The following is a 1,018,446-nucleotide window of genomic DNA, read 5'->3' as shown; positions in this document are numbered from 1 at the left end:
GGCAAACTGAGTACACTCAACAGTTTGTATTTCAGTTTTATGTAAGTAGTTCAGGGTCATGAAATCAGTTTTACAGAAACAAGATAAAAAGAATTTATTTTTAAAAGCACTTTCTTGCCTATGTGAATGACATTAAGTTAGTAATTTAAATAATAATTTTAAAGATTGTATTTAATTATCACCATTTTTGCTGTATGTTTACCTTTTGCCTTTCACTCACCTCTGATAATGACACTAGACCGGCTAGCGAGTATGCCCTAACAGAATATTGTTGTGTCCGTGTTCTGAGCTTTGTAGAGGAATTAAAAACAAAACAAAACAGAAATCTTGATCTACACCTCTACCTGGATATAACGCGACCTGATATAACACGAATTCGGACATGACATGGTAAAGCAAAGCTCCGGGGGGAGGGGCTGCGCACTCTGATGGATCAAAGCAAGTTCGATATAATGCGGTTTCACCTATAACGCGGTAAGATTTTTTGGCTCCCGAGGACAGTGTTATATCGAGGTAGAGGTGTATTTTCAGTGATAAAGCAAAAAAACCCTCTCATTTTCTATTCAGTGTGGGCTTTGATAAAAACAGCAACAATCTATTTTGTTTTAAACCAAAACTTACAGGCCCAATCCTGCTTCATTTAAGTTAATAAAGAATTCTGTCATTGATATCCATAGCCTAACTTTGAGGCTTCCTCTACTTGAGAATGGTCATCAGTTCAAACCTTCAAAGAACATTCAATGGAAACAAGTCAATGGAAAAGCCCCTACTGAGTTGAATAAGAGCTGGATCAGGCACTGAATGTAGGGTGACTAGATGTCCAGATTTTATAGGGACAGTCCCAATATTTGAGGCTTTTTCTTATATAGAAGCCTATTACCTCCCACCCCCGTCCCGATTTTTCACACCTGCTGTCTGGTCACCCTAACTGAATGGCAAAAGCCTGCATTATTGTTATATTTATCACTTATATAGCACCGCAGATATTCATGGTACTTTGAAACAGGCAAAGACAAATTCCCTGCTCTGAAGAGCTTTAAAGACCGATTCATAAGATTATGCAAGTTTCAAATAATCACAACAATAAAGAAGAGTTAAGACACATACAAAACAAGCAGCAAATGCCAATTTTTGCATAGCAGTGACATTTTGAAAGGGCAGAGTTTCTCTAGCTGCTCCTCTCTCACTCAATAATATAGTCATTATTTCTCCTCTGGACTAGTTACAATGTTTCTGCTGCAGTCAAAAGCCAATACATGCCTAACGATGTTTGTATCATTTGAGTCGCCATTAAAAAAATGTCATACTGTAGAACCACTCCTTTCAGTGTTTCTGTATCAAACCAGTGTACACTAGCATATATGATTTGTCAGCCTGATTTGCCTGTGTGCTACTCCAGTTTTCTATTGATTTGAATGGAGTTACAATGATGTAAAACAGAAGTAATACAGTAGTGAGCCAGGCCCCAGGTGTCAAACAGTAACTGTGGCTCGTGGGAACAGTCTTAGCAATAGCTCAGTCTGAGATGTATGCATTCTTAGGGGTTGTTTTGTTTTCTGTATTTCTTGCTTAATCCATACTTTGCTGTGTATTGTTTAGCATTGGGGCGGCTCCAGGCACCAGCACGCCAAAGGCATGCCTGGGACAGCAAGCCACGGGGGGCGCTCTGCTGGTTGCCGCGAGGGCGGCAGGCAGGTTGCCTTCGGCGGCATGCCTGCGGAGGGTCCGATGGTCCTGCGGCTTCGGTGGACCTCCCACAGGCATGCCGCCGAATCCGTGGGACCGGGGACCTCCCGCTGGCAAGTTGCCAATGGCAGCCTGCCTGCCGTGCTTGGGGCGGCAAAATACCTAGAGCCGTCCCTCTTTAGCATCTACTAGCAATTTGCTGTCTCTCAGAGTGAATCACTCTGTATCACACATCTTAAGTTGTTCAAGTTCTGGTTTGTCTGGTGACAACCTCCTTGTTTACAGGAAAGTTGTTAGCATTGCCAGAGTGAAAACTTACTCAAATTGCCTCCAAAACAGGGTCCAATTTAACTACCATTTAAGTCACTGGGAGTCTTTCCATTGTTTTTAATGGGAGCTACATGGGGCTATTGGATACCCGTTCAATAAGAAGCATCAAAGTATCAGCAAATGATTTAAACATTTTAAACTTTTCTTTCTTGAATATATTTCTGTACAATTTCATTAAAAATGGCTGGTATTTAGGCTTTTCCATATTCCAAAATTTGTCATAGAGCTTATACCCTGGAAATATGTTATGAGCCTAATTCTTTTAATTGGATAATAATCCTCTGAACTATCAGAGGAAAACCCAGAGGACTCCCCTAGGTAAAGCAATTAAAATTTGGCCTTGAGGGTCTTAAAATCAATTTTAAAACATTCCATAGAAATGTACAAAATTCAAAAGGTATGAGTTATCCAAATACCAGTAACACACACACACACACACACACACACACACACACACACACACACACACACACACACACACACACACGTTAAAAATGGTTAAGCTTGTGTTACAAATCAACAGAAGACATTTTGAATGCATTATTGTTCTTTTTACCTTGCTTCTAGGCATCCACTTTTCAACTTCTGCAATTTTTATGCAAAGATAGCTAAGTAGCCAAAGATCTGAGATTCCTTAGCACAAATTTGAATCACTGACTGATGTATGAATATTGTAATGCTGTAAATCATGATGATTAGTATGCATTGGCCTAACCCTTCTACATAGCTCTATACAATATCAATGCATGCCTTTTGCAGAGTAGTAGATATGATGCTTCTTGACAGGATATATCATAAGGTGTTCTAATCACGCCTGTAATTGTGCCATTGCATAGAATCATTTTATCAAAGCCTGAATCACTGGCCAGCCACATACATTCTAAAGAATATTTAGAAGCAACTGCAATGTATTTAATCAATGATATTAAGATATGAATGTACTCTTAAAAAAAACCTACAACCCACTGCATGTGAAGCCATTACAAGGGTAATAAGCAGAATTAGGAGGTCTTTCTATAAACATATTATGGAGATGCTAAATCCCATGAAAGTTCAACTCAAGATCGATATCTATTTCATAATAAAATCATTGTTACACACATACAGTAACATCATAGTTTTATTCAGGTGTTTGTTTCTACTGATTTCTCTCCCTGTCTAATCAAGCTTCCTGGGGGATGAAGAATTATTTCTGGTACTGTTGACTTCACATCACCCTCCTTTGCTGCTTGCCCGCTACCATCTCGATCATCTCCCTCTTCCACAATCAGGATTTCATTTGGATCAGGTGTCTCTTCTGTAGCAATAATCTCTTCTACATGTGGCTTAACAAAATCTGATTTAGGAGAAGCAATACAGATTCTCACATATTTACTCTGCTTGACATAACAGAAAGGCATGTAGAGTGTTGATTTGTTTTAACTTTGTTTATGACCTTTTGCTCTTCCTTTCCCTCTTCCAACACCTATTTAAGGAGGTTCTGCACTAGAACTCATGTTGTAATTTTATATAGAGAGCCTAAAGTGAGCTTGTCCTTTTACAGACATGTAAGTAAACAGATCCATGCCTAAAGAGTTTGTATACTAAGGGACAGAACCTGAAAACATTTACTCACAGAAGAAAATTGGCCAAGATTTTCTAAAGTGACTCGTCATTTTGGGTGCTTAACTTGAGACACCAAAAGGGGCCTGATTTTCTGAAAGTGGGGAGCACCCAGCCCTCTGAAAACCAGGCATCTCAAGTTAGGGATGCTAAACACTTGTCACTTTTGAAAATCTTGCCCATTATATGTGGTTTAAGAACTCACATCTAGGAAGTAATGATCTGCATAGACTTCTAAGAGCAGAATGTCAGACTTATTTTTCTTCTTGGAGCTGCACCCGTATAAATGAAGGAGCTCTTACCTTCTTTTTCCCCTTCATTGTGATAATTATTTGTGGCAGTTGCTTTTTTCCTTTTAGCTATAGTCATTGTATTTAGATTAGGTCCCTGCACATCACCATCATGCATAACCATGCCAATCTGTGCCATCGCAGGAGTCACAATCACCTATACCAAAGCAAGAACAAAGAATGCACAAGCAAGAAATGCAGACACATCAGAAATTACCTTTTAAACAGCAGTGACAGAACCCTTATAATCAGTATATTCAGAAATGGGTATCAGCCTAAATTCTTCATCCAGATATACATATACAATGTCTGTTGAAGTGAAGAGACACAGACTTTGGCCCTTATTTAGTAGATGATCAGTGTATCTAATTAATGCTCTCCATTACACCATTCATAATGGGAATATTCCCCTGTAGCTCTGTCAAATATATGGAAGAGTGATGGGGACAGATTTCTAGAGAGAAAACAAAATTCTGCAAGAAAAATTAAACTATTAAAAATATACTTGCAAGAAATAAGAGATTAGTTCATCTACTACTCCAATGAGAAATGGCCAAACTATGCTCTCAGCCTCACCTCTGAAATCCTATTGATTTCACTGATCATGCAAAAGTGTAACTTGAAGCACGTTTAGTCAATTGTGCTTTATAATTCTAGTGTAAGTTCTGGGCCCCAAATGGAATGATGTAATTATCAGCTTTCAATTGGCTTCATGTCATACTAAGTGAAAGTATCAAATTCATTGGCAACATTTGTATTTAAAAAGGTTATTCATGGCATGTTAAACAATGAGGCTACTTTTCCCTGCTTTCATTTTGAAAATAAAAAGTAAGGAGCACATTTACTTAGTTTACTATATAGAAATTCTGTGTAAACAAAGTTCCAGTTGATCTTTTTAATTCCTTAAGCCTTCATCCAAAGTATTTACACATCTGCTTAAACTTTAAGCTTGTTAGTTGTTCCATTGAAACCAGGGGACTACTTGTGCTTAAAGTTAAGAACATACTTAAATGCTTTGGTGGACCAGACCTACCAGACAAATCCTGCTTGCCTTACTTATATAAGTGTTGCAATTGAAGTCAGTTACTGCATAAACATAGACAGGTTTTGCTTTGGATGGATAAATTCAAAATCTTCAACCTTTCTCAGAAATTAGTCAAAATGTTACTAATCCAGTGCAAAAATGACCTACATCAATGTTGATAAATGCATTAAAATTTGTCCTGTTACCTGAGCCATACAGAATTTAGTAATTTCAGTTCACAAAGGTTTGCACAATCCCTTCTCTTCAGTTTTGATCTACAGGGGATTTGTGCCACTTGAGTGTCACTTTTCTGTTGATTTCTTAGCAATCTATTAGAAACTGCAAGTTCTTCAGGATTTCAAACAGAAGTCAGCCTAGGTTAATTCAAAATGTCTGTCTGTCAAGGTCATGAATCTTTTGGAGAGAACCTGAGGTCAGCTTCAGATTTATAACAAAAAACCCCAAACTGGGCAAATGTTGCATGGTTTTGTGTTTCATGCTGAATGTTTTATAATCTTCTTAGCTTTAAAATTTGAGATTTCTTTTTCTAAAAGTATCAGAATTACCCTGTTACTCTTTCATACACTAGACTTCAGAGGTCAATCCTGCATCCAATGAAATCCTCACATGAATAAGGGCTACACACTAAACCACAAATGGCAAGGATTTAATTACCATCAGCACTTACCTGTTTGATCCTCACAGAGCTGCCATTACTACAGCAAGGGAAACTGCAGGATTTGTGGGTTCACAATAGTTGAGATGTTATAGGGGATAAAAGTGTGTGAAAAGGTGAGCATATATCATGCTTAAATAAAATGCTGTAAATATGTTAGTTCTACAGATTTTGTTGTGACAAATCATGCTGCTGTGAGATCTATTCTGCAAAAAAATACATAACATGGTGTATTCCACCTATTAAGATAAGTTTGCTCTCAAATTAGAGACTGAGTTGATAATGACTTAAGATACTGGAAATACATATGAATTCCATTGTTCCAGCTCATTTAATAATGAGCAAAGGCACTTTTGTAAATTACTGACTAATATACGGTATTACCACTGCCACCACAGAAGGCAGTTGTTGCAAAGGATCAAAGATTTGGATTACTGATTATATAAAGCTTTCAGCTAAAAAATAGTTTTTCTAGGATTTGATGAATACCTACTTTGTAACCTTCGTAAGAACAATGGGGAAAAAACTACAGAGACTATGAATTAAGAAAAGTAGAGTTAATCTGTTATTGCTCATGTCTGTGAAGGCTGAGGCATTCAGTGTAACTAGCTGAATTTTAAGAAGTGAACTGACTTTATTGGAGCTTCATATTCTACAGCTTCTATTCTTTGTCTACTTTATTATAAGCAAAAGCTGTAGGTAACAATAAATTTCAAAGAATACATTACCAATTCATTCCTGGTTTTCACCCACAATGGCCAGTAAAAGACAGGGTACAAAGTTCTTGGGAGCAGAAAGACTGCTGGAGGAAGATTGTTGTTGAGCTAGGCTGCCACAATCTCCCTTCTACCAGAGGCCCATAGGAACCATCAGAGCATCTCACACAGGTGGAATGGGGGTTTAAATGTGTGGTTCAGCAGAGCTGGGTGATGTGCTGAGGTGATCTGGCATACCCACACTGCAGTGTCCACTGGCAAGCTTCTGATCCTGACCCCAACAGAAGCTTATGCTGATCTCTCCTAGGGCAAACCTCAGGAAGGGCAGTGAGGGAAAGAATACATGCCTTTCTCCATGGGTGAATCCCCTCCTGAAATGGAGCAGGCCTTGCTGTCACAGTGTGTCACAGAGCTATGCCTCTCTGTACCTGATAGGGTGTATCTGCCAGTGGCCTCTCTTCAGAAGTCATTAAGTTCTCTGCAGCAACAACAGGGCTTGGCACTTATATAACATTTCATGTTCAAACAAAAATTATTAATAGTCATAATGTCCCTGTTGGTTAAGTAAATAATACTGTCATAATTTTATATAGGGGAAAACAAAACAACAGAGAATTTAAGAGACTTGGTTAAGTCCACTTCATTGGAGGCACAATAGGGTTAAATCTGGCCAACGAATCAATGGTAGAACTGAGATTAAGAATTTAGGAGTTTCTGGGTCCTATCACTATGCTTAGTTCACCAGACGATGCTGCTTCTACTCTACATGGTGTAACTGAGAAAAATTTCAGTCACCACAGCTTATATCCCTTGGAAATAAATGTATAAAAAGACAATATTGAATGTACAATTTATCAGCTTACATTACTTCTAATACTCATTGCTAGTTTTCTGTGGTGCTAATGTCCAATAACAGATGTTAATATGCTGAACTTTAAGAAAGGGATTTTCTATGGCCTCAATTAAGCAAAATACTTATGCACATGCTTAACTTTAAGTACATGAGTAGGACTGTCAAAATCAATGGAACTACTCATGTGCTTTAACTTGTGAATGTGCTTACGTACCTTGTTGAACTAGGGTATTTTGGGGTATTTTTCTTATATAGGCTCCTATAACCCTCCATCCCCATCCCAATTTTTCACACTTGCTGTCTGGTCACCCTAGTCTGAAGTTGGTGAAGATCAGAATTGAAACATGTGGAGGTTTCAGTGATTTCAGTCTGTGATTTATAGTAAAGACCAAAGTGAAGATTACCACAGTCAAAAGGGCCACTACAGGAAGTTGCAATGGTGAAGAAGTTGTTAGCTGGAAGGTGTGGTGAACAACTACCAGACCAGTGACCAACAAGACAAGACAGTGAAACAAGGCGGAAGTAGAGATGAAAGAAATGTGTTCCGTTTATTTGTAACCATTGAGGAGGAATCATACACTGTTGTTGACATGAGTGTACATTAATATTATAGCAAAACATAGGACATATTTGTTGATTTAGCATCCTGGGGCTCATTCTCATTTATACTACAGCCCCTTACACTACTCAGACAGTATAAACAAGCCTTAAAGTGGTTATAAATTACATTTACTCCCATTTCTTTATACTGCCAAAACTGTGTCAAAGGGCCTTCGTGTAAATAAGAATCAGGCCCTCTGTTTCTAATAGCTATAGTACACTCCAGATACACTACTTTACCAAAGTCTGACCAAATCTAAATTGTTGCTCAGAAAACCATCTCCTTTAAGCCTTGATCATTCTTAATCCTTTCAGCCACCTCATTAATTGCCTCCCTTGAAACTCTCCCTCACTATTCTTGTTTGTGTTGTATGGAGGAAGAGGGTTAAATCTTGGACCTGATGTTGCATTCAGTAGGAATTTAAGATTTGCAGGGTTAGGCTCTGTGTGGTTAGCTATAAGAGAATGGTGTTTAAATATGTATTAGTAAAGGCACTATTTTACTTGGTGTAAATAAGTGTAGTAAAAACACAAGTGAAGTGAGTGGAAGGATCCAAGGCTATTTGCTATGCATAAAACAATTTACACACATGAATTATGCCAGTATATTCAATCTCTCCCCCGAACTTCTGTTTCCTAGTCTCAAATTCACACTTTCTTTTTATCTCCTTTACTGGGCTCAGGCTGAGATACTTCATCTTCTCCCTCAGGTATGAACACACTTACAGTGAAATCACTTGTTTCTGTGCCGTATTTGTTTTTCACCAAAATGCTGTATCTCCCAGAGTCGATTGTGTTGACCCCAGTCATAGTGAAGCTGGCGCTTTTTCCAGATTCGTATTTCAGGATGCAGTGGGCATCTGCTGTCAACGGTTTCTCATTCTTCAGCCATGTGACCTCTGGGACAGGATCTCCCCAGACATTGCAAGTAAGATTAAGCGCCTACAAAAATGTACAAATGGGTTACAAATAACAATTGTTAATTGATTTTTTTGCATCCATTTGGATGAATAATTCCCTCAAAGTCCCCTCTTAGCTTTCTGCTATTAGACAATGGATACCCATAAGCATCCAAGATCAATAATTTCTGATGTAGTCTGATCCATCAGGAAGGAAGAGAATGAACACAACTAATTAAAAAGCTCCATTAAAAACCTCTTCCCTCATGACCATTACCGCAACCCCTCTGCATTGTTTAATGCAAAAATTAGACATTAGCAGCACCTGAATGTTAGGCCTTAAATGAAAATTTGAAGAACCATCTTCAAATTGGATGGATTTGTTCAGGTTAATTCTATAAGTATTCCACAAAAATAAAGGCAAATCTCCCTAAATATAATCAATGCTTAATCATTAAATGATCATGAATTAATCTCAAATTTAAGAATGCCCTAAATTATATCCTGACAATTTCACAAACAGATCGAGTTGTTTTACAGACTCCCATAAAACTGCATAACATCTAACTGCTACTATTTTTATCTGAAATCAATACAGTTTTCAGGGCCAATTTCTGCCCTTGGATGCTCACACACATATTTCTCTTTGAACTTAATCGGAGCTAAGTCTGCATGAGTGCTGAATTTGGTCCTAACATTAAGGCAGTATCTTCATTAGCAGAGGGCCAGTTGTTAGAAAGATCACCTTGACAGTTCAATAACTGCTGCAGGTTTGCAAATCTCTCTCATGCACCGGTAGTCAGAGCTCCTTTAATTTTTCTCTCTCAATGCCAACCCAGAAATACCCACAGGGAAGATATTCAGACATGTAAATGTGTAGCATGCCATTCACTTCAATACAAAGGATGAAACTGGTCCTTAATTATTAAAGAAAGTACTAAGTTAAAATAAAATTAGGATACAATCACTAAAGAATGAAGGCTCTCACAGCTGGGGCATATCCTGTCCCTTCCCTTTAGGGACATATAGGATCTCCAGGAATGGAACCTTATTTGTCTCAGAATGTTGCATTAAGTAAGAGCAGTTGCCTGGAAAGGAGGCTTAATGTGTCCTAAAAATGTCATCCTGCTTAAGTTAGCTGATACTTCTCCCAAGAGATTCAAAACCCTGGTGGCTTTTTCAAGCCCTACTCCTATTTGTAAGTTTCACTCTTCCAATCACAATGCCATATGACTTATGTGACTGACTGCGACTACTAAATACAGCAATAAATATTCACAGCAGATTGTCGGGAATCAATTCATAGTAAAAAAAACACTCAGAAAATTATCTCTCATTGAGGGTTTGGCTACACTTGCAGCTGTACAGCGCTGGGAGTTAAAGCTGTCTTCATACAGCTGTGTAGGGAAAGCGCTGCAGTGTGGCCACACTGACAGCTACCAGTGCTGCAGTGTGGCCACATTTGCAGCATTTGCAGCGGTGTTGGGAGTGGTGCATTATGGGCAGTAAATTCAAATAACGAGTACCTTTGCTGACCAACATTCCACAAGCAAAAAGAAAGGCTACATAAGTCAAATCAATTATTCTGTGTGAATTAATGACTTCTCTCTCTACATCCCTGGTCCCCCCAGTCAGACACAGGTGAGTATGCTGGGGTCTAGGATTCAGAACGTATCTAATTTTTTCTTTTTTGCTTAGGTTTTCCACTGTGTGCAAATATTGCCCCTTCTCTTGAGTCAACGTATTGAATTCAGCTCACTAAAATGTTGTGAAAAGTAGTTAACTGGTGCTTGTGTTCAAGATAGTCACTTCAAAAGCTAACATCTCAAGCTGAAGTGTTAGCTTTAATTCTGAATACCCTGGATGTGTGTGTTGAGCTGGGAGTCAAGCAGTGGGTAATGTCTGTTTCCTGGGGTTAACATTTCCTCCTCTCCTTTACCCCATTTTTTAAAATAATTAGCTTGTAAACAATTACAGTACAAATTCTTTCAAAGACAGTATGCGGGAATCAATAATAGGTCACATATAAGAAAATATAAAAATAAGGTCCATCAAATCTTATTTGAAAAGTCCATAGAAATGAACACTTCAGAGACAGTCAAGTGTAGAGATGTATCGTTTAAGTGGAACTTGAATGGTGTGCGGGTCTTAGGCTGGCACTCTGCACTGAGGGGAATTTCATCTCTATGATGCTGAGCCCTCCAGGCAGAGCTTCAGCCCTAACATTCTGAACAGAAAAATCGATCATAATATCAGTCTCACTGTTTCTTTTCCTACATCTGTAATATATTGCTTGCAATGTAAAATATTATTTAAAACAGTCCATTTCAAATGTAGTTTGAAGGGTTTTATTCCAGAGAAAATCATCTCTTGTGAGACGATAGGAGTGGAATGTAGTGAAAAACCAGAATCAGCTTTCTGTTCCAACTTCCTCTAATTCAGTGGCTCTCAACCTTTTCAGACTACTGTACCTGTTTCAGGAGTCTGATTTGTCTTGAGTACCCCCAAGTTTCACCTCACTTAAAATCTACTTGTTTACTAAATCAGGCAAAAAAAATACAGAAATGTCACAGGACCCTATTACTGAAGAATTGCTTACTTTCTCATTTTTACCATATAATTATAAAACAAATCAATTGGAATATAAATATTGTACTTACATTTCAGTGTTTATTATATAGAGCAGTATAAACAAGTCATTGTCTGTATAAAATTTTAGTTTGTACTTATTTTGCTGGTTCTTTTTATGTAACAAGTTGTAAAACTAGGCAAATTCTAGATGAGTTGATGTACCCCTGGAAGACCTTTGCATACCTCTGGCTGAGAACCACATCTCTAAATTACCTGCTCCTAATGCAGATTCATCTAAAGGTGACTGTGGAAGGGACTTAAAATATTCCTACCCCTGTTGTTAGCCCCAGTTAGAGTCATGGAAAGATCAATGGTAAAAAATATCCAATAGACTTCCCTCTTTCCCTTCCTGCCTCGGGAATAATGATGAAAGGTGAAAGAGATCCACCCATAAAATCAAGAAAAGGGGGAGATAGAAAAAAATATCTCCTCAAACGTAAAGTACTTCTTCATGGTGGGCCTCACTGCAGCAGATCCCCAGAAACAATAAACAAAACTCCAAGAGATTAAAAAGGGAATAAGAGGGAAAAAAAATATCCCTCCTCCTCCAAAAAATATGTAACTTGGTGAGAACAGAAAAAAGGTAGACTCTGGGTGCCAGGAGGTCAAAGCCTGCTGAAATGGAGACCCTATCTGGTCTCCAGCAGCAGCGATGGTTGGAGAGTAAGTGGGGCTCTTAAACCTGTTTTCTTGGAGTCCTGTGGCATTAAATAAACATGTTTTTGATTGCAGAGATGCTTAAAAAGCTGAAGGAAAAAGGGAAAAACTCCCAAATTATTCCTGGCTATTCATGGTCTCTGAATATGGACAGCTCAGCCACACCTGGACTCTGCAGCTAGTGAAGAGTCTATTGTTTCATTCTCTATTCAGTACTTCTATATCAGGGGTTCTCAAATGGGGGCTTGTGTCCCCTCAGCTGGTCACAAGGTGGTTACACGGGGGTCATGAGCTGTTAGTTCCCTGGGGCTGACAGCCAGGGCCAGTGCAAGGAAGTTTTGCGCTGTCATAAACAGATAGTTAAGGGTCAATAGAACAGGAGTACTTCATGTCTCTTTTGACTGTAAAGGGTTAACAAATTCAGTGAGCCTGGCTGTCACCTGACCAGAGGACCAACCAGGGGACAGGATACTTTCAAATCTTGAGGGAGGGAAGTTTGTGTGTGTGCTGTTAGTTTTTGGTTGTTGTTCACTCTGGGGGCTCAGAGGGACCAGACGTGCAACCAGGTTTCTCTCCAATCTCTCTGATACAGTCTCTTATAAGTTCAGAATAGTAAGTACTAGGTAGATAAGGCAAGTTAGGCTTATGTTTGTTTTCTTTATTTGCAAATGTGTATTTGGCTGGAAGGAGTTCAAATGTGTATTTGGCTGGAAGGATTTTAATTTGTACTTGTATACTTAGGCTGGGAGGGTATTCCCAGTGTCTATAGCTGAAAGACCCTGTACCTATTCCATCTTAAATTTACAAAGATAATTTTTACTGTTTTTTCTTTCTTTAATTAAAAGCTTTTCTTGTTTAAGAACTTGATTGTTTTTTTATTCTGGTGAGACCCCAGGGGATGGGGTCTGGATTCACCAGGGAATTGGTGGGGAGAAAGGTTAATTTTCTCTCTGTGTTAGGATTACTTTCTCTCTCAGGGAGAATCTGGGAGGGGGAGAGAGAAGGAGGGGGGAAGGTGAATTTTTCTCTCTGTTTTAAGATTCAAGGAGTTTGAATCACAGTGATCTTCCAGGGTAACCCAGGGAGGGGAACTCTGGGAGAGGCAACGGTGAGGGAAAGGGTTTACTTTCCTTGTGTTAAGATCCAGAGGGACTGGGTCTTGGGGGTCCCCGGGCAAGGTTTTGGGGGGGGACCGGAGTGTACCAGGCACTGGAATTCCTGGTTGGTGGCAGCGCTACAAGTACTAAGCTGGTAATTGAGCTTAGAGGAATTCATGCTGGTACCCCATCTTTTGGACGCTAAGGTTCAGAGTGGGGAATTATACCATGACACGCGCCCTAGACGAAACTTCCACCTTGAGCCCCTCTCCCCAGCCCTGCGGCAGCTCCCAGCACCCCCCTCTGCCCTGAGGCGCCCTTCCCCCCGTGGCAGCGCCCCCCCCGGGGGAGCTCCTGCCACCTCCCCACCCCAGCTTACCTCTGCTCCGCCTCCTCTCCAAGCATGCTGCCCCCACTCTAATTCTCCTCCCCTCCAAGGCTTGCTGTGCCAAACAGCTGGTTGGCACTGCAAGCCTGGGAGGCAGGAGAAGTGGAACAGCGACAGCGCACTCGGGGAGGAACGCTGTAAAAAAAATTTGGGGCCACTGCTTTTTAGTGCTCCCAAATCTTGGCGCCCTAGACAACCGCCTAGTTCACCCTAATGGTAGCACCGACCCTGCTGACAGTCCCAAGCCCCCATTACATTAAATCCCCCCATTTTTAATTTATAAGGTGGGGGGGGTCACACAGAGGCTTGCTGTGTGAAAGGGGTCACCAATACAAAAAGTTTGAAAACCACTGTTCCATATTGTGTCCGCATTCTTTGACACATAAGGGATCAGTATTGAATTGTCCTTATTGTCACTGCAAGGTCCTAATGAGTTACTGTCAGTGACGCAGAGAGCTGTATTGGATGCATCACTCAAACCCTAACGGTCTATAGTTGTGCCAGTTTTTCCCTAACTGAGAGAAACGGCAGCACCAATAACACTTTTCTCCTTCAAATTGTTTCTTAAAATAACTTCCCCTTTTGCTTAGCCTTACGTCAGTGATCTGATCACCGGTGCTGTTTATTCCCACTCTGATGCACCCACTTTATTGTTTGTGTTCTGCCTATTTATGTGGAAAGATAATTCTTATATTTCAGTATGAAGATAGTAAGCTCCCTGGTCATTTTAAAATCTTATGGGTGGGAGTTTCATTACAGTGGGCCTGCTACCAAGGCCTGATCCTTTGTACCTAGCATTGCATCTATCTGTTTTAGACATTTTTACCCTTGGGACAGAGACCTTATCAACATATGTGTTGGTAAAACACTATGCAGGCCTATGGCATTATAGAAATCATTGATTATAAAACAGGTCAAATCCTGAGGTCTTTCTTCTAGTACCAGCTGCAAAACATTCTGTCCTGCTCCTGTTGGGAAGGGCAGCTTCCCCCTGCAAGGATCATTCCCTTTCTTCAGGGGAACTCTCCATCACTCGTGCTTGGCGCAATGAGGGGGAAGGAGGAAAGGACTAGAAACCCCCTCTGGATAGCTGGCAGGAGATTTTTCACACCCTCAAGGAGACCAGGTGACCTATATTCCAAATTAGCAGAGCTCCTAACAGAAACTCAGATTACAAAACAGGATAAAAACTTCTGTTTTTAAAAAGTCACTTCTTACTCAGTTAACACACCAATGAAAATCACTGGAAGTTTTGCCCGAGTAAAAACAGAATGAGAATTTCAAAATTACAGTAGTATCCACTGACAACTCAAATCCTCACCTGACATGCTGTGATTTGAGATTTAGGCTTTTTAGATTACATAACAAGACTGAAACCATTTATGTATATCAGTGCAAACATCTTTGTCCATCTGGAACATTATCATATGCTGTTAAAACAAACATCAATTCATATATTCCACTACACACAATTCAATACAAAAATGCATGTAAATAACATTATGGTTATGTTTTTAAATTAAAGGGCCAAATCTGCATACTACTGGAAATTCAAAGTCAAGGATGAAAAATCTGCTCCCCTCAGTTTATATGATTGCACTAGATGTAGCAGCTGTTATGTATACTGTGATAAAAGAACATCATAAGGCTCCTTGTAACTGCCACACCCTGCATTACCTCACTCTACATTTTAAAATGTCATTGAGGATTATAAGAGTTGCATGAATTACACACCAGGTGTAAACAGATGCTACAATCTCTCCAGAATACAAACACACACTGGGGACACATGGGCCACTCCCACCCCTACAAGTACTATTTGTTCAGTAGACAATTCTATCAATGTGGAAGTAAGCAGTTACTGTAACTTCACTGTATATGGTAGACTAGAATGCCTTCAATGTATACAATTTTATTTTGGTGGGTTTTATTTTATTTTTCTTTTTGAAAACTTCCTGGCTCATGTTATAGGATGGTGACTAGCAAAATTATATTTTTAACCAAGTCTTTATTTCAGTTATATAATTACAATTATACATCAAGTGTTAGTAAAAGGCTATTTTTTAAACAAGCTTCATTTCAAAATGGTCAGAACATTGTGTATTTGTATAATTGTGTTTTCTTAAGAAGAATAGATCCCTGTCTGTGATCTTGAATACCAAGATTCAACCTGGAATGAATTTTTATTACCCATTCATACAATATTGAGACTATTGTTCCATTACGTATGTGCTGGGACACACTGAATTATATGGGCAAGATCATGAGCCTACAGGGCTAGATTATGGCTACTCTGTATGAGGAGGCTGAAGTGAGAGAATGACATGAGCCTCCCCTATTCTGTCCTATTGCAGAGGTCAGAATCAATCCTAGTCTGTGTATTCATGGCTCACAAGCACCAGGAAACTCTAGCAGCTATAATATTAGTAGATACTGTGTAGAGATGGGCTGAGAGCAGGACTATGTTATCAACTGCCAGCACTGATCTAACACAGGGGGAAGAATATCTTGCACTACAGCAGTGTCAAACAAATGGGCCATGGGATGGATCCAGACCTCATGACACACTCCGATTGTACAGAAACTAAGTTTTCTATTTTAAAAAAAAGAGTAAATTTCTAGCCCTTGTGACTGAAGAGATAACCTTCCAAATGTGAACTAAACATAAACCAATGGCATGTCTGCCTGAGTCTAAAGAGAACCTGAAACAATGAGTTATCAGGATAACTCCTCTGTCCCCTATTAATGGTTTATGTGTCAGATTTAAAGCCCAGCAATGACATCTATCAGTCAATGCTGACATTTATTGTAGTGGATGGAACAGGATAAAGGGTAAGAGTAAAGCTCTTAAGAGTTGGCAGTTGCTGCAGAATAGGAAATACAGGAATAAATAAAAGTTTAGTTACTACATAAAATCTGGATTGTTCCCTTGATCTCTGGGTGAACCTCCCACTGCCCTGCTCTAACATCAATTCCTTCCTTCACTGACAGAGCACAGAGGCTCCAGTTCATGACCAGCAAGCTTTCTGTGTTCCCTGTGTAGATCTCATGCAGGTGTATAGGGTGAAGTGATGAAGCAGGGCAGGTGTCTGAACTCAGCAAATGATAAACACAGCTACCTAGGCAAGAGAAGGTGAGAGTTTTCTGAGGAGGCAAAGTACGACACCCATTTGCTAGAGGGCTGTAGCCCAAACGGAGATTTTTCTGAGCCTTTGTTTTATGTCAAAACTTTTGAACAAGACTTGAGCAGAGACTTTTCTCTTGTTTCTTGACCCAGTCCACCAACTTAGATGACTATACACAAATCCAGTACTATATTAATTGTAAAAGACTTTATAACTCTGTCTACATTTCTCGTGAATAAAACAAGGTCTCTTAACATCCTATTGAATCCATAGTTGTTGGTCAAAAGATACTCATCCTGAGTGCTCTGAGTTTTTAGTAACATCCAGCCTTCCTCTATTCACAACATCTCAAATATCCTTGTGGTTTTGAGTAATGAATGTGGAAGCCTTTACAGCTCACTTTGCATAATTCCAACCAATATCTCTATATATATCACTGCATTTTGCTTCTGAAAGCTCATACTTATCTGTATTGTTTTATTTCAAATCTTCTCTGGCAGAGAATTCTCAACTGCTATAATCACCCAGGTTTTCCCACCGCAATCGCATATCAGACTCATCTCTTAGCAAAAGCACCTATTTCAGCTGAAAATTGGCAAATTCACTCACTTTCCTCCTGCCTTCTTCCCCACTCTGTTGCAGTTGCAAGAATTCTCTGTGAGAATATCTAATTACTATAGCATTCCCTTCAACTACTAATCAACACCACATACAATATTTGTACCAGTTCCACCTATGATGTCTCTGGCAGACAGTGGGAATTAAATGGCCTGATTTGGTTCCAAACACTGAGTGCTTGAGAGCTGCAACATCACAGGCATCAAAGCTTTTTTAGTGAGAGTGTTGCTGAGATGGTGCAGTCATGTGGTCAGTATGTCTGACAATAAGATACAAAGGCTGACTGTTATGGAGAATCGGACTGGAACTCTTTGTAACGTTCTCTTGATCTGCCCTTAAAATGACATTCTCAAAGCCAACATCCAATCTTGCAATGTTGACCTCAACACCTGGGAGCTCTTAGCCCATGACAAGATCCATGGCAGCAGCTCTGCCACCTTGGACTGAAAGACTTTGAGAGCTCATGGATTGCTGCAATCAAGGAGAGATGTGCAAGGCATAAAGCTAAAAGCAGTGCACATTCATCTACACTTGTCTTCACCTATGGCACCTGCAGACAGGGTTGCAGGTCTGAAATTGGTCTTTGGTCTCATCTAAGGACTCACAATAAGTGACTGTAGCTCATCTGTCAAACTCAACAGTAGATTTATCATCATCATCATCATCACTATAAATCCAGAGTAATTAGATTGACTTCATTTGTTTTATCTCAGATTTACCCTAGTATAACAGATAATGTCTCCTTTGTCTCTTAGGATGGTGAGGTAGGAGGTTGTGTAGGTTTCTACCACACTTTACTCCCCAACTCTTCAAATCTGACTGGTGCCATGCTTTGAGGGACTACCATCATCCATACAGATTGATTGGCTGTCTTGGGTGTAAGGAATTCAGCATTACTCAATATCCCATAGAAAAAGGCAACTGTGAAGTCTCTGTGCATAATGTAAATTTTTAAAGATATGGTTGCATCTGAATTTCCTAAGAAGTACACTGTTCACATTTTAGTCCTGACTGGCATTGTCATCTCACTTTTATCTTATGCTTAAATGAAACTGCCCCAAATACATAAACTTATCTGTCCAAGAAATTCAAATTATGTACAGATGATAGAGAATGAATAAATAATGCAACATGTTTTTTAAATGGAACCTTTGAAATAATTCTTGTTTTCCCCTTTTTTGCAAGATATAGAAGCTGCTCAGCTACAGTATAAAGCTATAGTTCATTTACTGTACCTTGCCTTCCTGGATGGTGACAACATCGGGCAAACCTCCAAGTATCCGGGCACGATCTGAAAATACATGAATGAAGTTTCCTTTAATGTCTGCAAAAATAACTCTGTCCCAGATTTCATCTCCCCTCTAGCGCTGTTCTTTTATCTTATTTTTGTACAAGTCTCTGTATATGCAAATGAAGAGAGTTATTCAGTATTCCTAGCACACCATTTATACATGTAAAATCATGTCACTGTGCTGCAAAAAGCAGACATCTTAATATCTTACTGTCAGTCACCTCCTCACTGAAATTAAAGTATGGGCCTTATCCTTACCTCCACTGAATTCAGTTTGAGTTTTGAGTGCACAAAGAATATAGAATCAGGCCCAATGTTTCTAAGTTTCCAAGGTAAAAGTCTGACAATTCAGAGTTTATGAAAAGAGATGAGTTGCAGCCAACAGAAGAGACTCTCAGAAACCAGTGAAGTTTAGGGTTCAGATCTAAATAAAAAGACAAATTCTGATCTCAATTCCACCAGTGTAAATCTGCAATAATTCCATTGACTTCAGTGGTATTCCTCTGGATTTATCCTGGTGTAAACAAAATCAGAATCTAGCCATTTGCTTTTAGTTTCAAAACCCTACTGCAATCCGATATAAATAAAGTGACCCTAGCATGCACATTCTCTGCTGCAGCTATTCAGAAAGTGAAATTCAACCTTTGTTAGTAGTGAGGGAGCTATAAAGAGGCAGAAAGTGGCTACATGGAATGCTCCCCTTCAACATAGGTGCTCTTCCCCCTCTGTAAAATAGAGACCTTGTGGAGAAATGTGTTGAAGCCAGAGGTGGAAGGAGCAGGAGCAGGAGTGGGGAGCTAACCTATACCCAGGGGCGTGCCTTCTCCCCACTATCCATGACCACCCAAAGTCAGAGTCAAAGTACAGCTGAGGAACAACATCTAGGGGCAGCACGTTTACTAGTCCTGTCATACTGGTTTAGGTGTGCATGATGGTGAGGGCTGCAGCAGAGTTTGAAGAAGCTGGCCAGGATCTTTAGGGTTAGGGACTCAGAATGCTGTATACCAATTCCTCTCCGCTGCCTTTTCAGACTCCATCTTTGCCTACACTATCTCTATGCTGGTCCCAAACACATAGAGAGAGGGGAGACTTTGCTGAGATGTTGCATTAATCTGTCCCACCTCATGCACTTTTAAATAGAAGGGAAAGTGTGTAGAGCTTAAGCTTTGTAGTTAATTTATAGTGGCTTTGTTAATTAAACTAATGATTAAATAATTTTTTTCTCTTTTTAAATTACTCTGTATTTTGTTTCAGAGTAGCAGCCGTGTTAGTCTGTATCCGCAAAAAGAACAGGAGTACTTGTGGCACCTTAGAGACTAACAAATTTATTTCAGCATAAGCTTTTGTGGGCTACAGCTCACTTCTTCGGATACAATTTTGTGTCTTCAGAATAATGCTGTGATTGAGATTTTGAAATGCACAGATGTCAGGAAGCTCAAACTTCTGGTTCCCAGAGCACCTGTGACTTGGCCCAGTTATCCATATGTAAAATTTTTCATCGGCGCTTGTGATGTGAAGCCATTTACCATGTAGGATAATTCAAAAACAACTAAATAATTTTCTTCAGACTTTCAAAAATAAAGTCATTTTTGTGTTGAAAGCAGGTATGAGAAATTTCAGCTCCAAAAAAAGGTAATTTTTAGGGAAAGTTATTTGGCTGTGAAAACAGAAGCTAAGACTGGAAAAAGTTAACACCATAATTATATGGTCACTAGCTGATTGTTATAATATTAGCTATCAAACAGGTCACTTTTCCTGTTTCTCCTTGGATTCAGGATAAACTAGTTTTATCAAACGCACATAACCATAGCCAGGAGAATAAAAGAAACTTCATAACCGGTTTATGGAGAACATTGTAAAAGAAAGCTCACTTACTTCTTTCTGCAACAGCAGCTTGTCTGTAGTTGAGGGAAACAAAAAGAAAATTAAATTTTAGTTGTGATTAGTTTAGGATGACTAACAAATGGCTAATCTTTGAGACTGCTTTAAATCACTAAGGATAATCTTTCTGCACACTACATCACTTGATAGTACTTTTTCCTTATAAACAAAGACTCAGATCCTCATCCAATAGAAGTCAATGGCAAATCTCTTACTGACTTCAGTGGGACCAGGATTTGGCTCAAAGGATTTTTTTTAGTGTTAAACAAAGTGAACATGAGTACGATTTCTTGCTTTATTAGCAGCATATTGTATTCAAAATAATACTTTACTTACTTTAATCTTTGGAATTCAGCACAGGCTTCATCAAAAGCTTTTAAAAGAGAAAAACTGATGTTAAAGGTAGTTTTCACAGACTAGTCATCACAAGAAGGTAATTTATATTTTAAGATGCAGATTAAAATGTAATCAATGTAAGAAAAATTAACATTTGCAGTCTTTGCTTTGATACAAGACTTAAAATGACTAAAGGTTTAATTAAATGAAGTGATCTATAGGTAACTGAGGGCTGAATGTGATGATGATAATAATAAAAAATCATCAGTCTTTAATACACAAAGAGATGCTAAGATTATCTCACTAAAGATACCTCAGGAACAAAACTGCAGTGTTCCAAATTAATTATAGCTTTCAGGATTTAAAAAAAATCTATTTTTGACAAATATTCTCATGCCCACTGCAAAGTTTCACTTTGATGCTCAGGTAACCAATTGAACAGCAAGATTTATTCCTGTTGTAGCTTCTCCGTATGCTGTTTGATGTAACCTTTTCTCCCCTTGAGTGAGAAGAAGGGACAAAATTTTTGCCAGAAACTGGGCAAAGAGCACAGAATGGAAAACAATTATTTCACTAAATGACAGTGCCGGGTTTACAATGGCACTAGTGGCGCCATGGAGCTGGCCCATGCTCAGAAGGGGCCCCGGCCTGCTCTGCTTGCCCTGAGACCCCGCCAGTCACTTGCTTCTCTCGGCCTGCTCACCCACCGGCCAAGGGCTCCTCTCCACCCCCTGCTCCCACCCGCCGGTTTCTCTCTTGACTCCCAGCCAGACCCCAGTGCACCTCTGGCTCCGGGCAGTCTCTGCTTCCCACTACCTGGGAGCATCTGTCTCCCTGGAGCTGAGCTGCCTGGGACTGATGCAGAAGCCTGGCCAATCTCAGCCAGGTGGCGGGGGCTTGGCTGGGCCCCTCCAGACAAGTGGGTCCTAAGGGAGCCTGGGCAGAGCAGGCCCTGGCTTGGCTGATCGTGCCACTCCTGAGGAACCGGAGCAATTCCCCGCCGTGCAACCAGCCCTGGCTGCACTGCTTGCTGAGCCCGGCAGACACAGTTGCCTCCCAGCAGGACCAGTGAGTGTGGCAAGGAGGCAGGGCATGGAGGAGTGGGTCTCTGGAGGGTCTTGGGGGGTGCTGGGTGGGGGCGGGGAAAATCTCTATGTGTTGGGGCACTAGGGAGTGGGGGTTCTGTGTGGGGTGCTGGGCAGTTGTGGTGGGGTTATGTGCAGGGGGTGCTGGGCAGGGGTGGTTTTGTGCAGGGCACTGTGCATTTGTGGCAGGGTCTAGGGGGGCACGCTGGACATAGCGGATCCAGGGGTTGGCTCTGGCCATTGGGAATGGGGGGGGATGTTCTGGTGTTGGGGGGATGTGTGGCATGGCATGGGCCTCCTCCCAAGGGGAAGGGGTATGCTGGAAGCACAGGGCCAGGTGGGCCACTGTGCGTCTGGCAACTGCCAGTTTGTAAACAGTGCCCTCTCACTGGGCTGGGCAGAGTGGGGCTGCCCTCTCCATGTCATGCCCCATTGACCCTGGCTGGCCCCTTGCTCCGGGGATTGACACCAACCCACCTGTGCCATGTTCCAATGCCCCGATGGGGCCCTATAAATCTGTTTGGAGCCAGGCCGACAAAAGGTTAATCTGTCCCTGCTAAATTATTCCCCCATCACCTAGAGCCCACAAACACAATGTGGGTAGAAATGGCTGTGGACGGAAAGGTTGGACCTTGGGTGCAGCCTGTTTCTAGCACATGTTCTCCTTAGGACTCAAGAGCCTTCAGGGTGGAAATCTATCCCAGAATTAATCCAAGCACCATTAGCTTTCCCTCTACACCTTTAACCCCTGTTCTGAATGCTGGTGAAAGATATCAGCACTGACAACTCTGAAGAATTAGGTATTTATAGTGTGACTCCTTTACCTTGTCCAGAGAGATCCAGCTTCCTCGTATGTGTAGTTTTACCATCAAAGAGCTCCATTATATATTTGCCCTTGTCCTGTGGAGTTGGCTCACTGATCTGTAACCAGATCTGCTCCCCAGTAACACCAGTCTTAACTCTGTCTGTATACTTAATCTTGGCATCACTGAAAAATAAAAAGCAACATCATCCCTTCCTTTTTATCATATTATAAATGTGAATGACCTTTGTGGTCTCACTGGCCAAGTCTGCACTAGAGAATTTTTGCAAATGGTTCCTGTGGTGCTATGCTATGAATTCAAAATTTCAAACTTTTTAGATCAAATTCTGGCTGGAGACTGTGTAATACTAGGAAAGCTGAGGACCAAAGTGGGGCACAAGAGGGAATTTTTCTGTTCCAATTCTAGCTGTCCTCACAGCCCACCAAGAGGCTGTGACATATGCCCTCCATGACCAGAGCTGCAGAACTCAAGACTCAAGGATCGGTGGGAGAGGTCCATGCGTTCCAGAATGTAACCCAAGAATGCATCCCACATTCATATCTCTATCTCATCACATGTTGCTTCTGAATGAGGTGAAAAGGGGGTATGTACAAGGGGCTATGAATGGCAAGGACATGAATAGACAACAAAGCTGCTTTTGTAGCAACAGTATATTTCCATTTAGGGGGCAATTTGGCACAGTGCCAGAAATTGGTTCTTTAGGTAAATACATGCATACATTAGTATATCTCTTTCCACAAAAGTATCCATTTCCCAGCTTTCTAATTGAAGCATTAATTACCCTAGACAAGGGAGGAAGCTCTTTGTCAAGTCAGTCGCTCAATTTCTTTTTATCCTTAAACTAATGCTCTGGAATGTAACAGAGGGCCAGGGAGAAATTTACTAACCCTTGGTGAATTAATGTGATCATTCTAACATAAAATTAGTTTCTAAAAAATAAAACATGAGAGTGAGAGCAAGCAACAAATCTGCAGCATTTGATATTAGCTTCCAGTTTTCAAATGTGTAGGGACTCCTGGCAATGCAAAGCTGAAAGTAAAGATGGTACTAAGCAGATATAAAATAATCCTAATCAGCCAGTTCTTTGGATTTCCCAGTGCACCCTGTCTACTCTGGCTGAGATTTCAAAGCTGTCCAAGGGATTCTGATGCCCAAGTGCCATTAATTTAAATGCAGCAAAGAATCCTGTGGCACCTTATAGACTAACAGACGTTTTGGAGCATGAGCTTTCGTGGGTGAATACCCACTTCCTTACATGCATCTGAGGAAGTGGGTATTCACCCACGAAAGCTCATGCTCCAAAACGTCTGTTAGTCTATAAGGTGCCACAGGATTCTTTGCTGCTTTTACAGATCCAGACTAACACGGCTACCCTCTGATACTTGACATTAATTTAAATGAGGTTTGAAAAATCTCATTTTCTGTCTTGTTTTGATTGTAAGCTCTCCAAGGTAGAGACTGTCTGTGTTTTGTGGGTTGTTTTCTTTTTACTGCCTCAGGCACATGTTGGAGTTCAATAGATAAGGGGTCTTATAAGGATGAAACCAGAGATATATATTGCACCTGTTAGTTCTGTAACTGTACTGCACCTGCAATTTTGTAAAAAGGTGCAGTTCAGGGAGACAGACTGGCTGACCTCGAGCTAAACATTTCTGAACTCCAAATGTTCTTCAGTTTCATGGACCTTCTGGTCATAAATACTTTACTCATGTTCTTCCTCCAGACTGCTAAAAATTAATGGGTCCAATTCCCCTCTGACAGACTTATATAATTCCATGGACTTCAATGGAGCTACGCATGATTACTTGTGAGTAAATGAAAGGAGAACAGGGCCCAGGATTTTAACATATCACTTCCTGTTGAATGTGTAAAACCAAAGAATTTTGAGACTGCTAGTAAGCTTTCATACACTTACTTGTGTAACCAGCTCACTCGCAGATCTTCCAAGTAATAATTAACAAAAGAGAATAATCTGATACCCTCTGCCGTGCTCTTGATTTTCAGTTCTGTTGCAGATACAGCTGAAAGAAGAGCACATGTTTTATGCAACCCTACTGCCACTCATGAAGAAGCATGAGTCATTTGTCTGACAGGGGAATTAAATAAATACTTACCAATCTTTCTGCACACTTCATTCATCAGATCTGCAAAAGCTGTTGAAACAAAATCCATAGGCTGAGACTCAGTGACCACAGCTCAAACATACTCACTAATAGGTTGAAAATTTGGCATGCAGTGTTATGACTCTAACACGGGGGTTGGTAACCTTTCAGAAGTGATGTGCTGAGTCTTCATTTATTCACTGTAATTTAAGGTTTTGCGTGCCGGTAATACATTTTAATGTTTTTAGAAGGTCTCTTTCTATAAGTCTATAATATATAACTAAACTTTTGTTGTAGGTAAAGTTAATAAGGTTTCAAAATGTTTACGAAGCTTCATTTAAAATTAAATTAAAATGCAGAGCCCCCAGACTGGTAGCCAGGACCCCGGCAGTGTAAGTGCCACTGAAAATCAGCTCGCGTGCCACCTTCGGCACCTGTGCCATAGGTTACTTACCCCTGCTCTAATGCATTCCCTCTAAAGAGTTCCTAACAGAAATCTGATTTGCATTTTAAAATGTATCAGACCCTTATATTCCTCAGTTTCAAGCACAACAAAGTTAAGGAGTGTTTTCAGGGAGCTTGCCTGTCTAGTCCATGGTTTCAGCACCATGTTTAAATCCTTCACTACTGAACAGGGCAACATTCTTTTTTCTAAAGGTGACAGTATTCAACTGGAATTTTGGCCCTTCCATATCAATATATTAGATACCGAGTATGAATTTTGCTCCATGTACTGGGCATAGTAAGTAGCATGAAATCTTTAAAATATACAGAGTTCTATGACTAGAAGTACCCTTAAATAAATTACTGGCAAAACAGATTAATTAAAGAAGTCTGAAAGTGCATCCCCATAGGAACCTAAAATATATCATATTCATAAAATGGCCTAGATCCACAACATTCTTCTACATTAATGGAATTGCTTTTAGTATAGTGAGCACCCAATTTGAAAACTGTTATAATTGTGAATACCCTCAACTAGGATTGTCAAGGTCTCCTTCCCACTTTGAACTTTAGCATCCAGAAAGTGGGGACCTGCATGTACCCCTCTAAACTTAATTACTAACTTAGATCTGATAATGCTGCCATCAACCAAAATATAGTGTTTCGTACACTTTCTGTCCCCCCAAAACCATCCCTGGGGAACCCTGAGATATACACTGATCCAAACTCCTTGGATCCTAAAACAGAGAGGAACTAACATTTTCCCCTTTTCTCTCCCCCTCCCAGACTTTCCTTGAGAGAGACACTGATCCAAACTCCTTGGATCCTAAAACAGAGAGGAATTAACCTTTCCCTCCCCCTACCCACTCCCAGACTTTCCCTGAGAGAGACACTGATCCAAACTCCTTGGATCCTAAAACAGAGAGGAATTAACCTTTTCCTCCCTCTTCCCTCTCCCAGACTTTCCCTGGTGAGTTCAGACCCACTCCCCTTGGGTCTTACACAAGAATAAAAAAAATCAATCAGGTTCTTAAAAAGAAAAGCTTTTAATTAAAGAAAGAAAAAATAAAAATTATCTCTGTAAAATCAAGATGGAAAAATGTTTACAGGGTCTCAGCTTTACATAGACCAGAGGGACTCCCTCCCCCCTAGCCTAAATATAAGTTACAGCAAACAGAGGTAAAATATCCTTCCAGGAAAATACACATTTACAAATTAAGAAAACAAATATAAAGACCAATTCGCCTTCTATCTAGTACTTACTAGTTAGAACATGAGAGACTGTTTCAGAAAGATTGGAGAAACCTAGTTGCATGTCTGGCTCCTCTTAATCCCAAGAGAGAACAAAGAACAACCCAAAAAGCACAAACAAAGACTTCCCTCCACCAAGATTTGAAAGTATCTTGTCCCCCGATTTGTCCTTTGGTCAGGTGTCAGCCAGGTTCACTGAGCTTGTTAACCCTTTACAGGTAAAAGAGACATTAACCCTTAACTATCTGTTTATGACAGGGGTATCCTGAGGAAATATTACAAATAATCTAATTAACAAAAGTACATTGGAATGCTCTGTTACTGAAAAGTCACCATCAGGATGGTCTCATGGCATCTGTGATAACTTTTGGTTTAGGAAACTGTTTAATATGCAGGAGAAGCAAAAACCACTTGAAAAAGATACTGAAATTTGCTTATGCAAAACTCTTGTGCAGACAAAGAAACACTGTCACTTCAGGTACTTATGACCCAGTATGGGATAAATCATTCAGAATGTTCTCCTGACCTGCTTCCACAAGCTTCAGTTTGCTTTTGTCCTTTCCTCTGTCATCCTTCAGTATTACTTCATAAATACCAGCATCTTTCTTGGAAAACTGTAAAGTAATAACAACAAACAGTAGCATTCAAAACTGGTGATTTATGTGGCTGGCAAAAAAATATATGGACATCAAATTTAACCTTCTATCTATATACTCATCCTCACTAGGTATAAAATTAACGTTGTTCCTTTTACAGTTTGGGAACTGAGGCACAGAGACACTAAGTGACTTGTTCTAGAGCACACATGAAACCTGCAGCAGATCTAGGAACTGAACCAATATCTTATTAATTTTAGGGTAGTGCCTTAAGCACAAGACCAAGGTTCCTCTCGCCAATTGATAGGAGCACACTTGAGTGTTTAACCCTTTTCTAATTAGGGTGACCAGACAGCAAATGTGAAAAATCAGGATGGGGGTGGGAGTGGGGGTAATAGGAGCCTATATAAAAAAATACCCAAAAATCGGGACTGTCCCTATAAAATCAGGACATCTGGTCAGTCTATTTCTAATGTATAATCAGCACTGCAGTCTGATGTAATCCTCCAGCTCTTTAAACTGATATAACAGGAAAAAGTGAAGCTCTTTAGCTCTTTCTCAGAGTTTCCTGAAAATCTGAATTCACAAGGATTTAAAGAGAAATTTGCTGTAGCCAAAAAATAAATGCAAGGTAAGCCTTTTCTTTATAAACTGTATCCCAGTTCCCACCTATAATGGATACGTTGGAATATAAGATTAGATCATATCTATGAACTGAACTGACTACAGTGGATCTGTACATCAAAAAACCAAGAGTCACTCACCTCTGATATCAGCAGAGTACATACGCCATCCTTAAAGTCATGCTCCTCATCCACCATTATCTCTCTCCCATCTTTGTACCAAACAATGTGTGTTTCCTTCTTAATATTAGCCACCTAAAATGTATGAAAAGCACATCAGTATTATCCTATTATTTTAATATAGTGAATTGAGTGCTAGGTGTATCAGCCTATGTAAATTCTGGGATCATCCACCAGAACAGTGGAAGACGCAACCCCCTCAGATGAGAAAGGGGACACAGAATCCAGAATTTAACTGATTACAGGTGTAAGCAGAGTCAGAATGGGCTATTCCCTGACATCTTGTGGTGAGCTGTGGAAAGGGACTTCAGGGGCTGATCTTATTTGCATAGGCACACCCATTCTGCCTAGCATGATAGGACTGCTTGCCCAAATGGTCACTTTGGCTGCTGTGGGATCCCCAGTCTCTTTGTTATTGGGGCAGGAGTAATAAAGAGTTGTTATCCTCATTATGTAAAACAAGGACAGTAGAACTGTTCTTAACATTTTATGATGGAGGGACTTGCCCTCAGCTTAGTAGCACTTGCTAGGCAAGGGACATGGGTCCTAACGCCCAGTTAATTGAGAAATGCTGGAAATATGTATGTGTATCCAGGAGTGTGAGCCCTTTCCAAGAGCCTGAAAGACTGCTCTTATTCTTCCTTTCTCCACTGTACAATAACAGAGCAAATTTTGATTTTATTAGGAGTTTTGTTATATACAGAGTTGAAATCATTAATACCTGGGCTAAAGCATTTGATCTACTTTGGGCTAGTGGTACATCAGCACTGAGGCTCCCTTGCTGCCAGCTAAAATCACAGAGAGCTGTGTTAAGTGTGGGGAGGTGGGGCAGAAGACAAGTTGGCAAGCAGCTAGCAGAGTGGAGAGTGGTGAGTGGTGCAGCTGGCAGTGAATACTGCAGCAGAACCCCATGGAGAGGCGTGGCAATCGGCAGTCAACCCAAGTAGCAGAGCATGTAAGATCCCCCTATACCTCCCCCACTTCCACCCAGGCTGGGAGATAAACTCTGCAGATGAACTTCTGATCTCTGGGATGGGGCTGCACAGACCAAAGACAGAAACTGAGGGAGGGATGACTGTTGGGTTGCTGGACTCAAGAACCAATCTGCAGCTGCACCGACCAAGGTCTGAAACTGTGGGTGGGGTGACTGTTGTGTTGCTGGACTTAAGACCCTGAGGGGAAAAGGACACTGCCAAACTTACTTGGGGGTGGGTCTTTTGCTCATGGTTTGTGTTATGAATCCTGTTTGTGGTGTTTCCTCAACATAATGCCACATTGTTTCCCTCCTTTATGAAAAGGCTTTTGCTATACTCAGACTCCGTGCTTGCGAGGGGGTAAGTATTGCCTCTCAGAGGCACCCAGGGCGGGTGGTATGTAATTGTCCCAGGTCACTGGGTGGGGGCTCGAGCCAGTTTTGCATTGTGTTATTGAAACAGAACCCTTAGATACTGAACCTAACCCTTGTTCCTGCCAACTCTGATGGGCAGAAGGGTTACAAGGGACAAAAAGTGAAAAACAGGGCAAGTGCTGCAGGTCCAAGGGTCAAATGAGAGATCCAGGGGAAACACAGAGCAGGGAACCCTGAACAATCTCCACTGCTCTGAGAAGGAGTCAGCAGACACCACCCAGAGGAACTCTGCCCAAATCAGAGCAAAGAATAGGAACCAAAAAAAGGCTTCAGAGCATTCTGAGAGAGATACCCCCACACACACATCTTGCTTGCTCCTCCTGGACTGAAGGATGGTTGACAGTGCTGGAGAACAAAGCCTTTTTATCCACACCTGGATTGAGGAATGGGTTGTTCAGTCTCCTTGTTCATTATATACTTGGCCTTTCTTCTGAGACAGCACACAAGAGCATACTGTTTTTGTGGCATATACATATATGCACTAGGGATTGGACTGATATCACCGATGCATTTCAGAAAGGACACAAGAAAGCTGCCAAATTATAACATTATGACCTAGAGATGAAATGCTTGGTATCCCTTTAGAACATAGTCTCCTTCCTCTCTCTCACCCCTGCTCCCTGGTTCTCCTTACTATTTAATGTTTATAGCACAATAAGACCAAGAGGCCTCCAGTGAGGTTCAGGGTATCATTGTGCTAAGCCCTGTACAAACTTCAATGAAAGCAGAGTCCCTGCCCTGAGGAGCTAATTCTCCCTCCTGATTGCTTTCTCTCCCATACTCAAAGACTAAGACTTTACTGTTAGCTTGAGAAGCTATTCCTGCTAAAAGAAACAGTGGTTTGACCATATCAGTTATAGTGATAGCGCCTGCTAGGCACATCCCTGAGGAAAGGGAGGTATGGAGTTAAAACATCCCAGTGGGAGCCTATGGAGCCCAAAACAGAAGGAGGGGAGTACAGTGACGAAGTCAACCTTAAATTCCAAATCACCCAAGTCCAACGGTCAGAGGCTCAGTTCCTCATGGCACGATCCAATACGCAGATGAAGCATGCCTGTTTGTGACACCCCTTAATGGCATGTAGTATGTGTTCCCTTCTTCTGACCTGCTCTGCTTAGAAGGGCCTTGCCTCTTCCCCACAGATCACCCTTTGGGAGCATTAAGAAGAAAGCAGTTTGTGCTCAAGACAGCACAGAATCTTTGATTGTGTCCAGATGTCATTGGGGGAATACAAAGGGAAAGAAAACCTCTTTGCATTCTTCCCCACCTTGCATGCTTGTGCAGTGACTGGCCACAATCTGGTCCAGTATATCTCTTGCTTTTATAACTATCTGAACAGTGTTGAAAACCAACCAACTCTTACCTTGCATTTCAACAACACATTGCAATCAGCGGTAACTTCCCATCCCAGATACTCAATAAAATGAGGACCTGTTTAAAATGAGTTTTTACAAATCATATGAGCAATAATCACAATACAAAAGACAAGTCAAATAAACTTTTCTTGCTAGATATACTGTTATTTTTATAGTGTCAGAAATATAGGCTTTTATTCTTTATTCTTTATGTAAAAAATGAGGTAAGGAATTAATTAGAATTGACTAGGCATTTGTATTTCAAAATACCACATTTAAACCTGCTCCTACATTTAATCAGCCAAAAAATGCCTGAACTTTCATTTGCATATGATTATACTGTTCATTACCTTGTTTCCTGAACCACTCTTGCCTCTGAAAGTCTGCTTCGTTCTGTAGCTTCTTGAACACTAGGGATCAAAAACAGTCAGGAAAACAAATATGAGCCTTCTAGATAGTGGCCTGGTCTACACTACGAGTTTAAACCGATTTTAGTAGCGTTAAACCGATTTAACCCTGCACCTGTCCACACAATGAGGCCCTTTATATCAATATAAAGAGATCTTAAAACCAGTTTCTGTACTCCACCCCAACGAGAGGAGTAGCGCTGAAATTGGTACTGCCATGTCGGATAAGGATTAGTGTGGCCGCAAATCTACCGTATTGGCCTCTGGGCAGTATCCCAGAGTGCACCACTGTGACCGCTCTGGAAAGCAATCTGAACTCAGATGCACTGGCCAGGTAGACAGGAAAAGCCCCATGAACTTTTGAATTGCATTTCATGTTTGCCCAGCTTGGAGCTCTGATCAGCACGGGTGGCAATGCACTCCCAAATCCAAAAAGAGCTCCAGCATGGACCGTACGGGAGATACTGGATCTGATCGCTGTATGGGGAGACAAATCTGTTCTATCAGAGCTCCGTTACAGAAGACAAAATGCCAAAGCATTTGAAAAAAATCTCCAGGCTATGATACAGAGTCCACAGCACAGTGCTGTGTGACAAGCATAACGGAAAGCCAAAGAATCAAATGGACGCTCAAGGAGGAAGGGGGGGGGTACTGAGGACTCCAGCTATCCCACAGTCCCCGAAAAGTATTTGCATCCTTGGCTGATCTCCCAATGCCTGTAGGATCAAACACACTGTCCGGGATGTTTCAGGGTATATCTCAATTTACTCCCCCTCCCCCCGTGAAATAAAAGGGAAAAAAATAGTTTCTTGACTTTTTTCAATGTCACCCTATGTCTACTGCATGCTGCTGGTATATGGGGTGCTGCGGCACTGAACAGCAGCATCCTTTCCCCTCCCATCCCTGGTGGCAGACGGTACAGTGCAGAAGGATTGGTAGCCGTCCTTGTTATCATCCCATGAGTGCTCCTCGCTGGCCTCAGATGAGGTCAGCCGGGGGCACCTAGGTAAAAATAGGAATGACTCCCTGTTCTTCCCAGCAGATGGTGCAGAATGGCTGGTAACCGTCCTCATCATAGCAACTGGGGGCTGAGCTCCATCAGCTCCCACACCTTTCATGTCTAAAGAAAAGATTCTGTACTGCCTGGACTATCATAGCAGTGGGATGCTGGGCTCTTCTCCCCACCACCGTTTAATGTCCTGCCTAGACTATCATAGCAGCTGGAGGCTGCCTCCCCATCATTTTATCTCACTAAAAAGGCAGTGTTTCTTATTCCTGCATTCTTTATTACTTCATCACACAAATGGGGGACCCTGCAACTGTAGCCCAGGAGGGTTGGGGGAGGAGGGAAGCAATGGGTGGGGTTGTTGCAGGGGCACCCCCTAGAATGGCATGCAGCTCATCATTTCTGCAGGATCTGACATGGAGCAGCTGTGCTCTCTGGTACTCTGGTTCTCTAGTACACTTGCCCCATATTGTAGGCAGGACTGACTCTATTTTTAGATACAGCATAAAGGAGGGAATGACCTGGGGAGTCATTCCCATTTTTGTCTTTGCACACCCGGCCGACCTGAGCGAAGGTCAGCCAGGAGCACCCATGACAGCAGCAGATGGTACAGAATGACTGATAACCATCATCTCATCGCCAATTTACAATGGCAAGGCAGACGGTACAGCATGACTGGTAACTGTCTCTGCTACCTTGCAAAGGCAAATGAATGCTGTTGTGTAGCACTGCAGTACTGCCTCTGTCAGCAGCATCCAGTACACATACGGTGACAGCGACAAAAGGCAAAACAGGCTCCAGGGTTGCCATGCTATGGCGTCTGCCAGGGCAATCCAGAAATCGATTCTAGCCTTGGTACATGGACACACACCACTAAATTATTGTGCTTTGTGTGGCCGCGTGCACTCGACTTTATACAATCTGTTTTACAAAACCGGTTTATGTAAAATCGGTATAATCCTGTAGCGTAGACGTACCCAGAGTATCTCCTTAGTTGGGAATGGGATATTGCTGTATTGCAGGGGTGAAATCCTGTCCCTGCTGAAATCAATGGGAGTTTTGCTATTAACTTCAATGGGGCCAGCTTTTCACACCAGGTCGCTGATAGTAAATACTTCATGTGTTGAGTATTTCAGCTGTCACAATGTTATTACAGCTGACCCACGCTCTCCTAGCCACCCACAGACATTAAACCTTTTACATGTATCCAACTCTTTTGAGGAAATGTGTGTTATCGATGGTGATTCATTCAGCACTTGAGGACCCTCAAACTCATTTGTTATAGTAAATGTCAATGTAATGCTACAATGAATAATATTTAATTCATGTAACATAAAAGATCAAAGAGAAAAGTATGACTTGTAAATATATCTGAATATATGCTACCAAAAGGAGAAGACATTTAATGTCACTCATCTAATCACATTTGATCCTCTGAGGAAAGAAAACAAGAATGGCAGCACAATCATCAAGCAGTTGGAATGTAGGCAGCTGTAGGTATATCTGAATATCTAACTTGAAATAGGAGAGCACTCCCAAGCATCTGCAACATTTGCATCACATTAGCATTGTGGGACATTTTCATTGTAGATATAGGAAAGCTAGCTAGACAGATGCAAGAGAGACATTTTAGATAGTATATGGTACCTGCTATCTTCCAAGCACGCTGCTTAATTAATTATTCCACACAATGACCCTGTGAGGCATGTAAGTAATAGAGATGGTTGGAAAATGTGAACATTTTTCCTAAAGATTATAATGGAAAAATTTCCTTTTTTCCCATTTAAAAAAAAATCTGAAACTTGACCAGATTTAGTAGGTGTTATTATCCCCATTCTACAGATAGGTAAACTGAAGCAGAGATGTTAAGTGACTTGCTCAAGGACATGATCGATATTAAGAAATTAGTGTAAGAGCACAGATCAAGACTCAGGAGTCACTGGCTCCTTAGTTCATCACACTGCACTAGTTGTAAAAGTGAAGTTCTAGATGAGCTTACCATCACCAATAAGGACAAGACTGGATTGGTTCGTTGCTTTTCCATCCTGAAGTTGGAAGGTATAAGTCCCTTCATCACTGTCCTCAATTTTATCCATGATCATTTCAATAAGGCCAGTATTATGGTCCACCTTCATCTTATATTTCTTCAGGAACAAAAAGAAAAGTGAGAGTAATGGTCTTCTTCAGAATCAGAAAAGACTCATCTATCTGGCCACATGCTATAGTACACTTAATAAAATTCTTTATTTTCTTTATTCAGATTTGTTCATTGTCTCTGTCCTGGGCTGTATGCACATAACCAAACATATACATAAAATGTGTTACTCAAATATAATATAAGCATATTTATTATTATCATAATTCTTTATATCTGTTCTGTACTGAGCATCATGTTCTGTTCCATTAGAAAGGATTTTTTTAAATATATGAAAACTATTGCCCAACTCTTCAAAGCAATATTTTCCCTGAGATGATGCTTTTATATCTTACTTCTATAGAATGCCCTGTCCATGCCTGCTAACCAGTGTAGTGGAATGCTAGAGATTTCATATGTTTTGGGGTTAAAAAAGTTCTCTGCCTATTGCTTATGGGAACTTGCACATAACATAGGCCCTGATTTTGGGTTACATGCAGAACTTTGGTTAGTGATGTAGTCAGAATTCTGGGGGTGGGCACATGGATGAGGAAATGTGAGGATGTGGTTTGAATGCACTGCACTCTGTGAATTTTGGTCTCCTGGAATAGAGGGATATGGATGGTAGCTACATTACAGGACTGCCTTGGTCTGAGGATTGGAATGGTCCCTAGCTGCTTAGAGAATCTGGATGCCCACGAAGGTGGCCAGAGGTGATTGCGGTGAGGGGACATGTAGGGTCACAGGCCTCACCAGGTTTCTCAGGCCACCTCTCGCCAGGATGCCCAACAGCAGCTCCCCCTGGTGGTGGCACTCACCATGTGTCTGTACAGCATGCAGGGGGAGGGAGGAAGCAGCAGGGCACTGAGCTGGCTGTGAGCTGAGCTCCCTGGGGCTGCTGCTGCTTCGCTGCTGCTGGAGTCCCAATGCTTCCTGCTTCACAGACTGCTCACTGATGTAAGTGAGAGGGACGTCTTCGAGATCGGGAAGAGGAACTGTGACATGGTGCCTAGCACTAGGCAACTCAGGTGGAGTCCCATCCAGCCCAAGAGCCCTGGAGGTGAGTGAGGAGAGGAAGTTGGGGGGCAGAGTGGGAAAGTGGGGTGGACTATGCTGTTGCTGCTGCTTGCTGCTCCAATGCACTTCCAGCAGCAGCAGCCTTCAATGTGCCTATCAAGGTGAAGGCAATTTGGGGGTATCACATTCCTCCCTCCAAAGTGACTGATAATTCTTCAACTTGTTCACTGAGACGATCCAGTCCCCAAGCACCATCCCACCCTGGTGCCACCAATCCTGATGGAGTGTGGGGGATTGTGCCTCCCAACTGTGTTGCTCCTTTTGTTGGTCTTGTTTTGAACACTGGCTAAATTGACTGAGGAGCGTTCAGGCAGGGAGGGATGCCTGCAAGCTCTGCAGGGGGCTGGGCACTCACAGGACAGAGAGCAGGAGGAGGAGGAGGTAGTTGCTAGTGTATGTTGTCTACATACATACCAAATTTCCGGGAGTGGTGGCTGAGGCAACACATGGGGCGGTCAAGTGCCCCCACAGAACTGTTTAATTGTGCCCTCCCGCACTATCCACAGTTACGTATTGCCTCTGCAGGTGGCAGAAAGCCACACTGAGTGCACCCTCTGGAACTGCATCCAGCAATGCTCACCCACAGCTCAGAATGTGGGCACAATCTTTATACTAATGTTTTCATGTTCTGTTTTCCATGTAAATGCATTAGAGCAGTGGGGCCTGATTATATTCGAAGTGCTTAGCTGGAACAGTGATACTCATTGCTTATAAAAGTAAGAAAACCATAAGCAATAAAAGTCGTACCTCTCCATTAACAATTTCCTTGTCATTAAATACAAAGTTGACTTTTGCATTGCCAGACAGCTTTTCAGCCTGCAACCAGAATCGCACTTGTCCCTTCTCCAGAAGTTCAGCTGCCAGCTCAGACTTAAGTGGGACAGCTACGAAAAGGAAAGAAAAGACTGAAGAGAATCTTTCCTGTGTTTCACAACTGTTCTTTTCTATCGTCAAAAAGCCAATTCTCCCATTGATAGGTGTAGAATTTATGGAAGTGTGTTGTCTGCCCCCACCCTCTGTGTAGTTGTTCTGTTGTTCTGGGTCACTAGGGCTGTGTAGAGCTAGAAATATTCAGCATTTGAGTTATGTTTGATGCTGCTCCATTCTAACTCAAAGAAAAATCTGTCTTGAAGGTAAACTGAAAATATCTCTGCAACATGATGTGAGTGTGTATGGCCCAGAAAGAACCATGCTTTATGACTCACTCTGTAATGTTATAATAAAATGTCAAAATGACTCAGCAGAAAAAAATAGCCTGCAAAGTCCTGCTTTCAAGGGTAATCAGAAAGTAAACAGCTGCACCCCACGCTGGTCCTTCATTCCTAGAATTGATCATGTGTGTCATATCATGCCAAAAATGTCAGCAGTACACTCCGTTTTCAAAGAGATAACCAGAAACACTGACAATACGAGCCACATTCATTATTGATGTAAGCAGGGTCAACTCCACTGAATGGCATTGTGGCTATTTATGTCACAGTACAAACATTTAGCCATGGTTTTAGTTTTCCCATTATTGACAAGTTCAAGTCTTCATCTTATTTTCATTCTAACTTTTCCTTAGGCTTTAGCTTAGTTGGAAAACACAAGCAATTAGACCTAGTGATATAAGGGCTGATTTTTGAAAGGCGTTGAACATCTAAATAGCTCTCATTGATTTTTCCCTAGATTCAAAGAGCCATGCAAACAGTACATTAACACTTCTCTACTCTCTTATAGGTATAAAGCATATACAAGCAAAGTATATGTGGAGCTCCCAAAATATAATAAGGACATGTCCAATCTGTAGTCTGAATTAGTGAGTCATTGTTTTTCATCTGTGAGAATACTGTAAAGTGTATGCATGGAAGGGTGTGACATTGTTCCAGAGCTACTGAGATGGATCTACAAACATCTTTGTGAGACAATCAGGGGGAGAATTTTTTCATTTGTTTATATAGCCTGGTAGTGGCTGTAGAACTAAATGTGAAACTCTCCTATCATATAGATATTGGTAGAGGTCTGTTTCTTTAAATTTGACATATATAAAGGACTCAACAACAGTAAAGTGGAGCTATGCACGCTATACTGTAAAACAGAATACCCAGAGTATGAACAGCACAACTCTGGGTTGTGAAACTGTTTCAGATACAAGGCTGTACTGCAGGGCATATTAGCCTGTTTTATAGCAGAGCTAGTCGCATTTTTCCTTCATCATCTCCATTGCTCAGCTCCACTTACCAGCAGCAGGGAGTGAAACAGACAAATCTTTTCTTCCTACTTCTCACTCATGGAAATGGCTCCTTTAAAGATTTTCACCTCTTCACTTGCTTGCTCCTCCCAGAGCCCTAGCGCACCTTCTGGAACAGGCAACATGCATGAAAGCAGCTGCCTCCCAGTCTGCTCTGAATCAGGCTGTAAAGCGCAGGTGGAAGCTTCACTCTGCATGTGAGACTCTCTCTCTCACACACGTGTCCACATGTCCTTGTCCTGAGTAGCAGGGAACCCTCTTCCTTTCTCCCCCACCTGAAGACATCTGATAGGTAGGGAAATGGGGAAATAGCCAAAAGGTGAAGGAGGATGGGGAGTAGCTAGCAGGAAAAGGGGAAGGTGGCAAATAGAGTCATCAGGGGATTGGCGATGGCAACTGGGACGCAAGCAGAGCACCACCACCACTTTCTCCTCATTTTGAGTCCTGTATGTTAGTGCAATGGTGCTGTAAAATGCTTCCTCATTTCCTATGAGGAATGAGAGCCTTGGATCTTAATCTCTAAAAACAAAAAGAGAGAAATGCCAGATGCACCAGTGTTTGCAACAGGAAGTGGGTGTAAATGAAGAAATTAGGCTGTGCTGCTTTTGTTTTACTGTCAGGTTTGTGGCAATTTTAAACTCTTAACTTGATTTGTGTGTAATTAACTATGAATATCTTAGCCTAAAATGGAAAGAAAAATACTAAGCTTCCCAGAGGCTGTTCTACAAAGGACTAAAATAAGCTAAAGATATGTTCTTTTGTGAAAAGAAGTCACTCCCCAGTCCACAAGACTAACAAGACCAAGTCCAACAAAAGCGTTCATTTAAAAATGTGTCGGTATTATGAAGCACTAACTGGCAGCTGCATTGGAAACATCTAACAATCCTGCTTCTGAGTTTTACTTCCTATTCTGTTTAGTGTCTCAACTTATCACAAGCACCTGATTAAACCTCCTTTAGCAGTTACCAAGTTGAAGAGCAGCTATACAGAGGACTTTCCCATCCTTCTTGGCCCTGTGCAGCTACTACACTCATGCATTGTCTATGTTCAGTAAACGTATGTCCACACAGCAAAGAAAAACCCGTGGCTGGCCTGTGCCAACCACTCAGGCTCGTGGGCCTGCAGCTGAGGGGCTGTTTCGCTGCTTCCCAAGCTCTGGGACCTCCCTCCCTGCAGGGTCCTAAAAGCCAGGCTTCAGCTCAAGCCCAGAAATCTACACAGCAATGAAACAGCCTTGCAGCCTGAGCCATGTGAGCCTGAGTCTGTTGGTATGGACCAGCCATGGGTTTTTCTTTGCTGCATAGATATACATTTTGTGTGGAGTACTCAAGCAGCCCACTTACCAATAAGCTTGCCAGCTGTAGTTGTTTCTGAACACAAGTTAGATGTGTTAAAGTAAGCACTGAACAGTTTAAATGAATTAACATGCAAGTGTTTAAGTTGAACATGCAAGTTCTAGTGATTAATTTTCACATACACTACTAATTTTGTTAGTGCTTGTAAAAATAGTTTATCCAGAGATGAGACTGAAGCTACTCATATACCAAGGGGGTCTCATTACTATTTTCTCTTCTCTTAGGCATTTGCGGATACAACTCATCTTATTGTTACTTAATACTTTACAGTGCCTAGATATATGGTGGGTCCCTGACAATACAAAGGCAAAGACGTGATCTCTGCCCTGAAGAACTCACACTCTTATATAGAACATGACAGAGTCGGGGGAACAATCAACAGAGAAGGAATGGGGTGAAGAAGGGCAAAGGGTGATGGAATACTACTTTGTGGTTACTAACTTTGGGTATGGAGGTGCAATTAGGAAATTATTTTTGTTGCTGATTTTACTATAAATTAATAATATTGTTGACTTGCTTTTGGTGACATCACAGAAGAAGTAAGTCTTAAAAAGAGATTTGAATGATGAGGAGGTAGCAGATTGTGGGGTTTGGGAGGTCATTCCACATGCAGGGAATAGCATAGAAAAAGTCATGGAGTTGTTGAGGAAGAAGCAAACAAGTGGGACATCAAGGTTGTTATCACTGGATCAGAAAAGGCCAGTCAGTGTGTGACACAATAAGAGACCATGTCGGATATGTAGACCAGAGTAGAATTGTGTAGGGCCTTGAAGTGGTATAGAAAAGGGAGGAAGTGGAGGGATTCAGAATGAGAGATGTTGTAGTCAGACTGATAGGCAAGGAAGACCATTTTAGCAGTCACAGTTTGGATGGACTGGAGGGGTGGGGGTTTCAGTAGCTGAGATAAAGCTAGGAGGTAATGGACAAGAACTTTAGCTACTGGGATTGAGAGGACTAGTCAGAGTTTAGACATATAGTGGAGGAAGATATGGCAAGATTTAGACCATTAGACACCATTGTGTTACTCCGGTTATATGCTATTGTTTAAAACAGTGGTATTGCACGAGCTTAAAACTGGGGTAGCACAGTGATAAATAAAACCTGTAGCTAGAAGCAGAGGGAATCATTAAATATAGTCCCCAAGGTACAGACCTGTGTAACAAGAAGAATGGTCAGGTTGTCTACAGTAACAGAAAAAGAAGAAGGTGGGGCAGTTCAGAAGGAAAACTCCTGTGCAGATGGCGCATTCTAGCTGGACTTGCTGTGATGTTTTATTTTGTTAACCTCGAATTTGGTCTTAACTTACATGGCACTAATGTTGCCAGCTAAAATTAAAGGGGCAGAAAATTATAAACTCTCACACTGGCTTGGCAACTCATAGAGACCTGAGTAAATATAAAATTTGGTGCTCCAGAAAAAACAAATCCATTGGGATGATTACTACACATCCAATATATGGACTATACTGTATAGCTAGAGAGCAGCATCTAAATAAGCAGAAAAGGCATCAATTAATACATTAATGTACTGGGAAGAATTGAAAGACTGTCTAGTAGAAATCATGACCCAGGGGGTGGCTCCAGGCCCCAGCACGCCAAGCACGTGCTTGGGATGGCATGCTGCAGGGGGCACTCTGCCGGTCGCCGGGAGGGCGGCAGGCAGGGTGCCTTCAGCAGCATGCCTGCGGAGGGTCCGCTGGTCCTGCGGCTTCAGTGGACCTCCCGCAGGCGTCCACCGAAGCCGCGGGACTGGCGAGCGGCAGAGCCCCCCGCGGCATGATGCTGTGCTTGGGGCGGCGAAATGTCTAGAGCCGCCCCTGCACGAGCTCAGCTTCACACACCGCATGCTTTTCTCATGAGCCAGCGGAGCAGCTCCCCTAGCTGTTGCTGGCAGGGACTCTGTAATATACATCCCAGAACTCTTCACACCGCATATCTCTTCTATGAGCATGCTCATTTCACTTACTTGGGAATTTGTGCTCATGGCTGAGAGCAAGGAGGCGTTTCATCTCTACAAAAATTTTAAAAAGAAATGTTACGTATGCATTTCTGTTTTACCAGTTATAATGATCACAGATTCTCTTACTTTTTCATGTAGTGCAGAAGAAGTGAGATGTGAAAGATAAAGCAGGCATTGTAAGAAATAGGTTTTTTCCTTACCTTCCTCGTCTATTGTGTAGCTTGATGAAACTCCATCAGTGTCTGTGACAGCACAAGAATAAATGCCCAAATCATCTTCCCCAAGATCTTTAAAAGCAGCTTTTGACCTTCAGACAAAAACATTTTGATTAAAAGCCTTAACCAAACCCTGAATCAGAACACCTCCCTTTCCCCCTACTAATGGGTGCTGCATCTGCTGTGGCTTTGGCTGAGCAGGAGAGTATGGGGCATAACCAGTGAAAAAAGGTGGGTATATCCATGGTGTTTACATGTTGAACCCCATAGTCTGTATCTGGTACAAGAAAGATCTGAATAAATCCAGCTTAGTCCTGCAGGATAGAGCGTATGAGAGATGCCAGAAAGGGTTCACACGGGTTCATATTGCTGGGAGTATGGTAAATACAGGCTGGTTCTAGGAAACATCCCTCTGGACTTCGTTTTCATGTGAGATGTCAGGGATGTGTTAGGGATGGCTATAAACAGGGAGGGGAATGTCACATGGTTTCTCAGGTGCTATGATTGGCAGGGCTTATACATCTATTTCTTCTTCCGTATATGTTACTTTTGCACCTGTATATTTGCATCTCCTTCCTCTCTAGAAAAAGCCTGGGGAAACAAGTGATCCAGACCATGCTGAAAGTCACCAAATCTGGGATCTGATGAACAAAAATGTTCCAATATTCGCTGAGAATGCCCCACCACCAGCTCCCTCCTGATCAAACCAGAGTGTTGTTTGCTCCAGCACCTCAAAGGACTGCAACTAGTGCAGTATAATATGGGAAAGTTTTTGAAGCAGTCAAGACCAAAACAATTTAGGTTAAATATGTTTAAAAATACTAAATTGCACCTGCAAATCTGGTAGCCAGTGCAGGTCAGAGAGCACAAGTGTAGTGCGCTCTTTATGTGAAGCACTGCTTAAACAAGTGGGATGCATCATTGTGTGTGTGTAATTTCTGCATAGTCTACATAGGAGACCACCTTCAGATAACACTGTAATAATCTAACCTTCCACTGACAAGGGCATGAATAATCTTGGTGAGGTCACCTCCAAAGGGATGGATTTCTGAAATTCCTAGGATTTCTAAATACAACAGAGTTCTATAAGTAAGGCTCCTTACTTTCCGCCTTTGGCGTCAAAGGCTAATCGAGATTCATCCTCAATTGGTTCATAATTCTTGGACCAGACAAACTTAGAGTCTGGAGACATCTGGTCACATTCAAAGTTCAGGGAAATGACTCCATTATCATCCACATCTACTTCCATTTCTTTAGTTCCTGGAAGATCAAAGCAAAGCACGTCTACTTTTTAATAAAAAGCAGCATAAATTATTTGCTTACACATCATTCACAGGATAAATTAAGCAGAGCCCTTTCCTTCCTTCTGCACATACATAAGCTGCTGCAACAGGCTACTGTCCTTGATCCTTTACTCATGAGAAGAGTCTTTATCTAGGTGCGTAATTCCATGGAAGTAATGAACAAATTAAAAAGGGTACATAGGTCAATGAGATTATTTGCACATGATTAAGGACTATGCATACATGAAGGTTGCAACATTGGGCCCTGGGCTGAAAGAAGCCTTAACTCAGGCTTAAAAATAAAATTAAATGCGCTGGAAAAACGGAACAGGAACAAATGCAGTCCATTAAAATCCATTAAATGTTGAAATGTTGAAAATATTGTAAAAGCAACAACTTCCACAGTAAGGGCTATTCATTGTATTCCTAATATAGGGAAAACTTCTAATTTTCTAGTAAAATACAAGTTTATGCCACGTACACAAGAGTATACTTGGGAAAGGTGGAGGGGTGAATAGGAAATTAACAGTTCATGTTAATTTCACAAATGAATCATCACAGTAGCACTCACTTGTGCAACTAATAGTGTTACACACAGCAACTCATTCACACGTACAGATGTTGGATTAATCAAGTCTGACATATTGCCCTGAAATGGCCTATGGAACGCATCCTGTGCACCCCAGTAGGGAGTGTATCTCTGACTGGCAGCTAAGTGCAACACCTTGGTTCAGATCAAGAGATGGTTTTGAATACTGCTTGCTACTCCAGTGCCTGCAGGCCTTGGTAAGGGCAGGACCATCCAGTGTGCACTGGTAGGGCACTGAATGGGAAATAAGTCCAGGGCCAGAATATACCTAGGATCTGCCTTTCATGCATACCTGTGCAGCCAAGAGAACTGCATGTCTTGAACTGCCTAAAATGTCAATGACATACTTTTCCTCTAAAATGTTATATCTTAAAGAAAAGGACCTCATTCACAAAAAGCCATCAGAATATCCAGAAATTAGTAATAAATGCTTTATTTCCAGTACATTTCTTGAGTCTTGTTCCCATAATCCTAATACCATACATGGCTTCTCCAATACTGTGAGCAGCAGCACATTCCTTGGTAATGAAATAGTTTGTGAACATGTAACTGACTGTCTTATTGCTTATAGCTTGCCATAAATGTTTAATAAAAGGAGAGATCAATATTTGTTGCTATACCAGTATTATCATTTATCAGCCCTTTCCGAAATGCAATATGCAGTTCAGAAATACATGTAAAGTACCTATGAATGATAAATGAAGTCTGAGGTCTACATATCTCTTACTGGGCAGTAACATGTTTGTAAATTTACCAGTGTAATCCATTATATGGAAATTCACCATTTGACCTGTCATTAAGTGTTTGTTTCACTGCAGATTGTTAGTGTATCAATCTGTTGATGACAGTGTAGGTAATGTGCAAAAACTCTGCTATAAGAGCGATTCAAAAGGCAATATGCTTGACACTTCATTAGCTTGCATTCACTATATATATTACTACCACCAGTCAGCACTTATATCTGGCAGTGGTGTTGTTTATACAACTCAGGGTGCATTTTTATAAGTTCATTTTTTCTCATTTTGCTTTACCTCTACCATAAATGCTGAAATAGGTCACTAAGAAACTAAAGCATGTTTCTAGATCAGGGATTGGCAACCTTTGGCACACAGCCCATCAGGGAAATCCACTGTCGGGGCAAGAAGGTTTGTTCACCTGCAGCATCTGCAGGTTTGGCTGATCGCAGCTCCCACTGGCTGCAGTTCGCTGTTCCAGGCCAATGAGGGCTGCAGGAAGTGGCACGGGCCGAGGGATGTGCTAGCTGTTGCTTCCCGCAGCCCCCATTGGCCTCAAATGGTGAACCGTGGCCAGTGGAAGCTGCAATCGATCGAACCTGCAGATATTGCAGGTAAACAAACCGTCCTGGCCCTCTAGCGGATTTCCCTGATGGGCTGCTGATCCCTGTTCTAGCAGCTGAAGATTGCCAGAGCACAGCAGCACGCTAGACAGGACCTCATCTAAAAGCCACTCTTCCAATATGCCCCTGTGTTGGCTCTAAGGAGAATCCTCAGCCGGAGACATAGGTGAGGTTTAAGGCCCTGATCCTGCAATCTGATACCTGTGGGTAGACCCTTATGTCTGGGCAGAGTCCTACTATAGTTAATGGTGCTTCATGCAGGTGCAATGGTCTGCTCACACAGATGATTTTGCAGAATCAGGACCTAATTCTACTTTGCAGTGAGCAGTATCAGAGCTGGGGGCTGGCACAATGGGATTTGAAAAAGGATTAAAGCATACTCCTCAGAGCCCTGGGATTTTCTGTGGAAAACATACACAATGAAATCACTTTGATGAAATTAAGACTAAGTTATAGCTAAAGATATAGGTTTGTTTGAGGGTTTGCTGTTTGTTTGGGCCAATTGTTTTATTTTATTTTACCTTTTAAAACATTATAAGAAAAAAGTTACATAGTTGGCAAATTAGAAACAAAAAAATACAAAATATTTGACCATATTACCCGCACATGCTGGAAATAGGAGATTGCCTCCAGTCCTACTGACAGAAATAATTCTTTCAGTATATTTATTTAAGTTTCCATTCCTCTTGGGTTAGAGATCTTGCTCTCCTGCTGATATTTATGACTTATTCGCCAAAAGTAACATTGCAATTCTATTTTCAAAATGCAGGAATTCTCCATCTGACCAAAATAATATTTTGCATCTATCCAAGATCTTAATAATGCCAACATTAGTTGGGAAACTACGTTTCCAGAAGATTTGAGACCAGATTTTAAAATCATGATTGTGCCTGAGATTTGTACGGTTTGAGTGAAAAAGCATTTTTAACCAGATTTTTGCCTTTCTGAGAGATTTGTTTTGTCTTTTCTTAATGCTTCATGAGAAGTGTAGTTTGGCAGAGACTATATTTACAGATCTGAGCTAAAAGTATATGACAACAAAGTCACTACAAGATTAATTAGCCCTGAGCTTCCCGGAGAACTTTGTTGGGCCAAATCTTGACTCTCTTGCTTTGGGGACTTGGAATCCGATCCCAGCTCTGTGCCCCTGAGCAGTAACAAAATCCTGAGACAAGAGTCCCATATGGGTAGCAGCCAGGGTGCAGCTCTGCAGCCCTGCCCCCAGCGTTAAGGGTTGTGGGCATTCTCTGCTGAACTTGGCCCTATTACTTTAGGCACACACCTTACTGCAGCTATCCTAGATCTCAATGGAAATTACGTGGCTAAATCTCCTTGCAGGTGGTAAAGTATCTCCAGCTCTGAATGACTGCTTCAATTCTCAGTCTGTTGGAACTGAAATTAGATGTGAAGTTCCTTATTTGATATGTGTGTGGGCTGCTATTGCATGACAAGCTTGTGTTATCAGTCTGAAGGCTAAGCATTAATCCTCAAAGGGAAGCAGAAACTTTGGGGCAAATGTTCATCCAATTCTTATTTCATGAATAAGATGTTTCCATTGTGCATAACTCAATGTCAGAACAATAGGACTCTATGGGTAGGTCTACACTTCATTGAAACACCTGCAGCATGACCATGTCAACTGACTTGGGATCACAGGGCTCAGGCTGTGGGGCTGTAAAAATGCAGAATAGACATCAGGTACTAGTGGAGCCTGGGCTCTGGAATCCTCCCCTGCCCCATGGGATCCCAAAATCAGGGCTCCAAGTGTGAGCCCAAATGTCTACACTGCCATTTTATTAACCCCATAGCCTGAGCCCCACAAGCCTGAGTCAACTGACATGGCATGTTTTATTGAAGTGTAGACATATCTCAAGGGCCCTGTCCTGCTCTCATTGGCTACTGCCAAAAGTCCCAATGGCTAAAGGAGCTCCTAAAACTAGTCTGCAGCCTTAAATATGTTTATCTTATACTAAATTATGTATTTTAAGGAGATTTTGGGGTACATTTTTCATCACGGAATATCAGGTTTAGAAGGGACCTCAGGCAGTCATCTCATCTCATCCAACCCCCTGCTCAAAGCAGGACCAATCCCCTACTATATTTTTTGCCCCAGATCGCTACATGGCCCTCTCAAGGATTAAACTCACAATCCTGGGTTTAAGCAGACTAATGCTCAAAGCACTGAGCTATCCCTCCCCCCTCTTGCAGTGTGTGTTTACAGCACAAAAAACTATACCTGCATGAACCTCAGAGTCTTAGATGTTTTACTTTTGTGTTTGTTTTTATTAATTTCATGTATTGTGTGTCAGTTCTAACAACAGTACTATCTCTTATGAGTAGGTTAAAAATCTATGGGCCCAACAGCCTCTTCCTATGGAAATACCAATGGAAAGGATCTGGAGACTCAGAGTTTCCTCCATGTTTTTTCTGTTTTATTAAGGTCTATGTCCTCTGTGGAAATAGCAGGGGTCCAGAGCCCAAAACCACAGATACTCAGATACCGGTATGAAACTCATGGATCCACTGGAGTTCTGGATCTAGCTGGGTGGGGATTCTGTGCCTCCACAGTGATTCTCGGGGTCCCTGCTTCTCTCCACACCTTTCTAGCACTGTGGATTCATTGTAGCCATGTTGCAAGCATCTCTCCAATCAGCAGCTGCCCTGGGCTCTCCTTGTAAAGGTAGTCTCCACAGCAAGGAGGATGTCTGTGTCAACTTGTGAAAGGATTTACTGTTGGTGCCAAAGCAGAAAAAGAACATTCTCCTTGGCCCATTCACAGCCTGTCCCCTCCCCAAGAACTCTCTGTGAGTCAAGAGACAGAAGGGATATGAGCTGCAGTGGCAGCAGCAGCTGATCTCCCTTCTGTCTGGGGAAGAGTAAAACTTAAGTGTGGAAGTTACACTCCATGCCCTGATCTAGGGGAACAACTGGACCCTCTATTTATGTATTTATCTGCAATTGCACACAAATATTATTTTACCATGCTTTACCCAGGGGGGAGGGATAGCTCAGTGGTTTGAGCTTGGCCTGCTAAACCCAGGGTTGTGAGCTCAATCCTTGAGGGGACCATTTGTGGAAAAAATCTGTCTGGGGATTGGTCCTGCTTTGAGCAGGGGGTTGTACTAGATGATCTCCTGAGATCCCTGATATTCTATGATTCTATTTGTGTGTATATATAGTATGGGCACCCAAGTGTATTCAGAAAACTTATTTTATAAAGGAGGTAAACAGTCACACTCAGCTGGTATCCTTTATAGGAAAAGGTCTTGGTGCATTGGTAATACATCAAAGGACAGATGGGTTCAGTTCCTTTGTGTGTATTCTCTGGTTATGAGCATGTCTGATAAATATGAACCTGTATTAATGCAAATGCAAAACAAGAGTGTAAACGAACCTGGTCGTGTTTGTGCTATGACAGGGTCAGTGGTATCAGAAGGTTTCCCGACACCAGCCTGATTTGTTGCTCGCACCCGGAATAGATAGCTGACACCTTCCTTTAGGCCACTGACCTAGAACAAGCAAGTAGAGAAGCACAGTACACTACTGAGCACTTCATTTTACTCTTCCATATCTATAATACTAGTTTGGGGGCTTGACAATAATATATCTTCCTCCTTTTTTTTTCCCCTCTTTTTTCCCTTGGAAACTTCCACTTTTCTCATGTCCCTCCCATCTGGGCTAACATGACTGTAACTTATTTTTGTTTGCTACTTGAGTTTAGGCAGCATTTTTGATGATGTTATCAATGATGTTAGCCCATTTCTGGGAACAGGATGTTTTTAACTCTTATGTTTGTGCAGTCCATCTGCTTCTGCAGCAGCAGAACAAAAATACTGCAGATCAATTCTGGCTTTTAAAAACAGTTGTAGTCAGAGTCAATAATTCAAACCATAGATATTTAGAATCTGGATGTCATTCTCTATTGGCTTATAATGATTTTAACATCCAGTTTGAGGCTACACTACATTCCAATGTCCCTTTAAAAATACACAAGCAAAGATCACATTTTAAAATGAGGTGGTTTTTAAAATGACCTTTGAAATGTACAAATTTCATATGTATGTATACATTTGTACACTCTTGGAAGAATGTTTAGACTGAAGATACAGTTGGAAGAATGTTTAGACTGAAGATACAGTTAATCTTATATTTAGAAATTGCTCCATGAAATTATGTACCATAATAGCCTAGCCATCTAAATTACAAACTCAAAAAAATGAGATGACAGGGTATATTATGTTAAAACCAGTCATCCTGTCATATTTTCACAGCACACACCTCAGAGATTTGCCATTTGTGTTCACCTTTGAGTCAGGAAATAGAGAGGATACATCTGTGTTATAACCTATTTTAGGAATGCCATACTTTAGTAATGCGTTCTTTTATTTTTAGATTTATTGGGCCAAAGTCTTTTCCAAGTTAAACCCCTATGTGACTCTGCTAGAATTACATGGATGTAACTGAGGGCACAACATAGCTTGGTAAGTCTAAAACTACAAGGAAGCACTACCAAAATAGAATGGAATACCTAGAACTGACTTCACAGAAGTTGCACTGGTGTAATTGAATTTGGTTCCAAAACTGATTACCTTTAAGAATTTATTTGCAATTGGCTTCTCATTGACACTCCTCCAATGTTCGTCTGTTGCTTCTGTTTCCTTCACATCAACATAGTAACCAGTTACAGGATTACGGCCAATATAAACTGGTGGTTTCCACAGTAAAATCAGAGAGTCTTTTCTAACTTCAGTGCACAAGAGATCATGGGGCGGTCCTAAAGGATAAAAAAAAAGTTGTAATCTTGTGATGCAGGCCATTGCATAAAACAAATGAAAAAAGACCGTGCATAAAACCATCGAAAAAAGACCATGGGTTAAATTCAGAGTGGGTGTAAGTAGATACAATTCCATTGTATCTGTGAACTTACACAGTCCTAACCATGTTCAAAATGAACTAGCTCCCAAAATGATCCAATTTCCATTTTTTCTAACCTACAATATCTCAATCAAACATAAATGACCAGCCTCATCAAATAACAGGGAGAGAAGTTAATTATTAAACTCATTCATTGTTGAGAGCCTGATCTAATGCCCACTGATGTCAGTGGGAGTCTTCTCATTAACTTCAGTGGGTATTGGATCTGGCCCTGAACTGACATGCCTAGGACAGGGTCAAAATTCAAAATGATCTGGACAAATTGGAGAAATGGTCTGAGGTAAACAGGATGAAGTTCAATACAGATAAATGCAAAGTGCTCCACCTAGGAAGGAACAATCAGTTTCACACATACAGAATGGGAAGAGACTGTCTAGGAAGGAGTATGGCAGAAAGAGATCTAGGGGTCATAGTGGACCACAAGCTTAATATGAGTCAACAGTGTGATACTGTTGCAAAAAAAGCAAACGTGATTCTGGGATGCATTAACAGATGTGTTGTAAACAAGACACAAGAAGTCATTCTTCCGCTTTACTCTGCGCTGGTTAGGCCTCAACTGGAGTATTGTGTCCAGTTCTGGGCACCGCATTTCAAGAAAGATGTGGAGAAATTGGAGAGGGTCCAGAGAAGAGCAACAAGAATGATTAAAGTTGAGAACATGACCTCTGAAGGAAGGCTGAAAGAATTGGGTTTGTTTAGTTTGGAAAAGAGAAGACTGAGAGGGGACATGATAGCAGTTTTCAGTTATCTAAAAGGGTGTCATCAGGAGGAAGGAGAAAACTTGTTCACCTTAGCCTCCAATGATAGAACAAGAAGCAGTGGGCTTAAACTGCAGCAAGGGAGATTTAGATTGGACATTAGGAAAAAGTTCCTAACTGTCAGGGTAGTTAAACACTGGAATAGATTGCCTAGGGAAGTTGTGGAATCTCCATCGCTGGAGATATTTAAGAGTAGGTTAGATAAATGTCTATCAGGGATGGTCTAGACAGTATTTGGTCCTGCCATGAGGGCAGGGGACTGGACTCGATGACCTCTTGAGGTCCCTTCCAGTCCTAGAGTCTATGAGTTTCTTCACTGCCTTGCACCTTGTGTAGACATCTACACCAGGCATAGATGTAGTATAGGAATCTAAATAGAAAAGAAATAAACAATTAGCTGCAAAGTGGGTATTAAATGCTACCAAATCAAATGAGCAATGTTTAACACCCACTTTGCACAGGTGTAAATGACTCTGCAAAGCAGTGAAGAGCCTTATGTGCAGAGCAACTTTACTTCCATTGACTTCTATTGGAAGTGGAACTGAGAGCACACAGCAGGTGTAGCAGCAAACCCATAGCAGACCTCAGGATGCAGCCTGCTGAGAATAAGAACAGAACACCGTTCTAGCCAGCAGCATTCCTCTTTCATTTTGTGTAGAGTGTAGGTTTGGTATGCTCCACTGAATGATGCTGAGCTTTGATGTTTGTTTAGATTTTTACCTGGAACAGCAATGGTCCATTCTTCACATTTGAAGGATCGAGTAGGTGGGGAGGGTGTGCCAACCCCAGCTAGGTTAGCAGCAGCCACTTGGAATTGGTACACCATGTTTTCCTTCAAATTGTGAATCTGCAGGATTAATAAAAACAATACTCATTATCCTTGCTTTAAAGTTGTAGAAGGAGGTTATACTGATGACTGTCACATATGTAAACTCTAGGATACAAATCCTCTTTATAAAGCCTGTACAATGAACAGGTGAAAGCAATATTAAAAATCAGTTATGTATACTTTCATTTCTTTTCAATTTTTTAAGAATGAAAAGGCACCACAAAAGCTACCTTTGTGCACTGACACCTGGGCAATACCTTCTACTGGCAGCCACTTCTGAGCAAACTGAGGAATGCTTGAGACTATGGGCTTGTCTTCGTGTACAGCACTACAGTGGTGCAGTTGCACTGTTCTAGTTCTTTAGTGAAGACACTACTACACCTGACAGCAGAGCTTCTCCCATCATCGTAGTTAATCAACCCCCAGAGGGGGAAGCTATGTTGGGGGAAACTATGTCAGGGGAGAAGCTCTCCCATCGACATAGCACTGTCTACACAGGGGGTTAGGTTGGTATAACTACATCGCTCAGAGGTATGGATTTTTCACACTGCTCAGTGACATATTTATACCAATATAGGTCTGTAGTATAGACCTAGCCTATGAATGTTCTAAATGTGCATAAACTGTAAAAAAACAAACAAGACTGTTAGACATTGTGCTAGGTAGGTAGGGAGCAGAGTGTCACCAGCCATGCGTTAATTACATAATTCAGCCTGCTGACGTGGAAGCTGTCCCTGCAGTGGGGTGTACGCTGGCACTCACCTAGTAAGGAGGGCTTTAAACTAGGTTCGACGGGGACAGGTGAGCAAAGCCCACAGGTAAGTGGGGAACAAGACCTGGGAGATGGGTTGGAAACAGGAGGGAGCACGGGCTATAATGGCAGAGAGGAAGGAGGGTCAGGGCAAAGCTGGGAGGCAAGATCAAATCAGTATCTTAGATGTCTTTATACAAATGCAAGAAGTATGGGTAATAAGCAGGAAGAACTGAAAGTGCTAATAAATAAATACAACTATGACATTATTGGCATTACTGAAACTTGGTGGGATAATACACACGACTGGAATGTTGGTGTGGATGGGTATAGTTTGCTCAGGAAGGATAGACAGGGGAAAAAGGGAGGAGGTGTTGCCTTATATATTAAAAATGTACACACTTGGACTGAGGTGGAGATGGACATAGGAGACGGAAGGGTGGAGAGTCTCTGGGTTAGGCTAAAAGGGGTAAAAAACACAGGTGATGTCGTGCTGGGAGTCTACTACAGGCCACCTAATCAGGCGGAAGAGGCGGATGAGGCTTTTTTCAAACAACTAACAAAATCATCCAAAGCCCAAGATTTGGTGGTGATGGGGGACTTCAACTATCCAGATATATATTGGGAAAATAACACCGCGGGGCACAGACTATCCAAAAAGTTCCTGGACTGCATTGCAGACAACTTTTTATTTCAGAAAGTTGAAAAAGCTACTAGGGGGGAAGCTGTTCTAGACTTGATTTTAACCAATAGGGAGGAACTCGTTGAGAATTTAAAAGTAGAAGGAAGCTTGGGTGAAAGTGATCATGAAATCATAGAATTTGCAATTCTAAGGAAGGGTAGAAAGGAGTACAGCAGAATAGAGACAATGGATTTCAGGAAGGCTGATTTTGGTAAGCTCAGAGAGCTGATAGGCAAGGTCCCATGGGAATTAAGACTGAGGGGAAAAACAACTGAGGAAAGTTGGCAGTTTTTCAAAGGGACGCTATTAAAGGCCCAAAAGCAAGTTATTCCGATGGTTAGGAAAGATAGAAAATGTGGCAAAAGACCACCTTGGCTTACCCTTGAGATCTTGCGTGACCTACAAAATAAAAAGGCGGCATATAAAAAATGGAAACTAGGTCAGATCACGAAGGATGAATATAGGCAAATAACACAGGAATGCAGAGGCAAGATTAGAAAAGCAAAGGCACAAAATGAACTCAAACTAGCTATGGGAATAAAGGGAAACAAGAAGACTTTTTATCAATACATTAGAAGCAAGAGGAAGACTAAGGACAGGGTAGGCCCACTGCTCAATGAGGAGGGGGTAACAGTAACGGGAGACTTGGAAATGGCAGAGATGCTTAATGACTTCTTTGTTTCGGTCTTCACTGAGAAGTCTGAAGGAATGTCTAGTATAGTGAATGCTTACGGGAAGAGGGTAGGTTTAGAAGAGAAAATAAGGAAAGAGCAAGTAAAAAATCACTTAGAAAAGTTAGATGCCTGCAAATCACCAGGGCCTGATGAAATGCATCCTAGAATACTCAAGGAGTTAATAGAGGAGGTCTCTGAGCCTCTAGCTATTATCTTTGGGAAATCATGGGAGACGGGGGAGATTCCAGAAGACTGGAAGGGGGCAAATATAGTGCCCATCTATAAAAAGGGAAATAAAAACAACCCAGGAAACTACAGACCAGTTAGTTTAACTTCTGTGCCAGGGAAGATAATGGAGCAGGTAATCAAAGAAATCATCTGCAAACACTTGGAAGGTGGTAAGGTGATAGGGAATAGCCAGCATGGATTTGTAAAGAACAAATCGTGTCAAACTAATCTGATAGCGTTCTTTGATAGGATAACGAGCCTTGTGGATAAGGGAGAAGCGGTGGATGTGATATACCTAGACTTTAGTAAGGCATTTGATACGGTTTCGCATGATATTCTTATAGATAAGCTAGGAAAGTACAATTTAGATGGGGCTACTATAAGGTGGGTGCATAACTGGCTGGATAACCGTACTCAGAGAGTAGTTGTTAATGGCTCCCAATCCTGCTGGAAAGGTATAACAAGTGGGGTTCCGCAGGGGTCTGTTTTGGGACCGGTTCTGTTCAATATCTTCATCAACGATTTAGATGTTGGCATAGAAAGTACGCTTATTAAGTTTGCGGACGATACCAAACTGGGAGGGATTGCAACTGCTCTGGAGGACAGGGTCAAAATTCAAAATGATCTGGACAAATTGGAGAAATGGTCTGAGGTAAACAGGATGAAGTTCAATAAAGATAAATGCAAAGTGCTCCACTTAGGAAGGAACAATCAGTTTCACACATACAGAATGGGAAGAGACTGTCTAGGAAGGAGTATGGCAGAAAGAGATCTAGGGGTCATAGTGGACCACAAGCTTAATATGAGTGAACAGTGTGATACTGTTGCAAAAAAAGCAAACATGATTCTGGGATGCATTAACAGGTGTGTTGTAAACAAGACACGAGAAGTCATTCTTCCGCTTTACTCTGCGCTGGTTAGGCCTCAACTGGAGTATTGTGTCCAGTTCTGGGCACCGCATTTCAAGAAAGATGTGGAGAAATTGGAGAGGGTCCAGAGAAGAGCAACAAGAATGATTAAAGGTCTTGAGAACATGACCTATGAAGGAAGGCTGAAGGAATTGGGTTTGTTTAGTTTGGAAAAGAGAAGACTGAGAGGGGACCTGATAGCAGTTTTCAGGTATCTAAAAGGGTGTCATCAGGAGGAGGGAGAAAACTTGTTCACCTTGGCCTCCAATGGTAGAACAAGAAGCAATGGACTTAAACTGCAGCAAGGGAGATTTAGGTTGGACATTAGGAAAAAGTTCCTAACTGTCAGGGTAGTTAAACACTGGAATAGATTGCCTAGGGAAGTTGTGGAATCTCCATCGCTGGAGATATTTAAGAGTAGGTTAGATAAATGTCTATCAGGGATGGTCTAGACAGTATTTGGTCCTGCCATGAGGGCAGGGGACTGGACTCGATGACCTCTCGAGGTCCCTTCCAGTCCTAGAGTCTATGATTCTATGATAAAGCAGCTGTATTCACCTCTGGCAATTATGTGCTGCAGTTGGTAGAATACTTGCAAGCTGGATCAGGATCTAGCTCCAAACCATGACTTCTTTAGGCCACAGCCAGTCAGCACAGGAGTGGCTCAACCCCCTCATACTCTATTAAGTGCTAATGGCTTCATTTTCAAAGACGCTGGGCATGTGCAGCTTCTATTGGTGACATGAGTTCTTAGATACTATGGTGATGGTGCCAGACTGAAAGATAGTTTGTAGCTCGTTCAATAGATAAGTTTGTAGATTGATGAGTACATTCAGGGTATGTCTACACTGCCCATGTTACAGCATGGCTGTGGCATAACGTGGGCAGTGTAGTCATGCTTTATCGCCATGGGAGAGCTCTCCTGGCAATAAAAAAACAGCAAGGGGTGGCAGCTTTATCACCGGGAGCACTGTCTATACTGGCGCTTTTCAGTGCTAAAACTTTTATCGCTCAGCGGGGTGTTTTTTCACACCCCTGAATGACTAAAGTTTTATCACTGAAAGTGGCACTATAGACACAGCCTTCCTGAATGCAGATAATTTGTACTCACACATTTAGGATACGTCTACACTACACTGGCAATTGAATGACAAAACTTTTGTCTTTCACAGATGTTAACTCCTCTCTCCTGAAAGACCAAAGTTTTGCTGCGACAAGCACCAGTATGAACAGCACATTGTCAGCAGGAGCGCTCTCCTGCCAATAGGGTGACGAGATAGCAAGTGTAAAAAAATCAGGACAGAGGGTGGGGGGTAATAGGTGCCTATATAAGAAAAAGCCCCCAAAATTGGGACTGTCCCTATAAAATCGGGATATCTGGTCACTCTACCTGCTGACAATGCATATGCCACTTATTGGGAGTGCAAAAGCAGCAAAGAATCCTGTGGCACCTTATAAACTAACAGACGTTTTGGAGCATGAGCTTTCATGGGTGAAGCGATGCACCCATGGGAAGGAGACTCTGGAAAAATTCCACCACGATTTCAACAGCTTCCACACCACCATCAACCTCAGCCTGGACCAATCTACATGGGAGGTACACTTTCTTGACACCACGGTGCAAATAAGTGATGGTCACATTACTACCACCCTATATCGAAAACCTACCGACTGCTATGCCTACCTTCATGCCTCCAGCTTCCATCCCGGACACATCACACGATCCATTGTCTACAGCCAAGCACTGAGGTACAACCGCATCTGCTCTAACCCCTCAGACAGAGACCAACACCTACAAAATCTCCACCAAACATTCTCAAAACTACAATACCCGCACGAGGAAATAAGGAAACAGATCAACAGAGCCAGACGTGTATCCAGAAGCCTCCTACTGCAAGACAAACCCAAGAAAGAAACCAACAGGACTCCACTGGCCATCACATACAGCCCCCAGCTAAAACTCCTCCAACGCATCATCAAGGATCTACAACCCATCCTGGACAATGATCCCACACTTTCACAGGCCTTGGGTGGCAGGCCAGTCCTTGCCCACAGACAACCTGCCAACCTGAAACATATTCTCACCAGTAACTGCACACCGCACCATAATAACTCTAGCTCAGGAACCAATCCATGCAACAAACCTCGATGCCAACTCTGCCCACATATCTACACCAGCGACACCATCATAGGACCTAACCAGATCAGCCACACCATCACTGGTTCATTCACCTGCACATCCACCAATGTAATATACGCCATCATATGCCAGCAATGCCCCTCTGCTATGTACATTGGCCAAACTGGACAGTCTCTACGGAAAAGGATAAATGGACACAAATCAGACATTAGGAATGGCAATATACAAAAACCTGTAGGAGAGCACTTCAACCTCCCTGGCCACACTATAGCAGACCTTAAGGTGGCCATCCTGCAGCAAAAAAACTTCAGGATCAGACTTCAAAGAGAAACTGCTGAGCTTCAGTTCATCTGCAAATTTGACACCATCAGCTCAGGATTGAACAAAGACTGTGAATGGCTTGCCAACTACAGAACCAGTTTCTCCTCTCTTGGTTTTCACACCTTAACTGCTAGAACAGGGCCTCATCCTCCCTGATTGAACTGACCTCGTTATCTCTAGCTTGCTTGCTAGCATATATATACCTGCCCCTGGAAATTTCCACTACATGCATCTGAGGAAGTGGGTATTCACCCACGAAAGCTCATGCTCCAAAACGTCTGTTAGTCTACAAGGTGCCACAGGATTCTTTGCTGCTTTTACAGATCCAGACTAACACGGCTACCCCTCTGATTATTGGGAGTGGAAGTTTTTTGTTGGCAGGAGAGCCGACAAACAGTGGCAACATGGTGCGAGTTTTAGCAGCATGGCTGTAGTGACACAGCCATGTCACTAAAAGCTGTGTAGTGTAGACCTAGCCATAGGAAAAAGCTTATCCTACTCTACTCCCACCCACAAAACAGAGGACAGAGTATGGCACTAAATATTTATATACAAACCCTCTGCATCCGAGAAGTGTTAACTGGTGACTTTTATCATGCTTTAGAAAAAACACTGACAAGAAGCAAAGGACTAGAAGAATAAGTTGTTTTACTTTTCATCCTAATACATACCTGATGTAGCATCACAAATCATTGCGGGCAATGTATTAACCATCTAGGACATGACACAGCTGAATACCTTCTATTAAATTGTAGACCAGGTTTCTGAGTCACATTTAATAGAGTAATAATACTTTTTCACTTATATAGCACCATTCTATCAAGGAACCCAAAATACTTCAAAAAAAAAAAAGGACAGCATAGCTCTTATTATATCTGTGGCATTAAAGAATGAGCAAACCAAGCAAATATTAGACTGTTTGCTAAGGAGTATCTCTGACATAAACATCTCAATCCACTGGAAACAATGAATTAGAAGCTGTTTTTCCTAATCTGTTTTGTTACATATATACTTCTGATGCATGATCAGCAATATGAAAATTAACCTCTTACCCTGTACGCCCTTTCACTAACTGGTTTAATGTTGGCCTCATTCCATTTTCCAGGAACTCCATCAATCACTTCACGATAGTTCACATAGTAGCCAGTAATTTCAGCTCCGCCAATGATTTTGGGCTGTTTCCATCCCAGCACCATTGAGTCACGAACGCTTTCAAGTACAGTGATGTCATAAGGTGGAGATGGGGCAGCTGTGTCAACATGAACATCATATGAATAGGCAGTAATCATTCTACTAGTCAAATGAGCATTTGTCTGGCTTTCTCAACTTGTCAGGAAAAACTTCATTTATAGTCAATGGAAATTTTGCTGGTATAAGAAATGCAGGATTAAGGCCTCCATAAGCCCAATAAAAAACTAAGCTACATAAGCATTAGTTATACAGCAGTGTTTGATATTTGAGAAACGAGCTGATACACAGTGAAAGTGTGTGTCGCAACTGCAGCTCTCATACAAGTGAGCAGGTTTCATTTTCAATACAGTGAAAGATCAGAAACTAAAACTAACCATAGCAGATTTGCAAAATTTTGGAGATGCAATGATTTGTTTTCTTTTGCTGAAACCAAACTTTTTCCCACACTCAATTTTTTCTTTAGTTCCTTTTTTACCCCCCAGTCCCATGATGAGAAAAGAGGTCATGCAACACCCCCTACTTCCTCATTTTTGGTCTCTTAATGTTACAATGATATCATTGCACCCTTTGGGTACACTTACCTTACTGAAGGAAAGCACAGTCACAGCCACAGCTGTCTGATCAGAAATGGAAGAGGCCTGTTTCTGGAGCTTACTTCAAAAATATCTGGAGCACAATTCTTTTTTTTTTTTTAAACCAACACAGAAAGCATGAAACTTCAGTCCTGCAACTGCACCCACCTTCTTACAATATATCCTACATACATGTCAGTGGAATATTTGTACATAGAGTATTTACCACTGGTCAGCTGTTGGCAATACTTAGGAACTCCTTGTCTCACTTTGGATGAAGCTCAGATAGAATTTTGAATGACCTCATTTGCTGAATGTTCTTCCAGAATAACTCATCATCCAGTCAGTAAAAACTTTTTTTAATTAGTAAAGGAAACCCGCAGAAAAAACCCTATTGCCTTTGAAATCAAGGATAACTCTATCAATAATTAACTACATTTAATTGAATATATTGTGCAGAAAACTATTGCTGAAGTGTACTCAACTGTAGGTAGGTATACCTTTAGACAGGTGCTCAGATATCACAATGATGGGCATCTATTGTGGATGATGTATAAGAAAAGTCTAATTGTGTATTTATTACAGTAATTCCCCCTGATTTCTTATTGTCCTGTTTAACAGACTATATCAGCTGGTGTCAGCATAGCTCTACTGAATAACCAGTTTATACCAGCTGAAGATCTAGCCCAGTGTCCTTAAGTATGGTGAATGCTAAAGTGTTGATTGCATATAACTGCTGTATGTGCACTTACAAACTTGATGAGTTTTCTCCATTAAAGTATTACTGTCAACTAACAAATACAATATATACCATTCACTAGCACTATACCTTAAAGTATAAGAAGAAGTCTAAGCATAAATCCACAAAGGAACTCAAAATATCCGATAACAGCAGAGGTGTTTCTGCTCACTATCATGTAACAATTAATTCACAAGATTTTATTTCCTTTGTATATAACAGAGTCTGAATACCAAAACTCCTTATAGAGAATGAATTGCTGGCAAGTGTTAAAAATCCCTCTGACTATGCAATACAAGCTTTGCTGCTATCCTCAGAAATACCACCAAAGTGATTTAGAAGTCATGATATTTTTGGATACATAGCTGTAATATATAAAGTAAAGTAAAGCAAGCTATTAAATTAGTAAATGATTTTAAACGTTTTGCTGTCAACAGACACACTGTATGGGAAATGGTTCCCCATACCATTCCATGCATAATAACCCTTAATGAGAAGCTGAGCATGTAAATGGATTTGATGGAAGATGCATCATTGGTGAGAATGTCCACTGTGACTTGGATGATAAGAGATGAAAATTGTCTGAGATTAATGTGCTGAAATGGTGAAATCTATTTATTAGCTCTCACCTATATCTTTCTTCTCTTTCATTTTCTCCAATGCCAAAGGGTCACCAGGTTGAGTCTTACTTGCCTGCTTAGCAGCTCCCTTCTGTGGTGAAGGTGTAGGAACATTCTTAACCATTTCTCTTACTTCACTGACTCCTGTACTCCCCAGCTTATCAGCGCTACTGGGTAGCACGTGTCTGTTAAATTTAGCATTGCATTTTAGCAAAGCATCTGTGTCAAAGATAGGCTGGGAGGACTCATGCATGCCTTCCCAGCAGGTAGTGTAGTCTGTTAGTCCACCAGCTTTACCACTCAGTTCAGGACACACACCATGAAGCAATCCTCCCCCTGCAATTGCCAGAAAATAACAGACATTTTGAATTAGACATCATTCCTTTTTCTTCATTTATTCAACAGAATGAAGAAATGACCACAAAGAACAACACAGGCAGGACATGAATAAACATGATTTTTGCTGACATTATGATATGTTTCGACTCACAAGAAAGTGAAAAGCATATAGTATCTCCCAACCTTCTCACTACAAGTAACTTTTTTTTAATGGTGTATATTTTACAGCACAGATGTGACAGTCCATAATCTGGAAAGCTAATAGAAGTAAAATGATTGTCACTTGCCACACTTCTTTTAAGATTAGATCCTTTTACCCATATCTGTGATCATTTCAGCTCATCTTTAGAAGTGCCTCTTTCTTCTGCCACACTTGTCTTCTGAGGTTGGGAGGTATGTCAGTTTGATACAAATAGAGTTAGAATGTTGAAAACATACAATTTATTCTGGTTCAGTGAGTTCATTAGTCTCCTTATGTTAGTTCAGGCAAAACAGAAATAGCTCATCAACAGTATGGAGGATGCACAGGGCTTTAGGAGGTTTACAGAAGAGAACGACAGCATTATTAGTAGGTTCAGGTATGAAAATAAATCAAGCCCTTAGATTTAGGAACTGACTTCATGCAGGATGTTGTGTATTAGAGGTGATTTATATCACAATATGAAATTAGATTGGCATTCCATTTTTCAGCGTAACTATGACGTGAACTTAACAGAGTTTTCATACAGTGGTTCATGAATAACATCTGAGGAAGCCTGGATGGTGAAGATGAACAATCTACAAGTGCGCAGTGACTGAGTGACTGTAAAAGTATGGCTGTGAAGCATTATACATGATGTGACCAATGGGAAAATCATTATCTGTGAACAATACTGTAAAACAATATAATTAGTTACAAATTACTGAAAAAAAATTTCTGGAATCATTCAATTTTTTGTTTACTATTGATCATGGCAATGGAACATAGCTTACCAATGGCTGCTTTGATTTCAATAGCCTCTGATTCCTGTGAATATTCACTGAGTCCAGCTGCATTAACAGCTCTGACTCGGAAAATGTAGTTCTCACCAGTGAGGAGTCCATGGCAAATGAATCTAAAGCAAAACAGTAAAGGAACACTTAGAAAACCCTTACCGCGCTGTAGTGAATGGAAGTTTTCTACTGACCAGGATTTCACCCCTTTAGTAGCTATACTGCAGTGAGACAACATACAAAGGAGACTTGGATATCAGCAAGAAGGCTAATATGAAATTTTATCTCAAGGAAGCAAGTAGGTTTGTTTCAGTAATAATGTCTGGAAATGACTGTCAAACCGATTTGTACGTGAGCAGTTCTTATGCTAATTTAAGGATTCTGTCTCATAAAAGTGAGGCTTATGGAAGTGTGCAAACAGAGGTGAAATATGGAAAAATAAAATGAGCATGTTACTTTTTGTGAAGAAGTTAATGATCATTGCTCCTTTTAAAAATGAAATATTCATTTAATTGCCATATTAACCCCCTATGGGATTGATCTTGCACAGCCCAAGTATGGATAGTGGCAGGGCATGGATAAGTACAAGTTATAATGTGATGGGCAGGATAAGGAGCACTTCTCAGTAAGCAATCAATTACTTCTGCCTAGTAGGAGGAGAAAGGTCAAAGAATGGAGGGCACAGCTAAGCACCCTATTTGCATAACAAGGATCGAACTCATGTCTCCTGAGACATGCCCATTCTCTAATACCTACCACTTTTTTCCCTGAGCTTATGAGAGTATGGAAGTTGCTGTGTCAGGGGGTAGCTTCCTTCTGCTCAGTGCAGAGGAGTACACAGACTTAACTGCACCCACATGTAGCCTCTGCTCACGCTTGTACTTTTCAACGGGTATATCACAAAGACTTGCAAGATCTAGACCTGTCTGCTTCAGTGCCATGCTTATAATGCTAGGTGTAAAGTTATGTGGTTAGTATGAGTTTCTGCTAGAATTTGTCTTCAACCATACTAGAAAAATTACAATAACAATGAAAGTTACAGTAACTATAGGGAATAAGAGCAGAAAAAAAAGATTCAGAATTTCAGCTTCAATTTCTTGCTTCTAAACATCACACAGTAACCTCCTTAACATTTAAATAGAGGAGTCAATAGTGGACTGAAGGTTGATGTACATTTTTGTCCAGGCAACATCTTCATTACACTATCGCATAATAAATAGTAATGGTTGTAAGCGTTTCATGGCGGGGACCATCTTTTACTCTGTGTTTGTAAAGTCTTCAATACAACGAAAGCCCCTCAATGCTGACTGGAACCCAAGCATGCTAGTTATACAAATAAATAATAATTCTCTATCATGGTGGCTAATAATTGTAATGTTAACAATATTAATCAGTTATTATAATAGGTTATAATAACCAGAGCTGGCTTTCAATTACAACATAAATATTCAATAACTCCCTTGAATTCAATGGAATTTCTCTGGATTTACAGCAGTGTAACCAGGATCAGCTCAGAAATTGCTAATTTAAGAGCCTGATTCTTAGATTCTTACTCAGGCAAAATTCCTGTTAGGACAAATTTTGGTTTAATTTATGAAGGTGTAAATCTGGAGTAACTTCATTGACTGACAGAATGAATTTAGTATGAATAAAGGATGTGAGTTCTGTATGCAAGGAATTAGTACATTTGCAATGTAGCATGGAGTTTTCTAATGTGCTCATGAGTCTCTTTGATGATGAAAGTGAAATAGCAGTGACAGGAAGGGCAGTTGGAGGGAAAGCAGGCACATTTGCTGGTGTCATATTAGTTATACAGTTCTAGAAATATTTATCATTGCCCTTCAAAATTGAGAGCTTTGCTCCCAAACACCATGCAATCTAGTTTTCTAAGTTTGCAAGCTCACTCATTCTTCATCTTACTATTTTGTATTATTGTACAATAGCTAACCTATTTATTACTCTGGTTCTTCCCTTGCTTGCTGCCACTTCCCTTTTTTGTTTGTTTGTTACACTTATTTGTTGCCTCTGAATTCAAATTAGCTTGTAGGTTTTTTGGGGTCAGAGACCATGATTTAATATAAGTTTGTATAACACCTAGTGAAATGTGGCCCCAGTCTTGATTCAGACCTTAGTTTGCTACCACAATACTAGTTATACTATTATTGTTATAGCCATAAAGTAGGTAAAGCAGCAAACAAACTTGCCATGCTTGGGGACCAGCAAACCTGCTTTCCATGTTTTTATGTCCACTACCTTGTGCCTTTCACTGGATTGTTATTGCTTGGTTCCCAACGGCCAGATCCAGCTATGCTTGCTTCTACGTAGTACCCAACTAACTCCTTGGCATCTTTAGATTCTGTCCAAGTGACAACCACTGAGGTATCTGTATTCCTGGTTGGTATAATACGGCCTGGGGCTTTGGGAATATCTAGAGGGACAAATAAAAATAAATTAGTGACCAATAAGGGTAAAATTTACCAACATCAAAATAAGAATCACATTCTGCTCTTGATTATGAACGTGTGAATCCAAGCAACTCCAATGACTTCATCTGAGTTTCTATATTCCAAATTTGCACTAGTACAACTCTGAGTAGAAGTCAGCCCTCAACTTTTAAAGCTTCTAAAGTAGCCAGTGTTACTCTATTGTGGCTACTATCTTGGATTTTCCTCCACAAGAAGTCCCTGTATCAACTTTAGAAGTATAAGATTTAGTTTTGGTTTAGACTGCATAATTTGACAAAATAAAAACAATTAGAGTTGGTCAAATCTGGAAATTCTTTTCTGTGAAAAATTTCAAATGAAATAAAACATTTTTTATCCAAAAAAATTACCAATTTTTTATTATTATTTGTGGTCTTTGCAGTTATTTGCATGATTATTTGAAGCCTTTGATGCCCTTGGTTAGCATCTGCCACCTCAATATATACTAAAGGATCCCCATTTCAAGTCACAATGAACAATGAAATAAAGAACAAATCACGGTCTACCATTCACAGTTGTATCAATTATGGAGCATCCATGTGTCTGCTTCAAGCAAAATAGCTACCCGATGCTCTTAAAGGGTAGCCACAGACATAGGATAATACGTCTGATTATACACTTACCAAGTTTGTCACCCACCACAGTAGCTTCAGTTGCTTCTGAGGGCTCACCAATGCCAGCTGAATTACAACAGCGAACACGGAAACGGTAAGATTTCCCTTCAGCCAGGTCAAAAACAGCAAAGCGAGGAGACTTTACAGGGATCTCAGTGTTCACTCTCTGCCAGTTCTCTGTGCCTGCAGTACACTACATTCAAAACAAGAAACAGCCATTAGGACAGATTTATTCAATGCACAGAACTTAGTAGACAATCTAGACTGCCAAGAAGTTCCATCTGACTACCAACCCCACAGCTATTATGGAAGATGGAGAGCCACATTCTTCTTCTTGGCCAGGCCTCAGAATGTGTAAATAGACTTCCCACCTCATGAGTTCTCCAAGTGATCACCCATTCCTAAAGGCTTCCTGTTTTCACTATGTCATAGCTGATACATCCTAGAATCCTTTTTGCGTAGGAAGCACTGCCACTGCTAGGACTAATTCTGCATCATATCCTGGGATCAGTGCTCCAGTCCTTGCTTTGGCTGTAGAATTTTCAGGAAGGGAAAAGAAGCAACTTTTCCAGTACCATCAGAGGGGCAAAATAGTAACATCACTACAGTGCTTCTTGGAGCTCTCTGGCCACTCCAGAACATCCTTTTAGGGTGGTCTGCAGCACAGAATGCACTAGCAATGTGCAGTCCCTGCTCTCTTCTAAATCCAAAGAATGTGATTGTTGGAGGCTGCTGTGAAGGGCTTCAAAGTAGAGGTGGTTCCTTGCACTTTCTCCCTTCCCTTATGTACTAGGTCATGATCAGCCACAATATGGCCTTGATTTTTCAGGGGCTGGGGAGGGAAAAGCAAGTGCATTGAATTTGTGGCTGATGCTTATTCCAGGTGGCCAGAAGTATTGCATATGATGAACACTTCTGCTACCGATATTATTGAGAAAATAAAGAATATGTTCATTCCATGTGGGTTACCTAAATAGTCCTCAATTTGTTTGAGGAATTTCAAATATTCCTCTGGAAAACGTTAGTAGCACACACCACATCTGCGGTCTGTCACTCAGCATTCAATGGGCTAGCAAACATTTACTTGTGCAGACGCTTAAAAGGGCATGAAGGTAAAAAATTGAGGGAGAACCCTGTCATGCTGTGTTGCAGATTTTCTTCTGTCATGTATACCACAGTCCGCTGCACAGAAAATTCATCATTCTTTAAATGTACTTTGCTAATTAGATTTGATTTACCAGATTCACAAAGTAGAGAACCCACAAAGTATGTCTCTCATGATTTTACGCCTAGACCAGTAGGGAACAAAGAGGGGGAAAAAACAAGCATTGTCAGGAGGATTTGGGGAGCAGTAACAGAGCTGGAAGAGCTGAAAGGGGAGAAAATTAAGAATTACATTGGCCAGCAGGTACAACATAAAGATTCAGAAAAGAGAGGGCACTAAAATTAAGACTGATGATTGTGTATGACTGGAAAAGAAATGTGTTGTTCTTGTTATCAGCCAATGAAAATATTACTATAGAGGATGAATGTGAGAATACAGATGAAGAAGGAAAAGAAGAGTTGATGCCAAATGGCCCTCCTGAGGAACAACTCCAGCCACAGTGTGAACCCAGACCTCCCACAAGACTAGCCTTATTTACACAGGTCAGAATCCTACACGTACCTCCTTTCCCTGTACTGCACCCTTATGTAGAAAGTCTATCTGTTAAGAGGTGGGCCCATGATGTAGTTCAAGTGAGAGGCACACTCTGCTTTCACTTTCGTGGAGATTTTATCTTTGTTCTTTTTTTCTCTGTGGTTTTCCTCAATCAACAGTAAAAATCATCTAGACTGAGTGCACGTTATGCTCTTCGAATATGGAAAAGACAATAGTCCGAAGGTCTCAGTAAAAAGGGTACAGTAGCTTGGGAAGATTAGACAAGATGGCAGAGCAAACTTTTAAGACGATGACACTTCACTTTACTTTGATGCCGCGATTTTACCTTTTCCACAAAGTACATGACACCCTCATGACCCCGTTCTCCAGGGGGTTTCCAGCTGAGCACAACATAGTTCTTGGTGGCTTCAATAACATGGAGGTCTGAAGGTGGGCCAGGAACAACACCCTCTGTAGAACAGGACAGAAGAGAAGGAAGTTTATGTTTGAATCAGGTAGCTAGGTTAGCCGAGTCCCTAGCCCTGCCCCAGGCGCTCCTGAGAAAACATCAATAGACTTATTTCTGTCAAGTCAGATAATTTCAAAGCTAAGTGATTTTATATTTCCTCAAAATGTGCAATGACTTATTTGCATTTTTGAATCATTATCCTGATGAAAGCATAAATCAAGTATCTCATGCGGATCTCACTGTTTTGGGGTTTGATTTCTTTAAAAAATAGCAGAGTTAAAAATAACTAAATACTGTTTTGGAATCTGCATACATTGTTTTCATGTTTATTTATTTGGACCTAAATAACATAAGCCATGACAGCTAACTTCAGAGGTATTTTAGGCTACAAAGATTTTAACTGTAAAGAACTTTGGGTCCGATCCAAAGCCCATTGAAGTCAGTAGACTTCAATCAGCATTGACTTCAATCAGCGTTAGGTCAGACCTTTTTAAGAGAAGATATGTGTTTACCTGCAGGTTCTTCCTCAGTGACAATAATCTGTCCTGTCCAGGGAGCGGAAGGATGACCTGAAATAGAGAGTAGAGTTATCATAGGAGTGAAACAGTAATGAAAAAGTAACTCATTTACTATTCAAAGCAAATGGTTGGAATGACATGAGATTTATGTAATCTCCATCTAAGATACTGAATGTTCTGGACAAATGTTTTAAAAAATGATTTTAGAGTTATTATTCAAATGTCAGTTAAAAACAACAACAACAAAAACTATACACACAGTATTTAAGAAATCCTGGACACATTGGGTAGTGCACTGCAGCCTATTAGCCGCACTGTAAGCCTCCTTTATTTGTACCAAGAAAACTAGCCTGTGCCAATGGGGTTTCAATAATGAAAATGGACTACATTAACAGAAGGCCAGATTGAAAGCTTGAGTCCATTATCCAACAGATGGACTGGCTGGAAGACATTTTATTCTAAGTGGCATAAATCCTGCAATGGTTATTAGATTGACCCAGGAACTGGGAAAGCCTCCCAGATTTTCTCTCTTCCAGTCCAGTGCGTTGTTCTGCCTATTAGACTATTAACCTGTTCAATGCACCTTCACCTTGGAGTAGCAGATCTCCTCACAGATGAAAGTCAGATCTGCTGAGTTACTTTTCTGAATTGCTGCAGGGCCATGAAAGGTAGAAAGGAGAGAAGAAAAGAAGGGGATTGAAGAGAGGATCATCCAGGAGTAAGATAGACTAAGTGAGGGGCAGCATGGAGGTGAGGAAGGGGAGAGACAACAAAGAGGAGGAGAGTATGCTATGTAGATCAGGCTTCCTTCTCATGGACAAGCTCCTCACTCACTCCAAGTCTTGTCTTTCCACTCTCCCCAACAAGAAAACAATAGAACAATGCCTCCCAAGTCCCAGGTTGCACAACTCCTCTCTGAGCAAGGTGGCAATTAACTTTCCTGGGCCTTTAGAGCCAGAGCCTTTCCTTAACATTTCCTTTTTTTTCATTTCAAGTGGGGTATTTTGGTCATCTGACTACAGCGCTGGCTGGCGACCCCTGTGGCATCACTCCTGTGGCTCCGCATGCCATTTGAACAACTGAGGACAGGGTTCAGTATAGTATTTCCCTCACCCTAACTTGTTTTAATGACAAAAACTTCAGAAAGGAGTAGGAAGATCTGGACTTTAGGCTTGTGTTTCGGCATGGGATGGATACTTGGAAGTAAAAATAAACATTTAAATAAAAATCTACCATCAGCGCTTGGAAGATCTTTTTGTCATTGAAAGAACAAAACTGGCAGTCCACAGGATAAGGAGTGTGACTCACAAAACATTAAATTTCAAGTAAAGAGTTTGAGCTTGATTCTCCACTGGCCTACTCCAGTTTTATGCCAGTGTTACTCCATGGCTTGACTGAATTAGGCTCCCTTACCTGCTACACAGCAAGAGACTATTCATGGAATCTGCAAATAAAACAAAAGCAGCACTCTCCAAGAAACTGCTCTGCTCCTTTTTTTTAATTTTCTGTAAGTACACAGCTTTGTATTTCAGATAACAAAAGACAAGCTTTGGCGAGAAGGTTCAGCCTTCAAGTTTGGGGGTTTTTTCTTGGCAAATCCAAGTTTACAAAAGATTATATTTTGTTTTTGCATTACTCCCTCTTGTGGAAACTTTGAGGACTTACAAAACAAATGTGCATATATTCTTGCAGAAGTAAAATTTCCTAAGCCTCTTAGGGCAGTGGGTCTCAACTTTCCAGACTAATGTATCCTTTTTAGGAGTCTGATTTGTCTTGCATACCCCAAGTTTCACCTCACTTAAAAACTACTTGCTTACAAAATCAGACAAAAATTTGAAAGTGTCACAGTGCACTTTTACTGAGAAATTGCTTACTTTCTTGTTTTTATCATTCGGAATATAAATATTGTCCTTGCATTTCAATGTACAGTATATAGAGCAATATAAACAAGTAATCGTCTATATGAAATTTTAATTTGTATTGACTTTGCTAGTGCTTTTTATGTAGCCTGTTGTAAAACTAGGCAGATATCTAGATGAGTTGTACCCCATGGAAGACCTCTGCGAACCCCCAGTGGTATGTGTACCCCTAGTTGAGAACAACTGTCTTAGGGAATATATTGAAAAACTCTTACTTCTAAGCCTAGCTCTGTCAGCAGGATCCAGAGCTGCCACAGGCTCAGAAACCCGGGATGGTATGCTTATTCCAGCTTTATTCACAGCCCGGACTCGGAATATATAGGAGCGACCTTCTATCAAACCCGTGACAGGGAAACGAGCAAACTTCACTGGAGTCTCATTGCATTGGGACCAGTGAGTGGTGCCAACCTCACATCTGAAAAAACAAACATTTCAAGTAGTACTGAAGATGGAAAGAGAAAGAGAACTCCGAGCACACACCCCTAATACTCCAAACAGCTGTTCATGTACATTGTTGATCCTACCAGCCTGCCGAACAGCTTCACATATTGCCAACATAAAAACAGCCTCATAAAGCGCTCAGGGCTCAAATACCTTATGTGAATGCTGGCACTAAATCCCCTGCAGCTGCATTGCTTCTTTCCTGAGGTAGTGAAAAAGAAATTTAACACTATTCACTGATTAAACGCTTTAAAGTGTGCCTCAGAATGTTCAATGGGAGTTTCGAATTCAGCATGGGAAATGAAACACACAACTCTCCTTCCTGTTTATAGGAGACAAACTCCTCTGCCTTTGCACTGAAAATTTACATCCTCTGCTGAACATCCAGCATATATAATTGGCTTCATAGGACATAAAAACATATGCTGTGTGTTCTGTGAGAAGGTGGATAGACCCCACACAGCACCTAGATGGGATAGGGTAAAAAAAACCTCTAGCATATAGTCAGACATCACAGCACATTGAATGCTGCCACGATTATCAAGGGAGGCAGTGACTGCAAGCAGTGCATCAGCAAGGCTTAGTTGTCCAGCAGTAGTTCCATGGCAAAATGCTGGTGAGCCTACCAGGCAGCAATAACCTGAGTCTCTGGGGAAGAGAAATGTAACTCATAGCAGGGAAGGTGTTCAGGAGAGGCTGAAGTTTTTAGGAGACCAGGCTGGTGGTCTAATTAATTTGTTTCTTCGTATGCACAATAAAGCTGAAAGTAACTCTGCACTTCTCTCATGCTTGAACTATGGGCTGAAGGAAGCTTTTTTCCTTGTGGGGAATCGGTTATGGAAAAGCCAATTTATCTTATTAGAAACCCAGCACGGCAGGTTCATTTTGTCTTATCTGTCACTGCTCTAGCCAGCCCATCTGCACTCATGATATATAACAAGATAAAGATCTATCTTCACTGGCCTCCCAGTTTCTAGGAACATGATAAATAAGAAGATAAACTAGCAGCTGCATTAACATTTTTGATGCCTCTGAAATAACTGTTTGGGTAGATATTACTCTGCCTAAATAGTTCTCGGAACCCATAAGAAAGCCTTTGCTTTTTGACAGCTATTATTGTTTGTATTACAGTAGCACCCAAAGGTCCCAATCAGGATTGCAGCATGATAGTCTTGTGGCCAAGGTGTTGGGCTGGGTCTCAGGAAATGTGAGTTTAATTCCTGGCTCTACTACCGCCTCTGTAATCTTGGGCAAGTCACTTAGGGGCTAGGCACCAAGTGGGCTTATCAAAAGTCAGTATCTTCAGGCACTTAAATACCTTTGAAAATTTGTCCCCTGTTGCTTCTGTTCCCTACCTGTAAAACAGGGACAATCTATCTGCCCTAGGTATTTAGTTGTATCACATCCTGTAGTAGATGAGCACCTCACTCTCTTTAATGTATTTATCATCAGAACAATCTCTGAAGAAAGGAAGTACGATCATCCCCTTTTACAACTAAGGCAGAGGGAGAGTGACTTGCCCAAGGTCACACAGGAAGTCTGGGGTGGTGCAGGGACTTGAACCAGCCTCTCCTGAGTCCCAACTGCCCTAACCACTGGACCCTTTCCCACCCTTTATCTGTCTTGTGTATTTTATATTGTAAGTTCTTTGGGGGCAGTGACTGTCTCTTGTTCTATGTTCATATAGTGAATGGGCTCTGATCCTGTTGATGTAATAGGTACTATTACAATATAAAGAATTAAAAACAGATGTACTCAGCACTGCACAGACAAATAAAGAGAGCAAGTCCCTACCCCAAAGACTTCACAGTCTAATTTACGACAAGATGTAACAAATGAGTATGGAAGGGAGGGTGAAGGTAACAATAATGGGAACAGGTGGTTACATACACAATAAACAGGTTTTGAGTCAATTTATTAAAATGATATAAACAAACAAAAGAAGTAGTGATCTCAGTAAGCCCTACTGACCACATGCCTGGCCATTATCTGTTGACAATTTACTATAGGCACCAAGGCAGAAATAAGTCTTGAGGAGGGATTTAAGAATAGTGATGAATATTTGCATTTGTAAGATCTAAACATAAGTACAGAATATTAACATCCTCTATGGATTGACAAACCAGAGGGTAATAAGAGACATCCTGTGGCTGAGCTAGCAGTTACCTGAATTGTTGACTAACATTGTTTGATATTAGTTCAGTTTCAAAATTAATTATTTTTCAGTGTCTTGTTCTGTTGTTTTTTAATTTCTGGGGGGGTCAGGGGGGGAATGGAATTTAGACCAAGCTCATTTCAGTTAGGACACTATGGGACACTGTAAAATGATCAAACAAAAGAAAATGTGCTTGAATTGAACACTGATCTACTTAGACCTGCCCCACGGTCTAGGTCTCTCATTATAAATCCTTATGCACACTTCCGAATAAACAGATTAGAGTTGCCAACTCATGATTTTATCAGGAGTCTTACAATATTTGGTGTATTCCATAAAGCCCCAGCTCCTGGAATTCTGTGATTACATGTCAGAATAGCTGCCTGGCTGGCTGAGGCAGAAGCAGACACAGGTTGAAGCTTGGACTGGCTCGTGTGGAAACAGGGATGAGCTAGAGCAGGAGCACAGGCAAGCTGTCATGTCAGAACTACCAAGCAATGAGAATGCTCCTAGTCAAGTAATAATGTTGAAGAGAGTGGAGAGACTGCTTTGCTTAGGCGCTTATGTACCTGCTTTGGGATCAGGTGAGTGGGTCCTCACCAGTGGTTTGGCTGAACCCTGGTTAAATGGCACAGGCCTTATCACAAGACCTGCAGCAAATTGCCTCTGATGACTCATCACACTTTCTGGCTCAGGGATGACTTATCAGGTTTAAACAGGCTCAGGGGTAACTCAGAGCTGACTCATCACATTATGTGAGTATCTCAGCTCTCATTTTTTTAAAAAGTAATTTGCAGAGAAAAGCTTGGCAATATGATTTGAGCGTACCCCAAAGGTTCAGAAACCTAAAGGCAAATATAAAGAACTCAGCATATATTATCTGATAACCAATACCATGATTTTTTGGTGCCTGACATGATTTCTGAATACTTGGGGTTGGCAATACTGCAGAAGGAATCCCAGGCTGACTCATTAAGGGTCTGATTCTGCGAATTACTGAACACTGTCTGTATGGTACTGAGGACTCAACTCCAACTGAAGTCAAAGGGAGTGCAGGGTAAGGAGCAACTCACAAGATTATTTCCTAAATAATTAAGGGCCCAAACCAAATCCCACTAAACTTAATGGAAATAAAATTAGGCCCTAGGAGTCTGAATCAGAAAAAGAAAAGCAGTATTTTTAGCTATTAAGAAGAGCTACAAATGACAATATAGCATTTTATGCCACTAAATTATGATGAGGCTGTTGAATAACAATCATCAGCAATACATTAGTAGGTATAGTTTGACATAAATACTGACTTATCAATAAAGTATCCAAGGATGGGGCTTCCTCCATCAACAGCAGGTTGTTTCCAGGAGATGATGACATAATCTTTGTTAGCATCCAAGCACTCCACATCCAGTGGCGAAGCCGGGGCTCCTGGCATTTCAGCATCTGCATCTATGAAGATGGAGATTTACATTTTTAAATCTGAGTCACAGTTTTTTCAAAGTTACTCTTTAAGAGCCAAACTCTGCTCCCATTGAAACCAATGAAAGTTTTACCACTCACTTCAGTGGGACCAGGATTGGGTCCTACATCTTCCATATTACTATAGATTTCTTTTTCTTTTATCAATATTTACTAACATCCAGTATGTTGCAGCTTATTGTAATCATTGATCGAGGCCCTCTAAAACAAACCAAATCAGAAATCTTGCATCTTGATTAAGATACTACCATACTTCAAGTGAAATCTCTTGGATGATTAAATATCATCCTGTTGCTTTATTGAAGTAAAATATCAAACTCTATTCTCTTAGCACTGGACTGTAGCTCAGGCAATGTTGTTTGGATCTAGAGTGTTGTAGTTTTCAAGGACAAAGAGTGATATGGTACACTTTTGTGAGCTCACTGACATGTTTTATAATGAAATTACAAGTTGATGAAATGTTATTCAGTTTCAGACTCCCCGCCCCCAACCCCAGCAACAGCTGGGTAGACAGAGTGTCCCTCTTAAAAGGTATAGTTTTAACCAGGCTGCCCCGGAAACAATCATCTTCATGAAATGATTGTTTGCTAGACTCCTCAACTTTGCAGGTGGGGGAGAAGATGTATTTTTTAAGGAGATACAACTCTATTTTAGATGGATGAACTGTGGTGGGTGATTTGGGAAGGATAACAGAAACATTGATGAATTCCATAAAAAGGTTGGATAAAATAAATAACCAGAAACCAATCCCAAACTCAGTCCAAGCCATTCTTTGAAATCTGAAAAATTCTGAATATATTTTTTGTTCAAAATGTGAATATAAATGGAAATTTCTTATTTCCTTTCTCATTTTCACCCCCTTCCCCCCCCCCCACCCTCCCTTCCTTGCTGTTCTGGCTGGGCTTGGAAGAAAAGCTATTCTTGTAGGATATTCAGTCCACTAGGAGGCAGGAATCACTGGGGCTGGCACAAGAAAATGTATTCTCTTGAGCTTTCAAGCCCAGTTTTTTAGACTGAAGGCAGGGCCAGATAAATCTTTTGTGGGCCCAGTGTCAAACATATTTGTGGGCCCCCATGGCGGCAATGAGGCATGGCGCAGGGAGACAGGAGGGGTCAGTCCCCGGAGTGAAGGGCGGTTGGGGACAATTGGGCCCAGCCCAGCATGAGGGCACCATTTACAAACTGGCAGCCACCAGACTCACACTGGCCCACCCAACCCTGTGCTGCCAGTGCACCCCTTTCCTCCTCGGGGGCAGCTTGTGCCACATACAACACCACCTCCTCTCTGCCCCCTATGCCCAGTGCCCCCCTACCCAAAGACCCCCTCAACAAGCTCCTATGTCCAACACCCCCCTGCCCAGAGACCCCTCCTGACAGACCACCCCACAACAACTGCACAGCACCTTGCAAACCACCACCATCCTGCCCAGTGTCCCCCCATCCACAGACCCCCCCCATTGCCCCACCCACAGCCCCACAACTGCACAGCACCCCACATAGACTCCCCCACAGCCAAGTGTCACATCACACACAGACCTCTCCCACCTCCCACAGCCCAGCACCTCACCACAAAGCCCCCTATGCCCAGCACCCCAAAACATACAAACCTTCCCCACTGCCCATGCCTCCCTCACAGACTCCCCACTGCCTAGTGTCCCAAAAGTCACAAACCTCCTGCACCCAGCCGCTGCCCAGTGCCCCTGCCCCCTCACTGCCCAGCACCCTGCCACAGGCCCCCAGAGACCCACTCCCCTTTGCTCTGCCCCCTGGCCACACTCACCAGCCCTGCTGGGATGTGACAGTGTCTGCGGGGCTGAATCAGCAGTGCAGCCGGGGCCAGTCCCACGGCAGGGATTGTTCCGGCCCCTTGGGAGCAGCACGATCAGCCAGATCGGAACAGGAATGGGACCTGTCCAGGCCAGGCTACCTCAGGACCCATTTGCCTGGCACAGCCCAGCCAATCTCCCCACACTACTCCCCCCACTGGCAGAGACTGCACCAACCTCTGCATTGGTCCGAGGCAGTTCAGCCCCCAGGAAGACGGGCAGTGCCCCACAGGTGGTGGATAGCGGAGATCTCTCGGAGCTGGAGCTCACTCGACCTGGCCGCACCCACCAGCCAGCAGTCCTGCCCAGCCCACATGGCAGAGCCCAGGTGCTGGGCAGCAAGCCCCCTAACAGGCGAGTGGGACTTGCTGGCTGGGAGCCGCTCAGACAGTAAGACCTGGACGCTGGACTGCCATAGGCAAGGGGCCAGACCCAGCCATGTGGATGGGTTAGACAGTTCTGTAATGGGTCCCTTCCCAGCGTGGACCTGGTGCCCCGGTGCCTTTGGTGCCATTGTAAACCGGAAACTGACTGAAGGGGTTTGATTCTGGTCTCACTTCCATTAGTGTGAATCAGGAGTAAATACACTGAAGTCAACAGTGCAAATCCAGAATAAATGAGAAGACATTTAGGCACAAGGAATTCTGATAAGCAAGGATGCTTATAAGAAAGACCCTTTGAGGTCTATCTATTACTACTTTAGACAGACTCATTTTGGAAAATAAACTGAAGAAGGGTATATATGTACTTCCTGTCAAATGTTTGTTACAAGTCTGGGCCTATGTGTCAGAGGAGCCCGGATTTTGATTCTCTGGAGTCTGTTTTTAGGTAAAACTTATCAAAAACTTAAAATGCCGAAGTGCAGTGCTAGATATAGGGGACTGAAAATGTTTATGCAACTGTATCCTCATTTGTGGGACATGACTTGTTTGTGTAGCTGTATGTTTATTAGCATATTTGTGGCGAAAATAAACATTTTGTAACCTTTCCAAGAAGACCGTGTGACAAGTTTTTATACAAGAAGCATTGTTTCTTTCTGGATCAACATCAGTTTGTCCAATTACTCCTGGCATTTTCCCAGTCCTGTTGTGAGCTACTTCACAGGACAGGGGCATGGGTTAGGTCTAGACAAAAAGGAGCCCCACGCTTGAAGGAAAACAGTACATCTCTGATAAGTAAACATTTTTACAGTCTCTCTAGAATCAAAAGTTTTAAAACTGCTGGATCCCAGGGTATTATAACATTATAACATTATTTATTATAAAGATCTTATTTACAATGTTTCCAACCCTTATTCTTTCTAGCTCCAAAATAACAACCTGAAAAGATCATTCAGCACTCTAATTTAAAGCTTTGGAAAAGACCATATTACACTGTTTTTCCTTGCAGGTATTGCAGTGTAATTTGGGAGATTTTGGAGCTATGCCAATGTTACTGAGCCTGGCTTCTATATGACTTTTTTCCTGTTCTATCACAGCATTGGTGTTATCTTTAAAAACTACTATTTACACAATAGATAATCCATTAAATATAACTCAGTAATAAGCATTATTAATAGCAATGTACGTCTAGTGGTCAACATTTAAAGGCCTTTACTTGCCAATATTTACACATAGGGCCCTGCCAAATTCACAGCCATGAAAAACGTGTCACAGACCATGAAATCTGGTCTTCCCCGTGAAATCTGGACTTTTGTGTACTTTTACCCTACCCTTCAGAGCTGGGCAGCTGGAGAGCAGCAGCTGCTGGCCAGGCGCCCAGCTCTGAAGGCAGCACGACCACCAACAGCAGCGCAGAAATAAGGATGGCAATACTGCTGCCACCATACCATGCCACCCTTATTTCTGTGCTGCTGCTGGCGGGGGCACAGCCTTCAGAGCTAGGCTCCCAGCCAGCAGCCACCACTCTCTGCCACCGAGCTCTGAAGGCAATGCACAGGGGCGGCTCTAAGCATTTTGCTTCCCCAAGCATAGCAGGAAGGCTGCCTTCGGCGGCTTGCCTGTGGAGGGTCCGCTGGTCCCGCGGCTTTGGCGAACCTCCCGCAGGCGTGCCTGCGGGAGGTCCTCCGAAGCCACGGGACCAGTGGATCCTTCACAGGCATGCCTGCAGGAGGTCCGCCAAAGCCGCGGGACCAGCGGACCCTCCGCAGGCAAGCCACTGAAGGCGGTGACTGGCAGAGCGCCCCCAGTGGCTTGCCGCCCCAACCACGCGCTTGGCGTGCTGGGGCCTGGAGCTGCCCCTGGCAGTGCAGAAGAAAGGGTGCCAATACCACTACCCCCCACAATAGCTTTCCACCCCTCTTTTTGGTCAGGACCCTCAGTTTGAGAACAGTTGAGTCTTAAGGGCTTTATAATTTGCTGTTTTAAAAATACATATTCCGGGTTGTTACAACACTGTGAAATTTAAGATTTAAATATCTGAAATCATGAAATTCAAGACTTTTTAAATGCTATGATGATGAAATTTTCAAAAATGGACCTTGAATTGGGTAGGGCCCTACACATAGTGGTATCTGAGTACTACACTTCCTCTCCAATAGTTAGATTAGGAAATAACTGTGGTAAAACTCCCACTGATTTCAATAGGGTCAGGATTTCATCCCTACTGGTGACCAGTGTACAGCAGTACAGGAGGCTCACAAAACAATTTAGAAACTTTACTAATGCACTTAAAATAGGGGCCTGATCCTGCGCAGTGCTCTGCACTTCACAAGTTGGAGACCTATAGATGGGAATTTCTATAAGGGTAACCACTTCATAGTAAATATGGCAGCTGATGAACTGTATGTAGCATCATTACACAACTGTTTAGGACAGGAAGTGAAGTATGTATTATCCAATTGAAACTGTAGGAGGAATTTAAATAAGCAAGACTGTAAGTCACCTAATTTGAATTTGCCAGGATACCAAAGCTACATCCATACTCTTGCAAAAAGTGTTGTGTGACCTTTAATGGTCACAATTAGTTAAGACCTCAATCCTCTGTCTCATCCCAGAGATGTAATACACCACTACCCCAACATAACGTGGTCGTGGGGAGCCAAAAATCCCTACCGCTATATAGGTGACACACTGTTATATCGGGGTAGCAGCAGCAGGGCTCCAGCGGTGACTTAAAGAGCTCCGGGCTCCGGCCGTGGGGAGCCCTGGGCCCTTTAAATCACCAGCCCAGCCCTGCTGCCACAGCCCCATAGGTAGCAGCGATAGGTCTCCGGCGGTGATTTAAAGAGCTCCATGCTCTGGCCACTGCAGGGAACCCAGGCCCTTTAAATCATCAGCCCAGCCCCGCTGCTGCAGCCCCGGGGTAGTGGCAGCAGGGCTCCAGCAGTGATTTAAAGGGCCCTGGGCTCCCCGCAGCAGCTGGAGCCCTGGACCCTTTAAAGCACCGCCAGAGCCTGGCTGCTACCGTGCTATATGTGAACTCTTGTTATATCGGGTGGCGTTATAGAGGGATAGCGGTATACTAACAAAAATGATAATTTACGTATATACCAACACAACTTTTGATATGTCTGTTTTCCCATCTTTCTATTTTGTTGTGAGGTCACAAACAGACCTTTTGATAGGTTCTTTCTACAAATTGTGAGCCTTACTGCTTTAGTCATGATCTCCAGGCAGGCTGTAATCTGCATATCACCAGGTTCTGCTATATTTGGCAAAGTGGCGCCATTCTGGGCATGTTTACAGAGCCAAGAATTTCAAGGGCCTTTAGGATTAGCATTACACACTTCAGCTGCCTTCAGCAGCTGAGACAGATTTAGAAGCAGTGCATGGACCAGTGAAATTTGATAATCAAGGCTCTTTTTAAAGGGACATTCTCTCCAAGAGAAAATCTAGGAAGTTTATCAATGTACAAGAATATAAAACCAAGATAGACAGAAAACTAATCTTTTAGTGCGTTCTGAATTTTAAATAACTTCTACACTTTACTTGCCTCAAAAACTTCCTAATGTACTTTAACTTATTACACTGTGTGTTAAAGAGAGCCAAATAGTTATTGCACAGTATCTTGGTCAAAACAATGGGCTGTAGTTAGCAACAAAATGGCCAGAATAATATATTCATAATTTGTTACATGGGTTTCTCCGCTTTATCATTAGTGCTCATCACTGTCCACAGGCTATTTGTTCATCTGAATAATGGTGGTATCAGTAGGGTCCAAAGACCCTCAAGAACATGGCGGTGCCACCCAGGTATGAGGTATCTTATCAAGTTTTCCATATGACAATAATGGGAAATTATAATGCTAAACAACTGACATTTCTTCAATGTCACAGCATTTTGTCCATCTTTATTAACAAGCTCTTTAAAAGTATCCCACAATTTTCAATAATTACACTGTTTTCATTTGAAAAAAAGCTGAAATTAATGGGATTGATTTCTCCTCACTTTGTTTAGTTATCCTGCTTTCTTCTTAGGGTAACATTACCAGATCTTACCTCGAACAAAGACATAAGCACTGTACTGTTCATAGTAGTCCCCCATGACCACACGAAGAGTGTAAAGACCTTCATCCTCTTTGTTAGCATGAGCAAGGGTTAACGTAGCCCGCTCCCCACTCCAATGCATCTGGACCCACTTGGATGGTGTAATAAGAACACCTAGAAATTAGAGAGTTCTATAATGAGAGATGACTGAATTGAACCTATTCCTAAATACAATGAAACCTGTACAAGAGATCATCTGTATTAGACAACTTCCTGTCCTAAAAGAGAATCACAAAAGTATCTCTAATTCTTCTTTCATACCTACTTTACACTGACTTCAGTGATCTAACTCCATTAGGCAACTGATTTTTCTCAGTCTCTGGAGTGATCAGTTAAGAGAGGTTTCAACATATCAATGAATAACAAATGTCACAAGCACTGAATGGCTATATAGATACTAAAGCTGGTTGAAATGTTTGAGATTTAAAAATATTGAAAAGAAAAGGGAAAAATTCAGATATTTTCCCAAACTTTTCCTCTAATTTTTGACCAACTATAGAGCTAATTGAAATTTTTTGCATTTCAAAATTTTGCCATTTTTAATTAAAAAGGGGAAAATTTTGAAAAAAAAAATTCATTAACATTTCCCTCTTGTTTTTATACTATATCTTACAGCTATAATATACTCTTATGTTTCCTCTTTTCATTCTTCAATTGGATATGAAAGGGAAAGAAGCTCTGTGTCAGACAAGTTTAAAATTCATTTTGTAATATGTGCTTACCATTCCTGTACCACTGGATCTCTGGGTGGAAGCGCTTAATGTCGGGATGAATGATAACTGTACAACCCAGACTCATTGTCTCGCCTTCTCTTCCAAAGGATACCTCAAACTTGTCAACAAAGTGGATTTCAAACTTGGAGGCATAGCCATGGGGGGTAACACCAACTGTGTAAAGAAAATTGTCTGATTATTTGATTTTTTATCTTTTTGTAATGATAAATGACAAAAACCAGCAAAAGCTACTGTATATAAATGGAACCTTCTATATTTTGATAGCACATCCCTCACATTATTACTACATTGTCACAATAATAATAATAATAATAATAAAAATAATAAAAACACCCCAAATCTTTCAGTCTTTCAAATCTTCCAAATACAGAGCTCCCAGTGCCTTGCAAAAGCAAGTCCAATATACATTATTTAGGTGAGCAGCATTGCTACAACTCCTCAAATTTCAATGTACTTATGTAAAACTTTAAAGTAATTCCAAATGTAAGGCCAGATCCTCAGCTGGTGTAAATCAGCATATCCCCATTGGTTTTGGCAGAGCTACTTGGATACCAGCTGAGGATCTGGTCCACTGATTACTTATACCTAGAATACTTAACTTCAGGTTCTGACTATTTGATCTCTATTACTTGTCCTCATGAAATCATGAAATCACAGAAGTTAGAGATGAACAAGAGCTATCAAGTCATCCAGTCTCTCCCATGAAGCCAATGCAAGACTGTCCTCTAATGTTTTATCCAGTCTAGTCTTACAGGTTTCAAGGGATGAGGCTTCCACCTCTTTCTTTGATCATTTATATTCCAGAGCTAAGTACAATGCCAAAGGTACAAACACAAAGCATGTATCAGTGTCTATCTCACTATTCCATCAGATAAGTACAGTAGACAGTTGTAAAATAAACAAAAATTGCTGTGGACACCAAGAGATAACATCAGTTTATATCATACAAGGTCTGACTTTCAGAGGTGCTGAGCATCTGCTGCTCTCAATAACTTCAGCTGAAGTTGCGGCTGTTCAGAGCTTCTGTAAATCAGACCCATTTTGTTTCTCAACAATGCCACCAAATAATCTGCTTGGTTGTTTTGTCACAGTGGCACAATTTTTAAAGGATTAGGTCAGGCAAACACATTTTTTGAACTTACAGCTGAGAGGCATGGTAACAGTTCCAGCATGAAAATAACTTTCATCAAACTCTCCCTTATATCCTATAAAAAAGAGAACAACTCTAGTTACTAATCATCTAGAAATAATCAGCACTTTGAGCCATGTAAACAGAATTTTTAATGTGCCCCCTCAAAGAAAAATCAAAGCAAATATGTCCTGCAAACCTACTCTTTACCACAAGGGAAGCATAAGCTGAAAGTTCTCCTTTAACATTCATGGCAGAAGCTCGATACTGAGCGGTGTCTTCAAAATCACATCTGAAATGATGCAAATGATTAGGCAGGGCACCTAGTACTCTTTGACATTTCTAGGATCTATGCCTGACATCAAAACATCATTTTATAAACATTATTTTCACAAGGTAATGTAGCAAATGGTTACTAAGTGTTAATTTAAATGCTTCTCTCTCTCATTCAATTAACAAGGGGCCTAAACCTTACTCAGGTAAAACTCCCATTGAAGTCAATATAAATTACACCTGATTAAACTTAGACTGTCATTGATTTAAATGGATTTTGAAGCAGGCCATGAGTGAGGAGTGCTGGACTGGGCATTATGAGATTATTGAAAGCACAAGCCTCCTTTAGTCATTAACTAGAAGAAGTGAATTGGTCTTAAAAGTAGAATTTGCTTGAACCTTTATCCATTCTCCATAATGACTTGAACTTGAACGTTCATTATGCTTGGATTCGCTTGTATGACTTGCTTATCTCCCACCTTTATTCTCTTCAGCAACCAGCATGGCTGTGCTTTCTTACCTATAACTAAGGCTACGTTTTTGTGTATTTTTAGTAAAAGTAATGGAGATGTCCTGGGCAGTAAACTAAAATTCACGGCCCATGACCTGACCATGATTTTTACTATATGCCTCTGACTAAAATTTGGGGAGGGGGCAGTTTGGGGGGCACCTCAGGTGCTGGGGAGGGTGGACCAGGGGGTGCAATGGGTGCTGGTGTTGGTGGAGCTGGGGAAGGCTCCTTACTTAGTTCCTGGAAGCAGCGACCTCCAGCTCCTAGCTCCATGTGCTGCCTCTGCTCCACCCCAAGTCCCAGTTCTGCTGCTCCCATTGGCTGGGAACTGCGGCCAATGGGAGCTGTGGGGACGGTGCCTGCGGGTGGAGGCAGCACGTGGAGCTAGGAGTTGAAGAAGCAAAGTTCCTGTTGCTCTTATGGGGAGCTCCCATCCCCTCGGGTAAACACCACCCCACACCCAACCCCCAGCTCTGAGCGTCCCCCCCACCCAACTCCTACTGCTAGGATGGGGGAGCCTGAGACTGCCCCTGCAGCAGCCAGTGCAACTGGCCATGGGGCTGCCCCACCTGCTCAGGCGGCTCCCAGGCCATCCACATGGGCCACTGCAGAAGTCACAGAGAGTCACGGATTCCGTGACCTCTGCGACAAACACGGAGCCTTACCTATAACCTCTCATTAGATCCCCATTCCTCTTTCCCTTCTTCCAACCCTTTAGTACGCCCTATTCCTTCCATGCAAACATCCAATTCATTCCCCAATTCACCCTTCACACAACTCTACTGATCATGTCCAAACACCTATCATATTCCATTTGTTTAGCCCTTGTCCGTGCTGAATTCAAATGTCAAACTCTCTGGAGCACTTAGTTCCAGAGGGCAGAATTCAGTAGAGGCCAGAGGCCAGCAGAAACTCTTCCAGAGCTATTGGAAAGCAGCAGGGAGCTGAAAAGGATTCAGGGAATTAACTGACTGGTAGGAACAGGGAAGGGAGTGAGTGGTTATTGAAGGGTCTGAGGCAGTGAAAGAGAGAAAAGTGGTCTTTATAGAGTTTCTTTGTTTCTTAATTCTTTAAACCTTTCCTCAGGCTCCTAATTACATTTCCTAACTAAAATTGTACGTTGCTGACTATTTTTCTTCACAATACAACTTTACTACATGTAAGCACAGTTTTGTTTTGCCAGTCAAAGCATTTCAGTAAAGACTCTACTAAACTGTACTCTGAAAAGTTTTGGGATGCAATCCTCACTCAGCTACTTATTCCCCCTCCTCTCCATTTTTACTTAGTCCATACTCATGAACTCCCACTGACTTCAATGGAAATAAGATCAGGCCCTAGATTGTTGTACAGAAGGGGCTTGAGTCTCCCCTCACTAGTCTTTACATCAATACAACACCATTTAACTAAACTGATTCACTCCTGATATAATAAGAGAAGAATCAGATCCAATATTCCTTACAAATGGTTTGATACTGTGAAGTGCTGAATACTTTCAGCTTTCATCGGGAGGAGCTCAGCATCTTCTCAGATGTTGTACAGATGCCAAGGGAAGGTTCATTTTTATTCATTTGAACAAATTCTCTGAATTTCACCTGGTACGATGTGCAAGGAGTATGTGCGTGTTTCTTTATTTAATTAATAACATACTAATACTTTTCTCCATTATGTGGATATGGAAGAGTAAAGACAAACAAATAAAAAACCTTGCATAGATGTTCAAATAATTGTTTCAGATTCAAATAAGCTAGCTCAAGAAATAAGAAATAAAGCTGAATTAAATACATGAACAAGTTAAAACTGTTGGGAACATAATGTTGAAGAGATAAGTATTTCTAACTGGTATTGTTAGTAAATATTAAGTTTCTCCAGGACTCAAATCCAATCTACCGAAGGAATAATTATTTTAAAATGTCTCTTTGAAGTTCAGGATGAGAATCAATGAATAGAAGAAGTAGGAAAAAAATGTACTGATTATTATCCTTGGGATGTAGTCCATGTTATTATATCCCACAGAAAGGTCTAATGTGGGACCTATAGGAACTGTTTGGTGAACTCTGCAATGTAAGAATCTTACTATGATGTCACAATTTCACATTTGTATGCTCCAATCAGCACTTAGGCATGCTAAGTGGGGGGAGGGATAGCTCAGTGGTTTGAGCATTCACCTGCTAAACCCAGGGTTGTGAGTTCAATCCTTCAGGGGGCCACTTAGGAATCTGGGGCAAAAATTGGTCCTGCTAGTGAAGGCAGGGGGCTGGACTCAATGACATTTCAAGGTCCCTTCCAGTTCTAGGAGATACGTATATCTCCAATTATTATTTTATTATTTTTAATATAAAGTAGGCACTTGAATGCTGAAGGCAGAACTGATCACTCAAGGAGCCTCACATTACAAAGAGGTCTCCATGTTTCAATATTTCTTGAATACAGGCAACTGCAAAAATTTCCCAATTTGGATGAGGAATATTGCTAAAACCCTTCTTGTGTCTGTATGGGTGGCACCCAATACTGTTCTTTTCTGTAAGACTAACACCCAAAATTTGTATTTGAAAATAGAGCTAAATAAATCATCAAATATTGTTCTTGTCACAACTGTAAGCCTGGACAATATTATTTATCATGTTTCTACTATAAATGGGAGGAGAAGAAGGTGGCAGATGTATCAAAAGTAGCCCAAGTATTTGTGACTCAATTATAAATTGAACTACAATCCAGCTATAACTCATGTAGGAAGACTGCTTATCCTTGATAGATGAGAACCAGAGCTTCTTACATTTTTAGGAGACACTATTCTGCTCAAATGTACCAATTTTGTAGCTCTTATCCCTCAACTCCCAAGAGACACACACACACACACACACACACACACACACACACACACACACACACACACACACACACACACACACACACTAGGCAGTTGTAAATCAACAGTAACATTTTTACTGAAATCATTTAATTATCTGGTACTCCCTTACTTGTTAATCTCCAGTGAGTGCATCCCATATCGACTTTCAATGATATACTTGCCAGGGTGAGTATGCACATTGATGGGCACATTGTTTTTGTACCTATGGAACAACAAAAACAAGATATAGTAATCTGAACTGTAAATCATTTACAATGAAAGGGCAAATGCTTGGTGTTTGGGTTACAATCAATATCATATTATTAAAGAGTAGCAGAGCCACAAGTGAGATATTTCAGACCTCTATATATCAATGACAATAATAACTCTGTGGCTCCCTATACCACCATATATTCAATCTAATGCCTGGATGACACTTAAAACTTACGTTACCAATCTATGCTGGTATAACCCCCGGGTAGTCTCAGTTATACCCACAGAAAAGCCCTTTTTCCAGTATAGTTTATTTTTTTTGGGAAACCAGTATAACAGTGTTCACTTTTGAAACAGATCAAGCCAAAGCTATCGCTGCTAATCAATCCTTACACTGAAAGCTGCCTTTCAAGTCTTCCTACTGTTGGGAATAACAGACATTACTCACACCAGCAAATTTATGGCCACAGGGCTAAGTGTGGAGTTTTCAAAAATGCTTAAGTGAGTTAACATCACAAGTCCCATTAACTTTCAGTCTGATCATCCTCTCAATGCAAAGTCTAAAGAAATGGGTTTGGTGCAAGGTTATTCCACAGGGATGGGGGGTGAAGAAATCCTATCCCTCAGATTGTGCACAACACCAGAGTTGTTTGATAGGCACTATTGCCTTGCTATTCTGGTATCCTGTCTTACAGAGAACAATGGTCAGAAGATCTACATAACAGTGGAGCCAACTGCCACCACTTCTTCCCTGGACTAGTCAGTGGTGCTCCCCAGCAGCATTGCGTGGGGATGTGCAGGGAGTCTATGCAGAACTTATCTCTGATCACATGCACTGGCTCCCTCGACAGTAACACACAAAACAAGGGACTTGATCCAGCAAGCTATCAAACACTGTGACAGGGTTCTGAGCACCCACTGAAGTTTGTAGGAATTGAGGTCATTCAGTGCTCAGCACTGTGCAGGATCAAACCCTAAATGAATTATATCAATTTTTAGAATCCTTGCACTCCTTTTCTTTTCATGATCATGTTAATGAAAAATAAATGATTACATTGAATTTATGGCAGGTTTATATTCATCTGCCTCACACTTTTGAAGGACCGCTTGTTATTTCTGGAAAGTCAAATAAATTCCAGAACAGCCACATCGTTAGCAAATGTTGAATTGCAACCAGCCCACTATCTTTATGCGCTAATAACTTTTACTTTCTACTGCAAGTCCCAAATATCCTTGGTTTTTCATATCTTCTTTCCAATGGAGCCAATAAAACTGCACCAGTTAATGAACCTGGATCACATTGTAAGGATTTCTAGAATGAAAGCCCCTGAAGCTTTTGAATTTGTCACCCACGGCATTCAAAATTCTTCATTGTTCACATAATGAACAACGGCTTGGAATATATGAATGACATTTGGTTAACAAATGTTGAATTAATGTTATCAGATACAGTTCAGTGCTCTTCTTATGTCTGAGCAAAACCCCCTGCTGTAAGGGCTCTGAATTCATTCTTTCCATTGGTAACCAAGCGCAGAGTACAGACTCTTTGAAGTAAAATAATGTACTGAATTCCACCACCCAAATTTAATTCAAGAGCCAGTTTGTCCTTGCATGCATGTTGGAGACTCTCATTGACTTCAATAAGAGGCAAGGGCAGATATCTGAAAGCTTCATTTAGCCCGAAATGAATATATCAATCTTTTGGAATAATTTAAAGATGGATCTGAGCTGAAGTTAAAAAGGGTTCAAATCTGATGTTTTGGTTTGGATCCATCTTTTAGGGCTGGGCTCCAGCTACGAATTTTAATCCAAAACTGGATGTTTTCCTATGTTCGAAATGAGTCAGATCTGAAATACCAGTTTTAGATTATCTTTTGAATAAATGCAACTAAAATATTAAATTTGTACACAACTGAAACAATTTGTCCGCAGAACACTTGATCTGAATTCAGACTTCCATTAACTTCAGTGGGTTTTGGATCAGGCCCCTAGGTAAATTTTTGGTAGTGAGCTATTTGTCTAAGAGCACAATGCTAAGGAAATATAGATAGTAAATAAAATGGCAATTACAGCAGAGTTCCTGTAGGATACTAAATAATTCAGGCAGCAGAGCCAAATATTTGTTTAATATTTAAAGTACTGATATGAGAGCAGGTTTCAGAGTGGTAGTCGTGTTAGTCTTTATCAGTTTTTCTAATGCCTCCACAAATGCAGTTTCAGTTCTAGTTTATAGATACTTTAATGCTTAGTACTGAACATAAATTAATTTTCTGTCAGCTCTTAGTTGTAAATATTTATGGCTTGATAGACACAATCTCAAAGTATTGTATAAGATAAAAACAAGTATCAAATTCCATTTAAAGTCTGAAAAAACACCAGTACGTCCCCATCTAATTGTCTCAACAACTTGATTGTAATTCTGTATAGCCCAGGCCAGATATAAAAAAAGAGATAGAAAGGCTCCACAGCTCAGCACTAATTGAACGTAAATTAAATTCCAGTCAGGAAAGACACTAATCCAAGAGACTTAGACTTTCATCTATGCTCCACACATCCGTAAAAGAATATTTTGGGACCTCGTAGGGCAAGTCTGCACTACGGGGTTAAGCTGACCTGAGTTATGCAACTCCAGATACATGAATAATGTAGCTGTAGTCAACGTACCTTAGGTCGACTTATTGCGGTGTCTACACCACAGTAGGTCAACGGGAGAAACTCTTCTTTCAACTTACCTTATGCTTCTTGTTCCGGTGGAGTACTGGAGTTGATGGGAGAGCGAGCAGCAGTTGATTTAGCGGGTCTTCACTAAACCTGCTAAATGAACCCCTGGTGGATCGATCGCTGCAGCATTGATCCACAGTAAGTGGAGACAAGCCCTTAGACTAAAGCCTTGATCCAAAGCCCACTGAAGTGAAAGGAAAGATTCCCACTGGGTTTAATAGACTTTGCATCAGGCCCTAAATCTATCTATGGCATATAACTTAAATAATTATGATGTGACCTCCAGGAACATGCTCATAGACTCATAGACTTTAGGATCAGAAGGGACCAATGTGATCATCTAGTCTGACCTCCTGCACAAAGCAGGCCACAGAACCCTACCCATCCACTTCTATAACAAACCCCTAACCTATGTCCGAGTTACTGAAGTCTTCAAATTGTGGTTTGAAGACCTCAAGCTGCAGAGAATCCACCAGCAAGTGACCCATGCCCCATGCTGCAGAGGAAGGCAAAAAACCTCCAGGGCCTCTGCCAATCTGCCCTGGAGGAAAATTCCTTCCCGACCCCAAATATGGCAATCAGCTGAACCCTGAGCATGTGGGCAAGACTCACCAGCCAGCACTCAGGAAAGAATTCTCTGCATCCTCGCATGGAGAGAAACTAACTGAATCAGCAGCTAAGCAGCTGCTCTTAACCACAGTAGCCTTTAATGCTCCAGAGACAATAAAGACTCTCTGATGCCTCAAAGAAAAACATTCCCTTTGAGATGGCCCTGATAATATATTTTATTTCCATTTTTTTCTTCTTGGTTTTCTTTTTTTCTTTTTTCTTTTTTTTTTTTGTTAGTTGGGACATTTTTATTAAAAACAGCAGTTTTGCACCTTAAAGATGATGACCTGCAAAGGATTTGTTTTTTAAATTGAGCTTGTTTGTAACCTTTATGTTTCTTTCTCTGAAAGGTGGTCTGAAAAGTGTTTTTTAAAAAGGGAAGGGGGTCTGGGAGGATGGCCTCTGCTTGTTTTTTATCTTAGAAATATAAAAAATGTCAAATCTGGTCTTCCTTTTGTTTTGTTGGAGGACTTCTGGGGAGTCTCAGAGTATGTTCATTAGAGCTCTCTCAGCTTAATTTAAAGTATTGAAGTATGGAGTAAGGAGCTACTCATTGTGAATAAGGGTGTGTGGCATTCTTTCCTGCTTCTCATGAACGCCTTTGCTTTTTTCATCACTGCTTTGAATTGATCACATATCTACACTGCGCTTTCTTCAGTGTCACACACATAGATTTCCTGAGAATTTACAAATTCAGAATGCATATTCGCAATCAAGAACAGTATTGCTGATGAAGATACAAGCCTACCATGTAAGACGGGGTTCTGGCCAGCCAGTCACAGTACAATGTAATTTGACATTCTGTTTCTCCCAGACAGTATGGGAACGAGGCTTGATAACAAACTCAGGAGCGTGTAAAAGTTTATCTTCATTCAGCTTTCTGTGAAATTCCTCAGTCTCTTCTAACTAAAACAGAAATATTTCATCATAAAACTCACCACTTACATATACTACTGTTCCACACCCCAAGAAGTTTTAGGGCTTTTTCTAGGGGAATATGCAGAATGCTATTTTTATTTTAAAATCCAGATTATATTTAATATATCCTTCTTACTTAGACAGACAGACAATATTCTTCAGCTTCCAGATGGTCTTCTAAAATTACTAGTGATGCCATCTCCAAGGCACACAGAAATCAGCCATCTGTGGGTGGGGCCAGGTGCCAAGGGAGGCAGGTCTGGTCTGTGGACAGAGCCAGGTTGCAAGGCTGGGGGATGCTGGTCTGTGGGCAGGGCCAGGTCCCAGGGCTGGGGGATGCTGGTCTGTAGGCAGGGCCAGGTCCCAGGGCTGAGGGGAACCTTAGTGAAAGGCTCAACTGTTGAAAAGTTGCATAAGAGTTGGAAGGATTTAGGGGCAGGACTAAGAGGCTGCTTCCCCATTGACTGTTGTCTGCCCCTGGCATGATGTAAGCATGCAGAGTGGGAGCTGGGTGCTGGCTAGACAGCTATGATATGCCACATTGTGCCAGACACTATACAAACAAAAGTAAAAAAAAAACCAATCCCAGGCCCAAAGTTCTTACACTCGATGGATTCATTTGTGTCTTATTACCGTTTTCTTCAGCGCCAGACGTTCAGCTGACTCTCGTATTGCTACTTTCCTTGACTTCTTTTCATGCTGCTCTTCTGTAGAGGACGAAGTGGCCACTCTAGTTGCACTAATTCCTTCGCCTGTAGCAAAGAGGTTCCTTCTGGCAATGTATGCAGCACTTTCCTTAATTCTTTCTTGTTCTGTATCTGTAATCCCACTGACATACACCTGACTGAAGGAATTAAAAAAGCACAATTACACCGGAAAGTCGTAAGAAAACATTTCATTTTTAACACTTCATTTTAGCTTGGCCCTCTCGATTGAATAACGGGCCTTAGACTCTTCAGAATGCATTTCTACTTTAAGGATCATTACCTAGGAAACAATTTCATATTATATTAATAACAGCTACACAGAAGGGTACAGCTCACTGACTGAGTATATCATGCTATCTAAGGTAATTATCATTTTCAGAGCATTTCTCTATGACAAGTGTGTCATGCAGGTTTTCATTTTAATACATTTCCTGTTGTGCTTTCACATTTCCACGACTATAAAGAACAGTGTAGGACGTACCCATAGAGCTATCACAATAACACTTCAAATAGTGATTTGAAGCAGTGGCACTTATAACACCACCACAAACTGGAGATTACAGCAGCAGTATAACAAAGTTCTCACTTCTGATTTATATGAAAAAGAACAATCCCAGGCACTACAAAAAGCTCTCTGCAATCAAACGAGCACTTTATTCTTTAATGTCCGTGAAGTCATTTGTTCTTTAAAATATTTTTAAAAGATTATTAGTGTTTCATGAACACTTTTATTCTCTTTTCTGCATCCCCCTAAGGCATTCAACAATGGAGGATACCATCAACATCAGCTTTAATAATATTGTCACATTCAGGTGTGCAATCCAGATTAGTGAAGTATTGTGTTACCTCTTACCCTGTAACCCCAAGTGCCTCACAATACCTTGCCCCAGCTCACTTCCTGGGATGCCCATAGTCAGCAACAAGCATGCACTCTGTCTGTGTACTGGGCAGCCCTGCTCCAATGCTTTTTGGATCCTGGCACCTGCCTGCAATACCACAGATTTCCAACAGCTGTGGTTAACAACTGGTATGGTGATTCCACACCCTCCCCAGCCCTGAATTTTCCCAGCAATGTGTGTTCTGAAATATCCTGCCCTGTCCTGGAAAAATCAGAGGCATATTATGGTTTGTTGCCCCTCTAAGGAGGTAATATTCTACAGTTTGCTACTTTAATTGGAGTTATCAACCAGTTCAGTTTAAACACAGCACTGGATTGGTTTAGATTAAAAATAAAATGGGTTTATTAACAAAAGAAGATAGGATTTAAGTGAATTCGAGTATAAGAGTTAATCTTGCAAAGTTTGGTTCAAGGCATTGTTCAAGATGGCCTTTCTTTTCCACAGTATACTAGCAAGATGGTGAATGCCCTTCTTCTCGATCAGGATCTCGCGCAGAGGCCCAAAGGTGCTGGTGCCTTTGTCTTCTGAGGTCAAAGAGACAACTTAGGGTTCTCTGACCCTTTATTTTATAGTCCAGTAAATCTATGAAGTGGATTCTTCTGAAGGTTACCCCTCAAATTAAAGTTTATTTAAGCAGTGAAGAAGGTGACATGGAATCCAGTGACAAAGAAAGCTCCATACTCATTTTTTCCCCACTTGTGTTTGCTGAAATGCAAATTGTTCTGTTCCCGGCCATCCTCTCCCCTTGCTGTCTTGATGACCCTGTTTATTACTTATATGTAAATTAAGGTAAAGACACATTCCTTTGTTTAGGATGGACCTTGTTAACAACTTTTTGCCTAGGCAGGGCTGGTTTTGAACAAGTAACACTATTGAGGGGGAAATCATAACTTTACATATAAACAGGGCTGTCCCCATCCATATGCAAAGTATGCAGCTATGTAGGACACCAGGAAATTTGGGGCACCAAATTTCCTGATGCCCTGCACAGCTACGTGCTGCTCCAGCCCCTGCCCTGCCTCTTCCCCATGGTCCCCACCCCAGCTCTGCCCCAGCCTCTTCTCTTCCCACCCCTGCTCTGCCCCAGCCTTGCCCCCATGCCCCTGAGGACCGCAACAGGGTTGGGTCTTCACTCCCCAGCATTGGGAAGTGCTTCAACCTAGCCTCAGCCGGCCACCAGTGAGTGCAGGGGTGATGGTTACTCCCAGACCCCCAAGCCAATCCCCTCCGCCGCAGAGGCCTGGGGCCCCCCACACACCCCAACGAGGGGGCTGCGTAGGGCCCCAGAATACCTATGAATGGCCCTGCATATGATGTTGCTATATACATTTCACCATTATATTATTGATCAGAGAGTTATTAGTTTTCAAATATTGCCTCACAAGGCATATTTTGTACAAAGATTTAATAGAACAATGTGTAGGGTGTGAATACAGGGTGCTTTTGGTCACAAATATCACCATGTCTAATTCTGCCTTCAGAATCACATGTGGGAACAGTATTGCAGCCTTTTTGCTTTAGAAGTGTCAGAGTTTCAGAGCTGTTTCAGTGTGCAGTGTGGGTTCCCTGATGTGAGGGGTGCATTACTGTGTTTCTGGTGAATACAGCTACTGCACAACATTTGGTTTAGCAAAATAAATGGCTTTACTTTAAAATTGCTAAGTGCTTTACTGCAGATTCTGTAGTACCCATTAATTTTAGGTAAAGCTGACAACTTTTTCAGTCTCACACTATATGTATCATTATATATTCATGACACTAAGAAAAGGACCCAATCTTATGTTTGGATACAGGGCTAGAGCTTCCTTTCACTTATTATAACTGAAAGAGATTGTGGGGAGAAATTCCTTTTTTTCTAAATTTGCTAATGTTGTGCATTAGACGGCACTTTTGTAATGTCATTTTCACCTGTATGCTCTGTTACAGAATCAGTTGTCCCTGTTTATGTGGGCCTTCCACGCAGCAACAGGTTAGAGGAAAACATTTTTTTTTTTAATTTAAATGTAAACCAGTAACAACTGTCAGGGATAACCAGGGACAGAGAAGTAATTGAAACTACTTTTAACTCTCTCTTTTTTTAAAACAACTAGATTTCCAGTTGACAGTATCCATTTAACTATAAGACATCTAAAGAGGAATTCTGACTGAAACACCCAAAGTTCAGGGAGTTTGGATCTGGGGAATTACTTGAGGCCACCTCTAAAGAAAAACATAAATAACTGCCGAAGCTGCCACCTTTACAATTTGGTGTCAATGTCAATAAAGAGAAGCAATGCAACTCAGCATTGGAATGAACTGTTAAATTAACCACACATATAAAATCCTGAAAGTACTGAGGCAACTTATATGACAGCATTGACTGTCTCCTGTCTTTCTCATATATTCAAATTCTGAAGTCAGCTGTTAGTGTTTTGAGCTACTTTGGCAGACAGGACTTCCTGGGAAGTACCAGTAAAATGGTTTCTCTTCCTCAGTGTTGGCAACAACATTCACAATCACCACATGAAACTACAAAAACAGTGATGGTGATTTCTAAAAATTGTTTTAAAAACTCATTTCTCAGGCCAGGTCTACACTACGAACTTACATTGGTATAATTATGTTGCTCAGGATGTGAAAAATCCATGCCCCTGAGCAACACAATTACTCCAATCTAACCTCCAGTGCAGACAGTGCTGTGTCGATGGGTGGTCTTCTCCAGTCAGCATAGCTACTTCCTCTCTCAGAGGTGGATTAACTACTCTGACAGGGGAAGCTCTCCCATCAGCACAGTAACGTCTGAAGCGATGCAGCAGTGCAGCTGCACCAATGCAGATTTTTAAATGTAGATCTGCCCTAATTCAATAAATATAAATGTAGCTATCTAAATTCACTTTGGCTGAATCAATGACATTTTTATTTTAAAGGCAACCTGACCTTGTTTTCTTTTTCATTACAAATGGTTAGTGCCCTACCAATTTCACTGCCATGAAAAATGTGTCATGGACAGTGAAATAAGCCCATCCCCATGAAATATGATCTCCTCTTACTGGTGGCAGTGCCCCAGCCAAGAGGCTTCTAGCTGCAAGTCTCTGCTGGGCTGGGGAGGGAGAGGACTTATCCTTTCCTTGCATGGCAGCTGGGGGGTGTGGAGATTAGACCTATGTCCAAGGGCCTCCCCCTGCTGCAGGAAGCTCCCTGCCCACCACTGGAGGTTCCTGCAGTTGGAAGAGATTGGTGGAGGGGAGTCCGATCTCCCCCTCCTGCTCAGAGTGCCCCAGCCAGGGGGCTCCTAACTGCTTGTCTCTGCTGGGCTGGGGAGGGACAGAACTTGTCCTTCCCTTGCATGACAGCTCTGGGAGGGGCAAGATCAGACCAATTTCTGGGTACCTTTTGGGTTGGGATGCCCATGGTTACAACACTATGAAATTTCAGATGTAAACAGATGAAAATGTGAAATTGACCAATTTTAAAACCCTCTGGCCATGAAAGTGATCAAAATGGACCATGAATTTGGTAGCATTTGATACCACAACGTTAATGGAACTTGGATTTGATCCTTAAGCTGCTGAGCAGCTTCTGTGAGTTAATAAGCATCCCCAGCTCCAAACACGGGCTTAGCACCTTGCAGGAGTGGTCCTCAAGTGTGTAGATCTACAGCTTATAAATAATTTAATTTTAAAACAAAAGAGAAACTAATTTCTTCCTTTCCTTATCTGCCAAGGCCAAAGATCAGGATTCAGTGTTCCCTGAAAGGGTGAATCACAGCAAAAACAACAGAGCATTTAGGGCCTGATTCCGCATTCCTTATAAAGTCAAAACTCTCACTGACATAAGTGGGAACTTTACCTGGGTATAGACTGCAGGTTCAAGCCTAAAATTATATATTTAAAATACTTTCTTCAAGAAAACAGTTCTCAGTATATGGCACCCACAAGTTTACAGCTTACATGTGTTGTTGGGTGCAGAGTTCCAGTCTATGAGCCAGATTCTGTTTCAATTAACTTTAGTGGAAATGTTCTCATTGGCTTCAGTGGTAGTTGGATTGGGCACTCGGTGCTTGATATGCTAGAACAGCAACACGTTTTCCCTAATTTTATCCTCCATGGACCAAATTCTGCATTGACTTATACCCTGCAATCCTACAGAAGCTGATGTTGACTCTGTGTGTGTAAGAACAAATAATAATGAGTTGAGTCTTTGTATTCCATGTGAGTGAATTTTTACAGCAGATTTTGAAACCCCTGAAAACAGAGGGAACAGTGGAAATATTATTGAAACAGTACCACAGCCAATATAATAGCACTGTAGAATGGCTAGAATGCTGACCTTTTTAAGTACCTACTCCTTGTACAAACTATCTGTGCATGGGAAACTGTGGATTGGTTTCACAGGAGAATTTAGGTCTGATTTATAACATGCACATGGTTCAATGAGTCTGGGCTATTACCCTTCAATAAGAATAAATACTTGATGCTATTGCAACCTATCACTTCCACAATCCTGGCACACAAACATCAATATGATGCCAACAAATTCACAAAAACAAAAACACGTGATAAAATGCCTACTTGGACACTTAATGACCATCATGTGCCTTTTAAAACTCTTAAACTGATTCAAAATCACAGTGCTGGCCAACAAAATGGCCCCAAAGCATTCACAACATTCTGAGTTGCCATGTGCAGGAAATAGGGTCGACAATAGGTAGTAGTATAAGGCATAATAATTGTACTGATGATAATATTTTAAAATTCTATAGCACCTTTTATTTTAGGATTTCCAGGTGCTGTACAGACAGAAATTAATTAAGCTTCAGAACTCCTTTCTGAGTTAGGAACTATTATACTAATTTTACAAACAAGTAAAATGAATTACAGAGTGGTCATGACATGCCCCAAATCACATAACCCGGTAGTAAAGCAACACAAAGTAAAGCAAATCAGGATTAATGTCATCCAGTTGCTGGACAACACTTCCTTCCAAAAGGAGGAATAAATCCTGTATTTGTAAAGGTTAGGCACACCTAAAAGGAGACATGTTTGTCTTGGAGAGATGGGGTAGCAGCTAATGGAACATACCAAAAGGCAACACTCTTTAAAACAGCCCAGTTAGCTGAGCACAGGTTTACACTACTACTGAAGTCGATCTAACTTGCATCGCTCAGGGGTATGAAAAAGGCATCGCCTCAGTGGCACAAGTTACAGCAACTTAAGCGCTGTCCACATTGGCGCTATGTTGGCAGGAGAGTGTCTCCCACCTACATAACTTCCACCTCTTGTGGAGGTGGAGTAATTATGCCAATGGGTGAGCACTCTCCCAGCAGCTTTGAGTGGCTTCACCAGACATGCTACAGCGGTGCAACTTCTAGTGTAGACCTGCCCTAAATCACATAGTGCCATAAATTGTAAGTAGCCTTAAAGTAGATTTATTGCAAATTGTGCATGACATTTTAAATTTATCTATTTCCATCATGAGAGACATACTTAAAACTCCAAAATAGTGCTTTGTAGAGGGCATATATCTTTGTATCTTAGTTGAATTAAAGAGTAGTGAATCTCTGGCCTGGAGGAGTAGGAAAAGTAAAAGAAAAATGGCTCTTGGATTTAGAGATAATGGGAGGGAATAGAACAAGAAAGAAAACCTCTGGGCTAGAGATGCCTTATCTCAAAAACAGGGTATTAAAAAGGCAAAAGCAAATGTGTCCCACTAACGAGATGAAAATCTGAATTCCACACAAAAGCATGAGGTTACAAACACAGTAGAAGTGCTACAATTTACAAATGTAAATTCAGCAGTAGCCCACTGAATTCCACACCTTCTCCCATTGGGGAACACTTTTCACATAGCAACCACTCCACATCTGACCTCTCAATCCTCATCCTGAAAGGAAACGTGCAGAACACCTTCAACAGATGAGCCTGGGAACCTAAATTCATAACTCCACCGGACAGTAACAGAGATTTAACAGCGATATTGGTTTTATGGCCCTTTGCAACAACTTACAACACATGCTGCCCACTGACCCTCCATTGTCCTACAATGATACAAGTATGAATTACTTCATTTTATGTGGCCTCCTACAATATTTGTGAACCCTTTATGACTAATCTGTCCAACCTTGTATTTAGCTTGGACATTCTAGTTTCCTTCTCCAAACCTGAAGAAGAGCTTGTGAAACTCAAAAGCTTGTCCCTTCCACCAACAGAAGTTCGTCCAATAAAAGATATTACTTCATCTACCTTGTCTCTCACACTTCATAAATGTCATGTGAAAAGCACAGCTTTGCAGGAGACATAAAAGCTAAACAGAGGTGTGTATTTGACAACAAATGGGCTTTTCTCCTAATCTCCAATCACAAGTTAGTTTTCCATGACCTGTCCTGGTATGAATAAACCTGAACAAATGACTATGCTTGGACTGTCATTATCTCATAATAAATCATTACACCATATCCCAGGAAAGTCTCCATGTTTGCCTTGGTTTTGGCTACTATGTATAGTTCACATTCAGATTTACTTAGGACATTGCTGCAGCAGAAATTTATCACATCAACAGCAGATATGATATAAATACCACCAGTACCTGGGAGAATTAGAGTTGATTATGTTGAACTTAAGATCTTAATTAGTTTTATCATTAACATTTTTTCCTCTACCAGGGCAAAACATGACCACGTTTTTCAATTTTGCCATATTTAACACTGACTTGATAAGAGACATTTAAATTATAGAGAAAATCTTTAAACTAGAAAAGCCAACAAAATTGTGTGTACAAACTTGTTTCTCAGATTTCGAGGAACATGACCCTTCAAATTCACCACAGATTCACAGATGTGAAAAGCCAGAAAAGCCATTATGATGATCTAATCTGACGTATGGCATAGAATTTTACTCAGTAATTCCTGCATCAAGCCCAGTTTTCATGGTTAAATGTCCATAACTCTCTTTCCTTCTCATAGGAAATATGGTGTGCACAATCCAGATAACAAGGGCACAAAACTAAATCAGAATACCTGAGTTTCCTTCCTGGCTTTGTCATTGATACATTCAGTGACCGGGGGCAAGACACTTAACTTCTGTGTGTTTCCTATATGTAAAGTAGAGAAAACTAACCCATCTTTTTAAAAGCATTTTGATGTTGATAGATAAAAAAAAGAGATGGATTATTAATTATTATCATAAGGAATATTTTATAAATTAACAAGTACACCAAGAAAAAGGGAAAGGAAAACAAACATACCGTCCTGTGAACACTGGTACTACATAGTCAATGGCTTTATTTTCTTTTTCCTCAGAGAATAAACTCTGTTTTGCCCTCTTTGCTTTGGGACTCAACTTATAGGATCGATCTTCTATCATTATATTGGAATCTTTTAGTCTGAAATAAAAGCCACATTATTAGACTCACAAAGAAAATTGAGAAGCTGTTGAAAAAAACATTCAGAAAACTAGAAGAAATACTAGACATTTTATAATAATTTAAGCTCTTGTAAGCTTTCTTAGCAAACAGTTATGATGTTTCAGTTACCAACTTTTCAAAATGCATTTTATCTCACTGTTCATTAAAGGTGCCAAAGCGATGGGCCTTGAAATTAAATCCCTCTATGTACGGAGAATGTCCAGCATACCTAGTAGCAATGCACATTTCACCACTCCTGTAAGCTGGGCCTGTCATAAACAGATAGCTAAGAGTTAATGTCTCTTTCACCTATAAAGGGTTAACAAACAGTGACCTGCAAACACCTGACCAGAGGACCAATCAGGAGACAAGATACTTTCAAATCTCGTGGATGGAAGCCTTTGTTTGTGGGTTTTGGGTTTGGCTTTGTTCTCTCTGGGTCCTGGACGGGACTAGAGGTGCAACCAGGTTTCTGCCAATCTCCCTGCTAGTCTCTTATCTATTCAGAATTGTGAGTAAGAAAAAAGGTGGTTATAGTCTTTTAATTTGTTTCTTATTTGCATATGTGTACTTGCTGGAAGTAGCTTAAATTGTGTTTCTGCTGGAGAAAGTTTCTTTCTATTGTTTATAAGTTGAAAGACCCTGTTATTGTTTACCATCTAAAGTGCAGAGATAAACCTTTTACTTTTTTCTTTCTTTTTTATTAAAAGTTTTGCTTTTAAGACCTATTGATTTTTCTCTCCTAATTAAGGCTCAAAGAAATTGAGTCTGTATATACCAGGGAATTGGTGGGAAGCAAGGAGGGAAAGGTAAATTTGTATTGCCTCTGGGTGAGGGGGAGAGAGAAACTTGATCTCTTTGTGTTGTGTTTCAAGGAATTGATTCACGGTATCTCCTAGTGTTCCCAGGGCGGGAAGGAGCTGGGAGGAAGAAGGGAGGGGGAAGGGAATGGTTTATTTCCCTTTGTTGTGAGACTCAAGGAATTTGGGTCTTGGGGCCCCCTGGGAAGTTTTTGAGGAGACCAGAGTCTATCTGGCACTCTACTCTAAGTCCTGATTGGTGGCAGCCTATCAGATCTAAGCTGGTAATTAAGCTTAGGGGAATTCATGCTAGTACCCATATCCTGGATGCTAAGGTTCAGATTTGGGAATTATACTTGACAGGGCCTTCTAGAGTTTCTATACCCCTGTCCATGGCTAGTCAGCAGAGCCTGTCAATCAAGACAGGCAGGTTCCAATTCATGTAAATTGTAATGAGATTTTTTGTGATGTGGATACCTATCTACTAGATCCTAGACTAGGACTACCTCACCTGCTACCAGGGGCCATTGAACATCTAACAATTCCTAAAGAATTCTAATCCTCTGGAATCGATTTAAACTAGTGAACTATAAGTGAAAAGCTCTGTATTCTGCAACCAGCCATGAAGTTATCTAGTTCCCCTAGCTGGAATAATTTTTGATAAGCAAAACACTTCAGTGTGCTAATGTTTTTTAAACTATATGTATGCAAACTATATGGCAACATGAATTTCAGTGACTGATGAGACCCTGTACTACTACTATACCATGCTACCCCACTACCAAATAAAGAAATAAAGCAAGCACAATGAATTAATATGTCATTTAATGAAGGAAAAGTAGAGAAGGGGAGAAACAGAGGAAAAGGGAATGCCACAATTGCCGAATCCATAGATTCCCCTCAACCTTGGACAAGTTTCTGAATACAATCAGAATACATTTAAGGCATGCGTAGTTGTACTGTATTTTGGTTTATTTTTAAAAGTGTCATAATTTAGTTTAAAAATGGAATACCAAATGCCTTCCTCTTTCCAAAAGCATAGGTCCTCCTTACTGATATTTTCAGTATTACACAATACAACAATGTATTACAAATGAACAATAACTTATTATTAGCCATTTTTTCCTCATATTCATAATATGCTCCAAAGGTATAAGTCCCAAATAAGCATCAGCCTTTTCTAAATCCTTGGCTTGTCTACCCACTTGCAAATAGAACATGCCACAAGAAATCCAAGGATATCCGGTTTTCAGACTGTATGTCGCCAAGATCCATGTTAACATCAGCTATAAATGGCAGCCTGAAAGGACTTGACCTTAGTTATCAGTCACATCTTAAATCCAGGTATTTGGTATTGGAACCTTTGGATGAAAATGCAAGATGATCTCCAAATCTATACTGTTAGTGTTAATACATGAAATATTCAGGCATCTATGGGTTTCTGTAGTCTGTAGGCTGAAATCTGAGTCTAGAAGGTAACATACTTTAGAGAGACCAGTCAGGGCTGGTGCAACCATTTAGGGGACCTAGGCGGTCGCCTAGGGTGCTGGGATTTGAGGGGCGCCATTTTCTTCAGCAGTGACCGCAGCGGCTGGATCTTTGGCTGCCCCAGTTGCTGCTGGCATTTAGGTGGAGGGAGCTGGGGCAGGGGAGCGCTGGGAGAGCCGCCTGCAGCAAGGAAGGGAGGGGTGGCACGCAGAGGAACTCCCCGCCTCAGCTCACCCCTGCCCCACCTACTCCCCGAGCACACCATGGCTGTTTCACTTCTCCTGCCTCCCAGGCTCATGGCACCTAAGCTGATTGGTGCTGCAAGCCTGGGAGGCGGGAGAAGTGAAGCAGCAACGGCGTGCTCGGGGTGCTCGTGCGCGGAGCAGGGGTGAGCTGGGGCGGAGGGGTGCCTCAGGGCGGAGGGTGGAGAGCTGCTGCGAGGGGGGCGCCTTAGGGCAGAGTGAGAGAGCTGCCGCGGGGGCGTCACTTCAGGATGGGGGAGCGGGGGGAGGGCGCAAGGTGGAAGTTTCGCCTAGGGCGCAAAACATCCTTGCACCAGCCCTGATGCCAGTACCATAATTTGTATTCCAAGAAGGAACTTCCTGATATTCCAAAATATGTGCTAAATCCCACCCTCACTTGCAATAGTAATTAAGGAAGAAAAAAATTACGGGCTCCCACAAACTTGGAACAAGCAGCATTGTTCCAGGTTTGGTTGTCAGGCAGAATCTCTCCAAAGTGCTCAAGAAAGTGCAAGCAGAGATGTACATCTTCAGGGCAAAGACTAGCATGTCCGCTGCTACAAACTGCACACATTGACCAACAAATGGTGGTCATGTCAATTGTTTCTGCTTGGAGTTCTAGCAAATGGTATCTCACAATACATTGCTCCTGGCCACTCTGTGAAATCTTAGAAAGGATGATACCTATATGATAAACTATGAATTACTCCTCATATCTACAGTTGTGTCTAAATGGATAGATATATACCACACAAAAATCTATTAAAAGAACATTATTAAGGTTGCAAAGGCAAGCACTCAAAAGTTAGAAAATGCCAGAATTAAGATTGTCGCTCTGAAACATTGATTTGCTCCCTTGCGTGTCTCCATTATAAGACAGTCTTTAATTACATAATCACATGTTTGGGCAACCTGAATAATAGGCAGTGCTATGAGCTCTGCCTATAATGTAGCAGATATCCATATGCAAAATAGAACTGGCTGCATCTTTGACCATTGCATTTATACTCCATTCACTACTGCACTATGTCTGGACTTCTCCTAATGTTTCTCCCATATTCATACACACAAAACGGATTTATTGGATGAAATCACCCTCTGCAGCAGAAAAGCCCAAAGAAGAGGGCTACGAGTGGGGAGGAAAATTCCGTTCATAGAATTTTCCCAATACCTCTCAGATCAGAGACATTTAGGGGATGGTTTCTGCTCCACTAGCCCCCATGCCCTGTGGCAATATGGCTCCTTCAGGAGCTGTAGTGGCATTGGCTGGATTTGCTTGCACTGTTCAGCTGCAGCCACAGAGCAAATCCATTAGAAACTCCAAGCTTTATAACCTTCTGCACCAAAATCCAGGCATAAACAGAGAGCCTGACCAACAATCTAGACAAAGCAACACAGAGCATGAGAGATAGTGAAACAAGATATGCAGTAGTATAATGTTAGATAATGTACTCATCTTTAGGATTTGTGGATGATTAATATGAGCATTGCAGCCAACCACAAATGCACTGTGACAAGTCATCAAACAAGTGGTAAAAATATTACATCAAACCCAAAGCATGTTAGTTACTGTTCATAAATGAGCTCTACTCAAAAGGAAAACTACGTTTTTTACCCACCAAAAAGTCTTATTCATGTATTATTTTAAAATGGTACAAAACTAGCATCTTGAATTTGAACCCCTTCAAATTTCCTAGGGTTCAGATTTGAAAACCTGCACCTGAACCTGCCTTTTGATTCCTGGTTGTTTCCAAATCTAGAGAGACCAATTTTGAATTCTCATTTAGATTTAACTGAAACATAAGGGAACATCTGTTTTCTTTAGATGTCAGGCCCAAAGTGATGGAAATCTAAGTTCACTCAATTTTTCAGCACCATTAAATCCAACTCAGGCCTTTTCCACCCTTGATTCTTCCTGAAGCACAAACCCAGAACTGTAGTGTGATGGGGAGTCGGCCCAACACTGGCCTGTAAGGGGTTAATAGAGTCCTAGGGAGGCTTTGCAGGAGGCAGCCAGTTAGAGAGGGGCTGAAAGGAACAGCCATTCAGGGCCTGGTAGACTCATATAAGAAGAGCTGCAGGGCAGGGCCGTCACTTACTCCCTGGAGCTTAAGGACGGAGGACTGGGTGTCTGGCAGGCAGAAAGAAGCTAGCACCCTGGACAGAGCAGTGCTGCTAGCAGGAACTGGGCGAGCTAGAGAGAGCTCCTGGCTGGCTGCTGGGATTTGCAGGCTGAGTCCCTGAGGTAAGGGCAAAGAGGGTGCTGGAGTAACAGGGAAGTGGCCAGACCAGTGGCTGCAGTTGCCACTGGGGAAATGGTGGGACGGTTGGACTGCAGCACTTACCCTTGGAATGGGGGAGCACACATTGTGACATGGCCGGAGTGCTGTGTCATGAAGAGGATACCGCAGTCTTTGGAGTGACGTGGGTCCAGGACCAGGTGACAGCAGGCAATGCACCATCTGGAGAGGGCATACTAGCCTGCAGAGCTAATCCCCAAGATGGACAGCAGGAGGCACCGGCATGGTGAGTGGAGCCCTGTCACACCTAACCTAAACCTAACCTTGATTCAGAACTGAACCTCACTTCCTTGGCTCATATCTAGTTCTAGTCAATTCTTTTCTCAAACCAGGCTGTGCACCAGACTAGAAGCCAGACTCTATACTCACACAAGGAATTTGGGAAGGGGAGCATAAAGAACCCCCTCACTTCCCTGTGCAGGTTATTCACATCACATGTCACAATGCTGTTGGGAGAACAAGCACCAAGGGGCTGTTACTCCTCTTCCCATAAAGTGGGTGGGAATGGCCCTTGGTGGAGCCTTGGTGTGGAAGGGAAAGTAAAGTAACACAAATATAGGTATAAAAAGGCTCACAGAAGGCTTTAGAGCTATAGTAAAAATACAGGGCCCATTAATCTATGGTTCAAAGCACTTTGCCGAATGGAGTACAGTGATTGTCAGATAGGCAGAAAAGAAAACAACAAATGAAGAATGAATACAATCAAATTATATTTAAAAAGGGTAAAAATTACCTGTATTTGAGACTACCACTGTCCTTCCCTTTGCTTTACCTGTGATTTCTTTTTCCAAGTATCTTTCCAAGCGTGCCTTTAAATATTTGCAGCTGAATATCCCCTCTTTTATTTTCTCTACAACTGGTATTACTGAAAAGGTCAGTTCCATTCCTGCAGGTCCCTCAGGTACTGCAGATTCATGTTGGGAATTCCATTACAATGTGCAGTCCTGGCCAGCAGGAATGGACCTGAGATTTTCATTGAGAGCCATTGCACATGATAAAAATATCACACATACCCCTGCCCTGCCTTAAATTTCCCACTCACTGCCTTTAACTAAATCGACTGAGCTGAATCTCTCGTGACAGCTACCTCCTACAGTCTCTTTTGCGACAGCATTCAGTATAGTGGTAGCTGTGCCAGTCCCAAGATATTAGACACAAGATGGGTGAGGAATATCTTTCACCGGTTAGTCCAATATCTCACCCATCTTGTCTCCCTTTTGCGACAGAAAGCTGTGATTATTCCCTGTATCCTTTTGACCAGACTATGGTCTGCCCCTGTGAGAGTAAGAAAAGTGCTGGAGCTGTCACCTTTCTTGTGCCCGCTGTCTAAGGGCCAGCTACAGTTGCAGCCCCTGTGCTCTCCAGAGTGCAGAAACTGCCCCCTGATGAAGTGTTTCTTGTGGCAGATAAGAGACACCACTCTATTATAGAGCATACCAATGGGATTCCTTAGTCCAGCTACTGGACCCACACTGACCCTATAATTCTTCCTGGCTTTTGTTATTCACAGACTAACTACTTTAACAATCTGCACTTCCTAAACCCTGCCCTGGAGTAAACAGTCAGAGAAAGACTGAGGCTATGTCTTCACTACCGGCCGTATCGGTGGGTAGCAATCGATTTCTCAGGGACTGATATATCACGTCTCATCTAGAGACTCATGGACTCCCCCTGAGGGTCGAAATGACAGTCTGGACCTATACATTGAATGCTTCCGCCAACGTGCACAGGCAGAAATTGTGGAAAAACAACATCGCTTGCCTCATAACCTAAGTCATGCAGAACGCAATGCCATCCACAGCCTCAGAAACCACCCTGACATTATCATCAAAGAGGCTGATAAAGGAGGCGCTGTTGTCATCATGAACAGGTTTGACTACCAAAAGGAGGCTGCCAGACAACTCTCCAACACCAAATTCTACAGGCCACTTCCCTCAGATCCCACTGAGGAATATACTAAGAAACTGCAACATCTACTCAGGACACTCCCTACACTAACACTGGAACAAATCAACATACCCTTAGAGCCCTGACCAGGGTTATTCTGTCTACTACCCAAGATCCATAAACCTGGAAATCCTGGATGTCCCATCATCTCGGGCATTGGCACTTTCACTGAAGGACTGTCTGGATATGTGGACTCTCTACTCAGACCCTATGCCATCAGCACTCCCAGCTATCTCCGTGACACCACTGATTTCCTGAGGAAACTACAATGCATTGGTGACCTTCCAGAAAACACCATCCTAGCCGCTATGGACGTAGAGGCTCTCTACACGAACATCCCACACACAGATGGAATACAAGCTGTCAGGAACAGTATCCCTGATGATGCCACAGCACAACTGGCTGCTGAGCTCTGTGCCTTTATCCTCACACACAAATATTTCAAATTTGATGACAATTCATATCTCCAGATCAGTGGCACTGCTATGGGCACCCGCATGGCCCCACAATATGCCAATATTTTTATGGGCGACCTGGAACAACGCTTCCTCAGCTCTCGTCCACTCACGCCCCTTCTCTACCTACACTATATTGATGACATCTTCATCATCTGGACCCATGGGAAGGAGACTCTGGAAAATTCCACCATGATTTCAACAGCTTCCACCCCACCATCAACCTCAGCCTGGACCAATCTACACGGGAGGTCCACTTCCTGGACACCACGGTGCAAATAAGTGATGGTCACATTAACACCACCTTATACCGAAAACCTACCGACCGCTATGCCTACCTTCATGCCTCCAGCTTCCATCCCGGGCACATCACACGATCCATTGTCTACAGCCAAGCACTGAGGTACAATCGCATCTGTTCTAACCCCTCAGACAGAGACCAACACCTACAAAATCTCCACCAAACATTCTCAAAACTACAATACCCACACAAGGAAATAAGGAAACAGATCAACAGAGCCAGACGTGTACCCAGAAGAAAGACAAACCCAAGAAAGAAACCAACAGGACTCCACTGGCCATCACATACAGTCCCCAGCTAAAACCCCTCCAACGCATCATCAGGGATCTACAACCCATCCTGGACAACGATCCCACACTTTCACAGGCCTTGGGTGGCAGGCCAGTCCTCGCCCACAGGCAACATGCCAACCTGAAACATATTCTCACCAGTAACTGCACACCGCACCATAGTAACTCTAGCTCAGGAACCAATCCATGCAACAAACCTCGATGCCAACTCTGCCCACATATCTACACCAGCGACACCATCACAGGACCTAACCAGATCAGCCATACCATCACCGGTTCATTCACCTGCACCTCCACCAATGTAATATATGCCATCATATGCCAGCAATGCCCCTCTGCTATGTACATCGGCCAAACTGGACAGTCGCTACGGAAAAGGATAAATGGACACAAATCAGATATTAGGAATGGCAATATACAAAAACCTGTGGGAGGACACTTCAACCTCCCTGGCCACACTATAGCAGACCTTAAGGTGGCCATCCTGCAGCAAAAAAAACTTCAGGACCAGACTTCAAAGAGAAACTGCTGAGCTTCAATTCATCTGCAAATTTGACACCATCAGCTCAGGATTAAACAAAGAATGTGAATGGCTTGCCAACTACAAAACCAGTTTCTCCTCCCTTGGTTTTCCTCACACCTCAACTGCTAGAACAGGGCCTCATCCTCCCTGATTGAACTTACCTCATTATCTCTAGCTTGCCTACATACATATATCTGCCCCTGGACATTTCCACTACATGCATCTGACGAAGTGGGTATTCACCCACGAAAGCTCATGCTCCAAAACATCTGTTAGTCTATAAGGTGCCACAGGATTCTTTGCTGATTTTACAGATCCAGACTAACATGGCTACCCCTCTGATACTTAATGCATATTAGCTACTCAACTCTGCACTGATCCTAGTTTCATTACTTTGCTCTTGACGTTTATTTGTTGTTGACAGAAGCATTAATTGCACATACTGAAGAAAATACCCTGTTTTTCTCTTTGTTTGGTTTGTCTCAGTCATGTCCCCATGATCATTATTTTTCTGCAAATAAGTGAATGCGTTTCAAGCTCAAGCCTTGCCAAATATTTTGTATTTTCTCTTTACGGAAACCTCTGACCCATGCTGTGGTGAATAACAAGTCTACAGCACAACTTCCTTGGCACTGGATTATTAGCTGCTGTCAGTGAACAATATGGTGTCATCCATGAAAAATACACTGAAAAACCACTGAAATCTTGCACACAAATTTGAACGATTAAGCCTTCAATGTAAGAAAATAATTGGAATTAGTCTAGCTCTGCCATTGTACAGACATGAGGGGCAGAGCTGGTGGCGATGCCTATCGGTAAAGTTGCCTAACACTTTCCATTCTAAACCTTGGATTTAGTTGTTTATAATTTGGACAAACTGTAACCATTAAGGCTGAAATTCTCCATGGTTGGTCTCTGCCTGAGGCTGAATATCTTTGAATAGTTTCACTGAAAATGATTCAACCATTTCCAAAAACAATGCTAGCAAACAACAGGCAGTTTTGCCACTGTTAATTTTTTCCTCTTCGTTTCTTCAAAGAGCTCTAGCACATCCATGCTTTGGATCAGGGAAACGTAATCTGGTGGTGTTTGAAGCCTCTCCAGGGTGTCAGAAAGATGACTTTTTTTTGGTCCCCCTGAAAATCTACCCAGATTTGACTGAGTTAAAAGTGTAACAGATTGTGCTGTATGTGGTCAGGCGTAGGGGCGGAGACAAGAGTTCAGCTAACCAGTTACAGCTAGATCCAGGGTGGGCAGAGTATAGGAAATGAAGGTCAGCATTGGAGGGACAGAAGCCAAATGCCAGTGCTGAAGGGTAAACCAGAGTCATAAGCCAGAGGCGGAGCCAGTGATCAGTATTGGAAACAGAAGCCAAATGCCAAAACCAAAAGGAAACCAGAGTCATAAATCAAAGGCAGAGCCAGGGATCAAAGCTGTAAGTCTGAAGGGAGCAGGAACTGGAAGCAGGCTGGAGCAGGGACTGAAAACAAGGGCAAGCACAGCTGTGGGCATGGTACTTAGAGAGCAGCCACTGAGCCACTGTGGGGTGAGGATCGGGGCAGGCTTATAAGCAGGACTACCAGTCCTACAGTCAGTCAGGTACTGTGACCATTCTGTCAGTTCCAAGGCATTAGACCAGTGATCCCCAACCTTTTCATCTGGCGGGCGCCAGAAGAAGGACCGTGGCGGTGGTGGAGCACCTGCCAAAATGCTGCTAAATTTCAGCGGCGTTTCGGTGGCGATGCCTCTCGATGATGTCACTTACTACCGACAAGTGACGTCATAGAGAGGTGTCGCTGCTGAATTTCTGCTGTGTTTCGGTGGCGACGCCTTGACGTCACTTACCGCTGACAAGTGACATCATTGAGAGGCGTCGCCACCGAAACACTGCAGAAATTCAGCGGCATTTCGGCGGATGCTCCATCACTGGCCAGGATGCAGGCGAATTTAGATGCCCCTGCGGGCACCATCGCACCCACAGGCACTGCGTTGGGGACCCCTGCATTAGAACATATAATGGCTTCAGAGGTCCCAAGTTCACCGACAACCAGGGTCTGTCAGCATTACAAGTAGGGGCTTGGAGCTATTGCATGAGGCTCTACTGCATGACCTAAAAGCCACATGACTCTTAGCCAAGGCTGTAGTTGATATCCTGGGTGGGCCTAGTCAAAATACATGGATTCTGGAACAGGTGCATTGTTGAGGGTGGGAAGGCCTGGGTTTTGTCAGGGCTCACGGGGTTGGGCCATATTCATGGTGCTGCTCAGAAAGGCAGTTGTCAGTTCTGATACATAGGTTGATCAGGTTGTGAGACAGGATGGCAGCTCAGCCCACATCAGTGCATCCTTTGTATCATCGTTTGGCCCAATCTGAAATGGATGACTCTGTGAACACCACTAATGAGACTGTGCAGCAAGGTGATGGAATTTGGCAGCGTATTGGTGGCTGATTGACACCCTTGTTGTAGTGCTTGTGGCACAGCTTCAGCAGTTTGGTGTGGTGAGGGTCACTGAAGAGAACCAACATGGCCTGAATTAACTGCTTCAACTGACCCATGAGGGGTATATACCGTTTCAAGTTGGGAGGCCCAGACCAAGGTTTCCCCAGTGAGCAGACTAATAATGAGCCCTACTCAGGCCTGCTTTGTGCGGAACAACTGAGGGTGTAACAAGAAGAGGAACCTGAATTGATTTAAGAAACCTCAGAATTGATTTAAGAAACCTCAGAACTGACTACAATTACCACTAAACTTGTCTGGGAGTGGGGCCTTTGGCTCCTGGTGGGCGAGAGCCAAGGTTGATAGTGAAGTCTCCTGGGCTTGTAGGGCCTCATTCTGCACCTGCAAGTTCTGTACGGGCTCCCACCAGTTCCGCCAGGGAAAAACTGGCCTGAGTGGGATCCATGCCGGCAATGTGGGTCCTTAGCCTTTGTATTGGGGCTGCTCAAACTATAGCTGACTGGGCCATGGCTGGTCAGGCTTAGTGGTGGAAGCAAGAGTTCAGCCTACCAGTTAGAGCTGGGTTCAGGATGGGCAGAGTCCAGGAAACAGGCCAAGAGTCAGTACTGAAGGGACAGAAGCCAAATGCCCAACCTGGGTAACTCAGAGTTGGAGCCAGCATTCAGTACTGGAGAGGTAGAAGCCAAATGTTAGAACTGGAGGTTCAACCAGAGTGGTAAGTCATGCAGAGCTGGGGATTGAAGCCAGAAGTCTGAAGCCAGAAGGGAGCAGGGACTAGAACAAGGGCAAGCACAGCTGCAGGCATGATATGCATTAAACAGCTGCTGATCTGCTGTCAGGGCCAGGATTATAAGCAGGGCTTTTAAACCAGCAGCCAGTCAGGGGCTGTGGCCACTCTGTCAGTTCCCAGGCAGTGTGGATTGGCTCATGGCTCTCTAGCACTGAAGTTAGTCAGGGAGCAGGCCAGCAGTTGGTCCTAGCTGATCTGGTCTCTGACAATAAGCCTCCAAAAATTGTCATTTCTCCATACTCAGCAAAGCTTGGTAGAAGCATGCTGCTAAAACTGACAAGCATTCCATTTACACTGAGCATGATACAGCCCTACAAAACTCTCTACAGTATATGCCAAATGCACGGAGAATGCTTTCTGCACCACTGAGCCTCCTACACTAGTTTTCAGCCTGTGGTCAGTGGACCTCTGGGGGTCTGCAGTCTAGGTCTAAGATTTCCAAAGGGGTCCACATCTCCATTTGAAATTTGTTAGGGGTCAGCAAATGAAAAAAGGTTGAAAACCACTGTCCTACACGACAGGCATCTGGGGATCAAGTCAAATGCTGTGCAATCCACTCTGCATCTCAGCATGCCTTTCCTGACATATCTCCCACACAAAGTGAGGGATGCAGTAGCATAGACTGTCTCTCAAGGAATCCTTAGCTGCCCCTGTAGTAATGCTTTCTGAACATGAGAACATAATGGCCATCCGGGGTCAGACCAGTGGTCTATGTGGCCCAGGATCTTTGTCTTTCAATAATGGCCAGTGCCAGGTGCTTCAGAGGGAATGAACAGACCAGGGCAATTATCAAGTGATCCATCCCCTGTCATCCAGTCCCAGCTTCTGGCAGTCAGAGATTTAGGGACCCTCCCAGCGCCTTGGTTGCATTCTTGATCATCTTTTCTAAGGGCCATTGATGAACCTATCCTCCATGAACATATCTAATTCTTTTTAACCGAGTTATACTTTTGGCCTTCACAACCTCCCCTGGCAATGAGTTCCAGAAGTTGACAGTGTGCTGTGTGAAGAAGTACTTCCTTATATTTGTTTTAAACCTGCTGCCCATTAATTTCATTGGGTGACCCTTGGTTCTTGTGTTATGCGAAGGGGTAAATAACACTTCACTTACTCACCTTCTTGACACCATTCATGATTTTCCAGACCTCTCTCATAGTCCTATGTTAGTCATCTCTTTTCTAAGATGAACAATCCTAATCTTTTTAATTTCTCCTTACGTGGAAGCTGTTTCATAACCCTAATCATTTTCATTGCCCTTCTCTGTACCTTTTCCAATATGGCTACTTTGTGCCACTGAGGCAGTGTAAGGAAGCCACAGGAGGGGTGAGAATCTGGTCCTATGAGTATGGCCAGCAGTGCAAGTACACTGGTACACTCGAGTACACCATACCAGCAAGTTATTTATACCCAGTACAGCGGGAAAGACACAGGAGGAGTTGGCAGCCCCACGTGGCTATACTACCCCCAGCCCCACCCCCCAGCCCTGTCCTCCCCTGGGGCTGCTGCTGTACTGATGGAGCTGGAGGAGAGGCAGTTCTGTGAAAGGGCAGGAGAGAGCTGCTGACATTCTGCTCCTTTTCCCTGCTTCCTCTCTCTGCGGGGAAATGAGCAGAACCCCCAGCCCTGACCCCTCTGCCCTGTCCTCCAGTGAGGCCGCTGCTGTACAGAGGAAGATGCAGCTCTGTGGAAAGACAGGGGTGAGGCTGCGGGTTCTGCTCTTTTCCCAGCAGGGAGGGGCAGCAAGGAAAAGGAGCAGGATGCCGGCAGCTCCTCCGACAGCTGTACCGCACCCAGCCCTATCATCTGGCTGGACTGCTGCTGTAGTACGAGGATGGAGATCCAGCTCCATGGAAGGGCAGGGCGTGGGGCTGAGGGTTATGCTCATAGACTCATAGACTCTAGGATTGGAAGGGACCTCGAGAGGTCATCGAGTCCAGTCCCCTGCCCTCATGGCAGGACCAAATACTGTCTAGACCATCCCTAATAGATATTTATCTAACCTACTCTTAAATATCTCCAGAGATGGAGATTCCACAACTTCCCTAGGCAATCTATTCCAGTGTTTAACTACTCTGACAGTTAGGAACTTTTTTCTAATGTCCAACCTAAATCTCCCTTGCTGTAGTTTAAGTCCATTGCTTCTTGTTCTTTCATTGGAGGTTAAGGTGAACAAGTTTTCTCCCTCCTCCTGATGACACCCTTTTAGATACCTGAAAACTGCTATCATGTCCCCTCTCAGTCTTCTCTTTTCCAAACTAAACAAACCCAATTCTTTCAGCCTTCCTTCATAGGTCATGTTCTCAAGACCTTTAATCATTCTTGTTGCTCTTCTCTGGACCCTCTCCAATTTCTCCACATCTTTCTTGAAATGCGGTGCCCAGAACTGGACACAATACTCCAGTTGAGATCTAACCAGTGCAGAGTAAAGTGGAAGAATGACTTCTCGTGTCTTGTTTACAACACACCTGTTAATGCATCCCAGAATCACGTTTGCTTTTTTTGCAACAGTATCACACTGTTGACTCATATTAAGCTTGTGGTCTACTATGACCCCTAGATCTCTTTCTGCCATACTCCTTCCTAGACAGTCTCTTCCCATTCTGTATGTGTGAAACTGATTGTTCCTTCCTAAGTGGATCACTTTGCATTTATCTTTATTGAACTTCATCCTGTTTACCTCAGACCATTTCTCCAATTTGTCCTTTCCCTGCTGTGGTTCCTGGGAGAGCCCAAAAGGAGCAGGGCACCAGCAACTCCTCTCTGGCACAGCTGTACGCTTCCAGCCCTGCCCCCCGGCAGGGCTGCTGTACAGACGGAGGAGCTGCAGCTGTGTGGAAGGGGAGGGACTGAGGGTGGTACAGCCATGCTGGAGGAGCTGCCAGCATGGGGCTGCCCAGTGGCCCCATGTTCTGCTCCTTTTCCAAAGTCTCTGGTGCAGCAGGAGGAAGACAGACCCCCCCCCCCACTCTCCCATAGGTAAGGTGGGATGGATCATGGAGAGAGGATGGGGATAGCCTGGGGGCTCCAGGCTGGGGTTGGGGTGGGGAGGAGTCACATGGATGGTCACATGGGTAGGTCACACGCCTCCCCTTAGCTAGTGCCCCGAGCTGTACCAGCAAGAAATGGATTTTACTTGCACCCTGAGTATGACAGAGCCTAAAGGATCCAGTTTGGATAAAATAAGAACTGATGTGAGCATAATTTCATAAGAACATAAGAATGGCCACACTGAGTCAGACAGATGGTCCATCTAACCCAATATCCTTTCTTCTGACAGTGGCAAGTGTTGGACGCTTCAGAGGGAATGAACAGAACAGGGCAATTATCCGCTGTCAGCCAGTCCCCACTTCTGGCAGTGAGAGTCTTAAGGACATGGGGTTGTGTCCCTGACCATCTTGGCTAATAGTCATTGATGGACCTATCCTCCATAAATTTAGCTCAAAATTCAAATGGCATATTTTTTCCCAAGATAGGCTTAAGCTAGACAATTAAAATCTAGATTTGTATTTAGAATCCAGTGTCATGCATCATCCCGTTATAAGAACGGGGGTTATTTAAAAATTTCTGATCTAGATCTATATTTGGGTTTGGATTTGAGGGTTAGACTAGCTTTTAAAAGCTGTTGGCAAATGGTTTAAAATAGAGCAGCTTGGAAGCCATCATAATATATATGACTTAAAATAAAAATGAAATCTATTTACTCATATGAAAAATTAATAACTGGAAACGTATTAAGGTTATGTTTCGGTAAGAAAATTGTTTAATGCATTAGGCCAAATTCATTATCTCTGGTGTAACTCTATTGACCTGAGTGTAGAATTCACCACTGATATCAGAAGAGTTTCACCAAGCATGAATTTGGCCTAACAGATCAAATTCTCCTATCAAGTACACTGGTGACTTTAATGAGTTTACGCTGATGTAATTGAGAATAGATGTTTTCTGCTATGACTTGATGATCATTTCTTTTATTGCTAACTGCAGTACCAATCTTGCTTTAATACTACCCTAGCTGCTTTTATTATCACTGAGATTCCTGAGGCCAGGAAATATAGCACATTCCACTAATCTAATTGTTTAGACAATGTTTTATTATATTATTTCAGTGTCAATTATGATATGCTCTTCTTGCACCTGACAAAAACTTAATGTTGTTTCTGCTTTGAAAATACCAAGCTTTTCAACCAATTTACAGTGTGACAATTTGAACATTAATACGAACTGTGCATATAATGAAAAACACAGTCATTGCATCTAAGAAGAGCTATTTAGTTGTCTATGTTCTTCTTATAGAGGGGCCATCACCACAGTACTTCCAACAAGTGGACTAAATTTCTCCCACCTCCCCAGACCTAACTGAAAGCAGTAAGTATGGAAAATATATTAACATTACTGATTACAGTGCCTGCTCCTGTTGACGTCAATAGGAGTGTTGACACTGATCTAAGGGGGGCAGGTTCAGCAAACAAGTTTTCCCCATCATTGCCCCAAAAATATGACTGTGTTTTGTCCTACCCATGACTGTAGGCTTCAGATCCAAGACTGTAGGCAGCAGACCTCTTACTGAGGGATTCTGATCCAAGACTGTAGGCAGCAGACCTCCTACTGTGAGCTGCAGATTCATGATCATAGGCTGAAGACATCTTACTAAGGGATTCTGATCCAAGACTGTGGGCAGCAGACCTCCTACTGTGAGCTGCAGATTCATGATCATAGGCTGCAGATCCATGATTGTAGGCTGCTGCAGACTCATGACTGTAGGCTGCTGCAGACCCATGGCGGTAGGCGGCAGATCCACGAGTGTAGGCTGTAGACCCATGACTGTAGACAGCTGATTTACGCTTCTCCTCCTTTTGGTACTGGCTCAGAGTGGATTGCAGCTCTTTGTGGCGGTATGCACGGTCATAGTGTTCGTGATGTTTCTGGTAGAAAGGTAAAGCCATCATGGTGCCTCCTAACTCACTGTCCACTGCACTTTTCTGCCTGGAAATGCTAAGGTGTGCACCGTCTGAAAAATAGATTAAACTGATGAAAACTCAAATCCGGGAAACCTCTGAATTAACAAATAACATAAAACCTAAAACTTTTCCTTATGTCAAATCAATCCACTTAGGACAATCTTCATACAATTTTCATAGAGTTCAGGAAACTCACATTTCATTCATAGGGTTCAGAAATCCTGTTCTGATCTGGAGTCAACCAAGCAATCCCCAGGACTAAATCAAATTATGAAAAAAGGATAAAGTTTTAATGTTCCTATGCCCACTGATACAACTTAGCCAAAGTCTCACAGCTACATTGTCCTGATAACAAAACTGATAATTTCAGTGGCAAAGTCAACAGCATTGTATTCTTTCAAAAGTTCTCAACTGTCACTAAATATCTGGGTGAAAACCTGTCCCACTGAGGTCAATAACAGTGTTGCTATTGACTTCACTGGGGCCAGAATTTCACCTCCATTTTTATTTTTACTTTCAAAATGTGGCACTGGGGAGACACCTGCCTAGTGTCCTCTTTGATGAAAACTGATGCAAACAAATCACTTAGTTTCTCTCCAATTTCCTTATTTTTCTTGACTGCTCTTTTTATCTCTGGAAATCTAGTGATCCCACTAACTCTTGTGCAGGATCCCCATTTCTAATATACCTTAAAAGTTTTTTCATTCATTTTTATGTCTTTGGCAATTTGCTCTTTATAGTTCCTCTTAACCTTCCTAATTTCATCATACATTTTTCCAGTTATAGTTTATCTTCTGTTATGGGTCTCTGAGGTATCAAAAGAAGAGGTGTTAGAACCAAAATGATCATTTAAATTGCAAGTATATAGCAGCATTGTGGAATATTCATTCAAGAGTTTTTAACTATCATTAAAAAAATAAACTGCTATAATCAAAGGGCTGGAGGGTAGCCAATATTGTACTTATCTTTTAAAAAGATGCAACTTGTGATCCTGTAAATGATAGACCAAAGAGCTGGCCAGTACAAGGTAAACAGGTAACCAAAAAATGAAGGACAGAGTTATTAAATAGCTAGATGAGCATGATAGGATAGGGACAAACCAGATGGTTTCTGTAAAGGAAAATCACACCTCTCTAATCTGTTAGAATTTCATGAAGGACCCAATGAGTTATGGTAGTGCATAAAAGAAAACCAGAAGGTATATTTTATTTGGACTTTCAAAAAATATTTGAAGTCTCTCATAAGAGGCAATTAAATAATTAGTTATGGGGTGGGAGATTAACTTCTATCTTGAAGTTGGAACTTGTTATAAGAAAAAAAATAAAGACTAGGAATAAACTCATTTTCAACAAGAAGTAGGTTTATATGTGCAAACCAGGGGTTCTGACAACAAAAATTACTGCACAGCTCCTGGAGGGGGTATCAAAGCCTGAACTCACCTGAGCCCCATCGTCTTGGAGGCGGGGAGGGAGCCCACAAAGCCCAAGCCCCACTGGCCCAGGCTGGCGAGGCCAAAGCCCAAGACCAAGGGCTTCAATCCTAGGCAACAAGGCCTGTAACTTGAGCCCCATAACCTGAGCTGAAGCCCTTGGGTTCAGACTCTGGCTCCAGGTGGTTGGGCTCTGGTTTTGGCTTTGGCCCCAGGCCTCAGCAAGTCTAATGCCAACCCTGGTGACCCCATTAAAATGGGGTCACGACCCACTTTGAGAACTGCTGGTGTAAACTATATGTCATCTTATTCATATAGCACTAATCACTGTAGTCTAAGTCTTATTCTTTTCTTCTGCTACATCTTCATCACCTTCATTCCCCCACAAAAAGATAGGGATATGGCTTGCCAGCCAGAGTGAATCCATGTCCAGAGAAGACAGGCTAGTGCAAAGAGATGAGTCTTGCTCTATACATTAAAAGGAAGCAAGACACTCTGATTTCTTGTCGTAGAGAATGCTACAGCTGATCCCCATTCATCTTCACCAGCTTTGTCTCCAGCACCAGCAAGCTTCACTCTGGACACTAGCAGTTGCATTGTTCCTGTTACTTATGCTATGCCCTCATCTTGAATATTTCAGCATTGAGTTCTCATCAACCAATCTCAAAAAGAATATGAAATAAACAGAAAAGGTCCAGAGCAAGGCAATTAAAATGATTAGAGGACTAGACAGACTTCCTTAGGAGGAGAGATTAAAAAGAATAGAACTGATTAATTTAGAGAACAAGACAAAGTAAGAGGAGGCATGATGGAAGAGTATAAAATACTGCATAAAATGCACAGTAGAGAGAAGTTAAATCAGGCATTCCTATGTACATTTTTAGAAGATAAAAACAAGAGAACAGTCTGTGAATTTAAAGTCAGCATATTTAACATTTTTAAAAGGAAATAATGTTTTCTGCAATACTTAATTAACTTATGAACCTCATTGCCACAAGAAATCACTGTAGCAAAGAGTTCAGTACGATTCTTAGAAAGATTATACATTTATACAGCTACGAATATGCACTAACTAGTTACACTAACTAGGATACAAACTAACATGAGATATCAAACCTCATGGTGCAGGACATAAGCCAACTGCTAACTGCCTGATATTAGCTAGAAACTAATGTTAGGCATGTTATTGCATAATTGTCCATTAGAAAGGTTTTACACTTTCCTCTGAGACTCTGGTAATGACCACTGGTAGGAACAGGTTACCGTACAAGAGGAACCATTAATCTGATCTGATATGGCAATTCCTATGTTCCTTTGAAAACCCACAAGAAAATCTGGGACCCTTGTAAGGAATTTATCACTGCATCCTGTCCCCATTGAAATCAATGGGAGTGTTGTCTTTGGCTTCAGTGGAGTAGGATTGAGTCCTATGTCTTTATTCTTATAACATGCTCAGTACATCCTGACAGTACCCAGCTATGTGTGAGGGTAGCATTTCCCCTTGGAATTTGTATATGCTTTTGTGACTGCAGAGCCTAGCCTAGACATGGGTGGCCAATGGTCTATATCATAGGTACCCACAAGTACAGCTTTTGGGTCCATATATTCTGTACTTATTTGTACAATATAAACATACTATAGAAATATTTTATTTGTAACCTATCCATTGAGCTAGTAGCAAGTATGACTAGTTTATGCTTTTAAAATCTACTCAAAATCCCTTTAAAAATATATTGCAATAGAAAAACAAAAATGTTGAGAGAGGAAAAAATATCAGATTTTCCTCTGAGCTTAGTCAGTGTCACTTCATCTGCTTCAGAATTCACCATAAATCCCATACAATTAGAAAATATTTAGAAAATTATTTACACTTTCTTTCATTCAAGATGAATTTATACAACAAAAGTCACCTGTACTTCTGATAACTCATGCATTGTTTGAAAAGTCCCACAGCTATCTGTTCAGATAGCTGAGCTGGTAATAACTGAGCCCCTGTACTGATTGGTTTTGTCTCTGTAGCTACGCTTTCAGATTTCTCCAACCTGTTACCACAACTCCCTCAACTAACTACTGAGCTCAAAAGATTAAAGCGAGCTACTATCAATCCAGTGTACAGATTCAAAATAAAGAGAGCTTACAAGTTAGAAATATTTCCTGTCTAAATGGAACACTTACCAGTTGCCAAATGAACAATAACGAATATAAAAGTCCTGAAGTGGATGAATGATAGAGACCAAAATCCAGCAAAACTGAATCCAGCAAAGAGGTGTCAGGACCGGGGCTAAGAACTGGACTCCGAGGTCCAGAACAAAAATAATGCCTGTAGTCAGTGGAATGTCAGAGCCACAGTTCAGACCTTTTATGGCCAGGAAGGCTGATAAATATAGCAGCAAAGAGGGAGAGAGATAGAGACAGATACAGGGAGCTATCTCTATGCAAACACATGATGACTGTAGCTTCAAGCTACGAGTTCTCTCTTTTAAGTATCCTCGCTAAATTCAACACAAAATCTGTATCTCAGTTCAGAATCATTTCTATATATTTTTGTCACTGAAAAGCAATCAGATTTAGAAAAAGGAAGAGAATGTTCTGCAGCATGATTTAAAAGTAGAAAAGAGAAGTCTCCATACTTGCAGAAGCCTGTAACCTGAATTTTATATGGACTCCTTGGATTTTTTTTATGTCCAAATTACACTACAGGATTTTATCAACATAACATGTATAGCTGTGTACAGAACAGCTTCCAGCTAAATGAAAGAGACTTCAGAGAAGTAATTAATGGCTAATGTCCGTAAGGTGAAGCAGTGAGGTTCAGTTAAATAGAAAACATGATTTTACTGGTCTGTTGACAAGCTGTCACATTTTTTGTATTCATATTTAAGATAAGATTCTAAATTAAGGACATAACCTCATGCCAGGCATTTAACTAGATATAAACACCACAGTTCTAAGAGCCAACATTTTTTTCTAAATTAATAAAAGTATTCTCTACTAAGCTATAGTTAGGAAAAGCTTCCTTTAGCTTTAGCCCAGAGATAATTAAATGGGTTTTTTTTTTCCTTCATTTAAGTCACAGAAACTTGACACAGACATTATATGCAATTAATATGGCTGAATATAACAGAGGAATCTCTGTGACTGGAAATATCCGTGTATAATATGTGGCATGTATTGTGACTTTACAACAAACAAGTATTTTCTCCAGCAGTGTGCATTTTATTTAAGATACAAGCTATTAGGTTGTATAAATCTACATGCACAAAATAAAATAAATACAGGCCTAAATACTCACAGGTCCATTATGATTGTTTTGCATCATCCAAGCCGTGCAAACCAGTTGAAAAGTCTGCTGAAAACACCCTCCATAGGAGACCTCTTTCCTAGGTGGAATCCCTGGGTGGGGTAGATTAGATCCATCATAGTAGCTTTGAGTCACTTGCTCCCCAGCAAAGAGGGCATGGCCAGTAAAAAGGAGCACAGCTGAGTCATCCCTTTGCCTTAGCTGTATTTGGCCACTGGAATCACTCCTTGGAGCTGTTAGCAGCTGGGCTTCAGGGGTTGGTCAGACCCTCTTTTGGCCCCAGGACTCGGGAAATGCAAAGTTGACACTGTAAAGTCACCTTTTCTCACGATCCGCAGTCCTATGCCTCTCCAGCTGCAGCTAGGCCAGAAAATCTGGGCCATAATATGTTAATTTAGATAAGGTAGGAAATTGAGTTTCAGGATTTCTGAGGTCTGCTATTGATTCCCAAATTTGGTTCCTCAGTTCAACCATCTGTAAAATAGATACAATAATACATAGAAATATTTTATGAGGCTTTGTTAGGGCTTGCCAACACATGAAGTTATTCCCATTTAATTGCACGTGTGGACATACTTATTCCAGAGTAAGAGTGACTTGTTCGCATTATCCAAAAGCACTTTCAAAGCTAGATGGGAACAAAATAAGAGTGTCCACACATGGAACTATTCAGGAACAGCCATTGCACTTTAAATTTCACACCCTTTCTTAATTAGAAACACTTTTAAATGCAGACTGGATCTTATGTGCAAAGCACATTGGAATCTTTCAATGAAAGACAGTAAAAAAGTGCAAAATATTAATAGTATGTATTAATTTACTTTTATTATACCATAAATTGCCTACATGACAGATCAGATATTAAAATCTGCAAAAGATTATATTACTATTATTTATTATGATCAAATGCCACTACCATGCATGGTGCTTTATAGATATATAAGGAAACAGGATCCCTGTCCTGAATGGCTTACATTGTAAATAAGATACATATAGGGTATTAAAAGTAAATTCCTCTGGGTTCCTTCATTAAACCTGGCAGTTAAATTTAGACCTTTCAGGGGTATATAATCTGTTTCAGGCTATAAGAAGGGATGCAATTCAGGTGCTAATTTCAAACCATTTAACTTCTATCTAAATAAACAGTGCAAATCACAGAGCATTTAATGTCTAAAAACTCCTGTGACATGGTGTGTCAACATATGTTTAGTTACCTAGACATTGGGAGATCATAATCATTGGAATTTTAACTCAGCCTCCTGCTATTTAGAATTACAAAGTGACAGACACCCAACACAATTTTCTGAATGGGAAAACTGGAAACCACATTTAAAGTGTGATTTGGCAGAAAAAGCTTCCCAGGCTACTAGCCCATAACCGTTCCACAGGCCTTCTACTCTCTGCAGTTATGGGTCCTAATTTTTGTGGAGCAGTGGATTTCAACGTTTTTTCATTTGCAGACCCCTAAAAAATTTTGAATGGAGGTGTGGACCTCTGTGGAAACCACAGGTTGAAAATTGCTGTTGTAGAGGCAATCGTCTCTTCTTTTGCTGGATGTGGAATGCCTCATAAGGTATTCTGCATTCCCATTTCCCTAGGTAGAGTCCCAGATTCCACTCATGACAATTACCATATAATGCCAGGCTCTTGAGAGTGTTGTCAGGGAGCTCACTGAACAAGATCAAGTGGTCCCTACATAGCCAAATGCAGGGGCAGGTTTGACCTCATAACCACACAGCGGGAAAATAAAGGGATTACTGCCCAAATTTGCTATTGGTCTTTTGCCAGCCATTTGCCTTTATATCAACTATTGTGAGGAAGGTAATGACAAATTACATAATAGTTCTTCTCGTTGATCTCATCAAAAGACCTATCATTCAGAGAAGAGCAGTAGCGAGCTTATGCAGTGACCAAGGCAATAGTCTGGTGGCTTTTAACTGATTTTTTCAATCAGACAGCAGTCCAAGGACATTTTGCCCAACAATTTCTGGTCACAGTACGTGGCTTAACCTGCCACATATATTGCTTCTGATTTCTTGTTGTGCCAGGTTTGTCACGCATACTCAAAACACCGAGGTCATTAAAACTTTCAGGTGTTGTTACTTCACACACAAAAGTAGCAGTCTCACTGCCCTCCTAAGACATAGAAGCTGTGGACCTGATTCCCCATTGCCTTACACCTTATGACATTTGCCCTCGTGTAAAGCCATGACAAAGTGGGTTTAACGACACCTCATTTTACATCAACTGCACACCCTTTTTGCACAGGTGTGAATGACTACATAGAATGGAAGGCAGCTGAGAAGCAGCCCCTCTTATCTTTGTGCAGGTTTAACCAGGCTCAGCCAAGATTCCAAATGCATGAGATACATGACAAGCTGCTACAAGTGGTTACCACTAAACAGCACTTCAGATGTTGTGCATTACTGCTGAGTGTATTAGTCACTGTATAGGGCCTGTGGCCCACCCTTCCCCTTGGTTGAAAGGTTGGATCTTTAATTTTGGGCAGGCTTAGACCCACCTATCCCAGTATATGCATAAGGTACAGATGAGTATATACACATTAGATCTGTGTTGTAAAGGAATATTTTCTTAACAGTCTTGATGACATACTTCTGCCTCATTTTCCTCTCCAGAATTATTCCTGCATTTCAAAAGTGGAATTGTTATCCAAAAATATCAACATGTCCATATTTTCAGGTGATGTGTATGCTTGGTAACCAAGGAGCCAATAGGAGTAAAAATTACTTCTATTTAACCACCAATGGTTGGTTATGAAAGATATTTGCAGTTAACTTATGCCACCCCAGGCCACATCTTTTATCATATTAATAGCTTAATGGGGCTTCTCTTACTGCTCCCTTTAAACAGCTGTCTACCAGTAGCAGCAGCAACAGACTTTCTCCCTGGATCCGAAGTTTCTGAAGTATCATTAATCATTCCAAAAACCTTGTTCTGTGCGGTCAGCAACCTCTTGTCAAGTGACTGCTGTAGAATCAGCCAACTTCTCAGATTGAGATAGCTCAAAGCCAGAGACCAAACAATAGGTCTGATGAAAAAGGCTGGAACCTGAAATATTGCCACACTGAGGAAATTAATGTACCCTCTCTGTTTCATAGTCTTTGGAAGCAGCTGAGCTACTCTGAAGCCTGAATCAAGCAATTTGGCCTGGATATTATCCAGGGGCAGCTCTAGACATTTCGCCGCCCCAAGCACAGCGTCATTCCCCGAGCACGCCTGCAGGAGGTCCACCGAAGCCGCGGGACCAGCGGACCCTCCGCAGGCAAACCGCCAAAGGCTACCTGCCTGCCGCCCTTCCGGCAACCGGCAGAGCGCCCCCCGCGGCTTGACACCCCAAGCACACACTTGGTGTGCTGAGGCCTGGAGCCACCCCCGATATTATCCCATGATATTCCTCTTTGGTCAAATCTTTCATCATTGTACAATTTAGCTATCTTTGCCTCAGGAACTGATACTGCTCTCGGCTTACCTCTCCAATTCTTGTTGCCAAAAATATTCTTGACGGCACTCTTTCATGATACAAAAATCAGACCATAGATATTATCTGGCACCGATTCAAGGCACTGCTACATAGTAAAACAGATATGACTGCCTGATACAATTTCATTACACAGCATGTAATAACAACTTACATTTATACTGCACTTTCATTCGAAAAGATCTCAAATCATTTTATGGATCACTTTTGTAGCACCAAACCGCAGCCACTTTTGGAGTGGAGTGGAATGGAATGGTAGCCCCTTACTAGTTCCAACACTACATAATATTTTAGGACAGAAATTAAAAAAGAATAAATTATTAATTTTTACCACAGCACCTGCTATGACATGGTTCCTGGTATAATTATTCATTCGTTACTCACTATTACTCCAGAATATACTAAGCATGTAAAACAAAGTTCTACTGTCCCCCACTCCATCTTCCATTTAATGAAATATATAATTAATTGTTTGTTCTTATCACAGGATGCTTGGCAGTCAAAAACAAGTGAATTATGCAATTATATACAAAAGTAGTTATGTAGAGCAGTAGGAAGGGGATATGAAGACAACACTGCAAGGCCGGCCCACAACATTTTGGCACCTGAGACAGGAAGCTCAAATGATGCCCTCATAGCCCCTTGCTCGGGCCAAAACTTTAAAAATGTCTCAATTCTGTCTTTTTCCTGTTCTACCTAAAGGTCCACAGTCTGGGCCAGCTCACCGCTATTGAGATGGTTGCAAGGCCAAACAGCCTCTCCTGTGTCATTGCGGAGCATAGATGTGTTTTTATTAACTTCAGCTTGGAGAAGCTGTGTTCTCCACTGGCAACTGTTACAGGAAGTGTTAAAAGTATGCTCAGAGCAACAAAAGCATTTGGAAAGAGGGAGTCATCTTATTTGTGCACATATACTCCAGAACAGCCTTTGGAGTTGATCCTTCTGAAATGTATCTTGAAAGGGCTTTCATTTCATCACCTAAAATCACATGCATCAATATCGCGCATGTCATCATGTGTCAACACCATCTCTAGTGCCCTGCATTGCTGGTGTAGGTCTTCTTCAGGTATAGTGAGGGAGTTTTGGAACATCATACAAAACACCCCAAATATACTCCTGTGTTCCTTGAGCTGCATGAAACGTTCTTCAACTGACTGTATTGCACAATCTAGCACCTGGTTAAATAATTCAACTTTGAATAGTTGATTGGGGTTTCTTCTGGGATTATCCCATGCCTCATAATCAAAATGTCGTCTTTTTCAGTGACGCTTGTATTCTTGAATGAGTAGGAAAATTGCTTCAGTGTGAAGTTCCTCTGCCAACTTCTGTGCAGTCTACAGAACATTTTGAAATTCCCCATTTGACTAGTAAGACTGTATGTATGACTTTGCTTTGTCCAGTTGTTCCATTGCTCCAGAGATATCAAGGTCAACACTTTGGAGTCTCTTGCTTACAACATTTATTTCAAACAGTATGTCATGCCACAACACTAAGCCACACAGAAATGTGAAGTTATGTATGTTTCTGATGATTCCATTTCCCTCTTCCACTGTTCTCCCATGAACAGTTCCTGTCATAGCTAGGGGTGAAAGTAATTTACAGGACTTACCAGTACTGCTGGAGTCCTGAGGGGGCGTGGCCTCATCCGTAAGAGGCGTGTCCTCTCAAGATTTAAAGGCCCTGAGGCACCAGCTGTGGCTGGGAGACCCAGGGCCTTAAAATCAACCAGGGGCTCCCAGCTGAAGAGGTGGCTGGGAGCCCCTGGGGCTCAGGGCAAATTAAAGGGCCCGGGGCTCCGGCTGCCAGGGGGAACCCCGAGCTTTGCGGGGCTGGGGCAGGGATTTAAAGGGCCCAGAGCTCCTGCCGCTGAGGGGAGCCCCGAGCCCTTTAAATCCTGGCCCCAGCCCGGCACAAGAGCCATGGCCAGGAGTCAAAGGGCTCTGGGCTGCCCGCAGCCCCCAGGAGCTATGAGCCCTTTAAATCTCGCCCCCAGCCTGGCTGCCAGAGCCGCAGCCGAGATTTAAAGGGCTCTGGGCTGCCCACAGCCGCGGACAGCCCAGAGCCCTTTCAAATCCCCACCGTGGAAGTCGGTGCAGTCCAGCATGGTGTACAGGCTCTTGCCGGTACACCGGACCAGACCGGCTTACTTTCACCTCTGGTCATAGCATTATCCTCCATAATGGCAACTATGGCATCATCTATCTTCCCAATCTGGTGTTTGATAGGCTTTATTGCCTCCACTCGACTTTCCCATCGTGTGGCACTCAGTGGTTTCAGTGTCAGAGAGGATGGTCCCAGATGTTGCTTCAAAATTTGCCATCAATGAGTTGACGCAGAGAAAAATACATAGATGCTTTGAATTACATTAAAAAATTCAGCAGCCTCACTAGAAGCTGATGCTGCATCACTGACCACCAAGTTCAATGAATGAGAACTGCATGGGACAAAAAAAGCTTGAGGGTTTAACTCTCGGATCTGTGTCTGCACTCCTCTGTTATTTCCTCTCATGTTGGCACCATTATTGTAGCCCTAAACAATAATGTCAGCTATCACAATTCCCGTATCTTCCAGAGTTTTATGACACACATTTGTCATACCAGCTCCTGTAGTATCATCAATGTCAATAAATTCTAGAAAATGCTCTTTGACAGTCCCCAGTTGCAGGGACATTTTCACTAGGTTCTGTTATTGTTACAAAATGCATCAATAAAGTCATTTGTTCCGTATGGCTGATGTCAGGTGTGCAGTCCAGAATAACAGAGTAATATCTTGCTGACTTCAGCTCTGCCACAGTCTTCTGTTTGACTCTTGTTGCCAGCAACTCTATGATCTCATTTTGAATTGTTTTTACAAGGTAGTGGTGTGTGGACATTTCTTGTGTGGTGACTCTTCATAGATGCTCCTGGAGTACAGCATCAAACTCAGACATCAGCTCCACAATTCTAAGGAAGTTTCCATTGTTTGGCACATACAACTGATCTGAAGTGCCACACAGTGCTAGGTTTTGGGTAGCAAGCATTCTCACAATGGCAATGAGCCTTTTCAGAACATTTTGCCAGTAAGAGACTCTGATGCAATCTTCTCTTGATGCTTTAGTGGCCTTTAACCTTAGTCTCATCTCAAACTCTTTCCACCTATGGAATGCTCTCTGGTGATTTGCTGCCTTCTTATGGCATGTGAGATTTATAGCCAGATTTTTCCAGTCATTTGTTCCTGTAGAACCCAATGTGGCTGAAACATTAGGCTGGAAGAGTCTGCAACAAAAACAGTATGCAGCATTCTGAGTTTTTGAGTACATAAGCCATGGGCTCTCCACTTTGTCATCATTGGGGATTTCAGGCCAGTAATGTGTTGGATGGAAACTTCTATTTTCATTGTCTTTGGGGAACATGACATTTTTCACTTGCTGTGGCCCATGCGGTACAAGGAAGTCCTCAGGCTACTGCTCAAGTGAGTTCACAGTCCTGGATCATCTAGACTTAAGGAACTAAACTCAGCAGCAGCTGTTTCTTGCGCCTCCACCACGCTCTTCTCTGTTCTACACTGTTCTTCAGGAATATGTGTGGCTACATCCATTTGAGATGGAGATATGGATGCTGCAGTAGTTGCCAGGTCACCTGCACTCTGACTAACTGGAAGATCAGGCATCTCCTCACCACTCTCATCCTCACTGGGGCCGGAAGGCTCACCGTGAACATTTGTGTCTATGTATCTCAGGAGAGCTCCTTCCTGCTTAGATAGAAAAGCTTTCTTTGCTTGCTTTCTTTTTCTGAATGCTGCCCCAGAGGAGCATTTTCTTCTTTCACTCATGGCTGCTGTTCTGTGCCAGCTAAAGTGGCTCTCAACACTCAGTTGAAGGGGACAAATAAGCAGGCTGGTGGCAGGGCCTGAGTGAGGGAAGATATCAGCGTCTTAAGGGCCTAACTGGCTCCTACTAGTTCAGTTGACGGCCTGTTCTCCTCAAGTGGGTTCAGGGAAGCAGCAGGAAACAGGAAGCTCCCTGAGAAGCTGGTGTTAATCAGTCCAGGCTGCTGAGGATGCTAGAGAAGTACATTAGAGGCTCCTCCTCCTCCTCTCTCCCTGCAGCTCCTGCTGCTTTCTGTTATTCCCTCTCACCTTTTCTCCTGCCTGCCTGTTATGTCTCTTGTGCCCTCCTTCCTCCAGCCCAGCACTCCACCATCTCTGTACATCTTGAGCAGAGAGAATACATATGCACCAGCAGCAGACACAATTTTCTGTACTCTGGGTCCTAGTGGCGCTGCCCCCTTCTCTGGCACCAGAGGTGTGCACCTCAGTTCACCTCATGGTAAGACCAGCCCTGCAACACTGAAAAAAGCTTCAGAGAAACTGAGCCAGGGAAACCTGGAAATCTTTGAATTGTTTTACTGAAGATGGCCAAAAAGGGTTTTGATTAGAGATTTGAAATGTCAGGGAGTCAACTAAATACAGAGACTGTTTCAGAAGGTAAGGACACTTTGGAAGAAGGCTCTATCACTCACTGAGGAAAGAGAGGGAATGCACTGAAATCTGGTATTTGAAGAGCAAAAGGAATTCTCTTGAGAATAGGGAGGAATAAGATTGGAGAGATACAAAGGAGGGAGCACAAGTCCACAGGGGATTCTGATGACTAGGAGGAAGGATTTGTATTAAATTCTGAAATGGATAGGAAGCCACTGGGAATTTTAGGTGATGATAGTTTTGTGTTCCCACTTGTCAGTACAGATAGCGAAACAAATCTTTACTTTTTGAAGCAATTTAAGGGACAACAAAAAAACAACAACAACAACAACAACAACAACAACAAAAAACCCTATATCAGTTAAGATGAAAGGAGGCAAAGGCTTACAAGACAAATACAGGAGAAGAGGAGATAGGAACATAGGAATTGCCATACTGGATCAGTCCAGTGTCCTGATTGACTGTGGACAGTACCTTAAGAGAAAGGTGCAAGAAACCTCCCAGTGGACAATTATGGAATAACCTGCCCATAGAGAAATCTGCCCTAACATCTGTCATTCTTCTTTCATATGGAAACTTGAAAAGCAACACGAAAGATTGATATCCAAGTTTGCCATCCACTCTATGGCTTCTGGACATAGCTGCCCCTTTTGGGCAACAGTTCACTAGATGTTCCGGGGTTTATATGCCTTCTCCACAATCACATATTGGGCTGGTTTAAGACTTGAAGCATAAGGCTTTATAGTTTATGCATAGTATAAAAAGAGTAGTACTGACCTATACTGAAATTGCCTACCACTTTCCTTTCTAAAAAATATTTTTTTACAAGCTCTGTGATCCCATGATTTACAGTAAGACTTTAAAATTTGGCATGGTGATAGTTCTGAGCTCAAGTAGGTGCCTTTTGTTTGTCCCCTTGAAAATCCACTTGAATATGACTAAATTACATATTATCAAGAATCACCATTTACATCTGTTTTTTCTCACTGTAGCTTGTTCCTGGCTTGCTACCAAAAACTGTTGATGTTCTATTAACAGTGCACATGTACCACATTCAGGAAGCTCCACAGCACTAACCTTCTGGATGGGATACGAAAAAATAGCTCCACCTTTTTGCCAAATTGGGGAAGGAGCACAGGGCTAAGAGACTATGAATTCTAGACTCAGTCCTTCTCATGACTAGTGTTCAGAATTCTACTGATGGACTAGTTTTTTTTCCAGGCTAACTGCAGAGGAATGCTTCAAAAATATGGGAAGATGTTGTTTTGGAGAAATTAATACACCAATTACATACCCAGAAAAATTGGCTGAGGACAAAAATTAATTGATATTTGGTCACCTTTTACTCAGACAACATACATTCACATGCAAAAAGCCCAGTGCACCTCTCCAATTTCTTTAAATATTAACACGAGAGACTTGCCTGTTCTGTTCAATATGTGTAATCAGAGATTCCACTCAATTTAATAAAATCACTAGAAACAACATGTCATAAGCGTTGTAGTTATGTCCACTCTGTAATATGGTAACACTGTTAAATAGAGAGATCTGATGACTGTATTACTGTATAAAGTCTCTTTAAACAAAAGCTCATGGTTGTAATTATGATAGTTTTGTTTCTGATATTTACAATGCAAACATTTGTAAACCTGTTAATACTTCCTAAATAAACAAACAATAAGAAGAGAGAATTCTGTACTCTTCACAATCTTTATTATTGAGTAAGGCCTTATACCTCACTGAGGAGTTATACATGATGGGAAAGGAACCCGAACCTTTAATATGGCAAACCCAACCCTCAGCCATTTAACCACACTAGTTCTAAAAACAACTCTACCAAATTTTGTACTTGGGTATGCAGTCTGTAAAATGTCACTAATCCTGCAAATGTAACCTGCTGTCTCAGTTTGCTACAACTCATATGTCCTACATGAGAGGCTCGTTTGCATAAGATAACAGCCTTCTCCTACTATCAGCTAAATTACTCTCAGCTCAAGTGATGAGACCTAGGATTCTGTGCTGAAGGCACCACTTTAAAACTGTGATGATGATGTGTGACGAGGGATTGTTGCAATTGTACATCATAGGGTTTGTTTGCCTTTTTAAAAATAAATAAATAAATAGGAAATTACATTTAAATTAAGTTAAAAGAATGTTAAGTTTGCCAAGTCAAGCACCTAAAAATTAGGAAATGCCTTTAGAAAATGCCAGAATTAGGCCGGGTTGCTTATTCAACCTTAATTCTGACCCTTGCACTATGATACAGTCTTTAATTAGATGACCACATAATATTTTTTTCAATGCACAGAAAAGGTTTTTGCTAGGGTGGCCAAATTGTTCACCATCTCCTCTTAGGGCTCGTCCAGACTAGGGGGGAGGAAATCGATCTTAGATACGCAACTTCAGCTACGTGAATAACGTAGCTGAAGTCGAATATCTAAGATCGAATTACTCACCCGTCCAGATGGCACGGGATCGATGTCCACGGCTCTCCGTGTCGATTCCGGAACTCCGTTGGGGTTGATGGAGTTCCGGAATCAATATAAGCGCGCTCGGGGATCGATATATCGCGTCTAGATTAGACACGATATATAGATCCCCGAGCAATCGATTTTAACCCGCCGATACGGTGGCGTAGTCTGGACGTACGCTTGGTTTGTACTTTGCTGTGCAATTCTTAGAATATATATCCTTGTTTACTTTTCATCTTCTATTTTCCATTTGCAATCACCATTCTGTATGCTGATGTTGCTGGACAAGATTTGGCATAAGAACTTGCATCATGAAATTTGGCATGCAAAATCTGGCATAAAGAATGAAGCACTAAAGCAGAAGTATCTTTTGCCTCATACATCAGGTTACCAATCTACATGCTGTCAGACAAGCAAACCCTATTCCTGGGGCTCACCAGTCTCTACCAAGGTCTTAAATGGCTAGGATATATAATAATTTGGCAGGTTGTTGCATGCATCAACAACTGATATATTGCCATTTTTGCTGAGTGCACAATTTAGGCCCTATTCTGTGGGCTGAGTTTCTCACCTGCCTCATTTCTCATTTAGCACTTCAGTTATTTTTAGGGGCAGTGGGGAGGGCAGATGTAGTAGTCCACTGGCACTAAAAATCATTCTTTAAAAATCTATGTGCTCTGTTACACTAACTATTCTGCTTCTCTTTGACTCAGACATCGCTACTGAATCTCCACAACTGAGAATTCTGTGGAGGTTTTTATTTGCCTGAAATTTGACAGGAATATTTGGTACAAATTTATGGGAACATGGAAGCTGGAAAACAGAAATATTCTAACATTCCCCTAATTTTTTTCCCTAGATCATGGCTACTACTGTCTAGTCATAAATCAAAGCTAAATATGAAGGAGAGGAAGAGATTATAAAGACTTTCCTTAACAGAAATAGCAAATATCCTGAGTAGAATCAGTAGTCATTGGAAGTCTAAATGCTACTGTGCATTTACAAGAAGTACCATTTTATATAGTACTGTCTCTCCCATCTGCCACTTTGTTTTGTATTTAGTTGGTTATTTTATTCAGTTTTTTATTTCTTGTTGGCTTTTGTTTTTTGCTCTGTTCTCATTTACCCTATCTCATAGACTCTACCTAGACCTTTTTCTGGGCTATCTATCCCTGATCTAGCTTGGCCTTCTCTGGGCATATTTGATTTCCATTTGTGTTTGATGTTATATCCCTTTTCATTTGGAATGTCAGTTCAGGAGTTTCACTGATTATCACTCACTTTTATTTTTGCCATTTTATGACTGTGTAGTTGAAAAACTAGAAAGATTGAACTATTAACAATTATTTTCTTATCATATTGGAAACTAGCCAGGAAGATTAAAATACTTTTGTGAGCATAAATTAAAATATAAGTACTCTTTTAAGCAAATGTTTTTTGTTAATTTTTAATGAAAGAGATCAGCCTGGTAGTGAAAGAAAATAAAGATTTGATTGGGAGTCTGGACGAAAGCTCAGTGACTGACTTCCAGCATCATGTAAAAAGAGAGCTTGCAGGAGGAAAAACTGTCTCTGTCATGACTGACATGCTCCCAAAGGCACTGCAGATTCTAAGGCACCAAATAAACATGATTTAGAGGAACTATGCTAGTATCTACAGATGATAATCAGTTGTCCACTGTTACTGTTATATCAATACAAAAATATTTTCCTCACTAGAAAAAAATGTAATCACATTTTCTAGGTTCATATCCAGTTTTTGTTTGTTTCTATGAAAGCAAATTCACCTAATTTCTGCTGGCAAAACAGTAAACACCACTATTTAATTGGCAAAATGATTCTGTTCAGCACAGCTCTCACTATCAAAGTGAGAGAATTTGGGCAGTTTGCCCAGTCTATCCTTATGTTATTCCAATGTATTAATTTGTTGCCATAGACAGGACTCTGGTTCATATTTCTTTTACAAAGATTTTAATCTATTATTCTCTGCTTTTTAGGGGTGGAGTGGGAGGTCAGGTGTAATAGTCCACTCTTTCTCTCTTTCATATTTTGCTGTTCACAGTATCAAAACAGTACTTGATTGCTTGGAGCGCTTTCTAAATTTTCTATACCCTACAGGGAATTACTATTTCGAATGATGCACCACTAGCAAAATATCTGAATCCAATGCCACTTCACTTGTGGTTTTCAATCAAGCTTATCCCTTATGAAGCAGAAGAGTATACAGCAGTATAACCCAATTATTTTGAGCTACCATAATTACCCATACCCTGCAGGTCTGAACTGAAATAAAAAATGGTTACCTGTGCTGGATTTTATTTGTACATTTCAAGAAATAGGAAGTTTAGAGTAATACTTCAATTATAAAGAAAGTTATCACAGACTGAAAATATAGGAAAATAAATATCTTGCACGAAGAAAGACTGGATCTGAATGCTCTGTGCAAGATTTATCAATTGCTATTTCAAAAGTTCCTTTTTGTTGAATCTTCATTTAGTCAATATAGGTCAAATCTTCCATTATTTATTAAGGCAAAACTCCCTCTGAAATCAATGGGAATTTTGCTTGAATAAGGACTGAAGAAATTGGCACTAGGTGTTGAGGATGATGGGATGCCAATGCTAGACAACCAGAAGACAAAGATGCTTGTTAATCTTCCTAGCCTTATATTTGCTTTAATATGCATATTATTTTCCAAACCTTAAAGAACCAAAAGCATATTTTAAATTCATTATGCAGTAACTAAAAATTGTTCTTATTGCTAAAATGCAATGATATATACATTTGTAGAGCAACCTTAATATACAGTTTCACGATATGCTTTCCATATAGGCAATATTGCTACCCCATAATGTTCAAAAATCATAAGGCTGGCCTAAAAATTATTAGGTTTGTCTAAAAGAGTGGTTTTCAACTTTTTCTCATTTGCAGGCCCCTAAAATATTTTGAAGGGAGGTATGGACCTTCTGGAAATTTTAGACACAGTCTGGGTACCCCAAGGGATCCGCAGACCACAGGTTGAAAATCACTGGTCTAAAATAAATATCATGTTTTCTGGTCTGTCTTGTTTTTCAAATTCCCCCCTAGTCCAGCCCAGTATTGTTGGGCCAATTACAGTGTTTACTTTCCCAAATGCATAGAGTAAAGTGACTCTGGCTGCCACTGCAGGAACTCTTGCTGTCTGCCTGATGGCATAGAGCTTTTAGCTTCTTCCCAAGTCTCTAAATACTAATTAATTAACTAGGCCTGTGCCTATATTCCCCCACCTCTCACATCAGTTCTGCCCTGGAGCACCCATATTGCCCCTTACCCTTCAGTGTACCTCCTGCACTCAGCGAGTGCTTCAATATCCTCCCAGGTCTGGAGGTGCAGCTGCAGGAGGGTCCCCTTCTCAGGCCTGTTGGGGAGGGGCAGTTATCCCCCCTTCCTTCTCATATCTGGCGTTGCAGGGAGGGAGAGAGAAGGGGGGAGCAGACTGATCCATTTTTCACAAAGGGCAGCATAGAGACTGCTCCTTCCTTCCCAGTTCCCTCCTATGAAAATGGCATTGTCAGGGAGGTGGGGAAGGCAGCCAATCAGACTGCAAATGTTTATAACACTGCAAATGTTTAAACAGAGCACATATTATAGAATTGCCACCTCTGAAATGCAGAATAAACACCAAATGGTCACTTACATTCCCAGCAACAAAAAGAGTCTTAGTGCTGCTGGCTATGGCTAATTATTACTAAAACATTTTAAAGAACTATTTTATGCCACCCTACACACACACACACTCTCTGTGTATTTTTTTATTTTATCATTTTTCTTTACTTATCTTATCCTAACAGTCTGCAGTCTGGATTATTGGGGTGTGAATTGTTGGGCATTCTACCATATCCCAAGTGAAAAAAACTCAGCCACGTGGCAATCTTACCATAAGTATGGATTCACAGTGACAGACTGATCCTTAGCCCAGCACCCAGCCTGAGTAATTGAACATGAAAGGAAGAAAGGACTCTTCCCCCAGCCTATGGAGCAGCTGCTCTGCTGCCCCACAGCAGCCAATGCAGCTCTGAGGACTCAAAAATTTCCAAAGAGGAAGGGTAAAGTCACTAGATTCAACTGCTGCCAGGGAGGATTCAGCAGAGATGGTATGGTTGATAATGATCCAAGCAGTGCAGACCAACGTATGTTCATTTTCATCATCTGAGTCAGATGTCACCAGCAAAAGGTTGATTTTCCTTTATGGTGGTTCAGGTTCTGTAGTTTCTGCATCAGAGTTTTGCTATTTTAAGACTTTTGAAAGCGTGCTCCATACATTGTCCCTCTCAGATTTTGGAAGGCACTTCAGATTCTTAAATCTTGGGTCGAGTGCTGTAGCTATCTTTAGAAATCTCACATTGGTACCTTCTTTGCATTTTGTCAAACCTGCAGTGAAAGTGTTCTTAAAATGAACAACATGTGCTGGGTCATCTGAGACTGCTGTATCATGAAATATATGGCAGAATGTGGGTAAAACAGCAGGAAACATACAATTCTCCCCAAAGGAGTTCAATCATAAATTTAATTGATGGAATTTTTTTAACGAGCGTCATCAGCATGGAAGCATGTCCTCTGGAATGGTGGTCGAAGCATGAAGAGGCATACGAATGTTTAGTGTATCTGGCATGTAAACACCTTGCAGTGACAACAGTGCCATGTAAATGCCTGTTCTCACTTTCAGATGACATTGTAAATAAGAAGCAGGCAGCAGTATCTCCGTAAATGTAAACAAAAACATATTTCTCTTAGCAATTGGCTGAACAAGAAGTAGGACTGAGTGGACTTACAGGCTCTGAACTTACAAAATGTAGATTTTTTTTGTTACATAACTGCACTCAAAAATTTGGGCCAGCCTCGCGCACGGAGGAGAAAGGGGGACCTCAGGCCAGCCCTGCAGGCAGGAGGTAGAGACGGCTGGGGAATGGGGGCGGTGTGTGACTTCGGTGGTGGGGGTCCTCGGGCCAGCCCCGTGTGGTGTCTCGTTTTCCCTTTGAGAAAATATGGCCATCCTAGCGAGGTCAGGTTTTAGTGTTTCTTTTTTTTAAATCAAATGAAAATAAAACATAACACCAGCCAAAAATAACTAACGCAAAACAATCTGTCAGTACTTACAGTCTCTGAACCAAAATGGGTTTCTTAACACTTAGCCACTTCTTGTTCTCAGAACAATTCCTTCTGCAGTGTCCACAACTGGAGTCAGTATTTTCTTCTGCTAGTTTTTTTCATTTACCCTGAGTGAGTGGGCATGTGTTACTTCAGCTGGCTACTTCATTCTAGATGTCCACAACAAGCAAAGAGCCAGTATCCTCCTTGGTTTGTTTAGATGTCTTCCGTTCCTCCTTTAGGATTGATCTTCGGAGATTATGATGATGTATGACCTTAGTGCAACTGGTAGAGCTGTTACACTAACAGCGAGTCAACCACTTGTAGTGGGGATAACAATTTGTCATTCTTCTCACAGAATTCCTTCTGCTCTAGTTTCCTTGCATACACATCTTTGTGACTATTTAGGGTTAGCTGTCTTTGGTTCAAGAAGTATGTTGGATACTGGCACCAAGATTTTTGTCCTTCAGCCCATGAGTCTCTGAATCAGCAGTTTTGATAAAGCATTGGTTACATGCATTTCTCCATGTAACAAAGGATCATTTCCACCTCTTGAAATAATTCTCGGTGGTGTTGGTGAAGATTTTGGCAACTGGATGGACAGGTCTCTTCTTGCTGGTTATTAGACATTTATCAGAAGATGTCAGCAAACATTAATTTCACTGTATACACGCAAACTGACAAAAATGTATCACTAAAAATCTAAATATATAGGTAGACAAAGTAAGAAAAATGCAGCTTTAGAACTTACTAATGTCAAAATCCAGTGATTTAGACTTTGGAATTAGGCTGGTTACAAATGGACTAGTGAATGAATAGTAAGAACAGGTCTAATTTTTTATTTTAAGGATATTTACTTTGTATATTTTGACATGTGATGTTGATAATTTGTGTTAGTGGTTTGTAAGGCTTCAACTTTTTGAATCTCAGTACTATTGTAATTAAATCACTTGACTCCCATAATTTCCCATAACTGTGAAAATGTAAATTGATAAAAACTGAAAAAATGCTTAAAATTCATAATTTCATGCAACTGTGAACATTCAAATTGATACAAATCCAAAAAAGTGCTTACAAATAAAATATTATCGGTCAAAAATATTTAAAAAATTGAATTCTGCCAAAACTAGTTGTTTCCCACTTTTGTACTGTTTATTCTATCAGTTCCTCAAAACCTTGCACGCTACACATGAAAAAGAGCTGCACAAGTAATTTAGTTCCAGAGAAATCTATTCTGCATTGGTAGGCATGCATAGACACAATCCCAGAATACCTAACTGCATAACAAGAACACAGTCTCTTTATCACAAAAGATATTCATGTTACATGACTCACTACATTTTAAACCTGACACAATTAATGACATTAACAATGAGAAGATGTTTTCCAGCTTTATTGTCTGTAACTAGACACACTTTTTAGAGTAGTTCAATTGAAAGAACTCTTGTAGTTAACAGTATAATTTTTCACATAGAGTAATTAGATCAGTGACTAGGACAGGTAGCACTTTGTAAGTTATAGAACAAAGTTTAAAAAATGTGGAACCTGCTTTTGTTATATTAAGAATGATATTGAGTTTAAAGTTAACAATCCAAGAAAGAAATATATGCAGCAGACATGAGAAACATGGCATGTGAAGCTTCTTCACTATTTATAGTCACAGGCAAAAAATGGAGAGGAAAAATTTGATCATCCGATATATGTTTTATTTTCTATTAGATGGCTCAAATTTGAACCCATCTGTCCACCATTTGTCACCTAATGGCAGCTCTTTGAAGCTTAGCCATTGTTACTGTATTTGTACTTGCAATGAGATTCCCTTAGCTAAAGCATCACTTTAGCTCTGGTCAGATGCCAAAATAACAAAAGTTAACCACAAAGCAGAGACTGAAATGAATTGTTCACAAGCTTATTTTCACATTCTGTGGTTTCCTTAAGTAAAGTTTCATGTTGGCTAATTTCTTGGAGAGGTTAAAATTCCTGAATAACGTTCCAGCTTTAGCTGGATTTCTGTGGAAGGTCATTACAGCTGGTCTATATTAGGCAAGATTGCCAAGATTTTGGGACCAAAGACATATATTATTCCTTAAGATTTATGCCACTGTTTTCTTTATAATTATCAATGTTTTGTGTAATGAAACATGAGCTGTCACCAAACCTAGGACAGAAAAACTGGAAATTACTTTTTGTATATCTACTTTTGCAGATTTTCAAAATCCATTAAAATAAATGAAAATTTTCCAGTTTAGATCAAATTTCACTAATTTTGCCTGTGGAAAAAATAGCACAATTATTAATTCTACTACAATATTTTTACATTGTATAGAGGTTTGAAAATGTCTCTTAAGATCATGAATGAAATTTGTTTGTGGCTTCATTATGAAAGGTTGCACAGGTCTAACAATGATCATGAAAGGCTGAATCCTCAGCTGCACCCAATAACCAAAGAGCTGTTTGTGGTTTCCAATACTGGGGCTGATTCTCTGCCATCCTATACACCCACTCTAAGCTACTCTAGTTTGCAATGGCCGTCTTGGGTCTCGTCTACACTCAGGAGCTTTGCTTGCATTGAGATGATGTGCACTAGTTGGGGCATAATACATAAGTTGCACTAATAGCATGCAAACAGGGCACCTGTGCCTTCTATCATTCTGTATAATTGTGTACACATGGCAAGGCCTTGGTGCACACTATGCATATGGCATATCAGCTGGGTATCGCATGATCCTTTGCTTTACTGTTGAGCTGTATGCATTCTGGGACTTTTCTTGCTGTGCATTGTGGGATGCACAGTAGAAGCCAGGTGGAAGTCAGTGGAATTCTGGGACTTAGTGGTCAAACTCCAGAAATCCTATGATTCCACTCTCTCCACCTCATGCTTTCTTTCTTTCTCGGTGGACAAGCATCACTTTTGAATTGCTGTTGACAGGCATGGATGCAAGAAAGCTCTGCACCGCAATGCTAGCAGGTGTGAACAAGTAGAAGTTCTTTGCACTTTACATGTGCTTTGGGCAAATTTGGTTTTGGAAGCCAACTGACCCACCACTGAGCAAATGATGTGACTACCACAGAGACTCATACAACAGAAAGGGGGAGGATTTCTCTTTCTTGCTCCAATGCCTGGTTGACTACGATGGCAAGTGTGGGAAAGTTCTGTCCTTGACTCCTTGTGTCCTGCGTTTCCTGGCAGATTTTGCTAGCCTCAGAGGCTCACTGTGACCCTCCATGTAGCCCTTCTCTCTCTCTAGAGGTAAGGGTCACAGCTTACTGAGCCATTTTCATCATAAGCCAACAAGGGAGGTGAGGAGAAGCAACCCTCCCTCGCACAGTCTCTGTTGTCTCCCAGTCTCAGTGATTAATCAGGGAGGGAAGGGAGAAGTCCAAGCCCACCCTCTACTCTAGGCTCCAGCCCAGGGTCCCTAAAATTAGCAGCTATGGTAGCTGACTTTTTGGAAATAGGATGTGTACAATTCCCTGGGCCACTTCCCCACAGCAGCCCCCACTCAATATCTCCTTCACTGTTACCTCAGGGCCTCCTTCCTTGCACCTGATATGGATTTGTACTGCTTCATTCTTATAGCAGATCATCTCCCTTCTGTAATTCCTAACACCCACACCTCACTGACTAACTGGGAGGCTTTTAACTAGTTCCAGATAGGCCTTGATTGTCTTCAGGTGTCCCAATTAATCTAGCTACCTCTGCTGCCTTCTAGAAGGATCTTAATTGGCCCCAGGTGTCTTGATTAACCTGGAGCAACTGCCATTTGGTTACCATGGTACCAGGGATTTGTTTAGCCTGGGGCTAACATACCTGTTCCTCACTGCTTTACTGTAGCCAGCTAGCCTTGCCCCATCACACAGGTTTATAAACAAACATGTAGGGAGGTCTGGAAAGGCCCACAATGCTAGGATCTTTCAGAACACACACTTGTTTATCTCAGTGAATAATGGAAAGCTTGCCCTCAGGATCACCTAGCTAATTCTAGGAGACCTAGATTCCCTGGCTAATGAATTTACAGGTCAATTGGACAGAAGAAATTAAATGTTTAGCTATCGCCTCAATAGTTTCAGAATCAGCCGTGGAGTGGTGCTGGAATGCTCTAGAATGGAGCTCTTTTTGAGAGCTGGAATGGTGTTCTGGAATTTCTGACGGGGCGCAATGAATAGGAGGGGTAAGGGGCACAGGCCTCCCTCATTGGCTGGCTCTGAGTGGAGACCCAGCAGTCACCATCTCCCCTCCCGCCCATGCACAAGACAACAGTGTGGATCTGCCCTGTGGACAGGAACCCACCACCTATGCAGGAAATGATGGGCTGAGCTGCCCACAGCCCCACCCAGCAGGGGAGCCCCTGCTGGCTTTCCAGTACTGCAGGCATCAGGGGGAGGCCCTGGCACTTCCTCAAACTCCCTGCCCTGGATGAGGCAGCAGCAAGGAAGGGATTGCAGCCCAGATGCTGGGGCTTTCCACAGGGGTGCAGGGGGCCCACAGGGCTGCATGGTACCTCTCCCTGCATTCTCCGGGTTGCATCCTGTCCTAGCACTAGGGTGAGCAGATGTCCCGATTTTATAGGGACAGTCCCAATTTTTGGGTCTTTTTCTTCTATAGGCTCCTATTACCCCCCACCCCATCCCCATTTTTCACACTTGATGTCTGGTCACCCTACCTGGCACCAGGGGCCCAGATGTGGCACATCTCAGAACTCCTTTGGCTCAGCATGTCCCTTTCTCTTCTTTTCCTGCCTTACCTATGGTCAGTGCTGTAGGCGCCCTCGTCTTCCCTCAAAATGGGGAAGAGCTTTTACTGCTACACAGGCCAAAGGATCCTGGCAGGAGTAGAGTGGCCCCCCCTCCTCCCTTTTGCTGCCTGTGATCAAGTCAACCCAGGCATCCAACTGAGAAGTGAGTTCTAGCACTTCTATTTTTAGGACTCAGGCACCATGCAGAATGATAGTTGAATGTGCATTTGGCCATCTCAAAGATAGAAGGCACTGTCTTATGACTAGGTTAGAAGCTGCAGAACAAAACTTGCTTATGATAAAAGCTGCATTTGTATTTTGCATTATATTTGTGAGAGGAAGAGAGAAGTTCTTAACAATAGGTGGGAGGCTGAGGTGCAGAGACTTGCTCAGTGGCATCCAGGTATCCACTAGAAAGCGTAAACTTTCAGGGCAATGCTATCAGGGATGCCTTTTGTTCTTACTTTGAGTCTGGGGCCTGAAAATGTGCAGCTGTATTTGTATAGGCTAATAATACATTGCAAAATAGAAGATACATGTTTACATGTCCCCTCAATCAGATTCATAAGATCTTGCTCCTGTGCTGTGGCCTGAGTCTGTGGCTCTGAATCAGGATTGCTGCCTCCAAGGTCACCCTCTGGGTTCTAGATTCCAAAGAGATCTGAGCTGTTCGGGGAGATCACTTCACTGTCTTCCTCGTTGTCCTTCTCCCACAATGAGTCTTGCTGCTGCTCTTGCTTGTCCTGCACAGCTCACGTCTCCCCAATGGTGATGGGCTCTGTAGTGGCTATAAATCCTGCCCAGCTCCTCAAAAATGGGACCGGTCAAATGTCCAGCACCAGATTTTCTTCTGTCATCCCTGGGGTCTTTGTACATTTGCCTGAGCTGTTCAGTTTTATAAGGCATTGAAAAGCATCCCAGGTGAGACCCTTTTAGCAATTGGCCTCCACAAACTGTTTCTGATTTTGGTGGCTGACTTCAAGAGCTGCCTGCACTGTTACTTCTCCCCAGCTAGTGAGGAGATCAAGAACCTTACCACAGCTCCAGGCCTGTTGTCAGGCTTCTGGAGTGATATCGCAGTAATGCTGATACATTCAAATCTAGAAGTAGAAGACCCAATCCTGGCCTCGTGCTAGTTTTTAAAGGCAGGAGGGGAAAGACATTCAGTCAGCTAGACCCCAGAACAGTGGAGGGCACACGGGTGAACACACAGGTCAGCCACAGACACCCACAAAAGCAGTGTGGAGTAGCAGTTGGAGCACATGAACAATAGGCCAAACTAACTCAATATACATCAAACGTAGTATACTTTGGCTGGGCCTACACTATGCGTTTATACCGAATTTAGCAGAGTTAAACCGATTTAACTCCGCATCCATCCACACAACGAAGCCCTTTATATTGATATAGAGGGCTCTTAAAACCGATTTCTGTACTCCTTCCCAACGAGAGGAGTAGCGCTGAAATTGGTATTGCCATGTCGGATTAGGGTTAGTGTGGCTGCAATTAGATGGTATTGGCCTCCGGGCAGTATCCCACAATGCACCATTGTGACCGCTCTGGAAAGCCATCTCAACTCGGATGCACTGGCCAGGTAGACAGGAAAAGGCCCGCGAACTTTTGAATTTCATTTCCTGTTTGGCCAGTGTGGAGAGCTCACCATAGGTGACCAGGCAGAGCTCATCAGCACAGGTAACAATGCAGTCTCCTGAGAATCGAAAAAGAGCTCCAGCATGGACTGCACGGGAGGTACTGGATCCGATCGCTATATCGGGAGAGGATTGTGTGCTAACAGAACTCCATTCCAAAAGACGAAATGAAAAAAACATTTGAAAAAATTTCCAAGGCCATGATGCAGAGAGGCCACACCAGGGAATCAGTACAGTGCCATGTGAAAGTTAAGGAGCTCAGACAAGCCTACCAGAAAACCAAAGAAGCAAAGAGAAGGTCCGGGGCAGGGCTGAAAACATGCCGCTTCTACGCTGATCTGCATGCAATTCTAGGGGGGGACCTCCACCACTACCCCACCCCATCCGTGGATTCTGAGGTGGGGGTGGTAATCTCAGCCATGGCTGAGGATTCTGCGGACAGGGAAGATGAGGAGGAGGAGGAAGAGGAGGACGAGCTTGCAGAGAGCACACAGCACTCCGTTCTCCCCAACAGCCAGAAGCTTTTTCTCACCCTGACAGAATTACCCTCACAGCCCTCCCAAGCCACTACCCCACACAATGAAGCCATGGAAGGGACCTTTGGTGAGTGTACCTTTGTAAATATAAAACATGGTTTAAAAGCAATCGTTTTTTAATGATTAATTGGCCCTGAGGACTTGGGATGCATTCGCAGCCAGTACAGTTACTGGAAAAGTCTGTTAACATGTCTGGGGATGGAGTGGAAATGCTCCAAGGACATCTCCATGAAGCTTTCCTGGAGGTATTCCAAAAGCCTTTGCTGAAGGTTTCTGGGCAGGGCAGCCTTATTCCATCCTCCATGGTAGGACACTTGACCACACCATGTATGTAGCAAGTAATCTGGTATCATTGCATGACAAAGCCTAGCTGCGTATGGTCCCGGTGTTTGCTGGCATTCAAGCAACATCCGTTCTTTATCTCGCTGTGTTATCCTCAGGAGAGTGCTATTGTTCATGGTAACCTGGTTGAAATTCAGGAATTTAATTAAGAGGACAGACATGGCCATTCCTACTGGGCTGTTTGCTGTTGCTTAAAAGAAATCCTTCCTTGCAAGTAGCCAAGCAGGGGGAAGGGGCGGGGGGTGACTGGCGCTGATCTTTTTCGCGTTTGGCTAGCATGCATCTTCCCTGCTACCAGCCATGCGGTGTGGGGGGAAGGGAGTGTTTAGCAGTGATCTTCAATGATACCAGCCATGCGGTCGGGGAAGAGGTCAAGGAATCATCCCAGAGAATTGGATGCGGGGGTGGTTTCTGCTGCTGCATGTTAACTGGAAAGAAGTAGTACTGAACGGGCTTTGCTTGCTATTTGGTAAAGGAGGGCACTGGATATATGAAGGCTGCAGAAGCCCAAAGACAATGGCTTACCATGGCCTCATGCAAGCCGAATTCTGCTGCCCGGACTTGCGTCTGTAAGACCTCTAACACCAGAGCCGCAGGCACTCAATATTAAGATGCAAAATGGGACCCTGTAGTGAAATCACATGTGCTATGTAAGGTGAATAGTGTTGTTCACTGTGAAAGAGTATAAGCATTGTTCTGTAAAATGTATCTTTTTAAATACTTCTCTCCCTTTTTCCCCCTTCCTCATGCAGCTGCAAATTTTTCAAGCCTCCCTACTCCATCCCGAAGGCTATCTCTGATAAGGCGGCGAAAAAAAAAAGACGTGAGATGAAATGTTCTCGGAAATCATGGAAGTGACCTGCAATGAAAGAACTCATCTGAATGAGTGGAAGGACATAGTATCAAATTACAGGAAAGATGCCAGTGAACGTGAGGACAGGAGGGACGCTCTAGATGAGTGGTGGCGGCAGGAAGATCAGAGGTGTAGGCAGGAAGATCAGCGGTGGCGGGATGCAACTCTGGGTCTGCTGTGTGATCAAACTGACATGCTCTAGTGTCTGGTGGAGCTTCAGGAACAGCAGCAGGATCACAGAGTGCCACTGCAGCCCCTGTATAACCACCCTCACCATGTTCCACATCCTCCTCACCCAGACGTGTAAGAACGCATGGGGGGAGGCTCAGTGCACCTGCCCACTCCACCCCCGCCGACAGCCCAACCAAAAGGCTGTCATTATTTTGAAATTTTTTTAGTCGCATTTTCCTTCCCTCCTATCCTCCTCCCAAACCACATCCGGGCTATCTTGTCAGTTCTCTCCCTCGTTTTATAATGAATTAATAATGAATACATGATTTTTAAATGATAGTGACTTTATTTCCTTAAGCAAGCTGTAATCGAAGGGGGAGGGTGGGTTGCTTACAGGGAATGAGTCACTCAAGGGGCAGGGGTTTATCAAGGGGAAACAAACACAGCAGTCACACGGTACCCTGGCCCATGATGAAACTCATTTTCAAAGCTTCTCTGATGCGCACCGCTTCCTGGTGTGTTCTTCTAAATCGCCCTGGTGTCTGGCTATGTGTAATCAGCGGCCAGTTGATTTGCCTCAACCTCCCATCCCACCCCACCATAAAGGTCTCCCCCTTACTCTCCCAGAAATTGTGGAGCACACAGCAAGCAGCAATAACAAAGGGGACATTGGTTTGGCTCAGGTCTGAGCAAGTCAGTAATGTGCGCCAGTGCACCTTTAAATGGCCAAATGCACATTCTACCACCATTCTGCACTTGCTCAGCCTGTAGTTGAACTACTCTTGACTACTGTCCAGGCTGCCTGTGTATGGCTTCATGAGCCATGGCATCAAGGGGTAGGCTGGGTCCCCCAGGATAACTACAGGCATTTCAACATCCCCAACTGTTATTTTCTGGTCTGGGAAGTAATTCCCTTGCTGCAGCCATTTAAACAGAGTAGTGTTCCTGAAGACGCGAGCGTCATGAACCCTTCCTAGCCATCCCACGTGGATGTTGGTGAAACATCCCTTGTGATCCACCAGTGCTTGCAGCACCATGGAAAAGTACCCCTTGCGGTTTACGTATGGGTGCCCTGGTGCTCCGGTGCTAAGATAGGGAGATGGGTTCCATCTATCGCCCCCCACAGTTAGGGAATCCCATTGCAGCAAAGCCATCCACTATGATCTGCACATTTCCCAGAGTCACAACCTTTCGTAGCAGCAGCTTAATGATTGCTTTGGCTACTTGCATCACAGCAGCCCCCACAATAAATTTTCCCACTCTAAATTGATTCTTGATTGACTGGTAGCTGTCTGGCATTGCAAGCTTCCAGAGGGCTATTGCCACTTGCTTCTCAACTGTGAGGGCTGCTTTCATCTTGGTATCCTGGCATTTCAGGGTAGGGGAAAGCAAGTCACAAAGTTCCATGAAAATGACCTTACGCATGCGAAAGTTTCGCAGCCACTGGGAATCGTCCCAAACCTGCAAAACTATGCGGTCCCACCAGTCTGTGCTTGTTTCCCGGGCCCAAAATCGGCGTTCAATGGCTAGAACCTGCCCCATTACCAGCAGGATCTCCAAAGCAGAGGGGCCCGCAGTTTGAGATAATTCTGTGTCCATGTCCTCATCACTTCTCGCCTGGTTTTGCAGGTCCTAGTTCAGCATAGACTGCACGATAATGCGCAAGGTGTTTACAACGTCCATGGTTGCTGTCTTGAGCTCAGCAGGGTCCATGCTTGCTGTGCTATGGCGTTTGCGCAGTTCATCCAGGAAAAAAGGCGCGAAACGGTTGTCTGCTGCTTTCACAGAGGGAGGGGTGAGGCTGTACCCAGAACCACCCACAACAATGTTTTTTGCCCCATCAGGCACTGGGATCTCAACCCAGAATTCCAAGGGGCGGAGGGAGACTGTGGGAACTATGGGATAGCTACCCACAGTGCAACGCTCTGGAAATTGACACCAGCCTCGGTACATGGACGCACACCGCCGAATTAATGTGCTTAGTGTGCCTGCGTGCACTCGACTTTATACAATCTGTTTTAAAAACGGTTTCTGTAAAATCAGTATAATCCTGTAGTGTAGACATACCCTTTGAAACAGGATTCCAGAATTTGCACGGAATTGGGAGCTAGCACACTTTAAGGGTTAGTGTCATAGGTACACAGGCTTTTTCAAGTTTTAAGCTTTGTTAAGTATCACACAGCTGTGTTGATAACTAAGGCTGCTAAAAAGCAACAAAGAGTCCTGTGGCACCTTAAAGACTAACAGATGTACTGGAGCATAGGTTTTTGTGGGTCAGGTCATTCTTGGCCGGGGGGCTCATCTGGGCCCCTGGCAAGGAGGTTCTGAGAGATCCCAGCCCAGGCAGGCCCTTCTGCTCCCACTCTGATCCCCCACCAACCCCAGCTGTGACGCTGGCTCAGCCCAGGCAAGGCAAATAGCCCCTGCCCAGCAGGCTGGTGAGTGTGGCTGGGGGGGGACAGGCAGGGTGTGGGGAGTGGGTTTCTGGGGGGTGGCTCTGGGCAGTGGGGGGTCTGTGTGGGGCACTCCTGGGACCCAGGGGGAATGAAAACAGCCCAGGTCCCTCTCCTGCAGCATTCTTTGCTTCCCTGTAGAAAGTGAAGGAGAAACGGGTGTGTGATTGGGAATGTTCATGGCATAGTTTGGGGGCATTGCCTCCCCATAGAGGCAAGGGGTGTGGGCCACATGGGGTGCAAAGTCACATGCCACTCCCCCCGCCCCCGTTTCTGTGAAAGCAGAGTTGCTGCGCAGCCCCACTGACAAAAGGAGGTGCTGCTCAACTCCCTGGACTTTGCTGCTGGACACCACCTTCTGGGTCCTAGTGCTGGTTGAGCTCCCTTCTTCGTGCTGGGAGCCATCCTTCATTTTGTACAACAGTGAGTAGTGGGGCAGAGCAGGGGGAAAGAAGGGGTGGGATAAGGAGGAGGTGGAGCACTGGGAAAGAGGCATGGGATTGGGAAGAGAAGAGGATGGGGAAGAGAAGAGGATGGGGAAAGAAGCAGTTTGGGAAGGAAGGGGGTGCGATGGGGAGGAAATGGAGTGGTGGGGAAGGGAAAGGGGAATGGGATGGGAAAGAAAAGGGGATAGGGGAAGTGGGAGCCCAGTATGCAGATCCCCTTGGCAGCAGCTGGGGCTCCCCTGTTAAGCAGGTCCATCAAACCCTCACTCTGACAAGCCCCACCTCCCCTGCATCTGTACCACCCCAATGAGCCCCCCGTACACCTTCCCCACTGACCCCCAACCACCTACACCTAGACTCTCACCCAAATGAATCCCACCTTCCCTGCACCCAGTCCCCCCTCTCCCACTGAATTCCAACCACTTTCACATGGTCCCCCCTGCAGACTCCCATTGCCCCTGCACCTGGAATCTCCCTGTACATCCAGATCCTCCACTGAGCTGCCTGCCCCCAGACTGCCCCACACAGAACCCTCTTACTCCCGCCCGCCTGGACCCCCCCCAACCAATCGCTGCCTCCACAGCACTACACTTGACCTTTGTTAACTTACGTCAGTCATAGAGCTCTTCCACCGCTGCGCTCCTGCTTGGTTGGCGCTCTCTGTGCCCACTACATAAGGGCCGGGCTGGGGGGGGTGGATATGGGCCAGAGGATCTCAAGGGCAGTCAGGGAACAGGAAATGGGGGTGTTGGATAAGGCATGGGAGTCCCAGGGGGCCTGTCAGGGGCGGGGGTGTGGCTAGGGGTTGGTGCAGTCAGGGGGGTTGGATAGTTGGTGGGGTCCTGGGTGTGATTAGGGGGCAGAGGGGTCTCTGGAGGGGGTGGTCAGGGGACAAGGAGCAGGTGGGGTTGGATAGGTCACGGGTTTGGGGGGGCCTGTCGGGGCGGGGGTAAGGAGAGGGGTCAGGGCAGGCAGGGTGAGGGCAGGCAGGGAGCAGGGGGAGTTGGATGGGTCAGGAGTTCTGGGAGGTCCTGTCAGGGAACGGGAAGCAGTTGAATAGGCGTGGGAGTCCCAGGAGTCTGTCCGGGGGTGGGGGCGTGGATAAGGATTGGGGTAGTCAGGAGACAGGTAGGGGGTAGGGTCCTAGGGAGGCAGTTACAGTGGGGGGGGGTCTCAGAAGGGGGCCGTCATGGGGCAAGGAGCTGGGGTGGGTTGGGAGTTCTGAAGGGGGCAGTCAGGGGGCAGGAAGTGGGAGGGAGTGGATGGAGGAGGGGTGGGGCAAGGGCAGGGCTCCCTGAATGCGCAGCCTAATGCGGGGGTCGACAACCTTTCAGAAATGGTGTGCCAAGTCTTCATTTATTCACTCTAATTTAAGGTTTTGCATGCCAGTAATATATTTTAATGTTTTTAGAAAGTCTCTTTCTATAAGTCTATAATATGTAACTAAACTATTGTTGTCTGTAAAGTAACTAAGGTTTTTAAACGTTTAAGAAACTTCACTTAAAATTAAATTAAAATGCAGACCAGTGGCCAGGACCTGGGTAGTGAGAGTGCCACTGAAAATCAGCTCGCGTGCTATCTTCGGCATGCGTGCCGTAGGTTTCCTACCCTTGCCCTAATGAAATGTGCTGCACACGCCTATGGCTGGGACACTCTCAGGCCACCACACCCCCCCATGTGGAAGGGGACACAGGGCTGCGGATTGGGGCATGGGAGCAGGTGAGGGCTCTGAGTGGCTCTTACCTCGGGGGGCTCCCCGGAAGTGGTGACACGTCCCTTCCTCAGCTACTAGGCAGAGGCACAGCCAGATGGCTTTGTGCACTGCTTCTGCCCATAGACAGCACCCCCACAGCTCCAAATGGCCGTGGCTCCTGGCCAATTGGAGCTGTAGAGCCAGCAGTTGGGGCGGAGACAGTGCGCAGAGCTGCCTGGCTGTGCCTTCACCTAGAAGCTGAGGGAGGGTCATGCTGCCGCTTCCAGGGAGCCTCCCAGCCCCATCATCCCCAGCAGAACCAGCAGGCTCCCAGGCTGCATACCAGGGCCGTCCTTAGGCATAGGCAACATAGGCAGCTGCGTAGGGCACCTGAAAATTTGGGGCACCACTGGGTCTTAGTGTCCACCCTCTTGTTTTCCTATCCCTGTTCTGACCCTTCCTGCAGGCTCTCACAGATGGCTGCTCTAGCCTGGTGAGTCTTCCTTGGGAGGGAATCTAGTAGTTAAAAGTGAAAAAACCTCCAGCCTGCCAGACCTATTAGCACAACATTGAAACTGTTAAAGAGACATTCAAGGGGTAATAAAGCCATTTAACGGGCATTTGCCAACTCCAAGGTATATACTGACAGGTTTCAGAGTGGTAGTTCTGTTAGTCTGTATCAGCAAAAACAAGGACGAGTCCTTGTGTCACCTCAAAAACTAACAAATTATTTGGGCATAAGCTTTTGTGGACTAGAACCCATTTCATCAGATGTCCACGAAAGCTTATGCCCAAATAAATTTTTATACTGTCAGTTTCTGACTTTACTGACAAAAACAGTTGTGCATTAATGTAATATTTACACAGAACATGTCAGTCTACAGGACCTTAGTTTAAAATTTGCTTTAAAAATATTTCATTAGTGAGCTGGTGAACATTATAAAATCACATTTCTAAAAAATGCTTGCATAGAGTTTTAGATGCACAATCATCTTTAGCCTTAAATGTGTGGATCTTCAGACATAGTTTTTTAAATAAATCCTTCAAAAGACCTCCCTTATCTAAAATACACATTTTAATTACTATAGTTAAAAAAAAAGTGCTTCCAAGTCTTCCTGTGTCCTTTCTGTCCATCCCTTCACCACCTCTCCCCCCACTCCCCACTGAAGAGAGCCCTTAAAGGGACAACAGTCCTTCCCTTCCAGATAGCTGAACAAAGAGTTCCCTTTCTTTACTTCTGACTATCCGACAAACTAGTTTTAAAAGAACCCTCCAGCAAAATCAGTACCTTAGTAAGACAAAATCCTTGTTATACCCAAAATTTTTGGAAACATATTTTTTTAAAGTTGGTGAAATTTCATAACCATGTCTCTTGTTATGGAGATCACACAAAGTAAATTACTGTTCCCTTTTTCTAAAAGCAATGAACATTGTTATGAACACACTAAACCTCTCTGATTAATTTAAAAGAATGTCTTTGTTTCAGTGAGTTAAATATGTAGTAATCTGGAATGCTGGTTTAAGATTTGAGTACATTTAAAATATAAATTCAACTTAGAAATACTGAAGAAAATGTAAAACAGAAGAGCTGCATCATGAAGATGAAGAAAATGTAAAACAGAAGATGAAGAAAATGTAAAACAGAAGAGCTGCATCATGTATTCCATTATATGTAATGTTGTATTCAGCAGGACAGCTGACTCACCCTTACTATGAAGTTTTTGCAAATAAATCTCTGACAAACTTCAGGGCATATCAAAAAACCTGTGACTGACATTTTTTATTCCCAAATTTTAGTGCTTTTAATTAGGTACTTTCTTCATGTCCATTCTGCATGAGAGAGAGTGCATGGAAGTCTCTGCGGGGAACTGTGACTCTCCGCCACCATGAGGCAGGCAGGGCATCTCATTATCCTTTGCTGTCAAGTCCCTCCTCCCCCTCCCCCACCAGGCTGTGAGCTTGGGCTGCCATCCGGCATAGGGGCACCAGTTTAATAATACTGCGTAGGGCCCCATAAATCCTAAGGAGGGCCCTGCTGCACACTGCCACCCATTCTCCCTCCCCAGCATCAGTGGGGATCCTGGGCTGCTCCCCACAGAGCACCCATGGCATACACACCCAGACCAACCCCCTCCAAGCACCCGCAGCATCCCAGGCCACTCAAAGATTTAGTCAGGGTTATATAGTACAAGTCATGGACAGGTCATGGGCCGTGAAGTGTTTTTTTTTTTTACTTTTACTAAAAGCACTCATGACTAAAATGTAGGCTTAGTGATAACCATTGAAACAGAATTCTCAGACAACTCTCTGCCACAATTAGAGATAGTAAAACTGCTTGTCTCAAATTTCTGGGACCAGAAGGTAGGGAACTATCAACACTGAAGAAGAGTGAAGGCGGCTGTTTTAGTAAGATGGACATTACACTGTCTGAAAATTCTCCAACAGTTACTGTTTGATAGACATATAAACATAATGACAAATAACTGTTTTTATAGCAATAATGTACTTAATCTCCTGAAGAGTCCAGGTTTGTTCTATATCCCATCCCTCAAACCCATCTTAACCTGTTGGACTTCTATAGAACATATCCTTGCTATCCTTTCCTTTACAGACCAAAGCAGGATTTAGCCCAATATGGAGTTTAGGTTTAATCAAACAACGTCAATTCTGCCAATTCCTATACCTAGATACATAATCTCTCTTGTCTTTTTTAAACCAAAGTGAAGAGCTCCCCCTGCTGGTTATGACTGATATAAATTATATAGAACTACTGGAAAACTATTTGCTAACCGTTAACAATGGTAGGATAAATTATGCGCTGGGCTCTGTGTCTGTCAGGGAGGTCGTGGAAGTCATGGATTCTAAGACTTTCCGTGACCTCCATGACTTCTTCAGGGGCCAGTGTAGCTGACCCCAGGGCTGCCCAAGCAGCTGGCTCCAGGGCCAGCTGCACAGGTAGCTCCCAAGATAGCCATACCAGCCACTGCTGGAGTGGCCCTTGGGACAGCCACACCAGCTGCTGCTCTTGTGGCCCCAGGCAGCAGTCCCAGGGCAGCCTGAGCAGTTGCGATCCACCAGCAGTGGTCCCTGGGCAGCCAGCCAGAGCAGCCACGATCCACTGGGAGTCTGGCTGGAGCAGCCACAGTCTGCTGGCCCTAACAGTGATCCCCAGCTGGGAAGCTGGAGCAGCTGCAGTCTGCAGCCCAGGCAGTGGTCCAGACAGAGCAGCCATGGCCCCAGGGAGTGGTCCCTGGCCAGCCAGCCGGAGCACCTGTGGTCTGCTGGCCCCAGGCAGTGGTCACCGGCCAGCTGAAGCAGCCACAGTCTACTGGCCCGGGGCAGTGGTCCCCAGGCAGAGCAGCCATGGTCTGCTGGCCCCAGCAGTGGGATCTGGCCAGAGTAGCTGCACTCTGCGGCCCCCAGCAGCTGGTGCCACTGGCCCCAGGTATCACTCCCCAGCAGCACCTCCCTCAGTTTCCCCCATCAGTGCTCCCCCGCAACCTTCCTCCAGCAGTGTCTCCCCCCCGCACCCAAGATTTAATCACAGGTATTTTTAGTATAAGTCATGGACAGGTCAGGGGCCATGAATTTTTGTTTATTGCCCCTGACCTATCCATGATTTTTACTAAAAATACCCATGACTAAATTGAAGCCTTAATTACCTGTGCAGAGCTCATTTCCTTTAGAACTTTACACATTTTCTGTGCCTCTTATAATGATCTGCATGAACCTCAACCAGATGAAAAAACATGCCTAACAATGCATTTAGGTCATAACTCAAGGCCTGAAACATGCTAAAATTAAAATTCTGATCCATCCCTTCTAGCTCTTCCAGCAACCCTGACAGTAGTAGAACTGATGGGCTAAGGCAATGGGGAGTAAAATGTTAGCACATAAGAACGGCTGTACCGGATCAGACCAAAGGTCCATCTAGCCCAGTATCTGTCTACCGACAGTGGCCAATGCCAGGTGCCCCAGAGGGAGTGAACCTAATAAGCAATGATCAAGTGATCTCTCTCCTGCCATCCATCTCCATCCTCTGACACACAGAGGCTAGGGACACCATTTCTTACCCAATAGCCATTAATGGACTTAACCACTATGCATTTATCCAGTTCTCTTTTAAATGCTGTTATAGTCCTAGCCTTCACAACCTCCTCAGGTAAAGAGTTCCACAAGTTGACTGTGCACCGAGTGAAGAAGAACTTCCTTTTATTTGTTTTAAACCTGCTGCCTATTAATTTCATTTGGTGACCCCTAGTTCTTGTATTATGGGAATAAGTAAACAACTTTTCCTTATCCACTTTCTCCACATCACTCATGATTTTATATACCTCTATCATATCCCCCCTTAGTTTCCTCTTTTCCAAGCTGAAGAGTCTTAGCCTCTTTAATCTCTCCTTCTTGTATATTATTGCTCATATTACATTTTCAGCAAACTAAAATAGAGTAATCAGATTCCAAAATAAAAGTTAAATAATTAAAAACACATCCTAGCAATACATGAAATGAATGCAAAAATAAAATAATTACATTGAATTAAATTAATTTGATGCTAATAAATCATAGATAAAAGGATTCAGATTCCATGTTTCTTTTAATAACTAATTTGGTTTCCCATTTCATTCATGTGCTTTGTTATATTGCCATTTGGCCCCCTTTGTTCATTTTATAACTTTTTTTGGTAGTTCAGGATTTGCCCGCTTCACTGGGATAATAGAGGACAGTGTCTCACCTAGTCCAAAGTTTGGTCTGAATGGGGTCTTATTCTTTCAAAAACAAACTGAACACTTTCTTCTCCAGCATCTGAGTAGAGAAAAACTAAGACAAGCTGGGAAAGCCTGGACAGCAATGAGAAATTGAGAAGACCACATTTAAAAAAGTCTTGACTGCTACCAGGACAATGAAGGGCCATGAATTTGTCCAGTGTGGTTTAAATTTTGAATTGTATTTTGCAGAACCTTCAAACTTTCAATCAAGTCATGCTCGTTTTTTGGGCAAACTCACACACACACACACATCTCACACATAGCCTCCTCTCTCCTCTCCCAGGGTATTGAACAAGGGCCTGTAGTCTCCATGGTTACCACAGTATACAAGCTGGGAAAGTGGCTTTCCAATCTCTATGCCCCAGTTCTGAGGCCCCAGTCGTATTTTTGTCTCTTTCAGCGCCTGACTAAAAATATTTTAAATCTTTATATATTTACTCAGTATGAGTGATATAAGTTTAGGAATGCGTGTGAGAGTGACACAGCATACTAATGAGCGAGCATCACACCCAATGAGTGGGACTTGACATGTATGGACCTATGGTAGCAGTTATAAGCTACAATTCTCTTAGAGAGGACATGTTCATGATAGGATGTGAAATGCTGGCCATTGACTTGAATAGGGCCAGGATTTCACCCTAAAGACACATGCCAGCAACAGATTTTCTCTGTAAATTTGGATGATTGACTTAACGCTATTGTTGGGCCACACTGTAATAGCTTTGCTCATACTGAGTAGCATCTTACTCTACATCAGTGGTTTTCAACATCAGCACACGGCTTGCAGCCCATGTGACATCCTCAGGCCATACAGGTAGTGAATAAATTGTGTGGATGCGGCCTACATAACACAATGGTAAATAGGTTGAGAACCACCGCTCTATGTAATGTGCCATTTACTTCAGTGGAACTACTGATGAAGTAAAACAACACTCAATTTGAGAAAACGTATTGCAGTGTGGCCCAAGACCACAAAGAAAGTAATGGTAACCTGGTGAAGATAACTTTATAATCAAGAATGCGGAAACCTTGTTGAGAATATATTGCACAATAAATACTCTTGATTGTGTAAGGCCAGGAAGCCAGATTGTTTCCCCAAACAAACCAACGCATAAGGGACTTCCATTCAAATTGCCCTCATCCTACACGAAGTAGTTGAGTCAGCTGCTTCAGCAATACTGTCTCTGCATCAATGGGGCTACTCAGATGTGTAAAGTTAAACACATGCAGATCTCTATGCAGGATCAGGATCAGGACCCTGCTGCAGGCTGATATGTATTCAACAATGGTTTACAAAGTCTTGAACAAACTTTTTCAGGTATCATACTGCTGTGGTCTAGTTGATAGAACATTAGATCTGACTCAGGACACCTGGCTCTGCCACTAGCCTGCTGGGTAAGGTGACCAGATGTCCCATTTTTAAAGGGACAGTCATGTTTTTGAGGACTTTTTCTTATATAGGCATCTATTACCCCCACCCCCATCCCATTTTTTCCACAGTTGCTATCTGGTCACCCTACGGCTGGGTTATTTTGGCAAATCATTTGAGGCTAGATTTTCAAAGGTGTTTAGGTGCCTTAAGGTGCAGATAGGTGCCAAATGGGATTTTCAAAAATGCCTAAGCCAGTTAAACACATAACTCCCATTGAAAGCAATAGGAGTTAGGCACCTAATTTGCTTATGTGCTTTTGCCTCAGTTTCCGTATCTGTGACATGGGAACAATGATTCTTACCTACTTCATAAAGTACCTGGAAATCTACTGATGAAGAAATGATATAAGAACTAGGTATTATTATTTATTATGGAACAGAAGGGTAGGATTTGTGCATCTATCCTACTGCCTTCTGCATTTCCTAAAGAAACCTGGGATCAAATGGGTTTTTAGACTTCCTCCCCTCTTCTCAATATATAAAGTTATACATCTCTTCCTTTGAGGAATTTGATGCAAAAAAAAAAAACCCTCCCAAAAACAAACAAACTGCAGGTAAAGACTCTTTTGTACCTTTTCTCTCCTTGGGAGATGTATCTCTTTTTTCCCCTTTCATGCATAAAGTCTTAAGGTCCTTTTAAATGACACTACATAAAATAAATTTCCTTTTCTTCCCACAAAATATTTTTTTTAATATCTGAAATCACATAGTTAATATGAATCATTTTTACCAAAAGGTAATTGGTAATGAGGCAAACTTCTCTGCACTAAAGTCAAGTATAGTTCAAGGAATGTGAGGCAAGGTAAGGGCTCAAGTTTCTGAGTTCTGGGGCACTAGGAAGCCCTCCTGCACTTCATGGTGTCAGTCTCTAACCTTTCAGTCTCATCTCTTTAGTTTCGGATTCAGTATTTATCTGACTTGCGCCTCTTTGTCCACTAGATTTTATACCTTTCCATATTACATATTCATTAGCTTTCCACCAATCAACATTTAATATTGCAGATACCCAGTTATCCATGTACCCAACTTTCATATTTTTTTTCCATTCTCCATTCTGTCTTTATAAATCATTAACATATCAGCATTAAACTAATATATATTCCTTATTTTCTACCATTCAGCAATTTCCCTCATATTTTAGTAGATTAATCATTTATATAACCTTTACATTTTTATTTAATAGGAACATTATGGGGGATACCATGCCCTTAATCTCAGCATGGTATTATCCTCTTCAAACATAGCTTTTCAGGAGAATTTTTTTCAAAGCTCATCATCACCCCATTAGGTTTGTAAATTATTAAAAGGCCTACTCAGTGATTTTACCCATAGCATTTTTGATGGGTACTTTTTATGTTAGAGCCTTAATAATCAAGTGTTCCTTAACAGTAGGCTAACATCTTCTGTAGTTGATTTAACTAGAATTACTAATGTTAAAAATAAAGGTGGACATTTTGTACACAGATTACAGCATTACTAATATGACTTTCCATATACACTTTATTACCATTTTATCTTTAAAGTATTCCTCCTAATTATAAAATGTTAAAAAAATATAATTGTGGAGAAGTTAACAAATTAAAGATTTTAGGAGTGGTCATAGAAGTAGAGACATACTTAAAACACCACTGAATTCAGTTTGACAGAATATTTTTGTGAGGATAGAACTTAGAATATGGTTATTTATTTTTAATTATTATTTTATTGATCAATAAAAGATACTGTGTTCCTCTAAATATTCCAACATTCAATTTTTGTATGACACATAGCCATTTCTCTCATGCAGTACAAAGAGAAAAGTGCCAATCCTGCTTCCAGTAAAGTTAACAGTAGTTTTGCAAGTGACTTTAATAGAAGTATTGGGCTCAAGAAGTGAAGATGAAGAAAAAAGTCTAAAACAAGCACAAATGTTTTGGATGGTGTCACTGTGCCTCAGTGGGTCACAGCTGAGGATGCTAGATTCAGGACAAACTGCTGAGAAATAGGGCAGACTCATGTCAAATTGATGGTTATTCTATTGTTAGATATACCAAACCAGAAACAAAAGTAAGCTTCTGTGTCATCACACTGGTTGAAATCCAGAATACAGGCATCACAGACCTTGTTTCAACCTTCCAGACACTAAACTATTATAATGAATGGTTATTGAAAAACAGTTTCATCAAACAAAGGGTTCTTCTGATCTCAAAAGATCAGCCATATTCCCAAGTCAATATATAATTCAGATCTTACTCAGTAATCATGCTGTTGCCAATCCTTTAGTATCTAATATCTAAAGGTTTATTTATAAGAGAAAAAAAAGAGTTAAAATGGTTAAGGAAATTATACACACACACACAGTCATTGCAAAGTTCTTCTATCAAGTTTGAAGCAGTGATGAAATAAACTGCTAGTTTGAAAAAGTCTGCTCTGGAAATTACCAAACACCTTGGGGGCCATCAGTCCTTGTTTAGCACTTCCTTCCTCATTAGAAGTCCAGCAAAATGAAGCAGGAAATAAAGATGTTTCCAGGGTCTTTTATATCCTCTCCCATCTGGATGAAATTTTACTGTCCCAAACAAAGCCCCCAGAACAGTTTATGGAAAAATACAGGCACAAGAGGCTAAGGCATTGGCAGGAAGAACCCTTTGGCCAGAATGAGTTTTTTCTGTGGCCCATTGCGAGAGTTAATTGCCTTAGATGGGTTATCAACACATAGCTGTCTGGCTTCTGTGTAGATTTGACCAAGTCGGTGTTACCCTAGGATCAAACACATTTGAAATATTGGTTCATAGTCAGTATTCATAACTTTAGATACAAAAATGATACATGCATACAAATAGGATAATCATATTTGATAGATTGTAACTTTTACATTGATACTTTACATGACATACTTTGTATAAGATTTGTTGCAATTGTATAAGTGGTATATTTCAACCATACAACATCACAGATGGCATGAGGAAGGGGTGGGTTTCTAGGTTCACAACAAGGCGGCTAGTTACAAAATATGACAATTGGAATAGAGATTTCAAAATCAGAGAGAAATATCTTTCTCAAGTCTTACTGTAACACACAACAGAATGCTTCGTCATAGGACAGCTCCCTTTAAAAGTCTCCTTACAATTACTCCAGAATGAAGTATCTTTCCAATGTGTGAGACGTGGCAGGTCTAAAGAAATCCTCAAACGCTCCCTCTGGAATACACAAAAAGGACTTATGAGAGCTATTATCAGGTTTCACCAATACAATAAATAATCTTGTCAACAGCACTGCTAGTGACATGGTGTATGTAAGTTTTTATGTATAAATACAATCATGTATTTAAAAACTATGGAGTCAGAACATTTAACAAACATTGAATAATTAAGCTTATGAACAGTCTTTTGAGGTATAAAAATGTATTAGATAGATATGGGTCTGCTTCATTCACAACTGCAACCCAGCAGCTGTTTAATGATAAAATAGTTCAGGACCGAAAATGAAGAATATTGTATTAAAATTGAATTGTAAAGGTAAATGGACTTTTACATCTGCCTGGAGTGTGTCACAATTCCGAAGGTTTCATGATAGCTGAGAAGGTATTTGTTGTTCCTTGACAGTTGGGAATGACAGCTGACATTCCATGACACTTGCAAGACAGTTGCAGCTCTGTAACAGATGAAGATGACATTTGGAAATAACAATTGTGGCTCTGTTGGCAGTTGGGAATTAGAGTTTCATGACAACTGTGGTTTTATGGGAGATGGAAAAGATAGTTGTTCTCTGTTTCAGCGGGAAATGACATTTAGGTGCTCATGAAATTTCACAAGTGTTTAAGCATGACAAATGTGAATTGTTAAGTAAACGGAAACTCAACAGCCAATTAATTCAGTCTCTTTCTGCATGTGGAATTTCTGTGAGTTGATCAGAATTTCCTTGACTATGTTTATTACTTTTTGGGTACTGTTGTTAGGTAATAAAGCAAGTCCTCACTCACCTCTCCAACACCCAAGTTCGTGCGGAGTTGGTATTTGGGCACACAATTCTGTCAGAGACCAGACACCAATGCGTTGATCAACGGGCTCACACTAACCCAAAAGCTTTAGAATAAGTGTGGCCCCTTTATTAGGGGTGAGCATCAATATTTATACACAGAAGTAAACAAAGTGATTAATAAAAGATAATGGTCATGCATAATCAATCAAGATTTTACAGGAAAAGCAAGTTTAACAAGTAAATGCATAGAGATAAAGGCTAATGGCTACTTAATAAAGGGGGTGTCATGAGTAGTTTGCAGGTCAGTGCTTTGTTCAATAAAGGGTTCAGAAAGGATTATGCAGAGACGGCCAGTCTGGGTGTGTTTTGGCTCCAAAGTTCACCAAAAGTTTAGACCCAACATTCCTCCATTTGTAGCTTTGAGATAACTATTAATCAAAAAGCTACACCCTATTTCAAGATCTCAAGGGCCGCTTGGCAATTTCAGCCTGGGCCAATTCGAAGAGAGTAAGGCTTTTAGCTGAAGTGGGAGAAGAATAAACTGACTTACATGAGTTTATGAGGGAGGGGACACACTGAATACAGCAACACAGTATTATAAGGACTACTATGGCCCCAACAACACCCACCAAGAGGTTTTTAACCCACCCAAATCCGGGCAGCCAATTCCATAAGGCTCCCCACCAATCATAAGGTGGCTGGCCAGAGGAGTAGTTTTTAGCCATTTCCCTTAGGTGTTTGGTACGTTGAAAAGTGTCAGAGTAGGTGTCATTTACAAAAACACAGCATTCTTCATTTATGAGGGCGCAAGTTCCTCCCTGGGCTGCTAACATCATATCTAAAGCCATTCTGTTTTGCAAAGCTAACTGGCGCAGCTGGGACATTTCCCCGGCCTGATTCTCAAATAGGGTTTCAGTTTCATTGGTCAAAGACTCTAATAGTCCCTGTAGACGGATGATAGCACCCTTCAAGCTAGTGTGACCAGCCCACCGCTGCCAGGACAAACCATCACGGAGATTAATATCTCTGTCAGTTTCACGAATGTTACGAACGTGGGGAAAATGAGGGGGAGTGACGGAGATCCGAGAAGGCGGTGCTAGCCATGCCAAATAACATGACCCTGCCCAATCAGGGGAGAGAAAATAATAAGCCTTGGGCCCGCACACCCAGTATGTTCCATATAATGCATTTTGGGTATTCCATTTCTCAAAGTAGGAGGTAACCCACCACCCGTTGTACCACTGTTCCCCTGGTAACGCAGAGGGGTCGTTGTGTGAACTGCAGAGGCACAATTTGGTAGTGTTGTCCTCAAAGGGCAGTGTAGTACTGCTTGAGCAGTTGTAGAAGGCAATTGTGTATTCTTTAACAATTAGTTGGACACCCTCGAGATCTGAGCAGGGCTTTTTAAAAACTGACTCTGAAAACCTGCCCCTCCATGAAAAAGTTGAAAAGGTTGGATCGGGGTGAGGGATCCACATATGGGATAAGTGGGATGCGCAAGGCTTGAAGCCAAGATTTTTACTAAAGGCAGTGCCATTAAAATATATGTTGCATTTACTTGTTCCCACAAAAGTTGACCCTTTTTCTTTAACAAAACACAGTGATCCTGTTTGATTGGTTACCCTGAGATATTTGTTAATTGGCACTTCTGTTTTGTCCCATGTAAGATTGGGTTGGACTGGATCTTTTATTCTAGTCGGTGGCATCCAAGTCATATTAGCAGTGGTTAGGGGAATGGGTGTGAAGGGGAGTCCCTGTGCTGCATTTACTGGAAATTGAGTACATACCCAGCAATCACTTCTATTTCCTAAAATACGAGTTTTAACCTCGTGGGAATATCTAATAAAAGCATTATCTTCATAAGCAGAAAATAAACTAAAAAAGCATAAAAAACATACAGTTGTCAGAATAAAGGGTCCTCTCATTTTTTCCGAGTTAATTTAAGTCTAATGTCTGAGAGAGGTAAGCTGGTCCACTGGTCGAAGGCAGTGTCCTCAGTGGTGACAAGAGCTGCTGGTCCGTCACTGTGGTCCACTACGGCTGGCTTGACGTGGGAGTGGTGGATCCAAGATTTGCGTCCTTCCAGGAACACTGCAGTCTGGGTTGTCAAAAGAACCTGGTGGGGTCCAGTAAACCTTGGCTGGAGGGTGTCGTCACGAACGAACTTTTTGGCCCAGACGAAGTCCCCTGGTTGGAACGGGTGGATTTGTTCCTCCAGCGGCACGGTCTGGGAAAACTGCGAGGCTTTTCAAAGGGTACGGAGGCGAGCCTGTAGGGAGAGAAACTGACACGCGGTCATATGATCCCCTCCCAATAGTGAAACATCAGCACATGGTAGCGCCCCGCCTTTGAAAGGGGGGTATCCATAGAGCAGTTCAAAGGGGGATAATCCCAATGCGCGGGTTGGGCGAGTACGAAGGTGAAACAGGATCAAGGGAAGTACCTGAGGCCACTTTAATCCTGTTTCCTGACAGTATTTAGCCAATGTAAACTTAAGTTCCCTATTCATACGCTCAACTTTCCCGCTAGACTGGGGGTGGTAGGGTGTATGAAAGGAGTGTGAAATGCCCAGTCCTTGTTCTAAACGGCCAAGGACATGACCAGTAAAGTGAGGTCCGCGATCTGAGTCGAGCACAAGAGGGATGCCAAAACGGGGTACAATATCTCTAAGGAGAATCTTCGCCACTGTGGCAGCAGTACAATTAGCAGTAGGAAAAGCTTCGACCCAGGAAGTCAGAGGGCAAACCAAAACAAGGAGGTGCTTTTTCCCAAAAGCCTTTGGCATATCTGCAAAGTCAATTTGGAGATGTTGAAATGGAGCAGCGGGCGGAGGTCTTCCACCCTTAATTTTGTTAAGAGGCGGAGCAGGTCCATTACGCTGACATGTGCTGCATGCTTTCACTATTGATAGGCAATAGGGTTGAATGCCTGGAGCATACCAAAAGCGAGCGATAGTGTCCACGAGGGCGTGCGTGCCGTAGTGACCCCCTTTATTATGGTGCCAGCGAACTGCCACGGGGTATGTGGAGCGAGGGAGGCAGGCTCGGCCATCTGGCATAAGCCAGGTCCCTTTGACCAGAGTGGCCCCGAGGCTTTTCCATGATTTTAGTTCAGCAGCGGGTACTGGTACGGGGTGCGGTGGAGTAAAGGAGGAGGTTGCAATAGCCAATGTGGGCATGGCTAAAGGTAAGGTGGCAGCCTTCTTGGCGGAGGCGTCAGCCAGGGCATTCCCACGGGTAACGGGGCTGCTATCTTTAGTATGGGCCCGGCAGTGAACTACAGCCAGGACAGAGGGTTTTTGGAGGGCGTCCAAAAGCTTGTGGATGAGGGGGAGGTGCTGAATGGGTTTACCGGCAGCTGTCTGGAAACCTCGAAACTTCCAGAGGTGGATATGACAATGCACAACTCCAAAAGCATATTTGCTATCAGTAAAAATGGTAACGGTCTTACCAGCGGCCAACTGGCAAGCTCGGGCCAGGGCATAGAGTTCAGCGGCTTGGGCTCCCCAGTTGCCTGGCAGTGAGGTGGCCTCTTGAATGTCCCATTCAGAGGTGACAGCATAACCAGTGAAACGCTTGCCATCAACATAGAAGGAGCTTCCGTCCGAGAAGAGGATGCAATCGGGATTGTCCAGTGGCACGTCAAACAGGTTGTCCCTTATCTGTAAGATGCTGGAAACTACTTCCACACAGTCGTGCTGATCCTGGAGGACTGGCAGGTCAGGAAGCAAGGTAGCTGGATTAAGGGGTCCACACCTTTCAAAAATTAGGTTAGTGTCTTTTAAGAGTTCGGCCTCTAGCTGTTGCTGACGATGGGCCGAAAAGACTTGGGTTGTGCCCCTACGCAGAAGGGCTGACAAGGCATGAGAGGTCCAAACCGTGGTAAAATGACCCAGGGTTAGGCTCTTTGCCTTTGTGATCAGCAGGGCAGCTGCTGCCAGAGTCCGGGTGCAGGATGGGGTTCCCTGAGCGACAGGGTCGATTTGCTGAGAGTAAAAAGCAAGCGGGAAATGGTGGGGCCCGCTCAGCTGGGTAAGGACACCACTAGCAATTCCGCCCCTCTCGTGGACAAAAAGGTGAAAGGGTTTGCTGTAATTGGGGGGGCGGAGAGACATGGAGGAGGCCACACTGTCCTTGAGTAACTGAAAGGCTTGAATAGTGTCCGGGGACCACTGCAAAGGGTCAGGAGCAAGGTTAGCAGTGAGTCGGTGGAGCGGTTTGCTTAACTCCCCGCAGGACGGCAACCAGGGGCGACAGAAGCCAATTAATCCTAAGAAACCTCGAAGTTGTTTCTTGGTGTTCGGTAGAGGGCAGTTTTGAATAGTCTTTATGCGGGCTGGGTCCATCTGTCTTCCCTCTGGGGTTAACAGGAAGCCCAGATATCGGACCTTCTGTGAGACCCACTGAATCTTTTTAGGGTCTACCTTGTGGCCTCTGGTGTGTAGGTATAATAAAAGTGCCTTACCATCGATGCGGAGGGCAGCTTCTTCGCGATTACCTAATAGGATGTCATCTACGTATAGGACCAATGTGGATCCCTGCGGACTGGTGAAACCTTCCAAGTCGTGGCGGAGGCACTGGCTGAAAATCGTGGGGCTGTCTCTGTAGCCTTGAGGAAGTCGTTGCCAGACATAACTTTGTCCCTCCCAGGTGAAACCAAAGAGATACTGAGAGTCTGGGTGCACAGGAATGCTGAAAAAAGCTGATTTTAAGTTAATAACAGTGAACCACTCAGCATCCCAGGGAATTTGGCTGATGATAGTAGCTGGGTCAGGGACTACTGCATGAAGAGGGACCACATACTGATTAACAACTCGTAGATCCTGTACAAAGCGCCAACGAACAGGGTCTCCGTCCTTTTTAGGAGGCTTTTTGACAGGCAGTATAGGGGTGTTACAGGGAGTGCGCTGAGGGCGGACTAGCTTTTGTGCAATGAATCCCTTGATAATGGGGCGGATGCCCTCCCGGGCTTCCAGCGACAGGGGGTATTGAGGGACTGACGGGGGGGTTAAGGAAGGCTTTACCTGAATCCTTACGGGCTCTGCCGAAAGGAGCAGGCCAACATCAGTGTCAGAAATTTCCCAGAGGGTTGAAGGCAAGTCAGTGAGGTCAGGGGAGAGAGAGAGGGGTGTTTCCCAATTACCCTGAGTAGGGGCCGAATCTCCTAACACTGTCATCAATAATCCTACCCCTTCAGGAGTGCAGGTTAAAGTAGCCTCAAGCTTACAGAGTAAATCCCGGCCCATCAAAGGGATCGGACAAGCTGGGGAAAAAAGAAAACGGTGAGGAAAACATTTATCAGCATAAACAACATTCAAAGGCAAAGTGAGTTCCAGAGACTGTGGGTTGCCCTCCACCCCAGTCGCAGTTTTAACCTCAGAGGATAGCCAGGGAGAGGGGGCATGATTTAAAAGAGAGAAAGTAGCCCCAGTATCAATGAGGAAAGAGACAGGCAGTCCCTGGACTGAAAGGGTTAAACGAGGCTCTTTGCTGGGAGGGGAGAAAGTGAGAAAGGAGCCGGCTAAAGACATTAAGGAAATAAGACCATCACATTGTTTGCCTTCGCCCCCGGGGTACCGTCATTGAGGAGGCTGAGTTTGCTGCAGCTGCTGCTGTTTCCCGTAGTTGATCCAGGCCTGGGGAATTGGCTGAGCTGGTGGTGCAGGGGTGTATTCCTCACTTGTGTAAGCATCTGCGGATGCAACCAGACCCTCTGGGCGTCCCCAGGGGCATTCACGTTTAAAGTGACCAGGCTGTCCGCACTGAAAACAATTTCCTGATGGCTGGGGTCGCCAGGACCCTCTTTCTCGGGCACCCTGGAATCCCCTGCCACGGCCACGGCCTTTGCCTCGAACACCACCGTGAAAAGCTAAAGCCATCAGCTTATATTCTTCCTTTTTCTCTTTCTTTTTACTACTTTCCCTTTCTTTCTCCCAGGCAAAATCAGCTACGTCCAACACTGAAGTGACTGACTCACCTCCCCAACCAGGGCGAAACTTTAAGAAGTAATCCCTTACAGGGGGCACCGACTGATTCACAAAAAATGAAATAAGAGTAGGGTGGTCTGCTTCTCTCTCAGGATCCATCTGAGTGAACATTCGGGCCCCCTCCAATAGCCTCGACCAGAACTTTCTGGGCGGCTCATCAGATTCCTGCCGAATCTGCATGAACTTAGCCTGATTAGGCGAGCGGCGAGCCATTTCCTTGAGTCTCTCTAACAATCGCTCTCGATCTGTTCGCAGCTGAGTCAGCCTTAGCTGAGTCCAGTCTAGGGGATTCCAGCCAGCGGCCAGATCCCGCCTATCCATCCAAGTAAGATTAACTGCATTGCTATCTCCCCATGTCCTTTCTGCCATCCACAATTTACTACGTTCCTCTCCGGTCAAAACTCTACTTAACAACTGATCCACATCCGTATAAGTAGGATTATAACTTAAAAACAATCTTTCTAGAAGTTCTATGATCTTTCGGGGATTTTCCCCAAAAGACCCTGACAACTGTCCCCACTCTTTCAAATCCCATTCTAGCCATCCTTTATATTCCACAATACTAGCATGTTGCAATCGTCCATCATTGCCCATATAAGGTTGATCGTGCACCTGTAAAGGCATCTCTCTAACTATACTTTCCTCAGGGGGGGGGCATGCACCCTGCCGTACCTGCTTAGACATAAGCCTAGTAACTACTCCTCCCGAGGTTTGCCCCTCCATTTCCTCCTCATCCTTCTGCACAAATTCCAATCTGGTATCCTGCAGATTCCCCTCTGCTACAAGGAGAGAGTCCCCCTGCGGAGGAATAGGGGCAGGTGCAGAGGGGACCAGCTGACGAGTCAAAACACGCCATGGTCTACACCCTTCATCGAAATAACCTGGAGGGGGTTCACTCTCGGGAGAGTACCTGACTGCCATAATTTTTAAAGATTTCCACAGCTCTGCTGCTGTGTCCCAATAAAACCAGTAACATAACTGTCCCGGATGGTCTTTTTCGATCTGGCTCTTTACTCCTCTTAAGGCAGCCTGTTCGAAAGAGCCATACGAAGGCCACCTCATCTCCGGGTCGGCCAATACCGCGGTATACCCAGTCCAATTCCTTACACATAGTGTGTACAATTTCTTCCTAGACATTCCTGTCTGTACTGGGAGTTTCCCTTCGTTCCATAACTTATTTACAATCCCCAACGGACTCTCAAGAGGCACGCTAGTCCCTTGACCCATGGTGTCTGACAGGAGCCCTCCAACTGGCGTTTACCCTGCTGTCCAATACACGACCCCTCAATATTGAATTGGCTGGGAGAAATCTCCTCTGGCGCCTTGCCAATTCATATATGAGTGGTCTGACCACTGGACAGAGGTACCGCACCAGAAGGAATCCCGGACGAGCCCCCAAATTGTTAGGTAATAAAGCAAGTCCTCACTCACCTCTCCAACACCCAAGTTCGTGCGGAGTTGGTATTTGGGCACACAATTCTGTCAGAGACCAGACACCAATGCGTTGATCAACGGGCTCACACTAACCCAAAAGCTTTAGAATAAGTGTGGCCCCTTTATTAGGGGTGAGCATCAATATTTATACACAGAAGTAAACAAAGTGATTAATAAAAGATAATGGTCATGCATAATCAATCAAGATTTTACAGGAAAAGCAAGTTTAACAAGTAAATGCATAGAGATAAAGGCTAATGGCTACTTAATAAAGGGGGTGTCATGAGTAGTTTGCAGGTCAGTGCTTTGTTCGATAAAGGGTTCAGAAAGGATTATGCAGAGACGGCCAGTCTGGGTGTGTTTTGGCTCCAAAGTTCACCAAAAGTTTAGACCCAACATTAGTTTGCAGGTCAGTGCTTTGTTCGATAAAGGGTTCAGAAAGGATTATGCAGAGACGTCCAGTCTGGGTGTGTTTTGGCTCCAAAGTTCACCAAAAGTTTAGACCCAACACTGTCAAGGTTTCTTTCCCCACTCTGAACTTTAGGATACAGATGTGGGGACCTGCACGGACACTTCTAAGCCTAATTACTAGCTTAGCTCTGGTATACCGCCACCACCCAGAATTCCAGTGTCTGGGGCACTCTCTGTTCCCCCAAATTTCATCCCCTCCCTGGGGTGCCTTGAGGGACTTCACCAATTCCCTGGTGAACACAGATCCAAACCCCGTGGATCTTAAAACAAGGAGAAATTTACCACTTCCCCTCCTTTCCCCCCACCAGTCCCTGGTGATTCAAGATCTAATCCCCTTGGATCTTAAACAAGGAAAAATCAATCAGGTTCTTAAAAAGAAAGCTTTTAATTAAAGAAAGAAAAAGTAAAAATTATCTCTGTAAAATCAGGATGGAAAAGGCTTTACGGGGTAATCAGATTCCTATAGACCAGAGGGACTCCCCCTAGTCTTAGGTTCAAAGTTACAGCAAACAGAGGTAAAATCCTTCCAGCAAAAAGAAACATTTACAAGTTGAGGAAACAAAAATAAGACTAACACGCCTGGCCTGGCTAATTACTTACAAGTTTGAAACATGAGAGACTGATTCAGAAAGATTTGGAGAGCCGGGATGTACCTCTGGTCCCTCTTAGTCCCAAGAGTGAACAACAAACAAACAAAGAGCCCAAACAAAGACTTCCCTCCACCATGATTTGAAAGTATCTTGTCCGCCTATTGGTCCTCTGGTCAGGTGTCAGCCAGGTTTACTGATCTTCTTAACCCTTTTACAGGTAAAAGAGACATTAACCCTTAACTATCTGTTTATGACAGATACAATTCCCAGCTCTACCACAAAATTTCTGCATGACCATGGGCAGGTCACTTAATATCCTCCAGCTGCAGTTCTCTGTTGCTAAAATGCGAATAATATTTCCTTCTTTCATCCTTTGTCTCAGGGCTTAAATTCCCAATATTTGTTTCCTGGCACCTCCCCACCCCATTTGGGGTTTAGGGCTTTAGCCCACAAGGGGGGGAGATGCCAGGGCTCAGGATTTCAGTCCCCACGGCTCTCACCAGGGCTGTAGCACTGAGCCTTGATGCCTCCCACGAGGCTGAAGCCACAAGGCCCAGGCCCAGGCCACAGTGCTGAAGCCCTGAGCCCTAGTTTTCTTCTATGGGCTTGAAAATATTTACTCTGGCTTTGGTTGAATTTAAACCCTGCTTTGTCTGTGTTGTCTGTTTAGACTGTAAGCTCTCGGAGGAAGGCACTAATAGGACTTGTCTACATGAGAAGTTATACTAGTATATTTATATCTGTATAGTTAAACTGCTGTAGGTATAATCCTCCATATGGACACTCATAGGGTACATCTACACTATCTAGCGGGTAGTGATCAATCTATTGGGGATCGATTTATCGCATCTAGTGTAGACATGATAATTGATCCCCGATTGTTCTGCCGTTGACTACGGAACTCTATCACGGCGAGAGGTGGAAGTGGAGTCGCCGGGGAAGTGGCAGCGTTGGACTCACCGCCGTCCTCACACCAGATAAATAGTCCTAAGATACGCTGACTTCAGCTAAGTTGTGTATCTTAGGTTGACACACACACACCCTTTGTAGACCTAGCCATAGTCTAGAACAGGGGTCAGCAACCTTTCAGAAGTGGTGTGCCAAGTCTTCATTTATTCACTCTAATTTAAGGTTTTGTGTGCCAATAATACATTTTAACATTTTTAGAAGGTCTCTTTCTATAAGTCTATCATATATAACTAAACTATTCTTGTATGTAAAGTACATAAGGTTTTTTAAATGTTTAAGAAGCTTTATTTAAAATTAAATTAAAATGCAGAGCCCCCTGGACTGGTGGCCAGGACCTGAGCAGTGTAAGTGCCACTGAAAATCAGCTCGAGTGCCGCCTTTGGCACATGTACCTTAGGTTGCCTACCCCTGGTCTAGTATAAGTGGCTTTTTCTGGTTTATCTTAATTTGTTTTCAAAGCCACCTAACCTAAATCAGTAAAAGGCACTCATATCAGAATAACATGCCCACACAGAGAGCTACACTAGCATAACTACTGGTTTAAATTCACACTTTACTGTCTGTATACTCCTATAACTACCCATGTAGACAAGCCCTTTACTGCAAGCATGAACAATGCCTAATCCAATGGGGCCTCAAGCTGGACTGGTGCATCCAGGCACTACTGTGATGTACGTAATCAGAAATGAAAAATTTCAACTTGGTGAAATGGTTTTCACTCTGTGGATTGACACTCAATCACTATTGATTAGTTTGAGTGATCAGGCAAGTCACGTGGTGTTGAGTCTGCTCCAGACACTTCTGGTGTGAATACTTTGTGCATGAAAATGTTAAATTCCATGGACACACTCTATGAAATTAATTTCCTACCAGTGTATATGCTCGTAAGAATGCCTTGGTGACACATTCGCAGAAAGAACCCCAGAATAAGGTGGAGAAGCAGCGTGAGTGAAACAAATTAATGAAACTATGAGCGAGACTCCAAGAAAATACTGAGCTGTGCATGACAGTTGTGTCCCTCAGCCAGTTACCAACGGCAGATGGGGATCAGTGCAGTTTGGGGGTCTCAGGCAGTTGGGATCATGGGACACTGAGCAGTTGGGTGACAGCCAGGGGAGTCCCTGGCACCTGGGATACTGGGACACTCTGTGGTTGGGTGACAGGTGTGGGGAGGTTCCATGGTAGCTGGGATTCCGGGACACTGTGTGGTTGGTGACAGTTGGGAGAGTGGGCCCTCGTAGCTAGGATCCGGGGACACTGCGGTTCGGTGCCACTTGCGACTCGGGCGGCTTAGAAACGGGAGTTCGGGCTCGCGCATTGCGTGGCCACGACAATTCCGCGAAGAGCCGCAGGAGGAGCCACCTCCCTGGATGGCCGCATATTGCGCGAGCGCCCCGGCCCGTTGTATGTTTCTCTAGCGGGCGGGGCGGGCCTCAGCGCCTCTCTCCAACTCGGGCTGCGGACGCTTCCGCCTAACCCGGGACTCGAACCAAGCCTGTGTTGTAACAGCGACAAACAGGAAACGCCCTGCGATTCCCTTACAAGGGCATCAGAAGCTCCCTCTCCCCTGCCCCGCCCGCACGGTGGAATGCGGTGAACGCACAGGACTCCACCATCACATCATGGGGGGGAGGTGCCGACCGAACCAACTCTCTCGGGCGGGGGTCGTGAGCACCAGGCTCAATGCGGAGCAACCGCACTCTCCTCCCTGGCATATGCGCTGCGGCAGCGCCCTGGGCCTGACTGACGCGTTCTCCCCGCCAGTGGTGTAGCCCGTGTCCCCTCTCCCCCCCCGCTGGCCGGGCGGTGGTTCGGTCTTGATCGCGCTCTCCGGAAGTGTCGAGGCAGCTGGAGCAGCCGCCGCTTTCTACCAGTCCCGTCCCGGCTGGAGTCTCCGCTGCAGCCGCCAGGTGAGGCCACGTCTTGCGGGCCGGGGTCTCCTGGGTCCAGCGTTCAGAGCTCGCGCTGGGCGGGCGGGAGGCCGGCCCCTGTCCGGCCGCCTCTGTGGGCGCTGGCCGGCAGCGGGTTGTGAGCGAGGGGCAGGGCTGGGTCCGGCTGCCGCGCGGTGGGGTAGCGGGGAGGGGGCAGAGTCGCTGCCCCGTGCCAGGTGGGGGCTGCTGGGTGGGTCGCCGCCGGGCTCAGCGGCCCCTGTTGGGTGAGGAGGAGGCTGCCGGGGCCGCCCCGCCCGCTGGGCGTGGATGGGAAGGGCCGCGCCACTGACGGGCCGGTGCGATCTGTCCCGGGCGGTTCTGAGCTGGGGCAGGTTTCACGAGAGCCTTTCCAGCGGCACCTTGGGCTGGGACTGCGCCTGGGGCTCTCGGCGCGGCTCAGGGTCGCTGCCTTTGGCCGAGCTGGCGCGCTGGGGGGAAGCGGAGCCCCGGTAGGAGTCTGAGCTGGGCAGCGCCCAGAGAAAGGCACTGGCAGGAAACGGCTGCAGAAAGCCATGGCAGGGAGCCACCCCCAGCTGGTGTAATGCTGAACTCTCCAGTCGCTCGCACTGTGTTTGGTGGCTGAGAAATTATAAACTTGTGCTCCGCAGCCTCTGCGAACAGGTTAGATTTTACCTTGTCCCTGGTATCACGTGACCCCGGCTACCTTTGGACTTCTCAGTATAAGAAATTTATACAGTTTGGAAACTCATGAAATAGCTCGGGTGGAGAGAGGTGCAGACAGCTAAACGTTACTACATAAGCTGCCTTAATACATCAACCTTCCAAAACTTGTTTGGGGTGAGTCTTATTCTCTTTTTGTTTTCTTTTCCAAAAACTTAGTAAAGTAGTTTTTCTCACTTCAGTTATCATGGGACTCAGTGAGTGAATAGACTTTGTGCCTGGATGATGATTCTCCTATGATATTGAAAGGCTGACATTCTGTGTTTTTCATAAATGGAAAATGTATAAAGGTAGCCAGAGTAGTTGACAAAATAGCTAATGGTGAAAATGAGGGATGTGTGCTCAGATTAAGAGCACATACATTAATTTATTCTTCTGTAGGTCATATTTTAGCAGTGCATCCTTTGGTTGTGATTCATGTTAAAGAAAAGTTCCAGTATAATGATATAATTGTGACTTCCATTTTCTAGCATGTGTACAGCCACATTGTCAATCAGAAGAGCTAAATAAGTTTAGAAGAGGAGTGATGTTATGTTTCTGAATAGGTAACACACAAAGGGTCTAGGTATTAGCTTGAGCTGAGGCATTTATATGGCCCCCATCTGTGCTTCACAATCTTTAATCTATTTATCCTCACAGCACTGCTGTGAGGCAGAAAGTTACTGTTATCTATTTACTATTACCATCCAAACCGGGCACTGAGTCACTGAGAGGCTAAATCACTTGGTTCTGCTCTAAAATATTTTAACTGGTTTCTTAATTTTTAGACCAATGTATGCTCAGATAATCAATCTGTGACCCTCTATGTTGATCTAGGAAATTGAGTCAGATCCTATTCCCATTCACTCCACATTTTTAATGAGCCATTCTTAAACATACTGGAGGCTATACAAAATAAATAAAATGTGACAAACATCCTCTTTAAATTTTTGAAGTAAAATAAACTGAGATCATTGTGAATACCCACATGAGTAAGAGTTCAGCGAACAAGGCCACAACAACAGGGCTGTTTTGGAAGTTGATCACTGAGAAAGTAATAGAAGAGGATAATATCTTAATTTAGTAGTGTTCCCAAATACTAGGGTGATGAACATATTAAAACATAGCATTCAGTCCTTGACCTTCATGTGGAGACTGCTATCCATGTTTCCAGTTGTGACTGGTAAGTTTCCTTGTGATGGGAATGCATATCACCAAAATGTTTTTTTAGCACCTCCCATGTTGTCAGATAGCTAACAGAAGGCAGTAACTTTTGGTCACTACCCAATCATTGGTTACTCCTTGATTCATAGCAGTACTATAGAAATGAAAAGCTTATTACCAGTCTCCTAAACTATTTAGTCACTAGGTTTTACGTTTTTTCCCCTCTGATGTGGAGGAGTAAGAAGTTTTACTGTCCTCCTCTAATTATTTATATTCTAGTAGTTGAAAGCCTATGTTGTTTCACAGGTCTGGCAGCTGGGCCAAGTAAATCCCATCTGTGCACTCTCCCTTGTACAACTAATTAAGTTATTGCATGCAAATTAGCTGAAAAGTAATGGTGGTGATTGGCTGTTACCTCTGATATCACAATCTGGACTGATGGACACCTCCCCTACTGCATCTGTACACCACACAGTCAAAATGGCAGAGAACTTAAAAATTGGTAACACCATGAATCCCAGTGATGATTTAACCTGGTGAGCTCTCAACCATGCTTGTAGCTGTTTCCATCCCTTCACACTGACTCAGCAGACATTGTAGACTTCAGAGTGACATACAGACAGACAATTGACAACCCTGGAATATCACTATATAGATGATTTTTATAGTTTTTTTTCTATTAACCACATAGTATGGTTAAATGATCACCATAGCTTTAGTACAATTGCTGCACTTGCTATCTTTTAGATTTATCTGCACCAGCTTTCAGAATTTTTTGCAAAAGTCTACCTAAATAAATGTCATCTTGTGTGAAGGCCAAGAAACTCTCAGAGAAATTACTACTATAGGTTAAGTGAGGCCTGCACAACTCGTAAAGCAGTGAGGGCAATATTACTCCAAAGAAGACAGCTGAGGGCCAAAACCCAGTGCCCCCTGCCCTGCGGAAACAAACCCTCCTTCCCCAGTGCTGCCCTGCTGAAACAGTGGTATTGAACCTTGGTAATATGTCATAGCAGGCCCCTAAGGTAGTATAATTAAGGTAAAAGAAAAATGACTTTTTGCTAGAAGTAGAATAAGTTCTCTTCTTCCCCCCCCCCCCCTTTGTAAACAATTGCCCTGTTGAGTGAATGAGGAAGGTGTGGAAGGCAGGCACCTCCAGACAGCTGCAACCCTTGGAGAGGGAATGGGAGCCAGACCAGATCAGGCCCAGTGCTGCTACAGAGATGCTCACCCAGATGTAATGGGCCAGTGGTAGCCACTCCATAGTTCAGACTGATCCTAACTTACAACTAAGATCCATTTTTAACTTCCATGTAACTTTTTTCCAAAAAATTACCAGATCCCCTGAGCTCTCCTAGGCCAGGTAGGATTTGTCTGGGAGGTTTGGTAATTCAGGTATTTCAGAAATATCCATCATTCCCTTTCTGAACATTTTCTTAACTTCCTATCCTCAAAATGGCTTGGCCCCAAACACCAGGTGTCTGGCTGAGTTGGATGGGGGCCTCTGGGTGTTGCTGGGGGATCACAAAGACCTGTGTTATATTGATAACATTGACTCTGTAAATTATTTAAACTGCCCTTCTGCTGAGTCTTGGCTCTGTGGCAAGGGCTGCTCTGCAGAGGAAGAGGTAGGGGCCTGGATAGGGTGGGATGTGGCTAGGATTCTTGGGGGCAGGGCAGGCGAGATGGTGAAGAACAGGGAAGAATGATATAGCTGTGGGGTTGGATCCCTGAACTGTTCGTTTCTAGACTGTCCTGCCTGTGGGTTTTTAGGGAAGCTGTTGAGTATTTGTAAATGAGATTTGTTGATGGGCTTTTAACTGGGCTCCTCTAAAATTTACAGCTTAACTCTTCAGCTAACGAAGTGGTTTGGATTTATGTGCAATATGTCATAGTTCTCTCTTCTCTAACGTGTGGATGGACATTTGGTTTAATCCTGTCCTCACTTTGCCTTTGCACTGCTGGGGACAGACTTGGCTGCACAGGTTCCCAAAGTGTGGTGGGATTGAGTCCATAGAGCTGGGTGTGTGCACGTGGGGCCAGCTTCTTCTGACTGCAAGATAAAGAAGCTAAATATACGTTTAAATGTCCTCCTAAGGTGGCTTTTCCACGGAAGCAGTTGCTGCAGTGACGACAGGCACATGAACCCATGAGGCAGTCCCTGTCTTGACCAGTTTTCCACACTATGAAAAAGTTGAAGAACCCCTGATCCAAACACAGCAGCCTGTCTGGTCCTGGGATTAGCAGTGATTTTCCACCCCCCAGAGACTGTCAAGCCTTAATGACCCAGTTTTCTTTACCACCCTGGGACAGTTACTTGAACATTTGGTACTGTTGGGGGCATTCTGCCATTTTCCTCTCTCAGTTGCCTCCCACTGCCCACCCGCTCGTCTCCTCTGGCCCTCCTCCCCTGCTGCTGGCTCACTTGCCCCCTGCCACTGCCCACCAGCTCACCTCAGCCCCCTGCCACTGCCTGCCTGCTCGCCTCCTCAGCCTCCCTCCCCCGCTGCCACTGCTCGTCCGCTCGCCTCCTCAGCCCCTCTCCCCTGCCACCAGCTCACTTGCCTGGCTTCTTACCTTCTGCTACTCACCCCGCCTCCTGCCGCTGGCTCACCCTTACTCTCCAGCCTGCCACTGGCCGCTTCACCAGCCTGCCGGTCAGCCAGATGGCCATTAGCTTGCCTACTCACCCCTCTGTGGGCTGCACAGTGAGCCCATGCGGGCTGTATGTTGTGCAGGCTTGGGTTAAGTCCTTCTAAAAAGTTCCTAAATGGTTCCCAAAATAAACAAGATCTAGACCATTCAGAGCTTCATGTTTAGGAACAGGCTAAATCCAGTTTAGTTTTATGGCAATACTGCATTTATTTTTGCACTTACATATTTTCCTTCCCTTTGGAAATAGTAAAATCAAAACCAGGATATAGTTATGAATCTAAGGAGGGTGGCTTTTGTAAGATCTGATGAAAATATTGGATTGTGAGATCTTCAGGGCTGGGACAGTCATCTTTTTCTATTTCTATAGTCCCCAGCACAATGGGGCTTGGGCTTTTAGGAGCTACTGCAGTACAGAAATTTATGATATTGTATAGCAACTAGAATTCTTTTGATACTCTTAAAGCATCATTTCTTGGTCACAACTCTTACATAATCTCACTCCAAGTAATAAAATCTTTTGGGACTTCTCTGTTTTAAACAATAGATAATCACAAATGACCAGTTTGGGAATTTAGTAGATGAGCATTTAGGCTGGTATTTACAGTCTACCAGCGATCAAGAATATTGGGTGGAAATGATTCTTGCCCTACAATAACATTGCATATCTCTTCAGGACAAGTGAGGGCTTGAGAGGCAATGGACAAAGTAAGTGTGCACTGGGGAAGGCAACTGTTGATGCTCTTGCTCTAATCAGTTTAGAAACTTACCTAGGTGAAAAATTTACTAAATGTTTCTAATCTATGTTCTGCCAAAGATTCTTTTTGTTATATTTTGTTCTGTTCAGCGTCCAGTATTCCAACTTGTTTGTAGAAGCCCTCCCTCATTTTCAACCTAAACTTAACCTATTTTAGTTACTAAGTGTACTTCCCTCTATGAAACTGAATCTGAAGACCTGACCCCGTTGAAGTCAGTGGGTGTCTTGCCATTGAGTTCAGTGGAATTGGGATTTCACCCATCCTGTGTCCTCTTTGCTGACCCTGAGCCACTCTGAAACCTGAGCTATACTTGTCTAACACTTCAGACTCTCATAAATTAATCCCTCCAGCCTCCTAAAACACTTTTTTTTGTTACTTTTCCCTGAATATCCTCCAGTGTGTTGATATCTTTCTAGTAAAGCGGTGCCTAGAACTGAACACTATTCTAGACATGGCTACACCAGAATTGTATAGATGGGCTATTACCTTGTGAAACTTAATATTTCTCTCTATGCAGTCCAAATTGCTCCTGCCTTTTTAATACCATATGTCAGCAGTTCTCAAATTGTGGTCCGCGAGCTCTGTTCAGGTGGTCTGCGGATAGTTTCCTGTAAGGTGCCGCCTGGGCAGCAGCACGCAAGAGAATGAAGGGCCACCCACCTAATTAGCGGAGCCACGCTTGCATGGCTCCACTAGTTAGGTGCCTGTACCCTGGAGAAGATGCATGTAAGCTGAGGTAGTGGCCTTGGGGAGAATAGGGAGTAGGTGGGAGGGGGCAGTGGGCTGAGAAGGGGGGGGGGGAAATTGGGGATGTGCAGGGCTGCCTCAGACAGAGAAAGAGGTGACTTTCCCCAGCTTCAGGGCGGCGGCTGCTGGGGAAAGACCCCCGCCCCTCCTTCCCAGCCCCAACTCACGAGCTGCTGCAGCAGGGGAGAAAGGGGACATCCATTGAATTAGAAAGGTGATACTGTGATACTAAAATATGAATTGTGTGCTTTTATTTGTAGAACAAAGTGTTTTTTATATAGCATTTTTATCCAAAGCACTTTTCAGTAGTTAGCTAACAGTATAAACAACATTTAGAAAGATCTTTAAGTGATCTGCTGAGACCCTCAGCAATTTTCAAGTGATCTGCGGGGAAAAAGAAAACTTTGAGAACCACTGCCATATGTGACTGCAAATTCATGTTGAATGCACTGTCCACTATCACCTCTAAATCTCCTGTAGCAAATTTCCTGGTGCCTCACTCTCGCTGAATCTGCTCCTCTCCCTCTACCCCTTAACATATAGAAGATTGCGAAGTAAAATGTTTCCAAATTGAACTATATTTATGGGTGGTGGTTTTTTTTCCTCCATGGATTTACATCTAATCTCTGCAGTAATCTGTTTTTTCTACATGCACAAAATAATAGACTTGTAAGAGAGAAATTGGCAAGGAGTCACTTCTGTATGTTTGATTTGCATGGCCCTTTTCCTTACCGTATAGTCTCAATTATCAGAGCATATTGAAGAACTTCAGATAATTAAGGGGATTGTCATTCTAACCAGTTTTGAGGGCAGCATGACCTTGTTCTGGGTAGCAGTGAATCAAGAGTAGAGATTCAGGTAGCAAGCCAATAACATCCTTATAATCTGAAGTGTATCCAATTTAAAATTTTAAGTCTTTCTCTTGTGTCTCAAAAGCAGATTGTTAGCTTATTAGCTTAATGGTTTGTAGTGAACTGTTACTTCAGAAATAAAATGGATTTCCTGACATTCAATCTAAAATTTTGTTTTTATTGTACTCTGAACACTTGTTTTAGGGAGATTGTTTTGTGACTGTATAATGAAGAGCGTTGCTGGGTGACTTGCAGTTGAGTTTTGTTGGTTATTTTTAGTTCAGGGCATAGCGGTTTGTTTTTTGTATGTCAGAAGAATGTTGTATATGGAACGCAAGTTTTAAAAGTGGAGAATTAATCAGCAGATGAAATCAGTAATGCTATTTGTAGATATACTGGGAAGATTATAACCTATGCAGTGGCCTCTCTTTTCCATCTGGAGGCTTGGTAAAGCACTCACTCGCTCTCTTGGCTATAAAGCAAGGTAAAATACTTACTTGACAAAGTTATAATCTTTTAGATTTAACTTGGTGGTTAATTACGTACTTTAATTCTGAATGCTTGCCAATGGCAGTTACTTAGTTGTATTTAGTTAACTTCAGTTCACTTTTAAAATGAACTAAAATTGTGCCCTTCCTTTAATTGCCTTTTATTTTGGATAGACTGACTTCTCCAAGGTCACTTTACAAGCAATCTATTTAAGGAGTCACTGAGAGACTATTTTTTTCTGTGACTCATTGATCAGCTCTTTTCAGAGGTGCAATTAACTTTTAGAAGTAGCTTGTTTTAAAGATCAACATTTGATGATAATGTAAATTAGCCAAACCGGGATGTTGCAAGTAAACATAGGCTGGTGGTAATGGCTTTTTGGACACTTAACTTTAGGTGTTCAGGCTGAAGCTCATAATCAAAGAGCAAAGAAATTTATGGCATATAACAAAACCCAGTCTGGGTATGATGCAGTATTCTGTGGGACACTAAGTTGGCACCTTGTAGTTCACTTTTGAGATAGAATTATTAAATCCAAATCTGGGTTGATATGGACAGTAATATAGATTAATGGGACACGATCAGCTTGAAATTTTTTTTACATGAGTGGAGTTAAAAATAGTTTTAGGGTACATCTACTCAAGAGTAGAGCTGCCAATTTTTGTGGCTTTACAGTGGTTTTGTTGCCAAAACGTTTCTCTACCGTATTGCTATGTGAAGGATGAAACTAACTACATCGGGGTAAATAGGGAAATAGCTAGCACTCTTTTTATAGTCAGTCCGATGCCCAAAGTAAATAATCTGGAAAAGCATTGTTACTCTGTTATAGAGTTAGGTGTAATAACTAAGTGTAATTTTTTTTTAATTTGACAAATGTCTCTTTAAATATTTAATCTTCTCTGCCAACAATTCTTATATTTTAACTAAACAGTAAGGCCCTGATTCTTCAGACAGAGCTGCATGAGCAGGCCTGAAATCAACAGGATATACCCTATGGGCTCAAAGGTCCATCCATGCAGATCCAGTTGTAGAACTGAGGCCTTAGTATTTCAAGCTAGTGGATCAGTTCCAGTATTATCATTAAACTGGCTTAAAAAGTAAATATTTAAATAATCACAATTGAATGGATACCATAAACTTGAAAGCTTCACTTCTGTCTGAATTATTTTACTTAGTGTTAGTTTACTTGCACATTTGAAAATACTTTGTGTAGTCAATTTCACTGTCTCTCCCCCCCCCAAATTTTATCAGTTTCCCATTTCATACTTGCAATATTGTTGACTTCCTTTTTTTAAAAAAAAAGAAAAAGCGTATTGTAAAACCACATAGGCTTAGGTAGTTTCAGGTACTACACTACTTCATTAAAGGGACACAATCTCTAGTGCATATTGAAAAGCAATTTCATAGTTTAGAATGCACCTATTGATATGCTGTATTAGTTCAGGCTTCTTGGTTACCTAACAAAACTGCAGTGCATTGTTTGTTTTGTAACTAAGCCCAGACTCTCCCCCTACACTCAACATACACCAGACCAGGGGGCAGCAACCTTTCAGAAGTGGTGTGCCGAGTCTTCATTTATTCACTCTAATTTAAGGTTTTGTGTGCCAGTAATACATTTTAAAGTTTTTAGAAGGTCTCTTTCTATAAGTCTATAATATATAACTAAACTATTCTTGTATGTAAAGTAAATAAGGTTTTTAAAATATTTAAGAAGCTTCATTTAAAATTAAATTAAAATGCAGAGCCCCCCGGAGTGGTGGCCAGGACCCGGGCAGTGTGAGTGCCACTGAAAATCAGCTCGTGTGCCGCCTTCGGCACGCATATAATAGGTTGCCTACCCCTGCACCAGACCCTCTGCTTAATGATGCAGAAAGGACTTTAACACACACACAACTTGCCTAGGATGCTGTGTTTTTGTTCTCAGCTGCCTAAACCGAACAAAAACGTAAGACTCTATCTCTGGTGTCAGATTGCATAGGAGCCTTTTATGTTCTTCGACTAATATAACAAAAATGAGAATCACCTTTTCCAGATATTTGGGCTTACTTGTGAGCTCCTTGGCCCCACTCAGGCAAAGTAAGCAGACTATTATTCTAACTGTCAGGTTAGCAAGGCCCCCCACCTGCCAAATATACCAATCTGTTTAACCCCTCAAGGCTTGAATAATATGCTGAACTACCGGGACATAGATACTGGGGCTTCTTTTCAAGGACCAGCTTGATGCAGTCTACTGTCAGCCCAGAAGGGTTTTCCTCTGAACCCCCAAGGGCCAGTACATATCATCGCAGTTAAGCTTCTAATAAAAGAAAATACAACAAAAGGTGGATGGTAAATTTGTGGATCTATGTACCTTTGCACATTATTCAGAATTCAAACTTTTTTCAATGAACAGTGATGTATTTTAATACACAACTCTAATTCTTAGACATCTGTTGTTTAAATTTAATTTCCTACACTTTAGTCACTGTTTTTCTCCCCTAGAATCCAACAGCCATCATGTCTAGCAAAAGGGCAAAGACCAAGACCACTAAGAAGCGCCCTCAGCGCGCAACCTCCAATGTGTTTGCAATGTTCGATCAGTCACAGATTCAAGAATTCAAAGAGGCCTTTAACATGATTGATCAGAACAGAGATGGCTTCATTGACAAAGAAGACCTGCATGATATGCTCGCTTCTCTTGGTAATGTTTATTTCTCCAGCTATCTATTTATCTGATACTTGTGGCCCCATCATTATATTAAGTGAGCATTATAAAATGGCTATATGTGCCTATTGCAATCATCATAATAGCATAGCTGTTAACTTTTTATACATTTTTGAGCTGCTTTATGAAAGGTGTTTTATTCTGTTTAAAATTGACAAATAAAATTGGGTGGATGAATAAACACATTATGATGACTATCGAAAATATGAATACTTTAATTGTAGGAAAGAATCCAACTGATGAATACCTGGATGCTATGATGAATGAAGCTCCAGGCCCCATAAACTTCACTATGTTCCTTACAATGTTCGGAGAAAAACTAAATGGCACAGATCCAGAAGATGTAATCAGAAATGCTTTTGCTTGCTTTGATGAAGAAGCAACAGGTAAGTAAGTGAAATATCAATGCTGGGTTATCTGCTTTTGAATCTTCATTAAAAGGATTTCTTTTATTCAGCCATGACTGTAAATATATAATGAATTTAAGTAGATCATTTGAGGTTATTATGGGCTTCTAAAAACTTGTCTACATGGTGCCTTAGTGCATGTCTGCGGGCATGTAAATCCCAATGCACACCCCTTTGTGCATTAACTGTCCCATGTGAACTCTACTGGTGTGCAGTAAAGCTCCATTTGTGCACATTTAATGTAGTACTGCTGGACTTCACGTTAATGTGCACTAAAAGTTCCCTAGTGCACATCAGCAGATCCATTATGAACCAGTTCGTGCTTCAGTGTGTTGTGCACTCTAGAATTTACACCCTTCAAGTCATGAATATACCCAGTATACAATTTACTGATGATCATTACTTATTTTTTTATTTTGCAAGATTAAACATTTAATGTAATTTTTCATCTCTGCATCAGAAATGGTGAAATATTGGGCTTAGACTGTTAAACCTATACAGTTGCTTAAAATTCATCTATCAGAACCCAAAATATTGAAAGATATCTTAAATTTCCTATAACTTTAAAAAGCTTAGAACAGTAGTTTTTAATGGGTTAATGGAACACCAGTTGCCTGCAAAAGACTTGCTGGTGGTCGGTAGAGTTGACTCCAAACACTTGCTGGCTCCTCCTTTCCTCGTGTTAAACTGTATTTAAAAGAAAACTAAAATGTGTAAAATATCTAATTTATGTAAGAAAAAGTTGTTGCCATAGCAATGTTTGATCACCAATAGGAGTGGGAGAGATGGCTCACGTGTTATGGGAGGCTGCTCAAACACAAGCTTTATGATGCTGTATTTCCATGCTGTGTCAGTTTGGGAACCTCTGGCTTAGAATTTGGCATTGAATTGATACTAACATACAACTATATCTGAAATATTCAGATTTCTTCATCATTGGCCTTGACATTTAAGTTAGGCTAGATTCAGCTAATATGAGTGGGATCGTATGCTCAACAGTTTTAAGTAGAAAATGTTTAAGACAAGTGAATACAATCAGTTAAAACAAACATCCATCTAGAAATGTGTTTTTTCTTAAGACTGTCTTAAATCTGTTTGTTTCAACCAAAATATAAACTTGCGTCTTTCCAGACAAACTGTTTTGATGCAACTTGAGTTCACTTCTTGCCATTGAAGTTCTGGGAGTATTATGTGTGGGGGGGAAAAAGCTGAGGTTGTCATGCAGAACATACCAAATCAGGCCATTCATCCAAGTCTTATGGTGGCCATTACCTTAAGTGTCACGGGGAGTTGGAAGGTGTAGAGGCTGTCATAATCCTGTTGTAGCGCTCCAGCTTGACTCTGAAGTATGAGACTTGGATATAATCTTAGCTTGCATAATTAAACATGCTATTTTTTCTGCAATTAAAATAATCCAGCCCTGTTGTTAAATGCAGCTACAGTATTTAACATTGGCCTCCTGCAGTCTTACATTCACAATTGTCTTCCTTCTCCCTGGAGTTAATGCTTAAATGGGCTTGTAAATATTTATTCTGTCTCTCTCTTAAGCAATACGTGTGTGGTGCTTTATTTATATAATGTGATTACTTAACTCCAAACTAGAAATTCTTTCTATTTGAAGATCCAGTAAGAAAACTTTTTTGGTTTATCCTGATTCACTGTGCACATTATATTCCAGGGTTCATTCAAGAAGATTATCTGAGAGAGCTGCTGACAACAATGGGAGACAGATTTACAGATGAAGAAGTAGATGAGCTGTACAGAGAGGCACCAATTGACAAAAAGGGAAATTTCAATTACATTGAATTCACACGCATTCTTAAACACGGAGCAAAAGACAAGGATGATTGAGCAAAGTTTCAGACACCTGCAGCTAGCTCTAGTTTTCACTTGTTTATTTTTGAGGGTTTTTTCCTGATAGAACCTGTTGCATGCATCTAGCTTTTACGGCTTTTGCCTTTCTCAGTATATTTATCTATTCCAGGCCATTCTGGCACACTTGCACCTGTGTAATCAAGCTGGATGAGGGGGATACTGTAGTGAAAAGAATCTGGGGACAAAGATCAATGAATTTGAAGGCCCAGGAAAAAAGTCTCAATGTTTCTGGTTTAGCTGGATTTTTACATTTTTGTAATAAAAATGTCCTTTTGAAATAAAGATTGCTATATAAATAAAATACCTCAAACTGTTTTGTGAAGTGACATTTTCTTGTTACTAAATGTCTTCATTTTTAAAAGCATCTGTACCTACTCTTGATACCTGGATAAGACTCAAGATGTTACAGTAAGTTTATAAAATGTTTGCATCAAGTACTGTTTCTTTATCCTTAAGTGAGGCAGTGATACTCAATTTTATAATATTGTGAAAAGTACTGGTACCTACATTTTAACACTCACAACTAATAACTTGAGTCTCTGAAGGGCAGTCTGGCTAGTGTTTAATGTAGGCATAAACAGAATGAGTGGAGACGACTTGCAGTTGAACAGCAACCACTTTTCCTCCCTGAATTGTGCTGCGGATGTAAACCGCTTTCATGATTTTTGTGTGTGCATGCTGATTAGCCCTTATTTATTTTTCTTTACTTGAAGAGTGAGAGCATTTGGAAAATTGTAACTTGGAGAACAGGAATACAGTAGATAAGACAAGTATGATGCTGATGTTTCAAGTAAGAGGAGACATGTTTATATTTCCATTGTGCCTACTTATGTCCCCTCCCCACCAATAACTTGTTCTAGACTGAGGTGTCTGCACTACCACTACTGAATGACTGCATTTTAAAAATGATATATTGTTGCTATACAGGCCCCTTGATTTCATGTGCAACTGCAGCATGAGCAGAACTCACTTTTTCTTAAACAATCGTGCTGATGTTAATAAGGGTCTTCCTTGTGTGATAACTTTATCAGTTAAGTACATGTGCTGCTGTCATGTTCTAAAAAGTAGGGTGCAAATAGATGATGAACTATCATTTCTTGCGTGTGCACAGCCCCCACCTCCTTGCAGTTCTTGTAGGTCATCTTTCCTTAACTACTAGTTTGAATGGATTACAATCTGCTGTCAGTCCTACATTAACCTAGTCCCAGGACTGTTTGTGGAACCCCATTGCACTCCCCTCGTATGAGGGTTGGGGAGAGGGGGTTGACTCCTTGATGTCAGACATTAGGAACCCCAGCACCCTTCCTCAGTTCCTATAGGAAATGTGGTCGTTCTCCTAATCCACTTCTAATTCTGATTTATCTGGGAATCGGACTCCCTATTGAATGATTACATGCACTGGTCACCTGCCAAGTTGTAATAAAATATTTTTACAACCCAATCTATCCACTGGCTCATGGGACAGCTCTAGTGAAGCTGAAAAAGGCCACCTACCTGGCGCAGAGGGAAAAATTCCTTTCCATTCCCTAAAAAGGGATACACATGATACTCACAGCAAGGCCTAAAAAATCTGCTTCTACTCTTAATTCCCAGAAGAGAAGATTTTTCTTTCCAGTGCAGACTAGTGTCTCTTCTCTTTACCACTCCACTCCTTGTGTGCATGGGAGCCAATACAGCTTCTGCACCTTTCTGCCTGCCTACCTCAAGCCTGTAATGGGTGAAATCCTTAAAGCGTCAATAGGTTTTCTTTCCACTTCTGGCCCCCTCATATCTGAGGCAGGGTGGGGTACTTGTGAAGTGTCAAAGTATAGTACTGCCCTCTTTCTACTTGTAGAAGCTCTGGGCAGAAGTACTTGAGGGCTTGTCTACATCAGAAAGTTGCAGCGCTGGTGAGGGAGTTACAGCGCTGCAACTTTGAAGGTGTACACATCTGCAGGGCATCACCAGCGCTGCAACTCCCTGTTTGCAGCGCTGGCCGTACTCCCGTTTTGTCTCGGGTGTAGAGGATCCAGCGCTGGTGAACCAGCGCTGGTAATCCAATGTAAACACTTACCAGCGCTTTTCTTGACCTCCGTGGAAGGAGGAAGCCTCTGGTAATCAAGCTGATTTCCTTTCCCGGTTTGCTCTCTCGTTCCCGGAGCCACCCTGCAAACCGCAGGGAAGGAGACCTGCTTGCTCGGGGTTCCGGGAACGAGAGAGCAAACCGCGGCGAAGCTGGTCTCCTTTCCCGGTTTGCTCTCTCGTTCCCCGAACCGCCGAGCAAGCGGTTCTCCTTACCTGCTTGCTCGGGGTTCCGGGAACGAGAGAGCAAACCGGGAAAGGAGACCAGCTTTGCCGCGGTTTGCTCTCTCGTTCCCGGAGCCACCCTGCAAACCGCAGGGAAGGAGAACCGCTTGCTCGGCGGTTCGGGGAACGAGAGAGCAAACCGGGAAAGGAGACCAGCTTCGCCGCGGTTTGCTCTCCCGTTCCCCGAGCAAGCAGGTCTCCTTCCCTGCGGTTTGCAGGGGGTTCGGGAACGCGAGAGCAAACCGCGGCGAAGCGGGTCTCCTTTCCCGGTTTGCTCTCTAGTTCCCGGAGCCCCGAGCAAGCAGGTCTCCTTCCCTGCGGTTTGCTGGGTGGCTCCGGGAACGCGAGAGCAAACCGGGAAAGGAGACCAGCTTCGCCGTGGTTTGCTCTCCCGTTCCCCGAGCAAGCAGGTCTCCTTCCCTGCGGTTTGCTGGGTGGCTCCGGGAACGCGAGAGCAAACCGCGGGGAAGCTGGTCTCCTTTCCCGGTTTGCTCTCTCGTTCCCCGAACCCCAAGCAAGCTGGTCTCCTTCCCTGCGGTTTGCAGGGGGGTTCGGGGAACGCGAGAGCAAACCGCGGCGAAGCTGGTCTCCTTTCCCGGTTTGCTCTCCCGTTCCCCGAACCCCCCCTTGAAGCCGCCCAACAGCGCTGCAGTGTGGCCACATCTAACACCACTTGCAGCGCTGGTTGCTGTAAGTGTGGCCACTCTGCAGCGCTGGCCCTATACAGCTGTACTAATACAGCTGTAACTACCAGCGCTGCAAAATTTTAGATGTAGACATGGCCTTAACCTTTTGGTATTACACTCCTCTAAGGCCTTATTCTTGCTAAGGGTTCTTAAGTGGGAAAGGGGGAATGTTTTAAGATGAGCCTGGCACTGTGAAATAATATATGAAACAGCAGCTGTGGACATACCATATAGAGATTCCTTTCTCTAATATTGCTGGTGTTTCTAGCATGATAATTCCTGGAGATGATCTGTTTCTTCTTTGTAAAATATGTAGTTTAAAATAACATTCAGTAGATTTGCCTCAAATTTTTGTAGGGTGGTCTTTTCCCCCTCTATGCTTTAATTAAAACCAGTTATTTCTACATTTCCTAGTGTATTTTTATCCAAGTTGTAACTGGCCGTTTGCCCGTATTCATTGCTTTTCTTGATCATTTTGGGTTTGGTTTGGTTGTTCCTACCTACTTGGATAGTCTTTGTTCTTTAACAACGTTGCCATTACAGACTACCCAGCTCTCTCTTCCTCCCCAGTAGCTGTTTTCCAATTGTCACAGTGCTCTTCAGTGTGATTGCTATAGTACACCCTGCTGGAATATCAGTAAGACCTCAGTAGCACCACATTTTTGAAAAGCCATTTTCCAAATATGCAATAAATTCTTTCCTACAACACCCTGACAGAGATGTTGCAGTTAGGAAAAACAATCACCCAGACCTTAAAGAAACAACAGCAGAAAACGCATTTAAAAATAACTTGGTAACATTAAAACTAAATAATAAAACAACAACCTGGGCTAGGGCATCATCCTTTCACATTTAAGCAACTCTGTGTAAATAAATATATAGAGCATATAACTTCACAAAATATAGACTTCATTATGCTTTCTGTTGTTTGTAGATGTGGAGGCTTTACCCTGAGTGAGTTGAGATCCAGATATGTTTTCTTCTATGTGACTTTTCTCTGCCACATATAATAATGGGTGTTTTTCTTAACAGTGGGTCTCAAAACTTGTCATATAATGGACCTCACACCTTATGTTTGAATTAATAATATTATAAATTATTAATATGGGAGATCACCCCACACTAATTTAACCATGAATTCCTTGACGTCCAAAGGCTAAACAGTATTTTACACAATTGTGCTAAACATGCTCACAACATAAAAACAAGCAGTCACTATACCCAATACAGTAACAAAATATTCATGAGCATGTGATCAGTATACTTACAAATAGGCCAGACTTGGGGAAACGGGCGGCTCCAGGCACCAGCACACCAAGCACATGCAGATTGCCTTTGGCAGCATGCCTGCGGAGGGTCCGCTGGTCCCACGGCTTTAGCGGACCTCCTACAGGCATGCTGCCGAATCAGCGGGACCGGGGACATCTTGCAGGCAAGCTGCCAAAGGCAGCCTGCCTGCCATGTTTGGGGCGGCAAAATATCTAGAGCCGCCCCTGTGAGGAAAACCATCTCATTTTGGTGTACTCCAACATAATCAGGTTGGCTCACAAAGAACATTCAGAGTCATGGCTCTATACCCTTTGCTAACCTGCAAGCTTTAGCAGAAACCCAGTCCCAAACAACTTATCCTTGCTACTTTCCTTTCTCCAAGGCCTTCCTTTCTTATCTCTTTTCCTTCTTGGTGACCAACACCTTTTTCATTGCGTTTGCGTTCATTTAGGCTTTACTTTTAAGATAACATGGGTGGGAAGATCCATTGTGGCTCCTTTTAAGGCAGAGGTTCTTTTCTTATTTAAAAGCAGTTGCAGTCACTGCTAGCAGTCAGAGGCCTTTTTAAAATTTCCTTAGCTCATTCATTATCCTTTGAACCAGACATCCTCCCTACTCCATTCCTTCTGGCCTTATAACATATTTTCAAGGCCTTCCATCTACTTGCTACCCGTAGCCTTTCTTTACAACACATATATTTCCTTAACCAAACTTCAGCTAACTCTAATTCTTTAATTTTGTATTTATTCTACACCTTAGCTCCTGATATGTTCCATTTGGCAACAAGTAGGTAAGGAACCTGTGGATGTCTCTCGTTCAATTAACCAAGATTTTGAAAACCACTGCCTTAGAATTAATATTTGTCAAGGTTCTTTATATCAAACTGAAAAGCACACCAACTACCACCTAGTATGTTTGCCCACTTCATAAAGTGCACAACTTATGCTATAAGTTCTCTTGTGCTATGATGAATATTCCTGTGATGCCATTCCCTATCATGGGTTTTCTTATTATAAAGTCCTGGTTGCCAATATTCTCATACAACCTGCATTTTGACAAACTGCTGCTCTGAATTTTCTGGAGCCCATTGCAAAACAATGGTTTTGTTGCTCATGCCTTTTATGCCTCCCTTTCTTACAGTGTGCATAAAATTTTGTATGTACAAACTGTAAGCATCTCATCAGGAAGACATTTGTCTCTAAGGAGGAACTTCCAGAGATGTCGCTGTACTACTCATGCTGTCCTTCTGAGTTAAAGTTTGCCTGGTACCCATGCTGTAATGAAAGAGACTGACCAGCTTGCAAGAGGGCACAATACCATCCCAAGTCAAGGTTATCAGCATAGGCAGTGAAGAGACCATATAAGACCATCAGATGCTTTTGTAACAAGCTAGCCAGGAATGTCTACACAGCTGAAGTTGGATGCCTGGGGTCATGAGGATGTCATTACTAATCCACTTCCAAAAATAAAAAATAACTTGTTCCATCACTGAAGCAGAGTTTGAAACACTGACAATTTTGGTTTAGCGTTGTGTATGGAGTTAAAAAACTTGGAAGACGTAACACCAGCTTAACCTACTCTGAATTCTCCCATAGTGCTCCTATATAATGGTCTACATATTCCGCAGAAAACTATGTTTCTGGTGAAAGGTGGTTTGGGTCTTTTGCAAGCTGACACACACATTTTATTTAGTAGAGGTTTAAATCTGCACTGACATATTAGTGCTCCATGAAGTCCCATTGAAAAGTGCAATGATTTATTTTATATGACAAATTTACCCTGAGTCTTTACATCTATGAAGGTCAATGTATTCAAAAAGACAGTGAAGCTTCATGGAAAAATCTGAAAAGCATTCTGTTTAGAAATAATGCTGGTGATAAATATTTCCTGTTTTTCTTTCTCCCTGATTATTACTGGGACTATGTACATGAACAAAACGTCTTTGTTCCTTAAGGCTACATCTGCTCCTCCTGCTAATTCTGAACTTGAGTTAATATATTCATACATATCATGCTTACAACATTAAAATATTTGACAAACATTAAATCCATCGTAATACACTATAACAAGTTACCATGTCATAGAAATGATAGCATTATTTTGAGGTAGTTGTGTTTTGTATGTGGTGAAGGAGGAGGAAATCTGTTTTACTGCAGATCTGAGGACTAGTTCTAGGTTGCTTTCAGATGGCTGGGTTCAGCACCATAAATTAAAAGGAGAAAATGTGACTAACAGGCCAGATTCTCAACATGGAAATCAATGGTGCTATTCTTGTTTACACCTGACTCAGTGTGCCATTTTGGGAGGCTGAAAATGGCCAGCAGCATTTTCTTTTAGTGTTGCCAGAAACCTAATGTGAGGTAAATCCAGAAAGGAACACTTAATCAGACACGACACCGTTATCCATTTTTATCTTACAACTTTTGCTTTCTCTAATGGTAAAAATGGAGCAGTTAAGTGGGAAAGAAAGACAAATATACTACATAAAAATACAAAAGCAAATTAATTGTTAGGTAAACAAACAGCAAGTGTAAGAAATGTCTTCCAGTTTGTGAGCTGATAATTCATGAAGTATATGTGTTGTAATGTCAACACTATATCACCCCACAAGTGGTGTAATGATTTTGAAATGGCCCCACCAACCAACAAAGCTTCAGGGGCACCATTTCACAATAAATTTTGAACAAAATAGTCTAATCTTTATCCTGAAAATCTAATTGAATACACTACAGTATTTTTTTACTTTTTATTGTTTAAACAAAAAAAAAATTCAGTCCTATTGGCTCCAACCAAATTTTTGTTTTCTTAACTATTGTTTGGATATATACTATCAAATATGTATGAACACTTATTCCAGACACAAGGATAGGCCCTAATCCTGCAAACATTTGGGCATGTGCTTAACTTTTAGTTCATAGTAGAAAAGTTAAGCATGTGCATAAGTGTTTGCAGGATTAGGGCCTAAATCTCTTCTTTTAAGCTATGTCTGTCCTTATCAATTTACACTTGTTTACTTCTGTAAAATTATAAGATTTTTAAAACCACAGATTTTATCTATATTTCCCTTTAAATACTGGTATGAAAAAGGTGTAATAGGCAAAAAAAAAGATTTGATTGCAAAAAACTGAGGCAGAAAAACAATAAATGGAGTCACTGCTCAACTGGCACTATAATAAATTATACAAAATAGAAACATCAAAGGATAGAAATTATGGGGAAGTCAACTTAAAAGTCACATTTCAATCTGATGCTTTTTAACTTACTATTCCTATACATAACACTGAAGATTAATATAACTGAAACGCAGTAGAAAAAATAATTAATTATTCTATATTTTTTCAGGTTTTTTATTTAATGTATTTGACAGGATTTAGAGTCATTTTTATTGTTTTGTTGATGATCAGTTACACTTTTCTGTTCCAAGTACTAGCACATTCCTGTCATTGCCATTTGCTGCTCTGGTTGAGCTCATGTTCCCATTTTCCCCCAGGCCTTGCAAAGTGGTGTTTGCTAGCAACACAGCAGGCAGATATACTTCGTTTGGGACCAGAATAGTGTCTGTCTTTCTCTCTGGACCCAGGGCTGGCCTTACCATGAGGCGAACTGAGGCGGCTGCCTCAGGTGCCAGACTGGGGGGGGGGGGGGGGGGGGGCGCGGCGCCACTAGGACCCAAAGTGTAGAAAATTGTGTCTGCTGGTGGTGCATATCTATTCTCTCTGCTCTAGCTGCACAGAGATGGTGGAGTGCTGGGCTGGAGGAAGGAGGGCACAAGAGACGTAACAGGCAGGCAAAAGAAAAGGTGAGAGGGAATAACAGAAAGCAGCAGGAGCTGCAGGGAGAAAGAGGAGGAGGAGCCTCTTATGTCCCTCTCTAGCAACCCCAGGAGCCTGGACTGATTAACACCAGCTTCTCAGGGAGCTTCCTGTTTCCTGCTGCTTTCCTGAACCCACCTGAGGAGAACAGTCAGTCAACTGAACTAGTAGGAGCCAGTTAGGCCCTTAAGACACTGATATTTTCCCTCACTCAGGCCCTGCCACCAGCCTGCTTATTAGTCCCCTTCAACTGAATGTTCAGAGTCACTATAGCTGGCACAGAACAGCAGTTATGAATGCAAGAAGAAAACACCCGTCTGGGGCAGCATTCAGAAAAAAGAAAGCAAGCAAAGGAAGCTTTTCTATCTAAGCAGGAAGGAGCTCTCCTGAGCTACATAGAGACAAAGGTTCACAGTGAGCCTTCCAGCCCCAGTGAGGATGTGAGTGGTGAGGAGATGCCTGATCTTCCACTTAGTCAGAGTGCAGATGACCTGGCAGCTACTGCAGCATCCATATCTCCATCTCAAATGGATGTAACCACGCACATTCCTGAAGAACAGTGTAGATCAGAGAAGAGCGTGGTGGAGGCGCAAGAAACAGCTGCTGCTGAGTTTAGTTCCTTAAGTCTAGATGATCCAGGACTGTGAACTCACTTGAGCAGTAGCCTGAGGACATCCTTGTACTGCATGGGCCACAGCAAGTGAAAAATGTCATGTTCCCCAAAGACAATGAAAATAGAAGTTTCCATCCAACACATAACTGGCGTGAAATCCCCAATGATGACAAAGTGGAGAGCCCATGGCTTATGTACTCAAAAACTCAGAATGCTGCATACTGTTTTTGTTGCAAACTCTTCCAGTTTAATGTTCCAGCCACATTGGGTTCTACAGGAACAAAGAACTGGAAAAATCTGGCTAGAAAACTGACATGCCATGAGAAGGCAGCAAATCACCAGAAAGCATTCCATAGGTGGAAAGAGTTTGAGATGAGACTAAGGTTAAAGGCCACTAAAGCATCAAGAGAAGATTGCATGAGTCTCTTTAATGGCAAAATGTTCTGAAAAAGCTCATTGCCATTGTGAGAATGCTTGCTACCCAAAACCTAGCACTGTGTGGCACTTCAGATCAGCTGTATGTGCCAAACAATGGAAACTTCCTTAGAATTGTGGAGCTGATGTCTGAGTTTGATGCTGTACTCCAGGAGCATCTACGAAGAGTCACCACCCAAGAAATGTCCACACACCACTACCTTGTAAAAACAATTCAAAATGAGATCATAGAGTTACTGGCAACAAAAGTCAAACAGAAGCTGTGACAGAGCTGAAGTCAGCAAGATATTACTCTGTTATTCTGGACTGCACACCTGACATCAGCCATATGGAACAAATGACTTTAATGATGTGTTTTGTAACAATAACAGAACCCAGTGAAAATGTCCCTGCAATGGTGACTGTCAAAGAGCATTTTCTAGAATTTATTGACATTGATGATACTACAGGAGCTGGTATGACAAATGTGCTTCTTAAAAAGCTAGAAGAGATGGGAATTGCAATAGCTGATACAAGAGGTCAGGGCTACAATAATGGTGCCAACATGAGAGGAAAGAACAGAGGAGTGCAGACACGATCCGAGAGTTAAACCCTTGAGTGTTTTTTGTCCCGTGCAGTTCTCATGCATTGAACTTGGTGGTCAGTGATGCAGCATCAGCTTCTAGTGAGGCTGCTGAATATTTTAATGTAATTCAAAGCATCTATGTATTTTTCTCTGCATCAACTTATCGATAACAAATTTTGAAGCAACATCTGGGACCATCCTCTCTGACACTGAAACCATTGAGTGCCACAGGATGGGAAAGTCGAGTGGAGGCGATAAAGCCTATCAAACACCAAATTGGGAAGATAGATGATGCCATAGTTGCCATTATGGAGGATAATGCTATGACATGAACTGTTCTTGGGAGAATAGTGGCAGAGGGAAATGGAATCACCAGAAACATACATAACTTCAAATTTCTGTGTGGCTTAGTGTTGTGGCATGACATACTGTTTGAAATAAATGTTGTAAGCAAGAGACTCCAAGGTGTTGACCTTGATATCTCTGGAGCAATGGAACAACTGGACAAAGCAAAGTCATACATACAGTCTTACCGGTCAGATGGGGGATTTCAAAATGTTCTGTGGACTGCACAGAAATTGGCAGAGGAACTTCACACTGAAGCTATTTTCCCACCTATTCAAGAATACAAGAGTCACCGAAGAAGAAGACATTTGATTACGAGGCATGGGATAATCCCATACGAAACCCTAAACAACAATTCAAAGTTGAATTATTTAACCAGGTGCTAGATTGTGCAATACAGTCAGTTGAAGAACATTTCATGCAGCTCAAGGAACACAGCAGTATATTTGGGATGTTGTATGATAATCCAAAACTCCCTACTATACCTGAAGAAAACCTGCACCAGCAATGCAGGGCACTAGAGACAGTGTTGACACATGATGACATGCGCGACATTGATGTGAGTGATTTAGGTGATGAACTGAAAGCCCTTTCAAGATACATTTCAACAGGATCAATTCCAAAGGCTGTTCTGGAGTATATGTGCAGAAATAAGATAACCACCCTCTTTCCAAATGCTTTTATTGCTCTGTGCATACTTCTAACACTTCCTGTAACAGTTGCCAGTGGAGAACGCAGCTTCTCCAAGCTGAAGTTAATAAAAACACATCTACGCTCCACAATGACACAGGAGAGGCTGTTCGGCCTTGCAACCATCACAATAGAGCATGAGCTGGCCCAGACTGTGGACCTTCAGGTAGAACAGGAAGAAGGCAGAACTGAGACCTTTCAAAGTTTTGGCCCAAGCAAGAGGGCATGGGGACATCATTTGAGCTCCCCACCTCAGTTGCCAAAATGTTATGGGCCAGCCCTGTCTGGACCGCTGTTGCACAGCCCTTTTCACTCCTCAGGCCTCAGCGCATTGCCTGAGAATCTTTGGGAGCCCATTTCAGCTTGGATCCCTTACACAGAAATAGGGAGGACCTGGAGCATAGAGGAGTCCAGGGGAGCTTTCTTTATTCCCCAGATCCTTGCATGGAAATAGGAAGCATCTGCTAGCAGCAGCAGCATAAGCATCCTTACACAGGGCCCCTCTGTGGAGTCCCAGAGGAGACATCCATTAGAATCACTCTTCTCACTCATAACTTTCAATTTTTTTCTTTCGGACTGAAATATTTCACACTGCAGCACTACTGGACATAAACAAGGCTCCTTGACACATAACCCCTACACCCCTATTTAATATCATGGGTACAATGAGACATCTGTGATGTTGTACAATAATGCACTCTGGGATATCTTAATTGAACCAAAAGAATCCTGATAAATTTCATAAATAGGGTATGATGGAGGGTTAAAATATAGCTAGAACATTTTTTGTTCAATGTCCATCCAGATGGTATTCTAATAAAAAATAATAAATTTTCATTGTATTATCATTACTGTAAATATCTGATTATCATTTATTATTATTTAGTAAGCATTGACAAAGCACTCTGCAAAGTTAAATAAAATCCTATATATTTGATATATTCTTCAGTGCAACTCAACCTGTCACTGCTTTTTTAACCACTGATTTCATGTGAAAAGTTTTTAAATATTCCCTATCAACTACCCCGGCATTTCTTTTTATAATTTTGCTTCTGTTTCTTATGTGTATCATCGCCATTATTATTTCCATTATGTAGTTTTTTAGCAAGTATACAAATCAATCGTCTCTCCCTGCTTCAAATCTAAACTCACAATGCATAAGTGGTCATTGTAGGTGGAATATTTTCATAAACTCTTCGAGGTTCACTGCTCCAGGCCAACGGGGGTGGCAGGAAGCGGTGCGGGACGAGGGATGTGCTAGCTGCAGCTTCCCGCCGCCCCCATTGACCTGGAGCAGCGAACCACGGCCAGTGGAAGCCACGATCGGCCAGACCTGCGGACGCGGCAGGTAAACAAACTGGCCCAGCCTGCCAGGGTACTTACCTTTGTGAGCTGTGTGCCAGAAATTGCTGACCCCTGCACTAGGGGATGATAATGCATGTTACAAGTTGTGGGGGCCCATGAACTACCCTTCAAGGTTGGAAATTCCTCTATTAGGGCCATGGTTGTGCAGGTTTGCAAGCAATTAACATTGTGATTTCCCCACAGGTGGTTTCCATAAGCAAAGTTCCAGAAATAATAGCTAGATTTCAGAAGATGGGTTTTCTGAACTGCATCAATGGCACCCACATCCCTATACTTTGTGGACAAAAAGGGATGAATCACTATGTGAACCAAAAAGATTCCTGTTGACTTGTTCTGCAAAGATTAATGGACCACAGAGCAGGTATTCATGAATAACAACATAGGAAAAAATGGAAAGGTTTATGATGCTGGGGTGCTGAAATTAAGATTATACCTGAAGGGGAAAGAAGGGAGCTTATTCCCCAGAAACTATATGGTGCTCTACAGTGTGTGAGTACCAATATTTTCAATATGTAGACTTGCTACAATTTAAATAATTTTTACCTAATCAGCGATGTAAATGGACATTTCAGCAATAATCCATTCAGTTTACATTTTTTTCTTTTCTCTAAAAGAGAAGTACAGTAACTCCTCACTTAATGTTGTAGTTATGTTCCTGACAAATGTGACTTTAAGCGAAACAATGTTATGTAAATCCAATTTCTCCATAAGAATTAATGTAAATAGGGCGGGTTAGGTTCCAGGGAATTTTTTTTCACCAGACAAAAGACTATATATATATACCTACACACACACAGTATAAGTTTTAAACAAACAATTTAATACTGTATACAGCGACGATGATTGTGAAGCTTGGTTGAGGTGGTGGCATCAGAGGGTGGGATATTTCCCAGGGAATGCCTTACTGCTAAATGATGAACTAGCACTCGGCTGAGCCCTCAAGGGTTAGCGCATTGTTATTAATGTAACTTCACACTCTACAAGGCAGCACAAATGGAGGGAGGGGAGACAGCATGGCAAACAGAGACAAACACCGTGTGTGTGTGTGTGAGAGAGAGAGAGATATGCTGCATTGCTCTTTTATGTACGCTGACCCCACATTAAGTACACTGCCTTTTTAAGTAGATCAGCAAGTTGAGATGGCAGCTGCTGCTAGGAAGCTCCCTCCATCCTGAGCCCTATCGTGTTTCCCCCCTGCTCTATGGAAGATAGGGTAAGCGGGGTGCATGAGCAGGGGGAGGGGGACACCCTGACATTAGCTCCCCTCTTCCCAAACCCCCACCCCCTGCCCAGCAAGCAGGAGACTCTGGGGAGCAGCTCCAAGGCAGAGGACAGAAGCAGCACATGGTAGTGAAGGAAGGGACAGCTGAATTGCCGGCAATTAATAGTCTGCTGGGCAGCTTCTGCACAGGGAACTTAAGGGAGGAGCTGATGGGGAGCTGCCAGTCAACCCTGGTTCCAAGCCCCCACCAGCTAGCTGCAACAGGCTGCTCTTCCTGCAAGCAGTGGACAAAGCAGGTGGCTACCAAACGACCTTAGAAGGGAGCATTACACAACTTTAAGCATGTTCTCTAATTGATCAGCAATGTGACAAGAAACAACGTAAACCAGGAGGACTCTAAGTGAGGAGTTACTATATTGTATATCAAGACACTGATTTATTAAAAGAATCTTTATCAATCGCTCATGGATCATCTTCTCCTGTTTATTCATACAATTAAGTCTGGCTTCCTTTTTCTGCCATTACAGCTATCACTTTAATAGGCTGTCATATATAGTCATGAGAAAAGTTTAATGATGCAACGGATGAAAATGAAAGAAGATGCAGGAAATGAGATATGATAACAAGGTACGTTACTGGCAATGTATTTTTCTAAAATAACAATAATTCAGAATTCATTTTTTTATTATTCCTATTTTCAACATTGTAAACCATTTACAACTTCCTCACACCCACACTCCTAACACTCTGGCACTTGAGTATGTAAAATGTAAATTAATCCAGCCCTTGAGCACATTAGAAAAATTCCAAAAATGCAGAAGCATTTGGATCCCAGACTAACAACTTTCCCTGAACACATTTCAGTCCTCAGCTTCAGGAGAGTACTTACATTTGAACCAGTCCTACCACTTCTTCAAGGGGCTGCATTAATGGGATCATGGACTCCTTAAAGGCGATTGCAGAGGGGGGAAATGAGTTTGTGCCTTTTTTGTTAGTTACTTTTATGATGTAAGGGGGTTTCTGCTTATTTTTTACTTTAGAAATATTAGGAACATCATCTTGTTTATGCTGGGGATCACTGTTGGGAGACCCAGAGATGTGAACTGGGATCTTCATCAGCACTTAAATTGAGGGGAGGGAGGAAAGGTTGACTCTTTATCAAAGACTTTAACAAAGAGGTCTTATCTTCCATACCAACAAAACAAACAAACAAAAACAAACAAACAAAAAACCCTAATAATAATAAAAATCACTTGTCCTCTCAGCTAATGAGGTTTCATTATTCTAGTGTCTGTGATGTCATAAACCTGCTAGTTCTCTCATCAGCCAGGAAAAACAGGGTAGATAAGACCTGAATTTTTAACATAAAACAAAAAAGCAGAAAAACATAAATTTTTGGAGGAAACCTTTATTCAAACAACATAAAACCAAAAAAAAGTTATAGCCCCACTTTTTCACTTCTCCAGGTCAATTTTAAACCATGCTGAACTTCAGTTTTGGCTTCCAACCACTAAAATCTGGCTCCCTTCGTTTTCTATAAGGTTTTCATTTGGTATCACGGGTGGGTGGTCGTTTGGCCGTGCACGTCACAGCTTGTGCCCCTGTGAATCACGTGGCTCAAGCTGCTGTGCGGAGAGTGTGCGGCTAAGAGCAAGTCTAGGTAGGGTTCCCAGGCATCCAGTATCTAGATCGGAACCCACAGTCAAAAAGGGACCCTGGTGACTCCGTTAAAAGTCTGGGTCGTTAAAAGTCTGGTTGACTGCCCACAGCGGGGCTATGGCAAGCTCCCTATCTGCCCTACTTCTATGCAGCTCCTGGGAAGCTGCCAGTGTCTCCCTCCAGCTCCTAGGCATAGGGGTGGCCACAAGGGCTCTGCACGCTGCCCCTGCCCAGCCTGCTGGCTCCACAGCTCCCATTGGCCAGGAACTGCAACCAATGGGAGCTGCAGAGGTGGCACCTGTGGCTGGGGACAGTGTGTAGAGCCACTTGGCCACGCCTCCACCCAGGAGCTGGAGAGAGATACTGGCAGCTTCCTGGGAACTGCTTGAGGTCAGAGCCACCTGGAGTCTGTACGCTGCACTGCCTCTCATGCCCCAACCTCTTACCCCAGCCCTGATCCCCCCCCCCACACCCAAATTCCCTCCTGTAGCCTGCATCCCTCCCACATCCCAACCCCCTGCCCCAGCCCTGAGCCCCCTCCTGCACCTCAAACCCTCATCCCTGGCCTCACCACAGAGCCTGCAGCCCCAGATGGAGCCCTCACTCCCTCCCATACCCCAGCCCGGAGCCCCCTCCAGCACCCTGAACCCATCATTTCTGGCCCCAGTCTGAAGTCTGCATCCCCAGCCCAGAGCCCATACCGCCTCCCACACCCTAACCCTCTGCCTCAGTCTGGAGCTCCCTCCCATACTCCAAACCCCATGGCTCCAGCCTCCAGCCTGGAGCCCCCTCCTGGACCCCAACTCCCCCCATCTCCAGCCTCACTCCAGGACCCTTACCTGCTCTTGCACCCCAACCCCTTGCCCCAACCCAGTGAAAATGAATGAGTGAGCGAGGGTGGGGGAGAGCAAGCGATGGAGGTATGGAGCGAGTGGGAGTGGGGCCTAAGGGAAGGGGCAAGGCGAAAGGCAAGAGTGCTCAGTTTTCTGCAGATAGAAAGTTGGCAACCCTAGGAAGGGCACTGGTGCAAGCCCCTAGCATAGCAAGGCAGCTGTGGCATGCTGCACTCCAGGGTGGCTGAAGAGTGGTAGGGTTCTGTGGTCAGCCCCCAGTATAGCCTGTAAGGCCTGGCTGTGTTCAGGGTCTGCCCTGGTGTCACCAAGGCCCCTGGGGTGAATGGGGAAGCTACAGGGTTGGAAACTACCCCATGTGAGAGCCAACCCAGCCCTCATGCGGCCAACTCTAGTGGGTGTGTTCCTGGGTAGCCAAACGGCTCCACTACTTTACTTACAGAATCAGTTGCTGCCCTCACAGTTAGAGAGCTGAGTTTGAAAATGTGACCTGAGTGCAGCTCATGGGCTCCACATGGGCAAACAAGAGATCCCCACCATTCCCTTTATTAAAAAAAAAAAAAAACCTCATGATTTTAAGCCAGTCACCTGATTTGGCAGGGAAGGCTGACTCATAACAGCCTTCATGCATGTAAAAGGTTGCTATAAAGAGGAGTGTGATAAATTGTTCTCCTTAGCCACTGAGAACAGGACAAGAATATTATGGGCGCGAATTGCAGCAAGGGAGATTTACATTAGATATTAGGAAAAAACTTCCTAACTGGAACAAATTACCTAGGGGCAAGTTGTTGAACCTCTGTCACTGGAGGTTTTTAAGAACAGGTTAGACAAACACCTCTCAGGAGTAATCTTAATACTTAATCCTGCCCCAGTGCAGGGGACGGACTAGATGATTTATCCAGTCCCCTTCTGGGTTTACATTTCTATGATTCTGAGTTTTAAACAGGCGAGATTGGAATAACACCCGCTCCCCAACTGCAGGGGGCGCCAGAGCAAGCGGGGAACCCTCGATCGCCCCCGTGAGGCCGCTACCGCGCCCGTCAGGAAAGGGCAGCACCGCCCCGCCCCTTTCCTGCGCTAACTATACGAATTGTGCGCGAGTGTGCTGCAGGGCAGGGTTACCTATGTACAAATCCTCGCTAGCCCCGCCCCATGGAACGCAGTGAGCTCACCAGACTGCACTATCACAGCGGCGAGGGAGGGGGGGTTACGGCGCGAACCATCTCTGCCGGGTCGTGAGCAGCACAGTTACTGCGGAGCAGCCGCGCTCCTCTCCCCGCAGTGTGCGGCGCCACCCCCTCTCCTTGTTGATGGTTTAGCCCCTGTGTCCCCCGTCCCTCCCCCTCTGGCCGGGCGGTGGTTCGCTCCGGGACCGCGCTCTCCGGAAGTGTTGGGGCAGCTCGCAGCACGGCTGGTTCCTGCCAGTTCCGACTGGACCCGAGTCTCTACAGCAGCCGCCAGGTGAGGCCGCGCCGCGGGGGCCGGGGAGCCGAGCCGAGCCCGGTGACAGCGCTGGGCCGGGCCTGGCCTGGGCGGGGCGAGGGGCCCCTTCCCCAAGGCTCTGGCGGGCCCCGCCCGGGAGCTGAGGGCAGCGCAGGGCCGGTCTCCGCGCCGCACCCCCGGGCAGGACCGGACCGGACCCCGCCTCTCCTCGCCCAGGGGCGACACCAGGGTCCCTGCGCCTGGGGATCAGGCCCTGGCTCGCGCTGCTGCGCCGACTGACGCGGGGCCCTGCGCTAACATGCCAGGCGAACCCGGCCTGACCGCCCATGCCCTGGGGGCCCGGACAACCCGGAGCTGGGGCCGACTCCACCCCGGCCAGTTGCCCCTCCAGCCGTGACACCGCCGGGAGGGGGCGGAGGGAAACCGCTTGTAGCCTCGTTTGTGTCTGTGTGCGGAGAGACGGGTCTGAGCCGGGCAGCGCCCGGGGCCTGGGAGCCCCGGTCTGTGCGTGTGGGGAAAGGGACTGGTAGGAAACGGCTGCAGAAAGCCATGGCAGGGCCTGGGAGCCGAGCCACCCCACCCCAGCAGGGGTGATGCTGAGCTCGGCAGTCGCTCGCACTGCGCCTCGGTTATGTAGCATTTTTTAGTCCGGAAGGAGCCGAAAACGCTGTATAAATTGTATCTACATACCCAGGAATTGGCTACAGTCATCATCAGTGCAGCGAAGCTGTAGGGAACGTGGTCTGACAAGAGTGAGAGAGCAGTGATGGAAGGGAACTAATGGAATAAAAGAGAGCAGAAAATAGGAGAGGTAAGATAAGGAAAGGAAAAACAAGTATCCCATTCAAAGTGGTGGGTCTAGTAATTGAACTGAAGCACTGATTTCAGAAGAAGATAATTCAAGCATTAGGAAGTTGTACCACAGGGTGAGATTACTCAGAGATAAGAGCCATGTAAGTGCCCCATATTCTGTCCTTTATGTTCTTTCCAATTAGTGGGACATTGGCATACTTTGACCTGCTTCTGAAATGGAACTGTCCTTTTTATTATAGGGTTGAGGGTGACACTTTATTGATGTAAATACAGCGACCAAACTGAGTGTTATTTTTTTTAGTCTGACTGTTTTTAAACTTAAGTAACGTATTCATATAGCACCACAAACTACTATTTGCTGTGGAACTGTGGAGTTCAGCTGCTGAGCATTTTAAGAGGCAGACTGCTGATCAGTGCTCTGTTTGTTCCACCTAGTCTCAGATAGTGAGTAAAATGCAGACCACAGACCCACTCCTCATTCAGACTGTGCAAGCGCATGGACCTAGCTGTCTTCAGAGCCTCTGGGTTTTATAGAGCCATGTGAAAATCCAAGCCAACCGTACATGATGGGGAAGAAGAAAAGGGTGCAGCCCCAGAGACTTACTATTTTTAACTGCTTCTCCTTGTGCCTTTTTGTGCTATCTTTCATGTTAGAAATAGCCCCTAATTAGACAGTGGGAAATAGTCAAACTCTGAGGAAAGCTCCTCAGTTTGCCACACAGGTGGGAAAACTTGTAAACTTTAAATCCATGATATAGCGACTTCCTTGTTAACCTTGGGTTTAATTTTTTCCATTTACAGTTTCACTTAGAATGTAGTGAGGTGTTGCAGTTATATCAAAGAACCAGGTTGCAGATATAACTGTAGTCTTGAGAAATTAGGGCAAAACACAGTAACTCCTCACTTAAAGTCATCCTGGTTAACATTGTCACGTTGCTGATCAGTTAGGGAACATGCTCGTTTAAAGTTGTGTAATGCTCCCTTCTAAGGTCGTTTGGCAGTCATCTGCTTTGTCTACTGCTTGCAGGAAGAGCAGCCCCTTGCAGCTAGCTGGTGGGGGCTTGGAATGAGGGAGGGCCAGCAGCCCCCATTAGCTCCCCGCTCCCCTAAGTTCCCTGTGCAGCAGCTGCCTGCAGTTCAGCTATGTCCCTTCCCCCACTGCCATGTGCTGCTCCTGCCCTCTGCCTTGGAACTGCTCCCCGAGATGCCTGCTTGCTGCGCGTGGGGAGGAGGGAAGGAAGACAGGAGCTAATGTCAGGCTATCCCCCTGCTCTTGCACCCCACTTACCCCATCTTCCATAGAGCAGGGGGGACAGGCCAGGACTCAAGATGGAGGGAGCTTGCAGCAGCTGCCTATCAACAAGCTGATCTAATTAACAAGGCAGTGTACTTAAGGGAAATGGGCATATCTCCCTCCATTCCTGCTGCCTTGTGTAGAGAGAGAGTTAACCCTTGAGGGTTCAGCCAATTGCTAATTCATCATTTAGCAGTAAAGGAAATATCCCACTCTCTGACTCCTCCACCTCACAATCATCATCACTGTGTACCAATATTAAATTGTTTGTTTAAAACTTAGAGTGTATGTATTGAAAAAAAATTTCCCTGGAACCACATTAAATTGTTTGTTTAAAACTTAGAGTGTGTGTATTGAAAAAAAATTTCCCTGGAACCTAAACCCCTGCATTTACATGAATTCTTATGGGGAAATTGGATTCGCTTAACACTGTTTTGCTTAAAGTTGCATTTTTCAGGAACATAACTACAATGTTAAGTGAGGAGTTACTGTATTCAGGGGCGGCTCCAGGCCAAGCGCATGCCTGGGGCTGCAAGCATGGGGGGCGCTCTGCCAGCTGCCGCAAAGGCAGCAGGCAGGTTGCCTTTGGTGGCATGGCTGCAGAGGGTCTGCTAATCCCGTGGCTTCGGCGGACCTCCTGCAGGTGTGCTGCCGAATCCGCGAGACTGGGGACCTCTTGCAGGCAAGCCGCTGAAGGCAGCCTGCCTGCTATGCTTCGGGCTGCAAAATACCTAGAGCTGCCCCTGACTGTATTTGGGCTTCTAAATAAGTGATCTGTTTTTCTTTTTAAGCAATGAGCATCCGGCAGCTTAGGGTGAAGTTCATTTAGGCTATATCTTCACTGCATAATTAACCTGGCTCTTAATTAATAGTTTACCATAATTCCCCTCCCATGCACAAGCAGAAAAAGCTATAGTCTTCGGGGTTTTTTTGGTGCTTTCAGCCTGAGCTAGCTGCATTCACTCCAGCTGGTAACTTGCATACTTTACTGTGAGGACACTGACTAAACCACTTGAGTGATGATAGCCTTCCAGTGCCTTCCCAAAATGCCTTGCCAGAATTCTCTCCCCGACATGCCCAGAAGGCTAGACAAATTCTTCCACAATTCATTAGGAAACAATCATAGATCACTTCAGCTTAGTGCAGCCCCAAAAACATGGAATTGCCTCCAGAAGTTGTCTGAACATGTGGGAGTGCAGCACTGCTGAGAACAAAGTAATTCGGATAAGGCTTTGCAGGAAGGCTACTCACATTTGGGCTAATGAAGCTAACCTGGCTTCTCAGAGATGTTAATCACTTGAGTCAACTCTGTTGTGAAGACAGAGTACTGTTTTGAACATTTGATTAGTAAACGTGCTCTAAAGAGGACTTTTCTCCTAGTTCATAGATGAGTGAGCGGTTTATATATTATTTAAATGTTCACTTTTAATGACAGGCACATCTTGTGTATTAGAATGACCACAAGTTTTAAAAGAATAATTTTTAAACAATAGCAGTCATGCTATTCAAAGATACATTAGCAAGAATATAACTTGTGGGGCCTTGCTGGCTGGAGGTCTGGTAAAATAATAGGGGAGAGGAAAAGGAGGCAACTCCTATCCAAGTCAAACACTTAACAGGTGCAAAACTTAGGTCCTTCAAAGTTTTCAGGTGGATGAGTTTTCTCTCCGCTAACTATCTACATTTCCAGTGCAGATATAATCTTCCTTCCCATGCAAGCTGTCCTCCTGTGGACTTGGTCAAGTATTTAGGAGCAGAGCTTGGGGGCTAGTCTACACCGACAAGCCACGGCAGCGCTTTAACGTGGCTTGTGAAGTCACGGCAGAGCTCTCCTAGTGCTGTTAAAAAACCATCTCACACCCCTGAGCAAGAAAGTTGCAGCGCTCAAAAGTGCCAATGTAGACAAGCCCTCACTTTGATGGGCCTCAAGGTCTGTAGGAGCAGAGCTTCCTTTCTGCAGATCTATGTAGTACCCCAGTTAAATTTTGGAACACATCTTAAGGCCATGCGTGGAATGGAAAATTCTAAACAAAAATGGTTACGCTTAAGCTTGAAAGTGTTTTAGTGGAATTCAGTTTACACTTACCCCTCCTTCCCAAAAATGTGCTTTTCAATAATAATGCAGCTTCAAAAAAGTTTCCAAATGTTAGATCTGGAACTTATCAGTTAATGGATCCAGCCAATTCCTTTTTTATCCTTAATCTCACCCACCTTTACTTACCATGCTTATTTGACTTCAACTTTGCCCTTAAAGTTTTCAGAGTTTACAAGCTCTAGTTGCTCTAAAACAGGTTTTTTTAACATCAAACCAATTATTTTAATTTGTAACTATATTCTTCTATTCCACCAACCTTCCATCATATTAGAAGCCATAGAGCTCCATTATAACTGATGCACCTTGGAAATATATTCCTTCAATACTGTCATTCTACATTTAATAAACTTCGATAGGATACATTCTACGGCATATTTTTATTTCAGAACAAAACAAGAGAACAGAGTTAAGGTTGGGTTTGTGTTGCGAACATATTGATGTGATAGTGACTTGTGAATGATTATATGACATTGGTAAACCACTTAAATGTCTTAGCACATCATTTCCAGACTGTACAACTTAAACAAAAAAACTCCAAAATGTTGACTCCTCTCATAAAGCAAGCATGATATTTTTTCATTTTCAAACTGAAGTCTTTTAATTACTTTTTTGTTTCATTTGTTTTCTTGTATTTTTCTCTTCTTTCTCTCCCCTCTTTCCTGAGGAAGAAAAGGGGTTCTGGTGATGAGTTGGGGAGTAGGGGAATGGTAAACCTTTATTTCATCTGCTAGCAGTAAACTTTAACTGTAAATCATCATTACAGCTGTTATGTAAGTTCTAAGTTTGTATTTCAGTGAATGTATTTACTTCCCCCTCCAGAATCCAATAATCAACATGTCTAGCAAAAGGGCAAAGACAAAGATCGCCAAGAAGCGCCCTCAGCGTGCAACCTCCAATGTGTTTGCAATGTTTGATCAGTCACAGATTCAAGAATTCAAAGAGGCCTTTAACATGATTGATCAGAACAGAGATGGGTTCATTGACAAAGAAGACCTGCATGATATGCTCGCTTCCCTTGGTAATGTTCTCCAGTTACAAAATTGTTACTTTCTGGTTAACAGTTGTCTCGGATAAGTCCAGTAGTTTGAATTTGTTAAAACTTCAATATGTGAGAACTGTGTTATGAAAGATGAGTAACTTCTAAATGTATAACAGTGCTCTTCAATTTTAAGAAGTGACTTATTTACTTGTAGGAAAGGATCCCACTGATGCGTACCTAGATGCCATGATGAATGAGGCTCCAGGCCCCATTAACTTCACTATGTTCCTTACAATGTTTGGTGAAAAGTTAAATGGCACAGATCCAGAAGATGTAATCCGAAATGCTTTTGCTTGTTTTGATGAAGAGGCAACAGGTAAGTGGATGAAACACCTCTCTTGGGATTTCTGGTTTTTCTAGTATTGTTCAAGCCTAACAATATAATCTAAATTTGATACATAGGTGAGGATCTGTTTTGCTAACGGGCTCATCTTGATAAAATGTGATATGGCACAGGGATAGTTGTCCTAACTTTCATGTCCTATCAAATTATAAGAAACTGATATATCACACTTGGAGTGAAGATGAAGATTGTCCTCTTTCTGTGTGAGCATTTGCATACCAGTATTTGTCGCCTACGATGGGACTTCAAGGAAGAACATGTAACTAGGCAATATGCAAACTCCCCAAAATGGAGCGTGAGATGTAACTGCCTGAGGAGGAATTCACCGAAGTAGAAGGCTAAGTGGGCAAACATCAATTTCTGTGGCTTTTAAAATGTAACTGAGATGGGAGGCCTTTAGTTTGAAGGTAATTGACTTGGACCGCTCTCCAGACCCATACATCCACGCAGTATCCAAAGCTCTTGTTCAGGACCTGTTGTTGCATCTTAACTACTGTAATCTCCTCTTATCTAGTCTTGATGCCAACCACATTGTCCCCTCCTTAAGTCCACAAAATGCCACTTTTCCTGGTTTGCCACTCTGACTACATCACCCTGACTGTGAATTCCCTGGTGTCTTGGAAAAAGGTCATTTCCATTGTCGCAGAATCACAAATCCATGGGGCCCAGGTTGAAAGAAATGAAGAGGTCATGCCTGTCAGCTACTGTTTCAAGATTTCTGCTGATTCAGGCAGATATTGCATTGGTTTGCAGTCTTTTCATGGTTCAAAGTTATCTTTGAAACTGCAAGTCTAGAAACTTTTATTTTTTTTAATGACAGTTGAGATTCTGGAGCAAAATCCAGCAGAAAGGGGTGAATTCCAAAGTATTCACTATACTTGGCAAATATAGTCCTATAAGCCCTGTGGAAACTGGGGTCAAGCCTTTTAGCTTGTTTTGAAATTACATCAGTTTCATACTACAGGTGTCATTACACATTACCTTATCTCACAATTGTCTCCTGTAGCATTTTTAATCTCATCTGTGGATATGCCATCTGAGCCTATCAAAGTGTATTGTCCAATTTCAAACAGCTATTTTGAACCTATATTTTTAGCACCTTTTGCCTTTTCAAGGGATATCCCCTTCCTGCTGGAGCTTAGGTAAACAGCCCTTCTTTGGTAAGGTCTTTTCAGATGTTAATTGACTTTCTCCCTTCCTGAGGAAATGTCTCAATCTTCTTCTAAAAGAGGAAGTCTGTTCGTAGAGGAATTATTTTCTCTCCACAGGTAGTCTTTCTTATTCACTATACCGACAGTTTAGTCTGTATGTCAAAAAAGAGAGCATATCAGTAAGAACAGATAGAATTGTTAATGTCTTCATTCATTCTTTCTTTAATCATCAATTGGCTTGAAAGGTGCCTCTGGTTCAGCCCCCCTCCCACCTACTGACAAGGTTGACTTCATTATCTGTAAAACATCCCTGATCAGTTTTAATCCCGTCTTGAATTGATTCCCCAATCTCCTTTAGCATCTTGCTCCATTGCCTAATTGTATACTTTATTTTTCTTGACATTTAACACATCTTTCCTCCTGATAGTTGTGCCCTTTTTGTCTTCATTGACTAATAAATATAAATGTTCTTTATAATATCAGTTCATACATTTTTGACCACTATGTTGTTGCCTCTGACTTGTTTTATTTCCTGAGATCTGTACTTTGAACAATGTGTTATTAAGAAACTTAGTTACCTTGAACAATTTTCAGCATTTATCAGTTGTCTCCATCTGCATGCATATGTATATATTCTGGGTTGACTAACTACTGTTACCTCAGTTCTACATACATGTAACTCTGTGTGATGAATAATGCCAAGAAAGTATACAAAGGAATGGAGTTTTTAATGGTGTGAAACTAGAGTAATGCAGTTGTGACCCAGGCTGACTTGATATAGCACATCATCTTCCCCATTTGTTTTTCTCCCTCCTTCTGCAAAACATGTCATAGCCTTCTATACTGTAGTTGTATATACTACTCCTCCATATCTCTCCAAATAGCACCAGGAACCAATCTAATTGTACTGGTAAAAGTTTGTTCCTTTACTCTTAGTTCCCCCAATATCTGCTTTGTCTCTGATGGTGTGCCCCAAGATCAATTCTAAATTAGTTGGTTTTATTCTTTTATTCCACCTGCCTTAGCGAGGCTACTTTGTGGTATTCTGTCAGTATCCTGTTGAATCTCGTTACCTTTGCAAACTTTTCCTAGTTTGGTAGCACTGTTCAGAGCTTTAATCTGTTACAGAACTATTCAGATGGAAGAATTCAGTTCCATGTAGATGAACCCCACCACCAAAAAGTCCTGCACTCTTATGACCAATAATCCCTACGCCGTCTCCTGACACTCATTTACCTCTAAATATTCTACCAGTTCTGGGATGCTAATCTGTGTAGTCATCTCCTTCGGTTGTTGTTCCAGGTCTGTGAAGTGCTATGATCCCATCCTGTGAGCATCTGGCCCTGTTAATTTGGATGTGGATAATTGAAAGCTTCTCTCCTGCTGTTTTTTTAATGTAGAATATTGGTTTAAACTCTTTAACATTGCAACACCATACAAAGACATGTCCATCACTCACTGGTTGCTTTTGGTCCATTCTGCTTGTCTGGCTTTCTGTCCTCCGATCTTCTCTGATCTCTGCTCACTGAGGTTCTCTAGTCCCTTTCTAAAGCATCGTTCTCTGCAGAACCTGTTTCTTCACATGCTGGTTGTTTACTCCTTAATCATTGTGGTGTACAGCTGTCTTGCACAGTCTAATAGTCCTTCTTGTAGCAGTCTGTCAGCTAGTTCATTTGACTGGTTTGTCTCCAGCTAGAGCTCAGTAACTTATCCTTGCATTTGAGGCAATGTAGGTCTCTTATCTTGACATCAGGATGTGGCCCATCCTCTGCCTTCAGCTGCTTCTGCCATTTTTTTCCCCACCCTCCACTTTTTTGTACTTTCTAAACGTCTCTGGGATTATTTGCAACCAATGGCTCTAGTAATATCCATTGATAAGTTAACCTAACTTGATTTTTTGTATCCAAGTCATCTTAGTCATTTTATCCCTGTATTAATAATTTCCTTGTGTTTTGCTAATCTCAATTTATCATAAGATAAGTAGCTTCAGTTATCTCCTTCTCTGGCCCATTTCCCTTCTTCCAGTTCCTCATAGAAATATTTCCTGCCTCTGATTTAACTTGCTCAGGCTTTCCGCAGGTCTCCTCAGTTATAAACCCTCCTCCTGGACTTGTGCCACATACTTTCTGTATCCAAATGAAACCCCCTTTAGCAACAGAACTTGACAGCAATGAAAAAGCCAAACTGCTGCTATTTAGTCATTAGAGGAAACTACTGGGTGTATTTGTGCATCTGCTGTAAGGTAAAGTTAAGAAGAATACAATCCCTTAAAAATGCAAATTGCACAGTAAAGCAACAGGGACCTTATTTATTCCTGCCTCAGTTAGCAACGTCTTGGTGTTCTTCCATTTTAAAAATCGGTTTCAAGTGCCTGTATTTCCATGAACTATATCTTTGTAAAACAGTCCCTCTTTTCATGAATCCTTGTAAATTGTATCAAAGCAACTGCTTCTCTGGAATTTGAGAAGATTAGTTTATGGAAGTTTTTAATCGTGTCATGAAGAGCCATTCTGGTCTCTTGGGGCAAGTACACTCATTTATTGTATGCTATAAAAGGCAGATACATATCTATTGCTGTTGGCATGACTGTTTATCCTATTGTTGACACATCTTTGCATTTGAGGAAGTACAAAATATTCTCTATCCTGATTCCTTGTATATATTGCATTCTAGGGGTCATTCAAGAAGATTATCTGAGAGAGTTGCTGACAACAATGGGAGACAGGTTTACAGATGAAGAAGTAGATGAGCTATACAGAGAGGCACCAATTGACAAAAAGGGCAATTTCAATTACATTGAATTCACACGCATCCTTAAACACGGAGCAAAAGACAAAGATGATTGAACAAAACTGCAGACACTTGCAGATAACTTCGTGTTTTCATTCATGTTTATTTCTCAGGGTTTTTGTGTTTGCTGGTAGAACCTGTTGCATGCAGTTTAGCTTCACAGCTTTTGCCTTTCCATGAATTTATGGATTTCAGACCATTATGGCACACTTGCACCTCTGTAATCAGACTGGAAATGGGGGATTTTATTGTAGTGAAAAGGATTTGGGGATAAAGATCAATGAATGTGAAGGCCAAGGGAAAAAGACCTATTTCTGGATTTTTACATTTTTATAATATCATTTTGAAATAAAGATTGTTATATAAATAAAATACCTCATTAAACCTTTTCTTGTGAAGAGGCTTTTCTAACAATAGGTGGAAGCATTTTCCCAAGTTGACAGTTATATCCACTTTTGACATTTTAGTTCAGAATTAAAATGCTAAGCAGTGGGTTTACAACTTGTAACATATAAGTCTTCATTTAGGCGTTACCATTCTTGCACTTAAGTTGGGCAGTGATATTACGTTTTGTGTAACATGGTGAGGAACCTCCTTTATTTAAAACTCTGGTTCAGAGCAAAAGAATGGTTCCAATCTTGGAAGTCAATTTGCTTGGTGTTATGAAAAAATCCTGGAGTTGTGCCCAGTGTTAACTGTACAGTATTTAATCTGGTAACTTTAGCTTTTTGTAGAATATGCTAGGCTTTTCCAAAGGGAAAATATTATGTGAATGGAAGATTTTGGCTAGATGTGACCAGAACACCTGTTTCATGCTCCTTACAACATCTGCAGGAGTGAGCCTTCTGGCAAATCTCAGATCTATGGTGGTACTAGGTTTCTTTTTAGTTGATGAAAAATATTTTCTCCTTTTCCTCTCTTCTTGTCATCCTCTCTCAAAATTGTCTTTTGGCTTTGGGGATGGACAGAAAGTGTGAACTTAACTAATGTTTCTCTCTCTGCTTTTACAGTGTTATTTCTGCCTCTTTGGGGCAACTGGGAACATATACATTTGCTTTCAGAATGAAAGTTTATATTGGAAAAAAGCTTCTGCCCACTTGCCAGTTGGGAGACTTTAAAAAAAAAATAAAAGGCAAAATTATGGAAAAATATGACATGGGATTGGATTTATTCATAGCTTTGTGTTTGATCCTAGGCCTTCTGTAAATTTTAAGTTTGAAGGGTAAATTTTCTACCCGCAAAGATTCTATTAAAAGTTCCTATAATTTCAGTAGACAGTTCTGGTAAACTTGATTCTTTCATCTTTTTCTTTATTAAAAAAAAAAGTGTGTGTGTGGGGGAGTATTTATAACAATTTTTTTATCCAAAACAACTTAAATAATTGGTATACCTTGGTGCTAATGTTTTTGTTCATTCTTGTGCCACAGCGTAGGGCATATATCATTTTATCCATTATTCTGCACACTTAGCGGTCACAACTTGTGTATTAGACTGTGTTGCCTTGGGATTTAGCTGCTTGTTGGCTTTAGTTTGTCACTACAGCCTGGTTTTTGTGTAGAAGGTTGGATTGTAGCATTCCAATGTTACTATGTTAGGACAAACCAAGTGCTCTTTAATATAGTAGCTTCCTAGCAAACATAACTCTTTTGCTCATGAGCTTTGTACCTTAAAATTAGGAGGGATGCCCTTAGGGGAAGCCTTGCAACTGGATCCCTCCGAATGTGGGGGAAATTCAGTATCTGAATCGACGATGCATAGTGCTGCCCTGCCTGACTGGACCAAACTACTGAACTGAACACTTCTCAACTTTTGAGGGAAGGTCTAGGTATGAATTTTGCAACATGTACACAAGTTATTTTTAGAGTGTATCTCTTTTTGTTGTAATATGCATAACAGTAATAGCAGATTCAATAAAATATCCCCACCCATCTCTTCGAGATTTCTTGAGGTTCAGTTTTACAGTCTAGGATAGCTATGAGAATGGAGGCCCTGCTTTATTTACCACATTTCCACTTGTTTTTACAGTTATTGGTTATACTTTTGGAAGTGAGGTTACAGAACTGACCAGTTGACATTGGCTGAGACTGTTTTGCTGGTTCTAGAAAGGTTGCTGCTGTGAACTGAATTTTGGGAGAAGATCCATAACTAGTTTTGTTTAGAGGTAAGTTTTTGTGGCATTCTAACTGAACTGTCTTAGGTTTCAAAGCTCAGTGAAAATTTATGATGCAAATGAACTCATTTTGAGCTTGGTGTTAGTTTGCATTTGACACGTTAGTATATTGAGATGGAGTAGTAGAGAAACTGCCTACAGTGAGTAGTCTTAAGAAATTTCTACTTGTTTTACAGTTATTGGTTCTGTTGATGTTTCATATAGGAAGCATCTCTTAAACTTTCTACTGGTTTGAAAGCTGACCAGTTTATAGTGCAACTGCTGTCCAGTGTTTGCCAAAAAAGGCACAGTGCTAGAATGTTAACAGGGAGTCTGGTGGCACCTTAAAGACTAACAGATTTATTTGGGCATAAGCTTTTGTGGGTAAAATGGAGATGCATCTGAAGTGAGGGTTTTGTGCTGCCGCCTCCCCCCTCCCCCCCCGAAAGCTTATGCCCAAATAAATCTGTTAGTCTTTAAGGTGCCACCAGATTCCTTGTTGTTTTTGTGGATACAGACTAACACGGCTACCCCTCTGATGCTAGAACGTTGTGAACTTACTCTGGTGGAAAATGCTATATTTAAAGGTCTTGTCTTTGAGGGGTTTTTGACATATTCCCCCAGCTGATTCTAGCCTGTGTGTAGGATTCAAGTATGGCCACTGATGTAGACTGGCTGCTGTGGGGTGTGTGTGTGTGTGTTTTTTGTTTTGTTTTTTACTAGCAGGTCTAGTTCAACTAGACTAGGGTTAGATACTACACTAACACTCCCTCTCACTCATGGTAATTGATAGCACCAGCAGAGCTGCAACAGAAGGATAATGTCTCAAACTACAGTGGGCACTTGTGATTTTAAAGATGTCTAGGCAGCATGATCATGACCTAGGTGTGGGGATTTTTCATTCCTAGTGTAAAGAAAAAATTAAACCAAAATATGAATAAATCTCACATGCATGAAATTCATATAACACAATTAGTGATTTCACATGAGAAGTTGTCTGTAGCATCATTGACCCAGCCAACATTTTTCTTGATGGTTTCATTTATTAATCCCATTATATGAACGATAGATAAGCCTGTGAAGAAATAATGTTGAATGTTTTATTGTATTAGGAAATAAATGCTGTTTTGAGTACATTCTAGCAGGATGAAAAACTCCTCACTGGCTTTTTAATGTAATTTCAATAGCCAGTGAAATGTCCCAGAGCTCTGCCCTTCTTTTGGAGTTTGACCGCTGCATGGTCATTTGGTTGGTTATCCTTTTGAAAAAAAAAATATTATCACCTGTATATGGAAGTAATGCAGGACAGCTGCTCCTGCTCCAGCAGGCAAGAGGGGAGATGGAACAGGAGAAATAAAGGTAGAAAAAAACCTGCAACATAATGTCTCAAAGAAAGTGGAGAAGAAAGTGAAGTAATAGAAAAAGGCTAACGGAAGCAGTGAATGAGAGACATACTAATGCACAGAAGGAAGCCTAGAAAATAAGGAGAAAATGGAAAGGATAAAAAGTTCAGGTTTAATTCTTTCATAAAAATCTATGGAATTTGGCTGTTTTAATGGTAGTGTGGAATCTGAATCTTACCATCTGATTCCTTACAGAAAGTTTATACTACATACCCTCTACAGTTTAAATGTTTTAGCACCCTCATTTTCATTTAAAATAAGTATTATTTTTGACTTTGAACAACATTTAAAACTATCACTAGGTGGCACTACCATTCCTAGTACTAACTTAGCTGTACAATATAGTCATTACCTCAGTACCCTGACATTACTTGGTGCTGGACAACACACAGAGAAAGATATGGTCTCTGCCCCAAGGAATTTCCAATTACAGCAGAACTAATATCAGGATTTCTTCCATGTACTGAAAGTTCACTCTCAGTTTAGTCTTTAGGGGAGAAGAAAGTGTTAATAGAATCACAGAATGTCAGGGCTGGAAGGGACCTCAGGAGGTCATCTAGTCCAACCCTCTGCTCAAAGTAGGACTAATCCCCAGTCAGATTTTTGCCCCAGATCTCTAAATGGCCCCCTCAAGGATTGAATTCTCAATCTTGGGTTTAGCAGGCCAATGCTATGTTACTTAAAGTAATGACACACTGGCATTTAATTTCAAAAAGGAGAACTATGCAAAAATGAGGGGATTAGTTAAACAGAAATTAAAAGGTACAGTGACTAAAGTGAAATCCCTGCAAGCTGCATGGACGCTTTTTAAAGATACCATAACAAAGGCACAACTTAAATGTATGCCCCAAATTAAGAAACACAGTAAAAGAACTAAAAAAGAGCCACCGTGGCTTAACAACCATGTAAAAGAAGCAGAGAGAGATAAAAAAGGCATCTTTTAAAAAGTGGAAGTCAAATCCTAGTGAGCAGAAAGGAGCATAAACATTGCCAAATTAAGTGTAAAAATGTAATAAGAAAAGCCAAAGAGGAGTTTGAAGAACAGCTAGCCAAAAACTCAAAAGGTAATAACGAAATGTTTTTAAGTACATCAGAAGCAGGAAGCCTGCTAAACAACCAGTGGAGCCCCTGGATAATGGAGATACAAAAAGAGCACTTAAAGACGATGAAGTCATTGCGGAGAAACTAAATGGATTCTTTGTTTCAGTCTTCATGGCTGAGGATCTTAGGGAGATTCCCAAACCTGAGCCAGCTTTTGTAGGTGACAAAACTGAGGAACTGTCACAGATTGAAGTGTCACTAGAGGAAGTTTTGGAATTAATTGATAAACTCAATATTAACAAGTCACTGGGACCAGATGGCATTCACCCAAGAGTTCTGAAAACTCAAATATGAAGTTGCGGAACTATTAACTAAGGTTTGTAACCTGTCCTTTAAATCGGCTTCGGTACCCAGTGACTGGAAGTTAGCTAATGTAGTGCCGATATTTAAAAAGGGCTGTAGAGGTGATCCCAGCAATTACAGACCAGTAAGTCTATCGTCAGTACCAGGCAAATTAGTTGAAACAATAGTAAAGAATAAAATTGTAAGATGCATAGAAGAACATAAATTGTTGGGCAAAAGTCAACATGTTTTCTCTAAAGGGAAATCGTGTCTTACTAATCTATTAGTTCTTTGAAGGGGTCAACAAACATGTGAACAAGGGGGATCCAGTGGACATAGTATACTTTGATTTTCAGAAAGCTTTTGAAAAGGTCCCTCACCAAAGGATCTTGCGTAAATTAAGTTGTCATGGAATAAAAGGGAAGGACCTTTCATGGATTGAGAACTGGTTAAAAGACAGGTAACAAAGGGTAGGAATAAATGGTAAATTCTCAGAATGGAGAGGGGTAACTAGTGGTATTCCCTAAGGGTCAGTCCTAGGACCAATCCTATTCAACTTATTCATAAACGATCTGGAGAAAGGGGTAAACAGTGAGGTGGCAAAGTTTGCAAATGATACTAAACTGCTCAAGATAGTTAAGACCAAAGCAGACTGTGACAAACTTCAAAAGGATCTCACAAAACTAAAGGTACGTCTACAGTACGGGATAATTCCAATTTTACATAAACCGGTTTTATAAAACAGATTGTATAAAGTCGAGTGCACGTGGCCACACTAAGCAAATTAATTTGCCGGTGTGCGTCCATGGTCCGAGGCTAGCATCGATTTCTGGAGCGATGCACTGTGGGTAGCTATTCTGTAGCTATCCCATAGTTCCCACAGTCTCCCCCGCCCCTTAGAATTCTGGGTTGAGAGGCCAGTGGCTGATAGGGCAAAAATCATTGTCGCGGGTGGTTCTGGGTAAATGTCGTCAGTCATTCCTTCCTCCGGGAAAGCAACGGCAGACAATCATTTCACGCCCTTTTTCCCTGGATTGCCCTGGCAGACGCCATAGCACGGCAACCATGGAGCCCGTTCAGCTTTTTTTTTTTTTTTTTTTACGGTCACCATGTGTGTACTGGATGCCATGGACAGAGGCGATACTCCAGCGCTACACAGCAGCATTCATTTGCGTTTGCATGATAGCAGAGACGGTTACCAGTTGTTCTGTACCATCTGCTGCCAGTGTAATTTGGCAATGAGATGACAGTTATCTGTCCTTCTGTGCTGTCTGCTGCTATCAGGGGTGCCCCTGGCTGACATTGGCCAGGGGCGCAAAAGCAAAACTGGGAATGACTCCCCGAGTCCATCCCTCCTTTATGGTTTCTAAAAATAGTCAGGCCTGCCTAGAATATGGGGCAAATGTACTAGAGAACCAGTGTATCAGAGAGCACAGGTGCTCCGTGTGAGATCCCGCAGAAATGATGAGCTACATGCTATTCACGGGGGTGCCCCTGCAACAACCCCACCTGTTGCTTCCCTCCTCCCCCAACCTTCCTGGGCTACTGTGACCGTGCCCCCCCCCCCCATTTGTGTCATGAAGTTGTTATAAAGAATGCAGGAATAAGAAACAGTGACTTGTTAATGAGATAGGAGGAGGCAGCCTCCCCGTGCTATGACAGTCCAGGCAGGACATTAAGTGGTGCGGGGGAGAGGAGCCCAGCATGCTGCTGCTATGATAGTCCAGGCAGGACAGAATCTTTTCTTTACACAGGAAAGGGAGGGGGCTGATGGAGCTCAGCTCTCAATGGCTATGATGAAGACAATTACCAGCCATTCTGTCCCCTCTACTGGGAATGACCAGGAATCATTCCTATTTTTACCCAGGCGCCCCTGAGGCCAGCCAGGGGTATTCAGCAGTTATCAAGCATGTACCGTCTGCCACCAGGGAGGGAAGAGGAGCGGATACTGCTCTTTACTGCTACAGCCTCGTGTCTACCAGCAGCATTCAGTAGACATAGGATGACATTAAAAAAAGTCAAACTATTTTTTTCCCCTTTCTTTCATGTGGTGGGGGGAGGAGGTACATTGACGAGCTAGTCCCTGAACCACGCCGGACAATGTGTTTGAACCTACAGGCACTGGGAGCTCAGCCAAGAATGCAAATACTTTTCGGAGACTGCTGGGGACTGTGGGATAGCTGGAGTCCTCAGTACCCCCTCCCTCCCTCCATGAGCGTCCATTTGAGTCTCTGGCTTCCCGTTACGCTTGTCATGCAGCACTGTGTAGCCTGTAGATTTTTTTTTCAAATGCTTTGGCATTTCGTCTTCAACAGAGCTTTGATAGAAGAGATTTGTTTCCCCATACAGCGATCAGCTCTAGTATCTCCTGTACGGTCCATGCTGGAGCTCTTTTTGGATTTTGGACTGCATTGCCACCCGTGCTGATCAGAGCTCCACGCTGGGCAAACAGGAAATGTAATTCAAAAGTTCGCGGGGCTTTTCCTGTTTACCTGGCCACTGCATCCGAGTTGAGATTACTGTCCAGAGCAGTCACAGTGGTGCACTGTGGGATACCGCCCGGAGGCCAATACCGTCAATTTGCGGCCACACTAACCCTAATCTGCTATGGTAATACCGATTTTAGCGCTACTCCTCTCGTCAGGGAGGAGTACAGAAACCGATTTAAAGAGCCCTTTATATCTATATAAAGGGCCTCGTTGTGTAAATGGGTACAGCGTTAAATCCGTTTAACGCTGCTAAAATCTGTTTAAACGCGTACTATAGACCAGGCCTAAGTGATTGGGCAACAAAATGGCAAATGAAATTTAATGTGGAGAAATGTAAAGTAATGCACATGGGAAAAAATAATCCCAACTATACATACAATATGATGGGAGCAAATTTAGCTACAATGAGTCAGGAAAAAGATCTTGGAGTTATCATGACTAGTTCTCTGAAGACGTCCACGCAGTGTGCAAAGGCAGTCAAAAAAAAAACAAAAAACCAGTATGTTAGGAATCATCAAAAAGGGGACAGAATAAAACAGAGGATATATTATTGCCCTTGTATAAATTGATGGTGCGCCCACATCTTGAATACTGCATACTGATGTGGTCTCCTCATCTCAAAAAAGATATACTGGCACTAGAAAAGCTTCAGAGAAGGGCAACTAAAATGATTAGGGGTTTGAAGAGAGTCCCATATGAGGAGAGATTAAAGAGGCTGGGACTCTTCAGCTTGGAAAAGAGGAGACTAAGGGGGGGATATGATAGAGGTATATACAATCATGAGTGATGTAGAGAAAGTAGATAAGGAAAAGTTATTTACTTATTCCTATAATATAAGAGCTAGGGGCCCCCAAATGAAATTAATAGGCAGCAGGTTTAAAACAAAAGGAAGTAGTTCTTCACAGTCAACTTGTGGAACTCCTTGCCTGAGGAGGTTGTGAAGGATAGGACTATATCAGCGTTTAAGAGAGAACTGGATAAATTCATGGAGGTTAAGTCCATTAATGGCTATTAGCCAGGATGGGTAAGGAATGGTGTCTCTAGCCTCTGTTTGTCAGAGGGTGGAGATGGATGGCAGGAGAGAGATCACTTGATCATTACCTGTTAGGTTCACTCTCTCTGGAGTACCTGGCATTGGCCACTGTCAATAGACAGGATAGTGGGCTGGATGGACCTTTGGTCTGACCCAGTATGGCCGGTTTTATGTTCTTATGACACAGTTCACTTGTACGCTGTTATGCAGTGTGTGTATCCATTTATGTTTGCTAAGGACCAGATTTCTGAAAGATGTTTAGGGTGCATAGTGTTTTGTTTTGTTTTTTAAAAACACCTAAGCTTAACACTTTTGAAAATCTCACTAGGTGCTCATGTGCAGATTTAGGGGGCCTAAAAACCTTTGAAAATATTTCCTTATTTATCTACTCTGATTTAAAATCTTGAAGCATTCTATAGATATGGTTAATCTCTGACTAGTAAGGACAAGACCTACACCAGGTAGGAATATGCTATCTCACAGCTGCCTACTGTGAGATTTCTTACATCTTCCTTTGGAGCATCTGATACTGTTCTCTGTCTGAGACCACCTACTGGACTAGAGGAACAACAGATATAATACAGGATGGCAGTTCCTATGTTCCATAATTCTTAAATATTTGATGTAATTAAAGCTATTTATCTTTAGGGCTACAGGTTTGTCATAGCATTTGTGTCCTGGATAGTGTGATTTTTGTCCATGATACTTTTATGGCTGTGATTTCATTAGGGTGAGCCCTGACCTGGGCCCTTCTGCATCCCACTCCAGGTTGGAGCAAGCTATTTGGCAGCTCCCAGGACAGTGTGAGGGAGGCCCTGTGTGCATGCTGTGATGAGAGCCAACAGGCTGGAGGGGGGAATGAGGATCACCCCATGAAATAGTACCCACTGCTGTAGGTTGAGTGCACTGTAGGCTTACTCTGCTGCACTGCCCTGGGTCTCTCCCTGGGGACTGAACCCAACCCCTCACCCCAATCTGGTCTACCCCACTAAATGGCACACTTGTGCCTTTACACAATTTCCCCTAACTGCTCCATAATACATAACCTGAAATGTTCCAGGTGTCTCTAGCACTTATCTGCTCTGATAATAAGTGCTGGAGAGATTTATAAAATGAACTTCTGCGGGCCAGTCCAGTGAGCTAGTATTCATGGTATTCAATAGTATTGTATAGCTATGTAGGAGACCTTGTCTAAAGCCTGGTCTACACTTCAAACGTACACTGTCATGGCTATGTAAGTCAGGGGTGTGAAAACACCACATGCCCTAGGTACATAGCTATGCTGCCATCCCCCTCGCCCTCCCCCCTGCCCCCACTGTAGGAACAGCAATGTGAACAGAAGAGGGCGTCTGTTACCATAGCTAACGTTCAGGACAGTGGGGTTCCTACAGCAAAAGAAAAACTTTCCCCATGTACTGCATCTACCCTAGAAGTTTGCTGCTGCCAATGCTACACGGTTTAGACATAGCCTCATGCCGCTGGTTTTGTCCCTCACACTTCAGGCTGGGAGGGGTCTGGCGTGACGTGAACTCTGCTGAGTTCTTCCATCACTGTCGCCCTGAAGTTGTATTCAGCAGTTCTTCTTCGAGTGATTGCTCACATCCATTCCAGTTAGGTGTGCACGCCGCGCGTGCACGTTCGTCGGAAACTTTTTTACCCTAGCAACTCCAGTGGGCCGGCAGGTCGCCCCCTGGAGTGGCGCCGCCATGGCGCCCAATATATATCCCTGCCGGCCCGCCCGCTCCTCAGTTCCTTCTTACCGCCGTGTCGGTCGTTGGAACTGTGGAGCGCGGCATAGCTGTCCTCCACGTCCCTAGCTCTCCTAGTTATCTATCGTTATCTATCGTTATCTCTAGTTTCATTATAGTTGTTAATTAGTTTGTTAAGTTGATAGTTAAGTTAATTAGTTGTAAAGTACTTCTATCGCCGGGGGCTTAGCCCTTCCCGGCACCCGGCACCGGGCTCATGCCTGGTTCGCCGGGCTTCAAGCAGTGTGCGGCCTGCAAGAAGCCCATGCCTACCAGCGATCCCCACGAAGCGTGCCTGAAGTGCCTCGGGGAATCGCACAGATCCGACAAGTGCCGCATCTGTAAGGCCTTTAAGCCGAGGACAAAGAAGGAGAGGGATCAAAGGCTCCGAACTCTCCTAATGGAGGCGGCACTTGACCCGACGGCTTCGCAGGCCGTGGTATCGGCACCGGCACCGGATCGCTCCGGCACCGAGAAGACTCCTCGGCACCGACCCTCTCCGGCACTGGAGCCAGAGCCAAGGCCGTCGAAGTCTAATACTCCGGCCAGGCAGACCCGGCTAGAGCGCCCGGCCTCGACATCGGCCGCGGCGCCGCCGGCACCGTCAGCACCGTTGACTCCGGGCCCGGCGGGTCCGTTGAGTCCGGTGCCGCCGAGCTCCCCCATGAGATCTGGGGTTGAGATAGTGGTCCCATCCACACCGGAGACCTTCGCCTCGGCTCGGGACCTTATTGCCCTGACTGAGCCTACTCGGCTGCCACCCCCGGTACCTCCGGTGCGGGTCGTGTCCAGAGGCAAGCCCATGATGTCGGCACCGCCCAGAGACAGTCGTTCCCGATCCAGGTCCCGACGTCTTGGGCGCTCCAGATCCCGACGCCGCTCGCAGTCCCGGCACCGCTCCCCTCAGCGGTACCGGTCGCACTCGCGGCACCGGTCGGCATCGAGAAGGTCGCGGTCAGGCTCCAGTCGACACCGGCACCGCGACTCCAGGAGCAGGTCCCGACGCTACTCGCCGCACCGGTCGACCTCCCGGCACCGAGCTGGTGGCAGGTCCCGGTCCCGGTCTCGCTCGACCTCCCGGCACCGAGCTGGTGGCAGGTCCCGGTCGACCTCCCGGCACCGAGCTGGTGGCAGGTCCCGGTCAACCTCCCGGCACCGAGCTGGTAGCAGGTCCCGGCACCGAAGCGGCGCCCGGCACCGATCAGGATCACGGCACCGATCAGGATCACGGCACCGTGACAGATCCCGGTCCCGGTCCCGATCCCGGCACCGGTATGACTCCCGGTACCGGTCCCCGGCACCGCGACGATCCTCCGTGCCGGCCCGCGCAGACCCGTACCATCCAGGGTCGGCCCCACCGTGGCCCTCGAGACAGCCGTCCGTATCCTCCCAGACGGACAGCGGCTATGCGCTGGGCACCGACCGGCAGGCGGCGCTGTTTGGTGATCCGCCGCTGCAGGACCAAGGCCCACAACAGTGGGGATTCTGGACACCCTGGGCGTACCATCAGGCCCAGGGCCCCCAGCAGCTCCCTCCTAGGCCGGCGACTGCGGAACGTAGGGCCCCGGAAGCCTCGTTGTCTCGCCCCCCTCCCTCCCCGGAAGGGGAGGAAGGGTCCAAGCAGCAGGACTCCGCTGTGGCTCCGGAGGCAGAGGCGAGGGCTGAGGAAGACCCTCAGTTAGACACTCTCGGGCCGGGGGTCTCATCATCCTCCTCCCCGGATGAGGCGGTGGCGGGTACCTCCTCCAACAGTCCCCCCCCGCTGGATCTCAGGGCGCACCAAGACCTCCTCAGGCGATTGGCTCAAAATCTGAGTCTGCAGGCGGAGGAGGTCTCGGAGATAGAGGATCCAATTGTAACCATCATCTCCTCTGATGCTCCCACCAGGGTCGCCCTGCCCTTTATACGAACCATCCAGGCCAACGCCAACACCATCTGGCAGTCTCCGGCCTCCATCCCTCCGACAGCAAAAGGCGTCGAGAGGAAGTACATGGCCCCTTCCAGGGGATACGAATATCTCCATGTACACCCGACCCCGTGTTCACTGGTGGTTCAATCGGTGAACGATAGGGAGCGTCATGGCCAGGAGGCTCCGGCCCCCAAATCAAGAGAGGCCAGGCGGATGGACCTCCTTGGCCGTAAGGTGTATTCGGCTGGGGCGCTGCAGCTCAGGGTCTCCAACCAGCAGGCCCTGCTGAGCAGATATGCCTTTGATTCCTGGGTGGCAGTGGACAAATTTAAGGAGCTGCTGCCACAGGATGCTCGCCAAGAGTTTACGGCCATCTTGGACGAAGGCAAGAAGGTCGCACGCACGGCCTTGCAAGCCTCCTTGGACGCTGCGGACTCGGCTGCCCGTACCCTTGCGTCAGGTGTTACGATGCGTCGCATCTCCTGGCTGCAGGTTTCCGGCCTTCCGCCGGAGCTCCAGCATACTATACAGGACCTTCCTTTCGAAGGCCAGGGCCTATTTTCTGACAAAACAGACCCCAGACTCAAGAGTCTGAAAGATAACCGAGTCGTTATGCGGTCCCTCGGGATGCACACTCCCGTGACGCAGCGTAGACCCTTCCGGCCGCAACAACAACAACAACAACAACGCAGGCCGTTTTCCCAGTTCCGCCAGCGGCAGGACCTTTACAGGCGCCGCGGCAGGAACGGGAGGCGCAGGCAGTCGGGGAACCAAGGGGGGCAGAACCAAGGCTCCTCAAAACCCCCGCCTGGTCCTAAGCCTTCATTTTGAAGGTGCGCTCGAGGGCGCAGTAACAGTTTCCCCTATGGATCCTTCCCCCCCGTTTTCCAACCGCCTTTCGTTTTTCCTCCCGGCGTGGTCCCAAATAACATCGGACCGCTGGGTCTTAAGCGTGGTGCAGACGGGATACCGCCTGCAGTTTGTTTCGTTTCCTCCTTCCCGCCCTCCTTCCTCGTCCCTCTTCAGGGACCCCTCTCACGAGCAATTCCTTCGGCAGGAGGTGCAGACGCTCCTCAGCAAAGGAGCTATAGAGGCGGTTCCGGAAAACGAGAAAGGCAAGGGGTTTTATTCCCGCTACTTTCTGATCCCCAAGGCCAAGGGGGGCCTCAGGCCTATCCTCGACCTGCGAGAGCTCAACAAATACCTCGTGAAGTTGAAGTTCCGCATGGTATCCCTGGGGACCATTATTCCATCCCTGGATCCGGGAGACTGGTACGCCGCCCTCGACATGCAGGACGCGTATTTCCACATTGCCATTTGGCCGCGCCACAGACGCTTTCTCCGCTTCGTTGTGGGGGCTCTTCATTATCAATTTGCAGTCCTCCCGTTCGGCCTGTCCACGGCCCCGAGGGTGTTTACAAAATGCATGGCAGTTGTCGTGGCGCATCTTCGGCGCAACCGTGTCCACGTGTTCCCTTATCTGGACGATTGGTTGATTCGGGGCACGTCGGAACAGCAGGTGACCAGCCATGTCCGCGTGATCACCGGCATGTTTGCGAGTCTGGGCCTGTTGATAAACACAGACAAGTCCACCCTGAGGCCCACTCAGAAGGTGGAATTTATCGGGGCCGTCCTGGACGCCACTGTGGGCAGGGCCTCGCTGCCTCTGCAGCGGTTCCAGACCATGGCGGCGATCGTTCAACGCTTGCGGTCAGCCCCGTTGACGTCAGTGAGGACATGTCTAACCCTGTTAGGCCACATGGCGGCGTGCACCTTTGTGACCGACTACGCTCGGCTCCGCATGAGGCCTCTCCAGCTGTGGCTTATCAGTCATTACAGGCCGGCAAGGCAACCGTTAGACATGTTACTCACAATCCCCCAGAAGGTCTTAGATTCCCTCGGCTGGTGGTTGGACCAGTCCGTATTGTGTGCGGGTCTTCCCTTTCACCCGTCTCAGCCCTCGGTATCCCTGACAACGGATGCCTCAGATCTAGGCTGGGGGGCCCACCTAGGGACCCTGCGGACGCAGGGCCTGTGGTCTCAGGAGGAGGTGGGGCTACACATCAACATGAGGGAGTTGAGAGCGGTCCGCCTTGCTTGCCAAACGTTTTGTCATCAGCTTCAGGGTCGTTGTGTGGCCGTGTTCACGGACAACACGACGACCATGTATTATATCAACAAGCAGGGCGGCACCAGGTCCTCCTCCCTGTGCCTCGAGGCGATACGACTCTGGGACTTTTGCGTAGCCCACTCCATTCACCTCAGGGCTTCCTTCCTTCCCGGAGTACGGAACACGCTGGCGGATCGATTGAGCAGATCCTTCCTGTCACACGAGTGGTCCCTTCGCCCGGACGTCGCTCTCTCCATTTTCCGGAGGTGGGGTTATCCCCGGGTGGACCTCTTTGCGTCCAAGGGGAACAGGAAGTGCCAAGCGTTCTGCTCCTTTCAGGGCAGGGAGCCGGGGTCGATAGCGGATGCCTTCCTCATCCAGTGGTCGACCCACCTGTACTATGCGTTTCCTCCGTTCCCTCTGGTTCACAAGGTCCTCCTGAAGGTGCGCAGAGACAGGGCTCGTGTGATCATGGTGGCCCCGGCATGGCCCAGACAGCACTGGTACACCATGCTGCTGGACTTGGCCGTAGCCGACCCAGTTCCCCTGCCCCTTCATCCGGACCTGATTACCCAGGACCACGGGTCTCTCTGTCACCCAGACCTGCAGTTGCTGCACCTAGCGGCGTGGCTCCTGCGTGGCTAACTGGTTCAGAGCTGCGCTGCTCCACGCCCGTGAGAGAGGTGCTCTTGAGCAGCAGGAAACCGTCCACAAGAGCCACGTATTCGGCGAAATGGAAACGCTTCTCCTGTTGGTGCGTAGAGAGAAATCTCCGCCCTATGGAAGTTTCGGTAACCGAAATCTTAGACTATGTTTGGTCCCTCAAAGAGCAAGGTCTGGCCTTATCGTCGTTGCGAGTCCATCTAGCAGCTATCTCCACCTTTCACCCGGGTGCGGACGGTCGCTCCGTTTTTTCTCACCCGACGGTGTCGAGATTCCTTAAAGGGCTGGAACGGTTATTCCCTAACGTCCGTCCCCCTGCTCCAACCTGGGATCTTAACCTGGTGTTGTCCCGGCTCATGGGGCCCCCCTTTGAGCCGTTAGCTACTTGCTCCCTGCTTTACCTCTCTTGGAAGGCTGCCTTTCTAGTAGCTATCACCTCAGCTAGACGGGTGTCGGAACTCCGGGCCCTTGTGCTAGACCCCCCATACACGGTCTTCCACAAAGACAAGGTGCAGCTTAGACCGCACCCTGCCTTTCTACCCAAGGTGGTCTCAGCCTTCCACGTCAGCCAAGAGATTTTCCTCCCGGTTTTTTTCCCAAAACCTCACTCCTCAGGCAGGGAGCAGCAGCTCCACTCGCTGGATGTCCGTAGAGCTCTCGCGTTCTACATAGAGAGGACCAAACCCTTCCGCAAATCCCCCCAGCTTTTCGTGGCGGTAGCGGACCGTATGAAAGGGCTTCCTATCTCCTCCCAGAGGTTATCCTCGTGGGTTACGTCCTGTATCAGGACCTGTTATGACTTGGCCCATGTCCCTACGGGCCGTGTGACTGCGCATTCTACCAGGGCGCAGGCGTCGTCGCTGGCTTTCCTTGCCCGTGTGCCCATCCAGGAAATCTGTCGGGCAGCGACCTGGTCATCGGTCCACACCTTTGCTTCCCACTACGCCCTGGTACAGCAGTCGAGAGAGGATGCGGCCTTCGGAACTGCAGTGCTCCATGCCGCGACTTCTCACTCCGACCCCACCGCCTAGGTATGGCTTGGGAGTCACCTAACTGGAATGGATGTGAGCAATCACTCGAAGAAGAAAAGACGGTTACTCACCTTTGTAACTGTTGTTCTTCGAGATGTGTTGCTCACATCCATTCCACACCCGCCCTCCTTCCCCACTGTCGGAGTAGCCGGCAAGAAGGAACTGAGGAGCGGGCGGGCCGGCAGGGATATATATTGGGCGCCATGGCGGCGCCACTCCAGGGGGCGACCTGCCGGCCCACTGGAGTTGCTAGGGTAAAAAAGTTTCCGACGAACGTGCACGCACGGCGCGCACACCTAACTGGAATGGATGTGAGCAACACATCTCGAAGAACAACAGTTACAAAGGTGAGTAACCGTCTTTTTTGAGTTGCCCAGAAATAAAACCTGGCCAGGATTCCCAGGCAGAAGGACAGTAGTTGTAATCAGTAGCCAGAAGGCAGGCATATCATGCAAAGTAGCCATAAAGGAGAGGGATCCACAAAGCTTCAACAGGGCTGGCAAGTCTGAGTGAGTGGTGGACAGCTGCAAACTTTATAGTTAACTCATGGCCATAAAGACACCTGCAGCCATGAGTCTTCTCTCCCAGTAGCTGTAGGTCAACATGACATTTGAAACTCTTGCCAAAAAGCTGCAATGAGACATTTGCACAAACACTGCTTGTTAACCCTCACTGTGCTTCTCTGAAGTGATATCTGCACAGACTCCTACCATGGTCCTCATTCACCTTCGCAACCCCAGAAAGGTGTACCTAAATGATGAGCTTCAGAAAATCAGTTTTGTGTAAAAAAGCTAAAACTGACTTGTAGTAAAAACATTTTTCTAAATGACACGGAAAAGAGATTGAATTGTATAACCTTCAATTAATACTCTTTTGTATTGTTTCCTTCTGCTGTTCTTATCCTAATTTAGGTTGTGAGGTAGAGAAATGCTATTGTTACATTGTGCTGTAACTAACAAGTATCTCCCTGGCACTACAGTTTAAAAAAAAAAAAACATTTAAGGAAGAGTGCCAGTATTCTATTGTTTACACAAGAGCAGTAGCAAGAATCCTAAGATGTATTTTTCCATAATGGCTAACACAACCATTACAAATAAAGTTAGTATTGATGTCCTCTTTAGCTACCAGAATCATTGTCTATGCCTCTTAGGTCTTTTCCATGTTACAACTTGTTGGGTTTTTTTTATTATTGGTTGGACACAGTAACCACAACCAGCTACAGGTAACAGTTTAGTTTTCTGCCATCTCAGTTGTCCATGCATAATTATGTTTGTATCAATATTCTCTGGCAAAACGTGGCCAGTTAGCTCATGGTACCTCTCCCAAGCCCAGGATGCCCAGAAGACTTGTACACAGCAGCACATGCATTCTGGGATGTTCTACTACGACTAGAACTGAAGGAGGACTTAGAAAACTGATTACACGGTCCTGTCTGCATGGCAGAAACCCACAGTGCTGTTCCTGTTATAAAAAGGCAGCCGTAAGCAAACCATACCTCTGCTAAAGGACAAAACTGCTAGTTTATAAACTGAGTTTTTACTGTGTGGCGTGCAGAGGCAAACTGGATTTAGAGCCCACCATTACAATTTTAACCAAAGTTAGAATCTCATACAGATCACCAGGTTGAAGGCAATCGGATTACACAGGAGTAACGGGTTGCACAGTGTAACTGAGGGGCTATTTTGGCCTAGACAATCTTTATTAGTACGATGATGTCTGGAAAGAGATTCCATGCTGAATTTGCAAAGCTGGATGGGACATGCTCCTCTTCTCCCACCATACCTCATTTTACTCACGCTCATTCTTAGCAAGAATATTTTTTTTTCATCTATGGATGGCTTTAAAAGCACTAAGATTACCTACTGGAAAAGTTCAAGGCACATGAGAGAGTGCATCATTATCAAAATTATTTTTTCTTCCTCTGAAACCAACTTAACAGCCCCAACCTGCAATGCTTATTCAGGCAGTAGGGTCTGCTTAAGGACTACTCTCAAAGGGGCACTTCAGTCTTCTGTGTTCATTTCCCATATTTATCTTTACAGTGCCAGTATAATTCCTTCTCATTCCTGCCTTCACCATTCTAGACAGTATCTATTATCCAAAAAATAAATGGTCAGCTGGCTGAGTTCCAGCCTTTAGTCAATAGTGTATTTATTGACATTCCTACACAGTTTGCCCATTTGTCTCTGTGTGGAACTTGAGATTTGTACTCAGTGATTCTCTTACATTTGTTTGTTAGACATATAGCTGACACAAGAAGGCTATTCTAGCTATCTGCATACTTAAATCTTGGATTTATTTCAAGTTTTCTTTCCCAGATACTAAGCAGATGAGGGTGATACCAGAACTTAAATAGAACCAAAGAGAGGTCCTATAAAAATATTTCAGTATACTGCATATTTTCCTCTCTGGAAAATAAACCAACAGGGTATGAAGGTATTTGCAATATCGGTGCTTCTTAATGATGCACAGTCACTTATTTCATTGAAGGCATCAAATTGGTCTGTCACTTATTTAAATAATTAACTTTCAGTAAAGAAAATTAAATTGCTTAAGATTACAAAGCTCTTTGAACAATACTTCTACTGTCTTGCTGTTTTCAGTGCTTTTCTGCCCTGGCATTTTGTATGTAGTCACTCAGAAACCATGAGATATTTTTTAAACAGATGGAGGCCCTGCACAGTACTTTGCACAGGGCAGTCTTATGTAGTATCATACAGTGTGCAGAGTTACTCTAGCTATATAATAATAGCAGCATGAGATAGACATTAAAAGCAAAGAAAGAGACATTATCCTGGATTCTTTAGTCAAAAGTGGTTTGAACTCCTGAAGTGGGTTATTTCTTTATTGGAGGAAAAAAGAGAGCAGACAGATTCAGGATAACTTGCTTTAGTAGTTTTGTATATTATGAATAGTCTGGGCATAGCTCCTGTTATTACCTTGAATCAAAATAGGTTGACAGCAAAGGCAGTGGCAGTGCTCACAGTTCACACGTGCAGATCGACTTTCAGAACTCCAGACTGTAAGCTCCTCAGGGCAGTGATTGTCTTCCTCTGTGTTTGTAGCATCTAGCACAATGGGGCTTTCAGACACTGCTGTAACAGAAATAAGAAGTAATAAAGGTATCTGTATTTGAAAAGCTTTAGCCGGTTTCTCTCTCTAAAATATGTCACAATACTGTTTCCAATCCTGGTGTTAGAATGAGTTAGGGTTTTACTACACAGGAAAGCTATTCCAAATAGGTTGGGGTGTGACTGAAAGTGCATATGTTCTTATGTTCTGAATAGCTATTGCTCACTTAATCTGTGTTTGGACACTCTTATCCCTATTAAGCCTCAAAGAATCCTGTGGCACCTTATAGACTAACAGACGTTTTGGAGCATGAGCTTTCGTGGGTGAATACCCACTTCCTCAGATGCATGTAATGGAAAAATCCAGGGGCAGGTATATATATGTGTGCTAGCAAGCAAGCTAGAGATAACGAGGTCAGTTCAATCAGGGAGGATGAGGCCCTGTTCTAGCCTGTGGCTATGGCTGTGTCTATACTACAAGTGCTACAGCTGTGTCAGTAAAGCTGTACTGCTGTAGTGTCTAGAGTGGTTCTCAGCCTGTGGCCTGCATATGGCCCAATTAGCACACAGATGTGGCCCAGCTGTATGATAAAAAATTCTAAATTTGGCGCTGGTGCTCTGGTCTGGCAGCAGGCAGGGCTGGCTGAGGGGGAGATATCATCTGGCCGGCTGCAGGTGCACTCCTGCCAGCAGGGGGCTGGTGAGCGCTGTAGGGGGTAGGAGTGTGGGTCTTTGGGCAGGTTTGGAGGGGGCCTCTGGATAGTGAGAGGGTAGGGGTGCTGCAGCACCCCCAGATTTTATGTGGGGCTCCACTCCTGGTCCCATGCCTCAGGTCAGGCTGCTGGCCTGCGCCAGGGCTGCGATGGGGTCCAGGGTGCCAGCTGCCCAGGGCTCTGCTCCTGGCCCTGCTCTGTGGAGGGGTCTTTGGGCAATGGGTGCTAGGCATAGGGGATTGTGGGAGGTTTTAGCTGTGGGGGAGGAGGGAGACACTATGGTTCTCAACCTGCAGTCCATGTAACACATTGTGAGCTGCATATGTGGACCACAATGATAAATAGGTTGAGAACCACTAGTTTATAGTATAGACACTTCCTACATCGACAGAAGGAGTTTTCCCTTCAAAGTAGATAACCTGCCACGTGGAGAAGGAAGAATTCTCCCCTCAGCTAGCTGCATCTACATCTGGGGTTAGGTCAGCTAAACTGTGATGCTCAGGGGTGCGAATTCCTAAGTACCATAGCTATGTCAGTCTAACTTTAGGTGTAGTCTAGGTCTCGACTGTGGAGACAAGACTGGCATAGCTATGTTGGCGTACCTAGGCTAGCATAATCCTGTAGTATAGATTTATGTTCCCACTTCCTGATCATCTCCCAGCCTGGATGCAAGCCTTCTGAGTTGCATAATAGCAGCTGTGAGCCTAGTGAGGTGGCAGCATGATCTTTGGCAACCAGCTGCAAGTATTCCCCAGATATTCTGCACAGAAGACTGTAATGATGCATGATGTGTATGAAAAGGAATGCTGATATGGAGTTATGCTGGGTATAAAGAATGGTAAGTTTTGTATGGGGCAATTAAGGACCTGTGTGGCAGTGTATGCACATGACACAGATGGGGGTACACTGACACAGCGGTTACAGTCTTCCAGATTCTCCTGGGTCTCACAACAGTGCAGCCCAATAGCCCTAGTCAATAGGTCTCGGATAGCATAAGGAAGTTCTGTTATGAGTCAGAGGGAGGGGAAGTAGTAATAGAAACTGGTGGGGCACAATAGGATGAGGTGTTTGAAGAGGGGGCAAATTTTAGATTGAATAAGGAAGCAAATTCTTTGTGTGTGGCTAAAGGTAAAGGCTGAGAGGAAGAAGGTGAGTTTGGTGGAGAGAGAAGTTTATTATTTGTATTACTGTAGTAATGGTATTGAAAAGGGAACAAAGATTGTCAGCAACTTCTGAAATCAATGAACAACGGGAATTAGGCTGCAGCTGATCAAGAGAGCAAATCAGGCTAGAGTGTCTAATGGGATCAAAGTTTTTGAGAGGACCGAGAGATAGATGGTAACTTTCCGAGTGGGGAGGCAATAAAGAGAATGCTCAAATATAAGGGAGGAGTGGGGGAGGTGAGAGCATTAGCAGCATAGGGAGCCCAGCAGGGAATGATCAGTGATGAAATTAAGGGCATGGCCTCAAACAATTTGAATAGGGGTGAGAGAGAGTACACATTGAGTGAGACTAAAGAAGCCAAGAATGAAGACATAACATCATATCATACTGAGTTTCAGTTAGTTGATTTGGTTCATTGAGAGAACTGAGTTATTTTTACTTTGGTGTTTTGCAGCCAGTTTTAAAGCTGTTTAGCATTAAAAATCTGACAACCTTTGTTAGGGCAGCTGTAAGCGACAGGTTGGAAATCAGATGCTTAAATAGCTAAAGAACAGGAGCACTACATGAATTCCTGGTGTCATCCATTTCAACACTAGAGCATTAATAAGACAGCCCCACAAGGAACAAATTAAAAATAAAATTAATATTGAACCAAATCCATATTAAATTGTCAGGTACTGTTTCTGTGTCTCTCTTGGCTTTGCAAATTAACAAAATGTCTGTGTAATAACAGCTCTTTCCTTTCTTTCTAATCACCCCTCTCTTCCCCTCCCTCATGTCATTTAGAGGCACATCCCTGCCCCTTACTCTTGGAGTAACCCCTTACTCTGCATGTAGTCCCACTGATTTGAACTCAGATGGTATAACTCACAGGGCAAGGGACTAGTCTATGTGAGGCAGGACGGCAGAATCTGGATCTAAGTGATTAATTTGTTTCTTGTGGCAACAAGTAGCTGCTTGGTGGTAGGTTCCTTACATGAATAAGGAAGGAGAAGTAGGATATTTAGGACTAAATTATGGTGACCTGCAGGCACTTGCTGGAGGCAGGGACTCCTACTCTCTCAGCACAGCTGTGCAGGAGGCAACTATCAAATGTCTTCACACACTCCCAGAGCATAAGATGGGAGGAGGGCTAATACCACCACTGGTGCTGAAAATCCTAAAGAGGGATTGACGCTATGAACCTAGAGAACCAGTTAGTTCCTACAGGTCCACACTGGGGAGGCGGGGGGGCACATTCTGTCTTAACAGTGATGCTGCTGCTCAGCACCCCCCCCTTTGGTGCACCTGATGCATCATGGCCTATACAGGAACAGTCCTTCCTCCACTCGTAACAGGTGCTGAAGGATCCCATGCACCTCGGTGGCTTTTTTAACTGACACACACTTAGGCCATGTCTACCCTACACAGTTTTGTTGACATAAGGCAGCTTGCGTGGACCTAACTATGGAGGTGTACCCCCTGCAATGCTCTTCCTGCTGCTTTAACTTGCCTGCTATACCAACATCATAAAACCACCTCAATGAGAGTCGTAGAGCTTAGGGCGACGTAATTAGTGACTCAGAGTCACTGTAAATGCTGTGTTGCCTAAGTTGCCTCTAGAAGGTATCCCACCATGACCACTCTGGTCACTGTTTGGAACTCTGCCGCCCTGCAGCCAGGAACACAGGTGACCACCCCTTTGCTGCTAAAGCCCCAGGAGGTGTTGAACTTGCTCTTCCCGTTTGCTCCGTGTAAAGAGTTCACTTAGCAGCTGTCCAGCTGAGCATGCTGGCTCCTGCATGGAGTCCACAGGAAGTGGTGGATCTACTGGGTCTCTGGGAAGAGGAGGCTGTGTACGCACAGCTCTGCTCCAGCTTCAGGAGCTTGGTCAGGGTATGGAGGAGAGAGACCACATAGGGACACGCAGCTGCGCTGTGTAAAAATCGCAGCTGCAGCAGGCATAGCAAAAGGCAAGGGAGGCAAATAGTCATCTCTGGAGCAGAGCCACAGACATGCCATTTCTATGAGGAGGGAGCTGGAGTTAGGATGGTGGTGAATAGTCATCCCCTCCCATCCCCTCGTTGGGCTCCTCTTACAGCCTTGCGTTCATAATGCACAGCACAATACTGAAGAGCCGTACCAGATCCATGCTGTCTGACACGGAGGGCTGGCTTGCAGGTTACCAGGGCAGTTGAAAAGCAGCTGGAAACCAAGTAGGATCCCATGGAATGATGGAATTGAGAAACTGGACTCGTGATGCTGAACCTGCCCCCATGAAGCAATGCAAACCCTTCCCAAAACACCCTGCGGCCAGCTGCACAGTGGGATGGCTACCCACACTGCACTGCTCTCTGTTAATATAAGAGCTGCTACTGTGGATGCACTCTGCTAACACGAGCACAGTATGGACAGCAGTGGCTGTCTGTTGATGTAACTTAAGTCGACTTAATTTCGTAGCGTAGACATAGCCTTAGTGCTACCCAATATAAGGGTTTCAGGACAGACTCTGACAAATTAATCCTGACAATGTCCATCAGAGGTAAACAGGTAGGTAAGTATAATCCCCATTTTACACATAGGGAAACAAGATAGAAAGGTGCACAATGATTCCATGAGGAGCTGCAGTTAGAATTCAGCAGTTCCTGGCTCCATGGCCTAGGTAGAGACAGCTAGTCAATGGCACACTGTTTCTGATGAGAAAGGAGAATGGCTGATTTACACAGGAGTCTCTTTGGAAAGAACAGTGGAAGGCAGGGCTGGCTCCAGGCACCAGCCGACCAAGCATGTGCTTGAGGGGCACCTTTGGGTGGGGCAGCCCTCAGGGTTTTTTGTTTGTTTGTTTTGGGTTTTGTTTTTTTTTGCTTCGTTGGGGCAGTGCTGGAGGGGCTTTTTTTGTTTCGGGGGCTGGCGCTTGGGGGAGCGGGGGCTTTGGGCAGCACAGCACTGGGGGGAGGTTGGCGGCGTGGCGCTCACGGGGTGGGGGGGATGGTAAGGGGCGGGGCTCTTCTTTTTTGCTTGGGGTGGCAAAAAAGTTAGAGCTGGCCCTGGTGGAAGGACAGGCTTGATGATTAATGTGGTTTTGATCAGATATTACAGTTTGAACGTTTGCCTGAATGGAGCAGTAGCAGTGGAATAGTTTCTGTAGTTAAACTCCCTAAAATTTAAAATAACCGTGTCTGCTTACACAAAGTTTAAAATGAGAGTTCAATATTAGTCCATTCCTCTCCTAAATGTTCTCTCTTTTCTAAAACTTCTCACTCGAATATTAAGACACTCATGTGTAAAAAGAAACTTTATCAATCATTTACTTCTGTTTATTCACACTATTAAGCCAATATCTTTTTATTTTGTCATTAGAGCCGTCCCTTTAGCAACAGATTGCCATATACAGGATAAGGTCATAAAAAGAACCTTAAAGATTAAATTGATGAAAGGGAAGTGAGGCACAGGACCTGAGATGGGAAAAGTTATTTTTGTATGTAATTATGTTACAGTCCTATTACTACAGTATGTTCTCTGACAAAATTAATAGGTAGTGAATGTTGTATAGTTAAGATTAGTTAGAGACATCCCTGATAACTCCTGCTTTCATATAACTTTCTCAGAAAGTCTGCTTTTCGGCAGAAGCATTCTGTGTTTGGCCTTCACCCAAAAGAGAAATCTTTTTTCCCCTTTTACCTAAAACTCTTTTCTGACAGATCTTAGGTATTTTTTTTAGCTATGAACTTTTGTGGCTACATAGGACAAAACTTATGCTAAGTGTAGAATATTGATATCTACCTTATTATGGTAAACTAGAGAGAGGGCTGAACAAAAAAAAGTGGATACAAACTCTGGATCTGGGTTCAGATCCAGCTTCATAGCTTGAATCTCTTCCTCTTAAAAGGAGCTTCACCTGAACACCCCAAAATGGGGAATAACTAGGGTGACCAGATAGCAAGTGTGAAAAATTGGGATGGGGGGAATGGTAAATAGGCACCTATGTAAGAAAAAGCCTTGAATATTGGGACTGTCCCTATAAAATCAGGACATCTGGTCTGGTCACCCTAGAAAAAACTCAGATGTGGAGTTTGAAAATTACTCCAAATTCAAAAGTGTTCAGATAAAAGATTTTGGTTCTGCTCATTAGAGAGAGATGTGGACAGATTCTCCCCATGTCTCAGGATTGGGGGAGTGCACAGTTGACTGAAAGCCACTTTTGTGCACCCCCTCCCCATTGGAGTTACATCAACCACTCTGTGACCACAGGCAAAGGTCCAGACCATTAAGTTTGGATCTGGAGTTCAGATCAGAGGTTTCAAAGCGGGGGTTTCGGTTCAGGACTCTACACACATGATTGTGTAGTTTGAGAGTTATGTAGGTTCTTCTGTGTTATGCGGCATTTCATACAAATGCATAGTGCTTTCTACCCTTATAAAGCGTGGAAGTGGAATCAATAGCACAATCAATATTTAAGGCCCCTGATCCTGAGTCAGGATCTGCTAACATGGAACATGTTGTTCAGGCAGAGTCCAAACAAAGTTATCACTACCAGATCCTGATTCAGGACTGAGGCCTAGGGGAAAAAAAGAAACTCTTACCTGTTTCTTTAAAAAGGATAATAGAAAATTAAATGCAAAATTAAGTGAGGACTAACCACCATCACATGCAAGCAGACCAGGCCAAAAAGGCAGAACCTGTGCCTGACCTAAGGATGCTGACCAAGTCCAAGACTCACAGAAGGAACGAGCTCAGACTCCAGGGGATTGCATTCAGGATCTTGTTATTTTTCAAAGATCTGTATCTCTAGTGTGCTTTGAAAAGTTAAGAAATTTCTTTGCTAAGCCTGTTTTCCTTGCTTGCCTGCCACATTGCCCCTAAAGGGTTAAACTAGAAACAAGAGCTCCTGCAGCCAGGTAGACTATGTGGGGGAACATGGCTAAGCAACTGGGGGCTCAGGAGGGATGAGGCACTGTTTCCAGAGTCTAAGGCAGGCAGGCTGTAAGGTCCCATTGCCCAGAAGGCCATCAGCCACAGAGTCTGCAGCCGGGGTGTGTGCCTGAGACACCCAGAACTAACAACAATGTGCTACTAGTCACTGCCCAGATCCAGGTACTGGTGTGGGAGCTCAGTAGCATGTGGAGTCCGAAGGTAGGGTTGATTCACAACAGACCAGTGTCTGCTCAGTGAGAGGGGCAAGACCAGAGTGTAATAGCCTGTCATTATTGTGCTGAGCAAATTTAGCACTGTGATTTCCTTCCTGCTTTCTCTTTCTCCCCATCTCCTCTGTTGTCTCCAACAACAGAAAGCAACATTGCTGGCCAAAAAGCCAAAGACACACCCATCTAGCATAACTGAGATGTCAAGACCATTTCACATCCACAGACATTCCTACTGAACATTACAGCAGGGGGAGCAGAGACCCATGTGGTTAAGATTGAATAACTGTTTCTGTTCTAACTCCCTGTTTTCAATCATGCCTAATTTTCTTAAATACTTAATTTTTGCAGTTGAAATTTTTCCAGGTTTGTCCTGTGCCTGAAGGAGATTTTATTTTTGCTTAAGATTGGACTAAACAATTCCTCCACTTTTGAGAGCAAGTAGAGGGGATGGGGCGGGGAGGAGGTGAATACTTTCCCATTTAAAAACATTTTTATAATCTTTTTTGGATCAGCATTGATATTTCAAATTTGGTATCTAAGGAGCCCATCATGAAAAAAAAATGCTTCTTAAGAGTTCTCATGAAATTTAAGTTTGATTAACCAAGTTATGACCTTATAAACGCTGCATGTCACACATGCACAGTGCAGTTTTCACACAGGCCCTGATCCTGCAAAGACTTATGCACAGCACATATTTAAACTTTATGCACCATGAACTGTCTGACTGATTTCAGTGTGCACAGTGTGCAAAATGTAATGATGCGTAAGTGTGTACAAGAACAGGGTCTAAGTTTGTAAAGCATGCAGCTAAGGGAGGCTCCACTGCACATACTCTCATGGCTGGTTAAGCTGTTTTGTGTAGTGAAAAATGTACTGAAGGTGTAAAGAACAGCTACTCACTTTCTAAAGATACACAATTCTGAATACAGCTTTAGATACCCACGTGTGGTACTGTGGGTATTCCAGATAAATATCTAAATCAAAATAAGATATGAGAGCAATACAACAGTGAAATTAGTATAAGTGTCCTTTCTATAAGGAGAAATTATTTTTAATGTGCTATGTCCATCTAACAGACTCAGGTGATTTGGCTTTAATGTGACATTAGATAGTGTATGAATAGACAGTAAGGTATTTAAAAATGACTGTTTTTTCTCTTTCCCAAATGGCATGAATTTCAGTGGTCTCCAGAAAGTGCTGGAGATGTTCCCAAGCACAGAAGAATAAGCTCCTAAAAGAGAACATACAAAAAATCTGAGCTACGTTGTTTGCATTGTGCCACATTCTGCTCTCATTTACACCAGTGTAACTCTGAAGCAACTTCATTGAAGCCACTTCGTATTTACACCAGTATAACTGATCTAAATACAGCCCATTATATTTAAAGGTCAGATATGGAATGAAAATAGGATAACTGGTAAAGAGTGAACTAAGCTGCCGTGTCAGTGACTCTGAAAAAGAATGTATGGAATCTAACAAACTATCTTCTCCTTTTTCATATGTCACGTTACATCTTAAAACTATTCAGAAACTGAAACTGGTGCAGAATTTGGCAGGTCATTTGTTACAGGGCCCACCTTTCCTGAAACACATGATTCTTGTGCTTTTGGATCTAGACTGGTTTCCTATTAAGTCAAAGAAAATCAACACCTTAAATTCTGATTTAGAGTGCCAAGTAATCTGGAACCTACTTGTCTCTTTCCTTATACCGTATGGCCACAGTTGAAATTGGTGCAGGTAACTAATCTGGAGCACAGTTCACATAAATGGGGACAGCTGCCAGGGCCTTTTCTGAGAGGCACAACTCTACTTTGGAACTCACTCCCCTTGTCCCTAGTCTCAAATAATCCTAGTTTAATTGACCTTCTGGCCAGCTACAAGACTTATTTGTTTTCTATGGCTGTGAGGGATTGGGAGAAGGCTTGTGGGAGAGTTTAAAGATCTTAAACAGGTTTTCTGCTCCTGTCCTGGGTTATTATGTATGAGAATTATTGGCTGAAAGGCAGTCACTAGATTGAACTATCTAAATATATTTTTAAAATAGGTCAAGGAGCACCTAGAGAAAAAAGGATAGGTGCTGCTTTTTAGGAATGAGTGTCAACACCAAAAATCAAATGTTATCCAGCTCTGTTTTCCCCATGAAGGAGACAGGATCCTTGTAGATGCTTCAGGGACCACTTTGTATTTCTTGTTTCACTCACACATGCTTTTTAATTTTAAAATGGTGTATCTGGGATAGGTGTTTCTAACCTTTTTGTCCCTGTTTAGCAATTTTTAAGAGACTAGTGTGACTAGGGCCTTTTAAAAAAATAGTGATGCCTTGATGTGACTATGACACATTGAGCCAACTCCTACCCCTTTCTTTTTGTGGCCTTCTTTAATCACAATCAGAGTAACACAGATCACAAGTAGGGTTACCAGTGACCAATTTTCAACCGGAACAGCCAATGGAAGAGGGACCTTGGCAGTTCACTGACAGGGCTGTTAAAAGTCTGGTTGGCGCAGGGCTGGCTGGCTTCTCCCTACCTGGCTCTGTGAAGCTCCCCACAAGCAGTGACATATCCCTGAGCTCCTAGGAGAAGGTGTGGCCATGGGAGCTCTGTGTGCTGCCCCGGCCCCGAGCACCAGCTCCACAGCTCCCATTGGCCAGGAACTGCAGTCTGTGGGAGCTGTGGAAGTGGCATCTGCGGGTGGAGGCAGTGCGCAGAGACACCTGACCATGCCTCTGACTAGGAGCTGAGGGACATGTCACCATCTACAGAGAGCCACCGGAGATGAGTGCCATCCTCACCCCCTCCCACACCCCAAACCCCAGCCGTGAGCCCCCTTCCACACCTAAATTCCCTCCCAGAGTATGCACCTCAACCCCCTGCCCCAGCCCTGAGACCCCTCCCACACCCAAACTCCCTCCCAAAGCACACACCCCTCCCCTGGCCCCAATCCCCTGCCCCAGCTTGGAACCCCATCCTGTACCCCAAACCCTCAGCCCCAGCCCCACTCCAGAGCCCATAACCTCAGCCAAAACCCTTGTCCCCTCCTGCACCCCAGCCCCTTTTCCCAGTCCAGTGAAAATGAGGGAGGCTGTGGGAGAGCGAGCTACAAAGGGAGGGGGGTATGCAGTGAGCAGGGCAAAGGGGGAATGGAAGGGGCAGGGCAAAGGTGTTCAGGTTTGTGCAATTAGAAAGTTGGCAATCCTAACCACAAACAATCAGACAGTTTACTGTAATAATCAAAGTTATGGCACAACAACCACTTCTCAGATGAATTTTGAAATGGAACCCACAGTATAAGTGGCTAATTTACTCTGTTTAGGATTTCAGCCAAGAGTCAGGCAATGTGGGCACTTTACTGCTGAGTCAGCCATTTTATCTGCTGACAGTCTGCCTCTCTCTCTGAAAAGCCAGTTCACTCCCACGGCTTCCCTTCGCAAGCAAGAGACATGTCTGCTTCATCCGTCCCTAGCCAGCTGACTACTCCCTCTGCTGAGCCAAACTGTATTCTCCATTGGCTAGCCTATTCCTTTAATTGCTAAATAGCAGGAGCTTGTCCTACATAGTGACTTATTTTTATTGAATCTGAATGACTGGCAAGATTAAAGTTTTTAGTTTAAAAAAATGTGTCCTAACTATAGAAGTAGTGTAATAACTGGGACTTTATGTAGGATTCTAAAAACCCCAGTGATACTAGAAACTACTGTCACTCTTTATCTATCCTGTTTGTACAATCATTCTAAATAATATAGTAAATCTAAAGAACAGCCCTATTTTCAAGAGAGATTCAGCGTGGAAGGACTAGAGAGTAAAAAACACTCACTTGCAGATGTCTTGGCAACACAGCTGAGGATCTTGACAGAAACCTAAAGAAATACAATAGTATGGAGGCAAGGGATGCATCTCCCTAAAAGTCCCTGATCTGTATATAAAGACAAACCCAAAACTGGATCCCAGCCCCCTCCCTCCCTCGCACCTGCCACACCCCAAAAAAAGTTAAGATAAAGTTCTAAAGATGGATTACTTGAAGAAAATACATGAACGCCAGGAAAGTCTAAGTTTAAAGATTTTTTTTAAAATATGAAGATTTGGGAATCTCCTAACTCTGCCTTGTCCCCTTATTGTCTCATATGGCGCACAGTCCACAACATGGATTTCTCTCATTCAGAAATGTCACAATTAACTTTCAATATTTTGTCAACTTAGATAAAGTCAGAGCCTGCTGAATGCATTAGGAGACTGAGCTATTCTGTGGCTTGTGGCTATTATTTGGTCAGTAGATGGGGTCAGGGTTGAGATCTGATTTACGGATGCTAGATCTCAGCCCAAGGAGAATTAAGATAACGATAGTGGTACGTGCGTTCCGTACAGAGAGTAAACAGGGTAGATATGACTGTACCAGCTCTGTTGCCTTGGCTATGGAACTTCTTGGAGTGGAATGCCTCATAATGGTGAACATATAGGGATTGTACCTAGCAAGTAGAATGTGAACATATTGTGGTCTCTTGACCACGGTGAGAATGTGAAATAGTGGAAGAGGCAGGTTTCTGGTAATTTTTTAAAAGTATACAACTGCAACATTATATTGAAGTTAAAAGACTATTGAGGCTGCAAAGTCAAGCACTCAAAAGTTAGGAAATGCCAAAATTAATGTTATTAATGCAGCAATAATTCAGCCCTTTTGTGCATATGCTTTATGATACAGTCTTTAATTACATGTTCATATCCTATTTTTAATACAGGAGTCCTGCCTCTTTCAGTGAATCAGTACCGGTAGTTATTCCGTATTTCTTTTTATCCTTCACATTCAGTGGGTGGCCCCAGGTCTTATTTAACACACACCATCCAAACCCTGCACTGAATGCAAATGTGTTCATCTTCCCATGAAAATTTCCATGTACTCACACCATAGTATCTAGGTGCTTCACAAACATTAATTCATTTTCACAACCTCCCAGGAGAATAGGTGGTATTATTACCCTTTTAATTATAGTGGGGGAATTGAGGCAGAGAGAGATTAAGACCAGTATTGTCAAAAGTATCCACTAATTATGGGTAAGGCTAAAATTTAGTCATGGGTAATTTTAGTAAAAGTCATGGACAGGTTACAGGCATCGTTTGCTGTCACGCAGGCCCACCAAATCCCTCTGAAGCTTTCAGTCCTGCGAATGTGGTTCTGAAATGGTATGAGAACTTCCAGAGATGACTGGCTCAGAATCCTTTCTTTTAGAAAACAAACTTCAATCAGGTCTTTTGAAGTCCTTTCCAACTATAGTCATGTCTTAAAGATACAGTAAATTACTCCACCAATTTTCTTTAGTGGGGTGATCAAAGTCAAAGCAGACTACATGAATTTTATAGTACCACTGAAACTTATTTAAAATTAAAAACAAAAACAGAAAAAAAACAAAAATTCACAGCCCCGTCCATGACTTTTACTAAAATTACCCCTGACTAATTTTGGGGTGTTCTGGAGGACTCCGGGACTGCAGCTGCTGCTCTGGAGAGGGGGCTGTGGGGCGCCTGCTTATGCTGAAGGGGGTGGAGGTGACGGCCACCCCAGGAGGGCAAGTGGGGCAATTTGCCCTGCGCCCTGCAGGGGCCCCCACGAGAGTTTTTATGGGCTACCGGAGCAGGGTCCTTCACTCGCTGTGGGGGCCCCAGAAAACTCTCTTCCACTCTAGGTCTTCAGCGGCAATTCAGCAGTGGGGGGTCCTTCCGCTCTGGGACCCACCGCCGAAGTGCCGGGTCTTCGGCGGTGGGGGGCCCCCGCCATGGGTCTTCGGAGCACTTCGGAGGTCCCGGAGTCACGGAATCCATGACTTCTGCAGCTGACAGGTACAACTGACCCCCGGAGCAGCTTGGGAGGCCCTGGGGCCAGCCGCATTGGCGCCCACAACACCAGTGATCCTGGGCCAAACCAGCCCCTCAGAGGATTCAGGGGGCCTGGGGTCTTCGGCAGTGGGGCCCCCTCCACTTTGGCAGTAATTCAGCAGCGGGGGGTCCTTCCACTCCAGGCCCCCCCCGCCGCTGAAGACCCGGCACTTCGGTGGCGAGTCCCAGAGCAGAAGGACCCGCCGCTGCCGAATTACCACCGAAGCGGAGGGAGCCCCACTGCCGAAGACCCCAGGCCCCCTGAATCCTCTGGGCAGCCCTGGGGGGCGGGTTTGGCCCAGGACCACTGGTGTTGAGGGGGGCCGATGCGGCTGGCCCCAGGGCCTCCCAAGCTGCTCCGGGGGTCAGTTGTACCTGCCAGCTGCAGAAGTCACGGAGGTCCCGGAAAGTCACGGAATCCATGACTTCTGTGAGAGAGTCGCAGCCTTAATTATGGTGCCCAAGTTGAGATGCCTATGGCCTCATTTTTCAAAATAGTTAGCATTTTTCCAGCACTTAATACAGCCAAAGCACAGCTCCTATCAACTTCAGTTGTAGTTCTGAGTGCTAAGTTCTTCTGCTAATCACACCCCAGGTGTCTCTCACTGGGCACCCACAAAATGGGGAACACACAAGTAATGACTACCTGTGAATATTTTGCTTTAAGTTACTTGCCTGACATCACACAGGAACTCTGTGGCATAGACAGGAATAGAATCTAATTCTCCAGGGTGGCATTCAAGTGTATTAACCATGAGACTCTCCTTTCTCTTCCTGCAATCCCCTGCCTCATTCACTACACACCATCCAACTTCTATAACAAATGAGGTAAGGGTCTTACAGACAACAGCCTTGTTTACTACACATTGCCAGGGCAGGTCCAGCCTGTGCACTGAATGAAACAGTGGTCCTGTGGGAAAAATAGCACGTGGTCATGGAATTAAAGGGGGCTGAATTAAGTTTGCACAGGAAATTAAGGTAGCACTCCTGCCACCCCAGCAGATGTCTGGGGAAGAGGAGCTGTCACTGTCACTGTCACTGCCACCACTCAAACAGAGGATTTTGTGTGGGAGCCACCCCTGAAGCAGCAATCTTTGGGGGGCAGGTCACTGGAAGAAAGACAGGAAGCCACCCAGAAAGCCATGCTTAGCCCAGTGGTGTCAGTAAGGACTGATCCTTACAGAAGGCCTCATTTCCCTACAAGTCCAACCAAGGCTCTGTACCAGGGGGCTGCACAAGTCTGGCAGCAGAGGTGCCAGAATGGGGGCAGCCAAGGGGCCATGGCCCTCCCACTTTTAAAAGGCCTGTCCTGTCTATTTTTTGCCAGGGGACCAGCTCCCTACCCTTCCTCTTCCTCCCAAGTCCCGGCCCCTGGCCAGGCCAGAAGCTGGAGCCCAGTCAGGGTAAGAGTGGCCTGGGGACCCCAGGCAGCTGCAGAGAGCCACAAATCCTCCACCTGCCTGGGGTGTCTGCCCCCACCTCCCCAAAAGCAGTCCCTGTCCCATATCCCTGCCCCAGAGCTGGGTCGGGGTAAGAGCCATGCAGGCAGCTGTGGGGAGCCATAAACCCTCCACCTGCCCTGGGCAGGGCACCTGGGGGACGGAGACACAGGCCAGGGGCTGTTCTCAGACACCCCAGACTGTTCTCGGACACCCCTAGGCAGCTGGAGGGTCCTGGGTTCCCTGGCCCAGGTCCAGCTTGGCTGGAGGCTGCGGCCTTGGGGGGGAGGAAGAAGAGAGGCAGAGCCTCATTCCCCCCCCACCCCCCACACTTTTAGGAAGAAGCCATCACTCCCGTCTGGCAATAATAAAAAAAAATCCCCATTCATAGGTTTGGTTGTGCGGGGTTTTTTTTGGTGCTACAGTTCCCTGGTGCAGATAAGGCCTGAATCAGTCATGGCACTGGTGATTTCCCCAGCCTCCTGTGCAGCGCCAAGGTGTTGAGGATTGTTCAGGGCATTTCAGGATCCTGTCTTACAAAGGACACTTGCATGGACAAAACTCATCTTCAATGGAGGAGGAAAGACCCTCCCAGCACTACCTCCCCAAAGAGCTCCAATTACAGGTCCTGAAAGGACACTTTTAGAATAGTGTAATTCAGTCTATCCAATGGGGGTACTTATAAGCAATTTAAAACTTTTTCATTTAATTCAATTACTGGTAAGCACTAAAATATCCAGTGATACTGCACCAATCAAATTCTGCAGAGGCATTTTTAGTGCTCTTTGAAGTGCAGCACCATTTCAGTTCACCAGCAGGCCCCTACCTTTCCTGGGCCTGAGTCTTCTCTCACTTATACCAGGGTAAATCAGAAATAACTGTGTAAAACCGGAGTAAATTAATCAATACCTTATTTTTAATTCCTTAAGGTACTGTTTCCGTGTCGTTTTTCAGCGTGACATGCAGCAGACACAGCACTTTTGCTAATTAACGTTCTGTTTGATTTTCAGCCCTTCCAAAAAGCCCACATTTCATTCCTGTCAATAAAGCAGGGATCAGCAACCTTTGGCCCGCGGCTCGCCAGGGTAAGCACTCTGGCAGGCCGGGATGGTTTGTTTACCTGCCAAGTCCACAGGTTCAGCCGATTGTGGCTCCCATTGGCCGTGGTTCGCCGCTCCAGGCCAATGGGGGCAGTGGGAAGCGGCGGCCAGCACATCCCTCGGCCCGTGCCACTTCCCGCAGCCCCCATTGGCTTGGGAAGGCGAACCATGCCAGTGGGAGCTGCGATCGGCTGAACTTGCAGACGCGACAGGTAAACAAACTGTCCTGGCCCACCAGGGGGCTTACCCTGGCGGGCCGCGGGCCAAAGGTTGCTGATTCCTGCAATAAAGGTTCTCCCAACCATTTTCAAAAAGTAAAAATTGTTCATGGGCAAAATTCTCAGTTGTTGCATATTGATGTAGCACCATTCAAGTACACCATTGAGAATCTGTCCCCATGTCCTAAGGATGGTAGCCCTGATTCTTATAGGTTGGTATGTGCCATTGAAAACAAATATATTAATTACAGTGATTGCTCTTTATAGCAGAGGAAGAGGAGGGATTCTGAACAAGCCAGGAGGACGGTTGCAGCTTATCCAATATCCTACTGGGAGATATTGGCAGAGCTTCACTGTAATTAAGCTCCTGAAGTGTCTCAGCCCTGTCACTGATGGGTGTAGCTGCAAACATCAGAGGAAAGGAGATCTGAGGAGACATCAGGGTGGCAGCATCACCAGAGTTATGGGATAGCGTGTACCTAAAAGAACCTGATTCTCCCCTCATTTTTGAGTGTTAATTGGGAATAATAGTTGAAGTCAATCGAAAATCAGGCCCGCTATGTCCACAACAGCAAAATACAAGATACAAATGTGTCGTGTCACTAAGGTCTGCTCCACGGAGTGTTTGTGAGAAAGTACACACGAATTTAGATATTTAACTTTAACCAATGTTTGCTTCTCTGCCTGTTTTCCAGTCTGCAAAATGGGTATAGTGACTTGCCCAATGACATGCAGTAAGCATGGCCAGAAACAGAACCTCTTGATTCCCAACCCATTGATAAATCCACCAGACCAGAGCTACTCAAAGGATACAAGAATATTAAGAAGCTGACAAACCTATGGTCCAATCAGGATTACTAATGTGCGTCAAGGATCAAAAGGTTGCAAGATTATTACTGAAAATAAAACTATATTCATTTTTTTGTTAAACCAAGGGCAGATTCTCAGTCAAGGAGCTCTAGCTATGGAACAATCTTCCAGAGATCAGACCAGTCCAGAGCATGACCATCTATATGAAATACTACCAATCTCTGTTACAGGCTGCCCCACTACTCCTCTATGCTCAACAATCAGTTGCAATTGAACTGAACTGCAGGGTCCAACATGTTTCCAAGCAAATTGGGTCTGGTCTGGGCAGAGCCTGGTCACTGTTCCTAGCTCTGCGTCTGTGACACATGCTCCCAGGTTCAGACATATTGTCTGAGCCCTTTCTTGCAATGTGGAACTCAGCAGTGCAGCACGCCGTACTCTGGAACCAGTGCCTCAGGCCTCTCAATCCCCTAGTCCCTTACAGGTGCTCCCTCAGAATCCCACTTAGCCTGTGGTCATGCTAGTTTAACCCCTTCAGAAACAACATGGCAGGAAAGCAAGGAACACAGGCTAAGCAAAGGAATTACTTAACCACAATCTCTTTACTCTTAAAAAGTAAGAGAGCTACATATCTTTGAATAAACAAAAGTCCTGAGGCACCCCTGATCTTACCCCTTCTGAGAGTCCAAGGTTTATCAGTGTTTCAGTCTCCGCAGAGTCCCTCCTGCTCTCTCTCTCACCAGCTAGTCCTGCTTATAAATAGCAGTGAATGATCCCATGCTCAGAGAAAAAAAACCTTTAAATATAGGTTCTCTTTTGTTGCCAGGTGCTCAGATTGAGCAGGTGCAGATATTGTTCCATTGGGTTGGGCCAGCAGTTGTGACACAATCAAAGCTGATGGCCCTAGACTGTTCTGTGATGGTTTCTCAGTGACAGTCCTAGCCTCTTTCCTGGGCAGGGCACCTGTCTGGCATGCATTACAGTAAGCCTGCCTTAGACAAGGTTAGATGAGTTTAGCACATAAGACTAAATTCAGTTCCTAATACAAAATGGAGGTTACAAAGCTAAAAGGAATTCAAAATATAAGAGAGATTGTGATGAAAACCTAGTCAACTGATGGACAGATTTTGTTTCCCTGCCCTTTGTGCAGTTTACACCACTGCAAAGTGAGTGCAAATCTTTACCATTCTGAGGCCATGGCTACACTAGAGAGTTGCAGCGCTGGTGAGGGGGTTACAGCGCTGCAACTTAGGATGTGGCCACACTTGCAAAGCACGGCCAGCGCTGCAACTCCCTGGTTGCAGCGCTGGCTGTACACCCGGTCGAGCCTCGGGTGTAGCGATTCCAGTGCTGGTGATCCAGCGCTGGTCAGCAAGTGTGGACCCCACCAGCCCTTTTATTGACCTCTGGGGTATAAGGAGGTATCCCAGAATTCCTGTCCACAACAAACCGGAAGAAAGGGAGAGCTCGGAGTTCAGCCAAACTGCTTATTTAAAAAACAAACACAGCTCCTGTTTGCTGAGCGAGCGGAGGCAGGCAGGGGAATTACTTTGGAATGTTCACAGCTGTTTGCTTGAAGAGAGAAACTGCACACTCACACGGCAGAGGGGGAGGGGGAAGTCCATGTTGAGCAGATGCTTATCTGGTCTGACGGCTATTTAGGAGTACATAATTTGCATTTAGTGAATGAGAGAGGGGTGGGGGAAGGGGGTCAGAACTTTTAAAATGATTGAAGGTAGGCACTGTGTGTCTTCCAGTCCTCAGAACTTGCAAGGCAGGGAGCTGAGAACAGTGTCAACTCCAAAAATCCATTCTGTCTGTCTCCTCCACGCTCCCTGTCACACTCCACCCCACCCCCCTCTTTTGAAAAGCACGTTGCAGCCACTTGAATGCTAGGATAGCTGCCCACAATGCACCACTCCCAACAGCGCTGGAAATGCTGCAAATGTGGCCACACTGCAGCGCTGGTAGCTGTCAGTGTGGCCACACTGCAGCGCTGGCCCTACACAGCTGTACGAACACAGCTGTAACTACCAGCGCTGCAGAACTGTAAGTGTAGCCATGGCCTGAAATTTAGTTATCAGAGGGGTAGCCATGTTAGTCTGGATCTGTAAAAGCAACAAAGAATCCTGTGGCACCTTATAGACTAACAGATGTTTTGGAGCATGAGCTTTCGTGGGTGAATACCCACTTCGTCAGATGCATGTAGTGGAAATTTCCAGGGGCAGGTATATATATGCAAGCAAGAAGCAAGCTAGAGATAATGAGGTTAGTTCAATCAGGGAGGATGAGGCCCTGTTCTAGAAGTTGAGGTGTGAAAACCAAGGGAGGAGAAACTGGTTTTGTAGTTGGCAAGCCATTCACAGTCTTTGTTTAATCCTGTGTTGAATTTGCAGATGAATTGAAGCTCAGCAGTTTCTCTTTAAAGTCTGGTCCTGAAGTTTTTTTTGCTGCAGGATGGCCACCTTAAGGTCTGCTATAGTGTGGCCAGGGAGGTTGAAGTGTTCTCCTACAGGTTTTTGTATATTGCCATTCCTAATATCTGATGTGTGTCCATTTATCCTTTTCCGTAGAGACTGTCCAGTTTGGCCAATGTACATAGCAGAGAGGCATTGCTGACATATATTACATTGGTGGACGTGCAGGTGAATGAACCGGTGATGGTGTGACTGATCTGGTTAGGTCCTGTGATGGTGTCGCTGGTGTAGATATGTGGGCAGAGTTGGCATCGAGGTTTGTTGCATGGATTGGTTCCTGAGCTAGAGTTACTATGGTGCGGTGTGCAGTTACTGGTGAGAATATGTTTCAGGTTGGCAGGTTGTCTGTGCGCCTACCTTCATGCCTTCAGCTTCCATCCCGGGCACATCACACGATCCATTGTCTACAGCCAAGCACTGAGGTACAACCGCATCTGCTCTAACCCCTCAGATAGAGACCAACACCTACAAAATCTCCACCAAGCATTCTCAAAACTACAATACCCGCACGAGGAAATAAGGAGACAGATCAACAGAGCCAGACGTGTACCCAGAAGCCTCCTACTGCAAGACAAACCCAAGAAAGAAACCAACAGGACTCCACTGGCCATCACATACAGTCCCCAGCTAAAACCCCTCCAATGCATCATCAGGGATCTACAACCCATCCTGGACAACGATCCCACACTTTCACAGGCCTTGGGTGGCAGGCCAGTCCTCGCCCACAGACAACCTGCCAACCTGAAACATATTTTCACCAGTAACTGCACACCACACCATAGTAACTCTAGCTCAGGAACCAATCCATGCAACAAACCTCGATGCCAACTCTGCCCACATATCTACACCAGCGACACCATCATATGACCTAACCAGATCAGCCACACCATCACCGGTTCAATCACCTGCACGTCCACCAATGTAATATACGGCATCATATGCCAGCAATGCCCCTCTGCTATGTACATCGGCCAAACTGGACAGTCTCCACGGAAAAGGATAAATGGACACACATCAGATATTAGGAATGGCAATATACAAAAACCTGTAGGAGAACACTTCAACCTCCCTGGCCACACTATAGCAGACCTTAAGGTGGCCATCCTGCAGCAAAAAAACTTCAGGACCAGACTTCAAAGAGAAACTGCTGAGCTTCAATTCATCTGCAAATTTGACACCATCAGCTCAGGATTAAACAAAGACTGTGAATGGCTTGCCAACTACAAAACCAGTTTCTCCTCCCTTGGTTTTCACACCTCAACTTCTAGAACAGGGCCTCATCTTCCCTGATTGAATTAACCTTATTATCTCTAGCTTGCTTGCATATATATACCTGCCCCTGGAAATTTCCACGACATGCATCTGATGAAGTGGGTATTCACCCACGAAAGCTCATGCTCCAAAATGTCTGTTAGTCTATAAGGTGCCACAGGATTCTTTTCTGAGATTTAGTTGCATTTTATTCCCACTTGTTGCACTGGTGTAACACTGACACAAGGGACAGGGAAACAATAACGTAGACTAGAATCCTTCTTAGCTCAGGAGGAAATGTCAATGGTACAGATTTTACCTAGCACAACCACAAATGAAAAAGTGCTAATTGTTCTCCGGGAATGGGCAGGCTTGCAGGGCCCTCTGTCTTCCTGGCTGTAGTTCAGATTTACCAGTGATAGTTGCAGAGAAAAATCAAGAGTTTTTTCTGCCCAACATAGATCCTAACAATGTCTCAGAAGAAACTGTATATAGGGAGGTGCACATTTTCATAAAAAATAAATTCCCCATTGCCTCTAATAATCCTAGCGACAGGCTTTCAAAATCTGAATTACACTTGCTGTAGAACAGAAGTGTGAGCTTTCAGGATCTAAAGCAGAAGCTGAGGTAACCACTTCAGATGCTGTAAAGGGTGTATGTGCATTCTGACCTGAACTGCACTTCAAAGCCAATGAAAGCCAAGTGAAGATAAAAAGGAAAATTAAAAAGATTTCTGTGATCACTTAGCCCTGGAATTTCAGTAGTGGGGAAATGGCACATGCTTAGGATGAACCAGACTTCCAAGCCTCCTTTAAAATATCAATTTGCTGAATGATAAGTTGATATTTTAAAAGAAGCAGTGAAATCAATATTATTTTAACCATTTTAGCACATTCTTTTCATACCATGATACTTTATCAAACACGTTTGTTCCTGATCACAAAGATAATTTATAAATATTTGGGGGGGGGGGGAGATGATTGAATGAAGGTTAAATATTTTCTACCATATCATAGCCTGTATTCTATGTTTGTTCTTTGCTTAGGTCGTAATCCTACCAATACCTATGTATATGAGTAACTTCATACACAATGTGTACCATGTATGTAATTTACTCTATATGAAATTTCAATAAAGTTTTAATTATCAGGTTTTAGTACCCTGTTACATTTACATATTAACACAGATTCAGTTATTAGTATTGTGATAGAACCTATGATAGACCCAGTAATGGACCAAAGGCTCCATTGTGCTAGGCACTGTACAAATACTAAACAAAAAGATGACCCTTGTCCCAATTAAACCAGTTTTACTGCAGACTGCAATTTATGGAAGCCATTGCAGTTTTCCTGCTATACCTGTGTGTGTGTGCATCTGTCCAGGTTCTTAATCCTTTAAAAACATTTAATCTTTTCAAAAAGGAGAATTTTTACATTTTAAATAATCTCAAGGCATGTGTATGCGCACACCTACAAAGATGATTTAAAAATCTCCCTGATCCTGCTTTCTCTCTTTATTCACTGCTTCTCCATGCTATGTTAGAGCAGCCCAAAGGCTATTCTAATTAACACTGGGCTGCAACAGCTATAAGGGTTTGAAAATGCAGCCCAGGATCAATGCAGCAATATGAGAATCCTTGCCACAGCCTTTTCCCTTTCCTTTCCTTCCCCTGCCCAAACACACACATGCCCCCCTGCTAGTCTGGCAGCATGCTGGAGTGCAGGGGTAGAAAGGGGCTGAGAAGTGCAGGTGAGTAGTGTCTAAAGTCCTTATGTCAGCTCTATATCACAAGAAGGTCATCTTTACGCTGGGTCAGACTAACTTACTCTAGGATCACATTATGTCAGCAGTGTGGTCCAAAGCATCTTGCCCAGTGTTTCTGACCCAAATACCAAACTGAGGTTGTATCAAACGAGAACAGCCCTGGTTTCCTAGCCATGTTCAATAAACAATGTTAAAATGTAAAAATTGGTAGGTCAATGATGCCAAAAGGTATTTACATGTGATGAATATTTTTTACGGAACGAGGTATTACATAGAACATAAGAACAGCCGAACTGGGTCAGACCAAAGGTCCATCTAGCCCAGTGTCCTGTCTTCCAACAGTGGCCAATGCCAAGTGCCCCAGAGGGAATGAACAGAACAGGTAATCATCAAGTGATCTATCCCCTGTCTCCCATTTCCAGCTTCTGGCAAACAGAGGCTAGGGACACCATCCCTGCCCATTCTGGTAAATAGTCATGGATGGACCTATCCTCCATGAATTTATTTAGTTCTTTTTTTTAACCCTGTTATAGTGTTGGCTTTCACAGCCTCCTCTGGCAAAGAGTTCCACGGGTTGACTGTGCATTGTGTGAAGAAATACTTCCTTTTGTTTGTTTTAAACCTGCTGCCTAATCATTTCAGATGGTGACCCCCTAGTTTTTGTGTTATGAGAAGAAGTAAATAACACTTCCTTATCTACTTTCTTCACACTAGTCATGATTTTATAGACTTCATTATATCCCCTCTTAGTCATCTCTTTTCCAAGCTGAAAAGTCCCAGTTATTACTCTCTTCTCATAATCTCTTCTCTTACGGAAGCCACACCATACCGCTAATCATTTTTGTTGCCCTTTTCTGAACCTTTCCTATTCCAATACACCTTTTTTGAGATGGGAGTGCCCATATCTCCACGCAGTAGTCAAGATGTGGGCGTACCATGGATTTATATAGAGGCAATATGATATTTTCTGTCTTATTATCTATCCCTTTCTTAATGATTCCCAACATTCTGTTAGCTTTTTTGATTGCCACTGCACATTGAGTGGATGTTTTCAGAGAACTATCCACAATGACTCCAAGATCTTTCTTGAGTGGTAACAGCTAATTTAGACCCCATCATTTTATATGTTTAGTTTGGATTATAATTTCCAATGTGCATTACTCTGAATGTAACAACATTGAATTTCATCTGCCATTTTGTTTCCCAGTCACCTAGTTTTGAGAGATCCCTTTGTAGCTCCTTGCAGTCTGCCTGGGACTTAACTCTCAAGTAGTTTTGTATCTGTGATGTGTCATTCCATATTCTTTATGAAAATATGCTTATGACATGAATATGATGTAATCAATATACTTTATGACAGATGGCACGTGAGATATCATTAGAAAGGTTATGATTTACTGAATGCGATTATCCAATTTGTAACCCTGTATCAATATTGACTATGTATCTGTAGTCCAACTATGTGACTTTGGGTGATGCCCCCTGCTAACACTTCAGGTACAACAACAGAAAAGCCAGACAGGGTGGATGGCCCGTCAGCAAGGACAATAGATTGTGAAAAGCTTGGCCTTCCTGTGGACACTCCACACTGCCAATGACTCATGGACACAGAGTCAGTTGAGTCAGGTGGTCTTGTCACCTGATACTAAAACATTACTGGAACGTCTTATAACTTTCCACTGTAAGGGAAGGGGTGGGGGTCAAGTTTGGGAAACAGGATTCCTGCCTTATGAAAATCCCATTTAAGGGTGGGGAGGAAGGAAAACAGGACTTCTCCTCTCCATGGCCTGTCTGCCCAAGAAGACTGAAGGCAAGGGGGGAGTTCAGACTGAGACGGGTCCATTCTCAAAAAGGAATGTAACTGGAACTTTGAACCACAGAAACTTTGCAATATGCCTGCAACAATATCTAGGGTGAGAAATACTATTTGTAACCAATTTCTTTAGTGAAACTAGCTTAGTTTTTGTGTTTGATTTCATTTGCTCAGTAATCTGCTTATTGGCTGCCTGCTTGTAAGATTCTGCGGAAGAGCAGCAACTTTACAAGGGAGCATTGCACAAGTTCCGCTTCTCTGCCTCCTCTCCCTCCATCCCAGCACTCACCCCATGCTTAGGACTTTCTGAGAGGGAAGGGCAGGAGCGGGGACCCCCGTGTCTCCGCTCCTCCCCCCTCCCTCCCAGAAAGTCCTAAGCACCGCAAAAAAGCTGTTTGGCGCCCTTAGGACTTTGCGGGGAGGGATGTGGTGTGTTCTGGAGAGGAGGTGGAGCAGGGGTGGGAGGAGGTGGGCCTGGAGTGAAGCAGGGACAGGAAGACGTGGGCCTAGAGCATTCCTGCCAAATCCGAGCCTGTTCTCCAGGGAAGCTGATGCTGCAAAGGTGCTTCCTAGTGTCCTTGCCTGCAGCAGGCTGTACCTGTGTGGGGTAAGCCGAGGCACTTCCCAACCACAGTACAGTACTGTACAGTATACAATATTAATGCCTTTTGTCTGCCCCCCCAAAATTTCCTTGGAACCCAACGCCCCGCATTTACATTAAATCTTATGGGACAATTTGTTTAACATTGTTTCACTTAAAGTTGCATTTTTCAGGAACATAACTACAACGTTAAGTGAGGAGTTACTGTATGTTGAATAGAACTGGTCCCAGTAGAGACCCCTGGGGACACCACTATTTACCCCTCCGCAGTTTGAAAACTGACCATTTATTCCTACCCTTCGTTTCTTATCTTTTAACCAGTTACCAATCCATGAGAAAACCTTCCCTCCAATCCCATGACAGCTTACTTTGCTTAAGAGCCTTTGGTGAGGGATCTTGTCAAAGGCTTTCTGAAAATCTAAGTATTCTATATCCACTGGATCCTCCCTTATACATATGCTTGTTGACCCCTTCAAAGAATTCTAGTAGATTAGTGAGGCGTGATTTCCCTTTACAAAAACCACGTTGACTCTCCCCCAACAAATTATGTTCATCTATGTGTGTGACAATTTTGTTCTTTACTATAGTTTCAACCAGTTTGCCCGCTACTGAAGTCAGGCTTACTGGCCTGTAATTGCCAGAATCACCTCTGGAGACCTTTTTAAAAATTGGCATCACATTAGCTATCCTCGAGTCATCTGGTACAGAAGCTGATTTAAATGATAGGTTACAGACTACAGTTAGTAGTTCTGCAATTTCATATTTGAGTTCCTTCAGAACTCTTGGGTGAATACCATCTGGTCCTGGTGACTTATTACTGTTTATCAATTTGTTCCAAAACCACCTCTAAGAACACCTCAATCTGGGACAGTTCCTCAGATGTGTCACCTAAAAAGAATGGCTCAATTTTGGGAATCTCCCTCACATCCTCAGCCATGAAGATTTATGCAAAGAATTAATTTAGTTTCTCCGCAATGGCCTTATAGGCCTTCAGTGCTCCTTTAGCATCTCGATCGTCGGTAGCCACACTGGTTGTTTAGCTGGCTTCTTGCTTCTGATGTACTTAAAAAAATTTTTGCTATTGAGTCTTTGGCTAGCTGTTCTTCAAATTCATTTTTGGCGTTCCTAATTAAATTGTTTACACTGCATTTGCCAGAGTTTATGCTCCTTTCTGTTTTCCTCAGTATGAATTAGCTTCCACTTTTTAAAGGATGCCTTTTTGCTTCTTACTGCTTCTTTTACTTGGTTGTTTAGCCACAGGGGCACTTTTTTGGTTCTCTTATTATATATATTTTGGGGGGGGGGTTAATTGATCTTAGTGTAGTTCTTGCTGTATATGTGGCATCACAAAACTCATCATCATTGGCATGCTTCCCCCCCCCGCCCTCCCCAGTCATAGAAACCAGGCCTACCCTGGCAAAATTCAGAGGTAATTCACTACTAGTGTAGTTCTATTAATGGTAACAGTGATGGAAGCTATAGCATAGGTTAAACCCTTTTTGCCATGGCATCTAGGCATTTCTACCCCCATGTCCTGCTCAGAGATGGGTGAGATGACACAATGGTGAAAAACCTGAGTATTGCCCACCCTACAACTTCCTCTATTACTTTCCCAGGTGATGCTGTTCCAATAGCGGTTATGCATCCAGTGCCTAGGTGCAGAGAGACCAGTGACTGAAAGGACTTGCAGAGTGAACTATTTTCATACCTAGAAGTGGTGCTGGTCATGTCTGCAGCACATATGGTGGGAAAACATTCACAGAAAAATGTTTCCCCATTATTTGCCCAGCCTCAGTGACTGGTGTGGACATGGTTTTTCAGACAGGAAAATAGACATGGCAAGATTTAAGGACTTTCCAAGGTGGCAGGAACAGAATTCCTAGTCTCCTAATCACTAGACCATACTTCACACGTTTACACAAATTCAGGTGTTTGAGGCTTTATTCTGAAAATTGCTGCCAACATGACTATTGCAAGTAATATTGTAAATACCAGATAAAAGCCTAAAATTAAGTTGATCTGAACTGAATCCCAGATGCCAGTGTGTAATCTGTCAGAGGATTATATCATACTCTTGTGTTTGGACACACAGAAGAACCTCAGAGTTACGAACTGACCAGTCAACCACACACCTCATTTGGGACCGGAAGTACGCAATCAGGCAGCAAAGAGGAAAAAAAAAGAAAAGCAAATACTGTATAGTACAATACTGTGTTAAACTACTAAAAAAAAGGAAATTTTAAAAAAAGGTTTGACAAGGTAAGGAAACTGTTTCTGTGCTTGTTTCATTTAAATTAAGATGGTTAAAAAGAGCATTTTTCTTCTGTATAGAAAAGTTTCAAAGTCAATGTTCAGCTGTAAACTTCTGAAAGAAACCCCATAACGTTTTGGTCAGACTTCCGAACATTTCAGAGTTACGAACAAACCATTCACAAAGCGTTTGTAACTTTGAGGTTCTACTGTACTCTTCTCAATCTATGGCATTATGATCATAATCATGTTAAAAAACCTCTTAAAATACACTCCTCAACTAGTACTTGATGGAGAGTAATGCAGATTTGATAGTTTGGAGCTCAGAGATGGGTAGCTGCTCTGTTAAGTCCCAAACATTAAATATCTGGAAACCACTACAAGGTAGAATCAGATAAAGATGCCTAAAATAACCCTTTGTTTTTTGTGAAACAGCAGGAGAAGCTGGATGTCCTAATTGGCTTTCAAATATTAACTTTTATTTACTTTAAAAGATGCCAATATTCTTCTATCCCTTGGCACTTATGGGGAATGGGGAGAATTTCCTGCATGCTGAGCACTGAAACAAAAATGCAACAGCATATAGTTTTGGGAGCTCCCAAACTGCTAGCAGTAAGGGGTTATAAATAACCTCTCCCTTAGATGATAGAAGTAAATAGTTATGAAATATATTAAAACAAACTATATACTCTTTGATCTGTGTATGAATAGAGGCTCTTTCTCTATTACCAAAGATGACATCATTAGAAATGGAAGACTGAAATAAATGGCTTGTCATCAGTTATCTATCATCTTTGTTTTGTAAACTTCACTTCCTGGTCTGTTATAATTTAAAAGTGAATGCAGGCTTTATCAATTTCTTCAAACAAGTTCTCCCACATTTTGACAAGGGCAGGATCAAAACAGGTTGAGGTAACAACTAACAGTGTTGTACAGAAATCAAAAGCCTGTTATTTCATTGCCAAAAAAAAAACAAAAAACAAGCTTATTTCTTTTGGGAGGAAAAATGAGTCAACCTCAAACAGTGTTAATAAATTACCATCATCTGCATTACAGCTGTAGAATTCCTACAGTTAATCTTTACTCAAATATATTTTAACAGCAAAGCAGCACAACTGAGGCTTGTGTACAGATGGCCCATCAACTCTATAAAAAGACCTGCTTTTGAGTAATTAAGTTACAACATAGTTGTCTCCTGACACAGTTTAAAAAAAAAAGAGTTATATTTTGCAGTGACATGACAGTATTCTAGCAACACTGCAGAACTGCACAAGACAAGGTTAGGTCTAATCTTCACTGCAAGACAAAACTATGTTTTTACCATGGCATCAAGGGATAACTCTTGTAATTGGGTCCTATGTCTGCCATTTGTAAATTGTAGATGAGCCTATAGACTGACAGTGAAGTATTCCATCACCTTGTACTCTTGGACATCCTCTCTTTCTCTTCCCCAGCACAGCTCAGAATTTCTCTCTCCAATATATTAGTCATCTTTTATATCCTTTTTTCTATCCTGCCAAACAGTGACATTTTATCAACGTGCTGATCAGATCCATTCAGACTAGGGAGACTAATTTAACGAGAAGGGCAAACTATCTGTAGGAGCATAGGACTAGAAGTCTTGGAATCTTGCCCCACTGATTGAAGTCAATGGCAGTTTTGCTATTAACTTGGACTTGGCCAGGATTTCACCCAGGATTCTAATACCACTTCTAACACTGGGCAAGTAACTAAACCTGTCTGCAGCGGTTTTTCCCCTTGTAAACTGTAACGTACACTCCTAATAGAGTTATCATACCATATGAAATAGTAATAAAACAGTTTAATCTACGCTAGACAAGCACCTAACCCATTTTCACTAGCACCTCAATTCTGAAATCAGCCTGGTTCATTTTCCTAGTATAAAACCTCCCATAGACTACTGATATACAGAGGTCCAAAGTTCTCCAGCAGAGGACAGTGCAACACATGTACAACAGGAGGTTCATTATTTTTTACCATTTCATTTTGATTTAAATTTTGTAAAAAGCCAATGGTGTTATCTATACATGTGTTCAAAATAATATCCTCTGAAAATCTTCTTGGCTACATATTATTATAAGAAGACAGCAATGAACAGTGATGAAACATTATCCTCTAGAATGTTTTATATTACAAAGTTATAACATTTTCATATATATAAAAAACTTCTGTACATGCAACTTAAGGATATGATCTTAGCTCTTTATCCAAGAACTTCTACCATGCTCACCACCTAAGCACCTCCTGCAATCCACACGCTCAATCATGTAAATAGTCCTTCTAAGTTCTACTCCCATGAATAAAGATTTTGGGTAAAGCTTGCCAAAGTGGAGAAAGTCTTATATGCAAGCTTAACTTTATACACTGAGTAGTGCCAATGTGTTCAGCAGAATTACTCACAGTGTATAAAATTAAACATGTGCTTAAGTCTTTGCGGGATTTGGTCCTAACTAATCGTTAGCATCATTGATACGCTTATGGTAATTTACAATTATGGTTTATACTTCTCAACAAACTAGCCAGAAAGCATACATTTCCCATCATTACAGAGCCTATTCCTATGCAAACATCTCAAAATACCTTGCAAAGGTCAACAAAAGTAGTTCTTCCTAGGAATGAAGATCCTTTTAAATTCAGGTATTCACTTGTAAATATAAAGTACACTGATCAACAGTCTATGGTAGTAGCTGTACCAACACATTGTTGCAATGAAACGGACAATACACATACACTCTATGTATTAGTTACTCTTTCCCTTGAGTGGTAGGATTTACCATAAAAAAAAAAAAAGCAAGCCTTCTCTTTCATGTACACCCACATAGTTTTACTGTAAGGTAAGAGTCAACCTATGCTGTTTCATAGCATGTTAAGATAGCATTAATAAAACACCCAAGAAAACAAGCTTCTCACCTTAGTAGTATGTTAACTATCTTTATTAGGACTCTTACATCACCCATCATCTTGTAAACGCTTTAACATCCTTGTTCAGTACAAATTACATGTGTCAGAATTTTAACCTCTGCAGTTTAGAACTATTCTAAAAACAGTCTACTCTGCTTTGGCTCATGAATGAGAAGTGTACCCTTTTAAACAGCAAATTTACTTTGAAATGCCTGCTTGGTAACATGATATTTAATAACACACTGATTCATCATCAGGCAATGAATGCACTGTTTTGTATGCAATCCTTACCTGGGATCAGATTTAGCCCTACATTTTAAAATGAAATACTAGTGCTGCTACCCCAAGTGCTAGACAAAACCCACAATCTCTAAAACCACACCTGGAGGGCTAGTACTTTTTGATTGCTAGAACAATCACCACTTTAAGGATATGTACACGCACTGCTCACAGATCTTTTGGATTATTCAAATTATGAATGCTAGATATGACTTTATATATATGTAACCCCTTTGGGGTTTAGAGAGCATGGCCCCTTTAAATCTTTTTCCTAAGGGGGTAAGGGAAGCAGTGAGAAAAAGGGAGGGAAACTCCAGGGTGTGGTTTTGTAGCAAGAGAGAGAAGGGCTGCAGCAAGCAGGCCCTCATAAAGGAAGCAGCAGAGAACCTGCCTGAGGCCTGGGAAGGACAGGGTGGCTGAGCGGGGACCCCCAAGGACAGGAGCCAGGAGGAGCTCTGTGCCAGGGAGGAATCGCCAAAGGAGGACAGGCCGGAGCTGGACCCAGTATCATGGCTGCCCAGAGCTGCATGGGGCTGTGAGTACTGGGGCTTGTGACTCTGCATGGAGAACAAGGAGCGAGGCTGCTAGCTAGTTAAGTAGGGAGGTGGTCGCTTTGTGTGGCTTTGCAAAGACTGGCAGAAGAGGGCACCGGAGGGGGTCTGTTGAGCAAAGTTTACAGCCGCCGAAGACAACCAGGAGCACCCAAGACTCCTGAACTCTGTGTGCAGACACATTGCTCGGTGTCTGCCCTTCCAGACTGTGCTACCGCTGGGCCTGTGGGGGCCTTGCTTTGGATGCAACCCTGTTTTACCCATCCCCCTATATTTCCTTGTCTTGTTTTTCTCCTCTCCCTCTGTAAATAAATATTTCCCTTTCTTATATCCATTGTACTTCTCCAGTGGGTGGGAGCATTCACTCTGGGGCAGTTGGAACAGATGAGCCTGGGGTGGAAGGGATAGTGTTGACTTTGCCTAACTACACTACAATCAAGAGTACAAGGCTTTGTCCCCACTACGACTGACAGCAGGACAACTAATCAATGTTAGTTCTCCTATGATAAAAACACACCTTTCTTGGCAGTGAAGACAAAGCCAATGAAAGTTCTTTTCAAATAAATGAAACATCAGGACACAGAAAGTACACCAAATACATACATTAGCTTTATTTTTCCCCTACTATGAGAAGCGCCAGTGAGCATTTAAGGATGTCTGAATGTAAATGCTACTAATCAGTGTTACAAGGTGCACTCACCCTGGTGGTGCCTCCTGCTGGCCATCCTGGGAATTAGCTCTGGCCAGGCATTGCACCTTCTTCTTGCCTCTCATCCAGTGACCCCACTCATTCCAGGAACTGCAGCCTCCTTTTCATGACTCATCCCTCCAGGCAGGTCATGTGGGTCTGCCTTCCTAGACCAAGTTGTCCCAGGCAGACCACTCTCCACTGCCTGGTACTTGCCACATCACCAGGGACTGATAGGGGAATCTGGGCCCTCATTCTACTCCCGGCTCCAGCTCAGGGGCATTCTGGTTAGCAGCCAAGATCTGCACTATTTCTTGCTGCTGTTCCCCTGAGCCTTCTCCTATCTTCCTGGCTTCTCTTTGGGCTTGCCAGCCTCCCAATTCCGTCCTCCCAAGGAGCAACTGTGGACTACCCTCTATAGTCCCAACCCACCTCCCTGGGAGTGACTATAACCTACTTTTCTGCAATTCCCTTTTGCTTTCTGTTCCTGGGCTTTACACGGGCCCCTCATGTTCTTGCCTAGCCAAGCCTTATTTAATCAACTCCTGCTGCTCCTCCAGCTGGAGCCTGGGTCATTAATTTGGCCTAATTTACCCACTCTGGGCCAATGTGGGAAGTACAACCCATCACAATTAGAGATATTTATCACAATGACTTATGACAGCTTTATACATCTCTGTGTTATGGTTCAGTATTTATGTTTGAAGCACAAATGGTCTCTCTCTACTGGGGAAATTTTCTAATCAATCTGAATACTGGTTCAGCTAAAGCAATTTAAAAACCAGTCATACTACAGCGTAGATCTGGTTTTATGAAGCAAGCCTAGAGGTCAAAGTTAGTTACAGAAGAAATAAAAATAAATTTACAGTGTAAGTTCTACACACAAAACAGGATTTGAGTCAAGCAATGCCTCACTCTGACAGATGGTGCAAGCAGATTCAGATCCAGCCTGGGACCATCCTTCTCCATTTCAAAGTCTGTGTCCTCTAGATGCTCTCTTCTCCTTGCCCGCCCCTATCAACATGGGGAAGAAGGGGCCAAGTTATGTCACTTCCCCTCTTTTATATTTTCTTCTTGCTGGAAAGATCTTTGCTGTTACATGGGAATCAGGCAGTCCCCATTGCATACATGCTCCAAGAAGTCTTTGGGATTGCTGTTGGCCCATTAAAGGGACTCTACTCTCACATCAGCATTTCTGGCTGGTCCTTTGTTGCAATTGAAAGGTTGGCTGTGGACATCTCAACATACTTCCAGTCACACACATAGCAATGCTTCATAACGACACAATGATAGCACACACATCCAACAGGATATTAACCTTCAGCAGATCAAGACTTTTAAAATGATACTTGGAGGCATACTTTGCATAAAACAATTATATGACAGTGGTGAATATGAGGGTTCCAAGGTGCTGCTTTGAGGTACAGAGCATCACAGTAATGCTAACAATATACTTTGGGTATTATCTCTCTCTCGGGAATTACAGCAGATGAAGACAGAGGAAACAAGCCCCTTCGAGTTTACAGCAGAAGAGGAAGATTCTCCAGAAGCTTTGAAAAATGTTATTTGTCAAGAAATCAAAAGAATTCAAACTGTCAAATGACACCAGTTCTGGACAGAATTCTGAGATATTGGCAGCAGAAGCCAGGAGAGACGAGTTGTTTTGGCATGAGATGAATTTTCTAGTTCACATGATGTGCCACCAATGCTCTATCACAGAGGGTGCTTTCAGAACTACTCAAGCAAGTCAAATTTGGTACTTGTCAGAGTTGTATTGAACCAAGGAAAGCAATACTCTCTGATCCGATTCAGAGTCTATCATGTTCACCTGCTTCTATATCCACCAGAGCAAGCATGCCCTCCAGCAATTGCTCCTGGTGCATTGTTTGCTTGAGGGGGAAAGAAAAAAAACAAAAACAAAAAAAACCCAACCCCACACACACACGACAAGAAACGTCATAAAATAGTAACATTAGAGAACAACCAATCTAAGGGAGGGGCACTTCAAAAAAGGAGATGATCACACGTTCCACAGATATTCTGTGGAAGACTTAATTGCTAAGGATGCAGTTTAATCACTCAACATGCCTTTCTTCCTACTTGAGTAAAACAAATCTTAAAGCAAAGCCATCTTGTTACACTGCAGAAATATAATAACCTCATGATATTGCATTTTATCAGCTGATGGGGGGGGGGGACAGAGAGAGAGAGAGATCTTATGTATAAAATAGGTTCTTCTCCTGTCCAAGCTGCTACAAATTATAAAGCCCTACAACCTTCAGAAGTAGAATCAGCAAGCTATGCCAATAGCAAATTACAGGCAAGATTAGAAAAATACTGTGGTGCTGCAATTTCATTCCATGGACGTAATGGATAAGGCAAGTCTACCATTGTTCTATGCTGCGCAATAACATCAGCTGGTGCTATCCAAACAGCTAGTAATCTGAGGCAGGAACGCAAGTGACCCAAATGTCTCATGGGTGTCCTGGTGAGTGAGCTTGATGAACAGCTTTCAAATGAACAAGTTGGTTTGTATAAGGCCACTTCAGTCCTTTACTCTGAAATAGCCAAAATGAAAGCATCAGATCATTATCAAAAGCCAGGCAATTTTAGTTTACAGAGGTCAGCTACTTGTGTGCAGGAGTTTGTCCTTCAGTTGACAGATAAAGAGGCATATAATTCAGCCAGCAATGAGTATCATCCTTCAGAAGACATTCAAAGAAGGTGCCTCAATCTCAGAGTGCATAGTATTTAACAGTTCCAAAGTTACCACATCGTGGTACATAAGTCTTGCTGCATAGCTACACCATAAGTTTCGGTCCCACAATTAATTGACATACTACATCTTCAATTATGATGAGCTGAGGTGGTTCAATACTAATGCTGCAAAAGCTGGAGTAGAAAGACTCTTTAGTGTCTTCATTCCAGATGGAATTCTACCACTTCATGCTGGTGGAAATCTCATCCATGAAGGAGAGGATAATGTAGATAACATATGGATGGAAAGAATACCTTCCATTCAATGGCTAGAGTGGTTATTACAAGAACAATCTGTACAGAGTCCAATATCACAAGAAATATCACTGAAGTGTTGGAAAGTTTAAAAACAAAAAAACCCAAACATAATTCTGGGATGTATTAGCAGGAATGTTGTCAGAATTGCTTCTTGTCAAGTATCAGGAAGTAGCTGTGTTAGTCAGTATCCACAAAAAACAAGGAGGAGTCTGGTAGCAACTCCTATTAACTAAACTAAAACGTATTAAAGAAAAGAGAGCATTGGTTAAAAGATCAGTATACATAACAGACATGAATATAATCTTGAGATTCAGATTCAAAGCAGAGATGGTGAGCTTCATAGATGCAGAGTTCTTTCAGAAAGAGAGTCTATAAGTTATAGTCCAGTGTTTATATTCAGGCTGGTCTAGTCAGAACTGGGATCTCAGTCCTTATGATTTATGCTTCCCCTGCATGAAACCTCAAGCAGATCTGAGATGACAGGATCAGGATCCAAGTGATTTTTTTATACAGTTTCAGGCCTTCTTTGACAGGTCGGAGTCCTTCTGCAAACAATAGGCATGCAGAAGGGTGGGGAGGGATAGCTCAGTGGTTTGAGCATTAGCCTGTTAAACCCACAATTGTGAGTTCAATCCTTGAGGAGGCCATTTAGGGAACTGGGGTTAAAAAGCTGTCTGGGGATTGGTCCTGCTTTGAGCAGGGGTTTGGACTAGATGACCTCCTGAGGTCTCTTCCAACCCTGATATTCTGTGACAACTTTGAAGAGGCCCCATTTCCTAAGCATTGCTGGTAATTATTCACACAGATTAACATAAGGCAATTGCCTGTTTTTCCACCATTCACAGATGATTTGCTATGCATGTCAAAGAGATGAATAAGGCCATAGCCAATGTTTACAGTTCATTTAAATGTTAAAATGTCCTTTTGATCTCTGAATTAACAGAATATAGCATAGACAGAGAATGTTTGATTACATTATTGACCTTTACCAATATATATGTGAAAAACAAATGTCTCCCCATATGTCTGTAAAGGCTGAATTTGAGTCATTTATCCTTCAGGATGCTTAACCCTTTCTGGTCATGTATCATGACCTATAAAGGAAGATTGAAAAAAATGGGCTTGTTTAGTCAAGAACAGAAGACAGAGGACATAACCTTTTATGTACTTTAAAAGGGTAACATGGTAGCTGAGCTTTGTAACTTTGTCCTCACCCACAATTTTTCAGATTTAGGGACGATTTATACCTTCAAGTCAGCAGCACTGCTATGGGTACCCGCACGGCCCCAGAATATGCCAACATTTTTATGGCTGACTTAGAACAATGCTTCCTCAACTCTCATCCCCTAGCTCCCCTCCTCTACTTGCACTACATTGATGACATCATCATCATCTGGACACATGGGAAGGAGGCCCTTGAGGAATTCCACCAGGATTTCAACAATTTCCACCCCACCACCAACCTGGACCAGTCCACACAAGAGATCCACTTCCTGGACACTATAGTGCAAACAAGCAATGGTCACAAACACCATCCTACACCAGAAACTTACTACCACTATACTTACCTAAATGCCTCCAGCTTTCCTCCAGACACAATCCATTGTCTACAGCCAAGCCCTAAGATACAACCGCATTTGCTGCAATCCCTCAGACAGAGGCAAACACCTACAGGATCTCTATCAAGTGTTCTTAAAACTACAGTACCCACCTGGGGGAGTGAAGAAACAGATTGACAGAGCCAGAAGGGTACCCAGAAATCACCTACTACAGGACAGGCCCAATAAAGAAAGTAACAGAATACCACTAGCCATCACCTACAGCCCCCAACTAAAACCTTTCCAGTGCAACATCAAGGATCTACAACCTATCCTGAAGCACGATCCCTAATTCTCCCAGACCTTGGGAGACAGGCCAGTGCTAACTTACAGACAGCCCCCCAACCTGAAGCAAATACTCACCAGCAACTACATACCACACAACAGAAACAATAACCCAGGAACCAATCCCTGCAACAAACTCTGTTACTAACTCTTTCCACATATCTATTCAAGGGACACCACCATAGGACCTAGCCATACCATCAGAGGCTCGTTCACCTGCACATCTACCAATGTGATATATGCCATCCTGTGCCAGCAGTGCCCCTCTGCCATGTACATTGGCCAAACATGACAGTCTCTGCACAAAAGACTAAATGGACACAATCAGACATCAAGAATTGTAGCATACAAAAACCAGTAGGAGAGCACTTCAATCTCCCTGGACACTCAACAACAGACTTAAAGGTGGCTATTCCTCAACAACAACAAACAACAAACAACAAAAACTTTAAACACACCCTGCAATGAAAAACTGCAGAACTAGAATTAATTTGCAAACTGGACACTATCAAATTAGGCCTGAATAAAGACTGGGAGTGGCTGGGTCACTACAAAGAATAATTTTCCCTCTGTAGCTACTCACACCTTCTTGTCAGCTGTTGGGAATGGGCCACATCCATGATTGAATTGTCCTCATTAGCACTGACACCTCCCCCCCCCACACCACTTGGTAAGGCAACTCCCATCTTTTCATGTGCTGTATAGTTATACCCACTTACTGTATTTTCCACTCCATGCACCTGATAAAGTGGGTCATAGCCCACAAAATCTTATGCCCAAATAAATTTGTTAGTCTCTAAGGTGCCACAAGGACTCCTTGTTGTTTTTACTGAAACAGAGTAATACGGCTACCTCTCTGAAAAATGATTAAAGGTCTAGAAAACATGAGCTATAGGGAAGACTGACAAAAATTGGGTTTGTTTAGTCTGGAGAAGAGAAGACAGAGGGGACATAACAGTTTTCAAGTACATAAAAGGTTGTTACAAGGAGGAAGGAGACCTCTTAACCTCTGCGGATAGGACAAGAAGCAGTGGGCTTAAATTGCAGCAAAGGCAGTTTAAATTGGACATAAGGAAAAACTTTGTAACAGTCAGAGTGGTTAAGCACTGGAATAAATTATCTAGGGATGTTGTGGAATCTCCACCACTGGGGATTTTTAAGAGCAGGTTTAACAAACATCTGTCAGGGATGGTATAGATAATATTTAGCCCTGCCTTGAGCACAGGGGACTGGACTAGATGACCTCTCAAGGTCCCTTCCAGTTCTATGATTCTATGTCACTGTTTATCCTCATGTCAAGTGGTAACATTACCACTTGACAGCACCACATCATGACTCCTCTTAAAGTAGACATAAGCTTTCAAATGAGGTATAATGCATAGAGGGAGGTACACTAAATCAACCAGATTGTAGTGTTTGTTGCTTGCCTACAAATTCTTGAGCTATGCTGAAAAACTGTCAACAAGGATTCCAGTTAAAATTGTGGTGTTGATATAGACTCCTGTGTTCCACTATAATACAAAGTGGATTTAAAACCAACAACAGGTTACACACAGAACACAAAACAGCTGAGAGACTTGTCAGTAGTAGACAAAAGTGGTCACTAATATAGACCCAGAGACCATAGGTTCCATATTTCCTGAGGTATCCAATTCACTGACCACATTTTATTTTTTAATTCCTGAAAATGACCACCATCTAGTACAATTCATTATCCTAAATGAGATTAAACCTAATTCACTTTAAGAAAAAGTCACATCTGAATTTTAGTGGAGAAATTACTTTTCATAAACTTCCCCTATGGCATCTATGTGGCTTTTAATCTTTATGTAAATAAATACCATGTGCACAACTGGCTGATAAATAAAGTATACTTCCAAAAAGCCTTTGACAAGATTCCACACAAGAGGCTACTACAGAAGCTAAATAGTCATGGTGGGCAGGGAGGCAAAATATTTTCACAGATCAAGAACTGGCTAAAACCCAGAAAGCAAAAAAGAAGGATTTAATTAAAAGGTCAATTTTCATCAAGATTCCTTACTAGATCTTCTGTTATTTAATACGTTAAAGATCTGGAAGAGTGGCAAGTAGTAATTCACAGATGATGCAAAGTTACTTAGGATTACTTAGAACGAGAGGACTGTGAGGAACTTCAGAGAGACCTAAATAAGCTAGGTGAAAAACCCTGGCAAATTAAATTCAGGGTTGAAAAATGCAAAGTAGAACCCAGAGGAAAAATGTTAAACTACTCATACACCTTCCAGTAAAATTGTTTAAGTACATCAGAAACAGAGAGCCTGCCAATCACTGGGAGCACTGGATAATTGAAATACTGAAGAGGCACTCAAAGAAGATAAAGCCAAGGCAGAGAAGCCTAAATGAATTACTTGTATTTATTTTCAATGCAGGGGATGCAAGGAGATTCCCACATCTGAGCCATTCTTTTTAGGTGACAAATCTGAGGAACTGTCCCAGACTCAGGTGTCAATAGAGATTTTGGAACAAATTTAAACAGTAATGTGTCACCAGGACCAGATGCTAGCCACACAAGAGTTTTGAAGACACTGTGGCAAATTGCCAGCACTATTATGATGGGTCTCACGCTGTCTGTTCTTTGGGGGTGGGGTTCAGGGCACCATTTCTTGCCCCTGAATTGGAATATTAACTGCCCCAGTAGAGTCTTAGAGGAGAGAAGGGGAGAGGGAGGGAGGGACCTGGGCCCACCCTCTACTCCAGGCCCCAGCCCAGGGGCCCTGAAGATAGTGGTAAACCATTTGAACTGACGGTTCCTTCCCCTGGGCTACTTCCTTCTCCTGCCCTTCAGCTTGGGGGGGGGGGCTTCCTGCCCTCCCTTTGTACTAGCCAGGTGCCCCTTTACCTAGGGTCTTGGACTCCTTAGCCCACCACAGCACTTCTCCAAACTGTTCTCTGCTCCAACACCAATCCTTTCTGTTCCAACTTCCACACTGTCTGATTGAAGCAGGGGGGTTTTATCATGTGACTGACTGCCAGGACCGGCGCTAGGGGTTTGAGCGCCCTAGGCGGACAGCAATTTTGCTGCCCTGTGCGCTGGTCCCGCGGCTCCGGTGGAGCTGCCGCAGTGGTGCCTCGGAGTATCCGGTGCTCCGCGGCTCCGGTGGAGCTGCCGCAGTGATGCCTGCGGGCGGTCCACTGGAGCCGCGCGAGCAGCCGACTGTCCGCAGGCATGACTGCGGCAGCTCCACTGGAGCCACAGAGCACCGGACCCTCCGCAGGCACCACTGCAGCAGCTCCACCGGAGCTGCCTGCCGCCCTCTCCGGCAAAACGGCACTCACCATTTATTCTGGCGCCCTAGGCAATTGCCTAGGCTGCCTAAATGGTAGCGCCGGCCCTGCTGACTGCAAGTGCTCTAATTGGCTTCAGGTGCTCTAGTTAATCTATAGCAAACTTTCTTCCCCTTACAGGAAATAAGGCTCCCTTCTAACCCTCTCCTGCTGCCCTCTGGCCATGCTGTATCACAGCACACAAATATGAAATTTCAAAACTATAATTGTGGTATGTAACTTATTTAAATCAACTTCTGTACCAGCTGACTGGAGGATAGTGAATGTGACACCAATTTTTTAAAAAGGCTCCAGAGGGGACCTTGACAATTACACATCAGTAAGGTTAATTTCAGTACCAGGTATATTGGTTGAAACTATAGTAAAGAACAGAATTGTCAGACAGATGAACACTATTTGTTGGGGAAGAGTCAACATGGCTTTTGTAAAAGGAAATCATAACTCACCAACCTATTAATTCCTTAAGGCGGTCAAACATGTGGACAAGAGTAATCAAGTGGATATAGACTACTTGGACTTTCAGAATGTCTTTGACAAGGTCTCTCACAAAAGGTTCGTAAGCAGTCATAGGATACAAGGGAAGGTCCTCTCCTGGATCACTATCTGGTTAAGAGACAGGAAGCAAACAGTAGGAATAAACAGTCAATTTTCAGAATGGAGAGATGTAAATAGCAGTGTCCCCCAGTTATCTATACTATAAGCCGTGCTGCTCAACATATTATGAACATGATCTGGAAAAGGGGGTAAACAGTGAGGTGGCAAAATTTGCAGACAATACAGAATTACTCAAAATAGTTAAGCCCAAAGAAGACTGTGAAGCGTTATAAAGAAATCTCACTAAACTGGGAGACTGGGCAACATAATGGCAGATGAAATTCAGTGTTGATTACTTTGCATTATGCACATTGGTAAACATAATCCCAGCTATACATACAAAATGATGGGATCTAAATTAACCGTTTCTTTACAGCAATGAGCAGCACAGCCATCCATTATACCAGGAGGAGGAAGCTAGATGATTGTGATTGTGGAGCTTATTTCTGTTCCCTTTTCCAGTGAGGCCTCCCAGCTAGAGTTGCCAGGCATCCGGTTTTCGACCAGAACACCCGGTCTAAAAGGGACCCTGGCTGCTCTGGTCAGCATCACTAAAAGTCCAGTCAGTGGCACAGCAGGGCTCCCTGCCTGCCCAGCTCCGCATGGCTCCTGGAAGCAGATGGCATATCCCTGCAGCCCCTAGGCTCAGGGGCAGCCAGGGAGGCTCCAGACAGTGCCTCCATCCCGAGCTGTGGGGGCAGTGCTTGCGGCCAGGGGCAGTGCACAGTGCACAGAAACACCTAGCTGTGCCTCTGCCTAGGAGCCCACAGAGACATACTGGCTGCTTCTGGGAGCCACCTAAGGTAAGCACTGCACAGAGCCTGCACTCCCTCCCATGCTCCAGCCCTGAGCTCCCTCCCACACCCAAATGCCCTCCCAGACCCCACACTCCAAACTCCTCAGCCCCATCTTAGAGCCCCCTGCTGTACCCCAAACCCCTAATCCCCAGCCCCACACCAGAGCCTGCATCCCCAGCCAGAGCTCTCACCCTCTCAAACATACCCCAGCCCTCTGCACCAGCTTGGAATCCACTCCCAAACCTCAGCTCCCTGCCCCAGCTCAGAACCTCCTCCTGCACCCAAACTCCATCTCAGAGTCCCCACCCTGCACTCCTTCCCACCTCAAAGCCCTTACCTGCCCCACCTCAGAGCCCTCACCCCCCCACATACCCCAACCTCGAGCCCCCCTCCCACACTCCAAACCTCTAACCCACTGCCCCCACTGGGTGAAAATGAGTAAAGGTGGGGATAGCCCACAACAGAGGGAGAGAGGATGGGGCCTGGGGCCTCAGGGAAGGGTTAGGGTAGGGGGAAGGGTGTTCGGTTTTCTGTAATCAGAAAGTTGGCAACTCCCAGCTGAGTTCTTCTGGGCAGTATCCACTGACTCCTTAGATAGCTCTGAGGAGCACTAGGCACTGTCAGTAGTTCTCTGCTTGGTGTCCCTTCTGGTTATCTGATTTTTACCCTGACCACCACTCCTGTCCCTGTTTTCTCCTTCTCAGAAATCACTGGTAATCTGAGCCTATTAGTTCCTCCCCCTTAGTTTTGGGTGGCCAAGAGCACCTCTCCTGGTAGTACTAATAATATACAACCCTCTAACTTCTAGAACAAGAGGAAGCAAGGGCATCTCAGTAACCATGATAGGCACACAACCCTGATTTATTTTCACCAAATGGCATTACTTGTTTTCCATATACTCATAATGTACAAATTAATATTTAAACTACTAACATGTTAGCAACTCCAAAGCCAATAAGAAACTAGTGAGTGAGAACAGGTCTGGCTGTTATGTGGCATCTTCTAAAGCAGGGGTTCTCAACCTTTCCAGATTACCATACCCCTTTCAAGAGTCTAATTGGTCTTGCATATCCCAACTTTTACCTCCCTCAAATACTACTTGCTTACAAAATCAGACATAAAAATACAAGTGTCACAGCACCCTATTACTGAAAAAATGTTGACTCATTTTTACCATAATTATAATAATAGTCTACTGGAATATAAATACTGTATTTACATTTCAATATATAGCATACAGACTACAGTAATATAAAGTAGTAATTATATGAAATTTTAGTTGATACTGACTTTGCTAGTGGTTTTTATGTAGCCTGTTGCAAAAGTAGGCAACTATCTAGATGAGTTGATGTACCCCCAGAAGATCTCATAATTATATTTTAGGATTACCTGGGAAAGATGTGCAAAACCCCAGTTATGAACTCAAATCTCTCAGCTGGGAACAGGAAAACATCAAACAAAAAATCTCATGAGTCATCACCAGTGCCTCAGAAGTAGTGTTATTTTATTTCAAGTTAAAAATACCCACTCTTGACTGGGTCTTTTGCTTTTACACTCTTAGAAGGGGATAACTATCTGAGGCATGAATGCTTATAAAGCATCTTGAATTTTAGCTACACACTTACACCTCCCTCACCTGAGCCACAAAATTAGTCAATTAGTATTTTTTTTAAAGCCATCCACCCCCTGTGGCCAAAAAAAAAAACAAAAAACCTTAAGATCTACACAGCTAGTGGGAAAGGAAGCTGCTTTCCCACTCCCCCAAGCTGAAGCTGCCCAACCCATCTAGTAACACCAGGAAAGTTTGAATAGCAATTTTGGTTCTGCAAACAGGTGACCCGCTCTGTTGCTGCTTTCATAGTTACACAGCATTCACTCCCCAACCCAGGCACTAGCCTGCACTGCTTGTCTCCTCCCCTACTGCCACACACTGGCCCAAGCCTCCGTGAGTCAGTATATCTGACTGTCGCAAGGCCCTTCCCCGCTCGCTTACTCACTCGTTGCTCAGTCTCTTTCACACAGACATACCGGATATGAGCTACCAATCTCTTTGCCAGATTGCCCTAAGTTACATAAAAGAGAACCACTAAGAAGGCAGCAGCAAACACTAGTGCCTTGTTAACTGAATTGCTCCAAAGCCACCCTCCCCATTCCACATATGTCCCTCATTCAGAACGTCACAGCTCTTTTATCTTCAGCAATGGCAGGGTAATTACTCTATAAAAAACAGCTACAAGGTGTTTGAAGACATTTAAAAATAATACTATTGCTTCCCTTTCTGCATGAGGCGCGCATGGGCTTTTGTACCTAACTGTAGGCTGCTGGACCTAAAGTAAAGCCATGGTTCCTGGTCTGTTTCATTGTGTAATTTAAAACCGGGTTTCCTTTTACAACCTAAACTATGGGGAGCGCTCCTTCCTTAATTCAAACACTGTTACGTGGTGTTGAGAGTGAGTGCACAGGGGCCTGTTTGCTTTCCCTGCTAAAGTTCAAGCAGAGGATTAGCCCGTTGAATTCAGCGCCTCACACGTTTTGTCAATTCTTTCATTTGTCCTGATCAAACAAAATCCAGTTTTGGAACCGATGAAGGACGAGCACAAAGGAACTCCGGGAAAGCAGAGTCTTCCTTATTTTACGAGCTGAAGCCAGCTCCCATTTCAGTCAATAGAAAGACCTCGGGGGGGGGGGGGGGGTCGAACCCGACAGGAACAGCTCGAGCTCCAGCATGTCTCATCTCAGAGTCAGACTCACAGCAAAATAAACTGTTGCTGAAACCACGTGATAACAAGGGAGGAATGAGTCGAGCTGTTTTTTAAAAAGCCACGAGCGAGCATGTCTCATTGAAACGCCCAGCAAAGCCTATCAAAAAAAGTGAAAACAAACCAAAAAAAAACCTTTAAAAATCGGCTTAAAATAACCCCAGCACGAGAGAATCTTCTCTCACACGAGTGGACCTGACAAACCCGAATTAAGGGAGGCTTTTGTGCTCGCTAAAATACTAGGGGGGTGGGTGGGAAAGAAAGAATCCCAAGGCCACCAGATCCGCGTTGGACAAGGGTCTGGCTTATTTAGCGGATGAGCCCCTAAAGGCGCGTCGCGCCGTTTCCAGTCAAGGCAGCCACAGCTGGGGGCCGGCTGGGACTGCAGCGCGCTGACTCCGAGCACGCCACGCTGCGGCGCGCGCCGTGATTGAGAAGTTTGGAAGCATGTGAGGATGACAGTGTGTCTCGGGCTCCGGCGTGCCAGCAATTTCGAAACTGCCCTGCAAGCCCATCCGCATCAGAACAAGGCGGCTCCAACCATAACAACCCCCGAGCAGAAGGAGCAAAGAGCCTTCGGGCGTCTTAGTTATTTTTTCTTTTGGGGGGAGGGGGGTCCGTGGGGTGGGGAGGAAGAGCAGGGCTTGTTCAATGCTATGCTAATCTTTTAAGCGCTCTTTTCTTGCGCTACGCTGCTTTTCTTTCTTCTCCATTCTCTTCACACTAAGGAGTGGGTGGCTCATCCGGCAGCAACAGGAGGAGGCTAAGTCAGGGGCAGCTGTCAAAATCCTCCTCCCCTTCCCCCTTCCCAGTTTAATGATCAAACGCCTGGCTAGGAAGAAAGGCAGGAACCAGAAGGCGCAGAGGCTCTGCCTGCCCTGCACTGTCACATCACACGCTCTGTTGTGTGTGTGAGAGTATCCCGCTCCCTCCCCTCCGCTGACAACCGTCTCCGCAGCCAGGGAGGAGGAGGAGGAGGAGGCAAAGCCTCTATTGCTCTCAGTTACTCTCTCACTTACTCATTGCTGAAAGGTGGGCGGAGGGTACCTTTCCCCCTGGTGCCTTTTCTCACGTTGACAAGCTGGGGCCCAGCATCGGAGGGGGGGGGGGGAAGAACAAAGAAAGAAGAGGGAAAGCACCAAATCCGGACCAACCATCCCAGGCAGAAGGAAGCTGTCAGCTCGCGGTGACACAACACACAGCCCATTGAAGCGCCCTGGGTAGCAGCCACGGCTGGGAAGGGAGCCCTCTGCCCGCCTTCCAAGTTGCAAAGCGGAGATTGCTCCGCAAGCAAGAAAAGGCGACTTGATTTGTGCGTGGGGTGCCCGTTGGGTAGCAAGCCTTGCCAGCTGGTGCAGTCCGGGGCTCGAGACCACGATGAAAAGTAAAAAAGGTAGGGGGGGTGCGTGTGAGTGTGAGAGAGACAGTGATTCCTCAGCGTGCTGTTGCTAAACCTGGCTGGGAAAGTGAAAAGCATGTTGCTTTCGCCATATGGAAATAACAGGCGTGTGGTTTAAACTTCATTGCAGTTTGATTTGGCTTATTAAATAAAGTGGAACCGGTTTTCTTCTCAACCTCCTTTTTTTTCTTTCTAATCTGGTCCTTTTCCTCTTGTTGAGCTCATGTCTGAAATGGCAGTTGATAATGTTTCACTTCCAGACAAAACATGAGGGGCTGTTTGGACGCTGCTTTCTCTCCATGCTGCTTGGCTCCCTGTCAAAAACCGGTCAACTGTCTGCTTTGTCCCCAACAAAGTTTTGTTTTCGCTTTTTTAAACAGCCTTTTTCTTCCCTCTTTCCTCCTCCCTCTCTCTCTTCACTCTAATTTCTCCAGTCCAGTCCCCAAGGATGGGACTGGAATTGTTTTCACAACTTTAAAAAGCAAATCCCAACCCAAATACAACTCTCTGAGCAATGCAGTCTGAACAACGGGGTGGCGGAGCTCTTTGTTTGCGAGTTAGCATGGGGAAAGGGGACAAAAGTGGGGGGCTGTCGGAGAATTTCAAGTGAGACTTTTTAAAATCGATCTGCAGATTTATCTCCTGCCTTTTTATCAAATACTTTTTTTTTTTTGGAAAAGACTAAAAGTAAAGTGATTTAAAAACTAACGCACCACGTGGCGGGGAAGCAGCAAAAAAGACGTTTGAAAAACTTTTCATTGGTGTTACTTACGTAATTACCACTTGAACACTTTATAATCATGGGACTGTCGATATTTCCATCTGTAGTCCTCTAAGTATCTTGAAAACTAAAACGTGTCTGCAAAGAATTGGAAAACATTTTTAAAACGTTACTGCTGTTAAAAAAACAACATCTTTTCGGATGTTTGTTTCCTTGTCAGTTCCCCATCTCCAAGTGGCTAATCAGTAATGTATATTAAGGATTTTTGGTATTTAAAGACCTTTAAATTATCCAAATAGTGAGGGTTAAAAAAGGAGTACTGCGCATGCTTACTACTCTAGAGCAGTGTTGTTTTTCCTACTACACTCTCTTGTGGTTCAAGGGTCCAGAAATCTACTTCGTTGTTAATGTTCCTGGAGCCATTAGAGTATGTGTTTTTATAAACCTATTAAGCACCTTCTGAATTCTTGGTGTATAATTTAAAGATGTGCTCTAATATAGTTTGTAGTTCTCATAAGTAATCTTGGACTATACTGATTTAAAATAAAACACACAAAGGAAATTTAGCCGCAAAGGCAAACTTTAGACAAGTCAGTGCGGATCCCGTTTACACTCTCAAAACAGCAAGGAATTCAGAGTTCAAACCGAAACTTTGTATTTATATACCCCCTCTCTCCCCCGCCAAATATTTCAGTGTTCTTCTAACTGGAGTGATTTTAGATAACACGTGTTGCATACCAAGCCCTGCCCTCTGTACCTAGAGACAGACAGTTACAGCCTTGACTCTAGATTTTCCCATTTTTGTAGATTTGTTCAGATTGTTAAGGTTACTGGAGGTATATGGTTTTATTGAATTATTTAGACTAGTTATTTTAGAACATTCCTGTGCTCTCTATTTGCACAGTAGTGGTGATGAGTTGGTTTCCTGTCTGCTGCTGCTGCTTCCATTGTTCAGATTCCTCTCCCGGAGGGCAAGCTACTGATTGTCTAAATACCAACTTCACGCACTTCCAACTCTTATTGTCATCGCCCCCAAACTAAATATGTGTGAAAAATGCTGAGGAGGTTACCTTCTCTGCCTATGTATTTCTCTCTGTGTGTAATCTGCCTTGTGATTTGGGAGTTCTGCACTGAAACAATGAAAGGCAGCATATTGGAAGGCAAACCTTTGAGACAGAAAACCATTGCTTGAGAGTTTATGTGGCAGAAATTAGGAAGTGAGAAGAAGCTCACAGATGCAAAGAAACTTTTCAAAGAAGTTAGGACAATGATTTTTGTTGTTTCCTTTTTAATTAAAGGTTGGGCTTGCAGTTTGCATTTGTAGCCTGTATTTTGATACTTCAGTTTCAGAGCATGACCTGATTTCAGATTTCATTTGTTTTCTATAGTACAGCCAAGTTAGCTTACTTTGTGGAACCAGTAAATCTCAAGCAATGCAGAGGAAAGAAAACTGGTTCCTTCCAGTTGTAAAATCACATTTAAAGGAAAAGGAAAACTTTTCTAATTATCTGCTATGGAAAATTCCCTTACACATCCCATAGCTCCTGTGTCTGATCTGGTTAATTATCGATACTATTTAACCTGATTATTTTAAAAAAAAAATTCACAAACCTTTAACTAAAGTTCCTTTCCAAATTGGTATATCTTAAGTTAAATCTCTGAAACCTCTTCCATGGATGGCAAAAGTTTATTTCCTAAATAATAATAATGAATGTAGCTCTTATAGCAGTCACACTGCAGCTTTCTCATGTGCCCTCCGTCCATGTCCAAACTTAATTTCCTCACCCACAAAAAATATCAGGGTGCACTTTCATCTATAGGCTGGTATGTTTGTACATATTAATGACATATTCATACTATCTGTTATTTCTGACCTAGCCAGTCATTTCTGTGTTCTTTGTGGTGTACCTGCTAAGTTTGAAAACTATATGAACTTAGCTTGCCCCTACTTATACTATCTTGCTTTTAACCATCCTCACTTATCTACGTTAAAGTTCACCTACATACATATATACTTATATATATAATCATCACCTCTCTAGGCTAACAGTCAAACATATGTATGGTAACTTGCATTAGCCCAGCATACAGGATGTGGCCTTGCATTACAGCCAAAAATATTCTTAATACAATTTTATAATCCTATTATGATAAAACAAATAAACCCATAAGAGAAGATACATAAGAAGGTAGGCTAGCCCTATAGATTACACTTGTAGCCTTCAGTCCTGCAAAGATATAGCCCTGTTGAAGATTATGTATATGACTATGTGTGGTCCTAGTGAAGTCAGTTACAGGAAGATTGGGGGCTTTTTAGATTGGAAATATTATCTAGATATAGACATATAAAACCCAACCAAAGAAATTCACAGAAACATAAAAATGGAGCTAGATTATCCATGAGGTGATCTAATCTATTCCTTCTGCCAAAGGAGACTGCCTTGCAGTATACTCATTCAGTTTCAAGTGATTCAAACAATTGGTTTCTACTAGTTATCTTGAGAAGCTCTGCTACAATACAATAGGACATTTTTTCCTGATATTCAGCCCAAATTTTAATTTGCTTAACTTCATTCCATTTCTCCTAGTTAAGGCCCCAATCTATCCCAAATAATTCTTTCTCCTTCTTGGTGTTCATACCTAATAAGTACTGATAGTTTTTTCCATATTAACTTTAGTTATCATTTTGAAAAACTATGCACATAATTATTTTTTTCTTCATCAGATTTGTCCCTCCAGCCCTTTAAGCCGGGAAGCTTTAACTGAATTCTTTCCCGTTATTTAGTATCATCCAGGTATTGAGGTGCTCAGAATTTTATGCAGTGTTTAAGGCATGATCTCCCTAGCAGTGAACAAGAAAAGGACTGAGGAACTCTTTGTCCTGTGATGTGATGTAACACAGTATGTTAAATTCTCTACATGCTGCCAGACTAGAAGCTGGGTGCAGGTAAATCAATTCACATTATATAAAAGAAGGGGGCCTGCCGATCCTACAACCTTTAGGAGTAGTCCTCGCTGAAATCAGTGAAACTATTTTTGTATGAATAAGGACTGCTTATCTGAGTAAAGCTGACAGAGTTAGAGACAGGATCACTTCTTGTGTCTTAGGCCCTGTTTACATACAAACTGTGCACCAGTTCAGCTTAAGTAGTGCGAAACACTCTGTAGACATTCTTGCATCAGTTTAAGAGTGGCTTATTTCAGTTTAAATATATAATCAACTGAAGCTAACTTGTAAAAGCCTGATTTAAACAGAAATAAGTGTCCACAAAGGCTTTGATACAAGTATAACAGAATTAGTTTTAAAATCACAACTTAAAATAAGATGGAGGTATTCTGCATGTAGACAAGCCCTTACTCTGGGGTGCAAATAAGAGTAAATGGTTCAGACATGGAGCTTAGGTGGGAAGCCTTTCAACTGTGCCCTACTAAAAAGGAAACCAACAGCATATAGTCTGATTACTAACAAAAAGAAAAAACAAAGCTGAGTTGCAATCAGCACGAATGTTCTAATGAAAACACAGGTTTTGACAGCAACAACGTGGCTTCTGCTCTCAGAGTATCAGCTGAGATTGTATGAGATCTACAGCCTTAACTTCCTGTTGCTACAGCTTCTGCACATGCCGTTGGAGATGTTTGTTAAGGGTTCAGAGGTCTGGTGCTCTTTTATTTAAATGAGAAACTGCAATGCCGTTTGTTCCTGTTTAACCCAAACCTGTTTTGTGTCATAAAATTGAGGAAACATGTCTCACACTAAGTAAGCAGATCAAAGGGCAGACTCCAGTGTTTTCATTTATTTTTTTTATTACTGCATTACAGTTAGGAAACTTACAGTTGTGAAGGACAATTTTATTTGATTAATTTTTGAAAAAAGAAATGTGATCTCAGAAAGATTACATTTTCAACAAATATTTTTGGTGGGGTTTTTTGAATAAATTTTTATGTCAAATTTTAGCAGCGGGTAAAGAGCAGCAGTTCCAAAACGAAATCTTTGTTATCAAAGCAGAACTCTGGTCTTACTGTTTTGAAAGAAGTTTTAGCATGGAATGTTTACTAAACCTTGAGAGTTTAATCTCAGATGATTTCTATATAACTGCACTTATGAATGTAAATTTATTCCTCTGAGTAGGCACAGTGATTGCATCTCTTTGGTTCCTGCTTTGCACCATTGGTGTGCCTTCAGCTCCTTCTTTTCCTGGCTCCCAAGGTCTCTGTTTTGATAACTGTCTCTGTAGCCTAACATTTTATTATCCTCTTTTAAAAAATCAGCGCGGCAACGTTTTTAATCTACCACAAGCAAAAACGGAAATGTTTGGAACATTAGATAAATTCATAGATTCCAAGTCAGACCTTCTGAATAGCACAGGCCATAAAACTTTCCCCAAAATAATTCCGAGATCAGATCTTTTAGAAAAGCATCCAATCTTGATTTAAAAATTGTCAGGGATGGAGAATCCACCACAACCCTTGGTAAATTGCTCCATTGGTTAATACTCTCACTGTTATTAGACATTTAAAAACACCTTATTTACAGTCTGAATTTGTCTAGCTTCAACTTTAAACCATGGGATTATGCTATAGCTTTCTCTGAATTCTGTAAACTAGTTTCAGCTAGTCATACGTCTACTTTACAGTTAGTGAGCTGCTGCGTAGAGCCATCATAACTTACTTTTCAAGCAAAATAATATTGTAATGTGAAGCTGTTAGGGTCTTGGTAGATTTTTTTCCCCCACATTAAAATACCACATACATGCACTAAGAACTAAATCAAATATACAATTCAGAATTTACCTTGAGTTGGTTATTTAAATTGCATGTCATTGTTTTTGTACCCTGACTGGATAACTTATGTAACTAATCATCATAGTATGAATTGGATATTCAACTGTAACATTCAGAGTGTTGGTTAGTTACATAAATCATCCATCCAGGGAACAGAAACAATACCACACAAATTACTTAAGTAACCACCACAGACTGAATTGTGAATATTCACAGAGTATTAACAAAAAATTCCCTGGATAAATCTGAATAATTGCAAATGACAAATTCAAGAATGCTGTGATTTGTTCATGAATAGAGATAAGGCAAAACTTATCAAATGCTCAACTCCATCACACCTATGTGCATTTCATAGGTATCTGTGAAACTACTATGCAAAAACTCACAATTAGTTCTCTCTCTTTTGGGTCTGACATCAATTTAGTTTAAGTTCTGCCCATATGAAGCCTTTCTGCCTGGTTTTTAACTTTGCTTGCTTTTATAAATATGCAAGTTTCCTTTCTTTTTTAAATAAAATGGATGTTCAAACTAACTTAAAAGTGATTTAGGGCCTCATTTTCCTTTTGTCATTTCTAGAAAATGCTTTGGAAAACAAACCTATTGTGAATCAGAAAAGCTTCTGAACTGTGCTAATTGAATCTAGTGGTATCTGTGATTTAGATTTATATATGGTTTGTAAGATTCCTAAAATTTCTGGTGGAATTAAAGTACTTAAAGCCAAAGCAAAGTTTCCTTTATGGATTTCAGTGCTATTTGTTTTGTTTCCTCAGTCACACTGTACACTTTGCTGAAGAGTGGAATTGCAGACTGTTGTTCAGCCACAGAATATGAAGTATCTATTTGATTGTTTACATATTGTAGTTCCAAATTATTAATAATATGGTTTACTGAATTAATTACAGAAGACAATGTCTAAATGAGATTGAAATAAATTCCTTCTCTATGGGAGAAAAATGTGCAGTAAAACTGTAAATCTAGAGTTCTTGCAGTAAACATAACTCAAAATCTGAATACTTGAAGTGTGAGGAAAACTATAAGGTTCTAAGCATAAGTAATCAGGGCAAAGTTGAAGTGTGGCATGTTCTCCAGAAAAATAAATAATAGCAAATCTATACTACTGTGTGGCACTATTTAGGTACTGTTACCTTGCTGTACACTTTTTCCTCAGTGAGTGAATTTTGTGTCACTTTTGAAGAACCAGCCACAACTTGCTTTCTGTTCTTTTCCTCTGCCATTCATTTTTTATTAGTAGTTCTGGAAAGTGCTGTTAAAATTTTAAACCGATAAAGCTATCTTTAATCAGAAGGAGACGCACCACCGTGTTAAATTGTAATTCAATACAGCCAAGGTCTAGGTTGGGTGTATGTTTTGAAATTCTTGTCTATTGGCTTTTTGCCTAGCCATGAAACAGCCTTGAAGAAAAAAGATTGTTGGAGGCATACCACTGTAGCACCTTTTGCTGACCAACATTTGGCATGATATTGGCATCAGATGGAAGTTACTTACTGCATATGACCAAATAAAAGGTTGCTAAGGGAACCAGTAAATGAGGTTGTGTGGAGAAGTATCCCCTAGGAATAGGTAGTTGGTGCTACTTTTGTTACAGTACACATCCTCTAAACATGAGGCCTGGTTTGACTCACAATAAAGGCTCACAACATCTGAGCTGGCAAGGAATTGTCCACTTGTTAATGCTTCATAAATTAAAAAAAATGTATATATTTCTCTATATAATTATATACAGTATATTTACATTAGGAAGCATATATAGAGAGGGAGAGAGATAGAAAAGTGTTGAAGTGAAATGCTATAAATAAGAAGTATTGAACTGAAGTGACTATTCTCACCTTTTTATTGCTGTAGGTGTAGCTGCAATATCTGGCAGTGAGACAGAGGATGATGACACCATGGATGTTCCACTGGATCTTTCCTCTTCCACTGCCTCAGGCAAACGGAGGAGACGTGGTAACCTGCCCAAGGAGTCAGTGCAGATTCTTCGGAACTGGCTGTATGAGCACCGATACAATGCCTATCCATCAGAGCAAGAAAAAGCACTATTGTCCCGACAAACACACCTTTCTACACTACAGGTATTTTTAAAAGCTCCAATTAAAATAAAAATGAGCCTTTGTTTTCGCATCTGAAGTTACCTACTTTCTAGTCTCTCTAAAAAGGTTCATACTGCAGATGTAATTTTCTGTATGTGTTGTTATTGTTTGTGTTGTGGTAGCACCCAAAGGCACTGACTAGGATTAGGACCCTGTTGTTCTAGGTAGTGTACAAACATAAGCTTACAGATGATGTCCCTGATACTGTAATGTCTTATGCACATGCTTAATTTTGCACATTGTGGCTAAAGTGACTTCCAAAGTTAAGCATGTGCATTAATCTTTGCATGTAAGCAGAGTGATCAGGGTGATAAGCACATGTATTAACAGTATAATTTTCTTTACACTATTAAAATGGTGACTTTGGGCCTAATCCTACAAACACTTGAGTATATGTAACTTTTATTTATATGAGTCTTCATGATTCATAAAGTCAGTGGGACAAGTCACATGAGTAAAGCTATTCATATGCATGAATGTTTGCAGGATGAAGCCCTTATTTGGGAATGGCGAGTCAGAAGATTTGGATTTTGTTCTAGACTCTGCCACTGAAACATGTGTGACTCTGGGCATGGCACTTAGCCTTTCTGTGCCTCTCTTTCCTCCGTTGTAGTATGGGTAACCTCACAGGAAAGCTGAGACACTTTAGGGCTTGTCTACACTAGCGAGTTTACAGTGGCACAGCTGTACTGAGGCAATTGCACTGCTGTAAAATCACTTCTGTAGCTGCTCTCCTGCCAACAGAGCGCTGTCCACACTGGTGCTTCTGTCAGTGTAACTTACATCACGCAGGCGGCTGTTTTTCACAGCCCTGAGCGACGTAAGTTATACCAACAAAAGTGATAGTGTAGACAAGCCCTTAGTGCATGAATGTTTGTATATTTTAAAATCTTTGGATGGAAGGCATATAGGATTGCAAAGTATTACTATTAGTGGTAAATTTAATTTTTTTATCTTTATAGATCAGTGTTTTGATATAAATGGTGCAATTAGTAAAGTAAAATTTCTTTAATAACATCATAAGGAAAAACTACTTTATATAGAAATACTTTTTTTTAAAAAAGACGTTAAGTCATCTGTTATTGCCCAGGAAACTGGCTTGATATTTAAACAAGGATGCATTTTAATGAGGTAATTCATGTTATGTCTGTTGACACAGTCAGTTGAGCAGGAAAAATCAGTAACTGTTTGTGGGAGGAGTGGCTCTTTTCAGAGAGAAAAGGTTTTCCTGTTGTTAATTAACCTAAATGCAGAGAACAATAGGTAATAGGTTAATATATGTTCAGAGTTAAAAGCTGAACCTTTCACTTCAGGCTAGCAGTCTTTTTTTTGCAATGGAGAGAGAGTTTTGGGGAAGAAGAAAGAAGAGAGGTTTTTACTAGGTGTGTCAGAACTTGTTGATCAGTCTCTTTTGTTGTAGAGTTAAGGAAACTGCTTGGAGGGATTCATTAATCTAACTGAAAGACTCTAATGGCATGTAGTGCGGAAGTGAATGAAGGTAGAAATTAAGATATCATTATGTTCCCAGGTCTGCAACTGGTTTATCAATGCACGCCGCAGGCTTTTACCTGACATGCTGAGGAAGGATGGCAAGGATCCAAATCAATTCACTATCTCACGAAGAGGAGGGACCAAGATTTCTGAAGGCAGCCCAGTGGAGTCTTCCACAAGCACAAAAAACTACATTCCACTGTTGGAAGAGAACTCATTTCTTTCTGGTACCACAGGACTAAACAAGGCTGTCTCTTCTAAACCTTCTTCCCCAGGATCTGTTTTGGCTCGACCTTCAGTGATTTGCCATACCACTGTAACTGCATTGAAAGATGCCCCTTTCCTTTTGTGCCAGCCAGCTGGTGTAGGCCCGACCACCGACCTGCAGCAGACATCAGCTAGCAGATTCACAGACAACCCTCTTGAATACCACGAGGATGCTTCTAAACTAGGACCTGGTACAAATGCACAAAGTGGCCTTTTTAACACTCCTCCTCCTACTCCACCAGACCTCAACCAAGATTTTAGTGGATTTCAGCTTCTGGTGGACGTTGCACTCAAAAGGGCAGCAGAGATGGAGTTGCAGGCAAAACTTATGGCCTAATCCCCCCTTTTTTTTCAGGCAGGAATTTAACAAATATGTGATTATTGCTGCCCATGTGATATCAAAAGACTAACTGCATTTTTTATTATTAATCTTATTTGCACAAGGAATTGCTGAAATGAAGCTTCCTGTCACTGAGGTGGTCTTCAGTGAAATATGGTCATTCCAAGAATTATAAACTTAAAGCTACTGTAGAAACAAAGGGTGTTTTTGTTTGTTTGTTTTGTTCTTATGTTTCTTAGTAGGTTTTTCATAATGTGAGATGGTTCCCAAGATCATGTGATTTTTGTTTTTGTTTCTTTCAGACTGTGCAATATCTAGTAATGATGTAGACTTCTTATCATTCCCGTGTGGAACAGAATATACCAACATGCTGTCTAAAACAAATGTTCAGTTTTTTTTTAACAATATGAACCTGAATGATTATGCTTTTTTTCCACGATATAATAAAATATTTTCTTTAAAAACGGATGCACACAGTGTGTTTTGTTGAACAGAAGCGTCATAGGAGACACCAAGTTATGCTCCAAATATAACTTAAATAGAAAGAAGCCAGCATGAGCTTGAAAATAATGCCTTCTCTCTGTGTCGATCAGAGACCTGCACAAGAAAATTACGAAGTTGTTGTAAAAAGGACATTTACAGGGATGATGTGGACCAGAGCTACCTGACAGTGTCCTCTTGGGCTGAGTTTTCAAAGGAACCAAAGGGAGCTATGTGCCCAACTCCCACTGACTTTCAGTGAGATTTGGGCACCTCTCTGCCTTAAAAATCCTTTAAAAATCCCAGCCTCATTCCTTAAATATTGCTGAGTTGATGTACGTGACAGCTCTGCGGAGAACATTCTCTTGAAGGTGAACTGAAAAGAGTAGACTAGTTGCCTTTGTGCTCTTCATTGGTCTTTTGTGATGTATGGAGATGGCCTCAGAATTATTTTCCTGCTTCTTTTCTTACACTAGTAATATCAGGGGGTTGGTTTAGCTGTTTTGTCAGGTATCACAATAAGTTGAAATCTGACATGCAGTTTTCCCAGCCTGGAAGAGAGACGAGGGATAAAATTTTCAAAAAGAGACTTGGACTCCTAAAGGCCAGATTTTCAGAAGTGTTGAGGCACCTTTCTGCTTAGGTGCCTAGTGGAATTTAAAAAAGCTACTAAATGAGTGAGGAATTTAGGATCCTTTGTAAAATCATACAAGGTGCCTAAATGTCTTTGAAAATGCATTCAAAGTCACTTCTGAAAATGGGACTTAAGCTTCCAAACCACTTACCTGTTTCTAAAAAAATGTACCTTAAAATTTGCAGCTTGGATTTCAGTCTATTTGAATGTTCCTGCCCAACTCCAGTCCTCCAGTGAAAAAACTAACCATCCTTACCCTGAAAAATCAGTTCCCTAATAATTCTACTGTGTTTTGGGGGATTTCAAGGGGAGGGTCATTGAGGAAATCTTTATATAACTAAAACCAATTTGTTTTTCTTTTAGTGCTTTGCAGTGGACTTTAATCTTTTGGAGATAGTAGTCATGTCTCTATCCTCCTGAGTGTTCTTTGGCTGGAAGTCTGGAACTCTTGAAAGCTTTGAACTTCATTGCTGCTTTAACTTTATTTATTCTGCCCATCTCTTGCTCTCCATTCACTTCCATATTAGGGGTTACATGTGCTGCACTTTTTAAAAACAAATTCAATGACGAGGCAATTCTTTTGGTTGCAAATATGACACCCCAAGGTCATCTCATATGTTGTATGTTTAGAAAATACTATGTTTGAAGGAAAATAGAAGTATTTTGTATATAGGTAAAACTTGTAACTTTGAGCATAGGCAGACATAGCTGTATGCACCAGGGAGAATGTACCTTGTTTTCACATAACAGCATTTTCAGGTTCAGAAACTTTCTACACTGTTGTTGTTTCCGAACCTGTCTAGACACAGTTCTATCTCCTTTGTGCTGTTTTTATTGGAATAACTTTGCAAAATGTTTAAGTCCAGTTTTATAACTACCTGTAAATATATATCATAAGGGTATTTCTTCATAAGTGTGAGGTTGACTCTCAGAAGGAAAAATCTGATCATAGATTGTAAGGTCAGAGGAGTGATCATGTAGTCTGACCTCCTGTATAGCATAGGTCATAGAACTTCCCTGAAATAATTTCTAGGACGTATCTTTTGGGAAAACATCCAATCTTGATTTCAAAATAGTCAGCGATGGAGATTCCACCACGACACTTGGTAAATTGTTCCAATGGTTAATTATCCTCTCTTTTATGTCCAGTCTGAATTTGTCTACAACACCCCACCATTTCTCTGCTAGATCGACAAGTCCATTTAAATATTTGTTCCCTGTGTAGGTACTTACAGATTGTAATCAAGTCACTCCTTAACCTTCTCTTTGTTAAGATAGATTGAGCTCTTTGTGTTTATATATCTCTATAAGGCATGTTGTCTAATCCTTTAACCATTCTCGTGGTTTTCTCTGAACCCTCTCCAATTTATCAACATCCTTCTTGAAGTGTGGGCACCAAAACTGGACACAGTATTACAGTAGTGGTTGCACTGGTGCCAAATATAGAGGTAAAATATCCTCTATACTCCTACTTGAGGGTCCCCTGTTTATGCATCCTAGAATTGCATTACCTCATGTTCAGCCACCAGGACCCCCAAATCCATAAGGGAGGAATTGTTTTCCAATCTTCTATAGTCTGGGCATTGTCTGAAATGGTGCTAGAGGCTAATTACTTTGATGATCTTTGCTCTGAAGTTTTATGTAACATTCAAGAGGGAGATGGAGTTTGCTGCTAACTATCCTGACTCCCACGCCCCAGGCATTGGGTTAAGGAGAAACTGACCTCAAGCAAAAATAAGCTACATTTTTTCTGAAGTGTGTAAACAAGCATCCATTTACATAGCTTTCCTGTGTTACAGATTACTTCTGGCTGCTGCTCGGGTGTTATGAGTTGGAGGAGGGGTGAAAAATGGGTGGAAACAAGACCATAAAAAGACAGTCTTTTCTGAGATCTTTTTTTCATTCCTTGTCCTTTAGAAATGGGAAGTTTACTCAGCAGACTGACTTCTGCAGTTCCACTAAAATAGCAACAAGCATGAAGGTGCAGCAGGATGGGGGAGAAAGCTCCTTTGGTCATGGCTAAAATAGTCTTAGGTGTGAAATAAGAATGGTGGCTGTAGGTCTGATTTTCATTTACCCATATGTCATGGGATCAAACTAATAATCTCTAATGAATGGTACAGGTACCATTCTGGGGACTTCTTGAATTTACAACCGATTTTATTTGGGGCCAAACTTTATATATTATTGGTATTAAAGCAGGAGCTAGATGCCGTAGTCAGGAGTAGAAGCCCTTTGTGCTGGGTGCTATTTAACCATAGAGTCAGGACTCTCCCTGCCCTGAAGAGTTTATTTAATTTGGAGGTAAAAAATGTGACTCATTTTGAAGTGTCCACCAAAACAATCTCAAAAGGAAGTTTTATTTACAGTTTGTTGTAAATTAGTCCTGGTAAGCTCTGGGAAGACTGGAACAGTGGCGATGCAGTCACTGCGGTATTAGCCAGCAAAGGGACTAAGATGACTTCAGAACAAAACTGTGGAGATAAATTTGGGGTATCAGAGTTCAAAACTGAACATGAGTCCCAGCAGCTAATGAGTAAGCCTGGGAGAAGTGTGCCAGCCACTCAGCCTTGAGAGAACAAAAGGAAAGTTTATTTCGGGAAACCACATTTAAAAAACATTTAAAAAAAAAAAGAAAGGACAGAAGCAGCTTTGACAGTTTTTGCTGCTGGGATAACTGATGCTAAGGCTAATTAAAACAAAACTGTCAAGTACTGATCTCTACCTAAAATTCAAGCGGCACAACCAGATTGACATTTAGCACCACTCACAGAACCCAAGCAGAGGACATGCCACAGTTGTTTACCACGTTTGACTAGAGAGCAATAATGTATCATCTGCTGGAACAGAGTAAGTGACCTGAGAGGCACAACAGACCTATGCCAATAAAAACACCTAACTCACAAATTGCTCAAAAGCGAAGAAAACGATGTTGCTGAATACGTACAGCTTGAGCGACTATAGACACAGTCTGTCTACTATGCAGAAATGATGAAACTAGACTCAGGAATCTTCAAATTGGGGCTGGTAGTAAGTACCACAGCTGCTGCTGTACTCTTAAGTTTAGTTCAGTGCACAGGCCTGGGAGCTTGAAAGCATAGCAGCCAGTTTCATGTGCTGAAGGGAGATAGGCTAACTGCCAGCACTGCACTCTCTTGTTGGTGCTAAGGGCCATTCTCATCCCACTTTCACCATCCTTCCCTTCTACCAAACCGCAAGCGGGGGTGGAGCTAGGAACTGGTCTAACTCACTTGAAGTCAGAGCAGCTTGTTTACAGGCTGCTCGGTGGCACTGACTCAGCTTCTGGAGTGCTGCCTGTGCGCCAGCAGAGCATGAATTGAAGTGGGAGAGTGAGAAGTAAGGGTGAGGTTGGTACCATATTTAATGGGAAGAGGTTTGAAAGAGAAAGGAAGCAGAACTTGGGATCCGGAGGGAGCACAATTGGGTAGGAGTGGGGAGCATAACTGGAATATGTATGGCCTTGAGAGAGGGAAAGAATACCCAAAGTCTGTAACCAAATGGTGTAGGGATGTACTGCCTAGGTTGTATGTGTACAATGAACATACTGAGTATTATTTATACCTATTGTGTTTATGTCATTTACAGTTAACAGCAAATTGTATAACTCAAAAGTTTGTATTGTCAGATTATTGGTCTGCATGTTTCAGCATTCTCTGCTGGCTTTCTGCAAATGCAACAAACATATTTTGATATTAGCATGCAATTCTTTTAAGATCCATTTCAATTTTTTCTCCATGCTAATGACCATTTAAATCCCAGTGTGTGTTACATTTGTTAACCTTTTCTCCTTGTTTTTGCTAGATGTCAAGCCCACAAACACAGCCTATGTTCCTGGTGCAGAATGTTACTTGTCTTAAGTCTGTTTACTGAGTTCCCACATTCTTATGTCTTCATCCTGTTTCACTGGTGTAGCTGGATCTTTGCCTGTAGCTCCAGTATTTAGATTAAAAAGAAAAAGGTTATATTACCCACTGTCTAGTGCAATGTCACTTAATCCTTCCCCCATTCTTGACATAATAATTACATTCATGCATGCTGTATAGTCTCCACTGTCCACTTGAATAATCTGTTCCATGTCATGACTGGGATTTCCTCACAGTTGTGCAACATATTGACTTCCAGTATTACACAAAATGCTGCTGGTTATGTTGCAAACTCAGATCTCAGACCAGTTGTATCCAAAGGCTCACAAAGGTTTGTGCCAGACTCTCATGAAATTAATGATTTCATTGTGTTTCAATTTGAAATTAGATGTCAATCAGCCATTTTGCTTGACACACACTTTGAGATTTGGGATTCATTTGTCAGGGTTGCAGTTTTGCCAGCTCCAAGCATTCAAAAGTCAGGAGCCTATTCCCCCCGCCAAGTCATGAAATTAGCTTAAAAAATTATTACATTTTAAAAAAATAAATAAATAAAAAAGGATTCTGCCTTTTTCATTTGCCTTCTTTTTTTGAGCCTTTAGGGTGTAGCTGGATCACATGTTCAAGCTTTTCTCCACACCCATGAGGACTAAAGGCTTGCTTTGTTCTTTAGAAGGAAGCTGAGATTCTTGCAATCACATGACTCCAGGAACTAGGGTTTAAGGGACCCCCCCCCGGCCCCCACAGAAAATATTGCAAGATTTACCATCCAATCATGAGAGTTTTCAGCACTGGGTTGCAAACCAATGAGGATATAAGCTGAGGCAGGAGTCTGTAGAAACTCCTGTGCCGTAAAAGTTCAGAGTTGCACAGCTCTACAGTTAGGTTATACATATACAGCAGCCTGCCATAGTGAGCCTTGATTAGAAGGCTCACACAGTATGGATCAGATTTAGTGTGTAAATCAGACTTGTCTCACCAGCTAATCCCATGCTCGGAGGGTGGGCAGAGTTGCTGCCACCCTTCTTTAGTGTTTCCATCCAGAAAGAAACACTTAGACCCAGATCCTGCAAATACTGGCACACATGCTTATCTTGGGGAACAGGGGACCACTCACATGTGTAAAGTTTCTTTCAGTGATTCCATAGGAGACCCATAGCGATTGGTTTCTGAACAGATGAGTTGAATTAGGGCATCCACTGGCTGTTCTGGCCATGCCCCCGTATCCCTTTGGGGCTGCCCCTGCCCCTTGGCTGGTCCTTTCCAAAGGAGGCTGATGCTGCTTTTGGCCACTGCAACCTCGCCATCATTGCCCAAAGGCTTTCCATCAGTGGGACCTTGTCCCTGGGTTTATGTCAGTGGAGTCCAGTACAAACATAGGCTGAATCTGGCCATATAGCACATGTAAGCAACTCAGGCTTGGTCTAAATTACACAGGGTGACATAAGCTGTCTTGTGTCTATGCTACCAGATCCCTTCTGCCGCCATAACGCACCTGCTCTGTCGACTGAATTACTCCACGTCCAAGAGAGGCCTAGCACGTAATTCAACATAGTTAGGTTGATGTAGTAGCAGCGTAGACACTGCATTGCTTACATCAATTTAACTGGCCTCCAAGCGGTACCCCACAATGCTTCACTGTGAGCACTCTGGTCACTGGTCTCCACTCCGCTGCCACAATACATATACTAATAAAAATTATGAAGCTGTGCTCCCTTCCCTAAAGCACTTACAATCCTGGCATTTAAAGATGGGGCATGTGTGTGGGGGGGGAGGTATGCTGTATATCCTTCAAGTTTGCCCCCACTTCTCTCCCACAAGTGGCTCTTCATATCTGCAAAGGGGCATCTGTAGCATCCCGGGTGAGGCTGCAGCCACATGGGGAACTGTGCTCATATGGGTCATGATGCATATACATAGTCCTTGGAAGCATGATCACCGCAAAGTGAGGAGAGCGGTACTAGAGGACGAACCCTCACCAGCTGATTAGTCTTTGATTCATGTGACTTATGGACCATAACATTTGATCATCACGTTGCTCATTTGTACCAGCATTCTGTTGTAAGTTACAGATGCAAAACTAGTTCCTGGTTTGTTTGGTGACTGAACCTTTAATGCGTTGGGTATAGGACTTCAGCATTCTGAAAGTTGTGGGAGGGAAAGGAAAACTTTATGGTAATTTCCAAGAACCTGGATTTTTTTCAACCAATATATATTAATTAGTATTATAATTAAAGTGCATGGTTGAATTCCATCTATTTCTAGGCTAGGATAAATTAGTTCTATTTGACACATTCCAACTTGCTTTGTAAATTTATCTGGCTGCTCTCGAGATTGTAGATACTAGACACACATTCACTGTCAAGATGGCAACTGTTGTATTTCATTGAGTAAGCATTCAGCTATTTTGCCAGTCCTTGTTATTTCACTTCCTTTTCTAGCCCACAGTGTTCTGATTGACCTTGTGTTAAGCAGCTCTTATTTTTTCCTTTTGTATGCCTAATATAATCATGTGGTTGAATACTTCCCCCTATTGTGTCTCTCTTCTGTTTTATTTCAGAGTGCTTACGTAATATTACATGTAGTCTTTTTAACTAGTTTAGCTCTTATTTTGACTATATTTGTGTTGTTTTGAAAGTCATTAATCCTTGTGTTCTCGCTAACAAAAAACAGCCAATCCCTACTTTGCTAGAAAGCAAACATAAACAACCTAGTGTCCATATTGTATGAAACGTGATTATTCTGTATATGAGTATCATAGATTATTAGTGTTGGAAGGGACCTTAGGAGATCATCTAATCCAAACCCCTGCTCAAAGCAGGGCCAATCCCCAAATGGCCCCCTCAGGGACTGAACTCACAACCCTGGGTTTAGCAGGCCAATGCTCAAACCACTAAACTATCCCTTCCTGCACGTGTGGCCTTTTTCTAACTTCTGCTTTGGTGTTACAACAAGGAACAGTTTAAAAGCAAACACATTAAGAAGGGCTAGGACTGGTAAAAATGCACTAAAAAACTGCCGACTTTTATTTTGATCAGTCAACTGTTTAAAAGCTGGTTTGTGGCATCGTTGGTTTCACTAAAAAAATTATTCATCTGGACTGCTGAACTGCATGCCAAATTTTTATTCTGTTGTGATTTGCACCAGACAGATATTAACTGTCCCAAAGAAGATATGCAGTAGAAATTCCAGTGCCAAGCTTGACTAAAAGGTTAGTTCAAGTTAACACTACTGATGTCAGCAGGTAGGTGCTGCTGTTATTCATGGTTCATTTTAACTACAGACAGTTTTCATTCAGCTTAGATGTTCTGAGCGATGTGCTGCCTAATTTTAACAAAGGGCTCCCTCAAAAAGTTCCACAGTTATACATGCAACATATGATCGGTAAAATACTTCACCACTATCAGAAAAATCCATTTATTCCATTCCAATCCCCACACTCTTCCTACTGACAGATCTAGAAATCCTTTCACTACCTTCTTCAGCCCAGTCCCTCTTGACCCACTGTACTTCCCCTTCATGAGCTCCTCCCTAGAGAGCCGCTACTCTTCGCAGTTCCTCAGAAGAGCAGCAACTACAGTGGCAGTAGATGGACTATGATGCAATGGCTGGCCTTGGTTAGACAGGGAGTGCATCCCCGTTGGTGGACAGTCAGGAAATAAGTCCCCTTTGGTTTTTTTAAGTAAGTGGGTAGGCCTCCTTTGACTTGTGAAGATCCCCTTCCATCCCCCCAGCTCAGGGAAAAGGCCCAGCTTCTCCCCTCCCCTGGAGACGGGGCCCAGGGTTCTTTGGGCTCTGGACTGAGGTTGGGTGAGCATGCAGACTCCAGCTGCAGTAGCTGCAATAGATACAAGACTTCCTACTCAATGCAATGGCATCTTGCTCCATGTAGTGCATGTGCTACTGGCATGGCAGTGGTTGGTGTGGAAAATGCTACCCACCCACCTCAACCAATGGGAAACTTGAAGAGCCGGGCTGGTGGTGATTGGGACAGCCCCAGTTAAACGAGGGGAGGAGACCAATACACGAAGGGGACGCAGGAGTGCCCCTCACTGGCTAGCTTGGGGAGGAATGGAGCTGATTGGCAGCTCCTTTCTTTAATTTAAACCCTAGCCTGGCTTGGGGACACAGGGAGCCTCTTTTTGCACAGTCCCAGCTGTCCCATCCTGTGCTGGTAGCCTTAGATGGAGCTGTGTTTTGAAGAGGCTGCAGGTTTGACAGATCGCCTGTTTTGGGGTGACGAAGGAATTTATAGGTCAAATTGGCAGCAGCCAAGGGAGTTTTTCTGCTTTTCTTTCAGTGTCTTGGAGATGCAGTGAAGTTAAATGGGAACATTCTCTGCTGGAAGAGTCTCTGCACCTTGAAGTCTTTAAACCATGATATGAGGACTTCAATGGCTCAGACACAGGTTTGTTACAGGAGTTGGGTGGGTGAGATTCTGTGGCCTGCATTGTGCAGGAGGTCAGACTAGATGATCATAATGGTCCCTTCTGACCTTAAAGTCTATGAGTCTATGAGAACAGGATTAATAATTAGTGATAGTACTCGGTAAAGATGTTAGTTCATTGCAACTTGTGGCTGGTTTGCAGTGCAATTCAAAGGAAAGTAAAAGCCCTGGGATATTACTGGTGGGCCTTATGCTCATGGGGCAGGGCAAGAGCTTGTGGCCTTTGCAGGCCCTGCTTTTAGTACCCTCATGGGGTGGCAGGACTCAAAGAGCAAGCTGAATCCTAGTGGTAGGCTGAGATGAGTCTACCTCAAATTATGGATTATATGGTAGAAGACTTGGAAACCCCACTGGAACCACTAAAAATACCTAGAAGGCATGGGTGACAGGGCAGGTAGCCCCCTCCCTGTGTTAAGTTTGGTAAAGTTGTGGCCTGCCACTTCAAATCTGTCCCTTGGTTTGTTCTTGCTCCTGGCTGTGTTTACATTAATACATGTGCCTAGAGTTCTTTGGTGAGGGAAGACAAGAAGCGAGGTCTCTTGCAGCAGCTACAAGAGTCACTGCACTCAGGCCTTGGCTACACTCACACTTTACAGTGCTGCAACTGGGGTGTGAAAAAACACCCCCCTGAGTGCTGCAAGATGCAGCGCTGTAAACCGTCAGTGTAATCAGGGCAACAGCGCTGGGAGCGCGGCTCCCAGCGCTGCACGCTACACCCGTAAGGGATGTGGTTTACATGCAGCGCTGGGAGAGCTCTCTCCCAGCGCTGCCGCTCCGACTACACTCACACTTAAAAGCGCTGCCGCGGCAGCGCTCCCACAGCGCTGCCGGGGCAGTGCTTTGAAATTCCAAATGTAGCCATACTCTCAGAGCATGCTGTAAATGTTAAGCAAAGTCTCCCCGCTTCAGAGTGGGCTGCAAAACAGAGCTGTGCTGCTATGCCCCTTTTGTAATAGTCCCCTCTGTCCCATTATCATATCATGGCTGCACAGAACCAGCTGAAGGGATGGATTAGAAACAGGGCCGGTGCAAGGATGTTTCGTACCCTAGGCAAAACTTCCACCTTGTGCGCCCCCGTGTCCCGCCCTGAGCCCCGCCCCGCAGCAGCTACCTCCCTCCACTCTGAGGTGTCCTCCTTGCGGCATCTCTGCACCCTCCATCCTGAGGCACCCCCCCCCCAGCCCCAGCTCACCCCTGCTCTGTGCACGAGCACCCAGAGCACACCATCGCAAGCCTGGGAGGCGGGAGATGTGAAGCAGCCACGGCGTGCTCGGGGAGGAGGTGGGGCAGGGGTGAGCTGGGGCTGGGAGTTCCCCTGTGTGCCATCCCCGCCCCTTACTTGCTGCAGGCGGCCCTCCCCGCGTTCCCTTCCTCCAGCTCCCTCCACCTAAATGCTGGTGGTGACCAGGGCGGCCGAAGATCTGACCGCCGCGGTTGCTGCCCAAGAAAATGGCGCCCCCCCAAATCCCAGTGTGGTCGCCTAAATGGTTGCACCGACCCTGGTTAGAGAGATGATTCTTTTGGCTGCTCCACAACCAGTAACTCACTAATTTAAATACATAACATTTATGGAAGTGGGGAGAAGGGGCATTTTGGCCCCTCTTGCTGGATATTTCTTTTAGTCTTTGCAATCACTTTGCATCAATTTTCAAAGCTAGCTTTAGCACGAAAAGGGCTAGAAACTTCTTCATTTATTTATTTATTTAAATGAAAGCTAAGATTCTCTACAGGGACAAAAAGATGGCTCTGGTAACAAGGGATTTTACAACTAGTACGTTAGAGTGTGTCAGGCTCCCTTAGTGATTCCCTGAGAGAGTTTCTCGGGGCACAAAACAACACTAGGGTGATTCAGACTATTCTTGTTTAAATTCCTGAGGAACAGAGCTCAGCATCTCTCTCACTTCCCTTGAGAATCTCCTTTTATTCCCAGCACTACACCCCCACCATGCCATTGAGCTGACAAAGACTGTAAGAGCTTCCTTTCAAAGCTCATTAGCACTGCTTCTTAAATGGGCAGTGGGGTTGCTGTTGAGCAATTGGAGGCACTCTCTTCACCTAGGGACTAATTACTTCTGTAGCCTTTTCAGCTGGCCTGGGAAATGAGACTACACATAAACTGCTAACCACGGGTGCTGACTTTTGTTTTTAACCGGTGAGTGCTCCTCTCTGCTCCTGGGCAAGTGGCAGTTGGGACCTCAGGGAAGAGGCGGAGTTGGGGAGGGCCTCAGGGTGGAGTGGTGGGCAGGCCTTCAGAGGAAGCAGCCAAGTGGAGTGAGGCCACAGTCTGGGCAGCAGGGGGTCTACAAAAGTTTAATCCAGCCCTGCGGGTGCTGCTGAGCACCCACTGTTTTATTTCGGTGGGTGCTTGAGCTCCGAGCTCCAGAGCACTCACAGAGTCAGCGCCCATGATTGCTACAGTGGCACAGAGGCAGCACTGTAGATACACACTACAGCAACAGGAGGGGTTTTCCTGGCACCGTTATTAGCATCCATGTCGCACTCCCCATCAGCACCCGACCCAGGCCGGGGAAGCTAATGATCCAACCAGGGGACCAAATTTGGTGAAGAATCCTGGTCATGTGCCATCTAAGGCACCTTGTGCCTATGCTAAGATCAATCTAGATGGACAGAAGAATTCTTCTGTCAAATTAGCACTGTGTAAACCACAGGGGAGAGGATTTTTCACATCCCTGAATGACACAGCTCGGTTGATCTAAGTTGTTAGTATAGACCTGGTCTGAAGTAATGTCCATGCTACCATAGGGTGGCCACGTATGCATTCCCGGAATACCAGACATTCCAGTACTTCTGGAACAGCATGGGACTGCCAGGACGACCTCACACACACACACACACACACACACAGAGTATGTTTGAGGTCATGCCACATGGGTGATGCCATTTTTAAGAGCCCAACTCCTTACCCTCCTCTGTATTTCTGAGCTATGTCGTCTTCCGCCTCCAGCTACTGGCTCCCCTACACTGCACACCTGTCACCCATTGGCCAGTGCTGCTGTCAGGTACTGCCCACAAAACACTGATTAGGTCTACTCCTTAGTTCTGCCCTGCCTCACACCTATTGGCCAAGCTCCCCCAAAACACTGCCCTCTTCCTATTTTCATTGGTCAGTGTTCCTTCTCCACCCAGCTGTTTGAAAAAGATCCCTTTAGGCCAGATGCCTTTTTCTTTGGCAACATTGAGCATTCTCCTTGGCCAGCTTCTGTGCTATTACCTGCCAGTCAAGGCTATTGCCTGCTGTGATTGGATGACACGGGATGCCTGCTGAGGGACTGGAAGCATATGTTTCAAAATGGCTTTCCTGTCCAATACTGGACATCTGATTCTGTCTCTTGAAAAGCAGGACTGTCCAGTTTAATACCAGATGAGTTGCCTGCCTAAACTGTGGTATTGGTTACTACAGTAGTATAGCTACAGGTACGCTGCTGTAGTGCAGACTTTTCCTAAAGAAATGGAAGGATTTTTTCTGTCAATGTACGGGTAATCCACCTCCCTCAGAGGTGGTAACCATGTCAGTGGAAGAAGTCTTCCATCTCTTTAGCCATGTCTACATTGGAGGTTAGGCCAGCTTAATTATGGTGCTCAGGGCTGTGAATTATTTAACCTAACTTTTAAGGCCATGGCTACACTGGAGAGTTGCAGCGCTGGTGAGGGGGTTACAGCGCTGCAATTTAGGATGTGGCCACACTTGCAAAGCACGGCCAGCGCTGCAACTCCCTGGTTGCAGCGCTGGCTGTACACCCGGTCGTGCCTCGGATGTAGCGATTCCAGCGCTGGTGATCCAGCGCTGGTCAGCAAGTGTGGACCCCACAAGCGCTTTTATTGACCTCCGGGGTATAAGGAGGTATCCCAACATACCTTTTAAGCCTCTCTGGTAATCCTGCACATTCCACTGCCCTGGGCTCAGCTGATCCCACCAGCAGGTCTCCCCCCCCCCCAGCAGGTAGCCAGCACTGCGGCGCGTTCCGGTCTCTCCCCCCCCCCCGCCAGCAGGTACCAGCACCGCGGTGCGTTCCGGTCTCCTCCCCCGCCAGCAGGTACCAGCACCGCGGTGCGTTCCGGTCTCCCCCTCCCCCCCGCCAGCAGGTTGACAGCACCACGGTGCGTTCCAGTCTCCCCCCCGCCAGCAGGTAGCCAGCACCGCGGTGCGTTCCGGTCTCCCCCCCGCCAGCAGGTCTACAGCACCGTGGTGCGTTCCGGTCTCCCCCCTCTGCCAGCAGGTAGCCAGCACCGCGGTGCGTTCCAGTCTCCCCCCCCCGCCAGCAGGTAGCCAGCACCGTGGTGCGTTCCGGTCTCCCCCCCCACCAGCAGGTAGCCAGCACCTTACCCTGTGCACTCCACCCCCATTTCTCTGCAGCATAGTAATCTTGAAGTGCGGCAGACATTGAACAGCAATCCAAACAGGACATATTCAAACCTCTGAATGTACAGTCCACCACTCTAACCCCCCTGGCCTTTTATGTACTGTACTTTGAATAAAGGATTTTATGGCTTTTACAATACTTTTTATTATTGCAGAAAGTGGTAAATACTGTACCCCAAGGTAGAAAGGAGCACAGCAAAGGCACCAAACATTACTGTTGGCTCTCAGCATCAAATTGCTCCCTTAAGGCATCCCTAATCCTTGAAGCCCTTTCCTGGGCCTCTCTAGTAGCCCTGCTCTCTGGCTATGCAAATTCAGCCTCTAGGTGTCGAACCTCGGAGGTCCATTCCTCACTGAATCTTTCACCCTTCCCTTCACAAATATTATGGAGGATACAGCACGCGGATATAACAGCGGAGATGCTGCTTTCCCCCAAATCTAGCTTCCCATAAAGACACCTCCAGCGGGCTTTCAAACGGCCAAAAGCACACTCCACAGTCATTCTGCACCGGCTCAGCCTGTAGTTGAACCTGTCCTTGCTCCTGTCAAGCTTCCCTGTATACGGTTTCATGATCCAAGGCATTAAGGGGTAAGCGGGGTCTCCAAGGATCACAGTGGGCATTTCGACGTCCCCTACTGTGATCTTGCGGTCTGGGAAAAAAGTCCCGGCCCTCAGCTTCCTGAACACGGCACTGTTCCGAAAGATGCGTGCATCATGCACTTTTCCAGGCCATCCTGAGTAAATGTCAGTGAAACACCCACGGTGATCCACAAGCGCTTGCAGAACCACGGAGAAATACCCCTTGCGATTAACGTACTCTGATGCCAGGTGGGGTGGTGACAGAATAGGAATATGTGTCCCATCTATTGCCCCTCCACAGTTAGGGAAACCCATTTGTGCAAAGCCATCCACAATGTCCTGCACATTCCCCAGAGTCACAGTTCTTCTTAGCAGGGTGCGATTAATGGCTGTGCAAACTTGCATCAGCACCATTCCAACGGTGGACTTTCCCACTCCAAACTGGTTCACCACCGATCGGTATCTGTCTGGAGTTGCCAGCTTCCAGATTGTAATAGCCACCCGCTTCTCCACTGGCAGGGCAGCTCTCAATCTCGTGTCCCTGCGCCGCAGGGTAGGGGCGAGCTCAGCACACAGTCCCATGATAGTGGCTTTTCTCATCCGAAAGTTCTGCAGCCACTGCTAGTCATCCCAGACTTCCAGGACGATGTGATCCCACGACTCACTGCTGGTTTCCCGAGCCCAAAGGCGCCATTGCATGGTGTTGAGCACGTCTGTTACTGCCACAAGCAATTGAGTGTCTTCAGCGTCAGGCGTTTCAATATCATCGTCTGACTCCTCACTCTCACTTTGCAGCTGAAGGAATAGCTCCACTGCCATGCGTGATGTGCTGGCAACATTCATCAGCAAGGTCCTCAGCAGCTCAGGCTCCATTTGTAACAGAAATCTCAGAAATCGCGCTGCAGACTCACAATGCCGCCAAAATGCTCGGAATGAGTAGCAAAGCACCACGGGGCGTTGGAACAGGAAGCGGAAAGACCCGCACACTTCCTTCCCCTTCCCACAAGCCACAGCGCCAAAATGGGACGAGGTGCTCTGTGGGATAGCTGCCCACAATGCACCACTCCCAACAGCGCTGCAAGTGCTGCAAATGTGGCCACACTGCAGCGCTGGTAGCTGTCAGTGTGGCCACACTGCAGCGCTGGCCCTACACAGCTGTACGAACACAGCTGTAACTACCAGCGCTGCAGAACTGTAAGTGTAGCCATGGCCTAAGAGTAGACCAGGACTAAGTCTAGCTTTGAACTTTGTCAGCCTCCTAGCGTAGGTGCAGCCTTGGAATCAAACATGGGTCATTTCCATACTAGAGCACCAGCAGAAATTTAGCCTTTGGTGCATTGCTTAGTTTTTGCAATTGCTAGGGAAGGCCCTCTTATATCTCATCCAGGTGGAAAATAAACATTTTAACAGGCACACTTAATGATAAAAATTAACCTGAGGGACTTACCTTGTGGGTTTCAGTCCTTTAAACTACAGCCACTAATTACTGCATCAATAAAAGCTGTTGTGGGTTGGGAGACATGTCATTGAAGCTGATGGGTGTAACTGCCGCCCTGCATGTAAGATAGCTATAAGAAAGAGGTAAACTCCTTTATGAAGCAATAGCGACCTCCACTCTGACGATAGGCATGTCACCACACCAAAAAAGGGCATATGTGAGACTGCTCAAGAAATTGAACTCTGTGGGAGAGGGGATTGGTTGGATACTTCTTTCGAGAGAGAGAGAGAGAGAGAGAGAGCAAAGCAGGCAAAAGATCCCAACAATAGACACCAAGAAGGACCAAAAAGCCAAACACAGAGTGAACAAGCACTGAATGTGTGTTCCTGAGAAAAGCCTAGAGATAGCTCTTTGAGTGCTGGCTGTAAGGGCGCTGGAGAGCTGAGTAAAGAAACTAGCTCCTGTTTGCTGGATTCCTCCCGAGTTCAGGGAAACAAGACTTTGCACAATCTTTATAAACAGGACTGCATCAAAGATACCTGACTCCATCATCAATTTCGCCTTCTAGTGGTAGCAACTAGCAAGACCCCAATATTGGCTAACTGCCCAGGCCAAAAGGGATACCAATACAATGTCTGTGTGTGTGTTTGGTGGGGAGGCGCATTTTTAAGTAGCTTTATTAAAAAATTAAAATGTAAACAAATTAAATACTCTATCCAAGAAAAATTGCTTAGTTAACTGTACTGCTCATTTAAATTTACATCCCTAAGAAATGTCAAAGTCAGGCAACACTTAGCAGTTGCATGAAAAAAACTTACCGTATAAACTCATTCATTAGTCAAATAGTTTGGTAAAAAAGTGACGCATCAAAGGGCAGGGGGGGTCGGCTTATAAACGGGGTCTACACCAAAATTTGATTATTTTAAACTCTATGGAATCATTGAATTGAACAGCTAATACATTGTCTTGTTTTGTTTACCTGGAGCATCTGCAGGCATGGAGCGCCTCAGCTCCCTGTGGCTGCGGTTTGCCATTCCCAGCCAATGCGAGCCACGAACTGCGGCCACTGGGAGCTGAGGGGCTCTGTGCCTGTGAATGCTCCAGGTAAACAAAAGGTCCAGGCCCACTAGAGGCTTTCCCTAATGGGTTAAGAGCCAAAGTTTGTCAACCCCTGAAATATAGGGTTGGCTTATGAAAGGGTCATACAGTTTTTCCTAATTTTACCTAACCATCTTGGGGGGGTCAGCTTATAAATGAACGGGCTAATGAATGAGTATATATGGTATGAGCTATTATGCTACCATTGTAACCTGACCTTGATCATTTAAAGTCTCATTACCCCACTGCTGATCTGAATTACTATACATTTACGCAAATGTATATATATCAAAAGTGACAAAAATCCTCTAGTCCAAAAGTAAATAGGTAATATCAGTTCTTGAAACCACGTACTAATACCTTGCAGCTAAATGGTTTGGATTTTTGGATTGTTAACTGAGTTCCAGTTTCTGTTATTTTTCTTAATGCTGATGACCATAATGATTCACAGTCCAATTGTGCAACCATTACTCAGGTTGGTGAGCACCGACAGGAGTAATTCAATTGACTGCAGTGGGATTGCTCCCAGAGTAAGGCGTGCACATTTTGGCCCTTTGGCTGCATTTTTTGTCCTGGGAGTCACATGCATTGCCGGTTTCATGTTCGTGTTTAAATCCCCATGACTTTTGACATTTGGAGATTTTTGCAGTTGGGTGGGTGGATGTGATGGTAACAGACGAAACAATTTCACTGAGAACCTTGAGAGCTGCCAAGGCTGCATGGAAGACTGAAAGAGAGCAGCAGCTCAGCAACAACAGCCTAGCAGCACAGACCCAGGTCAGAGAGCTTTAGGTCCCCTGAGAGGTATGAGCTTTTGCCTCCCCCCGTGTTTTAAAAGTAAGACTGTTAAAAATGTGGCGGTTGGGGTTGGGTTTATAATGGTCAATGTGGCCATTGCTGTATTCAAAACTGTAGTTACTCTACATCTCAAGCACAGCTCCAGTTAGCACTAAACCTGGGAAAAAATAAGTTATTTGGTGTACAAACCCATGTGCATGACACTGGACCGTTCATTTTTTTTTTAATTTGCATTTTAACCACCTTATGAATCTTGTTGGAAGACCAATGCTAACCAGAATACATTCTTACTCATTTAGTCATAATGCCTCTTCCCAGCCCTTTTGTGCCTGAGGGATACATTGTTGGTTGATCCTATGGATCCTTCATTAGCTAATTATTTGTTACCTGCCTGGACTATGCAGAAATGTAGACACCATTCAATATATATAGAAGCAGCCACTAAACAGAGTACAGGTTTTTCTTTGTTCTTCTGTTTTTTTTTAAATTTCCCTGTTAATCATTAATCTATGTCTGATATACATTACTACTGTCTGTGCTATACCACAGTAATTAAAAACGTAATAACTAAAACAAGTCTGGCACAGAGCTTTTTTACTACAAAAGAAACAAGACCTTTGCATTGTCATATGCTGACAATGAAACTATATTCCAAATTTTCAGCTGTGCCTCACTTGTCTCTCCTGTGTAAAGATACCAAAGTGTGTATATAGAAATCAGAGTTATGTCTGTGTTTGACAACATTGCAATGTTTTTGGTTATCCATGAAGGACAAAGCTGGCAGAGATCAGCACTTTTGGATGAGATCCCTCCTCTCTGGTTTCCCTAAAGGGAAGTGGTGGAAAGAAACCTATAACCAATAATGTGCTGTGTGTAAGATCAAAGTACATGCCGTGATGGTTAGGGGCTGAAACATTAACCAGACCTTGGGAAATTGTCTGTAGTTGCCGCTTCATGTCCTCAGCAGCACTTTTGCAAATAGGGATACGAATCATCATATTACTGTGTGTGGAGAGAGCATAGCAGCATTTGCAGCCAGAACTACTTGTGGTGGTACAGAAAAGTGTCTGGTGTGCTGTACAAACAGCAGTAATTAAAAGGTTTGTTCTTTCCTGTAAAGAGCAGCAGGAGATCTGTCAGATGTGGAAAGTCTCCTGAGTCAGAGATTCTGGCTTTTGGTTCATAGAAATCATAGGCACATACTGTACCTAGTTTTGTGGGTTTTCTTTTTTTACATGTGCCCCTGCTTTAATAAACTTAGCTCACCTCCATGTGGAAAACTCACCCTTTTAACCCCCCTAACTCCCTCCTTTTTTAAACAAACCTGAGCTCCCAGAGATCAAGAACAAAGATACAGCAAACCACCAAACACTGCTGAATGCGGGGATGTTGTAATCATCTTACTACTCCTTGAGCTCAAATTACATAGCTTTTCAAAACCAGTAAACAGCTTTTGTTGCCAGCGGAGGTGACAGTATATAAATCTTAGGCGCACACTTGGGAAAAACAAGTCTTTTGCAACGTTGTGTTTGAACTTTGAAACGGTTGTGTTTAGCTGATCTATGGCAGCGTTCAGATGGGCAATGTGGTGCCCAGATATCACTGCAAATGTTTTCTCCCCAGCTGGAGGGGATCCAACATGTACGTAACCACAGCCACTCACAGCTGTAGAAATTGTCATTCCCTTTACAAACACTCACACCTTCAGTGGGGCTCTCAGATTCTGCTTACACTCAGCAACTTGGCCATGGGCCATAAATGTTGCCTCAGGTTCCTATACTGCCTGCATGTGTAATATATCTAAAAGCATTAACTCACCTGAGTCCCACTTTTAGCTTTCTCAGCAGCTACTAACTATGCCTGCCTCACTAGTAGGGCTGTTTAGGAATTAGTCCCTTCCATTAATGGAGAAACAGCCAGGTTTAGCCTCCTTAAATTGTACAATGTCCTTCTTCTGGACTAGCAAAATAATTTTTGGTCAGTAGTGCTTCACTTGACGTTGTAAGATATTGTTGTTTGCCCACAGCCTCTGCCAAAGGACTAGCTCAAGATTGTTACCATTTAGATAGACTTTTTATTTAGATTGTTCATGCATAGAACTTTGTCTTTATATCGCTCTGTAAGCCCTGGTCTACACTACGAGCTTATGTTGAATTTAGCAGCGTTAGATTGATTCAACCCTGCACCCATCCACACAACGAAGCCATTTTTGTTGACTTAAAGGGCTCTTAAAATTGATTTCTGTACTCCTCCCCGATGAGGGGATTAGCGCTGAAATTGACCCTGCTGGGTTGAATTTGGGGTAGCGTGGACACAATTTGACGGTATTGGCCTCTGGGAGCTATCCCAGAGTGCTCCATTGTGACCGCTCTGGACAGCACTCTCAACTCAGGTGCACTAGTCAGGTAGACAGGAAAAGCCCCATGAAATTTTGAATTTCATTTCCTGTTTAGCCAGTGTGGAGAGCTGATCAGCACAGGTGACCATAGAGTCCCAGAATCACAAAAAAGCTCCAGCATGGACCGAACGGGAGGTACTGGAGCTGATTGCTGTATGGGGAGATGAATCCGTGCTATTGGAGCTCCGTTCCAAAAGATGAAATGCCGGAATATTTGAAAAACATCTCTAAGGGCATGAAGGACAGAGGTTATAACAGGGACCCCCCCAGCACTGCCACATGAAGCCTACCAAAGAACCAGAGAGGCAAATGGCCGCTCTGGGTCAGAGCCCCAGACATGCCGCTTCATGATGAGCTGCATGCCATTCTAGCAGGTGCCCCTACAACTACGCTACCTCTGTGCTTCCCTCCTCCCCCACCCCTCCCGGGCTACCTTGGCAGTTATCCCCCCCATTTGTGTGATGAATTAATAAAGAATGCATGAATTTGAAATGACGATTTTATTGCCTCTGCAAATGGAGATCAAAGGGGGGGAGGGGAAGGCGCTTGGCTTACAGGGAAGTAGAGTGAACCAAGCGGGGGGGAGTGTTTCATCAAGGAGAAACAAACAGAACTTTCGCACCATAGCCTGGCCAGTCGTGAAACTGGGTTTCAAAGCTTCTCTGATGTCCAGTGAACCCTGCTGTGCTCTTCTAACCGCCCTGGTGTCTGGCTGCACATTATCAGCGGCCAGGCGATTTGCCTCAACCTCCCACCCTGCCATAAATGTCTCCCCCTTACTCTCACAGATATTGTGGCGCACACAGCAAGCAGTAATAACGATGGGACTATTGGTTTTGCTAAGGTCTAACTGAGTTAGTAAACTGCACCAGCGTGCTTTTAAACATCCAAAGGCACATTCTACCACCATTACGCATTTGCTCAGTCTATAATTGAACTGCTCCTTACTACCGTCCAGGCTTAATGGGCCATGGGAGCATGAGGTAGGTGCGACCGCGTGGTGCTGACGACTGGGAGAGCACCCTGAGGCAGAAGCCTCCAGCTCGCATGATATTCCAGGCAGTACTGAATCTCCATTAGCTGAAACTTGAATGACCTGGAATCATTCCCATTTTTGTCCAGGCTCCTCCACCCAACCTCACCAAGGCTGGCCAGGAGCACCCACAGGACAATGACGACGGTTGGCAGTCGTATTGCACCAGCTGCCATCCATAAGGCAAGGCAAAGGGATGCTGCTGTGTAGCACTGCAGTACCGCATTTAGGGTGACCAGATGAGAGGAAGAAAATATTGGGACACATTGGAGAGGGGGCCCCCCGCTGGAGGGGAAAAAAAACAAAAACAAAAACAAAATGGAGTGTGAAATATCAAGATGTCTGGTCACCCTAACCGTGTCTGCCAGCAGCACCCAGGAGACATACGGTGCAAGTGAGCTGAGCAGGCTCCATACTTGCTGTGGTATGTCGTCTGCACGGGTAACCCAGGAAAAAAGGCGAGAAACTATTTTTTGCCATTGCTTTCACAGAGGGAGGGGGGCCTAACAACATGTACCCAGAACATGTACCCAGACAATGTTTTTGCCCCATCAGGCACTGGAAGCTCAACCCAGAATTCCAATGGGTGGCAGAGACTGTGGGAACTGTGGGATAGCTACCACAGTGCAACGCTCTGAAAGTCGACGCTAGCCTCGGTACTGTGGACGCACACTGCCGACTTAATGCTGTTAGTGGGAACACACACAATCAACTGTATCAAATCGATTTCTAAAAAATTGACTTCTATTAAATCGCCCTAATTTCGTAGTGTAGACATATCCTTAGTGTCTAGCACACTGTTAGTGCTAGACTAGTAATATGTTAAAGAGGACTAATTACTGGGACTGCAAATAATAATATGCAGCTCTTATAGGACTTTTTGCATCAGTAGATCTTAAAGCACTTCACACACTTTAATAGATATATCTTTACCTGTGCGGTAGGAGCTATTACTATCCCACTATTACACATGGAGAACTCAGGTCGGGGGCTAAGTGACTTACCCAAAATTGTACAGGAAGTTTGTGGCAGAGCAGGGAATTGCCTCGTGGCCACCTGTGTCCTAAGTTAGTGGCCTAACCACTAGATCAGCAGTCCCCAAACTGTGGGGGTGCACCCTCCTGGGGGGTGGGCGTGGCTGGGGCCCAGGCCAGCCCCCATGGGGGAGGAGCACAACCCAGCACCGCTCCTGGCCCCACATCCAAGGCTCCGTTCTCTGCCCTGGCTGCTCGCCCTGAGCATGACTCTTGGCCTCAACCTGTGGCTGGGCCTCCACCTCTGCCCCACTCCCAGCTGTGGCCTCAGCTTCAGTGCCTCTTATTCCTGTCCACATCCCCAACCCTTTCCTCCAACCTCCCCAGAAGTGCCCAGACCCTGAAAAGTTTTGGGATCACTGCACTAGACCATCCTGCCCCTCAAACGCGTACATAGATAAATATCTCCTCCAAGCACAGCCATGTTAAATTGGGTAAAGGACTATTTGTAAATGCTTCAGGACAATGAACCAGCAATACTTTGCAGTGTGTAGCACAACATGGCTCCTAGCCTAGTTGGGCCTTTTTAGTGCTACTGTAAAATACTTCCCACATACACTATTTAAAGTTTGTTTTTAATTCCACGTTTGCTTGCATGGAATACTGTGGAATTTTAATTCTGTACTGTTGAAATTAATGTTCTGGGGCACTAATGCATCAGTGTGATGAAATAAAGTTTTGATTATGTTAAGACCCTGGTCTGGTCATAATCGTTTTATCACGTTCATAAAGGAGTGACTGGATTTCAGATGCTGTAGCTAAATATTGCTAGGAATAAACTCATCAGAACTAGATGGTACCAAGAGAGGAAGGCATGCATAAATTAGCTGCATACGATGCTACAGAAGGTTCCAAGTATTCTGCAAGCAAAAGAGGGCATTTGGAGCAGGACCTATGGTATAACAGCCTCATTTGGGATCAGTAATTTCTGGTCCCACCTGTGTTGAATTATTGCTACCTGGAGGTGTATAGTCAGTGCTGCACTTGCAGCAATTTCTGAATTAGCAAGACTAGAGGACACAGGCTAAGACATGTAGGTTTTCTGTTGCCATGGCTCACTGGTATGTGAACAGGAAAGAGCACATAAAGGGAGGTTCTGAAATAGCAGAATCTCAGTTGTTGATTAGCTGGATGGTATTGGGACTAGCCAGTTTTGTAGCAATGATTGCATTAGGAAAGTCCAATACTTGGCACATTAGCTGTGTGGCACCTGTTTTGTGCCCTCAGGTGGATGCTGGATCTTCAGATCATGTTTACCATTCATGGCATGAGGCCACTGCCCATTAATTTTAACTTACGTGCCCTATTGATTGGGGTATTCAGCACATAACTCTAAAATTTTCAGTTTGAAACCTTTACTGCTCATCTTCAAATTGACACAAGCACAGATTTATGATCAAAATATACTTTGCAATTATTAAAATCTAATGACAAATGTCATCTACATTTTGAGAGCCATTTTATTTTAAAAGTTCATCCCTTTGTCACTGAAAATTTTTTTTTGTTATTTTTATTTTGGCACAGGTACAGCCAAATATACAGCGTCTAGTGCCTACTCGAGCTCCTGCTGGGAGAAACTAATGACAAACAATAATAAAAATCAGTAACATCACTATTCACGCACATTGCATTTTTCATCTGTCTGAAGTGCAAAGTGATTTGCTAACGTATGGCAGAGTTCCTAGCTGTACATACATTTCTGCAGACATCACTACTGTTGGTCATGAGGCTTTTACAAAGAAAGATGTAAACTAAAGGAAGTTGCTTTGTCAGCTGACACATTAGATTAGAGAAATATTAAATTGTAGTTAGAGTCTTTTGGAGTGATACAAGCCATGAATGACACAAACCACTTGGTTTTACATTTTTGATCTCCAATCTATTTACTAAGTGGAGAATAAGGACAGTGACCTTGTTCCCTTGCATATGATTGTGGCCTGAAATACAGGTACTGTAAAAAAGCGTTTCTGGTTCACTTGGAAATTGATGAATGCACCTCTTCCATTGGAGGAGCTAATATGCATCATCGTTATAGCAAAATCAAAATGGTAATCACACAAGAGTTCTCCTTTCTCTTACAGTAGTGTATAGTAGGAGTAACTTCATTAAAGTCAAATATTGGAGTGAAACTGGATTAAAACTAGTATGAGATGTGAATGAGAACCATTCTGTCTACCTCAGTGGTTCTCAACCCATGGCCCGCGGGCCACCAGCAGCCCAATCAGCGCATAGTTGTGGCTCATGTGACATCCTCAGGGCCATACCTATAGTATATATATTGTGTGGATGAGACCCACGTAACGCACAGAGAGCTGCATGGGTGGACCACAATGGTAAATAGGTTGAGAACCACTGGTCTACCTGAATCTCTGCTACAGTTTTGGTTGGCTCCAGCACTATTCTTCTCTTCTTGGCCTAAAACTGGTGTGTACTGTTACTTGTGTTTAACAGCCGCCACATTCCATCCCAACGGCAGCTGCACTTCAGTAGGGAGTGATGAACTCTCTATGTAGTAGAAGCCTACACAGATTTGCAAACATGCTGAATGTTTGCAGCTCCCATTGACTTGAAGGGGATTTTTGGGTGCTCAGCATTTCTGATGCACTTTGACGCTCGCAAAAGGTACATCATCAATCAACCAACAATACTATAAGCATTACACTGGCATTGATATTTTGGGAAGCTGAAATTTCTTCAGTAAAGCAGCATGTTTAAAAACTATTTTTGATGGCAAAGAAACAAGTTCTTGAAAAATGGCTGAAACAGAACGTTCCATCCCTGCGTACAAGGCTCAAGGAGCTTCAGGGCTACCTGCCTTCAGCTGTGGTTATAGACCAGTGGTGACAAACAGTTGGGTCACAAATGAAATTGACGCAATTCTCCAGTGCCAAACTTAATAGTGCTGTTGTTATCCATTCTCTGCCTTCCAGTGTCTCTCTCTTCCCCTATCACTACGCTGCTCCCTTCCTAAATCTGTCCTTGGAAGATCTCTGCTTCAGCTGTTCATACCAATGGAATCACTTCCTGCCATGTCAGGTGGCCATTTCTCTCCTGGTGCCAGCCATGCAACCGGGCCTTGCTGCATCATACCTCTTCAGTATATAATTTATGGTCCATCACTGGTACCAGTTTCCCCATTCAATGTCAAATATTCAAAAGCGGGATCAGGCATCCCATCCTCGGGCATATCAACTACTGTAAATCTAGGATACATGAAGCTGGGCAATCACTTGCCATTATTGTCTACAGATTAACAAATGACTCAATACTGTTTTCTAAAAGGTGGAAAACTTTTCTGCCTAAGATATCCCAGGCACTGTTGTGTACTCGGTTACAGTGTATTAAAGAAGAACTTTATGAATGGTCTAAACCCTACACCATGCACTGGGCTTTTAAAAGCTTTATTTCATTTGTTTGCCTAGGTTTTATAAAATAAAAAAGGAATAGTTTCAGCTGTATTACAAGAGCTGCAGTAGTTCAAGAATGATCACATTCTCATGCAGTTACCTCAGGCAGCCTTTCTGAGCCCCAGTAACAATAACATTGTAAAATGCAGGGCACATTATTTCAAAGCCAAAATATTGATACAGGACCCCTTCCAGGTCTCTCTCCAGAGTTCAATGAGAGAAGGAACTGGTCAAGTTAATACTTCCCTAGTTAAAATAAGTTATTGTATAGCAAGCTATAATATGTGAAGACAGACTGTAAAAGGAGTTCCTCCTTATTAAGTATTTACCATTCAGTCCCCGTTGTTATACTGTTATGAGCCCCATAATGGGTTTTTACCTCAGAAAAGATTTTATCCAAGTGACCTTTCTTACTTTGTTTGGTTTTACATATGATACACTCAGCCTATTTTTCACATTCTGGCCTGATCCTTTTTCTTCCGCTCAAGGCCCATTCCTTTCCCTATTTGAGTTCTCAAATGTACCGTCTACAGAATGGCAGCCCCCATTAGAAGCTCTGAGAGGCTGTATTGTTTGAATCCTCGAGAGACTCTAAAACTCTCAGATATTTCTCTCTCAGTGGAGCCGGAAAAGCCAATAATTGCTTCCTTTCTGTTTGGATTAAAAAGGCACCCAGCCATGGGGATTGTTCCCTCTTGGGTGAGAAGATGGAGGCCTCACTAAGAGTCACACAGAGCAGCTTATGTCAGTGCCGCAGCTCAATTTTCCCACCTGGTTTTGCTGGGTGGAGCTAACTCACTGAAGTCAGGATTTACCTGATACAGCAGCACAATAGATAACAATCTTGCATTGGCAGAGGGATTAACACAATGACCTAATAAAGCCTTTCTGTCTCTAATTTCTATGATTATATTGTTACTGGATCAATGAAGAGAACCATGAAAAACACAATTACCAGGAAGCCCCGTTCCTTTCCTTGGTTTCTTTGTCTTTGCGCAGACTGTACATGTGTCTCACAGAGAAATACAAGACCTGCTATATTAATTTGTACTAGTGAGAGGCTGTTGAATGAAGATCAATGTTACGCGTGGGAAAGTCTGACTGTCCACTGAACATGCCAATCACATCATGATTAGCATCTGAAATGCAAACAAATCCTACAGAATAAAATAATAGCATCTACCTTTTTGCTATACACAATATCCAAGCAAGAACACAGAAGGGAACTGGGAAGCCACCTCTGTCAGCACAAAAGCATCTTAAAAAGAGAGAGAGAGAGAGAAAGAGAGAATGTGTTTGTGTCACCTGCAGGTGCATGGAAGGACAGTCTTTTTAATGTGGGTACTGGTATTTGGGGAAATGTTAATTTTTTGAAACACAACCTTCTCATGACATGCTGGTGAGCCTAGCTCTATTTGTGTAGCACGTGAAGCAAAGATTTTCCTAGCAAAGATGCATTTTTATTGACTAGATGAACAGCTGCATTAACCCATGACTTAGTGTGCCAGTTAAGATAATCTGCTCTTTGCCAGGGGTTGTTACATTGTCACTATTCTTTCAGATATCTTGAAGAGGAAGAACAAGAGGCTGTATTGTGTTGATTGAACACCACCAAGCTTAATTACAATATACAAGGAAGCAACAGGTGCCAGTTTTCACCCAACACTGTTCCTATTTATAGCATGCCAGTGCCCAATTACTCATAAAATACAAAAACTACAGGAGTTTGCCTTGATTGCATGTGTCACTTTTCTTCTGAGTGAAAAGTGTGACCGTTCCAAACAGTTAAGCACAAACCAACAATGCTTGGCAAATAACCTGATATTAAGTCATGCTTGCAGGAAGTAATCATAATTTGGTCTTGAAAAATAGGCCAAGTGTATTGCTAGCACAGATTGTATTCACCTTGATTAATCATGAGGGTGGGGTGGAAATAAAGACCTTGCAGAAGGGATCTGTACATTCTCCCTCTGGAAAACAGTTTGAAAATATCTGCTATTTGGTGCATTCTGGGCCATTTTGAATGCAAAAAAGTCTACTTCAGAAGGATTTTAATGAACCTCAGGGATATTACTTCTAGTAGAGACAGTTTAGCTGTATCCAGAGGGGACTGAATTCTGTCAAAGAAAGGGAAATTCTCTCCATCTGGTGGGTGGTAAAGCTTTAACAATGGGTCCCCATCTATCACATCATTGACACAAACTTCCACTGTAGTCTTCCTGTGCTTAGACACTGTCTCTTATAGAACACAAGAGGTTAGTGTGGTTATACGTCTGAGGGTGACAAATTAAAATATAATTGGCTTAACTAGTATAAGGTATGGTACATTGTGGAGTACAGACATGAAATTAAAATAATTATCCTCAATACACACCTCTACCTCGATATAACGTTGTCCTTGGGAGCCAAAAAATCTTACCATGTTATAGGTGAAACCATGTTATATTGAACTTGCTTTGATCCACCGGAGTGTGCAGCCCTCCCCCCACCCCCAGAGCACTGCTTTACCACGTTATATCTGAATTCGTGTTATATCGGGTGGCATTATATGGAGATAACAGTGTACTGGCTCCACAGCCTGATTTAATTTATAATGTTGGCATTCATTTGTAGTGTTATGAAATACAGATGATAGGCTTAGAATTCAGATGGGCATTGCTTTAAGAATTACAGAATATCTTTGTCACATATACTGGACAAAGTTCATTCTGGTGTAGGTGGATAGAATTCCACAGAAAGGAATTCAGCTGTACTTGCTTATGCCAATTTGTCTCAACATGTTTTCAGCCACAAGTGAAGGTAATTACAGCATGAAGGGACCCGGTGTGGTGAAAAATAAAAATAGGGCTTGTCATCACTTCACTGAAGTCAATAGCAGAACTTCTGTTGTCTTTGTGGGGCTTAGCCCCATGTAGCTTTGCCTTTGAAAATATTTCTAAGGAGCCAGGCCTTGAGCCTGGTAACACTTACATATGTGAGTAACTTTATTCATGCAAATATTTCCAGTGAGTTCAGTGGGATTCTTCCTGTGAGTTGAGTTACTCATGCAAAGTCTTTGGAAGATCAGAATCTAAACCTCTGAATACTTAACAGTAGCACTCTGGTAGTTATGCTTTTATACTTGACCACATAAAATGAATCATTTTTACAGTTATGGGATTGTGAATTTGCATTGAAAACCCACAGCTCTTACAAGCAGTGCATTAATTATTTTATTAATTTGCTCTTTTTTTACATTATGGGAAACATTCGTCTATTTACATTTTTCTGTCCACACACATACTAGATAGATAATCCTATGAAAACCCAATTCATAAAGCCATAAAAATGCACTCCACCCCTTCGTCTAAAGGCTTTCAATTTTGTTCCTTTTTTTCCAAACCAAAAACACTTTTAAAATCACATTTGGGAATGCAGGTAGGCCAGTGATTTACATTCCAGTTATTATTTAAAATATGCATTTAAACATTTTTTTTTAAAAGAAACAAATTCACAAAGATAAAATTTAAATTAAAGTGATAGTGCACATCAGAACATTAAGGGAACACCAATAAATAAACTGAAATATATTACAAATAAGTTATTTCTATTTACCTTTTCAAATATTAAAAATCTTTAATCCATTTCTTCATCATTCTTTACAAAAAGATTATGAGAATTTTATGGAAACATCTGCAAAAAATATAATAAATACTTTTTTTTAACCTTTCAATGCAGGAGACAAAAACAACCTTTTTTTCTTTTAAATTTTCCCCCAAGGAAAAAAAAGCAACAATTTTATACCAAGTTAAACGGAATATATTCATTTTTAGTTTATATCTGAACAGATAAGAATAAAAAATAATTACAACTTACACTAAAATAAATGATGTAACAACTCTCTGTGGTGATATGTAATAAGTGGCTAATTAGTGGCGTTCTAGGGGGCAAAAGTAGTTTCCATCCCATATTTACCAATTTCTAAATTGGGTGTATGCTTCAAATTTTGCTGTAAAGCTAGGCAAATGTTATAATGGCGTGTCCACAGTCATTAGGAACCAGCAGGCATTCAACTAAGAATCAATTTTAAATACATACCAAAAATATCATATGATGTACAAATACAATTCATAATGTACAAGACTAAAAAGTCTTCTATCTTCTTCTATTTTTTGGAACTCACTATGGCATGACCTTTATATAAATTTCTGTAGCCCCTTCTCAATCTAAGTCTTAACTCTTCTTTCAGAAAACTTCAAATCAACTGAAATGTAGTTATGAACGTGCATCCTCACTTGAATGCTGCTTTGTACATCTTAGTACAAATGAGTTCCAAATATTTTTTAATACTTAACATGACTATATGTCCAAAAGTGGCAGTTGGCACTATATATACTGCAAACACTGTGATCTTTCATTTCTGCTAAAAGTTAAATGAAGTGGGTTATTTTCAAAACTAGCAAATACACTGGTATTCAAATGCTTATAGGGCCAACCTTTCAAAGCTCCCTTAACATGAAGCACTCAGTGGGGTTACACTGGATTTCTGATCACTGTAGTTAAAAGTCTTTTAAATATTAAATTATTAGCCCTTATCTTGTAAACCACAGCAGTAAATATTTGTGCCCTGTTTATAAAGACATAGCTCAGATATCAATGGCTTTGAGAGGTAGCAAATTCTCTAGTGGCTTTACAATGTTTTCATGAAACTATTTGGTGCCAGAACCTATTACCTCTCCTAATTTCTTGAATGAAATTAAATTAGCACCTGGCTATGTTACATTAAAAGAAGCTGTTTGGCATGATCTTAGATGTATATTTTTAGAAAGTGCTTAACTTTCTGGTGAGAATTTCAAATGTTTTAAGATGGGAGCTACACAGTTAAGGCTACCATGCACTGGAGTTGTCATAGGTGGAATGTTCACACTGTTAAAAGAATAAGGGCGTTTACAGCCAACTTTGGTTGGATGCAAAGTGCACATTAGCCACCACTCAGTGGACTCTGTTGCTGTACCATTTCCAGGTTAGAGAGAAAACATCTTTCTTTCTTGTAAGGGTCACACCCTGCCCTGTGCTATATGGATGTCCAAGTGGGAGAAGAGATCATAAGAACCACCCTGAGCGGGGCAGCATTCTAACCCAGAGCTCAAGAGAGCACTAACCATGAGGCATGGCTACTATGCCAGAAGACACACAACAGTCCCAAGAGGGCATGGTCTGCTGACTATGGGGCATAGCCAGGTGGGCCCGGCCAACTAGCACTAACATTGCCTTCTGCAGCATATGCCAGTTGCTCATTTTCAGCGACACACCCAAGACATCCTATCCTGAGCCGGCACACTGGCTAGTGTCACTAATGCACAGCCAACACCTTCCTCCATCAGTGCAACTCCAAACAGCAAGGGCAAGATTTTACCCTAAGTATCAAATAAATTGCTGAAGACTAGGGAATGCATATTGTTCATGATTTCAAAAGCTAGTGTAGTGAACAAATATAGGCTCATTATGGTCCCACTGCATCTGAAAAATCCTAATGTTTGAAAAATGGAGTATGTTATATTATAAAAAAAGGGACTAAAGGAGAAACTTACTCCCAGCTATGAACCATCTGATGGAAGCAGTCTGACCTGAAGCTTACAACCAGCTGTGTAGAAAACAAAACAAAGTCTTGCTTTGAAAAACAGCATGGATTCCATTTACAGTATTTCAGTAACGGGGTGGATGGGTGTGAAATCTGATAGTTTCACCAAGATTAAGACATCAACAAAACCAAGCTGTTTTTTTCTTTTTTTTCTTCTCTTTTTTAAAAAACCAATAGAGTACAATACAATACGATAGGAACTGACAATACAGTACAGTTTTAAAAATTCTTAATACTTTGACAAAAAAGTCCCTTTTTATATTATCTTCAATTATCATTTCTTCTTATCTCCTTTCCTTTTGCCTTTTTATTGCCTTTCAAAATAGATGATTTCCCTGGAAGATCGAATTTACAATCTTCTGCTGATCAAAATGTTTAAGTAGTGATTGACGAAATACAAATGAGGCAGTTTGTGCAGCTGTGAGAGTGTGCAGGTATCTTTTGACAGGATCTTTTCTGTCCCTCACAATCTCACCTGCAGGATTTACTTCTCCCTCCTTTGCACCACATCACAGCTATCTCTCCCCCTACCTCGCCCTTTGTGACATCTTAAATTCAGGTGAGATATGATTCTGAGGTTTAGAATAAAGTGCGCCATCTGCTTAAAAAATAATAGTAATAAAAAGAAGGGAATCCGAGCCATAGCTCCTTTAATCTTTAATGAGGAAGACAGCAGAGTCCCAAAGGATCACCCTGCGTTACTGAATTTCCAAAATACTCTATAGTTTTATATTGCTGTACACCAGGTAACAGACTAACTTTAGATAAACTAAAGATCATGAATGAGTTAAATGGTGTATTTACTATACAGGTGTGTGTGTGTGTGTCTGTGAGTTCTGTATTTATTTCTTAAATAGAAAGGAGGATTGTACTCTCTTACATGAGGCAAGGTGGCAGCATCAATACATGTGACAAAGCATTATGACATGGGCAAACCTTTAGAAAGCAACAGTTATTAGAGGACATCTCTTGGAGGATCAACAACTACACCACAAAAGTGGAATTAATTGGGATCATTGGGATTATGTAGAGGGAGAGAGAGAGAGAGAAAGAAAGAAAGAGGGGAATACAAATTCTTAATGGTGGCTCTGAATAGGGACCTACAGGAGCAGATTATACAAGAGACTTGTCTTGCCAGTGAGAGTCCTCCTGGTGGGATCCCTTCATAGCCTTGTCTGGGCTTCCGGGATGTAAATCTCAATGCTTTCAGCGCTCTCAGTGGCGGAATTCTGGCGAATAGATGTGGCTCGTTTGGCAGCCATCAGCCGTTTCCGGGCCTCTTGACGCTGTGAGCTTTCCAGAGAACGTTCCCGTATGAGTGGCACCTGACCTTTCGCTGGCTTCTTTGGCACTGGAGGAGGGACCCTTCTCTCCTGATCAAAGCAGAAGGTTAATGACATTATACAGCTTCTCAGGGAAAGCTTGGAAAAAACTAAGATAGGTCAGTAGTTAGAACACACATTTTACCTAAGGTTTGTTAGTTCTTATCTGCATTTTTTTCTTCATTGAACTGGCTTTTGTATTCAAGGGTTCATAAAAATAATGTAAGCTTAAAGCAAAGGATAGTATTGATAGCAGAGCTAGTTCTCCACAGGTACGATGTGTATTAAACGCCTGGCGCTGAAAGGGCCGAAGCTCCCACAGCTAACCACTTAATGCGGTTCCCATTGGGGAATCCAGACTCCTCGTCCTGGTGCCAGGGATTAGAAAGGAGAGCATCTTAAACAGAACTTTGTAGCACTCTTTAAGCTAATACAGTTTCATAAACCTAATGTATAAATTCTACTACGGAATTAAAAAAAAACCCAACTCCTATCAAACTCTTCGGGTTTGTTAATAAAATTAATTTACTATAGCAGCAATCTGTGTTACAGAAGTGAAATACACAAATGACCTTGTCCCTTACACACAGTACATACATAGCACTAGATGGGCTTACAACACTGAGATTCAATGGATATATATCACACAGTAAATGTAATGTAAACTAGCAGCTTGGAGTTGGCGTACCACAGTTAGAATAAAAAACATGTGCTTAGTGGTGGCCGATCTTGGTAATAGCTCAAATAATCCATACTTTTCATGTCTCACTATAAAAATTCTTAAAATTTAGCACCATGCTGAATGAGCCTTAGGAATTACAATAACCTACAAACTGAAAATGGGTAGGAATTAAAAAAAAATCATCGAGAGAACATACACTAATCGTCACTTTGGCAGTCAAAGATACATGGTTAACAAAGAGGAAATTTATATATTTTTATATATATAAGGATGGCTTTAGAAAAAGTGTGGATTCAGTTCTGAATTTCAGGCAGCTATAAAGTTTTTGTCAAGTCAATTTAGATTGTCTTTTAAATTACATCCCCTTCCAACTGTGAACATGGTTTCTGAGAGCAGGGATTTTATTACTACAAAGATTCCATTCTAGCCTTTAGTTTGCGCTCATGTTGATGACAACAGCCTTCATTACTTGAAATGCAAAGCTGCCTAGTTGCACTTATTCACACTTCGCTTTTTCCTCTGCATCTAAAGATTAATCTATGCTGTTTAACAAGGGCCCAAAGGGGGGAAGACAGAGGCAAATGCAAAGAACAATTCCATAGAAAGTTTTCATTCTTTCTTTCTTTTTAAATAAGGAGATGAACAGTTTAATTTAAAATCACAGTCAAATGAAACAGGAACAGAGTCAGCGTAATTCTTTAAAGTGCATATCCTCTACCTTCCTATTGTAGATTGTAAATACATACGATCCTTTCTTCATTACTGCTTAACTTCTTTTAAGCCTTTATAGTCTTTCTTTTGGTGGGAATTCCTTGAAATGTTTTCAAGAAAAATGAAAGGGACATATCTAGTAAAATTCTCTTTTCTTCATGCTGGAGACTGAACACATTCTTTTGCATTAGAAGCTAATGAAAAATGGTACATTAGCACGTGTGCACATGTGTGTTTGCAGTTTTACAGCTCCTTCTCAAGGAAGACATATTAAATAATAATTACCTGACTTCTGTATCGTGGCCTCAGAAAACAACCAAGGGCCACCCCCAAATAAAACACTAATGGTATTCCTCTGATGGTTTGGAATTAACCTGGAATTTAGCACTCGTAATTCAGGAACAAAGGGCATGATTTTTTAGTCTTGTTTGGTGGGAACAGGGTGCTAACAGAACTGTATTTCAAACCTTCCTGTTGGAAGATTTGTGGAAATTTGTATTATTATTTGTCCAAAAGAAAATGCCACTTTGCTTGTCAGAGCTATTTTTAGGGGCAGGTAATCCAGACATCAGCACTGGCCACCCAAATGTATATATTACTTGAACAAGGCTATAATACTTTGTCTTTAAATGGTACACTCCTTGCTTCCTTGCCTTTTTGGTGTATGTTATATCCCTACCTATGTGTCATATTCATCAGCCAGTGCCCATTTCTGAGCCTAATGAGGCTAATAGAAACACAGCTGTAGAGTTAGACAGCAGCAGGAGAATAGCATTAGATTGTAAGCTCCTCTGGACACAGATCTGGCTTTAAGTGTTTTCCGTGAAGTTTCTAGCTCACTTATGGGTTCTATAAAATAATCAATTATGACAACAATAGTTTTGGAGAACTGTATTGTGGCTCACCCAAGGTGCTGTTTGACCAGCTGATCAGATGTCCTGATGGTAAGGATTAAAAATAAGGATACATGCCAAACCAGAATGGAAAAAGAAACATGGCTCACACTTGGAAACCTGGTAGTCTCTTTATGGCAACAATGGAAAACTCTGTTAAAAATAATTACCAGTGCTACAAATGATTTTTGGGCTATCTTGGAAAAATAACATTACCAGCAAAATGAACCCGATTACAAGAATTTCCATTTAAAAACAAAAGAAAGCAAACAAAAAAGAATGGCATGGAAAGGTTACCATGCAACTTGTAGAAAGTTTGTTTTTTAGGTCTGTATGACAGCAGCTGGTTATCACTGTACTTACGATCTGGTTACCAAAGTCAGTGATGATTACACTACTTCCCTAGTTTTCTCAGTAACAAAGCCTAGAGTGTGCAAGTAAACTGAATTCTTGCTATATGCAATAATATGCACCATAAATGTGATTTATTTAAATTTAAGAATCAATATATATGGCAGTTCCTTCCAATGACTTATCATCTAGTATGATTAAATGTAAAGTTTAACAACGTACTACATTCCCATTATCCAATTCACAAAGACAGTTTTGGTTTTAAAATATGCCTGAAACATAGCCTGAAACATATTACAGATAATATCCCAGATGATTATTATGTAAACATTGTTATTACAGTGAAATGAATCTGATATGAGCTTCATTGCACATTTTTAACATCTGTACGCAGAGGACTATTTAATTTGTCCAGTATTTGTGCAGGGTTTTAAATGAAGCATACAAAATCTACATTGTTCTACCTTCTTGTCATGAGGATCCATCTGTTTCCAATTATTGGCCTTTAACTGATGAAGTTCATCAAATTTCATACTAATATTTTCTATGGACAACTGGAGCATATCCCAAAACCCTGCTAAATCCTGGGAGGTTGGCCTTGGATGTGCATTAGGATTCTGTACAACAGAAGAAAAAAATATTTTGGCTTTAGTATCTTCTAATGTAAAGCATTTGTGCAAATGGCTATGCATTTCACCAGAAAGCAGTTTACTTAGATTCAGATGATCAATGAGATACATAGAAGAAGTTAAAAGAACCGAGAAAGAACACTTCTTACTAGTATTTTTACTTATAAAGATTTAGGGCTAAATTCTGACAGATGTGCTCCAGAAACCCTGTGCTTTCCCCTCAAGTCAGTGGCCTCAATTCTGGCTACCCATCAAAACATGGGGAAAGGTTGCTTTCCTGTCCAGGAGCAGCAGAGTGGCAGTCTTTGGCACAGCCCAGGGGTCTAACATGGATGAAATCCTGGCTGCTCTGAAGTCAATGGCAAGACTCCTGTTGACTTCACTGGTGTCAGGATTTCATCCCACATTTCTGCATGTGCATCTACTGATTCAAGAGGGCATTAATTCACATTTGTACAGTGCTTCAATGATATTAAGGACTATGAAAATACTACATTTTAAATAAATGTACCCTGGACAGATTATTTATATTCCTGGCAAAAATAATCTTTGCAGAGGGAAATAAATGGGGAAAGAGAATATGGATGCACATTAACTCTACTTTTGCAGGGCACTCTTTTGTAGAGAGTTATATGTTGAACCAGAATCTGGCCATTAAAACTTTACGTGTGCCACTGGCTCGTAAGATTTTGACCTTCCAGTCAAATGCTGCACAATGCTCTGGTGAAGTCTGTCTGACGGATCTCTTTAAATGATTTAAATAAAATAGACTGTTGGATACACTGGTTTACAGCTTGATTTTTCAGAAGTGCTGAACATCCACAACTTCACTTGAGGTAATGGGATAAGACGGTTACTCACCTTTGTAACTGTTGTTCTTCGAGATGTGTTGCTCATATCCATTCCAATTAGGTGTATGCGTGCCGCGTGCACGCTCGTTGGAAGATTTTTACCCTAGCAACACTTGGTGGGGCGGCTGGGCGCCCCCTGGAGTGGCGCCACTATGGCGCTGGATATATACCCCTGCCGACCCAACGGCCCTTCAGTTCCTTTTTGCTGGCTACTCCGACAGAGGGGAGGGAGGGCAGGTTTGGAATGGATATGAGCAACACATCTTGAAGAACAACAGTTACAAAGGTGAGTATCCGTCTTTTCTTCTTCGAGTGCTTGCTCATATTGATTCCAATTAGGTGTTTCCCAAGCCTTACCTAGGCGGTGGGGTCGGAGTGAGATGTTGCAGAATGCAAAACTGCTGAGCCAAAGGCTGTGTCATCTCTGGACTGTTGAACCAGAGTGTAATGAGAGGCAAAGGTATGTACCGAAGACCAGGTAGCTGCACGGCATATCTCCTGGATGGGTACATGAGTCAGGAAGGCAGCAGATGAAGCCTGGGCCCTGGTAGAATGTGCGGTGAGGCGGCTCGAGGGAACATGAGCCAAGTCATAACAAGTACGGATGCAGGCCGTCACCCAAGATGAAATCCTCTGGGAGGAGACAGGTAGGCCCTTCATTTGGGCCGCCAGCGCGATGAAGAGTTGGAGCGTTCTACGAGAGGGTTTTGTCCACTCGATATAAAATGCGAGCGCTCTACAAACACCTAGGGAGTGCAATTGTTGCTCCCTTCGTGTTGAGTGTGGTTTTGGGAAGAAGACCGGAAGGAAGATATCCTGGTTGACATGAAAGGCCGATACAACCTTAGGGAGGAACGCCAGGTGTGGTCACAACTGCACCTTGTCCTTGTGAAACAGCCGCCAAGTGCACCCTCAATGATGATATTGCTAGGCCCTGCTGTTTGAGAGACCAGAGGTAGTCCAAGATGGTGGGGATCGGGACCTCGGTGGGAGTAACGTTTTGCGTTTTGCACCAGCAGGCGAAGCGCTTCCACTTGGCCAGATACATGGCCCGAGTGGAAGGTTTTCTGCTACCCAGGAGTACTTGTTGTACTGAGGCATTCTGATTGGCTTAACCACGCAGCAGCCATGCTGTGAGGTGAAGGGACTGCAGATCTGGGTGGTGAAGTCTGCCGTGGTCCTGAGTTATGAGGTCTGGGCGAAGAGGCAGGGTAACTGGGTTGGCTGTCGACAGGTCGAGCAACATGGTGTAGCAATGCTGCCTGGGCCACGCTGCAGTGATCATGATTAAGCGATCTCCGTCTCTGCGGAGCTTTAGCAGAACCCAGTGAACCAGCGGGAACGGTGGAAAGGCATAAAGCAGTTGGCCTGTCCACTGCATCAGGAAGGCATCCGAGATCGAACCCGGGGAGAGACTTTGGAAGGAGCAGAACATCTGACATTTCCTGTCCTCGCGGGAAGTGAAGAGGTCTATGCGGGGAAATCCCCACTTCCAGAAAAAGGAATGGATAACTTCCAGATGAATTGACCACTCGTGAGACAGGAAGGATCTGCCGAGTTGATCTGCCAGAGTGATCCGAATGCCTGGGAGGAAGGACGCTACTAGGCCTATTGAGTGTGCTATACAAAAGTCCCAGAGTTGGATGGCTTCCTGACAAAGGGGGGAAGACCGTGTCCCTCCCTGCTTGTTTATGTAATACATGGCCGTTGTGGTGTCGGTGAACACTGAGACACAACGGCTTTGCAAATGCTGTTGAAATGCCTGGCATGCAAGGCGGACTGCTTTCAGCTCTCAGACATTGATGTGCTAGGTCAGCTCCTGAGATGACCAAAGGCCTTGAGTGTGAAGATGTCCGAGGCAAGGCCAGCCGAGAGATGACGCTTCTGTTGTCAGGGATGTAGAAGGCTGGGGCAGATGGAACGGCATCCCTGCACACACCAGGGAGGGCGTCAGCCACCAGTCGAGGGAGCATATGATGCTCGGGGGGAATGGTGACTATCATGTCTATGGCGTCTCTGCTAGGGTGGTATACCGAGTTGAGCCAAGATTGGAGGGGACGGAGGCGTAGCCTGGCGTGTTTGGTCATGAAGGTGCAGGCAGCCATGTGATCAAGGAGACCGAGACACGTGCGAGCTGAAGTAGTTGGGAAGTTCTGCAGGCCTTGGATAATCGTTACCATCGCCTGAAACCGAGGTGAGGTATGCAGGCTCTGGCAAGACTGGAGTCCAGAATGGCCCCAATGAAGTCTATCCTTTGTGTGGAAACCAGAGTAGATTTCTCTGTGTTGATCATCAGGCCTAGACGAATGAATAGGTCCTTGACGATGCCCACATGATAGGAGTCTTGTGACTCTGAGGGCCCTCGGATGAGCCAATCGTCCAGATACGGAAAAACGTGTATGCGACGGCGGCGGAGGCGATTACAGCCACGCACTTTGTGAATACTCTTGGGGCTGTAGAGAGGCCAAACGGTAGGACTGTAAACTGGAAATGCTGACAGTTGGCCACAAACCAGAGGTACCGCCTGTGAGGAGGATAAATGGCAATGTGAAAATACGCATCCTTCATATTGAGGGCTGCATACCAGTCTCCGGGATCCAAGGACGGGATGATGGTCCCCAGAGATACCATGCAGAACTTCAACTTTATCATGAACTTGTTGAGTTCTCGCAGGTCTAGGAGAGGTCTGAGACCTACCTTCGCCTTGGGGATTAGGAAATAGCGGGAGTAAAACCCCTTGCCCCTTTCGTCGTTTGGTACCTACTCTATGGCTCCCATGGCAAGGAGTGACTGCACCTCTTGTAAGAGGAGTTGCTCGTGAGAGGGGTCCCTGAAGAGGGATAAGGATGGAGTGGTGGAAGGGGGGGGCAAAATAAACTGGAGGTGGTACCCAAGTTCCACTGTGCGTAGGACCCAATGATCTGAAGTTAGGAGGGACAACGCAGGGAGGAAAAAGGAGAGGCGGTTGGAAAAAGGAGGGAAAGGATCCTGGAACGTAACTGGTATGCCGTCCTCGGGTGTAACTTCAAAAGTTAGGTTTTGGCCCCGTAGGTGGTTTAGAGGGACCTTGATTTTGGCCCCCTTGGGATCCTGATTGTCATCTACGGCCAGCCCTACCCCGCCTTCTACCGAAGTCCTGCCTTTGTCTAGGCGGAGGGTACGGGCGGTGAGGCTGGGGACGGAAAGGCCTGCACTGAGTCACCGGCGTGTGCATGCCGAGAGAGCGCATGGTGACCCTGTTGTCCTTCGGGCTTTGTAGCCTAGGGTCCGTCTTTTCAGAAAACAGGCCTCGACCATCAAAGGGCAGGTCCTGTATCGTATGCTAAAGTTCTGGCGGGAGGCCTGACACTTGGAGCCATGAAATACGCCTCATGGTAACTCCCGAGGCCAGAGTTCTGGCTGCAGAGTCAGCTGCATCCAACGAGGCCTGGAGCGAAGTTGATGCCACTTTTTTCCCCTCTTCCAAGAGGGCTGCAAATTCCTGACGGGAGTCCTGGGGAACTAGCTCCGTAAACGTGCCCACCGCCGCCCAGGTGTTGAAGTTGTAGCGACTAAGCAAGGTTTCCTGATTCGCCACCCGGAGTTGGAGGGCCCCTGCAGAGTACACCTTACGGCCCAGTAAGTCCATATGCCTAGCCTCCTTTGATTTTGGCGCCGGAGCGTGGCGTTCCCTCTCGTTGACGGATTGTACAACAAGGGAGGAGGGAGGAGGATGGACGTACAAGTACTCATACCCCTTGGAGGGCACCATGTACTTGTGCTCAACTCCCCTGGCAGCGGCTTGGAGGCTGGAGACTGCCAAATGGTATCAGCATTGGCCTGGATCATCCGGATAAATGGTACGGCCACTCTTGTGGGGGCATCAGCTGACAGAATATCCACCACCGGGTCCTCTATCTCCGGAACCTCCTCTGCCTGGAGATTCATACTGAGCGCCACACTTCTCAGGAGGTCCTGGTGAGCTTTCAGGTCAATTGGAGTAGGGCCCGTCGAGGATGTCCCTGCCACTGCCTCCATCAGGAGAGGACGAAGATGAAAGGCCAGGGACAAGTGGGTCCTGTGGGGCCTCGTGGACATAGATGCCCTCTGCTCCCTTGGTAACTCAGACTCTGGTTGGGGAGCTGGCACTTCCTCCGTAGTGGGAGGAGGGGGGCGGCTGATGGTCGCCTCCAGCATCCAGTGCTCCGATGCGGCAGAGCGAGATGGGGCTGGAGGCACACCATGGGCCTGGTGATATGCCCAAGGCATCCAGAATGACCACTGATGGGGGCCTTGATCTTGGGCCTGGGTCTCCTGGAAGATCCTAATGGGCACATACAGTCCTGTGTATTTGAACTGTCTGCCTGGGATGACACGGATGGGTGGTGGGATGGCCAAGGAGGAGCTGAAAAACCCTCTCTGGTTGTTTTTGCTTTATGAGGCCTCGGGGATTGGTACCGGGAGCCATACCGGTACCGGGAACGAGATCGGGACCTACGACTGGAGTGGTGCCAGGAGGTCGACCGGGATCTCGAAGCTCGGCATCTGGATCAGCTGTGAGAGTCATGGTGCCTGGAGCAGTGCCAGGAGCTGGATCGGTACCGAGAGTACCGGGCCGGCGAACGGGACGCTGATCTGCGCCGCGAATATGACCGGTACCGAAGAGGTGATTGGTGCCAGGACTGCGAGCGGCGTCGGGACCGGGATCAGCGACGGGACCGGGAACGCTGGCGGGATTGTGATTGCGAGCGGTGCCGTTCTGCGGTGCCAAAAGAAGGTGGTCTTATTAGGGCAGGCTTGCCCACAGACTGTACGACCTACACCGGCGGTGCCAGGGGTTGAGGTAGAGCAGACTCAGTCATTACGATGAGATCCCTTGCCGTGGAGAATGTCTCCAGTGTGGAGGGAATCGTGAGCTCAACCACTGCTCTTGGCGGGGAGCTTTCAGGGACCGGACTCGATGGCCCTTGCGGGATCGGAATCGACGGTGCCAAGGTAGTCGGTGCCGCGACAGGAGTAGGTGCCGGGACAGGAGTCGGTGCCGCAACAGGAGTAGGTCTGATCTATCCGGGTGCTTCGACTGCGGTGCAGAGGGCACAGAAGCAGTGGAAATCTTAGGCCTCTTCACCCTCGGGGAAAGAGAAAAGTTCTGGAGATGGTTGGTGCCGAGGGGTCTTAGCAGTGCTGACGCAATCTGGTGCTGAAGAGACACTTCTGGCAGTAGATTGTCCAGCGCTCCGTGCCGAGGGCGGAGGAGTAAGAGCTGCCTCCATCAGGAGCTGTATGAGACGAAAGTCCTGCTCCTTTTTTGTCCTCGGCTTGAAGAACTTGCAAATGCGGCACTTATCGGTGAGGTGAGATTCCCCAAGGCACTTAAGGCAGGAGTCATGAGGATCTCCTGTTGACATCGGCTTGTGACAGGCCGAGCATGGTTTGAAACCTGGTGAACCCGAACCCCTCTTAACTATATACACTAACTAAGTAAAGAACTACTAAAAAATAACTGTAAGTATAGAAATTTCAACTATATACACAAGAATAACAAGAAAAACTATGAGTAGCTAGGGAAGTGGAGGTCAGCTAAGCCGTGCTCCACTGTTCCAACGACCGACACGGGCGGTAAGAATGAACTGAAGGGCCATTGGGTCGGCAGGGGTATATATCCAGCGCCATAGCGGTGCCATTCCAGGGGGCGCCCAGCTGACATACCAAGTGTTGCTAGGGTAAAAATCTTCTGACGAGCGTGCACACAGCTAGTTGGAATGGATATGAGCAAGCACTCGAAGAAGAACTCTGGCTGCTCAGTGCCTCTTCAAATCAGACCTGTCCTGACACCCAGCAATTCTGTATCATAGCTGGCTCGGCTGAGATTATGGTTTTATGTCGCATTGTGTTAACATATCTTTCTCCAGCAAAAAATAAACCAAGTGTTGTTTATGAAACTGTTTCCCTAAAAAAAGAGAGAAGTCTTTGGGGCACCTTAGAGACTATCAAATTTATGTGGGTATAAGCTTTTGTAGGCTAGAACCCACTTCATCAGATGCATGGAGTGGAAAATACAGGAGCAGCTATAAATACATGAAAAGATGGGAGTTGCCTTACCACGTGTGAGGTCAGTCTAACGAGACAATTCAATTAACAGTAGGATACCAAGGGAGGAAAAATAACTTTTGTAGTGGTAATGAGAGTGGCCCATTTCAAGCAGTTGACAAGAAGGTGTGAGTAACAGTAGGGGGAAATTAGTATCGGGGGAATTAGTTTCCTCTGCCATGTACATTGGCCAAACTGGACAGTCTCTATGCAAAAGAATAAATGGACACAAATTTGACATCAGGAATGATAACATTCAAAAACCAGTAGGAAAACACTTCAATCTCCCTAGTTACCCAATAACAGACCTAAAAATAGACTCCAACGTGAAACTGCAGAACTGGAATTAATTTGGAAACTGGATACCATCACATTAGGCCTGAATAAAGACTGGGAGTGGTTGGGTCATTACAAAATCTAAACCTGCATAGAAAGGATAAAGGTTATATTTCTTGACCATTGACATTATTAGGTAGGCAACCTGAAATAGTAACATTTACATACACAGATATGGGAACAAAATACTTTTTCATTCTTCATGTTAATAAGAGAAGGACTAACTCATGCAGAGCTGATTTCCGTGGCATCTTGCAATTTAGGCAGATTTCTAATTTAGGTCCTGATCCTCTGAGGTGCTGCTTCATCTCCCTTTGTCTTCAGTCCTTTGCCACAGGATTGAACCTCTGATTACAAAATAGAGTTCAATATGGCATTTTTACAGTTATATTCTTCTCTTTAAGGCCTTGATCCAGCTCTCTTTGAGAGACTCCTAATGACTTGGATGAGAACGGGGTCAGCAAATGTCACATTAAAATACACACTATCCCATAATGTCAGCTTGGCATGATTTAAAAAGTGTTTTTGTAATAATGAAAAACAAAATCAGTTTATCTGTAATTTGGAGCCACGGCAGTCTGATCTCAGTCTGATTGGATGTTTTAGGAAGAGAGCTTAATAACAGGATGGCTAGTGCAGAGGAAAGAGAGCCATAAGTTCTGCGTTCCATTCTCTGCTCTGGCCTGAACCTTTCTGTGCTTCAGATTCCTCAAGAGTAAATTTGGGATAATTGTCCTTATCTACTCTGCAATGGTGAATCATTAAACATTTGATAACCAAGGGTTCTTCTGTTTAGCAGACAAACAAGTTGAAGTTGAAACTAAATAAATTCAGACTAAAAATAAAATGAAAATGTTTAAGAGTGAGAGTCATTAGCTATTGGAACAACTTATCAAGAGTCATGGTAGATTCTCCATCACTAGACATTTTTAAGTCAAGATTGGACATTTTTCTAAAACATATATTATAGCTGAAACAGGAATTAATTTAGGGAAGTTCTATGGCCTGTGTTATACTGGAAGGTCACACTGATGATGACAGTGGTCCCTTCTGGCCTTAAAATCTAAGAATTACTGTATATACTAGTTCATAAGCCAAATGTTTGGGGTAAAAAAGTGATGCATCAAAGAGCTGGGGTTGGCTTATAAACATGGCTTTGGTCTACACCAAAGTTTGATGACTTTAAACTCTATGGAATCATTGAATTGAATATCTAATACATTGTCATTTTGTTTACCTGGAGTGTCTGAAAGCATGGAGCTCCTCAGCTCCCACTGGCTGGGAACGGCAAACTGCAGCCACTGGGAACTGAGGGGCTCCATGCTTGTGAACGCTCCAGGTAAACAAAATATCCCGGGCCACTAGCGGCTTACTCTAACGGGCCAGGAGCCAAACTCTTCCAACTCCTGAAATATAGGGTTGGCTTATGAAAAGGTTATACAGTTTTTGCTAATTTTACCTAACCATCATGGGGGGTCAGCTTATAAACGAGTATATACAGTAGTGTAAAACATGGTTTGAAATCTTTGATAAATGCAAAGTATTATCAACATTTTAGGTATGTGGTATACAATGTATTGTGCATTATTAGGGATAGGCAAACTGATTCTGAGAAATTAAGAACTTTCTTTTGCCTCTTTGCCTTTTTGGAGATTTGGAAGAGTTTGGTCAGTTTCAATTATTCATCATTTTTCATTTTTGCAAAATGCTACACTTCCTTGGTTTGGAAGCAGATGGGCCAAAATTCCATAACAGATATTGCATTATAGCACATCTGTCCAACTGAAAGCAAGCAGCACTGGAAATCCCATGAGAAACTGTCATCCCAAAAGATTTCCAGTCCAATTTTGAAGACTCAAGAGGTCAACTCAGTTTTGAAAAGCATCCAAACGTTTGGGCGCTTATCTGAAAAGAATCCAAATTCCAAGTGTGAAATCCTGCTGCTGTAGAAGTCATTGGCAAAGCTCCCATTGAATTTCATTCTGAGCCTTTTGAGTTTCTCTCTTTTTTAATTATTATGGGCCTCACATTGATCTCCCACTGTTTTGACACTGGTGTAACTCGATTAAATTCAATGGATTTACATTGGTTGGAGGAATCAAGCCCTTTATTGGAATAAATTGCAGATATTCTAATATAGAAAAAGCTTTATACAGCTTAAGGCATAGTGACTCACAGAGTAAATTCCTTAGCTATAACAGATGCACAATCATATCTATAATAAACATTACATACCAGATTTTCTTCACACAGTTCTCTGAACTGGTAAAATTTCTGGGCCATAAGAAGCTGTGCACTGCCCACTGCAGTTCGAATTTTCCCTAGAACTGACAGGAAAGCAAAGATAAGTCAGCACTAGTTAGACACTGGTTAGACAAGCACCAGTTAGACCAGTGCCCTTCTGTAGTGACTGAACCATATACACCAATGAAGAAGTTATGGAGTAAACATCATTCATTTTTTAAAAGAATGTTACCTCTGACTCATGCATTCTAGAGCAGCTGATAACAGTTAAGTCCAACTGTACACTAGAAAAGGTTTGCCAGGATAGTTATACAAAAAGTGTTTTTTCCTGGTATAGCTTATACGGGATCCCCAAATGAAAACATTGGTGTAACAGGGTGATCTGCCCTTTTAAAGGCCGGGGGGCTGGCGATCAGCCAACCCTGTTTGATTATCAGACCCAGTTGGGAAGGAGCCGGGTCATACTTACAAAGGGCTGAGAGCACTCAGTTGTGGGGACCTGCAGGACAGAGGCTGGCTCTTGTGACTGTCCCTGGAGTAGAGGTGTAGAGTGAAAGGTCTCTGGGCTCCTGTGTTGGTCAGGGGAATAGCTTTGGTTTGAGTTATTTGGTGAATTTTCTGTTTGAATTAATGAACTGTGGAAGCACACTTCTATGCTTGTATAACCACATCTACACAATAGCTTTTGCTGATATAGAAATGTTGTGAAAAATCACCCCCCTTTCTGAGGCCTGGGCTACACTAGCGGGGGGGTTCGAACTAAGATACGCAACAGCGTAGCTGAAGTTGAAGTATCTTTGTTCGAGTTACCTGGCTGTCCTCACTGTGGCAAGTCGACTGCCGCAGCTCCCCCGTGGACTCTGCTTACTCCTCCTGCCGAGGTGGAGTACGGGCGTCGATTAGCGGATCAATTTATCGCGTCCAGACGAGAAGTGATAAACGGATCCCCAATACATTGAACACTACCCGCCGATCCAGCGGGTACTATAGATGTACCCTGACACTGTTATACCTGCCAAAGTTTCTAGTGTTGACCTGGCCTCACATGCAGAATGGTAAAGAGCTTTCAGAAAGTGTTACAAATGTGTAATTAATCATGTGCCATATTGGGGAAACACGGCTTCTACCAATACCTCTGCTGTTTCTTTCAGAAACAGAGGGCCCAATTCTTGGGTCTGGCTGACTGCTGGCTGGTGCTGGTCCCAGGAGGAGGGAACAGTGGCTCTATGTCACATTTACAACCTCCACCCTGGTCCTAGGGCCATCCGGTCACCACTGCAACTTTGAGCAGCTTCAGGGCTGCTCTCAGTCATCCCCAGCCACCTATGACCCTAACTGCCCATTTCAGTAGCCAACACTCACCAGAGCATAACGGTGCTCCATGCCATGCTTCCCCCAACTGCGTCTACTACATTGGTGAGCCAAAGGAAGGCAGCACAGCGTCACTATGGCAGCTTTGCAACTCTTGGCGATTCCCGCACACTGGTCAGTTAAGTCAGCTTTATGGCCTCTTTGCACCATCAGAGTGGTACAATGAGTTATAGTAGACCCGAGAATCCAGCCCATAATATATGGTTTTACAACATTCTGGATGAACTTAAATTGGTATTTACCACTTAACTAATGAAAGACGTGAGCAACATTCATTCTGCTTTGATTCGAACCATTAATATTAAAATAATTATTGTAACGCCCGGAGGCCTCAACTAAGATAGGGCCCAATCGTGGTAGGCAGTGTACAAGAACAGAGAGAGAGGCAGTCCCTGAGGAGCTTACAGTCTAAATAGACAAGATAGACAACGTGAAGTAGGGAGAACTGAGGCACAGAGAGGTGAAGTGACTTGCCCAAGATCACAGGTCAGTGGCAGAACCTAGAATAGATCCCAGTTCTCCTGACTCCCAAGTCGATGCCCTGTCTATGGACCATGCTAAACCCCTATAAATTCAAACACAGTGTTGAGGAGAGCTCAAAGGAGGAAAATCCCTTCCACACTTTGCGGTTGTAAAATCCGCTTTAAAGAACTCAGCCCACTCAGCACAGGCCAGACTTTAGAGGTGGCTACCAAAGCACTGCCACAAAACCATTTAACACTGAAAGACTATTCTGGGTATTCAGAAACACAGAGACACCTACCTACTAAATAGGGACAAAACTAAGTTATGAACTGAAGTAGGCTTAAGTGAAGCCAGCTATACAATCACAGCTCCATGCTTTATCCTTTTAAAGCTGATTAATGTAGCACAACAACTTAGCCAGGTGGAAGTAAAGTTGGACATAGACTACACTGTAAATGTAAAAGGAACGGTAAAATAGTCAGGGGGGTGTTTGGGGAGGAGCCTTTTATGGATTCTCCCTTCAGAGCCCTACAGAAAAGAACGCCATGCACACACAAGCACAGTCCCAAGCCTCCCACTTTGCTCCCAGAGCTCAGCGCTGCCAGGAAATAGCTCTGAACTGGAAGATTCACTAAGTGAAATATTTTCAGCATGTTGTACCGGGAATTCTACTTACAACTGTCATTATTGTTAGTAAAGATTGTGTGTCTAATTCCCTGTGCACTGTGCTGAAAATGCACCCCTTGGAGTGTCTAGTCATTTATGCAACCGAGTGTGCAAACCACTCAACTGAAAGGAACTTTCAATGATGGGGAGGAGCTATTTTGAGACCTTTCATGTGGTTCCCATTGTTATAGAAACTCTTCCCAGTGTGTATATTTCAGAACAGCTGCCTTCTCTGGAGCTTGGCCGTCTGATGCTTCACAACACAGCTTAGTAGTTGAGAGGGGGGAAATGGTCCCTCAGCTTCTCAGTAAAAAGTTAAGATAGAACTTTATATGAAATGTACATTGATTGCATGGAGGTAATGTTGAGGTCTGTTTAGAAGTGAATTTAAAATACACTTTTGGTGGGGGATGCACCCTTTCCTTTTTGTTTTTAAAGAAAACTTAAGTTTAAGATTCTAAAATATCATTAGATAGAACTGGGGGGGGGGAGGAAGTTCTTACCCCTGACTGCCTATGACTGGCTAGTTGTTTAAAACCTTTACCCCAGTTGATTGAGAGATGCATGCTGATGTTGTTCTCCATTTTATCACTTCTGCTGTAGCTCCTGCTGTATCTAGTCAAGTGTCACTGATTTTCCTAACCCTCGAAAACAAGCAGTCTATTAACATGTTACCAGTCAACAAGACCAACCCTGTCACACAAGTTAAAAAAAAGACTTCAAACAAAGCACCCGAAAGACTGAAAGGAATCTCCCAGAAGGCAAAAAGTCTTCTCAATAGCTAAATACTGCCTTATAACACTTGTTGCTTTTTGTTTTCAAGGCAGCATGCCCATTTCACTGACTCAGTCAAAATCTCTAGTGCCAGAAATGGAAGGGTTAAGGTGTACTGTGGTAAAAGAAATAAAAACACACTCATGCACTTTTCTGGCTAAAATTCTGAAAGGCTCCATTCTTCAATACAAGTTTGGGGACAAATACTAAGTGAATAAGAGAAAGTGACAATATATCAGAAAATGACAGATGGAGTTTTAAGCAGCACAGGGAGGTCAGTGCAGGAAGAAAGTAGTATATATTAAAACATTAAAACTCACAACTTTAGTTCATAATGCTACAAACAAAATTTACAAAGTAAGCAAACAAACAATCCCTCCTGTTCATTAAATCCATCAAGACGCAGTCATAACAGACCACAACCACCATATACTTCTATTCCTAATAGCCTGGACATCCCTTCCCTCATAAATCCACTTCTTGACCTTGCCTATGTGGGGAGAACTGCCCATCATAGCTATTGAGAAAAAGTGAACCCACTATAGTTATTCTCGAATAACTCCCCCATGTGGACACACTCTTCTGGGAAAAAGGTGATTCTGCAAGCAAAATAATTATTCTGGAATAAAATCACTTTTATTCCAGAATAAAGTGTCTATATGGGGGAGAGCTATAGTGAAATATTTAATTTGGAATAGCTAACCTAGTCAATTTCCCAGGGCAGACATGGTCTTAATCTGGTAAATTTGCAGAGTGGTTTAGTACATCAAGCACTGGGCAGGGACTCAGGAGACCTGAGTTTTATTTCCATCTTGGCCACTGGCTGCTGGGTGACCTTGCGCAAGTCACTTCACCCCGGAGTGCCTCATTTTCTCTCTCTGTAAAATGTGAATAATGATGCTGACCTCCTTTATAAAGCTCTTTGAGATCTACTGATGAAAATAGGTAGGTATTATTTAAAGCCATACAGACTATAAACTCTTTGGAGCAAGGACCATCGTTTCTAATGGTGTCTAGTACACATTTTGGATGATATATAAATAAACGCAGGGGCAGAGGAGGGAAAATCCACCCCCCCCATAAGACAAAAAGTGATTGCAAAAAGTGGAGTTTGGTACACATTGAAAGGAGTTTGCCTGCCTATGTATCAAAGGGTAACAAGAAATAGAAAAAAGTGACAAAGTAGTAAAATTGAGATGATGTGGAAAGTCATAATATGATGAGCTTTTAAAAAATATTATTTGACCTCTAAACACAAGCCAAACTCTTTGCACTTTGATTATGATGGACCTAACAAAGTGTCTAACAAAGAACAAAGGAACCACTTTGGGACTGTGGTCATAAAATGCCACATAAAATATGAACACCTGATGTTTACAGTGTTGTTGTAGTCCTGTTGGTCCCAGGATATTAGAGAAACAAAGAGGGTGGGCAAACTTCTGTTGGTGAGAGAGGAAAGCTTGCCTCTTGCACCAACAGAAGTTGGCCCAGTAAAAGATATTATCTTACTCACCCTGTCCCTCTAACACCTGACAGCTGGATAACAGAAGATAGAAGACTGGCTGACTGCAAGGATGAGCATCAGGAATAAGGGGAGGGAACAGTGGCAGAAAATAAAATGGACCAGGACTGAGGTTTGTGTTGCAGAGTTGTGCACTGTGCATGTGAAAGAGAACCCTGCCATAGAGATGGTACAATCCATTTCCCAGCCAGGATGGACCAATATTTAGCCTATTTGTATCAATAGATTTGCATTTAAATAACTCAAAGCATGACAAAAGCCAGGAAATTCAAAGTTAATGCTAACACTCCTGTCCTTAGTCAGCTATTAAGGAGAAAAAAGCTGAATGAAACAAGTTAAGGACTGATTCTACAACCTTACACTGAGTAGCATTTATTATTGTGAGTGATCTCATCGAAGATTAACGGCACTAGTTGGGTTTGTAAGTGCCACTTAATATGAATAAGCACTGCAGAATCAGGCCCTTGGTCCTTTGATTTTCCTGGTTTTTATTAGTATGACTGACAAGTTTTCTAGTTATACCTCTACCCCGACAAAAGGCGACCCATATAACATGAATTTGAATATAACGCGGTAAAGCAGCGCTCCAGGGTCGGGGGAAGCTGCACACTCTGGTGGATCAAAGCAAGTTTGATATAATGCGGTTTCACCTATAACGCAGTAAGATTTTGGGGCTTCCGAGGACAGCGTTATATCGGGGTAGAGGTGTATTGTATTTTGTAGCCTGTGGATATTTCACTTTTCTTTAAATCTTTGTACGCTGGCAAGGATAACATCTGGGACCTGGCTCTTCTGAGACTTTGGGAAATAAGCTGGTGTAGAGGGAACTAGTTGGGGAGAAGAGTCATAGAAAAGCAGAGTACAGGAAAGAGCCAGGGAGCTGTAGGAAAAACTGATGATTTTATTTGCTCATAATTAGTACTACAGGAATACATCTGAGGGACAAGGAGAAATCAATGTTTAGTTTTATTTTCTCATGCATAATCACTTGCAGAAAGAAGAGTCACTCCTATCTCTCCCCAACCTTTCCTTCCTTAGCTTCACATTTCATGCTTTATTTAAAACAGATTACTAAAACTTTGCCAGTCCCACATTAATTTGTCACAGTTTGTTGCCTTTGCTTAGCAGAGACCTTAGATTTGAATACAGAGTTACTGCAGATTTGAGGTCAACTTTTATGTCTAGACAAGCCCAAAGGGGTACAGTATACAGGCTAAGTGATAAGATTGATGATGGGCACACTTTTAGTTAAGTTCTTTTGTTTTCTTTCTTAGTCTTTAGTTTGTTGGGTCTGACTCACCTCTCCATTTCACCAGTATTACACTGGTGTATACCTGCCTAAAACCCAGGACTTACGGTGAATCAGACCCACTGTTTGCTTTGGATGGTCATCTGAAAGTTTATGAGTCAATAAGCTACACTACTTCACACAGATTAAATGTTTCTTAAGATTTAATGAAATCAAATTAATTTTCAAATTCCTTTGAAACTCCACGTGAATTCAGTAAATGGCCCAAGGATTGTAAGAATGCTTTTGTTTGAACCCACAACCAGCTGCAAATGTGCCTTGAGATCATATCTCTATTGATTAATAGTGTGAGAGTGAGAATCTGGCCCACTGATGTAAGGTTTGTCAGAGTTTGTTGTGTGGTAGGGTCGGTTAAAGGACTGATACAAAGTCAATTAAAATAAATAGAAAGAATCCCATTGACTTCAGTAGGCTTTGGATGAGGTCCTTAATACATGGTTAGGTTTGCATCTTTATTTCCAGCTCTTTCCTTTCATAAAGAGAAAGCTCTAGAATCATTGCTGAATTCACGAAATAGTAAAATATGCTGAAGGAGTATCAGGTATCCTGACTGTAAGAGTGAGTATACAAAGATAAAGTGGTATTAATCTGCCTACTACACATGCTACAGTTTTATGAGGAAATGTTTTCAGATCAAACCAGCAAATTCCATACAATAAGTAGTTTATGACAAGAAAGTGGGGGCAAAGCCATATTTATGCATACTGGTATTTCTCCCTGGAATGACTGAAACCCTAACCTGTGTTTTTATACAAAGCAGTAGACTTCATTCCTAGCTAGAAACATTCAGTCCCATCTGGTAGATTCATTCCCAGTTAGATAATACCAAACGTATCTATGTAACATACAAACTACTGTCAAATAGCAGCGAGCCGTCTCCCAGAGACAGCTGTTTCACACAAGGGCTGCATTGTCTGAGAGAAGCTTGTATCATTTTACTTCAAGTGCTGAGAGAACAAGCATTCTGTCAGCTGCCATGGCATTGAAGAAACCTCGCTCACTGCAGATTTTCATTATTTTGTTATCAGGCCAAAAACACACTGCAGACTGTCAGAGTTGAAGGTTGAAAACAAGAGATGCATTCCTTGCTCTACTTACATTTTCTCAATTACAAATTTCCTCCTTCTCTGCAGAGTTTGTGTGTGTGTGTATGAAAAAGACATGATTTGCTTCTGAGTTTCCAACAACAAGCTTTTGTTCTCAGCATGAGTGAGCTGGCTACTGTAGCCCTCACCATATGCTTTTATTTGGCTTCAGGTAGAATAGGAAACTCTGTCCTGCAGTGGAATGTCAAACACAATGTCCACAGGAAGCAGCTGTCACATTCAAGAATCGCAGATGACATCACAAAGAACCCAGTAACTCACTAATGGTTGTTAAACAAGGTTGATCCTTTTACCCCCTGTAACCTACACCAAAACCAGGAAGTGCCAGTTAATAAAGAGGCAGATAAATAATCTGCAGGATATATAAAATGCAACTTGTACTGTACAAGGAGGCAATAGTAGAGCCTACATAACTCCCACCTTACTCATCCCAAATTAGAATTTTTCCACTGATTGCTAAAAATTTAAAAACGTTATAATTAAAAAGAAAAATGAAATACATCAACAAACTTCTCACTAAAAGCTGTGTATAAATTAGCCTTACTAAATTCAATTTCCCCACTTGTCCTAGATGAGTAATTGTTTTGATGGGCAAGTAAAATATCATTAGGTTTTTCCATTATCATCAGTCATTATGGTAACAAGCAGGCAAGTATATTTTGTGATCGGACTGATATTTATTTTTCCCATATATGTATGTGTGTGCACACACTTTTCACTATAACCCCCACAGCCTCGTTCATGGGTTGTATCATCTGCATACCTACAGGGGGTAACTGTTCCATTCTGGCATGGGTCCTGTGCAAATAAACACTATACACATTACAGATGAAACCCAACCAAAACCCTGAATCCAAACACACCCCAAATGTGGGAAGTTTGGATCTGCTGCTGGAAGTTGTGGTTTGGGCTACAGTTTTTTGGATAGGTGGAATGGGTAGTTATATCCTATAGTTAAGGTTTTGGTAACACTTTGTTATAAACCCATTTTCAGTTGTTTACTATCTTGCCAAATTACAACCATTTGGTCTGAAATTCCCCATGGCTGGTTTCTACATTGGGTTGAATAGTTTCAGTAACAATAGTTCAGCCATTTCTGATAATGAGGCTAGTGAAAAATAAATAGGTTGCAGTATGAGTGTGCCAAATTTGTGTGTTATGTGCCTTGTACTCACAGTGTTGTGTAATATTTTCATGTGCAAAATTAGAGGCCACATTCTGTATATATATATACACCTAGTGTGTGACAGTCACAGAATATGGGAGCCTGCAATATCTAGAGGACCAGTTCAGTGGCCAAAAATTAGCTGTGCAACTCCCAACATCTCATTATCGTATAATGAGGAGCATTTACCCAGAAAGCCGTGACTCTTGACAGCATCACATATAATATAACCCAGAAAAATGATTTCATATGCCAATCCATACACTGTGGATGTATATCTAAATAAGGTCCATGCATGTCATCTATACAAATGTACACATGACAGCTTAATTTTCATCCACAACCTCTTAGGAACATGGTATCCACGGAAACTATTATGGCCTGACTTTCAGAGCTGATGAGCATCTGCAGCTCCCAACTTCAAATGGAGTTACAGGTACTAGGCACTTCTGATAACCAGGCCTATCATCTGATTATTGTACAGATAAATGGCAAATGGCCTTATCAAACCTCATAGGAGTCAATGGAAAGACTCCTGCTGACTTTAACAGGCTTTGGATCAGCTCTGAAATGACTATTTCTAGCAGTGATATTATTGTATTCAGTTACTTACTGTCCTCAGGTAAGTTGTTTTCCTGTTCTTCTCTCTCCATCTGTTGGCACCAGCCCTCCATACGATCTCTTTCTGCTTGAAGAAGCTTCAGAAACCAATGCCCATCTCTGTGACAAACTGACCTTTGAACGGCCTCCAGAGGATCTTCAGTTATAGAATCAATCCAGGGATCCGGAGGGGGTAAAATTGAAGGATCAAAATCTGTATCGAAGTCGTCATCTACTGCACATGCATGATAATGGTTTCCTGAACCCTGTATGCTAACAGTGGAGGTGCTTGCATCTCGGGAATATTGTCTTGATATTTGCCCAGTGCATGTATTGTCTTCCTGAGGGTCCACTGATATTTCAAAATTCTCATGGAAGTCCAGGTCTGCTTGCACAGCTGCTGTTACACTATTAGATCGAGTAAACCTGCGGAAGCTTCAAAGAACATAAAAACAAAATGCTTAGTGTTAAAGAGATTTTCCGAGACAAACATTCCAATGATACACTGGAAATACAGTAACAGAGGATATTCTAAGATTCTGTCTCTCCTTGCAGAGACTGAGGGAATGGCTGTCCCTATAGATTTGAAACAGAAAGACCGATTTTTCTTGTTCATAATATTTATCGGCATAGATTTTTTTCTTTGAACAAACATTTCCCCCACCTCCGCCAAATTATGATTTGAAGTTAGCGCTTGTGATGGTTTTTGGATTGACAGGCCTGGAGACTAGGTCAAGACTTTCAGAGATAACTATTGACTCTGGATGTCCAATTAGACTAGTATCAGAGGGTAGCCGTGTTGGTCTGGATCTGTAAAAGCAGCAAAGAATCCTGTGGCACCTTATAGACTAACAGACGTTTTGGAGCATGAGCTTTCGTGGGTGAATACCCACTTCCTCAGATGCATGTAATGGAAATATCCAGGGGCAGGTATATATATGTGTGCTAGCCTCCTACTGCAAGACAAACCCAAGAGAGAAACCAACAGGACTCCACTGGCCATCACATACAGCCCCCAGCTAAAACCCCTCCAACGCATCATCAAGGATCTACAACCCATCCTGGACAATGATCCCACACTTTCACAGGCCTTGGGTGGCAGGCCAATCCTTGCCCACAGACAACCTGCCAACCTGAAACATATTCTCACCAGTAACTGCACACCACACCATAATAACTCTAGCTCAGGAACCAATCCATGCAACAAACCTCGATGCCAACTCTGCCCACATATCTACACCAGCGACACCATCACAGGACCTAACCAGATCAGCCACACCATCACTGGTTCATTCACCTGCACATCCACCAATGTAATATACGCCATCATATGCCAGCAATGCCCCTCTGCTATGTACATCGGCCAAACTGGACAGTCTCTACGGAAAAGGATAAATGGACACAAATCAGACATTAGGAATGGCAATATACAAAAACCTGTAGGAGAGCACTTCAACCTCCCTGGCCACACTATAGCAGACCTTAAGGTGGCCATCCTGCAGCAAAAAAACTTCAGGACCAGACTTCAAAGAGAAACTGCTGAGCTTCAGTTCATCTGCAAAGTTGACACCATCAGCTCAGGATTGAACAAAGACTGTGAATGGCTTGCCAATTACAGAAGCAGTTTCTCCTCTCTTGGTTTTCACACCTCAACTGCTAGAACAGGGCCTCATCCTCCCTGATTGAACTGACCTCGTTATCTCTAGCTTGCTTGCTAGCATATATATACCTGCCCCTGGAAATTTCCATTACATGCATCTGAGGAAGTGGGTATTCACCCACGAAAGCTCATGCTCCAAAACGTCTGTTAGTCTATAAGGTGCCAATTAGACTAGACACTTTAAAGGAGCCTGATTTTCAGAAAGTGTTGAACTTCCATTCTCTGAATAACACTTCCTTTAAGATGTCTCAAGTTGGGCACCCAAAAACTGAGGCAGCCAAAATTATTAGTGACTTTGTAGAACTGATAAATGAAATTGTTTTCAATTGTTCACTTTATTAATGTAACTTCTGTTCACCATTCACCTACACTTGCCTACACTGTAACTTCTGTTCCATATTGTAATTCAAACCCCATTTTAAAACACTCACTCCATTTTGTAAAAGCTTCCTCCAACCTTCATTTTTGCAAACCCTGCTGTAATCTTATTCGTTTAGTTTAGATGTGTGAATGAGGTATGTATGAACGATGGAATCAACCTCCAGCCCCAGCCTGTTCTGATGACATAAAGTTCAAATAGCAACGGCTGAAGACCTAGACAACAGCCCTAAACAAAGTAAGAAGCATCCACCCTAAAAAGAAAAGGACAATAGAACAACAGAAGGAAGATCAAAGCCAGGTCCAAGGCTGAAAGTCACGCCTGCAATTGATGGGTGATCAGTCTAAACCCAGAGGCAGCGTGACACAGCAAGACCTATAGACTTTGAATCCAAACTAAAAGCCTATAAAAAAGAAGGGTGAGATGAGAGACTCTGGGTAACATTCTGCTGCCAACATGGAAGAACATCGGTGCCTGCCCAACAGAGATCCAGCTCAGCCTTGTGCCCAGCTTTCCTGGCCAGTTAGCTGCCACAAGCTATGAACCCAAGCTGCAAAATCAAGCCATGAACTTAAGCTATCTTCAGGACTGGTAACTATGCAGCAGCTGCAGAACACCTGATGAATGTGTGTGTGTGTGTGTGAATGTATGTATGTATAGGTATTAGGTATAATGTGAATGTGTGTGTGTGTGTGTGTGTGTATAGGTAATAGGTATAATGTGTGTGTATAAGAATTAAGATATTAGTTATTAGTCATAAATTGTTATCATAATAAATGTGGCATCTTTGTCTTGTTCCCTTTAAAAAGATCCTGCTGGTTTTTTTTTACTGGTCTAATATAATTGGTACAACAACTTTTGAAAATCTTAGCCTGAAGTTCTCTATGCACTAAGCAGGCATAGCCAGAGAAATGAGAAACCATGCTTCCCCGGTCAATATCATCACCTGCAGATGCCAGGGTAGTTCAGTGTCCATGTACATTCAGTCTTTGCCTCTCTGCTGAGATTGCCAATAAACTATGACCACCAAATTAATTACATAAAGCATTTTTATGACAGAGTGGGTAGGGAAAAGTATTTTCAGCATAAATATTCTAATATTCTAATTTCTAATTTACCTCAATCATGAATAGGTTCATTTACTTCTTCACGAAAAGTCATTATTGCCAACTATCATAATTGTATTGCAAGTCTCACAATATTGTTTTTTTAAGGGATTCTGGGATTTTCTAATTTCCTCTCTCAATATCACAATCTTCTGCCGATATCCGTAATGGCCGCCATCTCCCATTACTGTCAGCAGGACTAAAGACACAGGCTACCCGCAGCAAGATGGTCATCATGTCCTAAGATTTGTTAATGATAGTGAAATTTCCCTCAGCAAATATGGCCTTCATCTCCTATCATTTCTAATAGGGCTAAAGTCAGGCTCTTCTGAGGGAAGAAAGCAGCCGTTTAGTCAGCACGTAAGGGCCAGATAGGAGATGGGAGAATATGGAGATACAAGGAATGGGACTGTTGGGGGAGGAGAAACAGGGAGTGTGTTGAGGAAATAGTACAGGAAAGTATGGGGAGTCAGAGAAAGGCCGGGACAGTAGGCAGACTGAGGCTAAGTCTATACTGCCTACTAGTGTTGATGACGTACGGTACATGTACCTACACACGGCAGGGAAAAGCAGGCTGTGTTCTCAGTGCAGTGTGTAGCAACACATGTCAGTGAAAGACTATAGCAGCCTGGAGGTAGTGGGTAAAGGCTTCAGCAGCTCTCTGCCACAGGAGCCTCTCACTGTGGGGAGGAAAAGGGTCTGGTAGGGGAAGGAAGTGGGGAAACCCCCCCGCTACAGCCTTTAACTGCTGCAGGGAAGGGCACCAGAAAAAGCTGGTGAGCCTTCCCCTGCTGCCTCTCTGCCAGAGTGTTTTCCTGTGGCAGAGAAAGACTTCAGCAGGAGGGAGGTAGTGGGACATTACATAGCTGAAAATAACAATGTAGAGAGGGAGGCACAGCTTGGGTGACCAGAGAGCTGTGTAGGGTATGTACTCGAGTACATACCCACAGCCTTCTCAGGCACATCTTTACTTGCCTAAGCCATGCCTCACCAGGTACACTGCTATTTATACCCATGCTAGGGGGGCCTGCGCATATGTACACTCTGCACTCCCAAAAGAAGCATGCAATGTAGACATACCTTGAAAGGGGATGCAGCAGGAGAGCTTGAGGGGCAGGAGGCAGACAGAGAGGGCACAGAAGAGTGTGAGGGGAAGAGGCAAACTGAAGAGAACAAAGAGGAGTATAAGGGGCAGGAGGCAGACTGAAGGGTTGCAGGAGGAAACTGAGTGTGTTGCAGGAGAACGTGGCATGGCAGAGATGGTGAATATGAGGGGCTGTAGATTGTAAAGAGAAACAGAGGGAAATACAGGGGTCAAGTGAATGTTGTGTGTAGGTGAGGTCTGGAGACCTGTGTGGGAACACAGAGGAAGAAAGCAACTTGGCAGCTGCCTAGCCTACCCCTTTAGGGAGGAGAACAGAGAGAGGCAGAATAAATAAATAAGTAAAAAGGATAATATTTAAATAAACATAATTAGGCTTCAGAGTGAACATCCATCTGCAATGAGTACAGTTCACAGCTCGCCACATAGTTAATTCAGGCGGTCTCCAATCGTGTCTGTCTGAATCTGCATTAGTTTACACTTGGTTCACAATCTGACAGTAATCTCTGCAGCCATAAATCCTTTTGCACAGCTCCAGTGATGCAAAGTAGCCACAGAGCCTCACCCCCTTAATTAGCCTGAGTTAAGCCAGGTGTACAGCTGCTCTATTGTGGGAGAAGTGCAAAGCAGCAATAGTGTACTGGTGAATCCAGCCCTTAATTTTGTTTAATGTAAACACAGATTTTGGAGTACAAGACGGCAATTGCCTCCTGCTTCTCACTCCCTTTCAAAGAAATGATCTGTTTTCCAAGCTGCTGTCAGCTAGCCCAGTTTGAATGCTACCCTTCGAAGACCATGGCTCTATTTTCAGGCCTAGTCTTCTACAGGGTGGGAATGCTGGAGAAGCACTAGGCTGAATTCAGACCTCATTTTCATTTGTTCTCATTTACATTCTCTTCTGATTACTCCACTGAAGAGTTAGTCCAGATTTACCGTATGTAACTGAGAGCAAAATCTAGTCAAGTGTATTTAATCCCTGGTGGAGTGACAGATGGGAGGATGGTGAGGGAGAATCTTGCATCGTTTAAAAGTGACCAGGCAAGAAGCCTCACTGACAGACTTCAAAGAGAATCCTCTTTAATCCTACTGGAGTAGAAGAAGAATGGCTATTGATATGAAGCTTTGAGAGAGGCACAACAAGATGAAATGGGAGTTGGGAAGGGCTCCTCAATACTAAAACTGACATACGGATTATGCAGAAAATTATTAATGGTATCAGTTGTCTTCTCAGTAAAACAGATACGTCATATCTGCATCTGTCAAGCTTATTATAATTAGAGAGACTTTTTTTTACATCATACAACGTTTTTAATAAAACAGCTGCTTTTGTACACCTGCTTTGAAAAAAGGTTGTTAGGTGATGGAAAAGTCAGTTATCCAATTAAAGTTTTACATGATAGGCTCCATTTGCACCGACAAACTACAAAATATGATGTAGACAGATCTCTTCAGTTTTAAGTATTTATTTATTCTTTAATAAGCAAAACTCTTTCTTCACATTTTCTCACTTTATATTTCTTATTATTTCCCTCTTCCTGCAGTGCCCGCCCCCCACAAAAACACACACTTTCCCCTTTCGGTTGTTCAGTCAGGATCCACAGAAAGCAGAAAAATAAAAATAAAAAAACATTCCTCTTCTAATGATACTTAATATCATGGGACAGCAATCATGGGGGAAAGCAATTCCTTTAATATGGACAGCACATCTTCTTCAGGCCCCTCAAGAAGTCTCTTGTGATTTCAGCACAGTTTGTGTGTCTTAGGGCTTGTCTACACTTACAGCACTGCACCAGTGCAGCCGTGCTCCTATAGAGCTTAGTGAAGATGCTACTATGCCAACAAGAGAGCTTCTCCCATTAGTGTAGGTACTCCCCCTCCTCAAGAGGTTATAGCTATGTCAACAGGAGAAGCCCTCCCATTGACATAGCCCTGTCTACATCAGAGGAAAGGTTGTTGATCGGGGGTGTGGATTTTCCACACCCTTAACCAACATAGTTATACTGACATAAGTTGGTAGTGTAAACCAAGCTCGAGTTAAATGCTGATATGATTCTACCTTAGCATCTGTGCGAACGGAATGACTATTTGAACTGACTTTCAATACACAACAAATCCCACAGGTGAAAACATCAAGCTCTGCTTACCAGGATTGCCAGAAGCATCACATTTTCAAACTTTCAGGAGTACATCCTTCCTGTTTTCAATATGAGCTGGTGCCACCAAACACAGACTCTGCTATAAAAGAGAATATCCTAGTTTTGCTTGCCTTTGTTTTTATCTAATAAAACAACGCTACATGCTTGCCTAACAGACTATTCTTTGCACTGGACTGAGGCCAGGTCCACACTACAGCGTTAAATCGATTTAAACAGCGTTAAATCGATTTAACGCTGTACCCGTCCACACTACAAGGCACTTAAAATCGATTTTAAGGGTCTTAAAATCGATTTCTGTACTCCAGCTAAACGAAAGGAGTAACCCTAAAATCGATTTTACTATATCGATTTAGGGTTAGTGTGGACGGAAATCGAAGTTATTGGTCCCATTCTTTTACTGAGCTACCCAGAGTGCACCACTCCGGAAATCGATGGTAGCCTGGGACCATGGACGCACACCACCGAAGTAATGTGCCCTAGTGTAGACACGTAAAATCGATTTTATAAAATCTGTTTTATAAAATCGATTTTATTAATTTCGATTTTACTTTGTAGTGTGGACGTGGCCTGAGTAAAGGTATCTGCCTTCAAAAGAAAAACGGCTTCTCAACAGAATACAGCATCAGCTTAGAATTAAATAACTCAAAGCTCTGTCACTTCAGCGTAGACACTCACTACAGCAATCAGAGAGGTTCTCCCCCTTTGCCATAGTTAATCCACCTTCCAAGGGCAGCCAATCCATGGATGGCGCCATAGCTAGTCTTCCCACTGGGGAAGGGAATAGTATTGGTAACAACTGGAATTTAACATCCCTAGCAAGCGAAAGGAAAACTAAATCTGCCAAGGCACGTTCTGCAGAAATAGGTAGCCCAGCATCACAAAAAAAAAGACAGACATAGGAGTCAGCATGATATATCAAACAGTCAAAGATTAGAGTCTTTAGATGAACAAATATTCTCAGGGAAGCAATTGTCACAAACACACTTGAATTCTCTTACAAGCGATTATCCACTAGAATATGAGAATGTGTGCCACTATGAAGAAATTCCAGAGTATGAAAACTTGCCTTTCATTCACTCTTCTGATAAAAATCCATGCTTTGAATGGCAGAATTCCAGCAGTGTGGTGGAAGATCATGATACAAATGTATATGGGGTGGAAGAACCATATGATGCTACAAGCAGCCATTCAAGACATGTCAGGTAATGTAGGAGGAAAGTGTGTGTAAAACAGATCCAGCTCTGTGTGCTTGATACAGACAAGATTTTAATGTTGTTTGAATGGTGAATTTAGGAAATATGCTTGTTTCATTATGTGTTGGCAAAGCAATATAAACTGACTATCAGGAAGTTCAGACTTGAAATTAGACAAAGGTTTCTAACCAGCAGAGGAGTGAAGTTCTGGAACTGCCTTCCAAGGAGAGTAGTGGGGTCAAAAGACATATCTGGCTTCAAGACTAAGCTTGATAAGTTTATGGAGGGGATGGTATAATGGGATAGCCTAATTTTGGCAATTAATTCGTCTTTGACTACTAGCAGTAAATATGCCCAATGGCTTGTGATGGGATGTTAGATGGGGTGGGATCTGAGTTACTACAGAGAATTTTTTCCTGGTTGTCTGGCTGGTGAGTCTTGCCCACATGCTCAGGGTTTAGCTGATCACCATCTTTGGGGTTGGAAAGGAATTTTCCTTCAGGGCAGATTGGCAGAAGCCCTGGGTTTTTTTTGCCTTCCTCTGCAGCGTGGTGCATGGGTCACTTGCTGGAAGATTCTCTGCACCTTTTTAAACCATGATTTGAGGACTTCAGTGGCTGAGACACAGGTTTGATACAGGAGTGGGTAGGTGAGATTCTGTGGCCTGCATTGTGCAGGAGGTCAGACTAGATGATCATAATGGTCCCTTCTGACATTAAAGTCTATGATTCTATGAACTAGGTTGATGGAAGAATCGGTCCATCACTAGCGTTTCTGTCATCCGACCTAGCGCTGTCTATACCAGGGGTTAGGTGAACTTAATTATGTCGCTCAAGGGTGTGGATTTTTCACACCTCTGAGCAATGTAGCTGGGCTGACCTAACTTTTTAGCGTAGACCTGGCCAAAGAAATACAAAGGAATTAAAATGAAAAAGCCTGTAGGTGGAAGGCACTGCCTTTGTGCCCAGAGCATACATATACAAACTGCCTCAGCTCATGTTTGTTTATTCCTGAAAGTAACTTCTGTCCTCCAGCCATTTCTAAGATGTTCTATTCTTACAAACTACTATTTGTATCCAAAACCTTTCTGCTTATTTAATTAAAATTTCATGCTGCATACATGACTGCACTACAGCAACACAAATAAATAATAATATAACAATAATAATGCAGGAGAGTTTCTACAGCTAATGTGCAAAGTTTACAACATCTTTATGCATACAGAGCATTCACAACTAGTTAAGTCTGTCTGGAAAAAAAAGCTTCATAAATTGCTGACTGTTCGAGTAAGGATCTAAAAACATGAACTCATGGACTTGCCTCTTCCCCTGCTTTTAGATTCTGTGCTTTCATGCTCGTTTGTGCCCTGCAGGTATAAGGTGTAATAATTACAACTTTGGCAAACAGCAGCAGATATCTGGCCTAAGGTGCAGAAAACCATGAAACCGCAGACTGGATAAACCAGTACGGGGCACAATACAGTGTCTGTTCTGAACAGCAACAGCAGGGTCATTCATTAGCATTCATCTCTCTGCTGCTTCTTTGTGTTCCTTTTGAGAAACGTGTTTACATTTCTACTGCAAGAGGCTCCAAAGCATCTTACAGATGGCAACTCACAAAAGCAGTTCTAATAATTTCAACTGGCTTCATTATGTACCTATCGGTTCTGTTGCTTCTTGTATTGTGCTTGCTTGCCAAGGTTATGGTGATGCTAACTAAAAAAAGCAAGTTGTGGAAAAGGCCAGCAGATTCAATATCATTGATAGGTATTGTAATGGCAGGATCCTGAAACATATATCTTCAAGATTCATTTCAAACATAGGTAATAGACTAACAGGTCTATCAAGCTATGGAATCTTTTGTTTGTAACTATCTTTCGTCTAGTCCTCTATTGTTGTTCTACATTATTACAATCTTTTTAAATTGTTCAATGAAACTTTTTCCACTGACAGAATAAGTGGGGACAAACAATACTTCAGATCAGAACCAAGTCAATATGAATCCTAGCATCTTAGCTCAAGTATAGCTTGGAGATGCCTCACCTAAGGATCTAAGATTTGAGAAATTTTGACTTGCAACAGAGAAACAACAGACTACAAACATACAACAACAAAATCCCAATAATTTGCTGGAAGATTAATTTTTGTGTTAAAGTGACACAAGCAGGAACCCATGTAAGTTTGTTTTAATGTTAATGCAAGAGCATCTAAGCTACAGCCTAAGTGAAAAAGGCAGCATAGGAAGGATTTTGCTCCACAAACTTACAAAAGCCAGAGTAAAAAGAGGGCTCTCTTTCTTTTCTTCTCATAACATTTACAGTGATCGTAGAGGTCTTGGTCGATTTTTCACATTTTGCTGGAAACATTTTGCTCTGTAATTTAGCCTCGTTAGTATATGTTATTGTTCTATTTTAGTCGGTTAAAACCAAAATTGAGATACTATTCCTTAATGTGAAAGAGTCTCATAGTAGATAAAATCTAATGTACTAGACAGAGCAGAAGTGTATCCAGGAGAATAGGGCAGCTTTCCCTGGCCAGGAAAGGTGGGAAGGCACTTATGTGGGTGTTAATATCCCTGTTTTGCCCCAAGACAGTATTCTTGGTCTATGAACTATCGCTGCATGTCTCTAATAAACCATTTATGACAGGCTTACATCCAGTGAACCAATAATAGTACCAACTTAGAATGTGAATGAGAGGTATGATAAGGGCAGACCATAGAGACAAAGATGGGAGACATTGGGGGGACACCATGGAGGCCTATATCAGGATGGAGGGGACAATGTGAGGGTAACAGAGACAGTGAATTACCATCGAGCAGTGAGACAGGCACCCAGCAAGGGCACCACAGTTGAATCAGTCTAGAACAGTACTAGTGAGGATGTGTGACAATGCTTAAACCTATTCAGAATGGCCCATGTGGGTGCACTGAATAGTTTGTGCTTCAATTCGTTTGATACAAGTAGTTGAAGCACAAACAATTCAAGTCTCTGGTGTAGACAAGGCCCTAGAGGTGGTCCCTTCAGGTGAAGATCAAGTCATAGGTGAATGGAAAGATCAGGAGAGGAGTGAAGAAAATGTAGGACCACGAAATAAGTGTCCATGACCCTGATCCAGCCTATAAAAATGAAGACAGCAGTTCTGAAATTTCTCCTTAAATGAGTGGGAAGCCAGTAGAGTCATCAGAGGACTGGGGTGATGTAGTTAGCAATGATGGGGGAGAAGGGAAGGATGAGGGGTGGGTGAGTTACTGCAACCAGTTCATAAGGCTACACATGATCTTTGGACACATGAAAAGGTGGACAAGGCATCTATAATTGAGCGACATTGCAGAGCTGGGGCTTGGGAGCCAGTATGAAAGAATCATAATAATAAAGGGGAAACAGGACACAGGGTTGGATTAAAAAACATAACAGATTTGGACCCAAGGCATTTTGTATATGGACAACGATGCAGAGATAAAGATGGGCAAATTTATAAACACAGGTAGTGTAGGAAGAGAGCTACGAGTAAAAGATGCATTCAAGGTCATGTATAGTGGAGATGAATGGAAGTCTGAGGCCTGCTCTACACTTAAAAATTAGAACAACCTCCGGCACTCATGGCTGTGAAAAATTTCATGCCGTGAGTAATTAGGTCAATCGAATGGTTAGGTCAATCTAACTCTTGGTGTAGATGCAGCTAGGACAATGGAAGATTGTCTCTTGGAGAAATGGATTTATTATAGAAAAACCCCTTCAGCTGATGTAGGAAGCATCTACACTATGGTGCTGTAGCTGTGACACTGTAGTGCAGACACTACAAGAGGAGGAAGATGGAAGAGCTAGAGCTGTGGGTTGAGGATGCTCCCCTTGCATGAGCACTGGCCTGCTAAACCCAGGGTTGTGAGTTCAATCCTTGAGGGGGCCACTTACAGATCTGGGGCAAAAATTGGTCCTGCTAGTGAAGGCAATGGGGCTGGACTCAATGACCTTTCAAGGTCTCTCCCAATTCTAGGAGAGTGGTATACGTCCAATTATTATAAAAGAAGCACTTCTGGTTTTTGAGCCTTTTAGATGGAGAAACTGAGACAAACCCTCCTGTTCACTTGGTCCAGACACAAAAGGTGAAGGAGGAGGAGTCATTAAGGAAATAAAAAGAATGGAGAGGTGAGGTTCATCAGCATCAGAATGGTGGTGAAGATTGAGGGTAGTAGTAAGATGACCAAGGGGGACAAAGTAGATAGAATGAAAGAGAGGACTGAGAAATTATGGACTTTGTAGAATGCCACAGGGGAGGGCTCCTGATGCAGAGGGAGGCCAATTTTGTTGCTTCATGACATATGTTGATTTGGCTGGTGCACAAAGAAAATAATTCAATTAATATATTTATCCTTTTAGGGTCAGCCTTCTAGTGTATTTTATCTTTCAGTGTCCTGGAAGAAGATTTAACACATTTATTTCTTTATCACGTATCCATCTGAAATGGGTTCTCTGTTTTTCTGCAGATGTTGTGGTTTGGGGCTAGGAAGAATGCACTCCATTTACAAGTCTATTCCTTTAAGAGATATTCATTAAAAGTCCCTCCCACTGTGTTAACAAAATGCATAGGAATCCAAATCGTGATAAGCCCTTTGTGTTTTGAGTGCACTCATTTTCTGACTATTAGGTTGCTGTCTTTTATCAGTCAGTTCATTTCTGGCAGTACGTGATGGATTACTATTTACCATTCTGCTCAAAACAGCAGCAGCCTCAACTTTATCAGCAAGGAATCCCAAAACACAGCTGTCCTTAGGTAATGCAGAAATAATGCTATCTCAGTATAGACCTTGATAGGAAAATCCTATCTCTTGATTTTGGTCTCTAGAATAATAAAAACAGTAACAGAGAGAATACTGCTTAAGTACGGTATTTACTATCAATGGTCGGCTTATTTTGGACACTTATTTCTTTTGTCCTTGGGGAGGAGTTAAGTGGCTGTCATCACCTATTTAAATGTGCTAATTTACTTAACACTAGAAAAGCAGTGGGGGGTGGAGGCTCAGGATGCATATGTAAAGGAATGTCTTCCAGAAAGAGATGTTTTAACAGTTAACAAGGACCTTGCTTAGCAACAGCATAACAAGGTCACTACAGTTCACATTTCCCCTCTGAAGTCCCCTTAACCTTTTAGAACCACAGCAGAAATGCGCAGGTAGAAGATAATGACAGTCTGGTCTATTTAACAATAGTGTAAGCAATAGGTGATTTGGTTATTATCTCAGCAAATGCGCAATAGTCAAATATAGAAAATTAGTGCTTAATACTTTTCTGACCCACTCTCTACTACTGTCAATGGGCCAAATCCTACAGACTGTAGGAAGGTGCCAGGCCCCAGTTGGAAGTGGCTCATAGTTGCTTGGGGGAGAGGGAGTTCTCCATCATGGAGAGTCTGCACAGGGGAACTCTCCTCCTACTGCCTGGAATGAAGCAATGCTTCACAGTGGCTCTATGTTACTGCACAGTGGCTTTTGGGCAGTGTGGCCCATTGAATCACAATTACTCCAGCCAAAACTCCCCAGTGAAGGGGGATCAGAGGGACTGTGTCCACCTCTGCAGCCGTGGAAGTAGAGCACCTCCGCTGGTGCTCCATGTCCTGAGAGGAAGGAGAAAATTCTGCCCCTCACCCAACCTTCATATAAAACCCATTGAGTCAGGTTTGTGCACGGATCAGGATTTGCCTTATGTGTTTGGCTGGTCATAGATGAAATGGACAAGGTAAAAGTCCCTTTGGCAATTTCTAGACAGAGATGGCCCCCTGCAATGTGCTCCAGGTGGGGGAAAGGGAAGCATAAATGCCTGGGGTGGCCTTCTTTATTTTTATTTCAAGCACTAATTTAATAAACAACTCTAGAAGAGATTCACGTTTTATAAACTGATGTTTTACTTTAGATACCGCAAAACAGTGGGTTAAAAAAAAATCTCACTGACAGATAATTATTCAAAATTTTATGAGGAATACTTGTAGCACCTTAGAGACTAACCAATTTATTTGGGCATTTAGTTATTTGTTAGTCTCTAAGGTGCCACGGGTACTCCTCGTTCTTTTTGCTGATACAGACTAACACAGCTACCACTCTGAAACCTGTCAAAATTTTATGGATCTCTAAAGTACATAATGTTTTTCATTTAACTCTCCTACCATTCCTGAAAAATCAGCGCCTGAAAAAATATGCGACACAATGCTGAATCATACTCAACTTTCCAGCACAGCAACCCAACAACAGCCAATCCAGGAGGTAAATTTTATCATGATTGCAGGCACTCATGCACTTCAGCTCCATCCCCTGCTTAACCTATTTGTTAGAGAGACAAGGCGGATGAGATAGTATCTTTTATTCGACCAACTTCTGTCTCTTTCACCACCTTATCTCTCTAATATCCTGGGATTGACATGGCTAGAACAATGCTGCATATTACCTATCTGTTGTCCTCTTGTGAACGAGTAAGGGGATAGAATGTATAAGAAGCCAGCTTTTAGCTTGTACTCATGTACCCACTAATTTAAAGATGGTGCATTTAATTCTAGGCTATCAGATTCAATACTAGCAATACATATTGTCATTGTATTGGTCAACAGGGCAATAACACAGTATTATTTTTGCAGTATTATTTTTAAAGTGGTTTACAGATATTACTTTATAATTAATCCTCATAGTATAGGCAAGAAAATATTACTATCCATCTTTTACTGATAGGGAAACCAAGGCAGACGAATTAATTGACTTGTCAAAATCCCCCCCGAGATCAGTCTCAAATCCAGCACTAAAACTCAGGCCAACCTGATTCCCAGTCCTGTGTTCAGACCATTAGACCACACATCTGTGCTCAGCTGCCATTCACCTATGATTTCAGACTACAGTGTTATACTGAGAGAGATAATATCAACAGAAATGATCTCCTATGACAAGATTTATATTATTTTTAAGTGAGATTGTTTTGTTTGTTTATTCTTTTAGAAAAGATTTTCATAATGTTTTTATACCTTTTAAATTTTGACATTCCAAATGAACGTGCATCACTTTTAATGTAATTGTAAAACAGGAACATAATGAATTGTGGAAACATATACATGTTTTACCTTTGTTCAGATCTACTCTTTAAAATACTAAATATGATAAAAACCTCAAAAGGATGCTGTCTGCATGCCAGCAGATGGATATTTGGTCTCATTGGTGTGATTTTATTTGAGATATTTCTGTTAAAGGCACGAAAGAGAATATTGTACATGAACATTCAGAAAATCAAATGAATGTTTACTCACGACTTCTCCTCCTCTACTTGAACACCTATGGATTGGAACTTACTGGTTGCTTTATTTTCACCTGGTTTGGTGGATTCTTCAGCGTCATCAACCTGAAGAAATAACCAGATATAAATTCTACTGTCTACACCAGGACAGCTGACATTTCATAGCTCTGCTTTAAAGGTCTGGTTAACAACAGCAACAATAACAAAATTAAAGCGACCTGCCACAAAAATGTTTCCTTCTTTCTGACAACAGTTGAATTTCCCTCTAAAGTTACTATTATTTGAGATTTGCGTGAGTAGTAGACCCGGATCAGTGAAAGGTTTAAGGTGCAATATCTCTCAAAACATTTAAGGGAGCATCTCAACACTGTTGCTTGAGACAGACAAGTTCACGGGACACTGTGACGGTTTATAAGTAACTAAAATTCCCACCATATTTTCAATATGCCTGTCACACTTTGTATAAGGAATATAATTACTTGTAATCAGTATAGGTCAATATTTTAGGGGAAAATTTCAAAGTCACAAACGACTGCCAGTTGTGCCTTTGAAAATCTCCCCTTTAATGGCTACTGCAATACAGTATTAAGTTCAAATGTATTTTACTTACAGGAACAGTTATTTTAAGAATGGATTGGGAGATCCCTAGACGTCCTTTTAAGATTAAGGATTACAATACTGTTGTTAATTCAGGTTTCCGCCAATGTAATCCACATAGATTTTTGTTAGTATTCCAATAATTTTACTTCTAGCTTTGTAATTTTTTCCCCTGTAGGATGGTCTTTGTCAGCAGTAAAGTCGTTCACTGAAATGAGGGACACGGGGCTAGACTGTGCCATTGCCTTATATGACTGATTAGGGGAGTAAGCAGAATTAAGGGCTCCCCAGCTTGCTCAGCCTATCTGGATCTTGGTTTCAGGTCTAGTGCTGAGCACAGGTCCAGGTATCTGGAGACTCTCTCCTGCAACCAAGTGGTTAGGGAGGAACTAAGGGTACAAGGGAAGCAATAAGCTGCATACTTTCAAGGGCTGCAGAAATTTAGGGCTGGTCTACACTACCACAGTAAATTGATCTAACTTACGCAACTTAAGTTATGTGAATAACGTAACTGAAGTCAACATAGTTAGATCCACTTACCGCAGTGGCTACACTGCGCTGTGTCGACAGGAGAACATCTCCTGTCGACTTCCCTTACGCTTCTTGAGGAGGTGGAGTGCTCTCCCATTGATTTAGCCTGACTTCGCCAGACCCGCTAAATCAATACTTGCTGCATGGATTGCAGGAGTGCCAATCTGGTAAGTGTAGACACGTCCTTACCACACCCCTGAGCGTAAGGACCTGGTCGGCTACAGCCTGGGTGTGCAAGGCTCCAAGTGACTGACACTTTCATGCCATCATCTGGCAGCCACAGCCAGGGCCGGCTCTACAGTTTTCGCCACCCCAAGCAGCACACCGAATTGCCACCGGGGGCGGCAGGGACAGTCCGTGTGCCCTTAGGGCAGCAGGCATGTTTCCACGGCGGCGGCAATTCGCCGGCAGCGTCTATGTTTAGCTAAAGCCGCCACGGACATCTAAACATAGAAGCTGCTGCTGAATTGCCACCACAGCGGAAACGCACCTGCCGCCCTAAGGGCACACAGACTGCCCCAGCTGTCCACGGAGGCAATTCGGCGTGCTGATTGGGGGCAAAACAACAGGGACTGCTGCCCCTTGCAGAATGCCGCCCCAAGCACCAGCTTGGAATGCTGGTGCCTGGAGCCAGCCCTGGCCACAGCACAGCCAAGATCACTGCACTGTAAATCCTGGGAGACGAGGCGAGCCATGAAAACCTGAATGGCAGCACCCACTTTGATGCTGATTGGTTCATGTGCCACTATTTAAGCATGGAGGGGGTCCCAGGAAGCCGTGTGTGCAACAAGACTGATCCCTGACCTGCTGCTGAGACAGAACCTGCCTTGTTCCTGCTTCCATGCCTTCTTCTTGATCCCTGTTTCCTCGTCTTGTTCCAGTCCTGTCCCAGCCTTGCTCCTGCCTTGAATCCAGCTAATCTCTAATCTGGTTCCAATTCCTGGTTCTGACTCAGGTTTGAATTCGGTCTCAATCTGGTTCCAATCCTTGATTCTGTTTACCAGTCCCTGACTCCTGCTCTGACCAGTAGGCCTGACTGCCAATAACCCAGTTTGTAACAGATTGCACAGACCGTCTCTGATCCCCCCCATGGACGATGCCCCAGTAGTTAGAGGATGGGCCTCCTGCTGCCTGGCACACCATGCAGGTCACCAGATCCACAGAAGCAGGTTGTCTGTCTCAGATTGAGGTTCATGCTCTGCAGGCTCAGGTGATGCAATTTTGGGGAGAAAAGCAAGCCCTCTGCAAATCAGTGGGTGGCTCACAAGACAAGAATTTACATTCCAGGCCCTCTGCGAATTAGTGAGCCGCTCGCAAGAGAAGAACATTCCAGGCATGAATGGTGGCTCAACCACTCAAACAGGCGCCTGTGGTGCCTCAACTCAAATGCCTTGACGGAAACTGCCAAAAATTCAGGGGATTCCTTAACTGGTGCCATCTACTTCAGCTCCTTCTCTGAGCATTGCCAACAGATCAGCCTATGCATCGGCAGCGATTAATTGTTGGATCTGGGAGCCCATCCCAGGCAGCATCAATCCCTCCCTTGAACAAATCTCAGATTGTGGCATCTGGCAAGTGGGACCACCCCAGCTTTGACCTCCCATATTCCTGATAAATACCAATATTATGCTGACATTTTTCAAAAAAGAAATCTAGACACACTACCTCTGTACTGGGATTATAACTGCCCCATTGATCAAAAGCCCCGGGTGAAAGTCCGTTATGACTGAATTTATGCAATGTGTTGATTACTTTGTTTTGAACCAAAACCGATATTCCTTGCCTCTAATATAGAACTATTGGATCATGAGCAATCTGTATAGATTATTCACCACAGTGGACCTAGTGCATATCTAGATGGGGAACAAGTGGGAGACCACCTTCTGGACCCGTTATGGCACTTTGAATACTTGGTAGTGCCATTCAGACTAACTAATGCACCTACAATCTTTCAACACTTTGTTAATAATGTGTTCAGAGAAATTCTGGACCAGTATGTAGTAGTCTACCTCAATGATATGCTTGACTTTTCAGAAAACCATGAGCAACACAAATGCCACCTTAGGTCTGTCCTGGAGAGACTACGACATCATGGCCTGTATGCAAAATTAGAGAATATACCTTTGACCAAACTTCCAGAGTTTTTGGGGTACATCCTCTCCCCAGAAGGCGTTAGAATGGACCCCCCAGACTGATTAAGAATCAGGACCAAGAGGCAACAGTTCATGCAGGACAGAATAATTTATGTTGATGATTGCATATAAGTTCTGCAGTTGGAGGTCCTGTATCACAATAACCTCCTAGCAGGCCATTTTGGGTGCCTCAAAACCCACTGTCCAGCCTTCTGCTTCTTTTGGTGGCCCTGAATGTGGGATGACATTGGAGTTTATAGTCACCTTTGTGACCTGTGTACCCATACTAAGGTACCACACCCCTGTGACACCAGAAACCCCATCCAGGCCCTGGGCCGCTGTCAGCATGGACTTCATTGTAGAACCTCTTGAATCTAACAGCTTCATGGCAGTATGAACGATCGGGGATCAGTTGACCAAGATGGCACATTTCGTCCCCTGTGACCACTCGCCCTCAGCCAAGATGACCACTCAGTTCCTACAAGTGCATGTCATTCACCTCCGTGGGTTTCCTGATTGCATCAAATCAGATCAAGGACCACACTTCATCTCGTGCTTAAGGTGCAAAGCCCTCCGGTTACTAAATGTCCACTCCTCTGAGTATCACCCCCAGACGGCTGGCCAGACAGAGAAGGTGAATTAAGTATTATAGCAAAATCTCTGACGTTTAGTTAACTATCACCAAGAAGACTGGTCCACCTCCTGCTTCTATGCTGAATTTGCATACAACACCAACCATGCCTCCACTGGGCAGAGCCCCTTTTTTTTGCAATTACAGGTGTGGTGGATTGACTTTATCCTGTAAAATCCTGAACTTTATAGAATTAAATTAAACTTTACTAAATGAAGTTAAACCTTATTGAAGTATGCTTAATATCTTTGGAGTTCATTGTATTACAAATGCAAATGTTTATGTACTATTGTAAGATTGTATGGAACTTCTTTAGTACAAAGACAAGATTAATGCCATTTCTGGAAGTTCACAGGTCATTTTGGAACAATATGGGTGAAGTGGGTTTTCTTAGGAAATACTTTGAGATGAAGGGAATGCAAATTCTCTCCCTTGTGAAGCGAAACTTGGGGAGAGAAACCTCTTGTAAATTAACTGATTCTGGAAACTCCAGTTCAAAGACTCCTGAACTGTACAAAAAAGGAAACTGAACATGTTATTAGTGTGCCTATTCTGAGCTGAAGCTATGATGAATATTTAACCACAAGGAATTCCCTAGGGTAGGGTATTAAAAGAGAACACTTGCCAGAGACCATGTGACAGTTGGAATGGTCTCTGGTAAACTTATTGGAATGGGTTTAGGTCCTTTTGTTTTTTTAATACGTTTTCTCTGTAATGTTTTGTATCTTAAGAAAAAAGTAGGCTTGCCTAGGAAGAGCTGTGGAGTAACTTACAGCTGTAGCAACAGCACTGTATTTGTTTCTCAGGAGAAAGCACACAGGGATCCTTGGGCAAACTGTTTTTGCAGGGAATTATACAGTGAAGACAAGGTAACTATCCAGCCTGGATATACCTCGGTCACGTGTCTCCATCCAAGAGAGGCAACAGCTGGGGATCTGAAAGGCAAGAGTGGGTACTCTTGCTGAACCCCTGAGGGGACATACAGACACAGTTGCCCTAAACTGTGCCAATGGGTTCCCCCTGCAATTCTACCCCGTGCTACTGACAGTCTCCCTGAACTCAGCTGGGGTGGACTTGGTTCGGCAGATTTGCCACTGTCAGAAAGAAGTAAAGGGCTATCTTGAGGATGTTAAGGCGGCCTAAAATGGCACATAAAGCACCAAAGACAGGAAGCACCAACCTTTCCAGTAGGCCAAAAGGTTTGGCTATCTGTCAAAAATCTCTACACAAACAGGCCATCTCACAAACTAGACCATCAATTCCTTATCAAATTTGTCAGAAAATCAATCCTGTTACTTTCAGGCTCCACTTACTTAGGTCTCTCAACCTGCACCCTGTCTTTCATATTTCCCTCCTAAAGCCATACATGGAAAACCCATTCCCCAACCAGATGCAGCAGCCGTTCTGTCAGTTCCGTTTCAAGACCATGAAAAGTGTGAAGTCCATGCCATATTGGATTCCAGATTGAAATTAGGCAGATTGTGGTACCTCATAGACTGGGACAGTCCTGAGAGCTTGCTAGTAAGGTCTACACCCCAGAACAGGTTGAGAGTTTTCACAGGGAACACCCAGATAAGCCTGGCCTAGCGTCGATGACCCAGGGGACCTGAAGCGGGAATGATGTAAAGATCTAGTGAACTAAAGCCTGAGTGTGCAGGGCTCTGGGTGATTGATGCTTCCATGCTGCCACCCGCCAGCCACGGCAGATCCATGAGCAATGTGAACCCTGAGAGACGAGGCACCACTGGAAGTACTGCCACGGCAGGCCCAATTGTTCTTCTTAACCTTTGAAGATAGGGCAAGAAACAATGGACTTAAATTGCAACAAGGGTGGTTTAGGCTGGACATTAGAAAAAACTTCCTGTCAGAGTGGTTAAGCACTGGAATAAATTGCCTAGGGAGATTATGGAATCTCCATCATTGGGGATTTTTAAGAGCAGGTTTAACAAATACCTGTCAGGGATGGTATAGATAATACTTAGTTCTGCTTTGAGTGCAGGGGACCGGACTAGGTGACCTCTCGAGGTCCCTTCCAGTGCTATGATTCTGTGATTCCTATGATCAACAGAAAAACCTCTTCTGTCACTGTAGGAAACATCTACACTATGGTGGCATAGCTGCAATGCTGAAGGTGTGCCACTGTAGCACCAGTAGTGTAGACACGGCTTCTGTCACAATTTGATCCATGGGCTGCTCCCAGTTCCACACCACACGCAGCCTAAAGTCTCAGCCTTGCCCATAGTAATTAGATAAACCTAATAAGACCAACATACTGGAAATCTGTGAGAGACCATTCATGTGCAAACTTCATCTTTAGGAAAAGACTAACCACTTTTTCCAGGGGGAGGAAGGTTGATCATTTGAGAACACTGCCCTATTTGCTTGCGATTTATTTTCCCTGCAAAAACCAGAGTTGAGTCTTAGCTGACTCCAACCCAGACTGTCTTGTTCTAAAAGCATGAATGAAAAAGTAGATAGTGATTATGGGTATGTCATACCTCTACAGTCATTATCTTAAGGGATGCATAAGAGAGATTAATAAAAAAACTTAGATCAAATCTAAAATGGAAGTATATAGCTTATTTACATTTCTCTTTCCCCTAAGCTTCAACTGAGTGTGGTTGGATTAGTTTTCTTGTTACATTTCACTAGAAGTAACAAAGTTTAATTTATTTTAAACAAGGGCAAATCAGAGGGATCTTATCCTGTGCTCTTGAGGCTGAGATAACAGCTAAGTGGAACAATGCTGCCTCATTCAAATGACTAACAGTTGTTTCCAAATGCATGAATAAGCAGTGACAATTCAGCTACGCTGGCTGAAAATATTTTTCTGGTGATAGTGTAGTGTAAATCATTGTTTTACAGATTCTCTTTCAATGATATCATTGACCCCTGCTGTGATATGATTAGTCTGTGCTCATGTGTGCAATTTAACAGAGCTGAATAATAAGTAGCAAAAAGACTCAAGAAATCCTTACATTTGATATATTTAAAATTAATTAGGAAAACATCACCAGCAACAGAGAATAATTAAATACTACTGAAATCTCTACAGTCACCTGATAGAAATGGGTAACTAACCAAAAAATGGATTCAAAAGAGAAAAAAATGGACCACTCCATAAATAACAACACCACCAACAAAAACAGACACTTATCTGCTACTATACTTTACCTGTATTCCAATGGATAAACATCTGTTTTTCTTGAAGTGATCCTTCTTTCTGTCTTCTATACCAACAGTGGCAATGGTGGTGGTTGTGGTGACAGTTGCATTATTGTTGCCTACATGCTGACTTGCAGGGCCATGGATCTGTGCATTAGCAGCCTCAATAGCAGCAGTTAGGGCCTTCATACTGTCCAAGCTTTCTGTAGAGTTACTAAGTCCAGACTGACTGATGATATCACCCCTTTGTCCCTGCCCATCCATGTATGCATCTTGGGCAGACTCTGTGCTGCTTTGGGCTGTGATGGAAATAAACGGTTTTGTGGTGGTTCTTGGTGGAACAGGAGGTGGTGTCTTCTTATATGTGGTAATGCAGGATGACACTGGAAAGAGTAAGAAAGATTCTGACATATTTTAGTTTTCACATTTTAGCAGCAAACCAATGGGGAAAAGAATGGATTCCAACCATGCAAAGGTCAATCTGTATGGGGGCGGGGTGGGGGCGGGGGAGAAGGTGAGGAGGGCCCTGTACATCAACAAGCCACAGTAGGCTCCAGTTAGAGAGCTGCATTACCCTACTTAATACTTCTACTCATTCAGATGTGAATCACATGATTATCAATATAGGGGTCGGAAAAGACACTGACATCTAGTCCGTCCTCTGCCAGTTTATTATTTCCTTCACTGGATTTTTCTATTAATTTGTGTCAGTCCAGTTTTTAAATGAGTCAAGCAATGGGGCTTCCTCCAAAATGGCATGGTTTTTAAACAAGATTAACAGAGATTGGCCCCCAGACACTCACTCTGGCTAAACTGCATTATATGCAAAGTTTTACTGAAGCCAGGTTTTCTCTCTCTCTAGGTACTCTTACTATACTTATCACAGTGGTATCAGTATACTACATTAGACCCATGTTTAGGCCGAAGTTTTAAACAGTTCTTTGGACAGTGAAGACGGGAGCTGCAGCTACTGCATTTGAGGCCTGGTCTGCATTTAAAATTTAGGTCAACACAGCTACACAACTCAGGGGGTTGAATTTTTCACACCCCTGAGCGCCACAACTATGCCAACCTAACTCCAGGTGTAGAGGAAGCAAGGTCAACAGAAGAATGCTTCTGTCGACCTAGTACCGTTTCTCAGGGAGATGGAAAAACTCTTTCCATAGCTATAGGCTGCATCCATGCTATGGGATTATGTCAGAGTAGCTATGGAGCCACAGCAATGCCACTACAGTGCCTGTAGTATAGGCATGGCCTAAGAATATCAAAGAGCATCGTAAGTTAAAGTCTGTTACCACTAATCATATGAAAACTTATGTCTATGCATCTGAAAACAATAGATGTCTCATTCTTTGCCAAAGGTCCTCAGGTCTCTTTGAAATATTTATTAAACATGAAAAATAACTGTAGAAGCCACTTTAAAAAAAATTGCCAACCATTATCACAAATTTCTCCTGTGCTAATGACAGCCCCAATTTTGCAAAGATTTATGCACTTCTTTAATTTTACACACTGTGAGTAGTTCTATCAGACTGTGCTGTATTGGGGCCTAGAAAGAAAGACCATGGTTCATTGGGATTGTGGGGCCCTGCTTTTCAGAAGGTCAGACCACTTTTATTCAGGTGTCTGAATATGAATTTGGAAGCTTAACTTTAGGTTCCCCCAGGTTTGAGAATTATGGCCTGTGCATACAAAATTAAAGAAATAAATAAAAATCTATCCTCAAAGGCCATTTGGCTGCTCTGTATTAATGAAATCCTGGAATGCTCTAAAATGAGAAAAAAAGCTTATTAGGAACCAAAACCCAATGAAGCAATATTTTATTTTATTTAAAAAAAAATAAATACAGGCACTAATCTGTGCATAGTTCAGATGCAAACTTCTTCATATACATTCTTATTAACAACAGTCACAAGACAAGACATGACTTATCAGAGCCTCTTAATTGGCAGACGATTTGTGCAACCCACATAAAAGGTAACTGTACTACAATTGTTCTGCTGCCTGTCTGCACTATGTGCTTGTTGAGCCAGAAGCCATTATGATATTAATCTGGCTAACCCAGATCCACACAACTCATATCTTTTTGATGGCTGTATGAAGGCATTTTCTTTGCTGTGGAGTAAAAGGCATCACCAGGTCATGAAATCACACATGGATTTTTTTTAAATGGATTCCAGTATTTCTGATATTTCTGCAAATATAAAATTCTCCATCAGTAGATTCATCAAGCATATGAAACAAGGATGGAAAAAGAAAAGCTCACTGAAGTAGTTAGGGTTTTGAAAGTGTAATAAAGCAAACTGTGATTGGGGCTGGTCTTCACTATGGGGAGTTCAACGCTGCTGCAATCGATGTACCAGGGATCTATACAGTGGAATTAGTGAAGACATGCTAAATTGACAGTAGAATGTTCTCTGGTCAATGCCATCCAGCTCTCTGAGAAGAGCAAGGGAAGTCGATCCAGAGAGCATCTCCCGTCGAAGTAGCGCAGTGAAGATATTGGGGTAAGTCGACCTAAGCTACATTGACTCCAGCTGGAGTGGAGCTTATTCACAGAGCTGGAGTAGTGTAACTTAGGTCGGCTTACCCCTGTAGTGAAGACAAGCCCTGATTTGTGATGTAGCTGCGAGAAACAACAAATTCTTTGTAGGATGGAACTAGTGTGGGGGGAATGAATAAAAACAAGCTCCTAATATTTTAAAAACAGTGCATTTAGTAATTTCCTATGTGAACTAAGGCCTAGTTTAAACAGCCCATGAAAGGACAAGTTGGTGGTGCTAAAGAAAAGGTAACAATTTCTGAACAGGACAGAATATTGTACAACTCTTGACCAGTTCTGGAGCCGCCAAAAGCAGCATGGCATTTATGATGCAAAACCTACCGATATTCAGGAGAGTTAACTGCTGTTGATGAAGCACATGCAGATGGACTTAAAAAGAATGATGGAGAATGTGGTTTGTATACTGATGAAACACATCTGCACCAGAAGTGACTGAGCTGATTAATGGCCAGGAGAATGTCCTTGGAGTGTTAGGGTATGGCTACATTTGGAATTTCAAAGCGCTGCCCCGGCAGCGCTGCGGGAGCACTGCCACGGCAGCGCTTTGAAGTATGAGTGTAGTCGGAGCGGCAGCGCTGGGAGACAGCTCTCCCAGTGCTGCATGTAAACCACATCCCTTACGGGTGTAGCGTGCAGGGCTGGGAGCCGCGCTCCCAGCGCTGCCGCCCTGATTACACTGATGCTTTACAGCGCTGTATCTTGCAGTGCTCAGGGGGGTGCTTTTTCACACCCCTGAGCGCGAAAGTTGCAGCGCTGTAAAGTGTGAGTGTAGCCATGGCCTTAGTGGCAGTACTTTGGATGATCCCCCCCTGGAGGCACAGCAATTTGCACTTTCCTGTATGGAGTGAATTTGATCCATTAAATAATTAATCCTCATAACACCCCAGCAAGGTACATGTAATTTCCCCTATTTAACAGATGGGGAAACCTTGAAAAACCTTGAGGAGAGGTCTCAAATGGGGTAAGAGCCTCCAGAATAGAAGAAAAGCAGTAATAACACAAGCTGCCTCATCACTGGTCACTTCACCCTGAAAAAGAAGCCAATATCTACCATATGGTGGTATCTACCAGCAATCTGGACACTTCCTGATAGCAGGTAAGCATCCGTTTTAGAAGTATGTTATTCCACTGCTCAATGCATCCAGTGCGGAAAATAGTTCACATTGTGAGGAAAATGCCTGCATCTAGTTAAACACAACATTGATCTCGAGAGGAGCAAAGAATCGAGAAGTCATATGCTGAAATTGTAAAAAGAAACAGAAGAAGAAAAAGACAAAGTTGTTTTAATAAGCCAATACATAGCTTTAGTTTCCTGGAGTCACATGGCACATACTGAGCAAATCCAGACAGAGTGCAAGTCATAAAAAAGCCCCAGGCACTTCATTACTGGAAATGAGGTAAGCTGTTGCCACTCCTTTGCTGAAAGGACAACAAAACAATCCTAAACCTGCAATCTGTAGCAGCTGCTCTCTAAATGTCAGAGCTAACTGAGCCCTTCAAAAGTCTGCAACATAACAAGCAAATGGACTTTGTTCCTCATTGTTCTTCCCAGTCACTTTCAAGAACCTGGCAACTTGTGATGTGGCAACCGGTAGGGTCTAAAAAGGCATTTGGCTTTTACGTTTGCTACCACATTTGAATATTAAAAAGGTGTTTAAAAATACTCAAAAATCTGGCACTCTCTGTCCAGCCTCACTGGGGCTGAGCGTTCAGTCAGTACAGGAGAGCATGATGTCGCTCTCCTGGCCATTCCAGGAGCTGTGTCAGTGGGGGCCAAAGAGAATCCCTCCCTGCTCTTCTCTGTCAAAAAAGACCACTAGGAAAGTGGGCTTTGAGGGAGAAGGTTGCACACTAGTGGATGAATGACAAAGACAGGAAATCCTTCACTCAAACCCAGAACATTACTATGGTTTTCTAGATACAAAGCTGTTTTTCATATTATCATATAGGGCCCACAATCTGCAAAAGAGTCTATTCTTTCCTTCCAGTGCATACTTAGGACCTGATCCAACCAGTGAAGTCAGTGCAAAGATTCCTGCTGACTTCAGTGAGGTTTGGATCAGGCCATCATTCTCACTTGTATTAATGGACTAACGAAAAAAGTCCTAATCATTAGTTTTGCTCTTTTCCTATTTTTGTGGCACAACTACTTGTGATATTTTGATCCCAGATACCTGGTGGTACAGTTTTTTCCAAGGTGGGAAAAAAGTGAGAATGTTTCTTCTATTAGCTAATATTTCTGAACTGCTAACTCACAGGACAGGAATTTGCAACAAGGAGTGTCAACCAGAAGGAAGTCCAATGGTTAAAAAAAAACCCCCAGGCTTGCTTAATATCAAGACTTGAATTCAAACTTTTCATTGTAAGAGCACTTCTGTTGTTTAAACAAGCTCACTAGGGAGATGAATGCTAGGGAACAAACACGAACACGCAGTCACAGGCTTGCTGTATAAACCAGTGACTGGTGCGTTACAAAACTCACAGGCAGACAGATCAAACTGTGCAATGGGATCAGTTTCAGACAGTATTTTGGACAGTATGAGACAATATGTAAGCCATGCAATTCCCTGTCTAAGTTGACAATTTCATATAAGCATGGTTAGCAAAAGGAAGAATAAGAGAATGCAGATTTAAAGTTAAGTAACTAATAGTCACTGTCTCATGGGGAAAAAAAGCAATTAAGTCCACAATTTACAAGGTGCAGTAAAGGGGTTAATCAGTACTTATATAACACAAACTATAAAGCAAACATAGTTACTTGGCCACATACCCTATTGACGGTGGCCACTTTTCTCATTTAACTATTATTAAGTATCTGTACTGTATTACAGCAGTGCCCATATATCCCACTCAGATGCTGTACTGCATGTGGGTAGATAGGGACCCATTTGTAAAGATCTTACAAACTAAAAAACAAGCCTGAGCCTCATAATTCAGATTTGAAAACTCCCCAAATTCTGGGGTGTTCAGGTTTAGGCTTTTGATTTGGCCTGTTACAGAGATAGGACCCAGACATGAAATTTGGATTACAACTAAGATGTTCACCTCCTTCCCTCCTACCCACACTCTACCCTGTTCCATCCAAGTGTGGGAGAGTGCTTGGAACTGGAATTTTGGTTTGGGCCGATATTTTACATACTTTTGTTAACACACAATGTTTATGCTTTCTTAATAAAAAAAAATTACTGATTTCTGGATGGCAGATGGCTGCTGAGACAGCAAAGCTTTGCAATTAAAAACAAAATTGAAATAAAGCCTTCCATAAGAAATTCTAAATGGCTTGTCAGCATAATATCAGTGTCAGTAAAAGGTATCATCCCAAATGAGAACCACTAAAGCCATCATGTATTCTGGGTATGTCACATTTTTTCCATATCCGTGCATTGTAAAGCCTAGTGCCTTAATTATCATGACCTAACCCTCTACAGGATTTGGAAACAGACAAAATTTGAAATTAGCAAATGGTAGAAAGCTGAACAGATTATCTAAAATAGCTGTAGTATACATAATAAGTCACAGTATTAAGGTCCAGTATCTCAGGTTCTTCAATGCTTAAAAGCAAGTGCTGCTTCTCCTAAGGAAAAGCTGGTACCATACAGCAGCAATTTCTAGCCCTGCAGGGAAGCAAGAAATGAGACCAGAAACTTGTCACAAGTATAGGGCTGAATATGGCTAACCTGAAACTCAAACTATACTGAGCAGAAAAGATGAAAATATTTCTCTGGTACGTTTTTTCTTTTCTAAGCTGTTTGAAGCTGCTGTGATGTTCAGAAATTTAATCACTGTCCCTGTGGAGATAAATTAGTGTGCGGACTATAAGTGAGGCCATGAAAGGAGTCTATGTGCAATTTATTACATGGATATTGCTACTATCTAATAATTACATATAAGGAATTATATGCACACAGTTGGCTCACAGGAATCATTCACTTGTTACTGAAATTTAGCCCCCTTGCGCTGGAACAGAGCAGAAGGTTAACAGTACACGGCAGACATTACACAACAGCTGTAGGAGAAGTAAAGAAGCCCATACACAACTGAAACTGCAGGGGGAGTTTTATGTAGACTGAATGTAATTACAGTATCTAAATTACAACTTGGCTAGAACAGAGTATAACACCTTACTCAAGAAAAAAATGCAATGTAATCTTTAATGGTTTCAAGTAGTTACGACTGATTTTCTCCTATCTGAAGGACATAGATAAAACAGATCTGTAACTGTGCATGGTCAAATCTAGAATTCATCTCTGAATGAAAAATGAGCACATTTGCTTTAACATACTGTCTAGTGAAGTAACAAAGGAGATGAATGGCACCTGTCTCTGCTTTGACCTGTGCCAGCCAGTAATTGTCTAAGTAATATTAAACTATTTAGAGAGAGTGTGTTTCTACTTTTCACAAGGACTGTATGGATAATATCAAATCAGCCAGTAACCTACATACATCAACGGGCAACTGAATGGGAATTCACTCAGGCTGATGACTTATCAGTAACCTTTGGCTACTGGCAAACCATCTGGAAAAAAAGAAGCCCAGAACAGCAGAAACACAGAACCACTATAAAACAATAATGTGGCACTCTTCCAGACAGATTCTCTCAAAGGGAAACTGGTTTAAAACCACTGTGGCAGGTTATTCACAATACAAAACAAACCTCTATGCTCAGTGAAATCAGGGTGTGTTGGGAAGGGAAGAAAAAACAGAAGACTATTATTTCTATTAGTTGACACAGGTATGAAATCATTACGCAAGGTTGCAACAGGGGCTGGTGTGTATGGAATCCAGCATTACTGTCCTATTTAGTCAGTCTGTAAATTATTTACCCTCTCTTTTCATCTTTACAGTGTTAAACTGAGCTAATCAGGGAAACACTGTTTGAGCTATAGCTTAGTACAGTGAGCTTTCTTAATTATTTCCAAACTTAAATACCTTCTCAAACCCCCTTGATTTATTTGAAGAATACAAGAGCAATATATGAAATATTCGATGAAAAAGGGTCCTTGAAAAGTATATTATCCTACAGAACTTAAATGTGGTCACAAACATTACAGTAAGAAATTGAAAAACTTTTTTGAATACCATAAATTTGTTCTATGAAAAAAAGTTTTTAGGGTGAAGAGAAGACACTATATTAAAAATGGCAGTTATCACTGAAGTTGATGAATGTAATAACCTGGTTTTTAAAGAGATCAGGTCCTTTTCCTGTACATCTTCTAGTAGCTGCATATTTCCAGCAAAACACTTTATTGGACACTGGTATTCTATTTATGTTAAGTTTTACTACAATGCACATAAACACCAAAGAGTTCCCAGCACTTTCTATCAGGTAATATTGTCAATAAATTGAAATGGGCAAAATTTTCAAAGTATGCACAAACAGTATTTGTATATATATGCATATACCCAGAACCCACGTTCAAAATAACACAGCTTTGGATAAGATTACCAGTTCTTCTACTGCTTTGCCACTTTCTGGTGAAAAAGCTTTAATGACCTCTTTTCCCCCCACTTTGGACCAATGTTCCCTGTAAACTGTGTGTCCACACAGCAGGCAGGGGCGGCTCTAGACATTTCACCGCCCCAAGCACGGTGGCATGTCGCGGGGGGCACTCTGCCTGTTGCCAGTCCTGTGGCTCCGGTGGACCTCCCGCAGGCGCGCCTGCAGACGGTCCGCTGGTCCCGCAGCTCCACCGAAGCCACGGGACCAGCAGACCCTCTGCAGGCACGCCTGCGGGAGGTCCACTGGAGTCGCGGGACCAGCGGACCCTCCACAGGCATGCCGCCGAAGGCTGCCTGCCTGCCGCCCTCCCAGCGACCGGCAGAGTGCCCCCCCCGTGGCATGCCGCCCCAAGCACACGCTTGGTGTGCTGGGGCCTGGAGCCGCCCCTAACAGCAGGCTTGTAGCTGCTGTGCACATCACATGGTAGGAACATGGACCGCACCTGGGTCTCCCTTTCTGGGCTAGGTCCTCAAACAGCTGAAACTCTTGTGGTTCCTTAGCACTGGTGGCTGGAAGTAGGATGGACCCGAGGCTCACCGGCGGGCAGGGATAAAAAACGGAAGAGGAGACAGGGACTCTTATGGGGAAATTAGCCATAGCTGACACTAGGCCTGGTCCACACTACAGCGTTAAATCGATGTAAACAGCGTTAAATCGATTTAATGCTGTACCCGTCCACACTACAAGGCACTTTAAATCGATTTTAAGGGCTCTTAATATCGATTTCTGTACTCCTCCCCAACGAGAGGAGTAACCTTAAAATTGATATTACTATATCGATTTAGGGTTAGTGTGGACGGAAATCGAAGTTATTGGTCTCATTCTTTTACTGAGCTACCCAGAGTGCACCGCTCCGGAAATCGATGGTAGCCTAGGACCATGGACGCACACCACCGAATTAATGTGCCCTAGTGTGGACGCGTAAAATCGATTTTATAAAACCAGTTTTATAAAACCGATTTTAATAATTTTGATTTGATGCTGTAATGTACACGTGGCCTTTGTTGGTAGGGGTGGCCAGCAGCTGTTTTTTCTGCATACTGGAGGTGGCAACCCTGGGGCTGGACCTTTTTTCAAGTACTCAGCACCCACAATTGAAGCCAGATTTTCAAAACAGCTCAGCACCCAAACTGGTTTTGAAAATCTGGTCACTTATGTTGACGCCTAGATAAGAGCTGAGCTCTGATGGTGAGCTAGCATGTCGAGTGCTGTACTTTTTTGAAAATCTGGCTGTGTGTTCACAATGGGAGATATTTGGGTGCAAAGCACTTGAAATTAACCCCTATTTAGAAGCCTAAATGGGAGCAGAACCCTGTTGAAAATCTGACCCCAACTGTGGTTGCTGAGCACTTTTGAAATCTAGCACACACAAACACCTGTTTCTATGCCACAATACCCATTCTGAGCATGCCAATGCAGATTCTAAGTGCACTTACTTTATTGTATACATCTATATTTTTTGCAGGTGCAACTTAGGTGTCAGTTTAAAATTTTTTACTCAATATGTGCAAGAAAAGATTATGGTATTAGCCATTTTCACCCATGCCCCCATTTATACACAACTGGAAAGAATACTTAAAACGTATAAGGGGCCACAGTCAACATACTGATAGCCAATGTAAATCAGAACTAAGTTCAGTGAAACTGGGTAATAGACCTGTAAGTGAGCTCAGAATCAGGCTCATAGTTTACTAAACTTGTCATAAAAGAAAGCACTGAAGGTCACGACCTCCTTCAAAGTTCAATTAAGGAGCAATTTTTTTGTTCTTGATGTTCTTCTGTTATCTCCTCTCTACCTGATGAATGTTGATGAAACAATCAAAGCTGCAATTTCAGCCAGTCGTTTTAGAAATAGCTAGCTCTACCAGCAATAATTGGCCTCGGTGCAGGAAATACTATTCTATGGCCTATGTTATTTACACAGGAGGTCAGACGAGAATGGGGTTCTCAAACTGGGGGTCGTGACCCCTCAGGGAGTCGTGAGGTTATTATGTGGGGCTGGCAAGCTGTCAGCCTCCACCTCCAAACTCCACTTTGCTTTTATTAATAGTGTTTTAATAAAATGTGTTTTAATTTGTGAGGCGGGGGAGACATACTCAGAGGCTTGCAGTGTGAAAGGGGTCAGTAAACAGTACTAATGTTTGAGAACTGCTGAAAAATCTATAGGTAATGTTTTTGCATACAGTCACAAGAATTCATGTGTCTTTCAGATACTAGATTACTTGATTGAGCCAGTTAGATACCACATGATCAAATTACTCACAGATAATCAGGTTGGATAGTAACATATCTGTCCATCTGTGTTTTAACTACATCACTGCAAGTATGGACTGCACAGCAACCATCTTTAACTGGACTATTGACACTTTAAAGCAGTGTCCTCCAACCTTTTTACGCACAAGATCACTTCTGGAATTTAAGTGCAATCCAGAATCCCACCACTTCCCCGAGGCCGGGCCCTGCTCACTCCAGTCCCCTCCCTCCATCACTCGCTCTCCTCCACCCTCACTCGCTTTCACCGGGCTGGGGCAGTGGTTTGGGGCGCTGGCTCTGGGGCTGAGGAGTTTGGAGTGCGGGAGGGGGCTCTGGGCTGAGCCTTGAGCAGGGAGTTGGGGTGCAGGAAGGGGTGAGGGGTGCAAGCTCTGAAAGGGAGTTTGGGTGCAGGAAGGGGCTCTGGGCTGGGTGCAGGAGGATTGGGGTGCAGGAGGATGTTTGGGGTGATGGCTCTGGAAGGGGTCTCAGGGCTGAGGCAGGTAGTTGAGATGCAGGCTCCTGCCGGGCAGCGCTTACCTCAGGCAGCTCCCAGACAGCAGCGCAGCAGAGCTAAGGCAGGCTCCCTGCCTGCCCTCAACCTGCATTGCTCCTAGAAGCAGCCAGCACATCGCTGCGGCCCCTGGGGGGTGGGCAGTATGGCTCAAGGCACCGCCCCCACAGCTCCCATTAGCCATAGTTCTCTATTCCCGGCCAATGGGAGCTGTGGGGGCGGTGTCTGCAGACAGGAACAACATGCAGAGACCCCCTTGTTCACCCCAGGGGCCGCGCTGCCGCAGGAACATGCCAGCTGCTACCAGGAGCAGTACCGGGCCAGGGCGCCTAACTGCTGCGCTGTTGGACTTTTAGCAGCCAGAGATCATGATCAACTGTCAGAGGCTCCAGGATCGACCAGTCGATCATGATCTACTGGTTGATAACCACTGTTTTAAAACATGATTCTTTGCTGAATGCAAATGTTAACAACTGCTCCTTCCTCCTCCTCAACAGAACAGCTCCATTTGTGAATTCAGAGTAATTACTGCTGACGTTAGCAACAAAACAAATTTTTACTGTTTTTTACTCCCATTAGCCCTGCAGAGCCAATTCAATTATGACAGAATGAGCATGATTCTATTTTATTATGTGCATCATGAACAGAATTGTTTTCAAGGAGATGGTCTATCCATTGTTTGAGCACCAATTTAACTAAACTGGTTTAGAAACCAAATAGATTAAATTGGTCCAAACCAGTCTCTTGCATGGATAATTTTATTCTGGATTAGGCTATTAAAAAATTAAACTAAATCAAAATAGGGCTGAAATAAAAGTGCCTACACAAGAAATGTATCCCAACTGGACTCAGTGTATTGGTTTCTAAATGGACTCAGTTACATTGGTACAACTTTTGTGTGTTGACAAGCCCTAAATTCTAATAAATTACACCTGTGCTACCCCACTGAAGTCTGTACAGGTGTAAATTAACTTTTATTACTGATAAAAACAACAAGGAGTCTGGTGGCACCTTAAGGACTAACAGATTTTATTACTAATGGCAATGCATGAAATGGAAAGAATCCAGCTTGACTTTTAGATCCCCGGCTCAGTTTGCAGAACAGGCATATGTTTTACCTGTAAATTGAACACATTTGATCCTGAAATCTCTGAAACACAATAAAAATGAGGCCATTTTTACAAATTTGCTTTTCAGAGTAGAACCTCATCTTAGAGAAGTTATACTACATGTGATAGATATATTTATATTAGATACATGCAGCAAACCTAGGAGTGTGTATTGTTCCACAAGCATTGTATGTTTGTCAGCATTGAGGTTGTTCAGATATATGCCATCATGTGCCAGCCTTGCCCCTCTGCCATGTATATTGGACAAATTGGACAGTCTCTATGCAAATGAATACACAAATCAGACATCAAGAATTATAACATTAAAAAACAAGTAGAAGAACACTTCAATCTCCCTGGACACTCGGTAACAGACTTAGAAGTGGCCATTCTTCAACAAAAAAATTTCAAAAACGGACTTCAACGAGAAACTGAAGAACTGGAATTAATTTGCAAACTTGACACCATCAAATAAGGCCTGAATAAAGACTGAAAGTGGCTGGGTCACTACAAAAAATAATTTTCCCTCTGTTGATATTCACCCCTTCTTGTTAACTGCTGGAAAAGGGCCACATCCACCCTAACTGAACTGGCCTATTAACACTGAACCCCCCACTCAGTAAGGCATCTCCCATCTTTGCATGTTCTGTGTATTTATACCTGTCTCCTGTATTTTCCACTCCATGCATCTGATGAAGTGGTTTTTAGCCCACGAAAGCTTATGCCCAAATAAATTTGTTAGTCTCTAAGGTGCCACAAGGACTTCTCGGTATTTTTTTGAGATAAACATAATAAACAAGTTATTTAGCATAAAGTATGTAAGATGCACTTTAATATTTTAAGTAGCTGCCTATATTATTCTTAAGCAAACTACTTGATTATGTTGAAAGAGAGTTTTCCTAGGGCTTCTTCACAGTGCTGAGCACTTTGGCCATTATCCAGCAAAGCTCGTAAGCACCTGCTTAACTTTAAGCATACAAGCAATCCTCTTGAAGTGAATGAGTGTAGTTACATGCTTCAAGTTAAGCACATGCTTAAGTGCTTTGCTGGATCAGAGCTACAGTGCTCAGCACCTTGGAGGATCAAGCCCTCAGTGAGTTGAGTATGTGAGGATCTCCATTTCTGTTTGGTTTGGGAATTTTATTTTATAATGCTTCATATTAATTAATAGGTTGGTCATCATTTAAAAAAGAGTTACTTAGATGCCAGGATGAGGAAGGACTGCCATTTTCTAATCAGAATTATTCTGGGAGAAAATTCTCCAAATGCCAAAGACAAGAAAATAAAGCTAACATAAATTAAGAAGAAACAGTAGTTCAGATAGGTCCTCAGACGGTGCAAATCAACATAGTTCCATTGAAGCTGATTTATACCAACTGAGGATCCATTTCTACATATTTTATTGTAAGTTTAGTATGAGTTGGGTCAAGTAAATATGCTCTCTTTATTTTTCTTAGAATTAATAGGAATGATAATAAAAACAAAATATAACAAGCAGCATTTTGGAAAGCAACTATCACATGTGTATTGTGTAATAGGGTTCATTCAAACAGAGAAGTATTGACTTGTTTCATGTTGTTCAGTACGTCTGTCATTTTTGGGGTGTTCCATACAGTGATCAAGAATGTCTAAAACAAGCATTTTGTGTGTTCATTTTTCCCAGGAGAAAATGAAATGTGAAGGTTGCCTGCAGAACAGAAAAGAAAGAAAAGATGACAAATTGGAAGTGAACTAAGTGATTTTTGGTGGGAGGAACCAGACATTGGCACCAGAGACTGGGAGAAATCTGACACAGCTCAAAGGTTCAGTCCCTTTACAGTTACCGATAACCTTATCAATGAATCCATTAAAAGCACAGTTTGCCATCCTCAGTCACCTGTCTGGGGCAGTTCCTTTATCAGCCAAGGGAGTAGTTGGTCAGATCACAGTTAAATGTAGTCATTTGCAAAGAGGAGGAAAACTAGAAAAGAAGCATAAGGCAAGAAAATATATCTGTTTTCACTGGTTTGATTTTGAGAAAAATAGCAAACTTTTATCAAGACTGAGGAAAATTAACTTTGTCCAGAACTGGGAAAACAGAATCGTCTTTCTGACAAGGTCTGCATTGGAGCACTCTGTGTTGTTATGTTCATTCCACAGAGAAGAGAACAGGCAACTGAAAATTTATGCATCTGAATATCTAAAAAAGACCATGATGATCTTCACATCCTAAATGTACATTAATTAGTTACCACCTCATTAAGTAGGATAGTTGAAGTCACTATGAGTGATCTCATTTTATTTTTACATACAACAAATTTGATGAGACCCCTAGTTAATATACCAACAAATCAGTTTGAAATACTAGCCCAGTGTGAAAAATTCCTAGTCATCGGATTGAATGTCATCAGCACAAAAGACATTATATTGACATCTCATTTACTATCACCCCAGGAAACAGATAAGAACATTTCCATAACTCACAGCACAGAGATCACCTATTGTCTAGAATCCTGGGCTAACACAAGGGAGGTAGCCACTCCCTGTTGTTTCAAAAAGTAAAAGACAAGGAAGGATTGGGGTCCCGGGATACATGAAAAGAGAAAGGGTAAAACCAGCCTCAACAAGAGCTGTGAAAGAGATTTTCGTTTTTTTTCTAACCCCCACAATATCCCTGAAGTAATGCATGTAAAATGGGTTATGCATGGGGGCAGGGGGTGACGGAGGAAATTCTAATCCATTGCATGTAAGAGACTTCAGACACAAAATCTTGTAACTTCTATGCAGGCTACATACTCAGCATCAGCTGCCTGTGATAATGGGCTGCCAGCTACACTTTATCTACCTTCATAATTTTTTAAAAATAATTTCAGTTTCACAACAAAGGAATTTTACATTTTGTCAAGATGATGATCATGGTGCCCTGAAGTCTGAATGTATCGCATGTCATTCCAGTGGCAAAAACCAAGGTATATTACCATAGTTCCCAGCATTAGAAAGTAGAACCATTATAGTAGAGAGACTGTTGCTGATTTGATTATATATTTCTCTCTCTCCATGCTCCCTCCCCACCCCGTCCCAACTTGTCCCCAAGATTCAACTGCAACTTGTCTAAAGCAAAGATTTAGGAATTTTTATTTAAGGTCTCAGCCTGGATGAACGCTGCCCCTCATTACCCCTACCCAACACAACAGTTTTAGGATTTCTAAAATTTATACGAATATAGGAACCTAAAGATATATTTTTGTGCTTGCATAATTGAAAGTTAAGGCTGGGCCATCAGTTAAAAGATACAACCCCTCTCCCCAATAAAAATACATTGAATGTTGACAATTTGAACTAGTTAGACCATTTTTAACCTCTGGAAACAATTTTGGAGATCACAAACTCACATGGAATCTTTGCAAACTCCTGCAAAATTAGTCCCACAAATTCATAGAATTCCATAAACACTTGTAACAGATTCTCCTAAACTGCAAACTGAGATGAGAGGAAGACTGACTCAGATTTTCAAATAAAACACCTTTTCTTTCTCCCCCTTTCTCTCCCCACAACTTTCAGTGCTGACTCTTTGCTTCTTCTTCCTGAGTCCCACTCCTAACAGATCCCACTACCTACAAAAATGTATTCTTTCTCTAGATCTGGTGTCTCTTCTGCAGTCAATATTTCATATTCTGGGACTTCACTGGCCAGTGCTGCCCCAGAAGACAACCTTTGACACTGGCTGGGGAAGTCAGAACACATGGGATTTAAAAGAGAAAGCATCCTTACGAGTCTGGATCCTGTGCTCAAATCTGTTAGCCATAACTAATCACACAATTCAACATTTCTTTTTACTTTCCTACAGAAATTATAAAACAGAGATTACAGTCAGAATATTGACAGATCTGGTAGAATACTGCAAAACAGTGCTAGCCAACACTGATTCAGAACGGAAATAGCTGTCCTATTTGACCATGCACACACCTTTTGTTGTTTGTCACTTGCAAATATTTGTGTGACTTGAATTTTTGTTTGCATTAAAGTTTTGGGAATGGCTGTTCTTCATCTTGAGACCTATATGCATGCCAACCCTGGCATGAGTTTATTCACTATTTGTTATTCTCATCCAATCATGGAGAGGAAACATTACCATAGTTAGATGACCAATCACAGAACACAAAGGACAAATAGAGAACAGTTCATGAATAATCCATAGACTAAAATTTGTTTGTATAAACTGCTTGTGGACTAATTATGAACAAATAGATTTGTAAAAATCAATGAAGCATCTGCAATCAGGGAAAAGGGATACATTGGCAATGAATGTTAGTCACAATGAGTAATTCAATCAGCTCAGGTTAGTAATAATGATCATATAATTTACATTTGTCTAGCATCTTTTATCATAAAGGATCTGAAAAGATGTACACACCACATGTATCAATAAATCACATTAGTGTCACCCACTGCTCAAATGCAGTCATGTTTGGGCACCACACTGAGGCACTGGTTCATTAGGGCTTGTCTACAGTTGGAAATTTACTTAAATAGTTATTCCAGAATAATTATCACTTTCAATGTGGATTAAGCTAAATTGGACAAGATACTCTTATTCTGGAATAAGTGTTCCCACAGCCACTTATTCTATAGCTGTTTCAGTAAATTTCCAAATGCAGGTAAGCTTTATTGATGCAGAGGGAAGGCTGCAACTTAGTGAATCACCAACCCTACTTCTTGCTGCTACCTTTGTTTTGTAGAGATCTCCCATCAAAGTGCTAACCAGCTTAACTTTGTTTAGCTTTTGAAATCTGGTAAGAGCAATAATTCAAGATGGTTTGACCAAAATCTGGGTCAGGCAGGCTTTTTGGAACACAGGAACGATGTAGATGAAATCAGCCCCATCCTAGAATTATCAGGGAACAGAATTATTAACAACCTCCAATATAAAACAATTAGATAGTCGTACAATTCAAAGGTAATTTGCCACAGTAATATCTGTATTATTCTGTATATAACACTGGTGTTTAATTAATGTAGTAAATTTTAGGAGTGAAATCCATTTCATTTGAGAAGTGAAATTTACTAATGCAACAGGTTTCAGAGTAGCAGTTGTGTGAGTCTGTATCTGCAAAAAGAACAGGAGTACTTGTGGCACCTTAGAGACTAACAAATTTATCTGGGCATAAGCTTTCGTGGGCTACAGCTCACTGTAGCCCACGAAAGCTTATGCCCAGATAAATTTGTTAGTCTCTAAGGTGCCACAAGTACTCTTGTTCTTTTTACTAATACAACAGAAGTGAATATTTTTAGAAGAGCATTTTTCCTGACTATATCTCACTTTATCCCATTTAGTTGACTTTTCTATACATGATACGAATGTGCGGTATATTAGCAACCGACTAGGTCATCGCAGCTGCTTTCTCTGAGACTGGAAACTTGCTGATTTGACCTGTTCATCAAACGCATCATCTCAAAAGGCCAAGATTGTTTTAAACATTTCCTTCCTGTTTTTCCCATTTCTGAATAATTTTTTTTTAAACACCCTGAACTACAGAGCCAGGCTAAAATATAAAAACATTCTAGGACAAAACCTTTCCCCCTCTTGGTTTATAGAGTTTGAATTTAGCTGACCTTGTTTGCAACCATTGTTCTTCCAGATGTGATGCACGTATCCATTACACTAGATGTGTACATATGTTTCATGTGCTGGTGCCAGGGAGTTTTGCCTAATGGTATCATATGGGTGACATGTCTGCGCCCTGCTGCTCCTTGTGCTCCAAGATGAGGGTATAAAGCGTAGGGAGCCCCCCCACCCCTTCACAGTACCTTCATATTGGATCCTTAGATGAAAGACTCTGGTGCTTTGGAGGAAGTAGGGCAGATTGTGTAATGGATGTATGCAACATATCTCAAAGAACAACAGTTAAGAAAGGTGAGTGTTTTTTCTTCTTTGAGTGACTGCATATGTACATTAAATTAGGTGATTCACAAGCAGTTTCCAGTGAAAGTGGGGCTGGAAGCCTCACTGGAAGAGGAACTGGAGAACTGCTTTCCCTGCATTAGCATCTTCCCTTGATGTGTGAGTAACTGCATAAAGTCTAGCAACAGTATGGACTGTGGACTACATTGCTGCTCTGCAAATGTCTACAGTCAGGACCTGACTCATAAATGTCATGGATGCTGAGTGAGTTCTGGTTGACAATTTTTCTGGAGGAGTAACATCCTTGGCATTGTAATACATGGTGATACAGCTGGTGATCCATTTGTACAGCCGTTGTGCCATCACAGGATGTCCTCTCATTTGCTATGGGTAGGAGATGAACAGATGGGAAGATACAGGAGGGGACTTTGCTCTGTCTAGATAAAATGCCTGGGCTCAGCGAACATACAGAGTCTGGGACTTTTGCTTTGGAAAGCAAACCTGTAAATAAAGAGTGGCTGAGATTAAAGTCAGATATTACTTTTGAAAGAAATTTAGGATGTGGCCTAAGCTGTTCCTTGGAGAAAAGAGCATTTGAAGGATCTGTTACTAGGCAAGCAGCTCTCCTACTCTCCTCATGGACATGGTGGCTACTAAAAAGGCCCCCTTCACTGAAAATTGTAACCATGAGCAGGAGGCTAACGGCTAAGTTCAAATACGATTGGGGAGTAGGGTCCCTAGAGAAGGTGTGAAAAATCTATCTACAGCTTTTAAGAACTGGTAGTCACTGGATTAGAGAAAACAATTCTGAGCTGCGGCCAGGTGCACTTTGATGGAGCTCATATCAAACTTGACTCATTAATTAACAATTAATGCAAGATCTTTTGAATCACAGTCTGTGTAGGGGACACACTGCAGTTAGTTGCTGAGTTAGAGAACCACTTCCTCTAAAGGTAGAAAGCCCCTGTAGAGAGTTTCCCACTATTAAGCATGGCAATCTGGACTACTTTTGAATAACGTGCTTCCTCAGGGTGTAATCAGGAACTGGGCCATGAGGTATAATGCCTGAGGATTCTGGCCCAACACCCACCTGTGACCTTTTGATATCAGGTGCTTGACTGGAGCTAGGGGAAAGGATCCTTGACTGATAGTTCGCAGAGGTCCAAATACTGCAATTATCTCGCCCACATTGGCACAGTGAGTATCATATTGTCTCAGTCCTGCTTGGTTCAGCTTGAGGATGACTTGGGAAAGCAGCAGTCCTAGGAGTAGTTATAGAGCAGGTCCTTGTCCCAAGAAAAAAAGAAACACATCTGAGATGAAACCTGGGCTGTGACCCGCCCTTGAACAGAACTGGGAGCATTTCCTATTCTGACGGGATGTGAATAACTCCAAGAGTGGACACTGATCTCAGAATAGTCATGTCGAGGGACTACTCAAGATCCAAGGTGAAGGATCTGCTTAGCCTGTCTGCTAAGCCATTCTGAACGCTCAGCAGGTATGATGCTGAGTATCAATGAATTAGTATACAGAAGCTCCACAGCCTGACTGCCTCCTGGCACAGGTTGTTTGACCCACTTCTCCCCTCACCCCAATTGACGTAGAACAGTGCTCTCCTATGTCAGTAAGTATTTGGACAAGTCTGTCGTGTATGTGGGGCAGGAATGGTGACACTCTGGAGATTGCCCCTAGCTCTAGAATGTTTGTGTGTAGTCCTGTCTCTTGACTGGATCACAAGCCTTGAATTGCAAGTCTCCTGGATGTACTCCCCACTCCACAGCTGAGGTGCCCATCACTAAATTCTTGGAAGGAATTGGTGAGGAGGAAGGAACTCCCCTGCAGACGTTGTCTTGGCTCATCCACCAATCCCAGGAGGATAAAACTTTCTCAGGGATACATACTGGTCTTTCCAGATGATATATGTAAGGGTGGTACACTGACTTGAGCCATGTCTGTAATGCTCTGAGATGCAGCCTGGATGTGGGGTCATGTAAGTACATGCTACCATATACCCCAGGAGCCTGAAGTAATTCTTTAGTGATGGTTCTTGAGGGACATGCAGAGGTCTCATATAGTTAGGAAACGTGGTAGCAGCAGAAAGGCCCTAACTACGATTGAATCTGGGACAACTGATGAATTCCATTCTCTGGAGGAGTACTAGGGTCTGTTTCTCTTTGTTCACTGTCAGGCCTAGGCATGAAAACAGGGGGAGAGTTCAATGAATAATTTCTTCCATCTGCTGATGGCAATGGCCTTGCAGCAACCAATTAGCTAGGTAAAGGTATACCTGGCCATTCCAGCAGTGGAGGAAGGCAGCTACCACTGCCATGCATTTTGTGAAAACCCTTGGTGGAGACAATAGGCCAAAAGGTAGAACTGTAAACTGGAAGTGGTTCCCTTCTATTATGACATTTTGTGTTATGGGGAAATAGCTATGTGGAAATATGCAACCTTCAAGTCAAGGGCAGTATAATCTCCTGGATCTAATAAAGGGATAATAGTTGTGAGGGAGCTCATACAGAAATGATGTAGTTATTTCAGTTCCAAAGGTTCAGAATTGGCTTGAGACTTCCCTTTGCTTTGGCTCTTGGGAATAGAACCCAGTACAGCCAGTTATGGGGCTGGCAGGGTAGGGACAATTGTGCCTGCACCAGGCCCACCAAAATCTTGATCTGTTCTTGCAAAGATGACACCTATCAAAGCAGTAACGATCCCTGGAGGATGCCCTGGATTCCCGGGAGTGGGAGACTTAGTAGTCCACTTTATACTCTGAAGAGTCTGAGTACTCCACCAGGCAGGGAGGCATGATACCAGACAGCGTAATTGGAGATCGGGACCAAGATCTATGACTATTCTGTGGTACTGGCGGCCACATCGGGGGCTTCCTGGTTATGGTACTGTAAGGAGGCGCCCTGGCTCCCCGCCGCGCCTGAGAGGGACGAGCCAGAGCAGGTGCCTCAGTGGGCGGAGCCAGCACTGCCTGTCCCCGCCCCCCGGAAGTCAAGGGGCGGGACAGGAAGTATAAAAGCCCGGCCCCAGCGCTCAGTTGGGCGCAGGCTGCCGGAGAGGACAGACGCTGGTGCCCGGGCTCCCGCCGGGCCCAGCCTGCCCCGTGCCCACTACCCAGAGGAGCGCTGGCCGGACCTGCCCCGCGCCCACTACCCAGAGGAACGCTGGCCGGACCTGCCCCGTGCCCACTACCCAGAGGAGCGCTGGCTGGACTTGCCTCAGATCCGGTACCCGGAGGAACGTCGGCCTGACCTGCCGTGTACCCGATGCCCCGAGGAGTGGCCTGAGCTTCCCCACGACCGGTACCCGGAGGAGTCCATGGTCTGGGACCCTCCAGACGACGCTGGCAAGGACCAGGTACCCAGAGAGGGGGAGGTTGGAAGTGGCCCAGGGGTAGCCAACCGTGGTTTGGCTCCTGAAGAGCCCGAACCCTTGTCAGTGTGTTGCGGCCAGGATCCCCACTGACCGCAGCGGGTCTTGACCGCTGCTAGGGCCCCGGGCTGGAACGCAGTGGAGTGGGAGGGCCTGCGTTCCCCCTGCCACCCATGACCGGGTGGCAGACTCCCCCTCTTCCCGCCTCTTGCCACTGCTCTGCCCTGATCCAGAGGGCCAGAGCTAACTAGACTTGTGTTTGGTGCCCCGCCCGAACCAAGGGCTGGGCCCCCTTTGACTTTGTCACTGCTCTGTCCTGATCCAGAGGGCCAGAGCTAACTAGACTTGTGTTTGGTGCCCCGCCCGAGCCAAGGGCCCGGGCTGATACTGTGTTTGCTCAGCCCCTGCTAGAGGTCTGGGTTTGAACTGCTACTGCCCCACCCGAGCCAAGGGCCCGGGCTGATACTGTGTTTGCTCAGTCTCTGCTAGAGGTCTGAGCTTGAACTGCTGCTGCCCCGCCCTGCCAAGGGCCTGGGCTGACACTGTGTTTGCTCAGCCCCTGCTAGAGGCCTGAGCCTGAACTGTTACTGCCCGCCCTGTCCAAGGGCTGGGGCTTATTTACTTTGAGAGCCCCGACCCCGGCTAGAGGGCCGGGGCTCTACCTTGTTTGCAGACCCTGTACCCCCTCAACACCTGCGGAGGGGCTAAGCCTACCCGGACTGCAGCGTGCTAGGAGGCGCCCTGGCTCCCCGCTGCACCTGAGAGGGACGAGCCCCGACACGACCGGCTTACAGGTACCATGCCCTGAGACAGAGTGGTTGCCATTGGTCTCAGAGCCAGCTTAATGATGGATGGATGTAGTAGACCAGACCAGAAGACACTGGTGCCATAATGGACACGAACAGAAAGAGCAACATAATGCACCCCATGCAACAACGTTGGCAAGATGTTATCAGTCTGAGTAACTGGTGAGGGCCATACCAAAGGGCTGAAGAGATCTTTTGCAGCTGCATAGGCCTCCAGGATGGTCAATACCAAGACAGGCCTTTGCCCCACTGTGATCAAGAGCGATGGTCTAATGCCTGCTCTAAAGCAGCAGCTGGCCTCAACAGTTCTGGCTTGGTAACTGGATTCAATGGCTCTGCTATGATTAAGCCAAAGTGGTACTGTGGGGCAGTGAGTCGAGGAGCACTCTACTTCAGTCCTGAAGTGGATGCCGTCCCTTTCTTTGGCTTTGGAGGCTGAGAGGGCTCTGACTGCTCATGTCTTTCTGAAGAGTGCCTTGATGAAGGGGATCTCCTTTCTCTGCCTCTTTGTAAGGCTGGGAGAGCACTCCTGGATGGGGAGAAACTCCTTTCTAATTGACTAATGCCAGGCAAAGCGTGGCTTCCATCAGAATATACCCAAGGCATTCTTTTCTTAGCTTCTTGTTGACCCAAAGCTTTGGCAAACTGGACACCTGGCCCTGATGTGATCCTCATCCAAGTATTTCAGACAGCAAGAATGAGGGTCACTCACTGACACTGGCTTGTGACATGCAGAGCAAGGTTTGAAGCCAGGGGACCTATGCTGCCCAGAGTCCACTGATTGACCAACCGTGGAAGGAAGAAAGAATGAAAGAAAACGGAGTTTGAGGACCCAAAAGTGAGTACCACTGGCTAGCCAAAATCAATAATTGCATGTTCACAGAGGAACAACTGACAGCACTTGGCTGCCACTGACCAGGGATGGTAAAGAGGAAGGGAGGATGGGGTGGTTCTCAACCTATTTGCCATTGTGGGCCGGATATGCAGGTCTCTGTGTGTTATGTGGGCCACATCCGCACAAAATATATACTTCCTATATGGCCCCGAGGATATCACATGGGCCATACATGTGCACTGATTGGGCCACAAGCAGCCCATGGTCCGCAGGTTGAGAACTACTACTCTACCTTTTATAACCTCTGCTCAGAGCATCAGAGGCACCCGGGCACAGGTGTAACTGCCCCTATGAATACAGCTAAAGAAAACTCTCCAGTATTGGAGCATGAGACCCGCACACACCTAGTGTAATGGGCATATGCAATCACTCGAAAATGAAAAGTTTCTTTACTTTGTTTAAAAATAGACACTGAAGATGGAAGGGCTGAGCTACAACCTTTATTTTACTTCTGTGCAAACCACAACTTTATCTTTATATGTGCTTTAAAAAATGTATTCATTGAGTGTTTGACTCTTAAAAGAATAAATAAATGTTAGCAGGCCAGTACTCATGAGCTGCTTCACAGTGATAAATCAGTGTGCATGGACAAAGATGGCAGAGATGAGCTTCCAAGGGTTTAAAATATTTTTTTATATAAACCACAATTAAAAATTCTATTTTAAAAATTATATGAAATATCCTGAAAGAGGGTATCCTTTAACAAATGTTGGTGGTAAATGGATGATCCCTGGGGACTTCAGAAGAGGCCCAAGTCTGTAAAATGTTTTACGTTTTTAAGATGGAAGGCACTACATTTCTGTATATATATGTTGTTGTTATAGTCAAATATTTTTGTATGCTATAATCTGCTGTGGAATGCTTTGCAGATTCCAAGGGCTTAATTTTCCTCATATATGCCAGTATAAATCAGGAATAAAATCCATTGAGGTCAATGGAATTACAGTGGTATCATTTAGGAGAATCAGGCCCAGTATCATCTTGTTTTTTGTTTAAATCTGCAGCTAACTTTTAAAAAGCTACTCTTTACATAGAACCTAGCTTTTCACAATGTTGCAATTTACCCACATCAACTGAGAACTGAAAACCCATGTGAATGCACAGCTTGCCATGTGGGATATTAGGCCTGTATGACATGTTCAAATCAGGGCATAATGAACACACATGCCTGTCTGTGCAACTTTTTCTGCATTTCTGCAGATTATATGGAGGCAGAACTGAGTAATGATTGTTACTGTGTAAATATAATTTTCTAATCGCAACAGTCTGGGCAGTTCTCAGTGCATTATCATTCTGAAATACAGTAGGAAAAACTCACTGTACAGTATACAGTATATATAACCGCAGGCCTAGTGGGGCACTGTTAGTATACGTACAGTGAACAGGCAGTCAACAGACCACTCTTTCTGCACTAGTGCTTGTGTGTATATGCATGCACATCCCCCCACTATTCAAAGTGAATCTCTTCCTGAGTTTTGTCTATTTCCTTAACTGAAACTGCAGTGTAAGTTTTTTCTCCTGAGCTTGACTTTGTCCTTTGAGTTTCTCCCACCAAGGCCCATCTGTATTTCTGCCCCTAGTTCCACCCTTCCCCTCTTTAACACATGAACTCCTCTGTACCATAGATTAGAGCTAGTGAGACCTGCCATCCAGGCACAAACCAGTATGACTCAGAAGAATACAACTGCCTCTCCCTTCAAGTTCCTGACGTTTCACATCCTTCCAGAATGGGCATATGGAAAGGTCTTTAAAAATCATTAAATCTTTGAAAAATAAGACAATTTTCTCCTGTCATATAGAAATGCATGTGTGTTACTCTTGTTGCTTGGCCAATTTGACTTGCCCCTTATTCCTTTAAAATCTGTCCCTTGATGTTTTATTTTCTGCAGATCCAGACAGCCTGTCTGTCACAGAGGGCAAGAGGGAGCACAAGTTTTACTAATACATCTTACTCACTAAGCAGCTCTGCCATAATGCTTCTATGAGGCCTAGAATACCTAGCAATTCTGTGGTCAGAGGATCAAATCTCAGCAGGGTTGTCTTACTGTCTATGGGTCCCTTTGAACAAAATCTTAACCCCCCCCCAACATCCTGTCTGCTCTGGGTGGGTATTAAATAGTCCTTGGCAGCTTTGTAAGAGTAGAGGTTTTCTCTGTTGTTGGCCATGTCCAAAATTTACACAATTCTCTGTCTGTAAGCTTCTAACCCAGAGTGGCTGCTTTTTGTATGTTTGGTACTTTATATAGTTTGCAAAGTTCTTTAGGAAGAAAGGCACTAATATTAATATGCTATTAATCTGGAAAGAAACGCACCACCAGGGCCAGCTCCAGCTTTTTTGCCGCCCCAAGTGGCCGGGGGGGGGAATGTGCTTGGCGGCACTTTGGCAGCTCCTCTACCGCCGCCGCTCCATTCTTCGGCAGCAATTCGGTGGACGGTCCTTCCCTCCGAGAGGGACTGAGGCACCTGCCACCGAATTGCCGCAGAAGACCTGGACATGCTGCCCCCTTTCATGGGGCAGCCCCAAGCTCTAGCTCGCTGCGCTGGTGCCTGGAGCCGGCCCCGCACACCACAACCATATTACGAAAAGATACATGAAATGTTTTAATTAACAATTATAGGAAAACAACAGCTGCAGCAATGTTTGTTCTTCTTCATACAGAAAATCCATTTGGTTGCAGCTGATGTAAGCTAGTAACATGTCAATGAACATACAGTCTCTTTCAGTTTTAAGATAAATGAAAATGTGTTACATAATTTTGGGGGGAAGGAGGAGAGGAAGTGACTGTAGTCTGAGAAGTGATAAGATCTTTGATGCATTTGGAATTTCAGTTACCACCACCAGATGAGTGAGCCCTTCCCTGTGTTTTACTGGCCTGGGTGTGAGAACACAAACAAAAGCTGCATCTCACTTACACATGGAACAGGCCTACTGTGACAAAAAAAGTTCAGCTCAAGATACACATTATTTCACTGCTTATTCTATCTGAACTCCATAATTACAGTATTCTTGACCATCATCCACGTTCCCTGACTCCCCCTTGAGAGGTGGATTACAAGCTTTCCAGTACTGAATACTAATTCAGTGGCATGATTACCATTTCCACAGGATGCCAAAGTGGTGGAATGTCTGATATAAGTATGAGGTAGATTCAGTTACTTGAAGAGAATTTTCTTTGCCTTTCAGACTATTCATCTGACAAACACAAGGAAAAATATCCCAGAAGAAAGTCCTTTGCAACTTAGTTGGTTTTTCTGAGAGATTTGAACTAAAACCCTAATTTTAAAATTCCAAAGTTAGAGTGTTTAGACTGGGCATTTTGATTGGCTCATTTTAAAGAGGGTTGTCATTTGCAGAATTTGCATTCAGATTCAGACCTCGGTTACATGGTTTATTGAGTGCTTGATGACCTTTAATTCGCTAAGAACTCTGGTGTCTGCAGAGAGACAAGCAGCCATTTTGTGTTCACTGTGGTTAAAGAGGAGACACACACAAGTCTTGGAGGTTATAGTTTTGTCTTTTTCTAAATCTAAAAAAGGTCATTTTCACTGAGAGTAAAATATCTGCTCTTTACATACAGAAAAACGTAACAGTTTTTAATCTGAAACACTGCCAACATTTAAGGGAGTTTGGATCTGAGGTTTTGGTTGATGCCCACCTCTAGTTTTTGCGTTAAAAAAACATGATCAGAAAAAGGGTTCTATTAATATTCTTTTAAAAAGTTAAGGGCTAGATCACTGGTATGCACCTTCTGCTATAACGTAACACAAAGTAGCCACAACCCCGCCTTAATTGGTAGGTTAAACTGGGTTTATAGCTGCTTATGTTGCCTGAGCAACACAAAGCAGGCAGAGCATGTAGATCAATGGTTCTCAAACTTTTGTACTGGTGACCCCTTTCACACAGCAAGCCTCTGAGTGCAACCCTCCTTATAAATTAAAAACACTTTTAAATATATTTAACACCATTATAAATACTGGAGGCAAAGCAGGGTTCAGGGTGGAGGCTGACAGCTTGTAATAACCTCCTGACCCCCAGTTTGAGAACCCCTGATGTAAGTGAATCTAGCCATATGATGAGTTATGAGATTAATATGATTTTGGATTAAATTATATTGAGAATTTTCTGTTTTTTCTTGTACAGTAACACAATCAGAAAAGGCCTTGATGGTTTATAAATAGAATTCAGAAGTGTGTCATCAAGGAAAAACGAGTTTGACTTTCAAAAGCATTTTAATTCTTGTCTAGATATAATGATATCAAATAGAATATTCCTCACATTGCTTTGGTCCTGCCAAGGGCTCTGGGCAGAAATAAGGATCTGCCTGTGAAGAGTTCCACTAAAGTCAACGGGACTCTGAACTGGGAGAGCCTTACATTCACAAGCAGCCTTTGTAGTTTGTGGCTTATGTTTGTAAAATTTATTTCCTGCTACATGCAACTGGAATCTCTAAGCCACTCCTTGTATACTCTACTCAATAAAAAAACGTTAAAAAGACAGAGAGGTACAAAGGAAGCTGTAGATTTCTCTTTGACATGTTTCATGACACAGGTGTGTTTATTATTTGACAGACTACACGCTACTACACTGAAAATAATTTGTAAAAGGCTATTATTTAATTAATAACACTTTCTGCAAGTTATGTCCAGAGAAGTTTACAAGAAATTGTGGTTAAAGAAATATTTCCTTGTAGTTTTTGTTAGATAGTATGTGTCTGCAAACTGTCAAAATCTGTCAGTGGGCTCCAGCTACAAAAATATGACACACCCACAGCCCTTTTCTCCTGACTGTTATTGCCAGGACTCTGGTTCCCCGCTCTAACAAGGTTTTAAGCAAACAAAAACACCATAGTTGGGTTACAACAGAAACTAAACCCTAGAAACATCAGTGTCAGCCTCATAGTGGGAAAACAAACTGAAATACCTGTCACCAGTGTCAGTAAATCAGAGTCAGATAACAGGACTAATTTATGAGTCATGGCGGGTTAGACAGTTAAATATTCAAAAACAGTACCCTCAAATTTATGCAGAATTCATTTTGCAGATGCAAGTTTTGGGAGTCCAAACTGTACCTGCAAAGAAGTCTTGTATTATTTATTTTTAAAATTAATAATACTTTAATTTAGCTGCACTAAGAACAAGTCTTTTTGTAATGTAAAATTTGTACTCACAAAACTGTAACTGCCTGGTTTACCTCTGCACCCAGGTAGAGGAAGTGAAACTATTTCGATGTGTGCCTGTAACAGATTCACCACCACCATCCTCCGATATAGCCTATATTATATATCATGCACCTAGAGATTATATATTTTATAAAATACTTTGGAGGAAAGGTACTATATAAAGATATGTTGATTATAAATACTTCCACATTTGGAGATAACTAAACTTTTCCTAACTGTCTTTAATATTATATATAAATTTGCTGTCACACTGAAGTTCACTGACATTTAATTCACTTCACATATCCTGTAACTGCAAAAGAGATATTACTCCAAGTGCCCTTTTGATGTTACAGACTATTTCCACTCCACATGACTAAATCAAAGCATTCCAGAAAACCAAAGGGACGGTTAAGTCTCTGGAATTTCAGAGCAAACATTTCTGTATGTCTGGTGCTTCAACTTCTGCCAACTAATTTCTCCTAGTTTTGTTTAGTACACTAATATTATTACTGGTGTGCTAGTACACTAGTACTATTAAACTCATCTTGATTCATTTTGATTCTGATCTCCTTATGATTAATTTGCATTGGTTGTAATTCCACTGATTTCAGTTGATTTATTCCTAGTGTACATGTGATCAAAATCAGGCCTCCTACTGCTCTTTAGTAAAATGAATCAAGAGCAGTAGGCCTGGCTTTGATCTCAATTTACACTAGGAATAAATCAACTGAAATCAGTGGAATTACACCAGTGTAAATTAAGCATAAGAAGATCAGAATCAGGCCCAACATGTATAACATGGACTCGCATTATTTTTTTTAACATAAAGACAGTAATAAGTTCACAGACTTAAATCTGTGCAGCATGGTAATACAGAAACTCTAATGAAAAAATAGTACACACTTAACTATAGTATTTATGTCCTACAGTGGGAATAATAGTTCATTATGATACTACTACTATTTACTGTAGGAACTCATGCCCCAAAGCATCTGGGCATCTTTACAGAGGATAACTAAAAATATAATTTTCAATCTAACAAGGCAACTTGCCTACAGAACCACAAAACTTGAGAGAAGAAATAACCCAAAGTACCAGCTCCATATTTAGGAAATAATCAACATTTAACCTACAGACAACAAAACCAAAATTGTAGGTCCTGTACCTAAAATGACCAAATAATATTTGCCCCCTATAAACCGACTTCTTTCTTAAAGTTACATCAGTGAAAGGTGTGTGTGGAGGTTTTTTTTTTTGTTTGTTTGTTTTTTTTAATTAATGGAGATATCCTATCTCCTAGGACTGGAAGGGACCTTGAAAGGTCATCAAGTTCAGTCCCCTGCCTTCACTAGCAGCACCAAGTACTGATTTTGCCCCAGATCCCTGAGTGGTTCCCTCAAAGACTGAGCTTACAACCCTGGGTTTAGCAGGCCAATGCTCAAACCACTGAGCTACCCCTCCCCCCACTGGGTTACAGTAGGAAGGTTTGGAAAATGGGATGAATGTTACTGATGTCCAGAGAGCTGATTTAAGTAACACTTAACAGGGAGTAGAAAGGGCTATTTTAGGGAAACATAACTGGGAAATGGAATGGGGTATTTTGGTGAGGGGTCACTGGAAGTGGTATGTATCTACGTGTTTTATTATTATTAATAGAAGTAAATATTTGTACTATGATAGTGCCTGAAGCCCCAGTCAAGAACCGGGCTCCATTGTGCTGAGTACTGTACAAACATAAAAAAGAGTTCCCTGCTGGAAGGGCTTACAATCTAAACAGGTGAATGTGTTACTACTCTATCTAGTTTCCAGAGTGTCAACAGGCTGCTCGGAGGGGAAGATGTGCCAGAGTAAATGGGGGAGTCATTTGGGTCAGTGAAGGGGCTGCTTGCCCCTTCGGTCTGCCACCTTTCTGTCCCATCTTATGTTTCCAAGGCCTGGTCTACACTTAAAATTTAGAGCTATGCTTAAAATTTAAAACTAGTTATATTGCTCAGGGGTGTGAAAAATTCATACCATTGAGCATCGGACTTAAGCTAACTCAATGTAGATGCAGCTAGGTCAATGGAAGAATTCTTCTGACAACCTTGCTACAAAGGTGGATTACCTACATTGACGGCGAATCCTCTTCTGTCAAGGTCGGAAGCATCTGCACTACGGTGCTACGGCAACACAGCTGCAGCACTGTAGCCCCTGGATTGTAGATGTGGCCAGAATGCTCAGAGTAAGACTTTGAATTACATTTGGCAAATAACAGACAGCCTGTAGAGCAGACACCATTGTTTCTGCAGGCCCTGGAGAAAAGACGGTTACTCACCTTTGTAACTGTTGTTCTTCGAGATGTGTTGCTCCTATCCATTCCAGGTAGGTGTACGCACCACGCGTGCATGTCTGCCGGAAACTTTTTACCCTAGCAACTCCAGTGGGCCGGCAGGTCGCCCCCTAGAGTGGCGCCAGTATGGCACCAGATATATACCCCTGCCGGCCCGCCCGCTCCTCAGTTCCTTCTTGCCGGCTACTCCGACAGTGGGGAAGGAGGGCGGGTGTGGAATGGATATGAGCAACACATCTCGAAGAACAACAGTTACAAAGGTGAGTAACCGTCTTTTCTTCTTCGAGTGATTGCTCATATCCATTCCAGGTAGGTGATTCCCAAGCCTTACCTAGGCGGTGGGGTCGGAGTGAGAAGTCACGGCCTGGAGCACTGCAGAACCAAAGGCCGCATCATCTCTGGACTGCTGGACCAGGGCGTAATGGGAAGCGAATGTATGGACCGATGACCAGGTCGCCGCCCTACAGATCTCTTGTATTGGCACGCGGGCGAGGAAAGCCAGCGATGATGCCTGTGCTCTGGTGGAGTGAGCAGTCACACGGCCCGTCGGAACTTGGGCCAGGTCGTAGCAGGTCCTGATGCAGGAGGTAACCCATGAAGATAACCTTTGGGAGGAAATCGGCAGCCCCTTGACCCGGTCCACTACTGCCACAAATAACTGAGGGGACTTGCGGAAGGGTTTGGTCCTGTTCACATAAAATGCTAGTGCCCGTCGGACATCTAGCGAGTGGAGCTGCTGCTCCCTGCGGGACGTATGGGGCTTGGGGAAGAAAACTGGGAGGAAAATCTCTTGGTTCACATGGAAAGCTGAGACCACCTTGGGAAGAAAGGCAGGGTGAGGCCTCAGCTGTACCTTGTCTCTATGGAAGACGGTATACGGTGGGTCCACCGTGAGGGCCCTCAGCTCTGACACTCGTCTAGCTGAGGTAATGGCCACAAGGAAGGCGGTCTTCCACGAGAGGTAGAGCAGGGAGCAAGTAGCTAATGGCTCGAATGGAGGGCCCATGAGCCGAGTCAGGACCAGGTTGAGGTCCCATGAAGGGGCCGGAGGGCGAATTTGTGGATAAAGCCGCTCCAGCCCCTTCAGGAATCTCGCCACCATAGGGTGAGAGAAGACAGAACATCCGTCCACTCCAGGATGAAACGCGGAGATGGCGGCTAGGTGGACTCGGAGGGACGACAATGCCAGACCCTGGATCTTAAGGGACCAGATGTAGTCCAAAAGAGTGGTGACGGGAGTCTCCATAGGGCGAAGAGCTTTCTCTGAACACCAGCAGGAGAAACGCTTCCACTTAGCTGTGCAAGTCGCTCTGGTGGAAGGCTTTCTGCTGCCCATGAGAACCTCGCGAACCGGGGTGGAACATCGCAACTCGGAGTCTGTCAACCACGCAGGAGCCATGCCGTAAGGTGTAGAGACGGAAGGTCCGGGTGACAGAGCCTGCCGTGGTCCTGAGTGATCAGGTCCCGATGAAGGGGCAGGGTAACTGGGTTGGCTACTGAGAGGTCCAGCAACATGGGGTACCAGTGCTGTCTGGCCCATGCTGGAGCTATGAGAATCACCCGGGCTCTCTCTCTGCGCACCTTGATGAGAACTCTGTGAATCAGCGGAATGGGCGGGAAAGCATAACACAGGTGGGCTGTCCATGGGATCAGGAATGCATCTGCTAGAGACCCTGGCTCCCGACCCTGGAAGGAGCAGAATGTTCGACATTTCCTGTTCACCCTGGATGCGAAGAGGTCCATCCGGGGACCACCCCATCTCTGGAAGAGTGAGAGGGCGACGTCCGGATGGAGGGACCACTCGTGCGAACGGAAGGATCTGCTCAGCCGATCCGCTAGGGTGTTCCGCACTTCCGGGAGATAGGAGGCGGAAAGGTGAATCGAATGGGCTATGCAAAACTCCCAGAGACATATTGCCTCGAGACAGAGGGGAGAGGACCTGGTGCCTCCCTGCTTGTTGATGTAAAACATGGTCGTCGTGTTGTCGGTGAACACCGCGACACAACGACCTTGAAGGAGATGGACAAACGCTTGACAAGCAAGGCGGACCGCTCTCAACTCTCGTACGTTGATATGGAGGTTGATCTCTTGTGGTGTCCACAAGCCCTGAGTTCTTTGGGTGCCGCAGTGAGCCCCCCAGCCCAGATCGGAGGCGTCCGTGGTCAGGGATGCCGAAGGTTGGGGTGGATGGAACGGGAGCCCCGCACAGACTACGGATTGGTCCAGCCACCAGCGAAGAGAGTCCAGCACCCTCTGAGGGACGGTGACGACCGTGTCCAACGACTGTCTGGCCGGCCGATACTGCGCAATGAGCCATGATTGAAGAGGTCTCATGCGGAGTCGGGCATATGCCGTTACAAACGTGCAGGCTGCCATGTGGCCTAGGAGGGCCAGACATGTTCGTATTGAGGTCAGCGGGGCCGCTCGCAACCGTAGAATGATATCCGACAACGACTGGAACCTGGGCAAGAGTAACAAGGCCCTGGCCAGGGCAGAGTCTAGAACGGCCCCGATAAACTCTACCCGCTGCGTGGGGAGTAGAGTAGACTTGTCCACATTGATTACGAGGCCCAAGGCCGCAAAGAGGGTGCTGATCCTGGCGACATGGTCACGGACCTGCAGTTCCGACGTGCCTCGGATCAGCCAGTCGTCCAAGTAGGGGAAGACGTGGATGCAGCAGCGTCGAAGGTGTGCGACGATGACTGCCATGCATTTTGTAAACACTCTTGGGGCCGTAGAGAGGCCAAACGGAAGGACCGCAAATTGGTAATGTTGGTGGTCGGCCACAAAGCGGAGGAAAAGCCTGTGTTGGGGGGCAATAGAGATGTGAAAGTAGGCGTCCTGCATATCGAGGACGGCGTACCAGTCTCCGGGATCCAGGGATGGGATGATGGTTCCAAGGGATACCATGCGGAACTTCAACTTCACGATATACTTGTTGAGTTCCCGCAGGTCGAGGATGGGCCTGAGGCCGCCCTTGGATTTGGGGATTAGAAAATAACGGGAATAAAACCCCTTGCCCTTCTCGTTTTCCGGAACCGCCTCTATGGCTCCCTTGGCAAGGAGCGCGTGCACTTCCTGACGGAGGAATTGCTCGTGAGAGGGGTCCCTGAAGAGGGACGGGGATGGTGGGTGGGAGGTTGGGGGTGAAGAAAACTGCAGGCGATAACCGGCCTGCACCGTACGCAAGACCCAACGGTCCGACGTTATTTGGGTCCACGCCGGGAGGAAAAAGGAAAGGCGGTTGGAAAACTGTGGGGAAGGATCCGGAGGGGAAACTGGTACTGCGCCCTCGGGCGCACCTTCAAAATGAAGGCTTAGGCCCTGGAGGGGCCTTAGTGGAGCCTTGGTTCTGCCCCGTTTGCCCACCAGACTGCCTGCGGCGGTTGTTCCTGCCTCGGCACCTCGAAGGGTCCTGCCGCGGGCGGAACTGAGGGTATGGCCGCCGCCGCTGCTGCTGGTTTTGCTGCCTGAATGCCCTGCGTTGTGTCGCCGGCGTATGCATGCCCAGCGACCTTATTATGACTCTGTTATCTTTAAGATCTTTCAGTCTAGGGTCTGTTTTATCCGAAAACAGGCCCTGGCCTTCGAAGGGGAGGTCCTGGATTGTGTGCTGGAGCTCCGGTGGAAGGCCAGAGACCTGCAGCCAAGAAATCCGGCGCATCGTGAGCCCCGAAGCTAGGGTCCGAGCGGCCGAGTTGGCAGCATCAAGGGAGGCCTGTAGTGATGTTCTTGCTACTTTCTTGCCCTCGTCCAGGATGGTGGAAAATTCCTGGCGTGCATCCTGGGGCAAGAGCTCCGCAAACTTCCCCGCCGCTACCCAGGAATTGAAGGAGTAGCAGCTGAGGAGGGCCTGTTGGTTTGATACCCGGAGCTGCAGCGCCCCCGCCAAATAGACCCTGCGGCCCAGGAGGTCCATCCGCCTCGCCTCCTTCGACTTGGGCGCTGGGGCCTCTTGCCCGTGGCGCTCCCTATCGTTCACTGACTGGACCACCAACGAGCAGGGGGTCGGGTGAATATATAAGTATTCATAGCCCTTTGAGGGGGCCATGTACTTTCGCTCCACCCCTCGAGCGGTCGGAGGGATGGAGGCCGGTGACTGCCAGATGTTAGTGGCATTAGTCTGGATCGTTTTTATGAAGGGTAGGGCCACTCTGGTGGGCGCATCGGCTGAAAGGATGCTCACCACCGGGTCCTCAATTTCCGACACCTCCTCCGCCTGCAAGTTCAGGTTCTGTGCCACTCGGCAGAGGAGATCTTGGTGTGCCCTCAAATCCAGTGGGGGGGGACTGGAGGACGAGGTATCCGCCACTGCCTCATCCGGAGACGAGGACGAGGAGACCCCCGGTAACAAAGTGTCCACGGGCGGTTCCGTGAGGGGCTGCACCTCCGTTTCTGGAGGGAGCTCTGGGTCCCGGTGAGTACCGTCTGTTTCCGGGGAGTGAGGGGGTCTAGACACCATCATCTCCGGTGGTCTGCGCTCCGCCACAGGGCGGGAGGTAATGTGTTGCGGACCCTGGGCCTGAGAGTATGCCCATGGGGTCCAAAACCCCCACTGTGGAGGCCCTCGTTCTTGTGGTGGAGGGTCTTGGAACAGGGCCGCGTGTCTGTCCTGTGCCATGGCATAGGCACTGTCAGTGTGGGAGGAGACTGATGGCTCCCTAGAAGGCCAGGGGGGGCGCTGAGCTTGGTTGGTATGCAGCTCTATGCGCCGTGACTGACGCTCCCCTCGGTGCCGAGGCTCGGTGCCGTGACCCACATCGGTACCGGGATCGGGACCGAGAACGGCATGATGATCTGTGCCAAGATCCCGACCGGGATCGGGAGCGATGTCGGTGCCGGGAGCAGGACCGCGACCTTCTGAGAACACGGTGCCGGGACGGCAGCGGAGACCGGGACCTACCACCAGCGCGGTGCCGGGAGGTCGACCGGGTTCAGGACCTGCCACCGGTTCGGTGCCAGGAGGTCGACCGTGGGGCCGAACGTCGAGGTGAACGGCTCCTGGAGTCTCGGTGCCGGCGGTGAGATGAGCCCGACCGGGACCGTGCGGATGGTGATCGGTGCCGTGAGTACGACCAGTACCGTCTGGGCGACCAGTGCCGAGACTCCGAGCGGCGCCCCGAGCGTGAGCGTTCGCGCCTCCGGGGTGATCGGTGCCGGGACTCGGGAGACAGCACTCGAAGCATCGGTTTACCCCTGGAAGTTATGCATCCCGGGGGTGCTGGCTGAGGCTGAGATGGCTCCGTCAGTGCAATTAAGTCCTGAGCCGAGGCGAAAGTCTCCGGCGTCGACGGGACCCTTAGCTCGACCCCTGATCTTATGGGGGAGCTAGGTGGGGCTGGACTCGACGGACCTTCCGGGCCCGGAGTCGACAGCAGTCCTGCAGGCGGTGCCGCGGCTAAGGTAGGTGCCGGGCGGTCCACTCGGGCCTGCCTTGATGGTGTCGCAGACGCCGAGGGATGTAGATCTGCTCCCGGTGCCGGAGATGGTCGGTGCCGGGGAGTCTTGCCGGTGCCGGCGCAGTCTGGTGCCGGAGTAGAACTGGCTGACTGCGCCGCCGGTGCCGGAGACAGACCCGCTTCCATAAAGAGAGCGCGGAGTCTTTGGTCTCTCTCCTTTTTAGTGCGAGGCTTAAAAGCCTTGCAAATGCGGCACTTGTCGCTAATGTGCAATTCCCCTAGGCACTTAAGGCACGCGTCGTGGGGATCGCTTGTGGGCATCGGCTTCTTGCACGCCGAGCACTGCTTGAAACCCGGCGAGCCAGGCAACGGCCCACCCGCAGGCAACATTCGATAACTATTTACAAGATTCTAACTAACTATTTCTATACTAAAAGACTATCTACTACTTAACTAAGAATTATTTACAAGTCAAATGATGAACAGGAACAGGAGAGCTAGGGACGTGGAGGTCAGCAAGCCGCACTCCACAGTTCCAGCAACCGACACGGCGGTAAGAAGGAACTGAGGAACAGGCGGGCCGGTAGGGGTATATATCTGATGCCATACTGGCGCCACTCTAGGGAGTGACCTGCCGGCCCACTGGAGTTGCTAGGGTAAAAAGCTTCCGGCAGACGTGCACGCGCGGCGCGTACACCTACCTGGAATGGATATGAGCAATCACTCGAAGAAGAAGTTGTACTATTGGGCGCTGCAGTTTGTGTCTGGTTTTCAACGGTATCCACTAATAAACCACATTCCCTAGAAGTCATGAAAATGGCAATAACTGAAGCTTTCTCATAAAAAATTCAATATGTTAGCACACAAGACACCTCTTCACTGCTAGCATGGTGAGATCATTACTTTATTACCAGTTCTCCTTTGAGACATTTGTTCCAATAGCTGCCTAAATACACTCCCCTCTCAATACATTGAAAAATAATAATGAACAGTCCCCGGCTGCAAAGGATACATAGCACAAAATGCAAAGCATTCTACCCCATACCACCACCTAAGGCATTTTTCTCTGGTTCACTATATTCCCTACCTTTAATATGTTTCAGAAGTGAGCAATACCAGCTAATTACCGCTAGTTGAAAAACAAAAGAGTGAGTATTACAGATGGAGGATATAAACTGTTTGATATTTCAGAGTGTTAACAAGGCCCACAAGCTGTTAAAAATTTAGACTGTGTAGGAGCACTTGTGGGAATAATTAATACAAACTATGAATCTAAGTGAGTACAAATACAACATTATATCTATATATGATTCAGTGTCTTTTAGCCGTATGTCCTCTGTAAAGATAATCATAAGAATTTGAACACTTCAAATATACAATATAAGGCCACAAGTTTTAAGAATTTAATGAATGTGTTCACTACAGCACTTTTGAGGTTCTACAGTTTCTTTTTGTTCATTTTAAAAGCAAATTTTTGTGGCAAGGAAAAACGATGAGCAACAATATTTGTTGGAACTTGGAAAGCTGTGCATGCCAGTAAAACTACATTAAGTGTGTAGCTGGGGAAAATTTTCATAACAAATAATTTGTTAATTTTTTTTCTTTTTTACACAAATTATGAGTAAAAATACTTAGATATTTGTGTATTTGTTTGTTATTCAGAATCATTCCATGTACACTTTGTATGGAGCTATTTCAGGTTAGAGGTTGTTCTCAAATTATTCACTTTAGCTATATCTTGAAGCATTCAGTATTTGTGGTGTGTGACTGGTATCTTTATCACATAGGACTGTTTTGGCTTCTTGTTTGGATGACAAACTTTCTTCTACAAAGGTTAGAAAGATCAGAGGCTTCAAAATGGCCGCAAGAACAACCCTAGCATGAACGCACATTCCACTCAGGTTGCTGAGAGACATTTTTGCTTTCTGACAACCAGCTTTTACTCAGACAAACATTTGTGGAAAATATATGACACGGGCAGAAATACTGTCAAACAAATTCATACTTTTTATTAACAGGTTTCAGAGTAGCAGCCACATAAAACCTACATTAAGGAAGAGTTAAGGCTGAGAGTGCATATCAGTGACTTAGGGTAAAACATGTAATTATTCTCAAACTAAGCATTATAAAACTTAGGAAATTCAAAGTTAACGCTAAAACCTAAAATAAATCCAAATATATTAAGGAACGGAACGCACTGTTAGGACACCAAATAACCTAACCTCTGCCCCACAGTGATACAATGCAATAGCCATATTCTTGTCACGATGGCATTTTAAAACTTGTGGATCCAGATTAGATTAAACAGATTTTAAAGACATGTTAGATTTTGTTCTCTCCTTCCTCGCACCCCTACTTTGTGCCCCTTGCACCTCCTTACATTCCTCTATGCACACACCAGTTTCTCCCTCCATCATGTTCCCCAGCACGCACTCTCATATCTTTCCTGTTGAGTAGATCTTGTGTGGTGAGTAGTTAATAAAAAGATTTTTAGGATGAATGGTCATTTTTCACCATTGTTTTTGAAAAATGATAGTTTATCCATCAGCAGCTGGTGCATAAAGTCACTGCCTTCTGAACAACTCAAGAAGAATTGCTGCCATTCAAAGTAACTGCTGTCTCCGAAGGTTCTCAAAGGGACTCGGCCACCTCCTCCCAATGAAAGTGAAGCCAAAATGCCATCACTTGTGTCTGCATGCTGTCAGGAGGTGGAGATCACCAGACAGACCCATTGAGAATAATAGGAGATAGGTATCCTTCTTAAAAGGGCCACCTGAGACTCCTGATCTATTGAGAGCAACAGGATGGAAATGCTTTTTGAAGGTGGCAGCTCTTCATGGCATCCTCTGTAGCTGAAGATTATGCGTCAGCTCTTGCAGAAGGATTCTGCATCACCAACTCTCCACAATGTGATTTCAAGCCCTGCTGAAGCCACTCTCCTAATCATGGAAATAACCCTCTAACTGGCCACCTTCTTCCCTTCCCCACCTCCTGGGGAAGAGCAGTCTATCAGAGCTGCCTCAGAGGCAGGCAGAGCTCTGCCCCCTCCCATCAAGAGCCACAGGAGTTTTGGGTAGAGGAGGGAGCAGCCAATATCATTTTCATGAGAGGGCAAGGCAAAGAAGGGAGAAGAAAGAGCTCCACATCTCAGAATGGTTCTTTTCCCCTCCTCACTCCTACTGTGAGACATGGGTCACTCTGCTCGTCTCCTCTCCATTACTGCAATTCCAGACCTGTAAAGGGGCGGGAGGCGAACCATCTCTGGAGCTGCAGGAGGAACATAGGTGTGTTGGGGGCAAGGGGCAGACCTGGGGATGATGTGAGAATTGAGGGGGGCGGGGAGTTGCTGGAGGGTGCATAATTAATTGCTGAGCTGGGGGAGGACAGATGTGAGCAGAATTAGTTAATTAGTACTTCGGGGTTTGGTGGGCAACATTATATACAAATCTTTATAATTTGATTGCAGTGGGGGCCCAAATCACTTTGCTCTATACATTTTGGAGAGTTGGTGACACTAAGTGTTACATGCACACACAGAAGGGACGGGCAGGGGAATTCAAATATTAAAAGACAGACCAAAAATACTGTTTTCCTGATTGTGTGTGTGTGTGTGTGTATAAGGGGAGGGGAGGCTGCCTTATGAATTTTGAACTTTTGGGGGGTTGGCGATACTAAGAACATGAGAAAATTAACATTAAACCTAAAAAACCCCTTCAAATGTAGGCCATGAACAATATTTCAGTGGGTTTAAGTCTGAAGCATTTGTATTATTCTGTCAAGATAATTCAGGACAACAAAAAAGGTCTGTGACCAAGTGCTACATTTCTTAAAGGACACATTTTAAGATTAATTTTAACTCCTAAACTTATTAACAGATTTACTTGTAAATTGTCTGAACATTTGTTCTAAACTCAAAGGGCAAAAGTGCTGTAATGTTGGGAGGCTATGCTGTACTTTTCATAAATAGAACAAAGATGTTGAATCCCTGCTTGAAGTGAAAAAATTCAACTTTACTGTGCAGTTGCATCTGTCACCTTTATAAGGTTTATATTTAAATAAATGTTTGCAAATACTTTTTGCAATATTTGCCCAGCTATGTGTCAATGTGATGTGATGTCAATTTTTCTACTATAATCCCATTTGTTGCTGCTGTCTGAAAGTACAGAAAAAAACTCACTAAATTATATACACTAGATACAAGTGCTTCACATAATCCAGCTGTTGATAATATGTGCAAATAAAAGGCATATTCCCTCTAAATTTATATTTTGATTTCTCTGTGTATACTTTTGCATTTATCTAAACACTTGCTAGGACCTGTCTGTTTCAATATGAAACTTGCTTCATGACAAAGTTACACACCACCTACACAAAGTTTGTTGTGACCCTTCTCCTCAGTGTGTACTGTTCCATTTGACTACATACTAGATCAAATTACTATAAATAGATATGACATTATAGGAAACATAGTTGAATTTATCCATGCTTCTTAATATTCCTAATTCCTTACTGAATGGGGGAGGCAACCTAGTGAGAGATGATGTGGAAAAAGCTGAAGTACTCAATGCTTTTTTTGCCTCAGTCTTCACAGACAAGGTCAGCTCGCAGACTGCTGCATTGGGCAGCACAGTATGGGGAGGAAGTGAGCAGCCCTCAGTGAAAGAACAGGTTAAGGACTATTTGGAAAAGCTGGACATGCACAAGTCCATGGGTCTGGATCTAATGCATCCGAGGGTGCTGAGGGAGTTGGCTGATGTGATTGCAGAGCCATTGGCCATTATCTTTGAAAATCCGTGGCAATCGGGGGAGGTCCTGGATGATTGGAAAAAGGCAAATATAGTGCCCATCTTTAAGAAAGGGAAGAAGGAGAATCTGGCGAACTACAGACCCATCAGCCTCACCTCAGTCCTCAAGGAATCCATTTTGAAGCACTTGGAGGAGGGGAAGGTGATCAGGAACAGTCAACATGGATTCAGCAAGGGCAAGTCATGCATGACCAACCTGATTGCCTTCTATGATGAATAACTGGCTCTGTGGATATGGGGAAAGTGGTGGACGTGATATACCTTGACATTAGCAAAGCTTTTGATACAGTTTCCCACAGTATTCCTTCCAGCAAGTTAAAAAAGTATGGATTGGATGAATGGACTATAAGGTGGAAAGAAAACTGGCTAGATTGTCGGGCTCAACAGGTAGTGATCAATGGCTCGATATCTAGCTGGCAGTTGGTATCAAGTGGAATGCTCCACGGGATTGATCTTGAGACCAGTTTTGTTCAACATCTTCATTAATTATTTAAATGATGGGATGAATTGCACCCTCAGCAAGTTCAAAGATGACGCTAAGCTTGGAGGGAGAGGTAAATACACTGGAGGGTAGGGATAAGGTCCAGAGTGATCTAGACAAATTGGAGGATTGGGGCAAAAGAAATCTGATGAGGTTCAACAAGGACAAGTGCAGAGCACTGCACTTAGGAGGGAAGAATCCCATGCACTGCTACAGGCTGGAGACGAATGGGCTAAGCAGCAGTTCTGCAGAAAAGGACCTGTGGATTACCGTGGATGAGAAGCTGGATATAAGTCAAAAGTGTGCTTTTGTTGCCAAGAAGGCTAACAGCATATTGGGCTGCATTAGTAGGAACAGAGGTGTAGCGAGCGCCCTCCGTACCCTCCGACTGGAGGGGGCCCCGCAAGGAAGGGGGCCCATAAAAGTGGCAAAAAAAAGGTAAGGTATAACTAAGTAAGTGACATTTATTGACGCTATTGCACAATCCATGTTGGTTTTACTGACAAAACCGTGACGTCATTATGATACATCATAATGCTATTGGCTACATCAGTTGTCTGTCGGTCAGTTTCGAATTTTAGTTGGACCCATTCAAAGAATGTGTATTTGCGTTCATAATGGCGGTCGGCGGATAAATGTTATTAATTTAGTTGTTTAGTTTTTTATCGTTTCCAACGCAGAAGCGTGCTTTGTGATGTCTAAGAGAATGTATAAGAGCGGAGCTAGTAAGCGAAAGGCAGCAAAAGATGCCGAGAAGGAACTTGAGAAAATTCCAAAGTTGTCAACGTATTTTGCGCTGCAATCCAACATACAGGTACAGGCACATGAAACGGACAGCGCTAGCAGCGACGAATCATATCCAGAAGTATCCAGAAGTGCTTCAAGTGAGGTTGAAGGTGAAGCCAGTTGTTCTACCAAACAAACTGTGACAGATATTCCAGCTGCTGCCGGGAAAGAAGTATCTGAATCTGAACCACTGACTGATGATCCAGGAGATTGGTCGTCTATAATATCGGACAGGCAAGTGTGTGACTTTGTTGCACGTGGCCCACTGCAGTAGAATGAAAGGTACAAATTTCCATTTAACGAGGAAAGACGGAGGTTCACAAGTACTCATTTCTATCGAACCATGGCAAATAGCGAGAAAATAAGACGTTCATGGTTAATGTACTCACTTCAGAAAGATGCCATTTTTTGTTTTTGTTGTAAATTATTTGGCACTGGCGACATACCGCTATGTCATGGAACATCTGCTTGGAAACCACTGTCAAAAAGACTTCAGCAGCATGAAACAGGCAAAGGTCATCAAGACTGTATGGTGAAATGGTTTGACCTTCAGTCAGACATAGTAAACCGTACATCTATTGACCAACTCGAACTGCAGGCTTTTCTGAAAGAAAGATTTCTGGAGAAATGTTGTCAAATGCACGGTTGATGTCGTTATTTTCTTGTCCGAAAGAAACTTGGCATTTCGAGGAAGTAATGAAAAGCTCGGCGATCCTTCGAATGGCAACTTTTTGGGACTGTTTGAATTGCTTGCAAAGTATGATACTGTCCTCAGCGAACTTTTACAGAGGATTAAGAAGGCAGAAACACATGTTCAGTACCTCAGTCCACAGATCCAAAACGAGCTGATTCAACTTGTTGCCAGTAACATTCAAGAGGCCAACATAGCGCAGCTTAAAAAAGCAAAATATTATTCAGTTATTTTGGACTGTACTCCCGACGTGTCACATGAAGAACAGATGTCTGTGGCGTTACGCTTTGTTGAATGCAATGGTGAAGATGGTGTCAATATTCGTGAAACGTTTGTTGGTTTTCTTAATGTTCATGATACAACTGGCGAGGGCTTATTGGAAGCGTTTCTTGAAAAGGCAAACAATTTAGGAATAGACATTGCTGACAGAGGCCAAGCTTATGATAACGGCGCAAATATGAGAGGAAAGAATAAAGGAGTTCAAGCCCTCATGCTAGAAATAAATGACCGTGCCTTGTATGTACCATGTGGAGCTCACACTTGGAATCTTGTGATCTCAGACACGGCAAAGTCATCGAAATACGCCATTGACTTTTTCGGTCTGATTAACAGAAAATACGTTATCTTTTCTTCTTCACCTTCACGTTGGAATATACTTCAAGAATATATGCCAATATCTGTTAGAGGGTTATCGGACACTCGTTGGGAGTCGAGAATTGATGCTGTGAAGCCATTGCGTTATCACCTTGAAGAATTGTGCAATGCTTTGTCATCTTTGCGAGAATATGCGCTCGAAAAGAAAGATGGCAATACAGCAACAGAAGCCGGTGCGCTTTCAGACCATGTTACTACGTGGCCTTTTCTTCTGACTGTATACACGTGGTACGATATACTATTTCACGTCAATAAAACCAGCAAATTAATTCAGTCACCAGATGTGTCAATTGACGTACTGCAGGCAGAAGTCGGTGCTACAATGAAGTTTTTGGAAGACTATCGAAATACAGGATATAACTCTGTGGTCACAAATGCACGTGAAATAGCAGAGCATATGGGTATTGAGCAGGTGTTTTCAGAAACCAGGGTGCGACGTAAGAAAAGAATGTTTGATTATGAATGTGCTGATGATTCGAGTCGTCTTTCTGCCGAAGAAAAATTCAAATTGCAGTTCTTTCTTGTTCTCACTGAGCAGGCCATATGTTCTGTTTCGTCGCGATTTGACCAACTCGTGGAGTGGTATAAGTTGTTTGGATTTCTGTACAACGCTAACAGCCTGAAGCAGTGTCACAGAGAAAATGAACTGGAGAATCACAGCAAAAATTTTGAAAGAAAAATGGGAGACATTGATGCCAACGAACTCATAATGGAATTGAATCGTTTTATTTATGTCATCAAGAAAGACAGAGGACTTGTCGCGGCAAACAATTTTTTAACGTACATATACAAGAACAGCCTTCAGGAGATATATCTGAATCTTTGCATTTGCATCAGAATTCTTCTGACCACATCAGTTACTGTCGCTGGTGCTGAAAGGAGCTTCAGCAGAATGAAACTGATCAAGAATATCCTGCGTTCAACCATGACAGATGACAGGCTTTCTGCGCTTGCAGTTATCTCAGTCGAAAACAAGATTGCCAGATCTCTGGACTATGACGAATTGATTAACCAATTTGCGGAGAACAAGGCTCGAAAGAAGCGCTTTGCGTAAATTCGGAATACATGTACACTGTAGGCCTATGTATACATAATATGAACCCTGTATATTGTATAAAATCAATACAGCATTCCAGTTTCTGCATTGTAAGGGGCCGCGGACATATGTTCGGAGGGGGCCACGTTCTTTGTTGCTACAGCCCTGAGTAGGAACACTGCCAGCAGATCAAGGGAAGTGATTATTCCCCTTTATTTGGCAGTGGTGAGGCCACATCTGAAGTATTGCATCCAGTTTTGGGGTCCCCCAACTACAGAAAGGATGTGAACAAATTGGAGAGAGTCCAGCGGAGGGCAACAAAAATGATTAGCACATGACTTACAAGGAGAGGCTGATGGAACTGGGCTTATTTAGTCTGCAGAAGAGAAGGGTGGGGGGGGGGATTTGATAGCAGCCTTCAACTACCTGAAGGAGGTTCCAAAGGGGATGGAGCTAGGCTGTTCTCAGTGATGGCAGATGACAGAACAATGAGCAATGGTCTCAGGTTGCACTGGGGAAGGTCTAGGTTGGATATTAGGAAAAGCGATTTCACTAGTAGGGTGGTGAAGCACTGAAATAGGTTACGTAGGGAGGTGGTGGAATCTCCATCCTCAGAGGTTTTTAAGGCCTGACTTGACAAACCCCTAGCTGGGATGATTCAAAGCTTCTTGTAATGATTAATATGCCTGAATTCTAAAGTCTATTTAAAAGCATGGCTGGGAACTCAAGACAGCACTCATTATAATCACATTCTTAGATGCTCTTGATTTGGACCTACACAAATACAGATGTACATAGCATATGAGATTTTTTTAACTTTAAAGTTGCTGAAACAATCATTGTTGGTACAATATTTTAAAACAAATTACATTTTTCTTGAAAACAAAACACCTAAGACTGATGTGTTGCTCCTTTTATATAAATTGATGATGATAAATTATTTCAGACATTGTAAATGCAAAAATATATTAACTGCAGAGACTTGGGCTGGGAAGGGGAGAGAGAGGCACAGAGAAAAGACAAATGGGAACAAAAAAGCAATTGTACTTTTTTGTTCTGTGTTTGCACAATGTCCTGGTCCATAACTGGAGCTCCTAGGTGCTACTGCAATGCAAATAATAAATAATAAAAAGAGAGAAGAGAGCCCACAAAGTACCATAGAGGGAGAAGAACAATTAACATGGACATGCAAAAACACCATGTCCAACTGCACCTCATCAGAGACACATTGCGATAAAGAAAAGTAATACCTATAACTGGTGTCAATAATCTCCATTGTCTTCATTTACTCTAATTTCTTGTATGGTAACATTGCTTTATGATGTGAGATACTTGTATGAAAGAGGAGTTAGATAATTAAGTTTTACTGTGTTTAACATTGTAAGTTACACTGAACAACACAATGAAAGATAACTAATTTTTCCATTATTTCTTATATGCTATATATCCCTTTATCCCTGGCCAGAGGAGATACAGCTAGACATCCCTGAGCCAAGAGAGCTCAGTTGGAGGGAGAAGTCCCAGAAGAGAGGAGGTAGGGAGGTCTTTCCTGCTCTCTCTGGAACAGGTCTGGGGTAGGAAGATTGAGGAAGGCATGGGGAGAGAATTGATCCTTGCTGTGGGCCCTGGAAAGGGAGAAAATCCAGGCAGAGACTGCAATGGAGGCAAGCCTCTTCTACAGAGAGAAATCCACAGGGAGCAGAGTAGGTTCCTGTGGAGAAGCCCTGAGTCAGAGCCTACAACAGGTGGAAGAGACCCACAGGGAGCAGAGTAAGCTCCTGTGGGTTTGTAAGTGGAAGTAGAAGACCTCAGTAGCCCAAATGAGCAGAATAATTATTCAGATTTGTTTGGACTTTCTTTTGGACTTATTCGTGATACTCCAGAAGGGGTATGAACTCCATGTGACTTGGCCAGAGCACTGAGTCACAGAAGACCGGGTGGGAGGCAGATGGGCTGCAGGAGGCACTGGAGCTGAGAATACCAGTGATGTTACATGTGGATGGAAGGGTGCCCGAAGGATGAGTGTTTCTCACTTCACTGTCCCAAAGAGGTTCTGGTCTAAATAGCCCATAGCAGCTCACGCTGGTAACAATGAACTTGAGACAATGCTTTTATAATAATTTGAATAGTGGCATATCATTTGTCATAAAACCAATACTTTAGGCTCTCTGTTATTTCCATGCAGGAACAACTTGCAGGTTTCAGTATAATGTAAAAACCCAGTGCCTGCTGCTCCACCTGCAATTTTAAGCTAAAAGTGTCCATGTCTGATTGTCACCAAGAAAAGCTATTAGTGGGAGATTTTTAAAAGGCACAAATGGCAGTTCGGCCCCTGATCTAAATGGTAGTTACTGATTTTCAGTGGCTGTTGGGTACAACTGCCATTTGTGCCTTTGGAAATCTCCTCTTTACTGTACAGCGAGTTTTAAAAAATAACCATCCCTCTTAACACTGCTGTAAATGAGAATTATGAAGAAAAGCTGATTTCACAGACTCGACTCCATTTTCAGACATGTTTCAGTCATGCAGGACAAATATAAAGACAGAAACCATTAAAAGGACAATGTCAACCAATTTAGGTCACAAAACTGACAAGCAGCATCTTTGGAGAAAGCCATTTATACATTTCAAAAAGAAAAACATGAAAAAAATCAACATTTTTTGGAGTGGAGATATGTGTGAAAGAGCTATTCAAGTATGGATTTTATGCTGGTTTGTCATGAACGCACTTTTCCAGCATGGTATCCTCCTTTGGAGCAAGGCCCCAGTTGGCTATAAAACAAAACTCGAATGAAAATGTAGTTCTAGAACCATGTTTTGTTCTTTTAGCCCCTGCCTCCAGTCAGCAGAGGCAAGACGCTTCCTAAAAGTGGGAGGGCCACAGGAGCCTGAACCATGGCCGCAACCCCTGTGCTGCCCCTTCCCCCAAGTTCCTGCTCCCTCCTCTCCACCTCCTCCCCCCGTCACTCGCCCATACGATCGACTGGTAAAAAGTTGTGGGATCATGGGCCCCTGGCCCCCCTTGTTCTGGTGCTCCTGCCTCCTGTTCCTCGTAAAAATCAGGGGCTGGGGTAGTACTGTGATGAGTGAGGAGTGGAGCATTCAGTATTGCAGCACAGATGATCTTGGGACACTGTAGGAAGTAAGTAAAAATATCCTCCACTGCTAAGGACCTAGTTGGGGAGGGCACTGAGGGAAGAAAGGTACACAGTACTGGGGTGGGGGAGGGGCAGGGAAGTGAACCCTTTAGCTGCTGGGAGCCTGGCAGGGAAAGAAAGGGTCTAGGGATGCTGATAGGCTATGGACCAGCTGCTTTTCCAGCTGCAAGGAGAGCCAAGTGAAGAGTCTTTGATCTACTGACCAGGTCTGGGCTTGCAGCCAGGAGCTACATCCTTTCTCCACCAGCGGCAGCACACTTCCTCACCAGTTCCTCTCCTACCGCCTAGTCAAAAAACAAGTGACGTATCTGGGACTGGGATTTCACTGACATTTTTCTTCTGTTTCTGCCATTGCAGCAGAAAACATGTGCTATAAGCCCCTCAAAGAACCTGAAATCATTTTCTCATTCAGAGGAAAAAGTATCATAAAGTGTTCTGGATTTCATTTTGGGGAGCCTCGTTAACCAAAAACCACAACCCTCAGACATACCAGTGAATTAAATCAAATCCACTGAATGTACAACTGCAGCACTATTGTTGGATAAGTACCTTGGCATGGTAAAGGGAAGCTGCTTTTTCAGGTTATCTTAACTGTTGTTATGCATGTTTTGAATAGGCTGTTACTTCCAGGCCTACACATAAAACCACATAATCAAGAGATTACGTTAATGTGATACATTAAGGGCTGTTTCCAGAGAACTCTCAGCAATTTTAGAGACAGAAAGTGAGACTTCGGGCCCGATTCTGTGCTGCATTTCTTTAGCAGCATTGTACTGGCACATAGCCCAAGGAGGGGGAGGGCAAGTGCACCCCCCTTTGTGCCTCCCAAATTTTGGATACATCGGGTGGACCAGTGTGGCTGCAGCATAAATCAACCCCTCGGGCTGCTCTAATTTATGTTGCTCCCCATGGCTCCCCATGAGGCTGTCTCTCAGTCCAGAATAGCCGGAGAAGAGAATCCCCATCACCCATCAATATGTTTCTATGTTGGCAGCTATGTGGGGGCAATGTAGCTTATGCCACACCTGCACTGTGGGAATTCCTGGTAGGGAGGATCTGCCTGGGTTTACCAGAGCAATTGATGGGAGCTGGTCCCATAGCACAGCCCAGAAACAGGGTCTATTTTGTGAGACTGAGAGGTTTAAATGTTGGAAAGGTGTTAGATTCATTCTTCCTAAGCAGTGTTTGGATTATTTCACGCAGTTACATGGATCTTGATGGTTACCATGTATGCTGAGAATGCTGAAGAATAGGATATAATTTACATATTGCCTCCGGAAGTTAGGATGTTTCTCTTAAGTCAATCCAGATCTGCTGGAGGCTCCTGCTCAGGCACAGTATCCTCCCACTCCCTTACTCGAAGAGATCTTGGCCTCTGCTTATGAAAGTTACTCTAAGAGTAGTGGCAGGTTCTCTCAAGAGGCACCTGGGAAAATGTCCCTCACGTCCAACATCTTTTCCTTATTCAGAGGGGTAGCCCCGCACAGGGGGACTCAATTACTATTCCACTGGGCATGTTACTTTCACAGCTTTAAGTCCCAATACAAAGCCCACTGAAGTTAATAGGAGTCTTTCATTGGGACAGTCTCTCAGCTGGCATAAATCATCAAAGGAAGTCAATGGAGCTATGCCAATGTATATCATCTGAAGATGTGCCACACTGACTTCAATGGACTTTGGGGACATTCCTACAGGTAATGCCCTGCAATGCACTGTGTTGCTGCCTTTCATGTGGGCAGATTCTGTAGGACGTTTGCTTTTTTGCTTCCTATTTTTGATTTACTTTTACAATAATATCTGGCATTAAAATGCATGACATGAGGAGAGCCTTCAAAAATACAGTTATTAATTGATGAAACTGAACATCTAATAAATACTTGTAAACACACTCAATGGCCAATATAAATCTGTAGAAAAATCAGACAAAATCAGACAAATTCCCCCCCACACTATAGCATAATTTCTGTTACCAGCCATGTGATTTGAAAGCTTCTGTTTTAAATAAGACAGTGAGGACCAGTTCTCGCTGACAGCACAAGTACTAACAAGGAGCCCAAGCCACAAAACAGGAACATCAATAGTTCTGAAATCACAAGCCCAAATTCTACCTTCTGATACATGCACCCAACTCCTATTGATTCAATTGAATCTATGTACATGAACCTCAAGGCAGTATCTGGCCCAAAGTGTTTAGTCTGCTCAATTTTAAACATGAAATGTTCTGAATTTTTTAACACTCGTGACACTTCCTGGTGTGGACCTACTTGCAAGGAAAACCTATATATTTAGAGAAGCTCATATTTGGAGTCTATCCATGCTGACAGTGACCATTTTGGTCAAATCCAACAACTTACTTTGCTCATTACCATATTTGAGGATCTAAGTAATTAAACATGTATTTTACAGGCTGTATACATATATGCATGTATACAGATGTAGTGAATCTTCTTCCTCGCTGTCAATGAACAATTAATTTACTATTATTTTGGTACTGTTACAAGCTTAACCATCACCCTTCATTTAAAATATGTTAATCACAAGTCCCCACCTAAGACAAAGGGTATGTGAGCTAGCCCAGAAATTAGCATAATGTGGATGGAGGGTTCCACTGGGTATTGTCTAACTAGAGTGATGTGTGTGTGTGTATGTATGCGGTATGGAACGGGGTTAGTCTATTTGTCAAGAGTCAAATTTCTTGGCTAAGGTAGAGTCAAGGCCCAGACTCCAGAGAAACATTTTTCACACCTCAATAACAATAATGATAATAAGAAGTAAATAAAAAGATTTTTCAGTCCATTTAAAAGTGTCTGGCGGACTGGATTTGGCCCGCGATCCACCTGCTGACCACCCATGGTATGGGATGTGTGTGAGAGAGAGAGAGACAAGATGAAGGAGAGATGAGAAAGGGAGACATAATGAACAAGCAGCTGGCTACTCACCACTGGAAAAAGCCTAGAAGGCAAGCTTTTGGGGTGCTGGCTGAAAAGAGTGCTTTGAGGGCTTTGAGCAGGGACACTGTCCCCTGTTAAGTTTCATACGTTCCTTGTAAATAAACACAACTGCACTCAAAACAAAACAAAATCCAGACTCCATCATCAGGTTCTGCTCCCAACTGGAACACTTGCCAGACCCTGAACTTTCCAACCCAGATATTCTATGATATCTCTTTACAGTCAGCTTTGGTCTATGACTAGCCACTCGGGTCAAAACGGATAATAGTATGATCAAACCAAAATGCCACATATGTTCTCTCTCCTCATTTCTCTTTTGTTCCTGGATTATTCACATTACTGCTGACATCACTGGTTGATGCAAAAACAGAAACATAAACGAAAGGGAGACATTTGCAGGACCAGAAACATTGCCAAATAAAGTGTTTGCCAAACGGAAAGGACAAAATGGATAGTGAAAGAGAGTTTCCAGCTTCTAACTGTGCGTATTACAAGACATAGAAAGACTGTTAAAAAGAAACAGCTCTGATAAAAGTAGTTGACACTTTCATTTTATAAGATGTAAAAGAGATGAGATTTTTTGTTGCACAAATGCTTGAAACTTCAATTTTAATTTGCCATCAGTAATAAACATGAGAGCTGTAAAACTGTCAGCAGGGTTTGTATGAACTTAACACGAACATAGAGCTATCTCTGCAGAGTAACAGGGAAAATACAACGGTCAAACTCTTTTCACTCGAAGACTTAGGGTATGGCTACACTTACAGTTTTGCAGCGCTGGTAGTTACAGCTGTGTTAGTACAGCTGTGTAGGGCCAGCGCTGCAGAGTGGCCACACTTACAGCAACCAGCGCTGCAGTGTGGCCACATTTACAGCACTTGCAGCGCTGTTGGGAGTGGTGCATTGTGGGCAGCTATCCCACAGAGCACCTCGTCCCATTTTGGCGCTGTGGCTTGTGGGAAGGGGAAGGAAGTGTGAGGGTCTTTCCGCTTCCTGTTCCAATGCCCCGTGGTGCTTTGCTACACATTGCGAGCAGTTTGGCGGCATTATGATTCTACAGTGCTATTTCTGCGATTTTTGTTATAAATGGAGCCTGAGCTGCTGAGGACCTTGCTGATGAATGTTGCCAGCATATCACGCATGGCAGTGGAGCTATTCCTTCAGCTGCAAAGTGAGAGTGACAGTGACAGTGAGGAGTCAGACGATGATATTGAATTGCCTGACGGTGAAGACACTAAATTGCTTGTGGCAGTAACAGACGTGCTCAGCTCCGTGGAACGGCGCATTTGGGCTCGGGAAACCAGCACTCAGTGGTGGGATCACATCGTCCTGCAATCCTGGGATGACGAGCAGTGGCTGCAGAACTGTCGGATGAGAAAAGCCACTTTCATGGCACTGTGTGCTGAGCTCGCTCCTACCCTGCGGCGCAGGGACACGAGATTGAGAGCTGCCCTGCCAGTGGAGAAGCGGGTGGCTATTGCAATCTGGAAGCTGGCAACTCCAGACTGCTTCCGATCGGTGGCGAACCAGTTTGGAGTGGGAAAGTCTACCATTGGAATGGTGCTGATGCAAGTTTGCACAGCCATTAATCGCACCCTGCTAAGAAGAACTGTGACTCTTGGGAATGTGCAGGACATTGTGGATGGCTTTGCAGAAATGGGTTTCCCTAACTGTGGAGGGGCAATAGATGGGACGCATATTCCTATTCTGTCACCCCCCCACCTGGCATCAGAGTACGTTAATCGCAAGGGGTATTTCTCCGTGGTTCTGCAAGCGCTTGTGGATCACCATGGGCGTTTCACTGACATTTACTCAGGATGGCCTGGAAAGGTGCACGATGCATGCATCTTTAGGAACAGTTCCCTGTTCAGGAGGCTGAGGGCCGGGACTTTTTTCCCAGACTGCAAGATCACAGTAGGGGACGTCGAAATGCCCACTGTGATCCTTGGAGACCCCGCTTACCCCTTAATGCCATGGCTCATGAAACCGTATACAGGGAAGCTTGACAGGAGCAAGGACAGGTTCAACTACAGGCTGAGCCGGTGCAGAATGACTGTGGAGTGTGCTTTTGGCCATTTGAAAGCCCGCTGGCACTGTCTTTATGGGAAGCTAGATTTGGGGGAAAGCAGCATCTCCGCTGTTATATCCGCGTGCTGTACCCTCCATAATATTTGTGAAGGGAAGGGTGAAAGATTCAATGAGGAATGGACCTTCGAGGTTCGACGCCTAGAGGATGAGTTTGCTCAGCCAGAGAGCAGGGCTAATAGGGAGGCCCAGGAAAGGGCTTCAAGGATTAGAAATGCTTTAAGGGAGCGATTTGATGCTGAGAGCCAACAGTAATGTTTGATGCATTTGATGTGCTTTGCTGTACCTTGGTGTACAATATTTACCACTTCCAGCAATAATATAACGTAGTGAAAAAGAAAAAAAAATCCTTTATTCAACATACAGTACATAAAAGGCAAGGGGGTTGGGGTGGTGGACTGTACATTCACAGGTTTGAATATGTCCTATTTTGATCACTATTCAATGTCTGCTGCACTTCAGGATTACTATGCTGCAGGATAATGGGGGTGGAGTGAACAGGGTAAGAATTATAGTTATCAGGGCTGGTAGGTGATCGTACAGGTGCTGGGGGGAGCTGGGGGTAATAAGAAACTGGCTGCTGGAGTAAGTTGTTTTGTGGAAATACTGGGGAACAAGAAAGAGGGCTTTGGGAGGGCTGTGAGTTACAACGGTACATATTTGTCTGCATGGCTACGAGAGACTCAAAAGACTCAGTTTGGCGAGCCAGGAGGCTTATCATCTGCTTTGTGGTTTTTTTTGGCAGACAATTCCTTTCTCCTGCTTTCTGTTTGCCTCCATTCATGTACACTCTGTCTCCATTCATACATTTTCTCTCTCCATTCCTGTGTCTTCCTACTTTCTCTGTTGTAGTGACTCATAACTGATGTGATCAATTCCTCTTTTGATTTTCTGGGATTTCGTCTCAAGTTCTGCAATCTACGTGAGGCTGGTGATCCGGCTGCATTAGTCAAGGTCACTAGAAAAAAGAGAGATAGAACCATGTAATACACAGAGGCTACATTGTTTATTATCACACAGTGAAGGACTTTTTAGACTTTTGGTAGCATCCTTCTCACATACCTCACATAACACAGAGAGGGCAGGGAAGCTAAGTCATGGCGAGCAATGGGGTGAGTGTTTTTCCCCCAATTTCCCCTTGGGAGTGGGAATTGACCAATGGGTCACTGGGGTTTATCTGCAATGGGTACAGGAGGTAGCTGGTGTCCTGAACAGGGGACAGTAGTGAACAGGAAGGTGGTGAGCTGCTTGGGGGGGGGGGGGGATTGGGCTTTGGTCCGCGTTCATGCCGTCCTGCCGGTGACGGGGGGGGGGGGGAGCACCTCGGTGCCGGATGCCTGCTTGGAGGGGGGTGCATAACACTGGAGCACACCGCGTGGCTGGCTACGTGCTGGGGGGGCGGTTAACAACAGAGCGCAATGGGCTGGGGAAACGCGAACCTGGCGCCCTGCACTCAAGTATCCCTAAATTCTCAACAGGGTTTTCTACTGCCAGACATATCACTGCTGTGTGTTACCTGGGAAGAGAGGGAGGGTCTTCTACAGCAATGTGGATACCGCCCTGGCCCCTATGCAGCTTGCCTGTGTGCAGCCATGGTCCCCCCACCCCTCGCTGCACAGTGGATCGGATGAGTTAGCCTGACCGGGACAAGGACCACGGTGGCTCTCCCGATCAACTTGAGAAAGCAAATTGCAAACGCTCTTGCTGCAACTTTTCAAGAGATTACCGAAGCAGATTACAGAGACGTGATAGAGCAAATCAATGGGCTATTCCACGTTTAGGCATGCATGCAGGCAGCCATAACCAAAACCCTCCTCTCCCAAAACATAAAAATCTACTTACCCCAAGCACGATCCTCAGTTTCTTCCTCACCATCAACTTCCTGCTGCTGCGACTGGCTATCCTCCTCCTGGCTTGAGAAGAGCTCCTGGCTGCATGTGTACTGGGACTCCAGGGTGTCTCCCTCCATGCCAGTAGCCTCACTGTCGCCGTCCTCTACAACCTCCCCCACTTCTCCCTGCTCTGAACTCTCCATCGTGCTCCTAGGATTGGCAGTGGGGTCACACCCAAGTATGGCATCCAGCTCCTAGTAAAAACGGCAGGTCGTGGGGGCAGCTCCTGAGCGGCGATTTCCCTCACGAGCTTTGCAGTAAGCACTCGTCAGCTCTTTTATTTTGACCCTGCACTGCAACGTGTCCCGTTCATGGCCCCTTCTCATCAAGGACTGCGATATCTGCCCATAGGTATCATAATTTCTCCTTCTGGAGCGCAGCTGTGCTTGCACAGCCTCCTCTCCCCAAACACTTATGAGGTCCTGCAGCTCTGCATTGGTCCATGCTGGGGCTCGTTTGGTGCGTGGAGGCATGGTTGCTGATTGATTGATTGATTAATTGCACTCCACACCTGGCTGAGCAAACAGGAAGGGGATTTTTAAAATTCCCGGGGCATTTAAAGGAGGGGTCAGGTGAGCCCAGGGCAGTGGAGTTTGCATGATTATCAGAGCGGCTTCTAAGGTATGCTGGGATACCTGCTTATGCCACGGAGGTCAATAAAAACGCTGGTGGGTGTCTACACTTGCTGACCAGTGCTGGATCACCAGCGCTGGATCCTCTACACCTGAGGCTCGACCGGGTGTACAGCCAGCGCTGCAACCAGGGAGTTGCAGCGCTGGCCGTGCTGTGCAAGTGTGTACACATCCTAAGTTGCAGTGCTGTAACCCCCTCACCAGCGCTGCAACTCTGTAGTGTAGCCAAGGCTTTAGTTTATTAATTCTTCTTCTTTTCTGGGTACAATGGTAGTATATGTAGTTCGGTCTACATATAGTAAGTCAGAAATACCAGAACCTTGTTGGCATATCAGCTGGAAGAAATATCAAAGAAGAAATGACAGATTTTAAAAATCATTTGTAATAAAAACAAACACACAACCTTCTTAAGGGCTTTACAGAGTGCATGGTGTATGAGAGACTCAGGGCGTGATTCGACAAAGAACTTAAGCATGTGTTAAGTCCATCCCAATTCAGCATAGTACTTAAGCATGTGGTTAAGTGCTGTCCTGAACAGCGATACTTTCTTGACACTAACAGAAGATCCACTACTTAGGGAAGATCGTAAATGGCATAATCTGGTCTTAGTAAGCACAATACACTCCCAGAACGTAGATGTGAGGCTCGCTCAAATGGGAATCCTGAAGCAGCGATGGATGTCTGTTTTAGCAATGCGGCTGTAATGAAAACCACCAGCCTGTCTTCTGAGTCCCTTCTTCTGACTAGTGATACTTCTGTAGATCCAGGCTGTGGCTGGCATCAGACAAAAGGAGGCAGAAATAAATATTATCAGAAATAAAAAACAGTCACAAAAACATTGCTATTAGCATATTTTTCACTTATTGCCGAACATATATTTTATGCTGGTCACTCAGAAATGTGATCAGCTGTAACACATGAGAGATCATCTCCCACACCTGCACGTTTCGAAAGCTCCACATTTTGTATCCTTCACACAAACATCTGCAACCATTTTAAGAAATGAAATAGTCTCACTATCTTGCCTAGGCTTTTAAAAGGAAGGTACAGTTGATGTCATTCTGGTAGTTTGGATCTTCAAAAGAAACAAATAGGTTTGTAGGCAAACCACATCACAGGACATGCCATGGTTATTAGCTCAAATTGCTTGATCAGCTCATCTGCTGCTGCTGTGTTTCATCATGTCTCTCTGAGGTCAGGCAGAGAACTGCTAGCCCCAAAATATACAGCTGTGTATACAAAAAGCTTCAGGCTTGGCGTATTTTCACCTCTAAAATAATCCTCTGCTTACAACATATCAAAATGGTTTAGTACAGGCTTGGCCCACGGTAGGATTTAACATGAATCATGGACAAATTTAAGAGTGGGTGTTTTGTGCTGTTGTTTTTAAGGATACAAGAAACAAAGATGAGGTGAAATGCACATTCTTACTGCACTGTCCTGTTGCTTTCATGCAAAAGAGTTACTCAAACTTATTAACTTACGTACTGTTTGCACTTTGTTCTTTAAACTAGTCCATATCAGAGACAGAAAAAGAAATAAACCCTATGATCAGGTCCCTGGTGTGAGAAGGTAAATTAGATTCATACAGATTTGTTGGTTAGACCTCAGTTTCTTTAAATGTTGCAAAGTATATGGGACACATTTTGGAGCCCTGCAAGGACTCAATGCTGATTCAGGTCTCAAAGTGTGACAGATTAGGTTGGACATGGCAGAGAAAGCTAACACTCTCTGGGGTTGTTCTCAGCTACTCTGAAAATACTTTAAGTTAGCAGCCTCTGAAAGAATCTGCCTGACTCAAGCAGAAAAGAGATAGCAAATCCAGAGTTAATTCCAGTGTAGCTTTGTAAAGGGAAAGGTGCTGTATAAATGAAACGAATAAGATCTGATGATGGCGATAATGATAATTTATCTGCCAAGCATTGATAAAAGATACTTGTTGACGAAACCTAACTGGCCAGGCACTGTAGTAATACAGGTAAACTAAATGTTGGTAAATCCGTGCGTTCAAAAACTTTGGGGTACATGCCCTAATTTACCATCAGTCCGGGAGATATGAAGGCTTTTTGAGTTTTGGAAAATCAGGCAGTAAGATTCTTCCACCTTACTTCAACAGGACTATTTGCAGAGTAAGGTACTACTCCAGTAAGTGAGTCTGTGTCTACACTTGGAGCTGGGGGTTGATTCTCAGCTTGCACAGACATACTCACCTTAACTCTCATTAAGCTAGTGCACTAAAAAGAGTAGTGTGTCCATGTAAGCATGGGCAGCGGCAGCGGTGGCACAGGTTAGTCATGTATCCACGGGTCCCAGGCGGATTTGTACTTGGGGGTAGCTAGCCTGTGCTGCTGCTTGCCCCTGCATATGCTACTGCAGCTACATTACTATTTTTAGCATGCTAGCTTGATGAGAATTAGCGTGAGTGTGGCTATGTGAGAACCATACCCCCACCTCCAAGAATAGATATAGACTGACTCAGATTTTGTAAACCTGGGGTTTTAACCAACAGTTCAACAGGCTGGTATTGCAGGCAGGAGAGGCATAAATAGGACATTTATAAGAGCTAAATTCTGAAAAGTGAACACACACACAAATTAAGTGCCCTAACTCCTTGGTGCAAAGACTTTAGACATTAACAAGAAAGGAGTCACAAAGCACACTCATGCAGACTCTGACTCATCTGCCCAAGTTAGGACTTCACTTTTGAAAATTTGAGTTTATTTTGTTGCTAGGATTATTGTCCCCAAACCTGGGCTTCTTGACTAACTCCTGGTCTTTCTACAGTCTGAAGTATGCTGAGGGTTTGTAGAAGCGACTGGGTGACAACTCATGATACGAGATTGGCTTTAATGAAAGCAGCCCTCTTAATTCTGTCAGGTGATTTTCAACATAGGCACATATACACAGATTTTTAAAATGTATTAGATACTGTATTATTTTGCAAACTACACTCTCCAAAAGGTGAGTTAATTTTTTTCTTTTCTTTTTTCTCCTCAAACATGAGGTTTCTTTTCACAGTGGAAGCCTCTGATATAATTGTAGAGAGGGAGGGCTTTTTAAATTCAGAAGGCCCTCATTTTACAGACCACCCATACATACTGCTTGGCAAAAGATCCTGAGGCTTTAAGGTAATACTACAGCAGATTAGACAATGGTGACATCTAAGTCTGTTGAAAAAGAGAAGACATTTCAATCCAAATCTGAGGAGGCATTGGAATGCATAAGGCACTTCAAATACCTGGGTGGTATGAGTGCAAGGGATATGAGACATCACTTAGCAATCTGACACAGAATTTGACTTGTGACTTCTGCTTTGGTGACATTCAGCCACTTCTGAATAAGGAATTACCGTGAAGTATGAAATAAAATTGCTGTAGTCTCGTGTCATCAGCATCTTGGTATATGCATGCAAGCATAAGGAAACAGGACATTAAAGGCTTTCTGCCTTCAAATTGAAATGCTACAAGTGATTGCCGCGTGTTAGCTGTACCTTGCATGTGACTAACAAGGAGGTACTTGCCCAAATTTACAGCATAACTAGAGTGAAACTGGATATCATCAACATGATCAGACAAAGAAAACTTGAGTTTGCAGGAAAGATGGGTTGGATGAGCATAAGAAGATTGCCGAAGCAAGTTTTGCAGGGGCTGGTGCCAAGTGCCAGGGGCAAGTGCTGTGAGCGTGGATCAATTATGTGGCTGACTGAAAGAGATGTGGTATGGCTTCTCAAGGCTGTGTGAAGACCATGAAACATGGAGGAAGATTGCTCGCCAATGATCTGGTGTTGCGTTTCCTGTTTATTGTAATGTGACTGTACGGCGCTTTGCACGATGACAGAATGCAACAGCTTCTTCAAACATAACCCATTTCTGGTACTGCCAAGTGGCAATATCCTATTTTTAACTGTTGGTAATGATATAGGTTTGTACAAATATTATTCCAACAGTTAAAAGTGCCTACACTGAAAAATGGCCAATGCCAGCATGGCTCATATCCACTGGCATCCTGTTTGACAGATTAATTCAACATTTCGAAACGTGATCTACAGCAGGCCTACTCTGTCTCAGATGCATGCATTACACATCCTGCCACATTATATTCTTCCAGGACACCAGCATCATTCGGTATAAAACTTCTTTGACAATATTGATGGTGGAAGGAAACTGTGTAAATCAACGTCTGCACTCACATCTGCAGGATACCTAACCTTATTTCTACACTTTTAAAATACTTTTAGGGTCTATTCTCCCACTGGCTATGTGAGCAATTCACATAGGTAACTCTTAACCTACAAGGCAGTGACGAAAAGATCCCTATTAAAGCGTATGAAAATTACAAGTAGGTCCCCCACATAGTGATGGAAGACTAGGGCCAATCTTCTGATTCTGATCTCAATTGTATCTATGTAAATCAGGAGTAACTCAATTGGCTTTGAATTAATAGACTTAGGGTCAGATTTACTAAGGTACTTGAGCACCTAAAAATACAGACAGGTGTCTAGTGGGGTTTTCAAAAACACTTAAGCAGGGAGTTAAGCACCTAACCAACTTAGACAATTTTTGTATTTCAATTGGTGTAACTGAGATGAGAATCTGGTCCTAGATCTCTCAGATTTTTTATGTATTGAAAGAAAGATTTATGGTATGGATATTTTGTGCATGGATCTGACTTTCTGAGGTCAACAATTAAATTGACATTAATAATGTTCCCATAGATTATTAAAAAGATTTTTTTTCTGAAGATCAACTAGAAAAATGTTACCTTCTTCCTCACTAGAGTTGCCACCTGAGTGTATTAAAAGCTCTTATCTCCTCCGTTAGTCAGAAAACTATGATTTGACTATGTTTTATTGCTATTAGCCCCATAGAGCTAACACACTTGTTGTATACCACACAATGGCAATGGAATTGTTAACTTAGTGCAGAATATTTTCTGGAAGTGGTGACACGTCAGCCAGAAAGAAAACAGCGTGACTTTCAGACCCCAGGTTGGCTCTTAGGAAAATTCTCTCGTTACTTGTAAAGGAGTAAATCTGTTACGAAAGCCATCGAGAGACCATAAACATGAAAACCCATAATGCCACTTTTACAAAATCCCCTTTTCAGACTATAGCTGCACTTTGAGGGCCTCCCTTTTGAAAAGGCAGCTTGTTTCTGCAAGGAGCTGCTTTATGTTTTTACTTTGTACAGGTGAAACTCAATTCTATGGTTACGGAATGCTGAGTACCTTGTAAATAATAGACCCTAACAGCCAGAGTAAAAAAGCAGCAATTTCAAGTGGGTGAGGTCACAGAGAGTCTACATTAATATTATTGTCTTGGAAGTTCAAATGGAACTATCAGAAGCCCTCCTTCAGAAATGGTGTTGTGCAAATGGCTGTGGAGTTGAATCTGTTTGTACATTGAAACATCCTTCTAAAAAATGCACAGATTCATCTTTGGATTTTCTTGGTGCTTTGACATCTGTTTAACAAATAGTGGAAAGTCATATAGATAGCACCAATATATATACAAAGAGCCCAGTGGCCTGCTTTTCCTGGATCTGGACATCCCCCTTAGCATGAGGGAGTTTGGATTTTAGCTGGCACAGAGACAACATGGCCAGCCCCTATGTTGGTCTCAGCCTCACATTGGGAGTAGAAAGAGGTATGTCTGTAGGAAGGCTGAAGCAGATTGCACTTTAGTAATCACCAGACCCAGAGAATCAGGGAGCCTTAACTTACAGCTCCACACCTCTTGGGCCAAGTGCAGGAGAGAATCTGGCTCATTTGTGGAACAGTGCCACAGAGGCAGAACTCCTTCACCAGCAAGGAAAATGCTCCACAGGTGGCTAATAAGAAGATGACCTGTATCTGTGGCAATGTAAAGGGAGAAGATTTGTGTGGGGGAGTAGGGTGCTGGGGTGAGAGGAGAGTGCAAGGGACAATAATATGTGTCTAGAATGAAACAATTGGGAAAATATTAAGGGCTCAGTCTACCGGGTTCATTGATTACGGCCAGGTGTAAGACTTGTGCCTAAATGCCTGGGGGACTGGGCAGCATCATCATGCATAGAGGGAGGATGCACTAGAACAGTTCAACAACAGTGTTATTTAAATAAACAAGCAAGAAAGGTTGTTTCTTATTTCCTATTTATCTGGCTCTGATTGCTAAAGTGTCATTATTTTATTATTGCAATAGTATTTTAGAGCCATAGTACCATCATATAAAACAAACAGTACATTACAGCCCTAAATTATGCAGAATGTAACCTCTATTAATCTCCACAGAGCAATCAAGAGAATGTGAATGACAAACAGTGAAAGCAGAGCTCCTTCCTTACAGATTTTTTCTTCAGTCAAAGACAGAGTGCAAATCTGACCCAAGTCTTGCCTTTTATAATTCTTCAGCAGAACTACAACTCCCTCTGGTGTTTGCCAGATATTGTTACTTCTTCATCCACAGCAGCGGAAAAGGCTGACAGATAATTTATGTATTACAAAAGTGAACACTATACCTTCTGACTGTATACTGTACCCTTCACTGAATACGGGAAAGACAACTTGTGCACATCAGGCAGACACCCATCCAAAACACACACATATTCAGGTGAACAATTCTAGACTGAAAAGTCCATTGCCAAATTTTCATGGGAAAACTGTGCTCCTACCATTCTGAACAATTCTCCTTGTCAATGAATCATTAATCTGCTGCCTGGAGTTATTTAATTATACAAACATTCAGCTCATAGACTCATAGACTCTAGGACTGGAAGGGACCTCGAGAGGTCATCGAGTCCAGTCCCCTGCCCTCATGGCAGGACCAAATACTGTCTAGACCATCCCTAATAGACATTTATCTAACCTACTCTTAAATATCTCCAGAGATGGAGATTCCACAACTTCCCTAGGCAATCTATTCCAGTGTTTAACTACCCTGACAGTTAGGAACTTTTTCCTAATGTCCAACCTAAATCTCCCTTGCTGTAGTTTAAGCCCATTGCTTCTTGTTCTATCATTGGAGGCTAAGGTGAACAAGTTTTCTCCCTCCTCCTGATGACACCCTTTTAGATACCTGAAAACTGCTATCATGTCCCCTCTCAGTCTTCTCTTTTCCAAACTAAACAAACCCAATTCCTTCAGCCTTCCTTCCTAGGTCATGTTCTCAAGACCTTTAATCATTCTAGTTGCTCTTCTCTGGACCCTCTCCAGTTTCTCCACATCTTTCTTGAAATGCGGTGCCCAGAACTGGACACAATACTCCAGTTGAGGCCTAACCAGCGCAGAGTAAAGTAGAAGAATGACTTCTCGTGTCTTGTTTACAACACACCTGTTAATGCATCCCAGAATCACATTTGCTTTTTTTGCAACAGTATCACACTGTTGACTCATATTAAGCTTGTGGTCCACTATGACCCCTAGATCTCTTTCTGCCATACTCCTTCCTAGACAGTCTCCTCCCATTCTGTATGTGTGAAACTGATTGTTCCTTCCTAAGTGGAGCACTTTGCACTTATCTTTATTGAACTTCATCCTGTTTACCTCAGACCATTTCTCCAATTTGTCCAGATCGTTTTGAATTTTGACCCTATCCTCCAAAGCAGTTGCAATCCCTCCCAGTTTGGTATCGTCCGCAAACTTAATAAGCGTACTTTCTATGCCAACTTCTAAATCGTTGATGAAGATATTGAACAGAGCCGGTCCCAAAACAGACCCCTGCTAATAGTATTGTTTCTGGATGTAAACAAAAATACAACTATTTACTTTTGCCATGATGATCTCATTGTATCCATGATCCAAGTACCCAGTATAACAGAACACACTTCATTGTCAGAAGGCCAGCACCTTGTAGACTTTCACAGTCTACATATCTGCATTGGTATTGGGCACCCGTCTCTGTAGTATCCAACCTCCATCCATAACAAAACAACACCAGACACGGCCCAAACTGGGAACTATATTTTTACCTCCTTCCTAAGAGGTTGCTGGAAATTCTTCTGCACACTGCCTTCTTTCAGGGTGTGCGCATGCGCTCTTGTTTTCCTCCCCATCTATTTTTTCTCAACTATTGTTGAGAGAAAGCTAGGCTACAGAAGTGAGTCTTGCCTTTATAGAAAGCTGGTGTGGTCTGTGGTCCAGAAGGGGGTTAAAGAATTTTGAGCCAATGACTGAGAAAGCTCTGTCCTCAGATTCATGAATCTGTCCCTTGATGTTGATAGCTTCATGCAGGGGGGGCCGGAACAGTTTTCATAGTGGGGGTGCTAAGAGCTATTGAACTAAACTGTAAACCCTGTATATGATGGAAACCACTTCAAACCGGGGGGTGGGTGGGAGGAGGGGTTTGGCAGCAACCCCAGTTCCAGCCGGGGTGGCTCTATGTATTTTGCCGCCCCAAGCACGGCAGTCAGGCAGCTTTTGGTGGCATGCCTGCGGGCTTTTCGCTAGTAACGCAGGTTTGGCAGCATGCCTGTAGGAGGTTCCGCCTCAGCGAGATTTTTGGGTTTTCCATCTTGTATGTACTGTGTTATGTCCTCAGGAACACCATCCAAGAACTGCTCCATTTGTATGAGGAGGTGCAGTTCTTCCAAGGTTTTAACATTGTGTCCTGATATCCAGGCCTCATAATTTTTCCCAACATAGTAGGCGTGTTTGGGAAATGACACATCTGGTTTCCACTTTTGGGTTCTGAAACGCCGACGGGCATGATCTGGGGTTATCCCCATTCTGTATCTGGCCTTGGTTTGAAAAAATTTATAGTCGTTCATGTTCCCCTTAGGCATTTCAGCTACCACCTCTGCTAAAGGTCCACTGAGCTGTGGCCTCAATTCTACCATGTACTGGTCTTCAGGGATGCTGTACCCAAGACAGGCTTTTTCAAAATTTTCCAAGAAGGCCTCAGTGTCATCACCTGCCTTGTAGGTGGGAAATTTCCTGTGCTGTGGAACAATCATTGGCGCAGGGTTGTTAGGCTTGGCTGTGTTTTGCTTAGCCTTTTCTATTCCATGGCCTGTCGGTGGGTTTCTCTCTGGAGTTCCAGCTGTTTTTGGTGGTCTGCATCTTTGGCTGCTTGCTCTCTTTTGTAAGCTGCCTCTCTTTCTCTTTCTCTTAGCTCCATCTCTCTTTGTTTTATTTCTAGTTCCTGGGTTTTTTTTTTCCATATCTCGCCTGTGGGCGGTGTCTTTGATTTGTTCTTCGGCCTCAATTTTTGTCTTGTTAGGCATGGTTCCTGTTTTCTTGTGTTGGGGTGCCCTCTGGTGTTTATCTTCTGAACTGCAGGCTCTGTTGCCTCCTGGGGTCTGCCTAGCAATACTGCCTTTCCCCTTTCTTCCTAGCTAATTGTTTTCAATGTAAAGTAAACCAGAAAAACCACTTTATTTGCATGTATATAGTGCTGGTAATGACTCTCAATGGGAGTGCTATTGTCACAAAAGACCTGTTTGTCACAGCTTAATGGTTCCTTGCTTAATATGCAAGCCAAAAACTGCCAGAGAGAGCAGAAAAAAAAATTCTCTCTGGTTCCCTTTTAAAACCAAACTGTTTCTCTCTGCTAAAAAGCCCCTAGCAGAGAAAAGAAAAATATAATATTCCTACTGGCTTCTGGATTCTGTCTTTCCCATAAACGCTGCCACAGTCCCAGATTTGGACCTTAGCGTCCAAAATATGGGGGTTAGCATGAAAACCTCCAAGCTTAGTTACCAGCTTGGACCTGGTACTGCTGCCACCACCCAAAAAATTAGAGTGTTTTGGGGCACTCTGGTCCCCCCGAAACCCTTCCCTGGGGACCCCAAGACCCAAACCCTTGAGTCTCACAACAAAGGGAAATAAATCTTTTCCCTTCCCCCCTCCAGGTGCTCCTGGAGAGATACACAGAAGCAACCTCCGTGAATCTAAGCAGAGGGAGTCCACCCTCTCTAATTCCAGTCCTGGAAACAAAAGCACTTTCCTCTTCACCCAGAGGGAATGCAAAATCAGGCTAGTAAATCTAACACACACAGACCTCCCCCTGACTTCTTCCTCCCACCAATTCCCTGGTGAGCTGCAGACCCAATTCCCTGAAGTTCCCCACTAAAGAAAAACTCCAACAGGTCTTAAAAGAAAGCTTTATAGAAAAAGAAAGAAAAATACATACAAATGGTCTCTCTGTATTAAGGTGACAAATACAGGGTCAGTTGCTTAAAAGAAATATGAATAAACAGCCTTATTCAAAAAGAATATAATTCAAAGCACTTCAGCAATTATAGACACGTAAATACAAAAGAACATATAAATCCCTATCTGATCTTTGGTACTCACAACTGGGAAACAGAAGATTAGAAAGCAGGAAATAGAAAAACTTCTCATCCGAGAGAGCATACAGGCAGAAGACAAAGAACTCAGACACAAAATTCCCTCCACCCAGAGTTGAAAAAAATCCTGTTTCCTGATTGGTCCTCTGGTCAGGTGGTTCAGATTACTTCTTTCCAGGTGAAAGAGACGTTAACCCATAGCTATCTGTTTATGACAGAGGTCCACCGGTCCCGCACCTTTGGCATACTCGTCACTGAATTACTGCCAAAACCACAGGATTGGCAGACCTCCCGCAGGCATGCTGCAAAGGCAGTTTGACTGCCACCCTCATGGCAACTGGCAGGCTGCTCCCTGCAGCTTGCCGCCCCAGGCATGCGATTGGTGCACTCGTGCCTGGAGCCGCCCCGGGTTCCAGCATCTATGGCTTCGTGTTCTCAAGCTGTGTAACTGTCAAGGAAGATCTTGATCCAATACCATTAAATTCATGGCAAAGCTCTCAAAGATTTCAGTGGTGCAGGATCAGGCTCTTAAGCATGAGGATCACACTCTTGAAATCAGTCTGCTGTTCTGTGGAGAGCCACTTTAAACACGCAAGTTAAAAAACTAAGGACTTTTTTTCCCACTTGAATATCCCTGATTTCTCCTCCATATTATGATCTTCAGTACCACATGCGCTGTTTACTAATACCTAACGCTGGGAGGGAGGGGGAGGAGCGGGAAAGCGCCATGTCTCCACTCCTCCCCCTCCCTTTCAGAAAGTCCTAAGCACTGCCAAACAGCTGTTTGGTGGCGCTTAGGACTTTGGGGGGGAAGGGATTTGGCATGCTCCGGAGAGGAGGTGGAGTGGGGGTGGGAAGAGGTGGGCCTGGAGTGGAGCAGGGACAAGAAGATGCAGACCTGGAGCATTCCTGGCAAAGTCTGAGCTTGTTCTTCTCCAGGGAAGCTGCCGCTGCTGCTGCAAAGGTGCTTCCTAGGATCCTTGCCTGCAGCGGGCTGTGCTTGTGTGGGGTAAGCCAGGGGCACTTCCCAACCACAGTACAGTACAGTACTGTACAGTATATAATGCCTTTTGTCTGCCCTCTCCAAATTTCCTTGGAACCTAACCCCCCCCACATTTACATTAAATATTATGGAACAATTGGATTCGTTTAACATTGTTTCACTTAAAGTTGCATTTTTCAGGAACATAACTACAATGTTAAGTGAGGAGTTACTGTATTTGCTTCAGTTTGGGGGCTGTCTGTAGGCGAGGACTGGCCTGCCTCCCAAAGTCTATGAGAATGAGGGATCGTTCTTCAGGATAGGTTGTAGATCTTTGATGATGCGCTGGAGAGGTTTTAGTTGGGGGTTGTAGGTGATGGCTAGTGGCATTCTGTTACTTTCTTTGTTGGGCCTGTCTTGTAATAGGTGACTTCTTGGTACCCTTCTGATCCTCCTCAAATGTTGAAGAAGGATTTTGGAACCTGAACGGATTGGATCCAGACCCCTGGAACTGTGACCCCTCTTTTTAACTTTGTAACTAGCTGAGGGCCATTTCAAATACTAGAAATTAACTTCCTTGAACTCTTTGAGAATTCAGATCCAGATTATTAACCATGTTTGTGGCTCTATGGGTACATCTGCACAGCAGCTGGGAGGTTTAATTCCCAGTTTGGGAATTAGTCTGTTTGTGCTAGTGCCTAAAAATAGCGGTGTGTGTCTGGCTACTTGGGTGGCAGCTTGATTGAGCTAGCTGTCTGAGTACGTACACATAGGGCTAAGGGGGGATTATACTCAAGCTCCTAGCCTGAGCTGTCGCCCATGCTGCCATGGTCACACTGCTGTTTTTATGTGCTAGCTCAAACAGAGCCAGCACATGAATGTCTACCTGAGCTGGGAATTATATCTCCCAGATGCTGTGTGTGTGTACCCTAAGTGATGGAAACTTTTCAAGAGGCCTCCCAGCAATTCTGCTGGAAAACCACCATCTTCGTTAAATCATTCAAAAAGACAAATGAGTATTGTACTAGGTTTTTGAAAATGTGAGCTCTAAATTTCCTGATGATTTTAAAACTGGTGAAGCAAGTCATTAGTACGAAAACAGGGTAATAGATTACTGTTGTTTAAAATATGGCATCACTTTGTTTGATGCACCTCTAGAACTTAACTGCATACTCCCATTTCCAGGGTGACCCAGCATACGCATAAGGATATGTCAAATAACTGGACAACAGTTCAAGGAGTCAGTGAACTATCATGCAACTTTGTAACACTCCTAGGGACATTATCACAGCTTCCCGCCCTAGAATTTGATCTACAACTTATATTTTTAAGTTGTATCTGCAGGCCCAGGTAGCAAAATGAAACATGAGAATCCTGCTCCCTGAAACACTCATTGCCCCAGTTTGCACTGACACCCATTTATTTTGTGCTATTAAGTGGTAATAGCAATTTTGTTGTAATTTAACTTTTCAGGTAGTTGCAAGGATCAATTGGGATACAATTTACATGGAAAATTAAGAGAAATTCAGATGTTTGTGATGTAACCATGTCAAAAACCAGGAGGGCAGACGAGCAATGACTGTTTCTACAAAGAGCAATGCAATTATTTTTCCCATTGGATATTCTTCATCCACCAACGGAAAGGCTATAATATTTGACCTAAATTTCTGGATTTTGTTTTTTTTAAACACACCAGAGGCCAGGAATCTGTAAGAAGATTATTTTTTGTTGTTGATGCACTTCTGAATGCATATATAGCTTGCAGTTTGTTTGCTTCAAATGCTGATGTATAAAGCTAAAAGCACAGAAGCAAAAGTTAAAATGCTTTCTGTTCTAAAAGCTTCTGCTAATTCTAGCTGTCTGGCACAGTGCTCTGTTTTACAAATAACCCAGCTGAAGAGGCTTCCACTGCCAAGAGCCTAGTACAGTGTGTGTGTGTACAGTATACCTCTGTATGTAAAATTACGCTGCGTAAATAACCTGTAGTCTGTGACTCTCTTTGTGTCTCAAATAATAATCCTCTCTGTATATGGTAATCCTCCTAAAATCACATATGCTCTTTCAAGTTCTTTCATCATACCGATTTTTCATATGCAGTTTTCTAGGTGCTAGCTACTGGCTGCTAGGGAACACACTTTTCCCTTTACTTGACCATTATAATTAGAATTTTTAAAATGAATGAAACTGTGCTGGAATTGATACTTGGCTGGAACTAGATCAACGTAGCAGTTTTCTATTGATAACACCACTTTTTCTTGTGTCAAAACTGGGACATTACATTTCTGGGAGAATGGGCATCAGGCTCTAGACTTGGTGGCTGGAGCCGGCTGTAGAGTCGAGACGGGGACAAGGGAAGCACTGAAACATGACACTTAAGAAGGTGCACGGTATGGAAAGGAGAATGAGGGAGGAAAGATTCAGAGGAAAAAAGTTCTTCAGAATGACAAAAAACCCCAAAATTCCTCTCTCCTTTCTTGGACCACTGGAATAGGAGAGGGATAGAGAGTGCCCCATGTTAACTGATGGCCACTTGCTAGCAGAAATTAAAAAGTTGTTTACTGCTCTAGGTTTCATTATTATGATATTACAGATTTGCAGATGTTGCAATACTTCACATGTAAAAACTCTGAGTGCACTTCACCAAAAGTTGTCTGTTGAACCACAGTGGTCTGCTTAGGAAAGTAGAGGCTGTATCATCACCCTGTTGTCTCATTTTTGTCCCACTGGGTCTGCATCAATGCTCTCTTCTCTCTCTGGCTCAGTAAACCAGGAAGGATGAAAGAATCATCTAGAAACTTTGGGTCTGCTGCTGGCTCATGCCAGCAGCTACCACGGTGGATGAACAAATATTGTTGTGCTAAACGGTACAGCTATCTGGCAAATTTGTTTGATTTGCTCATCCCTAGTTACGCATCATAATGTGGGTTGTTTTAATTTTGTGACAAGGAGACAAAGCTGTCTTCTGAAGACACGTGAAACTATAAATGAAATAAGCAATAGTAGTCATCATCAAGTCCATTTATTTATAATTGAGAACTGGTGACATCATAGAAGAATTTTCAGAAGACTTCTCAATCCATGGCTAACTTCACATACTCAACAGCTGACCTCCCAATGATCTGCTGCACACCATCTATACATCTCTTGCTGGTTGTCCCCTGCTACAATGACCTGTCACCATTTCTTCCATGATAGTTTCTCCAGGTTATTTCCACCTCTACACCTGATGGAAACAAAGTATACAAGTTTTTGCTTGTTAATTTCTGAGGGCAGAGTCCACTTCTCCCCAATAATATTTCTAACTTAAGCATTAGTCTTCTTTTCCATCCAGGATATATGCAGCATCGCATCTCAAAGGCAGACTTGGAGGCAGAATGCGCCCTTGTCTAATACTCTGCCTAACGGAAAACCATATGATGCTGCTGCCTGCTGCTGTTCTCACCATGATCTGTTAACAGCATAGACTTGAAGTAAGTCCAATAAGATGTTTTGGAATCCTCATGTCCGCCAATCTTCTGCAGAGATGGTCATATTGCATGGTATTGAATGCTTTGGAATAGTCAGTGGAGCCCATGATCAAAGGCTGATTGTACTCCCTGCATTTTTCAATGATATGACAGATATTCACACTTTGATCACGTGTGCCTCATCTCTCTCTGAAACTAGTTTGTAGTGGTTGTAATTTTGCCTCTATCATTCACTTCATGAGATCCTGAATTATATAGAGTGGCACTTTACTTGATTGCAGTATCATGGAAATGGTACAACATTTATTGTACTTTGTTATATATTCTTTCTTTGATAAGGGCAGAAAGATTCCCTTCATCCAGTCGTCAAGCCAATTTCTAGTCATCCAGACGCTGTTGCAAATTTTCCATGAGATCAATATTGTGGTCAATAATCACTTTTAGCAATTCTGCTGATATATTATCTATCCCTGGTGCTTTCTCAGGCTTCATTTTCATAACAGTATGCACCACTTCCTCTCACAGGACTCTGTACTCTCTTTTCTGTCATGCTGCAGTGTAAGCGGCTCTAATGAGGCATACAGATTGGCACAGTAATCTCTCCACCTGCGTTTGATATCATGATCTTTTATAATGCTCGGTCATGGAAAAGCTCTATGGTAAGAACTCTGACCACTGTGAATATACCTTATGTGTTATTACTCTCTTTATAATTCTCAAGTTCCTCACATTTTGCTTGGTGTGTTCATTCTTATCTCATCTAGACTGCCTTTGAGTCTGAATTCCTTCCTATGATCTTCAGTCTCTAAGATGCTCTCTTTTACTCTGCATCGTTTTTTACCATCTTCATTAACAACCACGGTGTGGTCCAATAATGAGTTTTCTCAATGTCTGTCTTTGATCATAACAGTTTTCATTTTATTCCAAATTTGTTTGGCTTGTTCTCTTCTTTCACCTGTGACAATGACCCTAACTGCTCTGTAAAGAAGTCATATGGTTTTCGTTGATTTTGTACAAGTCCAGATGCAGTAGACCTTCCAAAGACCTTATCTTTATTTATCTTCATGCTAAGGAGGAGTGCAGTGTATGCACTCTACATGCTGCCATAATGAGCATGGCCAGCTCCAGCGTTTTTGCTGCCCCAAGCGGTGGGGAAAAAAAAAAAAAAAGCCGCCATCGGCACTTCTACCTCCGCCGCATGATAATTTGGTGGCAGGTCCTTCCCTCTGACAGGAACTCAGGGACCCGCTGCCGAATTGCCGCCGAAGAGCCAGACGTGCCACCCCTTTCCGCTGGCCGCCCTCAGCACCTGCTTGCTGCGCTGGTGCCTGGAGCTGGCCCTGGTAATGAGTGTGTATCTTACATCTTTCCAATTATTTGGTCACTATGCAAAGCTTTCCTTCATACATATTCCTCATATTCAATGTTCCTACATGATGATTCGTTTATGAAGGTTCAGGTCTTAACATTCAGGAAATAAATACAAAAGGATATTTAGTTAATTTGAGATTTATATCATAATGACAGCTGGATCCAAGTCACAAAGTTGAATGTGAACGTCTCCAAATCTGAAGATGTTTGGGGGATGTGTTTTGGTTCAGATTATTCTAGAGAGACACTCAAAGGCAAAGATCCAGATCTGAACTTTGCCTAAGATTCAAGGGAATTTGGATCTACTGCGCTGCTGCAAAGTCTGTCTCTAATCATAACAGTGAATGGTATGGTGGTCATACACAGACTTCTATGCTAAAGACTGCAACCTGAGCATAACAGCAGTGATGTACAGCACTGATAAACACACATAACCATATACACCTGCCTAGCACATGGGAATTAGGCCATTTTATCTCTTGCAAAAGGAGAGGAATATAAAAATTGTCCCTCTTATGCCATTTCAAATGTTAATAATAATCAGCAAAATTAATGGCCCTAGGAGAAAGACACTCTTGCTCATTAAAAAATCCACTGCACTGCCAGTAAACTTGGCAAATATTAGTTTCCTTACAGCTGTTCCAACATTTATTCCCTACATTTGCACTAATTGTCATCTGAATTTTCTCATGAGTGCATACGTTCATTTGGCAAAAAAGACAAGTCAAGTAACAAATAAGGGTAACTTATTAAATATAAGCATCTAAGCTGTGGCTGCAAAATATGAGTACATGTGTGCATAGAGACATACACACAGGCACACACACATATAGTTGTATGTACAAAATGAGCAAGAAGTAGAGAGAATGTTAAAGCTTATATTACTTGTGTGAATGTCACACAAATACAGACCCTCCAATTCCCCCCCTCCCCCAAATACCCCAAACAGGACAACTTTAAATGTTGAACATTAAAATATCTTGACTGTTTGTATGCAGTTAACACTTCTGGATTCTAAAATTCAGCAGCAAATATACCTTTGTAGCTACTAAAAATCTTAAAATGAATCAGTTTCAATTTCATGATCAAAATTATTGAAAGCCAGAAAGCTAAAACAATGGTGTTTTGAGCAAGTCATAGATGAAATGGTGTACAAAGTTTCTCATTTTGTTAAGCCAGCACACCTCGAAACCAAATCATAACATCCTTCCTTTCCAGTTCTGGCTTTATGAGGGCAAAGAGTACCAACCCTGGCTGCTTGCTAAATATTAATAATTAACAAAATAAATATGTTACCAAACATTTTATGTAGTATATCTTTAAAAAAAAAAAAGAACACATTTTGTATTGTAACACGCTTTGCCACAGAGTCTCTTTCCATCTGTAAAATGGGGATAATGAAACTTCTCTTTGTAACGTGCTTTGTGATCTATTGCAGGAAAGAATTATATAAGAGCTATTATTATTATTATTATTGTTTCATAACTCATCTGACTTCTGAAATATAGTAAGGAGATGGAATGGAAAGCCATCAGAACAGAATATATTGAATATATTTATATCTGAATATATTAAAACTAATTCAAGCACAAACCAATGCTTTAGACCTGGGTAGGGCATACAATATGCACAATTTGCTTGTTACTGTTCTACAGGTCAGTAGAACAACAATGCAATTAAAAGCCTTATAAATTCTAGGCCAGATCCCCAACTGGTGTAAATCAGCACAGCTGTATTGTCAATTTACACCCCTTTGTTAAGTCTGGTCCCCTTTTCACATCACTGACACTATTTTTTTGGTTATTATTTCTTCTTTACACTGCATTTTTCAGGATTCTGCCCACTTGCCAAATTGGGATTGCAATGCTGTACCCAACAGGAGAATCTGGGTCTTTAACTTTATTGTTCTGAATCTCAACAAAACTTCCTGTTGAAAGGTCATGTTAACCAGATAGCTGCTGATACAATGAACATGATGCTGCTTTGTGAAAATTAACAGAATTCTCCCCTACTTCCAGGGCTGGATTAACCTTTGTGGACCTGGCATCCAACATGGGGAACTGTTAGTTAAATTGGAAAAGATGGGGATGAATATGAAAGTTGTAAGGTGGATAAGGAACTGGTTAAAGGGGAGACTCCAGCGGGTCGTATTGAAGGATGAACTGTCAGGCTGGAAGGAGGTTACTAGTGGAGTCCCTCAAGGATCGGTTTTGGGACCGATCTTATTTAACCTTTTTATTACTGACCTTGGCACAAATAGCGGGAATGTGCTAATAAAGTTTGTGGATGACACAAAGCTGGAGGGTATTGCTAACACGGAGAAGGACAGGGATACTATTCAGGAAGATCTGGACCACCTTGTAAACTGGAGTAATAGTAATAGGATGAAATACAATAGTGAAAAGTGCAAGTGCAAGAGCAAGAATTTTAGATATATGTTGGGGACGCATCAGTTGGAAGCGACAGAGGAGGAGAAGGACCTTGGGGTATTGGTTGATAGTAGGATAACTATGAGCCGCCAATGTGATAACGGCTGTTAAAAAAGCAAATGCGATTTTAGGATGCATCAGGCGAGGTATTTCCAGCAAGGATAAGGAGGTTTTAGTACCGTTATATAAGGCGCTGGTGAGAACCCATCTGGAATATTGTGTGCAGTTCTGGTATCCCATGTTCAAGAAGGATGAATTCAAACTGGAACAGGTCCAGAGACGGGCTACTAGGATGATCCGAGGAATGGAAAACCTGCCTTATGAAAGGAGACTCAAAGAGCTTGGCTTGTTTAGCCTGGCCAAAAGAAGGCTGCGGGGGGATATGCTTGCTCTATATAAATATATCAGGGGGGTTAACGTTAGGGAGGGAGAGGAATTATTTAAGTTTAGTGCTAATGTAGGCACGAGGATGAATGGGTACAAACTGGATATTAGGAAGTTTAGACTTGAAATTAGACGAAGGTTTCTAACCATTAGGGGAGTGAAGTTCTGGAACAGCCTTCCGAGGGAAGTAGTGGGGGCAAAAGACTTATCTGGCTTTAAGACTAAGCTTGATAAGTATATGGAGGGGATGTTATGATAGGATAGTTTAATTTGGGCAATTGATCTTGGATTATCACCAGATAAGTCTGCTCAATGGTCTGCGGGGAGATGTTGGATGGGATGGGAACTGAGTTACTGCAGAGAATTCCTTCTTGGGTGCTGGCTGGTGAGTCTTGCCCACATGCTCAGGGTTTAGCTGATCGCCATATTTGGGGTCGAGAAGGAATATTCCTCCAGAGCGGATTGGCGGGGGCCCTGGAGGTTTTTCGCCTTCCCCTGCAGCGTGGGGCATGGGTCGCTTGCTGGTGGATTCTCTGCAGCTTGAGGTCTTCAGACCAATTTTGAGGATTTCAATAACTCAGTCCTGGGTTAGGGGTTGTTATAAAAGTGGATGGGTAGGGTTCTGTGGCCTGCCTTGTGCAGGAGGTCAGACTAGATGATCATATTGGTCCCTTCTGACCTATGAGTCTATGAGTCTATATTTGTGGGCCCCCACGGAGGCAATGGAGCATGGCACAGCAAGTCAGTTCCCAGACTGAAAGGCCAGCCAGGGGCAAAGGAGCATGGCATGACAGGGACAGCCCTGCTCTGCTCAGCCAGTGCGAGGGCACTATTTACAAATTGGCAGTTGTCAGATGCACAGTGGCCCCCCTGGCCATGTGCTGCCAGCACGCCCCTTCTCCTTGGGGGTGGGCCCATGCCATGACACACAGCCCTCCCCCTCCCGCCCAACACCCCATAGGTTCCCACTCTGTGGGTGCTCCAGAGCTGGAGTGCCCATAGAAAAAAAAATAGTATGTGCTCAGCATCCACCGGTAGACCCGCCGATCAGTTCCTCCCTCTCTTCCGCAGCTGTTCAGTGGCTGGCAGGAAGTGCTGCGGGGGAAGGGAAGGAGCAGGGGCAGGAAGAGGTGGAGCTGGGGTGGGGTCTAGGGGAAGGGGTGGAGTTAGGGCAGGGCCTAGTGCAGAGTGGGGGTCAAGCACCCCCAAGGGAAATCAAAGTCAGAGCCTCTGCAACCCTCTCCCCCAACTCCCTATGGCCAGAGCCCCTCCAGACCCGCTATGCCCAGCCCCCCCCCCCCACAAATGCATAGCGCCCTGCACAACACAGCTGCCCAGCACTCCCCTGTCTACACCACAACTACCCAGCACTCCAACACACACAAATCTCCCCGCTCCAGAGACCCACTCTCCCATGCCCTGACTCCTGGCCGCACTCACTGGCCCTGCTGGGATGTACTGTGCCTGCTAAGATGAGCCGGCAGCCCAGCCAGGGCTGATCCCGAGGTAGGGAATCACTCTGGTTCCTCAGGAATGGCGTGGTCAGCCAGGCCAGGGCCTACCCCATCTGGGCTCCGTCAGGACCCATTTGCCTGGAGGGGCCCAGCCAAGCCCCCTCACATTCTCCCCTCCCCCACCCCCGAACTGGCAGAGACTGGCCAGACTTCTGCACCAGTCCCAGGTGGCTCAGCTCCGGGGAGACAGGTGAGGCCCTGCACGTGGTGGGAAGCAGAGACTGTCCGCAGCTGGAGGTGCAAACAGGGGGCAGAGAGGAGCAGGCGGGTGGGGCCAGGGGAGGAGAGGAGCCCTCAGCAGATCCGTGGGCACCCGAAAGGAGCAAGTGGTGGGCAGGGGGTAGGGAGGAGCCAGTGGGCTGGCAGAGTCTCAGGGCGCAGTGCAAGCAGAGCAGGCCGGGGACCCTTCTGAGCATGGACTCGGCTCCATGGCACCACTGGTGCCATTGTAAATGCGGTACTGCCTACTTCCCAAAAAAGAGAGTCAACGTTCAAGGACACTACACTCAGAACACCACATTGTTAAGCTGTCACTAGCTGCCATGGGCCATAGGCAGGGATAGTATTTTGAAGGGAGAAGGAAGAATTTTTCCACATTTGGGGGAGGAGGAGGAGGCACTTTTGAGAGACAATTTAAAAAATGGCAACTGATTGAAGTTGCTTTTAGATGTCTGGAATATTAAAATAAGCAGATTCTGCTTAACCATTTACCCCAATGTAATCATCCTTTCTTCAACTTCTGTTTTTTATACTTGTTTACAGTACATTTTAATGCATCTGCATGAGACACATGGTTATACACTAAAGGCAAAGCGCCAGTGCATCCACCAGCGTTATGTTGCTCCAGCACCTTTCACTTTCATTTGCCAATATATGTTTAATAGCTAACTTTGTTTTCTGTTTATTTGCAATCTTATGTTATCATCAATTGCTTCTGAGACACACTGTAGGCCCTTACATATTGCACAGCTGATTTTACAAAAGTATTTTACGTCTGACGTTACTGCCTAAGCTGCGTTCTCTGAAAGTGGGTGAAATATTTTGTAAGAGCAGAATTGGTAACAGAGGACCCCTAGTGGTGCTGATCTCTCTTTGCATCTTCTGTCTACATAGGAATACTATGGGACTGTAAAAAGACTAGGAATGAAGAGTATTGCTCATTAGCAGACTGACCTGTTAGAATAAGATTTACAGGAGCTTCTAGATGGAAAAACACACACACTTAGGGTATGTCTACACTACAGACCTTACAATGACACAGATGTACTGCTGCAGTTGAGCTGCTGTAAGGTAGGGTGACCGGATGACCTGATTTTATAGAGACAGTCCCGATTTTTGGGTCTTTTCCTTATATAGGCTCCTATTACCCCCACCTTGTACTGATTTTTCACACTTGCTGTCTGGTCACCCTTTGTAAGGTCTCCCGTGTAGTTGCACTATGCTGACTAGAGAGAGCTCTCCTGTTAGCATAATTAAACTACGACCAAGTGGCAGCCGAGCTATGTTGGCCAGAGAGTGTCTCCTGCTGATGTAGCGCTGTTCATGCCGGTGCTTTTGTTGGTGAAACCTGTGTTGGTCAGGGGAATGTTTTTTTACACCCCTGACCAACAGAAGCTTTGCCGACCAAAGCGCTAGTGTACACTTAGCATTAGTCTGCAACGTAATGCGAAGTAATGGTCAAAGGTCTGAAAGTTAAGTATCGCACATACATACTGTCATAAATGAAAGCGGGGGGGGGGGGGGAGAGGGAAGAAGGTGGGTAGCTCCCTTTTATGGATACCCAGACAGACAGTTTGTTATAAAATCCCTCTTAGTAGTAGTTCTCTACTTGCTTTAAACTGTAAAGGGTTAAAAAATCTCCCTTCTTAGGTAAAAGGAAGGGAGTGGGCACTTGACCAAAAAGGCCAAAGGGAAGGCTAGAACTTTTTAAAATTGGGAAAAAACTCCCTTTTGTCTGTTCTGTTGCTGTTCTCCGGGAGAAGCAGAGAGAGGGCTGCAGCTATGCTGTAAGAGCTTAGGCCAGGTATGAAAAATCATCAGATCAGTACCTAGAAACTATTCATTTGAAACCCCAGATATGTAAGTAGATCAGGAAATGTCTAGGAAGATACGATTAGATTTATTTCTGTTTATTTCTTTATGGCTTGTGGACTCCTCTGTGCTAACCTCAAATGCTTATGTTTTGCTTGTAATCTTTAAGCTGGACCTCAAGAAGGTTATTCTTGATGCTTAATTATTGTAAGTGGGGTTTTTAAATCTAGCAATAGCGTGAGTTTTCAAATGTATTTTCTTTCTTTTTGTTTTTAATAAAATTTACCTTTTTAAGAACAGGACTGGATTTTGTGTCCTAAGAGATTTGTGCACATGTTGTTTAATTAGCTGGTGGCAACAGCTAATTTCCTTTTTCTTCTTTCTCAGCTCTTCCTGGGGGGGGAGGGGGAAGGGCTTGAGGGTACCCCACAGGAAGGAATTCCCAAGTGCACTTTCCCGGGTTCTCAAAGGAGTTTTTGCACTTGGGTGGTGGCAGCATCTACCCATCCAAGGTCAGAGAAAAACTGTAACCTTGGGAGTTTAATACAAGCCTGGAGTGGCCAGTATTACTTTTTAAAATCCTTGCAGGCCCCCACATTCTGTACTCAAAGTGCCAGAGTGGGGAATCAGCCTTGACACATACATGTAATATATATTTGGATATTACCCCCCCACTATATTTATTTATCTATATCAATATAATATACATTAAAAACTATTAAAATAACATTATTAATGTTGCAAAATTAAGTACTAAAAATTTAGGAAAATCCCAACCTTATAACTTAATCTCCCCCCTAGTGCATATGCATTATGATACAATTTTTAACTATTTTTTCTAGAGGACCCCTGCTTCATTCAAGACACAGGATGGACAATTCTGGGGAGTAAGACTAGATGATCCTTGCGGTCCCTTCTAACCCTATGATTCTCACTTAATCAGCAGCTATTAAATATTCTATTTTCACTTTTCAGTGTGTTGCTCCAGCTTTATTTACTGCACAGTATTCAAATAGACAATTATGAACTTAATTAGTGGTGTTTCTATGGCTGCTCATCATTATAATATCTGAGTGCTTCACAAACATTAATTTATTTTCACATCCTGTGAAGTAATGGGTGATATTTCCCCTCATTTTACAGAGGAAGAACAGAGACACAAAAGGTAAAAAATACTAATTTTGGGTGCCCAATTTGGGACCTGAATATTTAGCATTATATAGTAGTTTATATGTTCCAAGTACAGCACCCACTGATGTCAGTTGCAGCTCTGAGTGCTGAGCTCTTCAACAAATCAGACTGAAGAGTCTCAAGTCAGGCACTTGTAAAATGAGAAACACACAATTAGTGACCACGTAAGAAATGTCTGATTCACTCAGGAACTCTGTTGCAGAGGCAGGGACAAAATTAGTTCTGTGAAAATAATGAATTTTTTGGTTCATGAGCTATTGAAAAAAAAAAGTTGGTGCAGGTCAACTGAAAGATTTTTTTTCTGAATTTGTGGCAAATTAAAAAAAATAAAATAAATTACTTTTGGGTTGAACAAAATGCTTTATTTGACCTGAAATGTTGCTTTTTAGTGGTTTAAAAAACATTTTTACATTTTTCAACATAAATTTGAGGAAAATTCCAAAATAAAACATTGTTTCAAACCCCAAATCAAAATATTTCATTTAGAAAATGTTTTCAACTTTTTCCAATTTTTTTTGAGACAAACAATTCAGCAAAACAACACAAATCCATGAAAGATTTCAGTGTTACTGTATTTGCATTATTTGTCAAAAAACGTTTCAGCTGAATTTTTTTTTGCCACTCTAGAAAGAATCCAAGTCTCCCAGGGCAGCATTCAGCTGCTTTCACCATGATACCCTGGCTTTCTCTTCCTGCAATCCTCTACCTCATTCACTACACATCTTCCAACTTCCACAACATATGAAACAAGGGTCCTACAGACAACAGCCTTCTTCACTACACACCGTGATTAATTCCCACAGCAGTTCCATCTTGGTACACTGTGGGAAAAATAGCATGTGATTATGTAACTAAAGACTGAATCATAATGCATATATACATAAGGGGGCCAGAATAAGGTTGCCCTGGCAACCTTAATGCTGATGTTTCCTAACTTTGGAATGTTTGACTATGCAAACTTAATAACATTCTCTTACTGTGGTTTTTTGTGTGTCATTTCCTGGTTGTTTAAAAAGTAAACTGAAAAAAACTCCAACAGAAATTCCATCACATGGCACCATATTGACACCCATATGGGTCATCAGCAGAATTGGAACCTTCAGATCCACTGCGCAGACCTGACACTTGAGCTAACAGAGTAACTGAGAGCAATAGTAGTTTTCATCCTCTATAAAGACCAGCATTAAAGGGGGGTTGAGACACACCTTCTGCCAGTGTGTCCCTCAGACATTTCCTTACAACAGAGGAATGGCAAGACTCAAAAATTCTGGGTTCCATTGCAGGCACTGGAGGCGAGTGTGCTCTAGCGGGCCCAGACTCCTCTGACCACTCCCCGCATGCTTGATCCTTTCTGCCCTGTCCTCTCCAACCTCTCCTTTTCCTAGTCCTGTCTCTTCCCCACCCCTCACTCCAGTCCCATTCTCCTCATCTAGTCAGTTCCAGTCTCCACTCCTCAGGCTTCTTGTCCCAGTCCCAGTTTTGCTTTACCAGTCCCATCTCTATTTGTCCATTTATCTGTCTCTCTTGTCCCCTTCCCTGCTTTCCGTCCCCATGGGCTTCCAGTCTTCCTCCCAGCACCTTTCTCCAATCCCAGTGTCCTCCTCGCTGGTTTCTTGTCCCAGTCACTTTGCTCCTCATTCAATAACAGTCTCTCCTGCACCCTGGTTCCTTGTCAGATGTGTCTCTTCTTCTTCTGGACTTCCATCTCACTGATTGCCAGTCCCAGTCTCCTTTCCCAATTCATCCCAGTCTTCACAAAGCTCCTCATCCAGTCTCAGTCTCCCCCTGCATTGGTTTCCAGTCCCGGTTTTCTTCCTAACCAACTCCGGTTTCCTTTGTCCCCTGGCTCAAGCCAGTCCCAGTCTTCCTCCACCCCAACTCCCAGGCCCAGTTTCCCTTTCTTCCCTGAAACCCTTCAGTCCTCATTTCCCCATCCCCGTCCCAATCTATACCTATAAGCACCTCAGATGCTGTTCTTGTCACATCGCATTAGAATCAGGCAGCCTACTCCCTCTCCGTGCCTGAATGTTAGCAGAAGGGATATCAAGAGCATGGAAGAGACAGATCCCTGCTTTCAGTTCTGGTGCCCAGATCTGGCCCCAGCCTACACCAACAATTGAAGAGAAATTCCTGCTCAAAGCCAGATGGGAGCATGCCTAGCGCAGACAGAATCTTAGGAAACTTAGTAAGTTTCTACTGAGCATGTGTGAATTGTATTCACAGGCTTAAAAGTTCAAATTTGGGGGGATTTTCAGGGGAACATTAAAAAACGTATCTTTTACACAAAGGCCTCCATTTCATCAAATTTCAAGTCCCTGCTCCAAAGCATGGGGCTTCTAGAGCTTTTAAAATAAAAGTTCATTAGAATTTTTTAACATGGGCAAAATAAAGTATTTTTTCTCAAACCTCATTCTTGGAAATAGCTGTACCATTTGGGCTGAAATTAAAAAAAAATCAGCCTGAGGCAGATACCTGACATGGAAAATTTGAACCAGATGGTTAAATTTGAGCAAAGTTACAAGCAACTGAAAACAGGATCGTAAAATGGGATGTGCCAGGCAACCTTAGTAACTGGTAGTGCTACCAGCTCCACCTAAAATACACAAAGAAATGTCACTTATTAAAAAATTGTTAATTAAAAACTGTCTTATGTATAGATGTATTCTCCTGCAGCAAAGAGGCTAATAAGAGAAAACCAACTTTATTTCTTGACCCACAAGTTATTCGGTGAAGAATTCCAACACGTTTTTTGTCTTCTGTAACTCACCTAAAGAAACATCTATTGTTTTTGTTTCCTTGACTGCTTTTAGGTGACCTCTTTGCTTTAGGTGAAAGATATTCCTCTCCTTAGTAATTTCTTTTGGTTGTCATAGCCTCTGAAAATCAATGTTTTCCAAAGATTCTATTTATCTTCCCCCCCCATTTGAATATAAAATAAATATTAACAGCATCTGATCCTAAAATATGAAAACAACAGCATGTCCTAAAATATGAAAACAACAGCCTCTGCAATCTCCTGGATTTAGTTCCAATTCTAATTTATAAAGTATATTGTAATATTTCATATTATCCTGTAAATAGATAGTACAGCACATTTCATATTGATGCTTCAATTTTAATTCTTGAATAAATTTGTTTCCTAGATGAGATTAAAATATAGTTGTACTGGATTAGTTTATTTTGCCCTTTAATGACTCTCCAGAACAAAATATGAGGGGGCATATGAGATCGTGTGGGAAACACCGAGCTAATAAAATACTCTTGCTGCTTAGGACAGAGAAATTCTTCAATAATTCTGTAAATCCTGTCATAACCGATCAACTCTATTAAAATCTACATAATCAAAATCTGCCCGCTATATTCTTTTATGCAGGTCACCAGGAAAATACTGTACTTTTCCCTTAGCAGTCTCATCTGTGGGTCGCTCTAAAAAGGAAGAGAAGCTGATTTAATACTACTACTGTGTGCAATTGATAGTCTCAGAGCGGCATAATTAGAGCCCTGGCTCAAAATCCTGGACAAGCTCACATTTAAAACATTATAAACAGATCAATGGCAGCTTGAAGAACACATAATGAGAAATGTAGAAGAGAAAAAAGCGACCAAACAGTGAAGCAACCACTTTACAGTGTAGTCCTGAAAATCTCCTCCATTAAAACATTACAGTTAGATGAAACTTGTTACTCCTTATATTAATCAGCAGCTGCAAAATGTAAAACAAACATTGTATTTAACATGATGTTTATCAATATCCTATTTATACTGTATAAGCACACTCACTACTTATTTACAAACTGTCAATCACCAATTTCAGCTGGCTTTCTGCATGCTCTCATGAAGATACTTTTTAACATTAAGTTTTGAAAAACCACTTACACAATAGCAGGGGAATCACACCCCTTAGTTGTAGTGTAGACATATCTTCAGACTATACATAGACTCTGTGTCACTAATTTCTCTTTCACTGGGAAGCCAACCTGGAAAACCAGAGAATCTGACCACTTGGCAGAAAGTGGACCCCAATATTGGCTATGGGATGCTAGTTTCAGAAGAGTGGGAACACTATGGGATTTTATTTATTGTGGTAGGACCCCTATCGTTATGGATTTTGCAGTAGCCTCTAAAACAGTTCATTTCTCCCTTTAAATTAGTAATAAGCCTTTACCAAAACCACAAATGACTTATACTTTGAGAAATTATAATTCAGATCTGAACTTTTGGCTTGGACCTATCTCTACACTAATTTAAAGGCAGATGCAAATGAATACTTTGGCTCAAAGGATGTAAAAAACAAGAGGACAACTTCAAATGCAAATCCTTACAATTCTTGCCAAGAAGAAACAAAAATGATAGACTGGCTAAAAGTTAATATGATAGAAACACATTAACAAAACACAACTAAATAATAGTTGCATAATAGTACATTCTTATACCTGTACAGTGCATATTCTCTCTCAGAACTGGAAGTAGGAGTGTATCTGTTAAAAATGTTTATCATTTTAATTCTAGACCAACTTCTACACACTGGAATGATCTAACCTCAAAATTTACTGTTATCTGTGAAATTCTGAACTACATTTTGGCTGTGGCAAGCCCAAGCTTCTTGTACAACTGTGCATCACAGTCTGTGAAACACGCATATTATACTGGGAGGCATGGATAAATGTTCATGTCACACTCCCTCTCAGTAGCTGGCCTGGGGAAGTTAATGATCCAATCAGTGGACCAAATTCAGTGATGTATCCTGGTCACATGCCACTTAAGGCAGGTTGCACATACGCTAAGAAGAAGGTGCTAACACTTGTGGTGCTTGCTCAGTTATGTTTTGATTTCCCAGATATCCTCACAGATTTCACAGTTTCAAAAGACATGACATAATAGCATTCCCTTTAGCTATTTCAGAAGGATTATCTGGGTCCCCTTAATTTCAACGACAAATTCATTCCACCTATTAGAGACACTGCTGCCTTTAGTACTTGGCAGGGATATTATTGTATTTCACTCAGAATGTGTGTACAACAGAAAAAGGGGGATTAACCCAGGACTTTCCAGACCATCAGTACTGTACATAATTCATAGGTGGCCCTGAATATGAATCAGTCCATACACTAAAGATTAGGCAGTTGTATTTAGTTTAAATAGAGTTAACAGATGTGCATTTTTGTGTTGAACTCAATCCTTATGATGAGTTTTGACATATAATGAAACTCCCTTCAGGCAATCAAAAGAGATGAGACAAATTGACCTTAGCACTTCTGTATGCACGTACAAAAGCACTCCCATCCTTGGCCACACAGGAAATGGGTTTGAAATGTAACACAGCTTCTATGTTCCCAATTCCATCTACCTTATGCTCACATTTTCTAATTTACCAGTTGAAAGAATGCAACATATTTAATTATACTATATTTATAACACTTTGTTCAAAAATGGATTTCCGTGAAAGGCAAATCATAAGGTGGAATGGAGCCATACAAATTACTTATGAAGCTTCCTGCTACATATGATTAGATAAAGAGAAAATGGTTATAAAGGAAAATTGACTCTCTCAGCTAAACTTGGTATAATTACACTAAGGGTGCTGTATAACTGTAGGCTCGGCCCTTAAAGGGCTTAAAACAGCCAAGCAGAGGGCTGTGGCTAGGAGCAAGCAGTTCCCAGGCTGATTGGGGAAGCAGACTCAGCTGTGGCCACTCCCCTATCAGGGCTCAGCCTTATAAGAGGGCAATCTCTCTCTGTCTCTAGAGGGGTAAGGGCCTGGCTGCTTAGGAGCTCCCAGGGTACCTAGAGTGAAGCAGGGCTGAGAGAAGGCCAGAGGAGTGGAGGAGCTCTGGCTTGGAAACCCCCCAGGCTGCAGACCTTGTTAAAGGCCCAGAAGGGTACTGGGGTTGCAGATGGCAGTACAGGGGTAGGCCAAAGCAGCAGGTCCAAACCCCCCTTGTATGTGATGAGTGGCTTGTATACTGCAGTCTGCCCCAGTGAATGGGGGCTAGATGGTGACTGGCAGTAGCCTAATACTGAGGCGAGGTGGGGATAGTGGGTGGGGGTTCCCCTGGGTGGGGAAACCCAGATACTGCCAGGGGGCAGCCCCCAAGAGAAAGGGGCACCAGGGTCCAGGAGGGACATGGGAGCCAGAGAAAGGTGAGACACTGGCAGAGGGCATTCCGGAGGCTGGCAAGCTAATTCCTCAGGAGGCCAGCAGGAGGCGCCGCGGAGGTGAGCATCGCCCCATTACAATAACCTATTATTTTATGATTGAATTCTGTGTGCCTCATGAGATGAAAGGAAAACACACACAATCTGTATGCTTGACCTATTCTATGCAAAATAAGGACCAGTTGGTGGAAATGTGACATTAGAAGTAGCACCATCTCCTCCATTGTTTGGCTGAATAATCTGTCACCTCCCCTACTCTCTCTCTGCTACCACCCTATGATCACACAATTTTGAGTGGTGGGACTGTGACCCCGGCAGAGAGGTTTCTGAATTATCCAACAGGAATTTTGCCTGCTGTATGACATTTTAAATGTGTGTGTTTTGTATTCTTTTTAAAGATACATTTCCCTACCCTGGGCTCTGCTGAAAGTCTAGCTCCTTTTTCATAGAAATAAAATATGATTTATGGTGCAATTCTGAGGAGCTTGCTGTACAACAAAGCAGCAAAATTCAAATGTAAGCAAGACTTACAGGCCTCTAACAAGGGCTGTTATGGCCATGGTGAGGCTGGGGATGAGCTTCCAACTTCTATTAAATCCCCCAAATGGTCAGCAAAACCAACCACCCCCAAGAGCCAAATTTTCTTTCAAAAGGCAAGTGTCTGGTCCCTTTTAAAGGAAACCAGACTGTTCAGGTTAGGTGAGGCTCTTCATCCTTGGCAGGCAGCCACGTAGGAGAAGAAAAACTGCAAGTTCAAACCAGGGGTGCCATGCTCCTTGAAGTGGATGATCATGCTTGGAAACAACAGCAGTGGATACTGGAGAGGAGATGGACCCCACCCTAATTACTGTCCATAATCACTTACAATCAGGGGCGGCTCCAGGCCCCAGCATGCCAAGCACGTGCTTGGGGCGGCAAGCCGCAGGGGGCGCTCTGCCAGTCGCCGTGAGGGCAGCAGTCAGACTGCCTTCGGCAGCTTGCCTGCAGAAGGTCCGTTGGTCCTGCGGCTTCGGCGGACCTCCCGCAGGCACGCAGCTGAAGGCTGCCTGCCTGCCATGCTTGGGGCGGCAAAATGCCTAGAGCCGCCCCTGCTCACAATGCCATGGTGACACTTCAGCAGAGACAATACAATATTTGGGAGGAAGTGACATGTTTGCACTGGATAATTCCATTGAAGCATTTGAGAAGGGGCAACTGGATTTCAAACAAATTAAACTGGCTAAGCAAATGTTCTCCACTGGCACATGGATTGTTTGTACCTTGAAAGCAGGTTACCCCCAACTAATACAAAATGAGCTCTTGTCCTATAAGTAGAATTTGATTGGTTTGTGAAACTCCAAATGCCCTGGGAATGGGATGATTACTGCGGAAAGAAACATGCTAATCTGAAGTGGGGGTGGCAGAAAAAAAAGACAGCATGCACTTGTGCTGCTGATCAGGAAGCAGATCAGCTCCTACGTGATGGTCGAAAAACTGGGGCTGATGACCATCAGATTGGCAGCTCATTCTTATAATGTAATTGCTTTTCTAGTGACTGAGGCTGAAAAATTCTATGGTAACATCAATAAGAAGTTAGCAGCTGTTCAGTGTAGATACATCTTAAATGTACAAGGTTCCTGGAATGCACACATTGGCCCCCGAGTTACCCAGAATGGTGCAGCTGTGTTGGAGGTTTGGGAATGACAAGGCAAACAGCAGAGGATTGAAACTCATGCAATTGGTAACTGAAAACAACTTAGGGCATGGCTACACTTGCAAGTTAGAGCACATTAAAGCATCATGATGCAGCCACACTGGCAAGGCTCGTAGAGCGCCTGGACTCCACGCCTGGAGCGCTCCTGGTAATCCACCTCAACAAGAAGGATAACGCTAAATGCATCCTGGCTGGAGCGCTGTGGCGCCAGTGTGGACGTCCCAGTCTGTTAATTCGTTCTGATTAGTTTCCAGAAGTGTCCCACAATGCCTGTTCTAGCCACTATGGTCACCACTTTGTACTCTACTGCCCTGCCCTCAGATGACCAACCGTCAGACCCACCCTTTAAATTCTCTGGGAATTTTGAAAATCCTGTGATGGGTTGAATCACAGAAACCCCCTTGGGGTTGCCAACTGATGTGACAAGACTACTTCTGCCCCTGCTTTCCTGCCCTGGCAGCTTAGGACTTCAGTGCCTGCCTGGTTTGAGCCAGACCCGCTAGCCTGCTGCAAACCCAGACCCAGGGTCTGAACCATGTCCCCTAACAGCTGTAGGCTTAAACTGAAAGCAAATTACAGAAGTGTTTCTGTCTTTAACACTCAGATGCCCAACTCCCAATGGGGTGCAAACCCCACATAAATCCACATTACCCTGTATAAAGCTTCTACAGGGTAAACTCATAAATTGTTCACCCTCTATAACACTGATAAAGAGATATGCACAGCTGTTTGCCCCCCCTCCAGGTATTAATACATACCCTGGGTTAATAAATAAATAAAAAGTGATTTTATTAAATACAGAAAGTAGGATTTAAGTGGTTCCAAGTAGTAACAGACAGAACAAAGTGAATTACCAAGCAAAATAATATAGAACACGCAAGTCTATGTCTAAGAAACTGAATACAGATAAAAACCGCACCCAGTAAGCTTCATTTTACAGACAAGTCTCCTTCTAGTCTGGGTCCAGCACTCACTCACACCCCCTGTAGTTACTGGACTTTCTTTCAGTTCCTTTAAGGTATCCTTGGGGTTGGAGAGGCTCTGTCTTTAGCCAGCTGACGACAAAATGGAGGGGCCTCCCAGGGGTTTAAATAGACTCTCTCTTGTGGGTGGTGACCCCCTTCTCTCTCCTATGCAAAGTCCAGCTCCAAGGTGGAGTTTTGGAGTCACATGGGCAAGCCACATGTCCATGCATGACTCAGTTTTTACCAGACAAGCCACATTCCTGGGAAGGCACAGATGTGGATTGGCATCTTCAAGTTCATTGTTGGCTTAAGTGGTTTTTGATTGGGTACTTAATTTGCACTTTTCTCAAGAAGCTGACTAAATGCTCTACTAGGCTAGTTAAAATCAAGCCAGTACACAGGCAAGATTCGTAACTTTGAATACAAAAATGATACATGCATACAAATAGGATGAATACATTCAGTAGATCATAACTTTTACATAGATATGTTACATGGCATATGTAGCCTAAAACATATTTCAGTTATGGCACATATACATGGTCATCACTTTGAACTTTACTGCCCTGGCCTCAGATGACCAACAGTTAGACCCGCCCTTTAAATTCTCTGGGAATTTTGAAAATAAGCATATTCCAGAAAGCCTCATGGGGGGCACCATCACATCACCTTTCTGTTTGCTCAGCAAGACATGGAGTGCTCTCAGTGTATCTTTCTAGGTGACCACGCGCCAGGTGATCCCCAGTATGGAGCAATGGTGAAGTGCTGGACCTCATCAGTGTTTGTGTGGAGGAAGCTGTCCAGCCCCAGCTGCGCTCCAGCTACAGGAATTACGATATCTTCGGGCAGATATCAAGGGGACATGATGGAAAGGGGCCATGACTAGGACGCACTGCAGTGCAGGGTTAAAGTGAAGGAGCTGCGGAATGCCTACCACAAAGCCCACAAGGCAAACTGCCGCTCTGGTACTGCCCCTGTGACCTACTGTTTCTATAAAGAGCTGGACGCAATACTTGGGGGAGACTCTACCTTCACTCTGAGGTGCACGATGGACACGTCAGAGCCCAGTTGAACAAGGCAGGAAGAGGAGAAGGAAAGTGGGAGCGAGGGTGCGGAGGAGGAAGGACACATCCCAACATTCCTAGATGCATGCAGGCAGGAGCTGTTCTCAAGCCAAGAGGAAGGTAGCCAGCCACAGAGGTCGGTGCTTGAGGAAGGACTAACACTAGAGGAGGTGCCCGGTAAACGGCTTTTATTTTGGGAAGGAAGTTGTTCGGTGCAGGCTCTTGGGGCAAGGAGGGTTAGGGCTGCATGCATGCCTAGATGCAGAATAACCCAGAGGACAGTATGGCTGTGAAACAATCAGTCCTCCTTGCCCCTGTGCTTACTCACCGTTTTGGGGCTCCTGTAGGTTGTGTGTGCTGGCTTTGGGACGGGCAAATTCTGCTACTGTGTAGACTGTGCTTGTCTTTAAGTACAGGTGAATCATTGCTCTGTCTTGTGTGAACAATGCTGCTTCTGTTAAGTGTTGCATTTTGCCTTTACAGATGCAACCTTGAGATTTCAGCTGCCGTTATCTTCATCGGTTGAAAGACTCCAAAAAATTAGGAAGAGGCCATGTAAAAGCAAAGAGGACACACTGCATGAAGTAATGCAGCAGTCCCTCAATGAAAATCAGAAAGCGCAGGAGTGGCGGGAGAGTGAAACGAGGGTCCGCCAGCAGAATGCAGATTACCGACAGCAAAGCACGGATTGGCTATTAAGCACTATGGCGCGCCAAGCAGACTCAATACAGGCGCTCGTAGCCATGCAGGCGGAGCACTACTGTGCCCGCCCCCTCTTGTCCCAAAACTCTTTCCCTTGTGCCCCCATGTCACCTCCAACCCACATTCCCCCACATCTGGGTTCTTATTACCACCAGCTGCCTCCAACACCTGTAGCTTCACCACCAGCCCTGCAAACTATGACCCTTACCCACTGCACTCAACCCCCATCACCATGCAGTATAGACATCCTGAAGTGCAGCACTCATTGCACAGCACTCCAGACAGGAAGGCTGAGTATGACAACAGGACATACGCACATCTGTGATTGTACCATTCCCCACCCACCCCCTTGCCCTTTCTGTTTCCCTAGCAGTTGTGTTTCTTTTCAATGAATGGATTTTTTGTTCAATAAATGATTTTTTTGGCTTTGAAAACATCATTATTGCATAAAGTAAAAGATACCTTAGCCCAGAAAAGCAATAGGCACTTCCTAGTAGTTAGTGCATCATACGTAGCAGACACAGATTCCTAACAACATTGGAGCCACAGTGCCGCACTCCCGTGCAGGGCACCAAAAATTACTGGTGGCTTTCAGCCTCAAATTGCTCTCTCAAGGCATCTCTAATCCTCGCAGCCCTACACTGAAACCCTCTAATTGCCCTGCTCTCGGGCTGTTCAAATTCAGCCTCTAGGTGTTGAACCTCCAAGTTCCATGCCTGAGTGAATCTTTCACCCTTCCCTTCACAAATGTTATGGAGGGTACAGCATGCGGATATAACTGTGGGAATATTGTCATTGGCCAGGTCCAGCTTCCCATACAGACAGAGCCAGAGGCCCTTTAAATGGCCAAAAGCACACTCCACAGTCATTCTGCAAGGGCTCAGCATGTTGTTGAACCGCTCCTTGCTGATATCAAGGCTCCCTGTGTAGGGCTTCATGAGAAGGTAAGCGGGGTCTCCAAGGATCACAATGAGCATTTCAACTTCCCCTATGGTGATCTTCTGGTCTGAGAAGAAAGTCCTGGCTTACAGCTTCCTGAACAGGCCAGTGTTCCAAAAGATGCGTGTGTCATGCACCTTTCCGGGCCAGCCTGCGTTAATATCAATGAAATGCCCATAGTGATCCACAAGCGCCTGGAGAACCATAGAGAAATTAACGTACTTGGAGGCTAGGTGGGCTGGTGCCAGAATTGGAATATGCATCCCATCTATCGCCCCTCCACGGTTAGGGAAACCGATTTGTGCAAAGCCAGCCACAATGTCATGCATGTTATCCAGAGTCATGGTTCTCTGAGCAGGATGCGATTAATGGCCCTGCAAACTTGCATCAACACAATTCCAATGGTCAACTTTCCCACTCCAAACTGGTTAGTGACCGATTGGTAGCTGTCTGGAGTTGCCAGCTTCCAGATTGCAATAGCCACGTGCTTCTCCACCAGCAGGGCAGCTCTGAATCTTGTGTCCTTGCACTGCAGGGCTGGGGCAAGCTCATCACACAATCCCATGAAAGTAGCTTTTCTCATCCAAAAGTTCTGTAGCCACTGCTCGTCAGCCCAGACTTGCATGACGATGTGATCCCACCACTCAGTGCTTGGTTTCCCAGCCCAAAAGCGGTGTTCCATGGTGTTGAGCATGTCCGTGAATGACACAAGTAATCTCGTGTCGTATGCGTTACTCAAGTCAACATCATTGTCAGACTCCTCACTGTCAGTTTGTAGCTTAAGGAGTAACTCGACTGCCATTCGTGATGCGCTGGTGAGACCGTCAGCATATTCCTCAGGACTTTGGTGTCCGTTCCCGCAGACCAAAAGAGAAGGCAGTACAAAAAACATTGAAAGATGGCACCAAACACAGACAAAGCACAAGGATTGCTGGGATGCGAAGCAATGCGTAATGGGGCATTGGGACAGAACCCAGAATGCCCTTAACCCTCCCACCCCCTTCCCACAAGTCACAGTGCCAGAATGGGAAGAGGTGCTCTGTAGGATAGCTACCCATAATACACTGCTCCCAATGCCGCAGCAAGAGCCGCAAATGTGGCTATGCCAGTGTGCTTGTTGCTGTCAGCGTGTACATACTGCAGCGCTTTCCGTACTGCACTCTCTGAGGGCTGGTTTAACTCACAGCGCTCTACATCTGCAAGTGTAGCCATGCCCTTAGCATTAACGAATACCTTGTTCAAGCACAAACCGTCAAGGCAATCGACTGATTTGTGGACTCCGAACCAGATTAACTTCATCATAATGTATTCAGTTCCCATTAAAAAAAAGGGGGGACTTGGCTCGTTAGATAGACATATATGAAGTAAATAATCAGCCAAGACTCAGTGGAGCAGTTTTCGTTTCATAAAATGAATGCACTGACATTAAACAGGTTTTGTTAGGCTAAAGTTTTTCCTAATTTAATCTAATTTAACAAACTCTAAACTTTTGCTATGAAAACCTGTCATTTTGTGACTTATTCATACTTTTTTTTTTTGGGGGGGGGCTTTGCACAAATTTAAGTTTTGCAAATGTTCATTGCTGCAAATTGCCCCAGTGAAAAGGTCTGCGTCCCTCAAACATGTATTTTTGCTCAATTGCCAACAATATGCCCCAATTTTAGTTTACATGTAAAATGTTTTCCACAACAATACAAATGAGCTAGATATCGCTGACAGCCTGAATTAATGATTTTCCTTGGCTTCTTTTTCTCCTAAAGAAACACAAGGTCATGCTCCAATGACAATAATACATTTTTCAGGAGGAAAAATTAGTTGTAAGGACTATGCCAGATGATGCCAGCGTGGTACAACATCAGAAACTGACAAAGTAGTCAAGGCCTCAGGGCTAATTGAAATAATTATCACATTGCCAAGCAATTAAAGAAAGAAATAGGAAAGCTTTTGGTGCATATTTTTGAAATAGTGACAGACATTCTGGAAGTCCAGGAAAAGTAGTGTCTAATACTGTTCTCATGATTAAGCCCTTCAGTGATTCATGCCACATAGCCAGAATGGTGCCATTTGTATAGTCCTAGAGATGCACTGTATGTTCTGATACAGCCGCAGAGATTGTTATTATTACTTATACAGGGCCAAATTCTGCCCTGGAACAAGAAGCTTTAATCCTTCCTTGTGGTTCTGCAGAAGATATTGGCCAGAATACATACTGGATGTGTCATCCTTGCTCCCTCTCAATGGATGCCAGGTTCTGGAGAGGTGGTAGGTGAGGCTGGAGACAGGGCTTCTCCAACCTTCTGCAGTGGTCAGCAAAATAACTTCTTGCAACTTCTTCAATGGTGGGAAAAGTGATGGGGCATGTTTGCATTGAACTTGGGAGGATCACAGACTGTAGGAGGGAAGAGTTTGGAGGAGGCAACAGGAAGTCAATCTCTGTGTGCATATGGCTAGGATACAGCAGGAGAATCTCTGAAAATAGTCTCTTAATAAAGAGCCAGTTAAGTTTTACAAGCATGGAGTCCTTTCATGTTATTATCCAGAATGTAGTACATGAAACATGGTGGTAGCGATCAGTCTAGTGAGACCTACAGAAGGAACACAGTGTGAACAACAGGAAAACAAGGCAGTATTTAGACTAGAACAAAACAGCACGGAGGGACTCAGTTCACTGGGAGTACTGGGTTTCCAGACCAAAAACCTTGGGAGAAAGAATGAGTCTGTATAAAGAGTTGACCATGGAGGATAAAGAGGAGAAAATGAAGGTAGAGCTTTTTCACTATCTCATATAGAAAAAAGGACGAGAAGTGAGTGAGAGGCAGTTGCCAGGAATAATACCTGAAACACTGGAACAACTGATAAAGGGGTTGATGTGTATTGTGACCAGGGCTTTGGAGCTGTGCTCCGGCTCTGCTCCAGCTCCAGGCAAAAACCTGCTGCTCCACTGTTCCGGAGCTGCTCTGCGCTCCAGCTCCGGGCTCTGCTTCAAAGTCCTGATTGTGACCACAGACAGAATCAGGGTATAGAGAGATACTGTTTATTTTTTAACTTTGTGATGAAGCTGAGAAGCCTCACACCAGCATAGAAAGGATTAAAGAGAGCCTGTGGGCCCAGCCTCACTATACTTGCAGTAAATGCCAGGCATGAGAGGGAGAAGAAAAGGAGAGAATGTGGCCCAGTTCAGGGCTGACTGGCGAAGAGGCAGGAGCAAGTTGCTTCCCTACATGAGGGGAGCAGCACTAGGAGCCTGAAAGCCAGGACAGCCACTAAGGAAGAAGCACCGTGGTCTGACTGAGGAGCACCCAGCAGTAAGTGAACAATGCGAGTTAACTATAGAGACATTGTGCTCCACCAATCTTACAGCCACCCTGCCCAGAGGGACCTGAGACTGCAGCAGGGCACCACAAAAGGTTCCCTTGAGTTGAGCCACTACAGACGCCACACCCCAAACTGAGAAGACAAATACAGAAAATAGCCAAAACCAATGGATTTAGACTTTCTGCTGGGAGAACCCTGTCGGTGTTTCTTCACACTGGGCCCTGGGCTGGGATCTAGTGGAGAGGAAGGGCCCGAGTTCCCTACCACACTTCCTTAAGCACTCTGGCACCTCTGCCAGGGAAGAGAGGGGCCGGCAGTCAGGCATGCCTACCACTGGGCTGCCCAGCCCTCTGAGCACACTGTTACAAACTTTAAACCAAGAAGCAGAAGAGGGAATAGATACTTATGGTACACAGCTGAGAAATCTGGCATCTACATGTACCTTTGGAGAGATTAAAGATTTCCTAATGAAAGATAGAATCATTTGTGGGAGGCCAGAAGAATAGACACTTAAAAGGCAAGCTGAAGTTAGAAATATACTTCCACGTGCAGCCTGTGAGATTTCTGAAATGGGGAGTTCCATTAGTCCTGGTGGAGTCAATGAAGGAGGACCTAGCAAGCCTTCAAAGAAGAGGCATTATTTCACCGGTTGAAACTAGCACAGGCTACATCAGCAGCCTAGTAGTGGCGCACAAACCATCAGATAAACTGAGGCAGCGCTTTGACTCAAAATCACTGGCAAGAGCAATGAAAAGAAGTCACTGCTCATTACTACTGATTGGTACCTGATTTTTCCAGAGCAAAAGTGTTCACGATTTGTGATGTTAAGAATGAGTTCTGGAATATTGGGCTAGATAAGTCATCCAGCCACTGGACAACCTTTGCCATACCTTTGGCAGGTACTGCTGAGTACAAATGGTTATGGACATCAGCCTGGCTCCAATGGTGTTCCAGTGTAAATTGAACCAGGCTCTCCCAGGAATCAAGACTGTAGCTACCATACTCCTATTGTAGGAGAAGGAGGTCTCAGAGAAGAGGCAATCCATAACCATGATACCAAGCCGTGACAACTCCTAAACAGGTGCTGGAAGTGGAATATTAGGCTGAATGCAGACAAGCTGAAGCAAAGAACTGAGGTCTCCATCTCAGATACCTGTGGAATTCTGAGAAATTGAGAGCCATTAAGGAAATGATCAGACCAAAGGATGGCAAAGGAGTCCAGTGATTTATAGGGGTTGCCAACTGTCTTTCCAGATTCTGTATACACCAGTCAAAAGTCTACAAACTCTTGAGGCAATTAACACATGAAAATGCAGAATGGCGAGGAACAGGCATTTGACAGAGTAAAGAAAACCACAAGAGGCATCAGTCCCAAAGAACTATAACCATTTGGAACAGCACTGATGCAAAACCAGCAGCCCACAGCATTTGCTAACAGAGCCCTGAGAGACACAGAAAGGGGATATGCTCAGGTAGAAAAGGAGCTACTGGCTATGCTCTTGGAAACGAATGATTCCATCAGTTCACCTGTGGTAGGGTGACCAGATAGCAAGTGTCAAAAATCAGGACAGGGAGTGGGGAGTAATAGGCACCTAATATAAGAAAAAGCCCCAAATACTGAGACTGTCCCTATAAGATTGGGACATCTGGTCATCCTAATCTGTGGTCACAAGGTGGATGTGCATTTTGACCACAAGCCATTAGAAAACATCATGAAGAAGTCACTGTTGAGTGTACCCAAGCAACCACAATGTATGTTATTGAGGCTCCAGCACTATGAGGTGAAGACAAGGTACTTCCCAGGAAAGTCACTCTTGGTGTCAGATATAATAGGACATACCTTACAAAGTACATACCTTACAAAGTAAAACACAAATAGTTTGGTGGAACAGGAAATTGAGTCTATCAACATGCTACAATATCTCCGCATCTTTGATGGGATGCTCCAGGCAATCCAACACAGCATTGAACAGGATGGGGTGCTGCAGGCAGTAAAACAGTTCATACTCCAAGGTTAGCCAGACTGCAAAAAGCAAGTGCTACTGTAGGTTACTCTTTACTCCCAGGTAAGGGACAAGCTGCGTGCACAAAACTGGATTTCATTAAAAGGGGTCTAATAGTAATCCCAGCCAATTTAAAATCTAACTTCATGTGACAGATACATGCTTCATACCTGGGAATAAAGGCATGCCTGAGATGAGCCCAGGAGTGAATGGCAAACTGAGAGGTGGGGTGTGCAAAGCGTATAAGGATTCACAACACAAGAGTATATGGCCACATGAAATCCCAGCCTTGGTAAAAGTGTAGGTTTGTTCATTTTTAATAGCAGGATTTACATCATCATACTAAATTCTACTCCAACTTTTTGTGGGAGGGCAGACTGCCTGGAGAATGCTTGGACAAGAACTGTGATCAGAAAAATGAAGGGGCATTTTGCAAGGTACAGACAATTCAGTGCCAAATAGGAATTTAAGCACATGAGGTGTTTCTTTACGTATCCGCAAAGGAAGGCAGAGTCAGCACAAAAGACAGCCAAGAGACTGCTGGCAAAGGCAAAACAGATAGGGAAGGATCTCTACCTGGCATTGTTGAACCATGGCAATACACCCTCCCAGGAACTAAATAGTAGCTCAGCACAAAGACCGATGGCCGGAACACCGAGACTCTGCTTCTCATCATGGATAGTATACTGAAGCCTAGCAGAGAACCCACAGACAGTAAGCAGAAGCAGTTAAGCTAAGCAGGGGCGGGCAGTCTGCTACAACAAAGGAGCTCTGGACCTGAGGCCACTATGCACAGGGCAGAAGGTCTGGATCCAATCATCAAATAGCCGCAAAGTGCAATGGTAAAAGGTAACAACTGTCCAAGCTACACCGGGACACAAATCATAGGTAGTAGTTACACACTCTGGGTTTGTCTCCACTGCTCTCCTAAGACAACTGCTGAGGAGTGACAGAAAACCAGGACCAGGAGGACATAGAAAGAGCCTCAGCCATCAGCTAGCTTGACATAGGAGAGCCATAAACAAGGTTTATAAGCAAGATAGAGGACCAACAGGGCACCACTCAACAGAATGAAGATGGCAACAGAGTGGAAGCACGTTCCCCACCAACAGTAATAACAAACAAGAAATGGGAGACTGGTTTGAAAACCGTCATACTTGACGGATTATCATAGAACCACAGAATTCGAAGGGACCTTGAGAGGCACTCATGGCAGGACTAAGTATTATCTAGACCAATGATTCTCAAAGCTGGTCCACCGCCTGTTCAGGGAAAGCCCCTGGTGGGCTGGGCCAGTTTGTTTACCTGCCGCATCCGCTGATCACGGCCTCCACTGGCTGCGGTTCACCGCTACAGGCCCATGGGGGCTTTGGAAAGCGGTGTGGGCCAAGGGATGTGCTGGCCACTCTTCCCACAGCCCCTCATTGGCCTGGAGCAGTGAACCGCAGCCAGTGGGAGCCGCGATCAGCTGAACCTGCAGATGCAGCAGGTCAATAAACCGGCCTGGCCTGCCAGGGGCTTTCCCTGAACAAGTGGCGGACTGGCTTTGATAACCACTGATCTAGATGATCTCTGACAGGTGTTTGTCTAACCTGCTGTTAAAAAATTTCCAATGACAGAGATTACACAACCTCCCTGGGCAATTTATTCCATTGCTTAGCTAGCCTGACAGGAAGTTTTTCCTAAAGTCCAACCTAAACTGCCCTTGCTGCAATTTAAGCCCATTGCTGCTTGTCCTATCCTCAGAGGTTAAGGAGAACAGTTTTCAAGTACAGAAAAAGTTACTATCATGTCTCCTCTTAGTCTTTTCTCCAGACTAAACAAACCCAATCTTTTCAATCTTCCCTCACAGGTCATGTGTTCTAGACCTTTAATATTTTTTGTTGCTCTTCTCTGGACTTTCTCCAATTTGTCCATATCTTTCCTGAAATGTGGCACCCAGAACTGGACACAATATTCCAGTTAGGCCTAATCAGCATCGAGTAGAGCAGAAGAATTACTTCTCATGTCTTGTTTACAACATTCCTGCTAATACATTCCAGAGTAATGTTTCTTTTTTTTTTGGAAACAGTGTTACACACTCACATTTAGCTTGTGATCTACTATGATCCCAGATCCCTTTCTGTAGTACTCCTTCGTAGGCAGTCATTTCACATTTTGTATGCGGGCAACTGATTGTTCCTTTCTTTGTGGAGTACTTTGCATTTGTCCTTATTGAATTTCATTCTATTTATTTCAGATCATTTCTCCAGTTTGTCCAGATCATTTTGAATGGATTGGAGTACAATTACAAATTATGAGGCCCAATACACTGCAATGGGAGGGTACTAAAGGCTATGTCCCTATAGTGAACTATATACTAGTATCTCTGGCCCCAACAAATCAACAAACTTCTACAAAATACACAACAACAACAAAAGTTATTACAAAGAAAGATGTAGCAATCTGCAGGGGATTTGGAGGGAGGAGCACAGGAAGGAAGAGTTTGCAGGAGACACCAGAAAGTCAGTCTGTGTATGCAAATGGCTAGCTGCAGTGACAGCATGTCTGGAAATAGTTCTCTTAATAAAGAGCCAGTTTAGTTTTACAAGCTTGGAGTCTTTTCATATTAAACCCCGTCAAGCTGCCCTTCCCACTCTTTTTGTCCCTCAGTTGGGATCTGACAGATTTTGGGTCTCCTTTATTCATGTAAGCAAAGGGGATGATCTAGCCATTGGTTAAAAGTCAGTGGCCCTTGCTTTGCATATGTTGTGGCATGATTGCTTTCCGAGACAGGTAAGCAATAGAAAGGTTTACATTACCCAAGATTTGTTATTTAGTAATGTAATGGACAACAAACAATTCCATTTGAAGAGATTGTCCAGAAATCATGAGTTACAAATCATGCTTTACATCACTCTTATTTTCCAGAGGGAAGAGAACAATGAAAAAAAGACGGCTTTTAACGACTCTCACAGATCAGGAGTGATTGGAATCTTTTTTTATATTACTGCTTAGGGAACTTTTCTCGCAGGGAAACAGATAAAAGCTTAAAGCTTGCCTCTGAGATTTAAGCTTTCATCAGAACAAGAACTACAAAAGCTAGGTTTATATATTTCAAAAGACACTGTAAGCTGGCTTCCCACACATTTATTCCCCTGACCCAGTCTCTTCTCATCGCAAAACCCTCTGTAACAAAGGAGATGAATGAGATGCTTCTGTGAAATCAAGCATGAGGAAATTATGGACCAGGCCTGTGGTGCTGGATACACAGCATCTCACGCTAGTAGGCCATAAAACAGCAAAACTTGCCATATAAATTCTAAAAGAAAAATCTAACTCACTTTTACAGCATGACAGAGTGCATTGCATTGTAATTTTATACTTAACAATATAGTAAACATACTGGGGAAAGAGCAAGTGTGACCAGGCCGGAGGGGTGGGGTGGGAAGATACCTGAACCTTATATTTCCAAATTTAAGTTTACCGCTCCTCACCCACTGTTATCTGTCATATTTTATATTTTCCATTCACTGTCTGAGTCTGTCTTTTCAAGGTGACAAGGAGACTTTTACAGAAGGCATTACTTTTTATGCCTACGAAAAACTTGCTGTGTATCTACTCACTAGAAGGGAAGCCAGCAAACACATTTTTAAACATGTGTTCGTTACAACGTGTTAGCTAACACATTTTTAAGTGCACCTTCTGTTCCTACTCTAGACATGGCCCATGGGGATCTTGGAAGGAGAAAGAGATGCCCTGCTATGTCACTGCACTACAGCAGGGTTAATAAGTAATGTTTTGGTTCACTGACAGTGCTGAAAAATGGAAAAGAAAAAGTCGGTTTGACCTGAACTGAAATTAAAACTTTTCAAGCAGCAAAGAGTCCTGTGGCACCTTATAGACTAATAGACGTTTTGGAGCATGAGCTTTTGTGGGTGAATACCCACTTCGTCAGATGCATGTAGTGGAAATTTCCAGGGGCAGGTATATATATGCAGGCAAGCTAGAGATAATGAGGTAGTTCAATCAGGGAGGATGAGGCCCTGTTCTAGCACTTGAGATGCGAAAACCAAGGGAGGAGAAACTGGTTCTGTAATTGGCAAGCCATTCACAGTCTTTGTCTAATCCTGAGCTGATGATGACAAATTTGCAGATGAACTGAAGCTCAGCAGTTTCTCTTTGAAGTCTGGTCCTGAAGTTTTTTTGCTGCAGGATGGCCACCTTAAGGTCTGCTATAGTGTGGCCAGGGAGGTTCAAGTGTTCTCCTACAGGTTTTTGTATATTGCCATTCCTAATATCTGATTTGTGTCCGTTTATCCTTTTCCGTAGCGACTGTCCAGTTTGGCCGATGTACATAGCAGAGGGGCATTGCTGGCATATGATGGCGTATATTACATTGGTGGATGAGCAGGTGAATGAACCGGTGATGGTGTGGCTGATCCGGTTAGGTCCTGTGATGGTGTCGCTGGTGTAGATATGTGGGCAGAGTTGGCATTGAGGTTTGTTGCATGGATTGGTTCCTGAGCTAGAATTACTATGGTGCGGTGTGCAGTTACTGGTGAGAATATGTTTCAGGTTGGCAGGTTGCCTGTGGCCGAGGACTGGCCTGCCACCCAAGACCTGTGAAAGTGTGGGATCATTGTCCAGGATGGGTTGTAGGTCCCTGATGATGCGTTGGAGAGGTTTTAGCTGAGGACTGTATGTGATGGCCAGTGGAGTCCTGTTGGTTTCTTTCTTGGGTTTGTCTTGCAGTAGGAGGCTTCTGGGTACACGTCTGGCTCTGTTGATCTGTTTCCTTATTTCCTCGTGTGGGTATTGTAGTTTTGAGAATGATTGGTGGAGATTTTGTAGGTGTTGGTCTCTGTCTGAGGGGTTAGAGCAGATGCGGTTGTACCTCAGTGCTTGGCTGTAGACAATGGATAGTGTGATGTGCCCGGGATGGAAGCTGGAGGCATGGAGGTAGGCAAAGCGGTCGGTAGGTTTTCGGTATAGGGTGGTGGTGATGTGACCATCACTTATTTGCACCGTGGTGTCTAGGAAGTGGACCTCCCTCGTAGATTGGTCCAGGCTGAGGTTGATGGTGGGGTGGAAGTTGTTGAAATCATGGTGGAATTTTTCCAGAGACTCCTTTCCATGGGTCCAGATGATGAAGATGTCATCAATGTAGAGTAGGCAGAGAAGGGGCGTGAGTGGACGAGAGCTGAGGAAGCGTTGTTCCAGGTCGGCCATAAAAATATTGGCATATTGTGGGGCCATGCGGTTGCCCATAGTTGTGCCACTGATCTGGAGGTATATATTGTCATCAAATTTGAAATAGTTGTGTGTGAGGATAAAGGCACAGCTCAGCAACCAGTTGTGCTGTAGCATCATCAGGGATACTGTTCCTGACAGCTTGTATTCCATCTGTGTGTGTGGGATGTTCGTGTAGAGAGCCTCTACATCCATGGTGGCTAGGATGGTGTTTTCTGGAAGGTCACCAATGCGTTGTAGTTTCCTCAGGAAATCAGTGGTGTCACAGAGATATCTGGGAGTGCTGGTGGCATAGGGTCTGAGTAGAGTCCACATATCCAGACAGTCCTTCAGTGAGAGTGCCAATGCCCGAGATGATGGGGCGTCCAGGATTTCTGGGTTTGTGGATCTTGGGTAGTAGATAGAATAACCCTGGTCGGGGCTCTAAGGGTATGTTGATTTGTTCCGGTTTTAGTGTAGGGAGTGTCCTGAATAGATGTTGCAGTTTCTTAGTGTATTCCTCAGTGGGATCTGAGGGAAATGGCCTGTAGAATATGGTGTTGGAGAGTTGACTGGCAGCCTCCTTTTGGTAGTCAGACCTGTTCATGATGACAACAGCACTTCCTTTATCAGCCTCTTTGATGATAATGTCTGGGTGGTTTCTGAGGCTGTGGATGGCATTGCGTTCTGCACCTACAAAATCTCCACCAAGCATTCTCAAAACTACAATACCTGCACGAGGAAATAAGGAAACAGATCAACAGAGCCAGACGTGTACCCAGAAGCCTCCTACTGCAAGACAAACCCAAGAAAGAAACCAACAGGACTCCACTGGCCATCACATACAGTCCTCAGCTAAAACCTCTCCAACGCATCATCAGGGACCTACAACCCATCCTGGACAATGATCCCACACTTTCACAGGTCTTGGGTGGCAGGCCAGTCCTCGGCCACAGGCAACCTGCCAACCTGAAACATATTCTCACCAGTAACTGCACACCGCACCATAGTAATTCTAGCTCAGGAATCAATCCATGCAACAAACCTCGATGCCAACTCCGCCCACATATCTACACCAGCGACACCATCACAGGACCTAACCAGATCAGCCACACCATCACCGGTTCATTCACCTGCAAGTCCACCAATGTAATATACGCCATCATATGCCAGCAATGCCCCTCTGCTATGTACATCAGCCAAACTGGACAGTCGCTACGGAAAAGGATAAACGGACACAAATCAGATATTAGGAATGGCAATATACAAAAACCTGTAGGAGAACACTTCAACCTCCCTGGCCACACTATAGCAGACCTTAAGGTGGCCATCCTGCAGCAAAAAAACTTCAGGACCAGACTTCAAAGAGAAACTGCTGAGCTTCAGTTAATCTGCAAATTTGACACCATCAGCTCAGGATTAAACAAAGACTGTGAATGGCTTGCCAATTACAGAATAAGTTTCTCCTCCCTTGGTTTTCACACCTCAAGTGCTAGAACAGGGCCTCATCCTCCCTGATTGAACTACCTCATTATCTCTAGCTTGCCTGCATATATATACCTGCCCCTGGAAATTTCCACTACATGCATCTGACAAAGTGGGTATTCACCCACAAAAGCTCATGCTCCAAAACATCTGTTAGTCTATAAGGTGCCACAGGATTCTTTGCTGCTTTTACAGATCCAGACTAACACGGCTATCCCTCTGATACTTAAAACTTTTCAGAATTTCCAGCAAATCAAAAAGGTGACAAAATTTTTGTTTTGAGTCAGACAAAATATTTTGTTTCTTGGCATTTATATTTTTTTAAAAAATAATATAGGCAAAGGAAATGAAGGGCTAGATTGACAGAGGAGGTGGTGGAGGTGCCCCCTCATACTCCATAAGCCAGTGCTAAGGGCACTTCACTTGGGATGTAGAAGACCTAGGTACAAATCCCCACTCTGTAGCAGGTGAGAGACCCAAGTCTCTCCCATCCCAGGTGAGTGCCCCAACCATCGGCTATTAGGCTATTGCTGCTGCTGCCACCTCCTCCTCTGATTTTGTGAATGGCTCCTAAGTCTGCTCATGAATTTAGAGCATTTTTTTTGTCCCAAACTGTTCTACAAATTCATGTAAAATTTGCAATTAGTATTGGTCAAACTGGCATTTTTCACTGAATAAACTATTTGTTCAAAACATTTCTTCCAGCTCTGCACAGCTGTGAAAGCGTGTGCTGGAGTTAACAGGGAGTAAGTAAGATAAAAAAATTGAGCACCCATTCCTCCCTGTAGGATCAGGCATAACTGAGAACTACATTTTTGGAGCAAGCTATTTTTGTGTGATGCAGCACATTTCTGTATTATAAAATGAGTCCAACCTTTCTTGGTCATCTGATAACTCAAAAATAGCTTATTTTTACACCATCAAACCAGTTGCTCCTTGAGGAGGACATGTTCCCTGGAATACTATCAACAATACTTGGTTAGAATATTAAAAGCTAGAACTGTATAAACTCCTACTCCTTTATAGACACTTGAGCTTTCATTATGTGAGCTCAGCATCTCCTAAAATTGTCATCCAGCAGTCCCACCCATGCTTACAGGACATACTGCTAGTCTTTGCACTGAAGACTCCTCCTAACTTTCACAGATCCTCCACAAGGAAAGTATATAGTTCAGGGGTAGGCAACCTATGGCACGCGTGCTGAAGGTGGCACACGAGCTGATTTTCAGCGGCACTCACACTGCCCAGGTCCTGGTCACCAATCCGGGGGGCTCTGCATTTTAATTTAATTTTAAATGAGGCTTCTTAAACATTTTAAAAACCTTATTTACCTTACATACAAAAATAGTTTAGTTATATATTATAGACTTATAGGAAGAGACCTTCTAAAAACGTTAAAATGTATGACTGGCACACAAAGCCTTAAATTAGAGTGAATAAATGAAGACTCAGCACATCACTTCTGAAAGGCTGCCGACCCTGATATAGTCCCAATCCAGTACTGGAAAAATGGAGGGGAGACTATAGGGAGTCTGGTAGCCTGTACCCGAAGGCTGGAAGGCATGAGAGTTGTGAGGACAAGCAGAGTTACAGAAGGGGTTTCAGGTCTTGTCTAGAGTGAGAAATTACATTGTATTAGAACAGGTGTTAATTAATATGATGTAAAACACTCAGTGTAGACAAAGACAGTCCTTTTTAACATTGTCTCCATGACCAAACGACACGATAAACACAAGTGTTTGTTTATAATGAATTCACCGTATTAACACATGTTCTAACATGATACAGTTCTCCCGTGTAAATAAGGCCTCAGTGAAACGTGGAGCAAAGCTAAGAAGCATAGTGGTAAGGCTGACAGTGGAAGCTTAATAGCTAACTTCTTGCCCTTAACACTATGATTAACTTGCCTTTTCCATGGAGAATAAAATGAGTTGTGCATTAACATTTTAAAGGAAACACAACTCTTTGTGTATCGAGAATGGTGATAACGCTGCACCCTTCTTATAACAACATCCCAAGGAAACAAGATGTTGAGCATTGCAAAAAGATTGTACTATTGGGTTTAATCCACTTCTCATTGAAGTAAATAGTAAGACATCCATTGACTTTAAATGGTGTTAGGTCGATCCACAGTGAAAATAACGTGAAGGAGAGTTTAACAAAGTTGAGTACCAAGGTGCAGTAGCCTTACTGAAGAGAGTGTGTTAACACAGAACACCCATACAGAAAGTGAAGCGCAATGCAGTATTTACACATTTTATTCTTAGAACCATTTTTTACAGTGTTAAACTTTAGACATTTTTGACTTACAGGTAAAACGCCAAGTAAGAATTCATAGAGCTGAGTGAGGGAACACCTCTTTAAAAGTGCAATATCAGTATGAGCGGTGTAAATTATTTTTCATACACTACACTGGGTCCAGGGAGTGAGATTTTCTAAAGGCATTTTGAGACAGAGATTATTTTTAGAATGCCTGGGCTGCCTCAGTTTTATGCACAGCTTGTTAATTTCTGACCTGCTGAAAGCATTTCTAAAATAACTTAGTATTAATGATACTGTTTCTGACATAGTTCATTTTATCTGGCTGTTTACAGAGTAAACCACTTACAGATAACACACTATGCTAACTGAATTGAAGGAAGCCAAGAAGAAAGCTACAACTTTTAAAACCAAAAAGTCCTAACTTACTTTAAGGAAAGTGCATCATAATCATCATCTATTTTGTTATAATATTGCAAGAACTTTGACTTTTTTCTAAAATTTTCCAACTTAAGTTTTATTTTAACTGAACAGGCAGCTTATTGGAGAATCATTACGACAAAAAGAATGCGATTATTAAGTCAGGTTTCACTATTCCCTTGGCCGTACTGATGAAAAGCTTCAGGACAAAAATTGGAAGTCTTTTGCAACAGAACAAACAGAAGATTTCTCCTTCTATAGGGATCTGCACAATTATTTATTTGTCTTGCTCCTTTGATAGTGTAGTTCTTATATCAGCTTGTTGCATTTCGTCTCAATTTAGGCCCTGAGCATGCAAAACACTATGCATATATTTAACTTTAGTCATGTGATTAGTGCTGTTGAGGTCAGTGAGAATATTCACGAGTAAAGTTAATAACATGCATAAGTGTTTGCAAAACTGAGGTCTCAGATTGTCAAACTGTTAGCTCACAGACCGTCTCTCACAGTGTCTTTGCTCAGCACTCAACACAATGGGATCTCAGTCTCACTGGGGAACTGGGTGTCACTGTAATAAATAACCATATTGGGCAAATTTTGGTCCATGTGAACTCACACACTCCTGTTCTGATGAAAAAAGCCTATATCACCCCAAATTTGATTCCTGAGTCTGCACAAAATGGGTCTGGCACCTCTGATCACACAATGATGCATATAAATTTCACATAAGCATGTTGTGACTGTAAGAGCACCCCAATGCCAGAAGGCAAGGGGCTCCCTGGTATCTAGCGGTGAGTTTCAGCTAGCCTGACCAGCTCAGCGCGCCCCAGCTCACTGTTGTTATAATCTGTATCTAAAAGGTGTCATGTAAGGTGTCATATGAGAACTAGTAGCATGCTGGTCATTATTATTATGTGGTGTGTGTATGGGTGATATATGAAAAATTCTAAATATATGCTGGAAATATGCTCTTAAAATATGTTTGCAGGTAGGGATTAACTCACCCCACCTTAAATGAAGGAATGTGGTCCTGCCTGCTTGAATGTGTCTCCAATGTAAATTGAGCAAAGAGAAACAAAAGAAGTACATATACATAAAAAGTAAACAAGGCCATCAAACCAGCCAGTGGGGGAGATGGCCGCTTAACTACCATGGTGACAGGAGGAGACTGCAAAAATTAACGTGGCATTAGCTCTGTGATGGACACGGCAAGTGGAGCCCCCAGGAGGGCTTCCTGACTTTGAAAACAAAGATAAACTTTGAGGATATAAGCAGAATGAGAAAGCCATTTGAGCATCTTTCACTGGATGGGACAAAGAAAGCAAGCATTTTGGGCTCTGTGTTGGATCTGGGCTAAGAACTGCCCAGCTATGCTGGAAGAACAACTGTGGTGAGAAAACTACTTTGAACAAAAGATGCAAGTTTATTAAGTAGCATATTTTCACTTTGTTTGTAACAATTTCTAAATTCCTTCTACTTGGTAACACTTAAATGTCTGTTTTTTGGTAATAAACAATCCTGTTTTATTCCACAACCCTCTCAGTGTTTCAAACTCAAGAGCAACATTCTCAGCCAACTGGCAGGCTTGTACTGTGTACTGTCTACACAGCAGCAAACTTGCTAAGGTTTTCTGCGTGCTACTGAGCATTGCAGAGGAGCTGGTTTGGGGTAGACTTGTGACTGGAAGGACTGTCGGTGTCACTCTGCTAGAAGTAACCAGGATGGTGGAAGCCAGGATGAGGTCACTGGGCTGTAAAAGCAGGCTACTGGTGTCAGGGCTCTGAGCCAGAGCTGTCCAGCACTTAAGCACCCAGGGTTCTGAGGCAGGGGGTGACACAACCCCTTACTTGTATGCATCTCTGATAAAACCACCTTCTCTGAATAAATCCATGCTTTTTTATTTCATTTAATCCTGTCAAACCCATAACAACTCTAACAATCAGGTATTCTATAGCTAGCTTCATCAAAATGAAAGACACTTTCAACAATTCTTACACATAGAGCATGTAGCTGAATAATACAGTTTTCCCCCAAGATAATTTGGCAAAAGATATTATAGACAAAAAGCTCTTCTAAGCATGGATGGCTAACCAAGGAAATAAAGAACTCGCTAAGAGCAGGCTGACCTCAAGAAGCTAAAGAGGGAAAGGATAAGTGACATATGTAAAAAGAAAAAAGAATCTTACATGACAGTCATAAGAGATTGCGAAAAGAATCACAAACAGTACTGTATTTATCTGGTATATGGATATACTGGCTGATGTAGAAACAAACTCTGAGTTGGGAACAAGGGAAATGGGATTAAAAGTTAAAAAGACAGTTAAATAAACTAATACCTTAAATTAGCGATCAGATGGATGGAATACTACATGATGAAATAGAAAACTTAGCTTACTGAAGTCTGGCAAAATTTTTGTGAATTCTTAGAAGATAGTTAAACCGCAGTTGAAACAGGCTTTCCACATAAAACCGTACTTTATCCTTGCTTTTAAAAGTAGCCTTTTTAAATGAAAAAAATCAAGAACATGATCTTACTACTTGATATAGAGATGGAGACATGCACAGAGTATGAAGAAGACATTTAGGAAGCAAAAGCCACATTATTATTGTAGCTTGACTGGAAAGCTAATAATCAACCAACCAACCAACCAAAACATTCGTCTTAGATTTTGCTTTATTAATCCCTGTTTTATATCGTGTAGCTATGAAGAGAGCACACAAGGAGCACTTTGCCAGGCTAACAAAGCTAGAAATTACTTTAAAGTAAGGATCCCAAATATGCTTTTAAATTTATATTTAATAAAATGATATTGAATATCACATAAACATTGTGACAGATGCGAAGCTGCTATGCATTAATATAAGATTGCTGACATATAATAGAGTGAGATATAATAGTGTGTAATAGTATGAATATTGTAAATGTCCTAGTTAGTGAAGTAAAGGTACTGTATAACTATGGTGGGTTAGTAGAATTTTCTGAATGAATGTATCGATCTAAGTTAGTGAGGGACTGCGGGAAGAGCAAACAGGAAAGCCACACAATAATAGAGATAGTTAGGAAATGGTTTTTCTGTCCTGTGAGGGTTTTTGAGATTTCAAAAATTTCTGTTTAAAACAAAAAACAAACAAAAACAACCACCAACCAACCAAAAAAAAAACCTCCAAAAACCCACCACCCAAGTTGTTGGTCCCTTTGTAATCTGGTGGCTACACAGTACATCAGCTGTCGCACAGATTCAACTGGGATACAAGGCTTTCTTGTTTTGGAAAGGGAACTTAATTATGACTTTAAATTTTAAAAATTATTTTACTCAGTACTTGCTCATTTAGATTCTTTGGCTAAATAGGCTGCTTTTATTTCCTCCTTTGGATATCCGGCCAAGACAGGTGGGGTGTTTTAAGTACATATATCTAAGGTAGTGGTTCCCAAACTTGTTCGTCACTTGTTCAGGGAAAGCCCTTGGAGGGCCAGGCCGAGTTGTGTACCTGCTGTGTCCGCACGTTCGGCCGATCGCAGCTCCCAGTGGCCACGGTTTGCTGCTCCAGGCTCACCAAAACCAAATCTAAAATGGCATCTCCTCTTATTGGTTCTTCAACTATTTGGTGCAGGAATCCATCAGCTATCGCATCCAGGAAAATCTGAGCCCTATTATTATTACTAGCACTTGTCCTCCAGTCTATATCTGGGAATTTAAAGTCTCCCATGATCTCACAATTCCCATTAGTGTTTTCTCCATTAAAAACATTAAAGAGGTCTCTATCCATATCCAAATCAGATCCCGGTGGTCTGTAGCACACGCCAAGCACTATCTCAGGGGAGGCTCTAGTAGCTTTCTTTCCCAATGTGATTTTTGCCCAGACAGATTTTGTCTTATCCATTCCATCTCTTATTTCTTTACAGTCTACCTCATCATTGATATACAATGCTACTCCACCATCTTTGCCTTGATTTCTGTCTTTCCTAAATAGCACATAGCCTTCAACTCCAGTCATGACTACTATTCCACCATGTTTCTGTTATCCCTATAATATCGGGTTTCACTTCTTGCACCAGTAGCTCTAGTTCCTCCATTTTGTTACTTATCCTCCTCGCATTAGTGTACAAACATCTTAATTTTTGCCATTTGGCTTCACTGACATTCTTTACCCCATTAGGCACAGACATTCTACCACCAGTATCACCTATTAGACTGGTATCTACACTACCCTTCCTCCTTATGTCCATTCTCATACCCATGGCTGTATCCTTTCTTACTTCATTTTCTTCCCTCTCAATATTAAATTCTGGCGTGGAGATTACCTGGACATCTCCCAACCATCTCCCCCAAATTCCTAGTTTAAGGCTCTCTTAATCAGTTGTGCCAACCTCCATCCTAGAAGTCTATTTTTCAGATCACTTATGGATAAATTGAACAGCACAGGTTCCAGTACAGATCCTTGGGGGAATCTCGCTGTTCACCTCTCTCCATTGTGAAAACTGACCATTTATTACTAGTCTTTGTGTCCTACCTTTCAACCAGTTACTGATCCAGGAGAGGACCTTCCTTCTTATTCCATGGCTACATAGCTTTCTTAAGAGCCTTTGGTCAGGGAACTTGTCAAAGGCTTTCTGAAAATCAGTGTACACTATATCAACTTGGTCACTCTTATCCACATGCTTATGGACTCCCTCAAAGAATTCTAATGGATTGGTGAGGCATGATTTCTCTTTACAAAACTTGTGTTGACTCTTCCCCCAACAAATTATGTTTACCTAAATGTCTGATAATTATGTTTCTTACTATAGTTTCAATCAATTTCCCCAGCACTAAGGTAAGACTCACCATCCTGTAACTGCCAGGATTCCCTCTGGAGAACTTCTTAAAATCCGTATTTCATTAGCTACCTTCTAGTCATCTGGTAAGGAGGCTGATTTCACTGATAGGTTACATACTAAAGTTAGTAGTTCTGAAAATTCATTTTTGAGTTCCTTCAGCACTCTTGAGTGAATATCATCTGGTCCTGGTGACTCATTACTGTTTAACTTATCAATATGTTCCAAAACCTCCTCTACTGACACTTCAGTTTGAGACAGTACTTCAGATTTGTCATCCAAAAAATAGCTCTGATGTGGGTATCTCCCTAACATCCTCTGCAGTGAAGACTCATGCAAAGAATTTGGTCAGTTTCTTTGCAATGGCCTTGTCTTCCTTGAGTGCTATGTCATCTAGTGGCCCCTCGGCCTAGTAGGCAGGTTTCCTGCTTCTGATGTACTTAAAAAATACCATTAGTTTTTACCTCTTTAGCAAGTTACTTCTCAAATACTTTCTTGGCTTGCTTTATGATACTTTTACAATGTATTTGCCAGAGGTTTTGCTCATTCCTGTTTTCCTCATTAGCTACCTACTACTGACAGTGAAAGTGTGAATTGATAGAGGCCAGTATTTCTGGAGTAGGTGGAACATGTTTCTAATCATGGACTATTAAGTGCATGTAGATTTTATTATAACTGTGTCTGATGTCTGCAGCAAATATATCTGTTACACTTCCTACAGGGAGATATACTCGCGACTCCTTTCCCCTCCTTCTGTAACTGTCTAACAGACCTACTATCTGTTGTTATGGAGTAGAAGTTACTACCACCCATCATGCAAGATGGTGGTAAAAAATGGTTAAATTCCTTTATAGAACCAGAGAGCTGAAACAATAGGGGTCTCCACCCCAACCCCAGCCACATCACTACCCAAGACAAAGATATATGCAAGGCACAAGTGGGCAGAAGGGTTTTGGTGTTTATAATTTTGTGAAGGACTGTGCGTCTGTGAAAGAAAGCAAAAAGGTACAGAGAAGTTTAGAGAGAAAGCAGCAAGAAAACACCTGACACAGCTTGAATAAAAACTAGGAATGTGGCCCTGAGAAAAGCCTAGAGAAAGAGCACTTTTTGAGCCAAGTGCTGGCTGAAAGGGTTTGGAGCTGTGAGCAAGAAAACCTCTCTCCTGTTGTTCAATTCCTCCTGTGTTCACAGAAACAGGACTTGTTTATTTACAAAGAATGTACACAAGATTGCATCAAAATTACCTCACTCCATCATCAATTTCTCCTCCTAACTGGAAGAACCTGCAACCCCGCTGAATTTCTGGCTAACTAGATGGGTCAAAAAGGATCTTCTTTTTTCTACACTACACGAATAGGAACTACCTAGGCTGACTATTGCATTACAGCCTATCTGTGAATTAGCCTGAGGCAAGGGCAAAAGAGAGTACATGGATGCCCTAGGATGAAATTAAACTACCAGTTGAGGTTCTGAACCCCATAAGAGGTATGGTTAAAGTGGTAATAAAGGACAAATGTGACCCTGAAGAGCCTGGAAAGACAAAATAACCCAGTGATTCCTATAATACAGGAGAAAGAATGGAAACCTGCAGCAGTCTTTTAAATCCTTCTGCCATGTCCAGTAAAGGGCTGCAGGTGCTTCCCTCTCTGGACTTTACAGAAGCACCTGGAAAAGGAGTAGAAAATGACTAAAGATCTGTTTCTTTATAGTTTTAGGGCCATATTCTCCAACCCACATTCTCTCCTCAGTCCTCTGGGATCATCTGCAAACATCTTTCATTCTCTTATTCTTACCTTACCCCACTCACATTTTTTCTAAACCACTAAAACTTCTGTTTGAATACAAAAAGAATGGATCTTCTTCTTATGTGGGTTGATTATTAGTATTATTTTAAAACAAGAAACATTTTAACATGACTTTTCTCATTCTTAAGAAAAAAAATCAATTTATTGAAAAGATATCTCACACTCCCAGGCATCCATTACAGGCTAATAATGGCGCCTACATACTGCAAGCTCTCTGCCTTCAGCTGCATGTTTCCCAACACATTGGAAATGAACTATTACTGTATGATGAAACAACACATATTTTATGTAAATCCCTCAGCTGCGATTGGGTGCAAACTACATGGCTGAATCATCTACACAGAAAAATGACCTTTCACATTCATAACACTGTAGTTTGGAAGTTGTTTCTTACTAGCCATTTGTTTAGAAGAGAACTGTACTATCACAGTTGTGTTGGGATTCTGTGGTTCCCAGTGAGTCTGATGCTGGGTAGAATCAAGAGACTTCGATGCGATGCGATATGATTCAATGCAATGCGATTCAATTCAAATCAACAAGGTTTTATTCAATATGTGCACAAGGAAAGCCCCTGCTACAAAGAATCAGGCACAGACCCTCCAGCAAAGAGCCCCTCCCTTTGCTATTTTATAGCACATGGCACTTACATAAGTTACATAACATGAACCTCTAACAAATCAGAGTTAACCTTTCCATATATGGATCTGTTTATCACATGCTCATAGTTCTCCAGTCCACATGCTGAGCTCAACCCCTCCCTCTGGCCTTCTCTAGAATGTTCCTAGGCTGGTGAGCCACAACATGCTTCCCTATACATAAGCACCCTGCAAACCACATTTTATCCAAAATGAGCACAAGCATACCCTTCAGTTGTTAAAGATGTTTTGAAGTTTATGATGCATTGCCAACATACGTCCAATAATGCTTGCACTTCATATTGTAAATGGTATAAATTAGGCGGCACATTTTTGATAAAAGGACCAAAAAAGTCTTTTGATGATGAAAACCAGTTGAAAAAGTGGCCTTGTGGAGGGAAAGGGGTCAGAGACAAGGAACTCAAGCAACTGCAAGAGTGAGATAACACACACAAAAGGGAAAAAATTAGGGAAGACTGTAGAATTAACAGAACATGGGAAAAATGGTAGGTGGAATATGAAATGGCTTCTAGCAACTTGAATGTAAAATGAAATGATGCTTGTGTGAGGCAGTAGAATGGATACAGAGGAATAAGTCAAAAGCAGTGGGCTCTTTTCAATATTCATCTGGAGAAAACAGCTTGAGAGTCCTTGTTTCTGGCTTTCCTGAATAGGGCTTTGAAAATACAGATTTTGCTTTTGTTCCCTGATCTGTTTTTTTCCCCTTGAGTATGAATTCTGGTGATACTGGTTAGTGGACATCATGGTTATCTTTGCATGTCAAACAGGAAGAGTTTTTTTTTGTTTTTTTTAAAGCAACTATAAATAATTTAAAATATTTGAAAAAATTGTCAACCTCATATCTTCTGGTTTCTGTTACAAAGCCAGAACCTCATTAGGATGATGGGCAAGAGAGTGAGACGGACACGCCCCTCCCCCACTTCTTGCTATCCTGTTTAAGCAAAGTGGCTGAAGGAGTAATTCATTATCACCCCTCGTCCCCTCCAAATTTTAAAAATGTGCTCACATCACCACAAAGAGGAGGACTTTGTGCAGGTTTTATTGTCCAAGAGGATCCTCTCAACTTATCTGCAAGCAAAGGGCCAAATCCTCAGCTTGTATAACTCAGCATAGTTCCACTGAGTGCATTGATTTACACCAGCTGAGGGCTGTTGGGATGGTGTGGAATTATTGTGATTGATATGAGTGAATGTGATGAATATGAGTTTGGTATGGCATGATACGTTTGAATTTGCTCGAGGATTCTGGGAGCAGGGTTCTCTTAGCATTAGACACTTGGTATGGAAATTTACTAAGAGTGATCGGAGGCTATATCTGTGTGTTTTTTTCAACATGGAACTTCGGAACATATCAGCTTGAGGCCTGCTCACCAAGTAAAGAAAACGCAAAAAACATACGATCGGTGAGCTTGGCACAGGCTGACCAGGGTCAAAATGACCCTTTTGGATAGCACCGCACTAAGAGCTTGAGTGAATGATTTATGAGAGGGTAAAAAGCAATTGATCTTTGGTCTCTGTTTTGCAGTCCCTTTTAAAATATTAATTAGGGAAAACTAGTAATGAAATGTCCACAGGGCATATTTCGAGGACATGAGACTCCTTTGAGAGCACAGGGTATAAATATTAAGAATATCATATGTACAGTTCTTAGTTCCCCAATTAACATCTGAAGAGTTCTGTGATGCTGTAAGACAGAGTGTCCTAGGGCAGCCAACACCCTGCTATGAGGGATTTGGGGAGAACTTTTGAACCATAGGGCCTCGAGGTAACCAAGACCCAGCTTTGGGGGACATTTGGCAGAGCAAGTATTTGAGAGAAAAAAAAGAAGAGAAGAGAACAGAAGTCTCCATCTAGGACTGGTAGCTCTACCTGCTTTGTTTGCCAGTCAGGATACTGTATAAGGCCAATACAGTTACAGAAGGTTTATGCTTGGGGAATTGAGGTTTATTAGGGAGACGCATTATATAATCTTTTATTGCCTGTGTAATTCTTTCTCCAATACACTGCTGTGCATTGAGCAAACTGAATCTAAATTTTCACTGATACCAGTAACAATCTGCCCAGTTGTGGGCCAATAAAGGTCAATTTCAACAAGGGCCAGAGTGTGTTGCTCCTGCACAGCCTAGCTGTAGCTGCATTCCTGGGAACGGGAAGAGTAGCAGATGTGACATCTTTGTTCTCTCCACCCCTGTGTTTTTGGGTCAGTGGATCTGCATGTCTCTCCTTACACTATTGGGTCTCCTGCTCCCAGGAAAAGCATAGTTCTATGGTATGTGGGGATATGCAGGTTTCCTACAGTCTGGTCCATATATGCAGAAGAAACATAGCATCTCCAGTGCATTTCATGCCTAGCAAGGATTTGGAGCAATTATTTTACCATTAGTGTAATATATATTGTGTAAACTGGTGCTTTTATTTTGTCCCCTTCTGAATTCCCTCTTTGTTACTCACCAGTACTGCTCTGGATGGTCCTCACTGTGGTGGCCGTGCGTGGGGGAGATGAGGACCTCAGCGACACGCATTCATCATCTTGGGAACAGCCCTTCTCAATTGCTCTCACATAGCTGTGGCTCCTCATGCGGAAGCAGCCTGGCATTGGCAGATCCAGGGCCTCTACGGCCTGGGACTCTAGTTCGCTGAACACTGACTCGCAGACTGATTCAAACTGACCATTTACTTCCATCTCACTCACCTGCAGGCCAAGAATAGGTAGTTTCCTGTAATCATATCCCATTAGAGCAATCTATCCTGTAATAACATTTACAAAGATAGAACAATACTTAAAATTTCCATTAAAAGTTCCCTTTGAACAGCAAGTGATTTACACTTTAAATCTTATTTTAAATGCAGTAACAATTCTCCAAGAAAAATATACTATGTGCATACTCAGAGTCAAGAAAATACAGAGCTATGGACACTGAGGGCTCAGTCCCGATCTCATGTAACTAACCCAACTTGGGCCAACAGCAGGGATTAAATCTGCGCCTCTCCAACTTGAATGAAAAGGACTAACTCCCTTGGCTGGCAGCTATAATAGGCTATTTAACCCTTATTTTGTGAACCAGCTGCCAGAGAATAACAAAGAGCCAGGCTCTCCTAGCCTGAGTTACACACAGAACCACATGGCCTTGCAAACTTTGGAGCCATTTGCCTATGTTTATATGGCAATGGGCACCCACATTTCTAAACTCAGGATTGAGCCTTGAGATTGGCATTAAAATTATAATAATCACCATAGGAAAAATGCACATCTGAAACAATAATGTATACCATGATTTCATTATTTCTCAGACATTCTAAAGGCACAGAGACCAAGGGAAGATGTGAATGGATTAGGATGGTCTAGGAAGATATGAAAGATGCTATACTGGGATGAATTTTAAGAAAAAATAGGTTGAGTATCAGGCCATATTTCTGAACAGCGAAATCTATTAGACTGTGGAATAACTTCCTATGGGAAACAGTAGAAAGAGATTGATTGCTTTAAAAAACACTGGACAAAGCACTGGATATTATGTTGTAAAGAACAATACTACATTGGCAGGGGATAAACTAGATTATCAGACAGGTGCCTCCCAGAGCTCACTTCTAGGATTTCTTTTAAGCTTCCTATTTTTACTGGCAAGGAAGCCTACACTCTTTGGAGCATGGACAGCTTCAATCATCTCACAAATCAATCCGTCTAAATTGGAGTCAAATAGTTTTATCCCATGCTTACAATTTCAATTTGCCGTTTTCTGCCAGCTTCCTTCATAACTCTGTTTCTACAGCACCTGCTTATATTTTGTGCTAGCGCTATCAACTCCTACAGTGTATAGTAAGCAGATGATGCCTCTGAATGTCCAAATTCAGCAATCCCTGCCTGAGCAGTGCAGACTTAATCTTGGATCGAAGTCACTCCTCTAGCCCATTTATCCTGCATAAAAGTCCATGAGTGAAATCCTGGCCCCACTGAAGTCAGTGGCAAAAACTCAGTGACATCAATGGGGCTAGGATTTCTTAAGTCCAACCAGCGATACTTTTAGATTGCCTTGATATTTATATTATATGAACACAGAGACAGCATTATTTTTATTCCATGACTACTTTAAAATGAAAATTGATCTAAGTCCAAAAAGGAAATCTGTACTGAAAATGTACTATCCAGTTAAATTGGCCTTTACCTTTGCTGGTATAAATTGGAGGTTCAAAATTGTAACAGCAGTGACGGTCATCTACAACATGAGTTATTACCAGTGATTTAGAGTATTGTCCCAGGGTCAGGCCAAATGGCTACAGGAGAGTGATCGAAGACAGATATATTAGCCCCAGGTCAAGCAGGTCTCTTTTCCCTGGGTAAGGTAACAGAGGTAGTTCCAGAACAATCAGGATCTTATTGGAACAAATTAAGGAAGACAGGCTAATTAGGACACCGGGAGCCAACTGAGAAGCTGCTAGAATCAATTAAGACAGGCAGGCTAATCAGGGCACCTGGTTTAAAAAGGACCTCACTTCAGTCAGTGAGGGGAGCGTGTGAGGAGTTGGGAGCAAGAGGCATGCAAGAAGCTGACAGTGAGTAGGCGTACTGCTGGAGGACTGAGGAGTACAAGTGTTATCAGACATCAGAAGGAAGGTCCTGTGGTGAGGATAAAGAAGGTGTTGGGAGCAGGCCATGAGGGAGGTAAGCCCAGGGAGCTGTAGTACTCATGCAACTGTTACAGGAGACACTAAAGACAGCTGCAATCCACAGGGCCCTGGGCTGAAACCCGAAGTAGAGGGTGGGCCTGGGTTCCCCCCATCCTCCCAACTCCCTATTTGATATAAGAGGAGTTGATCTGGACTGTGGGTCCCACCAGAGGGAAAAGTCTCTGGCCTGCCCCCCGACCCATCAGGTGGGCCAGCAGAAACTGCAGGGATTGTTCCCCTCCTTTTCCTAATGCTGGCCAGTGATGAGGTTAGCCGAATGAACAGCAGGTTTGTGCCACTAACAAAAGGAGCCAAACTGAGGACTGCTGTGAACCTCTGAGGTGAGCAAATCTGCCAGAAAGTGCAGAACCCACCAAGGCAGAGGAGGAACTTTGTCACAGCACACAACACCAAATGAAATGCAGTGCCTTATACTAGTTGGCAAAAAATACATAACATGCCAGAATACCCTTGCAGAATAATATATCTGACTATGATATTTTAATGTGTATATTCATTCAAGTTTTCCCAAAGAAAATTACCTTCTATCTTAGCACCATTTTAGGGGCCAACTCTGAAGTACTGAGCATCCTTCGCTCCCACTGTTTTTAAGCAAAGTTGAGGGTACTCAATACATCCCTGACCTGCGTCCTATTTTGCATGCATGGCAGCTAGACAGATGTGACAGCATGATGACTCCATATGCATATTTTATATAAGGGCAGGCTATCCCACTCTGTCAACACTAACAATTTAAAATGACCCAAAGTGCACAATATTCATCTGACAGACTGTAGCTGGCACAAAAGAGGATGTTATGATTTTTCAGGAAAATAATGCACATCTTCATAATTAATGTGTGAACCAAACACATATGTACTATGTACATCATAAAGTCAAAGCTCTAGCAGAATTTAAAAAAATGTGTAAAAGGAGCTAATTAATCCAATATTTTGAAATGGTTTATGTCAAAACAATAGTGGAATAGAAAATACCAGTAACCTTTATTCTTTTTCCCCTCAAACATTTTATGGTCCCCACTCCTTAAAGGAAGACTCATTCTCAATAGGACTCCAAGTCCTACATTTTTAGAAGTGACTTGTTATTTTGTATGCTAAACCTGAAACTTCTTAGAAGGAGTGCTGAGCACCTGTCCACTAAAAATCAGGTCCCTTTAAGACATTTCATGTTGTGCAACCAAAATCACCAAACAATTTTCAAAATTTAGACTATGACATTTTCAAATCTTATTCCTTCACAAAAATGTACACGAAAAACATCCCCATAAGTCCTTTTAAAATTCAAATGCTTTTGAAAATATGTAATTTGTTGCATGTCTGACTTCATTGCACAAACAAAAAGGGTTTCTGGTTCTACATATTGCACATACAGCTGCATTGGCTGGGGCCTGATTTTGATCTTGTTCTTAGATGTGCATGCTTGCCACCCACCTGACTAATCGTGCTCATGGCTCTCATGTAGCTCTCATTCCGGGAACGGAATTTAGGAGAAGTTAACAGACTTGCAGGGTCCAGACTGTCCAAACTTCTATTGATTGAGACTTCACTCACTGCCCTCAAGTAACTGTGGCTCCGGATTTGAAGTTTCGGAGAGTGTTCGCTGGATATCCTTGAAGAAAAGAGTGGGAAAGAGACATTTCATCAAATGCAAATAGCTTAACTGTGACTGGGAATGACAGTAAATTGTCCTGCAGGAAAGTAAAACTCAAACCAGAAATTATGTTACCCTAGGGCATATATGAATTCAGTATAGTACAGCAAATTGGCCAGTTCCAGTTCGTTTATAAGTAAAAATTTGATAAGTGCTTGTATACACATGCTAGAAGTCTAACTACTAAGATGAGTGAACTTGAGTGCCTGGTATTAAATGAGAATATTGATATAACAGGCATCAGAAACTTGGTGGAATGATGATAGTCAATGGGACACAGTAAAGACAATCGAGGTGCTAAAGAAGCATTCAAAGAAGATAAAGCCATTGAGGAGAAGGTAAATGAATTAGTGGCATCAGTCTTCACTGCAGAAGATGTGAGGGAGGTTCCCACACCTGAGCCATTATTTTTAGGTGAGAAATCTGAGGAACTGTCCCAGATTGAGGTGTCATTAGAGGACGGTTTGGAACAAACTGATAAACTGATATTCACCTAACAGTTCTGAAGGAACTCAAATGCAAAACTACTAACTCTGGTATGTAACCTATCATTTAAATCAGCTTCTGCACCAGATGAGCGGAGAATAGCTAATGTGATGCCAATTTTTTAAAAAGCCTCCTTATCCCAGCTATTACAGATGAGTAAGCCTAACTACTATATCAGGCAAATTGGTTGAAACTACCGTAAAGAAGAGAATTATCAGACACATACATGAACATGATTTGTTGGGGGCAGAGTGAACACAGCTTTTGTAAAGGGAATTCATGCCTCACCAATCTATTAGAATTCTTTGAGGCTGTGAACAAGCCTGTGGACAATGGTGATTAGTGCAGCAGTTCTCAAACTTTAGTAACCTGAGGACCCCATTTTGATTTAAAAATTTGCCATGGACCCCCAAACTCCTTGCTCAGCCCCAGGTCCTGCCTCCACTCCACCCCTTCCCCCAAGACCCCACCTCAAATCTTCTTATCCCTGCTCCATTCCTGCTCCTCCTGTTCCCCGCCTCCTCCAAGTGCCCCTGTCCCCCCTCCTCTCTGCACCTCCTGCACTCCAGGGAACGGGTTCCCCAGTGTTCAGGGGGTGCTGTGAGGGAGGGGGACGAGTTAATCAGCAGACCTCCTGGAGTTCCCTTGTGGACCCCAGTTTGAGAAACGCTGATCTAGTGGACATAGTGTACTTGGGCTTTCAGGAAGCATTTGACAAGGTCCCTCCCCAAAGGCTCGTAAGCAAAGTAGGAAGTTATGGGATAATTCAAAATGATCTGGACAAATTGGAGAAATGGTCTGAGGTAAACCAGATGAAGTTCAATAAAGACAAATGCAAAGTGCTCCACTTAGGAAGGAACAATCAGTTTCACACATACAGAATGGGAAGAGACTGTCTAGGAAAGAGTAAGGCAGAAAGAGATCTAGGGGTCATAGTGGACCACAAGCTAGATATGAGTCAACAGTGTGATACTGTTGCAAAAAAAGCAAATGTGATTCTGGGATGCATTAACAGGTGTGTTGTGCGCAAGACAGGAGAAGTCATTCTTCCGCTCTACTCTGCGCTGGTTAGGCCTCAACTGGAGTATTGTGTCCAGTTCTGGGCACTGCATTTCAAGAAAGATGTGGAGAAATTGGAGAGGGTCCCCAGAAGAGCAACAAGAATGATTAAAAGTCTTGAGAACATGACCTATGAAGGAAGGCTGAAAGAATTGGGTTTATTTAGTTTGGAAAAGAGAAGACTGAGAGGGGACATGATAGCAGTTTTCAGGGATCTAAAAGGGTGTCATCAGGAGGAGGGAGAAAACTTGTTCACCTTAGCCTCTAATGATAGAACAAGAAGCAATGGGCTTAAACTGCAGCAAGGGAGATTTAGTTTGGACATTAGGAAAAAGTTCCTAACTGTCAGGGTAGTTAAACACTGGAATAAATTGCCTAGGGAGGTTGTGGAATCTCCATCTCTGGAGATATTTAAGAGTAGGTTAGATAAATGTCGATCAGGGATGGTCTAGACAGTATTTGGTCCTGCCATGAGGGCAGGAGACTGGACTCGATGACCTCTCGAGGTCCCTTCCAGTCCTAGAGTCTATGAATCTATGAATCTATAAGAGGGAAAGTCCTCTCGTGGATCAGTAACTGTTTAGAAGGACAGAAAACAAAAGGACAGGAATAAACGGTCAGTTTTCAGAATGGAGAGAGGGAAATAGTGGTGTCCTCCATGGGTCTGTTCAACCAGCGCTGTTCAACATATTCATAAATAATCTGGAAAAAGGGGTAAACAGTGAAATGGCAAAATTTGCAGACGATACAAAATCACTCAGGATAGTTAAGTCCAAAGCAGACTGTGAAGAATTACAAAGGGATCTCAGAAAACTAGGTGACTGGGCAACAAAATGACAGATGAAATTCAGTGTTGATAAATGCAAAGTAATGTACATTGGAAAACAGAATCCCAACTATACATATAAAATAATGGTGTCTAAATTAGCAGTTACCAATCAAGAAAGAGATCTGGGAGTCATTGTGGATAGTTCTCTGAAAACATCAGCTCAACATGCAGCAGAAGTCAAAAAAGCTAATGGAATGTTATGAACCATTAGGAAACAGATAGATAATAGGATAGAAAATATCATATTGCCTCTATATAAATCCATGGTACTCCCTCATCCTGAATACTGTGTGCAGATGTGGTCACCCCATCTCAAAAAAGATACATTGGAATTGACACTGATTAAGGGTATGGAACAGCTTCTGTATGAGGAGAGATTAAAAAGAATGGGACTTTTCAGCTTGGAAAAGAGACAACTAAGAGAGCATATGATAGAGGTCTATAATATCTTGACCTGTATGGAGAAAGTGAATAGGGAAATCTTATTCCCCCCTCCACAGAACACAAGAATTACGGGTCACCCAATGAAATAAATAGGGAGCAGGTTTAAAACAAACAAAAGGAAGTACTTCTTCACACAATGGATAGTCAACCAGTGGAACTTGTTGCCAGGGCATGTTGTGAAGACCAAAACTATAACTAGGTTTAAAAAAAAAAAAGAAAAGACGGTTACTCACCTTTGTAACTGTTGTTCTTCGAGATGTGTTGCTCACATCCATTCCAGTTAGGTGTGCGCGCCGCGCGTGCACGTTCGTCGGAAACTTTTTACCCTAGCAACTCCAGTGGGCCGGCAGGTCGCCCCCTGGAGTGGCGCCGCCATGGCGCCCAATATATATCCCTGCCGGCCCGCCCGCTCCTCAGTTCCTTCTTGCCGGCTACTCCGACAGTGGGGAAGGAGGGCGGGTGTGGAATGGATGTGAGCAACACATCTCGAAGAACAACAGTTACAAAGGTGAGTAACCGTCTTTTCTTCTTCGAGTGATTGCTCACATCCATTCCAGTTAGGTGACTCCCAAGCCATACCTAGGCGGTGGGGTCGGAGTGAGAAGTCGCGGCATGGAGCACTGCAGTTCCGAAGGCCGCATCCTCTCTCGACTGCTGTACCAGGGCGTAGTGGGAAGCAAAGGTGTGGACCGATGACCAGGTCGCTGCCCGACAGATTTCCTGGATGGGCACACGGGCAAGGAAAGCCAGCGACGACGCCTGCGCCCTGGTAGAATGCGCAGTCACACGGCCCGTAGGGACATGGGCCAAGTCATAACAGGTCCTGATACAGGACGTAACCCACGAGGATAACCTCTGGGAGGAGATAGGAAGCCCTTTCATACGGTCCGCTACCGCCACGAAAAGCTGGGGGGATTTGCGGAAGGGTTTGGTCCTCTCTATGTAGAACGCGAGAGCTCTACGGACATCCAGCGAGTGGAGCTGCTGCTCCCTGCCTGAGGAGTGAGGTTTTGGGAAAAAAACCGGGAGGAAAATCTCTTGGCTGACGTGGAAGGCTGAGACCACCTTGGGTAGAAAGGCAGGGTGCGGTCTAAGCTGCACCTTGTCTTTGTGGAAGACCGTGTATGGGGGGTCTACCACAAGGGCTCGGAGTTCCGACACCCGTCTAGCTGAGGTGATAGCTACTAGAAAGGCAGCCTTCCAAGAGAGGTAAAGCAGGGAGCAAGTAGCTAACGGCTCAAAGGGGGGCCCCATGAGCCGGGACAACACCAGGTTAAGATCCCAGGTTGGAGCAGGGGGACGGACGTTAGGGAATAACCGTTCCAGCCCTTTAAGGAATCTCGACACCGTCGGGTGAGAAAAAACGGAGCGACCGTCCGCACCCGGGTGAAAGGTGGAGATAGCTGCTAGATGGACTCGCAACGACGATAAGGCCAGACCTTGCTCTTTGAGGGACCAAACATAGTCTAAGATTTCGGTTACCGAAACTTCCATAGGGCGGAGATTTCTCTCTACGCACCAACAGGAGAAGCGTTTCCATTTCGCCGAATACGTGGCTCTTGTGGACGGTTTCCTGCTGCTCAAGAGCACCTCTCTCACGGGCGTGGAGCAGCGCAGCTCGGAACCAGTTAGCCACGCAGGAGCCACGCCGCTAGGTGCAGCGACTGCAGGTCTGGGTGACAGAGAGACCCGTGGTCCTGGGTAATCAGGTCCGGATGAAGGGGCAGGGGAACTGGGTCGGCTACGGCCAAGTCCAGCAGCATGGTGTACCAGTGCTGTCTGGGCCATGCCGGGGCCACCATGATCACACGAGCCCTGTCTCTGCGCACCTTCAGGAGGACCTTGTGAACCAGAGGGAACGGAGGAAACGCATAGTACAGGTGGGTCGACCACTGGATGAGGAAGGCATCCGCTATCAACCCCGGCTCCCTGCCCTGAAAGGAGCAGAATGCTTGGCACTTCCTGTTCCCCTTGGACGCAAAGAGGTCCACCCGGGGATAACCCCACCTCCGGAAAATGGAGAGAGCGACGTCCGGGCGAAAGGACCACTCGTGTGACAGGAAGGATCTGCTCAATCGATCCGCCAGCGTGTTCCGTACTCCGGGAAGGAAGGAAGCCCTGAGGTGAATGGAGTGGGCTACGCAAAAGTCCCAGAGTCGTATCGCCTCGAGGCACAGGGAGGAGGACCTGGTGCCGCCCTGCTTGTTGATATAATACATGGTCGTCGTGTTGTCCGTGAACACGGCTACACAACGACCCTGAAGCTGATGACAAAACGTTTGGCAAGCAAGGCGGACCACTCTCAACTCCCTCATGTTGATGTGTAGCCCCACCTCCTCCTGAGACCACAGGCCCTGCGTCCGCAGGGTCCCTAGGTGGGCCCCCCAGCCTAGATCTGAGGCATCCGTTGTCAGGGATACCGAGGGCTGAGACGGGTGAAAGGGAAGACCCGCACACAATACGGACTGGTCCAACCACCAGCCGAGGGAATCTAAGACCTTCTGGGGGATTGTGAGTAACATGTCTAACGGTTGCCTTGCCGGCCTGTAATGACTGATAAGCCACAGCTGGAGAGGCCTCATGCGGAGCCGAGCGTAGTCGGTCACAAAGGTGCACGCCGCCATGTGGCCTAACAGGGTTAGACATGTCCTCACTGACGTCAACGGGGCTGACCGCAAGCGTTGAACGATCGCCGCCATGGTCTGGAACCGCTGCAGAGGCAGCGAGGCCCTGCCCACAGTGGCGTCCAGGACGGCCCCGATAAATTCCACCTTCTGAGTGGGCCTCAGGGTGGACTTGTCTGTGTTTATCAACAGGCCCAGACTCGCAAACATGCCGGTGATCACGCGGACATGGCTGGTCACCTGCTGTTCCGACGTGCCCCGAATCAACCAATCGTCCAGATAAGGGAACACGTGGACACGGTTGCGCCGAAGATGCGCCACGACAACTGCCATGCATTTTGTAAACACCCTCGGGGCCGTGGACAGGCCGAACGGGAGGACTGCAAATTGATAATGAAGAGCCCCCACAACGAAGCGGAGAAAGCGTCTGTGGCGCGGCCAAATGGCAATGTGGAAATACGCGTCCTGCATGTCGAGGGCGGCGTACCAGTCTCCCGGATCCAGGGATGGAATAATGGTCCCCAGGGATACCATGCGGAACTTCAACTTCACGAGGTATTTGTTGAGCTCTCGCAGGTCGAGGATAGGCCTGAGGCCCCCCTTGGCCTTGGGGATCAGAAAGTAGCGGGAATAAAACCCCTTGCCTTTCTCGTTTTCCGGAACCGCCTCTATAGCTCCTTTGCTGAGGAGCGTCTGCACCTCCTGCCGAAGGAATTGCTCGTGAGAGGGGTCCCTGAAGAGGGACGAGGAAGGAGGGCGGGAAGGAGGAAACGAAACAAACTGCAGGCGGTATCCCGTCTGCACCACGCTTAAGACCCAGCGGTCCGATGTTATTTGGGACCACGCCGGGAGGAAAAACGAAAGGCGGTTGGAAAACGGGGGGGAAGGATCCATAGGGGAAACTGTTACTGCGCCCTCGAGCGCACCTTCAAAATGAAGGCTTAGGACCAGGCGGGGGTTTTGAGGAGCCTTGGTTCTGCCCCCCTTGGTTCCCCGACTGCCTGCGCCTCCCGTTCCTGCCGCGGCGCCTGTAAAGGTCCTGCCGCTGGCGGAACTGGGAAAACGGCCTGCGTTGTTGTTGTTGTTGTTGTTGCGGCCGGAAGGGTCTACGCTGCGTCACGGGAGTGTGCATCCCGAGGGACCGCATAACGACTCGGTTATCTTTCAGACTCTTGAGTCTGGGGTCTGTTTTGTCAGAAAATAGGCCCTGGCCTTCGAAAGGAAGGTCCTGTATAGTATGCTGGAGCTCCGGCGGAAGGCCGGAAACCTGCAGCCAGGAGATGCGACGCATCGTAACACCTGACGCAAGGGTACGGGCAGCCGAGTCCGCAGCATCCAAGGAGGCTTGCAAGGCCGTGCGTGCGACCTTCTTGCCTTCGTCCAAGATGGCCGTAAACTCTTGGCGAGCATCCTGTGGCAGCAGCTCCTTAAATTTGTCCACTGCCACCCAGGAATCAAAGGCATATCTGCTCAGCAGGGCCTGCTGGTTGGAGACCCTGAGCTGCAGCGCCCCAGCCGAATACACCTTACGGCCAAGGAGGTCCATCCGCCTGGCCTCTCTTGATTTGGGGGCCGGAGCCTCCTGGCCATGACGCTCCCTATCGTTCACCGATTGAACCACCAGTGAACACGGGGTCGGGTGTACATGGAGATATTCGTATCCCCTGGAAGGGGCCATGTACTTCCTCTTGACGCCTTTTGCTGTCGGAGGGATGGAGGCCGGAGACTGCCAGATGGTGTTGGCGTTGGCCTGGATGGTTCGTATAAAGGGCAGGGCGACCCTGGTGGGAGCATCAGAGGAGATGATGGTTACAATTGGATCCTCTATCTCCGAGACCTCCTCCGCCTGCAGACTCAGATTTTGAGCCAATCGCCTGAGGAGGTCTTGGTGCGCCCTGAGATCCAGCGGGGGGGGACTGTTGGAGGAGGTACCCGCCACCGCCTCATCCGGGGAGGAGGATGATGAGACCCCCGGCACGAGAGTGTCTAACTGAGGGTCTTCCTCAGCCCTCGCCTCTGCCTCCGGAGCCACAGCGGAGTCCTGCTGCTTGGACCCTTCCTCCCCTTCCGGGGAGGGAGGGAGGCGAGACAACGAGGCTTCCGGGGCCCTACGTTCCGCAGTCGCCGGCCTAGGAGGGAGCTGCTGGGGGCCCTGGGCCTGATGGTACGCCCAGGGTGTCCAGAATCCCCACTGTTGTGGGCCTTGGTCCTGCAGCGGCGGATCACCAAACAGCGCCGCCTGCCGGTCGGTGCCCAGCGCATAGCCGCTGTCCGTCTGGGAGGATACGGACGGCTGTCTCGAGGGCCACGGTGGGGCCGACCCTGGATGGTACGGGTCTGCGCGGGCCGGCACGGAGGATCGTCGCGGTGCTGGGGACCGGTACCGGGAGTCATACCGGTGCCGGGATCGGGACCGGGACCGGGATCTGTCACGGTGCCGTGATCCTGATCGGTGCCGTGATCCTGATCGGTGCCGGGCGCCGCTTCGGTGCCGGGCGCCGCTTCGGTGCCGGGACCTGCTACCAGCTCGGTGCCGGGAGGTCGACCGGGACCTGCCACCAGCTCGGTGCCGGGAGGTCGAGCGAGACCGGGACCGGGACCTGCCACCAGCTCGGTGCCGGGAGGTCGACCGGTGCGGCGAGTAGCGTCGGGACCTGCTCCTGGAGTCGCGGTGCCGGTGTCGACTGGAGCCTGACTGCGACCTTCTCGATGCCGACCGGTGCCGCGAGTGCGACCGGTACCGCTGAGGGGAGCGGTGCCGGGACTGCGAGCGGCGTCGGGATCTGGAGTGCCCAAGACGTCGGGACCTGGATCGGGAACGACTGTCTCTGGGCGGTGCCGACATCATGGGCTTGCCTCTGGACACGACCCGCACCGGAGGTACCGGGGGTGGCAGCCGAGTAGGCTCAGTCAGGGCAATAAGGTCCCGAGCCGAGGCGAAGGTCTCCGGTGTGGACGGGACCACTATCTCAACCCCAGATCTCATGGGGGAGCTCGGCGGCACCGGACTCAACGGACCCGCCGGGCCCGGAGTCAACGGTGCTGATGGTGCCGGCGGCGCCGCGGCCGATGTCGAGGCCGGGCGCTCTAGCCGGGTCTGCCTGGCCGGAGTATTAGACTTCGACGGCCTTGGCTCTGGCTCCAGTGCCGGAGAGGGTCGGTGCCGAGGAGTCTTCTCGGTGCCGGAGCGATCCGGTGCCGGTGCCGATACCACGGCCTGCGAAGCCGTCGGGTCAAGTGCCGCCTCCATTAGGAGAGTTCGGAGCCTTTGATCCCTCTCCTTCTTTGTCCTCGGCTTAAAGGCCTTACAGATGCGGCACTTGTCGGATCTGTGCGATTCCCCGAGGCACTTCAGGCACGCTTCGTGGGGATCGCTGGTAGGCATGGGCTTCTTGCAGGCCGCACACTGCTTGAAGCCCGGCGAACCAGGCATGAGCCCGGTGCCGGGTGCCGGGAAGGGCTAAGCCCCCGGCGAAGAAGTACTTTACAACTAATTAACTTAACTATCAACTTAACAAACTAATTAACAACTATAATGAAACTAGAGATAACGATAGATAACGATAGATAACTAGGAGAGCTAGGGACGTGGAGGACAGCTATGCCGCGCTCCACAGTTCCAACGACCGACACGGCGGTAAGAAGGAACTGAGGAGCGGGCGGGCCGGCAGGGATATATATTGGGCGCCATGGCGGCGCCACTCCAGGGGGCGACCTGCCGGCCCACTGGAGTTGCTAGGGTAAAAAGTTTCCGACGAACGTGCACGCGCGGCGCGCACACCTAACTGGAATGGATGTGAGCAATCACTCGAAGAAGAACTAGATAGGTTCATGGGGATAGCCTCATCAATGGCTATTAGCCAGGATGGTCTGGGATGCAACTCCATGCTCTGAGTGTCCCTAGGCCACTCTTTGCCAGAAGCTGGGAGTGAATGACAGGGGTTGGATCACTTGATTGCCCGTTCTGTTCATTCCCTCTGAAGTACCTTGCATTGGCCACTGTTGGAAGACAGGATACGGGTCAGATGGACCATTGGTTTGACCAAATATGACCATTATGACGTTCTTATTTACCCAAACTGACTTTCCATTTTGTTTGGTAGGTGTTGGGGTTTTTTTGGTAAATCAAGGACAAATCAGTTACAACATCATAATCTGCACTATATTTATTGACAGATTAGTCCAAAGCAAAACTTCATGCAGTAATGACAACAGCAGAGGTGAGCTTTATGGGAACCATCGCAAGTAGTGCAATAGGTGTTACTTTTAAAGCAATTAGACAATGGACTACTGTTTGCATAAAAGTAAAGTGCTGAATTCCATTATTAAAAGAGCAATGAAGATGTGGTGAGTGCCATCAAAGAAATGGCTATTTCAAACATAATATACTGAAGGAATCTCATTACAACAACCATCAATAAGGGGGCCGAGGAGGCCAGAAGAAAAGACCTAATGGAAAGACATATAGTTGACTGGATTATCAAGCACAGAGCTGCTAAGCATCTACTGTTTGCACTGATATCAGTGGGAGTTGTAGGGGCTCAGTTCCTCTTAGGGTTTGTCTCATAGGGAGGTAATCTGGTGCTAATCTTTCGCAATATACACTTGAGACCCTATCTATGTATGTATTTTATAGCATATTCCAGTTTGACTTGACAGCTTGCTTCTTAAAGAACTGTAGGAGACAAGGGCTGCTAACTGTAAATCAATGACATATAATGTACACAAAATGCAGCTGGGATCATTGGACAACCTAACCCTATAATAAATCATTCCAAGACTATACTGCTACATGGGTGTAATTTGGTTACATTCAATAGTTATTTTGGATAGTGACAATAGCTGCCAGGCTGTAGGCATTTTTCATGTCGAACAGCTATTTTCCATTTTCAGGAAACACATTAAGTAGCTTGTAAATGCAAATTCATTTAAATTCAAAAGTTTGAAAAGTCCATTTCTGTTTTTCCACCTATAATGAACACATCATTAAAAAAAATGGGGAACTGGCTAGAAGTAATATAGCTGAAGGTCCTCTTTCATCACACTGGGTCAGACAGACAAACAATAAATACATTTTCTTAACTGATGAGCTATTTGACCCAAAGCAACAATACTGTCATCGTAAGTGGGAATAATAGTTTGTATGGATCCCAGTGTCAATAGTGACCCTCTGGTTGTGATTTTGTATCCTGAAATTGTAGCAAAGGAAATCATCTCTCTTTTACAGGACAAATGCTATTTACAATTATTGCACTGCCTTGTTCATCATAGTTATCTGATCATGCACATTTCAAATATTTCTGTTAGTAAAACATTTCAGAGATGCTGTTTTGGGACAGGTCAGAGGGGGTCCCTTTATGTTGGGGCTGAGGGAATCGTTTTTAGACTTGTAACTCATTTGATGTTTTGCTTAGGCTTGACACTGAAGAATTTCTTGAAAGGAAAGAAAAACTTGTGGAAACGAAAATAAGTTATCTCCAATAATGAGGGGTTTTGGAGTATTTGAAAAAAACAATTATAAATTCAGTTCATCCTTTAATTTCTGTCTCTTTGAGTTTGTACCAACTATATTTCTGTTATCCATTGGAGACTCATTTACTGAGGCGAATGTCCAAATTTTATATTAACAGTGGCTGACAACACTGGAACCTTAGTAGGCACAGCAGGGCCACATATTCTTTTGCCCCAAATGGAACAAATTGCAGCCTCAGCCATTCAAAGCTACAAGTACCTACACAAAATGCTCAATCTGAACAACTTTCTACAAAGATAAAGATGGCACAGTATGGTCTCCATGGGCTGTATCACAATATAAAGAGGATGGTAGCCACACACCAAAGCGGTCTCCATCATGGTCTTCCACTTAAACAAACAATTTCAGAGATTTTTTTTTGATTTTTTTTTTAAAGAGCACTCAGTGCAGCAAATGTTGAAAGGAACAGCTCTTCTACAACCAACATGACCTCTCCCCCGTGGGGGAGGGAGGAATACCCTCAGTTTCTTACACAGTTGGCTTGGTCACAATATTGAACAAGTCAGGTTTCCATTTTGAAATGGAAACCTCACTACTTTGTGTGTATGTCTGTGTATGAATGAATGAGAATGAGAGACAGAAAACACAAAAAGTGACAAAGAGTCCTGTGGCACCTTATAGACTAACAGAAATATTGGAGCATAAGCGTTTGTGGGTGAATACCCACTTCGTCAGACACAAAATTAATGATAAGAAATACACACACAAGTCTGACTTTGAAGAGAATCTGTGTGTTTACTTTCTGCAAGCAATTACAGATATTGTGCACTCAAATAGCTAATAGCAGTTATTTGTATGTGCAGTTTCCCAACTGCACACATAAGTCTGGTAACTGTCTACATATATTAGGTGTGTACTTTGATTGTGTAATTGTATACATAACTAGTTTAATGGTTAGACCCCATGTGTAATTATGACAATACTGTAAAATCTATTAATAAGGGTCACAACTGGAATGCCATGTTCTCTGGATGATCTAATAAAAATGAATTTGAACTATTTATTAATTATTAGAGAATTCTGTCACCATTTGAAGACTGGTCATTTATTTGCCTTCTTCAAGCAGTGAGTCAATAATTGGATAGACTAAACATAAAAAATGTTCAGATTACACACACACACACTGAACACTAAAAATAAAATGACTGACCTACCTATCACCTCTACTTGTAGCTGGCAGAGCCTTTTAATAACAATTTACCAAAACCTGATCAGTAGATCTCTTCGAAATAATTAATTGTATGTAATTTACTTGGAGCACTGAAAATATGCATAAAATCCAAGTTAAATGAATAATTCATCACAAAAAAATTATTGGATGAATACTATTTCACTGCTCTCTTTTGAGCTGCAAGCAGATCAGAAGGTCCTCAAATACATTTGTTAATCAAATTAATTTGTTTTTTGTTTTATTTTAATGGATTGATTGTAAGCTGTTTGCTGATCGTATTCAAGATTTGATATAAAAAATTCAAACTGTGTTGATTTGCAAATTAATCAAATGTGTCACCTGGTGTTGTTTCTGTTCATTGATTGGACGAGCATGCAAGCACTGAATATAACAAATCACAAAACTCAGTGCACAAGTATTGTCAAATTAAAAATGGGTTTTTGTAAATATCCAGGCATGCATCTTTGAAATTTGCTTTCTGCAAATGTCTGGTCCACTGTAACAAGTCATACAGATACTTTAGTCATCAACAGGGAACAAATTTGGGCTATTGAGTACCAAAACCAAAGACCTCACTGGCTTGAGCTAAAGGGGATCTCCCCATGGCTATAAGAAGCAAGTTGTTCTAGTCAGAGGGACCTGCCATCAGATGGAGACATGATCATGTGCACTAGGCACCACTAAACTTTGATTGCTTGAATGTTCATGGAAAGCAAATACAAAAGAGGCATGAATCCATGTGAAAATTTGAGCACGTATTTGAACATTTGTTTGCAGTATTTTCCCAGTTCTATACAAAATCACCTAATTTCTCTGCCATGGCATATGCTTTCTTATTGTTTCTGGATGTGGGTGGTCGAAGCAAATAGATTCTTTTTCTGACTTATTTTGTCAGATAGTTGGTCCTTAACTATACGACTGACCAGTTCAGCACGTGTCTGGGAATGTGTTTCACAGGTGGCTACTTATCATACTGCTGGTTTACATGACAGATGGGGAGCCACGCAGGGACTGAGATTTTGGCAGCCACTAGAGGAGGTGACTGGTGCTCACTGATGGCCATATTCACAGGTTTCAATATGTTTAAAAACAGTGGAAAAAATAACTAAGGTTTAAAATACAGGCAAGAAGTACATACAGGTAGCTAAATTGTTGTTAAAGGCATCCCTTATATAGAAAGAGTTATTTATTAGCTCCATACATGTTCAGGACTGGCACTTTACAAATGTGTAATAAATCATCATCATCACATTCCACAATAACTATACAACAGTCTTTAAAGAGTAGCTGAAAAGCCACAGGAAACTTTGAAAAACATTCTGTTTAGGAATAAATCTGCCAATATATCATAGTTTCAGATTTTCACTTCCTTAGTTTATTATCAGCAACTTCAACCAATTATGATTCACAGAGGATGATGACTATAGGCAAGATCTATATCTGAAGTGAAATGGCTTAGCTAGCTCCACTGACTTCAGTGTATACAATGATTAGCAGCACGACCACCTGAACTCAAAGATCCTGGAACCAGCCCCTCAGGTGTGCTGCATCCTCTTTGCATTGCGCTGCCTGTCTACATGACTCAAGGATGATCACTCAAGTACAAGCGTGGCCCTGAAGGGAGAGGCAAAGAGCTTACTTACACAGGGCTTGTATACCACATCCCCTGCGACTAGTAGGATGGAAAGATAAAGGTGTGGTTGGGGTGCCCTTAAGCTTATCTTGATTTGATCTCTTGTGGCCATTGCATGATGGTGTAATTTAGAGAAGCCTTCAGGCAGCTTTAACATAGCACAAAGAGGACAACTTTTATCTATAATATCTAAGCACCCTACAAACAGTAGTGAATTCATCCTTACCAAACCGCTGTGAGACGGAGTATTATTAGCCCCAAGATGTAGAACTGAGGAAAAAAGAAGATGTAGGGCCTGGTGCTGCTAGCCTTACTCACACAGCGCAGTGTGCTCCTTTAATTTGCATCGTTCATTTCAATGGGACTACTCACAGAGTAAGGTATTGCTCAATATAAGTAAGTGTGGGAGAATCTAGCCTAAATGATTTTCCCAATGTCACACAGGAAGCCTGTGACAAAGGCAACAAGTGAATTCCAGTCCAGTGTCTAAACCGGGGTGGACAACCTCTGGCTCCAGAGGCACATGCAGCTCCTTGTATAGGCACCGACTCCAAGGCTAGAACTACAGGTGCCAACTTTCTAATGTGCTGGGGGGTGTTCACTGCTCAACCCCTGGGTCTGCCACAGGCCATGCCCCCTCTCCACCCCTTCCAGCCCCCTCCCCTGAGCCTGCCATGCCCTCGCTCCTCCCCCACCCGAGTCTCCTGCACACCACGAAACAGCTGATCAAGAGGTGCGGGGAGGCGCTGATCAGCGGGAGGTGCTGGGAGGAGCCGATGGGGGGCAGCTGACATATTACTGTGGCTCTTTGGCAACATACATTATTAAATTCTGGCTCCTTCACAGGCTCAGACTGGCCACCCCTGGTCTAAACCATAATATAATTGAGGATCAGAACAGCGTAAAGGAAAATGTTTAGCCCTCTTTGCACATCACTTTGTGACTAGTGCTCTGTGAATATTGGCCATACCTGAGGTGGCCCCTGACTTTTATTCAAATATACTTATGGGGTAAAACTATGTTAGCAGGATTGTGTCTGAATGAAGTGCTTCTGAATGTTTTACAGGAAGAGCCACTATATCTTCAAATTGACTCTGAAATGGAAAAGGTAAGATGGACAAGGAGGGCTTTTCTATTTGCAAGAACAGGGAAAATCTGATGATAGGAATATTTCCTTTTATTTTTGAGAGGAGATTGAAAAAATTTTACTTGTGCCGTCTATGGCAAATGTATTAGATGATCATATGATCAGTGCAGACAGCACTTCCACCAATAGGTGATGCAGTGTCTTTATCACAGTGTTAAGATGTTGTGTACTTTGATATTATGTTGTTGTCTTGCTTTGGGGTAGGGTGAGACAGTGGCACTAGGATATTCAGTCCTGCCCGGGTGTGCTAGGATTGGTACTTGCAGTGTTCCAATAAATCCTTTGATTTCTGTAAGCAGGTGTTACAATATTTCACTTGTGCATGAATAGGAGTGTAGAGTCGGGAGAATGTGTTGGCAGTGACTGCCTTTTTTTTTTTTTTGAAAGCTTGACAATAAAATAAGCTATCCCCGAGAAAATATAATTAGATGGTTGTCTGCGTTTCAGTGTGCAAATTCATGGCACAAAAGAGTGTTGTGCCACATGAGTTCCTTGTCGTGTCAATATTAAGTGTCATAGCTGTACAATACAAAAGGAAATGGTGCTGTGTCCAGAAATATGTAATGAATACCTCCACTAGTCAGGCTGTGAGGAGCAGCCAGTGTAGAAATATATTTTAACTCATCTTTAAAAAAATAAAAATCTTTGCCTCTTGCTGGTTAAACATCCCAGAATTCATTTTTCTAGGCTATCCCGGATAGCCTAGTTCCCATGGAGCTAATTAATTCTATGCTGAATGCCCCCCTTCCCCCAGCCTGGCTGGTGGGAGCATCCAGCACATAACTCTGTGTTTAATTATATTTTCATTGTAGCTTTTGCTTTAAGGGAAAAATCATCTGCTGTTTGATGCTAAGTAAAAGCAGAAGGACACCAATGAAGAACATGCACAGAACAAAGCCATTCAAGCGTATTAATCTTATTCCAGTCATGACGTGGATCATCAAAGGGGTAATTTTATTGCTGTTGCTCTTACATTATGTTGTGTTAACTTTTCACTGCACAGCGTACAAGGCTGTCACATTACAGAAATTGGCAAGGGCAAAATATCAGCTACATTGTGCATTTGTTCTCACTAGAAGTTTGCCACGTTTTGAAAAACCTCCTTTCCCATATTTTTTAAAAATAATGTGATTGTCTTGTTAAGGGTTTCACACTTTGAAGATAAAATCTTAGTACATGTCATGGTACAGTTGCTATGGAGCCAGCCATGAGAAAGAAAAACAAAAACTTGCACATAACCAGAATATCTTACTTGCTGAGCAGAAATTCAACAGCAATAGTACAAAAGTGGCAGCTGTTTCCCTTTTGATTCTAAGAATCCATTAATCAGATTATAAATCATTCTAACTATACAGACCAATTGGCATTGATCTCCATTAATCATGTGGGCTATGCATTATTTTTTTAATAATACCTTACACGTTCTTTTGAGGTGGATTAGATGTCAGACAGAGACAGGGTGAGAAGGGGCAGTAACTTCAGTGTTTTTGCACACATATTTGTCTCTCTGCCTGATAATACAGACTGTAATATGGCTGAGCAAGAGATCACTTAAAAAAATTAATCCAAAACTCGGCTCAGTTAAATGCCACACACACAGCTTTCTGATGTCTCTCTCTCTCTCCAGCTGGCAAAATGTGCTGTTTTTCTGTATAAGCACATGCTGTTCTGCCAGAGAGCCCTTATTTGTTTGATAGATAAAGGACAAGAGGACCTTGATCAATTTATATTTATAAACATTTTTCAAAAGCACAATTTCTTTAAAGCTACCTGTGACTGGCTGGCCATGAAGTCATTGCCAGAATCAATCTAGAAACCATTCACCTACAACTAGCTGTGATCCCAGATAACGTCATGATGGTCTTTGTTTCTGAGGTTGTGCTGTAAGGACCATGGGCCAAAATCAAAGGCATCTTCAGTCTTTCATTTTGATATCACTCTGTGCTTCGTCTATTAATGTCTTAGCTCTTATTATACAATGAAGCCATATATGTACATAGTGCCTTTCATCCCAAAGGATCCCAAAACATCATATACAAACAAAAGAATAGGCCAAATAATTAGGGATGCTTTCACCCACTACTGGAATGCAGTTGCCCTTAGGGTGAAATGCAGCAGTGTTTAACTGTGCACAGCAAAGCTACACAACAGTTATGGACAAATTAAGCAGAGAATATGATACTGAATTGAATCTACAGGGGAAAATCTAGATAGGCATGATATCATGCAGGTGATATTCTCTTCAATCCTTCCTGTTAAAGGTAGGGGTCTAGGCAGAGACAGGTGCATTGTGGAGGTGAATGCCTGGCTGAGAAGAAGGTATTGCCAGGAGGGCTTTGGCTTCCTCGCCCACGGGATGCTATTCCAGGAAGGCCTGCTAGGCAGAGATGATGTTCACCTTTCGGGGATGGGAAAGACCCTATTTGGATACAGACCAGCTAACCTAGTGAGGAGGGCTTTAAACTAGGTTCAATGGGGACAGGTGAGCAAAGCCCACAGGTAAGTGGAGAACATGGAGACCTGGGAGATGGATCAGAAATAGGAGGGAGCATGGGCTATAATGGCAGAAAGAAAGGAGGGGTCAGGGCAAAACAGGGAGGCAAGATCAAATCAGTATCTTAGATGCCTATATACAAATGCGAGAAGTATGGGTAATAAGCAGGAAGAACTGGAAGTGCTAATGAATAAATACAATGATGACATTGTTGGCATCACTGAAACTTGGTGGGATAATACACATGATTGGAATATTGGTATGGATGGGTACAGCTTGCTCAGGAAGGACAGACAAGGAAAAAAGGGAGGAGGTGTTGCCATACATTTTAGTAATGTACACACTTGGACTGAGGTGGAGATGGACATAGGAGACATAAGTGTTGCGAGTCTCTGGGTTAGGCTAAAAGGGGTAAAAAACAAGGCTGATGTCATGCTAGGAGTCTATTACAGGCCACCTAATCAGGTGGAAGATGGGGATGAGGCTTATTTTAAACAACTAACAAAATCATTCAAAACCCAAGATCTGGTGGTGACGGGGGACTTCAACTATCCAGATATACGTTGGGAAAATAACACAGCAGGGCACAGACTATCCTTTAAGTTCTTGGACTGCATTGTAGACAACTTTTTATTTCAGAAAGTTGAAAAAGCTAGTGGGCGGAAGCTGTTCTAGATTTGATTTTAACAAATAGGGAGGAACTCATTGAGAATTTGAAAGTGGAAGGCAGCTTGGGTGAAAGTGATCATGAAAACATAAAGTTCACAATTCTAAGAAAGAGTAGAAGGGAGTAAAGCAAAATAGAGACAATGGATTTCAGGAAGGCGGATTTTGGTAAGCTCAGAGAGCTGATAGGTACGGGAATCAAGACCGAGGGGAAAAACAACTGAGGAGAGTTGGCAGTATTTCAAAGCGACACTATTAAGGGCCCAAAAGCAAGCTATTTTGCTGGATAGGAAAGATAGAAAATGTAGCAAAAGATCAGCTTGGCTTAACCACGAGATCTTGCATGATCTAAAAAAATAAAAATGAGTCAAATAAAAAAATGGAAACTAGGACAGTTTACAAAGGATGAATATAGGCAAACAACACAGGAATGCGGGGGCAAGATTAGAAAGGCAAAGGCACAAACTAATAAGCTCAAACTAGCTACAGGAATAAACGGAAACAAGAAGACTTTATCATCAATATTTTAGAAGCAAGAGGAAGACCAAGGACAGGGTAGACCCAGTGAGGAGGGAGAAACAGTAACAGGAAACTTGGAAAAGGCAGAGATGCTTAATGATTTCTTTGTTTTGGTCTTCACCGAGAAATCTGAAGGAATGCCTAACACAGTGAATGTTAATGGGAAGGGGGTAGTTTTGGAAGATAAAACAAAAAAACCCGAACAAGTTAAAAATCACTTAGAAAAGTTAGATGCCTGCAAGTCACCAGGGCCTGATGAAATGCTTCCTAGAATACTCAAGGAGCTAATAGAGGAGGTATCTGAGCCTCTAGCTATTATCTTTGGAAAATCATGGGAGACAGGAGAGATTCCAGAAGATTGGAAAAGGGCAAATATAGTGTCCATCTATAAAAAGGGAAATAAAAACAACCCAGGAAACTACAGACCAGTTAGTTTAACTTCTGTGCCAGGGAAGATAATGAAGCAAGTAATTAAGGAAATCATCTGCAAATACTTGGAAGGTGGTAACGTGATAGGGAATAGCATGCATGGATTTGTAAAGAACAAATCTATAGATAATTCTTTCCTGGGTGTCTGACTGGTGAGTCTTGCCCACATGCTCAGGGTTTAGCTGACTGCCATATTTGGGGTCGGGAAGGAATTTTCCTCGAGGGCAGATTGGCAGAAGCCCTGGGTTTTTTCGCCTTCCTCTGCAGCGTGGGGCACAGGTCACTTGCTGGAAGAGTCTCTGCACTTGAAGTCTTTAAACCATGATTTGTAGACTTCAATGGCTCAGACACAGGTTTGATACAGGAGTGGGTGGGTGAGATTCTGTGGTCTGCATTGTGCAGGAAGTCAGACTATATGATCATAATGGTGCCTTCTGACCTTAAGGTCTATGATTCTATGTTAAACCAATCTTATAGCTTTCTTTGATAGGATAACAAGTCTTGTGGATAAGGGAGAAGTGGTGGATGTGGTACCCTTTAGTAAGGTATTTGATACGGTCTCGCATGATAGTCTTATCAATAAACTAGGCAAATACAACTTAGATGGGGCTACTATAAGTGAGTGCATAACTGGCTGGATAACTGTACTCAGAGAGTAGTTATTAATGGTACTCAATCCTGCTGGAAAGGTATAACAAGTGGGGTTTCGCAGGGGTATGTTTTGGGACCGGCTCTGTTCAATATCTTCATCAACAACTTAGATACAAGCTAGAAAGTACGCTTATTAAATTTGCAGATGATACCAAACTGAGAGGGACTGCAACTGCTTTGGAGGATAGGGTCAAAATTCAAAATTATCTGGACAAATAGGAGAAATGGTTTGAGGTAAACAGGATGAAGTTTAATAAAGACAAATGCAAAGTGCTCCATTTAGGAAGGAACAATCAATCAGTTTCACACATACAGCATGGGAAGAGACTGTCTAGGAAGGAGTATGGCAGAAAGGGATCTAGGAGTTATAGTAGACCACAAGCTAAATATGAGTCAACAGTGTGATGCTGTTGCAAAAAAAGCAAACATGATTCTGCATTAACAGGTGTGTTGTGCGCAAGACAGGAGAAGTCATTCTTCCGCTCTACTCTGCGCTGGTTAGGCCTCAACTGGAGTATTGTGTCCAGTTCTGGGCACCACATATCAAGAAAGATGTGGAGAAATTGGAGAGGGTCCAGAGAAGAGCAACAAGAATGATTAAAGGCCTTGAGAACATGACCTATGAAGGAAGGCTGAAAGAATTGGGTTTGTTTAGTTTGGAAAAGAGAAGACTGAGAGGGGACATGATAGCAGTTTTCAGATATCTAAAAGGGTGTCATAAGGAGGAGGGAGAAAACTTGTTCACCTTAGCCTCTAATGATAGAACAAGAAGCGATGGGCTTAAACTGCAAGGGAGGTTTAGGTTGGACATTATGAAAAAGTTCCTAGCTGTCAGGGTGGTTAAACACTGGAATAAACTGCCTAGGGAGGTTGTGGAATCTCCATTTCTGGAGATATTTAAGGAGTAGGTTAGATAAATGTCTATCAAGGATGGTCTAGACAGTATTTTATCCTGCCATGAGGGCAGGGGACTGGACTTGACACCTCTTGAGGTCCCTTCCAGCCCTAGAATCTATGAATCACTTTCTTAACCTGTAATCTTGTCAAAAGTGGTGTGACGATGCTGTCTCTTTTACATACAGTCTGAGAGTTTATAAAAAATACTGCAATACAGTATTCCAGTTTCCAATAGTATTATTATGGTGGTGTGTAGGGCACTACTGTAGAATACTGAAGTATTTTTAATACCTCCCAGAAAAGAAACTCATCCTGTTTAGTCACACTCAGTCTGGCAAGGTAACAAGATTGGTAAGGCCTGGTCTGCACCTAAAACTTTGGTGAACCTAGCGACATCACTCAGGGGAGTGAAAAATTCACTCCAAGAGACATGGTTAAGCCAATCTAAACCCTGGTGTAGACAACGCCAAGGCTGATGGAAGACTTCTTCTGTTGTCCGAGCTACTCCTCTCAAGGGGGTGGATTTACTTGCAGTGATGGAAAACCAATTCATTTGCTGTAGCAAGAGTCTATGCTACAATTCAGTGGCACAGCTGCAGTGCGGCAGCTGTAGCACTCATACCACAGACATGCCCAAAGGGGCCCAGCTTGAGGTGTATTGAAACTTTCCTCTCAGTACATATTACAGAGGATCCACTAGCATAGCTTATGACCTTCTAAGAAGATTTCATGTTTGCTCTGGTCATTCGGGATTATTTTGCCATGTTCACAGTAATTGATTACTGTCACAGCACAGGTGTCAGCTACACCTTTACATTTCTTCATCTCTCAGGTACCTGGTAACAGCACTCCAAGCATAGCCTCTTAAATATTAGCAGCAGCTTCTCAGCATTACTCTGCAGCAAAGAAAATTAGGCCTTAGTTTCTTTTCTAAGGGTTTGACTAGATAGGTAAAGAGGCTGAAGTTTACTAATCCACCACCATTTCCCTAGTCTAGATGCCGAGTAACACATTTTATCTCAATTTCGCTGGTCAAGGGGGTCCTAATTTCAACATAGTTTACAAATTTAGACAGTCCAGCATCTTCACTGTTCCTCTCGAGACACTTTACAATCTAGGGGACTCATTTACCTCCGCTAGTAGAGGGAGGAGAAAACTGCAACTCCCTGCCAACTACATCAGTAAAGGCTGCTACTTGTCAGGAATATCACCTTAGAGAGCAGTAGATTGTATTTGCATTGCTGCACTCCCTGGGAGTTCTCACAGTTAGCCTTACAACACCCCTCTTTGGCAAATGGCTCCCGTTTGTGAGACAGCATTGGTCAGCTTTGGAATCCACTGAGGAGTGGGAACAGAATGCTTCTTTGCAACAAAAAACATCTTTCCGGCTGACTTTCCACCACTGGGGCGGGGGGGGGAGGGGCTCCAGTGTGATAGCACTGTATGATGTTGGTCAATATATAGCATATTTTGTCTTTACTTATACTGGTAAAGGTATGAAAACAATGTTTGCTAGGTGCAGACTATAATATTAAAAAAATAAACAAAACCACAATCCAGTATTCAGTGCCATGATTACTTAAGAGTAAAGCAAAAAACTTCCTCTTCTGAGAACCTTGGCATACTTCCCACGTAGCACTCTCAGCCCAACGTGGCCTGGAAAACTTGGGATCAAATCTGGATACCTCAAATTCAGGGAGATCATTAGACTACAGGACCTGCCAGTATTTTTGTTTCTCATTTACCTTTTTTGTAGGGGAGAAAATGTCTAAATATCTTAGTTTGGTCTTTCTAGTTCAAAGTAGATAAGATTAGGAGCACTTCTTAGTTTCACCAACCAAGAGCACTACCCAAAGTTTCACAAATGGTAGAGTGAATGTTTATGTGAAACTTTACAGCACAAGTGCACTGCTTGTTATTTCCTATTTATTTTTCTTCAGTTTAAACATGTCAGTCATCCAGTGATGGAGCAGAATCAATACCATGTGACTTATGTAACTAACCACACAACACACATAGCCAGTCAAATTACTTGGGGAAATTCTTACAAATGGAAGTAAATGGGGATTGGCTTGGGATTCCCTAATGAAAACAGCAGATAAGGGCCTTATCTTGCCCACAGCTGCTCCTGGGTGCAATAGTACTTACCACTGTGAGTGGTTCCATTGATGTCAGGTAAACGCTTGAAGGAGGAGAGCCTAGATTCGTAACAAATATTATTTGTAACAAATACTTTGACTAGTTCTCAACTCTGAGTAGGCATTTTCTGGTTAACACCTGCAAACTGTGGAGTTGTGCTGAACTATTTTTCTTCATTTCCCCCCTCATGGCATAATCTGGAGATTGCATGTGTGCACTTTTACAAAGTGGTTATTTCAATGTCCTCCATTTTAACTTGTTTGTATTTTAAGAACACTAAAGTATTCAAAGGGCCTGCAGAGGAGTCTGCTTTTCTTCTTTGCAGGGTACTTTTTTAAGCAAGTGGTTTGGATTTGGTAAATTTTCTTTCCCTTTGAACACCTGTGAGCTGTTGAGTTTAATAAGGATAGAGCTGCTGCTGCCAACTGTGTGTGAACTGAGAACATGTTGGGAGCAAGGATCAGTGCCTACTGGATGTCATTACATCTAGTTTCTCTAGCTGTGTCTTAAAAAGGGTCGTTTGAAGCTCAAATATGACCCGGATCCGCCTCCTCCCTGCAGCTGCAAGGCCAATGTTAAGGTGTTCAATTGAGTTTACTGTTGGCTAAGAGAAAGCAGCAGCAACTTGTACCTATATATCAAGGAAGATAGAAATACAAAAACACAGTGTTGTGTGCATTTATTTGTGATAAAAATAAACCCAGCATCTAAGTAGCTATAAAAATTAGAGGGACCCTTCAGTTCCTGCCAAGTTATCTATGATACTCAGGGCCCAATTCTTTATTACTTTAAGGACCTTCTGCTTTTCAAGTGATCTAGGTGATCATAAAGGCAACGTCCCTGGAGCACAGAGATTTCCCCTCTATGCCACTCAAAGTATCTCCCTAACCAGAGCTATTGTTCAATTAGCAGATCCATTGCTTTTCTTTCAACTTTTTCTCTATTGAAAGAAATCCAGATAATTCCAGATAGCCCAGTTGTCTGTGTGTGTTTCACAATTTCCCGCCCTCTTCTCTTAACAGCTTTGCTTTGTGGAAGTTATCAGGGACTTATCAGCTATAGTGAGGATTCAAGAGAGTGGTAACCTGTTATTTCAGATTCGTGTGAAATCTAGTGTTGCGAAGGCAACATTAGACTGTTAAACAGCCTAAGGTAGAGTGTACATCTTATTTTCACATTGCAAACTCTTAAAAATCTGAACATGCTCAAAAAGACTCAGAATTGCATTCAATGAAAAAAAAATTATTTTCAAAAAAACCCAGATACTTTTTGTATCCTCAGGCCAGCCCTGTGCATAGTCGTTCATGGCAGACAGGAACTGGTTACATTTTTGAGTGAGAGAGAGTACAGCAAAAAAAATAACTTTGCAAGCTTGCCTAAAAATGCCAACTATAGACTTAAGCACTCTCCCTTGCAATCACTTGAAGTATATAGTTTGTAATATTATGAAAGTGAAAGAAACAAACATTCACTTGAGCTTTGGAATAAAGGGGTGAATTTTTAAGAATCAGGGAAAATGTCATTGGGCTGCTAGAGACTCAAGTAGTGCAGGGTTAAAAATGGATGTGAAAACTGTGTTCAAAGACTAAATCTCCTTCAAGACTGGAATCCTGCAATCTGGTGCATCTGGTATGAGGAGATGAGCATCCTCACATCCCAATAAAGGAATTCAGGAAAGGCATTCAGTCATATTTGCCTAACCTTCAGTGGGATTTAGGCATCATGCTTAAAATTAATTATGCGATCAAGCGTTGCTTGTGACTAAGTGCTTTGCCATAGTCTACACATTTCATTTTAAATAGGCAAAGTCAGAGGAAATTCCAAGCAGGGTGGATAAAAATCGATTAAAAAAAGGATTTGAGGGGGGAAACCTATCTATAGATCATTTTAATTAAGATACATTATAGCTCAAAGATATCTCATCATGGAAAAGGGATTATAAAGTCTAATTCTATAGTATGAGACAATATATTCATGTAATGTTTAAGAAAAGTTTTGTAAAATGAGTTCCAATAATTCATGGATTAGGGACCCAATCTTATGGGATTCCAGGGGCTTCTGTACAGATTATTTGGGTTAGTCTTTCTATCTACCCAATGGGACTCAGTGCTTAGTCTAGAAGATACCATCAGAGATGCTCAGTTTTGCAGTTCTCAAACTGTGGATTTGTGTCTCCAGAGATAACATGCTTGTTAACAGCAAAAATGTTTTAAAAAAAAATAAATATATAGATGTGAGAAATAACAGACCTCAACCCTATTGTCCCTCTGCAAATTTGCGTACACAGAGTCAATCCCTTACCTCTCTCTAAAAGTGCAAAATTTCAAAAAGTTCAATGAATAGAAGATTGTTGGGGGCAGAATAGATCTGAACAAGGAGAAGTCTGGAGATAAATGTGAGAAGGGAGGGACAAGCAGTAGAAACAAAAGTGAAGCTGTTTGAGCAGCATATTCTAGAAGTCTTGAGGTCTTTCTGAGTGTAGCCTTCATTGATTTGAGATCTACCATACCATTCTCTCACTAGAAGGGAAAACCTATAATGGCAGGAGGCCGTAAGAGAGACCCAGTTTGTGAATATTTTAATGAAGTTCCTCTACCTGTGGGTAACACAGGCATGTGTGCAAAATACAAACAGTGCAACAAAGAAATTTAAGGCCTGGTTGCCTGAATGAAACAACATCATGAGCAGTGTTCCTTCTCAGGAGGAAGCGGCATTGAAGATAATGAAAGGAACATGTCTGAACATGAAGGATCTTCACGTTGGTAAACCTTTTTTATTTAATACTTCTTTCTTAAGGACTGCCTGTCTTCCTTCTGGACTATTCTTGAATTCTCATGTTTGAGCAAAAAATATAGCTGTTCCTCTATGGTACTATTATTTTAGACACAGTTGTGATAAAAAATAAATAGCTGAAATAGACAGATCTTCCTGTTACAAATTCACCTTTAAAGTTGTACTGAGTGTCAGTGGATGCCATGAGTAATACTAAATGAGCAGTATGGTAAAAATAATTAAATAACTGCATTGATTTATTTTGTTTAGGAGAATCCATCCTCAACATACAGGATTCTGAAGACTATCCACCTTCAAGATCACCATCATTTTCTATAGTTTCAGAGGTATCTGCCAATGATAGTGTTTCAGTCACATCCTGTATGTCACATAGTCTCAGTATATCACCTGTAGCAAAAAGAAAAAAAAATCTTCATCATCCAGAAACAACCATAGATAAGTTTGTGATAAGAACCAGCCGATTTACTAAAAGAGATAATTGGTGAAAAAATTGCTCAGTTTGTTTATGCAACAAACTCTCCTTTCCATATGATTGAGAACCCACACTTCATTAAACATGGTTCAGCCATTAAGGCCACCCAGCAGAGCAATGTGGCACGCAAATTGCTGGATAAAGTGTATGAAGGAGAAATTGGGCAGCGTGCAAAAGGTCTAGAGGGTGAAATTGTTAACCTGAGTCTTGATGGGTGGAGCAATGTCCACAATTATCCTGTTGTATGTGCTTATGTGACAACCGAAGAAGGGAATGTCTTCCTTACAGAAACAATTGATACATCAGGAAATGTACACCCAGCAGAATACTTACAAGAAGTAACAGTAAAAGCTGTAACAAACTGTGAAAAAAATACAAAATGTCTAGTATGCAGCTTGGTCACAAAGTATCCAAGATGAGAAGAAATTATTTAGAAGAGAGTCCCAAGCTAATAACATACAGTTGCAGTACTCATTTGATGAACCTCCTAGCCAAAGACTTCAGTGTTCCAGAAATAACGGCTAATGTTGCTGAAATTGCAAATACTTCCATAACAACCACTTTGCAGCAGCTGCTCTGAAAAAAGTGGGAGGAACCAAGCTAATTCTCCCACAAGATGTGTGATGGAACTCTGCAGTGGACTGTTTTGAGCACTGTATCAAGAACTGGCCTAATCTGATGACACTTTGCAAACAAAATCGTGATGGCACTGTCACAGCCAAAGTTCTCAACATCAGACTTAAGAGAAATGTTGAACACATGCTGAGTACCCTGAAGCCTATTTCTGTAGCCTTGAACAAAATGCAGGAAAATAGCTATTTTATTCCTGATGCTGTTGAAATCTGGAAGGAACTGAGTGAGATCTTAAAAAGAGAACCATACAATGACAGTTAAATTACAAACATTAAAAATAAGAATGGGACAAGCACTATTTCAAGCTCATTTTCTTGCAAATATTCTCAGTACTTGGTACTACAGTCAAACCTTAACTGCTGAAGAAGAGAAGCTGGCTATGACATGGAATCCAGCAATCATCCCTCCATAATGCCAACTATAATAAACTTCAGAGCTAAAGGTGAACCATTCAAGAAATATATGTTTGCTGATGATGTTTTAAAGAAACTCACACCAGTGAACTGGTGGAAGTCACTTAAGCACTTGGATTTAGAGACTGTTGAAGTGATAATCTAACTTTTAACAGCAGTAGCTTCTTCTGCCGGTGTAGAAAGAATATTTCTTCCTTTGGACCAATTCATTCCAAATTGAGAAATCATTTGGGACATGAAAAAGCAGGAACCCTTGTTTTTCTTCTCCAGATTATGAACAAACAGGAAAATGAAGATGAAGACGACAGAGTTAGCTGCAGAAGCCAATATTTTAGATTTCTCATGCTGACCTGGCTGACACAGTAGATTTATTTTTTTTTAAATATTTAACTATTTTAGTTAAAAACAATTTTAACAAAAACAACCCTGATTTTAAAAAAATGTGAATGTTTAACTAAAAACAAGCATGTGAATTTCTGAATTGTTAAAATATTATAAATTTGCTGTTGAAGGGAAAAAAACAGAATACATAAGATTGTTGTTTTAGTTAAATAAAACAATTTAAATGTCTATCTGGTAATGTTCTCCTCCTAATACATCATGGCAAGAAAATCCTCCAAATATTAATGATTAACCTGTTGAATTGGAGATCGTTCACCTTCCAATGACTTCATAAATATCTGATTCAATTACCTTTGGTAAATGAAATAACTGAACAGTCATTCATCTTCTGAGATAGCTGTAAAACTAAGCTGAAAAGTTTTCAAAATAAATCACTTAAAATGTATAGTGTGGACCCCTTCTAAAAATGAAACCTACATCTATCTCTGAGTTGTGAAAAATATGTATTAAGGTTATAACCAGGGCCAGCTTTAGGATGTGTGGGGCCCGATTCGAAAGAGCTGCAGCCGAAATGCTGCCGAAGACAGTGGTAGTGATTGAGCTGCTGCTGAAGATAGTGGTGGCAATTTGGCGGCAGCTCAATTGGTTGCCGCTGTTTCTGGTGGCACTTCGGCGGAGGGTCCTTCCTCGACAGCGGGGCCCTTCTTCTGGACACTGCGGGGCCCTCTTAGGCACGGGGCCCGATTCACAGGAATCGGCCTAAAGCAACCCTGGTTATAACAAGAATGCACTTTTATGTAGAAATCCATGATTAAATTGAGTCTTCCTGACTAGTGATTTAAATCATGATTTAAATCAAATCCATCCTGATTCCAAGCAATCTCAAGACAGGAAGAAAGGGGAAAAACAGATAGGGGAAAAATAGAGTAAGAGAAAATGAACAAACACAAATTGTATGAAACTCATAATAGTGCCAAAAGTGAGACAGACACACTTCCATTTAGGCAGCACAAGAACAAAACTAAATATATGTTTGGGCAGTGTTGATTAACAGCACAATTATAAGGTAAAGCCAGATATCAAACCAAAAAAAATAATGCTCCTTATCACAGTGCAATGATAGGATATTTGCTGACATGGAAGACTTTCAAGACATGTCTCAGTTAACCAAAGAGGCCCCAAACATCTTTGGGATCTTGTTTAAAATACCATTAAAATTTTTGAAAAAGAAACTCTTCTTTTTCAGGGCAAAGTACTGTTGTCTAGTAATCAAAGGACAGGCCTCCACACCAGGACTCCTGAATTCAGTTTCCACCTCTATCAGAGATTTCTTATGTGACTTGGGGGAAGGTCACTTAACCTTTCTAACAGTGCAAAGACGTCTGATAATGCTTCCCTACAGTGCCTCTCTGGTATGCTTTGGAGGTTTAAATTAAAGTTAGCATAAGTGTTTGAGATTCTTGGATGGAAGGGGATAGCAAACTAAGATTATTTTTATTTATACTCCAAAGGCAAAACTGATTAAATGACTGAAATAATAAAACTCATACAGCAGTTGAGTAGTAGTTTAGTAAAGACAAAAGAATGTGTGGGATGATAGTCAAAATCTGCTTTAGGAAAAATAAATCTATCCCTTAGATTAAAAACACTAACTACAGATGTGCTGATTTGTTCAGTATTTTTGTTGATGTTTGGATTATCTTCCTAGAAAATGTCAGCTGAATAAAGACATGGAGATTTAGAAAAGTTATGGTAAGTTGAGCTGGGGGAAATTTTTTGGCCAGGTATGCAGGTTTGGGTTGACTGAAAATTTGCTGAATATTTTTGGACAAATTTCTCTTCCAGCAAGATTCACTTAGGCACCACTCAAGGAACAGGAGGTGGCCAGGATTCCCCTCCCCCATCCTTTATCCTAAAGCCCTGTGGATAGAGCACTCACCTGGTTTGTGGAAGAACCAGGTTCAAGTCCCTACTCTGCATGATTCAGAATACGGATTGGAACTTGGGTCTCCCACATGCAGATCAGTGCTCTGGATATTAACTATTAATTGGAGCAGGGACTGAAACCACTGGGCTATATGATAAAAGAAGGAACCGGGCTCCCCAACCTTCTCTTACAGTTTTGTGAATGTCATTCCCTAAATATGAGAAAACAAAACCTTTTAACTGACCACAAATGAATTTTGGTGGGTTATTTTGGGGGGAAGGACATTGGGTTTTTTTCGCCTAAGAAAACTGAAATTTTGTTTTGGAAACAATTTTTTAATGTTTTCAATTTGGGCAGTGAACCAATCAATCAGTAAATAAAAAGTCTCACGGCTCTAGTGAGAAGTAAGGAAAGAGTAAAATGCTGAAATGACCTACTTTAAACAAATTACAATAAAGTCTACATTGCTTCCCAAAGCCCCTGAGCTCACACATGGATTTCTGAATGTTAAACGGGGGTTACAATTTTACCCTGTGTTTTCTTTAACTGAGGCCTGTAAATCCCTTATTCTCATCTAACTTACAGATAGATATCACATCTTTGTAGAGTTGACCTTTTCCTTTCTTGGCTGCTTTTGTCTGTGTCAAATGTTTGTCATCACTTACATTTTTATTTTCTTGCGTAGAAAAATAACACAGTCATGACAATGTATTAATCCATTTCCCATTGGCAGGAACCACAGACCGAAGACATATCTGATGACATCTGAATACAGAGACTTGCTTGAGTTTATATGGGAGATGGATCTTCCAAGCTCAGTTCCAAACGCTGAGCATTTTGCCTTAAGGCCCTGTGGCATGCCCACTATGCTGCAGGCCAAAGAGGACTAGATGTACCTCCTTCTTGAATCCATTAATTCTGCTCGTAACCAGCAGGAGGTTATTATAAAACAAAATTAGGTTCTCCCTCTTGCATAGGACCAAGCATGCCACTCCACAGCACATCTAATCTCTCCTGTCCCAGCCTTGAAGGGATGAATCTGGTCCCTTTTATGTCATCAAAATGTCAGTGCTGCCCTATGCTAAGTGGATGTGATGAAGTGGGAAAGGGCTCAAGGAGCTCCTTCCACTACTAATTCACCCTTGTAGTTCCAGAAGGTGTTCATAGCAGGGGGGTTCTAGACAATCCACCCAGCCCAAATCCACCACATATTAAGTTTAAAACAATGTGCACAAGATGCTGTACAGACTCCTTGTATTTAATTATGTTGTGTTAAATTAGCCAAAGTATAGTATACTGCAGAATCTTAGAAATAGAATAGAAGCAGACTGATAACGGTGCTCTTCTGGGCACCTCTAATATTAGAAACCTGAGTTTGTAATATAGTTAAATGAAATTAATACCGAAATCCAGCAGCACTGTAGCACAGGTAGCCTGATAAAGATGAAAGTGGTGTAATGAAGACATGGCCATATACATAAACAATATGGGTTCCCAAACAGGCCCTGAACCAGAAAACTTTAGCATTAAAAGCATAAGCCTGCAAAATCTGAGCTAAAGTAGTAATTCGGTTAGATGTCAATAAGTAGCTGGTATTATGCTCATCAGGACTAGTCAGCCATTAGAGGGAGAAATAATCCATTGTTACCAACTCTTGCAATTTTTTAGTGAGTCTTGTATTAGCATATGCTTTTCTTAAAGACCCAGCTCCTGGAGGCATTAGATTCTCAACTTTCACTTGAAGAAAAAGTTTCTAGCCATTATGGTTGCAGAAAAAAACCTTCAATGCATGAACGCTAAGACTCTAAAAGCAGAAGGCAAACAACAAAACCTCCAAATGTATTTAAAAATATATTCTGACTTTTATGCAAATTTTGGTATTTTGAAGTCTGACTCCTGAACATATAGGGCTGGCAGTGCTGTTGATCACACAAGAAGCCAATCTGCAGCAGTTTTAAATAGCTGCAGTGTTAAAAGATTTTTATGCACTCTTCACGGAAATTACACTTCAGTTATTTTATATTTATTCTATTTTTTCTGGTCAAGAAGGAAATGTTGCTGATGAAAAAAGGAATAGACTTTCTTCTCCAGAAGCTAGCAGACCTGTTAACATGGTAATCTGCACATGGCTGAGCAGTGAAGCTCTATGGAAGCGGAAAATGGAAAGAGCCCAATGTAATAATATACTTATGATGACAATATCTATATTTCCTAACATTTGTTTGCCTAGAGATAGGAATGCTAAATGTCCATTTGTAGGTATGGCAATCTGGATACACATAGGCAGGCTTTTTCATGCACACTTCTTCACTAATCATCCTTGTGTAGCAGCCACTCAGCACTTGAAAATATACCATAAGCGGATGATAAAAATAACTTTTTCGTTTTATGCAATATCTGCACCTATAAAATCCAAATACTTAGTACAGGGGCGACACTGACCAACGTGAGGAATCAGATACACAGTTTCAATTACTGATAATGGATCAAATCCTGAGGTCTTGACACAGTTTGTCAAATGGAGAAATCAGTTTTAAAATGGATGGCAAAATACAGCTCCCAGTTATTATTCAATTCTGACTCAGACAAATGTCGCTGAAATGAATGGGACCAATCCTGCCCCCACTGATTTCAATGAGAGCAGGTTTAGGGTCAGTGGGCATCTGGCTGAGGAAATGGGCGAATAACAGTAATAAAGGGTGACTGTGTCAAGGAGGGTAAGGGAACTTGGCTGAGCCCGATGGCCTGCTAGAAATTCCCTGAGGATCCTGGGACAGCTGCACAAAACACCTTTCCTTCCGTATGCTATTTTGGGCTGTCCTTTCCCCATCAGCATGGTCAAGTCACGGATAGTTTACTACTGGCACCTTGTCATGGCGGCTGCATTCTACTTTCCAAAAATGGTAAAAGCCAGAGTTTGGAAACCTGTGGATTTTCTGACAGTCTCTCCTTTGAAAATTACTTCTGCTCAGAGCAACATTAATTTCCCTTGAGAACACAAGTCATACAGCATGACTTGGCAACTCTCCTACCATCCAAACTGTGACCCTTCCAGTGTTACAGTGTATGCATTCGTTCCTCTCTGCCATACACATCCCAGGCAGGGTCTTGGCAAATTATTTTAAAACATCTTGTGATACCTATAGACACTTTACTTTTCCTACTATACAATAAATCCATATATTCCCATCTGCTGCAGTGCGGAGGAGAACAACTTTAAAGAAAATCTGTAGCTAATGGGGTAGGGAGTTGCACTGAAGGGAACAGTGTCTACTGATCATACCTTCTCTCCTCCACCACAGATCCATCTGTGGGCTCTCTGTGACATATGTTAGCTTTGGGTATGGGCAGAAGGGGTCAAGGATGGGGAGACATGCTTGCAAAATGCAGTATAAGATACTGCTGCTCCAAGCAGTGGTAATTCTCTCTTCTGTGGCTATTAGACATCATGGAGGGAGGGAATATGTACAGTGGATAGGAAGGCAGCCAATGGTGGTATGATGCATGTGGGAAGATGACTAACAAATACAGGAACTGGCCCCTTTTGTCTTATGGATACTGTCTACCTTCATTTGAAGGGCCCTACCCCTGCTGATTCTTCAACCCTAACCACTCTCCATCCATGAGAGTGCACATGCACCTCTTCCCAAAGTCATGCATCATCTGCCTGTGAAATCTACAGGGGATTTTTCTTACACCTTGGTCAACAGAACGGAATATAATTGCAAGTATTTCTTTAGGAATAAAAATCAAGGGCTAAAAGTATAGTACATAACTAACAACAACAATTGGCTGCACTTCTATAGTCTCCTCAATACACGGTTCTCAGACTAAAGTACTAACATTAATTAACTGATTCTCCTAACATCCCTGATGTGAAGCAGGTAAGTACTATTCCCATTTTACTGCTGGGAGACAGAGGAACTGACAGGTTTAATAACATACCCAAGGGCACCCATGAAGCTTATGGTAGCCCTGAGAATAGAACCATCTCCTGACTCTCAGTTCTTTGCTTTAATCACTAGACTGTCCTTCCCCTTCCCTACTTTAAATGCTGTGAGCCAAGTATTCTCATTCCAGGTGCACCCATCGTGTTCTTTTTGAATGTGACAGATGCTGAGAAGACAAATCATACCTTGTGGTGCTCCTGCACTATAATTAACCTTAGCGTATCATTTTATTGAAGAGGAAGCTGTTAAATTTGTCTACGCTGAAAAGAGCCTAGAAGAATAGCAGCAAGATACTGTTTTTACAAGCAGTTTGGTTTATTCATAGTAGATGTTGTCCTCTGTTTAAAGAAACTGTATTTGTATGGGGGGGAGATGGCATTTTAAAATTCAAATCTACTTTGTTGATACCCTCTCTTCCCCGCCCCCTCCAAAAAAACTTGCAATTTTAAATACTACAGATGATGCAACTAACAACATTGTAGATTAAGGACAGAGGGTCCAGATCCTGCTTGCACTGAAGTTCCCAAGGACTTTAATAGGAAAAGGCTAGGATCCACAGCTTGACACAAGTTTTTTCTTTATCATTATTAATTCAAATGACTTAGAACTGAAAAATATCTATATAATATTGCTTTTGGTGGATTGCATATACTGGGTATGGAAACGTGCATAGGTATAACAACATGGCTGTTATACAATCAAAATCCAAATACAATCACACATACAAAAGTGCAATGTCCAAGTGTTTCTCTGTGAGAGTGCATTTGAATTTTTTATTTATATTCCATATGGAGGTATATATTGTGTACACGATTTTTTTTTAAAGCTGTTTGGATTATATTATCAGGGACAGATCCAAATGGAACATAAGATCTGATTTCTACCCTCAACCTTTTGTGGCGGAAAGAGGGCAGAGGGTTTGCCCTCAAATCCCCACATCCAAACTGGAAGGAGGCTAGTCCTCCTAATCTGGTTTCAATACAACACAAAACTGCAGAAGCACCAGGGGAATAGCTTGCAAGATTTCAGCCTAATCATATATGAAACATAGCCTTCGTCCACTCTGGAACTGAATTTTAAGTGTTAACCTAAATCTAACCCCTCCCCTACGCTAGGGAAACTACCTTCTTAGCCGATCTCTGGGTAATATATGTAATTTGCTTAAAGGACCTTCTACAGAAAAAAAAATTAAGCTATATCATTCATGTTGATAATTTAAACATTTTTTTTCAAATGCACTGTCAGTAAGTTCCGAAAAGTTCTGAAATGGATGCTTTTAGTAGTATTTTACATGGAAATTGTATTTGTTCCTATTTCTTTAAAGATAGAATACTTTTAGAAATGACTGAGCCTCCTTCGTAAACCATATGTATAAAGTACAATTCATATAACATCTAACCTCGAAATGGATAAATGGATAAAAAATTCTCAAGAGACTAGTAACAAATTAGTTAAATTTTTTCCATAACAGAATAGTTATTTTTGTTCATGTATATAAATGTTGAGTTGATTTTTTTTGAACAGTGACTTAGACTGTTGCCTTAATATGAAATAGCATAAATTAAAGAATTATCTGTATCATCATATGGATCTAATAATTTGAGTACAGGAGAAAGAGCAGCTTGGAAGACAACAGACATACATCTAACTTCAATACAGACAAGAAAATCAAGAGTTGTTTATATTATGGACAAATCAGAACACATAGACAAGCACATACTGGAAAAAGGAAGTCACCATGGATACATAAAGTATAAATCTGCTACACAAATCTGATTGAGGAAGAGACAATGAGAGTTAACAGGAATAAAGTCACATACTTTGGACTTCAGGCAGGTATTTGATCCAATGCAGCATTCAGAATAGTATATACGGTTAATAAGAATATTACTGATAGTGGATAACAGGACAAACAACTGCTCAAGAACAGAGTATTCACAAATGGGTACAGATCACGGAGGGAAGTGGAGAGCAGAGGTCTATGGAGATCAGTAATAGATTTAGTGTTGTTCACATTATACCTTAACAACCCTGAAGATAGGACCTACCATAAAACACCTCAAAACAGATAATCAGCACAATATCTTGCTTCAGTAAAGAAAGGAATTAAGAAAATCTTAAACACCGCCTTTGGGAATTATGCTCAACTCTACCGAAATGCTATTCATCATTTGCACAACAAAACATTTATTTAAACAAAAGTAAATAAAATAGAAAACAAAACTGATAACTGGGATGTGCGAATATGTATAGGGGATGGTGAGAAGACAATACCAGGGGTTTTCCATGCACAAATCTTGGCACTGTGTTAGTGAAAGAATAGTGGAAAATTAGTAACAAATTCAGAAAAGGGAAGCTAGGAATGTAGATGGGCTTTGGGAAAAATTAGAAACGCGAGGCCTTGATTCTGCAAAGATGCATATGCTTAATTTTAAGTATGTGATTTTTTTCCTCTGGAGTTCAATGGGATGACTCAAGTGCCTAAAATTTGGGAACATGGGGCTTTTCTATTATAGGTTTGCATGACTCCTAAGAGACGGAAGCCCAGATCTTTGTGCTGCACTGCTGGAGGATTGTGGACCTAAAGCCAACATAGCGCCATGGGAGAATTACCCTCCTGGAGACTGAGCCTTCATTGACAGCAGGCCTAGTGCTTCCTAAACCTCCCACCCACCTCCGTGGTGCTAGCACAGGGAAAGGCAGTAAATGGCTAGGACTTTCCTATGCTTTGCTGATCCCTAACTCCTATATCAGCTGCATGGCACTGACGGCAGTTAGATGCTCCCTATGAAACAGCATGCACTAAATCAGGCTAACAAAAAGGCCACCTTTTGAGCCACTCCTGAGTGCTGTACTGTGTTCCTCGGCCGGAGACATGGATTTTGGCTTGAGTTGAAAACTGGCTAAAAATAAAATCAATATGTCAGGACTGAAACTTGGTCAAGCTCTTTCCAAATAGAACAATTAACTTCAGAAATTGTGGGAGCTATGGACACGTTTCTTGGGAATACATGCATGGCTGAGGCCACGTCCACACTACAGAGTAAAATCGAAATTAATAAAATCGATTTTATAAAACAGGTTTTATAAAATCGATTTTACGTGTCCACACTAGGGCACATTACTTCGGTGGTGTGCATCCATGGTCCCAGGCTACCATCGATTTCCGGAGCGGTGCACTCTGGGTAGCTCAGTAAAAGAATGGGACCAATAACTTCGATTTCCGTCCACACTAACCCTAAATCGATATAGTAATATCGATTTTAGGGTTACTCCTCTCGTTGAGCAGGAGTACAGAAATCGATTTTAAGACCCCTTAAAATCGATTTTAAGTGCCTTGTAGTGTGGACGGGTACAAAGTTAAATCGATTTAACGCTGTTTAAATCGATTTAACGCTGTAGTGTAGACCAGGCCTATGTAAGGAAATTGATGGGATTGTAACCTGCTTTCTTGTATTTCGTTTGTGTTAGATGTTAATTTTACATACACACAATATGTTATATATATTCCTGCGCTGTTTTGCAATGTTTCGGAATGTTTTTGTTATATTCTGTTTTCCTTCATAAGATAATAAAAATATTCATTTTTAACAAAAGAAAGAACCAGAATAGAACACAGATGCCGAGAAATCTCACGCTGCATGCTTGAAACACTTTTCACTGATTTTATGCCATCACAACGGCACAGAGTGACCACAGTGGACACACATAAGGAGTGAGCTCAAAGTGTCAAATTAAGGCTTTAATACTATAATATGGTACTCCTTCAATTCAAATGCCACTTTCTGGAGAAAGTAAATGGCAATTAACCCATGCCCTACTTCACACAGGACAGAATGTACCTAACAGAGAAAAAGACATAGTTATTGCTACGTGAGAAATTATGTTCTATCCAAAAGCAAAGGACTGAACAGCTGTGATGGAATAATCTGCCTCCACAGAATTTCAACAAAATCTGAGCAAGAAGTACCTTACTCTTTCCAAAGTACGGAGTTCTATTGGACTCTGGAGTCTAGAGTTGACTGTACATGAGTCAAAGTGGCTCTTGATCTGGATCAGTCTTAGTGGAGGTTCAGGTCTGAGGTAAAATCAGATCTAGGGTTCTGAGCAGACAGTGCCAAAATACTAAGCCATTTCCAACATTTTGGACCGAAATCTCATAAGAATGGCCATTCTTGTGATATTCTGGCTGCATTCCCACCAGAAAATATACTCTTCAGTTTTAGAAGCTGAGCTACCATTCCCTCCCTTGAAATTCAAACAGGTATGGATTTAAATTTTGAATAAACATCACTGTAAATACAGATTTATTTTTGGTCCAAAATCCTTGTTATTATAGCAGCACCATTTATGGGATGAAATCTTGACTCCACTGAAATCAATGGTGCCAGAATTTCACCATAGGTGTTTGTAGTCTTTGTGTATTACTTACACCCATTTTAAGGTCTTAATACAAGTATATTCTTGACTAAAACACGGCAAAGCAAATCTCAGTCCAGAAATAAATTATTTCAGTAAACGTGATAAAAAAGCATTACAGCAGCTCTTACGTTAAAAAACAAACAAGCACAAACCAGATGCAGTCAGATCCTTAATGTTGTTTCACAGCTGATTACATGTCTCAAATATTGTCACGCAGACAGTGAATGGAATGATGAATAATACTGGGTATTACTATAATGAGAGAATTTTGACAGGCTTCTGTCTAATTTACTGACTGTATTATCCCTACGCTTGTATGACAAAATCATAAATTCCTGGGACCAGAGTACAACATTTTTGTGGACAAGCCCAGCAGAAAAATGAGTGCATTTCCATGGGAGTTTTTCAATATTTCCTTTGAAGTGTGCAGATCTGCAACACCAATTGTCAGATATGAAATGGGAGAGATTTATGTGCTGACCCTGAAAGCTCCTGAACCTGCTTTCAGCATGATACATCATTGTCACATTGCAGACATGCACAGACAAAAAAATAAAATAAAATAAAATAAAAAAACATGGCTGTCACTCCTGCTTTATTAAAGGGGGGGGGGGATTTTGAGTGTTCTGGATGCACCTGTTGGCACCCAGAGATGACAAAGTCAATCAAGGCTGGCTAGACTCTGTGGGCTTGCCATGGGCCAGGCTTTGGGCAGGAGTAGAGTCTTATTAGGTACCATAGTCTTTCTGCATGGTAGCTGGAAATTACTGTGAAACTTAGAAGATGTGACAACAGAAATTTCTTAAATAAGCCAATGACTGTTGTGGTATCTTCAATAAGCACCTTTTCTTACATGAACAAACACAATGAACAATGACCATGTTACTGATCAGACACAATGGTTCCATGACTTTGCAGCATCCATTTAATTAGAAAGCAAGCACATTTTGAGAAAAGTCAAACAGGTCCCCCACAAAAGAGAATTATTTACATATTGGTTAGGGAGAAGAGGCCGATCATTAAAAGCCAATCTGATCAAATGAACATTCCACTCTCTTATCTACCTGGGATAAAGAGCAATATTTGAAGTTATTCTTTTTCATATTATTCAATATTTGTGCCTGCAGTGTGCCAGGCTCTCATATTCTGCCCCCTCATTCGTGAGAGTATTTAAAAATACTTTGAATAACGTTTCAGCTTCGTAAAACAACCATGCAAAAGTATATGATATAAATGGATGTGCATCAATGTATCTTCTTGCATTCTCAGTCAAAGGACAGCAGAACTTCTCACATTCATGTCTCTCTCACCTAAGACTGTTTGAGTCAACAGTCTTAGGCTATGTTTACACATGAGTTTGGGGTATCATTTCCAGGTAGGTGACATGCCTGTGTTAACTGTGATTGAATTAGCACGCAAAAAATAGCAGCGTAGTTGCTGCAGCATGGGTGGCAGGAGGGGTCAGCCATCACAAGAAAAATCCTGTGTGAGACCCCAGGTAAATACTTGGAGCAGCTGGCCCATCCATGGCCACAGTATTGCATGATCAGAGCTAGTTCATGTATGTTTACCTCCAGTTCCAGTGCAGATGTATCCTTCAAGCAAAAGTTACCAAAGAGTTCACAGAGTATGAGATATGTTCACCTTGTAGGAACACAGTATTAAAAAACTCCAACAAAACCAACTATATATTATAACTACTTTTGCAGTTGTAATATAAATGTGCCAGAGTTTCATGGTGAACTAAAATCTACATTCTATTACTTCTAGTTGCTCAGAACAGAAAATTACCATGAATAATTAACCATGTTATTGTTGCCTGTTTGCTCACCTCATTATACTGGATGATAAGGGCTCTACACAGAATTTTGTGTAAGTGTAAGAATTTTGTTTAATCCTGTGGCAGGGTAGGGGCAAAACCCCCTTTAAAGCCCTGCCCATATACTGGCTGCAGCTTGCTCTCTGGCCAGGAGGCCAGGTGTAGAGATGCAGGTACTCAGCAAGGAGCCCAGCTGCAAGCCCTAACGAGGACTGGCTCAGAGGGACATACTGAGCTAAGTAGTGACAGCTGGGCTGGAGCAGGATTGGGCTATAAAAGCCCTGGGCAAACCTCAGCAAGGAGGCTAGCCTAGGAGGAAACAGGAGGGCAGCATCTCTGTCTCCATGCCAACAAGGAAGCCTCAAGGGCCAGGAGATGCAGGGGAGGGTCTATGGGGCACTAACTGTTGGGGGATCTGGGAACTGCACAAGCACTGTAAATAAAGACACTGGGGTGATCCAACAACAAGAGGCGTGGAAGACTCTTTGTAATACCAGCCTAAACACAGGGTGCAGGCCCAAAAGTGGGAGAGCCTGCACAGGACCCTGTGACAAGTCCTATGAATTTTCTGCATGGCAGGTTTAATACATCAGCTGTACTAATAAGAACATAAGAAAGGCCAGACTTGTTCAGATCAACAGTCCATCTAGCCCAATATCCTGTCTTTCAACAGTGGTCAAAGTCAGTTGCTTCAGAGGGAATGAACAAAACTGAGCACTTATTGATTGATCCATCACCCATCATCCAGTCCCAGCATCTGGCATTCACAGAGTTAGGAACGCCCAGAGCATGGGATTCCATCCTGATCATCTTGGCTAACAGCCATGGATGGATCTATCCTTCATGAACTTAGCTAATTCTTTTTGAACCCAGTTATATTTTTGGGCTTCACAACATCTTTTGTTTGTTTTAAATCTGCTGCCTATTAATTTGATTGGGTGAATCCCTTTAGCAAACTAAACCAGAGAACACATGACCACACACTGAGATGTAAGTGTGGTGTGGCTAGCAGCATACTAGAGTACAGTTTCCAAATGCGGGCATGGGGATTCCACTGAAGGTATATGAAGGAATTGTGCAGGTCTAAATGCAGGCTGAATACCTGTACTTATTATTCAACAACAGAGAAGAAGTCTCCATGACCATGTAGAACCTAGAGAGTGATTAATTTCACAGAACAGGATTGGAGAACTGCTTCATCAAAATGCATCAGAGCCAACAGTCCTTAGGCCAGTCGTGATCCTCGAAAAATTACTCCCTCCTCTTCCACTGCGGCATTCAGGGAATGGGCATTTTAGTTTTGAAAGATATAACTAAGAGAGCAGATTACTAAGCACTATCAGCACTTTGGTGATAGTACTGACTGGATGAGGATTTACAAAAACTACAAGTATGGAGCATAGTGCTGAACACAATCAATAGCTTGTGTTACTAGAACATGGACATGGGTGGAGGAGTTTAGAACAAATGGAGACAGTTTTCAACAAAAAATAGATCTGGTGCAGAAACAGACACAAATCTGAAAGACCTAAATGCCTGATATAGATGTAAAACTTGGTTTTGTCCAATTAATCACAATGGAGTTTCTGAAACTATGTCCCACAGTTCTACCCCTAAGATACAGTGACAGTCATGTCCTTCCTGATGGTAAATAATTTAAAGAGGGGATGGTATAATTTACTATAAAGTTAGTAAATAAATACCAGTCATAAATTGAGAGTATGTAAGAATTCCCGACTCTTACTTTCTACTTACCACTAAACACCAGATATTGCAAACAATTTTCCATATACTCAACTTTAAGAACTCCGATTGAGTAAAGTGAATCATGTAGGTAAGTGCTTGCAAGATCAGGGTCTTAACTGTTATGACTGGGAAAAAAAATAAAGATAAGCTGACAATAGTAGTTGCTGGTCATATAAGCCACCAAGAACAGTCTGATGGTAAAGAGACAGCAAACAGCCATTCTATTTCCTAATATACTGCTAAATTACCCCTCCGAAATTACTTTTAGCAACTCCTCTGAACTATGACTAAGAAGGAACTGAAGAATAGGATTTATATAGTCTCAAATCCCAAAAGAAAAGCAAAGGCATCACAAAATACTGGGTTTTGTATGGAGGAAGAGGTAATTTTTACATAAAGAACCAAAGTTCTCTGTACTCTTCTACTTAAACAGGAAATAATAGCAGTGAATGATGCATTTCTATAAAGCAAGCCAGACTTGGTCAAAACCCCTGCAGAATAGCTCCCCCTACATCTCAGTTAAAAAAAAAAAGAGTCAAAAACCATTTCAATAATATTTAGATAAAACTTAAAAAAAAAATGGGCCTGTTCTGAACTCTTTGAAAGAAAAGCAACTTTCAAATTTTGATTTCTCCCTCCAGCAGCTATTTTTTAATGTTCAATCATCTCTGCTGCAAAGTTTGTTCATTTAAATTTGCTCTCAGCATGTTTGCAAAGAATCACTACTTTGTAGGAGTACAGTGGGGTAGTGCAAATTAAACAGTCCTTCATGCTCCAATGAAAATGAGAGAAAGCAAATTGGGAAGGGCTAGTGCCTGGGAAGGGAAAGAGAGAAGAGATAGGTAAGGAAGGTCCACTTTAGTGCTGACAGCTTATACTTATGAGTAAAGCTCATTCAATACATGACAAAGCCATGATGTTGTTGTGTGAAGACTACCTGGTGTTCTGGCTTCTGACTGATTACAGCTGCTGGTACTGAGTACAACTGCTATTAGATAGTCAAGCTAGTCTCTCCTCAGCATTTATCCTAGAGATGTGGACTGCAAAGTTTGGACTGGGGTCTGAACATTCCCAAAGTTTGAGGGTGTTTGGATCCAGGCTTATTCCAAATGTATCTTCTGGGCAGCTGGGTATCTTCTTATTAAGCAATGAATAAATGTGAATTAAGTGACATTGTTAAGAAAAAACATTTCCTCCAGAAGAGGTAGCTTTTGCTGCTGCTCTGCAGTTGAGTGAATAGTATCACAAATAATTTATTCAAATGTTTTAGCCTCTTTTTCTGCTCATGGGTTATCTGCAAGAGGTTTATGATTTTTTTGAAGGTATGCATTATTCAAATTTATTTGACAATTTTTTTTTCATTCTCTGGATTAATCACAAACATTCTATTGCAAGCATTTTATGTTAATTATTTAAAATGTGAACTGCCTTGCTTTGTTATGATTGGTCACATAAGTTGCGTGGTATTGTTTTTGTTCCCAAATTGCACAACTTGCTTGCACTTATTGTGTAAATACTAATACACACATTTAAAATTCAGTTTCCACAAATATTAGCACTTGAGTGCAAATGTGCTCTCCAAATTCATGTCAGTAACTTATGATGGTTGGAGTGTTCACTGAAAGCAAACGGAAATGGGGAAATTAATTCATTGAAAATTCTACTTGATATCAGTGGGAATTATTTTACAGTATTCATCTAACACTAATGTTGAGATAGACAGTGATATTAGTTACAAAATCAAAAAGTCACTTTAACCAACTGACAAGGAATCCCCTATTGGTTCAAATCCCGACAATGCATAAAATGACCAAAAGAAATTGGGTGGATATTTGGTACATCACTCCAGTCCTTAATGATCACATTTCCAGTTCACAAAACACCATGGCTAGTAGTAACAGAATGTGAATGGACATGGAGACTGAACTAACCCCACCTCTGCCCCTCTGTCTACACTACGAGCTAGGGGTGCAATTCCCAGCTCACATACACATGCTCAGCCATGTAGCATGGGCAGCAGCAGCACAGCTTAATTGGGCTGAGAACAAACCTGGCTGAAGCCCATGGGTATGTGTTCTGCACAGCTAAGCTACTGTGCTACTGTGGCTATGCTATTTAGACTCGCATTAGGTCTAAGCGAGCTTGTTCCACACGAGTATGTGTTCACAAGCTGAGAATCCCACGCATAGCTCATAATGTAGACATAGCCTGAGGGTACATCTACACTGGAGCTGGAAGGTGTTAATTCCAGCTTGAGGACACAAACTCACACTAGCTTTCATTGAGCTAGCATGCTAACAGATAGAAGTGTAGCCAAGGTAGTGCAAGTGCAAGGTGGGGAAGGGCTAGCTGCTCCAAGTATGTATTAGGACCTCGCTCCTCCTGCTATCCTGCAACCATAGCTACACTTCTATTTTGAATGCACTAGCTCAATTAGAGCTAGCATAGTTATGTCTCCAAGCAGGCATTATCATCTTCCAGCTCTACTGCAGACATATCCATAAAGTGAACTGAGCCACTGTGGTAGAGGACTGTCGGGGAAGCTTGCCTATACTGTACCTGTTCTAAGGATAAACAAAGGACTTCAGTTTCCAAAGACGTCAGTCTATAACTTTCACAAACATTAAAAAATTCATTTCTTAACATGAAACCCACAGTACCCTTGTGCCCCTTAACTGCAGTTACTCTCCTGAGTGAAACATGAGTGAATAAAATATGGGTGAGGCATCAGTCATAATATTGCCAAACTTGTAAACAAAAAATTAAAAAAACCCAAACCATAAGTCTTAAATTAATGAGGGAGAAACATAATTCTAAGCGTATTTGCATAGAAGCAACAATAATGGCTGAACAAAGGAGAGATTAGAGCTACATCTTCACTCTCAAAAAAGGATGTTTTTTTACTATGGGATAACTAATGTGTTAGCTATCCCGCTGTAAAAACACAGAGATGGTAAGACATTGTAGTTCTGAGAGGCAAACTAGGACATGAGTAGGGAAGGATATAGTGCTGACCTCACCTAACTACCTTAAAGTAAACACTACAAGTGCCTTGTCTCCAGTAGGACTTTCCAGGTATCTCATTGTAAGAAAAACAAACAAACCCACCAGTGCCAGCGAAGACAAAGCCTGCAAGAGAGGAGCAGTGTTCCTGACATTCCTGTTAGTAAAAGCAAGGATTTAATGACCAAACATGTTTTACATCTAGAATAACTGTGTTCTGCTGCCCGTGGGAAGTTATGATAGTTGGTCTCCTATTGCCAAGGCTGTCTCATTCTAAGTTCCCACAAGAAATCAATATTCTCTAATCCTTTAATTAGTTTTATATATGTGATATGATATATTTGAGCTGCCAACAAGGAACCACTGGCTCCACAACAGCTTTCAGCACCTAGTACTTTTTTCACCCAAAATGTCTTCTTGTCAATTTTCTTTTCACTTTTACATTTGCCAGAAGCTGGGACTGGATGACAGGGTATGGATCCCTCAATAACTGTGCTGTTCTGTTCATTCCCTCTGAAGCACCTGGCACCAGTATCATCAGAAGACAGGATACTGGGCTAGATGGACCATTGATCTGACCTAGGGTGATCAGATGTCCCGATTTTATAGGGACAGTCCTGATATTCGGGGCTTTTTCTTACGTAGGTGCCTATTACCCCCCACCTCCTGTCCTGATTTTTCACACTTTCTACCTGGTCACCGTCATCTGACCCAGTATGGCCATTCTTATGTTCTTATCTATTAACCCTAACTGAGCTATGTCTAAGCTCATCGGTCTGAATAGAGAAAAAGCTTGAAAACAGGCTGAGCTCTACCTTACAGAGAGAAGAAGTGGTTGCTCTGAGTTACAAAGTAATAAGGACAGTAAAAAGTTTAGCAATAGATTACTGTGCCAGTAACTGGGGCTGAGAAGGTTATTGAAAACCAACTTTGTTTCTTAAATTGGGAGTCTGGCCTTCTTGGGGATGCTGCATTCTCTTTCTTGTGAGGCTCAAACAAACTCAAAGAAAACGAGAATGAAATATTTCTCTCTCTCTCATTTACTAAAGACTTGACAAAACTGAAGCCTAGTATTAAACCTTACTAATACTAACTACTCAGTGGAAGATTCCTCTTGTACTGAGCCCTAACTGAAAATCACCCAACAAGAAAGCAAACTGAACAGGCTGCCCTGTTGGTGTTGAGAAACACATCCCTAGAAAGGAGTCACATCAATTTAGGAAAAGCAGAGAACAATGTAAAAATCATTAAATTCATTATCTTATTGTACCCCTTTCTCCTGAAATATTGAGCATAATTGTCATAAACAGATAGCTAAGGGTTAATGTCTCTTTCACCTGAAACACCTGACCAGAGAACCAATCAGGAAACCGGATTTTTTCAACCTTGGGTGGAGGGAAGTGTGTCTCTGAGTCTTTTGTCTGTCTGCCTGTTTCCTCTGAGCTTTGGAGAAGTAGTTCTATTTTCTAGTCTTCTGTTTCTAAGTGTAAGGACAAAGAGATCAGATAGTAAGTTCTATGGTTTCTTTTCTTTGGTATTTGCATGAATATAAGTGCTGGAATGCTTTGATTTGTATTCTTTTTGAATAAGGCTGTTTATTCAATATTCTTTTAAGCAATTGACCCTGTGTTGTATCATCTTAATACAGAGAGAACATTTGTATTTTTTCTTTCTTTTTTATATAAAGTTTTCTTTTAAGACCTGTTGGAGTTTTTCTTTACTTCAGGGAAATTAAGTCTGTACTCACCAGGGAATTGGTGGGAGGAAGAAATCAAGGGGAGAGCTGTGTGTTGGATTGCTAGCCTGATTTGGCATTTCCTCTGGGTGAAGAGGAAAGTGCTTTTGTTCCAGGATTGGGAACGGAGAGGGGGAATCACTCTGCGTAGTTTCACAGAGCTTGTGTCTGGGTATCTCTCCAGGAGCATCTGGAGGGGGGAAGGGAAAAAGGATTATTTCCCTTTGTTGTGAGACTCAAGGGATTTGGGTCTTGGGTCCCCAGGGAAGGTTTTTTCAGTGGGACCAGAGTGCCCCAAAACACTCTAATTTTTTGGGTGGTGGCAGCAGTACCAGGTCCAAGCTGGTAACTAAGCTTGGAGGTTTTCATGCTAACCCCCATATTTTGGACGCTAAGGTCCAGAATCTGGGAATAAGGTTATAACATGGTGTAGCAGCGGCGGGATATAGACAGAATCCAGAAGCCAGTAGGAATATTATATTTTTCTTTTCTCTGCTAAGGGCTTTTTAGCAGAGAGAAACAGTTTGGTTTTAAAAGGGAACCAGAGAGAATTTTTTTTTTCTGCTCTCTCTAGCAGTTTGTGGTTTGCATGTTAAGCGAGAAGACTGTTAAGGGTCTTTTGTCATGCAATAGCCCTCCCATTAGCAGGCAAGTACCAGCACTTATATGCATGCAGATAAAGTGGTTTTTCTGGTTTCCCTTAATTGAACATTAGCTAGAGAGAGAAAAGGAAAAAAGCACTGTTGCTAGGCAGACTTCAGGAGGCAACAGAGAGCCTGCAGTTCAGAAAATAAACACCGGAGGGCACCCCAACACAAGAAAACAGGAACCATGACTTCTAAGGCAAAGATTGACGCCGAAGAACAAATCAAAGACGCTGAACACAGGCGACAGATGGAGATGAAAGAAAAGGAAGAAAGCCTCAAACTGGCAGCCTTCCAAAGAGAACAGGCAGCCCAAGAGGCAGCACACAAAAGAAAACTAGAAGAAGAAGAGGTGGCCCACCGAAGGAAGCAAGCAGAAGAAGAGTTGGCCCACAGAAGGAAGCAAGAAGAAGAAGAGGTGGCCCACCGCCGAGAAATGGAAAAACAACAAAAAGAAAATGAAGAGAAGGAAAAACAGAGAAAACATGAACTGGAGATGGCAAAAGCTGGGCTGCATGTGCCAGCCAACCCTAACAACCCGGCGCCAAGTCTTGCTCCACAGCACAGGAAATTTCCCACCTACAAGGCAGGTGATGACACCGAGGCCTTCTTGGAAAATTTTGAAAGAGCCTGTCTTGGGTACAGCATCCCCGAAGACCAGTACATGGTAGAATTAAGGCCACACCTCAGTGGACCTTTAGCAGAGGTGGCAGCTGAAATGCCCAAGCCGCAAATGAATGACTATAAACTTTTTCAAACCAAGGCCAGATACAGGATGGGGATAACCCCAGATCATGCCCGTCGGCGCTTCAGAACCCAAAAATGGAAACCAGAGGTGTCATTTCCCAAACACGCCTACTACATTGCAAAAAACTATGAGGCCTGGTTAACAGGAAACAACATTCAAACCTTGGAAGAAGTGAACCTCCTCATACAAATGGAGCAGTTCTTGGATGGTGTTCCTGAAGACATCACACGGTACATACAAGATAGAAATCCCAAAACTATCGCTGAGGCGGGGGAGATTGGAGCCAAATGGATGGAACTGGCAGAAAGCAAAAAAGCTACTGTCAAGGGGAACGATTACCCCAGGGGGCACACAGACCATAAACCCTACAACCGAGGACAGCCAAAGACCCTCCATACCACCCAAGTAAAGCCACAGATACCCTACTCTTCAACCTCACCAGTCTCCAGTAACTCACCTCGGCCCAGTGACCCATCAGATGGAAGATGCTTTAAGTGTAATGAACTGGGACATATCAAGGCCAACTGTCCCAAGAACACCATGCGAGTGCAATTCATTACACCACCATCACCCCAAAGATCCCCAGGCCCAGATGCCTCTCAAATACCCTTGGAGCGAAGGGAAAATTTGAGAGTGGGCGGAAAGAAGGTTACTGCGTGGAGAGACACGGGGGCACAAGTGTCAGCTATCCACCAATCCTTCGTTGACCACAAATTCATCAATCCAAAGGCCAAAGTTACAATTTACCCCTTCATGTCACAAGCTGTAGACTTGCCTACAGCTCAACTGCCTGTCCAGTACAAAGGCTGGTCAGGAATGTGGACTTTTGCAGTCTATGACAATTATCCTATCCCCATGCTACTAGGGGAAGACTTGGCCAACCAAGTGAAGCGGGCCAAGAGAGTGGGAATGGTTACCCGTAGCCAAACCAGGCAAGCTTCCAGACCCATTCCTGTTCCTGAGCCGTCCACAGACGCCCCGTCTGTGTTACCAGAGACCCAGACAGAGGTAGTGGACCCGGATTCCATGCCTACCACTGAAACAGCCACAGCACCTCCAGTCCCAGGCCCGGAACTGGAACAGCAACCAGCACCAGCAAGTGCAACCACATCTTCAACCTCAACGCCAGAAGGCGCCAGCGAGCCAGAACTGGCAGAAACACACGACAGCCATACCCAAAAGGCTCAGCCAGAGCCTGAAATACCCTCAGGTGCACCAGCGGAGAGCGGTTCACCAGCAACGGAAACAACCCCATCACCTACATCGCTTCCAGAGGGACCAAGCCCAAGTCCACAGTCTGAGAAAGAACTGGTGACCCCAGCCTCAAGGGAACAGTTCCAGACTGAGCAGGAAGCAGATGACAGCCTTCAGAAAGCTTGGGCGGCGGCACGGAGCACCCCACCGCCTCTCAGCTCTTCTAATCGATCCCGGTTTGTTATAGACCAAGGACTTTTATACAAGGAAATTCTTTCTGGTGGACACCGGGAAGAATGGCAGCCGCAAAAACAGTTGGTGGTTCCAACTAAGTACCGGGAGAAGCTCTTAAGCTTAGCCCATGATCATCCCAGTGGCCATGCTGGGGTGAACAGAACCAAGGACCGGTTGGGGAAGTCCTTCCACTGGGAGGGGATGGGCAAGGATGTTGCCAAGTATGTCCGGTCTTGTGAGGTATGCCAAAGAGTGGGTAAGCCTCAAGACCAGGTCAAGGCCCCTCTCCAGCCACTCCCCATAATTGAGGTCCCATTTCAGCGAGTAGCTGTGGATATTCTGGGCCCTTTCCCAAAAAAGACGCCCAGAGGAAAGCAGTACGTACTGACTTTAGTGGACTTTGCTACCCGATGGCCAGAAGCAGTAGCTCTAGGCAACACCAGGGCTAACACTGTGTGCCTGGCCCTAACAGACATCTTTGCCAGGGTAGGTTGGCCCTCTGACATCCTTACAGATTCAGGGTCTAATTTCCTGGCAGGGACCATGGAAAAACTGTGGGAAACTCATGGGGTGAATCACTTGGTTGCCACCCCGTACCACCATCAAACCAATGGCCTGGTGGAAAGGTTCAATGGAACTTTGGGGGCCATGATAAGAAAATTCATTAACGAATTCTCCAATAATTGGGACCTAGTGTTGCAGCAGTTGCTGTTTGCCTACAGGGCTGTACCACATCCCAGTTTAGGGTTTTCACCATTTGAACTGGTGTATGGTCACGAGGTTAAGGGGCCATTACAGTTGGTGAAGCAGCAATGGGAGGGGTTTACGCCTTCTCCAGGAACTAACATTCTGGACTTTGTAAGCAACCTACAAAGCACCCTCCGACACTCTTTAGCCCTTGCTAGAGAGAACCTAAAGGATGCTCAAGAAGAGCAAAAGGCCTGGTATGACAGACATGCCAGAGAACGTTCCTTCAAGGTAGGAGACCAGGTTATGGTCTTGAAGGCGCAACAGGCCCATAAGATGGAAGCATCATGGGAAGGGCCATTCACGGTCCAAGAGCGCCTGGGAGCTGTAAACTACCTCATAGCATTTCCCAATTCCTCACTAAAGCCTAAAGTGTACCATGTTAATTCTCTCAAGCCTTTCTATTCCAGAGACTTACAGGTTTGTCAGTTTACAGTCCAGGGAGATGATGCTGAGTGGCCTGACGGTGTCTACTACGACGGGAAAAAAGACGGTGGCGTGGAAGAGGTGAACCTCTCAACCACCCTGGAACGTCTGCAGCGGCAACAAATCAAGGAGCTGTGCACTAGCTTCGCCCCATTGTTCTCAGCCACCCCAGGACGGACTGAACGGGCATACCACTCCATTGATACAGGTAATGCTCACCCAATCAGAACCCCACCCTACCGGGTGTCTCCTCATGCCCAAGCTGCTATAGAACGGGAGATCCAAAACATGCTACAGATGGGTATAATCCGCCCATCTACCAGTGCATGGGCATCTCCAGTGGTTCTGGTACCCAAACCAGATGGGGAAATACGCTTTTGCGTGGACTACCGTAAGCTAAATGCTGTAACTCGTCCGGACAACTATCCAATGCCACGTACCGATGAGCTATTGGAAAAGTTGGGACGTGCCCAGTTCATCTCTACAATAGACTTAACCAAGGGGTACTGGCAAGTACCGCTAGATGAACCTGCCAAGGAGAGGTCAGCATTCGTCACCCATGCGGGGGTGTATGAATTCAATGTCCTTCCTTTCGGCCTTCGAAATGCACCCGCCACCTTCCAGAGGCTGGTAGATGGTCTACTAGCTGGACTGGGAGAATTCGCAGTTGCCTACCTCGATGATGTGGCCATTTTTTCAGACTCCTGGCCCGAACACCTACTACACCTGGAAAAGGTCTTTGAGCGCATCAGGCAGGCAGGACTAACTGTTAAGGCCAAAAAGTGTCAAATAGGCCAAAACAGAGTAACTTACCTGGGGCACCAGGTGGGTCGAGGAACCAAAAACCCCCTACAGGCCAAGGTGGATGCTATCCAAAAGTGGCCTGTCCCAAGGTCAAAGAAACAGGTCCAATCCTTCTTAGGCTTGGCCGGATACTACAGGCGATTTGTACCACACTACAGCCAAATCGCTGCCCCATTGACCGACCTAACCAAAAAGACCCAGCCAAATGCCGTTAAGTGGACTAATGAGTGTCAAAAAGCCTTTACCCAGCTTAAGGCAACGCTCATGTCTGACCCTGTACTCAGGGCCCCGGATTTTGACAAACCATTCCTAGTAACCACAGATGCATCTGAGCGTGGGATAGGAGCAGTGCTCATGCAGGAAGCAACAGATCACAACTTCCATCCTGTCGTGTTTCTCAGCAAGAAACTGTCTGAGAGGGAAAGTCACTGGTCAGTCAGTGAAAAGGAATGCTATGCCATTGTGTACGCCCTGGAAAAGCTACGCCCATATGTTTGGGGACGGCGGTTCCAACTACAAACTGACCATGCTGCACTCAAGTGGCTTCATACTGCCAAGGGGAACAACAAGAAACGTCTTCGTTGGAGTTTAGCTCTCCAAGATTTTGATTTTGACATTCAACACATCACAGGAGCTTCTAACAAAGTTGCTGATGCACTCTCCCGTGAGAGTTTCCCAGAATCCAGTAGTTAAAAAGTGTTCTTAACATGTAAAAGTCTGTTAGTTATATACTTAGTAGTATATGTAAAGGTGCATGTGTTGTATTAATCTGTTTATTTTCAAGTTCTAGAAGGAAATTGCCGCCAGTGAGCTTTCCCACTGTCTGCAATTTGGGGGGCGTGTCATAAACAGATAGCTAAGGGTTAATGTCTCTTTCACCTGAAACACCTGACCAGAGAACCAATCAGGAAACCGGATTTTTTCAACCTTGGGTGGAGGGAAGTGTGTCTCTGAGTCTTTTGTCTGTCTGCCTGTTTCCTCTGAGCTTTGGAGAAGTAGTTCTATTTTCTAGTCTTCTGTTTCTAAGTGTAAGGACAAAGAGATCAGATAGTAAGTTCTATGGTTTCTTTTCTTTGGTATTTGCATGAATATAAGTGCTGGAATGCTTTGATTTGTATTCTTTTTGAATAAGGCTGTTTATTCAATATTCTTTTAAGCAATTGACCCTGTGTTGTATCATCTTAATACAGAGAGAACATTTGTATTTTTTCTTTCTTTTTTATATAAAGTTTTCTTTTAAGACCTGTTGGAGTTTTTCTTTACTTCAGGGAAATTAAGTCTGTACTCACCAGGGAATTGGTGGGAGGAAGAAATCAAGGGGAGAGCTGTGTGTTGGATTGCTAGCCTGATTTGGCATTTCCTCTGGGTGAAGAGGAAAGTGCTTTTGTTCCAGGATTGGGAACGGAGAGGGGGAATCACTCTGCGTAGTTTCACAGAGCTTGTGTCTGGGTATCTCTCCAGGAGCATCTGGAGGGGGGAAGGGAAAAAGGATTATTTCCCTTTGTTGTGAGACTCAAGGGATTTGGGTCTTGGGTCCCCAGGGAAGGTTTTTTCAGTGGGACCAGAGTGCCCCAAAATACTCTAATTTTTTGGGTGGTGGCAGCAGTACCAGGTCCAAGCTGGTAACTAAGCTTGGAGGTTTTCATGCTAACCCCCATATTTTGGACGCTAAGGTCCAGAATCTGGGAATAAGGTTATAACAATAATGTCAAAACAGAATCCCAGATATGAAAGCTCACACACCGACTCTGTCTATATTTTCCAAGCAATAATCTTTTTGGCACTCTTCTTCTCTTCTTTCATTGGGCAGCATCCCAAGTTTCAAAATGTGTTTCATGAGCTAATATAGAAATAATCCCATTGCTGTTGCATTACAATGGTGGTCCTTATCGTGCAAATGCAGCACACTTCCTCCCAGGTGTGTGGGCTAAGCGTGTGTGCACCTGCCATCCCAACTCTTCCCTCAAAAAATTAACACTGGAGCAAACTCTCCGAGACCTGTGTAAATTATGTAGGATGTTCTGATGTTATAGCTCCTCATACCAGTGATCCTGGTATCTCTCTGCCCTTCTATCTCCAGTGGCTTTTTTTCAGCCTAATAATAAATACCACTAGTATGTTTATTTGGTTATATTTTATTATAAAGTAGGGGTGGATTATCCCAAAGGGTTGCTTTCTAGCTGTAAAGTTTAATGCACCCCAAATCTGAACCCAACCTGGGTACTGATGCAAATGTCAACATGTTGCAATACAAAGCTTGCCCTCTGGGAGTCCAGGTGGCAGGTGAGTAATAACCCTGGGAAGCAGCAGCCAGGGACAAGCTTCTAAAGGAACTACACACCACACAACAAAAACAGTAACCCAGGAACCAAGCCCTGAAACAACCCCCAGTGCCAACTTTGTCTGCATATCTATTCAAGGGACACCATCATACGACCTAACTACATCAGCCATATCATCAGGGGCTCATTCACACACATTTACAAATGTGATATATACCAACCTGTGACAGCAATGCCCCTCTGCCATGTACATTGGCCAAACTGGACAGTCTCTATGCAAAAGAATAAATGGACACAAATCTGACATCAGGAATTGTAATATTCAAAAACCAGTAGGAGGGCACTTCAATTTCCCTGGTCACTCAATAACAGACTTAAAAGTGGCAACTCTTCAACAAAAAAACTTCAAAAACAGACTCCAATGTGAAACTGCAGAACTGGAATTAATTCGCAAACTGGACACCATCAAATTAAGCTTGAATAATGACTGGGAGTGGACGGGTCATTACAAAAACTAATTTCCTCCTACTGTTACTCACACATTCTTGTTAACTGTTTGAAATAGGTCACAATCATTACCACTACAAAAGTGATTTTTCCTCCCTTGGTATCCTACTGTTAATTGAATTGTCTCGTTAGACTGACCCCCCATTGGGTAAGGCAACTCTCATCTTTTCACATTCTCTCTCTCTATATATACACACACCTGCTACTATATTTTCCACTCCATGCATCTAATGAAGTGGGTTCTAGCCCACAAAAGCTTATACCCAAATAAATTTGTTAGTCTCTAAGATGCCACAAGGACTCCTCATTGTTTTTGCTGATACAGACTAACATGGCTACCACTCTAAAGGAAAAAGGGCTTGAGCTGACTCTTGCAGTTTGGTTCTCCAGGGACAGGCCCAGGACCAACCCATGAATAGTTGTTGGGAGACTTAATTTCATGATTTTTAATCAGCTGCCCATTTTTAAAAAACATATAAACATTAAGTTTTGTGGAGGTGTGTGGGAGTGCCCCCATTATTTTTTTTGGGTTCATATTATTATTGAAATATTATATTCTGTCAATGAATATCCACTGTAGCTTGTTGTACACTGAAACAGTGGGTTTGGGATATCAAGGGGTAGAAGACTAGGCCAATCTCTGCTACAAGTCTGCTATTGCCACTGCCATTACTGGGGGTGTGATCTCGTTCTCTTTCTGTATCAATTTATCATTATCGTTTGAGATGGTTAAATAGGTTCTTAGAAGACAGGACACAAAGATTCTCAGTCCCATCTCATCTCGTTTTGAGATTACATCCTAAAACACACATACTCACACTATATAAGTGAGTGCAAACGCATACACATTATATAAGTACACCTCTACCCCGATAAAACACAAATTCGGATATAACGCGGTAAAGCAGTGCTCTAGAGGGGCAGGGCTGCGCACTCCAGTGGATCAAAGCAAGTTCGATATAATGTGGTTTCACCTATAACGCAGTAAGATTTTTTGGCTCCTGAGGACAGCGTTATATCAGGGTACAGGTGTATATAATAAGTAGTTCTCAGTACATAAGTTTTAATGCATTGCTTTCAGCCTATGATTAGCAGAAGGGAGTGTTGGCTCATCCTATTTATGAAGTACGATTTACATTGATAAGTGTGAGGCCACTGGAAGACACACATTGATGAAGTAAGTTACATAACAGAATTCTGTAAATTATAAATCCTTCCTAACACTTTTCCCAGTCATATGCTACTTCTCCTGTGTGTTACTTTCTCATCATCACTGATGTGACTAATTGTGTAGGGTACAGCTCAGTAATGCTGTACATGCAACTGGGAGGAATAAAACTAACTTATCCATAAAATGGTATCTTGAAAAAAGTACAGATTTGTGAGACTGAATTTCTTCTTACTTGTCTCTTTGTAAATTCTCCTTTTGCAAGACTAGTGAAGAAAATGCATCGGTGATCGAGTTGGACTTTCTTCCACAACATATACAACAATGTTTTGATCAGATATAATCCAAAATGCAGAGCAAATGACTGGAAATGTATCCACATTGTGATATTTTAAAAACATATTCTGAGAGGTAAGTAAAATCCTAGAAGATTCAATAACTCTATGCCCCCAAACCAGCAAGGATGTTGAATTTGGCAAGCAGAGCCAGAAGCCCTGTTTTAAACAGGGAGTTTGTATGTTGGGGCTGTCACAATTCAGGGCCATTGCACCTGTATATCCCCTCAGTGGTCCAGCACAGGCAGCCACTCAGCTTCCAGCTCTCAAGCTGTTGCCTGTCTTGGGTGGAGATGTGTCTCTGCCCTTCTGACCAGGCTATTCCCAGGCTGGACAGCGGCCTTTCCTTTACTATTGCATACAGTGTTGCTGTAGAAGAAGAGTTCTGTGTAAGCTCGAAAGCGTGTCTCTTTTTCCTTCATTGAGTCATTCCCAGCACAGAGATGTTGCCCTAGGACATCTGCTTGCTTTCTCTTACCAGACAGCTCCTTCTAAGCAAGCCTACTTTATTAAGGTACAAACCATTACAGAAAAAACATATTCAAACCTATAAAAACCTACACACATGCTAATGTGCTGTCACGTGATTAAAAAAATTCATCACGATTAAAATTTATCGCAATTAATCGTACTGTTAAATAATAATTGAATGCTATTTATTTAAATATTTTGGATGTTTTCTACATTTTGAAATATATTGATTTCAGTTACAACACAGAATACGAAATGTACAGTGCTCACTTTATATTTATTTTTTATTACAAATATTTGCACTATAAAAAAACAAAAGAAATAGTATTTTTCAGTTCACCTAATACAAGAACTGTAGTGCAATTTCTTTATCATTTGCAGAAGATAAAGCTGCCTGCTTCTTGTTTATGTCTCCTGAAAGTGAGAACAGGTATTTGCATGGCAATGTTGTAGCCGGTGTCGCAAGATACTTACATGTCAGATGAGATAAGGAGTCATATGTCTCTTGATGCTTCAACGACCATTCCATAGGATGTGTGTCCATGCTGACGATGGGTTCTGCTCAATAACGATCCAAAGCAGTGCATACTGACGCATGTTCATTTTCATAATCTGAGTCAGATGCCACCAGCAGAAGGTTGATTTTCTTTTTTGGTGGTTAGGGCTCTGCAGTTTCTGCATGAGAGTGTTGCTTTTCTAAGACTTTTGAAAGCATGCTTCCACTTCATTCCTCTCAGATTTTGGAAGGCACTTCAGATTCTTAAATCTTGGGCTGAGTGCTGTAGCTATCTTTAGAAATTTCACATTGGTATCTTTGCATTTTGTCAAATTTGCAGTGAAAATGGTCTTAAAATGAACAACATGTGCTGGGTCATCATCTGAGATGGCTATAACATGAAATATATGGCAGAATGCAGATAAAACACAGCAGGAGACATACAATTCTCCCCCAAGGAGTTCAGTCACAAATTTAATTAATGCATTATTTTTTTTAACAAGCTTCATCAGCATGGAAGCATGTTCTCTGGAACAATGGCCAAAGCATGAAAAAGCATATGAATCTCTAGTGCATCTGGCACGTAAATATCTTGCGATGAAGCTACAACAGTGCCATGTGAATGCCTGTTCTCATTTTCAGGTGACATTGTAATTAAGAAGTGGGCAGCATTATCTCCTGTAAATGTAAATAAACTTGTTTCTCTTAGCAATTGGTTGAAGAAGAAGTACGACTGAGTGGGCGTGTAGGCTGTCAAGTTTTACATTGTTTTGTGTTTGAGTGCAGTTATGTAACAAAAGAACTACATCTGTAAGTTGCACTTTCATGATAAAGAGATTGAACTACAGTACCTGTATTAGGTGAACTGAAAAATACTGTTTCTTTTGTTTATCATTTTTACAGTGCAAGTACTGTATTTGTATAAAACATAATATAAAGTGAGCACTGTACACTTTATATTCTGTTTTGTAGTTGAAATCAATATATTTTAAAATGTAGAAAAACATCAACATATTTAATAAATTTCAATTGGTACTCTACTGTTTATCAGTGCGATTAACCACAATTTTTTAAATTGCAATTAAGTTTTTGAGTTAATCACATGAGTTAACTGCGATTAATCGACAGCCTTAGCTAATACATTTACCAGAATTCATCCCAACTGTCACGTGAGCTCTGGCAAAAGCAGTCTTTTAATACCCCACCCTGGGAGCATCCTTGTGATTACACAAGTTCATCACAGCTTCAGCACACAACAAGCACACAGTCTTATGAATCTCCAATAAGACAAGTCCCTCCATTCTTGCCCTAAGGACTGGGATCATGGATGAGGGGTTCTGTCTGTTTGCTGGAAAAGGCAGATTGCCCTGAGGCAGGTTAAACCCCAGGCTTTTATTAAAAAATCTTCTCTGTCTGTTGGTCCCAGGAAAATCCAATTTGAACTAGTATATGCATAACTTCCTAAGGAGGTGTGGAGGTGTTTAATGGAGGAAGTACATATGCCCCGCCCCCACCCCACTAGAGAGGGTATGTACAGTGTCACAACAACATAAACAGTTGCATTTGTAATTGTATTCCAAAGGCATTAACCCTAATCCAGTAAAGTTTATCTTAATTCCATAAGGTATGGTTCAGTATATTACAAGATATTGCCAGTCTGTCAGAAGGGCAGAAGGGAAATAGTGTGCATAGGAGGGAGGCAGAGAGAAAACTTCCTTTGATTCCAGGTATCAAGAGAACATATGCACCTCTCACTGAATATTTTACTTACACATTGGCTCAAATAGACATGGATGGGGATAAAAATAGCCTTATATCTTATACTTTTATACTACTTTTCTTACCATAACTAAAATAATTTAAAGATGACTGCACATAATAAAGGGAAAGGTGCTGGTTCAGAACAGATGCACTAGGAACATCAGTCACCTGTTTTGTGCACATTCCTTAAAAGTCAGATTAATAAATCCTATTTCTATCTGTTCAACAACAAAAAATAGTCAAACTATTTACCACTTTTCAGCACTAGGCAGAAAAATGTCACCTTTTCTGTAGGGCCAGATTTTACTAGTTTGTTAATTATAAAAATCCAAGGGGATATTTATTGCCAGCAAAGAAAAGAAAAACCTTCTCACTTCCTGGTAGGATAATGGGAGTGCAGCAGTGGAGGTGTAGATTTCAAGATCACAGCAAGCTGTGCTTTATTCAGAATTTTACCCATAGCATTTGAAACACGTTCTGTAACCACATGGAAACCACGGCATGAGAGGAAGATTGTAGGAGGGAGATTGTATGGTATAACAACAAAAATCAGCAGAAAACAGAAAATAAATTTCATATTATATAAAAGAGATATGACACAGTTGTGCTTTTAAAAGCTTGCTACTTATAGAAAAAAAAACACAGATAATGAAAACCATTTCTTTTCTTGGAAGAGAAGGAGCGTGAGCAATGGTAGGTAGGTGGGAGGGAGTGTGTGGGCTGTGGGACCAGTGTGAGGCAAAGTGCATTTGGAGAGAAAAAAATCCCACATAATGAAAAAACAATGAAAGCAAAACAGGAGATGGCTTTAAGTTACCAGGCCCATTTTTCTCCCAAAGACAAAGTTAAGACTAACTAGATGTCACACAGGAGTTCATACACGGGGCGGTGGGGGGAGAGACGAGACGAGCAGAAGGGAATGCAAAAAGTCCCTGAAACATTACCACAGATGTCTCTTTATAATAACTCCTTTCACATCTATCACTTTCTCTTCTTCACTGTTAGAAAAGACAAGATTGGGGAGGGGAGAGGAGCTCAGCTGTAGGATATTGGTAACAGAATTTAGAGTCTGATCCAAAGCCCACTGAAGTCAATAAGAGAGTCTCCATTGACTTGAATGGATTTTCGATCATTCCCATAAAGTCTTTTATTTGTGTACAGATTTAGCTTGAGTCAACAGTGACCAAAGGAAGCAACTTGTTGTGTATCACACCACTTCTAGGTAGCCTATGATTTAGGGGCTTAGTGAAGTCCCCAGCAGACATGTTGACAAAACTGAAACTATAGATCCACATATTCCAAGGCCAGAAGGGATCATAGTGATCACCTAGTCTTTATCTCCTGTAAAGCACAGGCCACAGAACTTCCCCCAAAATAATTCCCAGAGCATATCTTTTAGAAAAACATCCAATCTTGATTTAAAAATAGTCAGTGATAGAGAATTCACCATGACCCCTTAGTAAGCTGTTCTAATGGTTAATTACTCTCAGTATTAAAAATTGTGCCTTATTTCTATCAAAGCTGTAGGTTTAGAAGACTCAAACTCAAAGACTTTAAAGGTCAAAAGGGACCATTGTGATCATCTAGTCTGACCTCCTGCACACTGCAGGCCACAGAACCTCACCGACCCACTGATCAAGGAAGCCAAGGAATGGACACACACAGAAAATAAACTATCCTCAACCCCCCTGAGATTATCTCCTTTAGGTCAAGATTGAGTCATTAATAGAGCAGAGAGAAGGAGGTTGCATTGCCACTGACTGGGCTGGATGGAGCTTGTTATATGGAGCAAACTTCAGTTCCCAGAGATTAACTGGATCTTTTTCACAAAAATTCTCATGTAAAAAAAAATATTGTAGAAGTATGTTTCACACATTAAGACCCTGGCAACGGTGTGGCATGATTTCAAACAAAATGCCAATCTGGACTGTCAGAAAACGATTCTATTTAACAATATTTCATATTGAAAAGTAGATAATAAGGAAAAACATTTTTTACATTTTTTTCCATGTTAGTGACTTAGGTACTGCTTCATCAAAGCCCATAAATTTATGACATCAATGGGATTTAAAGGTGCTTAAAATTAAGCATGTGCTTAAATGCTTTCCTGAATAGAAAAGGACTTAAGAAGAACTTATTTTAAGTTAAGCACAGGTTTAAGTAATTTTCTAAACTGAGGCCATAATGAAAATAAATCTCTTGCCCTCCCCCTTTTTTTAATCTCTGGCTAGTACAAACACTTCTGCTGCTTCGCACCTTAGATTTCACTAAAACCCTTTTTAAGTGGTGCAGAGAACTTGTGTTTTCATTTTTTAATTAATTCCATGCATTTTTATTAACCTTGCCTCTCCTGTGTCCAGGAGGGAGCATATTTGATGTGGAGTATTTTAACCTCTCACCAAACAGCATCTGTATTGTGAATTTTAGTGTTCCTGGAACTGACTGTGGACTTTGGGTCTGATATATTCCAAGGGCTTCATCAGAAGAAGTCAGTATCAATCCTGATAATTTCTCAGCATAAAGTCCACCTGAATGTGGGGTTTGTGGTGGTGCAAAGTGTTTAGGTCCACTCTCTGACTGGTACTATGCCAGGACTGCCCCCAGAAGCGGAAAGAGCTTCCGTGGAATGTGCTGATTCACTGTAGACTTTGAGCAGTCTCCACCGAGCCTATGAAGCTCCCTGCAGAAACTAAAGCTGTCCTCCCCAATGGACCCCAGGGAAAGACAGTAATGGAAACAGCACCTGGCTTCCCTTGGGTCAGAGTGGATCAGGCTGGCATGGAAAGGCCCAGTTGGCATCTCCTTGTGACAGAGGGTTTGAATTTGCCCTCCTGTCTGATTCATTACTAATGTCAAGAATACGACATTGTTAACAATGACCAATGACCACTATCTCAGACGAGGTGTCCGAGACAAGTGGAGGAGAGCAGGACAGTGGAAATTAATAAGGGAAATGCAGAAGGATACTTTTGTCACTAATCACAGACAGAGGAGACATAAGTTAAAAAAAATTAAAAGCTGTAGCCCCAGGCATCTTAAATTAATTTTAGGTTATTTTTTTGGTTCAGTGAGTTATGATTCACTATTACAGCTGTGAAGTTCTGCAGAGAACAGGGAGAAACAATTGTTAGCTTAAATCTCAGGCAAGTACATCATTCTCTTTTATGGAACAGCATTTCTTTTACAGATTTACGTCAATTCACCAATATAGAATCACTTTACTATACATGGACCAGTTCTAGCAATTTTCCTGTGACTCTCATGACATTTAGAGTATTTCTCAGAGCCCTAGATCCTGATTGATCTCAGCTTTCATTTTTAAAAAGTAGATTTCTAGCTCTCTTGGCTGCAGAGAAAAGGGTTTGAAAATGTGAACCCTAAAAGCCGCAACACCAGAAGGCAACTAAAATGAACCTAAATTTTATTATGTTTAACATCTCCAAAGCCAAAGTGTAAAAATCCTAACATGTATTAAAGCCCATCATGAGAGTTTTTCTTGCATACTTGGGGTTGTGGCATTGAAGTCCAATGAAGCCCCGAGTAAGAGAGAGGGCATAAACTGCATGTAGAGATTACAGAGACTGTGGCTGTAAATATTCATAACTAAAGCTAAGATTTTGTCATGGTTTTCTTTAGTAAAAGTCATGGACAGGTCATGGGCAATAAACAAAAATTCACGGAAGCCGTGACCTGTCTGAGACCTTTGCTGCTGCAGCTCCATGGTTTCCCCCACCACTGTGGTGGCTGGGAGCTGTGGGGTTCCCTCTCCACCCATGGCAGCTGGGAGCTGCAGAGTGACCAAATTTCCCAAAGAGAAATTGGGACACCCCAGCCACTCAGCTGAGGTGTCCCCCTCCCACCGTGTGAGGCTGTTGCCCGCCGCTGGAACTTTGCAGGGGCCCCCTATCACTTGTTGCTGCTGTCGCCTGTTGCTGGAACCCTGCCAGGGCCCCGCTGGCTGTCAGTTGCAGAGTCCTGCAGCCCCTGGGGCTGAAGCAGAGAAAGTCATGGAGGTCTCTAGACATCATGGATTCCATGACTCCCATGACCTCCGTGACATAAACCATAGCCTTATTCATAGCTAACCCCAGGAGTGGCACCCGGCATAACCAGGGTGGATTTGTGACTGTGAGTGTCAAAATTCCTCACAGGGCACCCTTCTTATCGCCAAAGAAGGGTAATTTACTGTGGCTGTGAAGAGGGTGCAGGTTACTTTCCCCAGTCTGTCCAGCTGTGTGGGTTGGCATAAAGGAGCAGAGCCTGCCTGCTCCCTGTCCCTTTTTTTCCCTCATCCTAGTCACTTTATGGGTGGGAGCAGCAACCGTTCTCCGAACCATTCTCAAGATCCTTACTTCTTCACCCCTACTTCTCTGCATTGGTCTATGACAGTTAGGTACAATCTAGTGCTCAGTGAATTCAATTAAAAACGTAGTTACCTGGACAATATCACAATGGCACTCTAATACGCTGATGAGATACTGACAGACAGACAGAAGTTGACCAATCTTGGTGCTGCTAGCAAGCCAAAAACACCAGTGAAATCTATGCTTAATTGATTCATGGCCTCTCAGATGAACCCACAGAACAAAAGTGACAGTTAATAAACTGGGTTCTACTCGTAGCTTTGCTATCCATTTACTGGGGGATAGGGGTGGGGCAGGAGTCATAGATTTCTGTTTTTTCTAACATGTAGTTTGTTCTCTTTTTGCTCCCAACTTTTCTTTCATTTATATCATTTTGGTGGCATGACTGACTTCAGTGGGACTATTCATATGCTTATTAAGCATGATGCTTAAGTGCTTTATTGGATCAGGGCCAGAGTGCTCAGCATTTTGTAATACTGAGCCCAATAAAATTAAGAAGCAAGAGAGTAACTGGAATCCATTTAGATTAGGCCATGGAGCCCCAGGCCAGAACATGGCTTTGCTGCCACAACAGGAAAAGGATGTTCGGTAACAAATTCTGCAAACTAAGGCTTCTGAAACCTGAACACAAGGCCACAGAGAGAATGTGAACAGTATCTAGAGTTCCAGGAGAGAAGAAGCCAAAGGGCAGGGAATAACAGACACTGATCTTGGAAGCTGAACTGCCCTGCCAACACTCGGAAAACATTTAATGATTTCCCAGTATTGCTAACAACAGTTCTGCTCCACTGCTATTAGCAATGTTCGGAGCCATAAATTCTGAATTAGCATCTGGCAGATATTCCTGCTTCCCTGGAAATAATAATTCATTTGGAAACTTTTCACCTGATATAAATCTAGGGAAAAGTTACACTAGAGTTTTCTGGCTACTGCCACTTGTTTGCAGTCACTCCCTGCAACTGAACACATTTAACTTAATCTAACCTAATTTAATATAATCTGGTCTATTATCTTCTGAGAAGTGATTGCCACGTTGGTATCTCAATGCCTCCCAAAATTATGAAGTATACATATGTTTTCAGTCTCTTTCTAGATTCTTTGGCTCACTCTCCTCAGTTGCTGCTTGCGTACTGTTCCTTTCCCCCTCTTTCATAGGGCATTGCATAGTAATCAGTAACATGTTCCCTCAGTTTCCACAACAACATTTTTCAAATAATTAATTTGGGTTATTAAGGATTTTTACTTTGGGTCCCAGTTGGTAAAATATTTTACAAAATGTTATGACATTCTCACAAAGAATCTTCAGAATGAATGTCTGAAACATTTATCTAGCTCTAGTTAGATAAAACTATTTGATTTTCAGTTAGTTTGGGTCAAATCCCGCTTTGATGTAAATCAGTTAAAGTTTTGCCACTGATTTCAGTGGCAGAAGCAATGGGCTCTTGTTCTTTCATCGTTGTTTTTGTGTGCTAACCCAGCACAAATGTAGATTAAATATATGTTATGCTGTTTGGGTTTTTTAAATTATACACTGAATGTTTTCTTTGGTCTTAAAAAACAATCTATTTTGAGTGCTACTTTTAACTCAAAAAACACATTCCAAGCAAGTTAACACATCTCCAAAGCTGTTTCATCTAGCAAAGCTCTATCCACAGGCTATTACCTCCTCCAGTATATTGACACTTTCCTTCTCCATTATCTGAAACTCCTTAGGGACTTTAGCTTTTGTGAAAAGAGCTACAAATATTAAACAATGATGATTTAGATTCTCTGTGTCACTTTGTAACTTTTTTTTTTTTAATCAAAGTCTCTTTAAAGCAATTCTCAGACTTAATTTTTTGGTCATGGTTCTCAATTAAATAATAATGTACTTTTGGATGGGTGGGTTGAAGATATGGACTTCTCTATTTTACAATGCCTACTCTTCAGGGCTTAATGTCAAAGGATTTACAAAGACTTATTTAGGGCTAATTTCACATGCCTTGCTCACAGGAGCGGCACTATGTTTTTTGCTGCCCCAGGCGGTCCACTGGTCATGCGGATTCTGTGGCATGCCTGTGGGAGGTGCTGCACCATCGGCGTCCCTGCCACCGAAGCCGCGGGTCTGGCGGACCTCCCACAGGCGTGCCATCGAAAGCTGCCTACTTGCCGCCCTCACAGTGACAGGCAGGCTGCCCCCCGTGGCTTGCTGCCCCAGCACATGCTTGCTGTGCTGGTGCCTGGAGCCACCCCTGCTCGCTCATGTTAAATTTTACTCACATTTGCACAAGTACATACACAGTAAGGCTTGTGGAATATGGCACGTAAGGTTCTAATTCAACAAGGCGTTTAAAGAATGTATGTAATTTTGAGCATGTAAGCAGTCTTGTGGAAATCAATCAATTTAGGTGCTTTGTTGGTTTGAATCCTAAACATTAGTACCCCAGTTCAGAAAAGCACTTAAGCATGTGTTAAAGTTCACCCCATTCAGGAAATCATTTATGACGACTTAATTGGGACTTTAACACATGCTTAAGTGCTTTCCTTACTTGGAAGTGGAGAAAGGAGAGAGGAACCGAAATGTGTTGGTCTGAGGCTCAGTGGTTCATTCTGACGTCTTACTTGAGGGTGGTGAGTTCCGTAAGTGAGGGCTGAGTGGCCTTGAGATAGCTCTCCCTTCGTGCTGCGATCTTTGGTGATAGCTTCGGGCTGGTGTCTGAGTCCCCGCTATCATCATCCCCCATTGCTTTAATGTAACTGCCACTGCGCATCCGCCGGCATGGAATCTCGTCATCTTTGCCTCGCGGAGCATAACCGGTCCATTCATCCTGGGGAACCTAGAGTAATAAACACAATTCACATATTCAATATACCTTCTTCTGTAGTAACAGTAAGATTAGAAAACAGTAAATTGCAGCTGAGCTTTCACTGAAAGGATATATGACTCTGATCTTGGGTTTCTAAGTAAAGCCTAGCGGCTCTAGTATAGTTAACATATTTGCAGGGAAGAAAAGGGTCAGCCCTTGCATGGTACAGAGGTGACAAATCTAGATTCTTGAATCAGAATCTCTTCAAACGGGCTGTGTGTGTGTGTTCTGATCTGAATCCAACCCTAGGGTTTTGGTTCAGGATATATTCCACACCAGGTGGCCTTACTTTCCATTTCCAGTTTAGATGCACGTTAAATGTAATGAAGCAGCATGTATCGTTGTGGGACTCTAAGGCTGTTTTTAATGTACTACACCTTTTCTAATAAAGTGAACCCAATAGCCTGCCTGCAGAGATGCTCCCTCTGAGTTTCAGAAGTTAAAAATGGCTGTGTGTTCAAAATCATACCTATCCACTCCTCTCTCTCTTATGGTGACTTTATATTTGTTCTTTCTCCTTGTTATTTCCTTTAATCTAAAATAAATTTATCCAAACATTACATTTGCTCTTTGTTAAAAGAAAATCATAATAATCAGAATGTGTTTTCAGACAACTTTGGAAATTCCCTGGTAGGGTGACCAGATGTCCTGATTTTATAGGGACAGTCCCAATTTTTGGATCTTTTTCTTATATAGGATCCTCTTACCCCCCCACCCCCATCCCAATTTTTCACACTTGATGTTTGGTCACCCTATTCCATGAGGACAGCTGCCTTGTTCATGCCTTGCCTCCCATTCCTATTGGCCTGGGGTTACAGGCCATCATCTTGGGATGTGAAGTTGAGAAAACACATGCTTGCCGGAATAACAGTAGAAATGAGAGCAGATGTGAAGTGGAATAGGGTTACTGAAGGAGTAGTCCTGCAGTCAGTTCTTTGATTGCAGCACCCCAATTTTTCAAGATTGGCAAAATTTTAGTAGATGTTCCAAAATTATTAAAGCAAGTAGGCAACATTTTAAAAAAATAATGTACCTGTAATCTTTAGTTTTCCCATCTATTCTTTTCTCCTTCCCTTTACTGCAATTAACATATAAAGGCAATTTATATGGCTCGCAAGGTGATCATTATATGTTATACTAAATGGACACTGTCAAATTTTAGGGGTCAAAATTTGACCTACAACATTTAAATAGCAGTGTCCCCCTAATAGGGATTATAATCTGTAGTCCCTTTTCCTGTGGAAATTGGTGCTATATAAATTGTTAAATGTTATCCCACAAGACACAACTTTCAATGCAGCTTACTGCTTCTTATCTACTGTCTCCTCTTAGAGCACTCACGCAGCAGTTTGTTTAACCTGTCATAATGAAAAGTCAAACATTTACTTAGTTGTTTGTTAAATTTAAATTAACGTTCAGTTGCTGACTCCCCATAACCAGGAACATGACAAGTCCTGAAGGCAGATAAGCCCTTTCAAATGTAACTGCAGCCAATGCAGGTCAAGCTTTATGGCATACAAACTCTGGCGATGTTGCTATAAAACTTAACTCAACAAAACACTGCACCAGATGAAGAAAAAAGTATTCCACAGACCCCAAATGATTATAATTAGCCACCCAAACTAGTTGTAAACCATCCTGGTGTAGTTTTTGGTTCCTTTATTTCTTTTCTTGTCACATCCAAGACCTCATCAAATCCTGAATCCTTTTTTCACAATATTTCCAAAATTCATTCCTTCCTCCCTCCCTACTGCCATAACAATATTTCATTCTTTGGTAACTTTATGCTGACAATTGCAGCTTTTTTCCTTTTGACTTCCTCCAGTTCATCCTCCTCCTTTGGTACTATTATTGTATTATTGCCTTATCATTGGAATTTCTGCACTGGCCCTCCTCCTCTTCTGTATTAAGCTTCTGTTTCTCTTCCGAAGTACACCATGGGTGCAAATCCTGGCCCTACTGAAGTCAACGGGAGTTTTGCTACTGATTTCAGTGAAGTCAAGATTTCACCCCATAAGTCTACTCTCGCCTATCTCTCTGCCAGAATGTCTTTTTACCACTCCTGACTGCCCCTTACTCCTCTGCACACTTCTTTCTTCATGCCTTCTTTTACACTCATCTATATCCTTGAAATAATTCCCACTTACTGCCCTGAAAACTCTAGTTCTATGAAGCTTTACAGTTCAAATGTCTACACAGCACACTGAGTTTGTTTTGTATTGTTTTGCACTCTACTGTACCTATCAATGCCTCAGGAATTTAAGCTCTCCAGAGAAGAGACATATTTTGGGTTGGGCCTAGTTCACCTATTAAACAATCCCATGTGTATTTACATTGCCATATGAAAAAACCCCCACACATTTAAATAAATCTCTCTTTCACCCCTCTCCTTCTGAGTAACTGGTGCAGGACTTGAGAGGAAGGTACTTTCAGCAGGAAGTACCAGATAAAGGGAAGGTGGGCACCTGGAGATCAGTAGTTAAGAAACCAAACAAGAACCGTTAATTAGGCCCAAATCCAGCTTTGGTTTCATATGAACACCCCAGGGACTGACTTAGAGCTGATGCCCTGAACATGATACATCTAACCCCAAATTTGGAGTTCCAGTTCATGCCCACTTCTTGTGTGTGTATATTTATATATGTACATATCTTTTGATATTGGCTTTGACTTTGGATCCACAGCCTAAGGGAGTATTTTACACTTTTTCGTTTTCACCAGTACACTTATGACACAGCTTAGATTCGTGCACCATTTGTAGGGCAAATAAAATAAAATGAATGCAGTTCGTACCCTCAGTATTTCTCAAATACACCTAGGACCATGCAAAATCACCCCTTCCCCCTACCTCCTGTGTTGGGAGTAAAGAGTTGCATTTCCAAATTGTTCATAAAGAATTTGACACAAGATTAGTAAAATCAGGGCTTGCTGACATTGTGAATGAAAAGCTGGGACACCTCACAGGAACTTTACAACATATAAGAAAAGCTCAAGAAAATAGATTTCTAGTCACCCTTAGGATAAAGATTATTTAAAGCTGTATGATGTACAGTACATCTGAATGCTCTGAGGGAACATTTACTTCATAGATCTCTTCCATTTAATTTCCATTCATTATGTTTGATTTTAGTATCTATGCTTATCTTGTTATACTAAATTAATTAAAAACAAATTATACTGCATTAAATTAAAAACCTATGTTAATGCAACATTAAGGCTGAGACTTTTAATTGGTCAAAAGTCTGGGAATTCAAAGTTACTACACATCATCCATATCTCAGCCAAGTTGTGCGCCTGTAGTTTTTGCAATACTCTATGTATAGTTGGATATAATGTTTTAGTATTTAGCTGTAATACAGATGAGATGTAGTTGCTGTGGGAATCAGAACTCTAACACAACAAATTAAGAAATTTGATGTCTTAGTGCATACAGTGCCTTTTGTCAAAGATTATCCCAGTGGTTTAGATACTACTGAACAAGTTTCCGAAGCTGGTTGCAATGGGTTTGCCACGTAAGCTCGTACTTACACACGCACATGTGTAATTCCATGCATGAATGGGGGTCCTGTCCAGCTTTGAAAATTTAGCTCTGTGTGTGTGCAAGTGAACACAATGCATCAGATCATCATTCAGAAGTCTAGGCTCTTCTAGCTCAGTGACACAGGCTTATTTAGTGAAAAACAAGAAAAAATCTTGTCAACATCCACTTTGCTGTTGCAGAGCTATTGAGATGTGAAGGTAAAGACAGAATTCAGAGGTCCAAAGGCACCAAAAAGACAACTGGTCGCTGCTGTCTGAACAATTCCAGAATGGGGGAACTTGCGGGTGTAAAAATAAGAAAGTAAAAAATTTCAAGTACCCATTACTACACTGAGGCTGGTAGGGGAAGTCCATATTTGACAAAGAAAATGGCAATATACATAAGTGCTGGAAGTAGGGGTGCTCAGGGTGCTGCTGCACCCCCTGGCTTGAAGTGGTTTCCCTCAGATACAGGGTTTGCAATTTCAATGGCTCTCATCACTCCCACTACACAAATTATTCCAGCACCCCTGACAATATGGCAAGGGGAAAAACTGAGCTAAACACAGAGTTATGTGATAACCTAGAATGCAACACCACAAAGAGAAGTCTAATTTCAATTCATAGCATTTGGGAAGTCAGGGTATGATACATATTGGTCAAGCTTCAGTGAACAGGGAACTACAAGGACAATTCCACAAAAATAACCATTCACTAAAAAGCGGTGGTGCTAGTTACAACTTTTTTTTTTGGCTTATATAGTTTGGTCAGCTTGCTTGCAGAAATCTGTTTAAGCCAATTTTCATTTTTGCTTTGCAGGTATCAATTTTCTAAGAAAATATTATAATATTATGCAGGTCCTGATTCACTACCACTTTACTCCAGTTTTATGATGGAGTAACTATCAATTTCAATCATGTTACACCACAGTGAAACTAATGAGGAGTCCTTGTTGCACCTTAGAGACTAACAAATTTATTTGGGCATAAGCTTTGGTGGACTAAAACCCACTTCATCAGATGGAGTGGCCCATTTCAAACAATTGACAAGAAGGTGTGAGTATCAGCAGAGGGAAATTACTTTTTGTAGTGACACAAAGATACAACCATATTTTCTCCAATCCCTGAGACAAACACCTACAGGATCTCTATCAAGTATTCTTAAAACTACAATGACCACCTGGTGAAGTGAAGAAACAGACTGACAGAACCAGAAGGGTACCCAGAAATCACCTACTACAGGACAGGCCCGACAAAAAAAGTAACAGAACGCCACTTGCCGCCACCTACAGCCCCCAACTAAAACCTCTCCAGCGCATCATCAAGGATCTACAACCTATCTTGAAGGACAAGCCCTCATTCTCATAGACCTTGGGAGACAAGCCAGTCCTCACTTACAGACAGCCCCCCAACCTGAAGCAAATACTCACCACCAACTACACACCACACAACAAAAACACTAACCCAGGAACCAATCCCTGCAACAAACCTCGTTGCCAACTCTGTCTGTATATCTATTCAAGGGACATAATCATAGGACCTTACCAGATAAGCCACACCATCAGGGGCTCATTCACCTGCACATCTACCAATGTGATATATGCCATCATGTGCCAGCAATGCCCCTCTGCCATGTACACTGGTCAAACTGGACAGTCTCTATGCAAAAGGATAAATGAACACAAATCAGACATCAGGAATTATAACATTAAAAAACCAGTAGGAGAGCACTTCAATCTCCCTGGTCACTCAATAACAGACTCAAAAGTGGCAATTCTTCAACAACAAAACTTCAAAAATAGACTCCAATGAGAACTGCAGAACTGGAATTAATTTGCAAACTGGACACCATCAAATTAGGCCTGAATAAAGCCTGGGAATGGCTGGGTCACTACAAAAAGTAATTTCCCTCTGCTGATAGTCACACCTTCTTGTCAACTCTTTGAAATGGGCAACCTTGATTGCATTGGCAGCAAAGAATCCTGTGGCACCTTATAAACTAACAGACGTTTTGGAGCATGAGCTTTCACTCATGCTCCAAAACGTCTGTTAGTCTATAAGGTGCCACAGGATTCTTTGCTGCTTTTACAGATCCAGACTAACAGGGCTACTCCTTTGATACTTGATTGCATTGGCCTCATTAGCACTACAAAAGTGATTTTCCTTCCCTTGGTATTCACCCATTCTTGTCAACTGTTGAGAATAGGCCACTTCCACCTTAACTAAATTGGCTCATTAGCATTGACCCCCCACTTGGTAAGGCAACTCCCATCTTTTCCTGTGCTGTGTATTTATACCTGCCTACTGTATTTTCCACTTCATGCATCTGATGAAGTGGGTTTTACCTCACGAAACCTTATGCCCCAAAAAATTTGCTAGTCTCTAAGGTGCCACAAGGACTCCTTATCATTTTTGCTGATACAGACTAACATGGCTACCACTCTGAAACCTATCAGGGTAAAACTGTATCACAGTGATGAATGAGAGCATTTGTACAGGGAAAAATGCTGATAAAGTAGTTGACATTTAATTTATTATTAGCTATGTCTTTATAACACCTTATATGAAAGGATCTCAAAGTGCTTCACAAACATTAATAAATTAAACCACACATCCCCCTTACATGCTAGGCATTATTATTATTCTCCCTTTGCTGATGGGTAAATTGAGGCACAGAGCATGTAGGTCAATATTTTCATACTTCATATAAAGTTACGTATCTAAATCAACACAGTACTTAAGCTCTAAAATAAGTGCCCTAATTTTCAGAGCTCATTTAGAGAGTCCTCATTATAGCTGATCTAGTATAGATTTACACGTTAAGTTTAGGCATCCAAATCTGATAATTTCGGTAGAAGCTATATAAGCACAGTCTTAAAAAATGAGTTTGTGTCAGAGTGGAAATAGAACTCAGGAGTCCAGCTGAATCTCAATCCTCTGTCCTACCTACTAGATAAAACTCCTACTATATATCAAATTCTTATTTTTAAAAGTCAACAACATTAGACATATTTCTTGTATTGCTACTTCTACATACCTTTTTAATATAAACAACAATTTACTAAAAGTATTTCAAATCAATGCTGGGTTTTGTTTTTCACTTATTGCCTCTACTTAGGGTCTTAAAGCAGAAAGCTTCTGTGGCTTAGGAGACTGATATCATCTGCTGTCACAGAAAAATGATTCAGATTCTGGGGAAAAAGAAATATATTGAATACTCAGTCCTTAGAGAACTAAAAATAAAATTGACTATATATAACCAAAAATAAAACAAACATTAATATTTCCAAGGGCCTTATTATTACATTCTCAGATACGGTGTCACATATTGCAGGGCTGTGCATCCAAAAGTACTGGGGAAATGTTGAGGATAAGTGGCTATGTGAGTTTTCAGATCATTTTTTCTGATTGGGAGGTTTGCTCAGCCCTGGCAACTTTTGATGGCCAGCATGTATCTTGCAAGGTCAAATACTATGCTGCACATAAGTATATGTAGATAGTGGCTGCTGCCTTTGAAGATACAGGGGAATAAGAGCTCTATACCTGAGAAAGTATCTTCACTTTTCTTTAATGTTTAAGGATATTGTAATATCCAATTGCCTCAACAATATATTTTTTTTCAGCATTGTGAATATTATACTACAGCCTAACTAAATTAAACCATTCTGCATCACATAGAGTATTTTTACTTCCAGAAGAGAGGGGGAGAAGGAGAGACAGAGAGAGAAAGAGAACAGTGGAAAATAAAAGCCAAATCCAAAGAACGTCCCCTCTTTAATTAAAATCTCATTTTTATTATCAAGCTGTTAAACAAAATAATATGGAGATTAGAGGCATTTTATTTTTCAAGTGGGCTTTAATAAATTTAAAGTGAGATCTTTCATAGTGATTTTTCATTCTTTACAGAACTAGTAAAGAAGAATGTGCTTTAATTAAACAAAAAAGTCTGATGAAATAGAAAACAAATATAAGGAAGAAAAAGAGCACCTAACAAAGGCCTCAGAACTGGGTCAGCTAATGAAACACATCACTTCCATTATGAGTAATCACGTAGAAATATAATGTTTCTTACAATTATGAAAAATAATATTGACTATGGTTTCTTTCTTTCTGCTCAAACATCAGCTATTAGATTTACTGTACATAAACAGACTATGCAAAACACAAACAGTCAATAGCCAATCCCTTCACTGGTTTCAGTTGCATTTGCTGTGCCATTTACATGCTCTGATCTTTAACTAAATTTACTTTGCTCTGAAAGAGACTAAATTTATCATTAGCAAGCTTGCAGTGACTGGTAAATTTATTTTCGTATTTTTTTTTGTGTAAAAAGTTGGATTTTTCTTATGTATATTTCTGGGTCCCCAAATAAACAAAAGACAGGTCACTAGTGGCATTCAAGTGCTAGATTATTCATCTCTAATTCACACATTGGATGAAATTTGAAATAAACTCCAGCATGTGAGGATAAAAATTTTATTCCTGGATTTTATTCAGGCTTTAAACAATAAAAAAAGAATATTTTCCTTTCTGTTGCCTAGAATGTTTATTAACTTACCTTATTAGATGAAATATCAAACAGACTGTCTTTTTTGCAAATTAAGTTCATTATTCATCTCAATTTTGATTTGGTTTACTGCAGCTAACAGCATTAAGCTTCTCCCTGTGCTTTGCCAATGCAATGTGGGTGACTGGAAGTAAACACAAGGGCTGGAGGGGAGTGGCTGGCCATCACTCAACAGTAGACTCATAACTTTAGCTTTCTATTAGTATGCAAATACTTAATGAAATGAAATCACACAACTAAGAACAATACTTAATGACTGCTCAGTGCAGATTTTGAAACCCATGCAATTTGGTTCTCTTAGCAGTTATCATGGCTATTTTGTATGTTAGAGAAAATTCAATTGCCCTCTTCCACTTTCTAGGTCTATTCTTGGCAATCATGAATACTGAATTCTTAGAACAACAAAAACGAATATCACAGCATCCTTTCAATGTGCATGTTTTAGGAGTCACTGAAATATGCAAAAAAGGAGGACTTAAGATATAATTAACACTACATGTTTTACTGATTTAAAAATAACCTTCAGCAGTTTTCAGAAAAGCAGATATATAAGCAGATATAGGAACTTAAGATATATAAGTTGTTTCCATTTAGAGAAAATCAAATATCTGCAATATTCTTGCCAATATTTGTTTCATCTTGTGGGATTTTAGCAATCAGGTTTTATTTTAAAATCAGTTCATCTGACTGAAATATGTGCATGCAGCTTTACATGGGGAAAAACTGGTATTAGGTTCCTAACAGCCAAGACCAACATGACTGAGTCAAACTGTTCTTAGCTTAGACCAGTCTGGCCGCATTAGGTAAAGCAGTTGTGGTGCTTTTTGATCTCTTCTTCAATCTTGGAACAAGAAGCTTAATTTAAAATAGTAGAAATATTCCTTACTCCCCACCCTGAAAAAAGAGAAGCATCACTTTCAACATTTATCTCCAAACTACTGTACATGTCTCCATTAGAAATGGGTCCACATTGTAGAGTTCAGACCAGATTTAGATCTGGATCCAAACTGTTCCTGAGGATGGGGTTGTCCAGAATAGGGTTTGGTTTGGGCCCATTATAGAAAGACCCAATCCACAAAATTCAGATTAGAACATCCTCAGTGTTCATGGTGACAGGACAGTATCAGGGTTCTGAGATGGGACCACATCTAGTCTGTCTTCTCTCTTAGTATCAACTGGAGTTGGAGTTGTTACCAGGCATCAACATTAATGTCTTAGATACAGTCTCCACAAACACGTCTCACAGCTTCTAAGGTACTTTATGATGGGATAACTCAAATGGCTGTATTTAATGGCCCCTTTATATTATATACTAACATCACACAGCTGAGAGGAGGCATAAATCCAAGTGATAGAATTTTATACAGAGTGGTAAACATGCTGTTGGAATGAAAGGATGTTCAAGCAAGACGGACAGTGGTACTAAAAGTCAAACTAGAACAATGTGCTGTGTATATGTGTACAGTCACCAACACTGAGAAGTAATGGAACTGTGAAGCAACTAGTGGATAGGAAACAACAATCTCAAGTACAAAGGCAGATAAAATTGCAGTCATGATCATTAAAGAGCAGACATTGTCATAGAAGATCTAGCTAGGTATTTACAGGGCCTGCATCAGTGGGGTACTGAGCAACTAAGATGGGACAGCTATGCCAAAGACCAGTCTTTAACTAATCGTATGAGAAAGTGGTGGTTGTGAAAGTGAAATATACAGTCATGTCATTCTTATCAATTGCAATAACTAAAGTGATGGAAAGTTATTGTAGGGTAAATTTAAAAAAAGGGTTGCAAGAGGAAGACAGGATTACTTAGAAATGTTCTGCTACATTTATGGTTTATTTTCATAGGAAAGATTTTTCACTGCACAGCAAAGCAAAGGTGCACAAGCAAAGGTGTCTTGGATGGATACAGAATTAGGCTGAAGACTATGTATGCCTAAGTAGAAGACCTGGTTGAATTATTCATTATGAATATATTTGTTGCAAATTTAGCACCCATTTGTGAATCATTTACAAACCCATCCCAATTCTACAGATCTGCTCATTATTCATAAGCATAAGTACTCCTGTTCTTTTTGCAGTTATGCTGCAGTTCATGAAACTTTTGGGATTCACAAGCATTTCATGAATACCTGGAGATCGTCCAAATACTTGAGAATAATATAATCCCATTATTATATTTGGTGTTTTATTTGAAAGTATATTTTTCTTCTCAATTATTTCACAAGCTTTATTAAGAAGACGTAGAAATCAGGATAAAATTATAATAGGATGCTTCGACTTCAGCTGTTTTGCAGAACTGATAAGAAAATTGCAGCTGTGAAGGATAGATTTACCATTCAGTGGAAGAAGGGAGTGGAGAATCAAGTCCTACATATGTAAGCTGCAGCAGAGAACAAATAGCATCTCCCTTAGATATGTATGCAAGACAAGGACACATTGAGTAAATTAATTTAGTAATCATTTCACCATGACAGAAATGCAAACAAAGTTCACATGAAAAACAAGTAGAGAATGATTGCAAATGCAAATGAATGTGCACAGATAAACCCAGCAAAACAGATTTTAAACAAATTACTATCCCAGAAGAATAAACAATTTACCAGGTGGTTTAATAGACTAAATGATCAAATAATATGATAGCTCACAATACAGATTAGCACCAGGAAGTTAAGCAATAAACTCAATTTAGCCTTATAAAGAAATGGGACCAGAGAAGCTACGGGATACCTACTGAACCATTTTACAAAGGAGGTGCCTGGTCCTAAGAAAAGAAAGCAGGATTTACTGAAGCAGAAGAGTTTCTTTACACTGAGTAGATTATGGACATTGTTGATGGCCTCCACCAGGGACTAAGCCATAAGAAAAAATAAGACATAGGCTCTGGAACAAATCAGGCTCTTCTTTACCTGATCCAAACTACAATAAACTAGCAAATATGCATCTCATACTCAAGCCTTTTGTATTACAAGTTTTACAGATTTTTTTCCATGTCGCTTATTCATGGGCTGCTGGAAAAAGCATGGTATGTTGATAGCTGCACAGGCTTCCTCACCTACTTGATATCTCACTTCCCACCCCACCCTGCCACTTTTCTATTGCTGAGTCTTCCTTGAAGTTCTACTTTTTCTGCTTCTCTGTGCCAAGAGTATAAAATTATTATTTATACTGCGGTAGTGCCTGGGGCCCCCAGCCAAGGCCCTCAGTGTGCAAGGCACAGTACAAACACATAAGAAAAAGTCTTTGCTCCAAAGAGCTTAGTGAACTCTAATTAAAGCCAGGAAATAATAGCTTGCTTTCCATATCCTGTGTATCTTGATGCAAATGATTACAGTGCGCCATGAAAAAACATGACTGACCCAAATAAAAAAAAATGGGGGAAAATATGAAAAATGATCTGTGCATTTTTTTCTCTCTTTACAGATAGGCGAAGGCTATGAAAACAATTGTGGACAATATCCAGCAGTAAATACATCGTTAGAGACTAACTTTGTAGTGTGGTAGTGCTGGTGCATGAATTACCATAAACCCATAAAATTAAGAATGGTAAAATATCTATGCCTTTAGACCGTTTTTTGGTCAGGGAAGTATTGTTTCCTATGTTACAAATTCTAGTGATATGTCTAGCTTAGAACATTCCAATGGACTGTCTACCATAAGCCTTGGGAAACTGTTCCACTACCTAACAAATCTCACTGTCAAGGCATAGGGAACTATCATGGATAAAATAAGAATGCTCCTTCCCATCGCCTGCTCTCCGCTGCTTGGATCATTCCTAGAGCTGAACCAAATCAGAGTATTTTCTTGAGGTAAGGAAAAGTTCAATACCAGATTGTACCCTATTCCCTTCCCTCCCACCAACACACACCTACTTCCCAGAGAAGAGATGGGACAGTTCTAATTTACCCTATGCCCACATAAAAGAATCATCTATTCTTTCCCAATGTCCACATTAATGAAAGCACCTGTGCATGGTCTCCATCCCCAGTTATGCTGCAGAAGCACAGAAGTATCACCCTAAGAATACTGTGAGATTTAAAGGAGCAGATGTAGCAGGACCTAAGAGTGAGAATCTGCCTTTCACTACTGTAGAAATGGTGGGATGGCAAGTTTCCCAGCCCCTATAATATTTCACTTAGGACTTTATCGGAGCAGGTCTACCAGAAACACCATCTCCATAGGAAGCAACTGAGACAGAAGGCAAGACACCATCCTCTTAGAACATCAGGTGAGAGGTGGTCTACCAGCCATCCTCCTAAAATAGCACAGGGGAACTCACAGCTACTTGTATAGAAAATAGAGTTGGGAAGGGGTTCTACTAGCTACTTCCACTTAGCTTTCCTACAGATATTGGAGAGAAGAAAGATTGTATTAAAGGAAAGAATGGGTCCTTGAGGAACATCCATAGGTTTTGGATAGCAAAGACCCTGAGGTTTGGAGTCTGCTCTGAATCCACACTCCAAATCTTCAGAGATTAAGCTATCTCTAATATGGAAAAATGCGAACTGAGGACTATACTGAAATGATCAAACTTAAGTTATTTATTTTACAGAGTGAGATTGCTATTGCTTGTTATTTCTACTTCTAAATAATGAGGTGTTCTGATACTACAGTACTAGAGGCCATAAAAACAGGCAGGCATGGGGTGAGGAGAAGGGCTGAGAGAACGATTTCACTCGTGACCTATGTCAGACTCAAGCCTGAAGCTTCACAGAAAAAAAATTCTTATTGAATATTCAGTAGAACAAAAAAATCACGTATCCATTGTGTTCAGACATTTATATCACAAGGACAGTTTGCATAAATAAAACACTAGCCTCATCCAAGGATCATGTAGTTCACTTGCTGGGTCATCAATAGTAACTGAAATTATATGTGAGTTGAAAAGAGCATCTAGTAATCTGGTTAACGAGTTAAAAAAAGCAGCAAAGAAATACCACATTAGTCAAAGTCATTATCAGAGTTGTCCAACACTATCATGGCTTTGTAATTAACTAGTTTTATCTCAATTAATACATTTCAAATTGTCCTAACACAGGAAACCAGCTTACCTATGTTTCAACAGGAAACATAAAAAACAGTTGAAATATATCAACATTTAATTGACAGAAGGATACTGATTACTGCAATATAAATATTATAAATAGAAATAGAGTTTATAGGCCCCAATTAGGATTGGGGCCCCATTGTTCTAGGAGCAGTACAAACAAAGAAAATATTGTACATGCCATAAAGGCGATAAGTGATATGTGAAGGGGAAGGGAATGGGAAGCAGTTAAATATGCACAATTTTTTAACAACATGTACACTGCTATTTTTTAAAATTGTCAATAACAGTTTCAGTTGTCTCAGCCTGTCTCATACACTAGCAATTATTACCTCACTGATGTCTTATAATGCTAGCAATGTAAATTAGAGCTTGATTAAGATTTTCCTCTGCTTTTTAGCAAATTCCAAACACTGACATTTCACTGTTTTTTTTTCAAAGCAAGTATATAATAATAATTAAAAAAAATAACAATCTGGATATAAATAGAATGGCATGTGTATAAGAGAACATTCAGTCATTCTAATTCCATGCATTGTTGGACACATTTCCATGCAGATACAGATATTCTCCCTCTAATTCCACTTATAAGCCTATTCCTGTCAATTAAATATTATGTAACAGTCCCTATGGAAGTGCTTATTTGAAGCTGATGTTGGCATAGTTTTTCACTCTTTTCTATCCATCTGGTTACACACTGAATTGTCAGCTATTTTATCAATACCTGCCTGGAAACTGAATGAGTAAACAAAAACATCAACAACAAAAAACTTCAAATCCAAAATAACCAAGACATTCAACTCCAAAATTAAAATTTCTTCTAGCTCCCAAAACTCAGATTGAAGAAAACTACTGTATCAAACCTTTAAAATTGTAACTCAGCCCTAAAGTCCCTCCCCACTCCATACGCACATTTATACACCCACCCTGAGAATACATACTTTCTGCATTTCCCCTTCCCCCATTGCTATAAATTAATGGAAAATATACACATTCTTTTTTTAAACATTGTGAACAGAGTTTCAAAGCCTAGTATTCTAAATGATTTTATATGCCATTTAACCTACAGAGCTCAATTTTAAAATGTGGGTGCCTTAATAGGACATCTGAATCCTGCCCTTTATCTGAGTAATGACCTGAGCAACAAAATGTGGCAACGGAATGTCCCAGAAAGGTAATCACGTTAGAAAAATGGGCTGCTGTATACATATAAACATGCAAGAGTTCCATTATTTTAAAGCAAAACAAAGTTCTCTTCTCAAACCTCTTTTTTCCTCATGGTCTTCTCTCTTCTCTGTGTAACGTTATTCCATTTTACACATACACTTAGATGTGCCATAACTGCTTCGTTTAAAACGCATAAAAGCTATCCACAGCTCAACTAAGAATGAAACAGTTTTAATATTTTCTGATCCATGTGTCTGCCACACACATTCACCGGCAGTGTGATAGCTCCAAGAGCAGACATCTGATTCTTGACATTTAAAGATACAATACTGGTGAAAAATAGTGACGCTTTATTAACTGCAAACAGCTTGTGAGGGAGTAGGTGATGTACTCTTAAAGTGTATAATCAGAACAAGCAATCATTACAGCCTTTCAATTTTATGTTTTTGAATCAATGCCATAAGAAAAAGAGAAATAGCCAGAGATACAAATCTGGACACTTCACAATAACTAATTCATCTTTTGTGGAAAAACAGATAGCAATTTTTTTTACTGGTGTATAAAGGATTAAGACATCTCAAAGTTTCCAAAGGGTCTCCAATTTTCATAATAAAACAAGAACTAATGAAGGCAAATCCTGAAATTACAGAAACCAAAGAATTTATATACTGGTAACCATCGGTGCTGGAACAAGGGTTGCTGGGGGTGCTGCAGCACCCCCAGGCTTGAAGTGGTTCCCATTATATACAGGGTTTTCAGTTAGGTACAATGGCTCTCAGCATCCTCACTAGAAAAATTGTTCCAGCACCTCTGCTGGTAACATCCTGTTGAGTGACATTGTAATGCTAAATACAAGCAAAGCAACCTCCAATTCCCTATGTCCCTGCTGTGACTGCCTTTTGAATCCAACCCCCCCTCCAAAGCTCTCATTCTTCCCACACATGCAAAAAAATAAAAACCAGCCTGTTGCCCACTGGAAAAGTTCATTTGAAACTTCACTTTTAGCAATAAAATGCAAATTTATTTTAAATTTTATCTGGATTACCCCTTTCCCTTTTCTACGTCCAATGATCTCTCAAAACATGATAGACGATGACCTCTGAAATATCAGAGTGAAAAAACATCTGCAAAAAGAACAATTCAGTAAACAGCAATCAGTACTACATACTATACCTGAAGGTATTGACAAGATCGCTCCTGTTGACATGCCTCTGACTTCACTAGTGTCTGATCCATATTAACTGAAGCTTTCTGGTAAACCTCACGGGCTCTGCTCACTGTCAATGTAGAGGACCAAGAGCTTTTCTTCATTAACTGGGCATCCAAATTCACGGGCAGGTTTGCACAAGTAGAGCATTTGACATCATTATTGCTTTTGGATGACTTCACAGTATGTTGACTTACAGTATTATAGGCTTCCATAAAGTACTGAGAAGTGGAACGATCGGGGCACCTTCCCATAGTCATAACTCCACTGGGACCATGATAAATGCAAACATCATTGTCCAAGTTATCATCTGAACTCCACCATCCTGGTGCATTGGATCTGGACTTGCCGTCTGACCTCCTTTCTTTACTCTTGCTACGCTTCCCATACCTCATAGTCTGAGTCTCCTCTGGGCTTGCTTTGCCACCATTGACACTTCCCTTTGATGGTCCTTCAAGAGAATGAGACTTTGTGAAGAGCTTTTGAACAGAGTGAACTAAGTGGCGGATCCTCCCTGGACTGTCACTGCGATGTTCCATGGCAGTCCGTTTGTATTGTAAGGTATGGTAGCCATCACGATTAAGAGGCAACTGCCTTTCAAACTGGTCCAAAAGATTGGCAGGAATGCGATTAGTTTTGTTAGCTGTTCCATGGGGAACAAGAGCACACTCGTCTTTAAGTTCATGGTGGGAACTGTAATGTCGCCGAGGAAATGTGCTGCTGGCAATTTGATCATTATAAGGTACCATGCATTCTGCCTGAAAAGAGTTCCTCTGAGTATAATAAGGATGATCTGCAGGGTGAGGGTCCACTGGATTTAACAAATATGGCTGCCTGTCTGGGTGATGTGGCAGACTGTCACATGGTGCGTCACAGGTAATCCCATGATGATGACTGCGGTTGCTGGATAATCCTTTCATTGTTGTTGTAAAGAGTATCCCGAAGTCATCTAATATGTATAGTTATGTTACAGATAGCTCTCAGAGAAAGGCCTAGAAGAATGGAAAACATCAGAAGATGTGAGATATTTAAGCCGCTGCAGTAACTGACATGCATATTTTTCATATAATTGCCTTTAATATAAAAAATCTTAAACATAAAATCCTTTCTCAGACCCATTTGTTAGACAGTTGGTCACCCCTTATGCATGGCCTTATATCATCACACAAAGGATAGCTCAACAAATTACAAAAAAAGTGAACTTGTTCTAAAAAGTAAAAACTAGACAAAGGAAGATTTTCTTCTGTAAAACCCGCCATTGCTAACTGACTAACAGCAGTAAAAATGCTGTATTGTACTCTCTAAGGCCCCAGTCTTACAAACACTTATGCATGTGTGCAAATCCTTATATGTATATTCAGTGGATCTCAAATTACTCACATGCATATTTTCAAGATCAGGCCTGAATTCATTAAACAAAATCATGCTCTTTCAGAACATTTTCTGAGTTACTTATGGCCCAATGCAAAGCATAGTGAAGTCAATGAGGGTCGCTCCACTGACATCACTGGATATGGGATCAGGCTCCAAGTGTACTTTCCATTCAGTTTATGTCTTGTCTACTTAGATTGTAAGCATCTTTTCTTTCTTATACTACACTAAGAATAACTCACATGTTTTATATTGCAGCATGAGACTATTTCTTTAGGGGAGAGAAGCAGGGTGGAAGACATGCATCTCAGCTGGATAGTCTGTGTCTTTGCAGAAGAGCAGAGAGAAGGTCAGGGTAACACAGAAAGACCCAGAAACTTCCAGAATATGGTGTGGTAATTACCATATATGGTTAGTAGCTGTTCTAGGGCTCTATATGATGTTTTCATTGTGGACAACTCGCCTGGCAGGTGATAGGTTTCAGAGGATGACTAGGTTGACTCAATCAGAGAGCAAGGTGGGTGTGTGGGAGGGGGAAGGTTACAGACAAAAGTTAAAAACAGCCCAGCAGACTCAGTTGATTGACACAGGACCAGGAGGAAAGTCTGTATGAGAACACTGTAAATGTAGGTAAAACACCGTAAATTTACTGCTTAATAGCTTGTGTTTAAAAGTTATTCATAGTACTCCAAATACTATTTACAAGGTGTTTGTGTGTGCATTAAATGTTTGTTTTTAGTAAAAGTAGGGTATGCGCTCTTTGAAATCAACTGGGAACTATTAACATTCATTTATCAGGAGTTTACATACAATAGCCCTGAGGTTTAATTCTGTGTAATGCTTTTTGAAAAGTCTTGAAAAGACAGAACCCTGGCCTGTGCTTGAGCAAGGCATAAAGCTGAGGTGCAGGAAGAAGGGGATGGTCATAGATTTATGAAGTATATTTTCTGAGCATTTCATCCTCTTCCCCGCCCCAGTATATAAGTGCAATATCAAATCAATAATAAAATAATAATAAAGGTTGCGGACTCCATGAAAACATACCCCAGCTGTAATTGTTTTACAGTACACACCTTTGGAACCATTACATACCTATTGACTTACTTCTACTCTTTAACAGAAATATTTTAGACTTAGAGTGGACTGGTATTTGGTGTTCAGACTTTAGTTCTTTGAAAATTTATGAGAATAAGTGTTTCAGTATCACTGCTCCCTCTAAAGTCAATGGGATTTGTACAACCAAATCTCTTACATTGCTTTTTCAAATCCAAAAGACTATGTTACTTGAGTGGATTGGAAATATTTGGCCTCAGAGTGACTTTCAAAGGTTACAGTACTATAACTCACAGCCAGATATATTCCTTTAGCTCAAGTGATTCAATAACTACAACCTTTCAATCTACATGTCCCCAGTTCATATCCCACCAGTGGCAAATTTAGCAGGCCAAAGGACCAGTTGAAGTAATGTTGCTGCAACATCTACACTGCTAATGTATGAATTGCTAATGTTGTAAAATAATTCATAGCAATGTCTAAGGAGCTGGTGTACAGAAGGGTGATGCAGCAGCACTGGGCATTTTTGGGGAGTTCTTCTTGTGCAGTCTCTTTGCAGCTTCTTTTAAGATAAGTGAACGGGAACTTTCTCACCTACACTATTGTTTCCATTGGGCTAATACTGCATTGTATTTCTTGGAACACTATTTCAATCTGAGTCTTTCTTGGGAATGTGGAAAGACTTGTGTAGCAACTGCAGTGGCAACTGTAAGATATTTTCATCAGGTAAATGTTTATGTTTTAATGACATCTACCGGAAAATCAACCACAAAGACAGCATTAAATTAGTCTTGATCTAGCAAAGCCTGTTTTGCATTAACCAGAACATATTTTATATTTTCCTCAATCTCTAGCAAGCTAAAAATGTTTCTCAATATGCTTCAGATCTGATGTGGATGTGCTGCATTTCACTCTTCCATACCACCTCTGTGCAATGCAGAAAATGTTCACTGTCCGGAGATCTTGAATGCTAAAAAGTTTTCAAAATATCACAGATGGCATTTGAAATACTCAAACAAGATGAGCTCACTGGTTTACTCAAATAGAGACATGACCTAAAATACTTTTAAAAGCACTAAAAGAGACTATATTCAGAGCTCAGGTCTTGTCAACTACACAGTACTGTACTTAAAGTATCTAGCAGTTATAAAGAGCACTTTACAGCTTTACCAACATGATCTATTAGGCTGTGGAACAGCCATGATTCCCAAGGCAAATGGTAGTTGCTCTATTACTTGAGTAATTTAAAATGCAACTTGACAAAGAATATACTGTCAAGAACAGTTCTACAAAATGGACCTGATGACCAAATAAGTCTCCCCCATTCTTTAATATCTATGAATAAAGGTTCACACTATAAATCTTGGCAAATGGGGGCTTCATCCATGTAATAATGTTGACAAAAATCCCTTCATGTCATATTGTGAGCCTTAAGATTACATAATTATTATTATTTTAGCGCTAACAAAATACAAGTTCACCACACAAGAAAATGATCACAACAATTCCACTCCCAAAGATCTTACAATCTAAAATATAGACCTAAAGGAGACAGGGTGGAGTAGAAAAATCCAGAATGGTGAGTGAACAACTTTTATTTTTTAGTTATTCATGTTGTTATGAATTTCCAATGTGTGGGTATTGTCAAAGTAGCAATTTCATGGAATCATAGAATATCAGGGTTGGAAGGTGCCTCAGGAGGTCATCTAGTCCAACCCCCTGCTGAAAGCAGGAGCAATCCCCAGACAGATTTTTGCCCCAAATCCCTAAATGGCCCCCTCAAGGATTGAACTCACAACCCTGGGTTTAGCAGGCCAATGCTCAAACCACTGAGCTATCCCTCCCTCCAACTGGTAGTGGATTCCTTAAAAAAAAAAAAAAAAGAGGAGAAATTTGAATGGGGAGGGGAGAAGAGTTTGAAGACTTGATAGGGAGGCCATTCCATGCATAAGGGGGCAGCATGGAAGAAGTCTTGGAGATGAGAGGGAAGGAAATGAATGGCATATTTAGGCTGGTGTCACTGGTGGGATGGAGTGGTTGTGGGAAGGAACAAGAGCACCATAAGAGGAAAGGTCTGATTTGTAGGCTGCAGCAGACCTGTGTGGGAACCAGAAGGCAAAGATGCTAGATGCGGTGTGCAAGGTGGAGGGCTTCAAAGAGATGGAAGATGTGGTTTGACTGATGGAAGAGAAGAATAATTTTACTAATGGACATTCTGCGGTCTTGGATGACCGGATCGTGGAGAGGCTTAGGGGAAAGTTAGAGTCCAGTTTTATATCCATATTAAGTCGGTGTTGTCAATGAATCATCCAGGAGAAAATGCGGGATAAACAGGAAAAAATGGACTGGACCAAGAGTGAGAGAGAAGATTTGAAAGTCACTGCCATGAAGAAGATAACCCTCTCCACTCACAAGTGTATGCAGGGTTACAGTGAAGAGGAGGTGGCTAAGAATAAGGCCTGGCAGGACCACTACAAAAAAGGTATCAGGGATGAAAAGAAACACCTAAAGCAGTGCTGAAGATCTCACAATGGCAGGAGAACCAGAAGAAGAAAAACAGGCTGCCATGGAGAAGGGAGTGATCAGCAGTATCTAAAGATATGGATACAGATGGAATAAAGGCCAGAAATGTGTTCTATATAATGTAAAGGCAGAGTCGAATTTTTTTTATTCTTAACTCGTAGGCTGTTATTCTATTATAGAGGTCCTTACATTGCATTGAGTGTTGTGAAAATGATAACGCTGAAAATATCTACCCAGAAATGAACACCATTCTTTTATTATAAATCAAATATCGAATTAACAAAGATATGTCCCACTGTACTTTAATTATTCTGCTACTATAGGAGGATCTAACAAAAACAGAAAAGAATCAGGCTAAGTTGGTGAGCTAATGTACATTGCATTGAATAAAGCATACTGGTGATATATTTTCCCTATTTACAGAGGTTTATAGTGCTTCTACTACATATTTAAAGGACTATCCTAATGAACAGTAAAAAGCACATTTGTTTTCATTACTATGTAAACTCCATTCAGAAAATACTTGAAACATTGACAATGATATTAAACAACTGCATCCCCTCATCTCATTTGGAAATGATTTAATATGATTATACATTATTTTACATAACAGAATTGGTTAAACCTATCAAGGAATTTTTCAGTGTCATTAATAACCAATGAGGAATCTGATCATATCACGAGTAGCTGAGATGAGGAAAATTGAGTTTGTGCTGTATTGTTATATCTTGGCCAAACCACAACTGTTTAATCAATCATAAAAAAAATAAAGGATACTTTCTGAAGATATTACAGATTTATAAACAATGGAAATAGCAGCTCTGTGACTAGAAAAACAAAAGACCACTCGATAGCATAGTGATGGATGACATAATAGAGAAATAAAACATTATCTTATAAGGCTGCAGAAGTCTAATCTTATTTAGAATCAGTATTATGTTTGCCACTGTTATTTTAAGTATGCCTTAGGAGAGGAGATAAAAACCTATTCATACTTATTTCTGACACAGTATGACCACACATATTACAGTACATAGTACATGTATCAGTTATATGTTGGTATGATGTAATGTGCTGGAACATTGTGCCCTAGATTATTCATATGCCACTAGCATGGTTTGGAATCAAACTGGCATACAAACCATCAGAACCTGTATTTGTATTAACTGATACATAAATCATCTATATTCTGTGTTTATTAATGTGCAATGCTTTCCAGAAACCTGTTTTAGATGTCTGTGGAAACCTCTCCCTTTTAAAAAGATTTAGTGATATGTAGAACAGCCTCTCCAGTTTTATCTGAGAAAATCACACAACTACATTACTTGTGTTTCATAAAAAAACATGAAGAAACTATGAGGTAGCAAAATTCTTTAGTTACAATCATGTGCAAATAATATTTATAGATAAGGCTGTGAGTCTGTCATGGAGATCATGGGTTCTGTGACTTTCTGGGATCTCCATGACATCTGCAGCAGTCAATGCAGATAAACCCAGGGCTGCCCAAGCAGCTGGGGCGGCCCCAGGGTGAGCCGCACTGGCTGCTGCTGGAGCCATTCGGGGGCACAGCTGCTCAGGGGGTCCCAGAGCCAGCAGCAGGGCCCCCGGAGTCCACCCCCCGCAGCAGAAAAAGTGCCCGGACCCCCCAGAGCACCAAAGATTTAGTCAGGGATATTTGTAGTAAAAGTCATGGACAGGTCAGGGGCTGTGAATTTTTGTTTATTGCCCACGACTTGTCCATGACTTTTACTAAAAATACCCATGACTAAATCGTAGCCTTATTTGTAGAGGGTAGGTAATGCAGCAGAGTAGAGCAGAAAATATAGAATGTAGAGTTAACATTTGTGTATTCTTATGTATTCAGAAATAGGTTATAGTTAGTATCTTACAAAGTATTGCATTACAGGTTAGATGTTTCTTTCACGTGGACAATATATTATATGTAGTAAATGCTGATTATTTTTCTAGTAATCTCAGAATTTGATTATGCAACAACATAAGATTCATAATGAGACAAACTCCATAACATACAGAAGTACAACTGATACTTGCAGAGATCATTTGAAGGAACCACCACCTAATTATATTTGTATATATATTGCATATTTTAAATATAGAAAAACTTCAAGGAATTGAGAATTTTATGAGCAACAAGTGAACATGAAAACTGTATAAGCAATATACAATACTGAGACCAAATAATTACTTTATATGCAACGTATGATCTCCTATTTAAGGGTAAAAGTCACCTAACCACATTACGTAATCCCTGCAGTACACGTCTGTTGAGAAAATGAGGGCCAGACTGCTCTGGAGGTTGCATTTTCTTTGTGCAGTGAACATAATTCTTTTGAAATATCATACAGTGAGTCACAGTCTGATTTTGAAATCTCAATTTCAGACTGGGTCAGACTAAAATTATGGCTCTGATTCAGGAAAGCACTTAAGCACCCTTCCTGTATTGGGATGCTGTCCTGAACTGGGACCTCTATGTCTAAAAACAGAATAGTCTTACCAAAGGTATTGTGTGTGGCTATTTGGAACATATGAACACATTTCCCCCCCTAAATATGCTTTTTAATGTTGTCATCTATAACAGTTCTCACATTTGATCCTATTGTATCCATCCTGGACAAATGGAGGAAATTCTCCTTATCTTCATACTAAATCCTGAGGATTTCATCCATATACTTAATGTGTGTCACCAGAAAGAATAGCTGTTAACAGAGAATACCAGGGATTGAAAATGCTGCCTCAAGAGTTGACACCCCTTACAAACACAGGAAAAATACATTTGGACTGAGAATCAAACTGCCATACACTTCTCAGTCATAACGCAGAGCATTGATCTCCCAGGTCTCGATATTTTACAACCAGTTATTCTGGGCTGGCCTTTCTATTGGCTTTAATAATGTCAGTGTTACATCACAATCAAGCAGGTATAAAAATAAATACAAGGATACGTATGTAAAAAGATGTGCCCGTGTACTTTGTTAAAGGTATCCCGAATTCAACAAAAAGAAAATAAGATGCCACATTAATTTTTCCAATCCTTTTTGACATATGTCCTGAAGTGAAATGTGTTTAGGGTAAACGTCTCAAAAGAATGCACAGATTTTGGTGCCATGCCAAGCAGTCAGACCAGCCAAATGACATTTAAATTATAATTACAGCTTTGAACAGCAGAAGAGAATCCTCAAGAGAAGGGTTCTGCTTTTTCCAACTTTATAGACAGATCAATAAATGGGAGAGACACTCAAAGAAAAGAATCACACTCTGGTTGATCTTTGAGGAGTGTATTGAAATTGGCATAGCATTGAAGAAAACCTCACAACAGAGAGAAACAACAGGATTATGTGATTAGAATGGATAGATTATAACAAAAACACTTTTTTTGTCCTTGTCTACTTTTCCTATCTGCATTATCGCACCCCAACATTTTTAAGTTCACAAATGACTGTGGTGAAGGGTGCCAGAAACTTTTATACCTTAGAACAATGATTCCCAAACTTCTGTACTAGTGACTCCTTTCACGTAGCAAGACAATGAGTGTGACTCCCCCGCTAATAAATTAAAAACACTTTTTAATATATTTAACACATATAAATGCTGGAGGCAAAGTGGGGCTTGGGGTGGATGCTGACAGCTCGCAACCGCCCATGTAATAACCTCACAACCCCTCGAGGTCCCAACCCCCCAGTTTGAAAACCACTGCCCTAGAATGTGATCTCAAATGACTCACTGCATTAGATACACCTAATGGAAACAGCTAAATGTACACTTGAGGGGTTCTACATGTTATATCCACATAGGAACCAGATTTTCACCAAAACGGGTGTTTGTGGTGAGACAGTATTGAAATCCAAGCTTACCATGTTATCTGTCTCTGGTAGTTTTCTGTCTTTATGGCTAATAATAAATTAATTCTTCTCTGAGTGTGTCACTAAGATTGTAGTCACTGCAAGAACTTTCTAACACATAATTAATCTGAGTCACATTCAAATACCATTACAAAGTCTGCAAAAGCTGCAACAGTGATACATCTACGCGACATTTTGACATATTGAGACTGAATTTTAATCATGTTAGCTGTGCAATTATTTGGATTGCATGCACAAATCTGGGAACTGCCTATAAAAATGGCAAACAGTGATAATTTTCACTCCCATTTACCTCATTCACACACATACACAATTGATCCTTAATGTGTTTCAAAGTCAGGTCCATTATGATAAATAATGATATACTATATAATTAGACTGCTCGTAGTCATGCATTTTCTGTGGTACTTCAGTACAGAATCTGTCTCTCAGAGTAGGATGCAGCATATTGTATGTAGAATTTCTGGTACTATAGGTCCTATCGCAGATTCATAATTGCCATTTTCTATTCTTGCCTCTGAGGAGGAAAATGACCCAGCTGCTTTTGATGCATTAAAATGTCTAGATGAGCAATATATTATGTTACGCACATTATTATTATATAATTGGAGAGTTTGTCTTGTTATGAATTCTTTACTATTGTTACATAATCAAATTCTTAAATGACTAGAAATGTGTATGTATATATACACAGAGAGAGAGGGAGAAGGAGAAGGATGTGTATTGTGTGTGTGTAGGAAAATATATGAAATTGTACTATTTGGGAAACACTATGTGAATATACATTTAAAGACTATACTGTAAAGGATATGTATAAGGAGATCAGTTTAAGGTTGCATATGAAGCTCTAATTCTATTTTCTGACTTTTGAATGCTACCTTAGCATTCTGTTAACAGTGTTTCATGAAAGTTCAAGAGGGATATTTGAGAAGAAAAGCAAAATACCATAATTTGGAACTATATGGTTATATACCCCTTGGCTGTCTTGTGTCATTTACCTCACTTCAAACCTAAGGATCTGCAAAGTATCTGTTTTGGTTGCAAATTCTAAAGATCTTTCACTTATTGTAGTGGCACACAGATTCTCTATTATTTCACAGTTAGACATCATAAAGGGAAAGGAGAATCTGGATCACTGCTGGTCTCATAGCATTTAAATGACTGGAACTGTTCAGGATCACACAGAGAAGGAACTTGTCTTGCATTTTCAGTAGAGGCAAGTCCCAGAATATACCCTGGACATCCCAACAACACGGACGGTCTTGTGAACAGGGAAGTACTGCCACAAGAAGTGCTACATTAAGAACTTACACGCAGAGATATGAAAGGACTCATTTTGTATAAATTATTCACTTATAAACTGCTGAAGGCTCATGTTTTCAATCAGAATGCGATGCTCAGCAGACAAAACCCACATACAATGCACGTAATGTACAACACTATTCTTGTAAAAGTCAGGTATTTTCATGTTGTCAAATCCTGGTCATTTTTTTTTTAAAAAGGTAACCTTTAATTTATATTATAAAAGCAGGATTTGATCTGAGTAATCCCTACACTACTCATCACTGATAAAAGGACAGCCATTTTGGTAATCGGTAATTATTTTACAACAGAATAATGAACACTGCTGATCAAAGCCTATGTGGGGACTTCCACTAACATTATCCACAGTTGCATCTGCAAGATTACTAATCCACTTTTTGCTCGCTAGTTTAATAGTCTGAGCCTCGTGAAACTCTGTAGCACTCCATTTTTGCAGCAAGAATTAGGGCTAAATTCTGACCTCAGATACTGACCACACTCCGTTAACTTGCGGGACAGGGGGAAGAGGCATTGTCCGTCTTGCTGAGAGAAAGGCAACAGTGATGGGGGAAGGGGAAGTGGAGGGGAAGAGGTCAGAAGCTGCTGCAAAAGGAGGTGTGGATACAGCGCAGCACTGCAGACTCATTGTCTGGGACTGGAAGGGCAGGGGGTTGGAAAGAAGCAAGCCTAGGCATGAGAAACCCTTTTTCCATGGAGCAGGTGAGTCAGCATGTGTTGGTAAGGGATTTTAAAAGGAGGTATTGCTGAAAGGAACAGAATGTGGGGAGGGGTTTGAGGCTCCTCTGAATGGTATGGCAGGGAGCCACCTGCCCTTCTGATTGCCCACCTTAACTCTCATACGAGGGTGGTGGTGGTAAGGTCCCAGCAATGGGCTGGCTGGGGCACCGGGATGGAAAAAAGTGAAGGGAGGAGAGGCTGGCGGAAGCGCCCCTGGGTATTATTGAATGAACATGTAGTTACTTGCACTGTACATTTTTATCTGCTGGGTAGTTCCAGACATCTAATAATAAAGTTCAGCCTGATTAAAGCTGTATCAAATGTCTCCTGTCCTCCTTTCAGTATAGCCAGACAATTATTTGTGTGGTTCTAAGAGAGTTACTGTATGCTATCCTGAAATCACAGTATTCACATTCATGTCAGGTGCCTGGCTTTTCTTAGTCCTACGTGCAGGGGTCCACACCATGCACAACACATACTATTAGGCCTAAGTTTTTATAGTGATGGGAGTTTGTGTGTATGTGACTTTATATGCTTTCAAATAGTGATATATTAAATTCAGAAATTCATTTTATTAAAATGGCTCTTATTTTTAGATTCAGATCTAAGAATATTATTTAAAAATCAAACTGAACATTGTTTTAAATAAAACACTTCTTCATTTTTTTCTCTCCCTCAGCTGAGAGCGCCAGGCTGTCTTAAACATAATAAAATATAGTTTTATGAGGCACTTTCCATTGCTCTTGCTTTCAGCATGGAGTGCTTGTAGGCCTTGAACTACTTAAACAGAAATATAGGATTCTTTGTTTCCTTTCACTATCTACTGCCAGTGACTCTTTACTTCTTACATAGTACACTTCTAAGTCCAAGCAACATTATATTCCATACAGCATGTCAATATCACATTCTGTAAGCTTTCCATTTGCCTCTTGTCCTGGACCAGGTTGTCAACTGCTGGAACTAATGGTGGAATAATACCAACAACCTCAATTCTGATGATGCTTTTCCTGAAGGTTTGCTGCCTACCCCTCCATTCCAAATAAAATATAATTGAGTGTCTAATGGAACAGCCTCACCAGGGCAACATAAGAACTTGGAAGGGCTTAGTGACATGACAAGAAAGATGAGACCATTGGCCTTAGTAGCTGGGAATTCCATATGCTGCCACCACAAGTCCATCAGAGTGTCACTGGACAACCAATTGTAAGGAATCATAAAAATACCCTGGAAAATATCATCAAGGGAACCCATTTCACAGTGAAGCTAGGTATTATGCAGCCTTGAGTATATTCAGAATTTTGCCAGCGTGGTTACCTTGCACTGTCATGGTCTGGGCTCTCCTGCTCCCTAAAGGCTAGCAAGGCATAAGGGTGCTGTGGAAGAAGTTCTATCCTTGGATCAGAAAACTATCCATGAAATTGCTCGTTACAGACTATGATATGGTGCTGATGAGTTTTTAGTTCTTGGGGAAAAATATTTGTAAGGTAGGACTCAGTGACAGTGTTGTGAATAACGTGTGAACGCTTTGGAGAAATTAGGGGGACCCTGAAGATTCCTCATAGAGCTCTGATTCGTACCAGTTATCTGGCCAGACCACATCTCTTCAATGGGACACCAAAGAAACCAAGCCAGAGGTACAGATGTGAGGAAGTTTCACTTATATTAAGGCCTAGCAACTGCTGCAGGAAATATGCTTGAGGAACTACCCTAAGGAACTTTTTGAACTACCTCATATATACCACCTTGGCAAAGACAGTTGATAAAATAAGAACAATATACCTTTGCTTAGCTCAAAACTGGAATTACTTTTTAGAATGCCCTCTTCAAAATCATCTTCTACAAACTCCTCATTCCAGAAGCAACAGGAGCCAAATAATGAATACTGAGTTCATCTCACTTTTATCTAAATCACAAGATCAGAAGGAGCTTGGATTTTTCCTGAGCTAATTTCCACACACTCTTTTATTAAAAAAAAATGTTAATATGGTGGACTCTTGAGATTATTTGACCCACATAAAAGGATTATCTGAAGGTACTGGTACTGGTAAATGTATCATGTTGTTTAAACAGACAATTAACAAAAAGAAATGTAAGGTCTCGTACAATTCATGAAAGGATTTCTAATTCACTTTACTGAACTGCCAAAACCTACTGTATTACTTTTTGTTGACACTGTACTGCTTGATTGGTTTGATCCATAATTTACAAATTTAATATATCTAACTATATTCCCAGATTAAAACAAAAACAAACAAAAATCCTGCAGCAAATTGGCACTAAAATTGAGTAAATATCAAATATAAGGGTAAAATAGAACAGCGATGCTATAATTATCACCAAAAGAAGCATTATAAATTCAAAAGAAATCCAAACATGTTAAGGTATGAAAATGCACAGTTAGGAACCATTTTAAAATTAATTTTAACTTAAACTAATTAATTGATTTACTTATAAATTCTTAGAAAATGCATTCAATGCTCAAACAGTAAGTGCTGTAATTTTAAGGAAGTTAATCTGTATTCATTTGTAAAGACCAAATCAACTCCACCTTAAATATGGAAGCACTTAATATATATATTTTAAATAAATATAATTTAAAGGTTTTTAAAAGCCTACAATCACAATTTTGGATTCTCTTTTGGCCATCAGCTTGACTGGGAAAATTGAAGATTTGGTTGAATACATCAAAATATTTCCACTAATATTTGTCCAAACAAAAATGTAATTTGCTTCAGCTATGATCATGGCCTTTTTGTGTTCATCTTTCATGAATATTTCAGTGACCTGAATGTGTATGCAAACTGTTAATTTTAAGACAGCAGCATAGAATACTCATGGAAAGCAAGTTTTAACTTCCGTAATCACAAAAAAACCCTGATTTTAAGAGTTATGCTCATCCAGTTAAGTAGCAGAAAAGAATGCTGTGTACTCCATGGGTCAAATCAAAACTAACATAGCTCAAACATTGGATTTTGAATACTTGCAATGAATGACTTGCAAATAACAAAACTAAAAATCACTCATAGAAACTATTCAATTAATTTAAAATATTGAACAAGTATGAGAAATTCAGAAATTGCTTGTGGACAATTAGCAAACAAAGACGCAAAATCCACTGCATCAATTATTTGCTACCAGTTATTTGCTCAGTTTTGTAAAAATAGGAATGTAGGAACTTGACTAACATTGTTTAGCTCAAAAGAAACAATGAATAAACTCTCTGATATTCTGGATTGAACTGGTCAGCGCTACAGTTCTATGTGTAGTTGATTGACTGATCTTTATTTGCATAGTCTGGGACTGATTTTTCATCAAATTAGTGAGGTCACAGATGGTTAATTCTGAAGCATTGGTTCTCAAAAGAAAAAGATGGAGCCCCCAGTGGAGGCTTGTTAAATGTACTTACTGTTCCTATATACATGATAAACAGAATTCGAGCCATGTAGTCTCAGTCACGGCATATGTTCTCTCTAGAAATGAATCACAAACAGCAGAGGTGAAATATCATCAATAGGTAAATGGGCATGTTATTACTGAAGGATGCCTGACTTGGTCACATCTACAGTCCCATTACAGTATGTTGTCTATTTAGCTCTACAGGACAGGAACAATGACAGCACTGTACCTTAAGCGATGTGTGTGTGTAGAAACTGTCACACTTGCCAGGGAGCTTTAAGGCAGGGGATAGAGAGGCATGGACATTGCTGCAGATGCAGAATGGGTTAGCATGACAATGCTCAGGGGACCACAAGAGAAGTTGATAAAGGGTGAGGCTGGCAGGAGATAACCCTTGTTTCCCAAATCAGGCAGAGCACCCTGCAACCTCGCAAGTAGTGAAATACCAGGTTTGGTCAGGATCTGCTGTGGGCACTGTGCTAGCCACTCCTTTCTCAAGGGAATGAGAAGAAATTTTTTCAGAGTAGAGACTATTTCGCCTGCTGCCCAGCAGGTTTGGGGAAGGGCTTAGTAAGAGTGAATAGGTAACGAGAGTTAGGCTATGATATCACAACTCATTACATAAGTGAGGGGCGGATGTCCAGTGCAGGTACTCCATCAGGAAGGGACACAGTGCTCAGATGAATGGTTTGGTAAGGGATTTAAATGAGATGTTTGTTACAGGAGTGGAAACATGGTGGTGGGGGGTGTGCAGGGCTCCTATGATTGGCAGGGCAGAGAGCCAACCCCCATTTTATAGCCCACCTTAACCCTAATTTTTGGGGGGGACATGGTAGAGTCCCAGCAGCCATTGCCTGGGCATTATGATGGAAATGGCTTATGTCTTGTCTTTCATCAGTCATTCACTGGTATAACTCCATGGACCTCAGTGGAGTTACTCCTGATTGACAATTTAGGTAACATGAAAATCAGTCTTAGAGTGAAAAGGAACAGAATATGTTTAATCTTAGAACCTCTCTCAGTAAGACTGAGAAGGTTCACTAGTTTAAAGGTAATAATTAAAATATTAATTTTCTATGATATTTGGTAAATATAATGTCAGAACAACTAGTAACACATCCTTAAGGGGTACAATATTAGTGTGTTATCACTTCATCATTAAAAAATCATAAATAAGATGTATGTTGTAAAAGATATTGTAAGGAGTTTATTAAATTTGTTCTGTATGATGTGTCCTAATGCCATATGATAAAGCACACATACATGTAGGATAATGTAGACTCTCCTTATTAAGTGCTGTATTTGAATAATGTGGCAAAAGTGAATAGGGAAGTATTTATCTCTTCACTAAACACAAGAAGCAGGGGTCACCCAATTAAATTAATAGGCACCAGGTTTAAAACACATATAAGGAAGCACTTCACACAACGTGCAGTCAACCTGTGGAACTCATTGCCAAGAGATGTTGCGAAAGCCAAAAGTATAACTGGGTTCAAAAAAGATTTAGATACATTCATGGAGGATAGGTTCATCAATGATTAATTAGCCAAAATGGTCAGAGATGCAACCCTATGCTCCAGGTGTATCCAAACCGCCAACTTTCAGAAACTTGATCAACAGGTGGTTGATCAACCAATAATTGCCCTATTCTGTTCATTCCCTCTGAAGCATCTGGCACAGGCCACTGTTGGAAGACAGGTTACTGGGCTAGGGGGACCATTGATCTGACCCAGGATGGTCATTCTTATGTTTTTATTTGTAGGTCTTACGGCAGAATGGCTTGACCTGAATGTTTTAAATGATACAAGCTAAATGTACACTTTGATCTGTAAAAATTGTTTACATTTCTAACAATACTTGTATTAAGCAGTTGCAAAGCACTCAAAATGCTTCAGAGGAACTATGCTTGTTAGGAAGTGCTAAAACCTTCAAAATGAGAAAACCATAGAATTCAAATCAGTCTGCACACAAAACACCATGGTAATTTTTTTCCATCCACCTTTCCCTGTCTCCATCACATTTTATTTCAGGGGTAAGGGAAATGAAGTTCACATCAGTGTTTTGTATTAATCCTCCAAATTATGTGTTTCACAGGAACTACTGAGCAGGGAAAAACCTGATTTAAAATATACAACAGAAGTTGTCAAACAATATTTTCACTTTGATTATTATGTCTTTGCTATTCAGCAGAAATCCTGCCTTTCCATTCAAAACACTGGGCATATACTTAATTGAATACCAGAATAATCAATTTTTAAGTGCAGAAGGGATATAATCACTATGTAGTTAACCCTCCTGCATAAGACAGGCCATAGAAATTCATTCTTTAATTCCTGCATCAGGTCCACAACTTATGGTCCATATATCCTGGCTGATCCACATCACATCTTTTAGAAAGACATCCACTCTTGATTTAAAGACTTCAAGCAATGGAGACCGTACCACAAATCTTGGAAAGATGCTCTAAAAGTTAATTATCCTGACGTTTAAATATCTGTATCTTATTTTCAGCCTAATTTCATCTAGTTTCAGCTTCCAGCCATTTGCTCTCATTATGCTTTTGTCTCCCAGATGTAAGAACCCTCTGCCATCAAAAATCTTCTCCCTATGTAGGCACTTCTAGACTACGATAAAGTCACCTCTTAAGTTCCCCTTTCATTAGCTAAATGGACTGAGCTTCTTAGTTTCTCATAGTAAAATGGGTTATCCAGACTTCAAATCATTCCTGTAGGTCTTATTTCACCCAGACCTTAAATCAATTTTGTATGTATCAATCCGGGGTATCACAAGGAAAAAAATTCCAATAAAATATACAAATGTGCCAGCAGAAATCCTGTCAGTTTTAAAAACGAGCACAAGGAAGCAGTATGACATCCATACAAAGATATATCACTTCACGAAACAATTGAACTATTAACTCGTCTATTTTTATACATAAACACCATTTACAACAATCTGTAATTTACAACTGTTGGCTTTTCTCCCGTTATTGAAGTGGGTATTTACAAGCATAACTTCCACCAGTGATTGTATCAAAATAAGCACAGATGGATAGTATTTCTGATGTGGTGAACTGTCCATTAAGAACTAGAATGAACTCAGACTGCAAACTGTGCAAAGCAGGGATCATGTCTTCTCATGTGTCTCATGTCCCACACCTGAATGTGGTCTGAGTGCTACCACAATACAAGAAATAAAGAAAAATAATTAAAGCAAACTCATTTCACAAATATTACTTAGGTTTTGGTCACTACCATCTGGATCAGATGTTGAACTGATGCCAAACAGTAGTGGCTCTGTCCTCTCCCATTATGTATCCCTAAATCACCCATGCCCCCTCAATCATTCAAGATAACTTGGAAACATTTACAATTTGTTGTTCTTTAAAAGTTCACAAAAGCAGTTTTTTTCTTCCTAAAGAAACATGAAATTGGAACACCTGAAATCCAAAAAGTGTGAAAGAAGTGTTAACTGCATTGGCCAAATTCTGTTCAAGAATACAGGTTCAAGCAAATAGCTACATTAGCACATTATCCTCTATTAATAACAATATGAATCACCACTAAAAATCCACAATGGACAAATTAAGATTATGGCTATGTTGGGTGGTATGATCAGGTTTTGAAATGAACCGATATGTAGATTAGGCTTGTCATCAGTTCTGAAAATAGGCTAAGAAATGTTCATATGTTTGAGATTGAGTGTCAAACAAAAGTAATATTATTCATATTCTTAGAATAGCATCACACGATGGCCAACATTCTGATCTCAAATAGAACATGTAAATCTAGAGTAATCCTACTGAAACCAGTGACATTGTTCTAGATTTTTCCCATTGTAACTCACAATTACAACCAGTGTCCTGGCTGTACTTTTAACTTACATTCATGACTACAGCATCAGTGCTTATTGGCATGTAGTTTGCATGATACAGAGAGCAGTGTGAAATGAAAGATTCAGGGCTGTGGTAAACGCTATTTCAGACAACATTTCTTTTGCTTGCGAGGTTCGCAATAAAGCCAGACCTAGAAATCATCATCATCAAACCTCACATTCTAGAGATGTGGCCAACCATAATTAAAACAGTGATGCAAAGCAAAGTATTGTATGCACTAGAGTTATGAAATCTGAACTACAGCAGCATCAAATCACATTATTTTAAGACACTGCAGCTGAACCCCCCGTCTCCACCAAAAACCCCAACAATCAAAGGCCTACAGAAGGGACATGGGCAAATGTAAATTTGTTGTTTTAGAGTCTGGATTTAGTAGTTATCTGTTCAGTGGATAAATGGAGGGCACCTGTTTCTGAAATGTCAATCTGACACTTTAAGAGCATTAAATTCACTTAACATTTCAGACATTTTAAAAAGAGAATGTTCTTTAAGTTAAGGTAAAAACTACCACAAAATATAAGTAAATAGAACTGTTTCTGTTTCTTTCACCTCAATTATCTATGTGACACAAAAGTTCCTAGGCAAAGGGTCCCCTGTTCTTTGCAAACAACACTCACCCCAAACCTGACAAACTCACCACACCAAACATGTTGTACAGGATATTTATCCATAAAGAGTAACATGTAAAATATTTACAGAAAGCTCATAACTTGTCAAGATTCATAATCATTGTGAGATACATGTATGGGTGATATTTAAGGGATAATGTATTTACACTGAAAGTATGCTTTATGGATTTGGACTAAAAAGTAGCCACCGGGGATAATATATTTCAGTAGTGACCCATTCAGATAGAAGGAAGTTGGCACCTGAAGCTATTTAGCTGGTGATATAATGCAAAGCTCAATTGTTCAGCTTTGATCAATCCCAAGACTTTCAACGGAAAACCATCAGAGACAAATGCAAACAATCGAAATCTCTTGAAGACATCTTGAGGAGCAAGATGTTCTCATTAAAAATTGAACCCTGCTTTCTATGAAGCCGGACAGCATTGCTACACACTGAACTTAGGTGGGGAGGGAAACCTACTTATTAGATAGAAAAGGTAACTGTTAAGAAGTGCAGACACAGGTTCACAACTTATGATTTTGTTTTGTGCTTCTAGGTTAAAATTTTATTCTTTTATTACAAGCAGTCATAAGTGCTCTGAGATTTCATAGGAATAGCGATACAAGGTAAGACTAATCAAATGGGGCACACGGCCCTTTGAGGGCAAAGGAGCTGGGATTTCTGTGAGGAGCCAGTGTCAGTGGCTGGATACCACGGGGGAATGATTCAAAGGGACTCAGGGACTGGGTTGCACCTATTATTAACCTGCAAGATGAAGTGAGGGCTGGCGTAGCTCAGAGAAGAGTGGTTGAGAGGCTTGCGATTAGCGAACTGACACCTAGCCAAGCGAAGGCAAGACTCCCTCATGCTAGAGGCATGGAGTAACAAGGTGACTCACAGTCTTGGGTGCCCCCAGAACCATCACAGTCTCCTAGGAAAAATTCTGGTTACATTATTCATATATCATATGGTATCTACTTAGGGAGCTGGGTTTCAGTGCCTGCCATTCTCAGAAAAAATGAAAGTAAGCCAGAATTTATTTCTACTAGTGATTAAACCATCCCTCCCGCCCCTTGTTAGTCTGAATTAGGTGAATATAAAAATAGCTACAAAAAGAAATGAAGGAAAGACATAAGGAGACAAAATCTCTAGTGGTGTAAACTGACACAATTCCATGGACTTCAATGGAGCTGTAGCAATAACAGCAGCAGAAAATTCGGCCACTGCACACAGAGTTTCTATACTTCTTGCTCAGTTTGATTGTACTATGCCACTCATAAGCATACTGGGATACATGTATATCTTTTATCAGATCTTATCCTTCCTTTATGCTTTGGGTTCAGAATACAGATTCAGAGAGAAATATGGCTGAGAGGTAGGGTGGGGCAAAGGCCTATTATTTTACCTCACAATATCCATTAGAGAGTTCTGTAAAGCACCATGCAAAGGGAAGTTTAAAATACACAAACTCACATGCATCATATAAGCTATTGAAAATGCTGCCTTAAATCAGAACACATAAGTAACATCTGTCTATCCTAGTAATTTTTATATCAGTGGAGATGTACAATGCTAAGAAGCAGTGACTCCGGTCTCCCTAAGGGAAAAAGGAGATTACAGGATTTTATAGGCTGCATTCACTGCCAGATGATTACAAAGTCGTGTTCATAATACCTTTAAAAAAAGTCATTCATCTCCTCTCCCAGCTGAAAAGTGAATGATGGGTCAAGGGCATCTGGGCAGGAGGTTTGGGACAGAATCTGGGAACGAGCTGTTATCAAAAGAAAAGGATTGCTGATTTCTGCCAGAATAAATAGACAGAAGAAAACTCTGTTAAGACCCTTAATGTTGGTTTAATTCCATTACACTGTGGTCTAAAAGAGACTTCTATGGTCTTAACAGAATAGTGATGAGGGTGATCTCAGACCATTATCAAAAAGCCTTTGAAGACTACCAATGAGATTCCAGATGATAAAAAAGACATGTTAAGTATTATTTTGTTACGACAATAAATATACTTGTGTTATTACCTGTACTGTTTTTGTATCCTGACTTATGACAAGTCTAAATCACTACATCAACGACAGGAGGACTGGACACTGATATCAACTAGTCTAAAGCAGCGTTTCCCAAACTTGGGACGGTGCTTATGTAGGGAAAGCCCCTCGTGGGCCGGGCAGGTTTGTTTACCTGCTGCATCCGCAGGTTCAGGCGATCACGGCTCCCAGTGACTGCGGTTCGCTGCTCCAGGCCAATGAGAGCTGCAGGAAGCGGCGGCCAGTATGTCCCTCGGCCCGTGCCACTTCCAGCAGCTCCCATTGGCCTGGAGCAATGAACTAGAGCCAGTGGGAGCCGCGATCGGCCAGACCTGCGGATGGGACAGGTAAACAAACCGGCCTGGCCCACCAGGGGCTTTCCCTACACAAGCAGCATCCCAAGTTTGGGAAACACTAGTCTAAAGGAACAAACAATAAGTTAATTTAAACCAGACATTTATTTAATGACTGCTGCTCTTGACCTGGCTCAGTAACATGTGGCATTGCTGAGTGTGTCATTAAATGAAACAATAAATTGGAAGAAGAATTTCTGATGTATTATTGTACGGGGAGACTTTGGCAAACCAGTCAAGTGCCTGAAACCACTATGGCTTATTGTTAAAGACAGCCTAGTCAGCAAGCTGTTAAAAGCAAGTCTCAGCTTGACCAAGGCAGGAAGAGAGGAGGATTTAGGGTGCCACCGAAAGGGCGGCTTGACCCCGCGTCCTTCCTGATAAGAATTGGGTTAAATTTGCTGATACATGCGTTTTCAAAGAGTAGGATATGTCCCAGAAATGTCTATTGAAGTCTCAAGGCTGCAAGTTCTGGAAAGACCCACACCTGGTTAATCAATAATCAGAAGGAACCTCTTGCTTGAAACTGCTTACTTAACAAGGTTTCTTTAATTACTGATGTATAAATAAGGGGAAAAAGCTTGAGACAAGTGGGACTTGTTTTGGGACTGGCCTCTCCCTCTGGATGCATTTTGTGTTCCCCAGCGGCAGATGGGCTGCTGTTGTATTACTCGAAAGCCACACTCAACTTTGGTAATTATCAAGGGTTTGGGATGTTTTACTAACTTGTTGCGGACGTGTGTAAGTGCTTGAGACTAAGTAGAGTTTAGCTTTAAGTGAAAGCACTCTTGTGTTGTCCTGTTTGTGCCAGCCATCTATTGGTCGCATGGCCATGTCTCCCCTGATTTATTTCCTGACACCTCCTCGCACAGAGTAAAGTTACCAAGAGCTTTGGGTTGAAAGAACCCTGGGTAACATCATGACCATTATGAACAAATTATATCTATGTCTCTTTCTGTAAGGGATCAGGGCGTAGGCAGCCTGGCTTAGAAATCACAGCTAGGCTGAGGTTTGCCCAGCAGAGACAATAGTCACTGGGCAGGAGTTGGAAGTAGGGTTGGCAACTGTCTAATAGCACAAACCCAAACACCCTTGCCCTGCCTCTTGCTCAGAGGCCACGCTCACTCCATGCCGCCCTCCCTCGCTTGCTCTCCTCTCTCACTTTCACCATGCTGGGGCAGGTGGTTGGGGTGCAGGAGAGGGTGCAGGCTCTGGGAGGGAGTTTGGGAGCGGGGAGAGTACAGGGTGCAGGCTCTGGGAGGGAATTTGGGTGTGGGAGGGGGTGAGGGCTTTGGCAGGGAGTTTGAGCATGGGGTGTGGGCTCTAGGCTGGGGCAGGGATTGGGGTGCAGAGTGCAGGCTCTGGGAGGGAGTTTGGGTTTGGGGTGCAGGCTCTGGGCTGGGGCAGGGGTGTTGGGTGCGGCAGGAGTTGAAGGGTGCGGGCTCAGGCCAGGCGGCACTTACCTTGGGTGGCTACTGAAAGAGACCACCGGCACATCCCTCTGTTAGTGGCTCAAAGGTGGGAGGTCAAGGAGGTCTCTGCACTCTGTCCCTGCAGCTCCCAGCCAATGGGAGCTGCAGAGTTGGCACTTGGGGTGGGGGCAGTGTACGGAGACCTCCTGTTTCCCCCAGGGGCCACAGGGATGTGCTGGATGGTTCTGGAAGCAGCATGGAGCCTGCCTTAGCCCTGCTGTGCCTCTGGACTTTCAGTAGCCTCTGCAAGATAGAGCCTGATTCTGGGAGATTGCCAGCAAAACCAAGAGGGTTGGCAACCTTAGGAAGCTCAAGAGTCTGGTTCCGTGAGCAACAATCAGGGTCAGAGTCAGGCCAGGTTGGAGACTAGAAAGCAGGAGATCAAGCAAAGTCTGGCTTGGCAGCGAGGCTGAAGTCTGGGCAACTACACAGACAACTTCCTAGAGCAACCCCTGAGGATAAAAAGGGTGCTTGGCAGAGTGTCACAGGTACTGTCACCTGGGCCTCTTGGGTGGTACTTCCTGCAGCGCCTACTCTTTTTAGGTTTCCTGGCGGTGCCTCTGCATGGTCTCCCAATGGCATAGTGGGAATATCAGCTGTCCTCGAGTCCTTACATTTTCTTTCTGTGTATTTATTTTGTAAATATGAAAACATCACAGAGTAGAATGTACAGTATTAAGAAGCTTTGAAATTTGACTTCCTTTGATAAGATGTTTAAGGGTCTGATCTAAAACCCAGTGAAGTTAATGGAAAGACTCCCACTAACTTAAATGAACGCTTAGTTATTATAGCAAGTATAGCTAACGTCCCATTGAATAAAGATTACAAAACAGTTTCCCTAAAAAGGTCATTCTCAGGTTTGTTTATAAATGATATTTTCATACTCTCATAATGCTGAAATCTTCATTTTGGAGCTCAAATGTATCAAGTTTGGCCTCTGCCCAAAGGTTTTTAAATGTAAGCAAAACACAGTAATATATTTTCCCCTTTGTATAGTCTGGTGCATTTGGACAAAAAAAGACTATTCCCCTCCTGGGTGATATGTACATGCATATCAGAGAGCAGGATTTGGACCACTATCTAAAAACAGTTTTTTAAATTTTACTAACAACCAAAATGGAGATTAATTTCCCATGCAGTCAAAACAAACATGCACTGACTAGCATTATTACAATAAAGAGACTATGGGCCATCCATGACATAACTCCAGTGACTTCAATGGAAACAACAGAGATAATTTTGGTATAAGATCTCTATTTTAAGCCCCTTCTAATGACTAGTTAGAACAATTGGCAGAATTAGGACAATTAACTGACTTTCCTTACAAGTTATTCATTGAAGATTTCTCTATTAAATATTTAGTGACAGGCTAGTTTTCAGAACTAACTAAACTTCACAATGTATGATTTTCTCAGCATCTGTCTGGATAAATCATCCAGGCTAGCAAGACTATTCTGCTGTTCAGTAAGCTTATTGATAGCTCTAATATGGAATATTCAACAGGATTTGAAATAAACAACCGTTTCACAGTCTCTTACTGAATCCTACTGTATTTTGAGCTGCCAAAGGAATGAATAACTAAAACCTAACTCTCTATTATTAAACTAGAATGTGCTACACTTTTTTTTTAAGGGTAGAAATGATCATATCTTGAATATATTTGGCACAATCTTTAGTCTCAGATGATCATCTCAGCCTTTAAAAAAATCTGTCAACTTCCTATTCATTTTTGAATACTACAAAATTCAATAGTACTTGAATGTAAACAGGTATGAAGATGGATTAGGCACCAAAAATGGGATGAAATAGGTTACAGAATGCCAAGTCTATTATTACCTCTATCAACAGGAAAAGTATAGCTTTTAAATATCATTTATTATCATTTATTATTATTCCTCTTTCTAGATGCCTGGCTGGAGCATCTTACTCTCATGCTCAGGGACACACTGATCAATAGATTTGGGTTTGGGAAGGAATTTCCCCCCAGGTCAGATTGGCTGGTATATTGGTGGTTTTTCCCCTTCCTCTGTCATGGTTAGAGTGCTAAAATCATCCGGGCATATCTCACCTAATCAATTCCTTGCCATTGTAGGGGCTCCGAGTGCTGGGGGTACCTGGGTCTCTCCTGTTCTCTCCCTGTGGCACACAGTTTAATTTCCTGAGGATTAAAATGCTTTAGTCTAATTAAAATGTTTGGGGTTAATATAGGAGTATCTGGATGAAAAATAATGACCTGGGAGATACAGGAGGTTGGACTAGATGATCTAATGGTCCCTTCTGGATTTAAATGCTACTAAATTATGAATTATTCTGTATTATTATTAAATATTTACATACTGCTGAAAAAATAGTAGGCACTTCACAGGTTTCAGAGTAGCAGCCGTGTTAGTCTGTATCCACAAAAAGAACAGGAGTACTTGTGGCACCTTAGAGACTAACATTTATTTGAGCATAAGCTTTCGTGAGCTACAGCCCAATTCTTCAGATGCATCTTTACAGACACAAAAAACTCCCCCCCTCGCCCCAAAAGATGCCCATTGAGAAGACAGTGTTTACCAATTGTAAAGACACTGCAGTACACAATATCTGAGGTACTGCTGCTATGTCCCTTTGCTAAGAACAGGAAATAGCTGTGGTACCTCAGACATGGCAGTGTGCTAAATATTACAATTTTCCAACAGTTAAGGGGGAGATTTTCAAAAGCATCCAATGTATTTTTGAAAGCACATTAAATGGTGATTAATGTTTTCCACATAGGGGAAGATTTTTCAAAGCAGTGCAGTGGCTTTAGTCACACATCTCATTATCTGTAATGGAAAGATGGGTAGCTAAGTTCCCCTGCACTGATTTGAAAATCTCAACTGTATGTTTTTTGTTGGTCATAACTGGTAAAAATTATAAAGCCAGAGGATCATAAAACAACAACAAATAGATGTTTTTGGCTATTATTATAAATCTGTGTTTCAAGTTTTCTGGTTGAGCTCTGGATCTCCCAAATGCTACCAACACTCATGCACTAGTTAGGAAAAGGCATTCCATCCTCAGTTGCATTGATGCCCATGCAGAAGCAAGGGTAGGGGATTGGTAGCTGTGTGGAATTACTTGCCACTGAATGACTGTAAATAGGCACACAATTGCTGAAAAGAGACTCTAGAATTAAGGCTGAAGCAGTAGCCAGAGAAAGGCTTACCTCTTTCTTTGTGACCTGAGGAAGGATTTCTTCCCTCCAGAGATCTTCAGCATGTAGTTCTGCTCCTTGGTGCTGTGAACATGATTTGTCTAAAAAATATATCCCAGGGTATCTACAACAGCATTATGAATTTTAGTAATACCCAAGGAGGAAAAGAGGAAACAAAGTATACTAAGGAATCCTGTAAAGGGTATACTAAGGAATCCTGTAAAGGGATGGGGAGTCAAATATTAATAGCTACATGACCAGTAGTATTAGCTGTCTCTGCAATATAATAGTGAACCTGGAAACTCATGCTGGTGCTCAGGAGCATTGTATGTCAGTGTTAAACCATGCTAGAAATTTTTTTCTTACTATTAAAATAGCAGTATTGACCCACTGTTCCATGTACAAGCTATATTTCTTAATTTATTGGAGTTCAGCTCCCTGTGCAGTGCGAAGAAACAGAATGTGCACAACTTCCCAGAACATCACGTGATATGAGATGAAGGAAAACAGCAATATCTCAGTGACGCTTACAGGAACAGTAACAATTGCCAATTTGTTACCAGGCCTCTGCAATCCCAGAGCACACATGAGCATATGGATAACTTAGGCTTTATGCCATCAACCTACAGTGGGGAAGCATGGTTCATGCAAATACAGTCCGGATCTGTGTCAGTGGAAAAATATCTCCATTATGAATGGCTTACTGGACTCAAGTAAGAAGGGCCTTGCACTGTGGCAAGCTCTAGTAAAAACTGCTGTCCTCCACTACAGAATACTATCCAGTGCATCAGAAGGTTTCTTCAGTGCTTCCCTGTGAGAAGTGCTATACATGTGGCATATGATTGCACATCTGAGATTATGAAACGATATGTGAAACAGGAAATCCTTGCCTTCTGTAGAACGAATGATGACAGTGCTGCACAGATCCTGCATAGAGCCAACACTGCGGAGGGTTTTATTTTTATTACAATTAATGCAGGCCGTGATGTAGTAATGTGTGTACACAGCGCTTTCAATTATCTGTATAGGCAGTTGGAGTACTCCTTAGTATAGGATAGGCATTACCAGAACCCTTAACAGGAAGCTGCATATGCACATCTTGGAAGGGAAAAATAAAACATTGTGGAATTGTTACCAGCACGCTTCAAAGTCCAATTTCCTTGGCAAAATATTAATCCCAGGTCTGTATAAGAACCACAAAGGGGGATGACACAGTGGATAAGTGACCTAGTCTTTCACTTCTCAAGCAATAAATCCCAACTTGTTCTTCAGTGACATTATCCACATCATAAAATGACCATTTGGTATAGTTTCCTACCACAATTTGAAGACTTCAATAACTCAGACATAGGTTAGGGGTTTGTTATAGAAGTGGATGGGTAGGTTCTGTGGCCTGCCTTATGCAGGAGGTCAGACTAGATGTCATATTGGTCCCTTCTGACCCTAAAGTTTATATTTGTTTAGAGGAAGGTTGTTTTTAAAGGAAAACATTAATATAGCAAAATTTCCTTCCTATGTATCTGTGTGACCCATAATATTTGGGGATTTCTAGGACAGGTTGCTAGCTGACAACTCGTTTGATATTTTGGTGGCAATAATGCAGTTATGATATTAATGGAATATCTTGGTCCATTACAAATAAGAAGTAGAAAAATATAAAATGGTGCAAGTTCAATTAATTACTCATCATTAGCATACAGCCATATAGTCCTCAAGATGCCCCAATCCTGCAAACACTTACACATGAATAACTTTTACCACACAAGTAGTCTCATAACAGCTAATGGAACTACTCACAACAGAATAGTAATGCATATGCTTAAGTGTTCGTAGTTTTGGGGCCAAAATGTTCATAACAGCCTTGCAACTGAATATGGAAATGTTTGAGAATATACTTTTAGCCTCTGTATTCCATTTTTCAGCATTTTAATTCAGTTTCCTTTGCACTGACTGATGTACAGAGTGCAAGGAGGATTTGATCAAGAACTCTTTAAACACTTATAATCAGCTGGAGGTGTCCTGAAGAAGAGAATCTTGTCAGTTACAGCATAGATGCATTACTTATTTTCCTGAGTGAAGCTTAAGTGAGCAGCACTGTGATTTTATAAACGTTTCATATGTTCCTTTGAAACCAGAAATGTATTGTGTTAGGTTAAAGTGGAAAACCATTCATTGCTTTTCAATAGGCCAACACTTAAACACTTGCCACGTTTTCATTAAATATTTACGGAGATTCACCTACAATTATTAAATGGATCTACTGCACCCTAGATTAACGCATTTACTAGGGTTTAAATTTAACTAAAAACTGAACATGAATAATTTCATACAACCTAAGTAATGCTGTTAAGTAAAATAAAACATATATCAGGAAACATTCCTTTTATTATCTATAGACCAGGTAAACAGATATGTGAGGCCAAAATTTCAAATATGGGAAACCGAACTGCGCTTGCAAAATTTGCACATGCACCATTGCTTGTAAAACCTCATTAGTAATGAGTTGCACAAACAGGTGCTGTCATAAACAGATAGCTAAGGGTTAATGTCTCTTTCACCTGAAACACCTGACCAGAGAACCAATCAGGAAACCGGATTTTTTCAACTTTGGGTGGAGGGAATTGTGTGTCTGAGGTCTTTGTTTTCTGGCTGCCTGCTTCCTCTGAGCTTTGGAGAAGTAGTTCTACTTTCTAGTCTTCTGTTTCTAAGTGTAAGGACAAAGAGATCAGATAGTAAGTTATATGGTTTCTTTTCTTTGGTATTTGCATGAATATAAGTGCTGGAGTGCTTTGATTTGTATTCTTTTTGAATAAGGCTGTTTATTCAATATTCTTTTAAGCAATTAGCCCTGTATTGTATCACCTTAATAGAGAGAGACCATTTGTATTTTTTCTTTCTTTTTTATATAAAGCTTTCTTTTAAGACCTGTTGGAGTTTTTCTTTACTTCAGGGAAATTGAGTCTGTACTCACCAGGGAATTGGTGGGAGGAAGAAATCAGGGGAGATGTGTGTGTGTTGAATTGGCTAGCCTGATTTTGCATTCCCTCTGGGGGAATAGGAAAGTCCTTTTTGTTTCCAGGATTGGGAACGGAGAGGGTAGTTTCACAGAGCTTGTGTCTGTGTATCTCTCCAGGAGCACCTGGAGGGGGGAAGGGAAAAAGGATTATTTCCCTTTGTTGTGAGACTCAAGGGATTTGGGTCTTGGGGGTCCCCAGGGAAGGTTTTTCAGGGGGACCAGAGTGCCCCAAAACACTCTAATTTTTTGGGTGGTGGCAGCAGGTACCAGGTCCAAGCTGGTAACTAAGCTTGGAGGTTTTCATGCTAACCCCCATATTTTGGACGCTAAGGTCCAGATCTGGGACTAAGGGTATTGACATGAGTGGCAGCCGGTGGGAGATAGACAGAATCCAGAAGCCAGTAGGAATATTATATTTTTCTTTTCTCTGCTAAGGGCTTTTTAGCAGAGAGAAACAGTTTGGTTTTAAAAGGGAACCAGAGAGAATTTTTTTTTCTGCTCTCTCTGGCAGTTTGTGGCTTGCATGTTAAGCAAGAAGTCGTTAAGGACTATTAACAGTCTTTTGTCACACAATAGCACTCCCATTGTGAGTCATACCAGACTATATAAATGCAAATAAAGTGGTTTTTCAGGTTTACTTAACATTGAAGATTAGCTAAAGGCACTGTTGCTAGGCAGACTTCAGGAGGCAACAGAGAGCCTGCAGTTCAGAGGATAAACACCGGAGGGCACCCCAACACAAGAAAACAGGAATCATGACTTCTAAGGCAAAAATTGAGGCGAAGACCAATTCAGAGAAACTGAACACAGGCGACAACTAGAAATAAAACAAAAAGAGATGGAGCTGAAAGAAAAGGAAGAAAGCATCAAACTGGCAGCCTTCCAAAGAGAACAGGCAGCCCAAGAGGCAGCACACAAAAGAAAACTAGAAGAAGAAGAGGTGGCCTACCGAAGGAAACAAGCAGAAGATGAGTTGGCCCACAGAAGGAAGCAAGAAGAAGAAGAGGTGGCCCACCGCCGAGACATGGAAAAACAACAAAAAGAAATGGAAAAACAACAAAAAGAAATGGAAAAACAACAAAAAGAGAATGAAGAGAAGGAAAAACAGAGAAAACATGAACTGGAGTTGGCAAAAGCTGGGCTGCATGTGCCAGCCAACCCTAACAACCCGGCGCCAACTATTGCTCCACAGCACAGGAAATTTCCCACCTACAAGGCAGGTGATGACACCGAGGCCTTCTTGGAAAATTTTGAAAGAGCCTGTCTTGGATACAGCATCCCCGAAGACCAGTACATGGTAGAATTAAGGCCACACCTCGGTGGACCTTTAGCAGAGGTGGCAGCTGAAATGCCTAAGCAGCAAATGAATGACTATAAACTTTTTCAAACCAAGACCAGATACAGGATGGGGATAACCCCAGATCATGCCCGTCGGCGCTTCAGAACCCAAAAGTGGAAACCAGAGGTGTCATTTCCCAAACACGCCTACTACATTGCAAAAAACTATGAGGCCTGGATAACAGGAAACAACATTCAAACCTTGGAAGAACTGAACCTCCTCATACAAATGGAGCAGTTCTTGGATGGTGTTCCTGAAGACATCACACGGTACATACAAGATTGAAATCCCAAAGATATCGCTGAGGCGGGGGAGATTGGAGCCAAATGGATGGAACTGGCAGAAAGCAAGAAAGCTACTGTCAAGGGGAACGATTACCCCAGGGGGCACACAGACCATAAACCCTACAACCGAGGACAGCCAAAGACCCCATATACCACCCAAGTAAAGCCACAGATACCCTACCCTTCAACCTCACCAGTCTCCAGTAACTCACCTCGGCCCAGTGACCCATCAGATGGAAGATGCTTTAAGTGTAATGAACTGGGACATATCAAGGCCAACTGTCCCAAGAACACCATGCGAGTGCAATTCATTACACCACCATCACCCCAAAGATCCCCAGGCCCGGATGCCTCTCAAATACCCTTGGAGCGAAGGGAAAATTTGAGAGTGGGCGGAAAAAAGGTTACTGCGTGGAGAGACACGGGGGCACAAGTGTCAGCTATCCACCAATCCTTCGTTGACCCCAAATTCATCAACCCAAAGGCCAAAGTTACAATTTACCCCTTCATGTCACAAGCTGTAGACTTGCCTACAGCTCAACTGCCTGTCCAGTACAAAGGCTGGTCAGGAATGTGGACTTTTGCAGTCTATGACAATTATCCTATCCCCATGCTACTGGGGGAAGACTTGGCCAACCAGGTGAGGCGGGCCAAGAGAGTGGGAATGGTTACACGTAGCCAAACCAGGCAAGCTTCCAGACCCATTCCTGTTCCTGAGCCGTCCACAGAGGCCCCGTCTGTGTTACCAGAGACCCAGACAGAGGTAGTGGACCCGGATTCCATGCCTACCACTGAAACAGCCACAGCATCTCCAGTCCCAGGCCCGGAACTGGAACAGCAACCAGCACCAGCAAGTGCAACCACATCCTCAACCTCAACGCCAGAGGGCACCAGCGAGCCAGAACTGGCCGAAGCCAAAGACAGCCATACCCAAAAGGCTCAGCCAGAGCCTGAAATACCCTCAGGTGCACCAGCGGAGAGCGGTTCACCAGCAATGGAAACAACCCCATCACCTACATCGCTTCCAGAGGGACCACAGTCTGAGGAAGAACTGGTGACCGCAGCCTCAAGGGAACAGTTCCAGGCTGAGCAGGAAGCAGATGACAGCCTTCAGAAAGCGTGGGCGGCGGCACGGAGCACCCCACCGCCTCTCAGCTCTTCTAATCGATCCCGGTTTGTTATAGACCAAGGACTTTTATACAAGGAAATTCTTTCTGGTGGACACCGGGAAGAATGGCAGCCGCAAAAACAGTTGGTGGTTCCAACTAAGTACCGGGGGAAGCTCTTAAGTTTAGCCCATGATCATCCCAGTGGCCATGCTGGGGTGAACAGAACCAAGGACCGGTTGGGGAAGTCCTTCCACTGGGAGGGGATGGGCAAGGATGTTGCCAAGTATGTCCGGTCTTGTGAGGTATGCCAAAGAGTGGGAAAGCCTCAAGACCAGGTCAAGGCCCCTCTCCAGCCACTCCCCATAACTGAGGTCCCATTTCAGCGAGTAGCTGTGGATATTCTGGGCCCTTTCCCAAAAAAGACGCCCAGAGGAAAGCAGTACGTACTGACTTTAGTGGACTTTGCTACCCGATGGCCAGAAGCAGTAGCTCTAGGCAACACCAGAGCTAACACTATGTGCCTGGCCCTAACAGACATCTTTGCCAGGGTAGGTTGGCCCTCCGACATCCTTACAGATTCAGGGTCTAATTTCCTGGCAGGAACCATGGAAAAACTGTGGGAAACTCATGGGGTGAATCACTTGGTTGCCACCCCGTACCACCATCAAACCAATGGCCTGGTGGAAAGGTTCAATGGAACTTTGGGGGCCATGATACGAAAATTCATCAACGAATTCTCCAATAATTGGGACCTAGTGTTGCAGCAGTTGCTGTTTGCCTACAGGGCTGTACCACATCCCAGTTTAGGGTTTTCACCATTTGAACTTGTGTATGGTCACGAGGTTAAGGGGCCATTACAGTTGGTGAAGCAGCAATGGGAGGGGTTTACGCCTTCTCCAGGAACTAACATTCTGGACTTTGTAAGCAACCTACAAAGCACCCTCCAACACTCTTTAGCCCTTGCTAGAGAGAACCTAAAGGATGCTCAAGAAGAGCAAAAGGCCTGGTATGACAGACATGCCAGAGAACATTCTTTCAGGGTAGGAGACCAGGTTATGGTCTTGAAGGCGCAACAGGCCCATAAGATGGAAGCATCATGGGAAGGGCCATTCACGGTCCAAGAGCGCTTGGGAAATGTAAACTACCTCATAGCATTTCCCAATTCCTCACTAAAGCCTAAAGTGTACCATGTTAATTCTCTCAAGCCTTTCTATTCCAGAGATTTACAGGTTTGTCAGTTTACAGTCCAGGGAGATGATGCTGAGTGGCCTGACGGTGTCTACTACGATGGGAAAAAAGACGGTGGCGTGGAAGAGGTGAACCTCTCAACCACTCTGGAACGTCTGCAGCGGCAACAAATTAAGGAGCTGTGCACTAGCTTCGCCCCATTGTTCTCAGCCACCCCAGGACGGACTGAACGGGCATACCACTCCATTGATACAGGTAATGCTCACCCAATCAGAACCCCACCCTACCGGGTGTCTCCTCATGCCCAAGCTGCTATAGAACGGGAGATCCAGAACATGCTACAGATGGGTATAATCCGCTCATCTACCAGTGCATGGGCATCTCCAGTGGTTCTGGTACCCAAACCAGATGGGGAAATACGCTTTTGCGTGGACTACCGTAAGCTAAATGCTGTAACTCGTCCGGACAACTATCCAATGCCACGTACTGATGAGCTATTGGAGAAGTTGGGACGTGCCCAGTTCATCTCTACAATAGACTTAACCAAGGGGTACTGGCAAGTACCACTAGATGAACCTGCCAAGGAGAGGTCAGCATTCGTCACCCATGCGGGAGTGTATGAATTCAATGTCCTTCCTTTCAGCCTTCGAAATGCACCCGCCACCTTCCAGAGGCTGGTAGATGGTCTATTAGCTGGACTGGGAGAATTTGCAGTTGCCTACCTCGATGATGTGGCCATTTTTTCAGACTCCTGGCCAGAACACCTGCTACACCTGGAAAAGGTCTTTGAGCGCATCAGGCAGGCAGAACTAACTGTTAAGGCCAAAAAGTGTCAAATAGGCCAAAACAGAGTAACTTACCTGGGGCACCAGGTGGGTCGAGGAACCATAAACCCCCTACAGGCCAAGGTGGATGCTATCCAAAAGTGGCCTGTCCCAAGGTCAAAGAAACAGGTCCAATCCTTCTTAGGCTTGGCCGGATACTACAGGCGATTTGTACCACACTACAGCCAAATCGCTGCCCCATTGACCGACCTAACCAAAAAGACCCAGCCAAATGCCGTTAAGTGGACTGATGAGTGTCAAAAAGCCTTTACCCAGTTTAAGGCAACGCTCATGTCGGACCCTGTGCTCAGGGCCCCGGACTTTGACAAGCCATTCCTAGTAACCACGGATGCATCTGAGCGTGGTATAGGAGCAGTGCTCATGCAGGAAGCAACAGATCACAACTTCCATCCTGTCGTGTTTCTCAGCAAGAAACTGTCTGAGAGGGAAAGTCACTGGTCAGTCAGTGAAAAGGAATGCTATGCCATTGTGTACGCCCTGGAAAAGCTACGCCCATATGTTTGGGGACGGCGGTTCAAACTACAAACTGACCATGCTGCACTAAAGTGGCTTCATACTGCCAAGGGGAACAACAAGAAACGTCTTCGTTGGAGTTTAGCTCTCCAAGATTTTGATTTTGAAATTCAACACATCACAGGAGCTTCTAACAAAGTTGCTGATGCACTCTCCCGTGAGAGTTTCCCAGAATCCAGTAGTTAAAAAGTGTTCTTAAAATGTAAAAGTCTGTTAGTTATATACTTAGTAGTATATGTAAAGGTGCATGTGTTGTATTAATCTGTTTATTTTCAAGTTCTAGAAGGAAATTGCCGCCAGTGAGCTTCCCCACTGTCTGCAATTTGGGGGGCGTGTCATAAACAGATAGCTAAGGGTTAATGTCTCTTTCACCTGAAACACCTGACCAGAGAACCAATCAGGAAACCGGATTTTTTCAACTTTGGGTGGAGGGAATTGTGTGTCTGAGGTCTTTGTTTTCTGGCTGCCTGCTTCCTCTGAGTTTTGGAGAAGTAGTTCTACTTTCTAGTCTTCTGTTTCTAAGTGTAAGGACAAAGAGATCAGATAGTAAGTTATATGGTTTCTTTTCTTTGGTATTTGCATGAATATAAGTGCTGGAGTGCTTTGATTTGTATTCTTTTTGAATAAGGCTGTTTATTCAATATTCTTTTAAGCAATTAGCCCTGTATTGTATCACCTTAATAGAGAGAGACCATTTGTATTTTTTCTTTCTTTTTTATATAAAGCTTTCTTTTAAGACCTGTTGGAGTTTTTCTTTACTTCAGGGAAATTGAGTCTGTACTCACCAGGGAATTGGTGGGAGGAAGAAATCAGGGGAGATGTGTGTGTGTTGAATTGGCTAGCCTGATTTTGCATTCCCTCTGGGGGAATAGGAAAGTCCTTTTTGTTTCCAGGATTGGGAACGGAGAGGGTAGTTTCACAGAGCTTGTGTCTGTGTATCTCTCCAGGAGCACCTGGAGGGGGGAAGGGAAAAAGGATTATTTCCCTTTGTTGTGAGACTCAAGGGATTTGGTTTTTCAGGGGGACCAGAGTGCCCCAAAACACTCTAATTTTTTGGGTGGTGGCAGCAGGTACCAGGTCCAAGCTGGTAACTAAGCTTGGAGGTTTTCATGCTAACCCCCATATTTTGGATGCTAAGGTCCAGATCTGGGACTAAGGTTATGACAGGTGCATATATGCCTATTACCCATTATGTGTGCACAGAAATCTTTAAGCATAAATTTAGCAAAATATATGAATGGAATTTTTATGGGTACAAATCAGACAACAGTTTTGAAAATCTGGTTCACGTATTCCAACTCTGTTATGCCAATATGGTTATATTATATAAACAAACAAGTGGTCAGGATGGTCATGTTTATTTGGTAAATGTTGCAACGAGTTTATTATAACCTTTTACATACTCATAACATTCTGAAAAATTCTTCTTATTGACAGTTCACATCTACTTTGAGGGCCTTATTCTCATTTACACTAAGGCACTTTTATATTGCTCTGGCAGTGTAAACGGGCCTTAGAGAGGACACAAATTACACTTTCCCACCTCTTTAAGGTTTCTTCATATTATTAAAGTGGTGCAAAAAAGGCCTATAATGTAAATTGTTCCATCCTAGCCAAACCTTATTGAATTAAATTAAACTCTACTTAACTGAATCTAGCATCTTTGGAGTTCATTGTATTACAAATACAAATGTTTACATATTATTGGGAGATTGTATGGAACTTCTTTAGCTGGAAAGAATATTAATACAATCTCTGGAAGGGATAAGGAAGTCCCAAGATCTTTTTGAAACAATATGTGCGAAGTGAATTTCCTTAAGAAATAATTTGAGCTGAAGGGAATGGAAATTCTTCCCTCTGAAGCCAACCTTTTGAAGATATGCCCTGGGGAGAGAGACCCATTGTGTACTAATTACCTGCTTCTGGAAACTCCAGATCAAAGACCTCTCATCTGTATAAAGGGTGGACTAAACTTTTTCATGAGTGTGCTTGTTTTGAGTTAAAGTTGTGATGAACTAGTAAGCACAAGGACTCACCAGGCAGGGCTGTTCCTGTCAGAATCCATGTTAGGGTTTAGGTGAATTCTAGCAAGCTTATTAGCATAAGTGAAGCTTCTTTTATTGTTTTTAGTATGTTTTCTCTGTGATGCTTTTACCAAAAGAATAAAATTGTGGTAGCATATCTGTAGCAATCACTCTTAGGGCTTGGGTACACTAGAGAGTTGCAGCGCTGGTGAGGGGGTTACAGCGCTACAACTTAGGATGTGGCCACACTTGCAAAGCACGGCCAGCGCTGCAACTCCCTGGTTGCAGCGCTGGCTGTACACCCGGTCGAGCCTCGGGTGTAGGGATTCCAGCGCTGGTGATCCAGCGCTGGTCAGCAAGTGTGGACGCCCACCAGCGCTTTTATTGACCTCCGGGGTATAAGGAGGTATCCCAGAATTCCTATCCACAACAAACCGGAAGAAAGGGAGAGCTCGGAGTTCAGCCAAACTGCTTATTTAAAAAACAAACACAGCTCCTGTTTGCTGAGCGAGCTGAGGCAGGCAGGGGAATTACTTTGGAATGTTCACAGCTGTTTGCTTGAAGAGAGAAACAGCACTCTCACACGGCAGGGGGGGAGGGGGAAGTCCGTGTTCAGCAGTTGCTGATCTGGTCTGACGGGTATTTAGCAGTACATAATTTGCATTTAGTGAATGAGAGAGGAGTGGGGGAAGGGAGTTAGAACTTTTAAAATGATTGAAGGTAGGCACAGTCCTTAGAACTTGCAAGGCAGGGAGCTGAGAACAGTGTCAACTCCAAAAATCCATTCTGTCCGTCTCCTCCAGGCTCCCTGTCACATTCCACCCCACCCCCCTCTTTTGAAAAGCACGTTGCAGCCACTTGAATGCTGGGATAGCTGCCCACAATGCACCACTCCCAACAGCGCTGCAAGTGCTGCAAATGTGGCCACACTGCAGCGCTGGTAGCTGTCAGTGTGGCCACACTGCAGCGCTGGCCCTACACAGCTGTACGAACACAGCTGTAACTACCAGCGCTGCAAAACTGTAAGTGTAGCCATACCCTTAGTCTCTGAAGAGAAAGTAGGCAGGTCTGCTTAGGCAGACTGTCTTTGTTGGGAAATACACAGTGAAGGCAGGGAGTGGTACAGCCTGGAAATACCCCTGTCAGAAAGGAGAGAGATGCAGGCCTCCCCTGAAGAGAGGCAACAGCTAGGGAGCTGGAAGCCTAAGGGTATGGCTACACTTACAGTTTTGCAGCGCTGGTAGTTACAGCTGTTAGTACAGCTGTGTAGGGCCAGCGCTGCAGAGTGGCCACACTTACAGCAACCAGCGCTGCAGTGTGGCCACATTTACAGCACTTGCAGCGCTGTTGGGAGTGGTGCATTGTGGGCAGCTATCCCACAGAGCACCTTGTCCCATTTTAGTGCTGTGGCTTGTGGGAAGGGGAAGGAAATGTGCGGGTCTTTCCGCTTCCTGTTCCAACGCCCCGTGGTGCTTTGCTACACATTCCGAGCAGTTTGGCGGCATTGTGATTCTGCAGCGCGATTTCTGCAGTTTTTGTTATAAATGGAGCCTGAGCTGCTGAGGACCTTGCTGATGAATGTTGCCAGCATATCACGCATGGCAGTGGAGCTATTCCTTCACCTGCAAAGTGAGAGTGACAGTGACAGTGAGGAGTCAGACGATGATATTGAATCGCCTGACGGTGAAGACAGTAAATTGCTTGTGGCAGCAACAGACGTGCTCAGCTCCGTGGAACGGCGCCTTTGGGCTCGGGAAACCAGCACTCAGTGGTGGGATCACATCGTCCTGCAATCCTGGGATGACGAGCAGTGGCTGCAGAACTTTCGGATGAGAAAAGCCACTTTCATGGGACTGTGTGCTGAGCTCGCCCCTACCCTGCGGCGCAGGGACACGAGATTGAGAGCTGCCCTGCCAGTGGAGAAGCGGGTGGCTATTGCAATCTGGAAGCTGGCAACTCCAGACTGCTTCCGATCGGTGGCGAACCAGTTTGGAGTGGGAAAGTCTACCGTTGGAATGGTGCTGATGCAAGTTTGCACAGCAATTAATCGCACCCTGCTAAGAAGAACTGTGACTCTTGGGAACGTGCAGGACATTGTGGATGGCTTTGCACAAATGGGTTTCCCTAACTGTGGAGGGGCAATAGATGGGACGCATATTCCTATTCTGTCACCACCCCACCTGGCATCAGAGTACGTTAATCGCAAGGGGTATTTCTCCGTGGTTCTGCAAGCGCTTGTGGATCACCGTGGGCGTTTCACTGACATTTACTCAGGATGGCCTGGAAAGGTGCACGATGCACGCATCTTTCGGAACAGTTCCCTGTTCAGGAGGCTGAGGGCCGGGACTTTTTTCCCAGACCGCAAGATCACAGTAGGGGACGTCGAAATGCCCACTGTGATCCTTGGAGACCCCGCTTACCCCTTAATGCCATGGCTCATGAAACCGTATACAGGGAAGCTTGACAGGAGCAAGGACCGGTTCAACTACAGGCTGAGCCAGTGCAGAATGACTGTGGAGTGTGCTTTTGGCCGTTTGAAAGCCCGCTGGAGGTGTCTTTATAGGAAGCTAGATTTGGGGGAAAGCAGCATCTCCGCTGTTATATCCGCGTGCTGTACCCTCCATAATATTTGTGAAGGGAAGGGTGAAAGATTCAGTGAGGAATGGACCTCCGAGGTTCGACGCCTAGAGGATGAGTTTGCTCAGCCAGAGAGCAGGGCTAATAGGGAGGCCCAGGAAAGGGCTTCAAGGATTAGGGATGCTTTAAGGGAGCAATTTGATGCTGAGAGCCAACAGTAATGTTTGGTGCATTTGATGTGCTTTGCTGTACCTTGGGGTACAATATTTACCACTTCCAGCAATAATATAACGTAGTGAAAAAAAAATCCTTTATTCAACATACAGTACATAAAAGGCAAGGGGGTTGGGGTGGTGGACTGTACATTCACAGGTTTGAATATGTCCTATTTTGATCACTATTCAATGTCTGCTGCACTTCAGGATTACTATGCTGCAGGGTAATGGGGGTGGAGTGAACAAGGTAAGAATTATAGTTATCAGGGCTGGTAGGTGATCGTACAGGTGTTGGGGGCAGCTGGGGGTAATAAGAAACTGGCTGCTGGAGAAAGTTGTTTTGTGGAAATACTGGGGAACAAGAAAGAGGGCTTTGGGAGGGCTGTGGGTTACAACGGTACATATTTGTCTGCATGGCTACGAGAGACTCGAAAGACTCAGTTTGGCGAGCCAGGAGGCTTATCATCTGCTTTGTGGTTTTTTTGGCAGACAATTCCTTTCTCCTGCTTTCTGTTTGCCTCCATTCATGTACACTCTGTCTCCATTCATACATTTTCTCTCTCCATTCCTGTGTCTTCCTACTTTCTCTGTTGTAGTGACTCATAACTGATTTGATCAATTCCTCTTTTGATTTTCTGGGATTTCATCTCAAGTTCTGCAATCTACGTGAGGCCGGTGATCCGGCTGCATTAGTCAAGGTCACTAGAAAAAAGAGAGATAGAACCATGTAATACACAGAGGCTACATTGTTTATTATCACACAGTGAAGGACTTTTTAGACTTTTGGTGGCATCCTTCTCACATACCTCACATAACACAGAGAGGGCAGGGAAGCTAAAGTCATGGCGAGCAATGGGGTGAGTGGTTTTCCCCTGAGTTCCCCTTGGGAGTGGGAATTGACCGATGGGTCACTGGGGTTTATCTGCAATGGGTACAGGAGGTAGCTGGTGTCCTGAACAGGGGACAGTAGTGAACAGGAAGGTGGCGAGCTGCTGGGGGGGGTGGGCTTTGGTACGCGTTCACGCCGTCCTGCTGGTGAGGGGGGGGGGAACGCACCGCGGTGCTGGATGCCTGCTTGGAGAGGGGTGCATAACACCGGAGCACACCGCGGGGCTAGCTACGTGCTTGGAGGGGGGTGCATAACACCGGAGCGCACCGCGGGGCTAGCTACGTGCTGGGAGGGGGGTGCATAACACCGGAGTGCACCACGGGGCTAGCTACGTGCTGGGAGGGGGGTGCATAACACCGGAGCGCACCGCGGGGCTAAGTACATGCTTGGAGGGGGGTGCATAACACCGGAGCGCACCGCGGGGCTAGCTACGTGCTGGGAGGGGGGTGCATAACACCGGAGCGCACCGCGGGGCTAGCTACGTGCTGGGAGGGGGGTGCATAACACCGGAGCGCACCGCGGGGCTAGCTACGTGCTGGGAGGGGGGTGCATAACACCGGAGCGCACCGCGGGGCTAGCTACGTGCTGGGAGGGGGGTGGGGAACACCGGAGCGCACCGCGGTGCTGGATGCCTGCTGGGAGGGGGGTGCATAATACCGGAGCGCACCGCGTGGCTGGCTACGTGCTTGGGGGGGGGTAAACAACAGAGCGCAATGGGCTGGGGAAACGCGAACCTGGCGCCCTGCACTCAAGTATCCCTAAATTCTCAACAGGGCTTCCTACCGCCAGACATATCACTGCTGCGTGTTACCTGGGAAGAGAGGGAGGGTCTTCTACAGCAATGTGGATACTGCTCTGGCCCCTATGCAGCTTGCCTGTGTGCAGCCCTGGTCCCCCCACCCCTCGCTGCACAGTGGATCGGACGAGTTAGCCTGACCGGGACAAGGACCACAGTGGCGCTCCCAATCAACTTGAGAAAGCAAATTGCAAACGCTCTGCCTGTAACTTTTCAAGAGATTACCGAGGCAGATTACAGAGACGTGATAGAGCAAATCAATGGGCTATTCCACGTTTAGGCATGCATGCAGGCAGCCATAACCCAAACCCTCCTCTCCCAAAACATAAAAATCTGCTTACCCCGAGCACGATCCTCAGTTTCTTCCTCACCATCAACTTCCTGCTGCTGTGACTGGCTAGCCTCCTCCTGGCTTGAGAAGAGCTCCTGGCTGCATGTGTACTGGGACTCCGGGGTGTCTCCCTCCACCCCAGTAGCCTCACTGTCGCCTTCCTCTACACCCTCCCCCACTTCTCCCTGCTGTGAACTCTCCATCGTGGTCCTCGGATTGGCAGTGGGGTCATACCCAAGTATGGCATCCAGCTCGTGGTAAAAACGGCAGGTTGTGGGGGCAGCTCCTGAGCGGCGATTTCCCTCACGAGCTTTGCAGTAAGCACTCCTCAGCTCTTTTATTTTGACCCTGCACTGCAACGCGTCCCGTTCATGGCCCCTTCTCATCAAGGACTGCGATATCTGCCCATAGGTATCATGGTTTCTCCTTCTGGAGCGCAGCTGTGCTTGCACAGCCTCCTCTCCCCAAACACTTATGAGGTCCTGCAGCTCTGCATTGGTCCATGCTGGGGCTCGTTTGGTGCGTGGAGGCATGGTCGCTGATTGATTGATTGATTAATTGCACTCCACACCTGGCTGAGCAAACAGGAAGGGGATTTTTAAAATTCCCAGGGCATTTAAAGGAGGGGTCAGGTGAGCCCAGGACAGTGGAGTTTGCATGATTACCAGAGAGGCTTCTAAGGTATGCTGGGATACCTACTTATGCCACGGAGGTCAATAAAAACGCTGGTGGGTGTCTCCACTAGCTGACCAGCGCTGGATCACCAGCGCTGGATCCTCTACACCTGAGGCTCGACCAGGTGTACAGCCAGCGCTGCAACCAGGGAGTTGCAGTGCTGGCCGTGCTGTGCAAGTGTGTACACATCCTAAGTTGCAGCACTGTAACCCCCTCACCAGCGCTGCAACTCTGTAGTGTAGCCAAGGCCTAAGGGTGGTTTGCCCATGCTGGACCACTAAGGGGAAACACAGGTAGAGTTCCCCTTAACTGTGATATAAATGAGAATTGGGTCCTGAATGTTTAATACTGGTTTAGCCATCATGTCGTCTCAGAGTTATGTTGTAAGATACTCTAGGCCAATGGGAGCTGCTGCAAGCAGCATGGGCCGAGGGATGTGCCGCCCACAACTTCCAGCAGCTCCCATTGGCCTGGAGCAGCGAACCGCAGCCAGTGGGAGCCGCGATCGGCTGGACCTGCGGACACGGCAGGTAAACAAACCGGCCTGGCCTGCCAGGGGCGTCCCAAGTTTGGGAAACACTGCAGTAGAAGCATTTTACTTGTGTCCATTATTAGGAGTAAATCATCACCCACAGATAACAAAAATGGGAAAACTGAGGCATAGAGTGGTGATGTGACTTGCTCAATGTCACTCAGTAGCCAGTGGGTGAGATGGGACTAGAATCTCAGTCTCCTGATTTCCAGTCCACTAGGACACACTTCCTCCAAGTTATTAATACCCCAAAATGGTTTCTTGGATTATGGGCCTTTCCACTATTTGCATTTACCAAGAGAAGTATTTACTCAATCGCATTAATAATTAGCCCCAAACTTCTCAGTTGTTCTTTTACCAGGCACAAGATGCCTGGATCAAACCTGCAGGCAAACTAGTATAGTTTCCCAACACATTTAAGAAAAAAACAAAACAATATGAAACTGAATCACAGAATGGAAGCGCATGCATTGACTCTTTTTCTGACTTCTTTCTCATCACTTTCACTACTTCCTCCTGTTTATTTAGTTCACTGTCTTCTTTCTTCAGACTCTTGCTCCAGTGCCTTTCATCTCCAGAAATATCATCTGTTCAGATATTCTGAAGCTTGCCAAATTTGATGGAGATGAGAAACTAATGAAATCATTAGTCAACATTTTTTTTGTAACATCAGCTAAATAAAATGTTTCTGAGAAATAGAAAACTACTAAAGGGTCTGTTCACAAGACAGCTATGCTTAGGCTGAGATTCTCTGCTACTCATAGCCATTTTTGCAGCTGCATACTGCAGTCGCAAATGAGTGTTTTGGGGTGCAATTTTGCATCCACCGTTATCCATACCTGCAAATGTGAAGGGCTGGTTTGAACTGGGCTGGTAATTTGGCCTCTAATTTCTTAAATTCAAATCCTGTTCATAATCCATTATCAAAGGAAGTTTGGATTCTTTGTAATTAATAATCATAATTTTTAGTTACATACTATAAGGACTCAATATCAAGCCCATAATGGAAGCATCTCTCTCTCATACTACCCCTTCCTATGTTCTTTGCAATAGATCATTGATATTTTGCAAAGCATATGCACTAAAGCAGATGTCCACTATTGCAATACTGACTGATTACCCTGTGACCAGAATTGCTGTGCAATGTTTTCTTCCTTAATTTATAAATACATAAGAACGGCCATACTAGGTCAGACCAAAGGTCCATCCAGACGAGTATCCTGTCTTCCGACAGTGGCCAATGCCAGATGCATCAAAGAGAATGAACCGAACAGGACAGTTATCAAGAGATCCATCCCTGTCATCCAGAACCAGCATCTGGCAGTTCAAGGCTTAGGGACACCCAGACCATGGGGTTGCATCCCTGGCCATTTTGGCTAACAGCCATTGATGAACCTGTCCTCCATGAGTTTACCTAATTCTTTTTTGAACCCAGTTACAGTTTTGGCCTTCACAACATCCCCTTGCAATGAGTTCTATAGGCTGACTGTGCGTCGTGTGAAGAAATACTTTTTTCTTTGTTTTACATTGATGCACGTTAATTTCATTGGGTGACCCCTTATTCACTTTCTCCACAGCAGTCATGATTTACAACTCTCTATCATGTCCCCCTTCAGCCTCTTTTCCAAGATGAAGAGTCTCAGTCTTTTTAATCTCTCCTCATATGGAAGCTGTTCCATACCCTAATCATTTTTGTTTGCCTTTCTCTGTACATTTTCCATTTCTAATGTGTCTTTTTTTAGATAGGGTGACAAGACCTGCATGCAGTATTCAAGGTATGGGTATACTATGGATTTATATAATGGCATTACATTTCCTCTTATTATTTATCCCTTTCCTAATGGATACTCACATTGTTAGCTTTTCTGACTGCCACTACACATTGAGCAGATGTTTTCATACAACTAATCACAATATTCCAAGATCTCTTTCTTGAGTGGTAACAGCTAATTTAGACCCCATCATTTTGTATGTATAGTTGGGATTATGTTTTCCTATATGCATTACTTTGCAATGATCAACAATGAATTTCATCTGCTATTTTGTTGCATGGTCACCCAGTTTTGTGAGATCCCTTTGTGACTCTTTGCAGTCTGCTTTAGACTTCACTATCTTGAGTAACTCTGTGTTGTCTGCGAACTTTGCCACCTCACTGTTCACCCTTCTTCAATATGTTGAACAGCACTTGTCCCAATACAGATCTCTGTGGGGAACCTTGCTATTTACTTCTCTACACTGTGAAAACTGACCATTTATTCCTACCCTTTGTTTCCTATCTTTTAACCAATTATTGACCCATAAGTGGACTTCCCTCTTATCCCATGACTGCTTACTTTGCTTAAGAGCCTTTGGTGTGGGATACAGTCAAGGGCTTTCTAAAAATCCAATTACCCTATATCCACAGGATTACCCTTTCCGTATGCTTGTTGACACCCTCAAAGAATTTTAGTAGATTGGTGAGGCATGATTTCATTTACAAAAGCCATGTTGATTCTTCTCCAACAAATCATGTTAATCTATGCATCAGATCATCCTGATCTTTACTATAGTTTCAACCAATTTGCCTGGTACTGAAGTTAGGCCTACTGGCCTGTAATTCCTTGGATCACCTCTGGAGCCTTTATTAAAATCTGGCATCACATTATCCATCCTCCAGTCATCTGGTACAGAGACTGATTTAAGTGCTAGGTTACATACCATACTTAGTAGTTCTGCAATTTCATATTTGTTTTCTTTCAGAACTCTTGGGTGAATACCATCTGGTTTTGGTGATATATTACTGTTTAATGTATCAATCTGTTCCAAAATACCTTTATTGACACCTGTAGCGGGGCAGTTATACCACTCTGGTGGAGGAAGGCTGGGCTGATTGGGGAGGCAGCCACAGCTGGGGCCACGCCCCAATCAGGCCACACCTGGCCCTGTTATAAAGGCCCAGGGAAGAGCTGGATAAGTCTATCTAGCTGTGGAGAGAGAAGGATCTGGCTGCCTGGGAGCTCAGGGTACTGGGAGTAAAGCAGTGCTGGGGAAAGGCAAGAGGAACTAGGGAGCTCCAGCCTGGCAAATCCCCAGGCTGCAGGCCTTGTTAAAGGCCAAAGCAGGTACTGGGATTGCAGAGGTGCAGCCCGGGGTTAGGCAGAGGCAGCTGGTCCGACCCCCCCGGCCAATGATGAGTGTATTACAGATTGCAGTCTGTCCCAGTGAGCAGGGGCTAGATGATGACTGGCAGTAGCTGCTGAAGCAAGATGGGAATAGAGGATTGGGGGTTCCTCTGGGAGGGGAGACCTAGAGTCTGGGGGTACTGTGGGGCAGAACCCCAAAGGTAAAGGGCACCGGGGTCCAGGAGGGACACGGGGCCTGAGGCAGGTGAGGCACTAGCCAGCAGAGGGTGCTCTGAGGCTAAAAAGCTAATTCCCAAGATGACCAGTAGGAGGTGCCGCACCGATAAGTCTTCGACTTTGCTATACGTGGTGGAGACTGTGGGCATAGATGGTCACCCCTGATACAAGGGGCAGGGACTAGAGGAAGAGGGGACAATGGACCCAGCATATACAGAGATGTTCTTTACTAAAGGCTCTTGTGCCATTCCTGGCTGGGATCCGGTGCCAGGGCCCCGACAGAAGGAGACTGACGGAACACAGGAGAGGCATGAGACCTTGCTCCGTGTGGTCCAGGAAAACCAGGAGAGACAGTGGGTCTTGCAGGCACAGTTGGGGCAGCTGGCAAAGAAGCAGCGGGCCTTGGTGAAACTCCTGCAGAGGAAGTTTCAGAGAGACTGCTGAGACTGGTGGGAAAAGCCCAGAGCCTGGGCCAGGAGGCCGGTGGGGGACTGCAGGGCTTGTTATGCCTGTGGGCGGCACAGACATGTAAGGGTGGATTGTTCCTACTGGGATGGGGGCAGGGATCCTCACCCAGAATGGGGGAAGGGACAAGCCCAGAAGAGAGGCCACCTGGTGAGGGAAGTCAGGAGACAACAAAAGTGTTGGGCCTGCGGGCAGTGGGGGCACCTATGGAAGGAGTGCCTGGTCTCAAGGAGTCCGACCCAGGGCAGCCCAGGGAGGGCTGTCCCTGAGAAGGACCAACAGAAGAAGCCATGGCCCAGCGCAGCAAAGGGGCAGGGAGCCTGCTGAGACTGCCATATACCGGGCCACCTTAGGAGGCACTGCCCCCTCAAGGGAACTGAGGGGTGGCTGAAGGCGGTGCCTGGAGGTCCGGAAGGGACAAAACTGACGAGTGGAAACAGCAGGAATAATGGCTGACCGACCATTGGGCCACCCATGAGAGGTGGTGGCGGCAGCAGGAAGTCGGGACCCAGACCGTCACCGAGCTGGTCACACATAAAGAAACTGAGACTGAGTAGACCCAGCATGAGGCCGGGACTCAGGTGGTCAAGGAGCAGGCCAACAAATGACCCCAGAACCTAAAATTGGAGAGTCAGGCGGATGCAGACCTGCGGGCACAGCTGGAGGCAGCGGAGCAGGCCTGCCGAAAGGTGGAGATGAACATGTGGGAAATGGCCAAAGGGTGAGAGGTGGCGGAAAAGAAGTGGGCGGCCCTGGAGGCGCAGCTTTGGGAAGCCAAAGGGAAGGGACCTCCCTATCCCCAGGGGTGGGGATTTTTGGGGGAGGGGGTGTAGCAGGGCAGTTACCCTGCTCTGGTGGAGGAAGGCTGGGCAAGGGCTAGATGATGACTGGCAGTAGCCACTGAGGCAAGGTGGGAAGAGAGGGGTTGGGGGTTTCCCTGGGAGGGGAGACCCAGAGTGTGGGGGTACTGCAGAACCCTGAGATAAAGGGCACTGGGGTCCAGGAGGGACACAGGGCCTGAGGCAGGTGAGACACTGGCCAGCTGCGCTGGTGAGTCCGCGCTCTGCTATAACACCTCAATCAGAGACAGTTCCTTAGCTCTGTCACCTAAAAAGAATGGCTCAGGAGTGGGAATCTTCCTCACATCCCTTGCAGTGAAGACTGATGCAGAGAATTTTATCTTCTCTGAGGCTTTTTTAAATGCTCCTTTAGCACCTCGACTGTCAAGTGGCCACACTGACTCTTTGGCAGGCTTCCTTCTTCTGATGTACTTAAAATAAATTTTGCTCTTAGCAAAAGACCCAAAAAACTAAGTACTCTCCAAAATCTTTTTTGGCCTCCCTACTTATATTTTTACACTTGACTTGCCAGAGTTTATGTTCCTTTCTATTTTCTTCAAAAAGATTTGACTTCCAATTTTTATCTCTAATCGTCTTTTACTCTGTGGTTTAGCCATTGTGGCATTTTCTGGTCCTCTTACAGTTTTGTTTTTGTTTTTATTTGGGAGTATACATTTTTGTGAAGTTCCTCTTTTGAAGTTAAATGCTACTTTGGTGGTCTTCATTGGTATTTCCCCCGTGTCAAGGGATATTAAATTTATTTGTATTATGATCACTCTTACCTAGCAGTTTAGCTGCATTCACCTCTTGGACTAGAACCTGTGTTCTACTTAGGACTAAATCAAGAACTGCTTCTCCCCTTGTGGGTTTCCAGAACTAGCTGCTCCAAGTAGTAATCATTAATGGTGTCTAGAAATTTCCTCTCTGCATCTCATGGCTATAGTCTTATTATTTAAGCAAGAATATCAATCCATAGAGATTCTATGGTAAAGTGTGATTCATTTAAGATTTTTGCTATATTTGACTCTGCTTTCTTTCACATACACCTCTACCCCAATATAACATGACCCGATATAACATGGTAAAGCAGTGCTCTGGGGGAGGGTGGGGGGGTCTGCACACGCCAGAGGATCAAAGCAAGTTCAATGTAACACAGTTTCACTTATAACGTGGGGACAGTGTTATATCAGGGTAGAAGTGTATAGTGCCACTCTCCCACCAAACTTTCTTAGTTCAATGTCCCAGAGGCGTCCTACTTTCTTCCTTGTTACCCATCTTGAAAATCCACTCCTTCTACAACAATTACCCTCCCCCCATATGGGCCATCATAATTAAAAAAACAAACAAGACCATATGAATGAAAAACAAAAACAAAAACAAAACCTTTTAACAGTTCTCAGGGTCTCCCAGCATAGATTGTCTGTCTTTCACATGTACAGTTCTTGAGCCAGACACTCTAGCATCAAACATTGTACAAGTCAAACAGAAATAAAGTACATGCTTAGTTATTAGAAACAGATGTGTAATTCATAACAAACCATTCATATGAATAATTTCATCTTTTTTTGTTCTTCGAATGTCCACAGACAGATTGTGATTGTCTTGAATCTATTCACAACATGAAAGTATTTGACAAAATTTTTCAGGAAGGTAGTTTATTTTTAGCCTTGCTGCTTGAAATCTGAGCTGTATTTCTTATTTTTGAGTAGGAAAAAACTAAAACACCACCATCCTCATCATCATTCTTTTCTCTGACAAGGTCAATGTAATTCTTATCAGACTGCTAGCACAAAAGCTCACAAAAAGCTAATATGAATTGGCAGTGGGATCAAAGACAGGAGTAGAACCTAAAAATTGAGTTAGTTTTTTTTCACATTGACTGGATTTTAAGCGTCTCTTTATGTCTTTTATTTTGTTGCCAACAAGCTTTTGAAAGTGTACCGGCAGCCAGTGCTGCTTTTTCGATCATTTCCAACTTAGTTCTTTTTTCTTGAAGAGAAATACTGACACTTGCTTTCCTTTGAAAAACATCACAATATGAAGAGTGAGATGATAGGGATAATTAGACTAAATGGTGGTGCAAATCACAATGGGAAAAATATATTTTTTGAAGACCACCTGACTACTCATTTTTGGGCACCAAATGTTTTGTTTTCTTTTGTTCAGGGAAACACATTCACTTAAAATCCAAAACACAGATGGTAACTGATAGAAAAAACACAACATATGATGTTGGTTTTAAGTCATTTGAACTTGGAATGGAATGGAGATATAAACTCCTTTCTGTGTCCATTGCTCTCTCATAGTGGTTGTCTCTGTATTGCAATCTGGGAGTTCTCTACTGGAGTGATAATTCTAACTTTGGATGTTTGGACACACAACTTGTTTTATGATGCTTTCAGCTTTACTCATGCAAATTTGTTTCATGCATTTTTCATTAGTTTATTGTAAACATTTGGGAAAAAATGCTTGAATCCACTGTATTTATACAAGTTGGTTAAAATCACTGTTGATTGTGCTCCTGACCTGAAGAAACTGCTTCCCCTCCCCCAAGCACAGATTCAGTCCATAAATTAACATTTGCATTGGTTCAAGAAAAGATATCAGATTCTCCTTCTTAGCCACTCTATCTCAGGATGAGCCATTAAATCAGCTGAAACTCAGATCGATAGGAAATGTGAAGTGGCATGGTTTTTTGATTAGATACACACAACAAACATCACAAATAATCTAAAGACAAAGAGTTGGCTAAAGAAATTATTTATTGAACAAAGAATATGTTTCAGAAATTCACAAACTGTCCTTGGAAAATTCATGAAGAAAGGTGAGATTTGTCTGATAGATTCTTTGGTATGGATTAGCCACCCAGCTGTACTCGTGAGGGTCTGAAGCTGGATTTTTGATTAGGGGAGTTCTTGGTGGTGACTTGATGGCAGCACAGAAGGTTTATTGGCACCAATCTGGTATAAGTCCCTAAAATACATTAATCTAAATTTTCTTTTTAAACTGGGAGGATAAAACAAGGAATCTGAATGGCCAGTGAGTTTCTAGGCTAGTTATCAGATTAAACTCTTTTTCCTAAAAAGCAGAACTATGTTTTGAGAAATCAAATTATACATGAATATAGGCACACTTTTTTGGACCTGATCATTCCCCTGGGACGTATAGAGGGAACCACCATATGCGAATCTCATTCTTTGCTCATGTAGGAGGGTTAGCTATTTACATGCCACTAAACACTCTTCAGTCAGGGATCTGTGGTTAGAGAGGGGGGCAGGCTGGGGCACCAGAGGAAGTATGGGCAAGTCCAGAAGGGAATTTTCCATCCAGTGCTGTGCAGAATACACACACAACACACAATCCAGCAGCCTACAGCTGTTAATGTTTCACATTTTTGCACTGCATACTCCGCACCTGACTTCCTGGACAGGCACAGTAGCTGGTAGAGAAAGCCCTGGCTGAGTGCCAGAGAAAGGACAGTTGACCACAGAGCTGGTGTAAATGGTCCTCAGAAAGGGATTCATAGTTTCTTAGAGCAGAACTCCTTGGGTGTTCTAAAGGGACATCATATCTTTCCACCGCGCACACAAACAATTGGGAGGCACTCATGGAGTTTTCCTCTCACAGGATCCCTTCCAGCAAAGTTTTTCACTCAGAAGGAGTGTTTGGGCCCCTAACAGGCTTGTGACTCATAACATACAGGCCCTCTTAAAGGTCCTTTTGCTTAATGGATTTTTAGGCAGTTAGATAACTCAGGAGACTGAATGGCCATAATAGTATAATTGGGAATGTAAAATAATTTAGAATATGATAACTAATGAAGCCTCAGAGTCCTGAAGGTAACAAACTATATCCAAACAGATTAGGACTCAGCCAGATTGCAATTAACTGTCTAATAGCAATAAACCAGTAAAAGGGCAGAAAACGAGTACTGTTTTCTGTTATTTAGACTCATTGTAACTTAATATTGTAGCATTATAGGGTAGGATTCTCATTTAGGCTAAGGTCCCTTTATACCCCTCTGGCAGTATATCCATTTTAAGACCCCCTACACATTGTCAGACCAGTATAGTGCCTTAGTATAAATGAGAATCAAGCCTTATAGACTTTAGAACTGCTGCATATTGTTGCCAGAGCGGTTATACAATATTCAGGGCCTTGCTGGTTTGTTACTGTTAGGAAGAGACACTGATGACAGAGTCAGATATTTCTTTGGTGCAATCCTGTTTATTTACAAACAACGTACCTGGAATCTTGTTTCGCTCTAGGGAAAAACAACAGCAGGCAGTTTGCTTGCTCGCAGTTTCCATACCTGCCTCTCCAGCCATCACTCTTCCCAAAAGAAGCTCTCTTGGCTTCCTTCCAGGGCTAAACTCACACTGTCTGCTCACTTTCACTTATGACACACACAGCTCTATCAGTCAATGCTGCACGCCACAGCTCTTCCCATCAGTCCCAAGGAAACCCCTCTTATTGTCCCTGAGTTCTTGCTCATGCCTTCTCATGTGACTCTGTGCCTTGGGCAGTGGCTTCTCTATTGTTTCCGTTACCTTGCTCCATAAATAAGCTCAAATGCTTCTTTGATTTGGCCTCAATGAAAGGTGGCTAGCATGCCTTTCAGTTTCAAGGATGTATGTGTTTGCCTATAGATCAAAGACATGTTTTTTAGTAGCCACCAACAGTCCTCCAGCACAATATTAAAATTCAACTTCACCAAGAATTGTGCATTGTACGTCTGTAGATCCCAAAACCTTTAACTACTGTGCTCTTAATCTGCCTCTAGGGTTTGAATTTGAGTTTCAGCAGAAAATTATTTTTATGCAAGTTACTCCTGAAACCTACCTTTCACTCTCTTCAGTGTGTGTCCATATTAACCTTCAGCTTTCAGCTAAAGCCCTGATCCTGGCATCAGTGAGCCCCTGCAACTCTCACACTGATGTGATTGGGAGCATTGAGCACCTTTGCCCCCCAATAACTTCAGTTTGCCAGGTAGTGGGGCTCATCACCTCCCAGGATTGGATCTGGGGCAGCATTCAGAAAAAGAAAGAAAACAAAGGAAGCTTTTCTATCTAAGCAGGAAGGAGCTCTCCTGAGATATATAGACACAAATGTTCAAGGTGACCCTTCCAGCCCCAGTGAGGATGTGAGTGGTGAGGAGATGCTTGATCTTTCAATTAGTCAAGAGTGCGGATGACCTGGCAGCTACTGCAGCATCCATATGTCCATCTCAAATGGATGTAACCATGCACATTCCTGAAGAAAAGTGTAGATCAGAGAACAGTGTGGTGGAGGAGCAAGAAACAGCTGCTGCTGAGTGTAGTTCCTTAAGTCTAGATCATCCAGGACTGTGGACCCACCAAGGTCTCTTTACTGGCAAAATGTTCTGAAAAGGCTCATTGCGATTGTGAGAATGCTTGCTACCCAAAACCTAGCACTGTGTGGGACTTCAGATCAACTGTATGCGCCAAACAATGGAAACTTCCTTAAAATTGTGGAGCTGATGGCTAAGTTTGATGCTGTACGCCAGGAGCATCTAAGAAGAGTCACCACTCAAGAAACATCCACACACCACTACCTTGTAAAAACAATTTAAAATGTGATCATACATTTACTGGCAACAAAAGTCAAACAGAAGATTGTAGCAGATCTGATGTCAGCAAGATATTACTCTGTTATTCTGAACTGCACACCTGACATCAGCTATACGAAACAAATGACTTTAATGGTGCGTTTTGTAACAACAACAGAACCTAGTGAAAAAGTCCCTGCATTTGTCGGAGCATTTTCTAGAATTTATTGACATTGATAATCCTACAGGAGCTGGTATAACAAATGTACTTCTTAAAAAGCTGGAAGATACGGGAATTGCAATAGCTGACATAAGAGGTCAGGGCTACGATAATGGTGCCAACATGAGAGGAAAGAACAGAGGAGTGCAGACACGGATCCAAGAGTTAAACTCTCAAGCTTTATTTTGTCCCATCCAGTTCTCATTCATTGAACTTGGTGGTCAGTGATGCAGCATCAGCTTCTAGTGAGACTGCTGAATTTTTTAATGTAATTCAAAGCATTTATGTATTTTTCTCTGCATCAACTCATCGATGGCAAATTTTGGGACCATCCTCTCTGACACTGAAACCATTGAGTACCATACAATGGGAAAGTTGACTGGAGGTGATAAAGCCTATCAAACATCAAATTGGGAAGACAGATGATGCCATAGTTGCCATTATAGAGGATAATGCTATGACAGAAACTGTTCATGGGATAACAATGGCAGAGAGAAATGGACTCACCAGAAATATTCATAACTTCACATTTCTGTGTGGCTTAGTGTTGGACATGACATACTGTTTGAAATAAATGTTGTAAGCAAGAGACTCCAAGGTGCTGACCTTGATATATCTGGAGAAATGGAATGCTCATCTTTATTTCCCCACTTTGCAGCTCGGGCCCATCTCTAGCTTTACAGCAGTATAAATTCAATTTTAAATAAAGGGCTGAATTGTGGTATTGTTGTGCTGCATCAGGAACAGCCTGTAAAGGAGATTGTGACTCACAGTTAACCTGTCTCCCAGTTCCCCCTTCCCTTGATGGTGGGAGATAGCCCCACAGAAAGCCCAAGACTCCACCTGTCTCCACTCCCACCTACTCTCTTCCCATTCACCAGCATGGGAGGGGAAGCAGCAGCTCTGCAGAGGCTGCTTCTTCCCTTACACTGTTACCTGCAATACAATAGCTGCAGTGCTGCAGGAGAGTAAGGAGGCACCTTACAACCCCTTCTTACCTGCATGGACACGCAGGACAAGGCACAATCATGCCAAAACTTTAAAAATGATTAATGAAAACAATCAAATGCTATCTCCCCTCTGCCAAGCCACAGCTTCCTCCACCTAGCACCTTAAACAACAAAACTAGCCACAACATGTCTCCCCAAGACTGTACAATTGCTCACATGCTAAGCAAAATACCTTGGAAGACTATGCGTACCACCACCTCCTGGTGACGCCTGCCATAACAATACATATAGCGGAAGTATTAGCAAGTTAGAAGGCAAATGGGAATCAATGCTATATCTGTAATATAAGTAATTTTGGGGGGTAAAATTTTCAGAAGCACCCAAGCGACACAGGAGCCTAAAATCCAGTGAAAATCAATGGGACTTATGCACTTAAGTCACTTAGTTGCTCTTGAAATTTTACCTATTTACAAATAAACCCCATAGATTTAAAATACATGACAATCACTATGTCTCACTTTCGTGAACACCAAAAGTCACCAAATTAAGCATCAATTCTGAAAATAACCCTTATCAAGACCTCCTTGAAAACCTAAAGCAGTATTTAACTTTTAATTTTCGTTCCTTGCCAAAGAATTTACTGAAAAGCAGCAGTGGGCCTTCACCAACTAATAGAGACTTGCTGGGATATTTTCCCCTTAATTAGAAAATTAATAATTTTGAAAGCATCTTTTGAACATTCAATTTCAATATCTAAAGAGCATCAGTACTTTGAAATTAATGTTATGCACTCTAAATCTCTCAGCCAACCAACCAACGGAGCAGAACATTACTTATCAATTTGCGGCAATTACTGCACAACATCCACTGCTCACAAATCCTTTAGTGCTCATAGAATCTCTTGTCTTATTAAGGCTGAATACCCAGCCTACTATTTTAGCAGAGGACGTGTGTTAATTCTCAGCATCTGTCTTTTGCAGACACTGTTTATTACAGCCACTCTCTCTGTCCAAGGTTCTGAATCTGCCAAATTCTCTGAGGGTTCTTTGAAGAACGAGTGGGGGGGGGGGGGGGGGGAAAGAACAGACAAAATCCCCATGATTAGCAGCAAGTTACTTAGTCATCTACATTTATCAAATTACTTTATCTTGCACAATGTCATTGTCATAATATATTCTCTTACTGATGGATATTTCTGAGACTGTAGTTCTGCATTTCCACTGGGTGCGTGCGCACACAAAAATATCAAAATATTTGACTGGATGAAAGCCGATATCCTTAATCACTGAACATCTGCCTACATTTACTGTAGGTCTTTAAGCAGCACCCTTCTAACACTTGTTACAGAATAATTTAATTGGATTGAACATTGTTTTATAACACTAAAACCCAATTAGAATGGAAGTTGATGGGAAATAATTCTTGGTTCTGGCACTAAAGTGCACTTTAACTAAATGATACTTTGTCCACATGATGAATCCATATATCAAGCTAGGAGCTGCCAGAAAGACAAACATTTCACTGGCATTGAAAATATACCCTTAATTAAAATATCACTGAAACAAAAAGATGCATTACAGAGAGTTGATTTAGCTGGCTGAACTTAACACGGTTGCACATTTTAAAGAAAATCACACAATCATATTTGTAAAACAAAGAAAGCATTATATTCTAAATAGCTCAGAGCAAAATGATATAAACATTTTCATAGTTTTATGGATATATTTTTTAAAAGGTCACAATTTCTCATTTAGTGCATTCAAAATTGTGTTCTCCTTACTGAACTGACATACATTTTTGACAATGTAACATTTTAAAGCATGTTATCTGTACAACAGGAACTAAATTAGTAATGGCAAAATGGACCTTCATTTTTAGATATTTTGTGTAGATGTGTGTGTGTAGCCACAATAATTTCTTAAATTTAAAACACGGTGTATCTTTTTCTCTATATGTGAGAGAGAGAGAGAGAGAGAGAGAGAGAGAGAGAGGGAATGAATGAGACTCTGGTGTGGCTTTATTAATAAACTGAAAAGTTTGCATTATACTTGCTCATGAGCAGCAAACCATGAGTGAATTATGTAAGCTTATCTCAAACAAGCGTGGACCGAATCATGGAACCATAGGGTCAGAAAGGACTGCAAGGGTCAAAGAGTCTAGCCCCTTCCAAGATGCCGGATTTGTCGTGTCTAAACCATCCAAGGCAGGTGGTTACCCAGCCTCCTTTTGAAAATCTCTAGCGAAGGCACTTCCACAACCTCCTGAGGCAGACTGTTCCATTGTCCTACTGTTCTTACAGTTAGGAAGTTTTTGCTGAGATTTAATCTAAATCTGCTATGCAGTAGTTTGAACCCATTGCCTCTTGTTCTGCTTTATGTGGCAAGAGAGAACAACTTTTCTCCATCTTTTTTTATAGCAACATTTCAAGTATTTGAAGACCACTATCATGTCCCCCTTAAATCTCCTCTTTTCCAAACTACACATACTCAGTTCCTTCTAAAATCTTTTATACTACACCAAGCCATCATCCACGCAAGTCTGGAAGCAAGAGCTTTTTAAACTGTAAATCTCATCTTTACAGTAACAGAGATCTCATTACCGATGCTGAAGCAGCAGCACAAGATAGCAGAAGTTAAACCTGTCAATCATGCTAGACTGAGTATGACCCATTCTGGATTTTGACTCTGTGTTAATTTGGGGAGAAAATTCATATACGAGGGGGAAGGAGAAAATATTTCTCCAGCAATATTTCTCTAGCAAGTTAATTAAGAAATGGTGGCTATCTGAACCTATTCAATTTTGGAAAATTGGAAGCAGACCAAGTAGAGATGGATTAGCGAGTAGAGTACAAGTCATGCAGTCAAAGGTCCATGATGGTCATATGCCTATCACCTCTCAAGATGTGTGTAGATTATTATATATGATGTATATTTTATTATAATTATATTATTCATTTTTAGAAATAAAAAATAGCTAGTTGCCTGCCAAGTCTACTTGCCTTTTCTTCAGGATTAGCTGTTCTTAGTGTTTTACCTCATAACGGCTAAGCCCACAGTCTAGATCCTCTCTATCTTGACAGCCATCCTCACTTTCCTTTGAGTGGTATCTGCGTGGGATAATGAGCCTTTTGCCTCACTAAGGGCATGTCTACAGTAGACAGATAAGTCGACCTATATTAGGTCAACTTACACCCACTGCAGTAATTACTGCGGCGGTTCATGTCCACACTGTCCTCCTTCTGTTGGTGGAGCCTAGCATGGAACCATGAAATTGACAAGAATTACAGCCAATGTTATGCTCATTACGCCACCCAGATACAGTCAATGTAAGTAATGCAGCATATATACATGGACATTGTGTTGCCCTAACTACACTGACATAAGCCTTATGCCTCTCGTGGAGATGGAGTTAGGATGTTGGTGTAGTAAGGCTCTTACATTGGCGGGGGAAAGGCTATTGTGTGTACACTGACATAAGTAGGTTGATTTAAGCTGCCTTATAAGGACCTAACTCTGTAGTGTAGATCAAGCCTCAGTCAATAGAACCCACTTAACTTTTTCCCCAGCAGGACCAACATCTGCACACAAGGTGGGATGTTTCATACAAACATTGCCAATCTATGACAAATATACTGTAGTACTGGCATGTTTTTCATTTGACGTCTCTATGAAAACAAAGAAAATCCTTCCTACAAAATGTTATTTCCAGGCTATGATGTGACAATCTTATAGTGCAGCTAAAACTCTTTTCTCTGTACTCATCTACATTGCCAGGGCCTGCCTGATTCATCACAAGTCATGTGAGATGTGGTTGCTTCATTTTACAAGTATGAGGAAGGGAAACAAGCACACTAATGAAAGCATGAGAAAGCATTTCCAAATTTGCACTCTTAAATCACTGTATACTGGTTTTACTATATGCAAAGTAAAATGAGAATCAAGCACAAGAAAAATAATCTCTAGTAAATCTGTACAAAAAGACAAATGTCATTTTCACAACATCTTAATGAACACACTTATGTCTTATAAAACTTGCACTCCTGCTGAAACAGTGCAGGCTGTGTTAAAAAGAAACATGTAAAGAAGCCGCTTGAGGCTACAGATAAATAATAGATGATGCTTTTCCCAAAGGAGAAACATTAAGTGCTTTAAAGCACACCAAAATGAAGAAAAGCCATGCTAAGAAGAGGAATAGAGCTAAGTTTCATGTGAAAAGAAAGTGCTATTCTGTTTAAATTTGTAAAGTTGCTATGATCATCGGATTTCTTGGTCAGTGTCCACTCCTGAGGTAAAACAACTTTTGACACATTTTGAAGAGCTAGTCTCGCTATATCAAAGGGCAGACAGAAAAAAATAAATCTCTAGTGTTTAGCATAGGACCCAGTCACTTTCTCTTAAAGTTGCAACAGACAGGAAGCCTCTGCATGCTTGACATTTCAAGTGACATGATGGCTTAACACAGTAAAGGGCAAGACTTTATTGCAATCCAGACACTGTCTTTCATTTCTTGGTACTTCTATTCTAAATGAAATCACAGGAGTTAGCCATCCTTTTGGGGTCAGGCAAAGATTCCCCCACTAAACTTAATGTGCCTGGCTTAGGTTCAGACTTTGCTACGGGGCAGATGGACTTCACATGCAGTACATACTAAATGCCATTTTTGCTTTCAGTTTACTCTAGCCTCATTTTTTTTTAAACAGCTTCTATATTCTTGAATGCAAAAAGTCAGACATATGAGAGGGCAAAACCATAAAATGATTCAGATTTCTTAGCTCTTTCATGACTAAAAGCTACAAAGTCTCTTGTTTTCATATGAAAATTGCTGTCAGAATACCTTCCAGTTAGAAAGCTACTGAAGGGGAACCCCCTAGAGGGACTGGGAATATTTTGTGAGGAATGATCCTCGCCTCTTCTTCACACTAATTTTTGTAGGGTTAGAGTATGTTGGCTCATTCTCAGCAATGGCAATGTTAAGCAGTGAGAGAAGAACTGCTGTATTACCAGCCTCAAGTGTTCAAATAGCATGACTCAGGTCTCTTCCCCCCCAAAATGATGAGATTTTTAAAATCAACACATTTTGTGTGCTTTTTATTTGCCTTCTGTTTTTCAAGCCTTTAGGGTTTACATTTACAGTGCACCGATAAGATACCTGTGCCATGGTAATCTGTGCTTGAGATAGCTGAGAAAAGCTCAATGAAGGGTGCAACCTGTTAGAAGACCAGCTGTACGAACAACAACAATCTCCTAACTTCTGAACTGCAACCTTTCAAATACTATTCCTATTAAGTGACCTTGGCTCATTCTGTCCAAATTTTGCTTAGATTTTTTCTGTGTTTGCACAGATGTGAAACTGCAAGTGAAACCGGCAACAATGGCGAGCCCATCCAGACTGAAACCAAAGAATATATGCCCATGGTCCCCCATGAAGCAAAGGTGCTAAGTTTCACACAGCTTTTCATGTTGTTCATTCCCTTGCCAGGGTAATAGAATGGAAAGTATATTCTGGACAGGGGTGTTAGACTGACAGCGGTCTTAGTGATACCTGTTTAGCTCCTTGGCCCTCCAGTATATTCTTAGTACATGCTGCTTTCAGTTCAATTTGAATCTGCTCAAGCTATGGGAAGACCACTTCAGAGTCTAGCACTGTTAGGAATTCAGATTTAATACAACCACTGCCTTTAATAAAATGGCATTTGGGAAAATTGAGGCTGATCTGTATTTTCATTTATTTAGAGATAACTCATTTCTCACAAAACCAGCTATTCGGAACAAAACTTCAGGGCAAACTGCTAGTCTCCCTCAGTTTGAGTATAACCAACAATATATGCCTTCCTGAGAATTTTTGCCCACAGTGTAAGTTTGCTTTACCTTTGGCCTAGAAAACAGTCATAGGATCAATCAAGGTAGAGTAAGAATGAGCTTTCCATACCTCATTCAGCTTGCTTTCTTATCCAGTCAGTTATATGGGGACACTGCACCAGTCTGAATGGTCCCCTGCTGACATGATCAAGCAGCTTTGGTTTTTTTAGTTAAAAAATTGGAGAAAACAGTAGGACAGCTCCTCAGTGGTATAATATTTGCATAGCTGTAAGGATCTGTGAGACTAGAACCTGGGCCTACAGGGCTACTAGGCAACCAACATCCTCATACTACCACCCAGCAGCAGCTATAACCTAGTCACTCTTTGAGACTCACAATTTGCAGAGGTTCAGTGCCACAGGAAGTTCCACCTAAAGTGACCTGACTGACAATGGTCTTAGTGATCCCTAATTAGCTCCTTGGCCCTATATAAACCCCTGGGGCATACCAGGAAGTGTCCAGGCAATGATGTGGCTTCTAGCTAGCTGCCATGACTGTACTGTTTCTTTGTTCCTGAACTCCTGGTACTGACCTCCATTCTGACTTGGATTATGACTTTTGATTCACTCCCGGAACTCCAACATGGACCCTGATACCCAGTACTGACTCTCGGCCTGATTCCTGTCTCTGCCTCTGACCCTTGGCTTAACTCCTGACTCTGACTTGACTCGCAGCTTGACTCTTGACCTTGATACTAGCTCTGATCTCTAGCTTCAGTTCTGGAATCCCAAACTCCTGCCACTAGTCCTGCCTAGCTTTGCCCGGGATTCTGACAGCAGCTTCATAGACTTCAGTGGAGCTGTACTGATTTACATGTGCTGAGGATCTGGTCCAATATGTTTACATTTGTTGAATTGCATGTTTAGTGGGTATCTGCACCCTCAAAGTTTCTCAACTCCAAATTGACAGTATTCTGTTTAGACCAACAGGTAAGATTACTCACTCCAGAAACAGATGAAATCCTGGCCCAATGAAGTCAATGGCAAAACTCCCATTTACTTCAATGGAACCAGAGTTTCACCCAATATTTTATAACATTTGAAGAATCCCCTGAATGCCTAAAGGTTTTATTAAAAACATTAACTGTAACATTAGCCACTAGTCTGAACCTTCCGCCTTCCCCCTCACCCCCGTTTAGTACAAAGGTCTATTGACTACATGAGATTTATATTTAAAGAATGAACAAAGTATCAAACCTACACAGATTAATGGATTGAAAACACCAACTTTTTCCTATAATTGTCCAGTGGATAGGATCCAGAATTGGGAGTCAGGAAACTTGAGTTTCCTTCCTTGATACTGACTCACTGGTAAATCACTTAATTTATCAATTTGTAAAATTAAGAATTCAGAGCTCTAGGCAGGGCTTTCACACAGCCTGACTCCTTATTAGAGCTGGGTGAAACGTTTTGGCTGAAACGTTTTTTGGCAAAAAACTGCAGATTCAGCTATACTGAAACATTCAGCAAACTCATGCTGATTTTGCCAAATCATTGTGGCTGTAGGAAAAAAAACAACTAAAAAATTATTCTGAAAACAAACATTTCACTTTGATATTTTGGAAACATTTAAAATGATAAAAATGAAAACAAAATATTTTGATTTTGTAGACACAACAAATGTTTTGTTTGACATTTTTTTTTACTTTTCAATTTGCTGAAAATTGATTTCTGTTTGATCAAAACATCTTCCCATTGCCTGAATAATCTACTAGCAAGGTGAAAACTACAGCTGGTTGAAAATTTTATTTTCTCCTACAGAAAATATCAAAAAGGAAAAAATATGTCAATTTTCTATTGATTTGGTGGGGGGCGCGGAGGGAGGGAAGAACCCTAAACATTTTGGCCATAAAACAAAATGCCTTGAATTGTAAGTGCCACCACTTTGAGTTGTACTTTTGGTTCTTCATGCTTTCATTCTCCTCTATAAGTTGGGCTCTATGCTTGGGCGACATCTCCCATGATGCACTATGGTATCGCCTCTTGGTGATGTATCATGAGAATCCCTGGCTTTGGTACATTATGGGAGATGTAGTTTGGCTGAGGAACCTGTCCCACAGTGAAGAATTGGGACCTGAGGCATCCAAACTACAATTCCCATGAGGCCTCCATGGCAGCATATGTGAACTGAAATATTTTGGGTTTTAGCTAAAATATTTCAGCTGAAAACCAAAACCTTTTCAGTTTTTGAATGTTAATTTTTTTGTCAAAAGATATATAATTTCCAAGGAAAGGAGATTTCTTTCATGAAAATTTTTGTTGAAAACACTCTTTCACCACTTTTTAAAAAGGTACAGCTAATGAAAACATTTTTCAAAAATTTTCATAAACATTTCAACAACTGAATCTCATCCTCAGCAATTAGCAATGTATGAAATGGAACACAGAGTACCACAAACAGAGTGCTTTTAACTAAATCATAATTAAATTTACATGAAAATCCATCAGCTTTGTTTGGATGTGCAATCAGTTGACAAATCACAGCGGGGGAAAGTTGAACCTGTTACTACACTGCAAAATCAACATCCAGGTCTTCTCCACACCCTAGTCCTTCTGCGATCTCATTTCACTGCACAATACACTTTTAATCTCAGAATGGATTTTCAGAGACAGTTTATGATCACATTTAATCCTGCAACACAAGCATAAGGTCTAAAACTGCACACAGAGTAACAGGTTAGGTGCTCACGTACAATGGTGATGGGTATGGAAGATGAAGCTAAATAGAACAGAATAGACTTTTTCTAGAATTACACAGTGGAAGGTGTGGGGAATGGACTGTGGGAGTTTTAGAGCAAGAAGTCTTCCAGCCTGCCACACAGGCTAAGCACAATCCTAGTCCTTATGCTCCTAGGGTCTGATTCAAAGCCTACTGAAGTCAATGAGAGTCTTTCCACTGACGTCAGTGGACTTTGGACCAAGGCCCCTGGTGCTCAAGAACTGGAGGAACCTGGCTCTAGATTTCTCAGAGTGGGTAAGAAATAAATGGGTAAGGGTGATGGCCATGCCCCTTCTTTACATCAGCTAGCAAAACTGGATGACTGAAGGCACTGTGCCTTCCTCAGATACTATGCCTTGGGGGGTGGTCAGGTAAGTGCAGCCTTCCCTGCAGTGTAAAGATATTTTAACTATCAGAATTCTATATATTTGTGTCAGAGTATGTAGTGTTACTTGTGTAACAGAAGCCAGGGGTGGGAGCATGGAAAGTCAATGAGTCGAGGCTCCCTTAACGGGCAAAAAAATTCCTCTCCTCACCTGGACCTTTATAATAGCTGTATCCAATGCACATCTTAACTTATCCAATTCTGATTCTGCTCCAATGGGTCTTAAAGTTAAATACCCCAAAGGATGAGTGGAGGAGAATCCTGCTCCCATTTCCTAGGTGTCTTAGCAACCACTCCATTGTTTTGTTTCTCCTCTCTAAATTGGGAACACAATGGGGCCAAGTAGTCTGCATGAAAGCAAGTGGCAGGTAAGTATAAGTACACACGAGCTGAATCTTTATATATTAACACTTGCACTTCTATTAATTCTCAAAGTGCATAACAGATATTCTTGTGATGGCTCTTGCTATTTATAGTCCCAGTATTCTAATAAGGAGCACACGCAAAATATGCTTATTTACAAATATTGCAGCCTATTGTAGATACTGTGTTTAAAAACACTGGATGTAGACACTGGGTTTGTGGAAACAACTATGACAAAGAAATTGTCATTAAGCAGGAGTGTCTGGGCCAGTTCAAGAATAGTAAGGTCAGAGGGCAGACAGACTTGCATAACAGTTTCACACCCCAGCCAGCTAATGCTTCCTAATCATGATAAGCTTCCAGCTAAACTGACCTGCAGGATATAAAAAAGCTGTGCTGAAAGGAGCTTTTACCCTGCAGATAATTCAGAGCTGGACAATCTCACCAGTTCCCAAACGGTCTGATCCACTCTGCTACCACTGAGGTCACCCCTCCACTGCACAGATTTCTCCCCTGCCCCTTTCCAATTCCCTCTCCAGCCAAACTCACAGACTGACTTCAAGAGATGACATTATTCCAACATAATGGAGACTGGGTGCCTCATTTTAATTTGAAATGAGATATACTCAAATGAATAATTAAAAGTGTTGTTCTATTTCCAGTTCCAATCATCAGTATTTAATAATACTGCCTTTTTATTGTTACAGTTCTGAAGAGACAGTTGAAAATACTAATAGAGGAGTACTCTAAATAATAAAAATACTCTATATAAGCCTCAAAAGTCTCTCTTATAAAGTCAATAAAAACATGCACCCCATATTCCTGGAGGCGTAAAACATTCTTCATACTTAAAAAACCCGGGACTTAAAGTTACACCTCCCCCCAATGTTATAGAATACTGATACTTTTAATATAAGAAAACTATGGTAACAGTTTCCATTCATTATGAAAAAAGACTAATTGACTTCGAAAGATTTTGGATCAAGTCTTAACTCCATAGGTACCATAGTATGTAAAAGATCAGAGGAGTCTTTTGTTTTCCATTCCTAATGAGTCCTACCTTTGGCCCATACAAAGGACAAATTCTGGCCCTATTGAAAGGAGTGGGAATTTTGCCATTGACTACAGTGGGGGCAGAATTCAGCCAAGCGTTTAAGCTTGGTGCTATACACATTATTGAACCTGGCTCAGAACAATCTTGGAAGTGGTTATACACAGACACCCATTAATGTGCAAGACATAAAAAATACCGTACAGAAAAAAACAACACTGCTGATTCCAAATATGCAATTTTCTTTTCCAGGTGGAAGCGATTTAATAATTTACATGAAAACACGTTCAAGAAGATAAACACCTTGCCAACTAAAATGTGTTAAATAAAATTCATATATATCTGCATAATAAATTACCCTTTTCTTAAAAATATATTGTCCACTGGTGGTGAGAAAAGTGAGTTCAAGTGATGCCCTTTAATGTCACTTGAAGCATTTTACCAATCATACAAAAATGTATTCTCTGTAGTACTGAATAGTTAAAACCTTGTAACAAAGTGTTATGTTGAAGCCAGGGAAATAAGAGCTAAAGCACAGCACTGAATTGCTGCAGGATTCTATGAAGCTACTATATATTTCATTTGGAAACTAAAAGTCAATCTACTTTCATTCTGTGCATGAACTTCCAGGTGTATCAGTTTTGTGCAAAGCCAGAGAATTATACACCACTACCTCGATATAACGCCACCCAATATAACATGAATTTGGATATAACAATGTAAAGCAGTGCCTCACAGGGGCGGGGCTGCGTACTCTGGTGGATCAAAGCAAGTTCAATATAACACGGTTTCACCTATAATACAGTAAGATTTTTTGGCTCCCTAGGACAGCGTTATATTGAGGTAGAGGTGTATGTACCTTTGTTCAAACAACTCCCAGTTGTCCTCTCTGAAGCACACAAGTGTGTGAAATTAGAAATTTTAAAACTAACATTTGTTTGTACGTTTGTGTTTTTTTAGTTATTCAATTGTAAAGAGGGCTCCTCAAACACTTGCTATCAAGCTAACATTTAATTTAGATGCACGCTCCTTGGGACATGGATCATGTCTTCCTCTAAGCCAGTTTGTGTGCAGCCCACTAAAAGATGGTGGAGGTAGGAGCTTTCCTACCCTTTTGTACCGATACAGAGGAGGAGCAAGAGAGGAGTGGAAGCAGCTGCACTTCTGTAACACTGGCAGCTGGGCAAAATGACTATAGAAGCTCTTGCAGGGGAGGCGTTTTTCTACAACTTGCCTTATTATTGGCTGTGGCTTAAAATGACATATAAATAGGTTTAGAAGAATTAGATTTATATTGTGAATGTTGATTTCTCCGCGCACACACAAACTGACAACATATTCCAGCGAAATAATCAAAACTGACAGATGGGCAAAGAAAGAAAAACACTGCTTGAAAATTTAAATCAAACTAAAGATATTTAGTTTGCATATTGTGTCATGATGTGGACAATTTGTGTTTTAATGGTTACTAACCTTAAACTTTTTGAATATCAACATCTATCATCTAATAATTGTCTGACTCCCCTCCTATAATTTCCCTAACTGGGAACATTTAAAACCAATAAAAATAGAAAACAGATGATTTAACTACATAATTTTGCACAACAACTATAAACATTAAAAGTGATAAAGATCAGAAAAAATGCTAAAAATAATCAATATTATCCAACAAAATTATAAAAATTGAGTTCTGCCCAACCTACTTCTAAATTCTTTAGGATTAAACAATTGGATATCTAAAAATGACCAGTTAGTTCTAAAATATCTTTAAATGTAATTTCTGCGATCAGATGAAGCATAAGAAAATTACGTCTCCACAGTTATTGTTTAAACTAAGTTAACATTCAGAGGCACTAGAACAGGGCATTGGAATGAAAGCATCAACCCATCCCAATAGCAACTATTGCACCAGTATTGGGAAGCTGAATATATATTATGGAGATGGATGAACTGGTTCAGAAAGATAAGAAAAGACCTTAAGATTCACTGAAAATGTAAAAGGAACATTTCTGAGGGTTCGTAATATTTGGCTTCCTATTCCAATTTTTGTTTTTTGAAAGTGATAATATGCAACAGTTAGAGAAAATAAAGAATCTCTCATCGGAATGAGTATTTCTACCAAGAGAATTTAGGTAGGCAGAAAACAATTGCACAATTTGAATTTGGCTATGCTACCAGGCCGGCTAAACTCACTAAGGCATTTTTAATAACAAGTGCATCCAAAAGACATTATTTAAATTGGCCACCCATTTGCACAATTAAGCTATGTGAAATTTGAAAAAATGTTTAGAGAACGCTTCTTGAAGAGAGAACATCAATACTCCAAAAGAAAATTTCCTATCAATTTAGTTACAATGATGAACACAAAACAGCTAGTGTAACCAATCTGTCCATAAATACACAAATACGAGAAGAAAATAAAAGGAAATCCCAAATGCACATTTCAGAAAATCCAGAGTGTAAAGTTAGGAGTCAGAAATAAAGATCCAGTTGCCACCCAATGGCATTTGGAGACAAGCTTGGTGTTAAAACTGCCTGACGGACAGGTTGTTTTACTTTCTTTACTTTCTAGTGAGAAATTGATTGCAAATTGGTAACTGGACAAGTTGTCAAAATGCAACCTTCATTTTTAAGTACTTGTTACCCACCAGGATATGCCCTGAACTTGTGTGGAATCTTAAGGCATGAAATGGAACCAGGGGACATTTACAAGGCTGAAACACAATTTTCTAACAGCTTCCCCTCCCCCATCATTTTAGAAGTCCACTGCAGATACTAGTCTTGACCTTATGCAAAATCTGAAGGAATGTATACATGAAACAATGGTGCATCTTTGAAATTATTAATGTAATCAGCGAAGCAATAAAAAGAAATCTTGCCATTTTAGTTCTTAAAAGGGTATTAAAAGCTCATACGTTTCTTCTTCTATCTAACTCAACATTCACCAAATGCTAGAATGCAGTCTCTTTGCTTGCTGGGGAGAAGGGGCTGACTGAACCAGCATGGGAGACTCCTGTGTTCCTAGTCAGCCTGATTGATTGCAGCCCTCCTTCCTATGATGGCCTCATGCAGCCAAGGCAGGCTTGGTGTCACATCTGACTTGCTTCCCCCATGCCCCAATTAGCCAATGGTTGCCTTAATGTGACAACCCTGTTGCACGTTTACAACGAGGGAAAAATCCTTCCTACCCCGACAGGCTGCTGGTAGCATCCAGAGCAGAGGTATATAGTAGCAATAAAGAAACTGAAATGAGTGGCCTTTAAAGCCTCCTGCTTTCATTTCCCTGGGATTTTGTTAATTGCTGCAATTTCTTTATTACTGCTGGACATGTGTGCTCTGGCTTCTACCAGCAGTCTCTCAGGTGCAAGGAAGGATTTTCCCCTCATTATACCATGGTACAGTGTGAGTTTTTGCATATTAGCACACAGGTGGTTTGATTTAGGGAGCATTTACCTGCTTTCTCTGATTTTATCTCAGTGGCTGGGATCTCATCTTGATTTAGCAAGAAGGGTAACCTCCTCTTAAGTCTTATGCTTGGCTGGGAATCAACTGGATTTGCCTCAGACTGATAAGACTGAAATACTCCATCTAGTTAAATGGACTTTTATTAAGAAAAACAATGTGATTTTTTGAAGAGAGTTAGTAACTGCCATGTTCAACATTTAAATAATTCTCATAATCCACACAGATTACTCAGGCTGAAGCAGCACCATGGTCAACATGTTCTGTCTCTTTAAAAACACCACCACTTGAATGGTAGTGAGCGTATCACTGTGTTCTGATTTTCTGGGAAAAAAACAACAATAAATGGGTAATGGGTACATATCTGGATTTGTAATTCATACAGCAAGAGTTTCTCAACTTCTCCATGGCAGTGTTGAAATACCAGGTAAAGTGAGAGAGTGGCATTTATTATTCAAAAGTTAAAGCAAAAGTCATTTATATCTGCTACTAAACCTAATGAAAAATACAGAATTTATTTGCCTACAAATATCCAAATTCTGTACAGGAAGGGCTTTATTATCTGCTACACTGATCTGTAGGTTTCAAGTGAATTTACGTTTGTTCTAACAGCATAATAAGAACAACACATGACTGAGATCATATCTCTGCTTTTGTGAAGTTAATTTAATCCAATGTCGAGCTTTCCAACTGACTTCAGTGGGCACTGGGTCAGGTCCCTAAGTATTTCCTTCTCAAACAGCAGATATGACATATCAAAATTCAGTTAAGAAAAAAATCACTGGTGGGACAATACTGTCATTCTGAAATGATTAGAAATGTCATCCTTCTCAGATAAGGTGAACAGACAGCAAAAAAAATCGGGATGGGGCTGGGGAGCAATAGGAGCTTATATAAGAAAGACCCAAAAATCAGTACTGTCCCTATAAAATCAGGATATCTGGTCACCCTATTCTCAGATAACATATGCAATACAAAGGAAAGTCAGTCCATGCTATGGCCCCAAGCAGGAATTGCTTTAAGTCAGTGGCCATCACCTTAACAGGACTTCTCTTCTTGGTACTTTCAAAGGTGTTTTCAAATGTCTTCAAAAATAGCCAGGTCTGGAAAATATGCATCCACAAAACTATTTCAAGTGCGCTAGTGGGTGTATGTGTAAACTATGGTCAGTGTGTTCTGCCTGTCCCTCCATCCTGTGCCTGATCCATACAGGACGCATGGCAATTACAGCCCACAGCTACAAAGTCTGGTTCTCCATCTCAGGCTGTAAAGACTGATACTGTACTTTCAACTCTGTATTTCCCTGGTTCAATCCCTGCATGTTTCACCTGCTGCCTTTAGAAGCATTGCTTGTAAAGCTACAGCAAACAATTATAAACACAGAAATATTAAGATGTATGCCTCGTACAAAACTCTGAAGCATCTGAATTTACACATGATAAAATAATATAGTCTATATAACAGTCAGGCCTTAGTAAAGTTCCCCAACTGCATCTGTTTATTGGTTATTTTTAGAGCGAGTTGTGAATTTAGTCATCAAGGGCTACTTACCCATCTGTCATTGAGTGTTATTTTACATAAAAATACTTATAAGGTTTGTATTCTCTCAGTTAAAATATGTATTTTCTTCTTGAAATGGTGTTTGTGGATAACACCACATGTTCATAGAATCTGACTAACAAAGAATGAGATGTGTATACATGTCCTAAGGGCCCCGCCTAGCTGAAAATACTCATGACCTCTGCTGCACATCCTGGCTCTGGGAATCTGGCCTATCCAGCAGAAAGATCAGCTTGTCATCAAAATCCTCCCCTGCCTTAGCACCCCCTTATAAAATAAGTAACTCATCCACAATTTCAAGTTATGGAATCTCTGAAGAGCTCATTTTGTATTCTTAACAGTTCCTGTTCAGGACTGTTTCAAACCTCACTTCTCACCATGTGCCCTTGAATCAAGAATTACTGTAGCACGAAAATCTAACCTGTGTTGAAATCATTCTCCTATGCAGCTCACCACAGGGAGAAGGAATTTCGCAGTTCAAAGGGAGGTATTACACATTGCTGACAATTAGTATAACCCTTTTTAACTTCTTCCAAGACCAGCAGTTTCAGCTCTCAGGGTGTCCAAGGAAGAAGTCTAAAGACATGGTAAGACTGAAGCTTATTCAACAAGAGATTGCAAAACCTGGGAATATTCAGCTTGGAAAGAGGAAAATAACTTGAGTGTGAGACACTCAGAAAAGTACAGCGAATATTACATACGTGCCATGAAGGCATAAGAGAGGGTTGGAATCTAAACCTTGATTTAGATCCAATTTTTGCGCTGGCCCCCTTTTTATTGGGCAGAAGCAATACTACAGATTTAAACCCCTGAGATTTGGGTATTTGAAGTCCAGATCAAATTTTGATGATGTGGGCCCATCTGTAGTGAAAACTGATCAATAATTCAATGGCAGCAAAACTTAGAATACATAGAAGAAAATGGGACAATCTGTAGAAATAAACATTTCAGCAGGCTAAGTCAAATAGTGTGGCTACTTTTTAAAAAAAGGGCAGAATATTACAACCAAATTAAAACTTGGGCTTTGAGATGTAAGCTGACAACCTAGTGCACTATGGCCTTTTTTAATCCATCTGAGATATCAGATAATGGATACTGCCAGAACCAGATTCGCATACTTTATGTCATACAACCATCTGATACATTACGGCAAATACTATGTTCCAGTTTCTGATGTTAATGTCACTGGTAAAAGTTTACGTAGCATGAAGAATACATTCAATATACCTAGTCCACCAAATCAACAGATTTTCCTGTATCAAGCAATGTTGCAATTGAATGGTGTAATGGAAATCTATGGGTGTAATTTTTCCATCTTCAGAATGGGAGATACAGTGGAGAGGTATAAGAAAGAGGGAGAGAAACATAGCCATTCAATTATTATTCAATGACTGGAGGATCAGACAGCTAAATCCTTCTGCGCCACTTTAACAACTCAGAACATTGTTTAAGGACATTTATTAATGGAAATTGACACAGCTTCGGCTTTAGAATCATGTGGTTAAGGTGAATTATATGCTTTATAGGTTTTATTTAAATCATTTTGCAGAACTTTAGTATCTTGAAGATCATGTCAAATACAAATAATAATAAAAAAATCTGTAGGTCAGCTTCACTCAAGCTGATGCAGAGAAGAGCTGTTGCACCTCCATACACCTGCTCACTCAATGGGATTGATCCTAGTAGGGAGCAGGTGGCAGTATTGCCACTAACTACTGTTTGAGTTTTCTTAGCAGGGGAAAGCAGTTTTAGGTTACTGTCAAACTTCTAAAGTAGCTCCACTAAATAATGATACTGAAAGGATGAGTTGATTCGCTTTGGCCATCTCACTCTTCCTGGCCAACCTAGCAATTTCCAACCTAGCTCAACAGCTGGACATCTATAATCCCTCTCTCAGAGATGGGAAATTGCAGCTGCTTTCTACTGCAGCAACCTTCCTTTGGATCCTTTTCTGCTACCAAAGCCTTGTCAACGGTGTAAACCCAGCTAAATTTAACTCTGTGGTCTACATTTAGTAGAATTCTCTATAGGTAATTAGCATTGTTGAAATGTATTCTTAGGAATTCTTTTTATTAACGAGAAATTATGCAGTCTAAATGTAGAATGCATTAGCAAAGCTGTAAATGTTTTGCAAAATTTCTTGAATGGGTCAACTAAACCTGTTTTCCATCTATGCAGAGTTTTGCAGAGATTTAACACCTCTTCCTAAAAGTGTTTTTTACTGTTTTGAGACTGTCATGTAGATTACATGTATTCAAAAGATTCAGTTCATGAGAATGGATAACACATTTAAAGCTGGCATAATGCACTGTGTATATGTACTGCTGCCCTTTACTTAGGTTTGGCAGAATTCAGTTTTTATTTTTTATAATTTCAATGGATATTGATGCTAATTTTCAATTGTGTAAAATTATGGGGGCATTTTTTTCTATTTTTATTTATTTAAATTTTGCAGTTGTGGGAAACTGTGGAGGGATGGTCAGGCAATGGGGAGGAGCTGTCAGACAATTATTTAACTTTTAGAATCTCAATGTGTCCTGTCATTAAAGCTTTATAACTATTAAAACACAAATTGTCAACATCCCATCAAAATATGCAAAGTAAATATTCTTAAATCAAACTCGAATGTGTTTGCATTTTTCTTACTTTACCTGTCTGTAAATTTCAACTATTATTGATAGGACTGTGTGAAATCAATATTTATTTATAAAATTCTAATCCTTCCAAGCCTACCTTTGTTGCTTAAAATGTCAGACCTGCACCAATGTTAGTGACTATGTTGCTCTCTACTGCTCGTCTTACACTGTTTTATAATATTAAGAATAAACTTAATAAGCCTTATTACCGAGTAACTAACTTTATTCATAATAAGTCTTAATAATACTATAACTAACAGAGATTGTCCTCTAACTCAAGTGACAAATGCTTGTGGGTTTTGGAACCAAAGGTCTACCAGCATGCAATAGTAATGAAAATAATGAAATTGTGGGGGAGGATAATGGAAAATCATGGGCCCAGATCTGATCTTTCTTAAAATACATATTTTATCAAGCCCCTGCCCGCAAACTCCACCACATGTCCCTTGGATAAGAGACCCAGAGTTCATCTCCCATTTTACTTAGGACCGTTTCAGATCTGAGTCTTTAATTTGTTTTTAAGTTTTAATTATGAAAATCCAGTTTGTTAGACACCTCCCCACACATACACTCTCTTATTCTCATCACAACTGTATGATGAAAGTCATAGAAGCTATGACTTTTGTGATCAAACCATGCAACTTGCAAGGATCATTTCCTGATTTTAATTTATATTTTTAGAATGTCAGGTTTACTTTTAAAGCAGTTTTTACAGCTCATTTCCCCAACAAGTGGTCAAATAATTTTCATTCTTTTCTTTCCCAATCAACCAGGTTAGCCATTTTGTAATCTTATGTTCTACATATCTAGATCCCTGGGTTACATCTAATTATACATTATTTGTCTGGATTCAAATCCAGAAGTGAAGTAATTATATTTTATACCATCTATGAAACCAGAAGCCACTGATTTTTCCTTATCTCAAACATATCCTTGTTTTTCCTGTTAAATTTATCATCTTCCTCTTTGATTTTGCGTAAGCGTGAAAATGATTTTCAACAAAAATAGCAGCAACATCAGTTGCTAAGTTGAACAGTAATCATCATCATGCCTCCTACAGAAGGCTAAAATAATGAACCAGAAGAGGAATTTTCCTTCAAATACAAGTTTACATGATGAAAAAACATTACATAAATTTTATCAGACATCAATTGAAGATGTACTCAGTCTCCATAGTTCAAGTTGCCCTCTTTCCAAAATCCAATCTATTTTCATTAATAATGCAAAGGGAACTGAGAGGGCTCTACCCAAACACTCTACATAGTCAGCTCAGTGAATAAATTCCCATGTTATACAGAAAAACAGGCAGGTTAATTGAATATAATTAGCTAAGATGGAAAAATAATAGTCACTCTCTTCTGGATGTTTTATCCTCTGAACCTCCAAGAAAACGATTACTAATACTCATTGTCAGAAATTATTAATAGAAGATTATGGTTTGGATTATTAAGACTTTATTCAATATTAAATCCTAGAGATTTAAATATTTCCAGTAATCATAGTCCATGCTAGGAAGTTGGCAACATTTAATAATGTGTCTGATAAGAATCAGCTGGTACCTCTGAAGGATATAGAGTGGCAATTGTTAAAAAACATTTCAATGACTCAGATAACTAATTCAAAAATACTGTCAATTGGGAGGAAATGCTACCTAGTCATTTAAGTCAACATTGAAAAGATTTTAAGACTGAGTACTACAATTCACAATTGGGATAGGTTTGCAGACCACAAATACACTTTTCCAGCAGTATCACATCCACCTGAAAGATCGGTTTAGCCACACACATTTTAAAGAATTGTTTGGAGACTAGTGTTCTTTCAGTCAGTGTTTTACCCATGCAAGGCATTGGTCAGCATTCTCTTTTTAAATGAGCAATGTTTAGCTGAACAAGATTCAATTACGCTATTCCTAATAATTGAGTTTTAGCTTGTATGACCCCAATTAAACTGATAGCAGAAAACAAAAATACTTACATTTTATTCATGTCACAGGAAAACAGAGGAGATGTTCAAGGAAAAAGCAGTAGGTTGCAGAACCTCTCGCCTCTTTACCATTTCAAATTCTGCCAAATTTTGTACTGACAAAGTTGATAATCTCTGGCCTATGTAAAATGAGCATAGTGGTCTTTAGTCTGGTTACAGCAGAGATGTTCACATCGGAAAGCCACCACCTCAGCTGACAAATTTCTTGGCACGTTTAAGGCACGTCAGCAAGGCATTGTGGGGAATTTGTACTGCGACTGCCCATGCTGGCCTGGTTGATAGATAATTTCAAGACTCAAGGACACTCCTCAGAATTAGTAAATTCACATTTCTGAAAGATTATATTAACACAATATATGTATTACACACTCACATAGACACTACAAAGAGATGATATATACAAAAATAAATACTAATAAAAAGCTAACTCCGTCTATGTAGATGTTTATTCACTCTACATCCTTACTGAGATGACACTTTAGGAGACTGAGGTGCAATTCAAATACAGTGTTCAAAATTCTTTTTAACTCCCTCGGAACTCCTGTGCTGTATATGTGTTCTTTGGCTGCTCTTAATTCCTTTGACACTACAACAAGAGCAAGAGACACCTTTATAAAATGCATTATTTTCATTGCAGATCAGAAGAAGAATTTTACTTCTCCTATTTATTCTGCTTAGTAGTTTGCTGGTACAGTATTCCACAGGGGGCGTGGAGAACTTCCAGTTGCTTTGTAACTAGGATACTTTAAGTATCTTGTTACCGTTTGCTATCTGGGTGAAATATAGTTAGAGTGATTTTAGCTAAATTGTCTGTCTGACAACTTCCTCTTTTTGCCTAGTACTGAGAGTTTTGTTCTCTGTACAAATTGACAAGATGGGCTATAATGTGCCGGAGGAAATCCTCTACTGCTGGCATGCTCCAGAGAGTGATGGAGTCTACATGAAGTGTTAAGGAAAGAGAAGATTAATTAGATCCAGCAACTCATGTAAACATATTCTAATTAAAATATTTTATTCCTGTACCTACCAATTTGAATACTGTTTCACCTGGAGCAATTCTCTAAATCAACTACTATTAGCTGGAGATGGACAGCTACTGCATGCTGGGCAAATTCAATTTTGTATTTTACAAGTAGCTGCAACTGTCCTTTAGCTTGGTTATCCATTTTTTTATGCTGGTGAAATCTTGCTGATATAGAATATATGTTTATATTCTAAATACAGTACAGACTTTCCACCAATATTTTTTCAACTTCTCATGGCCTTTTTCCCTTTTATTTTGATTATCAGGGTAATTTGTCTATAAGCCTAGAGTAACTAAGCATGACATGGCCTGATATAGTGACTGGATCTGTAAAATGGAGAATCAAACCAAATGAGAGAGAATTAGGCCAGTGTGTAAGTAGACAATATGTACTCCTAGGCAATCAAATAGTAACAAACCTCTCTATATTGCTCCATGTTTGTGGATGAGCCTATTTTCCCAAACCAGCCTGTTATCTCTATTTTTAAATGCATATAACTTTTTTCTCCAAGAGCATTGCATAAAATACTAAATTAAATATAAAATACACACAGAAGGGCGTCTGAAGGATGATCTTTTAGGTTTTAAGTAGCAGGACAAGCACCACATGATGTGACCATCTCAAGTGTAGTTTACTCATGATTCAGAGAACTGCACAGCATAAAGATCTACAGTAAAGTGTGAACAGATTTAAAAAAAAATAGATGAAGAGCTTGCTCGTTCCCATTTCAGTCAAAATTCCCATTGACTCCAATAGGAGCAGGAATAGGTTCAAAATAGAACAAAGCATAACACTTATCCTAGGACAACAGTACTTTTCTCTCACTTTCCCCACTCCTGGTCTATTTATTTATTTTTCCTTTAAAGCACATGGATTTCTAATGCATACATGTTCGGTTCACCTCTGAAGCAATAACCTATTGTACTATATGAACGAGGAGTGCAATTTACACTGAAAAGAACTGACATTTCACCTGACAATTCCAGTTAAATTCAAATAAAAGTTTTAAAAGTGTGTGTGTTTATTTCTCTGAACTTGATTTTCTATTTTCTTTGCTCAGCCTATAGTTGAAAGCACTTAAAAAAACAAAACAATAATACAGGGCCAAATTCACAGCCCCACTTCACTCTCTCACGTAGTTCAGGTAATGTAAAAGAATGGAAACTGTACACTCCACATTCCTACTCTCTAGGAGGCAATCTCCTGGTCTGAGGGAACTCCCTGTGAGTTTACAGCTGGTTTGTACATGACCATGCAATGGCCACTGGAATAGGGGCCTACAGAGGTGTGGCTGGAGTGTGATGTCCCTTTGCCATCCCCAGATGATCCATTAGAAAGCATTGACAGCTAGCACAATTTACAGCAGCCCCCCAGTCTTTAACTTACACTCGTTCCAAGATCAGGCAGAGAATTGGGAACCGGTTACAGTCCTCTGCTGAACTGAAAATCTAGCCCAAAGTTATTCTTCATTATTCTTTATTCAATAACCTTATAAACTGTACTAGGTCTTGTCATGTCCATAGTTTTTCTATTAATGACAAGACACCAATTCACCTCAGTATTTCTGTTTAAGCATCTGAACACTATCTAACAACTGACCCTGGTCTCCTTCCAATTCAAGAGTATTTTTAAGAGACTTTAAATTGTGTTCTGATTATTTAACAGAAAAGCCCTTATCTGCTCTCTACACCGATGAAGTAGAAAAATAGCAGGCAGTGGTAGAATGTATCCATGTAATTTCTTCTGAACATAAATTTACCTTATTTACATATAAGAGAAGCCTGGGTCCTTTCAGACACTTACTGGAAACAGCTGTTGTAGCGCTTGAAGCATTTAAAGGTTACATATTTTAAACAACAGCTTTTAGAAATATTCTAAAAGCGAGTTGAAAAGCAGGATTCTCGAATATGATGAGTGCAGAATTAAAGAGAACTGCTCAATTGCCTAATCCCTTAGAGTGCTACTTTGCACAAAGTGGCACTAAAGGTCCTACAAATCTTAAAGAAGCAGGCACTGTTTGCACTACACAATTTAAAATATGTGAAGAGACAGAAACAGAGAACAAAAGCAACAAAAATATTTCTCTTCAATTTTCTCCTTTGATCTGAATATATTTCCCTGTTATGTTTATAATCTATGTATCCCGGGTACGGGCCACTAATCTAACACCCAGAAGAGTTTGTGCTAATCTAGGCAGGAGAGAGTGAGTAAGAACTGATGAGTAGTACCTGAGAGCAGGAGAGACACATTTAGTCTGTTTCACAGCTGGGGACAGCAGAGTGGGTTAAAAGAAACCTAGAAGATGCCTTGCAGTGCTCAGCTAGCTAACAAATAACCAAAAGAAATGCAGCAAAACATGCGGCAACATAGATTCAGTGGAATAATCCCATAAATTTACAAGTCCGAACACTACTGTCTATATTATCCATACCAGACTCAAGGTCCAAATCCTAGCTGATATCAATTAGTATAGTTGATTTACACCAGCTGAGGATTGGCTCTTACAATTATATGAATATGATACTTCTGAAATCTTATAATGGTATTTCTAAATGGAATCTATTCCATGTAGAAGGCAGATTAAAATGTTTCTCTACTTTTTCTTTTTGCATTTGCAATATATTTATATAGCATCTCATAAGAAGAAAAGATTACAGATGACTCCTCTGATCCTCAGCTAAGGTCCCAACTACAGTACATTTTATGCCACCTCATGCTTTAATTGGTTGCAAATCAGTCATTCTTTATGAAATAAAGTATATGCAAAATGGAGCAATTTCTTTTGCAGTGCTACATTACATTATTATTCTCTAAGAAATACTTGTTAAGATTCAGATTTACCTACTTATCATTCAGTTTTGAAAGATAAACTGTTAAATAAGAACAGGGTTCAGTCTTCAACATTTTTCATGGACACAGCAGCAAAAACATCTCCTTTTCTGTCTTCATTTTTCTTTTTAAGTTTCTACAGGCTTGAAAAATAGTTATGCACCATAAATATCTCTGTATGAGTCATAAGTGAATAGCTGCCTGCTAATTAGTCAAATGTTCTTCATTTTAAATCATACAATTAAATGAACATCCTGCAACAGGCAGTAGAATGAAGTATAGGAGCTTTTCTGCACACTTGAAATGGAGCAGACTTGTCATTAGTAGTAGAGGTCAGCAAACTGACCCAGTTCCCAGCGGCTATTACAAACACTCCTGAGGTTACTGTGAATGCACAGTAATTCCTATTACAGTAGGTGGTAGTCTGAACATGACAAATAAAACTGGTTCACATAGGTGATACTGTTTTTGGTTAAATATGTGCACTGATACAGCTAAGAAAAGCTCATGGCTGGCCCATGCCAGCCAACTCAGACTTGGAGGGCTTGGGCTGAGGTGTTGTTTCATTGCTGTACATAGACTTCTGGGCTTAGGCTGGAGCCCGACCTCTGGGAATCTCCCACTGTGCAGGATGCTAGGGCCCAGGTGGCAGCCCGAGCCCAGAAGTCTACACAGCAATGAAATAGCCCTGCAGTCCAAGTCCCATGACTCCAAGTGGGCGGGCTCAGGCCAGCAGTGGGCTTTTCTTTGCTGTGTAGACAGCCATTGTTGTCCTTTGTTCTGATAACAATTATTTCACTATTGTCACATGAACAGCCAGATTAAAAGTTGTTAGGAACGATAGATCCAGTTAGGTTGGCCTAAACAGAGGGTCTTTTATGTAAGGATAATAATTTATATTGTTCATGAAATCTGGCGTCAGGACCAACTACATGTGCTTTTCTTGAGGAAAAAAGAACGCCTTCAGTGGATCTGAATTGGAATTTTGTTTAATATAATAAAAAAATATATGACATAGACTCATGTTTCAAGCTAAAGTTAAGTGGTAGCCATCCCTAGAGGATACATTTAAAATAACAAAATCTCTGCTCTATTCCCCACTGAGTGTAATCAGATGTGCCTGCTGGCTCTCTCCTCTTTCTCTCCCACTTACACTACACTGAACTTTTTGCTAGGCACTGTCATATCTCTGGCATGAAAGTGGATAATACTTTATGAGGATAACACTTGCATGCGTACAGGGTTAGCTGCACCTCTGCTTCCTTTCTGATCCCTCGAGTGTCAGGTCTCATCACTTTACTTCTCTCGGAGTAGAATTCTGCAATTCCCCTAGTTTAAGAGGATGCCTACACTACAAGCTAGGGTTATGATTCCCTGTTTGATGAGACACACTCATACTAGATCTCATCAAGCTAGCATGCTAAAAATAGTAGTGCAGTCAAAGTAGCCTGGGCAATGGCGAGAGGGGCTAGCCGCCCAAGTACTCACCCTTGGAGTCCAGATGGGTTTGTACTTGCGGCTGCTAGCCCCTCCCACTGCACACCACTGCCTATGGTACTGTGGCTATACTACTATTTTTAGCGTGCTAGCTAAAGCAAGCATTTCTGTGAGCTGGGAAAAACACCCCCAGCTCCAAGTGTAAAGATATCTTTAGACCGAGCCTTGCGCTACAGAACCCTGTGTATCAAACAGGCTTACCCAGTGTGTTTAGCTGAGTTTGGGCATTTGTGGTCCTTCCTTCCATGAGTCTGTGACCAGTGGTTAACCCAGTGACCAAGCAGTCTTCTTTAAACCAGAGTGGTGATCCAAGAACCTCTTAATGTGAACTGGCAAGAGGGTTACAGGTATATCCAAATTCTGGTATGAATATTTTGGGTCACCAAAGAATGTTATGTGCAGAGGTGCTGGAACAATTTGTATAGTGGGGGAGCTCAGAGCCATTGAATCAAACTGTAAACCCCATATATGATGGAAACCACTTCAAGCCAGGGGGTACTGCAGCACCCCTCCTGCGCCCCTAGTTCTAGCACCTATGGTCATGCAAGGTCCCAAATAAATCCAATGTCACACTGGTTATAATTATCATTGTGAAATGTATGTACAGATACTACACAGGGAGTTATGTATATATACTGAAAATACGGTACGTTCTCAGAGTCCGTATCAAGGTACTACTCACCAGCAGAGGTGAAAAACAGGTTTTGTCACACAACAGATGTTTGTTCACCTCTCTCTTTCTAGGGATGTAAACTAAGCATTGTAAGCTAACACAATTGATACCTATTTGCATACAAAGGCAAATATTAACAAAAATATGGAATCAAGGGGAAAGGGGCACACAGGAAAAAACATGCCACAAGAGATTCTCCTGTCTATGAGTAAAGACAATAAACTGCAGGTGTATTTCTGGAAGGCAAAAAAGACACCCTGTCATCCTGCACCTAGGAAGTAAAGGGACAATGCATTTAAATTCATGAAAACAGGGTCTCAGACAATCTTGGTTGAAAATGCTGAAAAGGACTTTGGGTGAGAAGTTTCTTTTGACAGGAGATTAACCTATTAGTTAAGTTTAGTCTCTAGAAAGCATATTATTTTGTTTTATATGTAAGCATTCGTTTCCAACATCCTTACTCACTATCTTCTGAATGTCTAGTCTTGGATGATAAACTTATTATTGTTTTCACTATAAATATATCTCAGTGCTGTGCTGTTAAGCCAAGTGCTGGTCCTGAATTGACTCTTATAAGCTAGTGTGTATACTGTCTGTTTGGTAACAATAGACCTTGTAATTCTTTGAGCGTTCAGCAGATAAGGGGGCTGAATACTGCAGGGAACACCCCGAGACCCTGGTGGTTGGTGTGTGCCTACTGCTACCCCTATAGAGACGCTGAGCTCTGGAAGGTACTGCTTGTGTTGGAGAGGTTGCTGGATTCAGGGAGCTGATCCATAGTTGGAACAGCCAAGGCTGCTTCATGCTAAGGGCAGGTAATAGCGAGGTGCCACACAACCCTGTATATCCTGGGGAGTGACATAAAAATATTGATTAATTTCAACAATAGGAACAAAGGGAAAAATATTTTAAAACAACAAGCATGTCTATCTTACCCAAAGCGTTATACCATCCTTTAACGGTAGCCTTGTGTCAAAGTTAGAATCAGGACTCACAATTTGTCAGACCACTCTGTTTTATTAGCGCAGCACTCTGCCAGTAACACCCAGATAATGTGAGCACCATGCAAGACACAAATTATCTTATTTATACAGATAAAAGGGCGAGCACTTAACAAGATAACAAAGGAAGCAGAATCTGATAAGTTTACCTGGGCTAGGCATGCATATCTTATTTCCTTACTAATTATTATTGATCCTCTGTTAATGTTTCGCCATTAGCACCCTTGTTTATGCCTAATGTTTCTTTTCCTGGCACCTGTATTTTAACATTTCTTATTTCTGCTTAAAGGTACATACAACATTTCTTTAATCCATTCTTATTTTTACAATTTAATTCATTTTACTTTCACAATCCCTCCTTTTGGTCAAGCTTACGCCATGACCAAAATTTTACTGGTTCCACAAATTAATTATTATTTTTTTTATTAGTGATATTTAAAATTATTATATTAGCACTTTGGTTTGGGGCAGCTATCTGTGTGGCATGTTTTACACCATTTTGGATGCAACAGGAGATTAACTGAAAGCATACAAAAATTACTAAGATTTCAAACAGGATAGTTAGGGCTTCCTGAAACAACCAGTTTTCTATGCCAGAGAAATTGAACAGGTTACTTAGCCACTTCCCTAAAGAATTCGACTCTTCATGAGGAAGATATGTGATTTGTTTTAAGTGGCTATAGCGATCTATTACCTCATTGGTATTGTATAAACACACAACATTGTTTTTCAGTGAGAGCACAGGTCCCTCCTTTGGCCGCCAGCACTATGTCCAATGCCTGACAGTTCTGGAGGGCCACCTGTCCGATGGCCCCTGTTTTTTTGGCCAGGGCTTTTAAACTTTTTTTGGTTTTATTTGCCGTTATTTTAACTACTGATTGTAACCTTAGGAGCCTTTTTTGCCTGGTGTATTGCTCCCCCAAGTGGGATAAAGAAACTGCCAATAGCCTCTTCCCAGGTGACTTTACTGTTTCATATTGTGTTAAACGGACAAGGTCCTCCAGTGAGGTCTGGAGAACTGAGTGGGATAGCGAGGACAGGAACACCAGTTTGAGAGTGGGCTGGGATGTGGCTGCAGACCCAGCATTTAGAAATAATAAGGGTCTGAGCTATCCACACTTGCTGCTGGATAAAAGAATTGTTATTGTGGACTCCCCAGACCTTAAGACACCAGCAGCCGAAGAACAGGCACCACCAGAGGCGCATGTTGGAGGCAGGGCTCTTCTGGTTCTGACAACCTCAACTGAGGGAACTGCAGTCATAGTTTTATGTTCACCAGGCAGCAGGCGCTAGGCTTACTACTGCTTCTTCTTGGGCCTTGCTTTATGTAGTCATCTGCTTCTGGCAACCCTTACGAGGGCGTAGATTGTAAGGTATTGCAGGCTGTTCCTCTACGTCTTTTTCTGGAGTTAAAAAATTGACTCTGTGTGGTCCTGAGGTGATGATTGGTTCACTGGGGTTGGTGCGTTCTTACACTGCAAAGCATGTATCCACTCTGAGATGCCAGACAGTTTAACAGCCATCCCTTGACTCTGGCTGTAACAATGGCCTTTACACCTTATCTTTTCCTGATGCATACATTCCTCATTTACACAAACAGACTGAGAATACAAACAGTAGTATTTTATATAGAACAAAAAAGCATTGCAAATTAAACCTTGCTAAGTTTTACAATTGATAACTAAGACAATTTACATTGAGATCCAGGCCTTCAATGTTTCTTTAATTTACTTAACATAGACACAATAGAGAATTCTGTCTTTTACTACCTAAATCTTAAAACAAAGAGTTAGAGAGGGCCCAATTTGTAATGTATATGGGAAAACAGAATCTTATTAGTCCCAGGGGGTCATTTTTTTCTGCTATTTAAAAAAGATGGCTAGCAGGATGAAATCAAATTATACTTTAATTCTTATGGGACATTATAAAATCCTGCTCCTACATATCCCCCTTTTGACACTAAGATTATTAATCGCCAGTGTCACTTCTTATTTAGTTCACGTAATAGAAAATACTGGGAGGTGATTTGGGCCTGTGGCTTTAGCTTTACATACATTTGTTTTATTTACCAGCACATTTTAAACATTTTAATTAAAAACACATACAATTTAAAACCCAAAACAATTAGGGGTAGTAACATTGGTATGCCAGTAGATGTGGGAGACCATCCAGAAAATATGTTATACCAATGGTAAGCTGTTATGCTTTTCTGCAGTGGCAATTTTTAACATGTCCCCATTTGCGTGTATAATATGAACAGTCCAGTTCTTTACATTTTTTTTAAATTTTTTTTAGGAACCATGTTACCTTTTTACCTTTTAACAGATGATTGGTAACTGTTTGCCATTTAATGCCAAGATTGATAGAGAACTTAGCTAAATTAGTGCTTACAGTAAGCTGAGACTCCCTTTGTTGTTGTTGTTCTGGTAAGTTGCTAACACTTTTTAAACACTTTTTCCCAAGAATTAACACATACACATAGCCCATTATACCGTACTTTGGATTATCTGAAACACAAAAATAACATTTTTCTATTTCTTTTGGGGTGGCATTGATTATTACTTAAAAGATTCCTTTCTTTTACAAATACCCTTGCTGATTGCAGGCAAAACAGAAGAATTACCTCCATATTTTGTGGGGGGTTTTTTCTATAGGCAGGCCAGGTTTTAATGGGTTTTACTTTTTAAGGGTTATGCGGAAATTATTCCACTGTTTAGTTATTAAATTTATGAGGTGGTGTACCTTAAGTTTTTCCTCATATATAGCAGACCAAGTTTGTAATGTTTTTCCTGCTGTGTTAAGCTTTAAGTTTATTTACAGGTAATAGCTGAGAAGCATCATTACCATATTACTTTAAAGGATTTTTTCAAAAATCATGCACACTACAAGTTGTTACAGGGGTACTTACTAACATTAAAGTTATTTTAATGTTTAATATTAACAGTAACATTAGCATTAAATTTATTAAAGGTATTTTGTTATACCATGCCTTTTATGTAGGCAGTTTGTTTGCTGACCAGGTATGTTTTTTATTTGCAGCTTCTTTTGTGCTGGCAGTTTTTACCTTTCTTTATTAGTTAGGTAATTTGCATCAACACAGGCTTGGCTTTTGGATTTAAAGCCATCAGCAGAGCTCAGAGACTCTGTCTTAACACACAGGGATCTGAAAAAGAAAACACAGCCTATTGCGGCTCTTTTGGAGCCCTAATAGGATTTTAATTCAGCAGCACGTTTTATTTCCATTTTTTTTACATCCCTTTCTACAATATACACTGCACATGTCCTAGGGAAAATGCACATTTTTTTATACTATAACTTTTTAAAAACAGTAGCCATATTAATTTTTACATAAGGTATAACTGTTTGTTTTGTTTTTACAGAGTTTTCATGTACTTTTATTAAAGTGACAGTTATTTTAAGGCTCAGTGATTTTAACATTGCTTCTTTTTGTTTTGTGCACCTCACCTCTGCTGTTGCTTCAGAGGGTCACTGTTAATTTTTTATTCTTTTATTACAGCTCTTATTTGCTATTGTTACAAAGAAAACAAACCAACCAAACAAAAAGACTCCAGAATTTCTACCTATTCTTCTGATTCTGACTGCCCTATTGCAGCCATGACTTGGTTTTTATTTAAAAACATTTTAATTTTTGTAAAGAATCAAGTTACCCCTTAAGGGTTAAATGCTAAATTTCAAAGCCAAACAACACTAATTACCTGTGTCTTGCAAAAAGTTCTGTCAGTTTTGCAACTTTGAATTAAAGAGTTAAATGAATTTTTAGTGGCATTAAAAACAAAAACAAAATCAATTTATCTTATACCTACAAAACAGGAGTTTTACAAACCAGATGTGTTGGTTTAGATTCTTAGAACTTTTCATATTTTTACAGACAAATAGATACATACACATTTTCTTTTCCTTAACATTTTTTTTTACACTGCTTTGTTTTTGCATAGCTGTATATATGTATGGATTATTTACAGGCACTCTTCTGGAAAAGGGCCCCATTTTCCCTTCAGAATGGTTGCAAAGAAACCAAGAATTCTCTCTCTTTAACGTGGTCCTTTTTAACATTTTTTACAAAGTTTAACTGCTTAATTTTCTTCAGCCTCTGTAGAGTTAACTTTTTACTCTCTTTTTTTAAATTACTTGTTTATGTCCCAAAATGACCCCTTTATCACCTCAGATTTTACCATTTTAAGTATTGTTCCAGGGGTTCATGCCTGCACTTACTACTTTTTTTACTCCTGACACTATTTCCTTAGGGCTTTTAACCTGTTTCTTTATCTGTTGCTTGCCTGCTTGTCTGGGCCCGATTCTGCTTTTTCCAATGAACCGTTTGTCAGTGATATTGTGGTTATTTCACAATTTTGAAAGAAATGTTCAAGGAAAGGGACCAGGAAGGGTGGGGGCTAGTTGAGGAGCTTCCCCCGCCCCCAGCCTTGCTGAATTGGTAGTGGAAAGAATCAGTTTCTGAGGCAGACAACAAAGGGGAACAGAACAAGGTGCTTTTTGTCCTTTTTACAATGAGATGGGAGTATGAAGGGGGTTGGATCGATCCGGGGTTTGGAGAACGGGGTAAAGGGGAGCGTTCAGTCTGGTGGTGGGAGAGGAGGCTTTTAATAAAGCTTTTAACTTATTATTTGAATAATTGAGAGGCGAGTTTTGATTTTGTCCACCTATGATTTGCCTCTTGCCACCACTGCATGAAACAATTAACCTTTCCTTTAGCCAATTTAGTTTTAGGTTGGCTGAGTTTGTCCTTTAAGACGTCCACTCAGTCTTTGTTCCAAGATTTTAACAGTGGCCACTGAGTTTTGGGATCCCCCTGAGTTAGCCTAGACCATTTTTCCAGAAATTTACAGGAGTCTGGACTCTTTTTACAGGAGTCTGGACCCATCCTAAATACATAAAATGAGCCGGCGTTCATTTAGGGAACGGTCCTGACTTAGACTTCTGGTTACCCATACAGGAGGACTTCACACACCAATCACACAAGAAGGAAATCCGGGTTCATCAGAGCGATGCCCGCTGCAACACACAAAAGGAGCCCACAGGCTACTGCCTCAATCGCCCTTGTTTTCGCACCAGTGGTTTTACCCAAAGTGCGGTGCGACTGCGATTGTGCAGATTCCACTCACTCAGACCGCAGGGACAGGAACCCCTTGGTCGGCCTATCCCCGGACGGAGACGGCACCCAGACTCAAACACTCCACAAGAGGACGGATAGACACAGAGACAGGACAGTCCTCAGTCCGGACAAAACACAGAAATAATTACTTGACCAGATTCCTGATGTCAGATCCCGGGATCCCTACCAGAACAGAGTGGGAGCCAACAGGTTAGATGGCGTAGACCTCACTGTGGCTGTGCGCCTTTCCACTCTAGTGGAGGACCGCTTGGGCCAAATGCCCAGGTGCCGGCTGCCACGGTCATCCTACAAAAACGGTCAGGAATCACACAGCCCTAGTGAAGACGGTTGCCATCTCGGTGGAACCTCCAAATTGTCAAAGTTAGAATCAGGACTCACAATTTGTCAGACCACTCTGTTTTATTAGCGCAGTGCTCCGCCATTAAAACTCAGATAATGTGAGCACCATGCAAGACACAAACTATCTTATTTATACAGATAAAAGGGCGAGCACTTAACAAGATAACAAAGAAAGCAGAATCTGATAAGTTTACCTGGGCTAGGCATGCATATCTTATTTCCTTACTAATTATTACCGATCCTCTGTTAATGTTTCGCCATTAGCACCCTTGTTTATGCCTAATGTTTCTTTTCCTGGCACCTGTATTTTAACATTTCTTATTTCTGCTTAAAGGTACATACAACATTTCTTTAATCCATTCTTATTTTTACAATTTAATTCATTTTACTTTCACACTTGGCAGGCTGAGCTTCTTCCAACACTCCAGTGGGTGCCTGTGTCTGTCTAAACAGCTTCCCAATCTCCAGAGAGAGGGAGAGGGAGTGGGAGCCCTTTTACCCCAGCCAGAATGCATTTATTCTTGTAAGTTCCTGAACTTTTGGCTTCTGGATCAAGGCAGTGTGGTAAGACAGCTGGAGCTAGGAGGTAACGTCTTCACATCTAATAGTCAGGCACTGTCTCTTACAGCAACTCTTAAGCATGCACCAAGAAGTGACTTATCTGGAGCCACTGTTTCCTTCCTACCTGCTTTTTCCTTATAGCACACTATTAAACTAAATCAACAGTAAACATCCTGAATACCTAGTCAATATACAGGATTCTAAATTATTATTGTGCTGCTCCACATCGGTGGCAGATAAATCTTTCTTTGTGTACCTAAGCAAATGGATTTCGACCTCACCTCTCAGAATTCCTGTTAGATATCTTGGTGTTTTTCTAGTCTGCTCTTCTTCCTTTGAATTATACACAGTAAAACTGCAATATGCATTTTCTATTTCATGTACTCTCAGAGCCATTAAATAGAGAGTTTAAGTTATCTCTAAATTTGACAGAGCTATTTAAACTTATAAACTTTCCATTGTTACAGATGGACAGTCTCATTATAATCACTACCCTATCCAGAGTCTCAGAGCTTTTCCAAATGAGGATTATATTGCTCCCATTATCCTTCTCTGGAAGTGTGAATTACATTACTAGCTACTTCTTCTGCTGGAAAAAAACTGCCTTCACTTCTATGAAAAATACCACATGGTAGTTTAATTTCTATCACCATATATTACAGGCAAGGTTAATAATAATTTACACTAACAGGGTACTTTTCATCGAAGGATCTCACAACAGTTTAAGAAAGTTGAACTCCACAACATCTCTTTCAAACAGAGAATATAGAATTGGAGGTTTTTACTCTCCTATCTCAGGGGGTAATTTCCATTTAACTACATTGAATTCCTGAATGACAGGTGGAAGTTTAAGGCTCCAAGATTGTATTATAGCTAGTTTTCAGATTAGCAAATTGAAAGGAGAGAGCTTTAGGCCGTGATTGTCAAAAGAAGGCAGCTTTGGAAGTCAGTAGGATTTGGGCACCTCACTCCCTTACACTCCTCTCACTCAGGCCTGGCCTACACTATGCATTTAAACTGATTTTAGCAGCGTTAAATCAATTTAACGCTGCACCTGTCCACACAACGAGGCCCTTTATATCGATATCAAGGGTTCTTTAAACCGGTTTCTGTACTCCTCCTCGATGAGAGGAGTAACGCTGGAAATCGGTATTGCCATATCGGATTAGGGTTAGTGTGGCCGCAAATCGACGGTATTGACCTCCGGGTGGTATCCATTGTGACTGCTCCGGACAGCAATCCGAACTCGGATGCACTGGCCAGGTAAAAAGGAAAAGCACCGCGAACTTTTGAATTTCATTTCCTGTTTGCCCAGCATGGAGCTCTGATCAGCACGCGTGGCGATGCAATCCCAAATCCAAAAAGAGCTCCAGCATGGACTGTACGGGAGATACTGGATCTGACTGCTGTATGGGGAGACAAATCTGTTCTATCAGAGCTCCGTTCCAGAAGACGAAATGACAGAGCATTTGAAAAAAATCTCCAGGCTATGATGCAGAGTCCACAGCACAGTGCTGCGTGACAAGCTAACAGAAAGCCAAAGAATCAAATGGACACTCATGGAGAGAGGGAGGGGGTACTGAGGACTCCAGCTATCCCACAGTCCACAGCAGTCTCCGAAAAGTATTTGCATTCTTGGCTGAGCTCCCAATGCCTGTAGGGTCAAACACATTGTCCGGGGTGGTTTAGGGTATAGCTTGTTAATTTACCCTCTCCCCCCCCCCATGAAACAAAAGGGAAAAAAATCATTTCTTGACTTTTTTCAATGTCACCCTATGTCTACTGCATGCTGCTGGTAGATGCGATGCTGCGGCAGTGAACAGCAGTATCCTCTCCCCTCCCCTCCCCAGTGGCAGACGGTACAATAAGACTGCTATCCGTCATTATCATCAGCCCGTGAGTGCTCCTGGCTGGCCTCAGGTGAGATCAGCCGGGGGCACCTGGGTAAAAATAGGAATGACTCCCGGTCATTCCCAGTAGATGGTACAGAGCGGCTCGTAACCGTCTTCATCATAGCAACTGAGGGCTGAGCTCCATCAGCCCCCTCCTTTCATGTCTAAAGAAAAGATTCTGTACTGCCTGGACTATCATAGCAGCAGGATGCTGGGCTCCTCTCCCCCGCACCATTTAATGTCCTGCCTGGACTATCATAGCAGCTGGAGGCTGCCTCCCCTTCATTTTATCTCATTAACAAGTCAGTGTTTCTTATTCCTGCATTCTTTATTACTTCATCACACAAGTGGGGGGACACTGCAACGGTAGCTCAGGAGGGTTGAGGGAGGAGGGAAGCAATGGGTGGGGTTGTTGCAGGGGCACCCCCTAGAATGGCATGTAGCTCATCATTTCTGCAGGATCTGACATGGAGTGGCTGTGCTCTCTTGTTCTCTGGTACACTGGTTCTCTAGTACACTTGCACCATATTCTAGGCAGGACTGACTATTTTTAGATACCATAAAGGAGGGATTGACTCGGGGAGTCATTCCCATTTTTGTCTTTGCACCTCCGGCCGGCCTCAGCCAGGGGCACCCATAACAGCAGCAGACGGTACAGAACGACTGATAAAGGTCATCTCATTGCCAATTTACAGTGGCATGGCAGACAGTACAGAACAACTGGTAACCATCTCTGCTATCTTGCAAAGGCAAATGAATGCTGCTGTGTAGCGCTGCAGTACCGCCTCTGTTAGCAACAGCCAGTAGACATATGGTGACAGTAAAAAAAAAGCTGAATGGGCTCCATGGTTGCCATGCTATGACGTTTGCCAGGGCAATCCAGGGAAAAAGGGTGCAAAATGATTGTCTGCCGTTGCTTTCACAGAGGAAGGAATGAGTGACGACATTTACCCAGAATCACCCGCGACACTGTTTTTGCATCATCATGCATTGGGGTCTCAACCCAGAATTTTAATGGGCGAGGGAGACTGCGGGAACTATAGGATAGCTACGGGATAGCTACCCACAGTGCAACGCTCCAGAAATCGACGCTATCCTCGGACCATGGACGTACACCACCGAATTAATGTGCTTAGTGTGGCCGCATGCACTCGACTTTATACAATCTGTTTTACAAAACCGGTTTATGTAAAATCAGAATAATCCCATAGTGTAGACATACCCAAAGTCAGAACAGGCCAGATTTACAATGATATTTAAGCATCTAAAGATACAGAAAGACTGACTTAAATGGTACTTAGGTGCCTAACTTCCTTAGACGCTTTCTTAAATCCCACTAGGTGCCTATTTGCATCTTTAGGCATCTAAATAGCCCTGTAAATATGGACCAAGGTGTATCAGTGGTAGTGCTGGGATAGGACCCTGGAGACCTGACTTTAAATCCTCTGCTTAAATTACTGGACTTCTGGGTTCTTCAATAAAAATCGAGCAGACTGAATTAACACAGAAAAATATATTTCCCTGTTGTCTTCTTCTAAGAACCTCTATTGCTATCACTACTTTTACGTTTCTGTTGATAAAGAAATTACAGTATTGACAGAGGTGAGAGAGAGATATCACACTTGGAAGCATTCTGATCTGATTTAATTAGGTTTCTAACCCTCTAAAAAGCTTAATATGCACATTTTTCTTCCGTAAACCGGGAGGTGTATTTAAGCCATTTATAATTTATTGGGTCTACAGTATTACTAAGATAGCAGTCTCCACTGAAAGTTATTCACACAGTAAATCACTGTCAGATGGGTTAGACCAAAGTGAAGGGCTTTAAAACTGAACTTGTCTACAGCATTTGCAATATTTCAACTTTTTTTTTAAACTAGTATTCAATAAAGAAAGCAATCATGAGGTCAGCTGCTTTTTTTTGTACCTGGTTTCACAAAGATACAATATTCTGATAATCATTTATATTTGTAATGATGTTTTATATGTGATGATTAGAACAGTTGTTAGGAAATATTCTACATTATTTTAGGACAGTCACTGATATTCCTCCACTTTCTTCCATAAATCACCATCAGCCCTGAGCCATCTTTTTTCCTAAGAGCTGAACCTCTAGTAGTATTTTTTTTTCATTTCTTTATCAGTGCTTCAATCTTTGAGGCTTGGCGTTACAAACAATTAAGCACTTCTGCTTTATTGATGGTTCATAAACTCAATGATCTATCTACACACCCACTTCCACAATATATTGAAATCTAGCCAAAAGGCAGCATAAGATGAAATAAATCAGAATGTTTTTTACTTTTGGAGCCTGATTTTCAGAGGAGCTGAGTTTCACAGCTCTGACTGACTTCAATTTGAATTGTGGGTTCTGGGTACCTCTGAAAAGAAAAAAAGAAAATCAAGGTCATAATGGCTTTTCCACCGCTTACTGAGATGTGCATGACTGCTCAAAGCTTCTGTTTCATGCAAGGAATGGATGGGCAAGAGACTTCTTGATCCAGTCTGTACTGCCACTCAGAATTAATCATTGTAAGGAACCCGGTTTGTAATATAATCTTTTCATTCTCCCGTTCACAGAAGTTGATAATATACTACAATGAATTTTGTCTCATCACGAAACGAGACACCATAAGCTGAAACAGTATTTAGTAAAATAATTCAGGTGCAGTATGAACAAAGAATTCACAGGACACAATTTGTTATCAAAACCCGCAGGTGCCATCTGTTCATTCGAAAAATAAACTGCATCATTCACCTGATATGTCTCTTATCCTTGCCAATATCCCTAATTCAACTGCAAGCCTCCTGATTTTATGAGATATTTGTACTCTACTCTTTAAACACCCAAATTCCCTTTCCTTACCACAGGCCCGTAGCAAGACCTCCTGCATGAAAAACTGACTCTTCCTAAGTCAGGTCTTCTCCTGAAGTCAAGTGCTTGTCTAATCAGCTTTCCACTTCCTGCTCTACCTATATGCAGAGTGCTACTTAGACAAGCACTTCAAGAGCAGACCTGGCACAGGAATACCTGGGGAAAGTCCTCAGTGGTATCAGGTAAGGATTAAGTACTTAGAGGTTTTATTTGATTATGAAGAAGGGACTGATTGGGGCTGCAAGAGAGAGAGAGAGAGAGAAGGTACTAGAAAAGAGAATGAAGATGAGAGGGGGAAGAAGAGAGGATTCCCTCAAGACGTGATGGCCAAGGGATTCTGCACCAAAAAACTAAATTCTACAAAATTCTCCAAATCTTATTTGTCAAAATAATACACAGTCTAATCACACCAGTTTCAATTATTTTGGTAATTTATTTCAAAATACCTGCCAGCAAATATGTCTGTAGCAATACAGACAACAAAAATGATTCAGGAAATTTTTTTGGCAAATAGATTCCTTATCAAACATATTAATACAGAACTCAGAATAATAATTCATTTAAACTACAATACAGAAATGTATTTCCTGCATCCCTCAGGAGAAATGCAAAGGCTTGGGAGGAGTTGGGGTAATGGAGGAGCTGATGAAGAGGGAAGGAGCCTGGGAGTAAACCTGGCAGGTGGTTGGGAGAAGTATGGAACAAGTTATTATTGGAGAGGAGGGATTGTTAGGGAGTTGGGGAGCCTCCCCCATGCAGATCCTGGCTGGCCCTCGTCTCTCCCATTCAGTCAGGCACATCTGCCCCTGTACCCAAATGTCCCTGCACCCCTTTTCCCCCATGTCCCTGCACCTCCACCGAGTCTCACCCTGCTCGCCATCTCCATGTGGCCCTGTGCCCCCATCCCATTCAGCCCCCATCCCAGTTTGTCCCCCCAACCAGCTCTTCTGAACCCCAGTCCGTATCTCCTAATGTGGACTGTTGGGCAGGACGCTGTGAGGAACACAGCTGGTTGCTGGCTGCTACTGTCAGTGAGCCATCTGCTCTCTGTTCTGGTGCCACAGCATCCCCTGGTGGGAGAAAGGTGTAACTGCAGCACCTCTCCAGCAGAATATATTTTCTGCAGAGAAAAAAAGAATCTGCAGGGGACATGAATTCTGCACATGTGCAGTAGCACAGAATTTCCCCAGAGTAGGGTGTAGTGAAGTATCAAAAGTGACTGAACGTGATCATGGTTATTTTTCAACCCCAAAAGTCAATTTGAACCCCAAGAGATTTGAAAATAAAATCCTTGCAGTTGTGAAATGAAGGTTCATTTTTAGTTCCAGATTTGGGATATAAAACAGAGAACTCCCTATAATATAATGTTGCAATTCTAAAGGTAGGATTAAGATAGCCATGCAGTGCCTGAAGGCCTGAATTGCAGTCAAAAGTCTGCACATAGTTGTTTGCCTATCTGACCTGATTTACATATGAATATATAGTGTTCTGTGTGCACAAAGTCACAGAAATGCACATGGACTTTCAATCTGAAAATCAAACCTGAATGTGCAATAAATTACAAAAATAAAGTTAAAAGTTCATAAAGTTGTAGACTTTTGCTTTAAATTTCATCATTATATTTGAGTTTCCGTTTCCTAATATCTAAATCACTTTTAAAAATGAAATTTATTATTTTATTTTCAATGAGACTCAGCTCCTAAGTACCGAAGTTATTTAAATAGTCATTGGGCCAAAAAGAAAGACAAATACTGACACGATAATCCTGTGGTCAGAGCACTGCAAAAGGGCATTTTGGATTCTAAATAATTTAGTAGATTTAGAAAATGTTACCCTGTAGCAACATCATCTTTTTTTGCATTACTTTTTGATCTTTGCATGTAGTGGTTGTTTTTGCTTGCTTCCAAATGCTATATGATTAAAGACATAGAAGATGAAAAAGCTCAATTACTGGTGGTCATTTAGTCAATCTACCTGCTGGTGGAGGTTTCCACCTACTGTGCACTTTATAGTATGTTATCCAATCTAGTGTTTGATGAGAAACAACACGACTTAAGCCACTTCTTACAGAACATTATTTCACAGTCTAATAAATTTTGATATGAAGAAGATTCTTTTGATATTTAGCCTAATTTTTCCCTGTCTTATTGCCATCTTATTATTCTTTATGATTCCCTCTCCCCTATCTTATTCCATCCTAAACAGTTCAGCATTTGTTATTTATGAAGTTTAGGAGTCCCAAACCCATGAATAGAAACAGCTTGTCACTGAGTCTTATAAATGAAAGAAGAAAAAAAAACCAGTATATCAGAGCAAAAATAACTAGTACCTTTCAAATTCCACATTTGTCTGTGCCTCGTCAAATTATCCTCATGACCTGTTTAAACCCTAAGAATTCCTCCTCAGATTGGCAAGATTCAGTATGAGTATAAGAAGGCTGTAATATTAAGACTTCATCGACAGCCATGGGGCTGTCACAGCCGTACACACATTACTTACTCTCTATGCAAATCAACATCAATATGCTATTACTAGTGAGACAGAAATGTGAACTGAAAATATCTGAAAACAATCAGTATTTGAGTGAAGTTCTTCAGAGTAAATTTCTATTCAATTCCTAGCTTTAATATTTCTGCATAGATTTTGTTCTAAATGCATAGACCTGCCAAATATCAGGAAGATGCTTTAAAAAAGAGGCATAAGTAGAAGAAAAATCTTGTTCAGCCCATGAGAACAAAGATCTCACACAAACACCCATGCCTGGGAGTAGATTCTCTTCTCTCCAGCCCAACCTATTCATATAGGTGGTCCAATCATAGGCTCATATCTAATATCTACCATCATTGTGATATCTGAAACCCATGATAACCTTTTAAAATTATTATATTGGGGGTAACCGCCTGAAATGAAACGTGTTCAATGGCTAATCTCCCAGTGTTCTTTTCTTTTAGTGCTAAAACTGCACTGACCCAACGTGTTTCACAAAAGACATGAGGCACAGATTCAGGAATGATTCACAGGAGCTTTGCAGCAGCAAAAGAGATTACTGAAATGAAGCCAAATACAGAAGACTGAGTGAGATTTGATATTTAATGTCACAATACTATTTCAGAGATGCCAAACCCATGGAAAAAACAAGAAATTGGGCTTGTTTTTGGCTTACTTGGCTTGTGAGTTGCTTGTTGGCTAGTTTTTGGCTTGTAGCTTGTTGCTTCTTTTTTTTGGATCAGCTCCCAGAAAGCAGGAGCAACCGGGAGGGGAGGGGTGGAGTGAGGGTGCACAGTGGGCCTACCATAGTTCCAGAAAACATGCCAGGGGATCTAGTCACATAAAGTGTTGGGGTTCTTAGGGATGGGCTTGTTTTCGCCTTGTTTTAGCTTGATTTTTGGCTATTGGGAAAGTCGGGGTGCTTATTTACCGCGTGAAAGTCAGCAACTCTGTAGTATATTTGACTCTACCGCAAAAGGTAAAGTAGCCTTAAATTTTAAACTCTATAAAACTACTTGAGACACTGAAGAAAATATTTAATGTCACTCCAATCTATGAGCAAGTGTTCATGAACAGCAATTTCTAGGGCTATCTGAAAACAATGGCTACAATGTAAAATCATGACAGTGTTGAGCTGTAATTTTGAGATCACTACTACTGACTGGCTATGAATTGCTCAAACAGCTAATTCACGTGAACCCATCCTGTAATATTTATTACTCTTTCCTCCCTGATTGTTTATTTCATCCACCTGTTATGTCTTGTATTTAGATTGTAAGCTCTTTGGGGCACTAACTGTCATTTACTGTATATTCATACAGTATGTACTACAATGGGTGCCTGGCCTTGTTGAGAGCTTTAGGCACTACTGCAATCTGAAATTATAAATAATTTTAACAATGACAGCTACCACAGTGACTAGAAATATAGCCTTATCTAAGCTCTGGAATATGGCAGGAAGCACATGCTTAAATTGTCCTTTCTTGTTTTAGGGTTTTTGATTTTATTTGGAGTGAGGAGGAATGTATGACTAAATGCAAAAAAAGTATGTTTTAGATTATTCAGAACACATTTTGCAAACTTAATCTCATGTGAAAGCAAATAATAGTGTATCATCTAGTACATTCAAAGTATTGGCAGCTACTTTATTAAAAAATTCATTGCTGTAGTTTACAGTGCATGGATTTTCCACAGGATTTGAAGAACGAAAGTGAAAAATCCATAGTAAGTACACAGAAACACAATGTGATTTATGAACATGTTTCCAAGAATCTGGAAGAACAACAGTAAAGTGAAGGGAGGAGAGGGAGAGAGGAAGTTCTAGGATAAAGTTAGGTCACCGTCATACCTGTCAATCAAGAAGAGAGCAAGGGAGCAGTTTGCCAGAGAACTCAGCACATACAGTAACAAGCAAGCTTGCAAGTCACATCAGGAAAAAACATGAGTCATTCATAAGGGTTTCACATGTCCCTTAATTAGAGATATGTGATGTGACATTAAATGATTAAAAAGATCAGATTGTCAGCTTTCATCAGCAGACATTTAAATAGGTCAATCAGGAGGAGCTTTTGAAGAAATCACATTGTAAATGAGATGGGGCAAGTCTGATATAGATAAATAAATAAATAAAATCACTGGTGCAATGAGAGAAGAAGAAAGTCCTTTGTCACAAATCCTCTCTGGACACGGTTTGAGGATTAACACTTTCAGCAGACAAGAAAAATCTCTTGGAGAGAGAGAGAAAGAGGCAGAGGGAGACAGATGAGCACAAGACTAAGCAGAGTCTGGAGCCCTTTAGTTCTACTTGTGACCCCCATTGACCACTTGCGTCCTTCAGGTCTGTCACTGAGTTTCCTTGTGTCTTTGGGCAACTCACTTAAGCCGACATTTTCAGAAGTGTCCACTGATGTTATGTGCCTCAATTTTTGGTTAGCAATTTATGACACCCAGAGAGCCGCCTGTGGGAACTGAGAGTGGATACTTTTGAGAATTTGGCCTTAACCTCTATCGATTCTCTTATTTTTGCCTGTTTTAAAACTGAGATACTAACACTTACAGGCCTTCAAGGGGTTTTATGAGGATCAACTAGTTAACAGTTGTGAAGCACCTCGAAGAGGGAAAATACTATACAAAAAGCTAAAACATTGGTATGGATTATCTGTAAGGCAAATTTAGCTGACAAAAAGGAAAAACCTAATAAGAATCATTGGCATGGGATATCAGGCATGACTATAATTGCCCTATCATTTAATTTCATCCTTCAAGTAGAATTCCTTTATAAATTCTCTTTCCTTATTTATCAGATATTGTGTTTCATGTTTTATGATTTGTTAATTAAACCTACTGATTTCAATGAGGTTACTCACATACCTAAAAGTTAAGCATGTGTTTAAATTCCTCGGTGCTTTGCTGAATCAGGGCCTAAAACAGCATAACCCTCCCTAAAATGTCCTTCAATTATATTTATTTGAATTAGCAAATACTTGTACTTAGTCCTACTATTTATAAACATTATAATCCACGTGGCTGCCTATTAGCACTTTCAAATGAATCATTCATGCATTCAGGAATTTGGGTTTTTTCTGCAATTGGTGTCTGCTCATGTTTTTAATTAGGCTGTATTGTTTGGTCTCACTCTTGCACATATTCTAGGGTGCTTATAAACTTTATTTCTAATAATTAAACAAACCATCAGGGACACTATTCTCCTTCAAATATTCATTTTGATGAAATGTCATTCCATCTCAATGCTCATGGCTCTGGTTAAATAATTTTTTGAAGGAACTGCAATATATAACCTACAATGCTTACTGTAGCTGCATCAGCTTTTGATATTAAAAGATATCATATGGTCACCACAGCTGCATTTCCGATTTCATTCTGGAATGGAAATTTGAAATTAACTGAAATGAACTGCATTTAGCCATAATCACCACTTTGGCAATTTCCCTTCCAGCCAAAAAGAAAATTCAGGTAGCACATACTATTTAAATCCTGTATGCTCATTCCACTCTTTCCAAAACATGTCTAGGGGCATTCCTCAGACAACAGAATAGCCGTTTTAAATAGTGCCTCTTAATGAGAGAACTCTATGCAAGACTGCTAATCTCTGATAAAAAATATATAAAGAGAACAAAAGGATTTTTTGTCAAAATCTGAACAGGCTTTTAAATTTGGTCCAAGTGACATGAGAGGGAAAAAATGTACTATATCACGTATTCATCCCTCCTGACAAAGTAGTATTGTCTCCTAAAAAGAATATTCTTGAGTATTTTGCCAAATTCAGTTCTTATAATCGATGTGGATAGTAGGAATTTGGAGATTATTCTAGATCCGAAATAATTTCCAAAAATCAGGAACACTTACACAATATTCAACCTACATTTTCTTTGCTTATTTTCACCCCCTCTAAATATCTGTGTGCATCCCAAACAAGTAGGATTTATATCCTTCAAATACTGCCAGTCAGTTATCACAAGGCACTCTAGTCCTATCTATCTGATGATTATATAGACCGCACCATGGTAGTAGCAGAGTGCCCCACAAACCTGGATTTATTTATCTTTACAACTACATGGTAAGGCTGAGAAGTATTATCCTCATTTCATACCCGGAGGGCTGAAGAAAAAACATTAAGTGACTCGCCCAAGGTCACAAAGGAAATCAATTGTAGAGCCAGGAATGGAACTAAGGTCTCCTTGACAACATGATCATCCTCTCTCTCATTACCCCTCCCATAGTTATATTATTTCTCTCAACGGCTATTTAATCCATTTAATCACTTCTGTTGCTCTTCTCTGAATTCCATCCAACTTCTCGACATCTTTCTGACATTAAGTTGCCCAGGAGTAAATATAAATGTTTCATGAATACAACATATGGAAAAACACATACATCATTAGAGCAGCACAAAGCATGGACTCTGTGTACCTTTTGCTCTTCTGGCTGTGATTGTGTAGGTTTTGATAATGCTGCATCAAAGCAGTGCTGAGCAGAGTACACAGTTTAGAGAGGCAGGAGAACGCAGGGAAACAGCATGGCTTCTAATTTGTATAGCAGGTCTGCTTACCCAAGGCAAGTTTCCTTAAATAGATTCCCCCTGCCTCCTGCAAAATGTTCACCACATCTTTGAAAATCAATATATAGTGCTCATGATGAATACGTTGAAATTAGAAGCTTGTCAGAATCTACTGAAAGAGCTTTGCTGAAGGTGAGGTATTCCAGCTTACTTTTATTGTGTGCATCGTCACTGTCATAAACAGATAGCTAAGGGTTAATGTCTCTTTCACCTGGAAAGAAGTAACCTGAAACACCTGACCAGAGGACCAATCAGGAAACAAGACAGAGTGCCCCAAAACACTCTAATTTTTTGGGTGGTGGCAGCTTTACCAGGTCCAAGCTGGTAACTAAACTTGGAGGTTTTCATGCTAACCCCCATATTTTGGACGCTAAGGTCCAAATCTGGGAATAGGTTATGACAGTCACCCATACAAACAGATGGATGAATAATTCCTGTGTGGAAAAGTGGTGCTGATGTATCGTTTTTACAAGCATAGATATCACCAATAATTGTCTGGATCAGTATTAAAAAAAAGAAGAGTGCTGTCATCTGCTGAATTTGGAGATTATTAATTTTGAGATAAATAATTCTAATGGACAGTCATCCATACCAAGACACAAATAATCGCTTGGCAGTATGTTAATATTCTATTGTGCCATTCTATGTGTTACCGTTCTAAACTAGAACATCACTGCAATGGTTCAAAAGTAGTATAAAAGGGGAAACAACTTACAAAACGTGTGACAAAAAAGAACATTTTCAAACCCCTCTTCACATCTCCTATTAATAACATACAGGAGTTACGGTCTACAAACAGTTCCTCACACAACATACTAAAACCAAATTATGTCCAGTGTTCAGTCAGAAGTTGGTTAACCTTATAATCCAAAAGTCAGTTTTGTAACAATACTTGCTCAGTAACCAATCCAATAGACACAGCATGTGCCAAACTACTTAACAGGAGATTTGGATACCTCTTGACATAAAAGGCAAACAGCTGCCGATCCCCCTCGCTATGAACCAACTCACACTATTTTTCTGAAAAAACTATGGAATTAAAGAAAACTTTACCCAAATCTTTTCAGAGGGGACACCAAGTGCACCTTAAAGAGAGTGAGAAAGTAACAGGAGCAAAATTCTTGCTTCTTGATATACAGATATAGAAATGATATAATAGGCTGGAATCAATATACTATTATTCCAGTTTTATGCCGGGGCACTTTACTGATTTCAAATGAGTGATGCTGATGTAAAACTGGAGTGGTGAATAAAACCCAGTACTTTTGTGGTGCTCTAGATGGAACTCTGTAATAATTAAATTCTATACATAAAACAAAACAAAAATTGGAGCATAACATAGTTGGGTTGGATATCCCATAAAGTACCATTTCAAGTACTCTTTACATATTGAAATGCAATCTCTGTAATTTGTCCATAGTTTTCTGAAACAAAACTGTTTGTTGCAGTGATTTACGTTAAACATGTAGTTTGGGGCATCAATGCAGTACACGATTATATATTTGTCGAGGCCTTATTATACATGGTTAGATAGGCGAGCAAAAGATCAGTTGATATTTGACACAACTTTGTAATGCAGAGGTAGGAAAGCTTTTAAGTGATTCTGCAATGATATATACTAGTATTTGGTGTAAAACTGGTACATGTAAACACAGGTGGCAGCATAAAGTTTTTATACTAGTACACAAATGTATAGTTATTTTTGTTTGCTTGTTATCCTTAAAACTGCAAGGGATCTCCAGTTCAAGACACATTGCAAGATCTATTTACTTACCTACTTCTTCAAAGGAGCTGGTAAACAACTGTATGGCTGGGAACCTAGAGCTGATGGGCTAGCATATTCTAAGGGCAACACTATTTCAGGTTGTATATTATGTATATATTTTAAAGCACTGTTATTTGTACCTAGGCATTTTTATTTTTATAAATCAGAAAGAAATACATTTAGGAGGGAGAGCTGTCTTCTTAATTTCTCCTAATACTAACATTCTACTGACTGAGTCATCTAATAAGGCGTGGGGGAGAGAGGGAGGAATATATGTTTGGGCATGAGAATGGTTAGTTCTTTGTCTTACTTTGGATTCAGTGGGAGGGTTTGGAGTTTCTCCTGCTCTTTTATTATAACTGAGTTTCTCAGAGCATGCCTATGGACCAATGCTGTTTTTCCAAGAGGATTAACATTTTGATTGGATTATTCAGCCCCTCAGTATATAAGGCTATGATATTAAATTGTACTCCCATCTGTTTTTAGATTTGTGCTGTGTTCTATTCGGTTAATTTCCTTTTGACCATTAGGTGTCTTTCTTTCACTTTTATTAATAGTTCATCGCATTTGTGTACCTTCCTCTGTCTCTTAAGTGCAAAGACACTTTGCTTACCCTTATCACTCTACTTTGAGTGAGTTTCCGAATGGGTATCTACTACCTATGCATTCTTAATGCTTCTAACACTACAGTACCTAAAGCCTCACTATAAATCTTTTATTCTTATGCAAAACCTTGTAGGTCAGAGATTTTACTGATTGCATGTTAGTTAAACCAACATAACTCATGTGTAGACAAGGCCTAAATCATTTTCACCATTAGAGTGGCCCTCAAATGTAGGGTAGGGGGCAGACAGAATTTTATCTACCACATTACCAAGGCTGATTTCTTTTCCTTCATTTTTTAACTTCCACACCCCTAACAAAGAGTAAAGAAAAAAATACAAAACGTAATAATACACAAGATTTCAGTACATCGGATTAAGGAAACCATCTTGTTAGTGGAGGGGGAATGGAGAGAGGTGATGGTGTACCCCACTGATGTGGAAATATACAGACAAGAATAGATTAGAAGGATATCTCAGAGCCTGTATTACGTTTTTGAATGATCAAACATCCTTTCCATTCTAAATAGTAAAAGTTAAACTTATACAAGGTTAACTCTATCCTGCTTATCTTGCTTCTACCTTGTTCCTTCATTGACTTCACCAATTTTGGTGATAGCCTGACAGATAATAGTAGCACACCCTCTCCTACGTTATCTGGCAGCATGGTCCATGGATAGAACACTGGATTGGAATTCGGGAAAGCGATTCATTCCTAGCTCTGCTACTGACTCATTGTGTGACTTTGGGCAAGTCCCTTATCTTGTCTGTTTCCTCTTCTTTACTATTGAGATAACAACGCTAACCCAACCATATAAGGTGCTATTATTTCATGTTGTTGTTTATTCTTATTGATTATTATTGACCTTATTGGTTCTACTCCAAACATTTCTATCTATCTATCTATCTATATTTTATTTCATAGGTTTTAATGGGAATATTTAATTGGGAATAAAATTTCATGGTGTGTATGTGCTGTCAAATGACCAATGGACCCATCAGAAGCACTGTGTAGAAAAACATTTTTAAATTGCTAAAAAAAAATATTTTAAAGTGAGCTAAAACTCATGAGTTAAGTTATTTTTGTGATGTACACCTCTACCCCGATATAACACTGTCCTCGGGAGCCAAAAAATCTTACTGCGTTATAGGTGAAACAGCATTATCTCAAACTTGCTCTGATCCGCCGGAGCGTGCAGCCCCACCCCCTCGGAGCACTACTTTATCGTGTTATATCCGAATTCATGTTATATCGGGTCTTGTTATATTGGCATAGAGGTGTATTTTACACAATAAATGGCTTATTAGCCCTCCATAGTTAATAGCCTCCTGCCTGCAGAAGTCTAATTAGCAAATGACAGTATGCTCTGCTATAATGTTTTTATTTTCTGTTTTATTGGTTGAATAAGTTGTCATTCAGTGTCCTGGTAAGAGTGTGTAGGTGGAGTTCTCTGAAAACTGATCCAAGCTGGAATTAGCTTTCATAGCTGTTCGTATAGCTGAATCAAGATCTTAATAATACGTAACTGATCATTTTCCAATTCATTTCAGCATTTTTAATAACTTTCCTCAAAAAACACTGTAAACCAAAAACATTTAGCAAGCTACAATTTTAAGTACACGTCACAGCAGGGAAGGTCTCCCAAGCCAGCTGTTCTTCAAAAAACTTAAATTCAAATACCCATCCATTGTCTAGCAAGGCAGAGACAATGGCGGACCATTAAAGTTAATGAAAAGACACTGAAACTGAAAAGAACACCCTAGTCTTGAAAAACTGAAAAAGGAGGGAGTTTCCCATCCTCTAAATGACCATGAGTCATCAGAAAGAAATACCTTTAAAAAGGCTTGGATCTGGGGCTTTTTATCCAGAAATGGAAGGCCATCATCTAAGCAGCGTCCCACATATCCCTGGATGCTAACTCATCACTAGCTAAAAAATTAGAGTTGGGTTTTTTCAAAATGGAAACCCCAAATCTGGAGTCATAACTGCGTTTTTGGTTCTCTCTCGTTATAGCCAAACTCAGAGAAAGGTTTTCCAGAAAAGATTCAAATATTGAAGTAAATCTGCATGACAGATTAAATACACTTGATACTATCACTTTTCTTCTATGAACCAAGAGTGATAGACACAATGAAAGTTGAGTCTTGCTCAGGTCTAGTGAAATAAGATACCAACTGCTTAGTCCTTAGGCCCCACCTGCCAGTACCTCAGAGGAAGAAAAAGTTACCTTTATTCTGCATAACTCTTTCTTAACTCAGTGACTTACTCAAACGGAATAAAGAGAAAGTCTGCTCCTCCTACAGGTGCCCCTTCCAGTGCCTCAGGTAAGAGGTGGGAACTACAGGTGATGTTCTTCAATGACATATTTCCCAGGACACAGGAAACAAAAGATGGAAGGAATGAAGACAAAGGTGGAAGACCAAAACATCATGGGCAGAGAAAGGATGAAACCAGATTTCTGTGGGATACACAGAAATACCAGAGTAGAAGGAAACTAAAACACAAGGGAGTAAGTGGCAACATTGGGGAAGAGGAGGTGATGGGGAAAGGAGTAAGAGTAGCAGGACAAGAGAAATAGACACAAGGGTATATAAGGAATGGGAAAAGAGATAGAAGTGGCACAAGAGAAAGGGTTGATATGCTTCATTAATCTCATTGTCCTAGGAGCAGGACAGGAATTATCAAAAGGGGGAAGAGATTATCATTTTAGAGTGATAATGTGGCAAAAAAAAATCAATGGAAATTTGGAAAGTGTAAAACAGGTATGATCAGAGATCACAAATTCTGAAGCAAAACCAGGAGTGGTTTTAGTTGTCACTGGAAAGGCAAAGTAAAACAACTGAGGGTTTTATCAAAATCAAAATGCATCTGCCCAAGCCCATCTCTTACAAAATGACAATATTCCATACTGACAATATTCACATACCTTTACTGACAGTTTCAAACACAAAAAGGGCCATATGAAAAACTACTCAGAGCTTGGAAATAATAATTTAGAGGCCATTTGAGATTTATTACAATTCTCTTTCAAGTCAATTTGTATAGCATCTATTATTTTCCTTATCAATAGACTTTCCACTGACTTCAGTGGGTTTTGTATCAGGCCTTCTCTGGAGACAACTAACTAACTGGGAGTAGAGGAAGGGTTCATGACCAGAGGAAAGGAAAATTATCCCATAAATCATGTTTTTTCCTCACCAGTGCTTGGTGAGTTCTGTGCCTAAGATTAACATAGGCACAAATAAACTCTCTGATTGCAAAGCTGTAGCTGTGCACTTAGCACAGGAAGATTTTTCAGTTCATGTATCATTTCCTATTAATGGCAGCCCACCATCAATCTTAAAAGGATGCAAGGCTTTAGTCACAGGGGTTTCCTAGGGTAGGGAGGACCCCACAGGGAAGCAGAGGGAGTTCTTGCTTGCTCCTCAGTCTTTCTCCATAGCTCGTATCAACAGTAAGTGTGAGAAAGCTATGCTGAACCTCTCTCCTTGTGAATCCTGGACTCCCAGCCTGGCCAAGATTTGCAGCTCACCTGTGGCTAGGCCTCATTCCATCCCCAAATGTACACAACTGGAAAAGACATCTGAGGTTAGGGCGAATTGAGGCACCACTGTACTTTCCTCCCTAGCTTTCATTTCCCAGTTGCTATACCTGACTGGAGTAATTTTCTGTCTCCTAATCCCTTCTAGTGGCTGCTGCTTCCCTGAAAATGAGGCTTTTATTGGCCCCTGATCCTACAGAGTTGCTCTTGCCCTTGACTGGGGGTTTATTAAAAAGCCCCCACAACCTACATCTTGTCGTACTTCTGCTTCCCTTATCAGAGTTGCGTCAAGGGCCCCATCTCTGTGAGGCTGGTCCCCTGACTTCAACCAGGGATACATGTGGGACTCCAGTTTTTAATCAGACTTCTCCCTGCCCACATCTGGAATGTTCTCTCCCCCAGCCCTCCACAGGACTTGGACCCTATATAGAACAGTGGGAAACTGAGGTTATAGTAGCAGAGTATAGATTAGTCTAGCAACTGAACTTCTTTTGTATGTCATTTGAAAAGCAATGGGCTGGGCTTATAATTGAATCTTGTGTTTCAAAAGACATTCTAATGCTTCCAGACTAGGCAGGTGGATCCTGTTAGCATGAATAGGGCAACTGTTGGTGATGTGTTGCACGGTTTGTACCTCACCACAAACACAATTTGGTGATTCTCAACTTTAGAGTATTGATAATATATTGAATACAATAGTGTAAAATGTTGTTGATAGGTTATATTAGGTGTAAAATTAGGTCGCTGTTAGTCAACATATGAGAGAGCACAGAAATTTGTTGTGGTATTAGATTTAAAACTTAGTGTTTTCACATAGTTTAAAAGCAATAAATGGATATATTTAGACAATCCATCACACTATAGTACCAAGAGTCTTTAAAAACAGATCTATCAAGCAGTGAAAATAACCAATGAATGATAAAAAATAACTATTTTCCTTGTTGAAGTACATCTCCCATAGTGCATCCTGGGAGTCCCTAGCCATGGTGCATCTTGGAAGATGTAGTTTGGCTGGGTAACCCAGCCCATAGAGGATGGAGGCACGAATCAGTTGAACACAACTCTCCTATGAAGCACCATGGCATCATTTCCTAACCAAAATTTTTCAGTTTTCAGGTGTTCAGCATGTGATACTGGCAAACCAATGACAATTCAGGTCAGAGTGCCAGACCAATTCACATGTTTATTAGTATAGAGCAAAGTGTTAAATGTGTAAGTGTGTATTCAGATGTTTAAACTTCATGAAAACTACATGTACTGTTTTCACGTATCTGTTCGTTATAAAGTAATAGCAAATATTTACATTGTAAATATCCCTTTAACTAAATAACTCAGACACCAAAGAAGTTGTGATAAATGAAGTTGGGGGGGGGGGAGAGGTAGCTCCCTTTAATGAACACCCAGACAGCCAGTTAGCTGTAAAATCCCTCTTGGTGTCTCTTCTCTGCTTGCTGTAAAGGGTTAACAAGCCCACAGGTAAAAGAAAAGGAGTGGGCACCTGACCAAAAGAGCCAATGAGAAGGCTAGAACTTTTAAAATGGGAAAAGAAACTTTCCCTTTGTCTGTTGTTCTCTGGGCTGCAGGGACAAGGAGCAGCAGGGTGACCAGATGTTCCAATTTTATAGGGACAGTCCTGATTTTGCAGTCTTTTTCTTATATAGGCTCCTATTACCCCCATCCTGATTTTTCACACTTGCTATCTGGTCACCCTATGGAGCAGCAATGCTATAAGCAGGAATGCTGTGTAAGGTTTGAACCAGATATGAAAAAGTATCTTCCATACCTCGAAGAAATTATTGGATAGGGACTGTTTAGACACACTCAGGTTTATTTCTTATTTTGGCTTGTGGCTCTCCTCTGTGCTAACCCCTGATGCCCTTGTTTGCTTGTAACCTTTAAGCTGAACCTCCAAGAAAGCTAGTTTGGGTGCTTGAATTTTGGAATTGCTTTTTCAAAGTCTAGCAAAAGCTTAAATTCCAGATTATTTTTTTCCCTTTTTGTTTTTAATAAAAGTTACCTTTTTTTAAGAACAGGACTGGATTTTTGGTGTCCTATGAGGTTTGTGCATGATGTTTGATTAGACAGTAGCACAGATAATTTCCTTTGTCTTCTTTCTTAGCTCTTCCCCCGGGGGGTGGAGGTGGGAGGGGAGAAGAGCCTGACGATACACCACAGGAAGGAATTCCCAAATGTTCCTTCTTGGGTCCAAGAGTGGGTTTTGTTTTGTTTTTTGGCGACATTTGGGTGGTGGCAGCATTTACCAAGCCAAGGTCAGAGAAAAGCTGTAACCATGGGAGTTTAATACTTGCCACTCCAAGCTTGCATTCATTTTTAGAATCCTTGCAGGCCCCTACCTTCTGCACTCAAAGTGCCAGAGCAGGGATTTGGCCATGAGAGAAGCCTTAGGGAATGCTAATGAAGGACTTTATCAGAAAAGGTGCTAATTTCAAAGCAAATGGCCATTGCAGTGATGATCTGAGATCAGAGACCCAAAGTGCATTTTCCTCACTCATCATCATCAAAGGGAAAGCCCACACTGGTAGAGACACTGTCCGCTTGCTTTCTGTGTGAAAGATACTATAAATATGGATTCAAAGAAAGCACCTTTATCTCTGACTGTTTGGACTCTTACAGGGAAGTATGCCAGCAGAGATCCCCCGAGATAATCTGGATATCCTGAAAGATTTTTGGGAAACTGGCAGTTTATTACATCTGACACCATTCGTTGTTACAAGCTAATTCACCTATACATATATTTTACCTGCTTTAACCTCTCAGTAACTCTCATTCTTTTTTCTTAGCTAATAAATCTTTAATTAGTTTACTAAAGAATTGCTTGCTGGTGTTGTCTTTAGTGTAAGATCTGGAGTACCAATTGATCTGGGGTAAGTGCCCAGTCTCTTGGGACTCAGAGAAACCTGATGTGGTGTTGTGATTTTAGGTTTAAGTAATCTTTTATCACAAAGTTCAGTTTGTCTTGGTAGCAAGACAGACCGGAGAGTTCGAGGGGACTGTCTGCGACTCCATGTTAAGACTGATACAGTGATCCAGGAGTTCACATTTGTTACTGGCTTGGTGAAATCTAATTATAGAACACACCAACAGTCTGGGATGTCTACCTTGTTTTCTGACAGTCTGCCCTAGGTAGGCACTCAAAATTGTGAGCAACTCCAGACATCTTGACATGGGGATTCAATTAAAAGTCAAAATTTTCCACAGAAAGCAGACACTTTGAAAAAACAGTTCTAACAGAACATTTTCAGCCAGACCTAGTTAATTTCTCTTCCTCTTTGGTGTTTACTGCATTTACTTCCTTGTTGTTGGTTTACATGTTCCCCCCGTCATGGTACAAGCCCCCACTCTGAACCTTAGCGTCCAAAAAATGGGGTACCAGCATGAATTCCTCTAAGCTCAATTACCAGCTTAGTACCCGTAGCACTGCCACCCAGGAATTCCAGTGCCTGGTACACTCTGGTCCCCACAAAACCTTGCCTGGGGACCCCCAAGACCCAGACCCTCTGGATCTTAACACAAGGAAAGTAAACCCTTTCCCTCACTGTTGCCTCTCCCAGGCTTCTCCTCCCTGGGTTACCCTGGAAGATCACTGTAATTCAAACTCCTTGAATCACAAAACAGAGAGGACAATTCACCTTCCTCCCTCCGTCTCTTTCCCCCTACCAGACTCTTCCTGAGAGAAAAAGTAATCCTGACACAGAGAGAAATTAGCCTTTCTCCCCACCAATTCCCTGGTGGATCCAGACCCAGTCCCCTGGGGTCTCACCAGAATAAAGAAACGATCAGGTTCTTAAACAAGAAAAGCTTTTAATTAAAGAAAGAAAAAACAGTAAAAGTTATCTTTGTAAATTTAAAATGGAATAGGTACAGGGTCTTTCAGCTATAGACACTGGGAATACTCTCCCCACCTAAGTATACAAGTACAAATTAAAATCTTTTCAGCAAAATACCAATTTGAACTCCTTTCAGCCAAATACACATTTGAACTTCTTCCAACCAAATACACATTTGCAGATAAAGAAAACAACCATAAGCCTAACTCGCTTTATCTACCTAGTACTCACTAGTCTGAATTGATAAGAGCCTATATTGGAGAGATTGGAGAGAAACCTGGTTGCACGTCTGATCCCTCTGAGCCCCCAGAGTGAATAACAACCAAAACTAACAGCACAGCACAAAAACTTTCCTCCCTCAAGATCTGAAAGTATCCTGTTCTCTGATTGGTCCTCTGGTCAGGTGACAGCCAGGCTTACTGAACTTGTTAACCCTTTACAGTCAAAGAGATATAAAGTACTTCTGTGCTATTAACTTTTTTTATCTGTTTATGACACCCCCTTAGTTATAATTTAGACAAAACATAAAAGATTAATCTCTCCTCACCTCAGTCACTCTTGCCTACGGATTATTTTGCTGGTTGCTTCTAAACTCCTAATTTATCATCACCAAAGTACTCAAAGTCAAACCCACCACTCCAAACCTGGTTTCACTGGAGTTATTCAGAAAGCATCTATTACCTCCCTGTTCAATGACTTGATGCATCTTTATATGCCACACCCGAGTTAAACTTTTTTTTTTGCCATACTGAATTACAATCTCATAAACACATTTGCTGTGCATTAATAGCCAAGATCTTTCAGTGCAAAGCAATTTCCAGGTTTCTTGCTCTTATTGAGAATGTGTGCCTTGGAAGATTTTTTTTTATTTAGATGTATTTGCTTGCATTTGTCCAAAATGAATTTTGAATATTTTGCCCATGTTAAGAACCTCTTTAGCTCCATTTGCTTTAATCCACATTTTTCCAGTCAGTCACTTTCCTTAGTAGCATAATCTGCTAATTTCATTAGCAGACTGCTTAGTTCCCTTCTTTGTCCCAGTATAGAATATCTTTAGAGATGTACATCCATTATTAGGGATACTATGCATCTGGGTAGTAACATCCTGCTAGTACAACAAGAGGAATTTTCCCCATATCCTAACATACAAATATGCCAAATGGAAGATTGCAGTTGCAGTGTTCTGAATCTTCTGTTGCTCTGTACAGATTATCATGTTCTGCATAAATCAATGGCCTTGGTACAACTGAGGTGAGGGAAAGCAAAGGTGATTTCAGACTTTTACTCTCTGCCTCTGCTCCCGCTCCAGGAGGCAGGCCAGGAGCTCTAAATTGCACCAGATAGTAATAATCTCAATCAGGATATTACACAAACCGAAGATTGCAACAGGGCAGTGGCTTTGCTGCCTTTCCCCAACATGTATCCTGTATGGGAGCTGGGATGAGGAGAGGGAATGACATACACTTGGCTTTGCTGGCTCTAGTCCACTTGGGGATTCTCCAATGCTAAAGAAAACTCCAACCAGACAGTTAAGCCTGTTTTATGCTGCTAGAGTGCTACAAAGCAAGAGGTTAAGGCTCTAGACTTTTGTGCATGGTAAATAGGCTACTGAAAGAAAAACAATTCAGTTCAAATATACATAGACTGGAATCACTCTTTAAGGACATTTTTTTCTTGCTTTTAGTCTCATGCTGATTTTGTTTGAGTTGCAAACAGCATAGCAAGAAAATAACTCAAAGAACATTCTTTGAGAGTCAACTGGCTACATTCTTATTTATCTCAATAAAAAAGTAATTTCGCTCTCAGAAAAATAAACTGAGATACTCTGGGGAGCAATTCTGGAAAACGGAATAAAATAGGAAGAAACTGAGGAAAAAGAAATGAGAAGTGTACATTATAAAATCTCCAGTACCTACCTTCACTTTCTGTAAGTGGTATGTTACGACCTCATCACATCAGATAGTTTCATAAACACCACATATCACTTGAATAGGCATAGGCAGACAAACAAACGTCCCATATAGCTGTATATGTGGGTATGACTAGTTAATAGTTCAAGGGAAAGTATCAAGCACATGAAATTAACTTCCGCAAACTCACCTACAAATCATGTTGAAAGCAACAATTAATTTAGTGCTTTCCATCAGAGGGTTATTCATAGTTTAATCTCACTATTTAGGTATGTGTTGATCTGTTAAAATCACCAGATTCTGAAAACTTTTGGACAAAAAAGTAAAGTATAAAATCCTGGTAATTAGAAGCTAGCAGGGTCTGGCAACTGCAGTACTTTGGAATGTAATCTTACAAAATGAAATGAATTGTCCGCCAGGATTGACTGATGTGTCTGGGACAAGGGCACATTCTGTATGCTCACCATCTTTATTCTCACAATATTGCTTGACAGTACTTGTTTGCTTTTTCTTTCCTTTATAGGCAAAAGCAACATTATTTTCTTATGTCACTTTCTGCAGCAGGGATCACAAACTCAAACGACCACGAGGGCCACATGAGGACTAGTACATTGGCCCGAGGGCTGAATCACTGACACACCCCGCCCCCATTCCACCCCTTCCATGAGGCCCCACCCCTGCTCCACCTCTTCCCACTCCTTCCCCGCCCCCATTCCAACCCCTTCCCCGAAATCCCCACCCCAACTCTGCCCCCTCCCTGCCCCCAGGGGGTGCGGGGTGTGGTGGGGGCTCAGGACAGGGAATTGAGGTGTGAGGTGCAGGAGGGGTGCAGCAGGGGGTCAGGGTGCAGAAGGGGGCTCAGAGCAGGGTGTTGGTGCAGGAGGGATGTGGGGTGCAGGGTGCGGCTTAAGGCAGGGGGTCGGGCTGCAGGAGGAGTGCAGGGTGCGGCAGGGGGTCATGGTGCAGCAGGGGGGTCAGGGCAGGAGGTCATGGTGCAACAGGGTGGCGAGTTGCAGGAGAGATGCAGGGGGAGGCAGGGGGCTCAGGGCAAGGGGTTCGGCTGCAAGAGGGGTTCAGGGGGAGAGCTCTGGCCTGGATGCACTGGGGACAGGGCAGGCAGGCAGGCAGGGAGCATGCCCTGCCCTGCCTCCGCGCTGCTCTGGGAAGTGGCCAGAACCTGGGAAAGAAGAGGCCTGTGTGTTGCTGTTGCTTCAGGCACCGCCCCCAGCAGCTCCCATTGGCCGGGAACAGTGAACTGCAGCCAATGAGAGCTGCTGGAGGCGCTGCCTGAAGCAACAGTAACACACAGACCCCTGTGGCCCCGCTTCCCATGTTCCGGCCGCTTCCCGGAGTGGCGCAGGGGCAGGGCAGGCAGGCAGATAGGCAGGGAGCCTGCCCTTCCCCCAGTGCGCATTGGGCTGGAGTTGCTCTAGATAAACACTGAGGGAGGGTGGGAGGGCCATGAGGAGCTTGTGGGCCACAGAAAATAACCCCACGGGCCGCGTGTGAGACCCCTGTTCTAAAGTGTGCTTAAGATTTGCCCATCACAGGATCTTAGGACTGGAAGGGACCTTGAGAGGTCTTCTAGTCCAGTCCCCTGCACTCAAGGCAAGATTAAGTATTATCTAGACCATCCCTGACAGATGTTTGTCTAACCTGCTCTTAAAAATCTCCAATGATGGAGATTCCACAATCTCCCGAGGAAATTTATGCCAGTGTCTAACTACCCTGAGAGTTAGGAAGTTTTTCCTAATGTCCAACCTAAACCGCTCTTGCTGCAATTTAAGCCCATTGCTTTTTGTCCTATCTTCAAAGGTTAAAGAGAACATTTTTTTCTCCTTGTAACAATCATTTATGTACTTGAAAACTGTTATGTCCCCCCCTCAGTCTTCTCTTCTCCAGACTAAACAAACCCAATTTTTTCAGTCTTCACTCATAGGTCATGTTTTCTAGACCTTTAATCATTTTTGTTGTTCTTCTCTGCACTTTCTCCAATTTGTCCACATATTCCCTGAAATATGGCACCCAGAACTGGGCACAATACTCCAGTTGAAACCTAATCAGTGCTGAGTAGAGCAGAAGAATTACTTTCTCGTGTCTTGCTTACACCATTCCTGCTAATACATCCCAGAATGATGTTTGATTTTTTTGCAACAGTGTTACAGTGTTGACTCATATTTAGCTTGTCATCCACTATGACCCCCAGATCCCTTTCTGCAATTCTCCTTCCTAGTCATTTCCCATTTTGTATGTGTGCAACTGATTGTTCCTTCCTAAGTGGAGTACTTTGCCTTTGTCCTTATTGAACTTCATCCTATTTACTTCAGACTATTTCTCCAATTTGTTCGGATCATTTTGAATTTTAGTCTTATTCTCTAAAGCAACCCCTCCCTAGCTTGGTATCATCCACAAACTTTGTAAGTGTACTCTCTATGCCATTATCTAAATCATTTATGAAGATATTGAACAGAACTAGAACTGATCCCTGTGGGACCCCACTTGATATGCCTTTCTAGCTTGATTGTGAACCATTGATAACTACTTTCTGGGAACAATTTTCCAACCAGTTTTCCAATAACCTTATAGTAGCTCCATTTTGGTTGTATTTTCCTGGTTTGTTTATGAGAAGCAAAACATTAAGACTAACTAAAGTCAAGATGTAGTATATCTACCACTTCCCGCCCCCATTCACAAGGCTTATTAAACCTGTCAAAGAAAGCTATTAGATTGGTTTGACATGATTTGTTCTTAACAAATCCATGCTGTTATTTATCTTATCATCTTTTAGTGTTTGTAAATTAATTGCTTAATTATTTGCTCCATTATATCTTTCCGGGTACTGACGAAGTTCATCATCAAGAAAATAAATTGAGAGTTTTTCCCCTTAAATTGTCAGAATTTTCTTGATGTTATCACTAGTGGTCCCTGTTTATGATCCTCCTGCCTTTTTAAAGTGATGCTGGGATAGCTATTCAAACTTCTCTTCTGAATTTGTATGATCTTTCTTGCTATTTTCATAGCTTTTGGTTAGTGTAATAAATGTGACCAATTTGTGCGATATTAATTTTATCTGATGCAGTTTTATAGATGAGTGGTTTTCAATCTGTGTTCTGCAGACCCCTGGGAGTCCACAGACTATTCTAAGATTTCCAAAGGGGTCCACACTTCCATTCGTAATTTAAGGATCTGCAACTGAAAAAAGATTGAAAAAACACTGTTTTGAATAATCTCTAATGTGGTATTCACTATTAATCTGTCATTCAGGAGTGTGCTATTACATACAAGACTAAACCACCTGGGTAAAACTGAGTGAGGTTCTAATTAAGTTCTGCTACTAGAAAGGTGCTGATGCACTTATTAAGAAGATAAAAGGAGGGTTAATTAGAAAATATGAAAAGATCTTGTTTGCTTTATTTCAAGGGTGAAAGTTCCCTGTGGTCTATGTAAAGAAAAGCCTTTTGACAAGCTTCCTTGGTAACACACAATGACGTTAATGCAGGGGAAACAAAATACTGTATCATTCATCAAATGTCAATACATTTTTATAACAAGTGTTCATAATTAGGTTTGTTTTGAGCTACAAAAGAAGAGGATGTTTTATCAAACACTTAAAATGTATTTTGACCAAAAGTTAACGGCCTGACATATGGCTGTAGATGTAAGATTTCAAAAGCAACCTTATTCCAAAATAAACGATTATTTCTCACTCCTCCGCATCAAAGACTCAAGCATCTACAATTGGTCAAGGAGTTAACACTGACTGTATATTCTTCTTGTAGGAAGAAGCAACACTGAAAGGCAATGCCAAGAACAAGTCTTTGATAACAATCTGATTTTCTCTACCATCTTGTCTAATTTATGTTTTATAGCCCACTCTCAGAATTTTGTCTTAAACTCCATATGAAGACATATACATTTTAAACTAAGCTTTAATTTTCTGTTTTTCTATTGTGAGAATGGCCTGTATTACTTTGGACCAATTTAAAATTAATTGGGCTCTAATGAAAGACAGAGAAGGGACTGGGATTTTCCAGAGGGCCTGTTTAAGAGATTTTGCCCTGTTTAAAAGACTTTGCCTATACCAAACTTAGGTCAGTATAACTATGGATTTTCCATACCCCAGAGCCACACAGTTAAAGTGACTGAACTCCCGGTGTAGACAATGCTATGTCAAAGGGAGGGCTTCTCCCGTCAGTGTAGGCAGTGTCGACACTAAGCGCTATAGCCACTGCAGCAATGTAAACGTAGACAAGCCTTTTAGTACACACATTCCATTGAAAGTCAATGGGATTTCTGCTACAAAGTTACTTCAAGACTATCTGGTACAAACTCAAAGGCACAAAAGTGGCTGTGCTCTTCCTCTACAATAGTGCCATGGAAATGCATGTGAATACCAATGTGATCACAAAGGGAACCAAACAGATCATGAGGTCCCGTCATAGTTATGACTTTTAACTGTGCCGTGTCCAAGCACCTTGGCAAGGAACACTTTATAACTGGTCAAAATCAGTCCATTAGTTCAATGGGAATGTACATAGCACCTACAGAATACTCAGTGTATACCCACCTAAATAGCTCTATGTCTGGTCCCTGGTGAAAGAGCTATTTTGGGGTAGGCTGGGGGAAAGGAGAGTATGTGGCTGGAGTATTTGGCACTCTGGCTGTTCTATTCCAGGCTAACAGCTGATAATGAGCTATTACAAGTTCGCACAGGGGGCCAGGGCCGGGGGGGAGGGAGAGGGAAATGACGTAAAGCTACCTTTGCCCCTCTTCTTCTCTAGTCTCAATGTAAGAAAGAAGGAATGGAGAATCTGACTCAATGGATTTTCCCTGGTGTGATTAAAGGCATAAATCTGAAGAAAATGATGAAGCACAAGAAAAAGAACCCAACTTTACTTCCAGAACCCAAGTAGAGTTTGCAGGTCTAACATTTCAAAAAGTCCTCTTGTAAACCAGAGGTCAGCAAGGAACAATAAATAATGGAACCTCACATTGCCTTTTTGAGAGGACCATTTTTCAGAGAAGAATCACACTTTACATAAATATATTTGGAAAAGTCACATAAGATTTTTCCAAAAGTTTGCATCATAAGGATGGATCTAAGTCCAGAAAATACAAATCACATGTACCACAGTTTAAAAAACACTATTCTATTATGCAGCTCATGGTTGTGTTTTCAACTTTATTCTCTTTTACTGAGACAAGCTATATAGTTATCTATTCTTCTGATCCACAGCACTTAATATAAAAGTGTCCTCAAGCAAAACATTGATAAAACAAAGAAAAATAAAAGATCGATTGCCTGCAGAAAAAGGCCTCAGTATTTTTCAATAACCAGTTGCTATCAGAAAGGACAGCTTTATTTAGAACCTGAGAAGTTCCCTGCAATTGTACTATTAGACATCCAGCTATGATTTGTAAATTACAATTATTCACGCATGCTAAGAATGGACAAGATTACTCGATATTTTGAAAAAAATATTCATTTGGTGGTGGGTGGACAACATCTAAATCTGATGAGAACTCCCATGCCATCAAATTCCACCACTGTAACAGGGTTACCAGCCTAGCTGATAAGGGGAAAGCAGTAAATGTGATGTATCTTGACTTTGACAAAGCCCCGTATGACATTCTCATAAGCAAACTAGGGAAATGTGGTTAAGATGAAATTCCTATAAGGTAGGTACAAAACTGGTTTAAAGACCATACTCAAACAGTAGTAATCAATTGTACACCGTCAGAATGGGGGGAATATATCTAGTGGGGTCCCGCAGGTATCTGTCTTTTGTTTAATACTACAGGTATTCAATATTTTCATTAATGACTTGGATGCTTATGAAATCTGTAGATGACACCAAACAGGGGGAGGTTGCTAGAGGACAGGATTAGAATTCTAAAGGATCTTGACCATTTGGAGAATTGGTCTGAAATAAACATAAAATGCAATAAAGACAAAGTACTACACTTAGGAAGAAAAAAATTAAATGCACAAATAAAGATTAGGGAATAACTGGCTAGGTGATAGTACTGCCGAAAAGGATCTCAGGGTTACAGTGATTCACAAATTAAGTAAGTAGTATGATGCTGCTGCAAACAACGCAAATGTTCTGGGATACTTAACAAGATTATTGTATGTGGGACAGGACGGAGTGGTGGGAGGTAAGTGTCCCACTCTATTTGGCTCTAGTGAGCTGGAGTCCTGTGTCCAGTTCTGGGCTACACACTTTAAGAAAGATGTGGAGAAAATGCTGGGAGTCCAGAGAACAGCAACAAAAATGCTGAAAGTTTTAGACAACCTGACCTTTAAGGAAAGGTTAAAAAACTGGGCATGTTTAGTTTTGAGAAGAGACGACTGAGGGGGCACATGATAAGTTTTCAAATATGTTAAGGGCTGTTATAAAGAGAACAGTGATCAACTGTTCTCCATGTCAACTGAAAGTAGGAAAAGAAGTAGTTAGCTTAATCTGCAGGAAGGAGATTTTGCATTAAATATCAGGAAAAGCTTTTAACTGTAAGGGTAGTTAAGATCTGGAATATGCTTCCAATGGAGATTGTTGAATCTCTGTTATTGGTGGTTTTTAAGAACAGGTTAGACAAATACCGGTCAGGGATGGTCTAGTAGGGTAACCAGAGAGTCAGCGTGAAAAAATCAGGACTGGGATGGGGGGCAATAGGTGCCTATATAAAGACAAAACCCCATATCAGCACGGTTCCTATAAAATCGAGATGTCTGATCGCTCTATCTAGTAGATATACTTAGCCCTGCCTCAGCACAGGTGAATAAGATAACCTTTTGAGATCTCTTCCAGCTGTACATTTCTATGATTCTATGATTAGAGAGAATGACTTCTGAAGAGTATGAATCTAACACACCTTCCTCCAATAACTAATAGAAGCTTTAATATGACTACCCAATTCTCTGCAGGCCTTAATATTCAAACTAGTCTGAACCAACAGCTTGCAGCTCCCCTCATGTCAGGGTTTACTAGGCTCTGAAATATACTGGCTTCCTATTAACCACTAACAAGTGCCAGAACGTATTGACATTCCAATGCCATTCCTAATGTCGTTCTTGTCTCCTTTGGTCTAATTAAGTTTTATCTCTGTTCATTAACTGCTTTCCGATATGCTGTTCTTGCCTAGACAGAGAAGGCTGAAGATATGTACATTTAATAAGCAACTCTCATATAACAAGGTTATTCTCCTGCCAAGGTCTAGCCTGAAAAATATTTGGTGACAAAATATAGGGTCATTCCCATTTAATTTTAGCTGCATGGATGGATTTCCCTAACAAAATTTCTTCCATTCAATTCAACCCCCTTTTAAAGAACAGTAAAAATAAAGCCTGTTAAAATTACAGGTCTAACAAGATCCTCTCCTGTGTTTTAATATCTGAGTCTTAGGGATAAAGACAATAGGATTCCTCTGAATTAAAAATGCAAATAAATCTGTCCTACAAGGCTGAAACACATGTCTGTGCATGCACTGTAACACAGGGATATTAACAAAAATGGATTGGTTTTGTAATCTGTACAATGCGAGACCTGATTATCTGTCAGGGAAGCTTACATCTGATCACATATGCAGAAATGAGTCATCCCACATTATATTATTGCCATTTAGGTTTTAACCCTTAGAGTAGATCCTACATACAATTCTACTGGACTTGCAGCTACAAGATATTTTCACAAGCTTACAGCTGTCATACTGCCATCATACCATTCACTCGACACTAAAAAAAGATGCTATTGGCTATGCTAAAGATTTGATTTTGTCCCACTTACTTATCAAAGGGCAAAGCGTTAGCCTTTATATGAGCTGGGTTTGATATCAGGGTTATGGAGAGTGGGAAAAATAGAATCTTTCCCCTCAGTAGGTCACAGAACGGCAGTAGGATCTGAATAGTTGCAGATCCACCAATCCTGCCCCCACTTTAACTCATTATCTGGGGTAGAATGAACCCACCATGGAGCTGGAAAACACAACTCTGCATGGGGACCCAAATCCGGACACTCCCGCGACTCAGTGCAAACACAATGGCCATAGAAGGAATGGCTGGATTTTCCCCTAGGAGAAAAACTTAGAAATTTGTTATAGTGCAAATAATGAATGACTTCCTCCAGCAATTTTCAATTCATTTGAAATTCTTTTATGGTAGGGAAATAGATCACATACCTATTTATGGCCTACAGGTTGTTTAGTAAATGATACGCTTAGTTGTTAAGGTCCCCACAATCAGACATCTTTGACAGCATTTCCATTTTTTCAGAAATTTCCCTAACACAATGAAATGAACCTATTCTTTCTGTAATTAAACAGCTATGTTGCCACGGTCTTCCAGAAAAAGAAAATCTCTCATTATCTCAGTGAGATATTGCTGCATGAAGAAGGCCACACACAAAGTATGCTGCAAGGAACATAGTATGTCAACAATGTAAGTGCCTTTATAGAAAGAGACATGATCAAACAAAAGATAGGTGCAAACAGAACACCGAGAACTTGCACTATACAGTCTTAAAGAAACAGTCTCATTTATTAAGCCAGAGCGTAGCACATTCTTACGTGCTAGGACAGAAATTGTCTGCAGTGTCTCCTCTCTCCTTATGTACATTTTAAAATAGCAAGGGTGAGAGTCTGTGCTGATAAGAGAAGCAGAACAGAACTTGTAGCCCAGAAAAGGACTGGGCCAAGGTACTAATGTGGCTTTAAGCCACCTTTTCATCCTCCTGATTCTGGGTTGGTGAAGGCCTAGAGTGACTCCCAGTATGACTCAGATAGCCACGAGGGCCTGTCTAAGTTACAACAGCCTCCCTGGGCTGCCCTGTGAGCGACAATGCTGTGTCCCTGCCTCCATAATACCTTTCCAAGCTCCAACCTTACTTTGGTACACCCCCCCTGCCAGGACTTGCAAAGGGGTCCTCCAAGGGCAGTCTTTTCTGTCTGTCTTCCTCAGTTCCTGAAATCCTCCAGTGGCGGAGATGGTGCTTTTAGGGCCCTTTTATGCCTTGTCCCTTTTACTTGGCCTAAAGAGGCTGGAGTACATGCTTAAAATAAAGTAGATGCTCAAAGGCTTTGCTGAACTGGGGCTGTAATGAACCAGGGTATTCATTAGTTACCAAAGCATATTAAAAATGCCTATTTTACATAGATAAAACTGTTTGAATAAATAAAGCATTATCTGCAAGTGTTATTATTCAAGGTAAGAAATTAATAAGTTCTACTGAGTTTACCATTGTAAATTAATAGCAAATGAAATCTAAACCAATGACTGACAGAGATGATTATCATTTTGTAACATTGAAGTCATAGTTCAAATCCAAGATCTTATTGGTAATACTATTGACAATAATTAAGGGGATAACTTTAGCATCTTCCATCCAAAGAAGTTAAAGTGTTTCATCAATATTAACTGATTTAGCCTCAAAACCACTGTGAAATAGGTAACCATTTTTAGGCCCATTTTACAATGGAGTAGTGAAGCATAAAGGGAAGTAATTTTCATCAAGTATTATAATAAATGTAGGCAAAAAGATTTTGTATGTGGCTAGAAAAGTGTCATGACAACATTGAAAGACTAATAAAAATATCCTCTTAACATCATGCTTTAAAAAAAGATCTTTGTCAAGCTGGCACAGACTGGAGAAACTTTTATAGTTTCTCCAGTCTGACAAGAGATTGCACATAAAGCCTAGCCAAATAATTACTACTACAATAAACCAGACCTATTAACTTTCTAAACATTTTCCTCTGCCTAAATCGGGTATCCACTCAAAAGTATCAAAAACCCAGTATTTTCAAAGACTGGCCAAAATGTACAATATAGCTCGGTACACTTTATGTTCTTTTTGCTTAATGAAAAATTACCCTTAGTAGAATATTTTCTCCTGAACTAAACCATACTGCATTAAGTAAAAGCATGTTTCTTTAACAGCAATGGTCATAAAACCATTTCCCACCTAAACATCATTGATTTACTGTTCCAAACGGCACCTTGTATCAATTATTGCCCATAATTACTACACACACTGCCATTGATTATAGGCTTAGGGGAGTTTGAATCCTACAGGTTCCATCTATCACAGTGAGAGCTTAAAACTCCTTTCTTCCACTTAATCAGCTTTCCTTTGCATTATTATTAATTATCTGTATTACATTAGCACCTAGGGATCCCAACCAAGACGAGGGCCACACTGTGCAAGGTGCTGTGACTGCACATAGTGGAGACAGACCATATCTGCCACGAAGAGTGTATAATTTAAGAAGACAAGACAAACAAAGGGGAGGAGAAAGGAAGTACTATTACCATTTACAGAAAGGGAACGAAGGCACAGAGATATGAAAAGGGCTTGCCCAAGTCACACAGGAAATCTGCAGCAGAGTCCAGGTACAGTGCTTTAGCCACAGGACCAACCTTCCTCTCAAGCTTGTAATACCATGTTTGTTAATGCATGTAACGACAGGAAATAAATGACATGATTTTAAAAAAGAGGCTTCTACAGGTTTGTTTGCTTGATTTGGATCACACTGGCAAACAAGTAGTAATTCCATGTGAGCCCATGACGTTATACCAGTGTAAAACCGGTATGCAAGACGCAGGTCCACTATTTTTATCACTTATGGTACTTTGTATGAAATGAGAATTTGTTATGATGAACACACAGTATTATAAACTCAGTTTAGATTTTTTAAGAGACAATGAAAATGAAAAGCTAGCGCAATTAGCATCATCAGATGTCAGTCATCTATACTAGCAGGTTCCAGATGTACTGAGCATCATCACTTTCTTCATCTCACACCCATTTTAAGGGCTTCAGCTAGGATTTATAAAGCCAAAAATAAAGCAGAGAAGTTATTCCCAAAAAGTTCCCAATGATTTCCAACCTCAAGGCTAGATCTAGGAAGTCACTGGCTGGCTATTTTACGGGGCACGGCCTGAAACAAAGAGGAAATCCTATTTCCACAAAGGCTTTAACACCTGACCCATGTAATAGCCCGAGTTTTCCTTTACTAAGAAAAATATTAGAAACTTAGCAGAGCTTTAGTCCTTAACAGCAGAATGGTCCTACTATCAACAACTGAAACCTACAAGCAGGCCAAGCATTAGGGCAAGCAACCCTGAAACATGACAACTGAAACCTACAAGCAGGCCAAGCATTAGGGCAAGCAACCCTGAAACATGACAAGGCTTGGCTCGTTTTTTAACACCTAACCTTCATCTTTCTGAATCTGCTTGTGTCCTGGGATAGTAGAAGCCACAAAGCCAACACGTCACCAGTAGCCTAATGCAAAAGGCTTTAAATGGGACCACTGATTGTTAACGAAGTAAAGAAACATTAGTGTCCCAGCCATCATGGCTAAAACTTGCAGAATTGAAGCTCATTCTAAGCTCCTAACCATTATTACCATAAATGGACTCAGGCCAAAACTGGGGTGATTTCTCTGATTTTCCCTGCACAATGGAAACCTGGACAATCATGCCCCTAAAGTCACCAGTATTTTACAAACAAAATACAATATTTTCAAAAGAATAAAATAAATAAAAAATAGATCAATGTGGAGAACCAAGTTTAAGAGAAGTGCATATTAAAAATGACATTTCCATATAATATGTTCTTCAGGTTTCCTTATTTTTTATGAAGCAATTAAATAAACATGAAAGAAAAATGCCAAGTACATGAGGCATAATCTCATGATATCCCTGGGTACCAACTGCTTTTCTACGTGCACCTTTTCTAAGGTGTCAAATATACTGTGCTGCACAACACATGAAACAGCTAATTCTTACCTGGGTGTCTCCCACACCTCTTAGTAGAGGCTTTCAGAACACATTGGAAAGTTAGCTTCATTTCAATGTTAGTGGCAAAGACTCAGGTTTTATTTAGTTTCATTGCTTGGCGCTTTATTTTTGTTGAGTCCATTTCACAAAACCACAAAATAAATGCTATGCAAGATTTAAAAAGCATTCCTACAATTTTTTTTACATTCAAACTGTTGAACACAAAACCTTCTGTCACGTCACTGTCATGAACATTGCTAAGAAATGCCAACAGTGCAATACATGACTCCGCAGTTTCAGAATCAATCTTGTGTGGATTAGACCTAATATCAGTAATGGAACTCAAATCCAAACAACTTAGGGTTGCAGCCAATTATATTCACAGCAGCAAAATGTTTATAGCTGAAATTCAAGGAAGAATCTACTATTTTGGAAAGTAGACTAACCTTTGTGACAACTCGCCAAATACACAAACCCTGCATTCCAAGGCAGAGTCCTTTAAACATCCTCTGCTGACAGGTGCGCTTAGAGAGAATGAAGGGTTGTTTACCTTAATGTCGACACGTATTTTCTGCAGCCTGATTATGCTAGCTAAATGCAACAAAGCTTCTTTGAAAACATACTGCTGATGTAGTTCCGTGCTGTGCCAGAATAGTAAGGGCAAAGTGGATCCAGTCTTAGAAGTGCCCATCTACTTTTTAGTTCCTTCCTGGAAGCAAAGTAACTAAACAGAGACTTTTGAAGTAAATAATGCAACATCAGGTCAGATATCCAATGCACCATTCCTTCTTCCCATCACACACCCACGTACATATGGAAGGCACGACTTTGTAGCAAAAGCAATAGGAATGTATGGTGAAGAAATGCAGTTTCTGTTGCAAAAAGTGCAGTGTACTAGGTTAAACCAATCTAAGGAAAAGTGTTAGGATCTTCATGTATCTCTTTATATAGAGCAGGGGTCGGCAAGCCACGGCTTTCAAGCCGATTGAGTGGCATGCTGCTGCAGTGGTCCCAGCCCCCAGCCCCACTCAGCCCCCCGACTCACCGCTCTCCCCTGCGGGGGCAGTAGGCAGAAGCTTGGTCCTGCGGCTGCCAAGCTTCCCCCCTCCCCCTCTTCTTCCCCCAGCGTGCTGCTTTCCTGCCCCTTCGCCTCTCCTTCCCTGTGCCGATCAGCTGATGGCCCTTGCAAAGGGGAGGGGGTTGGGGAGGGGGAAGAGTGGCAGCATGCTCACTGCTCAGTAGAGGAGACAGAGACGAGGTGGGCATGAGGCATATCCCTTCAAGCCCCCTGCCATGATTTGCCCTGACCCTTGAACCCCCCACACACTCAGCCTTCTGCCCTGCACCCCCCACACCCTTCTGCCCTCTGCCCTGACCTTGAACCCCCCCCACAGACTTCTGCCCTGCACCCCTGATCCCCAGCCCTCTGCCCTGACCCCTGAACCCCCCCACACACCCAGCCTTCTGACCAATATCCCCACAACCCAGCCCTCTGCCCTTACCCCCCCCCCACAAACCTAGCCTTCTGCCCAACACCCCCACTGACCTCTGCCCTGACCCCCTGAACCCCCCCACACCCCAGCCTTCTGCCTGAACCCCACACCCACACCCTTAGCCCTGACCCCTGAATCCCCCCCCCCCCCCGAGGTCTGGGGTCCCAGCTGCCATCCCCTTGCCCGCCGGCATCCTGGCCTAGGTGAACAGAACCCCAGGCTGGCAGCGAGCTGAGCAAGCTGGCGGTGTAAGGTCAGCATTTTAATTTAATTTTAAATGAAGCTTCTTAAACATTTTGAAAACCTTGTTTACTTTACATACAAAAATAGTTTAGTTACACAGTATAGACTTACAGAGAGAGACCTTCTAAAAATGTTATAATGCGTTGCTGGCACGCAAAACCTTAAATCAGAGTGAATAAATGAAGACTCGGCACAGCACTTCTGAAAGGTTCCCGACCCCTGATATAGAATATATCCCATTTTGCCTGTGTTTTTGATCCCCCCCAACTTTAGACCTCTGGTCAAGTTCTGCACCAATTTATACTCCATACAATACCAATTAAGTCAACAGGTGTATAATACAGCACAGAATGTGCTACTGACTGTAATTTCAAACAATCATTTAATAGCAGTACCCAATGTCTGAACATCTCTTATTGTGCAGACACTTTCATTTTTTTCCTAATTGTTTTTAATGTGCTTATCTGTAGTAACATCAGAACATCTCCATATTACAGGCTAACATAATGAAACAATACTGTGTAAAGAAGCTCTTCAATGTTTTCATAATGCAAGTGATAACAGCACTGATGTAGCCAAATGCAGATTAATCCTGGGTTTTATTGTCTTTTCAAAAATACATGGGTTTGAAAATTGCCTAAATGTGTTAATTTTGACATTTCAGCATTTGTTTTCATGCTGCATGGGAATGAAAGATAGATCTTTTGAATTTTTTTGTGAAAAACACAGGGAGAGACCTTCTCCAGAACTGTTAATAGCTAGTTCTTTGGGCACTCACCTGGGATGTTAGAGACAGAGGTTCAAGTCCCTGCTCTGAATCAGGTAGCGCTAGACTTGAACCTGGTCTCATACACCCGAGTTGAGTGACCTAACTGCTGCATCATAGAGAAGTCATTCTTTCTGGGGCCCAATGAATATTTATTTATATAGTGGAACAGCTCCAATAAGAGAGAGACACAGAGAGAGCAACTGACTCTATAAACCAGTGGTTAAGGCATTCACCGAGAATAAGAAAGATCCAGCTTCAAGTCCCTGATCAGCCTGATTCACATTGCAGAGAACTCTCTGTCTCTCCCTGCTTCCCTAGCATTGTCTGATAGCTGGAACTTTTCATGACATCACAAGACTGCCAGCATCAGGGGTCACTACTGTGTTATTTGTGATAAAATCACAAGAGTTGGCAACACTGAAAAGAGCTAAATGGAGAAGTCTGGAGGCCCAGGTTATATCCAGTAACATCATGTACATTTCCTCTGTGCTGCTGAAAAGAAATTCAGATTTCTGTTCAAATTGTTTTATTTTACCTTTTCTTCAATGGTTTTAAAGGATATGTGCTAGAGAAAAATATGAAAACATTTGTTTGGTTTTATAGTGTGTAAAAATAAGTAGATCCAATATTGACTATGGACATTTTTCTTATCTTTTTAAACAATCAAGAATTTAAGGAAAATGCATAATCTCATTCAGTAGTTTAAAACTTCAGAAGTACCTCGGATCTCACCAAAGGGTGGTGGGATTATAATATGTGCATCTAATCTTTGCCTTTTTAAAGTCATCTTTAAGAAACTGTTTGAATATTTAACTCCAAAATCCATAGTAAATCCTTTGTGAGCAGAGCCTCACAGATGTGATAAAGATGGAGGTACAAGATGGCACAAGGAGCCTTTTCTGACTCCCGTACTACATCTGAGCACACGGAAAGTTCCAGGCTAGAGGTTATTAAATTATAGTCACTTACACAAGTGAAAATCAACTAAAGGCAACAGTATTGCATGGGTATTACTGAAGGTATAACCTGATAACGGAGTTGCACTAGTGAAAGTCTGGGCATAACTTGTCTATCAGCATCTTTGTTGCTTGCGCTAATGAATAGGAAGAAAAGAACCCTGTTTGACTCTCACAACACAGGTCAAGTTTGAAGCACTAGCAATTTTTACTTTAAACTGAATTTTATACAAAAATTAAAGCATCACAGAAATTTAGGGCTCAAAGGCATCCCAAGAGGTCATTTAGTTCATCCTCCATGCTGATGCAGGACCAAGTATATCTGCTAGACCAGTGGTGGGCAACCTGCGGCTCATGGGTCGCATGTGGTCCATCAGGGCAAGCCACTGTCGGGCAGCCAGACAGTTTGTTTACATTTGCATGGCCACCCACAGCTCCCATTGGCTGGGAACTGTGAACCGCAGACACTGGGAGATGCACGAGGTTGTGCAAATGAAAACAAATGGTCTGGCATTCAACTAGCAGCTTGCTCTGATGTGCCACGTATGGCCCATGGGCTGCAGGTTGCCCACCACTGTGCTAGACCACCCGACAGGTGTTTTTTAGTCTGTTTTTAAAATCTTCCAGTGACAGGGACTCCACAACTTCCTTTGGAAGCCTATTCTAGCGCTTAACTACTCTTACAATCAGAATTTTTTTCCTCATATCTAACCTAAATCTCTCTTACTGCAGATTAAGTGGATTACTTCTTGTCCTACCTTTATCGGATATGGAGAACAACTGATTGCTGTCCTCTTTATAACAGCCATTAACATATTGGAAGCTGTCATAAGGTCCCCACTCTGTCTTTTCTCAAGACTAAACATGCCCAATTCTTCCAATCTTTCCTCATGCGTTAGCTTTTCTAATGTTTAATAATTTTTGTTGCTCTCCTCTGGACTCTCTCCAATTTGTCCACATCTTTCTTAAATTATGGCACCCAGAACTGAACAGAGGACTCCAGCTGAGGCCTCACCAGCGCTGAGTAGAGAGGGACAATTACTTCCTGTGTCTAACATATAACACTGCTGTTAATACACCCCAGATTGACATTGGTCTTTTTCTGGTAAATGCACAACATTGGTGGCTCACATTCAATTTGTGATCTACTATAAACCCCTGGATCCTTCTACATCAAAGTACTATTGCCTAGCCAATTATTCCCATTTATAGTTGTGCATTTGATTTTTTTCTTCTAAGTGCACTTGTCTTCACTGAATTTCATCTTGTTGATTTCAAACCAATTCTCCAATTTCTCAAGGTCCTTTTTAATTCTAATTCTGTCCTCCAAAGTGCCTGAAACCCCTTCCAACTTGGTGTGTTCTGCAATCTTTAGGCATACGTTCCACTCCATTATCCAAGTAATTAATGAAACCATTGAATAGTACTGGAACCAGGATGGACCACTGAGGGACCATGGTAGATATACCCTCCCAATTTAACAGCAAACAATTGATAACTTCTCTTTGAGTATGGTTTTTTCAAACCATTTTGCTGCCACCTTCTAATAATTTCATCTAGACCACATCTCCTTAGTTTGATTATGAGAATGTCATGTGGTACTGTCTGAAAATCATTACTAAAACCAAGATATACATCACATCTGCTGCCTTCCCCATACCCAATAGGCCAGGAACCCTGTTAAAGGAGGAAACTAGGTTGGTTTGGCATGACTGTTCTTGACAAATCCATGTTGGCTATTATATACCATCATATTATCCTCTGGATGTTTACAAACTGATTGCTTAGTAATTTGTTCCAGTATCTAAGTATTGAAGTTAGGTTAACTGGTCAATAATTCCCTGGGTCTTCTTCGCCCCTCGCCCTTATAAAGACAGGCTCTATGTCAGCCCTTCATCAGTTCTCTGGGACCTCACGCATCCTCCATGAGTTCTTGAAGATAATCATTAGACTACATTTTAGTCACAGATATTTTTAGTAAAAGTAATGGACAGGACATGGGCAGTAAACAAAAATTCATGGCCCGTGACCTGACCATGATTTTTACTACATACCCCTAACAAAAACTTGGGCTGGGAGGTCGGGGGTGCTCTTGGGAAGGGCAGTCTGGGGGCATCATAGGTGCCTGGGAGGTGGTGCTCCCAGACCCCTGCTGTTGCCGGGGGAGGTGGGTGGCAGTGTGCTCCACGCAGCTCTCCAGGAGCAGCCAGCATGTCCTGAAGCTCCTGGGGCAGGGAAGACCGGGGGTTCTGCACAGCGCCTCCATCACAAGCACCAGCTCCACAGCTCCCATTGGCTGGGAACCACAGCCAATGGGAGCTCTGGGGGTGGTGCCTGCAGGCAGGGGCAGCACGCAGAGCGCTGTGATCCCTCCGCCTAGGAGCTGTAGGGGCATGCCAGCTGCTTCCGGGGAGCCCCCCACCTCAAGGTAAGCGCCTCCCATCACTTCTGCCCCAGCCCTGACCCCCTCCCACAACCCAACTGCTGCTGCTACTAGCTCAGAGGCTGCTCAAGCGCTCGGGCAACCCAAGAGCCAGCCGCACCTTCTGCTGCAAAAGTAACAGAAAGTCATGGAATCTGTAACTTCTGTGACAGACACGCAGCCTTAATAATCACTAATGGTTCCAAACCTTCTTCAGCTAGTTTCTTAACTACCCCAGACCCTTCCTGACTTGAATACAACTAATTTATCTAAATATTAATGGTTATGAGAGATGATAAACATGGAGCCCCACAATACTATTTGTACAGTCACTTTCAGAGAAGAATTGGATTCTAAGGTATTTGCATAAATCCTTCATAGAAATAGAAATGTCTTAATCAATTTTGTTTTCCACTAGAATGTCTTAATTAATTGTCTATATGGACAAAACTATATATTTTTTGTCACAATATTTCAATTATAGTTTACGTTCTTATATAAATCTATAATATTAAATGTAAGTGAATTATTAGATATTCGTTAAGCAGCATTAATAGATGTGGATTCTGTCCTTTAACAGTCAGCAGTGATGTTTAATACCAGGAAGTAGAAGCACAGAAAAATCGGAACTGGACTTTGAACTGTCAGTTTCTTACAGTATTTTTAAATACATCAAAGTGATAAAATCTTGTCATCAGCTAAGGAGAAATCTCCTGGTTCCCCTAGATTTTGTGTACTCTTAAGGGTTTCATCAGGAAAATGGCCCTAATTCTCCTCTCATTTACACCAGTGTGAATCAGGAGTAACTCCACTGAATTAAAGGGAGCTATCCTGGTGTAAGCTATATGACAATCTAGTCCAATGCTGATAAAGTTCCCAGAAAGTATCATTATGGTGCCTGACAGGGAAGGAAACAGATCATATCACTAGACCAGTGGTTCTCAAACTTTTGTACTGGTGACCCCTTTCACATAGCAAGCCTCTGAGTGCGACCCCCTTATAAATTAAAAACACTTTTTAATATACTGAACACCATTACAAATGCGGGAAGCAAAGCGGGTTTTGGGGTGGAGGCTGACAGTTCACAACCACCCATGTAATAACCTCGTGACCCTTTGAGGGGTCCCAACCCTCAGTTTGAGAACCCCTGCACTAGACTAATGTCTTCAAAGGGATGTGGAGAAAACTTTTCTAAAAACAAAAACCAGACTATTCCCTGTAATTTTAAGAGTCAGCAGCTCTATTTTTCAGACCATCAGGTCTGACTTTGGAACCAAAAGTCTAATCTTTGCAATATTCCTTGTAATCAAAAAATATTTTCTTCTGATACCTGAAAGATTCATTTTGTTATTTGGCAACATATCAAATCACACCCTCTCACAAATCTCTCTCTCTGTTTGATAGAAGCACACCTAGCTCTAGAGATATCCATACCTGTTGTATACATACATGTTAGCGAGGAGTAACTTTGTACATTAATTCTTGTGATTAGACACAGCTGAAAAAAAAAACAGTCATTTTTCTGTAGGTTTCAGCAGCTTTTGCTGGATAAATGAAGAGTTTACTGGTCTTCTAGTGTGCCACTGGTATCAGCAAGAGAGGATGGGACTGTGAATATATTAATATGAGTCTGCTGAGATTTTCTTGGTTGATTTGCCATCTGTGAATTTTTTTAAATGGCATTTTTCTCTCAAGAGCAAACAAAAAAAAGTTTCCTTATATAGGGTGAGTAAGGGCTTGTCTACACAGTGCTTTAGTCCATACAACTGGGGTGTAAATTTTAGTCTGCACCAGCTTGCATTGACACTGCTAGTGCATGCTTAAAGTTCCCTAGTGCACATAAACGTAGTCCTGTCTGAAACAGGACATTAACGTACACTTGGGTACTTTGAGTACAAACCAGCAGTGTCAGACAAACCAGTTAGTGTATGACACGTGTGCAGACTAAAAGTTACAACCCTCAGATGCATACTAAAGCACTGTATAAACGAGCCCTAATCAACTTTGCCTTCCAAAAGAAAACCATTCTCAAGCTTGCCATATTGGGTATCATATCATCACTTCATGAGTCAAGCCAGCAGCTTCAGGACATCTTTGGACAAATAAAGTTAGCTGTAAAACAACAACATGTTCAGCTTGTCTAAAGATTAAAAAGACCTTTGACAAGAGTAATGGAGGTTGCATTAGTGGTGTAGTTATATTTTTTCAGTACTTCTAGTTTACCAGAAATATTAAGACTTTATGTAAGACCTTATTTCTTTTCTCTTCTCTTGGGAGAAAAACAATGGCCCTGACTACTCTCATTGAAACCACTGAGAACTCTGCAGTGTTGTCAAGGCTCATGGTTTCATCTCAAATCTCAGAATATTTGGTATTGTCTTTGAACCCCATCTCTAAGAAGCATGTGAATAGGTAAAAATCTCCTTACATTAAAATAAAATAAGTTTATAGCCATAATCATTGCATAGAAACACTTGAAAATATGAACCAAGTGCACCCTAAAGACTAAAAGCTAAGAAGGCAAATAGAAAGAACCCTATATATTTTTACATAAAACCTCATGCCTTTTTAGTCAAAATCATGATCTCTTGGGAGCCTGACATATGGTTTTGAATACTTGGAGCTGGCAGTACTGACTTTGTCATTTATTTAAATTAGAGGAGGAGCTAAGACTTAGCTGCTTGGAAAATGTACATGTATTATGATGCCTGGGAGTTTCCATTTGCAGTCTACTTAGCGTATGCGCAATGTGCCTCAGGTTACACAACATGACCAGGTTTCATCACCAAGTTTGGTCATTCCAGTAAGCACAAGGAGGACTCAAGTCAAAGGGGCAAAGTAGTACTTTTACAGATGATGTCTTCATCAGTTTTTAGAACAAATGAAAATGTTCATTCTCACTGCTTGGAAACTACAACAGATGGTTTTACTGTTGTTTAGGGTACTCACAGTATTTGCAAGATTCTCTATATTTAGAATGGGGAACTATCAAATATTGCTGTAGCTATTAAACAGTTGAATATAGTGAAGACTAATTTTCTTGGTGCTCACACACTGAGGATACTAGTGTTCTGAGCTCTTTTTTCCCCCGTTAGACTAGAGTTACATTGGTTTTTATTCTATCTACTCCCTCCCAAGCTTTCCATGCAGGCTGAAGAGACCACTGGTGGGATTCACAATGGTGAGCAGGAGGGGAATTCTGCACTCATTCCCAGATTCTGTAGTCTTCTCAATGGTTGTACTATTATGGAGAGGCCTGCCAATATCCTACCCTGATACCTTCTCATATACCCACTGTGGTCCAGAATCTGGTGTAAATCAACATTGTTCCATCAACTTCATTGGAGGTTCATCGATTTACACCCGCTGAGGCTCCTGAAGACCTCGCATTTTGTGCCCCATGTGACTGCCAAACAATCAGAGTTACTGGTTTTGTAAAATATGGCATGACAGCTGTACAAAGAAGTACCCCAAAGCATCTGGGAGGATTGAACAGAGCAACAGTCATCTACCTTTAGTTCCAAAAGGACACTTATATTGTTAAATATTGACGAGGGGTCGGGGGGGGGGTAATTTTAAAATGTTTAGTTTGAATTTAATACTGTAAAATATTTTCTAAGAATATTCTCTAGAATTTAAAGACATTTGTACCTTTGCATGAATTTTCTTCAAACAATAAGAGCTATCCAGTTTTACTGTCATGAATACTTGCAGAGAGCAAAATTTCAAAGCTGATTTAGGAGTATTCACAGAAATTATATTTAAATTAGCATACCTGAGTATTGTGACTGAAAGTGGTTACACTACTGTTTACGTTAGTGTGCACTATTTCCTGTCCCTATTTTCCTCTGTGGAGGCCAAAATAGCGAGGCTATAAGTTTGCCAAATCTGTATGACTGCAGCAGGAGGTGATGTTGTTCATCTACTACTTAGTTTGCACATCACTATATTAGATTTTGTTCACCAGAATAAAGCCTCAAGTTTCACATACTGAGTAAGATCCGAAGGAGTCACACCAATTTACACCAGCTGAGATCCTGGCCCACTGTGTTTTATAAGTGCACTTGTTCCAATACAACAAGTACACTTTAAGATCATTAAGTCTCATCTCCCACTGAAAAGCTATTTAAATACCTTCCTGGTCTGTGTCTGCACAGATTTAGTCATTTTTAATGCCTTGCACAAATTAAATAAAATAAGATTGTAAAGTATCATTGAAACACATTTAATGGCTGAGGTACAATAGTTTCTTTGAATGAATGGTCTATTCAGACATCACCTCCACAAAAATACATTGTATTATGTTTTTCTATGGGTTCTGTACAGATTTCTCAGATCAGGCTTTTCCTGCTTTTTAGAGTTATTTTTCATTAACTCTGTAGTTCTCTTATACTAGATACATTTATTTAATAATTCCATGGGAAGAAGGTCAACAGCATCTCCTTTTCAGAATCTTGCTGCACTGGCATTATCTGTATTCTAAGATTTTCTATCAACCTTTCCCGAGTTTAAATGAGATGTCAAATATAAATTAGCACTGGAAATATGGTCTGTCAGGCTCCTTTGCTGAAAATTGGCAGTTTAGCTGCAAATGTCAAATGTGAATCTCTCTAAGCGTTAGCTATAGACCAAGTGCTTGGCACATTGCAAACCGCAAAACCGATTAAAGTAATACTGCCAAAAATAATAAAGACTCTCATACAGTTCGATACATCAGATTGTTCACTTGTTTCTCATTTGAACTGCTGGTTAAATGTGCAGTATTAATTCTTAAAATTAAATGTAAAGGGCCATTTCGGCCTTAAAAATATGAAACATTAGAAACAATGCTGTTGGTTACAGAATTCTGCTCCTCTGGGAAACTCACTCCTTCTGCCCCCTACACAGTTTTTAGAAGCTGTTACCCAATTTCTCTCCCCTCTCCCTGGTTCCTCTTCCTCCCCCTTTTCAGCATAGTTTTCTTTTAAAGCTTGTTTTATCCTCCCTTTCTAGTTGTCCATGTTCTGCTCCTGCATTTCTTCTTTAGCCCTTGTTTCCCTTTTCACTACTCTCATTCATGATAGTCTACTACATCAGGGCACATTGTGCATAGTGTTTTACTTTGCTGATAGCAGCTGAAACAACATATCTCCTAAATGATCCTTCACCTGTGTTCCATTTGAACTTCAGTGGTCAAAGGACCTCCCAGTTCAGAATTAATCCTGAAAATGGGTTCATAAAATACTAACAAAAGGATTTTAAAAGTTTGTGATTCATCAAAATTTGGCAAGCAAATACAACTAGGCTTGGACTGTGATACATGAAAAGCGTGAGGAGTAGCTCCCTTTGATGGACACCCAGCCAGCAGCTAGGTGTAAAGTCCCTCTTGGTCTGTTCTCTGCTTGCTTTACCTGTAAAGGGTTAACAAGCCCACAGGTAAAAGAAAGGGAGTGGGCACCTGACCAAAAGAGCCAGTGGGAAGGCTAGAACTTTACATTTGGGAAAGAAACTTTCCCTTTGCCTTTTGTTCTCTGGAGAAGGAGACACAAAGCAGCAATGCTGTGTAAGGCTTATACCAGGCACCTGACCAAAAGAGCCAGTGGGAAGGCTAGAGCTTTACATTTGGGAAAGAAACTTTCCCTTTGCCTTTTGTTCTCTGGAGAATGAGACACAAAGCAGCAATGCTGTGTAAGGCTTATACCAGGTAGGAAAATTCACTTTCCATAACTAGAAGAAATTATTTGGATAGGCAATGTTTAGTCAGACAATCAGGTTTATTTTTTATTTTGGCTTGTGGATCTCCTCTGTGCTAACCCCAGATGCTTTTGTTTGTTTGTAACCTTTAAGCTGAACCCCCAAGAAAGCTTGATTTTTGGAATTGCTCTTTAAAATATAGCAAAAGCATAAGTTCCAGATGTATTTTCTTTCTTTTTGTTTTTAATAAAATTTACCCCTTTTAAGAACAGGATTGGATTTTTGGCGTCCTAAGAGGTTTGTATATATGCTGTTTGATTAGCTGGTGGACACAGCTAATTTCCTTTGTTTTCTTTCTCAGCTCTCCCCCAGAGGGGGGTGAAAGGGCTTGAGGGTACCCCATAGAGAGGAATTCCCAAGCGCTCCTTCCTGGGATCAAAGAGGTTTTTCTGCATTTGGGTTATGGCAGCGTTTACCAAGACAAGGTCAGATAAAAGCTGTAACCTTGGGAGTTTAATACAAACCTGGAGTGGCAAGTATTAATTTTTAAAATCCTTGCAGGCCTCCGCTTTCTGCACTTGGAGTGACAGAATGGGGATTCTGTCTTGACATGGGCAATAAAAAGCAATATTCAGACAAAAAAGTTGAACTGAAGGCTACATCTCCCTGTTCACCAAACTCATACTCATCTATACTCAAATAACCAGCAGTCTCTTGAACAATATATTCCAATTTCTCTTTTTCATAAAGCACCCAAAAAAGTACCAAAATCCTTTCTTCAAGTTCTGTTTACTAATCTTATATTTGCCCTGTTTGTACTTTTATACTGTTATCAACATGACTCACTCCACTGTGTGTACAAAATCTCAACCGCACTTCCATGTCTCCTAGGTAGAGAAGTCAAAGAGCAGGAGGTGGCAAGTCCCCAGAAGGGATGGTTTCTAGTTCCTGTGTATTCACTATGACAAACACTACAAGGAAGATCCATAACATGCAAAAGCTTCAAGTTCTCCTATCAAGATGAAAAAGTCCTGTCTTTTTGTTCCAGTGTTTATGGGACTACCTAAAAAGCAGATGAGAGGGAGAGCAATTCAGAAAGTCAAGCCACAAACATTACAGAAGATTGGGATGGGCTGAATGAAACATTAAAAAGGCTATGAGAAAACCATATGGTCGATTTTAGCCTGCTCTTGGAAGTCAGGGGAATAAACGTCATTTCCTATTTATCAATCATTGCTAAACACAGTTTAGGTGGTTGTACTGCAACTACCTTTGGGATCCTGAAGATGAGTTACTCATTCACTATATATTGTGATGAGGGCTGAGAACAGCTGGCTGGATAGCTTCCAATACAGCAGCCACTCCACTTTTCCTATACAATTTACTCCTCCTTCCACTCTTCAAAATAAGATCCATGCCCAAACACACCACCTAAAGATCTCTTGTAACTCCTGTCGCTGTGGCCTTTAACAAAGTCATTAGCCCATACAGAGCAGACAGCTTCAGTCCTCCCTTCTGAAAGGGGGGCAACTTTTTGGCATGGAAACTAAAGTTTCCAGTCTATGGACTCTGCTGCATATTGTTGCTTCCTGAGCTAAAGTAGAGGACAAGAGCTGGCAGGAGTGGGAAATCAAGGGTAAGTCACCCACTGCAGGCTGGAATCCCAACTTGAATTTGTGCCTCCCTGGCACAGAATCTTTTAGGAAAATTCTAGAAATTGTCATATTGCAGTGCAAGCAGGAACAAGACCCACAGAGGCATATACGGTTACAAGAGTGGTCCATGTTGTAAGTGACAGTGACACACGCAGTCAGCACTATCTCTAGGTGACATGAGATCTTCAGTGTTAAACCAAAGTACCTTCTCCCTCAGGAACTGTTTGAGGTGATGGCCACTTCGTCTGTGGCTATTTCCTAAAAGCTAATTAGAATATTACTTAGAACAAGAATAATTATTATTCACTAGTGTAATTATTAATTTCTTTTCTAGTCACTTTGACTTCTCAGCGTACTTTAATAAACTTTTGATACGGCAAGCACAATTGCACATACATCATATTGTATCTGCAAATACTGAAATATTTAAATTGTTATACTGAAAGAAGACACTATACTGAGATTTTAGGACAGTTAAAAGTAGAATCATTTCTGGAAGAAAACTGCCTACCGTCCATCATATACAAAACTGATTTACCACTTTTAATAATATTGATATAATTGTTGGGATTATTGCATCATAAGTGTAGGGCAACCACTATATATTATACCTTTTACAAAATTTATTTATTTTTAGTGTAACAGGCATAAAGGAAACATTTTCAAATGTCAGTACCTAAGTTATACTTCTAAACTGCATGTATATTACAGATAGAAATTGTGCAAATACGTGCCTAAGTACTCATTACACATACAATTACCCAATCTGCACACACAAATGTCAGTCTGCATCTGCAAATGTGGTTGCTGCACACATAGCAGCTGAGCAGACATATACTGCAGACAGAACTGAGACAGTCATATTTCAAAATACGGGGCTAAGTGTTGCCTGAGTCAGAAGCATTAATACCAGCTCCTGTTTTCAACTTTCCCCTCTACTATGGTAATAGAATTTTAATCAAATAATCAAAACATGGGTCCAGAAGCTACTCAATGTATTTACCTTTACCTCTAAGTAGATTGTTTTCCCAGGTTAAAGTTTTGAGAGAAGAACCAGTTTAGTATGCTTTTATGGATTCATTAAAAGAAAAAGCAAACAAATATGACGCTAAGGAAATGTCACTAACTAATTTACTTCTAATTTCCCTAAACTAATCAAATATAACACATATGTCATGATCAAATTAAGGGTTACAATTGAAATTAAATCAACAGATTAGTAGTTCAATTTATCTGGCTCACTAAATTACTACAATGAGTAATCACATCAATTATGAGGTTAACACAAGAAATATTTCAATAGAAAAGTTTAAAGAAGAAGGCCTTTTCTTTTAAACTAATCAGTTGGGCTCAGAGTCTGCTAAAAAGCAGATGCTGACTCAATTTGTTTCAAGGAAGAAAACTCCTGGAATCTCTCTTTATAGCAGTGGTTCTCCAATCATTTTGGGCAGAGGACCCATTGTGTAAATGTTTATGGCCTGTTACAACCCAGTAAATAGTCTGGGAGTGAATGCCCTGCCTGGAGAAGTGAAGGTCTTACTTGGCAATCACCCCAGAATGGCAGCCCCTGTGCTATGGGGCTGGCTGGATTTAGCTCTCCGCTTCAAGCATTGCAACCTCTGGAGTTGCAGCGTCACTCAGGTTTGGCCCTGCCCTGGACCAAATTTGAGAGAGTGAAGTTGTGACCTGGCTCATGAGGTTGCAGTGGCACTCACTCAAATTTGGCCCACCTGGGCTCTTGTCATCATGACGGCTGGGCCAAACCTGAGCGACACTGGGATCCCAGAGGTTGCAGGGCCTGGAGCAGGGAGGTGAACCCAGCCAGTCCTGTGGAACAGGAGCTGCCACATGACTCTCAAACATTCTGGTGATCCAATTTTCAATCCTGATCAATGAGTTGAGAAACCCCTGCTTTTTATAGTTTACCCACTTAGGTGTTCCACTTTAAATTTCTCTGAATATAAGGGTACGTCCAGACTACCCGCCGTATCAGCAGGTAGCGATTGATTTTTTGGGGATCGATATATCGTGTCTAAATGAGACGTGATATATCGATCCTCCAACACACTCCCGTCGACTCCGGAACTCCACTGGAGTGAGCGGTGGTAGCGGAGTCAACACGGGGAGCCGCAAACGTCGATCCCGCGCCTTGAGGACCCCAGGTAAATAGATCTAAGATACTTTGACTTCAGCTACGCTATTCACGTAGCAGAAGTTGCATATCTTAGATTGATACCCCCTCCTTGTGCAGACCAGCCCTAAATATAGTCCAGCATAGATTTTACTTAGCTTATTATCCTTCTCAAATTAATACAATGTGTGTGTCTTTCTGGCACTCTTATACAGAAATGCAGAAGTGATTCTTAAAAATCAGGTACTTTATACTTTGGGATTAAAAGCATTTTATTCCAAAAATATTTTCTTACTAATGAAATAACAGACTTGGATTTTCAGTGTCTGCCTGGGAAAATGGTTAGCGACTCACAACAAAACACACACATCCTTCAATTCTCCTTCTCTAGCTGACTGGGTTCAGGGAAGACAGCAGGATACAACTTTGGGTGTCATCACCAGTGGAAAAGAGTCCCCTCTTCTTTCTGCATGTTTAGAGTCTTTTGTAAGGTTCAGTGTCCTCTTGTTCCATCTTGATTTGATATCTCAATCTAAGGTCATAGTTGAAGAATCCAGTCTAAGATGTCAAGTATCAGAGGGGTAGCAGTATTAGTCTGGATCTGTAAAAGCAACAAAGAGTCCTGTAGCACCTTATAGACTAACAGATGTATTGTAGTATGAGCACGGACATGCATCCAGTGAAGTGGGTATTCACCCATGAAAGCTCATGCCCCAATACATCTGTTAGTCTATAAGGTGCCACAAGACTCTTTGCTGCTTTTACAGTCTAAGATGGACATTTTCTTGCACAATCAATTAGTGACAATAAGCAGATGTCCTCTTTGTACGCAGGACATGTCAGAGGCCTGTGTGAGAAGGAGTCCGCAACAGACTTCCATCTAATGGAATAAGGCCCATTCTTACTTTGATAAATATAGTTAAAGGTTCATCAATTACCCTTTCACACATTCCATTCATTCCTTGTGAACATAACCATGACAAGGGAAAAGGGTATCTGAGGGGAGCCAAATCCAGGGTGAGTGCCTGGCCTACTCCATTTTTTCACCTAAAATCAGACACTTTAGCATTCCTTAATAATACTAAACATCATTTGACCAAATAAAGTTATCTAAGCCCAGTCAAAGTTGGCCCAGGTTCCCCACACCTTGAATATTCACAGCTAAAGTTCATGAACCTGCACGCGAGATTAATATTGCTACTTTCTTGTTGTTCTAGAATCAATTCAGCGAACGGAGGAAACTACATTCTGAGATTTTATCCATTCCCTCACAGGTGAGACATTGCATTAAGGAGACTGTATTTTTCCAGGAACTGGTAATAGCCTCTACCCCGATATAACATGACTTCAGATATAATGTGGTAAAGCAATGCTCCGGGGGGGGGGGGGGGAGGGGAGGCAAGGCTGTGCACTCTGGCAGATCAAAGCAAGTTTGATATAACGTGGTTTCACCTATAACACAGTAAGATTTTTTGGCTCCTGAGGACAGCGTTATATTGGGGTAGAGGTGTACATGGTGAACACAAGTCTGTCATAGGTGATTGTTGGCCTATGTGCAATAAATCAATGGTCTCATTCCAGGTCACAGGAGACACAAACACATCACACACAAAAAACCCTGACAAATTTGTTGGCTTCAACAGCAGAAAAGCCAAGGATTGAATAGGCAAGGACTACCTTCCATCACCTCAAAAGGTGTTCCTTCCAGACCATAGAGGATGTACAACCGTGATGCAGTTTGAGGAAACATAGTTACACCTGTTCTGGGGCTAAATAAGATACTTCGGTCTCCATAGCTTTAAAAGTGAATCTAGCAAAAGTATAAAAAATGCAAAATTCATTAAGGTTAGATGTTTTTAGCAAATTAATTATTTTCAGGGGATGCATAAAGTCCTCTATCTACCTGACACCACTTCAGAGTTTCTTTGCAAAATATTTTCCACCTGGGTCAATCCCAAAAAGGCAGAGAAATTAGTTTATTCAATGACTTCAAGCACAGAAATCTGTTTTTCTACCACGAAAGAAGCACAAAAGACCTCAGGAAATGGAACACTGTATATAGCTATCTTCTGTCTCGTACAATAGTAGTACAAATTCAAGAGAGATTTGATAGCAACTTTCACCAAAGAACTTTATATCTTCATAATATGAATTTTACCTTCAGGTGTGGAGGGTCATCACTAGTGAAATGCCCCCAAAATTACCACACTGTGGTACTGAAGAGTCCACATTTTAAGTGTAAGTAAGTGCTTAGGTAACACCGTAACATGATTACTGCTGGTAAATGTTCACTGTTCAATGGTGACTATTGTAATAACAGAACAGGGTGCAGCTAGACTCGAGACAGACATGCACTTACATATGGCACAGAACATGATATATTGCAAGACAATTATGGAATGAGACAGAAAAATAAAGAACAAAGGTTCTTTATGAAAAGGAACATGATGACCAGTTCCTACAAATCACTTCCCCTTGACTATGTAATTGCCAAGTGTTCAATCGTGCTAATTGAGAGATACAATTGCATAACATCAGTGCACATGTAAAAGCAAGATCTGTCAGCAAATGACTGCCACCCACCAGCGAGTACACTACTATAAATCAGAAATAATATCAAAGTTTGGATGAATCTTTCCAATTTAAGATCTCAAAATATTAACTGGAAACCATTTGTTGCAACAAACTAAACTCACTGCAACAGCTACGGTATTATCAAAATTAGATGACAACATGCTGAAATGATGCCACAATACAGCCTTTGCTGCTCCAATTAAACTTCATGATCTAAGGTGCTATAATGCCTAATAAAAGGATTAACAGTTTCCCAGCACTGCAAGAAGTGAAGAAAATGCAGTGGTGAGCAAAAGGAAATCTTCCTTTTTTTTCCTTTTATTGACCACTACAATTATAGTTCTAATTTTGAGTATATAAATAAGCCAATTTAATCTTATACTTTGAGAGAGGGAGGGATTTTTAACAGCTCCTTAGGGAGACTTTTGAACAACTCTACTGAAGTTCAATATTACACTAGTATTTATTTGTACTGTCATAACACCTTGAAGCCCCAGTCATGGACCAGGACTTTATTGTGCTAGGCGCTGTACAAATACAGAACAAAACAACAAACCTTGCCCCAAAGAGCTTACAATCTAAGATATAATAGCGGGATAAAGACAGATCGAGAGGGGAGTACAAAGAAAAAATGAGACTAGAACAATGAGATCAACATAATAGGCTGTGGTCTCAACATACAAGCTGCCTAAAATCCCTTAAGTACTTTGGAAATTTCCTTCATAACATTCAATCATATCAGAATATTTAAATGGAATTTTTGCTCTATGTTCCATATACATTTGACCAGGACATGCAGGAGAATGATGACATAGATATGTGAATGGTTTTAAAAAGGGAGGTTGCAACTTTATTAATTTTAATATTAAAGGAGAAGCTGACCCCCTCTTCAAACTACCGGGCATTATTTGTGGCCAGTGTTGGTTGAATGGCTTCATGCCATACAACCAGGGAATAAGGGTTGGTTTCTTATTCAACCTCCAACTACTCAAGTACTGATTCAGCCCATTCTGGGATCCCAAGAGGTTCCATCAGTCTCTCCCAGGTCACATGCTCGAGTTATTTCAGGAGATAGACTCATAGACTCTAGGACTGGAAGGGACCTCGAGAGGTCATCGAGTCCAGTCCCCTGCCCTCATGGCAGGACCAAATACTGTCTAGACCATCCCTAAAAGACATTTATCTAACCTACTCTTAAATATCTCCAGAGATGGAGATTCCACAACCTCCCTAGGCAATTTATTCCAGTGTTTAACTACCCTGACAGTTAGGAACTTTTTCCTAATGTCCAACCTAAATCTCCCTTGCTGCAGTTTAAGCCCATTGCTTCTTGTTCTATCATTGGAGGCTAAGGTGAACAAGCTTTCTCCCTCCTCCTGATGACACCCTTTTAGATACCTGAAAACTGCTATCAGGTCCCCTCTCAGTCTTCTCTTTTCCAAACTAAACAAACCCAATTCCTTCAGCCTTCCTTCATAGGTCATGTTCTCAAGACCTTTAATCATTCTTGTTGCTCTTCTCTGGACCCTCTCCAATTTCTCCACATCTTTCTTGAAATGCGGTGCGCAGAACTGGACACAATACTCCAGTTGAGGCCTAACCAGTGCAGAGTAAAGTGGAAGAATGACTTCTCGTGTCTTGTTTACAACACACCTGTTAATGAGATGGCCCCGGGGAGGCTCTTACCCGCATGTGATATGGGCTACAAGCTGTGACAATTTGACATTTTTATACCTCTTTTTCCCCTCCTTTTAAAAAAAAAGTACTTTCACCAATTCTTATTGTCCCCAAGGGTGTTGTGAGGAATGCAAAAATGCTCTGGACGCCTTGCCAAGTTGTACTTAGGGAAAGATTCCTTCCTGACCCCAAAAAGGTGATTGGGTTAGACCCAAAGCAAGCGTGGAAATACAGCTCTGACAACTACACCATCCACAGGGCAGAGTGGGGAAGGCAGTTTTCAGCAGCAAAAAGGGCTGTTGTGCACCCTGGAATATTTAAACACAAGGGAACCAGTTGCATTCTTCGCCCCCTCAGACAGGACCAATGGCAGGCTAGGGCAAGTGAACCATTAATCAGCTCTGTCTAGCCTCAGCCCCACATCCACACACATTCTGGGTGGAGAAGAGAGGGTAGGGAGAGGGCCCCTACTGGTAGAGGGCATGCCCTAACCCCTCCCAGCAAGATGCCAACACGTAGCCATTCCCCTGCCTGTCCAAACACCCTCCCTCACCACTAAGACAGAAAGAGACAATCTATTCATAAAAAATTTCAACATTAACTTGATCATAAAAATAGCTTTTGCTGTTTACTAGGGCAACTTTCAGTTTAGCTTCTGGGAAAACAAGATTCTTTAAGGTAGTTACTGTAAATACAAAAAAACCAAAAACCCTTATTGCCATGGTTTCTTTGAATGCTTAGACTTCATTTTAAACGACATTCCTTTTGTGCAAGCACACTACCATCTCACCTCAAGGTGAGGGTTTTGTTTGTGTGTATATGAGCAATAGAGGGCAAAAACAATAGGGCCCATTTTTTTCAATACATAGGGATATACAGGGCTTGATCTAGAAATTAATGCCAAGATTTTTTTTTTAAATTCCTTAGTTCCTTAAATACTCCCCCCCCCCACTCCTCTCAATATCTGTCATCCAAACTGCGCTATCACTGTTGACCAAGTGTGTCCTCTGTGCTTTCTACTGACCTCAAAGTAAGCTCCCTTCCTTCTACAGTATGAATAAAACTGCTGATGACAGAAGAGAAGGCTCCCAAGTCTTTTAAAATATACTCTTCCCTCACTGCTGTAGCCTCATTGATTTGACCTTGCCTTTCCCATGGGAGATGGTGGGGACCCTACCCCCATGGCTGATCCAGAGGCATGGGATGCTAATTGGGGGGGGGCAGGGGTAATGGATGGGGAGAACCCAATCTATGAACCCTACCCCGCTGCTGTATGTGCTCCATATGTATACATCAAATACTGACTCTTAAAACAGTTTAAGAGAATATGAACATCTGCAACTCTTCACAGAGAAATACATACATAAAAGATACTGACTGTTTCATAACTGTGGTTTGTAACAATGCATTAACAATCTACAACACAGAGACATTCATTCTTCACATTTAGTAAAGTAATCAAATACAGATATTATTAATCACAATTAGCATATAATTTTGTATAGACATGTTTCTGTCAAGCTGCTGGAGACACTTTCAGGAGTGGCTTGGTTTTGTTTCATCATTGACAGTTGTGCTTCCTCATTGCAAATAAATCATTCCGCTTTTTTTTTTTCCTTTTTCCTCTATTTTGTGCTCCCAATCATATACCTGCTCACCAGTTTATTTAAGATACGCCATTGGGTCTTTATGTAGCAACGTTAATTTAAGCTTTATAGGTCTCCTCCAGCCTGCTGTCTCTGTCTTCTGTAGCGTTCCTTCCAGAGCCTTCAAGTCACCATTAGCTTCTCTTTGTCCTGCTCTTTCATGGCATGGCCAAACAAATGCCATTTGATATGTGCACACAGCACCAACCACTTGATATTAAATGCCTTTTCCCTAGATATTTTAAACAAACACACCCACACAAAGATGCAATCACTTCTCAAGAGTTTTGGTAAGATTACTTATTTTCGTAACCATATGGAATCACTCAGTACTGAAATCTTCTTCAAACATTTTAATTATGAATGTTTGTTTTAAGCTTCAAGTCTCCACTGGCAACTTCCTCTCTCCCAACTCAAATCCTAAATAAATTGGTATAAGTAGAGGAGAAATGGGCTAATACTTCTCGGGTATTTCTAACATCATATTAAACAGATCCCCCATTTTAAATGTCAAGCTCATAGTAACCATGTTCCCCACTTTTTGCACCTGACATCAGCTTTGGTTCTGTCCTTTCATTCACAGATACACTGTTGCCAAGGTCCAGCTATTAAATAATGAGTTACAAGAACCTCATTTAACAAAGCAACAACATAAACTTGTTATTTCTAGCATCATTAGGCTAGAAAAACAGCATCAAGACCCAACTCTAATAATCTGGAATATAAGAATTAATAATCATATTAAATAAGACTTTAATGAATTCTGCAGCAGCACGTCAAACATGATACAGAGTTATATATTTCTATTAAATGTTTTGAAAAGTAACCCTGAATTATCTCTGGATCACACATCATTTATGTTTGCATCCCAACAGCCCAAAATATGTCAAAAAACCTTATTTCACGGTCTAAAACATAAGATTATGAGGTTGGTCTACTGCTAGCCCTGAATACGTACATCTGAAATCCTCCTCATATCATGCTAAAGACAATGACACTTATTCACTTTTACTGTAGTCTAATAAATCAAGCTGGAATTTATTTTTTCTAACAGTGCTAATAATCAGAAGCAAACTAACACACACACAAAAATTATGTAGCTGCTCACAAATCTAATAGTTTACCCTAGGGTTTTATGCATTCAGAATCACACACCAACCCGCCCCCCCAAAAAACACTGACAAATTGAAAGCTGTTATAACACAATGGAAGGCAAATGTTTCCTAGTAACTCTCCAAGGGTTTCTAGGACTTGCGGTTTCAAAAGGCAGTGCTAGCCACAAGAATCTGAAAGTTCTGAACCAACTGGGGTACATTTGTGTGACGTTCCCCAAGGTATAATCTGGACTGATTGACAGCTGTGTCCTCTCAATTCTCCAACCTGGGGTGCCTTTTACACCGCTCTGCTGTGAGAACAACCACTCTTGGCCTGCTCACACACAGGTTCTAGTATGTAGATTACTCCTAGCTGAGTTCCAGGAGCGCTCCCAGCCAGCCAATCCTGAATTATATTGCTGAATGATACCAGCAAATTCCCAGTTTCAGACTTGTCCCTAGAAATGTGCATCTTGTACTGCCCAGTCCCCTCCTAGACAATACAAGCTCATAGAAAGTCCGTCATTTCATTAACAGAAAATGATATGCACAAATCCTGTTATCTCAAATAGAGGTTCCAAACAGTTCAATCCAAACACATACTGGTTTAGATAACACAATAAAACAAGTTTATTAATTGCAGACACATTTAAAGTGATTACAAGTAATGAGACATAAAAGTCACAATTGGTTACAAAAAATAAAAGGTAAAATGCAAACTACTGGTATTACCTAATTTAGCAAACTAAGTGAATTCAAAGCAAAACGCTTTTTCTCACCACATGCTCTCAGTAGTTTGGCTGGATATTTCAGGTGGGCCCCTCTCCCAGTTCAGTGATGCTTTCTTTGTCTTTCAAATTTTGTTGACGCCATGAGCAGAGATGAGGGGAGAGAGAATTTGTGTCCTCTGTTCTCCTTTCTTATAGAGTTTCTATTCTTTGAGAATCATTTCCAGCTGGGGTTCAAGCAAGGGCAACTGTTTCCCAAGATAATTTCTCACTCACACCCTTCTTCCTACCATAGAATAGCTGTTTAACCAGTCCATTTGATTTTGACGACACCTGGCTGCAACACCAGTTTGCCTTTTGTCTCTGAAGAACTGGTCTGTGCCTGCTTTTCTAAACTTGGAGCAATGTCATACAGTAGAACCTTATAACTTGACATACAATGTTGCCACAAATTTTACCTCAGAACAATAACGATCAGTTATGAGTTTTCAAATGATACCTCACAAGGCATACTTTGTACAAAATCCATTATAGTTTTGTAAAAGGGATGTGTGGCATGCTGTGCCTCAAAGCAGCACCTTGGAACCTCATATTCACTATGGTCATACAATTTTAATATGTTTTGTACAAGCTATGTCCTGTGAAGTATCATTTTAAATGTCCTGGCCTGCTGAACCTTTATATCCTATTGGATTGTATATTCTATCGTCATATGCGAAGTTACGAATTTTTGCTATGTGTGAGTTACTGAAATATGTTGCAGGGTTGGGAACACCAACAACCAGCCTTTCAGGTACAACAATGGAGGAGCCAGACACACCAATGGCCCATTAAAAGGAAATTCACACTCCCAAGGGCTATCCCAGGAACTGAATACAATGGAGACTTCTCAGAGATAACATATAGACAATGGCAACTGCTTGACCCACATTATAAGAAAGGCTCTTTCCAGCAAGCTGGAAGAAGCTATAAAAGAGAAGTGACATCACTACTTAGCCTCACTGCCCCTACAACTCAACACCTGGAAACATGTCTGGAGATCAAAAGACTGAACTAGGGAGGTGGTCCCAAGCTGAAGGAGAGTTCCAGCCTGTGTATTGAAGATCTGTAACCGGAGAGCACTATCTATCAGGGTGTGACACTGCTTGATTCAAATCCTGTCTATAGAACTGAGATTGTGCACTTATTTTCACTTTCTTTGCTAACCATCTGTATCCATTATGTGTACCCCTTATAATCACTTAAAATCTCTCTTTCTGTAGTTAATGAATCTGTTTTATGTTTTACCTAAAACAGTGCATTTTGGGAAATCTGCTCAGGAAGAAAAACTGGTGCATGTACTCTCCACATTGAGGGAGGGGCAGACTGGGTTATAAACTTAGGTCAGGCTTCTGACCAGGACAGGACTATACAGCTGGGGAGCTGGGGGAACTGGAAAGAGCCTCTATTGTTAGTTCATGAGTGCCTAGGAGAAGCATTCATGCAACTCAGCTGGGTGTGTCCCAGTCTGTGGATGTCTATGTAAGTACAGCACCAGACGGAGGTTTGTGGCTTAGCAACAGCATAACAGTGTGAGAGGGAGCTCAGGCTGGAGGGACAGAGGGCTCAGCGCTACCCCATTTTCAGGTTGCACTGCAGGGAACCTGTCACAGGCTACAGATTTTCACAGTTTGTACATGCATGCTTTCATGTGTGACAAACTCTAATGCCTACACACAGCATTCAGAAGTCCCGGCAGGTCCCAAAAATCATGGTATTGACTTAAAACATCACGAGACTTTCAAAAATTATAAACTGGGAGGTCTTTTTATTTGCCACCTAGATTTTGAACTTGTAGGGGTCTTGTTTTCAAGCATTTATCCACAACCATGACGGTTTTTTGCCAAGCTTGTGAGGCCTTACACTCAACTTGCTGTCATTTCTCTTTTTGTATATAACACAACTTTTGAACTAACTCTGCAATCATCTATAGGTCAAAGAATTGATTGGTGGCAGCCACTAACACATCCCAGAATAACAATACTCCATTTTAGCTCTACCCATTCTCCCAATACAGTTTTATAATGTTAACATCCTGAAAGAGAAAGAAAGAAGGAGAATAACATTAGTGGAGGGAAGAGAGGCATGGGGAGAGGAAAAATGGAGAGGATGGAGCCTCCGGAATGGGGGGCACACAGAGCCCCTCTCACGGCAGGAATATGGGTGTCCCTGGTATGGAATGAGAGTCTCTGAGACAGGGAGCAGAGGGAGGGGGACAAAGAGCTGCTGGCATGAAGGAGATATTGGGGAGCTTGCAGGGAGGTTCCCCTGAAATAGAGGGGACTGAAAAGGGCTTGTGGGGGAGAACAGAGAGAAGCAGGGAGCTCTTGGTGTGTACAATGAGTTCGACCTGAAGAGGCAACAAAATGTGTGATCTCCTAGTTTAAAAATGAAAGCTGAGATTCTTATGCAATGACATGACTCTAGGAACTCCCTAGAAGGTTGGGACAACAGCCCAACCTAACAGACCATAGAAGAATAGTGAGAGTTCTGTGGTCCTGACACTCCAAGAGAGCAAGGAGAGACAAACTTCACTTGGAGAGAACAGGGCCTGGTCTAATTTCTCCTTTCAAACACTTACAGCTGGTTGGATACAAAACTGAACGTATGGCTCTGGTCCCCATATTGTGGATCTGGACACACCCAAACATTAGGTGTGCTTGGATCAGGAATTCTGATGCAATCCCATCTCCACTTCCCTCCTCGTTCCTTCTAGCTGCCCACTGTCAGCCTACTCTCTGTCCCTTCACACAACTGCCACCACTCTGTGCCAAAGCCTTCTTCCCTCTCACCTTGTCATTTCAAAATATCCTCCTCTCATCTCTCTGCTTCACTGACTCTCCACTTTCAAAACTCACCTGGAGATACTATTTTCTCCCCTTGCCTACTGAGGTTAATCAGCATTAATCTGTCAATAATTCATGTCTGATATAGAACTGAATTAATGCCAAGAGGGCAGGGGCAGCTCTAGACATTTTAGCCGCCCCGAGCATGGCAGCATGCCACAGGGGGCACTCTGCCGGTCACCAGTCCCGCAGTTTCAGTGGACCTCCCGCAGGCATGCCGCCGAAGGCTACCTGCCTGCCGCCCTCTCGGCGACCAGCAGACCACTCCCCGCGGCATGCCGCCCCAAGCACGCGCTTGGCATGCTGGGGCCTGGAGCCGCCCCTGCAAGAGGGTAAAATTCACCCTTCCGCAGAGGGTCAGCACAAAGCCACTTTGATGCCAATTAAGCACTGACTTTCACCCAGATATAATTATAAAAATTATATGAGCCCTGTGCCTTTAACCATTAATGCAAGGAACTCTGTGAGCTGGCTTCTGGCTGAGACCTCCAGCCAGTATGGTTCCTTAGGCTAGAACAAAAGACAAAGAGGCCTGGGAGTGGGTAAGTTTATTTGGGCATAAGAATGTGAAAGGTGAAGATAAAAAAAAAAAAGAGAGAGAGAATTTAAATGTCTATCCAAAGCAGCGACCACAATAGTGAATGACTGGAAAACATACGACATGGTATGAAAGATGGATGGTAATATCTACCTCAGAGACATCAGCATTCACTCTTGTATGGTGTGATAGGCTTAAAGAGATCTAAAAAGCCTAACAGCAGTGAGAGTCAGAAAGGTGGACTTAAGAACACTTCAGGTAAGAAGTCCTGTCCCTGACCGGCTGCCTGTCAAAAAGCATCATAGGGCAGCTGCTAGCTGCTGAAATCTTGAAAATCTGCTCATAATAATTGTCATAAACAGATAGCAGGAGTTAATAGAACAGAAGTACTTTATATCTCTTTTGCTTGTAAAGGGTTAACAAAATCAGTGAGCCTGGCTGTCACCTGACCAGAGGACCAGTCAGGGGACAGGATACTTTCAAATCTTGAGGGAGGGAAGTTTTTGTGTGTGCTGTTAGAATTTGGTTGTTGTTCACTCTGGGGGCTCAGAGGGACCAGACGTGCAACCAGGTTTCTCTCCAATCTCTCGGATACAGGCTCTTATAAGTTCAGAATAGTGAGTATTAAGCAGATAAAGTGAGTTAGGCTTATGTTTGTTTTCTTTATTTGCAAATGTGTATTTGGTTGGAAGGAGTTCAAATGTGTATTTGGCTGGAAGGAGTTCAAATTTATATTTTGCTGAAAGGATTTTAATTTGTACTTGAATACTTAGGCTGGGAGGGTATTCCCAGTATCTATAGCTGAAAGACCCTGTACCTATTCCATTTTAAATTTACAAAGATAATTTTTATTGTTTTTTCTTTCTTTAATTAAAAGCTTTACTTGTTTAAGAACCTGATTGTTTTTTATTCTGGTGAGACCCCAGGGAATTGGTGGGGAGAAAGGAGGGAAGGGGAAGAAAGAGGCTAATTTCTCTCTGTGTTAAGATTACTGTCTCGCTCAGGGAGAATCTGGGAGGGGAAGAGAGAAGGAGGGGGGAGAGGTGCATTTTCTTCTCTGTTTTAAGATTCAAGGAGTTTGAATCACAGTGATCTTCCAGGGTAACCCAAGGAGGGGAAGCCTGGGAGAGGCAACGGTGAGGGAAAGGGTTTACTTTCCTTGTGTTAAGATCCAGAGGGTCTGGGTCTTGGGGGTCCCCGGGCAAGGTTTTGGGGGGACCAGAGTGTACCAGGCACTGGAATTCCTGATTGGTGGCAGCGCTACAGGTTCTAAGCTGGTAATTGAGCTTAGAGGAATTCATGCTGGTACTCCATCTTTTGGACGCTAAGGTTCAGAGTGGGGAATTATACCATGACAATAATAATTTACGATTTATGTCATTTTGCTCAAGGTATTTCTGTTCCTGAGCTTTACTGACTTTTTTAGACTGGATAACCAGATAATGTAGTTAAGAAATTCAGTCATAAATGTGGAATTGTAAACATAATTTATCCTAGCAACCAGAATATCAGATGGTAACATCAGTACAAGAGATGGACCAAAACAAAAACCTCAAAAAACCAAACCTTGACCCATGTTTTATAAATGACCCAATTCTTCATAATAGGCCAAATCAAAACACTGGATTCACCTAAATTTTGACAACTATTAAAAATCCAGATCCAAATTCTCAGTTTGGCTCAACTCTACTAAATATTTTTTCTCAAAAATATAAATTTTCATTAGACCGATGTTACATATATCCTATAATTATGATGAAAATTAACATACAATTCTTGTTTTATTTCAGAAATACATGCAAGTAACATAACAAGAAAACAGCTGTTAGGGACGGATCAAGGGATCAGTACATTGCTGTGACATTGGTAAAAGTAGACCCTGAAAGGCAAGTCCAGTGTTATGAATCTAAATTGGTTACTGTATATGATATAAGATTTTCCCATGACAATTCCTTATAATCTTTTCTCTAGTAAATTGCACCTCATCCATACTTTTTGAATTAGCACCATTTCCTTTTTTAGTTTATTTCATTCATGTTATTAATAGTATTTTTTCATCAAATTCCTGTTCATCAATCAGACTGGACAGAAAACAGAGTGAAAAATAATTTTAGTATCACAGACAGCCTGATACCTATTTTTGACAGCATCCTACTAAAAATGTTTGTCATGTAATATAATTTTATTCTTCCATTAAGAATGCTTTATAGCATCTAGTGAAAGAGCTTATGTTCTTGTTTACCAGGAATGTGAAGTGAGCCAACAAGCCAATTCAAACTGTTTTTAACCTCTAAAAATACCACCATCTTGTACTTCCTTGCTTAGCTAATTTTTTGGTCTTTCATAAGTCAAAGTTCTGAGACAAGTTCTTCGTTTTAAAGACTATTTCAGTGGCTCTCAACCTTTCCAGACTACTGTTCTCCTTTCAGGAGTCCAATTTGTCTTGTGTACTCCCCCACCCCTGGCCCCGGGAAGTTTCACCTCAATTAAAAACTACTTACTTATGAAATCAGATATAAAAATATAGAAGTGGCACAGACACTATTACTGAAAAATTGCTTAGTCTCATTTTTACTATATAATTATAAGCTAATCAATTGGAACATAAACATTGATCTTACATTTCAGTGTATAGTATATAGAGCAGTATAAATAAGACATTGTTTATATGAAATTTTAATTTGTACTGACTTGGCGAGTGCTTTTTATGTAGCCTGTTGTAAAACTAGACAAATATCTAGATGAGTTGATGTACCCCCTGGAAGACTTCTGTGTATCCCCAGGGGTTCGTGTACCCCCAAGGGTACCCCCTGGGTGAGAACCACTGCCCTATTTCATTGCACTGAATATTAGAAGTGCTTTAAGATAAGGCTTTAAGATAAGGCTATAAAATTACTAGAAAATAATCTAACAAGATCAGTCCTGATTTTCTAGCTTTTTGAAATGTGCATTGAATCTAGTATCTCTGAAGCCATTTTATATGTATGTATGTATGTTAGTAGTGAATTCTTTTAAGACCCTTATTTCAAACCATGAAGCAAATATCAACTTCTATGGACACATTTATAAAACTCAGTATGGAATCTGTTTATTACGATTCATTCAAGAAATCTGCAATCTCCTTATTCAAAGGTGTACAGGAAAGTAGGAAACACTTACTTGTATATGAAAGTCTCTATGACTTCAGTCATTTATTTGTTCCTTCTCTGTATTCTGTACAAAATTACTGAAGACACTTTGCCCTCTGAGTATAATGGAATGGCAGACTAAACAAGTAAACAGAAAACTTGGAGCTTCCTCTTAAGAAAAAATAAATTACATATACTAGTTATAGAGTCTTTTTACATGTCAGCTTTTTTAAAAGTCAAGAAACTAATTCTTTATTGCACAGATATAGGTTTCCTAAAAAAGGCAGAGGTGGTGAGGGGATTTGGAATTTTGGGTTTGATTATCTAACCCATAGCAGTGATTATCTTTATCAAAATGTGATTCAGTTTCATGTTAATTAATAGCTTTATCTCTATTGAAGATCATGCACTTCCCTTATTTACATCAGCACAGCACAGCTACATCATTTCATGCTGTATTATAAGGCTTTTCTTCCCTGCTCCACCACAGTACAAACCATTATCTTTGCCTCACCTACTGGAATTAGACTGCCAACTTATATTTAGTCTAGCACTAAATATTAAAAAGCCTTTAAATCACAGTGAAAAATAGAATAATTTTAAATTACAACGAACTGCACTGTAATGTCTGTCTAGAAGTGGTTTACAAATTCTACAAAGATTAAGACGTGATATATAATAGCTTAAGTTTATATGAAATTTCTTGCTACCACCCCAGACTGCATACTTAATCTCCATTTGTAATGATGAGCAGAGAGCCATCTCTGATCCCTGCTCTGAAGCACTTCCTTTGGATAACTTCAACATTTCCCAAGAGTTGCTTTAAAAAAAGCTGACAGTTTTCTGGGGTCCTTATGATATAATCCTCCCCCCTCCCACACACTTTGGTAACACTTCTTTTCATGCAATTTAACATGTTAATTCTGTTCTTTTTTCACCTTGCTCAGACATCACATCTTTCTCTAAAAACTGAAATACTCAAAACTCAGTTACAAGAAGGAAACAGTAATTTCATAATCAGAATAGATTTTTTTGGATTAAATGGGCCATTCAGCTAAAGGCAGTAGGCAAGCAATTTGGATTTCAGTGTTCTAGTCACATTATAAAAAGAGGAATATAGAGAGGAGTGTTACAGTGTAGGTCAACCAGGCTCACACAGAAACACAAGAATCTCCACTTTTTTGAAAGCTTTGATGGAAAATGTAGGGCTGCATTTCTTTAGCAAAGAAGAGATTAAGAAAGGGCCTCATTTAGGTATCAATACAGCAAGGAACAGAAAATATAAGGGTATAACACTGCATGAGCTGAAACAAGAGAAAATACCAACCAAAGCTAACTGCAGAGAGGAACAAAATGAATTTATGAAACAGTTCTTTACATAGCTGACACTTCAATAAACTTGAAGTAGTTAACATCAAACTACACCTCTACCTTGATATAATGCGACCTGATAGAACATGAATTCGGATATAACGTGGTAAAGCAGTGCTCCGGGGGGGCGGGGCTGTGCACTCCGGTGGATCAAAGCAAGTTCGATATAACGCGGTTTCACCTATAACGTGGTTAAGATTTTTTGGCTCCCGAGGACAGCGTTATATCGAGGTAGAGATGTATCTGGGTCCACCATAGGAATCACTAGTATGAAACCATATTTCCTTGGCATTTCTAATATAATAAACACACACTAACTTTTATAACAGCATACAGCCTTTTAAACAAGTGGTCATAATTATAAGTAGGGATGGAAGACGCAATTAAGCTCCTTTATGGAGTCAGCTAGCCGAAGACAATGGAAGTCAAGGCACTAGACTGCATAGCAGACTGATTAGCAGATGCTAAGCCATGCATGCAAGGGGCTTCCCTGGGGACTGGTTGCAAACACTGGGGCTGTAGCATTGATCGGTTGGAGCTGTGTGTGTCAGAGGCAGAAAGTCAGAGTAGCATGGCCATGGCAGTGAGCAGAGACAGAGCTCCTTGGGCAGGGCCGGCTCTAGCGGTTTCGCCGCCCCAAGCACAGCGGCACGCCACAGGGTGAGCTCTGCTGCTCGCCAGTGCCGTGGCTCCGGTGGACCTCCCGCAGGCGTCCCTGCGGAGGGTCCGCTTGTCCCGTGGCAACCGGCAGAGCGCCACCCGCGACATGCCGCCCCAAGCACGCACTTGGCGCGCTGTGGCCTGGAGCCGGCCCTGTCTTGGGGCACAGGACTAACTGGAAAGGCAGGCTTGGAAACTGTAAGCAAGTAAACTACCTCCTTTTGTTTGTTCCTATTGTGTTCAGGGAAACAGGACATTAGGTACATTCTTTGTACGTAAAGAATAGTGTACCAGAAATACCAGACTCCTATAATCAGTTTCTCCTGTTAAGGGAAACTACCCTGCAAAGCCCTAATATTGGCTAAATCATTCAGACCAAAGGGCAAGAGTATCTGATTGCCAGAACATGAATAATAATTTGAATTTGGACTTCTATTAGAAGGGCTTGGAATTTCTCATTGTACCACCCCAAACACTTCATTATCACATAACAAAAGACTTAAAAAACACCGACATTGAAAGTATCAAGTAATTTTTCATTTTTAATATCTCCTTCAGTTCTTCTCTCTACTCTAGAGAGTCTTTCAAAAGGGAAAACCAGTGCCTGACGATCTCAGACAGTAGCAAATGACCTTGTTTTGAAGAAAAAAAAAAAAGTCAATATTAGGTGGTAGTTTTAAGGTTCTCGGGTTGTTTTGCTCAAGTCTTAAGAAAAGAAACAATGAGGAAGTGAAATAAATATTGCAAAAAGACAGGAAAATGCAGCCGTTACCTTTGGATTATAGCTGATCTGCTGGAAAATTGAGGCACAACACAGGACCCAATTAGCTTTATTTTCCCACCATGAATAACATTTGGCTAATATACTTTTTTTTGTCATCTTGCTAGTCTGTGGGAGATCAACACTTTCACAATGATCAGGAACTGTTTTTTACTTGCCAAACTGGTCACAGCAGTGTTCCAATACAAGTTTAGGTTTGCCATGGTTGGCTAATCCAGATTCTTATTGTATAGACAACAAAAGAGAAGAAGAATAAAATGTGGCTGCAAATGAGCACAAGAGGAAACAGGATCCTTTAGGTTCACACTTCAGAAGTTGCTCAGAACAGAGCTGTGAATATGTTGATATTATCTGGTTTCCTCTCTTCACTGGGTCTGGTTAGAACAATTTGCAAATCAAGAAAAAGGCCCAGTGGCAAATCTGTGTCCCAGCATGTCCTCATGGTTATAACCATGATGGCAAAAGCTGGTCAATGTGGTGGTGATGATGATCCTTTTAACACTTTCCAACCACACTGGAGCAGTGTAAACTGACAAATGCTCTTTAAAAAAGAAATATCAAAAAAGAGTGGTAACCTTGTTCCATCAAAATTATCCAGTCAAAACATTCTATATCCTGATCGTTCATATAGAGATACTTCCTTTTACCCCTAGGCAACAGTTCTTTTAGGTCAAACCACATCAGTTTGCATCTTTTTTGACTCTGTTCTGCTCTTTCAACAGAAATTTTACCTACACGTTTAGAGATTACAATGTCCTTTCTCTAACTTTTCACTCACTTTGCGCAACGTAAGATTTCATCCTGGGGATTGAGTTCAAAACATCTCAGCTAACTAACTCAGAGAAGGTCAGAACCTTTATCTATTTTTTAGAAAAGGACTAACAAGCCTGTTGAATTCTGAAATGACCAGATTTTTTTATTTTGTACATCTTGGTTATGGGCAGGATAGTATAAACCAAAATCTCTCTAGAAAGCCTGTATTTGTGTATTTCCAGCCAGAAACAGAAGTAAAAACATTCTCATGAGAAATCTCACAAGGTTTCCAGCCTAGTGTTACAGATTCAAGAAGCAAGGTATCAGCAACAGAACTGTAGAACGCGTTAGAACCCAAACTCCAGATCAAACAGCCAGGAGAGGCAGATTTAGGTAAACTATATGAGGCAAAGGAAGAGAAATGCAGAGTATTCCACTGGAATCGTCTCTTCATTTTGGATCAGATTCTGATACTTTTACTCATTGGGAGTAGCACCCTACTCCACAAATGGTCCCATTGACTTGAATGGGTTTACTTGTAGAGCAAGATCCTTTCACCAAGAGTAAGAATGTCATAATCTTGCCCTTACAAAGCAATCCCATGACAGTAAAATGAACAATAACATTTCTGTGTTGTTGCTGATTTTTTGGTGAATGGGTTGTCAGGATATGGAATGTAGAAATATGTTCAATAGGTTTATGTTTCAGTAAGAGTTTAATTCTAGTATTACGACTGACATTACAAGTGCAGGTACAGACACCATGATTCTCGATTGAAGTTTACAGCACCTACCCTTAAAATACACACAATCTTTATCTTATTGTGGGTTTTTTGATAGGAGCAGAATAGTTTCTCTTTATTATACTCACTAGTGTTTATATTTTACCATGCAAGTTTTTCCAATACATACTGTCTTAAAGATATTTATAAAAATGTCAATACTGTATAATTGATTTTTTCATATTTCCTCCCTACACACAGTATCAAAAAGATATACAGACAGTACCAGTGACATGTTAAAGAGAAAAGGAATTCAAGAAGAGAACTAAAAAGATTAAATGGGTCAATGCTTCAGTAGGAGTGAGAGGTCATTCCAGATTGACTGACCCACACAAGCAAAATGGTGACTTTCAAATCATAAGAGGAAAGGAGAACAGATATTAAGGAATCCAAGAATGGGAGACTCAAGTAAACAGTATTTTGACAAGACTCTTTTTTTGTAGTCACACTCTTGCTACCACTATCTTCCTAAACTAAATACAATTCTGTCTTGAACTTCTTGTTCATGGAGACCCCTGAAAATACAGTTAAAGAACCTGCTTTACCTAACTGGCACTGCCTAACTCTGCAAGTTATGCTGTGTCCAATGGAGTTTTATAATAAAAATTAGAACAAGTTTAGCAAACAAAAATAAAAGCAAAATGACTTGTTTATTAAAAGTAACAGCCAGAGACCATATCATTGCCCATAGAAAACAACCATACAGTCCATACCCAACTGGATACTGTACAAACGTGTGCCCTGAAACAAAGAAAAATTGCCTCAAAAATGTTTCTATTAGTACAAAACGTCTTGCACAGGGCCATATAGAGGAAAATTCTGATGTTAAATTAGGTCAAAACCACTTCTCACAACCCAACGTTGTAGAGATAGGAGCCAGTGGGGAGCAGCAGGAACTGGCTTGAGGTAGAAAGAATGCAGCATAAAGTCAGTGTCAAGGATCAAGCACTCCTGTTTTTTTCTTCTACCTATCTTGATATTCGTGAACTTCTGGCACAGCCAGTGGTGCTTCTCCACAGCACCAAATGGTTACATTTATTGTTGACACAGTAGATAGGCACTCTGCTCTTTACAATAAATATAGAAGCAGTTTTGGGAAAGCTGTCTCAGTTCTCCCTCTTCCCTCAGTCAACTTCCTACTACTGAAGAGCTGCTCATGTAATTGTGCATTCCTTCACTGTAAGTCGCATTCTGGCTTTACAATCAATAAATAAATCCCACCTTGTTCTTCTATGGTGCTTTTCATCATTAGCTCTCAAAGCACTATACTACAATGGAGGCAAGTATCATTATCCCAAGATGGGGAAGCTGAGGCAAGGAGAGATTGTGTGCCTTGCCCAAGGCCACCCAGAAGACCAGTGTCAGAGCTAAGACTAGAACCCAGGTCTCAGAGACCTAGTCCCATGTTCTGTCCACTAGGCCACACAGTTTCTCCACACAAGGCCAATTTTCATATAATTCAGACCTCTAAGGGTATGTCTGTATTACAGCTGGGAGCGAGCCTCTCAGCCTGGATAAACAGGTTTGTGATAGTGGGGCACGAGCTAGAGCTCTAAAAATAGCAAATGTGCATGTTGCATCTCAGGCTGGAGCTCCATCTCTCAAGCCCATTCTACTACCTAGGCTTGAGAGCCCAAGCTCCAGCCCAAGTCACAACATCCACATTGCTATTTTTAGTGCGCTAGTTTGAGCCCTGCTAGCGGGATTCTAGCTACCTAGACTGGGAGGCTCGCTTGCAGCTGCAGCGTAGGCAACCCCCAATGCTATGTCTACTATGAGCAAGGAGTGCGACTCCCCCGTTCGCATACCCACTCTTATGCTAGCGCTCACTGAGCTAGTGTGAGTATGTGTATGAGAACAGGGGAATAACCCCTGGCATATAGTTCACACATAAGTCCCTTGTTCAACCTCTAATGGGCAGCATTACTAACATTTTCTTTAGTGGACTATTTTTCTGACAGAAAGGAATGAGATGTGTAAATACAGTGGAAGAGTATGGGTCTGAGTTGTTAATCAAAGCATTTTTTTCGAACAAAATAAATAGTCTGACAAAAATTAAAATTTTGGCAAAAAAGCAGAGGCCACAAACCAGAGGAGAGAGAAGTCAACCATTTTTGCATGACAGTACACAGTTTATCACTAAGGCTCCGTGTTTGTCACGGAGGTCACCGAAATCATGGATTCTGTGCATTTTGCAGCAGCTTGGTGTGGTTGGCCCAGGAGCCGCCTGAGCACCTTGGGCAGCCCCTGGGCCAGTTGCACTGGCTGCTGCTGGGGCAGTCTCAGGCCGGTTCCTCAGCAGCAGAAGTTGAGTGTTGGGGGGGCTCAGGGCTGGGGGTTGGGATGTGGGGCAGTGCTTATCGGGGGTTCAGGGGGGGGGCTCCTAGGAAGGGCGACAGCAACTCCCATCCCTCAGCTCCTAGCTCCACTGGTTCACAGCCAATGGCAGCTTCAGAACTGGGGTTTGGGGTGGGGCAGAGGCAGCACAGGGAGCTGGGTCACTGCTTCCCAGGAGCTGGGTAGGGAACCCGGCCCAGCCCCACCAACCCTCCCCCCCTCCACCTAGCGACCCCAGGCCATGACCACCCCCTCCCCCCAGCATCTGTGCACCCCTCCCCAGCTCTCTGGCTGAGCCCCCCTCCCCAGCACCTATGGAACTTCCCCAGGCCGTACCCCCACAGCACCCACATACCCTGCAGTGCCCCCCAGCATCCGTGGTGCCTCCACCCCAAGTTTAAGTCAGGAGTATATAGTAAAAGTCATGGACAGGTCACAGGCTTAAATTTTTGTTTACTGCCTGTGACCTGTGCAGGACTTTTACTAAAAATACCTGTGACTAAAACATAGCTTTATCAAGTTTTGTGCTAGTGTTGCTAAGGCTGGCCCACAGTGGGCTAACAGACACAAAACACCCCAACTTCCTGATTTGCCACATAATGGAACCTGTGTTATTCTCTAAGCCTGGGCACTTTTGTGTTCATGGCATACAAACAGAGAAGTTAGAGTACTTAGGTTTTTGTCTTTCTAGAAGATTGCACCGTAACACAACTTTATTTCTTAAAATCCAGAACCTTACTACACAGGAATCAAAAACAGAGAGAAAGAAAAAAAGCAGGCTGCTCCCTAAGGCCAAGAGGCATAACTCATTCCGATCTTGCACTAGGGTAGGATCTTTGCATGCTGACTACAGAGAGACTCAGAATGCATGCTTCCCTACTGAGCCACCTGGCCTGTAAACAGGACCAGGAAACCCCTGAGAACTTAAAAAGTGGTAGCTTATCATTTTAAGCACAGTTTTCAACATACCTTGGCTGCCGAAATGAAGGTGTCCCCTCCTCCGCTAGGCTAATCTGGTAGTGATGGAAAAATTCTCTCTCAGCCACAAAAAAGCAACTCGCAATATGACCATAGCAAAGCTCAAAAACCCAGAGCTACTCTAACTTCAAGGCAGGGAGAATAGGTGCTGTTGCATCCAGGTGCAGAATGGCATCGTAGGCAGGATGAAGGGCTTATGAACACACTCCCCCCACCCTTGCGTGTATGCGAGCAAACAGGCTTACAGTACACCAATCCATCCCACCAATCAGCAAAGGATCCCCCATCCACAACTCGGCTGAGTGCCTAACGAGGTGGGAAGAAAAAAGCTGGTTGTAATTTATGAGTAGGGCCAAGGATTCGCTTTCCCCTGCTGGCCCAGATGGCAGTGGCTTGCAGTGTTCACCCAGTTCTATTCCCACTGAGTGTGCATATTCTGCATTATGCTTTCCTACAGGTACTAACTTGAAATGATCTAGCTGTGATGTAACATCATCCTTCATTTAATTCTTACCTAAGAAGTTACTACTTAATAGCATATTTCACAATCCGTAACAACGAAAGATCTACTATGAAGTAGGACAATGTAGCAGTGCTTTGAAAATGCTCTCAGATTACTTCCTTATGAAAGAAGATGTCCCTTGGTTGTATAAATTTTCTTGCTTATTAACTTGCATGACACATGCTAAAACATTCTTGATCTGCATAATTCAGAGTCTCTCAATTTTAATAGTCCCTTGAAACCCTGTAAAAAAAATCATTAAAAGCAAAGTAGAAGTCCTTGACAATGAACTGTTTTACAGCTTCCTGAATTGGGGGAAGGGAGGAGGAAAGGGGTGCAATGAATTACAGCCCACGATTTGATTGAAAGTCTCCCTCAAAAACATATAATAGAGTGAGAATGCACGTTTAGCAAGTCTGTAAAGTTACCACTGACAATTAAGATGCACTTTATCATCGAGAGAGCTTTAAAGTATTCATTGCTTCTGAAGAATGCTGACAAAACAAGACTAGTGGTTTAGCTGGCATTTTCTTCACAACTGTCAAAAAGCTTTACTCTGCCAGTAAATATTATCAAGCTGCCCAATTAAATTGTTACAGACCATCGAATAATGTAATTGATTGGGTAAAACAGTTAGAAATGGATTCTTATCCTCACTGTAGATGGAACAGCCAAACAATAAAGGTCATGAGCTTAATTCTTCACCTGACAGAAAGTCAATATAAAAAGGCTGTGTTTGGACCAGGTACACCACTTTCACAGTAGTTATCTGCAACTTTATTTAATTTGAATCTTTTAAAATTAAATTATTAAAAAAAACCCTGTTACATGAAAGGTATAAGGTGGAGTGAAGTATGTTGTCTAAGTGTGGCACTTGGCATCGACCCCAGGACATTATCGAGGATGGAAAGGAGAGAAAGGCCTGGAGGTTAACAGATGCAGTGATTTAAGCAGCACCTTATCTGCCCATAAATCAAGTTTTCTCTCTTGCCCTTCCTGCCAGAGTTGGGCTGTTTTTATGGCCAAGCTGTGTTTAGGGGGATGTGGAAGAGAAATGCAGACAGCTAAGAAAGAAAAAGGTATATGTCCCAGTGACTTAAACCATGTACAAATTATTGTTACTGGCGGACTTGTCAAAAGAATTACAATGCATCTGCAGTTAGAGAATATACAACTGCCGTGATGGCCCACTAAGGTAATTTTTAGAAACAAATTATCAGCTGCTCTTGCTGTTTTTAATCAAGTCACTACAATATCTGTAGCTGATAAGACGTTTGTTAGGAGTCTTTTTTATACTGCTGCACAAACAAGCTCTGTGGTCTGAGAAGGAAGTAGACTACAAAAACAGAAAAGTCAGTACTAGAAAACTCCAGTATAATATAAATACAGCTGAGTGAACAATGGACATGTTAATGATTTTTTTTCCAAATCTAAAAGTGAACTGCTCGAATCACGCTAACACCTCTCATGCTCACTTTCAATGGATAATTCAAATTGCTCGAGTTTTGCTTAACTGAATACTAGAAAAAAATGAAAAACCTCAGTGCAAACTGGGTGAAATTCAAATTCATTCTCATGCACAGAGCCAGCATAAGCCTATAAAACACTTTAGACTTATACTGACTATTAGTCAAATATGCTGTTTGATATTTACACTTTTCATAAACAGATGGTTAAGGGTTAATGTTTTTTACCTGTAAAGGGTTAAGAAGCTCAATGAACCTGGCTGACACCTGACCAGAGGACCAATAGGGGGACAAGATACTTTCAAATCTTGGTGGAGGGAAGTCTTTGTTTGTACTTTTTGTTTGGTTCGTTGTTAGCTCTCGGGACTGAGAGGAACGGGACATCATTCCAGGTTCTCCAATCTTTCTGAATCAGTCTTTCATGTTTTCAAATAGTAAGTAACAGCAGGCAAGGTGGATTAGTCTTATGTTTGTTTTCTCAACTGGTAAATGTGTCTTTTTGCTGGAAGGATTTTTACCTCTGTTTGCTGTAACTTTGAATCTCAGGCTGGGAGGCGGGGGGAGTCCCTCTAGTCTATATGAATCTAAGTACCCTGTAAAGCATTTTCCATCCTGATTTTACAGAGATAATTTTTACCTTTTCTGTCTTTAATTAAAAGCTTTCTTTTTAAGAACCTGATTGATTTTTCCTTGTTTTAGAATCCAAGGGATTGAGTCTAAACTCACCAGGGATTTGTGGGGGGAAAAGGAGGGGGATGGTTAAATTCTCTTTGTTTTAAGACCCAAGGGGTTTGGGTCTTGGGTTCCCCAGGGAAGGTTTGGGGGAACAGAAATGTGCCAGACACAGACTTCTGGCTGGTGGCAGCGTACCAGATTTAAGCTAGTAATTAAGCTTAAAAGTGATCATGCAGGTCCCCACTTCTTGAACCCTAAAGTTCAAAGTGGGAAAAAACCTTGACAACACTGTTACATAATTTACAGAACAAAATACAAAATGCATATTTGATTGTAATATTTGCAATTAAAAAATGAAAATCTGCTGCCCAAGAATTAATTACAACAAATGAGGGAATATTGAATCAATGAATTATGAAGAAAAATTATGAAACAGTTCACTCTGCCATTAAATGAAAAATCACAATATGTAACTAAGAGTAAAGAAAGTTTTAAATTATGATCTAGGTTAGCAAAGAGGAACAGTTCATAACTGTAAAGCACAGGAAAAGCACAGATTGGCAGATTTAGAAGGTAACTTCTTCTAAGAAAATGAAAAATCAATGCACTTTCTAGTTTTTTTTTTAAAAGCACAGAAGCGTCTTTACAACAATTTACAACAACTGTCCCATGTTTTAAAATGGAAAAATGCATTTTCTGTCAGTCAGTTTCTCAGTGTAATGAGCAGCCTTGAAATCTGTAATGATTACAGGCAGGCCAATGGCAACTATTCTGAACTCCTAGAAACCCAACTCTCATGTCTCCTTAGTCAATCCACATGAGCTGCCTCACTGACATTTTATGACTGGTTTTCCTAAAGAAAAACATGACCATCTCATTAGTTCTTTTCCTGAGGGCAGAAGCACCACACTGCTGGGGTGAGAGAGTGAGGCATGGTGTCTCTGCAGTGGCCTGTAAAAGAGCATTTATAGCTAGCCACAAGCAGTTCAAGACAGCCCTCTCCTGCACAGAGAGGCAACTGTTAATATTTAAGGCCTGGTCTATACTTAGAAATTAGCTTGACCTAGCGATGTCACTCAGTGCTATGAAACATTTTGTGTTCTGAGTGGTGTCAAACTAATCTCAGTGTAGATGCAGCTAAATTGACATGGTTTGGGGGGAACCCTGGCCCGCCCTCTACTCCGGGTTCCAGCCCAGCACCCTATGGACTGAAGCTGTCTAGAGTGCCTCCTGGTACAGTTGCGCGATAGCTACAACTCTCTGGGCTACTTCCCCATGGCCTCCTCCCAACACCTTCTTTGTCTTCACCACCGGACCTTCCTCCCGATGTCTGATAATGCTTGTACTTCTCAGTCCTCCAGCAGTATGCCTACTCACTCTCAGCTTCTTGCATGCGTCTTGCTCCCAGTTCCTGACACAAATGCACTTCCTCTCCTGTGGCTCCCTTTGGGCTGACTGGAGTGAGCCCTTTTATAGCATCAGAGGGGCCTTAATTAGAGTCAGGTGCTTAACAGGCTCACCTGACTCTTTGCAGGCTACTTGGAGTCAGGTGCTCTCATTAGCCTGGAGCAGCCCCTGCTCTGGTCACTCAGGTAACAGAAAACTGCTTATCCAGTGGCCAGTATATCTCCCTTCTACTACTCTGCTGTTCCCAACTGGCCTGGGTCTATCACACTATCAAATAAAGCTGTGTGACTCACATTGGGCTTTTTCCCTCAGAAACAGGGGGGAGAAAGGAGAAAGGAAAAAAAAAAAAGAGAGGAGTTCCCACCAGAGGGAAACACTATGGTTTAAAACTCCCCGAGATATAGAAACTTTTAAATAATTCCAAGCAGCTGAAGAGAAGCCTGGCATCCTTTTTGTATTCAATCTTCTGGATTTTGGTACCGTACATTGCAGACCACTCTGTTTCCTCGCTAAAAACATGCATTCGTAGTCTGTTATGTAACTTTACATGCATAGTGGAAGATTGCGGAAAACAAGTGAGAAGCAATTCAGATTCAGTTTCCTTTCTAAAGCGACTAAATATACACAACGCCATCCAATGTGTGTCACAGGCCTGCAGAGCGTAGGGTTGCAGCAACTGAAGAGAATACAAGGTAAATTTCCCTTGCTGGGAGTAACACTTTTCGACAACCTGATATGTCACTAAATTGTTCATTAGTGTATATAGACAGATAAAATGGTTGTCACCTTATTATGGACAACCACATGCAACTAAAGTTATTTACAGTCTACCAACTAATCTGAGTCTCTCTTTCTTCCTCCATTACTCAAACAGCCTCTTCACTAAACCAGCACACTTTAAAACATTTAGCTGCCTGATATCTGCCACTTTGTGCTTTAAACAACTTTTGAGAATGGGAGGCAAAATATAAAGTGTTTATTCATCAACATATATGACCTTGTCAAATGAAATTTTAAGTAGATAGTAAGGGGCTAAATTTACACTACAGCACTAACGCAATTTAGAGCAATCAACTAATTAGCTTCACAGAAAATTATTTATTATCTTTTATGCAAAATTACCATTTTTTCAGGAACAGCAAAGAACTATTTGCTGCAAAGAAAGAAAAGTATGTATATGTAGAGAGATTTATTATGCCTCTGGGTTTATTTTATTTACATAATTTAAACAAAATAAATTATACTATGCTATAGGCAGTAACTTTCACCAACCACTTTGCTGCCTTCTCTAATAAATAATACCACCTAGTCCTTATATTATATGGAGTCGATCTCAAAGTGCTTTACAAAGGAGGTCATTATTACCATCGCCATTTTAGAGATGGAGAAGCAGACTCAGATAAGAGAAGTGATTTGCAGCTCACCCAGCAGACCAGTTGCCCAGCCAGGAGTAGAACCCAGTCTGCTGTCTCAGTTCAATACTCTAATCACAAGGCCACACTGCCTTCTTAAGCCACTTCACACACCGAACATACTGATAGCTAGCTGACATGCATTTTGTCCTGAGAGTCTCTGGACACTAGCTCCAGAGACATCTAACCTCCTCACTAAAAACACCCTGCTGGCAGCCCTTAAATTCTGGTACTTTCAGCAGGAGCGCATTAATTTTTAGGATAAAATTATAATGGTCAGTTCCCCTTGGGTGGCAGGCCAGTCCTTGCCTACAGACAACCTGCCAACCTGAAGTATATTCTCACCAGTAACTACACACCGCACCATAGTAACTCTCACTCAGGAACCAATCCATGCAACAAACCTCAATGCCAACTCTGCCCACATATCTACACCAGCGACACCATCACAGGACCTAACCAGATCAGCCACACCATCACCGGTTCATTCACCTGCACATCCACCAATGTAATATATGCCATCACATGTTAGCAATGCCCCTCTGCTATGTACATCAGCCAAACTGGACAGTCTTTACGGAAAAGGATAAATGGACACAAATCAGGTATTGGGAATGGCAATATACAAAAACCTGTAGGAGAACACTTCAATCTCCCTGGACACACAATAGCAGATCTTAAGGTGGCCATCCTACAGCAAAAAAAATTCAGGACCAGACTCCAAAGAGAAACTGCTGAGCTTCAGTTCATTTGCAAATTTAACACCATCAGCTCAGGATTAAACACAGTCTGTGAATGGCTAACCAACTACAAAACCAGTTTCTCCTCCCTTGGTGTTCACACCTCAACTGCTAGAAGAGGGCCTCATCCTCCCTGATTGAACTAACCTCGATATATCTAGCCCCCCTTCCCCCCCCACACACACCTGCCCCTGGAAATTTGCACTACATGCATCCGATGAAGTGAGTATTCACCCACGAAAGCTCATGCTCCAATACGTCTGTTAGTCTATAAGATGCCACAGGACTCTCTGCTGCTTTTACAGATCCAGACTAACACGGCTACCCCTCTGATACTATTCTGAATAATGTGGCAAACAAGAATAAACTTTTCGGACAATGTGTGTGAAGTGGATTTCCTGAGAAATATGTAGCGGGAGGCAAATGCAGATTGTCCCTCCCACTCCCATCCCCTACATCCATACCCTTTGCCTCCAGTTATGCAAAACCCCAGCCCTCTGAAGCTATGCCCTTAGGAGAGAGTGACTGCATGCTGATTACCCAAGATCAGAGGCTCAAATTGCATAACAGGAGAACTCAAAATTATGGGTGTGCTTGTTCTGAGCTAATAGCTGTTAATGAACTTCTACCCACAGAAAAACCCCTTGGTGGGGCCGAAGGACAGATCACCTGCTAGAGCCCTGCATGCAGTTGGGGTGATGTCTAGTGAACTTATTAGCATGCATGTAAGTTCTTTTATTGTTTTTAATGTTTTCTTTACAATATTTTGTACCTTAAGAATAAACATGCATGCTAAGAAAGGGCTGAGTGGTTATTTATAACTGTTGACAATTACGCTGCTTACAGCCTCTGAAAAGAAAGCAAAGCAGGACTGCTTAGGCAGGCTTACTTGCTGGGGAACTCACAATGTAGGCAGGGAACTGTGCAGTCTGGAAAAACCTAGTCAGGAGGGAGAGAGATGCGGGTCTCTGCCCAAGAGAGGTGACAGCTGAGAAGCCGGGAACCCTTTTTGGACCATGGATGGTGAATACAGCTGCAGTTCCTGTGAACTGTGACAATGAGCCATATAAAAAAGCTAATTAACAGAGTAAATACTTTCGATTCAATTGTTCCTCCTCCATTTCATCAAGCTGTAGAGTGCTCAAACCACCCCTACAGATGAGATAAATAATTTCAGTGCAAAAAGAGTCTATGTTTAAGAAAAATGTCTGCACTGGGTGAAAACAGAGACATCTTTGGCTATGAAGGTATTTATTTAGGCTGGGATTTGAAAATCCTAGTTTTATAATTGTCAGACTCCATACAATCATTAAGACAGCAAGAAGGCAATTCACATTAGTTCAATCTAGATTTTTTTTTAAAGCCAATGTTTGATATATAAATAACCTAAGTTAATCAAATATGCCATCAGTTATATCTCCTTGGATGAGTACAATATGGTGCTCATACCTGGTACAGCTTCTTTTGTTTTTGAGACTTTATTGCTATAAATAAGTCTACTAGCTATTAACCTTCCTTGAAAATAATGAATATAAAATACTTCAGAATGTCAAAAAATGTTTTGCAGAGGTCAAAATTTGATCAACACTGCAGATATTTCACAAGATGAGATGCTTCCACTTCACATAGTTAGAAACTATTGCACATTTCCATAGAATGCGAACATTGAAATGTAAATCAATTCAAGAATGTTGGGTGGAATAAAGCTAGTGTTAGACATATCGTAAGACTACCTAAAGAGCATAAATTTTTGGTAATTGTAATGAACAGGATTCCACCTATCTACCTCTAGCCAAGAAGTATCTCTGAGAAGGTATCTGGTCTATTACAAAGTATCACAAAATTTTGTACCTGATCACTGTATGGTACTTGGAACTGACAAGACAGCTATGATTCAGGAAAGCAGTAATTAACGTAGACTAAATAACTACATTTTGCCACCCAGAATTTGCTCCACTGTTTGATGTCAAACACAAAGCAGCAGGATTAGTCAATTTTAACTGAAAACTGAAAGTCTGACCTCATGCCAGATATTTTTCCAATTTTTATTCTCATGGAAGAAACACATTGTAAAGAGGAAAACCGTTTTTAAAATTTCATTAGTTTTTTTTTGTTTAAATGCAAACAAAAATTTAAAAAAAAAGCAAATAAAGTATAGGTAGAGAAAAATGTACATCTAAAGCCCACTTAACGTGTACTACACTGAATTCATATACAAGTTTTGTATATTAATACAGCTATCTTTGATTCTCCTTACAAATTGGCTCCGAACCATTTACTTGACAGGACATACCACAACATACAAAACCTTTGGTTTTTTTTATGTACTTCACTACAGAGAGAGAGAGTTTAGTAATTCAGAATTAAAACCTTCTATCTAAACCATCAAGTTTATTCAAGAAAACAGCAGATAGTCAACACTGGATAAATAAATTCTGGCTGTTCCCAGGGTATCGAGATACTTGATCATTAATGATTTTTCTATTATCTCATGTATTCAGGTCACAGATCTCAGTATGGCCCAAATTCATCATGCAAGTAGTCCCAATGTATAAGTCTTTCCAGCCTTAAAAATGGTGTTCTCCCAAACTTGGCAATTTCTAAAACTGCACTGCAGATATATCTGTTATATCTAGGTCTGTCATACTTTTCCCACAGCATGAACTTCTTGGAGTCATTGTGGCGCTAAGAAACTAGCTCTGTTCATGATTCCTTATGAAATCTGACTGACTGGTGTCATCAAACATTACTGACTCAAAGTTATATTGGAAATTTTGCTGCAGGACTAAGCTGATTCTTCTTGTAAATTCCTCCAAAAACGAATGACCCTAGGGCAACAGCCCCTGGGTAAAAGGTGCCTGTTCTGGTATCATACCCAGTTTATATATCATATAATAATAGATACATCCTTAAGCAGCTTGCAGGCGGTCTGGTATCTGTGCACTCTCTTGATTGCTCTTGATCTTAAATCCAAAGAAGCTCTACAGATGTTATTTAAAGGAACACTCCAACCCAGTGGGGTTATTTCCCTCCTGATGTCATGTTTGCAGATTGTCTTCAATCCTGCCCTGGGATTATTCTGCTTGAGGGCAAACTCCATATCATATTAAAGAAAATATGTTTTGATCTAATCAGTGCAAATGTGTACTTTCTAGGAAGAATGGCTGGCCTCATTTCATACCGCACAATTTACCAGTTGCATATACAGTAAAAGCTGTTTTATCCGGCATGTTGGGGGAACAGGGGGTGCTGCTAAGTGAAAAGTTCTGGTTAACAAAGAGGGAGGGAGTTTGGGTAAAGAATGGGGTTCAGGGCTGGGGCATGGGGCACAGGCTCTGGGAGGGAGTTTGTGTGCTGGAGGGGGCTCAGGGCAGGGGGTTGGGGCATAGCAGGGGTTTTGGGGTGCCAGATCCAGACAGCACTCACCTCAGGCAGTTCCCTGTAAGTGGTAACATGTCTCTGCTTCTCCTAAGTGGAGGCGCTGCTAGGTAGTTCTGCATGCTGCCTCCGCCCGCAGGCGCCACCCCCGCAGCTCCTAGGCCGTGGTCCCCAGCCAATGGGAGCTGCAGAGCCGGGGTGGGGTGGGGCGGGATGGGTAGCGTATGGAGCCCCTGTGGCCACTCCTCTGCGTAGGAGCAGCAGGGACATGTTGCCGCTTGCAGGGAGCTGCTCGAGTTGAGCGCCACCCAGATCCGGCACCCCAAAACCCCTCCTGCGCCCCCAACCCAGTGCTCCGAGCCTCCTCCTGTACCCAAACTCCCTCCCCGAGCAGGTGCCACGCATCCCCTCCCAACATGCTGGTTTTTAGAGCATTCCGGTTGCTAAAGTGCCAGATAACACAACTTGTACTATATTTCATATTTCATCTTAGGAGAGCTGTTTATGAAAGGATTTAGAAAATATATATTATATACAGTAGACCTGATAGTTGTAAACATCAGAGTTATGAACTGACCGATCAACCACACACCTCATTGGAACTGAAAGTATGCAATCAGGCAGCAGCAAAGACAAAAAATACACACACACACACACACACACACACACACACACACACACACACACACACAGTACACTACTATGTTATACATTAACTACTAAAAAAATAAAGGAAAAGTTAAAAAAAAGATTTGACAAGGTAAGGAAACTGTTTCTGTGCTTGTTTCAGTTAAATTAAGATGGTTAAAAGCAGCATTTTTCTTCTGAATAGTAAAGTTTCAAAGCTGTATTAAGTTACTGTCCAGTTGTAAACTTTTGAAATAACAACAGAGTTACGAAGAAGTGGGTATTCACCCACGAGAGCTCATGCTCCAAAATGTCTGTTAGTCTATAAGGTGCCACAGGATTCTTTGCTGCTTTAATAGAGTTACGAACATTTCAGAGTTATGAATAACCTCCATTCCTGAGGTGTTCATAACACTGAGGTTCTACTGGTTACTGTTGGTAAAAAAATTTCCAGAGGCATTTGGCTATATCAAAAACTTAATTGCTTCAGTTACCATAAAAAGTTATTGTAGTTAACAAGTGTAACTATTAAAACTTAACCTTTGAAAAGTGCATTCATTAAAAGAGCTATTTTTGCACACACAAATGCAGAAATGCCAGTTGTTTGGACACAGAATTCTTTTACTAAAGTTTTACCATGAATCTCTTGATCTTGAAATATCATAACTAGGGCTTTCAAGCAATTAAAATCACACTGTTAGACAGTAATAGAATACCATTTATTTAAATATTTTGGATGTTTTCTACATTTTCAAATATATTGATTTCACTTATAACACAATACAAAATGTACAGTGCTCACTTTATATTTATTTTTATTACAAGTATTTGCACTGTAAAAAACAAAAGGAAACGTATTTTTAATTCATCTAATACAAGTACTGTAGTGCAATCTCGTTATCATGAAAGTTGAACCTACAAATGTAGACTTATGTAAAAAAAAACCTGCATACAAAAATAAAATAATGTAAAATTTTAGCGCCTGCAAGTCCACTCAGTTCTACTTCTTGTTCAGTCAATCACTCAGACAAACAAGTTTGATTACACTTGCAGGAGATAATGCTGTCCATTTCTTGTTTACAATGTCACCTGAAAGTGAGAACAGGCATTCTCATGGCACTGTCGTAGCCAATGTCACAAGATATTTATGTGCCAAATGTGCTAAGGATTCATATGTCCCTTCATGCTTCAACTACCATTCCAGGGGACATGTGTCCATGCTGATGATGGGCTGCACTCGATAACCCTCCAAAGCAATGCAGACCGATGCATATTCATTTTCATTATCTGAGTCAGATTCCATCAGCAGAAGGTGGATTTTCTTTTTTGGTAGTTCGGGTTCTGTAGTTTCTGCATCAGAGTGTTGTTCTTTTAAGATTTCTGAAGGCATGCTCAATACCTCATCCTCTCAGATTTTGGAAGGCACTTCAGATTCTTAAATCTTGGGTTGAGTGCTGTAGCTATCTTTAGAAATCTCACATTGGTACCTTCTTTGTGTTTTGTCAAATCAGCAGTGAAAGTATTCTTAAAATGAACAACATATGCTGGGTCATCATCAGAGACTGCTATAACATGAAAAATACGGCAGAATGTGGGTAAAACAGAGCAGGAGACATACAATTCTCCCCCAAAGAGTTCATTCACAAATTTAATTAATGCAATTTTTTTAACAAGCATCATCAGCACAGAAACATGTCCTCTGGAATGGTGAATGAAGCATGAAGTGGCATACAAATGTTTAGCATATCTGGAAAGTATATACCTTGCAATGCCGGCTACCAAAGTGCCATGCAAATGCTTGTTCTCACCTTCGGGTGACATTGTAAATAAGAAGAGGGCAGCATTATCTCCTGTAAATGTAAACAAATTTGTTCAGCCCACCACTAAGACGAACAAGAGGAAGTAGGACTGAGTGGACTTGTAGGCTCTGAAGTTTTACATTCTTTTGTTTTTGAGTGCAGTTATGTAACAAACAAAATCTACATTTGTAAGTTGCACTTTCATGACAAAGATTGCACCACAGTATTTGTATGAGGTGAATTGAAAAATACTATTTCTTTTATCATTTTTACAGTGCAAATATTTGTAATAAAAAATAATATACACTTTGATTTCAGTTACAATACAGAATACAATATATATATGAAAATGTTGAAAAACATCCAAAATATTTAAAACATTTCAATTGGTATTCTATTGTTTAACAGTGCTATTAAAACTGTGATTAATTGCATCAATTTTTATCACAATTTTTTTGAGTTAATCACGAGTTAACTGTGATTAATTGACAGCCCTAGTCATAACGTTTTTTTAATCATATTAACTAAATTATTTGTTTTGCAGTCATAGCTGCATCATATGGCCTAAACATCCTTTCAGTGGTTGCTCATAACTCCAACTTTTATACACTTTTCAAAGAATATAGAGTAGTTGTCAGTAGCAATTTGCCTCAAATATATATTGCTGCAACTCCTTGTTGGACTTGATGGTCCATGCAGAGCAGCTACACAATCACAATGAGAACTGCAGTAATCTCGTCAGTATAAATTTTTATTCTGATAATGATGTATGGTTCTTGAAGATGACAAATAACCTCTCTATAGCACTGATATTACTTCAACAATCTACAATTAGATCTTAGTTGTCAAACAGATGTCTTGTATAATTGGGTTCCAAAATATCTGCAATAGATCAGACAGGGAATCAGAAGTATAAAATATACAATTTATTTATATTATAAATTTAAAAGACTGGGCTCACAAAAGCACGTTCGTATATATATTTTAATAAACACCCTTTTAGAATTGTGTAGGAATGGCAAGACATAGAATTTGAAAGTATATCGTGTACTACCACATTATCCTATTTTCTGTTCTGTTTCCATATTGTTAACGTATAGCCTGTTTCTGAGTTTGTGCTGAAGAATTCTCTCAGGATAAGACCAAAAGACTTTTTTTATTATTCATTTCAGATTATTGCTCTACGTTTATAGACAGGCTTTTAGTGAAAATTCAGAGTTCCATAGCTCTCACAAAAGTCAGAAGCTTCACCATTGCCAAATCTAAACCAGATTCAAGAGGTCCTCCCATGTATGAAATTCAGCGTATGATCTCTACTTCATTTTCTCTGGCCACCTTTACTCAGTTGCATGTCCGAGAAATGATCTACACACTGAAAATAGCTTGCAAACAGGACCTATGTGGGACTATCAGAACTATTTAACAAAATGGACACTTCTTGCCATTCTGATCCCGGGACATCAGAATCCAGAAAAATCTGCTACAGGCTGGGGACTGACAGGCTAAGCAGCAGTTCTGCAGAAAGGGACCTGGATATGACTCAGCAGTGTGCCCTCATTGCCAAGAAAGACAATGGCATATTGGCAGGGCCGGCTCTAGCAATTTCGCCACCCCAAGCACGGCGGCACGCCCCCCGGGGGCGCTCTACCGCTCGCCGGTCCCGCGGCTCCAGTGGACCTCCCGCAGGCTTCCCTGCGGGGGCTCCAGTGGTCCCGCGGCTCTGGTGGACCTCCCGCAGGCGTGCCTGCGGATGCTCCACCATGCCTGCAGGAGGTCCACTGGAGCCGCCTGCCGCCCTCCCGGCAACCCGCAGAGCGCCCCCTGTGGCATGCCGCCCCAAGCATGCGCTTGGCGTGCTGTGGGCTGGAGCCAGCTCTGCATATTGGGCTGTATTAGTAGAGGCACTGCCTGCAGATTGAGGGAAGAGATTATTCCCCTCTATTCTGCACTGGTGAGGCCACACCTGGAGTATTTTGCCCAGTTTTGGAAAGGATGTGGACAAATTGGAGAGAGTCCAGCAGTTGGCAACAAAAATGATTAGGGGGCTGGGGCACATGACTTACGAGGACAGGCTGAGGGAACTGGGCTTATTTAGTTTGCAGAAGAGAAGAGTGAGGGAGGATTTGATAGCAGCCTTCAACTACCTGAAGTGAGGTTCCAAAGAGGATGGAGCAAGGCTGTTCTCGGGGGGGCAGATGACAGAACAAGAAGCAATGGTCTCAAATTGCAGTGGGGGAGGTCTAGGTTGGATATTAGGAAACACTATTTCACTAGGAAAGTGATGAAGCACTGGAATGTGTTTACCTAGGGAATCTCCATCCTTAGAGGTATTTAAGGCCCAGCTTGACAAAGCCTTGGCTGGGATGATTTAGCTGGTGCTGGTCCTGCTTTGAGCAGGGGGGTGGACTATATGACCTCCTGTGGTCTCTTCCATCCATAATATTCTATGATTCTAAACAAAATGGGTAGCAGATGGAGCGCATGTTAGCAGTGGGACAGCTATTTGTGCTACTCTTGGCTGATCGTACATGTATTATGTCCATATTGCCACTAATTCAATTTAATTCCAACTGAAAGAATGGTGTCTTTTGCAAACCAGACTAACATGGATGACTAACATCACAGAGTGTTTCTAGCATGGTTCCCCAGGGATTGGTTCTTAGCCCTATGCTATTCAATATTTTTATCAATGACTTGGAAGACAACAACATTGTAACTGGTAAGTATACAGATTGGGGGGTTGGTAAATAAAGAGGACAAGTCACTAATACAGAGCAAGTTACATTGTTTGATAAACTGGGCACAAGCAAACAGTTTGTGTTTTAATACATTTAAATGTAAATGTATATGTCTAGGAACAAAGACTGTAGACCATACTTGAACGATGGAGGAATCTATCCTGGGAAGCAGTGACTCTGGAAAAGATTTGGGGATAATGGTGGACAATCAGCTGAACATGAGCTTCCAATGTTTTTAGCACTCTTGGCCACAACATGTAATCTTGGGATGCATAAACAAGGGAATATCTAGTAGGCATAGAGAGATTGTTTTACCTCTCTATTTGGCACTGTGTCCAGTTCTGGTGTCCATACATCAAGATGATGTTGATAAACTGGAAAGGGTTCAAAGAAGAGCAACAAGAATAATTAAAAGATTAGAAAACATACCTGATGCCTATTTAGATTAACGAAGAAGGTTAAGGGTTGACAGTCTATGGGTATCTACATGAGGAAATAAATATTTAATAATGGTCTCTTCAATCTACCAAAGAAAGGTATAACACGATTCAATGGCTGGAAGTTGAAGCTAGACAAATTCAGACTGGAAATAAGGAACAATTTTGTAACGTGAGGATAATTAACCATTGGAACAATTTAGCAAGGGTTGCAGTGGATTCTCCAACACTGACAATTTTAAAAATCATGACTGGCTGTTTTCTGCTCTAGATCTGCTCTAGGAATTATCTGGGGGAAGATCTGTGGCCTGTGTTATACATAAGGTCAAACTAAAGGATCACAGTAGTCCCTTCTGGCTTTGGAATCTCTGAAAATCCTAGCCCTAATCTTGATTGAAAGCCTTCAAGAGATGGAGAATTCATCACATCCCCTGACAAATTAGTTCCCGTGGTTATTTACCATAATTTAAAAATGTACACCTTATTTCTCATTTGAATTTTGTAGGTTCTACTTCTAGCCATTGGATCTTGTTGTGCCTTTGTTTGCTACATTAAAAATGCCCTATAGTATTAGTTGTCTTTTCCCTGTCAGGTTATCTGTGATGATGCCATTTAACTTGCAATTTAATAAATGAATAGATTTAGCTCCTCTAGTCTCATTACAAGATGTACTTTCCAGATCCCTAATCGTTCTTGAATCTCTTTTCTAAACCTTCTCTAGTTTTTCAACATCCTTTTTAAAGTAATGACACCAAAACTGGACACAATATTCCAGTAGTGGTCTTACCAATGCTGGACAGAAAAGTATTATTCACATGTCCAATGATCACATTGGACCTATTGGACCAAGCTTTAGCATCAATCTAGGAGATCGTATTCAGCTGGTGATTCAGCCTGACTCCTACATTATTTTGAGAGTTACTTTTACAGGATAGAATTTCCCCATCTTGTAAAATGGCCTTCATTTTTTAAAATTCCTAAATGTATAATCCTGTATCTGGCTGCATCACTGACAGCATCCACTTTACCAAGTCATCCAAATCATTCTGTTTAGGCAACCCAACCTCATCAGTATTTACCACTAATAATCTTTGTCATTTCCAAAATTTTACCACCAGTTACTTTATAGTTTCTTCCAGTTTAGTGGAATTTCCACAGTTTTCCAAGATTTATTAAAATCTAACTTCTATGTTCCTGAAAGCTTCTTAGCTCATTCTTTTGAAAACTTTAGCGTACAAATTATTCAAACTGTTAAATTAAAGATATTTTCTCACTTTAAAAAATAATATAAGGAGGAAGATATTAACAAGAAATTTCCACCCCACTGAAGCTTCAATAAAGGCCCCAGACAAATTCTTGCTTAATATCTGATCTGACGGGAAAACGTGATTGCTGCAAGTTTTATAATTACAGAAGGCAACGTATATTCTGCTGCACACCACTTTAAGTCATGTTACTTTCTTTGACTTTTTCCCCCTTTGGATCTTAGAAATACACCCAAGGTGATTCTGAATACCCATCTGTAGTGGGGCAGTTACCTTGCTCTGGTGGAAAAAGCTAGACTGATTGGGGAAGCAGTCACAGCCGGGGCCATACCCAATCAGGCCACAGTGGACCCTATAAAAGGTCTGTGAGCTAGGAGCTGAGGCAGTCTTTCTCCAGCCTTAGAGAGAGAGAGAATGACCTGGCTGCCTGGGAATAGAGTACCTGAAGCAGAGCAATGCTGAGGAAGGGCAAAAGGAGCTGGGGAGCTCCAGCCTGGCAACTCCCCAGGCTGAAGCCTTGTGCAAGGCCTAAAGAGGTACTGGGGCTGCAGAGGTGCAGCTCGGGGATAGGCAGAGGCAACTGGTCCAACCCCCTTGCCAATGATGAGTGGATTACAGACTGCAGTCTGCCCCAGTGAGCGCAGGCAAGATGATGACTGGCAGTAGCCACTGAGGAAAGGTGGTTGTAGAGGCTGGGGATTCCCCTGGAAGGGGAGACCAAGAGTGTGGGGGCACTTCTGGGGCAGAACTCCAAGGTAAAGGCGTACCGGGATCTGGGAGGGACATAGAGGCAACAAAGAGTGCTCTAAAGCTGGAAAAGAGCTAATTCCCAGACGATCAGCAGGAGGAGGGCTTTGTTTTTAAATAAATAACAGGCTCCTTTAAGGTGTCTCCATTTGGACATCCAAAATGTCTACACTACAGGGGAAACTGAATACAGGGAAATACACTACAGGGGAAATTTGATCTAAGCTAGGCAATTTGAGTTATGTGAATAGCGTAATTCAAGTCAATGTTGCTTAGATCTACTTACCGCAGGGTCCCTTCGACTCCCCCTACTCTTCTCGATCCGGTGGAGTTCAGGAGTCAACGGGAGAGCAATTTGTGGTCGATTTAGTGGGTCTTCACTAGACCCACTAAATCGAAAGCCAACACATCGATCACCGCTCAATTCCCCAGTAAGTGTAAACAAGCCCCCACTAGAATCAATTTTTGAAAACCTTCGCCAGAATATGTAGAAGAAAGTAACAACAGATTGAGAAGGAGTTGCAAATGAAAAGAAAAGATAACTAGAGTTCATATAATGGTACCCCAGACATAGAACAACCTTGCAGATATAGATTAAGGGAATAAAGAGATGGAGAGAGAAAGGTATGGTGGCCTTTTTTTTTTTTTTAATAAATGCACAAATAACCAAATCAGCACTTCCATGTCAACATAACTTTATATTACTAACATTAGTACATTTCAGTTTACTGTAGGACTGACATCTGCTCTTCAGCAATGGCACAGATTTCTCTTTTCATTATTTATACAGCAGTTCGAATACTTGTTAAGACTGAATTAAAGAAGTCTACTTGAATCAGATATACGCTGGAGTTAATGCTTTCATCATTATTAATAATCTTATTCCAACGGAATACAGCATAGCCTGTATTCCCATCAGTGTGAGATTACTCATTTAAGTAGTCTCACTTTACCTCTGTGTCCGTTTCCTTTCCCAATGTTACGGTGCCAGAGTGAGCAGTACCTTAGACTCCTCACTCAGTCTCTCTGTGGGCACCCCTTGCCAGGTAAAGTAACGTTTAGGTAAGTCCCATTTGTCTCCGAATGGTACAGCATTGGAGTTGAGCAAGGCAGCCTGTACCCCCGCAGCATCTGCCTCGGTCTGTCTGACCATCAGTCAGCATCTATCCCTCTGAGTTCACTAGCTGACTTTTTAATTCATTTCAAAATTCTATTTTCCTAGGACCCTTGAACCTAGATGATTTGGTTTATGCATCTCACTGGAGGGGTCAGAGATAGATTTCTGGCTGTGGATTCACTATATTGCCCATTAATACTACTAAATCAATTGCTGATGCTTATTTGCCTACCTGCAGAGAACCGACTGCCCAGGACTGTTTACTCTTTGTACCCATGTAGAACACATCTGATGTTAATCAAAAAGACAGAGGTACACATGCAACAAAAAATAATATAGAATACTCCCACGTTCTTCACACTCAGTCTTGTCTTTTTAGATTGTAAGCTATTCAGGTTAGGGACTGTGTTTGTAAATGCCTAGCACAGTAGATTCTCAAAACTAAGTTGGGGGTCTCTTGGCACTACTGTCACTAAACATTCACATACACACACATCTACCTAAAATTTATTTACAAAAACTTTTCAAATAAAGTAAGGGGAAAATAGATAAATACATACATTTAACAATCAAGCCATCCATTTAAGAACAAATATCCATACTCACTTATGTAGTCCTGTCATTTTCCTGAGGAATTTCAAGTAGGATTTTGAACAAGAGGCATAAATTTGGTAGTTTGAGAGCCTAAATTAAAGTAATCCAGCTATCATCTCACCCACCATCAAAGGAATCTTCTTTTAAAAGTGTCAAATGGGTGCATTGCATAGAAGTCTTCTAGAACTCCTCACTGCTTCTGGATACAGAGTGACAGCTGTAAAAAGCGGTCTCCTCTTCCAAGTATAACTAGCTAGAAGACTGCAGCACGCCTTATCATGCAGATTGGGGACAGGGATTCACGCTTTCAGAAAGACTCTTAATCACCTTTTGAATATCCTCATTCTTATTAGGTCTCTTCCTTTATATTGTTTGCGTGTCTGGGCATTTTTGCTTTAAAGTTTTATTCCCTGATGTTTTGCTTTGAGGCTGTATTTTCACATGTGTAGAGCTGAGAATAGAATTTTTGAAACAATTCAAGTGCTTTTCTTCTAATGGTCAAAATATTGTCCTTCCTCTGCCCCCTAATCCAAACTTGCATGCTAGGAACACATGAGATTTGTTTCTCTGTTCATAGAAATGTTGCTGAAGCCATAATAAAATCTGCTCACTATTTTTTTCCAAAAAGTATCATGTTCAGTTAGCCCCTGAGAGCTCTGAGCTTTTTCAAGATTTCTTTAAAACGTGTTTCTTTTCATTGTTCTTCCATTATCTTTATTTCATCTAGACATCTACACTTTTCTTTTTCTGTGATTTAAACTTCAGGCTCTACTTATGAGATTCTCCCTCATTACAGTATAAACTACAACCTCCATATTAGCGTCATTAGTAAAATAACCTAGGTTTCTTCTTCTATGCCATCTCTTAATTGGTGATTATTTGTCCTCTAGGCCTTTTGCCCTTTTTCCACAGGCCCAATTGGTTAGAAAGAGTAAGACTGGAGCATGATCAAACCATATCAGATGTCCAATATTGGCTCTAACAGTGAGAGGAAGAAATTAAGAGAAGGAGAAATTACAGTAATATCCATCCTCACAGAGAAACTGAGGGTAAGAATGACTCAGCTCCCTCCACATATGTAATAATCAGTTTCCTGTAGACTCTCCCCCACTAATCTTCCTAAACACTTTTCTTCTCTTCTGCTATGAGGCCTTTCCAGTTTCAAATTTATTCATATTCCCCTCATTAGTGAGCAGTTAAAATATCTCTCTCCTTGCTCTTTCACTACACAAGATTTCAAGTTGTAGTGCTTTTCTCAAGTGTCACAGATTCACAGGGTCCGGTCTATGCCATGTCCTGTCACCAGTCTCCTAAGAGTATCCCTTTGGTGAACTAGAACCCAAGGATCCACACAGCTCCATGGGGCAGGCGGCCCGCAGCTTCCACAGCTCTGTCTGAAACTGGGTTTTCGGGTGCCAGAAATTCTTGTTTCTCTCCATGACTTCCTGCAGCAAGTCCAGCCAAGACACTCCTGCAGAAGACCTGTTCCTATAATACCAGAGTGCAGTGCTCTGAGGAAGTATCTGCAGTGACACCAAGCAGCCTGTGTACTGTGCTCTTATCCCAAACATCTGACACCTTCCTCCTTTGTTCTCCAGCTCAGGGCCTTTGATCTGAACCCCTGCAGAGAGGTGTGGGGGATCTTTTTCCACTTGGCTGTTGGTCCTTAGGTGTAAATGTCTTGGCCATTGGAGTTTCCATTGCCTCTTCCAGATCCTCCATTCACATATGTAGGCTCTATTCACTTTATTATTCTGGTGTCCACCCAGGTGACTATCTGAGTAAAACACCTGGTCCTTTCTCTTTACTCTCAGTGCATAGCACTACAAAGCACAGAAGGAAATGGAGGTGCAGATATGAATCATAAAAATGTTACCAAAATTCCCCACATTTGTCACATCAAGATATGTGTTATCTCCTGTGATGTTGCACTCTATATGATTTTCTGAAAATATGCTAATGAGTATGAATATAATGTAACTGGAATACGCTTCAAGCAAAGTTCTCTTGTAAGGTATCATTACAAAGCTTATAATCAACAGAGGGTGGTCATCCTATTTGTATAAATGTATCACTCTTGTATCTGAAATTAGAAATATGAAATATAACTCTGAGGGCCTATCGTAATTATGCAAAGTGTGGGTCATTAATGGTGGTTTGGAATCTCGATGGCTCCCATTAACCAGGACAATTGTCTATAGATGGCTATGTTTTACTTATCAGAGGGGTAGCTGTGTTAGTCTGGATCTGTTAAAGCAGCAAAGAGTCCTGTGGCACCTTATAGACTAACAGACGTTTTGGAGCATGAGCTTTCCTGGATGAATACCCACTGCGTCAGATGCATGTAGCGGAAGTTTCCAGGGGCAAGTATATATATGCAGGCAAGAAGCAGGCTAGAGATAATGAGGTTAGTTAAATCAGAGAGGATGAGGCCCTCTTCTAGCAGCTGAGGTGTGAAAACCAAGGGAGGAGAAACTGGTTTTGTAGCTGGCTAGCCATTCACAGTCTCTGTTTAATCCTGAGCTGATGGTGTTAAATTTGCAGATGAACTGAAGCTCAGCAGTTTCTCTTTGGAGTCTGGTCCTGAAGTTTTTTTGCTGTAGGATGGCCACTTTAAGATCTGCTATTGTGTGGCCAGGGAGGTTGAAGTGTTCTCCTACAGGTTTTTGTATATTGCCATTCCTAATATCTGATTTGTGTCCATTTATCCTTTATCTGTTTTACTTGTAAGTCTTCCTGTATACCTGTGTGCTGGCAAGTGGGCAATGAAGTCTTAAAGTGACGTGTGATCATGTCATCTGAACTGGAATCCATCTTTAACCTGGTGCTTTTCCATTTAGAAGGGGGGGGGGGGCACCCAGAGAGACAAGACTCCAGCCTTGTGCCAAAGCCATATAAAAGGACAAACAAAACAAAGGAGGCTGCAGTCATGAGAAATCCCCTAGCTACTACCTGAGCTGGAACAAGGGCTGTTCCAGGGGAAAGGATTGTGCCCAGACTAGAAAGGCATCCAGTCTGTGAAAAACTTATTGAAATATCTCTGAGGGTGAGATTTTATCTGTATTCAGTTTTATTACTGAATTAGGCTTAGACCTTTATTTTATTTTACTTAATAATTCACTTTGTTCTATCTGTTACTATTTGGAACCACTTAAATCCTACTTTCTGTATTTAAAAAAAAATCACTTTTTACTTATTATTTAACCCAGAGTATGTATTAATAGCTGGGGGGTGGGGATGGGGAACAGCTGTGCATACCTCTATCAGTGTTATAGAGGGCGAACAATTTAGGAGTTTACCCTGCATAAGCTTTATACAGGGTAAAACGGATTTATTTGGGGTTTAGACCCCATTGGGAGTTGGGCATCTGAGCGTTAAAGACAGGAACACTTCTGTTAGCTGCTTTCAGTTAAGTCTGCAGCTTTGGGGCATGTGGTTCAGACCCTGGGTCTGTGTTGGAGCAGACTGGTGCTTCTGGCTCAACAAGACAGGGTGCTGGAGTCCCAGCTGGCAGGGAAAGAAAGCAGGAGCATAAGCAGTCTTGGCACATCAGTTGGCAGTTCCCAAGGGGGTTTCTGTGATTCAACCCATTACACCTCCCTCCATTTTGTTTTGGCCCAGAAAACAAACTCCTATCCAAAGCAACCATATGCTAGAAGGCTTTTATAAACCTTTGAAAAATGTGAGCCTTTTTAAAAATGACTAATTCATGATGGGATCATATCAGTTCAGTTATGACCCTCTCTCATATCACAAGTCGATTTAAGCCCTGTGCATTAGATTATTACTTATTGTTTGCATTACCATAGCACCTAGGAGCCCCAGTGATGGACCAAGACCCCATTGTGTGTTGTGCAATCAATCAGTGGCGTCCCCATAACATTTTGGTTACTTTAATGCTATTTTCATGAGAATTATCATCCTCTGTTAGAGTTCCATTTGTTACTTTCTTACATTATCTTTCAATTCCTTCTCTCATGATCTGATACACTATTTTTATTGCGAATGCAGCAAAGAATCCTGTGGCACCTTATAGACTAACAGACGTTTTGGAGCATGAGCTTTCATGGGTGAATACCCACTTCCTCAGATGCATTTATTGCGAATGTATCTGTTGCTTGCACAGGCACCAACTTTCCCAGCTTTGCCCCAGGCCCTACCCCCACTCCACCCCTTCCCCGAAGGTCCCACCCCACCCCACCTCTTCCCGTCACCAGCCTGCCTTTTTCAGCCACGTTCCGCCCTCTCCCCCCAAGTGCGCCACATCCTCACTCCTCTTCCGCAGAGCCTCCCACATGCCACAAAACAGCCCCCCCCAGGAAATGTGGGGAGGCTGATTGGTGGGGCCCGCTGGCAGGCAGGAGGCACTGGGGGAGGGATTCCGATAAGGGGGCTGCCAGTGGGTGCTCAGCACCCACCATTTCTTCTCTGAGCATGCTCCACCCATGGAGTCAGTGCCTATGGCTGTTTGTCCTCTCTTTCTGCTCCGCACCCAATTCCCCAAATATTTTGCCATATAGAAAGGCCTCCCCTGTGGCATTCTATACTGTCAGTTTCTAATGAAGTAGTCTTTTGTCCACACTCCAAGAGGCCTTGCTTGTGCTTCTAGTGCATAGGCAGAGGGCTATGATATTAAAGAGGGCAATGCTCATCTATACATATAGATCCCTTTATACCTAGCCCTTGATTGTGTTTCTAAAGCAAACAATATTTAATTCCAAATGCTAACCTCTATCAATCGTTAAAGAGGAAAATTATTCCACTCAATTTAACACCAACAATAGTACTGAGATGCCCAGTGGAAAAGTTTGCCCCTGGGTCTTCCAGACTGTCTTTATTCCAGTCTCCACTGTGACCATCCCCAGCTCCTCATCCCAGTCCCTACCCTCAACTCTATCTCACATTCCCTTCTCCCGTTTTCTCATCACAGTTCTGCCTGCCCGCTCCGCATCCTAGTCCCGTTTCCCCACCCCATCCCTTCACGCCACTCCCTCCCCTTTGGCTACTCAACCTAGTCAGATTCCACCCTCCCCTCCTCCATACCCCATTCCTGACCTCTTGTCAGTCTCTCCCTCACCAGTCCCCCAGGACTGGCTCCTCGCCCCTCTGTGTTCCAGCCAGGCTTCCTCCTTTTCCTATTCAGTGCCAGAAGTGGGAAAACTGAGAACACAGGAGACAGTCTTCCTGCTGCTATACATTACTGTACCTGGTGCCATGACAGCTCTTAGTGGGAGTTTTGAAAGCCACTGAACCAAACTGTAAGCCTTGTATCATGGTGGAAACCACTTCAAGCCAGGGAGTGCAGCAGCACCCTCAGTTCCAGCACCTATGCCTGGGGTTGAGGCATGCTTTATTGCTCCATGCACATGCTCTGTCCAGTTTTGAGGGAACTGAAGAATGCCCAGTGCAGATAGAATCTAGCCACCAAATTCTAAGAAGTGTCTACTGAGCATGTGTGAAATGAGATTTTCAGAGACTCAAGTTGGCCAAATATGGTAGATTTTCACAAGAAGAGCAAAAGGCACATTTGTAACACCAACTCACGCTCCCCAAATACCACATTTCAAGTCATTGCTCCAAAGAATGGACTGCTACAACTTCTCAGTAGAACAGCTGTAAGAATATCTTTTTTTTAAACTCAGGCAAAATATATATTTTTTTAGCTTCATTGTGAGAAATGGCTGCAGTTTTGCAAAACAAACAAACAAAAAAACCCCACACCTCAGGCAGACACCCAGAATGGAAAACTTCAGCACAAATGGTTGAAGTTTGGTAAAGTTATAAGCAACTGAAAATAGGTCTTATAACGGTCTGAGACAATGCTATCTATAATATAGGCTTCATTTAATATAACGTGCACACACACGGGAAGAGACTTTTAGATTTCAATTTGCACTACGGCTGATGCCAAAAATTTAAGCAATTAATTAATGAATTATTGAACAATGTATTGCTCTTTCATTCAGCAGCTTTTACTTGGGAGAGTCAAAGCATTAATTCTCATAATCCCTTCAAGTAAGTATTATAGCTGTTTTACAGAAGGGTAAAACAGAGGCATATAGAGTTGAACTGAGAAAAGTCATTGGCACAGCCAGGAAAAGGACAGTGGCATCATGGTTTCAAGTCCTTCCTTTAATAATTGTCCTGTGTGCATATAATCAAGGACAGAAATATTGCCAACAGCACTGATACTTCATTTCTACCACATGCACTAAAATGCAATGTACTTGCCATTGCAGGCACTCTCTTTATTTAAAAGAAACAAATTAACTCTTAAAAATACACATTAACATACCTATTGATAAGCAGTTACTTTTGCAGTCAACAGAGTATACTAAACCTGATAACCAACTGGAGGAAGAAAATCACTGGTATAAAAATGTTCCAGAGACTGCAAAACACTGGGTTTGATAAATCAAGCTCAGCTGACACAGGGAAATCTAGAAGGTGCAATATAAGCACAGTATATATCTAATTTTGATGTTCTATTGGTTACAGCTACAATATGCTACAAAATTAAATGCCCTTGATTTTTCAGAGGTGCACTAAAAGCAAGTGCTGAGAGTTATTTTACAGAATAACTACAGTTTTATAGCAGCATAGAAACCTCTAAAAAACCCCACAAAGTTTCCTTCTCCTATTATGGCTTGTCAGGCCAGTTGTGTGCTAATGCTAAAAGGCCAGATTCTATGTCATATAATCTTCTATTGCCTCCATTAAATTAACACTGGGAAATACAATTTCTCTCTCTTTTTTATGTCTAGATAGGAAGTACGTGGGTCTGCATAATGAGTAATATGCATTCGAAAGTCATTCTTTCATTTCCGCTAAATTATATACTAATTTTTTTTGCAGGAGTGCAATTGCCAGTGTTTTAAAGGTTGGGATAAGTTTTACAAGTAAGAGAAAAAATATGTTGATGTAAATCAAACTGGGCCACATTTCACCATCATACCAATTGCCTTCCATACGGTAGAAATGCTAGAGGCTGATTTATCTTCAACGTGTGTATGAGATCCAAAAGGTCCTGTTTTTCTGCAGCTTTCATCATAAGGAAGCTGTGGAGAGAGCAGTTCTTTCACTCTCAAAGCTCCTCTAGGCTATTCCAATTTTCCTTCCAAGATGCTGCAGCTCTTCCCCCATGCTTTTTCTGTGCTCCTTTTCTCTGCTGATCTCCCTGCCCCCACTCCTCCAGGCCAAACCAATCTTCTCTCTAATCTGGCTCTACAGTTAGAATACATGCAGTCCTCTGGGGCTTTACCCACAGTTATGTTTATATATTTCATTTTTCTGTTCATGCAAGTCCAATGAAAATACTTTACTGAGATGGAATAAAGTTCACAGAAGACTAACAATGTTAATGCTCTTTAAAACCTGCAAGTGTAGATGTCTATAGATATAGGCACCAAGTACAGATACTTACATACTTTACCAAGAAAGATACCAAGTCACCAAATTTATATTCATTTTCATTAAGGGGGCAAACAATTTGGGGACAATTTATTTTTATGGTTGCTTACCCAAAATGTTCAGCACTATAGAGAAACATCCAAAAGAACAAATGAAGAGACAGACTGGGGAAAAAAATCAGATTAAGAAAAAAGGGCTCACCTTTTAAAATCAGTTTTCCATTTTGGTTTGTTTCAAGGCTTAAGGAGAGAGAATTTTGCACAGTCTTTAATGCAGATGTCAGTTGCGATATGTGATGCTTGACTGTTCTGAAATGAATTAAAAATGCAATAGGTAAATGACTAGCCTGAAACAAGATAAAAGTTAATAACAGTCTCAAAAGCAACTACTCATTCAGCCATTAAAAGTAATTGCAGTGATGAGAGATTTTGATACCAAAGCTACTTGGTGCCATATTCTACATTTTTCTGTGTACAAGGGGGAAAAAAATAAACTGAAGTATTTATAAAGCCATATTCCTGGTACCGTATAACTGACTTCTTCCCAAACAACATAAAGCACACTGTCTGTTCCTTTATACATACATAGATTGGTCTGGTATGTTTGACCTTGATAGTTCTGCCACACTTGACATTGAATTTTCTTTCCTCTCATCTCTTCTTCCACCTGGCTGCCAACCCCCTTCTCACAAGGCAACTGCCAAAGGATGACTGAGATGGTGGAGAAATAATGTCAAAACAACTCTACAGAGCAGCCATATTAAATTATATATAAAATGTGCTTTTAAAAATTGTTTAAGATAACTGAAAAAATATTTCTTTTCAAGCCAGCCTCTCTCTGTGTATGAAAAGTTATTTTCAACATTTTAAAGTGATATAGATAATCTTTCCCCTCTACTGGCATCAAAACTATATGTTGAGAATAAAGAAAATAAACATCTTCTCATTATTAAGCAAGTGAGATGAATCATCTCCTCACTCCAAATTTATTATACATCTCATCTAGCATAGGTTTGTTCATTCACATTCTATTGTAGTTTTTCATGTGGACAATACACAATGGTGATTTAAACCAACTTCAAAAGCTTTTTTCCCCAGGTTCCAACCTCTGTTAACAGGGCTGATCAAGAAAAGAGCTCTGACAACCTATCAGAGTAAGCAAACTGAAAGAGTGAAAACAAAATGGTATATTTTAAATTTCTTTTAGTTTTACTAACCCCAGGCATTACTTGTAACAATAGCAGGTAAAAAATTTCAAAGCAAAGCCTGTGGGGTGTTTTTAAACTATTTATTTATTTTGGAAGTTTCAGTAAGTTTACAAATCCTTGCCAGTAAAGATCAGAAACAAAACAGTAATCGTTACAACAGTGAGCTTTTGTTTACAGACATATTGGAGCATGAGCTTTCGTGGGTAAATACCCACTTCGTCAGATGCATGTAGTGGAAATTTCCAGGGGCAGGTATATATATGCAAGCAAGAAGCAGGCTAGAGATAACAACGTTAGTTCAGTCAGGGAGGATGAGGCCCTCTTCTAGCTCTTGCTCCAGTACGTCTGTTAGTCTATAAGGTGCCACAGGATTCTTTGCTGCTTTTACAGATCCAGACTAACAGGGCTACCCCTCTGATACTTCGTTTACAGAAACATTACTCAGTAATACAATCATCAAACCTCTCTGTTTAACAGTTTGTTACCATATTACAGACTAAGCATCTTTACATTAACTGTGACAAAGCATTTTTTAAAACTTGATGGTGTCACAGATTGAGAGATTCCAAGGCCAGAAGGGACCATTGTGGTCATCTAGTCTGACCCCCTGCATTACACAGGCCACAGAACTTCTCTGAATTAATTCCTGTTTGTACTAGAGTATATCATCTAGAAAAACATTCACTATTAAAGTCCCTTGAATAGCACATTATAGCAAGGACAGCTTCTTAACATTTCACACAAGATATGGAAGAAGGAATATCTAAGGAGAAAACTGGGAATGTAAGACAGAGAAGGCCTTGGAGGGGAAGTGTAGGAATGACCATACTCAAGGAGGCTGCTATTTATATTAGTTAGTTATGTTATTGTCTTTTGTGTTAGTAATAAATCAACTTCAAGCAAGGAGTGAGTTTCAACATTGATTCAGGGTCTGTGTACCTTACAGAAACAAGGACAGACAGTCATCTCATTAACAGTGCACTTGACAGCACTTTATGTACAACCTTGTGTGGTCAATTTGTCAGCCAGTTTTACTGTGTTTGTGTGGGTCTTTCATGGGAGAAGAATTTTAAATTAAATAAATAAATAAATAAATAGTGATTGTAAAACCACAACAATTGACAGGAAGACTATGTGGAGGTGTAGTGCTAGATAGTACTTTTAACTCATATTTTGAAATTCAGTAGATTTCAAGTTGAGAAAGTCTCTAAGGAAAAGACATTAATTTAATGACAATACTAACTTTACCGTACATTTTATGTTTCCTTACTGGAATGTAATATTGCTGCAAATTTTTTTTTTATCATAATTTTTTAAAAATATCTACCTGTACTATATTCATTTTAAAATTAAACCCAAGACAAAATTCATCCAAAGATATACATCAGAGGCTTTAATTTTCAGATGTGCTGAGTATCTGCACTTTCTGTTGACTTCAACAATGCTTCTGAAAATAAGCCATAGTAAGATTTTTTGTTTTGGTTCCATGTTTTTCCTGTGTTTTTCCATAACCACAACCTTAAGGCTCTGCATTTCCCCAGATACACAGGATTCCCTTTGGAAGCGGTCAAAGTTGCTCTTTAAGACCCCAAATCAACAATGCATTTAAGCAAGTGCCTAATTTTTAGCATGTGAATTGTCCCATTAAAACTCAAGTGCCTTCCTGAACTGAGGCTTAAAAAGGAATTGTTGGCCAACAGAACCCTACAGGGTGAATGAGTTACCTCTGCAACTCCCACCACCTTGCTAGGATACAAAAAGTTGGAGCCAGGAACTGAAGAGATGTTGCCCACATGGCTGTAAAGGTGACCAGATGTCCCAGTTATATAGGAATAGTTCTGATTTTTGGGTCTTTTTCTTATATAGGCTTCTATTACGCCCCATGCCCTGTCCCGGTTTTTCATACTTGCTGTCTGGTCACCTTACATGGCTGTGTAAAGCACTGGGTGCTAAACCACTGCAAAAGCCCAATACACAAATTAAATTTTGCTTAGAGTTTTTCATTAGCTATCAAGAGAATTTTCTGAAAAAAATAAATATATTGTAAATACATGCAACCCACTTTTTAGAGGTGCTCTCTAATTTTCTGTGCCTAATATTTTTGCATGCTCAGCTGCGGGGTGGATTTTCTCCAACAACATGCATTGGACTTGCGGATACTATTGAAGTCAACTGCCTACAATGGCTTGGGCCTTTAAAGTATTATTTTCAATTCTTCATCCAGTTATTTTTCTGCTCACAACATACATTCACTCTCTGCCCTTCTCTCTCACACACACTTGCACAACTTTTACCTGAAAACTAACTTTGTCAGAGATCTACCATTATTGTATGGCCAGACTAGCTCTAATTGCGGTAGTTAAACTGCTGCCACACCAACTCTTCATTCTGTTAGCTAGATGAATATTCTGATTGAGCAGAAGGTAAGGTATATTTGTCATATAATGGTTATATCACAAATGTTCCTAAAACTAAAGCCTTTAAAAGTTATTTATACTCCTTTGAATAGTGATTGACTTGCATCCTTACTGGAACACTAGAGATTTATGGTTTGATTAATGTCAGATCACAGTGTTTTAGAGAAATAACAGGATTAATACCAGAGCCGCGGACCAACGGACCCTCCGCAGGGACGACTGCGGCAGGTCCACTGGAGGCGCCTGCCACCCCCCCTGGCAAAATGCCGCCCCCCGAAAATCCTGGCGCCCTAGACGATTGCCTAGTTCACCTCAATGGAAGTGCAGGCCCTGCCTTCACTGCAAAAACCTAAACCTGAAGCTTCACAGACCGTATATACCATTTTTCATAACAGACTCGCTCAAAATTCAGCTAATGTAAAAGTCAAAAGTTTATCTAACCCCTATATAAAAGGCAGGCATCTTACAATGAGTCATTGGTTCAATTTTAGCACATGCTGGGGACCAAAATCTTTCACACCAGTTGACAATTGTTTGGTAGCCTATTTACAGAAAGTAGATGATTAAAAACCAGTTCTTAAGCAACAAATGGCCACTACCTGTCGCCTCTATCTGTGGCTCCTGTAGTTTTAGTCTGAAGGGAAGCACAAGGAAGATAGATACCCTCACCTCTGCTGTACCTATTCTGTGGATTAATAACAGTCTTCAGTTCAGAGCTCCCGTGAGCATTAATATAAGTTTCAGTGGAAAAATCCAGTTCAGAGTTCAGTGCCCTGAACTGTGTTGTTAGTCAATTGACTGTGTAGCTTGTTTTCTCAGTTTGCTGTCTTGTGCCATTTTGAGTTGACAGGGTGTTGTATAGAGGAGACACTAACGTTTCTGTTAGAGATAAGCTCCTTTGTCCATGGTTATTTTGTTGTTTTTCTTAAGGTAAAATAAAAATAATTCAGTGTGAATGTACATGGTTTCAGGGGCAGCAAGTTAAATTCAAGGCCCTCGGACCTGGCTCCACCAATGTTTGTGGCTGGGTCTCTCCCTCAGCCCTGCCTGCCACCTTATGCATCTCCCCCAGAGCATCTCTGCTGGTACCCTGGACAGCGGGTGGATGCCCTGCCGCTCTGCTTCCTTGGCAGCCGCTCCAGGCTACAAAAGGGAGTGGTGGTGTCAGGCTGAGGTGATGGCACAGCTGCTGCCTGTGGAGGGAGGAGGTGCACACGTGATGGCAGCCCTCCCCCTGGGGAGGGGCTTCCTGGACCTGAGAGGGGCCCCGGCCCTTAGGAGCATATGCAGTAACGGTGCCCGAGAGTGTGCTACCAGAGGAAAGAGGGGGCCCTTTCCCCAGAGCTCATTGCTGCTGGTGAGGAGAGGGCTGGGGGGGGTGGAATGTGGAGTCCTCTCTGGCCCAAGCCCCAGGGCAACCTGCCTGCACCCCAAACTCCTATTCCCAGCACTACCCCACCTCACCTCATAGCCTGCACCCGCAGCCCTCACCCCCCGCATCTCAGCCCTCTGCCCCAGCCCTGAGCCCCCTTCCACACCCCAAATCCCTCACCCTCAGCCCCACCCCAGAACCCTCACCCCCAGCCAAGGCTCTCATCCCCCACATTCCCTATATTGCACAATGTGAGGGTAACTGTTAAACACTTACTATTTCCAGTCTGTTTTTACATATACTGGTAAAATATATACTGGCTTACAAGGCAGGTGGGGGGGGGTGGAGATTTGGACCCGTTCTGGGCACCACCAAATATTATACAAACCTGCCGCCTCTGCATGGGTTCTTTGTGTATGGAAAAGCATGATATCAACCACAGCAAAACCAAATATGTAATCAGAGGGGCCTCGCGCAATTTAATAAGCCATTAGAGTCACTGATACATTGCATTGCTCACAGCAGATATCCACATATATTCAGAAAAGGCTAGCCATTAAAGTCAACATTTGCTAACCCTTAGATATGAGATAGGTAAGTCAGCTATTTGCTATCTAAAATATAAAGAAAACTGCAGTAATCTTAGATACCAGAACTACTATGTGGTAACTATTGGCAAATGAAGATTTTTTTTTTTAAATTATTATTATTAACCACCCTATTTTGGCAGTAACAGAAATACCCTAAACATAAAACCACAAAAAGAAACAACCTTCCTCCTACAGCCACAATACATTCACTGTTACCGTTTCCTCTCACTCCAACTTCATCTGTAAAATTCACCGTCTCCCTCTGACAATTAGAAATCATGCTGCATGCTGAGCCACAATAAATTACAAATATAATTAAATAATATGAAAGCCCACATCTCTACTTAAGCCTTCTACCAAGTCAACCAATTCAACTAATCCACGCACAGCAAATATTAATGTAATACTTTATTTTCTACAGCTCAATCAATGATGTATGGTAATAATAATGCACACAGATTTTGCTCTAAGTCAAAACATACTGATTATTTTTCCCATGACAACTGGAGAACTGCATTACCAATACTGAGCTGTAAGTATCTTCTGTCACACTGCAACATTTAGCCTCATTGTATTTGCCACCAATTATACACACATTCAAGACTATATTTTAGTCTAGATTGAAAAGGAGACACCCTAAAGCTATTGAACAATAAAGGATCAAAAATGAAGGCAGATTAAAGTGCTCTACAAAGAATGTTTTTTAATTGCACTATTTTAGGAAGTTAACAGACAATCATTATCGACAATCACTTCTTCCTGTACCTGAAGCAGAAATTATTCATATCTTAACAAAACGTACTGATATCGGTGTCTAGCACAAATATGAAGAGGCATTTTAAATCTCTGAATCACTGAAGACTTCAGCTGTGCACTCTGCAAGAAGTGAGAATAGTCTAAAATCATGCTGACAGCTCATATGACTTGTCAACAATATATTCTAGTGATGATAGAGACTGATATCTGTTTACACATATAGATTAAATCTGATTTCATTCATTCATTCATGACTAAATTATGTATTTATTACATTATAGAAGCATGTGAATGGCAGACACTTTATTCTCCCTATTCCTCTGCAACTGTATTATCAATCTGAGCTTAAGTATTAATTGCATATGAAACTGAGTGGTTAGTCTACACATAACATAAGGAAAAAAACAAATATAGGCCTTTATCCAGCTATCAGCCTGCAAGTGGAAATTCCCTATGAAATATTCAATTAAAACCAATGGGAAGTTCTGCATAACAACTGATGATCTCTGCTGGTTAGCTGCAGAACACGGCTCCTTCTAGTTTACTCTTTTATGCAACTGAAAGAATCAAGTTGAAGTCTAAACATTTCTAAAATATTTCAAATGAGATTGCTCCATCCTCAGAATGTTGCACCATAAAATTCTTATTGTTCGTTATTAGGCCTATTTGAAGGAGTGTCCCAGCTCTAGTTTGGAAAATAACCAAATCAAACTAACAACAAGAACTGGTCTAAAAAAAGGGGGGGCATGCTTGGTGAAATGATTTCAGGAAAAATGTGTCCTCTGTCAAAAAAATTCAAAACGCAAAACTTTAAAAACCCTAACAGTAACATTTTAAAGATGTCTCCTTGAAAAAGTTTACTTGGTTGCTCACCAAGGTCTCCTCTTCCTATTTATTTGGGAATTATTGCTGCAACTTCATGTAACAGCTGGAATAAAAGGGTGATTTTTTTCGCCATAGCTCATGTATGGGAAAGTACCTCCAGGAGGAAAAGCCATTAAAGGTGAACATTTATCATCTGCAATACTTGAAAATACTGCAGTATTTGCGCTCAAAGTGTAGAATATAGTGCAATAAATATCAATTTTTAATTGCACAATGTCCTGAATTATATTCCTCATTCTACATAACTGAAATGTCTTTTTCTGTGGCTATCCATTGGAACTGACTTTTATGGAACTCCAGATACTCTGCAGTAGGGTTAGCATTCCCTTAACTATGGGGAGTAAATTCTACTGGAGGATATCATTCTACTGTTATGGCACAAGAGCTACCCAAATGTTTGTGACTTTTTTGTCCATTGTGAAGTAACTGTCCTCTGAAACACATCATCATTTATGTAATTATGCTAAAAATATTATTGGAGACTCTAAAGATTACGCATGTTAGCCCTGATGCACCACATGAGCAAGTTAGCTTACAATGGTCATATCTGTAAGTATGCAGTAACAAATAATTACAGACTTAGCAAAGTTCCACTTGCTCGATTATCTCCATACTATGACCATAACAGAGAAGTACTTCAGCTGAATGCAGCTCACAGTAGATACTACCACACTATAGATAAGGACACAGCCATTTTTCCTCACTATGGCTCATTAAAGACAGAAAGATGCGAGACAGGAAGCTGTAAGTCAGAAACCTCAGACAGGCTCACATAAAAGATTTGGAGGAGGGGGGGGGGAATCACCATTAATCTGGAGGGAGGCCACAAGAAGCCTAATGGAGATTATGGAGGAGAAGAGAGACCTTGTTATCCCCAGAGGAACTTGTGAAAAACTAAAAAAGAGGTCCTATGCAACATTTATATCTTAATATAACAGTCTTAACAGTTGCAATGTCATTCTCTCATTATGCTTAACATCACCTGGTGAACACAAGTATTCCTAGTGATGTGAAACCCTCTCAATATAGATGAACAACAGTGAGCCCACCAACCAAATGAAACTACATTTTCTGACTACCAAAGTCAACCAATAGTCATTACTGCACAAAATAATAATTATACAATTAGTCTCAAGAAATGTATATTCCATGTAAATCATATGAGAGTTTTCTTGCATATAAAGCAAAGGAATAGGCGAAAATAATCAAAATTTTAAATACAATTATTACTTTAAAAATATTTATTAGGCAAGCTATAAAATATTAACACTGAAGATGCAGTGGTGATATCAATCTGATAACTGCAGAGTCAAGTGACATATTGCAGACCTCATGTTATAAGAACCTAATAACATAAGAACGGCCGTATCAGGTCAGACCAGGTCCATCTAGCCCAGTATCTGTCTACAAACAGTGGCCAATGCCAGGTGCCCCAGAGGGAGTGAAGCTAACAGGCAATGATCAAGTGATCTCTCTCCTGCCATACATCTCCATCCTCTGATGAACAGAGGCTAGGGACACCATTCTTTACCCTTCCTGGCTAATAGCCATTTATGGACTTAGCCACCATGAATTTATCCAGTTCCCTTTGAAACATTTTTATAGTCCCAGCCTTCACAACCTCCTCAGGTAAGGAGTTCCACAAGCTGACTATGCGCTGTGTGAAGAAGAACTTCCTTTTATTTGTTTTAAACCTGCTGCCTATTAATTTCATTTGGTGACCCCTAGTTCTTGTATTATGGGAATAAGTAAATAACTTTTCCTTATCCACTTTCTCAACATAACTCATGATTTTATATACCTCTATCATAGCCCCCCTTAGTCTCCTCTTTTCCAAGCTGAAGAAGCCTAGCCTCTTTAATCTTTCCTCATATGGGACCCTCTCCAAACCCCTAATCATTTTAGTTGCCCTTTTTTGAACCTTTTCTAGTGCTAGAATATCTTTTTTTGAGGTGAGGAGACCACATCTGTACACAGTATTCGAGATGTGGGCGTACCATGGATTTATATAAGGGCAATAATATATTCTCAGTCTTATTCTCTATCTCCTTTTTAATGATTCCTAACATCTTGTTTGCTTTTTTGACCGCCTCTGCACACTGCGTGGACATCTTCAGAGAACTATCCACGATGACACCAAGATCTTTTTCCTGACTTGTTGTAGCTAAATTAGCCCCCATCATATTGTACGTATAGTTGGGGTTATTTTTTCCAATGTGCATTACTTTACATTTATCCACATTAAATTTCATTTGCCATTTTGTTGCCCAATCACTTAGTTTTGTGACATCTTTTTGAAGTTCTTCACAATCTGCTTTGGTCTTAACTATCTTGAGTAGTTTAGTATCATCTGCAAAGTTTGCCACCTCACTGTTTACCCCTTTCTCCAGATCATTTATGAATAAATTGAATAGGATTGGTCCTAGGACTGACCCCTGGGGAACAACACTAGTTACCCCTCTCCATTTGAAATTTACCATTAATTCCTACCCTTTGTTCCCTATCTTTTAGCCAGTTCTCAGTCCATGAAAGGACCTTCCCTTTTATCCCATGACAACTTAATTTACATAAGAGCCTTTGGTGAGGGACCTTGTCAAAGGCTTTCTGGAAATCTAAGTACACTATGTCCACTGGATTCCCCTTGTCCACATGTTTGTTGACCCATTCAAAGAACTCTAATAGATTAGTAAGACACAATTTCCCTTTACAGAAACCATGTTGACTATTGCTCAACAGTTTATGTTTTTCTGTGTGTCTGACAATTTTATTCTTAACTATTGTTTCGACTAATTTGCCTGGTACCGATGTTAGACTTACCGGTCTGTAATTGCCGGGATCACCTCTAGAGCCCTTTTTAAATATTGGCGTTACATTAGCTAACTTCCAGTCACTGGGTACCGAAGTCAATTTAAAGGACAGGTTACAAACCTTAGTTAATAGTTCCACAACTTCATATTTGAGTTCTTTCAGAACTCTTGGGAGAATGCCATCTGGTCCCAGTGACTTGTTAATGTTGAGTGTATCAATTAATTCCAAAACCTCCTCTAGTGACACTTCAATCTGTGACAGTTCCTCAGATCTGTCACCTACAAAAGCCAGTTCAGGTTTGGGAATCTCCCTAACATCCTCAGCCATGAAGACTGAAGCAAAGAATCCATTTAGTTTCTCCGCAATGACTTTATCGTCTTTAAGCGCACCTTTTGTATTTCGATTGTCAAGGGGCCCCACCGGTTGTTTAGCAGGCTTCCTGCTTCTGATGTACTTAAACATTTTGTTATTACCTTTGGAGTTTTTGGTTAGCCGTTCTTCAAACTCCTCTTTGGCTTTTCTTATTACACTCTTGCACTTATGCTGGCAGTGTTTGTGCTCCTTTCTATTTGCCTCACTAGGATTTGACTTCCACTTTTTAAAGGAAGTCTTTTTATCTCTCACTGCTTCTTTTACATGGTTGTTAAGCCACGGTGGCTCTTTTTTAGTTTTTTTACTGTGTTTCTTAATTTGGGGCATACATTGAAGTTGGGCCTCTATTATGGTGTCTTTAAAAAGGGCCCATGCATCTTGCAGGGATTTCACTTTAGTCACTGTACCTTTTAACTTTTGTTTAACTAACCCCCTCATTTTTGTATAGTTCCCTCTTTTGAAATTAAATGCCACAGTGTTGGGCTGTTGAGGTGTTCTTCTCACCACAGGGAAGTTGAATGTTATTGTATTATGGTCACTAATTCCAAGCGGTCCTGCTATAGTTACCTCTTGGACCAGCTCTTGCGCTCCACTCAGGATTAAATCTAAAGTTGCCTCTCCCCTTGTGGGTTCCCGTACCAGCTGCTCCATGAAGCAGTCATTTAAAGTATCGAGAAATTTCATCTCTGTATTTCGTCCTGAAGTGAAATGTTCCCAGTCAATATGGGGATAATTGAAATCTCCCACTATTATTGGATTCTTAATTTTGATAGCCTCTCTAATTTCCCTTAGCATTTCAACATCACTATTACTGTTCTGGTCAGGTGGTCAATAATAGATCCCTAATGTTACATTTTTATTAGAGCATGACATTTCTATCCATAGCAATTCTATGGAACATGTGGATTCACTTAAGATTTTTACTTCATATGAATGTACATTTTCTTTCACATATAGTGCCACTCCTCCCCCTGCACGACCTGTTCTGTCCTTCCGAGATATTTTGTACCCCGGAATGATTGTGTCCCATTGATTGCTCTCAGTCCACCAGGTTTCCGTGATACCTATTATATCAATATCCTCCTTTATCACAAGGCACTCTAGTTCACCCATCTTATTATTTAGACTTCTAGCATTTGTGTACAGGCACTTTAAAAACTTGTCCTTGTTTATTTGTCTGCCCTTTTCTGATGTGCCAGTTTCTTTTTTATGTGACTGTTTATCATCTGATCCGGCCCTTACATTATCCTCTTCCGTCCTTTGTTCCTGACTATAACCTGGAGATTCTCTATCATCAGATTCTCCTCTAAGAGAAGTCTGTGTCCGATCCACATGCTCCTCTGCAGCAGTCAGCTTTCCCCCATCTCCTAGTTTAAAAACTGCTCTACAACCTTTTTAATGTTTAGTGCCAGCAGTCTGGTTCCACTTTGGTTTAGGTGGAGCCCATCTCTCCTGTACAGGCTCCTCCCATCCAAAATTTTTTCCAATTTTCCAATTTCCAATTTCTAACGAACGTAAACCCCTCCTCCCTACACCATCGTCTCATCCACGCATTGAGACTCTGAAGCTCTGCCTGCCTACCTGGCCCTGCGCGTGGAACTGGGAGCATTTCTGAGAATGCCACCATAGAGGTCCTGGATTTCAGTCTCTTCTCTAGCAGCCTAAATTTGGCTTCCAGGACATCTCTCCTACCCTTCCCTATGTCATTGGTACCTACATGTACCACAACCACCGGCTTCTCCCCAGCACTACACATAAGTGTGTCTAGATGCCTCGAGAGATCCGCAATCTTCACACCAGGCAGGCAAGTCACCATACTGTTCTCCTGGTCATCACAAACCCAGCTATCTACATTTCTAATGATCGAATCTCCCATTACTAACACCTGCCTTTTCCTAGCAACTGGAGTTCCCTCCCCCGGAGAAGTAACCTCAGTGCGAGAGGCAACCCCAGCACCATCTGGAAGGAGGGTCCCAACTATGGGAAGGTTTCCCTCTGCTCCCATTGACTGCTCTGCTTCCGTGGGCCTTTCTTCCTACATCTATCATATACCTTTATTCATCTGGCCTATTCTCTGCTTACAAACTCATCCATGCTGGAACTACTTCTAATATTTCTAACCTCTGTCATTAAAAAAAATAAAAATAAAAATTAACCTGCCGAGGGGTGGGGTGGGGTGGAATACCTCTCACAATGTAGAATTTGTCCTCCAAATTACTCTGGCCTGAGGCCCAGGTAAGCAATTTTCAGCCCTGGACTACTGACAGGTTTATGGTCTAATATCTCATGACCTATCCTTATATCATTAGGAAATTTCTTCAGAAAACTAACTGAAGTCTCCAGATCACAGGTCCTGGTTCTAATGGGGAACTTCAATCACCCTAACATCCTCTGGGAGTAGGGTGACCAGATGTCCCGATTTCATAGGGACAGTCCCGATTTTTGGTTCTTTTTCTTGTATAGGCTCCTATTACCCCCCACCCCCGTCTCGATTTTTCACACTTGCTGTCTGGTCACCCTAGCTGGGAGACCAATACACCAGTGCACAGACAATCCAGGAAGTTTTTGGAGAGTGTTGGGAATAACTTCCTAGTACAAGTGCTGGAGGAATGGACTAGGGGCCATACTCCTCTTGACCTGCTGCTTGCAAACAGGGAAGAATTGGTAGGGGAAGTAGAAGTGGGAAGCAACCAAGGCAGCAGTGACCATGAGATGGTTGAGTTCAGGATCCTAAAAATAGGAAGAAAGGAGAGTACCAAAATATGGACGCGGGACTTCAGAAAAGCAGACTTAGACTCCCTTAGGGAACTGATGGGCAGGATCCCCTGGGAGGCTAATATGAGGGGGCAAGGAGTCCAGGAGCACTGGCTGTATTTTAAAGAAGCCTTATTGAGGGTGCAGGAAAAACCATCCAGAAGTGAAGTAAAAATAGCAAATATGGCAGGCGATCAGCTTGGCTTAACAATGAAATCTTCGGTGAGCTTAAACTCAAAAGGGAAGCTTACAAGAAGTGGAAATTTGGACAGATGACTAGGGAGGAGTATAAAAATATTGCTTGAGCAGGAAGGCCAAGGCACAATTGGAGTTGCAGCTAGCAAGGGATGTGAAGGATAACAAGAAGGGTTTCTACAGGTGTGTTAGCAACAAGAAGATGGTCAGGGAAAGTGTGGGACCCTTACTGAACAGGGGAGGCAACTTAGTGACAGATGATGTGGAAAAAGCTGAAGAACTCAATGCTTTTTTTGCCCCAGTCTTCACAGACAAGGGCCGCTCCCAGGCGACAGAACAAGAAACAATGGTCTCAAGTTGCAGTGGGGGAGGTTTAGGTTGGATATTAGGAAAAACTACTTCACTAAGAGAGCAGTGAAGCATTGGAATGAGTTATCTAAGGAGGTGGTAGAATCTCCATCCTAGAGGTTTTTAAGGCCCGACTGGACAAAGCTTTGGCTGGGATGATTTGAGCAGGGGATTGGACTAGATGACCTCCTGAGGTCTCTTCTAACCATAATATTCTATGATTCTATGAAAAGGAAATGTTCCAAACTATCAGACTTTAAAGTTGTCACATTTTTATGAAGAGTAAGTTCTTTTTAGTGCTTAGTAGTTAATTGTTTCCCCCTGAAATTCAACACATCACAGGAGCTTCTAACAAAGTAGCTGATGCACTCTCCCGTGAGAGTTTCCCAGAATTCAGTAGTTAAAAAGTGTTCTTAAAATGTAGAAATCTGTTAGTTATATACTTAGGAGTATATGTAAAGGTGCATGTGTTGTAGTAATCTGTTTATTTTAAAGTTCTAGAAGGAAATCGCCGCCAGTGAGCTTCCCCACTGTCTGCAATTTGGGGGGCGTGTCATAAACAGATAGCTAAGGGTTAATGTCTCTTTCACCTGAAGCACCTGGCCAGAAGACCAATCAGGAAACCGGATTTTTTCAACTTTGGGTGGAGGAAAGTTTGTGTCTGAGTCTTTGTTTTCTGCCTGCCTGCTTTCTCTGAGCTTTGGAGAAGTAGTTCTGTTTTCTAATCTTCTGTTTCTAAGTGTAAGGACAAAAAGATCAGATAGTAAGTTATATGGTTTCTTTTCTTTGGTATTTGCATGAATATAAGTGCTGGAGTGCTTTGAATTGTATTCTTTTTGAATAAGGCTGTTTATTCAATATTCTTTTAAGCAATTAACCCTGTATTGTGTCACCTTAATACAGAGAGACCATTTTTATGTATTTTTCTTTCTTTTTATATAAAGCTTTCTTTTAAGACCTGTTGAAGTTTTCTTTACTGGGAAATTTCAGGAAAATTGAGTCTGTACTCACCAGGGAATTGGTGGGAGGAAGAAATCAGGGGGGAGATCTGTGTGTGTGTTGAATTTGCTAGCCTGATTTTGCATTCCCTCTGGGGGAATAGGAAAGTCCTTTTTGTTTCCAGGACTGGGAACGGAGAGGGGGAGTCACTCTGTTTGGATTCACAGAGCTTGTGTCTGTGTATCTCTCCAGGAGCACCTGGAGGGGGGAAGGGAAAAAGGATTATTTCCCTTTGTTGTGAGACTCAAGGGATTTGGGTCTTGGGGTCCCCAGGGAAGGTTTTTCAGGGGGACCAGAGTGCCCCAAAACACTCTAATTTTTTGGGTGGTGGCAGCAAGTACCAGGTCCAAGCTGGTAACTAAGCTTGGAGGTTTTCATGCTAACCCCCATATTTTGGACGCTAAGGTCCAAATCTGGGACTAAGGTTATGACATGGGTTATGACACCCCCTCACCCTCAGAAGTCTATAAAGGGAGACATGCACAATGATATCTTGGTGTAAAGATACAAAAAGTATTCCCACTCGAAAATATGTTTAGAAATGTTTTAGAAAGTTTCAGTAATTTCCTGTGATTTATGTAAGATGCACAGGATACACAATGGTATGGTCTAAGACTATTACTGGCATTCGTCTGGAATACCATATAATGTAGTAGTTCTGCCTCAATATTTAATGTAGTGGCCACTAATCTTACGCCCATGCAGACTTTAAAACCACCATTTTACTCTCTCTTCTGTACCCGTCAGCCCTGGACTATATCATCTCATCAGTCACTGTACATTTATATATACACTCTGTTTTCATCCTCCTCTCTCTTTTCCTACATATTAATGTAAGAGGGTAATAAAAAGCAGAGGAAGCAGAAAAAAAATGGATTCAAGAGTTTTCTGCTTTTCACAAATGTTAGTACATTCTCCAGAATCCAAGCCTTCATTTTTAATGTTTCTATCTCATCTGTAATCAGTGCAGTCCTGTTTCCTCCTCAGTCAAATAACACACCATTTATCTCAAAGGGGTTTTAACTGAAGTCTCAATTTTTTACTATTTTTAAAGGCTAAGCCAGTCTGTCTACCACAGAAAGACCTGGCCCTAGTCACTAATAGCTGATTATTTCATATTAAGCTACAATAAAATGTGAACTTTTGCTTTAACCTTTATTTTCAGTGAGAAGAAGTCTGGGATCAAATAGTTATCTCTAGACGCTATAGGCCAATTTAATTCCAACAGAGCAACAATAATCTAATTTACATCAATTGTGTAACTGGCCCTAAATTATTTGTGTTATTTATTTTTGATTTTTGTTGTCAGTGTCTAGAAACTGTATTTAGTTGCAGTTAGTTCTCATGAGCGCTAATGTCAACTCGTGGCTCTGTCCTCATTTTTAAAAAACAATAGTGACAGACATATAGTTTAATGAATGAAATACAGATCCCATACCTCAAAAAGCTGAAAGTAAAATAAAAACTGCTAACACATCTATCATCACAAGAAAATAAAAACCTTATCCTGAGTAACACAGTGCCTTCAGTTTTCATTAAGGATCTGTAATACCACGCAGCCAGCTCCCAAGGACCCCCTCATGGCTGGCAGTCAGTCTTCACCACTCAGCCTCTGTTTCTGCCTCTTCAGGGCCCTTTAAGAACTCACAGTTTGAAGATGGTTCAAAAAAATTCCCACAAGAGATCCCATTTCTTTGGGCCTCTGATACATACTGGCCCTATAGGCCCCAAGCAGTTCAATGTCTTTCCTGTTTACTCCAAATTAAAATAAAATCAAAACACAAACTCACATAGCCTTCATCCCAGCTACCCTTTACAGTGTTTTCCAGGCCTCCCTTCCTGGAGATCTCTCTCCTGCTCTTTCAGCTTTTTTCCCTGTGACACTGGTAGACCAGGTGCCAGTTCCTGCCAATGCTGTAGGCATCTGCAGAGCACTGAAAAATTCATTGCTGGAAACCAGAATTGCTGCATGCATTAATCTTACTTGTAATGTCTGTATCCCATGCTATAAGGTAACATGTAAGTTTTTCTTTATAACTGTAAAAATGCCTACTCTGAACTTGTGAACCCAGGCAGGAGGAGTGGTTCCCCTTCCCATCAAAAAGGACTATCAAAACTAAATGGGCCATTGTAGAACATGACAATATAAAGACTTGGTTAATGGCCTCTCAGACCCCTGAAGATGTTACGTGCAAGAAATCTTGCCCCATCATCTTGAATTCTGGAAGAAAGAAATAAAGAGAGCTGACATGAATATTTTTTCTCTCTGCTGTCTGAACTCTCACAGGGCTGGAGCTGGAGCTTAGTCTTTAAGGTGCCACCAGATATAGACTAACAAGGCTACTCCCTGATACTATACAGGAAGAAGATATCTGGGCTCTTTAATTTAACACCCAAAAGCATAACAAGAACCAACTGCTGGAAGCTAAGTTAGAAAAATTAAACCCTAAAATAACTTTTAACTTTTTAACAGCGAGGGTAAGTAACCATTCAAATAGTTTACCAGGAGAAGTGGTAAATTCATCATCACTTGGAGTCTTTAAATTGACATTGACATTAGATGTGCTCCAGTTCTATCACAAGTAACTGGGCTTGATAGTATTTATCTATGTGGCAGGAAAGAACAATTCCCTCCACTGCAGGAATTACTGGTTGAAATTCTATAGCTTGGGTTATGCAGGCTGTGAGACTAGATGATGATAGTGTCCTATCTGGTGTTAAAAATCTATGAAATTACTTTACTGTTCTCTTATCATTTGTAAATACATTTATATGATCCTTTCAACATTGTAGCAGAACGTATATGAAGACAAAGAACACTGCGGCTGGATTTATTTTAACATTTATTTTGAATTACTTTGTGCACATTTTAACTTTTAATTACTCTCTTTGGATTTGTGAATCTCAGTTGTACACTTTGAAAAAGATTCAAGATCTGGTCATTTAAAAAAACTAGTTAAGAGCATTGCTAGTGTTCCTTTAGGAAATAAGGTATAATTAACTTTCTATCTTATTAAAGTAAAATAGAAACTTAGATCTAAGATTGCGTTATATGGAAGTGGGATGCATTTCTTTTCGGATACTTTAACTTTACTTGCTAAATTTATTTAGAGGACAGAGATTTTCTTACTCGTGTAGGCCAACAATGACCACTTATCACATCAGTATCATGACTGTGTTTAAGTAAGTAGGGAGATTAGGCCAACAGACAATAGAAAGTAGAGTCCATATTATTTCCCATGATGGACTAGAATCCTTGCTGTTAGTTATGGTGGTGGAGTTGTATAATCACTGAAATGTACTTCACTCTAAAACTTTGAAAGCCTGCGTTCAATTATAGGTGAAACAGCACTTGAGATGCATTTAAACAGTTTTTGATAACATACAAACTAACAAACTGCATCCAGCTGTTGGCAGGGAAGAATTTTTAATTTCACAGTTGGTTGAAAACACACTAGAAAGGTAAAGAAGAGCAAATGCAGTAACATTCTACCTGTGCAACAGAAGTATGTGTCAGTCAGCTAGGGGATATTCTACTTATGCTGTCAAGACAATCTGTAATAAGTAAAAAGCAGCAAAGAGTCCTGTGGCACCTTATAGACTAACAGAGGTATTGGAGCATGAGCTTTCGTGGGCGAATACCCACTTCGTCGGACGCATGGGGCTCATGCGCCAATAGGTCTGTTAGTCTATAAGGTGTCACCGGATTCTTTGCTGCTTTTTACAGATCCAGACTAACACAGCTACCCCTCTGATACTGTAATAAGTAATTCATGCAATATTATGTCAGACTATATTCCACAGCACATAGGAGCATATTTATATATTTGACCATAACTAGACAAAGTCGTTGCTTGTTTAGTTTACTTTACTATTCCCTGTTGAAAGTCTTCTCGCAGTTCCCTTGTCAGGTGCTTGTATTTCCATATTATAACCTCTTCTGTAGTTCAAACTCAAATGTTGCTCTACGAGTATGCTTGCAGTTGGAACTGCATATGTACAGAGCTGGCATCCTCCTCTGTGGAAAACTGATGGATATTCTCCATAGACCAGATATATAAAATACACTCACTCTTCATTCAGTTAAGGTATCCCAAATCAAACCTGAGACATGCTGCACAACATTCTGGATAAAAACCAATAAGGAGTCCTCCCAGTAGGACAACACTTCAATCTTCCTGGTCACTTAATAACAGACCTAAAAGTGCCAATTCTTAAAAAAAGAAAAAAAAATCCAACGTGAAATTGCAAATTAATTTCAATTCTGCAAACTGGACACCATCAAATTAGGCTTGAATAAAGACTAGGAGTGGTTGTGTCGTTAAAAAACCTAAACCTAATTTCCCCACACTGTTACTCACACCTTTTTGTCAACTGTTTGAAATGGGCCACTCTCATTACCACTATAAAAGTTATTTTTTCTCCCTTAGTATCCTACTGTTAATTAAATTGTCTTGTTAGACTGACCTCACACTTGGTAAGGCAACTCCCATCTTTTCATGTATTTATACCTGCTCCTGTATTTTCCACTCCAAGCATCTGATGAAGTGGGTTCTAGCTCATGAAAGCTTATGCCCAAATAAATTTGTTAATCTCTAAGGTGCCACAAGCACTCCTCATTTTTTCTGATACAGACTAACATGGCTACCACTCTGAAACATTCTGGACACAGCATTATGTCAAGAGAAAAACATGTTAACATGTTAAAGCTAACAGTAGCTTCGTTAAGTCTTTGAAGAACCCTTCATGAACAGAACACTGGCTGGTAGAAAATATTGGAGAAAATGTACTGCCCAGATGAAAATGTTTATAGAATTTTGGATTCTTTAACATTAGAACTCATAGCAATTGATAAATGTATTTGAAGATTATAGGCACAAAAGAATATTTTTGTGATGATTTGACCTCACAGCAAATGAATTTAAAGAAAAACACAGCAATGACTGTCAAGATAATTTAAATCAAAAAGAGAATTAGATTAGTGGGAAAGCAAAATAGCTAGAAAGAGTTCAAGCCTTGGGGTTTTTTGTTAGCTTGCATTGTTCAAATACAGTATTTCAATGAGGTATTTGAAGCTTGTCATAATCTCTTCTTTCTGATGCTCCTGTACTGTTACCCATTAAAATCTATTGCTTGTGGCACGGAACCTCTAGAGCAAGGAAAAAAGCATACTACTACTTTAAGGACTAACAGTTTCATAGTTAGAAAATAAGTGCCTTTTTGTGGAGGACAAAAAAGTTCCCACAAAAATCCCCAGACATTAAGATGAAGCTGAAGATTTTTGGATGCAAAATACCCAAAGTTTTCTAGCTATCTTAAGTTAAAAACAAAGTTACATCTCTCCAGCAACAAAACTTGATTGCTATTCAGAATGGGACTGGGTGATTTGCAAACAAGCACATTAAAATGAAGAACAAAAATATAAATATATATTTTTATATAAATTTATATATTTATATATAAATATATAAATAAATAAATAAGTCTTAAAGCCTTGTCTGAAAGATGACCGGGATCTATAGTAGCAAAAGATGAAAGATGAGAAATTCCAAAAAGCAGGCTTTTGATGGAAGAGGACATGGCTCCTCAGTTACTCAGGTTCACATCCTGGAATGGGGCATAACCTTAATCCGATCAATCTCAACTGTCCCAGTGAGACAATGGGCAGTAAGGATTATACGTTATTATAATAAACCTTTATTAGTAAAATAAATTACGTTTTTTATCCTCTGGAGAAGCTATAACAAGACTGAGTCATCTTAATGAGGCTGAAAGACCCAGACAAATGTTACCTAGATTTCTCAGGTTTATGAGTCTTCTCAAGACAGCTGTTTGCAAATAATTTACTGACAGTTATATCATCATCCTATTTGTATATATCAGAGGAAACAGAATGTCATTGTACATCTCCAAATGTCAAAAGATTAAATTATATCACTATTACTCAAAAGAATTAGTTTGTGCTTTATTAGTTATAAACTGAAACTTGATTCAAACTTTTTGAAAAGTGAAACAGCAAATGAATTTATTTTTTAATAACTAAATTTTGCTATATGTGAAACATGGCATAAGCAGGCATTTTGGCAGCCCTTTATTCCACAAAAAAACAGGCTCTTCCCTCTGTCTGTTACAGCTATCCCCCTATTCCATTTTGTTTCTTACAGCTGTCCCCATACTCCATTTTGTTTTTGTTCTCCTGTGGCCACCCTTCCCTGGCTGTTAAGTTGTTTACCAGGGCCACTGCCCTTCTCAAAAGGATGGTCACTTGTGCTGCGTGCTAAGTGGGACCACTGCCCTGTTCAAAGGGTTAGTCCTGTTATCACCTTGTTGAACCTGGGCTTGGTGTAGGGCAGGCAATGTCCACAGCTGCAAGACCTATTGTGTTTTTAAGATCCTGGGCATGAGTCATAGGCCTCATGTGCTTTTGAGTCACCTATTGCACAGGACTCTGTCGAGGCATGTTTCTGTGCTCACCTGCAGTTTTTCCCCGTGCCTCCTCCCCTGTGACAGAGGGAGCCTATCGGGATCACTGGCGGGAAACTGCCTAAGTTTGCCTTTAAAAACAGACATTTTTGAAACAAACATCAGAAAGGTTCCTGCATTGCTGCCTGGTCTGATCAGCCAGGGGTTTTGGGGGGTCCTTTCTCCGCTCTCGTTTTATTTTTGAGCATACCCCTGGTTTTTACCCCCCTCCCCATGAAGAACGAATTGCTGCCTGAGAGATCTCCTGATTATCAAGACCGTACTGAGCCCTCCTTGCTTCTTCTGATGTTACTGCTGCTTCTGCCTTTGCTGCTGCCTTGGGGACTGGTAAGAATCCCTCTGTAAAACTTTCCATACTTTTATTGTATTACTTTAGCTGCTGGCTCTGTTTCCCCAGCACACAGACTCAAGCTGAACCTTGGTCTGTGTCTTAAAACCTCTCAAACTCTGCCACTTTGCTGCTAAAAATAAGCTTGTGCCAGCTGCTAAGCTCTGCTCCCTGCTTTCAGCTGTATCCACTGCTGCAGCCACCATCCCTTGGCTTCCTTGGGGGCTGCCTTGGGAGCTGTATCCTGGGCACATACCACTCTGCCCTCTGTGACTTCCCCATAGCATAAGGTGCACCGTAGGTTTTGCTTTTTAGTTTAATAAGTCATAGTTTGCTAAGATTGTAGAGCTTGTTAAGTTTCACCTGCCTTGTTATAGTTTGCTGTTTTGTTGCTCTGTAGAGTTGCTTGTTATAGTTTGCTTAGAATTGTGATATTTGTTGTTTTGCCTAGTCGTTGATTAAGATAGATTTAAAAAAACCATTGCCTGGTTGTATTCTGTACCCGTTTTATTACTTTGTATAAGCTGCTTATAATTTATATAAGTTTAATTAAGTTAAAGGATAGATAAGGTTTTTACTGCTTGAATTCGTCTTCCCGCTGTCCCAATCTCTCCCTGAACTTTCCCGTGCCTGTTTTTCCCCCGCTCCAATCTCCCCCTCTGTGTACTTCTCCGTGTCTCCCTGTGGTAACCCCTTGCTGCTCCCGCCCCCCCCCCCCCGTGTAACTTCCCAAACCCTTTGCCGCTTCTTTCCCTTTTTTTTTTGGGTGTCCCTCTAGCCCTTCTTTACACCTCTCTGCTGCCTCTCCCTGTATCTCCTGTGTTCGTGCCCCTGCTCCTCCACTGCCCCTCCCCTACCGAAGATCACCATCACACTGCTCCGTTTGTCTTCACCCCGCTGCTCCGCAACTTCCCTGAAGTGCTCTCCGCTGCTGCAACCTGCTTCTTCCCTCAGCAGTCTCCCCCATTCTCCACATGCCTTCCCATCGCTTATACGTTCAGCGCCCTCCCCTCTTGCTGCTCCCAGACTCCCCTTAAGTGCGGTCCAGCTGCTCTTGTCTCCTGTACCTCCAGCCCGCAGGCTCCTGAAGACTGCTGCTCTGGGCTTCACCCCACAGGGCTTCAGAGTCTCTCGCTGCTTGCAGCTGCACTCTCCTCTGGTTAGTTACCACTAATCACTCACTCCCCTCCCGCCTCCCGCTTCTTGACCCAGCTTTTAGGTACACTCTTGCTATCACAGCCTCACAAATTAAGTCAGTAATTTTCTACATTGCGCAATTTTACTTATCACCCATATTGTATTATTGCACTGTGACTCACATTTTACTTGTGGTTATAACACCCCATTAGTTGCTTCCATTTTTCTACTATACTTTGTATATCATTTTTATATAGAAGCTACCATTTTATTTTGCATTCCACACTGTATCTAGAGTTGTTCCTATATAAAGTTGAGTTGTTTATTGACTGTACTGTATCTCATTGTGCTGAACCCCACTTACTGTACCCCACTGTTAAAACTCCCTACACTGTTCAATAAGAACCCCCCCATTATTGTCTATTGTAAACACCTTATACACCCCATCCCATCGCATTTCATTGTTAAATTCCCACCACTTCCTTTTTCCTTTAATAAAGAAATTAATTGGCACCCCACCTGTGTGCTAATTGCTCCCCAAGATCCCATATACCTGCAGGCAGGGACACCCTCGTCATGCTGGGAGGTCAGTCCACACTGTTCTCTCTTTTTAGCCCTTACTAATAAGCAAGAGGCATTCTGAGATCAAGATGGTACTGCTTTTTGAGTCGTAAGCATATGATTTTAGGGTTTGCCTATCTCTGATCCCATTGAAAACCATGGGAATTTTGCCACTGATTTCAATGGAAGCAGAGTCAGGCCAATCATGACAGCTTCTGAAAATCCCTTCTCATTATGTAATCAAGTTATTTTAATTATATATGCAATCATATTAAGAAGTCTCATTTAAGAAAACTGAAGAAATACCTAATTAGGTATCTCATCTATATATGCTATTCTTGATTAGACTTTATAGTACACCAGTATGCAAGAGGTTCCTGATTGTACCAATGCATCAAAATGCACTATAATTGCTTGCTGTTGTTGCTTGATTAATTAGTTTATTAACTGTTTGATTAGTTAATTTGCGCAGTGCTTAGAAAATGTAAAGCAGTATAAGTGCAAATTAATAGTACACCTGTACCCCGATATAACACTGTCCTCGGGAGCCAAATAAATCTTACCACGTTATAGGTGAAACCGCATTATATCGAACTGGATTAGATCCATTGGAGTGTACAGCCCCACACTCCCCTGGAGCTTTGCTTTACCGCGTTATATCCGAATGCGTGTTATATCAGGTCGCGTTATATCGAGATAGAAGTGTATTATTTATGTAACATTCAAGTGCAGTTGCAACTAGTGCGTGAATAATAAAAAACTATAAATCTAAATATTGGTGAAGAAACTGGCTTATATTAGGTTTCAGAGTAGCAGCCATGTTAGTCTGTATCCACAAAAAGAACAGGAGTACTTGTGGCACCTTAGAGGCAAACAAATTTATTTGAGCATAAGCTTTCATGGGCCTCAGCCCACTTCATCGTGGGCACAAGCTTTCGTGCGCTACAGCCCACATGCATCCAATGAAGGGGGCGGTAGCCCATGAAAGCTTATGCTCAAATAAATTTGTTTGTCTCTAAGGTGCCACAAGTACTCCTGTTCTTTTTTTGGCTTATATTAGTTGAGGAACTAGCTTCATGGGAGGAAAAAAGGACTAGGAAACAGTCATAGTTAGCAAATGAGAGGAAGACACTGCATGAAGTAGAGTTCACTATAAGAGAGAGAAGAAGATGTGAATGAATGATATGTAAAACAGTTGCCTGAGTGTTCACTTTTAGGCGAACATATGGAGGAAATGAAGCAAAATAGCAGAGAAAAGTGACAGTGCCATTGGATTGCAAACTAGGAGTAATAATTCCACCATCCAGGGAGATAGGATAGTTCTATATTTTATTATGAGCTTTGCTGGACAGTCTTGGACTCTTGAATTAGGTGATATGAGATAACAATATTTAAGGCAGTGAGCTTGGAGGTGTGAAGGTGCTTTTGTAGGCACTTTCTGAGGACCTGATGAACCCATTCTAAGTGGAACACTGGTTACTGCTGTCACAATGACTTAGGAGCTGAGTAATAAAGGGACGACAGGGTATTTATCACTTTTACCAAGTCTAAGATCATGCATAAACGGATGAAGCCAACTGAACAGAATGTTCATTGATGGTAAAAAAAGTGGGAGAAATGGACAAGGTATATGAAGCATGGAGAATGCAGAAAACAGATAAAGATGCATTGCTTTAAAAGTAAAAGTTTCTTTGAGGACTATGGAAACACTTGAAGAGTATGGATGAGAAAGAAAATATCCTAAATAATTTACATCAAATGTCACAAATTCATTATGGTAAGATACAAAAAGATAGAAATGTTTTGGAAGTAGAACTAAACTCTTCTGAAATACTGTAGTTTAATTTCATAGGTAAAAAGTAAAAAACACCTGAGAACAGAAGTGCAAAAGTTTATGGAAGAAGACATGACAAGTCAAATCAATTTCTCCATATTCTTAAAACACAACATTTACATTCCTACGTCAGAATTATTTTCATGATAGTTAATACTGAACATATGTCATAAAACAAGTTTTGAAATATGTATCAGGTAAATTGTAAACATATTTTTAAAAGTTTTTTTAATGTTTCTTTTTCTCTAACCCTCTGAAATATGAAAATCATCTGCAGAGAGGCTTTAGAAAAATCAAGTAAAGGCACCCAAGTGTACAGCACACTCTATTAGAAATTACTTTATGCTGCTGTATACACAGAGCAGGCTAGATACTCTGCACAAATCTGCCTTCCAGGATGGACCTCCAGTAGAGTTAAAGTATCATCATAATCATCAGAGCTTAGTGAATAGAGCAAAAAGAGTCTTTTAATATTCATTTGAATTTTTAAATGAGTTTGCTTTGGCCATATGTGTGCTCCTTTTGCTTTACTTTCTGTGAATATTTGTTATTGAGCTTATTTTATGGTTATTTGATGAGAATTACTATACTTAATGTTAATGGCATGCACTTCTAAATCTGGAGCCATCAAAGCAAACATGGATGAGTCTCTTTAGGAGCCCCTTGCTGTAATAGGTTATTTTCCAGAGGGCATCAGGGGGGTCAGACAGTTTTAACGTTATGGAAAAAGGAGCTATCGTTTTGCCCTCCTCAACAGAACTTCAATGAGTGTCACAGCCTTGCTCTATGATACAATATTTGCGGATTTTAAGAAAATCTTGATATTTTTCCTTCAATATACACAAACCTTACCCCGATTAACATTAATGGGACATACGCACACACGTACATCTCAAGGAGAAAGACCACTCTTCTATGCCCATTCCATTCTGCATTGGCCAGGGATGAGGGGAGGACACAGAGAACTCCTTCATCCAAATATCCCAGAGCCTAAAGGAAAATGCACTGTGCTGGGAGCCAGGGGCCCATGAGCTCAAATTTCTATTGACAGCAGTTTATATTGCTAGTCACAGCTCTTGCTACCGACCAAGAGCTCACCCCCTCAATCCTAGAAGACAGTCAAGAATTAGCCAGTCCGGCATCCAACTCCACAACTAGATAGTCTCCTCTTGGCACCATTAGAGAAGTGTAGACCAGGTATGCTCTAGTGGCAGGCTAGTCGGTGAAAGACCAGGATGGTTCTAGTGGCTGATGTTCCTGCATCTGTTGGAGGCTGTCTGCAGACTCAGTCATATTTCACTCCATCCATTATACTCAGGGCAGTATATATATTTTTTATAAGTATTTCTAAGTTTTCTTCACAGTCATGAGCACTAGACTATTTTTTTTTAAAATGAAAGCTGAGATTCTGACATTATTACGTGACACTGGGATCTGGGGCCTGCAATGTATCTGAATGGCACTGAAGAGGAACCCAGCCTGTAGAGCCCAGAAGACCCTGGATAATCATATTTTGAACATAAACAAAATCTGCTGTGAATGAATGGCAGCTCATTTTTACATTTCAAGAGCTTGGCTTGTGGACAGAGACTGAGAGAATACCACTACTACTGTCCCTCTCCCGCCCCCAACCACTTTTTAGCCCTGCTTCAGACAGGATTGCCAATAGAACCAAGCTTTCTAATGTAGCAGACCCAAGTCTTATCCGCTCAGCCACACTCTCTTTCAGGCTGAACATGCCAGAGCCAGAGATGGAACCCAGGATACCTGTACTCTAATATTCTACTGCTGTCTAGCAAAGTAGCTGAAACAGATTTTGGGTTACACAACTCTCTCCTCAAGCGGCTGATCCAGCATAGAGGATATCAGTTACTTCTGTGATTGTGCTAGAATCTGAAGGTCCAGTGTTCAAACAACACAAAAAGCAGCATGTGGGGGCAGGGGGAGGAGCCAATTGGTGGGGCTGCCGCTGGGTGCTCAGCATCCACAGAGTCAGCGCCTAGGTGTCTGATTACTCCTGAGAAAAGAAATTTAAAAACAAAAATGTTTGTAGGGAAAATGACACTAAATATCAGGAGATTAAGAAGCTAAAAGCATTTAGCTACGTTAGCTGAAATTTTGGGTCAGATCCTCAAGTGATATAAACTGATGTAAACTTCAATTAAATCAATGCAGTTACACCAATTTACAGGAGGCGATGATCTCTCTGCTAATTTCTCTCTTATGCATTTGGAGATGAATAATGGGAATCGTTTTCGTTTCTCATTTATTTAATTAGTCAAACTAATCTCTACTAAAGTTAGATAAAACTTAATGGCAAAAATATTCCTATATCTTCTACTCCACTTAAAAATCTGTTATACGTATATTGGTAAATCCTCGTAATCCCCACCAACTTTGTAAATAGCTTCCCATTGCATATAAAGAGGGCTGTTTTAGTGGAAAAAGAAAATCAATGCGTTTGTACAGAACAGAATTTCTGCTGCCATCAGGAGAAAGTCCCAAAACCATGTTTTCTTCACCTAAACACAATCACCTAAAGAAAAACATGACTAGGCAGAGCATGTATTAACAGTTTATGAAGAAGGGAGATGAATGTAAATACAATAGGCTTGATTCTCCACTGCTCCACACCTTGTGTGGAGATTTACACCTGTGCAAAGTAAGAGCCCAAATGTCTGTCAAGTGCTACCAATCATAATGGTAGCATTTTTCATCTACTTTACTCAAGGGTAGATGATTACAGAAGGTGCACGAAAGTGGAATATCAGGTCTAGCATGTTTAGTAGGAGCCCCACAGAATTCAGAAAATATCCACCACAGTAAAAACTCCATGATATGCTGTGGAAGATAACCATTTTACTCCATATCCATGTAATGACTGTTTATTAGGGTGGCCAGATGTCCTGATTTTATAGGGACACTTCCAATATTTGGGACTTTTTCTTATATAGGCTCCTATTATCCCTCCACCCCGGTCTCGATTTTTCACATTTGTTATTCGGTCACTCTACTGTTTATTGACGAGTGGCACAAGTAATTCACAATCAAGGTAAAGGTTTTCTAGCATAATCCTCAATTACCTAGATGTGTCAGCTAGAGACCTGACAAACCTACCTGGAAATATCTTTTCTATGGCAAACAACAGGTTTTGAGGACAATTTTTTTTTCTTCCAGGCTTTCAGTAACATCACCACCTCTCTCTTAAGACAGCTCCTGCCTCTTGCTGTTCTTTAGGCATTTTTTTAAAAAGTGAAAGTGGCATCCAACCTCACTACAAACAACTCCTCTTCAACAAACTTTCTTAATTGGTGAAGGGGCTTCTCTTATTCCCTCATTTGTAACACATGCAAGAAGTTTCATTTCCCTACAAAAAAATCCTTGCCTAACTGGAATGTTGTTCTAGAGATTCACTACCATCCTATCAGGCTCTCATCTTAGTCACAATGATTCTCTGAAAGCATGCTATTTATAATTGTGCTTGCTCAACCATGTTTTTAGAAATGGATAATTCCAGGGGGGTTTCTCATCAAATGCTGAGGAAAAGATTAATAACGTACCAGGAAAATACGCAATTAATGCCTCTGGCACTAGCTCTACATAGTGTAGACTCAGATGTCTTAATATGCTCATTCTATACACACTTTCATTATGCTGGTGAATTTGATCATTGGCATCTATTTGCTAGTTCTGCTGTAGTAGAAGTCTTCATATAAGAAATTATTCAGATTAGTGAATATAAAACGCTAGCATTACACAACACTGACAGTGCTGCAGCACCCTAAGTAACTTCCTGTTATATTAGCAAACTACATACGTTAACATTACATATGCAATATACTGCCTGAATTAAATAAATTTTATTTATGACCATATAGGATTCTGCTTACACAGCATGATTGCTCAGGTATTAAAAAGTGTTGTCTCTCATGTCATGGGGTAGTGATGAAACAGTGCAGCCATAAAAGGTAGCCTGCAATTTTATATTTGCAAAGAAAGTATATTGTAGGATGAATCATTTCAATGGATACAGGTTACTTTAATCCAATACATCATGGGCGAGTTTCTCCTGCCTGAATATTTCAAAAAGACCCATCAGAATGGTGAGTGAAGAGTAAGAGACAATTTCTGGTTTGAATATTGCACCACAGTAATTTGGTATCTCATTTCTGGCTCAATGCTGTTGATTTGAATTAATTAGTTCAGTAATTAAAAACAAACATTCTACAGCAGTCTTGTGAATAATTAAAGTATTCTAAAAAAAAGAAAACCTCAAGAAATGTGTTCTTCTAAAATAATGCTAGTGTGAGAAGAGAGCTATGACTAGGCAGGAGTTTGTTTGAATGTACATAAAATTTGATTTTGCAGGATAACCACAAAAAAGATATACAGTGTTTTGGCCAAGGAATATGTATGAATTCAAATATTTTTTTTAAATGTTTTCCTATCAAATAAATTTCTCCGATTGGCTTAAGGTATTGAAGCAGTAAATCAACCTGCCTGCCACATTTGGAACGAAATTTGTAGTGACATGTCCTGCTTATTACAATCTTTATATAAGGATTGACATTATAACTGACATTAATTATCAACACCTATTACATAGAACCACCTATACAGCAGCCATTTGCTTTAGACTAAAATTTTGTATAATGAAATCTCACCAGAAATGAGTTATAACATGATTCATTTGAGGATTTGTGTCACAAAAAAAGCTGTTACTTGAATCAAATGCCATGTTGTGCCCTTCTATAATTAAAAAACAGCCTGGATTTTTTCAGCTGAAGTTCTACAGACCATCTGTGCATAGAAATTAGCTCCTATGGGTATTCTACCAAAAAAAAAATCCTTAACAATTATCAAGTTATTTTATTTAGAAAGGAGTACTACTGTGTAAGCTTACGTATGCACCTATAATTTCAAACTATAATTTGGTAAATCTTGTCAGTGAACAAAATTTGAATTTAAGAGTCCTATACTTAATACAAAAGATGCTATAATAAGTGCCTCTTGCACCAGGCGAAAAACTTCTCTAATTCCGGGTATATTTGTTGACAAAAACTAGCTTATTTTGTATTTAAAAATAAATAGTGCAGACTTCAGTCTTTTCTTGAGCTCTCAGAAACTTCCACAACAGATTTTTCTCCTCTTGTGACACAGGTGACCCTCATTCAGAAAGGGTCCTCACAATATCCAACATTATTACAGTGAAGATGTTATTTTAGAAATAGTGCTAAGCATATATATTACTCAAAGCACAATTAAATACAAGTTATTTTATTGTAAGGTCTCTCTTGAACTTTATTTTTTTTTGTACCATTACATTAGCATTAACTAACTTTCTAAACTAATCCTTCGATTACATCCCTATTTTAGTAACTATGAAACATTAAGTATCCAAATAGGAATGCAGTATCTAATCAGCCTTAATAATTGGAGTTCACTATCATAAACAAGTGTTCCACCAGAAAAACATTTTTGCCAGGCAGCAAATATGCTATGAAAACCTTTAATAGAAAAATATGTCCTCGTATGTTTATAACAACTTATTTAATGACACCTTACAAAACCTTACCACAATATTCTCTAGAACTACTTTAGTATTATAGTATCTTCCATGTATCACACCTTCAAAAGGTGCTGCCTGCTAATGACAGTAACTCAAATTACAGTGAAAGCAGCAAAGAGTCCTGTGGCACCTTATAGACTATCAGACATTTTGGAGCATGAGCTTTGGTGGGTGAATACCCACTTCGTCAGAGGCATCCGACGAAGTGAGTATTCACCCACGAAAGCTCATGCTCCAAAACGTCTGTTAGTCTATAAGGTGCCACAGAACTCTTTGCTGCTTTTACAGATCCAGACTAACGCGGCTACTCCTCCGATACTCAAATTACAATGATTTACCAACCCTGATTGCAATAGTCTACACTCTTTCCAAATAATTCAACTCTCCATAATAAACTTTGCATCTTATATATAGTATTGGCCATTTCCTTGTGCACTGGGACCTGGATCAAGGACTAGAAGAATCATTCTAGGGCGAGATGTTCAACAGGAATTGCCCTAACAGACCGGATCAGTGGTCCATCCACCTCAGCATCACATCTCTTACAGTGATCAGTGTCAAAGTTCAGAAGGCAGCACAGGAAAGTCCATAGTGGATTTTCCTCCCAAACAAATCAGTTAGAGAATTGTTGGCTTATGCCCTGGACCGTGAGGGTATTTATATTCCCTTTCAAAAAGTCCTATCTAATGTAACGTGGCTGTTCTCATTATCTATAAAAATGTCTAGGCTTTGTTTTGTTTTTTTTAAAAATTCTACTTGGCTTCAGTGAATTCAGGTTAATTATGAGTTTTGTAAAAAAGTTTTTCCTTGAATGGCACCTTATTCTGGTAGAGGATCACTCAATTTACTATCTCTATGGCAGTCATTATTTTGTATGCCTTTTATGTCCCCTCTTATTTGCCTCCTCTCTAAACTAAATATCTCCTTTTCAATATCTCCATTTATCTCAATATATAGGTACTTAGCACAATTTCATTTTAAAAGTGCAAAAAGGAAATATATTTGAAACTCCACATTCTTATTTGAAATGGTCAAAGAACTATTGAAACAACAGGATCTTGAAATCATACTTGTTAGAATACAAAAGATCAAGTCAACTCCATAACAGAGGGCTTTCCATGTAAGATATTAAACTGGCATTACACTTATTCTCAAACCTGCTGATTAACACAATACTCATACTGAGAAGCAGCTGAAATGCATTAGCTGGCAATTTTAGCTTTAGTATTGAAGTGGAAGCTACTGAGAACATAGCACTCAAAAGCTGGAGGTATGATTAACAATATAATGAGGATGATATTGATAGGACAATTCATGGTCAAATAGCTTATGTCCTAAGGCATGCAACATCACATCTAGCAAGTACATTGTGGTACACTGATAGAAGTTAAACTGCATTTAAAGATTTATTTTTGATGTGCAAAGAAAGATATAAAAGGAGCTTCTGTTGCACCCTAGTCCATGCTAACATCAGGATTTTATGTTTATTTATAATATGCAACCATTTTGACAAACAAAATATACAGCTAAGTTAGAACATAGATTATCAAATACAGCAAAGATTTTATATATATATATATATATATATATATATAATATAATCTTTGCATATATATATATAAATAAGGCATATATAATCTTTGCTTATATATATATATAAGGCATGTACTATGATGTTCATAAAGTAGCCTTCACCTGATCTGCTAAGGCAGAAGAGTACCAACTTGTTCTTTTTCACCACCAGATGGTACACTGGCTCTCCCTATTTAAGAATTCATACTTCCTCTGAATCATATCCAGGAACAATGTATTTCTTATGTTTTGCAAAGAGTCTGCGCACACTACATTTTTCTCAATTGCCACCATTTGTATTCCACGCAGCGTGCCTTTGTTTACATGCCAAAGAAAGATATTCTCATTTTTTAAGTCAGTTATGTGCTTGCATTCAGGGCCGGTGCAAGGATATTTTGCGCCCTAGGCGAAACTTCCATCTTGCGCGCCCCCCCCAAATCACATACATTATACACAATACACAGTCACAGAGTAACGTGGTATAATTTAGAATTTATGTTTCCGCGCTTTAAGTTTAGCAAATTTAGAAACAAGTTCCTCCAAGTCAATGCTGTGAGCAATGTCATGTTCTATTGACAAGGTAGATATCCCAACAAGTCTTTGTTGCAACATTGATGTTCGCATATATGTTTTTATCAACTTGAGCTTCGAGAAGCTTTGCTCACCACTGGCCACAGAAACTGGGAGAGTCAACAGGATGCGAAGAGCAATAACTGTGTTAGGGACACTATCTGTCAGCTTATTTTCCCATATGAAGTTCAATACATCTTGCGGTGATGAACTCCTTTGGACTCGTCTTGCAATAGCTTGCAATTCACTGCACAAGTCAAAGGCATCAATATCTTTGGATTCATCATGTTGCAAAGCTTTCTCCAGATTCAAGCAATGTTCCATAATTTGCTTTGGTGTTTTATTTTGCAAACTGTAAACATCATATATGAAGCCAAATACTGAACTAATTTGCTGCATCAATGTGAATCTTTCGTCAACCGAATGTATTGCTGTGTCAATGACTGCAAAGTAAAAGCTCACTTTGAATTTTTCTTTCGGATCATAAATAGGTTCGTCATCTGCTTCATATGTGAACTGCTTCTTCTTCTTTCTAATACGGATTGGATCTGGTTCAAAAAGTGCCAGTACGTCCAACTCCTCCGCAAGTTCACCTGCATCTACCAATGTTTTCTCAAAGGCTGCGCCACTTCTGCGGACCACAAGAAACTTCTTGGTTTCTCCAAGTTGATTAATGGCATCACATATATCAAATTCTTTTGCCTGAAGTTGTTTGCTAGTTATGTTGATCTCAAACAATATGTCATACCACAAAACAAGAGAAACAAGAAACTTGAAACTATAAATGGCTTTTGTAAGAGCCTTTGCATCAACTCGTGATGTATTGCCAGATGATCCTGTCAGAGTATTGTCTTCATAGATGTCTACCAGAGCATCACAGATGTCACCAATGAAAGCAGGATGGAAAAGCTCCCCCCCAAGAAGACCTAAGACTTGATGGCTGGATACATAAACAGACACCTGTCCCTCACAGGCACTACCTCATAACATGCCAATTTTGCTCAGGACAGAACATCATAGAGGAATACTATGCATTCAGTGGTCTCTACACTGGCCAAGCAACAGTATGACAACTAACCTAACCAGTCCATCCAACTTTTTTGACTGCTTTTTGGGCACTGGTGAGGGGTAGCGGTGCCAGACTGAGCCCGGTGATGGGTGCACTACAAATCTACAAACTGAGGCAAGATGCTGGGCCTAGAGTCCTGTTGAGACTGCTGTACTGCACCAAGTGGAGCGCAGCCTCCATGAGGAGAGAACTCAAACAAATATCACGCTCCTTCTGCATGATTCCCCCAAGCACTTCTTCAGGCAGCTGTTATGGGGGTCACTCACAGGCTTAGGCCTGCCTGTTGCAGGCAAAACACAGGAGCAGGGCTTAAAACTCAGACAGGGCTGCCCAGAGGACTCAGGGGGCCTTGGGCAAAGCAAAATCGGGGGCCCCTTCCATAAAACATTTGCAATACTATAGTAACATGTATTAGGAAATGTAAAAAATAACTAGTGAAATACATTCAAAAATTAATTTGTAATAATTTGAAAATACACTAAGTACATCATTTAAAAACATTAAAAGCTGTAATGGTCTGTATACATTTGCAATTACATAATGGGCAGTTGCTGGGTGATTGTGATAGTTGGTGCCAATGGGCTGTCGCTGCCTGGGGGTGGTGCTGTTGTTGCCCACGGCTGGGTGGGGAGCTAGGCTCTGGGTTCAGGGGTGCCCAGCTCACAGGGGCTGGGCTCAGGGATGTGGGGAGATAGGGTCAAGGGGGTTTCCAGCTCAGAGGGACTGGGCTCAGAGCTGGGGGTCAGGGCTGTGGGGGAGATGGGGTCGAGGGGGTTTCCAGCTCAGAGGGACTGGGCTCGGAGCTGGGCTCAGAGCTGAGGGGAGGATGAGGTCGAGGGGGTTTCCAGCTCAGAAGGACTAGGCTCGGAGCTGGGGGTCAGGGCTGTGGGGGAGATGGGGTCGAGGGGGTTTCCAGCTCAGAGGGACTGGGCTCGGAGCTGGGCTCAGAGCTGAGGGGAGGATGAGGTCGAGGAGGTTTCCAGCTCAGAAGGACTAGGCTCGGAGCTGGGGGTCAGGGCTGTGCGAGGGATGGGGTCAGGGGGGTGCCTGGGGGCACTGGGACAGCTCAGTTCTGCAGGCTGCTGTTCTCTCCAGCCATCCAGGCATAAGGGGAGCGGGAGCAGGGACCAGCCCAGGACCAAGGGGGCAGGAGCACAGGCACCTGAAGCCGACCTGTGGGGAGGCACTTGCTTACCTTGCCCAATGCATGAGCGTTGGGGTCCTCTTTCTTCCTCCGCTCCACCAGACCACTGCTGAGGCTCTTTTCTTCTCCGTGCCCCTCACTGGGGCTGACGTGGAGGCTGAGCCAGGGGGCAGCGGCCGCTTTCCTTCAGAAGCGAAGCCCTGGTGCTGCGCCGCTGTCGCAGGGCCCCTGCCACATGCCCTAAGCAGAGATGTGGAGCTCTGCCCAGCCGCTGGCGACCCCGCCGGCAACGAGAAAAATTGCAGAGGCTGGAGCCCCTGCTCTGGGAGGGAGAGGGATTCTGAGCCTCTGCTCGCAGCTCAAGGATTCCCCTGGGTCAGCACAGCCATCAGCCTGAACCTCTGGGCTGCTGCGGTGGCGCGCTGACCCCGGGGGCGCCCTGGGCTGCCGGGCTGCTGCGGCGGCTCCCTGACCCCGGGGGCGCCCTGGGCTGCCTGGCTGCCGTGGTGGCACGCTGAGCCCGGGGGCGCCCCGAGCTGCTGGGCTGCCGAGGCAGCGCGCTGAGCCCGGGGGCGCCCTGGGCTGCCGGGCTGCCGCGGCGGCGCACTGAGCCTGGGGGCGCCCTGGGCTGCTGCGTCGGCGCCCTGACCCCGGGGGTGCCCCGGGCTACTGGGCTGCTGCGGCGGCGCGCTGACCCCGCGGGCAGCTCAGACTACCTCTCCAGCAGCAGCGGCTGCAACCATTTAAAAAGATTTTGGGGGGCGCCGCTTTTTGGCGCCCTAGGCAACCGCCTAGTTCGCCTAAATGGTTGCACTGGCCCTGCTTGCATTCATAACGCCTCCAAGATCAGAAAAACAAGGTTCCAACTGTGCCCTATGCCTACCCTCTTCTTGATGGGAAGGTAGATTCGGATAAGAAACAGAACTGGCTCCCCCAGGATTTGACAGACCCTTTGAAGTTGAGTGGGGTTTGTATCCTGTCACAGCAGTAGGAAATTCATTCCTGCTCCAGAGCGTGATTGAGAGCTCTCCTGTTCTCTTTCCTGATTAGTTTTTGTTTTCCCAAATGGCATTTGCAAACCTATCATATGGTTTAATGGTGCAGTGACTTACTCTGAGCTTCAGATAACCACACATTTAAGGGTCAGGAGGCATAGTTTTTCTTCTTGTTGCTGACAGGCAAATGCAGCTAGGTATTTTATTTGTTTAGTCCCTTTCTCCAAGTATTCTGTGACGGCTGCTGGACTTGCTGGTTTGTGGATATAATACTGACATGCCCATAGGCGCTTATTTTTGGCAAATATGCCTTTTTGTTTTTTCTTACACCTGTCTGACATGCTAACTGTGAGCAATCTATAGGAAGAGCTGTCTTTTATTATTAATTATTAATTATTATTATTATTAGTCTGTACAGTGCCTTGATTTAGGGTTCCTAGGCACTGCCAGAATATAAAAAGTAAACAACAACAGCTTTAGAGTGACAGGGGTCTATTGTGATAGTGGCACATGCACACGGCTAAAGCTTGTCCATAATTCAGGATACAGATGTAACAGGGAACAAGGCCAGGATATAAAGTATGTTTTTGGAAACAGTGGGGAAGGATGGGCTTTAATTCTAGAGTGAGGTGCTCCCTCATTGGAGTGCAATATTTTTGCTTGAAAGAGATGGGTTGTAAGAGGTCAGTTTCAACTGCTGTGGGGACTAGTTGAGAGTCCCAGTTTGGTGTTTTATGGCCAAAGAGCTAATGAGGAGGACTGAATTGGATAGGTTTGCTGCTGGTTAAGGAAATAGGGAGTGTTTCTCATTAAAATACATTTCATGTAACAAGGTCACTAAAAGTTGCAGCATTCCATTAGATCCAGATCAATATTGTGAAATCTATTTTTCAGGATCATTGGACACTGTACTTCTTAGGCACTCTGTGCTCTGGTCTAAAAGTAAGCATTGATTTGTTTTTAATACTTAGGCAGATATTGTATTTCCTCAACATTTTAATATCTTTGTAACTGAGAGCCAATGTTCTGATGCACCTCAGTTTCATCATTCCTACTGAAAAAAAGTTGGCATGGAACTCCACCACAGAACCACAATTTAAGGCAAGTGGACAGGCTGAATTCTTACTCCAGGGGTCGGCAACCTTTCAGAAGTGATGTGCCGAGTCTTCATTTATTCACTCTAATTTAAGGTTTTGTGTGCCAGTAATACATTTTAATGTTGTTTTTAGAAGGTCTCTTTCTATAAGTCTATAATATATAACTAAACTGTTGTTGTATGTAACGTAAATAAGGTTTTTAAAATGTTTAAGAAGCTTCACCTAAAATTAAATTAAAATGCAGAGCCCCCGGACCGATGGCCAGGACCCGGGCAGTCTGAGCGCCACCGAAAATCAGCTCGTGTGCTGCCTTTGGCACGCGTGTCATAAATTACCTTCCCCTGCCCTACTCAGTTACCAACACAGCACACAGGCCAGTATGGGCAGATTTTCAAAGGTATTTAGTAGGGCTGTCAATCGTAGTTAACTCATCTGATTAAGACAAAAAAATTAATTGCCATTAATTGCAATTATGACAATAGAATACCAGTTGAATTTATTAAATATTTGTGGATGTTTTCCTACATTTTCAATATTGATTTCAATTACAACACAGAATATAAAATGCAGTGTTCACTTTATATTATTTTTATTACAAATATATGCACTGTAAAAATGATAAAAGAAATAGCATTTTTCAATTCACCTCATAGAAGTACTGAAGTGCAATCTCTTTATCATGAAAGTGTAACATACTAATGTAGATTTTTTTTTGGTTACATAACTGCACTCAAAAACAAAGTATTGTAAATTTTTAGAGCCTACAAGTCCACTCAGTCCTATTTCTTATTCTTCCAATCGCTAAACAAGTTTGTTTACACTGACGGGAGATACTGCTGCCTGCCTCTTATTTACGTCACCTGGAAGTGATAACAGGCGTTCACATGGTGCCTTTGTAGTTGGCGTTGCAAGGTATTTACATGCCAGATATGCTAAACATCCGTATGCCCCTTCATGCTTCAGCCACCATTCCAGAGGACATGCTTCCATGCTGATACTCATTAACAAAAATAATGCATCAATTAAATTTGTGATTGTACTCCTTGGGGGTGGGGGGGAGAATTGTATGCCTCCTGCTCTGTTTTACCTGCATTCTGCATATATTTCATGTTATAGCAGTCTCAGATGATGATCCAGCACATGTTCATTTTAAAAACACTTTCACAGCAGATTTGACAAAACGCAAAGAAGGTACTAATGTGAGATTTCTAAAAATAGGCTATAGTGCCTTCCAAAATCTGAGAGGGACACTCTAATGCGGAAACTACAGAACCCAAACCACCAAAAAGGAAAATCAACCTTCTGTTGGTGGCATCTGACTCAGATGATGAAAATGAACATGCATCAGTCTGCACTGCTCTGGATCATTATCAAGCAGAACCCATCATCAGCATATCCTCTGCAATGGTGGTTGAAGCATGAAGGGACAAATGAATCTTTAGCGCATTTGGCACATAAATATCTTGCAACATCGGCTACAACAGTGCCATGAGAACGCCTGTTCTCTCTTTCAGGTGACATTGTAAACAAGAAGCAGGCAGCATTATCTCCTGCAAATTGTAACCAACCTTGTTTGTCTGAGTGATTGGCTGACCAAGAAGTAGGAATGAGTGGACTTGAAGACTCTAAAGTTTTACATTGTTTTATTTTTGAATGCAGGTTTTTTTGTACATAACTTTACATTTGTAAGTTCAACTTTCATGATTAAGAGACTGCACTACAGTACTTGCATGAGGTGACAAAAAATAATTTTTTTGTTTTTTTTTTTACAGAGCAAATATCTGTAATAAAAAATAAATATAGAGTGAGTACTGTACACTTTGTATTCTGTGCTGTAATTGAAATTAATACATTTGAAAATGTAAAAAACATCCAAAAATATTTAAAATAAATGGTATTCTATTGTTGTTTAATTGTGTTATTAATCACAATTAGTTTTTTTAATCACACGATTAATCACGATTCATTTTTTTAATCACTTGACAGCCCTAGTATTTAGACTCCTAGGGGGATTTTCAAAATAGCCTAAGCAGGTAGGGACCTAAATTTCATTTAACTCCATTTGAAATCAATGGGAGTTAGATGCCTAATCTGCTTAGGTGCTTTTGAAAATTTCAACAGACACCTATCTGCACCTTTAATTGCCTAAATACCTCACCCCCTTTCTGGGATTTGGCTTTTTTATAACGTCCACCCCCCTAAAAAAAACCCCAAAAAACCCCAGCATAAATCTCAACATAAGCTTCCACAGCAAGTTGGACTGTTTCTAGAATTTCTTCCTTGACCCAAACAGATCCCCACCCCATTTTTATGGTATGTTTTTCCTGTCAGTCTAATTCTGCAGTAACTGCCCTGAAACTTAACGCAGGGTTTTTCCATCTGACCATAGGGTTACCCACAGAAGAGCAACACATTGCTATGCAGGGTCTTACAATCTGCCACCCTACCAAATATGTACAAAATGTATGCAGCAAATACATTGCTTTTATTAAACCAAAGTTACTTAAAAAAAACCAAAAAACCCCAATGAATACTGGAAATTACCTTGAAGCAAGTCTGTAGCTTTTCCTGTGCAGTCAAATGATGAGAAGCAGTTCCCTTTTAATTCTTGCTTAGTGGCTCAAATTCAGCTTAGGTTGGTTTTGACCATTCGACAGCTTTTGAGATGGTGGGTGTTTTTGTGATGATACCACTACAAACTCTCAACACTCTCAGTAAGAAGGCCAAGTTCTGAATAGGCATGAAGACTGAACTACCTTCTCATGCCTAATAGTGTCCTTTCCAGATAGTTTAGTATCCAGTGCTATCTGCCAGTCACCTTTCTTGAATACTATCACTTTTAAAAACATAATAATACAATTCTACAGTTTCAACTGCTCCACACTTCACCGCTTTTGAAGTTTTAAAAGTAACCATTATTCTGCCCTGTTACAAACAACTATTATTGACAGAGCCACTCTCCAGCTCCATTACCCTTTAGAAATCAGATGAACACATGGTTAACAATTTGTAGAGGAAAGCATAGCTAAGAGCGTTCATCAAGTACACATACAAGTAGACAGAGTAATAACTCCCCAAAGTGCTGCAGCCTGCTGTACATTTAAAACAGACACCCTTACATGACAGGAGTCAAGGAAAATTCTATTCATCTTCAGCACTGCAAATTTTCATGCAAGCCTTTCTTTCTCATACATACACAATGCCTTTTATACATGATATTACACACACACACACGTATGTATATAAATATACAATTGTGCTTTCCTGCCACAAAGAAATTGGAAGAAGTTTTTATTGACTGTTTCCCCTAGTTTTTGACAAGCATATTACTGTCGTCTTTTAAAATAGCGACATTAACACAGAAAAAGATGCATGTTACTGAGTCCCTAAAAGAAGTGTCTTGTTTGACTCTGACCTTCTCTGAGTGCCTGAAAGAGCAGCAGTAATGGTTTACAAAATAGTAGCAGAGTGATAAGTGCCCCAAAGTGGCACCTCTGAAAAAGGGAATGGCATAAAAGGAGTAAATATGGAAAGCGATACTAGGAATTTGAATGAAAACAAGTGCATTTTTAGCTCTGAAGATCAGCGGTTCTCTAGTACTGGAAAAATCACATATTTTAGCAGAGGGTGGGATTTTCAAAAGTATTCGAGGCTGACCTATCTTGTTTACCACTAACTTCAATGGAAGCAGAGTTCAAGTAATAAACATTGAATTTGAAAATTCTACCCATAGGGAGCAATAGTTGCTCAATGAAACAGAAGAGACGTGGCAGGTCAGGACTAAGATGCTTTGGTCAATATGGCATAGCAGCTACTCACACTCTGTCTTAATCTAGCCAGTATAATTCATCTCCCTCATTTTATGAGCCAAAATTTATCCAGAAATAAAGAATAAGGTCACATTATGAAAGAATTAAACAGGTAGATTTACAAAATAGGAAAAAACATGCATTGATGATAATATGCATCCATTCCAGAAGTCCCCAGGACATATAAAGTAATCAGAGTTCACGTTCAAAAACAGTGGCATTCAGCAGGGAAAGGCAGGGGTTACATGACTTGAGATAAATTTTCTTTAGTGACTGGCAGATCATAAGGTGCATGAGACATGCATAACTTTTGGTGCATAAGTTAGTACTGCCCCAAGGCTTTAAATCCACTGTCATTTCTTTTTATGGAGTATGTATTTTTGGTTGAAGTGACTTGCCCAGTATTACACAGGAAACTCCATGGCAGAGGCGGGGATGAATTCCACTTTGCCAGTATAACATTCAACTGCCTTAACCACACAACCGTTTTTCTCTTCCTGCATTCCCCTGGCTTAGTCACTACACATCTTTCAATTTGTGCAACAAATGAAGCCTGGGTCCTAAAGGCAGTAGTCTTACTCACTAAATAACTTCACATTCATTCCCTGAGAACTGTTCATCCTGTGCACGAATGAAGCAGAGATCCTCTGGAAAAAGACAGCACTTTTAATTACGTGAACACATCCTATCACAATGCAAATGCTCAAGGGGTCAAATGAAGGTTGCTGGGAAACCTTAAATAGGGCATTTCCTAACTTGCGTGCCTGACTTTGTAGCCTTAACACATAGCGTAGCTCTTTCGTGTATAATAAATATAACAAACCCCCAGCCATATCAAAATAAGATTAGCCATTTAAACTGTCAGCTAAAAACAAGAAGCAATTAAGAGATAATCTTTCTTCTATGGTCTTTATCACAACAATGACAAAATTGGGTCTAGAGCCCTTAAATGCCTTTGAAAATCCCAAGCTAACGTGTTTCCATTCCATTCTATAGGTATCACATTTTCTAAAGACTAAAGAAAAAAAAAGACTCAGACTGCCAAAGCAATTATTCCTAACTTATAATGTCAAAAGATGGTTTAGAAGTCTTAACACAGACATGAAGCACCTAGATTCTCTTGAACTACAACTTCAAATCCCAACAGGTTTAACTCAGCTCATCATCCTTCCTTCCAAGCTAGGATGAATAATATCTAGTTTACAGGCTGGTCTTTTGGGCAGCTCCTAAAAACAAACTCCTTTATGTTGATTTTCATGATATGTAGTTCAAGCTCCAAATGCATTTTTGAATACAACTGCTGTGATTGTGCTTGCAAATCTGGTACTTGCATGAGCCATTTACATTTCTAAGTGGCAAAACTACATTCAGTCGTGGCAAACGTATACAAATACATCGTAACTGCACAAATGTACATGGACCTCTGGTCTCACTTCATGGCAAACAGATTACAAAGACTGCATAAAATTGGAGGTTTACCCCTCTTCCTACAATTGTGAAGTGCTGATGGTCTCTTTGACAGCTGTCCTCCATTGCAGTTTTGCTCAGACACTAAGACAGATACCTGTATCTTCTGCACTGCATAATACAGAGAAAAGCTACATATCAGCAGCACACTGCAAGCACATCAAGCTGTTTCCTCAATCCTCCCTAATTTTGAAACAACTTCACAGAAGCACACTGATCTACAGCATTGTCATTTTTCAGCAATGACTATATGCTAGCACTGGTAGAGAAAAAAAAATCTGCAAACCCACCACAGTTTTGAGCAAATTCACATCTTCCAGAATATGCTGAGATTCAACAAGAGAGAAAAGGGCAGACATTGGTGGTGCTATGAGGAGTGCATTCTTCTGTGTTTACCATCTTGGGCAGGTCTTCCACAGGAGACCATTTTCTAACTAAAAATCAGCCTTTCCCCCGCCCCCCTCAGAAATGTGTCAATTCTAACTCTCTCCAAAGCTTATTTAATTTAAACTGATGCAATGAACTCCATGTGAGCCAATTAGCTTGCTAGATGTTTGCCTTTTATTTGCAGATAATTACTGGTTAGGAAAAAAAAGAAAAAAAACTTCCACCAAACAGAAGATCTGTACCTCAATAAAAGTACAGAGATAAACTGATGTGACTATGTTAGTATCTGCTTGGCTGAAATAAAGAATTTTATATAATTTTATCCTATTATAAAACTGCAACATTTCATTAATGGTACAATTAATGTGTTTCTCATTGGTCTATTATATGGTTTTCGTGTATTTTACTTACAGTAGGAGTTATTTGACATAAGAGTATTTAAATTATTTCATATAACAGTATGAACGGTCCATTCTGTTCAAATTCACCTCTTATGCTTTATTTCATTAAACTTGCATGTCCCCTTTTGTTATCCTTAAATTTGTTGCTATAACTAGAAAATGGTTTCACATTTTGCAGATACTGCTTGGGGAGGCAACTATGTATTGCTATTAAGCACAGCTCTAATCTGAAACAAGACACGAGAAGCAGCCTAGTGAAGGTCGACATTTATTGTCACATAAGGATTTCCATTTCAAATTTGCAAAGGTTAGAAGCAAAAAGTGTGGGTTACCCCCCTTGCCACCAGCCCTGCAAACCGGACATGGAAATTCAGATCAAGTTGGACTCTTCATCTGGTCTGTCACCAGCCCTGCAGTCCAAACTATTCACTCAGCAACACCTATATAACTCAATTGCATTCAGTGCACGTGCTTAAATGTAGCTGAGCAGACCTCAGTAAACAAGTCTGTATGTCCACACGAAGGAACAGAATCTAGCTTACCTTTTCCACACGGTGTAGGCTTTTAAGTACTAATAGGAGTAAAAAGCAGCAAGAATTAATTTTTGTCCTTAGAGTAAGCATGAACCCAAATTCTCAAAAGAGCAGGTCTGTTATGATACTTCATTCATTGGCCTTTAGGAATCTTTAGCAATCATATGTAGTATTTTGTATAGGTTTGCTTGTGACAGAACAGCTGCACTGAGTAATATGGAACAATTCAGATGTCCCTAAATCCACAAAACAGCAAGACTTTTTTTTTTTTTTGCAAACTTGTAACAATTAATTGTTTCTTTCTGATTTTGTGGTCTCTTGAGGTTCTGTTGTATCTTTAATTTTGCCCATAATAGCTATTGTTTAGGATGTGGAATTCAAAAAATAGACTTATTTGAATTTCTGGGTCATTTATTATCTCTGTGTATTTGGTATATAGCTGAGCACATACTGTACAGTATCTAGTGAAGAGATTGTTTTGAGATATTATTTTTACCACCAGTGTGTACAAGCTAAGAGATTGATTAATATTCTCTTTTCAAACTTGAACTGTATAATCATAGCTGCTATGTCATAGCCATAGGGACAGATTTTAAAGTATCTCAGTTTTGCTACAGGATTGCAGCCTATCTTGTCTAAAAGTTAAAAATTAACATAATTTCCTCTCAAATAACTAGCAATAGTAAAGATATTTGTATTTCATGCCAGTGTTCCATGCCAGCTTTCCCTTTTCCCTAAACTAAAAAAAAAAAAATTAAAATTTTAATCGACTGGATTAAAAATTAGAGCTGTGAAAACAGTGGTTGCCTTGTATTAGCTCTTACGTTATATTTGGAGAAAGGTAAGTAAAGTATGTTTGTGGGAATGAAAAATTCTAAACACTAAAATAATTCTCATTGAAACATAAGGGCCTAATCCTGCTCCCACTGGATTCAGTAAGACAAGACAGCTGGATCCTCAGCTGATGTAAATCAATATAGCTTCAGTAGAGCTCTATGCCTGTTTACCTTAGCAGATGATCAGTCTTATTACCTATTTATTAATTTGTATTATTGTAGTGCCTAAATTATGTTTAGTATCAGAGGGGTAACCGTATTAGTCTGGATCTGTAAAAGCAGCAAAGAGTCCTGTGGCACCTTATAGATTAACAGACGTATTGGATCGTGAGCTTTCATGGGTGAATACCCACATGCATCCAACGAAGTGGGTATTCACCCGCGGAAGCTCATGCTTCAATATGTCTGTTAATCTATAAGGTGCCACAGGACTCTTTGCTGCTTTTAAATTGGGTTTAATATTCTAGCAGAAACACAGCATGCTGTAATATATGCCCCAAATTTCTGAGTTTTAGTATATTTCCAGCTTCCTATGTTTCAAAAAAACATACCCAACTCTTTCTAATATTTCACTACAAAGCTTCAGTATCATTGTGACTGCAGCAAAATTGCTTCTCAAAATTGTGCTACTGACATCCAAACTGTCAAACATTACACTTCAAAATGCTTTTTTTGATATCTGTGGGTTTCTATTTGATTTCTAATGCAAAATTACTCCTAATTGGGGGAAATAAATCTCTGGCAAAAATGTTTTTCTCTCTCTCTATCTCGGTACTATTGGGCATTTGTTTGGAAATGTTTGTGAACATTCAGACACAAAAGACTAACAATAGCTCCCCACAATGAGGAACACACATGAAAATGGAGCAGAAAAAAGGATGGTCTCTGAGTTAATTGAGTGGTTAGGAGCTCAGTAGGGACACATTTTGTGCTGGAACCTGTGGGCACTTAGGTATAGTACCTAACTTTACTAATGTGAGTTGTCCAAATGAAAAAAAAAACTCAACTGGTATGAGAAAAATCATTCATATGCAGAATTTATAATGGTGTTAAATATATTTAAAAGTGTTTTTCATTTATAAGGGGGGGGGGGTTGCACTAAGAGGCTTGCTATGTGAAAGGGGTCACCTGCACAATAGTTTGAGAACCACTGCATTAAACTTTCCATTTACATCTCAGAAGCACTTTATTCCAATTAGTTTAATATGATCTATCTTGTGAGTTTTACTAAAATAGTTTCAGAAACCAAATTTAAAAGCTTGTCTGACTTTTTGAAGTATGGAGTGTATTGGCTATTAAATGGTGAATGACAAGCTGCTATCTTGGCTGTTGTCAAATGGAAATCGAAATTAAATTTAGCATGGCTTCTTAGGTATTACCACACTAAAGAGCTCTCCATCAGCAGTAAGTATACAGCAAGTGTCATGCCCAATTGAAACAAAAGATGAGATCTGACAGTACAAATTGCTGTCTTTAGCGTGCTCTCGATGAACCATTCCAATTCCTTGTCAGGTTCTTTGGCTGCTACTCACCTAGTAGCACAGTCATATTAAAGCTCATTTGGAGTTACCCTCATGGTTCCATGTTTTAGTATAATTACTATTCCTTACAGAACCTGGCTCCATGTTCATGGTACTACAAAACATTATTTGAAGTGGGTGACCTTTGGGCATCTATCACTCTGCATCGGTACAGTGGAGAACCTATATATGTTATTTTAACACAGTGGTAAGCAATACATCGGCAACATTTGTCCTAATGATCGTATAATACACTATATAGGTACATTTCCCAGACCTGAAGAAGAGTTCTGTGTAAGCTCAAAATCTTGTCTCTAATAAAATATATTAACTCACCCACCTTGCCTCTCTAATATAGTAGTATCTGAAATACCTTTATAATGTCCAAAGTACAAAGGAAATGGCTATATTTCCTGAATGACAGCTATGAGGTAATTGTACATAGATGTTAGCTAAGATTTTCAAAAGTGATAAGGGACTTTGGTCATCCTGAAACCAAGGCCTCATCTACACTGGGGGTGGGATCAATCTAAGTTACGCAACTTCATGTCGACGTACTTAGATCAACTTACCATGGTGTCTTCACCGTGGTAAGTCAACTGCTGCTGCTCCCCCGTCAACTCCGCCTGTGCTTCTCATGGTGGTGGAGTACAAGAGTCGACGGGAGAGTGCTCGGGGGTCGATTTAGCGTGTTTAGACTAGGTGAGGGTATTCAGAGCATGGCTGAAAGTCAGGCCCCCTTAAAGTACATCAGGCTGGGCATCCTAGACACTTTTTTGAAAATCTTGGCTCTTCACTGTCTATAATGGCTTCTAGGAAGTGAAATTTTTACAATTTGGATGAAGGAGATCTTAGTTTTTTTTCTAGAAGCTGTGTAGCAATTCTAGATTGTTTTGTTCACATTAAGCAACAGAATGTGCTAGTTGCTTAGTGGGTGTTAAAACTGATAAAGGTGGCTTGGCAAAGTACAGTTTCCCTAAAGTAGTTACTTTTGGTTTAAGAGCAAATCATCCTCTTTAATGTGACACTTAGAGGCTGCTGAAAATGTGAGTGAAGGGAGTCCTCTTGGCATCAGTATTAAGAGTATTTAAAATTTCTTTTACTTAAGAGAATTAACTAAACCGTTTTGGTCTCCCTTTCTCAGGTGAGCTCAGTTCCAGCACTAGAATTGTGCCAGTAAAGAAAATCAAACTAACAGATTCACTAAAGCAGAAAAGTCTCATTAGTGGAGTGAGCTATGATGCCCACTCTGGAATGGCATTTGATCATTCAGCTGTAGTGATTCAATCATTCCACACAGCTAATTTAGTGTGTTTCTCAACTCACATCACGGGAGATTATGTGAAGGTTCTGGCCGTTGTTTGCCTGGGTAGGCAGACTGAGATAATCTGTGTTTCTATGTGCAAGGGGGAAGATGCTGGATCATAATCAAAGTTATTAGGCACGAATATATTTTATTTTTACAATCCTAGATGTAATAATAGTAATAGTGAAGCAGTTATCAGCTACAGTTGTAAAGATGAGAGGTTTGTTAAGAGTACAAAGAAATTGAGGTTGTACTCTTAGTTACATCAAGGCAATTCAGGTATGAGTGAAAATACTTGATGGTTCAGATTGGGTTCGGATTCTACTTTTTACTAGACTTTCGTTGTCACCAATATTGATATAGTCCCACACTTCAGAGTGAAACAAGAACAGTTTCCTCTAATCCATGCTCAAGAGTTTATGAATTCTTTAGTCCAATTGTTGTCTGCTGTGTGATACCATTGATTGCAAATAGATTTCAGAGAGAAATCATCCAAGACAATTTAGGATTCCTTAATCTGCTTTTGGAGAGCCAGTTCAACTGAATTACTCGCTAGTTTACTAATATGCTACTGTGATGAATATATATACTTAATGGTAAATAGTTGAGGGATAAAATATTGTTCTCTTGGGGCAGAATTCAAGGCCATTTATACAATGCACAACAGAAACAAACACTAGTATAAGCGATGAAGTGGTAGCAAACAATATGGCTTTCTTTGCATATTGAAAGGTAGGAAAAGGAATGACCACTGGGCAGTGCTGCCTACTTCTTGACTCTGAGAGGATTTCCTCATGTTGTTTTTCCTCCACTCCCCTAGTCTCAATGTCTCTCTTACATCTGTCTCCCACAGAAATTCAAATAAGTCTATTTTTTGAATTCCACATCCTAAACAATAGCTATTATGGGCAAAATTAAAGATACAACAGAACCTCAAGAGACCACAAAATCAGAAAGAAACAATTAATTGTTACAAGTTTGCAAAAAAAAAAAGTCTTGCTGTTTTGTGGATTTAGGGACATCTGAATTGTTCCATATTACTCAGTGCAGCTGTTCTGTCACAAGCAAACCTATACAAAATACTACATATGATTGCTAAAGATTCCTAAAGGCCAACTGTTAACATTAAAAGGAATTTAAAAAAAAAAGGGTACAGATGACACATGCTTTTCTGAATACAGAACATCAACACATATGAAATACTAACATTTTAACAGAACTCTAAGAAATACAAGTATGAAACATAATACAAAGGCATTCCATGTTATGGTTCTGATAAAACCACAGTTTTAGAAATGTTCTAAGAATCCTCCACTGCATGGTTGCATGTTACCCCTTTGGATTTATACTATTATTCATTTATGTATATATGCATCTATTTTGAACAGCCAAATCCAAAGTCTTCCAATCCACTCCCTCTCCGTACAGAAACTGACACTAATGTCTATAGTATTGTGAATAACCACACATTAGGCGGACACTACCAAATTCTATCCCACTTGCAAGGCTGAACAGAAGCCACCTGAGAGGAAATACCAGTGTGTATTTTTATCCTCCCTGCTCCCTAGATTCTTGTGGTGACTTCCCAAAGAAGAGAAACATTCACCTTAGGACACTTAAAATGTTTTCCTCTCCTTATTTAAAAAAACATGTAATTTAACTTCCAGTGGATGTTTTAGAAAAAGAGGCCCTATGCCAATCATTCCCACAATAGGCTCTGGGTGAGTTTAGCCCTGTATTTACAAACACAGCGAGAGTGAAAAAACCAAACAGCCAAGAGAAAAACATATTATAAACACAATATAAAATTATGTGAAAGAAGTGACATATAAAATGGCATAATACACATGCTGTACAATCATACAATATACTTTATCTTGCCCTTTGTACCCCAGAGACAAAAATATGTCACTGTATTCTCTTAATATGTGAAAAAATGAATGAAAAGGAAGTTAAAAGAAAGCTCAGAATAATAAGTATAAGCAGACTTGCCACAAAGGGCCAGGAGCCAGGAATTCCTTTATTCTGGTTCTAGACCTGGTAGGGAGATATCAAGAAATATGGTTGGCAGAGACATCAGACAGGAAAAGCCCACATCACCCCCACCATTCCAGATGCACAGGGAGAAGAGACTGATTAGCGCAGGGGCAGAGGTCCCATAAAGAGATACTTCTCAAGAAGGTATATATTCCAAGAGATACCCAGAAACTGGTTCTACTTCTCAGTCCATCAGACAGACTTGTGGAATACAGAAATGATGCCTGTCACTGTGTCAGTTCAAGCCTGTGTAGTCTATTAACTTACCAGATAGCTCTGTCTGAAGGGTGACCTATATGCTATGCAACATGGAATGTAGTAAAAACCTCTTTACCGCTATGAAAATGGGTGGGAACTTATGGAGGGGAAATGGAGATACTTCATATAAAAACAACATTTAACTTTTCCATTCAGTTGCTGAGAAATAAGCATCTGATACATTCTAGTGGTTCTATTAGGATCTAGTCTATGTCTACATCAAGTGCACTTTCAAGACTTGGAAAAAATAAATTCCATTCCCTGATGGGATTTACTTTGTTCATCTCACTGAGAACAAAGAATCAAGCATGCCACCTAAAAATCTGTAAAGAATTCTAAGCAAAATTGAGGAGAACAAAACATGGCCAGTAGCATTCACTAAGCACTCAGAACTGCAATGGAAGTCAATGGTAGCTGTGCTTCAAATATAAAAAGTATTATACAAAACTAAGCACACTATACATAACTAAGGCCCTAGATATCTAAAGTTGGGCACAGAAAATTACAGTGTACCCAGAAGCCTCCTACTGCAAGACAAACCCAAGAGAGAAACCAACAGGACTCCACTGGCCATCACATACAGCCCCCAGCTAAAACCCCTCCAACGCATCATCAAGGATCTACAACCCATCCTGGACAATGATCCCACACTTTCACAGGCCTTGGGTGGCAGGCCAATCCTTGCCCACAGACAACCTGCCAACCTGAAACATATTCTCACCAGTAACTGCACACCACACCATAATAACTCTAGCTCAGGAACCAATCCATGCAACAAACCTCGATGCCAACTCTGCCCACATATCTACACCAGCGACACCATCACAGGACCTAACCAGATCAGCCACACCATCACTGGTTCATTCACCTGCACATCCACCAATGTAATATACGCCATCATATGCCAGCAATGCCCCTCTGCTATGTACATCGGCCAAACTGGACAGTCTCTACGGAAAAGGATAAATGGACACAAATCAGACATTAGGAATGGCAATATACAAAAACCTGTAGGAGAGCACTTCAACCTCCCTGGCCACACTATAGCAGACCTTAAGGTGGCCATCCTGCAGCAAAAAAACTTCAGGACCAGACTTCAAAGAGAAACTGCTGAGCTTCAGTTCATCTGCAAATTTGACACCATCAGCTCAGGATTGAACAAAGACTGTGAATGGCTTGCCAATTACAGAAGCAGTTTCTCCTCTCTTGGTTTTCACACCTCAACTGCTAGAACAGGGTCTCATCCTCCCTGATTGAACTGACCTCGTTATCTCTAGCTTGCTTGCTAGCACGCATATATATACCTGCCCCTGGATATTTCCATTACATGCATCTGAGGAAGTGGGTATTCACCCACGATAGCTCATGCTCCAAAACGTCTGTTAGTCTATAAGGCGCCACAGGATTCTTTGCTGCTTTTACAGAAAATTACAGGACACTACTGACCTATCTGTGTCTCAATCTGCTATGTGTAAAATGCGGATAATACCCCCACACACTTTACAGGGGGTGCTGTGAAAACTAATATTTGTGACAAACTCAAATAATGCATCTGATCCTACTCAGGGCAGCGGCTAAAATGATCCAGCTATTTCCAAGAATGAGGTAAGAGAAAAATTCATTGTTTTACCCATGTTAAACAATTCTTGTAAATGTTCCATTAAGAAACTCTAGTTCCTCCATCCTTTAAAGCAGAGTCTTGAAATTTAGTGGGGAAATTGTCCTGGCATCAGAGATGTGCCTTTTGCTGTCCTTAAACAAAATCCACCAAAAGTTAGCCCTCCAAAAAATAATCAGTTTTCCTGTGCTCTGTCTGTTAGTGTTTGGCAGCTAAATCCTCCAAAGAGTCTATTGGCACTGGGCATGATCCAGTGCAGGACTGCAAAGAAAATCCCTGTAATTGCTCCTTCTAGTTGCCAGGGGGTGCTGTGGAGTTGACACACAAAACAGAGAGCACACAGGCTCTCTCTCCCGCGCTCTCAATGGTCCCACAACAGGTGCCCATGGAGGAGAAGGAGCAACCGGATTGACTTGAATGCAGGGGAAAGTACGGCAGGGTGAGGAGATGCACTGAATGAGGCAACGGATATCATACTGCATATTTACAAGGGGCAGTATTAGGGTTACATTGGCAAACTTAATTAGGGCATTTCCTAACTTTTGAGTGCTTGACTTTGTAACCTTAGCTTAAACATACATGGCTTTCTGTTGGACAGAGTAATGACTACAGCACAGTGATACCCAAACTTTTCCTGTCACACACACACACGATCACCAGTAATGGAATCTGTCCACACACACCCTCCATTTCTACATAGCTAAGGCTTCCTCAACAGAGGAGCTTGGTCTGAAGGCTGAGCTGGGGGCAGAACTGGGAATGGGGGAGGAGCTGGGGCCAGAGGCAGAGCTGGGCTGGAGGTGGAGCTTCCCTGGGGCAGAGCAGAGCTGCGGCTGTGGCTGGAGCAGGGGGCAGAGTGGAGCTGTGGCTAGGAGCGGAATGGAGCTGCAGATGGGGGTAGAGCTGGTCTGGTGGCAGAGTGGGGCAAGGTGGTTCTACCTCCCCACTCCCAAAGGGGCTGGCCTGGGCCCCACCACATACTTCCCAACCCCTGCAAATGTTCCTCTACACCTCTCTAGGTGTATGCATCCCAGAGGTTTTTTTAACATGCTACAGCAGTGGTCCACAAAAATACCTAAGAATCAAAATTTTCAAACAAGGGTACATAAAGGTAGGCATATATATCATTATTTATGTACACAAATAAAAGTTGTCTGAGTTTCTGAGATGCCTGCCTTTGCAGCTCCTAATGATATCAAAAGGAGTTGTGTGTAAGTAGCACCTCTTAAAAAAATCAGAACTAAATATAGATGTTTGAAAATTTTGGCGAAGAATTTTAAGGAAATATTTTACTATGATTTGCAGTCTCTCTTAATATAGGGAATAAAAATAAAAAAAAACAGCAAAATGAAAAGCTAACATAGGTTACAAGAAATGGGAAAAATATTTACTAAAATAACTGATGTTAAATAGTATATTACATATATCCAGCAAAGAGGTAAAAAGAAATGGAAAGGTATGCCTCATACCACCAGGGCAGACTGGGAACTCAAACTATGATACTTAAAACCAGCCCACGCAGTGAGATGGTAGGTTTAGCCACCAAATTGGCTGAAAGGATATGAGCTTTGAAATGAGAGAGTTAAAGATAATTTTGTAAAGAGCTTTCCATATATTTCAAAGAGAAGAACTGACCCTGATGACAATTCCTAGTAATTTAATTGATTGAGGACTAGTTGCATGCAATGATCAGGATTTATACAATTTCAGCAATGGTAATAGGCAATGAGTTAGAGAGAATCATCAACATGCTCAGGAGCCTTGACCTCCACTATAACATCATCATCTTTGGCTGTCATACTTTTCTAACTAATTGCTTGGCAGGGAAGATACAACATGAATATTAAAGTTTAAGGAGCACATATTTTAAAGGACATTAAATTCCAGGTCTTTCCCAGATTAGTTATGGTGACAGATCATGATGTGCAAGCAACTTCTCTGTATGGCAAAAGGATATGCAGCTTGCATATCACCACATAGCACATCAAAATAAGTATCTGTGTATCACCTTTTGCATGAGGACTTGCCTAACCACACTTGTGTATATTTTTAACAGAACAATCTCAAGTTAGGTGCTAATCCTGACAACATTTCAGTGCATGATTTAACTTTAAGCACATGAATAGTTCTATTGATTTCAATGGCACTACTTGCATGTTTAAATATATACATACTGTATGTGAGTTGTATGCAGGATTGGGGCCACAAATGGATCACTTTTCATTTTATTAATTAAAGAAGCACCATCTCTGTTGGAAAGAAGTGGAAAAGAAGAGGTTGTTTCCATAGCACTTAATGCAAAATATATCCTCCCCACAGTCTGCCTATGCCAACTCTGATTCTCCCACAGCAAACAGTTGCTATTATTCATTATTTTACAGCACCCCAAAAGCTACTAGGCACTTCAGAGAAAATAACAACAACAACAACAACAAAAATGAGTATTCAAAGCGCCTACAGTCTAAATTACACTCCTGGTACAATGAACAATGGTGACAAACAGTATATGGGGAAAGGATACAGATGGACATAGTCTACAGAGCATGATCATGTGGCAACTGGGTACAGACGTGCACACATCTTGGTGGGTCAGGCAGTTGGTTATTTTAACATATACCCTAATCAGTAATTTTGAATATATAAGAAACAAACATTGAATTACTTATTGTAGCCTCTACAGACGGGATGACACGTACTACAGTTTGGTCAGATTACATGATGGGCTAAATATTCCCAATATTGCACACCAGAAAAAACATGTTGCTCTATTTTCAAGCCTCAACACAAGTACTCAGACACACAAGAATCTTCATACATGGGGCAAGTCCATGCCTAATTAGTTCCACATCTTGCAAAACAAATGGATGCAGCGCAGGAACTCAGAATCCAGGCAGGCAAATAAAATCCACTAAGAAAATATGCACTGACAAATCGAGTTCTACTGTGCATGCTTTAAACGACTGAACTCCATGACTATGAAAAATTAGAGTGACTAATATTTAACAAAATACAAATATGACTGAATTAACCAATTTCAAAGATACCTGGGTTTGGATTAGCAGATGCTATGTCCTTACGAGATTCAAAAGACTAGATCTCCTAGGAACAAACTGACCTAGACATATACAAATTTCTAGACATTCCCAGAGCCCACAGAGGAAGGGAGCAAGTGTACCTAAAGGTATGACACACACTACTTTTAATATTCGCAAGCATCTTAGAAATCAATGTATAAAATCATTCTTCACATATGCTGCAAAAATCAGACCGTAAATTTCAGGCAAGAAGTCTATTTAACAGCAAAAATTTAGAGATACTTTCTACAGAGAAACTCCCATATGATCTGCACAGTAACTCCTCACTTAACGTTGTGGTTATCTTCCTGAAAAACACAACTTTAAGTGAAATGATGTTAAGCGAATCCAATTTCCCCATAAGAATTAATGTAAATGAGGGGGTTAGGTTCCAGGGAATTTTTTTTCACCAGACAAAAGACTATATTACATATACATACACACATACATATATACTATATTATACACACACACACACACACACACACACACACACACACACACACACACACACACACACACACACACACACACACAGAGTATAAGTTTTAAACAAACAATTTAATACTGGTACACAGTGATGATGATTGTGAAGCTTGGTTGAGATGGAGGAGTCAGAGGGCAGGATTTTTCCCTTACTGCTACATGATGAACTAGCAATTGGCTAAGCCCTCAAGGGTTAACTGTCTCACTCTGCAAGGCAGCAGGAATGGAGGCAGATATGCCTTGTTAATTAGATCAGCTTGCTGAGATCGCAGCTTCTGCAAGCTCCCTCCATCCTGAGCCCTGCTCTATGGAAGATGAGGTAAGCGGAGTGCAGGAGCAGGGGGAGGGGGACACCCTGACATTAGCCCCTCCTCTTCCCTCCCTCACCCCCCCCCCGGCACAGCAAGCAGGAGTCTTGGGGAGCAGCTCCAAGGCAGAGGGCAGGAGCAGCATATGGCAGTGGAGGGAGGAACACAGATGAACTGCAGGCAGATGCTGCACAGGGAACTTAGGGGAGCTGATAGGGGGCTGTTGGTCCACCAAGCCGCCACCAGTTAGCTGCAACGCGCTGCTCTTCCTGCAAGCAGTAGACAAAGTAGGCGGCTGCCAAACGATGTTAGAAGGGAGCATTACACAACTTTAAACGAGCATGTTACCTAATTGATCAGCAACGTAACAACAAAACAACGTTAACCGGGACAACTTTAAGTGAAGAGTTACTGTACTTGCAACTGTGGGATGGAATAATTTGCATTAATTTGATCAATTTTAGGATGCAGAGCAGAGCCAAATGCTAACTGTTTGAGTCTCAAACTCAAATATTTCATGATATGAAAATGATTTATTTCCTTAAATATTTGTGTTAATTCAAATGTAATGTTTTGGGTTATGAAATATAATTCCACTAGCAATTATGCACAATTCACTATTATTGCATGAATTGATTCATTTTTTAATCATATATCCTTTAGGAGCTATTTGGAGACAGAGAAGGTGGAAACATCATTTATTGAACATGCCAAAAATGGTTGGGTTTTCCCCATATATTGGTAATTCAGAGCATATAGGTTGTGGCTGTGTACTGTCATTTACCTTACCATGCATCTCAGTACACCGACTTCATACTCAAACATAATAAGGAACTAACTTTCTGGATTACTGGATATCATTACACAGCTGTTATAAAGTCATTTTTACCTGATTTTTTCCAAGGTTGACAGATCTGGTTCTTGAACCTGTTTCATCAATTTGGGTTCTTTCATGAATACATCATAAATATCTAGGAAGAGTCTACCATTTTAGGATGGAAAAATAGGTTTTTAAAAAGACCCTTTAAAATACTTATCCTACAGCAACTCTTGTTCAGTGGTTCTCAAATTTTTGTACTGGTGACCCCTTTCACATAGCAAGCCTCTGATGCAACCCCCCTTTATAAATTAAAAACACTTTTAAATATATTTAACACCATTAGAAATGCTGGAGGCAAAGCGGGGTTTGGAGTGAAGGCTGACAGCTCACTAGCCCCCATGTAATAACCTCGCAACCCCCTGAGGGGTCCCAACCCCCAATTTGAGAACCACTGCTCTAGTTCTTCAACGAAGTGTAGTCCACACAGATTCCACTCTTGGTGCACGTGCACTCCATGCATGTGAGATCCAACTGGGGCTGTGACTGCACCCTGGGAGCCTTCGTGACTTCCACAGCTGAGGGCAGAAGTGGTAGAGAACCATCAACTGCCGCTCAGTTCCTCCTTTCGTAAGACTCCCATGTCTCATGACTCCTATTAGCAGGGATTGAGGGTGGGTTGTGGAATCTGTGTGGATTACACATCTCAAATGACTACAGTTATAGTAGGGTAAGTAACCGTATTTTCTTCGAGTGACTGTCCACACAGATTCCACTCTTGGTGACTTGTAGGCAGTATCCTTTCTTGGAGATGGATAAGGAGTCCTACTGTAATACTGACTGGACTACTCTACCAAAGCTTGCATCTGATTTAAAGACCTGCAGCAACACACAGTGAGTGGTGAATGTACAGATCTAACTCCATGTTGCTGCCCTACAAATCTCCCTCAGGGAGTTTGGGGAGATCAATTGAAAGAGGTGACAGAAGTGATTTGACTTCTAGTCTAACAAGCTCTATTAGATCCAGGTGGATCTTTCTTCACAAGAACATGGCAGATAAATATCATTCTGAAACCACTTGGACAGTCTTTGTGAGGATACTGGCTGACCCCCTGTCCATTCTGTGAATGCCATAACCATCTCAAACAGGTCCTATCCATGTAAAAGGATGAGAAGGGCGTTCCTCTGGTTGGTGGAAAGGTATGGGTGGTCCCTTAAGGAATCTTGTCACGGTAGGGAAAGAAAATATTGAGTGTCTCTCAATGGGAGTGGGATGGTGAGCCAAAATGGTGTCCAGATGGCCCTTAATAAAGCTAAGTGATAGCCACAATTGTTTCATTGAGACCAATAGTCCTATACAACCCGAAGCGACCCTTGTAGGGATGTCACATGCTACTGTTTAGACCACATGGAAAATTGCCTCCATTTAGGTTGGCTAGATGGTTTCATGGACAGTTTCCTGCTCTGGAAGGCGACGTCCAGGACAAATGCTGAGTAACTCCTTTCAGTGGAGACTCCTGTGGCACCTTATAAACTAACAGACGTATTGGAGCGTGAGCTTTCGTGGGTGAATATGCATCCAACGAAGTGGGTATTCACTCACGAAAGCTCATGCTCCAATACATCTGTTAGTCTATAAGGTGCCACAGGATTCTTTGCTGCTTTTATAGATCCAGACTAACATGGCTACCCCTCCGATACTCCTCTCAGTGGGTGTCAGCCAACCAGCATCTAGACTCTCAGGTGCCGCAGCTCCTGGAGATGTATGCCCTAGCCGCTCTTCTTAGAAAGCAAGTCAGGCAGACTCAGTAACAGCTCCAGATTGACAGTCTCATCATATCTGAGTACCAGAACAGTCTTGCCCAATATGATGCTTGCCTGGGGTACCCAGGATTGCAAGGCACCTTGTTGTCATCTGCCTTCAAGTGAGGAAGCCTTGTCTATGCCTCCCCTGGGTCAACTCGACTCTCCCAGCCACAGACAGTACAACCACTGCCCTCTCAGCCCATGGAGGCCCTGCAGTCCCTCTACAGGTAAGCAATAGTCACATTCCAACCCCCGAGCCCTCCAAGCATCCTTCTGGACTGTCTAGCCTCTGTTCCACTGGATGCTCACAGAATTCACAGATCCACTACTTCTAAAGGAATGGTACACTCCACCTTATCAGTTACACGTCAGGATTCCCACTCCACTTAATACACAGCACTTAGATTTGTATAGTGAAATCAAGTACAAGTTTATTTAACAAAGTACAGACATTCAAGAAGCAGCAAGGAAAATTAGGGCAACAAATGGTTACATATAAAATAAAATTATAATACTTTCTAGAGCCTAAACTTAACTAAACAACTCGTTCTCCCATCTCAGAGGTTAGTTCACCCAAACTTTTTCTTCCAGGTTTAAACAGTCAGACTGGCTGTGATCCTTCATTCATAAGACAAGCCAGCTGGCAGCTTGTCCCTTAGGTGAAGGATACTGGAGTGTACCTCTGCACTCCCAGATATATAGTTTCAACCATCTATTGTCTTCACTTGCAAACAGATAACCCCAGCTGCTTGTTTTTTCCTGTGTAGAACCTCTTCTGGAGACTTTGCAACCACTTGATTAGCATTTTGCTCAGACTGCAAAATAGGTGTTCATTGTGAAATATACAATAGTCAATTTACATATAGGCAGACAGGCAGATAAGCATCTCCTGTCTGAAAGAAACTTGTTTATCACCCTCCAGTGAACAGCCCCAATTCTCAGACTTTAAGACCATAATTTTCAATATACACACTCAGCTCCTTATGCCCATCCATTTTGCAATGATTATGTGATCTGTGTGAGATAAGCTTTCAGTAGAGATCTCCCACACACACCTTGACAAACTATTATGTAGAGACCAGACTCAGGGGATCCCTGTAAACCTATACACCCCATACCCTCTGCCACTTGAAACCAACAGATTCCTGGGTCACACTAAGCTGAGGCTATCAGGATTACAGTTTCTGAGTTCTGAGTTTCCCAGGACACTGGAGATCCTAGGTATCTATGGAACCCCATACAGGAGGTCTGGAAGCCAGGAGGAAAGCATAGGTGAAGGATCCTGGATTCTCATCTCCTCTGGAGCACCACCTTAGGCATTTGTAATTGTAATTGTGTAAATGTCACACACAGGTTTATCGTCAGGTATCCCCATCTCTGAAAGACTGTCTTGAAGGACCAAGGGCTTGAGCGATCACCCATGGCTCTTGGAGAAGTCTCTGCTGAGCCAGTCCATCAGGGTTTTCTGAAGACCTAGGAGACAGAGCTCCAGGGTGATGATGCAAAATACTCCACAACCACAAATTCAAGGCTTCTTGGCAGAATGGTGACAGGCCCCTCCTTGCCTGTTGATGTAGGGCATTGCCATTATTATGTAAGAATGCCCAGTATCAAGGTCTTTTAGAAAGGAAAGAACAGGGGTCAGAGAGTAAAAACTCAAAGTCTAACAGCAGGATTTCTTCTGAGTTTCCTCAGACTACTCAGTAAGTCTGAGGAAACTCAGAGTTTCTACAGCCTCTCTTGAGAGTGTAATATAACCCAGAACAGGCAAGACAGGAAGCCTGTAAACCACACCATTGTTGCAACTGAATAGACTTCCCTTGTACCCATTCTCTAATCTACTATGAATGAATGAATGAATGAATTAAACTATAGATACTAAATATAAAGATACAATAAGAGAGGTTGTCAGATGCAACAAAGGAAAAATAGAAATCTAGACTGAAAAAACTATTCTGATTCAATGAAGTTACATGTAAAACAGGAGTCGACTATAGATTATACCACTTTGGGTAAAATACCAAACTTTAATGACAGGGTTTGTCTTATGGACAGCACTGTTATGGAAAGAAGCAGGTCAAATTCATATTGGTTTCTTTCAGCTTAGTGATGAAAGTGAAGAATGTTAATATTTGCAATCAAGCATGCACATGTTATCAATTTAGTGATAACCTTTGCTGGGAAAGGCAGTAAATAAAAGGGAGTGAAACCAAATAATGTGTCATAAGGTGTATTGATCACAACTGTGAATAATCATAAATTTAACTGTTCGATCAATAATGCACAGGTACAGCTCAGCCACACATACAGAAGTCCCCCCGTTGTTGTTAAAATAAGAACAAAAATGGAAGATTTATTCAGCTGTTCCAGCTTGCTGGAGAACAACAGCTCTTGAAGTGATTCTGTGATTTCATAATGGACTGTTAAAGCAAGTTTAAAGAGCATCAAAGAACATGGAGGGGCATTGTATAAACTATGTGAACTTTAAATTAGACATGACAGTGAAAGCCGGGTGTTAATAGAGAAACTGCACCTGAAGCAGGCAGAGTATGCAAAGTTGGCCAAGAGATGCTTTGCAAATCAGGCTCTTGGAAAGTGGCTTTCAGAGGTAAGGTACCGGCTGGAGCAAACCAGCAGTTGTTTAAATGGCTGTCCCAAAGTGGCTGTACCAATAGCTATGGCCTTGTCTTACAAAAACTGGTATGACAAGATGTTCTGCACAAAGAGACTAGACTATTCCAGCCCCAAGAATTCAAGAGTGATGCCTCATTCTCTGATTGGATGGTGAAAGGAGACAACTCTCATTTTGACTGGGCATTTCAAATCTTCATCAGGACTACAGGTCGCCATCTGATTGGTTCATGCCACCATCTCAAAGAAGGGGAATCAAGTTGATTACCCAGCATAAATAGGATAAAACTGCCTGTCCCCTTCAGCACCTTGCTTCCTGAAAGCTGAAGACACCTGGAAGGGAGAAGACTGAAGTCGTGGGCCAGCCACCTTTAGATACTTGATATTACCCAGAGGATTCATCTCAGATAGGCATCGTTAACTGTCTCTTTCTTTGAAACTTGAATTGCCTGCTAGCACACCAGGAAAAGACTATAAAGTCATGTCAGTCCTCTGCTGCACCTGTGTTTGCAGTGTCAACACTTGCTGTGAATAGCTACTGAGCTGAAAGCTGATGGTTGAACAAATATCTGGTGATAACACAGAGACTTCCTCTTGCACAATGACCCAAATTAGTCAATGGACTATTTCCTGAAACTGGATACTTAATTAGGAAGAAAGTATCAGATGGGTACCCATGTTAGTCTGGATCTGTAAAAAGCAACAAAGAGTCCTGTGGCACCTTAAAGACTTGCTTTTAATAAGAAAGTGTACGTGCTTCTACACCAATGGAGTATGCTAAACTAACTAACAGCTACAGTTAATGAATTAGAGCAATAACTAATAAATCTCATGCAGGTTGAAAAGATACGGACACTGCAAGGTTCTATCTCAGCTATGGACAGTAAGAAGAAACTAAGACGTGGTTGAGGCCCGCCAGCAGGTTACGTCTACACTACGAGATTAATCCAATTTTACGTAAACTGGTTTTGTAAAACAGATTGTATAAAGTCGAGTGCACGCGGCCACACTAAGCACATTAATTCGGCGGTGTGCGTCCATGTACCGAGGCTAGTGCTGATTTTGGGCCCGGGAAACAAGCACAGACTGGTGGGACCACATAGTTTTGCAGGTTTGGGACAATTCCCAGTGCCTTGAAACTTTCACATGCGTTAGGGCACTTTCATGGAACTTTGTGACTTGCTTTCGCCTGCCCTGAAACACCAGAATACCAAGATGAGCGCAGCCCTCACAGTTGAGAAGCGAGTGGCGATAGCCCTCTGGAAGCTTGCAACGCCAGACAGCTACCGGTCAGTTGGGAATCAATTTGGAGTGGGAAAATCTACTGCAGGGGCTGCTGTGATGCAAGTAGCCAAAGCAATCATTAAGCTGCTGCTACAAAAGGTTGTGACTCTGGCAAATGTGCAGGTCATAGTGGATGGCTTTGCTGCAATGAGATTCTCTAACTGTGGTGGGGCGACAGATGGAACCCATATCCCTATCCTGGCATCGGAGCACCAGGGTACCCACTACATAAACCGCAAGGGGTACTTTTCCATGATGCTGCAAGCACCGGTGGATCACAAGGGACGTTTCACCAACATCCACGTGGGATGGCCAGGAAGGGTTCATGACACTCGCGTCTTCAGGAACACTATTCTGTTTAAACGGCTCCAGCAAGGGAATTACTTCCCAAACCAGAAAATAACGGGGATATTGAAATGCCTGTAGTTATCCTGGGGGATCCAGCCTACCCCTTGATGCCATGGCTCATGAAGCCATACACAGGCAGATAGTAGTCAGGAGCTGTTCAACTACAGGCTAAGCAAGTGCAGAATGGTAGTAGAATGTGCATTTCGCCATTTAAAGGCGCGCTGGCGCACATTACTGACTCGCTCTGACCTCAGCCAAATCAATGTCCCCATTGTTATTGCTGCTTGCTGTGTGCTCCATAATCTCTGTGAGAGTAAGGGAGAGACCTTTATGGCGGGGTTGGAGGCTGAGGCAAATCACCTGGCCGCTGATTATGCGCAGCCAGACACAAGGGCGACTAGAAGAGCACACCAGGAAGCGGTGCACATCAGAGAAGCTTTGAAAATGAGTTTCATCAGGGGCCAGGGTACAGTGTGACTGCTGTGCTTGTTTCCCCTTGATGAACATCCCCACCCTTGATTGACTCATTCCCTGTAAGCAACCTACCTTCCCGCTTCGATTTCAGCTTGCTTTCTAAGGAAATAAAGTCACTATCATATAAAAATCATGTATTCTTTATTAATTCATTATAAAAAGAGGGAGAGAACTGACAAGATAGCCCGGGTGTGGTTTGGGAGGAGGATAGGAGGGAAGGAAAAGGCCACTAAAAAAATTTCAAAGCAATGACAGCCTTTTGGTTGGGCTGTCCACGGGGGTGGAGTGGGCGGGTGCACGAAGCCTTCCCCCATGCGTTCTTACAAGTCTGGGTGAGGAGGATATGGAACATGGTGAGGGTAGTTACACAGGGGCTGCAGTGGCACTCTGATCCTGCTGCTCCTGAAGCTCCACTAGACGTCGGAGGATGTCAGTTTGATCACGCAGCAGCCCCAGGGTTGCATCCCACCACCGCTGATCTTCCTGCCTACACCTCTGATCTTCCTGCCTACACCTCTGATCTTCCTGCCGCCATCTCCGATCTCGAGCATCACTCCTGTCCTCACGTTCACTGGCATCTTCCTTGTAATTTGATACCACGTTCTTCTAATCATTCAGATGAGCTCTTTCATTGCGGGTCACTTCCATGATTTCTGAGAACATTTCATCTCACGTCTTTTTTTTCCACTGCCTTATCTGAGATAGCCTTCGGGATGGAGTAGGGAGGCTTGAAAAATTTGCAGCTGCATGAGGGAGGGGAAAAAAGGGAGAGAAGTATTTAAAAAGATACATTTTACAGAACAGTGCTTATACTCTCTCACAGTGAACAACACTATTCACCTTACATAGCACATGTGATTTCACTAAAAGGTCGCATTTTGCATCTTAATATTGAGTGTCTGTGGCTCTGGTGTTAGAAATCTCACAGACGCAGGTCCGGTCAGTAGAATTCAGCTTGCATGCATCCATGGTAAGCCATTGTCTTTCAGCGTCTGCAGCCTTCATATACACAGTGCCCTCCTTTCCCAAATACCAAGCAAATCCCGTTCAGTGCTGCATCTTTCCTATTAACATGCAGCAGCAGAAACCATACCCCCATCCAATTCTCTGGGATGATCACTTTACCCCTGCCGCCAACCATGTGGCTGGTAGCAGGGAAGATCCCTGCTAGCCAAATACGAAAAAGCTCAGCGCCAATCCCCCCATCCCCCTGCTTGGCTACCTGCAAGGAAGGATTTCTTTTAAGGAACAGGCAAACAGCCCAGTAGGAATGGCCATGTCTGTCCCCTCAATTAAATTCCTGAATTTCAACTAGGTTACCATGAACAATATCACTCTCCAGAGGATAACACAGCGAGATAAAGAACGGATGTTGCTTGAATGCCAGCAATCACCGGGACCATACGCAGCTAGGCTTTGTCATGCAATGATACCAGATTACTTTCTACATGCATGGCATGGTCAAGTGTCCTACCATGGAGGACGTAATAAGACTGCCCTGCCCATAAACCTTCTGCAAAGGCTTTTAGAGTACCTCCAGGAGAGCTTCATGGAGATGTCCCTGGAGGATTTCCACACCATCCCCAGACATGTTAACAAACTTTCCCAATAACTGTACTAGCCGCGAATGCATCCAAAGTCCTAAGGGCAAATTAATCATTAAAAAATGCTTGCTTTTAAACCACTTTTTATATTTAAAAGGTACACTCACCAGAGGTCGCTTCCATGGCTTCATTGTCTGGGCTAGTGGCTTGGGAGGGTAATTCCATCTGAGTGAGAAAAAGCTCCTGGCAGTTGGGGAGAACGGAGTGCTGTGTGCTCTCAGCAAGCTCGTCCTCCTCTTCCTCCTCCCCCTCATCTTCCCCGTCCGCAGAATCCTCAGCCACGGCTAAGATTACCACCCCCACCTCAGAATCCATGGACAGGGGTGGGGAACTGATGGTGGACCCCCCTAGAATTGCATGCAGCTCAGCGTAGAAGCGGCATGTTTTCGGCCCTGCCCCGGACCTTCCGTTTGCTTCTTTGGTTTTCTGGTAGGCTTGTCTGAGCTCCTTAACTTTCACTCTGCCCTGTACTGATTCCCTGGTGTGGCCTCTCTGCATGATGGCCTTGGAAATTTTTTCAAATGTTTTTTCATTTCGTCATTTGGAACAGAGTTCTGTTAGCACAGAATCCTCTCCCGATATAGCGATCAGATCCAGTACCTCCCGTGCGATCCATGCTGGAGCTCTTTTTTGATTCTCAGGAGACTGCATTGTTACCTGTGCTGATGAGCTCTGCATGGTCACCTGTGCTGGTGAGCTCTCCACACTGGCCAAACAGGAAATGAAATTCAAAAGTTCCCGGGGCTTTTCTTGTCTACCTGGCCAGTGCATCGGAGTTCAGATGGCTTTCCAGAGCGGTCACAATGGTGCACTGTGGGATACTGCCCGGAGGCCAATACCGTCGATTTGCGGCCACACTAACCCTAATCCGACATTGCAATACCAATTTCAATGCTACTCCTCTCATTGGGGAGGAGCACTGAAACCAGTTTAAAGAGCCCTTTATATGGATATAAAGGGCCTTGTTGTATGGACGGGTGCAGGGTTAAATCAGTTTAACGCTGCTAAATTCGGTTTAAACGTAGCGTAGACCAGGTCTCAGTTAACGGTGATTCCAAGTGCTGCAGGGTGCAGAGACAGACCCACTGGACACTGCTATTCAAGAAGATCTTGCATGAATGGGGTGCAGCCATGTCAAGAGTGAACTCTATGTGGACAGTCACTCCTTAAACAGGAACTAGATTGTAATAAAAGTGACAGAAAGGAGGAACAGAAATAACATTGGAAGTGGGAAATTAATCACTTTAAACAAATAAAATGTGAAGAATAAAAAGCTTGAAAAGTTCCCTTTTTAAACATGTTAAAGGAATTTCTAGAGGAGAAAAAGTTTGTTGCTTTTTAAGATTTATTATGAATATCTAGAGTGGGATAACCTAGATATCTCAGTTTATGAAAACTCTTCATCCTAGCAGGAGAGATTTTTGTTTTCAAGTGGGAGACTCGCATTTAAAAGCAGGCTATGGATCCTAAACTCGGAAATTGAAGAGATTGAGTCTCTTGTGGTGTATTAAAGCTACTGACCTGACAATGAAATCAATAAATAAATATGCTGTAGTTTGTACCACTCACCCTAGACCAACCAACACAACATGAACAGCAGCAGTGGCCCATTTAACTTGCCCAACTAAATTAAAGTACATTGAAGTCAGCACCACAATGGCAAAGTGCTTGGGGAAAAATAAAAAGGAATGTACTCTTATCATTGTATAGTGCAACAGTTAAAGCTCTCTAAACTGAGAAAAAAGGGAAAAAGCTTTTGTACTACCAGTATCATCACACCAGAAAACAGCCACAAACTAAGCAATCCTGCTGTGCAAATGGCACAAAAAGATACCAGTCTTCTGAGCTTGAATGCTAAGGACTAGTTTATGGCATTACCGAAGGTAAATCTTTTTAGACCAAACCCCTTGAAATAAGTGGGTTTTTAAAAAAAAAAACAACAATTTCAGGCATACTTCTAAATGGTGGACTACAGAATTCTACTGGTTAGTTGCATGCAGTATAAGCTAACATCTAAAAAAATATTGTTTATTTCTGCTTTGTGTAGCATCACTCACTGGCTGGAAACTTTGTCGAATGACCAATACAGCAAATTGGAGCAGTCAGCCTGCTTGCTAATCTAAATGATCCCACCCCTATGCCACTGGGTATGTTTGGATGAAATCCAGGACCAGAGAAACCTCCTCCACTATAACTTTATTCTCTTCTTTCATCATCAATCTCTTGGCTCAACAGCTCTCCTTTTCAGAGCAGTGCACCCACATTTTTGGCTCTCCTCTATCTTTGTTTCATTCCTCAAAACTTTTTCCATCTCTAGCTCTCATGCTATATTTTTCCTATGTATACGTTAAGGACTGCAGTCTCCAAAAGTGTCAATCCAACATCTTTCAGTAGTACTAAATACATTTTATTTCAGAAAAAAATATGTACACGACCTAAACTACAGGAATATGAAAAGATCTATGTAGGCTCATTGTCCAAAAACAATCACAGATGTATATTTTCATACAGCAACCTACGCAGAAACAGCAGCAGTCCAGCCACTCATAAGTGGCATGCATCTATCATTTTAAAATGGCGTTCAAACATTTAGTTGTTTGCAGTCCACATTTGTGTGCTGCCCAAGAACCACATGTGGCCAAATTCTACACTGACTTCCACATCAGATTATTTCATTAACGTCAATGGGACTTAATGGAGTGTTAATCATTAGCCTCCGGTCTGTTCTCCAGCAGTTACCCGTAAGTACATTGAGAGGATAATGAAGCCCAACACACTAATACTTTTAAAAAGCACAGTGCTAAACTAATTATTGATATAAATGTTTGTGCAATCTCCCATAGCTGTAACCTTCTAATACAGTTAACAGAAACCCAGACTAGACCCTCGGAATTTCAGTGTCATTTTCCCTCTGTAACTGGGAAAGTAATGACGAAAACCCTTTTGAAGATCACCATCAAAGCTTATTTTGCTATTGATTTAGACTCAGTGTTAATAATTAAACAGCTGACATTTTTCTCAGCTTCCTCTGGTTGAGACCCAATAAAAAGGTAATCCCTTTACATTACATTAAAACTCTCTGATGGTTCCTTACTACCCCAGTAACGGCTCACAACAATTATGGGGGCAGGGACTGACATTTTATTTGAATTGGAGGCGGAGAGGAGAATGTGGCTTCTTTGGACCGATCTAATCTATTACTGCCAGCTGTACAGTGGGAAGGAAGCTTGTCAGTTTACATAATATGTGAAGGAGTTGCACTATAAATAGCTCCCTTTAAAGGGGACTTGGAGCCTGATTCGTGGGGAAAAATGCTTATGGGAGTGTTAATTTTGATGCAGATTTTTTATGCATGTCGGGTTTAAATGGCGTTTCTGATTTAAAAAAGAAAACAAGCCTGGTCTTATGCAGATGTAGCAGCATGTTGGCTGAATGTGCAAATTAGCAGAGGTCTATTAAATGCAGTTCAGAGATGAGACCCTTTTCCTTGTCAGTAGAAAGGCTGGTAAGACATGTACAGTATTATAAATCCCAACTGTATTTCATGAGACAGTGGCAATTGTGCTTGTGTCTCAGAGCTGAATTTGGCCCTTCTATGACATGAGGATCAGACTGGCATTCCCATAGCAGAACCAAGAACATTACTGGAGAGGAATGAGTGATCCAGAGTGATGATCCTTGCACTCACTAGGCACTCCCCCTCTAAATGCGGTATAGTAATTGTAATGCTGCCTTTGGGATTTGATGAGTCATGGTGCTACAGCAAGGACAGTTATAAAAACTAATCACTTGTGATTTTAAAGGAAAGTGCCTCTTGCACAGCTTCAGTCCTATGAATCCCAGCTTATTCCAGGTGCCCCAATTTTAGGCCCTTCTTAACAACATCAATAAGCTGCAGTGTAATGGAATGCAGCCTGGCCACCTGCAGTAAGAAAACTGACATAATTTGATTCCCACGGTGCAGGGCCGGTGCAACCATTTAGGCGACCTAGGCAGTCGCCTAGGATGCTGGGATTTGGGGGGCACCATCTTCTTCGGCAGTGACTGCGGCGGCTGGATCTTCGGCCGTCGCCAGCATTTAGGTAGAGGGAGCTGGGTCAGGGGAGCATGGGGAGGGCCGCCTACAGCAAGTAAGGGCGGGGGGCTGCACGCAGGGGCACTTCCCGCCCCAGCTCACCCCTGCCCCGCCTCCTTCCCGAGCACATTGTGGCTGCTTCATTTCTCCTGCCTCCCAGGCTTGTGGCACCTAAGCTGATTGGCACTGCAAGCCTGGGAGGCGGGAGAAGTGAAATGCTCACGCGCAGATCAGGGGTGAGCTGGTGGGGGGGGGTGCCTCAGGGCAGAGTAGGGGGTGGGGAGCTGCCACAAGGGGGCACCTCAGGGCGGAGGGAGGTAGCTGCCACGGGGGGGGGGGGCGCCTCAGGGCAGGGGCACGGGCACAAGGTGGAAGTTTCGCCTAGGGCGCGAAACATCCTTGCACCAGCCCTGCCATGGTGAGATTTATGTTAAGTAGCTGTATATAGAAGAACTGATTGTGTAAAATTAATAAGCAAATTACTAATCTCTGTCCTATGAAAAGAAGCAATAAGCAATTGAAATTACATTTAAATTTCACAATATTTATCAAAACATCGACAACTCCACTGTAAAGCCAAAACTCCTCTTATAGCAATGACATTTTAGAACAGTTGTCTGTTATTTTAATAACAGTTAAATATTTGAATGTCTAGCAAGTCATCACTAAAATGGTACAGCTTTGCAGATGACTGTTCTCTCTACATAAAATGTGTACATAGTTTTTTTTCTATGTAGTACTAGCATATAATGTACCAATCCAGACCTGTAATACCTAAAATATCTAACTGACTGAAAATGTCTGTCTTTTTCATATTGTTTTGAAAATTCTCTCTCTCTGGCTAGTAGTAAATGGCAGTCTGTGACATTTTAAACAAGCCATCTTATGTAATACAGACATTTGAATCATAATTGGTGTGCAAAGAATCTTATTGTAGATGTCAATTTCGAAAGGCCAAAATATTTGAGAAAATCAAAGAAATTATCTACTTCTGTGCAAATGGATTGCCAGTACCATCAATATGATTATACTATAGTTTGCCATGTGGCTGATTGTAAGTTTTGAGATTAAAGTTATAATACATGGTCTATCCTGAATTAAAAAAAAAACAAAATCAGAATCCAGTTTTGACTAAATTTGATCCACAGCAACTATTTTCTGCCCTTCTTTACAAGAAAAAAGAATGAGTGTAAGAGAGATGAGACCGAGCTACAACAGTGCCCCAAAGTTGTCTTATCACCAGGCCAATTGCTCACTACTACATTTGAAATCATAGTAAGTGGGAAACTTCAGGAGGTAAATTTAAAATTAAATTAAATTAAATTTGAGGTATATTCTGGAAAATATGAAGTCCTAGTTCCACATCTAATTCTCTGAGTATATTTTGCCACCATTAAACATATGTTGGTCAAACCAATGAGCATTGGGAACTCTACTAGTTTAGACTCAAGGATTTCCTTCAAAATTCTCCTGTTGGGGGGAGGGGCAGATGTGGAAGGGGAAGTGTCATTCTACTTGGGTCAGTGATAGGAGCCTTCTGATGCCTGGGCATTGCTAAATCTATAGGGTGTCCCTGCTCGCATAAATGTGAGTCTTCTCTATACTAAATTAAGCCAAACTGTCTGCATTTGATGGAGATGGGGATTCCGGGAACCACACTCAAGTCCTTTCAGTAGAGTCTATTCTCTCCCAGAGCTACCCGGCAACTGTCTGGAACTTCCTGCTTTTAAAACCTTATTCGACCCCCACATAATTAACAGGGCCGCAGGAGAGGGCTAGCCTTTAATCTCTTTGCCACTGTTGCAGGGTTTATACAGCCTGTTACAGGGGTACTGGGAGAGGACGAATTACCTATCCCACGGAAATTACCAGAGTTTCACCCCCCATAAATGCATACCTCTCCCAAGATCCATATGGAGCCTGGGCTATGCCCATGACCAGGGCCGGCGCTACCATTTAGGCGACCTAGGCAATGGCCTAGGGCGTCAGAATTTGGGGAGGGGGGAGGGCTATTTTGCCTGGGGGGGGGCGGCACGCGGGTCCGGTGGACTTACCGCAATCATGCCAGTGGACGGTCCGCTGCTGGAAAGGCTCCAGTGGAGCTGCCGCAGTCATTTCAGCGGAGGGTGCGCTGGTCTAAAGGCTCCGGCGGACTTACTGCAGTCATGCCAGAGGACGGTCCGCTGCTGGAAAGGCTCCGGTGGAGCTGCCGCAGTCATTTCGGTGGAGAGTGTGCTGGTCTAAAGGCTCCGGTGGACCTACTGCAGTCATGCCTGTGGCAGGTCCACAGGAGCCTTTAGACCAGCGGACCGCCCACCAGCATCACTGCAGCAGCTCCACCGGAGCCTTTCCAGCAGCGGACTGTCCGCTCGCATGACTGCGGTAGGTCCACCGGGGCCGCTGGGGGCGGCGAAATGTCTGTCCGCCTAGGGCATCAGAAACTCTGGCGCCGCTCCTGCCCATGACGAACCAATACCCCTGTGTAGCCTCTCAGTTTCTATGGCAGCATGGTTCCCAGGCTTTCCTACATGCACCTGTCCAGTCTCCCTGGGGAAGCAAGAGGATTTCACTTTAAAGTGTACCATACCATGTAAGCTAACATTGACCCCATGACGATTTTTTGTGTGGAGACTGCAGTGGGGTTTGAGAGGAGTGGTGGAGGCCACATTCCATTCCTTCTAACTCCTGCACTGCCTCCCCAGCTTGCGCAGCCTGTTCCCCCTGGAGCAGTTCTGGTGGTTACCATAGGACAAGCGGGGAGAAAAAATCAGACTACAGAACACTTTTTCCTTTTGCATTCATTTGATTCCTGCTCCTTTCTGCTCATAGGGGTAGAGGAAAAAATCCATCTCACAGAAGTTAAAGATGGAAAGGACTTAAAATCATAATTTGTCCCTCTACAAATGTAACACTGTTCTTACAGTACATTTTCTAGACACAAGGCTCATCAAAGTCAATTTAAAAATGTAACATCCCGGAGGTCTGATAATATTTAACAAAAACATTTTAATCCTACAACTACCTAAATAAACAGGGAATTTATAACATTTATTCATATTTATTTTTAAATAGCTTACTTAAAAAATTTCCCAGCTCTATTTCTAGGAAGCATCAATTTTATAGTATGTTACCATAAGGACATTAACTAATTAATAAAGAAAGAGCACATATTATCTGAGAGTGCTTGAATTGATCCTGTATCTGTAAAAAAATACATGACTTCTGTTAAAAATCTAATACTGGGGAAATCTCTTTAGAGGAGCAAAAAAGAAAAATCTGCAGGGTAAGAATGCAAATTAAAAATATTAAAATATACCCCATGCGCATATACTACCATTTCTTTTCCCCCCTGACGCACAGAGCTGTCCAAAACGCAGCACCACAGATTGGCAGGAAACTTGGAAGTTTTGATTAACCCAATGTACTGGAGCTCTTGGCAACATGCCTGGATGCTTGCGATTACTGCTTCTATAGCAACTCCCTTGGGTGATTGCATTGCTTTTCTTTTTCCTTCCTCTTTCTGAAATGTTGTTCTTTGGGGTTTTTTTTGTCCTCGATAAAAGCAGTTTGCTCCATTTAGCAGTGTGTGCTGCACTACTGTTCTATCCTCACTCAGTAAATGGTACAGCTACACATACAGCTATCATTACAGATCAAAGGCATCATAAAAGAGTCTGCCATATGCCTTGTCATCTGGCCAAACAATTCTTTCACTTACGGAAGGCTGAGTAATTCGTATGAGGCATACATACTCAGAAGATTTTGAATTTGTTCACATTTCTTTAATAGCGGTACTATATGCCCTTTTTTCAGAGTAAAATAAATATAAATAAAACCTTTCCGTTTCAGTTTGTACACAGTTAATATTGCAATAGTAACAGTTATATATGTTTATATCTTCTAAAAAAATAATTTATGTTAAGTCGATTTTGTACTCCTACCTCGCCTGTCCCCCCATGCACTCATGGTTTTTCTTTCAGGATGATTTAAACAATGTTAATATGAAGCACATGCTATTGTTCCCTCTAATAACAAAGACATTCTTCAATGAGAGCAAAATTAGGCCCCAAAACATTTCCCAAAGAAATGAGCTGCTACAATTAACTCATATGTTTTCATGGCTGAATATACATGATTATTTAATAGTAGCGAACCCATCTAGTGCAACAACTTATGCAGAAAGGAGGGTCCTTTCTGCATAAGCTGTTGTGCACTTGCTTAATTTGAGTTCAAACTCAATTTAAGCAAGTGACTCTGTGACCTTTGGCAATAAATAATCTATTTGCTCTTACAACACAATTAGGGAAAATCTATAGTTCTGGAGAACCTCTCTCAGTGGGGAGACTCACTGCAAATATAGTGAATATGGGATTAAGTCATGAGAAGTGTGAGCATCCTCAATTCCCAAGGAAGTTAATGAGAGTTGTGTACATTTAGCACTCTGAGGCATATATTTTGCAGGAATGGGTGCTTAGAGAATAGACAATTAAAAGCAAGCATAAAGCCTCACAAAATGTACTCTGTTTATTTGGGTTTTTCAGTGATAGTTTAAAGCAGCTGGATTGCACATACTCTCAGCAGTTCAGCAAAGCGGTAATTTTCTATCTTGTGCTCCAGAATCTTAACTTTTATCAGATATAAAATAAGTTCTGTCTCTCTAAAATAAGTCTCTAGTTCATATGATTGTAAACAGAACCTTCAAAATATTACTGTATCAGTTTATATCAGTTTCATATCTGCTTAAGTCTGCAGAGACCCTGAATCAATAACCCTCAGAATGGTGCAAGCTGCTCCTGTTCCTTTCAAGGGGCTCTTGAGTCTAAAGGCTATAACAGGGAGAAAAGTCTGCTCACTAATGTCACCTTGAGCACGTCTTATAAATTCCCTTACACTTCCTGAGCACAAGGACCATGACTGTGTCTGGCCCCGAACACAAGGGTGCAGAAGGTAGTGAGGAAGTTTCTTATGCTGATTCAAGCTTACCAAAAAGTGAGATATTATTTTGTAAAGATCTTCACTATCTTATGAATAGCATCTTACTGAGGCACCACAAGTGGGCAGAACGTATAGTTGCTCTGGTGAATACCATCACTTATTTTTTTCCAGTCTGCCCACTGTGCAGCTTAGCATTAATTATTTATGATGATGCTTCATAATGTGCTAATAAATATATGGTCAATACATTTTGTAAAAATAATTAAGATTTATCTCAATACTAAAAAGGTAATAAAAGACCCTTATATTGCTAACATAAGGCAGGAAAAAAATAGAACTGGAGATATTTCAACAAATAAATATATGTGGTTTGTACTTAGGAGAGATCTCTCATATCACATTGAAGAGTGGGAGATCTAATATGGCTTCGTACATCAGTTTCTCATCCTCAGACTGGTATTGACTCAGAATACTACAGAGGAAACACATTCACTCTCTGAGGGGAATGTAGGTGTTTCATCACTCTCCAGCAGTCACTTATGGATGACTGAAAGAATTTCACTGGCTGGCTCTGAAGGGAGGCAGAGCCATCCACCCTCCCTGGAGGAAAGGTCACCAAAACAGAGTAATCAGGGGAAGGGAGGGGAGAGAGAAAAAAGTGAGAAGAGGGGGAATTTTAAGTGCAATCACTAGAAAAATAAATAGATTTTTAAAGAAAAGTGCTCAGAACTTACCTACTAAGTAGAAAGGTCTGTCTCCCCCCAGTAAAATGATGTAAACCCAATAAAACTACAGCAGTATTAAGTATTATTGTTAAAACACCCTCCAGTGCTAGATTTGTCATCCACATCTCTCAAAGGTAGTCAGCACTAGTAAAACATAATATTTTATAGCACTATTTTCTGACAAGACATTTTCCCACGAAAACATTTCCTAACATTTTTCACAAAATGTTTTCTGCCTTTTATATGGGGAAATCAGACTACTCAGTTAAAGTGTTTTATTCAGAATTATTTTCTCAAGGCTTCATTTTTATGTTCCATTTTTCTCATTTTACATTCCCAATTTCAGGACCCTACAATAATGTCAGTCACACTCTTCTGATACAGAGAAATTGGGAGGGACTTCCTCTTTTTGAGTTCCTCAAGATTTCTCCATTATTGGCAGGAGATATCATTGTTCAGTTATGTAAGGCACTTATTTATGCAAAGTTTCTAATGGATTTATTTTATAGCACTGCCAGCACTTGCCTGCCTGTTGATCAAGAGACTGGGACCAGGAATAGTAATCAGCTACTGCACCTTTTCCCAGATCTGGAGGTGAAAATCATTAACACAGGATCACTTCATTTTTTACAATTAATTAAAAAAAATTACTTCACTACTAATTAACTACCCATATATGGATGTACAGGAGGAAGTACCAAAAGCTCTTCTCCAACTTCTTGAACTTCCATGTAACAAGCCACGCACAATTATGGTCCTTGTGCCCTGGGAGAGTAAAGGATTTATGAGTCAAGTGCCAAAAGTGACCTCAGATTCCCCAAAGAAGAAAGAGCAGGATTCGGTCCTCTCTTCCCACCTTTCACATATGCCATTCCAATTCTGCTGGCCAATGTGGGAGGACACATTCTGAAAGGGTGGAATGAGTACAACAGTGGTGTCAGTGGTCTGCACTCCCAGAAGCACATACATACAAACCTAGGTAGGATTCTGCTCTGAGAAAGTTCCCCAAGATATCAATTGCAGTTATTTACCTACTTGAGTCTAAAAAATAAAATCCTCCTTAAAATGTAGACTAAAATGACCATGTAGCCAGAACATCACTGAACTACACATATATATCCCAGATGCTCTTTTCTCCTGACAGAGATGTCTATTTGTTCATTTGAAGCCATATTCTATCATATTTCCCTTTTCTCATACCCATTAAAGTTTATCACCTATCACTTACAGCTGCTGCATTTGTGAGAAACTGAATGTCTGAAAAATAAGATGCGACATAACTGTGTTAATTTCTCAGCCCTAAAGGAAAAGGTATATAGCCGAAACATTAGAATTATGGGAAGAAAGGGAGCGTTTCTTCTTTTTTTTTTTTGCAGTGACATAATAGAACACTTCAAGGGCATCCAAGGCTTGATTGTCATTAGCAACATGTTTTCTTAATAAGTCTAAGCTATATTACATCAATAATGAAAATTCTGAGATGATCAAGATAGTGAGATAATGGATGATCTCATACTGGCAACAGCCCCAGAAGACAAATGCAATTCACACCCACGTCCATGTACACCAGATCCAACCTCATTTATGCAGAAGCTCACACAAAGGGCATGGCTACATTTGCAAATATAGAGTGCTTTGAGTCAAACCAGCCTTCGTAGAGCGCAGTAGGGAAAGTGTTGCAGTCTGTCCACACTGCCAGCTGCAAGCGCACTGGTGTGGCCACACTTGAGGCACTTGCAGTGGCATTGGGAGTGGTGCATTATAGGCAGCTATCCCACAGAGCACCTCTTCCCATTCCGGCACCGTAGGTTGTGGAAAGGGGACAGGAGATGCAGGGCATTCTGGGTCCCTGTCCCAATGCCCCATGATGCACTGGTTTGCATCCCACCAATCCCTCTGCTTCCATCCACAATTGGTGTCATCTTTCAACATTTTTTGTACTGCACACACAGTCTTCCCTTTCGGTCTGCAGGAATGGAGACCAAAGTGCTGAGGAATACACTGATGAGTTTCACCAACACATCACGTTTGGAAGTCGAGTTATTCCTTAAGATCCAAAGTGACAGCGAGGACTCCGACGATGATATCGACTCGAGTAACACATACAACATGAGATTTCTTGTGGCATTCACGGACATGCTCACCACCGTGGAACGGCGCTTTTGGGCTCGGGAAACAAGCACTGAGTGGTGGGATCACATCGTTATGCAAGTCTGGGAGGACGAGCAGTGGCTGCAGAACTTTCAGATGAGAAAAGCTACTTTCATGGGACTGTGTGAGGAGCTCACCCCCACCCTGTGGGCCAAGGACATGAGATTGAGAGCTGCCTGGCTGGTGGAGAAGCGGGTGGTTATTGCAATCTGGAAACTGCCAAACTCCAGACAGCTACTGATCGGTTGCTAACCAGTTTGGAATGGGAAAGTCGACCACTGGAATCATGTTGATGCAAGTTTGCAGGGCTATTAATCGCATTCTGCTCAGAACCACCATGACCCTGGGTCACGTGCATGACATTGTGGCTGATTTTGCACAAATGGGTTTCCCTAACTGTGGAGTGGTGATAGATGTGATGCATATTCCAATTCTGGCACCAGCCCACCCAGCCTCTGAGTATGTTAATTGGAAGGGCTACTTCTCAGTGGTTCTCCAGGAGCTTGTGGATCACTGTGGGCATTTCATTGACATTAATGCAGGCTGGCCCGGAAAAGTGCATGACACACGCATCTTTCGGAACACTGGCCTCTTCAGGAAGCTGAAAGCCGGGACTTCCTTCCCAGACCAGAAGATCATAGTAGGGGAAATCAAAATGCCCACAGGGATGCTTGGAGACCCCGCTTACCCTTTAATGCCCTGGCTCATGAAACCCTACACAGGGAGCCTTGACAACAGCAAAGAACAGTTCAACAGGCTGAGCCGGTGCAGAATGACTGTGGAGTGTGCTTTTGTTCATTTAAAGGGCCCCTGGTGCTCTCTGTATGGGAAGCTGGACCTAGCTAATAACAGCCTCCCCACAGTTCTATCCACGTGCTGTACCCTCCATAACATTTGTGAAGGGAAGGGTGAAAGATTCACTCATGCATGGAACTTGGAGGTTCAACATCTGGAGGCTGAATTTGAACAGCCAGAGAGCAGGGCAATTAGAGGGGGCCAGCGAAGGGCTGCAAGGATTAGGGATGTCTTGAGAGAGCAATCTGAGGTTGAAAGCCCTAGGGTAATGTCTGGTGCCCTGCACAGGAGTAAAGTGCAGTGGTTCCAATGTTAGTAGGAATCTGTGTTTGCTACGTATGATACACTGACTTGCAGTGCCTGTTGCTTTCCTGGGCTAAAGTATCTTTTACTTTATGCAATAATAAGAATGTTTTCAAAGCAAAAAAATCCATTTATTGAAAAGAAAAAACTGCTAGGGAAACAGAAAGGGCAAGGGGGTGGGGTGGGGAATGGTACAATCACAGGTGTGCATATGTCCTGTTATCATACTCAGCCTTCCTGTTTGGAGTTCTGTGCAATGAGTGCTGCACTTCAGGATGGCTATACTGCATGGTGATGGGGGTTGAGTGCAGTGGGTAAGGGTCATAGTTTTCAGGGCTGGGTGGTGAAGCTACAGGTGTCGGAGGCAGCTGGTGGTGATAAGAACCCAGATGTTGGGGAAAGTGGGTTCGAGGTGACATGGGGGCACACGGGAAAGAGTTTTGGGACGAGGACCAGGGGTCATGGAAGGGGGAGGTATTGCTCCACTTGCATGGCTACGAATGCCTGGAACGAGTCCGCTTGGCACTCCATGATGCTTATCAGCCGCTCTGTGCTTTGGCGCCAATGATCCGCATTCTGCTGGCAGACCCTCCTTTCACTCTCCTGCCACTCCTGCACTTTTTGATTTTCATTAAAAGGAGTGCTGAATGACTTCATGCAGCATGTCCTCTTTGCGTCTACATGGCCTCTTCCTGATTCTTTGCAGCCTCTCGGCCCATGATAACACAGATGGCTGAGATCATAAAGTTGAATCTGTAAAGACAAAATGCAACACTTAACAGAGGCAGCATTGTTCAGACAGAGCAATGATTCACCCGTACTTAAAGACGAACACAGTCTACACAATAGCATAATTTACCCATCTCAAAGCGAGCACACACAACTTGCGGGCACCCCAAAATGTTAAGTAAGCACAGGGTCATGGGGGACTGATTCTTTCATGGCTGTACTGTCCCCTGGGTTTCTGTGCCTTGGGAAGAGCCAACAGCTGCAGGATATTGAACACTGTTCCCACATTTTCCACAGGAGTTCATCCTGGAAAATATCTCACTGCTGAGATGCAGCTTGCCTGTGTGCAGCAGTGGTCCCCTCCTCCCACCCCTCATGGCACAGTGGCGTGGACATGTTAGCCTGACTGGGATAAGGACCACAGTGGCTCTCCCACAAAACCTGCGCAAGTGCATTGCCCATGTTCTGGCTGAGACCTTTGAAGTGATCACTAAGGCCGATTACCGTGATGTGAGAGAGAACATCAATGCCTTATTCCGCATCTAAGCATGCATGCAGCCCCACCCTCCTTGACCCAAGAGCCTGCACCAAACAACTTCCTTCCCAAAATAAAAACTGCTTACCGGGAACCCCCTTTGGTGTCTGTCCTTCCCCAAGTATCGGCCACCACAACTGGCTACCTTCCTCCTGGCTTGAGAACAGCTCCTGCCTGCATGCATCTAGGGATGCCAGGGTGTGTTCCTCCTCAGCACCCTTGCTCCCGCTTTGCTCCTCCTCCTCATGCTTTGTTCGACTGGACTCTGAAGTGTCCATGGTGGTACTCGGAGTGGTGGGGTTGCCTCCAAGTATCGTGACCAGCTCTTCATAAAAACGGCAGGTTGCGGGGGCAGCACCAGAGCAGTGGTTTGCCTCACGGGCTTTGCGGTAGGCATTCTGCAGCTCCTTCACTTTAACTTTGCACTGCAGCGTTGCCCGGTCATGGCCCCTTTCCATCATGTCCCTTGATATCTGCCCAAAGGTATCGTAATTCCTACAGCTGGAGTGCAGCTGGAACTGGATAGCTTCCTCCTCCCAAACACTGATGAGGTCCAGCAACTCACCATTGCTCCACTGGGGATCGCCTGGCAAGTGGAGGCATGGTCACCTGGAAAGATGTGCTGAGAGCACTCCACGCCTGGCTGAGCAAACAGGAAGGGGATTTTCAAAGTTCCCAGAGAATTTAAAGGGTGGGTCTGATGGTTGGTCACCTGAAGGCATGGCAGTAGAGTTCAAAGTGGTGACCAGAGTGGCTAGAACAGGCATTGTGGGACACTTCTGGAGGCAGATCAGAGTGCATTAACAGAGCAGGGTGTCCACACTGGCACCGCAGCGCTCCAGTGGGAGCTTATCAAACATTATTCCACTCAACGAGGTGGAGTACCAGAAGCGCTCTAGCTGCGGAGTCAGAGCTCTCTACATGTCTTGCCAGTGTGGATGAGTCGTGAGTTAGAATGCACTGGGCTGCTTTAATGCGCTCAAACTCACAAGTGTAGCCATGCCCAAAGTCTTTGAAGATCAGAAAATGGACTCAGGCTTGGAAAAAGGAGCATATGCAGAGATCCGCCTGTCTGGCTGCCATCTCTAGACTCTTTTCTCCTTTTCCCCGGATGGTGCAACTGCAGAAGCACAGAGCTCCCTCTTAAAGTCGCATAAGCAACTCATGCTTCAATCATTGAAATATGTCTTAAGAACACAAGAACGGCCATACTGAGTCAGATCAATGGTCCAACTAGCCCAGTATCCTGTCTTCCAACAGCAGCCAATGCCGAATGCTTCAGAGGGAATGAACAGAACAGGAAATCATAGAAACATCCATCCTCTGTCGTCCACTCCCAGCTTCTGGCACTCAGAGGCTAGGGACACCCAGAGCATGGGGTTGCATCCCTGACCATCCTGATGGACCTATCCTCCATGAACTTGTCGAATTCTTTTTTGAACCCCAATATAGTTTTGACCTTCTCAACATCCCTGGCAATGAGTTCCAGAGGTTGACTGTGTGTTGTGTGAAAAGTATTTCCTTTTATTTGTTTTAAACTTGTTGCCTATTAATTTTATTGGGTGAACCCTGGTTCTTGTGTTATGTGAAGGAGTGTGCACACTTCTCTCCACATTGAGGGAGGGGGCAAATTTCATAATGTATTTGAGTCTGCACGCTCAGCAAGACAGGTTTAAGGGGGAACATGCTGGCAGAACAGGTAGACTCAGTGGTATCTCAGCACATCAGGTGGCTTCCCAAGGGGTCCAACCCGTCACAAGTCTATGGTGATGGACCTTGTCACAGGCTTTCTGAAAGTCCAAGTGCACTATATCCACCGGATCACACTTGTCCACGTTTTTGTTAATCCCTCAAAGAATTCTAATAAATTGGTGAGGCATGATTTCACTTTACAAAAGCCATGTTGATTCTTCTCTAACAAATGGCGTTCATCTGTGTATATGTCATGTCATATACGGCAGTGTATAAGATGACAAAATGTAAACTATACAAACAATAAAAAAAATCTGTTATAGCTTTTATCTGCTGCATTATCTCGCTCAATCAGGCAAGTATATTTCTCTGGCATCTGCTAATAACTTTAATTCAGGAATTCACTATTATACTATAATTCCAATATGGCAAACTGTTAAGAGAAAACAAAGAAGAAGAAAGAAAAAAAAAGCTAATGATGAAAGTTGGCCCTGCCCGCCCTTCATTAGGACAATATTAATTTTAGGGTTCTAATAGTAAGCCATTAATATTCAGGCCAAATTACTTTTGGAAAAAACCTGTGCTTGTGTAATCCAAACATTGCAATTGCCTGGTAGGGTATTATAACATAAATGTGAGCATGACTATTTTCATAGAAATAAATATCATCCAAGGTGAACAAAAGTGCAAAAGGTAAAAAATGTATTAGTGTGAAAAGTTTTAGATTTTTAAAATTCTTTCTAGTTTAGTAACTTAAGATGTCATTGAAAAAACTAATAGCAGAATTTGGCCCATGATTTTTAATCTAGTAGTTTCTCCATAAGTGAAACATCAGATATACATAACTGTTAGCGAGCACTCAACACGCAGGTTAGTCAGAAGAGAATTCACAGTACTTTTATTGAGTGCATGACCTTTTGACACCTTTCAAGGTTCCTTCCCCACTCTGAACTTTAGGGTATAGATGTGGGGATCTGCATGGACGCTTCTAAGTTTAATTACTAGCTTAGATCTGGTATCACTGACACCACTCCCAAGTATTACCTTTTTCCATGGGTAGTCTTGAGGGACTTCAATTCCCTGGTGAACACAGATCCAAACCCCTTGGATCTTAAAACAAGGAGAAATTTACCATCCCCCTTCCTTTCTCCCACCAACTCCTGGTGGATCCAGATCCAACCCCCTTAGATCTAAAAACAAGGAAAAAATCAATCAGGTATTAAGAAAAAGGCTTTTAATTAAAGAAAAGAAACGTAAAAGAAAATCCTCTGGGAGAGATTAGCATACCAGCTACTCTCACAGACAACAGATTCCAAACACAGAGGATGTTCCCCTGGGCAAAAACTTAGTTACTCAAAAAATACCCAAATACCCAATTTTTGATAATTCCCTTAATGGTACCAAGACAAGTTACAAAGAAAACAAACATAAACCTATTTATCCCTTTCTAAAACTTACTACTCTGATAAGAGGCTGGTTCCTTGATCTTCTTCACTCCGGCTGAAACTGAGACTCTAAACAAAGGAAAACTTCCCTCCTTCCTTTTGAAAAATCTTGTTCCCCCACTGGTTCCTCTGGTCAGGTGTCAGCTAGGCTAGGTGAACGTCTTAACCCTTTACAGGTAAAAGAGGCATTAACCCTTAACTATCTGTTTATGACCACTCCATATACTTTCATGTTCATACTGAGCATGCTCAGCATCAGGTCACAACCATTAACATAGCACAGGCATGCTAAAACTGCAAAATCTGATTAGCATAGTCATCCTTTTAGGAGCAAATCTATCCATCTATATATCCCTCTTTTTAGCAACTGTAACTAACTATGACAATTGGAAATAACTTTACATATATATATATGGCTAACATCTTTTGAAATACTTTTCCATCATTTAATCAATTATACTTTATTTCAGATGTACATTTATCTAGCCACTTTTCCTGTGACCTGGTTCCTAACACCTCTCAAGGCTACTTATCTTTTATTTCACTGGGCAGCAGCACCGTACTGAAGACTAGCCCCTATCTAGCTCTGCCACCTCAGGGTATGTCTACACTACGAAATTAGGTCAAATTTATAGAAGTTGATTTTTAGGAAGCAAATTTTATACAGTTGATTGTGTGCCCCCCCTACTAAGCACATTAAGTCAGCAGAGCACATCCACAGTTTCGAAGCGTTGCACTGCGGGTAGCTATCCCACAGTTCCCGCAGTCTCCGCTGCCCACTGGAATTCTGGGTTGAGCTCCCAATGCATGATGGGGCAATAATACTGTCGCGGGTGGTTTTGGGTACATGTCGTCAGTTGCCCCTCCCTCCATGAAAGCAAAAGCAGACAATCATTTCGTGCCTTTTTTCCGTGCAGATGCCATACTGCTTTCAGCAGACGGTGCAGTAGGAGTGCTAACCATCGTCATCCAACCACCGCTTCTGCTGTAACTCTGCTCTCCTGGTGCCGTGAATCGACCTCACAGGCCCTCTCGTTGTTCTTTATAAATATCTATTCTCGTGGCATCCCGTTGTCATCCACCGCTTCTGCTGCAGCTCTGCTCTCCTGCAGATGCCATACCACGGCAAGCATGGAGCCCGCTCAGCTCACCGCTGCTGTTGTGAGCACTGTAAACACCTCACGCATTATCCTGCAGTATGTGCAGAACCAGAATCTGCAAAAGCAGGCGAGGATGGAGACAACAGTGCGATCACGATAGTGATAAGGACATGGGCACAGACTTCTCTCAAAGCCCATACGGACCTGGCAATTTGGACATCATCGCGGTAATGGGGCATGTTCGTGCCGTTGAACACTGATTCTGGGCCCGGGAAACAAGCACAGACTGGTGGGACTGCATAGCTTTGCAGGTCTGGGATGATTCCCAGTGGCTGCGAAATTTTCGCATGTGTAAGGGCATTTTCAAGCAACTTTGTGACTAGCTTTCCTCTGCCCTGAAGTGCAAGAATACCAAGATGAGAGCAGACCTCACAGTTCACAAGTGAGTGGTAATAGCCCTCTGGAAGCTTGCAACACCAAACAGCTACCGGTCAGTCGGGAATAAATTTGGAGTGGGCAAATATACTGTGGAGGCTGCTGTGATGCAAGTAGCCAAAGCAAATCACTGAGCTGCTGCTATCAAGGGTAGTGACTCTGGGAAATGTGCAGGTCATAGTGGATGGCTTTGCTGCAATGGGATTCCCTAACTGTGGTGGGGTGAGAGACAGAACCCATATCCCTATCTTGGGACCAGACAACCAACACAGCCAATACATAAACTGCAAGGGGTACTTTTCAAGGCTGCTGCAAGCACTGGTGGATCACAAGGGACCTTTCACCAACATCACCGTGGGATGGCCGGGAAAGGTACATGACGCTCCCATCTTCAGGAACTCTGGTCTGTATGAACAGCTGCAGGAAGGAACTTACTTCCCAGACCAGAAAATAAATGTTGGGGATGCTGAAATGCCTATAGTTATCCTGGGGGACCTAGCCTACCCCTTAATGCCATGGCTCATGAAGCCACATACAGGCAGCCTGGACAGTAGTTAGGAGCTGTTCAACTATAGCTGAGCAAGTGCAGAATGATGGTAGAATGTGCAACTGGACATTTAAAAGCGCGCTGGTGCAGTTTACTGAGTCAGTTAGACCTCAGCGAAACCAGTATGCCTATTGTTATGCCACTTGCTGTGTGTTCCACAGTAAGGGGGAAGACGTTTATGGCAGGGTGAGAGATTGAGGCAAATCGCCTGGCCACTGATTACGCGCAGCCAGACACCAGGGCAATTAGTAGAGCACAGCAGTGTCATACGTGGGATTAAGTGGTAAAAGAAGAGAGTGTTTTTTCCCAGATGTGCTTTCAAGTGATTTATGATCAGTTTCATATTCTTGTAACAGGTATAGATCATGGGGGCTCTAGACTTCTACTTGTAATAAGCAGGCAGATTGACAACATTCTCTGGAGCAAAGGAACAATATTGGAGGGAGACATCATTAGGTATGAGGATGGGGCACGGATGCTGTTGGGGACATGACAGGAGTGGAGATGCGAAAGGAACAGGAGACTTGCAAGCAGAAAACACCACACACATTTTAATTTTTTTAATATATAATCTCCCACAGATTCACCACAATACCTTCCCCGCAAACACACACATACACAGTTGATTAAGACTTTCATAAAATACTGTAATTATTTAAGTTTGTCTCACAGTTAACTGTCTGCCTGTCCTTTCGGGCAGTTAGCATCTTCTGACTCCTCCTAAACTTGAAAAATGTATAGGGGTAGCTTGAAAACAAAAACAAGCAATGATAACATGGTGGAAACACCTTCACTGTATCTTAGACGTCACACAGTTACAACACATAAAAACCCATGAAATGGAGGTTTTTGGTGCTATATATCCATGTTCATCATTTAAGCAATAGTTCATTGAATTTGATACTATCTAAAATGTTCAAGCTGCAGTCACACACACACTTTCAAAGATTTAAATAAAATGCATAGAAAATATAGTTTCCAGGTTACAACCACTGTGAAAGTTTTAAAATAAAATCTGGAATTTATGTTCAGGGGTTAAGAGATATGAATGTTTGACAGAAGAATCGGATATAAAATTCAAGACTCTGACATACTATAAAATATCCAATTTTAGAACTATATGTATTAAAATATTTTATATTGGGTTTTGAATATAAAACATCATGGTACGAATGTGGCATGTAACAAAGCAAAATAAAAAAGTTAACCAACTTTAGAAAATGAAATGGTCTTTTAAAGCATATTCATTCTGTTTATGACACAGTTTGGTCATCTAACCTGTTTGCCTTTGAATCATCATAAAAACATATGGGTATCAGACTTTTCTGCTGAGTAAATTTCTTTATTCTGCTGACTGAAATGATTCAGTATTTCCTCATTATGCATCTGAATAAAATGAGTCTGATGTTATTTATGAAATTATTGCTACCATTTTAAAATAATTTCTGCACTAATAGAAGAACATTTGTTTCAACCATTTGCTTCTACCATTGAATTCCATATTTTTAGAAGAGCCCATGCAAATTTTGCATGCTGAAATGGAAATTTGCATGTGAAAAATCAAGTGATTGCATGTCTAATAGCCCAATTTGCATAAACAACTATAGATTCTGAAAGCACAAAGTAACATGTCTTTCTCACTGACAGAAGTTGGTCCAATAAAAGATACTACCTCACCCACCTTGTCCTCCCTTGCAAACAAACACACACACAAGCTCTGAAGTCAATTTCGCCCTAAGTCCATATCAAACGAATGTAAACAAAAACAGAATAAAAATTCTTCATAATATAGAGGAATGGAGGAATTTCAGAACAGGTCAATGTTTTCATAACAAACTTAATGTACTATTATCTATACACTGTAGTTGATTTTTAGTTTTAAAGAATTTATGAGACAGTGTCTTTTGCAAAACTCTCTGCAAAAGTTAAACAAAAATCAGTCTTCCTATATATTTATGCCAAACTACATTATGTACTAATTTAACCTAGAGTAAAATACCATGGACAGTATTTCAGCACACTGTTGTCCTAAATCTGTGATTAATGCTGTGAGCTACACCCAGCCTAGCTTTCCTAATCTCTAGGCTTTCTAATTTATAGCAGAGATGGATAGGCTATCAGTGGGGACTTATGAGGATTACTAGCTGTTTATCTCTCCCTTGCAGAGACACTTTACTGCTTATAGAATTACCATAAACCCTCCAGCTACATAGCTACTTCTATACTTATCTGGAAGTCTGGTTCCCTACAGCACCAGGGTGCAAAATGTTTTGATAGCTATTGCCAAATTATTACGAAATGGAATAGTGGACAAATGTAATTTTATAAATGAACTGATCACAATGTCAAAATCAGTCATGTTACTTCACTGGTAATTTATGTTGTCTGCATGTTATCTTGTGTTCCCTCAAAAAGCCAGCACTGTGATCCTGTCCACACTAATTAGAGTTCAGCATTAAGGCTTAGAGGTTGCCCTAAAGCATCACCACAGGTGGAACTGTGAAAATGTCATTTCTGAACTAGGAGCAAATTACATAACCCCTCCCCCCCAAAACAAATTTCATTTTTATGGCCAGAGGGAATATTATTGACCTTAATAGCACTATACTTAAGGTTTTGTTAGTGCTCCCAGGAAAATCCCTTATTTTCAGGACCACAAGTTTTTGCTCTAAGATGAATCTAAACACAGAGAGTCCTAGTCTTACAACAAATCTCTTATTTACTTTGGTTGCTTGGAGCAGAAAGTAGGAAAGTAAGAAAGATTGGTTTTCAACAGGATGTTTTGGGTATAAATGTTTATATACTATGTGCGCACAATGGTAATTTCAAAAGGAAAACAGGAGGAATTAGAACCAGCATGTTCTGTTTTCTGATAGAGTACTGTCCAGGTGCAGTAAGTTTAAATAATTTAAAATGTCTTGCAATACATTTTTTTTTTTTTTGGCACAGGGACTGCTTGTATATTCAAGGTATCTGCACTTTCCCAGTACATTCTAGTTTGATAGCATTCTAATAGCTTTCCAGGTCCAACTGTACATACCTAACCTGGTAAATGAGAGACATTTTAAGCAGTGCAGAATTAAAAGCTCTGATCATACAATTGCATGCATCTAAGCATGTCCACATATTTCTCCAATTTACAAACAACTCGGGCATATTTTTGTGCTCAAAATCACATCGTGATTAACATCCTTATCTAACCTGGAGACAGGTGCTTTCATTTGCACAATCTAAACAACCACTTCCTTCTTAATGGTTATTCAAATAAACAATATATGTCCATATCTTTTGTAACCAAGAAGAGTTTTAGCAGTGACAAATTTGTAAGAGTATTACTTGAAACATGAAAACTTCTTTCCCTTCGTTCCCTAGAGTTATTCATTTCAGTTTGTCACACCTACACACCTTCTGAAATACTCACTCCTCTGAAAGAGTTAGAAAAAACTAACCTTTTGCCTGCATTCTCCCTATAACGTGGTGGAATGACTCAGCACAAACACAATGGAGGTGCAGTCAGCAAGGCTTTTTCCTTGAGGGATGATATTTATAACAAGAAATAAAAACAAGTTACCCAAAAGAAAAAGAGTGACCAGAAATTCCCCAGATGAAATTCAGCTCAGTTCTGTGATCCTGAGGTATTGAGTCCTGCCTTCCACTGACATTTTCCACTCTCTAAACAGATCTTCAGCTGGTGCAAATCACCATAGCCCTATCATATTCCTTCTCCTAAGCACCTGTGTAAAGGGGAGGGGAGGAAGCTTAAAGTGAGGACAGCCCCTTGGTAAAGAAAGGATCAGTCAATGCACAATGCAGGATCACTCCTGCACACTGTCACACTCTGTTAGCAGAGTGAAAACACCTTCTTACTGCTGTCACTTTTTCCAGTGCCTGCTGAAAACATGCAAGATTGTTTGGAGTTATCAAGACAGATTTGGCCAGATTTATACAGGCAGATTTGGCAGCCTTTCCATAAGTACTTGAAATCTAATCATGTATTTACATAAGATGTGAGGCTCTAAACTGTACCATCTGAATAAGCATCTGTTATTGAATCAGACATGGATAAGAATTTTATTAATATAGCACATACATTTCTCATCACCATAGTCCCCTTACAACTGTACTTGTTGGGTATGAGTACATTTCTCTCTGTTACAGTTTCCTCCTGTTGACCGCTTAAGACTCTGTCCCAAGGATATAGTCCAGAAGCAGGCCACAATTCATTTCCTGTTCCCTCTTATTTCTGGGAGACAGTAATTCGCTGCTGGCCTAATAACAGCAGAAAACTACTGAGTCTTGCTGGCTCAGCTCCACTGACACACTCATGGTGGGGGCAGGCCAAGTCTATGTCCATTCCTCTCCCTTCCCCAGCCCTTTGCAAAGGTAAACAGGTGTGTGCACGGCACCCTTATGCTTCCATGCCTTGACTCAAGATCAGGGTAGCCTGTGTAATAGTTTAAGGAAATTATAAATGTAATTATAATTATCTTGTAGCTTACCTATTTTATACTCATTTAGAAACACTGTCAAATACCGCAACAGAGTTTGCAAAAATGTGTGCCTATTCCACATGGCTGACCTGATTCCCCATATTTGTGCCCTTTTATTTGTTAATACCCACAAGTGTTGGGTTTTGTTATCCTGTCTGCTTGGGGAATAATTTTTTTTTAAATGGATTAATTCACCTCTGCACAGATGACCAGAAGGAAGCCACTGTAATAGTTAATCCCACTTCGGGGGCTAAGCAGTAGGTAGGTCTCGTGCAGGTCCTAGTTATGGGGATGAATTTCATCCTGTTTCAATACTATTATCACAGATCCCAAGGACATTTAAGCATGAACATAAGTATTCACTCTTCTATATTTACTAATCACCATTATTCATCAGTTTAAAAATCTTTCAAGGATCCATATAAGGGAGCAGAAATACTACCATACAATTTAAGTGGCCAATCACATGCAACGAACAATAAATAATGAAAAACTGAACTGAACTGCTAATAAAAACTCCACAGTCGAAAACTGCTTATTCAAACTATTTGGTGAACACTTGTGATCAACAAATACAACTGCATCAGTTCGCAAATTATTCATGATCATAAAGAGCCTCATCCAGCTAATTTCTTTTCTACAAAATAATCCAACTAGCTCTGCAAAGTCCACCAGGGACCTCAAAGCTGTGGAAGCCCCAAAATACACCAGTGATACTACGATTCAGACCTGTGAGGGAAGATAGAGAGTAGAGAGGCTGGAGAGGGGACTCCACATCTTCCTGTGCTCTACAGAGCTGAGCTCTATTCTAGGTCTCTAAGTGTTAGCATGTGAGGAGAGGGTCAAGCACAGGGAGTGGTAGGATGGGGCCAATAGGTCTGCAAAAGGAATGGATTCACTTCATACAAACTGAGCAGCTGCATCCTAGTTGCGCTGATACTTGGCCATACCCCAAGCTGTGGGAGGTTTTCCTCCTACAAACTGCCACAGTGGTCCTCACACAAAGTCCGTTTTGTCTGTGTGTGTGGGAATTACCCCATCTTATGCATCACCTGAAGGAAAACAGTAAGTTAATTCACACCAAATAGGTGCATAACTTCATGTTTGCATGAACTTGCGCTGTGCATCTTTCTATTTACTTCTTTACTTTATTCAGTCAAAGTCTTTTTCAGTTTAAAGGGACACTGTCACATTGTTCAGGCACAATATTTCAGTTATTTTAAAAACAGGTAAGAGTTAAAAAATTAATACAAATATTTTCAATTATATTTTTTAATTTTTTTTTAAAAGAAAATATTCCCAGAAGTGTCAGAAACCCAGATCCACCAGAAAGTGCAACCAACCAGCATATTGTTACTGCCCTAGATCCCTGCAAGAACACTGGAAAATAAATTTTTATACTTTTCATTCTAACCATTTCTAGTATTATTAGTATTGCTGATAATAAACTGAGTTATTTAAAGTACATGCTTTTTATCCAAACAACCTCTTCACTAATTACAAACTGCTTATCTGTCTTACATGCAAATAATTTGTATCAGGAATGTAGATGCCCCTGTATTTTCAAGATCTCAAAAACCAAAACATATTATCCTCAAAAGAAGAAAATAACTAGCTGACTGAGTTTTCAGGAAGAGAGTGGCTCATGGCATGACATTTATAAGCTGAATTCCATTACGAAAAATTATGTTTGATACTAATTTTCCTCATTATTCGCTTGGAGTCAGAAACTAGGCGTTGTCAATACGAAAAGAACTAAAAAAAAAAAAAGACACCTTCCTTGTATCCCACTGTGCGGTGTCACAGTGCTGTCTTTCATTTAGGACTCCATTTAGCGGGACCATAGAAAAAAGTGAAAATTATCTATGGCAGTAAATTGATGGATTTACTACCAAATGATTGCAAAAAAATTACAATAAATTGATTAAAAGCTAGTTCTCCTCAAACAATGAAGACATAAGATTTATTTCCTTTGACTTGAGCTGTAAAAATCCTCCCTTGGCTCAGATACTAGACATTGCATGAAGATCATAACCTGCTTTAAATATAAAGTAGATGCACTGATCCTCCCCAGTTGAAGCCTACATGAAGCTATTCTTACTTTCAGATTACTGATAAATCTTAGCACTGAAAGTAATTGTGTCATTCTATAAATATCTGTACTCTGTCAAAGTATACTCAGCCACACCTTAGGACATGCTTCTTTCTCCCTTCAGCCTCTGCCCCTCTTTTTTAAGAAAAGTTCATAGCAAGAAGAGAAACAAAGCATAAAAATGCTGAGAACTTTGTATGGAAAACCCACTGGTGGAGAATATAACACAACTGACGATGAGATTTTCTCTAAATGAGCCCTTATTGTTGAGTTTCAAAGACTGAATGTAAAGATCTGAAAGCGAACTATCTAGCAATGCATGACATGCTGATTATAAAAGAAAATATTGCTGAGGGGGAAAAAGGCCACCACCATCTTCTGCTGGTAAACATTCAACAGAGCCATGTTCAATGAGGTATATATTGTAATCAAGCTGCCATCATTAAGTCAGAAAGACTGGAAAGAAAGATGAAGATGGAATGTCTCTTTTAAAGTGAAAATAACTCAGGATAAGTACAATAGCAGTGGGAGAACCATAATCTAGTAATATAGATTATATAATGCAATATAGTCAATCATAAAAGATGGCTTTCTTGATGTTAGAAGCATTAGTGTCCAAAGACGCATGCAGCTGAAGCAGAAGCACAAGTGCCTTGTATACACACAAAAGTTGCAAACTGGAAGCTGAGGTACAATCCTGCTTCCATTACGATTTAGGGACAAAAATGCTTAAACTTTTTGTGGGAAATGAAATTCTCATCTGAAAAACAGCACTAGATAGCTTTTCTTTATGGAAACAATCAGCTATGCTTTATATTGCTAGCCAAGATAATACAGCCACCCCCTAGAGAAATGTAAAAGCATTCCCCTGAGGTGTCTGTGATCTCTCTATTTCTCTCCCCCCAGACAATCTCAATGTACAGAGCATATGCTATATTTGCTGTAACAAAAATTATTTCCTGACTTTGAATTTTGCTTCAAAGGTGTTATCTATTAAATGCTGCAAGAATCAATTTGCAGTGATATGACTTCAGACCTTTGCTTGCTGCCCGGTGGTCATCTATGAATGAGCACCCAGTGCCACATTCAACCACTGATAAAACTCTGATGGAGTCTTCACACTCAATACTTCAAAATCATGCACCATGAAGTGAGCTGCTTTTCATTACAGTTATGCTCAAAATTGGCTGGCAAAACAATTTCTTCTTTTCTCTTGTGAACCTTCAGGTTTGCACAACTCTAGATCTGCATATACTGTTTGTACTAATAAAAGCTACAGTATATTTTTATTCTTGTTTCTTCTCATAAAAACAATCTAAGCATAATGTAGAGTATGTAAATGATGCATGGCCCCAATCAAGAGGTATACTCAATAGTGAGCCACCATGGATCATTAGTGTTTCTGGATAGCTTGATTACTCTACTAGCAAATTCCAAGAGCTGTTACTGCTCATGCAATATTTTCTCAGGAGTTTAGGACAGTTTGTATCTGTGTGAGAAACACTGATGGTAAAGATATTGTAAAACTCCATTCATTCTCTTTCACATGAGAAACTATATGGGCCAGATTCCCAGGTCTGCTGCAGCTGCTCAGTTTTGATTTAGCAGCACAGACAACTTGAAATTCATTCTAAGCTGATATTCAGGAACTCCCACATCCTGGGGGAACCACTATATGGCATAGGGCTGCTGAATAGCCCTGTCACCTCTTATGTCTCCGTCACTGGGCCTCGTCCAGACTAGGGGAGGAAAATCGATCTTAGATACGCAACTTCAGCTACGTGAATAATGTAGCTGAAGTCAAATATATAAGATCGAATTACTCACCCGTCCAGACGGCGCGGGATCGATGTCCGCGGCTCTCCGTGTCAATTCCGGAACTCCGTTCGGGTTGATGGAGTTCCGGAATCGATGTAAGCGCGTTCGGGGATCGATATATCGCGTCTAGACTAGACGCGATATATCGATCCCCGAGCAATCGATTTTAACCCGCCAATACGGCGGGGTAGTCTGGACGTGGTGTGGAATCACTATAGATGTCTGTTCCCACTTGACAGAAGGGCCCTTTGGGACTATCAATTTAGAGCAGACCCAGGCTCCTCTAAAACTTAATTTGGAATTAGACTAGTGCTTAGCAGCCCCAGCTCAGGGAGCTGACACTTCCCTTTATGCACTCCCCCCAAGCTATAGTGGGTAAAGAAATGGATGGTCTTGACAATTTGGCCCCATATAGATATATTTATCTAGAACCAGGACATGCACTCTATGCCATGTAGACTCACTACAAAAAAAAAAGGTCCTCTAGCCATTGTAAAAATTACTTTAACAAAAAAACCCTGCTTTTGCACAGATGTTGGACTGTGTTTTGTATACCTTTTAATAGGAAGGCTTTTCTTCTCTGAAACCTTTTTTCCCTACTTATCCCAGATTTCCTCCATGGACCAGATGGGAAGATTTTGCCATATCTCTAGGTTAAGAAAGTAGCTTCTTTACAAACTTGACAACTGCACAGGCAGCCAATAGGTGTCTGTCAAAATACAACAACTAATAAATGTTCATCATTCAATGGTTTTTAAAGGGATAGTTCTAACCCAACAGACTCAGATTCATACAAGACCTTAGCAACTTAAAAATACTACGATCCCATTGTAAGAACTGGATTTTTTCCTGGTGCAAAATTTTCCCTCCTTCCATTATTATTCACTATGCTGTGTGTTGATTGGTTGCCCACCCCCAGCCTAGATATGTGCTGCATACACACAGTCATAATATGCTTTGCTAGTCTTTTTGGCAGAAGCACTCCAGTAAATGTAAGGATTTTATCTTCACTCACTAGTTCCCCAGATGCACAATAAAGAGCAGAGAAACACTACTGCTATAAAAGCAGGCTCGTCTGAGGCATCAGACAGCATCACAAAAAACTTGTAATAGACTGTAATTTGTTAGACATGATAAAAAAAGATCTTTCCATAACATTTTCACACTATCACAGTAGATTTGAGGATTTCAAGTTTAACTCACTTTCTAGCCCTCTCTTTGAAAGATTATCTATCTCTGAGATAATTTGATTAAAATTATTTCTATGGTTTTTGCTAAGAATATTTTAAACGCTTCTAGTAAAGTGAATAAAAATCAGCCAATAAAGTTATCTGCTGTAGAAGATCATGCATCATTCAAAATGTGAGAATACCAGAATAGATTTTATATGCAGTATAGTTCCAAAGGACAGAGATATCCTGACATAAATATTATACAGAATGTATGTCTGTGCACAACAAAAGAGAAAAATCAAACAAAAAATCAACTGTAGATTTTTTTTTGCTGAATTCTACTAGTGCACAGGCATATGTCTGAAGAAGGTGGTCAAAAAATCCAGAATTTGCAGAGAAACTCCAGATTTTTGATGTGGTATTTCTCATTCTTCATGCTCTCTGCTTTCCTACTTAGAACAAGCAACGCAAAAGATGCTGTAGGCAATGCAGTGGGCAGCAGTGCAATCATTCATTCTACAATCATCATTTTCTTGAGGAATCAGGGTTGCAACTTCCATTTTCAATGCTGACAAGCTGTCTGGAAGGACTGAAAAATTCTTTATGGGAATCTCTCCCTTTGGAGAGTATCAGCACACAGCCCCACATTTTGGTACACTGAATCTAGCAACCTTACCAGTGACTAATTACTTTAAAATGCAAAAAAAATTGGTGCCAGAAAGAATGACTATTACATTATTATGCTACACTGAAAATAACGCAAAATATGAGGATGAAAGAAAAGGCATCATCTCCCTTTTTAGCAGAATGTAGAAACCAAGACAGGAAGCTTGAACAGAACAGTAAATGTTTACTATAAAATGACTTTAGAATTTAGGACATCAGCAGAGATTTCTGGCTGGCTCTCAATGATATCATACCACTAAAACTTATTAATGAAAACAGGTCTCTGCATTTATTATTATGTGTTAGTTCCATTTTATAATACTGATAGAACAAAAAGCAGTGCATTCCGAGTCACTCTTACAATCCTCAGGTAGTCAAGTAGTAATTCTCAAAGTTTCAAATCACCTGGGAGCCAGTTCTGTCAGGTTCTTCACAGTGAACAACAGTGTTTTATGATGCAGATAGTCCCACATTGATTGACTGAACTACTAAGGCTGGCAGAATTAGGCTCTTGATTTTTTGCATTCTGTCTTGTAAAACCTCCTCAAGCTAAAATTGCCTAGAAATGCTCTCTCTGTCATGTCTTATTATTTAATTCTAGTCACACTCAGAAGTGGACTGGTACAGCTAAGGCTCCATCAGCATTTCTAATGTATATCACAAAATCATAGCTGACATGGTTGCATGGAACATCCTCAGTTATCTCATCTAAAACCCAAAGGAGGATATTTGCATTCATTTTTACTGAAATTTGGGGAACATGCTTGTCAACACATGATCTGATTTTTATTCATTATTAACACCATTAAGATACGTTTTTCCTCTTTCGTAAACAGTTTGTGTCATATTTTAACAAAAGGAAAAAAAAGGTGACATTTAACATAAGCCATTTCAGACAGTTATCTCTTACTTGACTTTGTATATTTAAAAAAATTGAACTATCCGATTTATAACTAGCAGTTTTAAAATTATTTACAACACAGTTCTTATTCACTTAAGGTGATCAATTCCACTTAATGTTTTTTATTGGAATTCACATAAGTTCCTGAAAAAACAGCCCCTGCCATCATATGCCTTAAGGCCCCAATTAACCAAAGCATACACCTAATTTTAAGTGCATTGACTTAAACATGTGCTTAATTACTAATCAATGGATCTGAAATAACTTCCTTTCCACTACTACAAAGCTGGAAATAAGTCCCACATCTCCATAGTATGGATTTGACATTAACATACACATTATGTTTATTGTGTATCAAAAATGTTCTCAGGAGCCTCAGGTATCCTTGTTACACACGTTCCTTTGGGGCACATCAGATTTGGTGTATTTCAACACAATACACGAGCACACAGCTAAAATGACTTCCTTTACAATTAACAATCAATGAGAGGCATGTCCTTAGAGTTTCAAATACCACGCCACCATGATGCTACTGCTGAGAAAATAGAAGCAGTCACAGTTTATGCAAAATCCTACAATATTCACAAAAGTCAGTCATCTAGCAAGAATCATGCCAAGGACATACAGGATCAAAAAAGTTTATGACAACAAGAAAATAGCATATATTCTCATACGCCATAAAGAAGAAAGCAGATGTCAAGTAATTTCATTGTTCTATAGAATGGCTCCTGTTAGTGATAAATGGCTCCATGTCTAGTTGGCAGCCAGTATCAAGTGCAGAGCTCCAAGGGTTGGTCCTGGGGCGAGTTTTGTTGAGTATCTTCTTTAATGATCTGGAGGATGGCGTGGATTGAACCCTCAGCAAGTTTGCAGATGACAGTAAACTGGGAGGAATGGTAGATACGCTGGAGGGTAGGGATAGGATACAGAGGGACCTAGACAAATTAGAGATTGGGCCAAAATAAATCTGATGAGGTTCAACAAGGACAAGTGCAGAGTCCTGTACTTAGGACGGTAGAATCTCATGCACTGCTACAAACTAGGGACCGAATGGCTAGGCAGCAGTTCTGCACAAAAGGACCTAGGGGTTACAGTGGATGAGAAACTGGATAAGAGTTGACAGTGTGCCCTTATTGCCAAGAAGGCTAATGGCATTTTGGGCTGTATAAGTAGGGGCATTGCCAGCAGATCGAGGGATGTGATCATTCCCCTCTATTTGACATTGGTGAGGCCTCATCTGGAGTACTGTGTCCAGTTTTGGGCTCCACACTATAAGAATGTGGAAAAATTGGAAAGAGTCCAGCAGAGGGCAACAAAAATGATTAGGGGCTGGAGCGCATGACTTATGAGGAGAGGCTGAGGGACCTGGGATTGTTTAGTCTGCAGAAGAGAAGAATGAGGGGGGATTTGACAGTTGCTTTCAACTACCTGAAATGTTGTTCCAAAGAGGATGAATCTAGACTGTTCTGAGTGGTACCAGATGACAGAACAAGGAGTAAGGGTCTCAAGTTGCAGTGGGGGAGGTTTAGGCTGGATATTAGGAAAAACTTTTTCACTAGGAGGGTAGTGAAGTACTGGAATGGGTTACCTAGGGAGATGGTGGAATCTCCATCCTTAAAGGTTTTTACAGTCAGGCTTGACAAAGCCCAGGCTGGGATGAATTAGTTGGGGATTGGTCCTATTCTGAGGGAGGGGTTGGACTAGATGACCTCCTGGGTCCTTTCCAACCCTAATATTCTATGATTCTATGCGACATAAGGAAAAACACACGCACTTTCTCAAACCCACTGCAGTATTAAAGAAGGAGAGTCTGCAAGCTGAATTTCCTAGCTTTTGTTGGTTTTAGTCACTCAGAAATAAAGATGGACTTAGAATCATAGAACAGACTAATCATAGACTTAAGCTGCAAAGTTTAAGTTCTAGATTTCAAAGATCCTAAAGTTTGTAGGTATTTGAATCCAGGGTTTTGCCTATCTCCACTCAAGAATCTTCACATTATTGTAAAATGGTTATTTTATTTTCAGTATAAATCAGTTTTGTTCCCAGCCCTCTGTATAACCATTTTTGCAATAACAGCATCACAGAATCTGAAAATATCTGGATTATGTGATAACCACTTTCCCTTTCTTCTACAATATTTTACTGCTATTGGAATGGAGTCAGCCATAGAAGCTTCTGCAAAAATATAGTTGGTAGCTCAGCAATAATTTCTGAAACAGAATTTACAAAGACCGAGTTGAGAAAGTTGGACAGCTACAAAACTGCAAAAGTTCTGTCTAGAAAGAAGTCCTTTACTAGATATTGAACATTTTCATCACATTCATAGAAATAATTTGAACTCTAAAATTAAAGCTTACTTCATTGTGGTCTTTTCAAATACCTCAAATCAACAAGCTACTGGAAGAGTCCAATTATGAAGGGTAATAGCAAATCCAATAAGGATATGGATATACAATAGACACCATATAATTTTAACTTTCTTCCTAACAGAGAACCAGCATAGGTAAAAGTACACTCTCATTGTGTCTATCCATAGAGTAATTTTCAAATGTCAAAGAATTCTCAGCAAATGCTGACAATAGGGAACACTATTGCTTAAAGGCTAGCATGTGGCTGAAGTAGGCACAAAGGACCCAGTCCTGCAAAGTGCTTAAGATAGATGTGGGCTGACTGAAAGAAAGAACTCTATGGATCAACAGTGGTAGCGCAGATTGCCTGGAGCACTCCTACACAGGATAAACCTAGATAAAGGAGTTTAGGGGAATTAAACAAAAAAACACACCTCCTAGTTTTGTACTTAACATTTTTTTGTATGCCACCTGTTTATTATAGATTCCTAGACTGCAAGGTCTTAAGGGACCCCTGTGATGATCTAGTCTGACCTCCTGGTAGGGTGACCAGAAGTCCCGATTTTATAAGGACAGTCCAGATTTTTTTGGTCTTTTTCTTATATAGACTCCTACTACCCCTCACCCCCGTCCTGATTTTTCACATTTACTGTGTGTGGTCACCCTACCTCCTGTGTAACAGGCCATATAATTTCCACAAAATAATTCATTTTGAACTAGAGCATATCATTTAAAAAATTATCCATCTTGATTTAAAAATTGCCAGTGATTGAGAATCCATCGCAACCCTTAGTAAATAGTTCTAATGATTCATTACCCCTCACTGTTAAAAATGTACACTTTATTTCCCATCTGAATGTATCACGCTTCAACTTCCAGCCATCAAATCTTGTTATATCTTCATCTACTAGAGTGAAGTGCCCGTTATCAAATATTCCTTCTCTGAATAAGTATTTTTAGACTTTGATCCAGTCACCCCTTCGCATTCTCCTTGTTAAGCTAAATAGGCTGAGCTCCTTGTATCTATCACTATAAAGCATGTTTTCTAAGGGTACGTCCACACTACCCACCAGATCAGCAGGTTGTGATTGATCTATCAGGAATCGATTTATCATGTCTCGTCTAGAAGCGATAAATTGATCCCTGAGCATGCGCCCTGTCGACTCCAGAACTCCACCAGGGGAAAGAGGCGGAAGCAGAGTCGACGGGGGAAGCCACAACCATCGATCCTGCGCCATGAAGATGGGAGGTAAGTCGATCTAAGATAACACCTCCAGTGCAGACCAGGCCTAATTGTTAAATCCTTCTCATGGCTTCTCTGAACCCGCTCCAATACTTCAACATCCTCCTTGAATTGTGGAGACCATAACTAGATACAATATGCCAGCAGCAGTTGCAACAGTGCCAAACACAGAGGTAAAAATATTGTCCGACCTGTCTTTTTATAACATAAGTTCTTAAGGGCAGGGAACATCTCCGGCTCTTTGCTTGTTCATCATCTAGCACAACAGGCGCTTCCATCTCTGAATGGGACATACAGAAGCAGCTGTAATTCAAAACAACAACATTAAAGTCAAAGGAGCTACTCACATGCATAGGTGCTGGAACTAGGGATGCTGCTGCACCCCCTAGCTTCAAGGGATTCCCATCATATATAAGGTTTACAGTTTGGTTCCATGGCTCTCAGCATCCCCACCCCCCATACAAATTGTTCCAGAACCCCTGCTCAGATGCTTCAAGCTTTGCACATGTTTAAGTACTTTGCTGGATCAGGATCATGGTCTGGGGTACACTTGCCAACAATGGGGGAGCAGCAAGGTAGGTTGCCTTAGTTCCCATTTGCCAGCCTTCAAGAAGGATGTTAAAAAATTGGGAAGGGTTGAGAGAAGAACCACAGGAATGACTGAAGATTGGAAAGCGTGCCTTACAATCCAAAACTGCAGGAGTTAAATCTATTTTTTATCTTAACAAAGAGAAGGTGAAGAGGTGTCTTGATCACTCTAACTACCTGCCCAGGGAGTAAACACTAGATAATGGGCTGTTCAAGGGAACAGACAAAGATAACAAGGTCCGACAGCTGGAAGTTGAGGCTAGACACATTCAAACTAGAAATAAAGTGCAATTTCTTAACAGTGAGGATAATTAACTATTGGAACAATTCACTAAGGACTGTGCTGGATTCTCCATCACTAGAAAATTTTAAATCAAGATTGGCTATTTTTCTAAAGATCGCCTTAGTCCAGTTTTAAACTGGATAGTCCTGCTTTTCCAATGCACCCTCACCCACCCAGAACTGAGAAACAACCGGAAGTGGTTGTGTCTTCTTATCAGATGGGAAGGTGCCATAATGAAGAATGCACCGCTCTGTCTACTAGAGTGACCTTGCACATACTGTGTGCATTAAGTCATGCCAGCGGAGGAGGTGAGGCATGCTCTTCAAAATTGTGCCTCTCCATGCAGCGTCAATTTGCATGCATAGTCATGCTCCAGATGGGGGCGGGTGGATGGGGCAGGTGGACACCAGCGAGGGCAGGCCATACCATTTCCAGAAATACCAGAATGTTTGGTATTCTGGGAATGTAAGAGTGGCCACCTTAGTTCTATTGGACTTGAGGCAGGAATTAATTCAGGAAGTCCTATGGCTTGTGTTATGCAGGAGATCAAACTAGATGACCATAACGGCCCCTTCTGGCTTTAAAATAAATAAATAAATAAAAAAGAATCGATGAATCTCATCTGGTTGTTGGACTGTCTACACTTAAAAGTTAAGTTGACATAGCTACACTGCTATGGGGTGTAAGTTTCACACCATGGAGTGCTGTTGCTAGGCGGATCTAACCCCCAGTGAAGGTGCAGCGAGGTCAACAGAAGAATGTTTCAGTCAACCTAGCCACTGTCACTCAGGAAGGTGGAGTTGCTACCACAATGGAAAAATCCCTTCTGTCACTGTAGGAAGCATCTACACTATGGAGATACAGTGGCATAGTTATAATGCCAGAACCCTGCCAGTGTAACACCTGTAGTATACACATGGCTTTGGTGTACAGGTACAAACAAGTAGCAGCTAGTGCCAAAAGTAAGCAGTGGAGCTGCCAATTGGATAAAATATTTCTGGCTTCCCACTCTCCTCCAAAGTCTTTTTAGATTTCCCAAATAAAATCAACCAATTAGGTAGTTTGGGGCTCTTTCCTCTCCTACTATAGCTCCTCTGATGTAACTTCCAACACTGCTTCCCTTCTCCCCCTGAAAACAAGCATGTAACCTCCTTCTTCCTTTCCCATCCTTCACTGAATTTCCATCTCCTTCGACCTAGCCTCCCCTTACCACACCAAAGGTTATCCCACCTACACCTTTCAAGTTCCCCCACTTCTCACCACCTCATACACTCCTTTATGTTCCTCGCCAGATAACAGAAATTTTCCATAGATGTTTCACAAATTTTCCAAAATAAAAATGTTGATAGAAATTTCTAATTTTCTAACATTTTTTGACTAGTATTACAATAGAAAAAATATTTTGTTAAATGAGATACTGGCTTGAGCTGGTCTTACTATTTACAGAGTACAATTGATTCACCAAAGGTGAAATCCTGACCTCTTTGAAGTCAATGGGATTTCTGCCATTGCTGTCCATGGGTTCAGTATGGCATTCCAAGTTTTCCCCTATTTTTTCTGAGTACAAATTGTCCACAAATCATGCTTTTTACAAATTTACTTGTCTGAAATTGTCAGCGTACATTTTACAAATATATTAGAACTCTAGATTGGTCACAAAATATTTGTAGCAAGTATTCAGTCAGTGATTCGATATTTGCAAGGAATATATTACTGAAGCTTTCTAATTGGTCACGTAAATCATGTAGTGCTTTTCCCGTTCCTTGATTAGATGACAAAGTTTTAAACCATATTTACACTGAAAAACTCAGTTGCATCATGAAACAATTTTTGTACCTGGATGAGCAATATTTTGGATATGGCCCCCAAATTTACTACTGGAACAAACATTTGCCAACTAAACCTAGGTACTATGAAGATTTAGAAATAGAGCTGTGCAGAAAATGTTGATTTGTTGAAAGAGAAACATTTCTGTGGGAATTCTGATGAATTGTTTGAAGGAAAGCACGTAGTTTCTGGCGGGAAGTCCAGCAGCATGGGCTCCTCGTGGCCAGGGCTGGGTGGCAGGTCCAGTAGTTCCTCCGGGTAACAGAAGGGCTGGGGAAGCTCCGGCGGCTCCTCCAGATAGTAGGCATGGGGAAGCTCCGGCAGTTCCCCCGGGTAGCGGACGCGCTCCGGCCAGTCAGGGCGGGTGTCCTCGGTCCTAGAAGGCTCCCAGTCCCGAGCTTCCTGCGGCATGTCTGCTCCCTCCGGCGGCCGGGGCATGACTGAGCTCTGACGGCCAGCTTTTGTACTTCCGGGTCGTCGCCTGACCCTCTGAGGTGCGGGCTCATTGCTCCTTAGCCCCGCCCACTCAGGCTCCTGGCTGGGCGCTCCCTCTCCTGGGCAGGAGGGGAGCCACACCGACTTGCTACATGCCCCCGTCCTCAAGTCTGGCTCCCGCTCGTCGGGGCCAGGCTCTTCCATCCCCCCGAGGCGGGATAGGAAGTCCGCGTTGGCATGGTCTTTACCTGCCCGATACTGAATGGTAAACGCATAGGGCTGTAAGGCCAGGTACCAGTGCATGAGACGGCCGTTGTTGTTCTTCATGCGCATCAACCATTGGAGGGGGGCATGGTCCGTGACCAGCATGAACGGGGCGCCGAGGAGGAAAAACCGGAGGGCGTCGCAGGCCCATTTCACAGCGAGGGCCTCCTTTTCTATCATGGTGTGGTTCCGCTCCCGAGGGAATAATTTCCGGCTAAGGTACAGCACCAGGTGGTCTCTTCCATCCACTTCTTGAGACAGGACAGCACCCAAATCCACCTCCGACGCGTCCGTTTGAAGGGTAAACTTCCGGCTGAAATCCAGGCTGTACAGGACTGGCTCCTGACACAGGCATCTCTGGAGTGTCCTGAAGGCTGCTTCGCACTCCAGGGTCCACCGTACCTGTCGGGGGCTATTCTTAGTCAGCAGCTCAGTTAGGGGCGCTGTGATGGAAGCAAACTGCGGGATGAATCGCTGATAATATCCGACGAGGCCCAGGAATTGCCGTACATGGCGTTTCGTCAGTGGCGTCGGGCAGTCCGCGAGGGCTTGCACCTTTCCCACAAGGGGTTTTACTCATCCTCCTCCAATGGTATAGCCAAGGTACGTAGTCTCCTGCCAGGCTATACGGCATTTCTTGGGGTTGGCCGTCAAACCTGCCTGCCGCAGGGACCTTAGGACCGCAGCGACCCGGTTTAGGTGGTCTTCCCAGCAGCGGCTGTAGATTACCACATCATCCAGGTAGGCAGCTGCATAATCGCGATGCGCCCGCAATAGGTGGTCCATTAGTCACTGGAAGGTCGCCAGGGCCCAATGGAGACCGAAAGGCATTCGGGTGAACTGGTAGAGTCCCATTGGGGTGGCAAAGGCTGTCCTTTCTTTCGAGGCCTTATTGAGCGGGAACTGGCAGTAGCCTTTGCTGAGGTCCAGGGTGGTAATAAACTGGGCTTCCCCAAGGCGGCCCAGCAGCTCGTCCACGCGGGGCATCGGGTAGGCGTCGAAGCGAGAGATGGCATTTACCCTCCACAAGTTGATACAAAACCAGTGGGTGCCATCTGGTTTGGACACCAAGACCACCGGACTGCGCCACTCACTTCGGGATGGTTTGATAACCCCCAAAGCCAACATGGCCTGGACCTCCTCCTCAACGCGCATCCGGTACGGCAATGGATGGGTTGTTTCCCGGATGACCTTCCCCGGCTCGGTCTGGATCGTGTGGCCGGCCAGAGTCATGTATCCCGGTAGCGCCGTAAAGGTTTTCCGGAAAGCCTGCAGGAGACAGTTGGCCTGCTTGCGCTGCTCTTCCGTGAGCGAGCCACCAAGCGGGAGTGCCTCAGGGTCTTCCATCTGGGGCGCCTGGGGACTCAGCTCCGGCTCGGGCAGGTAAGAGTCGATTAGCAGACCCTCCCGGTCACGCCAGTGCTTTAGTAGGTTGACATGGTAGAGTTGTGTCTTTTTACGTCTGTCCAGTTGGTGAACCTCGTAGGTGACGGGCCCCACCTTCCGGGTGACTTCATAAGGGCCTTGCCAGCGGGCCAATAACTTTGACTCACTCAAGGGCAGGAGAAGTAGGACCCGGTCCCTGGGAGCAAACTCCCGTACCTGCGCTTCCCGGTTGTAGGCTCGCCCCTGTCGCTCTTGGGCTGTCCTCAAGTTCTTGCACACCAGGGCCCCCACCCGAGAGAGATACATCCTCCAACTACAGGAGTACTTCTGGAGGCCCAGGGTCGGGGAAGCAGATCGTTCCCAGGTCTCCCACATTAGGTCCAGGAGGCCCTGCGGCCTGCGCCCGTACAACAGTTCAAACAGGGAGAACTTCGTCGATGACTGCGGGACTTCCCGGATGGCTAATAGCAGGGGCAGAAGGAACTGATCCCAGTGGCATAGCTCCTCCGGGGGGAACCTCCGCAGCATCTCCTTAAGGGTTCGGTTAAACCACTCCACCAGCCCGTCTGTCTGTGGGTGGTATACAGAGGTGCGGAGCTGTTTAACCCCCAGGAGCTCGCAGACCTGCTTTAGAGCCGGGAGGTAAAATTGGTACCTTGGTCGGTCAAGATCTCCTTGGGTAACCCCACCCACGCAAAGATCTTCACCAGCTCCCCTGCGATAGCCCGAGCCATGATGCTCCGCAGTGGAATGGCCTCCGGGAAGCAGGAGGCATAGTCCACGAGAACCAAGACATACTGGAAGCCGGCAGAGCTCTTTGGGAGCGGGCCCACAAGATCCATGGCCACCCATTTGAACGGCATCTCCATCAAGGGCATGGGGACCAAGGGCGCCTTGGATACCCGGGGTGGAGCGGCTAGCTGACACTCTGGGCAGGAATTGCAGTAACGCTTCACGTCTTGGTAGATCCCGGGCCAAAAGAACCATGCCAACATCCAGGCAAGGTTTTTTTAATGTCCTAGGTGCCCGGCGGCCGGCACATTGTGGGCCAATGTCATCACAGCCCGGCGGTGACACTGTGGCAGCAGCAGCTGCGTCTGAGGTTCCCGCGTGTGGGGGTCCCGGTCGACCCGATAAAGACAATCCCGGCGCAGCTCAAAGTGGGGCCACTGAGTAGCTCATTGCAGATCCAGAACTGCCCCATCGACCGCCACGAGTTGCTCATAGGCCCGACTGAGGGTAGGGTCTGCCCGCTGGTCCCAGCAGAAGTCTGTGTCAAGGCGGGGCTTGGGTGTGGGCTCCCTCCACGGCTCACCGGCTGCCTCCTTCTCGGTCTCGGTCCCCTCATCCGCCTCCATGGCCTCTGGCGGGGGCCCCCGGGGGTCAGCTTCTAACGCCGGCGTCAACCAGAGGAACTCCTCGAAGGCGGGCCAGTCTCACCCCAGGATTACTGGGTACGCTAGTTAAGGAGCTAAGCCGACCACCAGCTGTTGGGTGACGCCAGCTATCATCAGCGGGATCCGGGAGCTCGGGTAGGGCCGGACGTCCCCATGAATACACTGCAAGTGGATCGGCCCCAAGCGGGTGTCGGCCGGGGGGTCCCAATGCCTGGGGGCCAACGTTTGGCCACAGCCAGAGTCAATCAAGGCCTGCGTGGCTTGGTCCCCAACGACCATGGGGACTGTGAGCTTGGGTGTCTGTGGCAGTCGGGCCAGAGCGCCCCCCCCACACAGACTTGCCCGAAGCTACAGTCTATCTCTGGGCAGTCTCGCTGGAGATGCCCCGTCTTTCCACAGCTGAAGCAGGGATCGAGCTCGGGGCGCCTGCCCCGGGAGACTGCCGTACTCGGGCTTCAAGGGGGGGGGCTTTGACGGGCCCTAGGGGGCCCCTGGCTGGGGGGCATCGCTGCGGGCCGAGGGGTCGAATCCGGGCGCCGGACCCGGGACCCTGGCCAGGTGTCTGGTCCGCGACCTGGGTGTCGTGGCCCGGTCAGGGTGTTTCCTTTCCTCTCACTGTTGGGGCATTCGGGTCCCAAGTTGGGAGGCCGGAAGATGGGTCCCATGGAGGCTTCCGTGGCGAGGAAGCCCTCCATAAGTGAGACGGCCGCAGCCAACGTCGCCGGCCAGTGGTGGGGCACCCAGGCCCTTCCTCGGGCAGGCAGAGTGTGGATGAACTGCTCCAGGACGACCTGTTCGGTTACCTCTTTGGCCATCCTGGCTTCCGGCTGCAGCCATCGCCGACACGCCTCCTTCAAGGTTTGGGCCACCAGCCACGGTCGGGCACCCACAGGGTATGTCTGGCTCCGGAACTGCTGCCGAAAGGTCTCGGGGCTGACGTCCAGGGCGTCCAGAATCGCGGCTTTCACCCAGTCATAGTCTCTGGCTTCCTCTGCCGCCAGTCCACGGTAGGCCATCTGGGCCGTTCCGGTCAAGTATGTGGCCAAAAGAGTGGCCCATTGGTCTCGGGCCCACCCCGCAACGAGGGCCACGCGTTCAAAGGTGACCAAGAAGGCCTTGAGGTCATCGTCCGGACCTATCTTGGTAAATCGTAGAGGGGCAGCCGTGCGCGGCCCCCCAGTGGCCTCCCCCGCTGGCCCATCTGAGGGGCGGGGTAAGGTGACCACGAGCTGCTGCAGCTGGCTTCCAAGTTGCTGCACCAGCTGCTGCTGTTGCTCGAGCTGAGCCGCGTGTTGCTGCTGCTGCTGTAGGAGATGGGCGGCATCTCGATGTTGCTGCTGCTCGAATTGGGCAGCATGCTGCTGCTGCTGCAGCTGGACCGCCTGCTGCTGCTCCTGGCTCTCCGCCAGCAGCTGGAACAACCGCTCAAAATTCATGCTCTGTGCTGGGAGGGGGCGGACAGCCGCCCCCTTTCCGGCCCCTTCTCACAGAGGCAGGGGTTCTAGATCCCTGGTCAGGTGCCACGTGTGAGACCGGGGCTCGACCCTCTCCGAGGGGCAGAGGGGAACCACACCGGCTCACTACATGTTTTCTGGCCAGGCAGGCCCCCTGGCGCTGGTCCTTGGGTGACAACCACAAAGTCACAAGGCTCGGGTCCCCAGGTTTGGGGCAGAGCATACTACAGAATTAAAAGGGGGCTCAGGCCCTCTGCTTCAGGGCTGAGCGACAGTACAGAGTCAAAGGGGGCTCAGGCCCTTTGCTTCAGGGCTGAGCGACAGTACAGAGTCAAAGGGAGGCTCAGGCCCTCTGCTTCAGGGCTGAGCGACAGTACAGAGTCAAAGGGAGGCTCAGGCCCTCTGCTTCAGGGCTGAGCGACAGTATAGAGTCAAAGGGAGGCTCAGGCCCTCTGCTTCAGGGCTGAGCGACAGTACAGAGTCAAAGGGGGCTCAGGCCCTTTGCTTCAGGGCTGAGCGACAGTACAGAGTCAAAGGGAGGCTCAGGCCCTCTGCTTCAGGGCTGAGCGACAGTACAGAGTCAAAGGGAGGCTCAGGCCCTCTGCTTCAGGGCTGAGCAACAATACAGTCTAAAGGGGCCCAGCCCTAAGATCGGGTGGGGCACCAAACGCAGAGTCACAAAGCTCAGGCCCTTTTGGCTCAGGGCTGAGCAAAGCACAGGGTTTAGGAGGCTCAGCAGAAAGGCCTCCTCAGGCCAGCAAGAGGGGGAGTCTGCCACCCTTGGAAGGTGGCAGGGGGAATGCAGGCCCTCCCACTCCACTGTGTCCCAGCCCGGGGCCCTAGCAGCGGCCAAGACTCGCTGCTGTCAGTGGGGATCCTGGCCGCAACACACTGACATAGGCTCGGATATGGTTGCAGCCTGACCGGAGTCAGCTGCCCCCAGGCCACTTCCAACCTCCCCCTCAGGGCCTACCTAGTCACCCCCCAGGAAGTCCAGCAGCATGGGCTCCTCATGGCCAGGGCTGGGTGGCAGGTCTGGTAGTTCCTCAGGGAAGTCCAGGCTAGCTTGCTCCGGTGGTTCCTCCGGGTAACAGCAGGGCCGGGGAAGCTCCGGCGGCTCCTCCGGACAGTAGGCACAGGGAAGCTCTGGGAGTTCCCCCAGGTAACGGGTGCGGGGAAGCTCCGGCAGTTCCCCCGGGTAGCGGGGAAGCTCCGGCCAGTCAGAGCGGGTGTCCTGGGTCCTAGAGGGCTCCCAGTCCCGAGCTCCCTGTGGCGCGTCTGCTCCCTCCGGCGGCCGGGGCCTGACTGAGCTCTGACGGCCGGCTTTTGTACTTCCGGGTCGTCGCCTGACCCTCTGAGGGGCGGGCTCACCACTTCTTAGCCCTGCCCATTCAGGCTGCTAGCTGGGCGCTCCCTCTCCTGGGCAGGAGGGGAGCCACACTGACTCACTACAGGGGGGAAATTAGTAAAGTGATATTTACTTACCCCTACTCTTTGTTTTAAAAAGCAATCCTAGCGACTGGCAAATGGGCAATCCTAGAGACTCCATATCAGGGTTCCCTCCCCACTCTGTACTCTAGGGTACAGATGAGGGGACCTGCATGAAAGATCCTTTAAGCTTATTTCTACCAACTTAGGTTAAAAACTTCCTCAAGGCACAAATTTCTCCTTGTCTCTGGACGGTATTGCTGCCACCACCAAGTGAGTTAGACAAAGATTCAGGAAAAAGACCACTTGGAGTTCTTGTTTCCCCACAATATCCCATAGATGAATTAGCAAAAGACAGAAGATTAACAGCAAATCTACAGTGGAAGGCTTTGTACACAGTTTAGCTTGTTTAATGTCTACTGTATTTTCCCATTTCTTTGTGCCCCCTGGTAGGCCCTCTGATGCAGATTCTCCTGCCTCAGCCTGGGGAAGGCTTTTAATTCAGGAATGTGTTTTGGTCTTTGGCCAGGAAGGGCTGTATTGCAACCATGCCGGCCCTCTTCCTCTCCCTCTGGAACTTCTCTGGGCTGGACTCCACACACTTGTGCAATAAGGCAAAGTTTTTCTTCCTCCTGCCTCGAAGAGACAGCTTTATCTCTTACAAGTGTAGCAGGGACATCTTTCAATGGAGTGCTCTTGACCCCTTTGGACACCCCACCAGCAAGTCAGACGCTCTCTATTTCCCTCAAACAGGTATACCATGGGCAGCAACAGTGCAAACTTTCATAAAACATCCCACCAACGTACCTAAAAGTTGACCAGCTACGAAAAAGAAGGTAGGCTAATTTTTATGAGTGTTCAATGCCTGCCCACTATGCTGGGAAAGGAGCCAATTGTGATAGATATATTTTCTGATGTGAATAGGTGTCCAACAACTAATGGAGTGAAACCATCAGCCTACCTGCACACGATACCATTTGGTTATTACCAACGCTGTCTCGCTTTAATCCAGTGTCCCAGAAATGGAGACTCCATAACCCTCTGAAAGCCCCTAAGGGTATGTCTCAAGTGAAAGTATGGTTGTAGACACATGCAAGCTTTAATTCAGCTAGTATGGATAACAATAGTGTAGATGGCAGCATGTACTTCACCCTGGTGTTGCCAGCAGAGTATAAGCAGCTAGGGAGCCTGTTACTCAGTTTGTTAGCTCATGCTGCCACATCTACACGACTACTACTACTACAATTAAAGCTAGCACATGTATGACTATCCATGCCACAATCACACCTTCCTTTGCAGTGCAGACATACCGTAGGTGATTTCTAACCCAATTCCATTATTTTTACACCTTTCATGGGACTGTTAATATTTAATATTATCATTGTTTAAATAGCATTCAGAGCATGTATTACCAGTACATGTTAAATACACACAAAAAAATAGTTGTGCCAAAGGGCGTAGTTCCTCTCCTACCTTCTCCCCCCGCAGAAACTGCAGGGACTGCGGTGGTTGTGCTTTCACTTTGTTCTTTTATTATAACTTCCTCCACCCATTCTACAACAATCCCCCTACAACAGTCTATGTACAGCGCCATCAGCACTCATGAGGGGAACAGAGGTCTCCCTCCCTTGAGGCCTCTGTGTTTCTGAGCTCAACTAGCCCTGGTCTCCTCTCCCCCTCCCTCTCCCTCCTGGCAGTTTCTTCCTGCCTCTAACTGGGCTGATTGACTTCTTTAGACAATCCAGCTGGGCAGTCTGATTGTCTAATGACCTCCGTCAGCTTTCTCAGGAGGAGCTGGTCGCTCAGATGTGAGAGACTGCAAGCTTACCTGTTTGCTTACCGGCATTCTGTCACAGGCTGCATGATACAAGCTGACCACTGTCTCAAGGCTTACATTTTCTTATTCCCAAATGTGATATATCACATTACAAACCTACTCTCCGTTTTAACTGACACTATAGAACTATAGCTCATAAATCTCTCATCTCCCCAGATACCAGTGCAGCTAGACAAGACATTCATTTATTTGCGACTCTCAAGTGGTTATCCCCGGTGGTCAGACTCAGCGCCTCACTGGAGGAGGGGCTGTAGAACCACTTTACCTACATTTGCCTCTTCCCTTGATGCAGCAGAAAGTGCATAACATAACTTCTAGTGAATGTTGGAAGAGAAAACCAAGTTGTTGCATATAATCTGGACATTGTGTGCCACAAACATTGCCCAGGCTGAATGTGCTCTGTTGAGTGTGCTGTGAGTTTGCCAGGAGGTGTTACCCCTTTGACAGCCTAACATATTGTGATGCAGGTGCTGATCCATTTCAGGGTCCAAGTCATGACTGATTTGTCTCTCAAATGTTTGGCATAAGAAATAAAGAGCTCATAAGAAACTGAGATATACAGACTGATTCAGGTGGCATCTCTTTTAAAGAAATTTAGGGTGTGGTTCAAGCTGAAACTTGTCCTTGAAGAAAACTGTATATGGTTATCAGTGACTAGTGGATTCAGTTCTCTACTCTCCTAGAAGAGGTAGGCAATGGCCACTCAGAAAGCTACCTTCACTGACAGATGTAGGAGCAAGCACGGTGCTGGAGCCTCAAGAGGAAGATCCATAAGAATGTACAACACTAACTTCAAATCCCAAGAAGGAGTTGGATATCTATCTAGAACTTTCAGGAATCTGGTCATAATAGGGTTAATGAACACAGTCTATCCATCTATAGGGTGAAATGCTGAGATGCACCCGAATGGAGATGATGGCTAGATCTGATTCCTCAAGTTGCAACAGATAGCCCAAGATTGTTTGGCTCTTAATCTCAGCCAAGGACACATTATGGGAGGCTGCCCAGATAGAGAAATGCTTCCACTTACTCAGGTAAGTAGTTCTTGTGGAAGGTTTTCTGCTATTAAGGAGAGCATTCTCAACTGCAACTGAACACAGTGTGCCTCTGTATTCAACCACTGATAAATCATGCTGTGAGATGCAGCACTTGAGGATTCAGATGCAGCACAGGGCACTGGTTCTGTGTCATGAAGTCTGTGGTTACTGGTAACAAGTGATCTTGGGTGGACAAATTTTTACAGAACTGAATACCAAGTCTGTGTTTGCTAGGCTGGAGCTATAAGAATCATTCTGCCATGATCCTGTTTGAGCTTAAGGATGACCCTGGGAATCAGGGGTGCTGGCAAGTACACATATAGCAGACCCTTGTCCCCTGGCAAACTCCACCAGAGAGGTCCTTTGGGGCCATCTGCCTGTCCCAAGTCAGGATAAAGGAGGAGGGTTGGGCATGGGGCTAGCAACTCCACCCCGTAAAAATTCAACCTGCTACAGAATCGCCAAAAATACAGACCACACAGACTTTTACCCTGGAAAAAGAAGGGTCTTCAATTCGAAAATGCATGACACTGGGTGGTAAAAGCTGTGAGGAAGCCACTAAGCCGATTACCCTTCTTGCAACCAGGAGGATTACCATAGGCACATGGCATAAAATGGGCTATACCTGGAACCAGTTAGAACAAATGGCCCAGGATAGAGGACTCTGGAGATCTGTTGTTGGCAGCCCATACCCCGACTGGGGTGATGGGCATGAGTGAGTGAGTCCCCTAGCAACAGAAAAGCATCTGATATTGATCCAAGGTTGTGAGTAGCCCTAGAACATTTCCTGTTCTGCCCAGATCCACCACTGGAACACCCTTATGTATGCATTTAAATTGAAGAATCCATTCAGACAGTCCACCAGGCCATTCTGAACCCCAACAAGTGAGATAACCTGAGAGTGACCGAACTCTGAACGCACAAATTCTGCAACTTGACTTCCTCCTGACAGAGACTGTCTGACCTGGTACCCTCTTGCTTGTTCATATAAGACAATGTTGTGATGTTGTCTGCAAGTAATTGGACAGTTTTGCTCTGAATGTAAAGCAGGAACTGCCAACATGTCCGCATGGACAGTCCACAAGCTTAGCTGTGGAATCTGTTGCATCCAAAAAAGCCTGCAGAGCTGATTGAGACAGGAGGCAGCCCTGGGTGATGAGTGATTGCAATTGTTCTCCGGAACCCTCGGGCAGCTTGCTTGCAAAGAGACATTGACAACAGAGTACTATAGTTGGTGATCCAGAGTTGTAATCTTGCTATAGAATATTTTTTCTACCAAAATTTTGAGCTTTAGGGGATCTTTATTTTGGGGGGTAGCCCAAGCCTAGCCCTGCCAACTCCTCTCATTCATCATGGCCACTACTAAAAAGCCAGGTGTGAGATGTAAATAAAACTGCTCAAACCCTTGGGACAGAAGCTTCTATTTATGTTCCATTCATCTGGCCATAGGTGCAATGGAGGAAGGACTTTGCCACAGTGTTTTGGCAGGCTGCATAAGGGCCTCATTGATAGGCAGGACTACCATTTTTACCACAGCAGGATGGAGCATGTCAGTCAGCTTGTGGGTTTCTCCATCACTAGCCCCACTTCAATGCCCAAAGCTGCTGCCATTCTCCTGAAGATCTTCTGAAATACCTTAAAGTCAGAGACACATGGTGAGGAGGATGCATAAGGGGGCAGAGGCAAAGGAGTTAGCTCTCAAGGCTGTTCTTGTGGTACCAAGACAGGTTGCAGCTCCAAAGCAGAACAGGTAAATCCTGAGCTTGAGATTCCAAAGGCTGATCGGCATCAACCATCACAGTCTCTTGGTACAGGCAGGAGATGGCTCCCTTCTGGGGATCTACTCGTATAAGCTATTGGCAATATAAAGCCGGATGCTGGAGGCATCCTATAGGGCAACTAACAGGGCCACTGATGGGGCTGGAACAGTACTGGGGCCCCAGGCACGCCTGGCCCAAGCATCCCAATCCCTGGTTAAGCTCTTCTCAAACCCATGCTGATAAGTGTAGGAAGTGGTTTGGGAGGAACCTCTAGACTCTGGTATTGAGATACTTTACAACCTATCTCAGAATCTGATGAAGACAGAGTATTCTGAGATGGTGCAGTACTGGAAGGGGCTTTGGTGACTGAGATCTAGATCTGCAACAGGGATGTGGAACTAGGGAAAGTATGGGCAGCTTCCTAGCTGCCAGTCACATGCAGTGTGGAGGAACTGGTACTGGACCAAAAGAAGTCGAAGGAGGTGGTACCAAGACCACAGCTGGTGACCCCAGAATAGAGCATTCCTTTGCAGTTGATCTCAGGATCTGTACCACCAACCTGAAGCAATAGTGAAGGTAGAAGAACAGGCATAACAAGTCCCTGGGCACAGCAAAAGTCTCTGGCATAGTCAGTATGGATATGGGTGGCTGTCCCACAGTGATTTGGGATGACTACTCCACTGCAGCTGAAGACTTAGCCAGTCTTGCCAGTCCTTGGGAGGACTGATGTATTGATGTCTCAGGTCTCTCTGTATGAGGTAGTACCAGGGAGCAGCAAGCCAAAGGGCTCGTTCTACCATCAGCATCTGAACAATCTTCTGTATACGAGTCTTGCATTCTGGACTCTGAAGAGCCCAATGCCTCCTCCTTCCTGTATTTCTGGGGCCAGGACTGTTCTGAAGTCTTGGGCCTCAAAGAAGACAGCCCCATTGACAGGGATCTCCCACAGCTCCTGTCTGCAGAAAAGCTGGGGAAAGCACTTTGGGAAGGAATCAAAGTACCTCCCTTGGATGACAAGTGGGGTTCCAACTCCAGTCTAAGGGCAGCCTCAACTAAGAGGTAATGGAGAAGCTGCTCCCTCAACTTCCTTCTTCTGGTCCTGATTCCATGACAACTAGGCTAATGGACAAACTGATTTTACACAACCTTCACTCAAGCACTTGAGACAGTGCAACTGAGGGTCACTGACTGGCATGGCCTCTCTGCAGCCTAAGTAAATCTGAAATCTGGGGACCGTGGTAAGGGTCCCCCAGTACTGGGTGGGGCACAATGACCCTTCTGTCTGGAAAATACTACTAAGAAATAAAGTTCGAAAAAAAATAAAAAAGAAAGAAAAAAAAAACAAAAAATGTAAGCATCAAGCGACTAAAAAAAGTACCACTAGGTAAATTGCATGGATGATATGTTTTTGTTCACACACCTCTACAGTGTCATGGACATATGCAAGCTCTTAAAGAATAACTATCAGAAATCTTGAATAGCTTGATTAGTATGGTCCAACTGAGGCCTGTCACACGGACATTAAAAAAAGCTGATTCTTTAAAAAGAATCAACATCCAACAAATTAATACTCTTTGGGGTGAGGTATTTCCTCCTCTAAGCACTAAGGGCTTGTCTACATCAGAAAGTTGCAGCGCTGGTGAGGGAGTTACAGCGCTGCAACTTTGAAGGTGTACACATCTGCAGGGCATCACCAGCGCTGCAACTCCCTGTTTGCAGCGCTGGCCGTACTCCCGTTTTGTCTCGGGTGTAGAGGATCCAGCGCTGGTGATCCAGCGCTGGTAATCCAATGTAAACACTTACCAGCGCTTTTCTTGACCTCCGTGGAAGGAGGAAGCCTCTGGTAATCAAGCTGGTCTCCTTCCCCAGCTTGCTCTCGCGTTCCCGAAACCCCGAGCAAGCAGGTCTCCTTCCCTGCGGTTTGCAGGGGGGTTCGGGAACGCGAGAGCAAACCGGGAAAGGAGACCAGCTTCGCCGCGGTTTGCTCTCCCGTTCCCCGAGCAAGCAGGTCTCCTTCCCTGCGGTTTGCAGGGTGGCTCCGGGAACGCGAGAGCAAACCGCGGCGAAGCGGGTCTCCTTTCCCGGTTTGCTCTCTAGTTCCCGGAGCCCCGAGCAATCAGGTCTCCTTCCCTGCGGTTTGCTGGGTGGCTCCGGGAACGCGAGAGCAAACCGGGAAAGGAGACCAGCTTCGCCGCGGTTTGCTCTCCCGTTCCCCGAGCAAGCAGGTCTCCTTCCCTGCGGTTTGTAGGGGCTCCGGGAACGCGAGAGCAAACCGCAGCGAAGCGGGTCTCCTTTCCCGGTTTGCTCTCTAGTTCCCGGAGCCCCGAGCAAGCAGGTCTCCTTCCCTGCGGTTTGCAGGGGGTTCGGGAACGCGAGAGCAAACCGCGGCGAAGCTGGTCTCCTTTCCCGGTTTGCTCTCTCGTTCCCCGAACCCCGAGCAAGCTGGTCTCCTTCCCTGCGGTTTGCAGAGGGGTTCGGGGAACGCGAGAGCAAACCGCGGCGAAGCTGGTCTCCTTTCCCGGTTTGCTCTCCCGTTCCCCGAACCCCCCCTTGAAGCCGCCCAACAGCACTGCAGTGTGGCCACATCTAACACCACTTGCAGCGCTGGTTGCTGTAAGTGTGGCCACTCTGCAGCGCTGGCCCTATACAGCTGTACTAATACAGCTGTAACTACCAGCGCTGCAAAATTTTAGATGTAGACATGGCCTGAGTAGAATAGGAGAGTGGCTTCACATTTCACAGTTAAACCATTGCAGCTTGAAGTAAACACTGAATATCTTCTTGAAACAAGCAAAGAGCACCTGTCTGCACAGTTTTTTCTCCATGAAATTTTAGAATAAATCCTCCTCATTTATTTCACAGGAAAGGTACTAATTATATCTATCACATTTTTAAGAAAAGCCACAGGTTACATATCAGTTAGATAGGAAACTGAATCGTTTCAAGAAATATCTTACTTTAATAACTTCTTTGAAATTGCTGGTAAAGTTTGCAAACTCTGTCATTCCATTTACAACCAACGGTTGGCATCACTCATGCTGATTTGTTTGCCTATGAAAAGGTTCTGCTCTGCAACTAAAAAGGTAAAAACCAAACTCTGTGACAACCCTACAGCAAAGAGGAACAGAAATTAAATTCCCATTCTAAGGCTGGCTGGCCAAACCAATAATATTGATATTCTAATGGCCGTAACAACTTGATGTAAATCTTTCCTAAATTATCTTTTATTCACAAAATGAGCATCTCATTTTAATTTTTGTTATTCGAACACGTAACACCATTTTGGTACTAAGCTATTAGCATGCTACCTTTTTACACTATCCACTGTCAGACCTGGCAGGCACTGGCCTACACTTGTTACACAGAAAGTGAGCACTTTGCCCATGTTTAAATACATATAACTTCGTACAGAGAGACTTATAATAAAGGTATTACGTTGTCAAAATGCAGAATTAACAGACAACTTCTTCCCACGCAGCTTTTTCCAAAGCTGAGAAAAAAATCAGAAAATTTTCTAACAAAGGCAATGTTTCACACCAGACGTCAACATATATTAAATAAGAGAAATGAAACAACAGAAGACACAGGCCTGGTCTACACTACGAGTTTATAACGATTTTAGCAGAGTTAAACCAATTTAATGCTGCATCCATCCACACAACAAGGCTCTTTAAATTGATATAAAGGGCTCTTCAAACCGGTTTCTGTACTCCTCCCCAACAAGAGGAGTAGCGCTGAAATCGGTATTACCATATCGGATTAGGGTTCGTGTGGCCACAAATCGACGGTATTGGCCTCCAGGCAGTATCCCACAGAGCACCACTGTGACTGCTCTGGACAGCAATCTGAACTCGGATGCACTAGCCAGGTAGACAGGAAAAGCCCCGAGAACTTTTGAATTTCATTTCCTGTTTGGCCAGCGTGGAGAGCTCATCAGCACAGGTAACAATGCAGTCTCCTGAGAATCGAAAAAGAGCTCCAGCATGGACCGCATGGGAGGCATGGATCTGATCGCTATATCGGGAGAGGATTCTGTGCTAAGAGAACTCCGTTCCAAATGACGAAATGAAAAAACATTTGAAAAAATTTCCAAGGCTATGATGGAGAAAGGCCACACCAGGGACTCAGTACAGTGCAGAGTGAAAGTTAAGGAGCTCAGACAAGCCTATCAGAAAACCAAAGAAGCAAAGAGAAGGTCCGGGACAGGGCCGAAAATATGCCGCTTCTACGCTGAGCTGCATGCAATTCAAGGGGGGTCCGCCACCACTACCCCAACCCTGTCCGTGGATTCCGAGGTGGGGGTGGTAATCTCAGCCATGGCTGAGGATTCTGCGAACGAGGAAGGTGAGGAGGAGGACAAGCTTTCAGAGAGCACACAGCACTCCATTCTCCCCAACAGCCAGGAGCTTTTTCTCACCCAGACGGAATTACCCTCCCAAGCCAGTAGCCCAGACAATGAAGCCATGGAAGCAACCTCTGGTGAGTGCACCTTTTAAATATAAAACATGGTTTAAAAGCAAGCGTTTTTTAATGATTAATTTGCCCTGAGGACTTGGGATGCATTCGCGGCCAGTACAGTTACTGGAAAAGTTTGTTAACATGTCTGGGGATGGAGCGGAAATCCTCCAGGAACATCTCCATGAAGCTCTCCTGGAGGTACTCCAAAAGCCTTTGCAGAAGGTTTCTGGGCAAGGCAGCCTTATTCCGTCCACCATGGTAGGACACTTGACTACGCCATGCATGTAGCAAGTAATCTGGTATCACTGCATGACAAAGCCTAGCTGCGTATGGTCCCGGTGATTGCTGGCATTCAAGCAACATCCGTTCTTTATCTCGCTGTGTTATCCTCAGGAGAGTGATATCGTTCATGGTAACCTGGTTGAAATTCAGGAATTTAATTAAGGGAACAGACATGGCCATTCCTACTGGGCTGTTTGCCTGTTCCTTAAAAGAAATCCTTCCTTGCAGGTAGCCAAGCGGGGAGAGGGAAGGGGTGTAATGGTGCTGAGCTTTTCCGCGTTTGGCTAGCAGGGATATTCCCTGCTACCAGCAACGCTGTCGGGAAGGGAGGTGATTAGCAGTGATCTTCCATGATACCAGCCACGCGCTGGGGGGAGGGGTAAAGCAATCATCCCAGAGAATTGGATTGGGGGGGGGTAGTTTCTGCTGCTGCAAGTTAACAGGAAAGAAGCAGCACTGAACGGGATTTGCTTGGTATTTGGGAAAGGACAGCACTGTGTATATGAAGGCTGCAGAAGCCGAAAGATAATGGCTTACCATGGACGCATGCAAGCCGAATTCTGCTGCCCAGACCTGCGTCTGTGAGATTTCTAACACCAGAGCCGCAGGCACTCAATATTAAGAGGCAAAATGCGACCTTTTAGTGAAATCACATGTGCTATGTAAGGTGAATAGTGTTGTTCACTGTGAAAGAGTATAACCATTGTTCTGTAAAATGTATCTTTTTAAATACTTCTCTCCCTTTTTTCCCCTCCCTCATGCAGCTGCAAATTTTTCAAGCCTCCCTACTCCATCCCAAAGGCTATCTCAGATAAGGCGGAGGAAAAAAAAAGGACGCGAGACAACATGGAAGTGACCCGCAATGAAAGAGCTCATCTGAATGAGTGGAAGAACGTGGTATCAAATTACAGGAAAGATGCCAGTGAACGTGAGGACAGGAGGGACGCTCGAGATGAGAGGTGGCGCCAGGAAGATCAGAGGTGTAGGCAGGATCCAATGCTGGGGCTGCTGCGTGATCAAACTGACATCCTCTGATGTCTGGTGGAGCTTCAGGAACAGCAGCAGGATCAGAGTGCCGCTGAAGCCCCTGTGTAACCACCCTCACCACGTTCCATATCTTCCTCACCCAGACGCATAAGAACACGTGGGGAAAGGCTTCGTGCACCCACCCACTCCACCCCTGTGGATAGCCTAACCAAAAGGCTGTCATTACTTTGAAATATTTTTAGTGGCCTTTTCCTTCCCTCCTATCCTCCTCCCAAACCACACCACGGCTACCTTGTCAGTTCTCTCCCTCTTTTTATAATGACTTTTTAATAAAGAATACATGATTTTTAAACAATAGTGACTTTATTTCCTTAAGCAAGCTGTAATCAAAGGGGGAGGGTGGGTTGCTTACAGGGAATGAGTCAATCAAGGGGGGCTCATCAAGGGGAAACAAACACAACAGCCACACCATACCCTGGCCCCTGAAGAAACTCATTTTCAAAGCTTCTCTGATGTGCACTGCTTCCTGGTGTGCTCTTCTAATTGCCCTGGTGTCTGGCTGCGCGTAATCAGCGGCCAGGTGATTTGCCTCAGCCTCCTACCCTGCCATAAAGGTCTTCCCCTTACTCTCACAGAGATTGTGGAGCACACAGCAAGCAGCAGTAACAACGAGGACATTGGTTTGGCTGAGGTCTGAGCGAGTCAGTAATGTGTGCCAGCGCGCCTTTAAATGGCCAAATGCACATTCTACCACCATTCTGCACTTGCTCAGCCTGTAGTTGAACAGCTCCTGACTACTGTCCAGGCTGCCTGTGTATGGCTTCATGAGCCATGGCATGAAGGGGTAGACTGGGTCACCCAGGATGACTACAGGCGTTTTAACATCCCCAACTGTTATTTTCTGGTCTGGGAAGTAATTCCCTTGCTGCAGCCATTTAAACAGAGTAGTGTTCCTGAAGACGCGAGCGTCATGAACCCTTCCTGGCCATCCCATGTGGATGTTGGTGAACTGTCCCTTGTGATCCACCAGTGCTTGCAGCACCGTGGAAAAGTATCCCTTGCGGTTTACGTACTGGGTGCCCTGGTGCTCCGGTGCGGAGATAGGGATACGGGTTCCATCTATCGCCCCCTCACAGTTAGGAAATCCCATTGCAGCAAAGCCATCCACTATGGCCTGCACGTTTCCCAGAGTCACAACCTTTCATAGCAGCGGTTTAATGATTGCTTTGGCTACTTGCATCACAGCAGCCCCCACAGTAGATTTTCCCACTCCAAATTGATTCCCTTCTGACCGGTAGCTGTCTGGCGTTGCAAGCTCCAGAGGGCTATTGCCACTCGCTTCTCAACTGTGAGGGCTGCTCTCATCTTGGTATTCTGGCGTTTCAGGGCAGGGGAAAGCAAGTCACAAAGTTCCATGAAAGTGCCCTTACGCATGCGAAAGTTTCGCAGCCACTGCGAATTGTCCCACAACTGCAAAACTATGCGGTCCCACCAGTTGGTGCTTGTTTCCCGGGCCCAAAATCGGCGTTCAATGGCTAGAACCTGCCCCATTACCAGCAGGATCTCCAAAGCGCAGGGCCCCACAGTTTGAGAGAATTCTGTGTCCATGTCCTTATCACTCTCATCGCTGCTCTGCCGTAGCTGCCTCCTCCTCGCCTGGCTTTGCAGGTCCCGGTTAAGCATAGACTGCACAAGAATGCGCGAGGTGTTTACAACGTCCACGATTGCAGTCTTGATTTAAGCAGGGTCCATGCTTGCTGTGCTATGGCGTTTGCACAGTTCACCCAGGAAAAAAGGCGCGAAACGGTTGTCTGCTGCTTTCACAGAGGGAGGGGTGAGGCTGTACCCAGAACCACCCGCAACAATGTTTTTTGCCCCATCAGGCACTGGGATCTCAACTCAGAATTCCAAGGGGTGAGGGAGGCTGCGGGAACTATGGGATAGCTACGGGACAGCTACCCACAGTGCAACGTTCTGGAAATCGACGCTAGCCTCAGTACATGGACGCACACCACCGAATTAATGTACTTAGTGTGGCCGCATGCACATGACTTTATACAATCTGTTTTACAAAACCGGTTTATGTAAAATCGGAATAATCCCATAGTGTAGACATACCCACACTGAAGGAGTCAAGGAAGTATTTATTTGTTGGAATGTGGTAAATAGGAAATCTTATCTGCTCACTCTTCACATATCATTCTCTTCTGTATTTTAATTTATACTATTTAAAAATCTCTCAACTACCATAACTTAATTACACATGGCTGTACATATATTCCCTCCCCTCCCCATCCACCCTGGGAATTTCCTACTTGTCTAGATTCACTGAGGTTGTGTGTTTAATAGTTTTTTTAATATAAAAAAAGGGCCATAAATAATGGTTTGGCGCCAAAATAATAGTTTATGTGAAACTAATCCATAACAGACTATTCTTTGTGTGTGTGTGTGTGTGAGTGAGAGAGAGAGAGAGAGAGAATCAGAACTGTACGTGTGACTGCTTCTTAAAAAGAACTGCTAACAAGAGGCATTTCTTCAAGATCTAACTCCTATACATTCAGATAACCAAAACTAGCAAAACCATCTTGATACTTTTTTGCTGACTACCACTGATTTGACTATTCCCTTCACACAGGGGGGAAAAGCCATATAAAATTTACTGTTAACATAAACTTGAGGCTTCCTAAAAGCAAATATTTTAGAAGGTAGATATTTAACTTTCAAAAGCATTAGAAAAAATATACACATTCAGTCCCTCAGAGGGGCTTAAGACCTGGCCTGCTCAGGTAAGATGACAACTGTCAATTACCCATATACTCATGCAAGTAGTTTTTAGGCATGGTCAAAAACCATGTCAACTCCATCTGCTTAAGTTAAGAACATCTGGCACATTTCTTACCTAGATCATCATGTTTCTTCAGACATCATTCTTTATAGTTGTGGTGAGGCTGCAACATGATTTTTCATGCCTGCCTCCAAAGCGCTCTGCTCAGACGCCACTGCATCTTTTCTCCCCTACGTATTTTGATAGAAGCACTCCTAGCTAATCATACATGCAAACATCTTCTGTGCACAAATTATTTCTATACATATGAGAGGGTTAGATGAAACTACACTATTTCAAGAAGAGAAGCCAGCAGTTTATGCAAGCCCTGACACTGAACCTAATCCAAAGCCCACTAAAGCTAACTGGAAACTTCCCATGGACTTTATTGGGCATTGAATCAGGTCTTGCAACACATCCCCCTGAACTGTTACTTCTTTATTTTTATCACGGTATATCAACATGCCTGCACTGACAGCTAATTGCCTCAGTTTGTTGAAAATCAAATACTAATGAAGATCCCACTGAAACTCAGTTTCTTTTTAGAAAACCTGGTGTCAAAGGTTCTGCAAGGTAACACATAAACCCAAGATGATAAATTCTGGATAAATTTTCTTGCTCAGCATAATTCTCTAGATGGTCTCATCTCAGTGATGGCTGCTATTTTTTAAGATCAGGTTTCATACACTCCACTGAGAAAAAATGACCAAAATATTTTAGCTTAGTTCATCAGTGATCATTTTGTGTAGATTTAACTCCTTTTCCTCTAGATTTTGGAGCACGGTACATAGATTGGCATCATATTCTTCCCCGACAGCACCAGCCATCAATATATCACCCACAATAGCTTAGTCCACAAAGCTCAACATACATTTCCTTTTTTTTTTGGGAACCTCACATCATAGGCTGAATGAATACCAAAGAGTAAGCGAATCTTTATGTCCCTACTGCGATATTAAACATGGTTAGAACTGAACTTCCTCTGTTTTACTTGCTAGTACTTAGATCTAGCCTCCAGGACTGAGAAAATGGGCATCAGCCAATTTACTTGTTATATCTACAAGTTTAGGCATCAATAGGTAATGTTCTTGCTTGATTGCCTTTCTGAGATCTCATGAATCTATTTACAGTGTTAACTCTGAGGGCAGTTTCTTCATCGCCACTAAGAAGTCTGACTAGACTGTCAGATCACCGGGGATTACTTTATTTTACTTTTTAAACATGATATAAGATCTATAATGAAATCCATTTTAATTTTTTACTCCCCAATAAATTGCACACTTTTGTATTATTTTCATTAGATCATCTAGTATGAAGGTGTTATAAGCATCACATATGGAATATGCTCACTTCCATTACCAGTTGTGATCACTTTAAGGACTCAGCATGTGCTCCCATAACCATCAGAGCCACTCTCCATTTTTAATCAGAGCTGGAAATTAAATCCTGAACTCTAAAGTTCCCAGTCCACTAAAATGAACATTAAACTAGCCTTCCTATTCTGCTCCTGAATGGCATGCACACTTTGTCCTTGGACATCGATGTTAGCTCAAAATACTGTGTTGCTCTTTCCTGCCCAGTACTAGTAATACTTTCCATTAAATACTCCCCACGATGTAAGTTATTTTGAGCAACGTGGCAGCATCCTCATTATCCCCTTTCATCCTCAGATGACCCTTCTGCTCCAGATAATAGCAAACTGACAGCTCTCTCTGACCACACAACATATACATCTTCTGAACTCAAAAAGGTAGGCCTCCCCTACCCTTTCCAAAGAGAAGAAAAAAATCTAACATTTCTCTGCAGCAGAATATTCTGGCCTGTGATTAGATGAAGGTCTTGGTGGTGAAGACAATTTTATTCTGGTACGAATTTGATTACTAGGCCCTTGTGTTTAGGCCTAAACATACCTGTGGAAATGGACATATTTCCTTCCTTTGCTGCCATTACACCTTACCGTGTGCTGATCAGCAGCAGTATTCCCAGCTCTTGCAGTTTCCCCATGAGTTTTATAACATTTTCTGAAACCTCCATCATCTGGAATCATGCGATTAGGGGAGTATCTCAGCTTTCATTAAAAAAAAAGGTGAAAATATGTTTCTAGTCCTCATGGTTGTGGAGAAAAGCTGAAGCATGTGAATCCTGACAGGTCAAAACCCAACAGGCAAATAAACAGGATCCAGCATTTATTTTTTTTTAAATTGCAGCATTTTTAATCCAAATTTATTATAGGGGGAGGGGTTGACTTATGATTTTTACTGATTGAGTCTAGCAATACTACACGAGTGAAGGCAGCTAATGAATATTATGTGGGGCACTACTTATTAACACAAAAGGGGGAAGGTTCTCTCAAAACCTCTCACCATGGCCTTAGCCAAGAAGCAGTTACATGAATCAGAAAGGGTCTGACTGCAGTTTTTGCAATGAGGATGTACACTCACAACTGCACTGTGTCCAAGGCTGCAGTGATGGCAGACAATTACACACCAGTAAATTGAATGTTACTATTGATATGTTTATATGGCATCTACTCCCTGGTCCCCTGGCCACTTGCTCCTGGCAGGAGGAGAGGCACATCTCTGGCACAGTTTCAACGCTCCAAAGAGCATCAATCTAGGAAGCCTAATGCAAACCATGCAAGAAGGGGGCCCCTGAGGGCAAAGTACTTACTTCCTCCTGTTCCCTTGTGTGGCGGTGTAGAACCAGTGCACTATTTGGCCCAAAATAACCTGTTCAGTAAAATCTGAACAAATACATTCAAATAAGTGGCAAGCAGAAAGAGATGCTGAGCTCTCAAGTATTCTGTTTGATATGATGTGTCCACTCAGCTCTATTCATTACCATAGGTCACAACTATTCACACGTTTGGTCATGTCATGGGGTGCGGTGGGGGTGAGGTGTCTCTCTGGGCCATGGTAGAGGAGAACTCCCTCCCGCTGTGCTTTGGCTAACTAACTTCTGCTCTTTGGAGTGCTTCTCTCCTTCTCTCCGGGGAAGATTTCTAGTGGACTGAAAATAGTCTTTGGATGCTCTTCCTCTTCAGAATCAGGAGAAAACAAGGTGAAAATATATGCACTCTAAACAAAACAGGCTAACAGTAACACTAGGAGTGTTGTCCCCCTGGAGATGCAGACCAGTTACTGTTCTTTTAGCCACTCCCAGTTCAATGCTCTTAGCTTGCACTTCCTTTTACATGCTCCAATTGGATTCCAGAAAGGCCCACAGGGTTCAGGTGTTTCATGTTCCCGCTGTTAGCCCTTACCTCCCTGGCCTGGAGCTCCACAGCTTTCTAATTGCCACCTTTCTCCTGCCTCTCCCAAGACCCAGACAAGTAGTATACCCTACCATACAGCATATAACAAAATTCTACAATTGCACAATAGTGTATACTTATTGCACGTCTAAGAGCAGGGTTTGGGCAGATGCTGCTATTGGTAAAACAGAGCAAATAATGAAAATATTTATTAAGAAGATTCCCTGATTAAACCATTCAATGAAAATGTTCATTAATTATTCACCCATCTCTAGAAGTCGAACAAATAATGAGCAAACTATCTGAATAATTTATTTGAATAATATCATAAAATTCATTGAATAAATTATTCAAGATTGTTCAACTACCTCCAGTTATATGCATACAAAAGGTATTATGCCATATTGCAGGTTTCTCCAAGGTATATTTTATTCTTCATTTGATAATTTCATACTGTTCATTATGTTCCAAATCTGGGCCACTGCAATTGGATGCATGCATCACTTTTCGGCTAAGATGATATGAAATCACCCTTGCTTGATGTTTCTGACACTCCTGAGTATTGTATGACTACGACAACAAGCACCTCGCCTCAACAAACCAAAAGCATCACTTCTCCGGGACAAACTGAGTTTCTCCCAGACCAAAGAGTGAGATACATAATGAATACAGATTCCTTAATATAGACTTTACTAATGGCACAATTCTGGAACCTGGGACTGCAGTAAGCAGACTGTCTTTAAAAACACACACACACTTTCCTTCTTGATATTCTGTATAATACAAGTTCATGGCGAGCTGTCAGCTGTATTCAGATTTAGCACTTAGAAACTATAGTGATGTATTCCTTAGCAATGCTTAAAATAGATTAGACAGACTGATTACATATTCCTTAAAATTATAGTGAAAGCACTACAGCTTCTCTAAATTATGCCACTAAAAATCAGAGTTAGAAGTTACATAAATCTAAGATTGCTATAAATTGCTTCTTGTTGAAAGCTATATAAAACATTTTGAAATCTGTCATATTCCACCTCTTCTGGATTTTTTTAAAATATCTCTCAGAGGTAGATCTGCTCAGAGTTCCTTAAGGGTAAAATTGCATCAGGAGCAACACGGCTGAATGTTAGGCTCCATTTTCCATTTAAAGCAGATGTTCAATGATCTTCATTTCCTATGAGGAAAAAAGTGTAAATCTGATTGTTTAAAAAAAAAAAAAAACTAAACTGTTTTCAAGCAAATCTCTTAATTAGTTTCCAAATGCTAATAAATTAGAATTACCCTTAAAAGAAGATCACATTCATACTCTCATTACTACTTTGGTTCTACTAGCGTAAAAATACAAACTGTTGGAATTTTAAATATTACATATAGTGAGAATTAGGAGGTCTGTCAGAAGGTAACACTTTTTTGTTTTTGCAAATCATCAAAATATTGTTACCATAATTCATTATAACTGAATCCTTGAGTGTTGTGGGTAGCCACCAGAAAACATGGGTAGCCACCAGACAACGTGGTTTATGTTGACTACTTCTGTTCATTGATCTGGCAATGCAGAACAGTTTGGGGGCAGCAGGGGGGAGCAAGGTTCTTTTTTGTTATATGACTCCAATAACATTCCCAGCATCTGAAAGGCGGGGAATAACTCAATGCAAGGCAATGGGTTCTTCTAATCCAGGGCATTCACGTTTCATCTCAGAAGATTTTTGTCAAAGCCACAGCTTCTGTAACGGCTTCTTTGACAAAGACTTGGATCTCTGAAACTGTTCAGATGCCTCAAGACTGGCCAAGTCCAAGTATGATGGTTCCATAGCAGACAGAGATTCAGAAGAGTACATCTCCAACCACTGCTCACCACTCCCTGTTTGCTTACTACTCTATACCTCTTGAAAAACACTGACTGAAACCAACAGCCTTCCACTGCAACAAGCACAAATATATGAGGCATGTACCATTTGTCTTCAAGAGCTGCTTTCTATCTAGAAAAGTATCAGAGAGCAGAAACAATCCTTTTTTAGTTAGAATCCTGGAATTAGCCAGTCTAATTAACTACTCCTCAGAGTGGGAATTAGGAGGTCTGAATGAGGAAGAAGGGTGGGGGAGAAAAGATGTCAAGCAGAGCTAAAGTACACCTGGGCCCCTGCTGTGGTTAGGTTACCTTTCATGCCATTTGTACAGAAGCCTTTTTTCAAGCAGCTTGAACTGATGGTTGGGGCACCATTGTCCGTTACTTGTGTCCACAAAGATAAATGACAGCTCTTTGAAATCCTGAACAATATGTGATTTCCTAGGAACTTTGTCTGCCAAAGGAATAAAATAAGAAAGACAAACAAAAATAAGTCAATTGAAGAGCTACAGATTTTAGATTAATAAAATCTTATTTGGAACTGTGAAAAGAAGCCCTTGAGATATATATAATTCCTCATTACAGAAGAGTATGTCTTCAGAAGTAATTAAGATTTTCTAATTAACTAACAAAGCAGGAGACACTTGTGACAGCTGAATGATGCATTTAATCGTACACTTTCATTCCTGGCTGACATTAAGAATCTATTTGACCATATATAGGTGTTTATATTGTACACATCATATGTTATCTAGTCATTTCATGAACAAAGCCCTTATTTGTTACCTTTACAAATAATAAAAAAGAAGGCAGAATTCTGAACGAATGATATGGAGATGGAGAGGACAGGTGTATCTTTGAAGCAATATAAAGATTAGGAATAATGCCTTTCATTGAAAAGAAAGAGAGATCAGCAGGTGCACATGTCTAGAACTGCAATTAATATCTTTGTACAAAGGCTTCTGAAAAACTAGGAAGAGCTAGGTAGCACATACTGTTAGACACCACTGAATGCTGCCAAAATCATGTAGTATAGCCAAGAAAATCCATAACCTGAGTTCAATACACAGCAAAGCAAACAGCAGGTAGGGTGGGAAAGCCAGTGAAACGAGCCAGCTATCCATCATTGACCACCCAAGTAGTTAAAATCAGCAGATGCTGCAAAGCATTTGATTAACTGAAGCTGCACATAAAAAAGGATAGTTTGTCTGTAATAATTCTGTCTTCTAAACAATAGCCCCCTCTTCCCCTCCAAAAATCATTCCCTCTTTTTCCAGTCTATTCATTGCTCAATCTGTGTTACACATTCCACACTGACAGCGGCTGATTGCAGTGGATAAATTTCTGTCTTTCATAGTTCATTCATTAGTTGGGATATTTCTTTCTTTGCTGATGGCATACTCAACACATTTTAAACAACCGTATTAATATAGATATTTAGGTTTCTTGTCAGATTTTTTAAAATTGTTAATAATCACTGCAAGAATGGAAAAAACAAAGAGATTTGGATAAATTTTTAGTTACAGCATCCAGCAACTCAAAGTAATGGGCTTTGATAAAAGAAGAATAATTATAGCATTTAAAATTCTTCCTAATGGCATGGATAATCCATGGCAGTTTCCTGTTCTTGGTACAACTTAGATAAGAGGACATAAATAGAAACAATGTAAATATGAAAGGAAAGTTAATGAAAACAGACCCAATACCAAAATGCACAAAGAAACTAGCAATACAATTTCCTCACCCATCTCCATGCGCTAGAAAGATTGTAGCCAAAGAGAGCCCTTGCTTCAGAATTTCTAAACTTTGAACTAGTTCAGGCAGAGCTCATGACATTTTCATCCATAACTACAAGAGTTCTCAAGCATTTCATAGCATGAACTAAAGGTAGGGTCACAAATCACCTCCTTTCCCACATATAATGTCCTTAAGGCAACTACAACAGTTGCTTACATAGAAAAATAATATCAGGAAAGTAGTAAATGTGTCGTTATCTGTCTTTTATATGACTTAGTGGCTTGAAAGAAGAATCAGGACCATATGACCAGCTACCTCTCTGTAAACCACCACCAAATAATCCACAAACCACAGTTTGAGAACCTCTCCCTACTACATTCTGGGCTGCTTAGTTTTCCCTCATAACCACCTTCTCTGATTGATAATCCAAATGCACAATGTATCTATGTTTAAAATAAACAAACAAACCCTGACATTTCTGGTAAAGATGTATCTTACAGCTACACTCTTCTCTCCTTCAAAAAAAAAAAAAATTCACCACATTCACTTTCAATGAAAGGCATTATTCCTAAACTTTCCATTGCTTGATAGATACACCTGTCCTCTCTATCTGCATACATTTTTGCGCATCCCATAAAAATAAAAGAGTTACACAGTTTTCACATATGTGAATTTCTTCTGCTCAAATGAGCAAGTGGCCCATTTCCATTTACAACAGAGGAAAAGATGGGAGGTTTTTTTTATTTGTTGTTTTTAATAGCAAATACAGCAGCATTGCGCTATGTTTAAAGTTTTCTGAACAATCAACCCAAAAATGAAGTTAACAGGAATTTTCAGTCAGTCACAAGTATTTCAGCTCGCTGCACATTTCTAGTTGTGAAACTGCCTGGAAGCACATCAGCAAAGTGAACTTGATCAGAAAATATGCTGCGGCTGAATGTAAACCTTCAACTTCATATGCTGAATTTCACTTTGGACTTTTGTTCTTAACATGAGCTACACACAAATAATGAACAATAGACCCATAACAGCAATTCATGAGATACTGCACTTTTCTGTGGACATAAGGAGCTTAATGAAATCCAAAGAAGTCAACAGAAAAATTCCCATCCACTCCAGCGGGGAAGGATTTCACCCTTTATCTTTAAAAGCAGTCCCCAATGAGATTTCACTCAAAATAAAAACATCTTGAGGCAGCATTTCAGTTTCCTCCAACAGATTGGGCCACATGTAGAGAATACTGATGGGCCAGACTGCATACATCTGCTCTGTGAATGTACAATTGGGGCTGGAAGGGTCAGGGCTTCCTTTTTCTTGTCTCTCTGTATAGCAGTTAGGCCTCCTGATCTCCCTGAAGCACAGAGATTGTTCTCTCCATGCATCTTCTGGGGACCAGAAACCCCAAAGGGAAGGGTTTGGCCATGTCACTGCCTTTTCAATGATTCACTCAGCTGATCTGGCCAGTTGTGCTGAGGGAGTATGCTACACCTGTGAACTGTGGCAGTGAATGTGTGTCCTCTGTATACCAGTTAGCACCAGGAGGAATTCCCTGACATTTAATTCCTCCTAGGAGGGGAGGACTCTGCACAGTTCATAGCTCCAGATTCTGCCTAAGTGGAACAACAGAATCGGATCTAATTATTTAAATGACACATGTGGCTTTCCTGCAATCAGTGGCAGATGCAGCTAGCGCTACACCATGATCATAGAATCTGCATTAAAAAAGGATGCAGAAGTAATCAAACCTAAATATACAGCATTACACATCTGCACATAGTATGTACATAGTATGGAGCACACACTCATTTCCTTAAATCACACAGCTATTCTGAATCACTTATATTCAGATGTTTGGGAGAATTTAAGGACTTTGGCAGAAAAATTCTGAACCACAAAGCAGCACCCCACTCTGAGACAAGTGAAAATTAAACTCTGGGTTATACCACATTTGTCTTTTAATTCTATTCTTGCAGAAAATGTGTTATGAAATTTTGAGTAAAAACACAGCTACAGATTCGAGTTCTATTTTACATACATAATACAAAAACAATCTATTTGAACTGCATACCATACGACTGTAGTTATTTATCACTTCTAGATTCTATTTCTCTTGCTAAATCAATCACTATGAAGATCTGAATCTCCATAATACTACTACAACCAGAACACACATCCATATGAACAAAGTCAAAAGTCAATGGGAGGCTGGGTTAATTTTGTGATAAAACATTATCTGATCACATAACATTCCATAAAGATCACACAGAAAGCCTACTCTGAGCATATTTGTAACAGCTTGGCTGTAAATAATTTGTTAGTTTATGACTCTCAGAGTAGTAAACTTGAAAACTTCGAGGCTGTTCTGCAAATGTTTTAACAAGAGTAAACAGAGGAGAGGCGAGCAGCTACCACACACAAATTTATATTTTCAACATTAATGAATGTGATGAAAATTCTCATGCCACGGTATCAGTTTATGCATAGATTTGATACAGATTCTTTCCTTGGACATGCATATACTCATTCCTTGGACATGCATACTTGTGTAGAGTTGGTGCAAAACACTACTAAATCAGATTGGTAACTAGACAAGACACACGGCAGTAGAGAATCAGCCCCCTACTGTGTATCTATATTTAAGAACTGCAACAGACAGTACAATATATCATAACCCGCAATAGCATAGCAGCAATTGAATTTAATAAAAGAGATATACCTATCTCCTAGAACTGGAAGGGACCCTGAAAGGTCATCTAGTCCAGCCCCCTGCCTTCATTAGCAGGACCAAGTACTGATTTGCTCTAGATCCTTAAGTGGTCCCCTCAAGGACTGAACTCACAACCCTGTGTTTAGCAGGCCAATGCTCAAACCACTGAACTATCCCTCCCCTAGACTAATACTCAAACCACTAAGCCATTCCTTCCCCAATTATAGTTGTGAGTTTTAGGGTTAAGTTTCTGTAGTGTTTAAAAGCTCGTTCATAATATCCACACTTTAAAAACGTGTTTCTGTATTTCTACAGTTCTTTTTTGCCTATATTCTCAGAGCACATCATACCAATTTAAAGAGCTGTTCCCAGTGCATTCCATGTTGTGCAGCAGATTTCACTGTTTATAGCTACTTTGCTAAGAACTTTTGGGTCTCTCTCTCTCCTCCTAGCAATCAAGGTCCCAAACCAGCAATAGGAAGGAGAGCAGCAGAATTCAGACCCTGGACTTTAGAAAAGCAGGCTTTGACTCCCTCAGGAAACTGAGACTACGTCTACACTACAGGATAAATTCGAATTAGCTTAATCCGATTTTATAAAACAGATACTATAAAGTCGATTGTGCGCGTCCACACCAGGCACATTAATTCGGTGGTATGCGTCCATGGTTCGAGGCTAGCACCGATTTCTGGAGCGGTGCACTGTGGGTAGCTACTGTAAAATAATGAGGCCAATAACGTCGATTTGCATCCACACTAACCCTAATCCGATATAGTAATATCGATTTTAGCATTACTCCTCTCGTTTTGTAGGAGTACAGAAATCGATTTAAAGAGCCCTTTAAATCGATATAAAGAGCAGTGTAGTGTGGAAGGGTGCAGCGTTAAATCGATTTAACGCTGTTAAAATCGGTTTAACAGCATAGTGTAGACCAGGCCTGATAGACAGCACCCCCTGGGAGAACAACATGAGGGGGAAAGGAGTCCAGGAGAGCTGGCTGTATTTTAAAGAATCCTTATTGAGGTTGCAGACTCAGACCATCCCAATGTGTAGAAAGAATAGTAAATATGGCAGGTGATCAGCTTGGCTTGACAGTGAAATCCTTGCTGATTTTAAATACAAAAAAGCTTACAAGAAGTGTCCAGTTTAGAGCCGCACACTACAAGAAGGATGTGGAAAAGTTGGAAAGAGTCCTGCGGAGGGCAACACAAATGATTAGGGGGCCAGAGCACGTGACTTATGAGGAGAAGGTGAGGGAATTGGGATTATTTAGTCTGCAGAAGAGAAGAATGAGGGGGGATTTGATAGCTGCTTTCAACTACCTGAAAAGGGGTTCCAAAGAGGACGGATCTAGACTGTTCTTGGTGGTACCAGATGACAGAACAAGGATTAATGTTCTCAAGTTGCAGTGGGGGTGGTTTAGGTTGGATATTAGGAAAAACTTTTTCACGAGGAGGGTGGTGAAGCACCGGAATGGGTTATCTAGGGAGGTGGTGGAATCTCCTTCCATAGAGGTTTTTATGGTCAGGCTTGACAAAGCCCTGGCTGGGATGATTTAGTTGGGGATTGGTCCTTCTTTGAGCAGGGGGTTGGATTAGATGACCTCCTCAGGTCCCTTCCAATCCTGATATTCTATGATTCTAATAAACTCCATCTGAACAGACCCCCGAGCCTGCATGGAACTCCATTAACTTCAGTGGGGGGGGGGGTCACGGTTCCAGAGCTCATAGCAATATCACGGCTGAGGCAGCATTTATGAGCTTTATGGCTCATCCAGATAATAGCTGTAGCTGCTCCAGCAATAGAATGTCCCTAACACCTAGTTTGGGAATGGTTCAATAGCGATTCAGAGGAAAGAATACTACCGGCTGAATCACCAACACAATTACCTGCAGCATCTGGGTTTTCCTTTGAGGTCTCCCATCTAACTAGCAACTAGGCTGGACCCTGCTTAATGCATGAGATTTAGCAAAGTAACAGACTCAGGTGCTATTTCTGTAGAAAAGACACAGAAAATTAAACTGGCTGTTTTATATCTGTATTGGAGAGATGTCATTCCAAGAAAACATTAAGCCATACAAATAGGAAACGTTTCATTAGCATTTACAGACAAACTTTCTAAGGTGCAATTTGAGGAGTTGCTAAATATCTGCAGTTCAATCTACCGCCTTCATAGACTAATCTGAGATTCCCTCTCCACTAAATCTGCAAATTAAAAACACTTTCAGGACGAATGTCCTGATTAACAGTTTATAATGCCTACATTCTCTGTTGGATAAAATATTTCTTGTTCAAAACAAATAGTTTTTCTCTGGATGTGGCAATTTCAGCGTCAAGATAATGAATCACCACTGCTTGCTACTGCCACTCACACTGCAGAATGTGTAGTCATTCTCTAAGGCATGATTTCTTATCCTCCTCAGTCAGCTGTGAATTACAACAGTGGATGGGCTGTTCTGACGCAAACAGCTCACAGGTTGTCCAATATGCCTGCCAAAAGACCAGTGCATTTTCACAGATATCAGATTACTTTTTAATGCCTCTATCTTTGCTAACTCAACAAAACTTAATGCCTGTGTGAACACTAAAGGCAACAATACAGGTTATAATCCCTGCATCAGAACAGAAGGAAAGCTTTATTCTAGCTAAAATATTTATTGGGTCTCACACCTATTAAGCAAAACTACATGCACGTGTATATAATGTTTAATCATGTCAATCATGGCTTTGGTTGCTTGTTATATCAGCTGCAAATAACTATCGTATAGCAAAGAGACAACAGTCAATCATTTAAAAGGAAAAGCAAATATTTTGCATTTATTTATCACCTTTCATCCATGGATTTCAAAACTCTTTACAAACCCTAAATAAGCCTCACAAAAACTCATATGAGGTAGGTATCATTAACCTCATTTAATGCGTAAATAAATTGAGCCAGAGTGTGTGAAATGCTGGCCCCACTGAAGTCAATAGGAATTTAACTGTCAGTTTGAGTGAGGCCAGGATTTCACCCAGAGAATTTAAACTGACTTGACCAAGATCAGATAGCGAGTCAGTAACAAAATCAAGAAGAGAACCAGGGAGTCATAGCCTCTAGGCCCTGCCTCTAACCATTCATCAACATTCCCACACTTATTTCATAAATGTTTTATTATTGCTTAAAATCCTACAAAACATTAATCATAACATATGGAACCAAACTGGAAAACCAATAACACTGAAGATTAACAATGCATCTTAACTTTGACCAGCGGGAAGAAAGAGAGGGAAAAAGCCACAAATGTAAATGAAAGCTAGGGTATTGTCTACACTGCAATTAGACACCCGGGCTGGTTGTGCCAGCTGACTAGGGCTTGTGGGGCTCAGCCTGCAGCCTCCCGGAAAGCCAAAACTGCAATTAAACAGCCCAGCATGCAGCCCAAGCCCCACGAGCCTGAGTCAGCTGGCAAAGCCAGCCACAGGTGTTTAATTGCATTGTGGAAGTAGAGCAAGAACTGGTAGGGATTTGAAGGGGATTTCAATGCAAACAGTCCCCTCTGTGAGCAGGAGTCAGGCTAGCTGTAACCCTAATAACGCGAGATTGTAGAAGCAAGGACTGTGTGAGGCGAGTGGGAAAGAACTGTGTGAGAAGTTGTTGCAACCCTGTCTTAGATAAGTATGGAATGTAGACTATAGTATAAATAGAATTAGAATAATAAGATATCTGGATGACCTATGTATAAACAAAATGCAGCTGTTGCTCATTACTGTATGTAACAAAAGGTATAAATGCTTGCAGTAATTCTTTACCTGGAGAGAGACCTGCCTAGGTGGGGGAAACCCTGTGTCTTAGTGCACTCTCTCCTTCCATGCAACTGCTAGACAATAAAGTATCTGACTTGCTGCACCCAACCTGAGAGTGAGAACGATGTTTTTCTCTGACAGCAGTGTAGATATACCCCCTAGCGTATAAGCCTTATCTTTGAATCTCCTAGCTTTCACTGGTTTGTGTCAGAACAATCAAGTCATAATTAAAATATTTTTAGGCTCACTTCTCTCTCTTTTTCTCTTAAATAATGCCACTGAACTGGAGGAATAAGAATGGAGAAATCTTTCTCAGAGAATATTATTATTTGCTTGTGATCATAATAGTTCACAGTTATAGTACACAAATATATTTAAAATCTATTTCTAATATGTTATGATCTGTTTAATAAATTATTACTACCATATATTACACTAAAAATAAAAATGATAAAATATTACCCCACAGAAGGGGGAGGGAGGAGTGGTTCAGAGGATAGAGCACTGGCCTGGGAGTCAGAAGAGCTCCAGCTTTGCCACTGACCTGCTGTATGACCTCGAGCAAGTCTCTTCACCATTATGTGCCTCAGTTTCCCTTTCTATACAACGGAAATAAGGAGAGGTTATTTACCTATGCAGGAACTGGAGTTTTCAGATGTTATGTCCCATATTGTTTGCATGTGCGCATCTTCAATCTGAGATTTTTCTTCAGCAGTGTCCACAGGTCTGCACTTGCGTCCTAAATAATCTTCATGCTCCAGACTGATGGTAAACAGGAAGGGACAGACCTGCTGGTACCCCAGTTCCTTCTCAACTCTGAAGTCCAAAGACAAGTACTCCAAAGCAGAGGGGAAAGGAAGGCAGGTGGTAGAGCACCCATAGGGACATAACATCTCAAACAATGCCAATTACTATATAGGTGAAAAGCCTATCCTTCTTTGAGTATATGTCCCTTTGGGTCTCCACTTTGTGAGACTTCAGAGCAGTATTTAAATATGGAGGAAAGCGCTAAAGAGATGAATCCATAACAGTTTGGAGGACAGCCTCACCCAAGGCTGCGTTGGATCTGGAAGCACAGATGAAGGCATAGTGCTGGGCGAATGTATTCACTGATGACCAAGTATCAGCTTTGCAAATATCAGCAATGGGTACATTCTTGAGCAGAGCTACTGAGGTTGAGCTCCTGTAGCATGACCGCCACCCTATATGGAAGGTATAACTTGGTCATTTCATAGCATGTCAGGTTGGACAGTCTTTGTTCAGATGTCTCTGTCTTGCATGAGCAATAGAGATGAAGGGTCCAGGTGAAAATCTGAAAGGTCAGGTCCTGTCGAGATAGAAGGTGAGGGCCCATCTCACATCTAGAGCATGTAGGGTAGCCTCTTCCCTGGAGGAAGGAGTGAGATTTGTGTTAGAAGACCAGTAGTTGGATAGCCCGATTAATGTGAAAGTCCAAAGTGACTTTCCGCAGGAAGTGAAATTGAGGGCCAAGAGTCTCCTTGTCATGGTAGAACACTGTGTAAAGATAGGTCAGCTATAAGCGTTCCCAGTTCACTTATTTATCTGGCTGAGGTAATGGGTAGGAGGAACACCATCTTAAAAGGATCAGTGGAGAAAAGAGAGCAACTTCCCATAGTCTCAAAGGGGATAAAATGTAAGAATGAGCCAGGTGAGATCACAGGTCTACCTGAACTGTACTAAATTTCCTCTTGGTTGCAGGAACATAAATACCTAGAGCCACCCAGGAGTCCACGAGAGAATGCAGGGACTTGTCCTTTGTGTTGCTGAAGAGCTCAGGCCCTTCAAAGGGTATGAACTCTATGGTTATCTACACTTTGAGGAAGACTGCAGCCATAAAGCTTGCTACATAATCACATCAGTGGCTGCAGAGCAACCTGCTGTGTCAGCTGCATCAAGGGACACTTGTAAATACACCTGAGCGACGGTATGATCTTCAGAAATGAGGGCTTGAAATTAGTCCCTCTGGTTCTGTGGCGGATAATCAATAAATAGAGAGAACTTTGAGTAGCTGGTGTGACCATACTTTGCTAGCAGGGCATGATAATTTGCGACTCTGAATACTGTAATGTCGCCGAGGAGCAGCTATTGCAGCTGATGAATGCAAGTTCTTTGTTGTGTGGAGCAGATCTCTGCTGGTGCTGGCTGCTCCTCCACTGTCCATATCTACCAACGAGGAGGTGGGAGGTGGGATGCAAGAACAGCTATTCAGAACCCTTTGCTGGAACATGGTGTTTTTTTGGCAGTCCTCTTGCACATAGGTGGAACGGTTGCAGGTGTCTGCCAGATGTTACAGGCAGGTGACAAAAGTGCATCATTAACAGGCAGCACTAGCTTGCCTTGTGATGCAGAATGGACGTTTTCAGACAGGGATTGCTAGGGTTCCTGCTCCTCCTCCAGGGCGAATCTGTAAAGTCTTGGCCACGCTCTTCATCAAGTCCTGACAAACTTTGAAGTCATATCTGGAAGATGGAAGTGGAGGCATGCTTGCTGCATCAAGAGATTATGAAGATTTATTGGAAGGAGCGGTTTCCTCCTCAGTTCTTAGACTCTGCTGCTCCTCAAAGTCCTCTTTAGTACAGGGGACTTCCCGGGGAAAGAGATTTTGTGGGTCCATTTATGGCACCCTGTAAAACTGGTCACCAAAGAGGTCCAAAATGCCTAATGGGGCAGGGCATAAGGAAAGGCAGGAGGACCTCAGGAATGCTCCTGCCAAGGTTGGCAGGGAGGGTGATGGCCAAATCCTTGAGTTTCCTCTTCCAGGTATGGTGAAGAGAATGGAGGGGTGGAAGGGAAAGGTGGCTGAGTCCTGGGCAGAGATGTCAGATTCAGAAGATGCATCATCCTGTGTCCAATGGGGAAGCCAAGGGCAGTGGTACTAGCAGATGGTTTGGTATTAGCAGTTGGATAGGTATGAGTGGCCTAAGGGTGATGGGATCCAAGTCAGTATTAGCATCCAGCTTTTTGAGGTGGAATGTGGCAGTACCCATGGGTAAGTTGGAACCACTATGTGTGTCGATACCAAGAAAGGTTTCCTCATCTGCAACTCTGAGGAGAAGGGAACCCAGTTCTCTTGTCAGAGGAATGAAGTTAGTACTGGTGATCTGGGGCAGTACTCCTTCAGCTGAAGCAGGTCAAGCAGTACCAGATGGTGCGGATCAGTTAAACCCTGAGCATGTGGGCAAGACTCACCAACCAGCACCCAGGAAAGAATTCTCTATAGTAACTCAGATCTCATCCCATCTAACATCCCATCACAGACCACTGGGCTTCTTTGAGTCCCTGCATTCAGAGGCCTCTGGGGGTATCAAGGATGGTGTTGAATGTGGCTGCTAGCCAGGTGACTTTTCCTTGGGTGGAGTGGTGGAAGATCTCTTTGGCAGTACTAGTCCCTGGGTGCTAGAAGCAGCCGGTACCTACAGCTGGGCGTGAGGTCTCCTTAGACCCCAATTTTTGGGGAGATCTCTCCCAGAGACCTCTTATCTTTGCTCCCTGGAGCCGAAGTCAAAGAGGTCACCAGTACACATTGAGAGACATACTGATGTATGGGATTGAGGGGAGGGGAGAGTCAGCCTCTGTGATCTCAGAGATCATTCAATGAGAAAGAGCTTCAATCCATCTCCCCTAAGCTTGTGAGATTGGCTTTTAAAATCTAGCACAGACCTTGCATTTAAATGAGATGTGAGACCCTTTGAGGCAGCTAGAGCACCCACTGCTGAGGGGGAAAGACCTGTGGCAAGTCTGGCAGGGTTTGAAGCCCAGAGTTTTGGGTATAACCTACCATGGACTATACCCCAGCTGAGGAAGAAAGGCCCAGGGCTGGAGGTCCTAGCCATGGCCAAAAAAGAACAGAGGGGTGGTGTCCCTCCGACGGCAGAAGGAAACTGAAAATCAGTGCTGAGGTGAAAAACTAAAACGAAGGTATATAAGTAACATACAGAACAAAGAAGGTAAAGATATCGGGTAAGTAGTGGACACAATACTCATCTCTAGGCACAGGCAGTTGAGAGGAACTGGAGTGGCAGCAGGTCTGTCCCTCCCTATACACCCTCGGTCCAGAGTATGAGGATGTGTACCATGCAGGCATGGACCCACAGACTCTACTAAGAAAAATCTCCAACTGAAGGCATACAGGCGCATACGCACATACACACAAGATGGAGCACCCACAGGGACATATACCCAAAGAAAAGTTATACTTACCTCCATTACTTATAAGGTGCAGTGAGATCCATTTACTATTCCATGGTATGCACCATCAATATGTTCCTCTGGAAACCATATATTAAAAAAATTATATGCCCTGACAGTTCCACAATAACACCCAACATGATTAGTGCTCAAAGACACTAAACTTTTAAATGTTCCTTACATTTAAAAATTCCAAAGGAAAAGCTGGGTTCCAGCATAATGGATTTCAAATTTCTCATTCTTTTTCATCCACCCTGCCTATTTGTAAGTGCCAACCATAAATGTATAGTTTCAATTTTACAGCCAGCACACTGACAAGAGGAGTCAACACGTGCAAACTAAATGATGAGGAACAAAAGGGATGAGGAGGGGAAAAATAAACAGGCAAGAAAACTTTTTAACCCTGTCTTTCAAATAAAGTAGATTTTGCCTAGTACAAATAACATGAATAAATAGGCAAAATCAAACTTTCATGATCTACCCATCAGCTCCCACTAGCTCTGGGGCGATCAGACAGGAAAGGTAATAAAAGCTGAGGCTGCATTACCCTTTCCAATCTCCAGCACCACAGTAGGGTCCTCCCAATTAAGGAGGGTCACAGGTTGCAATGCAGCCAGAGAGTCTATGACTGTCCAGTGTCAGAGAAGCAACAGCCAGGAAGCTGCATAGGGTGACAAACATACAGACACTCAGAAAGAGCAAGTAAAAAATCACTTAGAAAAGTTAGATGCCTGCAAGTCACCAGGGCCTGATGAAATGCATCCTAGAATACTCAAGGAGTTAATGGAAGAGGTATCTGAGCCTCTAGCTATTATCTTTGGGAAATCATGGGAGACGGGGGAGATTCCAGAAGACTGGAAGGGGGCAAATATAGTGCCCATCTATAAAAAGGGAAATAAAAACAACCCAGGAAACTACAGACCAGTTAGTTTAACTTCTGTGCCAGGGAAGATAATGGAGCAGGTAATCAAAGAAATCATCTGCAACACTTGGAAGGTGGTAAGGTGATAGGGAATAGCCAGCATGGATTTGTAAAGAACAAAATCGTGTCAAACTAATCTGATAGCGTTCTTTGATAGGATAACGAGCCTTGTGGATAAGGGAGAAGCGGTGGATGTGATATACCTAGACTTTAGTAAGGCATTTGATACAGTCTCGCATGACATTCTTATAGATAAACTAGGAAAGTACAATTTAGATGGGGCTACTATAAGGTGGGTGCATAACTGGCTGGATAACCGTACTCAGAGAGTAGTTATTAATGGCTCCCAATCCTGCTGGAAAGGTATAACAAGTGGGGTTCCGCAGGGGTCTGTTTTGGGACCGGTTCTGTTCAATATCTTCATCAACGATTTAGATGTTGGCATAGAAAGTACGCTTATTAAGTTTGCGGACGATACCAAACTGGGAGGGATTGCAACTGCTTTGGAGGACAGGGTCAAAATTCAAAATGATCTGGACAAATTGGAGAAATGGTCTGAGGTAAACAGGATGAAGTTCAATAAAGATAAATGCAAAGTGCTCCACTTAGGAAGGAACAATCAGTTTCACACATACAGAATGGGAAGAGACTGTCTAGGATGGAGTATAACAGAAAGAGATCTAGGGGTCATAGTGGACCACAAGCTTAATATGAGTCAACAGTGTGATACTGTTGCAAAAAAAGCAAACGTGATTCTGGGATGCATTAACAGGTGTGTTATAAACAAGACACAAGAAGTCATTCTTCCTCTTTATTCTGCGCTGGTTAGGCCTCAAGTGGAGTATTGTGTCCAGTTCTGGGCACCGCATTTCAAGAAAGATGTGGAGAAATTGGAGAGGGTCCAGAGAAGAGCAACAAGAATGATTAAAGGTCTTGAGAACATGACCTATGAAGGAAGGCTGAAGGAATTGGGTCTGTTTAGTTTGGAAAAGAGAAGACTGAGAGGGGACATGATAGCAGTTTTCAGGTATCTAAAAGGGTGTCATCAGGAGGAGGGAGAAAACTTGTTCACCTTAGCCTCCAATGATAGAACAAGAAGCAATGGGCTTAAACTGCAGCAAGGGAGATTTAGGTTGGACATTAGGAAAAAGTTCCTAACTGTCAGGGTAGTTAAACGCTGGAATAGATTGCCTAGGGAAGTTGTGGAATCTCCATCGCTGGAGATATTTAAGAGTAGGTTAGATAAATGTCTATCAGGGATGGTCTAGACAGTATTTGGTCCTGCCATGAGGGCAGGGGACTGGACTTGATGACCTCTCGAGGTCCCTTCCAGTCCTAGAGTCTATGAGTCTATGGCTCTGGCCTCTTGGTGGATCTACAGGATTTAACCAATGGTTCGTTTTTAGGAAGGATGGATGGTCTCGTGGTTAAGGCACTGGATTGGCACGCAGAAGATCTGGATACATATCTCAGTTCTGCCAGAAGCTTCCTGGATGACCTTGGGCAAAAATGATAGGGGGCTCAACGTTAGCAGAAAGTGGGAAATGACACCTTTCCATCTCTTCGAAGTCACACAAGCCCTTCCATATGAAGGCTATGCTTTTGGGTTTCCAAGGGTTTAGTGCAAGTGTTTGGTGAAGTGGAGGCACGTAATCTCTCTATGCTATGGTTCTCCTTCTTTAATAGGGGATAATAATCCTTTGTCCATCTTGTGTACCTAGACTGTAAATTCTTTGGGATAGAGATAGTTTCTTACTCAGGGCTTGTCTGCACAGTATTTTAGTCCACAGCACTGGGAAGTGAATTTTAGCCCATTCCAGTGTGTTTTGAACTAACTGGCTAGCATGGACCTTGCTGGCACACACTCACTGTTCCCTAGTGTATGTTCCCTAGTTTGAAACAGGACTTCATTACATGCACTAAGGAACTTTTAGTGTGCACCAACAGGATCCACACAGGCCAGTTGGTGAGCAGCACTTTAGCACGCACTAAAATTCACACCTGTCCAGTATGGACAAAAGCACAGTGTAGACAAACCTCCTGTGGATGTAACACATTTAGCTCAATGTAGCCCAGATCTTAGTTGGGTCTCTATGTACACAACGCAAGGGATCTCTTGCAGACTTTTCCTTTCCCCTTAACCAGTCCCTTGTATTGTTGAAAAGGAGTATTCTAAGGGGTGAGGGGAGGGAGGGCAATGAGAAGAGCAGCAATACAAACCAGTATTAATAATACTTAGTTAATATTTGTACAATTCCTTAAAAATGAAAAGCCCCATATAAACACTAAGTAATACATCCTGTTAATAATTTAGCTGACTATGCCAGACATACAGGGACTGTGAATGGAGTGTTTAGTGCATAGGCAGAAAGATTCCCATATTGTCATTTTATAAATATTTACTTTGGAGTTATCTTTCATCAAATTCACTCCTTTGTAATGTGTCCCCATTGCCTGCATGAGACTTGACTTCTCTCTGAGTGCCTGTAGGTTATACACTCACTTTACTTAGCTTTTGACCCCCATGTAGTTCAAATGGTTTCCCAACCTTTAGCTGCAGTATAGCCTCTCTTTTTGGCAGCTATAAGCATCCATTAACACTGTTTTTTATTTCACCATTGTCAGGGATGCTGGAACAATTTTTATAGTGGAGGTGCTGAAAGCCATTGCACGAAACTGTAAACCCTGTATATGATGGAAACCACTTCAAGCCAAAGGATTTAGCAGCACCCCTAGCATACCCTAGTTTCTGCACCTATGCAGACTGTTGGATTTTTTTGACACACAAGTCCCAGCAGCAGTAAAGCAAAATATGTCATCCATGTGGCAATGCTGTCACAATGAAGAAACTTCCAGCCGGATCACTTAGCATCTGTTCTTAGAGAGGTAACATGAACAGTGTGAAGGAGCAGACTGCCATTTAACCAGATGGATTTAAACGCAGGAATACAAAAGATTAGTTATAAACAAAGTGCGCCACATCTGAAGCTGGGGGTAAATCAAAGCTCTACTGCAGTAAAAAGGATTTATCCAGAACTTTCCCCTTTGTTCTGTAGAGACAATGTGTTATCAAATGTATACTGTTGCTTTTATATATTTTCTTTAATTATTTTTATCACAGAAGTATTATGGGACCCTTAGTAGAGTACGCCCCATTGTGATACAGTGAGGAGCAGGCTTTGGCCCCAAAAGCCTGAGCAATCTAAATAGATAAGACAGACAAAATATGGACTGAGAAACAGATGGACCTGAAGTGACCTGCCCGAGGTTAAATACTAGGCCAATGGCAAAGCCAAAAATAGAATGGAGATTCTCTTGGGTTCCTGGCCAGTGCCCTATCAATTGCTGCCTCTCTAATGGTAAATAAAGATTTTGAAAAGAAAATAATCCTGTCACTATGCTCCGCTTTCTCTGTAAATGGCCATAGGAAACCACAGCACACCCAAGATCTGCTGCTCTCCTATCACCATACTCCCCAAACAGACAAAGTTTTTGTAAATGGGCCCATTCTCCATATAAAAAAAATAGCACAGAGGAGGAGCTGGACGCTCTCCCCTAAAGTATGGGTGACCATCTAGTTTGGTATCAGCTTCTGGAAGCCAACAAAATAGCAAAAGATGGCTTGCTTCAGCTGGTAGAGCAGACAATCCTAAATTTACACCTCTTGTAAACTGGCAAAATAGTCTGTTTCCCAGTTCCTCCTTGCAGCTTTTGTTTGGGCCCCAGACTTTCCTGACAATGTTTCCCATCTGGATAAGGAGACACAGAGAAATCTGAAGAGGAGGCACAGGGTCTCTGCTGTAATGAGCCCATACTTAGTCTCTTTCCCACCTGCCATAGCATGTGCACGCTTTATAAAATTGAAGTATATATTGGTATTGTCCCCCATTGCACCTATCAACTCTGCAAAAAACAAAAAAAACAAACCAAACCAAAAAACAAAACAAAAACACATTAAAGAGCACTTTTACTCTTCATGTCCAGCAGCAGCTCCAGGCACCAGCGCTCCAAGCACGTGCCTGGGGCAGCACGCTGTGGGGGGTGCCCTGCCGGTCCCTGCGAGGGAGGCAGTCAGGCAGCCTTCAGCGGCTTGCCTGTCGGAGGTCCACCGGTCCCACAGATTCGGCAGCGGGTACACCGAAGCCGCAGGACTGGTGGACTTCCAGTAGGCATGCCACCCAATCCGCAGGACCGGGGGCCTCCCACAGGCAAGCCGCCAAAGGCAGCCTGCCTGACATGCTTGGGGTGGCAAAAAAGCTAGAGTTGTCCCTGTTCAAGTCCAAATAAGAACATGAAATTTTGAGCTTATAGGCCAAGCCATTCTGAAGGTATGATCATCCAAAAAAAGTTAGAGAAATGTTCAGAAAGGGAGTGATGGGACCATTTAAAAAAAAAAAACTTTTAAACTCCTGTTTTTTCCAAACTTTCCATAAAAACTGTACCATGGGATGAGATATAACATTAAGTTATTTGATCTAGGGACCAAGGTGGGTAGTGAAGCTGTGATTTGAAATGAGAAGCTAGCTTGAATCAACTATGGAGTAGCTACCGCTGCTACGTTAGGAAGTAATAAATCTATTATGTTAATATTTTAAAAACTTATTTCAATAGTGATTTTGGGGTGGCTTGTTGTCATACCTTTCATGCAAGTGTGAGATGCTCTTGTGAAATAAGCCAATAGAAAGCTCTATTAGACTATTTGGATAAGGCAGCAGCATGCGTTCGAAAAAATTAAAATAAATTAAATCTGGCAACCTGTTATTCTACAGCAGTGAGACTGCAGAGATAAGCATTAATTGGCTTTGACTCTTATTACTGTTGTATCATTGCTATTTAGTAAACATGAAATCTTTCTATGGGTTGCAAACTTTTTACCCATTTCTTCAGTTTCAGAAGACAGTGACATAAACACAGACTTATCACTAAGGATACAATTTGTTCACAGAGGTCGTGGATTCGGTTACTTTAACAGGTCTCTGTGACAGCTTCAGCTTCAGCCCTGAGCATGGCAGTGGGCTCCAGCTGCCAGCCCTAGGCAGCGGGGCTAGAACTCTGTAATTTATTGTTTATTGCCAGAGTCCTGTCCATGATTTTTACTAAAATCATGACAAGTGCACCTTAGCCTTAGTGACAAGTACACAAGAAAAGCATCCCAGGTCTGGCCTTCTGGGAGCTCCACAAGACCTATCTACTTACCCAGGGAAGGACATGATAAAGGTGAGTGCTCATAGTATGAAGGGGTATTTATTTAGACTTTTATTTTCCTCATTTACTCATTTGGTTTTGGGGTGAGGAGCAGCGGCTCCTTCAATCTTTTATGTGGTAGTATTATTAATTTGTGGCACCTAGACACCTTGCCTAAAGCCTGGCATAGCTAATATGTATTACTGTAAGCTGAAATAAATAAAATAAAGCCTCTCTCACATGGTTTTGTTTTCTTTTTGGAACTTTAAAACTCTTCTAAATCCAATTCAGATGATGTAACAGATCACTTGAATAAAAATAACCTAATGGAAGCAGTAATTCTGAAGAGTATTATTTCTATTATATTGGCTGTCTACTACCTCGCACAAGAAGAAAGCAGGAATGTTCATGAATTATCCAGATGAAAGTGTCTCAATGGGTACAGCTTCTGACACTGTTCCAGCTGTGTAACTGATTTGCTCTAGCATCCAGAGAAAGCCAAATCTCAGAACCCAACCTATTTTAAGACTGATAGTTTTGTGTATATGTGTGCGTGCACACATGCGCATGTGCATTTAAAAAAAGAAAAAAAACACACAACATGGACAAAAGTGCCAAACATGATTTTTTCTCTCTCACCACAAAAAATAAATAGCTGAATGGAAAAAAATATAGTATGAAACTGTGCATTACATATACACATATAAGGTACTACAAGTTGTAAACTGTTACCCCTCCCTACTTGTGTGATACTTGTCTCCTCATTGGATTTTGGCCAACAGGAAGCTTTCCATTTCTTTTTAATATACATAGATAGGAAGAGAAATGACATTATGATGGATAAATGTATATGGAATCTGTAAATGTTTATTCTTTAATAATTTAACGTACAGCAGTGATTCACAAAAAACACACACAGTAAGATGCTCCCCGACTTATGCAAGTGTTCCGTTCTGAAACGCCTTGCGTAACTCGAAGTTTGCATAAGTCGCAAACATATCTCTGACCATTACGCCAAAAAAAAACCCCTAAATCCCACACCTCCTATTTCTAGCTTACGGAACTTTTTCCGTAAGTGCGGATTTGCACAAGTCGGGTCTTGCATAACCCAGGGAGCGTCTGCACTGCAAAAACTCAAAATGTTCTGAGATGAGGACAGTGTGGAAATAGGATAGGAAATGGTACCTATATCACATACTCAGTGCTACCAGTAAGATACTACTGTATACTATACCATATATCGGGGCAGGCAAACTTTTTGGCAGAGAGCCACATCTGGGTCTGGAAATTGTATGGCAGGCCATGAATGCTCACAAAATTGGGGTTGGGGCTAGGGATGAGGAGTTTGGGGTGTAGGAGGTGCTTCAGGCTTGGATCAAGGGGTACAGAGGGCAGGAGGGGGATCAGGGCTGGGGCAGGGAGTGGGGGCATGGGGAGGTGAGGGCTCCATCTAGGAGTGCAGGCTCTGGGGTGGGGCCAGGAATAAGGGATTTGGTGTGCAGGAGAGGACACCTGGCTGGGACCAAGGGGTTCAGAGGGCAGGAGGGGGATCAGGGCTGGGGCAGGGGTGAGAGGTGCAGGCTCCAGGCCACGCTTACCTCAAGCAGCCCCCGGAAGCAATGGCATGTCCCCTCTCCGGCTCCTATATGGAGGTGCGGCCAGGCTGCTCTGCACACTGCCCCATCCAGCATACAGACTGCCTCCTGGCTGCCCCTACACGTAGGAGCTGGAGGGGGGACATGCCTCTGTTTCTGGGAGTAGCACGGAGCAGCCCCTGATCCCACTCCCCGGCTGGAGCGCCAGAGCGGGGCAAGCCCCCAACCCCACTCCCCAGGGAGCTCAAGGACCAGATTAAAATGGCTGGTGGGCCGGACGCAGCCCGTGGGCCATACTTTGCCCACCCCTGCCATATATAGTATATTTTACATGCACACACATAAACAGATTATTCCTCTCCTTCTCTACGCAGTTCTTCCTAAAAAACTGGAGAACTATTGGAATACTGCATTGTATTGCAAATATAGACTTGAGGCTAAATACACACATCTTCCTGAATCCTGCAAAACTAGCTATTGAATTTATGTACTCACATGCAATGGATGGCTTTAACAGACATGCACAATGCCTGTCTTTCTATTTTAGAGCTAGATCAAGGCCTCTCTTTTGAAAGTTCTCTGTTATTAAGAGACAGACAATTCTACCAAAAGATTTAACAGAAAAAATAAAACAATTTGTGCGGGAAACAAGATTACTGGGAAAAAACTGAAAATTCTACTCACTGAAGGGGAGTAATTTTGTGTGTCAAGTGAGTAAAATCTGGAAAAAAAACAATATTCATAGTAAAAAGTTGGAGAATAGATTTTATGCCAAGCTGTTAAATTTTCATAATAATTTTCATAACAATTTTGCAAAGCTACTTCGAAAATGTCCATGATCCTTTCATCATCACCTACTTTCCCTTCCCCCCTGCCACCCCCAACATGTTCAGAAATCCACTATTTAGCTGTCACACACTAATAGGATATGAATTCATGTTTTCTTAATCAGTCTTGACAATATCAACAACAAATTATCTTAAAGATTTAAAACAGCTAGCCCACTCCCTGAAGAGAAGAACTGAAAATGCAAAAATTAATACTGAATTCTCAATCCATGCTTAACAGTTCACTTTCACAGAAGGCAAATATATACTCTCCTGGTTTAACAAAAAATATTAACTTGGACTTTTTCCTTTTGAGACTCAACAAGTCTTTCTGCACATACATTTGCCTCCCTTCCTTAAAATAAGCCGTCTTTTTAATACAGCATAAGACATCTACTGAATCAGATAGGTAAAGGTCCCCTAACATTTGTTTACAGAAACATGACAGTGAAAACTGACACCCTGATCACCATTTAACATCTGATAATCAACTAAGGTGTCACTTAAAAAAAATTCAAAATCAAGAATATGGTAGCAGGCATCCTAAAACCCTAACTTTACTTCTAAGGCTTGGTCTGTCCTGCAGAGATGGTCTACCGTGGAACTACATGCACACAGATAACGGTGAACGCCTTAGAAGTTTGTGCTTATTTCAGTGCAATGTCATCCCACTATTACATTGCACATTGAATTAAATAAAGATAGCTCATTTACAACAAATATGCAACTACTCACTTTAAAAAAAACTACAGAAATTAAATGCACACACACACCCCATGTTATTGTTTATACATAAATTCAAACTAGAAAAGATACAAGTCAAGAGAAATCTAGGACCCTGGTACAACATGTTAGCTGCCCCTCACCCTGCTTTTTACCCCCATTTCACCCCATTTACAATATTTCTAGGATGAGGCCCTGAGCTCAAGGCCTTGGTACAATTGTCCCCCCTTTCCTCAGCCCTGAATGGTCATTGTGGGACTTGGGCTGCCTGTAAGTTAGTGGCTTCTGGGAAAAAAAAATGTGTATAGCAGTATCAATTGCCACAGAAGTCTTCGCAGGAATACACTCGTAGATCTTTAAGTGTTTCTTTCTTCTGAGAAGTGGAACTTCTAAAGACAAAAAAGGGAGAAACTTCATGTTCCCCATTTTATGATATTATGAGGTGTTGCAATAAAGAGACAGCTACTCTTGTCTTTTCTCTCTCTGGAGGATCTAAAAACATTAACTATGAGGATGAATTATAAGCCCTACAGTGAATTCCATGACGTAATGGGGTTTTATTATACTATTTTATTTCCATTGGCTAACGGCTCTCCAAATTTCTTGTTTCATTATCTTTGCAAGTATACCAGCTTCCACCTAAGACCCAGCTGGGCCATTTAGGATCCAAAGTAATCTTGTGTCAGTTTTCCCCCTAAACCTCTGACTTAAAGGGAAGAAAGTAAAAAACAAAATTCCCACAGATTAAGTGCTTCCTGCATCTTATTTTGTTATATATTTTTTGCGCATTAAGGTTGACAAAAAAGATTGAAAGAAAGAGGGATGATGAACATCTAGATCTGGATTGCTTAGTAAGTGGGGCTCATTTGATCAACATTCAAGGTCATACATTTGGCATCAAAGAACATGGGTCATACTTACAGGATGGGGGAATGTATCCTGGAAAGAAATGACTTTGAAAATGACGTAAAGGTTATGGTGGATAACCAACTGAACACGGAGGGAGTCTCCAGGGTGATGCTGTTGATAAAAATGTTAAATACAATTCCTGGATGCATAAGCAGGGCAATATTAAGGGGGAGCAGGGAGGTGATACTATCTCTCTATATAACACTGGGAAGACAATTACTGGAGTAATTCTGGGGTTCACACTTCAAAACAACACAAGAATATTGAGAAATTGGAAGGGTTCAGGAAAAATCTAAGAATGATTTGCGGTCTGGAAAACTTGCCTCATAGTGAAACAATTAAGAAGCTATGTCTATTTAGATTAACAAAGAGAAGGTTAATAAGCAACTTGATCACCTACAATATGTCTACATGGGAGAAGATTCCTGACAGCAGAGAGCTCTTTAATCTAGCAGACAAGGGCATAGCAAGAGCCAATGGCTGGAAGCTGAAGCTAGGGATAAGGTATGCATTTTTAAGAGTAAGGGTAAACTAACCACTAGAATTTACTAAGGAAAGTGGTAGCTTTGCTATCACTTGAAGTCTTTAAATCAAAATTAGATGTCTAAAAATATATTCTAGCTTCAATCAGGCTTGAGGCAGAAATTACTGGGAGAAATTCTTTGATGTATGTTATACAGGAGGTCAGACTAAATCATCAAAATGGTCCCTCCTGGTCTCACCATCTATGAATCCTACCCTTAATCAGACAACACTGACAGTTAAAAAATGGCCCATGAGGGTTCATTTACTCTTGATGTTAAGAGTCCAGAAAGAGGCTCAAACCTTGTGCTCAGATAGTAAGATAATGAACATGCTAGAAAATGAAATATATAGATTACACTCATTTTAAAGGCTACTATCATATGGCTTTGCTATTACGTCAGAGTATAATAAACTTGTGCTAAACTCTTGAGCTAAAAGACCTTGTATCTATTTATACTGGTGGCAGTATCCCCACTTAAATAGCATGCATTATCTCCTCCTGCACTATGCAGATATGGAGGACTGAAGCAAAGTGAGGAAGAGTCATTTGTATTCCTCCCTTAATTGCAAAAAGGAGGCAATGTATGGATGCAACTGAGTGATTTAAAGAAAGATTCACTTCAGAACAGTGGAGTGCACATCTCAGAGAAGGAGTCAAAGATGAAGTTTTGACCCCACTGAAGTCAATGGCAAAAGTCCAACGGGCTTCTATGGGGGCAGGATTTTATTCAAGATCTATGAACATTAGACGTGATGCACTTTTAAAAATCAGAATCAGTTTAAGTGACTTGGCAATTCTTGAGAGTTCATTTTTCTATTTCAATATAAATTGTTGGTGGTGACTTTCTAGAATGCTACCTACTACCTTGAGGGTCACCTATATATTTTAATTAATGCCTTTACTGACTATTTTGCTTGTAGTTCATTATCTATCCACAACCCAACACTTATCAATCCATCTCCCTACCAATACTGAACTGATCCTACAGTATATATACACAGTATACTGCCTAGTTAAGAAATATATCAAGTCCTCAAGCTAGGGAAATGTTCATATATTTTTCAAGAGAAGATAAATTTCACCCTCTTCAGAGCTTCAGCCAAGTAGAACCAAATTATTAAACAGCAAGAAAACTTAACTAAGAGCCCTTTAGAAAGACCAAGGGCAGACTGACAGGTAGAATAGTTTAATTTCTTGTTGACTGCAGAGGAATTAAAATAATATATCCCTTTATTGGGACACTTGAAAGTCATGCATATTCAACTGAGATATGAATGGTATAAGATATTTACAAATTAAACTAAATACTAACAAAAATTAAAATTATTGTTTTTAAACAAGATTTTGTTTGTCAGAAAATGACTGCATCCCACCATAATTGCTATCACCTAGCAGGCACAATACCAAGAAAGCATGCTTTAATACATACTGTAGTTGGGTTTTTTATTTTTAAAATTAAATTAGTGCTTATTTACAGTTCTGGATTGACTGTCATGGAGATAAGAGTCCTCTATTTATCTGCACAATGATTACAGCACACTGGGAGACAGCATCCCAGGATAGGGATAACTGGTGAAGACTTGTCAGAGAGGGAACATCCACTTTTGAGAAAAATCGCCTTGCTCTGGTCACAGAAAAACACCAGAAAAGAAAGGAAAGGCGACAGTCATGCAACTGTGGCCAAAACCTGTCTTCCATCACCACCTGCAATGTCTGCCAACGAGCCTCTGGCTCAAGAACGGGACTCTCCAGTCACCAAAGGACCCATGAAAAATAAAACCTGTGAAAGAGATCATCCTCGCTTTCGAGGGATTGCGGATGATCACAGCACATAAAATGGCAGTATAAGATTTCCTAAATTACCAGCATCCTGTGCCTCATCCGTGACCTAGGAGGATATCCTCTGGACAAGGCAGTTCAATCTCCATGCAAATTCATAGGGCCCTATCACATTCATGGTCCATTTTTGAAAATTTCACGGTCATAGCATTTTAAAAATCTTAAATTTCAGTGTTGTAACAACCAGGAATATGTATTTTTAAAACAGCAAAATATAAAACACATAAAGCCCTAAAGACTCAGCATTTCTCAAACTGGAGGGGGGTCCCCAACCCAAAAGGGGCTGGCAAAGCTATTTAGGGGGGAGTCACAGTATTGCCACCCTTACTTCTGTGCTGTCTTCAGAGCTGGACAGCTGGAGAGTAGTGGCGGCTGCTGTCAAGGCACCTAACTCTGAAGGTTACGACCCCCCACCAGTTGGCAGCAGTATTGCCACCCTTACTTCTGCATTGCTGCTGGTGTGGAGGTGTAGCCTTCAGAGTTAGGCATCTGGACTGCAACCACCACTTCCCAGCCGCCCAGCTCTGAAGGACAGGGTAGAAGTACGCAAAAGTTCAGACTTCACAATCCGTGACATGTTTTTCAAAACCATGAATTGGGTAAGGCCCTACTCTTTCTGCTCTCACCTCTGCTAAAAATGTTACCAAGCATGCCATTTATGCTTGTGTTAATAATATTGTGATGTTCTGCAAATGCAATTCATAAAGGCCACTGAACAGCAGTCAAATGGTGGTAATTTTTAGTCACTATATCTTATAATGTAGTAACACCTAGAACAGGGGTGGGCAAACTTTTTGGCCCAAGCGCCACATCTGGGTATGGAAACTGTATGGTGAGCCATGAATGCTCACAAAATTGGGGTTGGGGTGCAGGAGATGATGAGAGCTCTGACTGGGTGTGCGGGCTCAGGGGTGGGTCAGAAATGAGGAGTTCAGGACACAGGAGGGGGCTCTGGGCTGGAGGTTCGGGGGAGTGTAGGCTCTGGCTGGGGGTGCAGGCTCTGGGGTGAGACTGAAGATGAAGAGTCTGGGGTGTAGGAGGATGCTCCAAGCTGGGACCATGAGGTTCGGCGTGTGGGAGTGGGCTCCGGGCTGGGGCAAGGGATTGGGGCACAGGATGGGTGGGTAGGTGAGAGCTGGGGCTTGGGAGGGCTCTGGCTGGGCGTGCAGGCTCTGGGATAGGCCTGGTGATGAGGGATTTGGGGTACAGAAGGGTATTCCAGGCTGGGACTGAACGGTTTGGAGGGCAGGAGGGGGATCAGGGCTGGGGGCAGGCGGTTGGGGCACGGGAAGGGCTCAGGGTCAAGGCTCTGAGCGACACTTACCTCAAGCAACTCCCAGAAGCAGCAGCATGTCTCCCCTCCGGCTCCTATGCGGAGCTGCGGCCAGGTGGCTCTATGCACTTCACCATCTGCAGGGGCAGTGTGCAGAACCCCCTGGTTGCCCCTATGTGTAGAAGCCTGAGGACGGACATGCTGCTGCTTCTGGGAGCCCCTGACCCTGCACCGCAGCAGGAGCTTGAGGGCCGATAAAATTGGCTGGCAGGCCATAGTTTACCCACCCCGACCTACAAGCCTCAACCAGGTCAGGGTTCCACTGTGGTAGGCACTGTACAAACATTCTGCAAGTGACTTTCTCTTTTCACAAGAGATTATAATCCAAAAAACAAGAAAACAGGTTGGAAGGGGGAAAAAAAGCAGTTGGAGGAAGCTATGGAGAAAGGATGAGTTAATAGTAAAATGTTTTAGCAGTGACTAGCTCTGTGTACAATTCATAGTTATAATAAACAAATCAGGAGCAGTAATCACATCTCGCCACCTGCATAACCTTTACCAGATGGCAGTATTCTGTAGGCATCACAGCAGATGTGAGTTTTAAAGGGGAATTTTAAGGAGGATACGGAGATAGTTTTATAGATTGTGACAATGGCTAGCTTCAAACCAGCCATTCAAAACTTATGACATTGAAATTAGGCAAAAACAAGTTTGTTGGCAAGGAGTAACTAGAAATTAAAGATGAGCATAAGTAGCATTGTTCAGATCAAGATTAGATGTAGGGCAAGCTTAAGACTTTGGCTCTAAAGCTGAACTAGAGCTAAATTTTGGGTGTGAATTCAAGGGCACCAAACTCTCACAACTGGTTATGAGATTTCTGCCATCTTGGGCTACATCTGAACAGCATCCAGAAAACACACACTTTTGGGGTCTTAAACCCAAAATTTAAAGGATGAGTTCATATCCAAGAAAATGGATCTAACTCTCAATATATTCAGATACTTCAGGTTTCAATCCTCCCTCATCTCTGCCTAATTACCTGAGCCCCCTCATCCTGCTTTCATTTAAACAAGTATAGATCCATGTAAGTCCACTGAACTCAATGGAGTTGCACTAGTGTAAGTGGGCCCACAATATCTTTAAGACAATTGCCTATTCCCCTTAGAAACTTCACAAGAAAACTATTCTCATTAGGTGCTTTTTTCCATCATATATGTTCCTGTACAGTCTACTGTTACTGCAGGCTCATTTATAATTCTGAATTCTGCCTCTTTCATTATGAATTACCTGTCACTTGGATCAGCTTTATTTTAATAAGATGCACAGGATAAGACCCAGAATTCTTGCCATCCTCCTTTTAAAAAAAATCTATTTTCAGTATATTTTGCAAATCCCAGTAATAAAAATGGAACAAATAAGATATGGGAGGAGACCAATGATTCGTTGCTGACAGTCTGTGTCAGATTTTTAGAAACGTAACACATCAACCAAAAAATGTGGGTTTTTTAAATCTTATGACATTATTAGTTGTGATGTTAAATCCTTTAGACAGACAGACTTGGACTTAGTCATTTTATGAGTTAATCAGCATCTGAAAGTAGTGTCTCATGTGTCTTTGAATCATCTGACTTTGAATGATTTCTGAACACTTAATGTCAGCCCACAATGAAAACTTCATTAGGAAAGAGGGGTGAAAATAGCAGTAAATTAGAGTGTGTGTAGGGGGGATTGTTACCTTGCTGTTAAACATACGAAAGAAAAAGGGCGGTTCAGCTTAGAAGAGACAAATAAGGGGGCACATGATAGAGATCTACAAAATCATTAATCGGGCAAAAAAAATGAGTAGAGTTACCTGATGAAATTAACAGGCAGCATGTTTAATGCAAACAAGAGGAAGTGCTTTTTCACACAACATGCAACTAACCAATGGAACTCATTGCCATGGGATGTTGTGATGACCAAAAAAGCTCAAAAAATAACTAGATAAATCCATGTTTCATCAATGGCTATTAGCCAAGATGGTCAAGATGTAGCCCCATGCTCAGGGAAATCCTAAATCTCTGACTACCAGAAGTCAGGCAGTGGAAGACAGGGGAGAATCACTCCATAACTGCCATTTCATATGCTCTCCCTGAAGCTATGGTATGGGCCACTGTCAGACAGGATACTGGGAAAGATGGACCACGGTCTGACCCACTATGGCAGCTCTTAGGGTGTTTCCTATTATGGTGATGCTGTCAATTAAGGCATAATTATATTCTTCATTGTTATTCCCTCTACATACTTGATGTTCCTCAAGTCATCATTGCACTCATTAAAAACCAACAGTATTGTATCCCATTGTCACTATTTAAATGAAATAACAGCAGACAAATTCCTGACTGAACAAAAAACAAAACAAACAAAAAGCCACCTAACAGAAGTTTTCCCAATGAATGGGATCCTTGAAAAACAATAGAAGCCTTGATGGGAAGGATTCTACATTTGAGACCTATATACACTAGTCGCTGAGACTTTCAATTGTTTTTGCACTGAGTATTATTTACAAGCCTGACGGCAGGAAAATAATAAAGTAATTCTGAAGGGGATGCATTTTTATTCATGACATGACAAATTCAGCTTGTAGGCCACCTAAAAACCATAAGCTTCATTTTGAAAAATCAAAACAGTCAGAGGTTGAATCAGACTATTCTCTTCCAGGGGCTTTGTACAGCACCTAGCAGAATGGGGCCCTTTCCTGCCTGGGGCCCTTTCTACACTTTATAAACAATGTTTCCATCTGAGCAACAGTGCTTTGTAGGTGATAAACAGTAACATTTATACCTTATCTTAAAACCCATGTCCTTTATGTTCATCCTGTAAATAGCTCAGATCATTTCTTTACGCTGCATGAAATGAGAGGTCACATATTATGCATATAATAATGTAATCTCAATTGCAATTATGTGCAGAAAAACAAAACAAAAACCTTCATTTGAAGGCTAACTAGATTCAAAATAACCCAGTTCTCTGAACTGAGTGTTAATACTTAATTCAATTAATTCAATCAATTTAACAAGCATTTAATTAAAAACAAGTAAGCAAGTCAACAGAGGTATTTGAAATATTTATTAAGTACATTTCAGACAAACAGGATGTAGTTAAAAATTAACTGTTTGATTACAAACACATTGGCCTTTTTCTAGGAGACATGACCCACTGGTAAAAAACACAATACTAAGAAGGACACTCCAGAGTACTAAGCATTAAAAGGCAAATCAATCAGCCCTTCCTAACACTCCGCATGGTGAAAATACGTGCTATGCATTTGGTGCAATACTCTGATACTGAAGTATTGAAAGAAGAAATGAACACTTATATTTCACCAATTCTACCTGAAAAATTATGATTGTCCACATGCTCACTGGTCTATTTTGCCCTCAGCTGTTTACACATAAGAGCTATCCAAGAAAGTTAAACAAAAAACCTTATTTCTGATGTTTCTTAATGTTTGTGTTTTTTTAACATAGCTTTTTGGGATGTAGTTTCCTACATACTTAAATTGAAAAAACAAAAAACAAAAAGTGTCTTATGAACTACATTGACCACCCCACTGAACATGGGCCAACAGGAGTTCTGAGATCTTCAGTGCTACCTCTTCAGCTAACTGTCACTGATATCAGCAGACTGATAGCTGTTCTCTTGTATGTGGACTATGCCACTGTAGAGGGATGGTAAGATACTTTGCTTTCTAGCAAATTATCATCAAACCTACTAGCGAAGAAATGTTGACACTCAGGAATAATAGGTTCAAATTCTAGGTTCTGTAGGGGAACGTTTGCTGTTTATAGATCCTTCTGTCCTTGTCCCTTCCAGCCTCTTCTCCCTGTCCTCTTCTGTTCCCATGCCCCTTTCCCAGCTCCTGCCTGTCCATTCCCTCCACATCTTCTCTGCCTGACTCCTGCCCTTATTCCCCTTGCTCCTATCCTCCTCCCAGTTCCTTCCCTGGGGTTGTACCTAAAGGTCTTTTCATCGCTTTCTGAGGAAAAGTAGACAAGAAGAAAGTTGCACTGAAAGCTCTGAAAGTTTTCAACAGATCATTCACTCCAGGGAAATGGTTTGTAACAATGCAGACGGGGTAAGGGCTGGACTCTCTGACCCTACAGATGCTCCAAGATCCCAAGGGCAGTTTGTAGATTTTGAGGCTTCTGGGTATAGAGCCAGCACCACCACATTGTCCCTTGGTCCCTTACCACTGGCAGTATGGGCTACTTTAGGAGCTACGCTGCCTTTGGTGGCCCAACTGCAGCTGCACATTATACTTACCAACGAGACAGAAGCCGTGAAAGAGGCTGCTCAGAGTATTTATTAATTCCCGTTGGAAGTATTTTGTAAGCAGATTGAGCCAGTCTGCACCAAATGACAGCCATTTGTTTAAAAAAAAAATGTTCTGGAAGAGAATAAAGCCAGACTCATCAGAAAATAAAGTCTTAACTCTCATGTCAAGTTATGTGAGCTCAACAGTGCTATAATATTCATATACTCATTTTTCAGGAACAAAGTATGAACATTTCCTACAGTACGCGGCTTAATATCTCTTTGAGTAGTAAGTGATGGTGCCCCATAATTGTTAACTCTTTTGGTTATAAGAATGTGTTTTCCTTTTTTTTTTAAATGAAAAAGTAAATGAATAGATTTCCAATCTTTCACTTTGCCAAGCTTTATTATAGACTAAGGAGGAAAAAAATTGAAAGTCCCTTGTTAAAAATATCAGCAGCTCATATTAGGCTAATCCTCTCTCCAAATGGCCACTTTCCCCCAAGAAAACCCCGAACATACTGTGTTTGCATGCAGGAGCATCTGCCATCTCAGAGGAGAGAGAGAGTCAGAATGCCTCAAAGCTTCTGCTCTCTCTATCCCACCTTTACTAGCCAGACACGGCTGATATTTACTGTAGCTTAATTCCAACTATGCCTTGCAGCAGAGGGGAGAATATGGTTCTGAATAAGACAGACACAATCAAAGTTGTTTGGAGACAATAATGAATGTGATTATCTTCCCTTTCACCTCCCTATTTATTTCTGCCTACTTCCTTTTCTTCAGCCAGTGGTACTGGAAGACAGTGACATCACTATTCGGCCAAAAAGGAATACGCCAATTTGATAAGAACATTACCTATTTCACTCATCTCAGATCACATTCAGAACAGCAACCTAATATAGAATGGCTTCAATAAAACTACTTACATGGAGTTATATATGATATTCCCCAATTCTTTTCAGAAGTCTTAGTTGTCATTCTATCTCACTTTCTTTTCCCTTCTCTTCTCTTAGACACCTCCACACTACACCCTGCTCCTCTTATGCAATTCAGAAAAGCAGTAAAAAATGAGTAGGAGGTAAATGCAGGTGGAGAATGGATGATGGTGAATGTGAGATTCATATTGCTTTTTGAGTGTTCCCCGCTCCCTACCTGTAAATACAATCAAAGCCGATTATGTAGTTCCATTTTTGCCCACTCACTCAAACAATTAAAGATGCCCTTAACACTTAATACCTCAACATCTATGGAATCCCATGACTCCATGGAAACTCAAAAGGGTGATGTATTTTTAGCATCCCTAACGTTGTGCTTATTCTACTGCAGAAAAGAAATGAGGGCTGCAGAGAGACCTTCTCATGCATCACCATCCCACCTTTCTCTGTATATGAACAAACTGCCTGAAAATATGTTCTCTTGGATGTAAGGGAGCTCACTGTGCAAATACTGTACACCAGTAAGAAGCAAACCTTGTAATTATAGCATACTTTGTCAGGAAGGAACTGTGCAAAGCTAACATGGGGGTCATTTGTGCAGAGTAAATAATACAGACAACTTTTCCCCTCATCCCTTCATTAGGTGAGGAATAAGAGGAGAAGGAAAGCAGGATGGCAAATATTACAATACATACATCATCCCCTCACCGAGAGCTAGTCTGCATCTAGCAATTGCCCAGATGTGCTGTGGGGTCAGAAGAGGGTGCAAGAAGTTGTCTCCTTTCAGCTCCCCTTATAAAGGCAATACTCAGTTATAATCCCCGTGCTTGCTAGATTTCAGGAAACGTTCCTTCCAAGTGATCCTGGCAGGCGGGCGGAAACTCACTCCAACCATAACAAAGAGGTCTGGACCACACATCCTTCCCTGCCACTAGCAGGTGTGAAGGCTGGGAAACACTGCTGCATTTGTAGAGAGATGGAAGAGGGGGTGCAGCGTTTCTGTGCAAGGTGGAGCTCCAAGAAGAATTGTGCCCCCAATACCCACAAGGAAGGTTCATGATGCCCACAATACAGGGTTGTGCACAACAGCATGCCAACTGGCCCCAAGGCTATCATATTCCTCAGGATTAATAGAATTTGCAAGTGTATTCAGTTTTAGGTATGAATGTTTATAAAGTTTTACCTAAGTTATTTAAAACAAATTGTCAGTGTACAAGAAACAAACAAGTGTATTTATCATAATTTTGGCTTTTCCTCACTTTCACTAGATTGAAGAGAAGAAGGATGTCATTGTAAAATATACCATAACTATCCACTATAGCTGACATGGAGGTTACTTACCTGATATTAAAATGAAATGTTCTGGCAGTTTTATACATTGGTGTCACCATTAATTGCTGATATAGATCAAATTATTCTTCTAACCACAGCAATGATTTACATTTAAAAAACTACGACCACCCCCATTCATGCATACGACACAGAGGATACACAAAGCATCAGGCTGGGGCTGAAGAGACCCTAGACTGTGCTGGCCCTCTCAAATCCAAAAACAAACATGCTGCGGGTCTCCTTTTGACACAACAGAAGAGGTGAAACAAGATGCTCTTGGAAAAAAAGGATAATACAATGCATAAATTATTTTTACAAATAGAAATTGTCCAGTTCCCACTGAAGGAGTACTGATTAAGGTACTGTATTAGGCCACTTACCAGAAAGAAAGGGGCTCCCAGAGAATTGTTTTGCTTTTATGTCCCCCACCCCACTCCCAGACACACACATTATTACAGATGATTCAGGAAACTCGATAAAAAAATGTAAAGTCTCCCTCTGAGAATCCAGTCCAAAGTGGCTTCTGCTGAGCAGGGCTAAAACTTCCTGAACACAAGATAGGCTCAATCAGACACAGGCAAATTGCCTTGTATCTTGTACCACGTGATCTAGCCTAACAAATCAGGCTTCAGCTGGAAACAGATCCTGAAGCACAGCCTAAAAAAATGTGCAGGTAGCCAGATGATTCAAAAGATGTTTTCACAATTTTATGGACACATCACAGATACAAACAAAATTTGAGCAAACCATTGGTTTGTGGATGCAGTTCAAACAGAGAACTGAGACAAAGTATGTGTAATTTTGTGGTTAAAGACACATTATTTGCACAGTGCTAGTAAAGATCCAGTGTTAGAATTCAGCTGCCAAATCTGGAGGCCAATGAGTTTGATTTCCCATTATGAGGGATATTGTAGCTCCCACTTGAACTGTTAGGGTCAACCCAGGCAAATTAAGTGCTCTCCCATTTCCCTTCAAAATCACACAGCTGCACCTTCTAGTCTAAATACCACTCAAACCACTCCCTGCAGTGTATACATTCCGTAAGTCCTATAATACATTTCCCAGAAAAAATAAGTTAGTGAATTGGGTCCTCTTTCTCCTGTAGGGCTTGGAATAAGCTATCCTTGATGTAGCCTTGAGAATTCTGTTAGCAGATGCATCTAGGCTATCCATGAATCAGTACATTCATCAGCACTGCATAAGGCACAGAGCTACTGACACCTCCCCTTAGTGAAATCAAGGGGGGTGGGTGGGAAGGAAAATACAGAACTGGCTTATGCTAACTTCTGATACTGCATGAAATTGGGGCTTTTTGATTGGGGTGAGTACAAGTCAAATAAATATTTATATATGCACACAAACAGCACACCAGATTGAAAGATTATACACAGCCCTGTGTTGGGAAGAAGGCATGTGCACCCCACCCCCCCTCAAAAAAAGGCATCCCAAGAACACTGTGGGAGTGCACACACTGCAACATCTTTTAGGATGCTTTCCTTGGTACCAAATTAAATCCATGGGCCTGATTGTCATTCATGTGTATAGTGACACTCACTTTATACTGCCAGTAGTGGTGCAAAGGGACCCTAGTATAAAGGAGAAGAAACAGATCCTAGAGATTTATTCCTGTGTAACTGAGATCAGAATATGACGCAGAATGACCTGAGATACAGAAAACCAATAAGTAACCAGTGTCAAACATAATAAAATAAACAAAACAATTTAATGTAAATTTTCCTCAGGAAAGTGATGTGGTGCTGGCAGATGAGGTCTCAACTCATGCCAAAGGCCCTGGGCTTCACTGAACACTGACAAATGCATAGCTGCAAGCCAGTCTAGCTCGCCTGTGTGTTAGTATTATTAAAAAAAGATATTAAAATTATAAGACTGTGTTTAGACTTCATGAAATCTTTGTAGGATAATGCATGTATTAATATCACTTATATCTGTATCTCATGTTAATGGTAATATTTAAGCGTTTACTCTGTATCTATAAAAGTGTTTGCCAAAAAAACTGTAAATCCCCACAGCCAAGTGTCAAATACTAGTTTATCACAAGAAGTGTCATCTCTTCTGCAACAAAAGAAGGCCTATTGACATCAGACAAGTCACTGCAGAACACCAGTGATCAAAATACTTGGTTTATTGCCTGCCTTCGTCCCATCACAGCCTGAACCCTGAGGGAAGGGAATAAAAATCCCTCTTAAGGAGAAATTGTTATCACTATGCTGCTTGGAATTTGGAAAGGACAATATTCCTAAGCATAAGCAAGAGATCCCCAAGTTGCTTGTTTTGGATTAGCCCTAAAGGACATATATAGCTTGCACATTATAGCAGCTAGTATTATCTTTTGGAACATAAGACTGTATCTCATTTGTGCATGTATATTTACCTGCTTTAACCTTATAAATAACTTATTTCTTTTTCCTAGTTAATAAGTCTTTAATTAGTTTATTACAGGATTGGCTATAAGTGTTGACTATTTTTAAGTAGAGATCTAGTGTACAACTGATTTGTGGTAAGGGATTGGCCCTTTGGGACTAGAAGTAATCTGAATATTGTTGTGATTTTTGGTGTAAGGGACCAACTATCACAAAGGCAGGCTTGCCTCAATGGCAAAACAGACTGGAGTGCCTAAGGGGACTGTCCATTACTCCATTTTGGAGTTCATTCTTGTTTCTTGGTTGGTGAAATCTAATTATAGAAGATACAATCAGTTTGGGGTTTGTGCCCTGTTCCTTGACAGTCTGCCCGGAGGTTGGTTACTCAAGACAATCTGACAAGCATGATGTCATTTTTCCTTGAAAAGCCTGCCCAGATTGTTCACTAATTATATCTGGACACCAGTACATCCTTCGGCCCGCTTCCAGCAGCTCCCATTGGTCTGGAACGGCGAACCACAGCCAGTGGGAGCTGCGATCAGCCAGACCTGAGGACGCGGCAGGTAAACAAACCTGCCCGGCCCTCCAGGGGCTTTCCCTACACAGGCGGCGTCCCAAGTTTGGGAAACACTGATCTATAGCATATATAATGGACTACCACCAATACAAGCTGACCTTCTTACTACTACTAATCTATCAAAAACTAATTTTTGTAAACTAATTCTTTCCTTTCGTAACTACTTATAAAAACGGATACTCGCTGCATTTCTTTTTCTTCAGTAAACTGTACGGTTTGGGTATAATAGAACAACATGAATAATAGAAATATTAAGTATGAATGGCTCTTGAACATAGGTCAGATCTGCCAGAAAAAGAACAGACTCTCTGATATAAAAAGTTCACAGTCTAGAGGCATGAGTGGGTGCAATGGTGGGCAGGGAAGACAGGCAAGCGGAGACTAGTATACAGGCAAACAGACAGATATGCCACCATTGTAGATAAAAAGCTCTCTGTTCTGTGAAATCTTCTAGAAATTTGACAGAAGAAAGGGTGGGAGCCTAATTAGTGTCAGTTAGAAGTATGTTCCAAGTGTAGGAGCCACAGCAAAAGGCGGCACATATTTTGCTTCAGTAACTACCTTCAGGTGCAAGTTTTGACTTTTAGCTATCTAGTACCTGCTCTTCAGGTGCACTCAGGTAGGTAGAAAACTAGTGACGAATTGTGCCCATAATAAACAAGTACAAAATTACATCTACCTATTTGCAGGTGCAAAATAAGAGGCTGCTTCTCAGAATCAGTCCTGAAGAAAGCACTCAGGAAATATGCTTGAGAGGACTGTGACAGGCTGGGCTTACTGGCAGTACGGCCCACTGGTTAGATCACTGGGTCCCAGCTCTCCCCTGTCTTCAGCATCCCATCCCTCACACTCCTGCACTGTGGCAGTCCCTCTTCTGATAGGTAGTGACTCAGCCCTCTAGCCAGTTCACCAGTTGAGTCTGCCCCCTTCTGAGGTAATGAAGTCCAAGAACTGCTCACAATGGAGTAACAGGAGACTTCAGGCAGGATAAGGTCCAGACAGAGCATGGCTACTGAACCTGATACGCTGCCAGTGTAGCTGCTAAAAAGTTTTTTGTGAAAACAGGGTGTTCTATGAGGATGACCCAAGTTCTATGGACTTGGGCCAGTTTTTCCCCACACTTTAAACTCCATGTGATTAGAAGTCCATGCTCACTTCTTCCATGCAATTTCTAATTGCTCTTTTAGAACTCACTTTTAAATTGCACAGGAGCATGGACCAAAACATTCATTCTCAACTTTGGTGAAGTTTGGATCCAGATCTAAATTCAGGCCTATCAGTAATTGAACCAAACTGGTCAGAACACCAGATCTGAATACCTTTGGACTTCAGAGTACATCAGATTTAGATCCAAAGCACAGTGCTTCAGCTAAACTCAAATGTATATGGTGATAAGTTTTCAAGATAAATAGATAAAAATTGAGATATTCCAAGTAATAATTCATCAAGTTTTGAGGCATTTCATGACTTTTTTTCATTCACTGGAAAGTGAAAATAGATGAGTGTCAGTCATGACTCTGAATTTCTTGATTTTTTCAGTTGTATGAGACTTGTAATTTAAATATTTCCACTTCATTTGTTATTGACATTGATTTACAGTTATTGTAGTGCTATGTTCCCATTACTCTAAATCTTTTAAATGTATTTCACTGCATATATGTTTATCTTTCATACAATGCACGGTCCTCCCCCATTGTATTTAGCATCCATTTTATGGACATGGAAATAAATAGCATTCTAGTCATGTCATAGACTCATAGACTCTAGGACTGGAAGGGACCTCGAGAGGTCATCGAGTCCAGTCCCCTGCCCTCGTGGCAGGACCAAATACTGTCTAGACCATCCCTAATAGACATTTATCTAACCTACTCTTAAATATCTCCAGCGATGGAGATTCCACAACTTCCCTAGGCAATCTATTCCAGTGTTTAACTACCCTGACAGTTAGGAACTTTTTCCTAATGTCCAACCTAAATCTCCCTTGCTGCAGTTTAAGCCCATTGCTTCTTGTTCTATCATTGGAGGCTAAGGTGAACAAGTTTTCTCCCTCCTCCTGATGACACCCTTTTAGATACCTGAAAACTGATATCAGGTCCCCTCTCAGTCTTCTCTTTTCCAAACTAAATAAACCCAATTCCTTCAGCCTTCCTTCATAGGTCATGTTCTCAAGACCTTTAATCATTCTCGTTGCTCTTCTCTGGACCCTCTCCAATTTCTCCACATCTTTCTTGAAATGCGGTGCCCAGAACTGGACACAATACTCCAGTTGAGGCCTAACCAGCACAGAGTAAAGCGGAAGAATGACTTCTCGTGTCTTGTTTACAACACACCTGTTAATGCATCCCAGAATCATGTTTGCTTTTTTTGCAACAGTATCACACTGTTCACTCATATTAAGCTTGTGGTCCACTATGACCCCTAGATCTCTTTCTGCCATACATGTCATTGTAACAGACCCAGCTGGAGAATCTATATGGAGATATTCCTATTGCATAGAACTGGAAGGGACCTTGAAAGTCCAGTCCCCTGCCTTTACTAGGCAGGACTAAGTACTGTTCCTGATAGATTCTCCCCATCCCTAAATGGCCCCCTCAAGGATTGAGCTCACAACCTTGGGTTTAGCAGGCCAATGCTTGAACCACTGAGCTATCCCTCCCCCCGCAGCTCTCTTAAACCTCTGGTTCAAACCTATATCCAAAATCTGTAGCTGGCTCTTATCTCTATAATGAGCTGACTCTACACCAGACTGGAACTTTGCAGTTCAAGCCCATCTCAAGTTGAAATGGCTTTTAACTCTTTAAATATTATCAAAAGCCTTAAAACATTTTTATTGCAAAAGAAAATATATTTTCCAGACATGAATGACTACTGGCATTTTTACTATATATTTGTGACTAGCACTAGTTTTACTGATATACACACAAAATCATAGGGTTTTTTTGGAGGTTTAACTTTTTTTTCAATTTTGAAAATGTCAACATATATACAGTTTTACAATTACTCAAAAGTTTTACCCAGCTCTGTAGCTGGTTGAAAATCCAGAAAAAACTCATAGAAAATGTGCAGGATTTTTTTGGTTGAAAACTGAATCTGAACATTTTTTTGGTCAAAACTCAATTTGAAAACTTTTAATTAGCTTTATTTGTGCTTTTTGACCTTTTCCCACTGATTTTTTCATATAATGAATCATGACAATTATCTGAATTCTAAGTCTTCAGAGCTGAAATGAAAACCAGGCCAGTTTCTTGAGTTAAAGGTCAGTTCCGCAAATACTGTAGACTGTAGTTGAAGTCACTGGGTCTACTTTTATTAGTAAGCACTGTGGGCATTAGAAAGGAATTCTTTAGTTAGAATACTTGGTGTATTTGTCTTGAGTTAATTCATTACTGGTGACTTGTTACCAAAAGCTATTGTTATTGTATTCTATTCCAGGAAAGATTTTGACATGCTCATCGTTTTCATATCCATGTCTATTTAAAAAAGCTTTTAAATTTTTGGAAGGCTATACTTCAATAGTAGGAAGAAGGAAATAGTAGTTTTGTTGTGACATTGTAATAGCTGAATGTTGTTTGAGATACCATAACTGTGACAATGTTAAAATTAAATTATCTGAATAAACAAGATTATATCACTGTAAAACCTGCTTTAGTATTATCCTTGGCTAACTATATTTATCTAAGTGAACAAAATGTCAATAAAACTGCTTCAAGTTGGCATGTATTTGTTACGGATAGTTAAGATACAAGAATGTGGTCAATTGCTGATATATATTGTAATCTTGAGGACTAGTACAGATTTGTTCTGTGGGTTTATTTGTTTTGCTTTTAAATAAGCCTAGCATTGTCTTGACTTTTAACAGTGCTGTGTACTCACCTCCCAAATAAGCCAGTGCGGGTAGATGGTTTCAATTAGGTTGATACATTTCATTTTGACTTTATTGACTTGATTTTTTTGATATTGAAATTTATTATATAATAGTGTTTTGACCTTACTGAAATTAACCACTGATGTTATTGAAATTCTTTGCTTTAGACTTTGTCTAAATTTGCAGTGCAAAATGAATATGTTCCCATGGAATGTTTTATTTTGTCAAATCATAGAATCAAATAACTTGAAGGGACCTTGAGAGGTCATCCAGTCCAGTCCCCTGCACTCACCGCAGGTCTAAGTATTATCTAGATCAATGCTTCTCAAAGCCAGTCCGCTGCTTGTTCAGGGAAAGCCCCTGGCGGTCCGGGCCGGTTTGTTTACGTGCCGCGCCTGCAGGTTCAGCTGATCACGGCTCCCACTGGCTGCGGTTTGCTGCTCCAGGCCAATGGGGGCTACGGGAAGGGAGACCAGTGGAAGCCGCGATCGGCTGAACCTGCGGACGCGGCACGTAAACAAACCGGCCCGGATCGCCAGGGGCTTTCCCGGAACAAGCAGCGGCCCAACTTTGTAAAGCACTGATTTAGACCATTCCTGACAGGTGTTTAACTGGTTCTTAAAAATCTCCAATTATGGAGATTCCACACTCTCCAGTTGTTCTTAACCACCCTGACAGTTAGGAAGTTTTTCCCAATGTCCAACCTAAACCTCCCTTGCTGCAATTTAATCCCATTGCTTCTTGTCCTATCCTCAGAGGTTAAGAACAAACTTTTTTCTCCCTCCTCTTTATAACAATCTTTTATGTACTTGAAAACTTATGTCCCCTCTCAGTCTTCTCTTTTCCAGACTAAACAAACCCGATTTTTTTCAATTGTCCCTCACAGGTCATTTTCCAGACCTTTAATCATTTGTGTTTCTCTTCTCTAGACTTTCTCCAATTTGTCCACATCTTTCCTTAAACGGGGTGCCCAGAACTGGACACAATACTCCAGCTGAGGCCTCATCAGCACAGAGTAGAGCGGAAAAATTACTTCTCGTGTCTTGTTTACAACACTCCCACTAATACATTCCAGAATCATGTTCACTTTTTTTTTTGCTACAGTGTACACTATTGACTCATATTTAGCTTGTGGTCCACTAGGACCTTCAGATCCCTTTCCACAGTACTCCTTCCTATGCAGTCATTTCCCATTTTGTATGTGTGCAACTGATTGTTCCTTCCTAAGTGGAGTGCTTTGCATTTGTCCTTACTGAATTTCATCCTGTTTACTTAAGACTATTTCTCCAGATCATTTTGAATTTTAATCCTACCCTCTAAAGCACTTGCAACCCCTCCCAGCTTGGTATCGTCCACAAACTTTGTAAGTGTACTCTCTCTACCATTATCTACATCATTTATGAAGATACTGAACAGAACCAGACCCATAACGGATCCCTGTGGGACCCCAATCGTTATGTCCTTCCAGCATGACTGTGAATCACTGATGATTACTCTCTGGGAATGGTTTTCCAACCAGTTTTGCACCCACTTTATAGTAACTCCATCTATGTTGTATTGTCCTAGTTTGTTTTAAATAAAACAAACAAACAAAATTAAATTAATGGAGATATACCTATCTCCTAGAACTTGAAGGGACCTTGAAAGGTCATTGAGTCCAGCCTCCTGCCTTCACTAGTAGGACTAAGTGCTGATTTTTGCCCCAGATCCTTAAGTGGCCCCCTCAAGGACTGAACTTACAACCCTGGGTTTAGCAGGCCAATGCTCAAACCACTGAGTTATCCCCCCCCATGAAGGTCATGCGAGACAGTATCAAAAGCTTTACTAAAGTCAAGGTATACCATTTCTACCACTTCCCCTCATCCACCAGGCTTATTACCCTGTCAAATAAAGCTACCAGGTTGGCTTGACATGATTTGTTCTTGACAAATCCATGCTGACTGTTACTTATCACCTTATTATCTTCTAGGTGTTTGCAAATTGATTGCTTAATTATTTGCTTCATTATCTTTCTGGGTACAGAAATTAAGCTGACTGATCTGTAATTCCCCAGGTTGTCCTTATTTCCCTTTTTGTAGATAGGCACTAAATTTGCCCTTTTCCAGTCTTCTATGACTTTTAAAAGATAATTGCTAATGGCTCAGATCTCTCAATCAGCTCCTTGAGTATTCTAGGATGCATTTCATCAGGTCATGGTGACTTGAAGACATCTAACTTGTCTAAGTAATTTTTAACTTGTTCTTTTCCTATTTTAGCCTCTGATCCTACCTCATTTTCTCTGTCATTCACTTGTTAGACGTCCAACCACCACCAACTATCTTGGTGAAAACCAAAACAAAATAGTCATACCTCTGCCATTTCCATATTTTCTGTTATTCCTCCCTCTCTCCACCGCCGTTGAGTAATGAGCTTACTCTGTCCTTGTCTTCCTCTTGCTTCTAACATATTTTGAGAATTTTTTTTGTTACTCTTTATGTGCCCAACTCTTTATGTGCCCAGCTAGTTCAATCTCGTTTTGTGCCTCCCCCATTCAAATTTACTCCCTACATACTGGTGTTATTTTTTTATATTCATCCTTTGTAATTTGACTTAGTTTCCACTTCTTATAGTACTCTCTTTTGATTTTTAGATCATTGAAGATCTCCTGGTTAAGCCAAGGTGGCCTCTTGCCATACAGCCTATCTTTCCTAAGCAGTGGGATAGTTAGCTCGTGCCCTTAATGTCTCTGAAAAACTGCCAACTGTTTTCAATTGTTTTTCCACTTAGATTTGCTTCCCATGGGATCTTACCTACCAACTCCCTGAGTTTGCTAAAGTCTGCCTTCTTGAAATCCATGGTCTTTATTTTGCTGTTCTCCCTCCTACCATTCTTTAGAATCATGAACTCTACCATTTCATGATCACTTTCACCCAAGCTGCCTTCCACTTTCAAATTCTCAACCAGTTCCTCCCTATTTGTCAAAATCAAATCTAGAACAGCCTCTCCCCTCGTAGCTTTCTCCACCTTCTGAAAAAAAAAATTGTGTCCAATACATTACAAGAACTTGTTGGATAACCTGTACCCCGCTGTGTTATTTTCCCAACAGGTGTCTGAGCAGTTGAAGTCCCCCCATCACCACCAAGTCCTGTGCTTTGAATGATTTTGTTAGTTGTTTAATAAAGGCCTCATCCACCTCTTCTTTCTAGTTAGGTAGTAGACCCCTACCATGACATCACCCTTGTTTTTTTACCCCTTTTGCCCTTACCAAGAGACTTTCAACAAGTCTGTCTCCTATTTCCATCTCGACCTCAGTCCAAGTGTATACATTTTTAATATATAAGGCAACACCTCCTCCCTTTTTTCCCTGCCTGTCCTTCCTGAGGAAGCATTTTCCAAATGGAAAAAACTTCAACCAGCTCTAGTGGCCAAAGTCTATTTGTGTCTCTTTCTTTTTGTACTTTATAGCACTATTGGCATCATTGTTGTTTTTCCTTTTGGGCTATGCAGTGCTGCTGCTCTGATATTGATGAATGTTATAATTTTAGGGGGGTGAGGAAGATATTTAAATATCTGTAAAATACATGTATGAGTAATCTACCTTGTTGGTATTGTGTTCCAAATAAGGCATACCTTATATAAATCTCTTGTGACTCGAGGAGGACAAGGACACCGCTGTCTGCATCTTTCACTTCATCTTCTCTTATCATCCCTTTTGGTCCCTGTGATGGGATTATACAATTCCTGCCCCCTCCCACCCCCAACACACACTAGTATAGAAGGGATTACGAGGCAGTTCTGGGCCCAATGGGCTCTGCCTGCTCTAGCTGAAGGAGGAGTTTAAGAGAGAGACAGACAGCTCAGTAAGAGGGGGAAACAGCACATAGGATGGAAAGATGGAGCTATCCCGAGAGTTCCTGAATAAGAATATAACAGGGGCCCTTTACTGCAGGAAAGGATAGGTCTGCAAGCAGCAGCTATCCCTCGTCCCAGAGGAGAGACTAGCTTGTCCTTAAGGATTCACTTGGACTGTCTGAGATTATGAAAATGCCCTAGAATGAGAAAATAAGTGGTGACTCAGGGAGACAAGCTCAGGGAGGGTCCAGGCTCTCCTACCAACCATCACTCTCATGAAGCGGGAAGAAAGCCCTCCTCTTCCCCAACCCCCAAGATAATGGGGGATAGAGACATGGTAAATCCTGAGGTAAGGGTGTGCGACCCACAGGGGCCTGGAGATGGGCTGAACTCTTAAGTTGGTCCTTTTCATAGAAAAGATATGTAAACTCTGCAACAGGGGTAGGCAACCTGCGGCACGCAAGCTCATTTTCAGTAGCATTCACAGTGCCCGGGTCCTGGCCACTGGTCCAGGAAGCTCTGCATTTTAAATTAACTTTAAATTAAGGTTTTTAAAATGTTTAAGAAGCTTCTTTACTTCACATACAGTTTAGTTATATATTACAGACTTATAGAAAGAAGCCTAAAAACGTTAAAATGTATTACTGGCACACAAAACCTTAAATTAGAGTGAATGAATGAAGATTCGGCACACAACTTCTGAAAGGTTGCCGATCCCTCGATTAACCTGTTTTGTTCGTCACCTCAACTCTTTATCTCACATGCTTTCTGGATAAAGAAACAACCAGTCTCCGTTCAGACCATTTCCAAGTGGATAGCTGCCTGCATTATCATGGCTTATGAAGTAGCTCAGATGATGCTTCCACAGTCATTTCAGGCTCATTCAGCAAATGATCTGATGACATTGGCATATATTAGCAATGTCTCAGTAGTGGATATATGCATGGCTGCAAGGTGGTCTTCTGTGTGTACTTTTGATAGCCATATTGCTATCACCCTGGCACTGGGTTCAGATGCTAATTCTGGGATGACAATTCTGCACTCGCTATTTAAATAGACTCTGAGCTCACATCCTGCTGGAACAGCTAGTGAGTCACCTGAGTTGACTACATGTCTGCAATCACTCAAAGAATAGACAGTTAGTTACCTGTTAGTTGTAACTGTTGTTCTTCAAGATGAGGGTGCAGACATGTATTCCAAATCCCACCCATCTCTCTTTTGAATCAGTCTCCGGCTGGGGATTTTGGTGCGAAGGAACTGAGGGGGATTGGGGTGACGCTGCCCTTATATGGCCAAGGGAGAGGTTATGAGGGGAGGGAAGAGAGAGTGCCCCTTTGTGGGTACTGCTAGGCAAAATTCTCCAACTTTGATGCACTGGGCATGCATAGACATGAGGGGAATTCATGTCTGCAGTCACATCTTTAAGAAGAATAGTTACAATATAGGTAACAATTCTTTTAATCACAGCAAAATGTCAGGAATATGCATCCTTCTGACATTATATTGACATCCTAGACCTAGTTAGCAGAGATTCTTTTGCATATAATGAACTGAATTACAAAGAAGAACACGAAAACCCAGATTTAACGTTTCTCATGTGTCTCTATATTGTAGCATATGAAGATTGCCCGCTGTTCTCCATTCTCTGCAATATTTAGGATCACTGGGATGAGTTTAGGACTGAATGGTAATTTATAAATATAGAAAAAACTAATGTTCTTTTAATGTAATGCAACTTAAAAATACTAGTCAAAAACTACTAAACAATTAAGGGAAATAGCATAGAAAATACAGCTAAAACACCCTGCCACTAATGTTAAAATGGATGTGTGTGACTCTGTGCTCCGTTAAAAAAATAATACATAGCTTTGTATAATCCTTTTTATTCAAGTATCCATTACAAAGGAGAGCAAGTATCATTATCTTCATTTTACAAATGGGGAAACTGAGGCATGGCGCTGTAAAGTCACTTTCCCAATGTCACTGGCAGAGCTGAAAATAGGCTGCATATGAACAGATGGCTGTGTGGGTAGCTGTTCTTTCGTGGCACTTGACTCTGACCCATTTCCCCCCAGTTTTCCTGTGATTATTTTTTGTTGTTGTTCCCCTTTGCACTGGTTAGTGGTCATATAACCTTTATTATTTGCCTCCCTTCCCCACCAAAAAATGTATTTGAATGAAATCTGATATCTGGGAGGATATCTGGAAGGAAAAAATGTCTGAAATACAAGGAATGTTGTAGAGGAGGGGTCGGCAACCTTTCAGAAGTGGTGCGCAGAGTCTTCATTTCTTCACTTTAATTTAAGGTTTTGCGTGCCGGTAATACATTTTAATGTTTTTAGAAGGTCTCTCTCTCCCTCTAAGCCTATATATTATATAACTAAACTATTGTTGTATTGTAAGATAAACAAGGTTTTCAGAATGTTTAAGAAGCTTCTTTTAAAATTAAATAAAAATGTATATCTTACGCTGCCGGCCCGCTCAGGCCACTGCTGGTCTGGGGTTCTGTTCACCTAGGCCAGCAGCAGGCTGAGCAGGGCCTGTGGTCGGAATCCCAGCTGGCAAGGGTCCGGCAGCCAGAACCCCAGTCCGGCAGTGGGCTGTGTGGGGCCAGTGGCTGGGACCCCAGACCACTGCTCAGGAGTTCCATCCGCCGGCTCCTGCCAGCTGGGATCCTGGCTGCTAGACTCACTCAGCCCGCTGCCAGTTTGGGGTCCCAGCTCTGCCCACATACAGTGGGTACCTACCTTCTCCCTGGTTCTGGCCCATTCTCTTCCTCTTTCTGCACTGAGCTGAGGGTGGGATGGATTGCGCACAGGGCTGGGGGTGAAGGGTCTGGCCAGGAGCTAGAATGAGGGAGAGGGCTCAGGGTTGAGGCAGGACGTTTGGTTGTGGGGCACTTACCTGGGCAGCTCCCATCTGGTGCGAGGGTTGCAGGTGGGAACATGTGGGGGGGGTGCAAGAGCTCCCATTTGGTGCTCAGGATGGGGATGTGGAGGTGCAAGAGTCAGGATGTGGGGGGTGCATGGGAGTGGGGGAGCTGGGTATGTGAGGGGGGTGCAAGAATCAGGACGGAGAGCTGGGGGCATGTGAGAGGGGGGTGCAGGTGTCAGGATGGGGGGGCTGGGTATGTGGGGGGGTGCCAGAGTCAGGGCTGGGATCGTGGGGGGGGGTGAAGGCACATGACCTCGTGGTATGCGAGCTCCTTGCCTCAGGGCTCTCTGGCCACCACCGATTCCAGCTCGCCCGCACCTGCTACGTGCTTAGTGCTGCCGGGCTCTCTGCTCCTCCCAACCCACGAACAGCAGGTACCGGTCCCTGGCTGTGGCCGGGTGCCTCCTCCTGGGGAAGCTCAGCAGCCGGCGCTGCTGCCACCGCCAGCCTCTCCCACCTCCACCACCCCCATGTCCTGCCACCAGGAATCGGGACTGGGTCCCACAGCAAACCCGCTCCCCAATCTGCCATGGCCAGCTATACCAAGGTGGCCCAGGTGAGCGGGCCCCTCCGCAACCCCGGGCAGGTCTCCTTGCCAGGTATGGGGATGCGGGAGCCCACGGGCAGGCCGCTGAGGCACCTCCTCTCTCGGGGGGCGCAGGCCGTGCCGCTCACTGGCTGTGTGTCCCTGGGACAAGGGCAGCTCTAGGCATTTTGCTGTGCCAAGCATGGCAGGCAGGCTGCCTTCAGCGGCTTGCCTGCGGAGGGTCCGCTGGTCTCGCGGCTCCGGCGGATATCCCATAGGCGTGCCTGCAGGAGGTCCGCCGGAGCCGCGGGACCAGCGGACCCTCCGCAGGCAAGCTGCGGAAGGCAGCCTCATTGCCTGCTTGAGAAGGTGGTGTTTTAATCTTAAGTCTCTAGCTACCCATGTCCACTTTTTAAAAGGGATTACAAACAGAGCACCTTTCTTTAACACACCCATTCCCAAGGCACAACCTCCATCCAGCATAGGGGTTATAATTGGGGACAGCTGCCCCACACAAAGAGCATCCCACCAGGAGAAACTACCAAACAGTTACTAATTAAGCGTATTAACCATAACTATCTACAAAAAGACAAAAAAAGCTGTGAAGACAAGCATGTGGAAAGGTCACACAAAGCACACCGACTCTAGCCACAAACAGCAAGAAGGAACTGAGGAGGTGAGTCAGGGCAGTGCTGCTCTTAAATAACCAGAGCAGAGACTATGAGGGGAGTTGGGTGAGCAAGCGCCACCTCTCGCATGTGCGGACATGAGTGGAATACATACAGTCGGAGAAGAACACACGTTTACTGGTTTTCTTAGTGAGAGCGTATTGCAATGTAAAAATGGGCGTGGCTTGTTTTCAGACATTTGTGGTTTATTCTGAAGACCAGCATAAACATATATTTGGTATGGGTAAGAATTGCTATTCCAGAATAAACCAGAGGTCCATCTAGTCCAAAAAAATGGTGTCTGTACAACCACCGAGTAAACTATTTTGTTCAGCAAGATTAATTATTTATTTGCTTATAGGCCCCACCATGCTAGGCACTGGACACAAACACACCACAAAGACTGTCACTTACTTCAAAGAATTTACTATGTAAATGAGAGATAGGGTGGGAGCAAAAAAGTTAAGCCAAGAGAGGTGAAGGAACTTGCCCAACACCACACAGCAAATCAGTGGCACAGCTAGGAATCCAGGTCTCCACTCTCACATCCAGTGCCCCACATACACTAGACCAGAGGCTGCTTCGGGAGGCTGTGGATCCCCCGACGTTGAAGCCTACAGCCCTGACCTCCGGCACCCCTGTAGGGCTAACGCCCAGAACTGCAGGACTGAACTTCAGAGCCCTGAGCCCCAGCGCCCCCACAGGGCAGAAGTCGGGAACCCTGGGGTTGAAGCCCTGAGTCATGGTGCCCCCCCACGGGGCTAAAGCAGGGAGCTGCATGGCTGAAAGCCTGAGACCCAGCATCCCCCACCAGACTAAAGCCCTGAGACTCAGTTCTCCCCACAGTGTAGGGCATGGCAGAAGCCCCGAACCTGTGGGCAGAGTTGCGGGAGCACAGAGGCTATTGCCCCACTAAACTGCAGTGCCTAACCCAGAGTGGGGCAGTGCCAGGGACAGCTCTACCCCCACTTCCCCCACACACTCCTCCTCACCCTGTGCTCCCCCCCGACTCGGGGCCTCATCCCCTGGGCAGGTCGGAAGCCAGAAGTGCTGGGCAGCTGCTGCTCTGGTGGGTGATATGGAATAGGCAGCCCTGGTGTTTCCCATCTCTTGCTACTGGTGCCCAAAGTTACAGCTGCTCCTCGGCCCCAGCCCCCTTTGACTATTTGTGCAACTGGTAAGAGATGCCCAGGTCGGGAGACTCAGCTCTGGGGCCGGAAGAGACATCAGGGATGGGGAACACAACCCCTAGCTATCCTCTCCTTGCACCTTGAGCTAACCCCCTGCCCATGCACAGCCCCTACCAACCCCCTACCTGCACAGAGCCCCTAGCTACCCTTGCCTTGAACCCTAAGCTACTCTCCTGCCCATGCACAGCCCTTACCTACTCCGTGTCTGCGCCGAGTTACCCACTGCCTGGTAACTCGGCGCAGACACGCTAAGCTACTCTCCTGCCCATGCACAGCCCCTACCTACCCCCTCCCTGCACCCTGAGTAGTTTTCTAACTTTCTGAGCTTGTGCAACCCCTTCCCCCACAACCCCAACAGGCCGGGAGGCCTGCTGAGATGAGTCAGGTGATGGAAGTATCAATCCCTCCCGCGGCCTAGACATATGGAACCTAGTCCAAACCCTACCTGGCCCTGCCCACCCAAACAGAAGTCAAACTATGCCTATGCCAAAGGCTCCCCCTGCCCCCACCAGTGGCCGGAGCCCAGAGTTCACTCTCCTCCACCCCTCACTCTGCTGGGCCCTGAAGTTTTTACAGTATGTGTGTGTGGGGGAGGGGGTATTCAGAAAGAAAAAGCTTGAGAACGCCCCTGCACCAAACCATGCTGCTTCTCAGTCCACCCTGATTCAAACACTTACCCAGGGTACGTGCACCTGCCTATTGGGGCTATTCTGCAGGTTTGGGGAGTCACAATCCTTTATTTTCACAAAAAGGGACATGCAACCTAGTGTACATCTGAATTCATAAACAAATCATTGTGGATTTCAGTCTATATTACTGCATATTTTTTAATGTTAAAAGGAAGCAAGCTCTCTCAACTGTAATCCAGAATTTGGTACCTGATATGAGAACATAGCAAGTTTTGAAATGTATTGTAGTGCTTTAAATAATACTCAGCTTTAAAAAAAACAAACAAAATAGCCCTTATTTTACAAAGTCAAATGTAAAATAATATTCTAAGAAGGTAGCTTTGATGTTAGCATATTTATAGTAATGTTTTATTCATGTGTTTCTTTTGTTCTTCTGTCAGTAGGAATTGAAATCAGCTACACACAGCTCAGTTCTTCCAGAGCAAGCGGTGCAATGAAAAGAAATTAATGCTTTTTGACTGCAGTAAAGCCAAATGAAATATTACCTGTCTCCTCTGTTATGATTAACATTTGCAATACATTGTGAGATATGACACATAGGCTTATTTTTCAGCCAGTAAGGGAAAAAAAGGAAGAAATATACACAAATTGTTTTCACATATGTACCAAAGTTCCCTGTTAAGTATTCAAAAGATCACATATATCATTTATAGTACTACATTTACTGTTGTGCCTTGCTCTACTGTCATTCACAATTATGTATCTCAGATTTTTGTGCTAACTTCATTAAGGAAAACACTATACTATGGGGTACATACATGAAGCTCTGCCTGTTTACATCAGCTGATGATCTCGGTCCGTATTTTTACATTCAAGCGGCCTAGATTCATTTTCAGTTTCATTGAAGAAAAGGTTTAAAAGAGTTTTAATCAAGTACAAGGAGCAGTAAAAGTATATGAAGATGCACATTTTAAATCCTACTTTTCTCCCATGGAAATAGAAATTAAACAAAAATAAAATAAAATAAAATAAAATAAAATAAAATAAAATAAAATAAACAGTTGGAAAAGTTTTGACTGTTCTGCAAGGCAACTTGCTTCTGGCCAGGAAACACCAGTTCAATGCCCATTGGGGCAGCAGACACACCATCCTCTACACTGAATGTTTGGAATCAAGGCTGTAAGAGGTCCTCACCCACCACCATCCAGCGGCCTAAGAGAGCAGAACTCTAGAACAGAGGGAAAGGTAATCAGGTACTGTGACTACACAAATGCAACAGTCAGACTACTTTCTTCCTTGTGGAAATCTAGTGAGCAGTACAACCTCCAAGGAATGTGAGGTGAGATGTACTAGTTAATGAAAGATTGCAGAACTGCCTTCCCAAAGTGAGTGTCAGATGCTAAGTTGCGAGCGCTCTATTCTGGGTCTACACTAAAAAATAAGGTCAGTTTAATGTAGCTCAAGGGTGCAAAAAATCCACACTCCCTGAATGCCATTGTTAAGACAACTTAAGTTCCCATGTAGACAGCACTAGGTTGACCTAGCTACTACCTATCGGGAAGGAGGATTACCTATACCGACAGGAGAACCCCTCCTGCCAGCACAGGTAGTGTCTAATTTGAAGCCTTCTCGACACGGTCATCCCTTCCTGCACTCCTCCCCTGCAGCTGGGAACAGCTGCCGTCCCTTCCCTCCCACACAGTGCCAAAAGGCTGCTGCTGGGCACATTCCAGTGTGAACCCTGACAAAAATCAGGGAGGGGGGTGCCGCAATGTGAACCTGCCTGCCTTCATCCATGTTTTGCCTCAGGAAGACACAGCACCAAGTACTAGGAGAGGAGGGTCCATCCCTGGGGTCCAAACAGGTATGGAGGGCAGAGAGTGGCAGGCAGGGAGGGGAGGGCCAATCAGTTACAACCCCTGTGTGAAAGAGGGGTACAAGAGTGGGTGTGCCATCTCTCCCCATGTGAACCCTTAAGCCTGAAAGATAAAAAGATAAGGTAAATAAAAAGAATCCAATAACGAAGTATTTCTTTTTAACAGGGGTTCCGTCAACTTTATGTTAATTTGAAGGTTTGTACTGCATAGTTGTGATTGATTGCTGTTGAACCTGCTTGAATACAAGTAATTGTACACGGTATCCCATATTCAGCATAGGAATATAGTTACCCTATTTCTGATTAACTCTTATACCTGTTTAATGATAAAGAAAAGATCTATGAAAAGCATCAAGAAGTCATACCCATCTTTTTTTAAAAAGCTGTATTTAGCTCAGTCAGGCTCGGCAGGTACTCAGTGCTTCTGCCTTTATAGGTTCTGCTTGACAGTGATGAAAGTTCCACAGGAAGGAATTACATAGTCCATTCTACTGACCAATTAGCTTGCTTGCTGCAGATAAATCACTGCCAGCGGCTTCTAGTAGCTAGCACCTCATATTGACCAATTTGGGGGAGGAGGTCCTGTGATTTACTAGTATGAAGATTTATACAAATTCATATGGCATTGAAATCACATCTATAGCTACCATTATCACCGAGACAGACAGCATATTTTTAACGCAATACTAAATCTTTAATTTAGCAAGTCTTCATTTCCTTGGACAGACACATCTGACTTCATCATTTCTATCTTTAAAGTGGGGTCCCCAGAAAATAGCTTCACTTCCACAACATGCATCCTTATGTTAATTAAATCAAAGAATAATCATTTATTTTGTACTGTAAAATATGTCTTTGATATCACATTGAAAGACTTGTTTGACAAATTGCTTTGAGATCCTAGATGAACATGCTGAGGAAGTGTCATTGTTCATTATTTTTATTATACCTTCTATACCTACATTGTTGGTATTTTATTTGTTGTTTCACACAGTCTTATTTTTGGTAACAAAGATGTGGCTAACAAATAGATAATTTTCCGTTTTTAAGATACTTCAAACATAAGACAGACAAGTGTATCTGACTAATCAGACATGCCTGATCTTAGAAGGAAAAGGTGACTATGAAAACGTATATCACTTGTACACCAAGAGCATATTTTCTCTCTAGTGGTGATCATTTTAAGTTGAAGAGTTGGAAGTAAGAGCTTTTCTTTATGAGCTATACCACCATCATAATTGTGGAATCCAGAACAGAAACCTGTAAGTAACCTCCACAAACACACAGTAATTAGCCTTAGACACATCTACTTATTTCTCACAGTGATCTGACTTTAGCCTTAAAGTCCACATCATCACAGAGTACTTAAGAAAAAGGCAGCAGCTCTTCCCTCTGAAGTACAGGGCAGGACTGCCCTGTGAATGTAGGGCTGTGAAAGACCCTTGAGTGAGTACTTTCCACAAAGCTCAAGTAGAGACATGGGAAAATGCCACCTTCCTACCCCAAATGTTTAGAATTGCTACAGAGGGTTGGTGCAAGGTCCCACTAATGTAGGCAAGATTTCCTCCTCAGTAAAAGAAATATGCCCACTCATTGGAGAGTTGATGACTTCCATTAGTACAATGGAATCCTGCTTGTTGTGGGAGACTTTCAAGGACCCTGGCTAAATAAAAGGCAAGGTCAGGAAATAAGTTGACTTTCCCATTGTCAGCATGTGCTGGGGATAATGGAAAAAGGGAGGATGAAGGTCTGTGTGGCTCATGGATGATTATGAATGTGGATGTGTAGAGCAGGCTGACAGATACTATGCACATGTGCTAGCACACAAGACTACAAATGGGCATATAGTTGTGAGCATGCACGTGCACAAGAGTGATTCTGCAAGTGGAAGAATCAGTGTAGATAACACTGAAATTGAGTGTAAGCGTGATTTTGTGAAAACCTTTGTGAGCAAGTTACTGTGTAAAGCTTTTCGTTAATGACTTTGGCATAAAAGTGGGTGTGCACTAATAAAATCTGCAGATGACACGAAGTTGGGAAATAATGTCAATACAGAGGAGGACTGGAATATCATACAAGAAGATTTGCAAGATCTTGAAAACTAGAGTTATAGAAATGGGATGAAATTTAATAATGAAAAGTCATGACTTTAGAGACTGAAAGACATTTTGCTGTAGGCTGGGAATGTACTAGCTTGAAGCAACAAAGGCAGATAAAGACCTGAGTGTATTGGTTGATCGCAAGCAGTCAACATTTTTGCCCCCTCCGCAGCCTGGAGCATAGGTCACTTGCTGTTTTGAATTAGAGTATGTGGGGAATTCACTGTAACTTGAAGTCTTTAAATCAAGATTTGAGGACTTCCATAGCCTCTGTCTTAGTTACTGAATGAGTGAGAGAGGTCTGTGGCCTGCCATGTACAGGAGTTCTGGTTAGATGATCATGATGGTCCCTTCTGGCCTTAAAGTCTTCGAGTCCATCCAAACAACTGAATGAATATGAGAGCACATACATGACTCAGTGTATGTAAGTGTAAAGTTAAGATTGCTTGGGTGACCTTAACTGTATCATTCTATAATCTCCAACATTTGCTTTGTTTTAAAGCACTTTGAATTACAATTATTTGAAAAAAAATGGTAGTTTTTTTGTTATTGGATAAAAGTTTCCTGATACGTCTGTGTAGACTAGAGTTAAGGTTAGCTAGGTTTTTGTCAGATATGTACTGTAGGACAAAAATTGATCCAGTCAAACTAACAATAATGTTCATGGGAGTTATTGCCAGAGAGTTGTAATGACTGGCAGCTAATACTAATGGTTTTGTTTTCATTACACTTTTTTACCTTGAGTTGATTGCCAATTAACTCAAGATATTTAATTTAGAAATCAGGTTAGGATAAAGAACCAATGTTTGTAGCCTGGATTAAACATGTGGGGAATGTCCACACAGTCTTTACATACATATAAGTACCTCCAGTTAACTGGGAGTCAACCAGTTAGAGATAAAAGTCTAGTGAAGACAAGCCCCATGTGATACACAAGCAAAAGCTGGACTTCTCTATTTTTCTGCATTAACCACTACATCTATTTATACACAACTGAAAGCATATGCAGAATGGAATTGCTTGCCTTATGTAAGAACCCGCCATGATCCAACAGTAGCTGTGCTGCCACTTTGCTCATGAATAGGCAAATTCTTTAAAAAAAAAGTTACATAAGAAGGACAAACTGATCTTCAACCCATGGACAATTCTACAGACCCAGTCTGTCCCTCAACTCATCCTTAAGAATAAATAGCATCCACCTGGAGCAACTGTCAATACCTAGAATTTATGCTCTCTACCATTGTTAAGTTCATTCTCTTTCAGTTTTGGGATAACAGTAGCACCTACAGACAGAGTCAGCTTCTAGAATCCAATTTTCTTTGACTGCATCAGTAGGCTCTTTAATGAACTGATCTCTCAGGCTGAATTCCCCACCACCACCTCATTCACCCCACTCCTCCTCCCCAAAAAGCACACATACAACAAAAACGCTATTTTCAGCCCGGGCTACCTCCAAGGGCCATGACTGATTTTCAGCTCTAAATAGCAAAAAGACAAAAGTTAAGATTACGTTTAAGTTTGCTGCCTACTCTGTTTTTGTACATCTGAATGCTGATTTGCACGCACAATTAGCCATTTTCCACATATTTATGCAGGTGCAATTTAGAGAGCCACTTTTAAAATGTCAACTTCATGAATTTCTTTGGATTTTTACTACTCTAAAATGAACAGCATCTGTACAATGCTCTGGGGCCTCATGACAATCTTTTGAAAGTACACCAAAGAAAAACAAAAACAAATAGGTCCATCATTTTAAAAAGATCAAATCAAATAAACAGACTTCAAAGAATACATTATTTCGCCCTACATGCCTCACCAATTGTTATTTCACATGAGCATAAGATAAAAGCACATGCAATCACAAGAGGATAGAGATACAGGAAAGAGTTCCCACCAAGCCCTGTGTCACCAACTGTTGCAATTTTATTGGGAATTTCACAATATTTTGAGCTTCCCTTAAAACTCCTTAAACCTGAATTCATCTGATTTCATGAGAATCTCACCCTTCATTAAAATAAAATAATATAGGGTCTAGGCCTCATGATCTGGAGAAAAAGTCTGAAAAAGTGACTCCCTGGACAAATGAAGACACTAAATGCTATTTTAAAAATCTCATGATTTGGGGGGCCTGATTTTGATTTTTGAAAACACTTGATAGCAATACTGAAACCCTTCCCACAAAACACACTCCATTAAGGGACAAATGTTTCCTCACCCCCCCTTGTTTGGGTGTACATGGCCATATTGCATGGGTGGGGCAAGGCAGGGCACGATGACGCTGTGCAAAGAGATCCCATAGGCACAGAGCAGAATGTTCCACAGCATGTCTCATCAAGGCAACACAGAAGGTGTCTCTGGCTTGCCTGTAAGAACTGACTCATGAGCAGCTCTATAGTCTATGTGGTTCCTCTGTCCAAAACACCCACAATGGTGTGCTGCAGGTTTACAGGGTGTATTCCTGGCTACCAAGTAACTACATAACTGCTTTACAATCTGGCTTTGTATGGGTGAAAAGACAGCTATATGTGCAAGGTACAATATATGCAACAAGAACAATTATTCAAGCTTTAAGGGTGGCACGTATTTCAGTTTGGGATGAATTTTTAAAACTATGTGACCAATGCTTTTAAAAAAAAAGTTATTTCCCATTCAGCTGCATACAGAAATAAAAATGCATCCACAATCTTGGGCACCACAACAGTGCAGCCATCTTTCAACTAAGTGCCTCTCCCTGCATTGCATTTGGTTACACTAATCACCTTCAAAATATACAGTAGGTAAAATGATTTCCTCCTATAAAAACTGTACATGCTTTCCATGAACATGAACTATAGGACTTGCCAATATGTATGTGGGGGGGAGGGGTTGCTTTTCAATTAAGATCTATTTTCCAGCAAAAATATAAACAATAATATAATATGAAAACATGGAGGGTAAATATTAAGGGATAAATCCACAGCACTGTCTCCCGCCAATGTCTCATATACTGCTATTCAAGTAGCTAATATATGTTTTAACTAAAGGTAAGACTAAAGTATGATCGAATACAACCACTCCCAACTAGAGTTGCTGTACCTGAAGATAACCATGCCCTAGAGGTGCTAAGTGCTTTACTGTATGCCAGTACAGACACCTTTTTACCATCTGTACTTCTATAGAAAAAGACCACAAATCACCCCTAGATTCTCTTATCTCCTAGGGCACTGTATTTCTAGAACAGTTAACACTGCCCATTTTCCTATACTCTGCTGGGTGTACATATTTTCTTGTCTTTTATAACATTCAGACAGCACCTCTTCTGCAACATTAACAGTCAAATCCAATTATAGCAGCATAAACGAACTACTGTGGAAGAGTTAAGAGTTTACATTACATAATGTAGAGAATGAAAAGCATTTAAACTTAATCTTTTCTAGAGTAAAGGGAAAGTGATACCAGTATGGCAGTTAATTAAAAAGTTTAATTGGTAACTCTGCCCTTACACCTGAGAAGCAGTTCACAGCCCAGAATCAGTTTTTATGTCATTTGGCCATCTCAAAGTGCAGTTCTGGTTTGAAATGTAGCTCTGTAAAGATGGCAGTCTGTGGATCACCATCATTGATATGTCAAACACACTCAATTTTTAAGAAATTGAGAGAGTACTGCTAGTCCTGTAAGCTCAATCTTGGGTCTAAAAGTCAAGCTAGATTCTCTTTGTTGTGCATCATTACCTGCAATGCAGGTTCTGCAGAGTGCATTAGTTCTCAATCACATACATGTGGACCATATGCCTTCAATGGATTTGCACAATTGTAACTGGCTTTAACTTTCAATGACAACACACAAACACAGAACAGATTCCAGTTCACATGCTCCCTTAGTTGTGCTGACTTTGAGAACACGTAAATCACAGTAAACACTTTCATTTGTCACTAACTTAGATATTTGTAACAAGACAGGTTTCTCTCCTATCCTGGGGTCCCCTCATAGTCTTTAGGTGCCTCATCATCTATTGATATCTCTGCACATTTTATTTTACAATACCTCCACCACCACCATCGTCACAATCCTATGTAATGACACTGTTTTTCAACTGAGGGGGAGAGAAAGTCCTAGCTTCCTCTAACCTCTTCCCACTTTGTACTTCCTGAGCTTTTTAACTAGCCTTCCCAGCTGGTGGGATAATTAACTCAACTCCTCACTCTGCTTAGGCAATTAAGTATTCCTCTTCCATCAGACCTTTCCTGGTGGAGCTAGTTTATACTTAAGTGATCAGAGTACTGGGTCAGCTACTAGCTTGCAGCATGCTGTCACAATATTACACACTATAAAAAACCAATGTTAAAAATGTTTAGGTAGCAAAGTCAAGCACTTAAAAGTTAGGAAACACCAGAATTAAGGTTGCCTGTATGCAGTAACTTCTGCTGCAGCTGTGAGTGTTCAATGTTTCTGCAAAACCAGACCTCACTATATCAAGTTGAGCACCCAGAAAATGAGGAACACACAATTCGTGATAACCTGTGAAAAATCTGATTTAAGTGACTTGCCCAGCATCACACAGGAACTCTGTGGCAGATGTAGGGATAAAATCCAAATCTCCAGGGCATGTCTTAGCAGTAAGACCCTCCCTTTCTCCGCCTGCATATTCCGATCTCTTTCTGTACAACCTTCCAACTTCTGCAACAGATAAAGCAGTGATCATACAGACAACGTTATCCTTCACTACACAACCCTAATTCATCCCCAGCAGTCACAGACCCTTCTGTCTCCATCCTCATCTTACTCCTGTCTCCCACTCCTCCATGCTTCCCCACCTCATTGTCCCAGTCTCTTCCCCCTTCCTCAGATTCTAATCCCAGTTCCAAGCTCAGTCTTCTCACCTAGCCAGTTCCGGTGTCAACCCCTCTGGGCTCCTCATACCAGTCTCAGTCTCTTTCAGCAGTCCATAGTCTCCACCAATGAATCCTAGTCTGGTACTGATTCATAAAAGGCTCACTCCAGTAAATTTTGTTAAGTTAAAAATGTTACAGAAGGTGTTAATTCAAGAAAGGTGCAGTTCCATGTCATAATAAAAAAAAAAAAAAAGATGAAAAACAACAGCCCTTCAAAAAGAACAAAAGTTAATCATTCAATCTCACCACACAACACATGGATACATATGACTAAAACAAGTAGGAGGAGAACCATATGCCCTTATTTGCAACATAAATCCAGAAAGGGTTTCCAAGTTAGGTCATAAATGACAAGTACATCATTACAATTATTCAGAGACTCTTTTTGCATTCATCAGAGATTGGGTCTGGATGACAACTAACCAGGTGAAACTCAGTCTGGATAAAATGATGGATGAAGGCCCTTAATCTAGCAAAGCAAACAGAGGATTTGGCAAAGTGTATTTCCGCTTCTGCAACTGGGAGATATGCCCACTGTTTGGGACATACATCTACAACCTGGAAGTTCTGGAGATACCAGTTGCTTCTGGATGGCCAGGTGTCAGCAATGAAGATCAGCAACTGTTTCTCCATCTGTGCTTGTCAACTTTAATTTAGAGTTGGACCTTACAGCAGTTATCCATCTATTCAGACTCTGAACCTGGGTTACTACAATGTATATGGGTATGTCTACACTGCAATTAGACACCCTCAGCTGGCCCATGCCAACTGATTCAGGCTCATGGGACTCAGGCTAAGGGGGCTATTTAATTGTGGTGTAGACCTTCCGGCTCAGGCTGCAGCACCCTGCAAGATGGGATGGTTCCAGAGCTGGGGCTCTGACCATTTAAAAGCTACACCTAGTGCAGAAGGCAGCAGCCCATTTAACTAAAGGCACATCTTGTAGAAAAAGTAGTAATACTTGTGTCTGAAGCTGGTTGGAAAACAAGGGAGGGAAATGTAGCTTCCTCTTCTCCACTCATTTTTTGTCAAGACTTTGATAGAAGTTTTCTGATTTGTATTCCAATATCCACACTAGCTTTAATTTCATTTAATTTCCAAGTGCAATTCAAGCTTAAAAACCCAAAACAATAAAAACTGTATATGTGCCCACAGCTGAGATCAGCTGATGCACTCAAGATGGCAATATATTGGTTTAAAAAAGGAGGCAGCTGCTGACTGCCCCTCACTGAAAATGATCTGTCAGCAACAGTACTTGCTTCCTCCTTTGCTGTGACACAGCCTGAGCTTGCTGACTTTGAAGCAGGGTACAAGGCTTCTCAGGAAAGCATGGGTTAAAAGGAAATGAATTTTGTTATTTCTATACAGACAATAGCGTAAAGAAGAATTCATGATGTATTTAGTAATTGTTAATGATTTCATTGTATATGCGCCTAGGACAACAGCAAGTGCATTTTTGTTTTTAAAAAATTACCTAAAATGAAGCTATTTTGATGGGGTTGATCCTATAGAGATGCTAAAGAATTTTAACTGGAATTAAGTCGCCACCCTTTAATGCGGGGGGGGGGGGGAGTTCTTAGCATCTCACACCTTTAGGCTCTGAGAGCACATCTCTAACTAAATGCAGAATGCACCTTTTGCTTTTTCAGTAAGTCTCTTGGCAACCACAGATTTTCTCCAAAACACCCCTTCTGCTGACTTAGGAAAACCTTAGAACTCCTTTGTACTGTTTACAGATACAGTTTGAAAAAGAAGAAAATTGTTAGTAAATTTAACTCTGTTACACAGATGTTTACATAACATATGTGGGTAGTTTTTTCCTCACATCCTTTATAAATTTCTTTCAGCCATCAACATTAAATTCTGAACAAAATTCAGGTGAGTTTAGTGCAGCAACAGTTCTCCAAACCTGCAATCCCAATTTCAAAGATAACTAAGGTCTCACTGTAATGTCTTCCAGTTTTGTTCTTACATTTGTCTGTTTCCGTTTTTCAAGATCACTCATACTTTTACACAAATATTGTTGGCAAATGTGGATTCCAAGACCAATACCACCAATACTTTTTACCTCTTTCCATTAAACATTAGGAATCTTGATTTTTTTTTCTCCTGCAGGCTGAGAGTGGGAGAGGAATGGGAGGTTCTTTAAATTCCTTTCTTTCTCTTACTCCTAGTGTAAGTGTAGGTCCCTCTACTTAGCAGGGAAGGAGAGCTAATACGGGATGACATCAAGAAGGCTGAAGTGCTTAATGCCTATTTTGCTTCAGTCTTAACGGAAAAGGTAAATTGTGACTGTATACTTTACACCAGTGGTCCCCAACTTTTTTGTGGCCAGTAGCATATTCAGGTTTTCAGAAGAGTGTGGCGGACGCCAACAATTTTTCAAGGTTTATTTTGTATTTGTACATTAAATAATACGAAAATCATATTTAATATTACATAATATATGAATCCATACGATAAAAAGGGTAATTTTACATGTTAAGGTATTAATTAAATTATTTGGCAATTACTCTTTCACCTTACCATGTGAATTTGCTCTTTTTTATCTACCTGTAAGAAAAATTGAGTTTTTACAAAATAAATATCATAAACAGTTTTCATCTTATTTATTTTTAAAAAGTAAAACATTGTTGAACTGCTGGTCCAAATATACTTATTATTCTTACCTTAACATAGAATGAACCCTGCAGCCCCCGAGTTCTCTGTCCCCGGCAGACACGGGGTTGCAGTTCCTCTCTGGCTTAAGCCACAGCCCTGCGCTTGCCAGGGACCGCAGCCTCAGAGTTCTGTGTCCCTGACAAGGGCGGGGCTGCGGCTTCTCTCTGGCATCGAAGCTGGAGAGAAGCCACAGCTCCGCCCCTGCCGAGGACAAAGAACTGCACCTGCAGCCCTGGAGAAGCCGGAGAGAAGCCGCAGCCCCGTGCCTGCTAGGGACAGAGAACACTGGCGCCCGCAGCCTGCGGGCCCCGGAGTTCTCTGTCCCCAGCAGGAGCAGGGTCGCAGCTTCTCCCCCCTGCTGGGCACTAGGCGGGTGCACATAAATGCCCCGGCAGGCACCATGGCATTTGCGGGCACCACTTTGGGGACCACTGCTTTACACAATTAATATCAGTAACAAGGAGGAGTGAAATGCAAACCAAAACAGGAAAAGAACAGGTTAAAGAATATTTAGATAAGTTAGATGTAGTCAAGTCAAGAAGACCTGATGAAATTCACCTAAGGAAATAGCTGAAGTTATCTCAAAACTGTTAGCAATTATCTTTGAGAATCAATGATTGGGTGATGTCCAAGAGGAGAGAGGGCTGGACAAATGCAAACAAACAATACCTATCTTTAAAAAAGGGAACAAAGAGAAACCAGGGAATTAAAGACCAGTCAGTTTAACCTTTATAATTGGAAAGACACTGGAACAAGTTGTTAAACAAACAGTTTGTAAGCACCTAGAGAATAATAGTATTAATAAGTAATAGCTAACATGGATTTGTCAAACATGCAAAACAAAACCATCCCAATTTACTTCTTTGACACAGTTACTGGCCTAGTGGATATAAGCTGTAGTTGTGCTATATCTTGGTCTTAGTAAGGCTTTTGACACAATCCCACATGACACTCTCAAACTAATTACAGAAATATGCTTATCTTCTTATATGGAGATATACCTATCTCATAGAGCTGGAAGGGCCCTGAAAGGTCATTGAGTCCAGCCTCCTGCCTTCACTAGCAGGACCAAGTACTGTCCCTGACAGTTTTGTTTTTCTGTTTTGCTTCCCCCCAGGATCCCTAAATGACCCCCTCCAGGACTGAAGTTACAACCCTGGGTTTAGCAGACTAATGCTCAAACCACTGAGCTATTCCTCCTCTCCCCAATGCTCTACATCAAATTACAATAAGGTGGGTGCAAAACTGGTTGAAAGACTATACTCAAAGAATAGTTATCAAATGGTGAGGAAGTATCTAGCGAGGTTCTGCAGAGGTGTAGCCTCAATTTGGTACCATTCAATATTGTCATTAATGATTTGGATAATAGAGTGCTTATAAAATTTGCAGATGACACCAAGGTGTGTGGCGTGGGGAGGAGGTCCCAAGAAATTTGGAAGACAGGATTAGAATTCAAGACAACCTTGACAAATGGGAGGATTGGTGTGAAATCAATAAGATACAGAGTAAAGACAAGTGCAAACCACTACACTTAGAAAGGAAAGAAATCAAATGCACAACTACAAAGTAGAGAATAAGTGGCTAGGTGATCATACTGCTGAATAGGATCAAGAGGTTACAGTGGATCACAAATTGAATATGATTCACCAATTTGATGCAGTTGCAAAAAACGCTAATATTCTGGAGTGTATTAACAGGAGTGTTGTATGCCAAGACATGGGAGGTGATTTTCCTGCTCTCTTTGGCACTGGTGAGCCCTCAGCTGGAGTAGTGTGTCCAGTTCTGAATACTAGACTTAAAGAAAGATGTGCACAAATGGCAGATAGTCCAAAAGAGAGCAACAAAAATAATAATAAGTTCAGAAAACCTGTCCTGTGAGGAAAGTTTGAATGAACTGAGCAAGTTTAGTGTTGAGAAAAGATGATTGAGGAGAGAACTGTTGGTCTTCAAATGCATTAAGGGCTGTTCTAAAGAAGATGGTGACAATTGTTCTCCACATCCACTGAAGGTAGGACAACAAGCAACTCACTTAATCTGCAACAAGAGAGACTTGTTAGATATTAGGGAAAATATTTAAATTTCTTCACACAGCACACAGTCAACTTGTGGAACTCCTTGCCTGAGGAGGCTATGAAGGCTAGGACTATAACAGCATTTAAAAGAGAACTGGATAAATTCATGGAGGTGTGAAAGCTACTGTTGGTCCCCCTTAATAGCTTACAAGCAGCTGGCCCCCCTTAATAGTTTACAAGCGGCCAGTAGGGGAAAGCAGAAGCCTCACAGACACAGTACCCTGAACTTTTGAACTGCCCCCCCTTATCAGTTTTGAGGCAGTTGAAGCTGGTTCTTAGCTGGTTTCTGCTGAGCAGATTGCAGAAGTGCAGGGTTTATGAACCACCAATCAAATGCTAGCATGACCGAAGCCTGTGTGTGAGTGTGTATAAAAGATTCTTGATTTTTGTATTGGAGTAGAGTTTTTTGTACCTAGGTACAAGGCTCTCCTTTTTTCTGCAGAATAAAGCATTTTTCCTTATCCCTGTCAGGCTGTTATTGGCTCTCAGCTAGGCAGACCCGACATTTTGGTAACAGAGGTAAAGTCCATTAATAGCTATTAGCCAGGATAGCTAAGGAATGGTGTCCCTAGCCTCTGTTTGTCAGAGGGTGGAGATGGATGGCAGGAGAGAGATCACTTGATCATTACCTGTTAGGTTCACTCCCTCTGGACCACCTGACATTGGCCACTGTCAGCAGATAGGATACTGGGCTAGATGGACCTTTGGTCTGACTCAGTACGGCCGTTCTTATGTTCTAAGGATAGTTAAGCACTGGAATAGGCTTCCAAGGGAGTTGTGGAACGGCCATCATTGAACGTTTTAAAAACGGGTTAGACAAACACCTGTCAGTGATGGTCTAGAGATACACCTCAAACTAAATGACCCCTCAATGTCTCCTCCAGCTCTGCATTTCAATGAATACATTTCTGTATTATCTTTAAGAATCTTGTTCATTTTTTAAAATGTGCTCTTAAAGATCTACAATCAGGCACTGATTCAGGAAAGCCCTTAAGCATATGTTTAACTTTAAACACATGAATAGTCCCTCTGAGGTACATTAAGTATGAGTGGGTTTTGATTGGGGCCTATTTTTGACTGGGACCTATTAGCAGAATTGTAACCATAAACACTTATGTTCACTCCTGAGCCATGTTACTACTATTAAAAAACATTCATGGAAAAGATTAAGTATTTAAGAATGTAGAAGAAACTCAATTTTGTAAATGGTACAATAAATAGAGAAGTATATACTATGTGGGCATATTCTAATCACAAATATACACACAGTAGAGATATTTTCATTGTGGATTAGTATAGCTCTGCATCACAGTCACAATATGTTAAAAAGTGATTCACTAGGCTGAAGTGATTCAGAAGTTACGGCAATCACTGAATGTCACAAGGTTTTCATACCAACCTGATGCCATAAATTTGCAGCCTAAACATTACCTGCATTGTACCTGTGTACTCTGCTTTTTGCCCTAGCAACTCCAACCACCAATCTTTCACATTTAGCAATTATTGATGACCCTACCATTAGGAAGCTTTTCTTTGAATACAAGCACCATTAGCATCTAAAAGCAAAGGGACACATTTTTCCTTCAATGCTTTTGTGCAACTTCCATTAATGTCACTAAAAATGCATTGATGAAACATTTATAGAACTAAATAGTTATGAGTTTTGTAATCATTTTGATATCACTGGCAGCCAACCTTTTTTCACTGTGTCACTCTGTATCACAGCTGCCTTCTAAAGAAGGTTGATTAGTAAATATCCAGAACAATTCCAATATTAGATAACCATTGTAGCTACATAAGTTATTATAAAGTCATAACAGAGTATTTCTTATTTTAAATAAAGTTCAAAAACACATTTTGTTTATTATGTTCTTACCCCTTTTTCCAAAATATTCCGTCAAACATTATCAAATCCTATTGGTAGTCTCAAAATAAATGGGTGTCTCAACAAAAACACCTTTTGCAAACTGGAGACCCTGATAAGCAGAAATACGGGGGAAGATATTACACTTTAGTAATCAGTATTCTGATGTAAGGGACTGAAACACAGCCACTCATTGTCAAGAATGAAGAGAAATTGGACACCATTCTGACGAAGCATCTCCACATGAAAAAAATCATACCATGTGATTTTTTTGTAAGTCAAATAAAGAGATCAATTTAACTAAATAGGTCCCACTCTGTTGCTCAACGCTCTCTAAGGTTATGTCTACACTACAATTAAAAACCCGCAGCTGGCCCAAGTCAGCTGACTCTGACTATGGGGTGTAGACATTCAGGCTCGGGCTGGTGCCTGGGCTCTTTGACTGCACAAGGATTCAGGTCCCAGAGCCCGGTCTCCAGCCCAAGTCCGTATACCTACACTGCAATGAAACACTCCTGTAGCCCAAGCCCTGCAAGTCCAAGTCAGCCAACACAGCCCAATCACAGGCATTTATTTGCTGTGTGGATATACCTTAAGTGGTATGCTCCAAATGCCTACCAATTTCCCTGCAAGAATCTTCTATTTTGACCCAATGAAAGCAGGATGAAAAAGACCTCATAACTAACTGCAGAGGGCCCTCAAAGTTATATTAGTTAAGTGTACATGCATTCTCTTCACTGACCTAAAAGACCAACTTCAAAACCTTTGAATGAAAACTAATTTTAACACTGAACACATATAATACAGTCTGTAACTAAACTTCCAGAAGAAAAGCATTAGAAAAACTGCCACAGCATAATTACATAAGCATTAGGTGTTGTGTCAACTCAAATGTGGGTGGGGGTTTTTTTGTGAGCCAGTAACCGAAGGCAGGCTCCAGTCTGTTCATGGAAAGCCATGTTATTAGTGTATGTTAGCAGTGTTTTCCAAATTATCAATGGCATCATATGCTCTACATATGAAAGGAAGAATGGACTTGTGGTTAATATAATTGTGACATTGCACTCTACGTGATTTTATGAAAGTATGCTGATGAGTGTGAATGTAATGTAACTAAAATATGCTTCATGCTAAAGGCCTCTGGTAAGGTATCATGACAAAGTTTATAATCTACTGAGTGTGGGCATTCTATTTGTATAAATGTATCACTCTTGTATCTGAAACTAGAAATAGGAAATATAACTCTCAGGGTCTACTGTAATTATGCAAAGTGTGGGCCATTAATGGTGGTATGGAATCTTGAGGGCTCTCATCAACCATGACAATTGACTGTAGACGGCTCTATTTTACTTGTAAGTCTTCCTGTATACGTGTGTGCTGGCAAGTGGGTAATAAAGTCTTACAGTGACATGTAATCAGGTCACCTGAACTGGAATCCATCTTTAACCTGGTGTTTTTCCATTGAGAAGGAGGAGTGGGAACCCAGAGGGACAAAGGATTCCCACCTTATGCAAAAGATATATAAGTGGGTAGAAGAGAACAACAGGGCAGCCATCATGAGAAATCCCCTGGCTACCACCTGAGCTGGAACAAAGGCTGTTCCAGGGGGAAAGGATTGTGCCCAGACTCGGGAAGCATCCAGTCTGTAAAAGAAACTTATTGAAATATCTCTGAGGGTGAGATTTTATCTGTATTCAATCTTATTACTGTATTAGGCTTAGATTTGCATGTTTTATTTTATTTTACTTGGTAATTCACTTTGTTCTGTTACTACTTGGAACCACTTAAATCCTACTTTATTTAATATCATCACTTTTTACTTATTAAATTAACACAGAGTATGTATTAATACTGGAGGGGGGTGTGCATCTCTCTCTATCAGTGTTATAGGGGGCAAACAATTTATGAGTATACCCTATATAAGCTTTATACAGGGTTAAATGGATTTATTTGGGGTTTAGATCCCATAGGGAGTTGGGCATCTGAGTGTTAAAGACAGGACCACTTCTGTAAGTTGCTTTCACTGAAGTCTGCAGCTTTGGGACATGAGGTTCAGACCTGGTATCTGTGTTGGTGCAGACTGGCATGTCTGGCTCAACAAGACAGGGTGCTGGAGTCCCAAGCTGGCATGGGAAGCAGAGCCAGTAGTAGTCTTGGCACATCAGTTGGCAGCCCCAAGGGGGTTTCTGTGATCCAACCCATCACAGTAATGGACTGGTAGACCACAGAATTAGATTCAGTTCTCAAATCTGCCACTGACATGCTCTCATCTTGGGCAATCATTTAATCACTCAGTGCCCCATAGAAACACAAGGATGGTCATCTTGGATCAGAACAGAATAGAAACTCCCAATCTCCTTTCTTTATACTGTACATTATTTTGTAGATTTTTATCCTGTTCCATCTTATGTCTTATTTCTAGGGTAAACAAATGTCAATCTTTTCAGTCACTCTTCATATGAGCATTTTTCTATGGGCCTAAACATTTTCAGTGGCCTTATCTTATCCCCCAAATCTGTAATATAGTTTTTTGAAATGGGATAACCAGGATTGCACACATTATTCCAGATGAGGGGAAACCACTTATTTTTATAATGCTCTCTCTAAGACAGGAATCTTTATTATCCCGTTCTCATACTCTTTTTCTGTCTTATCTATTTAGACTGTTCTCTTTAGTGCAAGGACACACTGTGTCTGTACAGTGCCTAGTCCTGATATTAGGTGGCATTTTCCCTCTATGGGTTACAGAGGGTCTAGTCATGTGACTACAGGGTAATCATTAAGGCTTAGCTATTACAGTAATGGGCACTCTCAAAGTGCTTCAGGTAAACAGATGTGAGCAATGGTTTGCTTTTGACGTTGACTGAACTATTCATGTTGGGTGAAGTCCAGAGGTTCTTATTTAGGACTTAATTATGTCATCTGGGCACAGTTCTACATGGACACTGTGGCGCTCAGGGAACACTGGAGTATGACCTATGAACTAATTCTGAAAGAATTCTTTGCAACTCTAAAGCTCACTGTCTCTACTATGAAACTGACCTAAGAACTTTATTTATATCTGTATGTATAATGAACTTTTAACCAATGCTCCCTTTCCCCCTTTTTAATAAATCGTAGTTTAGATAATAAAAATTGATGACTATTTTAGATCTTACCAAAATACACGCTTGCAGTTGACTTGGTTGGCAATGTGTCCGATCCTTTGAAATAGGTGGAACTTTTTATATGATGAACAAGATTTTCAGTAGTCCTCATCATATCTGACTTGGCTGTCTGGGGCGGGGGTGGGGGCAAAACTGGGTTGCTTAAAGGGAACTGTGTTTTGGCTTCCAGGTAACCACTAAAGGTATTGTAGAAGCTGTTTTGTTGCTGGCTTGGTGAATCTAGAGTCAGGGGTTCTCAAATTTCATTGCACTGTGACCTCCTTCTGACAACAAAAAATACTACACAACCCCAGGAGGGGTACTGAAGCCTGAGCCTGCCTGAGGCCAGCTGCCCTGGGTGGGGCAGCCAAAGCCGAAACCCAAGGGCTTCAGCCCCAGGCAAGAACCTGTAACCTGAACCCTGGGTGGTGAGGCGTGGGATTTGACCCTGGACCCCAACAAGTCTAAGCTAGCCCTGATGACTCCATTACAATGGGGTCAAGACCCACTTTGGAGTCTTGCCCCACAGTTTGAGAACCGCTGATCTAACTATTAAAAGTAACCACCAGTTTCGGGGATCATCTGCCCGACTCTTTGAAGATTGTCCTAACTAAGCAAACTCAGCACGGCCCCACCAGAACCCTGGACACAGAGGTCTTGCCTTATGTTCTGCACTTTTGACTACACCACCATCACTGCTCTATGCCATCAATGCCTGAAGCAAGAATAAAATTACAAACTGATGTTACAACAACTGCACCTGGTTAAATCTATGGATTAAAATAATGTGTTTGAACTTTGTACTAACTCTACTAAATTTCAGAATCCCATCCTGTGCACCGTGTTATACCTAGTGTAATGCAACGTAGTGGCTGGCCTTTTCTGTTCATTCACCCCACTGGCAGGTATTCATAAAACAGGTATGACCCCACAATTTGTATATATGGCTCATTAACACTGTCCTGGAAATAAGAGGTGAATGGCTCTTAGAGAGAAAACTAGGGTCAAGGTCAGGAAGTACTCTGCAGGGAAACCCTAGGAACAGCTACGTTTAGGGAGAAAGCATAGCTGAAGGTTTACAGTTTTGCTGTGGGTATTTAAGTTAATAAAACTGAAAGCCCAGCAAGAGAGTATTCGTAAATACAGTACATGTCGACTCTTTTCAGAGTAGAATGGGAAATCCACCCACTTACTCTCACCTACAGATTCTGATCTTTGGCCCACGTGTAAACTGGCCCTCTACATGTCCAATAACTGAACCATGCAAACTATTTTAAGAATGTTTTAAGATCTGTTTCAGTGATTTGGGATCAGCCTTCAGTGTCTTTTGAATTTGAGAGCACAAAAGCAAGCATTAAAAAAATATAAAACATTCTTCCCCTCCCCTTCCTTCATGTCTGACTTATCCATGGGATAAAACATTAAAGTGATACGAAGAGAATATTCAAAGAGAGAAATCCTTCCTTGAGCCAAAATGAAAAGTCTGTATTAGCTGACAGCAAAGAACAAAATTTCAGGTATGGTAACTGATTAGTTCCATGATCCTACGTGTGCTCTCCACAGAATCCTACTAAAGTTAATGGGAATTCCCCCATGTTCTGGCTTGGGTCTTATTTATTCCTTATACAAGGCCAACGCAAATACATACACACACAAATCATCTTCCCAGCATCCAGAGTGAGGGGCTGGCTAGGATGCTAGGAACCTGCATGGGGCAAGGAAGAACGAAATTTCCATTAGATCTCTCCACAGCCCTAATGCTTTCTAGTGCAATAGCTAATGAAAACATGAGCAGATATGCCAATAATGTCCCCAGTGCCCTACACAACAGCTCACATGGAGCCCTTTCAGGGCAACATTCTGTAATGCACAGTGCCACGTACAACCTCTATGGAGGCACCGGATATTCTTGCTGCCCCTCTCACTCACTGCAGAACCACAGCCATTTCACCACCTGGGAAGCAGGAAGGAAAAACTTGCAGAACCCAAATTCTCTTTGATGCTGCTCTTACATCAACAGCCTCCACCTCCTAAAAAAGCACAGAAATCCCTATCTTGTTAATGAGGCCCTTGGCATTCGGCACATTTAAGCACATGTTTAACTTAAGCATGGAATACTTCCAGTGGTTTGAAACTAAAGGAACTACCCAATACCCTACTAGTTAAAATTCTGAAATGCTTTGAATGAGCAGAGCCTGAGTCAGTAAGGAAGAAAATCATAAAAATTACAAAACTATGATAATCTGATCCCAGGGGAAAAGCTACTATTAACTTGTTCTTAGCAAACAGTTCTTGGAATACTTGTGGTAAAGAGTATTTGATATAGAAATATTTTCCTTTATATAACCTAGATGGAATTTTCAGGAGTGCTGATCTAACTCTTCTCCCATTTAAGTTAAGAAGATGGAAAATACTTTATAAGTTATTCACCTGCATTTGTGAAATACAATATATTTAGCTTCCCATTGCCTGAGATGGAATTTTCAAGTTAAAGGTGCCTATTCACCTATTAACTAAATGTAAGTAAACAAAAAACTCGTTTATACATGTCTGAATATTGGTGACATCATAGCAGAATTTTTGGAAGCCTTCTTGATCCATCTGTAACTTCGAACACTCAGCAGCTGGCTTCCAATGATCTGTCACAAACCCTCTATCCATCACCTTGCTGGTCCCCTACTATGACAACCTACTACCAGTCCTTCCATGATAACTTTTTCAAGGTTATTTCCATCTCCATGCCCGATGTGACCAAAGTACGTAAAAGTTTGTTGATTTCCGACAACAAGGTCTTCTTCTGTCCAGTAGCACTTCTAACATACATTTGCTCTTCTTATATGTCCAGGATATAGAAAAAAAGACTCAACAGAACCACATCTTAAAGGCTTCAATTTTCTTCTTCTCAGCAGCATTAGTTTCCCATGATTCATATCTATAGTTTGTTATTGAGAAAATTAAACTTTTGTACATTTCAAGATGCCATTTTTTTTCAAACTTTGTAAGGAAGGCCATAGCTGAACAAACTATTTCTGATCTTCCAGTTTCTTTGGAATGACCTCCTTTCTCGCATACATATAATCCAAGATTATATCACCAATCACCATCGGTGTTTGGAATGTACGCTCATTAATGGACTGAACAACAGCAGATGGACCAGAGAGAATACCAACTAGAGCTGATGGAAAAATCCCGATAGTGGCCCTGAATGAAACTTGCCTAGCTGAAGGAGGACAATTCACTGAAAGAGAGGAGCTGGCTATACCTTCTTCTGGAGTGGCCATAGTAAAGAAAAGCAACATGAAGCTGGTGCTGGGTTTGCCATCAAAACACTGCTGCGTGCCAAGCTTACACATGTCCCAAAGGGTGTGAATGATAGATTCATGCTAGTGAGACTCCCACTGTCCAAGAAAAGATGTGAAACTATCAACTATATCATCCCATGCACCCACCATGACCAACCCAGATGTGATAAAGGACAAATTTTACGAAGACTTAGGGTCCCTTATTGCATAAGTGCTGAAAGCAGACAAACTCATCATCCTTGGTGACTTCAATGACAGACTTGGCGCAGATTACCAGGCATGGACAGGCATCATCGGCAAAAATGGCCTTGGGAAATGTGCCAAACACAACCTCATCACCAACACAGTCTTCCGCCCATCAAACCGTAACAAGACATCCTGGATGAATGCACATTCCAAGCACTGGCATCTCATTGACTACGTCATCATCAGAAGAGACAGACAGAATGTTAGAGTGACAAAAGGCCATGAGAAGTACAGAATGCTGGACTGATGACTGTTGTATAATCTCCAAGCTGAATATCTCTATACATCTTAGTAGGTGACCACAAGGTTAAAAAGCATCCGAAAGGTCTAATGTCTCCAAATGGAAACAGGTGAATGTGAAACAGGCTTTTGCTGAAGAACTGTGCAACCAACTTGTAACAATTTAAGCAAACTCTAACACTGAGGAAAATTGGGCATTCTTTAGAGACTCTTGTGTAGTCAGCAGCAAAGAATCCTGTGGCACCCTATAGACTAACAGACGTTTTGGAGCATGAGCTTTCATGGGTGAATACCCACTTCGTCAGATGCATGCTCCAAAACATCTGTTAGTGTATAAGGTGCCACAGGATTCTTTGCTGCTTTTACAGATCCAGACTAACACGGCTACCCCTCTGATACGGTGTAGTCAGCTACATCTAATACCCTTGGTCCTATCACACCAAAAACATCAAAATTGGTTTGATAAAAACAATACTGACATAAGGATGCTATTGAACAAGAAATATCAGCTTCATAAGACCTGTTTAGGAGACAGCACTTCAACATTTAAGGAGGCAACTTTCAATAACCTCAAGAGGACTGTCCAACGTAAATTGGAGAGATGCAAAACTCATGGCTAAGCAACAAGGCAGATTCGATTCAATCCTACACAGACAGAAATGACATGAAGAACTTCGTTGATGCTCTGAGGACAATATACAGGCCAGAGTCATCAGGAACATCTCCAATACTGAGTGCTGATGGCACCACACTGCTCACTGACAAAGAAAAGATACTATAAAAAGGTGAGCAGAGCATTTTAACAGCATTCTCTAAATCAACAAACATCTATTTGCGAGGAGGCAATTGATCAACTGCCCCAGAATGATATCCATATATCTCTTGCTGATTCTCCAATACTGACAAACCGTGAAAGCAATTGGCCTGCTGTCAAATGGTAAAGCACCTGGAGCAGATGCTATACTAGCAGAAATCTACAAGCCAGATCTACATGGCTCTGAAACTGATTTTTTCCCATCGAAATGGAAAGGCAGCAGACAATCCTGCAACAAATATTTGGGTATTTCCCTGTTGTCAACAGCATACAAAATTCTCACCAGAGTTCTGCTGAATCGCCTTGTGCAACACATTGAACAAGGGCTCCTGCTGAGAGTCAGTGTGGCTTCAGGAGAAGATGTGGGACTATAGACATGATGTTTGCAGCTCGCCAACTGCAGGAGAAATGCCACAACAAAACTCCAACCTGTATATGACTTTCATTGACCTGACAAAAGCATTTGATACAGTCAGTCGGGAGGGCCTTTGGAAGATCATGGCAAAATTTGGTTGCCTGGAGAAATTCATCATAATGGTTCAGCAATTCCATGATGGCATGCTTGCTTGCGTGCATTGTGGACAATAGATTCATCTGAACTATTCCCAGTCACCAGTGGAGTCAAGCAAGGCTGTGTGCTGGCCCCAACCCTCTTCAGTTGGATGTTCTCTGATAAGTTTACAGATGTCTTTCATGACCGAGACACTGGGATTGGCATTAGATACCAGACTGATAGAAAGCTCTTCAATCTGAGGAGACTACAGGCAAAGATGAAGGTACAGGAAGTGAATGTTAACGATCTTCTGTTTGCCGATGACTGTCCCCTGCACGCCAAATCTGAGTCTGACATGCAGCAGCATATGGACTATTTCTCTGCAGCTTGTGACAACTTCGGTCTCACAATTAACATCAAGACGACAGAAGTCATGTACCAGCCTGCACCAGGAAACCCTTATATAGAACCTACTATCACAGTGAATGGCCAAACCCTCCAGACAGGGGACAAGTTCACCTAGCTAGGCAACACACTGTCACTTGCAGTTCAGCTCAGTGATAACACCAATGCCAGAATTGTCAGCGCAAGTATGGCCTTTGGCAGACTATGTGCAAATGTGTGGGAGCACAGAGGCATTAGTCAAACTAAACTGAAGGTCTACAAAGCCATTGTGTGGCCAATTCTGATGTATGCATGCAAAACCTGTACAGTGTACAGACATCAAGCTCTGAAGCTGAATCACTTTCACATGGGTTATCTGAGGAAACTGATGAGGATAAGATGGCAAGACAAGGTTCCCGATACTGAGGTTCTCATACGGGTAGGTATTCCAAGCATCCATACTCTGTTGATGAAATCACAGATAAGATGGGCAGGCAATGTCACCAGAACGTCAGGTAAGCAACTGACAAAGAACATATTGTATGGTGAGCTAAAGGAGGAAAAGCACTCTCGGAGAGGCCAGAACAAATATTTTAAGGCCCCCTCGAAGTTATCCTTGGTATGTTTCAACACTGACCCAGAGCTTTGGGAAGATCTTGCTCATGATCTTTCTACTTGGCAAAGTCTCATAGATATTGGAGCTACAGTCTATGAGCAGAAGAGAACTGCTGACGTAGAGCAGAAGCACCAGCAGCATAAATCTCACAATAGCAGCATGTCCGCTGTTAATCAAATAACCCACAGTGGTATCTCTTGTTCAGTGTGTCAAATAGAGTTCAAAGCTCAAATTGGCCTGATCAGCCACTCAAGTGTTCACAGAGACTAAAACCAACCACTGATCTCTTTGAATGTGAAGGACAAACAACGTAATCCCAGATAACTGAATTCATCTACTGCCTCTACAAAGTTGGCCATTAATCATGATTCCACTTGCATCCTGTTTGTTGTTAATCATGGTGAATATAAAATGCATGTATATTTACATATTCAGGAATAGTCCATATTTAACCATACACCTAAAGTTTTTGCAGATTCCAACAGACCAACTTTTGTTGCATTCCATGTGTGTGCACCTTGGTCTGTGGTTGGCAGTACAGACTTTCAATGGGATGCTTTGGAATCTCCATATCTTCCAGTATCCTCCAAAAGACAGTCATGTCAGATGATACTGAATGCTTCTGAGTAGTCAATGGAAACAATCAATAGATGATTGTACTCCCTGCCTTTTTCAATGATATAACAGATCTTTCACAATTTGATCATATGTGCCTCATCCCTCTCTGAAACCCGCTTGTTCTGGTGGTAACTCTGCTTCTACCATTCACTTAATGAGATTCTGGATTATATAGAGCAGAATTTGGCTCACCTGCAATATCAAGGAGATGATACGATAGTTACTACATTGAGTTATGTCTTCCTTCTTTCATAAGGGCAGAAGGATTCCCTTTGTACAGACATTTAGCCAATTTCTAGTCATCCATACATCACTGCAAATTTTCTACATGAAATCAATACCACAGTCAATCATTTTTAACAGCTCTACAGGTATGTTAGCTAACGCTAGAGCCTTCTCAGGCTTTGTTTTCATAGCACAAACCACTTCCACTCTCAGGATTAATATCTCTGGCTTCAGATTCATTCTTTCATCCTACATTGCAAATGGCTCAGAGGCATACAGATTGGCACAGCACTCTCTCCACCAATATTTGATACCACCACTTTCAGGGAAGACTCTGTCATCAGGATCTTTTATTGTGCTTGGTCACATGGAAAACTTTTAGGTAAGTCCAACCACTGTGAACATCTCTTTTATGTTATTTCTCTTTGCGGTTCTCAAATACCATGCATTTTACCCTTATGTATTCACTTCTGTCTCATCTATACCGTTTTCAGATTTGACTACTCAGTTCCTTGTACTGTCTCCTTCATTCTTCAGTCCTCATGTCATTCTTTTTCACTCAATCCCATAATTTCTCCAGTTCAAACACCTTCTCAAGCAGCCATGACGCAGTCCAATGTGCATAATAGTTTTAGTTTATTCCAAAATTCATTTGGATTATTGTCCTTTCACCTGTGACAATGCCTAAACCCATTCTGGACAGAAATCATAGTTCTTGCTGATTATGGACATACCCAAATGCAATGGGACTTGCCAAACATTTTATCTTTTTTTAAGTTTTAATTTTATGTTTCAGGCTAACAGTTGATAGTCTGACCTGCAGCCTGCCCTTGGGAAAGTCTTCACTCACTGGATGCTCAATCCTCAGCACTGCATTACATATTCGGTTTGATTCTTTGTCATATCATCATGTGGTGTCTGTGCATATAAATGTCCAGGGCGAAGATTGAGTTTATAGTGACCAGGTGAGTAGAGCAGGAGAATTCAGTTAAAAGCCTTCCTCTTTCATTTTGTAAACCAAGGCCATAGTTTCCCATTACTTATTTATGAAAGCTAACTTTCACATTCAGGTCTCTAATTACAATGCAGATCTCTCTACTTGGTGTTTTAAAATCCTACTATTTCACTGCAGTTCGAGAGTCCACATTTTACATCTTTCCAATTCTTAGGACACATCAATAATATCGGAATGCGTAATAAACTATTAAAATTTTAAATAAATCTTATTTACTTAACTGTCTATTTTAAGAGCATATATTTCATATAACCAGTCGATACAGCTGAAATGTGTTTGTAATTAATGACAGAATACTTATGTAATATGTCCAATATACAAAGGATAATTGAAAAAGATGGTATTAGTTGTACATCAGATCTTCTGAAGTGAACTCAGTATAAACCTAAAAACTTTAAACAGCATGCAGCCATAGGAAGGCATGAAATAGCTCTTTTCATCAACCAAAAGTCTAAATAAACCCACTGAATATAATGGTTATTTTAAACACTGCATGTGGGCACAGGCAATAACCAGCTGTTAAACTAGCTCTCTTATATAACATTCTAAAATATTTTTTTTCCAGCATTGCCAATAGTTATTTTTGGCACATACTTCTGTTTCATAAATCCATTCTCTCCTACTATCTCATTCTGGCTATTCTTCTGCTGTAAAACATGGCTTCTTTACACTAACAAACAGAGCTAAGTTTAAATGTTTTCTTCCTCCATGCTGAATCTTTCCTCCACTACAGATTACAATTTTGATTAAACTAATCACCAAAGGGCGAGATTCTGATCTCAGTTGCTACTGTGCAAATCCAGAATAACCCCATTAATTTCATGTATCGGAATCCTTTCTGAGTTCCTTTGGACATGCACCGTATATGGGAGATCAGAATCTAGCTCCAATATGACCAGTAATCACTTTGACCAAGTTGATTTAGATTTGTTCCCCTCTTAATGATGTTTTTAAGAGGGTATGTTAATTTCTATTTTGGTTTATTTCTGTATTTAAATGGAAGGGGAGCTAGAGTCTGATCCAACGCCCACAAACTTAACAAAAGAATCCCACTGGCTTTGGTTTGGGCCCTAGTTTCAAAAGGTGACAAGTTTAGGAATAATCGTTTAGTCATAATCATTTCAGATTTTAATTCTGCTTAGCAGTAAACTCTGACATCACATTACCAAAATAGTATAAAGCACAGGTAATATGTCAGATAATAGTTTTAAATAAAAGGCATAATTTAAATAAAATAGCATATTAAAAAGTTACATTTTTTGGAGCAAGCAACTTTAATTACTGTAAAAGAAAGAATTTCACATAATCTTAACAGTACTGAGTATAAACTGCAGAAGCTGTATTCTTCTCTGCAGTGGAAAATGTCTGGACTCTGAAGCAACAATAAAACTGCTCCTTTACAGAGTGGGGAAATAACACCATTAGTGTGAAAAACACAGTTGTTCACTAAGTAAAGATAAGACAACTACTTTATTACAGCATTATAAAAACGACTGTGATTACAATTTATTTCTTAATCTTTCCTTTTAAATTATAGAAAAATCTCTGGGAAGAGAAACTGGAATTTACAGCCAAGTCTCAAGCCCACTTTTGCAGTTTGGAAGGGAGAAAGAGTTCGTACATTGACTGCATGAAAAAAATGTCATTAGAATAACCTGGAAAAGCAATATCCTACACACTGATAAGAAATGAACCCCATGAACATGGTTCATTTTAATTCCAGACAACTTCCAGAAAAAAGTTTAAATGTATACATGGATATTCAATTGGAAAAGTGATATAAAAGCAATAAGAGAAGCAGGAGTTTGGTGTACTGGATAGTTAGGTGGATTGGTCACTATTATAACGATCTTTCGCTGCCAGATACCTAGCTCAAATTCTACCCTGTTATGCAATAACTGAAATTTTATGATTATCCAAAGACTGTTTATTGGCCTGTATAATACAAGATGCTAGTCTCAGTGTAGGTTTCAATGAATATTCCTGAGATCACAAAATTACCACACCAATTGACACCCATCTTGTCAGTCTCAACAGGGATACCAAGGCGTTGAGGGGACATGGGAGTCTTCCCAAAAGCCTATTCAGATCAGGGATGAGGCAGATGTGGGAAGCCAATACCGCCCCTGCCCATGGCCTACCTATTGAGAGGATGAGAGCTTTGTACCGAATGATGTAATTCTTTCACAAAGAATATTAATATTAATATGTATTTTCTTTATAGAGCAAACTAGGACATATAAAAAAAAATTTTACTGTGAGGTTAATATATAAAGTTTATTTGAGAAGACGGACTCACTAAGTTTCATTGAAACAAAGCAAAATCATTAATAACTTGTATTTAATATATTGGAAAGCATTTGGAACGTTCATATTTCATAATCAAGACCAATTTCATTTAGTGAAAATATGCAACTTTAAAAAAGCTTGTTTGTAAAGAAAATTGTTTCAAGTCAATTTATATTTTATAAAGCATGTTTTGCAAGGCTTACATAACAAGAAAGATTAGACCATTTGCCTTCATGTCCAATTTGATCAGATAACACAGAACAGAGGTGACATACAGTCCTTTGAAATTTCCTCCGAGACTCAAATTTGAGCTAATTTTCTTATGTAAATAAGGACTAACTAGTTATTTTTTAATTCCCGCTCTTTTGACTGTAAAACCTTTAAATCGATTGTTCAGAGCTTTCATGTTCAAGTAGTACTGGGCATATTCTCATCTCAGTGCACCGAGAGTTATGCCTAAGACTTTCATTAAGGATAAACCTCCTCTCGTTGAAATGAGAATATAGCCTCAAGGGTTTCTGAATTAAAATCACGTTCAGTTATTCATTGAAATTACTTTACATTTTCATAATACATTAACACAGTAGCTATAACTTCATGGTAAAGAGATACACTGCTTGTATTCTACAAAAAACTATAAAGACATCTAGGAGTAGACACTGCAATACTACTGAGTCTCTTCCCAGGAGGAGGAGAACTGGCAGATCCATTTAGCTGTGGATTCTGCTATATGTGGAGCCTTCTATGGATGATGAGGTAGGATTTGCCCTTTATAATATCTGTGCATCATCATACAGAAGAGAGAAGTGGGTCTCTCCTAAATAAGAGAGATGGGGATTTACACCAGTAATTTCCATGATCATGAACAGAGGTTAAAGTGTCTGCAGGCAGAAGGGGAAACTGAACCCAAGGCATATAAAAATATTCTGAAATAATCATTTTTATTAGAGAGACATAGGTTCTAAATGCAAAGTTTAGATCAAGATCCAAATGAATGCATAGTTTGGATGTGTTCAGAGGTTTGGTCCAAGGGTTTGGTCCAGCCTATTATAGGAACAGGAGCTAGCTCCAAAGTTCAGATCCTGATCCTTTCTTTTCTAAAGACTGGAGGCACTAGTACTGTATAACGCACTGGAGCATTACATTCCTAATCTATATCTATTCATAGTGTTCAGCTACAAAACCTGGCTCTCTTACTCAAGCTGTAGCCTTATGCTTTAGCTTTGTACACCTGTTTTGTTAGTCAAGATGACACAGTCACACTTAGATCCAAGATTCTGATGTAGGTCCCTCTCCAACATTAAATTATGGATCAGCAAAAGTGACAATGTTTAGATTCTAGAAATAATTAATTACACGTGACAAGATGTCCCAGGTGGACTGGCCCTTTGAGAACTTATCAGCTAGCCTTCAGGCTAATTGATGTGTTGGCAACCTAACAGCCAATTAATTATTACAGCTAGGTGTAATGGGGCGTAATTAGAAAGACTGACCCCAGCTGTGGTTAATAAGCAAGGAGAGCACTACTTAAATAGAGCTGGGACCTCAGCAGAGGGAGAAGACCCTGGAGAGAGGCACAAGTAGGCATCCCCTCTGGGAAAAGCCTGAGGAAGTCAGGAAAGGCTCATGTGCAGGAAAGTCCTGAGATAAGGCCTGCAGGGAGAACTTCAGAGGCAAACTGCTGGAGTCCCTGCTGAAGGGAAGCAGTGGGGGAATCCTGCTGAGGAAGAAGCAGTTCAAGAGAATCTGCAGGAGCCAGGAAACAAAAAGATTTCAGTTTAGCCTGAGAAGGGTACAAGAACGATAGGTCTGGACACTGACAAACAAACAATGTCAAGTTGAACCTTCAGCTATACGGGAAGGGGAGAGAACCATTACATGAGTTGGCTGGAGGGCAGAGCCACAGAAGACCCAGAGAGGGTGGCTGGGACTGGCCATCACAGGGCCAAAGAGGTGTCAGCAGGGGGGATACAAGAGGCAAAGTTCCCTGCAATACCATGTCCAAGCATGAGAGAGCATCATAAAAAGGTAGATTTGTGTGTAGAGAAGGAAGCCACAGATTTTTGCTAAATAATCTTTGCTCTTTAAGTGATTAGAAAGAGAGAGAGAGAGAGAGAGCACGCGAGCGCATGTGTGAGTGCACACACCTTTGAGGCACGTTTTAGACAAAACAGAGACAATCAAAGATAAAGCTTTTTGTTGTTCGGGTATGTGTGTGGGGTCCCCTCTTTGCAATTCACCTTTAACAGAATTTTTAGGGAGCATGCTACTTTTACAGGTTGAAAACCAGAGCTCAGTATGAAGGAGTGAGTATGACCAAAGGAATCTTGCCATTCTAAGGAAGCAACATCTCTTATTAGCATGCCAACTGCCTGCTCCTTTGGTCAGGACTGGGGAGGAGGAACAATTGCCCTGGACGTTGCTGAGCACATTTGTTGGAAATTCCTCTAGAACTGTAATAGTATTTCAACAGAGAAGCAAAGCAAGCTACTCAGAAATTCTCTGATGCGATGATTAAGCTCTCCTTTATAGGCAATCTAGCTTGGATAAAAATTAACTCCTTGCGCAGAAACAACTGTCAAATTCATCCCTGATGAAACTCTTGGAATTACACTAGGAATTACTTTGACCCTAGGGTACATGCGAGCATAAATGTATGACCTTTCCTCATGAAAGTTCCAGCCCTAATGGTTGCTTTGGTCCACGTGTTCATTTGAGGCTTGGTCCTGTGAGATTCCAGGTCCTGGCAATTCTAAAAATTCTCAATTCTCGCTAATCTCCATGAGAAATGAGGGCACCCATCTCGTTGCAGAACAGGCCTCTTGCCTTGGTCATATGCTATATCCCAACTCTCAGCACTTGCAGAACATTCCTCTTTGGCAGTGAGGAAATAAAAAGCAGTGTTCATCTCTCCTATTGTATTTTGTTAACATTGCCTTAAAAAAAAACAAACCAAAAAGACAACTTGCACACACGATCCACATAATTAAGACGAAACTTGCAGCTATTTAGTGCCTCACTCAAAATGAAAATATTACCTAGAGAATAATATTCAGATATAGATCTGATTTAGAAGTAATTATCTTCTGTAAGATTAAAATAATTTAAACTAAAACACAAATATGGCAAATTTACAAAGCAGGAAGATTTAAAACAAAATATACAGTACATTAGTGCTTTTCGTAGTCTAAATTGTAATTTAGAATTTTCAGATTTAATAAAATAGAGAAATAGAAAAGCAATGCGAGTTGTAGTTGCTCAGCAGCTGCTGAATCTCTAATGATTTTGCGCACACAAAATTATTTGATTTCATATTAAAATTAAGCCTTCTACATTGCTATCCCCTATTGTTTATATTAGGTTCCATTTGACAGTACTGCATATAATATCAAAGTAATATTGCACCTAACGGTTTGTATCTTATTTACTACCAAAGTTGTTCTTAATATCTTCAAGACATTAAAGGATGTGATTTTCAAAGCTATCTAAAGGGATCTGGATACACAACTGCCATTAATTTTAACAGGCAACCTTGGAAATCTCAGTCCAAAGACTTAGGGCAAGTCTACATAGACAGCACTGCAGTTGTGCCACTGCAGCATATCTGGTGAAGATGCTCTATGCTGATGGGTGAGAGCTCCCCTGTCGGCATACTAAAATCACCTACGCAAGTGGCAGGAGCTATGTCAGTGGGAAAAGTTCTGGCCACACCAGCACTTATGTCTATGTAACTTACGTCACTCGGGGGATGCTTTATTCACACCTCTGAGCAACATAAATTATGCTGACATAAGCTGTAGTGTAGATACAGTCTTCAACTCTGGCTTACATAAGATTGCATTCAACAGACCAGATCCTTAATTGCTATTTGTGCATGCAAAAAGACTGCAAACCTTACTGAAGCTCATTTAATATTATATTACATATATTAGAAAACACAGAGAGTACCTATGCATTACAAAACACCCCATCACACTTCTGTAATTAGAGGCTGATCCAGCAAGACTGAAGGGCACTCAACATCTCACCGAGTCACTCAGCACTTCACCGAGTCACTCAGCAGAGATACATGAAAGAAAATGCACCAAAGAATCCTGTGGCGCCTTATAGACTAACAGAATATAATTCTGTTAGTCTATAAGGTGCCACAGGATTCTTTGCTGCTTTTACAGATCCAGACTAACACGGCTACCCCTCTGATACATGAAAGAAAATACTTATGGTGTGGTATAAAATTTTATTGCTATGAGGCAAAATAGTCCCATTACTCTTGAAAAAATGTTACAGTTAAGGTTGTGTCAGTACAGTACTGTTTTTTTAATATCCTGGCTCACAAGCTCAGACTTTTTGAAAAAATGCTCCTTTGTGGCAGATATTCTTTCCGCTTGATCTCAGCTAGGACAATTATTTTGAAAGACAGAATACAACTCCCTTCAACTGTTTTTAAGTTGAAAGTACTGTATATGCTTTTAACATTTAAAACAATTCTTTTGCTTGCAGACCACAACACAGATCAATTTTACTATGTGAAATCAGAAGAGCTAGTCCTTACTGAGAACATGTGCCTTTTTACTGTTTTCTCAAGAGTTAAAAATAAGCATATAAAAGTGATGAGTCTAATTTTTGAGCCAGCTGCACTGAAGAAAATGGCAAAGCTACCACAGGCACCTAAAGGGGCACGATCAGACAGTTTCATCAACGTGAAATAGTAGCTTTTGCTCTGACTGGAAGCTAGAATACCAACTCCAGCACTAAAGTGATCAGAAGAGATGCTACAACTTAGCACTTGAAGATCAGATCCTAAATTAGCATCATAGTTAATACAGACATAAGAAGTTTAAAGTAGAAAAATATAGCTGTTAGGGAGGACAAACATGAGTTTTAATCATCTTTACATATGTGCATGCTCAAACGTACACGCCTGACTGATGAGAGCTTCTTTGACACAACCAAATATCCATTCCTATATAGGATGGGATCAGCTGAACATTTCCCACATATCCTTAAGCCTCCCTAATTCAGTCAATTCATAGAAGCAGCAATAATTCCTCCTCTGGTGCTTCATTCTGCAGCATACAATACAGAGTCTGAAGTCAGAGCAACAACACTGTAGCACAAAAACTATTAACTCACCATCAAAATGTGAATTCAAAACAACCCTGCTCCAATAACATAGTTTTCTATGGAATGTCTTGAGCCGTTACTGTTTCTCTCTCTCCATAGAGTTGGTGGCTTCCAGTGGGAGCTGCCATATTATTCACGCTTTTCAGTGGTTCAGGCTGATTACATTATCTGAGAGAAGAGATACATGGCTCATGGTCTGAATTCATGACAAAACAAGGACTTTAAAGGACAGCTTCTTGACAGTTTGTAAATTATTATTTTTATTGTATTATGGTATCTACTAAAAGCAGCCAAGAATCCTGTGGCACCTTATAGACTAACAGACGTTTTGGAGCATGAGCTTTCGTGGGTGAATACCCACTTCCTCAGATGCATGTAGTGGAAATTTCCAGGGGCAAGCATATATATGCTAGCAAGCAAGCTAGAGATAATGAGGTCAGTTCAATCAGGGAGGATGAGGCCCTGTTCTGGCAGTTGAGGTGTGAAAACCAAGAGAGGAGACACTGGTTCTGTAGTTGGCAAGCCATTCACAGTCTTTGTTCAATCCTGAGCTGATGGTGTCAAATTTGCAGATGAACTGAAGCTCAGCAGTTTCTCTTTGAAGTCTGGTCCTGAAGTTTTTTTGCTGCAGGATGGCCATCTTAGTGTGGCCAGGGAGGTTGAAGTGTTCTCCTACAGGTTTTTGTATATTGCCATTCCTAATATCTGATTTGTGTCCATTTATCCTTTTCCGTAGAGACTGTCCAGTTTGGCCGATGTACATAGAGGGGCATTCCTGGCATATGATGGCGTATATTACATTGGTGGACGTGCAGGTGAATGAACCGGTGATGGTGTGGCTGATCTGGTTAGGTCCTGTGATGGTGTCGCTGGTGTAGATATGTAGGCAGAGTTGGCATCGAGGTTTGTTGCATGGATTGGTTCCTGAGCTAGAGTTATTATGGTGCGGTGTGCAGTTACTGGTGAGAATATGTTTCAGGTTGGCAGGTTGTCTGTGGGCAAGGACTGGCCTGCCACCCAAGGCCTGTGAAAGTGTGGGATCATTGTCCAGGATGGGTTGTAGATCCTTGATGATGCATTGGAGGGGTTTTAGCTGGGGGCTGTATGTGATGGCCAGTGGAGTCCTGTTGGTTTCTTTCTTGGGTTTGTCTTGCAGTAGGAGGCTTCTGGGTACATGTCTGGCTCTGTTGATCTGTTTCCTTATTTCCTCGTGCGGGTATTGTAGTTTTGAGAATGCTTGGTGGAGATTTTGTAGGTGTTGGTCTCTGTCTGAGGGGTTAGAGCAGATGCGGTTGTACCTCAGTGCTTGGCTGTAGACAATGGATCGTGTGATGTGCCCGGGATGGAAGCTGGAGGCATAAAGGTAGGCATAGCGGTCGGTAGGTTTTCGATATAGGGTGGTGTTAATGTGACCATCACTTATTTGCACCATGGTGTCAAGAAAGTGGACCTCCCGTGTAGATTGGAAAAATTCCACCACGATTTCAACAGCTTCCACCCCACCATCAACCTCAGCCTGGACCAGTCTCCTTCCCATGGGTCCAGATGATGAAGATGTCATCAATGTAGCGTAGGTAGAGAAGGGACGTGAGTGGACGAGAGCTGAGGAAGCGTTGTTCCAGGTCGGCCATAAAGATATTGGCATATTGTGGGGCCATGCGGGTGCCCATAGCAGTGCCACTGATCTGGAGATATATATTGTCATCAAATTTGAAATAGTTGTGTGTAAGTATAAAGGCACAGAGCTCAGCAGCCAGTTGTGCTGTGGCATCATCAGGGATAGTGATGCTGACAGTTTGTATTCCATCTGTGTGTGGGATGTTTGTGTAGAGAGCCTCTACATCCATGGTGGCTAGGATGGTGTTTTCTGGGAGGTGACCAATGCGTTGTAGTTTCTTCAGGAAATCAGTGGTGTCACGGAGATAGCTGGGAGTGCTGGTGGCATAGGGTCTGAGTAGAGAGTCCATATATCCAGACAGTCCTTCAGTGAGAGTGCCAATGCCCGAGATGATGGGGCGTCCAGGATTTCCGGGTTTGTGGATCTTCGGTAGTAGATAGAATAACCCTGGTCGGGGCTCTAGGGGTATATTGATTTCTTCTGGTGTTAGTGTAGGGAGTGTCCTGAGTAGATGCTGTAGTTTCTTAGTGTATTCCTCAGTGGGATCTGAGGGAAGTGGCCTGTAGAATTTGGTATTGGAGAGTTGTCTGGAGGCCTCCTTTTGGTAGTCAGACCTGTTCATGATGACAACGGCACCTCCTTTATCAGCCTCTTTGATGATAATGTCAGGGTGGTTTCTGAGGCTGTGGATGGCATTGCGTTCTGCACGACTTAGGTTGTGAGGCAAGCGATGTTGTTCCACGATTTCTGCCTGTGCACGCCAGTGGAAGCATTCAATGTATAGGTCCAGACTGTTATTTTGACCCTCAGGAGGAGTCCATATGGAGTTCTTCTTCTTGTGCTGTTGGTAGGAGTGCACCTGTGTATCAGTGCACTGTTCAGTGTTGTCCTGGAAGTATTCTTTGAGTCGGAGACGGCGAAAGTAGGCTTCCAGATCGCCACAGAACTGTATCATGTTGGTGGGGGTGGCAGGGCAGAAAGAGAGTCCCCGAGATAGGACAGACTTTTCTTCTGGGCTGAGTGTGTAGTTGGATAGATTGACGATATTGCTGGGTGGGTTAGGGGTACCACAGTTGCGGCCCCATGTGGCAGGTAGGAGTTTAGACAGCTTACAGTCCTTTTTCCTTTGTAGAGAGGTGAAGTGAGTAATGTAGATCTCCTGTCTTATTTTAGTGAAGTCCATTTGTATAGAAGTTTGGTTATTAATGAGAGTCTCCAGGTTGGAGAGCTCTTTTTTGATGTTTTCCTGTTTGCTGTATAGGATGCTGATCAGGTGGTTCCTCAGTTTTTTTGATAGAGTATGGCATAATCTCTCACTGTGGTCTGGGTAGCATGTAGATAGCAGTGGATTTTTTACCTTTAGTCCATTTGGTCTGATGGCCATCCGTTTGCATTTGGAAAGGAAGATGCTATCTGTCTATATTTGTGCAAGTTTCTTCATGAGGTTGATGGATTTCCACTCCATACGGCTAAATGCAGTGCCTTGCATGGTGTCAAGTATCAGAGGGGTAGCTGTGTTAGTCTGGATCTGTAAAAGCAGCAAAGAAAAGAATCCTGTGGCACCTTATAGACTAACAGACGTTTTGGAGCCTAATCAGACATTAGGAATGGCAATATACAAAAACTTGTAGGAGAGCACTTCAACCTCCCTGGCCACACTATAGCAGACCTTAAGGTGGCCATCCTGCAGCAAAAAAACTTCAGGACCAGACTTCAAAGAGAAACTGCTGAGCTTCAGTTCATCTGCAAATTTGACACCATCAGCTCAGGATTGAACAAAGACTGTGAATGGCTTGCCAACTACAGAACCAGTTTCTCCTCTCTTGGTTTTCACACCTCAACTGCCAGAACAGGGCCTCATCCTCCCTGATTGAACTGACCTCATTATCTCTAGCTTGCTTGCTAGCATATATATACACTTGCCCCTGGAAATTTCCACTACATGCATCTGAGGAAGTGGATATTCACCCATGAAAGCTCACGCTCCAAAACGTCTGTTAGTCTATAAGGTGCCACAGGATTCTTTGCTGCTTTTACAGATACAGACTAACACGGCTACCCCTCTGATACTTGGTATCTACTAATTTAGTTATATTTTAAAAATTTACCCTTCTTTATATTTCAGCTGAGTAGACCAGATTCACCTCATAGTGAACATGCCTTAAAGGGACAGAGTCCAGTACATCAGTCTATTTAGCTTAACAAAGAGATGGTTAAAGGATGATTTTGTTACATGGGGAACAAATATTTGAAAATGGGCTCTTCAATCTAGCAAAGGTACACCACTATCCAATGGCTGGAGGTTGAAGCAAGGCACATTCATATTAGCAATAAAGGCACAAATTTTTAACAATGAGTATAACTAACCACTGGAATAACTTACCAAGGATTCTGGCAGATTCTCCATCACTGGCAATTTTAAAATAAAAATTAGTTCCCCCCCCCCCCAAAAGCATATGCTCAAGCAGGAGTCATTTTGGGCACATCTATGGCTTTTGTTATACAGACTGCATGATCACCACAGTTCCTTCTGGCCTTAGAATTTATGAACCTCCGTGGGTGCAGGTGGGGAGAGGAGTGAAGACTGCACCCTGGGTGGAATAAATGCTGGGAAGAGGGAAACTAAGTGCTGGTGGAGGCTCCCCAGGAAAATAGTAATTAAGAATGCATTTCTCAGAGAGCCTGCCCCTGAACCAACCAGATGGGCCAACCCACTTTGAGATTAGTACTGGCAAGTTCCAGACCTCCGAATAAAGCAGGGACTTGCTACATCCTGTTTATGGTGGACTTACTGCTAGTACAACCACAGTTTATCTGGCCCAGAAATTATAGTTGTGACTATAGATGTAGTGATATACTACATTACTTCAGCTTTCCTTTAAGTGGGTAAAGAACTACGTATTTATGCCTCAAACCATCAGATCACACATATTCCCCTATACAAGTGTTTTGATGGAGCCTAGCTTTAATCTACTCTTGCATAATTTTCTCTCATCTGTTGAAACAGGTGCTTGCCAAATAAAAATTTGGCAAGTTTGCGGCTTTAGACTGTATGACTAGGAACTGGCTATTGTATCATCTTAAGTGCCAGAGAACTGATAGTCATAAAAGCTGTTATTGGTAGTATACTCCAGTTCCAAGAGCATTAGGCCTTATTTGCACTGGCAAGTTTCTGCACAGTAAAGCAGCTTTCTGCACTGTAAGTCCTGAGGTGTAAACACTGCCAAGCCACTTAGTGCGCAGAAACTGTTCGGTTGCAACGCTGTAAAAAAGCCACCCCGACGAGAGGCATACAGCTTTCTGCACCAGGGCTACAGCACCACAGGAACAGTGTAGACACCATAGTCAATTACTGCATTGCAATTGGCCTCCGGGTGGTGTCCCACAATGTCTGTTTTCACTTCTCTGGTCATCAGTTTGACCTCTACTGCCCTGCCCTCAGGTGACCGTGAGCCCCACCCCTTAAATTCATTGGGAATTTTGAAAGTCTCCTTGTTTGCTCAGTGACGCATGCAGTGGTCTCAGCGCATCTTTCCAGGTGAACATGCCTGCTCCACTCAACAGGAAATCCCCTGCTTGGAGCTATGCCAAGCTGCTGAATCTCATCAGCATTTGGGGAGAGGAGGCTGTCCAGTCCTAGCTGCGCTCCAGCCATAGCAATTATGATACCTATGAACAGATTTCACGATGCATGACAGAAAGGGGCCATGACTGGGACACACTGCAGGGTCAAAGTGAAGGAGCTACAGAACGCCTACCACAAGGCGCGAGAGGCAAACCGTTGCTCCAGTACTGCACCCACAAGCTGCCAGTTCTACAAAGAGCTGGACACAATACTTGGCAGCGATCCCACCTCCATTGCAGATACTTTGGTGGCTCACATTCCAGTCAAGAGTGGACCGAGCCAAGAGGAAATCTTGGACAAGAATGTGGAGGGAGAGGGGCACCCAGAGGCAGAGGACAACTTGGAGGTCAGAGATACATGCAGCCAGGAGCTCTTCTCTATCCTGGAGAAGGCTAGCCAGTCACAGCACTCGGATCCTGGTGAAGCACAAACAGGAAGGAAGCCCCTCGTAAGTGTCTTTGATTTTGGGAATCGCTGAAGCAAGTTGTTGGGGCGGGAGGACTGCAGAGAGCAGGCTTGTCTCTGTATGATGCACATACCACCATATGCCTACTCTGAGCGGAGGAACAGGGTGCTGATTGACTCCCTCACTTCACAGGAATCTGCCTTAGAGCTCCACGAAACTCTCATGGAGATACTGGGCAATCCGCTGCTGCAGGTTTTTTGGCAGAGCTGCTTTCTTTCTTGTCCCATTAAGGTTAACTTTCTCACACCACTTTGCACAGAGGCGAGCCGCATAAGGGCCCAGGCGGAAGCCACAGTCTTGGAGAAGACTCTCCCTTGATTTCCTGCTCACCCTCAGCAACAAGATATCTTCCATAATGAACACAGCCTGTGGAAAATGTGGGAATAGTAATGATTATAAGGCTCCCCACCCTACAGTGCTGGTTCTCCCCAAATGCCGCATGCCCAGTGTAAAGTACAGTCCCGTCACCATTTTGCGGGTCTTGTGGCACATGTGTGCTTACAGGGGTCGGACAGTTAGTGACAGGTATGTGAATATGGCTGTTTTAAATCATGGAATCAGTGGTCTTTGTGTTGCAAACAATACTGCTTCTGTAAAATGTTTCATTTTGGCTTCACAGATATGATCTTGGGAGCCCAACCTTCCCCTCTGTTACTGACAGCTAAACGGCTGCACAAAGTCAGAAAGCGGCCACAAAAAACTAAAGAGGACTTTCTGTATGATGTCATGATGCACTGTGTGGCTGAAAAGCAAGAAATGAAGGAGTGGCGGGACAGCGAGAAGAGGACCGAAAGGAGAACACGGAGCACCAGAATGAAGCCACGGAGTGGCTCTCCAACGTTATGGCATGTCAGGCAGGGACATTCCAGGTGATATTAGCACTGCAAACCGAGCAGCTCTGCGCCCACCCTCCCCTGCAGCCGCTGTTGCAAAACTCTTTCCCATGAACCCCCCAGACACCACCAACACACTCTTATCAACCTCCTGGCTCCAGTCTGTACCTGCTGCATTCCACTCCTCCCTGCTCACTGTCCAGCCCTGCAGACTCCCAGAATCCACTGCGCTCAACATCCATCCCTCTGCAGTTTAGCCCTGCTGAAGAACAGTACCCACTGCACTGTACTCCAAAGGACAAGGTTGCATACGATACCTGGACATACACAAATCTTTAACTATCCCAGGGCCCCACCTCCTCCTGGGACCCTCCCTTCCCCCACAATGCTGATGTGTTTTTGTTTGTCTCTCTCTTCTGGTTGTTTTTCTAATAATATAATTGTTTTGGTTTGAAAGCAATCTTTATTCCATTAATTGAAAGCAAACAGAGCCCTGCAAAGCAACAGGCAATTTTCTTAAAACCTTCACAGTACATTGTTTGCACCAATCACAAAATCACCTCCTAGCATTACAAGCACTGTAGTCCAGAGCATATCAACAAATATTAGTGGCTTTCAGCTTCAAATTGCTGCCTCAAGGCATCCCTGATCCTTATGGGCTCACTCTCCTCCCCTCTAATAGCCCTGGTCTCTGGCTGCTCAAATTCAGCCTCCATGCACTGAGCCTCAGTGGTCCAGCCCTGAGTGAAACTTTCACCCCTTCCTTTCACAAATATTTTGAAGCGTACAGCACGCAGCTATAAGCATAGGAATACTGTAATTGGCCAGGTCCAGCTTCCCATATAGGCAGCCCTAGCGGGCCTTTAAACGGCCAAAAGCACACTCAGTCACTCTGCATTTTCTCAGCCTGTTGAACCATTCCTTACTGCTGTCAAGGTTCCTCATGTATGGCTTCATAAGCCACAACATTAAGGGCTAGGGAGGGTCTCCCAGGATCACAGTGGGCATTTCAACTTCCCCTACAGTGATCTTCTGGTCCGGGAAGAAATTCCCTGCTTGCAGCTTCCTGAACAGGCCACTGCTCCAAAAGATGTGTGCATCATGAGTCCGTGTGCATTATGAGTTGCGTTAATGTCCGTGAAACGCCCATGCTGATCCACAAGCACCTGGAGAAACAGAGAAATACCCCTTCTGATTAACATACTCGGTGACTAGATGGTCTGGTGCCAGAATTGGCATGTGCGCGCCCTCTATCACCCTTCCATAGTTAAAGAAGCCCATTTGTGCAAAGCCATCCACAATGTCACACATGTTGCCCAGAGTCATGGTCTTTCAGAGCAGGATGCAATTAATGGCCCTGCACACTTTTATCAACACAGTCCAATGGTTGACTTTCCCACTCTGAAATGGTTCGTGACTGATCGGTAGCAATCTGGAGTAGCCAGCTTCTGCAGTGCAATCGCCACACACATCTCCAATGACAGGGCAGCTCTTATTCTCGTGTCCTTGTGCTGCAGGTCTAGGGCGAGCTCATCATACAGTCCCATGAATGTGGCTTTCCTCATCTGAAGGTCCTGCAGCCACTGCTCATCACCCCAGATGTGCAAGGACTATGATCTCACCACTCGGTGCTTGTTTCCAAAAGCAGCATTCCACAGTGGTCAGCACCTCTGTAAATGCCACAAGCAATCTTGTGTCATAGCTACTACACATGACGAGATCAATGTCAATCTCCTCTTGCCTTTGTAGTTTAAGGAATAACTCCACTACTGCTAGTGATGTGTTAGTGAAAGCGAGCAGCATACTAGTCAACAGTGCAGGATCCATTCCTGCAGCCCGAAGAGGTAGAGCGTGCAGTACACAAACCGTTGAAAGATGGCACCAAATGCGGACAAAATACAGGGATTGCTGGGATGTGAAGCAATGCATCACGGAGCATTGGAACAGGATCCAGGATGCTCCGCAACCCCCTCCACCTTCCCACAACTCTTAGCAGCAGAAGAGGAAGAGATACTCCGTGGGATAGCTACCCGAAGTGCACTGCTCCGAATACTGATGCAAGCGCAGCAAGTGTGAACACACTATTGCATAGACAGCTGACAGTATGAACACACAACAGCGGTTTCCCTTCAGCGCTCTCTGAGTGGCAATGTAACTCTGCCAGAGTAGACATACCCTTACTCTAACATCTCTTAAGCACAAGCCACAACAAAATCTTCCTAAAAGAACAGATAAGTTTTCTGTTATTGTGAATGTTTCTAGATTCTATATTGCCTGTCTCAGACTTTCCAGTGTTATGTTGGAGAGATGGCTACAAGGTTTAACTGAAATTGGATATATGTGAATTAATGTTATTTTTCAATAGGAGTGCGTTCTTTTGAAAAGGGGTTAATTGATATACACAGTTATTCTACAGTGGCAAAGGAAAGTTGGAAATATTTATTTAAACTTGCAACATTTATAGATTCAATGGCATTTAGGGGCAAATCCCATATTATTTAATCCAATCAAAACTCCCATTCAAATGAATGTGCATTTTCCCTAAGAACTGAAATATGTCCCTTAGTAATCATAAACTTTGACTGATAGAGGTTGGATTAAATAAATTCAATTGGAAATTAATCTATACAAAAACACCAGAACAGAGAAATCCTTGATTAGTTAATTAAAGCTAAATTGCTGAATGCCTACTGGAATTACACATTTACTGTACAAATATTCTATATAGTTTAGGGCTTGGAAACCAGTCCTAGTTCATAATAGCTGTTGTCACATGATGGTTAAATTCTGTATTGCTATTTTCCCTACAGATCCTCTTTTTCATGAATTTATAGCTTGGTTATAACAAAATTCACTCAGGAATAAAAGCAATTTTAAAAAAGTAAAATTTTCTATAATTAGGATATTATAAATAAAAACCAATTTAAATAGCACTGCCCTTATTTTCAGATATGAAATACTATGGGCTACTGTTTCCCAATATGGTCAATTCATGTGGTAGTCAATTATTAATTCGATACGTTACGGTGAATTTGTAATGACTTTTAAAAATATTTTAAAAGAATGTTTTTTAGAGATTGCTAAAATAGTATGGCAAAATCCTGGTTTAACTGAAAATCAACAGGAGAAAATTCACGGAATCTGATAAAATTATTTTCCACTCTTTACAAAGTAATGTCTAACTTATTATTTAGAGGAAATAATTCTGTTCATGAAAACACAAAAAGCTGATATAGGCTTAGAAGAATGGAAGAATATATGGAGAAATACCCCCACCCCTCAGTAAACATTAATAAAAGAAAACATTAAAATTCTTTATCCATGGTATGTAACTGCCCTTACATTTAAACAAGTGTATGGTACATGAATGAGTAAATGCTGGATACAATGCAATGAAATAGGATAATTTTTCCATATTTGTTGGACATGTATCTAAAAATTAAGAAATTTTGGAAAGCTGTTGGAGACTCCATAAGGGAGATAGAGTATCAGCTGTTAGGTAATCTTCGTATTTATAGTAAATTATCCTGAAAACTGATCAGTTGTTTATAGATTGTATGACACACTCATCTCCTAGTTGCTGCTAGAATTACCACAGCAAAAGTGGTAGAAGAATGAATCCCTAGAACAACTGTCTGGTATCAAAAAGTGAGGGAAATTCTAGAAAAATTAACTTAAGTCAGATTTCTACAGGAAGAAGGCAAAAAAGAAACCACTTGAATAACTAGAAGAACTCCTTAGAGTTTGCTAGGAGAGGGCCATCACCTGCCATCAAGCCTGACAGTTTGAGAATTATTTTTTTAAATGCTAAGGAAGGGAGAAACCCCTGGAGAAGTTAAATTCCAATTTAAGATATTCAGATAAGAAATATGCAAAAGACAATAAAAGGAGAAAAGCATAATAGCAAGACTCTGTGATAACACAACAGATTATACCTCTAACATGTAAAAAAAAAAAACAAAAACAGAAGCTTGAACTTAAACATAAGATAATGAAAAGACTAACTCAGGAGTCCCCAATGCCATGGAGCCCGCGGCGGCATCTTAATGCGCCCACGTCCTGGCCCCCAGGAGAGCACCTGACAAAATGCTGCCGAATTTTAGCGGCATTTCGGCGGGGACGCCTCTCGATGATGTCGCTTGTTGACGGCAAGCGACATCGAGAGGCGTCGCTGCCGAAATACCGCTGAAATTCGGCGGCATTTCGGTGAGTGCTCCACCACCACAATGGTCCTTCGGCTGGCGCCCGCTAGCCAAAAACGTTGGGGACCACTGGACTAACTGATACTACCAGCTGACAAAATAAAAGAGGAAGAAACAGAGTAGAAAAGAATGAATCAATCACAATATATGATCAATACCACAAATGTCGAAGAAAGTGGCTGGTAGCAGGTCTCAAATACAGCTTCAGGGACTGCCATACACCAATGTTTGTGTATTTACTAAGCTAATCTCTAAGTTGTAAAACAAGTTTTATAAGACTGATCAAAGAATGGACCTGTTAATAAAGAAAGATCAATTGGAAAACACTTATTGATTTCAAGGGGGCTAGGATTTTACCCTGCCTATTTAATTGCTACAGTGAAGGTGGTACAACAATGTGCCACACATGGTTCTTTCCCAAACTACTATACATAGCACAGAGGTCAAACCCCAAGATACTCAGGAGATTCCATTTATGCAAGCACTGAAAATCTCAATCTCCTCTTTCCTCCTTCTCCATGTCTCTCTCTCTTCCTCTCTCCACCCAAACTAATCAGGTCCTTACACTTTCTTTCAAAACGCCATCCTTCCCTTAACTGCCTCCATTCATGATCTCCATCTTTGCCATTTTTCCACAGTGGGAGTAAGGAGTGACATTTCTAGTCACGGTCACTGGAAGGCCACAGTGGACCATTCCATGAAGTAAACAAAAAGTCAGAAAGTCATCCAACATTTGCAAAAACCTCAGAAATAGAACAAAATAGTGGTTTTAAGGTTGGCCTTGATATAAAGATCAAACTCTGGAGTCATAAGTATTTGCTGTCCAAATTCATTAACAAGGTAACCTATTAATCATTCTCTCATTAAGTAGTCAGTGTGGTTAATGAGCACTACTGCAGAGGGTTAACAAGGGCAATAGGAAAATTCAGCTGGATAGAAAATAGAGACAAAATATAACAGCTGTTGCGTTCTTGGAGATTTAACTGTAAAACAGACTACACTGCTCTACAGCCAAAATGCTTCTGAAATAAATGTAGTCCAACTTTACTAATTCTGGGTCACTGAGAATGAAAATGATGCTTAAAATTGTTGATTGGCTCAAGTTTTCAAGATATGCTATTGGGTCAGTATATACGACCCTTGACTTGGGAATGGCGGAGGATAAGTGAGTTATAAAGGGAAGGGATCTCAATTTAAACCAGAAATGACTAAAATACATCTTTGACTGGATCTATGAATAAATCTATGACTGGGTTTGGACAGTACTTGCTTTTGAGGCAAAACAATGAATGATGCAATCTGAAACTGGTATTGCGTCATACAGGATATGACTTGCATCATGTTATTCCTAGAAGTCATGGATGATGCAATCCTAACGAAGCTTACATCACTCTGCTGAACAAATTGCCCTATATCCGCTCTAGAAATCATACAGTGTGGTGCTCTCTTATTTGTCCGTGTTTGATTTTGCAAAGGGACACATTTCTGTTTAGCCAAAGTGAGCAAAGATGCCTCATACTTGTGTGAACAGTGCAGATAACTTCTGCTACGTTTGTGGTGAAGTGACTTTTGCATCACAAAAGCGCAGTATAACCACTATGGTTAAGAAAGCCTATCACCTTTATTTTGGCTGCAAAATTGGAGATCAGGACAAGAGGTGGGCCCCACACATATGCTGCAACACTTGTGCAACAAATCTTCGCCATTGGTTGAACAGGAAAAGGAAATCTATGCCTTTTGCAGTGCCAATGATTTGGAGAGAGCCAACAGATCATACTAGCAATTGTTACTTCTGCATGGTGCCTCCAGTTGGGAAAGGTGTGTCAAAGAAGAAAAAGTGGACTGTGCATTATCCAAACATTCCATCAGCTATACACCCAGTACTCCACGGAGAAGGACTGCCGGTTCCTCATGCACCAGAATCACTCTCACTTGAGTCAGACGAGGAAGAGGAAGAGGATGAAACTTCTGGTCCTGAACCATCAATGTCACAGGACCTACATTTTCTCCTATCCTCCTCCTCTGAACCACACCTCATAACACAAGGTGAACTGAATGACCTTGTCAGAGATTTGGAACTACCCAAGAGTAAGGCAGAGCTGTTGGGCTCCAGACTATAGCAGTGGAATCTCCTGACAGGCTATCAGGGCAAATGGAGCCCATCAATGCTTGCAGACTATTGCTGGACAGTGACAAGAGATGCTTCATTTAATGAAGACAAGAGACAAGCCAAGAAGCGCCAAGTAGACACTGAATAGGACTAAACTATGTACATAATAGTTTTTTGCCTTTTGTTTCATAATAAATTTCATTTACAGAACCCTTTTGCTGATTTTTAAAGTGTTACATAAACAGGATAGGTGAAATATCATGTAAAGCAACCATAAACACATGAAAAGACCTAGGTTTACAATTTATGATTAAAACTCTACTATCTACACAATATACATAGACATAAAATGTAAAAACTTAAATATCTTAGAAACAGTAGCCAATCAGTTGTTTTAATTGTCATATTTGAATTCAGCACATCAAAATACATAATAAATATCACATTTTATCTCTGAAGCAGACGACTTCTCAAAAATTGTAGACCAGTGCTATTAAAGTAGTTATTCACATGCAGAACTTGGCAGGAATACAACAACTTTATACAAACACATTTCAACATCTCCTAAAATGTTCTGCAATCTTATATAAACTTACTATAACTGAGCTCCCAACTCCGCTAATCCTCATTAACAATACTTTGTAAATACCTCTTTATAGGAATCAGAACATACCTGCTTCCTAGATCCTATGGCTGTGTGTAGTGTGCTACCATATTCAAATACCCTTTACCTTTTCCTTATTAAAACAAAAGGACATTCTAGCATTAACTATTGCTTTCCCTCGGATGCATAGGAGACACTTTTTACCTTTATCTAAGTTAATCATATGAATAAGGGGGAGACTACATCCCTTAAAGGGTGTCATTGCCAAGTAATCCAGAATGGAAGGGAAGTGACAGAAAGAACTGTCAAAGGAACAGCCGCCACCAGTGGCAATGTTTCCACACAAGAAAGGGTCTCTACGGATTAGGAAAGCTGCTAAACAAGAATAGCAAACTGCTGCTTACTACAGCTCCCTGTAACAAAATATTCACAAATACCAGCTAATACCAGTCCATTTTAATATTTACTACTCTCTCTTCAAAGTGACCGATTCCTAGACTGTAAGGCCTGAAAGGACCACTATGACCTCACCACCTGAATAACACAGGCCATACAATGTCCCCGAGTTAATTCCTGTTTGAAATTAGAGGATCTCTTTTAGGAAAACATCCATACTTGATTTAAAATTGCTAGTCATGCAGAATCCACCATAACCCTTGGTAAATTGTTTTAATAATTAATTACCCCCACTGTTAATTTTTTGGCCTTATTTTCATTTCAAATTTGTCCTTCAACTTCAAGCAATTGGATCATGTTATACTTCTGCCTGCTAAACTGAAGAGTCCCTCAAATAATTTGTTCCCCAGGTAGGTACATATAAACTGTGATCAATCACCCCTTAACCTTCTCTTTGTAAACCTAAATAGATTAAATGTTTACAAACTCCAGTAGCTTAGCTATTGATATTCACAACCTACATATCAGAATAGGAAAGTATAATTATTCCTATTATCCAGGGGAAAGACTGAAGCAAAGAGGACGAGTGAAGTGACATACTCAGGAACACAAAGGGAGTCATTATCAGAACTGGAACTATGACTCAGGATTGCTGTCTCCCAGATCATATGCTCCAATAATCACTTAGGAAAAAAAATAGAGCACCAATATTCAGAGGTCTCAAATCAGAAACTTCACTGTTTTATACAAATTTTACTTAGAACATCTTCCCTTTCTCCCACACAAATTTTATTAGCTTCTGTTTCACCAGAGTTAACATGTTCCTAAAACTGAAATTGTGTGAAGTCTGAATGATAAGACTCTTAAGGATAGGTCATACTGGTGAGTACAAATGAATATTTTAAGAATATGAAGCATAACAACATTGGAAGGAACAAGAACAGCATTCTAGTTAATTCTTTCTGGTCTGGCAAAAAAGCATTTTTGCTCATACTTGTGAAGTGAGGATAGAGACAAGTAAATTTGTAGATGCCACTTTTGGTATGTTCTAAATGGCCTATGGATTCTGACTACAATGGCCCACAACATAGGTAGAATTTTCTGACTATCTTTTCATGTATTTTTGTATTGTCTGCTGTGACCTACAGTAATTTACATCATTACTGAGTCAGATTCATTGTAGTAAAGTATAAAGTTCAGGTGACCTAAAGAGAAGTACATTTATCTATGAAATTGTACAGTCATATGTATTTCCCTAATGCAAATGTGTAGGAGAAAGTTTGTGTTTACTAGATGGTAATAAAGGTATATATAATCCTTCCCGCGTTATGTATTGCGACAATGTATTCCACCATCATTTACCACACTACACCATCTATATACAACTAGCTTACCATAAATAGTTTATACAGGTCTATTTAGACAGTTTCCTCATCTAATTTAGCCCTGTATTATTTTTTTTTTGGGGGGGGGAGAATCATCCACAAGGAGAACATGATTTCTAAGCATTTGTTCAATTTGCAAAATTATTCACCAAAATCTTTTGCGAAGACATTTCAGCCTACAGATATATATCAGAACTACCGTGTTAACTCAAATAGTATTAAATATTCAAGAAGTGTCCTGTGTCTATGTAAACTGGTTATTGCTAACTTACTTGTAGTCACTTCAAAAGATATGCTACAAAGCAACCACTGAAATTATTAGAGAGATACTTAATTTTGGTCTATTTTGGAACTCACGTTAGTGTCTGTCAAATTTCATTAATTGTTGAAGCATAAAAAGCATTTATTCTCAGTGAGAGTATAGCTTAATCCACTAATTCAGTTCATAACTAAATAATGCCTCTAAAATGCAAACACATTTCAGGAGTTAGGAAAATAAATATATCTAATTTGCCTCTGCCACAAAAATAAGTTAGTCACATGCACAGTTACTAAAAATAAAAATAGACTTGAACCAACCGGTAACCTCTGTGTTCGTGGGAAACAGCCAGCTGCAGTGAGGTAGTTAAATAAACGAAACGTTACAAAGGTGCAATTAATAAGACAGCAACTAGTTCTCTTTGGAGCATATAGCTCAAACAGGTTCTCTGCTACTTCACACCCTTTTTGAGTCACATTAATATTTTCTGGCATGTCAAAAGGTTAAGAGGCACACTTTGCAGTGCCAGGTCATCTTGCACACAGAAGTAATACTGAAAGCAGTAGCCATTAAAAAGAGTATCCAGTCTGCAGTAGCTACCACACTATAGGTGTTGCCAAGATTCTGCCTCCATTATGAGGTTGAATGACTCATGGCAGAAGACCAAGATACAGAACCCCTGGTGCAGGTTGGGGTCAAGCACAAGCACTGTAAAGAGTGTTGACAGGTTCGTCTGCTTATGCTGCAATCACAGTTCAAACAGTCGCTGTAAATTGGATGGACTCCCAACAAGCAGCTCCAATCGCCTCCTGCATGAAGTCAATGTCTCATTTATGCCATAAAAATGTCTGCGCTGAGACAAAGTTTAGGATCTGTCAAACCTGCACACTGCTATATATGAGTCAAAAAGCTGGACCCTCTTACAGGCAGACTTGGAATGGCTAGGGACATTCCACATGCCCTGTCAGCACCAAATCCTGAACATGTCAAATCCTTGATAAGAAATTCATGGAGGATAGGTCCATCAATGGCTATTAGCCAGGACTGGCAGGGATGGTGTCCCTAGCCTCTGTTTACCAGAAGCTGGGAATGGGCAATAGGGGGTGGATCACTTGATGATTACTTGTTCTGTTCATTCCCGCTGGGACACCCAGCATTGGCCACTGTCGGAAGACAGGCTACTGGGCTAGATGAACCTTTGTTCTGACTCAGCATGGCCATTTTTATGTTCATAAAGTAGTTCAACTGTGAGTTATATACCATAATCTTACAGAGGTCTGGGCTTCCTCCAAATCACTCATTACGTTAGAAGCGGCTACGCATATTCTTCAGCCGTGTTGTCAGGATCGACAAAAACACATCAGCACACTGTGATCTCCATCGACATACGAAGGGTGCATGCCTTAACCTCCCTGGTTTCGCCTGTGAGGCAATCCCAGAGATTTATGGATTAGGAGCATTGTGCCAGTCCTGGGAACTTCTTTTTATGATTTTATCAACTGTGGTTACTCTGGTTGGTGCAGCAGTCCTCAGTAAACTGTATGTGTTTGATGATGACTACACCACAGTATATAAAATGCCACATTTCTATTCTACAATCGTACAAAATGTTTTTCTATAGGAAACCTCTAAAAGGGGAACATGACAATAGGATTCACCTTTTTTATTTTTATTTATTTATTTATTTTTAAGGAATCCACTACCAGTTGGGGGGGGGAGGGATAGCCTGCTAAACCAAGGGTTGTGAGTTCAATACTTGAGAGGGCCACGCGAGGAAGGAGGGGAAAATGTCAGGGACAATACTTGCTCCTGCTAGTGAAAGCAGGGGACTGGACTTGATAACCTTTCAAGGTCCCTTCCAGTTCTATGAGATAGAAATATCTCCATATAGTATAGCAGTAGATAGTCTTTACCAGACAATTACACACGCACATTTAAGTTTCATGTTTTTCTTCTTTTATCAAACACGCAAAAGAAAACGTTTCAGCACAACAGTTATAGCATTCCCTAGCTAGACTAACATCACAACTTTTCCTTTAAGATGAATATAAAAGCACCTAAACCCTAAAAAAAAAATATATATATTATACATATACACACACACACACTGCATAAAAGGAGTAGAGATTGGGACTTCTAACAGCCAGAGATCCTTTGTTTTCATGTAGGCCCACCCTTGATATTATGTTGATAACTAGATAAAATCATTTAGTTGTACCACATAACCAATTGCTATGGCATCCACATATTGAGCACATGCACAATTGCAAATTAAACACCTCTAACAATTGCTGCAGCTATTAGGTTCAAACATTGAGTTGTATCTCATTGACCCAAGGACGAAGATATTTGGCTGCCGGCCTACAATGTCTCCTTCATGGTGTTTTTACCATGCCACTGATTTCCATACATTTGTAGGAAACTGTATTGAGATCCAACTCACAGATTCAGTCTGGGTTACCCCTGGCAGCTCTATCATCTCCCTGCTGGGCTGGATCTGACCGGTGCTCAAAATGGCTGCCAGTTTTTTACCCTGAGAGACTTCACTAGTGATTGGTCAGGAGCTTCCGACTTCTAACCAAGGGAGAAGTATGCACATGCAGGAACATCTGCCCTTAATGAAAAATGTCACACCACCTTCAAAATAGCATGCATGGATAACAATTTCCTGCACTAACTTTAGTGTGCTGAAACAGCAAATACTTGTTTGCAGTCAGTTAAGCCTCTACTGCCACCTGGTATGGAAATGTTTCCATATCAACTCAGAGCAAGTAGAAACAGCAGCTGTAATTACAGCAATAAGGCTTTTGGTTGAACACCAATAAAGGGGGGGACGGGAGGGCTTAAACACACACACACACACACACACCGAGCAAGTACTTCATTAAAAAGATTTTGTAAGCAGCACTTTTTAATCTTTTAAACAAGACCAGTAAAATTTTGACTAAGGCCTGGTCTACACCTAAGTTTTAGGTGGACCTAGCTATGTCACTAAGCAGGTGTGAAAAAACCCCACATCCGAGACACAAAGTAAAGCCAACATAAGCCCAACAGCTGTGGAATTCTTCCATCAACTAGTAAATCCATCCCCCTGAGAGAAGGTAGCGGATTTACTAGTGATGGAAAAAAATCTTCTGTCACTCTAAAGTGCCTACACTACCATAGCATAGCTACAGTGCAACACCTGTGATGTTGTAGCACTTGTAACGCAAGTCTTAGCTAGTTACAGTGCATCAACATTTTTAAAAGTGATACAGGCAACTTGAACTGCAAATGGGCTTACCAAAAAAGGAAATATTTCAAACTCCGAATTACAGTATTTCTGGTTATTCTCAAGGGCCACAGTTCAGTTTTTAATTGGATCGTTTCCTTTGAATTTCACAGTCAAGAAATCGGGAAGCTATAGCATTTGAAGAGATCTTAATAGCTTTAGCTCTATTCATATCTGGTATATCCCCAGAGTTTGGAGGTTTTGGAAGAGGGTTTTACATAAAAGTAGAAACGCTACTCAACAATATATGCAGTACTGCAGACCATCGCATCTGGATGCCTATATGGCTAGGTCTATAATACGAGCTAGGGAGTATGATTCCAAGCTTGCATACACATACTCATGCTAGTTCTCATTTGAGCTAGCACACTAAAAATAGCGTGGCCACAGAAGCAGGGGCAATACCATACTAGCCACCCTGAGTACAAACTCAGCTGAATCCCATGACTATATACTCAGGACTGCTAACACATGCCACTGCCACTCATGCTACCCTAGCTACACTATTTTTAGCATGTTAGCTCAGATGAGAACTAGCATGAGTACATCTAGACTTGCTAGGAATCACACCCCAAGCTCATAACATGGAGTGCATATTTAGCAACATTTACACTACTTCCAAAACAAAGACATGCCCCCATTGAATGTTTATCATGCTGTCCTGGGAGAATCAGTTTATCCTAACTCGGCATCTGGACATCTGCTGTTTTTCCCTTTTGCTGGTACCATAAAGTACACATACCACATGTTGCAGTTAATTTCTCTCTCTTTGATGGGGCTATTTATTGAAACATACCATGAAAGTGTTCAGTACTTCCCCCTTACAGTGTGGATTCCCAAATCATATTAGCCCTTCTCAAAGCATTGCAAGTCCATCTGATCACATCTCAAGAGCTTCTTAATTATCTTTGTGTCAGGGTTCCAAGGAGTAGCAGGGCCCATCTGCAACCCCTCAGGGAGCAAGACTCCCAAACCAGGTCTACACACTTGCACTAGTGGGACTCACACTAAGGGTATGTCTACATCTAAAATTTTGCAGCGCTGGTTGTTACAGCTGTATTAGTACAGCTGTATAGGGCCAGCGCTGCAGAGTGGCCACACTTACAGCAACAAGCGCTGCAAGTGGTGTTAGATGTGGCCATACTGCAGCGCTGTTGGGCGGCTTCAAGGGGGGTTCGGGGAATGCGAGAGCAAACCGGGGAAGGAGACCAGCTTTGCCGCGGTTTGCTCTCGCGTTCCCCGAACCCCCCTGCAAACCACAGGGAAGGAGACCTGCTTGTTCGGGGAACGCGAGAGCAAACCGGGGAAAGAGACCAGCTTTGCCGCGGTTTGCTCTCGCGTTCCCCGAACCCCCCTGCAAACCGCAGGGAAGGAGACCTGCTTGCACGGAGGTTCGGGGAAGGCGAGAGCAAACCGGGGAAGGAGACCAGCTTCGCCGCGGTTTGCTCTCGCGTTCCCCGAACCACCCTGCAAACCGCAGGGAAGGAGACCTGCTTGCTCGGGGTTCGGGGAACGCGAGAGCAAACCGGGGAAGGAGACCAGCTTGATTACCAGAGGCTTCCTCAGGTATGCTGGGATACCTGCTTATTCCACGGAGGTCAAGAAAAGCGCTGGTAAGTGTCTACACTTGATTACCAGCGCTGGATCACCAGCGCTGGATCCTCTACACCCGAGACAAAACGGGAGTACGGCCAGCGCTGCAAACAGGGAGTTGCAGCGCTGGTGATGCCCTGCAGATGTGTACACCTCCTAAGTTGCAGCGCTGTAACCCCCTCACCAGCGCTGCAACTTTGTGATGTAGACAAGCCCTAACACTCTAAAAATAACTCTGTATATGCCAGTGGTCTCCAACCTTTCTACACTCAAGATCATTTTTTGAATTTATGGGCAAACTAGGATCTACCCTACCTTTTCCCTGAGGCTTCGCCTCTTCCCCAGAGCCATACCCCACTCACTCAACCCCCCCCTTCATCGCTTGCTTTCCCCCCCCCCACTCACTTTCACTGGGCTGAGGTAAGTGGTTGGGTTCGGGAGGGGTTTGCAGTGTGGGAAGGGGCTCTGGCCTGAACCTGGGTAGGGGTTATGGTGCAAGAGGGGGCTTGGGCTGCTACCTAGGCTGCCAGCATGGAAGAGGAGGAGGACTGAAAGCCTGCATGAATTGCAGAGGGATGAGCAGCTGTCAAGAACCTGGAACAGAACTCAGGATTCCTGAATCTCCACATTCCTCTGCAATCAGCAAACATCTGTGAAACCAGCTGGCAAAGTGGGCATCCTAACCCTTGCTGGTGGCTGGTCCACATAAAAGGATAAACAGCTTACTACTGCTACCTCTTTCTCCAGTAGCTCGCTGGAACTCTGTGCTGTAGCAGTCCCAATGCTGCTCTTGACCCATGTGAGAATCAACGTGATTCTACAATATGGAACTTCTGAGGGGGGAGGGGTTCAGTTTTCTTTACTTAAAAATTTAGCACTTTAAAAGAATGGTAGGATTGAAAAACCAGGCAATATCAGAATTAAGCTTGCCCATGCTGCGTCATAGTACTTATACTGGAAGGGGCTACATCTGCAACTAGAATGCTTACCTTTGCAAGCTTAGCTTGCCTTTAATGTATGATCCATCTAAGCATATATGACCACAATCATTATAGTATATGTCTGATCTTCAGTCACTGAGAAACAAGATAAACCCAGGAAAATGGGCTTTTGCCTCTGATGTTCCATGGGGAATGGAATCCTTTCCCCAAAATCATAGTCAGTAGCTCTGAAGAGCAGTCCCTGCCTTCCCTTCTATATTCTTTTGCGTGCTGGGAGGTGTAGCACAATCCCCTATTCTGCTGTCTGCTGGGCCTTGTGTCAAGATTTTCAGTACTGCAATTACTGGGACTGCCCAGGACACCAACCTTTCAGGGTGCTAGTAGCATGCAAGGTACACTGCAACTCAGAGACAAGCACTGTGGGTGCTTCAGCAGCTAGGTCTTGTGGGGACTATCCCTGGCGGGTCCCAGTAACCTCTCAGACACATGGCTAATGGAAAGGGGATTTTAACAGGGCTGGCAGGAATGGGAATGGTTGCAAATACCCAGGTATAAAGGCTTAAACAGTTGCAGTTCAAAGTGGGCAAGAGCAGTTCTTGCCTGGGTCCTTGAGGCAGTATAATGGAAAGTCAAGCCTAGTGCCTGGGCTGCCCTCTCCAGCCCAGTTTCCACTTGAGCGAATAGGTGCTTGCAGGTTTTCAAGCCAGGCCCAGTTAGTGTCTCTCATTGGGGCCCCTTTGCACTGGCTCCCTGCACAGTCACTGCTGCTCTCCCATGTGTCCCACACAGACCTGCAGTCACAGCCTCCTTCACTTGCAGCTGTACAGTTCTTAGGGCTTCTCCTCAGCAATCTGTTTGCCACATGGCTCATGCTTCATCTTCTCCTGCAACTCCCACATTGCCATGCATCCACCTCACCCCAAGTGAGCCTGGCACTTCCTGGCTCAGGATTTTTCCCTTACCTCATCAGGGGAATGGGAAGTGCACTAGAAAGAGTGCTAATAGGCATTGTAGACCTCTGCAGAGCAGATCCATCACACCATCAATAGCAGATCCCAGAGTCACATTAGAAGGCTGATACCTCAGCTGCATAAAACAGCACCAGAAACTTCATGATCACAGGACTAAGCTGCATGCACAGAGTACTAGTAGTACATACCCCAGTGGTCCCACTACTCTAAGAAATTACTTAATTCCTAAAAATCAAGCACAAGTCATTTTCTCTTCAGTCTTAAGATTTTACTGTAAATTTTTTTTAGTTCAGTGTCCATATATTAGATTTTATCTTCACACCACATCTCTTGTACAGAGATGTTTTGTTCCCTGCAGACTCAAGCCAGTGAATAAAATGTCAAAGGGCAGATGTCTGAGGTATAAAAGAAGTTAAATGAAGCAAAAGATAAACATCAAATCACAGAATAAAACATGGCAATAAATAATGAGTTTACAGAAAAAGTCTTTCAGAAATGTTACAACAGATACATGCATATTGTTGACAGGCACCAAAATCTGACAAGAGCATATCAACAGAAAAAGAAATCTGTGATCTTATTCTGTATGTGACTGCACTATGATGGGCTGTCATTTTCAATTATCTTACACTGTTAATGGAATATTAATGAAATATTCATTGTTCCAATTAGTAAACTTTTCTTGAAAGCCTGGCTGACTTTTCGCCCCTAGAAAAGCAACTGACATTGAAATGAGTTTGACAGTCTTAAGTATTCCAAGTCCTCAATGAGAGAAATATACACTATCTTAATCTCCAGCATAACCACTAGTTTTTATTCTCTATGGGAAAAATTCATCTCACTGTAAAAGGCCCTATGCACTGATTAAACCTCACTTAAACTCTCAATGTATGTCTTATGTGGTACATAAGTGGTACGTAAGGCCCTATGCAGGCCCACTGCACAGAGATGAATTTCACCTTGTAGTCTTAGGACTGGGATACTATGGAATTGCATTCTCTCTCACGTTTTCTGTTGCTTTGCCTATATTTTCCAAAGCTGAGCCTAAACTGGATTCCAAAAATTGGTGCAGACATGCACAATATTTCAACATGAAAAATATACTGTGGCAAACCCAGGACAAATGGCTACAAAGGGAGGGGTAGTAATTAGTCCCAGGGGGGTTAAAAGGCCTCTCCCTATTCAGTGAGGAGAGATAGCCATGGGGAAGTAAGGCTCAGCTGGAAAAGGAGCTACCAGGGAACTAATTAGGTTCAGCTGACCCCAACTGCTGGAGACCTTTTTAAACCCTCCCTGGCATGGAAGCAGGGAGGAGAGTGAGAGAAGCAGCCAGCAAGCTAGGTGCAGCAAGGCTCTGAACCCTTCCAGCAAGGAAGAGTGCACTCTGTTCCCAGAAGGGGAGAAACCCAGCACAAGGGACTGACTGAGGGAGGGATCAGCCAGACCCTGTGTGACCTGGAAGGACTTTGCTTTGCCCAAGCCTGTGTCTCCAAGGCTAAAATGGACTGAGCCTGCTGAGGAGAAGCAAGTACTTTGCCACAATATATTTTGCACAAGTACCAGATTGCCCATATGTGTATTGCAAGCTCAACTCAGATACAGAGTTTTAAAGATTTAGCCTTTGAAGTTCAGGTTGAGAACAATATTTTGATGAGTAGGTGATGTCATGACTGTCAGGAGGGTCATGGATTATGGGTCTGTTTGTTTGTTTGCCCTTAATATTTTTGCCTTTTTAAACACTAGTGCACATGCTGATAAGTCGGATAGGTGAATGTCCTCGTTACACAGTGGTGCAATCTCAGTCTTAAGAGAGAGATCACTAGAACTCCACCAGAGTATACAAAGAGATATGAAAGCCAACACTGAAGGGACACAATGGACTTTTCTGATAGACTCACTGTCATAACATTTCTTCCCAGATCTGGACCTTAGCGTCCAAAACATGGGTGTTAGCATGAAAACCTCGAAGCTTAGTTACCAGCTTGGATCTGGTATTGCTGCCACCAGCCAGGAATTATACAGTGCCTAGCTCACTGTGGTCTCCCCAAAACCTTCCCTAGGGGACCCCCAGACTCAGATGCCTTGAGTCTTACAACAAAGGGAAATAACCGCCTCCCCTTGGTTCCTTGTTACTTCCTCCCAGGCTCCGCTCCCTGGACGACCCTAGGAGATTCCCTGCTTCCAGTCCTTGAAACACAAGTACCGAGAGATCTAATCTCTCTTCCCCCTCACCCAGAGGGCATGCAAAGTCAGGCTTAGTAAATCTAACACAAAGATTTTCCCCCTGACTTCTTCCTCCCACCAATTCCCTGGTGAGCTGCAGACTCAATTCCCTGGAGTCCCCACTAAAGAAAAAAACTCCAACAGGTCTTAAAAAGAAAGCTTTATATAAAAAAAGAAAGAAAGACATTAAAAATAGTCTCTGTATTAAGGTGACAATATACAGGGTCAATTGCTTAAAAGAAAAAAAATGAATAAACAGCCTTATCCAAAAAGAATACAATTTAAAACATTCCAGCAACTACACACATGTAAATACAAAAGAAAACAATATAAACCTATTGTCTTACTATCCTTGTACTTACAACTTGGAAACAGAAGATTAGAAAGCCAGGAGATAGAAAAATCACTCTCATACCCGAGAGGGTCACTGAACCAAGACAAAGAACAAAGAACTCAAACCCAAAACTTCCCTCCACCCAGATTTGAAAAAGTCTTGTTTCCTGATTAGTCCTCTGGTCAGGTGTTTCAGGTTACTGTTTGTTAACCCTTTTATAAGTGAAAGAGACATTAACCCTTAGCTATCTGTTTATAACACTCACAATATGTGCAAGTGACGGTTAAGAGAAGTACTAGATGAATACGAAAGGAAAAGAGGTGACAGCAAGGTGCTACTGTAATAGAAATAATAAATGAGGAAGAAAAAATGAATGATGGTTAGAGGTCAGATTTTCAGAAGTGCTCTGCACTCAGCAGTTTCCACTGAGAACTGAGTAAGCTGCTAGGAGCTGAGCTCTTTTGAAAATCTGGCCCTAGTTGTGTGCCCTGAGCACTTTTGAATAGCTGGTTCTCAGCGCACAAAGAATAATATGTGAGCCTCATTATCCAAAATAGCATTCCATACAAAAAAACCATTGAGAGTATTAAGGTTGATCAGTTAAGCACTAAACAGTCAATAAAAAGGAAAGGAGTCTGCATGCTCTGCCCATTGTGGATATTCATTATTATTTCTATTACAGAAGCACCTTGTGGTCCCATGAGAGTTTGGGCTCCCATTGGGCTAGTCATAAAAACACATAAGGGACACTTGCTGTTCTAGGCACAGTAGAACAAAAGCACAGCTATCAACATGTGCTTAAGTCCATCCCTGCTCAGCAAAACACTTACGCATATGCATAAATCCCACTGTAGTCAGAAAGGCTACTGTGAAATGCTACTTTGCATGACTTTTATTCCCTTGCATAAAAATGGAGATATCATTGAACCTGTGTTTTGTTTGTTTGGTGGAGGAGGGGGAAGAAGGTGGTTGGTTTTTCACTTTTACAAGTCTGCCTTTACTTGACACTCTTGGAGCATGCAAGGCACCCTGAGAAATGAAATACCACAAGGAAAATCAGCTACTTTAACAGGCTAACCCTTCCACCTGAGGGGAAAAAAAAAAAGGAGGAGTCTGGGGCCTAGTATAGTATATATAGTAGCACTTCCCCAATTACTGACAGGCTGATCTGTTGGAATCTAGTAATCCTGCTGCTTCCTAACAGAGCTTAGAAGGCTTTATCAATAAACATCTGCTTTGTATTTTATATATTGTTTTTAATGGATGCTATGGTTTTGTCTCTGGGTATGTTCAGAATTTGCATTTGATTAATTTATTAGCATATCAGTTTTATGACTTTTTTCCTGTGTTTATTTTGTCAATAAACACCATTTTTAACATTAACAAATTCTGTTTGGAGGTGCATTTGCTATTTTTTTCAGCATGTTCTTGCTTTTTATATGTTACTTCTAGCCACATGATCACAATCATAGATGCTTATGTTGTTCAGTAATACTGTTTTAGTTCTAACACTAAAATTCTCACAAAATGTGTGTTACGTACTGACACATGAATCACTGATGAAATTTTTAAAATTATGTACAGAGGGCCTGATGCAGTGCTTAGTGGAGTCAACAGTAGTCTATTAACTTCAAACAAACAGCGGATTAGGGTCCTATGGATTGTTCCATTTATACTAAACCAGGGGTTCTCAGACTTTTGTACAGGTGACCCCTTTCACACAGCAAGCCTCTGAGTGTGACCTCCCCTTATATATTAAAAACACTTAAATATATTTGACACATTATAAATAATGGAGGAAAAGGAGGGTTTGGGGTGCAGGCTGACAGCTCACAAGCCCCATGTAATAACCTCACAACCCCAAGGGGTCCCCACACTCAGACAGAGAACCCCTGCACTAAACTATACATTTCTATATTGATAATTTTAGATGTACATTTTACAGTGAGGATTTGTGACAAGCTTTTTTGGGGGCAACTCAGTGAGAGTCAATGGATAAAATCCTGGCGCCAGTTACATCAATAGGGGTAATGCCACTGTCTTCAACATGGCCAGGAGGATTTTACTCTACATATGAATTATAATGGTATCGACAATTCTAATACAGTGTGACCTTGGAGAATACTTTACTGAAGTTAATATAAATGGACTGCAATTCAGGTTCTTGATAAATCTATCATTAATTACAAAATTTAGTTTTAGAAATACGAGCATACTTTCCTTCTAACCTCTTACTAATTTCATGTATCTCACAATTATGTGGAAAATAATGGTATTTGTTACGGTTTGTTTAGCACTGTAATTTGTTTATAAATTTACCATTTTCACATTAATGTGGCATTATATTAAGTATATGTAACAAAACCTTTTTTATTTAACTAACTTAAGTGGTCTGAAACTGCAGAAATGAACTATTTAATTTACCATCTGGGAAACTGGAAAGTCACTTCTGAATTGTCATCATAAATACAGGCCTAAATATTTTAAAGCTCGAAGAGACTGATTTGTTACTTTCATGCTTTGCTGTACATTTTTATTACTTCATTTGAGAAAGGTCACTTGAACAAAGTGCTTATTTACAGTTAAGCTAGACAAAAAACAAATTTAGACTGTTTTAGTTTGATGTAGTTTTCTTCTGTGGTTTAAGTCATAATTTATACATAAATTCTTTTCCTTTTACAAAAACACACAGTTTTGCTTCAAGTTCATTAGCCTGACAATATAGTTAAGCTGAATAGCAAACATTTCTTTAAAGCTATAAGGAGAAAAAATATGGTTTCACTTATTTGCTACTGTTTTCAACTTCATACATATGATTTGTCAAATTATAATATTACTGCACAGAAGATAAGCCTTTTCCTTTGCACTTTTCATGCTTGTTTATCTTAACCTCAGTCTACTGTGATGCATAATATGGCACTTATAGAATATTAAGTCATGAAGGACCAAATACTTTTCTGACATAATCTAACGGATTTACATCACAGGTGAACTTGTTCCCATTTCTTTAGCCAGTGATGCAATACCTCTGTCAAACAAACAGTCACTTCTCTTCTCTCCCCACTTTTCTAAAGAAAAGGATGTGTACATACCATATGCCAAAAATTAGAATTCCAGAATGAACACCACAGTACTTGGCTCCAAGTACTTAGTTTCACACCTACTTGAATTTGGCATTTGGGATAGCCCAGTGGTTTGAGCATTGGCCTACTAAACTCAGGGTTGTGAGTTCAGTCCTTGAGGGTAGCAGTTGGGAATTGGTCCTGCTTTGAGCAGGGGGTTGGACTAGATCTCCTGAGGTCCCTTCCAACCCTAATAATCTAATTCAGTGGTCCTTTAAATATTCTTGTATCATATGAAAGAATGCATTCAGCTATGGTTTTGAACTACAACTTACTACACAAATAAAAACCAATTTGTTTGTATCTGGTTAGACAGAATGAATCACATCTATTAATCTAAATCACAATAATAAATTATTGGACTCTACTGGTGGTAGGAAAACCTTCATCATATTAGGCTTCACAGTACAGCTGTACTGTAGTCAATTTTAAAAAAAAATTCATTCATATATCACAGCACACTAAATAATGGAGTGATTATTCACAGTTTGTGGAGGGGCACACATCTGCTTATATAAAACTCTTTAAAATACTATTTGCTCTGCCACTGTCAATCTGCTGTGGTTATTATAGTGGTAATCCTTCCCTGCGATTGTATCCATGGTGATATTACATGGCCAGTGGTATTCGACTAACACTGTGTTAATTCTCAACATTGAGTATGTTTTCAAGGGTAATAAGAAGGGTTTTATTACTAAGGGCTGGATTGGGCTTTCAGGTTAGCCTCAAGTAAGTGTCTTGCCACAGAAACAGCCCCAGGAAGAAATTCACAGCCACTCTTCCTCCTGAAAGGATTCCACTTACTTCCCCCTTGCATTTGGTCAGCTACTCCCAGTCTCTCGCCGCATTGTGGGGAATTTCTAGAGATACAGGGCAGAACTAAACTGCAGATAGGCTAAGAAAGCATGGAGGTTAAGGGATCTTACCCACTCCCTGTTTGGCCAAGTAAGACAAAATCCTAAAAGAACAATCCTTCCTAGACAAAAATGCAAAAACTAAAAAGAAAAAAACTTCAGTCTCCGCATGCACTCCAGGTTTGCCAGGAACCACTGTGGGAGAGGAGAGAGGAGCAGTGAACAAAGCCAACTGTTTGCATGTAAAGCATGAGCCCAATGCTAATACAATATCAATCTTTAATTGTAAGAGACCAATTCATACAACACAAATGGGATAACAGTGCTAGTCTTATTCAAACAGTACTGGGACCAACATAATAGTCCATTCTGAATGCATTCTAGTTGTCAAGAAAGTTGACATGAAATATCCTGAGTGGGCCAACATGTCTAAATCGATCTCTGAATCACTTATAAAAGCCCTATATTCTTCTCTACTAGGGTAAGGGAAGCAAAGATTAAAATGGGGCAGCAAAGCTCCCAATGGGTCACAACTGTTCTGTAAAAACCACAAAGTTCCTGTTCACAATCCTGAATCCTCCATTTGTTATCTTACTACAATAAGAAGTCTTTCTGAACTATGTTGTGTTTTACAGAATCAGTGCCTGACCCTGCAAACCTTCTCCCAATGTTCTCCATGTGTAGTCGTGCATGATTTAGTCCTAAATAACAACGTACTGTATTATACACTGCTCTTCAACAGTTTCACATGAGATCATTATACATAAATAACTAACTACAATAGTTTAAGATTTTTTGCAGATCTGATTTACATATGTGCATGGTTCCCAGGTGATATACTGCCACACATCTGATCTTTACTAAGACTTTCTTCATAAATTCAATCTTTCTCCAGCCTAATACAAAAGGTCCAACTCTCTTCTGGCCATACTAAAGTTCAGGAGCCAAAATACTCAGCAAGGTGGATGGCATACACCAACCTGAAGTGTCCACAGAAATAGAAAGTCTGCCAAGGGAATGAGTATAGAGGCAGAGAGCCAAGTCCCGGCATTATCTTCCAAGGGGAGTAAATCTTGTCTCAGTGACTGAAGAGTTCAGAAGAAACAAACATGAAGCTAAGTCCTCCTCCTCCTCCTCAGGTCCTCTGCTACAGACAGGTTTTCCCAGGGGCAGCAATCTAGGCCCAGAATAAGGGGAGTATTATTGATGCAATGCATGTACCGTGTTCACTTTTTCAATGCTCTGTAGACAAGTCTGGCCTTCTACAAAGATGGTATGATCGAATCCCTTACTATATATGTATATTCATCTCCAAAAGTAGTGCAAAAAATAGCAGGTAAGCAATAGACTAAGCATAATCAATTAAGGTGTTTGTACAGCATTTGAATAATGGAACATCCCCAATGTAACACAACACCTACCTGCTGTTCACAGACTCATATGCTTTTCATAGGTCTACCAGCTTGTCTTGAATTCCCTGCTCAAACAGATCTCCATTACAGTGAGTGCAGGATCAAGTCCAGGGTACAAACTGAAGTGTTTTTGTAGGAACCCTCATTTCTTATTTATGCAAAAGGTAAATTAATTCAAAACATGCTGCGTTTGTTTTATATGTACTTAGCACACTATTGGTGCTTTGTAACTAAAAGGTAGTCAAAATACTGTATTGCAGAACATGTCCATGTTTCTACCCTTTATTATCTGCAATTTTTGAACATTCACATGATTCGGTCTTTGTTTACATGAATTTAGGGGGCCAGGCTTGTCTTCATAAGGCTATTCATACTTGTCTAGATCCCCCATTTACTGATACAAATTGTTAATAACAGCATATTATTTATAGAACTGGACAAATTACTAGTTGCAAACAAGTTACCTGATTACTTTTATCCCTTTTTTTTCCTGTTTGTAAACTGACCCTGTAACTTGCAAGTAGCTGCCAAATACTTGACACTAAAACTATCTGTGGGTTGTAAAATGTACTGTTCACTTAGCCTATTCATTATTCATTTGTGGTGTATAATAATTGGTCACATAAGCCATGCGATGTTGTTTCTGTCTATTGACTGGATGACTGAAACACTTAACTAGCAATAAATGAAAGAATAGAAAATACTCCTTTTCATGTATAAATACCCTTGTTCACACAATTTTGCCATACATCCCCCATTATAAAACAGTGTACAAATTCCCAAATAGCAAACATACACCATCCTCAGTCAGAGAAATAAAACAGTATCATGAGCATTCTGCAGCCCAGAAATCTATTAGAGCATTGTTGCTGATCTATGGTAAGAGATCTTTATTGGTATCACACATTTGCAGATTTTAAGAGGAAAATGTTAATTACCAGGCACTATGTTGCCTTATATTACTAACCTATTAGAAATGAACTGTTCTTCATCTGCAATTAAACATAAAGTACTGTAGTTGAACTGATATGGGCTTTATAACAACTCCGCAGAATTTCAAGTGGGTAGGGGGACAAAAACCCTCTCATCTTTCAAGTGATTTTGTCTGTGCCATATCTATGTGGGTTAGACTATATAGTTTTTAAAATGGAAATCTAAGATCCAATAAAACAAATGACTTCATAGCATCTTAGCAGGTAGATTTATAAATACTGCTCTCTTGGATAAGCAAGCAGCTATCTTCTTTCTTCACCACACATTAGCCTCTATTGACTTCAACATCAGTACCTCTACTATAAATATATTCAGATTCATCTTCTCTCTATCGGCAAGAAATAAATCAGGGCATGAAACAAAGGCTCCATAGTGCAATTTTGAGTTTATTTAGTCCAGCAGATATCTAATATCTTGACCAAATATCATAAGTGCATCAATAAAAATAATGCCTTTTCTCACTAAGAATGACTGTTTCCCAAATAAATGTAAGCATTTCCCGGTAATCTGTGTTAAACACACACAAACATACCAACAATACTCTATACAGTATATTTTTTGGATACACAATTACTGGTCTAATAACGGTCAATGCTAGTTGAGTCTGTATATATAAATAAACAGAGTGCATATATTTATTAAAACTATTAATGCTAAAAACAAATGTCTAACTATTCAAGGTGATTTTTTCCCATAGAAAATGGTTCAATAATATTGTATGCTATGCATGAAACTAGATGAGAGAGATATTATGTTACATCATACTAATGTTCTTCAGCTAACAGAACTATACAATTAGCCTGTTTGGATCTGGATTAAATTAACTTGTTTTGACATCACAATGGTTGTAATTATTTTACTGATAAGCGAGTGTGGCTACCACTTACGAACTCATAAAAGTGAGTGCTACCTGCACTATTTATCCTTTGTGTGAGTTTTTCCCTGTTTATTCTAATTTGCTTCTCAGCCATGTAATATATCTAGTCACTGGGAGAAAAATGAGAGAGAGATTATGGTATTCGCAAAATATATTTAAGAATATTTGTTTAAGTTCCTCTCCATCAAATACACCTTTACTCCATGAGGAAGGGACCTGCTCTCTCTGAGATGAGGCAAACCATTGGGTAGATGACTTGCTATGACCGGATCCCATTTTGTAAGAACCTACAGGAATTCACTCCTCTTGAGTTCTACAGAATTGTCCTGTGGCAAAAATATAAAAACAAAAGAGGTATGGCAGCAATACAGCTGACAGGAGGAATATCAACCACAATAGCAAATATTGGGTTAAATTATGCCTGGCTGCTCTACAGGTGCATAGGCAGAGAGTGGGTGTGAACTGGAAAGAAGAAGCAGCCTCTTTCAGCCTCCTTGTGATTAGACACAGCTGGAACCTTAGTGATCCCTCAAGCTTCTAGCATCCCACAGCAAAAGGAGAGGAAGCAGCTGGGCCATGGCCCTTGTCCCACCATAAACCACAGAGATGTACCATTGGCACAGGAGAATGCTCAACCCCTTGAAGAAGTCATAGCACGAGGCATGACCTCCCTGAGTACCAAGGAGTTCCATAAGGCAGTGTGTTTCTCTGAGACATGATGCCATGCAGTGCTCCTGCTGGAGTAGTGCATCTCCACATTAACCCCTTACTAATGTGGTGGGTAAAAGGTACAGTTGAGTCTTACCAACTAATAGTAACCAAGGTTTCTTTTTCATTTTGCAACACTTTTACTGTGTTTAAGACAAGGTGAGAACATCAGACAAAGCAGTTCTCAACATGTTAAATCTCAAAGTGTAATGAACATTGCATAAACTGAAATTATACTATTTCTTACTATCCCAATCAGAGAGATACTTACATGCTCAGCCTATGAAACTATCATTTCCCAGAACAGCTGCAGAATACCAGCAAAGAATTGGCTACAGAAGTTACTTTTGGAGCTGCTACCACAGAAACCCCCACTCTCTATTATGGGATTTTAATTTATTTATTAAACACTGGCCTGCCATCTTACCAGCCACCTTAGTACCTGGAGCATTCTCATTAAAACCAGTTATCTGCAGCTGTTACTTTCCGCATGTATGCTCTAGACAGGCGTTAAGACTGAGCCTGGAAGAGAAAAATAAAAGTGTCCAAGCAGGTTCTCAGACCAGGCTGCTGAATAATAGCCTGAGGAATCTTAGCTGGAGTAAGAGCCAGCGTAGGCTCTACATCCTTCTATGCCACCCCACAGTGACATCAGAAGTGTTAGCTGGGAGCTGTTACAAGCCAACACAAATCAAAGCAATCTTGGTGTTGGTCTAACTGATGCTGTGCATCAAACTAGCCCCCAATAGTCCTGGGAATCACAAGATAAAATACATTCTTCTCCTCATCCAGGTCCTGCACAGAATGGAATTTTACTGGACTGAAGAACATTGGGCACAATTTGTGGGACAGTCAAATACAAACTGGCAACACACATCTTTGAGGTCCAGAGATAAAAATCTAGCAACTGAGTCAAAGCCTGAAGGAAGACAACCTACCAGCATCTAGAAGTTTACTCTTCTTTACACACTTATTCAGAGGTCCTACAGTTCTCAGATCACCAGTTTTCTTGTGCATGGAAATCAGAAAGGATATTTTTATGTGGGTTTGAGGTTGGAAAGGAAGGAACTGCGAGACCACATGCTGGTCTCAAATTCTTACAATATAGGAATAAACATCATGGTGTGGAACTGGAATAATAGTTTCGGATATGGGAAAGGTAACTAACATCCTATAGAGAACCCTTTGAAAATGGCTTCTCACTGATCAAATACTATTCCCTCAGCTTCAAATAAATAAAATGCAGCTGTCCACATACTAGAAAACAGTGAAAAGGGGTGCAAAGTCAGTTCTCTTTAGTAGATCATGTTCCAAAGGTATTGGGTTTTGCATACAGTGATGGCTTCTTGAACTGGTATTGATGTGATAGAGAGAATAGTTTTCTAAAAAAGGGATAACAAGGTAGCTCCCATGGAAACACAGTGGAAGTGGAGGGTCCTTGGGTAAGAAATATGTTCCATGATTCCAAAGCATCCTGAAGCATTCTAAAGAGCGCATAGACCTGAACAACTCGCCAGCAAGTAAGAGTAGTTTGAGGAGCTAGACTTGTGGATCTGTAATTAGAAGGCAGATACTAATTCCAGATCCACAAGTGACACTAGTATTTGTATTAAGACTGGTTACTCTAGCAGATGTTTTCAAATTATCCAATTTTATCAATACACATATTTTCACCCAAATAGATATCTGGACATCAAAAAGAAAATCACTGCCCCTTGCAGATACTTTCAAATTATCCAAAGCCACATCATAACACTATAAGAAACTTTGTCCAAGAAAGTCCTACATAACAAAGAAGAAAGGTCCATCATTCCTCCCGAAGTGGAATAAAAAGAAATGAAATAAATAAAGTTCTCTGAGTTCTTAGACATAGTTAGGGCCAGCACGCAGCAAGTCTTCAAACCAACTGCCTGACAGAAAAAAAGTGCTTTCTTCAAAGAGCAAAAAGCATATTCATGAAGGTCAACCCTATGGGTTGGAAGGAACAAAATGTGGGGGCAACAACTGCAGCAGTGCTGCACATGTTGCAAGCTTCGGAGAGACCATGCAAGGATACTGTGCACTCTCCGCATGACCACAGCTTTGTCTGAGATAGCACAGAGGAAGCATTAGGGAGCAGCAAAGGCACAGCTATGCATAGTCACTCAACAACAATCCCATGTAAAAAGGAAGTGCCAGTGACTGCTGCTAGAAGCTATAGAATGGATATGCTTGTATTCTTGTCCCGGGGTAAGGGAAAGGATTCCATTCCTCTGGTTCCCATGGAGATCCCCTATTCAGGTTCCTTTGGCTAGACTTTGTGCAGAGGTCCAGAATTTGGAATTAACAGAGGGACACAACATGTATTACATATTCCTGACAAAAACAGCTTTCTTAAATCTTGAAAGATAACACTGTAGAAGCTGTAAAAATTGATTTTGGTTACAGAGGTTAAGGATAGGATACAATATCTCATGATTAAGTGCCTTGAGCTCTATCATCTTAAAATGACACCACAGATTTGACGGCATTGTGCCCATCTGTTTCAGTTAGAATATCTTGACTCAAGTTTCAGACTCTGAGACCATAGCATGAAAATCACAATGTGAAACTGTGTGGACAGTAGTTTCAAAAGCTATTTGTTAAGGAACTGAATTTTATCTAATATATTCTTTTAACAATTATATCCACACTACATCTTGTACTTCCCAGATGCTAAGGTGACTAATTCATTTCCCCTCAGCTGTAATATCATTATAGGAAGGGCAACATCACAAAATCTCTCACACATTTTACATTTATATGATTAAAGTGCCCATCCAACACTAAATAGATTAGAATGGTCTCTGATTAAGCGACTATTTACAAAATGTAGTATCAAAATTCCTGTATAGTCAGGAAAAAAGTCCCTTTAATTCAGAAAAATACATAAAGCAAAGGACTACTGTTGCTGTATTTTACTAGAAAGGTAATTAGGTAACAAAAAATACAGTATTTGTGCTGATGTTTGTTTTCATTAGCTGACATCTGATTTCAATAATTCAAGAAGTTTAACAGGAAAACAAGTATAAAGAGTGAAGAAGGAAAAAGAAACACAGTGATTGTCACTAAACACTCAGCATTTACCAACAGTTAACAGTGGTATTGGATACTCCAGTTGTTTCAGGATAAGCTCTGTACTTAACAGGGGGAATACTGGTGGAACAGGTAACATCTATCAAATCAGCAGAAACTTTTGAAGTGCACTACCATATCTCAAAAACCTTTGCAGGTTAATGTTGCCTTTTAAAATAGACCACTATATAAAATAGTATGTTTATTAATATAGAAATGTATTGTACAGTGCAACAGGGAGAGCATCTGTCATCTATGATCATCACATTATGCCCTTGATACTAATTTAGAAGTAGATCATCAGAATGTTAGACAACTATTCTCTGCTTTTTCCACTTTTTATCATAGGTCAGCTACATTTTTAAATAAATATTGCTGGTAGTAATATCTTTTTAAATAAAAGAAATTTATTTATACAGTATACTTCTAGTAAATAAAAATATTAATAAAACATTATCCAAAAATCACATATAGAATCAAAGCAGTTCCTTATAAATATTTCTCAGCATTCCCCCCAGACTAAATAAGCACATCAATCTTGTTTAAAAATAAACACAGTACAATAGTTTTCTGACTGTTATCTTTATCTAGATTACAAAAATAAAACCACAATTACATAACAGCCCTTGCTAAATGTGATATTTTTCTCAAGACACTGGGGGATTTATATAAATTTGAATCTGTTCACAGTAGGTGAGAATAATCCTCCAAAACAAGATATGTTCCATTTCTCCCACTCTGCCTCTTCAGAAATCTAGAAAATGATTTTTTTTAAAAACATGCACAATTTATACATTCTCTAAATTTGTTTTTGAAATGCCTTTAATCCCCACCTATACTACCAATCAAAAAGAAAAGTCTCCTGGTGATTGTCTGAGAGGGCATGTTTACACCCTCTACTTTCTGTACACTATTCCTGCTCAAAAATGCAAATCAAATGAAAATCCCTATTATGAATACTGAGTAGTATGGGCAGTAAAAATGCCTTCCCTAAATCCAGTCCAAGGTAAAGGACCAACATTCCTAATGAGATAGCATAAATTAGATTTTTCTGTGTCATAGATTTTCCCAACTATCCCTAACAGCAACTTCTAATGCCTTGTGGTCCTCAGGTCCTAGCCCAGATTGAATACTGGCCATTTTACCACGAGGGGTGGGGGCGGGAAGAGACAAATAATCCTGGCTTTTCAGAAACTGTCCAGTTAACATTTATGGATCTTTACAATATGTTGTTTACATTTGGCTGCTTTTTTGTGTTAGATGTTTTGAGGGAAAATGCCACACCGAAACACCTCTCAACTGTGAAAGGGATTGGGATGAGGAGCTTCCAGTTCATCTAGAAGCTTTGATCTTCCCACTCATTCCCTTCATACAAACACACAGACTAGGTTTGCTGTTCCTGGACTAGTTATCGGGTTTATTAGCGAGGGTCCTCCAGACATTTCAGTGCTGAACCTCTTTTAGCATCAGCTGAGCCAAATGCAGTAGCTGAAGCCTTAAACTGACAAGGAACTATGACCAATTCATCCTTCCTTGGGTTTTCAGCCATCCTCTCTAGCACAGAGAGAGATTTACACTTCCTAAACACAGCAGCGCAGACTCCTGAATGCAGTCTTCATTTCTTCCCTGTTTCTGCCTCAAAAGGTTCTCCAGCAGCCGCACTCCCAGAAAATGAAAGTGTAATGTGCTAGCTCCCTCCCTCCAGCCCTGCGGAGCGGGCATTGTTTGATTTTAAACCTAGCCCGGCTTACTCAGTTTGCTCGCCCTGAGCTACCGAATACAGGCAGGGTCTTCCCTCGGTGTCAGGGAATACCCAGCCCGGGGCTTTGCTGGGAGAGCACACCATTCTCACCCTACTTCTTTTTCTGGAGGGAGGGGGGTGCAAACCGAACTAGCTGTCACGCCCACATAGCGAGCAAGGGACCTATTTCAATAGCCTCTGCTGTTCTACCATCCCCTGTGTGCGCGCGTCTCTGCGCTAGGTGCACCGGGGGGGGGGGCAGCGATCGTTATCATGGTTACTACACCCCCGCGGTGTTATGACCTAGGAATGAGTCCATGCGGATCGGGGCTGGAAATCTGCGAGAACAACAGAGCGAGACACCCGGCGGGCGAGCGGGGCCGGGGGAGTCAGGGGGGCAGGCGAGGAAGGGCTCCCCGCTTTCCGCGCAGACCAGCCGCTCTCCCCAGACACCCGCGGCAAACCACAACGCGGGGCCAGCCCCAAACTCCCCAGCCCTACGATGCAGCAAATATGAGGGGTGGGGGCGGCTCAGGCGCCTTCCCTCGCCACCCTCCAGCCCCCCGCCAGTGATGCCCGCCCCCCTGACAGTAATGGCAAAACCTCGCCTCCTCTGCCCCACACCCCCCCGCCAGCAGCAGCCTGCAGCGGGGCCCGCGTTTGCTAAGCACCCCACACACACCCGCCCTTCCACGCACGGCCGGGGGCGACACCTCTCCCAGGGGAGGGAGTCCCACAGCCTCCAGGAGCAGCCGCCCCCGGGCCAGGCGGAAGGGGCCCCGCCCGCTTGCCAGGGGCAGAATGCAGCGCCCGGCATGCCGCCCGTTTACACGGCCAGCAAACAGCACCGAAGCGCGTGTTTACCTTGAGGTGCCCGCGCTCCGGCGGTCCAGCGCGGGAGGGAGAGCCGGGGACTGGCAGGAGAGGGAGGCAGCTGCAGCTAATCCCCTGTTTGTGGCCAGGCTTCCCGCAGCAGCCGTGTGCGGGGCGCCTTTGCCCCGCGTGGCAGCGCGCAGCCCTCCTGGCCAGGCGCGGGCGGCTGCACTGGAGTCCTGCACCGCGCGGCTTCGGCGGCGCCCGTGGAGAGGAGCTGGGAGGGAGACTCGCCGCTCGCACCCCTTGTGCGCACGTTAGTGCTGCTGGGGAGAGGAGGAGGAGCCCCGCGCTCCCTCGCCCACCCACCACAGCGATCGCTGCAGCCCTCGCTGCTGCTGGCCCCTGCACCCGCATGCAGCCAGCGCAGTGCCCCGCCGCGGCCCCCCCAGGAGTTGGCCGTAGGGTGTCCGGGCGAGCCTGCCTGACCCTTGAAGGGAGGAGGAAAGAGACACCCGCCCGGGGCACCCCACTCCCCGAGAGATTATGCAAGGGAAAGACCCTCCACCTGTACACGCAGGGACTAGAAATCACTCCCAGCTGCTGGGCTGGAGGGGGCGGAGGCAGAGAGACTGGGGGGAAGATTGGAGGAACAGGGAAAGGGGTTTACACGTGGGGCTTGCCAGCAATGTAATACCAGGTTCCTTGGGTAGCAGGGATTAGCCCACAGCAGTTTAGTAACAAGTCTGTACTGCTGCCATTAGGCCTTCTTACAATGCTCAGACTACAGCACAAAAGCATCTGTTAAATCTGGTGCTTGGGAGGAAGGTGCTAACATCCTTGCCCTGTCCAATGTAGACAGGGCATAGTCGGGGTGGAACTCTTATTATGACATATTTATACTGCACCTAGACTAGTGAGGAGCTGATATCTGATTGGGGCGTCAAGGTTAGAGCTGTGTGAATAACTGGTTTTTAGCTCCCTGGGCAAATCAGGAAAAAAATAGTTTCAGGTCAAACTGCAATGATTTTTTTTTGAATTTTTTTTAAAAAGTAGTATATATTTACACATTAGTGTGGGTTCAATGAAACATTTTGTTCAGCCTGAAACAGTTTCTTGTTTCTAGGTGGTTACATTTAAAAAAACAAATACTCTACACAAAAAGTCATTTTGAATAAAAAAATAAACATTGAAATGTTTTGTTCTGAAAGCACCAAAACAAAATGTTTAGATTTTCTCAGCAAAAACAATTAGGCAAATTTTACATGAATTTGCAAAATGTTTTCATGTCACCAAATCTGTATTTTCAGCAAAAAAAAGTTTTGTCTGAAAAATTTCACCCGGCATTAGAGGCAATTGATCTCATTAACTTCTGAAGATAAGACAAGATGCAATGGGCTCAAATTGCAGCAAGGGCAGTGTAGGTTGGACATTAGGAAAAATTTCCTGTCAGGGTAGTTAAGCACCGGAATGTCTAGGGAGGTTGTGGAATCTCCATCAGTGGAAAATTTTAAGAGCAGGTTAGACAAACACCTGTCAGGACAATGTTTAGTCCTGCCATGAGTGCAAGGGACTGAACTACTCGATGATCTCTGGAGGGCCCTTCCAGGCCTATCATTATTATATCAGAATAATGAACAGTGGTAATAATGGCTGGCTGTAAATTCTGGAGGGCTTTGTGCAAAGAGATATGGAAAGGTGTTTTTCACTCATGGATAAGTAACAACAGGGCCCCAAAAAAACAGGGATAGGGAGGTATCATCCCTGTACCATCCCTGTAGGGCTGATTCTGGCCAGAATGGCTTTAAAGAAACACAGACAGGAGAGTGCTGGTTAATGATGTGTAAATGCTGCAAAAAGTTATGGATGAACATTTGTTAGAATTTTTGAACAAATTTGCCATAACTGCATCCCATCTCTTTTTTGTGTTCTTAGCAAAATTTAGAGTGAGCACTGCAAAATATTCACAGAAAAGAACGTCCTGAATTTATTTTTGTAAGTATTCAAAGTGGAAATCTGATTTAGGGTTATGCTCATCCAAATTAGAGAACAGAAACATTGTGGCAATTATATGTCCAATCAAATACACTCAAATTTCAAATGTACTTAAAACAATACTTGCAACAAAGAGTTATTGGGAAATGTATAAGATCAAAGACAGTGCATTCAATCAATGAGTAAATTAATGTAAATTGAGAGCTATTCACAGATAATTTGGAGGAGGGGGAAGAAAGGCTAGATCGGATGAATAAACTGTTTCCAGCTAACTTTAGTGTTGGTCAACATGCACTCCACTATGTCTCTGTGAGTACAGGTATGTGAATTCAAAGAAAAAGTCTGTGGGAAATATACTGTCCTTGCCTTGATCCCTTAACCTTCCCAGGAAACACTGTTATACTTTCCCCCTTCTCATGCCTCCACAACCTCAGTCCCTATTTCAGGACACTGAGCTCTAGCGAAGGAGATTTATACATAGATTAATAAAGTGTACTAACCTCTATATTCAGTGGTTCCTTATTTTTTTCCATTATTTATTCCCATGTTTCTCGTCTCACCTCTCCAAATTTAAATCTAATCTTAAAACAATGATGGACACTAAGCTAGTATGCCTTTTAATAAAACCAGTTCTCAATGAGAAATAGGGAGGAAATGCAAGAGAGCTAGGAAGGGAAAAATCTATCCCTCTAGTCTGGCGCAAACTCAGCCCTCTTCCTACAGCTGCTATCTCTGTATATGGGTGCAAGCTGCAGCTTCAGCCTTTCTATATAACTTTAGCAGAGTGTTAGGACCACTGGATTCATGTAAAAATCAGTCCTGTAACTTTTCCCTCACTGAACCTAGTTCCATTGCCTACCTAGATGCTCATATGAAATCTGCTTTGTTTGGCTTTGAGCAGTCTCATAACCGGGCTAATGTAGTAGAAAAGGATATGGAACAGGCCTTTCAATCCAGGCAGAGTACCACACTATAAGCAAGTTGTACCAGTTAACACTTGTAGTGATTCAGCTGTAAAACTGGTTTTATGTTAAAAAAAGACAAAATAACTTGCAAAGGAGAAAAATTGTGTTTGTGGGTGATGTCTTTTTGCATAGGTGGCCTGATTTTTTTTTTAAGTTTCTTTTTTTTGTTTCCTTCTTGTTTTTAGTATTAGAAAATCGGGTCACATTTAGGCTAGAGAACAAGATGACTGGTGAATTAGTGGAATGGTGATGTCACAAAAGACAAGAAAATGAAAGCAGTTTTTAATCAGACTGTTTAAAACTTGTTTGTTTTTAACACTTGTGTTGTCATTTAAATAAGGACGTTTTGATGAGATTCAGCCCTCCAATTAAGGTTTAGCGAGCAGAACAAAATGTCTTTGAGACCTCTACCAAAGCCAGGGAAGACCAGACATGCCTTTCCTTACATTGCTTAGGTAATACAACAAACAGAATTAAAGTAAAACAAAAATCCACACCATTTCAGGCCTTTATACAGCATAATGCTGAACACATATACACACACACACACAAAAGTTACAAAAAAGCTTGCAAGTCTGCTTTAACTGAAAACAAGATGCTGAATCTGATCTGAGCTAATTTGGATAAATAGGTTAAAAATACAGGATTTGTTGTTTTATTTTCTGCTTATACATAGAGCAGTTTAGTACTTTCAGTATTCAATTGATTCGTTGTTGTCTTGGTAAGAACTATTCGACCTGTCATAATGAACTGTATTTTAATGTTGGCTTCAATCCTGGTATATTCTATTGTTGAAACCTTGAGGAAAAAAGTGAGAAGACCTCATACTAGAATTTATGTAATCCTCCATATGTAATTATGTAAAGATTTCTCCTGCCAGCAGTAGGTCTATGAAGTTGTAACTCAGAGTTTAGCAGAGTTACCTGTGTCAGCCTGAAAAAAATATAGCAGAAGGGTTAACTGCATTCTGCCTAGTCTATGGAATTGGATACTAGTAAAAAGGAACACGTAACACCTTAAGATATGAATGATGTGGCAGCAGAGGCTGAGTTTAAGAAGGGTCCCAGGAAAAGAGGTAGCTCCACTTTACTTTCAAGATTAGAAAGAGCTGAAAGGAGAAAGCATCCATTCTTGTGTGATGATCTTTTCTTATCAGCAACTCCGAACTACACTGTTTCTTGTTAACAATGTAGTCCATATCTGTAAGCAAAATGTTCAATTTTTCAGTTCCTCCTTGCTTCCTGGACTTTGGTGTGGGAACAGGAGTTTCCTAATACAGTTTCCTGGGCTAGGCTGGAGGAAAGCTTGAACTTTCTGTTCCTCCAAGAGGTAGATTCATAGATTCTAGGACTGGAAGGGACCTCGAGAGGTCATCGAGTCCAGTCCCCTGCCCTCATGGCAGGACCAAATGCTGTCTAGACCCTCCCAGATAGAAATTTATCTAACCTACTCTTAAATATCTCCAGAGATGGAGATTCCACAACCTCCCTAGGCAATTTATTCCAGTGTTTAACCACCCTGACAGTTAGGAACTTTTTCTAATGTCCAACCTAAACCTCCCTTGCTGCAGTTTAAGCCCATTGCTTCTTGTTCTATCCTTATAGCCTACGGTGAACAAGTTTTCTCCCTCCTCCTTATGACACCCTTTTAGATACCTGAAAACTGCTATCATGTCCACTTCCCGCCACCCCATTGGCCTGGGACAGCGAACTGCCATCAGTGGGAGCCGCGATCGGCTGAACCTGCAGATGCGGCAGGTAAACAAACCGGCCTGCCTGCCAGGGTGCTTACCTTGGCGAGCCATATGCCAAAGGTTGCCGATCCCTGCTGTAGGCTATCAAACGAACATTCAATTCCAATGAATCTATCACGTGGCGAGGGCTTGTTTTCATCCTCCAATCAACAGGAAATACTTCAGAACAGAGCACGCAAAAGTATTATCACAGATTTGAAGGGCCAGGAAACTCTGACTAGGAGATGAAATTGGATTATTAGTCAGATGTAAATCACTGAGGGGAAAATGCCCTATCTATGACTTTTTCAGTATTTCCTATATCAAAATCTGCCTGTGAACTGAAACAAATATCTAAAACAATACACTAAATAAATTAAATGGCAGGATATGGAAGGGTAACCAATCTCTGCCATTTTCCATTGTTATACTGGCCGCTGACTTTATTAATTGCTTTGGTCAATCTGTTTTTCCTTTTGTTTAGTATAGAGTTATTCAAAGCCAGACTTGCAGTTTTATGTATGTTTCTCAGTAGCTTACCTGGACAAGGAGTAGTAGCAGACATCTCAAAAACATTCTCTATTTATAACTCTCTTTCCCAATTTTAGTTTGCTACTAGAGACGTATATTATTGAGTGCCAGAGATCTGCAACAGGAAGCCTGGCAGAAGTGGACTAGGGAGGGTTCTAGGCAGAATCTCCACAGCAAAGCACAGAAAGAGCAAGACACAGCCAGACCAGCTTTATGGATGACACTATTATCCTTATTCTAATAAAAAAATTCCATGTTCATTATAAAAAGTTAGCAACTCTTCATGAATCTTTAACATTATCACATGACAATGGTTTCAGAAGTAGAGTAATTTTGAATAAGCACAAATAAGGAGGAAAAGAAAACGCTGAAATTCAACCTTCTACAATACTTTCACATTGATAAACCTAGGGAATGGCCTGAGTGAAGAAAGAGTCCTTTCCTGAGTCTGAACCATAACAAAACTTAATCGAGAGAGTGATGAAGTATAAGTCATCTCATAGATGTATGCAGTGGGGAATGAAGTACAAGTTGTATAAATCATTTGCCTTTATTGAGCAAGGAGAAAATAACTGCATAATTTAATTCCAAAGCCAGAATGCACCACAAGAACAGATAGGCTTTTACCCAGGGGTGCAGATGCCAGGAGAAAGCATGGAAGTCTTACAAGGACTCATACAAGCAATCAGAGCAGCATCATATTGGAATCAGTAAGAAAGAACACAAAAGTTTATCTAGTAGTTGGAGTTTTAAACAGGGACCTTTCAGAAAAATTACAGTTAGTGTCTGACCTAACTCTAGAACAGATCATGCAAATGACAGAGTAGTTAGAGCTAGGTTAGAGCCACCACTGCTGTTGGGCATCAGTGGGGATCTTCAGCATCCAAAAAACACTGCCGTCTGCCATTATTGCTAAGTAGTACTTTTAACAGGTAACAGTAGTAGGCCTTTCTTCTGTATGTAGACCAGCAACTAGTGGGGAACATGACATAGCCAGCAAGTTACAGAGACCCAGTTCAGCTGCTTATAGGGTTGCCATGTTATCCAGGGTTCTCTCAACCCAAAGCTCTTGATAACTTTACTCTTTGCGAGACAGTTTCAGAAAATAAATCATTAGGGACACAGCCCATCTGTCTGATTAAAGATTGGCACAGACCCAAGTGCTTTTATCCAAAATTATTATTGTATTTGAGCTCCAGCATATACAGATACGCAAAAGGTTAGAGCTCCCCAAATCTATAGTTACCCACAATCTGGAGAGGTCCTGAGTGGTCAGACAACAAGGTTCAGATGTCCAGCCCTCTGCCTGTTGCTGGGGATTCCAAGAGATGTCCAGAAGGTCAAATCCAAATCACTGAGACCTCCAGAGGTGTAGCGAGCGCCCTCCGTACCCTCCAACTGGAGAGGGCCCCGCAAGGAAGGGGGCCCCTAAAAGTGGCAAAAAAAATGTAAGGTATAACTAGGTAAGTGATATTTATTGACGCTATTGCACAATCCATGTTGGTTTTACTGACAAAACCGTGAAGTCATTATGATACATCATAATGCTATTGGCTACATCAGTTGTCTGTCGGTCAGTTTCGAATTTTAGTTGGACCCATTCAAAGAATGTGTATTTGCGTTCATAATGGCGGTCGGCGGATAAATGTTATTAATTTAGTTGTTTAGTTTTTTATTGTTTCCAACGCAAAAGCGTGCTTTGTGATGTCTAAGAGAATGTATAAGAGCGGAGCTAGTAAACGAAAGGCAGCAAAAGATGCCGAGAAGGAACTTGAGAAAATTCCAAAGTTGTCAATGTATTTTGCGCTGCAATCCAACGTACAGGTACAGGCACATGAAACGGACAACGCTAGCAGTGATGAATCGTATCCAGAAGTATCCAGAAGTGCTTCAAGTGAGGTCGAAGGTGAAGCCAGTTGTTCTACCAAACAAACTGTGACAGATATTCCAGCTGCTGCCGGGAAAGAAGTATCTGAATCTGAACCACTGACTGATGATCCAGGAGATTGGCCGTCTATAATATCGGACAGGCAAGTGTGTGACATTGTTGCACGTGGCCCACTGCAGCAGAATGAAAGTTACGAATTTCCATTTAACGAGGAAAGATGGAGGTTCACAAGTACTCATTTCTATTGAACCATGTCAAATGGCGAGAAAATAAGACGTTCATGGTTAATGTACTCAGTTCAGAAAGATGCCATTTTTTGTTTTTGTTGTAAATTATTTGGCACTGGTGACATACCGCTACGTTGTGGAACATCTGCTTGGAAAGCACTGTCAAAAAGACTTCAGCAGCATGAAACAGGCAAAGGTCATCAAGACTGTATGGTGAAATGGTTTGACCTTCGGTCAGGCATAGTAAACTGCACATCTATTGACCAGCTCGAATTGCAGGCTTTTCTGAAAGAAAGAGATTTCTGGAGAAATGTTGTCAAACGCACGGTTGATGTCGTTATTTTCTTGTCCGAAAGAAACTTGGCATTTTGAGGAAGTAATGAAAAGCTCGGCGATCCTTCAAATTTTTGGGACTGTTTGAATTGCTTGCAAAGTATGATACTGTCCTCAGGGAACTTTTACAGAGGATTAAGAAGGCAGAGACACGTGTTCAGTACCTCAGTCCACAGATCCAAAATGAGCTGATTCAACTTGTTGCCAGTAACATTCAAGAGGCCAACATAGCGCAGCTTAAAAAAGCAAAATATTATTCAGTTATTTTGGACTGTACTCCCGACGTGTCACATGAAGAACAGATGTCTGTGGCGTTACGCTTTGTTGAATGCAACGGTGAAGATGGTGTCAATATTCGTGAAGCGTTTGTTGGTTTTCTTAATGTTCATGATACAACTGGCGAGGGCTTATTGGAAGCGTTTCTTGAAAAGGCAAACAACTCAGGAATAGACATTGCTGACATGGGAGGCCAAGCTTATGATAACGGCGCAAATACGAGAGGAAAGAATAAAGGAGTTCAAGCCCGCATGCTAGAAATAAATGACCGTGCCTTGTATATACCATCTGGAGCTCACACTTGGAATCTTGTGATCTCAGACGCGGCAAAGTCATTGAAACATGCTGTTGACTTTTTCGGTCTGATTAATAGAATATACGTTATCTTGTCTTCTTCACCTTCACATTGGGATATACTTCAAGAACATATGCCAATATCTGTTAAAGGGTTATCGGACACTCATTGGGAGTCGAGAATTGATGCTGTGAAGCCATTGCGTTATCACCTTGAAGAATTGTGCAATGCTTTGTCATCTTTGCGAGAATATGCGCTCGAAAATAAAGATGGCAATACAGCAACAGAAGCCGGTGCGCTTTTAAACCATGTTACTACGTGGCCTTTTGTTCTGACTATGTACACGTGGTACGATATACTATTTCACATCAATAAAACCAGCAAATTAATTCAGTCACCAGATATGTCAATTGATGTTCTGCAGGCAGAAGTCGGTGCTACAATGAAGTTTTTGGAAGACTATCGAAATACAGGATATAACTCTGTGGTCACAAATGCACGTGAAATAGCAGAGCATATGGGTATTGAGCAGGTGTTTCCAGAAACCAGGGTGCGACGTAAGAAGAGAATGTTTGATTATGAATGTGCTGATGATTCGAGTCGTCTTTCTGCCAAAGAAAAATTCAAATCGCAGTTCTTTCTTGTTCTCACTGATCAGGCCATATCTTCTGTTTCATCGTGATTTGACCAACTTGTGGAGTGGTATAAGTTGTTTGGATTTCTGTACAACGCTAACAGCCTGAAGCAGTGTCACAGAGAAAATGAACTGGAGAATCACAGCAAAAATTTTGAAAGAAAAATGGGAGACATTGATGCCAACGAACTCATAATGGAATTGAATCGTTTTATTTATGTCATCGAGAAAGAGAGAGGACTTGTCATGGCAAACAATTTTTTAATGTACATATACAAGAACAGCCTTCAGGAGATATATCTGAATCTTTGCATTTGCATCAGAATTCTTCTGACCACACCAGTTACTGTCGCTGGTGCTGAAAGGAGCTTCAGCAGAATGAAACTGATCAAGAATATCCTGCGCTCAACCATGACAGATGACAGGCTTTCTGCGCTTGCAGTTATCTCAGTCGAAAACAAGATTGCCAGATCTCTGGACTATGACGCATTGATTAACCAATTTGCGGAGAACAAGGCTCGAAAGAAGCACTTTGCGTAAATACGGAATACATGTACACTGTAGGCCTATGTATACATAATATGAACCCTGTATATTGTATAAAATCAATACCGCATTCCAGTTTCTGCATTGTAAGGGGCCCCGGACATATGTTTGGAGGGGGCCACGTTCTTTGTTGCTACGGCCCTGGAGACCTCTTTCCCTTTTTATACTCCAAATGTCACATAGCTTGTCAATCACCAATAACTGCTGAACAAGCAGTTTGTTAAGCAAGAAGTTTCAAGTGGTTAGTTATACATGTGTTTTTGCAGAGTCTTTGGTCTCCTGGGCCCCAACACATGCGCACCAGAATTCAAACATAGACAGACTTCCTGTCTTTTCAAAACCACATACTTCAGCAGTTTGAAAGAAGAAATACAGGATGCTGCAGGATCATGCTCAATTCTTGTGGTCACTCTCCCTCCCCTCCTGGCCTGCCTAGTTATGCTAAGGTTGCTACAAAGGCTTTACAGCTGCTTTTTGGCAAGAACCATAATAATTAATATTCCAGTATTGGCAGTGGCCTTGGCATTTAGCTGGGCTGTCCAAATCTCCCCTGACAGATCAGAACAATTTTGCAAACTTTGAAATAAATATTTGTCCTAAGTGGCACTGTTGTCAGTGGACATAGCTGCACCAGAGATACTATACAGTTGAGGTACAGAAGAAAAAGATAATAGTTTCATTATTATTTGTATTACAGCAGCATTTAGAGACCCTTGATTGAGACTAGGCCATCATCGTGCTAGTTGCTGTTACAAATTTAGTAAGAGACAGTCCTTGCCCTAAATAGTTACAATTTAAACAGACAAGTTAAACAGAAGGATGGGAGATAGTTCTCACAAAAGACGTTTGTGGAAGAGCGAGGAATTGAACTCAGATTTTCTGTGGCCCATGCCAGTGCCATAACCATAACACTGTCCTTTTTAGCTGGTTCTAAATCAGTTGAATTGTTGAGTGTACCTCATAGCAAAGGTGTTTATGCTACTACCTTACAGAAGGGAGATAATCGTGTTGAGAGGAGTCCTAAACTTATTCAACAGGAGTTGACAACTTTGTGATGATTATCCAAATGAATCAACCAGACAAAACTCTCAAGGTCCAGAAGGTAAATAGATTTGAATAAGTGGTGGAACCAATGCCTTATCCAGATGATATATTAATTCCTGTTAAAGACTGTTTATATAGAAAAGAAAAGGTGAGTGGGCAAAAATGTGAAGTTTGCCTTTTCTTTAAAATAATAGCAGAGAGTCAGGCAAGAGGGGAGTAGTCATCTGCTTTGCAATGAAGCAGAGCAAGACATACTGCAGAGATACAACTGTTGTCTTTATTCTGTTGAAGTTCCTTCTCCAGTGTTAAAAGAAAGAACCTTTCTGTGAGTTTTTGTCATTGCTGCATGGGTGGATGATTCTTGATAAGTCAAGTGGCAAGCACTTGCCTAAGAACATTACTACCAATTGATCAAGATGCCCCATATCCAAAATTAAAACTCATTTTTATAACATGCTCAATTGCTCTCCACTTCTCAGCAGGAATATAAGGTGATCTCTCACATTTAGGATAGTTTTGAGGAAAGCTTTTAACAGGAACTTGTAATAGAATTACACTACAAAAGCAATAGGTAATTAAGACTTACATCAATAAAGGTGTCAGTCAAGCATTGGAAAGGGATTATCTAAGGGGCAATAAAGACTGAAAACTGATATAAGATGACATTTCAGGCCTCTTCCTGCTCCTATGGAAGTCAATGGGAGTTTTGAAATCAATTTTAATGGCAGCAGGATCAGGCGATTTGTAAATAAATAAATTACTTTTTCAGCCCCAATTTATGTGATCATTCACAAAAAAATAACACGTCTCAATAAAATGTAACTAAAATTAAGGATAGTCTTCCGTAAAGAACCTGTACTTAAACCAAAAGAGGAACAGGAACAAATTATGTGAGCTACTAAAGAAAAATTTATGAGAACATACAGCAATTTAGTACTTTTACCAAGCTTGAAACTGGGCAAAAGTAAATGTACTAGATATTTTAGAGTATAAGCATGTCTTCATATACGTTTGTACAGTGCCTCCTAGGACAACAGGGCCCTGGTATTGAATGTAGTCTCTAATACTAGAATGTAAATGTTAAATAATAAATAGTCATGTTAGGAATTTAAGAAGTGAGCATTTCTTGGATCCCTCCTAAACATGCTAGGCTTCCAAATTTCATCAGCCAAATTCTGCCCTTAATGCAATCCTACAGAAATCCTTTCTTTTCTTTTTATTCAAAAAACCAACCATCTCCTTTTTAAAAAAGTCTATGGGTAAAAAACTTTAAGCGACATCTGGGGACAATAATACTCCTGTTGATGTTAGCTGGAGTGACATGGAGAATTCTTGCACATCACTTAAAAAAAATCTATCGCTTAATAGGCTATGCAAGTTGACTGCCCTCCCTCCCCCGTCTTGCTTATTAAAAATATGAACTATTGCTTATTCCATAATTCCTTAGTGCTGCAGAGAGAGAGTGTGTAAAATATGTTACTAATAAACAATATAAATAGTGCAGTATTAATTTGGTGGCAACAATAAAGTCCTAAATTTTTCCTACAAACAGAAAAGAACGGTATAGGGGATAGGGACAAAAAACTCCATGAAAGACCCCCTCATGGAGTGCCAAAAGATTGTTCCTAGAGCTAGTTGTTATGAAAAAATCATCTCTTTATTTCCAAATGTTTGAAAAATATGTCCCACTGTTTTGTTGAAAAACTTTGAGATCTGAAAATTTTCAACCACCTCTAGTTCATTTTAGGGTGCAGTGTCTGCTCTACGCAGTGTAAGTACAAAGTGTTCCAACTTCCAAATATTTCCAGGTCTTTGTGATCCACCGGAGGCCAAGAACATCCACTCAAGAACTTCTGACCTCCACCCTGCTCCTTAACCCTCCAGTGGCTCTCTCCCTACCATCATGGAATCAAGTTGACAGGGCTTACTTTGCCCTTAGCAGCCCCCTAGTACAGAGAAACATGCCATGTAAAGTTAATACAGTCTATTCTTTTTTCAGTGACCATCTTGCTGATCGCCTGAGGAGAGGAAATAACATATCCACCCCTTTATACCCTCTCTCTTCCCACATATGGATCATATCTCCATGTCTTCCACGGGAGTAAGGTGTGTGATGCCACAAAAGCAGCTGATTCTCTGCTGTAGCCCCCAGGGGAGGTATCTGCCAGGTATTCATTTTTCTCAACGCATGGAGGCAGAGGGGACAACTGATTCAATATACTTGTCTTACCAGCAGCAAGTCTTACCACCAGCTGCTACTTGCCCAGGGCAGTTCCCCTGTCTGCAGAGCCATAGACATTACTCTGATTCAGATAACCTTCTCCCCCTTGGTAGCAGCCATATACTGTACTTCAGACATTATGCTATCATTGTTGATTGCTTGCTTCCCAGCAGCTGAGGCGGATTATACAACTCCAAAACAAAAGATTTGTAAGATGTTAGGGAACACACGTTTATACCTCCTGTAAGAAGGAAAATGAGGAGCTTGATTATATGAACTTCTTCCCTCCAAACTTCTTGACAACAATCCGATATTCAGAGTGCGCGTGTTTTGCAAGCTGATTTCCCTCAGTATCAGGCATCAAGCTGTAGAGCTAGTTTCCATGATCTTTCATAGTTTGTACAGCCTTGGAAAACTGCAGATACATGAAAAAAGTCCACAGTATGCTTTACTCAATTTTCAGAGGGCAGACACAAACTACATTGACAGCATTTTCATTTGAATCACTATTCCAAATGCCATTCCTTGTATAACAGAGAATCACAAAAGATTTGTTTTTGACCCAATACATGTTAAAACATTTCAGTGATACAAGCAGGTGTATATAGTCGTTAGTCTTTTAAAAACACATTTTTAATATAAAAAAGGCATTCAGTAAAGGGGAGCAAATTAATATAAATAAATCACTTCAGCACTACAGCACAGCCATCTTTGGGGTAGAGGGTATCAGACAGAAAACTAGTACACAGCTTATTAGACAACACGGAAGGGAAGAAAAAAGAGTTTGGACAGTGTTACCAGGTGAAAATGCCCATTTATGAAAAATACTGCAGTGTAGGGTAATCAGTAATTCTATGATTCCTTATACCCAGCGGCCAGATTCTCTACAACATTACCACTCTTTCACAATGCTTCAGTGACAAAGTGGCCATAAAGCTGACTTAACTGACTACTGTGGAGGGAAAGTAGAAGCAAAAAAGCAAATGCAGTTTTAGGTTGCACACACAGAGGAATATTTTCGTGGGCTATGGAGGGTTGGATTTGTGAGAAATATATATATATATATATCTTCAACAAAAAATCAAGGGGGAATAGGATAACCACTTGCAAGCATGTAAACAGTGAAGGAGACAAATAATTTAAAGTGTAGTTAAACTCTCAAAAGTCACTAGGAATGGCATAGAAAGGTCCCATGTTTGTCTCACCATGTATTTTTCAGATAGCAAGTTGAAAAATGGCGTTGAAAACTCCCATCCTTGCAATTCAAACTGGGGTCTGAAGGTTATGTTGTATTCTTTCTGGCTCAGGGAACATTACTAATAATTAAGATTCTGCTATTAGAATTTGATTAATAATTCTGTTATTGTTTGGGCCAGAAACAAATCAAATACACTTTTGCTGCATTGGTTCTGCAGGACTAACAGGAGTATAAATAGTAAAAACTTAATATTTTTCAGAAAACTTAGCAGATGTGATTTAAAATACACACAAAGAGAAAAAAAATTGAATAAGAAAGTGATGCTTTTAAAATAAAATAGCAAATTTTCTGACCATAACTGCAGTGCAATGTGTTTCTTGGGGCGGGGGGGGGGGGAGGAGGAAGAGAGAGAGAGACTGTTGCAACATTTTTCTTGATATTTAGCCTATATATGTTTGATATTAGTCTGTGGAAGACTCCTGAGGGAAGTAGTAAAAGCCTCATATCTTCATTATTAAAAATTTGTTTGGACAAAGGAGTTGAGGCTACATTCCTGCACTGCCAAAGTGGTGGGTTAACTAGCTTAATAGGTCTGTTAAAAAAGACAGACTTTGTATTGATTTGCATGCATATTTATATGATAAATCCATAACCCTAAAATAAAGGAGGAAGGCTTAAAAGGTGGTAATAATTTATAATCTGTGATTGTGTGAAAAGGAGGTTTGATGTTACTCCATCCCAGAAAATGTAGTAGTTTGCTTTTCTTCCTATAGTTATCATCTTACTTTGTTCTGAAAATGGAACAGAGTATACCAGCCAAACAGCTCACTGTCATTCCCTGAGATTAGTCCATTCAGTTTGGAAAAGATATTGTAAATCCCTGAAGGAGTCTCCACCCAACACCTGCAATTCTGACCGCTACCAGTACCTGTACTGACTGATGAAAATCTGGAGCAATTGATGCATCTCATGATTGAGGTAGCCAGTGGGTCATTCAGGGATTAATCTTCTCTCCTTGAAAACACAATAACCCAACCAAGCACTGACAAAACCCACTCTGGATACATCGGATCTAGCCAATTACTACCCAGTATCAAACCTTAAATTCCTCAGAAGGATCATAGAGAAGCTAACCAAAGGCCAACAACAAGCTGATCTAGCTAAAACCAATATCCTAGGCCTTGGACAATTTGGATTCAAGCCAGGACACAGGACGGAAACAGCTTTAGTGACACTGATGGATGATCTCCTGCTGTCATTGGATGATGGTCAGACATTCTTATCATCCTGGACCTCATAATATAGAATTCTTACTAACACACTTGACCATAAGATTCCTGTCTCCACTAAGAGACATAGCAAGGATCCAGAAAAGTGTGCTAATATTTCTTCCTTTGCTCTTTGTGTTCACTTTCTATTGTCTTCATGACTAGAACACAGGCTATGTGTTGCCCACAAGGTTGTTATGCTTAGCTGGGCTGAGAATGGCCTTTTCAATTTCTAATTTAAATCAAAACATTCAAAGTTCAATTGTGTAAATCTGCCATGCTTTTGGCTCTGAGAACTTCCTCTGATTAACTAGAGGCAGTGTTGGGTGGGGAAACAAAGGCTCAACCAGTCATTTTATTGAAAACAATAAAACAGCTATGTCTCTGAAAAGGTTAAGAGCTACTACACACCACAGTCTTGGATAGTTACCCTTTACAAAAGGAATGATAAAGAACAAAGTCAATTAGTTCTCAAAGTTAAGGATGTGCAAGCAGTGCAATTAAAGTTAATCAGAATGAACATCCACACATGTTCTTATAGACATCACATTAATCAAAGTGTAAAGTAAACAGGGAGAGGTATATACAGCCAAATCTCTCCCTTTTTAGGTTAAAACAAACAAAACAAAACAAAACAAAAAAAAGCAGATGTGGTGAGAAGAGATCCATGTCTCAGCAGGTTGCATCTCTGTATTATCATCCCTGCTGCAATGGGAGGCCTGTAGGGATGAAAATTTGGGATAGGGAATTTTCTGTGAAATATTTATAGAAACTGGGATTAGCAGAGATTGCAGATCTCTGTTTTATCTCAAAGCCAGCCCTTATAAGCCCTAATCAGTGTGAGTGTTCTGCTTTCAATGGTACAGGATTAGCCCATACAGCTCCTTCCCCCTGGATACTCATGTTCAGTCCCTCAGAGGCTGTTGTTCACAGGTTAGAGAATAGCAGTCATTTACGCTTAATGCATCTTAAATTCTAATAGATTTCAAGAGGAAAATGCTGCATGGATCAATTGCTCTAACTCCTCCCAGCCCTGGCCATGTCATTCTCTTGTTCCCCCCTGCTACTAAGAAACACTGTCAGTAGAGGGGTAGAAGTGTTTGAGTGAGTGTTGTAGTCATTCTATTTAAATTAAGTCTCATGATATTTGGTGACAGGTGTCAGAGTGTTAGCCGTGTTAGTCTGTATCAGCAAAAACAATGAGGAGTCCTTGCGGCACCTTAGAGACTAATAAATTTATTTGGGCATAAGCTTTCATGGGCTAAAACCCACTTCATTGGATGCATGAAGTAAAAAATACAGGATAAGGTATAAATACATGAAAGGATGGGGGTTGTTTTACCAATCATGAGGTCAGTCTAAAGAGATAAATCAATTAGCAGCAGGATACCAAGGGAGAAAAAATAACTTTTGAAGTGGTAAGAGAGTGACCCATTACAGACAGTTGACAAGAAGACCATCATAGGACCTAGCCACACCAGCCGCACCATGATGGGCTCATTCACCTGCACATCTACCAATGTGATATGCCATCATGTGCCAGCAATGCCCCTCTGCCGTGTACATTGGCCAAACCAGACAGTCTCTACATAAAGGAATAAATGGACGCAAATCTGACATCAGGAATCATAACATTCAAAAAACAGTAGGAGAATACTTGAATCTCTCTGGTCACTCAATAACAGATCTAAAAGTGGCAATTCTTCACCAAAAATACTTCAAAAACAGACTCCAATGTGAAGCTGCAGAACTGGAATTAATTTGCAAACTGGATACTATCAGATTAGACCTGAATAAAGACCTGGAGTGGTTGGGTCATTACAAAACCTAAACTTAATTTCCCCAGTACTAATTTCTCCCCACTGTTGCTCACACCTTCTTGTCAATATCCGATGATATTTGGTGTTCTTCTTAAAACCTCAGCTCCTGCAGTCATGTAATTATGCCAGAACCTCACCACAATAAGATGGCAGTCCTGTGGAAAAAAATGGTATGTGATCATGAGGGATCCTAGGTTCCATGATAAAAAAATCTCAAAATTCTCTAAATTAAAAAAAAAACCAGCATTTTTCTGCAATTAAAATGAAATGCTGAACTTTAGTTTCCCTAGCCACAATATATAGATCAGGATCAGTTGAACACAATAGATTATTGATATATTTACAATTTTTAAGCAAGTTTGACACTTATCAGTGCCAGCAATCATTATGCAATTGAACCATGTATTCCACCTAGTAACAATTAATTCGGGTAAAAGTGTTGGCAAATCAACACTCTGTTTATTCAGGTATCTCAAGAGCCACGCATGATGAGCTGGAGCTTTTACTAAAAGTGACTTCATCAAAGCAAGAAAGTGATCTGTTTGCTTAAAGGTATCTCGCCAAGTGTTTCCTGCCAGAGCGACTATATGTGCATAGCAATGAATGTGGGCACAGTTTGACCTCAGGTTGCAAAGCACATCATTCCAAGCCTTTGCCATGTAGCTTGCACTGTCTGTTACAAATGCTAATATTTGATCAAGCTGAATTCCACCATGCAGGAAATCAAGGCTTGTGAAATGGTGGCATGATTAACTTTTCCGAGATACAGATAAATCCATTTTATGCAGAGAAATGTCTGCTTTTACCCACATTCAAATAAAATTTGAAATGACAGGTTCATGCTGTTGTTTGGCAGTCGCAAAACGCTGGAATGATCCAGTCACAGTGCATTATTCCTTTACTGTTGTCCATGGCCCTACTGTTTCAGCTTCTTGTTTTCACTTCTTTTCATTCAGTTTGTTTAGCACTTTCCCTGTGTTCTACAATTGTCTGCTTTCGAATGTGATCTACAGCCATGCTGTGTCCAGTACAGTACATTACCATCAATGTGAAATTTGTCCTTGCCAAACTTGTGACAGTTTTTTGAGGTGATTTTTAAAGTTTTTGACATCTTTTCATAACTTTAATTACTCACTTCTGGAGGCTGAAGTGAAATTTGAACCCTATACTATGTTGAGGAACCTTTACATCTTGGAAGCAGTTTACCCGAGTATTTTTAGCTATGTAAATTTAAAAGGCATTCAAAAAAGTCAACCACAAGAGTGGGAAGTTGCACACATTGAAAGGGATGTCACTTTCAGTAAAATTTAGTTAATATGTTTTTTTTAGGGATGTCAAGCAACTAAAAATAATAGAATACCATTTATTTAAATATTTTTGGATGTTTTCTACATTTTCAAATATATTGATTTCAATTACAACGCAGAATACAAAGGGTACAGTGCTCACTTTATTTTTTATTACAAATATTTGCACTGTAAAAAAAAGAAATAGTATTTTTCAATTCATCTAATACAAGTACTGTAGTGTAATCTTTTTATCATGAAAGTTGAACTTACAAATGTAGAATTATGTACAAAAAAACTCAGTACTCAAAAATAAAACACTGTAAAACTTTAGAGCCTACAAGTTTAATCAGTTTTACTTCTTGTTCAGTCAATCACTCAGACAAACAAGTTTCTTTACATTTGCAGAAGATATTGCTGCCTGCTTCTTCTTTAAAATGTCACCTGAAAGTGAGAACAGGTGTTTGCATGACACTGTTATAGCTAGTGTCGCAAGATATTTACATGGCAGATGCACTAAAGATTCATATGTCCCTTCATGCTTCAACCACCATTCCAGGAGACATGCATGCATGCTGATGACAGGGTCTGCTTGATAACCATCCAATGCAGTGTAGACTGATGCACATTCATTTTCATCATCATGAGTCAGATGCCACCAGCAAAAGGTTGATTTTTGGTGGCTTGGGTTCTGTAGTTTCCGCATCAGAAGTTGCTCTTTTAAGACTTTTGAAAGCATGCTCCACACCTCAGCCTTCTCAGATTTTGGAAGGAACTTCAGATTCTTAAATCTTGGGTCAAGTGCTATAGCTATCTTTAGAAATTTCACATGGGTATCTTCTTTGCATTTTGTCAAATTTGCAGTGAAAATGTTCTTAAAATGAACAACATGTGCTGAGTCATCATCTGAGACTGCTGTAACATGAAATATATGGCAGAATGTGGGTAAAACAGAGCAGAAGACATACAATTCTCCCCCAAAGAGTTCAGTCACAAATTTAATTAATGCATTATTTTTTTAACAAGCATCATCAGCATGGAAGCATGTCCTTTGAAATGATGTCTGAAGCATGAAGAGGCATATGAATCTTTAGCGCATCTGGCACATAAATATGTTGTCACACCAGCTACAACAGTGCCATGCAAATGCCTGTTCTCACTTTCAGGTGACATTGTAATTAAGAGGTGAGCAGCATTATGTCCCATAAATGTAAATAAACGTATTTCTCTTAGCAATTGGCTGAACAAGAAGTACGACTGAATGGACTTGTTGACTCTAAAGTTTTACACTGTTTTGTTTTTGAGTACAGTTATGTAACAAAAAAACAACAACCTTACATTTGTAAGTTTCACTTTCATGACAAAGAAATTGCACTACACTACTTGTATATGGTGAATTGAAAAATACTATTTCTTTTGTTTATCATTTTTACAGTGCAAATATTTGTAATAAAAATAATATAAAGTGAACACTGTACACTTTGTATTCTGTGTTGTAATTGAAATAGATATATTTGAAAATGTAGAAAAACATCCAAAATATTTAATAAATTACAGCTGGTATTCTATTGTTTAACAATGCAATTACTTTTTTTAATCGTGATTAATTTTTTGAGTTAATAGTGCGAGTTAACTGCGATTAATAAACAGCCCTAATGTTTTTATTTTTCACAAAATGTAAAAAGTAAAGATTCTCTGTAAAAAAAAATACCCGCCCCCAACAAATTCCACATTTTTCCGTGGCAAATGGCTATCTAGGATCCCTGGTAACCATGCAATTAAAGACTGTACAGTAATGCATATGCGCAAGGGGGCCACATTAAGGTGGCACAAGTGACCTTAAAATTCTGGCATTTGTCTAGCTTTGAGATAATTGTAGCTCTATTTGGAGCCTTTCAGCCAAATTCCACTTTGTAAATATAGGAGTAACTAGTGGAGTCAAATCTTCCATCTGAAATCATAACAGCCAAAGTGGAGCTTTCAACTCCCATTGACTTCAATAGGCATTTTGGGCTCCAAGCACAAGTAACTTTGGAATCTCGCAAGTTCAGTCCTCAGTTTAGTGGGGGTCATGAGAGTAAAGATAGTCAGGTGCTTAAATATTTACATGATTAGGGGTCTTAGTCTTAGATATCCAACACCCTCTTCAGGTTATTTTAATGTTACCATCTTCAAATGTAAGTCCCCCTTTGTTGAAAGCATAATTCACCAGGCACATCATTGAGAATTATGAAAGATATATTAATTCTTCTACATCAACTTTTCTACTTAGTATTTGTTGCCTTTGTTTTCTCTTTGATAAGAATATTTGTGAAATAAAAGGAGTTTTGGACAGAAGTCCCTTTGGTCCTATGTGTTCCTACCCCGAAGTGACAGCTTTAATCTTTGACACCACACAAACAATCACTGTTTGTCTCAGGGCTGTTACAGTTCCAGGTAGAGAATAAGTAGCCAGATGAAAACAGTGACCAAGACATTTCATTTCATTATATAAACACACTTACACATTTTGCATTTAGAAGATACATCGTTTTTGTTCTGTGTTTATACAGCGCCTAGCACAATAGGGGCCTGGTCCATGATGAGGGTTCCAAAAAGCTAACAAAACAAGTGCTCAATTTTGAAAACTCAGCCAGGCTTTGTACACTCCTTGGAGTCTCTGCCTCAAATTATTCCTGCAACAGCTGTCATTCCCACCCCAGTCTCCATTGAACTTTTTGTTGTAATATTGTGAAACTATCTGTGCCTGCATCTTTTTTAAACCTGTATGCACTGTAAATATTGGGGCTGCTCAGTAACAGGTATACCAAACATTTCAGGTGCCAGTAGTGTGCCAGGAGTACTGCAACTTGGAGACAAGCACTGTAGGTGCTTCAGCAGATAGGCCTTGGAGGCAGTAGCCTTGGGATTGTCTGAGTTTGGACCATGGCTCAGGGAAAGATTGTTCTACTATGGCTAGAAGGAAAGGGAAAGGTTGTAGATACCCTAAGTACAGAGACATAAATAGTTGCAGTTCAAAGTGAACAAAAGAAGTATGTGTCTGGGTCTCTGGGGCAGTATAATTGAGAGTTAAGGCTTGTCTGGCCGAGAGTCTGGGCTGCCCTCTCCAGTGCAGTCTCTATTCAAGCAAATAGGTGCTTAAAGGTTCCCAGGCTCAATTAGTGTCTCTCATAGGGGCCCCTCTGCACTGACTCCCTGCCCAGCCGCTGCTGCTGCTCCCCTATTAAGTCCTGCACTTACCTGCACCCAGCTGTAATGTCTGGCTCTCACTCTTTTCCACACATGGCTCTGCATGCAATTCCTGGGGAATTCTGCCTCCAGTTTCTCTGCATCTCCTGACTCACTGTGCAGCTGCTGCTTCCCAGAGTCCATCCACTATCTGCTTCAGCATTTTTCCCCTTATGTGACCCAGGGAAAGGCAAGTGCAGTGGGGAGGGAGGTGATGGGAAACAGTCCTTGCTTAGCAGATCCATAGCAGTGCTGTGGGCTCTCTCTTTCAGGTACTGTACAATAATAAGTATGAAAGATTCCTAATTATTAGTCTTTCAACTTGAAAGCATCTCTAACAAGTCTTACAGACTATATAACCTTGGACTTCATATTCAAGTATTGGAGACTTGGAACACCATCTGAAGTAGAAACCTGAGACTTCCAGTGATGTCAATTCCACTTGCTCGTAAAGAAGTTGGTTCTATGTATGACTCTTGCTCCAGCTCTTAAGAAGACTTTTGGTGGTAGAATTCCATATATCCATGCTTTTCATCACCGTGTTTCCTATTCTGCCTTAAGATAATCTCCACTGTAAGAATAACTTACTTTCATCCCTGTTTCTGCTGGCAAAATTGTTAACAATTTACAAAAATTTGTTAAGGAATTTAAAAAAAAAATCTCCAAAAACTCATTAAGAGAACCAGAACCAAAACCAAAAACCTCAGTCAAAAATCTGCTTCAACAAACTACAATAAGTCACTTAGGTCATCAAAGTTTGAGTGACATTGCCATGCCCTGAGAGGGAAAAAAACAGAAAACCTACTCTTCAGTCCAGAAGTTTTAAGCCACTGAAGTATTAAACCCTTCAGTTCTGTGTTCACATAACTGCCACTGACTTCAACAGGTGTTACAGGTGCATAAGTTTGCAGGGTTAGGTTCTACAAATGGTGAAAAGGGGGCAGTTGTATGAATCACCACATTTCATTGGAAGAGAGCTAAAGCGACAATATCAAAACTTAAACTACCAAATCCCTGGCTACTGCTTATGAAGCAGCATTCTGAGATTTTAACATACACCTAATTGTGCAGTTATTTTGCAAATGGTGGGTTACCTCCCTCAGTCAGGGGAGTTATAATAATCTGCAGAAATTCTTTCAGTTGTTTGCTCCAACTACTGGTGTTATTTAAGTCTTGGCTGGCTGAAGCTAAGTCCAGATAACTCCCATCCACCCCCAATCTAAAACACTGAATCATTCATTCCACTAAACACGTGCAATCAGAAATGGAGATGTAGAGTTGTGTATTATTAGCATAAGGATATAAATAATCTAATTAAATGCAAATCCTGTATGCATATTAAAATAATTATGCAAAACTCTAGATAAAAATTATGTAAGACAACTGAAATTAAGAAAACACACAAACATTGAGTAGAGTTCCATGCAGACAGAAAAAAATGTGTTATTTTTCAGTCCCTGTGATTGAGATGGTTGATGACATCGATCCCCTTCATAGAAATTCAGTAAACAGTGATATGGGAATGTGTGTGGATGCCTTATGATTTGTTAACTTTATAATATCACTTGGTCCTTCTGTTGCTCTTTGTTCCACTAATCATCAAGTCTCAGTGGTGGTCTTAGTGACCTGTGAGAGAAAAGTGAACATAAGAATGGCTATACTGCGTCAGACCAAAGGTCCATCCAGCCCGGTATCCTGTCTACCGACAGTGACCAATGACAGGTGTCCCAGAGGGATGGACCTAACAGGTAATGATCAAGTGGTCTCTCTCCTGCCATCCATCTCCACCCTCTGACAAACAGAGTCTAGGGACACCATTCCTTACCCATCCTGGTTAAGAGCCATTAATGGACTTAATCTCTATGAATTTATCTAGTTCTCTTTTAAATGCTGTTATAGTCCTAGCCTTCACAACCTCCTCAGGCAAGGAGTTCCACAGGTTGACTGTGCGCTGTGTGAAGAAGAACTTCCTTTTATTTGTTTTAAACCTGCTGCCCATTAATTTCATTTGGTGGCCCCTAGTTCTTATATTATGGGAACAAGTAAATAACTTTTCCTCTTCCTTTTTGCCACACCACTCATGATTTTATATACTTCTATCATATCCCCCTTTAGTCTCCTCTTTTCCAACTTGGAAAGTCCTAGCCTCTTTAATCTCTCCTCACATGGGACCCATTCCAAACCCCTAATTATTTTAGTTGCCCTTCTCTGAACCTTTTCTAATGCCAGTATATCTTTTTTGAGATGAGGAGACCACGTCTGTACGCAGTATTCAAGATGTGGGCGTACCATGGATTTATATAAGGGCAATAAGATATTCTCTGTCTTATTCTCTATCCCTTTTTTAATGTTCCTAGCATCCCGTTTGCTTTTTTGACTGCCACTGCACACTGCGTGGACGTCTTCAGAGATTTATCCACGATGAGTCCAAGATCTCTTTCCTGATTAGTTGTAGCTAAATTAGCCCCCATCATATTGTATGTATAGTTGGGGTTATTTTTTCCAATTTGCATAACTTTACATTTATCCACATAAAATTTCATTTGCCATTTTGTTGCCCAATCACTTAGTTTTGTGACATCTTTTTTAAGTTCTTCACAGTCTGTTTTGGTCTTAGCTATCTTGAGCAGTTTAGTATCATCTGGAAACTTTGCCACCTCACTGTTTACCCCTTTCTCCAGATAATTTATGAATAAGTTGAATAGGATTGGGTCTAGGACTGACCCTTGGGGAACATCACTAATTACCCCTCTCCATTCTGAAAATTTATCATGTATTCCTACCCTTTGTTCCCTGTCTTTTAACCAGTTCTCAGTCCATGAAAGGATCTTCCCTCTTATCCCATGACAACTTAATTTACATAAGAGCCTTTGGTGAGGGACCTTGTCAAAGGCTTTCGGGAAATCTAAGTACACTATGTCCACTGGATCCCCCTTGTCTACCTGTTTGTTGATCCCTTCAAAGAATTCTACCAGATTAGTAAGACATGTTTTCCCATTACAGAAACCATGTTGACTTTTGCCCAGCAATTTATGTTCTTCTATGTGTCTGACAATTTTATTCTTTACTATTGTTTCAACTAATTTGCCCAGTACTGACGTGGCCAGGAGTTTGTTCAATGATGTACTTAAGTGGCACTCTTTATACTGCTGACAGAGAGACTGTGACAGTACATTAAGTATGATTTGTGTTTATATATTAAAAAAATAGCCTGCCACCTTGTAGTTAGAAAATTTGACTTTCTGTTTACCAGAAAGCAGAATTTTTCAGTTCTGCTATTCAAGCAACAATACACATCACAGTAATCTGTTCATGTGCTATAGCAAATAGAGTAGGTGCATGAGGAGATGAGAAAGAAATATCATATGATTTAAAAGAATTAAAGTATGATTTAGGTAGTTTATTAGGATTTTACTATCCAAGAAACATAGGAGATTGAGGAAACACATAAAATTTAAATATTCATAGGATAATGGTATACTCTGCTTCTCTGAAGAACTGCAAAATAGGTATGAAATTGCCTAAAACTAATTTCCTCTGTTATTTACAAGTAAGACATCAGAAGTGAATGAGCTTTATGGCTTTGCAGGTGTACCTCAACTCCTGATATCTTGCAAGCAAGACTCCCCAAACTTAGTATTTATAATACACAAGATATCATTAAAAATATCATTAGCATTTGTGCTAAACTGGAACGAAACTGAAATAAACGTGTACAATTTGCTCTACCCAGTGTGTATTTTCCACTGTAACCAAACAAGAGGTTATTTCAATTTGTCACCAGAATATTTAACAGTGCTTAATAGGTAAAAAAAAAAGTCCTGACAATGACAGAAAATAAAAGTTTGAGTGTGTAGGATAAAAAAGCATTTTACAAAGTGAATGAAACTGAATCTTAGCAATGAATGACAAGTTTCCTTGTATGCTATGGATTTGGTGCTGCAAAATTCACCGCTGGCACAGAATTGTTTTCCAGTATATTTCAGTGTCCATTTAAATAACACACATGTATGTTTCTAGCTCTCAGTTGTGAACAAAACTTGGAAAGTGCAAACCAGGTGAAAACTGAGACCAAGATATCTTCAGGCATTTGCATACAGCTTGTAACCATAACTGAGAGGTCATCTAACCTGGTTTCAGAGTTAACAACCCAAAGACAAACATATACAGCATACTAAAAACAGGAAGTGTAAAATAAACTCAATATATAAAAACAGGAGTTACTGAAAGGAGTCAAGCTCCACTGGAAGATAGTTCCACAGGTGGGGATTCCCTACTACCGTGCCTATGGATTTCAAAAGTTTCCACCATCAAGACTCTCAGCTGCAGCATTGAAGCTAATCGTAACTATCAATGTGGATTGTTGATAGGTGAAACTGTATTGAAACTGTTAAAAATTAAAAGCTATCATGTAAAGTGCAACCTAGAGAGCCCTATGGGGAGCATGTGATCAGAGTCAGTTCTGCAGGAAGCCAGCCTAGAGTAAGATGAAGTAAGTTGTGCCTCTGTTTTAGGGAGCACCCTGCTTTGTCTTTTTTTGCGTTCTTGGGTTATCATTCTGAATTTTAAGAAATAAAGTAGTGTTACATCATGTGAAGGAGCAGAAAAATAGCTGCCAGGCACACCAAGGGTTAAAGAAAACCTGTGTGTTCAGCCAGCCCTGCCCCGTTATAACTGCAGCCAATGCCAGGCCTGGAAGGGGGAGAAAAGAAGGGAGCCTGGCTCAGTCAGACTGGCAAAGAGGCAGGAGCTCTCTATGTGCCTGCCTGAAGGCACAGATACCACCTGCCTGCCAACAAGTAAGTCTTCCCCTGCCAAGGGGAATCTACCGCCAAGCCCCAACTGTGGGGAAACTGGACTAGCAGGGCCACGCCCCAAACTAAGGACTTACATACACAGCAGCTCAGACAACAGGTTCTGAGGACACCCACTCCCTCACGGCTGGGCGCAAGATCCATCTCCCCTGTCTAGGGGTGTGAGTGGCCCAGAACTCTGAACCAGGACCTGAGGGAAAGGAGGGCAGGTCCCCCTGCTCCAGCCCCTAACCAACGATCTAGCCACTAGACTGCCCGGCCACTGAAGGCCCTATCAGAAATGGTGGAAAATGTGGGCATTGACCCCACTCCCTGCTGAAGGGAGTTAAAACAAAACAAAAGAGAGAAAGTGAGAAGAAGCCCTGGGCTAAGCCCTTGAATGGAGATGGAACAGCTGCTGACATGGATGGCTGAGCAAAACACCCACCATCAACAGCAACAACTGCAATGCCCTGTAGCAGATGGCCATGCAGCAGCAGCAGCTAATTTGCAAATTGGAAGCCCAGTAGTAGCAGCAACAGCTAATCCAGCAGGTGGCCTCCATCGTACAACCTGCTGCCCCAGCAGAGCTGCCTAACCCCGCCCCAAAATGGTGCCTGATGATGATCCTGAGGCTTTTTTAGAGACTTTTGAGTGGGTGGCCATGGTTGCCCGATGGTCCCAAAACCAATGGGCTGCAGTGCTGGCCCTGAATTTAACTGAACTAGCACAGACCACATACCATGCTTTAGACCCCACTGCTACCAAGGACAATGCCCAGGTCAAGGCAGTGATCCTCAACGCCCTAGATATATCTCAGAGGAAAGGTTCCGGCAATGCTTCCCAGGGGAGAGGTACGCACCAGGGCCCCAACCCCACCTAGTCACCCAGAAGCTGCATGACTCATGCTGGAGATGGCTCAAATCACAAGCAAAGATGGAGGTGCAGGTCACTGAATGGGTCCTACTAGAGCAGTTTGTCCATATCCTGCCCCCTGGGGAAAGAGAGTGGGTGTTGCAGCATCACCCCGACACCATGAGGGAGGACATGCAGCTCATAGAGAACTACCTAGCCACCAAGTCCCCTGGGATGACAACCCCTTCAGAGTTGGCTGGAACCAAGAGTCCATGTCCCTGAGTGATGAAACCACCCAGGGACCCCTGTGTTGTGAGGAACGTAGGCCTCTGCCCCCACACCAGAACTCTGGAGGGCTAGAGGATTCAGAGGCGCCAAAGGCCCCAAATCCAGAGGCCCAGAGCTCCGCAGTTCAGGAGACCACAGCCTGGTCAGTGGCCCAGCTAGGGCCCTTGCTTGGCCCAGAACTCAGGGAGGCCCATCACAACCCAACCGCCCAGGTACCCAGAGAGGAAACCTCACGCACCACCCAAGAGCAGGATTGGTGTTTCATGTGTGGCTGTTCTGGACACTGGTCCAGAGACTGCCCATACCTGGAATGTAGCTTTGGGAAGATCTGGACTCTGCAGGCATGAGTGCACCCAGGGATCCAGCAAAGCTGACCATTCCGGAGCGGGTAAATGGAAAAGAAGTGATGGGACAAGTAGATCCAGGGTGTGCCCAGACCTTGGCATGAAGTACAGTAGTGCCTAATCCTGACCCAACTCTGGGCACCATTATGTTGCAGTGCGTGCATGGGGACATGAGGGCCAGTCCTTGCATGGAAGTGACTTTAACAATAGGGAAACATGAAGAGCCCCTGATGGTTGGCCTGGCCCCAACACTGGACTACCCAGTTATTTTAGGCTGGGATTGGAACTATTTTGGGGAATTGTTAGCGGACCTGGTGGAGTTCCTCTCCAATGGTCAAGGACCCCTACCTCTGGCCACTGGTCAGCCTGAAGTGGCAATCCCTGCAGGAGTAGGGGAGGTTGCTGACCCTGGTGAAGGAGCATCACAGACCTCAGTGCAAGCTCAGGCCCACCAGGCCTCCTCCCAGCCAGGAGGGGAACTCATCCCATTACCCGAGCCAGAGGTCTTGACTCACCTCTCTGACTTTATGGAGGAGCAACAGGCTGATGACACCCTGAGCCAGGCATACACCCAAGTGGCAGTGGTGAATGGGGAGACTGTTGAACCCCGCCAAGTGGGATGGCTCCCACGCTTTGAGATTCAAGGTGACTGTACCACATAGAGAAAGATGAACCAACCGAAGAGGTTCAACATCAGCTCTTGGTGCCTTGGCCTTACGGAAAGGAAGTTATGCAATTCGCCCATGCCATACCCATGGCTGGGCACCTTGGAAGGGAAAAGATGCTGGCCAGGATTTTAGGCCAGTTCTTTTGGCGGGGGATCTACTGAGTTGTGGCTATTTCTGTGACTCATGCCCAGATTGTCAGCTCACCGCACCATGGCCAGCTGAGAGGGCCCCGTTGATCCCCCTCCCACTTGCAGGGGTACACTTTGAGTGGATTGGAATCGACATAGTCAGCCCTCTTGAGAAGAGCACCACCAGATACTGGTACACCCTTGTTGTGGTGGACTATGAGACCTGG

The 1,018,446-nt window shown here is 42.3% G+C and overlaps 5 protein-coding genes and 1 long non-coding RNA gene across 15 annotated transcripts; 4 read left to right on the top strand and 2 right to left on the bottom strand.

Annotated features, from left to right (window-relative positions):
* Positions 1–7,700: 7,700 nt before the first annotated feature.
* MYOM1 (myomesin 1) lies at positions 7,701–118,096 on the bottom strand. 3 transcript variants are annotated; one of them, XM_030552837.1, is made up of 39 exons: positions 117,961–118,096; positions 114,103–114,406; positions 113,914–113,955; positions 97,646–97,783; positions 89,452–89,662; positions 88,649–88,806; positions 84,488–84,580; positions 80,929–81,017; positions 80,739–80,801; positions 79,585–79,749; positions 78,815–78,976; positions 72,379–72,520; positions 68,697–68,896; positions 66,557–66,613; positions 65,922–66,046; positions 63,946–64,129; positions 63,093–63,267; positions 60,840–60,961; positions 59,538–59,864; positions 57,459–57,655; positions 50,594–50,720; positions 48,770–48,954; positions 47,575–47,689; positions 42,055–42,211; positions 40,937–41,043; positions 40,743–40,787; positions 35,940–36,076; positions 33,981–34,125; positions 30,919–30,978; positions 30,577–30,644; positions 27,767–27,880; positions 26,933–27,020; positions 24,724–24,762; positions 24,525–24,630; positions 22,610–22,773; positions 20,701–20,737; positions 20,359–20,381; positions 18,428–18,483; positions 7,701–8,719 (listed from the first exon to the last, which is right to left on the bottom strand). In XM_030552837.1, the coding sequence occupies exons 2-39, from the start codon at positions 114,342–114,344 to the stop codon at positions 8,426–8,428; spliced, it is 4,959 nt and encodes a 1,652-aa protein (XP_030408697.1). In that variant the 5' UTR covers positions 114,345–114,406; positions 117,961–118,096; the 3' UTR covers positions 7,701–8,425. The 3 variants fall into 3 exon arrangements, with proteins under 3 accessions (XP_030408697.1, XP_030408696.1, XP_030408698.1); XM_030552836.1 differs by having other exon boundaries at positions 113,914–114,406; XM_030552838.1 differs by lacking the exon at positions 59,538–59,864 and having other exon boundaries at positions 113,914–114,406.
* Positions 118,097–168,871: 50,775 nt separating this feature from the next.
* On the top strand, positions 168,872–181,683 carry LOC115646691 (myosin regulatory light chain 2, smooth muscle minor isoform). Of its 3 annotated transcripts, XM_030552834.1 has the most exons (5): positions 168,872–169,039; positions 169,669–169,858; positions 178,863–179,061; positions 179,310–179,471; positions 181,171–181,683. In XM_030552834.1, the coding sequence occupies exons 3-5, from the start codon at positions 178,878–178,880 to the stop codon at positions 181,341–181,343; spliced, it is 519 nt and encodes a 172-aa protein (XP_030408694.1). In that variant the 5' UTR covers positions 168,872–169,039; positions 169,669–169,858; positions 178,863–178,877; the 3' UTR covers positions 181,344–181,683. The 3 variants fall into 3 exon arrangements, with proteins under 3 accessions (XP_030408694.1, XP_030408693.1, XP_030408695.1); XM_030552833.1 differs by lacking the exon at positions 169,669–169,858 and having other exon boundaries at positions 168,875–169,039; XM_030552835.1 differs by lacking the exons at positions 168,872–169,039; positions 169,669–169,858 and adding an exon at positions 176,304–176,376.
* A 16,706-nt stretch (positions 181,684–198,389) lies between these two features.
* LOC115646690 (myosin regulatory light chain 12B-like) lies at positions 198,390–208,519 on the top strand. Of its 2 annotated transcripts, XM_030552832.1 has the most exons (5): positions 198,390–198,626; positions 199,303–199,419; positions 203,630–203,828; positions 204,004–204,165; positions 208,017–208,519. In XM_030552832.1, exons 3-5 carry the CDS (start codon positions 203,645–203,647, stop codon positions 208,187–208,189), a joined length of 519 nt encoding a protein of 172 aa, XP_030408692.1. In that variant the 5' UTR covers positions 198,390–198,626; positions 199,303–199,419; positions 203,630–203,644; the 3' UTR covers positions 208,190–208,519. The 2 variants fall into 2 exon arrangements, with proteins under 2 accessions (XP_030408692.1, XP_030408691.1); XM_030552831.1 differs by lacking the exon at positions 199,303–199,419 and having other exon boundaries at positions 198,397–198,626.
* Positions 208,520–209,308: 789 nt separating this feature from the next.
* Positions 209,309–282,078, top strand: TGIF1 (TGFB induced factor homeobox 1). 2 transcript variants are annotated; one of them, XM_030552830.1, is made up of 4 exons: positions 209,309–209,958; positions 210,159–210,294; positions 279,287–279,513; positions 281,060–282,078. In XM_030552830.1, the coding sequence occupies exons 3-4, from the start codon at positions 279,331–279,333 to the stop codon at positions 281,624–281,626; spliced, it is 750 nt and encodes a 249-aa protein (XP_030408690.1). In that variant the 5' UTR covers positions 209,309–209,958; positions 210,159–210,294; positions 279,287–279,330; the 3' UTR covers positions 281,627–282,078. The 2 variants fall into 2 exon arrangements, with proteins under 2 accessions (XP_030408690.1, XP_030408688.1); XM_030552828.1 differs by lacking the exons at positions 209,309–209,958; positions 210,159–210,294 and adding an exon at positions 270,891–271,914.
* Positions 282,079–285,853: 3,775 nt separating this feature from the next.
* On the top strand, positions 285,854–291,031 carry LOC115645174. Its single transcript, XR_003998673.1, has 3 exons — positions 285,854–286,111; positions 289,775–289,838; positions 290,928–291,031. It is a non-coding gene; the product is annotated as an uncharacterized LOC115645174 (long non-coding RNA).
* A 19,425-nt stretch (positions 291,032–310,456) lies between these two features.
* DLGAP1 (DLG associated protein 1) lies at positions 310,457–989,911 on the bottom strand. Of its 4 annotated transcripts, none has more exons than XM_030552824.1 (13): positions 989,708–989,911; positions 742,449–742,555; positions 571,045–571,108; positions 556,737–557,762; positions 541,020–541,234; positions 476,042–476,219; positions 472,377–472,617; positions 357,856–358,229; positions 350,804–350,895; positions 335,941–336,362; positions 326,941–327,032; positions 317,285–317,437; positions 310,457–314,234 (listed from the first exon to the last, which is right to left on the bottom strand). In XM_030552824.1, exons 4-13 carry the CDS (start codon positions 557,688–557,690, stop codon positions 314,025–314,027), a joined length of 2,931 nt encoding a protein of 976 aa, XP_030408684.1. In that variant the 5' UTR covers positions 557,691–557,762; positions 571,045–571,108; positions 742,449–742,555; positions 989,708–989,911; the 3' UTR covers positions 310,457–314,024. The 4 variants fall into 4 exon arrangements, with proteins under 4 accessions (XP_030408684.1, XP_030408685.1, XP_030408687.1 ...); XM_030552825.1 differs by lacking the exon at positions 989,708–989,911 and adding an exon at positions 748,636–748,663; XM_030552827.1 differs by lacking the exons at positions 556,737–557,762; positions 571,045–571,108; positions 742,449–742,555; positions 989,708–989,911 and adding an exon at positions 555,661–555,733.
* Between the last annotated feature and the right edge of the window lie 28,535 nt (positions 989,912–1,018,446).

Source organism: Gopherus evgoodei, chromosome 2 (assembly GCF_007399415.2).
Source record: "Gopherus evgoodei ecotype Sinaloan lineage chromosome 2, rGopEvg1_v1.p, whole genome shotgun sequence".
Taxonomy (NCBI): Eukaryota; Metazoa; Chordata; order Testudines; family Testudinidae; genus Gopherus; species Gopherus evgoodei.
Note: the sequence above shows the minus strand (reverse complement) of the source record. Positions and strands in the feature narration are given on the sequence as shown.

Bases quoted from the DNA above. Each gene is read 5' to 3' on its own strand.
- LOC115646691 (XM_030552834.1), top strand. From the start codon at position 178,878: ATGTCTAGCAAAAGGGCAAAGACCAAGACCACTAAGAAGCGCCCTCAG. The intron at 179,062-179,309 runs GTAATGTTTATT...CTTTAATTGTAG, and splicing joins TGATATGCTCGCTTCTCTTG to GAAAGAATCCAACTGATGAA. The intron at 179,472-181,170 runs GTAAGTAAGTGA...ATTATATTCCAG, and splicing joins CTTTGATGAAGAAGCAACAG to GGTTCATTCAAGAAGATTAT.
- LOC115646690 (XM_030552832.1), top strand. From the start codon at position 203,645: ATGTCTAGCAAAAGGGCAAAGACAAAGATCGCCAAGAAGCGCCCTCAG. The intron at 203,829-204,003 runs GTAATGTTCTCC...ATTTACTTGTAG, and splicing joins TGATATGCTCGCTTCCCTTG to GAAAGGATCCCACTGATGCG. The intron at 204,166-208,016 runs GTAAGTGGATGA...ATTGCATTCTAG, and splicing joins TTTTGATGAAGAGGCAACAG to GGGTCATTCAAGAAGATTAT.
- DLGAP1 (XM_030552824.1), bottom strand. From the start codon at position 557,690: ATGAAAGGATTATCCAGCAACCGCAGTCATCATCATGGGATTACCTGT. The intron at 336,363-350,803 runs GTGAGTAAACAT...TGTTCTTTGAAG, and splicing joins CAAGTAGAGGAGGAGAAGTC to CTTCCGCAGGTTTACTCGAT. The intron at 317,438-326,940 runs GTATGTAATGTT...TCTGTTGTACAG, and splicing joins AACTGTGTGAAGAAAATCTG to AATCCTAATGCACATCCAAG.
- TGIF1 (XM_030552828.1), top strand. The intron at 279,514-281,059 runs GTATTTTTAAAA...TTATGTTCCCAG, and splicing joins CACACCTTTCTACACTACAG to GTCTGCAACTGGTTTATCAA.
- MYOM1 (XM_030552836.1), bottom strand. From the start codon at position 114,344: ATGATGGCTTTACCTTTCTACCAGAAACATCACGAACACTATGACCGT. The intron at 59,865-60,839 runs GTAAGCTATGTT...TGGCAATTGCAG, and splicing joins TGAAATCAAAGCAGCCATTG to GGGGAGGATTGCTTCATGGT. The intron at 20,382-20,700 runs GTAAGTAAAGTA...CCTCAACTACAG, and splicing joins GCTGAATTCCAAAGATTAAA to ACAAGCTGCTGTTGCAGAAA.